This window comes from Chelonia mydas, chromosome 6 (assembly GCF_015237465.2).
Source record: "Chelonia mydas isolate rCheMyd1 chromosome 6, rCheMyd1.pri.v2, whole genome shotgun sequence".
In the NCBI taxonomy this organism is placed as follows: Eukaryota; Metazoa; Chordata; order Testudines; family Cheloniidae; genus Chelonia; species Chelonia mydas.
Genome location: NC_051246.2, coordinates 128,874,317 through 130,027,749, shown reverse-complemented (window position 1 = coordinate 130,027,749; position 1,153,433 = coordinate 128,874,317). Strand labels below are relative to the sequence as shown.

Genomic DNA, 1,153,433 nt, shown 5'->3' with positions numbered 1-1,153,433 from the left:
ATGCATTACCTAGGGAGGTGGTGGAATCTCCTTCCCTAGAAGTTTTTAAGGTCAGGCTTGACAAAGCCCTGGCTGGGATGATTTAGTCGGGGATCGGTCCTGCTTTGAGCAGGGGGTTGGACTAGATGACCTCCTGAGGTCCCTTCCAACCCTGATATTCTATGATTCTATGATTCCTTCCCTGAGGCCCAGGGTCCTACTCGTTTCCTGGTTCCCTCTCTAGTCCACAGAGGGTGGCTGCAGACTTCTTCACTGCAGGCCTTTCTGTTTCCAGCTTCCTGGCTTTATAATAGCCCAGCCTACACCTGCTCAGGTGAGCTTCATCCTCCAGTCAGGGGTTGTTCCTCCAGCCTAATCCTCTAAGGTGTGGCATATCACTCTGACTGGCCCTTTCAGAGCTTCCTTAACCTTTTCTTGGTTGGGGTGGGGTGAACACTCCATCATAGGCTTGTACAACCTACCCTAATATGAATAATATCTAGGGAAAGTATATTCCTTTCAATCCCACTTCATCTCCTGTTGACCTTGAGCAGCTCCCTTAGTGTCTGCCATAACACTTCTCAGTCCAATCAGTACAGCAAAGACACATGGCATCCTCTAAGACCGACTGTTAATCTCACTAGGGGAGAGTTCTCAGGCCATAAAACTTGTCTCCCACATGATGGAATCACGACATCACCTAAATGTCAGTTTTAACAGTTACACGATTTTTTAATTAAAAAAATGAAAGTTATATTAGTGTGCAGGCAGCACTGCAGCCCTTGATACATGAAATAGTGCCTTTTATAATTGAACAGTTCCTGGGCTGGCTTGGTGAAAGCAAAGTTATATTCTGAAGACTCTGTCATTTTCAAAAGTGTGTCAAGGACAACTGCTCTGCATTCAGAATCAGGCACAGCAAAAGGAGCTAAGAGGGGAAAGTCACTTGTTCTTTTTAGTTCCACATTTCAGATGTGCACTGGGAATGGCCCATTGTTATCTCACTGGATCCTCAATGCTCTCCATTGGAAGGGTGGGTGGCGGGTTGCTCAAACTTTTTCTTATGGAAAGGTGAAAAGTAGAAATGGATCAAAACCAACATGTTGCATCTCTATTACGTTGAGTTGTTGGGAGAGGGGCTTGGGTGGGACGGGGTGGCAAGATTTGAATCCGTGGATCCAGACGCATGCCTGAAGTTTGTTTTGTAGATTGGAGCCAAAACTAGAAGGTGCCCGTTTTCCAGTTCCATTTTTTAGTGACCAAAATTTCTAAAGCATTTGTTTTTGTGAGATGTTTTTTTCTGGAGTTGTTGACAGTGCTGTAGCCAGGTTGGCCCCAGGATATGAGAGAGACAAGGTGAGTGAGGTAATAGCTTTTACTGGACAAACATCTATTGATGGAATGTACAAGCTTTCAAGCTACACAGAGCTCTTCGTCAGGCCTGGGGAAGGAAGCAGAGTATCTGAGCCAAATATAAATTGGGACAGATTGTTAAGTGGAAGGGGTAACACTGCAGGAGGATGGAGAAGATGGTCATATCGGTGCCTTCAGGCCTTAATCTATAAATTTGTTTCCCATTTTGATTGGAAATCTTATTTCATCTTTATTTTACTACTTGTCCTCCCTTCCCTACCCACTCAAGTATGTCTGTCATCTTCATTTTTCTGAGATTGTCGGATGTGGATTGTAAGCTTCTCCGGGCGGGGATCATATTTGTTTCCCCTTAGAGCTCCATATGAAATTTGGTGCTTTAGAAATACTTATCACTGATAATATTAGTGGCTATTTGTATCAAGATGCACTGGCAAGGGCAAATGCCCTGGTACAGTGTTTCTCAACCCAGAGTACGCATTCCCCTGGGGGTATGCAGACGTCTTCCAGGGGGTACTCATCTTATCTAGATCAGTGGTTTTCAACCTGAAGGCTGCAGCCCTCCGGTGTGCATGTGTGTCACAGGACAGGTTTAGGAGGGGCCACAAGTGCAGAGTTGGCATTAGGGGAGACAAGCAGGGCAATTGCCCAGGGCCCCTAACCACAGAAGATCCTGTGAAGCTGAATTACGTGCCACCTGGCACTCGGGCTTCAGATGAGGCTCACAAGTGAAAAACAGGCTCGGTATCACACTAAAATTAATTGGAACACAAATATTGTATTTACACATATTTTATAAGGGTAAAAATTAAGCAATTTCTCAATAATACTGTAGTGTGCTGTGACACTTTTTATTTGTATTTTTATGTCTGATTGTGTAAGCAAGCAGTTTTTAAGTGAGATGAAACTTGTTGTGTGCAAGACAAATCAGACTCCTGAAAGGGGTACAGTAATCTGGAAAGGTTGAGAACCACTGACCTATCATATCTAATTAAAAAACCCTATATGCTAGAATATTAAATATGGTATGAAGGACTCCATCAAAGCATGTGGACACAGCAGATATGCAGACATTACCGCAGAATATAAAATGTCTCCTCTATATCCGTGACCATAGAGAAGAATAAATTATTTGGAATTCCACTACTTTGTCACCAGTTCAGCAAAGTACATAAGAATGAACCTAATTCTGAGCACTGTAGTGTTAACTTTTTAAGCACTTGAGTAGTCGCATTGAAATTACACATGTTCCTATACACCTTGCTGAACTGAGGCGATAATCTAACGTTACATGGAGTCCAGATTTGAAGTAACTGAAAGATGGGGCAGAAATACTGACTTTTACGAACGGAGGTTTGAATTCCAACCATGAAGAGGTTAATAGGTAGCTGCTGTTTCATGATATACAAGTTGTATCCAGTGAAGCTGTGTGGGATTCAGATTTCTGGTTCAAAATCCTCGGTATTCAGGAATTATGGCTTTACTCAGCAACTTAAAAAAAATAAGTTTACAAATCGAACCACATGTCCAAATCACTCTCAATGTTCCCCCAAATCTCGATATCATATATAGAATAGGACTTTATTACTTTGCCACTTTCCTTTTCAGAGTGAAATGGTGAAGACCATGGGAATGTTTTAAACATGTAGACTTGGCAGGTAGACTGTTTCAAATTCTTTTTCATTTTCTGCCCTGTGTGATGTGTTTATATAATTGCCTGCCAGGTCAAGCAGAACGACCTTTCAGAGGGAACAGCCGGGAATAAAGCTGATGCATGTCACTTAAGAATCAGTTCCCATTTTTAAATATCACGCTGTAGTGAAAGGGGAGATGTAGGGGATCCAATGCTGTCAGGTACCATCTGCACAAGAAATTGGTGTAAATCCAGTGAGCATACACATTCATAGCCAGTCCTTGAATAAGAAATCCCAACTCCCCTTGAAAACTGTTCACATGAATCTGCATAGCCAAGGATTAGTAAACAAAGTTAATATTCATTTTCTGGTACATTGTGTGTCTCTCTTTGCCGCACTTGAGTTAACCTGACAGTGTCTCTGATAAAAAGGCAGATTTTCCTCCTCCTTTTCACTGAATAAATGGCACTGAAAGCCAGTGCAGCTTGATTACTTTGAGCCCCTGTATGTACATGTCACGTTCTGCTCTCCAGGAGAAGCGAAAGTGCTACGTCTGTCAGATGTTTCTCCCATGAGGTCAAAGTGGGATGCTGGCTAAAACTCAGCCTCTCCCTAGAATAAGAGTAGGATAATAATTCGATAAGTTTGACTCCCCCCCTCCCCCATTATGATGGAATGGACTTTTTTTAAACACAGATATTTTGTGAGCTTTCTACACACGTTGGCTGGACCTGAAATGTTTGCTTTAGGCAGACTGCTAAGAGGATAGAGAAGGCAACATCTGTGACAGTCATTCTAACCAGATGGGTTCTGGTCAGGGTGCTACTTCTCCAATTCCAATGGTGCTACTTCTCCAAGTTCTTCATCCAGCTTTGCATGAGGTAGTGTTTTTTAATGCTCCATGTTTCCTGGGCCTGTGTCAGTTTCACTAGAGGGTTCTTCCCTCCAAGTAAACCCTTGTCTTTGGTACTCATGGGGAATTTCAGCATTTTGATTTTTTTCACTGTATTTTCCAAGGACTCAATTGGCTTCTGTGGGACAGTCACATGAGGAAGTACTTACCAATGTGAGTGAGGATGGCAAAATCTAGCCCTAAGCAAATAGCATGTGCTGGATTACTAGAAGTATTTCTTTTCTGCATTAGTGCAGGTGCAAATTCGTTAGGGCGGGGGGAGGGGCTGACCTGGCTGCAGTTCACCGTTATGTCAGCTGCAAAAGAGAACACACTGCAGGGGCCTCCAGGTTTACTAAAACCCTTTTTGGTATCTCAGCACTGTCTGATGATCAATGGTCTAGATCAACATGCGCAGGTGGATGGGAGGGCTTAAAAAACACAGTACTGTTTGTGTGTCCAGTGGTGGTGATCCTGTGGAAATGAGCCATGTGTCGTTTAACATTTATATTGAGGTAATGCACAGAGGGCAACCAATGAGTCTTCGTTCCTTGTTTCAGTCGGTTCAGTGCAGGTTTATATGAGACCAAATTACTGACTGGAATGACTCCCCTTGCTGCTTTAGTGTTACATCAGCAGAGATTTTGGCCCATGAAATGTAAATTACCAATAGTTCTCTGAGTGGTGAAAGCTGATGTTCTTTAATTGAATAATTCAGGAGAGGAACATTCTGGCATCTTCCGCCACATGATCTAAAATTCCATCAAATAACATTTTAAAATCCGTGCATGCTGAGGACCTGTATCTGACACAGCGGTCCTGGGAATTATATTTATTATATTGTGTTATGTGAATTCTGTAGTTAATCAGGAACCAGGGCTAATGGACCATAATTCCGAGTCAAAGGACCATTGTAGATTTTGTAAATCTGCCTAATGCATAAATTAATCTTCCTTTCCAGATAGGAATGATGTCAAATCAATACCCTTGTTTTTTGTCTAGCATTCAACAATGCTTATTAGCACTGTGAAGACCAAAAGTGTCATATCTGCATTCTTTTTCGTTGTAGATCTCTGAAATAACTTTACCAGGGCTCTGTCCCTCAACTAGAGCTGGTGGGAAATTTTCCCATAAAAGACTCTCATCTGGTTTGACTAATTTCTGTAGAGTTGCAGACAAGGCTGTGTCAGAACCCAATAAGGCTGCTGGGAGCACCAGGATTTCCTGGGCCCATGACTATCGGTCCACTCCCACCATGACAAGGCTTCCAGGTTCCCTACATGGGGCCAGGCTCCTGGAAATCCTTATATAGGCTTCCATGGTCTGTGGCTCTGGGCAGTCCCACCATGTGGATTGCCCCAGGGCTGGGGACCTGAGACCTTGCAGACTCAAGGGGAGTGCTGAAACTGACAAGAATCATGTCAGTTTTAGTCTGCTGCTGCTGAGGTCCCAGAAAGCACATTGGATTTCAGAAACACCATGTTCAGTGTTTCTGAAACAATTTAGTTTTTTGAATTTCTAGTTCACAGGAAATTTTTTAAATATTTGGCTTCATTCCAAATTGGACCAAAATCAAATTTCAAAATATCAGTTTCCCAAGAACTTTAAATTCCAGGTTTCGGCCGGCTCTACCTTGACCGTCTTCAGGGACTCTGGGATGAAGCATATTTGTCAAGTTTAAATTGTCAAAAGTAATGCATAAAGTTTTAATAGTCTGTCATTTCTCTTTGCAAATTAATGTTTGAACACATGGTGCTTTGTAACTATAAAATGCTATAAACTGTAAGTGCTAAATCTAATTATTTTACAGCTTTCATGTAATTCTCCATATGCAAAGAGAAGACTGGAAAGATTTCAATATTTTCAGCTACCATCTCAGGTAAGAACAAAAAAATTAATGGTAATGAATTCTAACAATTAGACAGAAACCACTAGATAATTTTTAAAAGTTAACTAGACGCTTTGGACCATATTCTCTTCTCACTAATATAGATTTGACACTTCTGTACTCAACTGACTTGAATGGAGTTGCTCTTGATTTATACCGGTGGAAGTGATTTTGAAATGGTTCTTTTAAAAGACAGATATTGCCACATGCACTTTGCTGAGTTCTGAAGAAGAGCTCAGTGTAAGCTCAAGAGCTTCTCTCTCTCACCAGCAGAAGTTGGTCCCATAAAAGATATTACCACACCCACCTTGTCTGTCTAATATCCTGGGACCAACATGGACTACAACTGTACCATATACAGGAGTTTAAATAGCCCTTTTAGCTGGATGCATTGTGTGCATTTCTTCCTGAACAGACTGTGGCTACCTGCAGTCCAGATTTGTAAGCATAATGGACCTATGAAATGCCCTGGACGCTTTTCTTCTTTGTCTACATGCTAACTAGGGTTGCCAGGGGTCGGGTTTTCGACCAGAACACCCGGTCGAAAAGGGACCCTCGCGGCTCCGGTCAGCACAGCTGACCAGGCCGATATAAGTCCAGTTGGCCACAGTGTCTGGCTTTGTGCAGCTCCCGGAAGCAGCCAGCATGTCCAGCTCCTACGCACGGGGCAGCCAGGAGGGCTCTGAACGCTGCCTCCACCCTGAGTGCCAGCTCCAAAGCTCCCATTGGCCGGGAACTGTGGCCAATGGGAGCTGCAGGGGTGGCGCCTGCAGACAGGGGCAGCATGTAGAGCCATTGGGCTACGCCTCCGCCTACCAGCCAGAGTGCCATGCTGGCTGCTTCCCGGGAGCTGCCTGAGGTAAGTGCCGCCAGGAGCCTGCACCCCTTGCCCCCTCCTGCACCCAAACTCCCTTACAGAGCCCGCACCCTGATCCCACACGCCAATACCCCTGCCCCACCCCAGAGCCCACACCCCCAGCTGGAGCCCTCACACCCCCCCTCACCTCAATCCCCTGCCCCAGCCCACAGCCCCGCTCCTGCACCCTGAACCCCTCACTTCTGGCCCCAACACAGGCCCATACCGCCAGCCCAGAGCCTGTATCCCCTTCCAACCTCCTGCCCCAACAGAGCTCCCTTCCACACTCTGACCCCCTCATCCCTGGCCCCACCACAGAGCCTGCACCCCCAGCTGGACCCCTCACCCCCTCCTACACCCCAACCCCCTGCCCCAGCCCGGTACAAGTGAGCGAGGGTGGGGGAGAGCAAGTGATGGAGGGAGAGGGGATGGAATGAGCAGAGGCAGGGCTTCAGAGAAGGGCTGGGGCAAGGGTGTTTGGTTTTCTGCAATCAGAAAGTTGGCAATCCTAATGCTAACTGAGGTTTCTGATTTGCGGGTACTATGAGGAGATCCTCTGGAGAGAAATGGTTTGAAGAATGTGGAAGAGCTCTTAAAATGGCTGTTTCCAGCCAAGGCAACTTCCATCAAGACTGCATTCCTACTGGTACTGGGGGTTGGTTATTTTTCAGGGAATGCTCTATTTCCATGCCAGTTTCTCAACTGTTTCAAAGACTTTAGCAGCATAAAGCTACGTCATGCATTCCGTAGGTTTAGTGCTACCTTCTATAAATACTGGAAATGGTCATGTATTGATTTATAGCCCGACCTTGGATTCCCCGTTCTTGATGTCTTTTTCCGAATGTTCACTTTGTTACGATAGTAGAAAAGAACTATTGATTCTTATGTCCTGTTCTAAATACCCACATGAATATAAGACAAATGCAAATGAAGAACAGTGCTTGCTCATCAACTCATAAGAATGCCAGGGCCTGATCCAAAAATCTATTGGAATTCACAGAAACGTTTCCATTCACTTTAATTGGGCTTTGGATCAGGTCTACAGTGAGCACTGATAATGTGGCAGGCACTTGGGACAGAGTTCTCTGATGTGGGACATCAGTCATGGAACTCCTTGATAGAAAGATTCAGTCATGGCCCTGGCTGTGGTCAGAGCAAGGTGCGTAAATCCCCCTTTTCCCATAAATCCTTTCCCCAGGAATAAGCCAATGTAAAAAGAAATAGATGCTGGACAACAGGATCTTGTACACCTCTGTAGCCCAGAAGAACTGAGAGAAAACACATTTTGTTCTTTGAATCTTTTGTTTCTCCTTGTTTTGTTTCTCCGCACTTAGATGCCTGAGAGAGACATATGGAGGCTGATGCAATCAGGAAAATAGCACGCATGTCACTAATTTGCTCAAGTTCGTCTGTGTATTGTTACACTTTCTCCCAGCCCCTGGTACAACATGCTGTTTTCAATATTGACCATGGCAGTCAGTCTCCCCAGTGGTGTCTTATTTCCCATAGGTAAGAGCCAGTGTGCATACCGGGTTCGCATTAGAAGTTGTCCTCTAGGACAATCTCATGTTCATAACCCGAGTCTCAGGAAAGAGAAAGTATCTGTGAACCCTAAAAAAACACATTCAAATGGAAGGTAAGCTCAGAAGTGCTCAGTTTTAAATGCTTAGGAACAACCCTTTTAACAGTTTGCTACTTTCCAGCCTGATAGGAAGAACTATGTATCCTGCCCTCACTTAAACATGCACAGTCCCGCTGAAGTCAATACTCACTGTGCTTCTCTGCTCTTCCATGAAGTCTGTGAAACTGCCCAGGTGGACATGAGGGCAGAATTTGGGGATTGAGCCAAAGTTTATACAAATCAATGGAGAGCCTCCCACTGATTTATGTGACTTTTTGGATCAGGCCCTTGATTTTCGTGGTCTGTCTTCACTAGACTATTATGCCTTGAGTTAATTGCCTGCCAGCTAACTTGAGGTAGTCAACACAATTGTGAAGGCTAATGGAACATCCAACATGGTCTGGGTACAGAGCAAATGCTTGTAACCTGAATGAAATAAGGATTGTCCACGGTAGGCTATGCAGACATTGTAACTACCTCTTATTAATTGGCAATCAGTGAATTTGAGGTACAAAAATCTAATGAAGACAAGTTCTTAGAGTTTGCAAATGACTTCCTGTACTTCCTGCATACACATTGTGAGGAGAGTGATCACTTTAGATAAGCTGTTACCAGCGGGAGAGTGGGGTTGGGGGAGAGAAAACCTTTTGTAGTGATAAACACCCATTTTTTCATGGTTTGTGTGTATAAAAACATCCTCTGTATTTTCCACAGTATGCATCCGGTGAAGTGAGCTGTAGCTCACGAAAGCTTATGCTCAAATAAATTTGTTAGTCTCTAAGGTGCCACAAGTCCTCCTTTTCTTTTCACTGCTCTGTTTTCCCAAACCTTTCGGCTGCTTTTTAGCCCTCTTTACCCTGTCTCTACTTTCCCCAACGTTTTCCTGCTGTCTGCTGCCCACGGACCCTCATTTTCTTGTCCAATTCCAGTGGAAGAAATCAATAAAATAAAAATTAAGACACCTAAAAACTGACATTAAAAATACAGTGTGCCTGCCCTCCAGCAAGGGAAAGGTGAAGCACAACAGTGGCCATTAGAGGGGACCAAAGTGTAATATAGATGGAGAAAACGGCATGGCCTATGTACTGTAGCTAATCAGTTTCTACAGAAGGGCTCTCAGAGCAGCAAAGGCCAGTGCTGTGAGATGCTGAGCCCAACTATGGTACTAAATAAGCCCCAGCATTACAATCCCTCGTAGGCAAGCTCTCGTGGGATTTAGACTAGTAAAAATGCCATGCTGTCTGCAGCACATGGCTCTCTTCAAAACAGAGTTTGCATTGTGCGAATATGTTGCCCTTACGCTGGCTCTGAGCCAGCAGGGCACTTCAGCACATGATTAGCTTGAAGTCAGTGAGATTATTCATGTGCTTACAGGTAAGCATGCGCTGAACTTCATTGTCAGATCAGGTCCGTAAGGCATAAGTGTAATTGCTAGTGGATGTCAAGGATTTCTGGTTATGGTGCAAATACTAAGCCAAGTCACACCAGGGTCTCAAGGGTCTGTACATGGCTAAAATATATTTAGCCACTGTTCTGTGCTGCAGATGGGGCATTGGGAAGGACTGTGCCCCAGAAGGCAAGTGTTCCTGGTGCACAGAGGGACTATACATGCTGCATCATCTCTTCTGGGTGGTTCAGATTTCTCCATCTTCCTTTCTCTGGCATACCCAGCCATTACCCCCCCCCCCAACCACTTTTAGGGTAAATTGCACAGGGACTGAGATGGTCTTGTGATACAGACAATTAAATAATTGTACTCTTTGGTACATGTATGCATTGAAAGGAGAATAATAACATACAACATGCACACAATGGAGTGAATAGAATATAGATGGAAAGAGAAAAAATATCACATATATAGAAAGGTAGTCTGGTGTTTCCATTTGTTTTCCCCCCCAAAATATTTGACATGGGAGGTTTTAACTCCATACAATCACTAGTTTTGCAGAATGTAGAAATTTTAGGCCAAAAATGGGATAAAACTTACTAAAACCCTGCCAACTGTGGGATTGCACCTTTGATAAAGCAAGGCTTCACTGCTATGACAACAGGCAGGTAAGCTAACTGTATGCATACCAATTTTCAGGTGCTCATGCGTGACTACAGGAGCGTGCCGTACACAGGCACTGACTTCACGGCACTTTGTCTGGAAAGGTGCAAAACTCTGAATGGCAGTAAAATTCTAAAGGGACTAGAGAAGGATAACTGCTGTTTGAACTGGTATAAAAGGGGATGGGAAAGCAGTAAAATAACTGAGGAATTTGTTTACACACAGGATAGCTAATATCTGGAAAGCATTGAGGAGCAAGAGCAGTAACGAGTGTACGTCATTGTCAGGAGGAGTTAGACAACAGCTCAGTAGAAAAAAATTGGGGCTGAAAAAATGGTTCACTGATGCAGAGGTGTGCAGTGAACCGCCTGTCTGTTTTAGGGTTATCACCACCAGGTATTACGTTCTCTTTGAGATGGGCTGCTGGCTGAAGTTAGAAAAGCAGGAGAGGACGCACGAGGATGCATAGGGCTGGAAGTCAGAAGCGCTGGGTTCTCTGACACTGAATCTCTGTGTGAGCTTAGGCAAGTCACCTAACTCTTTACATCTAACTGTGCTCCTCTCTAAAATGGGGATACTGGGTCCTTTTGGAAGTGCTTTCAGATCTCTGGATATAAGGCAGTATATGAGATAGTGTAGCCCTAACCTTAACCCAAACATTTCCTTCCCCCCCTCCCCAGTAATTTGTATGTCTCTGTTAGCCCCTGCAATGTGGTAGTCAGCACCCATGCCTACAGGGACACCATTCCCTGCTCTGAAGGACTCACAGTCAGTGATGATGAGAAATGCACAGGGTTGGGGAGAGGGATAAAATAGACAATCTATATTTTCCCCACCCAATAACTATCTGCTGTCCCCACCTTGGCTGGTGTCTTGCAGGCATCATAGCAGAGATGGGGCTTGAGGGGAGCTGTGCAGGAGGATCCGGATCAGCTCAGAGACAGCACCTCACATGTAAATCGAGGCGCGGAAGAAAGTACAGAGACGAACATGGGATTAACTAGCACCAGGGGATAGAAGCTGGGAGGGCTGGCGGAAGCAAAGGATGAGGGTGGGGATGTGATGGCACAACAGAGCTGCCTGTAGGCTCACCACTCGCTACAGGGCACAGTCCTAGACTCTGCATGGATCCAATGTTGTGTTGGGAGCTGGAGTACAGGAGAGGCCGATACAAGGGGGTTACTAACCAGGAGGCTTTCTGGAGGGCATTAGTATGTGGCAGAGCTTGGAGTGGACCTGCTTGCCCTGCCCGTGTCTCCTGCTAGGACCTGTGTCAATCCCATTCTCTGTAAAATAAACAACCCCCCCACTCCTCCCCACTGAGCCTGAGGAGAGGGACATTCCCCAGCTCCAGGGCACATGGTCACCTCATTTGTCAATAAACCATCTACGGGCACTCTACCATACCAGGCAAGATGTGAGTATGGTGGATAAGAAACAGGGTTTGCACGGATCTGGCAGGAGTCAGTCATTGTCTGGAGGGGAAGAGAGGGAAGGAGACTTGAGAGAATGTTTCACAGACTTCGTCTAAAGAAGCAATGTGACGGCCAGGCCTCTCTGTAAACTTAAGCTGGGAAAAATGTGAAAAGGAAAATCTTTCCCACAATGTGCAGCTCTGCTGAGGAAATGGAAATCCACGCATGTGGGGCACAAACTTTTAGAAAAATAAAAACACTAAAGGGTTAATGTGTGCAATTTCTCTATTAAAATGATGTCCATTTAAGACCACCATTACTTTCCTAATGGGAATTTAATGAGGAAAACATATTAGAGTATTATTTAATTTTTTTCATGTGACTGTAATGGGCTTTGTGCAGACATTTAGAGCGGGCATCATTAGTAAAAGAAAAAAGTACATCAATTAGAATCGAACCCTAAGGCTGCTGAAAAGTCAGGATCTAATTGTCAACACTTAAAATATTTCCAGCAAATCAATCTTTTTACGCAAAGTACAATAGCTTCCCATGTGCAGCAGTATTTCAGCGGGTGCCTGTAGATTCACATGAAACAAGGCAAGGGCACTGTCAGGGTTCCTTCCCCACTCTGAACTCTAGGGTACAGATGTGGGGACTTGCATGAAAACCTCCTAAGCTTACTTTTACCAGCTTAGGTTAAAACTTCCCCAAGGTACAAATTAATTTTACCCTTTGCCCTTGGATTTCCACTGCCACCACCAAACTTTATCTGGGTTTACTGGGAAACGTGGTTTGGACATGTCTTTCCCTCCAAAATCCTCCCAACCCTTGCACCCCACTTCCTGGGAAAGGTTTGGTAAAAATCCTCACCAATGTGCATAGGTGACCACAGACCCAAACCCTTGGATCTTAGAACCATGAAAAAGCATTCAGTTTTCTTACAAGAAGACTTTTAATAGAAGTAAAGGAATCACCTCTGTAAAATCAGGATGGTAGATACCTTACAGGGTAATTAGATTCAAAACATAGAGAATCCCTCTAGGCAAAACCTTAAGTTACAAAAAAGACACACAGACAGGAATAGTCATTCTATTCAGCACAGTTCTTTTCTCAGGCATTTCAAGAAATCATAATCTAACACGTACCTAGCTAGATTACTTACTAAAAGTTCTAAGACTCCATTCCTCTTCTGTCCCCGGCAAAAGCAGCATACAGACAGACACAGACCCTTTGTTTCTCTCCCTCCTCCCAGCTTTTGAAAGTATCTTGTCTCCTCATTGGTCATTTTGGTCAGGTGCCAGCGAGGTTACCTTTAGCTTCTTAACCCTTTACAGGTGAGAGGATTTTTCCTCTGGTCAGGAGGGATTTTAAAGGGGTTTACCCTTCCCTTTATATTTATGACAGGCACAAACAATGAATAACCGATAGTGTGCATCATACTTCTTAGATTTGAAAACTGCATCACTGTGAGACAGGCTGATGGAGAGATGATGGGGACCAAACCGGTTTAAGGTTCATAAAATCAAACAGTTTTTCTTCTTTTATTATTAGTCAACCTAGGTTTGTACTTTCACCACATCTTAGGTACCACCAAAATCTATGACTTTAAGAGGCTATCACACATTGGAGCCTACTCATACTGTCTGCTTCCCTTCTATGAGAAGTAGCAACTTCCAGGCTACTCTTTCAGGTCTTTTATACAGCAGAAATATCCATGCTGCCTCAATGTGTGTCCACTGCATACACTGTGCCTGTAGGAATAGATCTTTCCATTAAGTTCGGTGGGAGTCAGATGAGGCCCTAAATTAGCCACAGGCTAGCTAGCTGGCCCGATGGCAACTATTGTGGAGTCGCTGAATGGACCTGAAGCAGAGCTCTCTTCATCGAGAAGAAGCCACTGTGTTCAGATCCCATGGAGATGAGTGGGTTATAAAATCCTAAGCACACCAGGAACTGCTCAAACTTGAACATGAACACCAGAAAGCAAAACCAAGAAGGCATACATTTCATTGTGACATAGGAAAAGCTCCTCCCCTCTTGTGTGAAAGACGCACAGGGTAGTGAGTAGCACTGCCATTTTACAGTGTGACATACTATACGTTGTGAGGGACATCAGAGTATATTCCTTCTTGCATCTGTTCTGGACCTCTCATTTTCCCCGAACCCCCCCCCCCCCCCCATCTGACGCTTTCTTCCAGCAACAAGGATGAGGTATATGAAGAGCAAACCTAACAGTGCTCTCAGCTTATTCTGTGAAGATTTCAACCTGAACTTCTATAGAGCAATGTATAATCACTAAATATTTTCAGAGTCTCAGGAAGGAAGGGTGTTAGTGACTGTATATTCTGTGTTGTCATGTGGGAAGGAGAGAGGTTGGATGGATTCTCTGGTTAAATGCACCTACCGGCTATTCTATTCTGGCACAGAAGGTTAGCACCAAAACATTCGACCAAGCAAAGTTCTGCGGGACATGTCCTCTCGTGTTTTAAGTATATTTGGCCTTTAGGGTATCATTTTGATTTTCAAATGCTTTCATTTTAAAAAGCTTAAGTAATGTACAATTCTTGACATTTTAAAAAATATATTCCTCTTCATTCTGAAGCGATTTGAAGGATATACCACCATGGTTGCTGGAAATAACTGCAATACATAATCCATGTTTTCAGCATTGCTGATATAAATACATTTATAATATATCATCTCTGCTCAAATCGTTAAAGTGCAAAATTTCCTCCTCACAGCAATCAGAACTATTTTCAAATCTCCAGTGGTACACAAATTAAACAAACCCAATAGTACATAATTCATTTCGTAGCAAAACTTTACAAAAATTTAACATGTACAATGTTTTTATCTCCCTAATAAAATACTTAAGTTGTAAATTATTTACATTAGTTTTGTTGCTCTGATGCATGAATCCAGCATTCAAAACTGCTAGACAGTTACCATGATAGTCTGATTTCTAGCAGCAGTAATTCCCCCCAGTAATTATCAATACGCAGCTATCCAAACGGAGGCCACACAGTAAGGGGAGGCAGACATCTCTGGTTTTCAGTAGTTGCGAACCGGCTAGCAGTAAACAAATATTAACTATTTTATCACAGGAATAATATGTCTTAGTATTGGTCATCTGGTATTAATTTCTTATTTTGCTGTCATTAAGTGTTTTATATTTCTTCACATAAAAAGAATTTTAATAACATTACAAACATTTCTATTAAATATACAAATGTAACATATATAAATATACATATATAAACATTACTGAATGTAGGATACTATTCTATTATCTTGTTCTTCAGTATCTTAATTCTGCAAACTATCCCCTAAGAACGGCCTTACTGGGTCAGACCACTGGTCCATCTAGCCCAGTACCTGTCTTCTGACAGTTGGCAGCACCCAGCTTCTGGAAGTCAGACTCTTAGGGATACCCAGAGCATAGGGTTGCATCCCTGACATCATGGCTAATGGCCATTGGTGGACCTATCCTCCATGAACTTATCAAATTCTTTTTTTTTTTTTTACCTGGTTATACTTTTAGCCTTCACAATGTATCCCGGCAAGGGGTTCCACAGGTTGATTGTGCATTGTGTGAAGCAATACTTCCTTTTGTTTGTTTTAAACCTGCTGCCTATTAATTTCATTCGGTGACCCCTGGTTCATGTGTTACGTCTTATTCACTTTCTCCACACCAGTCATGATTTTATAGCCCTCTCTCATATTCCGCCCCCCCCCCCCCACCTTAGTTGTCTCTTTTCCAAGCTGAAAATTCCCAGTCTTTTTAATCTCTCCCCATATGGAAACTGTTCCTTACTTGTCATAAACATACAGCTAAGGGTAGCATAAAATCCCTCCTTTACCTGTAAAGGGTTAAGAAACTCAGGTAACCTGGTTGGCACCTGACCAAAGGGACCAATGAGAGGAGAAGATACTTTCAAAATCTGTAGGGGCAGGGGTTTGCTTTTGTTCTCTTTGTTGTTCGCTCCGGGGTCAGCGAGGAACCAGGACAGGGAAAATATATCTCCCTAAGCCATATCTGAACTAAGCATCTAATCTTACAGAAATAGTAAGTAATAGCAAGGAAATGTGTTAGATTATCTTTTGTTTCAGCTTGTGAATTTTCCCTGTGCTAAGAGGGAGGTTTATCCCTGTTTTTGTAAGCTTAAAGTTTTGCCTAGAGGGGAAACCCTCTGTGTTTTGAATCTGATTGCCCTGTGAGATTACTTTCCATCCTAATTTTACAGAGGGGTTTCTTTTACTTTTCTTTTTAATAAAGTTCTGTTTTCTTTAAGAATCTGATTGGGGTTTTTAGTGTCCCTAAAAACCCAAGGTTGGTCTGTGCTCATCTTGTTTATTCTCAAGCCTCCCCAGGAAAGGGGGTGTAGGGCTTGGAGGGCGATATTAGGGGGGAGATAGGGTCCCAAGTGGCCCTCCCTAAATGTTTGTTTGAATCACTTGGTGGTGGCAGCATTTACCTAATCCAAAGTACAAGGGAGAATTTGTGCCTTGGGGAGTTTTTACACTAAGCTGGTAAAAATAAGCTTGGGGGGTCTTTCATGCGGGTCCCCACATCTGTACCCTAAAGTTCAGAGTGGGGAGGGAACCCTGACACCCCTAATCATTTTTGTTGCCCTTCGCTGTACATCTCCCAATTCTAATATGTCTTTTCAAGATGGGGTGACCAGAACTGCAGGCCATATTCAGCACAGCACTTAGCTGCATGCTCAAGTATTCCAATGGGATGACTGACATTCTTGAAATTATGCATTCGCTTTATGCTCCTTGCCTGGATTAGTATTTAAACTCCTATTGCAGATACCCAGTGTTGGGATCTCCCTTACCTACTGGTAATGGAAAGGATGTATAACAAAGGGGCTCCATCTTCTTGTGTGGGCGGGGGGGGGATTGCTGCACAGTATCTGGGAGGGAGGAGCATGTGTGGCACTGAAGTTTGACCTCCTGGCATAACGCAGGCCAGGGAACTTCTCTCAATAAATTGTGCATCCATTCTGTATCTTCCTGGTTGCATGTGTTAGCAAGACTTCTGGTTTATTTGTAGAACTTGTAAGAGTTGGTGGCTATTGTCCTTGCTTTCCCTTCCAGGAGCTCTGTCTCTTCCTAGCTACCTGTGCTTGCTGCCACACTTTGCCACTACCAGGAATTGTCCCCATGTAACATGAAAGCTATCCACCACCACCATGGAAAGCATTAAACCATAAGGTTTCCAGCCTCCCGCATGGTGAAAAATCCAATTCCAAGTCTACTGTAAGTCTATTGTCCCAGACTGAGGTGTCAGTAGAGGAAATATGACCGGGTTTCTAGGGGCGGGGCACGCTGAGATTGCTCAAATCGGGGCAAACTGCAAAGAATGGGTCAGACAATTTGGAGGTTATTTCTAATACTTAGATTCACCAATCCAGCAACAAAACAGCTTCTACAAAACCTTGCTGGTTATCCAGAAGCCAAAAACACAGTTCCCTTAAAACAATCCAGCCTTGGGCTCTCACCCAGACAGCCAAGTCAAATATGATGAGGATTACTGAAAATCTTGTTCATCTATAAAAAGTTCTACAAATCCCAAAGGATTGGACACATTACCCATCAGGTCAACGAATATTTCAGATCTTACCCAGATACACGCTTGCAGCCAATTCTTATTAACTAAACTAAAATTTATTAAAAAGGAAAAGATCAAGAACATAGGTTAAAAGATCATTATACACACAGGTATGAATAGAGTTCGTGGGTCAGTTTCATAGTAGAGATGGTGAGATTTAGAGTTGCAAAACGTTCTTTCAAAATAAGTTCCTTAGGTTATAGTCCAATGTCCAATATCCGGGTGACCCAGACTGGAGCTGGGGACCTCAATCTTGTGACTCAAACTTCCCCTGATGAAACTTAAGCAGATCTGAGATAACAGGATCAGGGCTCAAGAGTTCTTTTTATAGTTCTCTAGCAGCCTCTCGACAGCAGGCATTTCTTGTGTGAAGCATTGTGTCTTTCAAGATGGTTTCTATGTACCATCAGTAATTAGCTGCATGGATTAGCATAAGGCAACTGCCCATTTCCTGCCATTTACAGGTAGTTTCCTACAAACTTCAAAGAGATATCAAGGCAATGATTTTGTTATACCCAAGCTTCATCAAAATGTTAATATTCCCTTTGGAATCTTTGAATCAATAGAAATAGTGACAGACAGAAACTGTCTGGTTACATTGTTAATCTCTAACAAGCTATAGGTAAACGTAGATTACTACAGTCACTATCGTCTTCCATTTCTTTAACAATACAAGTCTACATTTTAAAGCTCCAGTCTATCTAACATGGCTTTGCTAGCTATTTATAAGGAATAGCCCTAATTTCCATTTATATACTTCTATAATATGTCTTTAGAGGTAGAATTTGGGTCATTTAGCCTGCAAGTTGCTTAAGCCTTTCTGGCTCAGTGTCACAGGAGGTTTTAGAACAAATTGATCAATTAAACAGTAATAAGTCACCAGGACCAGATGGGATTCACCCAAGAGTTCTTATTGAACTCAAATATGAAATTGCAGAACTACTAATTGTGGTAGGTAACCTATCACTTACATCAGCTGCTGTACCAGATGGCTGATGGATTGCAAGTGTAACATTAATTTTTAAAAAAGCCTCCAGAGGTGATCCTGGCAATTTACAGGCCAGTAAGCCTAACTTCAGTACCAGACAAATTGGTTGAAACTACAGTAAAGAACAGAATTATCAGATATATAGATAAACAGGATAAGTTGGGGAAAGAGTCAACATGGCTTTTGTAAAGAGAAATCATGCCTCCCCAATCTATTAGAATTCTTGTAGGTGGTGGGTGTCAACAAATGTATGGACAAGGGTGATTCACTGCATATAGAGTAGCTGGACTTTCAGAAAGCCTTTGACAAAGTCCCTCATCAAAGGCTCTTAAGCAAAGTAAGTTGTCATGGGATAAGAGGGAAGGTCCTTGCATGGATTGGTAACTGGTTAAAAGAAGAAACAAAGGGTAAGAATAAATAGTACATTTTCACAATGGAGAGAGATGACAACTATACATACAGAATGATGGGGTCTAAATTAGCAGTTACCACTCAAGAAAGAGATCTTGAAGTCATTCTGGATAGTTCTCTGAAAACATCCATTCAGTCTGTGTCAGTAAAAAAGGCTAAGAGAATCATACATCATAGAATCATAGAATATCAGGGTTGGAAGGGACCTCAGGAGGTCATCTAGTCCAACCCCCTGCTCAAAGCAGGATCAATCCCCAACTAAATCATCCCAGCCAGGGCTTTGTTAAGCCTGACCTTAAAAACCTCTAAAGAAGGAGATTCCACCACCTCCCTAGGTAACGCATTCCAGTGTTTCACCACCCTCCTAGTGAAAAAGTTTTTTCCTAATATCCAACCTAAACCTCCCCCACTGCAACTTGAGACCATTACTCCTCGTTCTGTCATCTGCTAACACTGAGAACAGTCTAGATTAGTCCTCTTTGGACCCCCCCTTTCAGGTAGTTGAAAGCAGCTATCAAATCCCACCTCATTCTTCTCTTCTGCAGACTAAACAATCCCAGCTCCCTCAGCCTCTCCTCATAAGTCATGTGCTCTAGACCCCTAATCATTTTTGTTGCCCTTCGCTGGACTCTTTCCAATTTATCCACATCCTTCTTGTAGTGTGGGGCCCAAAACTGGACACAGTACTCCAGATGAGGCCTCACCAATGTTGAATAGAGGGGAACAATCACGTCCCTCAATCGGCTGGCAATGCCCCTACTTATACATCCCCAAATGCCGTTGGCCTTCTTGGCAACTGTTGACTCATATCCAGCTTCTCGTCCACTGTAACCCCTAGGTCCTTTTCTGCAGAACTGCTGCCCAGCCATTCGGTCCCTAGTCTGTAGGGGTGCATGGGATTCTCCTGTCCTAAGTGCAGGACTCTGCACGTGTCCTTGTTGAACCTCATCAGATTTCTTTTGGCCCAAACCCCTAATTTGTCTAGGTCCCTCTGTATCCTATCCCTACCCTCCAGCGTATCTACCTCTCCTCCCAGTTTAGTGTCATCTGCAAACTTGCTGAAGGTGCAATCCACACCATCCTCCAGATCATTAATGAAGATATTGAACAAAACCGGCCCGAGGACCGACCCTTGTGGCACTTCACTTGATACCGGCTGCCAACTAGACATTGAGCCATTGATCACTGCCCATTGAGCCCAATGATCTAGCCAGCTTTCACCTCATAGTCCATTCATCCAGCCCATACTTCTTTAACTTGCTGGCAAGAATACTGTGGGAGACCATGTCAAAAGCTTTGCTAAAGTCAAGGAATAATACATCCACTGCTTTCCCCTCATCCACAGAGCCAGTTATCTCGTCATAGAAGGCAATCAGGTTGGTCAGACATGACTTGCCCTTTGTGAATCCATGCTGACTGTTCCTGATCACTTTCCTCTCCTCTAAGTGCTTCAGAATTGATTCCTTGAGGACCTGCTCCATGATTTTTCCAGGGACTGAGGTGAGGCTGACTGGCCTGTAGTTCCCCGGATCCTCCTCCTTCCCTTTTTTAAAGATGGGCACTATATTTGCCTTTTTCCAGTCATCCAGGACCTTCTCCGATCACCATGAGTTTTCAAAGATAATGGCCAATGGCTCTGCAATCACATCCGCCAACTCCTTTAGCACTCTCGGATGCAGCGCATCCGGCCCCATGGACTTGTGCTCGTCCAGCTTTTCTAAATAGTCCCTAACCACTTCTTTCTCCACAGAGGGCTGGTCACCTCCTCCCCATGCTGTGCTGCCCAGTGCAGTAGTCTGGGAGCTGACCTTATTCATGAAGACAGAGGTGAAAAAAGCATTGAGTACATTAGCTTTTTCCACATCCTCTGTCACTAGGTTGCCTCCTCCATTCAGTAAGGGGCCCACACTTCCCTTGACTTTCTTCTTTTTGCTAACATACCTGAAGAAACCCTTCTTGTTACTCTTAAGATTCCTTGCTAGCTGCAACTCCAAGTGTGATTTGGCCTTCCTCATTTCACTCCTGCATGCCCGAGCAATATGTTTATATGCTTCCCTGGTCATTTGTCCAAGTTCCACTTCTTGTAAGCTTCTTTTTTGTGTTTAATATCAGCAAGGATTTCACTGTTAAGCCAAGCTGGTCGCCTGCCATATTTACTATTCTTTCTACACATCGGGATGGTTTGTCCCTGTAACCTCAATAAGGATTCTTTAAAATACAGCCAGCTCTCCTGGACTCCTTTTGCCCTCATGTTATTCTCCCAGGGGATCCTGCCCATCAGTTCCCTGAGGTTGTCAAAGTCTGCTTTTCTGAAGTCCGGGGTCCGTATTCTGCTGCTCTCCTTTCTTCCTTGTGTCAGGATCCTGAACTGGCTGGGATGATTTAGCTGGGGACTGGTCCTGCTTTGAGCAGGGGATTGGACTAGATGACCTCCTGAGGTCCCTTCCAACCCTGATATTCTATGATTCTATGAACTCGACCATCTCATGGTCACTGCATCGCAGGTTCCCACTTTTGCTTCCCCTACTAATTCTTCCCAGTTTGTGAGCTGCAGGTCAAGAAGAGCTCTGCCCCTAGTTGGTTCCTCCAGCACTTGCACCAGGAAATTATACCAGGAATGTTAGGAACCATTAGGAATGGGAAAGATAATAAGACAGAAAATATCATAATGCCACCATATAAATCCGTGGTGCCCCCACCTTGAATACTGTGTGTAGCTGTGCTCACTCCATCTGAAAAAAAGATACATTAGAATTGGAAAAGGTACAGAGCAATGCAGCAAAAAATGACGGGGGGGATGGAACAGCTTCCAGACGAGGAGAGATTAAAAACCCTGGGACTGTTCAGCTTGGAAAAGAGACACCTAAGGGTGGGGATATGATCGAGGTCTATCAAAGCATGACTGGGGTGGAGACAGTGAATAAGGGAGGGTTATTTATTCCTTCTCGTAACAGAAGAAGCAGGGGTCACCCAATGAAATGAGTATGTGTGGGGAGATCTTGGTGGATCAGCAAATTGCCTGGACCACTACTGGTAGTTGGAATATCAGCTGTTATGCTTATTGCCAAAACAGCCAAGTCAGTAGCCTTTAGTGGGCCTGTGTAGCAGCCTTACCATAGCTCACCCAGAAGGGGAGGGGCGATTGAGCAATCACAAGAAGGGAGCCTTTCCCTGCATCCTTTCTGATAAGATCTCTGCTGAAATTGCAGAGGAATGTGTGTTTAGAAAACAGTCGGCTTCTCTATATTTGCCCTCTGGGGTGTGTTTGTCAGGACCCTCAACCATGCAGAGTTTGCAAAAACACATCTGTCTAATTAACAGTTGGAGGAAACCTCTTGCTTAACCTTTGAAATTGCTTACTTAACCATTTTTTTTTGATTGATGTGTCACTGTTGTGCTAACACAATAAATAAGGAGGGGGAAGTTTGGGCTAGTTGGATCACTCTGTGGACACATCTTGGCAGATGAAAGACTGGTCATCATGCTGCTGTACCACTCATGATCCACACCAGTTTTCGGTAATTATTGAGGGTTGGGGGAGTTTTACTAACCGGTTGCGGGTGTGTAAGTGCTCTAGACTAAATAAAGTGTAGCTTTCAGGTGAGAGCACTCTTCTATTGTACTGCCTGTGTCAACGATCAATCGGTCGGACAGCCATGTCCCCATTGGTTTATTTCCTGACTCTGCCTCGCCAAGAGTAAAAGTTACCAAGACCTTTGGGTTCAAAAATCCCCGGGTAACAAATAGGCCGCAGGTTTAAAAGAAACATAAGGACTTACTTCTTCACGCAACACATAGTCAGTCTTTGGAACTCGTTACCATGGGATGTTGTGAAGGCCAAAAGTACAACTGGATTCCTGGAGGATAGGTCCATCAGTGGCTATTAGCCAAGATTGTCAGGGATGTAACCCCATGATCTGGGTGTCTCTAAATCTCTGACTGCCGGAAGCTGGGTGTGGGCAACGGTATGGATCATTTGATAATTGCCCTGTTTTATTCATTCTCTCTGAAGCCTCTGGCACTGGCCACTGTGTGAAGACTGGATACTGGGCTTGATGGACCATTGGCCTGACTCAGTTTGGCCATTCTTATGTTCTTGGATTTAGATGTCTGCTAAATAGCCAGTGCATTGGGATGACCTTTTGGTTTTATTGTCTGCTAAAAAGAGAGAGGCTTGGAATAATCCCCCAAATAACCTTTGTTTCCATTTCTGCATGTGGTGCTGGCAGCTCCGTTTTCATAATTCATAATCTTCTCTCATGTTTCAGTAAATAATTTAGTAAGTTGCAAGGGTACCGCCAAATAAAAACAAAACAAAAAAACCCCGAACCAACCAAACATAAAACAAAGCTCAATGCACAGTGGCATTCAGCCCTTGAACACCAAGCATGCATGAATAATGCACACACATAAACATGTTTAATTTACAAAGTCAGATGCACTTTCATTAAGGTTTTGCCTCCACTCACAGACACTCACCAGTGTTCAGTATCTGGGCACAAAAGGTGCATTGGGTGTGTCCGTATTCTCGTTGGGGCTGGAGGTGAAAAGGAAAATAACAAACATTGAAAAGCTGCTTCCAACACACTGTTGGCCTCAGAATAAAAGAGAAAATGCTGTGCTCAGATCTCCATTGTTTCTCTGCTCTCCCATAGGCTTCTGCAGGGCATTTCAGTGTGTGTGTATCTTTAGGCATGTGAGTAGTGACTTCATTGAGACTACTCATGGGCAAAGTTTCCCATGTTCTTTAGTAATGTGCTTGTTTGGAACCGATCTTCACAAAATTTCCATTACCATCGGTTGAAGTTGCAGAAGAATACCGGCAACTGAAATCCATCATTCAAAACTGATGGAATTTATCAGTAAAATATGATATCAGAAAATTGACTCCTGCATGTAAAATGTGTCAGACACAGAATACACGGTGGTCTGATGTGATCAAAAGACTTCATTGGCACGAGGTCAGGAGGACAGCCTTACTCCTCAGTGCTGGAATACTTCACATCTCTCTTTTTGCACTGTGCAGCAACCAGTGCGTAATGACTGACACCAAGTAACTACAGAATTAAATACATATTGAAAGTTACAGTCCTGTGCCCTGCTAGCAAGGTGATTTACCCCGTATTTGGCTAACTGCTTATGACGCCAGCGGCAGTTCATTTGGGGTCAGTCGTATTCTACTGCATAGTCCTTATTTGACTTCCAAGGTAGTTGCTGTTATTCAGCAGGGTCTGGTCTGATCCAAAGCCCACTGCAATCTGGATTTGGCAATAAATATTCTGAGCTCAAACTTTGGATCTAGGGGGGGTTGATCCTGCCCCACTGAAGTCAGGATCAGGATTAGACTCCATATGAACAGTCACTGGTCTCATTAAGTTCTAAATAATAGCTGAACAAATACTGTGTTCTCCTCAGTAGCATGCTGCATTCCTTTCACCTTCTCAGTGTTCAGTAGTATAATTAGGTGGGATGCATAATGAAATGGGGGTGTGTAGGAGGAGAAGCAGGGCTTGTGGGGTGCTATAGATTCGTTCCCTCTACACCTGATTGTCCGCTTAGGTGCCTGCCCCCCACCAGTCCCTAGACCCACACCCTCCAAATTTGGGAGAGCGGCACTGCAATCTGCATGTGGGGTTGCAGTGCTATTTAGATTTTGCCTGGATACCTGTCCATTATGTCAGAGGGGCCGCTGGACCAGATGTGAGTGAGTGGCATTGCAACCTAGTGCCCAGGGTTACAGTGCCTACCACTCAGTTTTAGCCCAGCCAAGAAGTGGGTGGGCCATGGCCCAGGTGCACTGCCCCTCTTCCCCCGCCTTGCAGCCTATGAGAAGAAGCAACAAGGCACATTAAAGAGAAAGAGTGGCTTAGGTATTGGCCTGAGACCCAGAAAGATCTGCCTGCTGTTTCCTGCTCTGTAGAATCTCCCATTGATTCCAGGGGGTGTGGGATCAGGCCTGTCCATCCATTATAAGGCAATGCTAGGTGTTCCATGCAGTATGTAAGTTGTAGAGAGGCAAACGGGCATGATAGACACCGAGACTATGGTGCTCTCCACGCAGCTGCGCAAGAGAAGAAACTTCTTAATAGGTTCAGTAGGTAAAGCAGCATGGCCGAGGAAGTTTTTACATGATTTTGTAGTTAATAAAAGCAATTTCTGACCTCCCTATTTCTGAACAGGCGGCTGTGAGCTTTGGAAAGCAAGTAAAATTTTACAAGTACAAGTGTAACTTCCATGGTCCTCTTGGTCACTTCAATCTCCTGGTTTCCCATGGCCCAGATTTCACCTTAGATCTTTTTTAAAAACACCATTATGTATTTTTAAAGAGAGTACCAGACAAACTGGAGCAAAAAGCACTGAAGGGACACTGTTGGTCTGTTTAGGAGCCAGATCCATAGCTAATGTAGCTCATTCTAGCTTAATTGTTTTGAAGGGAGCTCCACCAATTTATACTAGCACACAGGATTTAAATTCAGCCCCAGTGTGTCCCCCCCATCCCTGCGGGGGCCAGCTGCACCCTGTCACAGGCCACTTGTTCAATAACATGCTAAGCAACAGGAATAAAGGTGTCAGAATCTGGCGCTGAGTATTTGGTCTGTTAAGTATTTAGGTTACAGTCTCGCCGTTGAGTGGCAAAATAATTCATTTACTCCTCCTCTGTTTTTTCTGCCTGTGGGCGTGAGAAGCATTTCCTCCGCGAAGGACTGCAGACATGCCACTGCGTGCTGCCCTGCAGAACTGTGTACATCACTATGGCATTCCCAGGTGCTCACCAGACCAGTGAGGGGCTGTGTCACCCCTGCCCTGCAACCTGGGGTGCCTCACAATGCTTTGCTACTGTAGCTCCCAGCCTAGCCCCTCACAAATAGCCAGACAGCATGCAGGTCAGGCCCTGAGTGTCTGTGTATCGCTGCAGCCTTCGTCCAGCACACTCCAATCACGCTCTGGTTTCCACCAGCCTTGGTTACCACTTTCAGGGTGATCCCATAGCCCCCAAGTCCTGAATTTTCCCCACACATGGATTCTGCACTGTCCCACCCACTCCTGGACAGTTCAGATATTTTAGGGACTTGCTCCTCTAAGGAGATCAGTATACAACAGTTTCCTACTTTAAATGGAATTATCCAAACAATTCACAGCACTGGATTAGTTTTTCTTAGAGAATAAAATACGTTTATTTGACTTCAAAGAGAGAGATTTAAAGTGAGTACAAGAATAAGGCGTTAAAGTCAGAAACGGTTACAAGAGAAATAGAGATAAAAGGCTTCCTAGCTCTAAATCTTAACAAACTAGACTTGGTTCAAGGTGAAATCCCCCACCACAGGTTTCAAGTAACATAGCTGACCAAATTCTCAGGCCAGGATCTGCTCCCAAAATCCAGAGGCTGCACTTTTACCACTCATTTTGTCTTCTTAGGTGAAAGGGAAATGGGAGGGAGAGTTAACTTGGGGTGTTTTACCCCCTCACTTTTATAGTCCAGACACCCTTTGAATTGCATTTTCCTGAGAATTAACCCTAGATAAAGTCTATTTCCACTGTGATGATAGAGACAAGAAGTCTGATGGTGAAAGAGGTTCCATGCTGTTGTTTGCTAAGATGCAAATTTGTTTGTTCCTTCCCCCTTTACTTGCCAAAGAAAGGCCACTTGATAGGTCACCTCTTGTAGTATAAGGTCATTTGTGAGTTAGTTACTTGGGCTAAGGTTTTAGGCCTTAGGCCTCAATTAGTTCGGCTAAGCTATTATCTTATGAGCTAGAGACCTGTAGGCTTTTGCATTGCTGGCTTAATACCTATTGCTTACCAGTATGCCTATGTGACTGGCAACAAATTAACTGGGTACGTAACTTTTAAGCAAGTATATTTATACCTAAGGTAAAAACATTACAGAGAAAATATTAAACAATTAAAAGAATCTGTATGCATGCTAATAAGTTCACCAGAATCACCTCGACTCCAGAAAGGGGTCTGGCCTGTGAGCAGTGCTTCAGACCCCACCGAAGGGTTTCTCTGTGGTCACAAATTTATAACAGCTATTAACTCAGAACAAGCCCCACCATGAATCTGAGAGTCACTCCTTTATCCAGTTCTGTGTCTTTGATCTGCACAGATCATGAATAGGTCTTAAGACAGACAGTGGCTTTCTCCTCAAGGTGTAGCTTCAAAAGGATGGGTTTGGAGGTGGGCAATTTGCATTCCCGTCCTCCCAGGTATTTTCTAGGAAGCCCTATAACACTTGCATTTTTAATATAATGAACTCCTAAGATACACATACATAATTCAATAAGTTTTGTTCAGGGAACAGACATATAGATCACACAGGCTACCTCAATGTTTGCTCCCTATGTTTATAGTTGTCTGAAGGATGACAGTTCCATTTTATGTCTGTTTTCAAAGTTTTCAAAATTGTTTTCATTCCACATTGGAATGAAAAAACAAAACCTTTCAAACGTCATGAAACAGATTATGCTGAAATGTCCATTTTTGGAGCATAAACCTTAGCATTTGCAACTTGAGGGTTGATCGGTTGGTTTGTTTCTGTCTGTCTGTCTCTCTCTCTCTCTTGCTCATATATCATAAATGACCAAAGAGCCCTAGACCTCAAAAAACTTTATGACAAAAACATTGTTGAAACAGACACATCTCCGCAATATGCAAACCATTTTCGTTTGCTGAAACAGGATATTGAGAAAAATTTCATTTAGTTGAAAATGTTCCAACTGGCTGTACCTTCGAGTAGCCTTGAATGTGACCAGCAAATTGGCATTCATGGGATCTTTGGACTTGCACTGTAAGTCTGAACTGAATTTGCCATTGAAAATAAAGAAATAGATTAAAACACCCGCCAAACAAACAACCCAACCTCGTAGATTCCCAAATCTGATTTTTGCCAAAGAAACATTAGGCTGGAGTTTCTTCCAAGCAGGGATTTGCTAATGAAGGTGCTTTTTATTATACCTTGCTAGATTAAGAATTGTTCACGAACGCAAACAAACCCTATTTGTTTTGTGACATTATATTCATGACTTGAACAAAGAGAAAGCAGAAAATGCCAGAGAACGGCATAGTGAACAGTGAAGAAGAACCTGCAGCTTTACTGGAACTGACTATTGATTCTAATACATCTTGCTCCCCCATCTCCAGGCAATAGGGTCATTGGGATTTCCATCTTGCGGCTGGGGCTCTTATGAGAAATTTCAAATCTAAAGACAGATTCATGGTGATAAAATGAGACCCTGATCTACAGTCGAATCCATGGTCAGGGACCCACATCCACAAAGAGCCCCACCGAAGTCAACACTTAACAGATTACTGAGCACTGATTGCTTCATGCTGTTGCCTCAAGGAGGCCCCACCTCTTACTTTTGTGACCTTTCTTAATACGTTCCCCTGCCTTTAAAACATGTGGCTGACATAGCCTGAATGCTGAGCATGCCTTGGTTGGCTGAATAGCACGATCCTTTGCAAGCAGGACATATCTGTGCAATTTGGCATGTAAATTCTTTCCAACACTCTCTTTGGTCTGTCTTGAGCACTGGACTCATGGCATGCATAGAAGCATGACACAGTGTGCTCTCATGAGCTTTCTGGCCCACCGTTGAGCACAGAGGTTCAGATAAGTAGCCAGGGTTCTGGATTCTTGCCCAAACAGAATTGTTTGTGATTCATCCATAAATAATGCTATCTATTTGATACCTGTGAAGATTATTGGTGGCACCAAAGAGTGTCAATAACCAAATTATAGGATCTAAAATCAAAGGAAAAAATCCCAGACCCCTTGAAGTCAATGGAAAAACTCCCATTGCCTTCAGTGGCAGACAGGATTTCAAACAAAATATTTAAGGGCAGAGTTCTTGTCATTTGTTAAACTCAATTACCAAGGAATTTGTGGAGTGCTGAAGCGCAGGGGTGACGTGTGATGTCTGTCTGTATCAGGTCACCCAGAATCATGTCAGCTGTGAAGGCATCAAAACCAATGCAGCTTGCTAAAGGAACAAGTGTCTTCACCAGAAAAAATATTTCTAGATTTAAAAAAAAAAGTTCATGACCTAATTTTGATTTCTACGTGGAAAGAGCATGCCTCTCTTGAACACAGGCTACCAGATCACCCCTGAGTTATTGGAGGTCATGGTTCTACTGAAATATTTTAAAATAGCGCTGTTTTCACCATAATAAAATTGTGAACACTTGGAATATGTCTACACTGCATCTTGGAGCAATCCTCCCAGCCCAGGTTTGCAGACTCTCATTAGTGCACTAAAAATAGCTGTGTCGACCTTTCTTTGACATTGTGGCTTTCAAGCCCCCCCACCCACTGCCCCCGGAGGTTTGGATGCCTGGCCTCCAGGCTGAGCCGCAATGTCAGACAGGAAATAATATGTACATTTTTTACAGTGAGAATAATTACCCTTTGGAACAACTTACTGTGGGTCGTGATGGATTCTCCATCATGGCCAATTTTAAATCATGATTGATTTAAATTTATTTCTAAGGATATGCTTTAGTTTAAAAGGAGTTATTTTGGTGATATTCTATGGCCTGTTATACAGGAGGTCAGACTAGATGATCATAATGGCCCCTTTTGGCCTTGGAATATTCATCTGGTTTTAGCGTGAGTCTGTGGACCTGGGCGGGGAGGGTCACACACAGATACAGTGTAGACATACCCCTAGTGTCTTAGTTCATCATGTGAGCAATTTTGGCATTTGTCCCTGTAAAGGTCTGGCATGCTTGGACTGCGCACACCTCTACACACGGCGTCCCTGGGTGGGCTGAAGCACTGCTTAACACAGCCTCTCGTTCACTCTTTGGTCACTCCCCAGGCTGTCCCAGGTGTAGGCTCCAGCCTGTCCTTTAAAGGGGTCGTGCACTTTTTCGCAGTCCCCTTGCCCCTTTTCCATTTTGTTTTTGCAGCAGAACTATGCTCTGGTAAGAGAGCGAAGACGCAGCCTTGTACTGGCTCCTGCTTCAGGAGATGTTGGAGAAGGCAGGGCAGGCACCCAGCAGGAAGTCCTAGCTCTGCAGCACCATTCATCACGACCTTAAGAGCATCCGTCGCCTGGCCATTCTGCTTTAACGTATCTATGGACTAGCTAAACCAGAGGTTGTCCTTTTGATTGTTGTTTTAACTCTTCTTTTTAAGCACAAAAGGGAATTTATAAGGACATAACGTACATCAAATCCTCTTCAACTGGCTGCCTCTGAGCTAGAGGTAATTGTACTATAACTTGGCTACAGACGTTGATCTCATTTTTCAAAACTGCCCTGCAGGATTTCATGGCGGCATTAATTCACGGCGGTTGCAGTGCTTTATCCTTTCATCAGTTAATGGTCCCGGGTTCCCCCTGGCTCCTCGACATGCGAACATTTATTTTTATTCAACTACCGTTTTTAAAAATGCACCCCACTGTGTCCAGGAGTGCTCCTGGAATGATAACTGCCGTCCAGCCTGCTCCTCGTTTTAAAAATGTACAAGGGTTTGAAGACCCATCGTGTTCCCGCATAAGGGGTCTGGGCAGAAAATGCATTGTCCGCACCCAGTGCTGGCAAATGGGTGCACAGTATAAATCATTGCACTTCAATCGTATCAAAATGGTTTCTCGATTCTTAATTGAAAGCAGCTTTGCTATTTTTACCTGTGACTTTCAGCAGGCTGGCTCCCTTCGTGTGGAATATCCCAGGTTTGACGCCTCATCAGGATGATGTGTCACGGCCAGTTACATCTGCACATTGCATTAAGCTGCCTAATGTGATGTGCAGGTGTGATCAGGCATGGCATATCGACCTGACGTTCTGGCAGAGTCGGAGGGGCTCTGGGAAGCTAGCTTGCCAGAAAATGCAGTGAGATGAAATTTTCACTGAAGTTGCTTACACGGATTGCAGGAGAAGGAACCTTTAGTTAATAATTATTACCAGGAAAAAGAGGAATGCTGGGTTTAATTGGGAAATGGCTACGCCGGGAGCTTCAGGAATAAGTGTAACATCCAAGTCCAGCCAGAACCATCATCCCCACCCCCAGTTCCTGCCGACAAATCCCACGAAGCCAAAGTAAAATGGAACAAAACACTAGCTAGTTAATGCTTTATGGGCTGACTGTTCTTTCTTCATGATCAGAGGTTTTATTAGTTTCACAAACATAAAACACAGGCATGAATCAGAGCACATGTGAGAAATGCTTGTAATAGTCAGGGATGGTAACTCTATGGAATAGGAGCATATACAATCCCACAATGCTGCTGGAGAAGAGCAGATTAGAGGGAGGTGCTAGTGAGCGGTAACATAAAGAGGAGAATACAACTCAGGCTAACCCCAATGTCTCCAAAGGAGCCAAGAGGCCACATACAAATCTTCATTTGTAGGTATGAAGGTCACACAGTTTAGTTACCAGAAGAGCATCCTAAAGAGGGTATCCACTCTTACTATTAAAATGTGTGGAACTATTGACCCCTGGGCTAGGCTGTGGCAGGTAGCTACAGCTATGAGCAGGGCAATAGTTCTGGTGCTTACCACTGATAACTTTGATTAACAGATTCCTGAGATGTCCACATGACAGCAACATGTGGGGGATTTGGGAGTGCCCCTTGTACTCTCACCTCAGCTCTCCCATAGGGGGCAATTTGGCGAAGTACCATGGTCCAGTGAATAGGGCACAGGACTCAGGAGACCCACATTCTGTTCCCGGTTCTGCCACTAACCTAGTGAGTGAGCTTCAGCTACTGAGACCCCTTTCTCCCCACTCCCTCCTTTGCCTGCCTGCTCTATTTAGATTGTCGACTCTTCAGGTAGGGACTTTCTATCCCCAGGGGTTAGTACAGGGCCTAGCACAAAGGGGCCCTGATCCTGGGTGGGGCTTCTAAGGACCATTGTAGTATAAATAAAAAGTAGTAATCTGGTCAGGTATAGGGGAGCCAGGGATTACAGGGGGCCCCATACTGACAAGAGCAAAACTTCCACTGGGGATCGCATTGAGCCCCGTGCCCCCTGATAAAATTTCCAGTTGGAATTAGCTCTGCACCAGGCTTCCTTTCTGCGGGCCCTGCACTCACATGTATCACTTAATCTGGGATGATGGAGGTCAAGCTCATTGACTGAATAACTTGGGGCTTGATTTTCAAATGGGTAGTTGCGATATCTGCCCTTATGTTCAGACACTCCCAGAGACGTGCCGGCAGGTCTCTAATTGGCGTATGCATGTGGCTTAATAGGCACCTACCAGCTAAGTGCAGCCACAGACCAGAGTTGGGCATAGGCTGACAGAGGCATGCCAAAAGTGGGCACTGTTTGAAAATTACTCCCTAGGTTTTGCCATTGACTATTCCTGCAAATAAGCGTGCAGAAACAGCTCATTTTCAATGAATATGGGGAATAATTCACAGAAAGAGAATTTTGAAGGCTTGCACATTTGTGTACACACTGGAAACCTGGTTCTTAATGGTATCCAGGCAAGGAACAGAAACATACCGTCAGTGAGGCTCTGCCCGGGTGCAAGAATCTGCCGCCTTGGACCTGGTGGCAGGATTGGGACTATAGATAGGAAGAGACATTTTAACTCAATTTTATGTATTGTGATTGTCATGCTGTCTGGAGTGGTTCATGACCGTAAGTGCCAACCTCGGAGCTGACTACCAAAGAGCAGGACAGACACCCCAAGCTGGTGGCATGTTCCATCATTTGATTTTACCAACTCAGTAACAAATGGGAACTCCTGGATCATTGAAAGTGTCTTACCCTGGAGTCAGACAGTCCCTTAGGCTCTCCAGTCTATCTTGCCATCCAAGCAAGCTGGACTTAGTGAAAAATAACCACTTCACTAAAGATCACAAAACAGTCCAGTTGCTTCCAGTCCCAAGAAACCAGTCACTTACCCCAGATCAATTTGTACCTTAGATTTCACACCAAAGACAACTCTGGTAGCCAATCTGATAGTAAACTAACTAAGGATTTATTAACTAGGAACAAGAAATTAGAGTGTTATTTACAAGTTAAAGCAGGTAACATATAAGCACAGATCAGTTACAGTCTGTTGTTCCAAAAGGTGACAAAGATGTAGTCATCTGTCCACTGAATGTATTTAAGGGCTAACCCAGGCCAAGCAGGACAGGGATCTGTTTGCTTATCTTTAGGAGTCTTTGTCCCTCAAAGTCCAAAGAGCATAAAAGAGAGAACCCTTTCTTCTTGTGAGCATCTTTATATGCCCTTTCCCCAGAGTTCAAACTGATGGGACATGGGCTCCTACATATAACTTCTTAATGGGTGCATGGGGCAATCTATAAAGGTTTTGTCTTACAGTAGCCCATGAAGTCTTGATAGTCCTTCCTGATGGATGGGGGAACTGCTCTTCCTGCCTAGGTTCACAAGTTCAGAGCAAGCACTTTTATAGTTATAAAGCCAAACTTACATATTACCTTACAGCCCCAGATACAGACATTACTAGTAAGATTTATGCATGCAGCAACTTGCAAGCATTTGACAGAATCTAAACACCCAACACAGTCTTACAAGTCTAACGCCGATCTACAACAATACTAACCGACAGGTGAGCTGCTCTGGTTTCCAGCTATGAATTTGCAGTGCTCAGCTGATGCCTACAGACTTGATAAAAGCTGGTACCTGGTTTGCCAGTGCTATGCATTTAATCAACCTCCCCTAAACTTATAAAAACATGGTTTTTTATATTTTTATAGAAAATTTCATATTCCTCTAGATCTAATAAAGATCAACATAAATGCCAGCGCTTCTTAAAGAAAGGGTTTATATCCTGATATTCTCAAATTACTTTCTGTGCCATCTGAGAACTGCCCAAAACATGTCTATAAAATTTAAATGTCAGGGCTTTACTCCAATCCAGCAAATACCAAAAGGCATCCTCCTCGGAAATCATTAAATCACAGCTCGTTTTCAGAGCCAGCCACACCTTCATCTATTCCCTTCTCCGTTTCAGCTATGATACCATTAGAGCAAACAGCTGTACCTCCCTTATGTTTTTTCATTACGTGTCACAGACTGTCACTGCCACTTACAAACTTACAGCGCATGGAACAGACTGAAAAAGTTCAGTTCAGGGTCAAGTTTCCTGAAATAGCATGAAAATGTGCAAGTCTGGAAAGGGAAGAGCTAATATTTGTTCCAAGGGTGATAAAACTTCACAGTATGTTGTGACTGGTGCATCAGTCATCTGTAACATTCCCTGATTAAAGGAAGAGGCTGTCATTTGGGTAAGAGAAATCTGGACCAAACCGAGAATGACACATCTGCACATTGAGGATATTGGGCTTGAATTACTGATTTTTCTGCTTCACTGGCATGTTCAATAATTTGCGATTAGTCTGCACAGGTTGAAACCCCAGGAGTTACTCAAATGTGCAGTGGAATTAGGCAGTGAACAGTGAGTTTTGAGAGGTGTGGGATGTCAGAGGTCTCACTGAAGTTGCGTGAAAATTATTTGGGATTATTTGGTTCACTTGCAATTCTGAAAAAGTGGGGATAGGCAGGGGGAGGATTTGTTTGGGTTATTTTGATTTGAGCATTTTTTTAAAAAATAAAATGAAAGGAAATTTCTAAACAAAGTCATTTCAAATCAAAGAACTGAAACACTTTGTGTTTTCTGGAAATTCTCTTTGGGTTTTTTCTTTCCCAACCAAAACAAATTGGCAAAACAGACATTCATTCACAAGTGTTTCGATGTTGCAAATCCGAATTTTTTGCTTGGAAAAAAGTTTCAGTTGAAAAATTTCACTCAACTCTAATGTCCACATCATGTATTTCTTTCAAAATCTAAGTGGAACAGAATGAAGATGCACTGTAAAATGCCCCTGGGAAGTTTTGTAGATTAAGCTCTATTGGACCCTGAGGGTCACAGTTTACAGATGTCTGGTTTGGATGAGGAGCATTTTGTTCTGCTCAAACTATTCCCATGGAAGATTTTTGTGCCTTGTGGAGAATGAACATTTTTACTTCCGTGGTGGTCTCCCCTTTCTAAGACTTTTGGCCTGTTACAGATTTTTTTCTGATGACTTTGGGAAGATTTTCCACTTAACAATATGGCAGACATAACATTGCTTCCTCCGCGTGGCCAAGAAAAACTAGAACGTTACGCAGGCTTGACGCTGTTCCTCACACACACATTCTCTCACTCTGTGCACTTGATACACACTGTAGATAATGACCTCCGATTGGGGGAAGGCTGGCATGCTTGGAATCCAGTCAGTATAGGAAGGTATCAACAGCTGGTTTTGTTAGCCTACAAGGTAAGAGGCCCCAGGCCACTACAGAAAAGCAGAATCTTTGTAAGAGATGCGCTGTGGCCATAGAAATAGAACTAGGACCATAATCATCTTTTTCAGAGACGCTTAGAGACTGAAAGCTTGGTCCTGCTCAATACTGAGCACCTTTTCCTCCAGCTGAATCCAGGTGGGTGAAAAGTTGGTTGGCAGCTCTTAGGAGATGCTCACCCCTACTTGTGAGATCAGGCACTTCGCAAGGAAAGAAGAGATCCTCTAGTTTCTTCTATACGTAGTCAAGTGATGGCAGATCAGTAGTTAAGTTGTCTCTATGTGTGTTTCTCCAATCCCTGCCCTACTTCACAAGGCAGGGATAGGAAAACATTACACAGCTCGAATGATCTGTGACGTATGAAAAAGTTCTGATGTCCTGTGCAGTGCCCGTCCTAAAGAACAGGGATTGCAACATTTCTCAGCAGTGACGTGGCTAATTGGATTCTCCACTATAATTTGGACGTATATAAAGCATTCTCCTCTCTAAATAACCACTGCAGAACAAAAGCCATGGACATTTCTAAATCTGGACAATCTGTAGACATCTGCAGTACAGATGCAAATATTGCAGCCTCTCATGATCAAATTCAGCGTGAAGGCAAATCAAGAAGGGAGTCTTTTAGCTGGATTTAAGTAAGTATGTACCTGTAATAGATGACTGTTTGGTCAAGAGTGAATTCTGTGCATTGGGAGCATAAAGTCTGATCTTGGAAAGTGAAAAATCTAGTATGGGGTTGTGTCAATGCGAAGGTGGAACAATGGTTACCCCAGGCTCCCAGACCTCCAGTGAGTCAGGCAAATACAAGAGGGGGCTTTGCCAGAAGAACCAACTCTGATAAACATTGCAGAGAAGAAGCAACCAGCGGCTTTTTTAACACAATAATGGGAGTTTCTTAACATAGCCTAAGTAGCTTCCGATAGCATTTCAAACCGCTGGCAGTCAGCACAGGGTCTGCTTCAAGGCAGCGACGTTGCAGCCTGGTAAGCTCAGAGCAGGGCTGTGCAGGGGCCTCACATCCCGGAAGGGAGCTTGAGAAGGGTTGTGGCTACTTTAGGCCCCAGCAATCTCTCTGCAGTTGGTCTCTCCCCATGTGGTGCAACCCTCCCACACCTTGGTCACCACAGGGAAGGACTATCCTTAAGCGCTCTTTTCTGCTGCTGCGTGCCCAGGAATGGGGGAGAGGAGACCTCCATATCCTGTGGCCAGGCTGCAGAGCAGTGGCAATGTCTCAGATACCCCGATCCTGGACAGGCTTAGTGGGAGCTGAGTTTGGAGCCCCATGGTATTCCATCTGTTTTCAACCTGCACTGAAACTAGACGCAAGTTCCAAAGCGGAAAGGATCATCTCAGAGGTGTTTTAATGGGATAAATCCTGATCCAGAAAGAAATCTCTGAGCAATTCCTAGTGTCAGATCTACCAGTGCTGTTGCTTTGGGCCTGGATTCAGCATGGCACTTATGCACTTGCTGGTGTCCTATTGATGTCAAGGGATGTAACTTGCTTAGAGTCAAGCACATACATACGTGCTTTTTACTGAACGGGGGTGGACTTCAGCAAGTGCTTAGGTGCTTTGTTGAATCAGGACCTTAAGGGACTGCAGGGGGATCTGAGGGGAAATGCTGAGTTTCAGGGAACAGCCACAGGAAAGGGGCAGGGAAGGGAATGCACAGCCAAGACTGAGCTTGGAGAACCTCAAGGCTTCCCAGAGCTCTCTTTGCTCTCTAATGAGGTCCCACTGAGATCAGGGTCCCAATGTCCTAGGCACTGTGCATACAAACATTAAGAGCCATTGCGAGGACGGCTGCTGTTCAAAATATTTGTGAATGATTTGGAAGATGGGGTGAGTGAGGAGGTAAACGGATCCTGTATGTCTGTACATGTCAGTATCTAACTGCTTACTCCATTTTGTTTTGTAAATGCCATCTTGAGTGTACCTTCATGGTTATCTTTTTACTTCCGTCTTGGAGTTGGATTCCACAAGATGTTAGAAGAGTACAAACAATGAGGAGTAGTCAAGTGTTGTTAATCTGGCAGGCCTTCCATTCTAATGGAAGCACCCTAGGACAAACTTTCCTTTGTGGATTTTTGTACCATCTGCTACATTGTAACAATTTTTAATGTGGACCACGGTGCCCTCATTCATCCCTAGGTATGTTTTCCTAATGCCTGGGGCTGGATCTCCTGAACACACACACACACACACAGAGAGAGAGAGAGAGACACGAAAGAATTCCCTGCACCAGATATTGATCCCATGTAAAAATTGTGGCTTTAGAACAGAACTGGGAGCTCACCGAGTTCAAGTCCTCTTCTCAAGTTCGAGACAGTTGTATGTGTTTTTAAGTTCTGTGCACAGGTATCTGGGCAAAATGCATCATTATTTGGACAGCACTGGCTTCCATGTAGGGTTTAAAATACAATTTCCTTTGATAAAACAGTGTTTAGAAACCTTGGATGTAGGTGAATAAATGTTTTCCTGAATCTCCAAAAATCAGCAACGTTCTTGTGGTTTCACAGAGCCTGAAACAGTGCTGTTTCCTCCTTTTGCTAAAAAATCCCGATGCGGTCTACAATACAGGCCTCACTGCATCTAGCAGACTTCCTTGCTACTGAGCATAAATTTATGAATCAGAGGTCACTTTAGAACTGGTCACTTCTTTTATATTAATAGGAATGAGGCCAAGGAAGGAGCAGATTGCCACTAAATGGTGGTGATAAAGCCAGCTAATTGGCCTCTTAAATTCCCTGGGACACATTTGTCCTTGATATGAGTGGACTTGGCAATATAGAGGCAAGACCTTTGTGAAATCTAATAGGGTGTGTCGGATGGCTGTATGAAATTATCCTAAATTAGACTCCTCTGGGAACTGGACTTCTTGGATCATCCATTCAGCTCAATAACTCAAAGGTGACAAGCTGCCTGGCAAGTATAGGAATAAAGAGGACAATGGCCAGATTTTTAAATGTATTTAGGCACCTAAGATGCAGATAGGCACTTCTGAAAATCCCTCTAGGGATTTGGGCCTAACTCCTATCAATTTCAATACGAGTTAGGTGTTTTTGAAAATCCCATTCGCCACTTGTCTAGGCACCTAATTACCTTTTAAAAAGCAGGCCCAAGTAACTCTTACTTGTGTCAGCATAAAATGACTGATAAGCATAATTAATTAATGTAACTGATCAAAGAAAGGGGGAAGAGTGTTGCTGCATATACCTAATGAGGGACCTTGTCTGGGAGAATGTGGCATATGGACAGGAAATCTGAGTGGTGGTAATTTTAGGGCTGGACATCATTAGACATCTTTAGCAGTATGGACAAGAGGGATCTAAGTCTATGTGGAGTCCATCAGAAACCAAGGGTCCAAGGATCACTGCATACGCATATATTGTGTGTGCAAGCATAGGGCCATGCTAAAGAAAAAACCTCCTGAAGATCTTTGGTGGCTTTGAAGGTGCCCTGGTACCCCGGTGACAAATGAAGTGCAGGGAGGGAGGCAGATCTGTGCAAACATCTTATTTTTTGTTTTTCAGGTTTTTGGTTTTTTTCAGTGCCAGCCTGAAGAAAAAAAAAAGGATAAAAATGAAATAAAATGTGTTGAATTTTTTTTGTGTGGGAAAAGAAATCCTTTCCCACCAGCTCTAACAGAGTTCCTTGAGGAAAGGACGAAGCAGGAGGAAATAAGGAAAGTTCTGGAGGGACAGGGAGCTTGAATTGGGTGGGGTTAAAGAAAGACAAGGGGTTCAGCAAAGCTAAGCAGATGATCATTGATTTTAAGTACACATTTAAACCCGATTGACGAGTGTTGAATAGGGACAGGATGACTTGCATTCTCTACATTGAGCATGTGTTTGGTGCTTTGCCGAAACAGGGACTAAATTAGGAAATGGCCCAGTCAAAGTGGCAGAAAAGGAAGATGCCTTTAGCAGTGCCAATGTGGATAGTCTGGAAGAAGAAGAAAGGCAAGGAGCAACAATACAGGTGAGAGTTTTTAAAGAAGGAACTTTTGCAATGACTATAATGCTGGTTTGAAATTCACACAGATAAAACCAGATCAAAGCCTTGAGGTTAATTAACATCTGTGCTCTCCTATCAAATGCTGAAATGCCGTGTTTTTTTTTTTCTTGTGAGTGCTCTCCATACACACTACAGAGCCAGAGCTATATCGACTCTCCAAATCCATGACTTGCCTTGTGCATAATCCCAGTTGGGAAGAGTGTACTCATAAACCTGAAAGTATACATTGCAGGTCAGTTCTCTGAAACATATCAGTGTCTCTAGTTTTTGTCACTTTAGAAACAGATGCTCCATTCTTCTCCCAAATTCTGATATATCAAAGAAGGCCTTAATTTTTAAATGATATTACAATGCTTATTGAGAAGGAAACCAAACATCTCTTCCAACATCACTGTCCTCTTATGACACTTACAACTTTTTGAGTTAACAGCAAGCACTAAAACAGATGACTGATTTTATCATCCTTAACATCTTGTTGACAACTGTAGGCTTCCGCCAAATGCACTTTCCGTGTTCTGAGTCTCTCGGCTACAAGAGATGCCTTTAAAAAATTTACAACTTCATGTTTCAAAGATACAGATTTCCAGAAGCTGAAGACTAAAAACTTGACTTGCTCTCCTCCCACTCAGAATTGCAAATATGTTTTTTTATTTTAATTTCTTTATTTAAGGGTTTGATTTACAGCCTAGTTAAATAACTGTTTCATATAACTTGATCAGACTAATTGTTTAGCATGAGATATTTTGAGTAGACTTTCAAATTAATCTTGTGGTAGTTGGTTTTGCAAAAGATGGAGAGAATATTTCTGCTGTAGGTACAGTATTGCATTAGTGAATGATTCACTGGTTTAAAGGATAGGCAAGACCAAACAATATCACGGTAGCATTAGAAGATCTAAATACTTGGATACCCAAATACACATACCATTCAAATACAAAATAACTTATTGCCTATGATCAATATTACTTGCTTGCCTCAAATTGCTCTTCTTTGAACTGCATTCAGAAACTTTGGCTAATGCAGATTGTATTAGGGTAGTAGAGTTATAGGCATGGAACATGTCTATTCTGCTCCCTGTACTGCATTGGCTTCCAGTTCATGTCTGTATTGCAAGTCCAGGAGCAGCTTTTGACCTATAGAGCCTTTTACAGTTTGAGTCCTTGCATCTATGGAGACAGTCTCACTCCGCATACTCTTACCCAATAGTTGAGCTCAGCTGAGGAATTCAATCTAACAGCTGCTAGAACTAAATAGGAAAGAGTTGGTGTTAGGGTGGTTTCCGCGAAGGGCACCTGTCTCTGGAATTTTCTCCCCCCTCCTTTGAGCCAACAGAGCCCAAGGTCATAGGACTTTTAAGCCATGTTGTATGTTGTAGGTGTTGACTCCACCTTTTCCTGAAGAGGTGAGTTAAGCGTGGGGGGCTGTTTTTCTTTCTGTGAGGAAAGCGTCCAGGTCTCTTTTTTTTGGCCAACCTAGATGTGTGTCTTTTTAAATATTTTGTGATGTGAAATCTAGAAATTATGATACTATGGGAGCACAAACTACAGTGGAATAGTAACAGGTTTCAGAGTAGCAGCCATGTTAGTCTGTATTCACAAAAAGAAAAGGAGTACTTGTGGCACCTTAGAGACTAACCAATTTATTTGAGCATAAGCTTTCGTGAGCTACAGCTCACTTCATCGAATAATAGAACGTAGGGCTGGAAGGGACCTCAAGATGTCGTCTAATCCATCCCCCTGCACTTAGGCAGGACCAAGTAAACCAAAACCATCCCTGACAAGTGTTTTTCTAACCTGTTCTTGAAAACCACCAGTGATGGGACTCCACAACCTCTGCTGGCAATCTCTTCCATTACTTACCATACATAGATTCATGATATATAGGTCATGGATTCGTAGAACTTAAGGCCAGATGGGATCGTTATGATTGTCCAGCCTGACTTCCAGCATAGCACAGGTTATAGATTTCACCTAGTGTTCCATGTGCCGTGCCTAGCATAATTGAATTTGAGCATATTTTTTCGAAAGATGTCCAATCTTGATTTAAGGAGCCCACATAATGGAGGATTTAAAACGTCCCTTAGTAATCTGCTCATTTCAGTCAGGAGTATAGGAAGGAATAATCTCAGAGTATGGGTCCATATCCTGATGATCTAAAAACATGTTTTGAATTGTCAGCTGAGTCCCTCTAGAGGGGTCACAGCTAGCGGTGATTGGCTGGTACTTCACCATTGCAATGATACATGAACAAACTGAGGATCCCTGCACCTTCAAAGACTGCATTTACAAAAACTCTTCCATTCTGAAAATATCTACCAGTTTGAGAGCCAGTCCTGATAATTAAAATGGAGAAAACCACCAGAACCAGTGATATCTCTTGAAGAGAAGAAACTTACTAAGTAAGGCCATGGCCAGTCTATTATTCATTAGCATGGTAAAAAACCAAGCCTATTCCTGATCATTCTGGGAAAATGTGTTTCTTGGGGATTTTTGTTTCTTGGATTTTCTCAAAATCTGTTCTTAATGCTCCGGACTGTTAATTTTAAAAACATACTTGATAACTAATGTCATGATATGAGGCCTGATTTTCTGAAGCGTTTAGCTCCCGTTTAGATACGAAGATAAATTGCATGTTGGGTGCTGAACCCATTTGAAAATTTGGCCCTGGTTGTAGGTCCTCAACACTTGGAAATCTGGCCTGTGGTGTGGGTTATGAGGCTACTATTGTTATCTGGAGTAGTCAACAAGTGGCCAGAGACTCGTCTTAGCTGCCCTTGTTGTGGCTTATTACTTAATACAGTTAAATCAATGCATGCTACATGTTCACAAATAAATGCTGGCTTTTCTCAGATCTGAGGAATTGTTAGAATCTTGTTAACGTCTGTTTCAAAAGTCTCGTCCACATTAGGATTAATTGGCTAATAACCTTGATGTGCTACAGGAGCCAAATGGAATTGTTCCATTATTCTCCAGACTGAGGGGCTAAAATCCATATTTATCTGGAGAGACAGAGTTTTTGATGAGATTACAAATTTGGTTGAAAAGGTAATAGTATTGATGTAGTTGACTTCTGTAAGTTGTTTGACCTGATACCTCACAACATTCTGTATAAAACCTAGAACAGTATAAAATCCACGTGGCACACAGTAAATGGATTAAAGGTTGACTAACTATCAGTTCTCAGAATGTAACTGTAAATGGGGAATCATCATCAAACTGTTTCTAGTGGGGATTGGCTCTTGTCCCTACGCTATTTAATATTTTTATCAGTGACTTGGAAGAAAACACAAATTCATCACTGATAAAATTGCAGACAACACAAAGACTGGGGGAGTGGTAAATAATGAAGAGGACAAGACACTGACACAGAGCAATCTTGATTGCCTGGTAAACTGGGTGCAAGCAAACACTACGCATATTAATAAGGCTAACTATTAATGTATACATTGAGGAACAAAGAGTGTCGGCTAAACTTACAGAATGGGGAATTTTATCCTGGGTAGCAGTGACTCTGAAAAAGATATAGAGGTGTAGCCCATGAGGCCAATTTGCTAGCTTGCTATATTGCATAATATGTTTTCTTTTGGTTTGATTCATATTATTTTGATATCATATCATATTATTAGTGAATCATAGTATTTTCTTGGGTTTTGTTTATGTGGAATTCCAGTTTATGGAATTCATAAGCATTATTCATGGTTATTCATAATAGCTGGCTATAATGCAAGTAAACTACAGGCCTGTATCCTGTATGATTAGCTAGAGCAAGTTAGTATAAGTGTTTGTAACTTTGCCATAGATAAATGGCCTACTGGTCGCCCCCCTTAACTTTGGGGAACCGAATGGGGACCTGAACAAAGAACTGAATCAATTTACCTTAAGTCTGGAGCAGACCGGTAACCGCGGGGAACACCGCAGAACATGGAAGTCATGAGTTAGGTCACAGGTAACGGTTTCAGGAATGAGATAATCAATACTAATACATATGAGTATATGTATTAATATGTTAACCTATAGAGTAAGTGTACCCAAAGATAGATTTGGGCATGGTAGGTTGGGCCTAGATTCTGGCAGTGGGCTGTATCGGGACCCTATAAGAGGGCAAACAACCATGCAAAGTGTTCGCTTTTTCCTATCTTCTATCAAGCTGTCAGCTCATCTTTGCAACACAGCTTAGCTACCCAACACTCGAACCTATCCCTACCAACTTGGGAAGCCTGGACCATCAGGTCCTCAGGCATGCCAGAAATGAGGCTGGTCTTCTGTTTCCTACTACCAGGTCTTCAGGGAAGGGTGGGAGTATGCTCTCTTAAGTAGTCTTTTAGAATAGAAATGTTACCACTAGGGGTCATAGAATTGTATTATTTCTTTGTGAGAGGCTAGAATCCTTATTTATCCGGAGAGACAGAGTTTTTGATTATTATTATTTTGGTTATTTCAATATTTCATGCTTTTCTAAATGATCTGCTCTAGGCATTATTTTGGGGAAATTCTATGTCCTGTGTTATACAGGAAATCAGACTAGATGGTCACAATGGTCCCTTTTGGCTTTGGAAACTATGACTTCCACTTCTTTGTTACACCTTGGTGGTGAAAGCTTACATCTGGAGTGGTGTAATATGTCTGATATCAAAGGACATAACATTCTGGTGTTCAGAACAAAACTCAAGATCTAATTTTGAATGTTTTCTTTTTTCATGACTTCTGGAACTTTGACCTCTGAATCCTTAGTAGTGTGTTAACTACCTCAAATGGGTGCATAGCAAATCCCTAACATGTTCCACTGAGCTGAGGGGGTTACATGGTCCATAAAAATCATGCAGTAATCTCAGACCCTTGCAATGGGACGAGCCAACTGCTTCAATGCTGCTGAACTTTCTAGGGATATCCCACCTCCAGGGATGCATTTCATTCCCAAGGGGGCGGGGGAGGGATAGCTCAGTGGTTTGAGCATTGGCCTGCTAAACCCAGGGTTGTGAGTTCAGTCCTTGAGGGGGCCATTTGGGATCTGGGGCAAAACTTGGGGATTGGTCCTGCTTTGAGCAGGGGGTTGGACTAGATGACCTCCTGAGGTCCCTTCCAACCCTGATAGTCTATGATTCTGTGACGTTCTTATACTGCACTGTAATGAATGGAACATTTATGGACAACAGTAGTACAGCAGGGGCAGTGGCATAAGACGGTGGGCCAGATACTCAGTTGGAGTAAATCGATATGGCTCCACTAAAATCCATGGAGTTATGCCGATCTACAGGAACTGAGTCTTTATGTGAATCCCATCAGCTCATCTGGAAACTGGTCATAAATATATATCAACATGCAGCCATATTTGTGAACACCACATATTTTGGTTCCTGTCATAACTTTGACACTTGAGCTTATCTTTTGTATGTTACATGCCTTTAATAGTAAGTTAAAAATACCTTCCTGGAACAGTAATAGTGTTACGTTTTACCATACGAGGATGTATTACAGAGCTTTTAAAATGGAGATTACATAAAATAGTCATTAGGGGCTATTAAATATGCACACGGCTCTCATCACTGACCCAGCAGACATATTACAGTAAAGCAAATGACGCCACTACAATATTAGAAACCAGGTGTAGACGGGACTGAGCTACAAACCAGCACATGCTGGACAGAGCAGTTAACTGGCAGTAGAAATGCATGTCTGCAGACCGATCTTAGCATCCTTTGTGTTAAAAAGAATTTGTTTAAATGCTTCATGAGCGGAGAGTCTCTTGGCGACCATCTTCTGCTGTCAGGCAAAATCGTCCCCCACAAATTGCACGGTTGGCCGTATTGGTCTGGGAATTCAGCAGCATGTGCACTGGGCAGCATGGAACTGACAAATGAAGCAGATGCTTGTTCTAATAGAGACCCGTGAAAAGAACCAGAGTCTTTATAGCCAGATCCATCAAATCAGAGTCCTTTTGGAACATTTTTCTTCATTGGGAGGAGACAAGGGAGACGGATGCGATATTGATAGATGAAATTGCTATATTGCTAAACTAAATCATGTCTCCAGACCCTTCCGAGGGGCAGAGAACAGACACCTCAGCCCCTCCCACGAATAATTACCCCTCCAGTTTTAGAGTGTGTGTCGGTGTATACAGTCCAGATTTATCTGCACAACTAGACATTTGCTCTTGCTAACTGGGTTGTTAAACAGCTGCCTGGCGTGAATGCAAAGAGCCATTGCACGCAAACATGCAAGCTCAGCTTTAGGATCCATATTTGCACATTTATTTTTCTTGAGATCTCGGATATGATGGTTAATAGGGACAACACTTTCAAACCTGACTAGCATTTAAAGCCATGTTTAGGGACCTAAATAAGTGCCCTGATTCTTCAGAGGTGCTGAGCACACTTAGCTCACTGACATCTCTAAGAGCTGCAGGTGACTCACTTAGGTGCTAGCTTTAGGCACCCAAGTTTGAAAAACTTGGCCTAAATACTTATGGGTTATGAATTAAGACCTCATTTTGGTAAGGTGCATATATGTATGCCTAACTTCAAGGACACAAGTACTTCTGTTGGAGTCAGTACAAATAATGAACCACAATAAAATAAATTGATGAAAAAGAGAAATTCTATAAAATAAACTATATTTCAAAATTTAAATTAAGATAATACTGAATTAAACTTAGCACAAATAAAGCTTTGACATTCCAAGTTCAGGCTGCTAAGACCTACTCATCGATATTTGGATTGAAGTTACAAAATCTATTTTCCTTTATAGAATTGTACTTTCTAATTGATTGTCTCAATTTATATCATGCCATGGTGCTGATGTACTCAAACATGAAAAAAATGAATATGTGACAAGCAAAAATGTCAACAGGATTATGACTGATAACCTTTAATTGCAAAGTGTACAATGCAGCTACGTTCTCATTGTGAACCTTGTGGATACCCTTTGGAGGAAGCCAGAGCAGCAGCTAGCAAACTGAATCTACTGGTTCCCAGTTACTATCGACCTAGACAAGGACAAGGACATGCTATACATGTTAGCCCTTCCCTCAAGGTGCTACAGTTGAATGTTGAAGGCCACAAAGTGTTCTGTTCTTGAGAACATTGCCTCCTGACCCAACGCCGATGTCATCGGCCTTCAGGAAATTCATGTTAATTTCCTTATTGCCTGTCAGTTCATAATCTCTGGTGTTGAAAAACTACTGCTGGCACAAAATCTCTTATAAACTACAGCCAGCACGAAAACAATGGTTGAGCCACTAATGTAAAATCCAATTTATTTGTTGTGGAAAGTCTGTCATCAACAGTATATCTGACTATTATGGCATTGTAAGGACCAGTCAGTTTAAAGTGACTAACATCTACAAGCCCTCTAATCAGCGCTCCTGTTCTACCATCATCCCACCACTTATGCCCAATATATTCATGGCCACCACACCATCTGGAGCTATAGAGAATCTGATCAAAGTGATATAGACCTTGCAAACTGGGCTTCCTTTAATGAACTACACCTTCTTCATCACTGCAAGGGCTGCTCACTTGACCGCACTTGCATCACTTCTGCTGGAGACCACCCTCTACCAGCCAGGTCCTTTGAAATTTTCCCCCCAGCCAGCATTGCCCCATCCTTATCCGAATAGGGGTTACCATGCCTTTAGTGATCACTAGTTTGTAAGGCTACATTGCAACTATAGAAAGGTAGACTTGGACAATTACACTGAGCAACTTGACCAATATGCAGTATTCAGAGTAACAGCCGTGTTAGTCTGTATTCGCAAAAAGAAAAGGAGAACTTGTGGCACCTTTAGAGACTAACCAATTTATTTGAGCATAAGCTTTCGTGAGCTACAGCTCACTTCATTGGATGCATACTGTCCACAGTATGCATCCGATGAAGTGAGCTGTAGCTCACGAAAGCTTATGCTCAAATAAATTGGTTAGTCTCTAAGGTGCCACATGTACTCCTTTTCAATATGCAATATGTATCCCACATAACATGTCAATAAATCAAACCACACAGTTTATCAAAACAAGTTTTAAGGCGGCCTCCAAGTTCCTTCCATGTGGTGCCCAAGAAACCTACATACCATGTCTGGATGAAGAACATGCAGACCTCCTTAAACAATATGAAAAATCTGGTGTTCCATAAATATCCAACCAGCTTCCAGAGAGCCTGCATGCAGCTCAAAGAACATGATGGGGAAAAAGCAATCTCAAAAATGGACATGTCAAACTTTAGCAGGAAAACATGGACACTCATCAGGACCTTCCATGAGTTTTCAAAGATAATGGCCAATGGCTCTGCAATAACATCAGCAAACTCCACATATGACACACTGGTCTGTTGTACAAGATGTGAAGAGTTCATCCTAGATGTGTTGCCATGGCAACTTAGATACTGCTTCAAGGTAGACATTTTCAGGAGGCTCTGGGCCACAAAACCAGCACCTACAGCTTCCAAAAGAAGAGAAAGAAAAGGAGTACTTGTGGCACCTTAGAGACTAACAAATTTATTTGAGCATAAGCTTTCGTGAGCTACAGCTTACTTCATTGGATGCATGAAGTGAGCTGTAGCTTACGAAAGCTTATGCTCAAATAAATTTGTTAGTCTCTAAGGTGCCACAAGTACTCCTTTTCTTTTTGTGGATACAGACTAACACGGCTGCTACTCTGAAACCTGTCAAAGGAACAGACTCCTGCAAGGCTGAGAGCGGTCACTAACACTGTTTAATGTATTCACCAATGACCTACCGAATACAATCTCCAGATGGTTAATGTAGGCTGATGATATCTGCTTGGCCTCAAGAGACTGACTTCAAAAAGACCAAAATGAACCTGAACAGTGATAAGGCTGCCACAGGTGACTATTGCAAGAAATGAGACTGAAACCAAGTACATCAAAGACTGTGTCAACATACTTCTCCTTCCACCATGCTCAGAGCCAACTTGAGCTTCACATCCCTTTGAAGGTCAGTGGTTGGCACACGATCCAAAGACAGTGTGTCTAGGGCAGTGGTTCTCAAGTCTGGTCCACCGCTTGTTCAAGGAAAGACGCTGGTGGGCTGGGCTGGTTTGTTTACCTGCCGCGTCCGCAGGTTCGGCCGATCGCAGCTCCCACTGGCTGCAGTTCGCCGCTCCAGGCCAATGGGGGCTGCAGAAAGCGGTGCGGGCCGAGGGATGTGCTGGCCGCCCTTCCCGTAGCCGCCATTGGCCTGGAGCGGCGAACCGCGGACAGTGGGAGCCACGATCGGCCGAACCTGTGGACATGGGAGTCACCAACTGCAGAGCAGAAACCTGATCTGAATAGTGTTGCACGCTCTCCATCCAGGTAATAACATCAGCAGCTCACTGTGGTGAACAGAAAGGGAGAACACCTCTGCCACGTCAGCACCAGGCTGGATAAATGGCCACCAGAATTTGGGTTTCTATGCTGTCTTTGGAGCCAGCTTAACGGGTTCAGGTATAGCATAGTTCATTGTACCAAGACTAACCAAGCCCCGGGCACCCAGGACAACCCACTATCCATCCCTGGTGCTGGGGAGATGGTGGATGGTGCTCTTTGTGTGTTGGGCTCCCCGGAGCTCTTCCCAAGAAGAACACGGCATAAGAGCATTTAGCTGTGTATTTTATACGTTACAAAAATATCACTGAGCATCTACCAGAGCCATTTATGGCTGGTGCTGTTTTTAGGTTCATATTTTATTGTAGCTTCTCCTGTAGCGATGTTTATTTGCTTTTGTTTCATTATTGTTTTCCTAACAGCCCTATGGTCTATCATGCATCATGTATCATAGTCTTTTGGTCTAGATGAATGCAGAAAGCCCCATCATGAAGTTTCTAGGCTGAAAAGAGGATTCATACGATCAGTAAGGCACTGGAGTAGTAATATTCAGGAGGCATTCTGGGTTGAATTCCCAACTTTGCTACACACTTTTTGTGTGTCCTTGGGCAAGTCATTTAACAGCTGCATGCCTCAGTTTCCCAAGTGTCAATAGGGATAACATACATTCTCTTTGTCTGTTTAGATGGTAAGGACTCTATCTCGCTATTTTCTGTACAGCATTGAGCACAATGGGGCTCTGAACATGGTAGGGACCTATAGTCACTACTCTAATACAGCTAATAATATACAGCCCTTTTAATGATCAGACTTCAGCTCTAGCTAATGGTGATGCCACTGCCTGCATAAAGAAGGAGGTGTAGTAGCTGGCAATCTGATGTGTGGACCTAGGCTACCTATCTGCTCTTTGGTTTTGATGGAAAACACAGTATTTATTCAGAATTAAACTAGTGAATATACACACCTGTATGAATCTCACCTGGGTGGCAATAACGTAACTAAGTGATTTTATCCCCCATGAATCCTCCAGTGCCTCTCTCTGACTCACACAGACAAATGAGAGGCCAAGCCGTGTGGCGGCTGGAGTATATACCTTGTCACCGAGCAGGCACCTCACTTCTTATTTGCACCTGTGTGAACATTCATGGCTTTATTTCATAACAGCACGGCGGCGAGTTGCACTTTTACAAACAGGAAATTAAATCAGATGGGGATGTAAACCTGCAGAGGCAAACAGGCACCCGTAATGGTTCTTTATTGCTTATTTCTTCTGCTGTTCCATTTTGCCATCGTCTGGTGCTTACTGAAGTGTATGATTTATTCATAGAAGACACTGTCACAGCCAGTGGGCTGTACAATAAACCAGTGACAAGGCCGGTGCCAAAAGCCATTAGGAAAGGAGAACAATAATCTCGACACAAAGGATTTACAGACCAAGTTGTCTTTAATTTAAAATCCTTGACTAGAGCCTGATGATAATTACATCACATTTCAAGCCAGCCAATGCTGACAGGCTCCTGTGGTTCCCTTTGGTATTAAAGAATCAGTAATAATTGAAATCTACTTTAAAAAGCAGCAGCAAATTAATGTCACCTTAAGGTCAATGAACCACTCACGCATGGTGCTAAGAGCCAGATTTTTCTCCTCTAGTAGGATAGAACAGAAGAGCACAGTGTGGTGGCTTTCTACATGTGCATTATGGGTATGTGTCGAATATGCTTATTGGACCAGATGCTGGTCTCTGTTCCTTTGTGTCTCTTTTTTATTCTTAACAATAGTAACTAAGGATGCCTTACATCACCCTCAGTCGGGCCAAGTTAATGGAAAACATGCCTAGTGGGCTATTCCATTCATTTCTTCACCTTGGCCGCATTTCTCTCTTCTTAGCTGCCACTCCCAGGGGGATCTATTGCAGTGGAAGCAGATGGGAAGGGGGAGGTGTGCACACAGCTGATGCTTACTCCAGGTCAAAGGAACGTTCGTGTCAACGGGCGTTGGATCAGGCCCTAGAGAAAGGGTGAGACATGTCAGATCGTCACCATTCCCTTCCTTGGCTCCTACTCAGAAGTTGAGCAGCTTAGCAGCCCTCTATGCTGCATACTCAGTGTGTGTCCAGGAACCTTAGACTGCTTCTTTGTCAAAATAATGATCTCTTGCCCACACCCTCTCTCCTGCGGAAGAGCGGCCACGTAATCAGGCGGTGGTCCCTTTGATCCTGTTCACACCTGGTTGAGGCATTGGCTAGCATTTTACCTCTGGGGAACTTGTTGGTGACTGCCCTTCTGAACAGGTTGGAACATGTCCCAGTAATATCACACAGTGGAATCTTCTTTCTTTACATACAATATTGCCAGACATATTTTCCAGGACAATAACAATCAGCAAATCATAAGTTTTCAAATGATACCATACACAGTATGCTTTGTACAAAATGTATCATAGTCTTGTAAAAGGGGTGAACATAGGAGTACAGACTGCCAGTATTTATTAACTTCTGAACCTGCTTTTTGGTGACAATGGAAATAAAATCAAAATGCATCCAATCTGCCTGCAAGTTTCTTAATAATGTTGCTGCAGCATACAGTTAGTTAATATTCAGGTGTATTCAATGGCAAGATTTCAACAATCAAGATCGGTGGATACACAGCTCAGTTTCTGTTCTCCAGAGTCTCATTTGAGAGGAAAGATGAAGTATGGTCTCTCACTAATATTTATTGTAGCCATAACTTTGTTCTTGCTTGATTTCAGTATGATTCGTGCTGTTGCAGAGTCATTAAGGACTTTGAAAGAATGGAGTCTGATTTGTGTGATGTTCTATAGAGGCAGAAGAAGTAAGAAGCCTTTCTGAAAATCCAGAAAAATAAAAACCCTGAGTATCAAATGTTTAGGGCTTAAGCTGTAATTGATGGGATCAGTGCAGTCTTTTCTGGAAAGCAAAGAATACCTTGAAGCTTAACTTTCATTTTGGACATTTGTTCCATTTATACTCCAGACTTGAGGGAGTTGAAGTAGTATTTATTGTAAACTATGGGACAGATGCCACAAGATGCCGAGTATCCTCAGTCCTCAGTGACTTGTGCAGGGGATAGTCACTGTATTTTCATGCCGGTGTTGGACTATACACAAGTCACTCTTGCTACATATCTTTGATCATTAGAAAACATTTCCTGAGTATTTGCAGATTTTTCTGTGGGATGCGTAGGGAGGTGTATGCATGTGCTATATCTACTCAGGTAACCTTATTTACTGAAAATACGGGGGCAAGCTTGTAAGGGTGATCACTGTGCTTGGAAAATCCATTGGACAATATAGATTCTCCTGTCTGCAAAATTCTTTGCAACTGTAGAATTCAGTGGGTGTGAAGGGACACCCACTCCCAGCGGCAGGGAAGAGGCTAACAACGACCCGCCTGCCAACGACCAGGATCTGTGGGCGTTACACAGCCACTGGGGGAGTAGAGAGGATAAATGAAGGACAGTGGGACCTGTGGGGGAGTGTTTAGGGAGTCTTGACCCCTCCTACAGTGGTTTGATAGTACTGGAAAAAGTGACCATGCAGGTGTTTGTGCATATGAGCTTGTGATAGTCAGAGAGAGTCTTTAAAAAAAAAGTATTAAAAATCTCCAAATATTTGAAGGAAATAAAGGGCAAGGAAGGTTTGGAGTTTAAGTTGAACATCAATACTCCTCCACCCCTGCATAGTCTGTGGAATAGGTGAAAATCCATCACTTGAGTCAATTAGTCTGACTGAATAAATCTCTTTTGGATGTACTGGGCCGCACACTTCTCTGTTGGTAGATAGTTAGGCAGCATGATCTAGTGCAGTAGGTTTTTTTCTAGAATGGGTTGAATTTAGGGCTGTTTGGAAAACAAGAATTGCATTTTGTGAAATTTTTCATTCCTCATTGGAACAAAAACAAGAGCTTTTGGGGAAAAAACAAAACAAAAAAACCATATGAGAGAGGCACCCGCCCCAGAACTGCCAGTATCCTGGTGGTCAGGACAGTTACCTGGGAGTCTCAGATTCAGGCCCCTGCTCTGACTGTTTTGGAGTGGAAGCTTGAACTCAGCTGCCATACCCACTGGGCTATTAGCTTTTCAGTTGGGGGGACGGTGTCACTCCCTCCAGAAATTCCATCCTGGACTTGAGATACTTTCCTAATGAAAGCTTGGTTGAAACCAGCATGTTTCAGAAAAGTTTCAGTTTCGACAAATTGGTATTTTTTCAAGAAAAAAAAAAGGTTTCATTGAAAAATTCCTGACCAGCTCTAGCTGAATTCTTCATTGCAAATTATATGTGTTGAGAATGTAACCCTTATTTATGTCTCAGTCAGTTGCAAACTGATCTGGTTTTTCCCTATTAAAAAAAGTAAATAATTATGCGCCAGATTCTGCCACCATTACTTGCACTGAGGTAGCACCTTACTCCACAAGTTAACCCATTGACGATACAACTACTTGCATAGTGAGGTGCTACTCAAGGTGAGTAAGGTTGGTAGAAACTGGTCCTGTGTTATTTCAGATGTCACTGATGGCCAGGGTTGACTTTGTAATGGCAACTGCTGTCCTTTGTGCTGCCGGAGAGGCTCCAGGCCAGGAAGGGGTGTTGTTGGAAGGTAGATAGCAATATTTAAGGCTGCTAAATTCCATGGAGACAAATTATGACATTTACTTACAATAGCGAGTAGCTCCACTGAAGTCAGTGGGCCTGTGTGTGTGAGGAAGGGGTGCACAATCTGGTCAGTGATGGCTGAGAGTTTGCCATACAGTACCAAGGTTCTTCTCCAGTAGCAATCTCCTTACTTCCAGGGACTGAGAGCTTACTTTGTTTCTGTTGCAACTGCTACTGTGTTTTAATAGCTATTATTAAAGAAGCAGTCAAAAGAATTGGTTTTGCCTTTTCGGAAGAGTGCCGTTCATTCCCTTCTATATAGGAATTACTGTACAACTTCCTTTCCACTCTAATTTCAATAGAATACAATGCTAGGTTACTGGTTTGGGAATCCAAAGTGACTGTTTTAGGTGAAGCCAAATTCTGGATGTGTCAGACTTTCCCCTCTGGTTGTGTGTCTTGTGTTTTTGTGACATTAGGCATATTTTTATTTCAGACCATTTCTACGGAGATCTAATATCTAGCTTTTGTAAACTAACTAAAGATAAAAATAAGTTAGAACTACAAAAAAATCTAATCAACCTTCTAACCCCCACTAGGTTAAAGGCATAAAGATGCTCATACTTATCTACATAAGAGATCCATTCAACTGTAACTAAAGCCAATAGAAAGTCTTCCATTGATTTTCATGAGAGATGGATCAGACACAAAGTTTTGGCATAATTCTGTTGTTATTGCCCTTGTCCTCACCTCCTGCTATCCAGTGCCTATGTGTTTTTTTAATTGGCTTCTTATGTTTCAATGTAAATTGAGTAAAGCATCTGGAACGCTCCAGGTGCTAATCAAATAAGAGTTTTCATCCCATTTACTTCTGAGGTTTGAAAATAGATTGTATTTTAAATTGTTCTGTTGCTATTATCTGGCATTACTTTCTGACTGGCCTATGGTATACACGCCCTTTGTTTTCAAAAGTACATTCAGAAAGTACTTTCAACACCATGCTGCTTTTTATCTGGGGAATCCTACACTTTAGAGGACTTTTATGTTGAGAGATTTCTCTAGCCACTGTTTTCAACAAGCTTGTGAAGCTGAGAGTTTCAAACATCGTCCTTGGAACATTACATTAATATTTGATCTTCATTGAGTTGTATGGCTTCTGTAGACAGGACAGAGAACAATAAAGCTTTTGTTTCCTCTTGCTACGTGACAAAAAGGGAGCTTTTTGTTTGTTGATGTAATGTGAATGGCAAGAGGTTCATGAGTGGAGAGACTAAAGCCAATCACATGCAGCTTTGAGCATTCATACTGTTTCCAGAAGTTTATATAGAGAACCCGATCAGTAAGACAGTATCGAAATGATAGCACTAAGCACTGAAAAGCATAGGTTTTATTGTCTCTATTCTGTGTGTGTTCAAAGAACTCCACTGTGAAGGAAAAATGCTACACAAGTTTCAAGCGGTGTGTGAGTAAAAAATACATTCATATCAGAATGAAGAGATTCAAAGTAGATCCAATCTATCTTCACAAGAAAATCTCTGTTTTACAGATGTGCCCTAGAGGATCCATAGTTATGTTTCTGTCATCTTTTACACTTTTCAGTCCTTGCAATTTATATTTTTTTAAAATCTAGGAAAAACTAGCGTGACCCCAATTTGAAGACTGAGAAATCACACATTTGACGGTAAGGACATTTGAAAAGTTAAGATTTCTACCAATGTTCATCTTGTCATATTTTACATCCCAGGCTGATATCTGGGACCTACTGAAGTCGGCGAGGGGGTTTTTGTTTGTTTCTTTGTTTTGTTTTAACAGGGCCACAATTTCACCCTGAGCACATCCTGGTATTGATTAAATAGCAGAAACACATTACATTTCATGTATATGGAAAGGAAAATGAATACAAAGTGCTAAACACATGGAAAAGATATTAACTAGGGTTTCAACCAATCTCTTAACCATTAGATGGCACCTAAAGAGGGAGCACCTACCTTTAAAGTAGGGTGACCAGATGTCCTGATTTTATAGGGACAGTCCTGATTTGGAGGTCTTTTTCTTATATAAGCTCCTGTTACTCCCCACCCCCGTCCCGATTTTTTCACATTTGCTGTCTGGTCACCCTATTTAAAGCATCTGGTACTAGCCAATGTCAGAGCCAGGATACTGGGCTAGATGGACCTTGGATCTGATCCAGTCAGGGAATTCCTATGTTCCTATGCAAAATGGCACAGGTAAAGTTAGTCTAGGAACCTTCATTTTAGAATGAATATCCTGATTTCTGAATGCTTCATTTCTCATCCTTAACACTGTGCGAATGCTAGTTTTTGTTTTCAATTTCCCTAATTTTGGTTCTTGTTTTAAAGAGAAGAATAAAAAAAGATTGAAGTGGGCAGGGTGTGGGCAGAAGTAAAGAAAGGGGAAAATTAGACCAACGATGTGTCTAGGTGCTTCTACAATCTAAGTAAGGTGTCCTAAACTCAGAAGGCCATATCCAATCTATCTTTAACTGACAGATCCTTGCCTGAGGAATGTTTTAACAACACATTGATTACTGAAATGCTCGTAACCTTATATCATCAGGAACAAAATATAATGTGTATAAATTCCAAGTTTAAGCATTCATGGTGTTAAAGATAATACTGAGCCAAATTGGTTTTCCCTCCCCAGTTAACTATAAAATAAGCCCAGGTTTCATCTAATTCCTATTAAAGTCGACAGGAGTCTTCCCAGTAAAACTAATGGGGGCTGGATCAGCCATTTGAGCTCAGCCATTTTTGAGTTATGTGAAAGTACTGAATTTTTCACATTCTTAACTCAAGAATGGTGGAACCAGTTTTGCTCATCCTTTCCACAGGACAGAAAAAATTATCTTTAGGCTGGGACCCAATGTGGAGAGCTGGATTCTGGTCTTGGCTCTGTTATAGGAAATGCAGAGTAAATCCACAGCTGTTAGCGGTTTTACATCTCTGTAACTGAGATCAGAATCTGACCAAATACGTTTCGGTCTAAATGAAATTTGGTCTAAATCACCGATCTTAATGCCTTAATTGCTTTTGCTGCCAGGGTCCATCTCCAGTGCCATAGGGCCATAGTGTGTGTTACCGCTGCTAGGCTCCTGGGGGAAATGTTTGCAGAGCCTCTCCTGGCTCCTGTCTGTATGTTCCGCTCCCCTCCGTAGGGCTGGCTGCTGCAACTGCTTGCTCTTTTTCTGCTCTTCATTGTCTTTGATGAGAGGAATCCTGAGCCCTCCCTGCCTCTCTCTCTTCTCTTGTGCTCCCCGTGTCAGAAGCCCTAGGACTTGGCGGAAGAAGAGCAGCTGAAAAGATGTATAGAATGCTTTCCATTGACGCCTTCTATGTTAGCGAACTTGCCCTTCTCCACCATGCTGTGGATCAGGGAAGTGGCAGAAGCTGAGAGCCCTGTTGGCAGAGCAAAACCGTAGCTGGTGCAGATGCTTCCATCCTGCAAACGGAAATATCCAGACCCTCTGCACCATAGGTCTTTTGGCCTCAACAGATCACCGCCAGGGGGACTCTCACCCACCAGGCCACAAGGACAGATTCTGCTGCCCTCAGAATGTTTTCAGTCTCTCTGTGGAAGCTATTAATTAGGGGAGGGGGATTTTCAAAGGCAGCAGCTAATTCCCATTTGTGCCTTTTGCACATCTCCCCTCAGGTGAATAACATCTCATCTTCTTGGTCATTCTGCAATCTCCTGCCAGGGACTGGGGAAGACTCGTACCACCCCAGATACAGTATTGGAGGTTGTTTCACCTTGGAGAACTTTTCATCTTCTTCAAAGCAACAGGAATGAACCATGTCTCCCCTATAGCCTTTGGGGCGGTAGGAATTCACCAGAAATCACTCCAACATTGTTATCAGTAACAATCGTCTTTATCAGCACCAGTCATTCTTCATCACAAACCAGCAGCCCCAGTGCCCCCGAACCACAGCCCATCAGCCACTGATTGGGGGTCTCCTTCCCTTTGGGCTCTGGCTGATGCCCATCTGCAGCCCAGTGCAGGCTCGGGGGGCCCGGTGCTCCCTGGACCTGTCCTACATTCGGCACTCACCCTTGGCCTGCTATGTCTCAATAGCAGCACATGCCCTCTCCAGCAGTCTGCACAGTTGTTTCTCCAGCGATTGCAGAAGAGCTTGGCAGCAGGAAGTAGGGGCAGGATTTTGTTCCGGCTGTCTAACCAACCAGGGCCCAGTGAGGGTGGAGAGACCAGCTTCTGCTGTTTGCTCATCCCCTCGCCAATTACAGCTCCAGGGGCAGGGCCCACTTTCACAACACAGCTCTTGGTCTGTGGAGTGGGGCTGCACACCATGTTCCTATGAAGTTAAACTAATCTTAAGTCACAAAGATGATTCCACCCATTGCATGGAATAACTGACGAACATCTGCCTCTCAAATCTGTGGACACCAGGAAGATAGATGGACATGCTGATATCCGTACACAGATCCGCCCATCAGGCTGGCAAACATGTTAGCTTCCAAAGAAAGGACACACATTCTATTTCTTACTGATCTTTCTTAAATATAGAGTATCGGGCTCGTAAGAGTTTTGTGTTGTAACCTATTACCATTCAGCAACTTAGTGTCCAGTAAATCACAATACATTACCTTCCTGCAGTCAGCCCATCTGGTTTGCTGCAGCAGCAGAAACATTTGAAGCAGTTTCCACTGTGTTTAGTTCTCCCTAAATGCCACAGCCTTACACATAGTTCTAAGTGGGTGGGGGGAACCCTCTTTGGTCCACAGATGTCAGTGGAGTTACACCAGGAATGAATATGACCCATTATTTTGAACTCTGTCTGAAATTTGCTGTCATCTCTCTTGTGATGGAAGCTGCTTCCTGGTTCTCTGCCTGATGGCTTTTCAGACCATAATAAAACTCAGACTCTGGATGCGTCCTCTTCTGTGTATGTCAACTAAGCTGGCTCGAGTGTACTATAAAAAGGTGGCACGTTATGCCTTCATAACACAAACAAAAACCAAGCTATGTGATCTGTAGAGAGTGGCTGCGAGGAACTTGTTTGTTCCATTTCCTCTATAGCTCAGCAAGCACAACCAGACAAAAACAAACGGTGCAACGTATGCGACCATCTTCCCTGATTTCATTGCTTTTCAGTAGTCCCTTCACTAAAGTAGTTTTTAATCTCAAGTCCTCTTGTGTCCATTGGAGAAACAATGTATTAAATGTAAAACTCTCAAATTCATCTGCCCCATAAGCCCTGTGATTGAAGGAACAATTCTACAGGAGACTTCCTCAAAGTCTCCTGTCTGCCCTGCCCTAATCATTCATCACATCTTCATTTTTACTTCCATCACCATCGTCTGTGCATAAAACCAAACCACGCCCAAGCCTAGAGCTGCACAGGAAGTGGTTTTCCTCTCTCATTATGTTTGAGAGTTCAAATTTTTTTTTCTGACCTTGAATTGGGGGCATGTAGTCCATCTTGAAAATTTTGTGAACAAAAAATGATTTTTTGGGAGGGGAGGGGTCAGTTGAAATGTTTTGTTTCTATTTTGACCTTTTCTCATGTTTAAACTTTTTTTAAAAAAAAACAGTCTAATTAGTTTAAATTTTGAAACCAAATTTCATTTTGAACTGGAAAACTGTGTGTGTGTGTATACATATATATATTAATAATATATATATTAACATAAGAACAGCCATACTGGGTCAGACCAAAGGTCCATCAAGCCCAGTATCCTGTCCTCTGACAGAGGCCAATGGCAGGTGCCCCAAAGGGAATGAACAGACAGGTTATGATCAAGTGATCCATGCCCTGTCACCCAATCCCAGCTTCTGGTAAACAGAGGCTAGGGACACCATTCCTGCCTAACCTGGCTATTAGGTCCATCAATGGCTATCTTCCATGAATCTATCTAGCTCCCTTTTGAACCCTGTTATAGTATTGGCCTTCACAACACCCTCTGGCAAGGAGTTCCACAGGTTGACAGTGCGTTGCATGAAAAAATACTTTCTTGTGTTTGTTTTAAACCTGCTACCTATTCATTTCATTTGGTGGCCCCTTGTTCTTCTATTATGAGAAGGAATAAATAACACTTCCTTATTTAATTTCTCTATACCACTCATGATTTTACAGACCTCTATCATCTCACCCCTTAGTCGCCTCTTTTCCAAGCTGAAAAGTCCCAGTCTTATTAATCTCACCTCATACGGAAGCCTTTCCATACTCCTAATAATTTTTCTTGCCCTTTTCTGAACCTTTTCCAACTCCAATATATCTTTTTTGAGATGGGGCGACCACATCTGCACGCAGAATTCAAGCTGTGGGCATACCACAAATTTATACAGAGGCAATATGATATTTTCTGTCTTATTTATTCATCCCTTTCTTGATTAAAAAATTAATGCTCTGTAAACATCAAAACTATTTTTCTTGATATTTTTTTCAAGTTGGGAAAGTCGTCGAACCCGATGCTGTTTCATGAACAGTTTTGATTTTTGACCAATCAGCATTTTTCAATGAAAAAGCAATTCGTCAAAAAATTCCCAACTGGCCCTTGTTAATGACAGAAGCCTTGGATTCTACAGAATGGTCAGGCTTGGACCATCTCCTGAGGAAAGAGATTGCCTGGAGCCCTCTTCCAAGTATAGTTTGCCTCCACCTCCTGTAAATTTCAACCCAGGATATGTCAGTCTTAGTACACTAATTAGTGCAGTGCTGCTGTCCGAACAGAGGCCAGATGAGAGGCAGTCTCCAAAGGTTATAATATGACTGACTAATGGCCTGAGCAATCCTCCTCACAGGCATGACCCAGCTACTTACTCTCTCTGATGTAAGCGGGGGAATGGTCCCGCTATTGTGGGGAACTTTCCTGGCTTCTGCACTACCCCTGTGAAGTGGGCTAGCGAAAGGATCTGAGTCCTCGCTCCCATTTCCTTTACCCAGAGGCCTCCCTGCCCTTGAGGACTCCCCTTCCCCTCTCCTGTCTGGCAGAGTCCTCGTAACCCCAACAAGGCTGGGCCCAGGATTCCTGGGGGGCTCAACCCCCAACCCTGCTGTGGTCACCTAGGACAGGGGCTAGGGTGTCTCCACTCCAGGGTACTCTCTCTGCACTGGGCACTTCTCTGACCCACTGACCATTACATACAATTTAAAGCAAATACAAGTTGTTTAATTAACAATTAATTCAAAAAAAGAATAAGGAAAAATGGGAAAGGTTAAAGGAAAACACATCACCCCGCTCTGTGGCAGGGAACATCACAAACAGTGTCTCTGGAACATCAGGGCAGTTCACAGTCTGTTCCTTGTAGGTCCCAGGCCCCTTCTCAGGCCCTGGCTGTGCTGCAGGGATGCTGCGGGTTGGACACTTCCTCTGGTGGTGGCCACACGTCTCCGGGCTTTGGGTGGTGGGACTCTTCTTCCCAGCGTCATCCCCCTCTCCCCCCTGCAGTTGGGTTAAGATCCCCCTCCCGGTCTGGCTTGCAAGGACCGTTGGCTGGGGGTGTCTTTCTGCGCTGGGCCCTTTGCCCAATATCCCCCCTTGGCTGGCCGCAGTTGCTCACCACACCTGGCTCTGTGGCTGCAGCTCTGCTCCCAGCACAGGATCTGCTCTCTCTGGGCTGCTTCTGTGACTCTGCCCAAACTCTGACCTGCTTCCTGGGCTGCTTTTCTGGTCCCTCTGGATCTGGCCCAGCTCTGCTCCCCAGCTCAGCTCGGGCCCCTGCTTTCTCCTTAGCTCAGCCCCACTCTGTCTGACCCAGGCAAATCCAGCTCGCACGGAGGATGGGACCCCCCTGGCCTCCTGACTCCCTGATTAACCTGCCCGCCCTGTCAATCAGGCTGACCTGGAGCATTGGCCTCTCCCCTTTCGGTACTGGGAGCTAGCCAACCAAAACACCCCCACTGAATGTTAGTAAGGGGACAACCCCTTACACTGAGGCAAATGGGTGGGGAAAAGGTGGAGATCCACGAATGGCAGTCCAGAGTAGCTGAGCTTGTGCAGGAGGGGTATTACCTTGCTGGTGGCATAGGTCAGTAGTAGAGTGCAGGAATATCGATGGTGGTGACTCAGAGGGGTGTCGCTAAGTGTTCGAAGGGGTTAACTGCATGGACACTTACAACGGTCTGATTTAAGGCTGGCTGAAAGTTTTTCTTTGAAAAGTAGCTGATGAAAAATCTAAAATGCAGATTTTTCCATGAAACTTAAAATTGTCCCATAAACATTTTTTGCAGCTAATAACATAAATATAATTCAAGATTTTCTTTTCTTTTCTTTTCTTTTCTTTTCTTTTCTTATAAAATTTCTTATTTCATAGGAAATTTCAGGAAAAATGGGATATTTTTCATTGGGAATTAAAAAGATGGTGTTTTTCAGTGACCTCTACTCTGACGCTGTGATATTAGTGGAAATGGAGCTAGCAGTTTTTGAACATAGCTCAGTAATGGCTGAAACCAGAGGTTCTCAACCAGGGGCACACGTACCCCTGGGGGTCCACAGAGGTCTTCCAGGGGGTACATCAACTGATATAGAGATTTGCCTAGTTTTACAACATGAAAAGCACTAGCAAAGTCAGGACAAACTAAAATCTCATACAGACAATGACTTATTTATACTGCTGTATATACTATACACTGAAATGTAAGTACAATATTTATATTCCGATTTATTTTATAATTATATGGTAAAATGCGAAAGTCGGCAGTTTTTCAGTAATACTGTGCTGTGACACTTTTTTATTTTTACGTATGAATTTGTTAGCAAGTTGTTTTTAAGTGAGGTGAAACTTGGGGTACACAAGACAAATCCGACTCCTGAAAGGGGTACAGTTGTCTGGAAAGGTTAAGAGCCACTGGCTTAAACGACTTCATCCCACCTCTACAGTCAGCAAGAATCAAAGACTGCTGCGAGGCCAGTGAGAAAAGAACCCAGTGTTCTTCCCCCGGCTTCTCTCGCTGCTCCACACGTTGTCATTTATAGCCTTGTTCCACTACAACCGTGGGGTTTGTTCCTGACATCGCTGAACGATCAGCTCCCGTGCTAAACATCAATACAGCTTTATGTGACGCATCCCAAAATGGAATTGCATTTGCATTTTAAAAGGGATTTATTGAAAGAACTTTGGTTCCGTTCAAATTTAAGAGGACACAGAGTGTTTGAATCCCCTTGGTAATCAGTGTGTGTTTGCGTTGTGGGGGAGAGCTTGAGCAGAATAGAAACGATTAATATTATGCTACATTATTGTTTGTTTATGATGTGCAACAAACATTGGAAAAAATATTATGTTGGGAGAGCTCTTGCTGCTCAAGAAGCATATTGTAGATGTGCGGGGGTGGCATATGTGTGAATTATGCTGCGGTGTCTTCTCGGAATGAGAAAACATTTTAATTTCGTTGGGGTTTATGCATTCAAGAAATGGCAGTTCAGGGTTATGCCAACAATGCAAATATATTTAGAGGTGAACTTCTAACTTGTCTCCATCACTTATATTTTTCAAATATTATGTCACTATTTCTGTGGAGTTTAATTCGAATGTGGAGGTTATTGTTTCTGGGGCTGCATGGCTGGACTTGGTTGCCAGTCAATAACATTCCAGTGAAAGGCTTTTTCTGGCTGGTATTTTTTATTTTAAGTGTAAGGTGCTGTAAAAAAGAAATCAAAGCAGAAAACAAACCACGTTTCCTGTCATTCCCTAGTGTGCATAAGCCAAAAGGATTCTGAAAAAGGAAAGGATTTGGAGAATGAATTGAAGACTTTACTTTAAAAAGCTGCATTTTTTCAAGTATGTCTGAGATAGACTATCTCTAAAGGGACAAAAATTCTATTCAAACTACATTAAAGGCCTGTGTGAAGATCTGGTGAATATGTCTATGTACAGCTTATGGATTCTGGTTGAAGTTATGAAGTCGTTGGATCATGGAATGCCTCAATGTGGATATGGAATTCACCACTTTCTGACAAGAACTGTAGCATGTCTGTCACAGACCACGTACAATGGGGGTTTGTTAGACCTTTTAATGATAGCCTGTTTAGGTGGAAGCAATATGGGGCAATGTGTATGCTAAAGAGATTGCCTGAGTGGAGAAGCTAGTCCCTCCAATTTTGTCTGCAGGGATGGGGCATGGGAAATTCTCAAATGCAGAACAAAGAACCCAGGTTGTGATAGGGGAGCCTGGAGAGACTTACAGAGACAGGAAGCTTTGTGCAGAAGAGAGAAAGAGATGGGCAGGCTTTCATAGCAAGAGGGGCAGTTCAACTGGGGGACCAGTCGAGGTCGGAGGAAGCTAGCTGGGCTGGAAAGGTTCCATGATTCTGAAGAGAATCCATGAGCTGAAGGTGAAGGATCCTGAGCACCTCAGAGGTCTCTGCCCAAAGAACTTTACAGAGAGGTGAGGAAACTGAGGCAGAGAAATGCATACTGGTGTGTTTATTTTATCTAGCTTTGTCTTTCTCATGCTGGTCAGAAAATAACAATAGTGTCTTACAATCCTGTGCAGTCTTTGTGTGTGTCTGTTGGCCTACACTGTCCTGTGCCCCTGAAGAGGAGACTTGTGACCCAGAAGGCTCACACCTTCACTGGGATTCTGGGGAACATGAAAAAGCTGCTGGAGAGGCTTGGGGAAGATAGCACTGGTTTTAGCACCTGGGCAATTGCATGGGTGGGTCCCCACTGCCAAGAGGGGTGTCAAAGAGGAGGTCGGCAGCTGGAGTGCGCGTCCAGGGGACCAAACCCAGGGCCAGTGCCTAACTCTGCCCAGCCCCAACAAGCAAAGGTCATGTGGGATTCAGCTCTGTGACAGTCTGCCCAGCAAGGGGATGTCTCTTGCAACCTGGCTGCCCGCCACCCTACGCGCGTGACGCATGCTGTGTACCACCGGCAGCAGTAAGGAGGAGCCGTGCTGCCTGCCCCGCTGGCCCCGCGTGCATGATTCAGGGGCTGTAGAGCCAAACCCGAGCTTGCAGTGGGTGGCCAGTGCCGATGCTCTTCGTTGCTGCTGCGGAGCTTGCTCCTGCCTGGCCTCATCCCATTCCCAGCGGCCCGTGTTCCCTCTCAGGGACGGGGAGTAACACGGCATCTGGGAGGGCCAGGCTGGAAGATGGGGGCTGAGTGTGCATCGACTTGGTGGGCCAGGTGCCGGGGTTAGCATCTGCAGCAGGGATGGTCCCACATTGTTTACCATGGGAAACATTACTGGTGGTGCCCTTGCTTGGTACAGGACATAACTGGCATAAATACTGACTACTCATGATTTACAGTGATTTCTGTCTCAAAATAAACTCCACAGCAAAGACCATCAACAAGTAGCCAGGTACCTTATTAAATACACACAAGTGGTTTCAGAATCTTGTTTTCATTTAATTTCCATTGTATCTTCCAACTTGATCAACTTTCTTGACAAGTTCTGTGTTCTAGAAATCTGATTGCTCTTTAATTCATGTCCTTTGAGTTAATTATGCAGCAGACCAGGTTTATCTCTTACATATTAAATCCTAGCAAGTGCTCTTTTCACAATCAATTGATATTTAATTACAATAGAGTGTAGCTGCTCGATTAAATATAAATTAAATGCTCATTCAAGACTATTAAAATATTACCAGGCTATCAAATACCAACTGCAATACAATGAAGCACAAACTACTGTGCAGTTGAGTTTCCCCTGGTGTGCTACAGTCCTGAGTAGAAAAGCTGACCTCAGATGATATTTCCCTTCATTTTAGGTGAATTATTTAACAAAGTTACTTTTTCAAAATTGATTTTTTTTAATGAATTGTAAGTAACCTAAAGTGACTTTCTTTTGTGGCTTGTAGTTTAACCATAATGGTTTTAGAATGACAGAATCCATAAGAATTTCTGAGAGTGCAGCAAAGGACTAACTCAGACCATTTTGCTATTGGAAGAGGATTGTGGCCAGATAGAGAGTTTGTGATGGGGCGTTGGCCCCACACAAATGTAAAAAAGGGTTAACCCCAGCAGGGAGCAGTCAAGGTGAGTCCTCCAAGGGGCCTAGAGAGGCTGCAATGGGGCACAGCCAATAGGAAAGAGACTGCAAGCTGCAGCCAATCAGGGCCCAGCAGGCTCACATTAAAGGAGCTGTAGGGCAGCACCAAGGTCCCTTGCTGCTGGGAGCCCTAGGGGTGAAGACTGGGCACCTAGCAGGCTGAAAGGAAGCTAGCACCATGGACAGGTCGGTTGCTATCAGGGACTGGGGGAGCAAGATCGCTCCTGGCTGGCTGTAGGGACTGAGCAGCTAGGGTGCCCTGAGGTAAGGGCGAAGAAGGTCCTGGGGCTATGGGGAAGTGGTCCAGTGGATTGTAGCAGCGGAGAGAGGAATTAGAGGTGCAGCAGGAGGCTGCTATCCACAGGGTTCCTAGGTCGGGACCCAGAGTAGTGGGCGGTCCTGGGTCCCAGCCACTTGAAACAGGGGAATTGGCATGATTATTGAACTGAGACACTATCCCCCGAAAGGGGGATCACAGATGCTGACACTGTGGGAGGGCTTTGTTCTGAAGATGGTGCTGCATTCCTGAGACTGTGAGAGTGGCTGCAGGCAGATGCAGAGACAGAGTGACGGTGTGTAAGCTGCAGACAGGGGGCATCGGCCTCAAGCTAATCCCCAGAGTGACCAGGAGGAGGCGCCAGTCTGGCAGTGAGTGATGGGCCTCATGACAAGGTTCAAAAATACAACAGATCTCGTCGACTGGATGTAAATCCATGGGTCATACTATGTGGAGCCACAATCCTCCTCAATCAACATGCACAGATTTAGGAGACCCATTGTAGACCTGCAGATGAAACAAGCAGGCTTTCTTCAGCAGCCTCCACTCCCTCTTCCTCTCTGTTGGTTACCAGAGGCCACTTACTCCCTTTCTGGAACATTCATCACAGTAGGGAAGCATCTAATGGCTGAATACCATACTTGCGAGTGAATATCCTCGTGTCTTTAGGGCAGGAGATGGAATGAGATGTTGGGTCACTAGCAAATGCTGTTCAAAACGATCAGGACAGGGAGAGTTTCCACGGGACTGGAACATACTTATTCCAGATTAGTGGGCTGACTGAGATTGACAGAGCTTTAATTGTGTAGGAAAGGGGTGTAAGGCAAGCCCAACACTTAGCAGGCCAAATCCAGAAGGTCTTTGTCAGGTTTTACTCTGTCCTTACTCAGGCAAAACAACTATTGACTTCGGAAACTGCAAAGGGTATCTGGGTTTGGCCCATAGAACAGTTGAACAATGAAGCCATGAAAAGCAGCCACTTCTACAGTTTACCTGACTCTGTACCATAGCCTGATACGCAAAACGCCAGCTGCGCTGTAGGTGTTATACAGGGCTCTCTGACCTGGCTTCGGCTCTTTTGCCATGGCCGGTTATTTTGACCCACTCACTGCAGGAAGAAAGACAAGACAGCCAGGAATGTGGTTTAACGAGGCTGCAACTTTATCAATTTAACACAACTGGGAAACCCACAGCATAGGTCAGCCATTTAATAATCTGTACCACCTGGTTAGCTACAGTCCCCCAAACCATTAACCTGGTGTCATGGGGTGTATGTACCTCACGCCCGTCCAGCGACCAAAGGGTTAGTACAGACACTGCCAGCCACTGCTGACTGGCAGGCTAACAGCAGCTGCCTGGATAAAGGCAGAAGGGTGGGGCAACCCTTTTGTCTCCCAGCCCTTTTATCCTGCCAGCTAACAGAGGAGTGAGCAGGCAGGAGAAAGGAACTCCTGCCAGCAGAATGCCCTGAGACAACACCCCAGAAAGGGGCGAACAGGCCAACAGGCTGAAGAGCCTTCAGAGGCCCAAGGGAAGGTAGGAAGGAGCTCAGGCCACAGTCAGAATCAGCAAACCCTGACTCTCCCTGTCTAGCTCGAGGGCTCCAAGTTGGAACTTAGTGGAGTAGACAGGTCTGGGTTCCCCTGCCTATCCCCCTCACCGACCGGAGAACAGAGAGGGTTTCCAGGCTCCAGGACACCAGGAATGGACTGCCAGCCCTGCTGAGCTGAGTGAGCCAGAGCCATGCTCCCCCCGCCCATTTGGCCAGGGCGGGCACGTTTCCACTGACACATCTCCTCACACCTGGCCACTGCGCTGCTGGTCCCATTGCACTGCTGTTGGGACCTGTTGCCATGTCCTCGCAGGAGTGCTGAGGGTATTGCGAAAGGGGTGAAACTCTAGAATTTGGAGCCCACCCCCTTCCCCTACCTTCTTTGGGGGATGGCTCCCCTATGCCTGGTCCCAGTTCCAGTTTACCAGGGAACCAGAACATGTTTTAAATGAGTACCCACAATGGATCCCCGCAGAGTCCAGACAAAGTCAGCCTACTTCTGAGGCCATAGAGTATGGGAAGAGGGAAGAAGGCCATTCTTGAAAAGTGGTCACCATATTTAACTGGGAAAGATGTTCTTCCGTTTTTATAAAGAAAGCAGTGTTTGAGTTAGAGCTCTAAAAGGTCTTTGCACTAGGATATGGAATGCATTTGAATGACTAATGTGTCACCTTTGAAAGAGGAACCTCCATTATTCAGCATAAGGCATTGCTTCTGGTGAGGTGTGGTCATTCGTCATCAGCTCATATGCATCATACATATTCATGTGGATGATTTCTGAGACGGGAGTTAATTTTGGTTTCCCTTGACATATTTTCCATCATCATTTAGTGGCACTCCTGATAAGGTACCCATTTTTTTAAAATGGCATCTGTTTGCTAATTTTGATTAGGGCAATTAGCAGTTAAGCCCCAACCCTGTAAACATTTAAACACATGCTAAACTTTAAGCATGTGAATAGTCCCCATTTACTTGATCGGGACTGCTCATAGAATCATAGAAATGAAGAAGTGGCAGGTTCCTTGATAGGTCGTCTAGTCCAGTCCCCTGCACTGCGGCAGGACTAAGTATTAGACCATCCCCAACAAGTGTTTGCCTAATCTGTTCTTGAACATCTCCAGCGCCAGAGATTCCACAACCTCCTTCGGTAATTTGCTCCAGCACTTAACTGCCAACAGTTAGGAAGTTTTCGTAATGTCTATACTAACTCTCCCTTGATGCACTTTAGGCCCATTGCTTCTTCTCTTGTCCTTGGTGGTTATGGGAAAAAAAACTTATTGCCCTACTCTTTATAACAACCTTTTACATACTTGAAGACTCTTATCAAGTTCCCCCTCGGTCTTCTCCAGACTCAACAAACCCATTGTTTTCATTTTTTCCTCTTAGGTCATGTTTTCGAGACCTTTAGTCTTTTTTTGTTGCTTTCTCTGGACTTTCTCCAGTTTGTCCACGTCTTTCCTGAAATGTGTTGCCCAAAACTGGACACACTACTTCAGTTTGGGCCTTATCTGTGATGAGTAGTGGAAAAATTACTTCTCATTTCTTGCTTACAACACTCCTGTTAATACATCCCAGAATGATGTTTGCTCTTTTTCCAACAGTGTTACATTGTTGATTCATATTTAGCTTGTGATCCACTATAACCCCCACATCCTTTTTTGCAGTACTCCTTTCTAGGCAGTCATTTCTCATTTTGTATTTGTGCGATTGATTAGTCCTTCCTAAGTGGAGTACTTTGTATTTCTCCTTATTGAATTTCATCCTATTTACCTGAGACCATTTCTCCAGTTTGTCAAGACCAGTCTGAATTCTAATTCTGTTCTCCAGAGTGCTTGCAACCCCACTCAGCTTGCTATCATGAGGGAAAGTTAAGCACATGCATAAGTGTTTGCAGAGCTGGGAACTTTGGGTCCAATAACACATTAAAGATTAACTAATGTTCAGTTCCATTTTAATTAAGTTGTATTTACACTCAAGGTGTACTTGATTAAACCAGAAACTGCTAATCAGCTGTATGTATAACAACAACATAAGTAGGAAAAGGAACAAAGGAAATAGATCCTAGGCATTACATAAAATTTTTAAAAGCCCATTTAAAATGTTCATTTCTTGCTTTCATAGAACCATAGAATATCAGGGTTGGAAGGGAACTCAGGAGGTCATCTAGTCCAACCCCCTGCTCAAAGCAGGATCAATCCCCAACTAAATCATCCCAGCCAGGGCTTTGTTAAGCCTGACCTTAAAAGCCTCTAAAGAAGGAGATTCCACCACCTCCCTAGGTAACCCATTCCAGTGTTTCACCACCCTCCTAGTGAAAAAGTTTTTTCCTAATATCCAACCTAAACCTCCCCCACTGCAACTTGAGACCATTACTCCTCATTCTGTCATCTGCTAACACTGAGAACAGTCTAGATCCATCCTCTTTGGAATCCCCTTTCGGGTAGTTGAAAGCAGCTATCAAATCCCCCCTCATTCTTTTCTTCTTCAGACTAAACAATCCCAGTTTCCTCAGCCTCTCCTCATAAGTCATGTGCTCCAGCCCCCTAATCATTTTTGTTGCCCTCTGTTGGACTCTTTCCAATTTTTCCACATCATTCTTGTAGTGTGGGGCCCAAAACTGGACACAGTACTCCAGATGAGGCCTCACCAATGCCGAATAGACGGGAATGATCACGTTCCTCGATCTGCTGGCAATGCTCCTACTTATACAACTCAAAATACCGTTAGCCTTCTTGGCAACAAGGGCACACTGTTAACTCATATCCAGCTTCTCGTCCACTGTAATCTCTAGGTCCTTTTCTGCAGAACTGCTGCCTAGCCGCTCGGTCCCTTGTCTGTAGCAGTGCATGGGATTTTTCCGTTCTACATGCAGGACTCTGCACTTGTCCTTGTTGAACCTCATCAGATTTCTTTTGGCCCAAGCCTCTAATTTGTCTAGGTCCCATCCTATCCCTACCTTCCAGCATATCTACCACTCCTCCCAGTTTAGTGTCGTCTGCAAACTTGCTGAGGGTGCAATCCACTCCATCCTCCAGATCGTTAATGAAGATATTGAACAAAACCAGCCCCAGGACCGACGCTTGGGGCACTATGCTTGATACCGGCTAGATGAACTAGACATGGAACCATTGATCACTACCCTTTGAGCCCGATGATCTAGCCAGCTTTCTATCCACCTTATAGTCCATTCATTCAGCTCATACTTCTTTAACTTGCTGGCAAGAATACTGAGGGGACCATATCAAAAGCTTTGCTAAAGTCCAGGAATAACACGTCCACTGCTTTCCCCTCATCCACACAGTCAGTTTTCTCTTCATAGTAGGCAATTAGGTTAGTCAGGCATGACTTGCCCTTGGTGAATCCCTGCTGACTGTTCCTGATCACTTTCCTCTCCTCTAAGTGCTTCAGAATTGATTCCTTGAGGACCTGCTCCATGATTTTTCCAGGGACTGAGGTGAGGCTGACTGGCCTGTAGTTACTTCTTCTCTTTTTAAAAGATAGGCCCTACATTAGCCTTTTTCCAGTCATCCGGGACCTCCCCAGATTGCCATGAGTTTTCAAAGATAATGGCCAAAGGCTCTGCAATCACATCCGCCAACTCCTTTAGCACCCTCAAATGCAGTGCATCTGGTCTCATGGACTTGTGCTCGTCCAGCTTTTCTAAATAGTCCTGAACCACTTTCTTCTCCACAGAGGGCTGGTCACCTCCTCCCCATGCTGTGCTACCCAGTGCAGCAGTCTGGGAGCTGACCTTGTTCATGAAGACAGAGGCGAAAAAAGCATTGAGTACATTAGCTTTTTCCACATCCTCTGTCACTAGGTTGCCTCCCCCATTCAGTAAGGGGCCCACACTTTCCTTGACTACCTTCTTGTTGCTAACATACCTGTAGAAACCCTTCTTGTTACTCTTAAGATTCCTTGCTAGCTGCAACTCCAAGTGTGATTTGGCCTTCCTGATTTCACTCCTGCATGCCTAAGCAATATCTTTATACTCCTCCCTGGTCATTTGTCCAATCTTCCACTTCCTGTAAGCTTCTTTTTTGTGTTTTTAAGATCAGCAAGGATTTCACTGTTAAGCCAAGCTGGTCCCCTGCCATATTTATTTTTCTTTCTACACATTGGGATGGTTTGTTCCTGCAACCTCAATAGGGATTCTTTAAAATACAGCCAGCTCTCCTGGACTCCTTTTCCCCCCTCATTTATTCTCCCAGGGGATCCTGCCCATCAGTTCCCTGAGGGAGTCAGTCTGTTTTTCTGAAGTCCAGGGTCCATATTCTGCTGCTGTCCTTTCTTCCTTGTGTCAGGATCCTGAACTCGACCATCTCATGGTCACTACCTCCCATGTTCCCATCCACTTTTGCTTCCCCTATTAATTCTTCCCAGTTTGTGAGCAGCAGGTCAAGAAGAGCTCTGCCCCTAGTTGGTTCCTCCAGCATTTGCACTAGGAAATTGTCCCCTACACTTTCCGAAACTTCCTGGATTGTCTGTGCCCCGCTGTATTGCTCTATTCAATATGGTCTAGTATGTTGAGCATGGGGCTGGGAGTGAGAAGACGGGTTCTATTCCTGATGCTGCTCTTTTCTTGTTTTGTAAACCTTGACTATGTCCCTTTGCCTTTCTGTGCCTCTGTTTCCCCTTTGTCTGATTTGTCTATTTAGACTGCAAGCTCTTTAGGGCAGCATCTATCTCTCTCACTGTGTTTGTTCAGCACCTAACACAATGTGGCCCTGATGTAAGTTGGGACCTCGATGCATTAAAATCGTTTTCCTTTTTGCATTATTTTTTTTAAGATGAAGAGCAAATTGACTGTGGGGTTTTATCTTTCATTTGCACAGTGAGACAAGTATTGCTCTTTTCACACAGCAGGATAAAGATGGGGGAAACACCTTAGGTGGAATAGGAAGGATATCCAGTGAGTGATCGTGCTGCTATTTCAAAAGCAATATTTAAAAAAAGAAAAAACCTTTAAAGCAGCTAGAAGTTACCTCAACATTTAGAAGTCAAGAAGTGAAAGGAAAGATGATGAATAAATTGGGGAAAGTCCAGAGAATAGCAACAAAAATGATTAAAGGTCTAGAAAACATAAGCTATGAGTAGGGCTCTACCAATTTCATGGCCACGGAAAATGTGTCACAGACCATGAAATAAAATGAAATCTGATCTCTCCCCATGAAATCTGATCTCCCCCTTCCTGCTGGCGGTGCCCCAGCCAGGGGGCTCCTAGCTGTGAGTCCCTGCTGGGCTGGGGAGGTACAGGACTTGTCCTTCCCTTGTATAGCAGCTGGGGTGGTGGCGGGGGGGGAGAGAGATGACCCACCTCCGAGTGCCTCCCCCTTCTGCATGAAGCTCCAGCACCAGAGGTTCCTGCAGCTGGAGGAGACTTGGGGAGGTGGGACTGATATCCCCCTGGTCCTGGAAGCACCCCAGACAGGAGGCTCCTAGCTGCAAATCCCTGCTGGGCTTTGGGAGGGACAGGACTTGTCCTTCCCTTGCATGACAGCTCGGGATGGGGTCGGGGGCAAGGGGAGATCAGACCCACTTCTGGGTACCTTCTGGGTTGGGACACCATAGAATCATAGAATCATAGAATCATAGAATATCAGGGTTGGAAGGGACCCCAGAAGGTCATCTAGTCCAACCCCCTGCTCAAAGCAGGACCAAGTCCCAGTTAAATCATCCCAGCCAGGGCTTTGTCAAGCCTGACCTTAAAAACCTCTAAGGAAGGAGATTCTACCACCTCCCTAGGTAACGCATTCCAGTGTTTCACCACCCTCTTAGTGAAAAAGTTTTTCCTAATATCCAATCTAAACCTCCCCCATTGCAACTTGAGACCATTACTCCTCGTTCTGTCATCTGCTACCATTGAGAACAGTCTAGAGCCATCCTCTTTGGAACCCCCTTTCAGGTAGTTGAAAGCAGCTATCAAATCCCCCCTCATTCTTCTCTTCTGCAGACTAAACAATCCCAGCTCCCTCAGCCTCTCCTCATAAGTCATGTGCTCTAGACCCCTAATCATTTTTGTTGCCCTTCGCTGGACTCTTTCCAATTTATCCACATCCTTCTTGTAGTGTGGGGCCCAAAACTGGACACAGTACTCCAGATGAGGCCTCACCAGTGTCGAATAGAGGGGAACGATCACGTCCCTCGATCTGCTCGCTATGCCCCTACTTATACATCCCAAAATGCCATTGGCCTTCTTGGCAACAAGGGCACACTGCTGACTCATATCCAGCTTCTCGTCCACTGTCACCCCTAGGTCCTTTTCCGCAGAACTGCTGCCTAGCCATTCGGTCCCTAGTCTGTAGCGGTGCATTGGATTCTTCCATCCTAAGTGCAGGACCCTGCACTTATCCTTATTGAACCTCATCAGATTTCTTTTGGCCCAATCCTCCAATTTGTCTAGGTCCTTCTGTATCCTATCCCTCCCCTCCAGCGTATCTACCACTCCTCCCAGTTTAGTATCATCCGCAAATTTGCTGAGAGTGCAATCCACACCATCCTCCAGATCATTTATGAAGATATTGAACAAAACCGGCCCCAGGACCGACCCCTGGGGCACTCCACTTGACACCGGCTGCCAACTAGACATGGAGCCATTGATCACTACCCGTTGAGCCCGACAATCTAGCCAGCTTTCTACCCACCTTATAGTGCATTCATCCAGCCCATACTTCCTTAACTTGCTGACAAGAATGCTGTGGGAGACCGTGTCAAAAGCTTTGCTAAAGTCAAGAAACAATACATCCACTGCTTTCCCTTCATCCACAGAACCAGTAATCTCATCATAAAAGGCGATTAGATTAGTCAGGCATGACCTTCCCTTGGTGAATCCATGCTGACTGTTCCTGATCACTTTCCTCTCCTCTAAGTGCTTCAGGATTGATTCTTTGAGGACCTGCTCCATGATTTTTCCAGGGACTGAGGTGAGGCTGACTGGCCTGTAGTTCCCAGGATCCTCCTTCTTCCCTTTTTTAAAGATGGGCACTACATTAGCCTTTTTCCAAGGACACCACAGTTACTAGACTGTGAAACTTCAGATGTAAACAGCTGAAAGCATGAAATTGACCAATTTTAAAACCCTCTGGCTGTGAAATTGACCAAAATGGACATGAATTTGGTAGGGCCCTACCTATGAGGAAAGATTGAAAACAATGGGTTTGTTTAGTCTGGAGAAGAGAAGACTGAGTGGGGCCATAACAGTTTTCAAGTACCTAAAAAGCCGTTACAAGGAGGAGGGTGAAAAATTGTTCTCCTTAACCTCTAAGGACAGGACAAGAAGCAAATGGGCTTAATTTACCGCAAGGGAGGTGTAGGTTGGACTTTAGGAAAAACTTCCTAACTGTCAGGGTAGTTAAGCACTGGAACAAATTATCAAGGTAGGTTGTGGAATCTCTGTCATTGGAGGTTTTCTAGAACAGGTTAGACAAACACCTGTGTGGAATGGATTAGCTATTATGCTATCCTGCCTTGAGTCTAGGGGACTGGACTAGATGACCTATTGAGGTCCCTTCCAGTCCTACACTTCTATGATTCTAAATAAAGGATTTAGCAGACTATCTCTGTTTTTTTAAGAATAACATTATGCTCACAGCTTTCACTGAGGAACTGGAGACAATCAGTCTGTCAATATTTTAAAACATTAAGTGCTCGAGGTGTGACAAATCAGCTAAGAGTACTGTGATTTGGGAATTAGCAAATAGAGCACTGCTAAACTCGTAGTTTTCAAGTGTGAAATCAATCAAATGCACACAACCCTGAACAGGTGGGGAGCTTGAATGTTCACATAAATTTTTACCTTCAACCAATTTGCTGTGTTTCTTTGGTTTTCTGAGGGCCAGTTTCTGATACTCTGACTCAATGAGTAAAGTACCATTCAGCATCAGTAGCCCCACAGGAATAAGGGGCTATTCAGCATGAGTAATGGTATCAGAATCTGACCTGAAGGAAACAAAAACTTTCTTTAATTGCATGTTTCAGAGTAGCAGCCGTGTTAGTCTGTATCCACAAAAAGAAAAGGAGGACTTGTGACACCTTAGAGACTAACAAATTTATTTGAACATAAGTTTTCGTGAGCTACAGCGCATTCATCTGATGAAGTGAGCTGTAGCTCACTTCAAGCTTATGCTCAAATAAATTTGTTAGTCTCTAAGGTGCCACAAGTCCTCCTTTTCTTTAATTGCATGTTGCCCAAATCCCTCAAAATTCATTTTGGTCTGGAGAATTCTTCACAAATTTAGTTAGCAGCTATTTGGGGAGGGGGATAAAGGCTTATGAGTCTGTTCTAATTCCCTAGTCTTCTACTGAAGCAGATGCTCCGGTCCTCAGATGTCCCAAAAACGGCTGTGCCAGTTCCAGTCATGCTGTCACAATTCAGGTCAACCCCACCTGTATTCCCCCCTCATGGTCCAGCAAGGACACTCAGACTTCCAGATCCCAGCTTTGCGGGAGGACTTGTGTCCCTCTCTGCCTCCTGCCCCATGGTATTTCCAGGCCTCATGGTTCCCTGACTACGCTGGCTTCCCCAGCAAAGACAGACTGTCTAAGCAGGCCTGTTCTGCTTTGCTCCTCAAAGACTTTAAACAATGTAGTTGTCCACCGATACAAGTTACCACACAACTCTTTCCAAGCAAGTATATTTATTTTTAAGGTAAAAGCATTACAGAAAAAACTATAAAAATGATAAAAGAACCTACACATGTACTAATAAGCTTACCAGCAATCATAGAATCATAGAACTGGAAGGGACCTCAAGAGGTCATGTAGTCCAGTTCCCTGCACTCAAGGATTCAAGCCAGTGAGCAGTCCTTCAAAGCCCTCCTTGAGGTTTTTCTGTGATCATAAATTCAAAACAGATGTGGCTCAGAACAAGCACCCCCTTAAATCTGGGAGTCACTCTTTTCTCCAATTTGGGCCTTTCATCATGTCCTTACATAACAGAGTGTCGCAGACCATTGGTTATTCCACAGGGCACAGCTTCAAAATGATGGGCCTGGAAGTGGCTAATATTTCCCCCCACCCCCCGACCTTGTATTTCCTAGGACATTCACTCAACTAAAAAAAACAACTTTTTTTTTAAAAGAGTCTGTTGATGGTCAGAACACCTCCAAGGGTTTACATTAGTCCTGTCTCCCCGTTAAAGAGGTTACACGCAATCCCACAGTAACACATGATACTTAAGATACTTAAACTTAATTCAGTAAGGTCTGTCCGGGATATTGCAGGAAATTGCCATACCTGTCACAGGTGCCTCCTCTTTGGAACCAGAGCAAAGGATTCTGGGATGCTTATTGATACAAATACAAAAAAAAGTACTATTTCCACTTGGCAGTTTTCACCTAGCTCTAGCCATAAATCTTGTTCCTTGCACTGGTCTCATCTACGTAGGCCTAAAACCAAAATATAATAAGCATCCTTCCACACAGTGTAAACTTGATTGCGGCCAAAACAGGTACCAGCATGGTTTGACTGTCCAGTGGGGAGAAGGTTAATCTGCATTAGAACCGTGCTCAAAAGTTGGTCCCTGCCTATGTGGGGACTTAAGTGAGAGCAGTTTTGGAATGCTGGCTGGCTAAACTGTAGCTAAACACATCTCAGTTACTACTGTGCTTCATAACAGTTCTTGATCTGAATTGACAAGGCTTGTGCAGATGGGAACAGTTCTTTTTACAGAATATCCATTTCAGACCCTTTTCCCCCTGTGTCTGTTGTAGTGACAGACTCGCCCTCTTTTCCACAGCTGTTCTCTGCATTATAGCCAATCGTTTATTCTATTTAAAAAAACCTTCCCAATGCTCTTTGAACATATTACGGTACGTGCATGGTCTGGCACTCAGGTACTCCGGTGATGGGCAGCAGTAAGAGAAGATAGATAGATTTACTCTGCATCTAAGTATAGGCACACAGAGGCTGATATGTTCAGTAAATGCCCAGGGGAGTTTGACACTATTAACATGAATGAGAATTGGGTGTCATTGAAAATCTCATCCAAAAGGTCTAGAATCTGAAACGGCCCTTTCTGGTCACCTGAAGAGTCCTCTGGTCGGTATATATGAAGCGTGCAAGATCTCTGCAGCTGCTTCAGGTGTTCGTGCTCTCCGCTGTTTATCTTTTAACCTTATCAAAAGTGCCTTCCCCCCAAAGACAGCTGTGTAATCTAATTTGTCTTCCATAAGAATGCTTCAGGCATGTTGCAATGGTTATTTTGCACAGGTTCTTGCGGTCCAATGCACATTCATCTAGATTCTCTTTTCAGATGTAGTTTTAACGCCAAAAAACAAAAGCAGAGCTGCTTTTCATAGCGGTGCTTACAAACCTTCTGAAAGATATTTGGGGGGCGGAGTGAGAGAGAGAGAATAAATGAGGTAGGTAACTGAAGCAAAAAGCTTGATTGAAACAGAATTGGTTTCAGACATCTGACAGCTACTGGCAAGAGGAAAAGGAAAGCAACTGTAGCGTCTTCCTTGGACAAAATCTATTCACACACATTAGTCATTTTTCCACACTGATTCATAGGAGTTAGAAATGGGAAAAATCTATTAAGTAATCCAGTTCATCTCTTCCCCTTGTACTTCTGTGCCGTGCAGTACAAGCTGGTTTGAAATAACCCCAAACAATGGAGCTTGCACCAAGGGGATAATTCCACAGATTACTAAAAGATGTTCCTGATATGCAACTTACATCTCTCTTTTAATGTTATCCCACTGTTCCTCATCATAGCCCCTTGTCACACCCTCAGTCATTTCTCTCCATCCTTGCCATTTACACTGATCAAATGCGTGTACATGTAAATGGTTACAGTGTGTCTACCCTAGCCTCAATCTCTGCCACTGCTATAGTGATGTGTGCAGTGTTGTAGCTGGGTCGGTCCCAGGATATTAGAGAGACAAGGAGAGCGAGGTGATATCTTTTATTGGACCGACTTCTCTTGGGAAGAGAGACAAGCTTTCAACTACACAGAGCTCTTGTTCAGGTCTGGGAAAGGTACTCAGGCTGTCACAGCTACATTGAAGATCAAAAAGATTGTTTAGCGTAAGTAGTTAGATCATATGCTAAGGGGCCATTCAAGGTGAAGTGGTCCTTAACACCCCTCTAGTCAGAGGACAAAAAGTAGGATTTTTGGGTTACAGATGATTGTAATAAGCCATAAATCCAGCGCCTTTATTAAGACCATGATTTTTAGTGTCTGGCAAAGTTATGAATTCAGACTCCCAGGCTGGTCTTTTGAAGGTGTTATGCAGGTTTACTTTGAGGATGAGGTCTGATAGGTCAGACACAGAGTGTTCGCTTTGTGAAAAGTGTTCACCCAGAGGCAATGTGGAGTTTTTTTCTTTCCTGTGTCAGTTCATTCGAGAGTGTCGTGATTGTCCGTCTGGTTTCATCCACATAGTTTTTGTTGGGGCATTGGGTGCTACCTCCTCCCAGTGCATTAATGTCTCTCTCACCAACAGAAGTTGGTCCAATAGAAGATATTATCTCACCCACCTTGTCTTTCCAACGTGCTAATGAGTCTTTCCAGCCTCTTGGTAATTTCAGAATTCCCTCAAGTTTGTCTATAGCTTTCTGCTGTTGTAGCACTGAGAACGGAAGAGGATATTCTGGGTAGGAATGCAGAACAGCTCTGACTGCCTGCTCTCTCTCTCTCTCCAGTCATTCCAGTATTTGTATTAAGTCCTCTGCAGCACCCAAGGAAGGCTGTCGGCTTCCAGTGTTGTGCCGTGACGTCTCTCCAGATGCAGCCCAAAATTTCACTGGACACATGCTAACAGCAAACACCCTGGGAATTTGCTGCCCGATACCCCTGCTAAGTCCAGCTCAGCATCCCTGCTTTTCGGTTTCCCCTTTCTGTTGAATACGCTTCACTTTACCCTCCCCTCACTTCCCATGCCTTCGCCTGTATTATTTAGGGTTGAGTCTCATGTTGTTTTCTGGCCACATTTCTAATGTCACTGGGTACATTTGTATTGCTTCTCTGTCCTCAGTGGTAGATGCAGATCTTACCCTACTGGGCCTTTCCACCTGGCTCCGAACATTTCTGTTCATTGTGGCCCTTTTTTGCTGTCTTTCAGCTAATTTTCAGTCCACATGAAAGTGCTATACAAGTCAATGTAATACATTTTTCAGGCAGTGAGACAGTATCTGATGCTTCACTAAACTCCAGATCTGTTATTGGTTCCTTTCATCTAAGTTGATAATTCTGTCAACAAAGCAATCCGGTCTGGCTGGCAAGATATGTATATATTTTAATATTCCATAGTGTTGCTGCCTCTGAGCAATGCAGAGGTCCCACTCATTCCAGATGTGGAGAGAAATTGCTTCCCAAACCTGATGGTGGGGTGCATGCATGCATACTTACATAGCTACAACTAGCCAGATACAATTCTTGGGATTAGATTGTCGTCTTTTCTTATGCAACCACCCAGAGGAGGAAAGGGTGATGGGACACCCACTCAGCCTCCTGTTCAGTCATGTAAGAACTGCGTAGATTGTGATCTGGTGACAATGAAGAGCAGGGGCAGCAAGGCTGATTCTTTCCACCTGCACAGAAGCATGCATATGAGTCAACAATGTGCCCTTGTTGCCAAGAAGGTCAATGGCATTTTGGGTTGTATAAGTAGGGGCATTGCCAGCAGATCGAGGGATGTGATCATTCCCCTCTATTCGACATTGGTGAAGCCTCATCTGGAGTACTGTGTCCAGTTTTGGGCCCCACGCTACGAGAAGGATGTGAAAATATTGGAAAGCGTCCAGCGGAGGGCAACAAAAATGATTAGGGGACTGGAACACATGACTTATGAGGAGAGGCTGAGGGAACAGGGATTGTTTAGTCTGCAGAAGAGAAGAATGAGGGGGGATTTGATAGCTGCTTTCAACTACCTGAAAGGGGGTTCCAAAGAGGATGGATCTAGACTGTTCTCAGTGTTAGCAGATGACAGAACAAGGAGTAATGGTCTCAAGTTGCAGTGCGGGAGGTTTAGGTTGGATATTAGGAAAAACTTTTTCAGTAGGAGGGTGGTGAAGCACTGGAATGCGTTACCTAGGGAGGTGGTGGAATCTCCTTCCTTTGAGGTTTTTAAGATCAGGCTTGACAAAGCCCTGGCTGGGAAGATTTAGTTGGGGATTGGTCCTGCTTTGAGCAGGGGGTTGGACTAGATGACCTCCTGAGGTCCCTTCCAACCCTGATATTCTATGATTCTATGCAGGGAATGGCAGGAGAGCCATGCCTCCACTTGCCCATGGTGCATACGTTTGGCCTGCAGTCATGTACAAGTATATTGTGTTGGATGATTGCTGTGAGAGGGAACTTTTATTTATTAAGGAGAAATAGTTTGTCATAGTGGAAATCATTTGTGGGAGATGGGTCAGGTCTACATTACAAACTTACACCAGTATAGTTCCGTTGAATTGAAAAAATAATTGAAATATTCACACCCCTCAGTGACGTAGTTATAGCAACCTAACCCCCAGTGTAGACAGCGCTGTGTCAACAGGAGAGCTTCTTCCACCAACATAGCTACTGCCTCTCATGGAGGTGGATTAACTACCCCGACGGCAGAAGATCTCCTGTTGGCATAGTAGCATCTTCACTAAAGCGCGACCTACCGTCCATGGAGACAAACCCTGACTGTGTGTAATGGTGTGCCTGGTCGCGTTCTGTAGGTGATGGAAGTAGGAAGCATGTGTGCCATGCTTGATGTTTGTGGTTGGCATTAAGATGGCACGTTTCTGGTGGAGGCGAGGAGGCATGTGTGCTGTGGGTGGTGTGTACAAGCTGCATAGGAGCTGCATGCCTGGGTACAGGGCTGTCCTTAGGCATAAGCGGCATAGGGCACCGGAAAATATGGGGCACCCCTGGGTCTTAGTGTCCACCCTCCCGCCTCTTCCTATCTTCCGGTTTTGTTCAATATCTTCATAAATGATCTGGAGGATGGTGTGGATTGCACTCTCAGCAAATTTGCGGATGATACTAAACTGAGAGGAGTGGTAGATACGCTGGAGGGCAGGGATGGGATACAGAGGGACCTAGACAAATTGGAGGATTGGGCCAAAAGAAATCTGATGAGGTTCAATAAGGATAAGTGCAGAGTCCTGCACCTAGGACGGAAGAACCCAATGCACAGCTACAGACTAGGGACCAAATGGCTAGGCAGCAGTTCTGCGGAAAAGGACCTAGGGGTTACAGTGGACGAGAAGCTGGATATGAGTCAGCAATGTGCCCTTGTTGCCAAGAAGGCCAATGGCATTTGGGGATGTATAAGTAGGGGCATAGCGAGCAGATCAAGGGACGTGATCGTTCCCCTCTATTCGACATTGGTGAGGCCTCATCTGGAGTACTGTGTCCAGTTTTGGGCCCCACACTACAAGAAGGACGTGGATAAATTGGAGAGAGTCCAGCGAAGGGCAACAAAAATGATTAGGGGTCTGGAACACATGAGTTATGAGGAGAGGCTGAGGGAGCTGGGATTGTTTAGTCTGCAGAAGAGAAGAATGAGGGGGGATTTGATAGCGGCTTTCAACTACCTGAAAGGGGGTTCCAAAGAGGATGGCTCTAGACTGTTCTCAATGGTAGCAGATGACAGAACGAGGAGTAATGGTCTCAAGTTGCAGTGCGGGAGGTTTAGGTTGGATATTAGGAAAAACTTTTTCACTAGGAGGGTGGTGAAACACTGGAATGCGTTACCTAGGGAGGTGGTAGAATCTCCTTCCTTGGACGTTTTTAAGGTCAGGCTTGACAAAGCCCTGGCTGGGATGATTTGATTGGGGATTGGTCCTGCTTCGAGCAGGGGGTTGGACTAGATGACCTCCTGAGGTCCCTTCCAACCCTGATATTCTATGATTCTATCCCTGTTCTGACCCTTTCTGCAGGATCCCACAGCTGGCTGCTGCAGCCTGGTGACTCCAGAGGGGATCGAGTAACTTAAGAGCGAAAAAGCCTCCAGCCTGCCAGACCGATTAGCACAACACTGACACTGTTCAAGAACCGTTCAAGTGGTAATGAAGCCATTTAACAGGCATTTGCCAACCCCCAGGTACATACTGTCAGTTTCTGAGTTTACTGACAAAGCCAGTTGTGCGTCACTGTCATGTTTACTCAGACCAGGGGCGGGGCCACAGGTGGGCTGGGGAGCTGGCCTCCCCAAGCGGCAGCTTCACCCACTGCCCAGGACAGCGGGTAAGAGCGGGTGGGCTCCTGCACCCCCAGCGTGCTGCAGTCTCCTTGGGCCGGGGCTGTATTCACAGAGCCGAATGCGCCGGCGCCATGCATTCTGCGTGAGGGAGAGGGTCCGGGGGTCTCTGCGGGGAACCGTGACTCTCTGCCGTTTGAGGCGGGCCGGGCGGCCAAGTATCCTTTGCTGCCTCCCCACCCCGCCCAGGCTCTGAGCCCGGGCTGCCGTTGGGCATAGGGGCACCAGTCTAATAATACTGTGTAGGACTCCATAAATCCTAAGGATGGCCCTGCCTGGGTAAGCACCTTTCTAAAAGCCCCTGCTTGGAGAGACCATCAGACTTACTTCCTTTTTTGTTATCTACACCATGTTTGAACCCACTTCACCGCAAGTAAAAAAATGGATACATTCATCTATGACCACTGAACAGCCCTTCGCCCTGATGTTTCTCAGATGAAAAATGGGTAATATTCAATGTCATTATAGTCCACTTTGGGAGAGATTTATGTTTCTCGTAGTGCAGTTGGTTATTATAACTAATGACTTTAAGTAAAAAAAGTACTGGAAAGCTGCTGCCTTCATGTCAAGTTGGATTGAGTAAATGCCGATGAAAAGTAGTTCCTCATAATGGATTCATCTTCTGACATTGAGCATCTCCATGTATCCTTGACAGCAAAGCTCTAGAAGAACAGCAAAACAAATGTACTTGTTAGGTTGGCTGAAAATTACCTGGAGCAAATCTGGATTGATCACTTCCTCTCCACAGAGCTCAGGCAGCTAATGTGTCCCCAACTGCCTCTTCCTTCAGTGTTCTCATCTCAGCCTCTTCATGTATATCCGAAATAATCTGCAATGTACTGAACTAGAAGGGACCAAACCCAGAGCAAACCTCAACGGCAACAACAACCAAAGAAAAGAACATGACATAGTAATTCATCCAATGAGCTTGTCTGCACCCTGGGTCCTTTGAAGGAATGGGCCCATGGATATGAATTTTTCTATATATGGCCATTGGTTATTACTCTGCAGGTAACAGATTCATTAATGGTGGTTCTAGGCTATATAGATCTATAGCTTCTGTGTTTGAGGGGAATCATCCATGGTATTAAGTCTGTAGGCCTGCAAATCACTGGTACCGCGGCAGTGCCTAGCTCAGTGGGGTTCCTGTCCCTGATTGGAACCCATAAATAATAATGAGGGGGAAATCAGAAGGTAGCACAAGGCACCACAGGTCTTGAACTCAGGCCTGTAGAGATACCAGGTAGCTAACATTGCCAGGCTGCTACCCAGCAGCAATTGTGTCTACCTTGCACTCCACTGCCCATGACCCGCTGTTCCATCCCAAGGGTTTGTCAGACAGCAGCCTCATGGCTCCTGATTGGCTCCCTGCCCTAGATAAACCCAAGGAGCATTGCAGGAAGTGTCCAGGCAGCAGTGTGGATCCTCTGTAGCTGCCACGACTGTTTCTATTCTATGCCTTTGAACTTGTTTTGGACTTTGTCTCCTGATTCAGACCCTGAAACATGGGTCCTCTGGCCCTCTGTGTCGACCCTGTCCCGGAACTGCCTAGAAGGTCCTTGGCTACTCCTAGCCTCAGGTGTGCCCCTGCTTTGAACCTTGGCCCCTAATTCCCTTGTTGAGATCCTGACAGGTAGCGCTCAAGGTTCAGTAACAGGACACAGGCATTTAAAGGGAGGCGCTGCTGCCTAGCAAGCATTGCTCTCTCTAGGCTGTCCCCTCTGTTGGCACACACTGTGCACAGTGGAGCTTCTGCTGCATACAGAAGTTTCCTGCCCGTGGGCTGTGGGCTCAGCTATTGTTGCTCCGGTAATGCCAGTCTAGGGCAATAAGGGTGCATGGCTCCCCCTTGCCTGTCTTGGAGAGGGGGACGTAGTACCAGGGCTCCTGCTTACTTCTGTTCTGCTTTCTCCCTCCGTCCCTCCCTCTGCCTCTTTCTCCCTCCCATGGTGCGTTCTCCCTCTCAGTCCTCTCCCTGTTTCACTCAGTGAACACATGGAAAAGAGCGTGTGAGCTGGGGAGAGCCCGTGTGGAGGAGAGGAGGGGAGAATGAACATGGGAGGTCCCTACCAGAGAAGGAGGGAGGTTGCGGAGCTGCTGAGGTAAATGGAAAGAGGGTGAGGCTGGAGCGAGACGGGGCGGGAATATGAGGGGTAGACATCACGCCCAGACTTCAAAGTGGAGCTCAGCCAGCCCTTGGTTCCGCACGCAGACGTCACCGCAATTCATTTCAGCATCACCTCTGTAGTTCGTGGTGACGAAATATTAACCTTGGGGCCACAGGGCCATTGTATTTCCCACTGAGCTTAACCTGAGCTCTGAGAATGACACGCTCCTATCGTGCGTCACATCCTGAGGTGGCTCGGATAACACACCTCAGCTGTAACGACGGTGGCAAAGAGTCTGTGCTCGAGGCGCTGTCCAGGTGCGTTAGGGAGACTGCTGTGACAAAAGCATCATTTTTGAAAAGCTGTTGGTGACAGCTTGGCCCTCTGTGCCTGTTGTGGGACTCAGGGATCTGTAGAACACCCACCAGTAATGAAGTCAAGAAGGGATCCTATTTACCTCATGTGACGTGACACCATTTTGTGGGGTGTTTTCATTTTTGGCCTGTACACTACCATTAAGACATCCACTTTATTAGCCTTTTCTGTATGTTACGGCCATAACAATGGGTCTGGTGGTTAGGTCTTTACTCTGGCAAACTCCTGTTCAGTGGTCCCCAAACTGTGGGGCGCACCCTTCTAGGGGGGCACCGAGTAACGTTCCAGGGGGCGTGACGGGGCCCGGGGCTGCCCCCACAGGGAGGGAGTGCCACCCAGACTCTCTCTGCTACAGCCCCAGCTCCCAGCCACGGCCCCCAACCGGAGCCCGGCTGCAGCTCCACACCCTGCCCTGGCCCTAGCCTTGCCCCCAACCTCAGCCCCTGGCTGTGGCTCCCTTCCCAGCCCCAGGCTTGGCCTCTTTAGCCCTGTCTGTCCCCCGTGACATTATTTGATTAAAATATGACCACATAGATCATTGTTGCAACCACTGTTATATATTTTCAGCAAATCTCTTACAAAGGTTGTCGAGTGAGGTGTCATAAAAGGTTATGGTTTGCTGGTTATGATTGTGCTATCTGTAAGCATGTATCATTTTTGTATTTGAAGTTATATGTATTGGCACTATTCCTTGATTTCAAATGTTGGCTCCTGGGGTATCGCCCACAAGGTAGCACCCAGCACATCTGGGAGGAACTGTTCAGATTAAGTGGTTCATCAAGAAACACTTGACTGACAATGGACCATGGGAGATGCCCATCTTCACTGAGTGGACTGTTCTGTAAATGTGCTGTCTGGAGTGCAGGTAATGGCTTCCTGCAATGACTGAGGGAAATTGGGCATCAACGTGTGACTTGCCCATGTGACTCCAAACTCCATCTTGTTGCTGTAATTTTTCACAGTAAGAACAATGGGCTGTCCTCCACATGGCAAAAGCTAAAAAAGGCCCTGGAAACACCTCCATTTGGTCTTCAATCCTGCTTCTTACCTCTGGAGGAACTTTGTTACAAACTGAAGCTCTGAACAAAGGACTGAATGACCCCATCCAAGTTGTGGATGTGCTCCAGGGACTTGACTTAAGCCAGCAGTTTATTCCATCACTGCTACAAGCCTGAACCAAGAACTTTGCCATTACTGGATGTAATTGATTCCATTTAACCAATTTTAGTTCTCATCTATATTTCTTTCTTTCTTTTTATGAATAAACCTTTAGATTGTAGATACTAAAGGATTGGCACCAGCTTGACTTTTGGGTAAGATCTGAATTATTTATTGACCTGGATATGTGGCTGGTCCTTTGGGATCAGAAGAACCTTTCATTTGATGAGACTGCTTGTAAAGAATCACTCATCTCTGAATCCAGTGTTTTTGGTGGTTATAGAAGAACTGGAATGCCCGAGGAAACTGCCTTTATGTTTTCTTGTTAGCTAGTGTGGTGAAACAGGAGTTTACTGTTGTTGCTGGTTTGGTATATCCTATGGGGGATTAGCCACCAGTCTTGAGGTATATCTGCCCTATTTCTCAGCAGTTCTTCCTGAATTTGGCGTCCTCAGTTGTGACCCATTGAGGCACGGTTACACACACACACCCCTCCCAGAAGCCATGGCCACACTCCTGGCCCGGCTACAGGGGTTGGGGGGATGCAGACAGGTGTAAGGTGGGGGTGCGACCCTAAAAAGTGTGGAGACCACTGTCCTATTGGAATAATTGGGAATCTCTCAGCATAAGACCTGACTAAGGACCCCAGCATTCAGCAAAATACTTACTTGTATAGAGATTTACATCTGCACACTGTGTTACAAACAAGCATCAACTAATTAATCCATCACCTGACTTCTGTGTAACCTAAATGTCATCTGAAAGAGAGATTAGCCCAGGACATGGAGGAGAGGTCCAGGACTGTTCTGACCTCCCCAACAGTTTTGAAAGGTGCTTTGAGCCAGGGTTTTGTTTCCCATTGTAGAAAGGCCAGGCAAAGAGTTCGTTATGGGACAGCATTTACCCACCATGCTGGGCTGTTTTTATCTAGAGTCCAGGGGCGGCGAGTTATATACACTCGTGCTGCCCGGGCTCCAGCGATATTCAGGTCCCGGGGCCCAGTTCCACCAATGTTTGAGGCCGGGTCTCTCCCCCGGCTCTGCCTGCCACCCCCCGCACCTCCCCCGAATGTCCCCCAGCCCCCACTTGCTGCCCCCGCTCGCTGCCCCAGAGCCTGCAGCTCACACTGACTCTGCTCTGCCGGCTTCCGGCATCAACTGCTGCCGCAGCGTCCAAGTGCCCCCCATTCACTAATGGCAGGGCAGGCTGCCCTTACTCTGCCCTTCCGCCCTAGCCCTGAGCCTCTCCAATGCCCCAAACCCCTCAACCCCAGCCCCAGCCACAGCCCTCATCCCCCCGCACCCTAATCCTCTGCCCCAGCCCTGAGCCCCCTCCCACACCCCAAACCTTTCATCCTCAGCCCCACAGCCCTCACCCCAGCACCCCCTCCTATCCCCAAACTCCTTCCCAGAGCCTGCACCCCCTCTCCCCTCCCACACCCCCCTCCTGCCCCCAAACTCTCTCCCAGAGCCTGCACCCAAACACCGTCCCAGAGCCTGCACCCCTCACCCCCTCCTGGACCCCCACCCCTTGCCCCAGCCCGGATCCTACACCCAGCACCCAAACTCCATCCTGGAGACTGCACCCCAGGCCCCCTCCCCCACCCAAACTCCCTCCCAGAGCCTGCACCCTGCACCCCTCCTGCACCCTAATTCCCAGCCCAGGGCCTGCACCCCAGAACTCCTCCCCCGACCCAAACTCCCTCCCAGAGCCTTAGGCAGGTGGGGGGGAGCGGAGTTTGGGGGCGGGGGGCAGGTTCTGGGCACCACCAAAATTTCTACAAACCTGCCCCCCTGCTAGAGCCTTGTCTCCTCCAAAGCGGTCGAGTCCAGGTGCAAGGCCTATCAGTGAGCGAAGCAGCAGCCGTGTTGGCTAGTCGTTCAGGCCAGACCCTAGCGGGACTGTTCCTTATGAAGACAATAAGTTCAGTTCATGTGGTCTAGTGCTTTGAAATATTTTGTATTCTTCTCATGAGAAACCATCTTAAAAACTATGGCGAGGCAAGGCCCTGATGGTCACATGGTCACAGCTGGAGTGGGGGCAGAAATATCGGTGGTGGTTTGGCTCGGGGGGGGGGGAGAGAGACTGCACGTGATTTGCTCCTAGCTACACGGTGAGGTAAAGGCAGAGCCAGAACTGAGAACTCTGGTGGTCCAGGTGCTGTTCTGACACGTATCCGCTGGTTCTGCTGTGGCAAGCTGAGGCATGCTGTCCCTTTTTATCCACAAGCCTGGCTTTTCTGCTGTGAGCCAGGCTATTTTTCTTTCTCTTTTGGCCGGAGTGACTCTTCGGATGTACAGGTGCAAGAATTTACCTTTTACCGAGGGGAAATGTATTTGAATTTCAATTCTGAAGCTGATGGTTGAAATTCAGGTACATTCTCAAGGCAGAAAATGAGTAGAGCAGTTCTTTACCGTGCCTTCCCAGCATCCGCAACTTGAAGACAGTGATGGTAATCAGTTCTACCGAACTAACAAACAAGGAGAGGATGCTGTAATTGAGATCAGTTTTAAATAAACATAATGAAGATAGGGGAACTTAGAAAGTAACTGATTACCATTCTAAATAGCCTGGAGGAAGCTAGCCGATAATGCGAGTAAATGTTTCATGGGAAGCAATAATTTGTGCTCAGCCAGGCCAGAGTCATTATCAGTTTGCATATCTGGTTTGATTTGCTCTAAGTACTATTAATTTTGATTAAAATGTGTTTGTTACGTGGCTGGCTGTGTAAATTCAGCCATGTAAATTCGCAGACATTGATCCAATAAAAGGCATTACCTCACTCACCTTGTCTCTCTGATATCCTGGGACCAACCGGGCTACAACAACACTACTAAGGTTTCAGAGGAGCAGCCGAGTTAGTCTGTATTCGCAAAAAGAACAGGAGGACTTGTGGCACCTTAGAGACTAACCAATTTATTTGAGCATAAGCTTTCGGGAGCTACAGCTCACTAGCTCATGAAAGCTTACGCTCAAATAAATTGGTTAGTCTCTAAGGTGCCACAAGTCCTCCTGTTCTTTTTGCGAACAGCAATACTAAATTCATCCAGGCTGTTGAAAGAATCTATTTATGTTGGCAATTAGATTTAAACTTCTGCTAATTAAAGTTTAGGGGTCACTTCTGGGTCAGAAGGGAATCTGTGCAATCAGAAAGAGGCTTCAAATGGTCTGCACTGTGGGTCCACTCCATACATTGTTTGTCCTCTATTTGGAGATTGGGTCAGAGACACTGAGTTACAGTCCAATCCAGTTCTCACAGGACTCCCCAGGAATCTTCCAATTAATTGTAGTGGGAGTTACCCGAGTTACTTATTGTGGAGCAGTTACCACAAGCCCCCCAGGTAGGAACCACTGGACTAGACCACGTAATATGCGTTCCTTTCCTATTAGCAACGAGGGGCAGGGGAATACACTCTGCGGTTTGGAGACCCAATTCTGTTAGTATCTGGCCAACATTATTTTTCAGTCCTTTCTGAAAGTGTCAGAGAAGGACTAGTGCTCACCAGGCCACAAAATATCCTCTCCAATCTCAATTGATCCTGGAGTGGGTGCTCCATGGAATGGTAGCCTGCCTTGAAAGACAAAGTCAGTCCTGTAGCACCAATAAGATACAGCAGGTTCTACAACTCCAAATAGCTGTTTATTTTGAATTGCAGAAAGACATTTTCCAGTGGTGTTCTCAGCTATTTAAACAATCATGGATCTTTTCCCCCAAGCGGCTGGTGGTGAAATCTGTATTCAAAAGGGGATATTGTCTTTGACAATTTTTCCTCTTTGAGCTGCTGCTCACTGCCCATTCTCCGATTCCCCCAGCCTCACCCCACTTCTGTCTGGCCGCAGAAAGCTGGAATCTCACAAACACCAAGTCCCTGTGTTTAACTACAGACACAACTTTAAATATTCAGGAGCTAAACATACTCTAACGCCTCCCATGAGAGTTAAAATCTACAAAACTCCTGAGCAGTAGGTTTGCCAGCAGCAGCCTGTGAGAATATACAGAAGGGAAAGTGGGAGGGGAGATAAACAGGGACTCAGACATGGTTAGAAAATGCTATTGACATGTCTGTGACGATATTATCACTCAGTAGGTTGGCGAAACTGTGACTTGTGGCATGGAGAATATTGGAGCAATCGTCGATAACTACGGGTCAGATTCTGTCTGCCCTTATTCAGTGTGGCAGGCGTGGGGCCCTAGGCATGAGGCTAGATGTTGACTTGCTGAAGAGCCAGGTAGGTTTGTTGCTTCCTGGGTAGATCTGAAAATATTCTGTCTCTGTTCTTTGTATACCCCATTAGCATTCCCTCTCTCTGTTTATGCAGCTATCTAAGGGTGGTGTACTGCTGTCAATCACTGCAGTATATGAACGTCTTCCATGTAAAAGCAGTTGGCAAATGCAAAATCCCGAGTGGATGTAATGGTGCGTCTGGCTCTTCTCCTTCCGAAATTCAAGATTGTTCCAAGACAAGTGAGAGAGAGAATCAGGGAGAGTACGTAAGTTTCTAAAGGCAACTTCACAGATCAGCATCAGGAAAGTGTTCTCTGACTGAGCAGCACACTGATGGGTAATTACATCTGTGTACAGTTAGCTTTTATTGCCAGCATGAATGCTTTTTAAAGCAGGGACAGATTATTTGCAAAACCTACATTAAACTGGGAACAAAATTATAAAATGCTTCTGGAAAACCACAATGAAGACTAAGATGCACAGGACTGGGACTCAGGAGACCTGGGTTCAAATCCTGGTTCTGCTGGGAACCACTGGTAAATCATGTCACTGCTCCATGCCTCAGTTTCCCCATCTGCAAAATAGGGATAATGATACTGACCTCCTTTGTAAAGCACTTCAAGATCTAGTGATAGAAGGTACTAAATAAGAGCCAGGTGATCTCATGATTATCAGTAACAGAATTCCTGGTAACTTTCTTTTTTCAAAAATGCAGTAGCGAGCCAGCTAATAATAAAACCACTATTAGCTGTGACTTTTTAAACAAGTGTCATTAATAATCAACCAAATCCTGACTCAGTTTTCGTGCACAAAGGAATTTATTAGTTCAGACCAAGATCCATCTACTCCACAATCCTGCCTCCAACAGTGGCCAGCACCAAACATGTCCAAGAAAGGCAGTCTGCCCCCGGGAAGGTCTCTCCCTAATCCCTAATAGTTGGACATCAGTTTAAACCCTGAAACATGAGGTTTTATCTCTCTCCCAATTCTCTTTTATGTGGTTGTTAACTAGTATATCTCTGTATAAACTTAACTCTATAATTGTCCAGTCCTTCTCTGAATAATCCTAATTTCTTGGCCTCAACAACGTCCTGCAGCAATGAGTTCCACTCTCAAATTACGTGTTGGGCCAGCAAGTATTTCCATTTTTGAATGTGGCAGCTTTTACTGGTTCAGTGGGTGATTTCATTGATGTCAGTGAGAATTTTGCCTCATGACAGAGGAATACCTGAGGTTCCCCTTCCCTTCCCTTTATTCACTCAGGCTCTGTCTACACTACTTGCTAGGGGTATGGTTCCCAGCTCAGGTTAGTTGGAGAGAATTAGCATGAGTTTAAATAGCACTGTAGCTGCAGTAGCGTGAGCGACAGCACAGCTCAGCCATGCGGCCCAGGTACCCCTGGGGTTCAGGCAGGTTTGTACTTGACACGGCTACCACTGCCCGTACTGCCGCGGCTACGCTGCTATTTATACTTGCGCTCGCTCGCCTCGAGCCAGCATGTGTATGTGTGTGCGAGCTGGGGATCCCACCCCTAGCTCAGAGTGTAGATCTCGCTTTGGGGTCTGATCCAAACTCCACCGAAGGCAAAGGAAGCCTTCCTGTTGACTTCACTGGGCAGGGCAAATTACAGATTCGGATGCCACAAACGCGTGCAAAGATATTTGACTCGGGCCACGTTATCACTCTTGGTATTGCTCTAGTGCCTAAAAGCCCCAAGCAATGATCCCATTGGACTAGCATTGCAGGTCCTGTGAATAGGGAAAAAGAACAGGAGGACTCGTGGCACCTTAGAGACTAACACATTTATTAGAGCATAAGCTTTCGTGGGCTACAGCTCACTTCATCGGATGCATAGAATGGAACATATAGTAAGAAGATAGATATATATACATACAGGGAAGGTGGAAGTTGCCATATAAACTGTGAGAGGCTAATTAGTTAAGATGAGCTATTATCAGCAGGAGAAAAAAACTTTTGTCGTGATAATCAAGATGGCCCATTTAGACAGTTGACAAGAAGGTGTGAGGAGAAGACTTAACATAGGGAAATAGATTCAATATGTGTAATGACCCAGCCACGCCCAGTCTCTATTCAAACCCAAGTTAATGGTATCTAGTTTGCATATTAATTCAAGCTCAGCAGTTTCTCCTTGGAGTTTGTTTTTGAAGCTTTTCTGTTGCAAAATTGCCACCCTTAAATCTTTTATTGAGTGGCCAGAGAGGTTGAAGTGTTCTCCACCGGTTTGTGAATGTTATGATTCCTGATGTCAGATTTGTGTCCATTTATTCTTTTGCGTAGCTACTGTCCGGTTTGGCCAATGGTGAATAGGAAGCAATCAATACCCTAAAGAATTTACAATAGGGCCACAAAGGAGCTCTGACTCTCCCTGTTTTAAAACTGAGGCACCCACAATTCTGTGGGTTGCCCAAAGCCACACAGGAAGTGGCAGGAATTGAACCCAGAGCCAAGTGCCAGCCAGGTGATTTAACACAGGACCATCCTTCCCGTCCGCTCCCCCAGCCTGGGCCTCTCACACAGACACACTGATGAAAGAACACTCTGCTACACCTTCATACGGAGAGCTTATCTTATGATCAGCTTAGTCATTTGTTTAATTGTTAGCATGATTGCGAGTTTTGGAAAATGTGATAATGGATTAGTTAGCTTCAAATGCATCAGACGTTCCTCGAGCTTGCTAACTGATTATGGCAAAAAAAAAAAATCATTATGGTGCATTACGCTGAAGTGTTTGTTTTATACTAATTGTTGAGACCCTTTTCATCTGTATTTGATGAGATTTCTATAAATAATTAAAAGGCCCTTGGGGAGGGGGAAATTAGTTGGCAAACTAAGCCATAGGACAGTAAATGCAGATAATTCCCATCAACTTTATTCATTTCAGATTCATAATCTCAGTTTTTCCTTAACATATGTTCTTTATCAGAGGCTGAGATGATCTGATTATAGGCAGGGCTTGTAGCACCATCTACACTTACAGTTGCCAGACACATACCATTGTAAGACTCTGTTTTCTGTTGTTTCTAACTTTTGCAATCTTTAGCCATTTGGGCTGGAATTTTCCATGCTGGGTGTCTACCTTAGGCTAAATGCTCTTCAAAAATGTCTCCCAAAATGATTCAGCTGTTTCTAAGAATGGGGCTAGGAAAAACGCATTATTTTGCCCACCTTAAAATTTTGTGGTGACCTTTCATTTAAAAAATGTCTAGTGTTCCTGTGCTTTGGAATGTGAACACAAAGTTTGGTAGGGGGCTTGGCGTCAGTGATGTGCCTTTTTGCTCTTGAAAATCCACCCCAATTAGGCCAAGCTATAGGCGTCATGCTCCATAGAGATGTGGTAGATCTTAATCGCTAAATCTGAGGATTTTAGCACTGATCCTTAACCATCTCACAGCTCCTAATGCTGACCCTGCATGTGCCATCCCAATAGACCGACTGAACGTGTTCTAGCCCAGGGCTAGAGGGTCTCAGAAGGACTTTTCCCTGTTATGGCTCCTCCTAGCTCCTCTGGGATGGGGCGGCGCAGGCCCAAAACTGAGAGCAGGGAGCCTGTCTCTCCTATGCTCTGACCTCCACCCACCTGCTGGCATTCAAGCAGCACGGCAGAGGAAGCTGGCTGATTTGAGTGCAAAAGGGACAAAAGCCAGACAAGTGGCAGGGAAAGGCATAGATTGGGCCAGGGAAACTGACTCAGAATTGTTGGGAGACTGGGACTGGCTGGGCAAGGAGACTGGGACTGGGAGCCACAAGGGAGAGGGAGACCTGGAAATGGCTAAATTGCTGAGCAAGGAGACTGTACTGACAGCTGGTGAAGAAAACCAAGAAGGATTGGGAACAAGTTGGCTGGGGTGTGTGGAGGGGTGAGACTGGATCTGAGCTGGGAGTAGAAACCAGCTGGCAGGAATGAGGGTTGGGGGCAGAAGAGACAGATCTGACAAGTATCTGGGATGCAGGGTGAAAACTGGGATTGGCTGGGCAAAGAGGCTGGAACAAGGAGTCCAGGCAGGGATGGAGAGTGAGATTGGACGAGGCACCTGTGGGGGGGAGTCTGGGGCTGGGAGCCACTGACGGGATGGAGGGAGAGACAGCTGGGACGATGGGTCATGAGCATTCTGCCTGCTTGGCACAGCTCCAGCAGAGCAAAACAGGCAAAAAGGCATCGTCACAGCCAGTTAGGGGTTCTGCCGATGCATGGGGATCCCCACAATGAACACTCAGCTCTGGGCTACCAGCCCCGTCACAGAGACAACGTTAGGGATGTGGCTAGGGGCATGGGCTTGGCTGGAGGGCTGCTGCACTCTGGTCATCCCTGGCTGCTCTAACGGCCCCTTGAAGGCTGTTGTAACCAGGCAGAAGTTAGAGCTGTCTTGAGGTTGCTCTAGCTTGTGCCAAGGGCTAGCTTGAAGGTTGGAGGGGGACATGAAAGTGGTAGAGCACCACCTTTGCTCCCTCCCTTTGGGAGGACAATTCAGTCAGATATGAGGTTTAGCACTTCAGTCTTTAGTAACTGCACAAGCACCAAAGAGGAGTTCACAACAACATCAATAGCTGCAGAAAAGTGTCGTTAACAATGCAGCGACAAAGCAGTCATATTTCACCTAGCTCTTCGGATTGCAGAGTCATTTTAGAAATTCTTTATGGCTTGACCCGATTCCCAGTGATCTCAATGGAGTCTTTTTCTTTGGTTTTATTGGCAGTTGGATCAGGCCCTTAGTTTTTATTTCAATTCAGAAAATAAAGCACATTTTAAAATGATCCTGTAGGGTAATCCCTGAATGCAGGATTCTTTCCTTAAAAGAAATGTGTTTATTTATTTAGTAAATGCAGCCGGGAGTCCCTGCCTACAGAACTGAGCATTTGTCAGCCCCAGACAACGCTTTACCCTTTTGAGAGCTACAGTCCGAGTTCTGTGCTCCTTAACCAAGCAGAGCTACCACTGAAGTGGCAGTTTAGCTCCATTAAGGACCTCATAACTTGGCCGACTCAGAGCCACCTGGCTCATCAGTAACTGATTCATCTCCTGCTGTATTCGCACTGACTCCTGCTGGGTAGCCATCTGAACCCTGGTAGCCTCTTGTTGGGCCGCGGTGGCCTGTGCCAATGCCTTCACTACATCCTCCAATTTTTTTTCTTCTCATTGGGGGTGATTTACCCTGCCCTGAGATGGTTCTCCACGAAGTCTCACTCAGAGCATCCCACCTCTGACACCATGTGTGGCAAGGCACCTTCTCAGCCTCACCAGCCTCAGGTGATTTTAGCCTTGGCGAGATGCGCTTGGAGTAAAACAGGGTGGCATTCTTGACTTCTTAAGAAAATGCACTGATCCATTATCCTTTTGCTTTTTCTAATAGCCAAGCAACTCAGCAGTATGAGTGACAACCTGAGGGGCAAGAATTCATTCAGGCAAAGGGTATGTGTTGCTGCGGGAGGGGGAATCAAACCCAAGTAATATCCTGGTGAAAATACTTAACTAAAAATGATTTCATCTTGATTTCTCTCCTCCCCCTTTAGTTTCTAATGTCTTTGCAATGGTGTTGTGTCTTATATTCTATCCTTAAAATGCCTAGCACATTTTTGGGTACTATATAAATGGTGAGAGAGAATTTGACAGTAAGACTCTGATACACTGAAAGTGGGAGGGGGATAAAAGCTGGGTCAGAATGGACATGTAAAGAAGGGGTAGAATGTCTTCAGTCTGATTGGCTGCAATGAGATTTGATGTCTGCTGAGCATCTCTTAGGATATAACCCTAAGAACCCATAAACATGTACCTAGATCAATACAGAATCCTGAACCGAGATTTAAAAAACAGACTAGTGCAAGTAGTTGTAACCGTGTCAGTCCCAGGATATTAGAGAGACAAGGCGGGTGAGGTAATATGTTTTATTAAACCAACTTCTGTTGGTGAGAGAGACAACCAGAATTGGTCCAATAAAATATATTACCTTGTCTCTAATACCCTGGGACCGAAACAGCCACAACTACACTGTCAGTTTTCACCGTCATACATTCAAGCGCACAAACAAACATCTTTAACTAAAACCAGGACACTTTTCAAGGTGATGCAAGTTTATATAACATGTCAACTGAGTTCACTGAAGAGAATTAAAGAAACATACAAAGGTGGGAGCCATGGCTTAGATCCGAGTCATCAAAGTCAAATGTCAATAGAACAGTAACTCTGTGCTTACAGAACACAATCTGCATCTCTTTAATGTTCTTTCTTTCTTCGATCTTGACATTTTAAATTGGTCAATGGATTTAAACTTGTATTGATTCCTTCATGCTTTAAAGCAAACTTTGAAAAGCAACTAAGATGCAGTTTAAAGAAAGACACATAGGCAGAAAGGTGAATTGTTGTTTCAGGCTATTTGGTAGAATCAACAGGAAACCCTCATGTTTTCTATGTGTGGTTTTGTTTAAAAAAATGAGCAAAAATTTTTAACGCTCTGGTAACCTGCCCACTTTGCAGTGAGGACACAGGCTAAATCACATAAGTGCTGATAGTCCTCCAGTGCCTTCCCACAATTCCCCCTGCACGCCCAGAAGGACAAACAGGTTTTCTTACAATTCACTGGGAAGAATCATGAAGCAGCTCAGCTTACTGCAGCCCAGGGTACCAAGGGATATGCCCCCAGAAGTCCTAGCCGCACACACGTCAGTGCAGCAGAGCGAGGGCACGGTAAGTGGGGATGGTTTGGCCGTGTGGCTGCTCTCAGCGAGAAGAGACTAACCTGGGTGCTGATCAGCCAGGTTCATTTCGCAGTGAAGATGGACCCTTAACGGCAGCCCCTAGAATTAGCTTCTCCTGAACACTGTTATGTAATAGCCGTGTGACTCGTGTTTTTATAGCCCTGCCCCGTGTCATGGGACTGCAGCTGGAAATAAATGCTTCGGATCGGCACTCCTGTTTTACCCATTTATTAACATGGTACAGACCAAATTAACTGCAATAATTAGGGGTTAGTTTTTGTTTTTAACCTCTTGCTTCTTCGGCTAGACTTGTATCCTGTTGCAGCTGGGGTACTGGCAAATTACTGGAAAAGGTGAATAGTATAAATACACGGAAGCATCTTTGCCTATTTCTAGACCAATGATCCTGTCAGGAAAAAATTCTTTCAAGAGGCAAATTCATAGATTCCAAAGCCAGAAGAGTCCATTATGATTATCTAGTCCAGAGGTTCTCAACCTACGGGCTGCTTGTGGCCCATTCAGTACACAGTTGCGTCCCATGTGACATCCCCAGGGCCATACAGGTAGAGTGTGTGCGTGTGTGTGTGTATGTGTGTGTGTGTGTGTGTGTTTGGCGAGACGGGCTTGGGGTAAAACATTCCCCCAGGGCTGCACAGGGGCAGTCCGTCCTTCTCTCAGCCAGTCTTTTAGGCTTGTACATTGGCCAAACTGGACAGTCTCTACGTAAAAGAATAAATGGACACAAATCAGACGTCAAGAATTATAACATTCAAAAACCAGTCGGAGAACACTTCAATCTCTCTGGTCACTCGATTATAGACCTAAAAGTGGCAATTCTTCAACAAAAAAACTTCAAAAACAGACTCCAATGAGAGACTGCTGAATTGGAATTAATTTGCAAACTGGATACAATTAACTTAGGCTTGAATAGAGACTGGGAGTGGATGGGTCATTACACAAAGTAAAACTATTTCCCCATGTTTATTCCCCCTCCACCAGCCCCCACTGTTCCTCAGACGTTCTTGTCATCTGCTGGAAATGGCCCACCTTGATTTTCACTACAAAAGTACCCCCCCCGCCCCGCTCTCCTGCTGGTAATAGCTCATCTTAAGTGATCACTCTCCTTACAGTGTGTATAATAACACCCATTTTGTCATGTTCTTTGTGTATATAAATCTCCTCACTGTATTTTCCACTGAATGCATCTGATGAAGTGAGCTGTAGCTCACGAAAGCTTATGCTCAAATAAATTGGTTAGTCTCTAAGGTGCCACAAGTCCTCCTTTTCTTTTTGCGAATACAGACTAATATGGCTGCTACTCTGAAACCTGTCTTTTAGGCTTGTTTTTCTCCCTTGGGGGAGGGAATGCAGCCTCCCCTCCTGGTAAAGCTCGCTGGCTTGCTGCCTCTCACCAACTGGCATCTTGACCCCCACCCCCCCCCTTCCCCACAGGGGAGGGTTTAAAAAGGTCTCATGCAGCCCTTAGTTGGAATCAGCTGATCCTAATTGACCTGTTGATAGGGAGGGAGGGCCTTTTACCCTTCTGGGACTGTTTTCTACCCCGCCCTTGCAGCTGTCTGTCCTGAGTTTACCACAGTATACATATAGTGTGTGTGTGGATGTTGCCCACATAACTCACAGAGAGCTGCATATGTGGCCCGCAAGGCTGACCAGGTTGAGAACAACTGATCTAATCTGACCTCCTTTATAACACAGGCCATAGAACTTCCCCACAATAATTCTTGTTTGATCTAGAGCAGATCTTATAGAGAAACGGCCAATCTTGATTTAAAACTTGTCAGTGATGGAGAATCCACCCGGACCCTTGGTAAATTGTTCCAATGGTTAATTATCCTCACTATTAAAAATTCTGTGCTTTTTTTTCCAGTCTGAATTTGTCTAGCTTCAACTTCACAGAGGGGCAGTTTATATGGGCAGCTAATTTACAGTTCAGTGCACGATGGGGCTAGTGATATTTGCGATTTGGCTGGCAGGATTGTAAATGAAACACGAGTGAGACTGAATTACTATATTGAAATGGTAGAACTTAATAGGAGCTCCAGGTTGTGCTAAGCCCATCAGTGAGTTGTTATGAAAAGAAAAGGAAGGACAAGCTATATAGAATTAGCAGCAGAAATGCAGTTCTGCAGAAGTAGAGTTTTTAGGTATATTGCTCATCTTTAAAGCCTGCTAAAGTTCAAAGCGACCTAGCCTGCTCTTTTATCGCCATTACCACCATGCAGCATCCTTTAAGTGTCCTGATTCCAGAGCTTCTGAGCTGAATCATTTCTTTTTAAGTGCCACTTTAACTATGTGTCTAATCTGTTTTTCCCCACACTGATCTCAATTAGATTAAACAATACAAAATCAAAAGCTCCTTTTGTTTGAGCTAAAATAATGGATTAGAATTATTTAACATCATCATATTCTTCCTGTGTGGTGAGCATGGGTAGCAAATTTAGCTGGAAAAAAAAAACCTGCACATACAGAAGGATACTCTGATCATCAAAAGTACTTGTGATTGCCAGTTTAAACTCAATTTTTTGTTAATGCACATTAAAGCAGTTTAAAGCAAGTTTTACTTAGTTTTCTATGAAATCTAGTCCTGGCATTCCTATTTTACTCCCTATTTACTACATGTCTGACAGTAGTTTGTATGCTAATGTCCTTTGAGACGAGCCTTTGAGAATGTTAACAAATGGCATCTGTTTGGGTCAACAAACAGAAACAATAGCACCAAGAGATGTGTGAATTAGCACCATGGGAAAGGCTTGTGGCCTGAAGCTCAGAGCACAAGAAGCTCTCTGCTTCCTCTGTTGATGAACAATGGGAAGGATGGCCATGCAGTTGTTTCATCTGCATAAACGTGCTACCCAGAATTCCTCCAGTGACACCCTGGGGTTCACCATACTTTGTAAACACATTCAGAGTTGGTTGGGTAGTGGAACAACGCTGAGACAGGGAAGAGGGTTCCTGTGGTATGGCAAAGGCTCAGTGCAAAGGTTTTATGTTGCTGATTCCTTTCCGGTGCGGATGCTGCGCTGTTGGGAGGTTTCTTTGCTGAAGTTGTAGAGGACAGCAGCAGAGCTGAGTGAGCTCTGGGGAGGCCCCTCCAAACGGACACTACAAATACTGAAGTTGCTATGGCTAAGTTAGCTGGTGACTCCTGAGTGCGCTCTGGGACTGGGCTTGCCGCTGACACAAATGAGGTGTTCTCCTCTCCTGCTCACTTATGGCACCCGATCTGGTCGGCATGCTTAGAAATCACCTACCGGGTCAGGCCCCACACAAAACAGAGACAGAGCTGCGTCTTTCTCCTCCCCAATAACCGTTTGCCCAGGGGTTAGAGCACTCACCTGGGATGTGGATTCAAGTCCTCAATCTGCCTGACATGAGGTTGTTAAATAATTCTAATCCACTATTTTAGTTCATACCAAAGGAGCTTTTGCTTTGGTGTTGAACTGGAGTCTCCCCTCTGCCACAAAAGTGCCCTAACTCCTGCACTATGGGGTAGTCTGGGGGGCAGGTTGTGTCAGTGCCTAGGTCCATGTCAATCTAGCTCTGTCAGTCTCTCCTGTTGGAGCTATTCCCCTTGTATGAATACCCGCGGTTCCTCCCCCTAGGTGTGCCTCACGCCTCCTGCCTGGTGCTCACTACTCGGAGAGGGTTCTCCCCTCTCCTCACATGGGCCGGGTCCTGTTTTCTTTTTTGTGATGCCTGGTGCCTCCACCCCAGGTGCCCCTTCACTGTGCCCGGGACACATGGGGTGCTATCCCTTGGGAAAATGACTAATGCTAGCACTTCTGGCCAGGAGTCTAAATCCCAATACACAAGAAAAAATAAATAACATCAGCACAAACCCTAGCAAGGAAACAACACCCCCCCCCCAAACAAAAAATAACAAAGGGGACTTTACTGGGGGCAGGAAGATGGAATCTGGGGTAGGAAATGGTTAGGGGTAACTAATAAATACTAAAACATCAACCAATTCCCCACCTCGCAACTCTTCCCACTCCCAGATCCCTACCTGGCACCTTCCCAGGCAGATGGCATGCCAGGGAGGAGGCCGCAGGCAGGTGCTGCAGTGCTGTGAACATTGGCCTCCTTAAACACAAAGGGTCCCCTTACATTGTCTCTACCCCTGCATGGGGCAGGGTCCTCTCCTTTCTTCTGGGTCTGGAGTCCCTGTGGGAGTATCTGCTGGCTCTCAATAGCTAGTGCTAGGTTGGATCTCTGGACACTGATATCTGCAGGGCTGGAGCAGCCTGACCCATGCACTGGATCCCACAGTCATGCAAAGGCTCCCTTTGTGGGGAGGGGAGTTAATCAGAGACTCCCTGAGCTGTTCTGCATCTCTCTCAGCTCCCAATTCCCAGCTCAAAACTGAAACTAAACCTTGTCTCTCCTCTGGGTAAGGCTGTCCCCTCCTACTGAGGGGCTGAGCAGCCCCGGCTTATCGGTATCCCAGCAAACAGCCTGTCCCACTCACCTCATGCAGAAGCCTCCCTATTGGTCTCAGCAGGAGTTGCTACCCTTTCCGTCCCTGCCCCTGCCCCTGACTCAAAGCACGCTGGGAAATAGCATCAGAGGGCTCTGATAGCCATTATGGGTGCAGTCCATAGAGTGGGACCCTCTAAAGGTTCAGTCCAGAGTTCCAGGAGCTGGCAAACTCCAAATGGGGATTACATCATTAAATCTCTGTTGGGCTAAAAAGTGTGAGAGTGACGCGAGCCCAGTGGTTAGAGCACTCAGCTGGGAGAGAGACCCAGATCCCCTGCTCAGATGGGCTCTGTGTTGCTTTGCTCTTGTTTAGGATCTCTTGTGTGTTAACAAAGCCAGTCCTAAGCAAAAGAATGGCAAATGGACTACGTTTGGGGGCTTTATTTTGCTTTCTCTGTCTAGTTTATTGCTTACACCTTGATCATCCAGACAATCTCCTGACCACGGCATGTGCCTATAGGTGGAATTAGCCCTTCGTTAGAACTGGATGTAAGCAAACAATGAATGCAGGCTGGGGCTTCAAAGGGAGTGAGGTGTCCAATTCCCATTGATTTTCAAAAGGAGGGGCAGCTACTCCTTTAAGCCCCTTTAGAAATCCCAACCCTAGTGACTCAAATGCACAGAGAAAAGAAGTAAGGGCGTCAATTGACATATGATCTGTAATATTAATTTTCTTAACAGGCTAAGTTTCTCCACTCTTGGAAAGAAATGGTGCTTTATATGTTTCTGCCTCTAAGTGAAAAGCCTGACTCTTCTATTCCTTTTCCCCTTCACCTGTCACTGTGCTAATCACCTGTGTCCTAGACGACATAGTCTTCTGGGACACATGCCAGTTATTTCTGGACATAGAAGGTGACTGTGTTTGGGTCGGAACTAAACTCCTCCCCCCTCATAACATTTTACAGATTTCAGGTCAGTGGCATTGATGAAAGAGGTTCTTAAAATAACATGTGGGGGAGGGGGTGTGAAGAAATCATTTCCTTTGCAGATATGATGAAACACAAACAGATTTTTTTTCTCTCCAACCCCTCTAGTATTTGTTTCCAGAGTGGTTTGGTCATTATTTTAATCCGGAATGACTTGAGCATGATGCCTTGAGGGTTAATAATGTAAAAAGATCTAGGAGAGAGAAAAACAAGTCTAAGCAGCTGGGAATGAAGTCAGTCTTCAAACTAAAGGCCATATCTTGCCACCCCCTTTCTGCGAGCAGGAGTCAATGGAAGTTGTGTGTATGGCTTGATGGCAAGAAATCCCAGGTACGATCTCAGCAATGAAAAGGAGAGATTTTGATTTAGTTGATAAGCAGTTGGTGAGTGGGAGGTTTCTTTCTTTGGACAATGGTTTACCACTCTTAAAACGTTTGTCTTGTGCATCAGTCAAAATAGATACAAGACCAACTACAAACCGAGAGTGGGTTTCACAAATTGGAGTTGCTACTTTAATGTTACCATCACTGTGCAGAGTTGGAGGTGGCTGTAAACATGAATGTTCTTTGTCATAATTTTGCAGTGTTGCAGTAGAGACGTTTGGGACAGTTTCTCTAACCTAGATGGCAGGGAGGGAAGAGGAAGAGAAGGGTTTCTACAAAGCTGCTCTGATGCCAGTGTTCAGCAGGGAGAAGGACTCCTAGCCCATCCAATCCTAGAGAAATTGCCTGCCATGTAGCTTGGCGGGGCGGGGCTGGGGAAAGAATTTGGGCCTAAATGACTTTTTTTTTTAATAATCTCAGTCCAGAGAGTCTTGATAATGTTAATCATTTCCCAAATACTTCTCAACTGTGTGCAGTGATGAAACAGCCAGTTGTGAACCCATCTCCATAGGATACATATGGAGATGTCAAAGAATGAACTTTACTGTTTGGAGGGAGAGGGGGTCAGAAAAGATTAACCATCAGTGCTGAAAACAGAACAAATTCTAGAACAGGAATCACATGAATTTACTAGCCTACAGTAATTTGATTTTTTTAATTAATATATTTTAAGACCAGACAGGACTATTCTGATAATTTATAGCCTATACAGTATTGTTAAAAAATAAGCCATGGAAGAAAAGTAGACTACCTCACTTACAGATGTATGTGATTCTAGACATCAGTTCTTCCACTAGTGATGTCAATCAGCATTTTTCAACTTAGTGGCATTGCTGAAAGTATCACTTTCAAAGACCATTCATCTGGGCATGATATATTTAACATGGCAGATTCTAATCCAGACGTTTGTCAAGTAGTCAAAATACATCATGTATTGTAGCAATAATCCACAAACAACCCTGTTTGTGAAACTAACCAATATTTCCAAACCGATTCCATCCATCTTAACTCAGAAGCTTTGACAAACCGCTCAAGTTTTATTTTTGTATTACACAAAGACAATATAAAGATCTGAGTGTATATATATATATCAGTGTATATATATATATATATATATATATATATATATATATATATATATATATATATCAATCTTGATAATGTGTATATATAGACATATACATTATCAAGACTGATCCACCTAGTGGATATGTTGTGACAGGGTCATGCCAGATGGCTACAAAAGAGTGGTCAAAGGTAGATACATTAGTTCCAGGTTAAGCAGGTCCCTTTTCCCTGGGTAAAATAACAGGGACTATTCCAGAACACTCAGGAACTTTCTAGAACTAATTAAGGCAGACAGGCTAATTGGGATACCTGTAGCCAGTTGGGAAGCTGCTAGAATTAATTAAGGCTAATCAGGACACCTGGTTTAAAAAGGCTCTCACTCCAGTTAGTGAGGTGCGTGCAAGCTGCTGAGAGTGAGAGGACGTGCTGCGGGAGGACTGAGGAGAACAAATGCTATCTGGCATCAGGAGGAAGGTCCTGTGGTGAGAATAAAGAAAGTGTTGGGAGGAGGCCATGGGGAAGCAGCCCACGGAGTTGTAGCTGTCACGCAGCAATTACAGGAGTCACTGTAGACAGCTGCAATCCACAGGTCCCTGGGCTGGAACCCAGAGTAGAGGGCAGGCCCAGGTTCCCCCCATCCCTCCATCCCCCCAACTCCCTACTTGATACCGGAGGAGTTGACCTGGACTGTGGGTTCCACCAGAGGGGAAGGTCTCTGACCTGTTCCCCAATGCACTAAGTGGATCACCAGAGACTGCGGGGATTGTTCTTCTTCCTTTTCCCCATGCTGGCTGGTCATGAGGCTAACTGAGTGAACAGCAGATTTGAGCCACGAAAGTGGCCAAACTGAGGGCTGCCATGAACCTCTGAGGCGAGCAAATCTGCCAATAAGAGCAGGACCCACCAAGGCAGAGGAGGAACTTTGTCACAATATATGTATAAAATATTAATTCAATGATATACCAGCAAATATGCAACACAGAAGTGGAGAATCTATCCATCCATCAAACCTTTTATCATCATCTTGTATTGGCACCTCCAGAAACAGGGGAGAAAAAGCATTAAATCTGTCACAGTAAAATTGCACTGAATGTTCTCTAGTTCAGGGAACACAAAGTCTCTCTGTCTATATTTCTTTGTCTCTTGCAGCTCATGGAAAAAGCATTTTGACAGACTTAAACAGAGAAATCCTGTAAAAATGCTTTGCACATCAAATTGTGATCAAATCTAGATGGCGATATCTTTTATATTCCTAGATCAGAAACAAATGTGATGGGTTTTGTTACTGGCGATGGGTGAATAATTCATTTCATATAGCCTTCAGGTCACTTTTTGGAAAAGTGAATTAAATCTGTTTGTGGAATTGGGAGTTATGTGGCTTAGGAGGAAAAACTCTTTGATAATAACAGGAAAGCATGGTTTTCAAACTGCAGTCCAATCCTGCCCTTTAAATCCCTGCACTTGCTTCCATTAATATTAAGAAGGAGTTGCAAAAGAGAGAGAGACCCAACATTTCTGTATGAAAAGGAACATTCAATTAGAAAGACTAATTGCAGGCTTCCATTGGCCCCTGTCTGGCTGTCCCCCATGCCAGACAGCAGGGAGCCAAGGTTCAGGACAGTTCTGCAGCACGGTCCTGACCCTTCACGGGGAGTCTGCAGAGGACTCAGGGAGGACGTGGGGTTGTTAATCCCGGGTAGAGCCTGGGGGGGGGGTGCACTGCACAGCTCATTCCCCCTCTCCTGCCCCAGACACCCAGAAATGGTATCTCCACAGCGAATGCCACCTGGGACTTTATTAACCATTGTCCTCAGCCTCTCTGTATGACACAGGCCTGTTTGGTGGTTTTCCAAAAGCATGGAAAAAGCCCTGTCAACACAGCTTCAGTGGAGTCTTGCAGGCAGGGAGGAGACATAGGCACAAGAATTCTGGGCAAATGGCCCAGACCTCTGCTGGGCGAACCCCTCCATCCTTCCCGTCCATTCTGCTGGGCGAGGGTGGTCAAACATCTCCCACTCCACTCCTCATGTGACCAGTTTGCTGCCCTGTGTGCGGGAGAGTCTGGAAATGGAAGGCTAAGGCCACCAGCAGTACAATCCCAACTCCTCCAACCAGAGACAGGCCTCAGCAGTCGCCCAAGAACCACAGACAACTCACTGCTGCCTTCCAGCACCACCGCCCCCACACCTGAGCACCTGCGGCTTTAGAGAGCTGTGCAGAAGGGATGGCGAGAAGTAGGGGGAGTCTGGTCTGTTGGTGGTGGAAGGTGCAACTTGGGGAGGGTGTCCTCAAAAGCTGGCATCCCTACTGGAGCAGAGTTAAGGTTGTGGTGTGTGATGGTCATGCCGTTGGTGAGGGCTGTATCTGCAGGTGGTTCCTACTAGGTATGTTATATGTAAAGCAGTCTTAAGTGACACATAACACAGCTTAATATACAATAGAATTAATCTTACTGGGCCTGATTTAGTTGGGATTGGTCCTGCTCTGGGCAGGGGGTTGGACTAGATGGCCTCCAGAGGTCCCTTCCAACTCTGTTATTCTATGATTCTATGATTCTCCTTTAGATTAAGGCCCTTTTACACCTTTCTGACTACATAAAGGGGCCTTAAAATGAGTGTAGCTAATTTAGATCTGCTGTATGGCCCATCCACACTGCAAGAGTGGTATAAAGCGACCTTTATACAAATGAGAATCAGGGCCACAGTGTCCACGCTGGCTATCCCTGAACAGGAAAGGTTAACATTTAAGCCTTTCCCCCTCTGGCTAGTGCAAACATCAGCTGTTTATGTTCAGAGCAAAGCGGCACTGAAAAGAAATAGTTTACGGCAGTGCCGTGAGAAGGAAACATGGTGAAAGGCCATCACAATCACCACCTTTCAACACCCATTACAGTGTGGAACACTAAACCCTAAGTGACAGCTTAAAAAGAAAGAAGTGTCATCTTTGATTCATGCCGCAGTAGAATTAAGCTATATAATCACTGACAAATCAATCATTACCAGCCGTAAACAACTGGTTTGTTAGCCTGCCTTCCTGCAGCAAAGCCATAGCCCATTAACATGTAATATGCCAGGCTGTTCACAGCACTAAGGATCAACTTGACGCTGCCAGGATAATTACCGAGGATAAAGACCAGTTTCCAACATCATGGGGCTGATTTGGATCTCCCTTTACACCAGTGCAAATCACTGAACGCAAAGGAGGTACTCTGGTCGAAATGTGGAGAACAGCAGAATCAGATCCAGCACTTTAACTTGCCTTGTGAAGAAAGTTTTTACCGGGGCATGTGGGGGGTAGGCAGGCAATGTGTCAGCCCTTGACAGAAGGCTTTACCTGGAATGCGCGGAGGACCTTTATTACAGAGAGAAGCTGACCACCGGCCTTTCAGAGAGGGATCTTGTCTTACAATGAGCCTCGGGAGGCACCCAGACTTTTTCTAACCTTCAAAAGAGTTAAGCTCAGGGCAGCTTTGATTTGATTGAATTCCCTTACTCTTTATTTTAAATTAAAAAGCAGCCCCTAATGTCATTGGTTATTACAGCATATTTTGTTGGCTGCTCACTTGCAGCAGAGCGGCATCATCTGGGACATAGCGATGGTTTATTAAACTGAGGGACATCCTAGCAGAAGAAGAATTCTAAGAATGACTCACATGCCAATTACTTAGCCTCTAGGCTGCTGTTCCCTGAATATCCACAAGGTGGGCCTGCTCCCGACAAGCCAAGGACAATGCTCGCCTTTCACCTTATTAATTTTACACAGTCTTAATGTCTTCATGGACTGAAGACTTGGTTGTATGTGGGGTGCTGTAATACATGGTATCTCAGCTTGCTCTTATTGTTATCTTTGTACTTTTTCTTTCCTGTCTCTTCTCCTTCCCCCCACCCCTGCCCCTCTTATGTACAGAGAGATACAATAAAAACTCATTTAAAAATAAAGCAACATATGTTAATTTAGGGCAGAATTCTATCTGATCCACACATGTTTATCTCTACACAGTAAATTAAGCATGGTCTATTGTGGCTAAAGGACTTAATTATGCTTTTTGGAGCTGCCGCTCTCTGGAGCTGTCGCTCTTTATTTGTCTGCTATAATTTTCAACAGCGAATAAAGAATAGATGGAAGAGAGATGTTGTCAGCAAACCAAGGTACCTATGCAAACTGGATGACTCATATTGCTGCTGGTTATAATCCTACCATACTTTGTGTTTTTTATACAGGATGATAAGTTTTATAAACTCAATAATTTTATGGAGGAGAAGGTATGATGGGATAACATGATTTTGGCAATTAATTGATCTTTAACTATTCATGGTAAATAGGCCCAATGGCCTGTGATGGAATGTTAGATGGGGTGGGATCTGAGTTACTACAGAGAATTCATCTGGCCGGAGAAACTTGCCCACGTGCTCAGGGTTCAGCTGATCACCATGTTTGGGGTCGGGAAGGAATTTTCCTCCAGGGCAGATTGGAAGAGGCCCTGGGGGTTTTTCGCCTTTCTCTGCAGCATTGGCACAGGTCACTTGCTGGAGGATTCTCTGCACCTTGAAGTCTTTAAACCGCGATTTGAGGACTTCAGTAGCTCAGACATAGGTGAGAGGTTTATCGCTGGAGTGGGTGGGTGAGATTCTGTGGCCTGCGTTGTGCAGGAGGTCAGACTAGATGATCATAATGGTCCCTTCTGACCTCAATATCTATGAATCTATATTTGTTCAGTTTTATATTAGGATTTTCACTGATATTTTTAAATGTGTACCTTTGACTGGGAAATAGTATGTTAACACATAAATTAGAGTGTTATTTTTTTCCCCATTCATGTGCAAGATATTTGATGCACAATTCACAGTAGAATTTAAGAGAGTTGCTATGGGCAGGCATCAATAGGGACAGAATCAAGTTAGTGTTTCAATTAGATGAAAAGCAAAGCTGATAAAAAAAAATCACAAGAAATGTTTTTTGGAGCTAAACAAAAGTGTTTGCAGAAAATTGTTATTATGGTCAAAATTGTCTGTTTTTTTTAATGAAAACACAAGTTTTGGTTTTCAGGTTTTTTGGTTTTGCTCTTTCTTCTCCTTTCCAACAGCCCTTTTTCCAGTGGGAAAAAGGGAGGGAGAGAGCGGTGGAGAAAACAACAATTTGAAAAAAATTCTGCTATGTTTCATTTGAAAATTCTGCAGGTTAATTAAATCAAATATTTTTCATTTGAAATGTATTGTTGAAAATGTACTACAGTTTTGACTAGCTCTGCTAAAAAGACTGTAATGAAATCGTGATGAAGGTCCTCGCAGCTGTTGAAAGAAAGTTAAACAAATAAGGAAGCATTCTCTGTACCATCTCTAGTCTCCCCTCCGCCTATTTCTTGTACTTATAGAAAAACGAGTGTCAAAGGCCTAAATAAACAGACCTACAGTCCTAGGCATGCTGTCTCACGGGGATGTTGCCATGTCTATCCCAGAGACCAGATGTTCCTGCAGATCCAGACTCACCTGACATGGGGTCATTACGAAGTCTATCGGGGAACACTTATCGCCAACACAGTACAGCTGGGAGATGACAGCCCTCCAACATGTCAGTTTACACAATTTTCTTCCAAATTGTGGAAGAAAAACACAGTCTTCACTCTTTGGTTGTTTGCAGTGAGTCAGAGACAGTTTATTCTCAAGCAATTGCAAGGGGGAGAGTGCACGTGGAAAGGGATTCCCCCTTCCGAGGCAGGTCTCTGCCAGATAAACAATTAGGGCAAACATCTGTACCTTTTACTGCATACAATAATGATCAACAGCCACGTCTTGTTTATACATATTCCTTCCTGAGATCTTACTTTTCTAAGCAGTTCCTGCTACAGTCTTCGTTCCATTCTTACCTAACACAAGGTCAAAACAGCGTCTCTTACAAGTTTCCCACTCTCTTCCCACTCGCCCAGGCCCTGCCTTAAAGTCTCGCGTTATTAGAGTTAGAGGTAGCCTGACCCTTGCTCTATTCCTGAGAAAACTAAGATGTCTGCCTTCAAATTCCCTTTATCCCTTTTTCCACTTCCACACTCCCCCATTTGTGCTTCCAGCCCAACTATCAGTCTTAAACCTCCATTTTCATCGAACCTTGTATTTCTGAGTCTAGATCAAATGGTTCAGCCTCATGGGTTTTGACTGGATGCAACGACAATGCCTGGTTAGTATGAACATAGAAGGTGTTATTATTATTACATTCTTTATAACAACAATAACATAATCCTAAACTGAACAACAACAATAAAAGCATTAACAGTCCCATTGTAATAATATGATGGGGTTGTTGTATAGCCTTAGTCACAAAACACAAAACATCATCCTTAGTACATAAAGGAGACACTCTTTCAGCTGTATGAAAGGCATATGTTTCAATTTGATATATATTTTGAAGCATATGAATTTGACCTTGTAATTCAGAGATTTTTCCGGACCTTTGGTAGGAGTGAAAGCAAATGTTGGAACCGGTCAGGTACTAAGGCAGTCCCATTAAAGGGAATCTCAAACCTAAGGGCTGATTGTCAAATTCTGTCCGCAGGCCAGTAAATAATATGATTGCCTGCAGCAGTGGTGAGGTTAAAATGTATGTCTTGCAAAGTGGTGGCCTGAACATACACACAGCTGTCATTAGCTTGGAAAAGCAGGTGTCCTGTCAGGGTAGTTCCTTGTCCCATACCCTCCCAACAAACGTTGTCATGAACAGTGACAACTTCCCCTGGCTTCAGTTTTCGTCCACACTGAAGCTGTGGGGGTTATAAAGGCCAGAGTGTCCATTGACTCCCTCTCCCTATCCAAATGTTGGGTGTTATTCCAGGCGCGCTGACTATAAATCGGTTAGGCATACCAGGTAGTTTAATTTCCCAAATGTCTCGGTGAATTATCCAATCCCACATGCATCCTCCCCATGGACCAGGCAGGATTCGGTATGTGGAAGCCCACATCACTGCAATTGGTCTGTATGGTTTTTGTAAAGGGAAATCATGCCTCACCAATCTACACGAATTCTTTGCGGATGTCAACAAGTATGTGGAGAAGGGGAATCCAGTGGATATAGTGTACTTAGATTTTCAGAAAGCCTTTGGCAAGTTGCCTCCCTAAGCAAAGTAAGAAGTCGTGGGATACAGGAAAGGTCCTCTCATGGATTAGTAACTGGTTAAAAGATAGGAAACAAAGAGTAGGAATAAATGGTCAGTTTTCAGAATGGAGAGAGGTAAATAGTGGGGTCCTCCAGGGGTCTGTACTGGGACCAGTTCTATTCAACATATTCATAAATGATCTGGAAAAAGGGGTAAAAAGTGCGATGGCAAAATTTGCAGATGATACAAAACTACTCAAGATAGTTAAGTCCCAGGCAGACTGCGAAGAGCTACAAAAGGATCTCTCAAAACTGGGTGATTGGGCAACAAAATGGCAGATGAAATTCCATGTTGATACATGCAAAGTAATGCACATTGGAAAACATAATCCCAACTATACGTATAAAATGATGGGGTCTAAATTAGCTGTTACCACTCAAGAAAGAGTCATTGTGGGTAGTTCTCTGAAAACATCCACTCAATGTGCAGTGGCAGTCAAAAAAGCAAACAGAACGTTGGGAATCATTAGGAAAGGGATAGATATAAGACATAAAATATCATATTGCCTCTATATAAATCCATGGTATGCCCACATCTTGAATACTGCATGCAGATGTGGTCACCCCAACACAAAAAATATATACAGGACTTGGAAAAGGTTCATGAAAAGAACAACAAAAATGATTAGGGGTATGGAACGGCTGAGGACAGATTAATAAGATTGGAACTTTTCAGCTTGGAAAAGAGGCGACTAAGGGGGAGAGGAGGTATAAAATCACGACTGGTGGGGAGAAAGTAAATAAGGAAGTGTTACTTACTCCTTCTCATAACACAAGAACTAGGGGCCACCAAATGAAATCAATAGGCAGCGGGTTTAAAACAAACAAAAGGAAGTATTTTTTCACACAACACACATTCAACCTGTGGAACTCCTTGCCAGAGGATGCTGTGAAGGCCAAGACTATAACACGGATCAAAAAAGAACTAGATAAATTCAAGGAGGGTGGATTCATCAATAGCTATTAGCCAGGATGGGCGGGAATGGTGTCCCTAGCCTGTGTTTGCCAGAAGCTGGGAATGGGCCAGAGGGGATGGATCACTAGATGATTACCTGTTCTTTTCATTCCCTCTGGGGCACCAGGCATTGATCACTGTCGGAAGACAGGATACTGGGCTAGATGGACCTTTGGTCTGACCCAGTATAGCTGTTCTTATGTTCTTATGTAAGAGACCTTGTGTGATGGGTTGGATCAAAGAAACCCCCTTGGGGCTGCCAACTGATGTGCCAAAACTACTTCTGCCCCTGCTTTCCCTGCCAGCTTGGGACTCCAACACCCTGTCTCGTTAAGCCAGACATGCCAGTCTGCTCCAACACAGATCCAGGGTCTGAACCACGTGCCCCAAAGCCGCAGACTTAACTGAAAGCAGCTTAAGAAATGTTTCTGTCTTTGACACTCAGATGCCCAACTCCCGATGGGGTCCAAACCCCAAATAAATCCGTTTTACCCTGTATAAAGCTTATACAGGATAAACTCATAAATTGTTCACCCTCTATAACACTGATAGAGAGATAGGCACAGCTCCCCCCCCCCGCCCCCGCCCCAGGTATTAATACATACTCTGGGTTAATTAATAAGTAAAAAGTGATTTTATTAAATGCAGAAAATTGGATTTAAGTGGTTCCAAGTAGTAACAGACAGAACAAAGTGAATTACCAAGCAAAATAAAATAAAACAAGCAAGTCTAAGACTAGTACAGTAATAAAACTGAATACAGATAAAATCTCACCCTCAGAGATGTTTCAATAAGTTTCTTTCACAGACTGGATGCCTTCCTAGTCTGGGCACCATCCTTTCCCCTGGTACAGCCCTTGTTCCAGCTCAGGTGGTAGCTAGGCGATTTCTCATGATGGCCGCTCCCTTTGTTCTGTTCCACCTACTTATATATCTTTTGCATAAGGTGGGAATCCTTTGTCCCGCTGGGTTCCCACCCCCTCTTCTCAATGGAAAAGCACCAGGTTAAAGATGGATTCCAGTTCAGGTGACATGATCACATGTCACTGTAAGACTTCATTACCCAGTTGCCAGCCCACAGGTACACAGGAAGACTTACAGGTAAAACAAGAGCCATCTACAGGTAATTGCCCTGGTTAATGGGAGCCTTCAGATTCCAGACCACCATTAATGGCCCACACTTTGCATAACTACAATAGGCCCTCAGAGTTATATTTCATATTTCTGGTTTCAGATACAAGAGTGATACATTTATACAAATAGGATGACCACACTCAGTAGATTATAAGCTTTGTAATGATACCTTACAAGAGACCTTTTGCTTGAAGCATATTCCAATTACATGATATTCACACTCAGCATATTTTTTGTAAAATCATATAGAGTGCAACGTCACACCTTGGAGACACCCTTAGTGGATATTCTAGTCAAGGAGCCCGCAGTGAGCCTCCTGACTCGCCCAGAGGCATATTCGCTCAAGACACTCAGCTGATCTCAATGGCTGGGGGATCACATGGGAATGAGGGAATCTCCTAAGTAGTTGCAGTTGCCAATTACAGATTTGAAGATCAAATTAGCATTGTAAATTGCACCCAGAAACAAATTGGCAACCACCACAGATCATTCTCCGTTTGAGAGAAACCTCATAGCTAATAGGCTGGCCCATTCTGCACAAGGACTGCAATCCAGCTATTGTATGAATACTCAGTGGAGTTACTCACATAATTAAAATTAAGCACGTGCTTAAATGCTTTGCTGGATTGGGGCTCAGCTGAACTTTGCATGTGGTCTTAAGGTATAATCCTGTGCAAAGCATCGTACATCGATTTAATGCCAAGATGACAAAGGAGTGGGTCACTATAGGCACCTCTGCATCTGAATGAAAATGGCTGCATTGCTCTATTTCTTAACCTAGTTGTGAGCTGGGCAACATAGGAAACGTAATGTGAGGGAAGGGAAGGTGGAATGAAAGGAGGGGAAGACTTGGAGGACAGCAGAGCAGAGGTAAGACCCTTTTAGCTGTCAGCTCTTTTAAGGCCAGTGCTAGGGAACCAGCCATTTAATGTAGTAGCACAGGGTCTATCTACACTGTAGTCAAAGACCCACAGCCAGCCGAGATCAGGCTTATAAGGCTCAGGCTGTGGGGCTATAAAATTGTAGTGTAGACATTTGGGCATGGTGGGAGCCTGGGATCTCAGACCCCCGTCATGGTGGGGGCGGTCCCAGAGCCCAGACTCCAATCTGATCCTGAGCATCTACAGTGCAATTGTATAGCCCCGCGAAACTTAGTCAGCTGATATGGACCAGCCACGAGTCTTTTTTTGCCGTGTAAACATAATCTCAGTGTGCCGTGAGGATTAGCAAATGGTGAGCCACCATCAGCATGCATCATTGCCTGGCTCGTGTTGCAAAGATGCCACTAGGCAGAGTTCCTAGGTGCAATGCAGTGCCAGCTAAACGGTCTGATGCCATTTCTCTGGGCCAGTGACAGAATAGACACACAAGGCCTTTTACAGTTGGGAAGTGGTGGAACCATTTGGGATGAACAGTACAAATATTCTCCGTAACATTAACCCAATGTATAGGTTTTGAAGATAGACCAGGATGATATGTGCAAAACTGGAAATCCTCCAGTTAACTTAAAGAATCAAAACCAAGTCCCAGGGGATTGAATTTCAATGTGTATGCATATCATCTGTTATTATTGTCTTTCTGTCTGTGTTGTAAGCTCTTCACAGAAGGGTCCACTTCATACTGTGTGTGTGCGCAACACGTCTAACACTATGGAACCTTGAGTGGGGCTTTAGATGCTAGTGGGATACAGATAATACTTCATAATAATAAGTATAATGCTCTTTAAAACTCAAACTGTACCTTTCCCTTTCAGAAACCAAACCTATCATGTCCTTTACCCCCAGTCTCTACACATGTACTTTAAAAAGTATTTTATATTTGGGTTGGATCACTTGATTCATTCTAACTGAATGATTTCTGTATGAATCAGGCTGTCAGAAGAATGCTCATGAAACCTGGATATCGGATTATTTTTGTCTTTTGAAAGAAAATGCTCACAGGTTTCCGCAGTTTCATGCAAATGCATCGTATTAATGAAAAAAATCTAGTGCATTGCACAATTTATCCCTTATGTTTTACACATGAGTTTCAGCTCATCCAAGGAACATCAAAGGGTTATCACTGATCATTAACATATTCATCCTCCTCTGAATGCTTTGTTGTCATGTCATTGCCTTTATTGCCTTCTCTGATGTTTTCTTAGCAAACATGATTCTCGTGGGAGCTTCCTGCAGTCCAAAGCCTGCTTTCAAGGGAGTCTTCAGCTCTCGCAGGCCTTTTCCAGCAAAGCTTCTGAAATGTAAGACTCATTATTTCCCAGGTCTCCTTTTGCAGATGAGAATTTCCATTACCTTTGTTTTGTTGTTCTTTTCCTAGAAGCCTGGCTGGATAACAGAGCACTGATGCTAAGGACCAGGTCATGCCATCCTTGTAACCCCAGAACTTGACATTACTACAGTCAGCCATTTTACGGGTCCAGTCACTGCTAGCTGAAAACCAAATACCACATAGCTAGGGATAACCTTAGGCTCTGAGAGGAAAGGCAAAACCGCTGCATGTTTGCAGTTTTGCTAATCAGAATGGGAGGATGGGACAGAGAGTTAATGTACCATGAGAATGGAAGGAATGTTGACAGCCGACCATGATTAAATGCCCCTGACATATGTTTTATTGCTGTTATGACTAGAAATAACAGAAATGCTTTTATGATAAGAGATAATGAGTAATCTGCTGAAATTAGGAGACTTGGTGACCCGCTAGGAGTCACTCTGAGTTATGTGCTTTGTTTAAGTTACCTATACAAGATTAGGCAAAAAAAGATACCCTTCGGAGCAGCCCAGGAGCTGACACCTAAACTCCCCAGCAGCTGGATGGAAGTAGAGCCCCCGGAATCCTGGTTCTCGATTACTTGATTACATCTCAGACTTTGGGTAATTATAGATGTTTGGAATGCGCCGAATCTACTGCTACAGCATATATGTGTCTGCGTGCTTGAGACCGACTAAAAGAGTATTTTTAGGTAAAAGCACTTGTGTTTGTACTAGTCATTTATCAGATGGAGGAGCTGTGTCCCCATTGATTTCTTCCTGACACCACTTGGAGAGAAAAAGTTAAGTTACCACTGGTTTGGGTTCAGAAAATCCTGATGCACCTAATGCCCAGTTAACTCAATGGGAGCTCTGCTGAGGATTGGGCTACAGGTAGAACTGGGAGAAAAACTTTCAACTAAACACTTTTTTAGAAAAAAGTCATTTTGTCAAAATGGAAATGTTTAGTGGAAACATATTGGTTTTGATGAAAAATTCATTGGGAAGGTTTCTCAGGCTCAGAGACACCTCCAAATCAGGCAGAGTAAAGACTTGAACCTGGAGTTCTCTCGTCCCAAATGAGATGCCCTGATCCCACAACTCAGTAAGGTAGATAGGGATATTGCAGAATGTACACCTCCCGATCAGCTGTTTCATGGTGTGCAGGAGGCTCGGGGGGAGCGAGAGCACGGCAGGCTCAGGGGAGGGGGCAGGAGGGGGTGGAGTGGGGGCAGGGCCTGTGGAAGAGCCGGGATTGAGCAGTGAACACCCCCCGGCACATTGGAAAGTTGGCACCTGTAGTTCCAGCCCCGGAGTCGGTGCCTAGACAAGGAGCCGCCTAGTAACTTCTGAAGAGTCTCATGCGGCTCTGGAGCCACAGGTTGGCCACCCCTGCCCCTCATCACTGGTGGCCTTCGTTCTGGCACCTCCCAAGGGCTACATCTCCCTCTCCTATTGCCCATAGGCTGGGATGTCACTTTTATAATATGTTACGCTGACGCCATTATGTTCCGTGCATATTCAGTAGGGGATTTTTCTCCTTTTCCTTATTTGTATTTCCTCACCTTAATAATGTTGGAGTGTCTTTTTTCTATAGGTTAGTATAACAATGACCTCAACTTATTATCATCTACATCAGTTCATTACTATGGCCCTTTCGGGGTTAGGTATCACGTTTGTTATTTTTGTCCTAACCAGTTCTTTTGGTTCTTTCCAAGTTGTGGTTTACCTGTTAAGTTCTAAAAGGGTATGAACTTAGGAACGCCCCTGTGCCAACCTGCTTTAACACATCCTCTGTGTTAAAGGTGGAAGCCATCTATGGACCTTATGCTTTAGCTCCTCACCACCTATTTAGGTGAAAGGTCCCAAACATATGTATGCTAACTTTGCTTTAGCTCGACATACAGGATGTGGCCTGTAGGTCCTTTGTGTTACAGCCAAAATATACTCTAATATAAACCTGTTATAATAAAACAAATAATCAAACCCATAAGAAAATAAGAAACTTATAAGAAAAGATACATAGACAGGCAACCCCACTGTCAGGGGCGGCGAGTTACATGGGCCCGTGGTGCCCGGGCTCCAGCAATATTCAATGTTTGGAGCCGGGTCTCTCCCCTGGCCCTGCCTGGAGCATCCCCTGGCCCCCGCCTGCCGCCCCCCACACGCCTCCTCCAGGCCCCGGAGCGTCCCCCCAGAGCGTCCCTGCCTGATTAAAAGTGGGCGGCTCCGCGCTGCTCTCCGTTGCCTGCACTGCCACCGAAGGCTAGGCTACGCGGCGAGAGCGGGCTGAGGCAGCTGGCTGCTGCTGCACCAGAGCAGGGGAGGAGGTGCACGTATGACTGGCACCCACCGGGAGGAGACGCGGGAACAGACCTCTGGACCTCACTCACCTGAGCAGCTGCTGCGGCTTCCTTGACTGTCTGACCCTGTGATCCTGCCCCCACAGCTTGCGGCCCCGGGACAAGGGGCAGCCCCCCGCCAAGAGGCTACAGTGTGGGGCAGCAGGCTGCAGCAGGGGAGGAAGCCACATGTGATGGCAGCCCCCTCCGCCTCCAGCACCCACCCACCACAGTGGAGGTGAGGGGGCTTCCTAGACCTGAGCAGCTGGGGCTTGGGTGAGTGTAGCGACACCATGCAGCTCCCTGCCCCACAGTCACTGCTTCTGCCCCACGCTGGGCAAGGGGCAGCCCCATCCCCCACCCCCAGTGAGGCTACGGTGAGGGGCAGCAGCAGTGGGGGAAAGGGTTGGGGGGAGTCCTCCTCTCTGGCCCTCACCCTGGGGCAGCCTGTCGGCACCCCAAGCTCCTCATCCCAGGCCTTGTCCCACCCCAGACCCTGTGCCCCCAGCCAGAGTCCTCACCCACTGCACCCGAGCCCTCAGCCCCAGCCCTGAGCCCCCTCCTGCACCCCTGCCCCAGCCCAGACCCCTCACCCAAACTCCCTCCCAGAGCACATCCCCACACCCACTCCTCCTGCCCCAGCCCAGACCCCACACCCCAACTCCTTCCCAGAGCCCGTCCCCTGCACCCCAACTGCCTGCCCCAGCCCAGACCCCACACCCCAACGCCCTCCCAGAGCCCGTCCCCTGCACCCCAACTGCCTGCCCCAGCCCAGACCCCACACCCCAACTCCTTCCCAGAGCCCATCCCCTGCACCCCAACTGCCTGCCCCAGCCCAGACCCCACACCCCAACGCCCTCTCAGAGCCCGTCCCCTGCACCCCAACTGCCTGCCCCAGCCCAGACCCCACACCTCAACTCCTTCCCAGAGCCCGTCCCCTGCACCCCAACTGCCTGCCCCAGCCCAGACCCCACACCCCAACTCCCTCCCAGAGCCCATCCCCTGCACCCCAACTGCCTGCCCCAGCCCAGACCCCACACCCCAACTCCTTCCCAGAGCCCGTCCCCTGCACCCCAACTGCCTGCCCCAGCCCAGACCTCACACCCCAAGGCCCTCCCAGAGCCCGTCCCCTGCACCCCAACTGCCTGCCCCAGCCCAGACCCCACACCCCAGCGCCCTCCCAGAGCCTACGCCCTACACCCAAACGCCTTCCCAGAGCCCACCCCACTGCCCCAGTCTAGAGCCCGCACCCAAACGCCCTCCCAGAGCCCAACACCTCCCCCCTCCCACACTCAAACTTCCTCCCAGACCCTTAAGGAGGTGGGGTGTGGGGGGCACGACTTGGACCTATTCTGGGCAGCACCAAAAATTATACAAACCTGCTGCCCCTGCCCACTGTACTACAGTAGAAGTGAATATACTAAAGGCAAACTAGCCCACTGGGCTACCTGTGCGAGAGGTGGGAATTGAACCCAAATCTACCGGAGGCCCAGTCACTCCTGCCTTCAGCGCAGGAGCACACACTAACAGTCTGGGGGATATGTCGGGGTGAACTGTGGTTTTGTTTTGCGAATGCCCAGGACATTTCAAGCTCTGTTCCGAAAGGAATCTTTCGTATGGCTTTGCACATTTGTTATGTCGCGGGACTTGACACCTAGGGCAGAAACACTGTCTGGAAACCTGTGACAGGACTGTCAACATTGAATGACTCTTGCCTCCTAGAGCAATGGGGGTTCTCTAGGCAGCGCTATTGACTTTGAATGACTCTCTGCCCAGAAGCATGGCATATCCCCAGCAGGAGTAAAGGGCAGAGACTGTTCTGAAAAAGGGAATACTCTCTAAGCCAAGGAAGCCATTTCATGGCCAGCAACAGAACACCCAGCTGTCATTACATCAGGATGGATTTTGCTTCTCGTAAAGGCCTCAGACCAAAGCAGTTACTCACAAAAGGGGACAGATCAGACTGAAGGGGATGGTGTTAAGGAGTTTGTTGTTTTCCACAGATCTGTTGCTTTCCTGTGCTTTTTAAGAGTAAAGCAGGGATGCATAAACCTGTCTGTCCCTGTTTTACAGCCATGCCATCCCTGAAGGCATTAGCTAGACACCAAAGCTCCCGCAGTCAGGTGGACCCTGTGGGGGAACATGTCTAAGCAACTGGAGAACAAGGAGGGCTGAGGCACTGGTTCCAGGGTCTAAGTGCCCATACTGTATGGTCCCACTGCTCAAGAAGGGCATGACTACAAACACTATAACCTTTGATTGACATATACTAGAAAATAGATAGGGATCATATAAATCCACATTGTCCATGCTGACAATATCCTCAGCCTTATTCGCCACAAAATCATCATGGTGTCTTCTTCCAATTGGCTCCTTATGGAAAGACCTAATTGAGCTGACTTGCCTCTGACTTCCCATTTTTTGTACTCGTTCCCCTAATCCCTGTCTACTTCTCTGCTGGTCCTCAGATTGTTAGCTTCTTTGGTCAGGGACTGTCTCTTCCTGAATATTTGGAAGGTACCTAGAACATTGTTAATTTACTACCCTGATATCAATATACGATCAACATCCACAGCCACCACCATTATTAAAGGACACAGCCCTATAGAAATATACAATACTATCAATTCGCTGATGTAGACACTGGCACTGTAGCATGGTTGAAGATGGTGTTTTTATGAATTCCAGCTATCCTCTCTTTCAGCCCCAGATTGGATTGTTTTCATCTATTTTATTGTACCTGCTAGAAGACCATCTGGTCAATTATTTCCTACTATCAGTTATGGTGATAAGGGATTCAAACATTGCAGAGAAAACAGAATCTGGACAATGTAGGAGCTGGCTAGCTCCGTGTATACACTAAAGAGTAACACTAGCTACATTTTGCTGGTGACCACATCAGCAGTTAATCCACTAAATGTTTTTTAATATGTTAATAGAAGGCTGAAGCCCAGGTGCTGCATAAATGTACAGAGAAGGTCTCCTCCAAATGAGAAGCGCAGTTGGGACCGTCAAAATTTCTAACAGATGGGCTCCTTCAGTCCTGGTCATGGCTTCAGCTGCCAACAATTTTCCCTTTTGTTTTACTTTCAATTTGCAGCATGTGAAAGTCCAAATACAGGTAAGGAATGTCACACAAAAGAGCAAAGGAAGTGAAAAACCAAGAGGAAGACCCAAGAATTAAAAGTCACTGTTAACGAGTCACGATTTGTTAACAGTCACTGTACTGACGTGTCAGACATACCCCACTCATTTTTTGTGATAAATATAGCGAACCACTGTGGTAGCTGAAATACTGTGGTGTGCTACTGGTAACTGATGTCTTTGCCATGGTGACCTTATGTGTTGATGAGAGATCATACAGTGTCACAAGCCAGGAGTTTAGGGTTCCATTAAGAACTTTCATATCAATGAAGACAAAGGTTCAAATATTGAAGTCTTTATACAGTTTTTACTTAGTCTATAATCCGGCAAACTCCCATTGAAGTCCAGGAGATATTGCCTGAATACGTCGTGAATAAGAGTGGGAGAATTTTTTAAAATAGTTTGTTGTCTTTCACATGCATGGAGGTGCTGTACAGAATTACACCTTGCCCATGAATGGACCTCCCATGAAAGGGTTTATTTAGCTTCAGTCCATGGTCAGCCAATGAGAATTTCTTCCCCTGATGTAATGCATCTCATGATGTAATACTGCTTAGAGTTTTTGGTTGAGCATTGTCAGTTGGTATTCTGCTGTGCAGATATGGAGGATGGGATCATGGGATGGGACCTCTAGACTAGAACATGATAGTCAGTAAAACAACACTAGCCATGTTGCACAATAATTATAGTACTGAAAATTAAGAATACCAAAATATTGGGGAGGGAGCAATTACTGCCCAAGGAAGTGACTGGCTAAATGACTTCTGAAGTATGAAACATACTGCAAAAAATAAAAATAAGTCCATTATATATTATTGGGACCTGATGGGACACATGCTTAGATAATAAGGGAGTTGGTTTACCTTCCGTTTGAAAAGGCACTAAAGAGCAATACTAGACCATTGTCATTAGGAGTAACTAGGACTCACTAAAGACTGTTTAGAAAGGAGGAACAATCCAGGAAGAAGAGACCTCTTAGCTTCAGGAAGTAGCATGAAGGAGGAAAGCTGACATGAATAATCATGAGTAGGTATAGCCCTATCCACCTGATTTTGATCCTGGGAAAAAAAAGAAAGGCTGATATGATATTCAGTTGATAAAGAATTAAAGGAGAGTAATAGAATTACTCCCAATCAGCCTGGGTTTATGGAAACTAGATCTTGTCAAACTAACTTGATATTTTTTTTGATGAGACTACAAGTTTGGTTGACAAAATAATGTTGATGTACCATACTTTTGGCTTCTGTAAGACAGTTGACTTGGTACCACACCGCATTTTGATTAAGAAATGAGATGAGACATAATTAACATGGATTAAAAACTGACCATTGATAGGTCTCAAAATGTAATTGTAAATAAGCAATCATTGTTAAGGGGTGTATTTCTAGAGGGGTCCTGCAGGGACCAGTTCTTGGCCCGATGCAATTTAATATTCTTATCAATTACATAGGCAAAAACATAAAATCACTGTTAAAGTTTTCAGAGGATAGGTCACTGATTTTGGATCACTTGTTCAGCTGGGCAAGAGAAAAAAAATTGTTTCAATACAGCCAACTGTATGAACGTACATGTAGGAACAAAGAATGCAGCCACACTTACAGGCCAGGGGACTCTATCCTAGGAAGCAGTAACTCTGAAAAGGAGTTGGTGGGGGTCATGGTGAATAATTAGCTAAACATGAGCTCCCAGTACAACACTCTGGCCAAAAGGGCTAATGCGATCATTTAATGTATAAATAGGAGAATATTAAGTAGGAATAGGGAGGTGATTTTCCCTCTGTATTTGGCACTGGTGCAGCCTCTACTGGAATACTGTGTCCAGTTCTTCTGTCTACAATTCAAGGAAGATGTTGAAAAATTGGAGAGGATTTAGAGAAGAGCCATGAGGATGATTTCAGAATTGGTAACCATGCTTTATATTGACAGACTCAGAGGTTGTTCAAGGAAAAGGTTAAAGGGTGATTTGATCCCAGTCTCTGAGTAGCTCCAGGAGGAACAGAATTTGATAAGAAAGGGCTGTGCCGTCTAAAATGCTTTTCTAAAACACGTGCTCTAGTTGAACCAGGACTGTTGGACTTGAAGCAGGAGTTAATTTAGTTAAGTCCCAGGGCCTGTGTTATGCAGGAGATCAGACTGGATGACACAATGGTCCATTCTGATCTTAAAACCTATGAAGACCAAAAAGCTTATGTTAGTGAGCCTTAGGGAGGTGGGAGTGGTTCTTAGAGGTTCTGTAGAAATTTAATCACCAACCAAACCCGCAGGAGTTTTACCCAGTTCCAGTCTTGTGAATGGATCATGCAGGGCCTGATTGCATGACCCAACTTGGCCTTAAGGGCCTCATGGCCCTTCCACACCCTGCCCCAGAAAAAGGCAGTAGAGAGGTCCCCCAGGCTGCCTAGATCAGCTGTGGAGGAAGCAGCCAATCAGGGCCCTGCAGGCTAGTATAAGAAGATCTGCATGGCCAGACTGAGACTGGTTCCTTGCTAGACTTGGAGGAGAGTAGACCGTGTGCCTGGCTGGCTGAGGGAGGGAGCTGCAGGACCTTGGACAGGGCAGTGCTGCCAGAAGCCAGGGAGAGCAGAAGGATCTCTGGGCTGGCTGCTGGGACTCCATCAGGACAAGGCCAATAGGTCAGGGTGAAGAATGGGCTGGAGCCATTGGGAAATGGCCAGGGAATTAGAGCAGCAGTGCGGCTTACATAAAGGGGCATGGCATGGCTGCTATCTGGGTCCCTGGGCTGGGACCCTGAGTACAGCGTGGGCCTGGGTCCCCCAAGCACTGGGAAAGTGGCCCAGATTTTGAGGCACCCCAGGGTTACTGAACTGTAGTGGCCCAGCTGAAGAGCTGGGGCCAGAAAGGCCCTGAGAGGGCGAAGACATTGCCTCCAGGGAGGGAGCCCTGGGGCACTGCCCTATTCCAGAACAGGGACAAACAGAGAGAGACGTTACAGAAAGCCCTGAGAGAGGCCCCTGTTGGACTTGTACCCCAAAAGGGGTTTGCTTTGATTTTACTTCACATGCAGACTGTGTGTGACTCGGCCGGAGGGCTGAGTCAGCAAAGACCCACCACAAATGGAGAGAAAGAGAGTGAAGGCACATGGACTTGGCCAGGGGGCTCTTGCAAACCTTGAGTGCAGCCCACTATAGTCCAGTATTTGTTAAAGAGAGAATCCTTGGGACTTGTAGCATGATTGCGGTATTCTATATGATCAGGGAGTACAAACGAAACGTCCAGTCCGCCAATGTGCTGGGCACCTCCGGATGTTCTGAGTCCCAGTGGCAACTGAGTTCATGCCCTCAGTACTTTGCAGGATTGAATCATAGAATCATAGAATATCAGGGTTGGAAGGGACCTCAGGAGGTCATCTAGTCCAACCCCCTGCTCGAAGCAGGACCAATCCTTTACCTTTGCTAAAAAGGAGGAAGCCGGTGAGGCAAGGAAATTCAGTCTGTCGTTATTCTCCACTTGCGGCGAATGCTGTAAAAATGAAAGGGTTCCGCCTCGTTCTGTTGCGGTTTTTGATGCGGGAAGCAGAGGCTGATAGAGAAGATTACCGAGACTGTTCCCAGTAAGGCAGAAATGCCAGGGAACCACTTTAGGATACCACGCCCATTATAAAACAGAGGTGACAGTAGCACATTAGCTTTTTGAAGCATTACTTATGCGTTCACTGTTCCCCCAAATGTGCAGGAGCTGTGTGGTTTGAAGAATGTCTGTAAAAAGGTTTACAATGCATCCTACATGACAGAGTCTCTGAGTTGACTTGCATGACTATTTAGTTTTTTACAGCACATGTATTTGAAATGCACTCTCCTTCGGCTACGCTACACCTGCTGTTAAATAAGATTTATATGCAGCATACTCCTGATTATTGGAGTAGCATGGGGGACGTGCATTTTATTTGGATAATTGGGAATTTGAATAATCGAGGGGGCAGGAGTCATTCAGCAGTGGGGTGACCTCTTACGCGGCCAGGCGCTTGTCCTCCTTCTCGCAGACCTAGCTGGGGGTCTCTGTTCTGCCCTGCTCACACATTTTCATGACAGTGGAGGTGCGCGGCTTGTGACACCCGATCCCTGCTACAGCACGGTGCGGGGGACAGCTGCGGTCCTGGCAAGGCAGAGCAGAGACCCCCAGCCAGGACTCAGCTCTGTACCGCCAGGACCGCAGCCCTCCCCTCAGCTTGTGCCTGCAGGAATCGGATGTTACTGGCCCTGTGGCAGCGCAGGGACCCTGCTACAGCTCCACTGTCATGGCCCCACTCACTCTGTCCTGAGCCAGTGGGGCTGCAGAAAGCTCCATGTATTGCGGCTGGAGCCATTCAGCTCCCCTGAGGCCTGGAGCTCATTCTGCTCCAGTCCTGGTCAGGGGTTTCTGCTTTCCTAGCTAAATCTCCACATTAGCCGAATCCCTTCCTTGTCCCCCAGCATGAGATACGTGGGGAACAAGGACGAGATTTGGATAATGCAGAGTTTAGGATAACAGGGTTGCTGATAAATGGGAATATATTGTATTTTTAGTTCTGTATTTGTCACAGTTACAGAGCAAGTTGTGCTTTAGACCCCTTTTAATCGCTCTTGAGTGCACCCCTCCCTGAGTGGAACCACACAACCCTCTTAGACTGGATATCTGGGCTGCAGCCCTCCTGTTTACCAACCACGATAGCATGGCAGGTTTGGCATCTGTATGCCCTTTTCCCCTGGAGGCCTGTGACCAGCAGCTGACTCAACAACAGCTTCTTCAAAGCAAAGCATTATTCATTCACCCAAAGGTACATAGCACACAGAACAAAGGGATAAAACAAAAGGCCTACAGTGCCTGGGTCTTACACTATTCTTTCCTTGCAAGTTTTGTGTATGTTCCACTTACTCCGACTCCCTACACCTGGCCTCAGAGAGACTACGCCTTGCAGCATTCTCCCAGTGCTGTTGCTGGCCACTCAACCCACTTCCTCTCTAGGCTGGGGGTTTTAATGTGGTAGTGCCCCTTTAATCCTACACTCGGCCTGGGGGAAAAAAAACCTTCTAGCCTGGAACAAGGCAGGTGGGCATTTCCCAATTAAAAGCTCTCCCATTGTTTCCTTAGAGAAAGACCCTTGACATTCTCTCTGGAGGTACCGTATCTCAGTCATTGTTTCATTTCCTTTTTGTTTCCTCCAGCAGCTTCCTTTGACTGAGTTCCATGCGGGATAATATCAAACAGGTAAACTGAGGTGCACGTGATATTCATAACAAATTTATACAGCGCTCTCCCTAGTATACCAAGACATTTCATAGCTTTTTCTCTCAGCAGCTAGTTTTTGACAAATGTCAAAGGCCCACTGCAGGCTCACTCTGCTGTACATGGAGTATGCTCTTTGGATGAATAAGAGTTGTTCCTTTATTTTATTTTTAACTCAAGTAACTTAAAGCTGGACTTGGTAATGCTGTCTAGAACACCGCACTGGTCGAGGGAAAGACTAATGAGCAAATCAGTCTCTGGATTCTGCAGTCTACTCTATATGGTCTTTTCTTTGGACAGACGATAACTGACAGGCATGGACCCATAATCAATAAAAATCAAGCTATTTAGCTATGAAAACTAATCATCACATGAAGAAGTATAGAGAGTGCCCATGTTAGAGCACTAATTTCACTCATGTAAAAGTTTGCTATTTAAACTTTGACAAGTCACATATCTAAACTCTGAACAGACTATTTGCATACATTACTTTGCAGATGCTTCCATAACGTTTTTTCCTATTTACCTTAAAAGACACCTTTTTAAATTACAATTTTTATCAGTAAATTTACAGCTTACTGAAGTGCAGCCTGAGAGACGAATGTCCCTTCTTTATCCACAGAAAAGGAAGGTGCAAGTTGTTATTTGGGTGCCAATAGACTGGCCCCAGCCTCTGCTGCCACAGCCACCAAGTGGTGATCCGAGAATGGGTCCAGCTGGATGCTAGAGGAGTGGGCCAGCAAAATGTGAAAGTGTGAAATGTAAATGTGGTCCAGCTGGGAGTGGCATGACTGAGCGTCCTCCACCCAAACACAGATGAAGGTGGAGAAGTCATCCAGGCAGGTGCTAGTAACAATAGGAGAGAGAGAGTTTTTTATATTGCCATGTCAAATCTAACGGAAAGGTCCAATGGATGAGGGTGTAACCGACTTCCATGCTTATTTATGACTTAGTTCAACTCCCATTGAAGTAAATGGGGAAACTCCTGTTTATTGCAATGGGAGTTGGATCAGATATTTATTCGCTAATTCTATAATGAGGAGCCAGCAAAGGACATAGTCCTGTCACCCCTACTCATGTGTTAAAGTGATTGCCCAGGTGACTAAGGTACCACTTCAAGGAGTTGTGTTTTACAGAGCCAGGATATTAAGATTATGAATGCACTTAAATGCAGTGCTAGAACAGAAATTAGGTCCCCAATAATATTCAATCTTTATTTCTCTTTGTCGTCAGCCACAGAATTTTCTTAGTGTAATGAAACCTGTCCTAAGCAACAAAGCTAATAAATGTGGAACGGAATTGTATTCAGTATGTTTGGGGATATTTGGAAGCTGTCTCTAAAGACAGGAGGATGTTTAATAAGGATGGCCTGTTGTATTCAGTTAGATGGAATAAAGAGTCCCAAAGAGTCAAAGGTGTTAATATGACTCTGAAACTGTCCAATATTAAACAAGATTTGGGGTTTGGTATACAGAGACCTTAACCTGCTTAGTATGATGGCAAACTAGGAATCAGAAAGGGACCTGGGTGGAACTGTTCATTCTTTTATTATTTTTCCCACCATTTAGGCCTAATTTGCAAAGCACCAATTTTGCTCCATTAATTTCCAGTCCTTTCCTCCTTTTGTTTACCAGTCATAATCTTAACACAGTCCTTCAGCAGTATCAGCAAACCCTTTCTGTTTACATTAATTTAGTCTGTTTCCTTCTTACATCTCTTCTTAATTTTATACAACAGATCATTGTGACAATTCATGTATCTTTGCCCACTTTTTTCAGCTCATGTAACAATTAACAAAGGCCTGCTAGGCCCCAATTATTGCAGCAGGCCTCTTGCATAGGTTTCCCAGGATAAATCTGGTACAGGGGCACATGTATAGAGCCTGCCAATGGTGTTGAACTGCACATATAAGTTTATAATATGACAAACGTCAACTACAAAAATTTGTCTCCATCCACCTAAACCGATAAAGCAACATAAATTATCAATAATAATAAATAGACGAGGATACCAGAGTAGGAAAGTTCAAGGTGTCTATCTTGGGGGACTGAGGAAAGATAGAAGCTGAAACAGATGTAAAGGAAAGAAGAGAGTGCAGTACTCCTAAGGAAAAGGAAGTCTAAGAGAGAATACAGCTTTTGAAAGGAAAGACAAACACAGCGTGAGACTCTGACAGCTGGAAAGAACCAGTCAGTTGCAGAAATCATAGTTGAGTTTCCACCACAGATCTTTTCCCACAAGGCTTCAAAGTCAAGGGTACAAAAATTTGTCAATTGATTGACTGTGGCGGGGAGAGAATACAGTATAGACAACTTCAACACAAGATTATGCCAAAATGCATTTCCAGCATTGGTTGGAGGAGTAGGTTACAAATATGTCCTTATTACACTCTTTGGTCTTGTGGAAAAGGCAGTACTTACATTTTCAAAGTGTCTCACTAATACCCGGTTTCTAAACAAGCAATGTTTCTTGTGAATTTGGAAGCTGTTCCTTGACCAGAGCTCTGTTCTCAGTATCAGGAATGGTATTTTACCTTTCAGTCAATTTGGCAGAACTGTATTGTCTTCACTAGCATGTGAAAGGTGAGTGACAAGCTATAGGACCCTAAAGTGTTTTCACAGATGGTCTCCCGGAGCACTCCCAAGCACAATGAGGAGGATCTTATGCATCGTGTTCAGTTACTTTGTTAATGTCCAATGTGCAGAAGCCATTTGTGCAATTATGCATTTTCTTTCATGCTTCATAAATATGAGGCGCACTCTGCAAAAAACAGCTGCTAGAATCAAATTCTTCTTTCAGTTACACCAGTTACATCAGCAGTAACTCCATTCTTGTCATTGGGATTACTGCAGATCTACGTCAGTATCGCTGATACTAGAATTTAACCCCCCAACAGACACTGAAATTTCAGTGGGGAGAGGAAGAACTCCAATAAAAAGTGTACAGTTACTCACAGTGACTAATCTGTTGGCGTTAAATACAGACATAAGTTGAATTTTTAAAAAATTCTGCCCTGTCAGCACCAGAAATTTCACAATGTCATTTATAGTAGTTAGGCACGTTTTATTACACTCGGATTTTATTGGTAAGATGGGCACAACCAAACAGCAGGTAAATGTATAGCTCTAGGAACAAAGAATGGAGGAAATACTTTCAAAATGACAGACTCTCCTCTGGGAAGCAGGCAGTCTGAAAAGGATTTGGGTATCATGGTGGCTAATCAGCTGAACATGAGCACCCAGTGCAGTGCTGTGGCCAAAAATGACTAATGAGATCCTGTGTATTTGGCATGGGTGTGATCATGGCTGGAATACTCTGTCTATCTCTGGTGTCCACAATTCAAGAAGGATGTTGATCAACTGGAGAGGGTTCAGAGAAGAGCAACGAGAATGATTAAGGGATTGCCAAACATGTCTTGTAGTGAGAAACTTAATGATCTCAATCTATTTAGCTTAACAAAGAGAAGGTTAAGGGGCAACCTGATTATAGTTCATAAGTACTTAAATGAGGAACAAATATTTGATAATGGGCTCTTCGTTCTAGCAGAAAAAGGTCTATGGCTGGAAGGTGAAGCTAGACAAATTCAGCCTGGAAAGGTGGTATTTTTAGTAGTGAGTGTAATTAACCATTGGAACCATTTACAAAGGGGACGTGGTTGTTTCTCCATCACTGACCATTTTAAAATCAAGATTGGAAGATTTTCTAAAAGATCTGCTCCAGTTCAAACGGGAATTATTTCAGGGGACATTCTCTGGCCTGTGTTATACAGGCGGGCAGACAAGATCATCACAATGATCCCTTCTGGCCTTGGAATCTGTGAATGGAGGACTTCTGGAATGTATAGGACATAGGGACTAAGGATACAACTTGCTACCCTTATGTGATTACTTACCCAACTAAAGGTGAGAGGATCAGCCTCCAGGTTAGCTGTAGACATGAAGCACCACATTGGTCTTCACAAGAGCTGCTGGTTTCTCAATGAGTCCTGATGCAAAACTAAGCTCCATAAGGGAGTTAGTACTTTGAGATGACCTGGAGGGCACTGAAATGAACTCCTTTACGTCAAAGGTGGTGGAGAGTTTAAAAAGATGTGAGTGGTTACTTATCGTGCAACACTATCGGTGAAAATCTCCTACACAGATAACTCAGCAGAAGATTCTCTAGGTGGCACTGAACTGTCAATCTGGTACTAAAAGCAACGGTGTCCATACAAAGAAGCCTGCGTTCACTGCTTGATAGCAACGTGTTTCCTGCTGCAGGCATTGCTTTAACCACTGGTATGCTAAATGTTTGTGCTCACTCAGTCACACCTCATTGGTTCGTTACTCCTTGAGCCACAGAGGTGCCCTTTTGCCAGGGAAATCTGAAATCACTAAAGGGATTAAAGGGATCACTAAAGCAACCCACACATCAGAGCAGGGTTAGCTCCAGCATGTTAGTTTGGAAAGGCAATTCAGTGCTGTACTCCTGTCTTGCTGGGAGCATGGCCTGCTATTCCTATTTGTCTAGGGAAATGCTGGAACTTTTTCATGCACCTCATCGTGTGCTGTGCCATAGGGTAGAACATAAGAATCTCCCCAGGTTCTTAGAACCCAGTTTCTTTGCCCTCACTGTTTATTACAACAGGTCAAAAAAAAAACACCCTGGTTAGTCCCTGACACAATTCTAATAATAATATTTCATTTGACATTTTAAAAAATGTTCCAGGGAAGTGTTCCAAACAAATGAAAGTTTTCATTTAGTTTCAGTTCAAATTGCAGTTTTCATGTGGGGGTAAGAACAGTCAGAAGCCGAAATGCAAGTAAATTGATGCCAATGGAACCTAATACTTGGATAAAAACTATGGCAAGAACCCTGCATAATTTGTCTCTGTGAGCTGCTATTCCCAGAAATCCCACTCCTCCAGTTTACCCAGCAAGTTTAGACTGACATTTTAGAGCATTCTGCAAGCTATCATATGCCATCTCCCATGAGACTCCAGAGAGGAGCAAGAACATTCAGTGAACACATGGCAAACCTCCCACCAAATGGCTCATAGTCTGGCCCCTGTCCCACCAAAATCTAGAATAATCCTCAGAAGTCAAGACAAGCCTCTTTAGGCCTAATGCCTAAAGGATGAAAGGACCTTGATCTTAATTGGGGCTTCTAGGAACTATTATTATAAGAAAAAAATGGTTCTTAATTCATTGTCATGGTCTGTTACAGCAAGATAGCCATACGTGGATAAATTACAGTGGCTAATATCCTCCATCCTCATTAGGTCTGTGATTCCGAGATACATCCTTTTTGAGAATAGAATGCAACTTTAAGCCTGTTCTTAAATCTCATTGAAGTCGATGGATCTTAAACACATGATTAATTTAAGCATGTGTGCAAGTGTTTTCTCTCTTTTTTTTAAATTGGAGCCTTAATAGTTCAATTCCCTAGTGGAAAAGTCCTGTTAGATTTATGAGAATTTTTCAAAGGTTATTTTAATCATCACACAGAATGTTAGAAAATTCTAAACTGTAGAGAGGATTTTATTCTATGGGTTTTTAAGAGTGATTTCTATAGAAACCCATTGATTTTATCCTTGTTCATTTATACGGGATTCTTAGAAGTTCTCTGGTAAAAAGATTTGCCTTAGTTATCAGTTGCATCAAAAAAAAAATCTATCTTCGATACCAATACTTTAGAAAAACACTCATTTTCCTTCATTGCCAGTGGACCATGCTAAGTCAATGAATGTAGTTCATTCTTGGCATTGCAAGCTTTAGGGGAACATTATGATAAGCAGCTCAAATCAGCTACAGCTGCTGCATCAAGCCTGATAAAAATCTGATAGCTTTGTTACGCTCTTAACCAGTGTTCAAGGTTCATTATTCCCTTAGATAAATAGAATGAATATTGGGTATAATAAGCAGTTATTTTGAAGGGCGGAGAAATTATTCTAGCTGAAGGCCTACACTTTGGTTACTTTGGCCTCATAAGAAATCCGTCAGATGGAGCTTTTAAAAGCTGAGCACTGAAAGGAGAATATTTTTATTGACAATAACTTCTGGGTTAATTCTTCCCACTGTTGCAAAAGCCACATTGTATTGATTTAGTGGCTTAAATTTAATCCAGAATTGGAATCAATGCATCTTATGTAAGTAGAGCTGGTTGAATTTTTTGAATGTCTGTAATCACACAATAGCTAATTGGTCTGGACAGGATAACGTCAACAGTACATGTATCTCTTCATGTTTACGAGGGGCAGCAGCTAGCACGGTCCCAAATACGGTACTTGGGGAAATTTACTCTTATGTACTCAGTATTGTTTGCAAATGCTACATCCCATTGATGTAGATAGAGGACATCAGAAAGGTGCCTAGATAAGGGATAGACCTGGTGCTTCCTATATCCTTCTGAAAATAACCTGTGTCAAAGACTCTGAAGGCACATAGCACTTTTGCAGACAGTAAGGCAGAATTAAACTTTTCCTTTAGCGAAAGCGTCAAGCAATTTCTAACTTTTCAAATGGTACTTTTCCTTAGCTGGTGTTGGAGGTCTATCCTGGAACTCCTACAAGGGCATTCTTGCAATGCAGTCATCCCCCAAAATAAAACACTCTCTCTAGTCAACAGATGTTTTGCCTGACAGAGACACCATTATGAAAGTTCATCCATGTCTAGCTTAAAGAACCACTGCAGAACTCTGGCAACGTTTCCAAACTGTAATGTTAATCCAAATCTCATTCATTAGCTGTCATGTACTTTTTCTATTGTTATCACTGCTGATTGCAAAGATTTTTGTATGCCTTCTTTCTAATCAGCACACTCCCTGCATTATTTATTCAGTAATGCCACGATCCAGCATTTGTGATCTCAGCATTGCTTCCATGGTGATGAATGGATTATGTCAAACCCAGTTGAGTGGATTAGGCTGAGCACAAAGGGAGTAGCTTCTACTTAGGGTATTTGTGTGTAATAGTCAGCAGTGATGGGAAAGGAAATGCAGAAAGACTGTATGACAATTTAATGGGGTTTTATTAATGTATTATCATGTTTAATTTCCAACAGGGGACAACGCTTTCTGATTGCAAAGTGGGGAAACCAAGAAGTAAAGTGGTCTCTGCATGATTTTGTGGAATGAAAATGTTGCAGATACAATTTTGGAAAGAGGCAAAAATTGCTGCCGGGGTGTTTATTCTATGCGCTACCAGAGCCAGGACTTCTGGGGAACCATGAATTGATGGGCGTTTACAGAGTGATTGTAAAACAAAACCTGTTTTGGTTCACTCAGAATCTTTTTGTGTTTGGGTGAGGTCACGACTCGCATGCCGTCAGTGTTCAGGGTGGACACGGGGACACAGAATGTATTATCGCACGCCATCTGCTAACAGGGCATGTTAGAAATGATATGGGTTTCCACTCTTCACAAGGGGTAGGGTTTTTCCAAAGTGCCTTCATGGTTTAGGAGGATAAGTTTCACACTCACACGCACCCACCCACGTTCATCTTACCAATCAAGGCAGTCTCTCTGAGGAGCTTTCCTCAGTGAGTGAGGTGCATCTGTCTGAAATTCAGCTCCTCACCTGGCCATGTTCCAGATGAAGCACAAGGCCGTGTCTAGGGACGCCGCACGACTGCTGAGGTTTCAGACAGTCAACAGAGGGACGCTGTATCACGGATCACAGGGAGAGACGCCTCCCAGCCACCCACTCCCCTGCTGTGAGGGAATCCAAACCTCTGCTGCTCTGGATCCCCAGGTGTTTCAAGCCCCTGGAGCAAGAGCAAGAGTCCAGCCACTGCCCCAAACTGAAGGTCTCAGGGGGCAAATCTTCTGTGACCCCTTCTGAGAGTTGGAACCAGCTGTCCAGCAACCTACTACTAAACACACCCCTCTCCCAGAGCCCCCCCTTTCCCAAGGTGCAAGGCTTCTGCTTAAAGTTTAACTCTTTCAGGGACACGTAACAATTGTGAGGCACAGACAGATAGACAGCCACACCTCTCTCACAGAGTCACCCATTTATGCTCCTTTCTACATTACAGAGACATGATGAGTGACAGGTAATATCTTTTATTGGACCAACTTCTGTTGGTGAGAGACATGAGCTTCTGAGCTTACACAGAGCTTGTCTTCATAGCCTGGGTCAGGTACTCACAGCTAAACACAAGATGGAACAGGCTGTTTAGCATAAGGAGTTAGCACATATTTCAAATTTATTAGGGCATAAGCTTTTGTGGGCTAAAACCCACTTCATCAGATGCATGGAGTAAAAAATACAGTGAGCAGTATAAATATCACAGCACATGAAAAGATGAAAGTTGCCTTACCAAGAGGGGGATAAGTGCTAACGAGGCTAAATCAATTACGGTGGAAGTGGCCTATTCTCAACAGTTGACAAGAAGGGGTGAATATCAAAGGAGGAAAAAGAAAAGGAGTACTTGTGGCACCTTAGAGACTAACAAATTTATTTGAGCTTAAGCTTTCGTGAGCTACAGCTCACTTCATCGGATGCATGAAAGGAAGAAAATTACTTTTGTAGTGCTAACGAGGCCAATGCAATCAAGGTGGATGTCGCCCATTTCTAACAGTTGACAAGAAGGCGTGAGTATCAGCAGAGGGGAAAATTACTTTTTGTAGTGACTTTGTTAGTCTCTAAGGTGCCACAAGGACTTCTCATTGTTTTTGCTGATACAGACTAACACAGCTACCCCTCTGAAACCTATCACATATTTCAAGGGACCATTAAAAGTGAAGTGGCCTGTTAACACCTCTCCAGTCATGGGGGAAAGGGAAGGAGGAAGCAGCTGGGGAGAGGTTGTTAGTGGGTTACAGATTGTTGAAATAAACTATAAATCCAGTGTCTCGATTCAGTCCACGATTTTTGATGTCTAGCAGAGTAATGAATTTAAGCTCCCAGGCTCGTCTTTTAAAAGGTGTTACGCAGGTTTCCTTTGAGGCTGAGGACTGACAGGTCAGATCTAGAGTGATCGCTTTGTGAAAAGTGTTCACCCGCAGGGGATGTGCTGTTTTTGTCTTTTATCATTTTCCTGTGTGACAGGTTTCAGAGGAGCAGCCGAGTTAGTCTGTATCCACAAAAAGAAAAGGAGGACTTGTGGCACCTTAGAGACTAACAAATGTATTTGCTCAAATAAATGTGTTAGTCTCTAAGGTGCCACAAGTCCTTCTTTTCTTTTTCCTGTGTGAGTTCATTTGACAGAGCAGAGGTTGTCTGGGTGCTATTGGGGAATTGATTGCACTGGATGAAGTACACCGCTTGGTGCAACAGGCGTGCATAGGACCCCTGAATCTTGACAGGTGGGTTGTTGTAGCAGTGCAGATATGTTTGAAGGTTTTGCTTCAGTTGTTCAGTCTGGCAGGGTCTGGTGCCACTTTGATTTGGTATTTCCTGGTCTCTGGGGAGCTTCCTTCTGATGATGAGCTTAGAGAGGTTGGGGGGTTGTTTAAAGGTGAAAGATGGGATTCAGGAAAGATTTCTTTCACACTGTGGTTCTCATTGAGTATGGGTTTTAGTTGTTCGATGATACCCCATATGGATTGTGGGGTGGTAGGTGACAACTAAGGGTGTGCAGTTGGATGTGGTTTTATTTCTGTATTGAAGCAGGTTCTCTCAGAGTATTTGGGTGGCCCATTCCATGATATGATCTCCTTCTCTGGTGGGGTGTCCTTGTCTGGTGAAGGTAGTTTTAAGAGTGTTAAGGTATATATCACAAAGTTTCTCCCTGGAGCATATTCTGTGTTATCCGAGTGTCTAGATGTAGATAACAGATTTCTTGGTGTGTATGGCATGGTTATTGGATCTATGAAGGTAGGTGTGGTGATTGACAGGTTTCTTGTATATAGTTGTCAGTAGGGTTCCATTGTTGAAGCTGATCGGGCGTCCAGGAAGATGATGCTAGTGTGGGAGTATTCTGGAGAGAGTTTTGTTGTTGAAGTTGTGGTGAAAATCTACGAGGGAGTTTAAGTTGTCTGTCCATAGGATGAAGATATCATCAATGTATCTCAGATATAGCATTGGTTTCATGGTGCATTTGTCTAAACATTCTTCTTCAAAGTGGCCCATGAAGAGGTTGGGGTATTGGCGGCCTAGTACCAATGGTTGTTCCCACTGTTGGACAAAGTCTTTGCTGTTGAATGTAAAGTTGTTATGGGTGAGGATGAAATGGATGAGTTTGGCAACATGTTTGGGGTGGATATCTGAGGGTTGTCCATTGTCTTGTAAATATTTGAACCAGGCAGCTATGCTGCCATTGTGAGGTATATAGGGAGGTGACATCCATGGTGTTGAGGATGGTGTTCTGAGAGAAGCTGTTAATGTTGTGCAGTTTGTGGAAGAAGTCAGTTGTGTCCTGAAGGAAGCTGGCTCTTTGCTTGTTTGAGTGGTTTGAGGAGGGTTTCAATGAGTCCCAATATTCCTTCAGTAAGAGTGCTGTGGCCAGATATGATAGGTCTGCCTGGGTTCCCTTTGTTTGTGTATCTCAGGAAGCATGTTTAAGGTCCCAGCAGTGGGTTCATGGGAGATGAGTTTGCAGAGGTTCTCCTGGAGTTGTTTGGAGAAGGATTTGATAATATCCTTAAATTTCTGTGTAAATTGTGCTATAGGGGTCTTCCTTGAGTTCTTTATAGTAGGCGATGTTGGAGGGTTGTCAGTTGGTTTCATTAATGCAGCCATCACGGTTGAGGATTACGATGGCATCCCCTTTGTCTGCTGGTTTGAGATCATATAAAGCACAAAAGAGTACAGAACATACGAAAAAAACAAAAGGTGCCCACCTTTCCCTTGCTAGCTTCCCGCTCTCTTGGGTGGCCTTGGGGACCATCAGTGTCCAGGCAGCCCAGGTGTCCTCTGCCTCATGCAGGCTGTTACATGGGGACTCCCTCTTGGAGCCCCTTATGCAGCTTCTGGGATGGTTGCTCATGCATGTCTCATGCCCCATGTTTACTCATCCTGTCTCCCTCTCTGCACCCCACCCCCCTTCAGAGGATGCATCTTACCCATTGTTCCCAGATGTTTGCTCCTGAATTGAATTGTTGAGTCCTAAGCACCTTCTATTGGATCTGATATGGTGTGTGCCTGCTAGAGGTCCTGTAAGCAATGGTGGACCCACATACACATATGGACACAGATGATACAGCAGTTTTGCATAGTACAACTTCAGAATATCACTCAGAATTCATAATTTGTACAGACATAGCCCCCGTTCACCACACCATGTTCTTAAACAAAAATAAGCCACCGAAAAGGCCTGTGATGAACCCGCCGACCAGTGGAGTGTGCGCTGGGGGTGCGAGGGGCTGGGGATTCTGTGGCAGTGGGAGGATAGCTGGCCAAAAGTGGGCCTGACAGGCTGGGTGTCAGGGGGACATGGGAGGGCTACAGAGCTCAGAGGCAGCTGTGTTATCAGAGTTGGTGCATGAGGAGGTGGTGTCTGTGTAAAAGAACAACACAGAGAGAGGCCCCCACCCCAGCAAGATGTATCACAGCTCTGGCAGCCACAGGACCTGCAAGATATTACCCTATTTACTGCAAGTGGAAGGATGAACGGAGGGGCGCACCCAGGTGCGAGACCTCAAGAGATTATTTCTTTAGCATAACCTGTGCTGTGTAGACCCTCAGTGTTATTATTCAGCTATTTGGATGTCAATCATTCATGGTCATGTAAGAAAGATCCCATAATATCTGCATGGGACAGAGGCAAATTTGGTTCTAAAATGAGGGCCAATTGAAAGGAACACTGATCTTCTGCCTCAATGTACTGGATCAAGGTCTTGATCCAAAGTCCACTGAACTCAAAAGGAGTTTTCCATTTGGGTTGGTTCAGGCCCTAAAAGCACCAGCAGTTGCCTGCTGCCCCAAGGAACTCTCTCGTTTCACCCAGCCGGCAATTTCACAATCCCTCTTTACTCCCACTTTGACCTCTACTCTCCAGCAGAGGCTGATGGAATTATTCTGGGGAAGTTCTGTGTCCTGTGTTACACAGGAGGTCAGACAATGGACCCCTCTGGCCTTGGGAGCTACACATCTGCTCCTTGATGCTGATGCACTGAATAGCAAGATAGCTTAAAAAATCAGTTTTATGTTTCTCGGATACAAAAAAAAAAGGCAAAATTCTTCAGGGGAAAATAAATCCATTGTTCCCTCTCCACAGCACTTGATGCCTCGAGTTGTCCAGTCCGGCTGTCTGGAAGTACCACTAGTCTTTATCACACACAGCACTTCCTCCTCACACACTCAGAAGTGAAATGCAGTGTACAGCAAAGGGAAGGCAGATTCAAAATAGCAAAGTGAGTCTGGCACTTCATGAAGACATTTGTTCTACTCTTTATCTACTTTCTCAAATACCTCCACTAGATGGAGAAGCCAGATTGGTGCCTTTCTTTCACTTATGCACTGGGCATAGGGCCTATCAGTTTTGTCATGTTATAGACTAGAAAGACCTTAATAGGTTTTCTCCCTTGATCTGAGGTGCTGTGGTCAATTCAGACCAGTTTATGCCCTGGATCCATAAAGTTTATTATAATGGGAAAACATTTATTTCAGCTCTCCTAGGCTGTTATAAGTCCTGTGAAGAAAACTCTTCTTTCTTTCTGCTTGTAGTATACTTGCTTGCTAGCACTGACAAAGCGGGTGGGGAAGGAGGGAAATCATAGCTAATATAGCTATTAGCAAAGAGCCTTGTAATCAGGAGGTCTTAATCAGCAGGATAAACCATGTAGCTAGTATATGAGTCTGTCAAACTGAGCCCTAGATAATGACTAAATTGGGGGGCTGGCGAACATGAGAATTGACAGGTAAAAAACCCAATTATCCCAAATGGCAGAAGAACAATGGAGGAAAAGCAACCTCCTGGACTTGTGTTTGATCAGAATAACTTGCAATATAATGGAACAGTGTCTTCTTTGTACTCGTTAGCAGTTAAAACCCATATTATAAAATCACTACTGCTCTTTTAATTAAACACTAACCATGCCCTGACCTGATCCTATCAAATAAGACAACACAATTATGCATTTGGGAGGGGGAACAATAAAGGGGAGGGTATTTCCACTCTAAAAGAAATAGAGCTGTGGGTAATGAGCACCTCTGAAAACCAGGCCCCATTCACCTAGGGGAATGTTACTGTACCCAGGCTTGAAAATGTTGACTTTAGCCAGCTCTTAATACTTTACATGAGTCCAAATCTCAGTGCCAATGTAACAAGTCTGGCCACCACCTACACACCCCTTCATGGTCAGGGGTAGCTCTGCAGCACCATGCTTCAGTTTCCGTTTTTGGTTGTGCATAAACTCAGAGATGCATTCAGTAGCCAATAATAGCCCTTCTCGTGGTCTGGTTTTATTAATATAAAGTTCCCAATAAGCCCCAAATGTCCTCCACCCAGCCTTAAATTGGACATAGCCCCTCCACCCTGAGGTACCTTCTCCTCTGCTCTTCTCTGAGTTGCTGGAGAAGACACAAGTCCTTGTGACAGGATCCCCGGGGTGCAGCCTGGGACTGTGGGACTGCAGTGCCCCCTGAACTCTCTCCAGCCTGGGCAGTCTTTCACAATGCCTTGCTAGTGACCAGCAGCAAACCCCTCCAGATGCTGTGATCCCTCAGCACAAGCACACGTGGAGATGCAATACCCAGCTAGATTGCATGAATGCTCCCAGATCTACTAATCAATCACACAGGGAAAGGCACCAGCCAAATCCTCCCAGCTCCCAACACTGTAACTCAGGAATATACCATCTTACACTGCTCAAGACGAGAAGTGCAAATTTATTAATTGGTTCATCACTTCATCGATGGAAAGTGGATGTACACCAGCCTTTCCAAACCTGAGCAGTTTTTCACACACTTCATACAGACTCACTGGTAAAGATAAACAGTAAAACAAATGTATTCACTACAAAAGATAGATTTTAAGTGATTATAAGTGATAGGCAAAAAGTCGGAGTTAGTCATCAAAATGAAATAAAATATAAGCACAAAGTCCAAACTCTGAACCCTATTAGACTGGGCAACATCTAGATTAAGCAGTTTTTCTCACCCCACTGGATATTGCAGTTCCTAGTACACAGATTTTACCCTTAAAATCTGGGCCAGTCCCCTCAGTTGCAGTCTTCAGGGTGTCCTTGTTGCTTGCAGTGTAGGTCGGTGAAGGAGAAAGGCCCCACACGGGGCCCCGGTGTTCTGTTTTATACCCTCAGTCCGTGTGCTTGGGGAGCACAAGTCCAGGCATGTCTGCTGGGCATTGCTGAGTCTCCAAGCAAGGTTGAGCGATTCCCCTCGTGTGGCCTCATGCAGGTGGACAGTGGTTGTTGATGGGTTGTTTGACATCCTGCCCGAGTGTTAGTTACTTTCCTTGCTGTTGCCTCTGGGGAGCTAATATCTGGCTGATTCTCCAATTTACAGCATGTCTTAGTGACAGCCATACAACACAATTCTCATAACTTCATATGCATTAATGATCTACATATATGGATAGAGAAATTACTTTCAGCAGATCATAACCTTTCCCCTGATACCTCACACACCCTGTTATATAAGTAAGATCACAATTCTATAAACATGAGAATATGTGGGTTACAGGATCCTCCCCCAAGGTATAGAATGTCACAGTCCTCTCCCAGCTCTTTCACCTTCTTGCAAAAGGAAGACAAAACTCCAGATGGGTCTGTCTACCAAACCCCAAATCCCTTCTTTAAGGACCATTGCAGGACAAATCAACACTCTCCCACCAACGTTGTTTTGCAGCCACCCTTTGGGTGTCCACAGGCCTCTGTTTTACTGCTCTTTCAGATGTCTGCTTTAATCACATGATTGCCTGCCAAGTGTCTTAATTTATTCTCTCCACCGGGGAGGTAAATCAGCTGCATCACAGTTGAGATCAGACTTATCTCCCTTTAGAAAGGTAAGATACCTTTTGAGCATTTGTGTTTCTCTCCTCTGGATTCTCTTCAATTTGTCCACATCTTTCCTAAAGTGCGGACACAGTACTTGAGCTGTGGCCTCACCAGTGCTGAGTAGAGCAGGACAATTACCTTCTGTGTCTTACATAAAATGTTCCCATTAATATAGCCCAGAATATTAGCCTTTTTTTTTTTTGCAACTGCTTCAGTTTATTGGCACATAGTCAGTTGTAATCCCCCATTATCCCCAGATCCTTTTCAGCAGTACTGCTGCTGAATCAATTAGTTCATATTTTGTAGTTGTACATTTGATTTTTCCTACCTAAATGAAGTACTTTGCCTTTGTCTTTATTGAATTTCATTTTGTTAATTTCAGACCAATTCTCCAATTTGTCAAGGTGCTTTTGAATTCTAATTCTGTCCAACAGTGTGCTTGCAATCCCTCCCAGTTTGGTGTCATGCACAAATTTTATAAGTAAATCCTCCACTACATCATGCAAGTCATTAATGAAAAATGTTTAATAGTACCAGACCAAGGACTGACCCCCTGCAGGGCCCCATTAGATTGGTTTGCTGTCAAACTGGGAGGACATATGATCGCTACTCTGAGTATGGTCTTTCAACCAGTTATGCACTTACATGATTGTAATTTTATTGAGACACATTTCCCTAGTTTTCTTTTGAGAATGTCTTGTGCAATTGTATCAAAAGCCTTACTAAAATCAAGATAGATCACATCTACTGCTTCCTCCTCCCCCATACTCTAGACCAGTAACCTTGTGAAAGAAGGAAATTAGGTTGTTTTGTTATAATTTGTTTATGAAAACTTATTACCCTATAAGCCTCTAGGTTCTTACAAACTGATTGTTTAATCATTTGTTCCAGGGACAGAGGGGTGCAGGGCCACATGGGGATGGGGGTGGGGCTGGTTGAGTGGTGGTGCGAGGCCACATGGGGATGAGGGAGAGATGCATGGGGACAGGAGGTGGGGGTTCAGGGACACAGAGGGACAGGGGAAGATGCGCCTGACTGAATGGGAGAGGCTAGGGGTCAGCCAGGGTCTGCATGGGTGAGGCTCTCCAACCCCCTAACAGTCCCTCCCCATCAAAAAAAAACCAAACCCTGTTCCATACTTCTCCCAAGCACACCCAGCAACCTTCCAGTTCCAATTCCAGGCTCCTTCCCAGCAATTACTTTCCTTTCCTTCGGCTCCTCCGTTACCCCGACTCCCCCAAGCATTGCACTGCTTCTGATGGGTGCAGGAAATACAGTTCTGTATTGTAGTTTAAATGAATTATTACTCAAAGTTCTGTATTAATATACCTCATAAGGAGGTATTTGTCACAAAACATTTCCTGAAGCTTTTCTTGTTGTCTGTGTTGTTACAGACATACTTGCTGATAGGTGTTTTGAAATAAATTCCCAAAATAATTGAAACGTGTGTGATTATATTGTGTTATTTTGACAAATAAAATGTGCAGAATTTTGCAGAATTTTTAATTCTTAGGTGCAGAATGTTTAGGCACAGAATTCCCCCAGGAGTAGTTGCGTCTATGATCCTATTGTAATTGTTCATGTCCCCCCACCAACATCTAACCCTCTATTAAGGTCACATTTTTTATACCTACCTGTGGCCTTTTGTCACCTGACCCCTTTTTTGTCACCTGACCCGAGTTTAAAGCCCTCCTCACCAGGCTGCAAGTCAGAGTCCAAAGATAATCTTCCCCTTCTTGGTCATATGAACCCCCATCTCTTCCTAGCAGTCCTCCTTCATGGAACAGCATCCCATGGTCGAGGAACCCAAAGCCCTCCCTTCAATACTGTGACATGTCATTCCATATTCCTTATGAAGATATGCTTATGATATGAATATGACATAACTGAGCTATACTTTATGCAAGAAGGCTCATGTGAGATATCGTTGGAAAGGTTCTGATTTACTGAATGTGATTATCCAGTGTGTGTGCCTGTATCATTTCTGTACCTGAAGTTAGGAATATTGACTATGTATCTGTATTTCAACTGTGCTACTTTGGGTGACGCCCATGCTAACACTTCAGGGACAACAATGGAAAAGCCAGACAGGGTGTATGGCCCCTCAGCAAGGACAATGGACTGTGAAAAGCTTGGCCACTGACTCATGACACTGTGATACTACAGGGTCAGGTGGTCTTGTCACCCAATCCTAAAACATTACTTGGGACTTCTTGTAACTTTCCACTGTAAGGGAAGGCGGCGGGGGGGGGGGCAGGTTAAGTTTGGGAAACAAAGGATTCCTGCCTTATGTAAATCCTATTTAAGGGCGGGGAGGAAGGCAAAGAGGACTCCTCTGCTCCATGGGCAGTCTGCCAAAGAAGAAAGACTGCAAGGAGGGAGTCCAGACTGAGATGGGTCCAGTTTGAAAAAGGAATGTAACTGGAACTCTGAACCACAGAAACTTTGCAAACTGCCTGCAAAATATCTAGGGGGAGAAATACTATTTGTAACCAATTTCTTTAGTAAAACTAGCTTACTTTGTGTGTTTGATTTTATTTGCTTAGTAATCTGCTTTGTTCTGTTTCTTATCCCTTTTACCACTTAAATTTTGCCTTTTATAGTTAGTAACAGCTGTTTTGTTTAAACCCAGGTTCTGTAATTTCTAACTGGGGTGAACGGGGGAGGGGAGGGGGAAGAGAAAGAAGTGTGCACACCTCTCTCCACATTGAGGGAGGGGGTGAATTTCATAATATACCTTTGGGTCTGCACTCCAAGGAAGGGGGACATCTGAGTGCTGGAGCAAGTCCCTTAAGCTGAGCCTTCCCAGAGCTGATCTGCAGCTGGGTGTGTCCCTGCCTGTGTGTGTGTGTGTGTTAGAGGACATTTTAAGAGCCTGGCTCAGCAAGACAGGTTAAAGATGACCCATGCTGGCAGAACAGGTAGACTCAGTGGTATCTAAGCACATAAGGTGGCTTCCCAAGGGGTCCAACCCGTCACAAACACCATCTATTCAGCCATGCATTCATCTCCAGGATGTGTGTGTTCCCCCCCCGGGCCCTTACTCTCAATTGGAAGGATGAATGAGAACACAAGTGGTGCCCCTGACCCCTTCACCCTCACTCCCAGAGCTCTGCAGTCACTGCTGATCTGCTCAGGGTCATCCCTGGTGGTCTCATTAGTGCCCAGGTGGCTGAACAGCATGGGGTAGTGGTCAGAGGGGCCCAGGGTAACAGCAAATTTCAGTCACATCTCAGATGCAGGCTCTAGGGAAGCAGCTCACCTCCTGGGACATCATGTCAGACTCAGAACCATCTTGGAAACCTTCTGCTGAAGCATGTATAATGTTCCATAACACGTGCTACTGATGGACGTAGCACGCACTTATGACATCTATTAATCACTTATTAACATTTATAAGCTATTTATAGATGTACACTTAAAATAAAGTGTGACCACAATTACTAAGTGGAACAGCATACTGTCACCAGCAGATTCCACCTACTCACTGTGCCATGCCTGCTCCAAATCAGTCAACACGCTGGAAATAATTGCTGGTCCTCCTGCTATTCCCTGGAACATCCATTGTTAACCTCCCCCGACAATAAGAAGCAATGATTCATTAGGAGACCATTTTTTCTTTTCACTTATTAAGTTTTTAATCCATGTCATAACGTTCCCCTTTCTCCTCTACTCATTTCTTTTCTTTAATAGTCTTTTATGTGGGAGCTTATCAAAAGTCCACATGTATTATATGTCCATTGGGTTACCTTTATTGCTCAAGATTATTACTATTCTATTCACTTTGCAGAGGCTTCTCTAATAAGTTAGAGAAGTACAATAGAATTTATGCCTGGTTGACCCTAGATTACTATGTCTATTCAAAGACAAGGACTGTGCTATTTTCTCTTTTATTAGCCCACCGGGGCCAAACTGTCAATAGCGCTTCATTCCAAGCTCCGTTCATGTGCATGCACCTTTTTGCATGCAGATATCTCAGGTGTAGAACTTTTGTAGTCTTTGGGCCTTATCCTGCAAATACGTACCCATATGGATAACTGCAGCTCACAGGTGTAGTCCCTGTGTCTCAAGATCTGTATACTGAAGGAATCCTTGCAAAGAGTTTCTCCATCATAGCTCCATCCTCTGGGATTTATCATGTCAGAGTTCAAAGAGGCTACTCTTGAGAAATAGTTACTCATGTGCGTAAGGATTTGTAGGATCAATACCATGGATGTATATGCACATATGATAACATTTACAGGCAAAACCCCATTCGATCTTCATTTGTACAAAGGGATATGCTTTCCTGTGTGTATTCTATCATTTGCATGCACGGGCTGCCCAAAATTCACATCTAAATTGGTGCACACCCAAGACAGACCATGTTTTGAAAATCTGTTCCCATTTCCTTGGCACAGAGTGGAGGTTACCCACTCTTTGGACCTTGTGTTCTTCAGCGTTTGGTTTTGTTTGTTTGTTTGTTTGTTTGTTTTATAAATGGCACCACATTGGCAAGTTTTAAAATTTTCAGAGACAGATGCTTCTTTTCTTTTAATATTTAAACAGCAAGCATATGTAAAACTTCTCTTTGCTTGACAAGAAGAAAAAATCTCCAGCTTTGCATGCAGAGATAATATAATATACATAGCTTATTGTACATGACCTCTCTCTAAAACAAAACAAAACAAAACAAAAAAGAATGCATTCTAGTCCCATCTGTGTCATATAAATTACTAGAGCAAAAAGATATTGTATTTCCTCTTCAGTGTCTCCAGTATTTCACAATTCATTTCCTTCAGAACCCTCCAAACTTTCACTCTTGGAGATTTACTGCACTTGAATTTCTTTAAGTGTTTCATACTTCCTCTTTAAAGACTTCAATCTCTGTCAAGGCCATATTTTAAACTCCCATAAAAAGTGTCCTTGGATTAGGAAACTCTCCATTGTCTTCTGAAATTGAAGAGTAATGCAAAAACATAATTTAACTTTCCAGCTACTTCATCATGTTTTTTAATCACTTCCTGTTCCATCGGTCCCACAGTCATCCATTCAACTTCTGTGGTATGAACCAGACCTTAATGTCTTCATTATGCACAGCACTTTGTGTAGTGTAAATGAGACTACAATCTGGCTCTTGCCACGTCTCAGAATGAAATTAGAAAGACACCCGACAGTCGGCTCAATATGTACCCTCAACCTTATGAGACAGTTAGGAATATTTTTTCTAATCTTGTCACTTAAGGCTTTGTTTTCTTCTTTTTATTGTACTTTTTGATTCAGGTCTTGTGCCCCAAGAGGGTTTCAAATGTGCAGCTACTTTATTATAATATTTGTCCAATATAACATGAGATCTTACTCCAGTAAAGGATGCTCGTTGAATGACTACAGTTCTTCCTCACTGCATCTCTCAGATCCAAACTTTCCTGTCCATCCATCCAGCTAAAACTCTCATGAAGTTCCTCCTCATCTCACATCTCAACCACAGCACCTCCCTCCTTTCAGGCTTTTACAATTCCCACCTTGCCCCACTTATCTCCACTCCAATGATGCCACAAAGAAAAAAATTCTGGCTTGTCATTTTGCCCACATCCACCCCATGCTTTGTACTATCTCCTTCTCCACTGCAACAAGCACCTATTGTTTTGTCTTCTCTTTTAAGGCCCATCACAAAGTCTCGCTCATAGGCTATCAGGATCTTGACCTCCCCACCTCTGCTCTGTCAGTGATGCCCGTCTTCAATGCTCATTTAAAAGATTTCCCAATAATTTTCATATTTTCTGCCATGCTGACACTTGCACTGGAGGAACTTTGCATAAACATCCACATTTAATCATTTAAAATATAGACTTTAAGGACTTGAACTAACCGCCACTGAAGTCAACGGGAAGCCTTCCACCGACATCACTGGGCACTAGCTCAGACCCTGTGTGAATTTTCCATCCAATGTTTCTTTTCTTCTTTTATCTGGTGTGACTCATTTTGCTATGCTCTTCACGGAGGGTGATGTTTAACTGGTCACCTTTTGTCTTTATTTCAAAATGCCCTACAGGCACCACAGTATTTTTTAGATACGAGACAGCCCATAATCGTACACATCTATAATCTGATTGTATGCCTACCCCTCACAAAATGTGGGAATTTGTAATATAGGAATAATCACACTAGGGTCCGATTTGACCCTCTTTATAGATGTTCATTCAGGTCGTTTAAACAATAATACTGAAAACAGAGCTTTTAAACTGAAAACCCTGATGTCCAAGATATTTGAAACTGCTCCGTGTGATTCTATTATTGGTAAATGTTGGACTACACATCTTTGAATTAAATATTTTTCCACAAATATTAGTTTTCTGTAATATTTTGAAATATTCACCATCTCCAAAAAGATCGCATCAACCTGCTGCAGTCTTATGAAAACTAGATTAAATTCACTCTGTCTTTTTGTATTAAAATTCTGTTGTGTCTCTCGAACCCCACAAAATTTAATAAATCTCTGCAGGATTTAATAAAGGTGCAGAAGATTTATATTTGTAATGAAACATTCATTTAATCTTGATAGCTTCTATTGAATTTCAATGGATCCCTCATCAACTTAGAGCAACCATATTTATTGTGTTATCTCCATTGGCTCCCAAAGCATGTAGGCTTGAAATCTGCTGGGAAAGAGTTCTGAACACAAGATGAACTCATCAGGTTAATATTTGTCTTATATTGTCTTATGAGGCAAGATGTTTGAACTCAAATGAATTGAGAGGTTCTGGGTTCAAGTCATAGTTGTCAGTGCTGTACAAGATTGCTAGAAAGCTCAGTTACCTGCTTTTCTCCTCAAATCAATATTTGCTCTCTCAAGGAATAACTGCCAAAGCCAAATTTTCCTAAGAAAGAGATGTTGCATTGAACAGATGTTGCATAATCTAGAGCAAATATATCATGTGGGACAATGCAGGTCCAGTTTAGTCAGTCCTCAATCCTTCAGAAAATTCCCAGGTTTAAGATTTTCCAGAAATGGAGAGGGCTATGTTAGCAAAAGCACAGCACGATACAGTCTCTCTCTAGATGTTACACTGCTGGCCATCACTGTGGTACCTGAGTCCTGCCTTTCAGCCCAGTGTATCACTCCTCTCACCCCACAGGGCACCTTTGGGGCCTTATTACCTGTCTCCAAGCATTAACGAGCACGGGAGGTAATAAATGCTATTGCTGATTAATCTACAATATACACAAAGTACAAATAATCTGAGCAGTCTCTGCTGTGAGTTCTAAGCCCTCCTTTCTGTTGGGCTTTCCATGGCACACAGGGTGCAGAGAAACACCTCCCCTATACACCTGTTGACCAGGATGCCCTCCTTCTACCGTCCTGAGTCCCCACTCTCTAGCCATCACCAGCTCATCTCATTCAATGTCACCCACCAGCTTGTATTTCCAACTGGCGTGTCCAGGGTCTTCAACCCTATCAATGTCCGTGACATCTCTGCCTCTCTCAGCTGTATCTCCCCATTCTCTTCACCGTAGGCAAACATCGCCTTATCTCCAGTACCGTCTCCCCACCACCCTTACTTCTTTGCACCTCTCTCACATCGTAAAGTCCAACCCACAGGTCCCTAACCCTGGCTCACCCCCTTCCCCAGCATCTGCTTCAACTGCTCCTGCTCCCGAGCAGCGGAGCAGAACTGGAGGAAAGCGCTGGCCATGCACATCTCCTTCACTCCACATGCGTGCCTCCAACACAAATGCATTCTCTCCACCTCTTGTTCGGCCACCTTTCTGTACCCTAATTGAATCCCACGCCTGCCTTGCCAGCCTCTTAAAACCCTTCCCGGTCCCGCAGCACTCTCTTCTTTCCCTGCACGAGACTGTGCTGACAAAGAGAAGCTCAACAATAGCCAAATGGATCCCGTTTCATGGTCCACTGTCAACAGGACAGTCAGGGAGTAACACTCAACTGATGAGATGGGCCTGATATGGGAAAGGGAAATACAGTCCAGAGGACTCCTAGTGCTAGAAGCATAAATTATTTGCTGCTTCCTTGTATGCTTATCACAAATGGGTAACAAGGAATGAAAAGCAACTTCCTTTTCAGTTATCAGTGAGCAACTATAACTTGTATTGCATCTAGCAGGAATTGTGTTGTCTCGGATAAGGCTGGTTGTACACAGAGTGCTGAATATTTCCTAATATCAGGATTGGATTTTAGTGATTAGAAGCCCCTTACAGACCTTTAATCAAGGAGCCAAATTGCTATTGGGAACTCAGAGTCCTTGAGGACTTGTCTGATCCCATTTACTTTACTTAATGAAACAGCTACACAGACAATATCAGCTGCACAAGTTCAGTGGAATCTGGGCAGCGTCAGCCATGAACTGTGTAAATATTTTCTCAAAGCAACTGGTTTTCCTGCCTACTTTGTTCTAACCCTTGCTACCTAAAGGCGAGAGGAAGATTTGGATGTCAGGGCACTTTCGGATACTAGTGGCTGCCTTTTTACCAATAATATGCCCAATTCAGAACTGAGCTGCACATCAGTGGTGCCAGAGGAGCTCCAAAAAGGAACGTGCTGAGCCTGTTGCAAAAAGGCAAATTTGCATGGAGAAAAATGCGACGCCACACACAAAGCCCTCAGAACAAGAGGTAAGCATTCTTTACGAGAGCTAACTGAAACCAGAGTGAATATCCCTCACACAGAACAAAATGATGTCAGAACAACCCAGACGGAGATTGTCAAAATAGAAATCTTTGCTAGTAACTGATCTCTCTCAGGGGAAAAACGAAAAACAAATAGCACATGTAGGCTAGTGCTAATGAATATCATTATTCATAATGCTGTTAATGACTCAGGCATGGATACCTCGTGTAATTAGATTATAAGGAAACATAGTTTAAACAGATGGAGCCTGTCGGAATTTTAATATGCCACAAACTGCATTTCATACTAGAAACAGGACTAATTGCTGTGTCATGATTTATTTTCTGGTAATATAGTCTATTGCATTTGAATATAGCAAGTAACATCTTATCGAATGGTTACGTCATAGGCATGTATTAGCTCAGTAATTGTCCAAGGCAATTATTTGTTAGGGTTTCACCTTCCACAAAAGTCCCATAATCCTCAATTTAGTCTCAATTTTTGAATTCATAATAGCATAAATTCAAATTATACTTTACAATGAAGTTGGTGTCCCATTAGGAGGTATTCTAGCATCCTGGTTGGGAATCCCCAGGTAGCCTATTAAGCCATTTTGATAGCGGCTTTGTGCACAAAACAGAATTAGTGGAGCCAAGTGTCTGGCCCAGAGGCAGGAGAATATCAAGAAATACACAGACCCCCAGTTCCAGCCAGGTTTGTTCTGAACACGTGATATTTGGTCAGCTAGCTCACAAATCTGTTACCTCCAGTATGCTATCCAGGAGGTGATCCTCCAAGCCCCATTACCATGAAGAAGGCCATGTGCACTAATGTCATTGCTTTGCTTAGAAGTTATGACTATGAAAATAAACCAAACATTCCAGATTTCACATTCCAGTTTAATGAAAGGTGGACAGGGACAGCGTGCTATTTATAATGGAGTCAGATTACTTTCAATTCATGTAAGGGTCAAAATCATATCATGTGTATCACTCAGCTTTCCTTCTAAATACCCTTACAGAAGAGGGAGAGCTGCTTTGATATATCCGATCGGTAAGTACCAATTTCATTTTCACAAAGCCCCAGGTGGCTGTGTCTGCAGTGCTCAGCTGGTATTTATATGGCACTAGACTCGAGATTTATGATGATCATGCATGAGTAGGAACCATTGGATCCTGTTTCTATGGATACTAGCATCTAAGACAGTGAACTAAATTCAATGAGATGTAAGAGACATTTTAAATTAACTGGAGACAAAATATCATCCAGCCAAGACATTCTTAAACAGTAATAATAGTAATCCCATATGGAGGAGAAACAAGATCTGGTTGTAAATGCTTGTGCTTTAGGCTTCTCATTTGTTCTAAGCCTTCTCTCAATTGTTAATTTTAGCATCTTCCAGAGATTAAGAGTTACTGCACATGAAGAAAGAGAAAAGTAGATGGCATTTTAGACTCAGATTAGTATCAGAATAAAAAGCATCTCAGCATGGATGTACTTACAGGGCCTCAATCCATCCTTTAAACCATCAACACTCAGTCTTGAAGTAACATTTAACTAATGTGACTGGTGGGAAGAGGAGAGTGTAAATAAATGAGAACCTGGATGAATGGGCACTTAAGTGGACAGGATATATTTCCTCTGTCAAGCCATCTTTTTATACTGTGTCTTTCCCATAGAATCCAAGACCATATCAATGGAGTCAATGAAGCAACAAATCAGTGGAGTTGTCCCTGCTCACACTGGGTGGAATTTGACTTAATGTTTTAATAAAAAGTCTCCTCTCTTTATGAAACAATGCATATAACCTACTGCATTATAACAAACATGAATTGAATGGTAGTTCCAGAAGCTCTCATGGGATTGACTATGAAAGTGTTATCTTTCCAGGGAACAATATGGTTTTAGGGCAAAATACCGTGAAGTTTCATTGTGTAGCATGGGAGATCCTAGGCTGTGAATATGGAATTGTTATGTAGCACCATTGTCTAGCTCTTCATCTCAACACAAAAAGCCTAGCTAGCGACTATATGTATGTATTTTCTCCTTTAAAATAAAAACTCACACACACCTCGGGCAATGTCTTCAATAGATATATTGTACATACAATATTACATTCAAAGTCCACTGCAACCAATGGGCCTTTTTCACTGACTTCAATGGGCTTTGAATCTAGGCCCTAATGAGCGTACTCAGATATAGCTCACCATTCGGTAAAGAATAATGGGTTTATAAATTATTTTTGTTGATAGAATTTTTAACACATCATTACATTCCTAATGCAGGATGAGCAAATTGGTTCAGATATAATAAAACCTGTCTTGAATTTTGGCTTAAAACATGTGCCAAAACCAAAGGGAACATTTCGGAGCTTCAGCAAAGTTGATTTGCTTTAAACAAAAATGTTTTCTTGTTGCACCCCTATGACTTCCTCTTTTAATCCAGGGCCAGAAGCAAAGAACTGAGATTCTGACACATGGTGGCTTTCTTGTGTTTCTGGCTAGCTCTGAAGCAGTCATATGAGAAATACATGCTAACGGACAGAATCTATTATATAGCTGATAAGCATCAAATACTGTATGATTTGTATAACCAAGTGGGATGTAATTATTTGAATAGAATAAATGGGGAATGAACCATGGTCCATCACTTACTGTGGCCTGTCCTCAACTCCCACAGACAACCCAAGGAGTCCTGCAGAGGTGGGCTCCTCATAAGGCAGGGTTTCATGCCTCTTGCAAAGTCTCCACAAATGCTTCCCCATGTTTGCAGAGCAGAGTCATGCCACTAACCCAGCAGGAGGGTCCTGAAAACCAGCAAAGGTAGAATTCAACCCTTACTTCTCTTAGCCAAACCCAGTAATTCACAAGAACTACTCAGTGTGAATTAGTGAGGTTCTGCTGTATTACAAGGAAAAGTCAACACATGGTCACACATCTGAGGTCCACTCTCTAGCCTGAAGTTGAGTTAGCTACATAATGGGAGTTGAGTGGAGGGAAATTGCTGAAATTGTTACCCCAAAAGTCCTATTTTTTATGTCTGAAATTGGACATTCCAATGAAATTTCCATCAAAATTTGGCAAATGTTGATGAGTTCTAGAGTAGGTTGAGAAGTGGGATAATTTTTTCATTACAAGTTTAGTAAAGAGTTCATGTCCAAATTTTGGTGAAGAATGTCAAAAACTAAAAAAAAAAAAAAAAGGACAATTTCAACGAATTCTGTTATGAAGTGAAAAGTCAGAATAATGAAGTGGTGAGCCTTTTTGAAACCTTGCTGCATGCTCATTTTCACTGTTCCTTTATCCTACCTCTATTCCCCATTTTTTTTTTTTTTTTTGGTCTTATTCACCCATTGCCTCTTGCCAGAACCTGGATTGTGAGCTCTTTGCGTCATGGACTTTTTTCCACTCCATGTCTGCACAGCACCTAGCAGAGTGGGGCCTGACCCTGGATTGGTGCTCCTGTGTGCTATTGTCATACAGATAAGTAAGAGCAATAATCGGAACGTTAGGAAATGTAACTGAATTCAGAATACCCAAGTCAACATTCCAGGATCCCTCTAAACCAGGACCTAGACCAGCTGCGCATCTAAGTTAGATGAAAATAACTGAATGTATTCGCGGATTTTCAGAATACAGTAGGTTTTCAGATACATTTGTACTAGTGCATTTACATATATCTTCACAATACCATGTAATATAACAAACATTATATAAAAATATATACACAGAATTGCGGATTCTAAAATAATACCCAGCAATGGGTATGAGCCAGAATTTTAAGCAAAGGCATATACTTCAAAATGACACTAACCACTGTCACAGTAACTGCAGCTCTCGCTCCCCTGGTCTTGGAGTGAAACCGCTCAGGTCTCAGGCTTCAAGCCGTCACCTCGCTCTTGAGGTGTAATCAGGTGATTCTCCCACTCTCAGACCGGGCATAGGGCTACAGTCCTCTGCAATCAGCTGTGAATATCTTGGTAGGCGTGACTTAGAATCACAGAATATCAGGGTTGGAAGAGATCTCAAGAGGTCATCTAGCCCAACCCCTTGCTCAAACTAAATCATCTAACTAAATCATCCCCAACTAAATCATCCCAGCCAGGGTTTTGTCAAGCCAGGCCTTACAAACCTCTAAGGATGGAGATTCCACCACCTCCCTAGACTTAAGTTCCAGTCCTGCAGTTCTGTGCCCACTGGGTGCAGTGTCCAGTGGTTAATACAGTGACCACACAGCCTTCGTAAAGCAAAGCGTTATTTATTAGAACAAAAGCACTTCCAAAAAAAAAGGATCTTAAAACAACCAACCAGTGTCTACATATACCAGCTTCTCCCTAAGGTTTCCCATTCTATGATGCTGTGGCTTGCCCAAACTCTTCTGACTCAGTGTCAGTCTGTCCCCCAAGACAGCCCCTGACAATTTACCCCTCCTTCTCTTGTAAGAGGGCCTTTTAACCATTTAGTGTCCCGTTGCTGCCTAGGCTCACTGTGTCACACAACAGCTGTGTCTCTTCAGGCTGGAGCCTGGAAATAGGCCATTGTTCTCTAATTGCCCCAGGTTTTGTTAGTAGGTCACTAATCTAGAGCTATTGTGTTGCTTTCCTGCTTGCTTTCCCCACAGACCCTATTTAACTAGAGCAATACTTTCATACAGGAGAATCTAATATCCTAGCACACAGTACTTCCCCTCACTGGCTGGGTCATCGGCAGTGCTCATCAAGGTATTTCTATTTAGCAGTCTTGGATTGTTAGTGGCTCCATGGGAAGTTCCACTCACCACTGTCAACGTGAAAAGAACAGTGTATTGAGGAACACTTGGCTATTTGAGAACAGCTATAGCCTTGTAGCACACATTAGGCAATCCACAAAGTCCCTTCACAATCCACCGTGCTTAATTAAATTGTTCTCAGTGTTAAAAGCTGGAAACATACACAAAGTCATTTCATGCAGCATCTTTTGTTACTTAGAGTATGAGGACAGGAACGGTAAAAGCAAACACTGTACAGGGTAAAAAAAAATCCCTCAGATCTTCAATGGTTGTAATCATTTCTGAAAAGAAGCTAATGCTAATCATTTTTCCTTTTGTTTTCATTCACAACGATTTCATGTAGGGAAAATGTGCTTCCCCAGGCCACCTCATGGCAACAGTCAAAGCCAAAATAATATTTGCCCTATTACACTTCTCAAGGAAGGGACTACAGAAAGAGGTCTTGTATCAGTCTTCTTTTCTTGCTGCCTTTTATCACTGTACACTAGATTGCCATAAGTATGAGCAAACAGCAGCCAAAGCCTGCAGGGTTCTGGTTTTTTATTTTGGTGATATTAATAAAACAGTAACACACATAATATCAGTCCCATCACTACATCATTCTTCCCATATACTCACTTAGTCAATATAATAAAAAAGGGTTAGGGAAATCAAAAAAAGAACAGAAAAAGAGTGGAAAGGCACAAATCTGCTTTCTGACTCCACCCGTTTCCAGGGCAAGGCCAACGGGCAGAGGCAGAAAAGAGACAGGTTTGGACAAAAGGAAAGGAATACGTCAAAGGGCCTATGTTATATTCTCACTCACTAACACATCCCCCTCACAGCTCACACTCCCCCCACCCACACGCACACGTACACACACACTGCACTAGAGCTGGTCTTGGAATTTTCCATAGAATGATTTTCTGATGGAAAATGCAACTTCCGCAAAAACCAAAATTTTCGATAGCAAAATTTAAATTTTGCTGGAAATGTTTGACTTTCCATTGGGGAAAACTGAAATTAAAGATTTGATTTTGAGTCCATTTGACTCAAATCAGAATATTTTGGTTTTTGAACTGACCAGAAATGTTTTGTTTCATATCAGTTCAACAAAACACTAAACTGAATTTCCCTATCCAGGCATAATGCCTTATGGGACCTGTAGTTCCAGACCCAATTCCTTCCTAAGGGCCAGGCTCCCATGAAGACTACAGCTCCCATGAGACAATGTACGGATATCCTTCTGACAGAATGATGTGGTGCATGATGAAAAGGAGTACTAGTGGCACCTTAGAGACTAACCAATTTATTTGAGCATAAGCTTTCGTGAGCTACAGCTCACTTCATCGGATGCATGCAGTGGAAAATACAGTGAGGAGATTTATATACACACAGACCATGAAAAAATGGGTGTTTATCATACACATTGTAAGGAGAGTGATCACTTAAGATGAGCTATTACCAGCAGGAGAGCTGGGGGGGGGAGAATACCTTTTGTAGTGATAATCAAGGTGGGCCATTTCCAGCAGTTAACAGGAACGTCTGAGGAGCGTGGGGGGGGGGGGGATAAACATGGGGAAATAGTTTTACTTTGTGTAATGACCCATCCACTCCCAGGCTCTATTCAAGCCTAAGTTAATTGTATCCAGTTTGCAAATTAATTCCAATTCAGCAATCTGTCATTGGAGTCCGTTTTTGAAGTCTTTTTGTTTTAATATTGCAACCTTTAGGTCTGAGATCAAGTGACCAGAGAGATTGAAGTGTTCTCCAACTGGTTTTTGAATGTTATAATTCTTGACATCTGATTTGTGTCCATTTATTCTTTTACGTAGAGACATGATGGTGCATGATGGGCATTCCATGCTTCTAGATGCATTATGGGAGATGTAGTGTAGTCAAGGAATCCGGCCCATGTGTTAAGGAAAAGTTAGCACATGTGACTCCATTTTGGTTTGGGGCCCACCATTGTTTAAATGCCAGCACATCATACACTAGGAGGAGTAATCCTTAGATACTGAATCCATGTGAAAATCCTCCTCCTTGTCTCCAGCCTGCCTTGATTCCCAGTATCTGGTTTTTGTCAGTCTCTAACTCCCTGTCTCTTGGCCTTGATGTGAGGCCTCCCATCCTGATAATAAAAGTTACTGATGCATGGCTTTAGAAATATGCTGTGTAATTAACATACTGGTATAGCACGAGGAATGCACCAAGCAGGGATAGGTGGTAGATAAGACAAGGGTTTGTTTATTGGCTAAGGTTTCCGATGCACGAGGGCAACATGCTTTGCTAAAAAGTATATAACCTTTGTATAATCTGTATTCAGGGTCCCCTCCTGGCTAGCAGGGGAGCACCATGCTCGAGCGTAATAAACTTAGTGTCTTTTGGGAACTCTGCAGTTGTGGACTTTATTTCTGTGCCTCAGCCTAGATTCGAACTGTGCGTGTCCTATCAGGTGTAATTCGTAGCACTTGTGTGCGTGTCCTACCAGGTATAATTCGTAACACATGGAGAAGATGGGGGGGCGTCAGGATCCCCAGTTACAATCCCCATGAGGCTATGCAGCACAATGGAAAAATGTAATTTAATGTTGAAATAACTGGAAACAAAGTATTTCAGGTTTTTTAAACAGACCTTAATATTTGGGGTGAAAACAAGTGTTAAAATGTATGAGTTTCCCATAGAAGAGACATTTCTAATGTTATTCAGCTCTGCATGGAACTAATAAAAGGAGCCCAGGAGTCCATCTGGACATGGCTCAGGATGTTTTCTTTGTGCTCCATATTGTACATGAGATTACAGATTTACTGCTGAACACCTTTTCTATAAACCTTAAAATAAATACACGCAATATATTTCAGTCCTAGTTATTTTTATCCACAGCAGGAACGCATTCTTTCTGTTGATCTTCCTACCCCTTTACAGTGTCTATATTATGTTTTTGCTACTACTAAGCTTAACATAAGCTGTTTAGTAGTTTCAGAGGATATAACCTTTGAGTTATCCCAATTTCAAATCCTTGTTCGTTTCCCAGAACACCTACGATTGCAACCCTCATCAATTTATTGCAATTACACTTTGCTTAAGAGGCCTAATTAGCGTCAATACTCTGGACACTTACACATGGCCTCTCTCATCATGTCATATTCTGTAAGCAGTGCATATGGTATCACTAGTCATATATTGGGTTGGATCTCAAGAGCCTTATCTGTGGGTAACCCTTCTGCCAGGCATTTGTCAGCAACAACAAGGGCCATGGTGAAATAGCGAGGAGTCCTCTTGAAACTAACAAACACCGCTGTCTTGAGGTTAAACAGAGGTTAAAAAGACCCTATTTAACAATTAATAGTGTAATCCTAGCCCCACCGAAGCCAATGGGAGTGTTATCATTGATTTCAATGGGGCCAGGATTTCATTGTGAACAAATTAAAGACAAATATTGGTGCAAATGGACAGATTCTGCAGCTGTTTGATTTAGTTTTCTTTGTTGATTGATGGTATAATAAACTGCAGAATCTTCTGAAGGACTCTGGGGGGCAGGTTATAACTGCAGTGGGGACCAATGTAGAACCAGAGGCTCTGCTGGTGTAAATCATTGTAGCTCTGTTGACTTCAATGGAACTGTACCTGTTTACAGCCACTAAGAATCTAGCCTGTAACATTTTTATAAAAAGATTTGAGATCTTTCAGAATATAAAGCCACCTTGTCTTTGTTAGCCACCCCAGATGCTCACTATCCAATTAAGCAGTACATGTCGGATGTGAAAACCATGTTTAATTGCCTTTAATATAAGGTTTTTATGTCTGGTGATGCTGTACATATTGTTAAGCTAGGGCAAGAGAAGAAATTCAGAACCTTAAAATGAAGATATTGTCATTCAGATGGTACTATAGCTGTGCAGATGCTAAGATATCTGCAGCATTTACGAAGTGCCAGCTCTTGTGATCAGTCTTCCACCCAAACTGGATTTAACTAATGCAGCAAATCGTTCTGGGTGAGCTGAAAGTTCTTTCACTGATATACTCTGTAACAATCTCACTGCCTTACATCTCTACGTAGGATTCTCTCTAGTTTTTATGTGTTTACATTTGGATGTTCGAGCTCTGAGTTACTGAAATTATCCCCCTGAATGCATTACAAGATATAGCATAAGAAAATGAGAATCTAGCGGTAGTACAATGTTTGAACCATATGGAGGAAGCGCTGAGTACATTTGGGCTAAGTGTGCACTGGTAAAGGTCAATACAAATTAGCCTTCTTTTCCATGTGGTCCTATTCTTTGCTGTGTAAAAATGTTAGCCCACATGTGTGATTTAACAGCTGCTGAGAGCCTGGGAAGAAGGGTTGCTTAACAAGCCTGGGATCTCGGCAGTTCCAGAAGCATGTGTTCACGGATACTTTTCTCAGCCATTCGTAACTAAATGAAAGCTGGCCTGGTCATTTGCGGCGAGTCGTCCCCATGCTAGAATCACAGAGAAGACATTAGTTCTTGGCAGTTTCCTTACTGGTACAAACATGGAAAGTGAGCTCTAAATAACATGATCAGAGGTAAATAGCACACTTCACTCTGTAGCTCTTCCTCATGAACTTTCATAGCTTCATGATACATTTCATTGGCCAGGTTGTTCATTGTCCAATGTTGTTTCCACTCCAAAGTAACAAATCAGCAACCTGGGGCAGGAGTGTCTTGTTGTTCTGTGTTTGTACTGCACCTAGCACGTTTGGATCCTAGTCTGCACTTACATAATAAACCTAAGAAATAACGTACCAGGCCTAGCCCAGTGGGCTCCTGGTCCATGTCTTGAGCTCCTAGGCGCTAAGATAAAATAAAAGAATGATATAAATCAAGTTGAATAACATAAATTATACAATTGGGGGGGAGTGAGACAGAAAAAGAGAGAGAACGGGAGGAGTAGAAAGATGGTTGCGGTTATTTTGGTCCAAAGAGAGTTGCTCTAATATTTTCACTACTTCCTGATTTCTGGTTGATGATGCATGAAGCGGGCCATGAAGCAAAAAGTCTCAGGAATACAGTGCAGTGTGAAGCCCCGATCAGTATCGGTGTGAGGTTGGAAGGGCACCATGTGTCGGAGATCAACTGAAGCTTTTGTGTGAAACAATTCAGTGCCTAGCCCTTCAAACTGCACAGATAAATTTCCAAAGGTGATTCCATGCCCTGACTCTACAGACAATGAAGCAATAGGTCAGGTCCTGGCTCCAGCGGCAAAGCAGGTTTTGCAGCTGGGAGCTGGGGAGGGATGGGTCATTAGTGGCAGGCTGGAGACCCACCTGCCTCGCCAGGTTTCAGAGCATGAGCGGGAATATCTACACTGCTATTTTTCACTTGGGAGTGCGAACTTGTGTCCGTTGGCCTGAGCTCTGAGATTCGCTGCCGGGGGTTTGGGGCTTGCAGCGTATAAACACCCGAAGTGCGATTTGCTGAGGGAGTTGGCCAAAAATCCATCTGTCAGACGGCACTGGGCAGGAGGCTGGAAGTTACTTTCCACGTCCTACTGAAGGCCACTTGCCCGGCCTATGGCCTGGGAGAGCCAGTGACCACTGATCTGCCCCACTCCTGTGCTCCAACCACTAAAGGGGCAACCTGGTTCCAGTGGCTTCTTGCCTGTCCTGTCCTTGGGGTCCCCTCTGTTTGGGGCCGGCACAGAGCCAACCATCCCTGTATACTGAGGGCCCCTCCATGGTCTCCCTGGCTGTTACCTACCTGCGTCAGGAGGCCATGGCGCATCCAAGTGCTGGATCCATGGTGAAAAATGAACAAAGAAATACAAGTTCTATAAAACAGGGGGGAGAGAGAGAATGTGTCTTCCTATTCCGTTGCACATGCTTCGCCTACACAATCAGGGACTCATTTAAGAGACTTCTTCTAAGAATTCTGCACTCAAAGCGTAAAGGCAGAAAATGAGAGGCCCGCAAAGACTCTAATGGTGTATTTTTTAGCGCAGTGATGAATAACAGGCTAGCGTCAGAGACCTTTCCTCTTATGGGTCAGGCGTATTTCATAAGGCACTCGGGGAGGATCGGTCTGTCCGCTCGTTGGCCTGGGTCCCTGGTGGGTTGAGCAGGGAGCGCGCTCACATTTTGCATTTTACAGCTGCTGCCTTATGCGGCAGAACTAACTGCTCTCCTTTTAATGCCTGGATTGTTCCGTCTGGTAAGGTTGCTCAGAGGTAGAGGAAATTCAAATTTAATTTCAATCCCATTTGATTTCATTCATTATTTGTATTGTTTTATATTGCTCTGGTTTATTATGGATGCATAGGATGCCCTCCAGTTGCCTCTTTGCACAATTCATAATGGATAGAACCACTTAGCTTTGCTTCACTGCCCTGAAGCCCAGAGCTACACTGATCTGGGGTCCTTCTCTTTTATTTAAAGTCTATGAACCTCCTTTCCCTACCTGAGCGCTAGTTTCCTACTTGCCTCTATTTATTCCATTCCTCTTCAGACGGGTAAGGCAGACCTCTATTTGATGGTATTGTTCATGGAAAGATTATATGGTAACATCACCATGAATGCCTATAGCACTATGTATTCACACTACCTAGTACCTCACTCTGCAAATAATTAATTTCAGTGGTGCTAAGGAACTACACAGAATGAAGGAGAGTATCAGAATCTGACCTTATGCAATCAATTATAAAATAGGCGAATGTTTGCATAAATTGACATTTGCAGTGCTGCTGTAGCTTGTTGGTCCCTGGATATGAGAGAGACGAGGGGGGCGGGGTGAGGTAATAGATGTTATTGGACCGAGTTCTGTTGGTGAATGAGGCAAGCTTTCGAGGTATACGGACGCTTTGAGTACCTTGCCCAGACCTGAAATAGAGCTCTGTGGAGCTCAAAAGCTGGCCTCTTTCACCAACAGAAGCTGGTCCAAGGAAAGATATAATCTCACCCACCTTGTCTCTCTTGTATAGATTTTTGGCACTTAATACATGCTTACACATATGCGAAACTTCAGAAAGTAGCATTTAACTAAATTAAGGTGCACAAAGAATGCCAAATAATTGTACCAAAGGAAAACAGTTAAACGGTATCATTGAGGTCTGTATGGTGTGCTAAGATGGCTTTATTTTTGCCCACGGGTTGTTTATCAGGCTTCCTGCTTCTGATGTACTTAAAAAAAAATTCCTATTACTTTTTGAGTCTTTGGCTTGACTGTTCCTCAAATATTTTTTTGGCCTTCCTCATTTTAGTTTTACACTTAATTTGCTCGTGTTTACACTCCTTTCTATTTTTCTCACTAGGATTTAATTTCCGCTTTTCAAAGGAGGCCTTTTTGCCTCTCACTGCTTCTTTTACTTTGTTGTTTAGCCACGGTGGCTCTTTTTTGGTTCTCTTACTGTGTTTTTTTTAATTTCGTGTGTACGTTTAAGTTGACACTCTATTTTGGTGTCTTTAAAAAGTTTCCATGCAGTTTGGGCACAACCACTGCACATACAAGCTCATTGTGCTGCATTTGAGAACCAGTTGGACTGGTAGAATTGCATGTGTTAGACACAGGTGGGCATTTCGGTCACGTACGAGATGTGCAATCATATTGTGTGGACACAGCTCAGGGCTTGATCCTGCAACTTGTATAAGCTGCCAGTGGGATTTACAGGACTGGCCTTTCGGTGGCCGTACTTGGAATGTTGGTCCTTAATATCTATGAAGAACTGAAAATGCCTTACAAGGGATCTTTGAAATTGGAAACTTCAGAACAGAAGGTAGGATGGTAGTGTCTGTGCCTTTACATTTTATGTTGGAAACATGAGTTGTCTAGTAGTAGTGCTTAGCTCTTACATAGCACTGTATATTTTCAGTGCTCTTTGGAGACGTTAATGAATTAAGAACCATTAGTGTGTATACGCCATACATTTCTGGTCTACTGATTGTGTTACAGTGTGGATCTGGCCCTGCAAAAATGAAGCCATCTTAGTCCACCATACATATCTCAATGATTCCCCTGTTTTATCCATCCAAGGATCACATGAGCTTTTTTGGCCACAACATTGCGCTGGGAACTCATATTCAGCTGGTTATCCACCATGACCCCCAAATCTTTTTCAGAGTCCATGATAGAGTCCCCCATCTTGTAAGTATGGCCTGCATTCTTTGTTCCTAGATATAAACATTTATATTTAGCCATATTAAAATGCTCATTATTAGCTTGCCCCCAGTTTACCAAGTGATCCAGATCACTCTGTATCAGTGACCTGTCCTCTTCGTTATTTACCATTCTCCCAATCTTTGTATTGTCTTCAAACTTTATCAGTGATGATATTATGTTTTCTTGCAGGTCATTGAGAAAAATGTTAGTTAGTGTAGGGTCAAGAACCGATTCCTGCAGGACTTTGCTAGAAACACTCCCATTCAATGGTGATTCCCAGTTTATAATTACATCTCGAGACTTATAATTTAGCCAGCTTTCAGTACATTTAAAATGTGCCATGTTAATTTGATATTGTTCTAGATTTTGGATCAAAATGTCACACACTACCAAGTCAAATGCCTTACAGAAGTGTGTGTTGCATCAACACTATTACCTTTATCAACCAAACTTGTAATCTCATTTAAAAAAATAGATTAGTCTGACAAGATCTATTTTCCATAATCCCATGTTGACTGGCATTAATTATATTACCCTCCTTTAGTCAACTCTATTACCTTGCCTGGGATCGATGGAACACCAACAGGCCTGTAATTACCTGAGTCATCCCATTTACGCTTTTTTCAAATTGGCACAACATTGGCTTTCTTCCAGTTCTCTGGAACTTCTCAGGTGATCCACAACTTATTGAAAATCAATATTAATGGTCCAGCGAGCTCCTCAGTCAGCTCCCTTTTAAAATTCTTGGATGCAAGTTATCCTGACTTGCTGATTTAAACATTTCTGACTTTACTAGCTGTTGTTTAACATCCTCCTGAGAGATGAGTACATCGCCTGATTCTTCCCAAATACAGAAGAGAAATATGTATTGATGTACTAATGTCTTGTAATATATTTGCCTCTTCTGCATTATAATTGCTAGTTCTAACATTTCCATTTAGCAATGGACCAATACCATTGTTATGATTCTTTTTGTTCCTAAGATGCTTAAAAAACAACTTCTTATTGTCCTGAATTTCACAAAGCCTTCAATGTCGTGTTATACCATCTGGCCATCTGCTTTTTAGCAACTAGCTAATCACTGAATTAGTTGGCCAAGTTTTAGCCCTGCTCATGGTGCTACAGTCATTACCCACTGCCCATCAGCCTGCATGGCACACCTGCCCGTCTCCTCAGGAAGGTGTGTTTCAATTTTAAAATGTACATTGGTCAGCAGTTATTTGGTTAAAAATATATCCATCAGCTTCTTACCTGTGTGAATTGTTACTGCACTTCATTGTTTATGGAGTAGCATTTGCAGTCGAATGACCAGATTTCATTCAATTAGACCGACCCATGTCCTACGTTATCTAATCATGCAGTGCTGCAGAAAGACACAGATGAGAAAAGGGATCTTTTGGTCTGACTCCTGCATGATTTCATTTCAGACTTGGCTAACCCAAATTCAACCCAAAGTATTTAGTCCTTTTTCTCATAAACGGGAACTATCAACTGGAGCCAGGAAGACACTGGGGTCAAAGTACAGTACCTCTGCTCTGATTAAGTTTCAATTTTCTATTAAAACTCTATGTCCGGTTTCCTGCAGTTTGTCTAGCTTTGCCCACCAGCCCCGCTCCATGCCAGCCTCAGCATATTTGTTTGGCTGCTGCTAGCTTCCAAACCTCATCCATGTTGGAATTACTAGGAAATGAACAAGAATTACTAGGACATGAACAAGAGGCTGCTCGGCAGCTCTCCAACACCACTTTCTACAAGCCATTACCCTCTGATCCCACTGAGAGTCACCAAAAGCAACTACAGCATTTGCTCAAGAAACTCCCTGAAAAAGCACAAGATCAAATCCGCACAGACACACCCCTGGAACCCCGACCTGGGATATTCTATCTACTACCCAAGATCCATAAACCTGGAAATCCTGGGCGCCCCATCATCTCCGGCATTGGCACCCTGACAGCAGGATTGTCTGGCTATGTAGACTCCCTCTTCAGGCCCTACGCTACCAGCACTCCCAGCTACTTTCGAGACACCACTGACTTCCTGAGGAAACTACAATCCATCGATGATCTTCCTGAAAACACCATCCTGGCCACTATGGATGTAGAAGCCCTCTACACCAACATTCCACACAAAGATGGACTACAAGCCGTCAAGAACACTATCCCCGATAATGTCACGGCTAACCTGGTGGCTGAACTTTGTGACTTTGTCCTCACCCATAACTATTTTACATTTGGGGACAATGTATACCTTCAGATCAGCGGCACTGCTATGGGTACCCGCATGGCCCCACAGTATGCCAACATTTTTATGGCTGATTTAGAACAACGCTTCCTCAGCTCTCGTCCCCTAACGCCCCTACTCTACTTGCGCTATATTGATGACATCTTCATCATCTGGACCCATGGAAAAGAAGCCCTGGAGGAATTCCACCATGATTTCAACAATTTCCATCTCACCATCAACCTCAGCCTGGTCCAGTCCACACAAGAGATCCACTTCCTGGACACTACAGTGCTAATAAACGATGGTCACATAAACACCACCCTATACCGGAAACCTACTGACCGCTATTCCTACCTACATGCCTCCAGCTTTCACCCTGACCACACCACACGATCCATCATCTACAGCCAAGCTCTGCGATACAACCGCATTTGCTCCAACCCCTCAGACAGAGACAGACACCTACAAGATCTATATCAAGCATTCTTACAACTACAATACCCACCTGCGGAAGTGAAGAAACAGATTGATAGAGCCAGAAGAGTTCCCAGAAGTCACCTACTACAGGACAGGCCTAACAAAAAAAAAAAATAACAGAACGCCACTAGCCGTCACCTTCAGCCCCCAACTAAAACCCCTCCAACGCATTTTTAAGGATCTACAACCTATCCTGAAGAATGACCCAACACTCTCACAAATCTTGGGAGACAGGCCAGTCCTTTCCTACAGACAGCCCCCCAACCTGAAGCAAATACTCACCAGCAACCACATACCACACAACAGAACCACTAACCCAGGAACCTATCCTTGCAACAAAGCCCGTTGCCAACCGTGCCCACATATCTATTCAGGGGACACCATCACAGGGCCTAATCACATCAGCCACACTATCAGAGGCTCGTTCACCTGCACATCCACCAATGTGATATATGCCATCATGTGCCAGCAATGCCCCTCTGCCATGTACATTGGTCAAACTGGACAGTCTCTACGTAAAAGAATAAATGGACACAAATCAGATATCAAGAATTATAACATTAATAAACAAGTCGGAGAACACTTCAATCTCTCTGGTCACACAATTACAGACATGAAAGTCGTTATTTTACAACAAAAAAACTTCAAATCCAGACTCCAGCGAGAAACTGCTGAATTGGAATTCATTTGCAAATTGGATACTATTAATTGAGGCTTAAATAGAGACTGGGAGTGGCTAAGTCATTATGCAAGGTAGCCTATTTCCCCTTGTTTTTTCCTACCCCCCCCCCCCCCAGACGTTCTTGTTAAACCCTGGATTTGTGCTGGAAATGGCCCACCTTGATTATCATACACAATATAAGGAGAGTGGTCACTTTGGATAAGCTATTACCAGCAGGAGAGTGAGTTTGTTTGTGAGGGGGGAGGTGTGAGAAAACCTGGATTTGTGCTGGAAATGGCCCACCTTGATTATCATACACATTGTAAGGAGAGTGGTCACTTTAGATAAGCTATTACCAGCAGGAGAGTGAGTTTGTGTGGGGAGGGGGGTGAGAAAACCTGGATTTGTGCTGGAAATGGCCCACCTTGATTATCATACACATTGTAAGGAGAGTGGTCACTTTGGATAAGCTATTACCAGCAGGAGAGTGAGTTTGTGTGTGTATGGGGGTGGGGGGGTGAGAAAACCTGGATTTGTGCTGGAAATGGCCCAACTTGATTATCATACACATTGTAAGGAGAGTGATCACTTTAGATAAGCTGTTGCCAGCAGGAGAGTGGGGTGGGGGGGAGATATTTTTTCATGCTTTGTGTATATAAAAAGATCTTCTACACTTTCCACAGAATGCATCCGATGAAGTGAGCTGTAGCTCACGAAAGCTTATGCTCAAATAAATTGGTTAGTCTCTAAGGTGCCACAAGTACTCCTTTTCTTTTTGTGAATACAGACTAACACGGCTGTTACTCTGAAACCTAGGAAATAAAAAGAGGTTTGGACGTGTTCCCATTCACCTGCTGTTCTCAAGATGAAAACACCCAGGACAGCAAGTTGGAGCAGCAGAGACTCTTCTAATTTAAAAACTATTTTGTTATGGAAACCTAGAGCATCAGCTGCGTTATGCACCAGGGGAGAGAGCGCTGCATTTTAGACTTCCTAGTGTATCCTTTACCATCCAGTGCTGCTAGCTGCCGGAAACGGCCGCCGGGAATCTACAATACTCCAATCAATTCAATCAAACAGATCGAAGGCAAGAGAGCACATTGGACATTTGTTAAAAATATTTGCTTTATTTAGATGTTATCAGATACTGTATCTAAACTGTTAAACACAGCTCTGGGCCAACTCCATTTGCCTTCTAGAGCCATAGACTTTCTTGGGACTAGTACTGTGGCTGGCTTAGGGAGGATTTAGTTCTCTGTGGAGTCTAGTCTTTGCAAGGCTGCTCTTTGGTGCCACTGTTCACACAGGGTGAAATCCTGGCCCCTGCCTCTGCAGGAGTGCAAGGTACCGAATATCCGGTGTGATGGCCATGGCACAGCTGTCCCATGCTTCTGCATACCAGGGAGCAGTCCTCTGCAGGGGCTTTCTGTCTGGGACCCCAGAGCAGTGAGCACATGGCAAGGGAATAACAACTGGTCTGCGGACCCACATGGGGAGTTTGCAGTGGTATTCCAGACTATATAATTGGCTTTTAGTGTCTGCACACGTGCCCTGTTTACTATCTCTGAGGTGTAAGTGGAGGTTCCATCTCTTTTATCTTCTGTGCTAGTCCCACTCTGCAAAGTCTATTCTCTCAAGCTTTATATGGGGGGGGGCATGGGAAACACCCATTGGAATGAGTCCTATACACTTCTGCTGGGAGCCCAAAAGGCGCTTCTACAAAATACACAAGCCAGAGGGACTTCAGATTCTTTGTGTGCAACTTGGTGATGGTCATTTGTGGCCAACAGGAGTCACGGAGTATGTTACTCAGGACATCTGTATCCTTGAGAAGCGAAAATGTGAACTGGATATATGAAGGCTTGCAGTAATCCAGGTGCGGATGCAGCAAGGCACCCCTCTCACTTGAGGCCCCATCCGCCACGTTGCTGAGTCAGATCCTTAGTAAACACAGGGTTTCTTTTTGAATCAGTTCTGATTGTTCTAGTTATTATCAAATTGTGCAATAGTTGTGTTTCCTTCCAGTGAAGCAATCCCATAACCTGTGTGCATCTTTGACCCCTGACACCCCTGGATTCCATTTCCAGGCAGTGTCCAAATCCTGCTGACTCTTTCTCCATATCACTGCCAAAGTCTGACCTTTTCTTTCTGTCCATGCAGCTAGAACTCTAGTTTAGGCACTCGGCATCTCTGGTCTTGATGTATGGCAGCTACCTCCCTTCTGGCATCCCAAACATACACCCCCATCACTTGACCACATCACCCCTTCTTTCAATTCGTCCACTCGCTCCCCTTCACCATTCTACCTCTCCTTACTCATTCACTGTGTCTTTTCTCATGGCAATTCCCATCTTCTTCGCACCCCGGCATATCCCAGACTTTTCACCCCATTTGCCAGCATGTCTCACAACTGTCTCCATTCCTTCTTCTGCACCACCCCAGATGTATGGAATATCCTCTCTGAATGAATCAAAATATGACCGATGTCCTCTCCTCCCTTAAACACTTGTTCAAGACCCAACTCTACCACAATGCCTGTAAGAAACTAGCCAACTGAGCATGATGGATTTTATTTGTTTATTTTATGGTAGATTTTAAAAAGAAAACACTTGGAATCATCAAGAACCTCCAAGTTATGCAATTGCTACCTATGTAACGTGATCTTGTAACGTGCTACAGGCTGGGGACTGACTGCTAAGCAGCAGTTCTGCAGAAAAGGAACTGGGGTTTACAGTGGATGAGAAGCTGGATATGCATCAATAGTGCGTCCTTGTTGCCAAGAAGGCTAACGGCATATTGGGCTGCATTAGTAGGAGCACTGCCAGCAGATCGAGGGTGTTAGGGGGCTTATTCCTTCACCCACTCACTTCCCTGGTCCTTCTCGCATGAACAGAGAGCAACAATACCCGAAGTCCAAAGGTGCAAACAATTCGATGTTTATTGGGGTGAACTTCCAGCAAGCATGATTCCAGTTTCCTTCCTTAGTATCCTCCTTCCCAGCTCTGACACCACAGAGCCTTACACCTGTGTCCCTGTTCCCATTCCTGCCCTTAGCAAAACAGGATTCCAGTTTCCCCACTCCCATTCCCTGTTCCCATCTCCCCCTTTAGCAAAACATGATTCCAATTTCCTTACCCCCATTCCCTGTTCCCATCTCCCACCCACGCCCCCTCCCTCCCACCCACCCACGCCCCCTCACTTCCTCATTGACTACAGATTATATAGTAAAACTTGAGTTCTGCTTAGCTATACCTTAACCAATCCTTTTCCTGAAATTTAACTAACCAATCCTAACATATTGTAACATGATTATGTAACCAATTATATCCCACCACCTTAATTAGTTTACACCCAGCAAAATTAATTATACAGCAGACAGGAACAATCACAGAACCAGACAGAGATTATACAGACAAACAATAGCAAAGTGGGAACTCTAATGACAAAACAATACAGAAGTGAGGATTTCACATCCCAGCTATTGATAAGTGAGTTCTTGCCAGACAGGATGCTATCAAACTAAGTTTCCTTTTACATTTTCTAGGCACTTCCCTTTCTTTGGAGGTGATAGGAATTATCAGGACAGGATTGTATTCAGGACAGGATTGTATTCCTAACAGCCCAATAGCACCTTCTTTCAATGTGGCTAGTTTGGAATGTGAGGATGTGACTGTTCGCTTCCTGGCTTATGGCTGCCTCTGCTGCTTAGCCAAAGGCCTTAGCCTAAGCACAGGGCCTCAAACTGTCACAGTAAGAGACGGCCCTTACACCAGCAGACAGTGATTTTGATTCTTTCTTTTATACCTCTAACTAGCCAAGTAATAAGAATACCCCTAAATTCTTAAAGTACAGGCCTTTACAGACAGGCCTGAATATCTATATCCTAACACTCCACCCCTTTTTTTTCTTTTTTCTTTTGGGATCCTCCTGCCCAGGTATCCCTGGAAAAGCATAGGACATATGGCGACACATTTCCTGATAGGGCCAGGCATCAAGGTGGAAGGTGTCGATATTCCATTTGTCCCACTGCCCCTTGTGTAGTATAGTGCCCTGCACCTTCTCTCGTACGGGCATACCACACCTATTCCAGTTAGTGTTCCAGACTTCCCATTATAGTGGGCCCGAGAAGGTTGAGTCCGGGTTGTCTAGTACACTGTAGGGTTTGGAGGGCTTATTACATTCCTTATAGGTTATCTCCCTATGCAACGTAACACAAGTACAGTTAACAATACAAAATCCACAGCAGCACTGAGTCCTGACCACTGCAGTATGGTCCAACATTCGAGACACCCCCAAAACACTGCCTCTCCTCCTTCGACGGGGTCACGATCTTATGTGTCCAGTTGCTGGCAGTTGCAACAAATTGCCCCTGGAGGTTTTGCTTGCTTTTGTCCATATCATAAGTCCATTGAATGTTCATAGAGAAATGGGATATTGTCCAAACCAGCTTGACCACTTGGTGTGGAATCAGGCAGTAAGCCCTGGCTTATTCACAGCAATAAGATTCACAGATCCATTTGTGCACCAAAGTCCATATAGCAGCATGTAGATGTGTGTAGTTTGGTTATGGGCTGGTGTAATTGTGCCCCCAGTAATATGTACATTCCCAGCAAAACACCTTATACACAGTACACCCAATTGTCCACCCCTTGCATAGGCTCCTCTATAGTCACAGGAGAGGGGCACATCCAAACATCTTCTGTTGATTTACACTATTTTACACACCCCTCCATTGATTCCCAGTGAGCTCCTCCCCTTCTCATTGGTTCCATAGGGCTTGTGGGGGCCACCTTAGTTGCCATTCCATTTCCAGGTACCACGGTAGCTATTACACAGGTGCTGGCCTCCTAGTTGAGCATTTTGTATTCCCATACACATCTTCCCCTCCAAGGTCAGCCTTTTGAAGCCATCCCCCACCCACATCATGAGATTTTTCTGTTCATTAAAACACAACAATGCTAGCAACAAGACAGACACCACAGACAAACAACACAAAACATAGATCCATGGTATTCTGAGTTATTCTTCCGCTGGCGCCAGCTTGCTTGTAGAGTGTCTGAAAAACAAAAGAAACAATTTCCACCCCCCTGGTGGGGACAGATTATTGCTTAATAATAATACCACTTTCTTTTACAAATTTCCTTGCTAATTGCAGGAAAAACAGAAGAATTACCTCCAGGCTGTCCTTATTTTGTTCTATAGTCAGGCTAGTGAATTACCTCACTCACTGGTCATTTATGAAATTCATGAGATGGTGTACCTCAGTTTCCCCTCTTGTATAACAGACCAAGTTTGCAATAGTTTCTCTGCTGTACCAAGCTTTAAGTTTATTCTCAGGTAATAGCCGAGACACAGCTTCAGATTCTAGCACTGTACACACACACACCCCTTAAGGTTAACCTATCCCTTATTTTCAGGCTTTACTTGTTTTTTCACCTCCCTTTCCTGGAGGAAATGTGTTGCCATAGTCTTCTAGTAGCTTGTTTGCTGACCAGATGTATTCATTATTTGCAGCTCCTTTGTGCCCATCAGCTAGGTAATTTGCATTTACACACAGAGGCTTACTAGCTTGCTTCTGGATCCAAAGCTGTTAGCAGCTCAGACACTGTCTTAAAAGGGAAGCATTCCACTTCCACTAGAGTTCTGATTACTTTCCACTTTCATCTCCTGCTCCAAAACACACAGATCTGAAAAAGAAAGCACAACCTATTGTGGCTCCTTTTGGAGCCCTAATAGGATTTTAATTAAATACCATGTTTTATTTGCATTTCTTTTACCCCTTCTCCAATATAGACCACACATGTCCTGGGAATATGCACATTCCTTCCATATAGTTTAACCTCCATAACATTATATTAGCCAAATTAATTTTACACAAGGTGTAACTGCCTCCCCTATGCCCACAGAGTTTTCATGCACACCCACCAAAGCAACAATCTGATCCCCCAGAGCCACCCCAAGGCTCAGTGCTCCCATCATTCCTCCCCTTTTCCTTTTCTTTTACCACACAAAATTCTCTTTTGCCTAACATTTCTTGCACTATGATTACTCTTTTACACAACTGTACCCCAATTACACTTCCATCTTGTACAACTAGACACAACCAGGGGCAGCCAAGTTAAGTTCCAATAGAAACCCCTTACATCCTTTATTGATTTTGATTACATTACCCAAAAGTCAAATAATTTTGATCAGATTCTCTCTCTGCCTGCTGCCTGCAGCAGTCCCCTATAGACCATTTCTGTGGGAAAAGGGCCCATTTTCCCTCAGAATAGCTGTAAAGGCTTCTGGGGACAGAAGCATAGTGGTGGTAGTAGCCACTCGACCTGACCCCCTTGGATAATTTAATTACCAAGCTTCCATCCAATGTGACTGCAGAGAGTTGCACATACAGTTACATTTATATAACTGGGTTTTATCATTAAACAAAAACTTCCCTCTTGACATCTCACATAAGTATCCAAAGTACCCTCCATTAAAACTTCAGAAAAACAAAAGAGTGGAAAGGCAGGTTGCACTTTGAAACTTTTTTTTTTTCCATTCCCCCAGGACCAAGTCCCAGATCCAGTCTCTAAAGGTGGTCTGTTAACTCTGCTTTTGACTATAAACCCTTTTGTGCCAAATCATCTTTCACTACCCCTAACTAATTTACAACCCTTCAGCAGCCCCTGCTGAAGCAGCACCAAACTTGAAAGATTCCTGGCAGCTTCCCATAATGCTGCCCTTACTTCAAACCTCTCACAAGCAGACTGAAGTGCCTCCTTTCCCTGGAAGGCATTCAGTCCCCATGGGCAGGGACCTTCTTCCACTACCCATATACCAAGGAGGGTGGGCTCCTCAGCCACCCCCCATACCTCTGGGTCCCCTAACACTTCCTTTTTAATCTCATCCCAGGTTGACCCCTGCACCTGGTATGGGTCCTGGTTCTTCCTTATCCATTTATCCAAAAAATCCTTTACCCTGGCTTGCCAGAACCCGCAACTACCATCACGAGAGTTCACGATACCCCCTCCAAGCAGCTGCGCGGACTGTTGGGGAGGGGGACTTACAGGCTGCCACTCACCTATCCAATGCGATGCATCCGAGTCAGTCACGGCACCAAGATGTTAGGGGGCTTATTCCTTCACCCACTCACTTCCCTGGTCCTTCTCGCATGAACAGAGAGCAACAATACCCGAAGTCCAAAGGTGCAAACAATTCGATGTTTATTGGGGTGAACTTCCAGCAAGCATGATTCCAGTTTCCTTCCTTAGTATCCTCCTTCCCAGCTCTGACACCACAGAGCCTTACACCTGTGTCCCTGTTCCCATTCCTGCCCTTAGCAAAACAGGATTCCAGTTTCCCCACTCCCATTCCCTGTTCCCATCTCCCCCTTTAGCAAAACATGATTCCAATTTCCTTACCCCCATTCCCTGTTCCCATCTCCCACCCACGCCCCCTCCCTCCCACCCACCCACGCCCCCTCACTTCCTCATTGACTACAGATTATATAGTAAAACTTGAGTTCTGCTTAGCTATACCTTAACCAATCCTTTTCCTGAAATTTAACTAACCAATCCTAACATATTGTAACATGATTATGTAACCAATTATATCCCACCACCTTAATTAGTTTACACCCAGCAAAATTAATTATACAGCAGACAGGAACAATCACAGAACCAGACAGAGATTATACAGACAAACAATAGCAAAGTGGGAACTCTAATGACAAAACAATACAGAAGTGAGGATTTCACATCCCAGCTATTGATAAGTGAGTTCTTGCCAGACAGGATGCTATCAAACTAAGTTTCCTTTTACATTTTCTAGGCACTTCCCTTTCTTTGGAGGTGATAGGAATTATCAGGACAGGATTGTATTCAGGACAGGATTGTATTCCTAACAGCCCAATAGCACCTTCTTTCAATGTGGCTAGTTTGGAATGTGAGGATGTGACTGTTCGCTTCCTGGCTTATGGCTGCCTCTGCTGCTTAGCCAAAGGCCTTAGCCTAAGCACAGGGCCTCAAACTGTCACAGTAAGAGACGGCCCTTACACCAGCAGACAGTGATTTTGATTCTTTCTTTTATACCTCTAACTAGCCAAGTAATAAGAATACCCCTAAATTCTTAAAGTACAGGCCTTTACAGACAGGCCTGAATATCTATATCCTAACAGAGGGAAGTGATTATGCCCCTCTATTCGGCACTGGTGGGGCCACATCTGGAGTATTACATCCAGTTTTGGGCCCCCCACTACAGAAAGGATGTGGCCAAATTGGAGAGAGTCCAGCAGAGGCCAACAAAAATGATCAGTGGGGTGGGGCACATGATTTACAGGGAGAGGCTGAGGGAACTGGGAATATTTAGTCTGCAGAAGAGAGGAGTGAGTGGGGATTTGATAGCAGCCTTCAACTACCTGAAGGGGGGTTCCAAAAAGGATGGAGCTCGGCTGTTCTCAGTGGTGGCAGGTGACAGAACAAGGAGTAATGGTCTCAAGTTGCAGTGGGGGAGGTCTAGTTTGGATATTAGGAAAAACTATTTCACTAGGAGGGTGGTGAAGCACTGGAATGGGTTACCTAGGGAGGTGGTGGAATCTCCATCCTTAGAGGTTTTTAAGGCCCGGCTTGACAAAGCCCTGGCTGGGATGATTTAGTTGGGGATTGGTCCTGCTTTGAGCAGGGGGTTGGACTAGATGACCTCCTGAGGTCCCTTCCAACCCTGATATTCTATGATTCTATGCTTCTATGATCTTATTTGTTACCCTTTCCCCGCCTTTCCCTCCATTTGTAGGTCATACTTCCTTGTTGCATCATAATCTAGCCCCCTGGACTGAGGCAGGAACAAATATTATCTAGACCATCCCTTACATCTGTTCTCCCCATGGCTCCACTCCCAGTTTCAGCAGGGGGTGGGCATGCTCCCCCCATAGCTAAAGCTACCAGCGCTCCCCTCGTAGCTAAAGCCCCGAACCCCGGCACTTCCCACAGGGCTGAAACCAGGAACGGAGCCGTGGGGCTGAAGTCCTGAGCCCCAGCACTCCCCCCAGATCTAAAGCCCTGAGCCCTGGTGCTCCTGAGGGTCAGAAGCCCTGACCGTCTCCTGCCTGGAGCCCTGATCCCCCTCACCTTCTGGCTGCAGCCCTAACCCTCCCCACCAGCTGATGCCCTGAGTCCCGGGGCTAAAGCCCCTAGGCCAGGGGTGGCCAACCTGAGCCTGAGAAGGAGTCAGAATTTACCAATGTACATTGCCAAAGAGCCACAGTAACACATCAGCAGCCCCCCATCAGTTCCCCCCCCCACTCCCAGCGCCTCCCGCCCACCAGCAGCCCCGCCGATCAGCGCCTTCCCATCCCTCCCCACCTCCCGATCAGCTGTTTTGTGGCGTGCAGGAGGCTTTGGGGGGAGGGGGAGGGAAGTGAGGGCACGGAAAACTCAGGGGATGGGGCGGGAAGGGGTGGAGTGGGGGCAGGGCCTATGGCAGAGCCAGGGGTTGAGCCGTGAGCACTCCCCGGCACATTGGGAAGTTGGCGCCTGTAGCTCCAGCCCCGGAGTCGTTGCCTAGACAAGGAGCCAGCTAGTAACTTCTGAAGAGCCCCATGCGGCTCCGGAGCCCCAGGTTGGCCACCCCTGGCCTCGGCAGTAAAGTATTTGCTTGCTTTTTCTTGTTGTGTGTCCCGCTGCGGTCTGATTACTTCCGGTTCCAGAGGGCGTCCAGTTGACCGGTAAGTCCAGAGCTCTGGTGTTCGTATCTTTGAGGTTCTACTGTAGTTAAGGTAGCACTAGCCCCGGTGGTGGATGCTGTAGACGAAGCATAGCGTTTGCTGCTTTGGGTATTATTGCTGGTGGAAAGCCACAAAATGGTTCTTCTGGCAGAAAAATGCCAATTTGGAAAAAGCAAAACATGTAGATTTTGATTCAATTTATTTTTTTTTAAAAAGTCAGAACCGAGTGTGCTTCCCTTTTGTGGATCAGAACTTCTTGATTTTCTGGTTCCAAAAGCCTCCTCCATTTTTCATTTTTTATATGATATCGTATAAAATACGTCAAAATTAGAAGAAAACATTTCAGTTTTATCGCAGTGAAATGTTTCGGTCAGCTCAGACAGTTTCCATCGTTAGGTTTTCATTCGTGCGGGGCGGAGGATAGTTTGTTTGTTTTCGTTCTACTCTGGAACAGGGAATTCTTTTGAAATTGTGGATTTCTGCCCAAAACAGAAAATCCAGTTCCTGCCCAGCTTTAATCAGTACAGCTTATTTCTCTATACTGAGAGAAGCATCTTTATACAGGTAGAACTGCGTCCACACTAGGGGGTTGCTCTGCTTCAACGAAACCTGTTTCCAAACTGCTATACTTAAAGCAGGACAAAAATTGTCCACAGGCCAGCCCTAAGTCTCTGTTGGCTCAGAGCCTGAGCCTGGAAGCTCTTTGGGGGATGGGCTGTCCCTGACTTAACACATGCCTCTATGCTGGCGGCAGGGCTTCTGAATGCTACAGGAATACAAATAATAAATAGCACTTACCATTCTCTAGCTGTAGGAAGGCTACCAGTGATCCCTATCACAGTCACTGAGCAGGCTGCCCCTCCTGGGACCCTCTTCCAGTCCCCCAAGTGTACCCCCTTTCTAGTGGCAGGTGTGTGACTCCACTTTTCTTTGGGGTGGGATCCCACAGCCCACCCATTTTCCAACTGGGTCTCCAGGTTACATGCCCCTGGCTGCCAACTGCGTTATCGAGCAGGCCCAATGGGCTTGTCACCCCCTGCCCCCAGAGCTTCCCTCCAGGAGCCTGTGGCCAGCACCAGTGTCCGGGACCCAGGAGCAGCTTCTCCAACGTGAAGTCTGATTTATTCTGCCAAAAGATTCCCAGTGCCTAGAGAAGTGGCTTTAAAACAACACAGCCCACGTACTGTCTGACCCAGGATGGCATGCCCTGAGTCGCCATCACTTCCTCCGTCCTCCCCGGGCAGCCTTTTGCTGCAGACCTCTGACTCCCAGTCAATCTCCGTGTTAGCCTGCAGCTGCCGACGGCATCCGCCCTCCCACTCTGTAGGGCAGATCCTGTAACAGACCAGTATCTTTAGATCTTGTAGGATCTTCAGCCTCAGCAAACAGCCCTGCTACCTCGGCTAAGGCTGAGGCGTCCCTGCTCACAGCTATAAACCTGGCTATGGTTTGAAGAAATGCTCCTTATTAGGCCATTATTTTACCGTTCCTCATTTATTTTTACAGCCCCTACAACCACAATTAGCAAGTGACCAGAATCAGTGGGGGACCTGATGGTACAGAAGACACGAAGGTCTAAGGTTTGATCTATTTCATGCACTCAGGCAGGGTAATATCACGCAGACACATGCCTGAGGGGCATAGCATATTTATAAATAATAATACAACTCTTTTCCATTTATCCACAATTCATACTAGCACCAAGCTTGCTGTGAGTCATGACGTTCTGAGAGCTATTTATTTTCCCTGTTTTTAGAAAACATTGTTCGCATCTGTGGAGGCGATGAGAAACGTATTGAATTTTTAGTAACACAAATGTCTGGCTATTAATGAAGAAGTTTGAATCCGCCCACAGATGTAGCTGGTACATTTATAGACACATGTCAACGTGGGAAAAATAGGGGCTTGTTTCCTGTATTCTGGCACCAGGACAATACCAGCAGAGCACAGAATGCCAGCGAGAACCCAGGCCCACAAATTAGTATCTGAAGCATAATAATCAGTGTATTATACTATGGAAGGGTCTGTCATTTTAAATTTTGGATACCTGCTGACACGAAAAATGAAACAAATACAATTATTAATTCTCTTTCTTGAAACTGATCCTAAGCTGTGAAAATGAATTTCCTACTATACGTAATAACACACACAAAGATATCGCATTTTCCCTAATGCCGCTCCAGCATAAATAATTGCACTGGATTTCTGTACAAATGTGTTTTAGACAGAAGGAGAGCATGGCAGATTTTCACAAAGGAATATAATAAATGTAGCAAGATGCAGGGGTTTACATAAAGTAGGATGGCTCCTTATCTGAATAGATTGGCGTGCTCTCTGATCAGGGGGTTTAGATAAGGGCAGATAAAATAATGTATGCTGGGAAACATAATGGGAGAAAATATTTTTAAAATATGTTTTTAAAAGTTGGTTGCCTCTCATCTGGGACCACAAACAGTAAAATACCTTAATCATAATTGCATAGTTATTGAATGGTGTCATTGCAGGGCAGAGTTAAGGTTATTTGGTGCATTTCTATATTTTAACGTGTTTGGATTTGTTACAAATGTAATCTTGATTTGGACTTCGTCCCTGACTGTGTAATTCTTGGTTCTGTCCCTCTGGTTTTTACATGTACTCTCAACATTAACTCCTTATTAATGTAGGGTTTTGTTATGGATTTTTTTGGTCTGGGAATTATACATAAAGGGTTAGATCCTCAGCTTGTGTAAATCAACATCAGTCCATTGACTTCAGAGGAAGGCTGATTTATAGCAACTGAGGTTCTGGCCCAAGTTGCAGAAGAAAGGATTTTACTCCATGCTGGCAGTGCCGGTCAATGAGATTCCCATTTTGGAAAAGTGATTTAGGCTCCTAAGCACGTAAGCCACTTTTGAAAATGGGATTTAGGATCTTAAATCACATAGAGCAGTGGTTCCCAAACTAGGTCCGCTGCTTGTCCAGGGAAAGCAGCTGCTGGGCCGGACTGGCTTGTTTACCTGCCGCGTCCACAGGTTCGGCCGATCGCAGCTCCCCGTGGCTGCGGTTCGCTGCTCCAGGCCCATGGGGGCTGCTGGAAGTGGCGCGGGCCAAGGGACATACTGGTCCCTTGGCCCGCAGCAGCTCCCATGGGCCTGGAGCTTCCAGCAGCTCCCACTGGCCAGTGGGAGCCGCGACCGGCCGAACCTGCGGACGTGGCAGGTAAACAAACCGGCCCGGCCCACCAGGGGCTTTCCCTGCACAAGCGGCATAACAAGCCTGGGAACCACTGACCTAGGGTATGTCTATGTGCAGTTAGACACCCGAGGCTGGCCCATGTCCGCTGACTCAGGCTCCTGGGGCCTGGGCTACAGGTCTGTTTAGTTGTGATCTAGACATTCAGGTTCAGGCTGGAGCCCAGGCTCTGAGACCCTACGAGGAGGGAGGGTTCCAGGACCTGAGCTCTAGCCCAAGCCCAAATGCCTACACTACAATTAAACATCCCTGTAGCCTGACCCCCTCGAGCCCTAGTCAGCTGACATGGGCCAGCCTCCGGTGTTCAATTTCAGTGCTGACATAATCGTAGGTGCTTCCAAAAATTGTATCCAGAGACTCAAAAAGGAAGGAGGCTTACGAATAGTATATCCTTCAGCTAGTGATATGATCCCCGCGGGAGAAGGGATCGAATTTACTGGGAAAGCAAATGCAATGGGTATGGACTGGAAATGAGATATGAAGGGGTTAAAATCTGAAAGACCATTTTGCCATCCGTGTGCTGAAAGTTTGCTTTCCTTTATGGGACAAGAGAACCCCATTGAGGATGGTGCCAGGAAACACCAATCAAATTACATTTCATCCGCTCAAACCTCTAGATCTTGTGAGTACTGCAGCTGTTTCTCTGTATTCTCTCCTACTCTGAAAACGTATTCAATTCCCCTTTGGTCTGCAGCACAATACATGGCATATAATGCTGACTTTGACAGGTTTGCTCCCCCTGTATTCCAATAGCCATGGGTATAAAGATATTCTCCCTGAATGCTCACCATTCAGCTTCAGTCCATGACCTGTTACTTTGGATGTAGTCTTTATTTAAGGCTCTATTCAGTGGAAATGTTCGATGCAGTCCCACCCCGGAGCCTAGCACACTGTAAGAGAGATGGTTTGCACTCTCAAATGAGCAATTCAGCAGGAGCCCCATTCAGGCTACAAAGATTACTTTTGTCCTCCACTTCAGACCTCTCCCATGAAGAGATAAAAAGGTAGAGCTCAGCTCACCTAATTCTGAACCAACTCAGACATCAAGTTTGAAACTGACTTAAACATTATTACCTCCATTAGGGACCTATTGCCAGACTATTTACTGTGGAAAGCAGACAGATAGTAGTGATGAGTGTCAGTATAAAACAAATAGATAGACGCTCAGGGTGAGAGAGACAGTGAAAACAAAAGTAAGGGATGTGATGTCCTGTTTCTTCAAATATTTGGATGCTCTGTATTCCTCCTACCCAGGGAAAAGCCGCACTTTGGTTTTGGTTTCTGTTGCTGCCAGAACACTAAAGCCATCACATCTGATGGCTGTGCTTAAATCAGCACCACCTGTCTCTGTCTCCTTCTCTGCTAGGTCCAAAGATAACAGGGCAGTTATATTTCTGTATAGAAGGAGCAAAACATTTTAGGCAAGTGACCTATTCTGGATGAAACAGAAGAAGAATGAACAAAAGTAAAGTCTCCCCTGGACGCACTGATGCATGCTCTGTATTTTCTACCCACTGTGGGTATGACATTCCCACCTTCGCAGCCCTCTTACAGGAAGAGACGTGAGACTATAACACTGGCAGTTCTGTGGAACCGGTATCCTAAACTCGGTCAAACAGTTAGCAAGGCATGGGTGGGGGAAGGTCTTCTGAGTGTCTCTCTCATGATTCCCAGTCAGCTCCCAGTTTGATTAAGGCAGAACCGACATCCCGGAAGGAACTGCCCGCGCACTCAGGGAGAAGATTGACTGTGTTGGATCAGGGTTAATAAATCAGAGGCCTCTCTCTGTTCTAAGTGAAGCATTGAAACTTCCGTGGTCTCTTGCAGCTCCGCCACCAACTTCTTGTGCCGCCTTGGGGGAGTCACTTTCCTTTTTGGGGCTCTCTCTTCTAAAACCCGCACAGTTGTGACCGGTGTTCGAAACCCTCTGAGAACAATTGGACTTCTATAGCTGCTGGACAAAAACTGGAAGGGATTAGGGTCGAAAAAGACCCCCCTTTTCCCTCCAGGTTTTCAGTTAAAGCCCGTGCAGGGAAGCGAGGAAGCATGAGGCACCCTCTTACTCTCCTGTACGGGCTTCCCATATTGTGGGCTGCAGTGTCGGAGGAGCGCCGCCTCCACGGGGGAGGGAGAAGTGGGCAGGCAGGGGCAGAGTGCAAGCAGAATCTTGATTGTCCCCTTCCTCCAGCCACCAACGGCCAGCGCTGGCCTGCAGAGAGGAACCAGCTACAGGCCTGGCACAGACAGCTCTTCCTCACCCCCCCCGCCCCCCGACTCCAAGCAAAAGTGAAAGAGTCGTAATATGGTTGCTGACAGCTTAGTGACAGGCTGCCCTTTGCTCATGGCTTGCACAGTCTACCCATATCCTCTTGCTCTGTGTGTGCGTGTGCGCGTGTGTGCACGCGCGTGTGTGCACGTGCACGCGTGCATACATGGAGTTAAGGTTCTGTAGGCTACATACATGGAGACATTTACCACTTTGGATTGTTGAAGTCCAAGACGAAAGGAAAGCCGTAAACCATTTGCAAATGATTGGAAATCGTTTTCTGCCAGTAATGGCGGATAAAAAACCGTCGCTCTGGACACATGGGGGCTTGCCTGCCCCCGAGGAATGGCAAACACTGCTCTTTAAATCATCCATTGAAATTCTGCCCCAGCCATCAGTGCAAGCAACCCATTCATCAGCTCTCTCATGCTGGTTCAATTAAATTCTGTAGCGCTCTGAGGCAATGTAGCATCGGCTCTGGTGAAGAATTTCAATGCAGTAAACAGGCATGTAAATATGCTGCTGCGGATAAATTGGCCATCAGCGAGATAGAGAGAAGTAAAGTAAAATGTGTGATTACAGCTCATTTTCCTGTGGCAGGAAGCTGCTGAGCCATTATGAAGAGCAGCAACAATGGGTCTGCACCCTGTGCTTCTCGGGCAGTTTTGCCCATATTTTATGTGCGCTAGTTTTAGGCAAATGTGCTATGGCTGACTGCTACGTCTCACTTGGAAAGCTACTTTTAAAATGATCTTGACCTAGATTTTTATGAGAAGAAAGCAGCAGCAGAGGTTGCAGGAATATGTTTTCACCTTCGTGCCCCGTCTGTGTCTTTTTTCCTTCGTTACAGGAACACGGGGTTTATCGGAAAGATCGAAATTCAATCCGTGATCGAGGACCACTGGACAAACACTTAGCCACACAAGCTGGCGTCTGTCTTCAAGCTAAAATGTGGTTTGGCCTGTGACAAAGAGCTTTCTTTTCCAGCTGAGTTTGTTGTTTGCTGTTAAAAAGAAAAGGGGCCATTCGAAGCAGTAACTTAGCAGAGGTCTCCATTACACCCTCCCCTTGTTGGGCTGTAATTATGGAGGCTAGTGCCTTCTTCATCCTGAAATTCACTTTCTGGAAAGCTGGAGCCAGAGCCCAGAGGATAATCCTTTTATCCCAGTTCACTGGCCATGTGACTTTAAGGCTAAGGATCAGCAGCAGGTCTCTGATTGCAAGTGCTGTAGTGGATGGAAGGAGTCCAGCCTGGTACCCGTGACCAAGATCCCAATAACCGCCTGTGTCTTAGAAACCATCACAGAGTGAGCTATAATGGGCCATTGAAGAACCAGAACCAGTAAACATCCAGTACTCATTCAAAGTCCCACTGTGCATTACTTTTCTTTGTTCAACTATCCTACATCTCCTGTGGAGCCGGAAGTCATGCTTTCTTTCTCCCCATCTGTTGAAAGTGGCGATATCAGCTGGAGGCCTTTCACCATGTTGTGGGAGAACAACCATCCCAAGACAAAGGGGATCTCACAAAAAGGGCACCTGCTGCCCCTACTGCGGCAAAGCACTTGGAAAGGAAAGGAAAGTGCATACAGTTCAATTTGCTCAGCAACAGGGAGGGGTATGTTTGTACCAGACAAAAAAGCAAAGCGCCCAGGAGACATGATCTATTGTTTTTGCCACCGAATGGCACTCAGTTTAAACTGCTTGTCTGGTGCAAGAATCTGGTGCATGCAACACAAACATGAAGAGGAAAGTTTGCACCTACAAAATTCTGTGTGTGTGCGCGTGCTCTTTGGACTTGTGTGTCTCACACTGCATGTCTCTACCAACCAACCTACCAACACATAACTCCCACTGTCAATTTTTTCACTCATAATCCTTGCTTCAGTTTCCCATTCATGTAGTTTCCCTTGCACCTTAGAACAGAGTGGTTATGCACCCTGTGGTTATAAGGAATGTAGGTAAAATAAGCAGCTGGCAGGACTCACCCTATCGTCTGCTTCCAAGGGCTAACCAGAATCCATTCCTACTGGGACTTACTGCAGTTTGTGGGTCTATGAGTAGCTGGTTTAGGTAAAATGTGATATAATGAGAGCTTGTCTAGATGCAAAATGGCCAAAAAGCAGTGTTTAGCCCACTGGGTCGTTTTCAGTCTGTGCATTATGCTTTTCTGGGCTCAGGGGTAAACATCCTCTGCATAAAAAGACAAAAAGTGGGAGACTGTAGTAGGAAGAGGGCCTGAGACATAAGCCCTTGTATCAGAGGCCTGGTATGAGGCAGGACCAGATCAGAAAATCTGGCAAGAACAAGGAAGGTAACGCAGGAATACACATTCCTAAGAAGTGCTAAACAGAGTACTTATGCAAATACATCCCATATCAAGAATGGTACAAAACATTCCCCAAGGATAACAGAAACACCCGGACCCCTCCTAAAAGATAAGGTCAGGATGACAGTACATAATAGAGACGTTCTGATCAAACCAACATGTACAAGGTAATAACTAGCCACCTCAGGGGAGAGTGACTAACTATGTCAGAGGGGCAGCATGTAACTTGTTTGTATCAGGATATAAAGATGTATCTCAGAGGGAGGAATGGAAAGTCCTGCCATTCACTGAGCTGCATCCATTGTCACCGGCATACATGTCTTAGTAGCCTCGTGGAGACTGCCAGGTGCTATTACCATGCTTTGTCGACAATAAACCCGGCCTGGTGCCTTCGTAACTTAACGGATCATTGGGCAGTTTGCTTGAGGTCTGCTGTGCCAGCTGTCTGCGCAGAGCTGGAGCAGCACACAGGGAGAACACAAAGAGAACACACACACACACACACACAGCCGAACATCTAACCATTCAAACAGGACTAAGTTAACATGAACTAGGCACCTTTTAGTGCATGCTAAGAGGGTCTACACAGGGCAGTTGCAGTGCAGCACATTAGTGCATGCCGCAACTCACACACCCTGTAGTCCCCATTGTGGGGCCGCCTAGACAAGCCCTGACACCTGTACTAGCGTCAGGCCATAACGGGCAAGGTTACATGGAAAAACTCAGAAGTAATCCAAACCTTGGCCTGCTGCTTTTTGTCCAAGTGAATTCTTCTCAAGGTTTGAATTGGTGACATTAAAAAATTCCAAATACTAAACAACACCCCTACCCCTTCCACTCCTCTCCAGCTCATCCTTCTTCCCAGGCCTTTGCAAACAGGGAGGAGATGTTGGAGAGGGAATGTGAACTGAATTATGGAGTTACCTAGTTTGCTGGGAGTGGATTATATTGAGAGTCACTGCCGCACATTAGTGATGTTTGGGTATTAATTTTACTGTCTTTTTAAGTTACTCCAAAGGCACCTGGAACATATGGATAGTGGGGATAAAGAAATAAAATAAGCATATAAAATATTGTTCTTTTTATCATGCTTTGCCCAGAGTATCAGGATACTGCTGTATTGCAGGACACAGGTAAACTACACCATGCGATTCCCTGGCTTTCAGTGATCTACATTTCAACAAGGGGTTTTCTTGTAAGGCAGCACATCTGAGAATGAGTGAACCAGTCATTGCTATTTCTGTACGATCCAGCATCCAGGAACCTCACCACAGGATGGTGAGTACAGGCCCCCCGAGTGTGAAGGTGGGAAAGGGCTGTTTTATAAATATGTGCTTTGGTAGATGCCTCTTAAATATTCTTCCTTTCGTGCTGTACAAGTAAATGTACCTGTATTCACCGATAGCAGGCCCCACCAGTGTGGTTAGCCATAGACTCATTGCTTATCTTCTCAGTGGGCTTTTCTGTTGTAATTTGAAATATTAAAACTCCTTTTTTTTCTGTACCTCTCGGACTATAACAATATTCAGTGAGAGCTGGTCAAGATTACAATTGCCTGATGAACAAAAGTAAGTGAGCACCCACCCTCATCACAAGAACCCTTTGTGTGATTATCCTTTTCAGTCTTCCTTCCAGTTTCTCTCCCTCCCCCACAGAAACTGCAAGCCCAGGAAAATTCACCATTTAAATCAAGCAGGACGTTGTCCGAGTACCTTTCCTGAACCCCTTGCCTCTCCCTCAGTTTACATATTTCGCTATCCCATGCTATGAAGAATAGCACACAAATCGACACAGAGGGAAGAGAGAGAGATGATGGGCTGAAAAAGCCTACACTGTGCCTTGTAAGAGCTATATGTTCCTGTGCAGACCGTAGATCTCTCCAATGTCAGCAAATTACCGCATGCCAGCAGGGCTATATCTTCTGCCTGCCTGCTAGGCTGGGCTGTGGGAGGACTTTCCCGACCCACAGTCATTCTGCACATGGTCAGTCGTCAACCGGCTGTATCATCTCACATAAATTAATCACCTCACAGGCCTTCAAGCCTCACCCCGTTTAGAAACTTAAAACAAATGAGAAACGGAACTTCGCCCATCACTGAAATGCAGCCACCTCCGAGTTGAACCAAAGCTATGGTAAACAGCACACAGCAACACAACACACCTGCCTGGGCCAGGAGGATCCTCCAGGATGTGGGCTACAACTGTAAGATGTGCCCTGTACACAGTCTGTGGTACTAGAGGATTCAATTAGGAGAAACACTAGTAGGGGGGGGTGTGCTGGCTTTGACGCCTGGCCTCGCTGGTGCAAAGGGGACCATGTCTACACAAACCTCTAGTGAGTGCAGGGGGGAGCCCATAGCACATCCTGGGGCCAATGACAACAGGAACTACCTAAGAAATGAATTGGCTTTTGTAGAGATACTCCACCTTCCTTCCCAACCCAGCCAAGCCATCGTTTAAAAGGGGTATGCACACGGTGAACATAAAATAAACCAAGAGAAGGCAAATACCAGCAAATCTAATGTAGCAGCATTTGGCACAAAATATAGGCAACAAAGTGTAAATTCTAACTATATCTGGCAGCTCCCTTCCTAAAGTTTCAAAACCATTTGCAGATTAAGTTCTCTCCTGCATTTACAACTCTCTCAGGACAATCCCATGCCATATTGAGCCTTTCAGTGCACTAGCTTGCAAAGTGATTGTTTCATTTATTTATTTTTAATGTTACCTAAATTACCTTTTTAATGAGCACCAGCTACAATAAACCAAATGGAGGAAACATTCTTCTCCCAAATAGGTCACCAGTCAGCCCTCATCCATCATTCAGCCTGGCAGCTCACCTTTGCTGATGCTTCAGCACATTGACAATAGCCCGGGGAACCGTTTGTTCAAAAGCTCAGTTTAGGTGGAAGTCATAAAGTTTGGAGCCGTCATCACCTTGAATGAAAATTAGTTGGGGTGGGGCAGGGGGGAGGGGAGGCCAGCTCTCCTTCAATCTGTAGAGATGATCCTCGCGTTGTCTGACACCTTTGGGATCAAGACAGTGATGCTGCTTTGCAACATTTCGGACTGAGCCCCTTCGTGGAAATACACACTGTGATCACCAACCTTTGTACTTGGAGTAATACATAAACTTTACACGTGTTACTTTTATCGCTATTTCCTACCGCTTAATATCTTCCTTTGAAAGGTTTTTATATTACCAAAATAGATTTTCCCTACAGTGTTTTGTGTTTGCCTTGAGAGACAGCAATGAAATCTTTTCTCCATCCCTGAAAGGTCACAAGCAGTAAGAGAGTTCACGTTGCCTGTGTGCTTGCACAGGCAACACGATTACTGGCACTAAATCAGCTTCCTCATCTCTCACCAGACCCAAAGGAGCGCTGAGGAGTTGGAGGTGTCTGCACTCCATTCGAGTCGCATGGATCACGCCAGGGTGGTAAGCAGCCTCGCTTTGTTTGGTTTGCCTCTGACTTGTGCTATTTCTTTGTTTTCCCCATGCTTTATATGAGCTTATTTCGTGGACGTTAAAATGTGGGACTATATTGAATTTAAGCCCTTTATCTGTACGGCGCTTACAGCAGAGCTGGTACCTCCACGGTGCATATACTAGCAAGGTCAAACAGATAAATTCCTCAATCACCACTGCTTTTTGTTCACCAGACATACCTGTTTCACTGTAACACCAGCCATCTCCCCCCAACTATATCAGCCTGTTTTCCTCTTCCGACGCTACGATTGTAAACCCTTTGAGACAGGGACTGTCTTTCTGTTACATGAAAATAGACTCATAGACATTAAGGTCAGAAAGGACCATCATAGTCATCTCGTCTGATCTCCTGCATATTTCAGACCACAGAACCTCCCCCACCCACTCCTGTAACAGACCCCTAACCTCTAGCGGAGTTACTGAAGTCTTCAAATCATGATTTAAAGACTTCAAGCTACATGATTTAGTCGGGGATTGGTCCTGCTTTGAGCAGGGGGTTGGACTAGATGACCTCCTGAGGTCCCTTCCAACCCTGATAGTCTATGATTCTACAGAGAATCCACCACTGACACTAGTTTAAACATGCAAGTGACCCATGCACCATGCTGCAGAGGAAGGCAAAAAAAAACCCCAGGGTCTCTGCCAATCTGACCAAGGGAAAATTCCTTCCAGACTCTAAATATGGCAGTCAGTTAGACTCTGAGCATTTCAGCAAGACCCACCAGCCAGACACTGTGGAAAGAATTATCTGTAATAACTCAGAGCCCTCCCCATCTAGTGTCCCATCACCAGCCATTGCTACTAGCAGTCGCAGATGAGCTACCATTGTAGGCAGCCTCATCATACCATCCCCTCCATCAGCTTGCCAAGCTCAGTCTTAAAGTCACTTAGTTTTTTTGCCCCACTGCTCTTCTTGGAAGACCTTGAAATTCCAGAACTTCACTTCTCTGATGGTTAGAAACCTTCCCCTAATTTCAAGCCTAAACTTGTTGAGGGTCAGTTTATATCCATTTGTTCTTGTGTCAACATTGGCACTTGACTTAAATAACTCCTCTGGTATTTATTTACAAAAATGGACCCTGTTGTCTGGTATAGAAATACAGATGTAATAATCTCCAGATTGCCTGAGAGGCACTATTTAAAGTGTGCCCCACATCAGAGTTTCTGTACACCTGATTCCTGCTGGCAGCACAGTACTATACCCACTGACAAATAATCGGAGCTGTCACAAAAACTGAAAGAATTTCTCATGGAAGATTTAAAATGTCAGAATTATGCTATTTCTGCCATTTTAAAAAGTAATGGTCTTTTTCATTCAAAAATGTTCATGAAATTAATATTAAAAATGTGATTAGTTTTGGATTTCATATTTTTCCTTCTCTCTCCTTTTGCCCCGCCACCCACATTATCTCCCCCACCAAGATACTTCTTCCTTTTCTCCTGTTTCCCTTCCTTTGTGCCAACAGAAAAGGGGGAGAAATATTTGTCTTCATTTCTTTGTTGAAATAATAAAAATGTAGTAAGATGTGTGTGTGTGTGTGTTGCACATGCATGAGAGCAAATATCTCTTTCATTTCTTAATAAAGGACACATGTTTATGAAAAAAGTTCAAAATTTCAACCTACCCTATAAATAATCATCCTCCATCTGTGACTCTTTGCTTATACAGCACCTTCCTTTCTTCTCCCTCCCTCCCTCCCCCATCCTTATCTGAGTTTCCTCAACTCAGGCTCTTGTTATTAATAGAGAGCCTGATCCTAGAACTGCATATACATAAGTAAACCTTTGTGCTGCATGAAGTCAATGGGCATTACATCCATAAATTATAGCATGAATTTTCTTTACAATGATTTTCTAAACACGACCTACATTTTTCAAACCATCACTAGCAAAATATCCAGGAACTTTTCATAAGAAGCAGCCTCCACTGTGTTCTCTTCTTCCTGCATATTAACCCAGTGCTTTATAATTACCCTCTGGATTCAGTAATGTTGGTGAAGGATTGAGGACCTGGAAAGCAGAGTATAAATGCGAGGTGTTAGTACTGTATATTATCACTGGACTATTTTAATCATCATCACCTGGGACTCATTTGGAATGTGGAGAAAGATGGAGCAGGTGGTTTAAAGGAGAATCTGGTCCTGCACATCCCACTTCTTCAGGTGTCAGCAGCCAAGAGGGCTTGCTGATATCTTCGGGGCCCAATGCTTTCTGAATGATCCTGTGACTGAACAGTACATTACTGCTGGTAGCCTCTGCCTCTGGCATGTAGCCTACCACAGGGGGCATTTGAATAAACAAATAGAGTTAGCAGTGGCTGGCAGTTTGAACAAAGGCAATTTGAGTTCATTAGCCAACCAGGCATGGTAGGCCAATCCACAGTCCAAATCCTGGAGTATCCTGCCGAAACTGGGAGGAGATAGCGTGTATTCCTACGATGCAGTATTATGTGTGGGCAAGTCATTGCAACAGCCACCTTCACGTCCGAGGACGGGCATGTGATATTATCTAGAGCATTTTACATTGCTGCATTTTACGTTGCTGCATCAGTTATTTTTGGAAGCTAGGAGAAGGTGGCACTGACCATTGCCTGTTGGCTTGTGTCGCCTCTGAGCGAACAGCTCAGACTTGGCTGCCGACACAGTTCTAGCTGCAAGCTAGCTTGGCCTATTGGTTTGTCAGTTCGAGTCACTGATGCAATGGCATTGCACAAACTCGACCCCCAAAGGATGAGCTACGGCCACCAGCCGAGAGAGCAGCTTTCAAACGTTATTTCTTTGTCTGGCACATCACGATTCACACATTCACTGCTAATTACAGGGGCAGTAGCTCTTCACACCGGCAGCGGCATGATGAATCACGGCACTGTCTCTTGAGCGGGGTAGGATTTATCAGCTTAGCCCCCCGGTGTGTTAAATCGCTGTGCCGCAGGTGGCGTGTTTAGAAAGGCTCTAGTTCTAATTAAGATTAAAAATAAGTTAAGATTGAGAGTCCACTAAAAATGTGGCCTGACTTGCATTCCTGTCGGCTTAATGTACTCGCCCGTAGGCGGAGCATCCTCATGACTTTAGAACGAGCAGGAAACCAATCAGATTAATTAGCAGGAAGGGGTTGGTTAATCAAGCCCACAGTTTGGTCCACTTTCAGGTAATATCGGTCTTGCTCACCTGCAAAGACGTGCCTGCTTTTTTTAAAAGACTTTTAAGGGATTTGAGTTGAATTATAGATTGGGAGCTAGCTGGCAAATGCAGCAGAGACAATAGCCCTCTAAGACAACAAACAAAAGGGAAAGTGAACACCAGGCTGGAGCAAGCTCCTGGATACATTCCTAAGCACTTTCAGTGACTATTAGAGATCACCAATCTGCATTCTCACACTGCACAGTTAAAGTGGGGATTTTTTTGTGGGGGAGGAGAGGGCATCCATTGAAGAACTAAAACACCTTCGTTCATATAGTTTACCATTGACCTCTACGGACCACCCACGTGGTGGGAGGGTCAGCCCTATCTCTGGGAGCTTGGATTCACAAAGGAGTGGGCAGAAAAGGGAGCTGGCTCTGGAGGCTGCAGAGGAAATCCCACCTCTTCCATCGCCTGCCAGCCAGCCTCCCCTTTCGAGGGAAGGAATGTCATTCCAGAGCAGGGGCAGGGGATTGGCTGCTGCAGAGCTGATTAGCTCTGGGCCAGTCGTCGGCATAGGGGTGGGGCTAGTAAGAGAACACACCCGCAGAGAACTGAGCATGTGATGCTGTTTGGTGCTACTGGAAAGAGCAGGCCCAAGGGTGGCCTGAAGTGAGCGTTGGGGATCGGTCCAGGGAGCAGGCCTGGGGCGTGGCCACAACCAGGCTTAGGGGGCAGTCGAGACCCAGCTGAGGAGCTCTGGCCAGGCAAAGCTCCAGAAGCCAGGGCTCTGAATAGATTGATCTTCTCTAGTCTCTCACTTTTTGCAGGTTTCCAGACTTCACATCATTCTTCTAGATCCTGTATGAACTCTTTCCAGTTTTTTAACAACCTTTTTGAAGTGGGGACACCAGACCGGACACAATATCCAGTAATGGTCTCACTAATGCTCTATAAACAGGTAATGCCAGCTCCCTATTTCTACTTCATATTCCCCTGCTTATACAGCCCAGGATCGCGTTCATCCTGTTACCTACCATGTCACACTGGGAGGCAACTTGATCATGGTCTGCATGTGTGGGGAAGAGATTTCTGATAGTAGGTGGTTTGTTAATCCAGGAGAAAAAGGTGTGATAAGATCCAGTGGTTGAAAGTTAAAGCTAGAAAACTTCAGGCTAGAAATAAGGTGCAAATTTCTAACCTAAAGGGTAATTTACCACTGAAGGAACTTACCAAGGCAAATGGCAGATTTTCCGTAAGTTTAACCCTTTTAAACAAGCCTGTATCTCTTTCTGAAATATAATCTGCAGCTCAAACAGAAGTAACGGACTTGAGGCAAGTGAATTTCTTTAGCCTGTGGTAAGCAGGAGACCAGACTAGATGATCCCGTCTGGCCTTAAATCTATGAGTCTACGAATGTTCACCAGAAAGTAATCTATACTTTATCACCATAATGCACACACAGTCCTCTGGTGATTGATAGACTAGCAACTCAGTGAACATCAGCTGAGTTGGAAATTTTTCTCCTGGACATTTTTAAGGAATATGTTGATGTGAAAAATATCTCACCTCTTCCCATAGTCATGTTAGATCACAAGGAGCCCAGTTTTGTAACACATCCCTAATTGGAGATGGTGTTCCTACACATATCTGAGCATCCTTAATTGATTAATTTGGCTCAAGTTTTCTTGAGTGATTTCAATTATGTACTGCATCCAGTCAGGCTGGGTATCTCTCAGAAATGACTTTTTACACAATAGTTCAGTATTTCTGCTTCCGAATGAAACCAGGAATGGCAGAGGCACAAGACAATAATAGTAACCTTAAAAAAAATCAATCAATCAACGTTTCTTAAATTTTGACTTCAGATCTAGTTTGGACTGGTTCTAAGTCAGAATCTCCATTGAAGTCAATGAACGTTACTTCTGTAAAGTGGAGAGCGGATATGTCTGTAAAGAGTTGTCTTCCTGAAAAACACAGTATTATTAATACTGATAGTCATAATAATTAATATTATTTATATTATAGTATCATGTTGAAGTCAAGAGATTAGGCACCATCGTGCTAGGTGCTGTACAAACTTTTTGAAAATGATGGTCTCTTCCTCAAAGAGCTTACACAGAAGAAAGATTGGACATAACAGGTGTTTGAGACAAACCAGGGGGTCAGGTTGAGTGGGTAGGGTATTGAAAGATAGGTTAACAAAAATAACAGGATGTACAGAATGACAGCTTGCTGCCTCCCTAACCATTGTCAGGTTCCAGTTTACTGTATTCATTGATATAGGGGCTCCTATTACCAAAAACAGGTAGTGATAAACCTTACAGAAACCTTTCCTGGTGAACAATAACAACATACACTGTTAGCAGCAGAGCTGTGCTTTTGTAACTCATCTGCCATAAATTGTATGGACGGCAGACATCTGAAACTTCCTGTTTAACACCATATTCTCTGGCACATATCATTAAGTCTGTCGGTAATTTACAGGATGACTGAACAACTGTAATGATTTACCCTCAAACCCAATGCCCAGCCTCACATATAAATATGGTAATGCTACTTGTCATTGAAATAATTACCACCTGTATTCAGAATGATGTGCAGCTTCTAGGAAAAGCATTCTCAAATAGATATATGCTGAGTCATTCGGGAATGGTTGCATCCACGGGAATGCTAGTCTGTTTTCAGATGGCATACCCCTGAGCGATGTAGGAATACTGACCAAACTTCTGGTCAAGACAGTGCTATGTAGGTGGGAAAGATTCTCCCATCAGCGCAGCTCCCGCCTCTTGGGGAGGTGGATTCACTGGGCCAATTGGAGAAGCTATCCCGTCAGCACAGTAGTGTCTTCAGTAAAACACTGCAGCGGTGTAGCTGCACCCCTGTATGTGAAGACAAGCCCTTAGTGACCCTCAGAAATAAGGGTTTTTTTTCTGCAGGACTTTGTAATAACCTTTAGCATAGGTCAGCAAGGTTTGAACCCATGACTTTTCACTCCACAGAACAAGCTTCTATCGTTCCGAATAAAGGAGTAACTCCTAGTAAACTGCTCCACTAGTTGACCCCTATACAGGGATGCACCACATGCTTCGACGGTATATTACAAATTCATACTTCAGTTTTGCTTGTCACCAAAAATCATGTCAAGTTTGTAGATCACCCCACTTTTGCTGAATGAACCTTCATTCTGCTTTCCTTTCCATACATAGAATCATAGAACTGGAAGGGACCTCGAGAAGTCATCTAGTCCTGTCCTCTGCACTCATGGCAGGACTAAGTATTATCTAGACCATCCCTGACAGGTGTTTGTCCAGCCCGTTCTTAAAAATCCCCAATGACGGAGATTCCACCATCTCCCTAGGTAATTTCTTCCAGTGCTTAACCCCCCTGACATTTAGGAAGTTTTTCCTGATGTCCAACCGAAACCGCCCTTGCTGCAATTTAAGCCCACTGCTTCTTGTCCTGTCCTCAGAGGTTAAGAAGAACAATTTTTCTCCCTCCTCCTTGTACCTTTTATGTACTTGAAAACTGTTATCCTGTCCCCTCTCAGTCTTCTCCTCTCCAGACTAAACAAAGCCAATTTTTTCAATCTTCCCTCATAGGTCATGTTTTCTAGACCTTTAATCATTTTTGTTGCTCTTCTCTCGACTTTCTCCAATTTGTCCACATCTTTCCTGAAATGTGGTGCCCAGAACTGGACACAATACTCCAGTTGGGCCTAATCAGCTCAGAATAGAGAGGAAGAATTACTTCTTGTGTCTTGCATACAGTACTCCTGCTAATACATCCCAGAATGATGTTTGCTTTTTTTGCAACAGCATTACACTGTTGACTCATATTTAGTTTGTGATCCACTATGACCCCCAGATCCCTTTCTGCAGTACTCCTTCCTAGACAGTCATTTCCCGTTTTGTATGTGTGAAACTGATTGTTCCTTCACAAGTGGAGTACTTTGTATTTGCCTTATTGAATTTCATCCTATTTACTTCAGACCATTTCTCCAGTTCGTCCAGATCATTTTGAATTTTAATCCAGTCCTCCAAAGCACTTGCAACCCCTCCCAGCTTGTTATCATCCGCAAACTTTATAAGTGTACTCTCTATGCCATTATCTAAATCATTGATGAAGATATTGAACAGAACCGGACCCAGAACCCATCCCTGCAGGACCCCACTTGTTATGCCTTTCCAGCATAGAATCATAGAATCATAGAATATCAGGGTTGGAAGGGACCTCAGGAGGTCATCTAGTCCAACCCCCTGCTCAAAGCAGAACCAATCCCCAACTAAATCATCCCACCCAGGGCTTTGTCAAGCCTGATCTTAAAAACCTCAAAGGAAGGAGATTCTACCACCTCCCTAGGTAACGCATTCCAGTGCTTCCCCACCCTCCTCGTGAAAAAGTTTTTCCTAATATCCAACCTAAACCTCCCCCACTGCAACTTGAGACCATTACTCCTTGTTCTGTCATCTGCTACCACTGAAAACAATCTAGATCCATCCTCTTTGGAACCCCCTTTCAGGTAGTTGAAAGCAGCTATCAAATCCCCCCTCATTCTTCTCTTCCACAGACTAAACAATCCCAGTTCCCTCAGCCTCTCCTCATAAATCATGTATTCCAGTCCCCTAATCATTTTTGTTGCCCTCCGCTGGACTCTTTCCAATTTTTCCACATCCTTCTTGAAGTGTGGGGCCCAAAACTGGACACAGTACTCCAGATGAGGCCTCACCAATGTCAAATAGAGGGGAACGATCATGTCCCTCGATCTGCTGGCAATGCCCCTACTTATACATCCCAAAATGCCATTGGCCTTCTTGGCAACAAGGGCACACTGTTGACTCATATCCAGCTTCTTGTGCACTGTAACCCCTAGGTCCTTTTCTGCAGAACTGCTGCCGAGCCATTCGGTCCCTAGTTTGTAGCGGTGCATGGGATTCTTCCGTCCTAAGTGCAGGACTCTGCAGTTGTCCTTGTTGAACCTCATCAGATTTCTTTTGGCCCAATCCTCTAATTTGTCTAGGGCCCTCTGTATCCTATCCCTACCCTCCAGCATATCTACCTCCCCAGTTTAGTGTCATCTGCAAACTTGCTGAGGGTGCAATCCACACCATCCTCCAGATCATTAATGAGCATGACTGTGAACCACTGATAACTACTTTCTGGGAATGATTTTCCAACCAGTTATGCACCCACCTTATAGTAGCTCCATCTAGTTTGTATTTCCCCAGTTTGTTTATAAGGTCATGAGAGACAATATCTAAAGCCTTACTAAAGTCAAGATATACCATGTCTACCGCTTTCCTCCTATCTACAAGGCTTGTTACCCTGTCAAAGAAAGCTGTCAGGTTGGTTTGATATGATTTGTGCTTGACAAATCCATGCTGACTATTATTTATCACCTTATTATCTTCTAGGCATTTGCAAATTGATTGCTTAATTATTTGCTCCATTATCTTTCTGGGTACAGAAGTTAAGCTGACTGGTCTGTAATTCCCCGGGTTGGCCTTATTTCCCTTTTCTAGATGGGCACTACGGTTTTTAAGAGTGCCAGTCGCTCAGAGTCATATTCTGTAACGAGTTAATATTAAAAGTCTTCTTCTGACTAGCTATGCCAACTGTGTGTCAGGTGCTTTCCCATCAATCACTCCAAATACCCTGGCCGAGCATTGCACAATGGCGGATTCATCGCTTCAACGATGACCTCAGCAAACTTGTCAGATGTATTGTGCAACTTCCTCTCTCATCATTTTCTCATTTATCCAACGTTTTCCAAACACACAAGTATTTGTAAAATTATCTGTGAATTGTGGGATAACATATTTGCTCCCAAAGAGCAAAACTTTCCAAAGTTTTTATGACATGCTTTCCTGGGAGAACTCCTTCCGATTCTAAGGAAAATAGTTTTCACTTGCACTAATATTAGATTTCATGGATAAATTAAACAACATTTCCCACCCAAATTAAATTTGGCTAACATATTTATGAAACTGGAGGAGCCAGGTATTACAGACTTTTGTATTGTATCCTCTAAATAGCACAGTTGGTCCTCTGAATCACAAATTGAGGTTTGCTTGTCCTGCTGTAAGTAGGAATAATAAATAATGTACAGTTCTGAAAATATGGTGTAGTCCTTTTAGTCTTTCCTCATACAGAAGGGCCTCCTTCTTTCATGTCCCCCAGTTTCTTAAAGAGAAATTGATCAATTAGTCTAGTGGATTTTAAACTCAGTCTTTCACTTTTCATCTACTAGTAGCCGCAGGTACATACTCCTGCATCCCTAGAAAACCCTTGCAGTCCCGTCAAACCCTATGGCTCTATGATTCTATATAGCTATAGCTACAGATGATGGCAGCTAAATTCTACAGCAGCTGTCTGAATTGTGGTCATTGGGCCCAATTCACAGCCCACTGAAGTCAGTGGAAAGACTCCAGTGGTCTTCACTAGGCTTTTGAGCCAGGCTCGATACTTGGGCCATTCTTTGTCCCTGCAAAACTGTGCACACAAATACTTGAGGGTGCAAAATGGGAAGCAGATGTGAAAAATCATTCCCACTAAGTTAACCTGGGCTCCATAAAGCTAGCACAGCTCCTGAGCCAACGTGATTTATACCACAATACTGTGCACAGTGGAGAGCACTGCTTTTTCTTTGTATTCAATTCTGTGCGGCTGGGGGGGAAATAAAGGCATTCTGCCTGTGTGTCACGAACACAGCGGAGAGGATGAATGAACCTGTGTCCTGTTGTCGAATCACAGCTGGATGCTTGATTTGATTTGTTTAAAGTAACTGTTTGCGTTGTGCTGAGGCATGTCTGAGAGGCTGGAGGTCTCGGCTATTCAGCCACTTCCCTGTACCCCAGGGTAGCAATGAAAAAAACTAACCCTGAGATGAAAAGCTACAACTATTGTCATGTTAAGAAATCAAGTGGAGGATTCTGAGGTAAAGTTTGTAAACAGGAGCCTGCACGGCTCTTTCTAGAGGGACAAGGGCAAGCCTACGTTCAAAAAGAATAGAACATGGGCACAGATGTGTCCCTTGGCAGAACATAGTTATGAACCAGCGTAAAGACGAGAAGGGCCGGTGCTGCAATTGGAATGCAAATTTCTTACGCGCTCATTGAGACAGTGGTTTATGACGCGCTGACGGACACTCACCAGTCTGCTGTAACTGGAGCCAACCTTCGGATCCTACATGCTTCCAGGCTGGCTGGGTATGGGCAGCATCCAGGCACCGGGTCTAGCTCTGATCTCTAAGGCTCTATCGACGCGATGCAATCGAGGTGCGAGGCCCCTGCTCACGGACACATGCTCGCACAAGGATACACACCAGTGTGGTCGCAGTAGCACCGTTAATGGCATCCGAGGCACGGCTGAGCCTCGCCGAGCGCATAGCCACTGGCTGCAGGGGAGTTTGCACTCGGCACAGCGGGGCTGGCCCTCCGCTGCTGCTGTTTGTGCTCCCGCGGCTACACGGCTGTTTGCACGGCGCCAGCTCAAAGCCACAGGTGATGCCGCGCCGCTTGATGCAGTCGGAACGGTTTGCTATCTTGGCAGCACTTCATCTAACAAGACCAGGATCGATGACGACATCAGGCGGCGCAGGTCTCAGGCCAGTCCTGCCTGGGGTCGACTTTGTCGCCCCCTGTGGAAAGTGAGAGGCATTCGCACCGTGATGACTGCCTGTCATGCAATCACGTTAAGCACTCTTCTCTACGGCTGTGAAACATGGACGCTCTATGTCAGGGCTGGGCGGTGGGTGGCCTGTGTGCACTGGTCAGCTGCTAAATTACAGTCAAGAGATGAGCTGCAGGGTCGGGAGCAAGCCAGGACAAGATACTAGGAAGTCAGGGTCAAGAGCCAGGTTGTAGACAGCAATCAAATAGCAATGTTGTGGACAAACCAGGGTGAGAACTCAGCATCTAGGGTCTACGGCAAGGAGGGGCTGGAGCAGAGACAGAGTGAGGCGGGCAGTTTGTGTTGTTGCTCAGGCACTTTCCCATGTGGGCTTCCTGGTTTAAATACCAGCCTCAGCCAATCAGTGGACTGTGGGGGGCTGTCACTCAGTCCTTGCTCTGCGGTACTTCCTGCCAAGCCTAGCTTCACAGGGTCAGCAGCCCAGATCCTCCAGCGGTCCCAGGTTCTTATGCTCTATACCAGATGCTTGAAACAACTGGAGCATTTTCACATGCGTTGTGTGTATCTCATGAATACCATCAAATGGTTGGACAGGATAACCAACATCAGAGTCCTGGACCTGCTTCATGACTAGCACTGAATCCCTAATCACACAGGTGCAATGTCACTGCCTGTGGACAGATTATACACAACTCCTCAAAGCCATATTTTATGGACAGTTGAAATCAGGAGCGCATATGCGCTGAGGTCATGGAAAATTATATCAGGACCCCCGAAAAGCTGGCTAAATTGACCCGAACACATGGGAAGCCTCTGCTGAATGCCAGGGGATCAGGATGGAAGCAGCCCTGTTGGACTGTGCTTAAAGCCATGAAGAGGAGCAGAACAGAGAACGCCGGAGAGAAGCTTGAGTGAAGAGAGCAGGCTGTGGCCAAAACATGCCACCACGTCAGGCTTGCGTGGACCCCTCATCAGTCTAGGTTCACACAAGCAGATTTACTGAAACAAACTGATTCTCCGACATCGACTCGGCCGAGAGACAGCCGGCTCAATGCGAGTCAGTGTGAGTATGTGTACATGAGCAGGGGAGTCACACCCCTAGCTCCGACACAGCCTGAGCCTATGTCTACACTGCAGCCGGGGTGAGGCCGGTTGCTCGTGTGGAGATATCCACTCTAGCTGAGTGGGCTTTGGCGCACAGGGCACGAGCCTGCCTGACCTCCTGGGCACACGCTTGTGCAGAAGCCCACGCTGCCACTGCCTCACTGCTATTTGTGACGAGCTAACTCGATTAAAGCTGGCACAGGGAGCAAATCACACCCCCAGCCACAGTATAGCCGTACCCAAAGGCACATCCCCGGGTACAGACCCGCTCTGTCTCGCACTCCCTCCTGGGGACGTGGGACTCTGCAATCTGACTGCCTGAGATCCTGAAACCAGCGCTGGACTAGCCAAGCCTCTCCCGTCGCTTACGTGTGCAGCCCCAGAGCTCCGCCCTGTGGGCACTCCCCATTACCGTTAACTCTTCAGGGCCCTGCAGCAGGTAAAGTAAGGGAGCACAGGTTTTGCACAGGGGTTTCTAAAACACAGTGACTGTTACTCTCAAAGCATACAAGAGTTACCGGTTTCTAGGCAAAACAACGAAAGTCTATATGCTCTTCCCCACCCCCGCCTCCAGCCTAAGCTCACCCCATCTTATGAGACCTTGGGCCCAGTCCAGGTTTCAGGTGAGTAGACCCCCTCTGCCTCCTGCTTTTGATCTGTCATTGGTTAGCCACTGAGGGAGGGGGAGCCTGGAGCAGATCCTGCCCTTAAATAAGGTTTCTTTCCCTTCTGTCATGCAATCAGCTGATCAGCTGCAGAACCCTTGTTAAGGGCTCAGAAGGGAAGGCCCCGTTCCCTGGAGTCCAAACTGGGAAAACCAGTTTCCTTCAACCCAGCCGCACCCTATAGTGGAACCATGGTCCTAGGGTGGTTCCCTTTGATTAGACAACAATCACAGCTGATGTCTCTGTTAGTCCCTTCATGGACTAACCCTGCGTGCTCTAGCCTGGACATCTTTAGTCATTTCCACTTACATACTCGAAAGCGGCAAAGAGTCCTGTGGCACCTTATAGACTAACAGACGTACTGGAGCATAAACGTGGTGAATACCCACTTCGTCGGATGCATGAAGGTAAGTCACGTTCTTCAAAATGGCGGTCACGATGCCAGCTGAAAGTCATGATTTGATTACAGCCTTGGGCAAACGCATGCCAACCTCCATCTCAGGTCGATATGGGTTTGGCCACAATTTTGGAATTCTTCTTGCATATGCTGTTTTCCTGTTCCAAAACTCAGACACATTTGCAGCATCGCGTGAAGGATCAGTGTGCAGTCACAGAGAGACAGAGCATACAGTCAAAACAAAATAGACAAATGGGATTTCATTCTTCTGTGTTACCCTTTGTGGAAGAATTATATTCAAATTGAATTTCACCCCAAAAACATTTAGTGCATTTTTTTTGCAGATCTTTGGAGGATTTTACCATTTTTTGGGAAAACTTTATCACAGATTATTCGCGGTTGATGGAGTCCCACTCACATTTGCCCCCAAATAAGGAAATTACAAGGTTTTTTAAAGGAAAAATCAAAAGACATCTCTCAGAAATTATTATAAACAGTGATGTCTTACTGTCACAGTTCAGGGTAACTGCGCCTGTATTCCCCACCTCATGGTCCACCAAGGGCACACGCTTTAGGCTCAAACTCCTCATCTGTCCCTGCTCTTGGTCTGCAACCCCACGTCACACTCCCTCCTGACTGTTTTTTTCCAGGCTGCATAGTTCCCTGCTGTTCCCAACAAGTCAGACTGCCTAAGTAGGCCAGCGTCTGTGCTTTGCTTTCTCTTTGAAGGATATGAGCAGCATAAGTGCCCGCAGTTACAAGTTACTGTTGTTAGATGTTCAGCTGCATGTGTGTGTCCTCCCTGTGTGCTGCCCCAGTTCTGTGCAGACAGCCGGCACAGCAGACCTCGAGCGAACCACCCAATGACCACAAGATCCGTTAAGGTACGAAGGCACCCAGATGGGTTTATTGTAGACAAAGCACAGTAATAGCACCTGGCAGGCTCCACAAGGATACTAAGACATGTACCCCCATGACAATGGAGGCAGCTCAGTGAATGGCAGGACTTTCACTGCCCCTGAAGCTGGCCAAAGATACTCCCTCTGAGATACATCTTTTTGCCCCGATACAAACAAGTTACGTACTGCCTCTGACATAGTTCATGACCTTGTACATGTTGGTATGATTAAAACAGTAGAGCCCTGCAGGGGGACTGGGATCCCGCAATTCCCCAGGACCCGCTCCCATAATAGGGGGAGCAGGTAAAATGTACTTTATTGCGAACGGGATTGGGTGGGCAAAAAACCCAAACTGCGATCGTTTGTAGAAAAACACTAAATCTTTGTTTTTTTAAAAAAAGGTTTTAATACTTAAATTTAAGCACAGCATGGAAAGAGATTTGGTGTCTATTGTAACTGGCGTTCAAGTGTTTTTTTCCCATGGTTTAAGCAAGATTTGTATTATTCCTAAAAACTGAGCCTGAATTCCATGTGTATACATAATATATTGACCAGCAGGTTTTTTGTTTCTCTAGTAGCGTGGGGGGAGGGGTTCTCTCTCTCTTGTGGGCTGTAAGGTTTTTGCAGGTGGGAGTGGGATAAAAATGCAAGAAACAATGCCGGAGGGCATCAGAGTGGGTACTGCAGGGCAGGACAGGAGAAGGATTTAAAAAATAGTCCCATGCAGGGCTCTCCCACGCAGCTTCTTCTAAGCCAGCACTTCTATTCTTAAGGTGAAAGCATTACAGAGAATACATTTTAAAACCCACATGCATTGTAAAAAACTCACTAGAGGCCACCTCTCAACTCCAACCTTGGACTCCAGTGAGCGCTAGTCCTTCAAAACCCACAGCTGGGTTTTCCCCTTCGTTCCAAGTTCCTAACTGTCTCAGATTCAGAACCAGAGCCCCGGCTGGGCAGAACAGCCATTTCTTTGTACAGCTCAGGCCGCTGAGCTTGGCCTTTGGTAACAGGTAATCACCAGACAAAGAGTCTCTCCTCACAGCAGTCTTGCACAACTGAAGCTGGAGAATTTGCATGAAGCTCTGCCTAGGGGTTCCCCAGGAAATCCGCCTCCCACTCATTATCCCCCAAATCCATTCTTGTCTGGCACATTTTCAATAGAGCCCTTTGAACTCCCAGTCTCACATCTCCCCTCTAGAGAGGTTACATACAACTCCAGCCCACAATAATATGTAAACTCTGCATTTTATACAGTGGACCCTAAAGATACCTAAACTTGACTCACTAAGGCCTCCCAAGGATGCACAGGAAAGTACCATATCTATCATACTTATACAGTATGTTGGTTTACAGAAATACTTAGCACAATGGTTCTCAACCTCTTCAGTAGTATGTTACAACAGAGAACAGTTTCAAGACCCCCATTCCCACAAGTGTCGAGATCCCCATCCCATATAGCTGTAATGAAAGCTGGAAGGGTTGTAACCCTCAGAAACGTGTTTGCAGCTTTCAGGTGGAGAACACACGGTCTAGTGCATTGATATTATGTTGGGTGAATGTGGTGGTCAGCTTTGAGATATATGGCTAGGTAGCATAGGAGCTAGAAAGGACATTCAGGTGACTGTTAAGAGAACTAGGTTCTACTCTTGTTTTTCACAGTGACTGCGCCAGTTACTTCACCTCCCTGTACTGCACTTCCCCCTCCTATCCTGCCGATTTAGAGTGTAAAGGAGGACTTGTGGCACCTTAGAGACTAACCAGTTTATTTGAGCATGAGCTTTCGTGAGCTACAGCTCACTTCATCGGATGCATAGCATATCGTGGAAACTGCAGAAGACATTATATACACACAGAGACCATGAAACAAAACTTCCTCCCACCTCACTCCCCCGCTGGCAACAGCTTATCTAAAGTGATCCTCAAGTAGAGCCATTTCCAGCACAAATCCAGGTTTTCTCACCCTTCCCCCCCCCCACACACACATACAAACTCACTCTCCTGCTGGCAACAGCCCATCCCCCTTTGAAACCCCTCTTTATAATGCGCATGATAATCAAGGTGGGTCACCTCCAGCACTAATCCAGGTTTTCTCACCCCCCCCCCCACACACACACCCCTTTTTTTTTCCAAAAACCACACACACAAACTCATTCTCCTGCTGGCAACAGCTCATCTTACAATGTGCACAGCAATAATCCAAGTTTAACCAGAACGTCTTGGGGGGGGGTTTGCAGGAAAAAAACAAGGGGAGACAGGCTACCTTGCATAATGACTTAGCCACTCCCAGTCTCTATTCAAGCCCAAATTAATAGTATCCAATTTGCAAATGAATTCCAATTCAGCAGTTTCTCGCTGGAGTCTGGATTTGAAGTTTTTTTGCTTTAAGATAGCGACCCTCATGTCTGTGATTGCGTGACCAGAGAGATTGAAGTGTTCTCCGACTGGTTTATGAATGTTATAATTCTTGACATCTGATTTGTGTCCATTTATTCTTTTACGTAGAGACTGTCCAGTTTGACCAATGTACATGGCAGAGGGGCATTGCTGGCACATGATGGCATATATCACATTGGTGGATGTGCAGATGAACGAGCCTCTGATAGTGTGGCTGATGTTGTTAGGCCCTGTGATGGTGTCCCCTGAATAGATATGTATAGTATTCGCTTCAGGTTGGGGGGCTGTCTGTGAAGCGAATACTCACCAACAACCACATACCACACAACAGAACCACTAGCCCAGGAACCTATCCTTGCAACAAAGCCCGTTGCCAACTGTGCCCACATATCTATTCAGGGGACACCATCACAGGGCCTAACAACATCAGCCACACTATCAGAGGCTCGTTCACCTGCACATCCACCAATGTGATATATGCCATCATGTGCCAGCAATGCCCCTCTGCCATGTACATTGGTCAAACTGGACAGTCTCTACGTAAAAGAATAAATGGACACAAATCAGATGTCAAGAATTATAACATTCATAAACCAGTCGGAGAACACTTCAATCTCTCTGGTCACGCAATCACAGACATGAGGGTCGCTATCTTAAAGCAAAACAACTTCAAATCCAGACTCCAGCGAGAAACTGCTGAATTGGAATTCATTTGCAAATTGGATACTATTAATTTGGGCTTGAATAGAGACTGGGAGTGGCTAAGTCATTATGCAAGGTAGCCTGTCTCCCCTTGTTTTTTTCCTGCAAAACCCCCCCCAAGACGTTCTGGTTAAACTTGGATTATTGCTGTGCACATTGTAAGATGAGCTGTTGCCAGCAGGAGAATGAGTTTGTGTGTGTGGTTTTTGGAAAAAAAAAGGGGTGTGTGTGTGGGGGGGGGGGTGAGAAAACCTGGATTAGTGCTGGAGGTGACCCACCTTGATTATCATGCGCATTATAAAGAGGGGTTTCAAAGGGGGATGGGCTGTTGCCAGCAGGAGAGTGAGTTTGTATGTGTGTGGGGGGGGGGGGCGGGGGGGGAAGGGTGAGAAAACCTGGATTTGTGCTGGAAATGGCTCTACTTGAGGATCACTTTAGATAAGCTGTTGCCAGCGGGGGAGTGGGGTGGGAGGAAGTTTTGTTTCATGGTCTCTGTGTGTATATAATGTCTTCTGCAGTTTCCACGATATGCTATGCATCCGATGAAGTGAGCTGTAGCTCACGAAAGCTCATGCTCAAATAAACTGGTTAGTCTCTAAGGTGCCACAAGTACTCCTTTTCTTTTTACGAATACAGACTAACACGGCTGTTACTCTGAAACCTATTTAGAGTGTAAACTCCTCAAGGCAGGGACTATCTTTTATTCTGTGTTTGTACAGCACCTAGCGTGGTGGGAACCCAGGGTCAGCTGGGGCCTGTAGTAGCTTCTGTAATATAAGCAATGAATAGAGAGGGTTGAGTTGTTTTGAACAAAAAGCTTTTACATTAAAAAAATGGCCTTTTTCTTCAAACAAATAAACACAAACAAATTTAAAAAACAACACTTCATTTTTTCCCAATATTCCTTTATTTGTTTTCATTCTGTACCAGGACAAAATGAGACCAAGCCCCCAGAATGGCCAATAACCTAGTGGGTAGGAGTCTGAATTCGACAGGACAGGGACTTGAACCTGAACCTGGGTCTTCTACATCCAAGGTGGGTGCCCTACAAAATTGTTCAGAGCAGCTGAAGATGCTTCCCTTCCACTCGAGAGCAGATTTTTCCCTTCACTCACCATACCCGGTTAATTATTTAAAAGCAAGGAGTTTTGTGCAAGTATGACTCAAATAAGTGAGTGGTTTGGTTTAGATATGCACCCTACCTGAACCATCCTAATATCTTGAGTTTGCCCAAAAGGGCTACAAATGTCACCAGAGCAGCATTTACTGCGTGATCCCAGCATCGTTTTGCTCCAGTTGTTTTCAGAACTGGGAAGCAAAGACAACGACATATTGTTGCTAGGAGGGGTGTTGCCGAATTTCTCCTTAAAGTTTCCGTGGTGCTAAGAGGAAGACAAAGCACCTTTCCTGGAAGGCTTCTATCTTATAAAACCAAATGTATCTAGCATTATCTAACCGTAGGTATATATCAGACACCTATATATCACCATACTCCCTACCTGCCAGTACAGGGTGGGAAAGTGTCACAATATTGGAAATGCCTTTCCATTTTGGATAAACATCTGAGCTCTCTCAGGTTTCCTAATGACCTGCTGCATTGTGCAACAGAATATCTGAATCTAAATGAACCAAACATCTCATACCAAACCGGCCTGCTTCTTTGCTCTGTGCAGTTCAGAGCTTTATAATTTTCATGTAATTCGGATGTGCAGCCAGGAAGCTAGTGAAAAAGCCCTGCTATTGTTATCATACCTTAAAGGGTGAATAAATATTTAGCAAATAGTGTAAAGTGTCTGAAATTTGAATGCAGCTTGCATACTTTTCAACCTGAAACAATTAAATGTCTTGAGACTTATGGTAGTTCAAAAAAACCTTGATATGGTTAAAATGTCACTTTAAATAACAGGCAAAGGTTTGAGTTTTGCCTTTGAGGGAGACAAAACTCAGACAGCTGTTCACTCGGAAAGGGCTCAGATTGCAGAGTTAAACTGAAGGATTTTATTTAAAAAAATACTTTGCACGTAATCAGTCCCACAGATCAGTCAGCAAGGTTGATTTCTGATTGCATAAGGCATTTAAAACACAAACTGAGCATATTACCTCTGTCTGAATTAAGGTGCCATTTTTATGGAAATATATAAGGCTGTATACATTTGACTGACAGAAAGATTTCTTGGGCTTATTTTTGTCATCTTTGTAACCACTTCCCAGGTGCATTATCACCATCTGCACAATGGTACAAGTAAAGGGAGAGGGGGGAAGCTACTGAGCGCCTTTTCAAAAGCCCAGCGTGCCTCTTTTAGTATTACTGGTTTGCTGTACAGGAGCTAGAGTTTAACTCGAATAAAAAAATAGATAATCCATGTGAGGACCCTTCTGTGGACGCAAAGGCGGCATAAACAGCACCGCCTGGTCAGCTGCCCACTGCTTCTGTCGCTTAATAGATTTGTTGGTGTAGGGTAAAGTCACTGTGCAGACCAGGCATCTAACACTAAGGAAGTGATGACGCCTGCATTTGCTGGCTCTTTGCTGCAGTCCCTGAGCAGCAGCAATGCAGGCGGCAAGGTGCAGTGAAAACTGGGAAAGTGGTTTGTCTTGGGGAGCACTTATTTGAACAAGGACATTTGCACAATTGGCGACTAACAAATTTATTTGAGCATAAGCTTTCGGGAACTCCAGCCCACTTCATCGGATGCATTCAGATGTAGCTCACGAAAGCTTATGCTCAAATAAATTTGTTCGTCTCTAAGGTGCCACAAGTCCTCCTGTTCTTTTTGCGGATACAGACTAACGTGGCTGCTCCTCTGACACCTGTCATTTGCACAGTTGTTCAGGTCGGGGTAGTGCTGGGTGACGGGGTTCATCCAGAACTTCCCTCCCACACACGGAAAAGTGCAGATTTGGGTCAACCAAAACATTCTGCCAATTAATGTCAGCTTCACCAAATTGCTTCAGCCCAAAAAAAATAAATCTGAGAAAAAGTTCAGAGAAGAGTCAAAAACATTTTCTTTCAGAATTAAGCATTTCCATTTTTTATTCAAGATCACTTTTTGTTTCAAAAGTAACTTCAATTTTATTTTAAAAATATAAAAAATTGGGGAATAAAAGCAAAACATTTTGTTTGACCCAAACAAATTTTTCCAACTTTTTGGTTGAAAAATTCACTGAAAAATTCAAAGCTCATTGTTTGGGGTCAACCCCAAACTAATTTGTTTTAATTAATTGATATATTTGGGAATGACCCGTGAACCCAACAAACAATCAGTTGTTCATACAGCTCTAGTTAGGAGCAGGACTCCATGTTCTATATGCATTCAACACCCCCATGGACTTCAGGGCACGGCTGGGTGTGGATGGGACGCAAAACTGGGCTCTTATTCCACAGCTAACAAAGAGAAAATGTGAAAAACCAGCTTGTGTCACTATAAGCTCCTGGTCAATTTGGCTTTTCCATCACGTAAGAGTTGTGTGTCTCTGGATTTCTCCTCCCCTCCTTCTGGCTGCCTATAACCTGCTCTTTGATGCCTGGTGGAATCATGACATCAAGCATTAAGAACATAAGAATGGCCATACTGGCTCAGGCCAAAGGTCCATCTAGCCCAGTATCCTGTCTGCCGACAATGGCCAATGCCAGATGCCTTAGAGGGAATGAACAGAACAGGTAATCATCCATCCCCTGTCACCTCCTGCTTTATTTCCCATACCTCTCACCTTTTCCTCCTCTTCCTCTTCCTCCTCGCTTCATCCTGTTCTCTCTTGACCCTCTATTGTTTGACCAGCTTGTTGACCAGTGATGGTACTGGGAGGTAAATCAATTCTTGGACAGTCCACCATTAAACTGTGCCATTCGGGTATCCCAGCAAGGAAGGGGCCAGACTGATTCCAAATAAGCTATTATAGAGAGGCAGCCTGGCCCCTGACTCACTGACTGGGGAAGGGTGTGTTGTCCTTTAGTTTAGCCAAAGTGGATCTTGGGTCTTTCTGTTCGCTAGATGTTTACTTTGCTCAGGTGTAGGGACAGGAGGGTGGAGTGCGGAGGAAGTTATGCACTCTAGGCTGCAGTGGCTCAAGCCCAGGTACCCAACTCAATAACTATCAGCAAGTAAGAGGAAGGGAACTCACAAACAACGTCGGACAAAACAAATTTACATTTTTATTTTGTTTCAGACTGCTCTGCTGAAGGGTGTTTACCGTGGTTAAGATTCTACCGTCTGACTGCACCGGCTGTAGATTTTTTTCTTACTATACCCCCACTGTTTTTATTCAGTTTGCAGGCAGGCAAATAGGTTAATTTATAAAAGGCTTCCAAACTTTTCACCCAACTTTTGAGTAGCAGCACCGTGCAACTGCTGCTAGGACTCGGGTGTGTTCGCGTCTCCAACCTGGACCCAATTATCTGTTTCTCTCTCTGACAGCTGAGCAGAAAGCTAGCAATCAAAACAGCTTCGCACCACTGGGAGCTGTCTAAAAGAGGGGTTTTACCATCAAAGTTTGCATAATGGCATTAGAGACAGATAGCGAAGGCTGCTGGAAAATTTCAAGCACCGTGGTTTGGCATGGAATCGTTAGCTTCCCAAACCCTTTTTGAAAGTATTAGCCTTTAATTGGCCTTTTTTTAAAAATTAAATATTGATCTGTAAATCTGATAAAGAAGAACAAATCAAGGGCTGTCGCACCCCCTCTGCCTCTCCACACACACTCAGCATCTGCATTCCTCCCAGCAGTCAATCCCTGTGGCCTCACATCCAAATCAGAGCTCCTATTTGGAGCTCATAAATAGTTCCAAATACATCTGCTGTGGAAGCTATTTGTATTAGACCCTCCCCCATTCGATGTGGTAACTTTCTTTTAATTCCACATCTAAAGAGCAAGCTTTGAAAGTTTTCACTGAAAGATGAGCTTAAACAGCAATTTCTTAGGGGAAAAAATAAAATCCAAAGTGGTATCTATTAACCATGCTGCACTCTGAGATCGTGACCTCAAACAAATCTGTTTTCCGTAGGATACTGTACCTGCACTGTCTTCAATCCAGAGCCTTTTGTTCTTCCTGCCAGTAGCAAAGTAATAAACTGCAAAACTTCTGTACTGGAAAGTCATGGACAGACTCCTCTCCTTAACTAACATCCACATCCTCACCTCTTAACAGTGCCACTGCACAATGCTACCTAAGCGTTACCCAGAATGCACGTCCTAAGGACCTACCCTTATCCAGGCCCAAAGTGGCTTTAAAGCAGCTTTTCCCTAAGGGTACCACATGCCATAGGGAGGGAAATGCTAGTGTACCAGCCCCCTGGATGGAACTGAATACATGATCTTTTGATCTCCAAACAAGAGTATCTACTAGTGAACTAAACCTAGAACCAGTTGCTGAGCGCAGGAACAGACTCATAAACTTCACAGTGTCCGGACACTAGAGGGAGACAAAGACCTACACTGGGTTCCTATGGGTTACACTATCGTTGGCCATACTGTGCTTCGCAAGTAAAGGGCCCTATGTTCTCTCTGTTAACAATGAGTTAGATTATCTCTGCCTCTTCTACTAGGTGGTGGGGGACGGCAAAGGAACCTACCCATCCTGCCCCAGTGTACCCTGTGTAAGGACCTGAGAGAAATCACAGTTTCCTACTTCCTACCACCCCCATGTGTGCAAACCATCCCCTAGGGGTGGGGAGGAGGCTGGGCTATCACCTTCCCTTTCCTCCTCAGTCAGCCAGCAGGGTTGGCTGGAAGCACACAGGGCAGGAGGCTGAACCTCCCTAAGGTGTCGTGCCACACGCACGCTCCCATGCATGCCTGGTATTGGACTGTGGCAAATTGCCAGCACCACTATGATGCGTCTCATGCTTTCTCTTCTTGGGGGAGGTGGGGTTCAGAGCACCATTTCTTGCCCCTGAACTGGGGTATTAACTGCCCCACTAGTGTCCTAGAGGAGGAGAGTGGAGAGGGACGGACCCGGGCCCGCCCTCTACTCTGGGTCCCAGCCCAGGGGCCCTAGGGATAGCGGTAAATCTTCCCTCTCCTGCCCTTCAGCTTGTGGGGCTTCCTGCCTTCTCGCTGCACAAACCAGGTGTCCCTTTACTTAGGGTCTTAGTCTTCTTAGCCCATCACAGCACTTCTCCAAACTCTCCTCTGCTTCCCTCCAAACCGCTGTCTGCTCCAACACCAGTCCACTCTGCTTCAGCTCCTCCTCTTGTCTGATTGAAGCAGGGGGGTTTTATCATGTGACTGGCTTCAGGTGCTCCAATTAATTTATAGCAAACTTTCTTCCCTCTACAGGGAATAAGGCTGCCTTCTAACACTTTCCTGCTGCCCTCTGGCCATGCTGTATCACAGGACCTCAACCCTTCATCACACCTGTGTGTCCCTTACACAAGCTATCCCAGTGTTAATGGGATGCTCAACACAATATTTAGTTCTGGACTTCCTTCCCCTGCCTGCTACTGTAACCCAGGCCTGCTTGGTGTGATGCTCCATCCCGCACTACCGGCACCTAGCCCAGCTACAGCTTGATGAGTCTGCTGCAGCCTTGGGCTAAGAGCCAGGTGCCTTTTAGCTCATGCAGTAGAGGTTTATGCACTGAGGACCCAGGTTCAATCCCACCCACCGACCACCAGGGTCTGTTGGTGTTACGCTAGCATGTTAAAAGAGCAAACGTGAACTGCTGTGCTCCCATTAGCCGAACGTCCAGGGGTTTGTGATGCAGTTGCCCTCTGTTGCTTTCAAAGGCGATCCCACCCGGACCACGCTTCCCTTTTGACAAGCCATGCCCCCTTTTCCTACAGCCTGCCTGGAAAGTGAGCAAGGCATATGCAGCCCCCAGGGTCATCAGCCTAGATCATGAGCGCTCCAGGGCAGGCTCTTGGCTTCTTCTTACTTGCTTGTACAGCACCTAATACTATGGAGCCCTGATCATTGATTGGCCTCACTGCAATCCAAATAATAATGACAAAGGACAGTATCTTTTCAGTGTAATCTTTTCAGTCTTACAGAGAGCGTCTTGTACCCACTATGTCAAATGCTCTCCAAGCATCAGTTGGAATAATCAGGCCCCTGCACAATAAAACACCGTTGGATTTCACACTGTACCTCAGTACGATAACGCAAGAGTTAAAGCCATTCATGGACTTTCGGCTTCCTGAGCGACTCGTGGTGACTAGTTCTCCTTGCTCCGCGGCTCCTTATGCAGAGCTGTAAGATTTCATAGCCTGATGTCGGTGATGACAAAATGTGCCAGCTGAATGGAACGTTCAGACTATAAACGAGAACTGATTACTCCAGGAGGACTCTGATGAGTTTAGAGAAAATCAGACATCACTTTCTGTCTGTACAGTCAGTGAAACAAATGAATGGGACGGTTGCTGGAATGATAGTAATCTGTAAACACATTTTTATGAGTAGTTAGTGATGTCCCTTTCTGGTTGGACACAATTATTTTTCATTTAGAAAATCAGAATGACTAAACTAAGGAATTTGTGACTCATTTTATTCCTCATCACAGTACAGAAGCTGAAATCATCCTCAGGGTAAAAGAAAACAGAACAACGTACTAAGCAGGAATTTTAATTAATCATATAAATTCTTTAATAACTTTTTTTTTAATTGCATGGTCACACGTTCTTGAATTAGACAATATATTTGGCACATAAAACAGTTCTCATCTGGGGGAGTCTGAGCTAGCATCTGCTATTTTATTGCCTAACAATCAGTATATCCACAGATAAGCGACACCCTGGGAAGGACTAGTCAATTACAGTCATTTCTAGAATAAAATCGACAGGACTGGATTAGCAGCAAAGAGGTTTGGATTGTTTGGTATGTGGGCATCTTCCATTTGCATAGAATGACAACACAGAAATTGCTTTTTGCAGATTTGTGTCTCAGCCTGACAATTATTTTAAGGTAGGATTTTACTATTTGTTTCCTTTGGTTCCTATTCAAGAGAACAAAACGTTCCCTGCAATATAACTGAAGTCTGCTAAATATTATACTCAGATTTCCTGCACCATTTCATAGCTGATAGCAAGGCTTGAAATGCACCCATTGCTTCGCATTCAAAAGCATGGTACATCCTTGGCCACTAATATTCAATTTCCATCTGCCCCATTAAAGTTATTTGTTTTCATGTGACTGTAATAACTCAGTTCAGTTTCAGAACCGAATGACTTATTTTAAGACTATAGCCTTTGGCTAGAGATTACAAACTGGCCACATACCATCTTGTGAGTGTTCGCAATTAAAACCTTTTTAAGCATTTCATTTGCATTTCAGTTTTAGAATATTTGTAAAAATGCTATGAATGCCTTTGGTAAGATATTGAATTAATTAGCACAGCTCCTCCAATGGTGTCTCTCTAACAATGAGGAGACGCACTGTTCTTCCTGCTTGTTGTTAATAATGTGGTTTGAAGATTGATTTTGTGCCACCCCTCACTGCAGCTTCTTGCCAAGTAAGCATAAAGGAGTGGTAACATTCATCACAGAGGAACATTTGAAACGCTCAATACTGTATAGACATCCCTGTCCAGGTACATATGTGAGTAAATATTTCAAGAATGGCCTGTGAGACTCCCTTTCTTTGGAGAACAAGGAAAATATGAAACTCTACACAGTCTATTTCCCCCTTTGAGACAAGAATAATTTATGCCCAGAACCTACACTGGCAGTTTGTTCTCTACCATTATAGTGATGGGCAACCTAATATGATAGACAGATGCCTCCATCCCTTCTCAGCTGGGTTTCCTGCTGCCGACATTTACCATAAAACCTGAAGAAGAGCGCCATATAAGCTCGAAAGCTTGTCTCTTTGACCAACAGAAGTTGGTCCAACAAATGATATTACCTCACTCACCTTGTCTCTTTAGTGTCATGGGACCAACATGGCTACAACACTTCAGATAAATACATTTGGCAGAGGTCTGTACCGTATTCAAGTAGAAATGCAGCTGAATGTTTAATAATTGGAAACATTACCCATGCTTACTTGAAAATGTCCTTTCTTTGAGTAATAAAGTCCACGGATCCGTTACACTGGGTACTTTGGCCAACATGCACCTTCGGGGGCGGGGGGGAAAGAACCAGCCCTGTTAATCACCACCAGGATTGGAATGGCCCACCTCCTGAGGTTCCCTCCAGATCAGAAAACTTCCACAGCCAAGTTAATTCAAATCTGCTCTCCAAAATTACAGTGAAATATACTTGGAGGGGAAAAAAAACAACAATTTCTCTACTGCAGAGCATTTCCGTTTCCATCTCAGTTCTAGATGCTCCATCATTTCCAGGGTGGGATGGATCTTATTCAAAGGCAGGGAATTTTCTGATAGGCACAGGACATTTATCCATTCTTCATGTTAAGGTCCACAGATCTGACACAATGGGATTTTCATAGCTGTGTGCCTCCAGCATGAGAAGCAGATTATCATTTTGAGTGAACATCAAAAATGAGTAGATTGTATATAATGCAAGAACACTGGGAAACAAGCAGGGAGAACTGGAAGTCCTGGCACAGTCAAGGAATTAGGATGTGATTGGAATAACCGAGACTTGGTGGGATAACTCACATGACTGGAGTACTGTCATGGATGGATATAAACTGTTCAGGAAGGACAGGCAGGGCAGAAAAGGTGGGGGAGTTGCACTGTATGTAAGGGAGCAGTATGACTGCTCAGAGCTCAAGTATGAAACTGTAGAAAAACCTGAGAGCCTCTGGATTAAGTTTAGAAGTGTGAGCAACAAGGGTGATGTCGTGGTGGGAGTCTGCTATAGACCACCGGACCAAGGGGATGAGGTGGACGAGGCTTTCTTCCTGCAACTCACGGAAGTTACTAGATCGCAGGCCCTGGTTCTCATGGGAGACTTCAATCACCCTCATATCTTCTGGGAGAGCAATACAGCGGTGCACAGACAATCCAGGAAGTTTTTGGAACGTGTAGGGGACAATTTCCTGGTGCAAGTGCTGGAGGAACCAACTAGGGGCAGAGCTCTTCTTGACCTGCTGCTCACAAACTGGGAAGAATTAGTAGGGGAAGCAAAAGTGGATGGGAACCTGGGAGGCAGTGACCATGAGATGGTTGAGTTCAGGATCCTGACACAGGGAAGAAAGGAGAGCAGCAGAATATGGACCCTGGACTTCAGAAAAGCAGATTTTGACTCCCTCAGGGAACTGATGGGCAGGATCCCATCAGGGAGAATAACAGGAGGGGGAAAGGAGTCCAGGAGAGCTGGCTGTATTTTCAAGAATCTTATTGAGGTTACAGGGACAAACCATCCCGATGTGTAGAAAGAATAGTAAATACGGCAGGCGACCAGCTTGGCTTAACAGTGAAATCCTTGCTGATCTTAAACACAAAAAAGAAGCTTACAAGAAGTGGAAGATTGGACAAATGACCAGGGAAGAGTATAAACACATTGCTCGGGCATGCAGGAATGAAATCAGGAAGGCCAAATCACACCTGGAGTTGCAGCTAGCAAGAGATGTTAAGAGTAACAAGAAGGGTTTCTTCAGGTATGTTAGCAACAAGAAGAAAATCAAGGAAAATGTGGACCCCTTACTGAATGAAGGAGGCAACCTAGTGACAGAGGATGTGGAAAAAGCTAATGTACTCAATGCTTTTTTTGCCTCTGTCTTCATGAACAAGGTCAGCTCCCAGACTACTGCACTGGGCAGCACAGCATGGGGAGGAGGTGACCAGCCCTCTGTGGAGAAAGAAGTGGTTCGGGACTATTTAGAAAAGCTGGACGAGCACAAGTCCATGGGGCCGGATGCGCTGCATCTGAGAGTGCTAAAGGAGTTGGCAGATGTGATTGCAGAGTCATTGGCCATTATCTTTGAAAACTCATGGCGATCGGGGAAGGTCCCGGACGACTGGAAAAAGGCAAATGTAGTGCCCATCTTTAAAAAAGGGAAGAAGAAGTATCAGGGGAACTACAGGCCAGTCAGCCTCACCTCAGCCCCTGGAAAAATCATGGAGCAGGTCCTCAAGGAATCAATTCTGAAGCACTTAGAGGAGAGGAAAGTGATCAGGAACAGTCAGCATGGATTCACCAAGGGCAAGTCATGCCTGACTAACCTAACTGCCTTCTATGATGAGATAACTGGCTCTGTGGATGAGGGGAAAGCGGTGTATGTGTTGTTCCTTGACTTTAGCAAAGCTTTTGACATGGTCTCCCACAGTATTCTTGCCAGCAAGTTAAAGAAGCATGGGCTGGATGAATGCACTATAAGGTGGGTAGAAAGTTGGCTAGATTGTCGGGCTCAACGGGTAGTGATCAATGGCTCCATGTCTAGCTGGCAGCCGGTATCAAGTGGAGTGCGCCAAGGGTCGGTCCTGGGGCCGGTTTTCTTCAATATCTTCATAAATGATCTGGAGGATGGTGTGGATTGCACCCTCAGCAAGTTTGCAGATGACACTAAACTGGGAGGAGAGGTAGATACGCTGGAGGGTAGGGGTAGGATAGAGAGGGCCGTAGACAAATTAGAGGATTGGGCCAAAAGAAATCTGATGAGCTTCAACAAGGACAAGTACAGAGTCCTGCACTTAGGACGGAAGAATCCCATGCACCGCTACAGACTAGGGTCCAAATGGCTCGGCAGCAGTTCTGCAGAAAAGGACCTAGGGGTTACAGTGGACGAGAAACTGGATATGAGTCAAAAGTGTGCCCTTGTTGCCAAGAAGGCCAATGACATTTTGGGATGTATGAGTAGGGGCATTGCCAGCAGATCGAGGGACATGATCGTTCCCCTCTATTTGACATTGGTGAGGCCTCATCTGGAGTACTGTGTCCAGTTTTGGGCCCCACACTACAAGAAGGATGTGGAAAAATTGGAAAGAGTCCAGCAGAGGGCAACAAAAATGATTAGGGGACTGGAACACATGACTTATGAGAAGAGGCTAAGGGAACTGGGATTGTTTAGTCTGTGGAAGAGAAGAATGAGGGGGGATTTGATAGCTGCTTTCAACTACCTGGAAGGGGGTTCCAAAGAGGATGGATCTAGACTGTTTTCAGTGGTAGCAGATGACAGAACAAGGACTAATGGTCTCAAGTTGCAGTGGGGGTTGGGTTAAGTTGGATATTAGAAAAAAAATTTTCACTAGGAGGATGGTGAAACACTGGAATGCGTTACCTAGGGAGGTGGTGGAAACGCCTTCTGTCATAAATATAAAGGGAAGGGTAAACCCCTTTAAAATCCCTCCTGCCCAGAAGAAAAATCCTCTCACCTGAAAAGGGTTACGAAGCTAAAGGTAACCTCGCTGGCACCTGACCAAAATGACCAATGAGGAGACAAGATACTTTCAAAAGCTGGGAGGAGGGAGAGAAACAAAGGGTCTGTGTGTCTGTAGTAAGTAATCTAGCTAGGTATGCGTTAGATTATGATTTCTTTAAATGGCTGAGAAAAGAACTGTGCTGAATAGAATGACTATTTCTGTCTGTGTGTCTTTTTTGTAACTTAAGGTTTTGCCTAGAGGGATTCTCTGTGTTTTGAATCTAATTACCCTGTAAGGTATCTACCATCCTGATTTTACAGGGGTGATTCCTTTACTTCTATTTACTTCTATTTCTATTAAAAGTCTTCTTGTAAGAAAACTGAATGCTTTTTCATTGTTCTCAGATCCAAGGGTTTGGGTCTGTGGTCACCTATGCAAATTGGTGAGGATTTTTACCAAACCTTTCCCAGGAAGCGGGGTGCAAGGGTTGGGAGGATTTTGGGGGGAAAGACATGTCCAAACTACGTTTCCCAGTAAACCCAGTTAGAGTTTGGTGGTGGCAGTGGATATTCCAAGGACAAAGGATAAAATTAATTTGTACCTTGGGGAAGTTTTAACCTAAGCTGGTAAAAGTAAGCTTAGGAGGTTTTCATGCAGGTCCCCACATCTGTACCCTAGAGTTCAGAGTGTTGGGGGGGGAACCTTGACACCTTCCTTAGAAGTTTTTAAGGTCTGGCTTGACAAAGCCCTGTCTGGGATGATTTAGTTGTGGATTGGTCCTGCTTTGAGCAGGGGGTTGGACTAGATGGTCTGTTCCAACCCTGATATTCTATGATTCTATGATAATCTTCTGCCAGGCACTAAAGTGTGGAGAACACTTGTGCAAAAAGAGGGGAAATGGTTAGAGCTTTGCAGAGAAAAGAAATTCTGTTTCATGCAGTATTTCATGATTTTCAAATCCATTTTCATTGCGTTTAAGAATGAAATCTAAAAATCAAAATTATCCGTGAAAAGAAATTCTGTAGTTTTTTTTCAGGTTGATTGATTTTTTTATAAAAATGTATAATATAAAATAAAAAATAACATTAAATGCAAAGTTGAGACATTTGGACATTGTTGGAATGAAATTTCATCTGTATTGACAATTTCACAAAGCATTTCACCTTTGATGTATTTCATTTTCTGATGGAAACTGGTGTTGTTGAAGTGTTTCTGACCAGGTTTAGCAGAGCATTGACTAAGATGGGATGAGCAACATGCAGAATTTGGTGAACCGATGTCTGTCTAGCAGATCTCAACACAAGTGGCATGAGTAACCAGCCCTGAGATGGTCAGTGCTCCTAAGGACTGGACTCTGAGTCTTAACATAAGGAGGAAATTTTCTTCAATTTCCTTAGGGAATGAATGGTATAGCAGTTAAGAGGACTACCTCCCTGAACTAAAAGTGTAATACTGGGTCTTGTTAGAGAAAGCTCCCAACTTCAAATAAAAAAAAAACCCTCATCTGACTGGAGATAATAGCCATTGGGAGACCTACTGTTATGAAACAGTAGTACAGGTCAGCTCAGCAGGGGTCCTCAAAGACTCAACTTTTAAGGAACACATCAAGGTCCCTCAGATACTGGATGGTGGCAAGCACCCCTTCTGAACTGCAGCACAGAGGTCTGAGCCAGATGGATCAGCTGATGTGATGCCCTAGGGGCTATGCAATCATGGCCCAGACCATAGTAACAGGAAGGGACTCCAAGAAAGGGCTCATCTCGATTGAGTGCCTGGAGTGAACATCAAACATGTGCCACTTATGTGGGAAACGGTGAGCGCTGTGTGATCATGCAGCAGTTAAATATGCCCAGTAAATCAGTCCAGTTGGTGTTTTATACCTAAATTCAAAACTATAATTAGATCCGTCAAAAATCATAGCTATACCCAACTTTATTGAACCAATAGTAGTAAAATATTGACCAAGCTTTGGTTCTGAGGCTTTGAGGTTGGCTCCCTAACTTTACAGGGCCTGTCGCTAAATTAAATCTACTTAAAATCTTGGATAAAATGAAATACAAATATTTAGTTCATATGCGAGAAAAGCTGTATATAGTAAATAATCAAATAGAACGAGCTGGTGGGAATCAAAGGAATACAACTAGGAGCATTCCATTTTAAGATATTGTTATGGATATAAGTGTTAATACTTATATCAGTGCTAATACTGTGTTGTAAATATGGTGGATGCTAAAACATGGGCAAAAAAGACAGGAACGAACGTAGACATTGGAATGTGCCACCCTGTATTATCATACAAAGTGAAAAAGACACACCCATGAATATTATATTCCCAAGAATGTTGAGCAACAGCTAAGCCTGGGTCTTGGTTAAAAAAAAACAGCCTCACAATGCAACTGGGAAAATTCCTGGCAAGACTCTTTAATGATTTACAAGCACAGGTACTAAATATTGAGCAAAAGTCCCCTAAAAAGCCATGTTTGGAAAAGATAAGAATATGCTGACATTAGGGCAGGTTGTTTCCCATAACTTTCCTACTCCAGTAAGAAAAATAAAGGCTATGTTAATGAGTAATTTAGGATGATCATAACCTTAGGTTTGTCTCCCTTTTAGGCCATGTCTACACTACCCGCCAGATTGGCGGGTAGTGATCGATTCCCGATCGCTCTGCCGTCGACTCCGGAACTCCACCATGGCGAGAGGCGGAAGCGGAGTCGACAGGGGAGCAGCCGCCGTCGATCCCGTGACGCGAGGATTCGAAGTAAGTGATTCTAAGTTGATCTAAGATACGTTGACTTCAGCTACGCTATTCTCATAGCTGAAGTTACGTATCTTAGATCAACCTCCCTGCCCAGTGTAGACCATGCCTTAGAGACTAATCACCCATATAGAGCTGTACAGGTGAACCAAGACGTTAAATAATTGTTTTGAATTAACTACGTATTTAGATATGTATCCATTTCCTGCCCATACAGTTATAAATGAAAAGCACCCGTGGCATTATCACCACAATGCAAAGAGGCAGACTAAATGTACAATAGCTTCCTTTCTCTTGCAAGTTATGCAAAGTTTACTTGCGTCATAAGGAATATTCCAGGCCTTCCTCACAAGGAGCCCAGTTACCATTCAGAAGGAGCTCCATCCTGCTTTTCACAAAGTGTGAGCTGTTAGTTGTTTCCTCATGAAGTTAAGGCGACATCTGAATTACTGTAAAGAGAGGAAAAGGAGGACTTGTGGCACCTTAGAGACTAAGCAATTTATTTGAGCATAAGCTTTCGTGAGCTACAGCTCACTTCATCGGATGTAGCTCACGAAAGCTTATGCTCAAATAAATTGGTTAGTCTCTAAGGTGCCACAAGTCCTCCTTTTCTTTTTGCGAATACAGACTAACACGGCTGTTACTCTGAAACCTGTAAAGAGAGGGAAGAGAATATATAATGACAGAAGAACATTCTCAATGAGCTTAACTCCTCATCTGAAGCTGTTTGCTATTTCTCTGCTGCTCTGTTGGGGTTCTTGCCCTCCAGATGCAGGTTTTTATTCTAAACACATTATTCCACGTGGGTAAAGGGAGCTAGTTGAGTCATAGATCAAAGATCTTACTGTTTTAGTATCAGTCATAGCATTACTGAGTCTCTCCTTCACAGCTGCGTCTAGGCCCACTTCTCCCTGATTACAGCTGCTCCTTGGGACATATTTATCTTTGTCCTGAACCTCCTGTGGTCACTTCAGTCGTGCACAGTGAGTGTCAAAGGCTACCCCATGCTTTTCACTTTTCTTTCTTTCACACCTTCATTTTTTCTCCTGCCTCTCGCTTTATCGCTGCTTTTTCTGACCCTTTCCCTTTTTTTTTTTGCTCAGTTCTTAAGATGGGGAGCTAATATCAATAGTGCTGGCATCAGCCACCAAAGGAGCTTTTCCAATATATTTGGACCCTGTCATTATCTTCCCGTGGCTGCATTAGAAAACTACTCCCATAACGCAATTTATGGGTGTGTCTCATCAGACACTCCACCCAAATCAAAACCCTGACCACCTCTGTTCTCCCACTCTTGTGTGGACATGAAATGTTTAGTTCAGAAGACAATGTGAACTAGTCTCATATTTAAAACTCACTGAATTAGTCTGTGGAGTGATGGGATTGTGGGTAAGGCACTGGGCTGGGACCCAGGTGATTTGGGTTAGGTCCCAACTCTGCTACAGACTCCCTGGGTGACCTTGGGCCAACCACTTAGGCCCAAATGCTCACAGGTACTTAGATACCTGTGACAGGGTCTGGGGTTACTGGTGCTTGGTAGAGGAGCCCTGGCCCTCCACTTCCCCCAGGGCCTGACCCAGGTGATAGCCAGCACCCTGGAGCACTTCAGCCCTGCCTCCCTGGCTACTTCCTATCCCTTGCGTCCCACAAGGCCTCACATTTTCACTTAAAGACCAACAGAAAATAGCAAAAATAACTGTATCTTCAACCCAGCCGGGCTCAGCTAGTCACTGTCTTCCTTGAAGCCAGCCCCAGCTTCACACTGGCCCCAGTTCCGGGGTTTCACTCCCACTGCCCAAGGCTGTCATGCTCCCCCTTTACCCAGAGAAAGCTCCCAGCTACCTCTCACCGGCATCTCTTGCCTGCTTGCCCCCCTACCCCAGGGCCTAGGGTAGCTACCTCTTGCAGATCCCTCCCTTGCAGCCCAGACTCAGGACCTCCCAAGATAGGACTTTCCTCATCCACCTCCTCTCCCCACCACTTCCGAGCCATCTGGCTACCTTTAAACTCCTCCCCCTCCAGCCGGAGCAGACTCTGCAGGTGCAACAGGGTGGATTCACTTAGGCCCAGAACTGCTCCTTAACCCCTTCTTTCCCAGGGTGGGATTTAAATGTGCCATCACAGTGCCAAACTCTCATCTAAACGTCTTTAGGGATCTAGGCCTTAATCAGTCTGGGCCTCAGTTCTCCATCTGTAAAATGAGCATAGCAGTCCTGCCTGTCTCCCTCCCTGTCTGTCTGACCTCGCTCGCCTGCAAGCTCTTGGGGGCAGGGACTTCTTCTTACTACACACGCACGCAGTGCTGACCGCAACGGGGCTCTGATTGTTGTTGGGGCATCAGAGCTGCTGTCACGAATAGTAACTGTTCGTAATGAATGCGCGTGTTCTGGGAAAACGAGAAGTCGTTTAACACTGGCTAAAGCAAAGGACCGAGAAATGAAATTTAATCCAGTGATATTTTTCAGCTTTGGAAGGTCTAACCGACATGTGAACTCCTTTGCCATTTTATGACTCTTTAGGGCTTGCTCTACCATCTATTAGTCTTATTTTCTTTATTTTACACTCCAAGTCTTTTGTGTCAATAGAGTCGTTTACAAGGGACTAATAGGATTTACAGCCTTTTATAAATTAGAGTTATGGAATATTACCTACTGCTCGTAGTTCTCAGCCTGAAAGCCTGATGATTTATGACAGTTAATGACACTGTCTGGCATAACACATTTATTTATTTTAACATTTTTGCCAAGCAAAGCACTGTATGATGAAAAATGTCATTTCTAAGGGTACTTAGACGATTTAAACTGAAGAAGTAGAAGGATACTTTCTGTTTCCAGTCTGGCAGTCCTACATTTATTAAAGCAATTAAATATAAATAAACATAGCTTTTGATTATCAACCATCTTTTAAAACCACTCTATTCCCCCACATCTGTTTTATTCTTTTTATATTTTCTAACCTTTCATGTCTGATCTTTTAAGAAATTAAGCTTGATTGCATGAAAACTTTGGAATTATTATTTATGGAGAGTCTTAGAATGCTGAAGGGGCACGGTTACTTTCCTTCTCTTGGTTACAGACTGGGCCCTGGTCTCATCTACCCCATGTGTAACTTCACTGACATGACTAGTTCCAGTGACTTCAGTGAGTCACTCTTGGGTTCAAGGGTTTCCAGGGCTGGAGCCTAGGTGAACAGCCTGGGTGAAGTTCAGTTGCCTTTAAACCTGGTGACAGGTTTCAGAACGGTAGCCATGTTAGTCTGTACCAGCAAAAAGAACGAGGAGTACTTGTGGCACCTTAGAGACTAACCAATTTATTTGGGCATAAGCTTTTGTGGGCTAAAACCCACTTCATCAGATGCATCTGAAGTGGGTTTTAGCCCACGAAAGTTTATGCCCAAATAAATTTGTTAGTTTCTAAGGTTCCACAAGTACTCCTCGTTCTTTAAAACTGGGGAATTTGAAATCCATTAGTATTATGCCTTCCTCACCTAATGTCTGTTGAAGTCAATGGAGAGATTCTTTTTACTTAAGTGGGCTTTGCACCAGGTGCATATCTGAACAGATAAGCACCATCATCTTAGCTGTTATCCTTCCTAGAAATATCACCCTTAAATGTGGTACTTCTGGAAATTAGATCATAGAACTCGACAACACGGATTAGCTAACATTACCCTGGGGCATCCCAGTTTCCAAATGCTAACTACTTCTTGGAGGAATTAGACCCAGCAGTGCGGATAGATGGGATGAGTATTTGGGAAATACCAAAAATTACCAGATAACCTCAGGTCTGTCCTTTTCTGAACATTTACTGTACTTCTGCTGATGAAATACCTGAATATTTTACAAAAAATCTTAAATTCACTGGATAAATATCCTGGCCACACTCAAGTTAATTACAAAGCTTCCAGGCTAGAATTTCACCCAATATATAAAGCTAATAGCATGGGATTAGAAATGAACTTGGATACCAGGAACAATGGATGTTCACTACCCCACACTATTGATCTTTACTGTGGTAGCTGAAGTATTTTCAACGTAGAGCATGGCAAACAGCACAAGGTAATCTGTAGAAGCGGGAAGCGTGAATTCACTATAAGAATCGCCTACCATGTCATCAATGTTATTTCCACACTATATAACTTGCCATATCTCTCAATAGTGTCTGTTAGACTTGTCACTAGTTCAAAAGTCAAATATCTAGACTTACACACACACAAAGCTGTTTTACTGAGAAGCTCTGCAAGAGGTACCATCAGTGGAATTTCTTTCAGCTTCAAATATCTTTCATTTAATAAAGGTGGTGATTAAATATATGGAATAAATCACATTTATATACAACAAGCATAACCACAGAATAATGGTAACATTGCTTGTTAGAATCATAGAATATCAGAGTTGGAAGGGACCTCAGGAGGTCCAACCCCCTGCTCAAAGAAGGACCAATCCACAACTAAATTATTCCACCCAGGGCTTTGTCAAGCCTGACCTTAAAAATATCTAGGGAAGGAAATTCCACCACCTCCCTAGGTAACACATTCCAGTGTTTCACCACCCTCCTAGTGAAAAAGTTTTTCCTAATATCCAACCTAAACCTCTCCCACTGCAACTTGAGACCATTACTCCTTGTTCTGTCATCAGCTACCACTGAGAACAGTCTAGATCCATCTTCTTTGGAACCCCCTTTCAGGTAGTTGAAAGCAGCTATCAAATCCCCCCTCATTCTTCTCTTCCGCAGACTAAACAATCCCAGTTCCCTCAGCCTCTCCTCATAAGTCATGTGTTCCAGGCCCCTAATCATTTTTGTTGCCCTCCGCTGGACTCAGGTCCTGTTTGGAGAAGGAGTTGTGTTGCCAGTGCATGTAGACACCCCTCCAATGCCATTATGTTTTCTGGAACTTAAAAAATAAAATCAGGGATTAAAACCTTCATACGTCTGCACATAAGGAAACCACTAGCTGACACAGTTAGAAAGAAAACTCCCCTAATGTCACGGCTTTCCATTGCTGTTCAGTGCAATGTAGCTACAGCAATAAAATTGTTTAGATTGGGAGCATCAGCTGGAAAGTGTGCACGGAGAATAGCGAGGAACACTGGCAGGTGGAAGCAGGTTTCCTTACACCGGGAAAGGGCACTACTTAAAGAGGAGCAAATGGAAGAGGCTGTGTCTATCTCCAGGGGAGTTCTGCACCCGGACAGGACTGGGCACAGGATTGTAAAGGACCAATGGAGAATTCAGACAGCCGTACTAATAATGGCCATGCAAGTATAATAACAACACATTTAAGGCTTCCTGGCTATAGGCTCTTCCCACAGCACCACAGGTAGACATATCTTCAGTTTCCATTTGTGTTCCTCCAGAGAACTAATCATTGCACTGTTTTCCCTTGCGAGCTCGCGCCCAGAGCAAGGCAGCATAGGTGCGAATTTCATGACACTTCTAATGACCCTTCTGTCCTGAGTGCTATACACTTGGAGTCACGGCTGTTTACTCCCCTGATGCTGAGGAGAGTTTTCAGGAGTGAATGTCATTCTGCTTCTTTCCCAGGCAGAGAGTGGCTTCCCCAGGGTTACTGGTACTCGTGAGTGGCAGTTTTCACCGTACGTGTGAGGAATCAGCTGCAACATCCGAGTTCCTGTTCTGGAATTGAAGGGTTACTCTAATTTCTTGCATGCCTTAAAGACACAGATGTGACTATGTACTTTACCCAACTGCATAATATACAGTTTAACAGCAATAACTATTAGGTATTCATCCCAGATCGTGGCTCAATTCGTTTATTGACAGATAACTGGCCATTGGAAAGCTGCTTAGTAAGGGTATTCAGATAGGATGGATTTGGGATATTAATCAAATAACATTTAATTTTTCTTTTCTATTTTTTTTTAAATGGGGTGGGGGAGAAGCTGACATTAGATAGCCCTGGATTATGAAGCCAGTGACCCCCTATTTCCCACCTCCAGACTCCCTAAGGAACAAAAACATTGCAATGAAATGAGCATAGAAATTGCCGTCTTAGATCAGACTAGTGTCAGATCCAATGTCCTAAATTTGAGAGGAAGGGTGGTTTTATAAATGGGACCAAGACAATCTGGATTCAGTTCCCTGCTCTGCAACAGATTTCCTGTGTGGCCTGGAGCAAGTTACTTAGTCTCTCTATGCCTCAATTCCCCATCTGTACAATAGGGATAATAACACTCCCATTGCCACCTCTGTTGTTTGTTTTATTTACTTAGATTGGCAAAATTTTGCTCTGTTTTCTTATGCGTGCTTACAGTGCCTAGCACAATGGGGCCCTGATCTCCATTGGGGCCCCACAGTGTATAAATAATATACATTTATTATATAACTGTAATATAAATAATAAATATTCTCTTGTCTCTGCTTCAGAGGAAAGTACAAAAAGGCCTGCAGCAGGTAGTTATGGAATAACCTGTCCCTAAGAAAAGTTTCTGCCTTATCCCCTCTCAGTAATTTGTTGATTAATGTGCCAAAGATGGATTTATATCCCTTCCAAAGATGATAATGAACTTTACAGGCACATTAGACCGATCATTGAAAGACCATTGAGCACCTTACAAATGACAGATGTAGCTCTAGATAAATTTGGAAGGGCATTATTCTAACACCTTTCAAAAGTGTGTCAAATATTTCTGTCTTGCACATTACCCAGCCATTAAACATGTATTAACTTTTGGAGGAAAAGCAGAGATGAATGACCCCAAACTAAAGTGATGAATTCACTGAGCAAGTTGAGGTAGATGTCTGAAAGAAGCCAGCAAAGAGAAGCAAAAAACCCCATCAATGCTAGATAAAAAATGGAACAAGAAGGTCGAAGAAGGAGAAACGAATAGGCTTTTCTTTTAAATTATTTCCATTCCATACCTACTCTTTAAAAAAAATTAACCAGACAAAATTGCATTTACATTTCTTTTGACTCTCATTCCTCACATAAGAAATCTCTCTGCAGCTCAAAACTTCTGTGGAGCAAAGCAAATTCTGGTGACTGTGGATCACTATCTGGGGTATGGCTGAGTAATTGGAAGGGAGGCTGTGAAACACATTGGTTTTAATATTTTAGAATTATTTTGGCATCTGAGTTGGGAAATCTGGTGAATTCACCATGTCAGACTCGGGTTTCCGCATGGCATAAACCACTGGCTAGTTTGGGTAGGTTAGAAAACTCAGTTGGGGTTTTTTTTTTCTCAGTGCCCCCACCTTCTCTCTTCTTTTATTGCTTCATCAGCTTCCTGGGTATGCTGTATACAAAATACCATTGCTGAAATGGAAATTTGTTACATAAAGGATATTAATGTGGTTAATAAGACAAGCAATTGCCCACCAGTGGCCCTAGACACATCCAATAACTGTGTAATGATTTTTTTATTGTTACAATTTGCTATTGTAAAACCACAAGACCAATGTATGCCTGTCTCACCTTTAGCAAGAGACTTTGTGATTGAAAAAAAGAATTAATGGGTTCAAATATGAGCAATTTTTCCTAAGTGTTTGGATGTGTAGCATAATCAACTAGTATTAGTCAGGACAGAGGTCAGTTTGTTCGAAACTTAGTGTAGTCAGCACTAAAGGCAAATGCTGAAAAGAAAGTCTGCTCAGAGGAGCAGATCTGCGTAGACATCAGGCAATATGCATTTGCTGAGCAACAGAAGTCACCAGAATCGCCAGAAGAGTCCGTGCAAAGATACTTGTAACCGGGGGCTTGGTCCATTCACTGCAAGCGCCCCTACTTGTGGCTAGGTCTGGGAATTAGCTCTTCTTGTGTCTGGTGCCCCCTTTTATCCATTGCTCACCCTGTGGCCCCCTCGCTCTGTGACTCAGCCCTCTGACCAGCTCACTATGTAGTCCTCCTCCTGCAGAGTAACAAAGTCCCACCAGACAAGCTGTCCAGATAATGTCTCTGTTCCAAGTCTAGGTCCAGTGCTACTTTCCCAGTGGCTGGTAGGCGAATCCGGGGCTGACTGCTACTCTGGGTTCCAGCTCAGGGACTAGCAACCTAAATCTACTCAGTCTCACATCCTGTGGCTGTATCCCTGGGCTCCTTCCTATCTCACCTCACTGTCTCCTTGCCTATCTCTGGAGATTCCTCTGTTCCCTGTGGCTACGTCACCCTTCTCAGCCTCTTGCCCGATGCCTGTTCCAGAGCAGGACCCCAGGGCTTACTTCCCCCGAGACTGCCTCCTTGTCTATGGCCAAAAAAGGAGAGGCTGAGGGAGCTGGGATTGTTTAGTCTGCAGAAGAGAAGAATGAGGGGGGATTTGATAGCTGCTTTCAACTACCTGAAAGGGGGTTCCAAAGAGGATGGCTCTAGACTGTTCTCAATGGTAGCAGATGACAGAACGAGGAGTAATGGTCTCAAGTTGCAATGGGGGAGGTTTAGATTGGATATTAGGAAAAACTTTTTCACTAAGAGGGTGGTGAAACACTGGAATGCGTTACCTAGGGAGGTGGTAGAATCTCCTTCCTTAGAGGTTTTTAAGGTCAGGCTTGACAAAGCCCTGGCTGGGATGATTTAACTGGGACTTGGTCCTGCTTTGAGCAGGGGGTTGGACTAGATGACCTTCTGGGGTCCCTTCCAACCCTGATATTCTATGATTCTATGATTCTATGAAATCCCTTTCCCTCTTGGGAGTGATTTCAGACCTCCTCCTTACAGCACCATTCCTGCTCTTGCGTCCTGGCTTCATCATCCTAGTCCAGCTCTTCCCCCGGCTGGGCTTCATCTTCCATTAGGCCCTAACCATTCCTGTCCCCTTCAGGTGCATCATCTATGGTTAACTGGCCCCTCCTAGCCCACAGTAACCTGCTCAGACCTTGTGCAAGGGGGACACCCCATCACAATACTATATGGTTTCGGTGGGTCACAGCAGGATAATGCCTTCAATTGTTTGGAAGTAGCTCTGTGGGAACCTGAGCCACAGACACCAATAAAGATTCAGGCTTTGGCATCAGAAGATGCCTAGTGCAACAAGGTTGTTCAGTAGCCACACAAGTAGCTCTCCGAATTCTGCAAGGCAGAACTCTGCCCTGACAGAAAAAGAGCTATTGAGAGTGGTTTCTACTGCACGAAAACATAATCTGTACTTATTTTGCAGAGAAGCTGCACAGATTGATCACAAACCTTTACAGATTGCGCTTAATAAACCTTTAAGAAAAGCATCTGCTAGGTTCGACAGAATACGAGTACAGCCGAAAAGGCATTTATACTCCATTCACCCCTTACCAGCGGAAGGCATGCTACCTTAGATTGCCCACTAGAAGAAAAAGACACACACTGACAGAAGAGAGAATAATATTTGCTGTAGAAATAATTGAGACACTTAGCAGTGAGATCAGGTAGAAGCTGGGCTCTGAAGACACAAACTGATGCTGTATTGCAGCTCATCATGCAGCTCATGTAGAATAATTTACACAGGGAAAATAAACAGCGAGTGGCTTATGCCAAACTATTTGGGACTCAGGGCAGACTAGTTTCAGAGTAGCAGCCGTGTTAGTCTGTATTCGCAAAAAGAAGAGGAGGACTTGTGGCACCTTAGAGACTAACCAATTTATTTGAGCATTAGCTTTCGTGAGCTACATTGATGCATCCGATGAAGTGAGCTGTAGCGCACGAAAGCTAATGCTCAAATAAATTGGTTAGTCTCTAAGGTGCCACAAGTCCTCCTTTTCTTTTTAGGACAGACTAGGTACAGTGAAGGACAAAGTAGTTCTACCAAGAGGGACAAGGAGAGAAATATTGCAGTGAGTCCCCAGGTGGAACAGACCTCAGGGCAACATGACTCATGAACTGGCCAGGAACGGCTCAGGGTGGCATATCAAGATGCTCAGGACGTAAATAAAATGTTAAGGGCCAACGCTGGACATGTTGTCTCAGGCAAAACTCCCCTTGCAAACAACATGAAGCAGCAAACCACTGTTTTGTGCTGAACACGGGGTCTGAGTATGGAGACACTGGCAAAACCACCCGATGGGGGGCAGTAAAAATACTGCAGTATATCTTCAAGAGAGTAGCTATCTGAAGAGGAACAGTGAAGGTTCTTCCTGCCGATTTCGAGCTCATTTGTTGCCTGCTCATAAAATGCTACAGGAGCCTTTCTATCAATATTCATTGTTCTAGGTGACGAAAAGGAGACAGAGAGGCTGGACTGGAGCAAAGAGACAAGGGCCAGCTTTCTGACCCTAGAACAATGAGAAGGTTGCGATTTGTAAACAAGAGGGAATTGCAAAAACAAAATAAAGGACCAAGATTGGGGTGTCAGAAATTCAGCCTAACACTTGGACACAATAATGAGGGGATGGGCTTTTCCGCCCATTACCCCTCATCGGGGTCCTTAAAGAAGAGACTTTGAGGAGCAAAATCAGGGACTCCTGTGCGGGGAGGAAAGGGCCTCAGAAAAGGCCAACAAGTCTCTGCTGCACTCTGGAGACTCTACCCTTCACTGGTGAGCCTTGAGGATCATCAGACCTGCAAACACCAGTGAGGACTAGATTGGCAAGGACCCTGGGTTACTACACGCAAGATCCTGCTCTCTCTCTTTTCCATCCCTCACTATCTCCCTCTTATGTTTCTTGGCTTTTGTCCTCATCCTGAGTCCAGCTTCATAGTATGGCAGCAGGACAAAAAGATGCGTCAGCCCATCCCGAGAAGGACCAGGGAGAGAGAGGGACCTGCCCGACCAGCCAGTGGTGTCCCAGAATGGGGAAGTGAGCTAACATCTGCAGCAACAGTTGCTGAGGCCAAACTGCCAGCTCAGAGCATCTGTCTGTGACTAACCAGCCACCTCAAGTCCTGGGAACTTCAACAGAAATCCATACCCCCACCCCCCACACCCCTTAGCTGTCCTGTGTGTTCCCCGTCTTGTGCCTGTCTGGTTTTTGATAAAACTCACAGCTGCTTTAAAAATCCATCAAAAGAACTAACCCTTCCTTCTTCGCTAAGCAAGGCTGTTTGACAAACTAAGGAACTCTAACCAATACCCTTTCTCCGAAAAAGAGACTTTTCAGAAATTGAAATTAAGATGATTTTGCATAACCGCTCAGTTTCAGTTTCAAGGCGCTATACGTTTTGTTTTGGATTCTTTTTCTTCTGTGTATCCTGCTCACACATTTCCAAATTTTGCCATGAATTTTCTAGCGTGTTTGCCATGGAACTAAGCTGGCTGAGGTCTCAGTTCTCAGAACCCTGAACAGTATTTAATGGTTTAACGTTGTATAGTAACTGAGCCACGGTAACCCCTTTCAGTCTCTGGGCCCATCAAAATGAACACAAAAGGTGTTATCTATTATCAAGAAAATACCAGAAAAGCACATAGCTGCAATCAAGGTAAAATGGATATGAGAATGAAAAAACAATCTCTCTTTTAAGTACCTTTTGCAATTATGATGATATCCCTGCAAAAGGAAACAAAAGAGTCTAGTACACGACTTTTCCTGACATCAAAAATATGAAATAGAAGAAACTTCCCCTGACTGAGCCTGAAGAGTTCTTTTAGAGGGAAAAGACATTCCAAGAGTGGCTTGGCCATTATAAAATAAACTATAACCATGTCACATGCACATTATATTAGAACTCTGACAGGTTATAAAGAGTTGTTAAACTCCAGGAAGATGTATCCTTTGTGGGAGACAAAAGCCTACACAGTCATGATGATAAAGCCCAGGAAATATAATCTTTATCTCTAAATGGGAGGCCAGGGAACATGGAGTAAGAATCTGAGAAATAATTTCATCTCCACTTCATAGAGAAGGTAGCTGGGCCACAACAGAAAGAAGAAGTGAGAAATGCCTATTACACTTTTTCATCAACAAGGCTACCCAGTGACTCTTTCATCTTTCATCTCTTTTATCTTTCTTGAAAACAAGGGTGGCCTTTGGGGAGAAACTGACTTTTAATCTTTTTTTTTTTTTTTTGGCACTAGAGGAACAATAATATTTTGAAAACACATTTTTTGTATGGGGAAGAAGAGGGGAGGAGATCAGATTGACTGTAGTTGATGCCTCAAATTGACCATTTTGTTACAACCTTGATACATTAACTTGAGCCAAAGTGGTAGATAGGTGGCTTTACTTACGGAGAGTTCCTGAGCCAACATCCGCAAGCTTCCGTAGGGCTGAGAAATTTGCTGGTGTTTGTCAGAAAGCGGAGGAGAGGGATTGGAACACTTGTGAGTTTCAGATCTGATCTTTCTCCTGACTCTCTAGGAGGGGAGAGTGAAGAAAGGAGGAGAGGAGCGGTCCATAGGACTATGAAGAGCACAGGAGTAGAAGTGCAAAGGACAAAGGATGCGGATAGCAGGAGCATCCTGGATGTGGCCGTGCAGGTTTCACCCTTGGCCCCCATATCTGGCACCAAGATTTACTGCAGGATAGATAGTACAAGTTGTCAGAGAAAAACACAGTTCTCACTCTCAGGTTGGGTGCAGCAAATCAGATATGCTTTATTACCTCAAGCAATTGCACAGAGAGAGTGCACCAGGACACAGGTTTCCCCCACCTAGGCAGGTCTCTCTAAAGATAAACAAGTAGAGCAAGTATTTATACCTTTATTACAGACAATAATAAGCAACAGCTGCATATTGGTTATACATATTCCTTCATGATCTCTTATTTTTCTTACCATTTCTCTTGTAGTCGACATTCTATTCTTATCTCATACAAGGTCACAGCAGCCTCTTTCACAGTTCTTTTCCACTCACTTCGCACTATCCCTGCTTCTACAAATCTCGCGTTATTAAAGCTAGAGTTAGCCGGACTCCTGCTCATTTCAGAGGCCTGCATCCAAATTCCCTTTATCTATTTCCACAGAGTCAATGGGGTACATCGCTAACAACAGCTGCTGTAAAGAGGTGAGCATTGGCTGTGGAAGTGCGTGGGAACTGAAGGGGAAACACCATGATACAAAACTCATGGAGGGGTTGGATGGGCTGGATGTCAAGGATCATATGCAATAGCAGCAGCTGATTCTGGAGGGGGACTGGGCCCAGCAGTTGCACTGGCTGAGCCAGGACTCTGGGTCAGGGACCCTTCCCATTCAACCATGACAGTCATATAAACGCTCTAATGAGGATACACAACGCCAAAGTTGCTCTGCATCTTTCGGTTTGTGTTGCTTTTGTGACTTCTAGGCCTGCAAGCCGGGCTCGCAGGGTTGAGTCCTCTAATCCCTGCAGGTTTGTTCAACCTTTTCTGCAGAAAAGGACCTAGGGGTGACAGTGGACGAGAAGCTGGATATGAGTCAGCAGTGTGCCCTTGTTGCCAAGAAGGCCAATGGCATTTTGGGATGTATAAGTAGGGGCATAGCGAGCAGATCGAGGGACGTGATCGTTCCCCTCTATTCGACACTGGTGAGGCCTCATCTGGAGTACTGTGTCCAGTTTTGGGCCCCACACTACAAGAAGGATGTGGATAAATTGGAGAGAGTCCAGCGAAGGGCAACAAAAATGATTAGGGGTCTAGAGCACATGACTTATGAGGAGAGGCTGAGGGAGCTGGGATTGTTTAGTCTGCAGAAGAGAAGAATGAGGGGGGATTTGATAGCTGCTTTCAACTATCTGAAAGGGGGTTCCAAAGAGGATGGCTCTAGACTGTTCTCAATGGTAGCAGATGACAGAACGAGGAGTAATGGTCTCAAGTTGCAATGGGGGAGGTTTAGATTGGATATTAGGAAAAACTTTTTCACTAAGAGGGTGGTGAAACACTGGAATGCGTTACCTAGGGAGGTGGTAGAATCTCCTTCCTTAGAGGTTTTTAAGGTCAGGCTTGACAAAGCCCTGGCTGGGATGATTTAACTGGGAATTGGTCCTGCTTCGAGCAGGGGGTTGGACTAGATGACCTTCTGGGGTCCCTTCCAACCCTGATATTCTATGATTCTATGATCTATGAACCTGAAGCCCCAGCAGGAACCTCCGAGAACCCTTTGCTTTTCCTGATGAGCCACCCACCTGTTCTTCCCGGGACGCCAACCTCTTACCATTGAAGTCTTCTGCATGGAGCAGGATGACTCACCTTCACAGAAACCTCACACAATTTGCCCCCAGTCCCATCTTAGCCTTCTCTGGGATCTCCGGGGCACTGGGAAGCTCCCCCCGTTACGCTGACCCTTCACAGACATTGCCCTCTCCAGATCCAAGGAGAAAAGTGTTTCATGGAAGGGTGTGGAGAGCTGGAGAAAATTTGTGGCAGATTAGAAAAAAAAATGCAGATCCAGCAGCATGATAACATTTTGCAAATTCATATTGATTTTGCCAAGTAGTTTTGGTGAAAAAAAAGCCCAACAAAAAATCTCCGAAAAATTGAAATATTTCATTTTGACATTTTCAAAAGGAAATATTTTGATTTTTTTATTTGAAAAAAAAATGGTCTCAAAATTCCCTTCAATTTTATTGAAGAAAAAGCATATGACATTGTTCTAAATCAAAAATAAATGTTTTGTTTCACGTTAAATGAAACATTTGATTCAACTTGAAACAAAATTTCTTGACTTTCTGCTTCACAGAAAAGTTCAAACAATTTCATTTTTGGTTCGACCCCCAAAAGGTTTTTTTTAATTATTTTGCAGAATTGCCAGTGATGCAAACAATCCATTATTAACCTCGCCGTAGCAATGTCATAACATGCCCTGTTCCTGCAACAGTGGGAGAAGGAATTACTACCCGTGCCAGGGGCTGCTTGTAATGAGGTGGAGATGCCTTGCTGGCACTTTAAAGCCATGTTTTTTCATAGCAACTGCTCAGGGATTTAGAGTCATATAAGAACCATGTGTGTAAGAGGGCAGAAGGAGGAAGATGTATTTGATTGCTGAACAGAAGAGATAGATGTCTTTCCATTAAAGTGTTATTTTGTTTCATACAGAGATACCCCTAAAAGGACTGGATTGATAGGTTTTATGGTCCATCCATAGACAGCTGTCTGATAACTGAAGAATCACAGTATTACTCCTCCATTATATGGAGGCTTTGAACTAACAATCACTTCTGCCATAACTAAGGCCATGACTACACTGCAGGTATACCATTGGAGTGTAGTGTAGTGTTGACGCTTCCTGTAGCAACAGAAGAGGGTTTTCCATCTGTGATAGGGTCTTCTGTGGCTGGGTGGCCTAGTGGCTAGATCACTGGTCTTTTTAGTCTGTAAGGCCAGATGGGATGTAAGGGACACGTGGACCCTCCCTGTCTACCAGGTCCCAGCTGAAGGCCCTGTGTGGATCAACCCCTATGGGGAGATGGTAGGGAGTCAAGACCTGTTTCCCTGGGCTACTTCATACAAGTCTCTTCAGTTTGGGGCATGGCCTCACTAGTCCAGTTGCCCCGAGTGCTAGGGCTTATTTGCAGCCTCCCCATGGTAAGGGAGCCATTACTTGCCTCAAGTGGCTGCGTTGGCTGGCAGGTCGCTCATCCATCCCTTTGGGCAGGCCGACAGAGAGCCCCTGACTCCTCACCGGTCCACCCCCAACTGAGCCAGGCTCCCTTCTTTTCTCCCCATTCCAGGCCTGGCATTGGCTGCTGGTATAGTGGGGCAGGGCTAGCTGAACCCATAGGTTTTCTTTAATGCCCGCTGTCCCGGTCGGCCATTTCTCTACTCCCTCACACCATCGCTGTGGTTAATCCACCTCTCTGAGCAGCAGTGGCTACTCCAATGGAAAAATTCATGTGTCTACACTGGGGGTTAAGTCAGCTGAACTATGGGGCTCAGCGATGCAAATTTTTCACACATCTGAGGGACATAACTGTTAGGAGCAAGTGAAGTAAATAGGGTAGAGACTAAATAATAATAATCTTGCTTCTGGACTTGCTTTTAGTTTAAACAGGCTGAATAAGCAAGCAAGAGAATGTAAGTGAAAGCACAAGGATGCGCCCCCCCACCCTCCCGCTCCAGCTGGTGGCCTTGCCTTTCAGTAACAAGACAAGATAAGGGGCTAATGGAGCAGCAGGAAGGTGTAAGGAGCAGACACAAAGTCTGCAAAAAAGTGATCACGGCCAAAAGTAACCCCGCTCCTTATCCCACCCATCAGCTACAAAAAAGGTGGTGTCATTGACCCCAGACTCAGGACCCCCCGGAACAGAACATGACCAGATATTGGAAGGGTGGTACCAGGGGAGGGGCACTACAAGTATAATTAAGTTTGCCAAGAAGATGGGGGTGGAAGAGAGCGATCCCTTGGCGTGCAGAGCTAGGGGTCAGGAGAAGAAGGGCATTCTATCAGTGTATAGAACAGTAGCTGGGGGAGAGGAAGAGGAAAAATCTATCAGCGTATAGCGATAGCCCGACTGGTGTGAGGGCTTTGGAATATGCTTGCTTGATTAGCCCCAATAAACCCATCGAATTGCATGCAGACTGGACCCTGGACTGTTATTTTCCGGCGAACTGTGTCTGGGAACGGAGAGGGAGGAGGGAGCTGGACCCCCACCAACAGTAACTAGGTTGATCTAATTTTAAAGTGTAGACCAGGCCTAAGGTCTCATATGATAATTCCCATATCTCCTTACAGTATCTCTGGTTGGGGGTCGGGGGGGGGGAGTGTTTTAACATCAGAGAGTCTGACAATCGAGGATGGGGAAAGTGGACATCTCTAGAACTAACTGTGACTAACTATGGCTTACTGAATGGAAACCTGAAGATCTCAGCAGCCCATGATTTCAAGCTGTTTTCTTTTCTTCAGTGAAATTTTTGGCAGTTGTCAATCCAACCAAATTTAGGATTTCTTACAGGCATCTATCCTTGTGTTATTCCCTCCTCAATACAGGATTCCATGATTCATTTGCTTATTCAAAAAGAAAGATCTATCCAAGCTTTACACAACAGCTTCGTGGGACGGCTATGCCACAATTTAACAGCCTGAATTATGAAAACATTGTCCCCAATATTCAACATTCCTAAACATTCCTTTGCATCCCAATGCCCTTCTGAAGCACCCTAAACAATTCCTGTCCTCTCTTGGTATTTGCTCCCTTCAAAGACTTTGAGACCATTAACACATTCCCCTTAGTTACCGTGCAGACAATCCCTCCAGCTCTTTAATCATTTTGTTGCTCGTCTCCTGCTTGGTCAACATCCAATCTATCAATACTACCAATTATGAAGTACTCAGAACTGTACCTAATAATCTTCTAGGTGTGGCTTTACCAGTCTTGTACTGTACTGAGAGGGATTATCCCCTCTTTGGTCCATAGCAATGCCATTCCTCTGTATATGTAGCCCAACGTGTCTTACCATAGTCCATTGCAAGTTCATATCCAATTTGCTATCGGCTATCACTCCTGGGTTTTCTTCACTTTGACTCCACTTTCCAGAACTCGTCCTCTTGCTGAATATCTGTGTTTTGAATTATTCATCCCCTGATACAATACTTTGCATGTTTCTAGGATGAATCTCATTCTGTTTTTTCCTGCCTTTCTCACGCTACGTCTTTTAAAATATAGTGTCCTCTCATTCCCAGTGAGTGTTTGGAGAGAAATTATGACCCCTTTGAAGTCTATGGCAAAATTACCATGAACTTCAGTGAGGCCAGGATTTCACCCTTTTGCTTTTCCTCTACAAATCATACTGCTTCTGCACCTAAGTTTTGTTTTATAGCATTGTACTTCAGATATTGCATTAATTTGCCATAGTAGCGAATAGAGGATGACATTCACCCCTGGGCGGAGGGCCAGCCCAGATCTGTTCATCCAATGAGCCAGTTTCAACTGTGTGCACCACTTGAGTTTCTCAGTGGGCTCAACTGGGACTTAAGTGGTACATTGGCTTTGGGCTGACCCTCTGCACAAAGGTGAGTTTCCCCCACAGTGAATTTTCTCTGCAATCTCTCTTCTTATGTAGGGTAATTACACAGTGCCGTGTTGTCAATGGCTTAATGATTTAACACATTGCTAGGCACACAATTCTTCACTGGACACAGTTCTTCACTGACTTATACACAATGACATCAGTGAACATAAGAACGACCATACTGGGTCAGACCAAAGGTCCATCCAGCCCAGTATCCTGTCTGCTGACAGTGGCCAATGTCAGGTGCCCCAGAGAGAGTGAACCTAACAGGTAATGATCAAGTGATCTCTCTCCTGCCATCCATCTCCACCCTCTGACAAATAGTGGCTAGGGACACCATTCCTTACCCATAAGTGAGGCATAAAACTAGCCAGAAGGCAGCACTAGGCGATAAACCATATAACTGACCATATAACTTCGTCATAGTTCTCATAGTTCAAATCACAGTCATGTCAGAGCTGGGATCACAATGCCATCCTAGTTCTCACCAACCCTACATGCTAAAACCATTTCTGGGACTGAAGAACATAAAGATTAACATCACTGGCTTCCTTGCCAGTGTCATATCTGGGACAAGGAACATAAAGGCAATATTTAGCCTGATCATTGATAGTTACTTGAGCAAATGAAGGGCAGATTTGTACTTCTGGCTTGTTATTATTAATGTCTGCATTGGTAATTCTTGTGTAGTCTTGGTTTTTAGTTTGCAATTTGAGGAAACCTGCAAAACTGGTACAAGTTGATTGTAAATTTTTGAAATGTGCAGTTTTAATGACTTTCCCCAAAAAAACATTTTTAAAAGAAAATACAGGTTATAGTTTTCAGTGACAATTTCATTCTGTTTTTGACCAGCTTTACAGCTGGTTGAAACATTTCAAAATTTGAAATTGTGCTGACATTTTTCTTTTGGAAAAAAAAAATGTTTACAAAAACTGCATCCTGTTTTTCGACCAGCTCTAAAAATTGGTTTCTAGGGAATGACAAATCTGTGGCATTTGCAACAGTGATTCAGATTTGATAACCAGTGCACTGTTTATAGTGAATATTTTGAGAACATGGCAACTGGAATGTGATGTCTCTGGGAGTATTTCATTGTGAGCATTTGTAAATAAAGATTTTTTTAAGGATTTCCTCCCCCAACACAGAGTATTGAAAAAAGCAAACTCAGAAATATTAAGTCACTAGATTCCTCCGAATTAGTGCTGAAGGCTGGGTGGAGTTGGCCTAAAAGGGATATGTGAAATGCATTATTCCCTCTTCTCAAGCTAGTATTGCTTCTGTTGAGAAAGATGAACCAATTCCTCTCCCTTTATACAATTAGATTTTTAAAAAGTATTATACTACTGATGTTGCTGGCCCGATAACTGCCAACACAGAGGAAACTCAAGCTCAACTTCAAAAATATTTTCAAAATTATATTTTCAGGTCATAAAAATTAAATCAGAACTGAAAATCTGAAAGGCACTTTATGACAGTTGAAGGAGAAGATTAGGAATTAGAATTTTGAACATATTTCCAGAATTAAAACTCTGCATATTTTGTGTCTAAGTCGAGGTCTGATGTTTACTCTTCCTGGCTTGCTAGGGAAAAAAGAAATGAATCATGGTTTTAAATGTATATCCCATTTATAAGCTGAACAAGCTTGATGTGCTCCTTTTTTGACTTCTGGCCCTCAAGGCATAATTAGTGGTAATAAAAAAAATGGTGGAATCTCTTTTCCTGATCACAGCTGAACTCTGCTTGTGACCTTTTGTTCCATGTGGAGAATAGGGACAGAGATTGCTTTCAAAATAGAAAGAAGAAAAAAACAGTGACGTTTGCTAGAAAAATGTACAGGGAATGACTCAGCTGTCACTTATATCAGCGTAAATCAGGGACAACTCCAGTGAAGTCTAATCAGTTACACTGGTGCAAAACCAGCTTAAGTGAGCTCAGAGTCAGTTTCACGGTATTTACATGTTTCCTGATGTGTCTTGTGTTACTCAAGCTAGGGGCTGTGGAAGTGAATCACTGAAAGCAGAGTTTGTTAAACTGGGTGCTGAAGCTTCAGGCTTTTTTTAAGCCAGCCCATCTCTGAACTCATTTTTGAGGGTAATAGATACACCTTTGTAGATTCTGGTGACACAAAAATATTTTTAGATTCCAAATCCCTGCCCTCTTTGGTTCAAGAAGAAGACTTGTCTGACATATTTGCCGATGATGTGCCAACAGCTTTGCTTTTTTACTTACCAGAGTATTGATCGATTTATTCATGAATTCAGCCCACGACATAATGTATTTTACACCATGCAATTTTGTACTGTACCTGCTTATTCTAATACTTTAGAACTTTCATATTTTGGGATCTATTAGGCACTTTTCCCCCTTCCAGCGGTCCCATAAACTGAGAACAGCCTTTAGTCTCCTGGACCTTTTTCCTTATTCTTTAAATCATTTGTACCCTAGTAACACCTAGAGACCACAGCTGAGGTCGGGGTCCCATTGTGCTGGTTGCTGTACAGTCAAATACTAAGACACATCTGACCCCTCTCCTAGCACTGAGCAATGATCTACTCCGTGAGTAGTCCCACCGAGGCAAATGGAGGAGTGGGACTATGGTAAATGAGCGTGTTTAATAAGAAGGAAGGTGCTACTCAGGGTGAGTAGGGCAGGAAGACTTTCTGTCAGCTGGACATTCACTTCCTTTCCTTCCCTTCAAGCCAGCTTTCCCAGAGGGGTTGGTATCGGAGCTGCTACACAGAATGCTCATGTTTTAGGCATTAGGACTGCTTTGTGTAAGGGGACTGTTGGCTCCTGTCGCGGGGTTGTATTGGAAAACCCGGGAGGTGGGCGGGCACAATCCTGCCCACTCCTAAAGGCCCCTCCCCCAGCCTAGCGGGAGGGACCACTGGACCCAGGGACCAAGTAAATGAGGGGGACAACTAATGAAAAACAGGGGTCGGAGAGAAGGTGATAGGTTCAAAATGAGGATACCGGATGGGGACACTGAGCATATGACCCTGGACAGCGCCCACTTGTCCTCAAAGCTGTCAAGGGAGCTAGCAGACGCTGCCCAGTGGAACTCTGCCCGGATGCATGAAACGAGGGAGGAACGGAAATAGGCCCCACAGTCGCAGAGCACCCCCTCGTCCAACATCCTCCTCCTGGTATTATAGATGGAAACTTTGGCCACGGCCAGGAGGAGGATGGTTGACGAGGAGGTCTTGTGACTTTGTGGGGCCATGGATAAGGTGTGCAAAGAGGAACAACTGTGGGGAGAAGTGCAGCCAGAACCTCAACAAGAGGTTCTGGAAGAGCCAGAATAGGGGCTGCAACCTGGCGCATTCGAGATAGGCATGCGCCCGGTTCTCCGTCATGCCACAAAAGGGACAGGCCTTGGGTATAGGGGTGAACCGCGCCAGGTGCACGCCTGTGCTTACGGCTCCATGAAGGAGCCGCCAACCGATGTCCCCGGTGGGCCATGGAACGAAGGTGGAATAAAGGCTGGCCCACCAGGGCTCCTCACCCTCTCGAGGTGGAAGATAGTCCCGCCATTTGGTGTCTGGGAGGGACGCGAGGGTGAGAAAGTGCAGCGTGTGAAGCACGAGCGTGTATAGATGGTTTCCGGGTGCGGTTTGAAACCAGACCAGCTGCAGGGTATGCAGCCGGCGTGGAGTGTGGGAGTGGGGAGGCCGGGCGGGCTCGCAGAACAGGGGCCGAAGATAAATGTCTGGAGGGCCAGGGGTCGGGGTGGGTGGGGAATGCCCTCGCTCAGGGCTCACCTCAGGAAAATGAGAGAATCAGGTGACAAGGCAGCCTTCACCTCCTGGAGTACGCGCCTAGGGGTCGGAAGGGTGGAGAGCCCCATGCGTCGATCGAGCATGTGGGGCGTCACCCAGTCCCCCATGTCATAGTCCAGGAGGTCTCCGACTCTGGTAGTTTCTGGCAGGACCAACCTCCGACACACCATGGGAGACTCCACCACCTGCACACGTAGATCGAGGTTGTGTAGCAGGGGCTCCGCGAGGAGGTCCGCCCCCTCGGTGGCCACAAAGGACCTGGTTGCCAAAAAAAGCTTCCAGGTCTGGAGGAGGTCCTGGTAGAAGACTGACAGCTCAGAGAGGTCTCACGGAAGACCTCTTGGATGGAGAAAAAAGAGCTGCCGGTCATATCGGAGCCCTCGGAGGCGGCGGAGGAAGGCGTGCACCAATGTGCTCCACGCCAGACTACCTGCACCAGAAAGGAAACTCTGCAGGGCCTGGAGGCAGAAGACATAGACCTGGCTGTACAAGTAAACCAGGCCCTGTGCTCCCTCCTCCAGGGGAAGACTCAGGGCCCCTGCAGAGACTCAGTGCAGCCCCGGCCAGAAGAACACCAGAGCCATCCTCTGGAGCCTGGCCAGGATCCTTGGGGCCGGGCTCAGGGTGTTGAGCCAGTGCCAGAGCATGGACAGGACTAGCTGGTTCAGCACCAGCGCCCTCCCTCACAGGGAGAGACAACGGAACAGTCCTGTCCATCTCCGCAGTCACTCACCCTCGCTGGCCTCCAAATCCTGCAAGTTCTCTCGTGGACAAGGATGCGTGGTGGATAGATAAATGCCAAGATAGAGCAGCGGACCCGCGCTCCACCAGATGGCTTGAAGCGCAGGTGGGAGGGAGCTCGCCTGACACCTCTCCCTGACCATCAGGCCAGAGCTTTTGACCCAGTTGACCCAGACGGAGGAGGCAGCTGAGTAAACAGCCTGGCAGGCCTCCACCTGCACCAGGTCGTCCGGGTCCTGGACCACCAGGAGCACATAGTTGGCGTACGCCGACTGGACCAGCCACAGCTCCAGCTCCCGAAGCACCAACCCATCAACCTCCAGTGGAGGAGACGGAGGAAGGGTTCAATTGCCAGAGCATACAGCTGGCCTGAGAGGGGTCACCCCTGCCATACTCCCCGCCCGAAGCTGACCGGCTTGGTCAGGGTCCAGCTGAGCCTGACCAGAAGTCTGCGTCAGCGTACAGCACCTGGAGAATGCCTATGAACTGGGGCCCGAAGCCAAACACCCACAGGGTGCCCAGGAGATACCCATGGTCCACCCTGTCAAACGCCTTCTCCTGGTCCAGGGACAGGAGGGCCAACAACAGACCATCCCTACACCCCAGCTCCAAGAGATCCCGGACCAAACACAAGTTATCAAATATGGTCCGGCCCGGGACGGAGTAGGTCTCGTTGGGATGGACCACGTCTGCCAGCACAGACCCCAGCCGCAGCTGGATGGCCTGCACTACAACCTTGTAGTCTGTGCTGAGGAGCGAGACGGGACACCAATTCCGCAGGTCGCGGAGGTCCCCCTTCTTCAGCAATAAGGCGAGCATGGCTCGCCTGCACAAGAGAGGGAGGACCTTGCTTTGCAAGGACTCGGGCCAGTCGATGACAAGGTTCAGGCCGAGGATGTCCCACAACACAAGGTAGAACTCCACGGTCAGCCCATCCATGCCCAGAGATTTATTGGTAGGTATGCAGCGGAGGGCTTCCAAGAGCTTGGCCAAAGAGAGAGGCAGCTCCAGCTGGTCTCGGTCACCTGCGCTGACCGTCAGGAGTTCGGTCCAGAGCACCCTGCAGGCTTCAGCGTCGGTCAGATCTGGGGAGAAAAGACTAGCGTAGAAGGCCCTGGCCCTTCCACGCAGCACCTCCGGATCCATAAGGGGGGTACCATCCTCTGTCAGGAGGCAGGTGATGTGCTTTTTGGCCCCCCTCCTTTTCTCCAGGGCATAGAAGAAGCAGGAGCTGTGATCCATGTCCCGATCAAACAAAAGCTCCCCGGGCTCGATGGTCCTCCAGGGCTCAGAGCTCCTCCTGCTTCTCCCGGCACACTGCGCGGAGGGGTGGATCCTTGGGGCCGGAGGCCAGATGCCTCTCTAGCTCTAAGACCTCCCAATCCAACTGCCCTATCAGCGCATCCCTCCGCCGGGTGGCACCCCAAGAGTAGTTGCGACAGAAGAGCCGTGGGTGCACCTTCCCCACATCCCACCACTGCCTTGACGAGGGAAAGGCACGCCGCTGCCCCTGCCAGGGCCGCCAGAACTCCCGAAAGGACGCCACAAAGCCCACGTCCTCCAGCAAGCTGTTGTTAAAATGCCAATAGGCCGGCCCTGGTCTCTCTGAGCTGAGAGAGGCCATCATGGTCATGAAGTGGTGATCCGAGAATGGGGCTGGCCAGATGCCAGAGGCATGGGCTTATGCCAGATGGAAACGCGAAAAATAAATGCGGTCCAACCAGGAGTGGCGTCACCAATCCTCCTCCACCTGGACATAGGTAAAGGTGACATCATCGTCCGGGTGGTGGTTGCGCCAGACGTCCACCAGGGAGTGATGATCCATGATCTCCCTGAGGACGCCTGCGGCTGCCTGGGATGTCTCGACTCCTGAGCGGTCCTGGTCCGCGAGGGTGGCGTTGAAGTCCCCTCCCAGGACCAGGCACTCGTGAGGATCCAGAGTGCCAAGAAAGGCCGACGCCTGCTGATAGAAACACACTCATTCCGGGCCCACGTTTGGGGCATAGACATTGACCAGGTTTAATGTCAGCCCCTCCATGCAGGCCCAGACATGCAACAGGTGACCTGGCACAACCTCGGCTACCCCCAGCACCTTGGGCCATAGCTAAGGGGAGAACAGGGTGGCCACCCCAGCCAAACGGGTGCCAAGGCAGCTAAAGTAAACCTCGTCCCCCCACTCCAGCTGCCAGCTAGCCTTGACGGCTGAAGCCATGTGGGTCTCCTGCAGGAAGATCACAGAGTACCCCCCCTCCCGAAGGAAGGAGAGCACCTGGCTCCTGCGGAGACCCACGCCACAGCCCCGGTGTTCAGCGTAGCAAAGATGGTGTCCTTCATAGGGAGGGCGGGGGCGAATCCTCACAGGCAGGGTGATCGACAGCCTCCAGCGGGCCCCGCAACAACCCATGTTCAACCCCAAAGGTCATCAGGGAGTCGTGGAACTTACAGGCCCGCCGGTAGGCCACGAGGCCCTGCCTCCCGGTCCCTGTCCCCTCCCACAAATGGCCCTTCACAGCCTGGAGGACACGGTGGAAGTCCCGCCAGTGCTGGAGGGTGAGCTGCACCTTGCTCTTCAAGCCACGGGTGTCCAGCAGGAAACGGCACAGCTCTTCCCTCAGCGCAGAGGGGGACGTGGCAGCCAACCTGCTGCCATCCTCCGGTGAGGCCCCTAAAAGATATTCGTGGCCTGCAGAGATGGGCAAGCATGGAGCGGAACCCCGGCGTGGTTGTGCCGGGCAGCCCGTCCCCATCCCCGGCATGGGAGGGAGGGAGAAGCAGAGGGAATAGTGCAGCCCCCAGAGTGTTGGGAAGAGGGGCACAAAAACCTCCCTTTGAGGGTTGTCCGTGAATAACTGGAATGAGACAACCTCGGGGGCAGGAATTGCATGGGAGGTGGCAGGGAAGGGGGCGAGCAACACTTCAGGAACAGAAATGGGATCGGGGTGGGAACAGGGACAGGGACTAGGGCAGAAGAAGGGGTGGGAACAGGGACAAGGGTTGATATTGGAACCGGGACAGGAGAGGGGTTGAGAGCAGGGATAGGAATAGGAGAGGGGACACGGGTGGGTTCACAGTCCCTGGCAGCCGGGCTGCCAGGTTGTGGCTCCTCTCGGCTGGGATTGGGGGCCAAAGGGATAAGGCTTAGAGGGGGCCCTTCTCCGACGCCGGGCATGGGAGCGGTGAGAAACGTGTCACCCGCAGCCACGGTGCCAGGCACTACGGAAACTTCAGCAGGGCCCCCCCTCCGGAGGGGAGACTAACCGCTCTGTCCGGGTGGTGAAGGGCACGCCTACAGGCTCGGGGCCTGACCGCTCGGCATTGGCCGTAGCCTCTGGGGGCTCGGCGGCCTCAGGTGAGGTGCCATCCGTGGCCGGGCAAATAGGGAGAGCCAGTGGCGTCCCCAGGACCAGAGCGGGGGCTTCAGCTGGGAGTGAGGGGCAGGGAGAAGGAGGAGGGGGTGGTTGAACTGAGCCACAGCCCAGATCGAGGCCCGCTGGCGGGTGGGGGGTGTCGTCCTCCCCCTGGGTGACCGGGGTCAGACCCAGGGCCTCGATCTCCTCAAATATGGGTGTAAATTCAGTCCCCGCGGCCCCAGAGTCCTCTCCGCCAGTAATCGGGCAGTAATAGCCCCGATATTGATGGTGGCGTGGGGCACAGGTGACAAGGGGGCCGGGGGAACTCCCACAGAGGCCTCCTGGGTGGGGGGCCTCAACAAGGGGGGCGCTGGCGTCTCCGTCCGCTGCCATGGCTCCCGTGGCTAGCGCCTCCTGCCAGGCTCCTTCCGGGGGTGCGGCAGAAGATGGAGCGATGTCCCCCCCTGCAGCATCTTTTGGGGGGCCTCCTCTCCCTCCTCTTCAGAGGGATCGAGCCCGCGATTTGCGGGTGCTGCATTTCCCCCGGATGAGGACCCAACCCTCCAAGATGGAGGTGGAGAGCTGGTCGGCAGGGGCAGGGCCAGAGGCCAAGGGTTCTGGGGCATGGGGCGGCAAGGGCGGGAAAATGGGGGGAAGGGAAACCTTCCCCTGGGGCAGGCCCTCTCCCTCAGCCAGCAGAGGTCTTGCCGCCCTCTCCTCCATGGGAGGAGGGGCAGTGGCAGCGGCAGCTGGGCTGCCAGGGTCATCTGTGGTGACAGGGCTGGTGCCCTCCCGGGTCTCGGGGGTCCCGGATGCTCCTCCGAGTCGGGCTAGGGGGTAGACCCTCCGGACGTGCCCCGTCGCCCGGCAGAGAAAGCACTGGGCAGGTAGCCAGCACTGAAGGACTGGGGCAGGGCAAGCAAAGTAACAAAGCCAGAGAGGCCAGGAGCAGCGGGACTCTCCCTCTTGCCTGTGCAGAGGGAGGGACCTGGCTGCTGGGAGCGTACCAAGGTACCTGAGTGGAACAGGGTTGGGGGAAAGCCAGAGGAGCTGGGGAGCTCCGGCCTGGAAACCCCCCAGGCTGCAGGCCTAGTGGAAGGCCAAATAGGTGCTGGGGTTGCAGGGGGCAGCCCACGGGGTAGGCAGAGGCAGAAGGTCCATCCCCCCCTTTGCCTACGATGAGTGGCGCTTACACTACAGTCGGCCCCAGGGAACGGGGGCGAGGTGATGACTGGCAGTGGCCATAGACTGAGGCGAGGTTGGGGTAGAGGGTTGGGGGTTCCCTGGGGAGGGGAGACCCAGATCTGTGCAGGGTACTGCCAGGGGGCAGCACCCTGGGTAAAAGGGGCACCGGGGTCCAGGAGGGACTCGGGGCCCGGCGGCAGCAGGACACCAGCCTGCAGAGGGCGCTCCAGAGGCTGGAACGCTAATTCCCTGGACGACCTGCAGGAGGCGCTGCAGGGGTGAGTCGCCACCCTACTAGAGCCCCATACTAAAATTGAGTGGGGAGTTTTGGTTGGCCATCTCCCACTACCAAAAGAAAGGGAAAGGGCCGATGAGAAAGCAACACCCTGAGATGTCTGTCCCCAGGACCAATGGGGAGAGGCCCCCAGCCAAGACGCCTGGCAGACCAGACTGGGAGGGGGATCGTAACCCCAACGGGGCAGGGGCGACGCTGGGAAGAAGGGTCCTGACACCTAGAGCCTGAGAGCGTGTGGCCACCGTCAGAGCAAGTGTCCAGCCCGCAGCATCCCTGCAGCACGGCCAGGGCCTGAGCAGGAGGCCTGGGACTTACAAGGAACAGACTGAACTTCCCTTACATTCCAGAGACACTGGTTGTGATGTCCCCGTACCACAGAGCAGGGTAACGGGTTTTCCTTTCACCTTTCCCATTTTTTCCCTTATTTTCTTAATTTTTTGATGTTTAACAAATTGTATTTGCTTTGATCTGTATTTGATGATCCGTGGGTCAGGGAAGTGTCCAGTGCAGAGAGAGCACCCTGGAGTGGGGACACCCTAGCCCCTGCTTTAAGTGACCACGACAAGGTTGGGGGTCAAGCCCCCCCCGGAATCCTGGGCCCAGCCTTGTTGGGGTTACGAGGACTCTGCCAGACAGGAGAGTGGAAGGGGAGTCCTCAGGGCAGGGAGGCCTCTGGGTAAAGGAAATGGGAGCGAGGACTCGGATCCTTTCGCTAGCCCACTTCACCAGGGTAGTGTATAAGCCAGGAAAGTTCCCCACAATAGCGGGACCATTCCCCGGCTAACATTTGCACAAGTTACATCACAGGATCTGGCCCTCTAGCGTCAAGTGACTGAGTTGCAGGACCCCGTGTCAGTGTACAGGCCGTAGAGCTAATCTGCAGCTCCTGGGGATTGTTTCTTTTCCACCTTTGTAGATGCTGGTGGAGGCATGGGAGACACCGCTCAATCAGCCACGTTTGAAAGCCATCCTTTTATTGTCCATGTACATTTCAACAGGACAAGTCTCAGGTCAGAAAGTGACTCTTATATCTTCGAAGACTTGAAAATGATTGTAGAGCATTTCTGGGTCCAAATGCTTCCAGGAAATCTGAATGGAGACTGAAGGATGCCAATAAGGCTGAGAAAGGTTTGACATACCAAATGGCTCTGAAAAGAGACCAGCTCACCCCCTTTCTAGACATTTCTACATGACCCAGTGTTGCTAAATCTTGTGATATTTGGTCATTTGCTTAATGGCCCTGCTCTTGGAGACATGTTATTACATGAGACCGTCAACTTTCCTTTAGAAAATAAAGTTTCTACCCCTCATGACTAACAAGAAAGTATGAAAATGTGAACCCTGAAGGCTCAGATTAGAAGGCAAATGGAAGAAACCCATACTTTTATTATTTTTAAAATATCATGATCTGGGGGTATTGGGATCTATGAGTCCAGTGTCTTATCCATAAGACTTTCCTTCGTCCATGGCTAAGCCAAGCAGGAGATTAAAGGAGAAACAGAGATGGGAATGGGGAGCACAAAGGAAAGAGAGAGAGAAAGAGAGACAGAGAATGTGAGGGTACAATAGTGAAAATGAAAGGCAAAGCTCTGAACAGGAAGGGCGGCAAGGAGTGGGTTTAGCAACAGAGGAACAGAACATATCAGAGAAGGGTTCAAAGAACATGAAAAAATGCAAGAAAGGTAAAAGCAAGAATCCAGCTTCAGGGAAAACTTCAATGGGCTGCATATATAGAAGGTCAAACTAGATGATCAATGTGTTCCCTTCCGGCCTCAACCTTAGACGCACGACTTCTAGGGGAGTTAATTTCAACTTCTGTTCCTGTGTATTTTTATGTTTCTTGGAGAGACGTCCCATCTATCTGAACATTTGGGGGGAAAGGACAAGGTGGCTATTGTAAGTATGTATGTTGCTGGACACTTATTCGGGATAGTTTAGCTTGGTAATCACTGTGTTCTCTCGGGGCCTGAGCAAAGTTTACCTAGCTCCTATGTCACCTCCTGATCTCAAAGCACTCTTGTCTCAGTTACTGCCTGCTTCCTGAATTCCAGCTATGCCATTTTCAGGGATGGCATGAATACGCAGCTACCAAGTTGCATCCCAGCTCCTCACAAGACATGCTTGAATCCTCACCCAGAAAAGCACTCACTTTTCAAAGCAACGGACAGACATTATGCACTAGCGATGGCTGAGAACAATTTTGCAAAATGTCTACCCACTTTTTAACTTGAAATTTAAAATGTTGACGAACATTTTGCTGGAAAAGCTCTCTGCTGGGTTACCTAACCGTCAGTACGACGGGGAGCTTTGGTGGGAATGGTGGCAGAGATGGAGCACTCTACTGACCCAGCACGGCTGGCCGGGAGTCCCGTGTATGGATGCCACGTACAGTGTGCACCTGACGTAGAACACATTGCACCATAGCAACTTGCACTGCTGCCCACACTGCTGAAGCTCCATAATGCAGATACAATTCGCCATTATGACGAAGTTTGAGACAATGTTTAAAACACAGCTCCAAAACAAAGCGTGGTGTCTCGATCATCTGTAGCACGGCGGGCTGCTCCGTGTCTTCAAGATCCTGTGTGCACTGCAGTGTCTGCACTGGGAACTAAGGGGGAGGAAGGGTCTACTGGTAGGGTGACCCACTTGTATTCATTACCTCAATTACTACATAGCACATGTTTCTTCTCACCACCGACTCTGTTATGATTCAGAACGAAAGGGCACCCACAAACACAGAAAAAATATAAAATAATGGAAGTAGCAATTGTCTGCAAATGAAACATTCCCCTGTTTATCTGAAATCTTTTCAGTCCTTTCAGGTCAAGCACCCAAGTTCATGCAAAAAAACCCTATTAGTAGATTTATTCTTTGGATCGTTATTACTAACTGTGCTAACCAATATAGAAAGACTAATGGGTCTCTTGAGGGAGAGTTTATATGCAGGGTCAACTATTTTTTTGAGAGAGGCGGGCAATTACCACTGCTTTTATTTAATGATGCCTTCTTTTATTCCAAAAAATATGTCATCTTCAAAGACTACAAATTTGAGCATTCATTTTAAAATGGAATTATTGATTCATCCAGCATGAAATCTGCTATCTCAAATTTATGGATGATGAAAAACTCCTCTCTTTGCTAACAGCATCAAGCTGTTCATGTCAATCCAAAAATGGTGAAGTGCAATACAAGAGATTGAACCATTCAAGAGGAATGGTGGGAACTGGTGACTTGCTATAAGGTGCATCTTGCAAGATGCCAAGCACCCTCAAGACATACTGCATGTCTACATTACATAACACATCTGGGTTACTTCCTTGCTCTGTGTTATGTATAATGTTATAAAATAACATATGCACAATACCTATGTTATTTACAGCTTTTTAATACAATGCAAAATGTATTTTGCATGGTTGGAGCTCAATGCACGTCTATACATGTTATCCTAGCATTAGAGCCAATCAAAAATTTCCTGTTGACCTTTTTTTTAAATGGAAAATGTCCTCTTTTTTGGGGGTGCAAAACAATAATTTGTGGAAAATTTTTATTTCATTTGACATTTTCCACTTTTTCATTGAAAAAACAAGAACAAAGACATTCTGTAAAAATACTTTTTGGTAAAAAAAAATTTGGCTTTTGGTTCTAATTGATCAGCCAGAAAATTTCCAGACATTTTTGAGAAAACCAAAATGTTTCACTCCTTTCTAAATTGTCTTTAGGCAGACCACGACTCAGCGTGAATTGTTCCCTCTTTTATAGGGCACTTATTGTCTTCTGACCAGCTCTGCCTAGCATTAATAGCAAAGGTTGAAAGCACATATATAAACAAGTTTAATGTCCCCCTGAGAGTCAGAGTTTAAAATTTACTTATGAAAACAAACCATGAAACACAAACAGTTAAGGCAAAGTTATTGAAACCTGGGTCCTTACAGTTAGGCACTTAAATAAGTGGCTTGATTTTCAGAGGTGTTGAATTGAACCTTCTCTGCTCCTCTTGATTTCATTGGAAGCCATTAGGAGGGGCACCTCTGAAAATCAGACCATATATTTTACCTAAATAGGTGCGTACGTTTCACCCACAGGATATGCACGTGTAGCTGAAGAGAGAGAAATGCATGCACAATGTACACAGTTGCTCAAACAAACCAGTTGTTTGAATATTCAGTTACCCATTGTGCTTGGGCAACTGCTTACTCTGTACTACTCTGCTTCCTACAGTCTCTACCCAAGAAAATGCCCCATTGTGCTAGATGCTGTCCAAACATACTCTAAGAGACAGCCTCCACCCTGCAGTGCTTACACCTAAATAGGCAAGAAAGGACGTATTATTTTGCAGACAGAATGCTGAGGAATTGAGAGACTAAGTCCCTTAGTCACGATCACACAGGAAATCTGAAAGATGCTGGAATCTAGGAAAGACCTTCTGAGTCCCAATCTAGCGCTCTAACCACTGGATCATCCTTCCCCGCTTATTAATGTTTTGTGTATGCTTGTATTTTTCAACATGTGGGCACAAAGGTTAACATCGCATTGCCCCTGATACTGGGAGATAGATGGGCGAATATCAAGCTAATCACCTGTGAGGACACATCTAAACTGTAAAACGATCAGAAGAACGTAGAGAGACACATAGGTGCTAATGAGTCTTTAAGAATGATACATTTAGCATGCATCAAGAATCTGTCTTAAATAAAATGAGCAAGAGTCAGCTAAGGGATAATAAACCAGAAAGGAACAGTGAGGCGATGGCGGGCACTGACTGCCCAGTGAAACTCAAGGCAGGCATAAGAGAAGAGGTTTTTATAATAATAAACAGCCAGGGCACATGTCTACCTTCCCTAAGGCTTAGGCAGGCCTGTCTTACCCCAGAGCCCTGGCCTCTGGAGTCTGGGTGTCCGTCTATTCCTCAACAGTCTCCGCCCTTCAGTCTCTTTCCTTCATCTCCTGCACTGTCCTCCCTTTTTAAATCCAGCCAAAGGTTTTTGATCTCTCTTGTGTCTGCTGAGCTTGGTTAAACATCTTAGCAGGATGTCAGAGGTGGACCGCAAAGCGGGTGGCTCTGGATTGTCTCTTGTCCCTCCACGTGTTTGCCAGGAGATGTGAGCATCAGGACCCACTCCCCAGGGGGAGGTTTCCCTTCCCCCATTGTCCCAGCTCCTAGGCAGGTGGGCCAGGAGGCCCCGTGCACTGCTCTCACCCACAGGCACTGACCCCCCCAGCTCCCATTGGCCGCGGTTCCTGACCAATGGGAGTGCGGAGCTGGTGCTCACAGTGGGGGCAGTGCACAGAGTCCCGTGCCCCACCCCCCGCCGCCTAGGAGCCAGACCTGCTGGCCACTCACGGGGTGCAGCTGGTGCCAGGACAGGTGGGGACTAACCTGCCTTAGCCCTGCAGCACCATCAACTGGACTTTTAACAGCCAGGCGCTGACCGGAGCCGCCAGGGTCCCTTTTCGACTGGGCATTCGCGTTGAAAACCAGACACCTGGCAACCCGACACTAACCCAGCCAAGAAACAGTATTCAGAAGTTTGTACAGGCAACTCCAAATCTAGGCTTTGAAGCAATCTAATATTGCTCATATGTGATAAGGACTAGGCTGCACACTTCTCCCCTTTCCCTCAGGAAACCTCTGTACGGACCTAACCAACCTGCCCCTGCTCCAGGGGAATGGAATGGGTTATTTGGACCAAAAGCCGGTCGGCTCCCAGGTTTCATTACCATGCAGCTGAACACTGCAAACTTTCCTCCCCCTCCCCGTGTTCCCTGGCTTTGCGGCAGCAGCGACATTCAGCATTAGTGTCTTTTACAGAATATCGAAATCCCAGTTACTGCAGCCAGTGCGGACTCATGGATTGCACTGGGATGGGTTTGCTGCTGCAAGGCTCCTCTGGAGCACCGTGTTCCTCCATATGCTCTCTCCCCGTGTGCTGGACATGGTTTACAATGAGGAGAATGCCGCATATTTCAAACATGCAGCTTTCCCATTAGTCGGGAAGAAACGAGGCCTGCCTGCCTGCCTACTGCTCCCCAGGTAGCGTCTATGAGGAGGAAGAAAGATATTTGAATTCTGTGGGCAGATACAAATGCAATTTTTTCAGCACAAGAGGTTGAAAGTCTGAAAGTAAATGAAGGGAAGAGGAATTGCATGCAGGCTGAAGGTTTTTAGTGGGGGTGTATTCTCACCTCTACTCCAGAAGGAAACTGGCCCCCTGGGCTCTGAAACAAAACAATGGAAAACAGTAGGGCTGCTGCACCATGAGGAACATGCATCGTGAGTGGGATTGTCAACAGCACTCAGTGCTGGCCTAGGGCTGCTCCCACCGAAGTACAGAGTCACACTCCCATTGAGTTCCTGGGAATAGATTTAGGCCAAGTTGAAGCATGAGTTATTTGCCAAGTTAGCCTGAAAACTTCACCCAGAATTTTTTTTTTTTTAGAAGTTCAGCAAAAGAGGTGCACACATTTCACCCACAAGACACGCAGGTACAAGGGAAAAGACATAAATGCATGCACAATGGATACATTTGCTCAGACAAACCAGTTGTTTGAATATTCAGTTTCCCCACTGTGCTCAGGTTTGCCAGACTATAAACAAAGAGTGACATTTGCCAGCCAGTGTTGCCATTTTTAGTTTCGGTCCACAAGATGCATTGCTTCAGTTCAGATCTCAAAATATTATGGGGCATCAGGATTTGAAATGCCTTGTTTCCCGTCTTTCACTTCTTTGACTTATCTAATATGCAGAAATGTGATGTTTAAAAAAAATTGATAGACTTTCTTCAAACTCTAAAAGCCCAAAGCACTACACTCTTCTGTTGCCTTTATTTAAACAGTTATGCCAGCCTTCACCTAGGTACTTTCCACCACTAAAAACCACCAATGCATTAACAAAGTATGACTTCCCAAATAAAATACTCACAAATAAAACAACTGCTCCCTGTGATTACAAAATAATCTAATAGTTAATTAAAAACTTGACCAAACAGATAGGCCTAACACACCATTTGGCAGTTCATTAGAGAGGGCAGAATCCAGAAGCATGAGGCCTCTCTTTAAAAGGTGTGGCAAACCTTCAAACCCAGGAGCAGACAGCAAAAAGACCTTCCAGGAAACGTGGTGCAATGGGATTGCTGGGTTACCCTGCTGTGTTAAGTCAACGTTTCTTGTTGATCACTGACCGTGGGAACTCATGGGACTAGACACTCTGATTCATTGCAGCAGTGGGGCGCAGAAGAAAGAAAATAATATATTAATTGGCACTGGAATAATAATACAAAAATCACAAAGCAACCACCTTAACTCTGTCCCAAAATAAACAGTATTCCTTCAAGCATACTCTCAGGCACAAAACCCTTCCAAACACAAAACAATTATATGTACCAGAGATGACACATGAGGGTGGGGGGGATATGGGGTCACACCCCGCCCCCGATTTTCTCCTTGGTTTGGACTGATCATGCTCACGTGGACTGAGCATGCTAAGTAACACTGCTGAAGCTGGCTCCCCTCACTCTGCCCCCACCGCTATCGGCAGGCATGGGTCACCTCTGATCTGTACCCATTAACTACAAGTCTTAAATACAAGTCTATGTGCATATCTAATTAAACCATATATTAATGTCATACACTTTTCCTCTTTAAATGCAACCAGAATCATTCTAAACATCCAGCAGTTACAAGTATTTTATGGGAAAAGTTTAGTGTTGACAAAAATATCTTTCACTAACATTACTCATATAACAGTATCCTTTAAGAAAATATTTAGCCACCAAAATAAAAATAGAATACATTCAAAAACTGACAATCCAGAGGGTACAGTTAGTTGTGCTGAAATATGTATACATGTATTTTTTTAATTAAAAAAATCTCTTGGATTGAGACCTTTTATGCCACGCTTCCAACATGGAGTAGAATTTGACACCTGACGGATTTGTAAGCATGGTCCAGTGGGCAGGGCTTTGTACTGAGGCTCAGGACACATCTCAACAACTGATCGCTTGGGCAAGTCACTTTGGCTATATCTCCTCTCCCACTGAATGTCTGTCTTGTCTATTGTACTCTCTCTGGAGCAGGGAGTGTCTTACTACGGGATCGTTCAGTGCCTAGCACAATGGGACATCCACCAATGCAATAATAGGGCTGAGATCTCCTTTGCTCTTGGCGTCACATCAATGGACCCGCTCTAGCAATTCAAAAATAAACAAAGTGCATCAATGCGAGAGGTGGGGGAAAATCCTAAACTTCTCCTTGTTTGACTTGTCTCAGTCTGTTAGCTGTTTCATGAGAGACTGCAACAGTAATTTAATAAATAGTATTTAATTAGATATATCAAATTAGAGTTGCACAAATATTTGCAAAGCCCGTGTTTGTGGTATGCTTGAGGTAATTAACCAAACATTGGAACAAATTCAATTCCCCCCCGCTTTTTTTTGTGCTGGAGGAAACTAGGAGGAATAAATTATGTACATATACTGTGGGGGCCTTGTGCTGTCTGGCTGTTTGGTAATAGCTTTGCTTTTCCTTCTGAATATGTATTATTTTTGTATGTTAAGAAACAGCACACAACACAAAAAAACTTGGCCCTGAGCCTGTTCGCTCAGAGCAAGGTCACGCTGCAGATTATCTGTTTCATAGCAAATGGTTTTATATGCTAATTAGGTGGGCTGGTAAATGCAGATTGAAACATCTCAAGATTCCTAGCGCATAGCAAACGGTGGAATATGATTATTTTAATGCTGTGTTTTGATGAGATTTCATGATGTGTGTGATATGGACCTTCCCTCCTCCTCTTCCCTCGATTGCTACCAAAGCTGGGTGAAAAACTTTACATCTGAATGAAAACAGGCAACAGGCATTTTGTTGTTGCCACTTGTTTCTGTTTGTTTGTTTGTTTTTTATTAGGGCAGAATAATTTCATTCTCTTTCTACCTGGCTGGATTTGGCAGGATCAGATATGAACTAGGAGCAGAGTTTATCAGCTCTCACCTTCTCAGTTGCCCATTGCTGATTGTGCCCCTAATCAGGTGTGTCTAGTTGTAAGCTAAGATCTCTGTCCCCAAATGATCTCCAGTCAGGTGGACTCCTGCAACTGGATTCATCACTGTTGACTTCACCAGGGATCAGCCTTCCTGTAGGGGCTTGCCCGCACACATTCAGTTATGGAATCATGCCTTAAAAGCACATTCTGGCTAGAGCAGGGATTGTATAATAACGGCCATACTGGATCAGACCAAAGGTCCATGTAGCCCAGTATCCTGCCTTCAATAGTGGCCAATGTCAGATGCCTTAGAGGGAATGAACAGAACAGGGAATCATCAAGTGATCCATCCCCTGTTGCCCATTCCCAATATCTCACTATGTATCTTGGTGGGAGCCCCTAGAAGCTGCTGTAATGCAAATAATAAATAAATAATAATCATCATCAATAAGAGTTTGAAATACCTCATACATTTTGCATTCTCTGTGCAGATCCAAAATCCCCATGTTGCACTGGTTGGAACTGGACCTGAACATCCAAGGTTGAGAACTAGCTTGTTGCTACGCCACTTGGATTTGACCTGTGTACCCATCGGATTCACCGTGATGGGGAGGTGGCAGCAGGGGAAGGGATGTGTGCGTGCGAAAGAGATAAAAAGATCTTCTGGAAATACTCTCCTCTGGCCCTCTCTGCAGTCATCATTTATGGCATGCTTCCTGAACACAGCATGTTCAGCTCTTCACCAGATGGCTCCCTGCCCCGAAGAGCGAAGGGAACGTCTACACTGCAGTTGGCGAGGTGACTGCAGATTAGGTGGACATACCCAGGTTAGCTTTAATCTACCAGGAAGTGACTTGGCACCTTTGGGAAGCAGCAGCAGCATGGGTAACCAGGACTGCGGAGAAGAGCCCCCAGGTAATGTACACAGACCACGTGTGGGACAAGCTGTGACTGCCAGATGATACAACTGGGTGTAGTTCCATGTGGGACTTATGGGGGAGCAGCAGCAGCTGGGCAGGGAACCAGTGGAGAGGTGCCCCAATGGGAGACACTGGCTGATTTATTTTGATTAGATGCTTTCAAGCCTTGGGACACATTAGGCAACCTAGTATTTCACCTCCATCTGTCTAGCACCATGTTTCTTGATCCATTACAGTCTGTTTCCATGACAGCGGCATCTTTCTCAATGGCTTTTTTAATGTCATCGGTTGTCCTCCTCTTTTCCATCCTCCACCAGGCGGTATCAGTCAAAGACTTGTCTAGGAATATGAAGTTTTTTTACATCCATACAACATCTCCAAACCTCTTCTTTCTTGAATCATTAGCCGTTCTACACTTACCAATAGATAGGCATTGCTGCAATCAATGCAGCAAGGGTCAATTTAGCGGGTCTGGTGAAGACTAGCTAAATTGATGAGAGAGCACTCTCCCATCAATTTGTGTACTCCACCTCCCCGAGAAACGTAAGGGAAGTTGTCAGGAGAGCATCTCCTGTCGACCCAGTGCAGTGTAGACACCGGAGTAAGTGGATCTAACTACGTCAACTTCAGTTATTTTTTTCACGTAACTGAAGTTGCGTCACTTAGATGGATTTACTGCAGTAGTGTAGACCAGGCCATTGTCTCTACAGTCTGTTGGCCAAGTCCTTTGTAACACATCAATGTAAGTTTCTTTATCCCACCAGTGGCCACCAAGTATTCTCCGTAAGCATCTCTGCTGGATTGCAGTAAGTTTCCTGTGATGGGCTTCTAGCATATGCCAGATTTCAGAAACATGTAACAATGGGGGGTTGACAATGCCATTGTATAAACCTAAGAACTTTTATTGGCTTTGGACCGAGAGTGGTCTGGAGAGGGGAACAATTGTCTGAAGAGCGCTGACTCTCCACTGGACTGCTCCAGAGGCCCAAACAAGAACGGTTATTGTTCACTTTGAACTGTAACAGGTAAAGTCTCCGTACCTACAATATCTGCAACCTTTCCTTTTCCTGCCAGCCCTAGTGACCTCCCTGTTCCCTTAGTCCTGTGTCTGAGTGGGTCTTGGGACCCACCATGGCTATCACCTGTAGAGTCTAACAGCTGAAGTGTCTTCAGTGGTTGCGAAGAGTTGCGGTACGCCTGGCACTCTGCTGGCACCTTAAGGATTTGGTGAGTACTCCAGCACTGAGCAGCTGTCCTAATGACGTGTGCGTGCGTGGGGCATTGTGCAAGCAGTGGGCAGATGGGCCCTTATGATTCACACATTTGGTTCAAGCCTTTGGGAGTACCACGGAGCAGCTCTGCCAGCTCCCTACTTGCCAAGGCACGTGCTACCAGAGGGACTGCCCCACTCCGTGCAGCAATGACTGCCTGCTCCGCTGTCAGAATGGCCCTGCCAGCTGCAAGACTGGAGGCCACGGAGCCAAGGGACACAAATCGGGGTGGGGGGGACATGCATTTCTTAGAGCTAGCCCCTTCCCCCTGAATGGGAAGCTGGCGAAGGCAGAGCTGAGCTGCTGTCTGTCCTTGCATTACTAAAGGGCTCAGACAGCAGAGAGGACGGACACTGTAGAACGTCTAACACGGTGCCCACCACGAATACGGTCACTTCCTACTTTCTTCCAAGTGTTGCCATGTGAGCAAGTTGCTGTGCATGTCTCTAGTCTATTCACTCCCACTGCAGTCAGCTACAGTGGTGCTGGCCTGATCTTCCACAACGTCTTTCCACTTCACCGAGCAGGAGGCGGGAAGCGCAATCTGTGACCCTCAAGGGCTTACAGTCCATGCCCTGATACTGTGTGCTGAATACAAACAGTGCAGTGGCAGGGCCTTCTTCAGAAAGCCGTGGCTGTGAGCAGGGCTCGTGGAGAGGGCCGTTCTCTAAACAGACAAACAGTTGCTTTCAGCCAGAAGTGGGGAAGAAAAGAAGGAAAGGGAAAGGAGAAGAAACAGGTTACCATAGCAACTAGCACCACTTTCATTAGAGAAAGTGAGGAAAGAATCAAAGATAAGAAAGTAATCAAACCAGCTTAAAGAATATAAAAAATAGAAATTGTTTATGAATTATATATAAGCTCACAGAGCTCTCTTATGAATCAATTCAAAAGAAAATAGTTAAGTTGAATGCATTTAAAGGAAAAGGAAAATATATTTGAATTCAGTCCCTTCACTATAAATTATGGCAATTTTATTTAGAATTACTGGTCTGCTTGTGAAATATCACAGCAAGGGAAGTGAATTAATAAACATCCAAATATCTAAATATACCTGTGCCCCACTGACATGTTGCTTTAAACAGTGTGGAATGAATGACAGACATTTCTGGAGAATAGGGAGGGTCAACTTGCATTTTCACTGTGGTCCTTTTACTCACAATGCAAAAACAGGGAAAGATTCAATTAAACTGAAAGGTGGCAAATTCAAAACTGGTAAAAGGAAATATTGTCCCACACAATGCACAGTTAGCTTGTGGAACTCATTGCCACAAGACACTGAGATGAAAAGCTTAAAAAAAGATTTGCCATTTATTTGGCTAATGACAGGGCTGGATTTAGGGGAAGGCGATCCAGCAACTGCCCGGGGTGCCAGGCTTGAGGATTGCTGGGCTCAGGGTGCTGTTTTTGTGGTTAGCGACAAAAGGGAAAATAGAATGTTTGAAGTAAAACATTTCAGGTATTCCGCATGTGGATTCATTTTTCACTAACCTCCTAGGATGTTCTGGACCTTTGTAGAATCTCATGGAACCTACTGGAAAAGGCCAAACAAAATTGTTTATGAACATTTTGAGTGAGAATAAAATAAAGCTTCATGACTCCAATGGCTAAGGCGAAGACAACAACAGAAACGTGAAGGGAAGAAACAGTGGATCCTTGCGTTGAATTCAAGAGCTTTCTTTGTGCTTTATTGCTGCCATTTCCTCAACCTGGTTGTGTCAGATGCAGCGCCATCGTCTTTAGATTTAGCATCTCTCTGCATAGTATTGTGAAGGATGTATGTCTTGTTTTCAGAATCAACTATCAGGTGGAAGATCCTCACAGACGGTGTTACAAATCTGACCCCAAAACCACCAAGTGACACTCACTGGGAGAGCCACATTGACAACGTAAGGCTAGTGAGACACCAAATAAATGAGATTTACGACTCCCCGATGGAACTGTGGCAGTCGAGTAAAGCCGAGGCCAGAATCTGACACGAGGCACAAAGTCTGGTAAACCAGATCACTGACTTCAAATTTCTTGTCTCAGTTGTGGTTTGTCATGATATCCTGTTCCAAGTCAATGTTGTAAGCAAGGCATTACAAACTCAGTTGATGGAAATTGTGACCCCTATGATTTTGATAAGAAGCTGCCTTGATTTCATTGTGGCCCACAGAGACAGCAGATTTGAAGATGTCATCACCACTACCAAAGAAATGGTGGAAAATTTGAGAGCTGATCCTGTCTTCAAGGAAACTCATATTCCTCAGAAGAAGACACAGTTTGGTTACGAGGGCAGAAATGAGCTGATGAGAAGCTCAGAAGAAAATTTCAAGAGTTTTTTTGGTCGCTCATTGACACTGCTCGTGTGTCCACTGAGGAAAGGTTTGGCCAAATGAAGCACCACAAAAAGACCTGGGGTTGCGGGAGGGGGGTTGTATGACCTTAGTAAAAACAGTCTTGAAAAATTGTACGGACCATCATTGGATGCTGACACATGAGGAATGTTCCGATGTCAATGATAAAGACCTCTATGTTGAATTAGATACCTATCACATTTTGCAACATGGGAAACACTCTACTCCAAGTTCCCCAATTCATTCATGATGCAAAGCTGAAAGACACTTTTCCTAATGTGTGGATAGCTTTGAGGATTCCCTTCACGCTCCCAGTCACAGCTGCGAGTGGTGAGCACAGGTTTTCAAAGTTCAGACTTATTAAAACATATCTTCGATCAATGATGGCCACCAAGATACTGACATCACTTGCTATTTTATCACTTGAAAATGCCATTGGCCAGGCTTTGGATCTCTCTGAGGCTGTGCTTTAGTTTGCAAGGGAAAAGGTGAGAAAAGCAACCTTTTGAACTAAAGGACGAGGGTTAACATTCTAAAGTTGTCTCCTACAGTAACACTGTTTAATACTGGTCCACCCAATGTTGGTGCACACTTAATTTCTTGATGTTAGTACATTTCAGTTATTCTTAAAATTAAAAAAGTTTCTATAAGCTCAGAGGAAATTTTTTTTAATTGCTTATATGTGACATGAATAAATACAGACGTATAAATCCTAGCATGCAAATTTATCATCTTATATGACAGGGATAAATCATGCATGCAAATCGTGCATCAAAGTCATGAAATTGGTTACAAATGCAATAAAAATAAGGCATTCAAAAGTTTAACAAATGAAGGGGGGGGGGGGCGCCGAAGACACTTTTCGCCTGGGGCACCATTTGTCTAGGGCCGGCTCTGGCTAATGAGAACAATTCAAGTTACAATCACAAAGGTTAAAATTTTAATGGAATGTTAGTTAAATAGTTTTGGAAGGTGTATAAACCTCATGCCTCAGGGCATAAGCCAATCTGTCATTAATGGGGGACTAGAAAAATAATTCCCTGGGGTTAGGTTATCCCATAATGCAGGGATCATCTGGCAACTGTTGGAGAAAGGATGCTGGACAAAACAGACCACCAATCTGATCCAGTCTGGTAGCTCCTATGCTCCTTGGATCTGTGAGTGCTGGGCCCTGGCAAGGAATAATAGAAATGCTGCATGAAGTGCTGTAGCTATTCTTCCTGCAAGCGGGCAGTGCATGTCAATTAGTTACACGTGTCAATTAGCTACATCCAGAACTTTTTGCAGAGTTCAGAAACAAGTCTCCAAGTCTTAATTGACATCCTTTGTATGCTGCAACAGTCAAGAAAAATTTTGCTGTTCTCCAAAAACATGCTAAATAACACTATTAATCATAGAGCGACACAATAATATTGGCATGCTGCACACACTACTTCATAAATAGTGCATAATTACTTTGTGGCTCCTTTTTTCTCAGGATGTCCTTGATGTAAGACTTGTTAGCATTCTTCTCCCCTGCGCCGCTGAAGTGCATTAAAATCCTTCTTTAGAACTAGCACCTCACTTGGATACATAAATCCCAAGCTCCTAAAAGCAACTTTACAGAGAAGGTGCTTTATTTATTAATGCACACGTTCATATCAAGTGCCAGTCACTGCAACAACTTACAGCTTTTAATAAATATGCCAGTAAAACAATGCCACCCACAAAGAGCTGTCAAACCCAACTGTTCTGCTGAGCAAACCCCACAGTCCTACAGACTTCAAAGACCACCTGTCCAGTAGGAATATGATGCCTTTAAATAGCAACTTTATGTTGGTCAATGGACCCTGCAGGACAGAAATTCCCTAGTGGACAGCAGGAATTTCCCATGTTTCACTAGCAAGACAGGAGTAGCCTCACTGTTTATAAAATCCTCTTGCCAGTACAATGCACCGCTCCCTGAAACCCACTGATCGTGGGCTCCAATGAACGACCCGTGAGAGCAAGTACAAGAACAAAGGGCCAGCTAATGAAATTGGAAGGTAGCCAGTTCAAAACTAATAAAAGGAATTTTTTTTCACACCACACACAATCAGCCTGTGGAACTCATTGCCACCAATCATAGAGGCCAAGGGAAAAAATGTTCAGAACACCTAAGTGACTTAGGCACACATATCAGTTAGGCCCCTAACTCCCATTGACTTTGAATGGGTATTAGATGCCTAGCTGGGGTCTGTGCCTCTGCTAACCTCCCCCTTGGGCTCTTTGGAAGAGACCCTATGCTTTTTAACATTGTTATCAATGACCTGGAAGGAAACATAAGATCATCACTGATAAAGTCTGCAGATGACACAAAAAGTAGGGGGTGGTAAATGATGAAGAGGACAGGTCACTGATAGAGAGTGATGTGGAGCTCTTGAAAAGCTGTACGCATTTTAATACAGCCAAATGTAAATGGGCACATCTAGGAACAAAGAAGGTAGGCCAGTCTTACAGGATGGGGGACGCAATTCTGGGAAACAGTGACCCTGTTAAAAAGTTGGAGGTCATGGTGGATAATCAGCTGAACATGAGCTCCCAGTGCAAGGCTGAGGCCAAAAGGGCTAATGCGATCCTTGGATGCGTAAACGGGAATTTCAAGTCGAGATGTTATTATACCTCTGTAAATTAAGAACATAAGAATAGTCATACTGGGTCAGACCAAACTGGCACTGGTGCAATCACTGCTGGAATGTTTTGTTCAGTTCTGGTGTCCAAAGTTAAAGAAGGATGTTGAGAAATGGGAGAGGGTTCAGAGAAGAGCCACAAGAATGATTAAAGACTTAGAAAACATAATTTATAGTGAATTAAAAAGGACAGGACATTTACATGACTAGCAGAGATGGAATATTAAATACTAACAAACGTACACAAGAGTTTGGAAGGGTAAACTTCAGCACATACGACAACTTCCAACTATCTGTGTTTAGGAGGAAGCATTCCCTGGTGGTAGGTTGTCCTTTAACTGTGTGGCAACTTCCCATGTGACTCTTTGGAGGTTTGAGAGTGAGGGTCTAACTTAAATGGACAAAATCTATTTATTGTTATGTATTTATTTAGCTTTAAATAATAATGAAAAGATGCCTCGCCAAGGCTGTACGTGCCCTACTACACGATTCATCATGTAATGAAATCCCAACAGCATTAAGGTTATCATTTGGTCGATGTTTTATTTCCCATCGACCTAGCATTAATTATCATGAACTAAAGGCCAGGAGCCTCATTTCCCAATAATTCCCCCTCCTTGGCCGGTGGCACCAAAGGAAGAGAAATTAAACAACTTATTTCTGGCTTATGCCTTCTCCTTACCAATATACCTTGTCTCCCTCTGCCAGTGAGAGCTGTTTGATATTTTTCACATGAATAGTTTATTCACCAGAAGATGAAGTTTGGGTTTACACAAAGCTATTCGTGAATTTGACACGAATTTCCCAAATAGTTTCTGAGGCGTGGAGGCAGTTCACAAAAGAAGAGAGGGTGGGGGAGGAGGATGGCTGTGAATTGCTATTATGAATGGCACTGAATAAGCTATGGGGCAGGGAAAGAGCATGAGAATCTATAGTCTAGTGGTTGTCCGGGCACCCACAGAGGATGTGAGAGATCCAAGTTCATGTCCCTACTCCAATGACTAGTTATTTATACAGAGTGGAACAGTCTCCAGAGGAGAAACTGCTTGAGAGCCTTGCCAGGATACCCCTTAGCCCAGTGGCTAGGCTGCACTTGTGCAATTTGTGAGACCCATGTTCAAATCCGATCTTCAGATCAGGCAGAGGTGGGAACAGAACCTGGGTCGCTTGCCTGCTGGGTGAGTGCTTCACTGCTGGGCCAAAAGTTATAAGGAGGTTGCTATGGCCTCCTCTTCCAGCTGGTTTGTGAATCTAACCCTCTGGAACAATATGTTTTGTTTGGCCTTAAACAGACTTTTTTTTTTTTTTTTTGCAATTTTTGGATTCGGCTCAGGTTGATCTGATTTTCATAATTAATTAATTGTTAATTATTAATTATTATTCTTATTATTCAGAACTGCCAGCAAACCAAAAACCCAGTTCTTTGCCCAGCAATATTGCCAGCTACCACTGGGGTCAATGAATCCAACACAACCATACTGCAATCTCGGCACTCCACGTTGCCAGGACATGGCTGTGTTGTCCCGAAAGCTGCCAAAAGGCAATCAAAGTAAGCTGGGCAGGCAACTAGCGAAGCCCCCAGGAATTGCTGTAAGCGATCTCTTGTCCCCTTCCAGACCCTCCACCAGCTCACTACTTCACAGCAACCGTCTCTCATATGTAAGGGCCTCACTGCCTACAATCCCATCCCTTAAAAAAACAACAGTCCCTCTCATTACTGAACTGCCTTGGGACTTTCCCCTGCCAGTCTGTTCCCAGCCCAGATGCGGCTGAGGGGTCAAGGCCAGGCTGTGATTTAGTGGGGGCCCCTTGCCCTCATGATGCCGAAGCTACAATGTTGGGGAGGCTCCCAGCCCTCGTGGTGCTGAGGGGCCGTGGCCAGGCTGTGATGTAGCAGAGCAGTGGCTCCTGCCCCGGCTGCTGAATCCTTGCTGCCTGGGGAGGGCCCCGGCCATAGGCTCTGCTGGTGGTGATGCTGTAGGACAAAAGCAAAGTAGTTCAGAGCAGAGGCTGCTGTCGCTGGCCCGTAAAGGAACCCATTCAGGTAGCTGAGCACACACCATCGGGATCTAGTGCCCGCACAATTCACACTAGCACCCATGGGTGCAGGAAGTCCAAGACACAGTGGAACAGGGAAGGTTTCAGCACGTGGAGGAAGCAGGGTTTGGAAAGCCAGCACATAGAGGACCTGATCCAAAGCCCCGTGAAGTCAAAAAAACTCTTTCATGGACTTTGGGGCAGGCAGAGTGCACGGTCTCAAATGATTGTAATAACATGATACCAAGCTCATCTACAACACCTTTCATTCGCAGAACTCCAAATACTTAACAAGGAGACAAGCATCATTTTCCCCATTTTACAGGCACAGAGCGGGGAAGTGACTTGCCCAAGGTCACCCAGCGATCCAGTAGCAGACCTGGGACGAGAACCCAAGTCTCCTGACTCCCAGTCCAGTGCTCGACTGTTGCCTGGGCTGTGGATTGTGTATTAATTGTGCTGGTTACTTAGGACGTCCCCGTGAACACTCTGAGGTTTGGTAGGTTCTCATCCCAAGCTCAGGCTCAGGTTTATCAGAATTACTGTTCGTGTGTAGTTGCAGGGCTCACGCTTAGGAAAAGCCTTCTGTGTTTGCAGTAGTTTTATTAACACAGTCAGCAAGGTTACAAACACTCCAAGCCAGCAAGGTAGAGAGAGAGAACACAGAATGAGCATCTGAGCATTCATATACTCACACCATTCCTTGCAGAAATAGCTGTGGCCTTAGTCATTATCTTCCTCATCATCTTTATCTTCCTCGTCACCATCATGAGTGGCCGCCATTCTGGAACCTCCCAAGACATGCAAACTGGGATACAACTTTTATAATCAGTTACACTGACAACGCTCTGCCTAGTGCATGGCCAGTAGGGGTGTCATCCCCTTTTTGTTATTTGTATTCCCTCACCCTGCTAATGCTGGGGTGCCCTTCTCCCTAGGGGTACTGCTCCATTTACCACTAGCTTATGAACCTACACGTCAATTAGTCACCCTGGTAGTCCTGTGGGTGGGCATCTGCATCTGGTGCTGTTCCTAAGCTGGTTCACTGGTATCCTGTGGTCACCAGTCAGCGGTGTAGGCATTACAGCATTCCGTCTCGTCACACCTTCTGATCTAGGGTTAACCACATATGCTGAGACTTTCTGGGGCCTTATGGCTTGTCTAGCTAGGCTGTTGTCTTACCCGCCCAAGGCCTGTAGGTTCATTGCATGACTGCCTTAACTTGTGTCTATGCCTTACCTAGCAAATACCTATGCCTATAGGCTACAGTATCCACTAGACCAGCCTGCCTCTGCTTCCTTATATGTACAAAGGGAGAAACTGGGCATGGACTGAGGTCAGAGCCTGGGGATCTTTGCCTAAGTGAATCCAGGACATAGTCCCCCTGCAGGGGAAGAACTCATTGGTTGCAGAGACTTCACCATATCTGCAACTCCAACAGAAACCTCAGAGTGTGTCTGAAGTCCTGTGTAGGGACCCTGAGAGACCATGTTTTATGTATGGGAAGGACACTGGTCCCTAAATAACTGAGCCTCACGCTGCCACTGTGAGGTACGTATAGGTTTTGTATCCCATTATACAGATGGGGAAACCGAGGCAGAGTTTTTAGTAACTTGTCCAAGATGATACCGTGAAGTAATGACAGAATCAAAAGTAGAACTCAGAAGTGCTTGTTTCTTTTCTGGCTCTTACAATCTCTCGTATTAATCTATGTGATTCCTAAGCCCTTTTTTCACTACACAGCTCTTAAAAAAATGCAAACATTCCTGGCAATATTTGAAATGCAGACACAACGGCACAGGCTGACACCAAACAAGAAAATTAAAATGCACGAACCGACACCTGTCTAGTGTCACTGCCCAAGCAGAGAGAAATACAACAGAGTGGGGGCACGGTGTAAACAGCGAATAGTAAATGAAATTGAATATTGTTCACAGCTCTGATCTAAGGGGTAGTTGTTCACACAGCCAATATCATTCTACACACCACCCTCCAGAAACTTCACATGAGTTTTCAGTCCAGTTGACCGAAGTACTACAGAATTAAATGTGTTTGGGCTGATGCAAGACAAACCTGAACTTGACTGCAAATTTGCCTGATTAAAATGGTCAAACACTAAACACTGTAGAAATTGGAATAAAAACAGCCTTATTTAATGTCTCAAGAAGTTTCTTGATTAAAATCCTTTCGGTTATACACATGCATTTTAAGTGCCCCAGTAAATCTGTCATTTTGCAAATTGGGAAATGTGTTTAAAGATGTTCTAACTAAGGCCGACTGAGTAAATAAAGCAAGAGTCAGGAAAGGCGCCCGTGAAATAATGCTGAGCATACACTTCAGTGCGTGCAGTGCATTGCATAAAGTGCAGAAAAGCACTTGGTTTATCATGGTGCAGCCGGAGATTGAACTGAAGATTGCTTACAAGCACCACCTATGAATGTCAAATTGGAAGCACATTACGAACTCTTCATTATTCCCACAAAACCATTATTGCTGCTGAAGCAGTTTAGAAGCAGCAGAAGCTGAAATCGATACTTGGCATCGTTTTAAATAATAACAGAATGGCATTTTCTCTTCTCCCCAGTCCATTATAAAGACATTTTAAAGGGATGGGATGGGACAGGGCATTGCGATACTAGTGGTTATTTTATTTCTGTTCATCTTTATTTTAATTAAACTTATGCATCACAGGTACTGTGGTCTTGGTCTTGGCTAGTGAGACCAAGGGACCGATCCTAGCCAACAATCTGAATGGGCATCTTTCCCTTGACTCCAGTGGACTTTGCGTTGGGCTCCAATTTCAGACCAGATTATTGTTAATTAGTGTTACAGGTGATCAAACATGTGCTAGGCCCAAAGGTGACATGGGGGGAGGGGGGTAATGCGGAGTCATGTGCCCCCGTCCCAGATTTGCTGCTTGGCTTGTACTGAGCATGCTCACACGGACTGAGCATGCTCGGTAAGGCTGCTGAAGCCAGTTGCCTTCACTCCGCCCCCCCCCCCACACACACTATCGGGAAGCATGGGTTGTCTCTGCTAGCCCTCTTCAGAACAAACAGCATAACATCATCCTGGCCTCAATGATTTGACCGTCTGAGGCCTCTGATTCAGGAAAGGATTTAAACCCAGTAATTTGTGATATTTTCAGTCTCCTCTGGATTAGCTAGTGAGTTCAGGAAAGATTTATTTATTTATGAACTTTGAGTGTTTCCTTGCAAAGAATGAAAGGAAGCAACACAAGGCAAAGCCTCCAGCATTCCACAAGGTGTGAGGCTCCAAGCCCATTGTGAAATGTGTATTGTTTACTTGCTTACCAAGGGTCTAAACCAGCTCCGAATGCTCAGCTACTTGAATTGCTTAATTGGCTGAAAGCTCTGCCATGAGCTTAAAGAAAATATTTTTCCACTCATGAGATGGGAGACTGTTTTCCACTGCAGCAAGGGGAGACTGAAACAGGAGCTCAAACTGTCTCACTGATCTCTGGGAGGTATGGCCTAGTCTCTGGGAGCTGTCAGCTTTACCCACATGGCTCTACTCTACCTGTTTTGGATTCCTGGGTCAGAAAGGATCTGTTTGTACTGAAGCCAGTCAGACCATGGGAAAACAAATTTTATATTTGTTAATTGTTTTCTGTTCCAACAGAACAGATGCAGTCACCCATCTAGGTTCTGGAGGCATATAGGTCTAGGCAGGGTTTAATTTAGGGCCAAATTCTACTCCTACTGAAAGCAATGGGAGTTTTTACCTTGATTGCAAAGAGAGTGAGACTGGGCTCTTTGTCTTCTGCCAAACCCGATCATTTCTGCATAGTAAGAATCCTCCCTAGTATGTGATAACTATTTAACTTTCCAGGGAGGGCTAGTCATTGTCAATTCCTCAGTTGCCCTTTCATTTCTGGATGGTGCTAAGTATTCGGACAGGGCTTAAAGTGGTTTCTTTGGCTCAGGAAGGTATAGCAGCAGCTGGGAAGAAATAAAGTGGGAAGCGTATGACCCTAACAGCATCCCAGTGCAAGAAGCTGGGGGCTCACTGGTAACTGATAGTGAGTTTCAGCTGGCCTGACCGGTTCAACATGCCCCAACTCACTAGTATCATAACCTGTATCTGATATATGTCATGAAATGTATCATTGGGAAACTAAAAATACCACATTGGTCATTAATATTCTTGTTTGGGTGTATGTGGTAAACACTCAAGGGATCATAAAAATATAAAGAAAATGTGAAACTGAAATGTGTTTACCTGAGAAATCTGGGGAGGTTTCTCCTAGACAAAGGACAGGCTGACGGCTCCAGCCAGATGCCATCAGAGTCCATTAGCAATCACATGTCAAGTGGCCATTCCTTTGCATTTTAGCAAACACCAGCGGAGGAAAAAATACAGTCTGGAATTTCCTTCACCAACAGACTCCATGACTCCTTCCTCACAGCTTAAATGAACATTACTTTGGGGGTAGACTTCAGAAGGATCCATTTTGAAGGTTCAGTGGACTATAAAAGAGAGGGGATATTATCTTTCACCTCAGAAGACAAAGGAACTGAGCCCTTTGGACTACATGGGAGACCCTGACCAGAAGGGTCGCTAGCCATTTTGCTGGAAGGCGTTGTGTTGAGAATCTTACCTTGAACCCAGACTATCGTTTTGTTAAGTCTTAGCCTCTAGAATGTGTTTTTCACTTTTCTGTAACTCTATTGTTCATACCCAAACTCATTTAAAATCCTATTTCCTTTTGTTAATAAACTTGTTTTACTTTTAACCCAGTGCCAGGTTTGAACTGAATTGATTGCTAACTCCAGGTAAACTCATAAGCTGGGCAGTTTGTCACTTCAGAAGAACAAACAAGCCTTATTATTCCTCTGAATGATCCAGGAAAGGGCTGGACACTGTTGGGGTCATCTTGCCAGGCAACATCAAGGCTGCTGGAATCAGAATTGCTGGTCCAGAGCTGCTTATCACACAGTGCGTGCTTGTCTACTGGCTGGGAATGTCCAAACAAGGTAAATACAACTGCCAAGCATTTTAAGGCACCCGGGGTCATCATGGAAAAAAATAGCAACCCCTCAGATCAGCTCATCCCCTTCCCCTCCAGCCTACTGTGATCAGCTGTTCAGTGGCGTGCAGGAGGTGCTGGAGTGAGGTGGAGGAGCAGGGGCAGGAAGAGGTTGGGGGGCAGGAAGAGGTGGAGCAGGTGCAGAGTGGGGGCAGGAAGAGGCAGAGTGGGGTAAGGGCTTGGGGCAAGGGGTGCAGTGGGGGAAGGACCTGGGGCAGAGCATGGGTCGAGCATCCCCTGGGAACTCAGGGATGCTCAGGTTTACAAGGCAGGTAATGACAACCCTCACTGGTCTGGATTGCACCCCAGAACATGACAAACAGCCACCAGGAGGTGTGAAAAGCTGATAAGTGACTTCCACCTGATTCAGTGCCAGACCTTTCTCTCTTCACCAGAGGATCCAGGTCTGGACAATAATTAACAATTAAGAACTATGTTGGGTCCCATTTATTTCTAAGATTCTCCATCTGCATATGCTAATAATCAATATTTCTTAGTCTCAACATTTGAGGGGTACATGGAAACACCTGCTTTCTTTTCAGACCAATGGGCTTGGATTAATGGTGTACATTTTAATGGACTGAATCATTTCAGCAGAGCGCAAGGCACTAATTTGTATTGCATAAAAAGCTAACGTAGCCTGAACCACCGGCACATTCTAAATATATCAAGTCACATTCAAAGGCAGCCAAATCCTGTGTCTCACGGAATACTCTTTACACAGTTTGCTAGGCAGGTTAGACACTTCTACCCACTGGTAAAAGACATCAGTCAATAGCAACACAATTAGTGTAAGTAAAGGATCTCACAGCCCAGGGCGGTGGCCTTTGACACTGAAGACTAGGAAGCTGGCACCCTGCCAGCTGGGATTTAAATGGACTACTTAAATAATGGTACAGGGCTAGTTAATTCCCACAGGGTTCCTCATTTTGTCTCCTGCATCCTAGCTGTAGGTTGTCATAACTACTATGAGGAAAGCAATTTACACCTACGCACCGCAATAAAAATGTCTCTAGAAGCTTGTCAGTAAGTACAAAAATAGAATAAAGCAGGGGACTTAGTTACAGGGCCCAGCTCTGATCTCATTCACATCAGCTGCAGTGAAATAGCTCCATTGAAGAATGAAGGGGGGTTACCCTGGAGTTCCACTAACATCACTGAGAGCAGAACCAAGCATACACTTGTGCTGTGATAGGACATTACATACTGCCTCAGTATAATGGGAGATTTTTAAGCATTAGTGAACCTAATTCCTGGATTGGGAGTGACCCGATATTCCTTGAATAGGCAACAGACCTCTTTCCAGACAGCTTAAAAATAGAATTTACCATAGCAGATACATGGCATATTACCCACAGGAACTGAGCACATTAAAATATGGAGGTACCATGTCCACTAAAGTAGGGCAGCATCAGAAGTTAGTCACACCAATGTATTTTGCCAGAAGATAAATGCATTTCGCTCACCAGAGAAGTTACATTTTGAAAAAAAGGGTATGGAGAAAGACAAACCGACACAGTGAATCAAACAGTTCAAAATATATTTGAGTGTAATAGAAAATGAAAACTCAAGATGCTATGCACTGAGCGGAAGAGCCCAAGGAAATGTAATGAGGTAGTCGCATTCAGAAATGAGGAAGGAGACATAATCCATAATTTGATCAAAGTGCGTAGACCTCCCTCAGCACATACTCTTAGCACAGTTGAACCTGTGTCATTCAGAAACACAGCACATACTGCTACCATCTGAGCTAAAGGAATCACCTCCTCAGTTGTGACTAGTAGTAGGCTGTTATCTTCTAGTGAATTGGCTCCTGAAGGGGAATGCAACACACTTCTGCCAACATTTTTGGAATATACAAATACTATGGTGGAAGAATAGTATCACCAGCTTCAGTGCTGATGAATGGGCATCTTAAATCCAGACTACTAGACTTTGTCCAATTATTAATGCCAGCAGAGGCGACATGTAGGGAGAGCATGGGGGTCAAGTGCCCCCCCCCCAGGATTGGCCGGCAGGGAGGGAGAGGGGCTCTGTCTTTCTCTCCCTGTGCGTGCCCCCCTTCCCCTCACCCCGACATGTTCACCACCCTCCCTGGCAGCTGGAAGTGAGCCAGAAACATGCCATGGGGGGAGCGGGGACAAAACAAATTTACCATCTAACAATTGGGTGCTGTGGTGTCAGCTAAAAACATTTGGTGGCCACTGAATTAAGCCCATACAGAGTCACAGCTTTTGAGTCTCCTCTTACTGCATAGGGTTTACACTTGTGTAACTCCATGGACTCTGGTGAAGTGACTCCTGATTCACACCAGTGCAGTCACACCAGAATGAGGCCTGCAATTCCTCCACCATGAATACCCAAACCCCATCCTAGCTGAACCACAGCAAAGCATGTGAATTGGCTGTTATGCATGAAGTGGGATTGTAATTTATGTAGAGACAGAGACAAAGGTGAACTCTGGGGGCTGATTTTGTCTTTCAGATTTGTTTCCAATTGTCTTCAAACTCCGAAGTTTAGATAATGTTCTTAATTCAGGTCCAGATGTTTGCCTACAGGCAGGTGTTGGTAAAGCCAGAGGCTCTCTTCTAAAACCGTGTCAGTCGGGTTTTGTAAGTGTGAAAACCAGGGGTGTGCAGAGGAGCTCTTCCTACTGTGCAGGGATGCGTGGTGGTCACTGTCCTTATCGGAAGGGGGGACTCTGGGCTGCAGGACAGAACAGAGATCTGAAGCCTACAGATAACAGCAAGCTCTGGCTTCCATGATGACAGTTTTGTAATCTGGAATTAAAGAATGCAATTGTTAAATACAAGCTCCCTTGGTTTTCAGAAGAGCACCACAAGGGCTAGGTTAGCCCTTCGCAAAACTATAGCTGCAGACGTTACACTTTTTCCATTTGCCACCTGAAAATGAAGACTTCTCTGACTCTATACCAAACATTCTAACACCTGGGAAGACGGAAGCACTTGGTCACATGGTAAACTCAACTCCATATTCAGCTGAAGGCAATCATACCTTCATGAAAAATGGGTCAGAAGGACGAAGTTCAGACCCATAACTGAACTTCCCCAGAGTTTGAGGGTTTGGGGAAGTTTGGAACCAGAGCTTCACTTCAGGTTCATCTCCAGCATATAGGCTTTTTCCTCCTCTAGCCAGGAGAGAGAGAGGGTGAGTTTTAATAAATAATTAAGGTCAGATCAACATCTGCAGTAAATGTTATGTAGCTCTATTTGCTCCCATGCAATCCAGTATCTTTAGATCAGCAAAGTACCAAGCACAAAGCTTATTAGATGCCATTCCTCCTTGTCACTGCAAATGGCCTCCAGGCCTTGAAAACTCTTCCCAGAATTTTCTTTGGATGATGGAGAATTTTTCTTGAAGGAAATGGTAACTCTGATTTACACTGAGGAAAACCAAACTGCCTCAATTCACAGACCAGACATTCTAGCGCCACAGAATGTTTCTCTGCAGTCCTGTAGACTCCAAACGAATGAAAATTTATAGCCAAGCCTAGCTAAAAAGACCATCAAAAAACAGAGGAAATGGAGAAGGTGACGTGTTTGGAGGGAGCAAAAATCGCAGAGATTTGGAGTTCTTGTAGCAAAATGTCAGCTAATTTTCCACAATTTGTTTCCCCCTATTTCGTTTATTTCCTTTGTACCTGCCTCATTATAGAGATGCTTGTCAGCAAGAAGCCAGTTGTTGTACTTCATTCTTCTTCCAGTGGTCAGTCTGGCATCAAAGAAAAGTGTGCCTACGGTTATTAGACAAAGTAACATATTCACCCCTTCTGCATGGAGCATTGTGATTATTTATTCATGGGGCCACAGCATGTTGATCACTGCACAGACAGAGAGGCAGACACAGTCCCTTGCCCTCGATGTGATCACGGTCCAGTTCAAACAGTGCTGTTCAGATGCAAGTGCTTCTCAGAAGGAGGGTAAAATCTCAGAGAGGTGTTCTGCTTCTGGGGGGTGGATGATGCTTTTATTTATTGCAAAGACCTCGGTGGATTATCCAGCCTGGATTATTGTTCTTTGCAAGAGAAGCATGTTTTACAAGGGATTGAAAGGAAGAGGAGGTCATGTGACACACATAATAGGAAGTAGTTCCATAGGAGACATCTCTTCTGGTCTTAATTTGAGGGATAACATCTAGTGCAATGGTGGGAAACCTCAGCAATTTAATTTCATTACTGCACATCACCAGAGTGTGACTGCGTATCCAAATAACTCCATCTAGGTATTATCACTTTCACAGCTACGCATCCTCCCAACACAGCCACAGCATTGTCCTTTCCCCTTCCTGCTCCTCCCTATACCTGAGTCCTTGCAGGTGTCCGGCAAAGCCCACGAAGCTGGAAATATCGATTACATCCTCCTCCTCAAACTTAATGCTGGTGGTTTCCACCCAGGGGGCAGATTGGAGGAGAAAATAGGGGGGAGAGATGGTACTTTTCTAAGCTCCACACCACTCTCAGAAAATTGTGAAAAAATGACCACATGGGCCTCTCTATTCCTTGGGCTGTGCTTTCCAGCAGGGGGTCTAAATACTCCCAGGGGCTCTGCTGGGCTCCTCTGCTTGGCTTCTCTTCAATGAGGCTCATATGCCAGGTTGGGCTTCTAGCATTCACATGCCACGCTGGACTGATCAAGCTTGGCTCTTCCATGGTGGAGGCTCAGATGCCCTGCTTGGCTCCACCAGGTTCCTTCTTGACTGGGGACAATAAAATGGCTTCACCCTCCCAAGCCCATGCGCTGGCAATGCCGAAATGAGCTGGCAGGCACAGTAGCTTGTGCAGTTCTCCATAATCTCCTCCCCTCCCTCCTTTCTTTCACTGGCATCTGAGTGAGTCCCCATGGAGATCAGTGGACCACATCACACCTCTCAGAGCTATCATTTCAGGTAAGAACATAAGAACGGCCATACTGGGTCAGACCAAAGGTCCATCAAGCCCAGTATCCTCTCCTCTAACAGTGGGCAAGGGCAGGTGCCCCAAAGGGAATGAACAGACAGGTTATCTTTAAGTGATCCATGCCCTGTCACCAAATCCCAGCAAATGAAGGCAGGTGTCAGCAAGTTTCATGCAGGTCACAGTTTTGAGGCTAACAGCTTGTGATTTTACTTTAAAAGAAAGAAAGAAAGAAAGAAAAGATGTTGGTGCACAAGGTGGCAGTGGGGGAGTGGTGGCGCTTCACCTTTCCTCCACATACCAGCTGAGTTTGAGCCCTGCTTCCACTCCACCCCAAGCTGTGTTTGTCTTTCCTCTGAGCCATTACCTTTGGGCTATGCCCCTATTGAGGCTTATCTTTTATGCGACTAATTGCTGTCTTCAATCTTGTGAATATCAAAGTTTTGAGCAGGGGGTTGGACTAGATGAGCTCCTGAGGTCCCTTCCAACCCTGATATTCTATGATTCTATGATTCTTAGGTTCCACACAACAACCATCATATGACGGACCAACATGGACACAGTGGGGTCCAAATAAGTGTTTACTGGGACTGGTTGAAAATTTTCTGTCAACGTTCTGGAGAAAGAATTGAGTTTTTGACTAAATGAAATGTTTTCTCCAAATAAGTGAATAAATATATAAATATATCTTTCCATGGAAAATTTTGATTTCTGTTGAAAAAACAAACTTCTGAAAACTGAGCAGTTTTTTTGTAAAACCAACAATTTTTGATTCAGCACACCACGCTGGTGCTGGGAGTTGTACTTCAAGGGTCTCATGCCCCCAATCTCCTCTATGGGCCAAGTTCCCTGACAGACTACATCTCCAACGATGCACTGTGGCAGCTCAGCAAGAGGAGACACAGCCTGGTGCATCCTGGGAGATGAAGTCTGGCTGGGAAGCCCCGCCCATACATGAGGTTGGGGGAGCATGAAGCACCTAATCTACAACTTCCAGGAGACACCATGTCAGCACTTCCAAATATTTGGTTTCCAGTTGAAAGGTTTTGGCCAAAATTTTCCAGTTTTTGATTTATCTCAGAAACATCAAATTTTCCCTGGGGAAAAAAAACCCACTTTCTGACCAGCTGTAGTGTTCACTAATAAATACAACATATATACACTGAAGCTCTTGCAGGTGCCTTCTGAAATGGAAGACAGTGAGGGTCACTACAGGGCTCACAAACTATTTAGAGGGACTACCCAGTTCCTGTACACTATAGCTTCCTGGAAGGTAAAATCTGGAAGAGGTTTTTCTTGCCAAAATGTGGAAAACTTCTGCAAATCTATGGAAAAGTAGAGGAAACCCTAGATTGCCTCACAAAACAAGTTTCTTTTATTTCCTCTTTGAAATGGCCCATACCAATGTTCCTGAACCAACCACCCCTAAACTTGGATCCTTATGTGACTTTCTTGGTTGATTTCAGTCTGTCTAATGGGTGAAAACAAAATCCTGGCTTTGAATTTAAGGAAAGTATGGATCTAATCCACATTTTGCAGCATTTTCCCTCTACTAACACTGAAAAATGTTATTTTCTGCAAATCGTGCTCTTCTAGTCTCCTGCCTTTAAACTACACCTGCCAGCAGAGAAGGGAACAGGCAACAACCACCTGCTTTTAAAAAGACATTTGGCCTCTGGTTAAAACATACACAAAAGAAGGGTCACAAAAATATCCATGTGCCTGTTGCTATCATGAGCTGCTGCTCACATATGCACCAGTCATGCAAAGATACACGCATATTAACTATATGCCCATGAGTAGTTCCATGTGATTAGTCACATGAACAAACTTAGGCACATGCAGAAGTCTTTGCAGGATCAGGACCTTAAGTTGAAATCCCAAAATAGAGACAAATAGGAATTGCTGAGCTCCTAAAAAAGTGTTCTAATTCTGCCATCACAGGAATCTACGTGAGTTTTCCCCGTTGCTTTCAGTAGAAGTAGGATCAAGATAAATTTGAGCAAACATCCGGTACATGGGAAATGGAGCCCTTCTCTCTGTCAGTAAAAAGCAATCATCATCCATTAAAAAAATCTCTCCAGCAAAGATTATGAAGACTTGTCAGCTTTTAGGTTAATCAAAGAACCCATAAACATAATATACTCTGACTAATGTCTACCATTGAAAGTGAAAGATAGAGTTTAGTCTTTATCTCACTATGATCATGTTCCTTAAGGGACTTAAGTGAAAGTTTATTAGAAAAATAAATACACCATTTAAAAAGTGAAATGGAACATGTAGTTTAGGTAATGAAATTAAATTTCACCATATATAGCAACGGTTGAAGCAAGAAGATTAGTTGTTCAATTAATTTTCCATCTTAAATAAAAAGATGTCATTCTACCGAGGGCCGGATTTGGCTGTAGGCACAGTGCCAGGCCAGGGAACATTGCATCTGTTGCACCATCTCAGGAATTGCCCGGGAAGGACAACGGACCTGCAGACACACCTCTTATAGATGTGTAAATTCCAAGGTTGGATGGGACCACTAATCTGACCTCCTCCATAATCCAGGCCACAGAACTTCCCCGAAACAATCCCTGTTGGAACTAGAGTATATCTTTGAGAAAAACATACCGAGGCACATCTCCGTCTTCCTGGTACGTTGGGGATTGGTCCTGCTTTGAGCAGGCGGTTGGACTAGATGACCTCCTGAGGTCCCTTCCAACCCTGATATTCTGACTCTATGATACACTGGCCTGCACCAGCAGCAAATTACACTGGCCCGGCACTGGCTCAGTGCTGCTGGCAGGAACGTCGTCAGGGATGGACCCAAGGCTGCTCCTGTCGCCCACTCCTCCCTGCCCCTCTGCTCCAGGGTGGGAGTAAGCGAGCACTCACTCTAGGCACCTGGACCCAAGGCCCTTCTAGTTCACAGGGAGGGATTTATTTGCTTCCTCCCTTCTGCTCCCCTTCACAGATGTGTAATCCAAGCCCAGAGAGTATGGAGTCAGACTCCCTGCTGCAGGATGCTTAGAATCTAGGCATAGGAATACAGCTGAGCATGCTTAGAGATAAAGGGCCACACTGTGCCATGGTCACTCCGTACCTTGGAACGTGGATTTCAGTGAGACCATCGGCAACACTCGGGTCCTGCTGTACCTGAGGAAGAGGGGCAGAAACTGGCCCAAAGTGGCCTATTGTTTGCCTACGATGCAATTCCTCTGAGCTGGGAAAGCTGTTTTCTCCATCCTGCTGTGTAGCTGCGAAGAGCAGCGTGGGGCTCAGTATTATAAATGTCTGGTGCTGAAGCACATCCCCATCCTCTAGGCACCCGTTGGTGTTCTGAAGTGAATGGACAGCTGTTACAAAGCAAGAGATATTTTCCCCAAAAGTTATTTAAACCATCACCATTCAAGGACTCTCCTTCTGCTCTCAGCTCTGCAGGAAACATTGGCAGTCAGTTCCCCGTTTCTGGAATTGGGGACTTTGAATTGATAGCACTGCATTAGACAATACCGTCTATTTACCTAAACCCCTAGATAGTCTCATCGCCCAGGGGGTCACAGTACAAATCTAAGGATTTGCCTGCACCACTGACATTCAAGGCAATTTCAGGTTCCCTATGGATGTCGGCCCCAAGGAAAGAGGAGAAGAGGCTTTGGATGCTGTTGTGATCCTTACCAATACACCAACATTGAATGTTGTTACCCACTCACGGGAAAATGAAACTGAAGAAGCTGGATATGTTTAAGTGTATTAGTTGTTATTCCTGTTCCATTAAGACTTCTAGAGGCCCTGACTGGGGTTTGCGGGGCCCCATTTTGATAGACATGGCACACCTATATATAGGCTTGGCAGAATTCAATTGTTTTATGTACTTTTTGATGGGTAACATTGATGTTTATTTTAAGCATTTTTTTCCTGATTTTGATCCATTTACATTTCCACAGTTGAGCAAAATTCTGAGGTTTAAACATTTTATTCGATTTTTCTTGATTTCAGTTTTCACAATTGTAGGAATTTGGAGGGGGCCAGACAATAAGGCGGGGGAGGGGGGGGCAGGCAAAAATATTTAATTACAGTAGACATGGAGATTCAAAGAGTTCATACTTTATAACTTTTAAAACACAAACTCTCAACATCACATGTCAAAATATGAAACATAAATATCCTTAAATTAAACTTCAACAAGTTCTCAAAGAGCATTTTTCTTACTTTGCCCAGCTGTCAATTTTGATTATCGATGGAAATACTTTATTCACCAGTGTCTGGTGAAATTGACTATTGCCAATAAAAATCTAATCCTTCCAAGCCAACATATATGTAAGAAAGAGTCAGTCACCACACCAACAAGGTATCTGTACATATGACAAAGCAACAATAAGTGGATAACAATGGAGTGGCCTCTGGTTTCCCTTTTTTATTAGACTGAGCCTTTGCTATCCAGAGCTAAGCCTCCTGTAGAAAGAAATCTGAACTCTTGCTGCCACTTCCCTTCCAACACCCCCAAAGTTACACCCCGTATTACTTGTACGGAGTTAGCTCCCAAAGGCCTATTTCATGATTATTATGCATGAGATGTTTCCTGCCACATAAAAGGAAGTGGTTCCTGGTGTGCTTTATGCCGAATCCAAAGGAAAATGTCAAACTGCACTTTCTACTGGTTATCAATTTAAATACAAGTCTTTTGCATTTAAAGAAAAGCTCTTGATTATTTTTCCAAATCAAATAAAATATCTTATTTCCTTTTAAGTGGTCAATCTCAGCCACATTACCCATGTATTAGCATTCAACAGCATTCAAACCCAGCAGGGAAGGAGCCTTACAATGGGAAGACCCTCACTGAGTGAATGACCAGGCCTGTAACAACAGTTATCATTTAAACCTCATTCAGACTCTCTCAATGCCCGCACGTAGGCTGTGATTACCTTTGTGAACAAAGAAGCAGGTTTATTAGCAAGTTTAGTGCACTGGTGTCTTTTAAAGGAAAGCAAGAGGTACATTTCTCATCATCCCCATGGAGTGGAGAGTTTAGGAAACTATTAATCCTTAAATGTGTGCTCTCTGGGATCTTGAAATAACACTTAATCAAATGACCACTGCCCCACACTGAGATGGCCGTGGAATGCCACTCGAACAGGAGCAGAAATATAAACCCGAGCAAAATTGGTTCTAATTTCTATAATATCATGGTCCAAAGGAAGGTGTGGAGGAGAGGGAGGGGATAAAAATAGAGGATAGACAACATCGCTCAATGATCCATATCGAATCATGTTCCAGTCAGCAACGGCAGAACTGGACTTCACCAGCCTGTCATTTGCATAGTCACCTTAATTCCGCCCAGTTATGAAGAGATGGGCTCATATAATCCACAATGCAGCACTCTGCTTACAAAGTGTGAGAGAAACAGCCATTGCAACCACTCCTTTTGATTCCTTTGTGCCCTGGGGAGGGGGAGAGTTACAACAAGGGCTGTCGGAAACAAAAATTAAAACAGTTCTGCGCAAGGGTGGAGCCCTGAGTAAGCTTTCTGCACCGTCCCCATGGAGTGACAGTCAATTGCACTGCTGCAGTATTGGTATGAATTTTAGCACGTGGCTCATGCTCAGCAGCATCTCATTGCTGGAGCAGGAGTCTTGCAAACAGCAGTCTTGTTAGCCTTTCCCCTTGTGGGAAGATAGTTAGAAGTCCAGCCTAGAAATCTGACTGGGGACTAGTCCAGAAGGAAGTAATGGATCCTTTGCTAGTATCCAGCAGATGCAAGACACCCTGAGCTTGGCTCAGTCCAACTCAACTTGACGTCAATGCAAGTCCTCTGATGGCTTTTAAAGGTGAATTGGATCACACCCTCTGTGCATATGGGGGGGGGGAAAGGAAATTGAAATGAAATCTGGGTCAGCTTGAAATGGATTCTGGGCAGAACTGGTTAAAAATAATCAAAATTCAACATTTTTCAATTAAAAAAATGGAACAAATTTTATCCAAACTGTGTGCTAAATTTTCTCATTTTTGACATGTGCTGACTCTGGGTAAAATACTTGTGACCCAAGGACCATTAGATGCCTACTGGCAGTGGGCACAGGAGTACATAGGGAGACATAGGGGTATAGGGACCCCCTTGGTTCACCACAAACATGTCATGTAAGTTCTCTCATGAAAACCTGTCACACTGGCCATCACAAACACTGCAAGATGCATATATGGAAAAATGGGAAGAGTTGTGTATATGTTCTGAAAAATATGTTCTTTAGGCCTTGTTAAAGGCCACGCACATAAAAATAGTGTATCTTGTGATAAACTTCTCCAGAGGGGAGGTAGGAGACACTTACCTTCCTGGTGTGTGTGTCTCACAACAGAGGTCTGTTAGCATACCGACTTAAATGGTAATGAAGAGCTTGCAGAGACCTCGAAAGGAAATTAACTGGAAGAGGGAAACAGCTAGGAGGAGCAGGGAACTCCATTTTTAAGATTAAAAGGTCTGGTCTGGTATCTAGGGATCAGAAGAACCCCCAGATATCCTTCAGTCTCCAAAGACAAGCTGACACCAGGCTTGATCTTGGATCTCAGCCATCCCGGTTGAAAACACTGGGGGGATCTGGGGTAAGCTGTCCTGTAAGAGGAAAGGACTGTCTTGTGAGCTAAAGTTCGGCGCTAAGCGGTGGGTTATGATTTTGTTTTATATGTAACCATTTGTTTCCAATATTCTTGCTCACTATCATTTGAATCTCCGTTCTTTGATAACAGACGTACTCTTGTTTTCACTATAAATATATCTGAGTGCTATGTGGCGTGAGAATCCTGAGCTGGATCCCGTATGCTGCTATTCCTTTGCGAGTAGCGAGTCTGAGAGCTCTACAAGTGTTTGGTGGAACAGGGGCTGGGCTGGGATGTTCAGAAGACTTGGGGAGGCGTGTGCCTATCACTCACGCGTCCTGAGAGAGCAAGGCCTGCAGATGCCTGGAAGGCAGAGCTTGTGCTGCCAGACGCTGGAGGTTTCAGGGAGCTGACATCCAGCAGGCACAGACAAGGCAAAGAGAAGTGGTACCAAGGTGCCTCACGACCCTGGGTACTCACGGGAAGTGTCACGACACTGCTCAACGAAAACCTTGATTGATCAATCTACACCTCTGTGCTAATGAGAGAGGGGCCTATGGAATCTGTTGTGTGACATGAACAGGAATGATGGGAAGGAGGAAGAGAATTTGAACAATGACCATGTCCCAAGGAAAGAATGGGCAGCCAGCCTGATCTGAGAGGGTCATGGGTCAACTCGGAGACCGTGGTCTCGGTGGCAGCACAGTAGGAGTGTTCGAAGTGAAGCTGTGGAGTGCCTCACAGCACTGTGGGCCCTACTTCCCCCAGGTGCTAAGCAGCCCCAGCTTCCCCTGAAATTTGGTTAATTGGTTTGTTTTAAGAAACCCTTTTCCTCTGAATTCCATCTCCGTAGATTTGTGCAGGTCAGGATCTGCTTGGACTGAGCTAGGAATTTCTTTGGGCTATTGAGTCTCTGCTGTGCAGTTAGACCAAATACTTGCTGCTATAATTTTTCATCTCCAGTTGGATTACTGGGAATTCACATAAGCCGTTGATGTGGCTACACTCAACGTTCTTTGCACCTAGCCAGAAGTCAATAGCAGACTTTCCAGTGACTTCAAAGGGCCTAGGATCAGGCCCTTTCTGAGTTATACCTTCTTTTTCATGCTGTAAAGTAAGAGTTCCTGTATTTACATGGCTTCACACCAACCTTTCTCCCCATCCTAGACTGCTAGCGATTCTGCATGGCTCTTGCTTCATACTGTATTACCAATCAGAGTCACAGGCCTCTGCTGCCAAGGAAGTATGAAAATACCACCAGGGTAACACATTCTGATTTCAAATAGAAATGGGCCTAAGTTGTGGTCTAAACTATTCCAAAATACAATATAAGAATGGCCCACCTGGGTCAGACCAAAGGTCCATCTAGCCCAGTACCCTGTCTCCTGACAGTGGCCAATGTACAAACCCCATTCAGAGGTTTCTCACACCAATGGGCCTGTGAGGAGCAGCAGGACCTGAGGGTGTTTGAATCTGGCATTCCACTTGATCCCCAGCTTTAATTTAAAAGCACTTTAATGATCCCTTTCCACACGACTTTGATTAGCCTTTCTAGTGGGAATTGTGTGAGTCAGGTATTCTGTGTCACTCAGCCTCCCCTTGCCATCACGCATCTGAATTTCCAGACACAATGTCGCTGTGACCATGGCAGTCACCAATGCCACCGTGATAGAATATTTGATGCTCTAGGCTTGTTTCCTGGGTCGTTCGTTCATGTCACCGACGCACCAGTACCATCTTTTGCAACGTTTCAATCCTTGCCTGCCACTGCACTTCCAAGCTAAGGAACAATCCTGCAATTGGATTCCTTTGGGCAGGTACACCCACATAGAGTGGGTAAAGTAGATTGATACAGAGGGAGGTGCTTTCACTATAAAATAAAGAGGCTGGGGCTGAGGGGGAAACTTGCGATTACCCAAGCCAGAGACAGGTGGGGACAGTCTCTATCCACTTTTACTGAAGGAAGGAGAGCTGCACTCTCCCCTCCTCTCCCTTAATTTAACTCTTGCCTGTGTGCATCTAATTGCAGGATCAGGGCCTACAACGTTACAAACTGCTAAATTTTGCCAATTAGTTCTGCATGCAACATAACCTGGAGTGGATTGGGAGCCACAGCCTTTAGCAGAAATTTGCATGCCTTTGTGGGAATTCGATTTTTTATTAATTTGCACTTCTTAATTAAAGAGTGAGACAGAAGCAATGTGTTCCTAGGAGATTAATACAAGCAACAGGGACATTGCCAGGCCCCGAGCCACTTCCGCAGTGCTATAATCCTCACACATATATTGCTCATCATCTTGTCTTTAAAAAATGGAACTTACTAAAAAACACAGCACATCCGTCTCAGGTGGTCAAGGTCTCCCGTCACCAACAGCTGCTCACAATACTCCATTTGTGTCCAGTGCAGGCAGACGGCAAGCCTACACAAAGAAGCAGCTGTTTAGGGATAAATATTGACCTGGTTGTGTCGTTTAGCCTTCAGGCTGGCCCTGTTCTGTTGCCTGACAGAGTACAGCACCTGGAGATATTAACTTTCTGCAAGAACAGAATTCATTAAAGAATAATGATAATAAAGTAATTTCTTTCGGCCTGATTTTCAGAGGGGCTGACCCCTGATGTCAGGAGGAGCCAGAGGTGCTCAGAGACTCTGAAGAATCAGGCCACTTGTTTACATATTACAACAAGAGGATCAGCTTTCCTGTTGTCATAAATATAAAGGGAAGGGTAAACACCTTTAAAATCCCTCCTGGCCAGAGGAAAAACCCTTTCACCTGTAAAGGGTTAAGAACTTAGGATAACCTCGCTGGCACCTGACCAAAATGACCAATGAGGAGACAAGATAGTTTCAAAGCTGGAGGGCGGGGCGGGGGGGGGAAACAAAGGCTCTCTCTGTCTGTGTGATGCTTTTGCCAGGAACAGACCAGAAATGGAGTCCTAGAACATAGTAAGTAATCTAGCTAGATATGCATTAGATTCTGTTTTGTTTAAATGGCTGATAAAATAAGCTGTGCTGAATGGAATGTATATTCCTGTTTTTGTGTCTTTTTGTAACTTAAGGTTTTGCCTAGAGGGATTCTCTATATTTTGAATCTGATTACCCTGTAAGGTATTTACCATCCTGATTTTACAGAGGTGATTCTTTTACTTTTTTTCTTCAATTAAAATTCTTCTTTTAAGAACCTGATTGCTTTTACTTTGTTCTTAAGATCCAAGGGTTTGGGTCTGTGTTCACCTATGCAAACTGGTGAGGATTTTTATCAAGCCTTCCCCAGGAAAGGGCGTGTAGGGTTTGGGGAGGATTTTGGGGGGAAAGACGTTTCCAAGCGGGCTCTTTCCCTGTTATATATTTGTTAGACGCTTGGTGGTGGCAGCATAAAGTCCAAGGGCAAAAGGTAAAATAGCTTGTACCTTGGGGAAGTTTTAACCTAAGCTGGTAAAAATAAGCTTAGGGGGGTTTCATGCAGGTCCCCACATCTGTACCCTAGAGTTCAGATTGGGGAAGGAACCTTGACACCTGTCAACTTAAATTGTTTAGACCCTGCTGTATGCAATGCTGTCTTTTGCTGGTCATCAAAGACATTTCTTACAAGGTCCAGGATCTTCTGAAGCATGTACAGTCACCTTAATTATAGGCAACACTAAATTCTCAGCAGATAACTTGGGTTAGAAGAGATAAATAAATTACAACCATAGAATTGTTACTGATGACCTTCATGATACTGGGGTAGAATGATACAAAAGAAAATTGCTAATGGATCATTGCCTGACAAAAAGTAGTCAAACTGAGAGTGAAATCTTTATCACGCTCCTTCTCTAAAATACCGACATGTTTTGGAACCATATTAACATTAAGTCAAGCCTTGCTCCTTCTCCACCTTATCTTGACAATATGCTGTTCTTGGGACTAATGAGTAGAAAATATAACATAGCAAAGGATCTCTGCAATAAGAATGTGTTTGGCGCAATGAAATTACACCTGTAAATCTGTCTTGCTGCTACGACCGGTCAAAAATTTTCAAACCAAACATTTTTCCATTGAAAAGTGGGATTTCATCAAAAATCAGATGTTCCCTGGGACCTCCCATGAAGCACCCTGGTGCTCAGTTGGATGCAGACATTAATGTCAAACCATCCTGAAATAAAATGCTTCATTTTGGGCCAACAAACCAAACGGAAACATGGCAACAATTCTGAATCAATTTGGTTTTGAATGTTTTATTCCGCAAAAACTTTTTGACTTTTTGCCCTGGTTTGTTATAAAAACAAGTGTCAACATAACGGAATTTCTCATGGGATGGCAATTTTATTCCTCAGTCAGCTCTACAAGGTGCTGATACATCTAATTACTCTTTGACAGCTTCTGAGATGCTCGTTAAGAAGGACTCTGATATACCAGTTCCTGAAGCTTCTCTAAGTTTGCGCACTCAGAGTCTCTTAGGCTATGTATGTAAATAATCAAAGCTCATTTATTTGCAGCCCATCAAATCTGAAGGGCCTGGGGAGTACATTTGTGTTTGCACAATTAACTCTCTGTTTATCAGCATTGGTTTATTCCCTGAATAGGATAAGGCTGGAGAGAGATGTTTTAAAGCATTTGATTTTTAAAAGTTATGTGTGTGTGCAAGTCTCTGGTGGTCCGACCGCCTCTCCTCTACAGATAGAAAATAGATTCTGGTGGCAAGACTACGAGTGGTCTTCCCTTATAGACACGCCAAACCACGCTCAAACACCATCGGAGCCATCCAGCTTCCCATGTGCTCATCCTGCAGCATCCAAACTTCATGCACCACAATCCTCAGAGCATGTCCCTCCATCTCTCATCACATGGCAACCCTGTACATATTCAGTGCATATATGCCCCCCTATGAAACACCCAGCTATTTCAGCAGTCCCCTTTCTGTGCAACACCTGCCACCCATGGCCTCACCCCATGAGACACTAACATCTACGTGAATTTCATCTCCCCCCTCACATGATGAAAGTCATTAACGTAGTGATCCAGAACATACTCAGCCTTTAAGCGGCCTTGGAATGGGAAATAATATAATTTAAGGCCAGAAGGGACTGCTAGATTCTCTAGTCCAGTGGTCCTCAAACTGTGGGTTGGGACCCCAAAGTGGGTCATGACCCCATTTTAATGGATTAGTCAGGGCTGGTGTTAGACTTGCTGGGGCCCAGGGCCAAAGCCCGAGCCCAAACACCTGGGATCAAAGCCCAAGCCCAAGTCCAAGCCTCACCACCCAGGGTTGGGGTCTGGGCCCAGGCCTGAGCGGATTCAGCCCTGGACGGTGGGGCTCAGACTTCAGCATCAGCCCCGAGCAGCAGGGCTCAAGCCCTTGGGCTTCAGCCTTGTTCCCCCTGCCCAGAGCAGGGGGGTTCTGGATTTGGCTGCCCCCCTGCCCCCACAAGGGTCATGCAGTAATTTTTGTTGTCAGAAGGAGGTCGCAGTACAATGAAGTTTGAGAACTGCTGCTCTAGTCTGACTTCCCGTATATCACAGGCCACCACCAGCAACCAGCACCCCCACACAAAACCCTACAACTGAAATTAGACCAAGGTATTACAGCCCTCAGGAGACTAAACTGTTCTGTGTCACAAGCAGAGAATAGGAGGGACTGAGGTGTGCCGGTCCCCGAGGCCCATGCAATGGCAGGGAATTGATTAAGCAAAATATACCCAGATAATCCTGGCACGTGACCCGCACCAACATGCTGCAGAGGGAGGCAACCCCCTCCCCAAGATCACTACCAGTGTGACCTGGGGGAAATTCCTTCCCAACCCCACACAAAGCATGTGAGCAAGAACCGGCTAGCAAAACCGCTGAGAGAGAGATTGCTCAGTGCCACCTCGGAGCCCTGGTCCTCTCCAGCCCTGATATCCCCTCCCTAGCCAGGGCCACCCTGGATGCTTTAGAGAAAGGAGACAAGACCCCCCACACACCCCAGAATACATTGGGGGGGAGGAGAAATCCTGACCTTTTCAGGTCACCTGCTAGAACCCTGAACCATGAGCTTTAGGGACACAGGACATAAAGTGGAAGTGAGCCCTATGGCCTCTGAGCCCTTTCCCCCATCATCACAACCAGCCCCATCATACAATTACACTTATAAATGTGACCTGCTCTTTCTTAAAACTAATTGAGTTGTTTTCCCCCAACAACTCCTAATGGGAGACTGTTCCAGAACCTCACCCCTTTGATGGTTAGAAACCTGCTAATTTCCAGCCTGACTTTATTCTGGGCCAGTTTCTATCCATTTGTTCTTGTGCCAGCATTGTCCTTTAGCTAAAAGAGCTCTTCCCCCGCCCTGGTGTTCACCCCCACGATGTATATATAGAGAGAGAACATGTCCCCTCTCACCCTTCATCTGCTTAGGCTAAACAAGCCAAGTCTTCCAGCCTCCCTTCATGAGGTAGGGCCTCCATTCCCCTGATCATCCCTGTAGCTCTTCCCTGCCCCGGTTCTAGTTTGAATTCGTCTTTATTGAGCATGGGTGGCCAGAATTGCACCCAGTATTCCAGATGAGGTCTTACCAGTAGTTTGTACAATGGCATTAATGCTTCTCTACCTACTGGAGATGCCTCACCCAATACATCCTAGGATCACATTTACCTTTTTTCACAGTCACATCACATTGGTGGCTCATCGTCATCCTGTGATCGACCCACAAACCCAGGTGTCTCCCCTCCTCAGTCGCTTCCAACTAATACCACCCCACCCCCCTTGCAGCAGAAATTAGCAGAAATTTTATGATTAGCACTTAAGCTGCATGACCTTGCCCTGTGTACTATTGAATTTCATCTGATTTCTGTAACTCCAGTCTTCAAGGTCATCCAGATCTTTCTGTATAATGTTCCGATCCTCCTCTGTATTGAGGAGGCTTCTCTCCGGTCCAACAGTTCACCTTTCAGCACAACCCACTGCCTTCTCCTCTTTAGAGTGTTCCTTCCCCACCTAATGATTCTTATACTAATCCTCACCTTCTGTAACTTAACTCATCATTTCCCATGTGGTACCATGTCAAATGCTTTCCTGAAGTCCCAGTACACTAGATCTACTGCACTTCCCTTATCTAAAAAATCAGTTATCTTCTCAAGAATGATATCAGGTTAGTCTGGCACAATTCGTTTTCAACGTTGTGTAACCCTTCTGCCAGGTGGAGTCAGCAGCAACGGGGAACAGGTTCAGTATCTAGGGGTTCCTTTTCAACAATACAAGACAAAACCGGCTTGAGCCCCCACCCAGTGATCTGAGACAATTACACACCTCTAAGAGGCAATACTTCCCTTCTCGCAAGTACAGAGTTTGAGTACAGCAAAAACTTTTAATAAAATGAGGGAATTAACTCAGCATTAATTTGGGAAAACACCACGACTAGCATTCATAAACACAAACCATGAGCAAAAGACCCATCCCCAAGTAAGTTGGGCAGTATCCTTTTCCCCTCAGGGTCTTAAGTCCAGCAACCCAAAAGTCCCTTTCACATGCCCGTCCTTTCTCTGCACCCCACTCACAGTTGCTGTCCTTGGCCAGTGCAGCCCCAGAGTTCAGAGGTTCATCCACAGAGTTCACGTCCCACCCTGTGTGGAAGGTGGGGGAGGAGGGTAAGGAGGCACCTTACACACTGCACTGCTCGGGCACTCACTCCAATGGCCAATTGCCACGCCTCTATGGGGCTCTGCTCTGGCCCTCTCCACCAGCTTTTCCACTGGCTGCTTCCCATGCCTTTCCACCAGCCGCCCTGCTAGCTGCTTGCCACGCATCTCCACCAGCCACCCTGATGGTCGCACCTCTCCATCAGCTGCCCACGCGCCCAGATGTCTTTAGCCGCCCCCCCTCTTTAACACAGTTCTCAGTGATTTCAGCTGTTACTGAGGGAGCCTCACTGCTGGTGCACCCTGGACAGTCTCTTGCAATAGAGACACTGTCCCAAAGTAAGACCTAGTATCAGTGATTTCAGCTCTGGAGCATGTAACAAGACTCTCAATTGAGTCTAAATTCGCTCTTTTATTATATCATGGAGAGAGGAAGGGTCAAATGGTGTCTAGGGCCCCACACCACCAGGTACAAGTACCTATCCCCACCCTCTCTCAACCCATTGGGCATTGGAACCCATGTCCCCTGCCTAGCGAGTGCTGTTAAGTTGAGGGTGAGTCCCTCCATTGGGGTATGCCAGGTACAGTTCTACTGCACTCGGTTCACACAACAAGGATAGGTTTCAGAGTAGCAGCCGTGTTAGTCTGTATCCACAAAAAGAAAAGGAGGACTTGTGGCACCTTAAGGACTAACAAATTTATTTGAGCATAAGCTTTCATGAGCTACAGCTCACTTCAAGGATAGCAATGCTTTATTACTCCTTCCCCAATAACAAGGAGACTGGGCATCCAACACCAGCCACAAGTGATCATTTGAGCAAGCAGTCCCATCATGCTGAGCACCTGGGCAGGGTGGGTGTGTCCATGCAAATGAGATCAGCTTCTGAAGTCTTTTTCCACAGCTCACCACTAGATGTCAGGGGAGAGCTCATCCAGACTCTGCTTACACTTGCGTACTACTGAGGTCAGACTAACAGGTCAGCAATTGCCCAGATCACTTTTTATCTCATTCTTAAATATAGATATGTTTGCTATTCTCCTCCGGTCATATGATACCACCACCGCATAGACAGACTAATTAAAAACCCTTGCTCCTATTAGCAATCTCGTGACAATTCTTTCTGTATTCTGGGAAGGAAATTATCCTGTCCCCCTGATCTGAGCACATTAAGTTCTTTACATTTTTCGTCCACTTCACATGTGATCATTTATACACTCATTTCCCTCAGCTATGCTGCCTTTATGACCATGTTCTATATTGTACGTAGCCATGTCGGTCCCAGGATATTAGAGAGACGAGGTGGGTTCAGGTTATATCTTTTATTGAACCAACTTCTGTTGGTGAGAGAGACAACCTCAAAAGCTTAGGCGTGTGGATTTAGTTATACCGACAGAGGTCTGTAGCATAGACCTAGCCTTCTTCTTGTCTTTAATAAATTATTTACAAGCTGTTTTGCTGACAGGCTGGCACTTCCACTCCTAGTTGAATCTTGCACGTTATTTATTGTATCCTAGCAATCCTTAAAGGACTAGGCTGTGATGGGAACTCTGCTGTGATAGGTGCTACACATAGTTATAGACAGACCCTGCCCCCAACAGCAATCAAAGCAGAAAAGGGAGATAATGTGTGTGAGAAAGGAATTACTATTACCCACACTGTACAACTGGGTAAAGAGCGAGTAAGTGGCTTGCTCAAAGTGGCAGAGCTGTGAACCAATCCCGGATCTCCTGAGTCCCAGTCCATTATCATACTGAGAAGACCATTCTCCCTGCTTTGTGTAAGGCCCTCTGAAAAGTCACAATGCTGCCTGACGCTGCTCAGTGCACAGATTCTATTGTCTCTGCACCACTCAACCAACTTTTCATCTCTACACTTTGCCTCTTTGCAGAGTTCAATCATTTACACATGTGGTGAAATCTCTGCTTTTATGCCAAACCGAATCCAGCAAACTTCCCTCACACGACTGAAAGCTCAAGAGGGGAGCTGGCCAGGCCAGAGTGTTTGTTAAAGAACCCAGCTGGCACATGGCCAGAAGAGCCATCCCTTTGTACAGTCCTATTGCCTTGCGTTGCCCATTTGCACTGCATGTCGCACAGTGCAGTCGGCTGCCCTGGAAGCTTTATATCCCTGGCTATTTGCATGGCTGTTATTTAAGTTGATAAATTTCTTATGTTTTTCAGTCAATTATGATTCAACGCAGTAGCATCTGTTTAAGGTGCTTATCTGGCCTCCATCACCATGGTTTCTGAGTACCTCACAATCTTTAATGCATTCACACTCACAACACCTTCGGGAGGGAAGACAAGGCTTTTCACACATTGTACACATGGGAGACTGAGGCACAGAGAGACTAAGTGACTTGCCTAGGGGGACAGGAAGTCTTGGAAGCTGAACTGATCCCAGATCTCTTTAGTGCCAGGCTAATGCCCTAAGAACTGGATCATCATTTCGCTCCATTAGCAAGGGCAAGATTATTCCTTTACCAAAGACCTAATAGCCTACAATATTGTAGGTGTTCCTATACTGTAGGCATTTTCACGCTTATTAAGGGAATGCTAGGAAACACACATGGCGATTCACCACTCTTCAAAAGCTGTAAATACCAAGAGTTTGCTGAGGTGTTATATCATTTCTCTGCACCATGCCTATGATTGCCGAATAGATTTGCAGCCAGGAATGCAGGTTTCGTTTGGGAAACTCTAGGCTATGTTACAGCCCAAATTGGAAGCATCTGGAGATTATCTCCAAGGAAATTTAACTGAAGGGGTCATTCATAAATCAACACCACTGGCTGGAGCACTGGTCCTCTTCATTAAGAAGAAAGAAGGTAAGCTCCAGCACTGCACAGATTACCAAGCCTTGAGTCAAATCACAGTCAGGAATCAATACCCTCTGCCCCTAATTCCTGAGATGTTGGATCACATAGGGACTGCTGGAATATTTACAAACCTAGACCCTGGGCGAGGGGCTACAATTTCAGGAGTATTATAGCAGGTGATACATAGAAAATGGCATTTAGTACCCATTATGGCCAATTCAAGTATATTGTAATACTGTTGAACCTAATGAATGCCCCAGACACTTTTCAACATTTCCTCAATGATGTGTTATGGGATATATTAGACCAATGTTGTAGTCTGTCTTGACAATGTGACACACCTGTACCAACATTCACCACTTGTATATGGTTATGATGTATGGTTATGATATATTTTGTAGAAAGCATGCCTTGTAAGGTATCATTTGAAAACTCATAATCTGCTGAACATGATTGTCCTGTTAAAATAAGTTATGAGACTCCACAACAATGATTTTACTGTAACATGTTACAAAGTTTGAAAAGCAGACTCAAACTAGATTTTCAGAGACAAAGACACACTTGCACACCAGCAAGGTGCTAAAGGCCATTACCTGCTTAATCGGATATTCACCAGCAGGAGAGTTGTAAATGATAAATTTACAATTCACCTGAAGGACAGCTGGCAGCTTACGTAAGCCATGGAACTGCCTGACCCCATGACCCAGCAAAGATTTTTCCAGGACAAAGAGTCAGAGAATAAGAAGAGGGGAAAATGCCTCTAAATACCTCTCCTCCCCCCAGCTCTACCCATGGCAGCAAGACCACCTGAAAGACAAAGGTGCATCATTGTACTGCGGGGAGTGGTCCTGGCCTGAAGGTTTTTCCAGCCAGTACAGACTGTGGACAGTTTTTGGGTGAGAGAAATGCTTTTGCTTAGGAGCCTTGGTAAAGTTTAGGAATTAGCTTGCGTGTTTATCTTTTTGTAGCCAATTCTGATTTATGTGCCTTACCAATTATAATCACTTAAAATCTATCTTTCTCTAGTTAATAAACTTGTTTTACTGTTTTATCTAAACTAATGTGTTGGAGGAATTTTTATTTGGGTCAACAGAGCTGGTGCTTTGTTGGTACATTCCTTTGTTGGAATGACAGACTAATTTATGAGCTTGTAAGGTTTAGTGAGCTACTGAACAGTGCAAGACACACATTTTGGGGTGCAAGCCTGGGACTGAGGCATGCGGGTGTTGCCATGTATATAGCATTCATGTATTCATCTGGGAGTGACTTTGCACACTGGAGGCCATAAGTGAACAGAACCTGGAGGGATTTGCTGTTCATTAGCAAAGCAGTGTAAAGGGCATCCCAGGCTGGAAAGCTCAGGGGACACAGCAATTTAGGTTACACCCTGGGGAATGTCACAGAGGTTATCCTTGTTTTTTCCAACAACCCAGAGCAGCACAGTTTCAGCATCAGGACAGGCCTCAAAAGACGATGGCAACATAGGTTTTATGCTAAATTAGAAAAATTCACCTTCGATCCTGTCTGCTGAAGGCATTAAGATGGATTTGCATATGGTCCAGGTTCTTCATGACTGGGATGCATCCTGAAATCTCCGTGACCTGCAATGCTTTCTAGGCTTTTCCAACTTTTGTCATTGGTTTATCCCAGATTTCTCAAAGCAAATTGGACCTCTCACAGCCCTACTCCACATGAACATTCAGTTTCACTGGCCCCCTGAGGCCCATAACACTTCTGAACAATTGAAGCTAGCCTTTATCACTGCTCACCCGGGTGCCACACAGACTTTTGTTGTAGAAGCAGACTCCCCCCTTATGGTAATTGCAGTGGTACTCTTGCAAAGACAGGGGACTCAGCAGATTTTACATCCGTGTGCCTATTTCTCCCAGAAACTCATTCCCACAGAGTAGAACTACGAAATCCTGGACAAAGAACTTCTAGCCATCAAAGCAGCCTTTGAGGAATGGCATCGTTACCTCAAGGGGGCCCAAAATCTGGTCCAGGTTTTTTTTTACCAACCATAAAAATGTAGAATACCTGCACAAAGCTCTCACATTGAATCAGTGAAACATTCTGTGGCTCTTTTTCTTTTTCACGGTTTAACTTTGTTATTTTCTACTTGTCCTGAAATTGGAAATGGCAAAGATGATGCCTTCTTAATGGAAAGGAGAATATTACACCTATCAAAAGCCAGGAACCATCTCATCTATTTAAACCCCATAATTTCCTGAATGCCACCATCTGACAGGATTTATTTTCTTTAATCCATTCTGCCACTGCTTCAGGAATACCTCCCAATGAGTTAGCTGCAATAAACACATGACACTCAGGAGGAAGTCACATTTTGAAGGGCCATATCTACATTCCCCCGGTTCCTCTGATGTGACGATGCTACAACTAGGCCATGACGTCCTGCTAGCAGGATGTCTGGGGTGCTTCAAAACTCAATGTTTGGTATCTCGTTTTTTCTGATTGCCCTAAATGCATTCTACAATACAGCTGTTTGTTGCTTCCTGTAATGGGAGCACACGTGCCAAGACACCATAAAGTAAACTTTTTGGCCTCCTTCCACCCCTGGAAGCCTAGGTCTTGGTGACTATTGCATTAGATGTTATCGTAGAATTGCCAGAGTCCAGCAGGTTTGCAATGATCCTGACAGTTGTAAACCACCTTACCAAAATGGCCCATTTTTTTCTCTGTGCCTTTGCCTCATCCAAAGAAACAATCCAGTTATGGATAACCAATGTTGCCCATCTCCTTGGTCTTCCAAATCACATTATCTCCGATCATGGTCTGCAATTCATCTCTCAGTTCTGGTGGGAGGCACTACAAATTTTGGGGTTCCACACTCGCCTCTCTGCTGCATTCCATCCTTAGAGCACCAGCCAAACAGAGAGAGTAAACCAAATCTTGGAGCAGTACAGTATACAGTATCTTTTGTATACTGCTACACAAAATACCATTAGGATTCTTGGTCTTCACTATTACCATATGCAGAATTTGCATACAACAGTGCAGATCATGGTTTCACAGACCAAAGCCATTTCTTTGCAAACTATGGGTTCCATCCACTGGTCTACACAGAGTTACCTGCATCCTCCTCCAACCCAGCAGGATTGGACTGGGTTCAACAAATCCATCAGACTCAGGAGATACTGAGGAACCATCTTGAAAAAGCAAACCTGGATTATAACAGGCCTGCAGCCTCAGGTCATGAACCAGGTCCCCCTCGGTGATAAGGTGCGGATCTCAGCAGAACCTCATATGGGTAGACCATCTCACAAACTGGATCACCTGGGTCCGTATTGAATCAGACAACAGATCAACCCAGTCACCTTTGAGCTCTTCCTGCCTTAGTCCATCCTGATTTCCACATTTCATTGCTAAAACAATACACAGAAAACCCCTTCTCTCACCAGAATCAACCACCTCCCCCACTGGTACATGTGCAAAGTCTTGAACTGTACATTGTCCATGAACTCCGAATTCCAAGATTAAATGGGGCAAATTCTGGTACCTGAGTCACTGGGAGTGGTATGGACTACTAGAATGTGCTTGGGAACTGGCAGAAAACATTCACGCCCCTGCCCTATAACAGGGTTCAAAAAAGAATTACACAAGGTCATGGAAGATAGATCCATCAAAGGCTATTAGCCAAGATGGAAAGAGATGCAACCCCAAGGTCTGGGTGTCCCTAGACTCTGATTGCCATAAAGTGGGAATTTAGGACAGGGAATGGACCACTCAGGGACTGTCTGTTCTGTTCATTCCCCCTGAAGCACCTGGAATTGGCCACTGTCAGAAGACAGGATACTGGGTTAGCTGGACCATTGGTCTGACCCAGTATGGCCATTCTTATGCTTTACTCAAGGCATTCCACCAAACCACCCCAAGGAATCTGGTCCAGCATGCCCCAAGAACACCCCTAGGGGAGGAGGTGCTGTTATGACCCCCACAGGTCTTGAATCTGGAGCCCGGCTCCCACTCTGCAGCTCAGTACAAGCCAACTGAACTGGAGAGACCATGAAACCTGAAGTTACTACAGGGAGTGCTTCACTGGGCCTGACTGGAGGAAATCTGTGAACTCTGATTGGTCAGGACTTCCTATTTAAACCCAAAGAGAGTCACTGGAATTTATCCACACTACCGGGCTCTACCTGGCTGTTACATTGGACCCCGCTTTCTTGTCTGCCTTTCTGACCAATTCCTGGTTCCTGTCTTGTTCCTGATCCTTGTCCCTGGGTTCTGACCCTGTGCTTGATGCTCTGACCCCCAGCTCCTATCCTTGGCCCAAATCCTGATTCTGACCCTTGGCTTGAGACTCTGACTCTGCTTCAACCACTAGGCCCACCAGCCTACATTTTGGCCCTGATACTTGTGAATAGCTTGCAGTCTAAATAGAAATTGGGGAATGGGAGAGCAGAAAATAAAGGTGAGGGGAATTGCCCAAGGTCACACATCAGATCAGTGGCAGAGGTGTTCTGAGTCCTAGCCCAGTACCCTATCCACTATGATCCCTGACGTGAACTATGTAGCAAAGAGATGCACAGGCAGAAATTCAGTGACATGTGGCACAATTTTCTGGATTTTGTGGTTGCCGGTCACACTCTCTCACTCACACTTCCCCTCACGGAGAGACCAATGTCCAGACAATGGCTTGGTTTTAATTTTGTATGTTTGGCATTGAGCTGACAGATCTCTGCATGGGTTCTTTTCCCGGGAATTAGTGATGCTCTATTTCAAAGTGATATGACAGCTCACAAAATGGAAATCAGCCCTCAGCTCTTCCTATGGCATGGTTAAATCCTCAGTAATCTACTGGCACCATGCAGAAAGGGGAAAGACTTCAACAGCCCAGGGCATTTCCTGGTTTTCTCTTCTTGTCAACCCTCAGAAAAGAGATGAGGGCCTGGTCTCTTTAGGAAGCTGAAGAAAACTTCACACTGGTGCACTAAGAACCACCCAATATAGAGCAATTCAAGGACTGGAGGAAGTTTATCCTAACCAGTTGCGAGGAGACAACAGGCCTTACCATAGCGGGTAAGTATAACTGGACAGGAGTGTAACTGGACAGGAGCATCTGCCTATCAACCATATTGTGACAGATAGGGCAATTTCCTGCAATATCCTTGGAGGACTTTATTGTATTAACTTTAGGTGTCATTGTGGGCCGGGATTGTATGTAAGCTCTCAGATGTGAGGCCCAGGAGTTCAAAAGACTACAGTGAAAATGTTCCAGACAAGTATGAACTTTGGGAACAACAGGTGTTAAGTGGATTTCCTGGGGAATTCCCAGGGAGTGGTTAGTGTAAAGCAGTGGTTCTCAACTTTTGTACTGGTGACCCCTTTCACATAGCAAGCCTCTGAGTGCGACCCCCCCTTATAAATTAAAAGCACTTTTAAATATATTTAACACCATTATAAATGCAGGAGGCAAGACAGGGTTTGTGGTGGAGGCTGACAGCTCACAACCCCCCATGTAATAACCTCGTGACCCCCTGAGGGGTCCTGACCCCCAGTTTGAGAACCCCTGATGTAAAGTCCCCAGCTCCAGTTATGGAAAAACCCAGCCTTTTGAAGTTATGCCTTGAGGAAAAGGTGATTGTCGATGACATTAGTCAGAAGGCCAAGCTCAAAGACCCGAGCAGCTAAAAGAAATGGCTGAGTGGCTCAGGCTTTGTTCTGGTACCTGATCTAAAGACAGATATGAACTTGTAACCACCGGGAAAGCACAGCAGGGTTTTTTGAAAGACTGACACCTACCTGAATCTGAGATTGGAGTTGGGGGTGATTTTTGGTAAGCGTTTTAGCATGCATGTAGGTTCTTTTATTGTTTTAATATGTTTCCTCTGTGATGCTTTTACCTTCAGAATGAATGTGCTTGCTTATAAAGAGCTGTGTGGTAAATTATAACTGTGGACAATTCACTGGTCATGGCCTGCAGAGAAAAAGGAAAGCACAACCATTGGTCTTCTGATCAGTCTGGCTTGCTGGGGAGATCACAGTGTAAGGCAGGGATCTGTGCAACCTTAAAATTCTTGGTCAGGAGAGATTGAGATGTGGGTCTCTGCCCAAGAAAGGGGATAGCTGGGAGCTGAAAGCTTAAAGAGGGTGTCCCTGGTGGACCATGGAGGGGGAATGGGCCTGCAGCTACCATGAAACTGTGACACAAGCCAGTTCCTGAAACTATTTCCCCGACCCACATGTTCTTTTTTTTATTGGATTTTGGGCTAGGAGAGAAAAAGGACAGAGACATATACATATATTGCTAGGAATATATATATATACAAACACACACACACACACACATATTATACACACATATATTATACACACACAAACACACACACATATATATTATACACACACACACATATACATATTATTTTAAATTACTAGCAATAGAGTGGGTAACAAAAATATAGAGAAACATTTTGGGGGATAAAATAGTCTGTGCACATAACAAACTTATACACTGGGGATAGAAGTGAGACCAGTTTGCAATTTAACCAGATACAGTAACAACAACAAAAAGATATCTACAGCGGGTGTTTCAATAAAATAAGAGATTAAGTTTAGGGCATATAAAGTAATTGAGCTGCTTAAATCACACTATTCACTTGATATACTTTCGCTATCTTCAATTACATATATACAAATGCACCCCCACCCACCCACAGAGTAATGTGTCTGCTGACGCACATATGATCTTTCCTGAGAAGGTGCTGAAGCTGCTAACCCTTATGACGTCACCTTCCTTGTCTATTACATCGACATACCTTTCATTGGACCTCTGTTGGTGGAAGTACAAACTTTCAAATTACACCAAGCTCTTCTTCAAGTCTGGGAAAGTAATCAGAGTGTCTGAGCTAAATACAAGTTGAGACAGATGGGTAAAAAGAAAGAGACAGTCACTTGAAGTGAGCAATTGGGGGTTAGATTATCATCATAAAGGGTTTAAATGTTCAATTAAGAGTAGCAGGCAGTGCGGTGTGTTACAAATTGTTGTAATGAACTATAAAACCAGTGCCTCTGTGAAGTCCGTGGTTTTTGGTGTCCAGCAGAGTTATGAATTAAAGGGTGTGTCTGCAATGAAACACCTGGCTCTGGCCCGCATCAGCTGGCTCAGACTGGGGCTCGTGGCTATAAATTGCACAAGCCTGGACAGAATCATAGAATATCAGGGTTGGAAGAGACCTCAGGAGGTCATCTAGTCCAACCCTGCTCAAAGCAGGACTAACCCCAGTTAAATCATCCCAGCCAGGGCTTTGTCAAGCCAGGTCTTAAAAACCTCTGAGGATGGAGACAGCTATGCTGCAATTGTATATCCCTGCAGCCGAGCCTCACAAACTGTAGTCAGCTGACGTGGGCCTGCTGGGGGTGTTTTATGGCAGTGTAGACATACCCTAAGTGCCTTTTGAAGGTGTTGCGCAGGTTTCCATTGAGGACAAGAATTGCAAGATCAGATACAGAGTGATCCCTTTGTGAAGAGTGTTCGTTCACAGGTAATTTTGTTGTTGGGTGATAAATGGTTTGCCTTTTATCATTATTCTGTATGAGTTCATTCGAGAGCATAGTGCCTGTGTAGGACCCACAAATCTTGAAAGAAGTGTTGTGATGGGTACTGATCATTGTAGCCATGGAGATATGTCCGCTGGGTTTTGCAGCTGTTGTTCTGGCAGAGTCTGGGGCTGCTTTGAGTTGGTGTGTGCTGGTCTGTGGGAAACTTGCTTCTGATAATGAGCTTGGTGAGACTGGGGAATTGTTTGAAGGGCAGAAGACCAGGGGAAAGATTTATTTCAGGATGTGGTCCCCATCATATATGGGTCATAACTGTTTGATGATGCTCTGTATGGGTCCTAGTGTGAGGTGGTAGGCAACAACAAACTCAAACTGCACCACACCTTGAAAGGCAAGCCTGGGACCTTAAAATCTGTTTAAATACATGGTTTTTGGTGTCTAATAGAGTTATGAATTTAACACATTCTAGTGATGGTTTTATGGCCCATTACAACAATTAGTAACACAGCACACTGCCTGCTACCCTTAGTTGCACACTTCAAACCCCTTTATGCATAACGATCTAACTCCCAGTCGCTCACTTCAAGTGACCACTTCCTTCTGCTTAACAATCTGTTCCAATTTGTATTTAGCTCAGACACTTTGCTTCCTTCCCTAGGCCCAAAGAAGAGCTCCAGGTAGCTCGAAAACTTGGCCCTTCCCCCAACTGAAGTTGGGCCAATAAAAAATATTATCTCACCCACCTTCTCTCTTTCATATCCCGGAACCAACACGGCTTCAACACTGCAACTCAATGTAATAGACATTTCTTCAATTATCTTTTGTGGTGGGAGTTGTAAAATCCAAGTCAATATACTTCACATTTCTGGTTGTCTCCTTTTCTGTATTTCTCCTTTGTGGGAGAACAGTCAGAAGATCTGAGGCATGCAAGAGTTTTGGCTCCAAAGAAATCAGCTTTAACATTTCCACAAGGCAAATTGTGGCAGTCTCTTCAATTTTCACTTGTCTCCGTTGCTATATGAGCAAAGTTCGAGTGATACATTTGCCTGAGAATTTGTTAACAATAAAGTCACTTCTGTAATGTATGAAATACTCAGAAGATAGAACTGAAAGGCAACTGGTTATGGGTGACCTTTTCATAGCGCGTTGGTAGTTCAGACTAGATGATGGTCAATTTGGGGCAAAACCAAAGCATATGGTACAAAGAACCAGAATCAGAAGAAAACCTACGAGAGAGGGAAGCAATCTCTTTAAGCTAATTTGCTTCTATGTAACACATTAAAAGTAATCAGTGATGGTGTTTTTTCATTAGAACTGCCAACTACATCATGTTTTTCCACAGATCTCTTGTCAGGAGGGCCAATGTTCACCCTATATTTCAATCACTTTGGTTCATTGCGTCATAAACTTTTTAACACACTGAATTTCAAAATATGCCCCAGGATTATACATTGTTGAAATAATAGTCTTATGCTCAGTGAGTTGGGGGGGAATAAGGTATTCCCCACCCACAGGACTCTGATTCCTTTTCTGAATACTCAATTTTGCAACCATTTCTTTCTGGGGTCGTGCTATTACACAACAAATGTTTCTCCTAGAGATATGAATAAGATGCCATGTTAGAAAAATGAAAAAACCCTTAATTTACTATTGTTAAAGTTTATGTGTAAGTTGTTCTCAAAAAGCTCTCACCTGTAACCGGGCTGGCACTTCTCCTGTCTTGCCTCAGTTCCTTTGCACTTTTGACTGTAGTGTTCTGGAAAGCAATGGGGACATTCCCCCCTTGGATGCCTCTGTGTATGACTCTATGTATGACTCATCCTATGGTACATAAAGCATTTGCCCAGAGCCACTGAGATAAATATACATTGTGTTTTATTAAAAAGCCTAGTCAAGTGTTATTCACTCTAGTGTTCTCCTCTGGAGTTGGATTTTTGCTAACCCAGGGATCCCAGTGATACAGCTGGGAAGCAAGACAATAACGTTGGCCTGGATCAGTTGTGCTCATGGCAAATCTCTGCAAAGAGGTCCCCACATTGTCCTATCAAGCAGGCTGGGCTTTGCTACCCTGTGGAACATGGTGTGGAGCGTGCCTTCAATCCCAATGGACCCCAGGAGCTCTGCAGAGGCAATGCCTCCATGGTGGCTCTGGTCCCCAAGCCCCTCCTCCCGACAGCTATTGGGGACAGGGGAGGTCTCCATGCAAAGTTCAGCAAGGGTGACCAGATAGCAAGTGTGAAAAATCTGCATGGGGGGTGGCAGGTAATAGGCACCCATATAAGAAAAAGTCCCGAATATCAGGACCCTCCTTCTAAAATTGGGTCATCTGGTTGCCATAAATTCAGCCCCTGGTGGTTTTATTATTTTAGGGAAGTCTCCACAGCATTGGAGAGGGGATGATGCACATTCACCCCCAACCTGCCGAAACATATCATTGGTCAGCCTCCTTCTCCTTTGGCTTCCACTCCCTTCCTGTGCGGCGCGCTCAGTCACAGAATGCCCTCTGCAAGGTTTGTAGAATGGGGGAATCGTGCTGTGGTGCCAGCTACCATCACCTGCCTTTCCCAGCAGGTGGGGAGATCTGGGTGTGGAGAGCCCGAGCTGCACCCCTGATTGGGGGGAGGGATAGCTCAGTGGTTTGAGCATTAGCCTGCTAAACCCAGGGTTGTGAGTTCAATCCTTGAGGGGGCCATTTAGGTATCTGGGGCAAAAATTGGGGATTGGTCCTGCTTTGAGCAGGGGGTTGGACAGGATGATCTCCTGAGGTCCTTTCCAACCCTGAAATTCTAGGATTTGGGGATATGATTCAAGTCTTTGCATGGTAAGTGACTCTAGGCCACCTTGTGATACATGAAGGAAGAGGGTTTCCAGAACCCTGCTGTTGAATTGGATATGCTCTGAATTTGTTTGCCAGCCTCAGGTGGAAGGAAACTGGCTATCCTCCCCTTTTCTGTTGGCCTTCACTTGGCTAATCAATGAATGTGGGAGTGGAGTCCAGAATGTGAGGGTCCTTAGGACACTTTCCGAATGACTGGACTTGCTTTCGCTAAACATTCGAGTCAGTGGATATTAATTGGGGCTGTCAGATGGCAAAATTGGGGTCAGTGGGATCATCCCAGGTGAATTTTTGCCCAGAGATGATAGAGAACTCAAAAAGAATGTCCTACACGTGAGGGAGGAAATGCCACGGGTTCATGATCTGGGGGTTGGTGATCTCATCTGCATAAAGTGACAGCAGATTATTAATTTGTCACATTCTAATTCTTCCTGTACTACTGAGGTGAATGTTTTTGTACTGCAGTGGCGAATGGAACAGGTTATGAGGGTATATTTTATGTGTTCCATCCCAGGCAAAAGGATTAAGAAATTGCTGCCTAGCTTTGCTATTGCTTTTAGGAGTTTCCCACAAGTATGAGTCCAGCTGAAGCCCTGTTTCTCACAACAGCAAAGAGAGAGCCCTATTCTATCAAATCAAATGCTTTTTCTAATTCAAAACTGAGAACCCATTAGTCTGAAGGAAAGGGATTCCCCTTAGAAATGGAGGTGGTGTACAGCAGTCCTTTTAAATTAGAAAAAAGTTCAGATGAGCCTTCCTAAAATACAGCTAAATTGGCCTTCATCTTTAAGGGAGGGAAGAATCTTAACTGTGTGCCGGGCCAGCACTTTCACTACAAAACTGGGATTTTACAGAGCTTAAGAAATAAGAGAAGTAAGGATAAGGCCATGTCTACACTACAGAGTTAAGTTAACTTATGTTACATCGACAATGATCATAAACCACTGTAATTACATCACTTGTGCATGTTCACACAACACTCCTTGTGTCGGCGGAGAGCATCCACAGTTGGTGCTCTAGCTCTGACAGAGAGAACAGTGCACCGTGGGTATCTATCCTATGGTGCAAATCACCACCTTCACCCACGAGGAGTTCTGGGAATGATTGCAGTGCATCATGTGTGTTAGAGGGCTTTCCCTTCACCCTCTCCCCTAGTTCTTGTCACACAGACAGAAAGCAGAAGAGCAGAAGTCCAAAGTGTAGAAAATGCAATGTTTATTGGGGTTAGTTTCCAGCAAGCGCGTCCATAATTCTGATGCTGCAGAGCCTTGTTTCCCAGTGTCCCGTCCCCCCCTCCTCAGGAGGCATAATTATACCTTAAATGCAGGACCACAGTCCCTCCCCTTACAATTTAGGGTCTTGTTCCATTTTGGGTCTGGGGTCTTCATCCCACCTCTTTGTCCCCCATGGGAGGAGTAAGGATTGAGGTTGTGCTCCGGTCAGGGATGGACATTTCTTTGGTCTTGTAGTATTTTATACCTTCCCACAAAGACCCTTTGCCCCTCCCTACTGGTTGCTTGACTTTGCCTTGAGATAGGGTTTGAGGCAATCTTAAAGTGTGCTCTGAGTAACACTTTCACTGCTCTAATCTGTTCCCATTGTACTAACAAATCCAGCTGACTAGGCAGAAGCAACATCACAGTGTCTTTGTTAGCCTGGGATAGAATTTTGAGTTTGACTTTGTTTACACATTTTGGTATATCAAAAAGGACAAACAGACCTATATACTAACAGTGTGGGTGGACCCTATGATGCAGTTTTCTCCGCCCCATAGTTCCCAGGGCTTCAAACTGTACTTTGCACCATTTTTCAACTGCCCCTGTAAACTTTGCACCTGCCATCTCTGCCTGAAAGCATAGCTCTTGAATTGCTCACCAGTCTTGTGATAAACATTATGAACAGAACACAGCCGATGCTGCAGTATTTCATGAGCTAGGAATCTGTGATACCCGTCCAGCTGGGTGCCATGGAAACAATTCAAGATTGATGTTGGCATGCATGGAGCAGCTGCACATGGTGGACCATCGCTACTGGTCTCAGGAAACAAGCACCGAGTGGTGGGATTGGATTATGATGCAGGCATGGGATGATGCAAAGTGGCAACAGAACTTTAAAGGGCACAAAACCACCTTCCTTGAACTCTGTACAGAGTTCACTCTGATCCTGCAGTGCAAGGACACAAAAATGAGAGCTGTGCTAACAGTGGAAAACCATGTGGCAATCGCTGTGTGGAAGCTGGCAACTCCAGATTGCTACTGGACAGTCGCAAATCAGTTTGGTGTTTGAAGGCCACCATGTAGGTTGCAGTGATGCAAGTGTGGAGGGCCATTAATCACCTCCTGCTACGAAGGACTGTGATGCTGGGCAATGTGCAGGAAATAGCGGATGGCTTTGCAGCAATGGGATTCCCTAACTGCGATGGGGTGATAAATGGCAGGCATATGCCCATTTTGGCCCCACACCATCTCACGAGAGAGTACATCAACAGCGTGACTTCTCTATGGTATTCCAGGTGCTGGTGGATCACCGAGGTCGTTTCACTGACATCAACTTGGGGTGGTCAGGGAAGGTGCATGACGCACGGCTCTTCAGGAACACTGGCCTGTACAGAAAGCTGTATGCAGGCATCTTATTTCCAGACCAGAAGATTCCAACAGGGGATGTGGAAATGCCCATAGCGATCGTGGGAGACCCAGTCTACCCCTTACTGCTGTGGCTCATGAAGTCATACTCTGGAAACCTTGTCGGCAGCAAGGAGTGATTCAACAACTGGCTCAACAGGGGCAGAATGACTGTAGAATGTGTGTTGGGCAGATTAAAGGGTCGCTGGAGCTACCTTTTTGGCAGGTTAGACCTCAAAAAGGAAAATGTTCTCATGGTCATAGCAGCCTGCTGTGCTGTCTATAACATTTGTGAAGCCAAAGTGGGGGAAAAGTTTCCCTGGGGATGCAGTGCTGCGCTGGATCACCTGGCAGCTGATTTTGAGCAGTCAGACACTAGGGCTATGAGAGAGTCTCAACAGGGGGCTATTTGAATCAGGAAGGCTTTGAAGCAGCATTTTGACAATGAGCCCCAGTAATGTGTCTTTCTGTAATGAATTGAGCCAGCCATTGTTTACTTGCCATATTGAATGACCCCTGTAATTATTCCTGCCTGAGCGTTAATTGTAGTCTGCAAATGTGCTGATTTGCCAATTTGTATGCATTTCTGTTGCAACTGCCCTATGAAGGTCACAAATAAAGAATCACTGTCTTGATAAGACTAAATTTTTATTAAACAGCAATACACAGATTAACATTTCTTACGAGGGACATGACAGTGAGCAGCACTCTCTGAAGTGAGGATCTCACAGCTGTAAGTCCAGCTGTTGTTATGGAAAATGGCCCCAGAGGTGGAGTGCAAGGAGCACCGCAATGGGTCAGGAATGTGTTTGGGGAGGGCAAGGAAGGCAAAGGGGCATGGACTGCAGGGGGAGTCGAGCACGCATGTGTTCTGCCAGCAGTGCAATTAGGGACCTCAGCATCTCTGTTTGGTCCTCCATGAGCTTTATTATCTGGTTCTGACCCTCTATGATGAGCCCCTGGCCCAGTCTCCTCTCCTAGCTATCCATTTCTAGTTTTTCATTTATTGTCTCTCTCTGAGTTCTGTGCTCACTATTGGCCTGATCTGACGATTGCAGCACTTCACGAAATGTGCCCTCCTGACTCCTCCTCATTCATCTCCTTATCTGACGGAGGCGCTCTGCTGGTTTGCTGGAGCCTGGCCTTCAGGGGCACATCTGCAGAAGTAAAAGAAACAATTCACAGAGTCAGTATTGTGGGTGCACTCACAGGTTTGAATCATAAAAGTTACATACACCTCTTTCTCACTTTCCCTTGGCAAGCATGCAGCATGGCCAGAGCACTAAACATGGTGAATTTGGACTGGGGGGCAGAAGAGCTGTGCAAGATGGGACAAAGGGTCTGGGTGATTTCAGAAGGGGACCGTTTTCCACAGGCGGGGGTGATCTAAGCTAATATCTCACTACTGTGGGTAATCGAGGATGCAAGGGTGCATCTCCTGCATGCTTCAGACCCGGTCCATATGCTGCTTCAGTTCTTCCAGAAGTAATTGCCAATTGGGGTGGCAAAGTTTCCTACCATGGGGGAAGAAACAAAGCAGCTCTGCCAAGAAACCTTCAGCAGAGGGCTTGCAGAGTATCTGCAGAAAAGTTTCCTACAGATCTCTATGGAGGATTCCCAGGAGATCTTGGTGTGCGTGAACAAACTTTTCTGCAGGGCCCCCCACTGCGCAGGCGCACAATCCCTTCTCCCACATACACCATGTAACATACTAAAGGACACCTCATGTAACAGCTACCTCATGTAACCGTGCAGGATTAAAGCAAAATGAGTACTAATCAGCACTCTCATCTTCTGCTTCAGGCACGCCAGAGCCGGAATGCCGGGGCTGGACAGACCCCGCTGAAGTCAAGGTCCTGGCTCAGCATGCCACCCAACGAGAATGTCGCCTGTCTCACATCCTCCTTCAACTCGACCTCCTCAGTCACCATTTCATCCTTGGGGTTGACTCTGCTGGCCACTGCCTCCAGCCCCTGTGAAGTATCCACAGGACTCTTGGTGGTGGAGGTGGGGTCGCTGCCGAGGATGGCATGAAGCTCCTTGTAGAAGCAGCATGTTTTTGGTGCCTCACCAGAGCGACAGTTGGCCTCCCTTGCTTTCTGGTAGGCCTGTTTCAGCTCCTTGATCTTAGCACGGCACTGCTGCCTGTCCCTTTTGTGCTCCTCCTCACTGATGCCATGAGCAATCTGCTTGTAGGTGTGAAAGTTCCTACAGCCGGATTGGAACTGCAACTGCACAGCCTCCTCTCTCCACAGACCCAGCAGATCCAAGAACTCCAGCGTGCTCCAGGTGGGAGGGCGTTTGCTGCAGAAAGCTCACATAGCAAACAGGAAGTGGAATTTCAAAAATTCCCAGGGCTTTAAAGCGGGAGGGGTGCATGCCTGTGTACCTGGCTGCAGGGAAATAGAGTAGAAACTGCTTACCAGAGTGGTCATGATAGGCATTGTGGGAAACCTCCTGGATGCCACGCAGGGCAACATAAGCAAGAACCGCCTCTACACTGACAGTGCGTCACTCTAACTTTGACGCCAAAAGCTCTCTGCTGCTCATCGCGGTGGTTTTATTATGTTGGTGGTGTAGCACGGGAGTTAAACCAGCAGGAGGAGCATTGTTGTGTGTACATCGCCATGGCTTCATCAGACAAACCTGACTTTTGTCCACAGAACTGTGTAGCAGAGACAAGGCCTTAATGTGAGGAATGAGGCAATGCTTTAGCTGATAGGTGGTGTTTGAAGAGTATGGAATTTTGATTAACCAACTCTGTTACAAATCAAATGGACTCACTGGAGGAAGGCCGGTGAAACAAAGTGGTGACAGAAGCCCATCGAGTTGCGAGAGGGAAATTACATGTGTACATGGAAGGCTGTAAGAAGCCCCGTTAATGGCTTGAGGACTTTCAGCTGCGGTTTAATTTACATCCAGCTGACCAAGCAGTTCCTTTTCCAAGGTCTCTAATGGACATTTCAGGAGAGAGACCTCTGTGCTTGAGCATTATTGTGGGTTTCAGATTTATATGCATTTGAAAATTGTTCTGAAAAAGGCTTGGTTGATATAAAGTGGGTTGAATGCAAAGAACCTATCCTCTAACCATAGGGTAGCTAAATTTTCTATTTTTATCCCACTACACACAGCCTCTTCGACCTGCTCTAATGAGGAGCAGTTCCATGCCTTTAGAGTCTAATTAATTTAGCTGGCTTCAGTCAATGTTGTAGGTAGCGAGATGCAGTGTATTTGCAATTTGTTCTGCAGTAATTTGCCCCTACTTAGCCTATGTTCTTTTGTTTCCCCATGAGAAAAGCGGGTGTCCCTGGATAAAGCTGCCTGCAGGGGAAGAGCTGGGCTGGTATAGTGAGATCAAATAACTTGACCATTTTATTTAGGATTTCATGTTCAAACTACGCTTTTTAGAAAAGATGCGGGTTATGGTGCCATTGCTGGGTATAAAAGGAGAAAGCGAATGGTGAATGCTAAGAAGGCTCAGTCAGGACACGCTCTTGTAGCCATTCTCACTGAAGTCAAGGGGAGTTTATTATCCAAACTTTGCTCCCCACCTTCCTCCATTTTTCTTTAATAGAAACATTACATTTGAACTGACATTTTTGCAGAGTTGACATTTGTACAATTCATTTTCATGAGTCATTTAAAAATACATCAGAAACAGGATTAGATGGCTCAGGAAATTGGGTAATCAGATACAGCACCTTTCACTGCTCAGCCCCCACTTCAGGCGTATCCTGCGTCTGCACAATAACCCTACGTCTTTGCCATCTCGTTGGTTTTCCAGTGGCTTACTGGAAACACAAATACAAGTCCAGTCTATTCTCAAGTAAATAATGAACAAGAAGATCTGCACTAACTCATGTTCTCTTTTGCACCCAGGCAAGAAGCAAGGATTGAAAATCCTCTCACCCCAAGAGTTGACCTCTGCAGGTCAAAGCTAAGACAAAGGTGTAGGGTAGTGCGGAGAAGCTGACTTAGTTTGTGTTTACACTGCACTGGAACTACCAAGAGGACTTTGGTTTCTGGGGCTGTTAAACCAGAACTTTTTAATAAACATTCAATTCATTTTAAAATTGGCAGGTGCAAATCTGCTTGTATTTTTGGTTTACAATCCCAACAAAGAAAAACCCCTCATTTTTTGCCAACTATCTTGATCAAAACCGTTTGAATGTGAATGGGCATTTTAAGAGCCTCTCCAAATTCTCTCTCCGCATTATTCTCACTACTTACGACAGCCAACGTCACGGGCTGCTGCTGTTCACGCAACACTATGACTGCTTAGTGTACGATGCTAGGAGCAGCTTCCAGGATACTTCTGCTTTCCTGTGCTGAAGAACAGGCCTCCAGATTTCAGTTGTATTTTGGTCTGGTTTTAGCAGTCATGAATTAGAGGAAAAGTAGCAAACATAAAGGGAAGGGAGCATGTTTTACTTTTAAAGGAACACAGTCAATCTACAGAGAGCAAAACAGTCTGGATTTTATAAAACAAAACAGCAAAAGGATTGACAGCAATCTAGTGTGAAGGATAAACCAGAAAACAACATGCCAGATCCTCAGCTGATATGAATATGGATAGCTCCCTTTGTACTAGCTGAAATACCAGCCAAGTTTCTGGTCCCTCTGCTGGCAGTCTTCAGGGACAGCCCTGGGAAGTGTTTGCGACCTCTCTGATGAGAGGACCACTGAAGCTGGTGCTCAGACTGAAAAATGTCCAAATGTGAGTGGTATTGCTTTCACGATGGCAGCTGACATACAGTACCTAAACATTAATGATGGGGGAACTGCAAAAGGTTCAGATGGGCTTGAAATAATGTTTCTGGAAACAGGGTTGGACATCTTGCAAGGCAGGTTCTCTCCAAAGACAGCCATGCCAAAAATATGGAGAGAAAAATCCTCTCCGGTGATATGTCACTACTTTGACTTCTAGATGAAACCAGAAAGGGGAGACGTATGTGAACATTTTGTTCTTAACGTTATCAGAACTGTTCTGAACCTCAAAAGATACCAGGTGCAAGTTCTTATTGTTCTCCCATCCTTAATTAATGCTGATGCTTGCTATCTGGAAATGTCTTTTATTGAAAAAGCATAAAAGGCCCCAACCACATGTCAATCCATGCTCAAAACTCCTACTTGATTTCCAAGTGGACTCCCACTCAGGCACTCCCATAGGACTAGCATATTACAAACAAGTGAAATCACTTACAAGTAGATAGTTGGCAGTACCCTTGGAAAATCCCTGTCCCTAAACGTCATGTAGTATTATGAAAACAACAAGGAGTCCGGGGGCACCTTAAAGACTAACAGATTTATTTGGGCATAAGCGTTCATGGGTAAAAAACCCACTTCATCAGATGCATGGAGTGAAAATTACAGATGCAGGCATTATCAAGTGGCTTTTTACCCACGAACGCTTATGCCCAAATAAATCTGTTAGTCTTTAAGTTGCCGCCGGACTCCTTGTTGTTTTTGTGGATACAGACCAACACGGCTACCCCCTGATACTTGACACCATGTAGTATTATGGATTCAGACAGTGACAGATTACGACACAAGAAAGCAACTCTCGCTTACACCCTTTTCGTGAATAAGTGCACACAGCGCAACAAACACGCATACCACTTAGCATACCTTACCTGGAAAGAGGCTTTATTGAACATAGCTGTAAAATTATCTCTTCAGTTGAATTACTGAATTTGCACAAACATTTTTCTACAGAATAAAAAAAAATCAAGCCTTGTAATTGTTTTACTGCATCTTGTTGTGCTTTTTATATTAATATTTGCAAATGTTATATTTTGTCGTTGTTGTTTTTAATATTTGTATCCCAATTACTTGCATATCAGGTTTTTAATCCTAGGGTGTTGAACATATAATAAAATCATCATCATCATCTTGAGACAAAAGTCTTTTTTAAATGAAGTTAAAAGCGGAGATAATTTAAGGGAAAAGGTCTTCAAATTTTCATAACCCACTGTATAAGGGAAATTTACAATGCATTGGAAAACTGGCCGGTTAAAGGTATGGTAGGTACTCAGGTAGCTCAAAATCATTTTTACAGGTTGTTGTTTTTTGTTTTTTTGTTTTGTTTTTTTTGTAAAAGTGTCTTTTTTTAATTATGCTAAAATAATGTTTCACAATCTGCACAGAGTCTGACTAACGGGCAGAGGCATTATACCATCCATGTTTTGAATAAAGCCAGATTTGCAGGCCCCCCTGTGCGTTGGCGGCCCCCTTTTTGTGTTATTTTGTATGCACTGCAATCGCACACACACACCTTCTCGTCTCTCTAAAGCTCGGGCCAATTTCTTTTCAAATGGAGGTTAGAGTAAGACAATCCCTTTTGTGTTTTACCACCTGCTGCTAAGTACATCTTAACAACCTGTTTCTCTGGTTGACCCACTTGAGCATCTGGAGAAAGAAGTACTGTTCCCGTCTCCAGGACCAAAGGAAGCTATTTTCTAATGGATAATAAGCTGAAAGGCCATGGCCGCCTGGAGTATCTCGTCTGAAAGGGTCTTACGCAGCAACTTCGGTCCATCCTTCTCCAGAAGCGGCTTTGTCTCCTTGCCTGCTGTTTGCACACTTCGGCTCTGTGGTTTGTTTAGAAAACAGTTTGCACAAACCACATTTTAGCAGCGCAAGCTTCTGTGTTGATTTTGTTTGTTTTTAATCAGGCTTGTTTCATTGAAGGCACTTGGTTTCCATGGCAATTTATAAAAGACGGTGGTTTGGTTTCTTCACTTCATTAGAACGGATGACTTAGCTGGGGAGGAAGGGTGTTGAAGTGGCTGCAAGCAAACTCGTTTAAGCCCGTGTCATATGTAATCCCAGGTTACACACCCTGGATAATAATGCATGCAAAAGGAGACAGCATACAGTTATCTAGCATAGCCATGAAAAAATGAAACATAAATGTCTTAAACATCTTTGATCGAGGGTTATTCTCTAGGGGAGGTGACACCCAAAGGTGAAAGGGCCTACATTTATTGAATTCTATACTAAAAACCTTCTTGAAGGGAAAATAAACGCCAGCTCTTCATATACCCTGTTTACAGTGAGGTGTTGTTTCTCTCTCTCGCTCGCTCTCTTTTTTTGGCAGGCCATTAGGTTTCCATGGTAACAAGCAAACTATTCATTTGAAACAAAACCAGCCATGACTTTGTGCTTTGACAAGGATTTCTATAGGTCTTTTTTTCAGAGTTCAACCAGATGACGCCGTATTTCTTATAGACCACAAAAGCACCTGAAGGTCTCTTTTATGCCAGATCGCTTTTCACATGTGGTTCAGAGTCAGTTACGCTCCCATGATGCCTTTTATCCCCAGTGCTTTTTTTTTTTTTAATTTTTATTTATTTATTTATTTTAATGTTTTGAATCAGTCAGTGGAGGAATCTTTGGTAGTTTGTTTTTAAATGTCCATTTTACAAAGACTCTTTCTTCATGCCAATGCCTGGTGAATCTTTCATAGCCTCTGCCAGGATAAGGTCACCTTTGATGACTTAAGACAGACATGAGGAGGATCACTGGAAAAAGCCATATATGTGCTAATGTCCCAACAGCACCTGCTCGTAAATCTACAAAGAGTGGGGGAGAAAAAGAGTGGAATTAACAATCAGAGAATCAAGAGTTTACCACATAAGGGTAAATGGCACACTGACACTGCACAGATTGAAAGATCCCGTACGGAAATGCAGAGGCTGGGGAACAGGATAACTCGGGGGTGCCGGCACCACCCCTCTGCCCCCCCCCACACTTTTAAAAGTGCAAGGGCCATGCCCGCCTGCTTTTTAACATGGGCATAGTTTGGGGGGCAGGGGACCGCGTTGCCTCGGGCAGATGCAGAGTGGTGCTGGGAGGGACTGCGCTTCACAATGTGGGAGGAAAGCAGCTCCCCCGCTGCAAAATCTAGCCCCTCCTGGTGGTGCCAGCCTCTTCCTGGTGCTTTCCAAAAGACCCGGTCCCTCTCAGGAGCCCCGCCCCTGCTCCGCCTCTTCCCCCCAAGGCCACGCCCCCTGGCCAGGCTGGAAGTCGGAACTGGGCTGTGGTAAGAGCCACCAGGGAAGCCTGGGCTACTGTGGGGAGCCCTTAACCCTTCACCTGCCCTGGGTGGTGTGCCCCAGGGGGGCAGGGTCATGGGCTGGAGTCTGCTCTTGGGAACCCTGGCCTGCTGCCCAGGGCAGGTGGAGGGTCCAGAACTCCCCACAGTGCCCCGTGACTCTTACCATGGCCCAGCTCCGACTTCCAGCCTGGCCAGGGGGCGGGGCCTCGGGAAGAAGAGGAGGAGCAGGGGGCAGGGCCACGGAGAGGGACAGAGCCTCGTGGGCTCCCCACTTCCACCAAAGTTCCAGCGCTGTTGGGATAACTGGATGATATTTATTGATAAATAAGGGGACCAAGGTCAATCCTGGGCACTGAATAAGGCACAGGTCCTGTGAGAAAAATAGTAAGTGATCATATAATTAAAGACTGTATCATAAAAACCTATGCACAAAGTGTGTGGCTGGGGGGTGTGTGTGTGAATTAAGGTTTCACAGGCAGCCTACATTTGGGAATTTCCTAAATTTTGAATGTTGGGCTTTGAAACCTTAAAATTCTTTTAGCATAGTTGTGAGCCTGTAATATCTATCTCTAGAATCATAGAACATCAGGATTGGCAGGGACCTCAGGAGATCATCTAGTCTAATCCCCTGCTCAAAGCAGGACCAATTCCCAATTTTTGCCCCCGATCCCTAAATGGCCCCCTCAAGGATTGAACTCACAATCCTGGGTTTAGCAGGCCAATGCTATCTATCTATCTATCTATCTATTTATCTATCTGTCTCCTTCCCTCCCTTTATTCAGTCAGATTTATAAGTAGGGAAATGGAGATTTTTATGTATAATAATAATAAAACAAATAAATATATACGCACACACTCAAATGCACACACACACACACACACACATATATGATGTTTATTCATTGTAAAAGAAAAGGAGATCTATACACTTTTAAAATTAAGTATGTTATTAATATCCAAATGTCTGTTGTCTAGGGGACAGATTCTGATATCCTGACTTCAGTACAGTCGTACCTTACTCCACAAACAATTCCACTGACTTCAAATGGAGACCTATAGAGTAAGGCATGGAACGATGGGATGGTGGCTATCAGAATCTGGCTCTATATGAGGAGAACTAGTATTCCTTTAATATAGACCAGTGCCATTATATACATGCTCTCTAGCTATACACCAGAGTGCAATTTCATGGTCCTGGCCTGCCTGCCTCCCATTTGGTTTTCCTTCTCTTTGCTGCCATTACATTTTAAAAAAAATGTCATGCATTTTCATATTTGAACAGAGATATTTTGGCTCCAGATTTTGGTTCCAAGGAAATATTTAAAAATCTCCATCTTTACTGGGAAATATTTTGTTTTGTTTTCTGCACCACAGGGTCTGGTTTAGAACACGGCTCGCATTTACAGCGATGGGGAGAGGCATAAGTATCTAGACAGCTCATCACACTGTCTGGAAGACCCACTTACTGTTGGCTGGCTGGTCTGCTTTCATACACTCTCCTTCCACAATTGATACATCATCAATAGCAATATCACCTTCTATGCCAGGACCTCGGATCCCTTCAAAAATGAGCTGCAAAAAATAAATACAATACGATTAGCAATACAGGGAATTCATGACAAATAGAAAATATTCAGCTCTAGTCACAGACACAAATTAATGTGGTTAAATTAAAGAGCTGTAGTTCATGACTCTCGATGTGCCTTCAATAATGTACATACACCTGTTGAGCTTGCAGGCCACCATCCCAGTAAAGGAGAAATCATTAGTGCAGAGTCTAGGCATATGTTAACTGTAACTTGCTTTGTTTACACGTATACACCAGGCCTGGCACAGCATGCAGGGCTATTCTGTCTCTTAGGAGCCTCAGCCCAACACCAGCGGCTAGTTCCAGGGAGCAACTCTATCCCCCCGCAAAACAAAACACCTCAGCAACAACCAATGACAGCACAGCATGTCATCCCAAGACTGGACATTTGCTCGTCTGCTGCATAGCACCCACGTCCCTCAATGGGTGGCACTATAGAAATAAAGGCATGATGGTCGTCTGGCACCATACAGTATAGGTATGATGGTAGACTGGCACCATACAGTGAAGGTATGATGGTCGTCTGGCACCATACAGTATAGGCGTGATGGTCGTCTGGCACCATACAGTGAAGGCGTGATGGTCGTCTGGCACCATACAGTGAAGGCATGATGGTCGTCTGGCACCATACAATATAGGCGTGATGGTCGTCTGGCACCATACAGTGAAGGCGTGATGGTCGTCTGGCACCATACAGTGAAGGCGTGATGGTCGTCTGGCACCATACAATATAGGCGTGATGGTCGTCTGGCACCATACAGTGAAGGCATGATGGTAGTCTGGCACCATATAGTAAAAGTGTGATGGAAGTCTGGCACCATACAGTGAAGGCATGATGGTCGTCTGGCACCATATAGTAAAAGTGTGATGGAAGTCTGGCACCATACAGTGAAGGCGTGATGGTCGTCTGGCACCATACAGTGAAGGCGTGATGGTCGTCTGGCACCATACAGTGAAGGCGTGATGGTCGTCTGGCACCATACAGTGAAGGCGTGATGGTCGTCTGGCACCATACAGTGAAGGTGTGATGGTCGTCTGGCACCATACAGTATAGGCGTGATGGTCGTCTGGCACCACACAGTAAAGGCGTGATGGTCGTCTGGCACCATGCAGTGAAGGCATCTCAGATAATATGCCATGAAAAAAGGGAGGCGTCAGCTAGCTATACGACTGGCTTAAACATGAGTTTGGCCTCTGCTGGAGGTCTCTTGGCATTACAACTTATTATTGCACGTGACTTTGTTTCGGGGAAGACATGAGGGTGCGTCAATTAGACAGAGTTCAAAGAAACTCCTGGGTGAGATGAGATCAGTGGTTCTCCACTTTTCCCAAACCCGTGCCACCGATCACATTTCCATACTGCGACACTCATCTAATCTAGCTGTGATCACGCCGGGATCCCCTTGCTACTCAGCAATATGGAAAGGACAGGGTGGTCTTAACCCCCTCGCACCTGTTTGCAACCTGCCCCTGGTAGTCATTACCCGCAGTCTGAGAGAAACTTTGGAACAGGCTGGTGTTGTATTTAGACTTTCCTTTTGAGAGGTTCCAGAGAGTCACATGGACACTGATTCACCCACTCTCTCTTTCATTTGGGGTTCTGCCAGAGTCTGTTTGGATGATGACTAGCCCCCTAAGACAAGTCTGAGAAAATATTCATTGCAAGTCACTGGAGGACATGACTGAGATTAGGTCAGCACCACTGCTTATTGCGGCATATGTCCATCATGTTTTTTCCCAGGTTCATACACTAGAGCAGCCTGGTCTCTCAGGAAGCACTGGGTGTCAACAGCACTTCCCATTATTGCTTTGGTGAAGGAAATGAGCAGATCCTAGCTCAACGATGGATAGTGAGAGGCTATTCCCATCCTTGCGATGGTTAGCAGTTCTCCAGTGTAGATGTTTCCCCTTGTTTTCAGGGCACCTTGAGAAAAAAAATCAGACTTGGTCCAGTGTGTTCTCAGAATATGAGAATGGTAATTGCCAACCAAGGACAGTATGTGGTTGACGAAAAAGAGAGCAACGTTGTGAGACAGTTAGAGGCAGAAATCTGTATTACTTTAGCTGGAGAGGAAAGTTATCCCAGTTTGGAGACGTCTGGCCTGTAGCAAGGTAGTTACTAATATTTGCCATAATGCCAGTTATTAATGATGGATTACTACAGTACTGCAGAAACATGAGAAAATGTATCCAATAGCAAACTTCAAAGTCTTTCTGTAAAGGTGAAGGGAATTATGCAACCCCTATTTTGCAAGCAATCAAATTCACACAGCTATCCTTTTGAAATGCTTTCAGTTAACAGAGATGACAAGTTTTAAACTTTCATCTACTACAATATATGTATGAAATTCAAAGCACATCATATGGAAACACTGTGGCACTGATACAGAAATTAACAATTGGAAGACATTTAATTCTATTTGGAGTAATACATTACATTTAGTAATAATCTAGTTACAGTACCGATTATAGAGAACACTTAGCCGGATTCTGCTGCCACTGATTTCAGCAGCAGTTTTACCAGTGATTTAATAGGGCACAGGACTGAGCCTATCAAAGTTCTTTTGACAGGTTCCATCTTTTCTTTGCTCAGTCGGTGTTGTCCAGTTAGAAAGAGTAGCTCTCATTACAAATGTCCAGCAAGTCCTCAATACGCAGTGAAGCAGTGCACTGCATCTCGCAAGAGGTGCTCAGCACCCCGCATGGATGGACATAACCATATAAATTACATTCAAGCACTACGATGTGCGAGAATACCAGATCGCAAGACACTATGCTGTGTAGAGGCAGATTTTACTTTCTTTATTCCACTTGATCGCATTACTCATGCCGTCAGCAGTAGACACATGTCCTACGTTTATTAAGCCAAATTCACCCTCTAGGCCAGTGCTACTCAAAGTGGTGGCCCGCGGACCGGTGCCGGTTCACGAGCCATCGGCTGCCGGTCTGCACGCACATTGGAAAAAAAAAATTGCCAGTCCCCCACATCAGAGAGCTTGAGAAGCACTGCTCTAGGCTGTTGACACTACGGCGGTAGAGTGGCCGGGCTCGGGGATGTATTTAAAAGCTGACTGGCATGCCTTAAGTCACACTGCAAGTTCTGTGCTCGCAATGCTAAATAAACTGGAAAGCAGCACATTTGTAGTGCATGACTCCATCCTTATTTTACTGAAGTGTGATATTGTAGGTTAATTACTGTAACAAGGCAGGCATTAGTGTAACCAGGAACAGTAATTGGGAGAACAGCAAGGTTTTCCATTTTTAGCCCACTGTCTGAAAACAGTGTTTCCAGTAATTACCCTCTCATCACATTTCCCCCACTCTAACACTTATAATGGAAAATATTCAGCCTGAAAGGAAAATATCTTTCTCCTCTTTTCTCAAAGTGCTGCTCACCTCCCTCTCTTGGCAGGCTGTACAGAACCTATCAACCGGGTTTAAAATCAAATCTCTCCTGGTTAGGACAAGCACTGCTTCAAGACACCAAGAACTCTATAAACAAACATACAAGCGGTTGCATTTAATTAAAATCTGCTTTTGGCAAGAAGCTGCACAGGTTTCAAAGATGGTTCCCTGTTAGCCAGGTTGGCCACTGGCTCCAAACAAATCACAGCAGAAGAGTACTGGCAATGCATGAAGCGCAGTCTAGTGTGCAGCTCATAGTTACTTGCAGGATGTGCCAGATGATCACAATCCCCTACCAGTCTCTAGCAAAAGCTATTATCTGTGCCCATGTAATTTTACACAGCTGTTGTTAGAAATGCTGCATTTAAGCAGAAGAATAGCAGGGCTTACAAATATACTGAAGGCCACTTTACTCTCTTGACAAGTAAAATGGAAACTATGCCTTATATCTTCCCATCGATCCAGGGAGCCTCAAAGGGGATTTTGCTTTTAGTTGCTTTTTCCAATAGATGTCAGGATGGGCGTACTTCCCTGGAGAGACTCCTGAATAGAAGTAGAAACCAGCCCACTCAAAATCCCACGTCCGAACGCCCCCAAACTTGGCAAAGATTTCAACCTGGATCTAAATGTTCATGCTCCGAGCATCCTTAATTGGAAGGAATGATGCAGTGGGGCTCATCTTTTATCCTGAGGGCTAGTCTACACTGGCAACGTTAAAGTGTGGTCACAGCAGAGTGCTGGGGGAGAGCTCTCCCAGCGCTCTAAAAAATCACCTCCACGGAGGGGCACAGCTCCCAGCGCTGGGGCACTGCCTACAAGGGTGTGTTACAGCCCTGAAACTTGCCACGCTCAGGGGGGTGCTTTTTCACACCCTTGAGCAAGAAAGGTGCAGTGCTGTAAAGTGCCAGTGTAGACAAGCCCTAAGTCTTCTTGGCCTTCTTTTATTCCCAGGACCCAAGTAACCATTGTAGCCAGCTTTGGAGTTTCTTGCCAACATTTCATTTGGTCTAAGATGATGATGTTCTCAGCCTGTTTCTAGTAGCCGAAAGTCAAAACAATGAAAAAAGCTACCATTACTGGCATCCTTGTCAGGGGGCTAAGTACAGAGGACATGGACTGATGGGAATGAAAACTAAGCCACATCCATAACCCTAGAGATGACATGCAGCTTAAGTGCTTGCCTTGGGCAACCCCTGTGCTGTATCTGTTCTGTGGAGAAACAAAGCATTTAATTCCCCGGGGCAGTCTGTCCATCTTTCACAGTCTGTCAGTCTGTTCCAGACACTAAAATTCACTTTATTTGTGTGTGCGTGCATGCTATTTGTTTATTTATTGACAGATCCATCCTTTAATGTAAAATATCCATTTGTTTCTGAAGAATTAAATGAATCGTGCTCATTATTCTGGACTAAATCACAACAGAGGTTTATAAGCCTAATTAGATGTTGGAAGGATGAAATCTTGCCTGGCTTTGGATAACTTCCAAAGCAGTAAATTAGGGAGATAAGGTGAGTGAGGTAATATCTTTTATTGGACTAACTCCTGTTGGTGAGAACATAAGAACGGCCAAAATGGGTCAGACCAAAGGTTCATGTAGCCCAGTCTTCTGTCTTCTGACAGTGGCGAATGCCAGGTGCCCCAGAGGGAATGAAGAGAACAGGGAATCATCAAGTGATCCATCCCCTGTCGCCCATTCCCAGCTTCTGGCAAACAGAGGTTAGGGACACCATCCCTGCCCATCCTGGCTAATAGCCTTTCATGAATTTATTTAGTTCTTTTTTGAACCCTGTTATAGTCTTGGCCTTTACAACATCCTCTCGCAAGGACTTCCACAGGTTGACTGTGCGTTGTGTGAAAGACAAGAGAGACTAGCTTTGGAACTATATAGAGCGCTTCAAGTCACCTAAAGAAGAGCTCTGTGTAAGCTCAAAAGCTTGACTCCCTCACCAACTGAAGTTGGCCCAATGGAAGATATCACCTCACCCACCTTGTCTCTCTAATGTCCTAGGACCAACACGGCTACAACAACATTGCACAAAGCTAGTTGGCACAGGCTGCCCAGGTACAAAACAAAGTCACATTAAAACAGATGCAACCACTAACTGAGCATTTCAACTTCGTAGATTGCAGTTTGGGAGGTGAGGGGGGTCAAAAACTGAAAATGTTCACTGTTTAGGTTTTCCAACGAAACATTTCAAGAAAAGCAAGCACGCTCTGTGAAAATTAAATTTAGTGGAAAATGTTTCCCTCGAAAAAAGTTGAGATGGAAAAGTTTTGACCAGACATAAATATGACATTTCTTTTACTTGCCTTCCTGGGCCTAGGTTTTTTCATATAACAAATAAAAAAAACCCTGTAAAAAACAAATCAACCAACAAAACGAGCTAACTCAAGAACAAACAAAAAACTCTACACAGAGTTGTAATCTAAAAAGAGAGAAGAGTCAGAGACCCAGTGAAACCCGCTAGGAATGTGGCTAGTGCTATTGATATTACGTGAAAGGCATTCGCATATGGTGGTGGTGGCAATATAAAACTCTACGACAGACATGAAGACAGTAACTGCTGGTTTTTGCGATATGAATCCCTATGGGTGCTCCACTTCAGGTGCGCATGTGCCTCCCGAGCCCTTGATTAGAGAGTTTCCATTAGCAGTTTGGCCTGTGTATATTCCCTCTACCACCTCATGCCAGACACCAAGGCTGTATAGGCATGTTGGGCAAAGCACCTTCAGTTCCTTCTCCTTCACATCCCGTAGAGAACAGTCGGAAGCAGAGGGGAAGGAGGGCGGGCAGTGGAGCACCACAGGAGGACACCTCTTGAAGAACCCCAGGTACTGCACAAGGTGAGTAACTTCCTTTTCTTCTTTTTTGAGTAGTCCCCGCGCCGTGGGTGCTGCACTTCAGGTGACTTCGGAATTGAGACTAGAACCGAAGATAGTACTTAAGTACCAAATGGTGCATCGGACTGGCATGGAGTAAAGTGTAAATATTTTGAAAGTGTATGAGGCCCAAGTCGCAGCTGTGCATATATCAGATACTGACACGTTCTTAAGTAATGATGTGTTGCTTGTGATGTGATCAAATGTGCTATCACCTGCTGTGGAGGAAGAGCATCATAACAAATGACAGTACCTCCAGATAGCCATCTTGATGGTCTCTAAGCAGAGATCATGGACCCCTTGGATCTATCCACGAAGGAGATGAACAGCCTGGGTGACTTTTCAAAATGCTTGGTCCTATCAATGCGGAAAGCCAAAGCCCTTTTAACATCCAATATATGAAAACAGGACTCCTGCAGAGAACTATGTGGCTTCGGAAGAAACACTGGTAGATGAATGGAATGGTTAAGATGGAACTCCGATAGAACTTTAGGTAAGAATTTAGGGTTTTGATGTAAAGACCTTTTGTCCTTCAAGAAAACTGTAAAGGGGGGATCTGCCATCAAGGCTCCAATCTCCCCAAACCTACAGGCCAATGTGATGGCTACTAAAAAGGACATCTTCATAGATAAACTGAGCAGAGAACAGGTTGCCATTGGTTCGAATGGAGATCTCATCAGGTATCTGAGTAGCAGGTTGAGGTCTAAGGTTGGAGTAGGATCTCTAATCTGGGGGTAGAGATTCCTGAAATCTTTAATAAGCATAGATGATACTGGGTGAGCAAATATGGAGACAGTCCCCACAGTCTTTGCTCTGTCCACATTTTCTAGTTTACCACCTCCTCTATGTCATCCTTCTCTCATTGTTTTCTTCCCAGCGTCTTCCATGCTGCCTTTTATATGCTTGGAACAGCCTCTAGGAGCACGGGCATCAAATAACTTTCCTTCTATCATTGCCCTTTACTTTGGAAATGAAAAATTCAGGGTCAAGATCAGTAGTAATTGCCAATCCATGTTTTCAGGTTAGCAGACTTGGAGGTGCATACGTTTTGGAGTCCAGAACAATAGTGCCTAATCATCCTTGGTGAGTAGGCTAGCTTTAAAGATATAAGGTTCATTTGTGCAACTTTTATGCTGGAGAGGAGTTTCTCACTCAAGCAATTATACTGAGTTCACTGGGCCCATTCATGTCACCAACTGCTCATCCTCATGAGTATGGATAGCAGAGTTGGGCCCATAAAACCACACATTTTTTGCAGAAGTCTGTACATATCTCATGATCAAATCAAGCACAAAGTTTGTGAAAACCTGCAGCAAGCTGTGTAAGTCTAATGAATGCTGTGTGTATCTTTGCAAAGTCAGGAATTTTCTACAGGGAATACTGTTCCTTTGTCACCTAATTGTTACCAAAGATTCAGAGATAATTTATTTTTTTGTGGCGAGAGCATAAATTTCTAGGGATCTGATTGTGTATTGCTCCTTGGTCCCCAGACAAATTACACATGAAGCAAACTTTCTATTCAAGTTGCTCAGCTGAAAAAAAACATGTTTTACATAAACTGATAGCACCATTCCCAGCTGAAAACAGGTTACTATTCCAGCTAGTGGTTGGCATTCTGACATTAAATATGCATTGTTAATCTCTGTGATCTGCACCTATTTACAAGAGGGAAAGCAATTATCTGTCCAGAAAGCAGCTTTCAGAGCTGAAATGAAGCTGTGAAATGCTGTGTCAAAAAAGAAGAAATGTAAACAAGCCACTTGCTTGATTTCCCCCATCAGTGTCAAAGAGAATGCTCTATTTCCAGTGTATGCACCAGATAGCTTTACTCTCCTCTGCCTTACCTGAAATGAAGTGGTGGGGTGTATATTAACCCGCGCCTGGTTCCAGTGTTGTCCCTTATTCCCACTTGAAGACCATACTGGATTTTCTATCGTGGTCTGTCCCTTTAACCGCAGGTAAACATTCAAGCTTCCTATGAAAAAACCCAGTAACAACGTTAGTCAGTTTGGTTCTTTTGCATATATAGTTTCTTTGTTAATAGTGTTCAGCTGTGTGCAGATTCCAGTGCAGACACTCTTTGCTACAGGTAACAGTCTGCCTTGATGCTTTGACCCCTCCCTTAGGCATTTGCCCCTTTCCCATTGTGACACACTGTACCTCCAAGTAGCACCCTGGAAGCCCCATATTCACCACTGTCATATGATTATAGGCTTTATACAACGCATGGCTTGTGAGGTATCATTTTAAAAGTCTTGATCTGTTGAACCTTAATATCCTGTTGGATGCTCTGTGTTGTCACTGTACGTGAAGTTATGAAGTTTTGCTATATGTCTTACTGAAGTACCTTGTGAGGTTGGGAGACACCACAGCCAGCTTTTCAGTCAGGACAAAGGAGCCGCTATTACTGGCCAGATGGACATTAATGGCCCATCAAGAAGAATCCACTCTCTGAGAGATTGCTTGGAGAGGGCAGGTACCTATGCAGATGGGGACAGTCTGACTAATGGGGACTGTAATCAGGGGAAGGATCTGTCCAGCAGATGGACGAAAGTATAAAAGAGGGACTGTGAAATCATCACTTGGCCTTTCCTCCTCCGGCTCCATCTCAACTCCTGGAAGATCCTCTGGAAGACGACTTTGAACTAGGAAGACTGGTCCTAGTCTGTGTATTGAAGAACTGTGGGCTGCCTGTAACGTCTATTAGGATGAGAGACTGCTTGATTCCAATCTTGCTTAGTCTAAGTTAGAATTTAGGCTGCATTTCTCTTTTTATTTCTTAGATAACCAACTTTGATCTCTATGTCTGCTACTTACAATCACTTCAAATCTCTCTTTCTGTAGTTAATAAATCTGTTTTATATTTTATCTAAAACAGTGCGTGTTTGGTTGCAGTGCGTGGGGAAGCTCAGCTCAGATGACAAAGGCTAGTGCATGTCCACTTTCCTTTGAAGTGGCAAACTTATTAATGAGCTTGCACTGTCCAAGGGAGACTTGAGCAGTGTAAGATGGTATATTTCTGCGGTGCAAGGCTGGGATGATTGGCTGCTGCCTCTCTCTGTAGAATTCATGAGTGGCTCAAGGAGCATTCCTGGAGTTTCGCTGGGTGTGGGGCTCCACATGGCTGATGGCTGAATGATCACAGCGTCTGGAGGAGTTTTGCTGCTCCTCACTGGCATAGCATTGTGTGAGAGAGCCCAGGCTGGAGAGTTAAGGGAGCACAGAGGTCCCACAGATCCAGGTTGTACCCCAGGGTGCCATCACACCCCTACTTCTCCCTTATGTATTCTTTATTCATTCTGTCTTTGAATAGGAATGTGACATGTTTCTTTCCTGCTGTTGGAAGTGACAAAATCATAAGTGTCACATAGAATTTGGCAAGATTAAATAAGTCATGAAGTTCATAGACTCGGTGCATGTTTCTCATGTGCTTCCCATCAGACACAGCTATCTCCTGCTGCCTGGAGGCTGGAGGTGTCCTTTCTATAGCAGCCTTTTTAAAAAAAATCATTTTTGCCTTGATTTGAAAAAGTTCACAGCGTCAAAGCTCTCAAAAGCCACTGTTCTCTAGGGATGCAAAGAACAGCAAAGCCTTGAGTAAAACATGTCCCCTGGAACATTAATTATATAATTTATCCAGCACCCTGGGAACGCAAAGTACAAGACACCTGCACAATGACACAGCTCAAAGTCACACAAAGTTCTGCTTCCTAGTGCAACTCATGGCCTTGAAAAACACAAGATTAGATTTTAAAAAAACAACAAAAAATGGAATGAAATTGACAGACGTAAAAAGAAGCAGTAAATGTGCCTGCAGCTGATGTTTACACAGGCGCACCAAGAATTAGGCTCCCACCTTACCTTCAAACTGGGTGCAAATCTGAATGGGCCTCAGTGCCTTAACGGGTGGTGGGTTTTTTTTTTTTTACACTGTAGCATTTGATTTTTCAATCGAAAGGAAGAGGGAGAAGCAGTGGGGAGGAGACATGGATTTTAGACGGACACCCTGTCTCTTTTCAAACATGCAGAGGGCAGGGCAACTCAGCTAGAAGGACCCACCAACATCCGGAACTAGGGTGTGGCAGGTACTAGGCATGCATTGTAGCTGTTTCTGAAGCTATGTGGGAAGCTTGGGCCAGCAGTCGTTCAGGTTCCACACATGTTCACCATCTGTGAGATGAGCCAACCAGGGCTCAGCATTGGGGAAGGGTCGCCTGGCTCTTGTGAAATAAGAACCAGCTCCAAACTGAATGGGAAGCTCTTGTAAGATTCATGCCAGTTCAGCTCAAATAATTCTCCCCCTTTCTTGCTTGCTTCCTCACTGGTCCTTGGTGCAAGATTTGAAATGAAGAAGCCTCCAAGGCTAGGCAGAAAGAACAGCCATTGTTAGAGATTTCAGGCTGGCTAGGAGTATGGTAGCTTAAAGAGAGTGGGGATGGGAAGTGGGTAGGCTTCATAGTCCAGGGGCATGGGTGGGAAGAAAAGAATCAGAGGGCTAGAAGGGGGGGCGGAATACTGGATGAGTGCAGTAGTTGGAAAGAGGGGTAGAGGGGGAGCCAGGAGGAAGAAGATCCACCAAAGGTAATGCTGACACATAAGTCAGCACGGAAGAGTTCAGAGTTATGGGCTCCCAGTGAAGAGAAGGTCTTGAGCAGACAAGAATGGCTTAGAGTGTTAAAAGCAGTAGTGAAGAATGAATAGGGAGTGGAGACCCTTAGAGCAGGCAAAGAAAGGAAAGTGCAGTGAGTTTTGTGCGGGCAGGTTCCGGGCACATGCCCAATTGGAGGGAATAAGAGGACAGTAGGTGCGTGTTCCAGGATGTTAGAGATGAAGGGAAGCAGGAAGTTAAAGTGAAATCGGGAGAGAAAGGAGGGTCTAAGTGAGGTTTTCTTAAGGGCAGGGAAATGGAGCAGAATTGGAGCAGCCAGTTAGAAGAGTGAGACAAGTTGCCAGGAACTGCAGGCATGGGAGCAGTTAAAGGAGATGTGGATCGCTTAGCACAGGGTTGAGCAGAACTGCAGGAAGAGAGTGTGGTACCCTAAAGGCTTGGGCGCTTTCCAAACAACTACTGGAGATACATTAGAGAAAAGCCAGCCCACCTATGACTAGTCACAGCATGAATTTAAATTTATGCTAGATTAAAGACAACTACTACATATAATCTTACTTTTCATGAAGATCCAAAATAATGCCAACAGCAAGCAATGCACCGATGTTCTGTGTCAATGTATTATCCACTAGTGCTGGGAGATACAGATTGTGGCATACAGCTGGGTGGGTACTGCAGGATGATTACCACACTCAATTATTTAGGCCATACAGGATGCCAAATGCAAGATCATTCATACCTCTGCCAAACTCTTGTCATGTAGTTCAAACTAATGACACGTGGACTACATCTTTTGAGCCCTCTTGCTTAAAAGAACAGGCATTACTTCACCAGCTACGTGCAGGCCTTCTCGATCAATCTGGCAGCTTCTTGAGTTTATTTACACACACCTACTTTTGTCAGCCCCAAATGCATTTGCAAGTTTGATGGATTCAACCTGCAGTAAACGCCTACTCTTGAAATTAATAACTTGCTGCCAGTCATGGCAAAAGACCACAAGTACTGCATGCAAGACTTGTTTTGAAAAACTGACCCCTGGTGAACTTTTCTTTTAAACGGAGAACAATTCTGACAGACAGGAAAATGAGCAGCCAAGTGACCCTTGAGCAGATAATGCAAATTGCAATGGAGACATGATACATTTTTGCATAAAAATAAATCAGAGGAGTTTATGCTTTGGATGATTTCATAGCATGGGAACTCTTGGGCTAACTTGTTGAAGGTGAAGAGAAGCTTTAATGACTGTATTAGCTTTTCTGTGGCATCCACTGGACACTATCTTACTGAAATAGTGATCGCCAGGCAGTATTCTTGTACAGTGTTGTTTTTATTTTGGTTTGGCAGTCTTTCACTAAATACAGACTGTCCCTGGTGACTCTTTGCTTTATTCCTTGTTCCCCCAACAACGCGGTACTACACTGAGAGGCTGCTGCAGATCAAGTAGATTGGAAATAAGGTGATGTAGGACACAGACCGACTGCACCACTTGTGAAAACCTGTGGCACGTTGGCCCTGGCACTGCTTCTTAAAGAGCGCGTGCCACTTCATTGCTCCAGTTACAAACGTATGAAAATATTATTGTGGCCCAAACCTGCCACATGCCAATCACGCTACACTCCCACTGAACAGGAGCCGCAGTTACAGGAGCTCAGCACCTCACAGGAAAGAGCCCACATGAGCAGCCATTTGCAGAGACAACAGACACAAACGGTCTTCTGTCTGTACTTTTAGGGATTATCAACGTTAACCCCTCGAAAAGGTGGATATGCAGAGTGCATCCTCTTTGGGCTGGCAGTTAGGAGGATGTGAGCATTCTCAGGGTTAATTCTGTATGATCTGACAGGAACTTCTCATATGGTTCACAGTTAAAAGCAACACATATTTGGGAGTACGATTAGAAACATAGACCCTAGTTCCAAACCTAATTGTGACAGGACAGGGAATTCCATGCCTGCTTTTCTCTTGGGAGCTAGCCTTTAGCCTAACCTTACAATGGATTTGGTAATCTCATACCCAGCCCTCATTTCTCCACATAAGTTCCCCTTTTCCCTCTTGGCCATTGTACCAATGGGAGCGTGACTGGCCGGCTGCACTGCAGAGGTACCCAAGACCGTGCTATTATTTCTCTCTCCTCCTGAAGAGCGCTAAACTCACTCATTTTTCAAAATGGCCAAACCAAACCCACCCGGCTCACAACCACCAATCAACTGTGGTGCTGGGAATCCTCTGCCATTTGGTTGGACAGCTGTGCGGATGGCAGAATTTGCTTGTGTTGCAATTAGCACACACTGCACTCCCGTTAACAGTCTCAGCAGAGAAGCCAAGGATTGAGCAGACATGGAAACTTCCCCTGATACACTAGGCTGGACCCATGATGTGATTATGCTTTGGACAAGAGTCCAAAGGGATGTCAAGTTGACACCGTACTCAACCCTACCATTACCTTGGAAAATGCTGGCTACTTATATGGCCTCACTGTATCCTTTACTGCCAAATACCATCAGCAGCTTCCCATGGGATTTTATGTTTCTTTGAATGATACTCACTAAACCCGACTAACCCTTGCCGTTACAAAGAAAGCTCCGACTGAAGACCTGCCTTGGAGCTGCCTCCAAATGGTTCATCTTACAGTGGCAACTAACAAAACTCATTCAACTCCTCTGCTTTATTTAAGGGCTAAATCCTACCTGGAGGGAGGCAGGGGAGTCCAAAAAGAGCCACTACTATGCATCAGAGGGAGGGGTTTGCCCCGAAAAATGTAATTTCGGCAACATAAACTTGAAATCAGCTTGATGCTAGAAATCCATTCAGACACATTCTGATGCTCTGTTCGCTTATATGGGGTTTCTGGGATCCAGAGAGACGTGCCGGCTGTTGCTTATGCCTTCTTAACACATAAATATATATCACTGAGATACATCAGGGTCCTTTAGATATGGCATGTACGTCATTAAAAAAACCAAACCTACTTATTTCTTTTGATTTTTCACCAAGGGCCAGGACCAGCCTGTAGAAATCCATTCTGGGATGTTACAATAGCCATCAGAAGAGAGTTATAGCTGCTAATCAAGTGACCCCGACCCTCGCCTCCCCACGGCAGGGAACTCGAAATACTGGTGTAGTACCAGCAAAGTGCTTACAGCCCTTTCGCTCTGCAATACTTGAAAATTTCCTTTCTCAAAGCCACATTCACATGCACTTAGAAGGGGTTCCTGCTGCTGCCCCATGCTTTGAATGGAGGGTTCTCTACTGCCCCCAAGTGTGGGCTGAGCTGAACAAGCCCAAAGCGATGAAGGTGCTAATTGGCACGTCTTATTATACTCTGTATTACCATAGCACCTGGCAGCCCTAGTCACGGAGCAGAACCCCACGGTGCTAGGTGCTGTACAAAGGGGTAACATTTAGATGCTGCCGACCTTTCCTTTTTCAGTACGTGTGTGTTATTGTTTTCCATTAATAAAACCACAGTTTCTCCTGTAATTTCCCCTACACCAAAACTGACAATATCGTTGGGTTCCTCTCACCTATGTGCTGTCCGTACATGTGATAGTAGAAACTAAAACAATACGCGGTGTTGGTGACTCCATAAGGGTTTTTAGGGGCTACACTGAAAAAGGGACTAAGAAGTCTGGCCTTTTCTCCTTCCAGCCTCGGGCGTGACGTTTCAATGTACATGTAGAAACCTAGAAGAAGGCCAGAATGGAAATTGTTAAGTTCAGTCTTTAAACAAACACACACACACACACACACACACACACACACTCTCTCAGTGTAAGGCTACTCAGCACCAGAGCTGTTAAGCACCTTGAACAATTTTTTACATTCATCTGACACCGCTGGGCCTTGTTTGCCGCACTTGACCTGCATAAATCCCATGGGCTTCCACAGACAAATGCTTCAATGAGATTTTTTTTTCTATTCATGGTAAAAATCTGTGCTTGTCATTCAGTACTCACAAGCAACGGTAAAGCAATAAGCCAATGTGCAGACACAACAAAGGGGGAAATTCTTTGTTTAGGTTCCAGATCTCAGTCTCAAGGTGGCGAAGTGTTTATATGAATAGTGAAAGAAGAATTATTTTTAAAATAATGAACAATTTCTTCATGGCATCGTTTCAAGGAGCCTTTTCGATAGCCCTACCAATCATAGAATCATAGACTATCAGGGTTAGAAGGGACCTCAGGAGGTCATCAGTCCAACCCCCTGCTCAAAGCAGGACCAATCCCCGACTAAATCATCCCAGCCAGGGCTTTGTCAAGCCTGATCTTAAAAACCTCAAAGAAAGGAGATTCCACCCCCTCCCTAGGTAACGCATTCCAGTGTTTCACCACCCTCTTGGTGAAAAAGTTTTTCCTAATATCCAACCTAAACCTCCCCCACTGCAACTTGAGACCATTACTCCTCGTTCTGTCATCAGCTACCACTGAGAAAAGTCTAGTTCCATCCTCTTTGGAACCCCGTCAGGTAGTTGAAAGCAGCTATCAAATCCCCCCTCATTCTTCTCTTCTGCAGACTAAACAATCCCAGTTCCCTCAGCCTCTCCTCATAAGTCATGTGTTCCAGTCCCCTAATCATTTTTGTTGCCCTCCGCTGGACTCTTTCCAATTTTTCCACATCATTCTTGTAGCGTGGGGCCCAAAACTGGACACAGTACTCCAGATGAGGCCTCACCAATGTCGAATAGAGGGGAACGATCGCGTCCCTCGATCTGCTGGCAATGCCCTTACTTATACTGCCCAAAATGCCGTTAGCCTTCTTGGCAACAAGGGCACACTGTTGACTCATATCCAGCGTCTCGTCCACTGTAACCCCTAGGTCCTTTTCTGCAGAACTGCTGCCTAGCCATTCGGTCCCTAGTCTGTAGCAGTGAATGGGATTCTTCCGTCCTAAGTGCAGGACACTGCACTTGTCTTTGTTGAACATCATCAGATTTCCTTTGGCCCAATCCTCTAATTTGTCTGGGTCCCTCTGTATCCTATCCCTACCCTCCAGCGTATCTACCTCTCCTCCCAGTTTAGTGTCATCTGCAAACTTGCTGAGGGTGCAATCCACGCCATCCTCCAAATCATTAATGAAGATATTCAACAAAACCGGCCCCAGGACCGACCCTTGGGGCACTCTGCTTGACACCGGCTGCCAACTAGACATGGAGCCATTGATCACTACCCGTTGAGCCCGACAATCTAGCCAGCTTTCTATCCACCTTATAGTCCATCCATCCAGCCCACACTTCTTTAACTTGCTGGCAAGAATACTGTGGGATACACGGTTCAAAAGCCCATTCTCAGTGAAAAAACACATTATTCAATGATCCTGATTCTAGTTTATGTCAGCATTATAGATACTAGTTTTTTAATGTGACTTGCTCAATAACTGTAACCAAGCACAGGCAACGCAAGCATTACTGTGTTTGGTAGTGCAGGTGGGATGTGGAGTATAAAGTAGTGTGAGCGATCACAATCCTGTACTGTAAGTCTGAAAGTCAACATTCAAATGCATACAGAAAGCAGAATCCAGTACTTTAGTTAACAGGGATGGCAGATTTCAAATCACGCCCTTTAGCAGGATACAAAATGAAGACAGGGCAATGAAACTTTTAGCTCTCACAATCTGCTAGTAAGAATTTAAATGACTAAAAGCTACAGAACTTTGTAGGAAGTTTGAAATATACATCACTACAGGACCTATTGTCTGAAACTGATCATCTTTAAAACGTCCATTAGAAATGGTAACAAACAGGACTGGTGAGGAGCCACAAAGCTTGGTTTTAGACACAGATCTGACCTCTGTATGTAAATGTTCAGATGCAAGATTTTGCTTTGGGATCATCTTTATTAAATGTTATGGAGTCCCTACAGAATTATCATAGGTCAGTATTTTCATCCTAAATACTGCTGGTTGTCATTAAGAAAAGACAAGGCCTTGGGACTCAACATGTTGGGTAGATCCTCGGTGGAGCTATGTTGATTTGCATTTGCTGAGGGTCTGTTACTGCAGAAATCTAAGCTACGTTTTACCTTCTTTGGAGCCACTTCGGTCTGCGTTGGGTCCAGTGTTTGGGGTATATTTTGTGTCCCTGGTGGCAGTGCTTTGTTTCGTCCAGTCAAAATTATCCGTATCATCTTGAGTGAACAGACATATGTTGCCATCTTCAAATCCACAGTGAAACTCTCCTACAGCCAACACAGTAAATGAACACGACTTCAGTCATTGCAACCATTGTATGCGTAACTGTCAAAAGTCTTGAAGTGCAACAACCTTTTTAAAGGACAATGGCCATTATTAATATTGGACATTGTGAATATTTTTGAAATCCGGGTAGAATGTCAAGGATGTGTCTTCCTTTACGATAGTTATTTTTTTATTGTAATTGCTAAAATATACACCTGACTATCACTCCAGGTGTACGTGTAAACTGAAAACATGTACAGATCTTATCAAATAGATCCCCTTCCACCATTCAGCATTATCCTTCAGCCCTTCTTAGGCCACCCACCCTTTGGAAAAGCCTAGGAGAACAGACAAGCTTTGCAGAATGCCCTTAAGGCCGAGAGAGTTGGACTCCAGTTTAAGGAGTAAGCAAGGCTTACAATCAAAGGTTTCTAGCTGAGTAATTGCCAGCGGTCTCCTCCTGTTTATACCGTTGGACTGTCAACTCATGCAACTCAGTATACTGCAGCTGAGTGTATCGTTATTACATGAGCACAAAGTTGCACTCTTGGGTAGCCAGGAACCCAAACCATCCGAGGTTTTGAGGCCTGGATTCTCATCTCCTTCCCTGCAGTGTAAGGCCCCCAAGGCACCTGCTGGACTTTATGTACACGAGCAGTCCCAGTGCGTGCACTGCTCCAGCAAGGTCAGTGGATGTATTTCTTCACTGGCAGGAGAGAACAGTTGTCTGTATACTGTCTGTTTGTTACTACCTCCTTCATAGGTGTGCATTTTGTACTCACCATTGTGCAATAGTGCTCCAATGGCCTCCAGGAAACTAGAGCTGGGCACGTAATAGATTTTTTGGTTCACTGGCATGTCCAAAATTTAAAAAAAAAAAAAATTTGGGTCAAACCAAAAATGATTTTTTAAAAAAAAATTAGGTGACTTGTTAAGCCAAAAAATAAATAAATAAATTGAGTTGAGCCAATCCTACAAGTTTCATTTCAACGCAACTCCAAAAATTCCATGCCAATTTCAGGCATTTTGACCAAAGCCAATGAAGACTTCATTCACAAAATGGTGGGGTGGGGTAGGAAGGAGACCTACCTGATAATCTTTAGCTCAGTGATAACCTTTAGCCTCCTGGCATATGGGAGAGCCACATTCTATGCTCCCTACACCTCATATGAAAAAGGGATTTGAACATGGATCTTCCCAATTGCAACAGCGTGCACTAACCATTGAGCTAGGGGTCTCTATCAATTTCTCATGTTGAATCTGTTCCATTTCTTATAAATAATTAGATAACCATTGAAGCAGGGACTTGAACTTGGATCTAACCACATTCTAGAAGAATGCTCTAACTACCAGTTATAGAGTCATTCTCACATGCGCTCGCTTGTACAAAGACTATTTTGCCAAGCTCTACACAGGACTACTCAGGGGTGTTAAGTCAAGCAGGTGTCTAAGTGTTTGCAGGTTTAGGAGGTTAAATATGTAATATATCCACTCAGGTCAGTGATGTTGTATTATGTTAGTGAGATCAGCACACAGGCCCTTGGAGTTGGAGCTAGGGTTGGGTAAGGATCCCAAAGAATGGCGGCTAACCTGAAGCTGATCTGAAATCATCTAATACCCAAATCTGAAAAATTAAGCTTGGCATTTCACCCCAAGCCCTATGGCAATTTTGAGAGATTTTTCTGGTTCTTCCTCATCCCATTTCTGGTTAGGCTAGGAGGACTGTAAGAAAAGTGTCTCCTTCGTAGTGCTGAGCATGAAACATTCCTCTACAAAACCAGGTTATCCCAGACACACGTCTACTCCCTCAGAACAATGATCAGATTTACCTCTTTTCTCAGATAAATCCACTGCCTTGAGTAGAGTCATCATCATTTGACTGTAAGAATCAAGTTAACTAAAGCACCATCCCTCAGTTGGCCTGAAAGGATTGTTCACCATCAGTATGACTGACAGTCAACTGTACATTTGTTTAATTATGAAACCCTCCCCCCACACACATCATTTTGGAGTCTAATTTAAGGGAAAACTTGTAATATACAAAATCATTAAATACATGAGCACTGTCACAACCACAACGGAGAAGAAATCTGAAAAACAGTTACACACTCTGTGGAATCCAATAACCCGAATAATGATGTATGTGAACTGAGGCAGATTAGCATCTGCTGCTTTATTTCTTAGCTCACAAAAGAGTACACAGTGACACTGACAAAGCTCATGAAAGAAGTGCGGTGCAGATGAAGGTCTATGAACAAAATAGAAGCGGAGCGTGTCACCTTTAGAAATGTATTTTGCACCAATCCAATATTAAAACAGCCTGTTCCATATAATATCCTGATGTGTACACTGGGCTCCCCTCCACTTAGACAAACCCTTACTATAGCTCTCAAGATGCTGAGCTGCCTTAGGAATACGACAGATGGATGGAAACTGCAGCCTCTGATCCTTGTCTACATTGTGATCAAAGGAGAGGGTGTTGCTAGCAGTGCCTTGGAGGACTGGGGTGGGACTGGTAACACTTCCACTAGGATCCCCCCTACAAAACCTGCAGGACAAGCTAATGCTATAGAACAAGTTAATTCAGATCAAATTGGCATTAATTTGCATTGGCTCCTCCTACAAATCCCCCCTTGAGGTGATTCAAGGGGCAGTTGTGGTTAAAGGGGTGTCCTGACAACAGGACTCATGCTGATGAGAGAGCTAAAAGTGGCCCCTTTCACCTGCCCAAACATCCAAGCAGATCTCAGACAAGCCACGGGTTTTGTGGCCCAAACCCACTGCCACTTGTGGGGTCTGCTGTGTGGGCCATCTCCCCTCTCTACTGACCCAAAGTGTCCCATTAATAGCGAGCTCTGCAGATGGAAACTCAGAGTTGTCAGTACCCTACACGCGCTGTTCCTGCACAGAGTGATACAATTCAAAGATGAAATATTGCTTACATGACAGCTAACCAGAGTGGAAAATGAGTAAAATCTGATCCAGCTCCTACGACAAGCTGAGTTAAACCTAAAGTCAGCCTCACCATCCGTCTTGCCATTTCTAACTGTGCTGCAGTAGTTTAAAGGCTACATTTGCACTTTGAAGCATGCTGCAGAAGGTTCATTTAGAAATTCCACATCAGCAGATTAAAAGCCTTTTTCCTTTGAGTGAGCAAAAACAAATTTCAGCCCCGATGAAAAAGTAGGCACAAGTTTGCCATTTATTTAACACAGGGTCAGCTGCAAATGGGACTCAGGCATTTGGAATAAATTGGAAAGGGCTGGTGCCAAGTATCTTTGACTCTATATACATATAAACAAATAGACAAAAATATAAACATGGAAATAACTTGAGAGGTTAGATCTGCACATTTCCTGTCTGTGAATTCAAGAGGTTTTGAACAGATCGTCACCGCCCTTTTTTCATCCAATAAAGAGGTATATCGTGAGTGCTGGCAGTCTGTGCATCCCCACGCAGTCCTGTCTGGCTGAGATGCCCCAGCTCATGACAGGCTGGATAGGTCTTTAAGTCCATTCAAATTTTGTCCTATCTTCTAAGAGCATCAATAAAAGAGCCATTCAGCACTGTAGCCTGGTGTTAATTTCGGTTGCAAAGTGCACAAAGAACAGGTTCTTTTACTCAGGTGGCTATTTGGTGCTAATTAAGAAGATGAGATTGGCGAAACACACACAGAAATTTTATGAGCTTTGAGTTAACACAGACTATAATTGAAATAATATAAAAACCAAATACATAAGTATAAGAATCAAAGAATTGCAGTAAAGTAGTTTCCCGCATTGTTCATACTTACAGTCTTACACTATGCATACCTACAACCTTTCGGAGACCGTTAGAAACAAAGATGGAAGAAACAGTCAGTGGCGCACACCACAAGAGGAGATGATGGTTTTCGATGTCACCTCCACTGTCATTCTGGATCTCCCCGCTAGGGCTTGGTTTGACAAACTTTTATACACCTTTCTCCATTCCACCCACATACATCTGGGGCCATATCTGATCAAGTCTCAGCCCTTATTCATCGCGAGTATTCCAGGAGACCAGCGTTAGGGTTCCACCTGTCTACACGTGTTATTTCAATTGACCATAGTCATATTTCCAACAGTTAAGCCAGTCACTCGCATCCGTCCCTTTCCCAATAGTTTTGGTATATGTGGTTAGCTCTAATTGCTAAAAGCCCCTGAGATGCTACCATCTGTTTGTGGTTTACCTGTTTACCACAAAATGCATTGCTAAACTGCAACAAGATACACATTATTAAATTTTACAACCTCCAGCCCCCTGATGCCCCAGGACCTCGCTGGGCTGGGCCCCACAGGTGGAAACGCTGGGATCAAGCTCACCTCAGGCTCCTGCATCTCTGCTTACCACACCCCATGCTGCCTTTGGTGTAGGGAAGGTGCAGCTGCCATATATCATTTAGTAACCTTCGTTCAAGCAATAATACCGCCTAACAAATGTATGCCTAACACACCTCAGTAGGCCTCAGCATATTCCAAGCCTCCCTTAACATAAATATTCATACTTAAAGCCCTCCTATTTACATCTCAGCCATATTGGCTTCACTCACAATTATTAAAAGCACTTTTGCAATATGTATATATTAATCTAGCCTTATAATTCAGGATCAGGTCATGGGCCTCTGGTCAACAGCACCAATAGGGTGGTAGATTTTATTTTACAAGCACATGGCAATTTAGGAACTGGATTGAGGCCACTAATTAGTTTCACGGCTAATCAGGGCCAAATGTGAAAATGCATCCTCAAGACAAAATGCTCTGCATGCTATCATTAATCCCTCATGTCATCCATTCCCCCATAAGACCCACATTTAAATATGAATATTTATATTCCAAACCCTTTCCTTATTCAAACCTAACTTCTGTTTACATTAATGGGAGTTACATACACATATCATGACCACAGATCCTTAGCGGTCTTTAATAAACTCACAAAAGAAAGGGAATACAGATTTAAGGCTAAATCTCAGTCTTTAACCCATTGGAAAATGCTCATTTAGCTATTTCAGAAGTCTCATAATAAGGAATCATTTTATGTCATTTGCGTGCTGCAGAATTTATGCATGAAGCGAATGATTCTGGTCTCACACAGATCAGTTTTATCCAGGGTGACTCCACTGACTACTCTTGATTTACACAGAATCAGGCCCACCAAGTTAAAGTAAAGGGCAGAATTTCCTGGGTTTTAAATCAATTCTTAGTTGTCTATGAACACAGGGTTTTGGTGGTTTATTTACACAGAGAGACAGATAGACAGCATCTTTAAATTGACACTTGTGAGATAAATAAGACGAGATCTAGAAAACAAAGATAATGTGGTAATGGAATACAGAATCTTTTATCTCTAGTTTACTGGTTTGAATCCATCTAAAGGATGAAGGCCTGGCCCTACTGAAGCAAATGAAAATTTTGTCATTGACTTCAGTAGGGCGAGGCATTTTGCCCCAGATATTATTGACCTAAAGTTGTTACCGCTGATGGCTGTTCTGTAGCCATGTCTACACTACACTTGGCGCCGATGCGATCAATGCAGCAGCATCGATTTAGTGTGTCTGGTGAAGACAAGCTAAGTCGATGGGAGACCACTCTCTTGTCAACGTCTGTAATCCACCTCACCTAGAGTCAGAAGCTATGTCACCAGAGAGTGTCTCCCGTTGACACAGCGTAGTGCGGACAACGAAGTAAATCGAACTAAGGCACGTCAACTTAAGTTACATTACTTATGTAACTTAACTAGCGTAACTTAGATCGAATTACAGCATTAGTGTAGCCCAGGCCTCAGTAAAATGATTGGATGGGCTCACTCCAGTTCTTGACTGACATAATTCCCCATCTTCACTAGCACAGCTGGAAGCTGATCCTGACAGACAAAGGGCATGGGTATGGGTAGGGCAATGAAATACCCCCTCTCACTGCTCAAAGTGATCCTTCTTACTAATGCAGCTCCGATGTTTCCCACACTGAAACTGTTCTGTAGACAGAGGACTTAATGTCTAGGACTGTTAATCTGGGTCCTTTAACTGAACAATAAATTTGCCATGAAAGAAGAAAAGAAGGAAAGAAATTTTAAACTTTAAAATTGGAGACAGATGTAATTTAATGCACCTGGGAATGCTATTAAATATTTTCTTAATAAATTAAATATATATGTAGTCAACGAAGGCTGATTAAATGCTAATTCAATGGAAGTCTTTCCATTCTGCCCTAATTATTAACACACTAGACGGGATCATCAGCAAACAGATTTAAAGTGTTGAGTCATCTATAATAGAACCTCAGAGTTATGAACACCAGAGTTATTAACTGACCGGTCAACCACACACCTCACTTGGAACCGGAAGTATGCAATTAGGCAGCAGCAGAGACAAAAAAAAAATAAAAGAAGCAAATGCAGTACAAGTGTGCAGTAGAGTACAAGCAAATACCGTGTTAAATGTATACTACTAAAAAAAGACAGGGAAAGTTTTAAAAAAGATTTGACAAGGTAAGGAAACTGTTTCTGTGCTTGTTTCATTTAAATTAAGATGGTTAAAAGCATTTTTCTTCTGCACAGTAAAGTTTCAATGTTTTAAGTATTAAGTCAATGTTCAGTTGAAAACTTTTCAAAGAAGAACCATAACATTTTATTCAGATTTCAGAGTAACAGCCGTGTTAGTCTGTATTCGTAAAAAGAAAAGGAGTACTTGTGGCACCTTAGAGACTAACCAGTTTATTTGAGCATGAGCTTTCGTGAGCTACAGCTCACTTCATCGGATGCATAGCATATCGTGGAAACTGCAGAAGACATTATATACATGGTCTCTGTGTGTATATAATGTCTTCTGCAGTTTCCACGATATGCTATGCATCCGATGAAGTGAGCTGTAGCTCACGAAAGCTCATGCTCAAATAAACTGGTTAGTCTCTAAGGTGCCACAAGTACTCCTTTTCATTTTATTCAGAGTTAACAAACATTTCAGAATTACAAACAATCTCCGTTCCTGAGGTGTTTGCAACTCTGAGGTTCTACTGTATTCTGTATTCTAGGCTGTTCTCGGTGGTGGCGGATAACAGAAGAAGGAGCAATGGTCATGTTGCAGTGGGGGAGGTCTAGGCTGGATATTAGGAAACATTATTTCACTAGGAGGGTGGTGAAGCACTGGAATGGGTCACCTAGGGAGGTGGTGGAATCTCCATCCTTACAGGTTTTCAAGGCCTGGCTTGACAAAGCCCTGGCTGGGATGATTTACTTGGGGTTGTTCCTGCTTTGAGCAGGGGGATGGACTAGATGACCTCCTGAGGTCTCTTCCAACCCTAATCTTCTATGATTCTATGATTCTTGAACTGTAGAATCAGAGATACTGTTCACAGTAGCTGAGAACCAGTTTTGCTCCCATTGTAGTTGACTGATAGCAATAATACTGATGTGCCTGAAATACTTCCTTCTGTTTCCAGCTGTATTTCTGCACAGCTTACTAAACACGATGTCTGGGCAATAAAAGGTATGTTTCTCATTGCCCGTAGCAGTTTCCCTCTTACTCAGTCTGCCACAGGAACCCCTAAAGCTCAACACACAGCCAAAATGCTTATTGAGATTTATTTTTGTCAAGTATCACTAGTGGGATATTTCATCAAATATTACCACCATAAGGAAATGTCTATGGATTTCAGCTTAGTAACATCCTTTTATAACATTAGCTTGCTTCGCCTTTGGAGAAACAGCAAGAAAGCTTTGCTTTCAGCTATTTGAGCATCTCATTCAATAAATGATCATAGTTTTTCAAAATCACTGGTACAAATAACGAGATATTCACTAAAGAGACGCAGTGTCACAGCTAAATTTCCCAGACCTGAAGAAGAGCTCTGGGTTGCTCAAAAGCTTGTCTCTCTCACCAACAAAAATTGGTCCAATAAAAGATATCACCTCACCCACCTTGTCTCTCTAATATCATGGGACCGAAATGGCTACAACACCACTGTATACATAGATATTGGATTCAACAAGGGCAAGTCATGATGAGATAATTGGCTCTGAGGATATGGGAAAAGCAGTGGTTGTGATATACCTTGACTTTAGCAAAGCTTTTGATATGGTCTCCCACAGTATTCTTGCCAGTAAGTTAAAGAAGTATGGATTTGATGAATGGACTACAACATGGATAGAAAGCCGGGTATATCATCGGGCTCAATGGGTAGTGATCAATGGCTCAGTGTCTAGTTGGCAGTGGAATGGAGTGCCCCAGGGGTCGGTCCTGGGGCCAGTTTTGTTCAACATCTTCATTAATGATCTGGATGATGGGATGGATTGCACCCTCAGCAAGTCCGTGGATGACACTAAGCTGGGGGGAGAGGTAGATACCCTGGAAGGTAGGGCTAGGGTCCAGAGTGACCTAGACAAATTGGAGGATTGGGCCAAAAGAAATTTGATGAGGTTCAACAAGGACAAGTGCAGAGTCCTGCACTTAGGCTGAAAGAATCCCATGCTCTGCTACAGGCTGGGGACTGACTGACTAAGTGGCAGTTCTGCAGAAAAGGACCTGGGGATTACAGTGGATGAGAAGCTGGATAGGAGTCAGCAGTGTGCCCTTGTTGCCAAGAAGGCTAACGGCATATTGGGCTGCATTAGTAGGAGCACTGCCAGCAGATCGAGGGAAGTGATTATTCCCCTCTATTCGGCACTGGTGAGGCCACACCTGGAGTACTGCGTCCAGTTTTGGTCCCCCCAGTACAGAAAGGATGTGGACAAATTGGAGAGAGTCCAGCAGAGGCCAACTGAAATGATTAGGGGGCTGGGGCACATGACTTACGAGAAGAGGCTGAGGGAACTGGGGTTATTTAGTCTGCAGAAGAGAAGAATGGGGGTGGGGGGATTTGATAGCAGCCTTCAACTACCTGAAGGGGGGGTTCCTAAAAGGATGGAGCTCAGCTGTTCTCAGTGGTGGCAGATGACAGCACAAGGAGTAATGGTCTCAAGTTGCAGTGGTGGGGGGTCTAGGTTGGATATTAGAAAAAAACTATTTCATTAGGAGGATGGTGAAGCACTGGACTGGGTTACCTAGGGAGGTGGTGGAATCTCCATCTTTAGAGGTTTAAGTTCCAGCTTGACAAAGCCCTGGCTGGGATGATTTAGTTGGGGTTGGTCCTGCTTTGAGCAAGGGGTTGGACTAGATGACCTCCTGGTGTCTTTTCCAACCCTAATCTTCTATGATTCTGTGATTTCACTGTGCCTTCCACCCTATCTCCTCCAGCTCACTGAAAACAACTTTTCTTTGGTTATTTAAACACATCTGAACTCAGAGGTGTGTGAAGATGAGAATTAATAGAAAGGAAAGGTTAACCAAGAAAAGCATAACTGGGTTCAAAAAATAATTTGATATGTTCATGGAGGATAGGTCCATCAATGGCTATTAGCCAAGATGGTTAGGGACGCAACCCCATGCTCTAGATGTTCCCAAACCTCTGACTGCCAGAAGCTGGGACTGGATGATGGGACAGATCACTCAATAAATTGCCCTGTTTTGTTTATTCCCTCTGAAGCATCTGGACCCGGCCACTGTCGGAAGAGAGGATACTGGTCTATATGGACCACTGGTCTGACCCAAAATAGGGATTCTTATGTTAAATACAATAGTTTACAGAACCTCAGTAATGATTCAGGTTGACTCTCTGGTGATAGGTCTGTTTGGTTCTTATTTTATTTGCACCAGTTTGTCCTTCCCTAGTGCAAGTGTACACGTTCCCATAGCAAAGCATGTAATCACTATGGCATGGAGCAATAGCTTATCTCCCTTATCAATTCTGGAAGCAGGTATATGTAGAGTGACCAGACAGAAAACGTGACAAATCGGGACAGGGGGTGGGAGGTAATAGGAGCCTATATAATAAAAAGACCCAAAAATCGGGACTGTCCCTATAAAATCGGGACATCTGATCACCCTAGGTATATGTTGTGACGCACTCTATATGATTTTATATGATCCTCTTTTATCTGAAACTAGAAATATGAAATATAATTCTGAGGGCCTATTGTAATTATGCAAAGTGTGGGCCATTAATGGTGGTTTGGAATCTTGATGGCTCCCATCAACCAGGACAGTTGACTGTGGATGGCTCTGTTTGCAGGCAGGCCTTCCTGTGAGTCAGGCTGGGAGGAATGAAGGCTTGGAGTCTTACAGTAACATGTGACCATGTCACCTGAACTGGAATCCATCTTTAACCTGGTGCTTTTCCACTGAGAAGGAGGGGTGGGAAGCCAGAGGGACAAAGGATTCCCGCTTTTGCAAAAGATATATAAGTGGAACAGGACAAGGGGAGGCAGCCATCATGAGAAATCCCCTAGCTACCACCTGAGCTGGAACAAGAGCTGTACCAGCGGAAAGGATGGTGCCCAGACTAGGAAGATGTCAGGTCTGTGAAAGAAACTTATTGAAACATCTCTGAGGGTGAGATTTTATCTGTATTCAGTTTTTATTACTGTACTAGACTTAGACTTGCGTGTTTTATTTTATTTTGCTTGGTAATTAACTTTGATCTGTCTCTTACTACTTGGAAACACTTAAATCGTACTTTCTGTATTTAATAAAATCACTTTTTACTTATTAATTAACCCAGAGTATGTATTAATACTTGGGGGAGGGGGGGCGGAATAGCTGTGCATATCTCTCTATCAATGTTATAGAGGGTGAACAATTTATGAATTTACCCTGTATAAGCTTTATACAGGGTAAATCGGATTTATTTAGGGTTTGGACCCCATTGGGAGTTGGGCATCTGAGTATCAAAGACAGGAACACTTCTGTAAGCTGCTTTCAGTTAAGCCTACAGCTGTTAGGGGACGTGGTTCAGACCTGGGTCTGGGTTTGCAGCAAGCCAGGCAGGACACTGAAGTCCTAAGCTGCCAGGGCAGGAAAGCAGGGGCAGAAGTAGTCTGGGCACATCAGGTGGCAGCTCCCAGGGGGGTTCTACTGTGATGGGTTGGATCACAGTAACTCCCTGGGAACTGCCACCTGGAGGACCTTTGAAAACCTATGTGCCTTTTCCTTAGGGATTATTCATCGGTTTGGGACACAGGGGAAGGGTATGCCCAGCAGCCGCAATCTTCTCTTGATCTGAGTACTCTTTGCTCAGCAACTGGAAATTAAAAACAGTCCCAGTCTCCTACCACAAACAAGTGCAGTCATATGTGACAGAATTTAAATGGACCTTATGGAATCCATGGACCACAGCTGAAAATGAAACGCTGCCCATTTATTGCACAACCATGAAGCGACAATTAATGCAAAGCAAATTCTTCCAATGATGAAGTGCAGCAAAGGATAAAAATACTTACTTAAGTGCGGATTGACTGGAGCTGGAAGAAAGACAGAAAAGAGCACAATTAATGTCATTTGAAAGCCTTTTTAACACCAGTACTCTACTTATCCTAATCTTCCTTGGGGGCCGTGTACGAACACTGATGATTGCACATGGTTGGGGTCAGCACAACAGCCACTGTCCTGCTCTTTAGCTATCTAAAGACGTTGGCACTTCCCAGGGACGAGCATCCTCTTCCACCGAAATCTCAGCGCACACAGTCAGGCATCAAACCTCGACCCTCACACTTATTTTAAGGAAGAAAAGCAGCTGTCCAGCTAGCAGCAGGCTGATGTCCTATTGCTGAAGCCAACACATAATAGAAAATGGGTAAAACTGAGAGTGCAGAGGGTTCATATTAGACTCTGTTCATCCCTTAATGTGGGGTGCTAGCAGTGCACTGGCCCTCTGGATTACAGGGAATTTCACCTGTAACGAATTCATTCTCATGTGTTTAAAAATGCTGCCATGTGAAATGTCAACACAGCCTAAATCCCACTTCCTATCTGACTGGTTCAGGTTTCTTTAAATGCAGGGTGCAAAGGGGAGGGACGGGAGGCTCAGGATCCCTCCCAGCTGCTGACCAGAGCTGGGTAGCGCAGCAACAGAGCCCCTTCCCAGCAGGCATGATGGAGGGGCAGCCAGGCTAAATTTCAGTGGTGTTGCAATCCTGTGTGCCCCCCCTCCCTCTTTGCAGTCCTTTCAGGGCCATGGGCAACAGGCACCCCTAGCCTCTGGGAGGAGCGGAGGACGGGACCTGGGCATCCCAGCCTCCAGGAGGGTTTGGAAGATTGGATCTGGGCTTTTGATGCTTCCTGGGGAAGTGGAGATGCAGACAGAGGATGCAGTCAAGGGCTCCCAGAACTGCCTGGCCCCTCCTGGGGATGCTGTCTGTCAGCCTGACCATCTCTCCGTGTGAGACCATGGGGCTGGGTGTGGGGCAGGGAGACAGCAGGGCTGGGTGCAGTGGGGAGAGCTTGTGGCTGGGTGGGGGAAGAGTGTGGGGCTGGGTGGGGGACAGCAGGAGGAGTGTGTGGAGCTGTGGGTGCAGAGAGGACAGCATGCATTTTTGGTGCAAAGGCAGCATGAGAGAGCTCGGGGCTGGGAGGTGGGAGGGGGAAGAGTGTGGGGCTGGTGAGAGGTCTGGGCCCCCTCCTTAGGGAAATTCCAGTTGGGCCCGTATTTAAGTTTTATATCAGAAAAACATGCTGGCAAACAAACAGAACTTGTGGCATTCCCCAAAGCACCCATCTGACTTTCAGACAATAGCAGGGGGAACATACAGAATTTCTTTTTCAACAGAGATGAAGTAATATAAATAAAGTATTCTATTCCAAAAACCAGTACATGCCACTTCTATGTATATCACTGTTCACTAGTTACATTATATACTTACTTTATAACAATAAAGGATTGACAACTATTGGCCAGGATATTAATAAAATACAGTTCTGAAATGTATTATCCCAGTGTCCTCTCTATGATCTTCCAGGTACAATATATGCATATCAGAGAAGGATTATAAACTTGGAAGGTTAAGGCAGTAATTTTATAAAATATTACAGTAATTACTCTGCTAATCCCCACAGAGCCAAAGTAGGACGATAAGGCACAGTGATTTTAAGTCTCAGAGAATGGTAGATAAACTTGGTTGTGTGGTTCATAGATCTGTGGTGTAATTGCTTTGAACTCCTTTGGATCCATACCCCTTTTTCCATCTATAATTCTACAATTCTATAATGTCATATTTTAAAATCAGAATGACAAGTTCCTACTTAATGGAGTAGGGATGAAATTCTCCCCTGCCGAGAGGGTCAGCACCATGCCTGTGCATCACTGAAGACCTCAAAAATAAGGCTGACGTGGGAATTAGATGGTGCACAGGCCATATGCTGGCCCTGCGCACAGGAGAGGATTTCAGCGGGGTTATTTAGGAAACAGAGACCTGTTCCTGTAATCATGAGGGACTGTGGGTTTAGGCCCGGAATCAGAAAGGGACAATTATCTAAAGAAACTCTGCAATCTAATTCTGGCTCCAAATGATGTTTGATGAAACCTTGTAACCCTATTGTACTGTATATATGCAGATGAAGGCTTTGTTAATAACAGACTTCTACCCAGTTATTGATCCATATGTTGATACTGTTAGCCACCTGCTCTGTTTATGGACATAAACACTTTGCTTCTCACCTTCCCTCATGAGTTATACTTAGTTGCAGATACAACCTGACACTTAAAAAACCCCTCCATTTAGTAGCTCTGCCATTTTATCTCACTTCACCTAAAAGAATGATCTGTGATTTGCCAGGAGAACTTAGTCGTTAACTTCCATTAGATAACCTCACATGCATTTGTTAAAAAAAAAAATTACCTTTCACTCTTCGAGAAACCTTCATTTTGTGTGCTTCTTGAGTGGCTGAACTCAGAATTAGCTGAAATTGCTAGAAGCTGCATTTAGTGACACTTGCTTTGTAATTGTACAGAGAAGCTTTTATAGAAACTATCATTAGTGGGTCACCTTGAGCCATGCTCGTGAGACTGCTCAGAGTACAGCAACTAAACCAAAAAGGGCTGGCTGCCACGCAAGCTTCAACTCAGACTGATTGACAAAAGCGGAACAACAAATTAAGCTATGGTTAGGCTGAACTTACTGACACATGGTGAACTGGCAAAAAAGCACTCTCCTAAGTAATGCAGCAAGTAGCTATAAAACAGGGGCAGATGATTCTCAAATTCTCATTTCTGAAAGGTCAGATTGCTGTGTGAGCCAGAAGTAGTAAGTAAAATTAGCCATGAAAGGAAACTAATGGATGACTGAAGAACTACATTCCTGAGGTTGAGTTTGAACTGTCTAGAAATTTTTAAAGTTCAGCGTTATAACCATTCTTTGGTGAGCTTACACTCAAAAAAGAAGCCTACAAGAAGTGGAAATTCGGACAGCTGACTAGGAAGGAGTATAAAAATATTGCTAGAGCATGCAGGGGTGTAATCAGGAAGGCCAATCAGAGTTGCCGCTAGCAAGGGATGTGAAGGGTAACAAGAAGGGTTTCTACAGGTATGTTAGGAACAAGAAAAAAGGTCAGGGAAAGTGTCGGACCCTTACTGAATGCGGAAGGCAACATAGTGACAGATCATGTGTAAAAAGCTGAAGTACTCACTGCTTTTTTTGCTTCGGTCTTCACAGACAAGGTCAGCTCCCAGACTGCTGCACTGGGCAGCACAGTATAGGGAAGAGGTGAGCAGCCCTCAGTGGTGAAAGAACAGGCTAAGAACCATTTAGAAAAGCTGGACGTGCACAAGTCCATGGGTCCAGATCTAATGCATCCAAGGTTGCTGAGGGAGTTGGCTGATGTGATTGCAGAGCCATTAGCCATTATCTTTGAAAATTTGTGGTGATCGGGGGAGGTCCCAGATGATTGGAAAAAGGCAAATATAGTGCCCATATTTAAAAAAGGGAAGAAAGAGAACCCAGGGAACTACAGACCAGTCAGCCTCACTTCAGTCCTGGCAAAATCATGGAGCAGGTCCTCAAGGAATCCATTTTGAAGCACTTGGAGGAGAGGAAGATGATCAGGAATAATCAACATGGATTCACAAAGGGCAAGTCATGCCTGACCAACCTGATTGCTTTCCAGGATGGATAACTGGCTCTGTGCATATGGGGAAAGCAGTGGACATGATATATCTTGACTTTAGCAAAGCTTTTGACATGGTCTCCCACAGTATTCTTGCCAGCAAGTTAAAAAAGTATGGATTGGATGAATGGACTATCAAATGGATAGAAAGCTAGATTGTCAGGTTCAGTGGGTAGTGATCAACGGCTCAATGTCTAGTTGGCAGCTGGTATCAAGCAGAGTGCCCCAGGAGTCAGTCCTGGGGCCGGTTTTGTTCAACACCGTTATCAATGATCTGGATGATGGGATTAATTGCACCCTCAGTAAGTTCGCAGATGACACTAAACTGGGGGGAGAACTAGATAAGCTGGAGGGTAGGGATAGGGTCCAGAGTGACCTAGACAAATTGGAGGATTGGGCTAAAAGCAATCTGATGAGGTTCAACAAGGACAAGTGTAGAGTCCTGCACTTAGGCTGAAAGAATCCCATGCACCGCTACAGGCTGGGGACTGACTGACTAAGTGGCAGTTCTGCAGAAAAGGACCTGGGGATTACAGTGGATGAGAAGCTGGATATGAGTCAGCAGTGTGCCCTTGTTGCTAAAAAGGCTAATGGCATATTGGGCTGCATTAGTAGGAGCACTTCCAGCAGATCGAGGGAAGTGATTATTCCCCTCTACTTGGCACTGGTGAGGCCACAGCTGGAGTATTGCATCCAGTTTTGGTCCCCCCACTACAGAAAGAATGTGGACAAATTGGAGAGAGTCCAGCAGAGGGCAACTGAAATGATTAGGGGGCTGGGGCACATGACTTATGAGGAGAGGCTGAGGGAACTCGGGTTATTTAGTCTGCAGAAGAGAAGAGTGAGAGGGAATTTGATAGCAGCCTTCAACTACCTGAAGGGGGGTTCCAAAGAGGATGGAGCTCAGCTGTTCTCAGTGGTGGCAGATGACAGGACAAGGAGTAATGGTCTCAAGTTGCAGTGGGGGAGGTCTAGGTTGGATATTAGGAAAAACTTTTTCAGCAGGAGGGTGGTGAAGCACTGGAATGTGTTACCTAGGGAGGTGGTGGAATCGCCTTCCTTTGAGGTTTTTAAGGTCAGGCTTGACAGAGACCTGGCTGGGGTGATTTAGTTGGGGATTGGTCCTGCTTTGAGCAGGGGGTTGGACTAGATGACCTCCTGGGGTCTTTTCCAACACTAGTCGTCTATGATTCTAGTCAGTTCATCCTGACTCTAGCTGATCTGACTGCTTTATAAAGAAAGCATTCTCAGAACAGAAAGAATTGTGATAAAACTATTGGACTCTGCTGGATCCTCTGTGTCTGTTCTGTTAGATTTTTACGCCAGGTACATGGGGCATAAACCACACTTTAATTTCGAGACCTTATTTCTGGTAATCCTTGTCCATGTAGATTACGCCACAGAAACCTTGGCAGAGAGTAAAAAAAAATCCTTTTCACATTCAACAGGCGATTCTCTCTCAGTATAAAACCTATGTAAAAGCCTATTTAAATTTACCACAAATTCTTCTCAAATTAAAAACTTGATTAAGGAACAACTGAGGTGCCCTTATGTGCTAGTGCAAAGAACACATAAAATTACACTCATTGGAAGGGGATGTTGTGAAGACTAAAAGTATAATTGAGTTAAAAAAAGAACGGGGTAAGTTCATGGAGGACAGGTCCATCAATGGCTATTAGCCAAGATGGTCAGGGATGCAACCCCACGCTCAATCAATTACCCTGTTCTGCTCATTGCCTCTGACGCACCTGGCATTGACTACTCACGGAAGTCAGTTTACTGGATAGATGGATGATTGGTCTGACCCAGTATGGCTGTTCTTAGAGAAATCATTAAAAAAACAAGCAATAATTTTGGACATCAATAGCTAAGGTTAAATATACTATATTTTCAGCTGCCTGATTATATTTTTTATTATTGGTACGATAATTTGAGATTGGTGAGAAACAGTTTTCCTGTCCAATGTAAATGTTTGAGATATCGAAAAAAATGTCCATCTTAAACTGGGACAAAAAGTCTAAATCTTCAAAATTTTTGCACACCAAAAATCTGAACAAAGTTTTGGTTCAGGTCAATCAAAATGTTTGGTTTTGATTCTGACTTTTCTCTCTCTTTTTAAAAACATTTTTTAGTCTAAATTTACTAAATTTTTTAAATGAAAAGTTGTTTCAACTGAAACCTCCAAAACTTCCCAATTTGAAAATGTGGAAATGAGATTTTACCCAAAACCTTTTCCAGTAGGGACAGTCATTGAAATGGATCCTGTTCTTCAAAGAGGACGGTTTTTTTAGACAAACTGGCATTTTTCAGTGAAAAAATGGTTTGTTGAAAATTTCCTGATCAGCTCATATTACAATAGTGCATAAAGGCCCCCAGGATCTGATAGTATTAGGCAATCCACATACACGTGGTTAGAGAGAGCCCTTGCTCCAAAGAACATGAAATCTCAATACGAAGGGCAAAAAAAAGGAGAAAGGGAATATTAAGCCAATTAAGCTAAGAGACACAAAAGAAACCAGTCATGGCTGACAATCTGCCCTATTAATTGTAACACCTAACTTAACATGCTCCTTTTAACACACACCCGCGTACTGGAATTTTCTGTTTGCGCACCCCAAAAATGGTCTTAATTTTGTGCTGTAGTGCTGCTCTGTAATCTTCTTATATAAGGTCCCAATCCTGAAACTGGATCCATGAGGCTGGATCTTTGCACCCATCTGGGGTCTGAGCTGATCTCAGGACCAAGGCGTGCAATAGTGATATACTTTTCTAACCTACAGAAAAGTCACTATTTTTTAAAAAAATAACATTTAGCCTATGGAAATTTAAGTGTTGGAGTAGTAACTGACAGCCTCATATGGCAGACCATTCTTGTTGTGTACAGGTGTATCAGGAGTCCCATTCTAAATACACTGAAGAAATACTGCCCATTGCTTTTGGAGTGGTAAGAAGCAGCTCCGTTTGCAACTTTAATTGCTGCTTAAGAATTATTATAATTTTTTTTTACATAGGAAGATGTATAAAGAAAGTGTGTGTTCAGATTTGAAGTGGAGTTACTGAACATTCAGAGATTTTATAGTTGCCTTTTACCATACCAGCCTACATGGATTTATGTGAAATGATGAAGATGATCTTTAAAATTGTTACTACAAGACATATTTGTACTGCACTAGCCTACACAGTCGATTAGTGCTATTTAAATTGATGTGATTGTGTTTACTTGGTGCACTGAATGTTCTCTTGCAGAATAATATATGCATCTAATAAGTGATTCGTCAATCATATCATTCATACTATGCCGATTTTTCTTTTCTCCATGCCACAGTGGAGAGAAGGTGGAAAACAAAGCATGTGTACGCACTTTTGATTGATAGTATCCAGGTACTAGCGTGTTTTCCCTTTTTTTGTCTATACCTAAAAGTATGGGTTAGGAGGCGAAGATATTTTTTAAAAAACACATCACTGAGATTTTCCTAATCATATAGTTTCCACATTTCGGACATTCATTCAAACAGCTCCTAACAGAAAAGCTCATTGAAAGTTGCATGTGTTTGTATTGGAGCGATGTAAATGTTAATCTGCAGTTGCTGGTTTCATTCACGCTGTGCTGTGCTCTGTAACTACTCCCATATTAGATTAACTTCATCCTATTTGATAGTAAATATAGACGTCACCAGAATATGTTCACATTCCAGTGCATTCGTTGTAGCCACGAACAACTGTGACACAACTTGTGCATTTGTAGATGAAATGCAGATTTTTCACTGTTTAATATTTAAAATGGTAAAAGGCAACAAGGAATGCCACAACATCAACAGATATAAACATGAAAAATATTAATCTCAATATATGTCCATACAGTTATTCCAGTTGTTCAGCAATGAACTTGCTGATGGGGATATCTTCAGTGGCAAATTCACTGATGGTGCTAACTTTCCAGGCCAGAGATGGATCCAACTCATAATGAGAAAATTTCATCTGTAAAAATTATGTTTTACTTCATTGCCTGCAGACCTGTACAAATGTGTGGTTATAAAGCAGCTGAGAAACTGCGGGTGGAAATTTCATGATGGACTGCATTATTTTGAATGGGAATATTTTGAAAACACAGGAAAATTATGATCACCTAGCATATAATACTCTTTGGGCTAGATCTCCAGCTCGTGCAAACCAGCATAGCTTCACTAAGGGCTGGTCTTCACTCGGGGAGATCGACCCTGCTGCAATCGATGCAGCAGGGATCGATTTAGTGGGTCTAGTGAAGACCCGCTAAATGGACAGCAGAGCACTCTCTGCTCAATGCCGGTACTCCAGCTCTCCGAGAAGAGTAAGGGAAGTCAACTGGAGAGCATCTCCCACTGATGCAGTGTGGTGAAGACACCGGGGTAAGTTGACCTAAGCTACATCAACTCCAGCTGCATTATTCATGTAGCTGGAGTGGCGTAACTTAGGTCGACTTACCCCCATAGTGAAGACAAGCCAGTGGTGGTATGTCTATTTGCACTTGTTGAAGAGTTAGCCCTTCAATCCCCAATTTACCACAGATCTCTTTAAAAACGCTTATTCTAGCCTAAGTCAAGCATACCTATTTAAAGACAAATCAGATGCTTCAATAAAAATTTAGAGGGGTTTTGAAAATAGGGCTTTTTAATGTCAGCCTGATGCAAGCCTTACCTGTGGAATGACTACCGCCACCTGATAATAAAATACAGACCTTTTGAAGTCGTCGGGAGATCGAACAGCACACCAAAATCATACATTTGTTTACATTTTAAAGCTCTGGGAATGGAAAAGAATGCTTGGGAAAGAGAGGGATTGATAGTACTTGAGACGTGCATAGTACTGGTGCATATTATACAAACATCTGGCAATATACCTGAGTCCTGGGACTTGCAATATCTTAGGGATTCCAACCCTGAGTTTTCCTTTGAGCAGATAATACTACCTGTGTTAAATTGTGCGATATATTGGAAAGCTTTGCAAAATGGGGAGTTACGTTCAAGCTGCCAAGGTAATTTGTACTTGTAACCTATGATAGGGTTTGGATTTAGGCGGAAGGAGGGAAAGTTGGTGCACTAACCCAATAGGCTCCTGGTTTAAGTCAATGGGAAGTGAGGGCTGTTGGACTCTTGCAGGATCCAGGCCCCGGTCCCAGTAAACGGTGCATTTAAAATCAGTCTGTTCTGTTTTTACTTTTCTGTAGTTCACTGACAGCTTTTTAACCAATGCAAAACTACAGAATTATAGATACTCTACCTCTGAAACAACATACTGCCTCTGCAAACTGGATATATTTTTTCACGCATGTCTCTCAATTTTTATGAAACTAGAGTTTCACATTTTAACTCTTTGCTGGTAGCCAGAAGTCTGCTATCTCTGCCAGAAGCACTGAGAGGAAATCAATTTCTATAACTCATGAGGGCACAGAAGCAAAAGACATGATGAAAATTGCTTGTTGATTCTTGAAAACTTTCCAACAACTCTTAAAGGGTGAAACTGGCTCTATGTGGAGTCAACACACAGACAGTACAGGGGATGGATCACCTGATGATTCTCTGTTCTGTTCATTCCTTCTGGGACACCTGACATGGGCCACTGTCGGCAGACAGGATACTGGGATAGATGGACCTTTGGTCTGACCCAGTATGGCCGTTCTTATGTTCTAATGATACACTATTTAAACCCAATGTAAGCCCTCAAAGTAGGATTTAAGTTGTGCACTGCCCTTCTGTTCCCCCTCTGTACACCTGTTTCAGCTCAGTTCAAAGAAAGATGCAGCAAACAGCTCTAGCATCTCTAATTAAAATGAGTCTGATCTGCATTTTATCCTGGATAAAATAAAAAGTGAGTAAAAATATAATTAGCCTGATGATAAATATATAATACACTAAGAGCTGTAGGTTACCAATCATAGAGCTCACAATGGAATACTAATATATTAGTGTGAGAATTAAACCTACAGTATGTTTCAATAAGAAATGTACAAAGAGATGATGTGAGAAACATAGGCTGACACTGTTGGAATCCAGGATATGTTCCTCTTGGAGACAGAATGCAACTCAACACACACTTGATTAAAAGTATATTGAAAATCTTACGATTCCAATGTGTCCCTGCTTGGCCAGATGCCCCAAAGAACAAACATTTGCAGTGAAAAGAGCTTTGCAAATTGTTACCTTAATTGTCCTTTCTAGCCACGTTCCCTCTGCTTTTATTTTAATTCCTGGATAAATATTTACGGTTTATCATCTACATTTATGTGGACTTGCTGCTGTGAAATGCATCCTGTCAGCCTGTTAACAACATCTCTAGGAATCAAGCATTTTGAGGTTAAACACTACACTGGGATAAATGTGTGAGATCTCATTATTTTATGGCTGAATCTAGTACACCTTGGAAATAAAGCTTTATAATAGGTGTGCTGAGACAATTGTCATGATAATGGTGCTCAGACACACCCCATGTTTGAAGTGCATGAAGGGTTAACTATCTTGAGTTCTACTTTAAAGGAAAGCAACTTGAGATTTATCCTGTTGATTTGCAGCCTATTCATGATCTTTAAAACTGCAAAGTTGCAGATACCGGCATCAATAGCGCTGAATCGCGCTCCAAAACTAATGTACCCATCTTGCATAGAATGCAAACGGCTTGTTTTCTGCTGGGTGGTTTGATTTTGCAACAGGTACTTCATCAGCACATTTGAAATGCGTGTGTATTTCATTCAAATCTGTATTAGTGACAGATCTGAGAACAAAATTCCCTCCAGCAGAAACATGCCATTTCTGTTGCAGGAAGGAGGTGTTTCTGCCAGTGCAGGGCTAGACACTTCAGTTGACTTAACAAGTCAGCAAAATCCTGAATTCAGCAAGTGACCTTGTGGGGCGTGTGGTGTGTATGCCTCTAGCACACTGCCACAGCTAATACTTGAAACAACCTCTTGTGCTCCACAGGCTACAGGCACTGCCAGATGAGCCAAAGGGGAGATGAACTAACCACCCATAAGCTGGATGCTGCTCTTTGCATCTGTCAGGAAGAGGAAGGATGATCCAGGAGTTAAGCAGCTAGCCTGGGACTCAGGAGACCTAAGTGACCTAAGCTTTGATTAGTTCATACCTTGGGACACAAATACATTGCTTAGACAACTACTTTCTGCAAAATGCAAAACCCCTAAGCTTGGCTCATCTTGTGAGCAGGTAACTATCCGGAATTGGAAAGTACAAATATGTGCCTGTGGAATCAATATTTTGGGGTGTCTCACTTCATTTCTTTGGTTGATATTAACACACTATTAAATTATTTGCACTGGAATTGAGCGTGGCAGAGCTAATAATTGATCATGAATAATGTTTTTGATAAATGTAGCGTCTTTTTCTTTTCATGAATTGTGCACAAGCCGCTTACAATTTTCTCAGACCGGTTCATTATTCAAAATTATTTGACAACTAATTTCCAGGAGTAATTCTTGGTCTGCAGATTGCCTCTGAGCCGTCTATTATAGTTGGTATTCAAAATGGAGCTCTCTGATGTTTTTATATAGCTCTGGCCATTGTGCTAGCTAGCTGCTAGAGCGTCTCGAAATTACGTTGCCTAGTTGTGACTCGACACATCACATGCCATCTGTTCCCTGTTTGGACGAGGGTAACAGAGAATCAGGGTTCTAATGTTCACACTTGCGTTTCCAAACTTTTAAATTCCCTTCTTACAAAGCTCCTCCAATATGTGCTTAAATTTACTTCATTTTTTTCAGTTAAAAATCCTTCCAGTCATTGGGCCAGGTCCTCAGCTGGTATTATTTTGGCCCAGCTCCACTGAGTTCCGTATTGATACTCCACATGAGCATATTGTCCTTTCATTATGATATTTACAGAAAGTGAACACAAAAGGGAAACAAACAGGAAAAGAGAATTCAATTCATTAAACAAATATTCACAAAAAAACTAAGGTTTTTGTGCAGGTCTAAGAGTCAAACGTTGGCAATATTTGGAGATTTCCATAAAACAAAGGCTACAGCAATCCAAAACCCGACTAGATTCATGTGGGCAGTCTTCTGTGCCCACATGACATCTGCGGGTCACTGTGGGAAGACGTTTGCACTTGCCCTGAACTAGAGCTCCTTGGAATTTTGTGGTTGAAACATTTTGTGAGTAAAAGAAGCTGTTTTCATCAAAACTGAAATGTTTAAAAAAGTGTCAAGTTTGACAACATGTTTCTTAGAAAAAGTTCCAAAATGAAACGCCCTGACATTTTCTGAAAGGAATGGAGGACTTGTGGCACCTTAGAGACTAACCAATTTATCCGATGAGGTGAGCTGTAGCTCATGAAAGCTTATGCTCAAATAAATTTGTTAGTCTCTAAGGTGCCACAAGTACTCCTTTTCTTTTTGCGGACACAGACTAACCCGGCTGCTCCTCTGAAATCTGAAAGGAATGTTTACATTTTGTTTTGAAACAACTTTTTGCAATGAACTTCATTGTTTTTCTATAAAAAAAAGTTTTAAAAGGTTGAAAATGGAACAAAGTATCTAGATTTTACCTAGACGAAATGTTTCAATCTACTCAGAATGTTTTCTTCTGAATTGTGTTTCATGAGAAATTTCAATTTGCGGGGGCGGGAGCTTTGTTCCACTTTGGAATGGGGAAGAAAATGGAGATTGTGGAATTTCCAGGGAAATCGAAAATGCTATAGCGGCCCAGCTCTACGCAGAGCAGCACCCTTCCTGCAGGCACAAGGCTCTGCCTGTGACGATCTAATTGCTGGATCGGGGCCTTAGACATAATTCTACCTATTTGTTCAATTTCATAGTGTCATAGAAATGTAGGACTGGATAGGACCTTGAGAGGTCATTGTCCAGCCCCCTGTGCGGAGGCAGGACTAAGGAAACCCAGGCCATCCCTGTCAGATATTTGTCCAATCTGTTCTTAAAATCTTCTAATGATGGGGATTCCACAACCTCCTTTGGAAGCCTGTTCCAGAGCTTAACTATCCTTATAGTTGGAAAGCTTTTCCTAATATCTAACCTAAATCTCCCTGGATGCAGATTTAGCTCATCAGTACTTGTCCTACCCTCCGTGGACATGGAGAACAACTGATCACGATCCTCTTTATCGCAATCTTTAAAATATTTAACGACTTATCAGCTTCTCCCCAGTCTTCTTCTCTCAAGACTAAACATGGCCAGCTTTTTGTTTGTTTGTTCGTTTGTTTGTTTAAGCTTTTCCTCATAGGTCAGGTTTTCCAAACCTTTTATAATTTTTGTTGCTCTCCTTTGGATTCTCTCTAATTTGATCACATCTTTCCCAAAGTGTGGCACCTAGGATTGGTTACGATACTTCAGCTGAGATCTCACCAGTGCCAAGTAGAGCAGGACAATTACCTCCTGTCTTACCTACAACACTCCTGTTAATACACCCCAGGATGATATTACTTTTTCACAACTGCATCACATTGTTGACTCATATTCAATTTGTGATCCATGATAACCCCAGATCCTTTTTAAGCAGTACTACTGCCTAGTTCACCATTTTGTATTTGTCCATTTGATTTTTTTTCTTCCTATGTGTAGTACTTTGCATGTGTCTTTATTGATCTTCACCTTGTTTATTTCAGACCAATTCACCAATTTGTCAAGGTTGTTCTGAATTCTAATCCTGTCCTTCTAAATGCTAGCAACCCCTCCCTGGTTAGTGACATCTGCAAATTTTAAAAGTGTCTTCTGCACTCCACTATCCAAGGTATTAATGAAAATATTGAACAGTACTGGACCCAGAACAGACCCCTGCAAGACCTAACTAGATATAATCCATCAGTTTGGCATCGGACCATTGATAATTACTCTTTGAGCATGATTATGCAGCTTACAGTGACAGGAACTAAATTTTGCTCTTAACTGCACATTACAAGTTACATTTAACTGTGTGACCCATATTCCAGTATGTCTCCTGTTACCATAACGTCTCCTTACCACTATATTTGATGACACGAATGGTTGAATCTCCCTCCCCAAATCTGGTGATGGGAGTTAGGCGGACTTCATAGGCCTCTGGCTTGATCAGCTCAGTCAGGTTGTATGTAATTAACTCTCCTTTCTGAATGTTTCCGTTTACCGTGATCTCCTGTTCCCACCAACGCTGTTGTCCAGCCTGAAATCAGAAGAATCATGGAAAGATTGGAGCTTTTGGCACAAACTGCCACCCTTTCATTCTGGAAATGGAGCACAGTGGTCTGCAGAACCTTCATTTGCTTGATTAGCTCTAGATAAGAACACAAAATCTTTCCTATGCCACCTAACACATAAAAGCCCCATTTTTTATAACTAATGGATCTTTTAATTGAGGTTGCAGAGATAACGGACCTTTGCAATCTGCGGGCAAATAAGTTACTTCCATTCTCTCCACCTACCTTTCCTATGCATCAAACTCCTCATTGCATTCTGTGTTGTACCACATCTGCTCCTATCAAATATCACATAACTACAGGTCTTTCAGAGTACCATGAAAGCAACCACGCATTTTCAGTTTTTCCATCTTAAAAATTTTCTAACACATCAGGGAAAGAGGCCTAATGCAAGGCACTAAGGACCAGAGTTTTAAAAGAAATTAGTTGCCTAAAACTGCAAATAGGCGTGTAGATGCTTTTGAAAATCCCGCTAGCACCTCCTTGCATTGTTAGGCACCTAGATACCTTTGAAATTCCGGCCTTAAGTTCTAGATTTAACTGAGAGAAGCAGGTTAAAGAATGTTTAAAATGTGCCCTCTTTTAAAAATCTCCCGTTCAGCTGATGCACTCAAAGGTCCCAAATTTGTGGGTACTTATAGTCCTTGACGTCCATTCACAGTGTGGCTGTATCCTGAAAAGAGACTACATATGAAGACACCTTTGTGCCTGGTAGACATTCTCCCAATGTGTATTTCAAATCACACCAGCTGACTGCAGTGACAAAAGTAAGTTCCTTTGCCTAGAACTGCTTGGAAATTTTCTATGAAACTCAGTTTTGTTGGAAAGTGCCAATTTGATAGAGTGAAATGTTCTGCCGAATCTATTACAGACGTGACAAAACACAGGCAAGTTTTCCTGCCTTGCTCTCAGCTCCAGGGGATGGAGTGGAACAGAACTGGGTGCTCTGCCTTCTCACTTCCCCCTAATCTCCAGGGGATGGGCAATGCCTCTCTGACTCCTGGAGCTGGAGGGGTGGCATGGAGTTAGAGCGCCTGAAGACAGCTGGAAAGCTGAAAATTTCAGTTTCTGGTCTCCTGAAATGGAGTTTTCCTGAAACCCCTTTCTGTGACTATTTTGCCTTTTTAACGCTTCGTCCCTGCTTCAGGATGAAACTTTTATTCAAAAACATGAACATTTTTGAGGAAAGGGATTCCCGCTTTTAGGCCAGCTCTCCTTACTCCTTTTCTGCCTGCAGAGCTCTCAGCCATGGCAGAGTGAGCGGAGTTCCATTCCTCCTTGTCAAGAGCATTGCTCCTTCAGGCCCAGTCAGGTGCCCCTCTGCATCCCCATTCACGGTAATGATGTTGCCCATGTGTCACCTGGGGCAGAACTGAAGATAATGAGAAGGTTCAGGAGTAACAGAGCACAGTATGGCTCCCAGGGCTTTACCACTTTGTCGATGAGTAAGAAGGGAATTACCCAGCTTGACTCTCAGAGTGAGTTTGCAGAGTTGGCAGTTAGAAGGAAATGTCTTTTAGTTGTACAATGAGCACATCTGACATGGAAATAATTGAGAGACAATTACATGACCCTACAATGTCACACTTCACAGTAGAATTACACCATAAGTCAACAGGAGTTGAGGACACTCAGCACTGCATAGGAACAGACTCCACAATTATTAACAGCCCTAGTCACCTCAGAAAGGTGGATGAACTGAAAAGAACAATGAAACGTCAATATGAAGCAAATAAGGAGGAGCTGTATATATTTACACTTCATAGAGTGTACAGGAGTTATAACATCTAAATCAATAAACTTTGTCATTTTCAATGCACTTGACCAAGAGACGAAAAATCTAAATAGAGAGAAAGTTTAATAAATACTGAATGCCACATTAGTTCCTTCATGCTTTAAGTGGTTTATTAATGACCAGAAACACTCAAAGTGTACTCATGTTGGGTAGCAAAGTTATTGGATATTTCAATATTACCTGAAGAGACACTGGCTTATTACAGGCATTCTCTCCAGGCTAAAAAGAACAAATCATTAAATATTTACTATCCATCCCAAAGGAACTCTGCAGGTACTATGCTGTTATAATGAGATGTTCTACTCCACTGATTCTGCTTGGCAGGTGCACTGATGTCATTAATTATTACAAACTTGCGATTATAGAACTTCATGTTTATTAAAAACAACACCCCCCCTCTTTTTCCAGATTTTTAATTCAAAGCTGTTAGAAAAGGGTATACTGAAATAGTTGGGGACATAAGCTGCTAAAGCATCAAATTTGATTCCAGCGAATGATGTGAAAAGCAAAATTAAAACATTGACTGGAAGGTTTATATCTGCATCTACGGAAAAGAAAACAAGACTGGTCTATTATTAAACATACAACACAAGCCCACCTCAGATAAAAATAAGGTTGACGAACCAACAGAAAGTAAGAAAATTCGAAAGGAAGGATGGGAAGCCATTAGCTTTTTCTGCCTCCATTGAAGACCGTGGGGGCAGAACATTAGATTCCGAGGGAACTGAGTTAGGCCAATGCTGAGCACTTTGGAAAAATCTCACGCTAAGGTTCTGACCCTGCTCATGTTTAGGCTTCAGTGGGACTGCTCCCGAGTTAAGGTATGCACGTGTGAAATGCTGGGCGGAGGGGGGGGAATAAAAACAATGGTGGTCAATTAAGAAAAAGATGGAAGGAGAGAGAGACTGAAAGGTTTAAAACAAAGTATACATAAGAGGAGCAGTATTTTCTATTAACGGTTGAAGTTCTGCTATTTATTACAAATGCTGTGTGTACAGTATATGGCACTCTACTTGTTAAAATACGTCCTCTTACGACAATGCTCTCCACCGAAAAGGTAGCTTTGCAATGGGAGCTGCTGCGGGAGAAAGATTATTGATGTCATAGCAGTGTCCAGAAGCCCATTAACACATGATCTGTGCATTCGTGGGGGTCTGTCAGTAGAAACCAGCAGCTAAGGCAGAGTACAGCAGCAAAAGCAGCAATTTCATAGTAGCTTATGACAAATGACTACCACAAGAAAGGCTGGTTTTAAACTGCAGCCGTGAAGAGACGTAGTCTAATTAGTCCTTTCCTGTGCCTGGATCAGACAGGGAAAAAGGGTCTTTCACTCTCAAAATTGATTATATATTCCAGTAAAGGCAAACTAAAATTAACGTTATACGGAAACATCTTTCTCTGCATGTCTTGTTGCTCCTGTGTAACTTACTTAAACAAAATGTGGCAATGCAGCTCTTTGTTTGTAATTAGTCTGAGGGTTTGTCGACACTACGAAATCAGGTCAAATTTATAGAAGTCAGTTTTTTAGAAATCGTTTTTATATAGTCGATTGTGTGCGTCCCCACACAAAATGCTCTAAGTGCATTTAGTGCATTAACTCGGCGGAGAGCTTCCACAGTACCGAGGCTAGCGTCGACTTCCGGAATGTTGCACTGTGAGTAGCTATCCCACAGTTCCCGCAGTCTCCGCCGCCCATTGGAATTCTGGGTTGAGATCCCAATGCCTGATGGGGCAAAAAACATTGTCGCGGGTGGTTCTGGGTACATGTCGTCAGGCCCTCCCTCTGTGAAAGCAACGGCAGACAATTGTTTCGTGCCTTTTTTCCTGAGTTACCTGTGCAGACGCCATACCACGGCAAGCATGGAGCCCGCTCAGATCACTTTGGCAATTAGGAGCACATTAAACACCACATGCCTTATCCAGCAGTATATGCAGCACCAGAACCTGGCAAAGTGAAACCGGGCGAGTAGGCGACGTCAGCGCGGTGACGAGAGTGATGAGGACATGGACACAGACTTCTCTCAAAGCATGGACCCTGGCAATGTGGGCATCATGGTGCTAATGGGGCAGGTTCATGCGGTGGAACGCCGATTCTGATTCCGGGAAACAAGCATAGACTGGTGGGACCACATAGTGTTGCAGGTCTGGGATGATTCCCAGTGGTTGCGAAACTTTCGCATGCATAAGGGCACTTTCATGGAACTTTGTGACTTGCTTTCACCTGCCCTGAAGTGCATGAATACCAAGATGAGCGGAGCCCTCACAGTTGAGAAGCGAGTGGCGATAGCCCTGTGGAAGCTTGCAATGCCAGACAGCTACCGGTCCGTCGGGAATCAATTTGGCGTGGGCAAATCTACTGTGGGGGCTGCTGTGATGCAAGTAGCCAACGTAATCAAAGATCTGCTGATATCAAGGGTAGTGACCCTTGGAAATGTGCAGGTCATAGTGGATGGCTTTGCTGCAATGGGATTCCCTAACTGTGGTGGAGCCATAGACAGAACCCATATCCTTATCTTGGCACCGGAGCACCAAGCCGGCGAGTACATAAACCACAAGGGGTACTTTTCAACAGTGCTGCAAGCACTGGTGGATCACAAGGGACATTTCACCAACATCATCGTGGGATGGCCGGGAAAGGTACATGACGCTCGCATCTTCAGGAACTCTGGTCTTTTTCAAAAGCTGCAGGAAGGGACTTTATTCCCAGACCAGAAAATAACCGTTGGGGATCTTGAAATGCCTATATGTACCCTTGGGGACCCAGCCTACCCCTTAATGCCACAGCTCATGAAGCCATACACAGGCAGCCTGGACAGTAGTCAGGAGCTGTTCAAGTACAGGCTGAGCAAGTGCAGAATGGTGGTAGAATGTGCATTTGGACGTTTAAAAGCACGCTGGCGCAGTTTACTGACTTGGTTAGACCTCAGCGAAACCAATATTCCCACTGTTATTACTGCTTGCTGTGCGCTCCACAGTATCTGTGAGAGTAAGGGGGAGACATTTATGGCGGGGTGGGAAGTTGAGGCAAATCGCCTGGCCGCTGGTTACGCGCAGCCAGACAGCAGGGCGGTTAGAAGAGAAAAGGAGCGCGTGGTGCACATCAGAGAAGCTTTGAACACCAGTTTCATGACTGGCCAGGCTATGGTGTGAAAGTTCTGCTTGTTTCTCCTTGATGAAACCCCCCACCCCTTGGTTCACTCTACTTCACTGTAAGCTAACCACCCTCCCCTCCTCCCTTCGATCACCACTTGCAGAGGCAATAAAGTCATTGTTGCTTCACATTCATGCATTCTTTATTAATTCATCACACAAATAGGGGGATAACTGCCAAGGTAGCCCGGGAGGGGAGGTGGAGGAGAGAAGCACCGGAAGGGGTGGTGGAGAAGGGAAGGACACGGCCACACAGCACTTTAAAAGTTTAAAACTTTAAAATTTATTGAATGCCAGCCTTCTGTTGCTTGGGCAATCCTCTGGGGTGGAGTGGCTGGGTGGCCGGAGGCCCCCCCACCGCATTCTTGGGCGTCTGGATGAGGAGGCTATGGAACTTGGGAGGAGAACGGTTGGTTACACAGGGGCTGTAGCGGCGGTCTGTGCTCCAGCTGCCTTTCCTGCAGCTCAACCAGATGTAAGCAGAGTCAGGATGAGCTCCATCCTGACATCTGGTGGTGAGGTGTGGCAAGTTGTGGAAAAGAACTTCAGGGACCGATCTCATTTGCATAGGCACACCCACCCCGCCTAGAATGAGGCCATAGCTGCCCAAATGGTCACTTTGGCTGCTGTGGGATCCCCAGTGTCTCTGTTATTGGGACAGGAAGAATAAATTGTTATTACCCTGATTATGGGAATCAAGGACAGTGGAACTGTACTTGGCCTTTTGTTATGATGGAGGGACTCGCCATCAACTAAGTAGCACTCGCTAGGCAAGGGACATGGGTTCCAAAACGCTGTGAACTGAGAGAGGCTGGGGACAGGTATTAATACTTGGTGGCATGGGCCCCTTGGTGAGGGCCTTACATGCGAATTGCGCTTCCTCCTCTCTCCTGTGGAATATCAGAGCTAATTTTGATTCCATTAGGAGTCAAGTTACAGGCTGCTGAGCTGAATTCGCTTTGGGCAAATGCTGCACCAGCACTGAGGCTCCCCTACTACAAGCTGAAATCAGGAAAGAGCTAAACTTCCTAAGAGCTGAAATCACTGAGTGTTCTGTTAAGTAGTGGGGGAACCTGAAGATATATGGTGGAGCAGTTTGCGGGACGACGAGCAGAGCAGCTGGTGGAGCAGGGCGGTTTGTTGGATGCCTGGAGCAGCTCATGGGGGCGGTTGGCAGAGCGGAGCCCCATGGAGAGGTGGGGCCATCAGCTTTGGACCACGTAAGGTGCCCCTTACTCCCCACCCCATTTCCACCTAGGTTGGGAGGTAAAACTCTGCAGATAAACTTTTGAACTCTGGGGCTGCCCTGACCAGGGACAGAGTCTTTTGGGTTGTGGGACTTCGGGTGATTTTGGGTTGCTGGACTCAAGAACTAAAGGGAAAGGACACGCCCCAATTTGCTTGGGGTGGGTTTTTTGCTCATGGGTTGTGTTATGAATCCTGTTGGTGGTGTTTCCCCAACATAATGCCGCATTGTTTCTCTCTGTTATTAAAAGGCTTTTTGCTACACTCAGACTATGCGCTTGTGAGAGGGGAAGTATTGCCTCTTGGAGGCGCCCAGCGGGGGTGGTATATTTGTTCCAGGTCACTGGGTTGGGGCTCGAGCCGGTTTTGCATTGTGTTATTGGAATGGAATCCCTAGATACTGAACCCGGCCCTTGTTGCTGCCAACCCTGACAGGCAGAAGGGTAACACATATGCTGGAGCATATTAGTTTGATCCTCCAGCAGCCTCAGCATTGAATCCTGCCTCCTCTCATCATGATGCCGCCACCTTTCAGCTTCAGCCCTCTCTTCAGCCCGCCACTTATTCTCCTCAGCCTGCCACCTCTCCTCCTGGTCATTTTGTGCTTTCCTGCACTGTGACATTGTCTTCCTCCACGCATTCGTCTGTGCTCTGTCAGTGTGGGAGGACAGCATGAGCTCAGAGGACATTTCATTGCGAGTGCTTTTTTTTTCACCTTCTAATCTTCACTAGCCTCTGGGAAGGAGAAGATCCTGTGATCCTTGAAACACATGCAGCTGGTGGAGAAAAAAAGGGGACAGTGGTATTTAAAAAGAGACATTTTATAGGACAATGGGTACACTCTTTCATGGTAAACCTTGCTGTTAACATTACATACATAGCACATGTGCTTTCATTCCAAGGTCGCATTTTGCCTCCCCCCACGTGGCTAGCCCCTCACCCCTTCCCGCTCCCTGTGGCTAACAGTGGGGAACATTTCTGTTCAGCCACAGGCAAACAGCCCAGCAGGAACAGGCACCTCTGAATGTCCCCTTAAGAAAAGCATCCTATTTCAACCAGGTGATCATGAATATCACCACTCTCCTGAGGATAACACAGAGAGATAAAGAACAGATGTTGTTTGAACACCAGCAAACATATACTGCAATGCTTTGTTGTACAATGATTCCTGAGTATGTGCTACTGGCCTGGAGTGGTAAAGTGTCCTACCATGGTGGACAGAATAAGGCTGCCCTCCCTAGAAACCTTTTGCAAAGGCTTTGGGAGTACATCCAGGAGAGCCGTGAATGCCAGGGCAAATTAATCATTAAACATGCTTGCTTTTAAGCCATGTATACTATTTTAAAAGGTACACTCACCAGAGGTCCCTTCTCCGCCTGGCGGGTCCGGGAGGCAGCCTTGGGTGGGTTCGGATGGTACTGGCTCCAGGTCCAGGGTGAGAAACAGTTCCTGGCTGTCGGAAAACTGGTTTCTCCACTTGCTTGCTGTGAGCTATCTACAACTTCATCATCATCATCTTCCTCGTCCCCAAAACCTGCTTCCGTGTTGCCTCCATCTCCATTGAAGGAGTCAAATAACATGCCTGGGGTAGTGGTGGCTGAACCCCCTAAAATGGCATGGAGCTCATCATAGAAGCGGCATGTTTGGGGCTCTGACCCGGAGTGGCCGTTTGCCTCTCTGGTTTTCTGGTATGCTTGCCTCAGCTCCTTAAGTTTCACGCGGCACTGCTTCGGGTCCCTGTTATGGCCTCTGTCCTTCATGCCCTGGGAGATTTTGACAAATGTTTTGGCATTTCGAAAACTGGAACGGAGTTCTGATAGCACGGATTCCTCTCCCCATACAGCGATCAGATCCCGTACCTCCCGTTCGGTCCGTGCTGGAGCTCTTTTGCGATTCTGGGACTCCATCATGGTCACCTCTGCTGATGAGCTCTGCACTCACCTGCAGCTTGCAACACTGGCCAAACAGGAAATTGAAATTCAAAAGTTCGCGGGCCTTTTCCTGTCTATCTAGCCAGTGCATCTGAGTTGAGAGTGCTGTCCAGAGCGGTCACAATGGAGCACTCTGGGATAGCTCCCGGAGGCCAATACCATCTAATTGCATCCACAGTACTCCAAATTTGACCCGGCAAGGCCGATTTCAGCGCTAATCCCCTTGTCGGGGGTGGAGTAAGGAAATCGATTTTAAGAGCCCTTTAAGTTGAAAAAAAAGGCTTCGTCGTGTGGACGGGTGCAGGGTTAAATTAATTTAACACTGCTAAATTCGACCTCAACTCCTAGTGTAGACCTGGGCTTAGTAGGCTGCTGCTGCATGAACACCACCACACAGAACTTTGCAGAAAAGACCAAGTTGTCTTGAATTGCAAAGAATTGATCTGAATCAGTCTCTGCCTGCTGAGAAGGGACCGAACACATGCACGGTCATAAAACTGTCGACTTTATGACTGTCAGAGTGCTAGAAAAGGAGGAAAATGAGTGGGATTTAGGGCTAGAAAGGAAATTACAGATCGGACAAGTGCAAACTGTAGTTCATCAAATTGGACAGTTCTACAAATTTGTCATTGTTTCTGTTTATACTGTCGATTCAAAGCTTACCATAAAAACATTTGAGTGCACACAGAATAGCCATTCTTCCTCTGTTGTAAGGTATTTCAAATATCACTCTGATACAGGAGAAAATTACACGTCTGCTCTCCTTGATGTCTTACTTCTAGGCTAGCTAAGGACTACAAAGGCATGCAAATCTTTGACTAGAGGGAGGCATGGGGAACAATTATTTAATTGTTTAATTCAATTTTAATGTAAGTTCAATTTAATTCAATATAGCAGAGCAAGGTATAGCATGATCCAATGGCTGGAAGTTGAAGAGAGACAAATTCAGACTGCAAATAAGGTAAATTTTTGACAATGAGGGTGGTTAACCATTGGGATAATTTACCAAGGGTCTTGGTGGTTTCTCCATCATTGACAATTTTAAAATAAAGACTGGATGTTTTTCTAAAAGATCTGCTGTTGGAATTATTTGGAGGAAGTTCTCTGGCCTGTGTTATACAGGTGGTCAGACCAGATCATCAGAGTGGTCCCTTCTGGCCTTGAAATTTATTAATCTAATTTTAAGCTTGTGAACGGTCCCACTGACAAGTGCTGAATGAGGGCTACTTGCTCAGCAGCTTATAGGTTCAAGCCCTATACAGAAAGTGGTATTAACCTTCCACATTCATGAGCATGGAAATAACCAACCTTCAAAGACCTAATTTTAATAAAATGTCAACTAAGTACCAATGGGCCTACGTGTTTGTGCAATGTCTAGTATCCTGGGGCTTGGGTCATGAATGGGATTCCTAGGCCACCACAATAAGTAAATAATAATTGTTAATAATTATAACCATATGACAAAATATGTGACATTGTCTCATATCTTTAAAAAGATCATATGAGCATCTTTAATAAAAAATTACAAATTGACAGACGTCTGCTAGATGTCCGCTCTTCTGGTGTTAATTATTACATCACCGATCAGAGCTAATGAAATGAACTATGAAAGCCGAGGCACTCGTTGCATAACAGACACTCAGTCTCTTATCTCTCTCCCCAGTTTGGATACCCACGAACATAAATATAGCACAAATATCAGACATATTCAAGTTTTGCCGAATGTGTTACTTTGCTATCACACAGCTTACAAAGGAAACATTTGCATACATCAGCTTTTATGCCACTCGGAGAATTGTTCCTTCTATCATTTGTATTGTTCATGTTTTTATGCCACATGTAGCTCTTCTATTCACAGCTCAAACAAACCCTTAATTCAAATGTAGTGACTGATCCAGGCTAAATGTGACTAGGGCAATACAGTGGATAAACTGCACATCACTTGTATGCCATGGTGAGTGGGAGAGGCAAGAAAGCAGCACATACCCCTGTAGAATTCAACACCAATTACATTTGCAGCTAAATTCCGACCTACATGAAATGCTCATAACATAGGTGATTTAGTAGTGTGGGAAAGTAAAGTGGAAACAAACACAGAGGACATGGGGACATTTAATATTCCCTGAATAATGCATAATACACTGTGTACCTTCACAATCTGTCAAGAAACTTTACATAATAATGAATAAACCTTGTCTCAAGTAGATGGTGCTGTCCTTGAAGGCTAAGCAACAAGAGTGCTGCAGAGAAGATGTTAAGGGTAATTATAACAAGATTTAGGGCTACATTTTCAAAGCAGTGCATGGGGAATTCAACCCTATGACTCTTAGTCATCAAAATGGGCATCTCATGGACAGATGCATTGAGAGCTCTTACAGAGTTTAGCTCAGCATTACTGATATTGGTACCCTGCATTCAAATCAGAACTAGCATTCTAACTTCTAACCAAGTTTTAAGCAAACCTTTCAGAGACCAAATAAAACGGTTAGACTGTACGCTCTTTGACATGGGGGAGGTCTTTTTGTTATATGTGTATACAATGTCTATCACAATGGGGCCCCAATCCTTCAGTAGTATACATAGTAATAAAAACTACTGCTGGCATGTTTCAATTCTTCACATTCTTTCAGCCTCAACTTTTGGGGATTCTTTATTTTGATCACCTTATATAGATCACCAGTTCTATCATACTGCACATTTGTTCCTGAGACTATCACTGTCTGCAATCCTGGACAGTCACTCACTTTGTTCCACCAAGGCTGTCTTAGGCCTACTAGCCATTTCACTTGCCTTCAGCCAGGTAGAACCATACCACTGTAGGGCTGGAAGGGACCTCAAGAAGTCCTCTAGTCCATCCCCCTGTGCTGAGGTAGTACCAAGTAAACAGAGACCATCCCTGACAGATTTTTGTCTAGCCTGTTCTTAAAAATTTCCATTGCAAGGATTCGGCAGTCTCCCTTGATAACTTATTTCAGTGCTTAACTATCCTTATAGTGAGAACTTGTCTCTAACGTCTTACCTACTTTGCTTCTGATTAAGCTGATTACTTCTTGTCCTTTCTTTAGTAGGCATAGAGAATAATTGATCACCATCCTCTTTACAACGGCCATTAAGATTTTTGAAGACTATGATCAGGTCCCCCTTCAGTGAATAAGGCAAGGGCTCCTACTAACCAAGATTCATTACAGGTCCTATATATGACAGAACTGGCAGTCATGTATGTTAAGATGGATACCGAGTACCCCATAGATCGCAATGCAGATCATGATCCAATGACTATATTTTTTTCACTTTAACTTGCACGTGACGAGGCAGCAGAGTTAATATGATTCAGAAAGAGGGGGAACATAGAACTCGCTTGCCTGCACATACTCATCTATTTACAAACTGGGATGTAAGATCTAGTTTCATTTTATTTGGCCTGGACAGTGCTTTTATAAAATGGAGCAAAGGTAATATATTGGAAGAGAAGCAGCTCTGTAGACTTATTTACAGGTATGAGAAGTGTAAAAGGCGATTGTCACAATTCAGGGCAACTGCACCTGTATTTTCACCTCCATGGTCCAGCAACGGCACCTCCTCTCGGCTGCCAGCTCCTCAGCTGTCTGCTGAGTGGAGATATGCATCTCTCTCTCTTTCTCTCTCCTTCCCTGACTGGGCTATTCCCAGGCTGCACAGATCCCTGCCGGCACTGTGAAGTCCCCAGCAAAATAAAACTGTCTAAGCAGGCCTGCTTTACTTTTTTTCCTTCACAGATGGTAAACAGTGTAATTGACACAGTTAATTTACCACACAGCTTCTTATAAATAAGCATCTTTATTCTTAAGTAAAAAGCATTACGGACATAAGAACATAAGAATGGCCATTCTGGATCTGACCAAAGGTCCATTTAGCTCAATATCCTGTCTTCCAACAGTGTCCAATGCCAGGTGTCCCAGAGGGAATGAACAGAACAGGTAATCAACAAGTGATCCATCCCTGTCGCCCATTCCCAGCTTCTGGCAAACAGAGGCTAGGGACACCCTTTCCTGTCCATCCTGGCTAACAGTCATCAAACATGTTAAAACAATACAAGAACCTACATGCCTGCTAATAAGCTTACCGGAGATCACCCTCTCATCTCCACAATGGCTCTGGCCGGTGTCAGTCCTTCCAACCCTTCCCTAAGGTTTGGGGTCCTCCCCTTGGCCAGATGGTCCTGTCCATTTGCTGCATCAGAAAGAAGGCCTTGAGTCACTTTAAACTCAAATTATTTATCCCAGAAGGCCTTTCTCTGTCTGACAGTCAGCCTCTGGAAAACCCAGTTTGAAGGAGTCTAGGTGAGCTCCCCCAGGAGATGTTACCTCTCTGGAGGTGTTACATCCTGAGTGAATTTGCCTAATCATCTCCCACTGTTCTTAGCTCCTGGAGGAGTTGCAGTTACCCTCCCCCATAGGATTATATAAAATCCCTGGCCAGCAATGATACATAAACCTAAAACAGTATGATATCTCAAAGATATCGCATGGAATTGCCATATTTGTCACAGAAATCACACTGATTTTATTTCTGCTTTAGTTATTGTTGTTCTCTATCTTGGCAAAAGAAACTTTTTATACTTATGGTGCAAAAGACTTATATAAAAGTCAAAGGGAAAATAGGGAACATAAAAGCAATCTTTGCACTGAAGAGGAAAACAACTGCCTGTACCACAAAAGCAAACTATTTGCTGTTAAAGGAAAGTCCTCCGTTCTGAACTTGCAATCTTGCTAAATCCAAGAGGGGACGAAAAAATAGATTCTGGAGTGGAGAATATTAGATAATTTGTAACAGTAAACAATCCTTCTCTTTCTTAGGACAGACAATAGAGGAACTGTACATTGGTAGCCTTACCTGGCTCACAAAAATGGTGTTTAGTCACAATTTTGAATATTTGTAATATCATCACTATGTTGCTAGATGCACGAACCAATGATTGCTGGGTTTCCAGCATATATGGGTTTTGCTATTAGTTATCTGTTTCTTACAGCCATTTACTGAAGCTAATAACTTTCTAGAGTTGGGAGAATTTTATTACACTTAATTTTGGTGGTGGGGAGCAGGGGGAATACTTTGAATAATTCTTGTCTTGATAAGCTAGTAATTTGGGGTAAAATTTTTAAATAGCCTAAGCCACTTAGGAACCTAATTTCAATGGGAATTCTGGAAATTAAGCAGTGGCATAAACACATTATCCACTAAGTCCAGAAATATCTTCTTCAGAGATATGTAATAAGTAATAATTATTCAACTGCCTGTAAAATTCTGTCAGTGTCAAGAGTGGAAATAGGTCTGTTAATTAACAATACAAGCCTTGATGTGGACAGCTGGTTAGCCATGCTAGACAATGCTACACATCCACACTGTCACATTCATTCAAGGAAGGCAAACATCTGAAATCCAGAATGAAAACCAATGACATATTTTAATGGCAAATATGAAAAGCAAATGTATTGTAAAGAGTGTCATATACTGCGTCTACTATGCTTTGACAATTAGTTCAGCTACAGTAGTAAACATAACTGATTCCCGGCACTTGGATCCCTTTGCATGCATGAAGCTCTGCTTATGGGACATACCAGCTAGTAATTACATCAACCAGTCATTTGTTTTAATGCAAGAATATATTATAGAAAAGATAAAAATCCCTCTGAACTCTGAGGGGAATATAGGGGGATGGATCAGCATTGATCTTCTAGAATAAAATTGTCAGAAGTGCCTAAGTGCCATTTTCAAAAGGCCCATAGGAGCCCAAGTGGCTTCTGAAAAAGGTGTTAATGCTCCTCAATCAGTTAGGCACTTTTGAAAATTTTATCCTAGGCTTGGGGCTTGACTTTCAATTGAATTTGGGCCCATAGCGGATTTAAATGCTTCTGAAAGCTCTGTCCATAGTTAAGTACTCATCAGCCAGGTAGGTTAACTCATTTTCAAAGCACAGAGCAGACACAGTATATAGCCCCTGTGTCACATATTTACGTTAGTGTCAATTAAGTTTCATATAGGTGCAAGAGTCTATCCATGCCGAGCTCATGGCAGGATCTGGTGAAAGGGTGCGGGGAAGGAGGAGCGATTAATCTAATGTTTCTGAAACACAACAGAAGTTGAGTTCCAATTGTTTTTTGGATAGAAGTTTTAGAAGGAGGAGGCTCCTTATTTCATCCAGATCAGTTTGCCCAACCTACATCCAGCTGAAATTCACTAAAGGAGCTCTGTATATGGCCTAAACTGCAAGAAGAGCAGCTCTAACAGCTTACGAACACTAGCAGAGCTTTGAGAAGAAGTGGAATCACCCTACGGGCATTTATTAATTATGATTATCCTGTATCTAACATTTAATTATCTTTACATAGCGTCTCAAAGTATACACCATTCCAAAGCAAGGCAACTTGATACTGACATCTTTTTGCAGTTATCTTTTAATGTTTAGAAATTTTAGTTCACTGGTGTCAAGAAAAAAGGGTAGAACAGCTTCCTGATGTCAGCGAAAGTGTAGTGTAAACACCTGGCATCCCTTTATTATGACGAGCTGAAAATACCTTCTCCCTGTTGTTGAGGACAAGATATTAGCAGTTTGTTCTTTGATTGTTTGCTAAGAAATATACTGGCACTCTGCCCTCTAAAAGGTTTTAACCAATAGTGGGTTTTTTTTGACAAATTAATCCCATGGGACATTTAAATATTGATTATATCACATGCGCGGTTATGTTTATATAAACTAAATGCTTTCTTCATCCAGAGTTCTTGGCCTATTGATTGCACCCACAAATTGTCTTCATTGACTTAGATAAATCAGGCAAACATATCTTTAGTTAATGAGGGCTAATATAAATGAATGAATTGCATCATTCCCATAAGTAGCTGCGGCAGCATTTAGTGATTTAGTTCAAATCAATACATTAATAAATAATAAATAAATAATAGTAGTCATAAATCATAAAATAATAAATAGATATGTAGCAATCCCATTCCTTTTCCTTAATCAAACAAAAAATGTGAATGAGTTCTTCCTTGCTAAATACTAAGTTATACACATGCTCCAAAGGGAATGGCCTTCCATACCCTACGCACCTAATCTGATTTACAGTTAGCAGGCTGTTACATTTCATTAACAATCTTGCTCAATATTATCTATCATTGGTGTCTCCCTTTCAACATGAAGCTCTCCAAGTTAACATGAGGCTATTATACTGCCCTATTACATTTCAAAACATAGGGAAGAAAAACCAAATGCACAAATACAGAATGGGGGATAACTGGCTTGGCAGAAGCACTGCTCAAGAGGATCCGGGAGTTGTGGTGAATCAAAACCTCAACATGAATCAGAAATGCGATGCTGTTGCAAAAGGTGCAAATGCAATTTTAGGTTGCATTAACAGAGACATAGCGTGGAAGCCCCGGGAGGTGATGGCACCACTCTACGCAATATTGGTTAGGCCTCAGCTGGAGTACTGTGTCCAGTTTTGGTCACCACTGTATAGAAAGTCTGTAGAGAAACAGGACAGGATCCAGAGGCGAGCGACAAAGATCATCAAAGGCAGGGCTTAAATTCTTATAGGTCATTTCCTGGAACCCACCTCACACACCTATTTTCCAAGGGAGGCACCAGGGCTTCAGCTCAGCAGGAGGCGTGACAGGGCTTGGGGCTTCAGCCCCATAGGGAACGTGCTGGGGCTTAAGGCTTCACCTGCAGGGCCCCGTGGACCCCTAAAATTGGCTTGTGGCCCCCTAGAGGGCCACAGACCTCCAGTTGAGAACCGCAACATTATCAGGCTGCTAGCCTGGATTTGAGGGATGTGTTCCCCAGAATGTGATCAAGCCAACTGCAACCATATTATGTGCCTTCAGCCACCATGAATTAATAAAATAGAATGCCATGCAGTTAAGGATTAATTGGAAAGCAGGCTTTTAGATTCAAGGTCAAAATCTAGCTGGCAGTTTCTGTGAATCAGAATGGGAGGAGGGGAGAGAAAAGTAAGTAACTGAGACTGAGAAAAGATGAGTGGATGGAAACCTTGCGTCTCGACGCCTCTGACAGTAGAAGTTTATTGAAAGTTAGGAAACGTGATGATCCAGTAGGGTCATTATGACCTGTGTGTCTTGTAGAAGCTAGTTATAAAAAGGACTAGCTACAGAATGTACTTTGGAGCAGTCCTCTGAAGCCAGCTTGAGAGATGTTTTTCCTGACACCTTTTCTCCCCAGCGGGTGAACAACTGGCCACTGCAAACCTGCTGTTAATTACGCAATACCGTTCCAGAGTTTCAGAAAATATCTGGGATGTTCTAAACCTATTCCTTCTGTCTGTGCGCGCTTCTATCTAATAAACTGCAGTATTAGATAGAGCAAGCTTACTTGAATTCATCTTTTATCAGACAGAATCGCTGTGTTCCCATTGATTTATTCCTGACACCACCAGGAGTGAAACAGCTAAGTTGCCCCTGCTGTGGGTTCTGAAAACCCTGGGTAAGAAGGCTGGAGTCAAGGTCTGAAAATATTTACCGAAGCTCTGCTCTGGCCAGCTCCGGCTCAATTTAAGCCCTGATCAAAGGGATGGAATGCAAAGGCAGAAGGAATTGAGTATGTTTAGTTTGGAAAAGAGGAGATTAAGGCGGGACATAGTAGCAGTCTTCAAATAGTTGAAAGATTGCCATAAAAATGATGGAGAAAAGTTGTTTTATCTTGGCACAGAGGGCAGGAAAAGAAGCAATGGGTTCAAACTGGTGGAGAGACGCGGCGAGCAGGGTGGCTGGCGGAGAGGCGTGGCAAGCGGCCAGCAGGGCAGCTGGCAGAGATGGCCAGAGCAGAGCCCTGCAGAGAGTCGTGGCAATCTGCTCTTGGGGCGACAAGCGAGTGCCCGATCAGCGCAGCATGTAAGGTGCCTCCTTACACACACACCCCTTGTCCCCTGGGAGGTGAACTCTGCAGATGAACCTCTGAACTCTGGGGCTGCACTGGCCAAGGACAGCAACTGTGAGTGGGGTGCAGAGAAAGGACGGGCATGTGAAAGGGACTTTTGGGTTGCTGGACTTAAGACCCTGAGGGGAAAAGGATATTGCCCAACCTACTTGGGGGTGGGTCTTTTCCTCATGGTTTGTGTTTATGAATCCTAGTTGTGGTGTTTTCCCAAATTAATGCTGTGATGCTTCCCTCCTTTTATTAAAAGTTTTTGCTGCACTCAGACTCTGTGCTTGCGAGAGGTAAAATATTGCCTCTTATTGGCACCCAGGGTGTGGTGTGTAATTGTCCCAGGTCACTGGGTGGGAGCTCAAGCCGGATTTGTGTTGTAATGTTGAAAGGGAAACCCTAGATACTGAACAAAAGTCACTACAAAAGGTTTTCTCTCCCCCCACCCCACTCTCGTGCTAGTAATAGCTTATCTAAAGTGATCACTCTCCTTACAATGTGTATGATAATCAAGGTGGGCCACCTCCTCGAGAGTGATCACTTTAGATAAGCTATTACCAACAGGAGAGTGGGTTTTGGGGGGTGGGGAGAAAACCTGGATTTGTGCTGGAAATGGCCCACCTTGATTATCATACACATTGTAAGGAGAGTGATCACTTTAGATAAGCTATTGCCAGCAGGAGAGTGGGGTGGGGGGAGAGAAAACCTTTTGTAGTGATAAACACCCATTTTTTCATGGTCTGTGTGTATAAAAACATCTTCTGTATTTTCCACAGTATGCATCCGATGAAGTGAGCTGTAGCTCATGAAAGCTTATGCCCAAATAAATTGGTTAGTCTCTAAGGTGCCACAAGTACTCCTCTTCTTCTTTCCTTGTTTTTATACACCACAGAACCTGTGGGGTTTCCATCCCCAGTCCTGCAGTTCTGCAGGCTTCCCTCCATGAGGGAGTTATGCAAGGGTGAGAGTGGGTCAGGATATGTGTTTCTGTCCTTTCACATGAAAAGGAAAAGATTTGTCCCTCAACGCTTAGCCAAAACTCCCAGCAAAGAGTTTCAGATCTGGGCCGTCTGTGACTAAGAACTGCATAAAAAATTAAGGATCTTAACTCTAATCCTAACTTTACAGAATGCATTAAATACTCATATGACTCTCAGAAATAGAATGTAGCAATCAGTAAAGGTATGGCAATATAGACATAGTGTGCCGGAAACTAAAATTACATCTCTGTCAGTAATGGATAAAATTTACTGCAAAGCATCACTAGGACTGAACACCAGAAAAAATATAAATAAGGAGGTTCAATTAATTTTAGACAGGAGATCTCCACACTTATCTGAGGAAAATATTTCATAAAGTAGTGGATACATTTTCTACAAAGTATGCCTCGTAAGATCATTTGAAAACTCATAATTTGCTGATCAATATTGTCCTGGTAAAATATGTGGGGCAATTTTGTATGTAAAGTTATAACATTCTACTGTATAACATTACTAAGACGTGTTCCAAGTTTAGAAAAGCAAGCACAAACCAGTTCTTCAATGACAAAAGGCAAACTGATGTCTCAGCCAGATGTCAAAAAAATCAAATGGACTGTCACCTGGTTTGTGGCCATTCTTCGGCAAGAAAAAAGGTATGAGAGAAATTTACATTTTGGCAAGGAAACAGCTGTAAGTTCCCATCCCTCCAGATCGTCTGTCTCCTGAACCTCAGCTGGAGGTGATTTTCAAAGAAAAAGAGAACAATAAGAGAGGGGAACAGATGCCCCCAAAGACCTCCCCCTTTCTCTCTGCCCGTGGCATCAAGAAGACCTTAACACTGAACTGGGGAGGAGTTCTGACTGAAACCAATTCAGCCAGTAAGTCTGCTAAAGCATGTGGTGAGAGAAACCTTTGCTTTAAATTCATTCAGTTGTTAAGTTAGATATTAATTGTTTTACGTTTTATTTTCTTGCAATCAATTCTGACTTTTGTGCCTCAGCACTTGTAATCACCTAAAATCTATCTTTCTGTAGTTAATAAAATTGTTTTCTCTTAACCAGCGTGTTTGGATTGAAATGGTTGGGAAACACCAAGATTTGTGCATATCATTTCCTATTAATAAATGATGGACTTTTATGAGCTGGGATTGTCCAGAAAGGGCTGGCAGTACAAGACACACATTTCTGGGGGAAAGTCTGGGACTGGGAGTTTGCTGGTGTTGCCCTGCAGTGTAGTTCCTGGGTGGCTGGTGATAGCACTCATACAGTAGAGCTGGGAGTGATTTACATGCTGGAGGCTGTGTGTGAGTAGACCAGGAGTGATTGCTTTCACAGAGGAGCCGTGTAAAAGGCACTCCAGGTTCGGGAATTGAGGAGACACAGCTGTTCAGCAGTCCAGATTTTGCTATGGGTAATGTCACAGAAATGTCAATTGAGGGTTAGACTGTTCATTTTGAGGAAACTGTCTAAGGGTCGTGATGAGTCAGAGAGACACCTCTGAACTGCAGTTGCTTTCCTGCTTCCCCCTTGCTCTTGGGGTTAGTAATTAACTACTACACTATGCTATCCATAAACTACAAACCCTCTGCACAGGTCCGCTCTGCTGGCCAGCAGGGGGTGATAGTGCTAGAGCTCTGCTCACTACCCATCTCCCGACTCCAGGGAGGGAGTAAACGGCCACTTGGCCTAGTCATTCCAGAGAAGAAGAACTGTCCCATGGCTGAGGTGCTAGCCTGGGACTCAACTCCCTGCTCTGCCACTGTCTTCCTGTGTGACCCTGGGCAAGTCCCATGGGGAAGAATTTCAAACATGCATGGGTGTATAAAAGCACCCAACTCGCATTGGAAGTCACTGGAAGCAGATCATCTACTTTCCACCGATGCCTTTGAAAATCAAGCCTGAGCTTCAAAATGAGGATAATGAACCTGCCCTAGCTCCCGGAGGGTCGTGAAGATAACTATTACATGCTGTGAAGTGCTCAGATACACTAACAATGGGGGATACATAAGCACCTACAACATAGGTTAGCTCCATTTACCTTTGCGTGCTCAGACCCAAGGTCTGTGCAGGAGCAGTTCTTATGCTCTCTTGCATGGGTGTCTAGTTCCCATGTAGCCCTTGGTAACTTTTAAAACCTGTTTACAGAAATAATTCTAGCACTCTTTGCAACAAAATAAAGCCAAGCTATAATGAAACTGAAAGAAATAAAATGAACCCCAAAAATACATAACCTTCATTCTGCTATCCTAGTTCTCCTCCCAATCTACGCAATAAGCAAGGATTGAGTAAGAGTTTACACTACACATTGTCATTTTGTAGTCAGTAAAATTACATTTTTATATTATTTTCTTCATTAGACAAATAGTATCACATTCTCAGCATCGTCCTCAGTTATTCTGCATTTCTTGCGGCAAATAAAAACCCACCAGCAATTATTTTTCTAGTGGGTAGACTGATAGATGTGTGAGGCACTGGAAGCTATCTGAGGCTAGTTTTGTGCTCATGCAACAAGGGCAAAATCTGGTGTTGGTTCATTTCAACAAAGACTGGGGCACTGTACACACCGATGAATGACCCAGCCATTTCATGGGTGCTCATTTTCCACCCCATGTAGTGCTGAAGTAATACTTTTGTACCAGTTGAAAGAACACCCCACTTTTCAGGCAGCCACTATTTTCAGAAAGTAGCAGAACTTTATGAGTGTTTTCTAACCCTGAGCAGCAGGGAGATGCCCATTTAGGAACTGATCCTTTTGCCCACTGAACTCAATGGAGAAGCTCCCACTGACTTCAATGGAGAAGTCTGAGGCCCTTGGGAATCAGCCTTTTCCAGCTAGATAAAAAATCCCCACCATTTTGTTACTGCAGAGAAAGAGGGGAGGTCAGTGGGCCTATAGACACTCTGAGTAACTGTATCATGGATGCCATCTGACCAGAGGCACCTGGCCTGAGCCTGAATCTTTTCCTGTGGGATGAGCAGTATGGAAGATGGGCACACTGGGTCAGCACTGTCGGAACACTCGGGGGCCAGCAGGCCTAGTGGTCAGGCAGTGACCAAACAGTCCTCTGAGATCCCTCAAGAGGCTGGGGGAAAAGGGAACGACAGGTCCCATCCTGGGGACAAAGGCAAGGGGTGCTCAGTCCTGTCTGGGGGCCACTCCAGATCAGTCTCCCCGGGCCATTTCCTACCTTCCCTGTTTTCCCTTCAGTTTGGGACATGACCCCAGCCTTCTGCTTACACAATCTCAGCAGGTCAGGGCTTCCACTGGGAGATGGGGGAGGAATACTCCCCAGCTCACCCTCAAGAGTTCAGCTGTTCCCCCTAGTCGGGGATCCCAGCCGCATCTTACTCACAGACCCAGTCCTCTGCCTGTAGACTGCTCTGCTGAAAAGGGCCCAGCCTGCCTGCTTGTCTCTCCTCCATGCTCCCCCTTGCTGGCCTGCCAAAGCTCCCTTTAAAGCAGGTTTGGCACCTGCGGAGGGGTGGGTCCTTCTTGGCCCAGTACCATTCCACCGCTCCTTGAATCTTAGTGTGGGATCTGTAAAGCCCATCACATGCCGATGCCACGAACAAGGTAGGTATCTTTGTTACTGTCAGGGTAGGGATCTATTGTTTGCAGAGCAGTCACCAAAACGAGGCACCAATCCCAACTGGGCGCCACAGCAACACAATTATTAAATAGCACCAAGAGCTGAACCCTAGGTAGTGTATTGTTCAGTCCACTCCCTTAGAAAAGTAAATGATTCTTGGGCCACGTCATGGGGGGACCTGGGACTTCTCTTCATCTTACCCAATCAGGTGTCATTCCATTAACTTTGGGCTGTGATCTTGTTAGAACTCAGAAGCTAAGGAAGTCTGAGCTGGGACAGTAGTTGGATGGGAAAAATTCCCAGGAAAACCCAGACTCGGCAGGGAGTGCTCTCATTGGATCAGTAGGTGACCCTCCTTGCTCCGAGTCTTTTTTGGATCAATGTACCAGCAAGGAGGTTTAGAGCACACCGTGCTGCTGGAGGTATTGCCCTTTGGGAGAAATATAAGCACAAGTGCCCTGACCACTGTGACTCTGTAAAGATTACAGCCATTGTAACAAGTCAGTGAATGTTAACCCTGATGTCCTGACCAAAGTCTAAGGCTAGGCAACCACATTCTGCCTGCACACAGTAAATTCACCCAGCGGTTTAAACGAGATAAGAAGTTCTTTGCTTCCAGTAGAGTTGTGTATGCTGTTAAGTGGCTGCTGTACTCTACCCCAGAGGTGACTGCCTTTTGATAGTGGGTGAAGTGATCTGTCCTTATATGGTAGGCAGTAAAGTGATCCATGTTCCTTCTGGTTAAAGGGTGCTGTATTAATTTAAACCAGGGATTCTCAAACTGGGGGGTCGGGACCCCTCAGAGGGTCACAAGGTTATGGTGTGGGGGGTCGCGAGCTGCCAGCCTCCACACCAAACCCCACTTTGCCTCCAGCATTTATAATACTGTTAAATATAAAAAAAAAGTGTTTTTAATGTATAAGGGAGGTCGCACTCGGAGGCTTGCTGTGTGAAAGAGGTCATCACTACAAAAGTTTGAGAACCACTAGTTTAAACTTTTCAAATAAAGGAGCGGCTCCACCGTTTAATGCTGGTAGAAACACCAAGACCCTGGATTTAGGCAACCCTTAAATTTAGTTTCAGAGTAACAGCCGTGTTAGTCTGTATTCGTAAAAAGAAAAGGAGTACTTGTGGCACCTTAGAGACTAACCAGTTTATTTGAGCATGAGCTTTCGTGAGCTACAGCTCACTTCATCGGATGCATAGCATATCGTGGAAACTGCAGAAGACATTATATACACACAGAGACCATGAAACAAAACTTCCTCCCACCCCACTCTCCTGCTGGTAACAGCTTATCTAAAGTGATCATCAAGTAGAGCCATTTCCAGCACAAATCCCAGCCCATCCCTCTTTGAAACCTCTCTTTATAATGCGCATGATAATCAAGGTGGGTCATTTCCAGCACTAATCCAGGTTTTCTCACCCCCCCCACACACACCCCCCTCCAAAAACCACACACACAAACTCACTCTCCTGCTGGCAATAACTTATCTTACAATGTGCACAGCAATAATCCAAGTTTAACCAGAACGTCTTGGGGGGGGTTTGTAGGAAAAAAACAAGGGGAGACAGGCTACGTTGCATAATGACTTAGCCACTCCCAGTCTCTATTCAAGCCCAAATTAATAGTATCCAATTTGCAAATGAATTCCAATTCAGCAGTTTCTCGCTGGAGTCTGGTTTTGAAGTTTTTTTGCTTTAAGATAGCGACCCTCATGTCTGTGATTGCGTGACCATTCTATCTACTACCCAAGATCCATAAACCTGGAAATCCTGGGCGCCCCATCATCTCAGGCATTGGCACCCTGACAGCAGGATTGTCCGGCTATGTAGACTCACTCCTCAGGCCCTACGCTACCAGCACTCCCAGCTATCTTCGAGACACCACTGACTTCCTGAGGAAACTACAATCCATTGGTGATCTTCCTGATAACACCATCCTGGCCACTATGGATGTAGAAGCCCTCTACACCAACATTCCACACAAAGATGGACTATAAGCCATCAAGAACACTATCCCCGATAATGTCACGGCTAACCTGGTGGCTGAACTTTGTGACTTTGTCCTTACCCATAACTATTTTACATTTGGGGACAATGTATACCTTCAGATCAGCGGCACTGCTATGGGTACCCGCATGGCCCCACAGTATGCCAACATTTTTATGGCTGATTTAGAACAACGCTTCCTCAGCTCTCGTCCCCTAACGCCCCTACTTTACTTGCGCTATATTGATGACATCTTCATCATCTGGACCCATGGAAAAGAAGCCCTTGAGGAATTCCACCATGATTTCAACAATTTCCATCCCACCATCAACCTCAGCCTGGTCCAGTCCACACAAGAGATCCACTTCCTGGACACTACAGTGCTAATAAACGATGGTCACATCAACACCACCCTATACCGGAAACCTACTGACCGCTATTCCTACCTACATGCCTCCAGCTTTCACCCTGACCACACCACACGATCCATCGTTTACAGCCAAGCTCTGCGATACAACCGCATTTGCTCCAACCCCTCAGACAGAGACAAACACCTACAAGATCTCTATCAAGCATTCTTACAACTACAATACCCACCTGCGGAAGTGAAGAAACAGATTGATAGAGCCAGAAGAGTTCCCAGAAGTCACCTACTACAGGACAGGCCTAACAAAGAAAATAACAGAACGCCACTAGCCGTCACCTTCAGCCCCCAACTAAAACCCCTCCAACGCATTATTAAGGATCTACAACCTATCCTAAAGGATGACCCAACACTCTCACAAATCTTGGGAGAAAGGCCAGTCCTTGCCTACAGACAGCCCCCCAACCTGAAGCGAATACTCACCAACAACCACATACCACACAACAGAACCACTAACTCAGGAACCTATCCTTGCAACAAAGCCCGTTGCCAACTGTGCCCACATATCTATTCAGGGGACACCATCACAGGGCCTAACAACATCAGCCACACTATCAGAGGCTCGTTCACCTGCACATCCACCAATGTGATATATGCCATCATGTGCCAGCAATGCCCCTCTGCCATGTACATTGGTCAAACTGGACAGTCTCTACGTAAAAGAATAAATGGACACAAATCAGATGTCAAGAATTATAACATTCATAAACCAGTCGGAGAACACTTCAATCTCTCTGGTCACGCAATCACAGACATGAGGGTCGCTATCTTAAAGCAAAAAAACTTCAAATCCAGACTCCAGCGAGAAACTGCTGAATTGGAATTCATTTGCAAATTGGATACTATTAATTTGGGCTTGAATAGAGACTGGGAGTGGCTAAGTCATTATGCAAAGTAGCCTATCTCCCCTTGTTTTTTTCCTACAAACCCCCCCCAAGACGTTCTGGTTAAACTTGGATTATTGCTGTGCACATTGTAAGATAAGTTATTGCCAGCAGGAGAGTGAGTTTGTGTGTGTGGTTTTTGGAGGGGGGTGTGTGTGGGGGGGGTGAGAAAACCTGGATTAGTGCTGGAAATGACCCACCTTGATTATCATGCGCATTATAAAGAGAGGTTTCAAAGAGGGATGGGCTGGGATTTGTGCTGGAAATGGCTCTACTTGATGATCACTTTAGATAAGCTGTTACCAGCAGGAGAGTGGGGTGGGAGGAAGTTTTGTTTCATGGTCTCTGTGTGTATATAATGTCTTCTGCAGTTTCCACGATATGCTATGCATCCGATGAAGTGAGCTGTAGCTCACGAAAGCTCATGCTCAAATAAACTGGTTAGTCTCTAAGGTGCCACAAGTACTCCTTTTCTTTTTCTTAAATTTAGTATCACTCCCACAAAATAGTCCCATTGTCTTCAATGGGGCAAGAGAATTATAGTAATTAAAAGTGGCATTTAAATTCAGTTTCTAGATATAAAATAAACATTTTATATTAAAACAAACCACAGTATACAACAACCAAAAAACGGCCACAATTAAACTATCCCAAGGTGCTGACACTATAATGCAGTTGCCTGAATTGTACCATTCTCTCTGGAAAAATCTGGAGAATGACAGGTAGCGTGTCCTCATCACTGCTAAACTAATTGATTTTATTACGATTTCTAAACGCTATTCATGAACAACCACTCCTTCTTACTGAATAACTATGCGGTGACAAGTTAACGAAGATCGTAGCAATCAAGATGACAACAGAAAGCCTTTTTAAGTATCTCAGAGCAGTGCTTTAATACTCAGTCCGTACTGGAAATAAACAAGGCTTTCTTAGTGAATGAAATGGAAAACCAAGACTGCATTACGAGCAACCTTCATCAGTCTCTTGCATAAATCTATCCGTGAGTAATAAGGTAATTGGATGAAGTTGAGGTGCATTACCATGGAACGTTCATGCCATTGTTGCCTATATTGCTTTCATCAGATTAACAAAAATTAGGTCAACTCTCAGACATGAATGTTTTCCTTAAGCCATTGTTGAAACACTGCAGACAGTTACTGTACACAAGAATAAGCGAAATCTCAACCAGGTTCATTAATGAAGTTCTCAAAGTGTGAATGTGTTTTTGTTAAGAAAGCACAGAGGCAGTTCATTCCTGGTTTGTTTACGAGTGAATGATTATATGATTTTTATTCATTTAAAAAATGGATACATTTAATTCAGAGGATGAAATGGTTTCTGTAAACAAAAGAACAGATCAAATGGTCCCATTCAGTGGCCAAAAAGCAATGCAGTTCATTAGGGAAAAACTCACCATCAATCCAGTGTCTCATCATTTGCATAATACATGTTATTTAAGGTAAGCGCTTATCCGCTAGCACTGGCTGTGTGCTGTAACACTCGTTATGCCGTTCTCACAGCTAGAAGCTTGGGGGGGAAATGTGTGATTAAGGGATTACAAAGTGGGGTTGGTCTTAAAAAAAACAGCCAAGATAAACTTGACCACCACCTGTCCACCTCTTGCCTTAGCTGAAATGTTATTGGGATCTTCTAAAAATATTGTCAACCCTCTTGGTCGCAGTTATGGCAAATGCAGCTACCGACATATCAACAGAGGCTCACTGCTCCAGCACAATTGTGTGAAGTTTTGACCATCTGAGCCCCAATTAAGGGCAAGGCTGTTATTATTGTTCTTGAATAGTGCCTAGAAGCCCTAACCAAGACTGGGGGTTGTGGTAAGATAAGGCCCTGAAAAATAAACCCTTATCAGAGGCCCAGTATGAGGTCTAAGGCCTGAACTAAAGTAATGGTCAAGACTTTGCTAACATAAAGCAAAGTTAAGCTGTGAGCCAGAGGCAGGCTCTGCTCACAAAAGCTGGCAAGGAAAGGGCTGATGTTGCAAAAATACACATACCTAAAAGGTCCTGGACACTAGAGATACCAGAACACTCCGATACTTGCACATTACACGCAGATAACCAAGGACAGGCCGACCCATCCTAAAGACGGGGGCAAAAGGGTAACATGATGGAAGGAGTTGTTTTGTTCAAACCAACATGTACAAGGTGAGAGGCGGCACCTCACTGCGTAGAGGGGTTGTACCTTGCTACGTAGATGGGGTTGCACCTCAATACGTCAAGAACGATGTGTAACTTGTTTGTACCTGAGTATAAGAATGCATCCCTGGGGCGGTGTCTTTGTCTGGCCTAGGGGGCAGCGGAGTGTCCCGCCACTGCCTGAGCTGTGTCCATTGTTGGGGGCACATATTCGTAGTACGTCCTGTAGGGTCTGCAGGAAACTATCACTGCGCTTCGTTTGACAATAAACCTGGCCGGGTGCCTTCATACCTTTTCGGAGTCTGTAGCCGTTGGGGGTTCTCTCAGGGTCTGCTGTGCCAGTGACCTGCAGACCCAGGGCAGCACACAGAGGGAACGCATGCATGCAGCCGACTGTTATGAACATTGAACAGAGCAGAGCACCACACCGGCGGCGTCTGACAACAGGGGGCCATCGTGCTCGGTGATGTACAAACACGTAGTAAGAGAAACGCCCAGCCCCCAAGAGCTTACAGTCTAAGGCTCCCATCCTGCACAGACTTACACACGAGCAGGCAAAGGAACTAGTCATAGCGTCATAGGCCTTGTCTACAATGGCGGCAGCAGGTAGGGTATGTGGAGCTACACGCCGCAGTAAAAGGCTGGTCGGGGGGAAGCAGAAGAGAAAGGATCTGGCGAGGGGAGCTAAAAACAAGCAGTGTTGATGTGGAAAGCACTGCTTGGGTTTTTAATGACCTATGTGCATGCCCCAAGGTTTTGGCGTGACTTTACTCACTTAAGCCGCACCTCACCGTCTACAGTACTATTCATATTTCTGCTAGCTGGGCTTGCAGTGTCTGTACTCTACAGACCTACCCATAGAGTTTAAAGCCAGAAGGGACCAGCAGACTATCCTGTCTGACCTGCTGTTTAACACTGGCCCTTAAATTTCACCCAGTTACCCCTGTATTGAGCCCAGTAATGTGTATTCAGGAGAATGACCACCTGTGTGACACAAGGCTTACAGGATCAGCTAAAAGGCTGTGAATCCATTATTGCTAAATGGACAAGTAATATTCTTGTTTGGAAAGCAGCTTTTTATAGAATTTTTATCGAAACCTAGATGGAGCTACTATAAGGTAGGTGCGTAACTGGTTGGAAAACCGTTCCCAGAGAGTCGTTATCAGTGGTTCACAGTCAATCTGGAAAGGCATATCGAGTGGGATACCACAGGGATCACTCCTGGTTCTGGTTCTGTTCAATATCTTCATCAATGATTTAGATAATGGCATACAGAGTACACTTATAAAGTTTGTGGATGATGCCAAGCTAGGAGGATGGCAAGTGCTTTGCAGGATAGGATTAAAATTCAAAATGATCTGGAGAAACTGGAGAAATGGTCTGAAGGAAATAGGATTAAATTCAATAAGGACAAATCCAAAGTACTCCACTTAGGCAGGAACAATCAGTTGCACACATACAAAAGGGTACTGAGGAAAAGGATCTGGGGGTCATAGTGGACCACAAGCTAAATATAAGTCAACAGTGTAACACTGATGCAAAAAAAAAATCAAATATCATTCTGGGAGGAATTAGCAGGAGTGTTGTAAGCAAGACACAAGAAGTAATTCTTCCACTCTACTCTGCACTGATTAGGCCTCAACTGGAGTATTGTGTCCAGTTCTGGGTGCCATATTTCAGGAATGATGTGGACAAATTGGAGAAAGTCCAGAGAAGAGCAACAAAAATGACATTAGGTCTAGAAAACATGACCTATGAGGGAAGATTGAAAAAAATCGGTTTCTTTAGTCTGGAGAAGAGAAGACTGAGCGGGGACATAATATCCATTTTCAAGTACATAAAAGGTTGTAACAAGGAAGAGGGAGAAAAATTGCTCTCCTTAACCTGACAAGAAGCAATAGGCTTAGATTGCAGCAAGGAAGGTTTAGTTTGGACATTAGGAAAAATTTCCTGTTGGGTAGTTAAGCGCTGGAATAAATTGCCTAGGGAGGTTGTGGAATCTCCGTCATTGGACATTTTTAAGAGCAGGTTAGACAAACACCTGTCGGGGGTGGTCTAAATCATACTTAGTCCTGCCATGAGTGCAGGCGACTGGACTAGATGACCTCTTAAGGTCCCTTCCAGTCCTACACTTCTATGATTCTATAAATGGATGAAACAACTCAAACCTTTTTGTCATGTAGGTGGAGTCTGAATACCTAAATCAAGTGTCAGAATGTAATAAGATGCAAATAATGTTATGAAAATACATTCCTCTAGCTTTAGCATCTCCGTTCATGAAATTGCTCTTCCACTCACACCATTGTTTTCTACTGCCTCTCTAAAAGTTTGACTGATGTGCTACTTTATCAGCAGAAATCCACTCGTATTATAGAGTTTTCTGCTGAGAAGGAAGTAATGAAAGTTAAGGCATAATGCTATGCACAGGCTGAATTTTTTATGTGGGAATTAATTCTGGTAATGACAGATGAGTGTGTACACTCTAAAGCACATGAAATGTCATATTCTTCACTGAAGTATACGGTCATGCTGTTATCATTTTGTGCACAAGGTTATGATAATGCCCCCCTCCCCCACCACACACACACATAATGGATTCATCTTTTGGTAAGTTACCGGTTTGATAGTGTTAATCAAAGTCAGGAATATGACTTGGGAGTCCCAGACGTTTCTGCAGCATGAGAGTGACTGTAAAGAACGTACGTGGTTTGTGTGAGTGAGTCTGTAGAGCTGGATTAGCTATTGTAAGCACAATAAATTGAGAACTCTTTCTCTTCTCCCTCTACACATTATCTCTGGGTAATCTCATCTGCAAACACAATTCAATACCATCTCTATGCTGACAACTCACAGTTCTCTCTACCCCAGACCTGTCTCCTTTGGTCCAAACTAAAATCTTGGCCTATCTTTCTGACATCTTCTTGTGCATGTCTAGCCACCAGGTGAAGCCCAACATGGCTAGAACCCTCCCTGTTGCCTCTTTTCTCAATCAGGGTGGATACCACCCCCACTCTGCCTGTCATTCACACCAGTAGCCTGGGTATCATCTTTGACTCGGGCCTCTCTCCATCCAGCTTGTGTAGATTCTTTCTGCAGAACAGTTCTAAAATGCGGCCTTTCCTACCCATCTGCACAGCTAAAATTTTTTCCGTCTTGTAAAAAATACTGAGGAGGACTTGTGGCACCTTAGAGACTAACAAATGTATTTGGGCATAAGCTTTCGTGGGCTATAGCTCACTTCTTCGGATGCATTCAGTGGAAAATACAGTAGGAAGATATATATACACACAGAGAACATGAAACAATGGGTGTTGTCATACCAACTGTAAGGAGACCAATTAATTAAGGTGGGCTATTATCAGCAGGAGAAAAAAGGTTTTTTCACTACAAAAGGTTTTTTTTTTCTCCTGCTGATAATAGCCCACCTTAATTAATTGGTCTCCTTACAGTTGGTATGACAACACCCATTGTTTCATGTTCTCTATGGATATAAATCTTCCTACTGTATTTTCCACTGCATGCATCCAATGAAGTGTGTTTTAGCCCACAAAAGCTTATGCCCAAATACATTTGTTAGTCTCTAAGATGTCACAAGTACTCCTCGGTTTTTTTGCTGACACAGACTAACACAGCTGCCCCTCTGAAACCTGTTTCCGTCTTGTGCCTTTTTCACGGCAACATCCTTTTCTTTGGCCATGACAAATGCAGTCTTGCCCCACTTATAACCATTCAGAATGCTTCTGCAAAGATCTTTTCCCTAACCCACCACTTCGGCCACATCACCCTTCTCTTTGCATGCCTTCACTGACTCCTCCTTCTTTATTACCTCATACATAAGCTACTTTTCTTCATTTTCAAGGCCTTTCATGGCCTATCCCCACTCACTCTAACATCACACATACACTATCAAGATGTCGACTCCCATTTCTGATCAGCCCATGGTTCTGGCCTCCATCACCAGCTTGTTAAATTTCCCAACGAGCACCTTTGTGCTGTCTCCCATGCTGCCCCAATAAACATCCGCTGATCAAATGCATTTTGTCCCTCAAACACCTCCTTAAAGCTCTCCTTTGCTGTGATGCCTATAAAAAACTTGACAACAATTAGGCAGCTAAGACCACTGCCTGTCATGATAATCAGTATTGCCACATTCTTTTGTTGTACTGCCCTGACTGTATCAGTTGTCTCTTGTTTTATAATTAGATTGTAAGCTCGTTGGGCAGGGACTAACTTTTTCATAAAGAATCCTGGTTCATGGGTAGGACTTCTAGGCACTATGTTAATACCTATAAATAAGAAGAAGAATGGGATAATACGAACAAAGGAATTATGTTTCAAAACAGTCAAAGACTAAGTTTTCCAAACTTGGGGACCGATTTTCAAAGGAGCTGAGCACCCAATCGACACCCAGTGCGCTGAGCTCATTTGAAAATCCTAGGCTCTCTCAGAAAGTTGGCAAGAGGGTTCCTTTCAAAGTGTGCCATTGAAACATTAACAAAAACAAAATAAAAAACAAACAAACCATGACAATAAATATGAAAGATTCAGAATTCCTAAAACATAACTGAACAATGAAATCGGAGCATACCTTCTTATGAATGCTATTACCAAACTGTTTGTTACTTCTTTGTAGGCACTGAACTTTGGAGTTAAGGAAATACTACGACAGTGGCCAATGCCAGGTGCCCCAAAGGGAATGAACAGAACAGGGAATCATGAAGTGATCCATCCCCTGTCGCTCATTCTCAGCTTCTGGCAAAAAGAGGCTAGGGATGCCATCCTTGCCCATCCTGGCTAAGAGTCATTGATGGACCTATCCTCCATGAATTTATCTAGTTCTTTTTTGAACCCTCCAAAGTCATGTCATTGTACTCCATCAAAACCCTTCTTAAAGCTCTCCTGTGAAGTGATGCCTACTAAAAACTTGAGATCAAGTTAGGAAGCTGGTGTGCTGTGATCACTGCCTGTTTTACTGACCAATATCGTCTCCCAGTTTCCTTGTGCTCCCCCATCTGTCTGTAGCCATCCGTTGTCTCTTGTATATTTAGATTGTGAGCTCCTTGCAGCAGGGCTGTCATTTTGGTCTATGTTTGTTTGTACAGGCCCTAGCACAAATGGGTACTGGGTCTATAATTAGGCCTCCTAGGCACAACTAGAATACAAACAACAACACCTTTAATGGCAGAGTAACAGAAAGCGTCCATTCAAGACCCATTCTTTCAGTTACTGTAGTTGATACAATTTGGTATCTGCTGATACATTACTGGACAAAGCAACTGTCTTTCCCGTAATGCTCAAGAGATAAATTCATTCATGCAAGCTAGATACTAGAAGTGCTAATAGAGAACTGTGCATCATACCCGCTGCTTAAATGTATGTTTTGTACTGTAATGTGCTGAGCAGGTTTCAATGTACTCTTGCATGTTTGTACTGTATAATGAAAAACTCATCAAGGCAGTGTGAGCCGGCAGCAATTACTTGTATTGACATAATATGCCAGCTTCTGCCTGGGACATATATAGGGGGGCAGCATGTGTGGCATCTGTAATGGTGTGAATTGCATAAGTGTCAACAGCAGTGAAAGCAAGTACCTAGAAGGGGAAAGCACAGAGAAAATCTCCACAGTGTGGAGATGTTTGCATTTGCAATACAATGGACCCCAAAGGTACTAAATGCCATTCAATATGGTTTAACTTAATTCCACAAGGTTTGCCCAGGACATTGCAGGGTACCGTCATATCTGCCACGTGCCACGGGTAGCGTAACGAGGACAGAAATTAGCTCAGTGACCTGAGTTCCCTGTTGGTGTCAAAGGATATAGTTCCATTGACTTCAATGGAGTTTTGTCTATTTACACCAGAAGAGAATTTAGCCCATTATCTTCAGCGGGAGCCAAAGGTCCATTTAGGCACCTTACTGAACGAGAACTTCAATAGCTAGGACCTTATTCCAGCAGCAGCCCCATTAAAGTAAATAGGACTGGTGAGCTAAGATGCTCCTAGACCAGAATTAGAGCATCAGCATGTGCTGGGTTAAGGTTTCAGGTAAACCTTTAACTTTGGGATTTCTTGATTTCTGAGTGATTAACTGACCAACCTTCATGTTCTGAACATTGTTCTTTCTATCTATTGTTGCCAATTGAATGATTTTCACACAAATACAGTCCCCTGCCCAAATTCATATGAAGAATTTGAAGCTGTAATATTTCTAACATTTCAATTAAAAGAATCATTCACAACTACATTGGCCATTGCATATAATGTTTACAATGACAGGGCTCCGCTTGCTACATTTGGAATTCAAGCCCCATCTCCTGTGGAATGAGCCTAACAGTTATCAATAATATTACAAAACGAAAACTGTAAAACAGCACCGTTGCTTCTCCAACTCAATTTACCAAACCCCACAGAATCAATAAGAAGCATGCCTTTGCATGCTCTACTCACTTTATTTGCCAAACTCTCTCTCTCTCTGTTATTTCACAAGAACTGATGTAACAAGATGAATTTAAAAAAGGCCTTATCTAGCCTCACAAAAGCAAATCCATGCCATGAACAACCCTTTAAGACGGCACATGTCCCTCTGCTGGAGGCTGTTTGAAATTTTTCATAAAGAGAACAATGTTAAAAGCATGCAATATATATTTGAATTAGTCTTCTCTATATCTTCTCTTTCCCCCCCTTACAAATGAAATACTACAGCCGTGAGCACTTGTTTCTGGGTGGCTGCAAAACAGAAATATTTGCATGTTTAATCTCTAGTTTTTATACATGCTCTGTGACAGAGAGAATGAAAATGCCTTGATCTTAACTGTTTTTTTCCCTGCACCAGGCTGAGTAGTGTGGAAGATGGCAAAAGGTCCCCCTCTCACATAACTTACACAGCATTTGTTTCCAGCAACTTGGGTTTTGTCTGTGTCCAAGTGAATACATTTCACAAAACTCACTTTCATTTAAATTATAATATGCTGGTAAATATATCATTATTTTCATGTTCACTCTCCATTCAGAAGAATGATGCACCTTACTATCTGTTGTGTGGGTGCTCTTGCACAAGATGGTGGCTCCCCCCACCCTTTTTGTCTTTCTTGATTTCACTGATCCATCACTAAACCAAATGAAACACCCTTCTTAACTTCTTATCACAGTTTGCTGTATCTGATGCACCTTCCTCTCCAACTTCTCTTCAATCTGCCCTTGAAAAGGCTGGTTAATGTGATTCTTCTGGGTCATGTTCTTCCACACCTAACTTCTCTCCCTGTGTCTGAATCAGTTTTGTCTTCTACTCCATGGCATGGTGTATGATACTAGTATCTTGGCATACAGATACCGAGCTGTTTCTGGGATGACACTCCCTGATAGTCAGACCAGGTGGGTCCTATTCTGGGACCTGGCACGGGTTTTCCCAACCCTAGATGTAATTTAGAGCAGCCTCAGAGATGCTTTAAATTAAACTTTGGTTCTGATGGCTCCCTAGGGGCCGGAGAAGCAGCAATTAGCCATAGTGCATATGCTGCAGCATGGTCCTGATCCACTCCTTATGCCGGGGCTGGAAACAGAGCTCACATATAGACCTTAATTCCACCTCATGCAGCCCAAGGAGGCTCCTTCCACAGGTGGTATTTTCAGGGGAATGTTTCCAACCACTCTAAGGCCTACTTATCCCCTCACAGTGGCCTAAAGTAGCATAACTGAGAGTCAGGCCCCATGTCTCATAAGAACGGCCACACTGGTCAGACCAAAGCTCCATCCAGCCCAGTATCCTGTTTTCCTACAATGGCCAATGCCAGGTGCCCCAGAGGGAATGAACAGAGCAGGTAATCAAGTGATTCATCTCTTGTCACCCACCATTCCCAACTCTTTTCCCTCTGTGTTCTCATTGTCCCTGTTATGCTGGAAACAGGACAGGAGACACTGGATGTGGTTTAATTAGGGCGCAGTTCTGTTAGTAAATGTCTGGGAGTACCTGGCCGATAAAAGTGCACAGTGCAGGTCATTCCATAATCATTTCAATGTACAGCGTGTGAGCTTCTGTCAGCCCTCCCCACCACCCATCCTGGTCCCCAGCCAATGCACAGCTGGGACTTCACCTTCCCTCCCTCGAAAGAGGGGTAAGCAATGGGCTATACCAGGAGGAGGGGCTGGCTCCCTGTCATACCTATCATGGGAGCCCTGAGCCCCCTGTTTCCACTCCTTTAAAGAATACCTCCTTTAAATCCCTTTCCATTTTATCTGATCCATTTTATCTGATCACTGTGTCCCTTCTCTACGGAGTACCTGCACTGGACACCCGCCCCACATTTACATAATGAGTTGCAACATCATAACCTAGCTCCTGTTTTATGTTCGCCCAACTGAGTGATTCCCGAACCCGCTTCACCTTGGCCAATCTGGCAGTGAGGGAAAAATCCCTTTCCCATTCCCCTGAGAAAGAAGCAACTAGCGCAATGCCCACAGCGTGTCCTAATGAAACCTGGTGTTTCACCACTTCCGTGAGTAAGAGCGTGGGCGCTGCTCCACCAGGTCCCGGTAAATGAGGGCTTGTCCTGCACTGGCCTGGACCTATACAGTCCCTCCTCTCTTCTCGGGGGGGAATGAGTCAGCGGCCCCATGCTGACCTGGTCTGCCACTGCCGTTGAAAATCACTCCCTGGAACTCTAGGACGTAAAGGGGCACACACCATTTCCAATAATCCAGACAACAGCCCCCAGCGCTTAATGTGTGGTGAGATCATTCACTGCCGTTTTGGAGTTTTCAACTTCTGCTGCGCTGCCAGCAAACGTCACCAGCAAACTTGTGAGTGCCTGAGCCAGTCAGACCAGAGACTGCATGAAGGGGAAAACCACCCAAACATACCCCTTTAACTCTGCAGCATTACTACACTCTGATTGGCTGAGACACCGCAACTTCCTTCGTGTGCTCTATAATCAAAGAACAATTTTACAGTGCCACAATTCCTTTTTCATGAGGAAAAAGTTCGCCCGCAATCTTTAACCATCAGGGTTCTTTTATATTTAACAATTGAACTGTTACATGTATTTCATGCACAAGCTTCCACAATGGTCCGCCAAATGCACAAAATGCTGAGGAGAAAGCAAACATTTTATGAAAATTGCATTAAGACATCAAGATTACGTTTCATCTTGCTTCAGACTCTTTAAAATCACACCGAAGAACCCAGCAGGTATAAACATGCCATAGACTGTATATTCTGAACATTTTGTCTGAACTTTTCCCAGAATAAAACAGCAATGCTTCAATTTTGTACAGCAAGCAGGAAAACTTTTTTAAGTCTCTGGTTTCAGCACTATTAATGTAACAAGCATTTTGTTAATGAGATAAATGTGACACTCTTAATCTAATCACACACAGACACCCCCCTTCCTGCTTAGCCAATAATCTACCACTAATGCTTCACAGCACTTCAGGAAATTTAAAAAAAACCCACACACTAAAAACTGCCACTTTCTCAAACAAAGCCATACAGAAGTCTTTTAATTTTAGAGCAATATACTCAATATTGGCTGACTGATGAAAGGATGGTCTTGTGCTTCATAAAACGGCCTGGAACTCAGGATATCTGGGTTCCACTTTGGGCTTTTGCAGGATTTGCCAGTACCATGGGAGAACCTCTGTCCCTGTGGGCCTTCCACCTCTAGCTCTATGTTTCTAGTGCCTTCCTTGTGCGTTATCTTGTCTCTGGGCCACCTCCCAGGAGTATCCTCCACCCTGCCAATGCATTCTTCTCCTTCCCCCTTTTTATAAGTGCCTCCCTCTTCTCTTTTAATTAAAGAGGGTGTTTGAGGACCCTGCTGCATAGGCCATTTGTGGCAAGCCAAATTAAAAGAAACAAACAAAAATAATAAAAAAAGCCCCAACAAATGCTTGTAACCTGCATATAATAAACAATAGCTACAAGAACACAAGAGACGTTTCCTTGGCTGGGATGCTTTGGGATGCTTGTATGTGGCAGGTCGTACAAAGAAGGTGGGTACTGGGCACTTGTCAGTTCCCCATTTGGGTTCTTTATCTAAGTCTTATCAAAACAGCCAGATGAGCCAAGTGTTCCACAATAAATAAGACACATGTAAACAAACCTACCTGCCCTGCACCTTCCAGGAGTGATCAGGGGTACTGATTCCTAGTTCTGAGAGACAGAGCTTGGCTGGAAGCATCAGGGACCAACCTAATACCTCACCACTTCTGAGGGAAGTTCCAGATCCTCCTATTCATGAAAGACCAGCCTCAGGGGCTAAAATCAAAGTCTGCACCATGATGTCCTGACTGCTTCCCTGAGACCACTTCCCTCATCAGTAATAGCATTGTCTGTCCCAGGAAATCCTGGTACAGGCAGATATGGGTTCCCGTTACAATTCTTAAAGGGCTGGTATGCTCTATTACAAAGTGAGAGGAGAATCAGCCCAGCTGGATCCAGAAAGGCTTAAAACATAAGAATGGCCATACTGGGTCAGACCATTGGTCCATCTAGCCCAGCATCCTGTCTTCCGACAGTGGCCGATTCCAGGTACCCCAGAGGGAATTCACAGAACAGTGCAAATATTGAGTGATCCATCCCCTGTCATCCACTCCCAGCTTCTGGCAGGTAGAGGCGTAGGGACACCCAGAGCATGGGGTTGCATCCCTGGCCATCTTGGCTAATAGCCATTGATAGACCTGTCCTTCATAGAGGTGTCTAATTCTGTTTTAACCAAGTTTTAGCTTTGGCCTTCACAACATCCTCTGGCAACCAGTTCCAACGTGGATTATATGTGGTATGAATAAATACATCGTTTTGTCCTGCTGCCTATTCCTTTCCATTGGGTGACCGCCTGGTTCTTGTGTTATGTGTTATGTTATGTGTTATGTAAATAACACTTCCTTGTTCACTGTCTCCCCCAGCCCATTCATGATTTTACAGACTTCCATCATATCCCTGCTTAGTCGTCTCTCTTCCAAGCTAGACAGTCCCAGTCTTTTTAATCTCTCGAATGGAAGCTGTTCCACGCCCCTAATCATTTTGCTGCCCTTCTCTGTACCTTTTCCATTTCTAATATAGCTTTCTGAGATGGGGCAACCAGAAATGCATGCAGTATTCAAGATATGGGAGGACCCTGCATTTACACAGTGGCACGATGATATTTACTGACTTATTTTCTATCCCTTTCCTAATGGTTCCCAACATTATGTTACCTTTTTTGACTCCCGCTGTGCATTGTGTGGATGTTTTCAGAGAACTCTCCACAATAACGCCAAGATCTCTTTATGACCAAGACAGCTAATTTTGACCCCATCATTTTGTACGTATAGTTGGGATTATGCTTTTCAATGCGCATTACTTTGCATTTATCAACCCTGAATTTCATCTGCTATTTCCTTGCTCAGTCACGCAATTTTCTGAGATCCCTTTTTAACTCATCACAGTCTGCTTTGCACTTGACTATCTTGAGTAATTTTTGTATCATCTGCACATTCTGCCACTTAACTCTTTATCCGTTTTTCCAGATCATTTATAAATATGTTGAACAGCATTGGGCCCACTACAGATCCCTTGGAGATACCACTATTTACCTGTCTCCATTCTGAAAACTGACCATTTATTTCTATTCTTTTTCTGTCTTTAACCACAAAAAGAACAGGAGTACTTGTGGCACTTGTGAGGATACTTAACATGGGGATATAGAGTCAGTATGTGTGATATTGCTTACAGACAGCCCCCCAACCTGAAGCAAATACTCTCAAGCAACCACACACCACACAACAAAACGCTAAGCCAGGAACCTATCCTTGCAACAAAGCTCGATGCCAACTGTGACCACATATCTATTCAAGGGACCCCATCATAGGGCCTAATCACATGCCACGCCATCAGGGGCTCTTGTGGCACCTTACAGACTAACCAATTTATTTGAGCATAAGCTTTCGTGAGCTACAGCTCACTTCATCGGATGCATACTGTGGAAAATACAGAAGATGTTTTTATACACACAGACCAAGAAAAAATGGGTGTTTATCATTACAAAAGGTTTTCTCTCCCCCCACCCCACTCTCCTGCTGGTAATAGCTTATCTAAAATGATCACTCTCCTTACAATGTGTATGATAATCAAGGTGGGCCATTTCCAGCACAAATCCAGGTTTTCTCCCCCCCCGCCCCCCAACAAAACCTTTTGTAGTGATAAACACCCATTTTTTCATGATTTGTGTGTATAAAAACAAACATCTTCTGTATTTTCCACAGTATGCATCCGATGAAGTGAGCTGTAGCTCACGAAAGCTTATGCTCAAATAAATTGGTTAGTCTCTAAGGTGCCACAAGTACTCCTTTTCTTTTTGCGAATACAGATTAACATGGCTGTTACTCTGAAACCGTCATCAGGGGCTTGTTCACCTGCACATCTACCAATGTGATATATGCCCTCATGTGCCAGCAATGTCTCTCTGTCATGTACATTGGCCAAACCGGACAGTCTCTACGCAAAAGAATAAATGGACACAAATCTGACTTCAGGAATCATAACATTCAAAAACCGGTAGGAGAACACTTCAATCTCTCTGGCCAATCAGTATAAGATTTAAGGATGGCAATTTTGCAACAGAAAAGCTTCAAAAACAGACTCCAACGAGAAACTGCTGAGCTTGAATTAATATGCAAACTAGGTACCATTAACTTGGGTTTGAATAGAGACTGGGCGTGGCTGGTCATTACACATATTGAATCTATTTCCCCATTTTAAGTATCCTCACACCTTCTTGTCAACTGTCTAAATGGTCCATCTTCAATATCGCTACAAAAGTTTTTTTCTCCTGCTGATAATAGCTCATCTTAATTAATTAGCCTCTTACAGTTGGTATGGCTAGTTCCACCTTTTCATGTTCTCTGTATCTATATATCTATCTTCTTACTATATGTTCCATTCTATGCATCCGATGAAGTGGGCTACAGCCCACAAAAGCTTATGCTCAAATAAATGTGTTAGTCTCTAAGGTGCCACAAGTCCTCCTGTTCTTTTTGCGGATACAGACTAACACGGCTGCTACTCTGAAACCTGTCTTTAACCAGTTACTGATCCATAAGAGGGACTTTCCTCTTATCCTATGACGGCTTGCTTAGCTTCAGAGCCCTTGGCGAGGGATCTTGTCAAAGGCTTTCTGAAACTCTAAGTACACTATACCCACTGGCTCACCCTTGTCCGCATGATTGTTGATCCCCTCAAAGTATTCGAACAGATTGGTGAGGCATGATTTCCCTTTAGAAAAGCTATGCTGACCCTTGCCCAACAAATCATCTTCATTTGTATGTCTGATAATTCTGTTCTTTACTATAGTTTCAACCAATTTGCCCGGTGCTTAAGTTAGGCTCACCAGCCTGTAACTGCCAAGATCACCTCTGGAGTTTTTAAAAAAAAAAAATTGGCATCACATAAGCTATTCCAGCCATCTGATGCAGAAGCTGATTTAATCTTGTTGTTCTGCAATTTCACATTTGAGTTCCTTCAGAACGCTTGGGTGATACCATCTGGCCCTGGTGACTTATTACTGTTTAATTTATCAATTGGTTCGAAAACCTCCTCTACTGACACCTCATTCTGAATGGCTCAAGTGTGGGAATCACCCTCACATCCTGCGCAATGAAGACCAATGCAAAGAATTCATTTAGCTTCTCTTCAATGGCCTCGTCTTGAGGGCTTCTTTAGCACCTTGATTGCTTACATTCCACTTAAACAATGTCTGTCAAAGTTGGTAATTTACACACATGAAATATCTATTTGCAATTATTCACAACACAATCATATCATTTAAGGGAGAGAGTGTAAAACAGTTAGCAAAATCATGCTGACCGATGTTGTCTCATTGTTTGTTCGTACTCCCCTGTTGGTCTGTCTGTATATATCTGTTGTCTCATCTTATACTTAGATTGGAAGCTCTCTGTAGATCTCTCTTTTTGCTCTATGTTTGTACCGTGATTAGCACAATGGAGTCCTGCTCCATGACTGGGGCTGGTAGGTGCTCCGGTAATACACATAATGAATAATTATAATAAAAACATGCTAACGTGTGTGAAGGGAGGTCCAGGGGAATTCACACATTTATAGTCCCCTAGTAAAGAACTGGTGATTGGCTGAGGGGAGGGGTGCTGTTTACTCAGATGGCAAGTGACGGTTACTGCTGCAAACAGGAAAACTCCCGTGTTTGGAATTTTTTGTATTATTTATAGGTGAATTCAATCAACCTACAGCCACCAAACAAAACTGCTCCCTATGGTGAAAGCATGCTTTCCCTGTATTAGCATGACAGTGTCCGTTTCGAGCTACAGTATGAAAGCTGGTTCCGTATCATCTCTGCCCAATCTGTCGGAAAAAACAGAACACATATTGCAAAATAACATATCTGAACCCCGACATTTCAGAGAGAAAACTGCTGTTAGCAAACAGAACCAGAACTCTATCACCCCAGTTTCAGGAGAAATCATATTAAAAACACTTCTGAACGGCTCACCCAAAATTTAAATGTAGACTCAGGTAGATGAAAGAAAAATATTTTGAGTGCGTTGATGTAAAGTACTGTTACTGAAATTTGATTAAAGGATCTAATAATTTAAGACCCAATGAAAGGTAATTAAAATTAAATTAAACTGGAATGGGTAAGGGAGGCTAAAAATCCTAAAATAATTTGAAATATTGTCATGATTTCTTTTTTAGTTCACCATAGACTTTTTAATTTAATCATTCTCTGGGGCTTTGGGCCTGAGTGGCAAAGATATTTAGGTGCCTTATGATGCAGAGAGGTGCTCACTGAGATTGTCAAAAATGTCTAAGTGGGTTAGGCACTTAACTCCCATTGTCTTTCTGTAGGTATTCGGTTCCTCACCTGCTGGAAAATCTCAATAGGCACCTGTCTGCATCATTAGGCACCTAAATACCTTTTTCAATCTGGCCCAATAGCTAGCACTACAGAATAAAAGAAAACAGAAACAAAACTAGCTGCAAAAGTGAAAGTGACCAGCCTCTTTCATTGGCTAATCAGAACCAACTTTGTTTAGCAGAAATATAAATACAAATATCACTAGCAATGAGAGACTGGCAAGGAACAGTTTCAAAACTTTATGGCAATGAACTGAATGCCAGTGAATTGTTCAATTAGCTGAATTCCCCCTGCATGGCTTTCAGCATGCATATATTATAACTGCCAAGGTAAGCAAACGCCCCATTATTAACATTCCAACCTTTGAAAAAGACTCTTCCCTTTAGGAACGTTCTTTGATTTGCTTCCCAAGCCTACCCTGGAGGCCTTTTTATTTTAACCACCAATCTGTGTAACACTTAACATGTCCTACAGCATTTCCTTTTGGTAGAAGAGTCAATTCACAAGTGTCAGCTGGAAGGTCTTAACATAAAGAATGAAAGGTAGTGGGTAATTTCTCAGATATAAATTATACGTTTAAGATCACAGACACACTTACACAGAATAAAAGGAAAGACCTCTTCTTTCTTTGTTTTATTAGCAGGTCGTAACTGTAGCTCAAGAAAGAGGCAATCAACCTGCTCCGCCTCTCAAGTTACGCCTGTTGAAGAATTTACCGATCAGGAGGCTGTCTGGGATGGATGATTGTTAGTATTATAGTGGCACTCAAAGGTTCCAGTCAGGATTAGGGCCCTATTGTGCTAGGTGCCAAATATACATGTAGACATGGCCATTGCCCCAAAGAGTCTAATTTGGATACATCACCAACTGCTGTGGAAGCCAAAGGAGTCTCTTCTTCTTCTTGAGCATCAGAAAAGGACACAATCCCTCCTGAAGCAATGTGTTAAGGGAAGGCCTTCCCACTGTGGCGTTTCTTTGATTCTAGAATGTAAGCATCTCCTGCTGTTCCCTGGGCATCTCTAGATCTAGGTGTTTGAGGACACAGAAATCCCTATTTGAAGTTCAACTAAAGATGGAAAAAAAAATAGCTTCCAAAAGAGGGCTGTGTTAGGAATTCCCCCAAGTGTAAAAATTCCTCATTGGAGGCTGATGTTCTTTCAGGTCTGACCCATTAATCCAAACCAATTACTAGTAATAGTACTTAGCTCTTAGGTAGCACTTTTCAGCAGCAGATCTCAAAGTGCTCTGCAAAGGAGATCAATAGCACTATCTCCACTTTACAGAAGGGGAAGGGACATGCCCAAGGTCACCAAGCAGGCTACTGGCAGAGCTGAGACTAGCCCCGCCCCCCATGTCTCCTTAGTCCCAGTCCAGTGCTCTGTTCGCTAAGCTACAGGAACTGAGAGCAGCTGTCCTGAAGCCAGTGGCATAGCTGGGGACTGAACCCATATATCCTGAGTCCCAGTCCAGTGCCTTAACCATAAGATTTCTGGATCAGACAGAGCAGGGACTATAGCCTGGGTCTCCCACTTCCCATGCCAGTGCCCTAACCACCAAGCTATCGAGTGTGACAGTCATTGTCCCAAAACCATTCTGACCTATTCTAGACCCGATGCAAATGAGCCATACACTCACGACAGCACAAATATATTGGTTAATCGTTACAGGAAACATGCTTACATCATATGCACGCTTTAGCACATGAAAAATTCAGCCCGGTAAAAGGACTGTAAGACATTCATGGCTGAAGAAATACTTTTGCACTTTATAATTTTACAAAGGTTTCTCTTTAAGAATCATCCTCAGCAGTTGACCCGTATTCCCTCAGCACACATCTGTTATCTTAGGTACAATGTCATCAAACCTTCTCGTTCCGAAACAATTAGTGGCAGTCCCTTGTAAGAAAGGCACGAACCACTGATACTCGTAAAACAATTTAATATCAAACATGACAGAGCCAGCACAATCGCTTGATTCAGTCCACCATGTACAAGGCTGTAAGGAAGACACAAGCACAGCTTTTTATAGTTGCAAATTTGCGCGGTTATGTGAAGCTGTACACCAAGTCGCAACACCACTCACTCGCGGGGTCACCACACCAACTGAAATTTGGCCCGGCCCCTCCTCCATCATGCTTGCCTTCAAAAACCCATCAGGACCCACAGCGTCTCTTCTGTACGGCTGTCCTGCTTTGGAAGGCATACTGCATGCTACACCAAAACTAGCCCTTTAACCAACTACGACTGCAACCTTTCAACCAGAAATCTTAGAGCCTTACTCACGTAGGAGACTGGAGTGTAAGTTTGAGCTCAGAGCACTTGCAGCTTGACTTGGTAGCTCTGGGGGCATCACAGGTATGATACATTCATTCAGAAGGGAAGACAGCCTGCCTCACCCTGTACGTCACCTCTCCGCCAGCAGTAGGTTAAAACTTGGACTGAGAAAGTATTCGTGGCTGAGGAAGAACCCATTCTACAAGGATGTTTTGGAATCAGGCACTTTGCCCTCTACAATGTGTAGAAATATCATAGATCAAAATGTCCTCAACTCATATGATGATTAAGCTACAGTACTTCTGTAGGGCTAGCACATACAAGTAGTCCAGAATCCAAGAGGACCATAATCACCAGCAATAATATACTGTAGTTTAGAACACAGACTTCCAAGGTTTAGGTCAGGCGTACTGAGACCAGTGCAGAAGTACAAAAACATCCGTCTGTTTGGCCACGTGTTATGGGTGGGAGTAAGAGGAGGCATTGCCTGTTAATGACAGTTTAGCAGGGTACAGCTTTGCTCTGCTAGTTTAATTATTGCAGTCACCTTATTAGAAGATAGCTGATATTGCTTTGAAAATTCCCAAATGACAGACTAATTCGGACTGCTAACTTTCGTATATTAATGTAAGAGTTCTTCTGCAGATGGGCTGGTGCTGTCCACCCTTCACTACATCAGTTGTGTTCTAAAATGTCAAAATCACAAGGGCTATATAGTTACGTGTGTTTAAGTAAGGTGTTCAACAGCTCAAAGACCACAAGCTGCCTGTGTATGAAAGATACAACTATCTCTGTATTTATCTATCTTTATAGGGAGACATAGCAAAAGATACATAGATATATGGCGAGACATAAAAAGTTGAATTTGATTGCAAGTTTCTTTCAGGTAATCTTTCTAGTATCTCTCGAGCTGAACCTCCTCTAAACCCCCTGAGGAATACCTCTTTAATCTCTGTGTTGTCACACTGGAAATATGCGAATTATTTGCAAGGATTTGTAAGTGGTTCGGGACTGCCTTTGCAGAACAGCAGCAAATCTTCAAAGCAGGGTAAATACAAATTCTGAGCTTCACACAAGATAAGATGAACACAAAGGGCAGGGCAGTTCTCACAGAGGGCAGTACAGCAAACAGGCACCTGTTGTAAGAAGCAAATTATAACCTCACCTGTCTAATCCCTAAACGGTATGCAAGGATGCGGTCCACAGCATCCGGGTTCATTTGAGTCCACTGCAGGCTGTAGGAGTAAACACGGGGTCTGTTCTGCCAGAGGGGACTGTAGGTGTCGTAGTAGAACTCGGGGGCATAGGCTTTGCCTGCAGAATACACACATACAAAAACACGGAATGATAAAACAGTTCTCAAAATAATGCTTCCATTTTTCAACTGCAATTTTTATTCAGCTGCTACAGCACCATTTTGTGAAGGGCCCTTTTGCTACATGGCTTCAAAAAGCACATCTCAAGTCTATCTTTACACTTCTCACCCCTTGAGAAAAAATGGACTAAGATTGTTCATTTCTCCTTTGTTATTAAAAATAATTCTCAAGTGTCATTTTTGGTCCAGGAGAAAATTGGTCTGCTAAATAAAAAAATCTTCTACAAAGAGGTCTTGCATGGCTAAAGTGACTGACATTGGATATTCAGACTATTATGCCTCCAGATCAGGGGTGGGCAAACTTTTTGGCCTGAGGGCCACATTGGGGAATAGAAATTGTATGGCGGGCCATGAATGCTCACAGAATTTGGGGTTGGGGTGAAGGAGGGGGTGCAGGCTCTGGCGTGGGGCTGGGGATGAGGAGTTTGGGGTGTAGGAGGGTGCTCTGTGCTGGGATCGAGGAGTTCGGAGAGGGATCAGAGTTGGGGCAGGGGTGCGGCAAGGGGTTCAGGTTCCGGCTGGAGGTGCAGGCTCTGGGGTGGGGCTGCGGATGAGAGGTTTGGGGTGCAGGAGGATGCTCTGTGCTGGGATTGAGGGGTTCAGAGAGTGGGAAGGGGATCAGGGCTGGGGTAGGGGTTGGGGCATGGGGAGAGGCTCAGGGGTGCAGGCTCCAAGCGGCGCTTACCTCAAGTGGCTCCTGGAAGCAGTAGCATGTCCCTTCTCCAGCTCCTACGGGTGGAGTGGCCCCCAACCCTTGGAGCGGGGCCATGCTGTGGCTTCCAGGAGCCGTGTGGTAAGGCTCCCCGACCCGGGGCCCCAGCTGGAGTGCCGGAGCGGGCCCTAGCCGTGTGGTGCAGCCCCCTGACCCAACATCCCAGTGGGAGCTCATGGGCCAGCTTAAAACGGCCCGCAGGCCGTAGTTTGCCCACCCCTGCTCCAGATTCTCTGTCAGAGCAAATACATTAACTCCAGCTACCACACACAACAATCCATTCCAAATGACATCATGTACCCTGATCTGGAAATACAATACCTCCGCTCCATACTTCAGTCCTAGTCCCAGAAACGTATGGTTATATCCACAGTACATTATTTAGATACATACGCAGATATTGCACAATAAACACAGAGTTGGACGTGGCATTTTGAAATGCACTGTGATATACCAACAGTTTACCATAGTGTATGAATTTTTGTTCCTTAAATTAGGAAAAGCCTAATATGATTTGCTGTCCATCTGATGAAATGATATCTGAGCTCTTATTAGGATGCAATCGCCTTAGGGTATTTCTTGACTCAAACACAGAAATGCCATTAACATCTTTACATGCAACTTATTTTCTCAGTGAAGGAGGAGATGCTTTGCTTACAATTAGAACTGGTTGGAGAAACTTGGAGAGAACCATAATTCTGTTGGAATATACATGTCTGCTGAAACTGAAATGCTTTGAAAAATCAGATCAATTTTGCTCGAATGTCATTTCAGACGAACACCTGCCTCCCAAAAGTCTGACAAAGTCAAAATCCGACGTTTCAGCATTTTCATAATGAAAAATTTCAATTTTTCTTTTTGAAAAGGGTGTAGATTCTCCATTACTGGCAATTTTTTAAATCAAGATTTGATTTCTAAAAAAGATATGCCCTAGTTCAACCAGGAGTTATTTCAGGGAAGTTCGGTGGCCTGCATTGTCCAGAAGGTCAGGCTACATGACCACAGTGGTCTCTGTGGGTCTTGGAATCTGCAAATTGATTTTTTGGTCTTGATTGTTCTGATTTTGTATTATAAAATAATACATTTAAAAAAGTCAAAATCAAAACAAAACAGTTTGATTTTTATAGAAGCACCTTTTTTGATTGACAAAAATTGACTGATTTTTTAATGTTCCTTTATGGAGAATTTGAAAATTTACAATTTTCATTCCAATTAGGAATGAAGTCAAATTTTGAAATCTCAAAATACTTCATGAAATGGAACCTCTATCCTCTGCACAGCTCTGCCTACAATGTCAGCATTAGTATAGTTCTCAGACAAACAGAAATTGGTTGTGTTGGAATGAGAGTTGTGACTCTTAAAACAACATTTCATTTTTATCAAAAGAAACATTAAACAGCCAAAAAGTTTTAAGTTCAGGTAAAATTTGAAAAATAAACCCCTTCAAGTTTAACAAAGTTTTTGTCCAGGAATTTCCTCAAGTATTTAAGAAACTTTACAAAATGTTCCGAGACAGATTGCTAAACCATATAGTCTATGAAAGATTGAATGCGTTTGCATGTCATGAAATATTAGTGTAGTGTAAACAACTGCAACTCTCATTGTGTGGATTAAAATCTCCACTGGAGCCTGTGCTCAGAGGATGTAAGGGACCTTCATGGGATTAGGTACTCCAAAACAGTCCATGAGAATTATTAGTCTTGGTGATCTGGTGCTCTTAGAAACCCTGTTCTAGGCCAGACCTTTCCAGGCCTTGTTTCCTGCTTCTGTCATCCTGATCTCCCTTCTTCTGTGTCCAAACCCACCGACATGTCAATGTTTGCAGACTGCGGCTGTGCACATTATAACATTCATATCAGATTTCACAGAGATTATAATGTGTTTTCAAAACACTCTTTAATGTCACCTTTGTCTAATTACCCACAAACATTATGAAAATTAAATGAAGTTGTAATCTGGTAGAAGACCACAGGTGAAATCCTAGCCCTACTGAAGTCAATGCATGTTTTACCATTGATTTTAATGGGACGAAGACTTCACTCAACATGGGCGACATTTCAGGCAGATTGGCTTGATTTTGGCCCGCCTGGGGAAGGGGAGGATCAAGACTAAGTTCGCAACTGGAAATGAGTCGCAACTTAAATTATACAGAGAGAACTTCTAGCACTAATCGTGTGTAGTACAGCTAGCAACCTGTCCAAGCTAGTCTGCGGCTCAAGTCAGCCTGAAGGAGATAGCCAGGGTGGGTAGGTTTTAGACATCTTGGTCTCTGAACCCAGCATAACCAAATGGAGTTTGAGGGTCAGGCATTTTCAGAGTGTGTCAATGGATTAAGTAGTATGAAGGACTGAAGGAACTACAATACTGTGAAGGTATAATGCACTGGCCAAGCATGTACGGACATGTCTCCCTCTAGTAGCTGTCCCCTGCAAAGATGGTATACAGCTTATGACTATAGCACAGCTGAAGGCGCTCTCCTTTCACTCTAGTGTTAGGGTCTTTGGCTTCATTACCACTCATAACCATAGTGCCCATCTATACAAACGGCCATCATTGCTTCGGAGAGCCAGTAAGGTAGGGAAAAGTGAAAAAGGGAAATGAAATGGGAGATGAAAAAATATAACGAGAAAAGACAAAATCCTTTGGCCCAAACTACACTACACAAAACACGTAACCCTGATATTTATTTCAGCAATAACGATGAAGGCCCATGGCATTTCCTGAGGATTAATGACCCCCTGATGTGAAAGTGAGAGCTAGGAACCGCAGTCAGTTCCCAGGGAAAGCTCCTAGGCTGCGGACATTATTGCTATCACAAGTAGTTGCTGGAGGAAAAGTTTAGAACTAACTGTATGAAAAAGTCCCATATTTTGTAATGTTCCATTCGGTTGGTGCCATGTTATGCCAGGGACAGACAAATATGTTGATGTTGCATATTGACCCTTTATTACTTGGGCTCATACTTATCTTTCAGAGGAAAAAGTCACACGGGAGTTTAAACACCTTTCCTGTGTCTACCCTTATTGAGTACAGTTTTGTTGAACACAGATAATAATCTTCCCCACACGACTGCAGATGACCATAATGGCATCTCCAGGGGCCTACAAAATGGGTACATTATCAGACTCTCGTCACAGTGTGGGTACTTGTGGAACACAGTCACCTTTTCTAATATAACGAGGACTCGTGATGAGCTGTATACTTCAAATTCCATCCTAACGCACAAGCTTTCTTTTATTAATGAAAATTTAACACCACAACTTTAAACACCTGATTTGTGAAATTTAGTAGCACCAGAAAGCTGGTTATTGTTTTGGAATTCACCAAATCTCTCTTTTTAAGATGGTTCACTTGGGCCTTGGAGATCTAAGCCCTCACTGAAATCATTTGCTTTGAGCTAGGACAGATGCATAATAAATGCAAATCTGCAGCAGTGCAATTGTGCTGCTTCCGGCAGACTGCGCTAGTCAACAAAGACCGTCCTTGGAACTATACAGAGAGTGGAGATAAATGATCCAATAACTGCAGCAATGACATTTGGCCAAATAAAGATTAAATGCCAGGATGCAGCAGTGTAAAGGAAGGAAAACAATCTAGTCTATGAAGAACTAGCTCACTGACCTGTTCTGAGGTGTTACACATAGTCACAGCCAGCCATTCCCTTGTGTTAAGAGGGGACTACTCAATCCATGCCCATATGGGCCACTGAGCCAGGAAGGGTCTGTAACCACTCATAAGTTGGAGACTCCTGGGAGGACTAGTCCCGAATCTCCCCATTTCCCTCCTGGCAATGATCTCCTCCTTGCTCTGCTGGGTCTCCTGTTGTGATGATCTCAGAATGATCACAGAAGGTCGTGCGCCTCTCCTGCTTTACCTGGATACACTCTTACATGCGCTGCAGTCTGGGGTGCACAGCCCTAGGGTATGTGGAATCCGCACTGCCAGTTGCTGGGCAACGTGAGAGGGTGTTATGGATATCAATGCATAACTGTACACTACAGAGCTAACCCAGTCCCCATTCAACGCAGTGGGCATCTTTCCATTGACTTTAATGGGAACTGTCCCAGCATGTCCCGGTGTCAGTAAGGACAATATCGTCCGATATGTATGGGGGATACAATTCTCTCTCATTTATGAGGTCCCTATTTTCTCAATCCCTTTTAAAAATTAAAACACACATTCCTTATGGAGAGCTATGGACCAGGTCATAGAATCATAGAGTATCAGGGTTGGAAGGGACCTCAGGAGGTCATCTAGTCCAACCCCCTGCTCATCAGCTGCATTCTATTACGCCAATGCCGCTGAAGATTTGGCCCCACATACTTGCCAAGTTTTATAACTGAAACCACTTTAAGTTACCTGGGCATTTAAAAGAAACGACTAACTTGATTACGTATCGAAGTGCAGAGGCAGGGAAGTGTTTTCGTATCAAACTGTAATAAAGCCGAAAAGGTTGAACATGGATTACAGTGACTAGCACACTGGAGCCTTGTCCTTGGCTGGGGTTCCCAGGTCAAAATGTCATCACTACATGTTACAGCCCCTAGTGGAACTCTCCCCCAATCATAATTAAGTACTGCAATCTACCTGGTCTGCATGTTGATTGGTCAAAACCTGGGGATACTTCATAAAAAATCAGTGCTACCATTTTCCTCTGATATTACATTTTTGTAATAAAAACAGATGTGCTTTTTGTAGCAGCAGATGCTTCTTGCATTTAGTGAACTGCCACCATAAATCGGAGAGGGTTTGGTTTTCTCTAAGCGATCCGGAAAACAACACATACAAATCACACTTCTGAACTGAGATCAAGTGTGAGAAATCTCACCCCAAAAGGTCTACGATTTGGAGGGTGAGGGAAAGTTATGGAGAGCACAGAATACAGGTTTTGCTCGTAAGAGTGATACCATATTGTGTCTGGTTCTTTCACTGATCTGTTCACTGCTCAGTGCACACCCAGAAAACACCACAATCTGAGCAAAGGGCAGGCACCAGTGCAGTGTCTGCCAGGGTGCGCTGGGTAAGCTGGATTGAACATACGGACATGATGGATAAAGGGCTTAGGTGGAAGAGAAGAGTCCATCCCAGAGAAAGTCAGATGAGGTGGGGATAGTATACTGGACTGGAAAGGGCTATTTGGGGGAACCAAGTGCTGAACTTTGCGGTTAAAATTTTAAACCTCCCCTGCCCAAAATCTCTGACCCCTTGTCCCCTAAGAAGCCCAGGTTGCCTCCCATATCTTCTGTTGCGGTTTGAAATGTGGGTCTGGCTCCTCAGACCATCAGCATCCTAGAACATGAGACTTACGGCAAGTCTTCATCGCAGCAGGGACCTGTCTCTGTTGTAAAGCAAGCACATCACTGGGACAGAAATTAGGCTGTTTATATAAACCTCCTGTCACTCCACATGGGTCAACAGAGTCATTTCTAACAGAGCAGCACAAGTCAAATATGCTTAAATGAAATGCAGCAAAGCCTGGAAAGGATTTTCCTCCTTTCCGTATATGGGAGCCTCACGTAAGCTTATGCGTCTGGGCTGTGTTCAGAGTAATACAGAATGGAAATTCTAGGGTTAGATTCTAGCAGATTGTTTATATTTTTATTCATCTGCCTACTAATCAGCACTTATATTATCTAATCGTGGCCTTTACATGTTCACAGCCTTTGATCTGCACACAGAAGTCCCACTGATGTCATAAGAGTTGCAACATGGGAATCATGACCAGCATGTGTCTCTTAGCAGTAATGTCATTATAGCGCACATTCATTGTCTCCAGCAGTGATGTTACCTACAAACAACAACCCCAGGATAACCCTGTTAACAATACAGGTTTCTTTCCCATCAATAACAGCAGAAAAGCAAGGTGAATACTTACTTTTCAGATTCTTAAAATTGAGTAACTAAACTATTGTAAAAAGAAAAGGAGTACTTGTAGCACCTTAGAGACTAACAAATATATTTGAGCATAAGCTTTCATGAGCTACAAATAAATTTGTTAGTCTCTAAGGTGCCACAAGTCCTCCTTTTCTTTTTGCGGATACAGACTAACGCGGCTGCTACTCTGAAACCTAAACTATTGTAGTGTATGCTATTTATAGCTGGGAGACATTGCTGAAATGTTATTCCAGACAATGTTTAGATGGATCAGGACATACAGGTGAATGAAAGACAGACATGGACAGATTTAAGAAGCAGGATGCGACTTTATGAATTTAACAACTGGAAAGGGACTTGCTATCCATCCACCATCTCTCACATACCAGGAATTTAACTGGATCAGCGCAGGGTTACAGGGCTTCCAACGTATAACCAATAACTCAGGGTAGACACTCATCATCTTAACTCCAGGATTCAGCTCACTTCTGAATCCTCTTCTGCCCCCCACCCTCTGCAAAGGGGGTAGAGGATGCCAAGAAGGCTCTCAGTCTGTGAAGATGTCATGGATTATAAAAACAGGAGCATTGTGATCATCTAATCTGATCTCCTGTGTAACAAAGGCTGTAGGGTTTCCCTGAATTAATTCCTGCTTGAACTAGAGCATAACCTTTTAGAAAAAAACATCCAATCTTGATTTGAAAATTTCCAGCGATGCAGAATCCATCTCAACCACTGGGAAATTGTTCTAATGGTTCATTACCCTGACTGTGAAAAGTCTGCACCTTATTAAACAGTCTAAATTTCTCTAGCTTCAACTTCGAGCCACTGGATCTTGTTATACCTTTTGTATGCTACCCTGAAGAGCCCTCTATTATTAAATTTCTATTCCGCTTGTAGGTACTTACAGACTGATTAGGCACCCTTAACCATCTATTTGTTACGCTAAATAAATTGATCTCCTTGAAGCTATCACTTTAAGGCAGTTTTCAAATCCTTTAATCATTCTCGTGGCTCTTCTCTGAACCCTCTCAAATCTATCAACATCCTTCTTGAATCGTGGACACAAAAACTCTACACAGTATTCCAGCAGTGGTTGGGCCAATGCCAAATGCAGAAGTAAAATAATCTCTCTATTCCCACTGGATATTCCCCTGTTTATACATCCAGGGATTGCACTAGCCTTTTTGGCCACAGTGTCGCACTGGGAGCTCAGGTTCAGCTAATCCCATATGACTCTCAAATCTTTTTCAGGGTCACTGGTTTTCAGGATAGAGTTCCTCATCCTGTAAGTAGAGCCTGCATTTATGACCTTACATGTGGCTGTACTGAAAGAAGCACTGTTTGCATGAGTCCAGTTTACCGAGTGTTCCAGATTGCCCTGTATCAGTGACCTGTTATCTTCATTATTTACCACGCTCCCAATTTTTATGTCATCTGTAAACTTTATCAGTAATAATGTTATGTTTTCATTTAGGTCATTGATGAAAATGTTAAATAGTGGAGGCCCGAGAGCCAGTCTCTGGAGGACCCAATAGAAACACACCCACTCAAAGGTTCCCATTTACGGTAACATTCTGAGATCTGTCCGACAGTTTTTAATCCATGTAGAATCATAGAAGGGGGTTGGAAACTCAGGGAAGTCATCTAGTCCAACCCCCTGCTCAAAGCAGGACCAATCCTAATATATACCAGGTTGATTTTGTTTTCTTCCAGTTTCTTATTCAGAATGTTGTGTGGTGCTAAGTCAAACACCATACAGAGATCTATACTACATCAACACTGTTACCTTTATCAACTTAATTTACAATCTTTTCAGAAAAGGGTAATTAGTTTGACAAGATCTATTTTCCATAAACACATGTTCATTGGCATTAATTATATTATTCTAATTTTTTTCTTTCTTACTTGAATCCCATTCAAGCCATTCCTTTATTTTGTCCATGATCTACGTCAGATTGACAAGCCTACAATTACCTGGGTCATTCTGTTTACCCTTTCAAATATTAGCTTTCATTCAGTTCTTTGGAACCTCCCCAGTGCTCCAAGGCTTATGAAAAAAAATCAGATCTCCCTTCCCCTTCTCCTCGGAGGCAAAAGATCCTCCAGCCATATTGTGGGTTTCATTCTCCTCTGGGATCTGGCCCTTTTATTCTTTAGCTGCATGAACATCAGCCACTAGTCGAGACAAGTAAAGCATTCTCCTATTATCTCCTAGCATTAACATTTCTGTACTTACTCCTTTTAACCTAAACCTGAACACCACAATGTTGTGAGGAGGGCAAAAATACCTCCAGCCTCTGCCAATATGACCCAATGGAAAAAAAAACCAACCACCTCCTTCCTGATTCCCCAAACAGGCCATGGGTCAGACCCCTAGCATCCTGGAAACACAGCTCAATATCCCTCAGCTACAGGGAAGGAGAGCAGCAATATGGCCCCCGGATGCTTGGGAAGGCTTTACACATTGAGAAGAGGACTGTGAAAGCCAATCAGTTCCCTTCATCCTTCCCTGGCTGCCAACTGGAAGGAAAGGAGTCCCTCTCCTCCGAGCGCGTTCCTATGTGCACTGAGAGGTTTGACTCCAACATGTCTAGGCATGAGCTTTTCTCTCTCGGGATTTGGCCACCTCCCTGCTGATCTGACCAAACTGCCACCTCACCCACCTGCCGCCCAACTGACATAGGGAGGGGCATGGTGTGTGAGACAAGAGAGAAGGAGGGAGAGAGTGTATTTCATAATCACTGTATAGCATCAGTTGATAACCAGCAACTCTGCAGAGGTAGAAATGGAAGCTTTGTACCACTGGAAGGGGCAGCTTCCCAGCAGAACCTAGCCCTCGCAGCTCTAGAGGGATCAGACTTTAATGTCATTGTGTCTATTAAAGCAATTGTGGAGGTGCTTTCAGTTATTCTCTTCTGCTCTACCCCGAACTGTTGGACTCACAGCAACAGCTTTTACCAGGGGAAGGATTCAACAATAGTCAGACACATTTGTTCACCTCTACAAAACATTTCTAAAATATTTTTTGCCACGCATGACGTGGCACATGTGGAATACGTGATGGTGCGGTGGGGGATACAGCATTTGATTGTGCTCCGTTGGGATGACCTGTATAACATTCAGGGATGGACAGAGAAACAGAATGGCGGCATTCCATGGCCTCCCACACAGCTAAAGGAGGCTGTGGATTTTTCAGCGTCTGTCCAGAGCTACCGCATCAAAGCAAATACACATTCGGATGTGTTTGCTAATATTGCTTCACCAACGTGTGTCCCATAGGGCTATAGTCATCGTTAGCAGACACAGAGGAACTACTCAAACCTTTAGCTGGAGCAGATACTCAGGTTAAAAAAAACACAGGCTCATTGGCTTACTCTCCCTTGGATTCAGATGTAATGTTCTGGAAAGGAAAGGCAGTCTCTTCTTAGCTCTGTCTCACAACATCCCCACAATTATCTAAACCTGGAAGTGGTTCTCAGGCCTAGATAGCCTTTCTGCAATCTGTCACTTTCCACAGGTGAGTTGTCCTAGTGCAGAAAGCCACACATCATTATTGGTGAATACAGTCTTTGCCCCTTTCTGTTCTTCATTTCAAGTAAGAGCTAAGAGGGTTTTCACGGGGCATTGCTGGTGTCTCATCAGCAGGATCTCAGCAGCAAGTTCAACAGCCTATATACACAAATAGAACTCCCCTCCAGGGAAATAACTCTCAATGTGGAAAGTGTTAAAGAAGATGCCTACCCACTCGCTATCATTGCAGGATGGTTGAAATGAAATGGTTGCAATATATTCCTCTCTCAGAAAAGATAGAATAGAAATTTGAAGGAATGTAATATTAGATCTCAAGAAACATAAACTTGAGAATTTAATATTTCTAGTTCATTAATGGTGAGCAAAGGACTTTGTTTTTCAGGAAGCATTTATTCTTTAATGGTTCTGTTCGTGGAAAGAGAAATTCTAAAAGGATACCCGAAGCATCCTCTATCTAAATCAAACAAATGAGAGTTCCTTGGCTGTCATGGCTGCCAGGGTCAAGATTTTCAAAAGCGGCTAGTAATTTGGGGTACCTTAATCTGTAGGTGGCTAGCTTGAGACTGATTTTCATAGGATAGCTATGTAATACATTCTGACACTCAGACCCTCTTACAGCCATCCAAATATGGAGGTGCCCAAAAATCACTAGCCACTTTTGAAAATCATGGGCCCGAGCCATATCAACCATATGAGAAGGGCACCACGGGCATGATCCAAAGCCCACTGTTGTTAATCGAAATCTTTCCATGCACTTTAATGTGCTTTGCATAGGCCCTAATCACCTGGAAATGAATAGCCTAACACGGCCCTTATCACATAGCACCTTAATTTTCCATTGCACATTTTCAGGCAAGCTTTAGGAAGAATCTTTGGGGGAGTGTGGCGGGATCAGTTAACATTGCCTTCTTTCCCTATCTGAAACCTCTCTCCAGGCCAGCTGCTGCAAGGAGGTGGTCTTGTTTTATGTTGGGAGCAGTTCCAGTGCTCTCAATTCACCTCCCTAAGCCAAGGTAAACTTGAAGCAGCTCAGGCATTCCTAATGTGCTGATGAGCCACCCAGCCATCAGAATATGAGGTCTCTCCCTTCCCCCTGCCCCTTTGCAATTACAGGGCATGGATCTCAAGGAGCTGAGTCTTCTGAGTTCCCTCTAATGTCAATGGGAGAAGGGGCACTTAACGCACACAAGCATACCCTTCACTGTACTATTGGAGCCCAGCACACCGATGATGCTGTTCTATGGAAATCCTCCAGTACAGAAAAACAATCTGCAATATTCCCACAAGAACCCACAAATGGGGGAGAAGTGACAGTGCTTTTTTGCAAATGGCACTAGGCATCAAAATCTTCTTGCTGTGTTCATCTACATTTCTGAACAATGCACACACACACACTTTTCTGACAGCGTGCAGGAGAGGAAATTAGCTCAACAGTATTAAAGAAAATGTTACGGCAGATGGTGTTAAAACATTATTGTTTTCTGATGGATACGAATCGTCGAGTATTTTTCGGAATTACCTATTTTGTAAAGAATGCAAGAGTGGAGCAGACAAAGAAATAAACAGAACTCTTCCCATTTCTAGTTCCTCAACGTTACTGACAAATCCACAGGACACACTACCCCACGATTGTACAAGCCCCGATTATTCCATACTCTGTTTATGTGGTCACTAGCCCATCTCTCGTGCAGCTACTTCCATACATCACTTTGATTCCTCTTCATGGTACATTCTAAAATGCTGGTGAATAAGCTACCTCGTGGTATATCTTCAGCAAGGTGTTGTGGGAGGAGAATGCTATGGCCCCAATCCAGAAAAAACATTCAAGGTACTTAACTTGAAACACACGCTGAAGTCCCACGGCAGTCAATGAGACTTCGGCATATGTTTAGGTGCTGTCCTAAATACAAATGGAGTGAAGCACATGTGTAAATATTCCTTTAATGGGGATCTAGTCATCCAACTCCTGTTGTCTGTAAAAGATCTTTGCTTGGTTTTTCACATATGACACCGATTTTCATCCCTTAAAGCAGTGGTTCTCTAACTTTTGTACAGGGGACCCCTTTCATATAGCAAGCCTCTGAGTGCGACCCCCCCTAATAAATTAAAAATATTTTTTTACATATTTAACACTATTATAAATGCTGGAGGCAAAGGGTTTGAGGTGGAAGCTGACAGCTCATAACCCCCCCCCCCCGCCCCGCATGTAATAACCACGACCCCCTGAGGGATCCCAACCGCCAGTTTGAGCACCCCTGCCTTAATGTTATTCACTTGACTTGGTCTACACCAAGCACTGTTCTCTCTGTTGCTGAACCCCTGTCTCTGATCATCAGCTGGTCTCCTGCATCGCCTGTCAGACTGCACACCCTGTCACTCGGTCTGTCTGTGACTTCCACTCCATCAGTGCTGATGACTTCTAGTCTGCTCTCAACCCTCTCCTCTTTGCCATCTCCTCCCTTCCTTCCATTCATAGGGCGGTTGATTCTCTCCAGGCTTCACTCTCCTCTATGCTTGACTCTTCTCCCTCTCTCTCCCATGGTAAGGTCTCTGCCAATCTCACAGCCTGGCACACCCACAACAGACGCTTCCTCCGCTCCAGCTCGTGCATCATGGAGTATCCCTGGCAGGAATCCCAGGACTTCCTCCTGTACAAATTCATTCTCTCCTCATTCCATTCTGCCATCTTCACGGCCAAGCAACTCTGCTTCTCCACCCTCATTGACTCCATTGCACATGATCCCAGTGACATTTTTGCATTTTTAATTCCCTACCCCGCCTCACCTTTTCGTCCCCTTTCCCCATATCCTCCTACAATTCTTTCTTTCTTCTCCCCTGGCATGGACTCAGATGGTTATCATCTGCTCTCCTTCTCTAACCCATCCAATGGACCTCCTCCCATCCTGCCCCCTCTCACCCGCTCCCTTACTCTTTTCCTTAACCTTTCACTCTTCTCTGGTTCTTTCCCTTCACAATGCAAACAAGCTTTAATCTCTTCCCTACTTGACTGCACTTGTGTCTCCAACTACCACCCATCTCCCTTTCACTAATGAACACAGAATCATAGAATATCAGGGTTGGAAGGGACCTCAGGAGGTCATCTAGTACAACCCCCTGCTCAAAGCAGGACCAATCTCCAATTTTTGCCCCAGATCCCTAAATGGCCCCCTCAAGGATTGAACTCACAACCCTGGGTTTAGCAGGCCAACGCTCAAACCACTGAGCTATCCCTCCCCCCGATGGGTTGTCTACAATGTCTGTCTCGAGTGCCTCACTTCCAATTCCATGCTAGACCCTCTCCAATCCTGCTTCCACCCCTTGCATTCCACTGAAACTGCCAACGTCTCTAATGACCTTTTCCTAGCCAAAGCTCAGACCCAGTGCTTCATCCTCCTCAATCTATCAGCTGTCTTTGACACTGTTGACCAAACTCCTCTTCTCGAGATCTTGTCTTCCCTTGGCTCCCATGATTCTGTCCTCTCCTGGTTCTCCTCTCATCTCTCTAATCATTCCTTCAGCGTGTCATTCAGAGCAGTGGTTCTCAACCTTTCCAGACTACTGGACCCCTTTCAAGAGTCTGATTTGTCTTGCATACTTCCAAGTTTCACTTCACTTCAAAACTACTTGCTTACAAAATCAGACATAAAAATACAAAAGTGTCACAGCACACTGTTACTGAAAAATTGCTGACTTTCTCATTTTTACCATATAACTATAAAATCAATCCATTGGAATATAAATATTATAGTTACTTTTCAGAGTATAGCATATAAAGCAGTATAAACAAGTCGTTGTCTGTATAAAATTTAATTTGTACTGACTTTACTAGTGCTTTTTATGTAGCCTGTTGTAAAACTAGGCAAATATTTAGATGAGTTGATGGACCCCCTAGAAGACCTCTGTGTACCCCAGGGTGAGAACCACTGATTCAGAGAATCCTCCTCATACGTGCTCAAACATTCAGGGGCGGGGTACCAGAGGGCTCTGCCCTTGGTCCCCTTCTCTTCTCCTTTTACGTCTTGTCTCTGGATAATTTCATTAACAAATTCAACTACCATCTCTGTGCCAGTGACTCAGAGATTTACCTCTGTACTGAAGACCTGTGCCCTTCACTCCACACTAAAATCTTGGCCAGTCTCTCTGGGTATATATTCTCGCTAGAAGGTGCAATTTCCAGCTTGAGCAGACATGCCCTCACTAGCTTTGATCAAGCTAGAATGCTAAAAATAGAAGTGCAGCTATGGTGATGCAAATGGCAGGAGGGGCTACCCACCCCAAATATGTGTCTAGGGTCTCAAATGGGATTGGACCTGGTATGGCTGGCCCCTCCCACTGCTGCAGCTACCCTTCTATTTTTAGCACACAGGCTCGATCACAGATCAGGTATGTCTACTCGAGATGGAACTACACCTTCCAGCTCAAATGTAGACATGGCCTCTAACATCTCCTCCTGGATGTACTGTCATGCCCTCAAGCTCAACATGGCTAAAGCAGAACTCTTCCTCTTCCTCCCAAAGCCTCCATGCTCCTGCTTTTCTCAATAACTGTAGACACTACCCCCATCTCACCTGTCTCTCAGGCTTGTAACCTGGGTGTGATCTTCAACTCAGACCTCTCCCCAGATCCTACTATTCAGGCAATGGCTAAATCTGGCAGGTTCTTTCTGCAGACACCTCTTAGATACAGCCTTCCTATCCAGTCACACAGCTAAAACTTCAGGGTCTCATGATCTCAATTACTGTGACATCCTTTTCTCTGGCTTGCTACCATAAAGTTAATTTTGCTAGCTCATCGGGTCAGTTTGACCATGTCACCCCTCTTTGCATCCCTCCACGGGCTTCCCTTTCTCTGCCACATCAAGCATAAGCTACTTATCTTCACTTTCAGGGTTCTTTATGGCCCATTCCTCACCCAATCATCTCTCTTTCACTATCTAGATATCAGCTCACCTCTCTGATTGGCCCACGATGACAACCTTCATTGCCTGCTTGTTACATTTTCAAAGAAGCACTTTTGTGCTTTCTCCCATGCTGTCTTCATGCTTGGAAGGAGCTCCCTGTAAACATCCTCAAACTCAGCTCATTGTTCTCTTTCAAATCCCTCCTTTAAACTCTCCTTTCTGCGATGCCTACAAAGCAAACACACTTGCAACGGCTAAGCTGCTGGTATGCTAGGACCACAGCCTTCCATGGTGACTAGCACTGTCTCATTATTTCATTGTGCTCCTCCTTTTTGTCTCCACCTGTCGTCTCTTCTCTTATACTTAGATCGTAACTCTCCAAGGGAGAGACTTTTTGCTCTGTGTTCGTACAGTGCCTCACCCAAGACAGACCTGGTCTGTGACGAGGGCTCCTAGGTGCTACCGCAATACAAATAATACATAATGGCTTTGCACTTTGTGTAGAAAGGATCATTTTGGAATCTCTGAACAAACAGATACAAAGACTCATTTTGAAAATGGATTAAAAAAGATTGAAGAGAGATATTTGATCTTTTCAAATGATTTAACATTCACCAGTTGCAAATATAGCAAGCTCTTGCGCCGAACTAATAAACTGGTGTCTCAGTCAACAATTGTATTAACATAAAATTGAGCAGTCCTAGGAAATGCCCCACATTTCATCCAAAGGATCACCTTATTCTCTGCATTCCCTTTACTTATTTCTGTCCCTTCTTTTCACTGTGATTCTTCTGAACCAATCGATAGCTGTGAACCTACAGCGGTTGGACTGCAGTGCTCGCATCACGTATTGTCAATGATAACCAAAAGTGACATCTGCTGGCTGAACTGGGGAAGAACTCACACTATTTTGCCTTTTCTGATGTTTCCAGTGTAATATTTGCTGTAAGAAGCATTTTCCCTTTTTCCTTGAAATCAAACAATGCTGAGAATTGACCGCATTGCTCCTCAGCTGAAATGTGATTTAAAATTTATTATTTTTGTCTTAACCAGTCATTTGATTATCTACAAAAGTTTCAAGATAAATTGTAATTGGTTATATGAAATGTCTCTGTAAAATTTCTTTGAGCAGTCTTCCCAACTGGTCAACATAATACATGACCTGCATGAGGACTCAAGATACTTAGAAAGGTAAATACTTAGGAATCAGATTAGTTTAGAACTGTGTCTGGAGTTCAGAATTCCATCTTATCTTAGTCCTTTCAGGTGTATACAAGGACCATATTTATCTGCACAGTAAATAAGGACTAATAGATGGACATACACACACCCCACAAAGATCAGTTATTGGCAAGTGCAGAAAAATAGTGAAGCAGCAAACAAAGTGGAATTTATGTAAGCAGTGGAAGTAGCAACTTATTTGCTGGTTGAGCTGCACTCACTAAGGAAATCCAATGGGATTTAAAACATGAGAACTGGGGTGTGGGCCAGTGCTGCATGCCAACTAGTGCTACAGATCTGATAAATGGAGAATCAGTGTAAGAATTAGAGTAGGTGTTGTACGGAAAGCAGAACCGAAGGTCACCAAGAGACTGCTAAACAACAATATCTTGTCAACACATCTATCTGCAGCAAAACTCAGCATCGAAGTAAGAGGCGATGCAAATGGAAGCTTTTGACAGTGTCTGAAAAAATGTCCCCAGATCAGATCGGAACCCTGAAAAATTTGCAAGACAAGTGATCATTTGTAGCCAATAAAGTGTGGTCCTTTGGGAGTAAGTGCTATACAGGAGCGCTACTGCACTTAACAGAGGGGGGCCAGTGGAACTGTTCTGTCACTTTGCTGCTGCTTTATTTCCACATTGTCTTAGCCACGATAAAGCATGAGTTACAGCTCATGGGGAACTACACTCTTCTGGAATCATGAAAAGGCCTGCCGTGTACAGTGGCACATTCAAAGTATGCGAATTCCTGGTTATCTGACACGCTCTCGGCTCAAAGATTTTCCTCTGTGGTTTAAATTCATACTCAGCAGGCATTATCCAGGCTTCTCTGGCAAGGTTGCAGTCCAGCAGTACTCTCCGGTTGCCAGTGCAGCTTCTCCTTGCCAACGCTCATTAGGGCTGGCCGGAACACAAGAATTTCATTTCACAAAAAAACGTTGAGGTTTCAACATTTGTTTTCATTCCACATTAGATCAAAAGCGAGCTCTTCGGGATTTTTTTTTTTTAATGTGTGAGAAACCTGACAGAGTGCTTCCTGTTTGCAGTTGGGCTTCCTCCCTGTGAAGGACACACTTCCTTCCTCTCTCTCCATTTTACAATCATTGAGTTTTGATTGTCTCCATCCTATATCCCTGTGTAGTGGGGCAATTGCCCCACTCCTGGGGAAAAGGGTTAAAAGCAGCCCAGGAGAGGGCTGCTGCTGGGGAAAAGCTGATTGGCCAAGCAGCCTCAGCTGTTGCCACACCCCAGTCAGGGCTCAGCTGGCCCTTATAAGAGGGCAGTGGGCCAGGAGCAAACAGTCTCCCTCTACCTGAGGAAGGGGATGGACCTGGCTGCCTGGGAAGCCTAAGGGTACAGGAGTAAAGCAGGGCTGGGGAAAACTCAGAGGAGCTGGGGGAGCTCCAGGCCGGCAACTCCCCAGGCTGCAGGGCCTTGTACAAGGCCCCTGGAGATCCTGGGTTGCAGGAAAAGGCAGCAGGTCAAAACCTCCCTTGCCTACGTGACTGGCTTATACAGACTGCAGTCGGCCCCAGTGAAAGTGGGCTAGATGGTGACTGGCAATAGCCCATAGGCTGAGGCAAGGTGGGGATAGAGGGTGGGGGCTCCCCGGGGAGGGGAGATCCAGATCTTTGGGGTATTGCCTGGAGGGGCAGCACCCCAGGTAAAAGGGCAACGGGGTCCGGGAGGGACATGGGGGCCAGCGACAGCGAGACACCGGCAGAGGGCACTCCGGAGCTGGTAAAAAAAGAGCTAATTCTCAGATAGCCCGCAGGAGGCGCCGCAGGGGTGAGTGGCCGCATCGCCACACCCTGGTACATGGAGGGCTTCCTAATGAAGAAACAGCTGTATTCAGCTCAGACAACCAGAAAGCAACGTCCAAAGTGACCCATATTAAACTCATAAACAAGCACTTTGGAGGAAGAAAGTCAAATACCAAATACCGACTAAACTCCCTCCCGCCTTCCCACCATCAATATTTAAATAAAATGTTTAGCTCTTGCCATCCTATATAGAGCAGTACATTGGCAATGCTCTAGGGCTCTCTAGTAAATACTCTTTAACATAAATTCTTCATGCTCTATAGGATTAAAATACTTGAGAGAACATTTTTGGCAAGCAGGGTTTTAAAAAAAAAATCAGCAGAGAAATAGTGTGTTTTCGCCCATTCATGCTTCTTAAAAATAAATGTTTCAGGCCTGTGAACAGCAGAGTACAATCAGAAAACCTGATACGCCATGACAGGTGTCAGAGTAGCAGCCGTGTGAGTCTGTATCCGCAAAAAGAACAGGAGGACTTGTGGCACCTTAGAGACTAACCAATTTATTTGAGCATGAGCTTTCGTGAGCTACAGCTCACTTCATCGGATGCATTCAGTGGAAAAAGAGTAGCTCATGAAAGCTTATGCTCAAATAAATTGGTTCGTCTCTAAGGTGCCACAAGTCCTCCTGTTCTTTTTGCTGATACGCTATGCATCCAAACGATGGAAGATTTCTCTCGCTGTTGCTAGAATAGGCAATGTTCCACCTAAACAGGAACAGTATGAAATTATCATCTGCAAGATTTGAGCCTTACATACTTAAAAATGGTTTGCATCATGTACAGTAATGGTTGCAAATTATATAGTATGAGATGACAGAAGTTTGCCTTCCAGGCAAATAGGGCTATTGACAGCAGCAGCTGGAGCACAAAGGTTCACTTACAGCGAGCTCTGGCTTTTTCAAAGCTGTAACATTATTTACTTAGATTATTTTAATTGTAGCGAGCCGCCCGTGGAGAATAAAAGGGATCCTTTCACCTAAACCATTAATTTCTTATTTCTAAATTTGCAGATTTCCAGCCTCTCAGTAACAATGCAATTTTTTCCACCCATAATGTGTGGTAAAAATGGAAAGAAGCAATTTTGGCGTGCATTAGAACCCTGTGAAACAGGTGGGCAGGTTATACTGATATCACACTTGGGGAAGAACTACACTGGGATTGCCTTGATGGAGCTTACTTACATGGGGACAGGCTGCAATACCCGTAGACCTGTTAAATAGTACTTTCAGCCACATGGAATACCAGCAAAATGATATTCTTGGCCCACCATGTTTTTCCACTAGGTTTCTAGTATCCGCGCATGAATACGCACCACCTCCCCACTCCGCAAGCCAGTTCACCACTGCTGTCGGACAAAATTAATCTCAGATGGCACTGTTAATACTGCATTGATTATTTTATGTAGTGTGTATTTGATAATCATATTTATGGAAATGTTCTTGGTCAGAACAAAGAATTTAAAAACAAACATAACTCTGACCACCTCATATAACCTTTGTTTTTCCAAATGGAAGACCTCACCCCCAACTTAGAATTAATTAATATCACCTTTGGAAATTGCTATCCCTAACATAAAAGGGCACTTGAATGGTTGAAAGTCAATAAAAATGAATTGTGACCTTTGATGGAAAGGTCAAATTTGGTGGGTTTTTCTATTCTCATCAGTCCATGGTGAATAAATGAATACATTTCAAGTTTTAATTCAGCTGAACCACGGAAATTAATGATCAATCAGTCAGAGCCTTCATAGACCACCAAAGTTAATAGACATCATTTTCATGGCTTACAATGGGCTTTGGACCTGTACATTGATGAACAACCAGTTAGATAAAGACAACTGTCTTTGTTACATTAGATTTGCACAATGGATAGTATCGCTCTGGTCAAGCATCTGAGGTGCTCCAGTTACACGTCTCCGAGTAGTCAGTTACAGCAATCCAGCTTTTTCACCAGTAGCAAAGTCAGAAGGAAACAAATGAAAATCAATAGCCTGCATTAATTGGAAAGTGTGTCCTTTATACTCTTTTCCTGTAGTTTGAGGAGATACTGTTGGCTCAATAGTATTCTATTTTAACCCCCACGGTCATAGAGTCATTTAATTAAAATCAAACACCAGCTGTGTCTAGAAGGGGACTCAAAAATATTTTTTTAAATTGCAGTGCTAACTTACAGGAAGTTTTACAACTTAACAGATGTGCAAACAGCAGACATATGGTCCCAGACTATTTTATACCTTCTATGTTCCATGAAATACACTCCTCTATCCTGATTACAGGAATCAGTGAAAAAAACCACTCAAGCTAGTGACGGGAGGAATTTATTGGCCCTGAATGCAATGAGACTGTTCATGGGTTAAAAGTAAGGGCAGGGCATCTCCATTGGCATCAATAGTGCTACCCTACTTTAGGATCTGGCCCATACAGTGTACTTAAATCTCAATCGCAGAACAAAAGCTGAGCAATTTCCCAGGACCATTTCTTCACTGATGCTCCTGGACGTTCAGAGCTGTCTCTCAATGTTTAGAGCAGCCTCTCCCCTTCCCTGGTTTGCTGCCAGGCTTCTTCCTGAGGGTAAGCACTAAAACTTTTGAGTCCAAGTGCCTCCAAGTATTCAAAGGAAACTCATTTCCGGGGCCTTTCTGAGGCCCCTTTGGAGATAGGCCTGGACAAAATCCCTGAACTTTAGAGGCAGTTTGAACTCCAAACCTGACACTGAACCCATGTTCTGCCAAAGCGGCCTAATCTGTATGGGAGGCCAAACTGCAGGTGAATACTCACAAACATTTACATATTTGGAGCTGAGATCCTGATCTGGATTACAATGTAGATTGCAAGCTCTCTCAGGGCAGGGGCTGCCTCTTTTTGGGGTGTGTGTAGGGTGGCCACCTTTCTAATTGCTGGTAATTGGACAGCTGAGGCCCCACCCGAGGAGGGGAGATTCTGAATGGAAAACCCCAGTCAGATCTCCCTGTGGAGATTCTCCACTACTGTGCTGTCAGGGGTGGTGCAGAGGCAAAGCATTGGGGATCTGCAGGAGGCTCTATGACTGCACCCCAGCGCTGACCACCATGGGTCCTACTGCCAGCTCCCTGGCAGCATCTTCCCTGCCATGGACATCTCCTCTCCTTGATAGTGAATGCCCTTGGGAGAAGAGACAGACAGCAAAATAGGTCTGTATTAGCTTTCCTGGGCAAGGTCTGCAGAGCCAGGGTAGGACGATGCGTCATCCCCAAGACCACCATATCTCCTCCCCCTCCCCAGCAGAGGTCCTGGACTTGTGGGGTGGACTCCACTGGAGCAGGGGTGCTGCTGCAGTGGCTTAGCCCCACTTCTGCTGGAGCACATGGGTCACAGAGCACAATCTGTCCCCAGACTTGTTTTAAAGAGTTTCAGCATCAGACTTAAGACATTCAGTTAAAAAGGATGCTGGTGTCTTATTGTCAGATAGGTTGGTGGGAAGTGAGGCTGCCAGAGTCAGTAACACCGTAGGAAGGTCTTCTCCTGTCCTTGGGAAAGATATAAACATTACTGCAATAGTCATTAAGACGTACGTGAGAGCTTGCATCTTACAGTCAGTTTATAGCTGGCAACATTCCTTTAGACGTACATGAAAGGTAATAACTTATAGTCAGCTTGAAATCAAATCTTCCTTTACAGAAACACTGTTACCGCCAGCTCAGATTTACAGGTAGTTTGTATGCTTGTCTTCATAAGGAAATAAATTAATTTCAAAAATAATTCAGTTCATCCACTTGACAATCTTGCTCTATATTTAAATCTAATATTCTCTAGACGTTAAATGAACCTTAGCTCTACAGCAGATTCTCAGGTCCTACCTCAAATTCAGGCTTGCTCAGACCTTTTTAAATCTAGGCTGTAGGGCAACTGGCCTTGATTTAGAATTAACCTCCATTTTTCATTTTCTTATTGGTATCCCGGGAAGTAGCATAAAGCTCTTTGCTCATGGCTACAATAATTCCATTTGCTAATATATATCATATTAGCTATTCTAAAACTTACCTGGGGAGAATGATTATTCCTGACATTTAATATTTGTTCTGAGAAGGGAAGGAAATTTAACATATTGCACTTAGCAGCTGTAGCGTTAGTAATGTTCAAACGCTTGGCATTTCCTCATAAACTCCCAAGGTTGGGGTGCGGGAGAAGGCGAATCCCACGAGCATGATAATACGACAGGCTGGCCTCTAGTGTGTCTGTGAGCCCTGCAGCTCACTGTGTCTTTCTGGAGGGCCACGGCAATGACATTTGCTCTAGGGAAAGACACTTAACCATAGCAGGCTAACTTGTCATACGACTGAACTTCCTAAATTTATGGACGGGTTGTGATGACGAGATTGCCTACAAGTGTGTATGGCCCATCCACTGCTGCCATGAGCTCATATCTCAGATGGCCAGCGTAGAGGGGAAGGGCTCTGAGTGACTACAGAGAATTCTTTCCTAGGGTGGATTTCGCCCACATGTTCAGGATATAACTGATTGCCATGTTTGGGTTTGGGGGGGGGGATTTCCTCCAGCTCAGATTGGCAAAGACCCTGGGGGCTTTTTGCCTTCCTCTGCAACATGAAGCCCAGGTCATTTGATGGTTTCAACTAGAGTAAAGGGTGGATTCTTTGTGTATTAACAGGTTTCAGAGTAGCAGCCTTGTTAGTCTGTATCCGCAAAAAGAAAAGGAGGACTCTAAGGTGCCACAAGTCCTCCTTTTCTTTTTGTGTATTAAGATTTCAGGACTTCAGTAACTCAGCCAGAGATTATGGGTCTACTACAGGAGTGGGTGAGGTTCTGTGGCCTGTGATTAGCAGGAGATCAGGCTAGATGATCATGATGGCCCTTTCTGGCTTTAAAATCCATGAGCCTATGAGCTAGATCTGGGCCATCGAGACACATTTCAGGAATTCTCCTGATGGGAAATATGAGACACGGAGCAGAGCTAAAAGGAGGAGAAAATAGTGCCAGATTCAGATGCCTTACTCCTCAAGCAGTCCCATTCATATACGCTACCTGTAAATCTTTCAGTGGGGTTGGAGGGGAGAAGAAGAGTCAAAATCTGGCCCATAATTCATGGTTTTGCACCATTGCCCTTCCCGGCTGCAGCAACTCAAACACCATATGAACTTTCTATGTAATTGTGGGTATCCTTAAGTGTTGGAACATCTCTAGCAGCTAAAGTCAATTAACTTAGCATAAAGCACACTCAGCAGGTGTGGCTTTCCCTTAACAAATCAACAGACAAAAGAACAGGAGAGAGGTTATGGACTTGAGATTGGCTTTCCAAGGTGGGTAGAGGGAGATACTTATAGACAGCCAGTTATTTGTTTATTGATGACACTGACGAAATCTGTACATATAATTCCAAATGCCTGCCTGTCCTGACCCGGGCCCCACGATGCTCCTTGCACCTGAGCTGTGTGTAGCTCTGTTCTAATCAGTGCTTCTTCCATGTATCCCCATTCCTAATAGAGGCAGGTTGGTAAATCATAAACCACCTGAATACAGAAAAATTCAAAAAAGCAGCGAGACAGCTTATGGGTACGTCTGTGCACAATGAAACAGAAACAAAAAACAATTATCCCATTGATCTATCTAGGCTTGCATATGAATAACTGACTTCAAATAAAAGTGTGATAGGTGCTGTCATAAACATACAGCTAAGGGTATCATAAAATCCCTCCTTACCTGTAAAGGGTTAAGAAGCTCAGGTAACCTGGTTGGCACCCAACCAAAAGGACCAATAAGGGGAGAAGATACTTTCAAATATGTGGGGGAAGGTTTTTGCTTTGTTCTCTTTGTTGGTTCTCTCTGGGTCAGCGAGGAATCAGGGCAGGGAAAATACATCTCCCAAAGCCCTACTTGAACTAAGCAGCTAGATTACAAAAATTGTAAAAAAAAAGCAAGGAAATCCATTAGTTTATATTTTGTTTTAGCTTGTGAATTCTCCCTGTGCTAGAGGGAGGTTTATCCCTGGTTTTTGTAACTTTTAAGTTTTTGCCTAGAGGGACATCCTCTGTGTTTTGAACCAGATTGTCCTGTAAAATTACCTTCCATCCTGATTTTACAGAGGTGCTTCTTTTACTTTTTTTTCTTTATAATAAAGTTCTGTTTTTTAAGAATCTGATTGGGTTTTTAGTGTCCTACAAACCCAAGGATCTGGTTTGTGCTCACCATGTTTATTTTTCAAGCCTCCCCAGGAAAGGGGGTGTAGGGCTTGGAGGGATATTTTGTGGAAATAGGAACTCCAAGTGGTCCTTTCCTTGATTCTTTGTCTAAATAACTTGGTGGTGGCAGCATACCTCAGTCCAAGGACAAATAGTGATTTGTGCCTTGGGGAAGTTTTAACCTAAGCTGGTAGAAATAAGCTTAGGGGGTCTTTCATGCAGGTGCCCACATCTGTACCCTAGAGTTCAGAGTGGGGAGGGAACCTTGACAGGCTCACTAATCCATATTATAACAAATCCCATTATCTCGTCCTCTACTTTACAGGGGATGAGACCTGTGTGTTTGGTGATGCTATTTTTCAGCGTAAACGTGATATTACAGCCAGGTGCAACTGGTGGACAACAGCAAGAGTGTTTTCTACAGAGTCACAGACTCTTAGAGATCGCAGCAGCTCTCAGTGTTGGGGTTGAACTTTGATTCCAGATACTACAGTGTATATTCATTTTACAGATGAATTCTTTCTAAAATGGGGCTGTTTGTGACCGATAGCACTGGCTTGTGGGTATGTATATCACAGAACTCCACTAACAAGGTGGCTGGTCAACCTTTTGTGGACTCAGTTTCCCTCTACACAGTAAAGCGGTCGCTTGGCTCTCAGGGCAGGAGACTCGATTTTGGAGATAAACTTAAAATCTGCAGCCCTAATGCAGTTGAGAGATCAAAGCATATTTCTACCACACCCTTAGCTCTTGTAAATCCACGTGCTTGATGACAAGGCCCAAGTTAAACAACAAAGAGAAGGAGAAAAGATAGTGTTGCAGCTGAGCAAATGTATCTGACTTGGGGACAGAGGCTTGCAGACCTCACATCTCCTCATTACTTGCATGTAATGTTAAGAAATATTTAATGTTTGTATTACAACAGCAACTATAGGCCTCAAGGGGGACCAGAACCCCATTGTGTGAGATGCTGTACAGACAGGAAGTAAAATGATAGCCTAGTTCCGAAAGAGTTTATCACCTTGGCTTAGGAACAAGGCGACAGGCGGACGAAAGAAACAGACAAATTGTAGAGCAGTGGTCACCAACCGGTCAATTGCGATCGACCGATCGATCCTGGAGCCTCTGCCAGTCAATCGTGATCTCCATTCACTAAATGTCCGGCGGCACAGTGGGGCTAAGGCAGGCTGCCTGCCTGCCCTGGCCCGGGCCCGACAATGCTCCTGGAACCAGCTGGCATGTCTCTGCAGCCTCAGGGCAGTGGGGGCAGCTGGCTCCGTGCACTGCTGCTACCTCCGCCCCTCCAGCTCCGACTCCACAGCTCCCATTGGCGGGAACTGTGGCCAGTGGGAGCTGTGGGGGCAGCACTTGCAGCCCCTGGGGAGGCAGTGGGTCACCTCTTGCTGCCCACGCCCGCAAGCACCGTCCCCTCAGCTCCCATTGCCTGCAGTTCCCAGCCAATGGGAGCTGCAGGTCGTTGCTAGGGGTGGGTGCAGCATGCGGCACCACCTGACCCTCCCCAGGGGCTGCAGAGACATTCCAGCTGCTTCCGGGAGCAGTTTGGGGCCAGGGCAGGCAGGGAGCCTGCCTTAGCCCTGCTGCGCTGCTGACTGGGAGCCGCCTGTGGTAAATGCCTCCTGGCTGGAGCGTGCATCTCGCACTCCCTCCTGTATCCCAACCTTCTGCCCCATCCCGGAGCCCCTTCCTGCACCCAAACTCCCTCCCAGAGCTTGCACCCCTCACCCCGTCCTGTACTCCAACCCTCTGCCCCAGGCTCAGCCCAGAGACCCCTCCCACACTCCAAACCCCTCGGCCCCAGCCTAGAGCCTGCAACCCCTCCTGGCACCCCAACCCCCTGCCCCAGCCTGGTGAAAGCGGGTGAGGGTTGGGGACAGTGAATGACGGAGGGAGGGGAGACTGGAGTGAGTGGGGCAGGGCCTCAGGGAAGGGGAGGGGCCTCAGGGAAGGGGCGGGGTAGATCCTGGGTTGAACTTAAATTCAAAAAGTGATCTTGTGCATAAAAAGGTTGGAGACCACGGTTGTAGGGGAACAAGGAGACAAGGTAACAAGAAACCAAGCAAGTTCTGCTGGATAAGCAGTAGCCAGAGCTCACCACGCTGGGATGAGCTGATGGGGCTTTGTTGGGGTTACAGCAGAGGTGAGTCTTAAGGAGGGATTTGAAGGAGGTAAGGTAGTGGCTTTATGGAATGCTGCAGGGAATCTGAATACTGCACTGCCAACTCTGTTTTCTTCTGGTGTCGGGACTGAAAAGGTGATGGACACAATAAGGTATTAAGTGAATTCCCTCTTGCAGCTACACAAACGTTACGGGCTGTATTGTACAGTATGTTAATTAGGCAGTTAATACTACTTCACCCTTAAACAAATTAGCTTTGATACTGTGGCTGAAACACTAGCTAATATTTGGCAGCTAGGAATAAAATACAATCCAGTGGGAGGAGAACAGCTCCTTTGAATCAGTTTTCGTTTTGGATCTGATCCCAGAAGACAGAAATAAGACTCAGGATTGATTAAATTGTTTGGAATAATTGTAAGGCCCTCTTGATATCCAATTAGTGAGAGATTATTTCTCCAAATGTGAATGAGATCTGATGAAAGTGCTCTAGTCTTATTAAAGTGGAAAGAGAAGGGCACCTTAGGGCAAAAAAAAAAAAAGGTACTAATTCACAGAATCATCTTGGGCCTCAAAATCCAACGAAGTTCAAGCAACCCTGTACGAAGTGTAGATGCTAGTTCAGTGAAGAGAACTGGAACTGGGTGACATTTTTTTTAAAATGTGAAATTTCAGCAACGGAAATTCTGGACAAATGTTGAGTCTTTTAAAATGTCATAACTGTCACCAGCTTTTAAGAAAGCAAAAAGTCAGTGCTAGCGGGGTGTGGTCTATTGTAACATCAGACCATTCAGACAGACAGAACCAGCAAGATAAAAAAGGAACTTTTATGCCATGTATAGCTTGAAGATTAGGAAAGGGGGCAGGTCTTGTTATATGGCCTCTGAGTCGGAATCAGCCGAACGTAAGCGTTTTGAATAGACGTGGTGCTCCTCAGAAAACGTGGGTCCTATTGAAGTATTTAAACCATGACTTGAGGACTTCAATAGCTCAGACATAGGTGAGAGGTTTATCGCAGGAGTTGGTGGGTGAGATTCGGTGGCCTGCATTGTGCAGGAGGTCAGACTAGATGATCATAATGGTCCCTTCTGACCTTAATATCTACGAGTCTATGAATCTATGAATTAGTCACATCATTAATGAAACTGGGATGTCTTTCCCTGAAAGTTTTTGGTCACTTGGCTTCAGTGAGGCTTGTGGAGTAAGATGCTCTTTACTATGCATAAGCGAATCAGAATACGGTCTCAAGGGAATGTGGATTCTCCAATCAGTGCAATGACCTGAAACGACACAGGTACTGCCATCATCCAAATACAGGAGGACATTGGTCAATGACAAAAAAAGGAGGGTTGGATGAACTAAAGCTAGACCAAGTAGTTTAAAATGAAGTGCATTCAATTACTGTATGTTAGAATCTGCCTGTATAGTATTTACTAGTTATTATTTCATAAATCTGCATTGGGAACCTACACAGGTTTTAGAGTAGCAGCCGTGTAAGTCTGTATCCACAAAAAGAACAGGAGTACTTGTGGCACCTTAGAGACGAACAAATTTATTAGAGCATAGGCTTTCGTGGGCTACAGTGGGATGAAGTGGGCTGTAGCCCACGAAAGCTTATGATCTAATAAATTGGTTAGTCTCTAAGGTGCCACAAGTACTCCTGTTCCTTTTGCTAAACTGGTTTGATTCAGACTTTCTGGATGGGGTTCTCTGGCCTGTGTTATATAGGAGGTCAGACTAGATCATCGTAATGGCCCCCTCTGGCTTTAAAATCTCTGGTTTACAATACTACAAATAAAGCATCAAGACCTCTTTTGTGACAAGAGGTCGGGACATCTGAGAGATACAGTATACAACTAAACATCAAAACAAGTCTGGAATGCACTAAAAACATATACTGGTATGAACAGGGAGAAATTCTAAATCTCTCTCCTGGTACAAATCATGGTAAAGTCAAAGAACCTCTCGCCCACTGAATGCAAAGCAAGGACCCGGTTAAAATAAACATTATATTTCTCCCCTACACTGGGTATGTGCAACTGTGTTATATGATATCATGCAAACCAAAGGAAGGACTCCAATGTTATCTATCACAAAAAGAGAAGTAAAAAACCAAACCAAACAAAAATACATTTTACGAATGTGTAAAAAGTTGCCACTTGAAATCGTTGTATACATGGATAACTTAAACCTGAAGATTATTTGCTCCCATCTGTGCTTCTAACTCTATTTAGGTTCAGTACAACTCAAAGATTGATGGTGGGGTTCTAATCTTCTAAATGCAGCTGCCAGAGATCTAGTCTCCCCTCCCCAGTAATTGCTTAAAATACTGACAGCATACAAGGCGGAAATCACATCAATGAAAAATATCTGCAATCTTTGATTTTTTTAAAAAGCTTAGGCTTGCTTGATAATTTGCATAGATTATCTCAATTGTCACACACGAGCTGCCACAGAACAGAAGGAGTTTGTTTTGCGTTTCAGATAATGTAAGCAGCACATCCTAGTGTCAATGGTGGCTCCAAGCATATACATTAAAAACAAAACAAAATAAAATACACCAGCACAGAACTGCCAAACTGCTGTTGGACTTGATCCACGCTACAGCAACGAAACCTACAATTACCTTCAGGGCAGGAGGTCATGGGGGGGGGGTGTCTTTAATTAGTCAGGATAGTCTGTTACCGCTGCCTATTTAGGTTTCAGGGCGGTAGTAATCACTCTTCAGATGGGGAGCCAGCATGATCAACTGGGTAGAGCACTGGGGTGGGACACAGGAGTCCTGGGTCCTATTGCAATCTCAGTCAAAGGCCTCCTGGATGACCTCGGGCAAGTCAAGTCAATCTCCCATGCCTCAGTTTCCCCTTCTATAAAATGGAGACAATGATACTGAACTCCTTGGTAAAGCACTTTGAGATCTACTGATAAAAAGTGCTATATAACAGCCAGGTGTAATTGTTACTATTGATGGTACCATACATAATTTAGGTCGACTTAACCCCGTAGTATAAACCTGCCCTTAGATTCCTAATCAAGTTGCCAATGGGCGTGAAGGATAAACTGATTTAGATTTTTTAAAAGATCCTGGCGGTGAGTCCTATATCTCACCAGTGCTTTTCCTGCTACTCCAAAAATGTTTTACGTATGTGGTTTTGCGCATGCTTTTTCATTTTTCCATATGTCTGTAATGATGTATTTGGGCTGGGACCAGAAGTGCAACTATGGAAAGGCTATTCTGTACCTTCAGCCACAATCAGGAAATCCCCAGAATTTCACCAGAAAGCATGTTCACAAGCTTTCGAACCTGTTTGGCATATCCCAGATGATTCGGACAAACTTTAATAAGTGGAGAACTCTTGAGTCCTTATCTGAAAAGCACCTGAACCTTCCTTCGGAGACGTGCATAGCGCTGCTTTGATATTCTGAAAAAAACATAGTGAAGTACAACCGAGGCCTTCGGGAGCAGAGATATTTGGCTTCCTGTCTTTGTTATTCTGCTAACCAGGACACTAACACTGTGTACTTAAAAAGAAAAGGAGTACTTGTGGCACCTTAGAGACTAACCAATTTATTTGAGCATAAGCTTTCGTGAGCTACAGCTCACTTCATCGGATGCATTCAGTGGAAAATACAGAAGATGTTTTTATACACACAAACCATGAAAAAATGGGTGTTTATACTGTATTTTCCACAGTATGCATCTGATGAAGTGAGCTGTAGCTCACGAAAGCTTATGCTCAAATAAATTGGTTAGTCTCTAAGGTGCCACAAGTCCTCCTTTTCTTTTTGCGAATACAGACTAACACGGCTGTTACTCTGAAAACTGTGTACTTAGTGAATCACTAAGCCAGATCCACCTACTCAAGGTTTTGTTGCCAGCTAGCTAGTTGTGGGAGCAGCCAGTTCATTTGTTGTTTTGATGCCAGGAGAACAGAATGGTTGTAAAACCCCAGGAGATTCCATTAAGAGCAGATAGTTCACCAAGGCAGGGGCAAGGACATCCAGCTCAGGCCCCGATTCCCTTTCAGAAAACCCTGAAAGCCACCCATTGAACTGCACATCATGTGCCATGGCTCTGCTAGTTAGTCATGGTCGCAGCACTCTTTGCAGTTTGTCCCCTGACGTAGCAAGCTCAGCCTGAACTGCTGTACTATGCTAGCACCATGGCTGCAAGTATCGAGCCATTAGTCTCGAAGCTTCTACGAGTGGCAATTCAAACACATCTTTCTTCCCCACTACTTGGCCTGTTAAATTGCAGGGATGTAAATGCTGACGACCATGAAAGAGTGAGTGGTTTTTCAGCAAAGCCAGGACGGTGTGGGGATGAGGAGTCCCATCAGCCTCCACAAAGCCAAAGTACCGTGATCTTTAGGAGCTCATTTTAAATGAACGTGAGCACCTCAAAGATGCTGAATTGCATCTGCCGTGTAAGCTACTATTTTACCAGCCAAATGTCAGCAATTACCTTGTGGAAATAGGCACCTTATCAAGTAATAACTTCCTATTCCTACAATATAAGCTTGCAGAGATCACATCTAGCTGCGGTCACATACCTTTCTCTCTCAGGGCTTTTAGACATTGTCCTGGAAAGGGGGAGACGTGAAGCCACTCAGCGCTGCTGGGAGCACCGGCAGTCCTTGTTCCTCCCACATCCCCTAGGTACACAGAGGGACTGTGCCTGCTGATACAACACTTAATAGTGCATAGGTTCCCCCTGTGCAGCTGGCCAACCTTGATGGCTCATCCGGAGATGGAAGAACCAATCTCCCTGCCCCTCATCATCCACCTTGAAAAGGCTTGCACCCAAGAGGGTGCAGTCCCTGTACTCTGCATGGCCTGCAAATGCAGCCAGCCCCTGCACGGGGACATAACGGAGTGTGCAGCCAGCCCCTTGTTCCTTCCCCACTCCTTGACCACCAAAACAGGGCCAACCATAATCTAGCCCTTGCTTTGACTTGCTGCACCTCAGCGTGGTTAGAAACTGCACGCTAAACTAGAGTCCTGCTGGGCAACCCGCAAGCTGACACAAATGACACATTAGCCATAAAGACAAATCACCCTGTAGAAACAATGCTTCTGCTTCTAATACTATCTGGAGAAAAAACACAAGCGAGAATCAGAGGAAAATGAGAATGGCCTCCTCAATTCCTAGGGTGTGAATTAGTAGTAATCTTCTGGTAAAGTGGAGAAATTAAATGGGGCACGGGAATGCTCTTTCCCCTGCAGGTTCTATGTCTTTGTCACTCGTATGCACTGCCCTACAGGGGGTGCGCAGACATGCTTCAGCCAGCAACCGCCACATATCGCTCATGCACAGCAGCAAAGCTGTTGCCCAGTGAAGAGTACGCACAGTTCTAGGGTGTGAGTCAGCAACAGCAACCGAAATATTTACAGCCTCTACCTTTATGCAAACATCTCCAGAGCATCAAACAGAATCTACCCAGCGCTGCTGATCAGCACCAGCTCACTAAAACCACATTGCCTGTATCAGGGCAGATTAACTAGCCTTTAAAGAGTTATTAATAGAGGGAGCAGGTTAATTCATCCAGAAGGATCTTACCAATGAGAAGCCAACAGATGATCAAACCACAATGGAAGATGCAATAAACAAACTCACAGGCTGACATAGGATGTAGATAATTGGTGGTGGGGGGGGGAATAATCAGTGATTTCACTATGGCCTTGCCCTTAGCCATACTGTATTAGCAGTTCACATTCGTTAGCCTTTGTAGATTGTCCCTCTTAAATAGGAAGGCACAATGCCACACAGCAAAATGCCACTCCAGTAAGTCCCACCATCCCTTCCCACGTATGTTGAGACTATCCAGAGGGTCCTTTCCAGAACAGCTGCATAATAACATTTTCCCGACTGTACCATGGGTGGCGGGGGAAAATAATCATGTTTTAAAGATTGCACGGAGCCCATTCTCTGGGTTAGCCTCAACTATTTAGCTGGTTTCTTCAAAAAATAAAAAGTGAATTCTGGATGGGGAAAAAATCCTATTTCTCTGCAGTAAAGAAGCTGTTTTGATAATATGATGAGATTTTCTATGAACTTCACAGTTTTTTTTAATACCATGCCCTCTTTCGCATGGTTTGATTGTTCTGAACAGAACAGCAAAGCCCTTATCGTCACCACTTTTAAATCCCTCTCAAAACCCCACTTCTGCTGTGCTGCCTACAGGAGGTCTGGTTGATGTGCTTAGAAAATCTTTTTCCGTTCACCTTCCCTGACATCTCTCCGTCTATCCATCCCCAGACTGTAAGTTCCTCAAGGCAGGAACCATTCCTTTTTCTGCACATGGAAAGGGCCTAACACATCACAAGCACTCACACAAAAACAAAACAATAACGCATTTTGCTTATGGCATGAACTGCACCACGAGCAAAATTGATAGCCGTTTTTGGCAGTGGAAATGGATCAAATTTGCCGACTCTTGGGAAAATCTCAAGTGGAACACGTGAATACCCATGAAGAGAAAATCATTAGTTTCGCTTAGCTCCACTCCCCAGACAACAGTTAGAGTCTATAGATTTGCTGAAACACAACTTTCTCCAGAACAATCGGTACAGTTTTTTTGGCCGGGAGATACCTTTTGTAATACAATCTATGGCTGGAATTTTCAGAAAGGATCAGCCCCCAAAATTGGAGTGAGATTTTCAAACAACCTCACCTCTCCTTTTAGGCATCAAATTAAGCAGAGAGTCAATAGAGGTTAGCACGCTGGACACGGAGCTATTCTGAAAATCCAGCCAGAAGTCTCACCTTGGGAGAGGGTGGGTGTGGAGAACATTTGCAAATCTGGCCCTTATTTAAGGCGCCTGAATTTGAGCTGAGCTGCCAGGGCCCCAGTTTGAGGTGCTGGGCACAGTCTGGCCCTGAGCTCCTCTGGAGCTCAAATTCTAACCCCATTTCACAATCTCCCAAGGTTCAGATACCAGACTGTTTTCAATGGTCTTTTCACTTCTGAAACATGATGAGATCACTGAAGGGTTAACCCGTCAGTTGACTACTCCTGCGGGGATTCTGCGCCACTGCGCACAAGCAGAATTCATGTCCCCTGCGGATTTTTTTTTCTCGTCAGAAAATACATTCTGCCAGAGAGATGCTGCAGTTTCACCTTTTGCCCACCATGGGCTGCTGTGGTGCCAGAACGGAGCGCAGCCGGCTCACTGGCCATAGCAGCCAGCAGCTGATAGGGAGGAGGACAGGCTGCGTTCCTTACAGTGTCCTGCCTGCGAGGCCAGGTGAGGAGGCACAGAATATGGGGGGGCTGGGGGGCAGACAGAGCGGGGCACACAGGGCTGCTGGAGGGTCACATAGACTGGGGTTCAGAAGGGCTAGTCGGGGGGACAACAGACTGGAGTGGGGGTCTAGGACACCTGGGAACGGGGGTGCAGGTCCACATGGGGACAGGGGGCAGGGGTGGCTGAATGGCGGTGCAGGGACACATCGGGATGGGGAGAAGAAAGGGACACAGGTGCAGATGTTCCTGACTGAATGGGAGAGGCTGGAGTTAGCCAGGATCTGCAGGGGGAAACTCCCCAACAATCCCTCCCCCCCACAATAAAACCTCTTCCATACTTCTCCCACCCACACTCAACAACATTCCAGGTTCACTCCCAGGCTCCTTGCCAGCACTTACGTCCCTCTCCCTCAGCTCCTCCATTACCCCTGATTCCCCCAAGGCTTTGCACAGCTTCTGAGGGGTGCGGGAAATACATTTTTGTATTGTAGTTTAAATGAATTATTACTCAAAGTTCTGTATTCATGTGTCTCGTAAGGAATCTATTTGTTCAAAAACATTTCCTGAATCTTTTTTGTTGTCTTTATTGTTACAAACATACTTGCTGACAGGTGTTTTTAAATAAATTACCAAAATTATTGAAACTGGTGTGAATATATTGTGTTATTTTGACAAATAAAATATGAAGAATTTCAAAACATCGCATACAGAATTTTTAATTTTTTGGCACAGAATTCTGGGAGTAAATAGATCCAGGATTTCTGTTAGTATGCATGCCAAAGAGACACACAAAAGAATATATGTTCACTCTAATGTGATAATGAATTTAAGAAATAAGAGAAACAAAGGGGGAGTGGCATGTATATTGGCAACAGAGAGCTCTTTATTGTTTAGTAACAACGTTAATTCATTCCTCCTGTTAGTGATATTGATCGCTCTCAGGATCATCAAGGACAATTCCCTTCTCCACAGCAGAGCAGAAGAAGCCCTCATGGAGTAGAATTCTACAGTATCTATGGGGTGAGCTCTCTACTACAAATAAGATGACAAAGTTGTACCATAGCTGGGGGTCTCCTCCGCTGCAGAGGAGCTGGCAGGACAGGCCTTTTGCCATTATTATACTTATTAATCATAGCTTATTTGGGTGGGAACTGACATACACAAAGTGTATGAAAACCTAAAGCAACAATTTCAGTGGGATCTCAGTCTAAAACCTGATACACATAAGCAATGACACCCTACATACAGTATATAAATCCGACGCCACTCAGCCATTTAACATTCTTGTGAGAGTATGTAAAATATCCCAAATCCATCTCCAAGTTGAATTAAACAGTGGGCTTCATTCAGGAGATGTAGACATCAAGTTGGAGAAGCAGCTGATGCTCCAGTCATAGATTGGTGGCCTGATTTTTCAGAAATGCTGAGTGTTCACAAGTCCCACTTAAGTCAGGGGGCTCTGCATATGACCAGCACCTTTGAAACTCAGACGGCTGATCTTACTGGCACTGAGACGTAAAGAAGAAAACTCCTCCTCCTCCACTTTTGCATGGCTTAAAAGCAAATTTCAAAAACAGAAGTCAATGAGATACCATCTTTGCTCGAGCTGTAAATCTGTAAATCACAGCAAGGAGATGAAAATTCAACCAAAGGCTCTCAATAATATGACTGAAGAGAAGAAGATAAAGAGCAAAAGGAATCGGACTTTGGACTCAACCGTGCAGTATGGCAGATTTCAAAAGGAGAACTGGGAGAAAACTGTCCATTAAGGCAAACTATCTGAGTATGTCTTGATAGATAAGAATGCAGTCAGTGAGTGAACCTGGGGTCAAACTACAAGCAGTATCTTAACAGTTCAAGGAAATGTCACAGCTAATTGTAAGGTAGATGAAATAATATCTGAAAGCAGTAAGTGGGTTACTTCACCAAGATCCAATGCAAGTAGTCAATCAGAAGTGACCGGTAACAATGCAGTCATGAGATTATGAGCAACCTAGACACCAGATGAGAGTTAAAGCACCACTTTATTTTCAGAAAAATACCTGAATGATGGGCTAGCTACAGATTCTGTGAGTATTTAGACTTTTGTGGATAACTGTTACAAAATGAGTTAATACAGATTTAAAAATAGCCTGTCAGACATTAATTAAGAAAACAAGTCATTTGACTAAGAATCAGACAGGATGAGACAGATGATAGATTTTCTTGGAAGCAAAAACGAGATCATTAGAAGACCAAAACGAGATCATTAGATTCACATTAGAGCATAGGAACTTTTTAAAATTCATTTCAGACATCTTAAAATGGGAACAGTCTGTTTTAAAAGTGAATCTTGAGTGATCTGTGGGATATACAATTGCAGAAGTTCTTTAAAGTAATTTGTCTTTTCATGTCTTCACTGTGATGAAACATTTGGATTGTTCTGACATTAAATGTGAGTTAAGCTGCACCAAGATGATAAAACAGCTAACAAATACCTCCGGGAAGAGTGAAAGCTAAAAAGCCCTGATTGAATTCACTCATAACACAGCACAAAGCATCAGAAGATTGGCACAGGATCCCTGCAACAGAGACCTACTTTGCAAAATCTTCACAATGAATTCCAATAATGGCCCTTGAGGCTACCATTTGCAGAGACAATTTGGGCTTCAAGATAAAGCGAGAAAAAACAAACAAACAGCAATGCCAAAGAAAGAATCTTTAGATTAATGTTAATGGCAACCAGCTAACAGATGTTACTCACGTCGCTTAACGCATTACTGGAAGGCACTCAGATACTACAGGGATGATTATGATATAAGAACCTATATAGAACAGAGCAGATCCTCACAGCAAACGTTAGAAACTACTGATGTGAAACCAAAATCCTAGCAATTAACATATGCCGAACTCTGACAGATATCACTCAGAAAACACTGGAGCCAACAGACTAGTTCAAACCTTGGAGTTGCTGAAGTAATGAGTTTTGCCACTGACGTCAGTGGAACTGAATGACATCCTAGGAAAACTGACAATTAAAAGTTTGGGAGAAAAATTGTTACATTTCTTAAAAAAACATCAGAAAATTCAGTGAAGGGTAACTAACTATGGGGCATTTATGTAAGAGAAATTGAAGCTTGGTACTGTTCTTGGTGCTCCATATCTTCAGGAATGCCTGCAGTTCATCCAAAGAACATACCTTTCCCACATTGGCATGCTAAAGGATCATTGATTATTAGAGTTGCTATTCACCTATGATGGTGTCTTAATCTCCTTCACATTCCAGAGACACCATCAGTTTAAAAACCACACTTCTGCCTGACATTTTTTTTACCTACGGTTGTTACAGGTAACATTTAAGATGATTAAAATGGAAACAGATTAGAGAGGAAAAAAATAAGATTTTTTTAATTGCACTTTGTGTTTAGACATTTTCATTGTTTCCCCCATATAAATCAGATATTTAGTCAGTTTCCCCATATCTTTACAAGCACCTTCCAACACATCAACAGGAGAGAGAAAAACATGGTTTTGAAATAGGAAAATGTAACTGCCAATCCATTAAAATGAGCTGGGGGAATTGGGGGATGATGTAGTACCTGAAACTACTTTTCGCTCTATTTTTGATACTGAGCAGATTTCAAGTTGATCGTGTCCTTTCAAATTGGGATCAGGCAAACAGAGAATGGTTTTATGTTTTTGAAGTACTGAGCTAACGGGTTACGGCTCAGTTCTGCAACCCATACATCTAAATAGTCCCTTTAATTAGCTCTTTATACATTAATGAAGTGAAAAAAAAGTTGGTAAGTTTTTCCACACTGATTTCAGCTCATCGGTTTACCTTTTGTCACTTCAGAGCTACTAGTCTTTAGAAATGTCTATCAGTAAATCAAAAGCGCTGCAAACAGGAAGAGTCTGTCCCTTGTTCTGCCTTTCCTACTTTCGGTTTGTTATTGACAGATAATAGCAAATAGCAGATAATAATAATTGTGACCACATTCAACAGACACAGATTGCCAGAAATGTGACCTCGGTACCTGAAGGGAACTACTAAGGTGGGCTGGGATGGATTAACAGGAACCAGACATGTTTTAATTATTGAGGGACAGATTCAAATACCCTTGCTCAAGCTGAATAATAATTCTTCCTAGAGCTGTCCCAGGGACTACTCAATGTAAGCATATCATTATCTGGCCCTAAACACTTTGCACACACAAAATTAGCCAAAAAAAAAAATGGAAAAAGATGCCTATAAAGTAAAACTATTGCAAATGAGAAATATAACAGGCTGGTTCTCCATGTTTCTGAAACATTCAAGTCACCTTTCTTCTCTCCCGAGCAGCCAAAAGGCCTATAGCAAAGAGAGACTCCGACAGATCTGGCTACCTACCCAGTCGAGCTGCTGTAGTCTATCATAGTCAAATGGCATTTCATCAATGGCAAAAATAAAAGGCCAGCGTTTTAAGAGCAAAGGTTAATGTCAATTTCAGTGTTCTTTAGTCAAGTAATTCACCTTTCCCCTGTTGGGCCTTTCATTCCTTGATGCCTGAATTTGCATCATTTTATCCTCCTCCACTGCTGCCTCTTCCTGGGTTTTACTTCTCTCCTCTTTTACCAAGCCCCTCTCCATTCTTCATCCACCCTTTCCCTTCTTACTTCTCTTAGCCCCACTCTCTTTGATAGTCTTCACAAGAGCTCTCTCGGCAACATTAGAAACTAGAGCTACTATTACACATTCCATACAGTCAACGTCTAATTCAAGTAGCATTTAGCTGTGTTATTTGGATCGAACACGAGCTGGGTTCCTGACGATCCCACTGGCAGAATGCGCCATGCTACCCTAGGAAGATAAATGCTGTCTGACATCGGTTTGGGATCATTTGCTCAAGCACATTCCTGAATCCTGAAACAAATCCTGATGCGGTCAAATAAGACTTTCTAAAATCTGTGACTTTCCTTGTTGCCTCATGTGGTCTTTTGAGAATTTGTAAGAAAAGAGCTGGGAAGTGAACGTTCTGGTTTTGCTACAAACAATATATATTTCATGTTTCCCTGGCAAGACCCTACTCTAAATGGATCACACAATCTGAGATAACACAAATCAAAGAGACAGAATAGGTTTAACTCAGGTAATGACTCCATTAGAAACATACAACTCCAAACGCATACCAAATATTTTAAGATGGCGTCACAGGAGTGAGGTGTATAGTGGGTTTAAGCAAATACAGTGCGATAACTCTGATACCACTTCACGTCGATACTGCACGGTGCAGGTGCAGAGTGCTGTACAGATATAAGCACGAGGGTAAAATGTGATGAGTCCAGACTCTTAATAACCTGCTTTCTTAGAACAATGGAAGAAAGTAATGCAAAGGATGGAAGGGATATACTGACTGCTTGAAGTGGAATCCTACTCTGAAAGGAACAAGGTTAAAAAATGCTTCCTCGTTACCTAGCAGCTCTGCTCCCTGTGTATATTTAGTCATGTTTCTTTAATTTAGAAACGACAGTAAGTTTTCGCAGCTGTTGACTCCTGCCCTCCCTGCAGAACCAACACAGCCAAGAGGAACTGAGTCTGATTCTATCCCTCTTTGTGCAGCATTGACAGAATTGTATATTAAGTCCCTGTCAGTTGCATCTACACATGTCCATTGAAGGAATAGGAGTGAATAGGTATCATGGAGGGCATATTTTGACAATAAGAAGTTCATACAGCTATTTCGAAGGGTCGAAGTAGGCCTGCAAAGCCATTATCAGTTGTGCAAATGACTGCCTCATCAGGGACTGAACAAGGGACTTCCAAAGCTAAAAGCATGAGCTGCAGCAGCTTGAACTGAAGAGCCAAGGCTCTATAGCTGGGGGGCTCAAATAAGGAATATTCTCCGTGCCGGTGCACGGAGGGGAACTTATAACACACAGAGGGACTAGTAGGTTATAGAACAGCCCTGTAGCGGGATAGACACCCGCTCCTGCCCTGAAGGGCTTAGAACAGCCCAGGAGAGGGCTGTGGCTGGGAACAAGAAGCCTGGGCTAACTGGGGAAGCAGCCGCAGCTGGGACACGCCCCAGTCAGGGCCCAGCTGGCCTTATAAGTAGGCAGTGAGCCAGGAGCTGAGACACTCTCTCTCTAGCCTTTGGAGAGGGAGGGACCTGGCTGCAGGGAGCAGAGAGTACCTAGATTGGAGCAGGGCCGGGGAAAGGCCAAGGGAGCTGGGGAGCTCCAGCCTGGAAAATCCCAGGCTGCGGCCTAGTGGAAGGCCAGGCAGATACTGGAGTTGCAAAGGGGGCAGCCCATGGGTAGGCCGAGGCAGCAGGTCCAAACCCCTCCTTGCCAGTGATGAGTGGCTTTTACACTGCAGTCTGCCCCAGTGAGCGGGGGCTAGTTGGTGACTGGCAGTAGCCTTACACTGAGGCAAGGTGGGGATAGTGGGTTGTGGGGGAGCCTGAGAGACAGCAGGTGTACTGCCAGGGGGCAGCCACCCAGGAGACAAGGGTCACCGGGTCCGGGAGGGACGCGGGGCCAGCGGTAAGGCAGACCACCGGCCTGCAGAGGGCGCTCCGGAGCCTGGTGGGCTAATTCCCGACAAAGACCAGCAGGAGGCGCTGCAGGGGTGAGTCCACACGCTTACAAGCCCCAAGAAGAAAAGAACTCAGTTTGACTCTGAGATCGTATTTTTAAACTTCCAAAGCCTAATATTTTGAAAGACTTGACCAAGAAGCACTCTGAGCCACAGAGGTAGAGTTGTAATACATCTCCGAACACTGGGGAAGTTCCAGAGGACTGGCAAAACCTAATGTTTTGCCAATATTTTTAAAAGGTGTGACTCATGTAACTGTAGACCAATTGGTTTGGAATTAGTCCTGGGCAAAATCATGGAACGGCTGATCTGAGAGATGCAATCAGTAAAGAATGGAAGGATGGCAGCATAATAATTCTCCATAAAATCAGTTTTAATAAAAAAATGTCAACTAGCTCTCATATTTATTTTTAAAGGCAACTATCCATGGATCCAGGCATTTCTATAAACTTTAAAAGGAAATAATGTGTGAAGGGGATTATTGCAGAATATTATCTCCTTTATACTCATTTGATAATACACTACATGCAAACCCCTATGTTAATTAAATGAACGTGAAGGTTGCAAGTCAAGCACACAAAAGTAAGGAAATGCCAGACTAAAGGTTGGGATGGGTGATTTAGTTGGGGATTGGTCCTGCTTTGAGCAGGGGGTTGGACTAGATGACCTCCTGAGGCCCTTCCAACCCTGATAGTCTATGATTCTAAGGTTGCCTGCGCAACCTTAATTTCAGAGTCGTAACTTGGACAAATGTGGATGGATTTTCACAGGGATAGGAAACGGTACATCCCTGACATCAGGGCGACCCTGTGGCTCAGTTTCAAGTGTTTGCTACAATGCATGGAGTTGCTAGAGTTTCTCAACAAAATCATTTAAAGTATTTTTTAATGTATAAAACCAACATCATTTTCCCTAATTTTATGCTTGCAAATAACAACTGTTCTTGCTGAAAATTTCCCAAATAATTCAGCCTGAGGCAGACACCCAACATGGAAAATTTCAGTCCAATGGTTAAAGTTTGGCAAAGCCATAAGCAACTAAAACAGGGTCTTAAAATGTGAAGTGTCAGGTAACCTTGAGCATAGGCAGCAGAACCTGTAGTGCTAATAATATTCCATATTTCAGTGCTAGTCCTACAAATGTATAATTATAACAACAGTCCATTTGCCATCATGGAACTATTTGACTGAGTAATGAATTTCAGAAGACTCAGAGGCCATTCCAGCTCCCCCTGTCTGCCTATGGAAGGTCTCTTTGAGGTGAAATTCATATACTACCACAGAAGTAGCTGGATGTGGGGAGGCGTGCAGGTGGTGTGCAATCTGTGCAGCATGGAGTCCCACTTCCCACCCACCACCTGTGTGGAAATGAAAGGGTGGGAGAGCTTAAGCCATAGGTAAGGCTACTCCATGGATCCCTCCCCCCCATTTCTGCCACATGGGGAAGGGTGAGGTGTGTAAGGCCTTGCAAATCCTGAACATTTTTCTCAATGACTTGGATCAGAATATAAAATCATCACTGATACAGTTGGTAGATGACACAAAAATTGGGGGAATGATAACTAATGAAGAGGTCAGATCGCTGCTACAAAACAATTTGGATTTCTTGGTAAGCTGGGCACAAGGAAACAATATATGTTTTAATATGGGCAAATGTAAACATCTTGGAACAAAGAATGAAGCCCATACTTACCGGATGGGGGACTCTATCCTGGGAAGCATGACTCTGTACACAATTTGTGAGTCATGGTGGATAATTAACTGAACATGATCTCCCAGTGCAACACGGTAGCCAAAAGGGCAAATGCGATCCTTGGATCTATAAACAGGAGAATCTTGAGTAGGTACAGGAAGCTTCTATATTTCTGTACTTGGCACTGGTGTGACTGCTGCTCGAATACTGTGCCCACTTCTCGTGTTAACAGTTTCAGGAAGGATATTGATAAATTGGAGAGGGTTTGGAGAAGAGCCATGAGAATAACCAAAGGATTAGAAAACATGTCTCATAGTCAGAGAATCAAGGAGCTCAATCTATTTAGCTTAACAAAAAAAGTTAAGGAGTGATTTGATCACAGTCCCTACATGAGGAACAAATATTTGACAATGGGCTCTTCAATCTAGCAGTTAAAGGAGTAACACAATCTAGTGACTGGAAGTTGAAGCTGGCAAAATCAGAATGCAAATAAGGTGTACATTTGTAACAATGAGAGTAATTAACTATTGAAATAATTTAACGAGGGCTATGGTGGATTCTGTATCAGTGGCAATTGTTAAATCATGACTAGATATTTCTTGCCAAGATCTGCTCTAGGAATTTTTGTGGGGGGCAGTTCTCTGGCCTGTGCTACACTAGATGATCACAATGGTCCCTTCTGGGATTGGAATCTTCTCCAGCCACTGGGTTCTGGAGCATTTCAGCAGCCTTAGGACAGTGGAAGGGAAGGTGTCTTTGTCGGGACACCTCTTGTGCATCTGTCTAATGCTCAGCTTGGCTATCCAGGCCAGACACTGTAGTCAGGAACTACACAGTTCAGGAGATCTTGCACACACAGAAAAATATCTCCTACTGAATTGAATGAGAGTTGAACAAAGTCTTCTGAATGTGGCCTTGCATCAAGAAGTCTGCCATTTACCTCTTCCCACACGTTCCACAACACTACATGCAGTAATTCTCATCTGCTGATTACACTTCATAACTGAGCATTCAAACAGTTTTTCCACATACATGAGGGCTCATAAACATTCAGCAATATTCATGTCATTTTTCTGTATTCAAGCATTTTGTCAATTTTCTTTCAGTCTCTGCTGAATCTTAATTGCACCATATAATGCCTGAAAATTGCTTTCCATTGATCTTCACTTACGATGTGTGATATCAGACTTTGAGATAAATATAGAATATTTTCATTAGTGAATGTTAAAATTTATCTTCATTTTGCACATGATTTGTGGTTTTTCTAAGGACACTGAGGTCATATTTGACTCAGACCGGTGAAACTGGAGTAATTAATTTTTTGTTTTCCATAAAATTCGTTTGTTTTTCTCAAATTTGGCTCAAAAATATAAATTTAGTAAAATTGAATTTTACAAATTCTAAGATCAATATTAATATTTCCACATATGTTTTTAATTCCGTAAGTTTTTTTCCCTGAGCGCATGCATTTTCCTCTACAGTCTTTGCAACTCAAACATTGCGGCATTGTGTTACCGTATGAGAATTTAAAAATAAAATTGACTAGAAATGGACCAGTCTGATTATCATTGTTCAAACCGACTCTGAGAGACAAGCACCCTGCTGCTGTCAGATTCCTGCAGTGGTTTCCAAAACAATGGGGTTTTGCTGTAAGATGTGAGCTAATTTCTTTGAATTCATGCTCTGTAAAAAATTCTACCAGGCTTCAGTCATTTCTTCACTCCCCTCCCCACTTTCTTTCTCTCCAATCCTGGAATCTTCATCTGCCTTGTTGAGATCTAGAAGCAGAATATGTCCCCTTGGCTGCAATTTGTCTCTTGATGTGAGAGTAGGGTTTTGACCGCACACCACTAAAAGGCATATTTACCAACCGTGAACATACAGGCTTTAACCTGAAAGACTGAGAAAACCATAGAGGTCACGTCAGAAGAGGTTATGTTCCTGTTTTTAATAACACTACAAGAACTAAATACACATAATGGTACAGATAAAAAAGTGATGTGGCACACAGTGGGATGGATAGTACATCATAAAACTATTTCATTGCTAATTTCAGTTAGGTTCCTTGTTTTGTCACGGTAATAAATCACACCGAGGCTACACAGATTACCCCAATCTCAGCAAAATAATTGCCTTAGAATAGCTTTCCACAATCCTGGGTCCAAAGAGTCATGAACAATAAATTGGATTTCATTGACTCATTCGAGGAAATGGACTTTTTCTCGTGTTTCCTTCCAAGCCACCTGTGGATTAAACATCAATGCTTGCGAACCACAGTCATTTCAAAAACACAGAGTCGCTGGTAACAACTGCCTTCATTTAGAATCAAAATAGACAGGCCAACCTAAAGCTTGATTAAATTTTATGAGGACCACAGACCTCATTTATTGAAGTATTCACCTAGTCACTTTTGCATGGCATGTTAAGATCCATGGTGCTAACACTAAGAAAAAGATGTCAGGCAGCACTTGTTAAAAGAAAACAACAAAATTTCTTTAAACACTTTAGAGTCTTCTTGGTCTTGATTCTTCTACCACCATATTCAACATCTGTTGACGACGGGGGCTGAATTTTGAGATAAATCTTGTCACTCCTTTATTTTTACGATTTGCGAGGCAGGTTTAACCACGATACGCAATGATCACTTCATTATGGGCACAATCCTGGAAGTATTTACTGCCAGGCATAGTGCTAACTGCCAACATAAATCAGGCCATGAGGTCATATGGGGATCAGGCCCTCGAAGAGGAAGAACATTTTCAATGGCAACTAATTTCCAACTGAAAAAGAACCAAGACTTTTATTTCTGATAAATACTTTACAGCCCCATCCTATGGTTGAGGCTGAATATTAAAGACATGTTATAAACTCAAGTTTAAGTTTAGTACATTAATTATGTGATATGGCTAGACTAAAGCTGAGGCCGTAAATCACATCCGACTTTGTGGTACTGCATCGCTGAATCAAACTCTCTATGTATGTCTTTTAATGAGAGATCCAGATTTCAAACCCTCACTGTACAAGAGTTTTTGAATCGTGAGTTTTGGTTAGGACCCATCCCTTCTTTTAACCTATCTTAAGCCAATGAGAAAGTCAGGATTGATTGTAAAGTTTGTCGTCAGTTTGCTCTCCCAGCAATGCCTTATGTCACAATCTTGACCACAATCGTCTGAAGACATAATGAAGGATATTTGATTTGTATCTTAATGAGACCAATGGCAGCAATTTTTGTCCTTGCACCAATGAAACATGCTTAATAACCTACTTCATTACCAACCTTGCTTTAATTCAAGCGTTAGGCATTAAGTCACCTAATGTGTGTTACCAGAGATGCAAATCTTATGTTAAAAATAAACCCACTGGAGCAGCAGTGGTATTACTGTAGGACACACATGGATACTCAAAATGCTTTTGTTCTCATTCTCTCTGGTAGAAAACACCATTTTGCAGGAAAACTCATTGCCAGCACCTTGGAAAGCTTACCTGTAACGAGGAAGCTGCATCGGCCTGCCCCGGCTTCATTTATGATGTTACAATTGTAAATCCCATAACTGTCCCTGGAAAGGCTGCTCACTATGTACTCCGTAGAATCGTGAGCATCAAACTGACCAGTCCGCAGCAACTTGTTGCCTAGTCTCCACTCATATGTCAGAACCCGAGTTGGATACGCTCTCAGCACCCGGCAACTCATGGTGATGCTTCGACCCTGGCCCTGTCGAATCTCCAGAAACGTTGGTTCCACAGCAGGAGGATCTGTAGGAGACAGATTATTAGAGAAGATAAGCCACAAAAACAACATGAGTATGGCAAATAATGATAACATGTCCCCAGAAGGGTTACAATACGGTGAATCTACCTTGTGTCCATGAGATTAGAGATGGATACCCATCAATGGGAAAATTCGTTAAAAAAAGTAACACATCCAGAGTACTGTATTGCAATGTTTTATAGTTGATGTCCATTAGCGGAGATAAAACTTAATTTTACAGACAGCTACAGTGTTCTGGTTTTTTGTTTGTTTTTTTTAAAGGAGAGCAGGAGACACAATAGGAATTATTCCTTCACGTGATATACCGGGATTGGATTGCAATGGAGAATAGGGGCTCTCCAGGGTGATGGAGACCTACAACAGTTATAGGACCATGAACTCAGAGAAGAGACAAAAAGTTGGACATGGATGGAGTTCAGATTGTTTGAAAAACCTACTACTTTGATGTTTGTATTCCCAGAGGGTGAGCCTCCTTGCAGGGTGCCAGGACTACAATGAGAAGCATGGTATAAGAACCTGAACAAAATAGAATAGGGGCGATACCTTGGTACAAAACTCAGCACCTTCTTCCTTTGCAGTGGCTGAGGGAGATATGAGATAATTTGGTAAGGTTCTCACCAGGGTATTGCCTCCAGGAAACCAAGTGGGCAGTCCTGTTCTTGTCTTTTCCATTTACCTGTTTAGTTGGTTTAGTCCCCCAGTTAGCAGAAGCCTGGTAGTTTTCCCATACCCTGATCTGAAATACTATTTAAAGCTATTTAGATTTGCAATTTAGCACTTTGTCAGACTTTGACGCTAATGGAATAAAAAATATGTAAAAACTGATATGCTTTAAATTTCCACTGGCTTTCTAATTGCAAGGCAGAAGTATTTTTTTCAAAATCAATACTTTTTGGAAAAAATGGGTTGATTCTGACAAAATGTTATTTGAATACAAACCAAAATGAAGTATTTCAATAATGTTGAAACACACCGTTCTGACATTAAAGGAATGGAATGTTTTGTTTCACAATGACTTTTAGAAATCAAACAAATTGTTTTTATATAAAACATTAAAACAATTTACAATGGTCAAAATCAAACCAAAAATATTTCTTTTTATAGGTTTTATTTTTTTTTTTTGCACAAAAATTTAAAATCTTATGGTTTTCATTTCATCTTTGAATGAAAAAAAAAATTGCCACTGTAGAATTTCCCAGGAAAAAAAAATCTGGTTTTTGCTCTGCTCTAGCCAGAACTTTCTGAGTGGCTCTCTAGATCAGAGAAATCGGAGTACAAAAGGGGAAGACATTTGGTGGTGGATAAGCACAGTTTTAGAGAAAACTTTTAAAAGCTGTGTGTCATCGTTATGCTCCTTTCAGACCAACAAAGAGAAGAAACCTGGAAAGGCTCCTACTCCAGAAACACATGAGAAATCTACATATCGCTATTAAAAGGACTGTCTAATATGTCTAACTTTCAGAGCCAACCCTAGGTACAGTTATTACATATTGCATGAAACCTAGCTTACTCATTCCAAACCCGTCAAGACTCCCAACAGAGAAACTGGTCTCTCGTATGAAGTTTTCCTTCTGTGTGACGGGTATTAATGGGGTAGAACTTTCATTCAAGGAACTGCCTGTTGAGAAGTGAAGACTTTTGCGGTTGTGTTTGAAATCATGCAGTAGAAGAGGCTTTGAATGGTGTGATAAAAGAGCGTACAGTCTATGGAGCACAGAAAGTTACAGATCACTCCTATTTCTCGGGAGGCTGATTAAACTCTCTTTCTCTGTCCCTCTCTCTCTCTCTCTTCCTTTTTCTTTTTTTTTTGCGCTTTCCAAAAGTCCTAAGGCAGATTTCATCCCGTGGTAAATGTCCTGTCTTTAAAGTAAAATGTAAAACCTTTAAAAATAAACCAAACCTCTCAAAGTGAGCTGCTTAATGGACTGTAAAGCAGCCTTACATCAAGGAATTTTTAGTAGACACTGGCTATGGCTGCAGCCATTAAAGGCCCTGCAATGCAGCCACTCTAGGACTAAAATTTTCATCAGGTAGGATTTATCTGCACTGTATGGCACATTTCAAATTGTTCAATGTAAATAAGTAAAAGTCTTGCTATGATAATGATACTAGTTTACTGTGAAATAGAGCTGAGTGAAAACTGGGACTTTGGTCCGGTGGGAAATTTTGATATTTCAACCTTTGCTTTTGCTCTGATGAAAATAAGAATGGGGATATGAGACACCTAAACTACAACTCCCATGAGGCAACGTGGCAGCTTAGGCAGATGCCAATTTGACAATAAACTGCTTCAGTTTGATTGGATGACTATACATGTTTCAATTCAAACTGACCCCAAACTAAAACAAATATTTCATTTAATTTTTCCCCTGGAATTTTTAAATTTTGCTGAACCTGCATTTCCCATTGAAAAAAATCCTTTAGACAGAAAATAGCTACTGGAGAAAAATCTTTACAGAGTGTGTTTTGTTGTTAAAATGTTACTATCATATAGCAGCATCTGATCCAAAACATATTGTTCCTAGATTCTTCAGAGATTTTAGCTTATTTAGCAGAGATCCCAATAACCTTCAAATTGTTGGCATTGAACCCAGGCATGATGTAAACTGAAAATGGATACCACTACTAGGGTGACCAGACAGCAAATGTGAAAAATCGGGACGGGGTTGGAGGTAATAGAAGTCTATATAAGAAAAATACCCCCAAATCAGGACAGTCCCTATAAAATCAGGACATCTGGTCATTCTAACCCCTACCCACACAAATAGGAACTGCACCTCCAATGGTAAGGCGATGCTAATTGCCTGCCGCTTAAAGACGACTCATAACCAGCATACTTTAAATGAAACTAAACCTTGTAGCATACCAGTTTCAGACAACATTTGTTACAGGCGATGGCATTCAGCTGTTGTACTTCATGCCTGTGTAACAATCAGCAAGACGTTTTTCAAATGATTGTAAGCATCTTGAAAGTCATAGGGAGAGAAAAACATCTCTGGTGTGAAGGAAAATACATGGGCAGAGATAGTCATGCAAAGCAGAAGAATTTTGTTCATAGTATGTTGAGGTAGCAGAAGTTAACTCTGAGACAGCCACCTCTACATAGGTGCTCGGATGAACAGACAGAGCACAGATGGATCTGCACATCCATGATCCCAAACCCAATCCTCCTGTGCGTGCCCTGTCCCTTTCCATCTTTTGTGGCCCTCCAGTTCTACCACCTCTGGGGCCTCTATACCGCTGGCAGCTAGGTTTAGACCTTCATCAACAGACTAGAGCAGCAGTTCTCACACTGCGGCTCGGGACCCCAAAGTGGGTCACGACCCCATTTTAATGGGGTCAGCAGGCTGGCATAGACTTACTGGGGCCCTGGGCCAAAGCGAAAGCCCAAGCCTGAGTGCTTCAGCCCTGGGCGACGGGGCTAAGGTTACAGGTGCCCTGCCTGGGGCTGTAGCCCTAGGGCTTTGGCTTTGGGTCTCTGACCTGGGGCAGTGGGGCTTTGGGTTTGCCCCCCCCGCCAGGGTGGTGGGGCTTGGGCGGGCTCAGGCTTCAGTACCCCCTCCTGGGGTCCTGTAGTAATTGTTGTTGTCAGAAGGTGGTGGAATCTCCTTCCTTAGATATTTTTAAGATCAGGCTTGACAAAGCCCTGGCTGGGATGATTTAGTTGGGGATTGGTCCTGCTTTGAGCAGGGGGTTGGACTAGATGACCTCCTGAGGTCCCTTCCAACCCTGATAGTCTTCTATGATTCTATGAAGGGGGTTGCAGTGTAATGAAGTTGAAGAACCGCTGAACTAGAGATGAATTGGGCCAGATCCTCAGCTGGTGCAGTGACTTCCACGGCGCTATACAGCTGAGGAGGTTTCCCATTAAGTGTTCCAAAGAACGTAAAGCTTCTAAAACAGCAAAATCCCTAAATCCTTACCCTGATCTTGTTTCCAACCTCTCCCTATTAGTGTATTATGTGTACAGAAAACTTGTAACAGTTAGACAGGTAGATACGCTATATAGCTGCAGGCAAGGCCATATTCAGTATAGTGAGTAGAGATACCCAGAAACCCTTCAACTATTCAGTTTGCCATTGGAGAATGCAGGCTGGTTTCAAAACCTACCTGATTTCCTGCCAGCTCATTTGCCTGGCTCCTCATCAGCTCACCTGGCAGGTATCTGGGGAGCCCAGGATTCCAGTCTAACAGCCCACTGGTAAGCTATCCGGTGGGCTGATGAGGAGCCAATCCTGTGGAAGCTCTGGGAATGCCGGTGCCAAGCTCTGAGGTTCCAGCTCCGCTGTACTCCCAGAGCTCTTATGCATCGGGCTCCTCTTCAGCCTGCTGGGTGGCACTTCCTATTGAAGCAAAACATTCCAGTGTTTCTAAACCAACAGTTTTCAGATTCTGTTTCGCAAAGAATTTTGCATTTTTTGGCTTTTGTTCCCAACCAGAAAATAACTAAGTTTTGAAATTCTGAAATCCTCCATTAAACAGAATTGCTGTTCTCTGCAAAGCTCTAACAGTGAGAGAGTTTACAATAGATTCTGATGGTATAGTTGCCAGAGCGTCTCTCCAAATAGGGGTGGACAAAAAGTATCTGGTCATGTTATTGCAACAACTTTGTGATCTGTGTATTCAGGTCAACAAGGTAAGGCCCTCATCCTCCATCCACTTCCCTTCCCCCAGCAACATTGGGTAGGGAAGAAGGAGTAATTGGGGCTACCTTAGATTCCAACATTCCTCCCCCCCAACCAAATGCCTTGTTGTCCACAGAGTGAATAGTAATTTGCATTGGTTCCTCCTCATATTATTTGAAGCTTTGCCCCCTCACCCCACAACCCACTACAAGGCAGGTAGCATGTGATCTGGGAAGTTCCTGTGGGAACTATGAGTTCATGGGATGCAACGAGATGGAGGTGCGGGCAAGATGAGTGACATCCTTGTGGATGCACCTTAGCTCTGGAGGATTCCAAATTCTCAGGGAAATCATAGGGAACCAAAAATTTGGGGGGGGGGGGGGGGGAAGGGTGAAACTCCACCATATCTTCAGCGTCAAAGAAGGCTCTCACTCCTGATGGAAGAATGCCATAGAAAATTCCACAAGTTTAAGTTAAGAATTCTCACTCCCCACCCCAGATAACGTCCGCATGGGGCAAATATGGGGTATTTACTCTCATGAGATATTTGCCTTTTAAATAAACGTTTCTTTGTTTAAAAAAGGCAAAAGATCTTTAAATAATGAGCCTCAAACTCAGCATGACCCGACTATACCTATTGACTGGAAGAAATAACCACCTCAGAACACTCATTCATTATTTATTTTATCTTTTCAGGTAATAACAGTTGTAGCTTGCATTAAAAAAAGGTAAAAAGCAACAATGAACACCACAGTCAGGATGGAGACCTGTTGTGTTAATTTCAAAATCATAAATAGGCCCAGAGAGTCAAATGTGTTAACATAACCCTGTCCCTTTACAACACTAAAGATTTCACATTATTTGGGGTGAGAGGGCTTGGTCTGCTTAGTTCCATGGCAACAACCACTATTAAAAATGTATTCAACCTTTTATAAAGGACACAGAGAAGAAGGAAAAAAAAAACAATTATTACAACAGGCCAGAGCTTGCAGTAGAATCTAGGTGAGGACCTTTGACAAGATATGACAAGTCCTCAGCTGTTTCAGGATAAAATGGCCTTGTATAAAACTTCAACTGGAGATGTTAACGGCCAGGAGGAAACTTATTCCCTTGTGGTATAGGACTTATACACATATCTGACTCACTTGCATTATTTGTACCTGCATTTCAGAATTCTAGCCTCTCTGAAAAAAACATTTAAGGAGAAATTGCAAAGGAAGTACACTTCACTCTCTCAAATAATTATCCTTGGGAGACAGACATTCTAGTGTTACAACAGAAGTTATAGGAATGTTCGTGAGTCTAAGTACCATTGCATCATAATGATTATAACCAGGAAAATTTTAAGGCTCTCTAATTTAGACGGCAAGCAGAATGCCAAAAAAGTTTTTTTACCAGGTATCTGCTTTTCACTGTATGTTCTGTATCAAGGCACTCCCTGACTGTAGTAGGTTTTTCTAATGAAATGATATCCCATTCAATGAATTTATCTAGATTTTTGTGGCCATGAGTGGTGATTCCTCCCTGTCAATTTGGTTTCTCCAGGTTCTTCTATGTCAGCCTAGGCAAGAGTATTTGCTCCTGTCTCCTAGTAGGCTGAGACAGGAAAGAATAAGAACTGTGATATCATTTCTCTTGGAGGTCACTTTTCAGCTGGTTCATCTAGTAGGAACCTTATATCAACAATAAATGCTCCTACAATGCAGAATTATCCCCAAGCCTTAATATGGAGTAAACCCTGGTGGGATGTCTGGGCTGGTATAAGAGGATTCAGAAAAAAACAAATCAATGGATGGGAAATTATTTTTCCATCAATGTCCCCCTATATCAGCCCAGACAAGTGGGCCTTCAACAGCAATACCTGATAGTAATAGCTAGGAGATCTATCTAGATACAAGAGCCTACCAAACCCACCTCCCAAATTCAGCAATGGATGAAGCTGTACGAAACCCCAGGAGAGCGTTATGTATAACACTAGTGGAAGTGGCCTTCAGACACTGAGTCCACTAGACTGACATTCCTCTCCTGGAGCCACCGGTCTTTAATTATACTAATAGCCACGCTTGGGGTCTCTCATATCTTTTTTGCTATCCAAAGACAAAATAAGTGATCTGGCCGTCTCATCACTTAAGTCTGTCCCAGTCAAATCCTTCTATCAATCTGTGTATCTCAAGGTTTTTCTACTTCACCTGACGTCAGGCTAAGGTTTTTTCCTTCTCGTCATCGTATCCACTTTGAATATGTCCATGTCAGTGATATCTGAGTATTTTCTAGCAACTGGGCTAAAATTGGGTATGGCTCTCTCTATGTTATTTGCAATTAGAATTCCAGTTTTGCTTTTCCATGAAGAATAACAGAGTAATGGGTGATGTGGATCTGTGATGGAAAATATTATATTCCTAAATTTGGGGAAGACCGATAAGCATTTGATTTTTGCTACTGATGTTGCTTTGCAGTGTTTAAAATGCTGGCGATGCGGGGACAAATTTAAACAAGTGCTGTTTCCAATAACTGACGGAAACATATTGTAAATTACTCTGTTGCCTGAGGGATAGGCAGTGGAAAAGTCAATCATTCTAGCATCACTTAAAAGGCCATTTTTTTCACTTACTGATGGAATGTTTGCCTGTGTAGATAAGTCAGGTGTTGTATTTGTATGATGCTTAATAATGAAGGTCAATTGCTTTTACAGTAGAACCACAGAGTTACGAGCTCCTCGGGAATGGAGGTTGCTTGTAACTCTGAAATGTTTGTGACTCTGAACGAAATGTTATGGTTGGTCTTTCAAAAGTTTACAACTGAACATTGACTTAAGACAGCTCTGGAACAGAAGAAAAATGTTGCTTTTAACCATCTTCATTTAAATGAAACAAGCACAGAAACAGTTTTCTTACCTTGTCAAATCTTTTTTTAAAAAACTTTCCCTTTATTATTTTAGTAGCTTATGTTTAACACAGACCTGTACTGAACTTGCTTTTTTTGTGTGTTTCTGCCACTGCCCAATTGTGTACTTTCGGTTCCAAATGAGGTGTGTGGTTGACTGGTCAGTTCGTAACTCTGGTATTTATAACTCCGAGGTTCTACTGTATGTCTTTTATTTTTGTGTCTGTGTTTGGATCTACAAATATACGGGGATTCGGGAAGAAGACTTCAGGAATTTCTTGACACCTACACATATGTGTGTGTGAGTGTTTGTCTGTATATACACACAGAAAATGTATACTACATATACAACTTTTCCACATTTGATCTGTACCTATAGTCTGATCTGCAAAAAAGTTTGTAAGTAATTCTGCTTAGGTGAGTAATCCCACTGGCTTCTTTGGCAAAGTTGCTCACCTGTATTAGCAGGCTCAAGCAGTAGGAGGGGAGGGATGGCTATCTCTTAGATCCCATTGTTAAACCGAAACATTTACAACAAAGTGCAAAACTACAGGAAACTCACCTGGTGTCATGTTTCCTTACCACCTCAGATCCTGTTTACAGAAAGGTCAAGCAAAGTTCATATGCATTTCAAGTGAACCTGGGCCAATTTAGGATTGTATATCAAAGTCGTACCAAAACATGGATCTTCCATGATTGTGATGCACAGCACAGCTAGGTGAAATGCAGCAATTGGAAGATTCTGAATTTGGGGTTTGAAGGGAGAAAATTCAGGATTTTAATCTAAGAAGGGGCCATTTTATCATCTTATCTGACCTGCTGTATAATACAAGGCTCAGAATGTAACACAATAAAACCAAATCTCTTAACAGGAAACTGCAGTAATACCCCCAGCGTGCCTCCTCATCAGGTCTGGATCATGCACTGACACGCAGATCATGCACTGAGCTGCTGGACTAATTACGGTGAAAGCCTCATTGACCCGCACAGAAGGAAATATTCTCAGAAAGCCTTTGACAACTCCAACCCCTTGTATCCAGTTAGCCCAAGCCCTCCTCTTCCTCCAACAGCTCTTCATGGGTGGCTTAGAAAAAGCTGCACTGGAAATTTCCTAGCTCCTGATTTAGCCTCTTTAACAGGGAAAAAAAGTCTTCAAAGCTACAGCCCAGCTGTCTGTGAGAAGCAGCTGGAGGAGGAGCAGCTGGGCTGAGAGAAGGGAGTTGAAAGCACATCCAGCTCCATCAGTGCTCCCCTGCTGCTGACTTTTAGGCATTTGTATAAACGCTGACCTGGGAGTGTTAAACAGCTCCCGATCCAGCTCCTGTAAAACAAATTACACGTTAAAGATGCTGATGACAAGGGAAGCACTGAGGAAAGTGACTGGGAGCAGATGGCAGGTCTGCCTTTGACATCCCTTCCTGCCAGCCACACTCAGCTGTGCTTCCTTGATGACTGAGCCACTGAGAAAAAAACTAAGGGCTAGATTGCACCAAGCCATGCCTACCTATGCAAAAAAGGTTAGATGATTTTCCCAAGGTTACGGAAGACATCACTGTCAGAGCTGAGATTAGAATGCAGGAATTCCTGGTTTCCCACTCTGGCTATGGCAATCATAAAGAACAATTAGGGGAAATAAATATGGCATTTTTAAAGGGAGGTTAATTTTTAGCCATATCCCAAACAGATCAAAGATTCCAAGGATGTTGAAAAATTGGAGAGGCTGCAGAAAAGAGAGACAAAAAAATGACTTGGGGTCTAAAGAAAATGACTGACAGTGAGAGATTTAAGGAGCTTAATCTATTTAGTTTATCAGTGGAAAAAAAGACTGAAAGGTGACTCGATTACAGTGTATAAGTGTCTTCACAGGGAGTCAATACTGGGTACTAAATGGCTCTTTAATCTAGCAGAGAAAGGCAGAACAAGAACCAATACATGGATTTGAAACAACACAAATCCAAATTAGAAATAAGGCACAGATTATTAAGTGAGGGTGATTAGTCAATCGAACAAACTGCCAAGGGAAGCAGTGGATTCTCCATCTCTTAATGTCTTCAAGTTAAGACTGGATGCCTTTCTGGAAAATGTTTTAATCAAACACAAGTTATTGGTGACATTTAATGGCCTGTGTTATACAGAGTTGACTAGATGATCTAGTGGTCCCATCTGACCTTTAATCTATGAATCGATAATGTTCATGATCTCCATGAAAATGGTGCCAACAACTTTCCAGTGGAAGCTAGAATGCTGGATATCTCAAACCCAGATTCTAAACCTCTTTCACGAATGTTCATTAAACAAAAATTAAAAGGAGGACTTGTGGCACCTCAGAGACTAACAAATTTATTTGAGCATAAGCTTTCGTGAGCTACAGCTCACTTCCACTGAATGCATTCGATGAAGTGAGCTGTAGCTTACGAAAGCTTATGCTCAAATAAATTTGTTAGTCTCTTAGGTGCCACAAGTACTCCTGTTCTTTTTGCGAATACAGACTAACACGGCTGCTACTCTGAAACCTGTCATTAAACAAAAATTGTAATTAAAAAGACACACTTGCAAACATATTTTAAAAAATAATACCAAACAGTTCTGAAGCTTTACATTTAAAAAAAAAATAACTGTCAATAATAAACATCCTTTGGTGACTGTTTATCAGTTAAATGGAAATTTATTCTCAGTTCCTGGCATTAGCAGTTTTGAAGCGAATTACAGCTCGTTTTTATCCACAGCAATCTATTATTTTCCCATTTAGCAAAACACACTTTCTAAAATTCCAAACTATGAGAATAGGTGCCTACTGTAGACTTGTTTATCATTTTGTACTGCAGGCAGGGTATTTTATCTTGCGATTATTATGTGTGAGTAGAATGGTGGTAAATTAGATGCCTTTCTGAATCACATCTTTGATAACTAGAGATAATTAGGACAGGCAGGATTTTTCCTATGCCAGTGAACCTGAAAACCTGCACCAGCAGTGTTCTCAGTCATATCCTATGAATTACATCATTTGTATCTGAAAAACACCCGGCAGGGAAATAAAAAATAAACCTCCCGACTGCAATGTATTCTTACCTATTTGCACAGGTTTCTAAGTACTGAGATTATTTCTTAGGCAGACAACTTTTTAACACACTGGGTCAGATCCACACCAAATGTTCATTGGCAAAGCTCCATTGACTTCGACGGAGCAACATCTATTTATGCCAGCTGATGGCATGCCACAATGCTTTTTATATATGTATTTATTTATTTTGCAAATAGGCAGGAGATAACGGTGAGTGACCATGCTGTGGTCCTGCACAGAGGTGATTGGAAAAGGCAAAAATATTTTGTGTGAAAAACGTGCAACATTTTTGGTGACAATTTTTCACTACTCTATGAACTGGCCAGAAAATGGGGGGTGGGGGGGGATGAAAAAAGAAAAAAACAAAACCCTTCATCTGAATTGTGATATTTAAAAAAATTTCTACTAGCTCTTCTCCTGTGCACGTTTTATTAGATTGCCAACATGTTTCACATTGAAAACTGACAACTTACACATTAAAACTTGTCCGCAGGTGTGCTGAGAGCCCTGTTTGTTATTCTGATCAACCCTGTCTCACTGTTTCCTTCTGCTCCCGAATCTGTCTGTGTCCACTTGTTGTCTTTGACTTAGAATGTAAGCTCTTTGCGGCAGGGGCCGTCTTTTTGTTCCATGTTTGTACTGAGCCTAATACAATGGGGTCCCGCTTGAGCACTAGGGCTCGCAGGTGCTGTGTTAGACTAATACGAATACATTTATTTTTAGTCTAGAAATGCTCAGCACTGGCAGTTCTGACATTTAAAAAAATGCCAGCAGCTCAGATAACTACGATTTTTAGTTAGAGAATGGTCAGCGTTTGCAGTATTCATGGGACTGTAATTCCTCTAGCAGGTAAGGGCAGTTCAGTTACTGAATTAACCATATTTACTTATTTTAGCTTAAAGTGGCAAGTTTACGGGCTGCCCCACAGTGAGAGGGCCTAGCTAGAGAGCAGTCAGCTAATGATACTCCACTTCTATTTTCTAACTATTTCATCCACTCCACTTGAGGTTGCGAGGAACAGGACAAAAAGATTTTGTGGGAAGTCAGAAGAGCAGTAATGGAGGTTTGAAAACCAAGGATGCCGCAGAAGAGCGTTAGTGGTGACAAACACAGCTTGTAGACCCAGGGGCCCACGGGGAGAGAGACGGGCCTTTGAAGCCTAACGACCTCCACAATTCACACTGAAAATCCAGTTCGTGGATACAAATGTCAGCCTTGGGATGTTGCAAACTGTTCACTGCGCCTGTTCTGTTTGCTGTGTCTCATGGTCAAACGGCCCTGTTTCTGCCCCTTGACATGACGACAGACTTTCTGAGACCAGTGAACAACAAACTGCAAACACCACATGTAAGTCTGAACTTTCACAAGGTTAATTATTCATACTAAAATGTGGGAGTATTTTGAAATTCACAAATATTCTAAGGAATAAAGCAGAGATCATCCAAACACAAACAACCGGTGTCACCACATGAATAATTTGCAGCAAAGCTGACTTCTTTATTTGCTAAAACATCCACCCAACACTGTTTTATTTGACCAGCACACTCAAGAATATGATTTTAAATAATGTAAAAAATTCTTTAAAGAACCATGGAATATGTATAATTTATCTTCTTTCTAAACAATCTACTCCACTGCTTATGTTTTATGTATTCTGCTTCCATACTTCATATTCTGGGAAAAGCATTTGCGTAGCAGAAGTATATTGTATAAAATAATAATAAACCATTTTCTTCTAACTGCCCTCATGACAAGACTAGCCAAACAAGTTAAAAATTAGTATTATGTTGCCCAGTTCTCCACTGTCCTGTGCCCATGTAATTTATACCAGTGCAAAGCGATGGCAAAGGGGATGCAGAATGCTACCATTCCGATGTAGGAGCCCAATACCCAATTTGCCTGGGTGGATATGACTACACAAGAGTGGCAATGGAGATGCAGACCCATAATTTCTTAGCCTACTGGCAAGTGTCACCATATGCTGAAAAGCAAGGCTATTACCTCTGATAAGCAACAGAGAGCTCAAGACACTTACATTGGAATACTGCTTTTTATGATTGTTGGGTATTATCATTATTCATGATTTGTATTACCATAGCACCGAGGAGGCCTAGTCACAGAACAGGATCCCATTGTGCTAGGTACAAACAGAATGAAAAGACGGTCCCTGGCCCCAAAAGCTTACAATCTAAGTATATGAAAAGAGACAACACACGGAGACAGCCAGACCCAATGGGAGAGTGCAAGGAACCAGTGAGTCGATATTGGTCAGCATGACCGGCAACGGTCTCAACACACCAACAGCCTAACCATTGTCAAGTTTCTTGTAAGCATTACAGCAAAGGATTTAAGTAGGGTTTTGAATGAAGACTCTGAGGTAGTTTTGTGGATGTTTACATGGAGATCCTCCAAAGCATGAGATGCATGATGGGATAAAACACAAAGGGGCCTGTCTGAAAATTTAATAAGCGGGCGATGGAGTATGGTGTCTTAGGCTGAACAGAGGAGGGAGTGGACAGCTCAGTGGTGAATGAGAGCTGATAGTCAGGGTGGGGATAAGGCCTTGAAAGTGAAGACAGGCAGCTTGTGTTTGATGCGATAGGGACGGGGGAAACAGCAGAGGATACATGGGTTCCAACATGGCCAGTGTTGGCAGTGAGACATCTCGCAAATTGCCAATTTGTTACTAAAACATTCTTTTCAAATATTTCCTGTTTTCTGTATGTGGTTGGGATGAGGAGCAGGAAGGAGCACAGTTTGTGCTTAAGGCACATGGCGAGATGCACTGAATCCTGCATAGAGTGCGCCTGAGCCTATTTGGGAACCTAGCTGTACAAACGTATGGATTGCGGCTGACTGTATGAAGTTATTATGAAGTGTTCGGATGACAACTGCTACTGTCACGAATGCCTCTCTGCATGTATCTTTACCAAGCTGCAAACTCCATTTTGAATGTGTAGCCTTTTGCCTTCTCTATTGCCTGTTGGCCTCCCTGTTGGAAATTCCAAAGGAATAACAACGAGTCGTTGACGTAAAGTGCTCTGCCGCTGAAAGGAAAGAGCTCTAAAAACCAGGAGAACCAGTTTAGCAGAGGAGAGGTGGTTTTGGCAACAAAGTCTGATCGAATTGGGTCTTCTGCTATTTTGTCTCCAGATCAAGAGGAGAGAGAAGCAACCCAGCTTCGAGGGCCTGCATGAGGCGGGAGACACTGTCTGCCTTCCTGAGCCCAGATGACCCCCAAGGGAAGGGTGAGCTATAAAGGGGCACTGCAGGTAGGATGTTTGTTGTTTTCTAAATAATCTGTTCTCTCTTGGGCTTTGTATGATTAAGTAAAAGAGCAATTATGTCAGACTTCTGCAAAATGCCCCTGTGTGTGATGTGCTTCACAGCTACTGTAAGCATCCGGAGAGATTTCAGATGCAAACTAGCAGGCTCTCCCATGAGGGTGGAGTTCTGGGGGATGGTATGTTTAAATGCAGGGAAGTCAGAAGGGTTACTATTGCAACCAGAGGGGCTAGGCAGCTGGAGAGCGGGTTGCAGCTCTCAGAAGGAGTGTTATAGTTGACGTCTCCACTCTGCAGGTTTGCCTAGGGACCCCAAGATTGGGGGACTGGCTGGACTTTCTCCAGGGGCTTAAAACACTCAGGGATGCAAGGACCCAGAGACTTAGATGCCCCTGGTGGGTGGACAGCAGGAGACCGGATCCGTGACTGGGCCGGGGCACCTCTCTCATCCGCAAACAGAAATTCCACTACCATCTCGATACTGACGATTCATAAATCTACCTCTCTGCTCCAGATCTGTCTCCTGTCCAAACTCGAATCGCAGCCTGTCTCTCTAACCTCGCCTCCTGGATGTCTCGAGCTCAATACGATGAAGACAGAGCTCTTAATCTTCTCCCCTAGCCCCTCTCCCTATTACTTCTTTTCTTGGACAACTCCACCCTTCTGCCCATCACTTGGGCCTGTAACCTACATCATCTTCAACTCGGACCTCTCTCGAGCGCCTCCACATCCAGGGTACATCTAAATCTCGCAGACTGCAGCTGCCTAACATCGCTAAGATACGGCCTTTCCGGTCTACCCACACAGCTAAACCTCTCATTCAGGCTTTCGTCATCTCGAGTCTCAGTTACTGCAACGTCCTTCTCCCTGGTCTTGGCAAATCCAACCTTGCCCTGCTTGTCTCCATTCACAAGGCTGTTGCACAGATCGTTTTCCTAGTCTGTTGCTCTGACCATGTCAGCCCTCTCTTTGCATCCTGCCACTGGCTCACCCTTCCCCATCAGCACAAGCTGCTTCTCTTCCCCTTCAAGGCTTCGCCCTGTCCTACCTATTCTCTCTCATTCACAGTTGGCATGTTGACTCCATCGTCCACTTGTTATGTTTACTTTAGCCCCTTTCTGCTTGCACCACATTCCTCTCATGGTTGGGAAGAGCTGCAGGGGTGGCGAGCGGAGCCCCCATTCGGGGAGGCTAGCCCCCGGCTCCGCCCCTTCCTTCCCCACCCCCCTCGCAGCCGGAGCCCCGAGACCCCCTGCCCTGCCCCATTCTCCCCCCACCTGGAGGAGCCCTGGGCCAGCCAAAGCCCAAGGAGATGCCTGATGAACCCAGGGAGCTGAACAGCACACACGGCCACCTCCTCCGCCCCAGAACCTGCATGGGGAATAATAAAACGAAAACGCCCCCCCCGTCTGTCCGTGCCCACATCTCACATCTTACTTCCATTGTAAGCCCTTCGGGGGAAGGGCCTGTCCTTTTATTGTGTGTATTGTATTATTTATAATAAATTTATTATTATTTATTATTTACTGTGCAGCACCCGGGGGCCCGGCCCATGACTAGGGCTTCGAGGTGCTGCGGTAAAGCAAATCATATGAACAACAACAAGGGTACAGCCACCCGGTTCTGCCCCTGCACAGGGCCTCTCCCGCCAGGCCGGTCTCCAGTGGTTCTATGTTCCCAAGAGCGGGCAGGGGGCCCTGACACAGGCTGGGGCAGCAGCCATGCTCCCCCCGCACTTCAGGAGACAGTGTGTCCAGCGAGCACACTGTCCCCAGAGCCAGAGACATACAGTGGGGGATCCTCTGACCCCACAGAGCTGAAGACAATGGTGAATATGGGGTGCAAACCCCAACCATGGCCTCCTCACATCCACAGATCCTCTGCCCAGAAGCCATAGCAGAGGCCTCAGTTAAATTTATTAGAACCATTTTGCATATTCAGTGACAGATTAGCCCCTGGGCCAATGGCTTTTTTCCCCTGCACCCTGACTTGCTCTGCCCGACGCTCCTGGTGGGGAGCAGGGGAAGCCCCCGCGCTCTACCCCGCTCCCCAGCAGGTGCACACGGCGGGCAGGACAGGGCAAGCCCCCACGCCCCGACCTCGCTCCCCGGCAGGAACACCGTGCGGGAAGGAATGGGGGGACTGCAGTCGGAAGGGGTGGAGAGTCTCCCCACTTGCTCTGGTGCAGGGCCCCACAAACCCCTAATCAGCCTCTGTGCATATTCAGATCAATACTTTTTCATCTGAGCAGCTACAGAGATTTTCTGGGATGTCAATTTTCCTTAAATGGTTGTTTTCAAGAACAGTTAAATATTTCACCTGAGGCACAGACATATTTACTAGTAGGCCCTTTGCTCCATTCCCTTTTGGATATTACACCAAAGCCAACATTCCTTCTGCACGCTGGATGATAAAGGACTGACAACAGCATTATTTTGCCCCCTCAGTAGAGCCTTGGAACATTTCTGGCTAAGCCTACATCCAAACTTGCAAAGCACTGTAACTTACATGTTTTGCAAAGAAGTCGCCTGACAGCTTAAGGGGGTGAGGGAAAATACAATTCTCCACACGCCATTGGAGCGTTCTTATGCCGGCAAGTTGTTAATACACATAAAAAATTGCAAACTTTGCACTTAGACCCCATTCTAAGCTGCCTTCAGTTTTTGCCAACTGTGCAGTAGGTTTCAAAATGTTTTATGGATTCATAAAAAGAAACTGCAATCCCACAACAATGCTGTAATACAAAGGAGAAACAGTACCATGCGGTGTCTTGTAATCACATAACAGCTGCTGCGTGGGGCTGCAAGTCGGATGAGTTTATGGTGCACAGAACTGCTACCCACCAGAGCTAAGGTTCATAAACCAGCCCATTTGTTTTAAAAGTTCATACACAGATTGTGAAAAAATAAAATCATGAAACAGCAGCCCAAGGTACATGAAACCCCAGGAAGATTGTTTTCATCGTGATGTGGTGGAAGGGTTTTCTCATACATCTCTCCCCTTTCTTCTCTCCATAACGGACCCCCAACAGTTACCAAAGTTCTACTCTGAGACCCCCTCAAAATAAAATCTAAAAGAACTCCTGCTGGAGCTGACCTTCCATAGATTTTCACCACATGTATCCAGACTCTTCATATCTCACTCCTCCCCGCCCAGCTCTCTCCAAATTGCTGCTGGTGAAATCATCCTCCTCCCCTGCCAGCCAGACCATATTGCTTCCCGTCTTCAAATCCCTTCACAGCTCCTCGATTTTTTTTGTCACTTCAGATTGAAGCTCGATGTTCTCTACCACAAGTCCCTACACAATCTTGTTGCTATTTATATCACCGCCTACTCTTCCTAATTTGTTTCTGACTTCTCAGGCTAAGCTTTGCATTTCTTTTCCCACATTGCTGCAAGCACTACCCTTGTCTCTCCCTTATTCCTAGATGTTAAGGCCAGAAAGGACCATTATGATTATCCAGTCTTACTTCCCGAACAACATGGGGCACAGAGTTTCACCCAGTGATTCCTGCAATGAGCCCCATACTGTGTGCTTGAGCATCTGTAATGATGCATGCTCATGCCTGGAGGCAGCGTTGCAAGAATCACCCTTTTGCACCCCCTTTTGACCACTTCCTTGGCCCTGCGATGGCCTCTCTCTCTCTCTCTGGGTCTTCTGTGGCCTGATCCTCTTGCCTAGTCACATAAAAGTGCATTCATCTCCGACGTAACAACAGATGCAACTGAAAGTCCAAAACTAACGACCAAACTAATAGTTCTTCTGCCCTCTTGGGCTCCACTGACGTCCTCTGCTTGTGGCTCCTTCTCCTGGCTCCTGCAGAGTTTCTCTTTTCTTGTTTCCTCCCCAGCAGGTTTCTCCCACTGCCTCCCTTCCCCAGGGACTCTGGCAGCTTCCTTTAGGGAACTCCCTTCACCATGTAGGTTCTATCTCCGGGGTCCCTCACAGGAGTCCGCCCAGCTCCCATGGGTTCTCTTACCTGCAGGAGAGTCCCTCCGCAGTCTCTCTCTCTCATACGGATGGTCAGCTCTATTTAAGTAGTCCTTCCTGATTCCCTGCAGCTGAGTGCAGTGGTCTCAATTAAATCTCCCTACCCCATTCAGCTGCGGTCACTGCTAGCTCACCAGTGAGGCTGAGAGAGAGCTGCTAAGTCACGGGAAGGCTGATCCCAGCTTGTCTCAAAAGGCCAGTCAAATGTGATAGCATCTCTTCTAGACAGATATCCAGTCTCAGTCTGGACACTTCTGGTAGTGGAGACTCCAACGCCTCCCCTGGTAAGCTGTCCACATGGTTAATTACCCTCACTGCTAGAAAACTGCACCATTCTGCATTTAACTTCAACTTCCAGACACAGGATGCTGCTATGCGATTGTCTGGCAAGTGAAGAGCCCTGTGAGAGCATTACAGTCCCCTTCTCCCAGGAATCTTCCTGCAGCGTGTTTTCTCCTCGACAAGGACATTGTCAGACCCTCTCATATCTCATCTGTTGCCTCGTAGATCTGTTTTATCTGAATTCACACTGAAATTCCCTATGGCAAGGACCACAAAGTGACATCCATATGGGTCGGAATCTGCAAAACTCTGAATGAGGAGTCCTTACTCATCTTCAGGGGAACTCCTCATCTGAATAATGGTGTGATGTTACTGACATAACCAGTGACCATATAGATCATTGTTGCAACCACGGTTATATATTTGCAGCAAATATTGTACAAAGGTGTTGTGTAAGGTGTCTAAGACAAGGTTATGGTTTGCTGGTTATGATTATGCTATCTGTATGCATGTATCATTTTTGTATTTAAAGTTATAAGTATTGGCTCTATACTGTCTGTATTTCAAACTTGTGCTACGCTTCTGGGTGACACCCCAGACAGTTTGGCATTAGCATTGCCTAGCCTGCTTGATGGCCCATTAAGGACCATCAGCTATACAACTGACCCATTGAGAGAAGGCAGATACACCTTGTGACTCAGCAAGGCATGCAGGGACCTGCCTAAGGACAGAACTCTAAGTTTTTTTCAGCACCATCCTTACAAATGGTTCCTCACATGAGTAAGGGCTGGCGGGCTCAGGCCCTGTGTTCCCAGTGCAATATAATTAGAATTGCAGTTATGTCTTCATCATTTATTACAGCTACCACAGGCAAACCAGGGCACACAATAATCGGGTGGAGATATTTAGAAACAACCCAGCAATATCATACAGCTTCCTTCCAAAGCATAAAATCTGCATTGAATCCAAAACAGCTCAAGCCGTATTTTACCATAACAACTCTTCATGCAATTACTGTACAATAATTGCATATATTGTATCATATTTAAGTAAACATAACTTCCCAGAGTCAAAGCCATCAACTCTAATCTTTTTTCCATCTGTCAAATATAAACAAATAGCTATTTTTAAAAGCACCATTCACTTAGGCCCCTGTCCTCCAAGATGCCTCCAGTGGACTGGAGCTGTAAATGGAAGGTGCTGAGGCTTTCCCAAGATTAGGCCCATCATAACAGAAATGCTAATGGCTTCAGACTTTGCACAGAAAAATAGGCTGATAGTTTCTCCTTCAGCGTTTGGTTTGGAAAGTATCATGTAGACTCTTTGGGATGCCATTTTGGTTAAGAGACAGGCCACTTTCATGGCGCAGAGCCTCTCTCTCATACTCACACCTCTCTATATTAGGAAAGAGAGTGTGCTATATCACTGAACCAAAGGAAATTCATTTATAATACATAAACATACAGTTGTAGGATACATTAAGGACTACAGAGCACCTAAAAATGGGGTCAGAAAAATGTGGCTTTTCACTGAAAGCTCAAAATACTATTTTTCCCCCAATCTTTTTATTTCAGTTTTCACATTATTGGTTTTATAACACAAACAGATTTTTTTTTTAAAGAAAGCTGACACTTCCCAGGAAAATTTAATCAAATATCCAGTTTTCCATCAAAAAAAGTTTTGATGAAAATATGTTGACCAGGCCTATTAAACACTACTACACTCAGGACCTGAAGACCGATACATTACTGGATGCTTAAGCTTCTTCAGGATGATGCCACTGAAAGACACTGAGCTCCTGTTAACAAAATTAAAATAATAAAAACAAAAATTAACCCCCAATCCCTTCCAGGAGGATCAGCAGAATTTGAAGGGTCAACATTACCTTAGATGCCACAGTTTATAATGGCAGCATATGGTATCTGATTAAGCTAGTAATACAATTAAAATAGGGAGATGTTTTTCAATCCAAGACTGAATTCACTGAAGAGTGATTTTCTTTCCAGATCTCCAAAGAGATCATCAAAAAGATGAACAATCTGTGCATCTGAGGGACTAACAGCAGCCTACAAGCCAAACTGTGGCTTCCTGTGATTGTGGCATTCTCTGCTTAGAGAATTCAGACAGCTACTTGTGCCTACAGATTGCAGAAAATATGCTCACATCTCCCAAACAGAGTGTGGTTTTAGTAAAAGTGGGAGTTCTTAGCCCTACTCGCCAGCTATTCATGTCCTACGATCTCAAATGGGCACATCAGGAGCAAATGTATCGGGCAGACTCTGTCCTTGAATGATCGCACGTAACCTGCAAAAAAATCCCTGGAAGCCATGCATGCACATCAAAGCACTGAATAAAGTTTATATACAAATAACCGATGCCTCGGCTTGGAAGGATTTGATTTTTATTGGTAAATGTCAGTAAACATCAGTTTCTCCATATACGCACAAACTGACGAAAAAGTATTCCCATCCCTAAGAATTGACATGTACAGGTAAGCAAAGTGTGAAAAATGCTGCTTGAGAACTTAGAGCTTGATTTAAGGATATTCGCTTTCAACCTTTTGACGTGCAATGCTGACAGTTTGAGTTTTAATGGTTATAAAGCAATTAACTTTTCAATCTCAACATCTACTGTCTAGTGCTTAATCTATAAAGAAAGAGGTGCCAGGACTCAAGCAATCATAGAAGATTAGGGTGGGAAGGGACCTCAGGAGGTCATCTAGTCTAACCCCCTGCTTCAAGCAGGACCAACCCCAACTAAATCACCCCAGCCAGGGCTTTGTCAAACCAGGCCTTAAAAACCTCTACGGCTGGAGAAAAAACCTCTAAGGATGGAGACGGCTTCCTCCGCGCAGAGTGACCTTGCACACATGGTATGCGCGGCAGGGTCACGCTTTGCATGCCACTGACAGAAGAGTGCCCCAGCACAAATTAAGCTCTGCTACTCTCATTAATTATTGTCTGACTCCCCATAATTTCCCTCAACTGTAAAAATTTAAACAGATAAAAATAAATGAACAATGCTTAAAAATCAACATTGAAATTATCCATCAAAATTATATGTCAAATTCTGCCAAGCATACTGGTTCCACACAGTTTCTGGAACACACACACACACACACACATACACCGCTGGCTCAGATGTGCTCCAACATCATCTCAGTGTGCAGCAATTGTGAACAAAGCTCACAAGCAGACTGCATAAACAATGGGATAGAAAACAATGCTGACATTGCTGTGATACAACCGCATTTGCTCCAACCCCTCAGACAGAGACAAACACCTACAAGATCTCTATCAAGCATTCTTACAACTACAATACCCACCTGCGGAAGTGAAGAAACAGATTGATAGAGCCAGAAGAGTTCCCAGAAGTCACCTACTACAGGACAGGCCCAACAAAGAAAATAACAGAACGCCACTAGTCGTCACCTTCAGCCCCCAACTAAAACCTCTCCAATGCATTATTAAGGATCTACAACCTATCCTGAAGGATGACCCAACACTCTCACAAATCTTGGGAGACAGGCCAGTCCTTGCCTACAGACAGCCCCCCAACCTGAAGCAAATACTCACCAGCAACCACATACCACACAACAGAACCACTAACCCAGGAACCTGTCCTTGCAACAAAGCCCGTTGCCAACTGTGCCCACATATCTATTCAGGGGACACCATCACAGGGCCTAATAACATCAGCCACACTATCAGAGGCTCGTTCACCTGCACATCCACCAATGTGATATATGCCAACATGTGCCAGCAATGCCCCTCTGCCATGTACATTGGTCAAACTGGACAGTCTCTACGTAAAAGAATAAACGGACACAAATCAGACGTCAAGAATTATAACATTCATAAACCAGTCGGAGAACACTTCAATCTCTCTGGTCACGCGATTACAGACATGAAAGTTGCTATATTACAACAAAAAAACTTCAAATCCAGACTCCAGCGAGAAACTGTTGAATTGGAATTCATTTGCAAATTGGATACAATTAACTTAGGCTTGAACAGAGACTGGGAGTGGCTAAGTCATTATGCAAGGTAACCTATTTCCCCTTGTTTTTTCCTACCCCCTCCCAGACGTTCTTGTTAAACCCTGGATTTGTGCTGGAAATGGCCCACCTTGATTATCACACACATTGTAAGGAGAGTGGTCACTTTAGATAAGCTATTACCAGCAGGAGAGTGGGGTGGGAGGAGGTATTTTTTCATGCTTTGTGTGTATATAAAAAGATCTTCTACACTTTCCACAGTATGCATCCGATGAAGTGAGCTGTAGCTCACGAAAGCTTATGCTCAAATAAATTGGTTAGTCTCTAAGGTGCCACAAGTACTCCTCTTCTTTTTGCGAATACAGACTAACACGGCTGTTATTCTGAATGCTGACAATGTTATGCCCTGACATAAAGCAACAATAGACCCCCCGTTAGAATACCATGTTCCACTCTGGTCACCCAGTCTCAAGGAAACAAAAGTATAACAGAGATACCAGGAGTCCAAAGACACATGCAGAAATTGTTTAGATGCATGGAAAGGCTGAGGGACGAGACTGGAATGAATAGACCTGATCAGTTAGAGGGGAGATGACTATGAATGCATGTGATAGTCATAAAAGAACGAATGATGATCTGAAGAAGGCTATGCACCCTCTCTCAGAGCAAAAGAACAGGGGGATGGCCAATAAAATTGGAAGGTGGCCAACATAGAAGTGAGAACAGGAAATACTATTTGGCATGCCAAATTAACTTGCCGGAAGGTATCACTGAGGCCACAAAATGAGATTCAACAGCATTTCTTAATTTATAGTTTCAGATTACCCTATGTGTGAGAACACACTGGACTGGAAGATATTTAAACCAAAGAGAGGGGATGGCAGTATTTTGTGTCACACAACATGGCTGCCAGTGAGGGGAATGGCACAATGCAGGCACATCATGGGCCAACCCTTCTGCTGCGCTGTCTTGAGATCGCTGGCTGAGGCATGCTCTTCACTTTAACGTTGAGTGAGAGAGACTTTTGTGTAGCTGCAGAAAAACGCTTTGGTTTGAGACAAGTGTATTACTTTGGAAAGGAAACCCTTCCCCATTTGGTGAACAATTTCTATTGAACCCTATTGGTTCGATTGGCTTCTCGAGGACTTTTTCATAAAGGCAGTGAATGATTGTTCAAGCGGCTTCTGTATAAGGGCTATTTACTAGACTGCTCAGCGTCCCTCTTCGCTACATCCCTGCCCGCAGTTAACGAGCTGTACTTGGCATTTTAAAAAGCAGCAGTAAAATGATTGCAGTTGTTAAAAGCCTCCCGTAAAATGAACCCAACAGCTTTAGATTTCCCTAAAATTCACTGCTGGATGGCAGAAAGCCCTGCAAAGAAATAGTCTTCAAAAGCATCCTAAACACAAATCACAATAATTGCCACACTAGTTTAAAACACTGAAAGGTTTGCATCTGGTTTACACCTTTTGCAATTAGAAAAACAAGGCTTGACATATGCCTAAGTAAAAAGCATTTTTAATAATGAAAGTGTAAAAAAAAATGGAAAAAATATAGGGATCATTTCTCCATCCTGACTCACACTGAGCAGTATCTTACCCTGTGGAGCACACATGCCAGAATCTGGTGCAGAGTGATGATAAAACAACTTTGCTAGTTTCTGCCTGCCATCTTTTAGTAGGATTCACGTTGTAATTTAAGGGGTGTTATGTTTGTTCAGACATGAAAAACTGAGCACAGTCAGCATGCATCGGTTCAAGATCTGTCATGTGATAACCTCCGCAGACTGAGTAAAAAGTCTGCTAATATACGTCTTGAAAAGGAATGCTCTCCTGTGAATTCAGTGGAATTCATTTGTTTCCTCGGGTTGAGCTTGACATGTACTCTGCATCCAATCATTTATAGAGCCACACTTCCTTTTCAAAGAACGGTTTGCATCCTGCAAACATGAGAGTAACTTTTTGGGATGATACATGAGTAAAATTACTCATGGGCTTAAGTGTTTGCAGGATTGGGCCCTAAAGTGTTACCCAGCACCAACCCCAGATGTCAGGAAAGCTCTGAATGACAGTCCTTCCCAGGCACATCTATTCACAATGTAAGCGTTCTGAAACGAGACTTATCAATGAAGTTGTGGCACACACGTCAAATACACAAAGTGCAAGATTTAATGAATTGGCCTAAGGCGAATACTTTACAGGACAGAGCTGTGCAGGTCAAGATTCCTTCTATAACTCAGTTCCTGCACGTTGGATTCAGTGAAGAAACAAATTATTTCAAATACTCTGTAACAAAAGACAGGCTTTGATGCTGCCGCCATCAATACCGACACTGAATCAGTCATTTCACTAAATTATTTTTCTGGTCATTGTCTGGCCATTCAATCTGAAGGAAGCAGTGTCAATATATTTAACTTGCCTTATCTAGGTCATCCAATCGCACACATTTTTCTATTATTCAAGTACTTCTTTGCGCCACACTTTCATATTTCTATTTAAGGTTCTTTGGAAATGTCATCTGCTTCAATAGAAACCTCAAGGTACAGTATAATAAGCGGGAAGTCATCCTCTTTTAAATTACCCTTCGTCAGAAAGGTTATCTCCTGAGGATTATTCAAATCCTTCATGAAAAGTAAAGATCTTGTAGCTCTTCTAGCAAAATGACACTCTCCCCTCAAGCCTCAGAATCCTTGGAAATAACTTTTCCTAACATCGTATTAAGCTTTTAAAGATATTTCATGGTTATATCCACCATGGTGTCACTATTCACTACCAGAGGGAGTTTAACCAAAACACCCCCTTAAAATGGGGGGCTAGCCCACCTTCTTCAGTTAACTCATGTTTTTTTTTATTCCAGTAGCTACAGAATGGATGTCTTATATATTTAAAAGAGTTAATGCTTCTTTATTAACCTAACTTTACATGCAGGTTTCAGGGGAATCACATAACAAAAAAAGCCTTTTGCAAAAAGAAGTGTTAAAGAGTGAAACACAGAGAAACTTCATGTGTGTGCAAGAAGTGGTTTCCTCTCCGTGTTACTGCTAGTTGCCCATCTATCACATTTCTATGTAACGGGGCATATTCCTTGTGACCCTGCCTGCTTCTGCTGCATGCTTCATGCAGGGCCTGATTCAGCAACAGGGGCCTTTCCTGAGGTTACAGCCCATCACCAGGGAAATAGCTGCAAGGCTTCGTCCAGAATAAGGGGCAGCACAGAAAAGTCCTTGCCCAGAGGGAGCACGGGACTGTACTAGGCCTTGTGGGGTAACATCATTGTTTCCAACACTGAAGCCAGCCTGTGAGAGGCGCACGGTATATCCTGCACTGAGATCCTAGGTGGCCGGGTGTGACACCACCCAGTGGCCAACCAGGGTTAATTTGTGAATTAAGAACTCCAGATTTTAGTGCAACACAATACCCACAGGACTCCTTGATAGTCTGTGGTAGAACAGGATTTGATGCAGGAGGCCAGGTGATCACCAGGGTCGGTCCTGCCCTTAAAATGTCTGAAAAGAAACTCTTCACCTGTGAATCATGGTCTATTTTTTTTTTCATTCTCACAGGAGATAAAGAACTAGATCTCCACCTAGCCTAAGCTGGTGTAGCTCTACTGAAGTCAATGAAGCTATGCTGATGTACACCAGCTGAGGATCCGATCCATAAACTCTGTAATCATTTTTTGAATTTATTTATTCAAACTACTGCATGGCGTGAACATAATGCATGACAACAACTGCACGCAATTGGAAACATGACTGTTACATTCATTTAATGCCAAGTAAATGAAACAGGATCTGAAAAACCACTAGAAATGATCTTACAAACAAACATCAAAATATTAAATAGCACCAATTTTAGATAAGCTACTATGATTTTAAACAAATGCCTAGGTTCCACTATTGTCCTTCAAGCATTGGCACAAAAATAAAGTTCAGGACTGGAACGGCAAATCATTCACAGCAGCACGTACTGTATAACGAAATGTTACAAAGCCATGCACTCGTAATTTACATAATGTACTAGCTAGAAGCAACCACTTATGTTTAGTTTCTAACCAATTAGAATTGTCCAGGGTAGTAATTTTTACCTGCAAAGTGATTCTTTTCAATGTGGTACCTGTATGCCGAAAGAAAATATGATGGCCATTTGTAAGTTTATCATAGCAATGGCCTAGAAATCAGACTCCTACAGCAATCCTGTTCTTATTTGCACATTTGCTAATAGGCCCTCTTTAATGAATTAGATATAGGTATATTATGTCAATTGTGAAGATATGTCACAAGAATTAAAATACAAGGTCTGCATGAAAATTAAATGGGATATAAAAATAGCTGCCACGTATTGTTTCTAATGACTTGCGTGACAGACATGAGGTGGATTAATGCAGTGTGATATGACTTGGCTGAACGTAACCACTTACATATCAGTTAATATTGACAAAGGGGAAGTGGATGATATGGACGTATCTACATCCAGAGGCACAAGAACGGCATGAATTTTAAAGACTAAACCAGCGTTAGCATACTTAGTGACAATGATGCACATACAGTCTTCAGCCCAACTGGACTGCATCATTACTTATCACTGCAGCTGTCTGAACTGTGTTATGAATAATATCCATTACAATTTTTAAAGCCACCCTTTTGACAAGGAATCCTTCAGGAACCAATCTTGATTTTGGTATATTTTCCTAGAGCTGTTATGTAGCCGTAGCATCTAGAGCAGGGATACTCAGATCTCTGCGTTTCAGGAGTCAAATTAGTGATTAACATTACCAAAAAGACCCACAGTATATCCTGCACTGAAACCCTCGGTGGCTGGGTGTGACACCACCCAGTGGTCAACCAAGGTTAATTTTAGGTTTCAGAGTAACCGCCGTGTTAGTCTGTATTCGCAAAAAGAAAAGGAGTACATATGCATCCGATGAAGTGAGCTGTAGCTCACGAAAGCTCATGCTCAAATAAATTGGTTAGTCTCTAAGGTGCCACAAGTCCTCCTTTTCTTTTTGCAAGGTTAATTTGTGAACTAAGAACTCCAGATCTGCAGTGTGAATTCACTGTATAATTTACTATATATACACATAAATTTCTCACAGCAAAATGACTGACAATGTATTCTACAATTGGTTAATAACATAGTAAAAGAATCCTGATTGGTTAATAACTTAGATTGGTTAATAATTAACTCACACAGTGTTTTAATATCATGTGCTGCAAAGAGCCACAGGAGACACAATAAAGAGCCACTAGTGGCTCCCAAGCCTCATTCTGAGTATAGCTGATCTAGGGACATCAACCAACAGGGTGGAGCCCTATTATGCTAGGCACTATACAAACATGCTGCAAGATTCATAGATATTGAAGTCAACGGGGACCAATAATGATCATCCAGTCTGACATCATGCATAGCACAGGCCAGAGAACCTCACCCAGTAATTCCTGAATGAATCCCATTTCTGTTTGAACTATAGCATGTCTTTTAGAAAGATATCTAATCTTGATTTAGAGGCTTCAGGTGATGGAGAATCCACCACATTTCTAGGTAAGTTGTTCCAATGGTTAATCGAGCTATTGAAAATGTGTGATTTCTCTCTAGTCTCAATTTGTCTAGCTTCAGCTTCCAGCCATTGGAATTCATTTTTCCTTCTTCTGCCAGGTTAAAGAGATATCTACTATCAGAACTCTCTTCCCCATGTAGGTATTTGGAGACTGTGGTAAAGTCAGGTCTTAGCCTTCTCTAGGATAAACTAAATAGATTCAACAAAAAGAAAAGGAGGACTTGTAGCACCTTAGAGACTAAAAAATTTATTTGAGCATAAGCTTTCGTGAGCTACAGCTCACTTCATCGGATGCATTCAGTTTCTTAAATCTCTCACTGTAAGACGGGTTTTTCAGAACTCAGATACAATAGACTTTTGTAAGGTGTTTGAGTTAGTGTCACATGACGTTCTGATTAAAAAAACAGCACAATCCAGTATCAACAGAGCACACATTAAATGGATTAAGAACTGGCTAACTGACAGATGTCAAAAAGTAGCAGTCCGTGAGGTTCTATAGGGATCAGTACTAGGTCTGACACTAACATCTTCCTCAATGATCTGGAAGTTAATACAATATCACTGCTGACAAAAAATGTGAATGACAGAAACATTGGTGGAGTGGTAACTAATTATGAGGACAGGACAGTCATACAGAGCGATCCCTTGATAAGCAGGGCCCACATAAACAAAACATGTTTTAATACAGCCAAATGCAAGGTTATACATGTAGGGACATGGACTACAGGCCACACCTACAGAATGGGGGACTGACTTCTGGAAAGCCGTGACTCTGGGAAAGGATTTAGGGGTCATAGTGGGCAAGCTACTCAACATGAGCTCCTAGTGCGATGAAAATGAAAAATGTCTTACAGTGAGTTTTTAAAGAGCTCAATCTTTTCATCTTATCAAAATGAAGAGTGAGAAGTGACTTGACTACAGTATAATGCCTTCAGGGGGAGAGAATGCTGGGTACCACAGAGCTCCTCCATCGAGTGGAGAAATGCATAATGAGAACCAACAGCTGGGAGGTGAAACCTGACAAATTCAAATTAGGAATGAGGCACACATTTCTCACAGCGATGGCGATTAACAACTGGAAGAAAGTACCAAAGGACATAGTGGATTTGCCATCTCTTTATGTCTTCAAGTCAAGACTGGATGCCAGCCTGAAAGATACACTTTAGCCAAACACAAGTTATTAGACTCAATGCAGGAGTAATTGGGTGAAATTTAAAGGTTTGTGATATACAAGGGATAAGGCTAGAGGATCTAATGGTCCCCCTCCTGGCCTTAAATTCTATGAATCATTCTCGTATCTCTTTCCAATTTTGCAACATATTTTTGAAGTGTGGGCACCAGAACTGGACACAGTATTTCACTAATGGTCTCACCAATGCTGTATAAAGAGGTAATACCACCTCCCTAGCTCGACACGGTATCCCCCTGCTGATACATGAAAGGATGGTATTAGTCCTCTGAGCTACAGCATGTTGAACTGGTTCACCTGCCAGGACCCCTCAGTCCTTTCCAGTGTCAGGGCATTCCAGGTTACTCGCCCCCATCTTGTAATTGTGCCCGACAAGATTTTCAACACTTCTGAAAGAGATTTGCCGGTAACGGACAGTCCTGCCCCTGAGAAACTTATCGTCTAAAAGACAACACATACAGGTGGAGGAAACAAATGAGCAGGCCTGGGGAAAGCGTGCATCAGGATAAGAAGAATAGCATGACTAACACAGTCTAGCTGTACGCACAATACACCTGCAAACACTTGGGTTTAATTTTTGCCATCTGATTATATAATACCCTGAAATAAACCCCATTTTCACCAGGATCAGGGACAACTTCTTCTGGGAAAAGCAGCCTGTGATGGGACACTCACCTCCTAAATGCCTGCTATCAGCTGGTTATGGTACAGCAATCTTTAGTCTACGCTCCTGGCATCCCTGTAGGTTGCTGCCCTCGCTAGGCAGGTCTTCAGAGTCTCAGCCCTCTGGCCAAGTCACACAGTCATAAATGGACGAACCCCTTCCGGGGTAGCAAAAACCCAAGCTACCTGCCCTCACCAGTCCCATCTCTGGGCCCTTTAACACTCAGGCTTCTAAATGAGCCTTGTCCTCTTCCCGGGGCTTAGATTGCTTTTTCCGTGGCCAGCGGGAGAACCCGGTCCCACCCACTACTCCGAGTCCCAACCCAGCAGCAACACACCACTGTCTCCAGTTCGCTGCTGCTATTCCCTGGGCTTTCCCCCACACAGCCTCTCTCTCTTCACCCTGACCTCTAGGCTGAAGTTCTCAGATCCTCTTCCTCATCACTGAATGCAAATGCCCCCGGAACCCATCTTCTGGTTCTTTGTCAAGCTCCTGGCACCCTTCACTGCTCCCCTGAACCCAACCAGGAACTGACCTGCTCAGCCCTAGCAGCTCCTTTTGTCTGATCCTGCTGAGCTTCGATTGGCTGCTTCTGTGAAGCCTCTCTAGGCAGGTCTGGAAGACGCACCTTCACTGCTCCTTTCCTGGAGTGAGGTGACCTCCCCTCCAGCAGGGACCCTTGAAGGGCCAGGTATACCCCGTCACACAGCCCGTACAGACAGTAGAAGTATAGCAGGTGAGTTCATTTAAAATGACAAAGTGAAGGTATTTCTGGTCATTTTTGAAATGTTATTTTACACATGGTTTGCAGCAACCCCTATGTAAATAGAAATCAGTTTCCTTACTGAATAGACTATTTTCTTACCTGCATATGGTATTTCTTTGATGAACTAGATCCATTTCTAACCAGACAGTGTTTTGCTTTCTTGATACATTGATAAAGAGGGACCAAAAAAGAGGATAGATTTGTGTGTCTATGTGCGTGTGCACCAACACAAAAAGAAAAGGAGTACTGTGGTTAGTCTCTAAGGTGCCACAAGTCCTCCTTTTCTTTTTGCAGAATACAGACTAACACGGCTGCTACTCTGAAACCTGCACCAACACAGGTGATGTCCTTGAGACCCTTTTGAGCATTCCAGGTGTAAATGTCAGAGTACTAAATCTAAAGATGTTGATGTAATCGAAATTAAGACAGGTAGGGCCTTTGTCTCCTCTGGTGGCTGGACCATATAACGAGGTATCTGAATCTACTAATGATTCTAAGCTACTGCTTTAGCTCAAACAGGGGAGGTTCATGCTTTTAAATCCAGAGTCTCGAGTTCAACCACTGCATACATCCTGACCTGGAACATTTATTACCAGGTGACAGGGGACAGGCACTTGGCTAGTAGGAAAACTGCCAGCTTAGAAAAAGAGAATGCTGTAAAGCTAATCAAGAAAGGATAAAAAATACAAAAAATAAGTGGGTAAGTACAATGCCAAGATAGAACCTGGCAAAAACACGCTGACACATCCAGTAACTTTAAAGAGCAGATGTTACAGAAGAGTCTTACTCATTACAGAAACCCCATTCACAGCTATGAAAGACATCTCTTTTCTGAACAGCAAAAGGTTGCTCTCTAACTTGATGGGATCATTGTAGAATTTGTCAATGACAGAACAGGAGTGAGCACAGAATAGCCTCATCTCAGGCAAGATTAGCAACTTGTGTTTTATTCTATTCTAGCTGGTTTTCCCACCCATAATAGTTGCCTTAAATATGTAGGCACAACCTTGGAGGATGTATAGACGTTTCTTCTGTTAGTGCCCTAGGGTGTGTAAACTATAATCCACTCGGCTCAACAAAGAATTCTCAGCTGTGTTGTATGATTCCCTGTACTGACAATTTTCAGCACAGATGATAACTCACAAGAAAAAAAATCTCAGTAATGATGCAAGTGAGTTGTGGAGTTTGTGTGTGTGTGTGGTTTTTTTAACCTTATATGATTAAGAGAGAGCCGGCCTTGGAGAATAAAATCAAGTTGCAGTTACTGAACGGATGTCACCGTACAATGAAAGCACACCATACATACCAAAATGCTACCTTTTCTCTTGGGGCCATTTGTGGTGCCTGAATTTAAGAACGTATCTTAAGTGCTGTCCCTCAGATAACCTGGGATCCCTCTCTCTGTCTCTCTCACTTTAAACAGGCTAATATTTATTGTATTAGAAGTTAAGAGGTTACAAAGGGCTATTACTTGCACTTGATGAGGTGATGACTTTAACCATTTATTGTGTGAGCATTTAAGATAACAAAAGAAAACCATAACCATAAAGGGTGATTTATGTTTGTGTGTGTGTTTGCCATCTACAATGGGTTCTCAATTGAACGCATCTCCTTGCATTGTTATGTACGGAACGTGCTTGTGTTATTATGAACCCCACTGCCCCACACCAGTGGGGAGGTTGGGAAGGCCGTGTCTGTGCCTCAGGTGGCATCAGTCCTCATCCCAACTCCCCAGCACACAGAAGGACACACACTCTGCTCTATCCCTTTGCATGGGGGATCATGCTCTCCGAGGCATATCTCGCCAGATCTGCAGGCGGCTCAGGGAAGCCCTGACCCACATACTCCCCTGCTGCCTTGGGGAGGGAGAATGCATCCTCAGGCAATAGGAAGGGGACGTCCCTGCACTTATCAATTGGAAGCAACAAAGGAGGAGAAAGAGGTGAGTGTATTGGTTGATCACAGGAGGACTATGAGCCACCAATGTGACACGTCTGTGAAAAAAGGCTAATGCAATCCTAGGATGAATTGAGCGAGGTATATCCACTAGAGACAGGGAAGAGTTATTGACATTGTACAAGACTCTGGTGAGACCTCACCTGGAATACTGTGTGCAATTGTGGTCTCCCAAGTTTAAGAAAGATGAATTCAGACAAGAACAGGTGCAGAGAAGGGCTACTAGGATGATCAGAGGAACGGAAAACCTACCTTATGAGAGGAGACTGAAAGAGCTTGGCTTGTTTAACTTAGCCAAAAGAAGGCTGAGGGGAGATACGACTGCTCTCTATAAATACAACAGAGCAACAAATGACAAGGAGGGAGAGGAGTTATTTAAGTTATGTGTCAATGTGGACACAAGAACATATAAAACTGGCCATCAACAAGTTTAGGCTTCAAATTAGATGAAGATTTCTAACCATCCGTCAGAGGAGTAAAGTTCTGGAACAGCCTCCCAAGGGGAGCAGTGGGGGCAAAAAACCTAACTGGCTTCAAGACTGAGCTTGAGACGTTTACAGAGGGGAAGTTATGACGACACTGCCTACAATAGTATATAGCCAATATAAAAGTGCAAGGAGCAAATCTCTCCAATGGCCAGTGATGGGACACTAGATGGGGAAGGCTCTGAGTTATTACAGAGAATTCTTTCCCAGGTGTCTGGCTGGTGGGTCTCAACCAAATACGCAGGGTCTAACTGATTGCCATATTTGGGATCAGGAAGGAATTTTCCCCTTGGTCAGATTAACAGAGACCCTGGGTTTTTTTTTTTTTTTTTGCCTTCCTCTGCAGCCTGGGGCATGGGTCACTTGCAGGTTTAAACTACTGTAAATGGTGGATCCTCTGTAACTAGACGTCTTAAAATCGTGACCTGAGGATTTCAGTAACTCAGCCAGAAGTTACGGGTCTGTTACAGGAGTGGGTGGGCGAGGGTCTGTGGCCTGTAATGTGCAGGAAGTCAGACGAGGTGATCATGATTGCTTTAAAGTCTGCGAGTCTACCAGTGGAAAAGTTGTTATTGTCTCAGCCTTATGCCGGTACTGGAACAGGACAGACCCCAATGACCTCTCTGCAATATGCACCTACACCACAGACCCATAGCGTGGCCCTGTACTGTTTGCAGGTTCAGACAAGTGTGCCCCACTGGTCTGCTTCTCCACAGCACCGTCCATGACACATACAAGCGGGAATACCATCCTGACCTCAGGGACACATGGGTCTGCCATTTAGCTGATACAGGCATCTATTTAAGAGGGATCCCAAAGTCTGACAAGATGAAAATGAACCTTTACAAAACACTGGGCTTGTAAGGAGCAAATCCTGCTCACCTCACCCCAGCAAAATCCCCACTGACTTAAAAGGGAGTTCTTCAAGAGAAAGGTAAACAAGGGATCTGCTCCAAAACACCAGTCCAAGGACAACGATTAGAGCTATTGTTGCTGTTACTAGAATCTCTAGGAAAAAAAAATACAATTCCTGCTTGTCTACATGTATTTCAGAGGTGATTATCTCATTCAAAATATTTTCACCATCAAAGGCATCCCATCCTCACCCCTTTTGCTACCACTCTGTGCCATTTTCTCACACATTTAAAACAAAAGGGCATGTTCTTCTGGAGCTAAGACAACCTTGAAAACTAAGGACCAAGCCCGGTCATGTGCTGAGACCTGCTTGGCACAGGAGAGGCAGAGGGGAGCCACTTACAGTTCCCTGATTTTTTTTGGCCAACCTGCTTCAGCCCTGTCACAAGTTAGAGCAGCCCCAGACTGTGTGGTTCCCAAGGGAGCACACACCAGCTTGGGAAGGCGGGGCATGCTATCTTCAGGCCATGCCCCCTTCTCTCACACACACACACACAGTAACCATCCCCTGTCCACAGGCTGTCAGCTCTGCACCTATGCAGACTACTCAATGCCAGGGCCCTCCCCAGCTGCGGAAATGTGGAACCCTTCTGCTTCCTTTGCATGGCAGGAGTGGCGCAAAAGGAATGGAATGGGGCCAGAGAATCTAGCCTGAGAATGTGAAGCTGCACAATAAAGTGGAACATTTTTATGGGTGAAGACTGTTGTCTGCTGGCATGTTGCATTCTGGGGTTTCCGGAAGGGCCATATTTCTTCCTACAGAACTTTGCTGCACAGAGACTGATTATTCTCATGTGCCATGACAGCAAAATTAAGACTTTGGGCTCCTGCAGTATAATGAATAAACTTGAGCATGTGAGATTAAAAAATAAAAAGTGTGGCCAGTTTGGTGTAACTGCAAAGAGGCGAAGGAAATTCCTGCTTGCCAGAGAAGTTTTGGCAGGGGCAGAAAATAATTTTCATTCCAGTAACAACGTAGCTATTTACTGCTGAGTGAAAATGGAACTGGTACAGCTGAGGGGGAAAGCAGAAGGTCCCAGCACCAATCCTTGTTGGGGCATATTAAAACCGGTTGGATATTATCCATTTCAACAACAACTTAGGGCTGGATTCTGCATCTTTACTCATATTGAGCTGGATCTACTCATGGGAGTATTCCCACCGAAGTCAAAGGATTACTCACATGAGTAAGTGCTGCTCAGTGTGAGTACCCATTGCAGAAATGAGCCCTAACGTCCTAATATTGTCTCCCTTCCCTTCCAACTTGCCACTGGCTCCCACCTGTCCTCCCAGGACTTTGACCCTTTTAAGATTTGTGGTTAGGTTCGGATAGCTCTCTACAGGGACCTGCCTACCTCAGTTAATTCTTTAGGTGTGATTAGTTCCTGGCTGCACTGTTTAAGTCACAATATGCAAGGTTTCGGAGTGGTACCCTTGTGGCACCTTAGAGACTAACACATTTATTTTGGCATAAGCTTTTGTGGGCTAAAACCCACTTCGTCAGATGCATGGAGTGGAAAATACAGTAGGCCGGTATAAATACACAGTACATGAAAAGATGGGCGTTGCCTTACTAAGTGGGGGGGGGTCAGTACTAATGAGACAATTCAATTAAGATGGAAGTGGGCTATTCTCAACAGTAGAATACTTTATAATGGTAATGAGGCCAATCTAATCAGGGTGGCCCATTTCAAACAGTTGACAAGAAGGTTTTCAGACAGGCAACTGGACTTTGCAAAAGGTCTTAAAATAGAGTAAGGAGGTCTTTTTATACAGCAAGTGCAGGAGAAGCATTGCAAGTTATATCTGACTGTATTTTCACAGATCAGTGCAAAATACTATGCTGTAAACTACAAGATCCTTTGTAATCCTGCAAAACTAACAGTTTGTGCGCCGGTTTCCTCTCCCACTAGTCTGCAGAGTCGGCTGATGCATAGCAATGTAGCTCACAAATTAGCTACTACAGGTCAAGGATACTGATACTCTGAGAAAGAATAAGAAGCGTCAGTGATTAACTGTGTTGAGTCAGAGTGCCTGCTCCCCCCACACACTTCATCGGATGCCCTCCTGTCGCTTGTTCTCCTTGCTGCATGGCTCCTTTCATCCTCGGAGTCAGTTCCATTTTGCACACCTGCTGTATGTCAGATTGGTGAAAGCTTCCAGCTGTTCTCTGTCCCACTTACACCTGACACCTAGGAGAGGACACTGCTTGGCTCGGTCTATTCACGATAGTTGTTCATGAGGAACAAGAAATGCTTTCCTTTCCGGCAGTACAGAAGAAGCAGTTTCTTCTCAATCAACCTTCAGCTTCACTTTATCAGCAGGATTGTTTTTTTTAGACAATTAACCCATGTTGTGGTCTAGTGCTCTTACGGCATCAGAAGATCAGTGTAGGTGCGCGTGCTGATTAGCCTTAAGGATGGATCATCATCGATAATTAAATGAAAACTATTAGAGGGCCACACACGTTGCTTGTGCAGGCCAAGTTGGCAGGCGGCTGGGAAGGGCGAGGATGCATTTCTGTAGCAATTCTACAGGGTACTGCCACAAACCCTACATTTGATTCTTATGTCGCCCAGGCAGCTCGTCTTCTTCATTTTATCATTTCTTATCATCAGCTTCCCCTTGAGAGTGCCCATGAGCTGCTGTTGTCAGAGGAGCAGCATTGTGACATCAGAGTAACTCCCTCCCTCCTAACCTTAACCCTGCTGTCTGGCTTGGCCATCCATCCCCCTGACAGTGCCCATTTGGTGCTGCAGGCAAAGCAGCATTGTGGCACAGAGGTACCTCTGCCAGTCATCACTCCCTCTCTCCAGGTAAGCCTAACACTAACCTTAAGCCCTAACTAACTGACAGACAGGCAGACAAATGCCATGGAGCTGAGCATTAGACCTTACTTTGCTCAGACAGTAACAGAAGAATAACTGGAAGAAGAAAAGTTATTTAATGTAAGAACTAGGGGCCACCAAATGAAATTAATGGCCAACAGGTTTAAAACAAATAAAAGGAAATTCTTTTTCACTCAGCGCACAGTCAACCTGTGGAACTCCTTGCCTGAGGAGGTTGTGAAGGCTAGGACTATAACAGGGTTCAAAAGAGAACTGGATAAATTCATGGAGGTTAAGTCCATTAATGGCTATTAGCGAGGATGGGTAAGGAATGGTGTCCCTAGCCTCTGTTTGTCAGAGGGTGGAGATGGATGGCAGGAGAGAGATCACTGATCATTACCTGTTAGGTTCACTCCCTCTGGGGCACCTGGCATTGGCCACTGTTGGTAGACAGGATACTGGGCTGAATGGACCTTTGGTCTGACCCATTATAGCCATTCTTATGTTCTTAAGAAAAGAAACTAGGCAATTTACTGTAACACAAAATCACAGACACAGTATATCATGTCACTGTCCATTTCCCCTGTCAGATTAGATTTTATTGCCATTTAATGTTTAAATTATATCTGTGTGACTTGGATGTCCTAGCTAATTAATTGTTTCCACTGCAGCATGTACTGGTAAGAGGAGAACTGACCATCTGGAGGCTCTACTCCTGTTTAACTCCTTAAAGCAACCTCCGGAAAACTTCATTTTCTTTAAGCCAAATGCCATTTTCTTGCAAGCTCATTTATCATGCCTGTTAGGAATGAGTGTCAACAGCATCTGGAGCCTGATGAGTGCCATGTAAATAGCTCTGGCCGGAAAACAAGAATACCCCTTCCTGAAAAACTGTGAAGTTTTGAAATTGGAATGAAAACAAGATCAGTCACATTTTGTCACGAAATAAAATCTATATATGAGCAAGACAGCGAGAGATCGAGATCCTTCTCCCATCTCTGCCCATGAATAGCTCAGTGGTCAGCACACTCACCTGGGATGTGGGAGACCTGGATTCAAGTCCCTGACCTGAATCAGGCAGAGGTCTAACAAACAAGATATTTGCTATTCTGCGGTAGGTCTCTCTCTCACACACACACCCAGCAGAAATTCCCTCCTGATCCTCAGAAACCTTTCTGGTGAATTGTCATTTTCTGATGCAAAAACATTTAATTGAAAAATTGTTGACCAGTTACAGCTAAAGTAAAATGGAAACCATCAAGAGCAACACCCCACCCAAGGGAGTGAAACTGTGATCCTTAGGAGCAGATCAGAGAATAAACAAGGGCATCAGTCTTTGAAGCAGTTATGACACCACATGCATTCGCTAGTCTTTGCTCTGAAAACACCACAGGAGATCATCTAATAAGATAGGGCCTTTGACAGCTCGGCTCGTAAGCCTGAACATATCATAATTCCATCAAAAACATTTACTGGAGAAAATGTATCTGTTGCCTTTTCTAATGCAATGTAATGGCTCTTTGAGGAAAAATGAATGTTCTCCCACTCAGAGCAAGTGTTCATATGATATACATTGGCTGTTGATCCTAACAGAGGTAGTAGTTACTGATCATTGCTAACGAGAAGGAAGGAAGTGAAATCTGAGTCACATGGGCATGAGGGATTCTCAGCAGAATGAAGGGCTGGGGTCTCATTCACACTGCTAACATTTGTGCCTATCGAGGCACGTAGCAAACAGCTGGGAGTGCAGCAAAACAAACGGAGACATTCCGTCTTCCAACTAAGGGAATCCTACTTGAAACAATCAAGTTAGTTCCTCTTTGGAATTACTGTAATACCATCAGGGGAAAATAATCCCAGACAGAGTCAAAAGGAATAGCATAAGGAGCTGTAGAGTGATCTAGGACAGCAAATTAGATCGGAACCAGCAAGGTGATATAGCAGTGGGAAAAAGGTGAATGTGATTCTCAGCAATACACCTAGAAAGGCAAGTGGGCGAAGGGGCTGGATGACCACCCCATTTGCTCTATACGAGGCTGGTAAGACTGTTTCTTGACTACTGCATACGCTTCTGAGGACCCTCCAAAGATGTTAAATTCGATGGCATTCAGAGAATCATTTAAAATATTAAAGGGCCAGAGGAGCTGACTAATGCAGACAGAAAATATGGCCCATTAGACGCTAAAGGGGTGTTTTGTGCAGGACGTGAGAACCCTCTGCAAACATCTGAATGAGGTAAACCTTGAGAAAGGGAAGTAATTGTTTATATGACAAGAAGGGAAATGATGCAATGAAGGAAGCAAAAACGAAGGCTGAATATCAGACCATTTTGATGTGATTTATTAGAATGTGAAGTATTCGCCCCAAGGAAAGAGCGGGATGCCCATTTGACTTGAGCCATTCCAAACTGAATCACTGTGGGAAGTATTACTGGTAACAACGCTGCCCTTGAAGGAAACAGGGAAGTACTTCCATTCTTCAGTACTTAATTATTGATTTAGGAGCTTAACTCGGCCATATTTGAAAATCTTGGCCTAGCAAACTTCATTCATTCAACCTCCAGTCCCTCTGATTCTGTTTTATTCTCTAGGATCTTACATAGGACCAGAGGTGAAAGTAAGCCGGCACGGCAAACCAGCAAGAGCTGGTACACAGCCGACTGTACCGACAGGGGGCAGCTTTCCTAGGCAGGCAATTTAAAAGGGCCCTGGGCTCCCAGCAGCGGCCGGAGCCCTTGGCTCTTTAAATCACCACCAGAGCCCCTCTGCCAGAGCCCCGGGGTGGTGGCGGTGGCTGCTCTGGAAGTGATTTAATGGTCCCAGAACTCCTGGCCGCCGCTACTGAAGCTGGAGCCCCGGGCCCTATAAATCACTGCTGGAGCCCTGGGGTAAGTGGCAGCTATTTAAAGGGCCTGGGGATTTAAAGGTCCCGCCCATTCTGCCCGAGGGACCCCACCCCACCTGTTCAGGACCCCGGCTCTGCATACTGGTCAGTCCCTTAAGTTACTTTCACCCCTGCATAGGACATACCTGAATGCAAAAGGTAAATCACTTGTGGAAATAGCAACAAAAATATTGTGCTCCCACAGACAGCTGGCCACCATACTGTTCTGCCAAGAGAGTAATAATGTACCTAAAATTCTACATCCATGTCCTTCGATGGCAGTCACACAAACTTCTCGTGTCAGTGTGGTCTCTTTTACTCTTTACACAACACACCTAATATAGAATACCACGCAGGCCCCGGGGTGGTGGCGGTGGTGTCTGAATAACTGCATTTACTACCTAGATACATACGCGTGCAAGGCCTAGCTACACATACACACTGGTGCTCTGGACGGGTTCTGGTCGCTTCTCAAACGTAGAAGACAGTCAGGCCACTAGAGGGCTCATGAACTATGGAGAGGCCACTGCTTAATTCCTCTACATTACAGCCGGCATGACAGAGAGCTTTAACAACTGATAGAGGGGGTTCTGCTTTCCTCCGGTTTTATCCAATTTGTCACAGCATCAGTAGTGGCCAAAGCTCTGTAAGAGCTACAGTTGAAGTGATGCTTCTTCCAAAAGGATCAAGGACGAGTTTGGAATATAGCAGGGTGCAACCAGGGCTCATGCCGACGCCTGACAGGTACATTACTCCATGCTGATTGAGATTGGTATTGTGCGAGTGATTGATCTAAAATCTCAGTCACTCCATGGCAAAGCAAGCTTCATTTCCACTGACACAGAATAGACAGGTTATTTTCTTCCCAACAGCAGCACATATGTGAAATCAGGAGGCCTTGAGTTTGGCAGAGATCAAATGTCATTGCCCTTTAATGTCCCGTGTTAATACAGACAAACCACCTTGTGAAGATTTGCAACAACTCTTTCACTAGGAGGGTGGTGAAGCACTGGAATGGGTTACCTAGGGAGGTGGTGGAATCTCCTTCCTTAGTGGTTTTTAAGGCTCGGGTTGACAAAGCCCTGGCTGGGATGATTTAGTTGGGGATTGGTCCTGCTTTGAGCAGGGGGTAGGACTAGATGACTTCCTGAGGTCCCTTCCAACCCTGAGATTCTATGATTCTAACAACATAACAACTCAAGAGCCATTTTAAAGGCCTCAGTTGTATTTCCACTGCTTATTGCTTTCAGTAACTTAGTCTTAATAGGCAAAGCTGCTTGATAATCCATGTTTGGAATATTGACTTTCAAATAGAGATAAGCACTAATCATGAAAGTTGGACCTGAATTTGGGCCCAGATTTCAATTAACCACCCTCATTCCACCCCCCAGTAAAGCACAGAGTGACTGTTTTTGAGGATCTGCCTCAGGCAGGCAGATTTATCTTCTGTGTCCAGCATTTTTATGTAGAGGGGAATAAATTTCAGCATTTAATTGTTTTTCTCCCCCTGGGATTCCATAAAATTTAACGTTATTTCTCCCAGGTCTGTTTTCTCAATGTTTTACACATAATTGCCTTTGTGGTTTCAGTAAATCTGTATAATGCAGTTCTCTCTCTTCCAGCTGTTGCAGTCTCTCTTTCTTCGCCTGTGTTCTAGTTCATCTACCCCCACATCCATTTTTATCAGCCTCTATTTTATCTCCAAAATTGAATTTTCAAGGTTATTGAAAAAAGACGTTTTTGTTCATTTTCATTTCCTTTCTGAACTCTGCCATGGCTTATGCTATGCATATTTTGGAGCGCTGCATAGTTTCTGGTGAGGCCAGAGTTATTCTTAGTGTTATACGCAAGCCAGCAGCGAACCCCTTCCTGAGCACCCTGTGCTCACCTCCCCACAAGAAACAGAAAATCTTGTTCAAATCTTTTCCCTTGTAGAATACACCAGTCTAATCCAGACGGCAGTACATGGGAACAAACATCCCCCCTCCGACTGCAACTGGGATTCTCTTATGCTCATTTCAGTTCATACCATCATATCCAGTCAAATTTTACTCATTCCTAAAGAGAAGGTGCTCCATATTTGTTTAACTTTTTCCAAATAAAAATAGATATTCATTCATCCAGCTGCCCTGTGTGCCTCAAAATAAGTTTCCAGTCTATTCTGGACAAGTTTTCTCTCTTCCTGTTTATAGAATGGGGCAGGAGTTCTCATACAAGTAGCTCCAGTCCTGTTCCTTACATAAACAGAGTGACCATAATACCAGTAGCCTAAGACACTATGGTAAACTGGAATACTTGATTCTCCACTACCCGGCATTGCTCTTAAATGTTACCACATGAGAATGGTAATATTTGATACCCTCTCGTGCACAGATGTACACTAGCCCACAGGCTGCAACGTGGCAGAGAACCAGGCTGTCAGTATTTTAGAGCACTGCTGTACCATTGCTATCAGTGTTTCAGCTTGTCATGTCATTTCCCTTAATCTTATTTTGGAGTGCTTAAGAACCCCTAGAACAAGCCGTAAACAGGAACCAAGATCATTTTCCTAAACAGCTGCTACACATAATGAACTTCAGTTCAAGTTGCAGGCAGGCACCCTAAAAGTTTGGACAACACAATTTCACAGACGTTTACAATGTAACACACAAAAAGGAGAGGCTATATCACTGGAACACAGGGCCAGATCCTTAGCCGACATAAATCCGCTAAAGTCAATGGAGCTATGGTCAACGTGTGCCAGTTGAGAACTGCACCGAAATCCAGTGATGTACTCAACTGAAAGCAATGCATAGATAGCATCGTACACAACTCTCATCAAATGTGTGGTACCTGGGTATCAGCCTCCTTCCTCAAATTTTTTTCCTCTTCTCCACTTATGTTCGTTTGAGTTCATACCGTTGAATCCACCCAAATTCCAAATGGTAAGCTCTTCATGTTTTTGTACACACATGTCAAGGTTCCTTCCCCACTCTGAACTCTAGGGTACAGATGTGGGGACCTGCATGAAAACCTCCTAAGCTTACTTTTACCAGCTTAGGTTAAAACTTCCCCAAGGTACAAATTAATTTTACCCTTTGCCCTTGGAATTTCCACTGCCACCACCAAACTTTAACTGGGTTTACTGGGAAACGTAGTTTGGACACGTCCTTCCCCCCAAAATCCTTCCGACCCTTGCACCCCACTTCCTGGGAAAGGTTTGGTAAAAATCCTCACCAATTTGCATAGGTGACCACGGACCCAAACCCTTGGATCTTAGAACAATGAAAAGCATTCAGTTTTCTTACAAGACGACTTTTAATAGAAGTAAAGGAATCACCTCTGTAAAATCAGGATGGTAGATACTTTACAGGGTAATTAGATTCAAAACACAGAGAATCCCTCTAGGCAAAACCTTAAGTTCAAAAAAGACACACAGACAGGGATAGTCATTCTATTCAGCACAGTTCTTTTCTCAGCCATTTAAAGAAATCATAATCTAACACATACCTAGCTAGATTACTTACTAAAAGTTCTAAGACTCCATTCCTGTTCTGTCCCCGGCAAAAGCAGCATACAGACAGACACAGACCCTTTGTTTTTCTCCCTCCTCCCAGCTTTTGAAAGTATCTTGTCTCCTCATTGGTCATTTTGGTCAGGTGCCAACGAGGTTACCTTTAGCTTCTTAACCCTTTACAGGTGAGAGGATTTTTCCTCTGGCCAGGAGGGATTTTAAAGGGGTTTACCCTGCCCTTTATATTTATGACAACACACGAGGTGGTCAAGAAGAAATGATGATATTCATGGGATAAATGTTATCTCTACATCTAGGGGATAATTATAATTTATATATATTCACACACACATACCTATCTTTATGATACAGTTTGGGAGCCTTAAGCATATTTTTGCTAGAAGCAGTCAGTACTGATTGGAAAAAAAAATCAAGAAAGTTCTACGAGTAGCCAGAAGCTGCTAATTACCTCCTTTAATAAAACCAAACTACCAAAGTTTATTCTTGTGGAGGCCATATGGAGGACTGGTCCCTGACCATGCAGATTCCCTGGAGCTGGAAAGTTACGAGATCTGCCGTAGCAATCATCCTGCATAATTTGTCTAAGAAGGGATAAACCTCTAATTACCAGTTTTTCAAAAACAAAGCCATTTGAGCTTGTAGAAAAGGGCATGAATGAAGGATTAGTGGGATGTAGCTGGAAAATTGGAGATATGTTCAACGTGACTGTCCAGCATAATCATTGCCCAGTGAGGATGCTCAGCTTTCTTCTACACAATATAACTGTTCTCTTGTCTGGACTATTTAATACAAGTATTTCTTTTCTCATCTTCTTTTACACCTCCAGAAACCCGAGGTATTCCCTTGTACACATTAGGCTGGAAGTCAAGCTCCTTGTACTAGATATGGACTGGCTATAGACCTTCTTACCCAGAGACATATACCAGCAATATGTTCTGTGCAGGAGCCTTTAATGCATTGCCAGATAAAGTTGTAAGCTCAGGTAAGGTATCTTACAAATGGGACCACCTGGTGGCTGAAAATAGTATAATACAGTTTAGCATTCCATGACATTCCCTGTATACCTCACTGTGTTATTGTTATTGAAATGTATATATTTCATTAACAATATATAGGATCAAATATATATGGAATTTGCTAAGGCTAGAGTGAGCCCCTAAGAGGATTCTCTGAAGAGCTATACAAGCCAATACTGAACATTATTTCAAAGGTCATAACAGCCTTTAGTTGGTAAAAGACTGGCAGACTAAGTGAAATAGTGTGTGGGTTATTGTCGATGCTCACACCACCATGGGATTAAGTAGTTCCTAGTTCTACAGCAAAGAAACATACACAGCCTGACAAACAGCTGGTTTGGCTTCAACTGGAGAATTGTGACACCTGTCAGGGACAGCCTAGATAATACTTAGCCCTGTCATAAGTGCGGGGGGCTGGACTGGACGACCTCTCGAGGTCCCTTTCCAGTCCTATGATTCTATGAGACATTTCAGAGAAGAGAATGCCAGTCTTTAAAATATACTGTTGTGTTTGGGGTGGTTACTGGATCTGTGAAGGTAGAGGAGGCGATCCTTGTTGGGGTTTCTTGTATATAGTTGTTTGTAGGGTTCCGTTGTTGAAGCTAATCACAGTGTTTGGGAAGTTGATGCTGATGTGGGAATGTTCGAGAGAGAGAGATTAATGGATGGGTGGTGGAAATCTATGAGGAAGTTTAGTTCGTCTGTCCAGAGAATGAAAACATCATTGTTGTACCTCAGGTATATCATTGATTTCGTGGTGCATTTGCCAAGAAATTCTTGGAGGTGGCCCATGAAGAGTTGGCATATTGGGGAGCCATCCTAATACCCATGTTTGGACAAAGGGTTTGCTGTTGAATGTAAAACTGTCATGGGTGAGGATGAAATGGATGAGTTTGGTGATGTGTTTGGGGTTGATGTCTGAGTGTTGTCCATTGTCTTGTAGATATTTGATGCAGGCAGTGATGCCGTCATTGTGAAGGATAGTCATGTATAGGGCAGTGACATCCATGGTGGCAAGGACAGTGTTATGAGAGAGACTGTTAATGCTGTGGAGTTTCTGGAGCAAAGTGGTAGTGTCCGGATAGAAGCTGGCCCATTGAGTGGTGAGTGGCTTGTTCCTCTGAATATTTATGAGAGCTGCCCATGGACAGGAGATGATGAGACAGCAGCAGCCTGGTTTTGTTTTGTATGCTTTTGTTTGGGTTTTGACCAAAAGATCCAGTCTGTTCAGATGGAGTTTTCTGGATGATCAAACCCATGAGAGCTAGGTTTGCAAAGTGGATAGCTTAAGTAAATCATCTGGTTAGAAATGAAATATTATCTCTACATGGTGTTCAACCAGAACTGCAGATCCCATCACCTTCTTCGATTGTAATTAATCAACGTCCAAGTTAAATGGGCAACTATGCTGGAAATGATGCCCATAAAGAAAATATTAATTAACTTGTGTAGCTCCTTCCATGAGGTGTGGCTTACACCTCCTTTCTCCTCCCTGATGCTTGCTACTTGGAGTGGCTTCTCCCCTCTCCTTACATGGGCTGGGTCTTGGGTTCTTTGTTGTGACACCGGGTGCCTCCACCCTAGGTAACTCCCCACTGTGCCCAAGAGACACAGGATGCTGTCCCTGGGGAAAACCGCTAAATGTTACTACTGTGTTATGGACCAGGATGTAAGTGGTCTGGCCTAGTAGTCAGAGCAGGGAGTCACATCTGGTGGGTGGTGCAGGTGTCCAGGTTGGGGAATAAAGCCAGGGTGTCAAGACAGAGTCAGAATCAACAATCAAAGCTGAAAGTCAGAGCCGAGGTCAGATACCAAACGCCAGAGCCATGGGTCAAACCAGAGTCAGGCTCAGAAGCTGGAGTCAAAGCCAGGTTTGGTAACTGGTGTTTGAAGGTGAGGTGTAAGGGCAGGAACTGGAGGAGAGGCGAGGATGAAGCACGGAGCAGGAGGATGATGGGAACAGGAGAGAAGACAGGGGTGAGGCAGGAGCAGAGCAGGAATCAGGAACAGGGGTGGGTGCAAGAGGCAGGCACAAGCAGGGGCCAATGCAGCCACAACAGGAAATCCCCTAGTTGCTCGGACAAACTTCCTGTGCCTCCTTCTGACTTAAATAGCCTGTTTGGACCAATCGGTGAAACCAGGTGATCCTCCAATCAGGGGTCCCTTGGGCGGTGCCTTGGCTGAGGCTACAGTCCTGCTGTTCTCAGCCCAACAGCTTTCAGCAGATACTGGGTGGAAGCCAGGATGAAGAGGCTGTCAGGGGACTGCCAGGCCTAGGTTCAAGACCTGGGACACCACACACTGCTGGCCTGGAGTATAAACCCCAGTAAACAAGAAACAAACAAAGTATATCAGCACAAACACCAGAAAGGAAACAACACACCCCAAAACAACAATATAACAAAGGGGATTTTACTGGGAACAGGAAGATGGGATCTGGGGCAGATTTATATCCTGCTTCTTGTCCACTGTAATCCCTAGGTCCTTTTCTGCAGAACTGCTGCTTAGCCAGTCGGTTCCCAGCGTATAGCCATGCATGGGATTCTTCCTTCCTAAGTGCAGGACTCTGCACTTGTCCATGTTGAACCTCATCAGATTTCTTTTGGCCCAATCCTCCAATTTCTCTAGGTCACTCTGGACCCTATCCCTCCCGTCCAGGGTATCTACCTCTCCCCCCAGCTTAATGTAATCTGTGAATTTGCTGCTGGTGCAATTCATCCCATCATCCAGATCATTAATAAAGATGTTGAACAAAACCGACCCAAGACAGACCCCTGGGGCACGCCGCTTGATACCAGCTGCCAACTAGACATGGAGCCATTGATCACTACCCATTGAGCCCGATGATCTAGCCAGCTTTCTATCCACCTTATAGTCCATTCACCCAATCCATACTTTTTTAACTTGCTGGCAAGAATACTGTGGGAGACCATATCAAAAGCTTTGCTAAAGTCAAGATATATCACATCCACCGCTTTCCCCATATCCACAGAGCCAATTATCTCATCACAGAAGGCAATCAGGTTGGTCAGGCATGACTTGCTCTTGGTGAATCCATGTTAACTGTTCCTGATCACCTTCCTCTCCTCCATCCCCCCACACCACCTGACCCCCTAGCCCATGAGCCCCTACACCCATCCCATCCAAATCTGAGTGCATGGCACTGAAACCTGGGTCACTGTGCCACTCAGGCTTGGCCTGGCTAAAAACTGGTTGGGCCATGGCCCCAGGTGCCCTCCCTGGTCTATGGCCTATAGATTGTTTTGTGGATGAGTAGCTCTAACATGTAACCGGGCTTACGAATTTCCAGCTCCGACAATCACAAATGAAGGAAGTGAATTTTGTGGCTCCCAGGACTAAAATGAAGGAATAAGTGAGCAAATCCTCAGAATGACTACCAGACCAAGGTAATATCAATCATGACAACAGACATACAGCAAAGGAGGGGGCCGTGTCTATGATTAGCTGCTCGAGGGTTTGAAAACCAAGACTAAATATATGTTTTTTACAGAGGCTAAGACATTCCAGATTTAGGGCCTCCCAATCTTTAAATGTCTCTATTGTGAAGGAACTGAATGAATCTTAATTTACATGTGATTTGGGAGAACTGCCTAGCATTGCCCCAAACCAAGCTGAAACAGAGATGATAAATAAGACAGAAGACTTGGAGGCTGAATTAGCATTGACATCCCTAGCTTACTGTCTTTTCTGAAAGATGACATTATTTGGGAGAACTCTACTCTGTGAGTCTGATTAGATCAAAAGCCATTCGGAAACTGATCTGCAGGGAAGGAGAATAGACTTTGCATGGAAGTGATTTTGCGGTGTGTGTATGGTGACTGTGTGTGGTCAATGCATCATTACGATCTGGAACTACAGTGTGGCAGGATTCACAGGGACTGGTCAGGTGCTTCTGGAGACTTAACCCAAGGCTTTAATGGGCTCTAGTTGCTTATCAGTGGGGCTTGATGCAGGTTGTACATAAGAACTTATTCAATGTGTGTGAACTTGATTCATTTTTCTTGCTACTTTACATTTTCCTGTTGATATAGTCTTCCAGTTAAAGTCACTGCAGAAAATTAATAAGGAATATTTGTTTGGGAGCTACAGAATGGATATTGTCAGAATATCTGCTATATATACACACACTGTGAAGAAGGTTTCAGAGTAGCAGCCGTGTTAGTCTGTATTAGCAAAAAGAAAAGGAGGACTTTTGGCACCTTAGAGACTAACCAATTTATTTGAGCATAAACTTTCGTGAGCTACAGCTCACTTCATCGGATGAAGAGAATTCTTACAAAGCTAATTCCCTTAAACAGGGAGGGATGGTGGGTTTTCTGCCTTCAGAATCATGGAGTTTTCCTTGTAAAATGTGACAAAAACTAAAGGCCTTTTTTTTTTGCACCTGCAAATTATTTAAAGTATTTCAGAAATATAAGATGCATGTCTTATTCTATTGGAGTCCCCTAAGTGACATGTGCTGTTCTCTGGAATTTGTTGAGAACATCAAAGATAATTCATAGAAAACATGTTTAATTGGATCATCAAATAAGCAAAGGGTTCCTTGAGAGATGAAAGTGTCTGGCATGGTCTGCTTGTAAGTCTGATCATATCATAAATACCATCACAAAACAATTTACTGAAGAACTGCATTATAATGCTAACTAGGAGTCCAGGAAGAAAAGCAAACTTCCCCAGCTTCAGAATAAGCTATCTTAGTCCCCTGTCACATCATCCTAAATGAGAACAGGCCCCTTTCCTTTCTTACATGCATATCCGTAATTCGTGTTGGAAACAATAGGAGCCGAATCGGAGCAGATACGTCTTACTGGTCACCACAAGCAAGGAGAAAAAAAGAAGCAATGATGATAATCAAGGCTAATAAGTGAAAGGAAAATACACTCACCCATCGCATGGGAAAACACCCGGAGGATAAAAATTGCTTTTTAAATACCAAATCTCATTACTGAACTGCATGGTTATGAAAGGCCTCTATAAAGTTAGGAATTACTTATCCAGGGTGAAGGATCAGTACATATTTCCAAGGGCCTGGACTACCTGGAAATTACATCATCCCTAGAAAAGTACACCAGAGTCCCCTCCTCCCCCTAGACACAACAAACTGCCAAAAGAGCAGGTGCCAAATTCCCCTCCATCTGGACTTTTATGGTTATTGATTTGAAAGGCTTCTCTATGTAAGCAGCGCTGTTAGAAATCTTATTTCCCTTACGTTTCATCAGTGAAGGAGCCTACCCCAGCCTCTGCATACGTTCACACAAGACTTTCACCTTTCTCGGTAGAACCTGGAAGAGACAGAAGAGCCACGGGCTCAGCAAGAGACTGAGCCCACAATGATACAGTTAAGTGGACGATAGCAACCGCCCTGCAGAGTAGCGGGGCTGGGCGCGAAGGAGTTGTGCAGTGGACCCCGGGGGGAGGAACCCACACTCCCACCAACACGTTGGAGCTGCTTTGTAGTGGATACTGTAGCCATTATGCTGGCTGTAGTAGACTCTATGGGTGAAGTCCTGGCTGCACTGAAGTCAATGCACAATAACCATTGGGGCTAGGATAATAATCAGTGGGGCTGGGATTTTACTCTGGGAATCCTAGCATGGCACACATGCGGGGCGACAGGAAGGAGGATCCACACAGCAGCAGTCTCCATGTCCAGCTGCAGCATGGAGAGCCCGGCTCCCGCTAAGATGACATCTGATGTCCTGGCAGAGGTGAAAGTAAGCCGGTATGCCCCGGTACGGCGTATCGGCAAGAGCCAGTGCACCGTACCGGGGTGAATCGGCTTCCCCAGGAACAATTTAAAGGGCCTGCGGCGCCCAGCAACGGCTGGAGCCCCCGGCCCTTTAAATTGCTGCCAGAGCCCTGCTGCCGGAGCCCTGGGGTAGCGGCGGCGGGGCTGGGGCGGCGATTTAAAGGGCCCCGGGCTGTAGTGGCAGCCGAGCCCTGGGCCCTTTAAATCATCCCTGGAGCCCCGCCCCTGCTTCCCCAGGGCTCCGGCAGGCTCCGGGGACGATTTAAAGGGCCCAGAGCGGTAGTGGCAGCCAGAGCCCTGTCCCCGGAGCCCTGCTGCTGGAGCCCTGGGGAAGCGGCGGTGGGGCTCCAGGAACGATTTCAAGGGCCCGGGGCTCCGGCCACTGCTACTGCCCAGGGCCCTTTAAACCGCTGCCAGAGCCCCCGGCTGCCGCTGTTACCCCGGGGAGGGGGAAGGAGGCACTTGCCAGTACAGGATGGGCCGGGGCTGGCTCTGACCTCCCCCCAGCTCTGCCCCTTCCGCCCGGGGCCCTGCCCCTTCCAGGGGCCAGAGCCGGCCCCAGCCCAGCCCCGTACTGGTAAGTCCCTAGACTTACTTTCACCCCGTGTCCTGGTCTCCTACCCTCTTGCGAAGCATAACTAACTGCACCAGTTGGGCTGCCAAAGAGCACGTCCTCTCTGAACACGGAACTCAGACAACTCCGCTGGGAGTTATGCAGCCAAGCGGGTTCTCAACTGGAACGGAACTGCCCCATAAACAAAGCTCATCTTATTACCATGAACACGGGGGCTGTTATAACAAATCCGGTGTCCTATCCGTTAGCCCCACCAGACGACAGTGACTAATAATGAGCACAACCGGGATCTAATTTCATCCCCATTGCTGCATGAAGGAGTGCGGGGCGGAGGAGAGCAGAGAACAGAGCAGGCACAAGGCCTTGCTAAACTTGGAATTAGGAGCAGTGCCCAAAAATACAACTGCATGGAGGGAGTACAGAGCCACTTCCTTTAAATTATAGATATTGCAACCAAAAATGCTATGTTAAAAGGAGATTAAGGTTGCAAAGTCAAGCATTCAAAAGACAGGAAATACCAGAATTAAGGGGCTCTGTGAAAAAAATGGCACATGATCATGCGGTTAACGACTACATCATAACGAACACACGAAATGGGGCCAATTTAAGGTTTCACAGGCCACCTTCATCCTGCCATTCCTAACTTCATAGTGCTTGACTTTGCAACCTTAATGGTTCTCGGATAGAGTTTTTTGGATGTCGTATATTTATGTTGTAGGAACAAGCCCTCAAAGTGCTGTAAGCCAAAAAAACAGATCGCACACTCCCTCAGCAGCACTGTGCTTCTTGCCCTGTGTGGGAAGCCAGAGGACTTGACTTGCAGCCATCCTGCTGGCAAAGGTGAAGATCTAGCACTCATGACCTTAGAGCTAATTAAGAAATCAAATTATTTTAATTCCCTTTTCTCTTAGTGGTTTGGAGTTTTTGTTTGCTTGACTTTGTTTTGTATTTGTGATGTCCACCATACATGTGTGCGCCCGCAGGAGGTGTAGTATGATTAGGCTTGAAAAGATTACATTTTTATTGGTAAATATTGATAAACGTCAATGTCACTGTACACACACAAACCAATCAAAAGATCAGAATGTAAGAATGGCCATACTGGGTCAGACCAATGGTTCATCGAGCCCAGTATCCTGTCTTCCAACAGTTACCAGTGCTAGGCGCTTCAGAGGGAATGAACAGAACAGGGCAATTTATCAAGTGATCCATCCCCCTGTCGTCCAGTCTCAGCAGTTCGCAGTTAGAGGTTTAGGGACACCTGGAGCATGGGGTTACCCCCCAATCATCTTGGCTAATAGCCACTGATGGACCGATTCTCCATGAATTTATTTAATTCGGAACCCATTTATCCTTCTGGCCTGTTCAACATCCCCTGGCAAGGAGTTCCACAGGCAGTCTGTGTGTTGTGTGAAGAAATACTTCCTTTTGTTTGTTTAAAACCTGCTGCCTATTAATTTCGTTAGCTGACTCCTGGTTCTTGTGTTTCGTGAAGGGGTAAACAACGCTTCCTTAGGCACTTTCTCCACAGCATCCATGATTTGAGAGACCTCTGTCCTATACTCCTTTAGTCTTCCCCCGCCCAAGATGAACAGTCCCAGTCTTTTTAATCTCTCCTCATAAGGAAGCTGTTCCATACCCGTGTCACAGGGTCGCTCACCACACTGGCGCCCCCTGCTGGGCGTTTTGGGAATTTTGGGTGTGCCCTCGGGTGGTGGTGGCTCTCCCCTCCTCGCCTCCACCTGTAGGCCCGTTATGGCTCCTTTCAGTGTCTGCTTCATGGCACAGCCCCCTGGCTGTGTCACCGTCCGGTCCCACCCCCCCACTTCTAGGGGACTCCTCCAACAAGAAACCAGCCACTCCTCGCAGCGGCTTGCCAGTGCCCAGCCGGGCCGCTCCTTCAGCAGCTTGGGGCAGGGAGACCAGGGGCAGGCCTGCCCACTACTCCGGGCCCCGACCCAGGGACCTGGCTAACAGCAGCCCCTTCCTTCCCGCTCACTGTCTCTATTCCCTGGGCCACTTCCCCGCAGACTCAGTTCCTTCCGCTCCTGCCTCTGGCTCCGGCTCGCTTGCCCTCTTCCCAGGGCCTCGAGCCTGTAAGTCCTGGCAGCCTGTCAGGAGCTCTCTAGGAACCAGTCTTCTCCCTAGGGCTCCCTGCAGCAGACTCTTTGCTCTGGTCTGCAGCTTCCTTTTATATGGGCCGGCTGGGCCCTGATTGGCTGGTCCAGCCGCCACCCTAATTGTCTGCAGCTGTCACCCTAGTTAGCTGTTTCCCCTGCAGCCCCTCCTTTGGCTGCCTGCCGCTCAGCCTCCCTAGGCTGGTTTTAAACCCCCCAGGGCCAGCGCGGGCCAGGAGCCCCATCACAACCCGTAATTATTTTTGTTGCCCTTCTCTGTACTTCTCCCAATTCTAATATATCTCTTTTCAGATGGGGCGACCATAACTGCAGATAGTATTCAAGATGTGGGCGTACCCTGGGTTTATACAGTGGCATGATGATATTTTCTGTCTTATTATCGATCCCTTTCCTAATGGTTCCTAATGATCTGTTAGCTTTTTTGACTGCTGCTGCACGCTGAGTGGTAACAGCTAATTTAGACCCCATTATTTTGGATGTGTAGTTGTGATTATGTTTTCTAAGGTGAATTGCTTTGCATTTAACACTGGATTTCATGTGCCATTTTCTTGCTCAGTCACCTAGGTTTGTGAGGTCCCTTTGTAACTCTTGCTTTGGACTTACCTATCTTGAATATTGTATTGTCTGCAAATTTTGTATTGTCTGCAAACTTTGCCATCTCACTGTTTACCCCTTTTGACTAATTTATTTATGAGTATGTTTGGAATTTTCCCCCTACAAGGACGTTAAATTTTATTCTATTATGGTCACTATTACTGAACAGTTCACCTATATTCACCTCATGGACAAGATCCTCTGCATCACTTTGGACTAACTCAAGAATTGTCTCTTCCTTGTGGGTTCAAAGACTAGCTGCTCCAAGAAGGAGTCATTAATGGCATGTAGAAAATATTTTCATTGATAATATTCAAAATTTACAGATTGGCAAATTAAGAAAAATGCCACTTGAGAATTTTATTAGCTTTTGATTGACGGCTCTTTACTTTGTATATTTTGACATGTGATATTGACAATTTGTGTTTTAAGGGCTAGAAAGTTTTAACTTTTTGAATCTCACTGTGTATTGTCATTAAATAATTATTGTCTTACCTCTCATTGTGAAAATTTAAATTGATAAAAATTGAAAAACATGGTTAAACCCCATAACTTTGCAGAACTACGAAAATGGAAATAGAAAATTGCAGTGAACATCGAAATACTGTCTGAACATGTGGGGAATTAAATATCAGCATTCAGTCAGTTTGTGTGTTCAGGGCCCAGATAACACTCAATAATCTTTGGCAGCCTTCAAACAAGTCAGAAGATTCCCTGAGAAATGGCAAACCTGTCATTCATTTCAAAAGAGATGATGTACATCTAGCAGCTGAAATGTAGGCAGGCTTGACTGATGTGAAAAGACATTTGGCTGCTGCCTGCTTTTTCCCAGGATTTCACCTACAGTTTATGTCCTCATGGAAGCACTTCGTGCAGGTTCTCTTTGCACAAAGGACATTGGAAGGTGGAACACATTCCCAGCTAGCCAGAGAAATGAGTGATGTGTCTCATTTCAGAAGGAAGCTGGAGTAGTGTGGGAAGGAGGAAGTACATGGTCACTAGCTCTCCCTGGAAGGAAGTGTCTGCAATAAGGTACAAGCAGGCCCGCATGTTCACAACTGACTAGTGAGTTCACTCATCTTGGCTTTTAGGTGCCCAACTGGAGACATCTTTAAAGGGCCTCCTTTTCTGACAGTGCTGAGCGACCCCTCTAGACAAATCAAAGGTGTCTCAAATTTAACTATCAACAATTAAGGCGCAAGCAATTTAAGCCTAGATTATTTTTCCATGTCTGGGAGGCCGGCTTTTTCCAAAACAGAGAGACTTCACCCTGCCTTGACTCTCCTTGGGCTACATCTTTACTGCTGAGCACTTGGAGTCCGGCCGGAGCTCTCTCATGGAGCATTCCTCCAATTCTCCCTCAAGCCCACTAGCGGGGGCTACAGAAGGGCTCTGTATCCACACCCATCCCTCCCTTTGTCTCAGTGACACTCCTCTCCTCACTTTGCTGTGGGGTCAGAGAGATAGCTCTCCTCTTCCCCCCCCCCCACCCCCCACCAGCCTGTACTGTCCGTCTGTAATAACCAGGATGCTAGCAGCCTTCAAAATGCAGCTGGCAGCTAGGAATGACAAGGGCCTGTTGAGGCTGGATAAGCCCCATCTTAGCCAGTCCAGAACAGGGAGGGTGCACAACCCCCAGTCCTAGGACTCTCACTCCCTTTAACCACATCACAATGGAGTTTTGTTTGGGGGGTGCATAGTGAGCTGCTTGGAAGGAGGAGGGTCCTACAGTCGCAGGCCTGCACAAACAGCTCCAGTACCCGCCATGGGCAGCATCTGCAGACGGGCCAGAGAGCTCATTTACATCAGCTGCCCCCTGTAGCTCCATGGGGACCTACCCGCATTGTTCCTGAAGGGCAGCTCAGGGGCCCCTTCCACACTGTCTGCCCAGCCTTAGGATCAGAGCTCTCCCAGGCTGGAGGAAGGGGCCACCATCCTCTTTACATCAGTGTCAAACAGGGTCAAGATTTGGCCTCCTGCTTCCCTTTGGTTTCCCACCCTCCCATACTGTGCCGTTTGTCCAGTTTCATGTGAAATATCTTGGCTCATATGAACATGAAGAAATGGCCAGCTGCTGTAGCATTCAAAAGTGCAGTGTGCCAACACAAACCAAACCCAGACCACACAACTGTTAATACATAGGAGGTTTCTGGAGATAAAACTGTACCCATTTTGCACAGATTGGTGCATATAAATGCATGACTTGCTTAGTTTATCAATTCTACGAGTCAGGTTCTGAAACTACGCAGGAGAACTCCAGAGGAGTCTGGCTTAGCTCAAACCCCAAATTCTGGCTCTGCAGCCCTGTACATTATACAGGGAGGCACCAACCTTTAGGACTCTTTCTTTCTGTTTCTTCATTCGTTCTCATTGCAAGAGCCATGTTCAAAAAAAGTGCTTTTGTCGTCGTTTTGGCAGCTGATTGGAATAAACCCTTCTGCTTTAAAAACATCTTCAATATGATAGGCTGTTAAAATCGTTATCAATAATTTAGGATGTTTTCAATCATTTAAATGCATGTGCTTCAGATTGTATTTTACCTGCTGTTCTAGGGAACATTTTCAACAACAGACACAATGAATCTTATGAGGTTCTCCCAGTGACCACTGGATAAGAAAATATGCAAAATTATCCTGCTCTCATTAATAAATTTCCACTTTGCCAATGCTCGCGTATTCATCATCTCTACAGGTCACCGGAGACACACTGATTTTGACCTGGGTAAATGCCACAATACTGCTATTATTTTGCTTTACTGATCAAAGTTTTTCCAGTGTTTCTACACGTTTTTTCAATGATTTTTCCCTCCCTTGTTATGTTCACATAAATTATATACAGAGTCACCGTTGTTTATTTACCATGCTAACATTGCGCACAGCAGCCTTTCTCCAAGAAACTTTTCCCTTTTTTTTTTTTTTTTTTACTCTCTGCGCTGGCTAGAATTCTGACAAACATCAGGATTAAAAACCAGCACTCTGGAAACACCACTTGTAGCCTGAATCCCAAGGAGAGCAAGTACGGACATCTCAATGGTCTGAATAATGACGGAAGGCTAAACAGAGCCTTCAGGCTCAGCCCTGAGTATACGGGGGTGTCTGGCTGCCACATCAGAGCAGCCCTGGGAAGGAATTTTGACTCTGAAAGCAGCAATTCCTTTCTTGCTCAACTTTGTCTCTGGAGTAGGGAAGCAAGTTACTGCAGCCCTTGGTTGGCTATAACTTCTTGCCAGTGAGCAGAGAGAGTAGAGTCAAGGCTCTGACCATTCACCTCCTTTCTCCATCTCCTCCTTGCTCACTTACTCACAGGAGGAGTACTCGGAGAAGAGAGACTGTACTCCAAACTCCAGTTAAGGATGGGCAGGGTCATGAGCTAACTTCCCCTTGCTACCCTGCTAGTTTAAGTATTGCAAGAATACAATCTAGTCATAAATATTTAAAGAAAATGGTGCAGTATTGCTAAACTCAAGCGTTCAAAACTTTTGAATCCAGACCCCTCAAAAACCATGAGACTGGCTTTAAAAAAACATGAGTTTAAAAATAATATGTTTTGGATTATTTTTCTTTGCCTTCTGGTTTTTGAACTAGTAGGGCATTTTCAGGTCACATTTTGCAGCTTCGCTCCACAAGGGCTAGACATTTACTTTAAAAAAATACAAGCTGAGATTCACTAGACTCCAGGAGCTGGGTCCTTATGGAATATTGTGAGTCGTAAGATAAAATGGCAAGAGTTGGCCACACTTGTATTGAATTGCTTGCATGGTCAAACTTGTAGTGGCTGAAAACATTAGTTACGAACCCCTTTCCCTGCACACTGAATAAGATATTATTTAACATGAAGCAGATTTGTAACTGGACTACATCTTGGGCTCTCATACCCAGAAGATTCTATGCAACTATTCACCACCTTTGCTTAGTATAGCCGCAAAGGTGAGATATCAAGAAAAGAGCAATTTACCTGAAGAGAGTATTGAAAAAAATGATCAAAATGCCCTAATGGAACAGCACCGAGAAAGCAATCCTCCCGGGCAAAAAGTCTTCAGAGAAAGAGCCTAAGGCACAGCATACTATAAAAGCTGCAAGGAGGCAAAATGCACCATAAAAATCAAATGAAAAGTTAAGATGGGAGAGAGAAAAGTTCATCAGTTTAACAAGTAAAAATGGGATGATAATGACCAAAAGGAGAAAAAACACACAGGGGAAAAAAAAAAAAAAGGCATCAACAGACAAAATCTGCCAAATGCGAAAAGTGCAGACACTATAGCAGCAGCAGCCGTAAAACCAGGACCTTTGCTGGGAACAAAGATGTGGCAAAATAGAACCTTTGCTGAAAAGTTCTAATTTCTCAGTGAAATAAATGTAATGAGACACTTCTTCATAATGATAAGACTGTAGTATTTTCATACATGGCTTTTAATCATCCACTGCAAATGCTGTAGGTACCCTACAAAATATGACATTAATACCATGATGGTATTGAAAAAACCTAACCAAGATTGCTGTCCCACTTTGCTAGGCACCAGGCAGACTGTACAACTACCCTGAACCTGACAAAGGGTACCGGCATATCCGTCTTGTGAAGAGGTCTTAAGTGAACTTTTCTTTTACTACCTCTACTCAGCCTTTCTCAATTCGAAGGCAAGCCGAGCCCACCTCCCCAGTAGTGTTGTGTGTGAAACAGCACTTTCCTTATGCATTTCATGGTCCTGCAAGTTTGTGGTTTGATTTTGCTTGTAATCCTAACACTCAATGTGGGGATATTCTAACTAAGCATTTCCTAGCGTTCCAATGATTGAGTCTGGAGCTTTGACGTCCCATGTTCCTCAAGGCGATGAGGAACATAAGGCCACTGGCTGTATAAAAGTTGTTTGTAAGTGAATGTTAATGAACAGGCTGGGGAAAAACAGCTATGGGGTCAAGCCAAAAACTGTGGATCCAGGTCTGAACTTTGAATGGCCCTGAAGTCGGGAGATATTATGATCCAAGATTTGCTTTGGTCTATTATTAACACCATTTGCAAAATTTATATCTGGATCCATTTTCGAATTTCAATCACTCCTAAAGTTTGGGGATCTGTGATTTTGCTTTGGACACAATTCTAGAACCAAAGCAAAGATAACAAAGGCAAACTGGAGCATCTTCATTATTCTGAAATTAAAAGTTTACATGTCACTTTTATTACGTCTGGGAGTTCACTGGTAAAGTCCAAGCACCAAAATAATTACAAACTAGCACAGAAATATTTAGTGAAAAATAAACCTCTAAATGTAGACAAAAGCTAATAGCTAATAACCAATAAGGGAATTAATTCAGAAAACACTGAGCCAAACAGCCCAGGGAATGTACTAGATTCTATAACCTCCATCTGGAGTGTCAATCAGTATCATTCAAATATAGTGTGGCCTCAGGCTTCTGCTAATGCCTCCACTGCAAACATGAGAAGAAAAATGCTAAGGCTTTGATAAGCTTGGCCTTTAGGATTTGATCTAAATAATATGGCTGTAAATGACAAACACTGATTTACTTTGTGGCCTCTGTTTGTTTTAAATTTGATTCTTTTTTAAAGGAAGCATTTTTTTCTGGAATTATCAACCTGCCCTAAATAGCTTTCTAATAAACTGCCATTAGATTTCTCCCTTTTCCATTTTAAACAGAAAATTAAGAAATATATTTTCAAAGTCAAGAGATGCCCACAAATGTCTGAGCTGTGTACGCACACGCCCACACACCAACATGACCTGTGTCAGGACAGTTAATTAGAATGTTATTCACAGACATGCAAATATCATTGGGAGGGTTCGGTACCTCACTGTTGCACAGATACAGCAGAGCACTCTCCTGGGTGTGGATGTTAATTGATAGTTACTGTGTTAGCAATATTAACTTGAGATGAAAGAGGTGGTGATGGTACACCATCCTCTGGGATTTTCTGTTTGTGATCCCGAATATAGTTAATGGAGCAATGCCATTAACTCCTCAGATTGTATCAGCCAATGACATGAAGAAGTTTAGTGGACAGAGGTTACTAAGAAATTAGTTTTGTTGCCGTGCATGGAGAGGAGGAAATGTCCCAATTCTCTGGAGGTGTAACTTCACTGAGATCAATGAAGTCAAGTCAGGAGACAGTTTGGACCAAAGTCTTTCACATCGATAAATGGCTCAGTTTCTGCTCTATGCTGAAATTCCAAGGTCAGCAGGGAAACTGTTTCATCCTCATATTCATTTGCACTCATCTGCCCTCGCAAGAGACATAACTATAAAAAACCGGAGATGTTCCTAGTTTCTTTTGTCACAATAATGAACATTAGACCAGGGTCCACACTCTGCATGAGGGCCTGATTCCCAGCTTTCATTTATTATTTATATTCCAGTGGTGCCTAGAGGACTGAATGGATATCAGGGCCCTATCATGCTAGGCACTGTACAGACACATAGTAACAGACAGTCCCTGCTCTGAAAGACTTACAGTCTAAATAGACACTATGACAAATAAGATGGCCCATGAACTCCATCTTATTATAGGGATGCTAAACAACCCTAGGTCGCATTGACTGCAACCGGTGTTCAGTGATTCTGAAAATCCAGGGTGATGTTATTTCAGCTACGTAGGAGGCATGCAAATATTTCTTTTCCACTTCACTTTGTGAAGACCTAGCAAAAGTACAGGCCCACAGGCAAAATTCCTATTCAAGTCAGGGGTACGGTAGAATAGCTACCAAATTAGACCTTAAAGGGTGTGCAATGCTATAGAGTTTAGACTGCTCCTTGCTGAATAATAATTAAAAAATGACAATATGTTTTTTTCCAAGAAACTCTGTGGTGTTGCCAGTCCCAACTTCACGTTTCTGCTGCCAAGACTCCTTAGAAATCCTTATATGCACAGATTTATTCATTTTCTTTAAGGAATCCATTTTTATGTGCTTGTCACCTTCCAGACTGGTGAGGGGTTGTGTCCCTGCCTGCCCTGGAACCCTGGGTGTCTCACAATGCTTTGCTGTTGTAGCTCCCAACCTGGGCCACTCACAAGCAGCCTGCCAGCAGGCACATCACCCCTGAGTGTGTGTATAGCTGCAGCCCTGGCACAGCCGCTCTGATCCCAGCAGCCTGTCAGCAACACTCCAGTCACACTCTGGCTTCCTCCAGCCTTGGTTACTACTTGCCGGGTGACCCCAACACACTCCCAGTCCCAAGTATTCCCCAAAACATGGGTTCTGCACTGTCCTGCCCTCCCCTGGGTGGTTTGCTGTCAGAGGTTTGCTGTCCCTGTAAAGGGTCAATATGCCACAGTTTTCTACTTTAACTGGCATTACCCAAACCATTCAGTTGAAACACAATATTGATTAGTTTTGATTAAAAAATAAACCAAGTTTAACTACAAAGAGAGAGAGAGATGTTCAGTGAGTACAAATATATGGTATTAAAGTCAGATATGGTTACAAGAGACAAAAATAAAACACTTTCTAGTAGCAAAACTTAATAAGCTCGACTAGGTTCAAGGGAAACTCCTTACCACATGTTCCCAGCAACAGGGCTGACCAAATTCTCAGGCCAGGATCCCTCCCAAAGTGAAAGGGCTGATTCCTTGGTCTTCTTAGGTGAGAGAGAGACAGAATTTGCGCACACAAGCAAGCTTGGCCTATTTTTGCCCCTCACTTTCATCATCCAGTCTCCATTTTCCCTAGGGTTACCCCTAGATAAAGCTCATTCCAGCTGTGAGGACAGAGACAGAGTCTTGCGGTGAAAGAGGTTCCATATTGTTGTTTGCTAAAATGCAGATCGAGCTGTTCCTGCCCCTCTTTGTTGCCGAAGAATGGCCATTTTACTAGTGATTGCCAATCAACTTTGATGACCCCTGTCTGGAGGTGTCCGCTTGTTGTTGTCTTTGAGAAACCAGTTTACCTCCTCCCCAGACTTGTGTGCTAAACACACTGTAGTCATAATTTCATCTTATGTTCATAACTCTCAATACGCATTTCATACATGCATTACACAAGACTACTGATGATCAGTGTGTTATTAGTTTTTCAGTCATATGTCACAAAGCATGCTTTGCACAAAGATTATTACAATAATGTATAGGGTGTGAATACAGGGGTGCCTTCGGTCACGGCGCTCCATTCTGCTAGTAAGGCACAGCACACCCTAACCCTAAACTCCTGGAGGCATTGATTCTCATGCAGAAGCAGAGACAATGCTTTGACAAGACACAATATGTTCTGCCCCTGCTACCCAGAGTGGTAAGGATGGCGGGTGCAGAAGGCAACTGGTTACTTGTCCCTCTCTCCTCCCAGCAGTCTAGGACTGACAGAGGGGGCAGTCTCATACCATCCTTCACTCACAGAAACTCCAGGCTGCCACGACTGACCTGACCCCAGCATCCAGGGATCACAAAGGAGGCATAACGTCCCTTTTGTGTTTCCTCTTAACCCTCCTCTATGTGCTTTCCTTCCATGGCATAAGATCTGGCCCCAAATGCCTTTTCCTTCAAATGTTGCTCTTTCCTCTTTGGCAAGGATTTATATTTATATTTAATTTCTGTTCTTTAGGTAGCACTGGCCAATATGGTCCTGTCCTTTGCTTCCCAGTACAGCAGGACATCACAGCCGTAGGGTGAGATGCTTAGTGAGTATATAATCCCTCTGCTAGTTCCACAATAGCACAGCACTAAAATACTGTAGGTCCCCTATAACGTGGGGCTTAGAGAGACAGGCAGACAGAGACTGACGGTACAGTTGTGGGTTTTTAAAAATCTGTTTCGAGATCAAAGGACTGTCTCCTTGTCTTTCCTATAGACTTCGTACAAAAAAACCCCACAAGCATCCCAGGATGCCTTTCACCCAGGCGGTAAAGACCAAGCCTAACATGAGTTCAATTACAGAAGCTGCCTATATTGCTCGCTGGTTTCCCTTCTCACCTCTATATCTCTACCCAATCCGTACATTAGGTATTTTCTGACTTTACTGTAATTTCTAAGCAGAGGGACCCGAGTAAAGGATTTACCTGCTTGTTAAAGCGTACAGTATGGACAGACTCACTGTGTCACTATGCTCTGCCATTGTGATAGATTATGTTGCTGCAGTCCAAGGGCAACTGAACATCTATAGCGAAAATTCCCAGCTGGTTATTTCATTAGACACATGTTTGGACAATTACTAAGGAGATGTACAAACAATCTTGCATTGGCAAAGATATTGACTAGAGCACAAAATCTTTCCTATCTTCAGCTGTACAATCATAGAATCAAAGCAAAGTGGACTTGATTCTGAGCTTGCTCACACTGATGTAAATCCAGACCAACTATTTTGAATTCTACTGATTCACTCCAGATTTACATTAATGAAACAGATCATCATCAGGCCCAGTATTTCTTGCTAATGAACTGTGCTCTATTCCAAGCACTTTTTAAGTACATAAAAGGTTGTTTTAAAGAGGAGGGTGATCAGTTGTTCTCCTTATCCACTGAGGACCGGCCAAGTAGTAATGGGCTTACACTGCAGCAAGGGAGATTTAGTTTAGATATTAGAAAAAACTTCCCAATTCTCAGGGTGGTTAAGCACTGGAATAAATTGCCTAGGGAGGTTGTGGAATTTCTGTCATTGGAGGTTTTTAGGAACAGGTTAGACAAATAACTGTAAGGGATGTTTTGTGCAGGGGACTAGACTAGAAGACCTCTCGAGGTCCCTTCCAGTCCTACATTTCTATGACACATACATAGAACCTCAGGTTATAGTGAAAGGAAATTCAATGTACCACAGTCCTGTTGTGCAAATCAAATTACTTTGAAGTATATTTGATGTTTTAAGAGGCTTTACAAGTATGTGGAGACCAGTACATTTGAAAAGCAGTTTATGCTATCAGCAATATTTTATGTAGCACCGAAGTAATATTACAGCATATAAAATGCAGGCCCAAGAGGAAGGAATAACTTCTCAGGAAAAACTATTCTGCCCTTTCCAGTATCACCACTTGATCAGGTACCTGATGTAAACATTTGATCATATTGCACCTGATGGCATTTTTTATTTGTTGAGTGTCCTGTTCCGGTAGAAAATGGGGAGCATTTAAATTGCTCCTGGACTCCATTCTTTTGTGCCAACAAAGCTGCTTTTCTTTTCTTTTTTTTCAAAACTTGAATTAAGTTGAGTTTGCACATGGGGATGCAGAGACACAAAGGAAATGGCCAAAGGTGTGAAGAGATGCAGCCCAGGGGCATTTCACTGCATACACCTCTCCCATTTCCTACTTGGTGTCCTTCAACTCAGGCTGGATCCGGAAGAGCAATCTTTCACAACATATTTTAAGTATAATGCCTCCTGCTTGGGGACTCCTACCCACTTGCCTCTGGGCAAGGATGCTGTCTTCCGGGCAACAGTTCCCAGGTTGGATAAGGAGACCTGTGTTCACTGGAACCTCATGTAGGCTCTGCAGGAGGGCAAGACCAGCTTTAAAAATGCATGGAGCCTCAGAGTGCAGGCTGTGGTCCTCCCAGGAAACTCTATAAGTAGCCCCCTCCCCTTTAAACTAATGGGAGCAATGCACCTAACAACACACGTTGGACAGGGAAAATACTGAAGGTGAGCAGCGCGGCCTAAGTTACTGTACTCCCAAGGGACTGAGTTAACTGAAAATACACAAATGCAATGCAAATGGACTAATGCCGATACAAACAGCCCCCCCACCCACACCCACCGAATGCCTTGCCTGCACATCAGGGCTCCCTCCCAATATACGCCCTGTAAGAGAGATAATAGTGCTGAGTACTTACAGGCCAAATTCTCACTCTGAAATGCCCAAATGTTGGCCATTTCATAGACGCTGGGACCCACTGCTGTGGATAAAATAGTCCAGTGAGTGTGCAAGAAACTGCAACAGGGTAGAGACCCCTTAGAAGCCACTGAGTCCCCGTGAACCGGCAAGGCTGAGGAGTCTGTGTCCATTCATCTGTGTCCCTTGCTGTCAGTGTTCACGAGATCCATCAGAGTGACTTTGTTCCTTGCTAGGGTGGGACACGGGGGCAGGATGAGGTAGTCACCATGTCCTGGAAAAGGTGTCTCCTCTCTTGTTTCAGGGTCTTGTCTCCAGCTTACAGTTTTCCCTGGTGTCTCCAGCTAGAGCCTGGGGATGACTTAGTTACATAGGACAGAGACCCCACACCGCATGGAGCTCCAGGGGGCACACCTCTAACTTGAGGGCTGCCTCCTTTTAGTGGCCCTCCCCTTGGGTGTGGGAGGGCAGGGCAAATCCTTGTGTTGTGATTTTTTCCACAAGGATTCTGGTGAGCATTCCCAGCCACTCATGAGAGGTTTATGTTGCTATGGCAACTGGAACCAAAACCCATGGGTCCAAGAGAAGCCGTGGGGGGCAGTCATTATCCTGGTTTTACTGTTGCAAATGGGGCTGTATTTATATTAGATCCCAAGGCTCTGCAGGGAAAGACTGGCATGGTCCTCACACCCTGTGGGATGGAGGGGCTTGGTGGGTTACACAAGCAATTGATGCGTTTAAGAGAAAATGTCAAAAGAGTCCACAACAGATCCCAAACCTACAGCTCTCCAGTGTAATCTGAGCACCCTCATGGCCTTTAATGTATTTATCTTCGCACACCCAAGGGAGGAACGGAAGTGCTACTATCCCCATTTTACAGATGGGAAACGGAGGCAGAGAGACACTAACTGACGTGCCCAAGGTCACTCGGGAATTTTTGGCGGAGCAGGGAAGTGAACCCTGGACTCCGGCTAATGACCTAACCACTGGATCCTCCTCCCAGCTCATGAGTATGCAAGGAGCGTAGATTTTGCTGTATTTGAGTATAGAGTGGTCTCCCGAGAAGGTGGTTGGGATATCATCGACTGGGGGCTTTTGAAATTGCACTAGAAAGTATGCTGACCAATTCTGCACTAGCAGGAAGGTGGACTAGATAATCTAACTGGTCTTTTCCATCTCTGACTGCCACGATTCCTTTGCACTACACGGCACATCTCCTACCAGAATGTCATGATGCTGAAGAGGCTTACAAGGCCCGAATGATGACTTAGTGCCCGCAGTATAAACCTGTATCACAAAGACAGTCCCTGTCCTAGGAAACTCACAATCTAGGAGTTTGACAATACACAATATGGGAATAAACACACATACACGAGGTGGGCAGGTGGCAAGGGAACATTAATGATGGGTGTATTTGCACACAGTAGTAGTCATGGCGGGGTTCATTGTTCACAGTGGCCACATGAAAAACGCCTATTCCTTTACACATGTGATGCAGTTGACTTACAAACCACTGTCAAGGGGAATTTTGCCTGGGTATGAACTGAGGGAATTGGACTCAAATGTTCAGTTTTATGGAAGTGGTTGCATCCCAGGATGGGACCTAACTAAGTTTCATTCAGCTTGTCCACAGAGGTGATTTGGTTTCACACATAGAGCTTGTTTTTATGCCCTAAAGAACTGGATTGTGTGCAACTAGATACATTACACTTCTTCATACCTCTCTCCTCACACACCCACACACTGCAGAAAAAGCCAAATTAATGAGTCATTACATAATTCACAGAGTTTCACCAAAATATCACTTTCTATTTAGAACACAGAATCATCCAAGAATAAATCGTACAGGATTACTGATTTAAAATCACTGACGTTTCTTTATCTCAGATAAAATTAACAGTATTACCATTATAAAAAGAACACTGAAGTTAATGTTAACATACACACACACACACACAGACACACACGTCTTCTCCAATACCTCAAAGATCATTATGAAATCCATGCTTTCCCCATTTCTATTCAAATTCTCACTTGCTAATATCAGAACAAAACGAGTAGGAATCTAAACAAAGACATATTTAAAAAAAAAAAAACTCACCCAAAGACCTTTGATATACTGCTGGCCTCTCATAACCATGTTCTTGTTGTTTCTCCCAGCACTTTCAAAACACATCAGCTGGTGCAAACAGTGTGGTGTTTTTTTTTTGTTTTTAAATCTATAATATAAACCAGAGCTTTTTCCTCTAACATTATAACAAAAGTATTCGTAATGTTCTAGGTTGAGAGGCATGGGAGAGAGACTTTGTTACTTATCTCTTAGCTATCTGAGAGCTTGCTCCGACAACTTCCACGGAAGTCAAGTGGAGAAATCCTACTGAGTTTAATAGGGAACGGATTGGGGCCTGAGACGGGTAGTTTCTGAGAAGTCTATAGAATTGTGGGAAGCAAGGCCCAGCTTTCACAGTCCATCCCTATTCAGCAAAACACGTGTTTAGCTCCCATTGATGTTAATGTTGATCACATGCTTAAATGCTTTGCTGAACTGCAGCCCAAGTGGGTGAGCCAAAGCCCACTGGAATCAATGAGAACCTTTACAGTAACTTCAGTGGGCTTTGGATCAGGCCCTTACATATGCAAGATGGGACACAAAACAGGGGTAAAACAAGTGAGCAGACTCAGCAGGGTTAGTGAGGCACTGTAAGGCCAGTGGGTCTCAAAGCCGGGCCTGAAGAGTTGGCAGGCAGCAAACACCTCCAGGCTGCTAACCATCAGCAGCTATACCCAGCTTGTATTCCCTTATCCATGATCTGCTGTGGACAGAAATTCCAGGAAGTCCCGCCTCAGGGAGTCCGACAGGCAGCAGCCTCATGGCTCCTGAGTGGCTCCCACCCTATATAAACCCCAGGGGCGTTCCAGGAAGTGTCCAGGCAACAGCATAGATCTCCTGTAGCTGCCACGACAATACAGGCTCTTGAAAGACCTCAGCTTGATTTTGACCACTCCTCCTGGCCTGGACCCTGAAACCTGACTCGGACTCTGACCCTGGGTATGCATCTCAGGCTAGAAGCTGCCTACGAACTCCTCCATTACTTGCAAACTTAGGTTTGACTTTGCTCCTCTCTGTCCTTGGCAGCATGCTGACAGGCACAGACTGTCCAGAGCGCTCTTCCAACATTCCCCCAAAAAACCTACTCTCCTCCAAGGACCCCACAAACAAATCAGTGCCCAAATGAGGCTGAAACTCATGTTTCTGGTTTCTAAATGGATTAAACAAGGCTCTCCAAGGTTGTGTCATCACGGGGAATTCCAGGGTGGAGGACAAGGCACACAAATCCCAGATTTACCATTACCAAGGGGAATAGACTGGAGAAGGCAGAAATATGGACATCTTAGCAGCTTCAAAAAGCTTAAAACCAGATTTTCATTAGGAATATTTCTAGTTAAGCTCTCCTGTTATCCGCAACACCTCACTCAGGTAAAAATGCACCCTATCCCAGGTGCTGGAGGGAGCCCTCCAATAGCCCACCTCTGCTACTATCCTTACTGTTTGTATGGCATTAGCATCTAGAGAGGCCCAGCCTAGACTCGGACCCACTGTCCAAGGTGCTGCACAAACACAGCATAAAAGACAGTCCCTGCCCTGAGGAGTTTCCTGTCTAAACAGACAAGACAGAGAGAGGGTGCGAGCGAGAACAGAGGCAGTGATTTGTCCCAGGTCACCCAGCTCAGTGGCAGAGTCAGGAACAGATCCCTGGAGTCCATGCTCCTCAGCCAGTGCCTTGCGCACCAGAACACTATTGTTACATTTACTTTGCGTTCACTTCCCCATGCGGGGCTCTGGAGACCGCTTTCCCCCAAGGTCCCCGCCACGTGACATTCAATTTCACACTCCCAAGAGTTTTCCTGAGTGCATCTGCAGCTGGACACGACTCCTCTTGTGCTCAGCAAAAAGTACAGAGGAAGCTAATGTAGCTTTTCTCCCTCTAAAAGCTAACCTCTTCCATGGCACTGAAGTGTTAACGTATGAGGAAGAATTAGCCAGTTGGTGTCTTTATTAAGGAGGGACTAGCTAGTCTCCTGTGGGGGTGATCTAAACCCATTGTGGCTTGCATAAGCATCTAGCCCATGGGAGGCCACTATTCCATTGGAAGAGAGAAGAGGAGAAAGTGGAAGGAGCAGATAATACATTCAGTTACAGAGCCTTGGGGCAGAATCTTTAGCAACAAAAATCCATGTGGCTATTTGTCATAAGAACATAAGAATGACCATACTGGGTAAGACCAAAGGTCCATCCAGCCCAGTATCCTGTCTGCTGACAGTGGCCAATGCCAGGTTCACTCCTCTGGGGCACCTAACAGGTAATGATCAAGTGATCTCTCTCCTGCCATCCATCTCCACCCTCTGACAAACAGAGGCTAGGGACACCATTCCTTACCCATCCTGGCTAATAGCCATTTATGGACTTAACCTCCATGAATTTATCCAGTTCTCTTTTAAACCCTGTTATAGTCCTAGCCTTTATAACCTCCTCAGGCAAGGAGTTCCACAGGTTGACTGTGCACTGAGAGAAGAAGAACGTCCTTTTATTTGTTTTAAACCTGCTGCCCATTAATTTCATTTGGTGGCCCCTAGTTCTTATATTATGGGAACAAGCAAATAACTTTTCCTTATTCACTTTCTCCACACCACTCATGATTTTATAGACCTCTATCATCTCCCCCCTTAATCTCCTCTTTTCCAAGCTGAAAAGTCCTAGCCTCTTTAATCTCTCCTCCTATGGGACCCGTTCCAAACCCCGAATCAGTTTAGTTGCCCTTTTCTGAACCTTTTCTAATGCCAGTATATCTTTTTTGAGATGAGGACAGTTACATATGTTTGAGCTTACATATATAAGGGATGTGCCAGTGCACCTCTGCATATCTGAGCGAAGTGTAAAAAACAGGTGAGCAGCTCTGTTAATCACAAATGGTTTCTTCAGCAAGAGACCACCAAAAATAAAAATACCATATTAAAATAACTGACTACATTATTAATTGGGAAGAGAATAGCAGTATTACTTAGAGGCCCCAACTGAGATCAGCAACTCATTGGCCAAGCAGTAAACATACACGTGGCTAGAGAGAGTCCCTGACCTAAAGAGCTGCTTGGTTCATCTAAATCAGGAATAACTGAATGGCGCATAAGTCACTTTATTTAACAGCGAAAATAAGAACCGGCATTTTTAACTTGATTTGATTTTCAGACTTGAAAGTCTCCTAGAGACCATCTTATCTGTCACTTACACAGACATGACAATGAATTAGTGTCCCCACCTCAAGTCAGACATCTCATTCTCTGATCATAAAAGCATAGTGTTTGCAAAGTAATTTATTTCCCCACATTCTCTCCTAAATGTGACTGAATTTTATGGCAACACTGTTTATAATTCACATATTGAGACTCTAAAAAGTTCCCCATGCAAAGTGTGTTAACAGTTCCGCATACACCAAGCCCCATGAACTTTTTTCTTATCTCACATGATGTCCATAAGTGAAATCAGTATGGGGGCCAAAATTTACAGAAACATACTCTACTACATGAGGTATTTGTTCCGGCACTTAAAGAAGAGTAATGTTAGACATCCACAGAATAACACAGGTTCATTAAAAATTGACAACAGCAATATCATATACTTTTTAAATCAATGAGTAGCTTGTGTCATTTTTACTTATATGGTATCTGCATATTCTAATCATGAATTCTGGGAACCACAGAACCAAAACAGCAGGACACCGATGCATGGAATAACCAGCAGACTCCTATTGCTATGAGTTTACCAGGAAACAATCAAGTCATTTCCCCCCAAAATGCATAAGAAGAAAATAAGAATTTACTTACACTGCACAATGAGCTGCACCAATGCTTCTCTGGGTTTCACATTAAATCCATTGTACTGACTGGTCTGACATCTGTATGTTCCTGTCATCTCCCTCGACACATTCACTATCCTCAGTATTCCATCATAGCTCTCCATCTGCATGGATCCATCTGGCATTGCAATCTCCTTATCAGCTCTGGACCAAAGAATGATAGGTTTGGGCTTTCCGGTCACCTGGCATTGTAGTTCTATAATGTCTCCTTCCCGGGTGACTAAAGGTGATTTTTCTTGTGGAACAGTCAGATTGGGCGGAACTTCAGAGGGAAAGGGGGGGAAAGAAGAGAAGGTTCCCTGGTTAGTATTTACAGGGAAAGTAGTTGCAAAAATGAAGACAAGATACAGTGTTGCTACTAGTATTTTTATGAGATGAACCTCTGGTCGCATGGCTTTCCGCTGAAGTATGTTTGACCTTGCAAACTTTTTTTTATCATAGAACTGACTGCAGGCCACATATAGAACAGTCAAGGACTAAAGACAACATTCATGCAGGATTCAGAAATCTGTCACGACATTACCCGCAAAGGCTTTTCTTAATGCACATTTTAAACCTACGAACAAACAACTCTGGGAAGGAACATTTGAACAGTTCTTTCCAACAAGGGTCACGTAATCCCTTGACTAGGAGCCTGGCATAACGATGATAAGAAGAGGTGGTCAATGCAATCAGTGCTAGTGTACAAAATACACGATAACATTTCCACTTTTTCCTAGACAGCTTGTTCCCCCGTTTGAAAGAGTCTACCAGGGAAGGTGCGAGATCAGAAGTAAGTGCAGCTTGTAACTATATACTCGTGTCACCAGACTAGTGTTTGTACTAGGAGCCTATTAGCATTCAGCTGAGCCTTCCGCAGTTAGCCCCATTAGAGATGGCACTTCTGCCTCTGTACTTCACGTAGCTACTTTTGATAAGTACAGAGCACTAAGAGCGTCAAAGGCTTGAAGAGAACATTTTTGCCATGTTCAATTATCGTCGCAATCTCATCACGCTATATTCGTTTTGTAACCCAGCTTTTTCTTCTCTCTTAGCCGTGGGCTTAATGCAGATCAAAATACATTTCCTGGAGTTGTGCATGATTTCTAGATGTGAACAGCCACACTGGGTGCCACACAGTCTTGTTTCAGAGTAACAGCCGTGTTAGTCTGTATTCGCAAAAAAAGAACAGGAGGACTTGTGGCACCTTAGAGACTAACCAATTTATTTGAGAATAAGCTTTCGTGAGCTACAGCTCACTTCATCGAATGCGTTTACTTGCATGGATAACACCTACAAGTGATAGCTAGCTTTGTAGTAGGTCCATTTAAATACAGATAAGTGCAGTGTGTGGAGGGAAAACCATGTGACTGGGTGCAGAGCCATGTGATAAGTACATTTATCATGTATCATTTGCTTGCCCACCCTCAGGAGACTATCCACCCCCTGGGACTTGTTCTAAGGCTTCAAATCTCTCAGCACCTTCGAATACCACTGTTTCCTTTTAATCAGCCTGCCAGAGAAATGTTGCTTCTTTCCTCCTAAAACATGGACTTTTCAAAAAAAAAAAAAAAATTACCCTGCCCCCAGCCAGGATGGGCAAGATTCAGTCTTGCACCAAACCTTCTGTCCATAAAAAATTGAAACATTCAAACCTGCCTCAGTGCAGGGGGCTGGACTAGGGAGCCTATCGAGGTTCCTTCCAGTCCTACATTTCTATGATTCGTTGATTCTACCTCACAGCCCCGCAAGGCCAGAAGTGGGACCTTTGTACTGGTGAGAAGGGGAGACAGAGCCCCATCATCCCCCTGGGACCAGCGCTCATTTCTAGGCCTGCAAGATCCTTCAGTATCAGACTTTAAAACGGGGACATTTTCAGGCACAGCAATGCTCTTTTAGACTATTTCACAGGCTTTAGTAGCTCCCTCCTAACTCTGCCACAACGGAGGCAAACTGGTTTTACAGAAGGGTGTAAAAAAATGAACCTGTACTTAAAATGCAGATCTTTCTAAAACATTGCTAGAATATATTCTTGTGTAACATGTGAGGCACAGACCTACAAAACAGGTGATGGTATTGGGCACAATGGCTTGATGGGGCATCATTTGGCAAATCCTGAATACCTCAGTCAGAGCCTCGCCAGCCACGAGTACTGCAGTCATCCCAAGCTCATGGTGATAAAATCACTACACCCCCCACCCACGTTGTGTTCTTTCACTCACAGGCACACAGGGAAAGCGTGTGTATGCGAATATATGCATATATAGCAAACAGACTGAACAACAAACTATCAGGAGCAGGCTGAAGAAGCTGACGTGAAATGAAGGTTTCTCACTCAAAAAGAACAGACATGGGAATACAATGGCTTGAGAAAAAATACATCTGACACCTTTCCCTTTATACCAAATGCCACATACTGACATGGGAGAAAGAGAGAATAATAGCATGCAACTCATGACACAGCTGTCCTCAGTCCCGATACCCGTTATAGCAATAGGGTCGGGAGCGGGGGGAAGGGAGGCCAAAATGTCGTTCCCCCAGGGAATCACCATGGCCGAGCTGCTTCCCCCCAAAAGAGGAGGAAGAAAATACTGATGGAGTTTCTGACTCAGCAGAAACAAGACAGCACTCAAAGAATAAATCTTTCTCGGATACAATATTTATCAGTACACTCAGATCACATCTCACTCTCCCCCTCCCCACAGACACTACTGCAGTAACAGCAACAATAATAAACGATTTGTCGGCAGAAGTCAGGCAAGTTAACAAAAGCAGCCCAGCACCAACAAAATCATCTCTGCCCAGAATCTCATAGACTCACTGAAATGCAGGGCTGGAAGGGAACTCAAGAGAGGTCAGGGGTTGTCTAGCCAGACACTGAAGCAGGACCAAGGAGCTAGACGATCCCTGACAGGTGTTTGTCCAGCCTGTTCTTAAAAACCTCCAGTGACGAGGATTCCACAACCCCCTAATATCTAACCTAAATCTCCCTTGCTGCAGATTAAGCCAATTATTTTTGTCTACCGTCAGTAGATATGGAGAACAACTGATGACAGTATTCTGTGTGCGTGTATATAGATACAATATGTGAACCTTTTCTGTATAACTACTGCCTAGCCAATTACACCTCATTTTGCATGTGATTTTTCCTTCCTAAGTGTAGTATTTTGCTACTGTCTTTATCAAATTTCGCCTTGTTGGTTGCAGACCAATTCTCCAGTGTGTCAAGGTCATTTTAATGCTAATCCTGTCCTCCATATTTTAGAGAACCCTGCCAGCTTGGTGTTGTCTGCAAATTTGATAAGCATCATCTCAACTCTATTAACTAATTCATTAGTGAAAATAGCACACAGTACTGGATCCAAGACAAGATCCGCGTGGAACCACAGTAGGTACGACCACCCAGTATGACACTGAACCGTTGATAACTAGTCTTACCCTTCTTAGTTTGTGGTCTGTTTAGTGAGTATTCAAAAGGTGGCTGAAGTATTTATTTTAAGGAGGCCAGAACAAAGTGGAAGAAAACAAAATACATGAACATTTAGCTGGGCGATGATAGCCAAGAAGGATATGCAAAAGCATACAGAAATTTAGCCAAGAGATCTTAGATTTTAAGATCAATAGGGCTGGGACCATTTTTCGTGATGGTTTTGTACGGCGCCCAGCATAACGACATGCTGATCCCTGATTAGGGTCTCTAGATGATACCACAATTGTCATTAATGGGAGCAAATATGGATACAGGAGGCAAGTTACACAGAGTGCTGATGGCGAGGACAAGAAGCTAGTGTTCGATGCAGCTATCAAGAGGATGCCAATGGAAAGATTTGGAGAGGGCATGAATGGAATCAAAACAGTGTGCAAATTACTTGACCTCAATCTTAAGTATCTAGTATGCACACACAAAAAAAGGAGTACTTGTGGCACTTTAGACACTAACATATTTATTTGAGCATAAGCTTGTGCTCAAATAAATTGGTTAGTCTCTAAGGTGCCACAAGTACTCCTTTTCATTTTGCAGATACAGACTAACATGACTGCTACTCTGAAACCTGTTAGTATGCACACTTCACCCATAGCATCCAGGGACATGAGTTTCAAGCCACTACTTGATTTACAGCAGCATTTTGAATGGACAGTTGGAGGACAGAGAAGGCGAGAGACAAGGAGACTTCAGAGAACAAGGCTGTTGCGCTCAAGGTAAAATATTACCGGTCCAGGATGTGGGTTTTAGAGGTGGGGAGGGATAATAAAGGATGGCATTCTGAGATGTTGCTGAATAAATGCTCAGGAATTAGTGACAGCCCAGGTGTGGAGGTGGGAGAGGATTATTACTTACACATCTCCACAGGTGTGCACGATGCTCTGCAGACATTTAGGAAGATCATTTGCAACGAGTGGATAACCTAATTAGGAGAGAGAGAGGTTGTGGCTCTGGGAGAGAGGGATAAAGTTCACAAGTATTTGGCGCATGGAAACACCAAGAAGGGATCAGGCTGTGTAGAGTGGGCCGATGGCAATTGAACCAGTAAGGATGGACCAAGTCAGGCAAAGGAATGTTTGGGCTGTGCGTCAAGAAATAATCCCACACTGAGATTAGACTGAGTTAATCAGCCAAGAGAATGGACGGAAGCCCTTCACTGGCGTCATTTAAAACTATAGTGCTCAAGGCACTAAAGAACATTGAAGGGAACTACATTGCTGTGTCAGGGAGATAAGAAGCCCCCTTACTTAGGGCTTTGCTTTCTCCAATTTCTACAAAGGTCAAAGGTGATGTTCTGGACTCTTAAAGTGCATCTCCTGCCACAGGCAGCTTTGCGACAGATGCATAGTTCATGGCAAAGACGAAAAAGCTACTTTGGGAAGAGGGTTAACAAGAGGCCTGGCTGAAACTGGCGACAGCCATCCAAGATGGTCTGTGAAAGGCAGCCTCAGAGCTACCTCATTAAGCTTTAGTAAGGCAGCCATTAATCATCATTAGGGACCTTCTCTTTCTTAATGGACCATTTCCTGGAAGGAGAGTGAAATTGTTTACCAACCCATACTGTGTGTTTGTCTTCAAACAACTGTTTGGGGAAACTAGGAAGGGGATTTAGCTGGCATCTTGAGAATGGGCAGAAGAAGAGTTGGTATCTGGACAGCTAGTGAGACTGCCAGTCCTGCCAAAAGGGATTGCTTTCAAAAGATGTAAACTTTTGAACCTTTCATTCACTTTTTCCTTTCTTCTTCTCAGGAAGTAAGTTGAGAAGGTCTTATGTAGTTTAGCTTAAGAAAAGTGTAAATCTAGAGGTGTCAAGCAAACTATTTATTTTAATTTAATTCCATTAATTCCATTTTTACTACTTTTTAAAAATTAGAATGGCTGCTGCCTGGGTAATTTCATGCAGCCACTCCATGGAGAAGAGAGCCCCTTATCCTCAAAGCAAAGGTGTACACAGATAAAGAGACTGTAGAACCTACACACCCTTGCCAGTTTCATTCAAGGGTCAGGGATGGAGTTCTCTGCTCCCATCAAGTTGTGTTGCAGTCAGGCTGTGGTGTGCAAACACAGTTGGGAGGAGCTATAAGACCAAGGAGGACATGAGATTCAGAGAAGATGTGGATCAGTGAGATCTGCTGTGATAGCAGCTCATCATCACCACCTTGTGCAGTAACACAAAGGCAGGGAGACACCTCACCACACAAACCGTGTTGTAACGTGTAGTATAAGGGGCAGATGAGTCCACAAATAAAGAATAAAACTCCTGTATACATTCGATATCAAGTAATTATAAAAGAAAAACATTTTAAAGCAACCCACAATTTCTTTTTCGCTTCACGAATCTATTGCTTGCAATGATAAACCGTTCAAAGGATGATGTCTCCAAAAATCAATTTACTCCAGTAATAAATAAGTCATTTGTTTCCTCCAGAACCCATTTGACATCAGTAGACGGCTTATAAATGATCACTGTTGGACAATGCTTGTGGCTTACAAATGTCTTAATTATACAACTAATTATACCAAAGAATGCTCTTTGTCATCATGGAAATAGACACTACTGTGATTTTAATAAACAATTTGAACTAAAATGAAGATAATTCTTTCATGTGTTGTCAAAGGCAGAATGAGACGACCAACAAACAGAATGTTTCATCAATAGATCAGGGCCCCAAGTTCTAAGAACCAAATGAGGTTTAATTAGCAAATTCTTTAGTAGATAATTGATCAGCTTAAAGATCAGATCATCACAAGGAAGATTTGTGGCTTGACGTTCTACTAATACATTCTTGTAATTTTTGAGTTAGTCTGCCAGTTCACAGTAATGTGTTGGTATGGAAAATATGACTCATTCTAGAGTCCCATCAAAAGGAGTGACACCAATGGATTCTGATCAGGCTAACACTGGACCCGTAGTCCCATCCACATTGTGCTCTATTCCTGGGCTTCACGGCCGCAGAACTAGGATGTTTCCTAAGAGGATGTTTCTGCTTCAGCTTCTACAGCAGCGGTGAGGCAAGGCCAAGTTCAGCTGCACACCAGCTGACCAAGCCTGCTGTTTCCAGAGCCAGGGACTTGAGTCTGTGCACCCTCTTTTTGACCATTGCAAGATGGGCCCTTATCTTCAAGATGTCCAATGGCCCGGGTTGAGCATATTCAAAAAGTTCGCCTAAAATTCTGGAATGAACAACATCACTCCTCTGGCGAAATGGGACTTTGTACCAAACGAGCAAAGCTCACCCGTATAGGAGAGAACGCTTTCTCACCAGTGGATTCAAGGCTGTGGAGCCAACTCCCGCAGGAACTAGGGACTACCAGAAACCTCACTAGATGCTGCTCCAAGTGCAAAGTGCATTTCTCCTGCCTTCTCTAATGGAAACATACAGCATCACGGGCATTTAAAAGCAAAACCCTGCCAAAGCAATACACTATGTTGCATGAACAATTCTCCTCCTAAGAGGATGAGAGAGAACAAACCACAGGTGACAGATGTTTTGGTTTGGTTTTGATTTTTCCCCCAAAAAGGTTAGTAGTGATTGGATGTCTAACATAGCGAGTGCCAGTGAAAATGAGGTAAGATCAGAGGCTAAAATAAAGAAAGAACAAGACAAATTTGTTGTGTTCAAGCCACCAGGACGTGATGAAAGGAGCTGACCGAGGAGATATCTGAACCATTAGTGATTATCTTTGAAAAGTCATGGAAGATGGGAGAGATTCCAGAGGACTGGAAAAGGGCAACTATAGTGCCAATCCATAAGAATGGCCACACTGGGTCAGACCAAAGGTCCATCTAGCCCGATATCCTGTCTTCTGACAGTGGCCAATTCCAGGTGCCCCAGAGGGAATGAACAGAACAGGGAATCATCAAGAGATCCATCCCCTGTCGCCCATTCCCAGCTTCTGGCAAACAGAGTCTGGGGCATGAACCCTGTCCAACCTGGCTAGTAGTCATTGATGGACCTATCCTTCATGAATTTATCTAGTTCTTTTTTGAACCGTGTTATAGTCTTGGCCTTCATAACATTCTCAGGCAAGGAGTTCCACAGGTTGACTGTGTGTTGGGTGAAGAAGTACTTCCTTTCGTTTGTTTTAAATGCACTGCCTATTAATTTCATTGGGTGGCCCCTAGTTCTTGTGTTATGAGTGTTATAGGCATAGTTTGACTTCTATTTGGGGAGGCGGAGCAGCTCCAGTCATGCCAGTGGGGACGCATGTGGGGGGCAAAATTCCATGCCTGTCAAAGAGGTGCCATTTCAGGGTGGGGGGCTTTATTTGTGATTCCAGGGGAATCTCTAAGTTTTTTGTTTGTTTGTTTGGTTGGTGGTTGTTGTTTTTTTTCCAGATAATAACTTAGAAATTATCTGACAGGAACACTGTATCTAATTCCTATATCAAGAAAGAAAATTAAATAAATATTAGACCCACTCAACTCTTAATACTAACATGTTCTGACACCTTGTGGCAAGTCACTTAAGGGACACTAGTTAGGTTTAAAATTGTAATGTATATTCTTACTCAGATACTCTTACTAATGTTAAAATGGACCATCGTGATCATGGATCTGACCTCCTGCACATCGCAGGACACAGAAATTCACCCACTCACTCCTGTAATAGACCCCTAACCTCTAGCTGAGTTACTGAAGTCCTCAAATCATGGTGTTATGACTTCAAATTACAGAGAATTCACCATTTACACTAGTTTAAACCTGCAAGTGACCCATGCCCCATGCTGCAGAGGAAGGCAAAAAAATCCCAGGGTCTCTGCCAACCTGACCCGGGGGAAAATTCCTTCCCAACCCCAAATATGGTGATCAATTAGATCCTGGGCATGTGGGTAAGACACACCAGGCAGATACCTGGGAAAGAATTCTCTGTAGTAACTCAGAGTCCTCCCCGTCTAGTGTCCCCATCTAGCACTGGGGATTTTTGCTACAGTCAATCGCCGATGGGCCACATGGCATTTTAGGCAGTCCCGTCATACCATCCCCTCCATAAATTTATCAAGCTCAGTCTTGAAGCCAGTTAGTTTTTTTGCCCCCACTGCTCCCTGTGGGAGGTGGCTCCAGAACTTCAGTCCTCTGGTGGTTAGAAACCATTGCCTAATTTCAAGTCTAAACTTGTTGATGGCCAGTTTATATCCATTTGTTCTGGGATTGGTCCTCCTTTGAGCAGGGGGTTGGACTAGATGACCTCCTGAGGTCCCTTCCAACCCTAATATTCTATGATTCAAGAGCGGGGATGAAATATTATGTGAGATTGTGCTGTGTGTGGGTGTGGAGCATCTGAGAGAAGATTTTTGTAAATATGTTGGTACTGTGTAGTATGAATTCTGTAAACACTTTTGTGAGAGGTCCCAGACGATTGGAAAAAGGAAAATATAGTGCCCATATTTTAAAAAGGGAAGAAAGAGAACCCAGGGAACTACAGACCGGTCAGCCTCACTTCATTGCCACTTAACTTAAATAACTCCTCTCCCTCCCTGGTACTTATCCCTCTGATGCATTTATAGAGAGCAATCATAGCTCTCCTCAGCCTTCTTTTGGTTCAGCTAAACAAGCCAAGCTCTTTGAGTCTCCTCTGATAAGGTAGATTCTCCATTTCTTGGGTCATCCTAGTAGCCTCCACTTCACCTGTTCCAGTTTGAATTCATCTTTCTTAAAAATGGGAGACCAGCATTGCACACAACATTCCAGATGAGGTCTCACCAGTGCCTTGTATGATGGTAATAACACTTCTCTGTCTCTATTGGAAATATCTCGCCTGATGATCCTAGGACTGTATTAGCCTTTTTTCACTGCCGCATCACATTGACCGCTCATAGTCATCCTGTGATCAACCAATACACCCAGGTCTTTCTCCACCTCTGTCACTTCCAACTAATAAGTCCCCAGCTTATAGCAAAAATTCTTGCTGTTAGTCTCTAAATGCATGATCTTGCATTTTGTTCTATTAAATATCATCCATTTTCTATTACTTCTATTACAAGGTCATCCAGATCTTCTTGTATATTCCGGTCCTCCTCCGTATTGGCAATACCTCCCAACTTTGTGCCATCTTCATATTTTATTAGCACACTCCCACTTTTTGTGCCAAGGTCAGTAATAAAAATGTTAAATGAGATTGGTCCCAAGACTGATCCCTGAGGAACTCCACTAGTAAGCTCCCTCTAGCCTGAGAGTTCATCTTTCAGTCTGACTTGTTGTAGGCCCTCCTTTAGCCAGTTCCTTATCCACCTCTCAGTTCTAATATTAATCCTCATCTTCTCCAATTTAACTAATAATTTCTCATGTGGAACTGTATCAGGTGCCTTCCTGAAATCCAAGTAGATTACATCTGCTGCATTTCTTTTGTCTAAAAAATCAGTTATCTTCTCAAAGAAGGATATTAGTAACTTTCTTACCACCTCTTCAATACAACAATTGAAACAATTATAGAAAATCAACAGTTGCTTTCCATCATTTAGGCTACTTACTTTTTGTAGTTCACCAAACTTGGAACAGATCATTTAACTTAAGAAAGGGCTGTTAGAATGTTTCCTAACCTTAAACACCTGTTAATCACTCTGTTTATAAACAAAATTCTGACTCCCTGCCCCAGAGGCACCAGCTGGGAACAGCATGTCTCCCATCTCCTCTGCAGAACTCATTACACTGCACACTCAAAAAGCTTATGCTCAAATAAATTGGTTAGTCTCTAAGGTGCCACAAGTACTCCTTTTCTTTTTGCAAATACAGTCTAACACGGCTGTTACTCTGAAAACTGCACACTCAGGCTGCCTGCCTGAGGCTTGCAGTTTGTGGGGCCAGGGGATGGGGGGAGGGCAACACCCCGCTGCATCCCCAAACTCCACCTATGTGCCAATCTATAAAACAGAAAATAAGGACAACCCAGGGAAATACAGACCACTCACCTTAACCTCAGTACCTGGAAAGATAATTGAGCAAATAATTAAGCAATCAATTTGCAAACACCTAGAAGATAATATGGTAATAAGTAACAGGGGCATTGCCCGCAGATCGAGGGATGTGATCTGATCGTTCCCCTCTATTTGGCATTGGTGAGGCCTCATCTGGAGCACTGTGTCCAGTTTTGGGCCCCACTACAAGAAGGATGTGAAAAAATTGGAAAGCGTCCAGCGGAGGGCAACAAAAATGATTAGGGGACTGGAACACACGACTTATGAGGAGAGGCTGAGGGAACTGGGATTGTTTAGTCTGCGGAAGAGAAGAATGAGGGGGGATTTGATAGCTGCTTTCAACTACCTGAGAGGGGGTTCCAAAGAGGATGGCTCTAGACTGTTCTCAGTGGTAGCAGATGACAGAATGAGGAGTAATGGTCTCAAGTTGAAGTGGGGGAGGTTTAGGTTGGATATTAGGAAAAACTTTTTCACTAGGAAGGTGGTGAAGCACTGAAATGCGTTACCTAGGGAGGTGGTGGAATCTCCTTCATTTGAAGTTTTTAAGGCTCGGGTTGACAAAGCCCTGGCTGGGATGATTTAGTTGGGGATTGGTCCTGCTTTGAGCAGGGGGTTGGACTAGATGACCTCCTGAAGTCCCTTCCAAGCCTGATATTCTATTATTCTAACAGTCAGCATGGATTTGTCAAGAACAAATCGTGTCAAACCAACCTAATAGATTTCTTTGACAGGGTATCAAGCCTTGTGGACAGGGAGGAAGCAGTAGACGTGGTATATCTTGAACTTATTAAGGGCTTGTCTACACTGCACTTTACAGCGCTGCAACTTTCTCGCTCAGGAGCGTGGAAAAACATTCCCCTGAGCGATGCAAGTTTCAGCACTGTACCGTGCCAGTGTAGACGGTGCACCAGCAGAGCGCTCTCCCAGCGCTCGTGCCGTGACTACGCAGCCACATTAAAGCACTGTTCACGTCAGGAGTGTTTCTTAAACAGATGACCCAAATCTCCTAATTTGCATCAGAATCAGATTTGGAAGTCTAAATGGTTTGGGAGCACACAGATCTGGAAAGGTAATGGCTCGAGCGCATTACCACTGAACCTTTAAAACTACACTTGTCCTGCAGAAAGGGAGGGTCTTTAATTTCACAAACATCCAATGAAATTCACTCCTGATGCACAAATGGAATTCTATAGGCTCTGGAAATGTGTCATGTCCCCTGGTACTGTTATCCGTGTCTGATTGGTGGGAGGCTGCTACAGCACATCCCATGAAAGTTAGCTTCAGCAAACTCTTCCCTTCCTCGCAATGCAGCATGTGAGGTTTTGCGTCCTCCCCTTTCGGCAGCAGTGGGAATCCTGCTGGAGTAAGGAATGAAGGATCATACCCACAATCAGATAGCTGATAAACAGCAAGGTGTGTAAGATAGCAATGCTCAGTTCTGGCACTTGGAAAATGTGTTTGTGCATGGACCTTATGTTCATCTCTATCACAGAAGTTATGAATCCTGATGAATCACTAATGACCTTCAAATTCAGACTGAAACACTTTCAGCTTTCCCTAATTGGGTGATGAAGTCATACAAATAGACATGTCTTTTAAGCCGGTAAGGAAGACTGGTTCTGAATGATATTTTTTCCTCCCTCTTTCTCTTTGTCTTGCATGTTACGGGACAGTGAACCTAAGTACTGACATAATACATCACTGCCTGCAGAAATTATGAAAAGCTGACAGGTATGGTCATCTGAATGATGCTTCTGATTTATTCTATTACTCTTCCAGATGATCCTATGGCAAGTAAAGATAATGCACTGGTAACTTTCTGCTAGAGAAGCAACGCATGAGTGCACAGAATGTCATTCTCCCACATGCATCCATCAGGCCCCAACACTGCATTTGCCAGCTAACAATCTTCTCTCTCTTTCCACTTCACTCCTGTCCCAGTTAGTAAGATGAGCACTGCTAAACTGTACAGCTGGAGTGCATGCTACACTACATCGAAAGCTCAGGTGTGTGAGGCTGTTGTTCATAGGCTCTGTCTTCACTGCCTTTGTGATAAATAAACATGAAGATAGAAATTAGCACTCCAAGTATCTGAATCACTGATTGTCTTGTCTGTAAGTCTGTGGCCCAGTGCATAGAGCACTAGACTGGGACTCAGGAGACCAGGGATCTATTCCCATCTCTGCCACTGACCTGCTGTGTGACCTTTGGCCAGTCACTTAATCTCTCTGGGCCTCAGTTTCCCCATCTGTAAAATGGGGATAATGATACCAACCTTCTTTGAGATCTACTGAGGAAAAGCGCTAGAGAGAGTTTAGGACCCAATCACATGGCATAATACACTGCATGTCATTGTCCTCAAACTGACACACACACAAAAACAGCACATGTCCCCCAGTAAAGTGTCCATATGGACAGCGATGATGTCTGACCTCGCAAAGGGAAAAACACTGATTACATACTCCCTCCACCTTCTGAGAGGCTTGATGCTGGGGAACGGCCTCTCCACTCATCTTCTAAGGGAGGGAAGGAGCTGTAGCCTCCCTCCACAAGGCTGAGATCTGGGAGCAAGGAGAGTCTGGGAGCAAGGAGAGTCCAGGAGGCACTGGAGGAAGAAGCCCTGGATGCCCTCTCCTTCCTCAAAGAAGACTGTTGGCAAGGAAGAGACATTCTCAGGTGCAGATCACTCCCTAAAGACAGCGCTGTGGAGTGCTCTGACAGCCTAGTGAGTCATGGTCAAAAGATGAACCAAGGATGGACACCAGTATGGATACTGGTGAGCACCACAGGGGAAGGGGAAAAAAGTCTTCATGTGAAACTTGTTCCGTTGACTGTGCATCCTGCCTTCTCTCTCTGGCCTTTGGTGACATGCCAGAGTTTTGACAACTACTGTTACCCTGTTTTACAGCTTTTCCCTCTGAGATGGGCAGCACTTGTGTAATTCCTTTGATGTTTTTTTCTCGTCCCTCACACCTTGATACTGTTCCAGGAGCCTGGCAAGTGCAACAGCGAGAACCTGTTTACCAAATGTGATAATAGCCAGCCCTAAACATCCTGCTACATCCTGTGAGTGTTCAGAGATCTCTCCTCTCTCTATCAGACAGATGTTACTAACTCCCTTCCTCAGCTGGTCTAGATGGGGGACCAGAGAACCCCCAGTGTCTATGCTAGCTTCTGGCAAAGGTGGAAAATGGTGAAAGGCAGCCCTGGCCTCTCACCTACTGGGGTCCTGCAGGGCCAACACAGCCCAAGAAAGGAGGTGCAGCGCTGGCCATGGAGGAGGCATGGGAAGGCAAGCTAGGGGGTGTAAAAATCAATGCATCCCTGTGGGCAGCCAGAGGGTTCTGCTGGAGCACTGAGTGCAACATACAGCTGCCCACCATTGGCAGAAAAGCGGAGGGAGGTTAGCCCTGGGTGCAGTGGTCCAGGCCTAGATGAATTCAGAGTTTACAGTCTGGGAGGAGGAATCTGAGGGAGTGGATCCCTGGGGCCAAAGCCCTTCTGATGTCACTAAGAATCAGACCCAACCTGGCAGTTCCCTTCCAATGCTGAGATCAAGGTCTGAGACAAGGGTCCCCCTTCTCCCGGTCTTCCGGATTTGCTGCAGCCTTCTGAAGGTTTGTGATGGCCAAGGATGCTTCTTGTTCCCCTTCTGAGACTTGTTGACAGCATTCTTCTGGATCCAAGGCTTAAGCATAACTATGGCAGAAACTCCCTGTCGCATTTGGCTGTGTGCGTAGTTTACAGCAGACCTTCCTTCTCCTCATCTTCCTCCCAACTGTTTCTTAGACTCCTCTAAGGGGCAGGGACATGGAGTAACTACTGGTGTCGAAGTGGGAGAAAAATTCTCCCTTAATATCGTGGGCGGCTGTCCTAACAGATAAGCCTAAGGTCACTGTGGACCATTCCCCTCTATTTGACATTGGTGAGGCCTCATCTGGAGTACTGTGTCCAGTTTTGGGCACCGCACTACAAGAAGGATGTGGAAAAACTGGAAAGTGTCCAGCAGAGGGCAACAAAAATGATTAGGGGACTGGAACACATGACTTATGAGGAGAGGCTGAGGGAACTGGGATTGTTTAGTCTGCGGAAGAGAAGAATGAAGGGGGATTTGATAGCTGCTTTCAACTACCTGAAAGGGGGTTCCAAAGAGGATGGCTCTAGACTGTTCTCAGTGTTAGTAGATGACAGAACAAGGAGTAATGGTCTCAAGTTGCAGTGGGGGAAGTTTAGGTTGGTATTAGGAAAATCTTTTTCACTAGGAGGGTGGTGAAACACTGGAATGCGTTACCTAGGGAGGTGGTGGAATCTCCTTCCTTAGAAGTGTTTAAGGTCAGGGTTGACAAAGCCCTGGCTGGGATGATTTAGTTGGGGATTGGTCCTGGTTTGAGCAGGGGGTTGGACTAGATGACCTCCTGAGGTCGCTTCCAACCCTGATATTCTATGATTACCCTGGAGGGACTGAGAATGTTTTTTTTGAACTGGCTATCACCACCTTATCACCCCAGACAGGGGCATGCAGGGGCACGGCCCTCCCAATAATCATCGGGGCACAGAACTTCTCCGGTCCCAGGGTCGCAGAGGCAGGGAAGAGTGAGCTTCTACCGGGGTTGGGGGGAAGAGTGAGCTCCTCCCAGGACCAGAACCGGCAGGGGAGGGTAGAGGGAGTTCCTGCCGGGGCCCGGGGTGGAGAAAAGAGCCAACTCCTGCTGGGGCTGGGTTGGTGGGGGGTAGCAAGCTGCTCACAGGGCCAGGTGGGGAGCGGGGGAGAGTGAGCTCCTCGGGAGAAGGGGGCTCAGATTGGTGTCTCTCTGCTTTTCAGATCTCACAAGCCTGCCTGACTGCCTTCCTGCTCGCTAGAAACATGCAGAGTGATTTAATGCCCTCGTCACTGCACCGTTGGCCAACATGTCTCACTTCTTCTCCCTTGGCCATGGAATCATAGAATATCAGGGTTGGAAGGGACCTCAGGAGGTCATCTAGTCCAACCCCCTGCTCAAAGCAGGGCCAATCCCCAATTTTTGCCCCAGATCCCTAAATGGCCCCCTCAAGGATTGAACTTACAACCCTGGGTTTAGCAGGCCAATGGTCAAACCACTGACCTATACCTCCCCATCATATTGTCCTGTTGATCTGATCCCTGTGAACAGTTTCCAGGCCAGCGCCGGAATGGATTCTGGGACAAGTGCCAAGCACTCAGTCAAGGACACACTGTCCCCTTGCCCATCGCCTCTGAAGTTGGAGAGCTGGTGTTCCAGGCCATCTTCTCCATCCCCGGCTGCAAGGCTTTCAGGGTCAGCCACATGGCAATCACGGTGAGGGGATGTGCTGCAGGGGAGCAGTCTGACCAGACTCCTATGAGTTTTTCAATTTGTCTGCGGTCCTTCAAAGTGGACTTGGGACAGCTGATAACCTACAGCTGCTGTCCGCACCGTTTGGTCTGTTTGTACTGAGGTGATCCGGTTGCTTCAGGAGTTACCTGTGTCTGCCCTCCTTCTTATTCCTTATAGAATCACCCCTGCCGTTCCCCTCTGACAATGCACCTCAGCTTCTCAAATGGGTGGCAGGTTTCCTATCTTCACCTTTCTGATCTATTGTCCTGTTGGCTCAGTGCATGGCAAGCCCCTGACTCCCTGAGTGTGGATCTCTGGATACCGGGCCACAAGCAGACGACCAGCAAAAGTTATAAATTTCAGTGCAGGTTTTTCATGGACTTTAGGGTAATTGCATGGAGAGGAAATCAGGGGCATGAGCTAGGCCTGGCTCATGCCCTTCAAACAAAATGAGTTGACTCCGTGGTGGCCATCCAGATTTTCACTATCATCTACCTGAGGGGCAATGATTTGCTCACTCTAACCAGCACGGGCCTATTTAAGCCTCTGAAACAGAACTTGAGAAGGGTCAACTAGGTTGTAGCCAGTTGCTTTTCTAGCTTGGTTGGTGCTGTTTCTGTGGTATGTTAGATGAGGCCTGTGGTGGACCAGGACAAGATGATGGACAATCAAGCCACCAAGTACTTTCCACAGATGGCTGTAACGGAGTGTGGTGAGATCTCCCAGCAACTCTGTGACAGTCAGGAGATGAGGAACACATTTCTGATGGAACAGGCATCAATCAATCCATCACCTGGAATGGATGGGAGTTATTCCATGTGGAGAGACTGTCCCACGATGCTGGTGGCTAGCACTGGTATATGAGGCCTTCTTTTGGGGCCTGGTTGACACAGCCTATAGACTGTAAGACGAAAGCAAGTGGATTTTTCTTTCCTGATGGAAGTATCCGTTCAGAATAAGAGAAATGACAGATTGATAAAGGCAAGTCAAGCTCCTCCTCCTTATATTGCTTCCAGGACTTCCTGACCTAGGGCTTGGAATTCCTATGCATTATTCAAATAAACTCGCCGCCTCGTCAGTCATTCAGACCACCAAGGAGTCAGTGTGGCCAGTAGACTTTGCCCTCGTTAGATCCTCTCCTCACCCTCATTACATTGTTACAGTATGTCAGTCGTGCTACACCAAAGAGCCTGGGAAGCTTCAGGGCATCTGTTTTAAGGGGCTTTTACAAAAAACAAGTAGTTTCAGGTTTCACTTGGCATAAGATTTTGGCTAAAGAGGGAAACTGATGGGGGGAGGAGGTCTTTGAATAATGAAAACGTAGAATGGGGTGTTGTGCACCGATGACCCTACGATGCCTGTATAGTTGAACGGTGTTTTGCTAGGTATGATAGATAATAAAACCAACTGCATGAGTACTAATCACATACTCCTGTGCCCCCTGATTCTACAATCAGACCCACATGGGTGGAAGCTCCTGATCGGATGGATCCAAATGCAGGATGAGGGCCATGGCTCATACAGATCACGTGTGAAACAAACCCCAAATGGAACACCGATTGCAGGGTATGATGGTTGTAGAGGAGTGGGTGGAATTTTTCCATGCGGTGGGGTGGGGGGGGGAAGATGAATCTTCCACGTCTTTATCAGAGCCAGACGAATTTCAGCTACCTGGACAAGGCCTCCAGAGGATCTGACCACTTCACAATCATTAAATGTATATATACACTCAGAAATTCACTGGGAGGCAGGGAAGTGCTACTAGGCCCATTTTACATTTAGGGGAGATTAAATGGTTTGCCTGCCCAAAGTCATACAGGAAACAGCTGTGACAGAACAGGGAATGGAATCCAGGCCTCCCACGTCCTGGTCTGGTCCCCTAGCCACCGGACCATCCTTCCTCTCCTTCCTATTATTCAGAACTTTCCTCCTATTGCACTTTCAACGGCCAAGGGCTACGGAAACATTTTAAGAAGTCACACATGACTCAGGTCCTACCCATGCATTTCAAAACTGATTTATGGGGCTAACATTTTAAAAGGGGCTTCCCATGTTATGTCCACTAGGGCAGGAAGCAGGGCAGTTGCCGTGGGCACCAGCTTTCAAGGGGCACCGCCCCATTGTGCCACTCGGCCGTTTTGTTTTTCTCTCCGCTGACTGGCTGGCTTTTTTTCCTGGTCCACCCTACGGCAGGGAGGTGCTCCCAAAAATGTTTTCCACCCCGGTCAGCAAAAGGCGTTGGGTCATTCCTGCTTACACAGCCTCTTTCTGTTCCTACTCTCTTAACATTTAAAACACCACCACCATAGATCAACTCAAACAGCTCCTCCTGATATCCATGGCATGTTACCGAGGACAGAGGGCAGCATTATGGCTCTAAATATAAAGAAGGAGTCTGACAATGAGGAGGAGAGCTACGCAAGAGAGCGTTTACCACATTTGACTCAAGAGAGTGTTTATAGCGTGACAAAAGGTGATGTTGTCAGTGCCAAGTATTAGTGCTGTGACAAAAGACAAATAGGAGACTCTATGGAAAAACTGGTTTCAGAGTGAGCAGCCGTGTTAGTCTGTATCCGCAAAAAGAACAGGAGGACTTGTGGCACCTTAGAGACTAACAAATTTATTTGAGCATAAGCTTTTGTGGGCTACAGCCCACGTCATCGGAAGCATAGAATGGAACATATAGTAAGAAGATACATATATACATACAGAGAACATGAAAAGGTGGAAGTAGCCATCCCAACTGTAAGAGGCTAATTAATTAAGATGAGCTATTATCATCTCATAGCTATAGTTCATCTTAATTAATTAGTCTCTTACAGTTGGGATGGCTACTTCCTCCTTTTCATGTTCTCTGTATGTATATATGTATCTTCTTACTATATGTTCCATTCTATGCATCCGATGAAGTGAGCTGTAGCCCACGAAAGCTTATGCTCAAATAAATTTGTTAGTCTCTAAGGTGCCACAAGTCCTCCTTTTCTTTTTTATGGAAAAAACTAACCTTCTACTTTAGTGAAATTTAATAAGCCTTTTAGAAAAGCCCTTTAGAAACTGGGCAGCACGTTTCTGTGCGCATGGCAGGGTCAGAGTGAGGCTGTTCCATAATACCTCCTTACTCTGCTGCAAAATGTGATGTGGTATGTGTGTTCTTTGCTGGCTTACTCCAATGGCCTGTGTGACATCCATGACATACCTCAGATCAGCGTATAGGGGAACAGTGGGGGCCAAATACCTAACTTGTTTCAAGACTGAGCTCCCTAAGTTTAGGGAGGGGATGATCTGATGAGCCTGCCTACAATGGCATGTGGCCCATCAACGACAGCTATTAGCAAATATCTCCAGTGGCTGGAGATGGGATGCCAGATGGGGAGGGCTTTGAGTTACTACAGAGAATTCTTTCCCAGGTGTCTGGCTGGTGGATCTCACCCATGTGCTCAGGGTCTAACTGATCACCATATTTAGGGTTGGGAAGGAATTCTCCCCCATGTCAGATTGACAGAGACAAAGGCAGGGAGTATTCGCCTTCCTCTGCAGTGTGGGGCAGGGTCATTTGCTGATTTGAACTAGAGTAAATGGTGGATTCTCTGCAATTTGAAGTCATTCAACCAAGACTTGAGGATTTCGGTAATTTAGCCAGAGGTTATGGGCCTAACACTGGAGTGGGTGGGCAAGGTTATGTGGCTGGCAATGTGCAGGAGGTCAGACTGGATGATCACAACAGCCCCTTCTGGCCTTTAAGTCTTTGGGTCTATGACAGTTAGCATAACCTGATGAAAGTTGTAGCCACGTATCATATCAAAGACAGGAGCTATAAGGCACAAAACACTGACATGCTTTGCCTGTGTACTTTAACACAAATTTGCGATTTTAACCTATCTGGAAACATACATTCATTTGTACTGGAAAAACTGAATAGCAATCCTTTTTTTTTTCTAGTGATAGCAGAAAGAATATTTTCTATTACAAAATATATTTTCTAGATTATAAAAAAGTATAAAGCAGCTTTCATTTGGACCTGGTTGAAGGGCCTTTGCTGTTTTTTTTTCAAACTCACGAGAGAAAGGAGACAGTCAGTTTTGCTCTATTCATATTTGATTTGACATACCGGGGGGAGAAAACCTTTTTAATTTATAAAAACCCAATCATGGGTAACAAATGCAGAAAGTAACTGACTCTACCAGAAAGCATTCCATACTAATTAAGGATTTTTGTTGATTTTTGTGGCTGCAGTAACAATGGGGGCTGCGCCAGTCACTAAAATCAGCCACTGGTAAAAAAACGCAAGAAACTGCAATATTCATGCATATGTGTTCACATGAGTTACAAGCCATCCATCTGTTCAGAGAGAAACACACGCACTCCATACGCATTGGAAGATACTCTTAGCTGAGACAATTGCCAACAGAGAGAGATACTTTTTAGTAAGACACAGAAATGAGCATGCATTGAGTACCTAAACCACGATGGATGCCTATGGGATTTTGCCAACTGGGAGCAGCATGAGCCCCAGTATTCCCTTACATACTCATTAAAACACAGCTGCCTGCCCCGCACCCAATGTCTACTGCTAGATGCAAGCAGCTGCACGACCTTCCTTTGGGGAACAGAGCATCATCTGCCACCCATCCAACCTTCTGCCTTCTGTTCATAGGAGCACCACACTCTGGAAACCATGAGTCCAAGTTATGGGGAAGCCTGCTAGGTTCGCTCCTCTTCTCTTGCACGCACACTGAGGAAGAGCCAATATTGGACCTTTAACTTGTAAAGCCAAAGTCGAAGGGAGCAGCCTTACCTGTACTGCTGGATATGTTGACATCAATGCTGATATCGGATATACCACCGCCTTTCAGGGATGCCACGCAGGTGTACGTTCCAAAGTCAGTGAATTTCAAGTCGATGATGTCCAGGTTGGTGGTGCCAGGGGAAACATCAGGGTCAGTCTGGGTGATGACCATCCTTTCTGAGCTACGCAACGGGCGTCCGTTTTTAAACCAACTGAATGTGAGCTCCTCAGAAGGAACAGCTTCCACCTGGCAGGAGATTTTCACCTCACGCCCAATCTGGATGTTGTCGTCTTTGTGATAGGGGTCAGGCGTGATCCAAAACCGGCCTTTTTTTAAGGCTAAAATATAAAAATATGCCCACAGTTAGTCTAATATGGTACAGCTCTTGCCACCTGAGACCCCCAATCCTGCAAACCCTTACGCCCGTGCACATCAATGGTCCCACTGAAGTCACAGTAAACTACTCACGTGCGTAAAGTCAAACACATGGCTTAAACGTTAGCTGGATCGGGTACTTAATTAGCGTCATAGCCACGGCATACATATGTATTGCTAAAGCTCTCACCGCTATTGTCATGCAAACAAGGAACAGACACAGTAAATAAACCTGGCTGAGCTGCTGGCAATTGAAGGGTAATAAAAATAGTTCAAGATTCCTCAGTGTTGACTGTGTGTTGTTCTAGGTAGATCCCCGCCCCGCCCCGCCCCCCCCCCCACTGTCCTATCAGAGTGCCTGAAGATAACAAAACACAGAGATCAATCTAATATCACTGGAATGATCAGCAGCGTCATCTCAAATCTGTCTGCGGACAGGGACAGCTGTGTGGAACAGCCCATGGGAAAAAGCAAACAAACTCCTAGGCTAAAATCCTTCCTGAGGTACACACATGCGGCTCTTCCCCCCATCAATGGCCTGGATTCACCCCTCGTCATACCAGTGCTCACAGGCTGCAGCCTCCACAGGCTTGTCTCAGTGGGGATCCCACTGCCAGCAACTGCAGTCCCAGAAGTGGCCAGGTAAGGAGCACACCTGGAGCATGGATGCATCCTCTGAGCAGCCTCCCTTAGTCGGTCTGTTCTGAAGTTGCAATTTAAAGCAATTTAAATTTAAAGCTACCCTTCCCCAGTGTATTCCCCATGAGAGGCTGTGCAAATGTAACCCACACACCTTCTGGGTATGGTGCTCTGTCCCGTCTAGTGGCACTGAGACCACTTAGAGAGAATTAATGAGTCTGCTCTACAGCCTCAGCTAAGAGCGAGCTGGCTTTTAGCTCATGCGGTAGAGGCTCATGCACTAAGCTCCAGAGGTCCCAGGTTCGATCCCGCCCACCAGCGCCCGGGGTCTGTCAGTGTTATACAAACACAGCATGCCCTTCCTAGGGATGAAGCGGGGCTGCCTATCCCCGGTGGGGCAGCGCCTGTCGAAGTGAAGTGAGGCCAACATGCGCGCACACAGCTGGGGACAGAATGTTAACCAGAAATTGCAGTGACAGAGCTTGCCACAAGCATCAACAGGTTTTTGAGGTTTTTAAATTAATCATAAAGTTATTTTCTTCAGTTCACTAGGACAAGAATTAATTAATATTAATCCTCAACCCTCCAGCCAACTAGGGGAAGTACTGTCCCAGTTTTACAGAGGAAGAACCTGTGGTAAAGAAATTAAGTGAGGGCTTAAGGAGACAGTGTCAGAGCCAGTATGAGAACTCAGGTGATCGAGGTCCCAGCCAAGAATGCTAACTGCTACCCCATGACACTCTCTTGAGCCAGGACAATCTTCAACCGATGAGAGTCACTAACACAAATTCAGCAATTTGCCATAAAAAAGCAACTTGATGGCATACTTCAGACATTTGTTTTCAATATTTTTGTTTAAAACTAACATAAAACTATCCTGAAACCATGGCAATTTGAATTGGCAAAGCAGCTGGTATGATGCTAATTTTGGAAGCTTTTCCACAGTCAACCATTAAGCTCTTTAAATATGTATAACTTCTGATATACTGCATGTAAATGCTACTTGTATAATCTCTCTCTCTCAGAATATATTTCTCTATATATTCTGTGTCAAACTGAAAAGCCCCACAAGGAAAACACCAGTTGGAAATTTTATAAACAAATATTCAGGCTAAACACAAAAACTGGAAGACAAATATTTAAATCTGACATTTCTGCTGCATTATGTGACTTTTTAGCATAGTGGAAAGTTCCTTTGTCCGTCCCGCCCCCTTATTCCTGCAACTGCTCATACAGTGCTTCATGCATGGAGCATTCCGGGGTGAAATTAGGACACACAGCAGCATTCCCCTGTCTGGCCTCATGTATTTAGATGCTTACAGCAAATGAAGTGTGACATTGTTACAAATGGTAAAGGCTGTGTACTGAAAATTTTCTTGTCAGGATACTCATACTTTGGGTAATAAACAGTTTGCTCATATACAGAAAGTGTAACAAGATGAAATTGAAATGAACTTATGAGGTACAAAGCAAGCTAGGAGAGCATCCATTGTCAGCTGTTTATGAAGTGTTGAAAATGCTAATTCAGACTCTCTGTTAGCTCAGTAACTCTTGGAATAAAACTGCTTGACACTTCATTGATAATATTTTAATTGTATTTTTTATCTGTTTTTTTTTTCTTTTCATCCTCTACCCACAAATCTAAAAATCTTTCAAAATCTGGATAGCAGCCCACAAACAGAAAGAGATGGACAAACACACAGACAATAGACACAGAGAGACACAGTAACTCTGGGCTGGTGAAATAGCATAACCATCTTAATTAGAGAATGAAAGAATTGATTTGTTTGTAGCACAGGCTGGAGAACACAAGAGGTTATTGGAAACTCGGGTACTTCATTGTTGAGGTATATGGATGGCTGCTAGGTTTCTAATAAAGTATTTCTGAATCTTGAAAGTTTCATGAATTTTAATATGAAAAAATTCATGTCACAATATGCTAGTCGTTATTCATCATTTGCTACACTGTTTAAAAGTTGCAATCAACCGCACAGGAAGCAGAAACCGACCCATGTGGCTTAGCTGACCAATCCAACACAACAAATAAAGAAACGGAAAATTCTCAAAGTGAACATTTGTAGTCAGCAGCTGCAATTTGTTCAAATACCATTTCCGACAAATACACGGATGTAACAAATACACTCACACTTTGCAAACAGAGGGGGGGGAAGTTAAATAAATGATGTAAGGAATAATTCAGTCAGCTCTGTTTAGTAGTAAAATCACCAAGCTGGTTTCAATTCTGAATCATTTTTCCCCTTGCCTGCACACAGGGAGTTTTAGCCATTTCTCTTTCCCAGCAAGTGGATAGCAAAGTTGAAACGAAAGCTTTAAATCTCATCCATTCCTCATTTTGGCTAAAACCATAAGAGCAACTGTAAGCTAAGGAGAAAGGGAGTCTCAGGCTTCAGGCCATAAGCCTCATGGTCAGGAACACTCCTTTCATTGCCCATGAACTACATTGCACAGTTGGCTCCCAGCAAGTGAGGTATGGTTTTGTTTGCTGTCTTATTTTTACTTCTGAGGAAGCATCAGGTATTAGCAACAACCAGCGACAGGGTATTGGACGTGACCAGACAATGTTCTGACCGGCTACGGCAAACCCTGTATTTCTAAAACCACTGTAATGACAGAAGTAGTTTTCTGTCAGGTAGGCCCCAGGGGTTCCTGTACAACACCCACCTTAGCCAAATCATTTTCCCAAAGGAGATTCACGGCACAGAAACAGGGTGCTGAAACACTGTATTTCTTGGTAGGAAGTACAGGAGCCTATAGATCCCATAAAATCGGACCTAGTGAAAGCTTCTGTGCCATTCCTCTCCTCCTCTCCCTTCTGCTCTCCACACACGAGGCTCTCCCTTCACACGCCATCCCACTTTCCTAGCCTCTCAGCAAGCATCACAGCCATCGCTCACAGCACCAAGGACTCCCAATTTTACACCCGGTTAACAAGAATGCTTCTCTCTCTCTCTGGTCGCATTCTCCAGGAGCCTCACAAAACCTGCACTGCCATTGCCAACACGAGAGGAACAATTTTGGTTTTATAATCATAGCCCTAAAGCATTAAGTACCATTGTTAGCCAATCAACATCCATGGCTCCCTAACCTCACTCACTTGCAGGGGGCACAGTTCAGTTCCACCATTAGCAGTTGGAAATCGATTCATTTACCTCAGAGCTCATTCCTTTCCTACTACATTCGCTGGTTACACAGGGCCGTTCTAGTCACACATTCAGGTTGTAAAAGATCCAGGAGCAACAATCAAAGCTTTCCATGTTCTAAACATTTTTTGAGGGACAACTGTCCAAATAAATTGACACCCTTCAGGCAGCCACACCTTCCTTGCCCACAAAAACGTCCTCACTCTCCCAAGAGACGCTGCCCCTCCTGGGTGCTGGTTTTTAGGAGGTTGCCAGGTTCCCCTGGTAAAGAATCACAGAAAGAAAAGGAGTACTTGTGGCACCTTAGAGACTAACCAATTTATTTGAGCATGAGCTTTCATGAGCTACAGCTCACTTCATCGGATGCATACTGTGGAAACTGCAGAAGACATTATATACACAGAGACCATGAAACAATACCTCCTCCCACCCCACTCTCCTGCTGGTAATAGCTTATCTAAAGTGATCATCAAGTTGGGCCATTTCCAGCACAAATCCAGGGTTTCTCACCCTCCGCGCCCCCACACACAAACTCACTCTCCTGCTGGTAATAGCCCATCCAAAGTGACCACTCTCTTCACAATGTGTATGATAATCAAGGTGGGCCATTTCCAGCACAAATCCAGGTTTGGCCCACCTTGATTATCATACACATTGTGAAGAGAGTGGTCACTTTGGATGGGCTATTACCAGCAGGAGAGTGAGTTTGTGTGTGGGGGCGCGGAGGGTGAGAAAACCTGGATTTGTGCTGGAAATGGCCCAACCTGATTATCATACACATTGTAAGGAGAGTGATCACTTTAGATAAGCTATTACCAGCAGGAGAGTGGGGTGGGAGGAGGTATTTTTTCATGCTTTGTGTGTATATAAAAAGATCTTCTACACTTTCCACAGTATGCATCCGATGAAGTGAGCTGTAGCTCACGAAAGCTCATGCTCAAATAAATTGTTTAGTCTCTAAGGTGCCACAAGTACTCCTTTTCTTTTTGTGTATACAGACTAACACGGCTGTTACTCTGAAACCAATCACAGAAAGGGTCACTTTCTTCTAGTGTTGAGCAAGAAACTTCATGAGAATAAGGAGAACAGTGTTATCTCTAATCTCATCTACTATATTTCCCTCTCTGCTTCATTGCAGACCTTTTGGCTTGCACTCTGCCCAGCCCAGTTCTTATTATAGCTGGAAGGATCAGGACACATACCCTCATAGAGGGAAAGCCTAGGGATTCACTAACTGCTTTCTTCCCCGGGCAAGCTAATGCTCATCATCAGTATTAACTTGTGAAGATTCTCCCTCCACACTTGTAAACGTTCCCCTGAGAGGAGATTCACGGGCAGCTGAAGGCAGGTTTCCCAAGGCTGCACGACTCCCATGGAAGATTCTTTCAGTCACAATGGCTGGAAGAGCAGCTGGGGCAGTGAACAGCACTGAAGCGCTCAGTCTCTGTGCCAATATCCCGACTCTTGCTGCACTGAGCTAGATTCAGGGGATTTCTCCACAGGCTTGTGGACCTTCTGTAGAGCCAGGAAGCAAAAGCTGCCTCCAAGATCTGAGGTGCAGAATCCCAGATCCACAGGCTGGATGAAGCCTCTGACGGTCCTCAGGGCATTTAAATTTTCTGCCCATACACTGCCCCCTCTCAGGAGCACCCCACCCCCTCCCCATCTGTTAGGAGTTGAAGTATCACCTATCCCTTGAAAGTTTATTTCTAGCTATATTTTCAATAAGGTCTCAGGGTTTATGTGCACCAATGACCCCGACATATCAGTTCTTTGTCCATTCCTAGAGCACCTGTTCTTTGAGCAGGCCCAGATTCAAATCCTTTCCAATGACCCCCATACCTAAGAGCAGACGTATTGATATACACCTCGGTGCCCTGAGTTCTGCCCAGGAGTGTTCTGCTTGTTTTGTTTTGTCGCTACACCAGTTACATTCAGGGCAAGCTTTTCTTCACAGCCCTGAGGGTTAGACACAATATTTAAAAAGAAAGAAAACTTAGATCTGGATGTAATCGTGTGAGTCTGGGAGCTGGGGCCCTAGAGAAATGCTTACAATATCTATGTCCTGGCAAGGTTTTCTGCACAGAGTCAACAAACAGTGCTGGAAAATATGGCAAATGTCCGTAATTGCCCTGTGCGCTTCAGAACCTGTTCAGGAAATTGTCAGTCTGTCTCTGAAGAGACCCTGCAAAACTGTGATGTGATCAAATAGAAACCAGGGAAACAATCTTCTCCACTCTCCCCCAACTGTTTTCGCAGACAATTACATTTCAAAGTTATAAAATACACTGAAAGTGTCTCCACTAAAACTTATTTGCATTCTTTGCGTTCAGTTAAATCATATCTCCCCCACCCCAATCAACCCCAAATGCTCCTTTAATCCACCAAAATGTTTCATATCTTGCAAATGTATATTTTGAGATATATGAATGGCATCAAACACAGTAATTGCATGCATTAGCTGCTGCACAATTCACAAGCTTTGACACAAGGGTTTACTGGCCACAGCCAGCCTCCTAAGCTGACACAGGGGAGTGGGGAATGCTTGGCCTTATGCATGCTGGTATTTGCGTATGTGACTGTATGGAGCCAGCATCAACGACAATATTCAGTCGCAGAACCGTGCAAAATACTAATTTGAACCTTGAACGCACAGTCAGACTCCACTGGGGTTCAAGCTCTGTTCCCAGCCAGCAGTGGTTCTGTCTGAACGTTGATCATGCCTGTGAGCATTTTGTCAACGTTGGAGTGCAACTTTGCTTTGTCTCGTTATCTATGAATGGTTCGAGACAGTCATCTGCTGGTGCTAAGAGTGGATGTAACCAGCTGCCCAGAAGTGTAATATGCAGCGCCCACGTCCACCATCAACTTTTATTGGCCTTACAAAATCCAGAACTATGCTACATCGTCTCAAGCACCATCTGCTGGTTGTTTACATAGCGACAGCTAGAGAGCGCTCTTGAAACAGCTGAGGTGCTCCAAGGGTTTGTCCACACTGAGCGAGGGATGTGATTCCAAGCCAGAAGAGACACACCCGTGCTAGCTCCGATTGAGTTAGCGTGCTAAAAATAGAACGCAGGGTAGTCTAGCAGCTCCGAGTATATGCCTGTCAGAGCCGCCAAGTACGTCCTTGGGCCAGCTAGCCGGTCCCACCGCATGTGCTGCCCCAGCTATATTCCATTCCACACGCTCGATCAGAACTAGCGCAAGTCTGTCTCTTCGAGCCGGCAGTCACTCCCCACAGCTCCAAGTGTAGACATGCCAAGGTCTTGTGGGGAAAGCCACATGGAACCCACCCTGGGGACAGCAGGATCAACAGACAATGTTTTCACGGGGGAGTGGCCAGTGTCTGAGCTCTCTGAAACATTTTAGATGTCTGATAATTTCTCTCTCTCTCTCTTACACACACACACCCCTAATTCTGTAGAAGGGGGAGAGAAATAGAATCTTATTCCCTTTTTTGGAGGGCCAGGACTGTCTATCAACTATCTCACACTAAGTGGAAAAGATTTCTGAGTTTATTTTTAGGGAGGGCCTGCACAGAAACCCTGAGCAGAGGACTAAGGGCTGATCCGCAGCCCATCGAAGGGTCTGTCTACACTGCAATCAGGAGGTGTAATAGCAACACAAGCAGACATACCTTTGATACAGCTCAGGTGCCAATCACTGTGAATCCGCAGCAGCACGGGGTTCAGTGCCAGCTGTACAAGCTCACCTGGGGTCACAGACACGTTGACCACCCCATTTGTGTCCTCTGCAATGTGATCTCCCGACCCTGTGCCCAGCCCGGGGCCGCCGCGCTCTCCCCTCCCCACCAGTTACCTGTGGGGAAGGGGGAGCTCTGTCCTTTTCCCGCCACGCCTCCCCCCACCACGTTCAGCTGCTCACCCTGGCAGCCGGGACCGGGCAGGGAGTGGGACCAGCTGCTTCTCACACCTGCCGCTTCAGGTTGCTGACTCTGTGCAGAGCAGCAGCTGCCTGAGAGAGAGCCAGGCTGGGGTGGCAGGCTGCCCCGACTGCTCTGCTCCCCGCCCATGCCTGGTTGCCAGGGGCCGAGCGAGCCAGAGACCCCCCTTCCCTTGTCCATGGCACATTTCCAGCTCGCTCGGCCCCTGTCCCTGGCAGCTGGTCCCGCTCCCCACTTGGGCCTGGCTGCCAGGGAGAGCGCCTGAACATGCTGGGGGTCAGGCACCCTGGAGAAGGACTTCTCCTCCGTCCCCCCAGCAGGCCAAGCAGAAATCTGGGGAGGCACTTGACCCCACATGCCCCCCCTCCACACACACATCACCGATCCCTGGGACCCTGGACAGTTACTCGGGTGGCTAGCAACTCTGAATCCCATGCTTCCACAGCTTCACCACTATCAGTACCCAAGCTAGCCAGATTAAAGGTTACTTGGGTATGCCGTGATTGCAGTGTAGACACACCCATCAGCAGTCTCTCCATTGACTCCAGTGGGATTTGAACCAAGCCCTTTGCCTGGACCCCCAGGACCAGGGCCATGGAGGTAGTTCATTACTAGCATCATTCCCTAGAAACTCCGAGCCCGTGACTCTGACGGTGTTTACTGGCTTTAGAAGGAGCCACTGCCAGCCCTCCAGGTCCCCACGGTGACTTTTAGGTGGATGGAATTTTCAGACGAGGGGTGACTCTAAGGGGCTCTTGGTGCTAAGAGGAAAGACAAATTAAACATCGAAAGCAATTGTATTATGGGTAACTCCAATTGTATTTCTTTAGTAAAAAGTTGGAATGTTTTTCCCTAGCCGGGACAATGCAAAACCAGCGTTTCAAACCAACATTCACAATTTTTCACACTCACTTAACTTAAAAAGAAAACCCCTCATTTTAAACAGCGAAGTCAGAAAGCCCTGAAAATGGAGGTTTAGAAGAGAAGTGCTGAAGCACAGTCGCAGAAGTGCCATTATTCTGCCCATTTTATTTAGCATGATGACTGGAGCCTTTTAGATTACACAGGTGTGAGTTTCTTCTTGCTCGTTGATGTAGAAGTAAAATACTTTGATAATGGCCCCTGACAACACCCAGAGAGAGAGATTTTCTCGCTGAGCATGTGCACAAGGGAAGGAAAGAAGATGTAAAGAATCATCGGCTCTTGTATGCAACGTTCCTGTTTGGAGGCATGATACAGTGTAGGATTCTATGCTATTTTAGCCCCAACGTGCACAATCTGTCTTAGGATTGACATGTAGAGGTAAGCCTATGTACTCACATAACAGGCCCCCCAGTGCCTCAGACAGGATACCTCAGTTTTGGATCCCGCATCCCAGGAGTAAGTGGGATTACTAGTAATCTCATCCACAAACACAAATTCCATCACCATCTGTATTTGGATGCCTTATGGATCTACCTCTCTACCCCAGACCTGGATCCTGTTCAAACTAAAATCTCAGCCTGCCTCTCTGACATCTCATCAGGTATGTCTAGCCACCTGCTCAAGCTCAACATGGCTAAAATAGAGCTCAATCTCCCCCCCCCCCCCAAAAAAAAAAAAATCCTTCCCTGATACCTCCTTTCTCAGTCACTGTCATTCAGGCCCATAACCTGGGCATCATCTTGGACTCAGCCCTCTGTGTCTGTCCTCACATCAAGACTGTGTCTAAATCTTGCTAATTCTTCCTGCATAATATCTCACTCATTACCAATCTGCCAATGTTGGCCCAGGATACCAGCCTCCACCGCCCACTTGTTCAATTTTCAATCAAGCATGATCATGTTTTCTCCCATGCTATCTCTCATATGTGGGAGGAGTTCCCCATAAACATCTGCAAATTTACCTCATTAACCACCTTCATATCTCTCCTTTGATGTGATGCTAAAAAAAAAAAAGAAAATTCACAACAATTAGGCAGCTCACATGCTGAGACCACATCTTGTAATGTTGCTCATTCTTTCCTTGTACTGCCCCACCTGTCTGTACCCATCTGTTGTCTCTTGTCTAATCCATAGACTGTGAGTCCCTTGGGACAGGGGACATCTTTTTTCCCTATGTTTGTACAGCACCTAGCACAATAGGGTCTGGATCCCCAAATAGCCAACAGGGGACTCACCTGGGTTGTGGGAGACCCAGGTCGGAATCCCCACTCTACCTGATTTGGAACAGGGATTCGAACCCAGGTCTCCACATCCAAGCTGAGTGCCCTAACCACTGGGCTATTGGCTATAATGCGGGAGGGTTGTCACACTGCTTTTCATGAGAAACGGCTGACCTGGCTTAGGTGCCCAACTCCAGGAGACAGTTTATGGCTGAGGATCCCGAGTGCAGAGAGATGTAACAGAGCAGCATGCCAGGGTGAGACTCGATAGCTCGCCGTGCAGTCACATCCCATGTGGGCTCTGCAGCCGCTCAGTCAAAATCCCAGAGTGTACTCTGCCGATTTCCAGTTGTCCGATGTAGCCAATCAAAGGGCACTCTGGGGCTCCTCGTGCAGTGTCCCTCGGGAAATTACAGCACAGCAAGCCAGTACACTAGAGCAGTGTTTCTCAACCAGGCGTACGCAGAGGTCTTCCAGCGGGTACATCAACTCCTCTGGATATTTGCTTAGTTTTACAACAGGCTACATAAAAAGCGCTAGCGAAGTCAGTACAAACGAAAATGTCGTGCTTTGTTTATATTGCCCTTTACACTAGCCACTGAAATGTAAGTACAACATTTATATTCCAATTGATTTATTTTATAATCATATGGTAAAAATAAGAAAGTCAGCAACTGTGTTCTGATGTCTGATTTTGTAAGCAGGTAGTTTTTTAAGTGAGGTGAAACTTGGGGTGTGCAAGACAAATCAGACTCGTGAAAGGGGACCAGTCGTCTGGAAAGGTTGAGAGCCACTGAGCTAGAAAGTCACACCCCGGATATGCTACTCAGTCACGTCCCATGTAGACTCGCCCCCTTAGGCACCTAATCCCTTTGTTGATTGGGGCTCTAAGCCTTGTCTCATTGCTTTGCATTTCACTCCTGGCTAGGACAGGCAGTTCCCTGCTCAGCTTGCTGGCTTCTGGGAATCCTTTTCATGGGTGCAAAAGTCTCCCCATTCAATGCATGAGGAACCTGGGCCCCTAACTCAGGGCTGTGAATTCCGCTGGGAAGCAGGACACCTAGGCACTGCAAAAGCTAACTCCTAAGTCTCCTTCGTGAATCTAGCCTTTAGTCGTGGTATAGGCGAAGAGTAAATTACCACCCCATAGGAGCAAGCAGAGAGAAACTCTGATTCAGAGGCATCTGGCTAAGGCACGGTGCAACTCAAGAGTCAGGGCAGTTTACACACTGCCCCATAATCCAGCTCATGGTGAGAACATCAAACCACCAAGCATGTGGAGCCCTGAAAACCATTCCCCCTTCTCCCAAACTGCACTGCGCTGCGGTCCTTCGGGCCCGGCACCCTCCCAGAGTCCAACTGACACCAATGGACTCCTCACACGTCCAAGGAATTGCCATGTGACCCCACTGCAGGATCAGGACCTTAGCCAGAGATGAAATTCAAAGGCTCAGAGCTTGGGGGGTAGTTCAGATAAGGATCAAAAAGGTTTCAAAACTTATTTTAACAATGTCAACCTCTTGATTCTCCAAAACCTCGTGGGAAATTTTGGGAAACGAGATTCTTCTCATTATCTGCTGGCACCCCTGCTGCTGCTTCTGGACGAGGCCTAGACACGCAGAGGCAGTGGACAATGAAAAATAAGGCAAATAAAGGTTGACCCAATTTTGCTGAACGACTTTCAGAGCTGCTGGACTCACCTGTTCACAACCGACGTGTAAAGAACAGGGTTTGCACTGTAATGCTTTGAGCAATAAAAAAATGAACTGACTAGCTCCCTACAGCATGCAACAATTTACGGCATCCAGTGTGTTTTGTGCCATTCAGAGTGAACTATTGAATCTACACTGGTGTGATCCTGAGGGGATCTCCTGGCTGGACTGGGGCCATACCTTGCAGAGTTGTGACAATCCTATTTTTGAGGCCTGAGGAGAGCACAGGGTATGAATTGACTCACCGTGTTTTACAATATTAAGAGAAAATGTGTGACTGCTATTAAGAGAAATGTTTTATTTCAATCATTTTGAACTGTTCAAGCTTCCTGAAAATTAGCCCAATTAAAAATCAAAAGGCAAAACAATAAGATTTTTCAATTTAAGCCATAATACTAAAACATCAGCTTCAATGACCCGAGCTTTGATTAATTAAATCCTCAACAAGAACTTGCGGCAAAACAATGCCAGATGGAGGCTGGTATGCAGAGCAACTCGATAAAGTCAACTAGGGCTGTTTTTAACCTAGTAGCCATGTTCTTCACTAATAGTAATTTGTTCAATTCCAATATAAAACGTGAGAGTTTAAAAACTACAGAAAACAGATTTGATTTCCATATTGTGAAAGTGAAGCGACAAGCTTAAATAAAACACAATAAAAAAAGCTGTGAATTTAATTTCACTTGGCTGTTTCCAGACACATTTTGTTCAAAGCTGCTATCGAAAACTTTCATCACTGACTTAAGTTCCAGTGTTATTTGTCTGTATGACTGAATGAGGCAGAAATCCATGGATGGAGAAATCTCTACTCCAAAATCAACCCTCCCCATGCGAAAGAGCTCTGAGCACACTAATTTCTGGCTTTAAGTGAAAACACCATATAAATGGAACTACGCATTAAATAAACAGCCATTTCCACAGCAAAGCCCAGCTAATGGAAGTCTTCGCTGGTATTTCTCTCTTCATTAGTACATCCAGTTCTGTCTGTTCAATGGAGCCAATAATAAGCATTCTGCCTCCAGCACCATGGAAACGAAGTTTGGGTTTTTTGCCCCCGTCAGTATAGATGCATTATCTGAGTATTCCACAGTATATAACCCTAAATGCAGCTACCAAATAACAGAGCAGAGACCTATGGGGAGAAAAAAGTTCTGCAATGATGAACAGATCTCACAGTGTTACCTTGCAACATTCATTTGGCCATGGTGTTCATGTGTAAGAAGTGGTTTGGGATTTTTTTGTCATATACATACACACACACACACACACACACACACAAACAGAAAATAATTTTGGCTTCACCCAAAAATGTGCTAAAGTGAATTCCAGTCGTGATTTAAAGCCATAAAAGGAAGAGCATTCAAAATTAAGGGATCTTCTAGCCTAACTCAATCCAGTGTAATAATGGATGTCCGGTATGAGCGATCCATGAGAAGAATTACTGTGCAGTGCAACACGAAGATGACACACAGAGATGACACACTGTTCGAAAGAGGTTTACTGCTGTAGGTTTAATTAGATCTGTAACAGGGTTTACATAATCACTTGTATTAATTCATATTATTTATCACTCATCACAGTTGGTGCCAATATGTACATAAAGAAACAAACAAAAAAAAAAGCAGGAGACTATTCATAGATCCCAAGACCAGAAGGAACCACTGTGATGACCTAGTGTGACCTCCTGGCTAGCACAGGCTAGAAGACCTCCCTGAATTAATTTCTGGTGGAACTAAAGTATGACTTTTAGAAAAAAAAAAGAATCTTGATTTTAATATTTCTAGTGTTGAAGAATCCACCACAAACCTTGATGAATTGTTCCAATGGTTAGCTATCCTTACTGTTAAAAAAATTGTGGCTAATTTGTAGTTTGTATTTGTCTAGTTTCATCTTCCAGCCACTGGATCGTATTATACCTTTATCTGCTAGACTGAAGAGGCTTCTATAGCTAAATTTCTGTTCTCCAGGTAGGTACTTATAGGGCAGGGGTTCTCAAACTGGGGGTTGGGACCCCTCAGGGGGTCACAAGGTTATTACATGGAGGGTCACGAGCTGTCAGCCTCCACCCCAAACACTGCTTTGCCCCTCCCCCAATTCATAATGGTGTTAAATATATTAAAAAGTGTTTTTAAATTATAAGGAGGGGTCATTCTCAGAGGCTTGCTCTGTGAAAGGGGTCACCAGCACCAAAGTTTGAGAACCACTGTTATAGGGCATGTCTATACCACCCCCCAGATTATGGGGGTGTGAATACCACTGCACATCAGGATGATATGCTGTGATTTCCCATGTGGACACTGCAGGCATGAACTAGAAGGTTCCTAGTTCATATTAACGTGAACCTCTTCAAACAGGACTACATTAATGCAAAGTAGGAGCCTTTTAATTTACACCTGTGGCATTCACATAGGGGAATTAAAGTACGGCACTTTTGTGCTCACTGCTGTTCACACCCCCATATTCCAAGCTGCGGGACAGTGTAAACATGACCACAGACTGATTAAGTTACTGTTTAGCTCTCTCTTTGATTGAGCTCCTTGAATCTATCACAATAAAGCACGTTTTCCAGTTCTTCGTCGTTCCCCAGGCTCTTCTCTGGACCCTCTCCAATTTATCAACATCTTTTTTTGAATTGTGGACTCCAGAAGTGGACACAGTGTCCAGCAAACATTACACCAGTGCCAAATAGGGAGGTGAGATAACTTCTCTAGTCCACTCAATATTCCCCTGTTTATACTTCCCAGGATTGCATTAGCTCTTTTGGCCACAGCGTCACATGGGTAGCTCACATTCAGTAGATTATCCCCTGTGAGCCTAAGGCTGTGTGAATAACTGATTTTTTGGTTTGTTGGTAGTTCCAAAAAAACAGGAAGGAAATTGGTTCAAGTTGAATCGAAACTGATTTTTTTGAATTTTCAGCAAAAGTTGGAAAAAACTCTTTTGCATCAAACTAAACATGTTTTCATGTTGAGCATTTTTAGCCTTTTTTTAAAATCAAAGCAAAGTCAACAATGGGCTAGATTGACAAACTCTAGAAGGAGGAGATGGTGGGGGGGTGCCCCCCACACCTTCAGACCCAATATTCTAGTTGTTAGATCACTCACCTGGGGGTGGGGAGAGACCTAGGTTTAAATCCCTTCTCCAGAGCAGGGATTCAAACCTGACTCTCCCACTTCCCAAGTGAATGCCCTAACACAACTCGGTTATTGGGTATAAGAGGGGCACCACCATTGCCAACAGAGTCCCGTTTTTTTCCTCCATCTCTAATCTGGATTGCTTAGCAAGGTGGGGGCAAACGAACAATATGTCTTTCAGTATAGCCAAATGTGAAGTCATACACCTAGGAACAAAGAATGTAGGCCATACATTCAGCTTGGGGGCCTCTGTAATGAGAAGCAATGACTCTGAGAAGAACCTGGGCTCGTGGTGAATTATCAGCTGAACATGAGCTCCCCATGTGATGCTGTAGATTCACTCTGAAATAGTGACTTGTCTTCATTATTTACCACTCCCCCAGTCTTTGTGTCATCAGCAAATGTTATCAGTGGTAATTTTCTATCTTTCTCTGGGTCATTGATAAAAAATTTAAATCATGTGAGGCCGAGAACTGATTCCGGTGGGATGCGAGAGTAAAGGGAAGTCTTGTATAGTATTTCTAAGAACATAAGAATGGCCATACTGGGTAAGACCAAAGGTCCATCCAGCCCAGTATCCTGTCTGCCAACAGTGGCCAATGCCAGGTGCCCCAGAGGGAGTGAACCTAACAGGTAATGATCAAGTGATCTCTCTCCTGCCACCCATCTCCACCCTCTGACAAACAGAGGCTAGGGACATTCCTTACCCATCCTGGCTAATAGCCATTTATGGACTTAACCTGAATGAATTTATCTAGTTCTCTTTTAAACCCTGTTATAGTCCTAGCCTTCATAACCTCCTCAGGCAAGGAGTTCCACAGGTTGACTGTGCACTGTGTGAAGAACTTCCCTTTATTTGTTTTAAACCTGCTGCCCATTAATTTCATCTGGTGGCCCCTAGTTCTTATATTATAGGAACATGTAAATAACTTTTCCTTATTCACTTTCTCCACACCACTCATGATTTTATAGACCTCTATTATATCCCCCCTTAGCCTCCTCTTTTCCATGCTGAAAAGTCCTAGTCTCTTTAATCTCTCCTCCTATGGGACCTGTTCCAAACCCCTAATCATTTTAGTTGCCCTTCTCTGAACCTTTTCTAATGCCAGTCTATCTTTTTTGAGATGAGGTGACCACATCTGTACGCAGTATTCAAGTTGTGGGCGTACCATGGATTTATATAAGGGCAATAAGATATTCTCCGTCTTATTCTCTATCCTTTTTTTTTAATAATTCCTAACATCCTGTTCGCTTTTTTGCCTACCGCTGTACACTGCATGGACGTCTTCAGAGAACTGTCCACGATGACTCCAAGATCTCTTTCCTGATTAGTTGTAGCTAAGTTAGCCCCCATCATCTTAGATTCATAGAATATCAGAGTTGGAAGGGACCTCAGGAGGTCATTTAGTCCAACCCCCTGCTCAAAGCAGGACCAATCCCCAATTTTGCCCCAGATCCCTAAATGCCCCCCTCAAGGATTGAGCTCACAACCCTGGGTTTAACAGGCCAATGCTCAAACCACTGAGCTATCCCGCCCCCCATATTGTATGCATAATTGGGGTTATTTTTTTCCAATGTGCATTACTTTACATTTCATTTGCCATTTTGTTGCCCAATCACTTAGTTTTGTGAGATCTTTTTGAAGTTCTTCACAGTCTGCTTTGGTCTTAGCTATCTTGAGCAGTTTAGTATCATCTGCAAACTTTGCCACCTCACTGTTTACCCCTTTCTCCAGATCATTTATGAATAAGTTGAATAGGACTGGTCCTAGGACTGATCCTTGGGGAACACCACTAGTTACCCGCCTCTGTTAATATATTCATCTCTGTCAATTCAATGAAGCCAATAATAAGCATTCCCCGTCCAGCACCATGGAAACAAAACTGCCTTTTTTTTTGGCCAGTATAGATGCATTATACTTGCTTGACAATGATTCTCTATTTACAATTACATTTTGAGACATATTAGTTAGCCAGTTTTTAATGCATTCAGTGTGTGTCATGTTAATTTTGTATTGTTTTAGTTTCTTAATATGTCATGTGGTATCAAGTCAAATGCCTTCCAAATGTCTTATACCAACGCTATTGCCTTTATCAGTCAAACTTGTAATCTCATTTAAAAAAAGGTAGTTTGACATGATCTATTTCCCATAACTTATGTTTATTGACCTTAATTATGTTACCCTCCTTTAATTTTTTATTAATCACGTCTTGTATCAGCCATTCCATTATTTTGCATGGGATCTACGTCAGGCTGGCATGCCTATAACATTCAAAAACCAGTTGGAGAACACTTCAATCTCTTTGGTCACTCGATTACAGACCTAAAAGTGGCAATTTTTAAACAAAAAAACTTCAAAAACAGACTCCAACAAGAGACTGCTGAATTGGAATTGATTTGCAAACTGGATTCAATTAACTTAGGCTTGAATAAAGACTGGGAGTGGATGGGTCATTACACAAAGTAAAACTATTTCCCCATGTTTATTTCCCTCCCTCCCTCCACCCGTTCCTTGGACGTTCTTGTCAACTGCTGGAAATGGCCCACCTTGATTATCACTATAAAAGGTTCCCCCCAACCCCCCACTCTCCTGCTGGTAATAGCTCACCTTACCTGATCACTCTCCTTACAGTGTGTATGGTAACACCCATTGTTTCATGTTCTCTCTGTATATAAATCTCCCCACTGTATTTTCCACGGAATGCATCCGATGAAGTGAGCTGTAGCTCACGAAAGCTTATGCTCAAATTTGTTAATCTCTAAGGTGCCACAAGTCCTCCTTTTCTTTTTTATAATTCCCTGGTCACACCATTTATCCTTTGTAGATACTGGTACACCATTAGTTTTCTCCCAATCCTCTGGAACTTTCCAAGAGTTCCAAGATCTACTGAAAACCAATATGAATGGTTCAGAGCGCTCCTTGGCCAACTCTTTTAAATCTCTTGGATGGAAGTTATCCAGATCTGCTGATTTAAAAATGTCCATCTTTATTAGCTGTTGTTTAACATCCTCCTTAGTTACTATTGGAAGGGAAAGTATATCATCATCATCATCAAATATGAATACATCTGACTTCCCCCCGGCAAATAGAACAGAAATATGTATTGAATGCTTCTGTCTTTTCTGCATTATTATTGATGATTCTTCCATTTCCATATAATAATGGACCAGTATCATTGTTAGGTTTCCCTTTGTTCCTTATATGATTGAAAAAACTACTTGTTCTCCTTAACTCTGCTGGTCATAGATTTCTCCTGGGGTCTTTCTGCTTCTCTTACCAATTTTCTACATAACTGGATATGATTAAACAATTCCCAAAATAGAGAGAAGACAATTTTATATTTCTTGAGGCTTACCAGAGACTGGAGCATGCACCTATCCCTCCCGCGCAAGAAGACAGCTGACTTGTAGACAGTGACACACATTGTACTGCCTCCTACCGCCCAACTCTCCCACAGTCACTGCTCCCAAGTATTCTGCTCATTTACAGTAGCATCGCAAGGACAACTAGAATCCCAGTGGGCTGGATTATATTTAATATTAAGACAATATCTCTGTTGCCATTTGTGGAATATATATCAGGACTTGTTCTCCTATTCCAATTGTCCTGAAACATTATCTGGGGCAAAATAAATACGTTTGGAAATTAAAAGTTCTGCACAATTTCCACGTCAAACACACCATTATTTAACATAGCTCTTCCACAGCCTCTCGCGGCAAAATGAATGCAGACCATTACTCAAGTACGAGCTCCATAAACACACTTAACCATCCACAAAGTAGTCCCACCGCCCCAAAAGCAGACAAACCCCTCTCCCCATCCAAAAGGCCAATAATTACTGCCCTGGCCATGCAACTGACTCCTCCGCATCCTCCTTTGCAGTACGCATCAAGGACACAGGATATAATAAATAGACATCATAATATATGGGGAGAAACCCGCCATCAACAGAGCTGTGGGTGACGAATCTAAAAACAACAAAAGATCATATTTAGTTCATGGCTTCCTCTGGAAGGCCCAACATTGCTTTAAAGTGTGTGCACAGCAGAGAGAGTTTCTAATTTGTAAGCACACCAACAGCCAGCTGTGTTACCGAAGTAACACCCACAAGGACAACACCTTTTCCGTCTGGCTATGTACAGGTTGCTGCAAGTCCTGCCATCTTCTTATTCCACTCTTTACCTTTGGTTTGCTTATCTTACCATATTATACCATGCAGATATTATAATCACGTTGGTTATCAAAGGGTGATTGCTGGGCAACAGAAGTATCCTCCTTGAGTTTAGTCCCCCAGACCACTCTCCAACTCCACCCTGTGCCTACAGAGTCGAACAGGCCTGTTTTCCCGCTCTGTGTGATCTGGGAATGGTGTCCTTAGGCAGGGGAGAAGTGGATACAGAGAAGGGTCCCCCAGAATCATAGTGGAGATGGAAACCCCATTAATTCCAACGTAATCGAAAGAGTGGTCTCCTCTGGCTGCTCTTGAAAACGACAGAATGTTGAAAATGAGTTTGGCCGGGCCATGCTATGCCCATGACCAAGAACCTGCCAGGATGATCCGTTAAGGTCTGCATCACGGGCGTATAGGACTCCTTTCAATGCACTGACTACTGAGCATGTGAGGAGACAGGGAGAATGCAATGGGCACATTGTTTCATCAATAGTTCCTGCAGAGTTTGTGAATCCCAATTGTTTAAAGCCCTCAGCGATCTCTGATACAATGGACGCTCCATCACTTGCCCTGACTGAGATTTTTCAAAGCAGCATAGGGAACACAGACACTTCCATAATGCCATTTGCACCCCTCTACAGCAACCGTGTCCATTGTGGACTTCCTAAACCCAAATTTGTGCTCAAGTGACCAGTAACTATCAGGGTAGCCAGATTTCCTGAGCTGAACACCCCTCTCTCTTCTCCCAAGGTGCCCTCATCTTCATGGACTACTGCTGCAGATCAGGTCGCACTGGCTCCCTCCAGAAATGTAGAAACCTCTCCTTATTCAGGCTGAATTCATGCAGCCGCTTCTGCTCCTCCCAAGCCTTGAATACAACTTGGTCCAAACCAGTCTGAACTCAAAATCAACACTCTGTCCCGTCATCCCCAAGCACCTCACAGAACTGTCTCCTTCATGGCTGGGAGTAAACACTCTGCCATGTGCCGGTCTCAATCCCAGACACTCAGCAATGGTTGGCAGAACTGCCTCCAAAAGCTCCAGGAGAAATCTCTCTTCCTGAGCAAGGAGCAAGAGCAGATTGTTCATCCTGGGCTCCATTTTAAGGTGAGGACTAGGAAAAAGCAATCATAGATGACAAGGCCAGAAGAGACCACTGTGATTATCTAGTCTGGCTTCCTGCATGACACAACTCATAGGATTTCCCTGATTTAATTCCTGTTTGAATTACAACAAATATTTTAGAAAAAAAACATCCAATCTTGGTTTAAAAATGGCCAGCAATAAAGAATCCACCACAACGCTTGGCAAGTTGTTCTAATGGTAGAATTTGTCTAGCTTCAACTTCCAGTCAATGGAGCTTGTCTGCTAGATTGAGAAGGCTTCTACTACCAAAGTAATGTTCCCCATAAAGGTGTTTCCAGAAGGTGATCAACTCACCCCATAACCTTCACTTTGTTAAAGCAAATAGACTCAAACACTTCAAGTATCACAGTGGTACCCAGGAATGTATAAGGGTCTTGCAGGGGATTATGGGAACAAAACCCTTCCCTGGGCTTCCGGAATGTGTTTAAAGATCTCCTAGAAGCCACGGCTTCAGGGAGTTACTGGCTAATGTGAAATGGCATACCCATGGTGCAGGGCAATGGAAGTGGACAAAACTTCAACTAAAAAGCTGGCTACCGTGGGCACACAATCCCACCGGTTCAATCACCAACCGCTCGTTCCTCTGCTGATAACATGGCCTGAGTTTAAGCTTTTAAACCCCTTACTTTCAATAACTGTCAGAACAATTAGGTTGTCAAGCATTTTCTACCAGAGCATCTCCAAACTTTTGAATATCAAGTAATTATTTGGCACTTATGAGACCAGATGCAGTCACATTTTCAATTTAAATGCAAATAGCATGGAGATATTTACACAGTTTGTCTGTATTTTTATAAGTGCTTTAAAATTTTTAAGACAGAAGGGCTTGTTATTCTGGAGGTGTACCGTGGCAAATGGCTGTTTTCACCTGGGATCAAGTTAATTAGCTTCTGTGTCTTTTACTGCTTTTTTTTCTGGTGCGGGGGGCAAATGAGATTTCAGCTTCTCCATAGAGTACTGCAGTGGAGTTCATTCTGCAAATTACTCAGTATATGAACCGTTAAATAGGTGAAACTGAGATCCAAGTATATGCCCCAGAGCTTGGGTTCTCCTTTCACGGCCTCAAATAGCAAATATTCAGAAGATGCAACTGTCACTAGAAGAGCAACGTGCTACCACCTCATGGACCTAGTTCCCCTCCCACACTTGTGAGAAACATGAGTAACCCCAATGGAGTAAACGCGGCTATTAGCTACGGAGTACGGTTATTTTTGTTCATTCCCTCTGAAGCACCTGGCATTGGCCATGGTTGGAAGACAGGATACTGGTCTAGATGGACCATAGGTCTGATCCAGTAGGGTCGTTCTTATGTTTTTATTTGTTGTATTGTGGTTGCACCTAACAGCCTACTCCTGGACAAGGGCCCCATGTAGGATGCGCTGTACGAACACAGTCTTCCCCCCAAAAACTTACATCCTAAGCGTAAGACAAAAGAAAGCAGGTGTATATCGACAGACCAACCAGGGAGCACAAGGAAACAATGAGAGATGGTATGTTACTAGCAGATTAAGCTGTGTAACCATAAGAAAGAGAATCTGTGATCAATACTGTCAAAAAATCATGGAATCATAGAAGATTAGGATTGGAAGAGACCACAGGAGGTTATCTAGTCGAACCCCCTGCTCAAAGCAAGACCAACACCAATTAAATCATCCCAGCCAGGGCTTTCTGAAGCTGGGCCTTAAAAACCTCTAAGGATGGAGATTCCACCACCTCCCTAGGGAACCCATTCCAGTGCTTCCCCACCCTCCTAGTGAAATAGTGTTTCCTAATATCCAACCTAGACCTCCCCCACTGCAACTTGAGACCATTGCTCCTTGTTCTGTCACCTGCCACCACTGAGAACAGCCGAGCTCCATCCTCTTTGGAACCCTCCTTCAGGTAGTTGAAGGCTGCTATCAAATCCCCCCTCACGCTTCTCTTCTGCAGACTAAATAACCCCAGTTCCCTCAGCCTCTCCTCATAAGTCATATGCCCCAGCCCCCTGATCATTTTTGTTGCCCTCCGCTGGACTCTCTCCAATTTGTCCACATCCTTTCTGTTGTGCAGGGATGAAAACTGGACACAATATTCCAGATTTGGCCTCACCAGTGCCGTATAAAGGGGAATAATCACTTCCCTCAATCTGTTGGCAGTGCTCCTACTAATGCAGCCCAATATGCCATTAGCCTTCTTGGCAACAAGGGCACACTGCTGACTCATATCCAGCTTCTCGTCCACTGTAATCCCCAGCTCCTTTTCTGCAGAACTGCTGCCTAGCCATTCAGGCCCTGGTTTGTAGCGGTGCATGGGATTCTTCCTTCCTAAGTGCAGGACTCTGCACTTGTCCTTGTTGAACCTCATTAGATTTTTTTGGGGCCCAATCCTCCAATTTTTCTAGGTCACTCTGGACCCTACCCCTACCCTCCAGCATATCTACCTCTCCCCCCAGCTTCGTGTCATCCGTGAACTTGCTGAGAGTGATCATTAAGAGATGGAGTCCAGCCACAAAATCTGGGTCCAGATTACAAAACCCATTTAGAATGTCTGATTCTGCTTTGGATACATCCCTAGTAATTAGTGGCACAGGACTGGGATATGGGTGGCTGTGCCTAGTGGCTGGAGCAGGGGTCAGGCCTAGTGGTTAGAGAAGGAGTTGTAGCCATGAATAGGAGCCCATGATAAGAACCGGAGCTGGAACCCAGAGTCAGAACCAGAGTCAAAGGCCAGAAGAGCTAGGGGTCAGAGCCGAAGACAGAGGTCAGGAATCAGAGCAGAGGGTCAGAACCAGCTTACCTGAAGTGGGACAAGATACTGGGCTGGGTCTATCACACCTGTGGCTATCACACCTGTGGCTGAATGCAGCTGCTGAACTGCTGCTGCTAGGTTTAAGAACCGGTCTGCTGATTCCTCCAGCCACTCCAGGGATCCAGCTATTCAGGCAGCCCATTACAGGCCTGTTCCGCTCCTTAGGTTACCCAGTGACTAGCTCTGCTGCAGGCCTTGATTCCTGACAATGAGTTCTCTCACGATTGTCTGTATTACTGTAACTGAGAGCACCACATCAGGGATCAGATGTTAGTCATGTTGCTTCAGGCACTACAGGAAGGTGCTAAGACACCTCAGCCATGGAGACAGTAAAAGAACCCGAATATAATACAACAGAACAGACTAGAAACCCCACTGTACTTGGTGTTGTACAGAAGAAGTAAAAACAAGCTTACAGGGAGTAACAGGTGGACACACATATACCATAAAAAGAAAAGGAGGACTTGTGGCACCTTAGAGACTAACAAATTTATTAGAGCATAAGATTTCGTGAGCTACAGCTCACTTCATCGGATGCATGTAGTGGAAAATATAGTGGGGAGATTTTATATACACAGAGAACATGAAACAATGGGTGTTACCATACACACTGTAATAAGAGTGATCAGGAAAGGTGAGCCATTACCAGCAGGAGAGCGGGGGACGGGGACCTTTTCTAGTGATAAGCAAGGAGGGCCATTTCCAGCAGTTGTCAAGAACAGTAGGAAGGGAAATAAACAAGGGGAAATAGTAGTTTTACTTTGTGTAATGACCCATCCACTCCCAGTCTTTATTCAAGCCTAAGTTAATTGAATCCAGTTTGCAAATTAATTCCAATTCAGCAGTCTCTCGTTGGAGTCTGTTTTTGAAGTATTTTTGTTGAAGAATTGCCACTTTTAGGTCTGTAATCGAGTGACCAAAGAGATTCAAGTGTCTATCAAGCATTCTTACAACTACAATACCCACCTGCTGAAGTGAAGAAACAGATTGACAGAGCCAGAAGAGTACCCAGAAGTCAACTACTACAGGACAGGCCCAACAAAGAAAATAACAGAACACCACTAGCCATCACCTTCAGCCCTCAACTAAAACCTCTCCAGCGCATCATCAAGAATCTAAAACCTATCCTAAAGGACGACCCATCACTCTCACAGATCTTGGGAGACAGGCCAGTCCTTGCTTACAGACAGCTCCCCAACCTGAAGCAAATACTCACCAGCAACCACACACCACACAACAGAACCACTAACCCAGGAACCTATCCTTGCAACAAAGCCCGTTGCCAACTGTGTCCACATATCTATTCAGGGGGCACCATCATGGGGCCTAATCACATCAGCCACACTATCAGAGGCTCGTTCACCTGCACATCTACCAATGTGATATATGCCACCATGTGCCAGCAATGCCCCTCTGCCATGTACATTGGCCAAACTGGACAGTCTCTACGTAAAAGAATAAATGGACACAAATCAGACGTCAAGAACTGTAACATTCAAAAACCAGTCGGAGAACACTTCAATCTCTTTGGTCACTCGATTACAGACCTAGAAGTGGCAATTCTTCACCAAAGAAACTTCAAAAACAGACTCCAACGAGAGACTGCTGAATTGGAATTCATTTGCAAACTGGATACAATTAACTTAGGCTTGAATAGAGACTGGGAGTGGATAGGTCACTACACAAAGTAAACTATTTCCCCATGTTTATTCCCCCCCTCCACCCCCAACTGTTCCTCAGATATTCTTGTCAACTGCTGGAAATGGCCCACCTTGATTATCACTACACAAGCTTTTTTCTCCCCCGTTCTCCTGCTTGTAATAGCTCCCCTTAAGTGATCACTCTCGTTACAGTGTGTATGGTAACATCCATTGTTTCATGTTCTCTGTGTATATAAATCTCCCCACTGTATTTTCCACTGAATGCATCCGATGAAGTGAGCTGTAGCTCACGAAAGCTTATGCTCAAATAAATTTGTTAGTTTCTTAGTTAGTTAGCCACAAGTCCTCCTTTTCTTTTTGCCAATACAGACTAACACTGCTGCTACTCTGAAACCTACACAAAGTAAAACTATTTCCCCTTGTTTATTTCCCCTCCTACTGTTCTTGTCAACTGCTGGAAATGGCCCACCTTGATTATCACTACAAAAGGTCCCGCCCCCTGCCCCCCTGCTGGTAATAGCTCACCTTTCCTGATCACTCTCATTACAGTCTGTATGGTAACACCCATTGTTTCATGTTCTCTGTGTATATAAAATCTCCCCACTATATTTTTCACTGTATGCATCTGATGAAGTGAGCTGTAGCTCATGAAAGCTTATGCTCTAATAAATTTTTTAGTCTCTAAAGGTGCCACAAGTCCTCCTTTTCTTTTTGCGGATACAGACTAACACGGCTGCTACTCTGAAACAAATACCAGGGTTGCTTTTGGGGGACTAACGAACAAGTTTTGCACAATAAGCAGCAGGATCAGGTCACCACCTGCCTAGCTTACTGATCAGGCATGCAGCCTTCTTTGGAAACACAAAGCCAAGGAAAGGAAACAAACTAAGATGTTAAAGACTCCAGCTTGCCAGTTCACCAGATGGGCGAGCAACAGCAACACAAGCATGGATTCAGGAAAATGCCATTCTGCAAACTGCCCATCACGAAAACAAACTGGAAATTCGCAAGTCTCATCACAAAGCCGGTCAAGAATTGGAATCTAAATGAAACAATTAAGAGAAGTTGACATCATTCCCAATGGGTTTCGTACTTGCCAAACAAATTATAAATCCTCTGTTGTACATTACAGCTGGGTGTTGACCAGGGCCAATGCCTTTATAAAGCCCACCTCTAGTGCCAAATCTGTCAAAAAATATCCTTGCATGACTCCCCAAAAAGCCAGAAGGCAGTGAATTGTAAATCTGCACTTTTCACTCTGCCCACATGCAATAAATAAAACTTTACGTACGTCTGCCTTTCTTCAAAAACGTACAAAGCAAAGAAACAAGATTAGTCCCCACACCAGGAAGTCTCCTACATCCTAATGCGCTGGCATTAAAATATACTTTGGAGTGGATTGAACGTTCAAATTCTACTTATAAAGTTTTCATTAAGGGCTTTATTCTGCCACCATTCGTTGTGCTGAATAGCTCCTTCCTCCGCAAGTGGCTTTTATCCCATGGTTTAATGGCTCAAAAATTGTTTTGCAGGTTCTTGTACAACTTTCCAAAATCATTAGTCACTGGGGGTTGAGTCCAGGCATGAGAACTTTCAGTCCAACGTGTAATTTTCTGACAATATTACATATGACTAAGAGCTTCTCAGTCTTCACCATTCTTGTTGTCATGGGAGAATACTGAATGTTACGGTTATTTTTGTTGTTTCCCTTTTTATTTTAATTTTTAAGCAAAAAAAAAAAAAAGTCAGCACAGCAAATAGATGGATGCTCTGAAGGATTCTAGTCACATAAGACACATTCTCATACCCTCCCCGACACAGGTATCCTACTCTATGGGTAGTCTCATTCACTTCAGTGGGACTATTTCTGGAGGAGGGTGCTATTCAACAGAAGTAAGGGTGTCCAGTCCCTATTAACCACCTTAGTTAAGACCTATGACCAAATCTATTTTGGAAACAGTCATTGCAAAACGACAAACTGACACAGCTCCTCCCAAGAAACATCAAGTCGACCGTCAGGAACAACACAGGACAGCTCACATATAATGGCAATCCAGAAGGGAGGCCAAGCTATGCTTTAACCATATACAGCACAGCAGCGGCAGCTCTGCGGCCCTTTCTTACATGAATAGCCCACTGAATTCAATGGGAATACGTGACTGAATGCACGTTGCACAGGCAGGCTCCAAGACCTCACGCCAGCCGTCAGAGATCACAGGCCCAGTGCTGAGAATCATATATAATCAGCTGGTGAGTTTCTGATCCCAAGCATACAGCTAAGCCTCCAGAAAGCGGGGCAGTATGCACTTTGGTATGGGAGGGCAGATATATGGGAATTCAGATATATTTTGCCAATGCAATCCCCTAGTAATTATCAATCTGCTCATAACGCGTGTATCTCATCACAGCAAGGTACACTTTCACTACAGGATTAGAGAAGTATTTTACATTTGTACTGTACTCTCTCAATGGCTCAGTTTTTGAGGACTGAGCCACTTGCAAATTGCCTGACCATTCCTGCAGGGGATGATACTGCATAGTTATACATTGCGCCTGCCACCACCTTCAGTATAAAAATAGCACACTCAATCACACTCGCTTCCCAGTCCCACCTCCCCCTTTAACCTGTTCATCTTGGAAGTGGGAATGCCAGATAGACCTTTCAGCACTGCTGTAATTTCTATGCCCTATTGAAATGCAAATCGCTCTGAGCTCAGTCAAGTGCCTGGTTGTTGAGCAAGGGGATACATCAGCGACCCCTCTCCCCCTCAGTGTGGGCGATCTGCATTGCCATGCACTGTGAAAGGGGCAGGGTGCAGCTGAGCAAGAGGAATCTTAGCTCCATCCCACCCTGACCTGCCAGACAGTGCAACTAAGCCAGGTGGGGAAAGTAAGAAAAAGGGATGGCACAGCTTACCCCTCCCCTCCCATGCAGGAAGAGGGAAGCAAGGACCAAACTGTAACTCGGAGTCACTCTTCAGCCCTCTCCCTGCTCCTGGGGTGGCACTGTTACACAAGGCCTGTTACAGGAACTGGATGGGAAGGTGCCAATCCAGCCCTATATCTTCCAGTTTGCGCTACCCACCCCTCAGGGCTTGGACTCTCTCTCGGGCGCTTTAAGGTTTTGCTTTTAATTTCTCAATAATTTTTGTGCTTTCCGTCTTTTGATGAAAGTGTCTCCTCATCACAGCCATTGCTGGTAAATCGTCGCTGGCAGACTAGAGAGGATGAGCACTGTCTTAACATCAGCGGGCGCTCTGGCCATACACTGAGGCAGAAGTGGCCTGACGGAATCGGCGGGTGAAAATAGCCTGAAAAGTCTATGAACTGCTTGCAGTCATAACTGTATCTCAGGGTTTGTCTATACTAGGAAACAAGGTGGTGTTGGGTTTCATTAAAACCATGTATTAGCTAACACACGGTAACATCCTGTTTAGCACAGGGTGACTGTTTTCCAGGGGAATGCTTACCTTTGGAAAATGCTCATTTGACGAAACTGAAACATATCAGGCTCATTAAAACCTTTCACTTAGATCAGGTCAAACCATTTCATTTTGACATTATTGTGACAAATATTAGATTGCTGTGTTACATTACATTCAAAATCAAATTCAAAACACTTGTTCAAGCTTATCAAAGCAAACCCATTTTGAAGACGTCAACAATAAAATATTTGGGGATATGTCTTTTCGTGAAAAATTCAGACTTCTCAACTTTTAATCCCATTTCAAAATGAAATCTTGAAATCGCAGAATATCCCGCAGGATGGGAATTCCATTTTTTGACCGTTTCTATTCCTACTGTGGTTAAGGCATTTGTAGTTTTAATGTGTGTTAGCAGGTGGTAAACATCTGCTAAGAAGCGTTAAAACAACTATTGCTATGTCTATACTAGGGTTTAGCATGTTATTTAACACTTTTTAGCCAACATGCTTAAAAACAAAAACAAGACCTTATTTTCCTTGTGAAGACAAGGCCTGAAAGAACAACATCTCCGGAAAAAGGCACAAGTTGAATTTTGCCTCCTGAACCTCGTCTGTAAAGTATTCTTATAGAAATCCTGATTCCTGGCAGCACAATCAGATACAGAACAGCCGCTGCCTATTATTTAGAAATAAAATGTCTGTACAGAAAGGTTCCAGGGTGTTCCAATGAAAAGAACTGCAGAATCAATAAACTATCTAGATTTTAATGTGGAATTGCTTTATGGACTTATCTATGATACACCACATCCTGACAGAGTGAGAGAACACATTTGGTGCTGCAATTTCAGATAGTAAAAATAAATAGACTTATTAAACTCTGAGGCTCCACTTTTCACGCCTTCATTCTTAGAGCTGTAAACTTTTATGAGAGACCTCAGATAACTTATCACGACTGTAGCAACATGTGGGGGTTTCATTTTGCAAATTCAGGTCAGAGGAGGTTTTGTACCACTAACCTCGTGTGGGCTGGACCACGGTTGCAGAGATGTGTCTGTCAATAGTCAGGAGAATGAGAGCTGGTCAGGGATTTTCCATATGAAAATGCCTATCTGTCCAAATGAGACCTTTGTGCAGACAGGTTTCCTGGGTCCAGAATGTAATTTCTGAGAAACAGAGAGGGACTGACCCACCCCAGAATAGCCCAGTGGTTACACACTCACTTGGGATGTGGGAGATCCAAGCTCTGAATCGGGCACAGCAGGGAGCTGAACGAGGTGAGTGCCTTGACCACTGCTCTATTCCTGCAGGGTCCCTCGTGTTTTTTTTCCCAACAGCAAATGTTTAAAAGTCTCATTTTTATTCCATATCCAAACAAACACACATTTTGAAACCTTCCTCCCCCGCTCCCCCCAAACTAGAATTTCGGAAGGTTTTCCAGCTAGCCCGAAGGAGACCATAGATGCTGAAGGCTGAAGAACTGTGCGAGTAATCCCCGCCTCACTCCCCCACACATATAAAATAAGCCAGTAGGGTCTCATTCCTGACAGGTGCTGAGCACCCTCAAACCCTACTGCAGTCACCTTTCTGCAGAATCAAGCTGTGAGGTTATGCCCATTTGTCCCTTACAGAGAGGGTGGTGGTCTTTGTGTCTGTTCTGGGTACTTATGCCTATTACGTGCATGGATCTTTGCCTTGGCCTTGAGCTTTCCACAGCCATGAAATCAGGCTGAAGCTCAGACCTCCATAGACCGCAGAAAGAAGAAAAAGCGAAAGGATCCCTCTGCCAGCTCCACAGAAAAATTACAGCATTGCAAACGAAGTCTGCTCCAGTGCATAGTTAATGGCTCTGACAACCCACCGTCAGCATTACAAGTGATGCCAGCCAATGACTACGTCTGTTAGTTATGACTTTTCAGGCTGGCAGCACGTAACAACCTCTGTGAAAGAAGACAACTAGATGCCCTGGGATGATGGTGCTAGATAATTAATATTGCTATGGCTTTTTAAACCCAGACCCTATCTTTGCCTTGAACAGGGGCTTGTATACAAAGGCAAGAAGTCAAAATACTAAGATGGGTGAACGTGAATGCCTGGTATTAAATGAGAATATTGATAGAATAGCCATCTCAGAAACTTGGTGAAATGATAATAATCAAGGGGACGTGGTAATACCAGGGTACAAACTGTATAGGAATGAGAGCAGGTCATGCTGGTGGGCAGGGGGTCGCACTATATGTGAAAGAAAGCAGAGAGTAAAAATCTAACGACGTGTACCGTAGAATCTCCATGGATAGAAATTCCATGCTTGAATAATAAGAGTACAGCAGTGGAAATATACTGCTAACCACCTGACTAGGATGGTGATAGTGACTGGGAACTATTCAGGGAGATTAGAGAGGCTAGAGAAATAGAAAACTCAATAACAACAGGGGATTTTCAGCTATCCTCACATTGCCTGGGTACATGTCACCTCAGGACGGGCTGCTGAGATGAAATTTCTAGACATCATTAATGACTGTTTCTTGTAGCAGCTAATCCTGGAACCCACGAGAGGCAATTCTTGATTTAGTCCTAAGTGGAGCACAGGATCTGGTCCAAGAGGTGAAATTAGCTGAACTGCTTAGTAATAGTGATCACATTGTAATCCAATATAACATCCTTGGGGGGGGGGGGATACCAAAGAAGGCCACCACTGTAGCATTTCACTTCAAGAAGGGGAACTACACAAAAATGAAGAGGCGAGTTAAATGGAAATAAAAAGGTATAGCCACAAGAGTGAAATGCCTGCAAGCTGCATGGAAACTTTTCTTTAAAAAAAAACCACCATGATAGAGGCTCAAATTCAAGAGGATGAAAAAATGTTACCACAGCTAAGCAACAAAGTAAAAGAGGTGATAAGAGACAAAACGATATCTTTTAAAAATTGGAAGTCAAATCCCACTGAGAAAAATGGAAAGGAGCATAAACTCTTAAATAAAGTGTAAAAATATAATTAGGCAAGCCAAAATTTGAAGAGCAACTAGCAAAAGACACAAAAACTAACAGAATTTTTATTTAAAGTACATCAGAAGCAGGAAGCCTGCCAAACAATCAGTGAGGCCGCTGGATGATTGTGGTGCTTAAGGAGCACTCAAAGAAGACAAGGCCATTGAGGAGAAGCTAAATGAATTCTTTGCATCAGTCTTCATTGCAGAGGATGTGAGAGAGATTCCCACACCTGAGCCATTCTTTTTAGGTGATAAATCTGAGGAACTGTCCCAGACTGAGGTGTCAGTAGAGGAAGTTTTTGAACACATTGATAAACTAAACAGTAATAAATCACCAGGACCAGACGGTATTCACCCAAAAGTTCTGAAGGAACTCAGACGTGAAACTGAAGAACTAATAACAGTGGTGTGTAACTTATTGCTTAAATCATCCTCTGTCTCAGATAACTGGTGGATAGCTAATGTAAAGTTGTTGGTTTTTTAAGGGTTCAGAGGTGATCCAGGCTGGTAAGTCTAACTTCAGGACCAGGCAAATTGGTTGACACTACAGTAAAGAAAAGAATTATTAGACACATAGATTGACACAATTTGTTGAAGAAGAGTTAACAGAGAGCTTTTGTAAAAGGAAATGATGCCTCACCAATCTATTAGAATTCCATGAGGGGGTCAAGAAACATGTGCACAAGGGTGATCCCATGGGTATGGTGTACTTGGACTTTCAGAAACCCTTTGACAAGGTCCCTCACCAAAGGCTCTTAAGCAAATTAAGCAGTTGTGGGATAAGAGGGGAGGTTCTCATGGGACTGTAATTGGCAAAAATACAGGAAACAAAGAGGAGGAATAAATGGTCAGTTTTCACAGCACAGAGAGGTAAATAGCAGGGGCCCCTAAGAATCTGCACTGGGATCAGTGCTGTTCAGCATATTCATAAACCATCTGGAAAAAGGGGTAAAAAGTGAAGTGGCAACGTTTGCAGAGAATACAAAACTGCTCAGGATAGTTAAGTCCCAGGCAGACTGTGAAGAGTTACAAAGGGATCTCACAGAACTGGGTGACTGGGCAATAAAATGGCAGATGAAATTCAATGGTGAAATATGCAAAGGAATGCGCATTGGAAATATTATCCCCACTATACGTACAAAATAACGGGGTCTAAATCAGCTGTTACCACTCATGAACGAGATCCTAGAGTTCTCTGAAAACATCTGCTCAGTGTGCAGCAGCAGCCAAAAAAACAATTGAACGTTAGGTGCCATTAGGAAAGGGTTAGATAATAAGATAGCAAAATCATAAAGCCATTAGATAGATGTATGGCACACCCCCACTTTGAATACTTCATGAAGTTCTGGTCTTCCAATCTCGAAAAAGATACATTAGAATTGGAAAAGGTACAAAGAAGGGCTACAAAAATGCTTAGGGGTATCGAACGGCTGCCACAGGAGGAGAGATTAATAAAAATAAAAAAATGATTAGGGGTCTGGAACACATGACTTATGAGGAGAGGCTGAGGGAACTGGGATTGTTTAGTCTGCAGAAGAGAAGAATGAGGGGGGATTTGATAGCTGCTTTCAACTACCTGAGAGGTGGTTCCAGAGAGGATGGTTCTAGACTATTCTCAGTGGTAGAAGAGGACAGGACAAGGAGTAATGGTCTCAAGTTGCAGTGGGGGAGGTTTAGGTTGGATATTAGGAAAAACTTTTTCACTAGGAGGGTGGTGAAGCACTGGAATGAGATACCTAGGGAGGTGGTAGAATCTCCTTCTTTAGAAGTTTTTAAGGTCAGGCTTGACAAAGCCCTGGCTGGGATGATTTAATTGGGGATTGGTCCTGCTTTGAGCAGGGGGTTGGACTAGATGACCTCCTGAGGTCCCTTCCAACCCTGATATTCTATGATTCTATGATTCTAAATCGGATTTTTCCTCGGATTTTTCAGCTTGGAAAAGAGACGACTAAGGGGGGATATGACAGAAGTCTATAAAATCATGACAGGTGTGGAGAAAGTGAATAAAGTTGTGTTATTTACTCCTTCACACAACAGAAGAACAAGGGATCACCCCGTGAAATTAAAAGGCAGGAGGGGATGTTGTGAAGGCCAAAATTGTAACTGGGTTCAAAAAAGAACTAGTTCAGTTCCTGGAGGATAGGTTCATCAATGGCTATTAACTAAGATGGTCTGGGATGCAACCCCAGGCTCTGGGTGTCCCTAAACCTCTGGCTGCCAGATAACTGGGAGTGGATAACCATTGGGTGTTATTTGCTTTAAGTCAATTACAACAGCAAACCTCATTTTAAGCCATCCAAGAGGACAAGTGATTCCAATAATGCTAGCTATCCATCTTTGTTTTCTTGAGTGTATTTTTGACAGTCTGAACAGTTCTTTCTGCTAGCCCGTTTAATCTTGGGCACTTTGGATGTGATGTATACAGCTTAAAATCTTAATGCCTGGCAAACGCTTTTGTGCTAAATAAAGCATGGGTAACTTTTTGAACAGAGTCAATTGGGAATTCCACTTCTTGGAAAAAACAGAGTTCAGGTTTTGTGAAACAGATTCATACAGATAAGACTCAAAAGTCACATAAACAGATCAGACACAAAACTGTCTTTGCCTTTAAAGTAAAAGATGCTATTTGACACATTTTCCCCTGATCATTCTACTACTTGCTGAGGATGTAATGATTCTCTGGGCTGGTGCGAGCACTACATCTGACACACTTCTAGACCATATCGCCAATCTGTGTGTTCATGTCAGCCTGGTAAAGGATTCCTCTGGCTCTTCCTTTTGCATAATTCCATGCCCACATGTCCTTCAGGAATGCTACCTTGCATTTTCGCCCTAATGGTGAATGGAGTAACCAACTTTATTCCTTCAAGGTTTGTGTCACCAAAAACCTTTCATTCTTCACAGACGAGTGATGAAGAACCAGGGAAGAGACATTGCTCTTTGTCTCTGGGGATCCCTTTGGAAAACTTGTACCCACAGGGAAAGATTTTCAAAAGTCACCAGGGAATTTGGGTGCTCAACTTGAGACACCTTAAAGAGGCCTGATTTTCAGACAGCGCTGAGCACCTGAGCTCTCAGAATCAGGCCCCTTTGAGGTGTCTCAAGCTGGGACTTCCCAAAATGGAAGTAAGGAAAATTCCTAATCATTTTGAAAATCAAGCCTTGAATCCTTACCTATCTATGGTACTTATATGGCCTCTAGCACTGTAATATCAGAATATCTAGCTACCTTTATTGTGTTTATCCTCACAACACCCTGTGAGGTAGGGCAGTGTTATTTCCCCATTTTAGAGAGGGGAAACTGAGGCACAGAGAGACTATGTGACTTGCCCAGGTTCACACACAGAAAACTGAGGTAGAGCTGGGTATTGAATTCCCCCTCCCTCCCCACTCACACACAACTGCCTATGTTTTTTTTTTATTTTTACAGCACTTCGGAGACAAATCAGAAAGCAAGATTCGTGCCCCAATCTAAAGCCGACATAAAAGCCAGTACAGACAAAGGAGGATGAAGGAATGGAAGCAATATACCAACATGTCATACGGGTTGGTCATCTCTCGCATGTATCTCACACGTGTGTGCGCACACATGCATGCAAGTGACTGCGTCGACAGTGACACAGGTGTGGCGTAACCGGGTTAAGTCTCAGATCAGATAGCGAGGCCCTGCGGAAAACGTCACTTCTAGCCTGAAGGGAAAAACAAACAGTACTGTTCAGCAGGGGCACGGCAGACCCACGTCGAAGGGCACAGAGCCCCACAGGACACAAGCCAATAGTAGCATCTCAGCAACTACAGGACTCGTGATAAGTCAGAGCACTAAACTGTAAGTGATTTACACCTTAAAGACTATTCAGTTCCCTAGAGGTATGGGGCGGGCAGGAAGTGTTGTGCTTGAGGAATTGAATAATTCTGGGAGGTGGGACCAGGTTGGGGCTTTACGGTGAAGCAGTCCTGATCAGCCGTGTCCCAGGTAGAAAGAGGAAGCTCCCCTCGTCCTCCCCTGGCCAGCTATCTTGCTGGATCCCACTAGCACTCGTTCCCAGTTCCTGAGCATTGTGTCATCCTGGAGAAAGGCAGACGAACACATTAAGCGGGCAAATGAGGTCAGGGCAAGGTGGAGTTAGACTGCAAACCACACTAGCTCTGTGCAGTGAGGTGGCAAGCAACTGAAAAGAGAAGGCTGCAGAATGGGTGGCACTGCTCTGGTGCCCTTCACGGGGACTAGGACAGTGGACAGGATGATGACAAAGGAGGGGAGGAAGGAGCATCTCTGGGGGTAGGGGAGCAGGCTCTCAGGGCTCAGTTGACATCTCCTGCCCTTGCTAGGCCTACACTCATCCCATGTACACTTGCATGTGTATACTGCACTAAGGATAACATAAGAACGGCCACACTGGGTCAGACCAAAGGTCCATGTAGCCCAGTATCCTGTCTTCCGACAGTGGCCAATGCCAGGTGCCCCAGAGGGAAAGAACAGAACAGGTCATCATCGAGTGATCCAAGGATAGTCCACAGGTCTACATCTGTGAGAAAAGTGGCTAAGTTCTGTCTTTACAGGAATTTCCTGACTATGAGCAGGAGTCCAAAGCTCCTTAAGATCCATGCACTTTTCAGGGTTTAATCTAGAAATGCTTTATGGGTGGTTAATTTTAATAATCAATGGTCTTCAATCACAGGGATTAGGAGAGCAGGAAGTGGAAAATGCTACCACTGAGAACACCCACCGGCATCCTAATGAAACTCTGCAAATGTAGCCTGAGGACCATTTCAAAAGCTCATTAATTAATCTATAAAAGATACTTGGAAAGAAAACTTACATAATTAGAGTTGGGTTTTGGCCACTTCTGATGAAACCAGAATTATTTTTTGACCCAGACTCCATTAGAATATTCTCTGGAAGGAATGACATATTCTGGGATATCAGGCAGTTTGGAATGAGTTATTAACGGTATTCGGAGAAATGCCCGTATTTCGCCAGCTCTCTCAATAAGTGGTGATCTTGCCAGGTAAACAGCACATGGATTTGTTATAGAGGCAGCTGCTCCAACAGTAAAAACACAATTCAACAAGTCATGTATTTGTCTCCAGTGAGCTCTTGTTCAGAGCAAAAAGGAGGGAATGAAAGATATTGCATGGTATCTGTGCCTCTTAAGGAACAACACTACAGTACTCAAAACAATTTCTCTTTACCATCTCTGCAAAATTTTTGTTAACATTATCTGACTGCTGCAAGGGAATGGCACGAACATGAAAACCTGGCAGTAGGGAAACAAAGGGTGCTGACTTGGTCAGCTTAAGGCTTGACTAGGAAAATACTATCTTTAAGGAATGGTACTTTATTGTAAAATGTTCATGATACTCCTGCAGCAGGTTCTGTATGTGAGGATCTGTCTCATCCCCAGTATAATGTCCATTGATTCAAAAGGAGTTAGGAACACACACACTAAGGGCTTGTGTTCACTACGGAGCTAAATCAGCACAGCAGCATCAATTTAGTGGGTCTAGTGAAGAAACAGGAGGTCATTTCCTTTTCCTTCCATGCCCAAGAGGACCCGCCCAACCGCAGAACTCTGCTAACCCACATCCCATCTAAGGGCAGTCTCTTTTTGTGTGTCCTTGGTGCCCATACCCATAACAGACAATACCCCGAGTCCCAGCAAGATTTCCTCTAGGCTCTTCCCTCTTCTCTGCAACCTTTCCGGCCACGGGTTCTCCGACCCTTCTCACCCACACTGGTCCCTGGTACTGTCAACCCTCTTTCCTGGGGATGTCCGCCTCTAGGAATTCTTTTGTGAGTCTGACGGCAGGATCTAGGATGACCAGCTAATGTGTCCTGACCCATACCTGTGTGTTCTCCTGAAGGAACTGTTCAAAAATTACTACATCCATGATCTCACCCAATCAGAGTGTCTGGCCGCAACCAGCGAGTGGCCCAGTCCATCCGCTTCTGGGCAAACGCCCAGGGCCGTAACACCCCAGACCATCTAGCAGCCCAAAACTTTTGTGGCTGCTTTTCAGTGGATAAGCCCCCATCCCCCTCTAGGAAGGCTGCTTTAACCACCTCATAGTCCAGTGCTTACTCATCACTTAGAACCACGCAGGCTGCCTGAGCTTCCCCTGTCAAGCTGGGTGCGAGCCATAGGGCCGAGGTTCCCTTCTCTCAGCCTTCAGCCACAGCTACCCTTTCAACAGCGACCAAGAATGAGTCGGGATCATCTGCAGAGCCCATGTCACGGAGGCCTACTGCCTGTGCCCACTGCAGGACTCACCGCACCTTGGAGCAGCTGCTGCTGTACGCGAGCTTGCTCTCGAATAAAGGAGTGTTTCTCCAGGTGGTGGGACTGCTGGAAGGCCTGCAGAGTCTTCTGACTCTCCTTCTGCTGTTCTGCGAGCCACTGCAGGGTCTCCTCCATTGTCCGGACAGCCAAACCTTTGCACCAGCCCCTCTCGAGCAGGTTATCCGTGAGCACGGATAAGGCAATTTCTGGGTAAGCCCCCACTTGTGACAGGGTGCAGCCCTTCACACCTGTCTTCTCACATATGGCTCTGACACCTCTAGTTTGTAAGCTGTGTATCTGTGTGTTTGATCAACTGCCACCCTCCTGTGCAGCAATTCTATTCATGGTTCTCAGCATTGCATCGCACGCACACACCCACATGCAGGTGAATTAGGGAAGCAACAATTTTTAATGCGTTTACTTCCACAACACCCCGTGACCTAGGGAAACACTCTTATCCCCATTACACAGAGGGGAAATTGAGGCACAGAAAATAAACAAGGTAACATAGGAAGTCTGTGGCAGAGTAGAGAATTGAACTCAAGTCCCCCGAGTCCCAAACCAATGCAGGAACCATTGGCCCATCCTCTCTCTCTCACTTACTACTCTTGGCTTCTCTTGATCAGTGCACCAAGCTGGATGTTTTGGGATATGGGTCAACGGAGATGAGGATGGACTGACAGACTCATTTTCGCTTGTGACCTACATGGAATCTGTTTGTAAGGGTTACATCTCAAGGTGGTTGGGTTCTTAAATGAACTGTCTGCCGGGGTTTGGTGACGTCATTTGCAATCATGGGTTTCGAGGCCTGCGTTGGAGGACAGGCAGTAGCCATGAATGTGGCTTTTTTATACCATTAGGTGAGAAGAAAGCTGCGAAAATCAAGCCAAGAAAATTGTTGGCAATGAAGACAACGCTGATAGAACTAGCCTTGGACGGTAAAGCCATGGGTCCAGGGTAAATATACAGCAAAATCACCTGGTTTTAAAAAGAATAATAATCCAGAAATAATTCAGCTCCAACCCCTGTCCTGGAGTCCCCATAAGAATTGTGGATAATTTGTGGATATACAATTTCGTATTTTAAATAAATGTTCCTCTCTGTCCTCAGTTGCTGTGTGGAAATCCAGACACCGAAAAGGAGCATAGATATATAGGGAAAGCAACAAGACAGCATTCAAAGTACTATCCAACACACCCAAAAAACAAACTAAAATCAGATTTTTTTTCTCAAATCTATTTCAGCTCTGTTAAACTCGGGTGTTAATCATAACAAAGGTAAATTAAACTCTGCCAGAGAGAAGGACTTTTTAAGTTGGTCCTATCCCTTTAAATATGAAGGAAGAAAAATATCATAATAGAGACCAGTGCACTTAAATTATTAAAGTTTATGGGCAAAATTGACCACAGGCATGAGCAGATGCAATTTTCCTGACTTCCTGCAACTACGATGCCAGAAGAGAATTTCACCAGCTTTTCTGAAATAGAGAAACAAATCTGGAGTAGAATGACTGGGCCATACCATGCGAAGCCAACCTCAACTCATCGCCAGAGGAGCCACTGCCTTTTCACAGTACCTCCTCTCCCCAGCCTCTCCAGCGGACCTCCCTCCACTACCCCGGGGCTCTCTGATCACCCTGCTGCCATTCCTAGGAAAGTTCTGCAGAAGTTAAGAGGGAGGGAAGTTCTTCTCTCTCCCCACCTCGCGTGCAGCCATACAGCAAACGGTCTCGATCAACCACCTAGGTTAGAGGTGGAAAGGCTTCAAGCAACAGCAGAAGTTGGCCCGTTCCAAGGAAAGGGGGCCACAGCTGCACCCTTCTGCTGCTGTAGCGTCAGGTACGCTCCTCTAGTGGTCAATGTCCCTGGGAACTCCCACCAAGTTGCTGTGCCGAATACAGCCCCCATTGAGGGGTATGGTTTGCAGCTACGAGTGCAACCCGTTGTTCTCTTCAGCCACTTTGCCTCGAGGGTGGCTGTGCCTTATCTGTCATTTGCTGGGGTGCTGGTGATTTCTTCCCCACGCCTGACTGAGTTAGGAATGAACTGGGCCAGGCTGCTTTTTAGAAAAGGAAAACCCATATGTTTTCAATGATAGTTTTCCAGGCATGGGCTCCCGTAAATAAAAATGCACGAGCAGAGTATTATTATCCTCCGACTCATGACACTGGTTCCTATGGGGAGCCAAGGACTCCTCTAATGCTGCTTTTTGGGTCAAAGAAAATATCGAAATTTCTTTACATGAAAAGCTTTTCCTTCCCTTTTGCTTATTCCAAATGTACGTTCCTCATTGCCCAGTCTTATGACAGTTGTAAATCCCAGAGAATGAGGGTGGATGCCTGATTCTGGAAATAACACAGCATCTTTGCTTCCGGACAATAAAAGCTTTAAGCCGAATGTCAAAAGATTCCAATGGAACGATTTGACAAATAACGCCGTTGCAACAGCCTGACAAACTCCTACAGAAGCCTGGTGCTATGCTCTCTCCCGGACCTCCCGAACAACGTATATTACTTCATCGGCCTGTTGGAAAGTATAATATTGCTGGGCACTAAGGAGCAAACAGAGCCTATGCTCTCATGAAATAATCACACCATTGCTCCTTATACAGCAGATTCTCCCGAGTATGATGAATCACAAGTTATTACTAAAAGCACCCACTGTGTGGGAGTTTATGTTTCCGTACCATTGGCATCTTAGATTATAGAAAATTAGTTTCAACTGAACTATTTGGTTCAGGTAGATTAATCCGCCTACCAACCAATAGGAATCTTCCTTCAAACTAATCAGCCATATCTCTGTGGTTAGCCCAGGCTCACACTGCAAGCCAACACAACTCTGCAGATTTAGTTTTCTCCTAGGAGTAATTATTGTGCACAAATTCTTCCTTGTCCCCTTACCTGGATTAAATTATAGGTACCATGGACTCAGGCCTGTTGTAATAACTGGGCTTCAAATTTACCCTAACTGTAAGGTCACCCTTAAAAGGTAAGTGTAAATTCATAAAATGTCATAACATCAAATATTAATGTAAAAAGTTATAACCCATCAATCTAAATTAATCCAAACAAAAAGAGCTACTAATATAACTCAAAACTGTGGTAAAATTCTGCCTAGCAACCAAAATAAGTGGCAAATTAAAAATCAGTAAATGAAAACTGTTTTTTTTTAAACTAAGCCTAAATAATAACCTAAATAATGAGGGGAGGAGCTATTTCGCCTCTCACTCCTGTGGTGGGCCCTTAATGGAAGAGATTTTAGGGAGAACAACTGCTTAGCTACAAAAGCAAACAGTGTGTTTACCAGAGTACTAAGCAAGCTAAAGTTTCTATCGACCAAATCCCAAAACTTGCGTGACACTGTTTAATATTAGCCATTAACTAAGTTATATAAACACCATTAGCCCATTTATTCCAATACAACAGGCCCCAGCACTTGCAGACATGTGATCACATCAGAATATTAGCTTTCAGGAAAACCCCCAAGGTAGTAAGCTTCCCACCCTTGTGGGTGTGAAGAAAAGAATGAACATGTGAACCTGGTGACAACTGCAGAAAGCCTGAAGCATAGAATCATAGAATATCAGGGTTGGAAGGGACCTCAGGTGGTCATCTAGTCCACCTCCCTGCTCAAACCAGGACCAATCCCCAATTTTTGCCTCAGATCCCTAAATGGCCCCCTCAAGGATTGAACTCACAAGCCTGGGTTTAGCAGGCCAATGCTCAAACCACTGAGCTATCCCTCCCCTCCAACAGGGTGACTGCCCCATGCATCTCAGTGGGGTGTACATTCCAAGAACTGCTCTCTTGGGGGCTCCTGCCAACACCACCCCAGCAGAGGACTCCATATGTGGCTGGAGAAAAATGCAGAAGGTCCGGCCAACCTGCCCACAGATAGCATCCAACAGGACTGGAGGCCTCTGGCTGCTTGCCCTCCCTTTCCAAGGGGCGAGGCAGTGGGGCCCCAGCTGCTACTCCTTGGCAGGCCCTCAGGGCTGCACTACAGAGGTAGTCACGGTGTGCCTAAAGCCCAGTTGAAACTGCATTGATCCAGTACTGATTTATTCCTTATGTTGTTATAATTGGCCAACACCGTGCTTGGCACAGTAGGACACAAATTTACAGGCAGCCACCCTGCCAAAGAGGAATGAAGGAGAGTTAGCCCTCAAAGGAGCATGTTGAGAGCATCCAAGCCCAACTTACCTCTTACAATGATGTTGGTGGACTTTTTTGCAGGGTTCCCCACGTTATTATTGGCAATGCAGCTGTACGTGCCGGCGTCATCCGAAGCCACGGCCGGGATCGTCAAGGTCCCGCCGTTCAGCCCAGTTTTTTCAGGCAGGGCTCCAATGGATCTCACCCAGGTAAGAGTGGGCGCCGGCTCGCCTCCCGTCGTCACACAGACCAAGGTGATGGCCTCGCCGGGGTTCACCACGATGGGGTCGTCCACCAGCAGCTTAATTGACGGAGACGCTGGAAAAGATGGGAGAGAGACATGTTGTTCGGAGGCTGACAGCGCTATTTCTGTATCTGACACACCACACCAGCTGAGGTCAGCAGAGCCGCTATATATAAACCAGCGCGGCTGCTGGCCGGGTGCTCTCTGAGAGCATGTCTACATAGCTGTCAGAGGTGTGGCTGCAGACATACCCTTTGATCTAGCTAGCTTGAATAGCAATAGCCAGGAAGCTTCAGCAGCATGGACTGTACAAGCCCACCTGGGAGTCTCGTATGTGCGCAAGGGGCTTCAGCACTATTGTTATTCAAGCTAGCTAGGTGGGAGCTAGCTCAGGTGCACCTACACCTGTGATTGCAGAGCAGGGGTCCTCGATTTTGGAACTTACTGCCCACTTAGGGACGCCAGAGCCCAGATCTGGGAATGCTGCAAGCCTACCATCCTGCCCCTTTGGGTAGGGTCGCTGCGGAGGGCAGGGGTCGAGGCATATCTACTTGCAGGTGGCCATCATCTATGGTTTTTTTTGCAAGGATCAATTTAAGAGATAGATGCCCAGAACACTGGATCTTAAATACGGAGCCGATGTCTAGAAACGCTACAGCGGCACAGGATTCTTCCATCACTGGAGTTAGTCCACCTCCCCGAGAGACAGCAGCTAGGTTGACAGAAGAATTCTTAGCACTGTCTACACTGGGGCTTAGGTTGACTTAACTATGTCTGTTGCAGGGGGTGAATTTTTCACACTCCTGAGTGACGTAGCTGGTTCAGCCTAGCTTTCTAGTGTAGGCCAGCTCTGAGGGGAACTCGTTAATAGCATTCCTGTTATTCAACACAGAAAGCACAGCCTTCTCCATTCTCCAAATCCTGCCAGCAAACAGCATCCTTCCTCTACAAGACACCCGCTGAAACCCCAGGCCCTCCATGTCTGAATCTGGGCTGACAGTGATTTAACAAACAACAATACGTTTCATGCTGGGCAAGACCATTGCTTGATGCTCCTGCACAGGGGAGCAAAGGGGCACACGGCACCCCCCTACTCTCCCGAATGGCTACGCGACCCGCATGTGGGGGAGAGCAGGGCCGCTGACCCCCTTCTGGCGCCGCTGGGTGGGGAGAGGCCAGTGCAAGGAGCTGGTACACAGATGAAGTCACCTGCTCACGCACTCCAGCAGTACACAGTAGCAGCAGATTCCCCTGCTCCTGAAGCAGAGCCATCACAGTTCACCCCCTGATCTGCTCTGGTGCAACACAGCTGGGCTTGCTCAGGGCTGTGCCAACAGGCGCAGTCGCACCCACAGAAGAGCTGCACTGATTTCTGCACCCCTCTTATTGGGCTATGAAAGGAAATTCCATCAAACAGTGGCACTAAGCAGAAGGAATCCTGTGCAAAATGTTTGGAAAGAACAAGACAAGAGTGAAGGTAAATATCTCGCTCAGATCCTAGGTATCACAAGCTACTATCTACGAAAGAAGAGGGCTTTTTATTCTGATTTGGAGAAATTAACTATACAAATATTAAAGGAACATCATAATTGGGCTTGGCAAAATTGGGTTTTTATTTTTTAAAATAATGTTGAGAGATTTATTTTTAAGCTTTCTTTTTCAATTTAAATTTTCACTGTGCAACATTCTGGGTTTTACTATTTTTTCTCTTTTTATCAATTTACATTTTCACAGTTGTAGGAACTCCTGGGAGGGTCAGACAATAATTATTTAAGGGCAACAGATGTTGAGAGTCAAAAAAATATGAAGTTTTCTCCCCATTAAAGCACAAACTGTCAACATCACAAGTCAAAATCTGGAAAGCAAATATCCTAACTCAAACTCTAAGTTCTTCAGCAGCATTTTTCTTACTTTGCCCAACTGTATATTTAGATGACCATAAATGGAAATAGGTTTGTTGTTTTGCTTGTGTATGGTGAAATTGATGTGTATCGACATTTTACCTATAAAAATCTAATCCTTCCAGGACAGTATGACAGGCAGGACAAGCAGCAGCACCTCCAAGCCCAATTATGGACCCACTGTGCCAGGCGCTGTACAGACAGAACAAGAAGATGGTACCTCTCCCAAAGAGCTACAAATCTAAGACAAGTGACAAAAATGGATATAGCCAGAGGGGAAAGTACAAGAAACAATGAGACAACATTGTCTAAACAGACCAGACAGACACAGGGTGAGGAAGGGGTAGGACACACAAGCAGCATGAAGAATGTGATGGTGGAAAATGTGGTGTTAATTCTACGATTTGAGGAGGTCGGGGGTTATTTTGGAAGGGATCAGCCAAAAGGGGAGAATGAGGGGAGAAGAGATGACATGATTACAGTTAAGGCTACATTTTAGTCACGGTATTTTTATTAAAAGTCATGGACAGGGAGGGAGGAAGTAGATAACAGAAGGGGAAGCCACATGGTTGAGTGGGCAGGGGATGGGTGGCTGGCAGCAGAGGGAGGTGAGAATGCAGAGATGCCTGGTGGGTGGGGAAGAGTGAGGCTGGGCCGTGGGACCGGCATGCAGGTCCAGCGGAGAGCAGGAGATGAGGAACAAAGCGGGTGAGTAGCCAGTTGGGACGTACATAGAGTGCCAAGCGTTGGGGTCCTGCTGTGTCAGGGGACATCCATGTACACACATGAGAATCACATGCCCTGACTCTGAACCTCTTCATACTCCCGTCACTGCGGGTCTTATGTTTTGGGGGCGGAAGTGAGAATCGGGGTGGGCACCTCCCGGTCCACGATGCTGGGCACAGCTTTTCTGGCAGGTACCTCTGTGCAGTACCCTGCTAGAATTCAGCCGGGGAGCTGGAAGTGCACTGGTCGGGTGTCAGTCAATATTGGTGCGGCTTGATCACTGCTATTTTCCTTTCCATGCCGAGGCTAACGTTAGCTCCAGAAGGACTTGTGCAAAGAACTGCCTCTGCCCTACTCTCCCTAAACACCCGCCGGGAACAGCAGAACCGCAGCTGATGCTTCACCACTTAGAACACAAGATGAAAGCGTCGACAACGTCAACCCAAACGACTGCTGCTGTTACCGTAATGGCCTCATCATCCCTTAGATGAAAGGAGACCCCTGGCTGTGCTTCAGACAGAGAGACACGGAGAGCGGCTGATGGGATAAAAAAGCTGTGACACGACCCTCTCATGCCGGCATCTCATTCTAAATAGCACGTACGTGGAAATCCTGATCCGAATACGGCGACTGGCTTCTGCTCGCACGGCACGGCAGACTCCGCTAGAATGCATTCCACCCAAATCTAGAAGCTTGTTCAAATGCTGGCTTCAAAGGCCTGCTTTACAGTCGAGACAGCCAAGAAACTCGGAGGTCGTGCTCAAGGTCTAGCCTTCCTTCAGACCACCCTGGGGCAGCCCCGGGTCGAATTCTGCTCTGTGATGTAAATGGGGGATGACTGTAAAGCAAGAGTGACATCAACAGGCCACTCCCATGCTATCCATGTCTGTCGGACTCCATCGCTATCTAGCACCCTATGGTAACGCAGCGGTGAATCAGCCCCTGCAACTGAATGGAGTTCCTGAAGCTCTACAGTGGAGTAAGGGGGCCTCATTTCGTCTAGTATGCAAGATGTTGGATATACCCCACCGCAGAGCTGCCAGGTTCTGGCCTGGGGATAAGCTGATTAGCAGCCGTGCTAAAGGGGGAGATAGAATTACCTTGCAAACCTGCCCATCTCCTGCTATTCCTGCTGCCAGCGTGAGGTTTGCCATACACCCAGGGAGCACAGCCTGCTCCTCTCTCTCAGTCAGTCCAGTCACCAGCAATCCCTTCACAGCCAGACACACCCGGCCAAGAATGGGAGCGGGAGCTCGTCACGGGAGCGAGCGCTCTTCATGTGTCGGGGGGGAAAGCAGGGAGTGCCTGCCCCTGGTCTGTGCTCTGCTCTGCTTGGGTGCTTCGAAAGGGAGAGAGAGAGAGAGAAATGGACTTGCAGGGAATGACTGGGGGCAGGGAGGGCTCACCAGAGACTGGAGGCAGGCAGAGGAAAAGCTCTCACTGCTAGACACCAACAGCAAGAGTGGGAGCAAGCCTGCGTTTCCAGAGACACCTGGACATGTCCGAGAGGGCTGAGAACACAGCTTCAGCCTGAACTCAGAGTTTTGGCTTGTGCGATTTAATTTCCGTTGGTTTCTTTTTTAATGTAATGTGAAAAAAGAGCTGATAAGCTAACCAACTGTACACCTGTGAAATGCTCTGCGGCTTCAGAGGGGGGAAGGATAGCTTAGTGGTTTGAGCACTGGCCTGCTTAAACCCAAGGTTGTGAGTTCAATCCTTGAGGGGGGCATTTAGGGATCTGGGGAAAAAATTGGGGATCAGTCCTGCTTTGAGCAGGGGGTTGGACTAGATGACCTCCTGACGTCCCTTCCAACCCTGATATTCTATGATTCAGGGACCCTGATCCACTGGAGATAGGAAGGGAAAGGACCTCTTGCTTCTCCCACAGTGCCCCCCCCATTTGTCAGTCAAAGAAGCACCCGAGGAGGGGGAACGTCTTGCTAGGTGTTGACTGCCTGTGAGCTCAGCCAGAGGTGAAAGTAAGCCGGTACGGTACGGTACTCTGTGCCGGACCAGACCGGCTTCCCCGGTGATTTAAAGGGCCCGGTGCTCCTGCCACTGCGGGGAGCCCGGGGCCCTTTAAAGCACCGCCCAAGCCCTGCTGCCGGAGCCCCGGGGTAGCGGTGGCAGGGCTCCCGTGGTAATTTAAAGGGCCCGGAGCTCCGTGGCAGCCGGAGCCCCAGACCCTTTCATTTGCCCCTGAGCTCTCAGCCCCCTCTGCAGCTGATAGCTCCAAGGTGATTTAAAGGCCCTGGGGCTCCCAGCCACAGCCAGAGCCCCAGGGCCTTTAAATCTTGATTTAAAGGCCACGCCTCTTCTGTCTGAGGCCATGCCCCCCTCAGGACTCCGGCGTATCGGTAAGTCCTTTAAGTTACTTTCACCCCTGTGCTCAGCCCCTCACAGGACTAGAGCCCCATCTCGTTACTCTTGTCCATGAGTTGGACACGCAAAGCTTTGAAGTAGGGAGGATAATGGTCTCATGGTTAAGGCACTGGACTGGGTCTCAGGAGATCTGGGTCAATTCCCAGATCTGTGTGACCTTAGGCAAGTCACTTAGGGACAACTTTTCCAAGGGTTTTGATGAAGATAGGCACCTAGTGGGGTTTTCAAAAAGCTGAGGTGCCAAACTCTAACTGAGCTCATTGCTTTTGAAAATCCCACTGGGCACCTACCTGCAACTCTGGGCTTCTAAAAACATTTGAAAATCTACCCTTTATTCTCTCTGTGCCTCAGCCCCCTTCTGTAAAAGGGGGATAGTAGTACTTTAATGGTCTGCCTTATCTATTTAGATTGTCAAGTCTCTGGGGCAGAGACTGTCTCTTACTACACACATTGTAAGGCTGGACTGTGGAACTCATTGCCACTGGAAGGTGTTGAGGCCAAGAACTCAGCATGGTTATAAAATGGATTGGCCATCCGCATGACTAACAAGAATATCCAGCGTTATTAGAACTAATGATGGCAAAATTATATGGAAGGGATATTAAACCTCAAGTTTCCAGGCTTCAACTAATCTTTAAATATTAGAGACTGAGACCTAACATGGGGGACAGATTATCCTACATCATCTTACTACAGGGCTCATACACCTTCCTCTGAATCACCTGGTACTGGTCCTATCAGAGACAGACCTTAAATCTGATGGTAATTCTTTCCCTTGTTCCTATATCCTATGCGTCTATACAGAGCCTAGCAAAACGGGGTGTTAATCTCAGCTAGGGCCTCTAATACAACTGCAACACAAACAGTAATATTGGTTTATGGAGAGAAAACGGCATACGGATTACCTCCATTTGGCATCAGCAGCAAAAAGACCTCTCTGAAAGGTTGACTATTACTTTCCTTTTGAAATAATAAATACAATTTTCAATATTATTCTCAGTCATATTATGTATCGCCATTCAAAAAATTAGACTTTCAAAAAACATGTTTTCAGGCTTAAAGTAATTACATGCTCATCACAGAAGAGAACTTGAACAAGGTCCCAGTCGGGAATATCATCTGAAAAGAAGCATATTCCAGTGACAGCAAGCAGCTAATTCATTCCTCCACTATAGATTTTATTCCTTAAATGGCTAAAAGATATATTTTCCCAGACTATGCCATTTGGACTGCGGCCATGTTTCCATAGGTTTCTTTTCACCTGAAAAGCACTTTAAAAATCTAAGCACTTTGAGGTCTAAAGAACACAGCAGGCAGTTGAACAATTAAAAACAAAGACACATGAAAACGCTACCACAAGTTATGTCTGCTAGTCAGATTTGCGCTCTCATCCAAAGGCCAGTTACTATGTATGGCATGATAGTTATTTAAGGCTGTCAAAAAATCCCACTGGAATTTTCCGATTCAAAGAAAATACAGGGAAATCAAATGTAAAAAAAAATATTGCTGATTATAGTTCCACATTTAACATGTGCCATAGAATCATAGGAGATTGGGGTTGGAAGAGACCTCAGGAGGTCATCTAGTCCAACCCCCTGCTCAAAGCAGGACCAACCCCAACTAAATCATCCCAGCCAGGGCTTTGTCAAGCCGGGCCTTAAAAACCTCTAAGGATGGAGATTCCACCACCTCCCTAGGGAACCCATTGCACCTCCTAGTGAAATAGTGTTTCCTAATATCCAGCCAAGACCTCCCCCACTGCAACTTGAGACCATTGATCCTTGTTCTGTCACCTGCCACCACTGAGAACAGCCGAGCTCCATCCTCTTTGGAACCCCCCTCCAGGTAGTTGAAGGCTGCTATCAAATCCCCCCTCATTCTTCTCTTCTGCAGACTAAACAAGCCCGGTTCCCTTAACCTCTCCACTCCATGTTAAAGCCTGTCTAAAAATTTCAAGTTATAAACCCTGATTCTAAAACAGTTTAGTTTAAACTAGAGATCAGCTCAGCATTTGGGTAAAATATCCCCAACCTGTGGTCGAACCCCCACTCAAAATTCAAACAATTTCTGAAGATTCTCAAAACAGGTTTGCTTAATGCAGTTTCTTCAGTGTTTTCCATTTTGATCTGTATATGCACCTGGTTTGCCTGGTCTCTGGACCATTCACTATTTTACATGCAACCCTGCCATCCCCCCTCTTATTCATCTCCTTTCTAGACTAAACAGTCCCAGGTTTTTCACTCCCTCCACTTCCATGAAACTACATCAGTTGGCAGCAGCTGAGGATCTAACTAAAAAAACCTGATTTGTGCATTCGCACGCATGAACACACACATGCACACACCCGGTTTATTTTTCTTTTTTAGAATTAAAGAATATTGGACACAATGATTTAAAAATATTGAGGAACCCTAATAACTAAAATGTGTTGCCCCCTTGAAAAAAGTTCTGCCCAGGAGCTGCACACAGGCTAAACCTCTACGACGCTGCAGAAGACATAGACAATGCATATTAAAACCATTTTTGAAAGGTTTCCAATGGAATGTCGCTGGCCAAAATGGAGCCAGCCAGCAAGCCTCCACGGCTGCTTTCAATGCTTTGCTTTGGTTTAGGATTGTTTTAGATAAAGATCTAGATCTCAATGTCAGCCTTAAAGAAAAGGAGGACTTGTGGCACCTTCGAGACTAACACATTTATTTGAGCATAAGCTTTCGTGAGCTACAGCTCACTTCATCGGATGCATTCAGTGGAAAATACAGTGGGGAGATGTATATACATAGAGAACATCAAACAATGGATGCTACCATACACACTGTAACCAGAGTGATCACTTAAGGTGAGCTATTACTAGCAGGAGAGCCGGGGGGGGGAGGGGAGACGGACCTTTTGTAGTGATCATCAAGGTGGGCCATTTCCAGCAGTTGACAAGAACGTTTGAGGAACAGTGTGTGTGTGGGGGGATAAACTTGGGGAAATAGTTTTACTTCATGTAATGACCCATCCACTCCCAGTCTCTATTCAAGCCTAAATTAATTGTATCCAGTTTGCAAATTAATTCCAATTCAGCAGTCTCTCGTTGGAGTCTGTTTTTGAAGTTTTTTTTGTTTTTCCACTGAATGCGTCCGATGAAGTGAGCTGTAGCTCACGAAAGCTTATGCTCTAATAAATTTGTTAGTCTCTAAGGTGCCACAAGTCCTCCTTTTCTTTTTGCGAATACAGACTAACACGGCTGCTACTCTGAAACCAGCCTTAAAGGAGTAATATCAGATAACTCAGCATTAAATACTCAGTGAAGTGTCAAGTGTTTGTCACATTTCTGAGCTCTGGGCTTCACTTCCAATACAGGCAGAGATTTAAACGGAGTGACAATCTGCCCTCCAGTAGCTTTTTTTTTTTTTAAAGTCTTTAATACTACCAACATTGATGATCATAAAGATTAATAATTACAAAACAGCAAGCAGCAAAAATAAAAACTTTGGTACATATTTGCATAACTGGGTGCCTAAAAAAAGGTTCCTGAAACCATATTTAATAACCTCAGGTGGCTCAACTTTCAGAAGTGCTGAGAACCTACAGATTCATTAACTTTCATGGGATTTGTGGACACCCAGATCTTCTGAAAATCGGCCCCCTTTTTATTTAAGGGAACTAAATATGAATGTAGAAGCCTAACTTTAGGCAGCCACATTTCTAAAATGTTTGTCTTTGCATATGATACATTTTGTAAAACTGAAGATCCTAGCTTTGAAAGCTGGTAGCACATTATGCAGGGGGAAGTGTATGAGGATGGAATTAGGAACTCCGCTAAGACAGAACACAATGGTAGGTGAGTCCAAGTACATCAAAGAATTTAAAGCAAAAAGGAGTGTTACTAAACAGGGACGACTGGAAGTTTCAAATAAGTGCAACAATGTTTGAGCGGCAAATTATCCACTGCTGATGTACAGATGGAGATTAATGAAAGGTTGGCTCTGCGAAATACACCCGTCCATATCTACTAATAAAAAGTGTACATCAGGCAGTGGGTTTGATTAACTAATTGGGCCAACGTGCCAACTGGGGCAGCATTCAGTCAATAATTTATGATTATTCATATTATAAGACATTTACCTATCACCCTGAGTACTTTCTGCCCCTATGTGCTATGCCTGCCCCTCTGAGCTTATCAGCAAAACTGAATTGGCAGGGGACCATACATAGATAGAATGGAAGCATATTCTGATCAGTGACTCGGTGCTGATATTCTCTGAACCGAAGAGAAAAACTAGGTCTCTACTGACACCTGTGATGATTGCCTTAGATAGAGATTGCTTTAGAGGGTAAAGGTGCTTCTCTTTCTAGATCACATGCTGCTAGATCAATGACACCTGAATCAAAAGTATGTTAATAAAAACATAAGAATGGCTGCACTGGGTCCAGTGCCAGACGCTCCGAGGGAATGAATAGAACAGGGCAATTTTCAAGTGATCCATCACCTGTTGTCCAGTCCCCGCTTCTGGCAGTCAGAGGTTTAGGGACACCCAGAACATGAGGTTACAGCCCTGATCATCTTGGCTAACAGCCATTGATGGACCTATTCTCCAGAAACCTATGTAATCATTTTTGAACCCATTTATACTTTTGACCTTTACAACATCCCTGGCAACAAGTTCCACAGGGTGACTGTGCATTGTGTGAAGAAGGACTTCCTTATGTTTGTTTTATACCTACTGCCTATTAATTTCATTGCCCTTCTCTGTACCTTTTCCAATTCTGACATATCTTTTCTGAGACAGGGTGACCAGAACTGGACACAGCATTCAAGGTGTTCATGGATTTCTATAGTGATATTTTCTGTCTTATTATCTATCCCTTTCCTTGGAATTCCCAACATTCTTTTACCTTTTTTGACAGCCTCTGCACACTGAGCAGATGTTTTCAGAGAACTATCCATGATGACTCTGAGATCTCTTTCGTTAGTGATAACAGCTCATTTAGACCCCATCATTTTGTATGTATAGTTGGGATTATGTTTTCTAATGTGCACTGCTTTGCATTTATCAACATTGAATTTCATCTGCCATTTTGTTGCCCAGTCATCCAGTTTTGTGAAATCCTTCTGTAAATCTTCACAGTCTACTTGGGATCTAACTAAATTAAGTAATTTTGTAGCACTTGCAAAAAGAAAAGGAGGACTTATGGAACCTTAGAGACTAACAAATTTATTAGAGCATAAGCTTTTGTGAGCTACAGCTCACTTCATCAGATGCATACAGTGGAAAATACAGTGGGGAGATTTTATATACACAGAGAACATGAAACAATGGGTGTTACCATACACATTGTAATGAGAGTGATTAGGTAAGGTGAGCTATTACCAGCAGGAGAGCGGGAGGGGGGAGGGAGACACACCTTTTGTAGTGATAATCAAGGTGGGCCATTTCCAGCAGTTGACAAGAACAGTAGGGGGAGAAATAAACAAGGGGAAATAGTTTTACTTTGTGTAATGACCCATCCACTCCCAGTCTTTATTCAAGCCTAAGTTAATTGTATCCAGTTTGCAAATTAATTCCAATTAATTAATTCCAAATTAATTCCAACACCTACAAGATCTCTATCAAGTGTTCTTACAACTACAATACCCACCTGCTGAAGTGAAGAAACAGATTGACAGAGCCAGACGAGTACCCAGAAGTCACCTACTACAGGACAGGCCCAACAAAGAAAATAACAGAACACCACTAGCCGTCACCTTTAGCCCCCAACTAAAACCTCTCCAGCGCATCATCAAGGATCTACAACGTATCCTGAAGGATGACCCATCACTCTCACAGATCTTGGGAGACAGGCCAGTCCTTGCTTACAGACAGCCCCCCAACCTGAAGCAAATACTCACCAGGAACCACACAACAGAACCACTAACCCAGGAACCTATCCTTGCAACAAAGCCCGTTGCCAACTGTGCCCACATATCCATTCAGGGGACACCATCATAGGGCCTAATCACATCAGCCGCACTATCAGAGGCTCGTTCACCTGCACATCTACCAATGTCATATATGCCATCATGTGCCAGCAATGCCCCTCTGCCATGTACATTGGTCAAACTGGACAATCTCTACGTAAAAGAATAAATGGACACAAATCAGATGTCAAGAATTATAACATTCAAAAACCAGTTGGAGAACACTTCAGTCTCTTTGGTCACTCGATTACAGACCTAAAAGTGGCAATTCTTCAACAAAAATACTTCAAAAACAGACTCCAACGAGAGACTGCTGAATTGGAATTAATTTGCAAACTGGATACAATTAACTTAGGCTTGAATAAAGACTGGGAGTGGATGTGTCATTACACAAAGTAAAACTATTTCCCCTTGTTTATTTCACCCCCTACTGTTCTTGTCAACTGCTGGAAATGGCCCACCTTGATTATCTCTACAAAAGGTGGGTCTCCCTCCCTCCCCCCCGCTCTCCTACTGGCCATAGCTCACCTTTCCTGATCGCTCTCGTTACAGTCTCTATGGTAACACCCATTTTTCATGTGCTCTGTGTATATAAAACCTCCCCACTGTATTTTCCACTGTATGCATTCAATGAAGTGGGCTGTAGCCCACAAAAGCTTATGCTCAAATAAATTTGTTAGTCTCTAAGGTGCCAGAAGTACTCCTTTTCTTTTTGCGGATACAGACTAACACGGCTGCTACTCTGAAACCTTTGAGGCACCTGCAAACTTTGCCACCTCACCTTTACCACTTTTTCCTGGTTATTTATGAATATGTGGAACATTATTGGTCCCAGTACAGATCCCATGGGGACCCCATTATTTAACTCTCTCCATTGTGAAAACAGTCCATTTATTCCTACCCTTTGTTTCCTGTCTTAACTAGTTAGTGATCCCTGAGAGGCCCTTCCCTCCTACCTCATGACTCCTTACTTAAGAGCTTTTGGTGAGGGACCTGGTCAAAAGTTTTCTGAAAGTCCAAGTACATTATATCCACTGGATCACCCTTGTCGTGTTTGATGACCCCCTCAAAGAATTCTAACAAATTGGTGAGGCATAATTTCTCTTTACAAAAGCCACATTCACTCTTTTCCAACATATCATGTTCATCTGTGTGATAATTCTGTTCTTTATTAGAGTTTCAAGCAATTTGCCTGGTACTGAAATCAGGCGTACTGGCCTGTAATAGCCAGGATTCCCTCTAGAGCTTTCTTAAAACAATTGGTGTTACATTAGCTATCCACCAGTTATTGGGTACAGAGGCTGATTTAAGGGATAGATTACAAATCGCGGCTAGCAGTTCTGCAATTTCATACTTGAGTTCCCTCAGAACTCTTGGGTGAATACCAACTTGTCCTGGTGACTTATTTCTGTTTAATTTATCAATTTATTAAAAACACCTCCTCTATTGACACCTCCATCTGGGACAGTTCCTCAGATTTGTCACCTAAAAAGAATGGCTCAGGTGTGGGAATCTCCCTCACGTCCTCTGCAATGAAGATCAATGCAAAGAATTCATTTAGCTGCTCCTCAGTGGCCTTGTCTTCTTTGAGTGCTCCTTAAGCACCACAATCATCCAGTGGCCTCAGTGATTGTTTGGCAGGCTTCCTGCTTCTGTCCTGCCTAATTATACTTTTACAGTTGATTTGCCAGAGTCTATGCTCCTTTCCACTGTCCTCCGTAGGATTTGACTTCCAATTTTTAAAATATGTCTTTTTGTCTCTATTTGCATTTTGGTCTTCTGACTGCCAAAAAGAGATACAGTTATGGGCCAAATTTTCAAGCAGGTTTGCACCTAAGCTTGTGTGCACTTCATCACACTCTCAAGGGGTGTGCAAATGCCCAGACACAGGGGAACCTAGGTTTGTATATGCACAAGGATGTGCAACTCTGACATGCACACCTTGGGCTGGAGGGTGGGTTCTGCAGCTAAGTCAAAGGTGCACAACAATTCAATGACGCTTAAGCAAGAGACTGCTTGAAAATAGGAACTCTGGAGCAATCCTATCCTTAAAGTTTGTGGACGGATTGGATGGACAGAGGAATGAGGACTGTGTGACAGCTAGCTGTCAATGATTTAAACCATCTGTAGATCTTCAGCAGTTTGGCTTACCCTGCTCCGGAGCATGGAAATATCTCCAGTTAAAGCATTACTTATGAATATATTTGGGCCAGATGCATTGGGTACTCCAGAACCTCTAGAAGGTTTCATATTTTTGGAGGAGACTTCCTGGATTTAATGGGTCTGTGGTATCCTTTTATGATTTTCCGGCCCAAAAAACCCTGCAAAAGATTGATCATTTGAGATTGGCGTGGAGCAGAGATTTGGATACACAACCATCTCCAACCCAATGGAGCACAATTCCATCTAATGTTAAAAAAAAAAAACGATAGACCTGAGACTGTGGCTTCTTCACCAAAACACACTTTTCAAATATGCTGGTCCCCACGCAGGCTAATGGTAATGGGCCCCATAAATGCTGACCACTGCTGGAAATGTAACTCCATTAGTGCTGTATTACTCCATATGTTTTAGCTCGTGTGTTAACCCCGTGGATCAAGAATTTCTCGCATGAGGTGGGTCAAAAGACCAATTTGATTTTGGATGCTAATTTGGGACCCTCCCTCTTAAATTTCATTCTTGGATATATTCCTGATACATGGAGATTACTTGGTAACAAGGCAGTATGGTCCCAACGTGCAGCTTTGGACGATAAAAAAATTGATTCTGCAAAAACGGAAAAGTCGATCCCCACCAAATATTGATGCCTGGGTTGGTGATATGGTCAACCTGACAGCTAACACATGACTGACATTCCACAGAAAGGGAATGCCCAACAAATTCAAAGCAATTTGGGCTGACTTTTTAGAGGTCTATGATTAACATAGACCCTGAAGAGTGAGATGTTGTTTCTCCTCCCCTCCCTGTATCTTAACCCTCTTTATTTACCTTGTGTATTATGATGAATCTGGTATTTTGGTGCATTTGTTGTATTTGGAAACATTAATAAAATTATAAATAAAAAAAATAAGGTGTGGGACTATAAGTCATGACCTAATGTACATCTCATGCCCAGTGTGGACCCAGTCCTGTAAGCAGATCCATGTGGGCTCACCCCTTTGCCCATGCAGAGCCCCTTTGACTTCAGTGGTACTCCACTGTGGCACCAGAATCTAGCTGCATGGATCCATTTGCAGCATCAGGCTCTATATCAGCTAAAATCCAAACCATAAACAACAGACCATGCTAGGAGACATTGTTTTTTAATCATTCACTGTAAAAAATCAGGTTAAATCAAAGCTGGCTTTGAAATGCAGAAGTGGGGAAAACAAAGATGAAAGGTTAAAAATTCCAACGATTTCCCAATTTGCTTGTCCTTTAACTTAAAAAATGGAGAACCAATCGGAAACGTATCATGATTTAAACACAATATACCACACAAATGAGAATCTGTGGGCCAGCTCTCAAATGGAGGGAAGGACCTTTTTATGACTGCTTTATAAACCCATAAAGTTACGGAAAACAATGATGATCCCTAAAATACAGCAGTTCAGGTAGGTTCCACTCGCATACCATGTTAATTTACTGTGAGTATCTGTAATTAGTTGCTTTATTTTTCTACTACACAGCTAATATCATCCCCAGCCTCAGCATTCAGCTCTATTATACTGGCTACACTTCTTATCTGGGGATTTTGGACACCTGCAGATCGTTTTCATGTACTGTCACCGTATTCCTGGAAAACACCATGGCTGGCAAAGAGAAATACTTATTTTTTCAAATGAAATAATTCTGTAATGCTGTGTGGAATCAACAGAGACAGTATAAGTTAGACAAAATAGAAGGCTGTTTAATGGAGAGATTAGAAGCGAAGGAAACTTTTCTCATTTGATTCCTACCACAGAAGATAAAGTGCCAGCTTAAACTATGATTCAGTTTAATTGTGTGTGACACAAGAACCTTTTGATGCCGGCTAGCAGTGGGCAGAGGGGAGCATAGAGTTTATAGGGATCCCTTGGGTCATATAGATGCACACTAAGTTTACCAAAGGGTGGCATGTAAGGTCTCCAAAGCCAGTAGCCCAGTGGTCATCATAATCTTTCCAAAATATATGCATGGATAATGTTTAAGGAGTTATGAATCCATACTGGAAATTACGTTCTCAAAGCCTTGGAGTTAAGGCAGGTGACCAGGAAGTGATAGGTCTTAAGCAGGTTCCTCTCAAGCAGACGCTTATCCCCCTGCCGGGTCATGTGTGCACAGGGCATTGTACGTCTCATAATGGAGGCCTGACAGCAGTAGAAAAGTTGTAAAATCTACAAGACAGGACTTTTACATGAAGATATCAACAGCAGGAAGGGATCCTGTTTACAAGCAAAGACAACAGACTGTGAGGGTATAGCAGGGAACACACTGGTACACCCTGGATCCTTCACGGAGGAGACAAGCTGACAGCATATCTTGTATCATGAAAAAGGGATTACAGCCTGCCAGCGGAAGTGCTGGTGAGCAATACTTCTTTAGACATCAGAGGCTCTCGTTAATTAAGTCTAGGTTCTGGAATGCTATGATTCCATGTTATGATTTTATTGTATATGTTATTGTTTGTTTCCAAAATGTGTACTTGCCATCACTGGACTCTGTGGACTTTATTAAATAAACTTTTACTTGCTTTCCCTGTAAACATATCAAAGCGCTGTGCGGGAAGGGGAGCACTGAGCTGAGGGGTAACTGGTAAGCTGGGGTGCACTGCTTCTTTCGCAGCAGCAAACCTGTAAATACTGCAAGTGTCCAGCGGAAGAGGGGCTGGATATTCCAAGGAGACGCTTAGATGTTGGAGCGTGACTAGGATTAACATATCTGAACAGGTGTGTGGGATCTGGGGACACTCCACAGGGGGCGGTATTTGCTTGTGCCCCCCTGCTCCAGGCCCCGCTCCGACTCCACCCCTTCCCAACCCCCATTCCAACCCCCTCCCCAAAGTCCCCGCCCCATTGGAGCCCTTCCCCAAATACCCGCCCTGTCCCCATCTCCTCCCCTGAGTTCTCTCTCCTCCCCCTCCCTCCCAGCTGCGTGAAACAGCTGTTTCGCGGTGCAAGCGCTGGGAGCTAGGGGGGAAAAGCGGGCACTCTCTCGATCGATCAACATTCACTCTCTTTCTTGAATGATCAACTCTTCTTTGGAGAAAAATAATAATAGCAAAATCCCGGACGTTTTTAGATATTTAAAAATTCCTCCCGGACGGCTATTTAAGAACCAAAAGCCGGACATGTCCAGGAAAATATGGACGTATGGGAACCTGAAGCATGACTATTGCTCGTCTAGAGAGAGAAAGAGCCCTGCTAATACCTAGAGGGGAAAGCATGGGCTGCCCGTGGAGTTGGGGAGTGTCTGTGGCCAGTGGGGATGGGGAGCCAACCCCGAGCAGGTACAGACAAGGCTCCCTTATGCTACGACAGGCAGGCAGTAGTGAAGTGGCTCTCAGCCCTGTGTACCAGCACCACACTGCCTGCAGCTAGGAAGCACACATCAAAGTGGAGGCTGTTGGAATCCAACCTCCACGTTATATTTTAGTCATGACCCCTGCAATCTAACTAGGCCGATTTGACTAATCCACACCGATATATTTTCAAATGAATCTATGGCACCGAGAAAGCTTTGTAGGTTAAGATCAAAACTTCCATCTATTTTTAATTAATCACATTAATGCCAAAAATTATCTGAAGCACAGAATTTCAATATTTAAAACTGCCTCATTACCTATTTAACCCTTTCAAGTGCCCTACAGGTGTTTGATATCATTGTAGCAATCCAAGAGCCATGTGGACTTATGGATACAGATCATGTATCTTCCCTAATGCTTTCAAAAGAACCAAGCCATTTTTAAAGGAACTCATGCACGTCTCAATGCATATTATTAGATCTGAGCACCTGTATTTAAAGTCACCTTCCCTGGCTCTGTAGATTAAGCAGTAAGTTATGCATTTTACTATGATCTGTCAATTCATGTTTGACACAGAGTAGAATTAATGCTTAAAATTATATAAACCCTGTGTCTTTACAAGCAGGCTGAGCCGGTTGCAGGGTTGACACATTCAAGCAAGAACCTTTGGCTAACCAGAGCATGGTCCGGGCTGAACTGCGCCACTAGACAGGCTGGCAGACCTCGAGAAGGGAGATGCTTAGGTGGGCGATAAGGTGAAGCCATTACTATTGTGTGGCTCTGCCAATTAAAGGAACTATTTTAAGTTGCTGAAAATGGAACAGGAAAAAGCAGGCGCGAGACAGTGACTCCAAAGCAATGAACCTAAGCGGAAGCGGATCTGGGACACAGACAAGGGGCAGAGCATCGCAACCACAAGGGGTCATTCCCAGGTGCATTGGGGGCGGGGGGAAAGGGGGCCTCTGCTAGGACAATAAACCAGGCCCATCAAAGAAACCTGAAAAGTACAGCAGTGTTGAGAGCCAGAGAAGGGGAAGGATCCTGAAGAGCAGGGTTCTTGTTCCGGCTCCTTAATTACTAATCCTTAGCAGACCCTACCCTACAAGCCAGTAGGGGATAAGCACAAAATAACAGAGCTCCTCTACCCTGTTCCCACCTACCCCTTACCTTCCTGACATACCCTCTGCCCCCCTCTATGCCAAAAGGGGGGGGGGGGGATGGTGCAGCTGATGCAGGCTCCAGATCCCACACACCTGCGCCTAAGCCGGGGTACTCACTGCTGAATATTAGTAGAGAGCTCCTGAGTGGCGCAAGGATCAGATCTCATTAGAAAATACAGCTCATAACACCCTGCAATCTTTAAGTGGCCGCCTCCTTGGAAAGTGCCTCTTGACTGACTGATCTAATTGGCACTCTTTCTGCTCCCTGCCCTTGGAAACGAAGGTTCCTCACGCCCGGGGGAAAAGCACACTGACAATTAGGAATGTGCATCACGCAGGGGCTTCGGGTGGGTTGAAAGATGCACACAAATCATTTATAAGAGCACTGTGGGGCCTTTTGTGTGTGTCCCCATTTGATGTGAAGCCCAATGGGCGTGGATCGAATGCAAGCCAGCACAGAATATGGGTCCAGTGCCTCCTAGGCTCATCGGCAAATTGCCGTTTTTCAGAGGCCTCTCTTGTTCAGGATAGCCCATCGATTTTGTGGCAAAACAGTCGGGTTTGAGTCTGCAGCCCTTACTCGCGTGAGGGGTCAAATGAACGTTGAGACAGTGCTTTTAATGGGACTGCTCAAATGAGAAAATGCTGCTGAAACAGAGCCAGGGCTGCAGAATTGCTGCTTTTATGTTACAGCCATGCGCATGCAGGCATGACGGCCATAGTTTGGCAAGAATATTTAGAGCTATTTACCTGCACAAGCCTACATGAGCCAAGAGCAGCGCTGCCTGCGTTCAGCACATGCCCAGCGCCGTGATGCTAGGAACCACACTGACCTTCTCACACCTTTCGCTCACTGCTGCCCTCCCCACACCTCTCAGAGCTCTCTGTCCCGTCTGTATGGCTTTCGTACATCTTTAAATTGTAAGCCTCGGGGGGAAGTGGGGTGGTAGCAGCATTTACACTAATGGTGCTAAGTATTTTGTTCCAAGAGGCAGCCTGGTTTAGTGGGTACCAGTCATAGAATCATAGACTACCAGGGTTGGAAGGGACCTCAGGAGGTCATCTCGTCCAACCCCCTGCTCAAAGCAGGGCCAATCCCCAACTAAATCATCCCAGCCAGGGCTTTGTCAAGCCTGACCTTAAAAACTCCAAAGGAAGGAGATTCCACCACCTCCCTAGGTAAAGCATTCCAGTGTTTCACCACCCTCCTAGTAAAAAAGTTTTTCCTAATGTCCAACCTAAACCTCCTGCACTGCAACTTGAGACCACTACTCCTTGTTCTGTCATCTGGTACCACTGAGAACAGTCTAGAGCCATCCTCTTTGGAGCCCCCTTTCAGGTAGTTGAAAGCAGCTATCAAATACACTACCCAGCACAATGTCTATACCCTATCCAGCACAACGGGGCTCTGAGGTTGGCTGGTTCCTTTCGGGCCTAGGTGCTGTTATACAAAACCAAAACATAATACAACCGTTGCACGTCTGTTGTACAATCATTTGCAGTGTTGCTGTAGTCGTGCGGGTTCCAGGATCTGAGGTAGACCAGGTGGGCGAGGTAATGTCTTTTATTGGACCAAATTCTGTGGGTGGGAGGTGCAAGCGTTCGAGCTTCACGGAGCCGGGGAAGGAAACTAGAGGTGTGCACAAGAATTTGGAGGGATGAAGGAACCAGCGGCAGCAGAAGTAGCTTTGAAGGACCCAAAGTGGTTAAGAGAGAACACTGGGCCCAGATACCCCACACCTCCAGGCCTGCCAAGCATGCTCCAACTGGAGGAGCGAGTTAGAAGGGAGTTCAAAAATGGAGGCAAAGGTGGCAGACAGGCTGCAGGAGAAAGGAACCCTTCTCCAGGAAGCCAGGCAGAAGGCCGAGAGTGGGAGGGTACCCCAGAGTGGGTAAAGCTCACAGGCAGGGCCTTCTCCAAACACCCTCCCCTTTGAGGATCTGCAGGGACCTGCTCATTTGGACTCTTTGTTTGCTGAGTGAATGGTTGGACTATGGCAGCCATGCCCCATACTGAAGGGACCTATGGATAGGAAGTAGCCCAGAGAAGTGAACTTGGACTTGCTGCAAGGGGGACCCTGCCGGTGTTGCTTCCCACAGGTCTCTGGGCTGGGACCCGGTGGAGGAGGAGGGCCCGAGTCTCCCTAACACACCTTCTTAAGAGACAAGGCCCGGATGCCGGTGGGAAGCTGGAGATTGCCGGCTTACAATCAAGAACAGGCACCCCTATCAGAGAGAGGGGGAAGGGGCAGAAAACAGATGCGCTAACCACTAGACATCCCAGCCCTCTGAGTCCCCATCACACGGCCACAAATTGTCTTTGCTATATCCAGCCCTCTCTCTAATCGGTAACAGTAATGTGATCTTTGGCAACAGCTTTCTCCTCCAGTTTTGGTTACAGACTAGACTGATGGAGACTACTGATGCTAAACACACAGGCTCTGTGATAAGCCGCGAAGCTGACTTTCACTTGCCACCACTTTCACGTATCAGAATTGCTACATTTGCTTGTCACTTTATAGCCTCTTCTGACTGTTTCTCTTCTTTGGTTACTCCTAGTGAAATAGTTCCACACTATATACCAATAGAAATACAAAAAGGTGGAACAAATGTGCAGGCAGACACTGAATCAAATGGACACAGAGTACACCAGATTCTGCTCTGTTACACTAATATAAATCCAGAGAAACTCCATTAACTTGTAGGAAGTAACATCAGTGTAAATGAAAGCAAGTTTTGGCCCAGTTGTCACATCTTTTATAGTTCTTAATAAACCACAAACTAGTTATTCTAATCTGGTCTCGGATGGTAGCCAGCCCCAGATGCTTCCGAACGAGGTGTGTGCCCTCACTGATGGACCCATTTTAACAAGCTCATGGAGAGGACTTTCTCTAACAGTGCTAAAATATACCACAGCAACAGTCATTTAAATCGCATCTCGGAGAACTCAGAGCAGGAGCAGGATTCTGCTGGTCTCACCTGGTGAAGAGGTAACAACCACCATCTTGGCCACCACACCAGGGACTGAACTAGAGACTGCTAGAGCAGAAAGCCGGAGTGTGTCTATAGTTTAAGCTAAAGAGCCAAGCTCTGTAGCTGGGGATGTAACAGACTCACATCCTCTGTGGACCAGGCATAGCAATGGGGAATCAAAGTACACATTGATCATTGGGTTATACAGTTGCTGACTACCGTCTCCAGGCCTGATTCTGCTCCCACTCATGCAGGGTTTACATGAGCATGTCTCCTTAGATGTCAATGGAGTTACTCCTGATTTACACCTAAGCAGAATCAGGCCCTCGGTCTTTGACGTTATACCTACTTTCACAACCATCAGAGATATACAAATAAGCTGATGGTCATACTTTGGAATCGAGCCATGACTATAGAAAAATGGGAAAATGTACAAATGTATATACAATGAGTAGTTCATCCTAGATCCATGCAGAACCCTGATTACATCTTCAACCGGCAGCTTCATTCATTCATTACCTGTTTTCAGTGCCCTTGCAGCATATATTATTAAAGCGTAAACTCACTTAATCTAACTTGCAATCTTCAACATGTTTTGACACTTGCTAACCAACAGTTCTCCAGAAAACATCTACTTGAAGTTATTAATTATCTACTCTTGACTTTGAACAGAGCTAACACAATGTTTCTGCTGTTTGGCTTCCAGTTCACAAAACATTTCTTGCAAATTATCTAATAAACATTGATACAAAGCATGAAAGCAGGTCAAAAATTCAAAAAGTTTGCCCTGTGGGAAAGTTTGATATGGGAGATGTAGTCCAGTTGGGAGGCCGAAGCCTAGAGGACAACAGGGACATGAGACAAATGAACTCTAATTTCCATGTGGCAACTCAGGAGACACCGATTGATATCTAACTGACCCAATGCAAAATGTTTAAATTTGATAAATCAAAATATTTTGATTCAGATTAACCCAATCTGAAATTAAATATTTTGTTTCAATGTTCCCAACAGAAAATCAAAACACTGGCAAAAGTCTTTTTTTTTCTCTTTAAAAAAAAAATCAATTTTGAAGAAAAAAAGCATTTTCTTTTGCCAAAACATTCTGATGTAAAATTCCTGACTAGCTCTATAGAGCAGCGGTTTCCAGACTAGTTCCACCGCTTGTGCAGGGAAAGCCCCGGCCGGGCCAGGCCGGTTTGTTTGCCTGCCACGTCCGTAGGTTTTGCCGATCGCGGCTCCCAGTGGCTGCGGTTTGCTGCTCCAGGCCCATGGGGGCTGCTGGAAGCCGTGGCAGTATGTCCCTCGGCCCGCGCCACTTCCAGTAGCCCCCATTGGCCTGGAGCAGCGAATCGCGGCCACTGGGAGCCGCGATCGGCCGAACCTGGGGATGCAGCAGGTAAACAAACCGGCCTGGCCCGGCCCGGCCGGGGCTTTCTCTGCACAAGCGGCGGAAGTAGTTTGGGAACCACTGCTGTAGAACATCTAGAGGGTTCTTATGAAATCTTCCACCCAAGATCTTTTTATAGGGCTTGACTGTGATCCTTTTACTCTCATTGAATAATATCCGACTCTACAAATAGTCGCACTGACTCCATTGGGACTTCTCACAGAGTAAGGTACCACTCATCCTGGCCCACAGCTATTTCTTTTAGACTTTAGATCAAGGGTAAATTTATAAATAGTTTCTAAAAGTTTAAAATTATTAGTAGTTATTTTAATAAATGGTTAATTGTAACAGAGTTCAACAGATCAATATATGACTTATTATCATCTACAGCACCTTCTCCGGTTGTGTTTATAGCACACACTCATGTCTGTAACACACTTACATCTGTCAACCATTTATTATCCCTTCTAAACAATATATTAAGGATACTTTTATATCAAGTGCGGCTATTATTTGTATTCTCTGAGGACACTAAATGCAACACTTTTGTGTGCATATTTATCAAACATCTAGATAATAGAGAAATCCCCTAAATGCTAGGGAAAGTCAGATCCTGATACAAATTCCACAGCTGTCCCCTATCACGTAAGGAGAGGAATCAAAATCCCTGATCCAAACACACTCCAACTGCAGGGCATTTTGGATGAATATCTGAATTTTGTTGCGTCTGCCCATTACTTCTAGATAGATCATAGCATCGGGTGGGTTTGTGCCTTGCCACATTTTGTACATTATAGCATAATCCTGTGCAGTCTATACATTTGGAAGACATTGTACGAGTACCAGATCCACTAGGAGAGCAGATAGTTTCATACGGTACCTGTTTTATTGGAGAGTCTGAAAGACACCATCTTGTCAGGGATGTTGCACACACTCCTCACTGAAGCAATGCAGCTGTAATTAGCATAGTCCTGAGGCCGAAGATTCTTTAGTTTCAATATCTTTGTTTCCCCCTGCACACATTAGAAAGGTAAATTAGGATGAGATTAAGCCATAGGGACAGGCAGATTATCATAGCTTTCGGAGACAGACTGCTGGGGACACAAGAATATTGTATTGGGATGGCTCGTTAGGAGCAGGTGACAAGTTGGAACTATCCAGGAAGAAGAGTTGATTTTAACCAACCCAGCTGCATACAAAAAGTGCTCTGCAAAAATGCTTACAGGCATGACCTAAAAGGTTAACTCCCCTACATACAGTCAAACAAATGAAAGAAAAATCTTGTTTTGGCAGCAGCTTTGAAGTCACAATTGCTGACTGGGTATCATTTCAGGTAATGCATCCTGAGATAAAACTTGGATAATGAAAAATCATAAGCTACTGTAAAAGGGTTCCTGCTGCTTTCCTTTGAAAACCGGCTTCCTAGAGATTTTATTTTTAGACAGCAGTTATGCAAATTATGGTGCAAAGATCTGAACAGAGTATTTAATAATGGAGCTCTTTTTGACAGGATCTAGAGAAAATTATAGCATCCAGGCAGGAAATTTTCACATAAAATACTATATGAATTGGGCATAACAGAGAACCTGCAAACAGAAACATTTGAGAAAACAACCCTTAATGAAAAAAATATACAAAATCTTATATCATTGATAGAAAAGACACAGGTGTTTATGTTTCCCTGACAAAGCGATACCAGATGTCTTCAGGAAGGACTGTTTAAATGCAAATACTCAATTTTAGATCAAATACAAAATAAAGACATCATGGGGGGAAAAAAACAGAAATGTGAAGCATAGTTACAACATCATCATTTCTATGGTAAATCATTGTCAGTTAACAGTGCGCCACAGAAACAGAAATTCAATAAAATAAAGCTGTATTAAAACGTGAACACGCAATTAGTGCCAGCATAGAAACAAAAGTATTTTTTCAAGCTCAAGACTCCCCACATTCAACAAATATTTAATCAGAGTTTATATGAGAGAAAGAAAGAGACCTTTGAGCAATCGTAGATAGTTCTCTGAAACCTTCAGCTCAATGCACAGCAGCAGTCAAAAAAAGCTAATAGGGTGTTAGGAACTATTAGGAAAGGGATAGAAAATAAGACAGAAAATATCAGAATGCCACTCTGTAAATCCACGGTGTGCCCACACCTCCGTGTGTCCAGTTCTGGTTGCCCCATCTCAAAAAGAATATAGCGGAACTTGAAAAGGTTCACAGAAGGGCAACAAAGATGGTCAAGGGTAAGGAATGACTTCCATACGCGGAGAGACCAAAAGTATTAGGGCTGTTTGGCTTAGGAAAAAAAAGATGATTAAGGGGGATATGACAGAGGTCTATAAAATTATGAATAGCGTGGAAAAAGTGAATAGAGAAGTGTTCAAACAATACAAAAGCCAGGGGTCGCCTAATAAAATCAATAGGCAGCATGTTTAATGCAAACAAGAGGAAGTGCCTTTTCACACAATGCACAAGTAACCTGTGGAACTCCTTGCCATGGGATTCTGCGATGGCCAAAAGTATAACTGAATTCAGAAAAGAACGAGATATGTTCATGGAGGATAGGTCCATCAAGGCTGTTAGCCAAGATGACCAGGGCTGCAATCCCATGCTCAGGGCGACTCTAAACCTCTGACTGCCAGAAGCCGGGAGGGGAAGACAGGTGGGATCTCTTCAAAATAGCCCTGTTTTGTACACTCTCCCTCTGGTACTGGCCACTGTTAGAGACAGTCCACTGGAATACATGGACCATTGATCTGACCAGTACAGCATCAGTTCTTAAACTAAAAGGATATAAAAGGACAAATCTTCTTTGACTTACTCAGGCAGAACTCCCACTAAAGCAAACTGAAGCTCGGAATAAAGCAGGCATGAAGTGGCCTACATACTGAAAGAAACAAACTGAAGAACTCTTATTACAAGATTTCCTCTCAGTTGTTAATAATATTACTGTCTGGTGTATAGTTTTATTGGGACAAAATGGTTGCATAAATATCAAGTGCACAAGGTTAAATAGGAAGGATTTGGATGGCTATATGGGCTGCATTCAAAAATACTGCACATTATGAATAAGCAAAAAGAGATGAAAGTGAAATAAATGGAGCACGTGGCTTGTTCAGGAAAAGGTAGCCTTAAATGCAACCTTAGGTCCCAGTCCTGAAAACATAACGTAGCATGCTTCACTACAAACATGCGAGTAGTGCCAGCGAAGTTAAATGTGAAAGTTAAGCAGATGTTGCATAAGTGTTCGCAGGAACAAGGATTTAAACTAGACTGTTCAAACGCACACAATAATACAAAAGGAAATCTGTACCCCTTTTCAAAGAAGGATCAATACGGGTGACCAGCAAACACTGATGGAGATGGAAATTAACAGAGTTATTAAATCTCTTTGGTCAAATTCAGACATCAGTGTAGCTCTGCGTGAGATGGGAATGCAGGATTTCATACCTTACAACGTGCTCAGGCATATCTGGGGGACATAAGGGCCAATTTAAAGCTCATTTAAGTTGACGCGAAGATGACTGTGGAAGTCAATGGACTGTGGATGAGGCCCGTAGATACTATGAGTTTGTGAGTCTTGCAAGTTTAAGCCGCAGCTGTTAACTCCTTGATGTTGTGGACTGATCTCACAATTGTAATGTGATTTATGTTACGTCAATGTCTATGATTTGTTAAAAGTAATTTTAGCTGATTTGTGTAATTAGTGTAATTATGTCTAATTATATAATTAGTGTAAATACAGCAAATGTAATCTTATCATTGAACTGTGCAATTACAATATCTAATGATGATGATGATGATGAAGAAGAAAATCCTTAGGGGAAAACTTGTGTAGCAAGTTTAAAGCTTTAAAAAATTCACTATCTGAACTGCTTTAGTACATGAGTACATGTGTGTATGACTGGGTTCCCTCCCCCCACCCCCCCCGAGAGTTGCTAGAGTAAGTAATCCTTGTTAACAACCGAATTGCAGAAATTCTGGTTTAAAAATCTAGAGCTAAATTTGAGTGGCAGGATTCCTAAAATGAAGATAAGGCAATAATGTGGTTTATGTTTTATCTTCTTTTATTTAATACTGAATAAAATGGAAATACAGATAGAATATGCTGCTTCCTTCACCCCTCCTCTCTTTGGCTACAATAGAAGAGAAGAGTTAAAATATTTCAATATTTGTTTTCCCTAAACTTCATTTGATTTGGACCGATGATCCAGCTTCAAAGCTATCAAGAAGAAAATGCCATCTCAACTTCAAATCCCCAAATGTTCTAAAGTCAAATCTCTTATCCCTCCTCACATCAGCTCTCACTGTTTGCTACTGGATGTATCATCAGCAGGACCAGTTATGCAGGTGTATGCAGTAAACATGTATGACTCGAACTTTTAATTACATTTCGTCCTCTTGTGTATCAAATCTCATATGCACACAGGTAGATGCGTTAATTCAACCTGAGCACCAATGTATGCAGAAAGGCTGTGGATAAGCTTTTGATGATCAATATGACAATCTGATTTATTTACTAATTTAATACACACACAGGTTTTACCAAGAGTGTTCCTAATAACCTAGGGACCATATTTTTTTTAAAAAAGGAATCTAATTTAATGTGATGCTTTCTAGCCTAATAAGAACATATCGAACAAAAGAAATGACAGTAAACGTTGCCATGTTGACGCATTATTAGTCAAGGAATCCCATCTCAGAGGGAGAATTTGACTTTTAATTAACCATTCAAAACCCTCCAAATCCACACCTGTGTGTTCACTAGAAAACAGACCACAGAGTCCCTAACTGGGTCCATAGATGATAAATTAAGAATAATCTCATTGCGTTCAGAGGTCCAGGAATGGTACTCTACCAGTCTATTTCTCATCTCTGTAAGGTTCCAGTCTGTATGTTTCTCTGTAGAATTGCACGCTATGTTAGCAAGACAGAGTGTTGTGTACACAGCAGAAATGATGGTGCTCTCAAGTCAAAAGCTCAGAATGATTTAGGATTGTTCTGCTCTAATTCTGACTGAACGGGCAGCTGTTTGTTTCTTTCCTCAGTGTTTTTTTCAGATTTTCAAAACACTCTCTCTCTCTCACACACACACACACACGCATGCACACACACTTGTTTTCAGTAGACTGGATCTCCTTCTCCCCCACTTTCAAACTGGGGTTGATTTACGGTCTTCAGAAATACAAATGTGTTCAAAAATGTGATCTGATAGGCAGCTTTGATGGCCAATACGCCTGAGTTGCCAGAGTTTATTGGTAGCAACACTTCTGAGTAACAGCAGCTTTCTCCCCCTGTAACTTTCTATACAGAGACAATGTACATTAATTATTTGGGGAACAGGTAGGAAAAAACAGGATGATGCGGCAGATCTTTAATTTGTGCACTTCAATGACTTCAAAGGAGCTACTTCAGTTTGCACCTGCAGTGGATCTTACCACCCATTATTTTTGACTTAGATTCCTTTTTAGAGGGTAGCTCAACAATTTCAAAATAAAGAGAGGTTTCAGAGTAACAGCCGTGTTAGTCTGTATTCGCAAAAGAAAAGGAGTGCATCTGATGAAGTGAGCTGTAGCTCACGAAAGCTTATGCTCAAATAAATTGGTTAATCTCTAAGGTGCCACAAGTCCTCCTGTTCTTTTTGAAAATAAAGAGAGTTTTCTCTCTGTTAAATGATGCTTACAAAAATAAAGGCACTCAGTAACTCCTAGGCACGCCATCATTACGCAGCACACACAGACAGGATACGCACAGCACATGCAATCTTGCCCTATAGCATAAATTGCCCAAACAGTGTAAGCCTAAAGAAAAGTATTCCACTTCCGTTTGTGTACTAACTCACCATGGCTGAAAGTTACCCAGTGCCGAGAATCAGCACCAGGCCTGGGCACCGTTTGAGTACCAGTCCAAATAGGCCTTAAATGGGCACCAGCCTTGTGATGGTTCTGGGCAGAAGGGTGAAATTAGCCTAAAATGCAATTGTGTTTTCCTTGGCCATTTTAGGGTTGGACTCACAGTACTGTATGTGATTTCCACAACAGAGAAGCCAACAGCCCTATGGGGCCTTGAGCAGGTTTGCAAGGGGATGGAAGCTGGATATTTATTTTAGAGCAGCTGACTCTTCGGGTATGTCTAAACAGATCCACAGCAGCGAGTGTCGGAGCCTGGGTCTATGGACTCTGGCTCATGGGGCTCATGATAAAAATAGCCATGTAGATGATCCCACTCAGGCTGGAGCTTGGCCTCTGAAACCCAGCAACAGGGATTGGTCTCAGAGCCTGGACTCCATCCCAAGTGGGAACATCTACGTGGGTACTGTTAGCTCCATAGGGTTAGCCAGCGTCTGTAGACCCAGGCTCAGGCTCGTTACCAAGGGATGTGTATTTATTTATTCATTTGCAACGTAGCCATACCCTCAGCGACTGATGAGCAAACAAAACTAGTTCCTGTTGAGAAATGATAGCACTAAAGATCCTCTGGTGCGGACTTAAATTGTATAGTGGGATTTTCTAACACCTCTACGTGACCCAAGAGTACAAACACTATTGATGTTCACTGCGACTTGTGCTCCTCAGTCACTTAGGCACTTTTGAAATTTCCACCCCCCGCCACCCGTGTAAAAAGTTGTTTGGAACTAGCACCCACAAAGTGTGGAAAAGACAAGAGGCTCCCAACTCCCACCAGAATTAGATAAGAGTCAGTTTCTAACTCCCTCAGGCTCCTGAAATGAACCATGTTGGTGAAAACCCCTACACCATGCCTGATAGCTATTTCTTCAGCTTCCGTGGGGGGAAAACAACAGATGTGAAGCCTGAAATGGAAAGAAGGAAACTGTTCTTTAAGGGGTCAATATACTGTGTACGTAAGGGGGGAAAATATTATGAGGAAAAGAAAAATACTGTACCTTGATTCCTACCTGGGTAAAGAAGGGTTCATAGATTTCAACTCCTTTATCCGACCCTTGCAGTAATACCTCTTGGCCACGTCTCCAGCTGTACCGTACAGGTGGGTTGGAGTTAGCAACGCACCTGAGAAACACTGTTCTCTCATAGTAAAACTGTTCTTTTGCTTCCCCGATGCTCTGGTGAACTGTCACTATTGGGTCGTCTAAATCTGGAAAGGCAAAAAAAAAAAGCACAAAAACACACAACTCAGATAACAAAATCAGCACTTACATAGAACCTAAGGTGTTTTCTACACACAAGTAAGCAACCAAGTAAGACCGCACATCTTGAAAAACAACAGGCAAGTATGAGAATGTTTGGGATCCGTTCCGAGAACAGTTACTACTCCAAGTGTATACTCTTAGATTGTCAGTTCTTTGGATCGTCTTTCTGTTCTGTGTTGGTACAGCACCTGCCACAATGGGGTCCCTTCTCACCATTGAGGCTCCTAGCTGTTACCACAAGAGAAATAACTTCAAAACCACGCATGCTGTTAAGCATGAATTAATGTTGCATTTAAACAATTTAATCTCGCTTTCTTTCTTAATCTCACTTAGTTAAAACACTGTTGATCAAACCCTGGAAATAATTAGTCAAGCTGTTTTAATTTGCATTGTAAGAGAAGTTTGATGTTATTTGGTGAGAATGTTTTATCTTTGCCTCTTATCGGATAATGTGAGTGTATCTGTGTTTCTTTAAAGTAATAAAATAGCACATTTTTTAAGGCAGACATCTCTTTAGGTAGTTAGATATGTATTAAGATACAAACAAGAAGATCCATCCCAGGCTTTCGACACCCTTGACTCTCAATTGCTCTTGACTCTCCCGTTGCCTGCTCTGTCCCCATATCTACTCTAGAGACACCATCAGAGGACCCAACCACATCAGACACACCAACAGGGGCTCATTCACCTGCACATCTACTAATGTGATATATGCCATCATGTGCCAGAAATGCCCCTCTGCCATGTACATTGGCCAAACTGGACAGTCTCTACGTAAAAGAATAAATGGACACAAATCAGACACCAGGAATGGTAGGAGAACACTTCCATCTCCCTGGACATTCTACAACAGATTTAAAAGTAGCCACCCTGCAACAAAAAAACTTCAAAAACAGACTTCAAAGAGAAACTGCAGAGCTACAATTCATTTGCAAACTTAACACCATTAATTTGGGCTTGAAGAGGGACTGGGAGTGGCTAGCTCACTACAAAAGCAATTTTCCCTCTCTTGGTATTGACACCTCCTCATCAATTATTGGGAGTGGACCACGTCCACCCTGACTGAATTGGCCCTGTCAGCCCTGGTTCTCCACTTGTAAGGTAACTTCCTTCTCTTCATGTGTCAGTAAATTTATGCCTGTATCTGTAACTTTCACTCCATGCATCTGAAGAAGTGTTTTTTTTACCCACGAAAGCTTATGCCCAAATAAATCTCTTAGTCTTTAAGGTGGCACCAGACTCCTCGTTGTTTTTGTGAATACAGACTAACATAGTGACCCTTCTTGATATTTAAAATACAGACTTCCTGCTCCTGCTGTATCAATTTAAGCATCCCTGAAGCCCACAACAGAGTTTCTTCCCATTCCAAGTCCACACTTCATTCCAAGTCCACACTTCATAAATACCCCACTGCCTCTAAACAGGAGAAAGGAAAGTTAGCCCTGTAAATCGACTAACTTGGCATAGTATTAAAGAAGTATATAAAGGGTTAACTTAGCTCGGCTAAAGAAAATAATTTATGGGAAGAGTAGATCCTGTTAGCAGTTCTGGGAAGGCCTTGAAAGAATGTGGCTTAATTGGAAAAACTGGATCTGAAAGGTAACTGGTAACATAACATAGGAGGAAAAGTTCTTGGGGAAAAAGGCCCCAGTGATAATGGATGGTTCTAACTAGTCTGAGTAATGAAGAAAGATTGTGCATGTTGAATCAGCAGGACCAAAACCTGGCCGAAACCTGGTTTTAGCAAAGACAGTGACAATCAATATGCCATCAATTGTTTGTTGCACTGTATACAAAAACCAGGGGTATTTCTCAGCTCCTATCTGATCATACTGGAGCAAACCAGGATGAAAGCATTATCCCTGGGTTTGATTCTTTTGTGACTCTTCTGATCAAATGTTTATGAACGTGTGTTATTATATGGATGTAGGAATCACTTATTTTTTAGGCTTTTAGAGACGATTAGAGCATTTGTACAATACCATTTGGCCTTCAGCTTCTAATAAAGAAATTTAGGGTTAAATTGTGTAGTGGGAATACCCTGCCTAAACAATTATACCGATAAGCTTCCGACACTTGGCTAGCTCCTATCAAAGGGGGAGGCAATTCCTTGGTATGCAGTGTTGTTTTACCAACATATTTTGGTAAGTTGTCTTAAAAATAATGGCTACATTGAAGAAAAACATGCAAATAACCCCCATCCCAGCCACCTTTACTAACTTATGTCGCACAATTTTCCACCCGCAAATAACTCAGCCTGCAAGTTTCCACTCACAATTAGTGGCAGATGGACATCTAGCTACTAAAACTTCTAATGACCAGTAGGAGGTTGCTTCTCCAAATTAGGTACTTAGGTTTCCAAAAGGCTAGGTGTAGACAGGTAGATCTAGGCGTGCTCCCAATCTGCATGTACATTTACTGTAGCTGTGTATTCATATGGGGTGACTGCATACCCAACAGTGCCTGCTTATCCACATTATTATAACATTATTATTATAACATTCATAAACCAGTCGGAGAACACTTCAATCTCTCTGGTCACGCAATCACAGACATGAGGGTCGCTATCTTAAAGCAAAAAAACTTCAAATCCAGACTCCAGCGAGAAACTGCTGAATTGGAATTCATTTGCAAATTGGATACTATTAATTTGGGCTTGAATAGAGACTGGGAGTGGCTAAGTCATTATGCAAGGTAGCCTGTCTCCCCTTGTTTTTTTCCTACAAACCCCCCCCAAGACGTTCTGGTTAAACTTGGATTATTGCTGTGCACATTGTAAGATGAGCTATTGCCAGCAGGAGAGTGAGTTTGTGTGTGTGGTATTTGGAGGGGGGTGTGGGGGGGGGTGAGAAAACCTGGATTAGTGCTGGAAATGACCCACCTTGATTATCATGCGCATTATAAAGAGAGGTTTCAAAGAGGGATGGGCTATTACCAGCAGGAGAGTGAGTTTGTGTGTGGGGGGGGGGGGGAGGGTGAGAAAACCTGGATTTGTGCTGGAAATGGCCCTACTTGATGATCACTTTAGATAAGCTGTTACCAGCAGGAGAGTGGGGTGGGAGGAAGTTTTGTTTCATGATCTCTGTGTGTATATAATGTCTTCTGCAGTTTCCACGATATGCTATGCATCCGATGAAGTGAGCTGTAGCTCACGAAAGCTCATGCTCAAATAAACTGGTTAGTCTCTAAGGTGCCACAAGTACTCCTTTTCTTTTTGCTTATCCACATAGACCTATCATTGCTCAATCTGCATGCACACAGTGATTGCTTGTGTTAATTCGGCACACATTTTATTGGTTAGAAATATGTGTAGAAGCCCATGAAAAACAAACACACGCACCTATTAAACTCTAGAATATGCAGGATTTCTTCAGTTAATTCTGATTTTACCCACTCATCCACAAATTACAACCCCAGTCCTTCAAAGACTTATGCACCTGAGTAACTTTGCAAATGCGAGAAATCCATTGAATCAGTTAGAACCACTCCAGACCCTGCTTCAGCATGGTGCTTAAACACATGCCTAACTTTCAGCACGTTCCTTGTCCTATTGATGTCAGTGGGAGGACACTCACATGCTTGAAGTGAGGCATATACTACAGTACTTTGCTGAATCAGGTCCAGGAGGACACAGCTGCTCCATTGCACGTTTGCAGGATTGAGGCCAATCAATGATAAAAAATAGACATCTGCCTGAAATATGTAAGCTGCTCTTTAAAGGTGTACATCTTGATTTGAGTAGTAAGACCAGCGGCTGTGCACACTGGAGTAAGCATCTCGATTAATACGGAACACATGTTCCATACGTCTATCCGAGTAATACGTACAATAATTCTTGGTAATAGTGAATGGATTTTAAATAAATGTTACCTTAGTTCTACCCTGCAAAATATTGAATGTAGCATCACAGAAACAAATTATGAAACAGCTGTTTCAAATTAGGATGGCATTTTATAATGAGATTTTGTTTTTCTTTTAAAGGTTATTTTATAACAGAGTAACATTTGCAAAGGAAGGAGAATGCTGAAATTTTATGTCCTCCGTTCATTCAATGGCAAATAAACTACGGAAAATAGTTTTCTTAAACTTCAAGCGAAAAACACCTGGTTGCCTACAGCCCCAGCTACAGCCCAAAACACCCGGTTGCCTACAGCCCCAGCAAAATGCAGAACGTATCACACAGTAGTGGCTCTCCAGAGCCTTTGTTGATCAACAATACCGTTTACACAATACACAGTAATGACAGAGTGGAAATTTGAAACCTCTCCTCTCACGGAACCTCTTCTCATTTACTCTTTCAAGGAAAGATGGTCTTCTGGTTAAGGTACTGTCGATTTAATTCCAAGGTCTGCCACAGACTTCCAATATGAGCTTCCGCAAGTTACTTAACCTCACAGAGGTACATCTGATGTCTATCAGTAAAACGGCAGTGATGATAACACTTCCTTCATCTCTCATCTAGTAGGACTGTAAACTCTTTTGGGCAGGCGCTCTCTTTTAGTGTGTTTGTACATGCCTAGCACCGTGGGGCCTTTATCTCCACTGGGTCTAAAATAATTATCATCTTGAATCTCAAAGAAGTCAAAGCTCAGGACTGCAACAGAGGGCAAGGTCCCTGCCACACCGTTTCCATTATGTCCACTTAATGGAAAATTCTCACTGCAGAAAATGACTGATTGAGTCACTGGCAGTAGAAAATCTCTCCAGCTGCATGAGAGCAACAAAAGCAGCGTGAATAGAAAAGACAAAATAACGCTGCGTTATTTTGCAAAGTAGTTAGGAGCTTTCACTGAGAATTCAGCTACAGGTTCCATTAGCGTGCAGGGTTAGAGAAACGGTCTATTGGATTATTAGGTAAGAAGGCGTTTTGCTCTGGCAATATAAAAAGTTACAAACAATTTAAAACATAAAAAGAAAAGGAGTACTTGTGGCACCATAAAACATTTTAAACAAATTTAAAACATATTTTGTAACGCTACCAGGCATTTGCTACAGGCTGTAACTACCAGGAATGGCAACTGTCAAATTAGTTTCACTCAGGAAGGCCATTTTAAAGCTTTCTGATCAAAATGGCATTCGTAGACTGTAGTCAAAGCTCTCTTGGAATTCCGATTTCAATGCCTAGCTGAATCACCACCCATTTGTATTCAAAATTCCAAATGGACTTCTTTTTGTAATTGGTTAAACCTGTGTGTACACATTTTTCCCCTCTCCAACAGTACGTGAAGGAGCAAGCCCTTCAACAGTCTAGGCTTGAAGCTATTGACTTTAGTTCTTACAAGGCAATTAACTAGCAAAGGGAAAATGCAGAAGGAAATCTCAGGGGGGTCTAGCACAATAGGAACAGATTCAGCACAAGGTGTATTTTCCTCCCTTTGCTTTGCCATAAGACTTGCATTTTTTTAATTATCTAATTATGAAGAGTAAGGTGATTAATCAGTTATTAAATGAAACTGAAGTCATGGGGTGTTGTTTTAAGTTAAAAAGTCTATTAATCCCCCCAAATGATCACAGAATTATGTTTTCCACAGAGATTTATGCTGCCGTTAGGTCCAATTTTTCAGTCTTTAAACTTTGAATTGAACGGAATGACAGTGAAAACCCAGATGGCAAACATGTGATAAATATTGTATGGGAAATATTCCCTCCCGAAATCCTGAAACTGTTGCACAAGCAGAAATCGAAGCAAAAACTGTGTGAAACAAAACTAGACCAAACACGTCATGACCTGCAGGGCAATGACACGAGCTGGCGGAATGGCAATAAGCATTGTACAATGTGGCACATTGCTGATGTCCAACGTTTAGAAATGCTTGGAGAAATGTTATTGATTACAGACACAGCGTGGCAGCATAATGTACCACGAGTCAGAACCCTGTGCCCAATCCTGAAACCCACACACAATCCTACAGCTTCAATGGGGAACCAGCCCGCCCACATGGAGACAAGTGCAGGATTGCATAGCCTGCTTTTGCTACATGATTTTCCTTCAACCCGCGGGACTACAAAGTTGTGGTGGTGGTGGTGGTGGTGGTTTTAAATCGACCACAATTGTCCTGAGTTGTTCAAAAAGAACGAGCCTTGGAAATGAGAAAAGGCACTTTTAAGAGTGATCTGTGGAACCGACTGAAATTGCTTCATAGCAGAGATGACCCCTGGGGGGGTGGGGGTGCGGGGCAGAGAGAGAGCAGCCAGCTTCAGCAGTGTTACTGAGCGTGTTCAGTCCCTGTGAGCATGCTCGCTACAAGCCAAGCAGCAAATCTGGGGAGGGGAGCCTGTGACTCCGCATGTCACCGCCCCACGAGTCACCTCTGCTTCATAGGGTCATACTACAGGGCAGGTGGCAATAACATACCGGGGTTGCCTAACACACTTTCTATTCTTATAAAAAAAGGCTTGCAACCATTTCTTTTTTAAAAAAGGGGGTTTAGCAGCCCATGGTTTTCAGCAGGGCTCCAAACTTCTGCAGGAACACAGTCCTGGTGTCAGCACTATATTATTCTGTATGGTCTTGAATTATTCAAATATAAGAAGCCAATAAAATGTTTTTGAGACACACAATCAATAGGTTATGTCATTTGAATACACCCAAATATATAGGCTGTGGCAAGTTAGTGACTTGCTCTTATGGCAAATGAAGAGCCCTGTTTCTGTACTAACTTCAAGGCTCGCTATGAATATTGAATGCAAGTACTGAGTTACTGAAAAAAGTAGACAGAAACATGGGGATGAAAATTGGGAGTTCTTTAAAATAAGTTTCCTAGATGGCCAAAAACCCAACAATTCCACAATACAGGAAGACAACTACTTTGGTTAACAGCCCATGCAGATTCTGTGGGACAGAAAAGGCTCCAAGCAGGAATAAATAAATAAAGCAATATGTAACAAACTGGAAAAAAAGGGGAAAGAGATACAAGTTCTAATTTATACTGAATGATAAAGCGCTTAAAGCTGATAAGGGAAAATAAAGACACCAGGGAAAAATAATCCAGCCTTGGCAGGGCTAAGGACAATAAGGAGTTTTTAAGTATATTCGGAACAAAAAGAAATCTTAGCAATGGTTTAGGCCCTTTACTAGATGGAGGTGGTAAAACTGTAAATAATGATACAGAAAAGTCAGAAATGTTCAATAAATGTTTTTGTTCTGAAATTGGAAATAAGCAGGATTGATGTACTCTTTTCACATGAAGATGATGAAGTACTTTCCTGTCCATTATTAACTAAAGAAGTAGTTAAACAACAGCTACTATGGTTAAATATTTTTAAATCATCAGGCTTGGATAATTTGTATCCAAGAGTCCTAAAAGAGCTGGCAAAGGAGATCTCTTACCCATGCATTTTAAATAAAGCGTGGAGTACTGGAAAAGTGTTAATGTCATGTCAATATTCAAAAAGACCTGAGTAACTATGGCCTGGTTTGCCTGACGTCAGTCCCAAGCAAAATAACAGAAAAACTGATATGGGAGTTAATTGATGAAGAATTAAAGGCTAGAAATATAATTGGTACTATTTCGCATGGTTTTATATCAAATAGGTCTTGTCAAACCAATGATTTAATTCTTTGATGATATTACAAATTTGGTTGATAAAGATAACTGCAAAGATGTAATTCATAGACTTTTTAAAGGCATTTGACTTAGCACTGCATGACATTCTGATCACACAATTAGCACCATACAATATAAATAAAGTGCACGTTCAATTTATTAAGAACTGTACAACTTTCAGATCTCAAAAATAGTTGTCAGTAGGTAACCATCATCAATTGTGGGTGTTTCTAGAGGGGTTTTGCAGTAATTTGTATCAGGCCCAATGCTATTCAACATTTTCATCAATGATCTGGAAGTAAATATAAAATCACTGCTGATAAAACGTGCACAAAGATTGGTGTAGTAGTAAATAACACTGAGAACAAGGCAGTCACTAAGAGTGATCTGGATGATTTAGTAAGCTGGGCCCATTCAAACAAATGCATTTTAATACAGGCAAATGCAAAATTATAGCATGCATGAAAAAGGAATGTCATATCTACAGAATGGGGGATTGTATCCTGCAAAGCAGTTACTCTGAAAGGGATTTAATGGTCAACTCAACATGAGCTTCTAGTGCAATGCTGTGGCAAAAGTCAGACCCAGCTTACATCCAGAGAAGTAGCTAGTCGGAGTATGAAGGTGATTTTACTTCTGTATATGGGATTGGTGAGGCCAGTACAGAAATACCGTGCACATTTTTAAAAGGATGTTGGAGAGGGTGCAGAAAAGAGCCATAAAAATGATTCCAGGATTGGAGAAAATGCCTCACAGTGAGAGACTTAAAGAGCTCAATCTGTTTAGCGTCTCAGAAAGAAGATTGCAAGGTGATTATGACAGCGTATCGGAACCTACACGGGGAGAAAATACCCGGCACTAAGGGCTCTTCAATCTAGCAGAGAAATGAACAAGAAACAGCAGCTGGAAGCTGAAGCCAGACCAGTTCAAATTAGAAAGAAGGCACACTTTTATTACAACGAGACTAATTACTAACCACAGGAACAAACTGCCAAAGGAAGTGCTGGTTCTTCAGATCCAGACGGATGCCTTTCTGGAAGATCTGCCTTAGCCAAACACAAGTTATTGGGCTCAATACAGAGACAATCGGGTGTACGTTAATGATACACAAGAGGTCCCATTAGATGATCTAATGGCCTTAAAATTCATGAATCTAAAATGTCATTAAAAAAAATACAGGGGTCATTAGGGAATTTCATACAGTGTATACTACAGCAAATGTGTTTGAAAGAAAGACTTTGAATGCTTTAAACTATCATTTCACCCAACTTACATTAAAATATATCTGAGGCTCAGTCTTCTTCAGTCTCCCAAGCCTCAGCCTTGTCTTTGTTAACAAATCTGATTACCAGAGGCTACTCCCAAATGGAGACCATAGGAAACAGGAGTTAAACTCATCCTTACATCACTATCATTTAAAAGGAGCAGGCTGAGGTAATGTAGCTAGCAGCCTGAGCAATCAGTCGCTTCCACATACACCAACTAGGACTAATGCTTTATAAAAATATCTAGCCACATACAAACTGTTCCTGAGAGACTGCACCAGAGTAACAGGTATGTTCAGTCTGCTTCTCTATATGCTCATCTCTTCTGAAATTCATATGACTTTCCCACACTCAGGCTCTTTACCTGTCAAATACAAACAATTGTAGGTGCCTCAATTTGTGGGTGTCTAATCTGGGAAACGTAGAAGGGGCTGAAGGGGTACTCAGCATTTCCTGAAAACCAGGGTTCTTTTTAAGGGGCACTTAAAACTTCAGGCACCCAGCATCGCTAGTACTATCTGAAAATTTTGCTGCCTAGTATTACAACCCAGGGATACTTACAGCGTTATTTATCATGAACCTGAACTTGACATGTACACACTGGAGACGGATATGAGCTTAGGAATTATTATGAATTAGAGACATCAGATTAAATTTAGAAAACAAACAGTGTAATAGTTATTTATTCATATAACTTTACAATGCTCTTAGCAGATTCTCTGTATAATAAAAAAAATTTAAAAACAGATCTGCATATACAACCAGTGAATAAGAAATTATTATTATTCCACAAGTAATTGTTAGCACTCTGCTGTGGTTCAAAAATAGCCATTTCCTAATTAATATATTGTAAAAATTCTGCAAAGTAGTTCAACGGCAGCTATTCACGACTAATTAAACATCACTAAAATACATTTGACAAGAAAATATAAATCTTATTTGGTTTAACCTAATTTGAATCTTCCATTTTCATTCTAGCAAGCATGAATATTTAATCTTAATTTCTTAATTTTCGCCAGCAAGGTTGTCAGTCTAAAGTAGCCATGCATTTTAATGTCTTCACTGTAAAAGCTTTATATCTGTGGACAGAGAGATAGCGAGCACACACAAGCAAAAACTCAACTAAAAGTCCCGATGGTGATAGTTCCCAAATGACAATCAACACATTCATATGAATACACTCACGATTTTTACCTTTCAAAAAAAAGCCATATTTTTGAACAAGATCTTCTAAATAATCCAAAAACAAAAAAGCTGTAAAAAAAAGAAAATCTTCCTGTTTTAATATTCCCAGTTCTGTCAAACGTTAATTGGATTACAACATCCATTGAGAAAAACTACAATAAGGGTAAATGGATGGACTGGAGCTATCGTTAGAATTCTGGAGTAGGATGTGTATGCACAGACTCCATTGACGAAAGAACCAAACACATTGGATTGCACTGATGCACCCCAGGGAGATCAGGACACCATTGTGCTAAGCACTATACATACACCTAATAAGTCAGTCCCTGCCCCAAGGAATTTCCAATCTAACATGCAATAATGGAAAGGAGCCTTTCCGAGAGATTTTCCCATTTCTCACATATGAAGAAGGAATGAATTCTCTGGACAAAAGAAACAGATCACTCCTGCATTCCGTAGAAGTAACTCTTCCCAAAGAACTCCTGTTCTGTTCTTGTAAAAGGTGATATGTCTGCTATATTTAATACATGCTAAGGAAAGAGAGAGGATGAGAGCTGAAAAAAGACCTGGACACTAATTTTTGGTTAAAGTTCAGAGCTAAAATATTAAAATCCAAATATGCCTCCTTGTGATCCTGAGTAACACTGCTTATAATCTCACCGTATGGAAAGGAACGTCTGAGATGACTAAGTTGTGCAGACTCTCATTGACTTCAGTGGACATTGAATCAGGCCTTGAGTCATTCTTGAAACAAATCTTCTGTCCTGAAGCAGCACAGAACTTTTCCCATCATTTTCTCCTCTTGCTTTGCTTACTGACCTTTTTCTCCTTCACTTGACACTGTTTATTTTTCTTTTGACAAAGAAATTAGGCAAGAATATTGAAGGGGACAATTTTCCAAAGTCACAAGTAGGAACTGAGCACCAAACACATTGTGCCTTTGAAAATCGCCCCCTGGAAGTTTACCTTACAGACACAGCCTCAGAACATCTTAGCTGGATGTTTCTACTGGACTTAAACTGAAAAGACCGCATTTAGTGTAAGCTAACACTCTGAGACGTTATTAACTTTACAGGTTTCAGAGTAACAGCCATGTTAGTCTGTATTCGCAAAAAGAAAAGGAGGACTTGTGGCACCTTAGAAACTAACCAATTTATTTGAGCATAAGCTTTCGTGAGCTACAGCTCACTTCATCGGATGCATACTGTGGAAAATACAGAAGACGTTCCTATACACACAAACCATGAAAAAATGGGTGATTATCACTACAAAAGGTTTTCTCTCCCCCCACCCCACTCTCCTGCTGGTAATAGCTTATGTAAAGTGATCACTCTCCTTACAATGTGTATGATAATCAAGGTGGGCCATTTCCAGCACAAATCCAGGTTCCCCCCCCCCCCCAAAAAAAAAAAAAAAAAAAAAAACAAAAACCCACTCTCCTGTTGGTAATAGCCTATCCAAACTGATCACTTTCCTCACAATGTGCACGATAATTAAGGTGGGCCATCTCCAGCACAAATCCAGGCCTTCTCCCCACTCCCACCCCCACAAACCCACTCTCCTGTTGGCAACAGCCCATCCAAAGTGATCACTCTCCCTACAATGTGTATGATAATCAAGGTGGGCCATTTCCAGCACAAATCCAGGGTTTAACAAGAACGTCTGGGGGTGGGGGTAGGAAAAAACAAGAGGAAATAGGCTACCTTGCATAATGACCTAGCCACTCCCAGTCTCTATTCAAGCCAATTGGATACAGTTAACTTAGGCTTGAAGAGAGTGGGGTGGGGGGAGAGAAAACCTTTTGTAGTGATAATCACCCATTTTTTCATGGTTTGTGTGTATAGGAACGTCTTCTGTATTTTCCACAGTATGCATCCAATGAAGTGAGCTGTAGCTCACGAAAGCTTATGCTCAAATAAATTGGTTAGTCTCTAAGGTGCCACAAGTACTCCTTTTCTTTTTTTTAACTTTACAGTCATTTTCAACCGACTGACATTACTGCTGAAAAAAAGAACGGATTTCAGTAGTTCCAGAGAGCCGATTGTACTTTGACGCCCTGGCAGCACCTGGAAAGCTACTGCCTGTGTGGATGCCCAAAAGGAAATTCAGTGGCTAAGGAAGGCTGCTGCTTCTTAGCCTATGCGCAACATGCCTAAGGTGGCTCGTGACCAGGATTCATCACCGAATTTGGTCCGCTGGTTGGATCATTAGCTTCCTTGGCATGGGCTGGGTACTGATGGGGAGTGTAACGGGAATGCTGATCCATGCCCCCAATGAAGGGTCCTGACAAGCAGTCATACAGAGATGTTTAAACTATCTGTTCCTTCTCTGCTCTTCATTTCTTTTTCTTTTACTCCCTCGGTTCCTCTGTTTTTGTCTCACAGCTATTTCTTGTAATGATGGCAGCTGATTTGAATGGAAAGTTCATTGGGTATGTTGACAGGTTCATACACCTGAGTTTTCAATCTGCTTACTGAGTTTATCAAAATAAACTCCCTTAAGAATAAACTAACACCAGCAGGCTAATTTTATGAGGCACTCAGCACTTAGCAGGATTGGATCCTATGTGATCCAATTTTTTGGTTAGCTACAATTTGGCCCATTATCAAACAGCGCCTACTGACCTTCGTTCGTGTAGCCGAAGGGCAGAAATTCAACAGGCTTATTACAAAAAGCAGATTTCAGAAGTTTGCTGTGAGCCTCCTCTGTCTCTGTGGAACAACACATGGGATTCTGCAGCTGTGTTTCTTGAATTCTGTAACATTAACTAGTTTGAAACAACAGAAACCCAATGATCCCACATGCTGTTTTTTTTTTTAAGTCAACAAATAAATTAATTGTAGCTTTACTGCCCTGAGTCAAATTCTGTCTTCAGATCTATTTACACGGCTCCAATTGACTTCAGTAATCCCACTGTCTCTCTCTGAAAACACACATCACCACTAAGGTCCAAGTTATAATTTGTGACTGTCCTCAGAATACAAAGCACTTTGAGGTCTTCCCAATGCTAATATTACACTGGACACTCCCAGCACATGGGAAAGTGCCCAACACGTGGCATTATAAAAATGTATGTGCCTCTCTATGTATTCTACGCACATCAGACAGCAAGGCAGCAGAGTGCTGTATTCTGTTGTGAGATCCAGAATACACGTGCAAATTCTGCATCAGCGCCCTCCCCGAGCACAGAAAATAAATTCTGTAGGGCATTCTTCATTTGCAAAGTCACAGAAAACAGAGGACTTATGATAGCAGAAGGCAGCTTTTTGTACTCCAACTCTCCGCACTACCTGGTCTTTCAAAGTCCTACGTCCTTGCAAGGGAATCATTAAAGTGTCCTTGCTGATTTTATTATACATGTTGTCATCCTCACTACGGAGTCAGCGCTTTAAGTGGGGCAGTCCGGGGAGCTCACAACTGGAGCACCCCCAGCGCCAGGGCTGACAGCCAAGAGGTGATGTCAGTAATGCAGCGTCTACGTGGACAATGCATCGCCCTAACTACATCAACCTAAGCGCTACACCTCTCGTGGATGTGGAGTTATTAAGTCGATGTAGTGGGTGACTTACATTGGCAGGAGCAACGTTGGAGTGTAGATGCTTACAAAGTTAGGTTGATGTAAGCTGCCTTTGTCAGCCAAACGCCATAGCGTAGACCAGGCCTGAGACCTATATGGCTGCCCAGACCTTTCCTTACCTGATGGAAATGCCACTGCAGTCAAATATTAGGCTGCTTTGTGAAGTCTGTTAAAATAGGTGTAAGGCACCCAAGTGCTAAGGCAATGGGCATTATTTCTAAATGTGAAAACAAATATAAATATCTAAATAAACCGCCTGATTTGTATCATTGTGAAAGAAACCGAGTAGGAAGGAACTGTGATTTCATCACTCGGTAATGAAAAAAAGCCACACAGCTAATATGAGATCTTCTGAGAAACTTATTGTAGGGCCAAAGGCTTAACCTCGTATCAGCTTTATGCTTGACTTGTTATTATTAAAATTACTGTAATTTGATTAAAATTACCTAGCAGTTCGAATGTCTCATCTTTCTGCCTCCCAGTTTGTGCCTTCTGTGTCTCTCTGATATTCATCACTTTGTAGCAAACAAGGAAACACACAAAAAAACCTTCTCATAATCCCAGAGAATGAGAGTCCACTTTGCTGCAGTGATATTTCAGGAGAGCAAATCCAGGAACATATTTATTGTCAAGCTAAATCAAATCAGACACATCTAGCAATTAGAAGGGCTGCAAATGAAAGTGTGGTAAAACAGCCTTGAATTATATACTACTTACTGGGTAAAAGCAATCAGTAGACCAGTCACATCACTTACTGCACTACTGGAAAGCACTAAGATGCTAAGGTGATGATATAGAATGGAACAGAATATAGAGTATCTTGTATCTTAGAATCATAGAATATCAGGGTTCGAAGGGACCCCAGAAGGTCATCTAGTCCAACCCCCTGCTCGAAGCAGGACCAATTCCCAGTTCCCAGAATCATAGAATATCAGGGTTGGAAGAGACCTCAGGAGGTCATCTAGTCCAACCCCCTGCTCAAAGCAGGACCAATCCCCAGCTATCTTCTAGAAATCCAGAACACGTGTCCCAAAGTCCTGCTAGGAGAGCAGTCTACAGTCATTTTATGATTGATTAGACTAATGAAGAAGACTGCAACGTCACTGATCCTTTCCTGGGAGATGGCAGAGTTATAATAAGCTGTGGAGAATGGCAGGAAGAATTCTGTCACAAAGGGGGTACACATTTTGGGGCTAAGTTAATTTGTTACCGACCAAGAGTTTAGCAAATAATAAAAGTAGGGATGTCAATTAATCGCAGTTAACTCACACAATTAACCAAAAAAATCAATCGCAATTAATTGCACTGTTAAACAATAGAATACCAATTGAAATGTATTAAATATTTTTGGATGTTTTTCTAAATTTTCAAATATCTAGGTTTCAGTTACATCGCAGAATACACAGTCTACAGTGCTCACTTTATATTATTTCTATTACAAATATTTGCAGTGTAAAAATGATAAACAAAAGAAATAGTATTTTACAATTCACCTCATACAAGTACGGTAGTGCAATCTCTTTATCATGAAAGTTCAACTTACAAATATACTTTTTTGTGTGTTACATAACTGCACTCAAAACAAAACAATGTAAAACTTTAGAGCCTACAAGTCCACTCAGTCCTATTTCTTGTCCAGCCAATCACTAAGACAAAAAAGTTTGTTTACATTTACAAGAGATAATGCTGCCTGCTTTTTATTTACAATGTCACCTGAAAGTGAGACTAGGCATTCGCATGACACTGCTGTAGCTGGCGTCGCAAGATATTTACATGTCAGATGCACTAAAGATTCATATGTCTCTTTGTGCTTCGGCCATCGTTCCAGAGGACATACTTCCATGCTGATGACACTCATTAAAAAAATAATGCATTAATTAAATGTGACTGAACTCCTTGGGGGGGGGAGGAATTGTATGTCTCCTGCTCTGTTTTACCCTCATTCTGCCATATATTTCATGTTATAGCAGTCTCAGATGATGACCCAGCACATGTTGTTCGTTTTAAGAACACTTTCACTGCAAATTTGACAAAATGAAAAGAAGATACCAATGTGAAACTTCTAAAGATAGTGACAGCACTCAATCCAAGATTTAAGAATTTGAAGTGCCTTCCAAAATCTGAGAGGGACGAAGTGTGGGGCGTGCTTTCAAAAGTCTTAAAAGAGCAACACTCTGATGCAGAAACTACAGAACCCGAACCACCAAAAAAGATAATCAACCTTCTGCAGGTGGCATCTGACTCAGATGATGAAAATGAACATGCATCGGTCTGCATTGCTTTGGACTGTTATCGAGCAGAACCTGTCATCAGCATGGACGCATGTTCTCCGGAATGGTGGTTGAAGCATGAAGGGACATAATCTTTAGCGCATCTGGCATGGAAATTTCTTGCGGCCCCGGCTACAATAGTACCATGCAAATGCCTGTTCTCACTTTCAGGTGACAATGTAAACAAGAAGCAAGCAGCATTATCTTCTGCAAATGTAAACAAACCTGTTTGAGCGATTGGCTGAACAAGAAGTAGGACTGATTGGACTTGTAGGCTCTAAAGTTTGACATTGTAGAAAATGTAGAAAACATCCAAAAATATTTATATAAACGGTATTCTATTATTGTTTAACAGCGCAATTAATCACCGTTAATTTTTTTAATCACAATTAATATTTTAATCACTTGACAGCCCTAAATAAAAGGTGATGTGGTGCAGACGTTATGGGCTTTGTAGGACAGTGGAATACCGATCGGATGAATAGACTAAGTAAGCAAAATTCTTCTGTGAGAACCGTATAAATCCTCCTTGAGAAAGCACCAAGATACCTGCTACAGTACTTAGGAACTGTTATTTATCATATGAAGAATAGCAACAATATACTAAGTTCTGAAAAATGATACTAATATGAAGACAACACAGCCTAGGGATTGTACAGACTAAATCTAAAATACAGACATAGAGCAGAAAAGATACACTGGGAGGAAGAGGCTTATATTATAAACTATATTTAAAGGTAGCAGATGGGACTAAGTTAATCAGAATACTATAAAGTAGCCAAGAGTTTTGGGAGGGATATAAAGTCAGATTTCAGGTCAGGAACCAACCTCCAGCTCTCAGGGTTTAGAGAGAATCTTTCCCTAAGTTTCCCCCACAACTATCCCTGAAGGACTTTCTAGCGCCCTCCTCTGAAACATCTGAACTTGTAAGAATGAGTGCTTGATCAGCTGGATTTCTGCCACAAAACTGTTATCCAGGTAGTGACTGGCAGCTTGGCTGAAGTGGCTGGATAGAGAGTGAACCAGGTCTGGGGGTAGAGAAACAAAACAGTAAACAAAAGGAGAATATTCCTATCAGATCTAGTTCCGCTCTACACGTCAAATTTAGGTAGACCTAGATACAGTGTTCAGAGTAACAGCCGTGTTAGTCTGTATTCGCAAAAAGAAAAGGAGTACTTGTGGCACCTTAAAAATCAACACCCCCGAGCATCACAGTTATGTCAACCTAACCATCAGTATGGACAGGACTAGGTTAACAAAAGAATGCATCTGTTGACCTACCTACCCATCATTCCTAGAGGTGGCGTTCCTATATTGATGGGAAAACCCCTTCCATTCCTGCAGGCAGCATCTGCACTATGGAGATGTAGAGAAATTAGAGGATTGGGCCAAAAGAAATCTGAAGAGGTTCAACAAGAACAAGTGCAGAGTCTGCAGTTAGGACAGAATAGTCACATGCACTGCTACAGACTAGGGACCGAGCAGCTAGACAGGAGTTCTGTAGAAAAGGATCTAGGGGTTACCGTGGACGAGAAGCTGGATATGATCAACAGCGTGCCCTTGTTGCCAAGAAGGCTAACGGCATTTTGGGCTGTATAAGTAGGAGCATTGCCAGCAGATCGAAGGACGTGATCATTCCCCTCTATTCGACATTGGTGAGGCCTTATCTGGAGTACTGTGTCCAGTTTTGGGCTCCACACTACAAGAAGAATGTGGTAAAATTGGAGAGAGTACAGAGAAGGGCAACAAAAATGATTAAGGGACTGGAACACATGACTTATGAGGAGAGGCTGAGGGAACTGGGATTGTTTAGTCTGCGGAAGAGAAGAATGAGGGGGGATTTGATAGCAGCTTTCAACTACCTGAAAGGGGGTTCCAAAGAGGATGGAGCTAGAACTGTTCTCAGTGGTAGCTGATGACAGAACAAGGAATAATGGTCTCAAGTTGCAGTGGGGGAGGTTTAGGTTGGATATTAGGAAAAACTTTTTTACTAGGAGGGTGGTGAAGCACTGGAATGGGTTACCTACGGAGGTGGTGGAATCTCCTTCCTTAGAGGTTTTTAAGGTCAGGCTTGACAAAGACCTGGCTGGGATGATTTAGTTGGGGTTGGTCCTGCTTTGAGCAGGGGGTTGGACTAGATGACCTCCTGAGGTCCCTTCCAACCCTAATCATCTATTATTCTATGCCATTAATGTCCCCATAGCGTAAACGTGGCTGGACTGGAAGACAATAGTGACCTTAATTTGCCAGGTTCTCAACTGGCCAGTCCTAGAGTTGAGAAACCAGCCTTTTCACTTCCTCTTTCTCAGTTTGGAATCATTAGCAGATTTTGCTAAGCAATTTTTCAGGAACGAGAATCCCTTGAGAATACATTAGCACATTCTCTCTTTCCCATGAAGATGAACGGGGCAGAGGGGTGAGGAGGGAGAGAAGATTCTATTCAGTCCAATCCTATGGTGACATTGCCAGGAAAAGACAATAACTCATTAGCACACAGACAGCAAATCAATATTAATTAGCCAAAGCAGATCATTCAGCAACTGAAATCTACATTTTCCCATGTTACATCTTGTACTGCAAAAATTACGATGTGGAAAATCCTGACCTCACTGAAGTCAATGGGAATTCGGCTGTTCACGTCAATGGGTCCAGGATTTCAACCTCCTCCTAAAAAAAGCATTGTTTTAGAAATGCAAAAGGGAATTACATGGTGTTTGTTTGTACATAGTCTTTCTGCAGGTCTAACCAATAGGGCTGAATCTATGGCAAGAGTTGCATCTTTGGGGGAAAAAAATGAAAAGATAACAACAAAAAAGGGGGAAACTCAGCTCTGCTCTAGCGACTCTGTGCCACTCCAGCTCAGAGCTGTGGTGGGGCGATCGTCACATGCAGAGCCTCTGTCTTTCTTCCGACAGCTCATCTGCATGATGGGCTGCAGGGACTGCAGCAGCAGCAGCTGCTTTGGATTATTTGGGGTGCATTCCCTTCCGCAAAGACTCCCCGCAGCACCGCTGGATCTCAGTGGTATCTGACGGAGCATGGACTGTCCTGGGGACGTCTGGAGTAGCTGTGCACTTAAGTCGCTACTCCAAATGCATCATCTCGTGCTGCCTCAGTCAAAGGCACTGGCTTTGCTATGAATTTTTCCCCACCATTGCTACCACTCATGTTGAGAAGGCTCCGACAACTCTTTTAAGCACCATTCGGCGTAAACCCACTCTGAGCACCTGTTTTTAACATGCCCTCATCAACCTAACCTGAAACGTTCTCTGCATTCGTGCTCCCATGCAGCTGGATCCATGGTCGAAATGGTGTGAAATGTCAGCAAAACAATCCACAGCCTTAGCAACCTCCTGGGTATCAGATGGGTAACATCAAGTGCGAGATCTGTTAAAGCCCTCTGCAATGCTTATTCTTGCTCTCCATAAATACCTACATGAAGCCTCAACCAGCAAAGAGACAGAGGTAACAGAGCCCAACAAGTCCAAGAGCATCAAGCACCTGACTTCATTGCCACGCACCTGAGAAGACAGACAGGTGGTAACAATTCCCACTTCCACTGTTGAACCTGAAAGAGGATTCCCCACTACAATATTCGTCTGCTCCAGCCTTTCAGGCTACAAGACCATTTCTCTGTGATGTTGTATGAACACCACGGTAGGGCATCTCTTTCATCCAGGAAAATTAGATTATGACTTCTGGGTATATCATCAGCTGATGCCACGACACGAAAAGCATGTAAGCAAAAAAAGAGGCACAGTCATATTATAAACATGTCTGGTCTACTGCAAGTGGCGTTTTGTGGCTAATTTGTAGGATCTCAGCAGAGTTTGGGACTATGCCACTGCTTTTCATTGTCCCACTAATCTGTCCCCAATACTGAAAACCCCACCTCTCTTACCTCCGTCAAATTTCCTTGGTTGGGTGAATCAAGGAATATTGGAAACTTCCATTTCAGCCCAAGAAATAGAAAACAAATACCAAAACCCAGTCTTCATGTCAGTTCATTTTAAAATGCCAAATCTGCCGACCATTCCCTTTACCTGCAACTTAATTTAGTTTGTAATTTTAAAATGCTGTCTAGGTTCTTTAGTTAAAAATTACGAGATTTTTTTTTAGTATTGCAAGTTCCAAATAGCCCTTTAAAAAATAAAAGCCAACATTTTACTTGTGGTGGTTTGACTGATAGATTCCCAAATCACTGATGTAATCATGCAAGGGTTTTTTGGTTTATGTATTTTTAACACACCTGTTTAATTGATGCTTTCGGAATGACAAGCAATGGGAAGTATAAACAATAGGGGTCCTTGTAGCACTTCAGAGACTAACAAAGGCATTTGGGCATAAACTTTCGTGGGCTAAAACCCACTTCATCAGTGGAGTGGAACATACAGTAGGGAGGCATAAATACACAGCATATGAAAAGATGGGCATTGCCTTACCAAGGGGAGGGGGGTCAGTCCTTAGGAGCCAATTAAATTTAAGTTGGAAGGAGGCAATTCTCAAGAGTTGACAAGAAGGAGTGGAAATCACTTGTGTAGTGCTAATGAGGCCAATGTAAACAAGGTGGTCTTTTTCAAACAGTTGACAAGAAGGTGTGAGTATTTAGCAAGGGGAAATTAGTTTTTGTAAAAATAACAAGGAGTAGTTGTGGCACCTTAGAGACTAACAAATTGATTTAGTTTCTGTAGTGACCCAGCCACTCCCAGTCTCTACTCAGGCCTAATTTGATGGTGTCCAGTTTGCAAATTAGTTCCAGTTCTGCAGTTTCCCATTGGAGTCTGTTTTTAAAGGGGTTTTTTTTGTTGAAGAACTGCCACTTTTAAGTCTGTGAATGGGTGACCAGGGAGATTGACGTGTTCTCCGACTGGTTTTTGAATGTTATAATTCCTGATGTCAGATTTGTGTCCATTTATTCTTTTGCGTAGAGACTGTCCAGTCTGGCCAATGTCCATGGCAGAGGAGAAGTATACAACCTTGCTTCTGTTAAGCAGGGCTTGGAAGCAACCAGTGTGTGCCCATGTGCTGTACTGGCATCTCTTTTAGGCTGCTGTCTTGTTATCCAGAATCTCAGCTTTTGCTTACAAGAAACCTAAACAAACCCAAACCAGGTCTCTAGCTGACATGTGCGAAGAAAGCACAAGCATGGGAACGGAGTGTGTAATTGATGTGGAGAGGAGTCTGCAGAAAGAACAGAACAAGTCTGAGAGGTGTGAAATGCCTCATTTCTGTCAGAGAGGGGTTAAAAAGAGATGCCCAGTGATGACAATTTAATTGTAAACGTGGTTATATATTTCTTTCTTCAGGGAAGCAGGAGGTGGAGGGTTAGAGATCTGCACAAGGGCTGGCCAAGCTGCCATCACACCTCAGACTGCAGGGTAGATATACCCCAAGTCTAACCAAGTTCTGTTTGCAATCTATTGTGTTGATTGAGCTAACGCGATTGAAAAGCCATGGCCAAAAAACAACAGGTTTCCCTTTCTGACTGCTTCTCGGGACCTTAACATGATATCATCTTCATTGAATTAAATTACAAAAATAAATAAAATAACTTAAAATTAAGTACAATTTTATCCCCAAATATAGCAACTGTGATAAGGTTCCTCCCACCACTTCTCTCACAGCAGAATGAGGCATTTTAACAACATATTATAATTATTCTCTTTCATGCCTTTTTTCCTTTATTTTTGTTTTGTATTTAGCAGTCTGATATGCGAGCTCTGCTGCAGATGAGGTCATTGTTTACCATAAGATTAGCATAGATATCATGATTAGCAATAAGCTTTTCTAAGATATCTCAATCCACAATGAAGAAGGTCATCACTTGATTCTGGAAGAATTTCGTTTACAATCTGGGCTGCCTGTACCTGTGTGATGGCTCATTTAAAAAGCTAAATCAAGCACTGATACAGCACAGAAAATCACGATTGTACTTGATAAAAATCAAGTCATCACCAAATCACTCACAGCAGAAAACAGATGAGAATTAGGTGTGGTTGAGCACTTTTGATTGGAATCCAAGCACCTTGCTGATCTTCACATTAAAGAAAGGACCTAGAATAGGCTATTAAAACTCATTTTTTGCCATTCCACAGTGATTGATGTATTTCCAATTCTAAGGAGGAAGATACTGTGGTTAACTGCAAGTATCTGGGGGTAGAGAAAGGTAAATTTTTAATAGCACCCACTGACACATCTCTGAGATCCAACTTCTGATTCCATATTTACAGAGTAGGTGCCAGGTCAGACCTGGAGTCAAGCCAGGGGATCTTCTTTAAGGAAGGAAAAGAAATATCTGTATGCAAAGAGGGAATGTGCGTTCCTTGAATATTTGGGTGGGGTTTTCAAAGGAAACAAAGGGTGGCAGATGCCCAACACTCATTGAATTTCACTCCCTTGGGATTACTTGAAAATTCGAGCCCCTGAATTTTTGGCCACCAGTGTAGCTGCATCAGTACAAACTTTTAGCGTAGACAAAAGTGACAGTGGTGAAGCTCTGATTTTACTGGCATAAGTTGTGTTTATATTGAGACACCTGTTGCCACATGCCTAAAACTCCCATGGACACCTGGATTAACCATTTTCCTAAAGGTTTCAGAGTAGCAGTCGTGTTAGTCTATATTCGCAAAAAGAAAAGGAGGACTTGTGGCACCTTAGAGACTAACAAATTTATTTGAGCATAAGCTTTCGTGAGCTACAGCTCACTTCTTCGGATGAATGCGCTGTAGCTCACGAAAGCTTATGTTCAAATAAATTTGTTAGTCTCTAAGGTGCCACAAATACTCCTTTATTTGTAACAAGAGTGATCACTTAAGGTGAGCTATTACCAGCAGGAGAGCAGGGCGGAGGGGGGGGGACCTTTCGTAGTGATCATCAAGGTGGGCCATCTCCAGCAGTTAACAAGAACCCCTGAGGAACAGTGGGGGGTGGGAATAAATATGGGGAAATAGTTTTACTTTGTGTAATGACCCATCCACTCCCAGTCTCTATTCAAGCCTAAGTTAATTGTATCCAGTTTGCAAGTTAATTCCAATTAATCAGTCTCTCCTTGGACTCTGTTTTTGAAGTTTTTTTGTTGAAGAATTGCCACTTTTAGGCCTGTAATCGAGTGACCAAAGAGATTGAAGTGTTCTCCGACTGGTTTTTGAATATTATAATTCTTAACATCTGATCTGTGTCCATTTATTCTTTTACGTAGAGATTGTCCAGTTTGACCAATGTACATGGCAAAGGGGCATTGCTGGCACATGATGGCATATATCACATTGGTAGATGTGCATGTGAACGAGCCTCTGATAGAGTGGCTGATGTGATTAGGCCCTATGATGGTGTCCCCTGAATAGATATGTGGACATAACAGAACGCCACTAGCCATCACCTTCAGCCCCCAACTAAAACCTCTCCAATGCATCATCAAGGATCTAAAACCTATCCTGAAGGACAACCCATCACTCTCACAAATCTTGGGACACAGGCCAGTCCTTGCCTACAGACAGCCCCCCAACCTGAAGCAAATACTCTCCAGCAACCACACACCACACAACAGAACCACTAACCCAGGAACCTATCCTTGCAACAAAACCCGTTGCCAACTGTGTCCACATATCTATTCAGCTCTCCTGCTGGTAATAGCTCACCTTAAGTGATCACTCTCGTTACAGTGTGTATGGTAACACCCATTGTTTCATGTTCTCTATGTATATAAATCTCCCCACTGTATTTTCCACTTTATGCATCCGATGAAGTGAGCTGTAGCTCACGAAAGCTTATGCTCAAATAAATTTGTTAGTCTTTAAGGTGCCACAAGTACTCCTTTTCTTTTTCCTAAAGAAAACCCCTTCCTTAATTATCCCAGCAAGAACTGCTGTAAACTCTAAAATTTTGGAGGACAAAACATTACAGTGAAACAATTATTTCTTTGATAAACCTAATCAAATGTATGAGTCATGCAAGGTAGTGATGTACGAATTGGCTATAAGCAGCTGGTTTACTTCTAAACACTTCATAAAAATATAAGCACCATAAATTACTCCTCCTGGTAGACCCAGATGCCTAATTGTTATAAAAGAGTTATTGTAGACTTGCTAAAGGAGCAAGGAAATGTCATCCACTGAATCGCTATTTATCCTGGAGGAGCTTTTGTGCAAAACATTTTTTGCTATGGTATTTTGGGATGTTTTGTAAATTCCGTGTCGAACCATCACAGGAATAGACAGTACCTGGATGTACATAAGCAGCAGCAAGTTAGTGAGAAAACTTCCAGGTAAATTGCTATTTGCTAGGAAATCCAGCTCATGAAACTGAACATAAGGAGTGTATGTTTATCAGTCCCAAAAATCGTCTATAGGTTATTAGAGTGCAGCTTAAATTATTACACACACACACATTATGGGTACAATTTTCAAAAGTCCATAAGTGCCCAAGGAGCTTAAATGCCATTTTCAAAAAATAACTTAGATACTTAGGAGCCTAAGTTTAATTATAAGTAAAAATGGGACACCTATGTGCCTAAGTCACTTATGAAAGTGTGACCTTATATTCAAATACATCTCCCTATTATCAATACACATTTCCATTTTTATCACACTTCAAGAAGAATGTTGAAAAAACGGAGAGGTTTCAAAGAAGAGTTGCGAGAATGATTGAAGGATTTGAAAACGTCTTATAGTGACAGACTCACGGAGCTCAGTCTATTTAGCTTAACAAAGAGAAGGTTAAAGGGTCACTTGATCACAGTATATAAGCACCTATGTGGGGAATAGAAATTTGATAGAGGTCTCTTCAATCTAGCAGAAAAAGGTGCAACAAGTTGAAGCCAGAGAAGCTCAGATTAGAACTAAGGCTCAGAGTTTTTGTTTTGTTTTGGTTTTTTAAACAGAGACGGTAATTAACGATTGGAATAATGTACCAAAGGTTATGGAGGATTCTCCATCACAGGAAATCTTTAAATCAAGATTGGATGGCTTTTTTCTAAAAGACATGCTCTAGTTCAGCCAGAGATATTGGATCTGAAGCAGTAATTAATTCAGGGAAGTCCCGTGGCCTCTGTTAAGCAGGAGATCAGACAAGATGATCACAAAGGTCCCTTTTGAACTTAAAAAATCTATGAATCTATGAAGACCACAAAGGGTAGTTTGGTAGGCGGCGGAGGAGGAGGAGTTTCTGGGGGTGTGGTTCTTGGAAGTTCTGTAGACCTTGGTCCAACAAATACACCTGAATCTATGTACCTGGAGCAGATAAATGTCAATCTATAAAGGTTAGAGCCCTGTATCTGAGACATTACAGACAACTTGCTGAGGGTCATCCAGACCTCTGACCACTACCCCATGTTGCTCCCCCTACATGGGCACCAATAATACTGCCATGTATGCATCTGAGCCGATCAGTGGTGACTACAGGGTTCTGGGAGTGAGGATGAAGAGTTCAGGCATGCTGATGGTGGACTCTTCCGTTCTGCCAGTTAAAGGTAAGGGCCCAGGCAGGAAAACATGCATCCTGGAGATAACTTCATGGCTGTGCAGATGGTGTTGACAGGAGGGCTTTGGCTTCCTCAACCATGGGATGCTATTCTGGGAAGGACTGTTGGGAAGAAATGCGTCCATCTGAGCAAAAAGGAGAAGCGTGTCCTGGGACACTGACTAACCAACCTAATGAGGAGAGTTTTAAGCTAGGTTCAAAGGGCCAGGTGACCATATACAGCTGAATTCAGGTTTGGGACTCAATATTTGGAGGCACTCATCCTAGCTACCTTAGGACCATCACCCTAGTATCTGAGTGCCCTCCATATACTTCATGGAATCTCTGGCACATCTCCGTTTTGGGGGGTAACTCTTTTGAAATAGCTGGGCATAATTTAGTGATGACAGATTCCGTTTGCCATTTGTATGCACGACCCAACTCCCATAATGTTGCACCAGCAACCTGGGATTTCAAAAAGATCAGAGTTATGGTGAGTGAGGGACTTATATTGATAAGTCTGAAAAATAAAACCAAGACAGCTTCTTTAGAGGGCAGGGAGCAATTCTCCCTCACGCTTACATTTTATGCGACTCCCCCTCAGGTAGTTTCAGCAGCAGCAACCTAAGGATAATTGGAGCAAGGGAAAAAGGTCCCTCGGCCCAATCCACGACAGAAGGGAACCCACCGTTCCCCCAGAGCCGATGGGGGAGGGCATGTGCACAGGTGAAGGGTGGGGAGAGAGATGTGCCGCTGATACACCACAAAGCCACCTGCCATTCAACTTCCTCCTTCTTGTCCTGCTGAGACTGGAACAGCTGTTATGCCGAGCTCATTCTCCTCTGAGCAGCCCTTTAGAATGGGACTCTCTGCTGCCATTACAGCATCACTGTTGCAGAAACGAAGCATAATAAGCAACACCAGACACCTCTGGACCAGCAGAAGTGAAACCACTTGGAGCAACAGCATTACCTCTCGTGATTACCATCCTCTCCTTTTTCCAAGGCGAAGACTGGGCAGGGCTGAGGTTATAAGCAGATTCCATCCACTTTTGTTTTGAGCCACCATTTGAGCCTGCAGAGGGTGGCCTGTGGGGTTTTATATACTGTGTTATATCACGGTCTCCTTGGACTCCCACCATGCACTCTTCCACAGAGAACAGTTTTAAGGCATTATGGGGTCACACTAGCAACATGGCCAAACCATTGCAAATGGCGTTTTTGATGATTGCAATCACACACTGTAATTTCAGTGTTCGACAGATTGTGTCACTTCTTAGTCTGGCTAGCCTTGTTCACACCTAGGAACAGTGCAGGCACCTCATTTCAAATGTGTACAGTTTTTGCTACAGTTTGCTAGTACTCATGATTTGCAACCCTAAATTAATATGGGTACAATGGGCATTGCATATAATCTGGTTTTAGCTTCCATGGACACTGATTTAAGGTTCCAAAAGGTTTTATTCAAGCATACCAACATTCTGCTGACAGTAGCTAGCGGCTTATCAATGTCATCTGCATTCCTCTGATCACATCAAAAGACAGGCATGTCCATACTACAATCCCAATACCGTCGCACGACTCCGCTAACCCCTTTGTACGGTGACATGTTTTAATTTGTGGATGAAATGAGCTTATTTTAAGGTTTTGTTTCTACTTCAATTAATTTTCTTGGAGGAGAAAAGAAAAAAAAACAACGTGCGTGGAAGTTTTATGCTTCAATCAAGAGCACAGGCTGTGGATATGTTATTTGGTGTATGGTAAAAAAGCATCCCTTTTCGAAACTCAACATGCTCTGCCATTGTTCATCTTGTTGATTTAAATGTTTCTATTTCAATGGGCCGTAATTAAAATGTTTAGTGGTCAATATTTCCTTGAAAGCTACTCAAGAAGTTTTAATTCATGTGTAATTGCTTTGTAGATGACGCCAGATTAAAACAATCAAACAGCTGGCAAATAAGCCCTCGGTTTGGATATTTTAAAACAATTTATGTTCTTCTACTTTCTTTAAAATCAGCCCATGCCATTCAGTATTTTACAGATTCCCAGTGGTATAAGGTTGGGTTGTTTCATAAAGGCAATGGAGCTAATTCTGCTTTTAGGTACTTCAGTGTAAATCCAAAGTGCATCTGTTGAGGTGGATGGGAATACATCAGTGTACATCTCATGTAAGACTATGGCAAATCTGGTCCAATGCCTTCTCATCCAGCACAGCTTCCCCTCAATGCTGATGAGTTTACACAAAGATAAGTTAAATAATGGACTTCAGATTTAGTTTGAAATTTCCACTCTAGAAAGGAACTAATGAATATTTTTACTGAACTAATTGCAATACCACCAGCCTGTGGTGCAATTCTTTTCCTTCTTTTAATCAGGACTGTATTTTCAAAAGCTTAGTATTAATATGCATGCCTAATTGCAGATGTATATCTGTTAAAGAATTAAACTAAATTCGTTGATTAATACAACATTGAAATACAACAACCACAGCTCCTTCAAATTAATCTTTTATGCTTTCCTTGCCTGCAACCATGCCACCTTTGGCTCTGAGATTTCCCCCACTAAACTGGGTCACGTCTGGGCGACATTGGCATTGAAAGGAAAGGCAGAATGGTACAAAGGTAGATTCAAAAAGGGGCACTGTCTGTAGAAGTCAACGCTGAACGCATGCTGAGCTGCTGGAGGTATCTTTCAGAAGAGATGTAAAAAAGGAGGTCCCAACCATTTGTAGCCATTAAAGATCCCACTCTACAGTACATAAGGAAGAGCTGGTAAGTGTCTGATTGCAGTGTGGCCTAAATTCTGACTCGTGTTCATTTTACCATCTGGACTGCTGCCGTAGAAGCCTGCCCATGAGACCCCATCAGCTCATCAGCAATACAGGACTCTTATCGTGAGAGTTTCTTGTAGCCTTTGTGGACCTGAAAGGCACAGACATTTGAAACTCAAAGAGTTGCACTCATGGCAGGACTAAATATTATCTAGACCACTGGTTCCCAAACTTGTTCTGTCGCTTGTGCAGGGAAAGCCCCTGGCGGGCCGGGCTGTTTACCTGCCGCGTCGGCAGGTTCGGCCGATCGCGGCTCCCAGTAGCCGTGGTTCGCTGCTCCAGGCCCATGGGAGCTGCTGGAAGCTCAAGTTTGGGAACCACTGATCTAGACCATCCCTGAAAGGTGTTTGTCTAACCTGCTCTTAAAAATGTCCAATGACGGAGATTCCACAACCTCCCTAGGCAATTTATTCCAGCGCTTAACCACGGTGACAGTTAGAAAGTTTTCCCTAATGTCCAACCTAAACCACCCTTGCTGCAATTTAAGTCCATTGCTTCTTGTACTGTCCTCAGAGGTTAAGAAGAACAATTTTTCTCCCTCCTCCTTTTATGTCCTTGAAAACTGTTATCATGTCCCCCCTCAGTCTTCTCTTTTCCAGACTAAACAAACCTAATGTTTTCAATCTTCCCTCATAGGTCATGTTTTCTAGACCTTTAATTAGTTTTGTTGCTCTTCTCTGGACTTTCTCCAATTTGTCCACTTCTTTCCTGAAATGTGGCACCAAGAACTGAACACAAACTCCATTTGAGGCATAATCAGCATGGAATGGAGCAGAAGAATTACTTCTCGTGTCTTGCTTACAACACTCCTGCTAATACATCCCAGAATGATGTTTGCTTTTTTTGCAACAGCGTTGCACTGTTGACTCATATTTAGCTTGTGATCCACTATGACCCCCAGATCCCTTTCCACAGTACTCTTTCCTAGGCAGTCATTTCCCATTTTGTATGTGTGAAACTGATTGTTCCTTCCTAAGCGGAGTACTTTGCACTTGTCCTTATTGAATTTCATCCTATTTACTTCAGATCATTTCTCCAGTTTGTCCAGATCATTTTGAATTTTAATCCTATCCTCCAAAGCACTTGCAACCCTTCTCAGCTTGGTATCAAAGGCAAACTTTATAAGTGCACTCTCTATGCCATTACTAAATCATTGACGAAGATATTGAACAGAACCAGACCCAGAACTTATCCCTGAGAACCCTACTTGATGTGCCCTTCCAGCTTGATTGTGAACCACTGATGCTTACTCTCTGGGAACAGTTTTCCAGCCAGTTATGAACCCACCTTATAGTAGCTCCATATAGGTTGTATTTCCTTAGTAAAGTCAAGATATACAACAACCACTTCCCTTCTACCCACAAGGCCTGTTACCCTGTCAAAGAAAGCTATTTGGTTGGTTTGACATGATTTGTTCTTGACAAATCCATGCTGAAAGGTTATTTATCACCTTATTATCTTCTAGGTGTTTGCAAACTGATTGCTTAATTATTTGCTCCATTATCTTTCTGGGTACTGATGTTAAGATGACTGGTCTGTTATTCCCCAGTTTGTCCTTATTCCCCTTTTTACAGATTGACACTATATTTGCCGTTTTCCAGCCCTCTGGAATCTTTCCCGTCTTCCATGATTTTTCAGAGATAATTGCTAATGGCTCAGATATCTCCTCAGTCAGCTCTTTGATTATTCAAGAATGCATTTCATCAGGCCCTGGTGACTTGAAGACCTCTAACTTGTCTAAGTCATTTTTAACTTGTTCTTTCCTTATTTTAGCCTCTGACCCTACCTCATTTTCACTGACATTCACTATTCACTGACATCCAGTTATTACTAACCTTTATGGTGAAAACTGAAACAAAAAGGTCATCAGAAGTCCAAGCTCAATTTGCAGTGTTGTAGTGTAACACGAGAGTCTGTTTCAGGAGATACATAATTTTTGTTTTGCTAAGCCTATGGAAGCGGGATCTTTCTAAAGACAGGAACATTTGAATGAACTCATAATTGCAATGTACATATTATCCAGACACATTTGACAGCAATGTACTTTAAGAGAACAACACTTGGTTTACCACAGGAAAATAATCTGCAAAAGAAGATAAAAATTATAGTAGACTCTTCCCTACCCCAGTACCTAATTAACCAGTTTGCAAAGTATCCAATTTCCATGATGGATTGCATGAACTGATGGGGCAGAGTATAAGGTGTCTACACTTTTATTTCTTCCTCTATGACTTTTTGGAGTGAAAATGGCAGTAATCTACCAAGCAGACGACCGCTGGAATGTTATTGGTTTAGTGGAGGGTTACCAAACGACACACTGAAAACCACAGCACAGAAACTTGTGTGTGTGTTCTGCAGGAGAAACACAGATTATAGATTTCAAAGTAGTAGCCATGTTAGTCTGTATCATCAGAAAGAACGGGGAGTACTTGTGGCACCTTAAAGACTAACAAATTTATTTGAGCATAAGCTTTCGTGGGCTAAAGCCCACTTCATCAGATGCATGCAGTGGAAAATACAGTAGGAAGATATATATATACACACACACACACAGAGAACATAAAAAAATGGGGGTTGTCATACCAACCCTTAATGAGACCAATTAATTAAGGTGGGCTATTATCAGCAGGAGAGAAAAAAAACGTTTGTAGTGATAATCAGGATGGCCCATTTCAAACAGTTGACAAGAAGGTTTGAGTAACAGTAGGGGGAAACTTAGCTTGGGGAAATAGTTTTTAGTTAGTGTAATGACTCATCCACTCCCAGTCTTATTCAAGCCTAATTTAATGGTGTCCAGGTTGCAGATTAATTCCAGTTCTGCTGTTTCTCATTCAAGTCTGTTTTTGAAGTTTTTTTGTTGAATAATTGCGACTTTTAGGTCTGTAATTGAGTGTCCAGGGAGGTTGAAGTGTTCTCCGACTGGTTTTTGAATGTTATAATTCTTGATGTCCAATTTGTGTCCATTTATTCTTTTGCACAGAGACTGTCCAATTTGGCCAATGTACATGGCAGAGGGGCATTACTGGCACATATGATGACATATATCACATATATCACAGTAGATGTGCAGGTGAACGAGCCTCTGATAGTGTGGCTGATGTGATTAGGTCCTATGATGGTGTCCCTTGAATAGATATGTGGACAGAGTTGGCAACGGGCTTTGTTGCACTAACCCAGGAACTTATCCTTTCAACAAAGCCCGTTGCCAACTCTGTCCACATATCTACTGTATTTTCCACTGCATGCATCTGATGAAGTGGACTTTGGCCCACAAAAGCTTATGCTCAAATACATTTGTTAGTCTCTAAGGTGCCACAAGTCCTCCTCGTTCTTTCTACAGATTAGAGAAAAGCCTGTAGTTGTATATCTTTGCCTGAATACTGGAAGGCTATTTGAAAATCCATAAGAACTCTGTAACGTATTCCATTAGGGATTCTGCAGTCCCAACCTCTTCCACCTAAAAAATCCCGATCTATTAGGCAAACCAGCATAATTTCAGATCAGCCCATCAGCCAAGGTTTGTCAAACCTTAAAAATAGCAACTGCATTTAAAATTATTTTTAAACATCAAAAGTGAGAAACTCAGTCCCAATAGAACATGGTGTTGGGAGTGAGACGGTGAGTTTAAATGAAGCTGTCAGTCACCCTGTCAGTTAAAGAGATGGACTCATATTTCTAAAAACTTTTGGTAGTCTTCCTGACTGATACAACTGCAATTAACATCTGAAATACACCTCAGTGTAGCAATAAAAGAAATAATGAGGCCGTGCTCCAATAGCCTGCTAAAATGGCATTCTTTAGATTAACTCTCTGAAATTTCACTTGTCTGCCAAATCTCATCACTCCCCTCATTTATCTACCAACCACTGGCAGCATCTTAGAGAGAGATTCTCATTCTTCTGGGTCTTGTTCTTATACCATAAACAGGTCATGATAAATTCCAACCTGCTTTTCTCGCACTCTGTACCCAGCAGGGCCAACGATAAAAGTGCCGGAGAACTGAAAAGCACATATTCACTTCACTTTACTTTCATCACCCTCTGGACGGCTTTTCATTCTTTGGCTAAAAATGGGAGAAGAATGGCCCCTCACAACACAAGTGCAGTCAAATATAATAGACATATAAATTGTTCTTTCTTGTTCCAATATACCATTGCTATATAATCCAGTTCACTACTACACATTCAACATGGGCACTTCTAGTACATTCCTGACTCCCAGCTATTTGCCCCTAGTTGGACTCGTTCTCTTGTAAAACTATAGAAATCAGTGGGCATAAGTATGAATTATAAATTATGTGCAAACAAAGCCAATTTGTAAAGGTTTAATGGACCAGTAAAGTCAGACATGCAATAGAAGACTGTGGTTTGCTGTAAATAGGACTCATGGCCTTTGTATTCATATGTTTTATTACTCATCCCCCTTTTGTGTTTCAAAAAAATTCAGGGATCTCCCTTAGTGATATTTATTTCCTATCAATCATTGCTAATATACTTTGTCTCATCTATGAAAGAATGCAAAGCAGAGTTAGAAACAGCTGAAGAATGCAGTAGAAAAATCAAACAAGCAGCAAAATGCTAAGCACATTGGCATTTACACAATTCTTTTTGTGACAATATAGTCAGGGTCAGTAGCAGTAGTTTTTGATAAATCCAAAGATGTTCAAGACCAATTTAAACAGCCTTCAAAATGGCACATGGTTGAAAATTGCTATAAACATCTTGATCATTTGAATTCACTATGTGTCTTTTGAACTGAAAAAAAAAAACCCTTGAAATAAAATAAAATGAAATCAATGTTCTGCATTAAAATTTGCTTTATTAAAATATATCATGCAGTCATCCTATATAAAAAATCATTTAGGTAAATGCAAAATCTCAGCAAAAATCTTAACAAACACCAAATGACAAATCGGAAAAACTGAAGGGCATTACAAATGCATTTGTCAAATAAGTGTTTTTGCTGTGACCGGTATGTTTAATTGTAAAGACTCAGTCACTCGGAGCATGTGAAACTACTATAACGTGGGTGCACAACTGGCTGGAAAATGATACTCAAAGCGCATTTATCCATGGTTTGCTGTCAAACTGAGAAAACACATCTAGTGGGGTCTTGCAGGGGTCAGTCCTGGGTCTAGTACTTAGTCAATATTTTCATTCAATAATGATGCAGAGAATGCTTATCAAATCTGTAGAGGACGCGAAGCTGGGAGGGGTTGCAAGCATGCAAGAGGACAGGATTGAAATTCAAAAGGACCGTGACAAATTGGAGAACTGGTCTGAAATGAACAAGATGAAATTTAATAAAGACAAGTACAAAGTACTTCACTTAGGAAGGAAGAAAATCAAATTCACAACTACAAACTGGGGAATAACTGGGTAGGCGGTAGTACTACTGAAAAGGATCTGGGGGCTATAGTAGATCACAAATTAAATATGAGCCAAATATGTGATGACACAGTTGCAAAAAAGGTTAATATTCTAGGGTGCATTAACAGAAGTGTCAGATCTAGGACATGTAGGGCCCTGATTGTGCAGCCCTCACTTGAACGGGTATTCATGTGCAGGTTTGGGCCTGTATTTTATAAAGTGTTGTGACAATCGTAGCAATGAATTCTTTCATTGGTTCCCTTCATATTCCCCTCATTCTTGCTGACAGCCATAATTCCTTCCTTTGATAGACACTGGAACCAACACAGAGGAGCTGTGAAGCATGTACAATTTAAATAGTCAAAAGCCTGGAGAGAAAAAGGGTTCTTCCCTCCATTTTACAAATGGGGACCTGAGGCACAGGGATTAAGTGATTGATCCAAGGTTGCACAGCAAGTCTGTGGCAGAGCTGTGGACTGAATCCAAATCTTTTGGTCCCAGTCTAGTGTCTTAATAACAAAAAAACCCTTTCTCCTAGTATTTAGACATTGCTTTGCAGAGTCCTATGACGACATACAGGCCGTTTTACAAATGAGCAGCTTTATCCCAGTCATGGCACCATGCTGAACAAGGTAAATTAACCACACACACTATTATTTTTAGAACCGCCAGCTTCTGCCACTGTAACCACAGCACTTCCTTTTCACTGCAGGCCCAACATCCTGTATCCATGGTCTCTCTTCAATGAGCAGCCAGCATTACCATTTGCAGAGATTAGAAATATTCTAATTGACAAGTTTGACCTCAGACGGGGAATATTCAGAAATCCTCAAATTAAATTTATACTTCTGTCATGTTGAAATAATACATTTATCAACATTGGAAGGCTTCTAAATGCCTTCCATCTGCATAATATCTCATTTCAAAGTGTCTTCAAAAGACAAGCTTTATTGTGCCATGCACAGAAAAGTGAGGAAGAATGAAAACATTTGGTCTCCTCTTATGCTAATGCTTACATTAGTGGCTTTAATATATATATATATATATATATATATATATATTCTTTATTCTGGTCTTCCATCCAAATACTCATATCAGGATTTAACCACACCAATGGGGCTTGCAATAAATGGAAAAAAAAAAAGATCAAATCGTATATATCGGAATATTGCCAGCTACCTTGGATGGAAATTAACAGTGTCATTGCAGGGAGGTGGCTTGATTTTCTGCAGACAGAATCAGGCAAGTACAAGTCAGAGAGGCGACACAGAGACTAATGAAGCCGCTGAATTAGATTTTCAGTCCCTGAATTACGTCTTAATTGCGGCAGCCAGGAGAGACTGACAAACATTTTCAGAGAAGTGTGCAGAAAATATGCTTCCCATTATACCACTGGAAAAGGGGGGGGTGAACACCCCAGAGAGACTAAAGGGACACGTATTTTTGAACACACCACGAACCACAGGCTTAATTTGCTAGAAGAGAACAGTGAACTGACATCAAAGTTTAGCCCACAAGAACAAGATTTTTATTGATTTATTTCCTTTGCTCTGGCATGGAAGGGGAGTCCGACCCTCACGCTAATAATAGCCTTCACCATCCCTGCTCCCCACTCCAATCTCACCCCAAACTGCACGTCAGAAATGGGCCCAGCTCCATACAACAGAAGCAAAAAGCCCCCGGGGCCAGTCCTGTGGTTGTCATGGCAGCCATGGAGCGTGGAGCCGATCCAGAAGAACTGTTGCAGGGGCACTGAAGTCACCAAGCACAATGAGCCTGGAAGGCTCTGGGGCCACAACCGTGAGAAAGCTGCTCAGTGCAACTAGGGCCTCTGTTGAGTTCAGGGCTCATTACCACACCCACACCAGCCCCTCAATTTACCACCATCTCATTTATAGTCTCATCCAACTCCTAGCTCAGCCAATGGCAAACCTTCCATCGTTTCTAAGCGGGAGGTGGATTGAGACCTTAGCGACAGGGCTCTGATTTGGGGAATGTGGCAGACGTGCATCTCATTGCCTGCCCTTTGGGTCAGTGGGAACACAGAACATGAAAAGGATCATTCAAAAAAAAATGTCTGCAGTTGGCATGAATTAAATACTGCTTGGAGCTGATGATCAGACCTTGGGAAAACACTACTGGGGTATTCCTTTCATAGAAAACTGTATAGTGTATATGCACTGGGTGGGTAATTCAATCTAAATAAATTCGCACTGCAGCAAATAACCTAGAAATCAGGTCCTTTGGGACCGTTCCAGATTCTCAGTGGAGCATTTTCAAAAATATTTCTTTTTATAAAAATAATGCATCCGTTTTACCATTCACAACTTCATCTGCATTTTCTGTGTATGCTATTGGCCTTGTGCCTAGTTTGTCTTTATTTATGTCACCATAATGCTTCAAAGATCAGGAACAGTGCTGGGCTTGCTGAGAATGCAGCAGGATATGAGCATCGCACCGGATGCGCTGTTTATGACACGCAAGGAAGGAAAATAATAACAATGCTGTTGAGGTATTATAAGCCTTTCCGTCAAACCAATACCAAAAGTCTATAGCAGTCAGACATGCGATCCAGAACAAGAAAGGGGGGGGGGGGAAATCATTTTGGGGCTGCAGGGAAATCCTGAATTATGAAGAGGCAAACAATTCCAAACCCATCTTTCTCTCTCTCTCTCACATACACACATAAATGTGTGCCTGGTTTAAAGGAATAGCCTTCCCTAGACACAGCAGGTGTCTATCTTTTAAACTCTGTGAGGATGTTTACCATGTATAAAGCTAAACGGCTTGTCTAATTTACAAGGGAATTCTTTAACACACTCATATAACGGGACCTGAAAAACACAGGGTGTCGAAAGGCCGAGACGCATGAAATTATCTAAAGTACCGCCATCAGAGTGACTGGAGGAGCAGCTCTGACAGAAGCTCTTCAATAATGGCTTTCATCTCAAATGTATGCATAAATCAGATACAATACTATCCTTGAAATCTCCCATTGTGAGCTTCCTGTACTAATTGCTTCAATAACTTCAGTGCAAAATGGTTCAACCATGAATCTTTTTTCTACGCTGAACTCCCTGAATTCTTGACTCTCCTGGGTGCCAGGTAGATGGGGCCGTATCCCAACATTACAGTAAAAGTAAATCAGGAGCTCAAGCCTCCTTAACATTCTGGCAGAGTACATCATTATCTTCATCCAAACCAAAAATAGCAGATGGGGAGAGGGGAACATCACTTCCTCTCCATCTTATCAAATTCAAATCCAGCATCCACTGGCTATATATGATTATCTATTTAGTGGGGCATGGGGTGGAGGAAAAGAATGGCCTAGCATAGAAAGCAATAAACTGAAAGTAACTTGCCAATTTCAGCCAATTCTCCATCTTCCCATATTTTACTTTTTTTGCAGATTTGCTGCTAGGTACCTTTATTTTTTTTTTTAAAATTACATGAAAAACTGACTTCTCTGGGCAGCACACACTAAGTAAAGAGTGAATTACAGCTTAATAATAATGTCTGTATCTAAATGGAGTAATATTAAAAGAAAAGGCTAAAAATAGAGCTGACCTGCCTGGGTGTTCAAAATGCACAGTGTTACATTCGTGTAGAAGTTCAAGTGTAATGCAAAGTAATTTTGCAGTAGCTCAGAGAAATCATTTCCAGGATTTAATTAATTATTGACATCAGGTTGGATTCTGCATTTCCACGTTAGGATTTGTGCAGCGGGTGGAAAATTAGGGGTAAATTTGGACCATTGCGTGTGGAGACTTAGCAATATGACTTCCATTAACATTAAGGAGAGAGAGAGAGAGAGAGTGAGATGCAGCTAGGTCCCTATGAGCAGCACTCAACAGTCCCCTGCAACATCTCTTTCCAGACTGACAAGAAAAGCAGTATCATGATCCCTGCATTAAAAGTCTCTGTGTTCCACCTTTATAGGACTGCTCGTAGAGGCCAACGATTGCACATGCTATTAAGGGGCAGATCCTAAACCAGGAGCAGGGCAGCGGCTTTAGATCTTTCTCGTCTGACGCATTATCGACAGCATTCCGTGCTCTGCAAGCAGTGGGTGGTGGCTCTGTAGTAAGCTAACCCATCGACAGACAGCAACATCCTGCAGTCAGTCCCAACACAACAAACACAAAAGGGTCGTGGCTCCATTTCTCATCATTCCGGGCCCATCTGTCTCTCAGCCTGGACGATGGAGCCTAGCGTTAGGGCTGGACTATCATAGCTTTCCTGTGTGTAGTTCACTTGAGGTGGGGGGTGGCGAGAGGAACCGTTTGAACAGACTTTTAAAAAAGCTTTCTTGCAATAGATCCCCCCAGGCAAACACTGGGAGTAGAAATGTTGCCCTCCCATGGATTGCTGAGAGCAGGTGCAGGGAGCTTGCTCCTCACTGGGGTCGCACCACCAGGGGGGTAGAGATACAGCACCACTGTAGAGATTGTGCAGGGAAGTAGTATGCTGTCCCCCGACCAACTCTTTTGAAGGCTCATTAATTTTCAGGCTGCAGTCTCCCCCCCAGCTGACTTCTCAAGCCCAGCTAGCAATCAGGAACAGCCTGATTCTTATTTTCTGCATGCAATGCCTTTAAAATAAAATTACAGCTATAGACAGAGATACACACCCACAGATGATAGGATACTTTAGTTGACACTTCAGATGGAAAAAGAAAATCTTGCCCTTCTATAGCACTTTCTTGCTAAGAGTCCCTATGCCTGTTACATACATTATTGAAAATTACTCTCACAACACCTCTGCAAGGTACGTTCATGATCATTATCTCTCTCTTTCAGAAGGGGAAACTGAGGCACAGCCAGGAACCGAATCCAGAATTTTTGACTCATGTAACATACACATAAATCGGTGCGCACTACAATAACACCGCCGTGAAAGCGCATGTCATTCACTCCTATCCTGCTCACCTAGTCAGGAAACAATGGCAACATAATATTTGTTTGGGTTTCATTATTTTTATCCCCAAGTGTTTGCTTTAGAAATGTTCTGTTAAGGCTCAGGCTACATACCAAGATGCCTTTTTGTCATTCTTTCCCTCTTTCTGAGCTTCCCCACTCAGAGGAATATTTGACACAGACAGAGGAAAAGTGTTAAGGCAAAGAACACAGTGTCAGTCATTTTAAACTGAGGGGTGCGGGACACATCTTTTCAGTTCAGGGTAAAATTGTGTGCGATGAATACATTGGCAACATACTGACCTTGCCTCCCCCAGGCTGTCAACGTAGAGAGATCAAAGAAAAAGCAGCAGTAAACACAGGCAAACAGTAAACACTAGCATTTTTAATGCACACACACCACAGACTGAAAACCCACCAACCCACACTGTATTTAACTGTTCATACCTAAAGGGACTGGTTCTGAAAACAGATTCACAAGCAGAGACTTCATTAGGTCTTCATGCAAGAGAAAGGATCTCTGTGTGTAATGTTGTTTTGCTAGAATAGGGCCCTTAATCCTGGTATTGAAGATACATTTCAACACACACTGTTACCTACCCAACATTTGCCTCGTATACAGAATGCAATATATTCAATATACGCATTCACTCAATCCAGTCAAGAGTGTTTTTCATTTTAATTTCCAAATGACTTCGAAACACGTTTTAGTCAAGGTGTAACCTTTAAATCTGCCTTCTGTTATTCTGGCTGTGCATCCTGGCCTGGAATGCATAAAGATCAGTGTGGTAAGAGGATTAAATAACTATACTCTCAATGAAACAGTTAATACTTCTTTGTAGAAAATCTGGTAAATTGCCCTTCTGGCAAAAGGAATAAAGCTCTGTCTAGCTTTGCTTCTTTAAACCGTGATGCTCCTATTATACCCTAAGCTTCTTCCCTTATAAAGGGGGACCTCCTCCTCCTCCATGACCTAGGCAAATTTCTCAAGAGGAAAGTACAAAGGCTTCCTCCTGGAGGAGGAGGGGAAAGATTGGAGATAGGTAATGAGGCACCTTCATGGAGAGGAGCTGAAGTTTATGATGAAATGGCACATGGACTTTGGAGAGCTAACAAAAGCTGGTTTCTGTCCATAATTTATAGATTTTTCTGACACACCGGAGAAGGGAGGGAGGAGTGAGATGATTCCACCCCAGGCAGAGATATCTGCCGGAAAGGGGACCAGGGATTTTTACAATTTAACACCTGAGAGATTGGGAGACCCAGAGACCAGGGCTGGGATGCAACTCATATCTCAAGAAGCTTGGGATGGGGGGACAGTTCTGTGTCTCCAAAAAACAGCTCCTCAGCACAAAGGACATTGCCAGTATATTAAGTATCTCAGACCTACAGCTGTCTCGGAAGCAGGATTGAGGAGTTCTTCTTAAATGGATGGCATTGCGGAGACAAAGGACACCGGCTCGGCGAGCGGTTCTGTGGAGAGTGTTTGTCCCACCATGATGGAGGCACAGAACCGCTCTCTCTCTCAAAGGACATGTGAGAACATAACAGATACATTTTCCTTTTCTGTGGGTTAGGATGAGGCACCCTGTCCAGCTTAATCTGCAGTGAGTTTAAACTCAGATGCAAGACGACTGACATTTAATTCCATTTTGTTCAATTTTTCTCTGTGCTTTTATTCTTCAAATAAACTCACTTTACTAAGGGATCTTCTGTGTGTCTGGAAGGGTTAACCCAGCTGTTCCATGGCCGAGGAGAGAGACCGGCACAGGGAGCCACACGCACATGGCCCTACCACGTTAAGGTGTCTGGGAATTCAAGACACCCACCCTTTTTTCGGTCTATAAGGGCCAAGGTCACCTTAGGGAAGGGTTTTTACAGATTCCAAGGCAGAAGGGACCAATGTGATCATCTAGTTTGACTTTCTGTATTAACTTAGGCCATGGAACTTCCCCAAAATAATTCCTAGAGCAGATTTTCAGAAAAAAAATCCAATCTTGATTTAAATATCATTGGTGATGGAAGGAGAATTCACCACCATACCTGAGAAGTTGTTCCAATGGTTAATTACTCTCGCTGCTGAAAATTTACTCCATATTTCTAGTTTGAATTTGTCTAGCTTCAACTTCCAGCCATTGGATTGTGTTAGACCTTTCTCTGCTAGACTGAAGAGCCCATTATTAAATATTTGTTGCCCATGTGGATACTGAGGGACAGTAATCAAGTCACCCCTTAACCTTCTCTTTGTTAAGCTAAATAGATCCAACTCCCTGAGGCTATCACTATAAGGCATCTTTTCTAAAATCCTTTAATCACTCCCATGGTTCTTTTCTGAACTCTGATTTGTCAACCTCCTTGAATTGTGGGCACCAGAACTGGACCCAGGATTCCAGCAGCGGTCACATCAGTGCCAAATACAGAGGTAAAGTAACCTCTCTGCTCTACTCCAGGGTGAGTTGCAATGGGTGAAAGGGCAGTCTGGGAGCCATGGGGGGGCTGAGAGACTGAGTTGGAACAGGAGGTACTGGTGGTCTCCAAGACTCCACACACATTAACACACATTAACTAGTTGGTGGTGATGCTTTCATCAGCTCAAGGGCTGGTTTCTTGAGAGTTAAGAAAACTAGTGTCAATATCAGTTGAGTTCCCCTGGGTCTTAAATGTGAGATACCTTTTATAATGGCCAACAATATTAGACATTGGGGATCAGGAAAGTGTGTGTGGCGCGCTCGTGTTTTATAAATTGAAGCAGTTTTTAGACTTCTAAAATTTCAAAGCATGTATGCAAGACCTCTTTAAATGTGTCTGCCCACATGTGCCTTTCATTTCAAAATCAGGTGCTCATATGTGACATCTGTGCTTCCACATAAATGAAAGAGACCACTATAGTCCGGTGCTAGACCCAGTCTGAATTCCGTTGTCTTGCATCCCAGTGCCATTAGGTATTTATAGCAGTTTGTTGCTCCTGTGTTAAAGCTGCTGTTATACCTGCTCTGACCTAACAACCCTGCTTATTCAGCAGGGGCTTTGCCTTTTGCTTTATCTGGCTTCCCAATATATTCAGAGTGCACAAACGTCGAGATTCTTTTAAAGTTTAATAAGAATCCAAGATTGCTTTTTAAGAGGCTGCCCAGGGTTTGGGCTGGAATGAAAATGAAGATTCCATCAGCCCTACCCAATTATCTATCTTTTTAAAGCTCAAACACACTGGCCTCACCCCCCAAAGAGGCTGCTGCTGCTTTTTTAGGCATGCCAGACAAGCGTGAAAGTTCAAAGCAAGGTCTTGAATTGATACACTTTGCTAGGAAAGGGCTGAAGGACTCCCTGAGAACGCTCTGATGGGGATTCAGAAATATTGTGGGCAGGTTTGAAATGAACGGAATAAAGCCAGCCCTCTGGGGCAGACAATTATCTGCCAGACTGTATACACTGTAAACCGCTCATTCTTGATGAAACAGTTCTGTTCCCGTCAATCCACCACAGGGCTTAGATCCCTTGCTGTCTTTAGAATGATTGCTTAGTTTAACTTTTTAGAGGTGCTCCGTTCACATTAATATTTGTATGAAATACATATTTTACATATCCTGGAGCAGAAGAATAATAAACCAGCAACTCAGATTACAGATCAGAATAATAAGCAGGTTAATAACTTAAAAACACTACAAAACATCTTGCGTAAAGCTTATTAACACCTTGGTGCCAGGAAACTCAGGCCAAAATGAAGCATGGTAATAAAAACCCTAAAGATCAAACATTTATCATAATTGCAAGAATATTTCCCCGTTGTCCCTTCACAGCTGAAATTGCCAACGTTATGGAGCAGCAACAGTTTCTTCCCTCGTTAAGGTTACAACCGAGTTTACATAAGCGTCACAATTTTGCTCTTCTTTCTACAACCCGCAGGCACAGGAATATCTCCCCCCAGAACTGGTAAATTAGCTCTAAAACCAAGGTAACATTTTCTATTGCATTTGAAGTCATTTGGACAGGGGGTGCCTGAATTGTGATATCCTAAAGATAAAAGATACCCAGAAAAATCTGTAACTTGCTTGGCTAGTTTGTATCAAACAACAACAAAACACAGAAAAGAGTTTTGTTTTAAAACCTAGTTTTGCGGCACTCTCCAGATCGGATCTAGGGCACAGGGACTGACGATTAGGCAATTAAACTCAAATTCTAAAAGTTATTAAGATTTTAAATAGCAAACATTGAGATGCCTCACTGGCTCAGACAAGTTTAAAATAAAACATTCAAGGATTTCTGGAGCACTCGGCTTTCTTTACAGAAGTCATGCACAGATTTGCACAAGAGCTCAGCTGCCATGTAAGCACCCAGGCCTCGAATCTGCAGTTGATTCCATAGCCGATTCTATTGCCCTCCCAACACCCTACTGCAGTCACTAGCACTGGATGTGGGTGCTACAGCAGGATCAGGGCCCTAAGAGATGTCGGCACATTTCCCAAAGTGCTCAGCATAGAATCATAGAACTGGAAGGGGAGGTCTAGTCCAGTCCCCTGCACTCATGGCAGGACTAAGGTGTTTGTCCAACCTGCTCTTAAAAATCTCCAACGATGGAGATTCCACAACCCCCCTAGGCAATTTATTCCAGGCCTGACAGTTAGGAATTTTTTTCCTAGTGTCCAACCTAAACCGCCCTTGCTGCAATTTAAACCCATTGCTTCTTGTCCTGTCCTCAGAGGTTAAGAACAACAATTTTTCTCCCTCTTCCTTGTGACAACCTTTTCTGTATGTGAAAACTGTTATGTCCCCTCTCAGTCTTCTCTTTCCCAGACTAAGCAAACCCAGTTTCTTTCAATCTTCCCCCATAGCTCATGTTTTCTAGACCTTTCATCATTTTTATTGCTCTTCTCTGGACTCGCTCCAATTTGTCCACATCCATTTGTGAGCATTCGGCAGCTTGCGGTGTTCTAAAAACCAAGCCCCAACTCTCCAGCATCTCTTTTTGTGGAGACACGCATCCCGTGTAAGCCAATCACTAGGGAAGACTCATCGGGGGGGAAAGGAGGAACAACCTTCCCCCCCCGGCCCCGCTACAAAACTGAAGTGCTCTCTGTGTTCCTACCCTCAGTTACAAAATGCTTCCTATGTGTCTTCCCAAGCTCCATGCTGGAAAGCAGGACATGGGAGACAATAAAAAATAATCTTCTAATCAAGTGAGGGAATGCCTCCCTTCACTCTCCAATGCCCTCTCCCTATAGAACTCCTGCTTCCCGAGAATCCAAGCAGACACATGGGAGCAGATGAGCAGAGGCGGCAGCTGGGGTGATGGAGTGAATGAAGACTGCAGAGGGGAATTGGAGAAGGAGAGTATGAGGGACAGCAGAGCAGGGGCCATGGAGGGTGCCAGCAGAGCATGAAGGGTGGTGGAGAAGGGAACGAAGGGGGAAGCAGAGCAGGAGTGAGGATTACTGGAAAGCGTATTATGAGCACAGCAGGGGCCTCAAGAATCCCTCCCAGCCACAGCGCTGCCATTTGATGAACCTAAACAGGCTCATGGGTGACTAACAATTCTTTTGGGTCCATCAGGAATGAGCAAGTCTTGCTGAGAGGGGAGGGTTGGATTTGGGTGGGTTCTGAAGGGCCTCCCTGAGTCTCGGAGGAATTGGCATGAAGACCTCATTCAGCTTGTGGGCCCTGACCAAACCAGACTCTTTCACTCCTGTATCTATAACAAAGAGTCACCTTCTTAGTAATGGCAAAACTAGGATGCTTTATTCTGTCTTGGACCTGGTGTTGAAATTTCCATCAGTTCCATGTGGAAGTACCTTATGGGATTGTTCACTATTATTCCAATCAGTGTGCCAAGTGCTACTGAACCATAGAGCAGACTGGCATGTGAAAAAAAAAATGGGGAAATTTTACTTTTCATCCAACTTTTGTTCCTATCAACATTTTCCAAGGAGCTGTGAATAACACACCTCTAGCAATTCTACAGCAAAGGCATGCAACCAACCACAAAACAAAATGTTCTTGCCCATTCTTCAAGAAACCACTTGTTCGCTGTACAAATATTGTGGCTTTTCAAACTTTAAGTTATAAGCAGACAATGTCATTTAGCTCTTAGAAACATCCAAAGCAACATGTAACGCACATTAAAATAGCATGTCTCTGTCTCCCTCTAGTGGCTAGACTACAAAGAGGATTATGAGCAGTGCAAGTCGGGAAATGGTTTTGTTGGGGTGGGGCTGCTTGCCCATGTAAAATTTCAATAAAAACTAAAATCCTTATCCCCAGTTTGTGTCTGCGATATGTTTTGTTAGAAAAAAAAAAAACAAGATTGTTTCTGGTTTTGGCCTGAAATGCCTCTTTTTCAGTTGCTGAAAAAAGCCAAAAACACATAAATGGTTTCCCAGGTTACTGGGTTAATAACGATCCCTCCCCCTTCAATTCTGACAAAAATGGACATTTTCCATAAAATCAAATTTTCCATGAAAATATGTTTTGATGGAAAATTTTCGACCAACTTTATCTGCAAGTCTTCTACTGGCTCTGATCTAAAGGACCTGGCATTTTACAGCTTAAACAGAAGAGGCTCATAGATACAAAGGTTCCAGGTTCAATACTCTGTGGAGGACCTAATCTAGGGTATTATTACAAATACAATTTACAATGCAGCTAAAAAGGAGCAAAGAATTTAACACAGACAATTGTAACTGCTCAATGACTGTAAAGTATTTTAGGTACCTTAGCTATGAAACTTCATACTTTCATTATTTTGGTTTTCTTTAAATTTTTCATTAGCTCTGAGTTTCCTGTTTGTTTTTTTTTTAAATCTAGGTTCAATCCAGATTTTGCATCTTGAGTCTACCTCCACAGTTGTCTGCTCAGAAATATTTGACCGTAAAATAGTTGCCAGAACACCGACTGGTTTCTCATGCGAAATCCTCTGGGACTAAGTCATGGCCAAGACCTAAAGGTTATGATATGGTCAAGAAGCATAACAAATTCTCAGGCACAAGAAGTGGAATGAGATGTAAATAGATAATAAATAATAGACCTCAGTAAATCCAAGAAAAAAATGACAGCTAAAACAATTTATAAAGAGGATGAAGAATCTGATCCTCAGATCCAACCTCAGTCTAAGTCAAGAAGGATCCAAACTTTAAAATTACAAACATTTCCAAAACAATAGCTCTAAGAGCACTAACCATATGTTTAATGCAAGGCCAGGCTTTCACCTTATTTTAATTAATGTGCCTAAAACTAAGAAATTAAGGAAATTCCAATTGATGGATATTAAAAAGAGACCTTAAGTCACCCTCATGTAATAAGACCCAAATCTTTTCCTATGGGGTTTTCAGCAGCTACCTACATGTAGCTGACCTCAGTGATATATCCCTTAGGCCCTGTGTATATGGAAGATTCTGGGGATGCAGAATACATATATAAGGGCATGTCTACACTAGAAATGTAAGTAGACCTATGTTAGGTCAACTTATAACCACCACAATAATTGCTGCGGTGGTTCGTGTCCACACTGCCCTCCTTCTGCCGGTGGTGCGCAGCCTCACCAGGAACACTTATTCCAACTTCAGAGGGGCAGTGTGGGGGACTGAAAGCCTGAGCATGAAGCTCCCCGCTGGAAGCCCAGCTGTCCGCTGGGCTCCCTGCTCCCAGAAGCTGGGCTCCTGGCTGCAAGCTCTGCGCCCAGAGTCTGGCCAGTTCCCAGGGGTCTCAGCTGGCCGCTGGGCTCCCTGCGGGGAGCCAGGAGCCTTCGGGCAGTTGCCAGAAGCTCCCCATTCCCAGCCAGGCTGCGCCTTTGATTCCCGGCTCCCTGTGGGGAGCCCAAGGTCTGGCGCGAGGCTCCCGGGAGCAGCCTGGACTCCAGGCATGGAACTCCCTGCTGGGAGCCCAGCTGCGGTGGGGAGTGGAGAGCTGAGAACCTGGGGGGAGCAGCCAGACTCCCAGAGGAGAGGCGAGAGCTGGGGCAGGCAGCCAGCCCCCCAGCAGTGGGCAGTGGGGAGCCAGGAGCCCCCAGGAAGCACCAGGCTCCGAGTGGGGAGGACACAGCCTGGCCTGGAGCAGGGAGCCGGGAGGGGTGGGGGGACTGAGCTGGAGCCCCCCACCCACACTGGTGACAGCCCAGCTTTCTTGTCAATTGGACTTGTGAAATTGACAAAAATGACAGCCAGCAGCCGACGTAATTACCAGTGTCTACACAAACAGTGCGTCACCCTAACCACACCAACATAAAGCCCTATGCCTCTCGTGGAGGTGAAGTTAGTATGTCGGTGTAGCAGGGAACTCACATAAGCGGGAGTGTCATAAATGTAAAGGGAAGGGTAAACCCCTTTAAAATCCCTCCTGGCCAGAGGAAAAATCCTCTCACCTGTAAAGGGTTAAGAAGCTAAAGGTAACCTCGCTGGCACCTGACCAAAATGACCAATGAGGAGACAAGATACTTTCAAAAGCTGGGAGGAGGGAGAGAAACAAAGGGTCTGTGTGTCTGTCTATATTCTGTCTTTGCCGGGGATAGACCAGGAATGGAGTCTTAGAACTTTTAGTAAGTAATCTAGCTAGGTATGCGTTAGATTATGATTTCTTTAAATGGCTGAGAAAAGAATTGTGCTGAATAGAATGACTATTTCTGTCTGTGTATCTTTTTTGTAACTTAAATTTTTGCCTAGAGGGATTCTCTATGTTTTGAATCTAATTACCCTGTAAGGTATCTACTATCCTGATTTTACAGAGGGGATTTCTTTACTTCTATTTACTCCTATTTCTATTAAAAGTCTTCTTGTAAGAAAACTGCATGCTTTTTCATTGTTCTCAGATCCAAGGGTTTGGGTCTGTGGTCACCTATGCAAATTGGTGAGGCTTTTTATCCAACATTTCCCAGGAAAGGGGGGGGGGTGCAAGTGTTGGGAGGATTGTTCATTGTTCTTAAGATCCAAGGGTCTGGGTCTGTAGTCACCTAGGCAAATTGGTGAGGCTTTTTACCAAACCTTGTCCAGGAAGTGGGGTGCAAGGTTTTGGGAAGTATTTGGGGGGAAAGACGTTTCCAAACAGCTCTTCCCCAGTAACCAGTATTTGTTTGGTGGTGGTAGCGGCCAATCCAAGGACAAAGGGTGGAATATTTTGTACCTTGGGGAACTTTTTGACCTAAGCTGGTAAAGATAAGCTTAGGAGGTTTTTGTGCAGGTCCCCACATCTGTACCCTAGCGTTCAGAGTGGGGGAGGAACCTTGACAGGGAGCAAGGCTGTGGTGTGGACACTTAGGCCACGTCAACAATACCACTTACATTGGCAAAACTTATGTTGCTCAAGGGTGTGGGGGGCGAAAAAAAACCCTCAGCAACGTAAATTTCACCAGCATAAGCGCTCATGTGCACTGCTGCTGGGAGAGCGTCTCCTGCCAACACAGCTACCATCGATCATCGGGGTGGTTTTATTATGTCGACGGACGAGCTCTCTCCCATCAGCACAGAGCGGCTGCGTGAGTGATTTTACAGCAGCACGGCTGCATCGATACAGTTGTGCTGCTGGAAGCCTGCTCGTGTAGACGCGGCCTAAGTGTGTGCGTGTCCGGATGATACAAAGCACATCAGGGAGAAGGTGTTATATATGGTTATTAAGCAAGATTACCAACAATCATTTGGCCTACTGGACTCTAACAATCAGTAATAAATGAACTAATTATTAAAACCATGTTGTACCCATGTCGGTCTCAGGATATTAGAGTGACAAAGTGGGTGAGAAGAAAAGAAGGACTTGTGGCACCTTAGAGACTAACCAATATATTTGAGCATAAGCTTTCGTGAGCTACAGCTCACTTGTAAAAGAGATGACTTCACCCATCTTGTCTCTGTATTTATTAAAACACCTGTTAATCATTTATGAACAATTTATAAATTCACTATTGATATAAAGTGTGACTAATCTGGTGAATTAAACAAGGCACATCAGTAAACTGAGTGAAGAAAAGAGTGTGCTGGGAGTCTGTTTAGGACAGGAAAACCTGTTGAAAAAGCAGTTTATTCAGATTTTAAAAACTGATAACTATCCTAGCAGCATGTACAACTGGTCTTACCATAGAATCATAGAATATCAGGGTTGGAAGGGACCTCAGGAGGTCATCTAGTCCAACCCCCTGCTCAAAGCAGGACCAATCCCCAACTAAATCATCCCAGCAGGGCTTTGTCAAGCCTGACCTTAAAAATATCTAAGGAAGTATATCTAAATAGATAACTAAATATCTACCACCTCCCTAGGTAACGCATTCCAGTGTTTCACCACCCTCCTAGTGAAAAAGTTTTTCCTAATATCCAACCTAAACCTCCCCCACTACAACTTGAGGCCATTACTCCTTGTTCTGTCATCAGCTACCACTGAGAACAGTCTAGGTCCATCCTCTTTGGAACCCCCTTTCAGGTAGTTAAAAGCAGCTATCAAATCCCTCCTCATTCTTCTCTTCCGCAGACTAAACAATCCCAGTTCCCTCAGCCTCTCCCCATAAGCCATGTGTTCCAGTCCCCTAATCATTTTTGTTACCCTCCGCTGGATGTTTTCCAATTTTTCCACATCCTTCTTGTAGTGTGGGGCCCAAAACTGGACACAGTACTCCAGATGAGGCCTCACCAATGTCAAATAGAGGGGAACAATCACGTCCCTCGATCTGCTGGCAATGCCCCTACGTATACATCCCAAAATGCCATTGGCCTTCTTGGCAACAAGGGCACACTGTTGACTCATATCCAGCTTCTCGTCCACTGTAACCCCTAGGTCCTTTTCTGCAGAACTGCTGCCAAGCCATTCGGTCTCTGCACTTGTCCTTGTTGAACCTCATCAGATTTCTTTTGTCCCAATCCTCTAATTTGTCTTCTAAAACAGCAAACTATCTTACCCTACATCAAAAAGCAATAGGGTGCTTTTAATGCTGATGAAATCTGTTAATGAGAGTCACACTTCTTCAAGTCTTATAGAGGCCATCTTATTTTTTAAAAGGTTCAGTAAAAGAAAAAAAAACCTGTCACTAATTTGGAACCCTGCTGTCCTTTTAAAAACCATCTTTGAGACAATGCCTCTTACATTATAGGATCCTCCAAATGTTCCCTGCAAGGACCATTTCCTTTGTAGTAGGAAAAGAAAAAGACTTTGATCCTGCTTTCCTTATCCTGCAGTCTGTGTAAATGTATGTCCATTAGGCACTCAAAACTTTCCACTGTGCTATTGGCAGGTACAGCCATACTGAGTATATACACAAATGCAGGGGGAAAGTTTACTAGACATCTAGTGGAAAATGCTCTATCCAATAATGAGAGGGACTATATTTCACTTCTGTGACTAGATTTCTCTTTGTAGCTGGGATGTGTGCAGGTCAGATCCAGATTTGCTTTTCTGTTAGCCCAGTGAATTGATTTTACTGCAAGCTCCCAGTGTGAGGAAACGGTCATTTCCATTCCCCATTCATTCCCTTTGTTCCACCGTTCTGGAGAAGGGGTTCGGAGACACGATTGCTGTGTCACGCAATGTAACATATACCAAGTTCTGCTGGGCACTCGCTTTCCATGAGCATGTGTGTTGTGTAGGAAATACAGTACCACTGTTCACCTGTAAAACGTACATAGACCATTTGGGAGAGAGTTTCAAAGGTACAAATGGACACGTGACTCCCTTTTACAGCTTTGCAAGTTTTCCCCTAAAGTCTCATAGACCACTTCCTTTGCCTCTGGGCTCATTTTGTGCGGATAGCAAGAGGTTTGGGCCTTTATTGGTTTTGAGGTTTATTAATTTTTGCTCACTTCACTTGATTAAACACTAGAAGCATTTCTGGATACAGTTTGGATAAACAACTGTATTATCTACAGCCCTTTATGGGGCTGCATTGTGCAGCAGAGTTCACAGAAATAGGACTCATCAAGGTCTCAACCTGTTTTTTTAAAATTATGCATTCAACATGGAACACGCAGAGGTGCTCTGAAAAGGACACCATTAACTAACAACAGTGCCCTTGCTGCAGGCCACTGTTGATGTGTCGGTGGCAATCCCTGGAAGTGTGGAGCATTGGTAGCTGGGTAGTAGTGACTCTATGCACTCAGAGCATATCCTGATCGCACTGATGTAAGGGCAAAACTTCCCTTTCCAAGGAGCTCCATCAGGTCCTAACTAATAAATGTGTCTCGTCATGATACTTTTAACTTTTTTCAACGCAAGAGCCTGAACTTGCAACCCCTACTCATGTGAGCGGCCCCTTGGACTTCAGTGGGAACATTCACAGGAGTTAAGATTACTCGCAGGAGTAAAGGCTGCAGAATTGGACCCAGAGTGTTACCTCTAAATGACATTTCAAGAGTTTGCGTGTTTGTAATTTGTCGGGGGCTCCCCACTTCCTTAGTATTCCTTGGCCCCCTTCACATAATGCCAGACAGTAGAGGAGGTAAACAGAAACTCTGATAAGAGCTCTGGGAGCTGTTTACTTACAGTACACATCCACTCGGATTGACTTTATAGCTGGGGAACCCAAACCATTCTCCGCCTTGCAGTAGTAGCGGCCTCCTTGGTGTCGCTGGATATTTGTAATCCTCAGAGTTTCATTGAAGACACTCGAGTCTTGAAATCTGTCAGAGGCACTTCCTGCTGTTTTCGTCCACCTGATCTGAGCAAGCATCAAAAAAGACTGTTACTTTAGGTTGGCTGTTTTTAAAAATGAATGCAGTACAGCTGCAGAGATTGCTCTACAAAACTGAGAGCATCATGGGTCCTGTGGCTATGAGAAATCAAAGAATACCAGGACTGGAGCCCCAGAACTAGCCTATGTCAGCAATAGCTGATGGCACTACCCGATTACTCTAGTTGGAAGTACCTTATAAAGAAATGTATCCCGTTGGTGAGGGACATATGTGATGACTCAACCACCAGCAGTAACACATCTGCTTCAATAGCTGCAGAAAAACCCTCTATGAGCAGAATTAAGCAGAGCACATCAGGTCTAGTTCTGTGCTGTTCTTTTTAATAGCTGAGGCAATTTTATATTGAATTTATTTTTTGTGTTGTTCTACCTAGGTTTATATAAAAAAATATTTCAGTGTGCCATAGCACTCGTTATAATGGACACATTTTCCAAGGTTTTGAGCCCCTGCCACTCCCATTGAAGTCAAATTAATGAAAATCAGATCACAAACGTCTGGAAACGTCTTAAAATATAACAGAAGCCTCCAGCTGCTCTTCGATAGCCATATCATGAACAGTGTCTCACACTTTCAGGCAGCTGTCTATACCTGGGGGCGGGGGAGGAGTTAAAACAGTTGCTTGGCTTTTTTAAAAAAACATTGTCTGTTACAATAATTAGAACTTCGTCTACATCAATAATTATTTTCCAAAAATGTGCAAACTTTTCAAAGCGAACACTTCTGTTAAACTGCCAAACCAGTTGGAATGCCTACGACACTCTATTACAAACAATGCAATTCTTTTAAACACAGCTGTGCACACCAGAATCCGATCTGGTAAGGATACAGACAGTTGTTATGGTATGACTCAGTGAAAAGTTTGTACAATTGGATGAAACATGCATTGAAAATACTGGAGCTAATTGCAATGGCCGCACTTCACAGCACAAGAAAAAGGACATGTTCAGCCCAACGTTCCGGGCCGTTAAACCAATTTGACACCAAGTCGCTCCACTGACTTCACAGCTACGCTTCAGTTCCAGCGGTGCCAAGGACTGGCCTAGTTATTTTGTGAACGACTTTTCCATCTCACATTCAACAACGATGCAAAGTCTCTGTTGGAATTCCAAGTCGAACGAAGCAGTTTCTTGCTAAAGAGCAGACCTCTGGCAAATGCCACTTAAAGGAAAATGGTCGCAATAGTGTTTTCTCTTGCTGAGTCTCTGGCCGTCTCCACACAGCTGTTAAAGGGACTTCTTTTTCAACTAGCAGTGAATGGCAATGGAAGAAGGGACTGGATCCCTAGCCTTATGGACAACACATTACAGAAGTAGTGAAGTAATTACTGGTAAAATATCCTGCTTGGCATGCTTGTTAATGTGGATACAGTTCATTTGTCATCTGAAAAAAAATACATGGAAACACGCGAGGACCTGCATTGCCGGAACTTTGCCTGTTTATCCGCCTCCTCCAGGAGCTCTGAGCACCTTCAAAAGTGATGCCGTTAAAAAAGAAACAGCTGTTACCGACTTTCCCATAGGAACTTCTCCCTGAAAATTACACTGGGCCAGAAGCCATAACAGGCAACACTCAACCCTGGACCACAAACAGGTTTGAAGTCCCATATTTTCTGATCCATTAGGACCCAAAATGGGAGCTTTATATCCATTTTTCTCCACACACCCCCCGCACCCCAGAAGGGCTGTAGGCTTGGACTCCAGAAGCTGGAGTTATAGACAGAAGAATAAAATTTTGAAAGTTCCCCAAAACATTTTGAGTCTCTTTTATAAAATACACAGGAATATTCACAATTTATGATGGAGTAGCTTGCAGGTGGGCATTACACTCTTTGCAGCTGACCTGCATAATTCAAACATAGCTGCACCATGCAGGAATAAGCAAATACCTAAAACTCTCTATCTACATTATTCTGTCTTTGTGTGAGAGAAACACCATTACCACAGCTATATTTACAAATATTAATATGTTTGCATTTCTACTGTAAAGCCCCAGCTTTGGGGCATTTTAAGTCATCTATAAAATGTGCTTCTGGCTAATTTTGGTGTACAGAGTGTGCAGAAGGTTGCTGTCAAACTTTAATTATATTTTTTAATAAAAAAATAAACACTGGCTTAGTGTTAAGGTTACACAAAAAGGAGAAGATAGTCACTCAATCTGCTGCATGCTTTATTATTATTACTGTTATTGTTTGAACCCAAAATTGCCTGGCTGTTGTTGATTTAAATTAATTGTTTTATATTTTTTTTCTTACATTTTAAAAGTAAAATAGAAAAATGGATCGAACAAATAGACTTTTGATCTTTAAGGGGAAATATTTTTTCTTGAAAAATTCAAAAAGTTGGAATTTACTATGTCAAAAGAATCCATCTCAGAATATTTTTTAAAATCACTCACTATTGTTACATCTATCTAATCTTAGAAACAACATAGCCCAGTCTGTCCCATTGGTACAGTCATACCCTCGGCTACAGCTCAATAAATGAACCAAAGATTCCTTTATCCAATCCATCCTCTGACCTCCAAGACCATTTCACAGAGGTCTGACTTTAAATGGCCAGCATTAGCTCCTAAAGTGGATTTTCAGCTTTATCAGGATTCCTCACTTTTGCGGGGTTAATATTAACAGTATGAAGTAATTTTGGAGCTGACCTCTACTTAGCAAGGAGAATGGTCTTCCAAAGACAAAAAGGTGTAAAATGACGAACCAGGTTCTCTCTCTTTCAAGTGAGAGTGGCTCTGGAAAAAAAATACCATGTTTACATTGCAGCTGATTTAATCTGAATTCATTATTCACGTTGGCTTTAACTCAATGCAAATACTACAAGGATCTGATTCCAATCAATAGAATATTGTGATTTATTGAGCGCCAACACTGCAAAAATATGACTAATGCACTAATCAAAGCAAATGAATACAGTAAAATAAGATGACTGAGCCTAGAGGTCTTACTCAAGCATAACTCCCCTTCAAGATAGACCTGTGCTTTTTCGGTTCGCTGGACAAATTGAAAAAAATAAAACTTGTTTCAGCTCAAACTAAACATTTTTGGGTCAAACGAAACACTTTGGTTGCCTTCGTTGACTTTGAGAATAATTTTTGAACTTTCTTGGTTGACCCAAATCTGCATTTTTTTGGCAAAAAAAGTTTCATTTGAAAAATTTTGCCCAGCTCTAATGATAGTCGTTTAGGGGCTGTAGTACTGGGCCTGGTACAGTCAGTGGGTGACATGCAGAATGTCATTAAAGTTCTTGCCCAATATCCATTGAATGAAAGCCCTTTCATTTATTGCAGTGGGCACTGTATCAGGCTCTAAATACCATGTGAGAAAGCTATCTGCCGTCACCATTCCATATACCATTCCCATGGTATCTGAGCCCTCACAATTGTTAATGCCTTTCTCCTCTCAGCTGTGAGGTGGGGTGGTGCTTTTATCTCTCTACCCCTCCCCTGAGCAACTGAGGTGTAGCGAGACTAAATAGTTCCCCCAGGGGCACAAAGGAGGTCTGTAGAGGAGCAGGGAATTAACCCATAATCCCCAAGTCCCAGGCTAGCACTGATCATGCTTATTCAAGTGTTCAGACAGTTCCTGGGTTGAAAATTTCCAGCCAATTGCTTTTATTGCTTCATGGACATTTGCATGGTTCAGAAACCCAAATTTTCCACAAATTTTAGCCTACTTGATTATTCATCCAAAACCACCTTGTGAATGCTTCTTATTCAGAATTTGTTTGAAAATTTCCATTGTCCCAGTATTGGAGCAGAATTGTGTGACCAGTCACATAGCATGAACGAACAAATATTCAAAGAAAACAGCTTGCAAACAACTAATAGGCTAAAACTATTCTTTTCATAATGTGGCTTTTTATTGATGTCACATCCATACATCATGGCTTATACAAATCAGACTAATAATACATGTTAATACATAACACACATGCATTCACCTGCTGCATTGATCTTGGCCTAATAGGGTGAAATTTTCAAAACTGCTCAGAGCTGGCTGCTCATGTCACTTTTCAATATCCTACATTTTTGTTTTCACAAGATTCTGCTGTTTATTTGTCATTCAAAATGCCAATAAAAATGTCACTGTGAATGCTTATTACTAAGTAGGGCATTAGCAGAAATCAGGGCTGGCTTATGAATGATTCACTTTCAAAGGTAGATAAATTCATAAGTTTGTATTCATAATTCAAATATTCATAATAGTTGTAATGGACAGTTCAACTAACTTTGCGTATTTTCCTTATTTATTTGGAAAAGGAACCTTAAGAATTAAGGAATTATTTTGGGGCAGTTCTCTGGCCCCTGTTATGCAGGTCAGACTAGATGATCACGGTGGTCTCTTCTGAACTTAGAATTTACGAAAGAAATGCAGAGGCTTACAGGCCACACTGAACTGCAGAAGTATCGGCTCAAACACTGTATTGCCTCAAAAGTACCTTAATGTCTTTCCTTTATTCAAGGCACATAGTCTGCTTGGTCAGCACCAATGGACTGGTTTAAAGCCACCATTCAATATTTCCAATAGATTTCACAATGGATTTATTTTTCTTCTCTCCAAGTGATCAGAGGAAAAGGAGGAATCTGGCGATCACTTTTTTACATTGCAAAACTGAAACCTCTGTGAAGCACCAAATAAATAAAATAATCAAAATAAGGTTATCCCCCATGCTCCATGAGGAATCCCGTTGGAACGGCTTGCAAACAAACATCCTACTCTCACTTCCATGAGATTTTAAGGATAAGGAAATCATAGAATCATAGAATAACAGAGTTGGAAGGGACCTTTGGAGGCCATCTAGTCCAACCCCCTGCCCAGAGCAGGACCAATCCCAACTAAATCTCTTAACCACCCTCCCAACATTGAAATCCCTGCCTCAGGCCAAGCAGCTTTTTTGCACGCACACAGTCTGGAGTCAGCTGGGGAGAGGCCAAAGCGCAACTTCCTCCTCCTCCCCTCCCCCGAAAAAGGATTGCAGTAGAATGCCATTGGAATGGATGGGGACGTTTGTCACACCAGGATTAATCTGAACCTTTACGAACAGCTAGGCTTTTTATTCTGGATTGTTTGGTGCCTTTCTGACTGGGTTGTTTCTGCTTTCAGTTAAAGTTCTGGGTGATGGTTCTCGATCTGACCCACGTGCCGTTTGTATTTTCCATAAAACACACGGGCTTTCACTCAGATGACTCCTCTTTGGCTTCCTTTAGCAAAACACATTCAGAGAGTGGCTGCTACAACCACAGAGCAGGAAACTATTAGCCACAGCTCTCAGGATAGCAAGCTTTCCAGTGCACTTCTCCCCTACTCTCCCGCTGATAGACTTCATTTTCTCTTCCTTTAACACTCCCATTCTTGAGACTCCACAGCTGGCCCCACCCTTCCAGCCAAGGCATTCAGATACTACAGTGATAGATGGTCATCATAGCTTCTGCTTCCCCCTCACCTAGTCCTGTCAATTGGTGTCAGTGGTTCCTGATCTTTTTCTCCAAGCGTTCTGGTCAAGCGGGTCTTCCAAGCTTACACCAACCTTCTTCATGTCCTCCTTCAGCCTCTCAAACTGCCTTGTTCAAGGTCTTCCTCATGGTCTTTGCCCCGCGACTACTACCTCTTCTACTCTCTGGCCAACATATCCCACAACGCGTCATCTCATATGAGACACCCATCTCAGGCAATACTCCTTCAGCTTTTCTGTGATGGAGGCTACCTGCATCATGGCTCGCACTGCATCATGGCTCGTATGGGGCGGGTGTGGGCGTGCGCCATATAAATACCTAAATTAGTGGTTCTCATACTTTTCTGTACCATGACCCCACGTTACAACAGAAGTTTCAGGACCCATCTAATCAAAGAAAGGGAGAATGACCCCAGTCCACAATTTGAGAACCTATGGCTGAGTGGATACAGTGAGTAGAATTGCCTCTGGAAAGAGCAAGGGTATGTCAACACTGCAATCCTGGGATTTGACCACAGTGTATCTAGGCATACCCAAGCTAGCTTGAGCACTGGTAGCAGAAAAGCCAGAGTGAGATAGGCTTGAGTGCAAGCTAGCCACCGAACTGAAGCCAAGGTTCCGGGTGAGCTTGTACAATCTGTGCCACCGGGATTTCACTGCTTTAGTATCGGAGCGAGCTAAATTAAAGCTAGCTAGCTCAGGTAGGTCTACCCATGCTGCAGTCACACATCATGATTCCAGTGTAGACATATTGTAAGTTTCATCAGCAGGAAGGGTTGATTGGAAAGGCATTGTGGGTCCAATTCTACACCACCTTGCATCTTACGTAGTCATTTACATCCATGCACAGTGCAGCTAGTGGAAACATTTAAACCAAATTTTGACCAAAAGTAGCCTTTCCCCCTTTTAATTTCCTCCCTTTCTTTTCCTTGATCAGCTCTAGCTCCACATGAGTGCAAAATGGGAATGAAACACCACCTCTGGAATGGCAGGTAGAAATGACAATGCAAGGCGGTGGAGATCAAGCTGTTTGGATCTAGGCCTTGTGCATGGCAGTGCACGATAGCCTCAGTATGACAGCCACTATCAGGCTAGCCCAGAAATGTTTTCTTTGATTTCTTGGTTTATAGGGATTCCTTTGTTCAGACATTTCAGAGATGTCATTTCTGCATTGTCTGGTGGTGGCTCTGAATAATTAGAATTCTAAATTATCCTGACAAGCCTTGACCTTGCTAGGCTGCTTTCTCTACGCCCCAGATCATCTAAAACAGATGCAATTATTCCTGAGACACACTTGGTCTATGTCCATATGATGGCTAGAGGAAAGGTAAGCCAAAAATGTGCTCAACTTTCCTGCTTACTGTGCTTACTTCAGAAATAATGAGGTACTGTTCTACTGAATCTTCCAAATGTTCACCATTCATGACAGTAGAACACCCACACAGACCTGGCAACTATTGCTACAGTACCATGGGAAGTTATGGGATTGGCTCTGCATATATCTGTAAATAAAATGATTTTTCTGTGTATTGAAATTTTATTAAACCAGAAACAACATGACGCAGTGTGCTCGAAGCGGCTAAGGGTATAGAATGTCTATCTTCATTTGAATATAACTGATCATGGCATTTTGGGCTGTATAAGTAGGGGCTGATCGAGGGATGTGATCGTTCCCTTCTTTTCGACATTGGTGAGGCCTCATCTGGAGTACTGTGTCCAGTTTTGGGCCCCACACTACAAGAAGGATGTGGAAAAACTGGAAAACGTCCAGCGGAGGGCAACAAAAATTATTAGGGGACTGGAACACATGACTTATGAGGAGAGGCTGAGGGAACTGGGATTGTTTAGTCTGCAGAAGAGAAGAATGAGGGGGGATTTGATAGCTGCTTTCAACTACCTGAAAGGAGGTTCCAAAGAGGATGGATCTAGACTGTTCTCAGTAGTAGCTGATGACAGAACAAGGAGTAATGGTCTCAAGTTGCAGTGGGGGAGGTTTAGGTTGGATATTAAGAAAAACTTTTTCACGAGGAGGGTGGTGAAGTACTGGAATGCGTTACCTAGGGAGGTGGTGGAATCTCCTTCCTTTGAGGTTTTTAAGATCAGGCTTGACAAAGCCCTGGCTGGGATGATTTAGTTGGGGTTGGTCCTGCTTTGAGCAGGGGGCTGGACTAGATGACCTCCTTAGGTCCCTTCCAACCCTGATATTCTATGATAACATTGCTACTGGCTATGGATTTGCAACTGAGGTATGGAAATTTCTGTTCCTGTTTATTTCATACGGTAATGTCTCTGAAAGGATCAGGATTAAGAAATGGCCCCAAGTAAAAGCAATGCTGATTGTTTAAAACTTTCCTCATGAACTATTAGAGTGGTGAAACATCCAATTAAAAGAAATCCTCAATTTCAGTCAAAATTATAATCCTGTATCTTGGAGAGCACTAGAAACCTGTTATCAGTTAGGAACTGAATGCAAAAATGGAAGAGTCTTTGCTTTACAAACACATTTCTCGACATTTATTGTAGCCAGCCTGCGCCACCTAAGAATGTCCCGCTTTTCAGTACGTTATATGCTATGGCCACTCAGCAAGGACAGGGATAAAACTTATCTTTCTCTCTGCTCCCAGGCCTCGCTCCAAGAAAACACGTAAGCACATGCATCATGATATGGGCATCAACGGCTCTGCTCACGAGCTTAAAGTCACACATCTCCTTCAATGTGGACCAAAAGCACAGACCTCTATTCCTTTATCACTACAGTAGCTGTAAGTAGCAAACAGGATGTGAGATACTTATCATCAGTTCAGAATGTATCCGGAAGGCAGCAGAGGAATAATTGTACTCTGGACACTTCATTATAGTGTTAAAAGGAAGAGTTTTTTTTTATTATTTTTAGTAGAGAAACAATGCTGGTAACTGACAGCAAGCTACACAGACAGATACTGGAGATCAATGGAGAGACAACCAAGCTACAAGCAGCCAACAGCTATGAAAAAAAAACATTTACACTATGTTCAAAGTCTGTATTAGCACATCACTCACTAGTCATAAGAAGACTATTATGAATTGAGATTTAGGCACCTTTTTACTCATGTCCCTACAAGTCAAGGAATTGACAAGAATAAATAAGGAACCTGACAACAGAGAGGTGGAAAAAGAGGTGCTTGAACTGATTATTACTTCATTTCCAGGATCCATCTGATCATCTCTCTCTCTTTCTGTGAGACAGGTAACATCTATTTCATACCCAAGTCCAGGTTATCTAAGATTTGCTTTTCAGGACTGCAAAACCCAGTGCCTAGCTGCTGGAAGTTTAATAACACTTGTGCAACATATGGAATTCCTCCAGTACAACTTAATATCTTTCCTACAGCTTAATATCTCCAGCTCTTCACTGCTTTGGGAGACTTTTAAAGCAATCATGTAGAGCATCGTAATACTCTCTGATTCCCACAGGGAAAAAGAACAGTCACGTGTGCCAAACACAATAGGAAAAAGAACTCGAAGACAACCTAGACAAATTAAAAGGTAAAAAGGGCAGCCTTTAAATCCACTTTTAGTCCTGAAGGCAAAAATAGATATTGCATATAACAACCAAGTATATTCTTCTATTGATACCTGGGTCATTTTTACACTGAACTCCTACGAGCATTAACAGGAATCTTCCATATAAGGAGGGAAGAATGGAGGAGTACTGAGATAAACCTAACAAGTTGCAAGCTAATCTAAGTAGAAACAAAGGGTAAGCTTCCCATACGCTTGCTGTAAGATTCATGTCAACATAGGAGGTGTGTTGTTGTTGTTGTTGTTGTTGTTGTTGTTTTGGGGGGGGGAGGGAATTCATGCCGAGATGGTGTCAAGGCATTTGTAGAATTTTACTGAGCCACAGCGCTGTTTTTGTACAAAAAACAATTCACACTGAGGTACGAAAAGCTAGCAAGCCCTCAAAACAAATATTTGATACGGACTCCACCGTCTCAAAAGAGCAGTGCCAACATTTTCATGTGAGACCTGAGATTTTCACTGTCTCAGTTGCTTGGCGCAAAATTTAAAACATCTCGGGCTTGATTTTACAGAAATGCTGAGCTCCTGCAGGTCCCATTGACTTCAAGGGCTATGGTAGGTGCTCAGAACTTGTGAAAATATCAGGACCAAGTTAGACACCGGGTAATCCAGGCATACAAAAAAATCAGATTTTGAGTAATTTGCTTCACGTGGCTGGATGGCTATCTAATGAGGATGAAATCCTTCCGTTTGTTGTAAACACAGAGTCAGGGAAGGAGTGGAGCTTTGTGAATATACTGTACCATATTTATCGTTTTCTCTCTCTTTTCCCAGGCTATTGAGAAGGTATCGGGCTGCAGGCTGGGTTGGTTACAAGTCATATGCAGCCCAAATGAATTATTTTGTGTTTCCACCATTTGGGTTGAAGGTCTTCAAAAAGTTTGTTTCGCTAAATCCTTTAAAAAGAAAAATGGAACCAGTGTGGTCTGAGATCCAGCACTGGACTCTATAACAATTGATTATCACTTTATTAAAACACCTACTAATAATTTATTTTATAAGCTATTTATACATGGAACCTTCATGTGAAGAGTGGCCATTTATTTTGTAATTGAACCCTACGATCTTTACCAAGGGCCAGTTTCTGCCACTTTACTCACTGTGTAATACATTATTTTCATCTCTGATCCATGGCCCTTCTGCACTCAGTCACCTGCATTTAACATTCCCAGTTCCACGTCTGGATATTTTAACTATTCAGAATCCCAAGTTTTACTATGTGGTACAAACGAGTTTCATGCAGATATTGTTGGGAAACAGATAATGTCAAACACCTGACAATTAAGGTACCTAATGTACTAGGGCTCCTCTTGCTCCTCTTGACCTGTTGCTCACAAGCAGGGATGAATTGGTAGGGGAAGTAGAAGTGGGTGGCAACCTGGGCAGCAGTGACCATGAGATGGTCAAGTTCAGGATCCTGACACAAGCAAGAAAGGAGAGCAGCAGAATACGGACCCTGGACTTCAGAAAAGCAGACTTTGACTCCCTCGGGGAACTGATGGGCACGATCCCCTGGGAAGCTAACATGAGGGGAAAAGTAGTCCAGGAAAGCTGGCTGTATTTTAAAGAAGACTTTCTGAAGGCGCAGGAACAAACCATCCCAATGTGCAGAAAGAACAGCAAATATGGCAGGCGACCAGCGTGGCTTAACAGAGAAATCTTTTGTGAGCTTAAACACAAAAAGGAAATTTACAAGTGGAAACTTGGACAGATGACTAGGGAGGAGTATAAAAATATTGCTCAAACGTACAGGGGTGTAATCAGGTAGGCCAAAATTTGACCAACCCAACTTGTTAAATGGAATCTCTCCCCAAATACAAGTGCCAAGATTTTCAAAAGGACCCTGTAATTTTAAAATACAAACATTAGGGGGTAGCCGTGTTACTCTTTACCCACAAAAACAACACCAACACACACTCTCTCTCTCTCTGCATCTAAATCGAGAGAGAGAGACTCAAGTGGAGACACCTTAGGCTTTGTTTCCAGAGTTTCATAGCTCTGTGGCAGGGTGGACTAACTCTGGAGGCCCCATGGCCCTGCATCACCCTGTCCCAGAATAGAGCACCAGCGAGAAGTCCTCCAGGCAGCCTACAGTGGCTGGAGAAAAGCGGCCAATCAGAGGGGCTGTTGGAGCTACCAATAAGGGGCCAGAAGGGCCAGATAAAAGGCGAGCAGCAGAGCAGAGCCTTCAGTTGCTGTGTGGAGCTTGACAAGGGAGGACTGGGTGCCTGGCTGGCTAGACGAACAGCATGCAGAGAGCTCACCAGACAGAACTGAGCCCAGCGAAGGCTGCCAAAGAGTGGGTACCTGGCTGGCTGGATAGAATAGCAGAAGTCTGAGCTATGGCCCCATACCAGGGCTGTGATAAGAACTCGGGACTGTATACCCTGGAAGGGAGGACAGGGTTTGTGGCTCGGACGGAGGGCTGAGCTGCTGAAGACCAGTCGAGAGAACTAGTGGCCAGGGATGCTCATGAGAGGCAGGTGCCACCCTGATGTAAGACCAAAAAAGAAAAGCAGGCTCACATCTAAGTGGGAGAGAAATGGGGCCATCCATGAGAGATGGGTGACTCCCCCTGCCTTGAAAAGAACTGTCTTTGCAGGCACTATCAGCCAGAGAAAAGGGGGCACGCCTGAGAGGCGGGTGCTGACCCCGTTACAAGCTCCCATTGACTTCAATAGTTATTGGAGGTGCTCAGCGCTCCAGAATTTTAGGCCCACGGTACCCAAAAATGGGGGCACCCAAAATTCAGAAGCCACTACTGAAAAATGTGGCCTGGATGATTTGTCTTGACCAATGTTCTCTACCTTGAAGCACAAAGTCCCAGACTGATTGCTAGCAAGAGCTCTTAGGTAACCATTTCAGCACATTAATGAAAGTTTAGATGAAAAATAGATCTCAGAATATTGGATCGAGCCTATACAATATCCACCAGGTTTATTAATGTAGGGGCAAATTATCAGCCAAATACCCAGCCCAAGCAGGGGAAGGGAAAGGAGGATTCCTTCCCTCAGACTGCAAAGTTATTCTCTGAACACTGCTGCAGCCCTATGGCTGTAGTAGACCTCCCGGTGGCAAGGGCCAAAAGTGGAAGGAACTCTGGTGTAGCTGACATGCCAGTTTTGGTATGCATGGAGTTGAGCTCTGGGCTGCACAGAGGGTCCACCCTATTTCTGGCCCTGATAATCTCACCCTTCTGACTACGGGGCCGTACCCATTCCAATGCCAGGAGATTTTCTGCAGCTCATGTCAGGTTGTTGGCTTTTTACTTGCATTTCCATTAATCATCACGATGATTTTTGTGTTGGATAGGCTGGGTGGAACCTCTTTAAGGCTTGATTCTGCACATCATAAAGGCCTCCTTCTAATCTAGCCCAGCCAGTGCTGTCACAGATAGAGATAATGTAGTCCCAATGGACAGGGTAAGGTACTGGAAATAAGGAGACCAGGGTTTTATTCAAAGCTCTGCCACTGAGCTGTGTGACCTTAGGCAAGTCACTTCACATCTCTGTCATGTTTCTTTAGTCTGTAAGCTCTTTGGGGCAGGAACTGTCTCTGATGTGACTAAACGGTACCTCGCACAGGGAAACCTCAAGCTGCTACAGTAACATAAATAATAATAGAGACAGGTGTATGTCTACAATTCAGTAATAATGATGACCCCAACGTAAAAAAGGAAACTGGGTCTTCAGGATATTTTACTAAACCTCGATTTTTTTGTTTTGCCTATTAAATTGTGTATATGTTAATTCAAAATGGGAGATTTTCTTTAAAAGAAATTAAATCGTATTTCATAATTTCCGTAAACTAAAACCTACAGGGCAGAGAAATGATTACTGTTCTATTAAGTAGACGTTATGCAAGGTTTGCTCCCTACTCTTCACACACGTTATCATCCAAACTATTTAAAATCAAGCAGAACACAAGATTAAAATATTAACATTTGGATGCCTCCTGAATTAGAAACTTGCTTTGGCTTGTAAAAGGCAATCATATGGTTTTACATGTTCAAAAGCTGAAAACGCTAACGACTAACTAGGTAAGTGCATAAATTGCAAGTGATAGCTTAAAAGATTAGGAGAAAATTAATGAGTGGACGCCAGTAGTTAAAAAGGTAAATTGCTAAAACAACCCTACTTTTAAGACCATTTCTACAATAGCTGGTTGTAAATGAATCAAGAAATGGGTCATTTGTATGAAGTCACACTTAGCACATTCCAAAAACATTTTTGAGTAACCTACCAAGTGATTAAATGCAGCAATTTATCCTAATTTTGCAGTTACATTTTTCTCTGTGACTGTTCAGTATAAAAGTGTTTAAATTTAAAGCAGTGAAACCTCTTACAATCAATATTGATTTTGCTATAAATATCTCACTTAAAGACAGATTTTTTTCCCCCTTCTTGCACAGCAGCAAGTGGCTAGTAACTGCTCAAAGCAGTGAAGTTCTGAGCACCTCAATCAATTCCCATGCAGGTCAACAGGATCTGAAAGTGCTCTGTCTCTTGCAAGCATCACTCAGGACCTCCCATAGTAAGACCCTATAAGGAGGAAATGATTCACTGTTCATCAACTAAATTATTCAATGAGTTTCATGAAATGGTTCGAACAACTGTGAATAATATATCGTTACTATTCACCCAGCTCTATTATTCATCAACTTCAACTTCTTTAAAATGAAATATATTGCTTTTACTTCACAAAAGGGGATATAATCTAATTTCACCACAGTGCAGACGTGGCAATGTGTTAGAAATTTAACAAATTATTTTTCTCTCATTCTTCCACCACCAGAATACTAAGGCAGTATGTACAATTCCAGTGTCAGAGTTGAAGCCTGATGAATTCAAATGCATGCAAATTCACCAGCTGTAACTCTTAAGGAGTTAACATATACGAATAAATACAAGCTATTTTGTAGCTGTTTGCTATCGGCAGCAGCACAGAAATTAATATCAATGACATCACCAATGAAGCAGCGATTCAATGGACTTAGTGGGAAATTCACCTCTCCTCACATTTTTTGGTGATCTGATTTTTACCTGAATTAAATTAAAGCTCAGCTGTGATACGTCTTTGCTGATGACAGAATTAGCCTTATCGTTCCAGTTGCAGTAGTATGGGGATGATACCGGTCTTAAATTTTCACTCTTCAGGAAACCAAGCCCGTTATGACCAAACACTCGTGAGTTACAAGAGCAGTACTGCACCCAGCAACAGAACGTGAATCAGCTGCCACTCAAAGTGGGGTTCTCCTCTGAAAAACGGCACTCAGAATGACTGCTTATTGCCTCAGCATCTTCTGGAGCAAATGTGCTTGGTTTACAAGGAAAGCTGTTTTGGTTTTGTATTTTATCGTCACCCTGTAAGCTCTATCCGGGATCACAAAGTCAAGCTGAGCCCTTTCTTCCTCATACATCATGACCATAAACCAAGGTTTTACAGGCCAAGAAAGATGATTAGACATACTGCTGTAATTCCATTGCCTTCAGTGGGTTTGCACAGCTGTAACGGACTGGACACTAGCAAACAATTCTGTTGATGATGCACAAAGAGGAATAAGAAGCTAGCTCCCCCCATTAGCTATTTTTTGCCTCTTAAGAGTGAACAGTAATAAAAAGCTTATTTCTGTCACTAAAATCAGCAGACTGAACAGATACAGGGGAAAATAGCTGTTGAAAAGAAATTTGCTACTTTAGAGTCACTCTTCAGAACAGAGCCAGATCTGAAAGTAACAGACATCTTGAAACCTAGCCATTAAAAAAGTTTTTTAAAAAAGTCATTTTATGTGTCAAACCTGCCTCTATTCCCCTTGCCTATTTTTGCTTTTCACTCCCCTGACAGACCCACAGAAGAAAGTGCCTATACAAGGGACACAGTGAAATAACAATACCCACGGTGCTGTCAAAGGCACACAATGAGCAAGCTGAACGGTCTGAGGACAATCTATTTTCTCCCATCTTTCAGTTATGCTAATATTTAGTATTCCCTGTGACAATAGTTAGACAGAACATATGCAGACAGAAGTGTAACAGTATATGTCACAAATAAATATATATTCTTCACTGATGTGCTCATCTCCCTTCAATGTCAGTAAGCCTGCACACAAGGATAGATCCCAAAGGTTGCAACACGATATTTACATGCACCGGTAGATGGTTGAGAGGCCGGGACAATATTTTTTTAAAGAACACTAGCATTAATGGAAAGTCAAATGCATTCGTTTTCATTCTACAGCATAGTCAAACAACCCCCTGCATGATTCCACAGTACGTTTTTGCCTTTAGACGTATAATATAAAATCCTTTGGGATCTAACCCCCATTTCCCAACAGCAATCCAAGAAGCATTCAAGCCTGATAGAGATCATGAAAATAGCTTCCAGCCTATAGCAAACTGCTGACCTGACTGACAGCCCTGTAATTTGAACTCAAGTCCTCAGAGGCAAAAGGTGTCAAAGATATATTAGTCCACTGAGCCATCCTGTGCGTTCTTCTAACTGTAACACGGACACATTTTTGGCCCACCTCTGCCTGTTCAAATTAAATCCAGTTAACTGAACATCATAAAACACTTTGTTTAAATGGTTCTTTTTCCACTACATTGTCTTCAGTAAATAGCACAGAGATTATTGATTTCCTGCATTGCAGGATCAGCATGTTTACTTAAAGTAGTTCCCATTTTCTTCACTAACTATAAGCCAGAAGCACAGTGTACTTTAAAATATTAAAGAAATGGGCTTCCTTGTGCTTGAAGGAACTCTGAAAAGACCCTGGAAAATGTTCTGAACCTTAGAAACAGAAGAACCTAATGGACACTGAGCATTGCCCTACTCCAGTTAAGACTCGATCAGTTTTTTTTGCATTATCTGCAACATTGCATCACTATATACACCATGCTATAGATTAAGGAGGAGTGTCTACGTTCTTTTTGATAATCTTTCCAAATTAAGCCAAAGTCTTAATATTATAGTAGCATTTTTGTTTTATTTTATTTTTACTATATAAGAACCAACATCAGCATGCCATCACTGAGCTAAATCTAACAAAGTCTCTGGGCTACAAATGGAAAATGTTCTGTTTTGCACATAGGGAATTGGTTTAACACAGTTCATTTAAGCAGCAAGGGTGAGATCTGTGATCATGCAGAAGGGGTGACACCAGAGGGGATTTACTGAAACTCAGATTTTAAAAAGAAGAGAACCTTGACAACATGGCTGTAGAAAAGACAGTTTGAAAGGCAATTCATAGATGTTAAGGCTGGAAGAGACCATTGTTTATCATCTAATCGGACCTGCTGCTAAACATAGGCCAAACAGTCTCACCCAGTAATTCCTGCATCAAGCCCACAGCTTCTGGCTGAGCTAGGGCATATCTTTTAGATCCCATCTTGATCTAAAGACTTCAAACGATGGAGACTCCACCACATCACTAGGTAAGTTATTCTAGTGGTCAATTACCCCCTCTGTTAAAACACTATTAGGCAGTTACAACACAGGTTTACAATACCTGAAAATGAACAAACAACTCATAAATGGAACTAGGAAGGCCCCTCTCAGCTGCCATCCAACTGCTCCGTTCTAAAGCTGGCTGCACATGCTGGGAAAGCTCCCTCAAGAGGAGGGGCAGGGCTCTCGCAAGCACCATTCTCTCTCAAGGTCACAGATTGACACACAATTCTATAGTTGGCAACGTCCATGGACCATCTTCCCTCACACATGCAAAAGAAGTGCAGATCACATGCACTCAGCAATGGCCGTGCATGTTTTGCACTCGTTTTTTCTGAAGGCTCTTGTCCTTTGTTACATAGTGTCACCAATACGGGAACGCCACATGCTCAGAAAATAACAGAAACCAAAAAAGCTCATTAGACGACAAATGAGGCCTGATTTCTCCACTCTCCTGCATCTTGCATAGTCATTTAGAGATGCACCAAGGCCTCAAGTCAGGAAAGCTTGTGTTTAACTTGTGTTAAATTTAAGGATTTAGCACTTTCCTGAACTGGGGCATTGGTACAGCCCTAAAAGACTATGCAATGTGGCACAAATGTAAATTGCTCCTATTAGTAATGAAGAGAGCACATGGAAATCATCCACAAATATCAAAAGTACTGCACCTATAAAACTGTTGCTGTAGGATGTAACTAGAAATAAAGGCATGAAATTAAAAAAGGGACTTTTAAAGGACATATCAGGAGAAAGCTTCATGACCATAAGATGAAGTAAGCTGTGTTTTTTCTCAAGGGAATTGGTGGTAGCATCAAACCACTGGGCCTTTAAAAACTGGATTTGATGAAACACTGGAAGTGGTATTATAGGCAATAATTAAGTATTGTCGGAGCGATGGCCAAGATGAACTAATCTTCCATCTCAAAGGACTTGTCTACACTTGGAAATTTACCAAAATAACTGTTGCAGAATGTTGATTTTGGTAGAAGACCCCATGTAGGCATTCTTACTCCAGAATGACTCTGCCTTTTTTCCAATTTAGCTTAATTCACTTAGCTATTTCAGTAAAGTGCCAAATGTAGAGAAGCCCCAACTTCCATGATTCTGTGAAGAACAAACCAGGCAAACTTTGTGCATCTGGAGAAAGCCTATTATGGGTCTGCTGATAAATGTTTTAATCAGTTTTCATCCAGCCTCCTCAGCAGGTCTCCAGTGTCATTATAAATGTATTGCTGTTTTATTACAGCCATACTGTCTGTGTTAAAATAGAAACCGACTAATTGACTTTGAACTTTCTTCTCCTTTTCATGAAGATATTAGACCTAGAATTGTAGGACTAAAAGAGAGTTTGAGAGGTCATCTAGTCCAGCCCCCCATTCTGAGGCAAGTCCAAATAAACAGAGACCATCCCTGACAGGCGTTTGTTCTTAAAAACCTCCAATGACAGGCATTCCACAACCTCCCTTGGAAGCTTATTCAAGTATTTAACTATCCTTATAGTTAGAAAGTTTTTCCTGATATCTAACCTAAAGTTTCCTTGCTGCAGATGAATCCCATTATTTCTTCTCTTATGTTCAGAGGACAACTGATCACCGTCCTCTTCATAACATACTTGAAGACTGCCATCAGGTCTCCTCCAGGTCTACTTTTCTCAAGACTAAATATGACCAGTTTTTTTAGCTTTTCCTCAGATCAGGTTCTCTAAACCTTTTATCATTTTTGTTGCTCTCCTCTGGACTTCCTCCAATTTGTCCACATCCTTTCAAAAGTGCAGCACCCAGAACTGGACATAACACTCCAGTTGAGGCCTCACCAGTGCCAAGTAGAACGGGACAATTACGTCCCATGTCTTAGATATGACACCCCTATTAATATACCCCAGAATATTCATCTTTTTTGCAACTGCATCATATTTTTGGCTCGTGTTCAGTGGTGATCCACTGCAACTCCCAGATCCTTTTCAGCACGACTACCCCCTAGCCAACTATTCCCCATTTTGTAATTATGCATTTTATATTTCCTTCTTAAGTGATGTTCTTTGCACTTGTCTTTACTTAATTTCATCTTGTGGATTTCAGACCAATTCTCCACTTTTTCAAGGTCATTATGAATTCAAATCCTTTTCTCCAAAGTGCTAGCAACTCCTCCCAACTTGGTGTCATCCACAATTCTATAGGCATCCTCTCCACTTCATTATCCAAGTCATATTGAATAGGACTGGGCAAAGAACAGCCCGCTGTGGTACCCACCAGACCAGAGATTCTCAAACTGGGGGTGTGCCCCCCTGCAGGGGCACAGAATTTATTCTGTGGGGGCGTGAGAACCTTTTGGAGAGTGGCAGCTGCTGGCCGGGCACCCAGCTCTGAAGGCAGCGCTGCCCGCAGCAGTGGAGAAGAAAGGGTGGGAATGCCATCCCATGACACCCTTACTTCTGCACTGTTCCTGGTGGCGGTGCTGCCTTGTGAGCTGGGTGCCTGCCCAGCAGCTGCCGCTCTCTGCTGTGCCTTCAGAGCTGGGTGGTGGTATATGTATTTTTGTGGCGGTGAAGGACATAAATTACTATGAACACAAAGGGGGGCATGATCAAAGAAGCCTGAGAATGCACTAGACATCCTCCCATTTTGATGGTTAGTTGTTGATAACTACTCTATGGTCTTCCAACCGGATGTGTACCCACTTCATATTAATTTCATCTCGACTACATTTCCCTCATTTGCTTATGAGAATGTCACGTGAGACTGTCAAAATCCTTACTAAAAATCAGGAGATGTTATGTCTACTGCTTCCCCACTATGCACTAGGCCAGTAACCCTGTCAAAGACGGACATTAGCTTGGTTTGGATGATTTGTTCTTGACAAATCCATGTTGGTTATTACTTACTACCCTATAAACGGAAAAAACAAAAACAATAAAACCCACCAACCAAACCAAAACCCATCAAACATACACACATCCGAGAGCCCAAGAAGTTTGCTGCAAGAGACTAAGAGAAAACAAAGAAGAAAGGAAAAAAAGAAACTAAAATTAAAAAAAAAGAAGTTTGTAAGGCAAAGCTAAAATACATAAAAGGCAGTTGAAAGACATTTCCATCAGCCAATGGTGAGATGACACAGGGCCAACTGAGAATGCAGCATGGCAGGCTGGAGTTGGCGATTACCTCCTTGGCAGGAATCTCAGAACTTTAACTTTCTTTGGATGGGCCTATGAATTTCCTTGATTTGAGAAGTGATTTTCAGTTAATTGTCTGTTTACCTAGTTAGCATAATTGTCTTCAATTATATAATTAGAGTTCATATGTGTAATGATTTTAACATGTAATTATACCTAATTACACCCTTAAAATGTGCAAGTCATAAATATCCTTATCATTTTGATTGATAGATGTATGGGTGGGTGGGGGGACTCACTCCGGTTATTTTTATCTGCTGGATCCCATACACTGCAAGGATAAGAGCATTTAACACAGACTTTTATTACCATTATTTACAAGGCCCTACAAATGTTATATCTGAGGCAGCATTACCAGAGCAAGAAATAATCCATCTCCCCACAACCAAGGACCAAATGCAGTCACCCACTATGGCAGCAGTGTCTTGGAAGAAACCCCAGACAGTAGATAACGCCTAGAAAATTATTTGTTTTGTTAATTGCTGATTGCGTGTTTGGGATAATACAAGTCATAAAGGAAAACAGCAGCCCCATTGTGACGCACTTACATACAGTACAACACACCCAAATTCCACTGAGTGTCCCAGAGGCTGGGTCACACTTTAGAACACAAAAAGAAAAGGAGGACTTGTGGCACTTTAGAGACTAAAAAATTTATTTGAGCATAAGCTTTCATGAGCTACAGCTCAGTTCATCGGACGCACACAGCTTCTCTTAACAACATATTTAATTGGTGGGGAACAGCATTTCCAGTCTCTGTGAAATTAATGAACTTTATGGAGTGGTTTGATTAAAGGGTTGGAGGGTATGTGGCTACAAAAGGAGGTCAGGTGGTAGAGGGCAGCATGGAAGGATACAAAAGGAGTGATGAGAGAAGATTGGTAAGGACCAGAACCAGGGGGGTGGGGTCTGCAGAGAGAGTTAGACATGAGAGTAGCTATGTGGGCAGGAGCAGAGTAATATGTCACCTGGAAGGTTAGGATGAGATGACTGACTGTGGATGTGAAACAGGAGAAAGCCAGTGGAGGGATTCAAGGAGCGGGTACAGAAGGTCAGAGGAAAATAACTGGGAAATCCGGTGTGTCATTACTGGAAAGCCTGGACGAAGAACCATGTCTAACGCCTCATCCTGAGCCTGGCCAATCAGGGACGTGGATGCATTTCTGATGGGATGCATTACCAGAGGCAGAGGCAGGGGCAGCAACTGAGAAAGCCTACATCTCATCTCTCACAAGAGTGCGGGGCTGAGCAAGGGACAGATATACAGCATAGCCTTGCAAAGTGTTGGGTGGGTTTGTTTGGTTTTTTTTCAAAAATGGCATTATTTCCTATTCTTCTGGATAATAGAAAGGGCCTCAGAGCCACACTGTTTTAGACATTCAGCACCCACAAATACATTAAGCTCATGCTTTTAAAGCCATTTGTCCTTCACCCTTAAGAGACCCTGTTCTGTTTTATTTTTATAGTTACTGTGTTTCATTTTGTTCGTCCTGTAGGACAGTACAAACAACAAGTACCTGGTGCATACAAAATGAATTAGGACAATGGTTATTCGGTCTTTTTCTTTTTCCTAATTGCCTTTTGCTACAAAGGCAAATATTTGCACACAGATTAAATGGTTAATGCTTATTTAAAGTTCAGCTTTTCCCCCCATCAGATTTCCTTCTGCTACTAACAAACAGAGCAATTTGCAAAAATTTGTGCTGGAACTGGCTCCAGAACCTCCAAAGAAAGCCCTGCATAACGAGAACCCTTCAATAACACTTGGGAACAAGCCCAGTAATACAGTATGCTTCAGCACAAGGAACGCAGTCCCTATGTCAAATATAAATCTGTTAGCGCGCTCTCACTCTCTCATTAGAGCTTCCAAGTACAAGCCGGCAGCATGTGCAGTGCCTAAAATATTTCAGGTGTTTCCAGAATGGCAACTGACAAGCCCTCAGGTGAGGAGGTACGGCTCTGCGACTGTGTAACTTTATCAGCTGGAAGAACCTGCTAGAAGTCCAGAGAATAAATTAACAAGAAAAAAACCAGTAAAACTCTGAAGAAATATTGAGACAAGGAAATACCAAATAACCAACATTGCCCAACATCCCCTATCCATCAGGCCTCATCTGAAAGAAAAAGCCTCCTAGAAATAATCTCATGCTCAAAGGAACCGGCATTTCTGGGTAACCTCTACCTCGCTTGCAGGCACTACCCGATGTGCATCACAGACCTGGGTTAACAGACTGGGATGCTGCTGACCTGACCTGCAACTGCCTTTGGCGTCAATTAGTGATGTCAAAGCAGTACCTCCAAGCTCATGTGAAAATGTGTACAAAACAGGAGAGCAGGTTCCATACACGCAGAGTTCTAAGGAGTTATTGAGCCAGTCGGGATTCAAGCAGGCAAGTATAGAGTGCATGGCAATTGGTGGGAAAAATTTACCGGGAAAGAGATTACATAAAGTTAACACTTTATAAAGGAACAGAAAGCCAGTTCTCCTGTCAATGTGTCCTTCATCTCGGCCAGTTAATCCCCATTCTCTGGGGTGCAGAATCTGACTCTAGAATACACAGTGGGCTGACCACTTTAATACGGTGTGAGGTGCATTTGGCCTCTTCTGCACAAGTTCATCTCTCTTAGCTCTCACCCTCAAAACTCTACAAGGTGGTGTTGCAGGTGTGCTCTATAAGAGAGAGATCTATACATCAGTAGTTTGCAGTGTTTTTATAGCCATGATGGGCCCAGGATATAACAGAGACTAGGTGGGTAAGGTAATATCTTCTATTGGACCAATTTCTGTTGGAAACAAGAGACAAGCTTTCGAGCTACACAGACCGCCTAGAGCTCTTCTTAGAGCGCTGTGTAGCTCAAAAGTGCCAGTAGATGGCGCTCAAGAATATATATAGATAATTCCTGGGTTTTGTCAGCCCGGTATGGCTCATGCGCTGCAAAAATCTTCTTGTGTGCAATTTGCTACATCAGCTCTTAACGTGGGACAGTGGACCCCAAAACTGGGGACGTGGCAAGAGATTTTGTGTATTTAAATGTGTGTGCCAGTCACAGCAAATACTTCTATGCCAGCATAACCCTGCGTGTGGCTATCAGGTATATCCACCCAAGGAAATGTAGCCGCCCTTCTCAAATCCAAAGGCAGAATATGACCCTCCAAGACTGACTACCCTTCAGAGTCTGATCTCATGTATATAGGAGCCGAGCTTCAAAGTTCAGATTCAGAACCAAAGTTCAGTTGTGCTTGGACCTGGGTCTCTTTTCAATCCCCTCCTCTAATATTAAAGCAAAACGGCCTCAATCCACAGGAGGATTAAAGATGTTGGTTGTCTCCAACCATGTGCACTTCCTGCTGCCATGGAAACCAATACCAGGAACTGACTGCACTGTGCTGTTATTTCTAGATGCTTCATAACACGGTAGTCTCCCCTCCAGACAGGTCAATTCAGCAATGGAAACACTGATTTCCTGGTGCTACCCACAGCAATAAGGTCTTGATTGGTTCTATTTCTCAAGGAATTGTAGATTTATTTTCACTGATAGGATTTTTTGTTTTCATTACCAAAAACACCTCTCTACAGCCAGGCTCCGGTAGACCACCGCAGCATCAGTTATTAAGTTACTTGAATTATTCTTTATGCTCACTCATGCAATTGCTTCTGTTTCTCCTTGTGGCTCTGCCTTCTAGGTGAAGGTAACTTCATAGGGCTAGAACTCTTTTCCACCCCTCCCATCTTATGAACAATGAAACCTATGTTCTTATGTACTGGGCTCCGGGGGATGGGCACAGTCACTGTGGATATGTTGCTATTTGCATCGTTCTTTTGTGATGTATACTTTCAACCTGCCATCCTCTGAAGGTCTAGAGGAAGAACAAGCAGAGGAGAGACAGACAGACAGACAGAGGAGAAACTTTTTGTAATGTTTCCACATCATGGAATGTTTTGTTCAGTCTGTTTTGACGGAAGCAGAATCCTGTTGGGTGTCCCATTGAGGGTCTTTCGTCGGAGATCTCTCAGCCGCACCCAAAACTTGGCAAGGTAAATCGCCATCCCGCATAGATACAGATAGATATTTAGCTCAGCTTGATTCTCTGATGGCCTCATTTCAGTGATTGCTGATACATTAGCAGGCCTGGGGGGGGTCTTGATATCCTCAACTGAGAGAATACAACCAAAATACTTTACTTCAATTGTTCTGTTGCTGCATTTATCCTGATTTAACTTCATCTCTTCCCCGCCCCCCCCCCCCCCAACTTCTGCTTACAAACTGCAGTTCCTGTGAAGAGAGAGCAGCCTCCCAGAAGATCTGGTGAAATTATTAATTACAAATGAATCTGACAAGTTGAACTTTGATATCCACTTGCAAATCATCCACGCCTTAACCCTGATTTCTGTGAATGTGTGTGAGAGTGGCTTAACACTATGTGAATCCATTTCAGTCTATGCCCTGTTTGCAACCATGACTATAAGTTTTTGCAGCATGTGATTGGTTGCCTAAGTAAAACAATGTTCCTGCTTCTCAACTGGATTATGGTATTTTAAAAACCCAGGGTAATTTATAACCAATAATAAAAGATGAAAAGTAAATACAAAAATTAACGAACAGCAAATACACTTATCAGCATGTGAATGCCATTAATACATGAATAGGAGCATTCCTAGGGAGAGCAACCAGCCATTCTTTAAATATCTGTGTGGACCAAAAAAATATATATATATATATGCGCAAAGGTTTTTTTCGTACAGGAGTCTGAACATGGCTGAACTACAGAGCCCTTCAGAATTCAAATAAATATTCATGATCACCATGATGCTATTATGCTTCAAGGTGCTAACAGCCGCCACCAAAGGGCTGCTGGATGCAAGAAAATCACAGACCTTGTTAAAATAAATGGGCACGCTAAAGCATTCGCCTGAGTGCCCAACCGTAGGAGCAACTAAGACACTGTGGACAGGGAAAACAGCTGGATGCAAAGGCAAGGTTGTGCCTGGAGCCAGCCCCGTTGGCCAGAGGGCGAGTGTTGCACCAGCAGGGTTAATGCCAGATTCCAGGTGCCGGGTTGGGTGTTGGTTCCAGGCTGGGTGAGGGAGCAGGGGCAGTTCCAGAATGACTCTGCCGGGAAGCACTTCTTGGGCCTGGGGCTGGAGCGTCCCCTTGGGATGTCTGCACAAACCTGTGTGCTGCACCTTCCTACGGTTGTTCAGGGAGACAACTTTATTTCCGTAAATAAAGCAATTATCTCACCTGTGTGTCAGATTTCACATTGAGATTGAACCTCAAGGCCCAGCATTTTGGTTTGCAACTCAGACGAACCAGCATCAGGCTCCTGCTCTGGGTCAAAATCTCTAGTTCTGTGGCATGGGGCTGGCTATCCAATAAGACTGACTTCTACACTGCCAACAAATATTTGTTGTGATTTTTTTAAATATTTGAGTACGGTTTGTATTTCCTCCTGGACTGATTTGCAGAAGTGCTGAGCACTGACAACTCCAGCTACAGAAATGGGAACTGAAGGTTCTCAGTATTCCTGAAAAAATCCAGTCACTCCCCTTCCTCCACCCCTAGCTAGTCCAGATTCCCCTTCCCTCCTCTTCCCACTGAAATACCTTCCTTCCAAAATTGGGGTTAAATGAATAAACCTTGGGGCTCAGTAGATACAAAGATAATCAGGAAATGAGAGCTACAAAGTCAAGACTATAACAGGATTCAAAAAAGAACTAGATAAACTCATGGAGGATAGGTCAATCTATGGCTATTAGCCAGGACGGGCAGGAATGGGCTCCCTAGCCTCTGTTTGCCAGAATCTGGGAATGGGTGACAGGGGATGGATCACTTGTTGATTACCTGTTCTGTTCATTCCCTTTGGGGCACCTGGCATTGGTCACTTTCAGAAGACAGGATACTGGGCTAGATGGACCTTTGGTCTGAGCAAGTACGGCCGTTCTTATGATATTTTGGAACCTGTGCATCTCAAAGTGTAGATTTACCCAAAGTCATTCAGGGAGTATCAAATAAAGAATATTGAATAATAAATACACTAAATGGTTGATTATAAAATTGACACAGATAACGCTAACACACATACCATACAATCATACCTCAGCCCTTTCCTAGATTTCCAGAATGAACTCCAGCAAAGTTCTTGCAAAGCACGCTTGAATCAGCATTCAGCAAGACACATACAGCAGGAGTATTTTTCAGAACAGGCATTCTGCAGACTCAAAGCTGCTGCATATTACTGAAACACTAATTTACATATGTCAGTTTAATTATTCTGTAGAGTGATTATAGCATCCTGCTTCAGAACATTCCAGTACAGAGTGCGACCTTCATCTGCTTAGTGTTTGCAAAGAAAATATTAACATTTTCTATTAGTCCATCCACTGAAAAATTCTACTTAAAAAGCAACTTTTGGGGGGGAAAAAAACCCACACCATACCATACATGTAATTTCCTTTGATTGATTTTAAGTCAAACATAAAAGACTTCTTTGGTGTAAAGTGGATACTAGAGGTTCAGTTTTAATTGCTAAGAATTCTTATTAGCCTCTAACGCTGCTCAAGAAAACATAATATTTGAGAAGGAGGGGATGGCTTACTCTGAAACAGCTGTTCCGTTATTACACTTTGCTTACAATTATTACCATAATTGCACTCTAGTTAGGAAAAATGATGATGATTTTGTGTGACACTACTCAACTCACTGGAAGATTCTACAAATGTTCACTGAACACCTGACAAAATTCAACTTGACTCATGACTAAGTTCGTCAGGCTGTATTTTATGCTGGACAAAATCTTCATAAATGTTTTACTGAATGAGGCCAGCATTTATGCATTGTTTCGCCATTGCTCCTCAGCAACCGAAAGAATCGGTGATTACGCCCTACATGCTTCTGCTGTTGTTGCTATATTCTTCCAACAACACAGCAGCACGAGTCATGCCTCTTTGAAATACTTCAAGTACATCCAGCCCTCGCTCCAAACTTCTCTTGATCTGGCTGACAAGAGAAATGAGTGATACATGTGAAGAAAATTGGAGACAAAGCAACACCATCCATCCTGAAGGGTAGCACTTTCGCAGAGAAAGAAAAAGGCAATCAAAGGACTTGACGAGTTACACCATGCAGCTTAGAGAAAGGGTAGTCACACGTCTGAACGTATTGGAAGTGGCATGCATGATACTGAAAATGACAGCCGTGCCTTGTGTAAAGATGTGCGGCTGGACAGGCAAGTGTATAGGGGAGCTAGGGACTAACACAAATTGAGTCTGAAGGAATGTCTAGTTTGTGGTCTATAATGGCTAAGGCTGCGAGTTTGTCACAGAGGTCACAGAAGTCATAGTATCCGTGACTTTCCATGACCTCCGTGACTTCTGCAGTGGCCAGTGCACCTGGCCCGGGGGCAGCTCAGGCAGCCCCTGTGCCAGTCACGTCGGCTGTACCTAGGACAGTCTCGGGACACCGTGCCCCCTCCCCTGCTTGCAGCAGTAGAGTCTGGGTGTGAGAGAGGGCACAAGCACAGGACGGAGTGAGGCAGGCTCTGGGCGGCACTTACTTGTGGGCAGTGACATCCCCTTCGCTCAGCTCTTATGCGGAGGTATGGCCAGCCAGCTCTGCACACTGCCTCTGCCCGCAGGCACCGCCCGCTCAGCTCCCATTGGCTGAAGTTTCCGGCTGATGGGAGAGGAGAAGCCAGCGCTTAGGGCGGAGGCAGTGTGCAGAGCTGCCTGGTCACGCCTCCACCTAGGAGCTGAGCAGGAAGGATGTCACTGCTTCGTAGGAGGCACGGAGCCAGGTAGGGAGCCTGCCAGCCCTGCCAACTCCCTCCCCTGCACCAGCAGGGGTCTCAGACCGAACGCCGCTGCCGCCCCCCACCCCCAAGCACCAGTGGTGCCCCCAGGCCAGCCTCCCAAAAAATTTAGTCAGGGGTATATAGTAGAAGTCATGGACAGGTCACAGGCCGTGAATTTTTGTTTACTGTCCATGACCTGTCCGTGACTTTTACTAAAAATAGCTGTGACTAAAATGTAGCCTTAGTAATGGCACTCAGGGGTCAATTCACATTCTCCAGGGACAGCTCAGTCTTTGAGAGGGAGCACGACAAACAGAGAAGTGTCCTACCCCTACTTCCGCCACTGTCTTGGGTAAATTTTGCCCTTGGATATACATGCACTGATGTCAGAGTAAGGACTCCACACAACCACTCACCCCCTACTTTGTTGACTTTTCCTCCCCTGCCTTCTTTTCTAAACCTAAAGAACTCTATCCCTTCATCCACCCGCCTCCCCACATCTGCCTGTCTCCCTCTCCACTCCCTCTATTTGACTTAAGCTTGCTCACTCCCAGCGGCTTCTCTGAGACAGACACTGTAGGGTTAGCAAAAGAATTTAAGCATAGCAGACACTCAATTTGTTACAGACTAAGCGTCTCCTAATGGGAAGTCTCCTGGCAATTCAGGACCAGAGTAAGGACCCTGTTATACATTGCCTTGGGCTTACTGGCACGTTTGCTTCGGAACTGAGAAATGAGAGAGCCCAAGACTGCCCAAAGCCTTTTCCTTTGTGCGTAGTTATTTCCCTCTCATGTCTATTGTTTTCACTGGCCATTCACTGCACCTAGTAACAATGTTCTATACCACACCACAGCGCTTTGTGCTATGTCTGCAGTAGCCTACCTACAGGACCAGGGTGCAGTGAGTTGGGCCTGGAACATAAAGCAACAATATACAAAGTGGGCTCTCCCCCTGCCTTGCACTAACTCAAGCCCCCTACACCCTTCCTACACCCTGCACCTTGTCCAGCTTGACCAACGGCAGCACCCCCACACAGAATCATAGAAGATTAGGGTTGGAAGAGACGTCAGGAGGTCATCTAGTCCAACCCCCTGCTCACAGACACAATCTCCATCCACTCTGTTGTGTCTTTCCACACGAGATGTTCTTCCTCTTTCTAGCACCAGACAGCCAGACATTTCTCCTCTCCTCCCAGATCAACATCCCCACTTCTTCCTGTTCTGCTCAGCCCCCTTCTGGCTCCCTCTCTCTCTTTCTCCTTTCAAGCACCAGATCTACACATGCGCAGGATGGAGCTTTCAAGTGGGGCCTATTCAAAGGCCATCTTGGCTGATCACTCTGCCCCCAACTACAGATCTCCAGAGCTGTATGTCAAACCCACACCTCCCAGCTTCCCAAGCCCAGCAGGAACTGGACAATAGTGTCATTTGCAACCCTCCAGTTCCCATCTGTGATGGAATGTACGTATGTTCACACCCTACACGCTATTGTAATAATTCTTGTATAAGGCATGGCTTGTAAGGTATCATTTGATAACTCGTAAATTGCTGGTCAGCACCATCCTCATAAAATGTATGTGGCAACATTGTCTGTAAAATCGTAAGATCCCCCTGTATAATGTTATTAACACATGTTCCAAACCCCACAGCCCTGACCAAACAGGTCGGCAAACAGGTCTCTCTTACACAAAGCAATGTATACTCGGCTTCATTTGCCTTTAAGCAGTAAACAGAGTCATCAAGCAGGAAAGGAAACAAAGAAAGCTCAGATAGGTGAGTAAAAGCCAGCAGGGAACATCCTTCCACACAGACACTTTGTCTCCTAATGCCCAGTTCAAGAGAAGGACTGAAACTATAAAAAGACAGACAAACACCCTGGCACCCCTCTCTTGCCCCGTGCCCAGCGACAAAGGAAGCAAGGGTTGGACTTGGGAGGAGGGGTCCTGATCTACAGGGTTTGGTCAGTAAGACTGCTGAAAGCATGCAGTGAGAAACTTTACCAGAATCTGATCTAGTTTATTAAGCTCTGTATTAATAAATGTTCTATCTTTATTTGTCTTGTAACCATTTCTGACTTTTATGCCTCATTACTTGTACTCACTTAAAATCTCTCTTTGTTGTTAGTAAACTTGTTTTACTGTTTTATCTAAGCCAGTGTGTTTAAACTGAAGTGTCTGAATTACTATTTTGAGATGATAAACTGGCATATTATTCCCTTAAAGGAATAACAGATAATATATGTGAACTGTCTAGGAGAGGGCTGGGCAGTACAGGACATACATTTCTGGGGGGATACCTGAGACTGGGGGTGTGCTGGGGTCACGCTGCAGTATAACCGAGGCTGGTGAGAGCCAGAGTGTAAACAAGGTATGGCTGGCAGGCTGCAGGACACACAGGCACTCAGGGTGCAGCTTGCGTGCTGGAAGGCTGTTTGGGCTCGGCCCAGGTGGGAGCTACTTCAGCAGGCATCATAAGGCACCCAAGGTTACAGGGCAGGGGAAACACAGCTCCCCACCCTCTCCCAGGCTGGATGGTAACCTGGTATGTTGCACCATCTCACCAAGCATGACCAAATCCTGCACTGGTCCCCTCTTTTTCCTGCAATATAAATCCAGCCTTCATGCTACAGGTGGCCTGCACCCCAAGAACACTAGCTGCCCAGCAGATGCATATGCAAATTAGGTTAGCACTGTAAGCTCTTGTTTGTACTGAATTGGCTAGTTTTTGTCTTTGCAAGCTCTGCAGTTATCCCACCATTTAGCACACACTAAGGGAACATTTCCCACCCGCCACCACATAAATCCACCCATTTCTTCAGCACAAGCTGTGTACTCAGGGCCCCATTGCTCCAGAGGACAAGCTAGCATGCACCAGGAATTGACTAAGCATCTTGCTGATTTCCAGTCCCCTAAGGAGAAGAGCTATGTTTAGTGCAGCAGTTCCTTTAAGAACAACATGGCATGCCAGCAGCGAGCAAAACAAAAATCTTACGGCTAAAACAGTCATATAGTGATACATCACACACGTCTCAAACACAGTTACCCACATAAAGTAGCGCTGGAAAATAACTTGCTATCAACGAGTACTGGAATTCAATATTCTACCGCCAACCTAAGGGCCCAATCCTGCCTCCCTTACTCAGACTGATCAGTTCCTTACTCCACGAGTAGTCCCAATAGACAAGATTGTAGCTAGGAGAACGCAGCCTCATATTGAGAGCAATCCGCCTGGCACCTAACACGCTCATCACCCTCTGAGAGCTGAGCCAATCAGAGCACAATGACTGGAGGGCCAGGTTATAAACACAGGAGTTAAAGACAGCCCTGTGGACTCGGCGGCTAATTGACGCAGGACCAACAGATATGTCAGCTATGTGGGTTGGGATCCAATGCCTGTACACATGGATACAGGCAACAGATTTCTGATTCACCAGCAACAGTAACTTATTAGCCCCTGGCCTGGGATGCTGTTAGCTCTGGGGACCCCAGGCTGTCTGTTTGCTGCCCGGATTCTGAAGTGTTTGAAAGGTCCGAGATGTTGCCACTTTCCTCAAACTATGAAGTTGCCCCACACTGCATATTACCACCACACTGTCCAGACTGGGAAATCATCTCAGAGAAGATCAGAGGGGGAATATCTTTAGATGTGGGTGCTACAATATAGACATGTTAATATTCTAGTGAAACACCTTATATTTCAATATATGTAACAGCAACAAGGTGGGAACAATCTGTATGAGGGGCGTGTTCAGATTAATTGTCTAATAATTGTTTAAAAGTTATTCCTAATATTCCAAACACTATTTGCAATGTTTTATATTATTTACAATTTTTTTCTGTGTGCATGAAATGTTTCTTAGTAAAACCAAGTGTATAGTTCTCTCTTTTTGAAAACTGTCTGGGAATGATTAACATCCATCTCTCAGCGTTGTACAGACAGTAGCCCTAAGGTTTCACTCTGTGCAGTGCCTTCTGAAAAGTCCTGAAAAGACAGAACTCTGCAATAAAAAGGATGTTATAATAGTTATCTGTAATGTTGCCTTTGCACCCACCTGCCTGGTTACACAAGTAAAAGAACAGTTTGGCCCACTGATTCCATTGAGATTCCTGATGGATCATAATACTCTTCAATAGTTGTTAAGGCAGAAAAATCAGACTCGAAAGGTCCAATACTTGACATGCAAGGAGCTGTACAGAAGGAAGAAACATGACATTAGAATAGGCCAGGCCCTCAAAACAGGAGCAGTGCAAAGCGTATCAGAGTCCTCTGGAGCAGGGATCCCAGGTGAGCGTGACTTGACGTCCAGGTCACAGGACCAGGATGGAATCATGTTTCGGCCATGTCATCAGCATAGCGGCTTCCTCGCTGAGATTTGTTGGAATCGCTGGACAGTTGATTTAGCTTCTTGCAGCACTCGATCTTCCATTCCTTGCACAGCCACCACGCAGGAATATGTCAGCCCGAGTTCTGGGCACACAAGGATGGCAACACTGGGAGCGCAGTTGATAACTAATATGAACATACCCAAGGGCTAGCTAGGGACTAGTGTAGGCAGGCATTCATGCAAGAGGTGGTGTGAAAGGTGCCACACTCCACGTGTAGTCCAGTGTGGTACCATGATTCTTACACACCATTCTGAGGCAGAACTCATTCCCTGCTTCCTTCTTGCTTAGCTGGGGAGGACCGGGAAAGGCAAGAAAGTAAATTGCTGCTTGCTTATACCGGCACCACATTACGATACTGCCCAGGCCAGCTCAACTGTGCTGGGCCATACTTTGGGGTGGAGCCAAGGCTGCCATTCCCTGCCCACAGGGAGAGTAACCAGATGTGCAGCACCTCGGGCAGAGGTCCAGCTGTTCTCACTCTCCCTTTCTGCCCTGGGTACGCGTGCTGCCCAACTCACCGATCTCGTTGGTCTATTCGGAGCAGTGCTTCAGGATGTTTATTTTGTGGTTTCGTTTGGTTTTCAATACACTGTATTTTTATGCTAAAGAAAATACGACACTTCGGGGAGTGGAGTGCATAAAGTCAGACTGCCTTTTAAAAATGGACTGCCAGACACCTTACGGGTGACATCTGGATCAGAATCTAGATAATTCATAGTCCATGGTTATAATACATCAGCAATAATAGAGCCTTTTCAACTTCAATAAGCACAAAGAAAGAAAAGCTGAGCACAAGAATCCTACATCTCCGGTATGTTTGGATAAGCCTGATGGTTTTCGGGTTCAAAGACTATTAGTAATCTTTGGGGCATAACCATACAGGAAAATCAACGTGAGTGTGCAAGGAATTTATTAAAGCCCAAATTCAGTTTTCAGCATGTGCATTACAGACCCGATCCTCCACCTGCTCCCAAAACTAGCTGACACACACCACAGAGAAGCAGCCTAGAAGTCAGTGGTAGCCCATTTCTTCCTATTAATCAAATCTGATGCTGTCAAAACACCCTTTAACCAAAGGTCCCCAAGGCAATGTACGGTGTTTGTCTATAATTAAGTATAAATCACAGTTCAAGTCACAAAAATCAAGAGTTGCACAAGGTAAGCTTTCAGCAGTAACGTGCATTTATCTCCATTGCACATCTCGCTCGTTTAGGACGTATATTTTATGACATGAAGCAATACACGAAGCTACAAACAACACCACGTTGCAACAGGAATAGAACATATTATATGTGCGCACTGCAGCTCAGTTAATTGACCTTAACGTGTGCTTTGCTGACTTTTGTAATTTTGACTCTGCAGCCATAGCACTACGCTGAATTTCTATGCTATTTATCAGAAAGGGAAAAGGAAGCCCAGAGGATAGATGCGGGAGCTACTCAATTTTCAGATTACACAAACTGACTTTGTGAACGAACCAATGGGCGCTTAATTATTTCTGTATTAAACTAGCTGTGCACACATGTGCAACAGAATGAGTTTACATATAAACCGGGAGAGAGTATTTTTCACTCCTCCATAATTCTAAAGTAATGAAGGAGTATGTTTAAACTTTGCAGAAAAATTCACCTCCAGGCAGTAGCCAAGCATGGGTAATTTATGAGCATAGGAGATTAGAAGGGAAAAGTCTTTTGCAACCACACGATAACAGTCACCTGCATTCATACAAATACCAATAATATTTTAAAGGCTAAATCAAGAAAAATTAGTTTCTATGGCAACTAATGGCCCAGTTAATGGATCAAGTTATTAGCATCGAGCCCACTGAGTCAATAGTCAGTATGAGAACGGTACAAAATATGATTTAAAGTAATTTACCAGAGAGTATAGTATTACAGCAGAGATAATGACAAAATATATTTAGCTGCACAGAACCTTCCATGCAGTGACAAGCCAGGCTGTGTTTTGCGTAAAGATTATCTAGCATATCAGCAGGTTATATTATTTTTCCTGGAGGTATTTTTCTTTCCTTTATTTTGTTCCCTGAAGACCCTACTGGTTCTTGTTAGATCCCGATTTTTCAGAGGCTTTAACCCTGCTTCCATTTTTGCAAATGCAGCCAGCTACTTAGATGTCTAAATGGTAATATTTGCAGCTGCAATTAACTGCCAGCATAAGTTTGTGACTGCAAAAAATGGCAACATGTTTTCACAAAGGAGGCCCCTATAGATCAGTGTCATTTCCACATAAGTCTAGGAGCGGAACCAGAGGAGATGCACCCACCATTTGCCAGTTTGTTACAAAAACACATCGGTCAGATGAAAAGTCCAAAGACAACAAGGCTCAAACGTGCACTTTGGTAACACCTAGAGGAAGAGTGACATCAAGGAAGATAGGATTCAGGTTTCTATTCACAAACTGGTGCCAAAGGCAGCATGGGATTATACAGTATGGCATGAAAAGCTTAAACAGATGGCACAGGGGCAGATCTGCATCACACCACTGCAGAGTCTACATCCATATTAGCCCGAGTGTTGTTTTAAGCAAGATATCAAGTGCCATGCAATACCCACAGCAGGGGAATCCTAAAAGGAGCCACTTCCAATTCAAGGAGAAAGAAACATATTGGTCTTACCAGACCATTGGTTTTCTGTGAGATTCTGCACTGCCTTGCACCTGTGCAAAGCAAGTGCAAAATGCTACCAAATAAGAAAGCCAGCATCTTACACTCTGCACTGGTGTAAGTGACCACACAAGGTGCAAGGCACTGGAAAGCCAGCCCTATTATATAGTTGGTAGCCCTGACAACTGGCTCACTCCTGCTCACACGTAAGGCAGGCACAGATTATCCAGGGCTGGTTGCCAGGCCTGCCCTTTGGCCTTATCCCCACACAAAGCTTTCCATATGTAAGCGGGGGAATAGTCCTGCTCTTGTGGGGAACTTTCCTGGCTACTGCACTACCCCAGTGAAGTGGGCTAGCGAAAGGATCCGAGTCCTCGTTCCCACTTCCTTTACCCAGTGGCCTCCCTGCCCTTGAGGACTCCCCTTCCACTCTCCTGCCTGGCAGAGTCCTCGTAACCCCAGCAAGGCTGGGCCCAGGATTCCTGGGGGGCTCGACCCCCAACCCTGCTGTGGTCACCTAGGACAGGGGTTAGGGTGTCCCCACTCCGGGGTACTCTCTCTGCACTGAGCACTTCTCTGACCTACTGACCATTACGTACAAGTTAAAGCAAATGCAAGTTATTTAATCAACAATTAATTTTAAAAAGAATAAGGAAAAATGGGAAAGGTTAAAGGAAACACATCACCCCGCTCTGTGGCAGGGAACATCACAAACAGCATCTCTGGAACGTCAGGGCAGTTCACAGTCGTTCCTTGTAAGTCCCAGGCCCCTTCTCTGGCCCTGGCTGTGCTGCAGGGATGCGGTGGGTTGGACACTTGCTCTGGTGGTGGCCACACGCTCTCAGGCTCTAAGTGGTAGGACCCTTCTGCCCAGTGTCGCCCCTGCCCTGTCGGGGTTACGATCCAAGCCTGGCCTGCAGAGTCCCTTGGCTGAGGCGTCTCCCTGTGCTGGGCCCGCTGCCCAGGGTCCCCCTCGGTCTTCCCAGCTGCTCACCACACCCAGCTCCAGACTGCTCCAGCCCCAGCTCCACCACTCTGTCTCTGCATTGCTGCTGCTCTGCCTCCAGCTCCCTGGGCTGCTTCTCTGGCCCCTCTGGCTCTGGTCGCTGCAGCTCTGCTCCCAGGACAGGTCTGCTCTACAGGCTGCTTCTGTGACTCTGCTCCCAGCACGGACCTGCTTCCTGGGCTGCTTTTCTGGACCCTCTGGCTCTGGTTGCTGCAGCTCTGCTCCCAGGACAGGGTCTGCTCTCTCTGGGCTGCTTCTCTGGTCCCTCTGGATCTGGCCCAGCTCTGCTCCTCAGCTCAGCTTGGGCCCCTGCTTTCTCCTTAGCTCGCCCCACTCTGTCTGACCCACGCAAATCCAGCTCACTCAGAGGACGAGGACGGGACCCCCCCGGCCTCCTGACTCCCTGATTAGCCTGCTCGCCCTGTCATTCAGGCTGACCTGGAGCATTGGCCTCTCCCCATTGCTCCTGGGGGCTGTCCGTCTCAGGGTCCTGATTCCCCATCAACGCTTCCCCTTTGAGTACTGGGAGCGAGCAACTAAAACACCCCCACTGAATGTTAGTAAGGGGGCAACAGTCCCCTTACACATAGCTAACTGACCGCCTCGTGCACAAATCAGCTCTGCTCTGACAGAGCAGAGCGGGTGTAAATAAATGTCAGCGTGCATAGCTGGGTACTGGGAGATCATCTTAGAAAGGGGGGAAAAGAACATCCTGTGGGATGCTATTTTTACCACCAGACCTTACCGAACATCTCTGAGGAGGCGTTAGTAAGGGCAGCCTACTCTGGGCGTGGCATCTATTGATGCTCAGGTGGCAATGCAGTTGGGATAAGAGAGAATTAACTTTTATATCCCCCCTCACCACTGTTCATGTTGGGGACTACAGAAAGGGCAGCATAGGCTCCCGGGACGCTCCGAGGATGCGGGACTAGACGGACAGCACCAATCTGTAGCAGTGGTCTGAGTGCTACCACGTGCCCCTGCTCTAGCAAATTCCTGAGTGCTGGGGGTACGATGAAGCATAACTATGGAGTCCATTAAAACTGTACAGCAACCGTGTTCAAAGTAATCTATAGCACCCACCTGTCACTGCACTCCTTTCCCATGCCTTGAGAAGAGAGGCTCTGTCTGACCCCCGTCATCATGATCTGGGCATCAAGTGAGGGGATACAGTGTCCTGTCCTCGGCCAGCTGGAGGTGGAACTCTCGGTTTTGTCAAAATTGAGCTACCCTGTGCTCGTTCCAGTGGTGAGCCCTGAGGAAACCTTTGCCCCTTCCATGGATTTCTGACAATATGCACAAAATGAACTCTTTCCACTGGAGCAGGGTCCACACTCCCTTCTGACCGGTCTGTGGGAAGGATGGGGGTTGCTGCTGCTTCTCCTCACTGTGCTCTGTGATAGCTCCCAACAGTTGTTCTCCTGCTAATCTGGCCAATGCCAGCACCTGTTGAAAACCTATTTTCCAAGACCATAGCTGTATCCGTCACCTGACAATCCAGCTGGCAGGTAGTGATCTGGCTGATATTTAACAACATTCACATTAAGGAGTCTAAATGGAGATTTTCTATATATTGGGTTTAGATTCTTGCCCTTGAAATTGGTGCACCAGATGACTGTGACTCAGAAGCAGCAGGTGAAGGAAGTTAAGCCAGCCCCAAAAGCAAGAAAAACACCATATTAAGCAATGTGCATGGTTTTTAAGAGAGTCTGTCATTTTGCAGGGGCGATTAACAGCTGGCCAAATACTAATATTTAGAATCTAGAGGCTTAATTACCAGACTGGGCCTGCAAATTAGGGAGGTGGATTCAGTGCTAGCATTTGCACCCAAAGGCAGTCCCATGAGGGAAAGTTTTGAATGATGCACCTTTAAAAATTTGGCTCCAGGGGCCCAAATATGGCTTTTTTCCCCTCCCATGCCATATCAGGCTCCTTTTTGTTTTAAGCCCTGCTGTTATGAGAGCAGTGCAGCATCAAACAGAAAGAGCTGATGTTCCAGTAACGCACGACCAAATCGTTTACAACGACTAGGGGCCAGCATTCAGCTCTCCAGTTGATGCACTGGCCATTGCACATTAGTTAAAGGCCAGAATTTGGCAGCTTCGGTTTGTTTTCTCCCATCTCCCTGGTGATGGCAAGAGTAATATTAATTGATAGAGATATAAAGCAATAGAGTGAACATGACAAAGTGCACTCAGGGGTGGCAATTGGTGTTACTGCTGTTAGTAATTAAGGAACACATGGCTAAGCATAAGCATGCCGGGCTCCTGCTTATTCGGATGTGAAAGGGCATGTGGATCTGACTCACCGCCATGCTGAAGTGCCAGTTCTTCTCCTTGACAAACCCCACGATTCATTTGAGATAAAACGTCCTGCCTGGTCAGCATTCTGTCAGCAATGAACAATACGAGGGGGGACAGAAAAGTCCTGGGCCATGCTCACGGTGGGACAGACCCGAGAAATTAGCATGTTCCAGAAAATAATAGATCAGGGCATCATGTGAACTTTTGTATTTGTCTGCTAACATGCTGTGGAAATCTCTGGAGTGTACAAATGACAGAGAAGCGCAAAACAAAACACTTGCAGAGAGTAGCAGGGCTAATGCAGCTGACTAACCTAAAAGTGATGTGGAAAATTCTTCCAGGACTTACACCCACAGAGGCACCAGGATTGCATGGGATGTAAACTCAAACGCTCTGGCCCTTCACAGGGATGGCCCCAGTTGAACGTCAATGTGCGCTTCTTCTACCACAACTCACTGTCCCCTGACCCCACGCTGGGGGCCTGTCTCTCCTTCCCTCTACGTGCTTTCTTCCTCTCCCTTTCAGAAAGAGGAGAGGCTTTTCCCACTGAGAGCCATCATCTCTCACCCGCAATCCTCCTATCCCATTTCCACTCATTCTTCTATCCATTTTCTCTCCCCCTCGACAGCTGTTTTCACTAACAAGGTCAGCTCCCAGACTGCTGCGCTGGGCATCACAAAATGGGGAAGAGATGGCCAGCCCTCTGTGGAGATAGAGGTGGTTAGGGACTATTTAGAAAAGCTGGACGTGCACAAGTCCATGGGGCCGGACGAGTTGCATCCGAGAGTGCTGAAGGAATTGGCGGCTGTGATTGCAGAGCCCTTGGCCATTATCTTTGAAAACTCGTGGCGAACGGGGGAAGTCCCGGATGACTGGAAAAAGGCTAATGTAGTGCCAATCTTTAAAAAAGGGAAGAAGGAGGATCCTGGGAACTACAGGCTAGTCAGCCTCACCTCAGTCCCTGGAAAAATCATGGAGCAGGTCCTCAAAGAATCAATCCTGAAGCACTTACATGAGAGGAAAGTGATCAGGAACAGTCAGCATGGATTCACCAAGGGAAGGTCATGCCTGACTAATCTAATCGCCTTTTATGATGAGATTACTGGTTCTGTGGATGAAGGGAAAGCAGTGGATGTATTGTTTCTTGATTTTAGCAAAGCTTTTGACACGGTCTCCCACAGTATTCTTGTCAGCAAGTTAAGGAAGTATGGGCTGGATGAATGCACTATAAGGTGGGTAGAAAGCTGGCTAGATTGTCGGGCTCAACGGGTAGTGATCAATGGCTCCATGTCTAGTTGGCAGCCGGTGTCAAGTGGAGTGCCCCAGGGGTCGGTCCTGGGGCCGGTTTTGTTCAATATCTTCATAAATGATCTGGAGGATGGTGTGGATTGCACTCTCAGCAAATTTGCGGATGATACTAAACTGGGAGGAGTGGTAGATACGCTGGAGGGGAGGGATAGGATACAGAAGGACCTAGACAAATTGGAGGATTGGGCCAAAAGAAATCTGATGAGGTTCAATAAGGATAAGTGCAGGGTCCTACACTTAGGATGGAAGAATCCAATGCACAGCTACAGACTAGGGACCCAATGGCTAGGCAGCAGTTCTGCGGAAAAGGACCTAGGGGTGACAGTGGACGAGAAGCTGGATATGAGTCAACAGTGTGCCCTTGTTGCCAAGAAGGCCAATGGCATTTTGGGATGTATAAGTAGGGGCATAGCGAGCAGATCGAGGGACGTGATCGTTCCCCTCTATTCGACACTGGTGAGGCCTCATCTGGAGTACTGTGTCCAGTTTTGGGCCCCACACTACAAGAAGGATGCGGATAAATTGGAGAGAGTCCAGCGAAGGGCAACAAAAATGATTAGGGGTCTAGAGCACATGACTTATGAGGAGAGGCTGAGGGAGCTGGGATTGTTTAGTCTGCAGAAGAGAAGAATGAGGGGGGATTTGATAGCTGCGTTCAACTACCTGAAAGGGGGTTCCAAAGAGGATGGCTCTAGACTGTTCTCAATGGTAGCAGATGACAGAACGAGGAGTAATGGTCTCAAGTTGCAATGGGGGAGGTTTAGATTGGATATTAGGAAAAACTTTTTCACTAAGAGGGTGGTGAAACACTGGAATGCGTTACCTAGGGAGGTGGTAGAATCTCCTTCCTTAGAGGTTTTTAAGGTCAGGCTTGACAAAGCCCTGGCTGGGATGATTTAACTGGGAATTGGTCCTGCTTCGAGCAGGGGGTTGGACTAGATGACCTTCTGGGGTCCCTTCCAACCCTGATATTCTATGATTCTATGATTCTATGACAAAAGGAACACCTTTGCTGCACCCACACATTTCCAGGGCCTCCCTGTACTGCCCCGCAGTGGCAAGCACAAGTACTGGCTATTAACCCTTCCCTTGTTCCAGTGAATCAGTAAGCATTTCCTGGCAATAAAGACACCTACTCGGACACATTTCCACACCTGCTCTGGGCACGTTACTGAGAAGGCAAGGCTGTGAAGTAGTGCAAATCTCCAGCAAAAAGACTAATTTTCCTGCGATGCCTGTTCCCCTTTCTGCACTCACACAACCTCAGCTTCATACTTGCTCCATTTCTCATCATCTTTACTGATTGGGTTCGTCTTTGCCCCACGATGCTGGCTGTGGTAATACCGTACAGAAACATTACATCTGTGGTTAACACTCCCCATCAGAGTATTTTCTTTGCAAACCATTGGATTTACTTTCCCCTTTCACCCTTCAAGTTTCCCAAGGATTAACTGACAAAGATGAGAAATTTCCCTCCAGATTTATAGACACTTTGGATAGTTTCGTCTTCATATGTTTTGGGCCCAAGCCACAAAGTCTGGAAATAGATCCTAATCTAAAACTTCTTGAAAATGTTGGGGGCACTGGGATCTAGGGGACTGGTTCAGACTCATCTCTGGTTTTCAATCGACTTTAGAGAACATATTAGTCATGAAAATTTCAGGGAGTGAGTCCTGTGAATACTTAAGATCCCACCTAACGCTTTATATGGCATTGAATTTGCTGGCTTCATATACAAGACCATTTTCATTCTCAAATTTTCCCACTGGTCTAAAGAGTTCCCCTTGAATGATTACACATTAGGCTCATCTATCCAGGTGCTGCCCTAGTCACTGATGTTTCAAGAAGTTCATCCCACAGCATTTTCTATGACTGGTGTTGGTGTAACCAAGATAGATCACTAGTACCTTGACATTAATTACTGACGTGAAAATAGACCGGAAAATAAATGTATCGGTGTCCTGGGAGTGTTGATCTTCTGATGCTGCCATATGCACAGACAACAATTCCACACCAAAATTGGCTGGCATGTCACTCCAGCGTGTCTTCAACTGCTTTACGCAGAGTTGGCATTTTTAAAGATTATTTTTATTAGAAATGTTGCCTTCAAGACTACAGAACAATGTACACCATTACCAAACACATAACTAACACAAAGCAACACTGATGAACCCACAATCCTTATCCTCTTGACCAAACCTAAATTAGACACATTCTAGGATCTTCTGTATCTTCAGTGAAGCACACACACACGTAATCCCCTCTGGAGTTGGTTGTTCCTGACATACTCCTCCAACGCTTTAGGAGACTCACCTCTGGACTACAGCAGCAATGGCTACAGAGTCTCAGGACTTCATTTCCCAGGCTTCCTAGCATCCAGGGCAGACAGAGAACACACTGGAAGTTACTACAAGAACACTTCAATCTCTGTGGTCACTCGAATACAGACCTAGAAGTGGCAATTCTTCACCAAAGAAACTTCAAAAACAGACTCCAACGAGAGACTGCTGAATTGGAATTAATTTGCAAACTGGATACAATTAACTTAGGCTTGAATAAAGACTGGGAGTGGATGTGTCATTACACAAAGTAAAACTATTTCCCCTTGTTTATTTCCCCTCCTACTGTTCTTGTAAACTGCTGGAAATGGCCCACCTTGATTATCACTACAAAAGGTCTTCCCCCCCCCGCCCGCTGGTAATAGCTCACCTTTCCTGATCACTCTCGTTACAGTCTGTATGGTAACACCCATTGTTTCATGTTCTCTGTGTATATAAAATTTCCCCACTATATTTTCCACTGTATGCATCCGAAGAAGTGAGCTGTAGCTCACGAAGGCTCATGCTCTAATAAATTTGTTAGTCTCTAAGGTGTCACAAGTCCTCCTTTTCTTTTTACAGACACAGACTAACACGGCTGCTACTCTGAAACCTACAAGAACATCTGTGAGCCCGAATGCAAACAAAGCCATTGGTTTTGGCTGTGATCGGAGTGCAGCGGAGAGAGAAAAGTCACAGCTGGTGAGGTTCCCAGTAAACTTCCCATTGCTATCAAAATGGATCCTGAACTCTGTTGGTGGTTACTGGCGTGATGAAAGGTTTCAACCCAGCGGAGACCAGCAAGCCAGGAAGCTGAGGAGCGATTCCACACTGGGCTATTGAGAGTCAGCCTAATTTTCCATGGGACTCCAGAGCAGGGCGCTTCAGGACGACCCTCCCGTTTAGGGGTGAAGACCTTGTAAGAAATCTTATGTTTATTTTGCTTGTGAGTTTTAAGTCAGCTAACGATTATGGCACAGCATCAGCAAACTGATTCTCAACTCACTATCTGCCTAGATAGGTACTCGGAGGGAGCTGAGGGGTTTGGGCCCATTGTAGATGCTGGGGGGTGGAGGGTTTAAGGCACTGTGGATGCTTTATGATGTTAGTTACTCCTGCTCTTTCATTATCCCCTATCCTTTGTTCCCTGGACCTAAAAAAGCTTCCCTTGTTGCTGTATTGCTACTTTGGGAATAGCGATGATTTTATTCCTTGTGTATTGGACTGTGTTCCTCATGTATTGTTTGGTAGTAAGAATTTCCCAAGGGACAGCACCCCTTGTGTTCCATGCACTAGGTGAGGTCCCCCCTTTGGGTGGAGGCATCAGGCACAAAGATGAAGAACCCAAGACCCATACCCTTGAGGTGAGAGGCCACTCCAAGCAGCAGGCAAAAGAGAACAGACTTGAGCCACACCTTGGGGGAGAAGCTACATAAAATCAACCCTTGGAACATCAGCAAGAAGTGGACCTAGAATCTCTTGTACTTAAAGCAGGAGCTTCTGATGTTTGAGCTAAAGGACTAAAGCCTCTAGCTGTCAATGAGTGTGTACAGCTGCCCTGTTCTATGAACCAGCCACTAGAGGAGGACAAAAACTCCCAACTTCCCAACTATATGTTACATATAGCTTCTAACCACAGAGAATCAGATCCCATCAGTCTGTCATTAATAATTCAGATTATTAGGAGTCCATGTGAAGGCATCTCAGCCAGCTCTATGACTTTTCTGTCAATCAGATTGGTCTGCAGTCTTCCTCCTCCTCAAAATCAGTCAGTTTGTAATTCTTTCAGGGCTTCAGCTAATGTTCCCATCTTCTTCCAAACATTTTCCATTAATTTGGTTTGGCTTCCAAAGTTCATTAATCTGGCATTTTCTTTTCTTTTTTTCCCTTGTTTTTTTTTTCCCTCCCTTAGTTCTGTTGTAAATGTTACAAGAGTATATCTGGACAAAAAGCTCTCCCTTCAGTGCAAAAACACCTACGGCTAAATGAGGGTGTACTAACCCTAAATGTATACTTGACCTATATAATAACATCAGCTGAATACAAAACTATATGGTTGAGGTAAGTCTTTGTGTGTGTTTTAAAGTCTTGGCGCTGCCTTTCACCAGTTCTCACAACATTGTTAAACAGGTAAAGGGAAAATAGTTTTTTTGGGGAAAAAAGACTTTTATTTTTAATATATTATACACTACACCAGCCAGCCTTACCCTGCAGTTGTGATTAAGGCATTATGGCTTGATTACTAGCTATTACTTCCACAGTCAGAAAAGCAAAAACACAGTATGTTGCCATCCCCATTAACAGAATGTGTAATTCCATAACACACTTGGTAGACTGCAGGGCTTCAGTTGGGTTAAACTCTAAAGTACATAAGTGCCTGCTCGAGCCATTATTTTAAAGCCTTTCAAAATAACACCTTAACATACATCATTATTTTGCTTTACTTTGAACGGCTGTAGGGCTATTCTGTAGAGCAATTTTAGGCATTATAACAGTTCTCAGCCATTTGAGATGCTTTCTGATAATAACAGATGCTTCTATTTTATCAGCCTATTCACACCCTTTTAAGCCCTTCATTTTCTTCTTTTACAGCTTATTTTTATATTAGAAGGATAATCTTGTGACTAAGGCCCTGAACATGGACTCAGGAGATCTGGGTTCAATGCTCACATATGCCTTTTGTGAGTTTAGACAAATCACCTAATCTCTGTATTCCTCGCTTCTCCATCTATAAAATGGACACAATATTTTTCCCTTTCCCTCACATAATTGTCCATCTTGTCTAGTCAGACTGTGAGTGCTTCAACCCACCTCTCTGGGTTTGTGCAGCACTCATTATGATGGGTCTTTGAGCTCAGCCGCCCCCCCACCCCCACCCAGGCGCTACTGTAATATAAATACATATTTTTATTCTCTTTGTCCAAGTGGAACAGACAGAGACCAGAATGATATTTTTGTAGGGCACATTTCTGTGGTGGTTTCAAAAATGCAGGTGACGATAACTGTCATATGCAACACCAGACTAGCCTGATATGTGACAGATTTTTCCATGTGCAAAGAGCAAACAGACAGATCAAGAATGGCCTTTGTTGTAGACTGAGAGAATAAATGTAATCTTCTCTAGGTAAGAGCACACACTGGGCGTTTGTGCCTCTCCTTTTGTAGTCTGTACTGAGCTTAGAGAACAAAATGGCTGCTGAACACTCAGAAAGGTCAAGGGGCAGTATTCAGTAAACAAAGGGCAGGAAAGTTTTGAAGATACACACAGCATAGCATAAGATTATAATCTGGGGGCTGGCAGGTTATAAAACCTGGTAACTCTTTTTCCGAATTGCCACTGGACCTACAAATGATCAGGACTTGATCCAAAGCCTACCGCAGTCAAAAAGAGTCTTACCAAGAACTTCACTGGCCTTTGGATCAGGCTCTCGGTCCCCAAACTATGCAGTTATCCCTCATTCTTCCCAGTAGGTCACAACCAGACAATTAGTGCTTACTCCAGTGTTGGGATATATCTCCAAGTATTTTTCTTTGGACATGTATGGAGGTTGAGGGGAGTGGGGTTGGTAGTGGGACTACATATCTCCAAGAATTATTAGGAAGTTGGCATACTGGGAAGCTAATGATCGTATATCAAAGGAAAAAAAGTCTCCTTTTACATGATGATTCTCAAAATACTCAAAAGAGACTCTTCAGAACCAGTGCATCCAAGGGACAAGTATATTTGGGTTTGGGTCACTGGCAGGGCTGGATGTATCTAATAAAGCTGCTAACTCTTTCCCTTAATGTGCATCAATTATGGATTGTCATTCAGCAAAATAGTCCAACCTGTTTAAAAAAGTTGTGTGTCCTTCTTCCTGCGAATTTCTGATCTATGTCCCTCGTCTCTTGCTCCCAAATAGATCATAGATACTAAGGTCAGAAGCAACCATTATGACAATCTAGTCTGACCTCCTGCACAACGCAGGCCACAGAATTTCACCCACCCACTCCTGCGAAAAACCTCTCACCTATGTCTGAGCTATTGAAGTTCTCAAATCATGGTTTAAAGACTTCAAGGAGCAGAGAATCCTCCAGCAAGTGACCCGCGCCCCACGCTGCAGAGGAAGGTGAAAAACCCCCAGGGCCTCTTCCAATCTGCCCTGGAGGAAAATTCCTTCCCGACCCCAAATATGACGATCAGCTGAACCCTGAGCATATGGGCAAGATTCACCAGCCAGATACTACAGAAAATTCTTTCCTGGGTAACTCAGATCCCACCCCATCTAACATCCCATCACAGGCCATTAGGCCTATTTAGTTGGCTGGGGAGTTTAATGGAGTCGTACTCCGCAGTGTTGTAATGGGCAAATACAAATCTATTTGTGAATCGCTTTTAAGCCACACCCCTATTACTATTTGAGTTCTCTCATTTTTACATGCCACAGCTGCTCTGCTGTTCACATTCATATCAGTTTTTTTTTATATATACAAAAAGCTGTTACGAGTTCATAAAAGGAACCATTCCCTAAAAGAATGAAATAAATGCTGTTTATTATTTTTGTCTGTGATTACCAGCAGGAATGATTGCAGCCTGGAAAAGTATAAGCTGAAATGAAATTAAATACTATGGCAAATGGGGGAAAACAACTCATTCATTAACCAGATTTTCTCAGAAAACTTCCACTGTATATTTAGGCAGCTTTAAGTATTCTATGTATCCCAGTTAGTATAATAAATTAAATTACATCACAAGGTAATTGCTTACAATAAAGCTATTTCTCCAAGTGCAGTGTAATATTCAAGGATATTTTACATATTTCCAGGGGGTTCTCTTTTTATTCCTAAACATTATCAGCCCAAACCATTTTATATCAAACAAAATTGTCAACAATTTCCTTGGACTCACTGCATCATAATCATGTTATGTCTTTATTAGCAGCACATTAAATAAAAATGAATTCCATGATTGAGTCACTAAATGATATTTGAGGAATAAATGTGTAGCAGCAAGTGAGAGCCTTGCTACTTCAGTGCATGTGTGATAAATGAAGGGCCAGGGAGGAGGTAGCTCCCTTTGATGGACACCCAGCCAGCCAGTTAGCTATAAAGTCACTCTTGGTGGCTGTTCTCTTCTTGCTTTACCTGTAAAGGGTTAAAAAGTCTCCCAGGCTAGGTAAAAGAAAGGGAGTGGGCACCTGACCAAAAGAGCCAATGGGAGGGCTAAAACTTTTTTAAAATTGTGGTGGGGGGGGGGACGACTTCCCTTTGTCTGTTGTTGTTCTCCAGAGAGAGGGGACAGAGCAGGATAGGGCTGGAGCTATTCTGTAAAAAGCTTTAAAACCAGGTATGAAAAAGCATCAATTCGTACCTCAACGCTACTTATCTGAAACCCCAGATATGTAAGTAATCAGGGAATGTCTAGGAAGACATGATTAGGGTTATTTCTTTTATTTCTGATTGGTTTATAGACTCCTCTGTGCTAACCCCGGATGCTTTTATTTTGCTTGTAACCCTTAAGCTGAACCCCAAGAGAGCTATCTTGATGCTTAATTTTTGTAATTATTTCATAAGAACATAAGAATGGCCATACTGGGTCAGACAAAAGGTCTTAAAAACAGAACTTTATTAGAAGAACAAAGCGAAGATAAAAGAAACGCTCTGTAAGATTAGAATGGAAGATAACCTCACAGGCAGTCAGATTCCAAACATAGAGAATCCCTCTAGGCAAAACCTTAAGTTACAAAAAGACACAAAAACAGGAATACACACTCCCTCCAGCACAGAGAATTTACAACCCAAAACAAAGAAAACCTAATGCATTTTCTAGCTAGATTACTTACTAACTTTTTCCCCCCTCCAGATTTGAAAGTATCTTGTCCCCTCATTGGTCATTTTGGATCAGCTGCCAGCGAGGTTACCTTAGCTTCTTAACCATTTACAGGTGAAAGGCTTTTGCCTCTGGCCAGGAGGGATTTTATAGCACTGTATACAGAAAGGTGGTTACCCTTCCCTTTATATTTATGACAGGGCCATTTAGGGATCTGGGGCAAAAACTGGGGATTGGCCCTGCTTTGAGCAGGGGGTTGTACTAGATGACCTCCTGAGGTCCCTTCCAACCCTGATATTCCATGATAAGTTAAACGGTTATAGCATTTGAAGAAGTTTCCTTACATTACCTTCTGGAAATCCTTGTGTGAGCAAGAATCTTAAATTGGTAATGTAAAATGTATCATACTGGTTGGCAATCTAAAATTTGGACTATAAAAAGGATTTGGCGATATATCTAGGCTCTGATCCAGAATACCTTACTCAGGCAAAATTCCCAGTGAAAATACTGGAGATTTTGTTTGAGTAACAACTGCAGGAATAAAGCCCCAATTGATCAAACTGATATTATTACCATATTTGATAGAACAGTCCTTACTGTATATTTGTTTTGTTACTGCCTAATGCAGTGCTTCTGATAGCTGCCTATGAAGCATGTGCTACTGCCCAATATCAGAGACAGGCTACTAGGTAGAAAGGATGGAAAAAATGAGAAAACCGTTTTCTAAAAAATTTCAAAGTTGTTTCCATCTTAAAGGACTGGAACTGAATTATTTTCTGTTTATTCCACAAACAATTTCATGATACTTTGGTCAACATTTATTACTATTTATTAATCAAAATAGTTTGAAAAGTTATTTTCAGAACTGTGCTTACCAAAAAAAATGTAAATTGTACTGGAAAATAGCTTTCTGGAAAAGGAAAAAAAGTAACTAATGATTATTAAAATAATTGATAACATTTGCAATGAAATTAATAAAAAGAATAAATTAAAATGTGGTGGGAAATGTTGTGCAAAAAATGTCCATACCATTGACATTTTTTTCAAGAAGTCCACATTCTCACATAAAGCCATTTTTTGTGAAAGAAATGTTGTCCAAATAATTTTGACCAGCTCTAGTTGTAGAATTTCATTCAGTTTTTAGAAGGGAGACAGGGAAATAGTGGTGTCTCTAGGGGTCCGAACTGGTACAAATACTGTTCAACATATAAATAAATGATCTGGAAAAAGGGGTAAACAGTGAGGTGGCAAAATTCGCAGACGATACAAAATTACTCAAGATAGTTAAGTCCAAAGCAGACTGTTAAGAGTTACAAAGGGACCTCCCAAAACGGAGTGACTGGGAAACAGAATGGCAGATGAAATTCAATGTTGATAAATGCAAAGTAATGGACATTGGAAAACAATCTCAAGTATACATACAGTGGCACTGGAACATTTTTAGTCATGGGGGTGCTGAAAGCCAGCCCCCTTACCCCTGTCCATGCCCCCCCCCGCCCAACTCCCTCCCCCACATGCTGAGGCTGAGAGAAGGGCTGTGTCTTTGGGAGGGGGGACCCAGACAGCGGTAAGGGGGCCGAGGCTGTGGCCACGGCTGGGAGTGGGCACAGTGGCATAGCCGGGTGGAGAAAACAGGGGGAGCGGAGGTAAAAAAGGCGCCACCCACTTGTACTCACTTGGCGGCGCTCCGGGTCTTCAGCGGCACTTCAGCGTTGGGTCCTTCACTCACTCCGGTCTTTGGCGGCACTGAAGGACCCCCACCGCGGGCATGGGGACAGGAGCAGAGCCCTGAGCAGGGGCCAGCAGCCGGGACCCCACATGCAGGGCCAGGAGCAGAGCCCTGGCCATGGGGCTGGATGCGGGGCCCTGGGAGCCAGGCGCGGGGCCCCGGGAGCGAAGTCCTGGGAGTGGGGGGTGGGGCACGGGGCCAGCAGCCAGGGAGCAGAGCCAGTGGCCGGGGCCCCAGGAGCAGAGCCCCAGGTGCGGGACCAGGAGTGGGGCCCTCGGTGTGGGCCCTGGGCCTGTGGCCGGGGAGTGAGACCAGCGGCCAGGACCCGAGCTACAGGTGCAGGGTTGGAAGCAAGATGAGGGGCCAGCGGCCGGGACCCGAGCTGGGGAGTGGAGCTAGACCCGATAAATTGACCCCCCCACACCCCCCCCGCGCTTGATCAATCGCTGCCCGCCAATCCGGCGGGTAGTATAGACATACACTTAGGACATTTTTCCTAATGTCCAACCTAAACCGCCCTTGCTGCAATTTAAGCCCATTGCTTCTTGTACTGTCCTCAGAGGTTAAGAACAACATTTTTTCTCCCTCCTCCTTGTAACAACCTTTTATATACTTGAAAACTGTTATGTCCCCTTGCAGTCTTCTCTTTTCCAGACTAAACGAACCCAAATTTTTTCAATCTTCCCTCATAGATCATGTTTTCTAGACCTTTAATCAGTTTTGTTGCTCTTCTCTGGACTTTCTCCAGTTTCTTCACATCTTTCGTGAAATGTGGTGCCCAGAACTGGACACAATGCTCCAGTTGAGGCCTAAGCAGCGCAGAGTAGAGCGGAAGAATTACTTCTCGGGTCTTGCTTACATCACTCCTGCTAATACATCCCAGAAGGATGTTTGCTTTTTTTGCAACAGTGCTATACGGTTGACTCATATTTAGCTTGTGATCCACTATGACCCCCCCAGATCCCCTTCCGCAATACTCCTTCCTAGGAAGCCATTTCCCATTTTGTACATGTGCAATTTATTGTTCCTTCCTAAATGGAGTACTTTGCATTTGTCCTTATTGAATTTCATCCTATTTACTTCAGACCATTTCTCCAGACCATTTTGAGTTTTATTCCTATCCTCTAAAGCACTTGCAACCCCTCCCAGCTTGGTATTGTCCACAAACTTTGTAAGTGTACTCTGTATGCCATTATCTAAATCACTGATGAAGATATTGAACAGAACCGGACCCAGAACTGATCCCTACGGGACCCCACTCATTATGCCCTTCCAGCATGACTGTGAACCACTGATAACTTCTCTCTGGGAATGGTTTTCCAACTAGTTATGCACCCACCTTATAGTAGCTCCATCTAGGTTGTATTTCCCTGGTTTGTTTATGAGAAGGTCATGCGAGACAGTACCAAAAGCCTTACTAAAGTCAAGATACACCACATCTACCACTTCCCCCCCTATCCACAAGGCTTGTTACCTTGTCAAAAAAAGCTATCAAGCTGGTTTGACATGATTTGTTCTTGACAAATCCATGCTGACTGTTATTTTTCACCTTATTATCTTCTAGGTGTTTGCAAATTGATTGCTTAATTATTTGCTCCATTATCCTTCCAGGTACAGAAGTTAAACCGACTGGTCTGTAATTGCCCGGGTTGTCCTTATTTCCCTTTTTATAGATGGACACTATATTTGCCCTTTTCCAGTCTTCTGGAGTGTCTCCCGTGTTCCATGACTTTTCAAAGATAATTACTAATGGCTCAGATATCTCCTCAGTCAGCTCCCTGAATATTCTAGGATGCATTTCATCAGGCCCTGGTGATTTGAAGACATCTAACTTGTCTAAGTAATTTTTGACTTTTTCTTTCCCTGTTTTAGACTCTGATCCTACCTCATTTTCACTGGCATTCACAACATTAGAAGTCCAGTCGTCACCAACCATCTTAGTGAAAACCAAAACAAAGAAGTCATTAAGAACCTCTGCCATTTCCACATTTTCTGTTATTGTCTATCCCCCCTCCTTAAGTAACGGGCCTACTCTGTCCTTGGTCTTCCTCTTGCTTCTAATGTATTTGTAGAATGTTTTCTTGTTTCCTTTTACGTCCCTAGCTAGTCTGATCTCGTTTTGTGCCTTGGCTTTTCTAATTTTGTCCCTAATAATACTTGTGTTATTTGTTTATATTCATCCTTTGTAATTTCACCAAGTTTCCACTTTTTGTAGGACTCTTTTTTGAGTTTTAGATCATTGAAGATCTCTTGGCTAAGCCAGGGTTGTCTCTTGCCATACTTCCTGTCTTTCCTACACAGTGGGATAGTTTGCTCTTGTGCCCTTAATAATATCTCTTTGAAAAACTGCCAACTGTCTTCAATTGTTTTTCCCCTTAGACTTGATTCCCATGGGATCTTACCTACCAACTCCCTGAGTTTGCTAAAGTCTGCCTTCTTGAAATCCATTGTCTTTATTGTGCTGTTCTCCCTCCGACCATTCCTTAGAATCATGAACTCTACCATTTCATGATCACTTTCACCCAAATTGCCTTCCACTTTCAACTTCTCAACCAGTTCCTCCCTATTTGTCAAAATAAAATCTAGAACAGCCTCCCCACAGTAGCTTTCTCCAGCTTATGAAATAAAAATGGTCTCCAATACATTCAAAGAACTTGTTGGATAATGCCTCTATATTAATCCATGGTATGCCGACATGTTGAATATTGTGTGCAGATCTAGATGCCCCATCTCAAAAAAGATATATTGGAATAGGAAAAGGTCTAGAGAAGGGCAACTAAAATGATTAAGGGTATGAAACAGCTTCCGTATGAGGAAAGATTAAAAAAAGACTGGAACTGTTCAGCTTGGAAAAGAGATGACTAAGGGGGAATATGATAGAGGTCTGTAAGTCTTGACTGGTACGGAGAAAGTGAATAAGAAAGTGTTATTTACTCCTTCACATAACACAAGAACTAGTGGTCGCCCAATGAAGTTAATAAGAAGCCGGATTAAAACAAATAAAAGGAAGTGTATCTTCACACAGTGCACCACCAACCTGTGGAACTCTTTGCCAGAGGAAGTTGTGAAAGCCAAAACAATAACAGGGTTCAAAAAAGAACTAGATAAGTTCATAGAGGATAGGTCCATCAATGGTTATTAGCCAGGATGGGATACAACACCATGCTCTGAGTGACCCTAGCCTCTGTTTGCCAGAAGCTGGGAGTGGATAACAGAAGATGGATCACAAAAAATTGCCTTGTTCTGTTCATTCTGTCTGAAGCACCTGTCATTGGTCACTGTCGGAAGACAGGATACTGGGCTAGATGGACCACTGGTCTGACCCAGTATGGACATTCTTATGTTCTGAAGTTTTTGTAGACTAGATGGACTATGATTCTAATCCCATGTGGCACTTCTCACAGAAAATGAGGGAAATTAATGCATGTTGTCAAGATTCCATGTAAAATCAGCACAAATATTCTATGAAAAGCTTCAGAATAGAGACCTCCCTCCTTCCCCAACGCCGTCTCAATACAAAAAGCCACTATAACTTGGTCACAACAAAGAAAAGTTATGGGCCTGATGCTGAAGAATTGGGCCTATTAAGAAAAAAAAAACATCCAGTGACTGGCACTTAAAACAGCTGCAAGCTCCACCATGCTATTTCTCTGCACAAGAAGAATCATAGAATATCAGGGTTGGAAGGGACCTCAGGAGGTCATCTAGTCCAACCCCCTGCTCAAAGCAGGACCAATCCCCAATTTTTGCCCCATATCCCTAAATGCCCCCTCAAGGATTGAACTCAGAACCCTGGGTTTAGCAAGCCAATGCTCAAACCATTGAGCTATCCCTCCACCCTAAAGAGGGAACACTCTAGATTCTTGGTAATGTCAAGTACTTCAGAGACCTAACAGTTGACGATTTAGTGGCCCACGAAGACAAAACATTATACACACCCAGGATGATCAAGGTCTGGCTGAAACCACAACCTTGGGTTTGAATTTCCTAACTTCTATATCTTTGAAATCTCAACCACATCACTGCATTTACGTTAAGTATTTTTTTTTAAAGTGTAACCATTATCTAGTTTAGAAACAAAATACTTGAGAGTAATGAATGAGACACAATACCCCACTGCCTCTTTGACGGATGAAGATACTTGGCAAATGCTAACCTTAAGGATTCACCATTTCTTTTCTTATCTCATAAGAAAACATCGATTTGTTTAACGTGCCCACATCTTGTGATTTCTCTCTTCCTCTGCTTGTCAATTTCACAAAACCAACTCAGAGTTAGGCCAGATTGGTCCATGCCTTTGATCAATAGAAAGGCAGAGGCTACAAAGGTCAGGAAGATTCAATTTTCCATAGGCAGATAGATATTGCCTGGCTGCACTATACAATGTTCTAGCCTGTTCTCATACATTTGCTTTTGGGAGCACTAAAATTCAATGAAAAGGTGATAAAAGAAGGCTAATATTCAAAATCAGTCTTGCAAACCTCCTGCATTTTGCAGCAGAATCACACTTCCGAGACCATCAGACCCATCCCCCTGCTCCAAGCAATTAATCTTCAGAAAATATTGCAAGCCCCTTGATTTTTTGTGAGCTGTAACATATGAAAGAGAGAGACAGATGATCGAGGCGCTAGACGAGTGAGAAAAATCCATAAACAGGTCAAATGAACTGAAATCAATTTTCCATCCTGGATCCAAGATAAGAAAATAGAGATTTTATGAGAAAGCAGCCGTGTGGATGCTGTCTTGATAAACCGTTTTGGTTGAACAGCTTTTTGGATACAGCAGCAGCAGCTTTGTGACTGCTTAAGAAAGTACCGTTTATAGCCAGTCTGAAGGCAGCTAAAGAGCCCTGGCCTTTTCTTAGGCTGCTGTGAGCCTGAAGACATGCAGGTCTGGAAAGGATCTGCAGCTTCAGAGGTGATCATGCTGGCCCAGCCCACACAAAAGCACAGCCACAGAAAGTTCCTCCTCTCGCATCTGCTGACTGGATGGCGAGCTGTCAATCCAGCACAGAGAGCAAATGGAGAGCGAGTGTAAGTGGCCCCAGGACCATGCAGAAGCAGAGAAAAATGGTGCTGGTACTAAAGCCCAGGACAAAGGGGAATCAGGGCAGCACTGGCTGTGTGGGACCCGCAAAAGCAGGTTTCCTCCCTCTAGCTGAACCTGCTGATGGCTTTGTGGCTTTATCCAAGGGCATTAGACGAAGACTTAAGAAGATGCTGGTTCAATTCCCCGCTCCGCCACAGGCTTCCTGCGTGACCCTGGGCAAGTCCCTTAGGGTATGTCTATGCTAATAAGAACTTGGCAGTGCATCTCAGAGCCCAGGTCAACTGACTCAGGCTCTCGCTGAGTGGCTAAAGATAGCAGTGTGCAAGTTGGGGCTCAGACAACCCGGTGAAAGGGGGTGGGTCTCCGAGGTCAGGCTCCAGCCTGAGTGCCGATGCTGCTATTCTTAGCCCTATGGCATGAGCCCCACAAGCCCAAGTCAGTTGACCACAGCCCTGAGACTTGCTGAGACTCCACTGTAGTGTAGACATACCCTTAGTCTCTCTGTACCCCACTTCCTGCATGCACAATGGGGATAATAGCACTGTCCTATCCCCTGGGGGTGCGGTGAGGGTAAATCCATCAAAGACTGTAAGGCGCTGAGATACTGCAGTGGCAGGGGCCATGCGAGTACCTTAGACAGATGCAGCCTCTGACGGGGCAGGAGACCAGCAGTGCTGATCTAAAACGTGCTCTGCTGCCCTCCCCATGGGGACCCCGAGCTGTTTGGTAGCAAAGCAGAGGGTCAGCCCTCAACCTAGGCAGGCTGTTGGTAGCAAACTGGAGGCCGCCCAGTGTCAGGTGCTGAAACTGCCTCGCTGGACCCCTTGTGGGCCCCTTATCTGCTGCCCAGCAAGCAGGGGGCAGGTCAGCCACTGGTCGCAGGAGGGCCCATCCTAGCACATCCCCCTGGGCTGGTAAGCACTGGGGGGGAAGCCTCTGGTGCAAAGGGATTCTGCCACAAAGACCTACACTGTGTTACACAGACAACGCGCCCTTGCTGAGCATGCAAGCAGCAGCAGCTTGCCAATATTTCTGCTAAGGCTGCTCAACTGTTGCAACCATTAATAGAGGCTGAGGATTTCCCGCTAGTCTGGGGAAGTGCCCTGCCCTCCCCGCACAGGGGGGAAGGTCCTCCCAGACAGCAGAAAAGGCAACAGCCAGTCACTTCATGGCGGCAGAAAGACTGGAAAGTTGCAATCAGCTCAGCAAACATGCCAGCAGGAGAAGCTGCCTGTCTGTGGGAAAAGAAATATAAGAAGTGATGATAAAAAATAAGTACAGAACTTTTCCTCCAGGACACTGGATTGGAGAGAAATTCCTCTGAGTGATGACTTCGGCCTGGAGCCATAGAATCATCACAAGGGGAAAATACTGGTAACTGATGAGTCAGCGTGTCCTCCGAAGGCAGCTTCGAAACAGAATCTTCTGTTTTAAAGGGACACAGCTGAAAAGTGACCTGATCTCCGATTTGAAACCCGTGACACTGTGGTGGGAATATATGCTGAAACCAGGCTTCTTCAAAATTCACTGTTCCGAGGGGTGGCATTTCTAGGCTCTCTTCATCCTTATCCACATGATTTATTCTGGCAGCCCTTCAGAGAGTTCCAGGCCGAGTGACCTGGTGTGTGGGAATAATATGCCTTGAAGAAGAGGCCTTGGTTAATAAGAAATAACTCCTTGCAAAAAAGCTGTCTTTGCAGAGAGAGTGCAGGGAACATCTCGTTTTATGAGCTTGGGATTTAGGCTATGTCTACACTATCGCGGTATATCGACCTACCCTACGCAACTCCAAGCTACGTGAATAATGTAGCTGGAGTTGATGTATCTTAGGTGGAGTTACCGCGGGGTCTATGGGAGAAACTCTCCCGTCGACGGTAGAGTACAGGGGTCGACTGGAGAGCGATCTGCTGTCGATTTGGCGGGTCTTCACTAGACCCGCTAAATCAACCGCCAGTGGATCGATCTCAGAGTATTGATCCTGGCTGTAGTGTAGACCTGCCCTTAGGGTCCGATTTTGCACCACTGAAGTCAACAGGTGTTTTACCATTCACTTTGATGGGAGCAGGACTGGAGCCTTCATGCTCTCCCCACAGGCTACACAGGAGGTAGCAAACTTGCCCATTTCCCCAACGTTTTTTAAACTACAGGATGGTTTGAAACAGAAACTTAAATGTGTGGTGTGTGGGTGTGCGTGTGTGTGTGTGTATACACAGACACAGATAGGCACACTCACTTATTCTAATCTTGTATGCTTGCCAGGCGATACACTGTATTTTCCTTCTAACAGATGCTAGGCAGAAGTCAATAAACTAGTTCATACAGTACAAGCTTGATTATTTGAATGCTACAGAGACACTGAAAGGTTGGATGATAAAGGTTCTGATAATTGAGGGAATATTCAATGTAATTAACAGGCACTGAGGGATATGAAGCTGTTTCAGATGACAGGTGGTTGGATAATTGAAGTTATCCGAGACGGATGAGATTCTGTCACTCTTACACTGAACAGTATCAGCCTCCATAAGTAACTCCAATGAAGTCAGGTGGCCCTACTGGAGGAGTAATGGGCTTCTCAGCATGAGTAAAAGTATCCAAATCTGGGTCTCTAGTTGTTTTCCTCTCTTCCACAGTATTTTAGAATGGGTGGACACATACAAAATATGTATCAGTATCTTTAAAGCAGAGTTAATATTTATTCAGGGAATTAAATTCAGCTAATGGGGAACCAATCAGCCAGCACGGCAGCATCAGAAAGTCACCAAAGTCCTGCCCTACAACTTCACTGACATTTAATCATGCCACTTATGTTAGAGGACTGCGACAACTGCAGTCAGGGCGCCATAACAGAGAGGGGAAAAAGGATGGAGCGAGAGAAATCCGTATTTGCCAAAGAGCATAAAGTCAGCAAGGAAATAAATGTTACTTCCTACTTTTAAGAGGTATTGCAAACACTGAACAAAAAAAAATAAACCATGACATAAAAAGGAATTGACTTACAACCCTCTATTTGACAGGTTTCAGAGTAGCAGCTGTGTTAGTCTGCATCCGCAAAAAGAAAAGGAGTATTTGTGGCACCTTAGAGACTATTTGTTTTTTCATTTAGGATCTTGGAAAGAATTTTGAGCAGTGAATCTATGCATGGCTTCTTTCCCCTCACCTCGCACATGCTGTACTGAGATTCACCAGATTTAGAAGAAAAGTGTCTCCTATTTGTAATCCGTATTCATTTGTTGATTGCAACTAACAGTATTTGCCTTTGCTTGACTGTGATTATCGACTGCATGAGGGGAATTCTCAAAGTTGCATAGTGCTGACATAACTCTTCAAGGGGAGCCATTTTAGGCTAATACTGAGCAGTTTTGAATCCCACCCTAGAATGCAAACATCTATAGCTGGGGTGGGCAAACCTGGTCATACTAATTGGGCTAAACCAGCTTCATTGCACTCAAGAGAGTCCAGCACTTATAAGAGCAAGTCGCACCAATACCTCTGCAAACAAGATGACCTGACATGGCTACGAGGGCGAACAACAGGAGAGTTATAGCAGTACAGCTACAGGATGCGGCTGGGTTGCAGTTTGGGACTCACCTGTGGCCGAGGATGGCCAGTCACCAAGCAGGTGAGCTCCAGAGTCTCCCCCTCGCGGATGGTGTATACCCTCTCCGAGTAGCGCTCCTCCTCGATGTTACACGCCAGGCCGGAGTGCACGATCCGCACTGTGGGTGGGCCTGTCAAACCAGCAGAAAGAGAAACAGGTCAGTAAAATGTTTCCACACAGTGCCTTGCCCCTTGTCCCCACAGGACCAACTGCTAGACATAGCTCCAGCCATGCTCAGCCCAACTCAGTGCCAACAGTGTGAGTTCACGTGAGGGGTAAGGCCCTTCTCCGACGGAAGAATCCAATGGTCTGTTTTTGGATGCAGTTATACCACTACTCACACAGACGTCCTCTAAACACCTTCCCCTCCCCCACTGCTCTACACCTCCATAAAAAGCAGGGCCACAAACAAGGAACCAGAGAACAGCTCCATCTCTGATGTTTGATTTGATTGTTTTTCCCCTTCCATTGCAAGAGACTCCAAAATGACATCCCTGACATAGGCACACAAGAGCTCCTGGGGCATGCAGACCTGCTCTCACAGCCTCACAAACTGGGCTCACCCTTGCCCTGGTGGGGACTCTGCTACAGATGCCAGGACTTCAGCCTCCTGCCCATTCAGCTGTTGAGCTCTCCGATGAGGCTGCCAATATGGGGCACAGTTGGGATAGTGCTTTTTCGGACACCTTTAGCGTAACGACTGGCCTGAAATCACCTGCTTGCTTTGCAAAGGCATGGAACAGTCTGAAGTGTACCAACTTCTGGACTAGCTTAGAACCAGTGCCCAGATTCACTGACGATCCCACTCCCATTTCTGTGACCTATCCAATCTGTGTAGCCTTTTGTCCATATTTTAAGGTAGAGATGGGCACCTGGAACCTGAAAACAACAAACTCATGGGAAGTTCAGATCCAAAATCCAGATATTCAATGTTTGGCACAAGCCCATCTCTACTGTGGCTATCTCCCTACCTAGATTAGCATCCACTGGCATGAAAGGCAAACCCAAGGACAAGTTTTAGCAGGACTGATGCCTTCATTTGATGATGCCATTTCTTATTCTTTAGACATGGGGAACCTCAAGAACAGTGGAAGACACAATGTGACTGCTAGCACTGAAAGAGAAAGATATTTAACTGCAAACATATTGCCTGGAAATATGGCACTAACACACAATTATAATGACCCTGCCCAGGGGTCGCCAGCAGGGTTTGAATACAGGAACTTGAGCTCCACAGCATGGCCCCCTCCCACGTGAACTGAAAGACGAACTCCATTAGCCGGTGGCAATAGTAGGCTGTGAGGGACAAGTTCAGTGCCATGAACATCGGCTGTAATATTTATGTATACCCAGCGGTTCCCTAAAGACTCATTTGCACGCTCGTTTATTTTTGTTTTCCTTCCCAAAATCAACTTTCCATTTTTGTTCTTTTTATTATATACCTTTCTAAATGTATTATAACACTTATTAGGTAAATACGAAGCTTTAATCAAACCACTAAAATAAAGTAGTCAGCACAACAGGGTTGATTCTACTCCCATTTAAAGTGAATATTAACATCCGTCAACTTCACTGGGACCAGGAGCAGGACCGGAGTTTCAGTTAGGACAGATTCCATTTTCCTGGTATATTTAACCTGCACTGAGAAAAGCAAAATGTTTCCATATGCCCCACATGTGTAACGTGGTGCCCATGCTGGAAAATTACAATGGTTATCGTATTGGATGCACAACTCACAATAATGTTTTAACAGTCCAGGAGAGAACAACAATGGCTTTACGGGACGTCAGTAATTCCGAGCCATGCAATGCCCCCTCATTCAAATTCCACACGAGCAGATCAATAGGAGGATAAGGTCAAGTACTCATTACGGTGCCCTTGCTGAATGAAATATAAGACGACAATAAACGGCAGAAATGGCAAAAGGTAAATCAGATGTATAAAAAAATAAGTCAGCTTTAAAACTCTCCGGAGCGATGCTATTCGTTAGTAGGAGCAAACGCGACTGTTAACCTGCGGGTGGCCCTTCAATCAGACAGCCTGGCACAAGCCTACAGGACAGCGAAATTAGATCCAGTGGTGAACTCTTGGCCCAAAGGAGCTCCGAGGCATGGGTCTGAGCAGCCCACCGCGTCGATGACCTGGAAGCCTCAGCCCCTGCTTCACTGAACGGAGGCTAAGTAGGCTCTGATACTGCAAAGACGTATGCACATACTTCACTCTACACTGTGAGAACTCCCCTCTTTCGGCACATCAAGGCTCAGTGTTTCTCCCTCTGGCGCTGAGGGGGCCTGTGGTAAATCAGTCCCACTCTGGAGGTTTAGTACTGGACATTGGTTTATTTACAGTATTCACAGGGTAGGCCTTGGGGTTGGCCTGAGGGCTTTTTTAAACAGAAACACAAAATATTTAAATTGCCTCACTCCCACTGGAGAACTGCCTCTCCTCACGCCGGCTACCTATCACCAGTCATCCTCTTTCACTCACATTGGGCCCAGCTATGCTGCAAACCAAGGTCCTCTCCCCAGACAGAAACAACACAAGATTTCCCTTATAGGGAAAAACAGCTCTTCACCTAGGAGATGCCTTTTCCCCTTGCAGCACACAACCCTTCTGCAGCTTGCATCTCATGTCTCCTTGTAGCCTGTTCACTGGAGCTGGTTTTTAACAGTCCCAGGCTGCCCTTAATTAGACTCAGGTGTCCACAATTAACGAGAGGTAACCTCTTTCAGTTCACAGGGAAAGGGCTTTAATCATTCTATATACCACCCTCCGAACACCCTTCCAGAACTGCCAGGGCCTGAGTTTAATGGCTGTATGCAGTGCTGTTGTGTGTAGTGTTGTTCCCAGGATATTAGAGAGACAAGCTGTAAGCTCAGAAGTTAGTCCAATAAAAGACATTAACTCCCCTACCTTGTCTTTCAGAACTGCCTTTGTCACACCACATAGCTTTATGCACCAAGCATGTCCCTAAATCTTTGCAGATCAGGGTTTTAGCACCTGAGAAGAAATCCAGGATCAAATAATCAATCAGGTGACAACAGTGATTTCTTTTCACATGAAAACAACCAATCTGCACCTGCTCTTGGGTGATCTCAAGTGCACAATTAATAAATGTGGTGCAAGGCTTCTGATATTTTAAATATCTGACCCTGGGAATCCTAAGAAAATGAGTCTATGGCAAAGCTGTCCAGGCAGCACAAATGAACAGGACTAGAATAAGATAGTTAAGGCCAGTACAACTCACTCCCTTTCTCTTAGCTACCCGGAATTGCATCTGTTGCAATCTACTCTATTTAAAACCATTTTCAGTTTGCTTGGCCTATGCCAACCTTTTTGGTAAGTGTTTAAGAAATCTGGCCTTGTTGCTCACCGATCCCAAGGGCGCAGGATGAATGTTATAGCTTTATTTATAATGGAGTGGATCCCTTTGTTGATCAGGTTTTCACAACTCAAATGATAGAAGGTGAAAATTAGTTTTGAAGGTTTTCCATGTGAGTAACAAGCAGCAACAAGATTCCGGTTAGACCAACTAAAATAAGCGAATAGGCATGAACGCAAACTACTTTCCAGGCACTCTGAGTTCATGTCCTCTGGGATGAATATCACCCATTTTTTTCCTTGGACACTACTGTGACAAAAGAAGCCCCAGTCAAAAAGGATACAACACCCAGGGAAACCAGTTATCTGCTATGTAGAGTGAGTGTGTCAATACACACACGTTATACCCAATACCTTCTAGAGATTAGATAGCAGATATATAAGGAGAGAGAGAGAGATTAGTCATCTCTTTCTGCTCAGAGTCCTGGGATCTCTCCCAGCATTCCCACCCTCCCAATAGCCAGAGTTGTCTGCATAAAGAGGAATTGGATTATGCCCAACAGGGCCCGTCAGTACACTGTTACTGGGTTGGTTTCTCTGAGACCTTAGGGCAGGGGTAGTCAATTATTTTTTGTCATGGTCCATATTTCTTGGCCAAGGTATAGTCAAGGTCCAGACTCCAGACAAATTTTAAAAAACCCAACAACAATAATGGTAATAAAAAAAAAGTAAATACAAAGATTTTGGGGTCCATTCAAAAGCATCTGCCGGTCCACCTATAGACTCCCCCTGGCCTAAGGTGATGTTTATTACTTGCAAGAAAAAAATTAAACATCTATGTCATTTTCCCGTGCTCACACTGAGGGCTGGTCTACATGGGAAGTTGATGTGCAGCGAGCTAGGGTGTGAATTTACAGCTCACTGCCTACTCCGGACCAACTCGCTGTGCGGACACTTTTGCTGTGCACTGAGAATGCTTTTATGTGCACTGCACTTTGGAAGCATATGAAGTTAAACCACCTGGGCTGCGTCTGCACTGCAAGCCGGGGGTGTGATTCCCCTGCTCGCATACACGTACTCGTGCCAGTGCCATCCAGTCCGTGCAAGTATAAATAGCAGCGTAGCCGTGGCAGCATGGGTGGAGGTGTGGCCGCGTCTGTACCCGCTGGATTCAGGCAGGCATGTACGCAGCACGGCAGAGCTGTGAGCCCGCTGTCGCTACCCGGGTTCCTGTGGTGACGCTGCTATTTGCACGCACGCTAGCTCCACGGCAGCTGGCGTGAGCGTGGGTGCACGAGCCAGGGAATCACACCCCTAGCTCGGAGCATGGACATGAGCCTGGGTGCGCAGCGAGAACGTGCAGAGCGAGTTAGTTCGGAGAAGCGAGTGTGCTCTAAATTCACACGCTAGCTTGCTGCACACTAACTTCCCCCTATACACCAACCCTACGGTTTAACTTCCCTACTTACTCGTCCCTAAGTAAAACCTTACGCCACCTCACTGACTCCAGCAAGGTGACTTGGGGCGTAAGGTATCATTCAACACGAGTAAAGGCATCACAATCTAACCCCTAAAGATCACCTTGTCCTCAGCCTTACTAATCTATTAGTCCAAGTAATAATAAAGCCATTTACACGACATCTCTCCCCACATAAAGGGTCTGGAGTTGTGTGTCTTTGTAGCTCACTGTAACAAAGGTGTGTGTTTCACGGAAACAAGCCAGGTTCACTAGCTGCTTAAATTTACAGTCACCTCACTTAAGTCTACTCAGGCTGTTTGTTCAAGCATCCGTGCAGCACGAGACCATTGTGTTAATGGTCCTCATACTGCGAGAGGCTCCAGGAGTGCAGTTCTGGGACCACGCTGTGTCTGGCCTTTCTGCAATGGGCCACGCATGAGGCAGTGCAGAGGGTGGGGCCAGCATGTCATAAGCCTTGTGCAGCCTCTGAGGCCTGAGTAGAACAGCAAGCCCTGTACTCCAGGAGTAGAGAAACTGCTCCCTTCGGGTCCACTGCACCTCAAAGGCAGGGGTGAAAGTAGGTCTAGTGACTTACCGGTACAGGGCTGGGCTGGGGCCGGCTCTGGCCCCCGGAAGCGGCAGGGCCTCGGGTGGAAGGGGCGGGGCTGGGGGAGGTCAGAGCCAGCCCCAGCCCCCCCCCGTACCGGCAAGTGCCTCCTTCCCCCTCCCCGGGGTAACAGCGGCAGCTGGGGGCTCTGGCAGCGGTTTAAAGGGCCTGGGGGGGTAGCAGCGGCCAGAGCCCTGGGCCCTTTAAATCATCCCCAGAGCCCCACCGCCGCTTCCCCAGGGCTCCGGGGACGGGGCTCCGGCCTCCACGACCACCCTGGGCCCTTTAAATCGTCCCCGGAGCCTGCCGCCGGAGCCCTGGGCAAGCAGGGGCGGGGCTCCGGGGACGATTTAAAGGGCCCAGAGCTTGGCCGCCGCTACCGCCCGGGGCCCTTTAAATCGCTGCCCCAGCCCTGCCGCCGCTACCCCAGGGCTCCGGCAGCGGGGCTCCGGCAGCAATTTAAACGGCCGGGGGCTCCAGCTGCTGCTGGGCTCCTCAGGCCTTTTAAATTGCGCCTGAGGAAACCGATCCACCCCGGTACGGCGCACTGGCTCTTGCCGATACGCTGTAACAGGGCATACCAGCTTGCTTTCACCTCTGCTCAAAGGATTCAGATGGGGCAGGCTGCAGGCAAATCCCCACCTCCTCCTAGGTTCTACCCAGTCTCCCCAAAGGTGGGAGGAAGGAATAGGCTGCATCTCACAAAGGTATGGGGTAATGGGCGCACTGGCTTTGCACCTGAGTGCCATGGAGAGGAACTATGCTTCCAGAGGCTGAGTACCCCCCTTGGCTAGGGCTCCCCTGAGCAGGGCAGTTCTGCATTGCCCCTAATTATGCCTAGATGAGCCATGCCTCCTCTTTGCATAAATTACATTCTTCCCATTTATCTGAGCTGCTTCTCTGATTTTATCTGCAAAGCAATGGCACCTGCCAGCACTATCGAACCTGGATGGAATGCACTTGGAAGAAACTGGATCCCAAAGTAGGTAGTCTGACACGGGGGCCTTGTGTCAGAGACACAGAGGACACAAGGAGAGGGCTGAGCTGCTTTGAACCCAGAACCTTAGGAGCCGATGGGAAAGCCACCTGCTCAAGAGGGTGCTTTACAGTTACAAAAATTAAATAATACACTCATGACTGGAAAATGATAGGAGGGCCAAACTCTACTGGCTATGGAGCAAGCTGTTTGCTCACTTATATTCCTAAAACTTTATCTAACTTAACATTCAATGAAAATATCTCAGAGGGAAAAATAATTAATTTGCTGAACACAGGCATCAAAAATACTCATGTGGGTCTGATTCGATAGTAGTGATGTACCTGAACCTTACACCCAGATCCAATGCCCTCAGATGTTGGGCTTGCATCCAGATCCAGAGCCCAAGGGTAACTTCTAGTTCTAACCTTTAACCATTTTCTCCCTAAACCTCCTCTAAATAAGCCTCCAGTTCTCTAGGAAGTAGGACCTTTGGTCCTCTTTAAGCTAAAAATGATTGCCATTTGACCAGCAGAGGGCGCTATCAGATTATGATGGCTCACAACCACCTTATTGAGCTCATGACTTTAGGAATCTGAAGGTATGTTTACACTGCAGCTGGGAGCATGCCTCCTCGCCTGGGTAGAGAGACTCCTGCTAGCTCAGCTCGAGCTAGTAATAGCAGTGTGGATTTTGCAAAACTTCTGGTGGTTCAGGCTAGTCACCTGAGTCCAAACCATCCCGATCCCCTGGGTCTGACCTCCGGAGTGCGAGCCAGGGGCTCAGCTGGTGCAGCAACATCCAGACTGCTATATTTAGCCTGCTACCTTGAGCCCAACTAAGGTGAATTTGCCTACCTGGGCTAGGAGGCTCACTCCATCTGCAGGGTAGACATATCCTGAATGGCTGGGGCTAGAGTTTCCTGAACACGTGCACACCCTGGTGCACCCACATGGCTTGGGACATATTTTGCAACATCACTTTCCCTCATATCCAATCACCAATGAAACATCAGGGAGAGAAAAGACATTAGGAAAACATATGGCTCCCCTTCTAACATTGTATTTTTATGTTCATTACGTATTTTGATCACACTGATTTTAAAGCATGGCAGGCATTAGGAAGTGTTTAGATCCTAAATTTTGTAGCTGCTGTCAGGACCATGGCAGCTCACTGTGAAGTGACTCCACATCTGTCTACAGAGCCTTTGAAATTGACATATTAGTAGATGCTGCTGGCTGGCTTTGAAGATGGAAGCGATGTTTGCAAAGGAACCTGGCTGGAGCTTTTTGAACTAAGCCTTATTTTTTAAAGCTGTCATTTCCTCAGCTTTGTAATGGATACATTTAGTTTACAAACAGCAGCTACGTTCTGTCATCTCTCAAGAGTTCCAGCAGGTCCGCTCTCCCTGCCACCCTTTCAAAGACAGAAAATATATCAGGATGTAAAGTTGTTTTCTACTCTGCACTTTTCTGGGTTACTTTTCAAAGCCTGGCAAGCACAATTATTTGAGTTATACACAAAAATACCTTATATGCAGGCACGAATCTGGTTTCTGGGCAGAAATAACTTGGTCATTCCTGTTAGACTTTTGTTAGTTTCAATTCTGAATTGGATGGCACATCCTTACCTATAGCATAATTCTTCTCTTTGGGCATCTAGTGTTCCCTTTGCAGTCACAGTGGAAGGCTAGGTGTTCAAGTTATGAAGGACTTAAGAGCTGGCTGAAGAGCTCGCTGGACTGTTACTGTTGATTTTTTATAAGCCTGGAAGCACTAAGTTCCAGAAGACTGGAAGAAAGTGAATGTTGTGCCAATATTTAAGAAGGTTAAATGGGATAACCCTGATAATTATAGGTCTGTCAGCCTGACATTGATCCCAGGCAAGATAATAGAGAGGCTGACACGGGACGCAGTTAATAAAGAATTAAAGGATGGTAATTAAGCAATACCAATCAACATGGGTTTATAGAAAATAGAGCCTCTCAAATAACTTGATATCTTTTTTTGATGAGATTACAAGTTCAATTGGTAAAGGTAATAGTATTAATGTAATATACTTAGACTTCTGTAAGGTGCTTGACTTGGTAGCACACGACATTTTGATTAAAAACGAATGTAAAATTAACATGGCACAAAGTAAACAGATTAAAAACTGGCTGGCTGACAGGTCTCAAAGTGTAATTGTACATGGGGAAAGATCAACAAGCAAGTGTGTTTGGGGAGGGGGGGTCCCCCACAGGAATTAGTTCTTGGCCTTACAATATTTGACATTTTTATCAATGACCTGGAAGGTGAGACTTGATTACAGTTGGTAAGTATCTACATGGAGAAGTTTCAGAGTAGCAGCCGTGTTAGTCTGTATTAGACCTTGGTTAGTCTCTAAGGTGCCACAAGTACTCCTTTTCTTTTTACATGGAGAAGAAATTTTTGAAAATGGGCTGTTGAATCTAGCAGAGAAAGGTCTAACACGATCCAATGACTGAAAGTTGAAGCTCACAAATTCAGACTGGAAATGAGGTGTACACTTTTAACAGAGAGGGTAATTAGCTATTGTAACAATTTACCAAGGGTCGTGGTGGATTCTTTTAAAATCAAGATGGGATGATTTTCTCACAGATGTGCTTTAGGAACTATTTGGGTGGAGTTCAGACTAGATGATCATAATGGTCCCTTCTGGTCTTGGAAGCGATGAATCTATGACTGGCCCCTTAGACGCTGATTGAGCAAAGTACTTAAGCATGGGAGCAGGACCATTCCCATGCTTAAAGTCAGGTATGTCTTACACTTTGATCGTAAACTCCTTGGGGAGCAGGGACAGTCATTTTGGTCTGTCGTGCACACTGCCTAGCTCCTGGGCTCCTATCCACTCCCGGAATACAAATAATAAATAATAAATTAAGTACCTGGCAGAATCAGAGCCTGAGTGCAGCAAGGTAAGAAAAGGGTCAGCAGTTTGGTTTTTTTTTTTAATATGCTTCAGAAGTATTTTGTAGATTTAATAAAAAATAATGATTGAGACCCTGATTTTGCTTATTTTCTGTCAATCTTGTCTATTAAATCAATATGTACCATATTTTCTCTCTCTCTCTCTCTCTCTCTAAATGTAAAGTAATGCACATTGGAAAAAATAACCCCAACTATGCATACAATATGATGGGGGCTAATTTAGCTACAACTAATCAGGAGAAAGATCTTGGAGTCTTCGTGGATAGTTCTCTGAAGATGTCCACGCAGTGTGCAACGGCAGTCAAAAAAGCGAACAGGATGTTAGGAATTATTAAAAAAGGGAAAGAGAATAAGACGGAGAATATCTTATTGCCCTTATATAAATCCATGGTATGCCCACATCTTGAATACTGCGTACAGATGTGGTCCCCTCATCTCAAAAAAGATAGACTGGCATTAGAAAACGTTCAGAAAAGGGCAACTAAATTGATTCGGGGTTTGGAACTGGTCCCATAGGAGGAGAGATTAAAGAGACTAGGACTTTTCAGCTTGGAAAAGAGGAGACTAAGGGGGGAGATGATAGAGGTCTATAAAATCATGAGTGGTGTGGAGAAAGTGAATAAGGAAAAGTTATTTACTTGTTCCCATAATATAAGAACTAGGAGCTACCAGATGAAATTAATGGGCAGCAGGTTTAAAACAAATAAAAGGAAGTTCACAGTCAACCTGTGGAACTCCTTGCCTGAGGAGGTTGTGAAGACTAGGACTACAGCAGGGTTTAAACGAGAACTGGATAAATTCATGGAGGTTAAGTCCATTAATGGCTATTAGCCAGGATGGGTAAGGAATGGTGTCCCTAGCCTCTGTTTGTCAGAGGGTGGAGATGGATGGCAGGAGAGAGATCACTTGATCATAACCTGTTAGGTGCACTCCCTCTGGGGCACCTGGCATTGGCCACTGTTGCCAGACAGGATACTGGGCTGGATGGACCTTTGGTCTGACCCAGTCTGGCCGTTCTTCTGTTCTCTGCTCTAGCACATCAGAAGCATTGCCAGCCCCAGGAGTTCCAAAATCAGGAGGTCAGATTCCCAAAAATCATGAGATTTTTTTAAATAGTGCATTTTGGATTCTTTAATTGGCTTTGGATTTCTGAGCCGACGGGGTACACTTGGGTTCCCAGCTCCTTTCTGCAACTCTGAAGGCTACATCCTTACTTTAAAAAAAAAAGTAGGGGGAAATCTGAGATGGTCCCATAATCTCGGGATTTCAAAAGCTGACGCTTTAGATAACGCAAATACCACAAGACTCCCAATAAAACGGTGAGAGCTGGCAACACTCTATCAGAAATGGAACCTTTTAAATTCAGATTATCTTCAAGTGCCCTGAACTTTAGTGTCAATACATTTTCATACAACCACCACCACCCGGTCTCGAAAAGCAACACATACGGGCAAACATTACCCATGATGCGCAATTACGGCAAAAGTGCACAGTCCTGTAAGTAAAGATCAAATAAACAAACACCAAAATATCCTTTTCCTTTTTATATTTTTACTTTTTATGGTTCATAAGATATTACATAATTATGAAATGTCACCCCTTTCTCAACTATAGGAATATTCATTACAGCTCTTTCTGAAATATGCCTCCCAGGATTAAATGCCAGATGAGACATTATAGTAATATACTACTTGGCATTTATTTTGTCTGGTGGCATTTTTGAAGAACTTGTCTTGTTATTATACACAGTAAATATTGCATGAAAGAATCCATTACACTTCTATACCCCTCAGTATATGCACCTACTGCAACGAAAGCAAGTGTGGGGTCAGAAATGAAAAATAAATAAAATAAAAATACATATTACAAATCACTCAGAGTGGTACCAAGATATTCCTTGTTTTCAGATGGAAGATGTGGCCATTCTAACCTATCTCCACATCTTTATATTAGCTGTATCCACCTCACGGGATGCTCTCTGCCAGCAACCTCAATTAATCACAAAAAAACTAGTGTGGCAATTTGTTTACTAGATGCAACCGTTGTCCAGTGAAAATGTATCTTAAGTTTTCTGTCGGGAATACTAGAAAGGCCACTGAATTTGAACACGAATGCAGGTAACTGGTCACATTTAAGGAAAGCAGGACAAAGGATTAAACTGATGCGGGGATGAGCAGTGCCCAAGAGAAGCATGCAGGTTAAAGTTTATTTTGTCATTTCACTGTGGGAACAAGGTACCATGCCCCTACAGGGAACGCAACATCTGTATTTACAGACTATAGCCGGCCCAAATAATACCAAAGGATTTTTATAAAAATGAGAAAGTTTGGTCCTGTAGGATTTATGGCAGTGCTTTTCAACCTTTTTTCATTTCTGGACCCCTAAAAAATTTTAATGGGGGTGTGGACCCCTTTGGAAATCTTAAACATAGTCCGTGGACACCCCAGGGGTCTGCTGACCATAGGTTGAAAACCACTGTTCTATGGTAACAACGACCTTTCCCGAATCCCTTCGACATAGTCTATGGACCCGCAGGGGTCTGTGGACCACAGGTTGAAAACCACTGATTTACGGAATGGGTGTCAGTCACAGGAGTTGTGTTAAGTAAGTTTCTAGTCTTGGTGGTTGGAGAGAAAATGAGAATGAGACGAGAAAATGAAAATGTGACCCCTGTGCACCCCAAAGGCTCAAAAACCAGAAGACAAATAAAATCTAAAATTTATTATTTTCTTAAATAGGGCCTCATTTTTCTATTTTAACATTTGGTGTTGGAGATACTTCTGTTTGAATGGGACTGCGTCAAAAAAAAAAAAAAAAAGAGCAAACCACAGCAGGTCATTTGGGTTTTGAATAGAGTGGTCAAACATTTTGAAGCTTTGAGAAAGATCTAAAAATTATTGGTTGTAGATAGCTTTCTCGTGGAACCAGTTCCACTAAAACATGTTTGAATTGAAAGATTAGGAGGGATGCAGAATTCTGAAAGACAGTCTTGTCTACCTCATCTTGCACTCATGGAGACAAAATGAAAGTGCCCAATTCATGTCTGTTTTGCATCCTACTGCCAATGAAGTCTGCTTGATTTTGTCTTTGTCTTCAATGAAAACAGGATTAGGTCCAAAATGTAAAACACGTATTCTTACCTATATAAATGCCCAAAGAAAGAGGACATTTCAATGCCCTTTTTTAAAAATATCAGGCCAAGGCAACAAGGTTTATGACCATGCTAGCCAAAGAAGGAGTCTGGTCACCCATGGTATCCAGTGCACGTGTAACACAAAACCATTATTGGCAGTTCAAATACATCAGATCTGATCCTCATTCATTGTTCTCCAATCCCAGCACAATCAGGTTTTTAGATGATCGCAGACCCTTCATTAATTTTGCCCTTCATTTTCCCACACTTAAATTTCAGGAGGGAAAACTACTATAAACTTAAAAAGTTTCCTGTGCCATCTTGTTTTTGAATCTTTACGTAGCAGGTTAAAAGCACAAGTCTTTCCTCTCTTTCCTTGAATATTCCTGCAGAAATGTGCAGGTCTCTAGCACATTAATTTATTTAGGTCCTAGACTCTAGGAAATCTCAGTGCAAAACTGGAGTGCACAGTACCTTCAATAAGAAATAACTCGTATGAAAACTTTAGCATGATTAGCTACTCTACTTTTCCAACTACAAAGCAAGTTTACTGCTTCCCACGCTCTAAAGTGCATCACTTCAACTAGTACATCAGATTTCAATGCTTAACTAATGATTTGCAACCATGATTGTTTTGTATTATTTCAAATCACAATGAAAAGGAAATTTAAACTTTAAAAGATGACAATCCAAGAAGTAGCATATTTCTGTCTGAAGAAATAACATGGCCTTTTTCCCCATTCCTCCTTTAAATTGGAGCATCCCTACTGTTCTGGAAGCAGATACTGACAGACACAGACCATATGTCATAGATCATAAGTTTTTAATACTTTGCCCAGCAGGAGGAACAACAAACAGCCGTGTAATGAGTTGTAAGGGAAAAAAAATCTAACTGTTCTTCGAAACAGAATTATGTTTCCTCTAACTTAATAGATACTCTGCTGATAAGCTTTGTAGTGTCAAAATTAGGTCAGCCTCTGACAGTCGCATAGGGCAGCAGTACTGTGATTTAATTAGCTTGGTACTTTTTCTGTTAGTGCTATCAAGCAGGAAAGCTTTCAGAGCTCTGGAAACGCAGTCGACATTACAGAAATATGGGCAACTGTCAAGCAACTTGGCAAAAGGAGCCCAATCAATGGAAAAAGGTGACCCTCATCCTGATCTCATAGCCTTGGCAGCAAGGTCAGCTTGGGGTCAGCATAGCGGAGCGCCAGGTGACTGATGCCCGTGCTTGCAATAAGAGAAAGTGGCATGGCTGCGAAGTGTTTTCTTTTCAATTGAATGCCCGTCACTGGTGTTGGTTCCACCAAAACAATTGATGGTGACCGCTCCCCGTAATGTTATTGTCAGCTAGCCAAAGAAAGACCAATGCACCTCCAAAACGTTGTAGAGTTAAGTGAATTTAGGCAAGATTTTTAAAAGTGACTTGTGATTTTGTGTGCCCAGGTATTTCTGAAAATCACAGAGGTGTTTCAACTTGGGCAACTAAAGTTACTAATCAGTTTTGAAAATCTTGACTTTAATGTATTAGACCAACAGCCCTAGAGAGAAACAACTTCATTTATCTAGAGAGCAGCTGTAGAAGGGGCAGTTCTGGCCCATGATTCCCTGTAACGCTCTTGCAATGTGGCTCGACTCTGTTCTGCTTATCATTACAAAGATAAGAAACTCCATCTCCATTCAATCAATGGCTTCTGTGCTGAGAGCGGACACACAAGTTTAATTGGGATGATGTTTTTTCTGATGCACTCTTGCACAATACACAGGGCATTAGGAACACCACAAAGCACTTCACGTATCAATAAATGGACAAAAAAACCTTGTGTACACAGATGTAATGTAAACCAAACATAAAACTCATACAATTCTTCAAGTACTAGGTATTTTGCATTCATGTCATCCAGGATGCAAAATGAATTTAATCAATACCCTGAATATTTTAATATAATAGAACTTGATTATGTAACCCAATGAAAGAATTTTATTACATTTTCTAACAATAGAAAAAGCTGATCCAATAATAAAATGCATTTGTGTCCTGAATATTGTACTTGCCTATCTCTGACAATAAAGGGCTTTACAATTCCCACAGACTACCTACAGTAAAATACCCTCATTACTTACAAGAATTGTTTGCTATTAAATTGCATACATCTCATGACAAAACTAGAAAAACTCAAGGCCAGCGTGTTTACAACTGACAGAATTCAATGCTGATATGTGGGGTATTAACACTCCAAGTTGCAGGTGCTTCTGCAGTTCTTTAAAATCTTCTCATTCAGAGTCAGATCATTCCCCCTTTTTATATTCCAGAACTCCATGAAGTCTGCTAGGGGTTAAACTATTGCTAATCTGCTTTACATGGTAGCTGCTCAGATACTTCAGTGATGGAAATCAGTATAAAATCCTAATAAAAAAAGATAGGTGGATTGTATGGGTACAATCCATTGACATTAACCCCATTAAATTTCAATGGGGCCGCAAGGGTGAAATTAAGGGAACTGTGGATCTATGTTTATACTGTGATTGTTAGTTACTGAACAAGTAGACATTGTTCTAGAGATTTAGGTGCTGATCCTGGAATAAGCTCCATGCAAAGTTACGGGGCCACCTGTGTGAAGCTCATTGCAGGACTCAGGTCTTATATTGCAAAATATTCATTGCTAGGATCTGAAGTGTGTTGTGATAAATATATTCTGTACTTCTCACAGAATCATTCTGAGCCTCCTATTTCAAATATATTTTCTTTAATTACATTTTAAATAATCCTGCAAGTTCTGCAGACCAGGAAGATTTTATCGTTACTTAAATTAAAAGAAATAATTAAAAGGCTGCTTAAAGTAGTACAGGAGTTCTAATATTTTTCAGAGGTCCTAATCTCTATTCTATTATTTTCATGTTTATTAAAGGGCTGGATTTTTAATAGGTGCTCAATCCAGCCTCTATTTTTCACTTGAAACACACAGTAATCAGAAATATTTTCAGGCAACTATGCCCCCCTCCCCCCAGTATTGAGACCTCCCTCTACTTGACTGCAACCCCAAATCAGATGGCTCAACATGTAAATAGCACTGTGTGCCACAATTAATCATAGGTACATACTGGCCCCATATATACGGAGGACTCTCCAAAATAATGTTCTGATTCATATTCATCCCTACCCAAGAGCAAAATAGCCTCCTCTTAAGATAATGTTATTTAAAATCACCTCCACTGAACAGAATTAAAATGTAAAAACAAAGCATACAGTATCACATTTAGAAACCCTGGCTCTCAGGGATAAGAGAACTGGCCACCCAGTCCTCACACAGTATTAGAATCTTAGCCAGTCCATAGACAACCACAGACACACACTTGTGGACGGAGTCTTCCTTGTACCTCATTCAATTGAACCAAAATTTGGATTCACTGGAGACAAGACACCTCCTTGAGCATCTGTGTGTTTTTCTGAATCTTGCTGCCCTTAACCAAATCTGAACACAGGGAATCACGGCATATTGCCTTGGCATCAGGCATGTTTATTCTACATGAAGTGGCATTTTGCCACTTCAACATTCCTGCTCATAATTTAGAATGCCTTTCATTTTCTAGCTCTCTGGAATACCTACCATCACTCATGTCTAGCAGTTAAGATGGCATTTGGCCCACTCACAAAATGGTATGCCACTGGAATGCCATAAAGTCATAGCATATGGCAGAAAAATACAGAATAGCCTGCCATAAGTCAAAGGTGACACATTCAAGAAATATATTTTAGTGGGCTGAGCTTTCTGTATTCATGTTCTCTTAGACCTTTAAAACCTGGACCATACATTTCCTTAGGAGTGATCATATTTCGTGACACTTGCAGACAATATAATTATTTTATCCTGCTGTTTTTCTAAACACCCAGTGGATGAAAAATTCCACATCAAATGAATAAAAAGGATTTATTTTGTTATTCAGAAATAACAGATCTCCATAAATTCAGTCTCTTCTTGAAGCTATTCCTTATTAAAGCAGCAGCTTAGTAATACTGCGAGGGGAGAGGGGGGGCTAATAGGAAAATAACAATTCTTTTAAGAAAAAAAATCAAGGTATCCTGTTTCTAACAGTGGCCCATACTACAGCATCAGGGGAGAACACAGAACAGGGCACCTTTCATCTTCCCCTCCCGGACTTCTGGTACTCAGAGGTTTAGGGTCACCCCTAACATATAGTTGCAGCCCTGACCATCTTGGCTAATACCCATTGATGGACTTATCCTCCACGAACTAATATAGTTCCTTTTTGAACCCAGGTATGCTTCTGGCCACCACAACATCCCATGGCAATGAGTTCCACAGGTTAGCTGAGCATTGTGTGGAAAAAGTACTTCTTGTTTGTATTAAATCTGCTGCCTATTAATTTCATTGGGTGACAGTGGTTTTTGTACTGTATAAAAGGGTAAGTATCACTTCCTTGTTCACTTTCTCCACACCATTCATTAATTTATAGACATCTATCATATCCCCCCTTAGTAGTTTCTTTATCTAAAATGACCAGGCCTAATCTTCTTTAGTCTCTCCTTATATAAAAACCATTCCATACCCTTGATCATCTTTGTTGCCGTTTTCTGAACTTTTTCCAGTACCACTCTATTATTTTTGAGACAGGGCAACCAGAACTGGACACAGTATTGAAGGTGTGGGTGCACCATGGATTTATATAGTGGCAATATAATATGTTCTATCTCATTTTCTCTCTCTTTCCGACTAGTTGCTAACACTGTTAGACTTTTTGACTGATGCTGAGCATTAAGTGGAAGTTTCCCATAGAACTATCCACAGTGACTCCAGGATCTCTTTCTTGGGTGTTAACAGCTAATTTAGAACCACCATTGCATATGTACAGTAGGGATTATTTTTCCCATATGCAATGTGAAAATGAGACCTTTGGGAATTTTTCATGAAAAACCATGAGAGAAAGAGACCAGAATAGTCAAGTGGTTAGGGCACTCACCCGAGATGTGGGAGACTGAGTCAGACCACGGACTTGAACCTGGAACTCCCATATTCTAAGGGAGAAAGTACCCTAAACATGGTGCGATAGAGTCCGTCTCCCTCAATCTCACCTGCTGGAGCTGTTCCACTTTGTAAAAATAATTCAATATTCATTGGCCGGAGAGCAAGAACTAAGAAAAACTAGGTTTCCCATATCCCATCCACTGCCCTAACCATTCTGGGGTGTTTACCCTCCCCCAGAAATTCATCCTAGATCTGAGATACTTTCCCAACACACCCGCTCAAACTGATACGTTTCCACAAAACATTTTGGTTTTGACCAAAAATATCATCTTTTAATGGAACAAAGTTGAATTGAAAAGTTTTGGACCAGCTCTACTGTAGGGTTTTTACCAGGAGCTATCTTACAAATGCTCTGAGAGGTGAACAAGAAAGCCATTGATAATTAGCACATAGCACAGGCAATTGAGAGGGACTGGACTCGATCTTTCTTCAGCTTTAACCCTTCAGATACTTGCCACATGTCCTTTTACAAGCATCTCTCTGTCCTACCTCAGCATTACAGTGCAACTATATCATCAGGTGCAAGAACCCCGTTAGTAATGTCCCAAAAGGCCTGTCTTCAGGGGAGAGGCCTGAGAAAAAATTATAGGCCCTTTGGTGTTTCCTCTCCTGCTACTATAGTGCAGCACTATGCCATGACACACAGAAAGCTCAGCTCCCTGACCCACCTTCGCTGAGAGAATGTTAGGAGAGAAGCCCCCACCAATTGTATGTACCCTGGTTCCAAAGCTCTGTCGTATCCATGGAACTAATGGGCTGTAAAAACCTTCTCCAAGTGAGCTTTACAAACACCTCTACTGATTGTCCCAGAATATCAGAGATAATGGACAATGCTGCCAGCACAGACAGGAGAAAAGAACCTTTTTCTGCTAGCTTACACACCTACTACTCCCTCTGCTTTCTACTACTCCCCCAAATAAGCCACCGGAGAGGTACCTCTCGATGTCGGTCTTTTGTGCCATCTCCACAAGAACGAAGAGCTATTGATGAAGCTGGAGCAGAATCATGTGCTTCTGCAAAGGCAGAGAATTAAGAATAATTTCCTTGATGCTCTTCCAGGAATTTATCTCCTGACTTATCTGTTGCTCTTTCTCTGCCCATCATATGGCCAACTAATTCAATTCAAAGACACAAAGCGCTCTTGTCCATGGTATGTTGAGATGGTTACAATTCGCATACACGGATAAGAATCAAGAAAGTTAGATGTCAAGCTACCCCTTTTATTATAAATTGGAAGCTGACTTAGAGTAGGTCATCATTGGCAGGTCTTAAAGGGGGCATATAACCATAACAGCAGAGTCCTTCTGAAACTGGGAATGAAGTTGAGCTAAACAGGATCTTTGCATCAGAAACACATCAGTCCACAGCAGCGATTTCTACAAAGCTGGATTTCTGAAGAGAGGATTTTTTCTAGACTGGCTGATTCTTTACAGCTGTAGCTGGGACATGAAATCACAGAATACTGTAAAATCCAATTCTTAGAGATTTTTAAGGCCCAGCTTGACAAAGCCCTGGCTGGGATGATTTAATTGGTGTTGGTCCTGCTTCGAGCAGGAGCGTTGGACTAGATGACCTCCTGAGGTCTCTTCCAACCCTCATCTTCTATGATCTGCTTTAAAATATCCCTAGCACTGACTCATGTAAGGGTCACTACAGGAGTCACATTTGACTGCCCTATAGGACATGCATGTGCCTGATTCCTTCCATGTTATAACCCTGGCCTCTGTCTTCTGTATTTCCACATATACCAACCGCATGTTCAGACAAACTCATGAAGGACCATGTCATGATTCTGTTGCTTACAGTACAGCATGCCAGGTTAATACACCCTGTGCAGGCTACAAATCTGCCACCGCTCCAAGGCACAGACTGGTGTCTGGGAGGTCACACAGGCATGCATAGTGAGAAACCTTCCCCCCCTAAACCCTTCCTCGATGCTCTTCATGTGTTTTGTTATCCTTGCTCTCAGCCACAGATCTCAAGCAGTGAGTTCAACGAGTCTTCTGAAATAAGGGAAGATTCTATCCACAAGTGATGGGCTAAATGAAGAAATATTTCGTTGTTCCCGGCATCCTAAAACAAATGATGTTGCCAGGTTTGTTTCAATAGTATATTTGTCTAGCGCAGGGATGGCCAACCTGAGCCTGAGAAGGAGCCAGAATTTACCAATGTACATTGCCAAAGAGCCACAGTAATACGTCAGCAGCCCCCCATTAGTTCCCCCCCCATTCCCAGCGCCTCCCGCCCACCAGCAGCCCCGCCGATCAGCGCCTCCCCATCCCTCCCCCACCTCCCGATCAGCTGTTTCGTGGTGTGCAGGAGGCTCTGGGGGAGAGGGGGAGGAGCGAGGGCACGGCAGGCTCAGGGGAAGGGGCGGGAAGGGGTGGAGTAGGGGCAGGGCCTGTGGCAGAGCCAGGGGTTAAGCAGTCAGCACCCCCCGGCACATTGGAAAGTTGGCACCTGTAGCTCCAGCCCCGGAGTTGGTGCCTAGACAAGGAGCCGCCTATTAACTTCTGAAGAGCCGCAAGGGGCTCCGGAGCCACAGGCGGGCCACCCCTGGCCTATCGGTAAAGGTGTCTTACTTATTACTGTATGCTCAGTGCAGCCAATTTGTTCACTTCCCCCACCCATAACAGTATAAATATACAGAACTGAAAGCAGTTTTAACTGAGTTAAGTATCACATTTTGACAATAAATCCCGAGTTTATAACGATCATTCCCATGTTAACAAAATGATACCTGTTCCAACAATACATTAAAAACATGAGGGTGATTTAAGACATTACAAGCATTAAGAAAATGGATAAAATACTAAAGCAATTTGTGTGAAATTAGTTACAGAGTATAACACTATGTTCCCATGACAAGGGGAGTTCCCTACATTTATAAATCTTAGCGTAGGTTGCACCTTGAACTACGTGCCCAAGGACAGGAGAGAGGGGGAACAAGAATCTCCCTTGACTCTCTGCACCGGCTGCCCAGACTGTGGTTCAGATTACTCAGAAGTAGAGCAGGTGGGCTTAAAGTGCGTAGCCGCTGGATTATTCCCCCACCCTCAGCTCATCAGACAGCATCACTAAACTGGCATGGAATATGCCTTAACTTGATGCTACTGCAGATCAGCAGAAAATTCACACTCCCTGCCAAATGCAAAGATGCAGTAGGAAGGGAATTAAGACTCTCTCACTGGGGTGTCTCCAAGGCACAAAGACTCCTCGGCCTATTCATGGAGTGATGCCACAAACATATCATGTCATGTTCAGTGCTGTACCTAAAGCCACAATGTAGCACAACGTTTGTCACAGGGTATTTATTTGCAATTGAATGGACAGTGACAAAAGCAAGGTTCTGACCTGCATCCCGATAAGGCCATTGCGGAGAAACTAAACAAATTCTTTGCATCGGTCTTCATGGCTGAAGATATGAGGGAGATTCCCAAACCTGAGCCATTCTTTTTAGGTGACAGATCTGAGGAACTGCCCCAGATTGAGGTATTATTAGAGGAGGTTTTGGAACAAATTGATAAACTAAACAGTAATAAGTTATCACGAACAGAGTTCACCCCAGAGTTCTGAAGGAACTCAAATGTGAAATTGCAGAATTACTAACTGTAGTTTCGCAAAAAGAAAAGGAGTACTTGTGGCACCTTAGAGACTAACCAATTTATTTGAGCGTAAGCTTTCGTGAGCTACAGCATCCGATGAAGTGAGCTGTAGCTCACGAAAGCTTATGCTCAAATAAATTGGTTAGTCTCTAAGGTGCCACAAGTACTCCTTTTCTTTTTGCGAATACAGGCTAACACGGCTGTTACTCTGATAACTGTAGTTTGTAACCTTCATTTAAATCAGCTTCTGCACCAAATGACTGGAGGATGACTAACGTGATGCCAATTTTTAAAAAGGGCTCCAGAGGTGATCCCAGCAATGACAGGTAAGTAAGCCTGACCAGTACCAAGCAAATTGGTTGAAACTTTAGTAAAGAACGGAATTGTCGGACACATAGATGAACATAATTTATTGTGGAAGAGTCAACATGGTTTTTGTAAAGGGAAATCATGCCTCACCAATCTACTAGAATTCTTTGAGGGGGTCAAGAAGGATGTGGACAAGGGGGATCCAGTGGATATAGTGTGCTTAGATTTTCAGAAAGCCTTTGACAAGGTCCCTCATCAAAGACTCTTAAGTAAAGTAAGCTGCCAGGGATAAAAGGGAAGGCCCTCTCATGGATCAGTAACTGGTTAAAAGATAGGAAACAAAGGGTAGGAATAAATGGTCAGTTTTCAGGATGGAGAGAGAGAAATAGTGGTGTCTCCAGGGGTCTCTACTGGGACCAGTCCTATTCAGCATATTCATAAATGATCTGGAAAAAGGGGTAAACAGGGAGGTGGCAAAATTTGCAGATGATACAAAACTACTCAAGATAGTTAAGTCCCAGGCAGACTGCGAAGAGCTACAAAAGAATCTCTCAAAACTTGGTGACTGGGCAACAAAGTGGCAGACGAAATTCAGTGTTGATAAATTCAGAGTAATGCACATTGGAAAACAATCCCAACTATACATATAAAATGAGGGGGTCTAAATGAGCTGTTACCACTCAAGAAAGAGATCTTGGAGTCATTGTGGATAGTTCTCTGAAAACATCCACTCAATGTGCAGCAGCAGTCAAAAAAGTGAACAGAATGTTGGGCATCATTAAGAAAGGGACAGATAATAAGACAGAAAATATCATATTGCCCCTATATAAATCCATGGTACGCCCACATCTTGAATACTGTGTGCAGATGTGGTCACATCATCTCAAAAAAGATATAGTGGACTTGGAAAAAGTTCAGAAAAGGGCCACAAAAATGATTAGGGGTCTGGAACAACTTCCATATAAGGCGAGATTAATAAAATTGGGACTTTTCAGCTTGGAAAAGTGATGACTAGGGGGCATATGATAGAGGTCTATAAAATCATGATGGATGTGGAGAAAGTAAATAAGGAAGTGTTATAAGGAGTAAATAACACAAGAACTAGGGGTCACCAAATGAAATTAAGAGACAGCAGGTTTAAAACAAACAAAAGGAAGTATTTCTTCACACAACACAATCAATCAGTGGAACTCTTTGCCAGAAGAAGTTGTGAAGGCCAAGACTACAACAGGGGTCAAAAAAGAACTAGATAAATTCATGGAGAATAGGTCCATCCAAACACCAATGGCTATTAGTCAGGATGGACAGGGATGGTGTCCCTAGCCTCTACTTGCCAGAAGCTGGGAATGGGTGACAGGGGATGGATCACTTGATAATTTCCTGTTCTGTTCATTCCCTCTGGGGCACCTGGCATTGGCCACTGTCGGAATACAGGATACTGGACTACATGGACCTTTGCCGTTCTTATGCTCTTATCAACATGCTTTCCTCTGACTACGCTCTGACACAATGACAGAAAATGGTCCAAAATGTGATTGTATAAAAATAGTATCTTCCGGTGGGTCCAGGTCCAATTTGGAATAAAAAATTAGAAATCCCCGAAAGTTGCCATGAAACGGAATAGTCCTCCTCCACTCAGCTGAACTGCTAGAAGCTATGGGCGGATGAAGGGGTCAGCCTGCTCAGCGCATGGGTGGAGTCTGGAAACCTGGGACCTCATGATGCAATTCTTAAAATACTGGCAGAATCCCACTTTAAATGCCTAATGCATCTGAGACCCCCTGCTACAAATGGACATCTCTGATTTTCGTAGGCATTTTAGTGTTGTTGTAGCCATGTTGGTACCTTAAAGAAACAAGGTAGGACCCTTGTCTATCTATGATTTGATGTTTCTTGTCAGCCAAAGGTGTTGCCAAAGTGTAAAACAGACAGGCACTGACTAGGAAAGGAGCGTACCCGAATCACAACACCGCGGAGCCTGTTGTTTAGTGGAACGCTAACTAGAGGATGGAAGTTTTGGAAAATGCAGTGTAGGCCTGATAAAGGTTTTCATTTTACTTGAATGAAAACAATATTATGTTGAATATTAAAGAGGAGTTTGAAAACACACAGGCGTACATGAATTCAAATAGAAAAAATATTGTGTTGTAATGCTGAGCCAGCGCAAATAGCTTTAAAAAAAAAAAACATACCGTGCATCCCTCGTGAGATAGCATGATTCTGCCATCAGTATGGCACTGATGAACACATTCCTCCTTTCAGAGGGGAGAACAGGATTTCTTGAATTAAAATTGTGTTCACTGTTCCTCAATCTGCCAAATTTAGCTCTCATCTCTTTGTTTAGAAACCCTGGGAATAGGAGTAACTGTTGGGTGACTGGAATGCGTTCGATTACATGCAGCAAGAAATCTATTAAACCTCATTGTGTGCACGCTAAACCCTAATCACTATTGGTGTCATTCCTTTTTAGCTTAAACAAGTAGTTATCTAGCATGCCCAGCAAGGAAGTCTCTTACGTGCCTCCTAGCACCTCTCTGCCCACAACATTTTAATAGTTTCAAATTCATTTTGATATAATCTTTCCTTTCCTTCCCAGAAAAGAAAGTGAAGTATCTGTAAGTGCTGCCATATGGTAAATACGGCCAATCTGAACTATGCAAACCCCAAGAGGCAGGATCCCCTCCAAAGTCAGGAGATTTTTTAAAAAATAAGAAATTTGGGGTAGCTTTATTTTCTGTTTCTTGAACCTTGAGGGCTCCTGTTTTCAAGCTTTTCTTCGCCACTATGAGGGCTAGAAATGTACAGAAAACTCAGATTTTCACACGATTTAAAAGCTGGGCTTTTAATACCAAATTAGAGCTGGTCAAAAAATGGATCCCCCTCCCACCCTCATGGGGAAAGCAATTTTCAAAATTTTCCACGGAAAATTCTGATTTTTCATCAGAACTCTTTGGTATTAATCAAAAACTGAAACATTTTGATGTGGAAACGCTGCCGCAGGACCTCCTGTGAGTTGTAACTCATGTGCCTCTCCTCGGCCAGGCTCCCAGGGACAGACTTCATTGCCCGTAAAACACAGCGGCCTCCCCTCTTGATAAAGAGAGGTGGTGCCAAGTGCACTCTGGCTGGGGAGCTAAGCACATCGAGGAGTACTGGACCATGAGGCACTGCACCAGTTAAGAATCAAAATATATCAGTTAACAGGTGTTTAAAAAAAACAAAACTGAATTTTTCCACTGCAAATTTAATTTAGTCAACCCTATTTTCCACCCCCCTCCCCCATCAAAACCAGCTTCAAGGGAAATTTTAGCCAAGCATCGCAAGGTTTGGGTCAAAATGATAAGTATTGGCAATGCTGCCATGGCTGGTCAGAGGCTTCTCCAGCAGTTGCAGAGCGAATGCCGCCAGATCGATCCCTGACCTGGAAGGGTCCCAGTGTGGGGCCCTCCATATTCTGCCGCTGCCACAATGCCCTGATGCAGCACACTCAGAGTAAACATTGCACAACTATCAATCAGAAATCTCAGTCCTCCAAATACATTTGTCCCAGTGCTGTATGTGAAAGCCAGACACAGCCGGCATTCTCCTGCAGATTGCGCTCTGCGCCAGCTCTGTCCAACAAACCAACACATTGGTTATTTACGGAGAAGGAACTGTATGAACCAACTGCCCAACTTCGATAACAAACCTTCACGTTTTTAGTACGATTCAGAGTTCTTATGCTCCAACCCGGTCAACACACTCTTCTAGGAGAAATGGGCAAGGCTGCGAGTCTTTCATGGAGGTCATGGAAGTCACGGATTCTGTGACTTTCTGGGACCTCTGTGATTTCTGCAGCAGCTGGTACGACTGACCCCAGGGCCGCCCCTTCCCCAACAGCAGTGTCAGGTGGGCCCAGGTCGCCCCGCCTCCCCACCCTCAGCCCAGCAGCAGCTGGAGTGCCCCTCCAGGATCAGTAGCGTCCCCTGGAACTCCACCCCACAAAGAAGCAGCATCCCCAGAAGCACCCTTCCCCCTGCACCTAAGATTCAGTCAGGGGTATTTTTAGTAAAACTCATGGACAGGTCACCAGCCCATGACATTTTGGTTATTGCCCGTGACCTGTCCATGATTTTTACTAAAAATACCCCTGACTAAATCCTAGCCTTAGAAATGGGTAACCACTGGTAAAGGTAAAACCAAGGTAAAACCAAGGTAAAAATAGTCCAGTGTGTACGGGTAGCGAGACAGAACCTGGCGCTCTGTGGCTGCCCCACCAAATTAGCACAGGTGGCATCGAATAACAATTTGCTCCTCCTAAAGCAGGAAACTTTCTATACCACTTTGCAAACAGATCCCACCAAAAATGCACATCTAAATATTTTTTTTTAAAAAAAAATCCACACCCCCCTCATTAGGTGGGAGTAAAACCTTCAATGTGATGAAGTTACTGATAAAAATGAGTCCTGAGCCTGTTTTATTTCCTGTGGGAGCCAGCCAAACTCCAAAAATGACCTAAAATTAATCAGTTTCTCTGGCTTTTTAATAATTTACCCGAGGTGCTATAACCTATGGGCCAAATCCTTCCTTCTCGCCTGAGTAGAAACCCCCAAATGTTTCACTTTTACCAGTGTAGGTCTTGATAATGGACAAAGCATGAATTCACAAGTGACCTTGTAAATAATATGTAGCTAGAAGATAAATAGTAAGGAGTAATGTGTGAAAAGCTTGCAGCTGCAGCTTTGCTTACTAGCACGCTTTATAGCTCACGATCTATACAAAGATTGGGTCACAAAATTAGTAAGACAATCAAAGTGTGTGATAGAGCGTAGAATGTAATGTGCATGTGTTAGTCTGTTTTAGAATACGCATAGACTCTGATTTATAATTATGTACTTTGGAGTAGTGGCGTACACTAACCCACCACCCCACACCTGAGCCTGATCACCTGAGGTGTAGCATTATGAAATGTCAATAAAGAAACCCCCGTGATGAGTCCATGTTTTTGGATTCCAGAGAATTGGATAACATGTTCTCCCAGAACTGGACGAGGTGTTCTGGATGGGCTGAGAGGAAAAAGGTTTCTGCCTGGAGGGAATCCCAGCAATGGGCCCTATAAATAGGTAAAAGGAGAGTTTGATGCCTTATTTCTTTTCCTGGATCCCCAGGTAGTGCTGTTACTTGGAAGCATACTGTACAGGTGCATTATTTAAATGCAGGACAGAGGAGTTACACAAATCTTGGTTTATGTTCGTAGTATTTATGTGCAAACTTCCCACGCACAAATTTCCATGACACTTTCATGTGCTTTCACTGCCCAACCCCTGTATAAAAATAGCATAGTAATAATGTCAACATTTATTTTAAGAGGAAATATCCTGAGTAACCATCAGAACCTTTGTGATTTATTTCAATAGACACCAATGAATGATCAGCAAATCAATACAAATAAATGGTGAACATTATGACCTTCCCAACGTGATGTTCAGACAAATTAAGATCCCGTACTATTGTTTATGTGATTTCCCAGTCCCTTTTTTCACTGGCTTGACTTATGAAGTGCGCTGTAGCTCACGAAAGCTTATGTTCAAATAAATTTGTTAGTCTCTCAGCTGCCACAAGTACTCCTGTTCTTTTTGCGAATACAGACTAACACGGCTGCTACTCTGAAACTCAACATTTCCAGTGTAATTAACAGAGTGCAATTAGCCATTAACTTTCATTGTGGAGCCACTCACTTCATGGAGTATCTGTGTAAGCTTGTTAAGCATCTAAAGGCAAAACGTATCTCATTCTTCTAGCCAAAATCAGTCACTGGCAATAAGCTTTTTTCAGTACCTTCTACAGCCCTCCAGTTCAGCAACAGCAGCCAACCGTACGTATCCAAACAGGGCCAGATCCGAAACCCACTGAAGTCATCAGAAAGACTCCATGACGTTAATAGCAATGGATCAGGCAGAGTATGCAGCCCACAGCTATTAATAAGCACTAAAATAAGCAGGAGACTGACTTGCAGATGAACGCAAACAAAACGTAACAAGGTGAAGAGCTTCATTCTGTTAGCAAATAAGAACTATGTTTAGTGACAACTAAAGCATCAGGACCAACCCTACCCACTCCAAATGTTAAATGCATGGGGGAAAGATTCGATCTCACCTCCATATTACCTATCACACTGTTGATAACGCTCCAACTCTCCTTGAGGCTTTTGCTTCCATCTCCAAATGGAGACCCTAAACAATGGATACCCCAGCTTCATCAAACTTTCATTCTAGTGCAAGAACCCTTCTGTGGTGTTTAGATGTTGCTTGTAATTATTAGAATTGGGAACACCAGCTGTTGGGAGTCTGAAAGGACAGGAAACAGGAAGGAGGGGGGAGGAGTTGAAGAGGCTGAAGGACAGCTACTGAGGGTGCAAGCAGCAGCTTGGAAAAGAGGTTTCCACTTTAAAAAATAAAGTCCTGTTGAAGTTTGTTAATACCTTGCCTGGCTACTACAACGTTTTTGCGACAAGAATGGATCTTCTGCCTCTGAACCCACCTGCACCCTTTCTACAAAGCCCAGGTGAGCCTCCAATTGCTTTTACTGCCTGGATCCATATGTTTGAGACTTATCTGCTTGCAATCAGTGCTACAGAGATTTCTGAAGTAAGAAAGCTTGCTCTGCTAATCCACTGCCTTGGAGCAGAAGGGCAGCATATATTTTACACTTTTTCCCTTGCAGACGATAAATAGGAGACTGCACACACTGCATTAAAGAACCTTTTTGTACTAAAAGTGAATGTAGTAACTAATCACTACAGATTTCGCCAGCATGAGCAGAAACCAGGGGAGACTATAATGCAGTATATTGCTTCCCTGAGGAGTCTGATTGTAAACTTGTGACTTTGGGAATATGGCAGATGAGATGATTAGAGACCAACTCATTGAGAAAACAACCATGCTTTGTGTAAGAGAACGTTTACTTCTAGAACCACAACTTACACTAGAAAAAGCAATAACCATTGCTACCCAGATTGAGTCAGCTACAGCTGAAGCCAAAATATTGAGCATGGCTACAGGAGGCACAGTCCAGGCTGTGACTCCTTTGCAGAAAAGTTCACTATCACTGCAGACAAACAATTACAAGAGGAAAACTAATGAAAAACCACCAAATCAGCAAATTCAAAATACAGTAAAAGCATGCTTTCGCTGTGGATCCCCACAACACCTTGCAAGCTACACAGGATGTCCGGCAAAAGTAGTTCAGTGCAATCATTGCAAAAAGATTGGGCATTTTGCTAAAGTATGTCGCAGCAGCCCGTTCAATCAACAGGTGCATGCAGTTACAATAACAGATGTTACTGTGCTGAGCGTGGACAAAATCACTACTGCACATATTCCAGAACAAATAAAGTGCATGGTAAACATTTCCGCCATAGCCTCAGGCAAATCACACACTATTCAGCGAATGTTGGACACTGGCTCAGCAGTATCTATCCTACCTGATTCCATCTATTTGCATTACTTTAAAGATGTGTCTCTTACTGAACCCAAGCTTCACTTGGTGTGCTATTTGAAAAACCATATTCCAGTACGTGGCTGCCTGCCAGCAATAGTTACTTTTGGTGATTGCTGTGTAACTGCAGAGTTCTACATTGTCCACAAAGGCACTCCTATCCTTGGCAGAGATTTATTGGCTGCTTTAAATCTCAGGGTAGTTAATGGACGAATTGATCTTCCTCAGCAAAGCACTCTTGCAGTACACACACCACTTTCAGCTGGGACCCAACACCAGGTTGAGGAGAAACTTGGCTGTGCTTATGGGTTTCTGCATAAAGTTAAAATGCGGAATAATGTGATGCCTGTACGACAGAAATTACAGCACTTACCATTTTCAGTCAGGGAAGCTGTTTCAGAGGAACTTAGAAAACTTGTTGAAGAGGACATCATTGAAGAGATTAACTCCTCGGAATGGGTTTCACCTACAGTAGTGATGCAGAAGAAGGGTGGAGACATTCACCTTTGTGTGGATTTAAGGGAGCCAAATAAAGCTATTGTGATTGACAGCCATCCTCTTCCTCACATAGAAGAAGTATTTGCAGAACTCCATGGAGCAAAGATGTTTTTTACTCTTGATTTGCAGAGCGCATACTACCACGTTATGTTGCATGAAGATAGCAGAGACCTCACAGCATTTATTACACGAGGGACTATTCCGTTTTAAACATGTTCCATACGGTCTCGCATCAGCCCCAAGTGCCTTCCAAAAAATGATGTAGTTGATTTTGAAGAATCAACATGGAGTTCAGTGCTATTTGGATGATATTATTGTTTTTGGAAATACTTCTGAGGAGCATGACAATAACCTGCAGTCTGTACTAACCTGCATCAGCAAAGCAAGCCTCAAGCTCAATAGGTCCAACTGCAAATTTAGATAAACTGAACTCTCCTTTCTGGGGCATACAATTTCAGAGGCTGGACTAAAACCTGATCTGGCTCATATCCTGGCAATTTGAAATGCTCCTCCTCCAACAGATTTGCAAACCTTACATTCCTTCTTGGGTCTTACCTCCTGGTATGCAAAATTCATTCCCAATTATGTTTCTGTCATTGAACCGTTATGGGAATTACTACGGAGAAGTTCAACCCTTAGTATGGACAACGGATCCACAAGCTAGATTTGAAATGGTGGAAGACTTGATTGTACATAGTCCAGTACTTGCACTATTCGGTCCTGCATTGCCCACAATTGTAACTACTGATGCTTCTGATTATGGACTTGGGGCTATCCTCACACAACTTCATGAGGATAACACAGAGAGGACTGTTGCATTTGCTTCAAGGACATTAAGTAATGCTGAGAGAAAACATTCTACAGTTGAAATAGAAGCACTTGATTGTGTCTGGGCTACTGAAAAATGGAGAACTTACCTGTGGGGCCGCACACTCAAGTTGCGCACAGACCACAGCCCTTTGACGACGTTGCTCACCACGAAAGGACTGGGAAGAGCAGGATATCGTATTGCTAGACGGTCTGCAAGATTACTCTCTTTCAATTATGAACTGGAATATAAGCCTGGAAACCAAAATGTGGTCGCTGATTGCCTTTCTCGCCTGCCTTTGCCTTCACCAGATGGTCCACCGGAGGATGAGGATGTCATAGTTGCGCTTATTACAAGCGCTCTTACTGCAGTTACAAGAGAACAATTTCAAGCTGCTTGTGCAGGGTGTCCAATTCAACAAAAACTATGGGAACTGCTGACAAAGAGATGGCCCAGTCATCCTAAAAACCTTGACCCAGTTTTGCTGCCTTATTTTAGAGTTCGGGATGAACTTTCTTTGCTCGATGGCTGTGTGCTACAAGGTACACACCGGCTACTTGTGCCAGAATAATTACTGTCAAAACTCATACACCTGGCACACGATACTCATCAAGGAATTGTCAGAACCAAACAACGACTACAGGATCTGTGTTGGTGGCCAGGGATGGACTCTCAAACTGAAGCACTCATAAAATCCTGTGTCACTTGCCAAATGCATAATAAGACAGCAGTGACATGTACCCCTCCATTACAGCCTGTTCCTCTTCCTGAATCTGCATGGGGAAAAGTGGTGATTGACATTGTAGGACCCTTTGATACTGCTCCAACTGACTGTCATTATGCCATCACCTTAATAGACTATTTCAGTAAATGGCCTGAGGTAGCGTTTACATCGCAAATCTCTTCTGCTACAGTAATTAAGTTCGTCTCTTCAGTTTTTAGCAGGGAAGGTAACCCCAAAGAACTGGTTTCAGATAATGGTAGTCAATTTACTTCCCTGGAGTTTGAAACTTTTCTAGCAAAGAGGAACATTTTACGCAGAAGGTCATCCCTATACTACCCTCAAGCCAATGGGGAAATCAAATGGTTTAACAGAAGTTTGAAAGAGAGTTTGCAAACGGCTAAACTGGAAGGGCGATTGTAGATAACCTTCACTACTGATTTCTTGCAAGCATACCGGGCTTCATGACAAGCCACAATGCAAAGATTACCCGCAGAGTTACTGCATGGGAAACAGATGAATACTAAACTGAACATTGCTGGATTGTTAAGGGCATGACCTGAGGCCCCAACCGAGGATGATGTAAGAAAAACAGTTGAACAGAACCAAGCAAAGTATAAGGCTTCCACAGACAAGCAACGGGGTGCTAAGGAACCAAAGTTTCAGTGTGGTTAGAATACGAAAACCTGGAATTTTAGGCAAAGGGGACCATAAATTCACAGCTCCTCTTAAAATCATAGAGAAGAAGGGACCTTACACCTATCGACTTTCTGATAGGCGGGTATGGAATGCTTCTTACCTTGCACTTGCCTATGCACCAAGAGGAGCTTATGCCAACACCCAGTCTGCACTGGATGACTTCACCGTAGTATCAACACAACAAGACATTGCACTGGAACTGGGGCTTGAGAGACGGCCTGTCAGACCCAGACCACCACCTGTCTGGACTAGAGACTATGTTATGTAGTATCTATAGTGTTTTTAGTGTAATATTTCTGTCAACAGTATAGTGCCTTGTTTCCTATTTGTTCCTGTGGCTAGAACAATAATGTTCATTGTAACTGGGAGAGTTTCTTAAGAGAGGAGGGAATGTGGTGTTTAGATGTTGCTTGTAATTATTAGAATTGGGAGCACTGGCTGTTGGGGAGTCAAAGGACAGGAAACAGGAAGGAGGGGGGAGGAGTTGAAGAGGCTGAGGGACAGATACTGAGGGTGCAGCAGCAGCTTGGAAAAGAGGTTTCCACTTTAAAAAATAAAGTCCTGTTGAAGTTTGTTAATATCTTGCCTGGTTACTACAACACCTTTATAGATTCTAAGGCCAGAAGGGACCACTGTGATTATCTAGTCTGCCCTCCTGTGTAACACAGGCCTGGGAATGTCTGCAAAATAATACCTGAAGCAGATCTTTTAGAAAAACATCCAGACATGGCGAATCCACCATGACCCTTGGTACATTTTTCCAGAGGTTAATTATCCTCATTGTTAAAAATGTATGCCTTATTTCCAGTCTAAATTTAATCTCACTTCAATGTCCAGCCAGCTTCCTTCACAGTGACCTCGGCAGTGTTAAAGCAAAATAACTTACCCAATGCATGGACTATATAACCGTCAGATGTGCTCACCTGTTGATATCGTTAATATCAGAGCACATGAGGTCACTATTACAGTTTTGTGTTATGCTCTATAGACAAACACGACTGATGTATAACTGATATTTTAGGATCAGCATATGAGGAGCAACCCCACACAATAAAAGACCTGCAGCATGCCTGCAGCTGGCTCTAGTCAATTCACTTGAACTTGCAGGGCTTGGGCTACGGGGCTATAAAATGGCAGCACAGTATAGACATTCCAGCTCAGAGGAGAGTCCAGCCTTTAAGACCCACCCCCACTCACAAGGTCTCAGCGTCAAACACTCCGGAGCTGTCCTTTGTCCACATTGGGTTTTAAATTTCTTGCAAAAGGAATACTAAGAAAAGTGAGACAATCCAATAAAAAAAGGAGTGATTTGTTAATGACATTATTTCATTTTTCACCAAACAGTGCTCAATGTTTATATTCTGTGTTGTGATTTTTTGCGGAAGGTGTAAAGCTGCTGCTAAAACTCCACTCTACAGCACAACCTTGATTACGGTGACTCTACCACTGCACCATAATGGATAAGCATGAAAGGAAGCCAACATTTGACAGCTCAAGAACAAATTCACAAACACTGCAAACCGTTTATGCTCCCCTGTCCTCCTTTTAAGTAATATAAATAGAGATGCCACTTTCCCCTTCCATGCAGAGTTTTCTATGAGCAATACTAGCTGCAGCCCAAGCAGAGTGACAGCAAGTTATTTCAAATGCTGCCTTGGGGTGGAAATGCTTAACACAATGGAATCCTGCTACACCACATTCAGCCAGTCACTGCAGAGGGTTTTGAGTCTGTTTTCCCCAGTTGCTTTGATTACGGTTGCAAATCCTATGTCACCAAAGGGTTTCTGAGGACATTATAAACCACAGATTAAATTTTAGGCTCATCTGACTGAGATGCATGAGGATAAAGGCCAGCAAGCTGCAAGTGAGAGGCATTCTGCCTTTTCAACTTGCAGTGAAGGTCTAAAATGAATGCCTCTGCTGGCCTTAATCTTGACCATTCTCTTGTCTCCCATATTACTAATTCTCATCTTCTAGCAGCAATTACCTCGAAGGTGCATCACCTACTCATCAGCCCTCCCAGTGAAAGCTGCTACATCTGACCAACTTTTGGGCCCTGGCCATACAGAATCATGAGCATCCACTGCTAAACCTCCTCAGAGGAGCTCTGTCTGCTTGCAATAGAGTTGAGCTGACTGAAAAAAACAAAGGGGAAAATTATATTTTTTGAAAAATAAGGATTTTTTTAAAAAATTCAATTCAGACTAAGTCATTTTGAAATTCAAAATCTTTTGACAAGCATCAAAAACAACACAACACAAAAACCCTAAAAAATTAGAAATGTCCTCAAAATGTCATCCCTTTTTCCAATTCAAACTGGAAACATTTCACCCAGCTGTAATAATGAGTCCGGTGTTGTTGTAGCCGTGTTGGTCCCAGGATATTACAGAGACAAAGTGGGTGAGGGAATCTCTTTTATTGGACCAACTTCTTTTGGGGAGAGAGAGATAGAGAGAGAGAAGCTTTCAAGCCACAGAGAGCTCTTCTTCAGGTCTGGGAAACTAACTCAAAGTGTCACTGCTAAATACAAGGTTTGAACAGAGACTGTGTAGCATAAGGAGTTGACATAGTGACACTTTGAGTTAGTTTTCCAGACCTAAGGAAGGGCTCGGTGTAAGCATGAAAGCTTGTCTCTCTCACTAACAGAAGTTGGTCCAATAAAAGATATCACCGCCCCTACCCCATCTCTCTAAGTAGCATTCTGCCCACACAGGATCTTGGACAGGGATTATCAGGCATGTGCAACAACCGCAGCAGTGATGATAGTGTGATGCTGCTGCTGTGTGAGCATCAAAATGGCAACACACAATATTTGAGCACTCTGCCTCCTTTTCCACAGTCCTGAACTCTGGTTCCTTATCTAGCCCCCAAAATACAGAAGTGAATGTTGGTGATGTTCTAGCTATGATGAATATTTATCGGTGTAAAATAATTTTGAAAGTCAGATACTTAACTCTATCTGCATGCGAACCTTCTTTATGGAGAAGGAGACAATTCTGATGATAACCAAGATGCATGTAAGAAGAAAAACAGAATCTATGACAACAGGTGTTTTCATGGAATAGCTTCATGTAAGAAGACACAATCACTGAATTCTTAAGGGATAAAGTTTCTAGGACCAGATCGTCAGCTGGTGTAAATCAGTGAAGCTCCACTGAAGTCAATTATGCTACATTGATTTACACCAGCTGACGATCTTGCCCTGATTTTCATAGATTGTAAGGCCAGAAGGGACCACAGTGATTATCTAGTCCGGCCTCTGTCATTGCAGCGGCCATAGGATTTCCTTGAACTAACTCCTGTTTGAACTAGAACATGTATTTTAGAAAAACATCCAAACTTGATTGAAAAGTGTCCCGTGATGGAGAATCTACCACCATCCTCAGTAAATTGGACCTATGGTTGATTACCCTGACTGTTAAAAATCTGCACCTCATTTCAGGTTGAATTTGTCTAGTTTCAGCTTCCAGCCACTGGATTTTTGTCATACGTTTTGCTGCTAGATTGAGGAGCCCTCTGTTATAAAATTTCTGTTCCCCATGTAGGTCCCTATAGTCTCATCAAGTCACCCCTGAACCTTCTCTTTGTAAAGCTAAGTAGATTGAGTTCTTTGAGTCCCTCACTGTAAAGCATGTTTCTCAATCCTTTAATCACTCCTCTGGCTCTTCTCTGAACCCTCTCCAATGTATCAACTTCCTTCTTGAATTGTGGACACCAGAACTGGACACAGGATTCCAGCAGCAGTCGCACCAGTGCCAAATTCAGAGGTGATATAGCCTCTCCTCTCCTCCTCAGTACTTCCCTGTTTATGCTTCCAAGGCTCACACTAGCCCTTTGGCCACAACATTGCACCGAGAATTCATGTTCAGCTGATTACCTGGTGCAGTGATCCTATTAACAAAATCCTAATAAAAATCAGAGGAGAGAAAAAACAATAACAAAAACAAAAAACCACCTCCCCCCACAAAAACCCAACAGAAAATTAGAACTACATAAGCAAATTTCTTCTAAATAGAATATTTTTAGTGTTTATTATTATTAAGCACATCTTATGGGGCACTAATTAAGAGTGCATTTAAAGATGTGCTTAATGCATAATGCATTTTTCAGTGCAGCCAAGCATTGTCAGATGATATGGACTCACGGCATTTTAAATTAATTGAAACAGCTAAAGATAATGCTCAAGAAGCAAAAGAGCCACATACGCATTATAACGTTACCAATAAAAATAATGACGGTAGAAATTCTTCTCCAAGCTTTACAAATCACAACATGGCTTTCTACTGTCTCCCAGGCATCTCACCAGTCAGAGTCCCTTGATGTCTTTGCCTTTTGTAAAAAGAAAAGGAGTACTTGTGGCACCTTAGAGACTAACCAATTTATCTGTAGCTCACAAAAGCTTATGCTCAAATAAATTGGTCAGTCTCTAGGGTGCCACAAGTCCTCCTTTTCTTTTTGAGAATACAGACTAACACGGCTGTTACTCTGAAACTTTGCATTTTGTGTTATGGCTGATTTCAGAGACTGCTGTTTAAGATTAAAATAGGAGCTAAAAGGTTGAACATTCCATACCACATAAATATGACCACCAACACTACGAGGAAACTGTATAGATGCAAGATGGGTTTTCACATACTGTTCAAATGGTATTAAAAGGCAGTGGGGAGAAAAAGGGAAGGTCACAGGAGGCACTGTGGATGAACATCGTGTGATGTCTGCCATCTTGTCCGACACATCGGAGACTGAACTGGGGACTGCCAGAGTTAAAAAATATGAGCCAAAGAGACAAGGCCCCAGACTGGAGCTGGAACAACTCATCAGCTGCAGGCCAAGAGTCCAGGGGCCAATTACCAGGAATCAGGCTTGGCTGGATGCCAGGAGATCAGAACTGAGAGAGAAACTGGAGGGCAGGGATCAAAAGTCAGGACAAGTCAGGGTACCGGGAGGCCAGGCTCAGGAGGCAGGAACAGGTAAGCACCAGACCACCAATCCATGGAACGGTGAAGCCTCAGTGTACAAACAACTTCTTTTTTCCTCTTCTAGGTTAAATAGGTGCTGCAGCCCAATCAGGAGCCTTGGATCTCTCCCAATCAGAGCCAGGGGTGGGGCTTCAGCCCCAGTTGGGCTTCATGGACCCTGGTCTCTGCAACTGTCTGTGGGCTGCTGGGTGGAGGACTGGAGTGTGATCACCCCCAGAACCCCCATGGACCTGGTTCAACACCCCCAGGGTCTGACTGGGAAGAGACAGAGAGCGCCTTCTTTGACACAGCACCCACCTGCTTTCCATGTGAGAAGAAGGGAGCCTCCGTTCCCCTTTCATTTCGTTTGTGGCACTGAACCACGAACCTTGGTTGAAAAGAAGGCAGCAATAACATCTGTGAGCTGTCAAGAGTTCAGTGTCCCCCTCTCCTACTGTCGACCCCCAGCAATCTCACGTTTTATGAGAAAGTAGTGAAGAGCAGTCTCCTATGGCTAGCAAATGCCAGTGTAATGGCAAATCCATCTCTCTGTGGAGCATTCAAATCGTGTGTGTGTGTGTGTGTGTGCATGCACACACATATTGTACATGAGAGCTGAGCTTCTCATTCATCACTGCACTCCAGGAGCTGGGGCTTAAAGAAAAAATAAACCACGAAATACCATGAGAACTGGCACCACGCATATGACATACACAAAGCGATGGGACAAAAGGAGCTGGCCTCATTTTACTGTAGTGCCTTATGGTCCAGCAGAAAGATGATTTATTTCAACTGTAAACTCTTGGGGGGCAAGGGCTGTCATTTACTGTGTGTTTGTACATGACTAGCAGGCTTTTTGGCGCTCCCAACATACAAATAATACAATTAATAAAAGGGAAAAGGCAAGAACAGTAGAGAATTTACTGGTTCCCACAGCCCTCTCCTATTTGTGGCTGTTTTACTATGAGTGCCAGTGTTTTGTGTATGGTTTTACTCGTAGAGCTGAGGAAATAATAAGGGATATCAAATACATATATTACTGCAGCCCAACCCTTCTCCCATTGGGAATCTGGGCTCCTCCAGTCAAGACTCAAGAAATCTTAGAGAAACTGGGAAAATGCCCACCCCCCCACACACTATGTTACAACTTGGCAAAACCATACCCAGTATTGACTGTGCAGTTCTGAATACTAAATACTCACCAGATGGTTCCTCGCTCACAGAGCCCAAAATGGAAATGAACCAGAATGAAAGAAAGAGTAGCAGCCTGCCCTGTCTACATGATTAAATTAGACTTCCCAAATGCACCATTCGTCTGCACCAATAGGTTTCAACTCCACACTTAGATATGCATCATGGGAGGCCTAACAATGCTGGCCTGTGTTTAGGGGGAAAATGCTCTAAAGTGATTTAAGAAACTTTGCTCTAACACAGCTTAATCCCAATTCACTAATTATACGGGCGCTCAGATAATTATAATTAAAGGTGGTCAGGAATATTTTACCTCAGTAAAAATTGAGAAAAATGTTTTCATTTTTGCTGAAAATGTTCTTTGAATATTTTCAAGTTTTCATTAAAAAGTAAAAGAGTTCAACTGAAAATGGACATTTCCCATGGAAATGCCTGTATATACAAAAAGCCACTGTGTGTCAAACCTTCCCCCCCCCAACACACACACACATTTTCAATGAGAAACTTTTGACCAGCTCTAGTTGTATTTCAATGTGTGTGTGTGTGTGTACAAAAATACAATCAGAGCTGTATTTTAAATGATCAAAATCCTCCAAGAAATGGAATTACCTTTCTCCAGAGCTCTAACTTTAAGTACAGATAAGCTCAACCTGAGCAGATCAGACTGAAATCAAGATCTAAACTATTTGGACTCCAAAGGTGGAAGGGCTTTCAGGCCCAGTGTTTCCATTCTGGTTCCACCTTAGAGCAAAGAGTACAGTCTCAGAAATCTGAATCCTGATCTAAAGCCCCCTCAAAGTACCAGGGGGGTTAGAGGCCTGGCTTCAGGTGTGACACACTTTCATTGTAAGGCAGAACCAAAGCAATATATCTGTACTGCATTAAGTAGCTTGAGAGAGAGGTGGTGGGTAAGGTCGTATCTTTTATTGCACCAACTTCTGTTGGTGAGAGAGACAAGCTTTGAAGCTTGTCTCTTTCACCAAAAGAAGTTGGTGCAATAAAAGATACGCACCCATCTTGTGTCTCTAATATCCTAAGAGTCGGAACCGACACGGCTATCACTACTCTGAATACACGAGTAGCTTTAAACCTTGCTAGCTCTAGTCAGAGTTGGTATAATAATAAATTCCTTTTGTCAGACAAGGATCTTAAGACAAACAATGATTGTTTCATACAGCCACGTTGTCTCTAAAGGAATAGCCGTTCTGTGGACTTCCACCTGCGGCAACTTGTCCAGGGTTTTCTATATTAAAAGGCATTATTGATTTTCTGGGCACCACTGAACAATTTAACACGGTGAACAAGTTTGATCCTAACATGCGATTGCCTGTGAACCTTTCCTGATACCTGCCTTCCTTTCTTGTGAATGGCGGTGTAAGTGCTGACCCTGCTCCCAAAACACAGCATCAAAGCTATTTAAGTCAACGCCAACACTATCTAAGCATGCAGGCTCAGATTTCTGAAGGCAGTTAGGCATCGCTCTGCTCACTACTGCACCACCTGAATGCCTTAGGAGTGCAAGGCTCATTTTAAAAAACGACTTAAGCACTTAGAAGTGAAAGTCCCATTGACTTACAGCCTGGGTTCAGCTCCTAAGTAGGGCAACATCTAACTATCTTTAAAAATCAGTGTCTGGGCTAATCACGGTAGCATTTGAACACCACCTGTCTCCCATGGACGTGATGGGGAGCAGGACTGAGCAAAGGAGTCCGTTATCATTAAATTTCCCTGTTCATTTCCTCACTTGGTCTTTTGTTAGCACTGTTTAGTGCCAGGTGGTGTCTGGCCACAAGCCGGAGCAGCAGAGTAGATCTGCGCATGGGGCAGGCCTGGGGGGCGGGAGGCTAAGATTGCTCTCCCCTTAACATACTCTGTGCCCAAAGTGGCCAGGCAGGACTACGCCGCCCACCTGCAGAGCAGGGCCAGTGGAAAGGAAGAGCTGGAAGGGGATGTAGCTGGCTCCCCTTGCTCCCTTTACGTCTCCCTCAAGGCAGAACTGGGCCCTTCCTAAAGGCAACCATCATGCTTGGGTTTAATAGGCCAAAGGTAAAACTGTAAGTACTCTAATGGCAACCAATGCCTTAGTGTTTACCGTCCTGGGGATAAGAGCTGCAAAACCCCTGTTTTCACGGGGGCTGATCCAAAGCCCATGGAAGTCACTGGCAGTCCTTCCGTTAGCTTCAATGGTCTCTGCATTAGGGCCAAGCAGCATCATAAGCATGTTTGCGTCTCCCAAACATTACAGGCTGTTGGGGGATGGATCTAGCGCCGATGGCAATGTTCCTCATGGCTTCTCTGGGAGCAAAATCGAGCGTTTAACTGAAAGATTTGATCCTGATCCTGCAAAGACTGACGTATACACGTAACTTTCTGCACTGTGACTACTGCTCTGTGGGCTGCCCCCATTCCTCCATCTACTTCCCCTGGTTTATTGTCGTCAGTGGCACTGCTCTCAATGTATTCGGTAAAGCACATGCGCAAGACTTTGCAGAATCAGAGTCCTAAGTTGTAAATGGTTTCATGGAGGCCGCTGCAGGGGCCCAATTCCACGTGCGTACTGAACTGTGCAGTACGTCAATTTGTCAGTTAGTGGAAAATACATAATTAACTAAAATGTTTAGGGTTTTTTTTTCCCCCCATTAAAAAAATAGACCTTATATGATGTGAGTCTCTCTCTCTCTCTTTTATGGTATTTGTACGAACGATACGGATCTCATCTCTCACTCTGAAAATGCTGGCTATGGCACCTCTTATTTGATTGCCACACGCTGCTTTTCAAATTCCTGTAATCCTTACCCTGCCTTGTAAGAGCTGTCCAAATATTTGTTACTGTGAGTTCAGCACCACTGTGCTTCTGGGAAGTATTTCAAACATCTTCGCAAGCTATTGTTCTTCCCTGTCCTGTTTGGGCCGTGGCTACTTTGCTGGTGTTCAAACTAGCTAAAAAGCTGTGCACACACATTTTACAGGAAAAATTTACATTAATATATGGAGCTTCTGTATGATGGAGAATAACCTATAGGTCTTTCTGGTCCAGGTCACTTGAAGATTTGCTGCTACCAATTGGCACGAATTTGTCTTTAGCTGTGTAACATGATTTGAGATTACTGCTGTCTTTGAGAATTGCAAAGAAAGTACACTTGTTCAAAAAGAAATCTTTCTATGTCTAGCAGACATCTGGTGTCTATTATTTACAATCATATTGCCTTTTCTTATTTGAACTGCAATCAATGGCAAAACCCCCAATGACCTCAATGGCATGAGGATTGGTGCCTGTATGGATACACGCAAGTTATCTTGATCATCTCTGTACTCTGAACACTTTCCTCCCTGGTCCATCTGTCTGCACTCTCTGTCACACTTCTAATGTATCATAAATAATGGAATACTTGCAGTCTTCACAATGATTTGATTGAGCTATCCACATATATATTTACTACAACAGAGTAGGACTGAGTTCCCCAGCGTCTCCTGCTCACTCAACATGTCACTTAACATCAGAGAGAGAGCGACAGAATGTGGTTTGATATCAAAATAATGTTTAAATTATGCAGATGAGCGTATCAATAAATATTTCAATTCTTTCATAATTGAGAAAAGGCCCTAAACGAGACATGACTGGTGGCTCTGTATTCAGAACCCAGGCAGCTGGTATGGAGGGCTGTGCTATTCACTACGCAATGCAGCTCCTGTTGCTACATGGAAGCAATAAGTAATCTTTACGACAAAAGCATTCAAAGTTACTTCCCAAGGAATATTCAGGACTAACAGCAAAAGGAGCCAATACGGAGGAATGTTGGCAACAAGATCATTTTGAATTTATAAATGTTAGTGTTCAACCAGAAACTTGAGTCTAAGATGCTCCAAGGAGAAAGTCTGGGATATACACCTTAATACACTTAGATCTGCCTTCACCAAACAAGGACACTTCACCGGACACCAGATTTAAAGGCAGCCATCCAGCAGCAAAAAAACTTCAGGACCAGACTTCAAAGAGAAACTGCAGAGCTTCAGTTCATTTGCAAATTTGACCCCATCAGCTCAGGATTAAACAAGGACTGTGACTGGCTCGCCAACTCCAAAAGCCGTTTCTCCTCTCTTGGTGTTCACACCTCAGCTGCTAGAAGAGGGCCTCATCCCCCCTGATTGAACTAACCTCCTTATCCCTAGCCTGATTCTTGCTTGCATATTTATACCCAGTGATGAGCTGCCAAAATCTTAACAACCGGTTCCCTCCTCACCCCACGAGGGGGTCGTGGCCCGCCCCCACCCCCTCTGGACTCTTGCCCCATCCAAACCCCCGTATTCCTTGATGCTCCCCCCGGGACCCCCTGCCCCATCCACCCCCCCTCCCCTGTCCCCTGACTGCCCCCAGAACCGGACAGGAGGGTCTCGTGGGCCACTGTAGTGGGTGCCCACCCCGTCCCGCTCCTAAGAGCCAGAGGGACCTGCTGGTGGGCGAGGTGGGGAGTCCTGGCGGTGCTTACCTGGGGCAGCTCCCAGAAAGCATCTGGCAGGTCCCTCTGGCTCCTAGGGGCGGGGGAGCGTAGCTGGGGGGGAGCAGGGGGAGCGGCTGCTCCCCCCGCTGATCCCATCAAAAGTGGCGCCTTAGGCACCGACTCCGGGGTTGCTCCAGGGCTGGAGCACCCATGGGGAGAATTTGGTGGGTGCAGAGCCCCCACTGGCAGCTCCCCGCCCTGCACCCGGCCCCAGGTCACCTCACCTCCGCTCCGCCTCTGCCTCCTCCCCTGAATGCGCCGCCCCGCTCTGCTTCTCCACCCACACCCCCCCCCGCCAGCTTCCCACGAATCAGCTGTTCGCGTGGGAAGCCCTGGGCCTGCGTGGGAAGCCGCCGCCTGCTTCTCAGCCCTCCCAGGCTTCCCGCGCGAACAGCGGATTGGGGGAAATGAGGGGGCAGAGAAGCAGAGCGGGGCAGCACGTTCAGGGGAGGAGGCGGAGCGGAGGTGAGCTGGGGCCGGGCGCGGAGCGGGGAGCTGCCGGTGGGTGCTCTGCACCCACCACATTTTTCCCGTGGGTGCTCCAGCCCCGGAGCACCCACGGAGTCGGCACCTAAGGCACCACTTCTGGCTGGTTGATAAATTTAAAAGCCCTTTTAGAACCGGTTCTCCCTCGTGGAACAACCGGTTCTAAAAGGGCTTCTAAATTTTACAACCGGTTCCAGCGAACCAGTGCGAACCGGCTCCAGCTCACCACTGTTTATACCTGCCTCTGGAAATTTCCACTACATGCATCCGACGAAGTGGGTATTCACCCACGAAAGCTTATGCTCCAGTACGTCTGTTAGTCTATAAAGTGCCACAGGACTCTTTGCCGCTTTTACAGATCCAGACTAACACAGCTACCCCTCTGATACTTTTCACCAGACAAGTAGATTTCATCACGGAACAAGCCACCAAAATACCCCAACAGAACCTGTTTCAATACAGAAAGAAAACCCCCTCTGACAGCACACCCCTTAGTGGTCACCTACCACCTCACATTGGAACCCATACAGGATATCAAACAACTACAACTCATACTCGATGAGGACCCCATTCTGAAATAAATCTTTCCGGAACCCCTCTTCTGACCTCCAAACAACAACCTTTCCAAGCTCTTTATCAGAAACAAGCTCCGCACAGACCAGGACACACCAACTCAAAGCAGCACCAAACCCTGACAGAACAACAGATACAAAACCTGCATTCATATCTCCACTGCTACAATGATCAACACCCCCCACAACACACCTTTCAGGATCCATGGATCCAACACAAGCCTAACACATGTGGTGCACCTCATCCAGTGTACTAAATGCCTCAACAACAATTACATGACTGAAACCAGACAATCACTACACTCTCTGGAATGAACTCACACAGGAAAAGGATAAAAGACAAAACCACCACATCCCCTGTGAGTGAACACAAATAGGTTTCAGAGTAACAGCCGTGTTAGTCTGTATTCGCAAAAAGAACAGGAGGACTTGTGGCACCTTAGAGACTAACCAATTTATTTGAGCATAAGCTTTCATAAGCTACAGCTCACTTCATCGGATGCATACTGTGGAAAGTGTAGAAGATCTTTTTATACACATAAAGCATGAAAAAATACCTCCTCCCACCCCACTCTCCTCTTCTACACTTTCCACAGTATGCATCCAATGAAGTGAGCTGTAGCTCACGAAAGCTTATGCTCAAATAAATTGGCTAGTCTCTAAGGTGCCACAAGTACTCCTTTTCTTTTTACTTTCCACAAAGTGATCACTCCAGATCTGACCTATCAGCCCACATCCTCAAAGGAAATGTGCACAATGCTTTTAACAGAGGAGCCCGGGAGCTTAAATTCATTACTCTGCTGGACACCCAAAATCATGGGCCAAACAGACACACTGGATTTATGGCTCATTACAACAATCTGTAACCCTCTAGCCCCTCCCTGCCCCGCTTTTTGTCCCATGACTGCAGAGGTGTTAATGGGCCACTCTACCTTGAATGGTCCCTTACAATATGCTAACTACTTTTGCTAAACAGTCTGTTCTACCTTGCATTTTGCTATGAAGCTGAGAATTCCTTTCCCAGATCTGAATATGAGCTCTGTGTGGCCTGAAAGCTTGTCTCTCTTACCAACAGAAGTTGATCCAATAAAAAGATATAACCTCACCAACATTGTGTGTCTAAAATTCTGGGACCAACACGGCTACAACTACACGGCATCTAAAACTTACGCTTATCTAGTCAATGAACAGAAACAGAGCAAGTGATCTAGCAACATGGCCAACTAAAAGTAGCCAATTTCAAATACTAAATACTAATGAACTGCTCAAGCATAATCTAACCATCAGGAATTATTCATTGGCAAATAATTTCAAACCAATAAATTGAAGACAACCAGTAACTATTTACAGACAATTAGCAAGCAGAGAGGCAAATTCTTCCACCATGAATCTGAAAGTTTATTGAAGTCAGCGGAAAGACTCCCATTTACGTCAATGGCCTCTGGATCAAGCCCTATACAAATTGTTAATTATTACAAAATCAATTAAAATAATTATTTACCCAGCTGTCTTAGTGTTTTTAGACAACATACTGACAAGCTTCTCTCACGGATTATTAAAAATGAGAGTGTTGACATGAGACCTAATACTGCTTCCAGTAGCACCATTTGCTGCAGCACCACTGAACAGAATGCTCACTGCTCTTTGCCTTGATCCTTCGGAGAGCTTTCAGTCTATAAGGCTCCACTTATAACCAAGCTAATTTACATTTAACTTTCCTAGTAAGGTTTCATGAGAGAACTGTATCTAATGCCTTACTAAAATCAAGACTTGTATTACATCTATTGTGTTTTTTGTCCATGGACTTTGGGTATCTCTATTAACAAAAAGAAAAGGAGCACTTGTGGCACCTTAGAGACTAACCAATTTGTTTGAGCATGAGCTTTCGTGAGCTACAGCTCACTTGCATCCGATGAAGTGAGCTGTAGCTCACGGAAGCTTATGCTCAAATAAATTTGTTAGTCTCTAAGGTGCCACAAGTCCTCCTTTTCTTTTTGTGGATACAGACTAACACAGCTGCTACTCTGAAATCTATTAACAAAAGTCATGAAGTTTACATGAGAGAGTATAAGATTAATAAATAGAGCCTTTAATCTCTTTTGTTAAAGCTGTCACAAATAAAATGTGTTCCGTAGTCTAATCACCTCCAACCAAGACAAAGACTGACATCTGTGAATGAGAACTCAGTTGGAGTTTATTAGCAATTACAGTTAAAATAAGGTTGAGTTGTCTTAATCTTCCTTTATTTCATAATAAGGCAACTAATACATTAGGAGCTAAGCAATCCAAAAAATGGAGGCACACCCATGCAAAAAGTTGGCAGGAAGATCTGCACCTGCATTCACACATGGAGTCTGGACAACGGCAAGCCCAAAATGGTCCTTGGCTGATCAAACAGGTGTCCCTCTTCTCTTGAGCCAGCTCCGAGTGGAGCCAATCAAAACATTTCTATCTTAACCTTTTCCAATGAAAAATGGCCTTTTTATATATAAACATGTTTTAATGCACATTTTTGGGTTTGTTAAAAAAAATTCTCTTTTTTTCCAACAAGAAACTAAAAGACAAAAAATGTCAGTTTCTTAACAAATGAGAAAAATCACTTCATGGTAAATGTTTAAGTTTTCTCTCTTTTTTCTCTTTTGTTTTGTTACTCTTACGAGAGAAATAGGAATATTTCCACAATACAATTAGAAAATGAAAGTTTTGTTACTCCCTTTGGCGTTGTTGGTTTTTGTGTTGTTTTTTGTGTGTGTGTGTGTGCATGTAAAATATTTACCATGCTGCAAGTTCTTGGTGCTTCCCATACATTAAGAATACAATTAATTTTCAAAGGGTAAGAGTACTAACCATGTCATTTTAGCAAATATAAAGTCAGGTAATTATATTTTAGGTGCCTAAACTCATCATGTAGTTTCAAATGTACGAAATGCTTCACTCCCTGTTCTAAATTGGCATGGGATGTTGCTAGGTAATGCAAAACAGCTGACGGATCCTTCCCCAGAGACAGTGGCATTTCAGTGCTGGAGAGAAGGAGGATGAAGTGATTACGATCAATCGATCTATATACAGAGTTCCCTTTGGGATATGCTATAGTTGCTTGACTCTTGAAAATGGTGCTAAATGCTTTAAAGTATTCCTCTGTTTAACTGTACATTCAAATACCTATTTGAATGTTTAGTTACCTGATTTTTTAGGCACAAATGAGAGTGAATGTGCATGCTTTTCTGCAAAAAGTGACCTCCAGTTTTTGAAAATCTATTATTTTTGCCCACTTTTAAATAATTCACAACACAGAAAAGTCATTGAAAAATGTTTTCTCTTGAAACCAGTGATACCTTGTCCAACATTACCTAGATGCCAGCCTGTCATAAATATAAAGGGAAGGGTAAACCTCTTTAAAATCCCTCCTGGCCAGAGGAAAAATCCTCTCACCTGTAAAGGGTTAAGAAGCTAAAGGTAACCTCGCTGGCACCTGACCAAAATGACCGATGAGGAGACAAGATACTTTCAAAAGCTGGGAGGAGAAAAAAAAAACAAAGGGTCTGGGTCTGTCTGTATGCTGCTTTTGCCGGGGACAGAACAGGAATGGAGTCTTAGAACTTTTAGTAAGTAATCTAGCTAGGTATGTGTTAGATTATGATTTCTTTAAATGGCTGAGAAAAGAACTGTGCTGAATAGAATGACTATTCCTATCCGTGTGTCTTTTTTGTAACTTAAGGTTTTGCCTAGAGGGATTCTCTATGTTTTGAATATAATTATCCTATAAGGTATCTACCATCCTGATTTTACAGAGGTGATTCCTTTACTTCTATTAAAATTCTTCTTGTAAGAAAACTGAATGCTTTTTCATTGTTCTAAGATCCAAGGGTTTGGATCTGTGGTCACCTATGCAAACTGGTGAGGATTTTTACCAAACCTTCCCCAGGAAGTGGGGTGCAAGGGTTGGGAGGATTTTGGGGAGAAAGACGTGTCCAAACTACGTTTCCCAGTAAACCCAGATAAAGTTTGGTGGTGGCAGTGGAAATCCAAGGGCAAAGGGTAAAATTAATTTGTACCTTGGGGAAGTTCACTTTAGGTTGCTTGGTTTCCATAAAACTAAAGCTAACAAAATGCCATGAAAAGTTGATGCACAGAGGCAGCACAGTTACCGATTCCTTTAACAACCTAGGCCGTGGTTATTCATTGTAATAAACAAAGCCCTAGTAAACCCACAGCCTTTACCAGAGGTCAACAAGAACATAATCATGACCTTGCTTTGCATTAATACAATAAAATAAATTAGTATCCCATGGTACTGAAGACTGGGCTTACTCTTGGTAAGAATCAAAAAATAAAATGCAATAAAAAAAAACAAATGACAAAATATGATGGTGAGATTTTTTTCCCTCCTACTGACTATTCTGCATGAACATAAACTGAAAGGAGGATTCTTGGCCTGCACGTGAGTAAGAATGAATGCTGAAGACGGAGACAAACTACCTGGGTATGTAAAGTATTCCTCTGCCCAGGCAGCATTGTTCTCTGCTATGCAGCACATTTTCTAGTGTTCTGCCATCTTCACATCCTATAATTCTAATAGACAAAGGCACTGATCCTGAAAACACTTTTGCAGGAGCTTAACTTTATGAATACAAGAAAAGGAGTACTTGTGGCACCTTAGAGACTAACCAATTTATGCATCCGATGAAGTGAGCTGTAGCTCATGAAAGCTTATGCTGAAATAAATTGGTTAGTCTCTAAGGTGCCACAAGTCCTCCTGTTCTTTTTGCGAATACGGACTAACACGGCTGCTACTCTGAAACCTGTCTTTATGAATACAAGTAGTTCCATTGACTTCAAGGTAATAGCTTATGGAACACAGGATGCTTTTAAGAAGCATTTGAGGATATCAAGTGGACTATCCCCTGCTCCCAGTATATATGCAAAGATCTGCCATAGCCTGCCAGTCTTATTCTTAGACCTCCTTATCTGGGACCCTTTTTTCCTGCTTGGCTAATGCCTCTTTGGAAACTCTCCAGACTTGCCTTCAGTTTACCCTCAATCAGATTTTCCATTGTTAGTCTACTGGTCATATTATACATGCAAGTTGAAATATATCTTGTCCACCTTCCAAAGATAATGTCTTGTTGAAAGACATGATCTACATCCCTTTTGAAGAAGGGATAATAAAGTAAAAGAAGGAATCCAAAACAGTTGATACATCTTCTGTTGCCAAAACAAAACATGCTGTTTTCATCTTGCGTACACTCAAGTCTTGAAAATGAAATATTCCTTGTGTGTAAAAGCTGGTAATTTTCATTGCTCGTAATACTATTATTATTAATTATTATTATTATTCATTTCTACTGCGGTAGTGCCTGGGATCCTCAGTCATACACAAGTACCCCACTTTACAAACACATAACAAGAAGCTTAATGCTGCTCCTTGATTTATTCAGAGCAGAACAAATGTGCTATATATTACCTTTTGAGTTGGGTTAATTTTCCTTGCTATTCTTTTTTAAGCAAGATGAAGATGGATTGCTGCATAGGGATGGTACCAATACATTGCTGAAGCCTAAATTCATTAATAAAAAAAACTTGTGTTTTTATGCTTTTAAATGTCATATACAATTAAAATATTTTAAAACAATCAAACCAAATTTGACTAGTATAAATCTGGAGTAAGTCTATCACCAAAAATGGAATTACACTAACATTAAACATTAGAATTAAGCAAGCTGTATTTAAGTAAAAAAAAAATCAATCCAGCAAGTGAAAAACTTCATGTTCCCCAAAGACAATGAAAATAGAAGTTTCCATCCAACACATTACTGGCGTGAAATCCCCAATGGTGACAAAGTGGAGAGGCCATGGCTTATGTACTCGAAACCCCAGAATGCTGCATACTGTTTTTGTTGCAAACTCTTCCAGTCTAATGTTCCAGCCACATTGGGTTCTACAGGAACAAAGGACTGGAAAAATCTGGGTAGAAATCTGGCATGCCATGAGAAGGCAGCAAATCATCAGAGAGCATTCCATAGGTGGAAAGAGCTTGAGATGAGACTAAGGTTAAAGGCCACCATAGAGGATCAGCATCAAGAGAAGGTTGCATCAGTGACTCTTTACTGGCAGAATGTTCCAAAAAGGCTCGTTGCCATTGAGAGAATGCTTGCTACCCAAAACCTAGCACTGCGTGGCACTTCAGATCAGCTGCATGTGCCAAACAATGGAAACTTCCTTAAAATTGTGGAGCTGATGGCTGAGTTTGATGCTGTACTCCAGGGGCATCTAAGAAGAATCACCACCCAAGAAATGTACACACACCACTACCTTGGAAAAACAATTCAAAATGAGATCATACAGTTACTGGCAAGAAAAGTCAAACAGAAGATTGTGGCAGATCTGAAGTCAGCAAGATATTACTCTCTTATTCTGGACTGCACACCTGACATCAGCCATACGGAACAAATTACTTGAATGGTGCGTTTTGTAACAATAGCAGAACCGAGTGAAAATGTCCCTGCAATGGTGACTGTCAGAGAGCATTTTCTAGAATTTATTGACATTGATGATACTACAGGAGCGGTTATCACAAATGTGCTTCTTAAAAAGATGGAATTGCGATCGCTGACATGAGAGGTCAGGGCTATGACAATGGTGCCAACATGAGAGGCAAGAACAGAGGAGTGCAGACATGGATTCGAGAGTTAAACCCTCGAGCTTTTTTTTGTCCCGTGCAGTTCTCATTCACTGAACTTGGTGGTCCGTGATGCAGCATCAGCTTCTAGTGAGGCTGCTGAATTTTTTAATGTAATTCAAATCATCTATGTATTTTTTTCTGCATCAACTCATCGATTGCAAATTTTGAACCAACATCTGGGAACATCCTCTCTGACACTGAAACCACGGAGTGCCACATGATGGAAAAGTCGAGTGGTGGTGATAAAGCCTATCAAACACCAAATTGGGAAGACAGATGATGCCATAGTTGCCATTATGGAGGATAATGCTACGACAGGAACTGTTTGTGGGAGAACAGTGGCAGAGGGAAATGGAATCATGAGAAACATACATAACTTCAAATTTCTGGTGGCTTAGTGTTGTGGCATGACATACTGTTTGAAAAAAATGTTGTAAGCAAGAGACTCCAAGGTGTTGACCTTGATGTATCTGGAGCAATGGAACAACTGGACAAAGCAAAGTCATACCTACAGTCTTACCTGTCAGATGAGGGATTTCAAAACGTTCTGAAAAGTGCGCAGAAGTTGGCAGAGGAACTTCACACTGAAGCTATTTTCCCACCCATTCAAAAATACAAGAGGCATCGAAGAAGACGACATTTTGATTACGAGGCACGGGATAATCCCACAAGAGACCCCAAACAACAATTCAAAGTTGAATTATTTAACCAGGTGCTAGATTGTGCAATACAGTCAGTTGAAGAAGGCAGAATTGAGACCTTTCAAAGTTTTGATCCAAGTGAGGGGGCTTGGGGGCGTCATTTGAGCTCCCCGCCTCAGGTGCCAAAATGTTATGGGCCAATGAAGCCATTTCATGTCAAGTGATAACCAATCTTGTGCAAAATAAAACACTGCCATGGTGTGACGACATGTCCTACTTTGTGGCTGCAGTAGAGTGCACCTCTGTGGATTGAGGAAACACCGCAACTAAGATCTCAAGAACCTAACAGAGATTCCAGAGGCAACGCCTTGCCCCTGTGAATCTGTATCTGTACCTGTGCTTCACTGCAGTACACCCACATGGAAATACTCAGCCATAGCAAAATTACCCACGCCCATAGTGTGTTTTGTTTTTTTTTTTGACAAAGAAGAACAGAGAAAATGTGAGGATGGATAAATTTGTGTCATATTGACGGGGAATTTTCTTCTAGAAGGAAACATGTAAAAAGGGAACATGCAAAAAAAAAAGTACTAGCAAATAGAACAAGTTATTTTATAGCTTTTTCCCAGTTCACAGCTTATATTTAAGAGAATTATGATAGAATTGGCATTTCAACAGCATTCAGTAACCACTGTGATGGGCAAGCGTTTCACAGGGGAAAATAAATGATGGAAATTGCATGCACTATCATTCTTTTCCCCCCCGAGGAAAATACAAGAAAATGTCAACAGCTGTAAAACATTATTGTAATAGTTTCTTGTCTGAATCATTTTAAACAATATGTTCATACAATGGAAAAACATTTTTAAAAAAATATGCAAGACACATTAAGACGTTTTCAAAATTCTTAACTCCTGTGGTTTGGCTGTTCACTATAATTTATTTTAGTGTTCCTTTATACTGACTGTATTTTTAATACACTATTAGCTTGGTTGTCATCGACTCTCTTGGGTTCCCCTTGTCCTACTAACGTGAATTAAAATATAACATTCCCTGTCCACACTCGCATTTAAAATGTGTTTGTCAAAACGTGTTAGCAAACACAACACCTTTTTATTCTGGTTTGGACAAGCCCTTAGTGTTTTGTACTGTAGCTAACATCATACCCTCTAAGCACTTTTCTACATTAGTTAGATTGGCAGAGTGAGGTCCCTAGTAGACTTCATGGCGTCTCTTTGCTTCTTTTCTCTTTATGGGATTCCCTGCTGAGGGGTACGGTTGTTGTTGTTTTTCAGAGGGAAGGGGTTCAGAGGTAGCAGTTGTGTCATTCTGGTTATGATGCAGAAGAAGGCTTTGCAACATGACCTAAAGTTCATCAGATTCTGGATTCATCTCAGAAGTTTATTCCATAGTCTGAGAACGCCTTATCCGCCACTCTCCTGTGCTTTCTGATCTGCACTGCCCCAGAGGAATGCAACTAGCATAGCAGTTTATAAGCAGAGACACAATGTCAAATGTAGCTGGACTTTGACCCATTAATGGCTTTGAAGTTCAGGACCAAGGCATTGAACTAGCAGCAAGAGCCAGCTGGGAGCTAGGGAGAAAGCGGAACAAGGGCAAAGGCACGATGGGCTCATGGCAGCCTGAACTTCTATAACCGTGTTCTGAGCAAGTTGGAGTCTTTGACTTGTTTTCTGATCCAACTTCAGATGCAGTGAATTACAGTCTGGAGGTGACAATGCCTGCATCATTGTGGCCCTGAATTCGTCTGGGAGCAAGGGATGAAGTTTCTCATCTGAGCTGCCCATTTGTTTCTGGGTGCAGCTCAAAGAGTTGGTTCTTATCTACAAAGCCCTTAATGGTATTTTGAGAGCGTGTCTCTCTCACTGTATCTCTTCATACCTGTTGTGATCACGGGTCATTTCCTGAGATTGAGCTCTTTGAGACAAGTGGGTTACTCTCTTATGGACAGTCCAGGCCTCTGGAGCCCACCACACCTTGAGCAAACGGCCAAAGCCAGCGTTTAATGTGCTCCAGAATGCAGCACAAGATCTATCTGCACTCTCTGACGGGGTGGGCTACAAACAGATGGCAGGGTAGGGATATAGTATTATAGAGTCGTTTGATAGAGATGTAAGCTAAACATTTTGAATTTCATTCATTCGTGGCATCCAGAGGCTGAGTCAAGGTCACTATTAATGCTTTCAATAGATAACAAAATCAAATCAGTAAAATTTTGTTTCAGAAGAGGCACAACTTTCTTGCAAGTAGCAAGCATTCTTAAAAGGGAGCATTTCTCTTAGGGGGTTACACTTCAGCATCACTTGTAGAGCGTGGCATGACAATAACATAGCACTGAGTAACTTTACGAACAGCAAAGCATTGTTGTGTGAACATTTTAAAACTAATTATATTAGAATTCCTGTCGACTTCTTAAGAGCAACTGAATAGTTGGCTTGTTTTTGAGCAAGTCCCCAAATATCTGCCTAGTTATTCAAATATAAGAAGACAGGCTGGTTTTGATTGTCCTCACTATATATGTTTGAGTCAGGTCATGTACTTGCTTAACAATTTGGGCCTGATTCAAACCACTGAAATTCATGTGAAACTCTCTGGTCTTCAGTGAGTTTTGTTTCAGACCCTTACTCCAGGAGGGGTTTTTTTGTGTGTGTTTGTTTTTGGTTGTTTTTTTTTTTAAGATTAGCTCGGAACCAGGTTTCATCAGGCTCTGTACCTCTTTGTAGTCAGAAATATGCAAACAGTTTTCCCACGAACCGGGGCAAAAAGCTGTCCACGGCTAATCATGTAAAGCAATGTTTTCAAGTATGCCGTTAGTTTTTACCTAACAGTGATTAAAGGCACAGTGTTAGCATCTGACTTGACCCCGTTGAAGTAAACATTTTTCCTGTCAGTGTGTAGCAGCAAACCTTTCCACGGGGACAGAAATCAGCACTGCATCGAGCCTGTTGCAGACGAATGAGCCGCGTGGTCAGAAGAAAGCGGCAGGTGGCAGCACACGCAGATTTGGATTGTCTCCATGGTTTTCAATAGATTTCATTAACAAGTCATGTGGAACATGCTCCTGTCAGGGCCAAAAACATGGTTTCTCCCCTTTGCCAAGGCATTCTCTTACACCCCATGATTCTTGGCATTTAACACTGGTGCCCACACACAGACCAAAGAAGCATCCCACAGGATGGGAAGTGTTTTCCTGCCCCCCCCCCAAGCAGCCTGTGTTCACAGCAATGTGTCAGAAGAGCTTAGAATTATCTTGTGCACAAAATGAGCCAGAGAGAGACAGAGCCACTCCACACAAATGGATTTTCCCCCCAGCTCCCATAAACTAAAAGAGCTTTTACTGCTGCTTTTGTCTACTTGTAGTTCACACTTCTTTTTCCTGATTGCTTATTCATCTCCCCTGTGCATTGTTTCAGGAGATGACTAAATTGATACCTGAAATGCATGCTATAAAAAGATCTATTAAGCCCCACAAGTTTGTAAGAATATTTTCTATGGGACCCTATTAGATTTCTGTAAGGCCCACTGAATCATCTGCATTAAATTCAATCAGTGTTTTTTTCATAAGCATTCACTTTTAAAATGTTGTATGACCCTGAACTCTGGACACTTGTTTATCTCTGTCTCTCTTTCTATGATTGTTTCACCAGCTTTTTTGGGTCATGTATTTAAAGGGTCTTTCTCTGTTTTGATTCAAACAAGTCAAAAAACTTTTTACCCTACCTCTACCTTTAATTTTAATATTCTTCCATTTATTTTAATTACACTTGTGTATTGCCCAAAGATGAAGAGCAACAAGAAGTTAGTACACCCAAAGTTCCAGTAACTGATGCACTGAATTGCAGCCAAGAATTCCTGCTCATTTTGCTAAGGAAAAAATAATCCATCTATTTCTCTGAATCCTGCTGATAAGTAAACACCACAATATCTGAAGTCAATGAGACTACGCGTGTTCTGAAATTAAGCCCATGAGTAAACATTCGCAGAACTGGGTCGTAGGTTCGTAATGTTTCATAAGACAACAATGGTTTATTGAGTTCAGGAAAAAGCTAATTTTTAAGAAACCCCACTCAATAATGTTTTATTCATGGGACAAAACTGACGCCCTTTTATCATCATATATAATCCTGTTTGTTATTTCCTTGAAAACATATGGCCTGATCCCGCAAAGATTTACACATATTTCATCCCTGAAGGTCACCGTGGCCCACAATAGCCACAGGGAGCGGAAGAACACAATGATAGAAGGTAGCCACCTTTGCCCCCATTTTCCAAGCCCTGGCCCAGTAGCCACTTGGCTGAACCCAAAGATTGGACCGGAGTTGTTCATTTTAATTATCTAGATTCCCAAACTAAGCATCAAGCAATCAGTAAAGAGTCATGATAGTGTAAAGGTTCCTTGGACATTCCTGGTTTTTATAGGTTGCTCATTAGCTAGTCATGTGTTGCGTTACTCACTGGATCACTAAGGACTATGTACAGCAGGGAAATGACACATTCAGTCTCTGTGGAGGAAGGAAGGAATGGCTTGTCTTTTGTGTACCTACAATGGACAAATTATCTCCGAGATCTTCTAAGGAAAGTCATTGATGTTGGTTAGGGAGGCAGCTGCTTATCCATCTTTACAGTGCAGGCAACGCGCTGGCCGGTAGCCAGTAAAACAAGTGACAGTGAGAAAATTGTGGCCAACAGAATCAAGACCAAACCGGTGGGGCTCTTTTGGAGTGTTGAGTGAATGAAGATGAAAGACACAGTAAGAATTGCATATTAAAATACTCTCTGTGATTATGATTCAAGATACTGGTAAATATGATGTGGGGGAACAAAGGAAAATGACTGATAATGAGTGGTTTATCAAATGATAATGAATAGCACTATAGCAGCTTAATAAAACGGTCACTACTACAATAAAAATGTGAATGCAGTAATCATGTCAGAATACAGCTATAAGAAAGTGACAATTACAAGGTGATGAGTGCTCAGGAGAGGGCACTGTTCATTATGAGATGAAAAGAAGGCACTGATTATGTACAAAAACATACCAAAAGATGAAGAGGGGAAATTACTGCCCTGAAGCTAAAGTACCTACTGGAATATACCTGGAGGGGGTTGGTTATGCCATCTCTTCAGACCACTTGCTGAGCTTAAACAGAATCACCAGATCCAGAACTGGCCTCAATTACTGTATATTAAACAGATATTTAGCAGCTCCTCCATTAACACGCTTGCGTAATTCTTCTGAAGAATACAGAAAGTTATTTAAGGAGCAGACCCTGTGACAAACTAGGAAGAAACAGCAACTCCTTGGGTAATGTGGAATCCATTTCGAAGATCCTTCTTTAGACCCACATTACTATTTGTATTACAGTGTCTGTCAAAAGTACATGATTAATCCAGTTTATCACACAGCCCTGCACTGCATCACAATGATATCAACATTATATATGTGATTTTACACACACACACACACCCTTAAAATTGAAATATTAGGGAAAAGAAAGTGTTTCAAAAGCATTTCTTTAAAGCTATCAAAAAGATATCTTACTGAACTATAGTGGTAGACTCAAGACTGCCCCTAGTTAATGCCTGCTGACCACAGATATTTCCAGACCAATGAATCCAGGCTTATTTTGCTGCATTTACAATTTTCAATGCACCAATCACTTAGGCTTTTGCATTACAACTTGCTGGCCAGTTCTAAGTAGCGAGTACTTGCACAAACTAACTACCATATGTATGATTTCAGAGTAGCAGCCGTGTAAGTCTGTATTCGCAAAAAGAAAAGGAGTATTTGTGGCACCTTAGAGACTAACCAATTTATCTGAGCATAAGCTTTCGTGAGCTACATCCGATGAAGTGAGCTGTAGCTCACGAAAGCTCATGCTCAAATAAATTGGTTAGTCTCTAAGGTGCCACAAGTCCTCCTTTTCTTTTTACCATATGCATGCACTCCTAATGAACTGCTGCCCAGGACTGGTATTGAATAACAGAAATTGTGGCAGAGCAAAATCACCCCTGGGAGAGCAAGAGTAGTAAACCCAAAGTAGCAAACCCACTTCTATCATAAACCAAACACTTTTGCTGAAATGTGACAGAGGAAGTTGAAACCAGCTGCAGGACACTCACTGCCGAAGCGTTGGCCCATTCGCCCACCCACCACAAAGAGACCCAGGCACTCTCTTACCTTCGGGGAATGCCTGCCTGGTGTTCTCTGGATCTACTAACACAAGACAAGCCTCAGTACTGTTCCTGGCTGGGAGCCACCATTCTGGAATCAATCAAGTGGACCTGGGCCAGCTGGTGCTTTATGGCTTCACACAGCACTACCGGGTGGCTGAAATGGGGTATTGCAAACTATTGAGATGAATAAGAACCAATAACTGCTAAATTGTCCCCTTTCTCTCTTTTGTTTCTCTGGCCCCCTCCCTGGTCTTCTTCTATCCTGAATGGGTGCTGCTGGTCTCTCCTTGCTTGCTGTTAGCCAAAGGAGCAAACTGGTTTAGCTGAAGAAAAAACCAACCAACCATGTGCTTTATCCATGAATCAGACCATGGAAAGACAGCAGGGCTGAAAGGAAACAGATCCAGAAGCCTCTAACATCATCACTGAGCACCTGACCAAGGCTGTTCAGGCCACACCTCAGAGGCAGAAACTTTGTAAGGCACAATAATTATGTGAAGTTCTGTAGAAATTTTAAAAGCAGAAGTGACCATTCGATCATCTAGTCTGACCTCCTGTATGTCAGAGGAAAATTATATGAGCCATAGATGTATCACCATGTAAACAGACACATCAGGGATTTTGTGACCTCTCATAGTTAAGGGAAAGGCCCCACACCTAGGCCACAGAGCCACTCATTAGAGTAAGAAAAGTTTTTTGTTTGATTGGTATGGCACTCTCAGTCACAGCACACTGTTTAATTCTGACTAGCCCCAATTAGTCCCAATCTCCATCCTTCTTCCCCACACTGCAAACCACAGCCCCACGCACATGAGGAGCACTCCCCCTCTTCAGTTACAAGCAGGACACAGGCCTCACAAAGAGCTTTGAAAGAAATGAATTGTGGATTGAGTGTCCAAACGTAATACTCACCTGGGTGAACTGTATTCATCGGGAAAGACCAGATGCTCGAGTCATAGCCCCGAGGGAAACAGTTGAAGTCAATGTATAGAGTACTAGAGTTTAAAACCAAAAGGAACCATCTGGTCGGACCTCCTGTATATAAAAGGTTATTCAGTTTCACTCAGTTACCCCTGTGTGGTGCCCAGTAACTTGTGTTTGACTAAAGCACATGTTGCAGAGAGGCATCCAGTCTTGATGCAAAGACATCATGACCAGGCAAATCTACCATTTCCCTCTGTCATTTGTTCCAATGGTTCCAACTGTTAAATATGTGTGCCTTATTTGTAACTGGACCTTGTCTGGCTTCAGGGTCCAGCCATTGGTTCCTGTAATGCCTTTCTCTGCTCAGTTGAAGAACCCTTTAATACCTGGTATTTTCTCCCTGTGAAGGTCTTTAGGCACCGCAATCAACTCACTTCTCAGTGATACACTAAACAGATGGAGTTCTTTAGGTCTCTCACTCTAAAGTATTTTCTCCAGCACTCACGTAATTTTTGTCTCTTTTGTCTGCACTGTCTAATTTTTCAACTTTCTTTTAAAAACACGGACACCAGAACTGGACACAGTATGCCAATATTGGTCTCACCAACATTGTACACAGAGGTAAAACCACCCACCTACTCCTGCTCCCTCATTCATCCACCCAAAGATCTCCTTAGCACTTTTTGCCACAGCGTTGCACTGGGACCACATGTTCAGTTGCTTCTCTCCTATCACCCCTGTAATGCTGGCAAACCAGATGCTAGCTCAGGTCAGAACCCCAGGCCCATTCACTTGTGTGTTAGTATAGATCAAAGTGTTAAATGAATAAGTGGGTAATCAGTTGTTTAAACTTCATGAAAACTAATGGAATGTTACTTGCATTGTTTTCACTTATCTGTTCCTGTTATAATGGAATAGCAAACATTTACATTGTGTATACCCCTGTGTCTAAATAACCCATCAAAGAAATCTTGTGAAATGCTAAGGAAGGACTTAAGGACTTTAACAGAAAATGCTAATTTCAAAGTATTATGCAAAGGCTAAGTGCATTCCTCACTCATCATCATCACAAAAAAAGTCCACACGGGTATAGACACTATCAGCTTATCTTCTGTCAGAAGAAGCTATAAATATGGATTCAAAGAAAGATCCTTTATCCCTGACTGTTTGGACTCTTATAGAGAAATGTACCAGATGCAAAGCGGAGATCCTCAGAGACAATCTGGATACCTCGAAAGACTTTTGGGAAACTGGCAGTTTATCACATCACTGCCACCAGTTGGAGTTACAAACGGTGATTCACCTGTGCATATATTTTGCCTGCTTTAACCTCTCTGTAACTCCCATTTCCTTCTCTTAGCTACTAATCCTATAGTTAGTTTGCTGTAGATTTGGCTGCCAGCATTGTCTTTGGTGTAAGATCTGGAGTACAAACTGGTCTCATTTAAGTGTCTGGTCTCTTGAGACTGGGAGAAACCTGCTGTGGTGTGATTTTAGGTTTAAATCACCTTTTATCACCCAGTTCTTTGTCTGAGTGGCAAGACAGGCTGGAGAGCCTAAGGGGACTGTCTGTGACTCCATGGTAAGACTGGTATAGTGATCCAGGAGTGCACATTTGTTCCTGGCTTGGTGAAATCTAATTACAGAATATACCACCAGCTTGGGGTATCTCCCCTATTTCTGAGAGTCCACACTGAGGTAGGCACTCGCAGTTGTGAGTCACTCCACACAGCATGACAACCCCTATATCCTTTCCAGAGTCACTGCTTTCCAGGATACAGTCTCCCATTCTGTAGGCATGCCCTGCAGTCCTTGTTCCTAGATGTAAGATTTTGCATTTGGCTGCATTAAACCACATTTTGTCTGAATGTCTCCAGCTTACTAAGCAAACCGAATCACTCTGTGTGACTGCCCTGTCCTCCTCCTTTATCACTCTGCTAATGTTTGTATCACCCACAGATTTTATCAGCAATGATTTTACATTTCCTTTCAGATCACTGTAGAAAATGTTGAATAATGTCAGGCCTCGTACTGATCCCTGCAGAACCCCACGAGAAACAGCTGCATTTGAAAATGATTCCCTGCTGACACCTGCTTTTTGAGATCTATCAGTTAGCCATTTTAAATCCATTTAACATGTCCTCTGTTGATATTTCATCATGCTATTTTTATCAGAAGGTCATGCAGCACTAAGCCAAATGCCTTACAAAAGTCTAAATTTATTACACCTACACAGTTACCTTTACCAACCAAATTGAACTAAAACCTCTCCAACGCATCATCAAGGATCTACAACCTATCCTGAAGGACGACCCATCACTCTCACAGATCTTGGGAGACAGGCCAGTCCTTGCTCACAGACAGCCCCCCAACCTGAAGCAAATACTCACCAGCAACCACACACCACACCACAGAACCAATAACCCAGGAACCTATCCTTGCAACAAAGCCTGTTGCCAACTGTGTCCACATATCTATTCAGGGGACACCATTGATAGGGCTAATCACATCAGCCATGCTATCAGAGGCTCGTTCACCTGCGCATCTACCAATGTGATCTATGCCATCATGTGCCAGCAATGCCGCTCTGCCATGTACATTGGCCAAACTGGACAGTCTCTACGTAAAAGAATAAATGGACACAAATCAGATGTCAAGAATTATAACATTCAAAAACCAGTTGGAGAACACTTCAATCTCTTTGGTCACTCGATTACAGACCTAAAAGTTGCAATTCTTCACCAAAAAAACTTCAAAAACAGACTCCAATGAGAAACTGCTGAATTGGAATTACTTTGCAAACTGGATACAATTAATTTAGGCTTGAATAAAGACTGGGAGTGGTTGAGTCATTACACAAAGTAAAACTATTTCCCCATGTTTATTCCCCCCCCCCCCCCCCCCCCGTTCCTCAGATGTTCTTGTCAACTGCTGGAAATGGCCCACCTTGATTATCACTACAAAAGGTTTCCCCGCCTCCGCTCTCCTGCTGGTAATAGCTCACCTTAAGTGATCACTCTCCTTACAATGTGTATGGTAACACCCATTGTTTCATGTTCTCTGTGTATATAAATCTCCCCACTGTATTTTCCACTGCATGCATCCAATGAAGTGAGCTGCAGCTCACGAAAGCTTATGCTCAAATAAATTGTTTAGTCTCTAAGGTGCCACAAGTCCTCCTTTTCTTTTTACGAATACAGACTAACACAGCTGCTACTCTGAAACCAACCAAATTTGTAATCTCGTGAAAGAATGAAATCAGGTTTGTTTGACAAGACCTATTTTACAGAAAACCATGTTATCTGGCATTAATTATGTTCCTCTCCTTTAATTCTTCTTTAGCCATTACTTTGTGCTGGGTGCAATGCCTTTTGTATTTTAAAAAATCATCTATATTTTTTTAGAAATTCTAATGATATTTTATTACTGGCTGCATGAAACTTCCAGCATATTTCTCCCGAAGTGAACTCCCCAATAACTCCACATTTGTCTTTCCACATTACAGACAGGTGTTTAGGGAGTAAGTCATCCTGTTCTCTGGTTTGATTTGATGGTCCGTAACACCCTCCCATCCGGTGCCTGCTCCTGGGCTTTGTTAGCTAGTACATTGATCCACATGCATTTAAGACACCGTGGTTCTAAGTTATCTGTAATTCTAAAACAGATAATGGGTGTTTTTAATGTAGTGTGCCCCACGCCCCCCAACACCTCTTTTACCCACTTTCTCCTTTCTGAACAGGCTATAAGTACTGATTTTAATGTTCCAATCATTCTGATTGTCCCACCAGCTTTCAGCAATGCCAGTTATATCAAAGTTCTTCTGATGAATGAGGATTTGCAGTTCCTCTAATCACCCACATTCCTAGCACTGGTATGAAAAATTTGAAGTATTTCTTCTCTTTGTATTCACTTGGTTCAGGACACGCGGAGTCTGTGTTGGTACCGCCTTTGCCTCCGTAAGTACCCTCCCTGGTCTTGGTAGTTAAATGCCTTCTTGGCTGCTCCAACGAGCCTCCAATTGAGAAGATTAGTCCCCCCCCCACACACACACACACACCTGTGAGTTGTAGGCTGTCCTGTTCATTTAGACCACCCTCCCATGGGAATGTGGCCCCATACTCCACAAAACCACACTGCTTATACAGATGAATAGCTTCCTCTCTCTCCTCTGCAGGGAAATAGAGCAGCTGTTTTTGTCCATTACATGCCAGAAATTGACTCCACCAAGGTGGTTTCAAGCAATGGTCTCAAGTTGCAGTGGGGGAGGTCTATGTTGGATATTAGGAAACACTATTTCATGAGGAGGGTGGTGAAGCACTGGAATGGGTTCCCTAGGGAGGTGGTGGAATCTCCATCCTTAGAGGTTTTTAAGGCCTGGCTTGACAAAGCCCTGGCTGGGATGATTTAGTTGGGGATTGGTCCTGCTTTGAGCAGGGGGTTGGACTAGATGACCTCCTGAGGTCTCTTCCAACCCTAATCTTCTATGATTCTAAGGTGGGGAGGGAAGGTTCCCTAAATCAGTGAATAAAAACCATTTAATCCCCAACATGAACGAGGCCCAGGGTTGGGGTTTTCTTTCTTTAGCCTTTTCTTGCAGAGAGACAAAATGGCAGGAAGACGCAGCCACGGAGGATGCCTTCCTCCATGGTATTCTGAGAGAGGCAGGCGTCAAACTAGAGAAGCCAAAGGAGGGAGCCCCAAAGAGCGGGAAAATCCTGAATGCTGATTGAGCGACTTCCTGCCTGTCAGAGCAAGTGAGGAGGAACTCAGTGCCCGTGCTGCTGCCACTGAGCCACAGAGGGGAAAAATCGTACTTAATTAATTAATAAAATGCATTAAAATAAACCTTGACATCCATTCTAAAATGCAACAGCAACCCATTAGAGGGCAAATTCCTGGATGGTACAGATTATTCAGTGAGAACTACGAAAAGGTCACTGGAATGCTTGCAAGGTAAAAAGCAATGTTGTCGTTTAAAGGAAAAATACTAATTAGAGGGTTGTTTTGATTACAGAATGGACACAGACACCTGGCCCTTATGCTATACATCCACTACCTTGGTTTTGCTCAAAAGTAGTTTTAAGAAAATGCTCAGTCCTACCCAGTAAACATGAGGACACATGTACTATGAAAGTCACACACTAACACAGTGAACACATGGTACATTAAGATGGATTTATGCCAAATATTTAGACACATTTTCAAACGGGTGCAGACAAAATTATGCATGTGCTTCTCAGTGTAGTCAGTGCCTGATGTGCATATGATCACCACCTACCCCAAACGGGTTTCATAGATTCATATATTTTAAAGCCAGAAGGGATCTTTGTGGTCATCTAGTCTGATCCCCTGTACAACCCAGGCCATAGGACTTTCTTGAATTAATCCCTGCTTCAAGACCAATATCTGTGCTTGAACTAAAGCATATCTTTTAAAGAAAAACATCCAATCGTGATTTAAAAATTTCCAGGGATGAAGAATCAACCACAATCCTTGGGATAAGTTGTTCCAATGGTTAGTTACCATCGCTGTTAAAACATTGTGCCTTATTTGTCTAGCTTCAACTTCCAGCCATTGGACCTTGTTATACTTTTGACAGGTTGGCAGGAGGGATTGAAGGCAGGAATTTTAGTGCTATAACACAGACCTGTAAAGCTAAAGGAGCGATGCTATTAATTGGTAGCAACAGTAAGCTATTATCCTCTAGGTGGCCCAGCCACTAGAGGAGGAGATGACAGACTTTGCCAATGAGTTGCATATGTTAGTTGGGGTTGTGCACACTTTGGGTGCTGCACAGACAGAAGTTGGATGCACACACTTTGGAAAATTTGGGCCCTAATTTGTAAGAAAACATGATACACAGAATGAAGTCCACAAAACAACAATGAAACTGCAGCTAATATGCAGGATACAAAAGCTGAGTGATGGAGAAAATGACTGAAAAGAGTGAAATAGTTAATGTATCTGGGAGGAGGGCACCGAAATACATTCAGTGTAGCAAGCTAATGAATGAAGGTTAATGAAATACAACATGGTCAAACAGTTACAAACGGCGAATGCAGCAGAGCAACCTTAGTGAAATACCAGACATGCAAAGTTTAAGTAGTTGATGATCATCCTACGGTGAATGTCCGTTTCTCTTCAAATGCTTTTCTCATGGTGATATCAGTGTAAGTTCAAAGACACACTAACAATGAAAAATATCTGACAGACCAGGTATATCCCAGAGTATAAATGGGAGATATGCCTGATCTGTATTCTCTGTAAGTATTTTGCAAAGTTGGTATTGCTTTTAGTAGCTTGGAGGCATTCCATTCATAAGACTTCTCAGAAGCTCTTCAAAATCTTATCTCCATGCTCTGAAGAATTCAAATCCTGTAAAAATCAGAGCTACTGCAAACAGAGGTTCAGAAATAGATTTATTTTTGTATCCCCACCCAGATAAGACCCCACTCTCTGTTTTACATATAACACTGAGACTGTATACAGACACACACACACACACACACTCACACTCACACAGCCAGCAAACTAAACCATTTCTAATAGCTATGCATCATGAAGAAGTCGTATTTCAAAACTGTTTTCTGAATTCATTACCAATATAAATAGTGACATTTTATCCTATGGGACAAAATGCAAATGAACTGAAGTAAAATTGTGCCCAGACCCAATGCCTACAAAGCCGATCTGATTTATAACTCCCTTACAATCAAACTCTAAGTGCAAAAACTTCACAACATGTCCTGCAATTACAAATATCAAATTAGGGGAATATTGCAAAAGAACTACCCTTGGCAGGATGGAGGCCTAGACAATCAAGTCTTGAGTGCTTTAGGATGGTTTTAAGGGCCACTGGTTTGTGTGTGTTACTGAAATTGTAGCTGCTTGGGGACCATATGTTTGATGGCTGGCTCACACATTATTTTTAAATTATTTGCTATAGCTCAGATCGTCCCCCCTGGTCTTAAAATCTATTAATTTCACAAGGAAAATATCTTCATTAAATTCATTTGCAAAATCTCCCTGTTTCTTTTTCTGAGCCAGTATCTTTGAAAATAGTATGGTAGTAGCGGAGAGGGGAATAATATATTGGGGAAGTATTCATCATATTCATTCCTTCAATGCTTCTTCTAACCACAAATATTTGATAAGGAGAATTCAAGGCAGATTTTCATCTTTTTTTCTTCTCTCCATTAATTATTTTCCCATACATTTGGATAAAATGGTTTGTTGTCTATAAAGTCTAATGTTCTACCATGTCTGTAAATTTCACGAAGGCTTGAGAGTGATAGGAAGATGGTTAGATGCTGATTATTTTTAACGTCTACTACTTTAAGAATTTATTGTGCAGTGAAGGAATGTGTGCTTTGCATGACCAATGGAGAATAATGCAAATGAAACAATGACACTATCCCCAGTCCTTCATGTTGAAGGACTTTACAACATAAGGTGAACAACCAAAACACCAGAACCAACCCAACCGTCTAGTGAACTTTAAGCAGTAGGAGTCTGCTCCTTTGTGGAGGTTGCATCAAGACCTCTCTTGATTTAAGGAATACAAAACTCTTTGACAGATAAAAATTATCTTTTTAGATTCCACCATCCCAAGTGTCTTTGTCACATAATTATGCATAATCTTCCAAGCACTTGGAGCATAAATACAATAGAGAAAGAGACTTTTTGATTATAAATATCTGAGGTGAGATAATGACACTGAGAGAAGTGGGTCAGATTTAATCCATGGATTAAATTATCAGCAAAAGAAAATGATTTTCTCCAAAAAATTAGCAAAACCTTCTTTCTCTAATCAGCATTTGTGAGAAAGTGAAGGATAAACAAAACCTGTGGGGATTTCAACAGGTAATACTTTCTCGCAGTAAATTAGCAACTGTAGAAAATTCTCAGCCTGCTATTTTGAATGATCTTAGAGTTTTGGTTTTGAGGGAAAAAGTAATTTATGTCACAGCTTGACGTCAACTTTCACAGGATCCAGTTGTAGAACTCCTGCATAATGACGTGTGTGTGTACGTGTACGTGCACATGCATGCATGTGCAGAGAGAGAATATGTGATGGTGTTGTGTATTAACGCTTTTGTTTACAAATCTGGGATGTCTGCACAACTTGTGAACTGTGAAGCCACAAGTGTGCAATGCAGGGGTCTTCTCAAGGGATTGTGATTAAATACAGAGTCATGCGATCAACTGCTGAAAAATTTATGATCAGAGACCTCTGTCTGTCTCAACTGCCCTGTGCCCACTAAGCCATCACTCCGAGTTTTCTCTTAACATTCCAAAGTGCAGGACAGTTTCAAGCAGCTACCATTTTTAAATGAACCTACCAGATAAACGTTTCCTTCTTTCCCCCACAAAAATGAGGAATTTCATCCCCAAAATTACGCCGACCCAGGCCCACCCTAACATTCCCTCTTCGACCAGTGATTTGTTTAATGTCCTATATCTCACTGCACAGCTAAAATCCAGGGACCAGCTCCATATCTCTTATCATACAGCTACACTGGCTCATGCTAGCTGAGGATCTGGCTCAGGACCTTTGTGTCACTAGAAACTGGAGAGTTCCTCTTTCCCATACACAAGACCAGAAGCTTAAACTGGAGACCTTTTAATGTACAGAAAATCCATTTTAGGTCAATTTTCTCCAAGGCTTGTCATGGCTCCCTCTGAGCCCTGCAGAGTTGAACTCATGGGGCTAAATCACACCTCACAGATTTCACCTGTCTCACAGGGAAGGAAGGTTAGCTGCAACCCCAGCACCATCCTTGCCCTTCCTAGGACCCCGCTTATGGTTCTCCATGGGGTGAGGCTCTGCATAGACATAGAAAACCATAAGAGCTGCTCTGATTTCCCTACTTTAGAAGCAGTCCTCTAGAACTAGGTTAAATTCACATGAGTTCTTGCTCCTCCAGTTCCTAACAAGATCCAAGATTCATTGTTTGAGAAATTTTAGATTAATGCTACCCCGTTCTTACATAGGTAGGACTAGAAACCATGTCTTCTGAGTCTAGGGTAGCACTTTATCCTATTAGGCCACACTTCTCCTCCTAGCAAGATGGTCATTCTCTAGCTCTCTGACAAAGCACATGGTGCCTATGTTTGTTCTCTCTCTGCTCCCACAAAATCCGCCACAAATTCAAGGCTAAATCCTGAGAGGAATAAGTCTAAGGAGAGCTGTAGGTGACCAAGCCCATGGTCAGGAGTTGTCCCCTGTTCCCAGCCAGATGTGGACTGGTAGGAGAGTACAAGGTCTTTCAAAAAATTATGTCACTAAAGTTTCCTCAATGTTCCAATTTCCGACTCCCCACTGTGTATATGTTATTGTATAAGCTGCAAGAAAACTTCCTTTTTGTTCTTCTTGCTTTTTAAAATAGCTGATAAACAGGAATAAAACTGCTCTCACCCATGTGAGTAACACAGAGCTGTGAGGAAAAGGCCCTACCTATTTTTCCAGGTTCATCACATGGAAAAGTAAGGAAAAGCAACACACCACCTTTTCAGTGTTTAGCTCTGTTTCATAGGTACAATAGCAGTCTAGGAGAAGATTTATGCATTGTGACACGCCACAGGGCCTGTAAGGAACTTATCCCAGAACTTATTTCATTTCAGATATCTGAGATTATAAGCAGGACCGAGGAAAACCAGGTCTCTTTTTTTTCTGAGGTAATTTTTAAACACACAGGCAGCACAGGCCTAGTTAAGGTCATAAAAAGAATCAGAAGATGGTTGTCTTCTGAGTTTTTCCTTTAGATTCAGACAACTAAAATATATGTCTCTCTAAAGTCACTAATTAATTTCAGTCACAAAACACCACTGTCCTCTTCCTGTATTTTAGCTGGGACCTTAGTTTGGATTTAGGGAATATTCTCTGACAATTTAATTCACATAGCCTTTAATGACACCACATTTGTATTTAATGCATATGTTCTGGAAACAACCAGTGAGTCCAGCTCTACTCAGTCCTGAAGAAAAGGTAGCATTTAAAGCAGCTGTCTCCGCTAATGGCTTGATGTCAAATCTGCATCTGGCTCAAGTCAGTCCTTGAATAAAAAGGAAAACTTCAGAGCCAGGAACCTTGCCAACTTCTGTGACGAGACCATTTTGAGATTCTAATCATTGTGCAGAAAGCAGTGCTTGCTAGACTAATTCTGGGCACTATGCTTTAACTATTGCAATACTAATATAATAATTATACATCATCAGATTATTTACAGTCTCCCCAAAGATGCTTGCTGAGTCCAAATTAAAAACATAACCAATGATAATAACTGGATACAAATGCATACGCGCAGTTTGCAATATATATTCTAGTCACTGGGAATAAGGGGAGCCTTTCTGCACACTAATGCGGTCATTGTAAAAAGAACGGGCTGTCATTTTGGCTTTTCTCGTCCATTGATACTCTGACTATCGTCAGCTGTATTTCCAAGACTCTGGCTCAAATCAGTAATTAGTCTTTAGTTTATTTTAGTTGGCCTACCTCCACATTTCTGGAGTCCTCATTCTTTTTTTCCTCTCCTTCCCATCCCAGAACATCAGCCATAGGCGGATGCTGACCTTTCGAGCAGAGCCCCCATGGTGCTCTTCCATCTCAGCAGGTGAAGGAGAACAGAGATTCAAGAGAGATTCAAAGCCAGCTTGGGCTTTTCTATCTCAGGAGGTGGGAGCAACGCAAACTGTGTCAGAAGCTCATGGAGTAGCATTAATCTTTGGAGACAATGCAGCGGAGCCACCTTTACACAGATAAAGCAAGCCCCATGCTAGAATGCCGTCACAGGCCCTAAACATTTTGGTGTGGATGCAAAAAAGGATGCTGGGAGCCTAGGTCCCCGTTTTAGGTGCCTAAGACCTCATTTCGGGACCCCTGCAAAGCACAAAACACCTGCTGAACCCTGTAGGCACCTAAACTCACTTGGCACCTAAGTTTTTGGGTGAAAGTTCCCTACACCCAGGGGCGGCAGAACAGGGGGAGCCAGGGGGCCATGGCACCATCACTTTTAACCTGCCTTAATGGCACACAACGGGAGGAGAGGGGGCGGAGAGGAGCGAGTCGGGGCCAGGGCCTCGGGGGAAGAGGTGGAGGGAGGCTGGGGCCTCGGGAGAAGGGACGGAACGGGCATGGGGCCTCAGGGGCAGAGGCAGGGCGGGGTGGGCCTCGAGGGTAAGTGCTGAAGCCGGGGTGGGCCATGGTTTGGGCGCCAGTGACCCCCCCACTTCTAGGGAGCTTCTGACTCTCCTGCCTATGCTCCTATGTTTTGACCCTTGAACGCGGAAACTGCTGCCTCAGTCTCGGAGTCCAGATGCCTCTGTCCCACCTAAGCCCCAGAGTGAGTCACAAATCAGGGGACAACCGGCTGCCTCTTGCATGGCTGGGGCCTGATCTGGTAACTGTGCTCAGAGGCTGGCTACTGGATCAGCCCCCGTTCAAAATCCAGCTGGAGGAGGAGCAGCTGTGCCTGGGCTGGGGGTGACCCAGGTTCAATTGCCCCCAGGACTGTCCCACCGTGGATAAAGGCTGAGCTAGTCACTGGGCCCAGCAGAATGGGAGAAAATGACTCTGTTGCCCAGGGACTAAGAACTCACTTGGGAGGTGGGAGACCCTGGTTCCAGTCCTTCTTTCGTTATTTAGCCACAGTGGAACAGCATCGACTGAAGAGACTCAGGGAACTTCCGACTAGCCCATCGCTCAGTGGTTCGCGCATTCTCCAGAGAGTTAGGAGACCCCTGTTCAAAATACTTCCTTCCCTTCTGGCACAGGGGGGGATTGAACCTGGGTCTTCTGCCTCCCAGGTGAGTGTTCTTCCTCCTGGGCTAAAAGTTATGAGGTGGGCAGCACTCTCGCAGCTTCTTGCTAAACAGGCACTGGTGCCTAACTCCAAAGAGGGCTCACAGCTGAGATCAGCTAACACAGAGAGGTGCCTCCCCACAGCCTGGATTTAGCCACCTATTACGTGAGAGGGGCAGGGCTTAGCACACACCCCTCTGGTTGTATAGGGCACCCAGGCACCAAACTCACAACACCTCACTCCTTGCGTGTGCCCAGGCCCTTGCCCCTTCCCCTTCATCCTTCAGACACTCCGAGAAGAGCTCAGAGGTCAAAGTGTTGCTGCGACACCATCATTTTGCCCGTCTTCCCTTTCACAGAACCAGCTTTGCTTAGCTGGTTCTGCAGATGTCCAGTCTTTCCCCCACCAGCTATAGAAAATGGAATACGAATAAGTAAGGTTTCCAAGGCAGAAGTCATAAATCATGACTGCCTTGTTGGGTCATTGTCCAGAAGACTTTCCCAATATCCCTTGTAGTCTTAGATATGTTCAGATTCCAGAGATTATTACTGTAAAACTGCTGTAAGAAACCGTGGCGTAAATGTTCAGACATGACTGGTGCTCCTGGGTGGCTCCATTTTTAGATCCCCAACCTGGGACGCCTTAAAGGGGCCTGATTTCTGAAAAGGCTTCGCAACTGCTCTCTGAAGTCAGGGCCTTTCAAAGTCTCTCAAGCTGGGCAAAAGTCACTAGCCCCTTTTGAAAACTTAGGCTAGTGTGTCTATAAGCAAGGCAGGAATTAAGTGAGAAGAGAAATAATTAAGGACTAAAATGAAATCAGGAAAAGGGAAACTAGGTTAAGGGCTGCTCATACAATAACTATGCTGCTCGTAGCTGTGCTACTGACCAGGAAATACTTTGTAATTACTTGACTCAAGCCATGGTTAACCGTGCATTTCACACATGTACTTTTAAACATTTGGTAATTATTAAGTTTTATGAAGTTCAGCCCTGATTTAACTTCACGGGGACACATTAAAAAACCTGGAGGATCACAGATGCAATAAATTAGATGTTAAGAAAAGCCAAAAGTAAGCAAAGAGGAGAGCATCACAGAAACCTTACATAATTCTCTTTACTTATCAACATTTTTTTAAAAATCAGCTTCTTAATTATGCTGCACATAAAAAAAACAAATAAAAAGCCCAGCACTTCTATAATTCCATGTATTTGCAGATGCTGTATGCTTCTGGCATTTAATTTTACCCAGTAATTCAACACCGCTGTGAGAAAACAGTTACTTTACAAGAGCTGTTTCAGAATAGCAGCCATGTTAGTCTGTATTCGCAAAAAGAAAAGGAGGACTTGTGGCACCTTAGAGACTGTAGCTCACGAAAGCTTATGCTCAAATAAATTTGTTAGTCTCTAAGGTGCCACAAGTCCTCCTTTTCTTTTTACAGGAGCTGTGTGGTTCTTCAAGATGTGTTGTCCACGCAGATTCCACTCTTGGAGCTTAATGAGTTTAATGTGTGTGACTGATCTCACACATATGGGGCACGTGCATACTGAGAGTGGAAATCTGTGTGGATAATCACATGAAGAAAAAATTGACAATGTGAACCCTAACAGCTCAAAAATCAAAAAAGCCATTTTTAAAAAGTGTTAATTTTCAAAATCTCATGATTTTGGAGCCCTGACTTATGACTTTTGAGTGCTTGGGGTTGGCAACACTGATAGGTCTGGAAAATGGAAGACAGACCTTTCAAGAAGAGCTATGAGGTTTGTTGTCATTTCCATATACAGGAAAGGAATCTGGAGAAGATCACAGACACAAGCTACTGTCAAACTGAAGAAAACTCAGGAAGTCATTTTTTACTTGTCATCACAGATCATGACTTTTCTCACATTATCCATTATTTATCAGGCCTACTTTGCTCTGATCTATATAAAAATACCAAGTGCAAAGACTTACACATGTGCTTCATTTTAGTGGGACTACTCACAAGCTTAAAATTTAGTATGTGTATAAACCTCTGTAGCACTGATGCCTTAGGTTGCAAGCCCTTTGGGCAAAGAGCATGCTTTCAAATACAAGTGAGAGTGGCAATTCTAGGTAAAGGAGAGTGAAAAATAGAGGCAGGGAAAAAAGAACATTGGCAGGTGGAAAGAGACAAAAGAAATGCAGAAAGGGAAGCAACAGCAGCAGATGATGCAGCTTGAAGGGTAATAAAATGTATTTTATGTATTCATACATGGTTTGTTTACTCTAAATGCATCATGGGGGAACATAAACAGATACAAAAATCCATATGCATTTATGCAAATATATAGGCATATACGTTGCAGCCCTTGAGTTCTTGGTAAGATACCAGTATGGCTCCTGATGTTGAGTTATTGTATCTATTCCTTAATCAAGGCTATCTGTTGGATATAGGACAAAATGTCCTGCATCCAGTGTTTCAACATTAAGATAATCTTCTGATCTCCAGTGAGTCAAATATCCAGTGAGTACTGATTTGTAGGCCAAAACTCAGGAAGCTCTTTAGTTTCCAGAAGGTGTAACAAACTTGTCCTCCTGGCTTGGCGGTACTATCCCAAGAAGTGTACTAACATATGTGTGTGCTGCTCAATCCACTCCCCCCTGGCAGTCAGGAATTGTCCATCAAAATTGTTTTTGACAGACTATTCTGATTCTGCAAAATCAAAATTTTCCACAGGAAAATTCAATTTTGCAGATTTTTTTTTTTTTGCTGTTCTGTTATGAAAATCTAAACAAAGTATTTGGTTTTGGGTTGGTTTCACCAGATTTGGAACCTTTCAAATTGTTCAACTGAGCTGAAACATCGAGTCAATTCAACATTAAACCACATTTCCTCATTTTGCAGCATTGCCTCATGGGAGTTGGAGTTCACGCCCACATTCTTCCTTCTGGACTGGGCTCCCTAACTGGGTTCTATTTCCCATGATGCAATGCATTCTCCCTGCTGAGCAATTGTGTGCAGCATAATGGGAGTCACATGAGTCACATAAGTACATTATGGGAAATATAGTTTAGCTAGGGAGCCTGGCCCATAGGGGAGAAAAAGGGCATCAGGTTCCCAAACTACAACTCCCATGAGGCAATATGCTGCAATAGGGAAATACAGTTTTACATTCAACTGACTTGAAATGACAGGTTTCAGAGTAGCAGCCGTGTTAGTCTGTATTCGCAAAAAGAAAAGGAGGACTTGTGGCACCTTAGAGACTAACAAATATATTTGAGCATAAGCGTAATGACTGTTACGGGTCATTTCAAAAAACCAGAATGAAGCATTTCTATTTCAGAATGTTGAAATGTTTTGTTTCGATCCAAAATGTTAAAATGTACTGTTTCGTCATTTTCAGGTTGAAGTTTTTCAGAACAGTTTATTGCACAAAAAACCTGATATTTTAACTTTTCATCCCAACAAAGGACAAAAACGTATGATGAGATATCAGAATTTCCTGCAGGGTGGAAATGACTCTCTTTGTTCTGCTCTGCTGCTTAGTGTGAGCAAAGGGGAAATGAGGCCAAGCAGCAGGGCATCTGGATGAGCAGAAAAATGATGAGTGGTGACCCTGTCACTCCCTCCTGTTAGATGTTCGTCTTCATGGGTGTCTCAAAGAAGTGCTAGGTCTGGCACTGCCTGACACTAGGATTTTATTCCTATGTAACAAAGGTTTAGGGTAGGGACTGTTTAAATGCAGTGTGACCACAGTTCACCTGGAGGACTTGTAGGGGGACACAAGCGTTTAAACCCTTGGGGTTTCAGGTAAATGGGGCAGCTTTTAAATCCGCACTCTGATCCAGGGGATTCTACGAGCAAAGACTTGAAAGCCCACTAAGCCAGTGCCTTCAGTTGTAGGAAAGCTTTGCAGCTCCTTTCTGGAAAAAATTTTCATCCTAGGCAGCATCTAAACGCTCACCCCATGGAGCTCTTGCTCTGCGCAGATGTGCAGCTCGGTCCTGTAGAGCTTTAACAAAACATATATGTGTGTGTGTGTGTGTGTGCGCGCATAAAGCTTTGGCAACTGTCTTCCACGAGAAATGCTTTTTTTCCTCATAATGCTATCTAGTTACGCCGGTAGATTCCCTTAGTGGGAGAGAATCCAGCATAGAGTAAGATCTAATCTCTGCCAGCATGGGCAGCAGTCCCATGTTGGAGGGCCACAGAAAAGTCCCATGGCAATGGAGAAATCTACATAACCCCCCGATGTGCTAATCTTCAATGCAATGTGCTCCGTCAGCAGTGGGTAAAGCAGTGGGTGGCCTGGAAGCCTTCCATTCCTACGGCTAACGTGACCTCCAATGCAGCTAGCCACCGCAGAAGTTCACAGGCTCAGCTCGTAGCCCGGAGACATGGGGTTCTCTGCCCTGTCCCTGTTGTACTCTGCAAAGACACATGCAACTGACTTCCTGGATCCACACACATGGACACCCGCAACCCAAGCAGTATGAGTGGACCAGAACTAAGCAACTCCTGTTTTTCTTAACATTACTATGTTTCTAGAGAAAAAAAAAAAAAACAGGAAACACACAGTATGCCAGTGTAACACCAACAGACCCTGGTCATTGGCGGGCGGGATTGAACCGGGGATCTCTGGAGCTTAGTGCATGAGCCTCTACCTCATGAGCTAAAAGCCACACGGCTCTTCGTCAAAGCTGGAGAGCAGACTCATGACTCTCTAAGTGGGCTCAGTGCCACTGGAGAGGAGAGAACACCACACCCAGGAGTTCTGTGGGTTACATACTTCCCCGAGCTGAGGAAGTGCATCCCGAGCTTCAAAGACTTCCCCGTTGAAATCCTGGATGAGCCCCCCCGTAACACCGACAGGCCCCGGTCCTCGGCGTGTGGGATTGAACCTGGGACCCCTGGAGCTTACGGCATGAGCTAAAAGCCACAGGGCTGTTAGCTCAGGCTGCAGGGCAGACTCATTCATCTCTTTCTCTCTGAGTGGGCTCAGTGCCACTCCACAGGCCAGAACGCCACGCCCAGGGGGTGTGTGGGTTACACCAGCAGATTCCCCCCCCCCCCCCCCAGTAGAACATTTTCCCATGAGGCTGCAGAAACTCCAGAACAGCAGCTTTCGATTTCCCTGGTGACCATCCCTTCAGCGAAATATCACAAACACAAATGATTTCTCCTTTTCTTTCCTTAAAGATTCACTTAGCTCTTTTATGTCACAGAAACACGTTGTACAGCATGGAACTCAATTCAAATCAAATCCACACTTAAAGCTTAAATGCCACCAGTGTGCGGTTGAGACACAGGCTTTGTGCTTTTTCTGTTTTCCATCTCAAACCACGCATGGGGCTAACAAATCAAACTCAAACCAAGCTAATTGTAATGACTGCATGCTAAGGATCTGAGCACGCTTTGCAACGTGGCCCTGTATGCTGCTCCCGCAGTGTGAAGAGGTCATAAAGCTGGCAGAGCCAGCCAGGGGGAATGCCGCTGACACTATGCCTCTCTGCTGCTCACTCCCACAGCCTCAGCATAGAGAAAGAGAGCTCGGAGGGAGCGTTACTGTGCCTTGGCTATTCGCTCATCTCCAAGACCTGCGTCAAAGTTTACTTCCATACTTAAACTGACCGGAAGTTTTTCTACTGTTGCTGGGGCTTATCCTTCCACCCCAGGGAATGGGTACTTCCCAGGTGAGGTTCCACTGCAAAACAGGGAGTGGCCGGATGTTAGTTATCCAGTGAAGAGGTTTGCATCCCCATGCACTGTGAATCTGTAGCTGACCCAGGCACCCTAACATGAAGGGGAGGCAGAGGCATGATCATGGGATGGTGGATACTCAGGTATGTAGATCCACCCACCAGCCACCCCCTTGCAGGGGCAGCCCCAGATCAATCTAGGGGAGAGGATTTCATCCCCCTTCCAATGTGCAAGCCCCTGTGATAAACGGGGGGGGGGGGGTCTCCCTTTCGTGGACACCCAGCCAGCGAGTTGGCTTTGGAATCCCTTTTGGTAGTTGTTCTCTACTTGCTTTATCTGTAAAGGGTTAAGAAGCCCACAGGTAAAAGGAAAGGAGTGGCCACCTTACCAAAAGAGCCAATGGGAGGGCTAGTACTTTTTAAAATTGGGAAAAAACTTCCCTTTGTCTGTGTGTTGTTGTTCTCCGGGAAAGAGGGGAACAGGGCAGCAGTTATGAAGTGAGAAGCTTTAAGCCAGGTTTGAAAAGCCATCAGATCATACCTAGCGATTGCTTATATGAAACGCCAGATACGTAAGTAAATCAGGGAATGTCTAGGAAGACGTGATTAGGTTTATTTCTCTTTATTTCTTATTGGCTTGTGGACTCCTCTGTGCTAACCCAAAATGCTTTTTGTTTTGCTTATAACCTTTAAACTTAACCTCATGAAGGTTATTCTTGATGTTTAATTTTTGTAAGTGGGTTTTTTAAATCTATCAAAAGTCTAAGTTCCAGATGTATTTTCTCTTTTTTTGTTTTTAATAAAATGTACCTTTCTTAAGAACAGGATTGGACTTTTAGTGTCCTAAGAGGTTTGTGCAGATGTTGTTTAATTAGCTGGTGGCAACAGCTGATTTCCTTTGTTTTTCTTTCTCAGCTCTTCCTCAAAGGGGGGTGTGTGTTTGTGTGTGAAAGGGCTTGAGGATACCCCACAGGAAGAAATTCCCAAGTGTGACTTTCTGGTTTCAAGGGGGCTTTTTGCACTTGGGTGGTGGCAGCATCTACCCATCCAAGATCAGAGAGAAGCTATAACCTTGGGAATTTAATACAAGCCTGGAGTGGCCAGTATTAATTTTTAAAATCCTTGTGGGCCCCCACTTTCTGCACTCGAAGAGCCAGAGTGGGGAATCAGCCTTGGCACCCCCTGTGCCAAACCGATTTACTTGGGATCGGCGCAGGTACCACAGTTTAGTACAATGGAGCAGACACATAGGAACTTCCCCAGTTGTCTTCAGAGAAAACCACCCCACTCACTTCACTCATTCAGGTAGAGTAAAACTGCACCTATGACACCTGCACGGCAATTAGCCCAAAGGTTAGCTAGCCATCTCCAAGAGCACAAGGCCAGCAGAAGAATTCGGTCTGGGCTGCGTACATGGTTAACCACACAACAGTTTGCTTTTTCCAAAGGAGCTTGGCACTTGCAGCTCACACTGATCCAGCGAGGGCTGTTCTGAAAATTACTCTCTTAGTTTTCATCTCCCTCAGGAGACAGAGAGACAACGCAGCCTGGGGGAAGTCAAGGAATGCGCATGTTCGTAACGGAACACGGACAGCTTGAGTGTCTGAACAGCTGGAACAAACCAGACTCCAGTTCCACCAGCTGCATAAGGGAACAAGCCCGGTTTAGGAGCTCGCAGGCTCGGGGATTTCATTGCCTTCACAGTTACCTTCCCCCTTGATTCCCTGCGCCCATCACCCTTTCCAAAAGATTTAAGCAAGGCAGTTTTATGCTGCGACCCTGCAACTCATCTTATTCACAATCAGAAAGCCTTACCAAGCCTAATAAAATCCACTAGGCAACGCACTGATCTTCTAAAGGAATTCATAAGGTGTCTTGATTTGATTTGACATGGGGGACCTCCCCTCCACCATTGCTTTGCTAAATTGCTAGACCAGTAATTATGTGTGTTTCATCTTTACACTTGTACATTTTGTGACCAGCAAAGCCTCCTCAGCATTTTCTGAACGCAATAAATTACAGAGCTCGGCCTTTTTTTGTGAGCAAAATCTCAACAGGCCTAAAGGAGAATGTGAATGTTGATGTTGACCTTTCAGTTCTTTTTGTCTCCATGGGAAGGCCAGGTATTTAATTTTTAAAGAGGGTTTCGTCTGACACTACCTCCCATGAGGCTTTATCAGTGTCCCTCCAAAACCTACAGGAGATTGAAAGTTAAGATGACCTCTTCTGCACTGAAAATCTCTCTTGAAACAAAACAGGAGTCCTGAAAAAATAGCACCGTCGATCGGAAGAACCAGCCGGAGAAGTTGTGAAAGCAAAGGAACAATGCTATGGGGAGTGGTTTGTATTTCAGGAAAGTATCAATGTTGCTTTACACTTGGAGAGGGCAGGTGTAAGGTATTAGAGGTGCACGGCGATCGGAGTACCTGTGTGTATACCCAGCTGCTGGTTTGGCATGTAATTCTCAGTGGTAGAATGGACACTGAGCTGCATGAGAAAAGTGGGTAACGAGGAGGGTATGGATGAATCCTCTGGAGTTCAAGGCGCAAACCTCAGGAGCTGGTTTATGTTTGGAGGTTCTGCAAAATTAGTTGGAGTTGATGAACATATTTTCTCCTATAATATAAACCACTTTTTACCCAGGGATGAGCCCACGTTTTTGTTTTTTTTTTTTAAAAACAGCCTTTTTTTACTACTAGTTTTACACCAGTGCAGCAGCATGGATTTCAGTGGCGATACACCAGTATAAAGCTGGAGTAATGTCCTGGTGAATTGGACTCTAGATCTCTTTCTAGTGAAAGGGAAGCCTTTGCTATGCGTTAGGAACAGAAGTGTTACATATACACACGTGGACACATTCCATCACAGCGTGGCAGGTATACCACAGAGTAGATGTACAGAGTTTGGGAGGCCTGCACACAGTATAAACACATCGATTTTTAATTAGAATTTTTCTCTCTCCCCTTTCTGCTCCCAGCAGCTCCACTTTGACATCTGAGACGAAGCTGTACAGGCTGAGAGAACTATATTACCATGTGATAAATGAAGGGCAGGAGGGGAAGCTCCCTTTGATGGACACCCAGCCAGCCAGTTAGTTGTAAAATTCCTCTTGGTAGCTGTTCTCTACTTGCTTCACCTGCAAAGCGTTAAAAAGTCCACCAGGTGAAGAAAAGAACGTGGTTTTGAACCAGGTATGCAAAATTATTTTCCATACCTAGCAGGACTCATTGGGATAGGGAATGTTTAGATAGACACGACCAGGTTTATTTCTTTATTTTGGCTTGTGGATCTCCTCTGTGCTAACTCCAGATGCTTTTGTTTGCTTGTAACCTTTAAGCTGAACCCCCCAAGAAAGCTATTTTGGGTGCTTAATTTTTGGAATTGCTCTTTTAAAATCTAGCAAAAGCTTAAGTTCCAGATTTATTTTCTTTCTTTTTGTTTTTAATAAAATTTACCTTTTTTAAGAAGAGGATTTGGATTTTTGTGTCCTAAGAGGTTTGTGCATGTTGTTTGATTAGCTGGTAGCAACAGCTAATTTCCTTTGTTTTCTTTCTCAGCTCTTCCCCGGGGGGGGGGGGGGGGTGTGTGTGTGTGTGTGTGTGTGTGTGTGTGTGTGTGTGTGTGTGTGTGTGTGTGTGTGTGTGTGAGGGTAACCCACAGGGAGGAATCCCCAAGTGCTCCTCCCTGGGTTCAAGGGGTTTTTTTTTGCATTTGGGTGGTGGCAGCATTTACCAAGCCAAGGTCACAGAGAAGCTGTAACCTTGGGAGTTTAATACAAGCCTGGATTGGCCAGTATTAACTTCTAGAATCCTTGCGGGCCCCCTTCCACACTCGAAGTGCCAGAGTGGGGATTCAGCCCTGACATACCACTAGGGGGCACTGCATGTGCTAGACAAATATCACAGCATATGTAAAAGTGCCCAGCTACTATGGTAATAGGTGCTTTAGAAATGGGTGAAATAATATTTCAGAACACTGGACTAGGTCAGAGCTGGGTCAGTTTTCTAAAGTTGGACAAGAGAAAAGACAACTGAGAACAAAAGCTATCCATGGAGTGTCTCTTGAAATATTTGACTGTATTCATTTTGGGATAGCTAGCCATTCACCACAAGATTTAAGTCACCCACAAATAGACATTGTGGGATATTTTCAACTTGAAGTGTGAGGCATAATTATAGCCTCATTTGACAATCACACTAAGATAAATAGACTAGTAGTCAATACATTCATAGAATAATTCGCTCTTACAGAGCACTTTTCATGATTAGATATCAAAGTGGTTCACTGAAGAGCTCAGCATCATTATCCCCATTTTACAGTAGGGTAAACTGAGGCACAAGGAAGTGAAGTGACATGCCCAAGATCACCCAGCAGGCCACTGGCAGAGTTGGAAAAGAATGAGGTCTCCTGACTCCCACTCCAGTGCTCTGGAATTAGGCCACACTGCCTCTCCCATCTTGTTTAGAAGGTACCTTTTCGGTCATCTCCCAGAGCTTCTCACATCTATTTTAGAAGTCCATTTTTCGTTTGGAACAAGGGCAAAATATTGGGCCTGATTCTCCAGGATGTGCACCTTGAGCTGTCATTTACGCAGGCTGAAAGTGAGTGTGAGAACTCCTCCGAATCAGAAGGGCAGAGGTTTACGCCAACTCCACACTGATGTAAATATCTCTGCAAGGTGCAAAGCAAGGATGAATCAGCCCCAGAACCCACTGAATTTTTACTTACAGAGGAAGTGGCTCAGATTGCAATCTGACTTTTGGGAGACTGCCAGAAGGTATATTATAACTAGCGATACCTGTGATGATCACTTTGTTTCCCACGTTGGCAAACTTATGATGACTGATAAGCTTTTCATTGAGTGTGTCCCTTTTCATGCTGTCTGGAGCTTCAGCAAATTCATACATTAGCACGTGCATTAGTTTGTGCCGCAGAAAGACAAGAGACTTAAATAAGCAGGGAAAACTCGATCCCTGCTATGAATGACAAATAGGCCCGTTCATTTCCCTCCCCAGTACGTTTGTAATGCAAGACTACATGCAGCCTTATTCGCTTTTCATGGAACGGGGATGTAATGACAGCGTCACCTCCAGTCGTCAACAGCCTTGAATCTTGATGCCAAGCCTTCCACCCGAGTCATCTAGGTTCTAGATCTAGGTTCCAGTCCTTCATCTTAATGTCATTAATCAGCCATTTTCAAAAGCCAGCCGCATGTTTTATTGAGAAACCACATTGCAAGCCTGAGATTTTTATTTCGAATAAAAAAATACCCTTTCTTCTCCCTTACCTGATCTGTGCAGATGAGAGTTCAAAGAGAGTATTATTGATACGCTACATTAGTCTGTTGTTTTCTCTGGAGTAAGATCTAATTTAGGAAGAAACAAGAAAAATACACCTTTGAATTTACTAGGGGCAAACCAAATCCAGAGATTACATGGGCATCGGGTCTGTCTACCTACTCCGCTGTGCTCAGGGATGCAGAATCTAAGCTTTTGCTTAAAAATTGGTTGCAAAGATAATCTTCCTGTACAAATCAATGCACTGCTGCATTTTCCAGTCTATTAGCCAGACGGTCTGAAACAAGGATGGAGACATAGGTGCGAGCTTTCCCCATGCACCACAGATGCCTGTTAATTTCCATGCCTACTTGTGACTAATTAAGAGCCAGATTGTGACTGGCCTGATGTGCAGAGTTTGGAGAGCACAACAAGCACCCTCCGCACGGTCACAAAACTCCCAGTGCTTCAGGGAGCACAGGGACTGCTCTCTTCCCCTGTCCTGGGGCTGCACATTCCCCTACAAGGGGTGGAGAAGGAGACAGAGCCATGAGTCTACACCTCTGGACTGGCCTAAGGATTAGAGAGTGCCCTCCTAAGGAGTTGTGCAATCAGTGAATCCCCACCCCAGTGCACTGCCAATATCACTCCAGGCTCCCCTGAGGTGCCGCCTCTCTGCGGTGCATCAGACCTGCTCTGCCGACTGTGCCCCTGGGCCCACGCCCTCTCTCAGCGACCTGGTGGAATAGTTCTGGGAAGGCAGCCAAATCCCCTGCCATGCAAAAGGGTTTCTCTCTGGGCACAGATCGTGGCGGGAGGGACAATCTGAACTGGCATCTTTGGCCTACTCCACTGTGAAGTTGGCCCAATCCTTATATCCATCAGCTGGGCCGTTCCCACTCAAAAGAGTACAGAACGTGAAGGGTGGAGGTGGAGAGACGCCAGCCCAAGGCTCACTCTCTGCCTAATACTCCATTTCCTCAGGATACGATCTCATTAGCTTTTCTTGAATGACTCCATTGTTTAAGTCTCAGTAAATCTTGTCTTCAATTGTTTTAATCCCAATTTTGATTGTTCCTCTTCATCTCCATGGAACACATGTGGTTGCGTCACCTGGGTGACTGACAAAAATACCTTTGACATTAGCTCTGTCGTGACAGAAAACACTTCACGGTGGGGGATTCTGCAAATACAAAGACTGTAAGCTCTTCAGGACAGGGCCTATCTTCTACTCTGTGTTTCTACGGTGCCTAGTGCAATGGGGCCTCACTCTTGTTTGGCCTTGCCATAATAAAGATGATGCATAACAACAGCAAAGGTCGTGCCACTTAAGCAGCTGAGGGAATTAGCAAGTTTTTAAGGGTGGCCAGGGTGTAGTAGTGCATTGTGGAGGAATTCATATTTTGCCTCACCTGTTCTCATGGATGATACTCTTTTTTGGATCAGTTGTTTGGGTCTTTTAAAAGTATTTTTCCCTTAATTTTTTTTTGGGGGGGGGGGGGTGCATGTTGAGGGAAGGAGGAGTATTTCCTTTCTATCTTGTTATTGGATTGTCTGCATTTTCCTTCTCTTCCAGAGCCACAATATCTACAACATCCTCAGCATTCAGACAATGATTAAGTAGAAACATGCCCGTGTACTTAGCGCTTCCCTAGCACTTTTCAGCCTGGGATATCAAAGTGCTTTGCCAAGAGAGAGTCAATATCATTAGACCCATCATACAAATGGAGAACCTGAAGCACCAGGGAGGTGATGTGACTTGCCCATGGTCACACGGCAGGTCAGTGGCAGAGCCTGAAATAGAATCCCTGCCTGTTACCCCATCCACCAAATATTGACAGGTATCCTGACAACAGGAGGAAACAGCCGAGCAAATACTCACAGATGAGAAAAGGTTCCGGAGCCCTGGGCTGATCCATTGACAAAGAGATCTTTCCTGAAATTCCCTTGAGAACCCTGCTCTCCATGGACTGATGTCCTTCAGCCTATCGTCTTCACTCAGAGAACCCATCACAATATCTGAGATGGCAACCATGCTGCACCTCCCTTACAACAGGAAAAGGGTGTACGCCGTCACTGCCAGGTTCACTTCCCAACCCAGGCCCTGATTCTCCTCTGGGGACCATACCCCCAGTGGGACCCTGCGTGGGTCTGTACTAGTGGCTGTTCCAGTCTCACAGCGTATGGAATATTCTCCGGGTTCTCAACATGACGGGTTTAAGGTAAGCCGCTATAAAAGAAATAGGTGTGCCACTTGGGAACTGCATTTACCAGATAATCTTCTTGGAAGACAGTGGGAGGGTGGATTCCTATGTTTAAAGGCACGGTCAAGTTGCTACCTTCAGGATTAATTCTTCTTTTGCCAACCAATGTTGGTGTTGCTTAAAGCAGACACACATATAAGAAGACATGTCAAGTCAATATCTTTAGTTTCATTGCCAGCCTAAATTCAAGCTATCATAATTAAATGAATGTATGCCATAAAAACACCAGACAGATTTACATAAATGTTTTCTATTATCATGTATAATTTACCATACAAGTATTAAATAATAAAATGTCTTTGCTACAGTTAAGATTTCTATGTGCAATTTAAGAGAAGATGGATCACTAAACACCTGTATGAAACAATGTGGAAATCACAAGCTACTCATATGCACATACACTAAGAAGCACAGAGCCAACCCAGTTTTCTCTCTGTCTGAGTAAAGATGATCAAGTAATCCATCAATTAAATATGTTAGCACATGCGTACAGTTCCCCTATATCCATTCACTCATTTCAACAATGAGAATTGCAGCATGCAAATTAACTGGAGAGGAAGGGTTGGGTTATCTCTATGTCACAGTAACACTGCTTCCGGATGACCTGCGCTTACCCTAACTATAAGAATGATATATAGCCATTTAAATGTATCTAACATTCTTTTTCTTCGTCCTGCCACATCAGTCGGGGTCAGCGGCTCTTGTTCTTCATCCCCAAGCATTCTCATCAGGTGTGTCTTCCAAGCTGACACCAACCTACTTCAGCATCTCACACGACTCATCCATCTCAGTCAAAACTCCTTCAGCTTTTCCCAGGATGGAGGCTACCTGCATCATAGCTCGTACCATTTCATCATGTAGCCGATCAGCTCTCATCTTTTCCAGCATCCATGTGAGCATTCTCACTTCTGCAGCGTTAAGTAGTTCTTCTCTCTTCCTCATCGGCCAGCATTGCAATCCCTACATTGTGGCTGGTCTAATCACACTTTGCTCTTCAGTTTCCTCAGCGTATTCTTATTGAAGAGAATTTCCATTGATTCCCTCCATTGACACCAAGTGCGCTTTATGTGGTTGTAACATCCACACACTCACATTCCAGTCATGGCTCAACACTGAGCTGAGATATTTAAAACGTTGCACAGACGTTAACTCTACCATCTAGTTTTATAAGCTTCTCATTGTCCCTCCCAATGAAATGTCTCCGGCATTCTGTCCTTTGTTGGCTGATTTGTAAGTCATTTTCTCCTAATTCAGCCCTCCTTAGTTCTAGGTCCCTTCCAGTCTGTATGTATCTTCATGGCACCACATGTCATTGGCTTCAAGCATCTCCAGTGTCAAGGTGTCCATTACAATCACAAATAGGGATGGGCTTAAGGCTGGTCCTTGATATAGACCTATCCTCACACCGAATAACTCACTGTAGCCGCAGTTGCCCCTCACTGCTGTTGTGCTATCCTCATACATGTCCATGATAGTCTCAACATATGCCTCTGGCAACTTGCATGACTGTGGGAACCACCATAGCAATTTTCTGGGGACTCTGTTATAAGCCTTCTTTAAATCCACAAATACTAAGTGTAATTCCTTGCATTTTTCCTGCAATATTTGAGCTGCAAACACTGCATCCATTGTTGCTTTCTTGACACTCCAGCTCCTCCCAAAGTCTTTTCTTCATCGTTCTTTCCAGCCATTTCCTCATTTGATTCAATATCTTGAGGAGGGGTCAGTAATTACATCATCTCCTTTATGCTTGACAATAGGGACTAATGTGTAAGGATCTGAGGGTGGGTGTCCTCAGTTTCAGTGAGTCTAGAACCCGGGGGTTGGGGCCCGGGGTCTCTGACACTTCCTCGTCTGTCACCAAGGGAAACAGATGAAGCAGCACCTCACCAATCCGGGAAGGTCCGGCCCCATGGGAAGTCCTATCAGAAACGCCCAAGGGGTGTGGCCATCTGATTGGCTCACATCCACTCCTGAAGCAAGGAAGTGATGCGTGGGGCTCTCTAAGCAACTGCGCAGACTCTCTGTTGCTGCTGCACCAAACCCCGCTCTTGCCTGCGTGCTGCAATCTGCATCCAACCCCTACTCCTGGTTCCTGCTCCACTCCACTCCTGTTCCTTGTTCCTGCCTTCAGTTCCTGGCCTGCTCCTGTCTGTGCCTGATCCTCGCCTCATCTCCGGCTCCTGCCCCTATGTTCTACTCCTGATCATTCGCTACCAGTTCTGGCTCCAGCCCTGGGCTTGACTCCCTACTCTGAATCTGGGTCCAACTCTTGGCTTGACTCCCGACCCCAGCTCCAGCTCTGACACTAGGTCTGGTTGCCTACACTACAGTTCCTAACACAATTTGCTCTTCCTACACTTGTCAAGCATTTTTCCAGTATGGAGAATTACGTTAAAAAAGTTTGACGTCATCAGCTCTCCCTCATGGCCTACTGCTTTAAATGCCTGAGTTGGTACACCGTCCAGTACCACTGCCTTCCCATGTTTCATCATCTTGAACGCTGTCTGAGCCTCCATCGTGGTGATAGGTCTTGTGACGTTGTTGCTTGCCACATACTTCTGGCACCTTAGAGACTAAAAAATGTATTAGTGCATAAGCTCTCGTGAGCTACAGCTCACTTCATCGGATGCATTCAGTGGAAAATATAGTGGGGAGATTTTATATACACAGAGAACATGAAACAATGGGTGTTACCCTACAGACTGTAACGAGAGTGATCAGGGAAGGTGAGCTATTACCAGCAGGAGAGTGGGAGGCGCGGGGGGAACCTTTTGTAGTGATAATCAAGGTGGGCCATTTCCGGCGGTTTCTTCACATTTTCTTCATTGAGCAGTTTCTCATAAAACTACAGCCAGCTCCTAGTGGTTTCCCTATGTTCCACCCGTTCTCTTCCATCTTCGTCTTTGACACAAGTCACAGATCCAAGTCCTCTGTGCTTCTTTGCCTAATCTTAGCTAATCTATGTATTCCTTTCCCCCCTTCCTTCATTAGTAGTCCTGCATATAAGGCTTAAAATGCCAGACCCTTACCTTTTGCCTCTGCTCTTTTCACCCTTTTCTTTACCAGCTTGTTTTCCACATAACTTTCCACTATTCTTGTTTACTTCCACCCCTTAAGCCTTTCCTCCCTCTTCTTCTTCACTGCTTCCAGTAAGTTGTTGGACCACCACCATCTCTCCTTGATACGTTATCTTGTAACCCTCACTGATGTTCATGGATTTCAACCCCCTCCATTTTGTCTCTAGTATACAAGCAATGTGCACGCCTTCTTTTCAACATCTCAGCTGCTTCTCTTGATTTTCTGCCACTGTTCCCACATTCAGGAAAGTCAGTCAAGGTTCTTGGCCTCACTTCTTTAGCCACATGCACCGAGAATGCAACAGCTTTTTCCCCATTTTCCATATCCATCAGGCAAAACTGCCACGCTTCGCGTCTGAAGCATGCCCTGGCATTATCCTGATGTAGTCCCTAAAGGTGAAGCCCAATAGAGCATGTGCGACTGGCATACCTTGTACATATTGCCTGGCCAGACCTGGGATTGTTGGTTTGAAATCAGAGTCCCTTCTCCTAGGTGGCTTGCCTACCACAGTTAACGAGCCCCATCTGCCCAGAACAATTGGTTATAAGATGCCAGACACCCACCTTTTGCACCCCCACTTTCTGTTAGGAACACCTCCGCCTCTAGAAGGCAAGTGGCAGGAGGTTAGCTGTCAGAGGATATATATTAAGCCAGCTGGATGAGACATTTTCTAGGGAGAGAGAACTCATCCTCAAACCCACCTCAACTGTGAAAGCTCCTTAGGGTAACATATATCCATTTCACATAGCTAAGTATAACTCCATTTAATTGAAAACTAATTTATTTCAAAGTAGCCAATACCCAACTTACAACGAGATTTAGCCATAAGGGAAATGTGAAGGGTTAATAACAAGTATTTCTCCACAGGCGGATATCTCTTCCTTCTTCTTGCTTTAGATGAGTTACATACAAGAGATCACATTCCTAACCAAGTATCCATATGCATTTATTATTTGTTAACTGCTGACAGTGTGCTCTGTGGTGTACAGCAACAAAAGACTTAATCCTTTGCCCAAGGAATTTACAATCAAACACCCCGATCCAACGAAGCACTTAAGCACATGAGGGGCCATGCTGATTGCATTGGGGCCCCCAAAGAGACGATGGTTTAAACACTTTCCCATATCAGGAGCCAGAGAGAGAGAGAGAAAGAAACAGTACACAAGAGGACATCCGGAGGAGGTTCCATCTTAGAGCATTTTTATTGTAAGATGTAGTGGTATGAAGAGGGGTACTGTTACTGTGACACAGAAAATCTGAAATCTTAGTAATGGGCATAATCATATGACATGTGCAGCACCTCACAGTTTCGAGAGTGATGGTAGCTCCTTGGAGTCTTGACCCAGCTCTCATCGCTGAATGCACAGTTTGGAAGCTACCCTTGACTTCTTGCCAACTTCACACTCTTAAGTAAACAGAGCGTTGTCATTTCAACTACAGCATGGTTTTTTTCCCGACTGAAGAAAAGGATATAAACTTCCTGATACAAAGGGATCTGACATTCACAATGGTGAGACGCTGCTAGACACTAAGTCCTCAAGTAACAAAAGCCGACCTTGGTTGTAAAGAGTGAAAATCTATTATGTTGTTAGCAACACAACTGACCCTACCAGCTAGAGAGAACCCATACTTTTCAATATTCATCCTTAAGAAGGAATCAGCACTGATTGGATCTGCGTGGATTACTTTAGTAGGACATAATCAGGGGTCCACATTATTACTTTGAAATTATTATGCCATTCTCCCTCTCCACTACCTGTTGGTCTTAGTTAGCAATAAGGCCTTGTATGTAAGGGCCTGATCCAAAACAAATCAATGGCAGCCTTCTATTGATATCCATGTTTTTACATCAGGTCCTTAGACTGTCATCTCTTCGGGTATGTCTACATTGCAATAAGACCTGCAGCTGGCACACAGAGCCCAGGCTCCAGCCTGAGCCAAAACATCACTGCAATTTTATAGCCCAGCTGCCCCTGACCCACGAGCCTGAGTTGCTGACCCAGGCCAGTTATGTCTGTGCAGCGGGTCTTTTGTCACAGCATAGACATGTCCTTTGGGTTATCATTTATCATATGCATGTTCAGTGCCCAGCACAATGGGCCACAAACCTGGTAGAAAGAAAAGGAGTACTTGTGGCCCCTTAGAGACGAACAAATTTATTTGAGCATAAGCTTTCGTGAGCTCATGAAAGCTTATGCTCAAATAAATTGGTTAGTCTCTAAGGTGCCACAAGTACTCCTTTTCTTTTTGCGGATACAGACGAACACAGCTGCTACTCTGAAACCTGGTAGAGACGCTAGGCAATGGCACAACATAAATGTTAAATAATACTATCATCTCACTCAGGACTCCTGGATTTTACACTCACTCAGCCACTGTACTGAAGACAGACAGCGTACAAGAGAGTGTGAGTCCAGGATTATTCCCCTATACACTGTGGAAATTTTTAAAACAAAGCACTTCCCTAGACTGGAGGGGAAAAATCTGACTCAGTTTATAAACTCTGACCCAAAGCCGAATGCTTTAAATAGTATTAGCATATTGTTCCTTTATTCAAAAGCATATAGCAAAAATATATATATATCTTTTGGAAACAGTGTGACATAGACCTTCTTGGAACCAAGCCAGCTAGGCTAGGGTGGATAAAATTCTTAATCATGTTTTCGAGCTGCAAAGTGAGCATTTTGGCCGAAATCCGTGTGTCTCAAATGAGTAGTTCAAGGGGTCGATACACCATCATGAAAGAAGATCCTTATAGGGGTTAATTAAAACTGGGGAAAAAGGTCAATCTCATTGATTTTTGGAGAGAGTTTCTTTTCAAGGCATGATGGCATATTTCCATTAATAAAGTTTGCCACAGAAGTGTTATAAATTGTTCAAACAAACTGATTGGTCGGTAACACAATTGAGCCGGTCTGGGATTGGCATGGCCTACAGACGCTAAATGGCATGTGTTCCTTGTTTTGTAAATCTAATACCCACGTTTATCATTCATGGCTTCTGAGCCTGTAGTAATGGTATAACCCTTACATCTAAACGGGAGATTAACGAGCAGGCACCGTTTCCCTTTGTAACTAACGGAACCAAGTTCCTATTAAACCAAGTTTTGTGTTATCTTAAATTGTCAGCTTTTTGTGATTGTCTCTTTGTTCTGTGCTTGTACAGGGCCTAGCACAATGGGCTCCTGGTCCATGACTAGAGTTCCAAAGAGCTACGGTAATATAAATAATAAGTAACATCTGAAACTGTGGGTTCAAAGTATTATTTTTCAGGAATTGTGAAATTTGGCTGCACAGACTATATATAGATGTACTATATTTCTATTTTGCTATTTTAGGGTTTTACACTAACATCTATCAATAAAATATCTGGGCACCTTCCATGCAAAATTGATAACAATACTGAAGGCCACAGTGAATTTCATGGAGTCTCTGGGACTCCTCCTTTTTCAGGGTAAAAATTCTGCTCGCAGTAGGGGGTTTGCATTAATGGCAGATGAGAATGCTCAATATTTCACTGATACTTAAGTTTGCATCAACCAGTAATGGATAACAGGGTTCCAAATAAAGAACCTGAATACTCTTGCAGCCCGTATTCATGCAAGTCACACCTGGCTTCCTTTGCGTGTGTAGGGCATACTCGTGTGAAGGAGGACTTCTCAAATGCGACTGACCAAGAATGACAAATTTTGCTCAAAAAGAAGCATATTTTCAGAAAGTTATGAACCCTTGCACAACTATGACCTTTGCTGCCAGCAAACAGTACAGACGGAAAAAGACAAAACCCTAGGAAACCATCTGTCAAGTGTAAGGTCCATTCTGGAATTTGACCATTACATTCACCATAAATCTGACTTTATACGGACTGTGTATATAAAGACCGCTAAAGCACCATGGTCTCCGAGAAAAAACAAGCAAATCCCACTGCTCTCCTAGATGCTCAGGGCAACATTATAAAAATACTGACAGATAAAGAGACAGAGTCAAGAAGTTCACAGGAGAGAGAGAAACAAACAAACCAAAACAGCAACAGCAGCAGCTTTCCCCGGGTTTGTTTTGTCATTATTAGCCTCACGCAAAACTCAGTATGAGGCAACAACAAGAAGCGAAGCCCCTCAGCTCCAGATGCACCGGGTGTATGGACTACAGGAGGAAAAAGGTATCAGCAAAGCTGGCTGTGTGCTCAGTGGCAGAACTGCACACGTCCTGACTGCACGTCTTACACAGTGACTGACAAACTACTAGCCAGAGCACCGGCTGGATTTTCATTTCAAAAGAGACAATCAACCTAAAGGAAAGAGCGCACAGAAGGGTCACATCAAAAGAGGGAGATTTCGAATGGTCTTTCAGGGCCCTTAAAGAATTCAAGCTCTCACTGGTGAGCAGCAGCTGTATTTAGTTTTGCTGTTGGTGTAGGTACTTACATGCTAACCTTGGAGTGGAGAGTAAATGGGCTGGTGTATAATTACTGCGTTACCCTGCTTCTCTGAATGGAAGTCATTGTGCCACAACTGTGAACATTTCAAGTGGACGGAGATGGATGTGTTCTGTTAATAGATCCACAATCTATCTATGGATACACCGTCTATCTAGCGAGGCTTCTCCATTAGGATAGTGAATTATATCAGCACCCTGGTCAGTGCTCTCTATACTAGAGATTCATACAAAAGAAATGAACAAAAATAACCAGTGCATTTTCTGACAATACATATAGCACATGACACTCAAAAGAACAATAGTAAGGTTGCAAAGTCAAATATTCAAAAGTTAAGGAAATGCCACAATTAAGGTGGCCTGTGCCACCTTAATTCAGCCACCCCCTATTCTTTCAACAGGAAAAAAACCTGTAAGAATATTTTGTAACATGGGCAAACCAATGTATTTTCCCTAATCTCATTTTGGGAAATGGTTGATCCATTTTAGCTCAACTATGCCCAAACAAATTCAGTCTGAGGCAGAATGGCACATTTGGAATGGAACATTTCAGTTCAAACTGTTTCCGTTTGATAAAGTTACAAGCCACTGAACTCTGGATCTTGCCGTGGGAAATGTCAGGCAAGCTCACCCACAGCCATCACTAGCGGTGCTGCCCGTAACGCAGTCCGGGGTCTGGACTTTTGCTGATGACTCCAACATGGGCCAGACCCTCAGCAGGTGTAAATTAACATAGTTCCATTGGAGCCCGTGGAGCTACTCTGCTTCGCACCAGCTGAGCATCTGGTCCTATGTTAGAAAACAGAATTCCCAGCTGGAGACCCGTGTGTGTAAATCTTGATATTTCATTCACCCCCATATTTACGTATATTCTCATTGAACTCTATTGCTCAGGAAGAGGTTTGCATGGATCCACCCTCCTTTTCAAAATGAACATGGATGATGGTAAAAGCCAGGGGGGCATGCACAGTTCTGTACGATGTCACACGTGCAGTCACAGCGGCCCATGTTTGCTATGCCACCCTTAAAAATGGCAGGCCAGGGCTTTTCTCGAGAAGAGGCCTAGAGGGACAGAGGTTGCGTCGCAGAAATCATGCCTCCGTGACGCAACACTGAGTGCCACAGTGTATTGATTCCATATCAGAGTGCCGCGCCATAGGGCCACTGATCCGAGATTGATACACTTCGCCCATGAGCCCCTGCTCCGTTTGCTACATGCTACAATATTCATCCTCCTGGATTTCATAACACAACCGATTACACAGACATGTGCATGTCCTACTTGTGAGGATCCTACCCTTTTCTGTAAGTTCCCATCATTACAGCAGCACAGCGTACAGCTGCTTCCTGCTCTCATTTTTACCGCGGCTGCTCTTTTCCTGATTTTAAGCCATTTGTTTCTAAATCAAAATGGTTAACCAATGATGCTGGCCTAACCCCACACCGCCCTGCTTTCTGACTAACAGAGGCTCCACAGCGCGTTTCAGCAACACTCAGCGTGTCCTACAAAACAGACTGCATGATTAACCCCTTGCTCCTTAGCATGGAGCTAAGTGGCTGTTTATAATGTTGGAACATCAATAAATACTTTGCACCATGTTGCCCACATCTACCAGGCAAGGGAAGAGATCGTTCCTTAAACAAAAAACCTCTTGGAGCATCATGTCTGAAATGCGTGAAGCTACTGTACTGCTCTTCAGAAGTCGTCATGGTGTGTGTCCCCTTTTAGGGAAAGAGTCGCAGCCGTGTTAGTCTGTATCCACAAAAAGAACAAGCGTACTTGTGGCACCTTAGAGACGAACAAATTTATTTGAGCATAAGCATCCGATGAAGTAAGCTGTAGCTCACGAAAGCTTATGCTCAGATAAATTTGATCGTCTCTAAGGTGCCACAAGTCCTCCTTTTCCTTTACGGAAAGTGTGCCCACTCCATACAGGCTAACAAAATCTTTCTGCATGACTAATTTTCAAGTTGAATTGTCTTGATAAATGGGCTGACTCACTGCAGAATTTAGCTGTGCACTAGGCTCTATTCATGAATTAGGCCCTTTTGTTTTGTTTTAGAGTGCTGTCAAGAACAGTAACAGCTTTTCTGGTTAATAAAGACGGGATCAAAGTTATTTCAAAGTCAAGGGGAGTTTTCTATGCAACTTTAGAAGGATCCTTATGATGTGGATAAAAATAGATCGAGAGGCATGGCAGTGACTCAAACCCAGTGAGAAATGGGGAACAGATAGCTCTGTCACCATTACCATCTATGCAGAAATGAATGTGGTGGTCCATCTGGATCATCGCCCTGGTTATGCCAGGCATTCTATCATATTGTAAAGAAGACGATAAGTAAAGCTTTGAACTGGGACTTGAGACATGTGGGTTCTGTTTCCAGCTCTGCACAGACTCCCTGTGTGACTTTGGGGGTCCAGTGACTGGCCAATCTTGCAATCATTTATGCATGCACATAACTTTACTTGTGTGAGTAATTCCTTTGGCTTTAATGGTACTACTCACGTCAGTAAGCCTAAGTGTTTTCAGGTTCAGGCCGTAAGTCTCTCTGTGCATCAGTTCCCCATCTGTAGGCTTGGAAGGATTAGATCGTTTGGATAAATATCAGCAAATGTTGATTTCACCGTACACATAAACCAACAAACAATATTTCCATTGATAATCACAGAAATTTACAGAAGGGCAACGAAAGAAAAATGCTGCTTAAGAACTTAGTAGACTCCTACCGTAATGTGTGTAAAATGCATTGTTATGCCAGGGTTAAATAATTAGTGTCTGATCCTGTGCCCCTCCCCCAATAATTTCCTGCAACCGTGAAAATTTAAAATAGATAAAAATCTTTAAAAATGCTTAATAATAAACATTGATGTTATTCGTCAAAATTATAAAAAAGTAAAAATCGACTTCTGCCACCTCCCCAGCTGTGAAATGGAGATAAGGGTCCTTCCTTTCTCCCAACCTTTGTCTGACTTACCTCTTTAGACTGGTTTCAGAGTAACAGCCGTGTTAGTCTGTATTCGCAAAAAGAAAAGGAGTACTTGCGGCACCTTAGAGACTAACCAATTTATTTGAGCATGAGCTTTCGTGAGCTACAGCTCACTTCATCGGATGCATACTGTGGAAACTGCAGAAAACATTATATACACAGAGACCATGAAAAAATACCTCCTCCCACCCCACTCTCCTGCTGGTAATAGCTTATCTAAAGTGATCATCAAGTTGGGCCATTTCCAGCACAAATCCAGGTTTTCTCACCCTCCGCCCCTCCCTCCCCCCCCCCCCCACACACAAACTCACTCTCCTGCTGGTAATAGCCCATCCAAAGTGACCACTCTCTTCACAATGTGTATGATAATCAAGGTGGGCCATTTCCTGCACAAATTCAGGTTCTCTCACCCCCTCACCTCCCTGCAGAAACCACACACACATGAGCTGTAGCTCACGAAAGCTCATGCTCAAATAAACTGGTTAGTCTCTAAGGTGCCACAAGTACTCCTTTTCTTTTTACGAATACAGACGAACACGGCTGTTACTCTGAAACCACACACACAAATTCACTCTCCTGCTGGTAATAGCTTATCCAAAGTGACCACTCTCCCTACAATGTGCATGATAATCAAGGTGGGCCATTTCCAGCACAAATCCAGGGTTTCTCACCCCCCCACCTCCATACACACACAAACTCACTCTCCTGCTGGTAATAGCTCATCCAAAGTGACCACTCTCCCTACAATGTTCATGATAATCAAGGTGGGCCATTTCCAGCACAAATCCAGGTTTCCTCAAACCCCCCTCCCCCCCCCAAAAACACACACAAACTTACTCTCCTGCTGGCAATAGCTCATCCAAACTGACCACTCTCCCCACAATGTGCATGACAATCAAGGTGGGCCATTTCCAGCATAAATCCAAGTTTAACCAGAACGTCGGGGGGGGGGGGGGTAGGAAAAAACAAGGGGAAATAGGCTACCTTGCATAATGACTTAGCCACTCCCAGTCTCTATTTAAGCCTCAATTAATAGTATCCAATTTGCAAATGAATTCCAATTCAGCAGTTTCTCGCTGGAGTCTGGATTTGAAGTTTTTTTGTTGTAAGATAGCGACCTTCATGTCTGTAATTGCGTGACCAGAGAGATTGAAGTGTTCTCCGACTGGTTTATGAATGTTATAATTCTTGACATCTGATTTGTGTCCATTTATTCTTTTACGTAGAGACTGTCCAGTTTGACCAATGTACATGGCAGAGGGGCATTGCTGGCACATGATGGCATAGATCACATTGGTGGATGTGCAGGTGAACGAGCCTCTGATAGTGTGGCTGATGTTATTAGGCCCTGTGATGGTGTCCCCTGAATAGATATGTGGGCACAGTTGGCAACGGGCTTTGTTGCAAGGATAGGTTCCTGGGTTAGTGGTTCTGTTGTGTGGTATGTGGTTGTTGGTTAGTATTTCCTTCAGGTTGGGGGGCTGTCTGTAGGCAAGGACTGGCCTGTCTCCCAGGATTTGTGAGAGTGTTGGGTCGTCCTTCAGGAGAGGTTGTAGATCCTCAATAATGCGTTGGAGGGGTTTTAGTTGGGGGCTGAAGGTGACGGCTAGTGGCTCTTTAGACTGTCTCTCTTTGGGGCAGGGACTGTCTCTTGCTAGGTTTGTACAGCACCTACCACCGACAGGCTCTGATCTCCCCAAGGCCTCTACATGCTACTGGAGTATAAATAATGTTTGCATAAGCCTTTTACGTTCTCTCATTTGAACAGGGGCCCAATCTGTGGAGAAATATGGGACTAAAACCAACAAACAAGATTATTCTTTGTTCTGGTCTTTGATCTCATGTGACAGATGATCACACTCTGACTACTCATAACTCTCCCTTCTCTCACCACGTCCTATCATTTCCCACCTCCAGTGGTCCTTAGAGACGACCCCCTGATAAATGGTCGTTGAAGAAATGACAAGAACTCTACAATGCATCCAGATTTTGCCCCACCACTGCACATCCCCCCGCCCTTATAGGCCATAGCCCCTCTTTTATTTACGGTTATCTTTCCACATCCTCCAGGACTGTTTTGCCTTCAGCCTGACCTGTATCTTTTTATTTGCCTGTGGAGCATCAGTCACAATACTATCCCTATGTCAATAATAAATAACAATCAGTGCAGCATCAACATTGGCATTTTAACAAAGACAGCAGGCAGCTTCCTCTGGCTTGCTATGAGACATGCTCTAACTCTGAATGTCTTTGCTTTTGCCATTTGACTTTCTGGCATTTTAAACCTCCCCTATGCTTTAATTATAATTATTCTTTAGTTTGCGCTAACACACGATCCTGCAGCTTCATCACAACGCAACCTGAGAGAGAGGAGGCGGCGGCAGGACAAGAATGAGAAAGGAAATGATCTTCAGGCTGGAGTGGTTTCTCGCAGGTGGCCAGAGCACTGACAAACACAAATAGGAACAGCAAAGAAATGAGTCAGAAATGGAATTCAATTTCTCGATGCTGCTGGTGGAAGGTACATGACAAATGGAATGGAACAGAGAACACAATGAAACAGACTATAATATATTTCCAGTACTCCTCAAGGGGTGTAAACCAGCATTATTTTGTAATACCTTTCTAGTGACAAGTGTGTAGCTTTTGTATCCTCACTCTGCTGAACCATTTAGCTGCTCACACGCTGGATGCTTATAAATCCCGGACAATGCCCCTTCAGGCTAGACTACAAATTAATTATTCAAAAATAGCGTGTCTGAGATTTTGGAAATGTGACATCCTGAGAAATCGCAGCCTGAAATATAGTAGATACTGTGCATTTATTTATAGGACCTTTGCAGTATTCGAATGTAGTTAAACTGTCAAACTAATGGAGCTATGTTGATTTAACCATCTGAGGATCTGGCCCATGATCCACCCAAGATTGCCAGAAGTGCCCGAGTGTTATGCTGGTAGGTGTGGAAAATTAAGGCAAAATCAAGTCCGCCATCAGCTGTGTATTGAGCAAATTCAGCCATTAAGACGGAGTAAATTGAATCGATGGCAACACTCAGCTGAGTAGGATGAGGATGCTTAGGAGATGTGTAAGAATATTTGGCAAAGCCATGTCTGGTTCATTTCATGTCCCCATAAATAACCCCTGGCCCCTGGAAGAAAAAAGTTCAGTGTTAGCATGTAACCAGCTTCTTTAGCCAAAGACACACAGCTACAGTGAAGTATATGCCAGTCAATTATTACACAAGACATGCATCAAAGCTGTCAGACTGCAAACAGAAAGCAGGTGGGATCCTGCCAATATATCCTCTCAACCATTAGCACTAAGGGCATATGTCATAAACACACTAGGACATCAGACAGACAGAGGAAATGGGGGTCATTTAATCAAAACCCAGGAGGCCACAGGCCATATGTTTCTTGAGGACTTCCAGAAGGCTACTGACAATTCTCCTAGGCTAACAGATGTAACATGCCCACCCAGTCACTGACAATTAAACCACCAGGGGCATCGACCACAGGATCCAGCTCAGAGAATGAAGAGGACTCTACAGACCGAATTGTTGCAGGAACAAGAAAGCCACTGAGGTTCGGAGAGAACAGTCACTGATAGATACCCAATAAGAGGCAGAATAACCCTCTTATCTGTCAGGGGATTCAGAGCATCAACCCTGACCTTCATCCTAGACGTTCTCATGCGTGTTTGATTAACTGGCAGGGCTATGTTTTATTAGCTGGCGTTCTGTTTTATTTGCAATTGATTACTGAATGCAAGAGTAGCCAGTGGAGTCAGCAGATACTCACCCCATCATGGGACATATTAGGTGAGCAGGGCCCAAGAAATAATGTTCAGTCTTTTACCAGCATGCCCATGGGTTAGGTTTGCTATAAATTAAAAACCCACTGACATCAATGGGATCTTCAGGGGCTCAGCATCAGGCCTGGAGTTTGCTGTTGCCTGGATAATGTTCCTATCCCCTTCTGGTCTGGGAGCAGAATATGAGCTTGGAGGTAGACATGGGTCCCCCGACATGGCACTGTTATAAAAACATCAGACCGTTTTCTTGCCAGCACAACAAAGGTTTATGGTTGAGATCTTCAGAGGTGACTAGAGGATTGAGAATAGAGATTAATGGGAGTTGTGTATCTAAATCCCCTAATAGTTGTTGCCCTTGAAAATCTCACCCTCTACCTTTGTCTACCCCACCGAGGACAAGTTGTTTCTTCACCAGTTTATTCTCTCAACTCCGGTTACTACCTTCTTTCCTTAAAATTATGGACCAAATTCTTCCTCGGTGCAACTGATTTCACTTAAAATCACTGGGTTTATAGCAGGGATGGATTTGGCCCAATATTTGTATAGCAGTTTTGACATGAACAAGCTGCTCTTGTCTAATTAACGTAGTCTAACATGACATGTCAATACATCAAGTTCCAACTGATCTTACGCTATTCAGTTCGTAAATTCCAAAATGCATTATCTAAATTCCCTGAGTCAGTAGGTAGTCAAACTAAATAATGTCATCTCCATGACTGAAAATTATTGCAAGGGCCTTTTATTGAAAGTCCTGAGCAGGCATTTAACACCCACTGAAATCACTGAAGCTTTTGTATGCAAAAGAAATGCAAGATCAATCCTATGAGATGAATAAATCCACAGGTAGGAGAATGAAAGGAATAGACCCGGGCCCAGGATCTGCTGGAGGCAGCTAATGGTCAGAGGGTGTTTGCTGATCTGAGACCCTGGGGCCAGCTGGGTGTTGGTTTGATCCTAGGTGGAATTTAGAGTAGCTCTAGGGAAGTTAGTAGTTTACAGGAGAGGCTGCAGTTGAAGCTACATCTCCAAGTGGCCATTTGCAAGCCAGGGATTCCTGGAGAACAGTGTAGTCTGGCCACACCACAGCCAACAACCACACCATGCCCCCAACATGAGGGGACTGCAAGGGGTAGTGGCTCTATGACACTGACACGATGATACTCAGGGATTCCCCTCCACTGCGGAAATCCAGTGACTTTCTGGCAGTGGGGGAGTGGCACAAAAGGGCTGGAACAGGGCTAAGGATTGAGCCCCAAAACGTTTTCTTTAGTCCTCGTTTCCCTCCTCTTCTTTAATCAGCTCTGAAGCCTTTTAAAAATCCCAATTCATTTTGCTTGGCAGTGCAAAGCACCTCACATTTTCCAGTCTTTTAAAGGAGCAGCAAACATCCAGTACACATAGCCACCTAGAAAGGAAGAACAATTTCCTCCCCAGCTCCCATCCAGGGCTCAATCTCCTGGGTCAAGTTCTCCTTGTGCAATTTATACAACACCAGTAAAATCTTCACACACACACCCCCCTTCAACTCAGATATGAATTATTTCTCTATTTAAATGATCACTGTCAGTCCTGCTGAGTAAGAAACAAGCCTGTTGGCACCAAAACTATTTTTCAATCTTCTTTCAAAGACACGAATCACCTCTCCCTCCGACAGTGCTGGACTCTGTGCTCCGCTTTGCAAAACTGAAATAATTTGCCCTTAGTGATACATTTCCTTTCTACTTCTAGCTGCTTCCAAATTGTCTCTCTGTTCCCATGGGTTACACACTTCTTTCCTTTGATGTATCCGATAACAGAGAATGTTCAGAGCAACACAAAAGGCTATTGTTACAGGAGTGCACTACAGCTATCTAAATATAGTTAGATAATGGAAAAGGCAGGATGGAAAAAAATCGATGTGTTTTTCTCTTAAATCAAAACTATTGGGTTTATAATTTAAATTAAATATTTTTTTTTGTTTTTAAAAATAAATCTATTTAAAAATACGACAATGCACATTAAGGCCTACACTTACTATAATCTGTTGAGATCATTTCAATTACATTAAAAATTAATATGAAATAGTGGTTGTTTGTTGCCGAAGAATGTCAAATCACTGAAATGGTGGAGGTCGCTGGCTTAGCACCCGGAAGTAGAGTTCGTTGAAGTGCTAAACCACCTTTTGACAGCAGTAGCCTGTGCTGCCAGTGCAGAAAGAATATTTTCTTCATTTCAGTTTATTAAACTAGTTCGGCCCCATGACTAGTTCATTCAAAATTAAGAAACCAACTGGGAGTTGAAAAGCAGGAAAGCTTGTTTTCATCTTCCAATCAATTAATAAAAAACTAGGTATGAAATCTACTCTACTAGTTCTAAAATCCTGAAGGACATGGTGACTGGAAACAATCACTTTCATTCACTAACTATATCATAGAATATCAGGGTTGGAAGGGACCTCAGGAGGTCATCTAGTCCAACCCCCTGCTCAAAGCAGGACCAATCCCCAATTTTTGCCCCAATCCCTAAATGGTCCCCTCAAAGATTGAACTCACAATCCTGGATTTAGCAGGCCAATGCTCAAACCACTGAGCTATCCCTCCTCCCAAAGTATAGGTGATACTTTTTTCAGCATGTCTCCATGATGCTGGCAAAAACACATTTGAGGGGTAAAATGGTAAAGTGCTGTAATGAGTTATTATCTGACTGCTCCCCGGAGATCATGGTTGTCTGCATGAGCGAGGCACCTTTTCGAGAAACCCAGCAGGATCTACGCGGGACAGTTCGAGTGTAACACGTTACAGCACATTATAAATCAAACCCTTCAAATGCGCTTTGCTGCATCGTGTAGACAAGCCTTTTGTTTAATAAATCAGTTAGTTTTCAATGAAAACTATGTTTCAATAAACTTTTTTCTTATGTCTCCATCACATTTGGGGTAGTTTTATTTAATTAATTAAACATTTAAATGATGGTTTTGCACATGTTAACTGAATTCCAATTTCCATTCAAACAGAGCTTGACACAAATATAAAAAGTAAAAAGCTAATAATCATCTAGCAAAAAACAAATGCATTATTCACCGTTTTCTAACATAATAAAAAAGGTAAAACTTAAGAATCTGCATAAACCCAAATCAAGCAATATAATTCCTCATATAAATGGGCATATAGTGTATCCTCCTCGCTAGCCAAAAGAACCACCAAATGTAGCGTAAAGGCCATATTTAGTAATCAACATATTTTAATGGTTACCAACCAATGAGAATCAACTTTTCTTTAGGAAAATAACTAAGAAGAATAAATATGAAACATGATTAAAAATTAATTATTGAAATTAAAGGTTTCCTGCGGACTGATTTAAATTGGGATAAAAAACAGTTACTTAAATCACTTTGATTTACATCAACCCAGCCTGAGAAAAGGTGCCAGGAGATGGTGGTCAGGAATATGTAGCCCAGTTCTTGAGGTTTGCAGAACCCATTAAACTTCTAGTCATGCATAGCAAACGGTTTCTTGTGGGCAGTTCCTCACATCAGCTGTCACTTCAGGGAGGTTGATTTCCAGCATTGGCACAACTATTAACAAATTTCAGGGTAACAGCCGTGTTAGTCTGTATTCGCAAAAAGAAAAGGAGTACTTGTGGCACCTTAGAGACTAACCAATTTATTTGAGCATGAGCTTTCGTGAGCTACAGCTCACTTCATCCGATGAAGTGAGCTGTAGCTCACGAAAGCTCATGCTCAAATAAATTGGTTAGTCTCTAAGGTGCCACAAGTACTCCTTTTCTTTTAACTATTAACAAAGTTTCTCCTTCTTCTTTTTTAGGTTTTCCCTTAGCACCCACTGGAATTCCTACAACTTTTAACATTCTTTTACTTCGACTCGTTCTCGATGCTCCCAGATCTTCTGAGCAATGTTACTTTTGAGCTATAGAGCTTCAAACTTTACTGAGGGATTCATGGATATTTTTTGACAATATTGTTTTTTTCTTTAAATGTCAATAACACCTAAATTATTTTCCAGTGGAGGTTTCCTACCTGTCAGATTATCAGTTTGAGCTTCTGAAGATTTAACAGCAGTAAATAAAGAACCAAGACCGTTGCGTTCCTCTGGGACATTGCTAATCACAAAGCCCAGAGCCAGGGACAAAACATTCTCGGTTGGGGGATCCAGGTCTGCACCTTTCCTAGGAGATAACATGAATCCAGTCTGACCACCCTCAGGAAGCACTTCGAAAACCTCCTCTTTGAAAACGCTTTTCCATAATAACCAGAACAATATTCACCACATCAATCACCTCTCTCTCTCTCCAGCTTTATCCCCCCATCAGCTTGGGGTAGGTATTTATCCAAAACACCTACCTCACCCAGAGTTTCCTATAACCCAGTAAGGAAGAGGAGCCAGAGTCTGCACTAGGGACCTCACTATGGCCAATCTATTTTACACAGAAGCCACTCAAGATACTACAGTGGCCGCACAAAACACTGCAGATAGATTAATAAAGAGGCAGAATCTGACCAGTTTCTCCAGGAGATTCATTCTCTTATAGTACCAGTGGGTCTAATGGTCTGTGGTCATTCGGAAAGACAGGGAATCCTGAACAACAGATCCGCCAAACCTCAGACCTTTTCTTCGGGCAGGTGCTATAATGGGGCAGGCTCCTTCTTTCTGTTTTTCCTTTGTGTCATTCATGAGCCAAACTAACTCCTGCTGAAGTTAATGACCATCTTTCTAATGAACCCAGCAGGAGTGAGACTGTGCACTGACACTCTGACACGAAGGCACACTTGTCTACACCCCAGTTCCAAGAACCTGCAGAACTGCTTTGCCAGTGCGAGCTCTTGCCAGTCTCCGTGCATCAAGGGTACTTCTGGGCTTCCTTCTCCTATACTGCTGCTCTCCTCATAGATCCTAACTGATGCTGTGCCTCCCCAGTGTAGCTTCTACACAGGTATTGCAACAACTGGCCATCTTCTCATGCCATGTTTATTGCCATGGTATAATAAAGGAATAAAGATGAACCGAGAGTGTTCAATTTGACAGGCGTGGCCCGTCAGCCAACAGGTTCTTCATCAGAGGCATCCGAAACCCAATCCATTCTGTTACGCTTTGATCACAAAAAACAGGCCCTGTACCACAAAGGAACAGACATGACCCCTAAACTGAAATGGAAGGGAGCAATGATCCAGCCATCTTTTGTGGCACTTTTCACCCCTTCACCTCCAATTGCAAACCAGAACCTGGTTTCAGTGTTGAGCCAGACACCAGATTGGATTGTTCCCAGAGTGGCCATGGGAATCTGGAGTTAATCTAGAAGAGTCATCATTCTCAGGGATGCTAAAGTCATCCAGGATGATAATCCAGGTTGACTATCTCTAGTACAATAGTAGGTAAAGCTCAGTTTCCTTTTAACCTCATCCTAAATCTCCAAACCAAAAACAACTTCCAGACTTTTCTGCCTTTCTTCCTCTTTGCCTTGCAATACCGTTGAGTAAAGCGTTAATCTTACTGCTAAAACTGCCATTTCTTTGTTGTTGTTGTTACATACTAAAACTTTGTTTTAAGTAACTGTTCTCTGTGGTAACATTTTCCCCTTGCAGCATATTCATACCAGATATGTCTTAAAGGGCCTTCATCTTGGCACCCTATTGTAAATAAAGATCACAATCTTTGAATAGCACCTGGCATTACAAACAAATGAAGTACAAGGCCAGTAAACATGCAGCTTTGAGATTTCTAACAATGCAGGTATCTGTCCTAGCTGTTTCCAACTTCTGTAGAAAAAGCAGGGCTGTGTCACATAGGGAAGGATGCAGTGGCTAACACAGTCCTGGTGTCTAGTGCTTGATTTCATTAGTAATCACTGAATCTGGCACTAATAAGATGAGCTGCAAGTCTCTGGGTTTCTTCATGCATGGCAGGTAATGCTTCTCCTTCTTGCAATTTAAAATTATTCTTAACACACAGATACTGTTACCTACTGGAGACTTGCTTCTAAAGACTAATTTAGGCCTTATAAATAATATCCTCTGTATTCCACAGTCAAAGAAAGTGAGACTCAGGCAAATTGCTTCACTGTTCCATTACACATGTACTCTCTGCTCTTTGTATATGTTCACATGCATTGCTGTATTGTTGGTTATTTTCCTTTTTATTGCAGAAAAGCGCTGGTACTTTTTAAATCCCTTCATAGGATGCTCATCACTTTGCACATTCTCTTTCAACTTTTCCACCATCCGCCTACAGAACACAAAAAGTGAAATTGATGGCGAAAGATTCCAAACATTTTGTTCTCTAAGAAAGAGCCTTCACTGAACCAACATTTGAAAACACAATGACCTGGTTTCCAATGTCTTTGACACCACTTTTACCCCCATGCAACTCCATTCACAGAGCTGTAAAATGCCCAGAGATATCGGAAATCAGCTCACTGTGTAAAATGTTCAGTCCAACCAGGAGGCTATATATATCACATACAATAAGAAAACTCATGTGGGCAATTCTCTGTTCCAGTCATGTAAGTGTTGATCTAGGAATGAGGAGGAAGCACAGGTAGCTTTATAGATCTGTAATTAATCCAAGATTTTAGAATATTTTGTGAAAGACGACACAAAGGAACGGGGGTAAGAGACAGAAAGAAATGGGGAAAAAGAGAAGTCAAACTTTAGATAACTGTGTGGAATGAGAAAAGATGGGCTACGTTTAATAAAGGGAATGTTGACCTCACAGTAAATTACACCCCTGGAAATACTGTGCAGCTAACACAAATTCTCTGTTCCGAGTCACAGATCCAAAAGCACGTCCCCTACGGAAGATGGGTTGTTAAATCTTGACATGGTACATGGACTGCAGTGACCCTGAGAGCACAACTGACTGTCCCTTGTGATTGTCTCACCTGTGCTTGGTGTAAACGGTGGATGAATAGTTCTGATCACCTTGGAATTATTCCAAGCTAACAAAAGGAGCCCAGTAGCTCAGAAGGTAGAAATGCAAACAGCACAAGAAAGCCCTTTTTTGTTCAGTCAGAGAGCTTGAGAGTTCAGACTCGGATTACTCACGGGCGTCTGAACGTTCATTATATTCATGTGAATATCACAGGGAAAAAGTTTTCGATTCCACATTTTGCAAGGCAGTAACAGCTGCAGCTAAAGTGAGATGTAGACAGGTGCATTTGTGGCAAACATATTCGCTTATAAATCGGTCCTGATGCTGCTTCCCCAACGTAAAGTTTGCTCCACAATCTCTTCCCACCAAGGAAGAGATATGCATATATTTGTAATGGAACAGATAGGAGAACAGAAGGCAGACAGGAATGCCACCATCAAACTCCCATAACACAGCAATAGTGAAGAAAAACCAACTAACCTGCTCAGATAGAAGAGGACATCATTAGCTAACAAATGCATTCTGAACAGCAAGATGGAAGGACGAACACAAGAGGGATAAGTCGGTTATGGTGGGATGGATGTTTGGTCAGATAGCTAGGTCAAGACAGGGGAAAATAACTAACAACAACAGAGCCTTAAAGATTTCTTTAAAAACAGGAAAATGAGACTTGGAAATAATATACCAGAGCGAACATAAATCCTATAACCAGAACAGCACTAGGAAGAATGGTAGCAATTTAAATGTTCAGTGGTACACTCAGTTCTTGGGAAAGTGGTCTCCAGCTGAGATCATTCTCTCTTTAGCCGCCTCTGGGCCAACACACAAAAACATTTGGATTCCGAGAATACCTGTAATGACTGTGAAGTGCAGATTTTACCACAATAAGTCATAAAAACAGGGTCACAGCAGAAACTTTCCAAATGGAGATGTTAAAAATGTCTGATAAGTCCAGCATGTGGTCTAAACGGCATTACTGCCTTTCGAAGCCAGCAATTTTGTTGGAGCGCAGTTCGTCTGTGCTTGTTACAGAGGTGAAACATCTAACTTCCTGACAATAAAAAGTCCCTAAACAAAAGTGACTTTAGTAGAACAATACCGAATTTTCACTGCCTTTGTGATCCAAGACAGTAGTTCCTAGGATTGTGCATCAGACATATTGTATGGGCCTCGTCCTGACAGCATCCTGGTTTTACTCCAGTGTAATTCAATTTACTTCAGTAGAGTTATCCTGATTTATACCAACGTATGCAAGATCAGAACTTGGCCCAAGATTTTACATTCTGCAAAAGGCTTTGGGATGCATCTAGTGCAAATCAAGAATAACTCGACTGAAGCCAATGGAGCTATACTAGTGTAAATCTAATTTAAATTAGAAGAAAATTAGGTCCTGAGTTTAGAAACTTGGAAAGCCAAATGGCTTGAGCCAAAAAGTGATCTCTTTATTTTAGCCCGTTGGCAGTTCGATAAATACAAGACAGTACATTCAATTCAGTGCAGCCTGGACTGAGCTGGTTCAATCCCCAACGAAGGCTCAGGACCACATCTGGAGTGACACAAACACTGATGTAAGTTATGTGTCAGATGCAAAACAGATACAAATGACCAGAGTATTGGAAATTGTACCTGTTTTGCATTTAGCAGCTGTTCTAAATTGGTAGAGCTGGGGGAACATGGGAACATGTTTTATGAAAGTTTCCCTGAAAATGTCCTTTTTATTTCTGTCAAAAAATTCCAAAATTAGAGATCCAAAAATGAGTGTAACGTTTTCCAGCAGTTCTCAACTGGGGGTCCGCGAGCCCTTTCAGGGGGGCCACGAGGCCCCGTGGCTGAAATCCTGTGCCCCGAGCCCTGGCACTGAAGATGGGAGCGGCGTGGGACTGAAGGCAGCGCCCCCCTTTCCCCCGGCCAGGAGCAGCGCGAGGCTGAAAGCGACGCCTGAATCCTGAGCAACCCTCCTGCCTGCAAACAGCCCCCAGCTACCCCCTCCCTGCACCCTGAGCTACCCGCCTGCCTGCACACAGCCCCTAGCTACCCCCTCCCTGCACCCTGAGCTACCCCCCTGCCTGCACACAGCCCCCACCTACCCCCCTCCCTGCACCCTGAGCTACCCCCCTGCCTGCACACAGCCCCCAGCTACCCCCTCCCTGCACCCTGAGCTACCCCCCTGCCTGCACACAGCCCCTAGCTACCCCCTCCCTGCACCCTGAGCTACCCCCCTGCCTGCACACAGCCCCCAGCTACCCCCTCCCTGCACCCTGAGCTACCCCCCTGCCTGCACACAGCCCCTAGCTACCCCCTCCCTGCACCCTGAGCTACCCCCCTGCCTGCACACAGCCCCCAGCTACCCCCTGCCTGCACACAGCCCCCAGCTACCCCCCTGCCTGCACACAGCCCCCAGCTACCCCCTGCCTGCACCCTGAGCTACCCCCCTGCCTGCACACAGCCCCCACCTACCCCCTCCCTGCACCCTGAGCTACCCCCCTGCCTGCACAGAGCCCCCAGCTACCCCCTGCCTGCACAGAGCCCCCAGCTACCCCCTGCCTGCACCCTGAGCTACCCCCCTGCCTGCACACAGCCCCCAGCTACCCCCTGCCTGCACCCTGAGCTACCCCCCTGCCTGCACACAGCCCCCAGCTACCCCCTGCCTGCACACAGCCCCTAGCTACCCCCTCCTTGCACCCTGAGCAACCCCCCTGCCTGCACACAGCCCCCAGCTACCCCCCCCCCGCACCCTGAGCTACCCCCCTGCCTGCACACAGCCCCCAGCTACCCCCTGCCTGCACATAGCCCCCAGCTACCCCCTGCCTGCACACAGTCCCTAGCTACCCCCTCCCTGCACCCTGAGCTACCCCCTGCCTGCACACAGCCCCCAGCTACCCCCCTCCCTGCACACAGCCCCCAGCTACCCCCTCCCTGCACCCTGAGCTACCCCCCTGCCTGCACACAGCCCCCAGCTACCCCCTCCCTGCACCCTGAGCTACCCCCCTGCCTGAAAACAGCCCCCAGCTACCCCCTCCCTGCACCCTGAGCTACCCCCCTGCCTGAAAACAGCCCCCAGCTACCTCCTCCCTACACCCTGAGCTACCCCCCTGCCTGAAAACAGCCCCCAGCTACCCCCTCCCAGCACCCTGAGCTACCCCCCTGCCTGCACACAGCCCCCAGCTACCCCCTGCCTGCACACAGCCCCTAGCTACCCCCCTGCCTGCACCCTGAGCTACCCCCCTGCCTGCACACAGCCCCCAGCTACCCCCTGCCTGCACCCTGAGCTACCCCCCTGCCTGCACACAGCCCCCAGCTACCCCCTGCCTGCACACAGCCCCTAGCTACCCCCTCCTTGCACCCTGAGCAACCCCCCTGCCTGCACACAGCCCCCAGCTACCCCCCCCCGCACCCTGAGCTACCCCCCTGCCTGCACACAGCCCCCAGCTACCCCCTGCCTGCACATAGCCCCCAGCTACCCCCTGCCTGCACACAGTCCCTAGCTACCCCCTCCCTGCACCCTGAGCTACCCCCTGCCTGCACACAGCCCCCAGCTACCCCCCTCCCTGCACACAGCCCCCAGCTACCCCCTCCCTGCACCCTGAGCTACCCCCCTGCCTGCACACAGCCCCCAGCTACCCCCTCCCTGCACCCTGAGCTACCCCCCTGCCTGAAAACAGCCCCCAGCTACCCCCTCCCTGCACCCTGAGCTACCCCCCTGCCTGAAAACAGCCCCCAGCTACCCCCTCCCGGCACCCTGAGCTACCCCCCTGCCTGCACACAGCCCCTACCTACCCCCTCCCTGCACCCTGAGCTACCCCCTCCCTGCACACAGCCCCCAGCTACCCCCCTGTCTGCACACAGCCCCAGCTACGCCCTCCCTGCACCCTGAGTGGTTTTCAAACTTTTTGAACTGAGTCCCCTCTTTGAGTTATATTTTTGGTTGCGTCCCCCCCTACAGCCCAGACAGGCTGGGTGGCCTCCTGAGTGAGTCAGGGGGTGGAGGTGGCGCTCCCCCCCCCGACCCTGCTGTGCAGAACTGGCTTGAGCCCCGTCAGCCCTTGCCCCCCCCAAATAGAAGTAAAACTATCCCTATGACCCAGGGTCCCCCCCCCTCGGCCTGGAACCCTGAGTTCCCCCCCTCCTGCTGCCCGCGCTGGGCCCTGGAGTTTTTATAGCATGTTGGGAGGTGGGGGGGGGGGCCTCCGCAAGGCAAAGCTTGAGGAGCCCTGGCCTACACAATGGAGGTGAGAGATGCTGGTCAAAACGGGCCTTTCCAAGCTTTAATTTACACCTGCATCATCCTTAGTAGTTCAAGGCCAAACTGAGCCCTGATGTAAACAGGAACAACTCCAAATGAGAATAATGGTGGTTATGCCCATTAAACCAGGACTGAATTTGCTCCGGCAAAATGCCAAACTGGACTCCGTTGCATTCATTTTACATATCCCTTGAATGCCAAATTAGCGCAAGTTACATGACTTTACCACTTACATGCATTTATACCCGTTCCGTGGCCGACTGACACGCAATAGGGAGTTTACGCCCCCGTTTGTGTCACTGGTGAATTTTGTTCCAGCCACTTAACTGAACTGTGGTCACTAACCAGAAGGGAAGAGCTGCGTTTGGTGCTTTCAGTGTGACAACATTAGCTGCTTTCCCTGTGTACACAGGAGTTCATGGATAACATCTGGAATTCCATTCTAGACTGTATTGCAAAGATCACCTATCCGTAGGATCACTTATAAACACAATCGCCGCAGTTTTTCTCCTCTCTCCTTTTTTCTTCTGCTTAATAAAAATGAAATGCAAACAAACAAACCCCACCTACACCCCCGTGTGAGAAACGAATGTTAAGATCGGGAAACTGAAATTAACGAAAGTCACGAGATTCCAAAGTTAGGGATGCCACGGCAACTGTTCCTAAGCCCTACTGCACAGATATCTGAAGTCACAAATGTAACAATGTGAGCAAATAAACCCCCTGGGATGGACTCCACCACTCGCACTCCTACCGAGCAGTCACCCCACAAGTAGGTCCATATATTGCGACGGGGCTGCTCAGAGTGCTATAATCCCAAAGTCAGTTATCATGGAAGAATCAGCTCAAGATTACTTATGCACCACGGGGGTGAGTTAGGGTTGATCTGGGACCATAACTTCACTTTTCCTTGACTTCTGCGTGTGTAAATCTCCGCTAGGATGTTGTGTTCGATTTAAATTGATTTCAAGGTATTTATACGACACAATGACAGCACAGCGTGTGGGCTACAAGTGGACAGACCGTGCCTCCTTACAACATCGAACAGAAGGCCAATGGAGGGCTAGGACAGCGTGCCTGCCTTGGGGCATACCGGGGTGCCAGAACCGGTCTCAGGCCACTGCGGGAGCTACCCAGACCTTGGATGCAGGAGCACACCCCTTACTAAGCGCATGTGGGAGGGAAGTGGACGGGGCCTTGGGTCCTTTCCCCAATTCATCAGGTCATACAGCTGAGCCAGCCTAGGGGGTGTTGTCATTTGCTGATGGCGGGGGGGCAGCAGGCCATTGAAATGCAAGGGGGAAGCGGGGAGGACACTGTGCCTCAATGGGGGATTTCAGGTACTGTGTCCCCAGGGCTACTCCAGGCGTGGTGCTGTTTTCCCACAACCCTCAGCTTGGGGCTCTGCCTCCAGGCCCAATCGAGCCCTTACGCGGGGGAGAGGAAGACAGGCCCGCATGCTCCGTGTATTCATCCGCTTTCAGCACAGCACGTGGGGCATGGAGGCCCCCCCTTGGGAAGATGCGGTGGAGCACGGCTTGCCCTTCCCAAGACGGGGCATGTGGCGTCTCTGGCCACCCTACCTGAGCTGCGGCGGCTCACGGGCCGGCTCGCCGAGAAGGGGGGCAGCCTCTGGCCATCAGTTATTGCTTCTCACGCTAGTCCTGGCGACGGTGCCAGCATACAGAGGGTTGCCAAACACAGCCTACACCGTGGGTGGCGGTTGTCAGGGCCTCCCGGGAAGCGGGTTTTGACTCAGAGACATAATTTCTCCCCCTCTCTTGTCCCGGGTGGGACACAATCTGTCACTTCCCTGTCAGAGGATCAGAACTTACCATCTTAGCAGACTGGTGCACAGCTGAGGCAGACACAGGGCTCTGTCTTCTCCCTGCCGCCCCCAACCCTCTTTTTGGCCAGTCGCCACCCGGGAAGGGGAACCCCTTGGTAACAGCTCTGAGGGCAGGGACTGCTATTCCGGGTGGCACATCGGCTCGGCAAGGAGGGGCAGCAGCTACTTTCGTGATGGACCCGACACACTGGGGACGTGCAATGCCTGAACCCCACAGTGTGAGCTCAAGAGCCAGGCTCAGGGGATCAGGCACAGCCAGGGGACACGTAACACATACGCTGGCTGGCGGCTCACGCTGATGCCCCAGCTCCCAAAAAAGCCGAGCTGCACCAGACAGGGCCTCTGCTTAGCCTGCATTAAGGTTACAGGGTCTACTCTTCTTCTGAACAAGGCCAAAAAGAAAAAAAAAAACAATCACCCAGTGACATGAGACCTGTCTTTGAAATCCAAAGTGCAAAGGCAGGAAGGGTCAGATGCCAGATTCTTCCCCTCTGCAGTGGAGCGGTGTGCAGGGGGCGGCTGGTTAACACTCGCCCCTACAGCTGTAGGAGGAATTTTATCCGAGATTTTCAGCTCATTGCTGAAATGAGCAGCCTACGTGCCTGCAAAATATCTCACAGATTTAGGCCCAGCCAGCCACGTACGTAACTTGAAGCGTACGAGAATCCCATTTGCCCCACGGGGCTACTCACGTGATTAGCCTTAGGCATGTTCCAGGGCTTGGCTGGATCCAGGCCTTCTGTTACAATTTTCATCAGCAAAGCCAGCGAGTCTGATACTGTGCCATGGTCCGGAGCCCTGAGGGCTGACTAAGCAGCTGCGTACATCCATGGGAGTGGGGCAGACGCCGCACCAAGTCGGAGCACTTGGGGCTCGGAGCAGTGGGCTTGCGGATGCGGTCGGAAATCTCCTTTACCAGGGAGCGGGTCTTTGGCTTACAATACGATTTGTATGACAGCATCGTCAAGCCAAGATCTGGCCTCGCAGACCAGAGAGGAGGCGCTCGCCGATTCCTCCTTGGGAAGCGCAGGACTCGTTAGCAAAGGCTGATGGCCCTGTCCATTCTGCCAGGGGAAGGGACTGAGATCTGGCAGATCTCCCCCTGGGTCTAGGGGACTGCTTGTTGAATCCATCCCTTCAGCTCTTAGGCTTCCTTTACCCACAAGTCCCCAGGACACAAGCCCTGATCATTTGGCCTATCCTGAACATCTCCTCCGCCTCCCACCAGATGGGACAGTTCCCTTAAAACTCTGCAAAACCAATCAACAAACAAATTGCCCCCTCTCTGCTAGCCTCCGGGGGGATGATGTAGCCTCAAGCTTCCAACAGCAGCTGTGATTCCAAGTCCATCCATGGCATTCATAGGCCATCTACCACCGTGGCATCTGAGCATCTCACAATCTGTAATGCATTTAGCCTCATTCCACCCCGGTATGGCTAGGGAAGTGCTATTACACCCATTCTACAGGTGGAGTAATAAGGCTCAGAGGGATAGAGTGCCTTGCTCCACGTCACACAGGACGTTGGCAGGGGTGTAGGGATTCGAACTGTACTGTCTGACTAGTATCCTAATCCCTGAACCATCCTTCTGCTGTGCTGTCTCACTAACGTATGCTACGGGTTTCTATCATTTCTTACTAGAAAAGACTATGAAGGGTATTAACACGAGCCAGTTTTCAAACAAAGCCAGGGAGGGGCAATCTGTCTATCTATCCATCCATCCAGATGACCCTCCCCACCCCAGTGCCTGAGCAATACCATCTCCTCTTCTTGTCAACACACTTGATCCATTCCATCTCCTACAGACCTATCTGGAGTGTGGTGGAGTCCTGCCATTCTGCTGCAGTAGTTGGTTTTGGAAAACGATTGCCTTCAGAAGGATTTAATGGGAAACGGGTTTTACTCATTTAAACAAAGCTCGTCAATGAAAAACGCCCAAGGAGAAGGCAACAAGAATGAACAGAATAAAGAGATGAAATAATTTATACCATTCTGGGAATTAGGAGTGAATATGATTATGGAGGTTTCAGAGGAGACAGACTCTCTCGTTGGTTTCTTTGCCCTTCATCTTGGTATCCATGCCTAGCCGCCTGACAGCAATTATTTGTTCCTGTGCGTCAGAAAGCTCTTAATCAGCGCTGAGTGGAATAAGTAGTTTTTCTTTCTGAGGCCTCTTCAGGAAAAGATTTATGAGTAGTGTAGCAGCTCTGATCTTGATGAAGGATGGCAGTTTAGGCCAAAATTAATCCAATCCTAAATGATATTTAATAAATCAGCTAAAAAATGCAAGCTCCAGTCCTTAGACATATTCAAGAGACCTTTCATTTCTGACCTCTCAAATTGAATTGCCCTGGGGGTACCCTGTGCTTGAACCAGAGAGTCAAAGGAACCTTATGACGCTAACCTCAACCAATAAAAGCAGTTGTAAAAAGCTCCCCTTGAGATAAAATGGTAATTACTGTTCTTCGGCAGGTTGGTACAAGGGTGGGATCATCCAGAGATAGGCATAGCATTCCACAGTTGGATGCTTATGAGCAAAACAAAAATATGGGACCAAACAGTGATGTCACTTGATGTTTGCTTGCTCCACACGTTCTCGGGATCTGGCCCCATTCAAAGTAGCTGCTGCACAATGATAACTCCTCCATTCGGAATAGCTTTTCGAAGTAATGTTCAGCGTGCGAGACTCAGGACCTGGATATTTGAAATCCTGATTTTGAAATCCTCATATAGGAAAAACTCCACTGTCGGGCCCATATCCCCGACTGGTGTAGCTCCATTCAGGTCAATGGAGCGATGGTGATTTACATCAGAATCTGGCTCATTAATTTCAGTGGAAGTGACATATACACTAATGCTCCAAACTGGGACCTTAGCTTTTACTATTAGGCCAGCAGTTTTCAACCTGTGGGTCGGGACCCCAAAGTGGGTTGCCAGGGCTGGTGTTAGACTTGCTGGGGCCCAGGGCTGAAGCCCAAACCCAAGTCCCACCGCCCAGAGCTGAAGCCCAATGGCTTCAACCCTGGATGCAGGGCCTCAGATTATAGGCCCCCTGCCCGGGTCTGAAGCCCTTGGGCTTCGGCTTTGGCCCCCTCGCATGGGGTGGTGGGGCTTGAGCTTTGGCTCGACAGGGCTCAGGCTTTGGTCCCCCCTCTTGGGGTCATGTCATAATTTTTGATATCAGAAGGGGGTTGCGGTGCACTGGAGTTTGAGAACCGCTGTACTAGGCAATGCAAAACTGATGCAGCTCTCTGTAAGGCATGCAAGTTCACAGGACTACTGCATTTCAGTGGAAAGAGATCTACCGCACGCAGCCTCGCCCTCTGGGTTCATTACTCTGTGTGCAACCTGGCAGCCTTTCCATTGGCAAACTCTATTTTCAGTGACTTCTAAGTCTGAACTGAATGAAAAAAAAATTCAGTTTTGCATTCAGACTTGGCATCCAGGTGTTAACTCAACTACACAATGGAATCACACCAGTGTAACCCTGGAGTACGTGAGAATAGAATCAGATGCTCTCAAACCAAAAGCCTTTTATTGTTTTTCCCATTCAATCAGTTATCAAAAAAGTTTGCTTTTATTAAAGTTATTTTAAAAATTCTCTTTTTCACTTACTCGTCTAACCAAAACCAGAATTTGAGCAGATTGAGACATTTATTTTGTATCTGTGCCAAACAAACAATATTAACTATGTTTGAAAAATCCAATCTGACAAGTAGCCATCCCAGTAATATTTCCTCCTTGCTAGTGGCTTGAAAAGAAATTCTAAAATTCTAATACTAAAGTACTCCAAATTTTCTTGAGTATTTGAAAAGTTCCTATAACTCTCTGTAGTATGAAACGTCATTAACTTTCTCCATAATCTATGACTATTCTGATCCTTCCTCTATGCCTGTGTAGGTAATACAGTGGCTCTGCCTTGTTTATCTCCTGTCTTCATTAATGTACCTTCTCTTTTCTGGTCTCCTTAATTTGTATGTTAGTACTCTAAAATCTCTCCATACTGCAGCAGTTAAAGTTATCAGTCTCCCAAAAGGTGCAGGAAACAAACTTTACTATATATAAAGTCCAAATTCATCTCCTAGTGACATCACTGAGTACTCCATTGAAGTCAGTGTGGATATGGCCCCCTCTTTTCCTGAATGTCCTGACCTGTGATGTAATTTGAATGGCAAGTAGGACAGTCAAGGATTATTTAACCTGCTAAAACATAAAAAATGTGGGCTGACCTGCGTGTTGTGGCATCTTATGCCACTTCTGGCTGACCTCTTTCCCAAACAATTTTTCTCACCGACACAAAATTTAGTGCAGACCTTTCAAAGGGTGCTGCTGACTCTCTTCACTCAGCAGGATCCTTGTTCTGCAGTCTTCTTCCCTCCACGCAGAACGGAATGGTACAACCAGCACTACAGATAAACAAGCCTATTTTTTCAGTCCTTGAAGACATCACAGACTTTCCCCACTGAAGCTGCTTCAGCTGCAAATCATCGACACCATGTACCCCACTCACTAGTCCAGACCTCTGACAGACATAGGGAGCCAGATCCTCCGCAGGTGTAAATCAATGTGTCTTCTGTTGACTTGGATTGGAGCTACACCCACTAAGGATCTGCCCCTCAAGCTTAGCTGACACATGCCCGAGAGTGGAACATCTCTGTGCACTGCATTTTCAAAGGAACGCTACCCTAAGAGAGGAATACAAACACACACACATTCACAGGCCAGGTGGGGATTGGGGGAAGAACATTTGCCAGTGACGGAAGGACTGTACAGAATTAATGAGGGGAGGACACTTCCTTTGGAGCACCCAGAAGTCTTTTGACATCCTCAATCCTTTGAAACATTTTGCTTATTTCCAGGCTCCCTTGCCCTGGGATCCCGATGGCCTGAGGTGAATGGGAGACACCTCTGGTTGGCTGTGATCTGCAAGGTGAGCCGAAGCGTTCCTGGTGAAAACAGGCAGACGTAGCAATGACAAATACTCTCAGTACTGACTGGAGAGAATTAGAAGGGAACTACAACTGGCGAATAATGTGCCTGCTACTCCAAATGAACGGGTCAAAAGGGATATTCAGCACCACATGCCTTGTGTTTACCCAACCCTGCCATGCAATGATTAGAGGGGTATATTCCCTGGGGGTCAGGCATCTGTCAAAGCAGTGCCTCACCCAGCTGTTTATACCCAGGCTCGCTGGGCGAGCGGGATCTGTACTCTACATGCTGCTGTAAATGTAGACCGACCCTAAGGAAATATGTTTTTATTAAGAAATGATAATATAGGTTTCCTAAAGGGAACAGTTACATCATGATATATTTATGTAATGTATGTGTGAAGAAGGAGCAATGTAGCTCAGACAGCTAAATATTTCAGGCCGTGGCTGCTATTAAGGTAACTAATCTTTGGTGGATAAATACCGGAGCACAATGATACATTAGAAGGTGGTAAGACACCAGTTGCTCGGGGAAAGAAGTAATTTTTGAGGAAATACCAAGTTCCATGCTTCGTGATGTGTATTATTATGCATGTAAAATATTGCTATTCTAAACTAATCACATTTTCATAAATTGGAACCTAAAGGTCAAACAGCAGTATCTCCAAATGTAATTAATATTTGTTCTGAGTTACCAAAGACGGACTGCCTGATTATGAACGTTTGTTATTAACTATTAACCGAGAGAGTGCTAAGTTCCTTAACTCACAACTACCAGCTTCTTTCATTTCATAATTGCATTAAAATAGGAATTGTGTCAACCATAGCTTAATTTTAAAAATCCCAGTGGGCTAAAAGTAATGAACTAATCTACATTTATTGCAGTCACAGATTTCAGGTGGTTATTATGCTCTTCATGCTGGGGGAGGGGGAAAAAAGTTGTGCCCTACAGTTTTAGCTAAAAATGTGACGAATTTGCACTTAATTTAACAACTGCAGTTGACAAAACAAAAGTGAAGAAACTTAATCTACCAGAATTATCCCCTTGATGCCTGTAGTGGTTCTGCTAATCTGATACAAGCAATGTTACAGAAAAGGACAGAACACATGGAATCCAGATTGCCAGCTACTCATGAGGCTTTCTAAAGGCTGCAGCAGTAAATAGGACACTTGATGTAGAAACTGCTGAAAGTTCAAGGAAGATTAAATGATTTACTTTCCCCAATGTGCAAAGAGGGCTAAACGCTCTAGGGGATCAGTCAGGTAATTCTAATTATCTCTCTCTTCTGATGGCAGTCCCATACAGTATGCTAGTGGAAGCTAAAGAAGTCAGGTCAGTGAAGTTTTATATGATACTTTGTACTTCATTGGAACCTTGCATTCAAGGACGCCAAGTTGCTTAACAGACAATTAGTTGAGCCTCATAATGCCACTGAAAGATACCCATTTTACAGAGAATAAATTGAGGCACAGACAAATGACTGCCAAAGTCACTCAGTGAGGCCTTGTCTACACTAGAAAGTTGTACTGTTGTAACTATACCAATATAGTTAAAGCAATAAACCCACTCCCGATGTGGATGCAGTTGTACCAGGATAACGGACTTATTCTGGTATAGCTCATTCCTGTGGGGAAGGAAAATAAACTATGCTTGTACAAGGCACCTTTGTACCAATAAGAGATGGATGGAATACAACTGTGCATCCACACTAGAGGTGGTATTTGTATAACTATTTTGGTTAAAAACCAAAAACAAACGAACTTCTAACTGGAAGACTTGTGCTAGTATAAAATCTGTGTGCAGATCGGATCTGAGTCAGTGGCAGAGGAAACAGAATCCAAAAATCTTGACTCCAAGTCCCTTGAAAATCCCTTTCTTCACCTCCAAAAATCACATTTGATTTCCAGGATGGTAAATGATTTCTCTTAAGAACCCTCTGCACTGGTATCTGCATCCCTAACCTCTCAGAATTCTCTCGGACAAGCTTCATATTAGATACACCGCTTTAGATGAAACAGGGCTTGTATGTAATAGCCACTGAGACCAAATAAGGCCTATGGATACGTACAGACCATTTATCTCACAAATATAGCGTTGGCTAAAACAGAGGAACATGTATCAGGTATTGTTAACCATTAATATCTGAACAGTGCCCTCCCCCAGAGTCTCTCACATGGGAGGGAAAAATAGCTATCTGGACACTTGCTCCATACACTGCTGTCTGCACCCGTTCCTTTCCATTACCGTAAATTGTTCATCAATTGTCACATGAATGCTACCCCTTTCCACTGCTTTTAGGGCACAGGTACAATAACTGGTTTATTTAATACTTCATTTAAAGTAGGAAAGCCTATTTCATACTCTTCTGTGACTGCAGTGACCTCACACATATCAGCTGGGGTTGAACCTATGGTTTTCTGCTCCTAAAACACATATGAACATAAGAACGGCCATATTGGGTCAGACCAATGGTCGATCTAGCCCAGTGTCCTTTCGACAGTGACCACTGCCGGGTGTTCAGAGGGAATGAACAGAATAAGTAATTACTGTGCGATCCATCCCCTGTCACCCACTCCCAGCTTCTGGCAAACAGGCTAGGGATACTTCAGAGCATAGTTTTGCAACTGTGCCCATCCTGGTTAATAGCCATTGATGGACCTATCCTCCATTAATTTATCTAGTTTTTTTTTTAACCCTGTTATAGTCTTTGCCTTCACAACCTCCTCTGGCAAGGAGTTCCACAGGTTGACTGTGTGTTGTGTGAAGAAAACTTCCTTTTGTTTGTTTTAAACCTTGCTGCCTATTAATGTCATTTGGTGACCCCTAATTCTTGTGTTATGAGAAGGAGTAAATAACACTTCCTTATTTACTTTCTCCACACCAGTCATGATTTTATAGACTTCTATCATATCCTCCCCCCCTTAACTGTCTCTTTTCCAAGCTGATAAGTTAAGTCCCAGTTTTATTAATCTCTGCTTATATGGAAGCTGTTCCATACCCCTAATCATTTTTGTTGTCCTTCTCTGTGCCTTTTCCAATTCCAATATATCTTTTTTGAGATGGGGTGACCAGATCTGCATGCAGTATTCAAGATGTGGGCATACCATGGATTTATACAGAGGCAACATGATATTTTCTGTATTATTGTCTATCCCATTCCTAATGGTTTTCAACATCCAGTTCGCTTTTTTGACTGCTGCTGCACGTTGACTGGATGTTTTCAGAGAAATACCCAGAATCACTCCAAGATCTGTTTCTTGAGTGGTAACAGCTAATTTAGACCCCCTCGTTTTATATGTATAGTTAGGATTATGTTTTCAAGTGTGCATTACTTTGCATTTATCAACACTGAATTTCATCTGCAATTTAGTTGCCCAGTCACCCAGTTTTACGAGATCCCTTTGTAACTCTTAGCAGTCCGCTTTGGACTTAACTATCTTCAGTAGTTTTGTATCATCTGCAAATTTTACCACCCCACTGTTTACCCCTTTTTCCAGATCATTTGTGAATATGTTGAACAGCACTGGTCCCCGTACAGATCCCCGGGGGACCCCACTATTTACCCCTCTCCATTTTGAAAACTGACGATTTATTCCTACTCTTCGTTTCCTATCTTTTAACCAGTTTCTGATCCATGAGAGGACAGTCCCTCTTATCCAGTGGTTCCCAAACTTTAACAACATTTGAACCCTTTTCACTAAAATGTCAAGTCTCGCGAACCTCCTCCTAAAAATGAATATTTCCAGGGATTTTCTCCTTTACCTGAGTATAAATTATAAAAGCAGTGATCTCGGATATATAGAATTCGTTTTTATGACATGCTTATTACACACTATTATTAATTATTATTTATCTTTACAGTATTTTTATTACATTATGAAAACTGCAACACTCTTCCAAGATCTCACTTTCGTAGCTTATATCACTTGAAATAAGCCTGTTAGAAGACAAGGCTCCTATGGTTCATCAAGGAGTATCAGACGTGAAACAGCATGAAGGGATTTAAGAAGCCAACTCAAAGACTTCCTCCTACACAAGCATTCAAGTCTTGAGCAGTCCAGGCAAACAACACACCTTACAACAAGGCTTAAACTTGTTCTTCATAATAATTTTAAAAACAACACAAATCAGATGTCAAGAATTATAACATTCATAAACCAGTCGGAGAACACTTCAATCTCTCTGGTCACGCAATCACAGACATGAGGGTCGCTATCTTAAAGCAAAAAAACTTCAAATCCAGACTCCAGCGAGAAACTGCTGAATTGGAATTCATTTGCAAATTGGATACTATTAATGTGGGCTTGAATAGAGACTGGGAGTGGCTAAGTCATTATGCAAGGTAGCCTGTCTCCCCTTGTTTTTTTCCTGCAAACCCCCCCCCAAGACGTTCTGGTTAAACTTGGATTATTGCTGTGCACATTGTAAGATGAGCTGTTGCCAGCAGGAGAATGAGTTTGTGTGTGTGGTTTTTGGAGGGGGGGTGTGTGGGGGGGGGGGTGAGAAAACCTGGATTAGTGCTGGAGGTGACCCACCTTGATTATCATGAGCATTATAAAGAGGGGTTTCAAAGGGGGATGGGCTGTTGCCAGCAGGAGAGTGAGTTTGTATGTGTGTGTGTGGGGGGGGGGGGGGGGAAGGGTGAGAAAACCTGGATTTGTGCTGGAAATGGCTCTACTTGATGATCACTTTAGATAAGCTGTTGCCAGCGGGGGAGTGGGGTGGGAGGAAGTTTTGTTTCATGGTCTCTGTGTGTATATAATGTCTTCTGCAGTTTCCACGATATGCTATGCATCCGATGAAGTGAGCTGTAGCTCACGAAAGCTCATGCTCAAATAAACTGGTTAGTCTCTAAGGTGCCACAAGTACTCCTTTTCTTTTTAAAAACAACACTAGCTGCCCATTTAATTTTAAAAACAGCAAAAAACATCCACCTCCCTTTCCATTTCTTATAAGGAATCTTGAAGTTTAAATCTCCTCAGTGTGACAGATGTGCCTACTTTGATCTGCTTAGCTCTTGGAAGTCCAGGGGCTCCAGGCTGCTGGCCCCGGGCTGCCCAGGGTCCCTAGGGACAGCTCTGTCCGCCATCAGGGAATTTTTCCCCAAGAACCCCCTGTAAGATTTTGTGAACCTCAGTTTGGGAACCACTGCTCTTATCCCATGACCCAACACAAGCTCCTGATAGTTGAGAAATCCCCAGTAGCATAATAATATTAGGGCTTTTACCTTTTTTTCCCCAGGCTAGCTGCTAGCGGGTGGCAGTCACACATTTTTGAGCTCGTCTGTCCTTCCACCCTGCACAGCACAGTTACAAACCCACCTGAGGTAACACATTGTAAAGCAGAGCTCATCCCCCCATGCACTCACAGGGGTTCTGATCCAACAGCCAGGTGCCCATCGATGACAATTCCAGGACACCTGTAGATAGTACGGTTGCCTGCTAAATATGTGGGGTAGAGCCCAGGGCAGCCTGCGTTAGCAGAAGTAGCATTAGGGTTTATGGCCCCCCGATCCAGCCCCCATTGAAGCCAACAGGGCTCTTATTCACTTCAATGGGAGTTGGACACATCCCATGTCTCTGGCAGACTAGCCATTAGAAGCATGAATGTTTGAGCACCTAAGAGACTTCTCTAAAGCAAAAAGAGTCTTGGAAGCAATTTGATGCGGTGGCTCCAGAGATGGTTCCAGAAATGTGGCGAGAAGTTTGCAGCAAACACGAGAACACAGTGAGACGTAGTGACAACGCTGAAGCACAAAAGCTCTGGCACCCCGTAGCTTTCACAACCGAATTTCAGTGGGAAAACTGTGCCAATCTTCAGAAATCCAGCATTGAGAAATTTCACCTGGCAGGGCACGCTCTGAGAATCAGTCCACCTCACAGACTTGCCCTCTTTCGGGATGAGTTATTTGCAGAGACTTGAAAAACTTACCCAACGCTTACCAGTCTGATGACTAAGCTTATTAGGTATCAGGGGGTAGCCGTGTTAGTCTGTATCTACAAAAACAATGAGTTGTCCGATGGCACCTTAAAGACTAACAGATTTATTTGAGCATAAGCTTTCGTGGAGTCATGCATCTGAAGAAGTGGGTTTTTTTACCCACAAAAGCTTATACCCAAATAAATCTGTTAGTCTTTAAAGCGCCACTGGACTCCTCGTTGCCTTTACACTTATTAGCCAGGTTTAAAAATACCAATGATACTAATTTCTCCCCACCGACTCACTCCCACTTTAGTGTCACCCCCTCAAAGCCACCCCCTCTGCAGTTCAAAGGCATAAAGCAGCGGCGTACTGTTTACTGTGAATTGCATTTAATTACAGCATTGTTAGTCACCTCGCTATATAATAAATACTTTAAAATGTATTAACTTATTACCAGAGCTGGTTGGGTAGTAGAAAAAATAATACTGAATATATTATTCAGTGAATTTCCCTGGCATTAGTAACAACAGATTTGCCAAATATATTGCTGAATCTATTACTCAGTGAATTTCTCTGGAATTAATCTAACAATATATTTGCCAAATAGCATTTGGCCAGTTACAGAGCTAGTTACATACCACTGAAAAAAAGAACCGAGTGTTTTTTTCTGTTATGTCACATATTTGCAGAACACAAGTATCATTACCATTATTAGGTGTCCTAATATGACCACGGCACAGTAATACTGACACTGGAGCTTGGTCATGCCAGGCACTGGTATGAACATAAAGGGAAAGTCAGTCTGTGCCCTCGAGATCTTGCAGGACCGACAAAGAGCGGGAGGGCAAACAGAGGCAACAATACCCAGCAGGTCCGTCAGAGAGCCAAGAATAGAAGCCACATCTCCTGCGTCCCACGCCAGGGCCCAGCAGACCATGCTGCATTTCTCACAGTCAACCATCTCTATTTCCTACCTCTCCTTCGCTTTTCTTTAGCCCTGGTTTACTCCAGGTTTTCCATGCCTATCATAGACCATTGTGGGGTGTTTCCCCCTGAGTTGCCCTCAGTGTTCATTTCCTCCTAGCCCTCCATTGTTCTCTTTATCTCCACCCTCATGTTTTCCCTCTTACTTCTCCAATTTCTCCCCTCAAATTATTTTTTTCAATACTGAATTTCTCTGTTCTAACTTATCCCCTTAATTGCCCCCATCTCTGTCTCCTACTCTCTTACCAACATCCCCATCCAGGCCCTCCCACACCCTTGGGTTGGAGACTGTTCATTTGACCTGATGCCTAATATCCAAAGGACTAAGCCTACCAGCCACTGCCCATATTGAAGATGCGGGGGCGGGGGTCCATTATACATAGGACAACACCCAGGTTAAAAAACAACCCTTCCCTACCCCACTTCACCCAGCTGCTGGAAAAGGAGAGCGAGCTGGGCCTCCTACCCTGGAGATAACATCTAGGGTGACCAGAGGTCCCATTTTTAAGGGACAGTCCCGTATTTAAAGCCCTCCTGCAGGTGTCCCAACTGTTTCTTAAAACTGGGCAAATTGTCCCATATTTTCAGTCCCCTCCCCGTCAGTACTGGCGGGTCCTGCTGCTGGCCAAATCTCTGCTCGCCAGCCGTCCGCCCACCAGCGGTGAGTGTGGGGGGGGCAATGGCCGACACTGGGAGGGGGGTGCGTGGCTGGGAGTGGGGCGAAGGTGCAGAGCCTGGGGCCAGCCGCTCCCCCGCTGGTCTGTCAGCGCAGGCCCCATTGGATGCCGGCTCTTGGCCATCAGGGCCCTGCCCCTCGCCCCGTTTCCAGCCATCACTGGCTGCGGACTATGAGCTGTGGTAGCTGGTGAGTGTGGACAGGCGCCAGGCGGTGGCTGGTTACGTGCCCCTCTGCTGCCCACCCATTAGCCCTTTACATGCTCCCCCTCTCACTGTCCTCTCCCTGCTTTGCCCTTTTGCCCTCGCAGCCCTGCTGCTCCTCCATATCCCCCCGGGTGGGGCAAGTCCCACTCCCGGCGCTGTGCAGAGAACCATCCCCTGGTCGGAGCGCTCAGCTCACCAGCAGCCTGGCCGGAAGGCTCCTTCCTTCCCCCATGCCTCTGGCTGGGCCGGCATCCCGGGAAAGTCCAAGACCCTCCGGCCTAGGGCACTGGCCAGGAGGAGCCGAGCCCTGCATGTGTCGAAGCCCCGCACAGCGCTGACATGGGGCAGCCTCTCTGCCCCTCAGCTAAGCTGTGGAGTAGGGGAGCGGGGGGAAGCGATTTCCAGCCTGTTCGTGCCCCGAACCTGCAGGCTCCACGGCAGCACCTGGGGTAGGGATTTAGCGCCCTCTTCACCCACCTCCCCACCCTGGGTCCTGCCCCCATGGAGCGCAGGGCTGCTCCATCCCCTAGGCACTTCCCCCGCCGAGCCACCTCTCTGGCCAGGTTCGCTGAATCCCCTGCAGTCAGGTTCCCTGGGCCCTGGTGCACAAGGCATCCTTAGGGCTTAACCCCTTCCTGGGGTGTAGCCAGAGGTGGCTGGGTTATGTCGGTGGCCAGCAGCAGCCTGGAGGTGTTAGCTGCCTTTCTACACTGTGCAGGCAGAAAAGGATAAGCTGCTTCCAATCACACGGGAGAGGGAGGGAGAAAAGATGAGCTGTGCAAAGACAAAGGCCAATCCATCCCTTCCCCACCTCCCCCTTCTCTCCCCCACAGTGCCGAAGGCTGCTGCTGGCCACATTTTGGTGTGAACCCTGGCAGAAATCTGGAGAGGGGGGGCATGTGACCCTGCATGCCCGCTGACGTGTTGCCTTGGGAAGATGCGCCACCAGGTACCAGGAGAGGTGGTTCTGTCCTCAGGGCCTAGGGTGACCAGATAGCAACTGTGAAAAAACAGGTCAGGGGGTGGGGGATAATAGGCGCCTATATAAGAAAAAATCCCCAAAAATGGGACTGTCCTTTTAAAAAAGGGACATCTGGTCACCCTATCTAGGGAGCCCAGCCAGGCATGGAGGGCAGAGAGCGCCGGGCAGGGAAGGTTGGACCGGTCAGTCACCCGCCGGTGTGTACGGGAGTGTGTGTGTGTCCTCTCTGCCTCTGTGTGTATGTCGGGGGCAGGACGGGGACGGGGGTTTGTGTCACCTCCCCCCCTGCAAACCCTAAAGCCTTCAAGATAAGAAGGCAAATAAAAAGAATCCAATTACGCAGCATTTCTTTCTATCAGGGGCTCAGTCAACTTCATGTTAATTTGAAGGTTTGTCCCGCCGCGTTCTGACTGATTGCCGCTGATCTCACTTGAAGATGAGTAATTTTACCAGGTGTCCTATATTCAGCGTAGGGAAATACGGTCACCCTACTCTTTTCTATTCTAATCAAAGAAGAATGAAGAAAACAGAAGAGCTGTGACTCCACTTCAGTTTCTCTGTTTAAATTGTTTTTCTTTTCTTCCTTTACCTTTCCCATAACACAAGTGTCTCATGTGCCGGCTCGGAAGCGTGTGTTTGTGTGAGCGTGACCATGTCTGTAAACACTGTCTCCAAAGGGAGAGCTCTAAATCCATAGAATCACATAACACACACATATACACACAAGCGCTTTCCAGTTCCTCCCTGGACTCTGACATTCGAACTGGGCACATTCTCGGGAGCCTTCACAACTCTCTTCTCCCTGAGTGCATGGGTACCCAGCGCGGGCTACTCCGGTCAATCCTTCACATAATATGTGGGGGGAAACAGGTGACGATCTCCTCTCCGGAACATACAGCAGCCGTCTCAGCGTCACCTAACGTAACGCGTGCTAAGCACACCTCCGGTGGATTGCTGGTATACTCCCCTGGAACGCTTTCCATCCTGTTGGAATGCTGGCACATTTCTTTGCAGCAGAATCCAGTAAGGAAGAGGTTAAGCTAAACTCAATATAAATGATAAGCCAACCCTCCCTAACATAGCTAGTAGGTGGCTCGTTAGATGCCACCCACAGTTCCACCAGACGTCCAGAAATGGCAGTTCCAACCCAAACTCATTCCCTGCTGGCCTTTCGTCTGCTTTAGGAAACGAGCAAACAAACAAACCCACAGTGGTTGGTTTTTTTTTTTAAAACTGAGTACTTTACGGACTAGCTAATTCCATCATTCAATCACCAAACTGGTGGCTTCTTGGAAACATCCCTCTGCAGCATCGAGGTTTCTTGAAATGTAGCATCAGGTCATGAGTCTTCTGTCACCGAATCAGCAGCAGCTTTGCTGCAGTCCCTTGGGAAGGGATGCTAGGTAAATGAGAGGAGACTCAGACACCGGCTGGCAAAGGAGGATGCACGCACTCCAAAGCCAGTTCCTGGGGCTGAGCTCGGCCGCAATGGCTGTAAGCGGGCTCGTAAATCATACCACAAAAAAGGATCCCTCTGACTCCATTCAAATCACACAGCCCGTGCCTTTCCTTCTGTCTCCATATTCACAAGTGCCTCGTTTGTCACAGACGTTCCATTTTTATTTTCACATCACAGCGGCAAAGCACAGTGTGCACTGAGCAATGGCAGCCCATATTCATCTTCCACCAGCACTTTAGTCTCCATTTTCTAACCAGCCTGCTGTCGCAGAGATCAATGCAGGGGACACATTTTACAGCAAAGCCCAGAAGGAGAGAGAATGTGTGCGCACGCGCACATCCCTGAGAAACAGCTCAATGGAGCTGGGCCATTCCTGCTAAAAGCTCTCCATAAACCAGCAGCCTCCATTGCAGGGGTCACGGCATCCGACTGCAGAACCGTTGAGACTCAAGGCAGAAGCTGCAACTGTGTAACACCCTCACTGGGGCTAAAATTAGTCTCGGGGAAGATATATATCAAAAGTTTAAAACACGGTTATTTAGTGTATTCTCCTCTAGGTCACAGTGAACTCCCTAAATATCTATCTATCTATCTTTCCCCATTGCTGCCCCATCTGAGCGCCTCACTATCTGTAACGTATCTAATCTCACAAGCCCCTGGTGAGGTATGGCAGGCGATTATCCGCATTGTCCAGAAGGGGAACTGAGGCACAGAGAGAGTAAGTGACTTGCTGAAGGACACACAGGAAGTCTGTAGCAGAGCAAGGATCAATCCTAGGTCTCCCACTCGCTCTTCCTTCTCTACTGGGCATGGGTGTTACGTATATTGATGTATGAGCTACCACTTGTTTTCCTTTTGAGCAGGGGGTTGGACTAGATGACCTCCTGAGGTCCCTTCCAACCCTGATATTCTATGATTCTATGAAGCATGCTGCTTTTGCATTGGTAGGATGCAGAATGATACCACCAGTGCCCATGCCAACTATGTTACCCCTTGTCAATTTCCCTCTCTTATCCATCCATAGGCTTGGAAGGATGTGATGTTTACTGGTAAACATTGATAAACATTGATTTCATCATACGCATAGATGCCCCAGAAAAGATACATCCATTGATGACAATCAAAATGTACAGATCAGCAAAGTAAGAAAAATGCAGCTTGAGAACTTATTAGAGTTTCATTTAAGGATGTTTGCTTTGTATATTTTGACTTACTATGTTGCCAATTTGTGTTGTACCGGTTATAAAGCTGTAACTTGTTGAATCTCAGCTTCTACTGTCATGTGATAATTATTGTCTGGCCTCTCTCCCATTACTGGCCCCACAATTGGGAAAATTTAAACAGATAAAAATGGGGGTGTGGGGGAGGAAAGGCTTAAAACCCGGCATTCTGCACACCTGTGAAAATGTATCAGTATTTTTTTTAAAAAAAAAAAGCTTTAAAATAAACATTGATGTAATCTATCCGGGTTATAAAAAAATAAAAATCGAATTCTGCCCAAGCCCATCCATCCTTGCAAGGGGCTGCAGGGTCATGGCAGATGTGCACAATCAAGACAAAGCCATTCCCACTCTGATTTTGCCTAGTACGGCCGAGATCTCTGGTGAAGCTGAAGAAAGGGGAAAAAATGAGAGCTCAAAGCCACCTCTCTCTTCCTCTGATCCCGGGGCTAGTGGAGACCGAAATGGCCCCTTCCCCACCTTCCTCAGCTGCCCCTGAAATGCCCACCATACCCAGGCAGAGATGGGGAGTGGGTGGTATATGGCGGCTTTACCTCAGCCAGGTCCTCAACTTGCTGTCTGGGGCAGCTTACAGCCTGGGTCAAAGATCTGGTTGGTGTGTGTGTGTTGCACTTTCTTCCCCACCGATAAATTACCTTACAATTTGAATACGGATATAAGCAGGCAGAGAGCTAACTGCTTTCTGGGCCGGGGGAGGGAGTCCAGCAGGCCTCCTTTTGATCCCTTTCCCTGCAGCCAGTGGGAGGGGACAACAGCTCTCCAGTCCCAACCTACATTGCTTTGACCCTGTGGATGAAGCAGCCTCAGTGGAACAGATCCACAGCTGGGTAGAGGTCTCTCCCAAACACTAATCACAGCCTCAAGGGCTCATCTAGTCCAGTCCCCTGCACTCAAGGCTAAGTATGATCTAGACCATCCCTGACAGGTGTTTGTCCAACCTGCTCTTAAAAATCCCCAAAGATGGAGATTCCACAACCTCCCTGGGCAATTTATTCCAGCGCTTAACCATTCTGACAGTTAGTAAGTTTTTCCTAATGTCCAACCTAAACCGCCCTTGCTGCAATTTCAGCCCATTGCTTCTTATCCTATCCTCAGTGGTTAAAGAGAACAATTTTTCTCCCTCCTCCTTGTAACAACTTTTATGTATTTGAAAACTCTCAGTCTTCCCTTCTCCAGACTAAATAAACCCAATTTTTTTTCAATCTTCCCTCATAGGTCATGTTTTCTAGACCTTTAATCATTTTTGTTTCTCTTCTCTGGACTTTCTCCAATTTGCCCACATCTTTCCTGAAATGTGGTGCCCAGAACTGGACACAATACTCCAGCTGAGGCCTAATCATCGCGGAGTACAGCAGAAGAATTACTTCTTGCGTCTTGCTTACAATACTCCCGCTAATACATCCCAGAATGATGTTTGCTTTTTTTGCAATGGTGTTACACTGTCGACTCATATTTAGTTTGTGATCCACTATGATCCCCAGCTCCCTTTCTGCAGCACTCCTTCCTAGGCAGTCATTTCCCATTTTGCATGTGTGAAACTCATTGTTCCTTCCTAAGTGGAGTACTTTGCATTTGTCCTTATTCAATTTCATCCTGTTTACTTCAGACCATTTCTCCAGTTTGTCCAGATCTTTTTGAATTTTAATCCTATCCTCCAAAGCACTTGCAACCCCTCCCAGCTTGATATCATCCGCAAACTTCATTAGTGTACCCTCTATGCCATTATCTAAATCACTGATGAAGATATTGAATAGAACCGGATATATGTATCATATCAGGCCGGGCCCAGTGCGCGGGCTGAGGATATGTGTGTTGGTTCTGCTGTGTCTGAAACGTGGGAGCACGGTAGGGGGTGTACACGGAGAGCCATTATTCCCCGGCCGTGAGGCTCTGGGCCTGTTGGCTGCTCACATGTGTCCCCAGTCACACGATTACTCCTTTGTGCCTGGAATTTAAACACAGTCTTTTTCATAATCCCCTGCCTTCACTGCAGGCTCTGTTACTCTCCATTCACAGAGACAATAGGAAGAATAGGGAGGCAGATGAGTGTCTAAGCTTCATGTCTCTTGATATTGCTCTCTGATCTCATTTGGTAAATCCCTTCCCTAAACTTAGCCAATGCAGCTGTAAACAGAAAATACACACAGAATACCCCCAGGAACTTCGCCGTGAGGCGAATTTGGAGTAGGTGAATGCTAACCCCTTCCTGCTAACCTTTTCGCAGCCCTCTTCTTTCACTTGACTTGACAGTGTGACTCAGGAAGCTCCATTACAATTGTCAAGGGGATTGACTTGCAGGAATTAACCTGTCATTACATTCTGTTCCACAGAAATATATAGCAAAGGATAACCAGTGCTAAGTCCCGGGTGCATATCCCTGGGCAGTACCTGACCCCTAGTCAGTTAGAAACAGACTGGCTATCTCGTTTGTTGCCTTGCTAACGCCATATATTTTTTATCTGATTTAACGGCCTGGGACTATCCGTTTTTATTTTGTCTCTGTGTATTGGAGAGTTCCTAGGGTTATTTTCATTTTTTTAAAGATATTTGTTTGGACTGAATCCCCTTTACGTCTCCTTTGGTTCATCCCGTGCCTGCTATTTTCACATCTGGTTAAATCATACAATGCCTCCTTTTACCTGCTTGTCAGACAAGGGTTCTTTGCTCTTTTCAGACCTTTTACAGCTTTCATTTGGGGACAGAAAGTCTGCTTCTTCTGTACCACAGATTCAGAAAATTAGTGAGGCCCCGATTCAGGAAAGCATAAGAACGGCCGTACTGGGTCAGACCAAGGGTCCATCTAGCCCAGTATCCTGTCTTCCGACAGTGGCCGATGCCAGATACTTAAAAGGGAATGAACAGAACAGGGCAATTATTGAGTGATCCCTCCCCTGTCGTCCAGTCCCAGCATCTGGCAGTCAGAGGCTTGGGATGTCTAAAGCATAGGGTTGCATCCCTGACCATTTTGGCTAATAGACATTGATGGACATGTCCTCCCGGACAACATTTAAGAATATTTGTACATCAATTATTGTTCAATATAGCACTTTAAGTATGCAATTAACTTTACAATTTCCTTAATTGGGGCTTGAAGTTAATCACTGTTAGAACTGGTCAAAAATTAAACATTTTCATGAAATCTGTCTCTGTTCATCATTGAAAAATCACACAAGTTGGATTTTTTTGACTTGCTCTATCCATTGTATTCAAATTCAGAACAAGGTAGGCAAGCTCCAAGGGGACACGGGTGCCCTGGAATAAGTGGGCACTCGTTTTGCACTAGTTTAAATGATTGAGATATTTCTTCTCCTCTTCAACCGGCCAAATTGGGAAAGCATTGGGTGGTTACTAGCCAGTATTTGTCTCAAACTCTTGTTTGCAAGTAATGCCAGCCATGGGGAGTTTGGCACTGTTGGTGAAAGTTTAATTCTACCTTCTCCTGCCAGTGGCTTATTCCGACCATTCACAGCTAACTGTCATAGTTCAAATAGGGAATATATAATATCGCATGCTTGCAGAGAACTGCTCTGATCAATCCACAGAACCAAAAATTCACAATAAACGGCCCTGGACACTACTGAATAACCGATCCATTTGAGGAAATTATTATCTGTTCACAGATAATTCTGTCTGTAACAGCTCACATGTCTCCTGAGTGCCTCTTCGCGCTATGGGTGATTCTGTAGTGCCCTGCCTCAGTTTCCCCTTTTCTCAGGGCTCCTCAAAATCACCACACAGTCCAAAACAAAATTCCTCTCTTGAGGGCCTAATTTATTAAGTTTTTACACCATTTCTGTCGTCCCCAACCGCTCTCCCTCTGGTCAAGGGCATACAAGGTCTTCCCCCTGTACACAGACAATCCACAGAAAAGGGCAAGCTGGTCTGTGCTTAGCTTCAGACCAGTTTATTCCAGCTGGCCCTTTTAATGTTCCCCTAATCCAGTTCCCCCAAATAAGCATCGAAGTCTTTCAAATACAAATTAAACTCAAAGTAGAGTCCTCAGCCAGTCTCCAGCTGGGCACAGCCCTTCTTCCCTGAGGGTCTGCCTTCCTGCTCTCAAAGCAGCAACTCCCCATTGCCTAGGAGTCTCCTTCTTGTCTTCTGCAGCCATCGGCCACCCACCTTGTTCTGCCCCAGCCCTTGTCCTTAGCAACCCAGAGGCATGATTGGGTCTGATGAGCAACCGGTCACATGTCTTGGCTTGTTCTCCCCATCTGGAGAGGAGAGTTGGCTATGTCGCAGGTGGGCCTGGGCCCATCTCCCCTTAAAAGGCCAGCTACTCTGTGACACTGTCTATCCTGGTTTTTATAGGGTGGCACATCCCCAGGGTATTTCGGTGACTATAGAGAATTTTCCGGATCATACAGAACTTTGGATTGTTGCTTTGTTTTTGTGTAGACATGTCTGACCAAATTCAGAAGTAAGTTGTAAGTGGGTCTGCCCCACCACAAACACATTATACCAGCCAAGTCTCCTTTGAGACTCATTTATAATTTCTTAGGCTCACCCAAACTCACACCCACTCACCCATGTGTAAATGATTATCCTCTTGCACACTGGATTTTGGCCACCTGCATCTGACAGTGTGTAAGAGAGTCTAACCTACGGTCACTCACATGCTGAGGTCCCAGAAGCGAAGACTAGCAAGAAAAGCAATGAACAGGAGACCAGTATCAGGGGGTAGCAGTGTTAGTCTGTATCCACAAAAACAACAAGGAGTCCGGTGGCACCTTAAAGACTAACAGATTTATTTGGGCATAAGCAATTAACAGGAGGCTGTAAGAATGTATGCACTGAAGCAGATCAATCCATGATTTAATGGACACTTTTTTAGACTAATTTAAGGGCCCCAGCTGTAGATGGGTGTGAATAAATTTAAGGAAGTCTGAGTGTGTTTAACGTACAAGGCTTATTAATTTGGCCTGTTCAGTTTAACCCAAACTGACTTAACAGGTGAGTTTGTTAGGGACAAATGTACATTCAGAAAAAAAAAATATCTATGTTTAGATCCCGCTGGGACTGTGATTTTAGCAAGTTTCTATTTTTCTCTCTGAATGTTTTGGGTTACTAGGTCCTCACTACTTAGCTATCTTTGTCATCCAAAACACATTGCGTCTGGCTAAGATGTTGCAACCAAGATTTTCTTAATGAAGAAACGAAAGGAAATAATCACTGCAAGTGGCCTGAGGCCACCCTCCCCTGCATTGGAACCTCTGGGTAGCCAACACAAGCTCTCTAGCTAATCTCAACAGAGATTAAGGAGAGAGATGATGTCTAAGCTGTCACAGACTTTTCAGACTGTCCCTCTAGAGGGCAATGAAAGCCATTCTGTTACATGCTGTATAAATCAATGCAGTGCCAATAAAATTATTGATAAATCATCATAAAAGACTTTGACATCTGCACATCATTGGCAAGACACCATACTTGGGAAACACAGAGGCTAGGAAAAGGACTGAAATCTCATAACCACACTGTCAACACACAGGTTGCACCTTGCTTAATAAGCACCCACTTCATTGTGCGCTGCACAACATAGCCTATGTGCTGGCTGTCTAGCCACACCCTCTAGCCAGCAGGCCACGCCTACTTCTTAGGCTCCTTATCTAGCGTTCTCTAGAGAGCTAGAAATGGGGACACTGTACTGATGCAAATGAGGAACCATGACTTTGCGCACTTAACCTCCCACTTCATCTGCACAACAGAGAGCAAGAAACTGCCTTGTAAACAATCATAATTCGTCAAGGCCGTTAAGCCCAATTTTTCTTGACTCCTCATATGCTAGAATACGAGTTCCTTTTGCCTAGAAGCCAGCATGATACCAACCATACTCTGAGCACACACAATATACTTTCTGCAATAGCTGGCACGCAGAACGTATCTTTCCCTCAAAGCCCATTCTTAGAAACCATTAATTAAGAGCCGTACAGGGAGGAGAGCTGAGCCAAGTCTAAAATTCCAATGCATTGTCTAACTAAATCACATTAGTAACAGAGCAGTCTCCCCAGACATTCTGTGCTGGGCCTGGACGGTTCAAAACTTTCCAAGGCATCTTGGTAGACTGACATAATTCTCTGCTTGTTTTAAGATATGGTATGCACAGGAAAGAACAGAAATCTGTCCCTGTAAGATCTAACTCTAGGAACTCCTTTATGTTAATAGAGCTTCACCTTAAGGTTATTTTACCCATGCCTGGAAGCAAAATAAAAATTGACCACGACTTTCCAAAATCCTGCTACAGTGAGATAAGCAGCCAAAAGGCATTGCAATGACACTGAGGTTCACGTGTCACCATCTTATTCTCCAGACAACTATACACTGCAAAAGTCCGTGTCAGCATTTTAGTTCTGCCTACAGATTTCGCTTTCCTTCCTTCTCACATACCTTCTCGCAGAATAACATGAAAGAATGGAGCCAACAGGCATGCTACTCCATAGCAACATCACAGGATGTATGAATGAAACAAGACATGCCAATGTATTCCACCTTTCTTTGTGTGTTCCAGCCACTAGAGAAGGACAGAGATACACACTGGGTTAATGGGGTTCCATGCATTTAGGCCAGATTCTGGAAAATAGTCCAAGTTAGGAAAGGCCTTAAAGAAGTGATCAAATCATGGGGCCTAAATCCCATTGAAGTACTTTCCTGGATCAAGATCTTACAGGAAAAAAATGTACAAACTTTCCACACTTCAGTGACAGACGGAGTGCTGCATCTCTGAATGTCGCTTTTATTTAGGCACCCAAATATAATTCAAAGGTCGAGATTTTCAAGGGTGACGGATGATTAAGAGTCCCTGATTTTATGAATACCCCAAATGAAACAAATTGGACTTGATTTTCGGAAGTGATGAGCACCTTCAATGCTAAGTGAAGTCAATGGAAGCTACACGTGTTCACCTCCTCTGAATCTCAGGCTCTTGGTGTGTCAAGCTGAGCACCCAAAAACTGAGGTGTTATGAGAATGCTCAGTGACTGAATATATGTAAATAGTCAGTTACTAGATAAGGTATCAGCAGATGGTACCTTATCTAGGTACCACGCAGCGTAGCTCTCAGGTTTTGTGGGACCAATACAAATTGTTCTTGTGCACTGCAAAGAGTTTCCTTGGCCCAGCTCTTTCCAACATGAGGCACCTGAAACCATTAGACACTTTTGAAAATTTCAGCCTAGGGCCCAGTTTTTTAAAGGTATTGAGTCACTGATGCACTGAGCATTGCCATGCCTAAGTGACTGAGAAGCTTAAATCTCATTTCCAAAAGGGATTTAGGCACTTAGGACTGTCCGTGGGATTTTGGCTCCTAAGTGCCTAAGTCCCTTTTGAAAATGAGACTTAGACCCTTGAATCAGTTAGGCATGGCAACACCAACACAAGAACACCTAAATTCTTTTAAAAATCTGATTTTACATGCCTAATTTTATGCACCCATGTGTGAATTATTGGCCTAAATAATTAAGGGTAAAAATTTCAAAGCCCTCTAGGGAATTTGTATTCCCAGATTTAGAAATCTCGGCTGAACTCTATTATTTAAAACACTTGTTCCTCTTGGGTTTATTTTCAAAACATGGTTTGGGGTGGAATTATTTGGATGGGCTTGTGCATGTTTCATACAAGCACTCATGACTAATGTAGAAAATCTTTCTGGGGTCACCTACTTGTCATCGCTTTAAGGTAATTTAGAAAGTCGCTGGATTTCTGTGAAGGACTAATGACATGATTTTAATCTTTAAAAGTCAGGCATAGGAAAATAAGCTATTGGCATCACACTAAGATACCAAGCCCTGTCTGATGTCATTACTTAACCCTTTTGGACGCTCAGATTTTATGCTATCCATTGTTATTAATACACTTGCAAAGTTAGAGAGAATTGGCCTTTATTTATTGTTCTTTGCCAGACCAAACATAATACAAGCTAGATTGGGCCCAACATGTGTGGATGCATAAAGACGTGAAGCGAGGAGCTCTCTAGTGCTTTTGCAATGGCTACAGTAAATTTCAAGGTTCACAAATTTAACACTGAAAAAAAAACTCCCTGAGGGCAAGATGTGGACCCCTCCCCATCCATCCAGGCCTTGGTTCCAATCCCACTTTTCGTTTTTGGCGGACTGCTTTATAACTCCAAAGAGCAGATGTGGCATTAAAAAGAAACAAAAAAATAATTCCAACCAGCTGTGGAGAAAGGCAACCCCAACAAGCTGGCATTTGCAGGAAAAGCAACTTTGGTTTCAAGTTTTCAAAATGAAACTCATGAAAAATCCTTGGGGAAGAAGGAAATTAGCTACCTAAATGTCACACACCAGAATGCTGAGATCATTTGTTTTTGAAATAAATATTCCTTTACAGCTGCTATAAAAATATTAATTTTCTAGTAAAGGAAAAGCTTTATTCCTCTATTAAACACTTTTGTATATGATTTGGCAGCAGTATCCAGACTTACAACGTTAATTAGAGCTAGACCTGCTAAGTGACCTGTTGACCATAAATATTTTTAACCGATTTTATAGACACAAACAATATTTTAATGGTGTCTTCATCTTAATTCTATACCTGCAAACTCCTTCCTATATGATCTGTCCTGCATCTTGTTTACATTAAAAATGTAAATTAAAACACTTGTCTGGGAGACATTTTTCCCCCTAGTTGTAACTGTCCAGTTTAATCCTGATATGGAGAATAAGGATTATTATTATATGGATCTGACCACTATAGGATCCGAGTGCCCCACCCTAGCCTGGTGAAGTAGGAGAGAACTGTTTTCTCTATTCTACAGATGAGGAACAGAGAATGTAAGCAATTTGCCCAAAGTCGCAAAGGAAGTTCATGGCAAGGCAGGGAACAGAACTTAAGTTTCCCAAGTGAGCACTTTAAACATTGAGCCATCCCGCCGCCCTTGCAGAGCAGGGTGCAACATAGTTGTATCTAAAAGATCATTCCACTGGAATACTTATTCAGATTTCTCTATTTATTATTACAGTGTGTGTCTTGTATTCCGATATATTTGTTAAGGAAAGCTTCTGCGGTTGAGTTATTTTTACTGGTATGTAAAGGCTAGTTTCTTGTTGCTGAAAGGAAAGGCAATCTCTGACAGGCCATATTGTCAGTAATGATCCTTTGCATGTAGAACAGAAAAAGACATCAATAAAACCAATAAAGACGTCTTTAAAGTTTAATGGATGAATCCGAAGGTATGACTCAGCAGGACAAAAGGTTAAATAGGATAAAACCAATTTTCATGTGAAATGAAATGAAAATAAAACAGAATTGTGACTTATTATAAGCGATTGAGAAAATGTTTTGAATCTTTGACCTTTGCTCTGTCTCTGACAGCTGTCAAAATACCGTGTGACCAGACTGCTGAACGTTACTGGGAATAAAGTCGTTGGGCAATATTACATCCCGACGCACTTCAAGGCATCCTCAACTGTTTGCTGTCCAACAGTGACTCCTTGAGTTTTAAACCTTTCCCAGACATCTGAGCAAGATATCCTTCCCAGCCCCCTCTGGAAGTATCGGCTTTGAATGCCACAGGGGTGGGATAAAAGTAGGAAATGGGATACATGCTAGCCAGTTTGATTGCCATCACATTGAGTACAATTTTCAAACGTGCCAAGGACGAGCATACACAGCATCCGTTTGGGATATGTGATTTCCCCAAGGAAAACACACCTGCTGCGTCCATCCTTCAGGGGGATTGCCACTGCTGGACAGACAGGGCTTGAAGCCAGCAGGTTTCATCTCTGCCATGATCAGGAGCCCTGTACAGGGGGTCTGATCAGTACTGTTCAATCCAGAGAGGTTGCATCAGTTACGGTGGTCAGCGTGATTCTGAAGACTTTAGAACAGTGATGGGCAACCTGCGGCCCATCAGGTAATCCACTGGCGGGCCGCGAGACAGTTTCTTTACATTGACTGTCCTCAGGCATGGCCTATGGCTCCCAGTGGCTGCAGTTTGCCATTCCCGGCCAATGGGAGCTGCAGGAAGTGGCGCTGAGGGGAACTGAGAGAGAGCTGCGGCCCTACTGCCCTTTATGCCCTCACATGGGAGCAGGACGAGGCACAGGGCGCGTGTGTGGCCCTGACAGACACTGCTAGTCAAAAAATCTCCAGCCTCACGTGCATGCACACTAAGAGTGGGATCCATACCGACACGTTTCAAAGAAGACTGTCTAGATTGTTTTTAAGACCTTAATATTAAATCTGTTGGCCTTCTTATTAACAAAAAGAGTTTGGGTACTTAGCATAAGCTAAATAAGCTTCCCTCCCACTGAAGTATCACAGCAATTTTGAAATCAAGATTGGATGTTTTTTTTTTCAAAAAGATCTGCTTTAGCGAAAACAGGATTTAATTCAGGGATTGTGTGTGCAGGGATTATGTGTGCAGTGTTGGTGTAGCCCTGCCAGTCCCAGGATATGAGGGAGTCAAGGTGGGTGAGGTGATATCTTTTATTGGACCAACTTCTGTTGGTGAGGGAGACCAGCTTTCGAGCTTACACAGAGCTCTTCTTCAGGTCTGGGAAATGAACTCCGAAGGTTTGTCTACACAGTGACTAGACACCCATGGCTGGTCTGTGCCAGCCGACTGGGGCTCGCGGGGCTTGGGCTACAGGGCTGTTTCGCTGCTGTGTCGATGCCTAGGCTCAGGCTGGAGCCCGGGCTTTAGGACCCTGTGAGGTGGGAGGGTTCCAGAGCTTGGGCTGCAGCCCAAATCTGGATGTCTATCCAGCAATTAAATAGCCCCTTAGCCTGAGTCAGCTGGCATGGGCCGGACACAGGCGTTTCTTTGCTGTGTAGACATACCCGGACTGTCCCAGCTAAATACAAGGTGGAACAGATTGTTTAGCATAAATCGTTAACACATATTTCAAGGGACCATTCATGGTGAAGTGGCCCATTAATACCTCTCCAGTCAGGGGAAGGGGGAAAGCCCGGAGGTGGGGTGTTTAGTGGGTTACAGTCTATTGTAATAGGCCATCAATCCAGTGTCTTTATTCAGGCCATGATTTTTAGTGTCTAGCAAAGATACGAATTTCAGTCTTCTGAAGGTTTCCTTGAGGACGAGGACTGAGAGTCAGATACAGAGCGATCGCTCTGTGAAAAGTGTTCACCCAGAGGTGATGTGGTGATTTTGTCTTTTATCATTTCCCGTGTGAGTTCATTCCAGCGCGTAGTGATTGTCTGGTTTCAGTGTTATTGGGGCATTTAGTTATTGGGGCATTTAGTGTTCCTCACCCAGTGCACTTATAAGGCCAGTGCAGAGTGATCATTCTGGCCTTATAATTTATGGATATTAGGTTTTCTTTCCCCCAATTGAACCTGGGGAAATGTCTGTTCTTCTTCTTCACTGGAACACTCAACAATTCCCTTCCCTTCTCTTTTTGTGAGGGAAAAGCTATGTTTTGAACTCTAACCTTCATGTCTTTTCAGCTACCCATTCTGGAATGTTTTGCTCTTCATTATACATTAAATCATTTTAAGTTTAATAGGTTGAGACCCTCTGGCAGATTTCACTACTGTAAATAAGGGTCTCAACCATCCTTTTGATATGAAATCTATTCTTGTAATTTATAAATGTTCTTGAATGTAACCATTATGAAATCTGCGGGCAGGAATCTGCTCTCTTTTACCCCACTGTAAATCCACAATACCTGTATGAATTTCAGCCCCTGACTACTCCAGCGGTAAGTGGGAGCAACATCTAAGCTTCCTATCTCTAATGAGGTTCCATCTTGTGATACAACTGTGTAGGCAGAACCTCCTGATCTGGATTTTAAAGAGCATCCTGAAGAAGGGTATTCCCCAGTGATCATGCTGCATGAACAAACCCACATGCAGATCTTGCCTCCTTTGAAATTCATTCATTCTCTGATCTCAGAGGATAATCATAAAACAGTCATTATTTTAGATAACACAACCACTTCCAGACAGGGTCAGCAATAAAAAATCCTTCATCTTTCCTTCTTTTTAAAAATTATTTTTAGGAGCTGTTGGGACATCAGTATTTTGTTATCACCATCATCACACTAGACAGAACTTCAACCTCTACCACCATGAAGGGAGAGACAGCCTTTGTCAATACACTTGATCTTTGATGCAGCCACAGATGAAACAAGGTCCAGGACCAGAAAACCATATTGTCTCTTGTACTTCCTTTTCTTGCCCTGATGGTAATGAATAGCACCAGTGGGACAGTGGGAAAAGGCCCAGCTCTGATGCAGCTGGAAAGAAAGAACAAACATCAAATGTACTGGAGATAAGACGAAAACTAAGAGGAGAAAGCAAAGAAGATAAAAGAGCAAAAAAAGAAAAAAAAACAGTGGTGAGACCAAGGGGAAAAGGTGACTTTTGATAGCAAGCTTCATAAACTGATCACATGTACATCATTTGTACCGAGAGGGAGAGAAACAGATTCTGCTCCAGCTTGGGAAGTTTTTTCTTATCCCAAAGATAAAATAAAATAATAAAATAAAATAAAAAATAATAATAAATAATAATAATAATAATAAACATGAATTACTCATGACACCGAGTGGGAAGGAATTATGGTTTTCTTACATTTCATGCTGCATATCAGTCATGTGCACGTGCCATTCATCAAAGCTCAAGGAAAACAGTTTCACGCTCCTCTGAACTGCATCTCTCTGAACCTGAGTGCAGCTCTGACAGGTGAGCTAAAGGACAGGAGAGGGGAGGGGAAGTGCAGGCATGTCCAAGTAGTTGAGAATCTCTACTAGTCACTGCAGTGAAGTGTGGGCCAGGGAACCTGGGAGGCCTTCTCCATCTCTGTCATCTGTGATCTGGGTAAGTAGGATTGGTTCAGCAGAAAAAGCACAATATAGAGATTTTAAAAATGGAGGTAATGGAAGCCAAGGATCACCTCAGAGGCAAAAACAGTGACCGCCACCACTAAGGTAAAAAAATGGCGTGGATTTCTAGGTAGTGGAACATCCAGACAGCTGTGCATAGTGGTTGTACCTCTATTCTGACCCGTTCAGCCCAACTCAAAAGTCCAAACAAATAAATAAAGGAGGAGATGATTAGGGAAGGACGGGAGAAATACATGTACATTAATTCTTACTGTTATTACTCCTCAGTCTGGAGCTAGCCTTCATATATGCTGCAATTGCTCTCACTCCTTTAACACACACACACCTTCCTCCCCTGCCCCCAGCACCTACATCCTCTCAAAGGCACCTAAATCAAAATAATCTACAAATTCCTCAGCTTCCCAGCAAAGTCCCAATTCCAGAACCTTCAGACAATGATTGCGCCACTCAGCTACTTCTTGCCTCACCGCCACCCCAGTGCACTTGGTCCTAAAGTTGGCCAGGTGAGATGACGAGCCATCTCAGTCACATTGTGCATGAGACGGGCTCTCTGACATGTCGTTAGCTGTCTGCCCCACCCGGGACTCTACTCCCAACATTCTTGGATGCTTTTTTATTTTATTCTGATGTTCCTCGTGTTCTAGCATCATCTTACTGCCCAGTTGGGAGACCACAGCTACACTCTTGGCGTTTTAACACCACAAACAAGGCCCTGGCCTCAGTAACAAAACCAAGCTGCATGTACTATATCTGCCTTCATAAAGTATATTCTCAACTGAGAACTTGTAAGGATAAACTGTCAATTGAACCAAGGTGTTTGCTGTCTAGAGACTCTTCCTTGGCTATCAGAATGAAGATGTGACCTCTCTCCTGCTCATTCTTTTTCACTATGATGGTTTGGTCTACTCCCAAAAAGACACAGCAATGGAACTCTATATAATAAAACTTCTCAATCTGTATGAGAATGTTTTTGTTAGCCGATAGCAGGAGCTCAATTGAGAGACTCCAGCTCAATGAAAGAGCCATTTATAATGGGCGGTACAAAGACCAGTGCGGTTGCAGAGTTCACCATTATCACAATGCTCTTCTTTTGGTGCAGACACTAGAGCTATGAACAGGAGAAGAAGGAAGAAGACAAGCTGTGGCTGTGATAAGAAGAACGGCAGGTGAAATACGAGCAGTACCTAGACTTTCGGTTTTCATGAACTTTTGCATTCAGTAAATTAGGGCTAGTCTAGCTCTGTCACTTGAGATGGGACAATCCACAACAACAACAATTCTGTACCCCAGAATTTGCAAGTCGACTTTCTTTTTCAATCAGGGCTGGTTTAGTCTAGTAAAACGATACAGTTTGCTGGCTCAATGGCTTGGCATTCATTCTCATCAGAGCAATCGCAGGGAAACACCTGCCAAGATCCTAACCTGAAGATTTAAAAAAAGGAAATTTTCATGACAGCCATTAGAACTCTCCCCCTCCCCCCACATAGCCACATTTCTAAAAGAGGAGAGAGAGACTGAAAAAAAACCCTCTAATGGGCAATAATCCAAAAAAGGTGGCTCTTAAGCAAGTTTCTTTAACCAGACCGACTCACACTCTTAAAGAATTGGCAGACATTAATCAAATTATATCAAATGTGCTACTCCTTAAAGAGCTTTTGTGAGTAGCCTGGGCAGGCGGTTGACACACGCACTGTCTGTCTCTTGGTTGCCTTCTATGAAAACCTGCACACGTCTTTGTGTACCAAGAGTGAGGTTAAAACGGACGCATTTTGTGCCAAGTTTCTCATTGCCAATTCAGGGCTTGTCTACATGGCGCTGCAGTGCACTCTCCAGGGGGTATGAATTGTAGACCGCTCTAACGTGATGCACTCTGACTGCCCTGTGTAGATCCTCCTGGAGCGAACTAAAAGATACCTAGTGCCCATTAACATCAGGACAAAGTGGGTCACTTGCAGTTCATGCCAGCAGTCTCCATGTGGCGGTCGAAACACACGTTAGAGCGCTCTACCGTTCACACCCCTGCAGGGCATGCTGTGGTGCTGTGGAGCCAAGCCCTTCAAATGTTCAGCCCCCACGTAAACTGTCTCCATGTTTGTGGGTGCAAATGATTGGGGACGCTGTTTTATGGAGACTTAGGGCATGTCTACACTTAAAACACGGCACCGAGACAGCTGTGCCACTGTGTGCTTTAATGAGGAGCGGCGCGTATTCGGTTGGTATAACTACATTATTCAGGGATGAGGATTTTTCACACCCCTGAGCGATGCAGTTATACTGATATACGTCTGTCGTGTAGCCCAGACCTCGGATTTCTAAATCCCTGACTATACGCACAGAAGAGACCTAGCCATTAGAGTAACTTATTGTCAGACATTGTTTTTGCAGCCTCGTTCTAGTTTCAACAAAGCTCTATATTATTCCAAAAGAAACCCACTTCTTAGAGAGGCACTGAATACTTAGCATGCCCTGCAGAACGTGGCAGTGCTGACCTGGATTTTTGTCTTCCTGGGGCAAAAGCCCAACGGAAGCTTAAGCACAGAATGTGTTAACAGATGGGCAATGCTCTAATGTTGAGTAAATGGCTGAATGGTTGCACTCTTTTCTTTTCCATGCCTCAGTATTGATGTAGTAATGCTGCACTTCGTAAAATATAACTATAAAGACCTTCTGCAGTATCTAGTCAACTATCCAGCTTCAGTGCAGGAAGGAAATGGCACTCAGAATCTGAAGTCCTGAGCATCTAGTCTCTGGGTCAACCATAAGAGGAGAGCTGAAATGGATTTTCTTGAATTCCCTGGCAACATTAATCAGGTCCACAGGATTCCCAACAAAATCTTTTGATTTGCAATTACCAGTTTACTTTTGTTTAGGCCCTACACCAGCAATCCTTCAGCAGATTGATGGACCTAAAGAGCTTCAGCAAGGAAGTCAAATACAATCCTTCTCTCTCCGCCATTCATCCTGTATGCATGTTATACGAGGAAAGACTTATGAGGAGACTTACGAGGAGAGGCTGAGGGGACTGGGGTTATTTAGTCTGCAGAAGAGACGAGTGAGGGGGGGATTTGATAGCAGCCTTCAATTACCTGAAGGGGGGTTCCAAAGAGGATGGAGCTCGGCTGTTCTCAGTGGTGGCAGATGACAGAACAAGAAGAAATGGTCTAGGCAGTGGGGGAGGTCTAGCCTGGATATCAGGAAACACTATTTCACTAGGAGGGTGGTGAAGCACTGGAATGTGTTACCTAGGGAGGTGGTGAAATCTCCATCCTTAGGGGTTTTTAAGGCCCGGCTTGACAAAGCCTTGGCTGGGAGCAGGGAATTGGACTAGATGACCTCCTGAGGTCTCTTCCAACCCTAATATTCTATGTTTCTTGGATTCTATAGGGAGAATTTAGCCCTGCCTTCATAGAGAAGCATGCAACTTCCATGTTGCTCAATGGGGTGTATCTTGGATTAGAATCGAGTCCACTGAGTGGATTAAGCTGCTGGTTGAGCAGTCCTCTCCTTTGCTGGATTCAATATAGCAACTACAACGAGGAGTCCTTGTGGCACCTTAGAGACATTTATTTGGGCATAAGCTTTCGTGGGATAGAACCCACTTCGAAAGCTTATGCCCAAATAAATTTGTTAGTCTCTAAGGTGCCACAAGGACCTCTTATTGTTTTTGCTGATACAGGCTAACACAGCTACCCCTCTGAAATACAGCAACTGAAGAAGCCACTCCTGGGATTTCCAAAGGCCATGAATACAGTATATTCAAACATTCAAGCTGACAACTCTATCCATGTGTAAACTGGCTCAGTGTGAAATGGAGCAATGCAAGCACAGAGATCCTTCTCCATTGTCTTAGGGTTCATCGACACAGCAATTAAACACTCATGGCTGGCCCAGAGCAGCTGACTCAGGCTCCTGGGGCTTAGGCTTCCGGACTGCAAAACTGCACTGTAGACATTTGGGCTTGAGTCCAAGCTCTGGGATCCTGTGAGGGTCCCAGAGCCCAGGCTCTAGCCGAAGCCTTAATGTCTATACTTCAATATTTTAGTCCGGTAGCCTGAGCCCCACGAGCCTGAGTCAGCTGACCTGTGCCAGCACATCTGTGCCATTTTTATTCCAGTGTAAATGTACCCTTTGTCTCTAGCAATAGTATTGCTAAATATGGATAGGCCCAAGTACTCAGCTATCTACCTGGAAATGACGCATCAAATCAGCACAGTAGGTACTATGGCTATGACATTAACATATCTCATTGAAGAACCTATGAGATAACGTTGCTTTGTTTCTTTAGTTAACATCTGACTCCTGATGACTGTGTGAGGACGACCAACTTATTTATCAGCATATGTGAGTAGGAAGTGGCATTCTTAGTACAAGGAGCTTTCAGATGATTTCACTGTGTCATCCACATCAATTGTCCTCTTGAAGGTGAGTCACTTTCCTAGGCTTGACTGGCTGCCAAATGACCACACCATGGGCATGGGGGCGTTTTTCAACAATGCTAACGCAATCAGTGCAAACATTAGATGACGTGCTCCAAAACAATCATTACTAAGCCGAAAGAGGAAATATTAAGGTTCTAAGAATATATGCGAGTCCAGTGGGATATATGAATGGAACCTTCTCCATTGACACTTTGCTGGGAGCGAAGAAGATTGATAAAATGATCATGACCAATGTCAAAAGAATGTATTTTTAAATTGTTTTGTAAAGATCCAGGGCCAGATTTTTAAAGGTGCTCCCCTCTCACGTAGGCACCAAAATAAGTTCTGGTTTCCAAATGAACTCAGATCTATATTGAGACCAATGGATGCTCAGAACTTCTGAACACCCAGATACTTCATTTAGGTGCTGAAACAGAAAGTGCCGGGTGCTGAGCAATTCTGGACATGGGACCCTGCCACTATGGGAGTGTTACTGCAATTATTTAGGGGTTTTTATAGAAATGTCAACCGCGTGTGTCCACAAGTATATATGTGTGTGTGTGTGTGTGTGTAAGAAAGAGGCACAACTGTCATCCTTTAACTATTCATGGTAAATAGGCCCAATGGCCTGTGATGGGATGTTAGATGGGGTGGGATCTGAGTTACTACAGAGAATTCTTTCCTGGGTATCTGGCTGGTGAAACTTGCCCACATGCTCAGGGTTCAGCTGATCGCCATATTTGGGGTCGGGAAGGAATTTTCCTCCAGGGCAGATTGGAAGAGGCCCTGGGGGGTTTTCGCTTTCCTCTGCAGCGTGGGGCACGGATCACTTGCTGGAGGATTCTCTGCACCTTGAAGTCTTTAAACCATGATTTGAGGACTTCAATAGCTCAGACATAGGTTAGGGGTTTGTTACAGGAGTGGGTGAGTGAGATTCGGTGGCCTGCGTTGTGCAGGAGGTCAGACTAGATGATCATAATGGTCCCTTCTGACCTTAATGTCTATGAGTTTTAGCGGGCACTACTATAAATTAATAATAATACATATCCATGGTATATGAATGAAGCTACCTAAAAAGAAAACCCTTTGACATGTTTCATGGTCCTTTCATTACCATTTTTTCAGGTCCCTGACTCCCTTGTTCCCAGCAAAGTGCCTGCGGACAGATAGCTTGATAGACAGATAGCTTGACAGACGTTACCAGCAAGTAAATGAAATTAAATAAAACCCCCATTAAACTCATGTTTAACTTGCAACTGACAAAAGCAAAGCAGCTCAGAAGGAGTGCTGGTATTTTGTCCTTAAATCCCTTGTCTGCCCGAGTTTTGCAGCATACTGTAGCTAAAGTCTGAGGTCATCTGCTGCAATACCTGGAGGCAATGGCAGCCTTGGCTCTGGATTTCGTTCCATGTGTCTGTTTCAGTTAGGCCCACAACATTGTTTTCGTGTGGACTGAACAGCGCCGGGCTCCGGTTTCTGCTCCTTTTTATTTTTATCTCTTGGTACATAAAGAAAAACAGCCACATTGCTGGAGCTTTCAGATCTGTGTGTGTGTGTGTGAGTGGGTGTGCGAGCAAGAGCGCACATGTGTGTGTGAGAGAGCAGATGTGTGCGCATGTGTGAGGAAGAATGCACTTGTGCACGTGCAAGCGTGATTGTGTGTGTGAGAGAGAGTGAGTGAGGGTATGAGTACTGAGTAAGAGATCTGAAAATAAACTCACCCTGTCCTGAATAATAAGTGTCAGGGCAGTGGGGGGGGGCGGGAGGGGGGCTGTAAAATCTCCATTCAAAACACAAACAGCCCAGGTGGCCTCACCGTTCACGGAGCTTGTTTCAAAGCATCACTCCAAACCCTTGGGATTTGCTGATTTCTTGGCAATACTGTTACATAAACCCAAGCAACAGGTCTGGGGTAGCTCAGTAATTTACTAGTGCACGTCCCACCGGTGCCCTCCCACACAACTCACATTCTTCTTCTCACAATGTCTTTCCCCGCATTATAGATTCGTTTCCTGTTCATCCAATGTAGTCACTTGACCTTTTCTCCCCCCCCCCCCCACCTCCTTTTCTTTTCCTATCCTACGGAGACACTAATCTTTCCCATGAGGAAACAAAGAAACCGGGAGGATGACAAAGGACAGAGAAAGGGATTCTTCTCCAGGCAAGTCTGGGAAAAGCGGAGAGAAAAGAGCAAGGCCATATAAAAATGCTTCCTTCTTTTCTAGCACTCAGCAGCACGCTCTGCCAGCGTGATAGCACTGACCCAATTGCAGTTGTCACTAGTCCTCTCCCAGGCAGTATACTGAGGGGGAGGGGGGAAGCATTTTTTCACTATCACAAAAGCAAGTGCAGCCTTTCCAATTCAGACATCAGCATTTTTTCACTTGCGAAGACCAACTTGAGGTCTGTCCCTCACTGCGCTGAGTGTGTGGGTCCCAATCCAGCAAAACACTTAAAGCGCATTTAATTTACCCATTGATTGCCATGGGACTACCCCCCATGTTAAAGTTAAACATGCGCGTAAAGGCTTTGCTGGATCAGGACCCTCGTCATTATCGGATTTCTTCTAGGTATAGTAGCAAAAACAGGTTTTGAAGCATTTGAAGGAGGAAAAGGTTCCGTTCAGGGATGGTGCCCCCAGTGTATGAAAGAGTGAAGATGGTTGTAAGGAAAGCTGTCAGGACCCTGGCTACGGGGGCATGGGTCAAGGCCAGGGCATGGGCTGGAGGAGTCTTGAGAACGTGGTCTGAATTCAGTCTAGAGCGTCAAGGCCAGAAGCAGGAGTCCATTGCAGTGTCATGCCACAGGATCAGTTAGGAGTCAAGGCTGATAAGCCGCACTGGCTCAGAACCAAGCGAGACAGCCGAAGCCGGATGAGCAGAACAGAGGCAAGGCAAGATTCAGATGAACAGATATCCCAATTTTATAGGGACAGTCCTGATATCCAGGGCTTTCTCTTATATAAGCTCCTATTACCCCCCACTTCTTCACAGTTCCGATCTGGTCACTCTAGGCGAGGTGTCAAGATCAGGGCTGGGGCCAGGAACCGGGAGCAAAGTAAGGCATCCGCAGCGTGCACCAGGGTCTGTTTGGAGCAGCAAGCCAGGAATCAACACAGTTACACTGACAGCCTCCAGCTGAATCCTCTAGGCCTTATGAGTGTGCCTGGGCCAATCAGGGAACACAGTGGGCTCCCCAAGCCAAATCCTCCAAGAGCAGGACATCCAGTGGTGCTTGAATCCACAGGGATCATAGGCTGCTGTTCCCTCCTTTGCCAGCACGCCCAAGGGGGTGGGAGGAGGGTGGTACGGACTCAACAGCAGTAGAACCGACCTGTGGATCGTCACAAAAGCAGACACACAAGCTCTAGGGGTGGTGCAGAAGGGGCCACCAGATCAGAGCAGGTCAGAAGCGAGGAGAGAGATGTGAAGGACCTTGAACGTGAGGACAAAACATTTGAGCTTGATGTTGTGGCAAATAAGGAGTCAGTAGGGGGAGTAAGTCACAGTGAGTGGCAAGGAAAATAGTATTTCTCCCCACCAGGAAAAAAATAATTATGGCCAGCATTCTCTTCTCAGTTAAACCACTCTTACCCCCATGCAAGTGAGAGGAGAACCAGGCAGAATCTATCTGTAGTGTGGGAGGAGGCTAGTTACAATTTGTGTGTTTCAAAAACAAGGCACAATTGAACTCAGATGGATCAAAGGGCATTCAATGTCCCATCTTCATCTGTCACCAAGGATCCTCCTCCTCTGTCAGTATCATGCAGTTCAGCTCCAAGGAGAGACCAGTAATACTTGGAACAGTATGAAGGTGAATAAGGTGCTCAGTTGAGATTGCCAAAGAAATTGCTGCTCTGAAGCGGAGTTCTGCATGCACCTGTTCTCAACGGATAAATATTTGACTTCTTTGGGAAATATGCATAATTGCTCCGAAGAGCCACGGGTAGGCTCATATTTGGTAACATCTGCTTTTGATCTCAGCGGTTGGCTTTGAGTAAACAGGTGCATGGTGGGATTCTGTACACAACAAAGAGATGGTTTTGTAAATGCAACAGCAAAGGGAGGGCATGACATTGGCGCAGAAGTAAATTTTCAGTAAACTAATTTCAGGGATACGGGTTGGATAGATTCATAGGTTCCAAGGTCAGAAGGGATTATTGTGATCGTCTAGTCTGACCTCCTGTATAACGGAGGCCAGAGAACTTCCCCAAAATAATTCCTAAAGCAGATCTTTTAGAAAAAATCCAATCATGATTTAAAAATTGCCAGTGATGGAGAATCCAGCATGACCCTTGGTAAATTGTTCAATGGTTAATTACTCTCACCATTAAAACTTTCCACCTTATTTCCAGTCTGAATTTGTCTAGCTTCAATTTCCAGCCATTGGATCACGTTAGACCTTTCTCTGCTAGACTGAAATGCCCATTATTAAATATTTGTTCCTATGTAAGTACTCATAGACTGATCAAGTAACCCCTTAACCTTCTCTCTGTTAAGCTAAGTAAATTGATCTCCTTAAGTCTGTCACTATCAGACAAGTTTCTAGTCCTTTAATCATTCTCATGGCTTTTCTCTGAACTCTCCCCAGTTTATCAACATCCTTCTTGAATTTTGGATACAGGATTCCAGCCGTGGTCTCACCAGTGCAAAATAAAGAGGTAAAATAACCTCTCTGCTCCTACTTGAGATTCCCCTGTTTATTCGTCCAAGGACAGCATTAGCTCTTTTGGTCAGAGTGTTGCATTGGGAGCTCATGTTCAACTGATTACCCACCACGACCCCCAAATCATTTTCAGAGTCTCTGCTTCCCAGGATAGAGTCCTCCATCTTATAAGCATGGCCCACATTTTTCATTCCTATATGTATACATTTAGCTGTATTAAAATGCATATTGTTTCCTTGCGCACAGTTTACCAAGCAATCCAGCTACCTCTGAATCAGTGACCTCTCCTCTTCCTTACTCACAAATCCCACAACTTTTGGGTCATCTGAAAACTTTATCAGTGATGATTTTGTTTTCTTCCAGGTCACTGATAAAAATGTTGAATAGTGCAGAGCCAAGAACAGATCCCTGTGGGATCCTGGTACAAACACATCCACTTGATAGTGATTCCACTTTAAATTTCTTTTTGAGACCTATCAGTTATTCATCTTGTAATCCATTTAAAGTGTGCCATGTTAATTTTATATCAATCTAGTCTTGTAATCAAAGTGTCATGTGGTACCAAGTCAAATGTCTTACAGACGTCTATTACAACAACACTATTACCGTTATAAACCAAATACGTAATCTCATTTAAAATATATCAAGTTAGTTTGACAGGATCTGTTTTCCACAAACCCATATTGATCAACATGAACTATATTACCCTCCTTTAATTATTTATTAATTGAGTCCCTTATCAGCCACTCCTTTATCTTGCCGGGAACTGATGTCAGATTGACATGCCTACAATTATCCAGGTCACCTCATCTATGCTTTTTAAAATATTGGCACAACATTAGTTTTCTTCCAGCCTTCTGGAATTTTCCCATCATTCCAAGACTTATAGAAAAATCAACTTGGCCAGTTCTTTTAAAACATAAAGGCCATGTGACTCTTCAGCCACTAAGCAAGTACACAGTGAACAATGGGAATCCTTCCATTCTGTCCAGGACCTTAATAACCACAAACCTTCAAGATAGTCATAAAAAGTGCATGTCACTTGCAGATCTGTACGGAGAAGTACAGAGAGATAAAAGAATCTAGAAACATCAATTGAACTGTAGTAGTAGCAAGTAGGCACCCTTCAATCTCAAGAGACCATGGGTATGCACCCCAGAGAAGAAAAGAATTTACTCAGTTTTATGGCAGCCACGAAATTAGCTGAAGAGACCCACTCGAGAGAGACAATTTCTGCTGCATCTGTCACATTTAAAGGTGATGTTTCGACCCTTTGGGTTCTTCCTTCTGTGAGCCCTTTTCTCCTCTGCTAAGCTGGATGGCTTCCTCTCATAACTCTGGAGACCTTTGTTAAGCTCTTGTTTCCAAAGGCTCTGGTCTTGAGTGTGATGTTCCCATTTCCCACATCCATTTCTTTGAGGTCTCGCTTGCACACATCCTTGAAACACAATGTTGGATATCCTTTGGGTCTTTTTCCAGATGCCAATTTGCCATAGAGGATATCCTTTGGGATGCGCCCATCATTCATTTGGCACACATGCCCAAGCCAGTGGAGGTGTCACTGTTTGAGGAGTGTTTGCGTGCTGGGTGTGGTGGCCCGTTTGAGCACCTCAGTGTTGGTGACTCTGTCCCTCCAAGAGATTCCAAAGATTTGACGAATGCAACACATATGAAAGCTGTTGAGCCTCTTTTCCTGATAAGAGTACAAGGTCCATGTCTCCCTTCCATACAGAAGTGTGCTGATGACACATGCACGATACACAAAGAGCTTTGTGTGTTCTGTCCGTTAGTTGTTTTGCCAGACCCTCTTGTTCACTTAAGAAGTTGTGGCAGCTTTTCCAATGCAGATCTTGAGTTCTGTTTCAAGTGAAAGATTGAATGCGATAGCGGGCCCCAGGTATGTGAACTTGTTCACCACTTGATGTTCATAGTTGTTGATCTTGATGGAGGGTGCTTCCTCAACTCCCTGGCACATTAGGTTCATCTTTTTTAGGCTTATGGTAAGCCCAAAGTCTTGGCAAAACTTTGGAAAAACTGTCCATTAGGCTTTGAAGATGAGCTTCTGTGTGGGTTGTCCCTGCTGCATCATCAGCAAAGAGGAGGTGTTGGATAAGGGCCTCCTGAGTCTTGGTTTTAGATCTGAGTCTTGCAAGACTGAACAGTTTAACATCAGCTCTTGTGTGCAAGCAGATTCCCTCAGTTGAGGAACCAAAAGCTTCTTTCAGTAGCAGGGAGAAGATCCCAAACAGAGTTGGGGCAAGTACACAACCTTGATTAACTCCACTATGAATCTGGAAAGCCTCAGACTCTGAGCCGTCATATCTGACCGTGCCGTACATGTTTTCATGGAAGGATCAAATCATGGTTAAGAGCTCGGGGGGACATCCAATCTTTTCTAGAAGCACAAATAGCCCACTTCTACTGACAAAGTCAAAAGCCTTTGTAAGATCAAGGAAGGCTTTGTAGACGGGCTTTTTTTGTTCTCTGCATTTCTCTTGTAGTTATCTCAATGAGAAGATCATGTTGATAGTAGACCTTTCAGCTCTGAAGCTGCACTGTGATTCAGGATAGATTCTGCCTGCAAGGGTCTGAAGTCTGTTCAGGACAACTTGGGCAAAGGCTTTTCCCATAATACTAAGAAGGGAAATGCCATGATAGTTGTGACAGTTACTTCTGTCACCCTTGTTTTTATAGAGAGTGATGATATTGGCATCTCTCATATCTTAAGGTACTTCGCCTTCTTTCCAGCACAGAGCAACTTGTGAAGATGTTGCAGTACAATAGGGTTTCCGCATGTTATGACCTCGGACAGTATGCAGTCTTTTCCGGGGGCCTTTCCATTGGAGAGGCCATCTATGGCAAGGCTAAGCTCCACGACAGTCTGTTCATCATCAAGTTGGTTCATAAAAGGCAGGCTTTTGATGGTGTTGATAACTGCGTCCGTAACAATATTTTCATGAGAGTAAAGCTCAGAGTAGTGTTCTACCCAGCGATCCATCTGCTTGGTGCAGTCATTGATTGTTTTCTCTGTTATTAATTTCAATGGGGCTGTCTTCTTTGAAGTTGGACTCAAGGCTTTCTTGATCCCATCAATTAAACTGACTGTTGTACTAACTGACATGATCTCTCCCTTTCAAGTGCCAATGATACGAATCACTTATGAAGAGTTGCCTCACACTGTGGACCTAGTAAATCTATCTTTGTCTGTATCAAGGTCTACACTTAACAATACTTCAGCTGCAAATGCTAATCTAAATCTACAGTTCAATGGTTTCCTGAAAAGATGACAGCATAATGTTGAAATTATTGATGTCAGTCCCTTGTACAGTAGATTCCCTACAGGGCTGCATAATGCACCATTTCCCCTAATGCTAAGGCACTAACCATCTTTGAATTAGTCAAAGAAATCTAGAAATAAAATACATCTTCTCAGGCTCCTTTAATACACTCTGATTTGTAATCTAGCTGTGCATGTATGCAACACTCTATGAAAAGAAATGAAACTGTACTATATGACTTTATAGCAATGTCGGTGAAAAGATGCTAATAGACAATTACGTCTAGGATAACAATAGAAGTGTTGCTTCAAGGGTAAATCTGAGAACATAATCAACAATAAATGGAATCACAGAGCAAAATAGACAGGAGGCATTTATCGAAGAAAACCGCTACAGCCAGAATCAAACACGCTTCCACACAGCTCAAGTTTCTGCTTTGTCTTCTTTGTTTACCAATGAGCACATTCTGTCTGGAACACACTTCAGTTCCCAGAGACATTTAGTTGCTAAATAATATTACAAGTAAACATGTCATTTCCATTTTACAGCTGGGGTTGTCAAGGCACAGAGGATTTGCCCATATATACAGCCAGTGGCAGAATCAGGAATAGACTCCAGGTCTCTAGTTCTCAGCCCTGTGCTTATTAGTCTATTAGCATCAAACAATAACCTATCCAATTAAAGCTATGGGAATGGTGGGTGGGAAGACTGAAATTATTAGAGCTGTGGGAAATATTCACAACATGAATCCAGGCTGACCATAACCACAGCATGAAGCCACCAACCTGATTTCATGTTTTCTTGCAAAACCAAAATCCAACCCAGGATCACCAAAATAGTTCCAGAGATTGGATGGTGTGTGTGTGTACCGGGGGGGGGGGGAAGGGGGGGGGTTGTACAGCTGTGATTCTTCCCTCTCTTCTGACCTCACAGCCATGAGCCATTGGACACATTCACCTCACCAGTGAAGAGTTTTGAAGGTTCAAAGGTGGTCATCTATCACCTACAACCTCTCCCTCTGCTCCATCCTCAAGAAGGGGACATCTGGCTCCCTCCCATCTTCTTCCAATGGTCAGGGAGTGTCAGGTACCCACTCCAATGTACTTGCATCTTCAGAGGGGCCTTCTGGTAGGCACCAGAAAACTTCCAAGGTGGCACATGGTCCGACAGCCTGCAGGGGTAAAGGAGCATCTGTGCGAATGAGACATCCTTTGGGATTCACACCTTGGGCAGGAGTGCTAGAAAAGAGAGCCCCATCCCCTCCCTCATACTCCCACGCAGGAGGCAGCCATGTTTCAAAAACACAATATTTGGTGGAAGTCATCTCTTGGAAATTTACTTAACTGGCTGCAAACATAAAGGGAGAGGGCAATGGATTGACAGTCCCAGTTGACAGGCCCAGCTGGTGCAGAAAAGGGGGCCCATGGTTTTATCCTTGTCCTGCCTGCTGGACAGTGCTGGTGTTTGCAGAGGCATAATGTCTAGTGGCTAGCCAAAAGGATATAGGAGTTACCACTTACAGGTGTTTCCCCCTCACCTTAAGAGACAGAGGCTTGTTGGTTAAATTTGAAGGACATGGGTTCTGCTCTCAGAACCCAGCAGGTGATTTATAATATATAATAGTGTCTATTATATGCAGCACATGGATTCAGTGGGCCTCATTCCCCACTATGTTAATCCAGACATCCCAAGTGTGTAGATAGTATAGCCCCTCTAGTTCCTGGGTGGTTGCTCCTCACCTGAGGCCAGTTCCAATTAGGTCCCTAAATATCGATTTAGACATTTAACTTTAGGCACCGAGATCAGACTAGTTTGACCTCTCTTTATACTGTTACTTTCCAGCCAAGGTATACCACAAAAGTGCATTGAAGAGTTCCTTCCCCACTCATTCCGTCAAACTGACAATATATTTTTATTCCCCTTTCATCAAAGAATTTTAACACCATCTATCATAAGGGAAAATAATCAACCTGAGAACCCAGAGCAGCCTGAATTCAGAAGTGAGATACTCACAGATCTGTCAATAAAGTTCAGATAACAACAAATAATCTTCAAACATCAACAAATATTTCCCTACGACGAGTCTGCTGTCTACTTGTCAGGCTGAGGAACCATCAAAGTTGGGTGCCAATGCGTTTGGAGCAGGACTTAGTGCACATGTCGAAGAAGTCTAGGAAGGGATTTTATATACGAAAAAGCCCAGCCCATCTGCTGAAATCATTCCTGCAGCTGAGTTTTACAGATAACTGAATCCGACTGAAACGTAGGAGTCTAACAGTCATTAAAATCAAGAGAAGTCAAGTAAAAAACATCCAGCAGAAGTGTAGGGATAGTACGCCATAGAAACGCATCCTTCAGAGGAAGGCGACAGATTATGCCATTGGAGGTAAAAATGCAGATATGTAAGTTTTGAGATTTTTTTTAAAAAATACTGATCTAGAGAAGGAACACAAACGCCCTCTCTTTCCTAGCGAAGAGTCAAACAGAAACAGAGGAACCTCGGGGGAAAAAATGGTTTCACAGGTTTTGTGAAGTATTAGGTAGCACTTCTTTACATTAGTGATTTCCTCCATTCCATACACATGATATACATTTTATCACTCATTTTTCAGCACTCCAGTTAAGCTATTGTTTCAGAAAACACCTGCACACAGGGATTTTCCACTGCGCACATTGTTACAAAGTCCATTTTTTCAAAGGACTTCTATAGCAATTACCAGTGAGTGTCTTCTTCCATTGGGTCTGACGCTGTTATATGCTAGGTGCTTATGTGCTCTGGGAGCTCCTTTCTTTCCCTTGAAGTTGGAGAACGGCATGTGTTTCCCTTAAGCAATTTAGAAATAAATGAAATATTTTCATTTCAGAGGAACTAGAAGGCTAAGAGGTGACTGGAATTGTTATAAATACATAGCCCGGGAACAAATATTTAATAATAGGCTCTTTAATCTAGCAGAGAAAAGTATAACGTGATCCAACGGCTGGAAGTTGAAGCTAGACAAATTTAGATGGGAAATGAGGGGTAAATTTTTAACAGTGAGAGTAATTATGCATTGGAACAATTTACTAAGGTTGTGGTGGATTCTCAATGACTGACCATTTTTAAATCCAGATTGGATGCTTTTCTAAAAGCTCTGCTCTAGGAATTCTTTTGGGGGAAGTTCTCTGGCCTGTGTAATGCAGGAGATCAGACTAGCTGACCCAGTGGTCCCTCCTGGCCTTAGAGGCTGTGAATAGCTGAAATTTGCAATGGAAATTTTCACGTTTTTGGATGAAAACGGAATTTTTCGCCAGTTTGAGATTTTCAAACAAACAAACAAAAAATGATTTTCAATGCTTCATGAAAGAAGAACATAAAAATTTCAAAGGAAATAAAGATTTTCTTTAAAAAAAAAGACTGTGTTTCAGGGATTGTTGTTGACTAATTCTCCTTAGAGTGTCAGTCCCCTGGCTTCCATCCAGCGATGCAGGTGGGCATAGTGATAATGGAATAAGAGCAGGAAGTGGCACAAAGACATTTTGTTCAGTGATTGTGCACGGTAATAATTGGCACAGACAGTAGCATCTTTCCCAAACTCACACTTCCGATAGCATATACATTGATCCTGGCTCAAACAGCACCGTGCCGTGCAAAGCCTCTTCCCCATGGTGAATGTCATCCACATCCAGTGTTCCTCGCTATTGGATCATAGTTTGCTTTGCCACCAAATGTTCCCCTTTAGCTGCACCCCAGTCTACTAGGGAGACACGTACTTAAGCTCCTATAGTGATGGAGGCCATAGAAAACCCTAAGATGAAGACAAGCTCTACTGCACCTAAGTCTGTTCTTCTGTCTGGCTGACCCCAATTGACAGAGTTTGCCCTTTCCTCATCTCCACTGCCCTTCAGCCATTCCACGCAATCTCCTATCAGAGGGAAAGTTCTGGGGTGAAATCTGGGAGTTTTGCGGTTGACTTCTGTGGAGCCTGGATTTCACCTTCAACAAGCTGTTCTGAGAAGTCTCTCTTTAGGGATTTTATCAGTGCTGGTCTATATTTCAGACTTGCACATCCTACAATCCATGTCAAAAAGTGAATTTTCCATTTGAGATAGGAGGAAGGTTCCCACTTCGACCGAGGTATCAACGTCAGAGGTAGGTTACTGTACTGGGATGCACTCCCACCTCACGAGTGCTCCTTGTTTGACTGTGTGTGGGCCTGCACTTTCTCTCCCTGTAGCCCCTCCTTGGCCTTAGGTCCTTAATTAGTCCCTTAGTCCATCAATGGTCTCAGCCCTGGCATTGAGCTGTATCTAGGGCTTTCCCCTGGAAGCAATGTTCTTGCCCTCTCTGGGCGTTTCAGGTCCTAGCTCTCCTGCTGGGCCACTAAAGAGTCTAGTTCCCCTTCTGGGGTGCCTCAAAGTCCAGGCCACTTCCCCCAGTGGCTAATGGGGGGTGGGAGGGACCTAAGCGCACCCACGACTCTGGGTCCCAGCCCAGGGACTCTGTAGATAGCAGCCATCCACCAAGTCCCTTTATCTAAGCTGCACCGCTGCTCTGATTCCTTGCATCACTTCCCTGCAGCTCTCCACCCTCTTCACCCTTACCTCAGGGCCTTGTCCTGATGGAGGACCAGCAACCAGCCCACAGCTCCGTCTCGCATTCCCTGCCCCGCCTGGCTTCTGCTAGCTTTGCTCTATCCAGGGTCCTGTAGCTCCTGCAGCCAGTCACACACCATACAGGCTTCTCCAGCCTCAGCAAGGAACTTGGAGGACCCTCTCCACTGCCCTTTTCTGGGGCAGGGTGTGGCAGAACCCCAAGGCCTCCAGCAGGATGCCTCAGAGGATCTGGTACACCCCGTCACAGTTACATATGAAACTGTCCAATCTTGATGACATTAAGGAAGACAATGTCAGACAGTTCTTGGCTGGGAATCAAGAGACCTGAGTTCTATTCCCAGCTTTGCCACTAATGTCCTCTGTGACCTTGGGCCAGTCACGTCACTGCTCTGTGCCTCAGTTTCCCCATCTGTAAGATGAGGACAGTTTTACTGACTTTCCTTTGTGAAATGCTTTGAAACCGACAGATGAAAAGCGCTATACAAGAACTAAGTATTGTTATCAAATTAATCGGTGCCCCAGCTGAAAGTCATTCCCCAAATACTTTGCCTGCTTCAGTTGAAGAGCTGCATTTGACAGACAGAAAGCCCCATTACTATGTGTAATCTCCATTCCCTAGGCCATAAATACTAACTCGCTTCTAAACTTTAGATCCTGAAAACACTCCCACTGCCACTTCAATCCGCAGAACTGGGTTCTCTTCCAAAGGCTTGACAGTCCCAGCATTTTGCGACTCGCTCTCTACTTCTCCCGTAGCCAAGACCTTCAGTTCAAAAGTTCAAGCTCAACTTAAAAAAGAAGGCCCAGATAGAGATATTTACAATGCAGCTAACTGTACAATAAATACACTCCCTTCAAAACCCCACTATCGATAGCTCTCTAAGAGCACAAATGCCTGTAAAGTAACTAGCCGCTCCTGACCAAGACATCCTGAAAGAGGATATAACAATTACAAGTAAAAAACATGCCGTGATAACCTTTATGTGTATTTTTGCAAAGATAGTTAAGAAGGATACTACAAAGGAAAGCATCCTACAATCCAAAATCAGGAGCTCTTCCCCCTGCCCAGGCCAGAACTAACTGCAGAAACCTAGAGGTGGAAAAGCATTCTATGAGACAGCTGACACTTTATTAACAGCTCCATTAAAACAAATGTGAGTGCATCCAAGCAAACAAGGGACACTCAGGAAGAGAGTTTTATATTAAGAACTTGGTTGAGTTAAGGGAAGGGGGGTTCGTAAACTAGCCAACATGGCCGGGAATATTGGTGACTTTATGTAGAACATGACTGAGAACTTCTGAATTCTGAGCCAGTGGTAATTTGATAAAACTGGCCAAAATAACTAAATAAACAGCAGCGGGCATGCTAGGGAATAACAATTGCCTGGATGCAGAAGGGTTAACATTAGCACTTAGAACTGGCAGAGGAGTTTGAGGAGAGGGAATATGAACGCGTGTGTGGTCCCCTGAAATTGTAAAACTGTGGGGTGAAATCCGGACTCCGCTGGACTCAATGGCAAAATTCCTATTGACGTCAAGGGCACCAGGATTTCACCTGCTGTGATTCAGAGTATTGGTCTAGCTAAAAGGAAGGGTGACAAAGTTCAAGGAGAATTTTGCTCCACAAATACTGGTTGATCCCAATCTTACAGGCCTCTTTTCCGACTCCTCTCCCCAGGCCATCTCTCCTAAGAGACTTGTAACAGCCAGAAATCATCCCGTAGAGATAGAGAAAGATGCTGTGATGTGCTATCACTGAACAAGGGGCTCCTACTAACAAACATCCCTTTTTGGCCTGCGATACACCCCACGCATATGTACAAGGGAGGCGTCTATTTGCAGGGAGGAGAGCCAAGGGAATCTTTTCCCTTGGTACACAGTGTTCGTGGACGGGTACCACGGGAGCAGGCCAACAAGCATGCTCTGCGTGCTGTCCTGCAAAGGAACTTGCTTTGAAAAACACGCCATGTGCACAGCTAGGAAAACACAGTGCTCCGCCTGGGGAGGCAGCGGGAGCCAGGGGTATCCTCCTTTAGGAAGCTTTGGAAAATACCTCTGATTTGGGAGCTGCCTGAGCCATTTCAAAGGCAAAACCTTTGCTCTTCAGAGGTGTATTTACGAGCTCCCGGCACACATCATCTCTCACAGGGAAGGTTCAGCAGCATGCAGAGAGGGAGTGAATCCTCTCAGAGACAGGGAAATCACACTGACACCCCTTTCAGGATGGTGCTGTAATATTAGAAAGAGCCCATAACTCCCATTCTCCATCGGAGAGCTGTGGGAGGAAGGCTGGTCTAGTGGGTAGAGTACTGGTCTGTGATTTAGGGGACGGGGGCTTAATTCCTAGCTCAGCTGCTGACTCTGTGTCCTACCATGGGTCAGTTCACCCTCTGCAAAACGGGGATCCTGTCCTACAGGGATATTGAGAGGATAAAATCCAACAATAATAGTGAGGTGCTTGGCTTGGTAGTGATGGGGACCAGATAGATGTACTGAACCGGTATGTTTGGGTCATCTGGTTTTCCCTTTAAGAACTGTAAGTATTTATTATATCCTTCTTTATGTACGGAGTCAGTCAAGCCCTGGTTAACACTGACAAGTTAACTCCAGTCCCAGGATGAGCTTAGGTAGCAGTGGGCTAATGGGACCAGCAATTCTACACGCTTTGTTTTCTTTGTCAGCCACAAGAAGATAAAGCAGCATTTGCTACTACATCAGCAGAACAATACCAGGGTGTAATCAAATGGATGTTCGCCACCGGTTCCAAGTGCTAGTGTCATTGGGTGGTGATGAAAAGTCGTCTTTGGTTTATGAAACTAGACTCCAGTTTGGAATAGCATCAAGGGATATTATTACGCCCTTTGTAACTATCATGGGCAAGAGTTGAGATCAGCAGCATGCCACGATTTTGATTTCCAGCACAGACTTCCCTTTTTAAACAACAAACAAAAACCGTGGCAGCAAATTTTGGTCTTGTTTTGAGGTATAATCGGTTAGCATCACAGGAGAGAAGAACGGAACAAAAACCAAAACCAACAACAAAAACTGAATTGAATGGTTGTGCTAATCCAGGCTAATCAAGCCATGGATTCCATTCAATTCCTACTACATCAAAAAATAACAGGAATTTCCAAAACCACAAACCAACAAATCTATGGATAAGTCCTGTATTTAGTTCTCAGCATCACTACTACTCAGTGAATGCACCAAATACCAGCATGCTTTTCAGACTATAATCAGTGTGCCTGTCTGGTGCTGACTTGTGAATGACCCCTGGGATGGGAGACAGAAAGTAATCCACACAAAAGAGGCAGCATTTGAATACAAATCATCAGAGACAGCTTCATTAATATATTTTAACAAAAGGTCTCACTCATAGATTCAAAGATATTTAGGTCAGAAGGGACCATTATGATCATCTAGTCCGACCTCCTGCACAACGCAGGCCACAGAATTTCACCCACCCACTCCTGCGAAAAACCTCTCACCTATGTCTGAGCTATTGAAGTCCTCAAATCGTGGTTTAAAGACTTCAAGGAGCAGAGAATCCTCCAGCAAGTGAACCGTGCCCCACGCTGCAGAGGAAGGCGAAAAACCCCCCGGGCCTCTTCCAATCTGCCCTGCAGGAAAATTCCTTCCCGACCCCAAATATGGCGATCCTGAGCATATGGGCAAGATTCACCAGCCAGATACTACAGAAAATTCTGTCCTGGGTAACTCAGATCCCACCCCATCTAACATCCCATCACAGGCCACTGTGCCTATTTACCATGAATATTTAATTAACAAAACCATGTTATCCCATCATACACTCGCCTTGTATTTATTAGTTTCAAGTCTCTTATCCACAAAGATTCCAAAACCCCAGGGATGAAATCAATGGGAATGAAGGGATGGGAGTTGCCATAGACTTCAAAGAGGTTAGGGGTTCACTATATCGTTCAACACATCCCGTTGCTGACATGAAACCATCTCTGGGGTAAAACACACAACAGAGGCTCTACAAACATCAAAAATGCTACATAGCAACTGAGGCCAGGAAGTGAAAGATACTGGCCAAGTATTTTAAAAGGGACGAATGATTTTGGGTACCCAAGTTGAGATACCTTAGAAGAGTCTGAGTTGAAGAAGGTTCTGTAAGCCTGACCTCTGAAAATCAGGATCTTAAATTGGCCCCTACATCCATCGAAAGCTACAGCAGGAATTTAGCTGGGCAGAATGTAATTATCCCAATCAGAATTTGGCCAGACTTTGGGACTGATCCCACTATATCTAAAAATTGCCATAATCCTCAATGGAGAGAACACCATGTTGACGCCTCATCCTAACGCATATTATTACTCAGGCTTGATATACTTTACACCAGTGGTTCTCAACCTGCAGCCCAATCAGCACGCGGCTGAGGCCTATGTCACATCCTCAGGGCCATTCAGGTAGTATATATAACATGGAAATCAGTGAGTAACAGTGCACCCGGTACCATTAATTCCCACTCTGTATATTGGGGTGGATGCAGCCCATAATGGTAAACAGGTTGAGAACCACGGCTTTACATGCAAAGGCCCTGATCCAAAGCCCACGGAAGACAATGGAAATGTTTCAATTGCTTGTCACTGATTTTGGATTAGGCCTGAAACGCAGATCTCCTATGACGGTAATTAATGGTACCGGATGCACTTATACTCACTGATTTCCATGTTTCTCCTTTAACTAACATCCCTGCAAACTATACCTGAGCTCTGAGAGTCAAGCTGGGTTCTTTCTTTCTCGCCCATGCTCCTTAATACTGAAAGCTAAAGCCTTCAGCACCCCGCCCCACCAGTATAGCCCCACGATGTTCTATAGGTTAGCACAGGATTAACTGATTGGAATCTAGCAAACAATTCTTAGTGAGGCGCAGACGTCAGTTCCCGGATATTGACCGGGCATGTGCCAACAGCAGTAAAAAGGAGAGAAGAGGTCACGAGCAGATCTGGCTGTGAACACACAGGGGGCAGACCTGGCGAGTCAGGTGACTGAGTGGCTTCGCTGAGTAGAAATGCACTCAGTATATCCTTTTGTCTGTGAAAATGATGCTGATGGAGATGTGGGTTAGCAGAGCCAAGTGAGTCATGGGCCGGGACAGTTCTCTTTCTCCTCTCTTCAGATCCCAGTGTGCAGGTTTTGTGAAGGTGTTCGCTAAACGATGGTGCTTGCCTTTGTGTGAACCTATAGCTCAGGCACACAAAGGATTCTATAAAGCCTTTCATACGTGAACATCAAGGGACATCTCCAGTTTTGTATCACTATCTATCGTGTTAAAAACAGGCGTTCGCTGTGGTTTGGAACTGAAACAAAAAATGTCCCTATTTCTTTCTTCAGCAGTTTACAGACTGAAAGGTGTATCGAATGGGAACACAGCTCCACAGCTGAAACATTTATTTCCCCCAAACAATCTCCATGCAGTGGGACTGACAATATTTTTCACTAACGCTTGAGGGCAAATCAAGGACAGACAAAAAAAGACCTGCAGTAGGTAGCATGTCAGGGTTTTTTCCCTCCAGTAAAAACAGCACTTTTAAATGTAAAATAACTACTTTGCAAGCTCTTTGGTATACAAAGTATGTTTGGGAAGAAACGTCATCATCATTTCAAACTAGAGTCAATGCAAAGCTCTGCGCCTGGGTTATTAAAAGATGTCATCAAAGGTTTACAAGCCCAACACTCAGTCGAAAATGTTTTTATGGGAAAATAACTGCATAAAATAAGCTCAGTGGAGCAGTAAGTGCATAAAATAGTTAATATCAAGAGTCCTGTTAGTCTGCACATCGCTGGAAGATATATTTGTTAAAACACTGAGTCATATTTTTAATGGCTGCACTCACAAAAAGGCCCGCTTCTGCAAAAACACATTTCCGCATCATGCCGAGTTACCAGTTTCCATTTGCAAAAAATCATTTGAATATAAATAAGGGGGTTTCCTGGGCAATCAGTCCCACCCATATTGCAGGTGGGCTTCTTGCGTCCTCAGTTCAAAATCTAGCCCTTGATTTTAGTGTAACTGTATCAATACTGTGTAGAAGGGGCATGACTGAAGGTATATGTGGAGATCAATCCAAAGGGTCTTGAATTCTTGTTGTTTTTTTAAACAGGAATGTTTATGCCCACTTATTCCATGGAACATACCACTCCCCCTGCTTAATGGTGGGTAAGAATATATGTGCAGCAGACTTCAGCAGTAAGCCAAGTACCCAGGTACGTATCTGGTGGCGTTGTCCTCTTCTTCAACAATTCAAAATCCAGTTCTCCAACCATATCCACCAGACCTCCACTTGACCTAGGTCTTCAGCTTCCGTGGACATCTATGCAAATACATTTTTGGTAGGAATCTCTCTATTACAAACATCTTACGTGTGCCGCTAGAAACATTATTTCACAGATACCTCGATTACAGATTGGTTCCTTCAGACTTTCAGGAGACTGGAGTGGAGTGTTTTTATGGAGCTCCAATATGAAGATCTGGAATCTAAAACAATGACTTTTGGTAGCCTTTTGCCATCATCTGACAATCTGACAGATTTAGAAATTTTATCTCTAGCTGTACATCCTAGTTTCATAAATGTGGTTAGATATAACCCCCTGATTTTGTAAATGTGACTAGGGTCAGTCTCACCCATCTGGGTGAAATTCCTACCCCACCCTCCATTCAGAGATCAACAAAAGGCCTATGGACAACTTAATTCCCATATATTCCCATCTGGAGGGTTTAAGTGGGGCTGACGCTGTGTTGTGCGGTGAACTGGTGCTGTGTAGGAGGGAATTACAGGCTGCATATTCCTTTCATAACATTAAACCACAATAAAGAGCTAGTCGAAATTATTCTATCTTGATTCTACCATTTCACAGATGAGCACCGCTCCTCTGATTAAACAGTGCATAACAAACACAGGTTCAGGTCTTCCAGAGATTTCTGTGCATGCAATCGCTGTTACATGCCATGATTTGTCCTTCGGTTATTCTCATTACAAGCTGCAAACCATTTTCATATGGAGCAGCTCTCCAACTGGTGTTAACCTATAAGCCAGAGCATACAGATGCTTCCACTCTCAGTAAGACTGGGATGCCTAAACTCAAGATGGAGGGCTTGATCTAAAATGATCTTCCATTAGAAGGAGTGAAAGCCACCTGATTCTACTTACTGGTGTGACCTTGAGTTTTTGAGCCAAGGCAAAAAGATGATGGATACTGATGCCTCCCCATCCAGAGTCATCAGCTCATGACAGTATCTAGAACTGTTCATAGGTGTTTTCCTAAGTGTTGTGTGCTTATGCTTAGAAGACTAAAATAATGAGGGGATGAATCTAACCTGAAAAAAAGTATATGAAACGAACAAAAGACCAGCAAACAAATTATGGCGATCAAATGAAATGTTGCATAAAATTGACCATCTTAAGACTTTCTCAATACAAAGCTCTGCTTTTCCCCAGCCCCTGCCACATCAGGGGCTTGTTACAAGGCTACCCAGCCTTTGATATAATTTGCTGCTGACAACCCCTGGTGAACAGAGGATAGCTACAGGGTTGAAGGAGCTTGATTATGTATCAAACAGCAGCCTTTGCCTGCTAAGCAGTTATGATTGATTACTAGACCCACTGCTATAATTCAAAGTCACTGCAAGTCTTCTTCCTGCTTCAGAAGCATTGCCGCGTTCCTTTCAGGAAACGTGTTCCCCCTGACTAACCTAGGGATTTTTAGTCATGAGTCAAGTCTCACAGACGAGTCAAGGACATGGTGCTTTTAATAACTGCCACTGGAATGATCATCGCTCCCAGGCCCTCACAATAAGTGGAATGTGTAACTAACGCCATCTGGGCAATGAGTTGCAGCCCCCTGTCAATGATGATTAGAAATTTGCCAATCTGGAATATTGCGAATACATTCTTATGAAGGAACCAAGACAGGAATTGATTCTTCACTACAGCCGTAAAGCTGCCAGCAAAGCAGCCGACAGTTTGGAAGAAGAGAGGCAAGAGAATATCTTGCCTGCAATCACTCACAGGAACATCCACTTACATTTCAGAGGGCTGGTATCACCGAATAGACGAATTTGAACAAAGGTACATTTGTCTTCTAACAGAGCCCAAACTTCAGGGCAGACTCTTGTTATCAGTATGACACTACACCCCATATTCTTTATAGTGATATTATGATATGATTATGATGTATTTTATGCAAGATAAGTCATGTAAAATGCCATTGGAAAGGTTATGATTTGCTGAATATGATTATCCTATTTGTATGCATGTATCATTTTTGAATCTGAAGTTATGACTATTGAGGATGTCTCTGCACTTCAAATTTGTTTACACCTGGGGAACGCCAACTAGACAAGATGCTTTCATTCTAGACAGTGGGTGGTGAATGGGCCATTAGGAAAACAATAAGCCTTAGAAGAAGCTTATCTTCCACCTGGGGAGCCTTCCTGAGGACGCTCCAGACAGGCTCCGAGTAATGGCTGCTATGACTCTACAAAGACAAGTGATGTGAGCACATGTCTCTAGACTCCATCTTGGGATATCAGTTTTTCCACAGTCTGGTCTGGGAACTAAACTTTGGACACAAAGGGCTCCCGCCATGTGTAAAAGTTATATAAGGCAGGGAGTGGCATCATCTGGGGCTCTTCGCTCCCCACACAAGAAGACTCCTAGAAACACCTGAGGAACAAAGACTGAACTGGGGGAAGTACATAAGGGATTTTTAGCCTGTGAATGCAACACCTGGGGATTCCAAGCTGTAAGCAAGTGCAGTTTGCCCCTTAAGAATCTGCAGCCCACTGTATCATCTCTTAGGGTGAGAATCTTCTATTCATATCCACTCTATTTAGTATATTAAGCTTAGTTTGTGGTTTTTGTTTAATTGCTAGGTAATCTGATTTGATCTGTTTGCTATCCCTTATAATCATTTGTAATCTATCTTTTGCTGTTAATAAATTTATTTTTGCTTTATCTAAACCAGTGTGTCGGAATCATAACTCAGGGGCATAAAGCTATTGCATATTCCTCTCCACATTGAGGGAGTGGGCGAATTTAACGAGCTTACGCTGTACAGTTCCCTGTGGAGGGCAAGACTGTATAATTTGGGTTTACACTCCAGAGGGGGCGTGTGCCTGAGGAGCTGGGAGGTGCTCTAGGTGGAGCCTTCCCAGGCCGGGGCTGGTCAGAGAGCCTGCCTGTATGTATCTGCAGCTGGGTGTGTCCCTACTTGTATGTATGCTGGTGAAAGTGCAGGCTAGAGAGAGGGCTTTGCAGCTTGTCACAGCAGTGCAGCGAAAAAGAGAGCCCAGGCTGGTGGGTCAAGGGGGCTCAGTGGTACTCCAGTTCTAGGTGGTACCCCAGGGGGAACCTGTCACAATCAGTTTTACTGAGAGAGCTCTGACACTGAGAATGAAAGTAAAGCAACTAGATCAGTTGCTTTGGGAAATGGGAGGCTTTTTACCACTTCAGATACAGGAAGGATGGAAATGAACGGATGGAAACATTTGACCAGGAAATGGTATACCTCTAAACATAGGCCTACACTTGTATGTCTCTCCCTTGTCTACTTAGACTGGAGGCAGGGCTGTCTGTCTCTATACAATGCCTCACACAATGGGGCCAGTTGTGTTTGAACGAGGGATGCTGAGGATGCTACCGCACCCCCTCGGCTTGAAGTAGTAATAACAAACACCAAATGTCTGGTTTCCATAATTTCCATCCTGAGCTACCTGCCACTATAAAAATTCTTCCAGCACCCCTGAATGGGGCCTCATTCTCAGTTGGGGCCTGTAGGTTTTACCGTAACACAAATAACAATGTTAGCATTATACACGTCCTAAACGTTCGCTAGCAGTGGGGGAGAGATGCTACCACTTGGGTAAAGACCCAAACTGAGGAGAAAAATCTGGTGTCTAGCGATGCATTCTCCATACAGACAACTGTGAGTCAAGCAGAGTATAGCCACAGCATGGCAACGCACCACTTTAGTGCATAAATCCATCATGGACAGATGGCTGATTTCACTAAACCAGCCTTAGTTTACACTGGAACCGATCCATTTGGCCGATGCCAAAGAGCTGTGGCTTGTGACTAACCCAGCTTTGCTACTCCATAAATTCCAGGAGACTATCTGTCTCAAGAGGACAATCTTAGGTTTCTAGCATACTCCCCATGTGCATGAGGAATGGATGGGAGTGTGTGAATATATGATGGGGGAACAGCTGTGCAAAGGACAACATAATGAAGGATAGCTAGGCTTGCAAAGGAGACATGGGCAATCATGGAATTTAATGCACCAGGGAAAGGACACTATTAAGCTGCTGCTTTTAAGAATATACCTCTCAGATTATTACAATGCTAACCCTTTGCTTCTGCATCTGCTATCTGACATTTAAATTATAGCATTAAACTATGCAAATCCTTATTTAAAAGAGGCAAGAGATAAACAAGGGTTACTGACGCTTTAATAGGACATGCTGAAGCCTTGATAGCATATTTTTAAATGTATGCAAATATGCAAAAAAGTATGTAGGGAGTTTGCATATAGTGATGAAACTGTAATAAGAACGGCTGCTTGCACCAATATTCTACCATTCTATTTTACTGATTAGTTTCTTTGTAACACCTGGGTAAAGGGAAAGGTAGCTCTTTGTAGATGTACAAGTCTAATTATTTAAATGGGCTTTATGTATACAATTAATACTAAGGATCCATGTTTGTCACAGAAGTCATGGATTCCGTGACTTTCTGTGACCTCCGTGACTTCTGCAGCGACTGGTGCGCCTGGCCCAGGGACAGGCGTACAGGTCACTGCTGGGGCAGTCTCACCCCACCCCCCAGTAGCAGGAGTTTGGGTGTGGGGGGGGCTCAGGGCTGGGGTGCAGGGCAGTGCTCATCTGGGGGGGCTCCCTGGAAGGGCAACAGGAACTCCCCTCCCTCCGCTCCTAGCTCCACATGCTGCCTCGGCCCTCAGGCACCGCCCCCGCAGCTCCCATTGGCCGCGGTTCCCAATGGGGGCAGAGCGGAGGCAGCAGGTGGAGCTAGGAGCTGGGGTCAGCGCTTCCCAGAAGCTGGGTAGGGACCCCCCCCCTGCACCTCTGGCCACCCCCCAGGATGCGACTCCCCCACGAGTACCGGCAGTGCCCCCCCCCCCCCCAGGCCAGGCGCCCCAGGGCCGCCCTCCCAAGCCACCCCCCCACCCCAAGTTTTAGTCGGGGGTTTATAGTAAAAGTCATGGACAGGTCACAGGCCATGAATTTTTTTGTCACCCCCTCATACTGTACACAGAGCTACAGAGGACAACACTCACTCCCAGCTAGTGAAAAACGGAATTTCTTATTGCTTTGGTGTCATCAGAGAGTTACCATCCAGGCTTTATGGTTAAGCCAGCGTGTTTGACTTTAGTTTCACTTTTTTATTGGATTGTAAGCGTTTTTGGGATCGGCTGATTCCAAGCCTGAATGGCTGACCGGCTGGGCTTACCATTAGTCACAGCTATGTGAGAGATGTCAGGAACAATCAAAGAGCGACTTTCTCACATCAGGCTCTCCTGCACAATGTCTCAAGCCCAGTAAATCACAGAATCATAGACTATCAGGGTTGGAAGGGACCTCAGGAGGTCATCTAGTCCAACCCCCTGCTCAAAACAGGACCAATCCCCAATTTTTGCCTCAGATCCTTAAACGGCCCCCTCAAGGATTGAACTCACAACCCTGGGTTTAGCAGGCCAATGCTCAAACCACTGAGCTATCCCTCCCGCCCCTCCTGCATCTTCGTTCTGTAGGCGTCTCCACCTCACAGGTGAAATCCTTCCCACAACAAGCACTGACAACCTGTGGCGGTTATGACCCAGGAATTAATCACCATTCCTTCCCCAGTCAATAATGAATATAATTTTCAGACCCCTCACTGAAATTAAACAGGCACCTCTATTTATTATGGAGGCACAGCACTTGCAGCGCACACTTCCGCAGCCTTATTAATAACCCCCAGCTGGCACGTCTGATTAGTATTCTAACACATGCGGTAAGCTGGAGGTTGATTACAGCTGATCCAGTTGATGTTCCTTCAGCTTTCCACTAACGCTGGCCATGTTCCAGACCCTTGCTGACACAGTCAATGTCAACTGTTGCTGCAGCCTTAATTCAGAAGCAAGCCAGGAGGAAATGGGAGGATAAGCCGTTGCAGGGAAGCGGAGCTCACTGGTCTGCCTTTCTGCAGCACCATTGGTGCCTAGGTCGCGGGGCCCAAAGCCAGGATGATTTCCAAACACCAAGGTGACCCGTGACACAAAGCAGAGTTCAGAGAGAGCAACGGGGAGACAGGGGGGTGTTGGTGTATGGAGGGGGCCTGAGGATGCTCTGCAAGTTCACCCTCAATGAGAGTTGTAATGAACAATTCCTGGAAAGGAGGCGGGATCAGCCCGGCTCGATCTTACCCGACTTCCCACTCTGGAGAGATTCTTGTTTTCTGTGAAATCAGCGTGGGGGCCAAATATCCCAGCCATGTCCAGGGACAAGCCTGGTTGGTTTCGTCTGGAGCACAGGGTGATTAAGTATCAATTATTTACATGACAGGAGAACCTCCTGGCCCCAGTCAGGGAGATGGCCATTGAGCTAAGGGACAATCCCAGCTCTGAAGAGCTTGCAGACTGGGTAAAACAAGATGGAGCAGGCCTCTGATCCAGACAGCAGTGTCAGGTCCCCACCTGCAAACTGTCCTGGCACACTTCAGTTGCCACTGATTTGAGCTCACCCTGATTGTGCCCAGTATGGGGCAGGCAATAGGACATGGCTCCAGCACATGAGCGATCTCTGAGCCCAGACAGCAAAGGGGCTGCTCCTTAGGGGTGAGCCTGTCCCAAAAGGGACACAGAAGGGGTGATGCCGTCACCCTGCTGCCCTGCAGAGCTCGCTGGGCCTGCAGACAGGGCACAGGGATAGACTGCACAGCAAGGCAGCCGCCCACCCCCTTTTGGTGCAGGGGAAATGTCGGGCGGGGTGGGGGGGGAGACTGTGTGTCTGAGTCACTGCCTCGCTTGGGACTCCCCCGGGGTCAGTGCAGCTCTGCGTCACCCTCAAAAATCCTCCCACTGGCCTTTGATGGGAGCAGTCTGCCCTTCCAATGGGCATTCAATTACTACAAACACCCATGTTAAAGCAGCCGACCTGCCAGGAAAAGAGATACAGGAACCGAAACAGCCCCACTTCTCAGTACTCTCCAGGAACTAGACATACCCATGATCCAAACGCAGGTGACACCATCTGGCCTTAGAGTTGCTACGTTTATGGACGACATCCCAATCACAGTGATTGTGGAGCAACTTCACCAACTCTGACGGCATTACTCTGAGTTACGCCCGCATGACAGAGTCAGAACCTGACCCTGCGCTGGCTCTGGAGAGACTGAAATCACAGGACGGCCCCGAAACTGATATCTAGGTAAAAAGGAGCCAGTAATTCCGCAGCTGGAAGAAAGCCCACTCATTAGGTAAATGGGAAGTGGGCCAAATGATGAATCGGGTTGCATAGCTGTAACCAAGGGCCCCGTTCGGCTTGGCATCCTCATCGCTATTCTCAGCAGCGTACTCATGGCAAAGAAAATGGCCTCCTGTGGACTTAATCCCAAGCACCTGGAGACTTCTTAAATATTATTAGAACAGATACAAATATTTATGCCACAAACCAAAGACCGGGAGCCATTTTATGAGACCTGCATGCTAGTCTTCGTGCTACCGTGGACTGGATAGCACAGCTAAATGAGGAAATTTTGCTACTTTTGTAAACTGTCCAGGTGCTTAAGAGCATAAGAACGCCCCTACTGGATCAGACCTATGGTCCATCTAGCCCAGTATCCTATCTTCTCACAGTGGCCAATGCCAGGTGCTTCAGAAGGAATGAACAGAACAGGGCAATTATCGAGTGAGCCATCCCGTTGTCCAGGTTTTGCTTCTGGCAGTCAGAGCATGGGGTTGCATCCCTGACCATCCTGGCTAATAGCCACTGATGAACGTATCCTCCCTGAATTTATCTAATTCTTTTTTAAACCAGTTTATACTTTTGGCCTTTACAACATCCCCTGGCAAGGAGTTCCACAGCATCTTACCATGGGAACCCAAGATCTGAGAACACTGGGCCTGTGCAGATGGCTTTCAGGCCTGAGAATTGCATGGCTACAAGGACACTAAGTTAATGAGATCCAAAATATGGCAGAGTTGCAGTTTATATTTACCAAGCTAAGAGCCACGAGCCATCACCACCTGGTAATAGCACCTGCATGCATTCTGGCAGGTTTGCCTGGGGGACCATATTTCTTATTGGATCCAGTGGAATCACTGTGGGGCAGCATCCTTTATAATCACGATGGGAAGATGGGTCCTAGGACTGTCTCAGGTAAGATAGTGCTTAGACCCTGCAGCAGCCTTGCCTGTGGTTTGCATGGATCTCCACAAGTCAATGGGCTGAATACAAAAGGTGTCTATTTTCAGGCACGTTTTATATTACCAGAAGTTACTGGTGAGACCAAAGTCGTCCTCTCCACCATTCATGCCAGATGAACTCGGACCATACCATGCAAATGAGAGAGACAGTCCCAGCATCTGCAGAGAACGGGTGGAAAACTCTGTGTCACTGGGTCAGCCCCTATAATGGGCATGTTTCTCAATAAAGAACTGGCTACTTTAACATCCACACATAAAAGCGGACAGAGTAGCAGGAGAGAGACTGCTGAAAGCTGATTGCTGAGCTTTACAGTGTATTTTTAGCCCCAGCATTTAATGATTTGGAGACAGTTTTAACTACAAACCACAAATCCATCAAAATGCACTTTTATTTAAAGAGGAAATCCCAACTTTGTAGCTGTGAAGTCCAATTATTTGGTTTTATACCATCCTGTATATTTATAGATTAGAACAGATTACAGGGAGTCGAGGAGGGGGTGGGGGGATAACGTGACAGTAGCTGGGAGCACTTACTCATTCAAACATGAAAGCCTACAATGACTTGCGTAAACTTGTAATAAACAAGGAATGCCTGTGTGCTTGGGCTGCTGATACTTTGAAAATAAAGTCTACGTGCTCTAAAAGCCTGCAGAAAGGATAACTCCGGGTGTTATTTGTGATTTATTATGTACACAGATAACTTGCTGTCTGCACGACCTTACCCTTTCAAATGTGGAGTCAATCAATGACATTTAGCAACTCTCGTCATGGTTAAAAAAAAAAACAAAATTTCCCACTGTCCTTTGATGGGAGCAGTGTGCACTCCAACTGGGCATTCTGTGAAAACAAGCACTCCCTTCAAGCAGCCGGCCTGCTAGCAAAAGAGTTACAGGAACCTAAAATCACCTTCTGAGTATTATTTAGGAACTAGACATACTGATGATCCAAAGCCCATTCGAATCAGTGGAATGACTCCCATTGACTTTCAGAGTCTTGATTAAGGCTAAATAAGAACACAGCTGGTCTCCTCTTCTTCAAAAAACCCACACACTCTGTAACACTGGACAACAATGACCCACGTGCCAGTAGTTGGAAGTTGAAGCTAGACAAGAGCTAGACTAGAGATCAGACAAGATGATCCCTTTTGGCCTCGGAATCTAGGAATCTATGAAACCTTTGGGTTTGGTCCTGCAGTCTCTTTTACTATGCAGACATTAAATACTATCCGTGAGGGCTCAGACTCTGCGAAGGGGACTACGTAGACAGATCTCCTATTGTAGTTGATAGGACTGTCAGCATTTGCGGGGATATGGCCCCAACCCTGCTGCACGACCTTGGTCAAACTATGTCATCTCTCTGTGCCTGTCTGACCCATTCCACCCTGGGCAGATTCCACATGGGCTCAGGGGTTCTTGTGCAGAGTTCATTGCAGCCTGAAACAATGAGCACAGGAGCTCAGGGTCCCCAACAGCATCTTACAGGATGGATTCCCTAGCACCCAGTGACATTACTGCAGTGTTCTGGGAAATCGCTGTTGGGTCATGGATCAGATTTTAACGTGGGTGGGCCTGCACAGAAAGCTTGTATCTACGTGTATGTGTACCTACACAAGCCTTGAGAGAATAACAGGCCCTCTGGATATGGCTTCTTTTTACCAGACCTTTGTTGTCGCTGCTCCACCTTGTAAAATAAACAAAGCATTTTCTTCAAGAAATAGCTCACCCAAACACTGTGCTGCAAAGAATGACCATTGGGCCCCAAGCGTTTTAAGAGATCTGCATCTATTTCCTCTCCCCAAGCTGTAAATGTTAATTTGTACTTCTAATTATTTATACTGCAGCAGTGCCTCGAGTCTGCTAGGGATTATATGAGGGGAGTTCCATGGCCCGTGTTAGACGGATGGTCAGACAAGATGGTCACAGTGGTCCCTTCTGGCCTTGGAATCTAGGAATCAGGGCCCCTAGTCTTTGCACAAAGACCTACTAGGACCCAGTCCCTGCCCAAAACAGCCTAAAATCTAAATAGATGGGCTAAGGGGCGGGATGGGAAGAAGAGGTGCTGAGAGAGGACATGTTTGGCCCAAGGTCACAGAGGAAAACAATGGTAGAGCTGCGAAAGCCACCCAGGTCCCTTTTCTCCAGTCCTATAACCTAGCTAATGCATCCCACTACCTCTTGAGCTAAACATACCTATAATGATATTCTTCATAGCTAGCGACTCATTCTGACTTCCCCAATCATACTTTTAAGAAGCTTTTTAAATAAAGGAACACATTAGATTATACCAAATGCTTATGCTTTTTTGAGGAATCGTGCATTTTAAGTGAGCAATTACTTTGTGTTTTATTAATTTTTCTTTATTTGTTGCATATTTGGAAGCTCTTGCGTAGCCAGTCACAGAATCACAGGGTTGGAAGGGACCTCAGGGGGTCATCTAGTCCAACCCCTGCTCAAAGCAGGACCAATCCCCAATTTTTGCCCCAGATCCCTAACTGGCCCCTTCAAGGATTGAACTCACAACCCTGGGTTTAGCAGGCCAATGCTCAAACCACTGAGCTATTCCTCCACTTCTTCTGTGGAATGCTTTTGCTGTTGCACTGCATCTAGCTATCTTCTTTTTTTTTTTTTTTTTTAAATGCACGTACTGATTTTATGGATGCAACAGCCATGGAAAAAATAAAAGCTAGATTATATATTAAAGAAAAAAAACAACATTAAGGTTTCAGTGTCAAGCACTCAAAAGTTGCAGACCTAATGGAGCCCCTTCAGGGGCGTTGTGAAGATAAGCCCATGAGGAAATTCATCATTTTAAATTCAGAGCAGCATTTGGATGGGGTGGTGTCTTTGTGTGGCATTCGGCACCTAAGGTGTCCGTTTAGCTAAGTTCCTGCTGAAATGAGAACGTTAACGCTGCTGGGATATTATTCATTGTGTTATTAAGGATGTTACAGCGCAGAGAACATTGGAGAGGCATTTTCCGTTATTATTTTAAATCTAAACACAGAAATAAACAAGCTATTAGGCTATACATTGAAGGAAGAGGAGAAAAAGAAATATTAAATAACTATCCCTTCAATGAGCACTGGCCACCCGGTTCAACACATTGAACGAGGTAGGGGTCCTGTGGAAATAAACAGTATGGCCCTCAGGTAATGAAAGACTATATCATAACGTGGATGCTCAAGGGGCTGAATTCAAGTTGAATTCATTCTGCCCTTTCCCCACTTTTGAGTGCTTGAATTTGCAACCTTAATAACGTTCTTTGAATGTAGTTTCTTGTACACGGTGTTCTAAGATTTTAAAAAAGAAAACGGAAAAAATAGAAATTCCACCACATGGACCCATACTGACCCCACGTGGGCCATCGTCATTTCGGGTGTCCACACTGCAGTCAGAGGTGATTTGCAGCTCTTCTAAGCAAAGCTGAGCTACCTTAAATCTAGCTGGTTCACTAAAAATAGCAGTGCAGGCTTCCGTCTACATGCACTGTAATCCCACCTCCAATCGTAGCAGAAGCATGCTCTTCGATCCACAGCACAAACTTCCCCCATCTGAGCTAACAGATAGCTGTAGTGGGTTGTCACTCTATTAAAACAATAGCACTATACAAGATTAATGGAGCCCAAATTAAACAGATTGAAAACTGGTTAAGTGATAGATCATCCAAAAATGGAGAATCATCATCCAATGGGATGTTTCGAGTGGGGCTCTGCAGAAATCTGTTCTTGGCCCAGTGCTATTCAATATATTTATCAGTGATCTGGAAGAAACTATAAAATCATCATTGCTGGTAACATTTGCAAATGACACCAAAAATGGATGGAATGATAAATAACAATGGGGACAAGTAGGCATAGAAAGCAAGCTGGATCACTTGGTAAAGTGTACTCATTTGAACAACATTGCCTTTCAACGAAGACAAATGCAAAGTCATACTTCTAGGAACAAAGAATGTAGGTCACACGTATAAGATGGCAGCCAGTATCCTGGAATTGCAGGGACACTGAACAAGTTTTAGCCATCATGGTAGATAACCTACTGAACACGAACTCCGAGCGTGATGCTCTGGTTAAGATCTCACACAAGATCAAGTAGGAGTAAGGAAGTGGCACAGAATTAAAAAGAAGTGTTGACTCCTGCCCAGAGTGGTGGATCCATCGCAGGAGAAACCTAAATCACATGTAAAGTAGGGCTGTCAAGTAATTGCAGTTAATGCAGGCGATTAACGCAAAATAAATAACTAGATTAAAAAATAGCTGTGATTAATTGCAGTCATAATTGTACTGTTAAACAATAATAGAATACTAATTTAAATTGATCATCTATATTTTTGGATATTTTCTACATTTTCAAATATATTGATTTCAATTACAACACAGAACACAAAGTGTACAGCCCTCACTTTATATTATTATTTTTATTACAAATATCTGCACTATGAAAAAAGATAAACAAAAGAACCAGTATTTTTCAATTCACCTCATATAAGTCTACTCAGTCCTACTTCTCGTTCAGCCAATCACTAAGACAAACAAGTTTTTTATATTTACGGGAGATACTGCTGCCCGCTTCTTATTTACAGTGCCACCTGAAAGTGAGAACAGGCGTTCGCATGGCACAGTTGTAGCCAGTGTTGCAAGGTATTTATGTGCCATATATGCTAAACATTCGTATGCCCCTTCATGCTTCGAATTGTCGGCTCTAAAGTTTTACACTGTTTTCTTTTTGAGTACAGTTATGTAAAAAAAATAATTCTACATTTGCAAGTTGCACTTTCATGATAAAGAGATTGCTCCACAGTACCTGTATGAGGTGAACTGAAAAATATTATTTCTTTTATCTTTTTACAGCGCAAATACTTGTAATAAAATAAATATAAAATAAGCACTGTACACTTGGTATTTCTGTGTTGTAACTGAAATCAATATATTTGAAAATGTAGAAAAGCATCCCAAAATAGTTCTGACACATCTGAAGTGGTATTCTATTATTGCTTAACGGTGCAATTAAAACAGCGATTAACCGCGACTTTTTTTAAGCCCACAATTATTCTTTTAATCATTTCACAGCCCTAAGCTAAAGATAACCCACTACTTCTGCCTGCTCCCACTGCTGTCAATGGGAGTTTTGCTCCATTCACCGAGAAACAGCAAACGACATGGACAATTTCCAGTTGGGGCCAAGCCATGAATGAGGCCTGTGCTATTACCCAAATCCTGTGCCCCCTTGAGTCCCCCCCCGCATCAGCAGGAGGAGAGGGAGTGCAATTTGTTCAGGAGCTCTTTCACCCTGTTTGGAAGAAGGTGCAGATTTTTAACAATTAGGGCAATTAACCAGAGCAACAGCTCGCAAACGGAGGTGCTGGATTCACTGTCACTTGCGGTCTTTACCCCACATGTGCTTCAAATGCATGTTATTGGGATCAACGCAGGAGTAAGTGGGTGAAAGTCTATGTTGTGTGAGATGCAGGACACCAGATATGGGGTCCAACCTGCTCGCCTTACATCTCAAGTGTACCTCAATGCAAAGTACTTACAAAAGGCTAATACAACGGTCTCCTTTGGACTGGACTCGGTGACTCAATGAACACTTTGCTGCAGGTTTAATACAAAAGAGTCTGTTTGTTTTAATTAACTTAAGCCATCTGTGGCATGGCAAAGAAAAATACACAAAATTTTAAACAAAACAAGATAGGATTATTATTTCTAAAGATAAAAATAACTGCACCTTTATATTACTAAATACAGAGCAAACCAGAGCTACAGGACAGTGTCCCTATTTCTTCAGATAACCCGGATTTGTATTAACATCTTCTTTGAAAGAAACAGTGAAAGCTTTGAGCAAATTGACGGTTATGTTAACTCTGAAACGTGGAAGAACCTTTATCCCATTCAGTACCTAAATATAAAGATGCTACTTTTAATTACCACCTCCTGCTCAAATAAAATACAGCTACTGTACACGTAACTGCACTTCCAGATGCAGATGCCAGGTGCAATTCACCAAAACAAAGACTTCTGCCTTAAACAGATAAAAGTCTATTTAATGGTCTGACTTTGTGGGAAACTATAATTGAGACATCAAACACAGTACTGTATATTTCCAAGTCACACAAAATTATTTAGTTAGCTTGAATTTGCTACAGTAATGTAACCATAAAAAACAACAACACTCCAACAACATTATACTACCCTTACAGTGTATAGAAATGCTAAGTTTAGGTTAGAGAGATAAAAGGCCTGATTCACCACTGCCTTACTTCAGTTTTAGCTGGCAAATATTAATAACTTAGGGGCCAAATGTGAATCTCTGAATCTCATGAGTAGTCTCATTCATGACAGTCAGGCTATTCACATCAGTTACTGTCCACCACTGCAGGAGTTTCCCAATCTATGCACACACATACATGCACCTGAGGCCTTTGTATTATTTTTGTAAAAATATGAAAAGCAAAATTATTTTAAGTTGTAAGCACACAAAAAACATTGTGGGCTGCATTATTCATGAGTGGATGGATGCTCTTGTGAAAAAGGCACTAAACTGGACTCAGGAGAGCAGGGTGCAGTTCCTGGCTTTGCCACAGACCGTGTGACCTTAGCCAAATCACCTGACCTCTCAGTTCCCCATCTGTAAAACGAGGATACTAATATTTTCCCCTTTTTGTCTCTCTTTTCCTATGCATGTGCGCAGCAACTGGCTCAATGGGGCCCTAATCTCAGTGAGCGCTTTTATGCAGGACTGCAGTATCAATAACAATGAGTGGTGTAATACTTACAATATTAACTTTGGAGTCATCACCACCATCTCCATAATATTATGCATTATAGCCTTATGTAGGAGAAAGGCAGGGCTGCCCTTACTTAGCCTTTCGGAAGCAAAACACAAGAAAGCTTTTGCTAAATATTCACATATCATGGCACTCATCTAAGAAAGGAAAAAACCTGAAAAATAATTAGTGATCCTTGCACGCAAATCCAGGATGTCAGTCGAGATGTGCAATTATAATTTTGCCATGGCACTCAAGGGATACTTAATGAGTTTATTTGGTTGAACATTTGTTTTTTTCCGGAGCAGATGTCAACACTTCTAGTCCATGAAACAAAAAGGGGTTTTTTTCATGATTACCTAAATATCTTGGTATTCCATATGTTAGGTAGCCAGGTGAGTGCTCTTCTGTAAATTACAGAAATGACTCGAAAGGAAAGATGTGATCTTGAAAACAGCATTTTGCATCAACATCAAAGATTCCATTCCATTGCAATAGGCCAGCAACAGCAGCTTTGGAAAGCCATGCCCTTTGGTGGAGAGAAGACATGAGTTCTGTCATTGGTGGGTAAATGTCATAATTAATGTTCTTGCTGTAATGTCACATGTGAAGCTCAATTAGTCAAAACGGATCCATGCTAAACTAATGCAGCACTATTATCTTCACACCTAAGTGAAGCCCACCATGTCAAAACAGAGAAACAAAGAGGTGTCATATGCTATCTAGAACATAAGAACGGCCATACTGAATCAGACCCAGGGTCCATCTAACCCAGTATCCTGTCTTCCGACAGTGGCTGGTGCCAGACGCTTTAGAGGGAATGAACAGAACAGGGCAATTATCAAGTGATCCACCCCCTGTTGTCCCAGTTTCAGGCAGTCAGAGGTTTAGGGACACCCAGAGCATGGGGTTGTGTCCCTGACCATCTAGGTTAATAGCTATTGATGGACTTGTTCTCAGTGAACTTATGTAATTCTTTTTTGTACCCCGTTATACTTTTGGCCTTCAGGCTGAGTGTGCACTGTGCGAGGAAGTACTTCCTTATGTTTGTCTCAAACTTGCTGCTGATTAATTTCATTGGGTGACCCGTAGTTCTTGTGTTACATAAAGGGGATGTGTTATTTATCTGTAATAAATACTTTGTTTCCCACATTAGTTAGGGTTGACTTTGCTACAGCAAGAAAGGCTGGCCTTGAAGGTCAGACATCAGACTAGCACTTGGGAGACAGGGATTTGATTCCCTGTTCTAGCGCAGTTTCCCTGTCTCACCTCAAGCAAGTCCTTTAATCTCTTTGTGCCTCAGCTCCCTAGCTGTAAAATGTGGCTAGCAATGCTTCATCAGTATATGACTGTGTAGCTGCCTTTCAAAACAGGCAGCCATACGACCGCCATTAATTCCCTCCCTCCCCCACCTTCCCAAACAACCCTTTGAAAAATGTTATGGCAAATGTAAATGGCTAATTTTGTCTTTTGTGCTCATGCATCTAAATTAGTTTATTTGTGTGACACCATTGTTTTCCTTTGCTTCAGGTTTTGCCCAGACCAGACTAAGACATCTGTTCTCTTGAAATTCTTTAGTCATTTCATGCACTGAAATCCTAAATTTGCTCACTAAACATTACTGCCACAGCTACACATCTGGAAAAATCCCCACGTCACCCTCTCCATCATCTGCAATGGGTGAGGAGATGGGAACCGAGATGAGACCATTTTAGGATGAGTTAAGGCTCTGTGATGCTCGGCGTACCTTTCCCAGACGTGAAGAAGGACGTAGCTCAGAAGCTGTCTCTCTCACCGATGGAAGTTGGTCCAATAGAAGATATCACCTCACCCACCTTGTCTCAAGGATCTCAAGTGAAGTCCAACAGCTGCAGCCGACTCATGGAAAGCTGAAATTTGTTCCCTCTGGAAACAGTTCCTTCCACACACCATCCTTCAGGACCGTCTGGGTTGCAGTTCACGGATGCTGAGAACATCCAGCTTTACAGCCCGGGCCCGCTCAGTGCGCTCAGCTGGCTTTCACAGGAGCCGATCCTGGAGGCTGTGTGACAGCTCGCTGGCTCAATCCAGGCAAGAGAGAAGTAAGGCTAGGGGGGAACATCCAGAGAAAGTTGACAAGATGCCACCTGCCCCACTGACTGAAGAGGTGTCCCTGGTTTCTGTTGCTCCGCAGTGACAGAGCTTTTCCCATTTGTGTTCCGCAAGGACCCTGTGACCCTTCCGGATGTGGCCCTCACCCTTCTCACCATCCCACAATTTATACCGCACTGCCACTTAGAGGTTCCCCCCCAGGCCAGGGACCCACGGCGCTAGGTGCCGTACAGTGATAGGGGGCCAGATCCTCAGATGGTGTAAATCAGCATAGCTCCATTGACTTCACTGGAGGCATATGGAATTACACCAGGCAAGTATCCGGCCGTGAGTGAAAGACCATCCCTGCCTCACTCACCCCTGGGTTTTAGGGCTGACAGGGAGCACTTCATCACCATGCCAATGGAGTTGGGCCCTTTACCTGCAGAGCAGGTCACGCTAGGGAAATATATCTTTAAAAAGAAAACATACAGAGCACAAGTTATTCAGATATCAAATGGGGACCAGCTGGATCCTCTCTTTCACTATTTTCAGTACAATATGGTTCTCGTTTCCTTAGGACATTCCATCTCCTTGCCTTATATCTCACTCAGCTGCCTTGAGGAATTCGCTTTTTTAGACCCAAAGGGGTGGGGGAAGGGTAGCAAGCTATTTTGGCCCACTGGGTATGGTGGGGACATTAGGGTGTTAGCTGCAGGTCATTAGTTAAACAGTGAATAGGCCTGTGATTGGGTACATGTTCCCTTTATAACGCGTGAGTTTCTCTACCCCATTGCTCTCATTCTCCCGTTTGCTGCGGTTGGCTCGGGGAATTCTGTTCCTTTTCCCTTTTGGTTGATTACTGTCTGATTGTATGATTCACCGCCAATGTGGATTCACTCCAAGGGCCTTGTCACAGTGACTCAGTCCTTGAAAGATGAGCAATTCCTTTTACTTTCGGTCCAAGCAAAGGGCACCCTTTTACTCATTTTTCAGACTGTTTCCTTTAGCGATGGGTTAGGCGGTCAGTTGGCTGATTGTGTAGCTAGCTGTTTGCTTAGTAGCAAGTTCGCCTCTCTTCCAGTGCCCAACATGTGCTGATGTGTAAGTTACTATCTGCCTGCTTCCATGTGCACAGTCCTCGGGGGGAACGAAGATCATACATTGGAGGTTGGCTCATAATGTTTTGTATTTTTTGCCCTTATGCTACAGAATATTTTAAACATCTTTTTATAGGTATTACTGATGCTCAGATGTATGGGTCATGGGCTGCAGCTATTACTTCTCAGGCTGGTTTGGCGTTGCTGTTTCTGGTTCAGTTACTTCCCAGTGGTTTTCAATCCTTGTCATCATTTCGGAAATCCAATGCTCCAGTGTTTGATTGCTGTATTTCCTCTGCCCTGGCACAGAGTTCCCTTGCAAGGGCTGCTGGGTCCCACACCATCAATGCTTAGACACCTGACAGGAGGAATTCAGTGTTCTTTCATTGGAATGTTTGTGTAGACATGATAGGCTATCATTTCATTGTGTATGAAATTTGAGTCTTTTTCCATGATCTGATCATTTAGCTGGGACAAATGCATAACTGATAAGGGCTTGTCTGCACATGGATTTATACCAGAATAGCTATTCTGGAATAATTTACCCTGATTAACTCCATGTGTGGACACTCTTATTCTGGAATGAGAGTGCCCTGTTCTGGTTTCACTTACTCCATTCAAAGTGAATTAAGTGAAACTGGAACAGAGGACTCTTATTCTAAACTAAGTATCCGCACCTGGAGTTATTCCAGAACAGCTATTGTGCTTTAAATTTACTCCCTACTTTAATCTGAATTAACTTTCAAGTGTAGACAAGAGAAGGGGAAAAAGTCAGACGCTCCATTGCTTGACTCATTTAATGGAATGGAATTACAAAAAGCACGAGGGATTGGCAGGTGGCTATTTGACCCAACAGGTATTTTCCATCTGCACTTTCCACAATTCCCTGATTATGGGATTACCCCACTCAACGTATTTACATGTCCCTGTGATATACATAGAATCATAGGGTTAGAAGGGACCACAAGGGTCATCTCGTCTAACCCTCTGCCAAGATACAGACGATCTAATGCTCTCTTCTAGGGATCCATGTGTTTATACCTGGATATAGACGGACCTATCTAAGTTTACCTAAAATGCAGTCCCACTAAAATGCAATCGCACACCATCCAGTATGGTACATGGGTATCATTGTCGTCTACTGGAAGAAATGGGATCTGTTCAAATGTTTCTGGTTTTCTAGCTCCCCACAGATGTCATGAAAGGAAAATGGAAGCCCCATTGCAAGCGACAAGAAAGGGTTATTCTCCTTCATTCAAATGGCATAGGCCTGTGTCTTCATTTTAGGACGCAAAAGTTGTGAGCTATAGTATTCATGTCTGCAGTTTCGCTGAAGATAGAGGTTTTTACGTATACACAGGGCCAGGTCTTATATAAAATTAATATGCATACCAGCAGGTTCACAACAGTGAATCCCGATTTTAAGAGTTTCTGCACGGCATTCACAGACCCCTCACACTCTCACGTCTGTGCAGTTTCACTGATGACAGCGACAGTGGGATCACGAGTGGAGACCCCCTACCGGCCTTTTTTAACCACTGCGTCCTCTAAATCTGCTCTAAGCAATGATAGGAGATTAAGAAAAAGAAAGTTTAGATGTAACGACTGCCACCCTGCGGGACTGAACCCACGCTGTGCAGAGCTACGTGCATGAGCATCTAAAGGTTGACCTAAAGAAGTTACATGAGCTCACCCTCTAGACTTTAGAGGCCTGTCGTCATAGAATTATAGAATCTTAGGGTTGGAAGGGACCTCAGGAGGTCATCTAGTCCAACCCCCTGCTCAAAGCAGGACCAATCCCCGACTAAATCATCCCAGCCAGGGCTTTGTCAAGCCAGGCCTTAAAAACCTCAAAGGAAGGAGATTCCACCACCTCCCTAGGTAACCCATTCCAGTGCTTCACCACCCTCCTCATGGAAAAGTTTTTCCTAATATCTAGCTATGCTCTTAGCTAGGCTCAATCCCTTGGCTGGCAAATCTAGGAGACTCACGTTCTATGTGGAACAGATACAGAAGGGAACACACGTATGTTACAGACACAGCCTTTCCATGCTGGAGGAGAAACCCTGGGCCTTTGCCACAGTAGAACAGAGCAGCTGTGCCAGCATGACGCCAGTCTGAAATCATCATTAGAACTTCGAAGGCCAGCTATTGCAAGGGGAGAAGTACTAACAACAGGAAAGTTTGCTGGGAATTATTCCTGCTCTATTCAGTTTGGAGGGGAGGAGAACTCTTGCTAATGAAAATGAGGATGAACTGTAGAAGGTAGTGGGAAATTGACACATCATTTAGCTAAACAGTGAGCTGCCTCTGCAAACTCCATGGAAGTATGTTTCTCAGATTCTGCTGCACAATCTGAACTATTATCCGAGGAAGTTTTGATTATATTCTTTATTTAGCGCTTACGTAACTGGATGGTTATTTTAATGTTAAATCTCCTTAGCTTCTCAGTCATGTACTCCACACTGTATGAAGGAACAATGTGTCTTAAAATAATCCCCAATTTGGCTTCTTTTTCCTTGCTCTCTCTCCCCAGAGATTTTTAAAAAGGACTTTTCAGAACTGATTTACCTGAAACGCATACAGTCAAGAACTCCAGCATCTGCATCGTTAAGAACTTTAGTGAGCAATTTCATTCATGTGCTATAAAAAGCTAAGGCACTGAACTATTTCAACTTTCACCATGGCCGTTCGCTTCAGCAGCATGATATCACTCTTCACGTTCTCATTTAATTGACATGAAATGGAAGATAATAAAAGGGAGCCGTTGCACTGAAATGTAAAAGGCCTTTATGACAATGATTCATCCCAACTGGAAATACAGAGCCCAATTTGGGAAGAATGCAAGATTTGATAGACAGACAGATAATCTCATACATCCTGCTTCACAGCTGTGTGTGTATGTGATAAAAACAGGACCCAAGTCCACTTGAAATAAAGCCTGTTTTTATAAGGTTTCCTTTGAAGAAAAATCAGAAGCCTAGCCTTTAAGAAACCCCCTTTAATAAGCATGCAGTCCCATTCAGGTAACAGATATTAGATGTTATGTAAAACCATTTAGAACACTGGAGGCTCGATAAATATTTCAGACCCTAAACAGAGATCAGGAAGCAAGCCAGGGGGTTAGATCTCTCCCTCCCTCATGCAGAACTAAACTCCATCTTGAGAACCATCTTCATCCGCTGTTCAGCTTGTGACATTATCTGAGAATGCACTTACGTAACAGCCCGGTATGTGGTGCTCCTTCTAGTTTGTGAAGGAAAAGTCCCTGCAGATTAGCACAACTCATTCCTTCTTCCCTCACTGGGACGTGTGTGGAAAAAAAATGCAACCCAGCATATAACTAAAATAGCCTCAAGAGTCAAGGTGATCTATTAAAACAACAAACAAAAAAACCTCAACAATTTCTTTTGGCAGGTGTCAGGTTTAGTTGTGATCTATCTGTGAGGCGCTCTCTCTCTCTCTCTCTCTCTCTCTCTCTAACACTCACACACACATACAAAATCTGCTGCTGTTGTGGGATTTTTCACCCCTTCCATTACAAGACATGTTTCTACCTCCTCACTCACAAACCTGCTCATTTTGAGACGTCAACCACTGAGCAGTGGCTGTTTTAGGCTTGAAAGATTCGTCTCTGCGAGAAGGAAACTACATGGCAATCTTCAACCTTTCCTTTCCTCCTGTGGCCTGAGCCTCTGTCCCGTTTGCCAGCCTCCAGTGCCCAACTACAAAAGGGTTAATGTCAGTGCACTGTCAGTACAGAAAACCTTCAGATGTGCTGGTTCGAATTATTCACAGGGGAATTCAAAACAAACTGCAGTGTATCAGAGATAGTAATCAGCTTCCTTGTACTCCATAATAGACGGAGTGTGCACAGATGCTACATTTTACAATTCCTCTGTTTTGAAAAGGTCAGTTTTAATAAATGCTGTGCCATAAATGCTGTAGACTCGGCTGAAAACAAACACTTGTGACAGCGATGGGGTTAGAAGAAATATTTGTAACTATATCAGGGCAGGAACCAGTCCTTAGCCGAGGGAGTTGGGGGGGGGAAACATGACCAGAGTTATTCCATAATGAATCACTTCAGTTTTTCTTGACCCTTTCAGGGCTCCCTCCCCACTCTGAACTCTGGGGTACAGATGTGGGGACCCGCATGAAAGACCCCCTAAGCTTATTTCTACCAGCTTAGGTTAAAAACTTCCCCAAGGCACAAATTCTTTTCCTTCTCCTTGGACGGTATTGCTGCCACCACCAAGTGATTTAAACAAACATTCAGGGAGGGGCCACTTGGAGCCCTATCCTCCCCCACCTCCAATATCCCCCCAAGCCCCTTCACCCCGTTTCCTGCAGAGGCTTGAGAATAATATATCAACCAATAGGTTAACAAAGTGAGAACAGACCAAATCCCTGGTTTTTAGGACACTGAAAATCAATCAGGTTCTTAAAAGAAGAATTTTATTTAAAAAAAAAGTAAAAGAATCACACCTGCAAAATCAGGATGGAAGATAACTTTACAGGGTAAATAAAAAGATTTAAAACACCGAGGATTCCCCTCTGACTCTGCTTCCCAGTTACAAAACAGGAATAAAATTACCTCTTAGTATAGGGAAAATTCACAAGCTAAAACAATAGATAATCTAATGCATTTCCTTGCTATTACTTACAATTCCTATAATTTTAGATGGATCATTTCAGGATCTTTCTAGGAGCTGGTTTACCCACTTGGTCTCTCTCTTTGTCCCAAGAGGGAACAAACAAAGAGAGCACAAACAAAACCTCCCCCCCAGATTTGAAAATATCTTCTTTTCCCATTGGGTCCTTCTGGTCAGGTGCCAACTAGGTTAATTGAACAAATAAACCCCTTACAGGTAAGGGGATTCTGTACCTCTGGCCAGGAGGGATTTTAGGTTACTGCATACATAAGGGTTGTTACACTTCCCTTTATATTTATGACAGACCCTTCCCCATCCTGCACTTAGGATGGAAGAATCCAATGCACCGCTACAGACTAGGGACCGAATGGCTAGGCAGCAGTTCTGCGGAAAAGGACCTAGGGGTGACAGTGGACGAGAAGCTGCATATGAGTCAGCAGTGTGCCCTTGTTGCCAAGAAGGCCAATGGCATTTTGGGATGTATAAGTAGGGGCATAGCGAGCAGATCGAGGGACGTGATCGTTCCCCTCTATTCGACACTGGTGAGGCCTCATCTGGAGTACTGTGTCCAGTTTTGGGCCCCACACTACAAGAAAGATGTGGATAAATTGGAAAGAGTCCAGCGAAGGGCAACAAAAATGATTAGGGGTCTAGAGCACATGACTTATGAGGAGAGGCTGAGGGAGCTGGGATTGTTTAGCCTGCAGAAGAGAAGAATGAGGGGGGATTTGATAGCTGCTTTCAACTACCTGAAAGGGGGTTCCAAAGAGGATGGCTCTAGACTGTTCTCAATGGTAGCAGATGACAGAACGAGGAGTAATGGTCTCAAGTTGCAATGGGGGAGGTTTAGATTGGATATTAGGAAAAACTTTTTCACTAAGAGGGTGGTGAAACACTGGAATGCGTTACCTAGGGAGGTGGTAGAATCTCCTTCCTTAGAGGTTTTTAAGGTCAGGCTTGACAAAGCCCTGGCTGGGATGATTTAACTGGGAATTGGTCCTGCTTCGAGCAGGGGGTTGGACTAGATGACCTTCTGGGGTCCCTTCCAACCCTGATATTCTATGATTCTATGAAGGAGTTGGCATGGCCCCGGTTAGAGACTGGCCTACACGGACCTTGAGGGTCCCTTAGTTTGGCAATCCCTGTGCTTTTGTTTCACCTCCTCACTTCTGTTTTTTTCAGTTAAAATATCATGGCTAAGGCTCCCTGTTTGTCACAGAGGTCATGGAAGTCACGGATTCCATGACTTTCCGTGCCCTCCGTGACTTCTGCAGAGTCCCGTGCAGCTGGCCCAGGAGCCACCTGGGGCAGCCTTGCCCCCTCCCCCCACTCCCTAGCAGCAGGAGTTTGGGGGGGCTCAGGGTGGTGTTTACCTGGGGGGGCTCCCTAGAAGGGCAACAGGAACTCCCCTCCCTCAGCTCCTAGTTCCACGTGCCGCCACGTTCCACGTGTTGGGATACGTAAGGGTTAAGTAGAGACCTGGGAAACCATCGGTGTATGGTCTTAGGGAGTAGAGTCACGGGTAGGCACCGCTTCTTCGCTTGATAGGTAAGTGTCATCCCTCGCCCTCCCCTTCAGCTTGTTGGGAATAAATAAGTGTTGCAGCTGCATAAGAAATGTAGTTTTCTAAAAAAAACCACCCTTTGTGTAAAAGAAGTGTTATCTCTGCCTCCCTTCTTTCCCAGCTACACAAGCAAGCCCTGGGTCATGGCCCCTTCCTCTCTCCCCTGAGAAACACTGATTCAGGGAATTTGTAGCAACAAATTACTGCGAAGAAATGTATTTTCAAGGTAAAAATGCCTGTAGAACATGTGTAATGCTGTGAACAATAGATGGGGTGGATATACTAATCGTATGGGTGTTTCTATTACTCAGTAAGGGGTTTTGGGATGTTGTACCGGATGTAGGCATTTACGTACTAACTTAGATAAAAAGAGTGAGCTGTAACGAATCCAGGGCTTACTCGACAACTGGGTGGAGGGGGACGAGTATCGCAGTAAAGAAGCCCGAACTGAAACCTGCCTCTGGGTCAACCTGCTCCTTTTTTAATTCTAACAAAAACCTCATTGAATAAGGTCTCCCAAGGACATGGCAGGAAACTGCCATAACTATCATTCCTTTATTCTAATAATTACCAATTAGCCACAGAGCGCCCAGGAACATTGCTAAGGGTCCCTGCCCCAGCGCATTTACAAGATAACTCCGATAAAAGGGGACGGCAGCTCGAGGTGCGAAGAGGAGCAGTGACAGCATGGGACAAGACGGACATGGTGATGAGCCACAAAAGGCTCCCGGATGGATTCAGAGGCAGGAGGGGGCACGTGAACAAGGATCTGGCACTAGGATCTGGCCACAAGAGAATGTTTGGCTTGCCAGGAGCATGAGGGATGTGCGGGATGAGATGAGGGTGGAGGTGGAAATGGGAAGGGACTCTCTGCTGGGCCATGAAGGTGAGGACAAGAAGCAAGCCACGAAGTTGAGGGAGTATGAATTTATTTTGCCATGTTAGCGGGTACAAACCTGACTTCCTGCCACCATGCAGTGGATCTCAAGCCTATTGGATGTTATAAACAGAGCTGCGTTTGTCTGAGCATTCAGAGGCATTGGGAAAACCACACATGCCTGGGATTTCTCCTCGTAACCCTTGTCAGTTGAACAGCTGTATATACAGCAAGGTAGCATGTTTCTCTGACACATTCCAGCCATTCCCTGTAGCCAATCAGTACTTAATTTAAAGGCTCACAAAGCTGCTATTCTAGCTTCCAGAGCCAGGGGCGAGGTAAGCAAACCGAAATCCCCTGAAACAGAATCAGCATCTTCCAGGCACACAGTCATTCAGACAACAGACCACAACCGAGACTCTTTGGGAAGCAGCCCCAGGGGGCTACCCAAGAGCGCAGCTAATAGCAGAGAGTAAGGCGCAGGCAAGACATTGGACCCGCAGCCTCAGCAGACTGTGAGACAGCTACACAAGCCTCCACTTTGACTCTGGTTAATAACCAACAGGCTTCAACGCTGGTTAAAACAGCAAGGCTGGTCTAAGCTCAGCAAGGCTGCAGTTTGCTTTGCGAGCAGCTAATCCATCTCCTCCACAGTTCAGAGATCAGAAGCACTGGGGAAGAAAAGGAAATTTCACACTCAGATGCCGATTCCTTCCATCCCATTTTACCCATTCATACCTGGTACTTGGATATATTTCACTTTCCTTCCCCAAATCCTCAGACACCTTCACTTCAAGTCCCTGACTTTTACCACCAACATGGCAGTAGCCTTCCCCTCCTGCTTTTAAGTTTGTTTTTCTTGTCCCCACTGTTCTTCTTTTCAGTGCTGGAATGCCCCAAACACCCCAAACACTGCCCAATCATCTCTCCTGCTTTGGAAGAGCTGATTCCATCTGGGCCTTTTAGCCAATTATGGCCAGAATGACATACTAATGGATAAAACTCAACTGGAATCAATACTGGCCAGATTCCAGCAGAGTCTCTTGATCCCTAAACTCCTTTAGGGTAAAATGTCACTCCTGTGCAGAGAAACACCTCTTAATCACTCCAAAGAGGGCTTCTGTGAGACATAAGTAGTGCTGAAGTCTTTTGCTAGCTCTCAGCTAATTTCATTCTTATCAAACAGAGAAAGCTTCTGGCTGGGACAATGTACATTGAGGAGAGACGGTGAGCAAAGACTTGCTTCCTCTAACTTCGGTGTAAATGAGGGAGCCTTCTTTCTGTCTTTGAAAGGGGATTAGTCACGCGAGGTATTATTAATACCTCACTCTTCATCTGTAGATCCCAAAGCGCTTACAGAGAAAGGTCAGTATAGTTATCCCCATTTTACAGATGGGGAAATAGAGCCACCCACCAGGTCAATGGGAGAGGCAGGACTAGAACTCAGGTCTCTGAGTCCCATTTCAATGCTCTAGGCCACACTGCCTCCCATTAATGGTGTGAGTAGACAGCAGCATTTCAGACTAGGGAAGAAGAGGTTCATTATAAAAGAAACAAATTCTGTGAGCAGGCAAAGTGCTCTGACTTGAAAGCCCACAGCAGAGACACCTATCTTCTGTCTGGAAAAATCTCCAGGCAGCCCACAAGTGAAATGAAAAGCCCAGCACTTCTGAGAACGCAGACTGGCTCCTCAGGCCAAACCAGATGCTCCATTGCTCGGGGGGACACAGTCTCAGGAGCTAGGCCACCTGTTCAAAGGATTATTCATTGAGCTGACAGGTAAGAATGATGGGTAACAGGAGGAACTCAAGGAATCCACGTATGAGGCTGATTGATGGATCCATGGCCATTGCTGGCAGAACTCCACTTTAGCAGCGCTCTCACCATGATTGTTAATTAAAAGAAATTAACAAGGAGGTGGTGGAAAAAACTGCTAACACTCACCTATCAGCCAGGTAGTTCTGAGGGAATCTGTGTCTATAATACTCAGCCAAATTTCCTTCCCTCCCAGATACTATTCAGCATGTAGTGGCTGATGTCTGGACCATTCAAAAACTGCAAGTCAGCTGATTTGCGTAGAGCACAGGAAATTGCTAAATGCCTTCTGCAGACCGTAAGAAAAAGCTTTCACAATGGGCTAAAGACACTTGTTCAGGTAGGAATTCTGGTTTTAAAAATCTGTATGCTACCCTAATACGTCACTCCCTCTCCGCTTTGGCACGCCTCTGGTGCTGTCATTGAGGGCTTTCTGTGGATCCAAACTCTGTATGTCAGTGTAGCATTTTTGAAAGTCTGTAGCTCAAGATCTACACATTCCATTGGTGAAGCTACCTCTGTGCAGAGGGCCTGCTCAAGACTTCAACTCTACTAAAACCTCACGTAAGGCCTATTATGAGGGCTATTAATCACAAACACAATTAAGTTCCAGTGTTTGTATGTCAACTATGTTTATCGGCATTTTACCTTTTCCTTGGGCTTTTTCCAAACTTTAGGGAGCCATTTATGAGGGAAAAACCAGTTCTGTCCTTCTAGGGGTGTTTCAGTTTCTGGAAGGGTGACCAGATCTCAATATTAGGGACTCTGTCTTATATCTGCAACTACCTATGCCCCACCTCCCCTGAAAAAAAAGTGTTCCAATTTTTCACACTTGTTTTCTGGTCACCCTAGGTGGAAACTTTCCTGAGAAGATTCCATCTCACATTAGTCCACCCACTTAAATGCCATTACCAAGGCAATCTACTCTAATATGACCATCAGCTTTATTGGGGTTCCCTCGGGCCCAGCATGTGGAACTGCAGGATGGGTGTTCTGCAAGCCATGCATTTCACTGACTTACATGGGCTCTTGCTGTTTCAGCACATTAGCTCTGCTCACCACCCCACCTCCAAGGGCGTGCTAGGCCCAATACAGTTGATTTGTGTGGTTTCCCTAGGGCAGGGCTAAGGGGAGCTCACCCAAGGGTGTCCTCATCCCCTCCATGCAGGCATTTCCACAGAGATAGGGCAGAGGAGTATTTGGGATCATGGCAGGAGGGCCTGTGACAATATGAATTTACTGGCCTACCCTTTGCCCTGAAGAAAAAGTGAAGCAGCGGCAGGCATGAACATGGCCTGACCAGGCAAGCGTCAGTTCTTCCCAAGCCCTGCAGATCTCCTGGTGGTAGCATAGTAGGGTATGAGCAAGACCTGGATTTGACCAGAGATGATCAGGAGAAAACGTAACCAACTGAGGAACCTGACTGGCGGAAATTAAATGAAGCAGGGAAATCCAACCTGGATGGAGCTACTATAAGGTGGATGTATAACTGGTTGGAAACTGTTCCCAGAGAGTAATCATCAGTGGTTCACAGTCACGCTGGAAGGGCATAACGAGTGGGATCCCGCAGGGATCGGTTCTGCATCTGGTTCTGTTCAATATCTTCATCAATTTAGATAATGGCATGGAGAGTACACTTATAAAGTTTGTTGAGGATACCAATCTGGGAGGGGTTGCAAGTGCTTTGGAGGACATGATTAAAATTCAACATGATCTGGACGAACTGGAGAAATGGTCTGAAGTAAATAGGATGAAAATTAATAAGGACAAATGCAAAGTACTCCACTTAGGAAGGAACAATCAGTTGCACACATACAAAATGGGAAATGACTGCCTAGGAAGGAGTGCTGCGGAAAGGGATCTGAGGGTCATAGTGGACCACAAGCTAAATATGAGTCAACAGTGTAACACTGTTGCAAGAAAAGCAAACATCCTTCTGGACTGCATTAGCAGTATTGTAAGCAAGACACAAGAAGTAATTCTTCCGTTCTACTCTGCGCTGATTAGGCCTCAGCTGGAGTATTGTGTCCAGTTCTGGGTGCCACATTTCAGGAAAGATGTGGACAAATTGGGGAAGGTCCAGAGAAGAGCAACAAAAATGAATAAAGATCTAGCAAACATGTCCTATGAGGGAAGATTGAAAAAATTAGGTTTGTTTAGTCTGGAAAAGAGAAGACTGAGAGGAGACATGATAACAGTTTTCAAGTACATAAAAGTTGAAGGGAGAAAAATTGTTCTTCTTATCCTCTGAGGATAGGACAAGAAGCAATGGGCTTAAATTGCAGCAAGGACAGTTTAGGCTGGACATTAGGAAAAACTTCCTAACTGTCAGAGTGGTTAAGCACTGGAATAAATTGCCTAGGGAGGTTGTGGAATCTCCACCATTGGGGATTTTTGAGAGCAGGTTAGACAAACACCTGTCAGGGATGGTCTAGATAATACTTAGTCCTGCCCTGAATGCAGGAGACTGGACTAGATGATCTCTCGAGGTCCCTTCCAGTTCTAGGATTCTATGCTTTATATCCATGAACTCTGCTTGCTTCGTAAACAAGAGCCAGAGGTGTATTGCAGATACCTGTGAGGAGAAAACAGACATCCAGGGTGGAGGCAGGACAAATGCTGGAAACCTCAAAGCCAACAGAGTAAAAATAACAAGTTTCCCGGGGATGCCACGCAGCACTCCCTCTTAGGAGAAGGTCTGGGTAGCAACCATAGCGGCAGGTTTAAAATGTCCAGTTCTGACGCACAAGGGTAAACTCCATCCCAGCCAGCAGGCCAGCCCATTCCTAGGCACCGCTACACTCAAATCCCGAGATGCTAACCTTCTGCACGGGAAGAATTAATTGTGTGTGGTGAGTTTTCTAAGGCTCCTTGAGCGATTTTGGTTCCCAGCGCTCATTGAAAAGACCCAGTGAAATGTGAATAATTATGGACAGTGGATGATACTTAAGTCTAAGTTAAGCACCTTCAAAATGTGATATATTTGTGGGGGGCTGATTAAAACACATTTAAATAGAAATTTGGGGATTGCTTACTATAGGCATTTTGAGTAACACAACTGCTGCTAAATAATACATTTTCCCAGAGAGCCCAGTGGTATATGCTACATGGATGCTGGAAAAATGAGTCGTATCTCTCATCTTCCTTCCCCATGTGACTAACCTCCCTGAAAGTTTGGAAACTATTTCAAAAAACTCTCCTAAAATAATGCTGCGTTAAAAAATATTAAAAAGTATGCGTGTATTCTTGCCTAAAATATGAACAGGATTCATGTTGCTGTAAGGGACATATCATCCCTATGAAAAAAATAAATGTCATGCACCTAACAAACTGAAAACTGGAATGCACAGGGGAATGGGCAGCTAGACTGATGTGTGCGTAAAATGACAGCGATCTAAGAGTGGTGAAGGGGTTAAGTTTTGAAGGTGTGGCTCGATTAACGAGTTAGCATGATATTATGGATTGATCACTGGTCTGGGAGCAAGGAATCTCTGACTTTCATTGCCACTTCTGCTGATGACTACCTTTGCAGCCACAGTGCTTTAGGCCAAGGATTCCAGAAGTGTCCACTAAAGGCATCTCAAGGTGGGCACTCAGAGGGAGTGAGGGCTCTGGAGAACCTAGGCCATAGCCCCTGTATGCCTCAATTTCCTCATCTATACAATTGGGAGTTTCCTCTCCTCACTGAGCTTACAGTGGGGTGGTGAAAACAGTTCCCTTTTGCACAGTGCTGGGAAGACATTAAGGGAAGGATGTCCCCTAGCATTTGGCAAGACCCTGAATACCACAGGCTTGCACTGGGAGGGTGAGGAGGAGCCCTGCTGAGGGTGGCAGAGAATTCCATTGGGAGGGGCAAATGGGGAAGAAGCAGCTCTGCTGTCCTTTAAAAGGATGCAGCATGTGCTTACCCCTAGCAGGCTCAGTTCCAATGCATTGACCTACGCTCAACTCACCCTTCCCTGTCCCGAGCGGATGGTTAATTCTGCTAGTCTTGCTATCCTCATAGAATCATAGAATATCAGGGTTGGAAGGGACCTCAGGAGGTCATCTAGTCCAACCCCCTACTCAAAGCAGGACCAATCCCCAATTTTTGCCCCAGATCCCTCAAGGATTGAACTCAAAACCCTGGGTTTAGCAGGCCAATGCTCAAACCACTGAGCTATCCAGTGGTTTGGAACCATGAGACATAATGCAGCCTCCACACAGCAGTGCCTCACTCCGATACACCGCAACAAGAGTCAGCCCCCTGAAATCTGGGCCCACCTGCAACTTGCACATGGACAGGGTCACCATCAAGAGCTCTCCCTGTTTTCATTAGTTTACTACTGTAATGAGTCGATCTGTGAGAAAATGAAACGTTTTCCAAGGTCGCTAGATTAAGTGAAATCTTTCAGGAGGAACCTAGTCCATGCTGCGGGGCTACCCAAGATTTTGCACTACTCGGCATTGACAGCACAGACACTGCATGTCAAGCCGCCACCTGCTTACCACTTTGTTTAATTTACTGCTTTTGCAACTCAGAAAAGAGCGCTTTTCCTTAGGGTGAATGTTCAGGTCGGCAAGATGTGAGTTCTAAATCTAAATCCCATCAACACATAACAGGATCTACATGCAAAGGCCCCCATGTGGCATCATGCTTTGTAATATTCACTGCTTAGGTCTTAAAGGACTCACGTTACATCACTGAAAGAAGTGGTTTAGAATACTTTGATCTGCTCCACCTACAGGGACATCCTTGTTTTTAGGGGGAAAAAAATCTGAACGATGAATGAAATGTGAATGTATCTGTCTGTGAATATGTACTATTCAGACCAAAAATATGAAAAACTTGAGACTGTCCCAGTATAAACAGATAACTATTTATTACCCATTATTGCTATATCTGGATTGCAGTAGCATCTACAGAGCTATTGTGCTAAGAGTTGCCTGCACTCCTATAATAATAACGACCATCCCTGCCCCAAAGATCATCGAATATACACATATAATGAGAGAGAAAAGGTGGGACGGTGGGAGGGGAAGTTAAAAGCCAAGCAATGCTATTTGGTACAGTAAGTTGCAGTTGCAACTAGGGCTGTCACTTAATCGCAGTTAACTCACACAGTTAACTGGAAAAAAACCATGATTAAAAAAATTAATGATGATTAATCGCACTTATAACAATAGAATACCAATTGAAACTTATTAAATATTTGTGGATGTTTTTCTCCATTTTCAATATTGATTTCAATTACAACACAGAATACAAAGTGCACAGTGCTCACTTTATATTATTATTATTACAAATATTTGCACTGTAAAAATGATAAACAAAAGGAAAAGTATTTTTCAATTCACCTCATACAAGTACTGCAGTGCAATCTCTTTATCATGAAAGTGTAACTTACAAATGCAGATTTTTTTTCTGGTTACGTAACTTTTCTCAAAAACAAAACACTGCAAAACTTTAGAGCCTACAAGTCCACTCAGTCCTACTTCTTGTTCAGCCAATCGCTAAGACAAACAAGTTTGCTTACATTGATGGGAGACACTGACGCCTGCTTCTTATTTACAATGTCACCTGAAAGTGAGAACAGGCGTTCACATGGCACTTTTGTAGCCAGTGTTGCAAGGTATTTACATGCCACATGTGCTAAACATTCATATGCCCCTTCATGCTTCGGCCACCATTCCAAAGGACATGCTTCCATGCTGATGATACTCATTAAAAAAATAACACATCAATTAAATTTGTGACTGAACTCCCTGAGGGGAGAGTTGTACATCTCCTGCTCTGTTTTACCCGCATTCTGCCATATATTTCATGCTATAGCAGTCTCGGATGATGACCCAGCACATATTGCTCATTTTAAGAACACTTTCACAGCAGATGTGACAAAACACAAAGAAGATACCGATGTGAGATTTCTAAAAATAGCTACAGCACTCGACCCAAAGTTTAAGAATCTGAAGTGCCGTACAAAATCTGAGAGGGATGAGGTGTGGAGCATGCTTTCAGAAGACTTAAAAGAGCAACCCTCTGATGTGGAAACTACAGAACCCAAACCACCAAAAAAGAAAAACAACCTTCTGCTGGTGGCATCTGACTCAGATGATGAAAATGAACATGCATCGGTCTGCAGTGCTTTGGATCATTATCAAGCAGAACTCATCATCAGCATGGAAGCATGTCCTCTGGAATGGTGGTTGAAACATAAATATCTTGCAACGCCGGCTACAAACAGTGCCCTGAGAATGCTTGTTCTCACTTTCAGGTGACACTGTAAACAAGAAGCGGGCAGCATTATCTCCTGCAAATTGTAACCAACTTTGAGTGATTGGCTGATCAAGAAGTAGGACTGAGTGGACTTCTAGGCTCTAAAGTTTTATATTGTTTTATTTTTGAATGCAGGTTTTTTTGTACATAATTCTACATGTGTAAGTTCAACTTTCATGATAAAGAGATTACACTACAGTACCTGTATGAGATTAATTGAAAAAAAAAAAAACTTTTTGTTTTGTTACAGTGCAAATCTTTGTCATCAAAAATAAAGTGTGCACTGTACACTTTGTATTCTGTGTTGTAATTGAAATCAATATTTTAAAAATGTAGTAAACATTCAAAAATATTTAAAATAAATGGTATTCTATTGTTGTTTAACAGCACGATTAATCACGATTAATTTTTTTAATCACTTGACAGCCCCAGTTGTGGCATGCCTACTCCTGACACAATCAGTGTCAGTCTCTCCCTGCAATCATTTGACTGCCCAGGCTGCAAGAAGTGTGTGTGGATGCCCACCAGCTAAGGAGAGCACACAAAGAGTCTAGGCCAAAAATATGACTGTTCATTACAACCACCACCTGTTCCTTCTTTTAATCCCACATTTTGATCACGGATTAAAACCAGTCTGAAATCACATCTGTGGTGTAGGCTAGAGAAATGTTTCCCAGATCCTGGAGATTATTTTTTCAAGGACTGATTTATTTTTTTTTAGTAGTTCTTAGAGCTAAAAATTATCATTGTCCGCCCAACCATGAGAACCTAGCTTATCCCAGAGCTACTTAGGGGAGGCAGCGTTGCCTAATGGACAGATCACTAGATGGGACTCAAAACCAAAATATCCAGGTAAGAGCAGATTCCATCACTTATTCCTTAGAACATACGTCCTTATTTTTAAAATAGCCATTGTCCCTTTGGCATTCCTGACCTCTCGGTAACACCTACTCAGGGGGATCAGGACTTCAGAAACAGAGAAACACCTCCCGGGTAGCTGCCAGATGCTGGGGCCTCTCTTGCGCCCAGTACATTTATTATTAGGAAAAGAAACAAAATCTCTATTCTTCAGCCCAGAACAAAAAGCAAAAATCCTTGAATGACCAGAGTGCTAAGAAAAAAAAAAAATCGGACATATACAGAGTCAGGTCTACAACTCCGGCAGCAGGCCACACTGAACAGTTCCCTCAGCTGAGTGCTGGGGCAAGATCCCCAAAGTCGTTTTCCACCTGCACGCATGAAGGACAAACACTCCGCTGCTGTAACTCACAAAGGCCCCAATTCAGGATCGAGCACTTGCTTACAATGATGCATAGGGATTAAATATCTGCACAATTCAGGGCCATAAACAGTTCTACTGACTCCCATGCCGATACTCATGCAAGAAAGCATTAGAAGATTGGAGGGTCAAAGAAAATAAAACTGATTGCTGAATTCTTCCCCACTGTCCTCGAGGCTAAGTAGTAGTTAGCATCTCTCCCGGAGCATCCCTTGGTTCTTCTCTATACCATACCAAATCATTATGTAGGTAGAAGACTGCTGATCAACCCTAGGTAGACTGCAGACTTTCACCCAGGGCATCTCTCCAAGGAAAGATTTGTCATCCTCAAAAAGGTCACCATTTGCCAACAAACATTACAAAGACTAGGAAAGAACTGCGGTAACTAAGAACAAGCTTCAGCAACTCAGGCACCAAATGTGGTAACTGCTGGTGGCAAAGGCTGATTCTTTAAGTGCAGTGTCTACAAACATGCCAGTTTCTACCCAGAGCCTTTTCTGGGATTTGAGAGCACTGGCATAATGCAGTAACTCTCACGGGAAGCACAGTCCAAGCTTCAAAACATACAGCAGACAAATACAAAACGGCTTCTCCCCATTTTGTACAGACGGGGAGCCAGGTTTAAGACCGAGGTTATGGTCAGCAGAACATACATGTTTCTGAGTGAAATGAGGTATCCGTGAAACTACAGTAACAGCTACTGTGGCTGTAAAAGGTATTTCATTACTTCTTTCATGGCCTTTGTGGATTGCAGTTCTCAGAACAACAAGGAGTCCGGTGGCACCTTAAAGAATAACAGATTTATTTGGGAATAAGCTTTCGTGGGTAAAAAAACCCACTCTTTCAGATGCATGGAGTGAAAATTACAGATGCAGACATTGTTATACTGACAATGAAGAGAAGGGAGTCACCTCACAAGTGGAGAACCAGTGTTGACAGGGCCACTTCGATCAGGGTGGACGTGGTCCACTCCCAATAATTGATGAGGAGGTGTCAATTCCAGGAGAGGGAAAGTTGCTTTTGTAGTGAGCCAGCCACTCCCAGTCCCTATTCAAGCCCAAATTAATGGTGTTAAGTTTGCAAATGAATGTTAGTTCTCCAGTTTCTCTTTGAAGTCTGTTTCTGAAGTTTCTTTTTTCAAATATGGCTACTTTTAAATCTGTTATTGAATGTCCAGGAAGACTGAAGTGTTCTCCTACTGGCTTTTGTATGTTACCATTCCTGATGTCCGATTTGTGTCCATTTATTCTTTTATGTAGAGACTGTCCAGTTTGGCCAATGTACCTGGCAGAGAGGCATTGCTGGCATATTATGGCGTATATCACATTAGTAGATGTGCAGGTGAATGAGTCCCTGATGGTGTGGTTGGGTCCTCTGATGGTGTCGCTAGAGTAGATATGGGAACAGAGGAGGCAACGAGGTTTGTTACAGGAATTGGTTCCTGGGTTAGTGTTTCAGCGGTGTGGCGTGTAGTTGCTGGTCGTTCTCAGAACAATCACGTATAACTAACAGATCTAAATTTGTTTTAGATATCATCAGCCGTTATTCGGCTGGATTGAACGTTCTGATAATCACACCTTTTAAATGAACAATAATGAACAGTAAGTGATATTGATAGGGTGCCTTGTATCCAAAGTGCTCATAGACTTGACAAAATGGTCACAATGGGTTTTCAGAAGCCACTTTAGTAAATCCAAAGGGGATTCCAGTGAGGCAGAAGAGCTGGAATTTAGCTCAGGTACCAAGGCTAACATCCCTGCTCTGGCAAAAAATAGCATGAAATGTTTACTCTGAACTAGTACTCAGGGTTTTTGTTTTACATCTCTGCCAATGGATGGCTTCCAGCTGCCTCGTTGTCCATTAACACCATACTAGGCCATTGGTTCTGAAACTTGGTGTCCCCAATGATTTAAGCCTGATTATGGTACAGAGATTTTCTAACTCCGATTGTGAAGATTTTTTTTGTAATTTAGTTTGCTAAGAAGAACAAATCACCCTGATGATGCCACCCCTATCCCTTTCCTTCAGTTCTGTATATAATGCAGAAGACCAAAGAATAAAAGGTGTCAACCTGGATTCTAACCTGGCTTGCTTGGGCCCGTTTTATACTCGTGTAATGCCACTGTAAGAGCAGAATCAGCCGTGCGTGAGCGCACTGGAGAGAGGGGAGTAAGGAGAAGATAGAGGGAGTCTAAGCATTTCAGATTCCACAGCCTCTCAGAAGCCCAATCACCTGCTATAGCTGACAGCATTCGAAAGTCAGAAGCAGAAGACTTGGGGGAGATAGAGAGAGAGACTTCAGACCTGATTCTCCAAGCATTTACACGGGAGTTTGCCTGGATGCAGAATGAGTACAAACTTTGGGATTAAACCCACAGCAAATACCAAATTCCAACACTTGCATTAGCTCACCAAAAAATAAAGCACTTAACCACAACTGCACCAAAATCAGTCCCTCTTCTTCCTCTGCCACCCCCCGATTATGAAAATTTCTCACGTATTTCAGCCCCAGTTTTTCCCACTCCTTCGTGTTGCGGTGCAGACAAACAGCCCTGCGCTGGTGCAGCGAGCGCACGACAAAACAGCAGCCTGACTGCGGCGGCACAAGGGCTGGCAAGCGCAGACCCAGATGGTCCGGCAGGCTTAGACTCGGGAGACTAACCTGAGCCACCCCCGGTGTCACAACACCCACAACGCTATTGTTAGTGCACTAGCGGGCGCTGAGCTAGCCTGAGTCCGTCGACCAGCGCTGCAAACACCTCCAGGCTGCAGTGTAGATGTACACTTAAGAGGTCTGAAAGCACATGGATAATGATCACCATAATAGCTGACCTGGGCTTTGGGCAGGTACTGGGATATTTTTTCTTCCAAGAAAGCTCTTTGATTGGTGACCCTTGCTCCACGAAGGATGAACCCTTTGTCCTCTTCTGTTTCTGTTCTCTGCTTTCTCTGGGAATGGTCAGGTTCACCTAAATGCCACGGTGGGCAGATGGTTTCTGTCTTTCATTCCTCATGCTCTCAGTTCAGACATCTCCAGCATGTAGGCTCAGGCTGGGATTTTCAAAATGGCCTAAGTGACTGAGGAGTCTATATCCCACTGACCTGCATTGGGACGTCTCGCCAAAGTCCCTCTCGTGCTCTGGAACATTCCAGCCACCAATCTATTATGTAGGTGGAATCTCCATCCTGAGAAGTTTTTAAGGACCGGCTTAACAAAGCCCTGACTGGGATGATTTAGTTGGGATTGGTCCTACTTTGAGCAGGGGATTGGACTAGATGACCTCCTGAGGTCTCTTCCAACCCTAATCTTCTATGATTCTATGTGATTCATGGTTAATTCATAGATTCCAAGGCCAGAAGGGGCCATTCTGATCATCTAGTCTGACCTCCTGCAGAACACAAGCCAGAGAATTTCAGACAGCGATTTCTGCATCTAGCCCATAATTTGTGGTGGAGTTAGAGGGTATCTTTTAGAAAGACATCCAATCTCAATGTAAAGGCTCCAACTGACAGAGAACGCACAACACCCCTTGCAAAGCTATTTGAGTGGTGAGTTACTCTCCCTGTTTCCAACTAATGTGAATGCCAAGAACTGCAGGCAACCATCTTTCAAGCAATACCCATCGTCCATCCTTTTATTTTCCTAGAGTGAAAATAATCCATTTTCCCTGACTGAGTCGACGTTTCCAAATGCCACTCACCTCAGTCTGTCCTGAGCTGAAGATTTGACCCCATTGTATTAAGCTGGTCACAGTTTGGGTCCAAATTATTCAGCTTTTTCTTTAATTTTATACAGGATGGTTTTTAACTAGTTGTGCTACCTGCTGATACATGCTGCAGAAGGAGACCTCTGTCCTGAGATTCAGAGCCACCTACTCACCCAGGTTCTTAGGTAAGGGAAACACTGACACCTGTCTTCTTGTTTATTGTTTAACGTAGCTAGAGACTGAGGCACTTATTTTGCCCATTTTTTAAATTAAAAACCTATTGAACATTTTAAAACCACAACAAAGAAAACATGCTTGCACACCTGGGTTCGACAGGAAGAATGCAAATCTTTTCCATGGCCAAAGACACTGCAATGATATGCCTATTTTATGGTGTGGAACATGTCACTGTTTAAATGTCAGTCTGTCTTCTATGTATTGCACTTTTATATTTAAAGTTGACCTCCTTAAACTCTCCTTGAGAGTCACTTTGAGATGGCTGCTGGCACAGAAGGAGCCTCACAAACCGCGCTCTCTCCTGGAGACTTTATGTTTGTACTTTCTTTCCTTGTTGTTGCCTTTTATTTAAATTAAAACCCACCCAGACTGAAAGCTAATGATCTGCTATGTGTGTGGGAAGACCATATCAGACAGTATGATAGAAGAAATGGTGCATTCTTTTTTCCATTAGGATGCTGAAATGAAAGCATCCGATTGTGTTTGATACACACTGAGTGAATCGCTTTGAGTTTTTCCTCCAAGCTCTTGCCATTTTTGAAGTTTTTGTGTGTAGGTTTTCTGCACACAGCATTCACCCATTGTATCTTCTCTGCATCCCCCTCCTTCACACCTCTCTCAGACAATGCAACATCTTCTCTTCAGAGTAAATAGAAACATACAGTAAATTAGGAACTGGATTTTGTATAGCAAAACATTGACTTTGCTAGGGCTGCACTTCTCCCATAGGGCCAAGAAAACTAATTGACTTGTTTACATTGTAAACACTCCTGGGCCAGGAACTCACATCAACGTGCCAAACTGCAAAGCTTAATGAACGAATAAAATACAGCAAATAACCCCTAATACACACAGAGTGTGTTGACACTGACATTACCAACCGTTGCACACCTGAACCAAGGGAAGGCAATGCACCTAAAGACCCATCTTAAAATGAAAAAAAAAAAAAAAAGAAAGAAAGAAAGAGTGGATGGCAGTTTCAGAGCAAGGCTTCCATCTCCATTGTTAACTCAACCCATTGTACTGTCAACTGCCAAGGCACAGTAAGGTGTGAGTGGCAGTTTCTACTTAGGGGTCAGCATCTTAAAATCAGATCCTCAGTGTTATTTTAATGCCTTTGTGTGTTTAATGGATACAGTCTCCTGGGGCTCTTTCCTAAGCACAGAGGATGCTATAATTGGACCACGTTCCAATGATTTATTACAGTAATGCATCACCAGAGCCCCAGCTTGCTCTTGTGAGGTATTCATGCAATGCATCAGAGAATGTGCGCTGCTGAAGTACACTTGAAAGCGGGTCCTTTTCAAGGAAGAAGAGGTTGAGTAATGGAGTCTTTTAATTATGGGATGAAATTTTGCCAATGGCAGATTACTCCTTGCAACAACAAGAGAAGTTCTGTGCTCTGCAATATTCTGATTAGGACACACCGTTTGCATTAGCTACACAGCGATCAGAATTTGGTAACTGGGCTGTTTTCTCTTTCTGTTCCTCCTGCTGCACTGAACGCTGGGAAGTATTGGCTTGTTACGCATTCTATTCACAGCCAACTGGAGCAGTCAGGATGACACCTGCTGGCAGTGGGAGAGCTGTAACCCATTCCTGCTTTGCCTCTGAGTCCTCTACTCTCCTAACCTCAGTTTACCTTGCTATTTAAATGGAGACCTGTGGACAAACCTCCTAAAGCTTTGGGAAACCTCGGAGTACTTTTGAGTTTTTGCAACTCACTGGCAAAGAGAGCGTCACAACCCCTTCTTGTGGCTGCTCCACCAGAGGACAACAGTTTACTACTGCTACTAGCTATTGGAGCTCCTCTTTTAGTTCAAGAAGCAGCAGTCTGTGCTCCAGCACTGAATGCCGAGGGTTCACACCCTCTTATACACACACGAAGGAATCGCTGTTTGGAGACCCGATTTTCCCTGTCCCATAGTCCATATTCACCCTTGGCTCACTTTTTCACCCTGGGTTTTCACTGTTCTTCCTTCCCCCAGCCCCCAATAAATCCTTGAGTCAACCTTTCCTATCTGCAAATTTGGAAAGTCTTTCAAAGAAGGCAAAACAAGCCTCTCTGCTCCCTTTTATGGGCCTGATCCTGCAGAGCCCGAAGCCCTTGGCAATGCTCTTCTGCTGCTGCTCATGCCCCAGCACTTGCCCGCCCAGCCGTGCATGGCCAAAGCTGAAGCGTTTCCCCTGACTGAGTGAAAGGAGGCTGGAGCACAGGACTTTGGCTGGAGCAGCGGCCGTGCTGAGACAAGGTTCCTTCCGTGCAGCTCTGTCAGGTAGAGTAAAAAACCCGGGCTCAGCAGAACTTCACAGGGAGGAGCTCTGTGGGGATTGAGAGAACGAATGAACCCCCTGGCAGCTCTCCCTTCCGTCTCGCTGGTCCTCCAAGCAGCTCCTCAGAAGGGATGAGTCCCCCCAACTCCCGACGTACATGGGAATTGAGGCCATCCATTCTTTTACCAGATAAACTCAGCGTGGGCTGCCCAGAGCTAACAGGGTCCTGGAGTTTACATAAGAACGGCCACACTGGGTCAGACCAATGGTCCATCTAGCCCAGTATCCTGTCTACCGACAGTGGTCAATGCCAGCTGCCCCAGAGGGAATGAACAGAACAGGTCATCATCAAGTGATCCATCCCCTGTCGTCCACTCCCAGCTTCTGGCAAACAGAGGCTAGGGACACCATCCCTGCCCATCCTGGCTAATAGCCATGGATGGACCTATCCTCCATGAACTTATCTAGTTTTTTGAACCCTGTTATAGTCTTGGCCTTCACAATATCCTCTGGCAAGGAGTTCCACAGGCTGACTGTGCGTTGTGTGAAAAAAGATTTCCTTGTTTGTTTTGAATCTGCCGCCTATTAAAAATTTTACTAACCTTTTAAAAACGCAGTGGCGTTCCATGGTTAAGGGACTATTGCTGTGCACCTATGCTGAAAGCAGGTGAAGGTATTTAAGCTGCACCGCTGTGAAACTATATTTCCCCCGCCCACAAAAACACGTACGATGGAACACCCCTAGTGCAGAAGGCTAACACAAGTCTGACGCATTCCTCATGTCCTGCTTCAGACCTTAGGGCCAGATTTTTAGGAGAGGTCAGAGTTGCGGGACTGCTCTGCACACAACATTAAGGGCATGAGCAAACCACACAGACACAAACGGGTTCCAGATAATTGTTTTTACCAATGACAAACATCCAGGCCTAGCTACCTATGTGCATGGCTACTCTTGTGGCTTTTGAAATACAAAGACAGGGAGGCCCATTATAAGCCTCCCAAAACTACTTAAAAGCACAGATGACCCGTGTCTGCATATGGAGGGAGTGCGGGGAGGGCAGAGTGAGGCTGGCCAGCTTCAGCAGTGTTACTGAGCATGCTCAGTACAAGCCACACAGCAAATCTGTGGGGCATGGACCCCATTTGCCTCCCCCCCCACACACACACGTTGCCTCTGCTTAAAGCAGTGCTCTCCAAACTGTGAGGGAGACCCCCTTAGGGGAGCACGGAGGGGAGTGCAGCAGGGCACAGGCCAGCCCCCATGGGGGGAGGGGGGAGTGCCACCTAGCCCTGCTCTGCCCCCAGCTCCACTCCAGCCCCAGCCCCACTCCCAGCTGAGGTCCCGGGTTTGGCTCCCGGCCCCGCTGTGCCCCCAGCTCCGCTCTGGCTCTGGCCCCAGCTTTGGCTCCCAGCCTGACCCTGCTCCCAGATGCAGCTGCCATCCCGCTCCTGGCCTTGGCCCCAGCTGCAGCTCCGGTCTCAACCCCATGCCCGGGGGCACAGACAGATGACATTATGGGTAAGGGGGGGTGCAACATAAAAAGTTTTGGGGCCACTGGCTTGAAGGGATACTAAACTCATCATTTGGGCCCCTTAATAAGTTGTTGAGCTTTTAAGAAAAGCACCCGGCAGCTCCACAAACTGGCTCTTATAGGTCAAAGGTCTCACAGACCTTCTGTTGCACCGAAACAGGACCCAGGGGATGAGAGGGAACATACGTGCAAGAGAGAACCCACCGAGATGTACACAGAGTACAACTGCATTTATGTCCTATCGGGAAAAAGCTGCAAGAGGAACTTATAAAAGGAGCCCTGGAACTTATACTCTGTGCACTGGTAAAATGGCTTTATTCCCACGGCCACTCACCGAGCCCTCTATTCGTGTTGCTCATCCAGGTTGTCCCTCTAATACCCAGTGTTTTGACCGATGTACGTTTTAGTAACGTTTTAACGAATAAGACAACATTGTGTTTTAAAACTAGGAAGTTAATGGCTCCCACCGTACTCTGAAGTGGTAAAATGCGTGTTCTGCTATAACGGAGCAACTGTAAACTTTAAATTTTAATTAGAAAAAATCAGCACCGAAGAGGGTCTTAATTCTCCACATTATTTTTTATTCATACTCACAGTGATTTCCTAAAATCATGTTTAGAAGCTTCTCACTTCATCAGTGAGAAACATCCGAACGGAGAACAGGAGTAGCAGCAGGTGACACACATCTTTCGGCAAAGCTGGATATTTCTTACCGCTGGGATTTTTATGTCATTTATATCATTTGAAACTTTAATTTGTGCTCTTCAGATGCTCCCTTTTACGGTCACACGAACAGCAAACTTCACAAGCAGCAAAGGTTAAACTTCCAGTGTGGTGCATGGCGAGCTATGCAAAACCTTCACTGAAAAAATACACCTTGAAACCTTATTGCAGATCTGATTCTCCTCTCGTTCACACTGGTTTAAAATTGGTGTAAAAACACTAATCTCAGTGAAGAGACACCTGATGGCCAGGGATGAGAGAGAGATGTCTCAATGTTAATTATTAATTATTATTAAACAGAGCAGCTAGAGACACAACCAGGATCAGCGCCTCATTGGGCTGGGTGCTGTATACAGCTGCCCCAAGGAGTTTACAATCTAAACAGACAAGGGAGACAAAAGGTGCAAGGGGGGAAAAACAGAGGAAGTGACTTGTCCAAGGTCACACTGAAGCTCAGCGGCAGAGCTAGGAATAGACACCAGGTGTCCTGACTCCAAAGTCAGTTCTTTAGTCATCGGACCACAACAGGCTAAAGCAGGCATTGCCCTTTATAAATGGTCAGTAAACAGGTGTAGAACCAATGTAAGTGCACTGGTGTAGAACCAATGTAAGTGAGATCTGAATCAAGATCTCATGAGATCTGATGTTTCCAGGCTCCTGGGGTGAAATCCTGGCTCTAAGGAAGTCAATGGCATTTCACCCCCCGGTTCTGTACCCCTAATACAAGTCTTGGTTATAACTACAGTATTTGATTTCAAAACAGTTAACAACATGTGATATTAAACGGTATCAGAAGTTGCTTTTCTAACCCCAGAGTTGCACGATGCCTTGTCTATTAAATAAAGTAATGGCTCTTCCTTCTGCTGAGTGACTTTAAACTTCATTATAAGCCCTTCCGAACGAGTCAAGGCATGAACTCTGTAGCATAGAGGATGAAGAGAAAAAAAAAACAACCAGCCACACAGTTCACCTACCTCAGAAGGACTATTAATAAAGTTTTACATCACTCAGCATTCAGGAAGAGCTATAGCTTTATTTAATATATAATGTGTTATGCCACCTTACACATTAATAAGCGCAGAACAAATAGCTGAGTGCTGGGTATTTTTCGTATCAGAACGATACAAGGAAACGAGGAGCAGTCTGACAGTCATTACTGCAAGAGTGAAACCACTGGTGCGTCATTACAGACCTAGGCAACCCAGATCATATCCACTAAAAAACGAACATGCAAGCAAAACACTTGGTGAATTCAGCTGCCAATAGCATCAATTCCTTAACTTGCAGCCCTTACCTCCTATTAGCCTTCACCTCGGAGATCAGAACATATACACGATTTCTTGGTCTATTTTGCCTACTGAAAGAACACAGCAGCACACAGCCAAGCTATTGCACATTATACGTTTTAAGAAAAGTGTTAAAAAAGGAGAAATTCTTCTGCCATAATCTCTAAATGACAGAGAGATTTGGACATATGTAAATGTTATGGCAGAACATAGTTTGCTATGTAAACAGAGTATTTCCCCATTCCCCACGCTAATGTATTTACCCCTGATTAGCTACCTGACTAGCTCACTTGTTCCAAGACTCATATGAGTTATCTCACTAATCTTTATTTTTTGTCCAACCTGTGACCTATGAATAGCCACCAAGTGGTGTTCTCAATACATCAACAGAATCGATGGCTTGGCAACGGTGCAGGGGAGTTGTAGGTCTCTCATCCATTCTGGCCAATGCTCTGCTTGCAAATCAAATTCCCAAGTGAAATACTTATGCGCCATATTACAGGGAAAATGGAAATGAGGTCGCTGTAAGAACTTGCCAGTAGTTTTCTAGGGGGTGATTTTCACAAGGCACATTTTAGGAGTTAGGCAGTCAAATCACACTAATTTTCAGTAGCAGTTGGGCACCTACCTACCTTTTGTGCCAGTATCCCCCATATTCACTACAGCTACCTAAATGAATTTGCCCTGTCAAGGGGGGCCTGTGCAGTGCAGTAGAGATTTCAGGCCCCTCTGGAATGCAACTCTTTTAACCAGTCTTAGTGGTAGCTAATACTATCCATTTCTTTGTGTGTTTCACGGCCCCTCCTACGCCTGATCTACACAGGTTGTGAGTCTGTTACAGCCTCCAGCTACAGTGCTTGAGACTTGTGCTTTTAGCTCTGGAAATCTCTGATTCAATCCCTGGTGTGTCAGCCAACACGGCAGCCACCAAACTAACATTTAACAAGAGATGGGCAGCCTGGCTTTAGATGTCCACACAGAGACCGGTCATTGAAAACCAATGGTGAATGACTGCATCTCTCACCACCGCATTAGCAGCAGCCACAGGGTACCATTTTGAACAGGGCCTTAGGCAGCTGTGCAACATAATCTCATTCTGATCGCCTAAACCCTGCGGTCTGTACTCAGAGATACATAACAGACTACGTAGCTTGGGCAAGTCGAGCTGGGGTGGCCTGCAGCGTGCAGAGACAGCAGGATTTAATGGTTCTTGTCAAACTAGACAATGCAACAGCTTCCATTCATGGAGCTTGTTCTTTCGACTGGAACGTTAATGACATTTCTGGCCTTTAGCTTTAGAGGCAACAAAAGCAAAGAAAATTACAGGAGAGGAAAATGGAGAAGCTCCGAGTTATGGCAGACAAGCAGGGCCTGATTCTAGTCTCCCCGCAGCTGGGGTAAATCTGGCTATCACCATTGAAGGTGATGGCCTCAATTGTCAGCTGCTCTCAGTTCCTGCTGGCTGCAGCAGAGGAGGGAGAGGCTGTTTCCAGCTCTGGGCCTCCAAGGTGGGCAATGGCACTCAGGCAAGGCCTTCTCTGACCCCCAAGAACATCTCCAACTGGCCTCTCCAGCTGGTGCAGAGGGAGACCCAAACGCTTTCCTGAGAGGGACGGTGCACCCTAGGGACAGATGGATGGAGCAGACTCTGCCCTTCACAGACACAAAGGAAAGCCCTCCCCAAGATGGTCCCTGCTGGATTTCACAGGGCATTTCCTGGAGCAGGGCATCTCCACAGCACGTCCTTCTCAGGTCTGTGACCTCCCTGCCAGAATCGAGCCCTGAGTCTTCTACAGACTTGCCAAGTGTCCCTCCTTTTCTAGCTCGGCCAAAGCTTCAGCCTCTAGCTCTGCCGCAAATGGAGTCCAGGGGAGTTTTGTGATCCGGTGGGACGGGACTTGGTTCGTAGAGCCTTGTGCACCTGGGGAAATTGACTCTACCACTCTCACTCGTACCAACCCCAGTTCTGCTAAACTAGAGTTAAAATCACTGGAAGCCATTGTGAGGACACAGCGCCTCTGGCCTGGGCCATTTTTCCCAGACGCGTCACTCAGACTTGCTTTTCATCAGGCTTTAGGAGCACAGCAGTAAAATCAGGCCTGGACACTGATGCCTTGCACGCACGGTGGCTCCCACTGCGTCTAACACTGATCGGGAGCTGGTGAATTGCCCCAGCGTTGACGCGGCTCTGGCAGGGCAGTTAAAGGATGAAGTGAAACAAACTGAGCAATACAAAGGACAAATTAGGCTTCAGCCAGGGACAACTGTATCTCCCAATAATAGAAGGGAACTTGGCTGGCCATATTTCACTGTACAACCAATTCCTTGAGCAGGTTTACAACACCGATCCTAAATGCTGTTGCAATTTAATTTATTCCTGTGTTAGCTACGGCTGTACAGCTCTCAGTGGTGGAGCTTTATTGACCCATGAGATTAATCTTGTGCTGTCCTCATTACAGCTCACTCCCATCTGCTTGATTTTCATCTGCCTGCATCTCCACTCCCAGCGTCAGAAAGAAAAAGAAACTCATGAGAAAGGTCAAAGGACGCTCCTCGCTTGAGGTGAAGATGTTGCCAAATTACGTAAGCTGTGAATGGTGAGCGCTGGAGTTGGATGCTTCTGGGTGGTGCCAAGTTATGAAAAAAGCCAGGACATTGGAACAAAGGGTTACTCAGTGAAAGCATGTTAAGGCAGCTGAAGCAAGCAGGGCAATACAAATAATTGACACAGCAGTAGCAAAGAAGTCATGAACTAGCTAAGGGTCTGACCTGATTTTGAGGTTCCTCTCCTCCCTCCTTTCCCACCCTCCATTCACAACATTTGTCAGTCTGCAGTTCTCCTGGGAGGTGGCATGGATACCTTCATTTCAGCTGTCTTGCAAGTAACTGACAGCATCCAATGCTGTCATGCTTCACATCTGCAGTCAGAAGAAATCCTGGGACTCTATTCTGAAGAGATGTTATCTAAGAATACCAGCCTCCAAAGCGTGAGGTCCCCAACAGATGCTTGTTCTGCTCCCTGAAGCCCCATCTGAACTCCTCAAGAGCCATGTTAGGCTCTGAATAAAGAGAGCATTTTCTACTCTGATAAAATTATAATAGGGAAATTCTCAGTTCCCTTAGCTTTATATTAATACTGGTGAGATTTCTGGACTGGCACAACTGTTTTCCCCCCAATACACGGTTATAAATATTTCAGCATTCATAATCAGCAATTATTTAAATGTGGAAAGAAACTCTGCCAGGTTCCAAGCTCAGGGCTGTGAGCCAAGCCCTATCAGTGACCCTCTGCATACAACTCCCACCAACACTGCAAGGAACTCAGTGTACAAGTCAAGGAGAGCACGGTAGCAGCATCAGCTCAGAGTGTGGATCTGTTCCTGTGCATTGGTGAACATGTTCTTGTAGATTTCAATGAGCTAAAGTGGACTAAGTTTAATTTATTAATTATTGTTATGGGGCAAGATTCTGTCTTAGCATAGTAAATCTGGAGTAACTCGGCAGAATTATTATTCTTTATTTTATGGATTAGAGCAGCTCCTAGAAATGCCAATGAAACAGACCTAGCCTACTGCCCACTGAGTGCATAGTGTTACAGCCCCCCTAACTATGGACCTCTGCTAGGAAAAGGCTGGACTGAAGGCATTTGCCAACTAAACGAAGGTTTGTTTCCAGTGTCATTCTGTATCCATCCAGGATATCAAGATGTTGGAGGTAATTAAACTGTTTGGGTTCCATGCAGAGGTTTCACTGAGTTGATGCTCACCTGTGAGGGGCTAACAAACGCAGTTCGAATTAGTTGACAGCGGGAGGGGATTTGCACAGAGTAGCTGCGTCACCGCACACGGTGTTCTGGGTTTATCTTTCAGCATTTGACAATAACCTTAACATCTAAACCAGAGCAGAGAGCGTCGTTCATTTTACTAAAGAAATGTCCAAAAATATTATAAGAGAAAAAACAGAATTCAGGTTTTGGCAGGAAAGAGGAGGAGAAAACGATTTGCAACTATTTTGTTGTAAAATGCATTTATTTGTAATTGTTATTTTGCAAAGGCTCTTCCATGTATCCTGTGTTCTTTTAAAAAAAAAGATTACTTGAATAGGAAAGTCATTCCTTTCTCTTCAGCTGTCTTCTCAGGGAGGGGAGGAAATCCAGCCCCTGTTGACTTGCATGTCAACAGATCCAGAATTTTGCTCCAGATTTTTAGTCATAGGGTATTAGTTTTCATACTTTTAAAAGGCCCCTCAAGTTTAGTGGGCGATCTGTTTTAACATGGAGTGGCTGTGGGCGGCAAAGCGTATTTACATGAAAGATATTTATCCTTGATTGTAATTTGTCATTTTTTTTTACAGGTGCCTGGGGGTCAGATAGGCACATTTCATAACTCAAAATAAATACATTAATTAATTTAATTTAATGAATCTGAAATTGTGAGAGGGGCTGCTTTTGCCAAATGAAGAGAGATGAACATTCTTTGATCTTACTGCTGACAGAAAATCTCTTTGCTCTGATGGACAACAGACTATAAATTGATTCCTTTATTTGCATGTAAAGAAGCAATTGACCAAAATTAGGGCCTGACTAGGCTCTCACTACAGTCAATGGAAGTTTTGCCGTCAACTTCAACCGGAGCAGTCTTAGATTAGGAGACAAATCATTTAGAAACACATTATCCACTTGGCTCTTACAGACCTTGGGGGAGCAGACTTTCCAACTGGTAAATGCTAGCCCAGACACCCGGGGTCTACATTAGTGTTTACAATCTGTGGTAAACCCAGGACAAACAGCTACAAAAGGGGGGTAGTAATTAGTCCCAGGGGATTAAAAGTCCCCTCTCTATCCACTGAGGAGAGAGAACCAGGGGGCAATAAGGTTCAGCTGGAAAAGGGGGTGCTAGGGAACCAATTATGTTCAGCTGACTCCAACTACTTGGGACCTTTTTAAACCCTCCCCTGGGTGGTAGGAGGGGGAGCGTGAGGGAGTGAGAGGAGCAGGGAAGTGGCCCGTTGGCTGTTTGCAGCAAGACACCAGACCTTCCCAGTAGGGAGGCTGCCCTCGCTCCCCAGAAGGGAAGGAAAACAAGCCCAAGGGACTGACTGAGAAGAGGAGTAGCAGGACCCTATGCCTCCTATAAGGATTCGCCTTGCCCCAAACCCGAGTCTCCAAGGCTAAAAAGGACTGAGCCTACTGAGGCGAACAAGGTATTTTGCCACAAGTCCTGTAACATGGATTAATTGGCAATCAGTTAGCACGTGCTACAAGGCAATGGAAAGCTCTCGACTAGACACGGTCGTATTGCCTTCAGTGGGAGTTGGACCAGGCCCTAGCTAGAGAAACAGAACTGGATAGTTAGGGAAGATTATTTCATTTATTTAAAATAGATATTTAAGATCTTTGACTCTTACATTAAAAAAAGCTTAAAGATCCCAGAAATGTAGCACTGGAAGGGACCTTGAGAAGACAGGTCCATCCCCCCCTGCTGAGGTGGGTCCAAATAAACCTATACTATCCCTGACAGTTGTTTGTCTAATCTGTGCTTAAACACCTCCAATGCTATATAACCTCCAATCTTATAGCAAACCTTATGAAAAACTTATTGAAAATGCAAATGTAACCCACTGATGAGTGTGTGTGACAGGTCCCCATCTATGTTGATCCACGGAGGATATGAGCTGTAGCTTGGGTGGCAGCACGACATTACCTCTGGAGGCCCCTGCTTCCATCCCTGGCATGTGATGGACAAAATGGCACTGTCACACAAATCTTTTTTTATGATTATACTTGATGGACTTAGCAACTTGCCACCATCGCTGGTTAGCCAACTAAGATTTGGGATAAGGCAGATTGAACATAATGTGCTTGATTCACTACTGTTACACCAGTTTAACAAAGAAGGAACTTCGCTAGTTTTACATCTGCCCCATTCCAGATATCATCCTCCGCCTTATGTGGCAGTTCCTCCTCTTTCTCCCAGAATTTCCACGGAGTAACACCATCAGGAAACTGGAGTAACAGAGTCCCAGATACAGCACTGGAGTGGTAACTTCTCCAAAGCTCTATTTCTTAGCTGTTCTTTGGATTTTTTTCAAAAGCACATAAAACGATTGAATGATATGTGCCCCTCGAGTAGCTACCTCCATATCCTACATTTTAACTGTGTGCTTAATTAACTATTGTTTCCCTCCTTGCCCTGCACACCCCTCTGTTGATATGGCAAATGAGTAATTTCAAAGGAGGAAGAAGAGAAACTGCTAAATTGAGGGAAGTCGGTAGCTAGAATAAACCAGATTAGCCAATTCACTTCTGTGCTATTTGCAGCCACTGTGGGAAGGCAGAGGAACTGTGGTCTTGCTTGTGATTTGAATAAAGATCAGAATATATTACAGCTGTGGGCCTACGAACATGCCTGTGCACCGCTGACTCACATGTCAGCAGTCTCCTTCTGCGCGGAGTGAGGAAAAATGAGGCTCTCCTACATTTAGGGGAAGCTGGTAGCAAGGATGTGTCTGACTTTCCGGTTCTCCTGTGCACTATTTTGCCACTGATCTGGGGAGAGAAGCTCTGGCTTGCAATTGAAATAAGGAGCTCTTTAAATTCCAGCTGTGGGTACACAAGCAGGCAATCTACAGTCCATGCATGACACCTTCCCAGGTCCGTATTTTAAGTTGCTTCTTGAGGAAGAAAAGTACAGCACTTGCATAGTATGTATACTTCTACACCAAACAACTTTAGGAGATTCTGCTACTTCAACAGCTTTACCTTCAAGCAAACCCTCAGTAGCTTTGGCCCCATGACAGAGAAAATGCTTTCAAAACTGCCTTGCCACATGATAGTCCTCCAATGTAATGTCAAAAATATCCTGGCCAATATAGTAACTTTAACTCTGCCTTCAGAATAATGGCTATTAATTAGCTAGGCAGCCCTGTGTTAATACCAATATCTGTCCAATCTTTTCAGCTTCTTCCACAAGGAAATTTCAAGGTTTTTTTCTAATTCATAATCTGGGCCCTTGAGCCCCCACTGTCTAAGGTTTTAGATAGGAGGAAAATGTGTTGTGCGCCTAGTAAGGAATGCATGACAGTCTAGGCTAAAATCAGAATACAGGGCTGCTGTTAGAATATGTCCTTGCAACATGAAATTCTTAATAGCTATTAGCTTTCTATTTGCTATTTTTATTAATGATCAACAGTACTGTTGACAGTACAACTTATTTTCTTACAGAAGTATTAATAAATGTGTCATATTTAAAAGATAATGGACTCTGGAGGAAGTAGAGGTTACATACTGTCGCTATAAACACGATCTCAATAGGGTTATTGAATCAGTTCGTCCCATTTGGGTCATCTTTCCCCAAATAGTTGAGTTAGTCCAATTACAGATAGAAAGCCAACCATTTCTCTCAATTCTTTTACTCCCATCAATCACATTTCAAGACCCTGGCCTTTTGTTTTTACAGCCACAACGCTTCAACACAGTGAGGAAGGTTCCAGATTAACCACATCCCATTGTGAAGGCTGATAGTTGGCAGAAAAAGGGGCTGCCAAATTTGTCTTCAGGCCCTTCAGTGAAGCAGAAGGTTAAACCGACCCAATGCATCCGTTACTCATACAGGTGAGCACTTCCTCACACAAGCAACCCACTGACCTTGGTGAGCCAACGTCTGCTCTGCAAGACACTGACTTTGTTGGTCAGATAAAATGTAACCTGCACCACTCTAGCATGGCCCAGAATAGTAAGCCAAAACAGGACTACTTTTTGTTTCTAAGGCCAAAACAAGTATCCAAGTGTTGGCCGCCCTGATCGCTACACCTTCCCTTTTCTTTGTATTAGGTTACGTGGCACAAGCCGAGTGTACCTGCCAAAGGAAGGGGGAGAAGGTGTCACCTTCACACATGGCCCACCTTGTAGAAAAAATTCCTGCTGCCAAGAGGACAGACAGGCTACATACGCCAATAGGGACCTAATGACACGCCACAGTCAGTCACTGAGAAGAGTTTGCTTTGAGGACAGCTTGTGTGCAGTAAATGATTAACCAACTGAAGCCATGTCCTTAGCTGACAAGATCATCAAAACCATTCCCAGGGACTATACAATCTGAATACCTACACCAGCAGCAATGGCCAGGCATTGCTGGAATGAGCAGTCAAGCCATAGTTTTTTATCAATCACCAAAACTAGGTTATTAGATAACTGTGTCAAGGTATCAGAGTAACAGCCGTGTTAGTCTGTATTCGCAAAAAGAAAAGGAGGACTTGTGGCACCTTAGAGACTAACCAATTTATTTGAGCATGAGCTTTCGTGAGCTACAGCTCACTTCATTGGATGCATACTGTGGAAACTGCAGAAGACATTATATGCACAGAGACCATGAAACAATACCTCCTCCCACCCCACTCTCCTGCTGGTAATAGCTTATCTAAAGTGATCATCAAGTTGGGCCATTTCCAGCACAAATCCAGGTTTTCTCACCCTCCGCCCCCCCCACACACAAACTCACTCTCCTGCTGGTAATAGCCCATCCAAAGTGACCACTCTCTTCACAATGTGTATGATAATCAAGGTGGGCCATTTCCTGCACAAATCCAGGTTCTCTCACCCCCTCACCCCCCTCCAAAAACCACACACACAAACTCACTCTCCTGCTGGTAATAGCCTATCCAAAGTGACCACTCTCCTTACAACGTGCATGAAAATCAAGGTGGGCCATTTCCAGCACAAATACAGGTTTTCTCACCCCCTCACCCTTTTTTTTTTCTCAAAAAACACACACACACAAACTCACTCTTACCAGCAGGAGAGTGAGTTTGTGTGTGTGTGTTTTTTGAGAAAAAAAAAAGGGTGAGGGGGTGAGAAAACCTGTATTTGTGCTGGAAATGGCCCACCTTGATTTTCATGCACGTTGTAAGGAGAGTGGTCACTTTGGATAGGCTATTACCAGCAGGAGAGTGAGTTTGTGTGTGTGGTTTTTGGAGGGGGGTGAGGGGGTGAGAGAACCTGAATTTGTGCAGGAAATGGCCCACCTTGATTATCATACACATTGTGAAGAGAGTGGTCACTTTGGATGGGCTATTACCAGCAGGAGAGTGAGTTTGTGTGGGGGGGGGCGGAGGGTGAGAAAACCTGGATTTGTGCTGGAAATGGCCCAACTTGATGATCACTTTAGATAAGCTATTACCAGCAGGAGAGTGGGGTGGGAGGAGGTATTGTTTCATGGTCTCTGTATATATAATTATGTCTTCTGCAATTTCCACAGTATGCATCCGATGAAGTGAGCTGTAGCTCAGGAAAGCTCATGCTCAAATAAACTGGTTAGTCTCTAAGGTGCCACAAGTACTCCTTTTCTTTTTGTGTCAAGGTAGAGCAACAAATCTTCATGAGCATACCAGGCAAAGAGGAATTCAGAAAGGGGGTTGAGGAAATAACTCAAGCACAAATCCTCAATGGGAAACTCCATCCAAGTAACAGTAGCTCAGAGAGATTAGGCAGATGGCAGAAATGACCTGAATACCTGTCAATCTTCCTTTATTCCAAAAGAATTTTTTTTAATAGCCAAAATGCACAGATTAGAAAATTTGCTTAACATGAAAATATAGGGCCAGATTCTCCACAGGAGTCAACAGCCTTGGCTCAGATGTCTTCAAGGGAGTTTGGCTAATTGACATCAGCTGAGGATCTGACTCATGTAATGCAGAGACAGGTAAAAGGAAAGTTGAAAGAGGCTGAAGAAATACTGGGTACCTCATTTAAAAAAAATAATCATTCCAGGTTGTTTGTGTGAGAAGGACTGCAATGTACCTTAGCTACGGCAACATCTTATTACAACGTGTCATATTTCTAGTAAAGAAAATCCTTTCAAGTTCAGCATTAAACTCCCCAGACTCAAATATTCATAAAACTCGAACTGCACCAAAAGGTCTAACTGAAGTTTAAGAAAAGAGATAGTAACCCAGAATATTAATTTAAGTATTAACAGCTACTGCGCAGACCTGCAAAAAAAGATATAGCAAACCAGTCTGTGGCAACATATTTCCTTTCCTGAATGCCTATGAAGCAGACCCAAGTTTTTACTGATTCTTACATTTGAATTAAGCATCACAGCACACACCACTAAAATGGTGCTCTGTCTATTAGTCTATACACTCACTAGAACACTTATCTCCTTGCCACTTTGACCCATATCTCGTAAATCCTTAGGCCAGAAGCCAGCGTTAGTGAGTGAAACCATGTAAAGAATTAAAAAAAAAAAAAAAAAAAGTCTTGGCAAATTCAAGTTTGTGGGCTGGTGCTGCTTTAAAAGCCTCTTGTGGATTTAAGGCAACTGGTTTTTATGCAGCAGAATTCTTAAGAGAGTCAATTTTTACCTTTCCCATATCCGAATTCCCTGCATTATCATCGAATCTGGTACTGCATATTAAGTTCCCTGTCTTATTAGAGTTTCTGAATTGAGATCATTCCTTCCATTCAGATCGTGAGATCCTAAAAACCTTAACAGGTTAAGCATCATAAAAACGTCAAATCAGCAGACTACATATGCTGCATATACACTTCCTGTATTGTTCTAACCCATGAACAGCACTACATCCCCCACAGTACATGGCTAAGAAATGGACAAACAGGAACAAACAAATGCCTTTCTAGCTGGCTGTCTAAAGAGATGAGATGACAAACCTGCTTCGTTTGGTTACTTTGAGCCCTGTCATTAACATTTGCTGTCAAACTTGGACAGGCTTTGAACGTATTACTTTCTTCACCAGTAGCACAAGTGGCTTCTCTAACCATCAAGGCTTCAATCAAAGGGCTCAGATGGACCCACCTGAATTTTCACAGTAGAAACAAATGACAGCCATGCAGACATGCCTTCTCCTGCCCGAGTGCGAGGGTGCACATGCCACACGTGGGCACGTGCCGAGAACCTGCATGCCAGCAACAGATTTCCACACCGCAAGAAGCACGGTGGGTGGGATGTTTGGAAGCACTCAGCGTTGGCCCAGGTTCTGCTCCCACGGACATCAATGGGAGTTTTACCGTTGACTTCACTGGGGCAGTTAGGCCAGTACAGAGTGACTTCTGGGATTGATGAAAGGGGCCCCAGGGGCCATGCCCACAGTTGCATCCCCAATTTGGAGTGGCATGAGGACCCAATTTCCCTCCAAGGAGTGTCACCAGGGGTCCCTCTGCACCCTAGAGAAGCAGGATGGCAGGAGGTGGTCCCTACTACTTATACCAGGAATTGGGGTTTATCAGCCGGCCAGGCCTGTTCCTTCTTTCGCCGCCATACACTTAGCCCTCTGCTGGGTGGGTTCTGATGGGGCCTCCCAGGTCAGTTATCACTCCATTGGGATGTATGGGGCATTTCCCTCTCTAAGGAGCTATTGTTTCAGGCTCTCTGCAAACGCAGGCAGAAGTCACTGCAAGGGTGACACAAAACATTTTCAAGCATTTCTTGGCAGCCACTAGATCTAGAAAGTTTTATATTTAAAAAGTAAGCTTTGATTCCGACATAGTTCTGACTCCAGACACTTGGATAAAGTCACAGTTATGTCGGAGACAACCGCAACATCCAAGCACTACCCCCCAATACACTAACGGCTTCTCTAACACACTCCATTTCAGCTCAGCCGTGCCCTCCACACACGCCCCAAAGCGCTGAACATCGCACAGCAATGCTCAACCGTACTGTGCATTAAGGGCTCGAAGGCCAGTGATCTGCCCGTTATTTGCAGGGTACAGTGCTGCCATGACGGGGTTACATTCAGCTCATTCTCGGACAATTGAAACAGGTTTGCTGAGGGTTTTGTTTTTTTTTAATTCCAATGTCCTTTGGTTGTCAAAAGCACAGCCATTTCTAGAACTTGAATTTCTTTCTTTTTTTTTTTTTTTTGGAAGGGTGCATATTTTCCCTTCCAAATCTCTTCGGGGGGGGGGGGGGGGGAAGAGCCTGAGAGAGAGAGAGAGGGAAAAAACCTGGTGTCTTTTTAGGTGACCTGATTCTAAAGTGACTGTCTATCATCAAATCTAATGCTTAAGCAGCCATCTGTTTTAAAAACCATGGCTTTCTCACTGCACAGGTATCTCGTGACTCACGCAATTAGTGTTTTAATACTTGCCCTTTTCAAACCTGCAGATGCAAACTGTTGACAGATTCTCTCTCGATCTAAAAATCTCTCTGGTTAGGTCCAGGAAATCTGGAAGGGTTGGAATGAAATGACAATTTGTCCCCAATGATTATGGATGCTTCTGTCTTCTAGATCTCGGTCACTCTTACCAAGATCCTTACCCAGAACAATTTCTCTTTGCCTCTCCGGACTTGTTTCTCAGAGAGAATACGTTAACTTGTCATTCACCTGGCAATGAAACCCACTGATCAATTACAGGAGTTTGTAGACATTTTTTTTAAAGCAAAATTATACCTGTCTGTATCTCTTTGAAAGACTGGACAGCTGGTTCATTGAATGGGCCAATTTGCAGTAGCTGAGTTATCCAGTACACATTTGCATTGTGTGATCAATTAGTCATGAAATTTTCTATTCCCAGCATCTGCACATTTGTATCCACTAATTTATATGCACTAAGGCCCAATCGAGCAAAGAGGCTTTTCAGATGCTTTAAATTTAAGAGTTTGCTTAAGTGCTTTGCTGGATTGGGGTCTGACAACCCGGTGTAAAACTCATATTTTCGTATCCAGCTACAAACATGTTCTGGCTTTCCCCTAGCTGTCGCACGCCGCTGAACTTGTAGCATTAGACCTGTAACATTTGTTGGAGATTTAGGAAAGGCACCACACTGAAGCAACATCGCGACCATCTGAAAAGTGTTCCCTACCATTGCTTTAAGTATCACCTCTGGTTACTATCATGCAAAGAGATGTCTATTGTGCTTGTGGGTCTTTCAGTCAAGAACAGGGGAGAGAACACTTGAAAGAAGAACAGGGAAATGAAATTGTAAAACCCCAACCCAATCACCGTGGGGACTCAGAAGCAGGTATAGCACCTGAAATGCTTCTTTTCTCCAACCAGCTAAATATCAAGCCGGCAGTGTTGCATGATCAGAAAGTATAGTGCAGTATGGATTGCTGTTCTGCTGTGTAAGGGACTTTGGAGACCTTCTCTCCTAAGAAAGGTGTATTTCTGTTCATATAGTCCCTTGAGAATGCTGCTGGTGTAACTTAATAATCCTAGGTTTCAGAGCAGCAGCCGTGTTAGTCTGTATTCGCAAAAAGAAAAGGAGGACTTGTGGCACCTTAGAGACTAACCAATTTATTAGAGCATAAGCTTTCGTGAGCTACAGCTCACTTCATCGGATGCATTCCATAAGAAATTGGTTAGTCTCTAAGGTGCCACTAGTACTCCTTTTCTTTTTAATAATCCTGTGTGTTTCAGATGGTCAGTTCCCACTGCATATTAAATTTAACTCACACCATCTGTGAATGACTATTATTTTAGAACACTTCACAACAGAGAGGACAGGTACATCTCGGCTGGGGCACTCAGTATTGGCCCAACTCTGTCCTAGTTTCTGTCATCCGTGTCCACAACTGATTGCTCTGGCAATCATTTGCAGATGCAAAACTTTCTTTTATTGAGAGGTGCATAATTAGATGCTGGGTTGAGGCTCCAAAGCGTGAGTGAAGCAGGGGGCTGCGCTGAGGGTTATGTTGCTACCTAATGTGGGGAAAGGACATTAAGAACAGTGCCTTTGAGCAGAGGGACCCCAGAGCTATCTGAAGAGTTTTTTCAAGGATCATTGCATCCGTCAGGGAAATGCAATTACCTCGGCATGGTACACAACTGAGTTGAGGCAGGAGAACAAAGAGTAACTTCTCCAGCGAGAGCTACAGAGGGAGGTCAGGGAGGCAGAATGTCGTTATTGGGACTGGAATCAGAGCAGCACTAACTGCTACTAGTGTGGGGTGGGGATATCAGGAGACCTTTAATGACCATACGTAGCCAGAGCATCTCCAATAAGATGGTGTCCCTTCATACTACACTGGGGCAGTGGACAGAGAGAAAAGACCCACATATTGAGGCACCCACACCACTTGCTTTATGGCTGGATTTCCTTCCTGCAGCGTGGTTCTGACTGCGTCCAGCCCTGCCCAGGGCTACGAAGTGGATATGACTCAAACATTTATCATGGACTGCAGGAACGAACACCACCGTTAAGAGTGCCTGCTGCTAGGCCTCAGGGCTGTTATACCGCGTGGCAATACAAAGTGACTTGGCTTCCATCCACAACAGGTGAGAGAGTCAAAGTGTGTGCATGCATCCAGGACAAAATATTTCACATTGCCACAGCTCAACTAGAGACTGCGATGGGGATCATGGGAATTCACAGAGGGCCTGGTAGGGATACATTAAAGCCCTCCCCAGCCCAAACAAACAACTACCCTGACACTCTGCTAAGAGGTACAAGGGGATTTGTTGAGGCTACCCCCTGGGCAGTTTCCACCCAATTCCCTGACAAGCAGGGATATAAGAACCTATGGGGACAGACTAGCAGAGAAGAAGCAGGTGGACTCAAGAGAAGAAGTAGGAGGTGTCTTTCCCGTGACACCTGGGATCTATGACGGCTGAAGCAGCCACCCCTTATACCATGTGCCTGGATGAAGCGAGTCCTGGCGTTTGTTTCTCTGGACCGTGACTGAGGCAAAACTTGGTCTCCTAGTGAGAGAAGATACAGCTGAGAGAAGTTCTCTCTCCTTGGGTGACAGTTGCTACTTTTAAACAACACCATGCCTTGTCCATAAGCTAATTCCCGACCCAGCCATGCACCTTCTTTGGCCCAGTCTCCAGCCGTCCTGTCACAGAGTCTCCATCACAAATAACATTTCCATCAACACACAACAGACCCCATCAGACTCGTCTCTGGGACCTTGCCAAGCTACCAAACAAAATGGGGGTACCTAACTTGTTTAGCATACCAAAGGTTAGCGACCACCTGTGAATACTGAGACCGCAGTGGCCACCGATCTATACAAATGCACCTCTCTCTGCCTCAGCCCCATGGTTTTCCTGTCTATATACCTACTGAGTATTGTCTACGTCCTAGTTTGGGGGCTCTCTGGGACAGGGCCTGTCTTGGTATAGCTTGTTCGTATAGTATCTAGCACAATGTGGCCCAAACCTTTTTTTTTTTTTTTTTTTTTTTGCATCCTGTGGACACTAACGGTAATTAGTGAAACAATCCAACATATTTTTCCCCCAAATAAATTTTATTAAGATCGCCCAAGTGGGTATGATGCAGGCGAGTCCTTCCATTTAAGTATACTATCTATCATGACAAACAGCAGGTCACATGGGTCAAAGAAGGCATTTTAAAGCATCAGTTCTGCATAGGCCAACTCCTGTTGGTGTGAGGAGTGTCAAGGTCGAAGAGGAACCAATAGCATCTAAGGACAGGCCGGAGGCTGAAAGTCGAATTTGCAAAGGATACCATTCCAACAGAGAGAATTCTGGCACTGCGAATGGCTCCCCTGGCCAACCAATTTCATCAAGAGTAGGCAAGATTCTAAGTGCTTGCCATTTGTGTCGTATTTCGGGCTAGCTAATTTTCACCGTGGCTAAAACTTCCCCAATTTTGGCAAGCCATCTGTCTAGCCTAGAAATATTGCTGTTTATTAAAACCATGCCAACTACCAGTTATAATTGGGAAACATCTTTAAAGTCACAAACGCTGCTCCTCAAATTCTCTAAAAAGAAAGACCACCACAGGAACCCACACCACCAGGGTTTTCTGAAGTGAACCTTCTCTGCAAGGCAAGGGTGCCGAATACACAGGCCAAACTATGCCTGGCATTATCCCGGAGAATACCCCGACACAGTAGTCAGCATCATTTGAGTACAGCAAAGGGCTTCTCTGGACTAGGGCTCTAGAAAGATGAGACATTGGGACCATTAAGCATAGTGCCTCATCCTGAATTCCTTGTTCAGGCCAACTCCCACTCCAGCCCTTTGCTTCAATGGGAGTTTTCCCAAAGTAAACAGTAAAGGACTGGGGCCAGAGAACAAAGCAAATGCATGAGATACATCTCTCATTGACAGGCAAGGTTAATGTGTCCATTTACACCAGGGCCACATTTGGTCCCAGATACTTAATTACTATGTATAGTGGGCTGGGGGGGAAAAAGAACATTTTTCATTCATTGTTTTCTTTAAAAATGCATCCCATTGCTTTTGTAGGGAAGTCTAAATCTGAAAATTTTTCCTCCAGTTCTATTCGTCTTATGGGTAACCCTAAAGCAACTCCACATCTGTTTTTTTCCCCAAGGACAATCCTGGTTTTTCATATGATATCAAGGGAACTTCTCACAGGAGGCCAGAGACATCCCACTTTATCATTTAGAGTCAATGAAAACATGGTTTGTTGTTTTTTTATATAATTATAAAATGTTTGCTCAGAGTCAAATTTACCCTGTGTTTACCAACAGGGCATGGGTTTGGTGTGATGAACAGTGTTTGGAGTGAAGAGAAAATGAGTGCGGACACTAACTACCCCCTTCTTTTGCTCAGAGGAAACATCAACATTTGCTCAATATTTCATCACAAATTCATGACATGAAGTTACTGTGAAAACTCATCCACTCCGTGAATTATGTACCGGCTGGTGCTGAGGGAGAAGTTGCAGTAGCAACCAATACACTTTTCTTTTTATGTGCACTTTTGTGAGACTACTTCATGAGTCTAAAAAAGTCACCACAAAAGTGTTCCCAATTTTCATTTTGAAATTCTGGTCGGCTTAGGGGGACCCAGGCTGTGAAGCTGGATTCCAGAATCAAATCCACACACAGTTTGGGAGTATTTGAATTACGTGGTTTGGATCAGTTCACTTAAAAGATAGGGTCCAGATGGAAAGTTCCCCGAAGTTAAAGAGTGTCTATAATTCTGGTTTGGTTCTCTTATTGTTACAGCCACATATTGATTATATTCAAATACAAAGAACAAGACACTGAAATTAAGGTTATATTTTAAGCAACAAATTTAAATTAATTTAAATTCAAAGAAACACTGCAGTTACTGCACACACATATCTACAGGCATGTTTGATATATTACCCGCTAGAGCATATATATTGTGTTAATAATGTAAAACAGGTTACAATTAAAGGCCAGATCATTTGCTGAGTAACTTACATTATTCTGACATTTTCATTAAAGTAATATTAAAAAGAGGTTCATTGAGTTCAAGGTGAGAAAGGACTTATCTAGTCTGACCTCTGCATAGCACAAGCCTATAGATTTCCCCCCATGATTCCTGCTTCAAACCCCGCAACTTATCGGTGAGCTAGAGCATAACTTTTCGAAAAGACATCCAATTTTTAATGTAAAGACCAAGAGACGAGGAATCCGGTACATCCCTTCGTGAGTTGTTCCAATGGCTAACTGCCCTCCCTGTTAAAAATGTACATCCTATTTCCATTTCTCCTATTTTTTCCTACTTTTTCCTATTTCCATTTGCATTTTGCTGATTTCAACTTGCACCCTTGCTAGAGAGTAGATTAAAGAGCCCTCTCCAATGAGAAATCTTCTCCCCTCTGTAGATACTTTAGACCACGATCAAGTCACTTCTCAACATTTCTCTTGGATCAACTAAATAGATTGAGCTCCTTTAGCCACATTGGAAAGCATGTTTTACAATCTTTCCGGCAGCCAAACCGGCCTCACTCAGTTCAGTGAGCAGTGCCTTGCATTACAGTCCACTATTCATCATTGAGCACCATAGGCTGAGAGTTACCATACCTTAGTAATAGCAAGCTGTAGAAATAAATGTGTACACTACTCACGGGCTTGAAACAGAATGCCGAGGCTTACTTACTCTTCCTTGACCAGAGGGTCAGCGAAGCAGGAGGCAGGCTGGTTTGAGCCTCGGCCGTCATACTGTGGCTTCATTTTTATCACTGTTGCACAAGGACCCAAAAGCTAATCTTAGGCATTTGCCAGGATTTTACATGTGCCCAGCTCTGAAGTTGCACTGGCTTACACCTGGCCTACTGGGAAATTTGGGAATGGGCAATTAATAAAGATGTGACAACCCAATGCCAAAATCCAATCAAACTCCAACAAAAAGCATGGTAAAAACTGGCAACCTGAAAGAGAGAGTATTCCTCCTACTTCTCAGTCTTGAAAGTACTTATGCCCGTGTATAGCCCTGTCTTGTGTAAGAAGAGATATGCAGGATCAGGCCCTTTGTTTGCTGTCAATCAGAAAACAGTAGCTACATTCAAGTTGAACAAAAGCCTATTCCAGTATAGTGGGGCCCCAAAAGCGAACTGCCTGAGAACAGGCTCTGCTATTTCCACTGAAGTCAACTGTATTTAGTATTCAGATTACTTATGGCGATGACAGGAAGTAATTCAGACTGAAATGTTCCTTGGAAATAAAATCTATGAGAATAAACCTGCAAAGACACAGCAAGTAAGCAGAGGACAGCATGACCATCGCAGTGTGGGAAAGCCCCTCAGGCTAGAGGCAGAGTGGTTGGTGGGATTAGAACATACTAAGGAACACAAGCACAAGGTAGCAGATATTTGGCTGATGAGGACTTAAGCCCAAGTACAGTTGGAGACAGAGTACAAAGGAGTTGCTTGACAGCTGAGTGGATGGAAGGTGGTAGAATCATAGAATCTCAGGGTTGGAAGGGACCTCCGGAGGTCATCTAGTCCAACCCCCTGCTCAAAGCAGGGTCAATCCCCAATTATTGCCCCAGATCCCTAAATGGCCCCCTCAAGGATTGAACTCACAACCCTGGGTTAAGCAGGCCAATGCTCAAACCACTGAGCTATCCCTCCCCCCTTACCAGCGTTAGAACAAGCAACCCTTCTCCGTGGATACTGGAGAACTCCTTCCTTCCCAGCAACTGAACCAGATTTGTTGCAGGTTGAAGAAAATAACTGATTTGTAAAAAATCCCTCTGGTTTGTTGTGCTAGTTTCTTTTCCCCTCAAGGTACGTTCACACTGCAGCTTCCCAGCTAAAACCAGCCACATACCTAGGGACAGCACAGGAGATGGTTTGGGCTAGCTGTCCGAATACACGCTCAGGCACTGGGACCATACTGAGGGGGCTCAGCCCAAGCTGCCTCCTGGGCTATTCCCGGTTACACTGCTATTTTCAGGGTTAGCTCACGCAGAGCTAACGTGTCTGTCCACCCGAGCGGAGAAGCACACTCCCTCCCAGCTGCAGGGTTGACATATCCTAAGTGACGCTGGGGTTGCACTCTGAATTAGTCCGACCCCTGCATAATGCAAAAAAAATGAAGTCATTGTAAAAGCAAATACTTACACGAACTTACTATTCAGAGCCAGAAGTGTCTTTTAGAATAGACACCTGCTGCCCTTTAGCGAAAGGCTATTGGCAGCATCCACCTGAATTGTTACCCTAAATGCTAAAACCTTTACCAGTCACAATAATAATACTGTGTAGGGAGAGAAAATTCAAGTACCATTATGTGTTTGATGAACCACAAAGACCCTTGAGAATGTTCATATTAATGAGAACATATCATGTATTCAGTGCAGAGGCACTGTAGTGTTTAGAGTATAATGTACCTTTAAATGGAGACTGTCACACTGTGTCCGAGAAAAGCTACCTGCAATTATTATTTTTATCACCTAATGCGAGAGCTGAAAGAGATTAGGGGGGAAGTAGCTCGCTCATTTCGGTTTGTCTCCTTTGAGGACTGGGCGGCGCACACTGCGTGAGCTGCTCAAAAGCACAAAGGACAGCTGTGTGCGCGGCTCCCTCTGGAAATCAATGGGAGTTAAGAGGCACCAGTCATTAGTGCCTTTGAAAATCCCCTGCACCGTGGGTGCAGTTAGTGTCACTGCGTCCCCCTAGAGTCGGGATTTAAAACGGAGAACAATGCGTTTGTCAAAGCACAGTAATTGGCCTAGAGGCCCAAGAGGGTCACCTGCAGGAGCTCCCCTGCTCCTGGGGACTGGCTGGACTACACAGAAGCGGGACCAACTGCATCCTCAACACTATATCCCCTTCTCTCAGATGCCACCAAGCATTCAGGGTCCACCCCACAGCAGTGCAAAGAGTGGGTATGGGTCTTGAGTGGTAACACCAGCCACCCTCTAGACCCCCAGAGATTGCCACAATCCCCTCCCCCCAACCACCACCCGCACTCAAGGGGTCCCAGGGACAGCTGCAGCCAGAGGAAATGCTCAGCTATGGAACTGTGCTGCAAGGAACCGGAGCTCAGTGCAAAACAGAGCTGGTGCAGAGAAGCAGGGATGCAGAGCACAAGAGCTGGTGATGGGCAGGCAGACCCCACACCAAGGGCTGCAGCAATTCTGTGTCAGGATGAGCGGCCCACTGGTGCTGGCCATTGCACATAGCCCTATCTGCAACAGTGCAGCCTGCGCAAACAGCAAAGAGACGCCCCCTTCCATGAAGACGAGGGCTCTGTGGGACACCAAGAGGGTGTTCATGTCTATGGTAACTAAATACCCCTAATCCCATCATGACTCGCACATCCTGCCATTGCTTCCCTGTCTCCCCCTGAACACACACACCCAGACCCCACTGAGCCCGCATTTCTGCAACTATGATGCCAGCTCGTGGGTCTGCGGAGTCGGTCGGTCTCTTTCCCCCATTAACTCCTCCCCTCAGCCTGCGCCTGCCCAGTCAGTCCAGCTGCTCTACAATGCGGTCTAAAAATTACCTGCTTGGCCCAGAATAGGAAAACTGGCTTTGATATCACTGTAGGGAACCCACCACCCATTTATTTCTGAGGCTTTTCTCTCAGTTCTGTTGAGGTCGCTATACTGCCCCAGTAGGCAACAGAGACTTGCTTAAGCGTCTTCAGGAACTGGATGTAATGGGAGGGGGAGCCCTTTAGAAACACAGGACAGCCGCCCCTGCAGAGCCCAGCCTCCTACAGCAGTGAAGTTTGGCTATCCCAGTCACTGGGCACCCAGACGGTTCAAAGTCCCAGTCATGAGAACACATTTTCAAAGAACAGGCCTCTCCCACATTCCCCTGGTTTTCCCAGGCACCCAAAACTAGCCGGCCAAGCCAACCGTTGAGCCCTTTGAAGCCAATGTCTCAATGGGTTTTTTTTTCCTCAACTGGTCCAAGATACAAACTACTCAGTTTACAGCGCCTCCAAGGGTGTTTCAATGAAAGCCACAGCCATCCGTTCACTAGGGAATCAAACCCGGGCAAGCCAGCTCCTCCAAGCTTGCTCACAAAAACCCTTCAAGCTCAAGCCCTTGATCAGCAGGCACACAACTCCCATCGCTGCTGACGGCAACAGGGTGCGCAGATCAAGGGCGGCGCGTTTACTGATGAAGAACGAGTCAAAGGCCGCACCTCTGAGCAGACAAGCTGCCAGGAAATATGCGAGGAGAGGGAGAGAAGCTGGATTGAGCTTTTTTCCTCTTCATTTGTTTTCCCAGTGACTCTAATTAAACTGGATTTAGCTCGGGAGCCAGGAGAGATTTATTTATTTATTTTGAAGTGCTTCCTTGCTGCCAGGCTTCCTCCCAATTCCCCTAGCTCCGATTCAGAGAGAACACCTTGACCCAATATATGCAGAGCATCAACGGCTTCCTTCTATGGAGATGCAAGCAATGTGCTAATAAGCCACTCAAGAGAGCAGACAGAAAACGCTTTAAATGTCAAGAGGATTGTTTTGGAGTTATCATCTTCTTACTCTGAACGCAGCACAGTCGGCGGGGTAGCTCCTGCATGGGTATAAAAGTGGAGTAGGGTCCATTGGAGACAATAGAGCTGCCACCGCTTACACCCGCTGAGGATACGGCCCCCTCTTTTGCTTGCTTGAAACTCAATGCATTTTAATGATATTTATCAGATCTAAACCTTGCTTTTAGTTGCCACCTACATGGAAAGCATTAAACGCCATGTTCCACACGCCCATCTTCCTGTCATATTTTGCCAGATTTTGACACCATTCCAAATATCTTTGCCTTTATTTCCAGTCACAGGATGCTCCAGTATGAGAGAGACAAGGTGGGCGAGGGAATCTCTTTTCTTGGACCAAGTTCTGCTGGTGAAAGAGACAACCTTTGGAGCTCCGGACCCCCCTGTCTCTCTCATATCCTGGGACCAAGACAGCTACAACACCACCACCGCAAACTCTAGGATATAAAAATTACCAGCAGACTAATCCTGCATTACTGACTGAGGTAACTGGCACTCAGTAATACTCCAAACAGTATTTGTGCATCAAGGCTGCAGTATTTGTCTGTAAAAAGAGTACTTCGGTCACTCTTCAGCCACAGGACCCGATCGAAAGCCCTCTGACATTGGCAGGATCTTCTCCACTGGCATCAGTGGACTTTGGATCCACCCCCAAAATTAATTCAATCGCAGTTTTTTAACGTTTCCCTACAAATCGGTGAACTTTTCTATACGTTGACTGAGCTCCCTGGATCATGCCGGTGCCAGCACGAAACCGGTGCAATGGAGTGCCAAACCAAGCCGCCCTGTTCCTCTCCATAAAAATCCAGTGCGCCTTTGCTTTGCTCCCCCGTGTAAAATGCTGAAGTGTGGGACCCATTGCATACAGCAGCAGCCTCTGGGACCGCCAAGAAAAGAATCAGTTGGAAAAGTCATTTCTATTCATTTGTGTTGGTTAATGGGCAGGTTGATGGGCCAGAATTATTTCCCGCTCTCCACACTCTCTAAGTGCATTAGCTTACATGCAGAAAATGAAATAGTCTCCCAGCATTAATGAAATCTCAGTGCTAAAATATGCTGGGAGAAGAGGGAACAGCCTTCAAGGGAATCTAAGTGGGTTGAGTTAAGAGTTAAAGTTTTGAAGGATCGGCTGCTCAGTAAATGGTCCTGGAGTTAGCAGTTGCAGAGCGCATCAGCTGCTTAGAAATGCACAGCACTGCAGCAGGACATAATACCTTTCCTGTTCTCTGGTGAGACTGCTTTGGTTTCCGTCACACAATATCCAGAATTGTACAGGGTTAAACCATATGATACAATAACCGCATTCAAAGATCTGCATGATGGGGAGCACTGATTCAGAAACCCAGCTCTCTACACAAAACTAGCCGTACCATTTGGGGGTTGGGTAATTAAGAGGCTGGCTTTTGAATATAAGAGCTAATAATCAGCTATCTTCCTGAACCTAATTAGTTTTCCTAACAGGGAAAATGCATTAGTGTTGGGGTTCCCACCTCCCTTGAGTTTTTTTTCCTCCCTCCAGCCTCACTTGTTTCACTGGCTTCAGCCAGAGTGTTAGGTAAAAGCAGGGTCAGCTATGACATACAGCCATCAATATTGCTAAAGCCAACAGTCATTAATCTCCCTCTCTGGTTAGCTGCTAGCATGCAGCTAAAAAACAAAAGCAGCAATGTAGCTGAGAAAAGTTCTTTCTTGACAAGACATGACCACCAGTTTATGTTGAATGGCTGGCTGTATTTTCTATACAGGATACTTAATCAGACCCCAAACCAAGTTGCCATATGGAATGAAAGGCTCCGTTCTTATTTTTAGATCCACTGATTGATTTTAAATGTGCATCTTTGTAAAACATTAAAAAATATTTTAAAATTAAGCCTATTGGATAAGGCTTTTAGCAGGCATTAGGGAAAAAAAACAATACCAGGAGCAATCTCTCTAGTGTTTAGTGTCAGGAATGCTCACCCTTCCACATTAGTCATTGCAGCAATGGAAAAGGATCATCCTTCACTTACCAAGGGTGCTTCTTGACAGGGGGACGCTTCCCTGTGTGTATTTAGTACTACAAGATACTGCTTTCGAGTTGGCCATCGCATAGCTTTGGCCCATCTCAACAATACTCTTCTCTCCTCTGCCCCAAGCACTGTGCCTATGCTTTTCAATGTCTCTCTCTTTTCTTCGGGTTTCATTTATAAACATTTTGAGGAATACTACTACTGTTACCCAGGCCTGTCGGTGAGGTTTTTTAGCTCTTTTAATTATAGAAGCTGTTATAAAATTGTGTGTGTGTGTCTGTGGAGATGGATACATATTACATACACATGCCTCTCTTTATATGAAGATAGCTGTCTTTACACACCCGAACTTGCACTCACCTTCAGCAGCATTTTGATGCCTACAAATTGATGGACATTTACGATTACTAAGGGCCATGTCTTTCCTGGTCACGGGACAAGCGCACGGAAGTAACAGAAACATATAAAAAGAGAAAAGAGGTGCAAGACACAGGCAAACAGTCCGTAGTGAAAAATGGAGGAGCATACAGCTGGAGGTCTGACCACCAAATACAGTGAGGAAACCTGTGGAGAGTGCCTGTGGAACTCACCGTCCATAGCAGAGATATACCTGCTTCTGGGAAAGGAGACGGGGTTGCATTTATGTAAGCTGTGGCTGTGAGCCTCTTGGAATTTGCAAATGAGCCTCCCTCCCACCCACACATGCTGTTTTCAGACAGCCACTGTAGGCCTGGTTAAGCGATTGCTACATTTAGATTATAGATCTCACCAAAATGTTTACAGCTGCTCATCTCAAGTTACTTGTGCAAATTGTTACAGAGTTGGAATGTTTGTCTCTACTATAACAGGTAGTGATTTTCTGTGCCTCCTTCCATTTTTCCTCCAGGCCACACCCCGCACCTCTGATATTATAATTTTGGCAGTTCATCCAGGTTGTGACATTTCCCGGCTGTAATTCAGTTTGGTGTAATATCACGCAGAAGGTTGTGGTTTGCAGTCAGACTTTTCAGGGTAGATTTGTAGTAATTTGCTACACTCTTCATTCTGCAGCCTGCAACGCATGTGAATACATGACCCCAAGACATAACGGTTCGCAGGGCCTGGAACTATATAAACCATTTATAACCGATCCAAAAGCCTGTCAAATTCTGCATCCTTGGCCTAAAGAGCTTGTAAAATTGACATAAGAATTTTGTTCTCCCATCTTTACTATATCATTCATCTTTACAGAACACCGTTTCTTCAAGGTATCTAATAACAACACTTTGTGCCCATATGAAGCCTTCTCACCAAGATATTTTTATACTGCACTGCAACTCTACTGTAGAATAAAAATATGTAACAGTAATGTTCTGAGTACTTACTTTTTATGCTTTAGTAACCATGCACGGCATTCAGAGATACATAATTTAAAAAGGGAAAAGTGCATGCAGCTCTTGAGTTTCTCGAAGGGTTATTTTGCAGAAAATAAGCTAGCTAAAATTAAGGAGGTGAAATAAATATGAGAAAAGCCCCACTTTTTCAGGCCTTTTGGATCTCTGTATTACAGTGGTCCAGGGAATAGGGGACTGGGCTAGGAGTCAGGTAGATCTGAAGTGTGTTCCTAGCTGTGCCGCTGACCTGCTGTGTGACCTTGGGCAAGTCACTCCACCTCTTTGAGCCCGTGTCCCTACCCACCCAAAGAGCTTGTATACATGGCATTAAACGGGACTACGCAAACAGGTACCTTCCAGTTCACACTAGAAGGGTCTACACGGGGCAGTTCCAGCGCAACACTTCAGTGCGTGCTCCAACTCACACCCCCATAGTCCGCGCTGACGTTAGTCAGTCTTCCAGGCTCACCTGGAATATTATTAATAATTTTATCAGAACTAGTGGATAGAGCACTGGGCTGGGACTCAGGAGCCCGGGGTTGTATTCTTGGCTCTGGCACTGAGCTGCGGGGTAACTGTGGATAAATCACGCCGCATCTCTATGCCTCCATTTCCCCATCAGTAAAATGGGAACACTGAGACTAACCTCCTTTGAAAAGCTCTGAGAGCTACTGATGAAAAGCACTACGCAAGAGCTAGGTATTATTATTACCACTCATAATACTTGGAAGTAATGTTAGTTTAAAACAAATGTATAATCACATTTATCTTAAGACAGTGAACTACATTCTTCTGGGATCTTGGAATCTATGTTCACATGGATCGGTGGTTTGCATTTTAAAATACGAAGGGCCAGACACCACTGTTACCAGTCAGCGGCTCTCCAGTGAATCCAATGGCATTTCGACCTGTTGAGGAGCTGGCACAAAGACAGGAGATATTAAAAAATGAGAAGGGAAAAGGTAGTAAAATTTCTTTTCTTACTACTTCAGTCAGGTCCATTTTTCGGCATTAATTATTGTCATTATTTATCTATGAGTTTCGTTAAGTGGGAGGGCGTACACAAATGAGGATGTAGTCCCTGCCCCAAGGAGATTACAATCGGGCATGATCCTGCTGTCATTGAAGTCAGTGGAAAAAATCACATTAAACTGCAATGGCTGCAGGACGGGCCGCCCACATTTTCAGGATTCTTGGTGCAATATTGCCACTAGTTTTCCAGTCAAAGAAAAAAGAAAAAAAACTATGAACAAAAAGAAGATTTCAGGTACAATTTTCCAAGGCACGTATATTTTCAAAAGAGATTTAGGCCCTAAGTTGCCTAAGTGTGCCCATGTCACTTTTGAAAATGGAACCTTGGCAATTTGGAACATTTTACCTTTCCTCCAAATTACTCTGGAAAATCCCACTCTGTATTTCCAACAGCTCCCAGTGGAGCTAACAGGAGCTTTATGATGACTGTTTGACTTCAACAGGAGCCGACTTAGGCGGATGCTGAGCACTTTGGAAAGTTACTGTTCCATAATGTTGTGACAGATGTGAGACCTGGTCTTCAAAGGATTACCTTGAACAACGTGCCAGACAAGAATGGACTCTTGGAACAAAACCGTTACATGGTTTTCATGGGGTTAGCCAGACTCCGGTTATGCAAAACCCAGCCTTTTGAAGCTACGCCCTGAGGAGTGAGCTATTGTCCGCTGATCACCTCTTACATGAGGACAAGATCAAAGACCTTTGCATCAGGGAAAGACTGAACTATTCATAATTGTTCTGATTCTGAATTTGAAACAGTTAGGAACTTGTCACCAGAGGGAAAACCCAGCTCTGGGTTTTGATGGACTGACACCTACCAGAGCCTGAGGCTGGAGTTGGGGTGATCTCTGTTGAGCTTTTTTTTAGCACGTATGCAGGTTCTTTTATTGTTTTTAATGTTTTCCCTGTAATGCTTTCACCTTAAGAATAAAGGTGCTTGCTTAGAGAGAGCTGTGTGGTAATTTATAGCTGTAGGCCATTACACTGTTCATAGCCTCTGGAGAGAAAAGGAAAGTGCAGATGCTGGCCTGTCCAGGCAGTCTGGCTTGCTGGGAATATTACAGCAGAGGCAGGGAACCATGCAACTGGAAAACCCCAGTCAGGAGAGAGAGAGTCGTGTGTCTCTGCCCAAGAGAGGTGATGGCTGAGGAACTGGAAGCCTAGACTGGTGTCCTTGAGGAAGAAATACATATGCCGTTGCCCTAAATGGGTATATATATTTTTTTTTTTAAATGAGGAGGTTGCCAATGAAAAACAAGACTGAGTTTAATGTACAATTTTAAAATATCATATGTTCACTTACAACTGAAAAACCACTGTCTCCCAACATCATGAATATCTGCAGGTCCCTGGTCCATACAGAGACCAAGTATAATGTGCATTACAGAATGACAATAGATCACATTTAACTCTTATTTATAAAGAAGTCTTAGCCCAGATGTGCAATCCTTTTTTCAGTAACAATTTCAGCAGAATTGTTAGCAACCAACTAAGGGCACGATCTCTTTCATAGATGCCCACGCACAACATATAAGCCTTAACAAATACTCTACAATGCATTGCAGAAGCTTATGCTCCAAGAAATCCAACAATGTGTGTCCCTGTGCTCGACAGGCGAATGGATGCATTGGTCGCACACAGAGTTTAATGCTTCAGTAATGCAAACGCCAAGGAAAATCCTCATGACAGTTCCTAATATTTTGAATTACATCGGATTTCAAAAAACCTCCAGCCACAAGTTTGCTTGCAGGTGCGTAATGGACATGAATGGCCTATTGCATTCATGTGTGTGCGCACATGTGCCAAAAGCAGCGTGTACTAGAAAAATGACAATGATTCCTTAACATGTACGACCACAATACTCTTGTGAGAACGGGAGGCATGACAGCAATGTCACATCACTGAGCTATGCTGCTTATGTAATGTGGAGCAGGAACTGGAAACTCTGGGGCAAGTGAGAGACAGAGGAACACATTTAGCCCTACGCAAGCAAGTGCAACTTCTATTGTAGCTAACAGGGCTGCATCTACTTAGACCAGTAATTAATGTGACCCAGAGCTCCCTCACCCCCAGCCCGCCCCTTGGATAATGAAGTAGCATGGGTGTCTCAGAGATGTGTATTGTAATTATGGGGCGGGTGCAGCACTGTTACCCTGCTCTTTGGACTTTCCGGCTTTTGTTGTTACGTCACAGCTTTATCGTAGATTATGGCTGCACATCGTATGTACCACGTTCTCCTGCAAACGTGCTGCAGCTACTGTCCATCCAGCACGTGCTTCTCTTCTACTAGGAGGGGGTTTGTTTAGCCTACCTTTCGCAACCATTTGTAATAACCATCTGATGAGCTAAACAAAGTGCTGATTTACATTCTGGGCCATGCGTTTGAAGGCACTGAGGCTGCATGGGGAGGGAAATCGGCACAGATTTTGGCCCTGTAATTTCCAAATGCACAACATCAGCGTGGACAAACTACTTGCATTCATCTAATCTGCTCCTCCCGGCTGCAGTTCCAATTCCCATCCATTTGTACCAATATAAACCTTGCAAAGCCAGCTCTCAAATCGAGGGTCCTCCGCCACCCAGAGTAATGCATTATGTTTTTAACAGGTGTGCACCAGTACAAGACAGAGAAATACAGACTGATCTTAGATGAGGTGATTCGCAAGCCACTGTAAAGAAATGTAACATGGCTAACGAGAAGAAATGCTCCAACAGTAACATGTGCCCTGTAAACTGATCCCTATATTGGCCACTCCAGGCTGTGATATGTTACACATTCCGGTAGTCCTGGTTGTTTCTTTTACCGCCCTGCATGATTTCTACAGCAGCCACTCTCTAACATGCACCAATTTGCTTCCCTCTCCATGTCTAACTGGGATATTTGTCTTCTCTGAATCTGCGCTGTGCCAACACGCTGGGTCAGCATTCCCGACACCAGGATGCTGTTGCCAGGGAAGGTATCTGAATGATAGAAATTCACGGGGAAACGCAAAATAAATACATCACAAAATCCTCTTCGGGGAGTGGGGGAGGGAGCCCCGACCGAAGTGCCGGCTCCTGGCAGTGCTGAGGGGGGGCATGAGCGCAGCTGGCTGAAGGGAGGCGCTGGCTCCCCGCGCTAGCACCCCTTGCAGAGGAGCTCCCAGGACCCCTGGACGAGCCTGGGCTGGACTTGGCCGTGAATTGGGAGCCCCGCAGACCTCGGATCCCCGGGTGGCTGCGGACGCGTGGCTCGTTCGCCAGGGAAAGCTTATTTCTAGCCTCCCCCGTCCCTCCCCAAACGTCGCTTGGGGGCTTTCTCCGCGTTTGCTCTGGCACCGGGGGACCGGGGTGAGAGTCCCACTCCGGCCTCGCTGTAGCCCCGTTCCTGCACCCCAGAGCTGGATGATCCCAACCCCGCGGCCAGCCGGCGGAGCACCGCGGCCGTGTGGCGCCCACGGAGAAGGGACCCTGGAGGGAGGGGAACGGCAGCGCGCCGCCAAATCGCTCGCTCCCCGCTCCGGAGCGGGGACTCCGTTTCCGTTCACACGGCGGCTCATCGCCGCCGCGCGGCGGGGAACCGGGGCAAATGGGTTTACAGCGGATGATCAACGGGTCTCTTCGCTCCCAGCCCAAGCCACCCGCTCCCTCCTCTGCCGCACACGCTCCAGGTGGGAAGCGAGGGCTGACAGGTCCCTGGACCGAGCCCCCAGACGCGCTGTTTGCAGCGGGGGTCCCCCCTCACCCCACCCCCGGGAAGCCTTGAATCCGCGTCCATTCATCCGCTCCCATCCCCATTTCCCCCCAGCGGTCTCTGGCAGTGGGAACCCGGACGCTCTCCTGATGCCAGTGCTCATGGCAACGGGGGCGCACGGAAAGCAAACTCCCTGCACCTCCCGAGCCGGGAAACCGAGCCCGGGCTCTCCGGAGAAGCGGGAGAGGGAGGTGATGAGCCGGGGGGGAGGATGGGGAGGGGTGCATGCCCATGGGGGCGAGGGGGAGGCTATCAGGAGGCAGGAATCCTAAGGGATCCTCTCTCTGCACACAGCAAGTTTGATCCGGCGCGCCAGGTCGGTCCCGTCCCCCAGCTAAGAGCCACGGCGGGGCTCCAGTCTCGCAAAGCACAATGACACCCGAGCAGTGCCCCGCACCCCAGCCCCATTCTGCATTGGGGGGGGGGGCGCAAACCCCTGCCTGGGCGGGGGTGAGACCCAGCTCCCCCTCGCCCGCGGCGGAAAGCCCCCCACCCAGGCCAGGCTCCGGGGGCGGCGGGGGGAGGGACTCACCGTACACCCCTTGGCCGGAGATCCCCTCCAGCAGCACCGTCAGCAGCCAGACCAGCCCGGACACTAAATCCATCTTCGCGCCAGCATCCACATCTCCAGCCCCGGGCGGGAAGGAAGCGCGGGACCCGCCGCGGGCCGATGCCCCGGGACAGGCGGCGGGGCCAGCCGGGCCGGGGGGTGGGGGGGGGTCGGTCCGCTCCTCGGCCCCGCGGGGTCCCCCCTGCGCCGGGTCCTCTCGCCTCCCGCGAGTCACTCGCCGGGCTCCGCGCAGCGTCCAGCCGCCTCCGGGGCCACCCCAGCCGGCTCCCGGCTGCCGTCAGAGGCCATCGCAGCGCGGCTCCCGGGGCATGGTGCGCGGCGGGGCGGCGGGGGCCGGCAGCCGCGTGTCCTGCCCCCGGGCGCTCCCCGGGACCAGCCTCCCCAGCCCCTCCGGAGAAGCAGCCACAAAAAAAAAACAAAAAAAACAACCCCAAAAACGCCCCCCCCGGCCGAGGGCGGCAGCAGCCCGCGGGCAGCCGATGCGCACGGCTGCCCGGCGGCCCCCAGCCCGGGGCCCCCTCCCCAGGCAGCGGCCGGGGCCGGGGATCCGCGGGGCGAGCAGCGCGGGCGGCCGGGAACGCAGCAGCCGCCGCCGCCGCCCGGGGCGACGCACCTGCCCCAGCCCTGCCCGGCGATGCAGCGTCCGGCAGCGGCCGGGCTCGGCGCGGGTGTGAGCGGCGAGGGGCGGCCGGGGCGGTCACGTTGCGCTCTGCGTGCGGGGAGCCGGGGCTGGGGAGCCGCAGCCCGGCGACGTCAAAGCCTGCGTGGCTCGGCTGCCTGCCGGCCCGCCTGCCCGCCCCCTCCTCCGCCCCCCGTCCCCGCGCCGGCGCCGAGCTGCGGGGGGCGGGCGCGCCGAGGGGGGGGCCCGGCCGCCCCAGCCCGGGGGCAGGCCCGCCGAGCCCCCCTCGCACGTGGGGAGGCCGGATCGCAGCCGGGGGTGGAGGGGAGCCTCCTGCCCCTACGCCGCTGCCGAGCGGCTACGCCCCCCCCCACCCCAGCCCACCCCCGGCTTGAAGGGGGGGTCCCATCAGATGCAGGGTTTACAGCTTGGAGCCAAATGGCGCCCAGCACCCCCACTCCACAAGCTGTCCCAGCGCCCCTGCAAGGGGAAGCGGCTACCCTCTCCTGGCGCTTCTCCTTCTCCAGGGGTAGCTCCTCAGCCAGGGGCTCTTCGCTGGGTCAGAGGCTGCCTTGCCCACCGACTCCTTCCACGCATTATTTTCATTAGGAGCCTGTTCTGTCCTCAGGACACTTTGCCTTCCTGGCCTGACTTTCTTCCCCTCCTTGGTGAGCGTCCTCAGTGTTTTCTCCCTTCCCAACATGTCCTCCCGGGCTAACATCACAGGGGGCCTGGGGCTGCTGGAAATGAGGATCAGCCACTAAGCTGGCTTGCCTTCTGGGCATAGTGATGTGCGGAGAGGGATGGGAAGTCTGGCCAAACAGGTACTTTCCTCCCCTGGTGTTTCCTCTCTTGGAAAATCACTGGGAACTAGGAAGCAGGAGCCATCTACCACTTTCCGTGTGTATCCAGCCTAGCACCATGGGATCCCATTGATGGTTGGCCCCCTTCACAACTACCCCACTAAACACGATTAACAACAGCACTGTCTACACACAACGCACAGTCAACCTGTGGAACTCCTTGCCAGAGAATGTTGTGAAGGCCAAGACTATAACAGGGTTCAAAACAAGAACTAGGTAAGTTCATGGAGGATAGGTCCATCAATGGCTATTAGCCAGGATGGGCAGGAATGGTGTCCCTAGCCTCTGTTTGCCAGAAGCTGGGAATGGCCGACTGGGGATGGATCACTTGATGATTCCCTGTTCTCTTCATTCCCTCTGGGGCACCTGGCATTGGCCACTGTCGGAAGAGAAGATACTGGGCTAAATGGTCCTTTGGTCTGACCCAGTAGGGCCATTCTTATGTTCTTATGTTAAATGTGATGGCCCTGGCAGCCCCCCATTGGGCTCTGTTTAAGGAAGGCCCTACTCTCCATCAACTCCACTGCTCTTCCACCCTCTTTATCCCCACATGGTCTTTTCTTCCTTCATATATGAGCTCTGGATTGGGGCAGCCCCATTACTTGGGACACTGTAAAAACTTGGAAGAGGAAGAAAGCCCCTATCCCCAAGAGCCCACTAGCCAGGTTTAGGACATGACGCAACTGGGGGGAGGGCAAAGAGTTGGAGAAGACAGGGAGCTGTGAGATGAGCCTATCGTCCAGCGTGGCACGTGCCTCCCCATTGGCAGGACCTGCGGGGAGCTAATCAGTCTTTGCTAACTTGTGACCAGTCTGTTAGAAATAGAGTCGAAGCATGGGGCATGCTCCCCCTCCGGGTGAAGGTCAGGGGAGTGCTTGGAAGGTCAACGGGTGTCTTGGGCTCCAATTCTGATCAGGAGTTGAGAGGGAATGTGAGGTGTTTGCCAGCTCCCCAGATGCACCAGATATCTCCCCATAGTAAGCCCAAAATGAGTTTGAACATGCTGCAAGGCCCCATCTTTTCTCCCAGGCAGGAGGGGAGGAGGCAGTTTTTATGTGGGGGAATCCAACATGAAATGGGGGAATGTCGCCCTCTTACTGCAGGTGAGTAGACTGAAGCCCTATTTTTAAGTGAAAATTTGAACATTGCAAGTGTAGGGAGCAGACCCCTGTCTTCTGGTACACTGTTTACTTTGTATGGCCTGTCCACAGGAGTTCAGGTATGGGGCCAGCACGGGCTCAATTCCTATGTTAAGGCAAGAGTCAGACTGCATCAATCTGCTCTTACGGTGCCGTGTCCTGTTAAATTCACTTACTGAGAACAGCCTCCCTTTGCTCCTGGGACCGAGGGCCGACTGGACAGCAAGTGATTCTTCTTTTTGGACCCAGCCCCTGCCAGGTTTCTCCTGAACCCACGCCGCTCTTGAGTTATCCAGAATTTACACTGGGGTTAGTGAGGTCAGAATCTGGCCCTTCCACTTCAGTTCCTACCGTTCTACACAGCTGAAAGCTGGGATTGTAAAACAGCTCTTTAAGGAAAGCTAAATTTCCCTCGTACATGCCTGCCTATATCAATGAAGGATTAGTGGCCGAGGCCAACAAAAGATGACATGCTGGAAGAAGCTGCAGCCCTGTCAAAGTCTCTTGTGACACCCGTGGCCCAGCCAGGTCAACAGCATTAACGAGGGTTGGAATCTTTGCAGTCATTCTTTAATCCCGGCCAGCCGCTGAGCTCTCTTTCTGTGCTCTTGGTTTGAAGTGATGTAGTGCATTGGGGTACGAGCCCTCGGCACACTGTTTACCGGAGGTCAGAGCACTGTCCAGTACAAGCTATTCTTAAATACATTCATAAATGCTGCGGGCCAGGTCTCGGCTCCCACGGGAGCTGCTTTGGCTGGGCTATCCGAGTACTCCCAATGAGGGAATGTGCACCGGGTATACAGCCAGCATAACGAGCTTTGTGCCAGTGCAAGGGGCACGGCCGGGGTCTGTGCTGTGCTCCAACAATTGCTGCTGCCCACACAGCCCCTTGGGGGTCAGGGCAGCTGTACACACAGCGGGCACCATCCGTTTCCACTGACTTCAGTGGGAGTTTAAAGCACTGACGGAATCTCGCTGGCCTGAGAATCTGGAGGTGGGAGGGTACATACAGCCGCATTTCCCTCCACCCACCCCACTCACCCATCCCAGATCATGCACAGATAGGAGCGCAGCTGGATACAAGGATTCAGCCGTCTGATTCCCATGTTCTTTGTAAATCCAATAGCATGAGGAGGCTCAGAAGAACACTCGAAGCACAGCACACCGGGGCATTTGTACAGCGATAAAATCCACTTCCTTGTTACTCACTGATGAGCAGCAGGGTTTGTGAAGTGCCAGGAATCAGCGAGTACATCTACACTGCAAACAAAAGCAAAGACAAATCTCCACGGGGCAGCAAGCCTCAGCCCAGGTCAACTGGCTCAGCCTCATGCTGTGGCACTAAAAACAGCAGGGTGGACGTTCCCAGTGGGGCTGGAGCCTGGGCTCTGACCCTCAATGACACGGGAGGCTCTCCGAGCCTGGGCTCCAGCTGGAGTGGGCATGTCTACACTGCTATTTTTAGCGCTCTAGTGGAAGCTCAAGTCAGCTGGCCTGGGCTTTGAAGCTTGCTGCTGCAGGGTTATTTTGGTGGTTTGTTTCTGGGTTTTTCCTTTGTTTGTTGCAGCGTAGATCAGTGGTTTTCAAAGTGCTGGGTCGTGGCACGGCAGGCACTGGGCCGCTCTGGTCAGCTCCGCTGACCGGGACGTTAAAAGTGCCGTCGGCCGCGCTGTCCAGCTACCTGTTCCGACACTGCGTGGCGCCCCCGAAGCGGCCAGCAGCGGGTCTGGCTCCTAGGCAGGGGGGCCCTGGGGCTCTGCGCACTGCCCGAGCACCGGCTCCACACTCCCATTGGCCAGTTCCCGGAGCCACGCGGAGCCGCTTGTGCGCCTCCATCTAGGAGCTGGACCGGCTGCTGGCCACTTCAGGCACAGCGCGGTCCACGGTGCCAGGACGGGTGGGAAGCCTGCCTCTGCACTGCGGCTGCGTCGCTGACCAGGAGCCACCAGAGGTAAGTCCATGCCCCAATCCCCTGAGCCCCACCCCAAACCTTGTGCCCCCTCCTGCACCCCAAAGCCCTCATCCCTGGCCCCACCCCAGAGTCTTCACCTCCAGCCCAGAGCCCTGATCCCCTCCTGCACCCCAGCCCCCTGCCCCAGACCAGAGCCCCCTCCCACACCCTGAACCCCTCATTCCCGGCCCAACCCCGCAGCCCTCACCTCTGCACCCCGACGCTCTGGCCCAGCCCTGAGCTCCTCCCTTACCCCAAACCCCTCATCCCCAGCTCCACTGGGGCACAGGCATCAACAATTTTCTTCAACTGGGTCCCTAGAAAAAAAGTTTTAAAACCACTGGTGTAGATGAACCCGTACAGTCTACTCCACATTCCAGCATGACCCCCGCAACAGACCACGCTCACTGTACAACCCCAGCTCTAAATGCCCCTCCTGCCTTGTCTAAGCTACGCAGACAGCAGTTCTGTACCAGAATACAGAGTGCAGAGCCCCAGAAGCAAGCCACTCACACGCCACCTCCGACAGACCAGCAGGTAACATTGTGAAGACAGAGTCCATAGCGTTTAAGGCCATAAGGTACCATTAGATCATCTGATGTGGTCGTCTGTATAGCACAGACCATTACATTTCATCCACATACCCCTGTACTGAGCCCAATAGCTTGGATTCGACTAAACGCTTCAGTCCTCAGGAGACTAATCCCTTGTGAGCCACAGGCAGAGACCGGGCAGACCAAGGTGTCTGCAGTGTCCCAGGGCCTGGCAATGGCAGGGACCTGATCAGGTGAGACAGGCCGAGAGGATCCATGCAGGTAATGGAGGTGTAATGCTGCAGAGAGGATCGTTCCACTGGGTTCCACGGGGCCTGCTGGCTCCCTGCTTGCTGCAGCATGCACAGCAGGAAAAGCGTGGCGAGGAGGGTTGCCAAGCCGAGTAACTTCTCATGCTGACTATGGCCAACAGCAGCATAGCAGCCTCTCTCTGTCTCTGCTGTTACTGCCCCGCCCAGAGAGAGAGGGCTCCGTTCACTATTCATTCTCCTGTTGCAGGGCAGGGCTTGTTGGGGATGCAGGGCGAGGGCTGAACCGGTACACGATTTAGCCCTAGTGGGAAAAACTGAAGGTTCTGCTCCCTGAATTCACAAGGCCCCATAGATAAGGAGGATCAAGTGCCCCCCGCCCCCACTGGAACCTGTGGAGGATGAATAGCTCCTGCAGGAACCTACTGCAGATGCCCCGGGAACCCGGCCAAAGGGGTTCTCCACAGCATGGCCGTGGGGTGGGGGACAGTGCAGTTAATTCCTCTGGCAGCATTAACTTCTGATGGTTTTCCCCCATGGGATCGAAGGTGAGGGATAACCAGCGCAGCAGAGCTGGCTCTTTCTCCTTCGCTTCCTGCTTATCCTCTGGGGGGTCCCTCTAGATCTGCGGAGCCCATATCAGGGATGGGAGAAAATAAGAGAACCTGCCCCAGAGGTGAAATTGCGGATGGGGCCAATGGGCAGGAAAGGCAACGGGGTTGCACACAGCCTTCCCACAGTTAGATATGCCAGCCGTGCCTGGCTTTGAGCCGCACAGACAGCAGAAGAGTGGAGGGCCCCCTACTAGAGCCAGCTGAAGAGATTCAGTGAAGATTTTTGCCTTTTTTGTAATTAAAATTTTGAATTTAGGAGTTTCCAACCCCCAGGCCTACCACCATATGCTGCAGAGTTCCTGTGCACGGTCTCACATTCCTAACAACTAGGAGTATCAGGTAGTTGCCTCTCTTTATGGAGCTGATGTTCAAAACACGGAAGTCTGCTTTTTTGGTGCTTCGATTTTGTTTAGTGTCACAGACTTGCAACAACCCCCCCTTCTGTGGATATCCAAAATCAATAGCAAAGCATAGATCTCTACCATCTGAGCTAAAGGAATAACTCCATTAACTAGCGGTTTTTATTATTTATTATAGCGGAAGTTATTATTTCCAGGTGAACCAGCCACTAAAGTGGGACATGAACATTTTGCTAGTGAATTGTACACCATAAAATAAATACTACAGAGACTAAAGCACATGCTTAACTTTACAAACATAACCAGTTTCACTGAAGTCAATGGGACTACTCATGGCCTAAAGGTAAACATGCATGTAAATATTGGCAGGATTGGTGCCTAAATATAGAATCAGATATGTAGGGCTGGCAGGAACAGTGAGACATCGTCGGCAGGTCCAAGTAAACCTAGACCACCCCAACAGGTGTTCTTAGAAACCTCCACTGATGGGGATTCCATAACCTCCTTTGGAAGCCAATTCCAGAGCTTAACTACCTTTATAGTTAATAAGCTTTTCCTAATATCTAACCTAAGTGTCCCTTGCTGCAGGGTAAGCCCATTATATCTTGTCTTACTTTCAGTGGCTGTGGAGAACAATTGATCACTGTCTTGTTTATAACAGCTGTTGTCATACTTAGAAGACATGTCAGGTCCCCAATCAGTCTTCTCTTCTCAAGACTAACCAGGACGAGGTATTTTTTGTTTTTGTTTTTAAACCTTTCCTCAGAGGTCAGGTTTTCTAAATCTTTTAGGATTTTTGTTGCTCTCCTCTGGACTCTCTCCAGAGGAGAGGTTTTTTTCCTTTTGCACAAAACAGTAAAATTGCATTTTTGTCATCGCTACCTAAAATATGATTTTTAAATGCTGAATTTTTAAATGTTTAAACATGACTTTACTGATTTTCAGACAAATGTTGAAAAAAAAACCCCTAAACACCGCTGTCATCTGACCATGATCTACATAGCCTTAGTATATTGGGGGGAGTAACGGGGGGAGGAAAGGAGGAATTTAAAACAAACCACAAGTCATATCTGTGACACCCATCCAAATTCTTACAAAAGAGTTTTCTGTGTTGCCGTTTGTAATCAAATTAAATAGCCATGGAATGGTTCTGAACAATGAAGTGGGATCACTGGCGGAGCAATCAGGATATTCTCCAGACCACAATGGGCATGGAGATTAAGCTCTCTGTGCTTAGCGAATCCCGGCCTTCTCAGCACCCCTGCTTTCAAAACAAGGTGATATTTATCATTCAGGTTTTTCTTGGCATGGCTGGAATCTGGGGAAGCACATTGGGAATGCTGTAGGGGCCTGCTACAAAGCTGCATAGAAAGACTCCCGTAGACTTCACTGAGCTTTGCATCAGGCCCTGCGGGAGGCCCTTTGACAGGCAGCCGGGTGCCCCTAGTCTTTGTGTGCCCCAATATCACACCCCATCATCTCGTTTTCTCTCCCTTGTCCTTCCGTGTCTACTTCCCCTCACCCTCTATTTTGATTCACCTCTGCTCTTGCTTGTTTTTTGTTCCTACTTCCCTGCTGGAAGGCTGCTGGACCCTTCCCCACTCACATGTTGCTTTAGGTCAGTGGAAAAGGAGGTCCACTGTCAGTTCCTTGGGGAGGTAACTGCAGGTGCATCTGTGGGTGGGTTTAGTGCCTAAGGAACGGGGACAGAAGAGCCATCTGGGTAGCAGCATGCTGTAGGCCTGGCCTTAGGAGCTGCTCCTCTGGCTGGCTGGAAATAGGGTGGCCAACTTTCTAATCACACAAAACCAAACACCCTAGCCCCGCCCCTTCCCTGAGGCCCCGCCCTTCCCTGAGCCCCATCCCTGCTCACTACATTCCCCTTCCCTTGATGGTTCACTCTCCCCTGCCTTCACTCACTTTCACTGTGCTGGGGCAGGGGGTTGGGGTGTGGGAGGGGGTGAGGGCTGGAACTGGGGGGTGGGCTCCAGGGTGGGGCCAGAAATGAGGGGTTCAGGTTGCACAAGGGGGCAGGGAGTTGGGGTGTGGGAGGGGATGAGGGCTCTGGCTGGGAGTGTGGGCTCTGGGGTGGAGCTGGGGATGAGGGTTTTGGGGTTCAGGGGGGGACTCCAGGCTGGAGCTGAGGGATTCGGAATGTGGGAGGGGCTGAAGGTTGAGGCAGAAGGTTGGGGTGTGGGAGGGGGTTCGGGCTCTGGACTGGGGATGCAGGGTCTGGGGTTGTGCCAGGGATGAGGGGTTCAGGGTGTGGGAGGGGGCTCTGGGCTGGGGCAGGGGGTTCTGGTACAGGGAGGGTGAGGGCTCGAGCTGCTGGTGCAGGCTCTGGGGGCCGGGGATGAGGGGTTTGGGGTGCAGGAAGGGGCTCTGGGTTTCGGGGGGGCTCAGAGCTGGGGCAGGGGGTTGGGGCTCGGGGTTGGGGTGTGGGCTTACCTCGGGAGGCTCTTGTGGGCTTGGCTCGGGATGTCCAGACAGCAAGTGTGAAAAATCGGGACATGGGGTGGGGGGTAGTAGGAACCTATATAAGACAAAACCCCAAATATCAGGACTGTCCCTATAAAATCAGGACATGTGGTCACCCTAGCCCCGGAAGCGGCCAACAGGTCTGACTCCTAGGTGCAGGGACCAGGAGGCTCCACCCGCTGCTCTCACCTGCAGGCACCGCCCCCCAGCTCTCATTGGCCACGATTACCGCCAATGGGAGTGCGGAGCCAGTGCTCGGGCAGCATGCGGGGCCTGTGGACCTCCCTCCTAGGAGCCGGACCTGCTGGCCGCTTCCGGGGCACAGCGCGGTGCCAGGACAGGTAGGTACCAGCCTGCCTTAGCCCCGCAGCACCGCCGACTGGACTTTTAACCGCCCACTTGGTGGTGCTGACCAGAGCTGCCAGGATCCCTTTTTGACCAGGCATTCCAGCTGAAAACCAGACACCTGGCAACCCTAGCTGGAACAGGGGCAGCAGTAACTTTCTAGGCACCACTGCCTTTGTACCTTCGAGGGAAAGGTGGATCTGGGCTCATTTTCCTCTTCCCTGTGTCCTCTTGGCCTCTCCTGGTGCTCCTGCCTCTCCAGAGGCCCAGCTCCCCAAGACGGAGGAACCCTTCTCTAAAAGTGTTGGTAAAGCAGCTTGAGGGAGTTCTGCAGATCATGTCAATTAATTAAGTTTATTGACAGAGTTAGGAGGTGGTCAAAAGTGGGAATTCTCTTCTGTGAGAAACTTCGAATGAAATAAAAAACATTTGTTTAATTCAGGATTAATGTCTGCATACTGTGTTAATTGGTTGGGGTTTTTTTTACAAAATTTTTCAAAAAGAATTTGGCTTGAGTCTCTTTGAAAGGGAAACGTTTCATTTCTGCTCCAATGGAATCAAACCTCCTCCCATGCGTCCAGTCCTTTCTCTGCTCCCTTTTTCCCTGCTGAAAAATGGAAAACTTCAAACAACAGGGAAACATCGTGGGGCAGTGGGGCGGGGGGAAGTGTCATGTTTGAAAAGTCATGTTTCATTAAATCTTTCCATCCAGCCCCACTCTAGGGACCTTGGGGATCAATTTACAAGAAATTGCAGGGGGCATTTTAGAGAACATGAGAGCCCCTTCATTGGCAGACAAAAGCTTTTTGTTTTCCCAGTATTACTGTAACATTGGCAAAGTGTGTATTACTTCAGAAGTGGTTGTATCCTAAAAGATAATAGCCTACTGCTGCTACCAGCTAATGGAGTTATCCTTTAGCTCAAGGAGTAAAGATCTGCTGTGTGGAAGGTCCCAAGTTCAAGCCCTGCTCAGGACCACAGGGAACACAGCTGCATATTTTAGCAGCTTCCTTACTTCCATAATGGCAGAAGGAGATTTTAAAGAAGTGGCTGCAAAAGCCAAAGTGCTCCCCCATGACTGATATGCCCAGTGGGATGCCTAGCTAGAGATTGCAATGGGCAATCCTGCAGATTGTTCCTAGAGAAGGCCAGTCAGCAGGGTGCACTCTCAGGGCATTTTCTTATTGGCTAGAAGGGAGATCGGTAAAGGGGAAAATACACCATTGGTTCCTGAGAACAACAGTGCAACACCTTTGCAACATACTGATTCAGGTTGCAATAGCAACACCACACTGTCCAGCATGACAACAACTCACTGCCTGCCTGCCCAAAGCTTCAAAGCATCATAGAATCATAGAAGATTAGGGTTGGAAGAGACCTCAGGAGGTCATCTAATCCAACCCCCTGCTCAAAGCAGGACCAACCCCAACTAAATCATCCCAGCCAGGGCTTTGTCAAGCTAGGCCTTAAAAACCTCTAAGGATGGAGATTCCACCACCTCCCTAGGTAACCCATTCCAGTGCTTCACCACCCTCCTAGTGAAAAAGTTTTTCCTAATATCCAACCTAGACCTCCCCCAGTGCAACTTGAGACAGTTGCTCCTTGTCCTGTCATCTGCCACCACTGAGAACAGCCAAGCTCCATCCTCTGGAACCCCCTTTCAGGTAGTTGAAGGCTGCTATCAAATCCCCCCTCACTTTTCTCTTCTGCAGACTAATTACCCCAGTTCCCTCAGCCTCTCCTCATAAGTCATGTGCCCCAGCCCTCTAATCATTTTTGTTGCCCTCCGCTGGACTCTCTCCAATTTGTCCACATCCTTTCAGTAGTGGGATCCCCAAAACTGGACGCAGTACTCCAGATGTGGCCTCACCAGTGCCGAATAGAGGGAAATAATCATTTCCCTTGATCTGCTGGCAATGCTTCTACCAATGCAACCCAATATGCCATTAGCCTTCTGGCCAACAACGGCACACTATTGACTCATATCCAGCTTCTTGTCCACGGTAATCCCCAGGTCCTTTTCTCCAGAACTGCTGCTTAGCCAGTTGGTCCCCAGCCTGTAGCAGTGCATGGGATTCTTCTGTCCTAAGTGCAGGACTCTGCACTTGTCCTTGTTGATCCTCATCAGGTTTCCTTTGGTCCAATCCTCCAATTTGTCTAGGTCACTCTGGATCCTATCCCTACCTTCCAGCATATCTACCTCTCCCCATAGCTTAGTGTCGTTCGCGAACTTGCTGAGGGTGCACTCCATCCCATCATCCAGATCATTAATGAAGACGTTGAACAAAACCGGCCCCAGGACCGACCTCTGGGGAACTCCGCTTGATACCGGCTGCCAACAAGACATCGAGCTGTTGAACACTGCCTGCTGAGCCCGATGATCTAGCCAGCTTTCTATCCACCTTATAGTCCATTCATCCAATCCATACTTTTTTAACTTGCTGGGAAGAATACTGTGAGAGACCGTATCAAAACCTTTGCTAAAGTCAAGATATATAATGTCTGCTGCTTTCCCCTATATCCACAGAGCCAGTTATCTCGTCATAGAAGGCAATCAGGTTGGTCAGACATGACTTGCCCTTTGTGAATCCATGCTGACTGTTCCTGATCACCATCCTCACCTCCAAGTGCTTCAAAATGGATTCCTTGAGGACCTGCTCTCTTAATCTCTTATCCCCAGAAAGCCACAGGGCAGACCCTCAGCTGGTGTCTAGACATGGTTTCATGGACTCCAGCCAAGCTATGCTGATTTATACCAGTGGAGAAGCTGGTCTCCCACTCAGAACACCATCCTTACGGGATATGCTGTTTGCCTTTCCATCTTCATGTTAAAGCAGAGACTTCGATTCTCTGGGATAAAACTCATCAGATACATTTAGATGAATTTTCAGATGGAATCCCATTAAGTACCCCGCAACCCTCACCATCAATTCCAACCCCTCCATCTTCCAGAAGGAAAAAAAGCAACTTTAAGAACATTTAAAAAAAATATTTTTGCACTATTCTGTCCATTTCAGTCCAGGAATTGGTGCTGAAATAAGATGCTGAGTGGCATTCATGGTCATTGCTCTGATAGCGAAGCAAGAAGAGCTTTATAAATGACAAGCAGAGAGCGCGCAAGATGTAGACACTTGCAGCCGGCTAGATTGTGACTGTCCCTAAATGTAGCCAAGCAGGGGAGTAGTAGAGGAGACAGCATTCCCCGCTTGTGCGGCTGCATTAGAGTTATGCCCACCACACCTTCTCGCTTTTGGTCAAAAGCCTGGATTTGCCCCAGGTGTTTCTGTCTGGAGCAAACAAATGGATGGGATGGGTGAGGGGGCAGGGGCTCCATCACCCTATGCATCATCTGGCAAAGCTACCAGTGCAAAAGGGGCAGAGTGCCTTTGCGGTTTGGGTGTGGCATAATGCAGCCCAGAGCCCCCTCCCGGGATGGTACAGGTTACACCCTGCCCTTACTTACAGCTTCGCTTAAAGGCACAACTGGCTCAGTTTTAATAGGTGGCATCCAAGCCTCCACTGACCTCAGTGGGAATTTTGAATGTGTGAGGAATACTGTTTCTAGCTCCTGAGCAGAGTTTGATTAATGCATTCCAAGTAGGTCATCTACAAATGTCGAGTTACTGTTGTTTTTAACTAGAGCCCTAAAGCAGTTTTTATTACGGCCAAGGAAAAGGCAAAGAAACATTCACACACACACACACACACACCCCGCTCCCGGGAGTAAACACCAGGTAAGTTTTTAATCAATTACTTTAGCTGAACTTCTGTCATCACCCGCACTTTGGGAGAATGCCTCGTAAGATGCTTATTGCCAACCGCCTTGTGGTGCAACAAAATGACAAGTTGGTTTTGTCAGGATATCGCTGTTGATTTAAAGAGGCATTGTATCCAAGAGAACCTCCAAAATTACTACCCCTTCTCATTGCACAACATTGTCATGCTATTTTTGGAATACAGTCTTTCAGTGCAATGAAAAAACCATTCCATATTCATCTCCGGCTTCGCACATGATAGACAAACACCCATAGAGACACAATTATTGTAGGGCTGATGCAGTGCGTCCTCTTAAACTAAATTGCAGCTCTATTTCTGTGGCTGCAAGCATAAAGAGCTGTCAGTAAACTTCATCGCTGGTGACAGATTTGCATTTTGCAATATCAAGAGACTTGCATAGTATTATGTAGTCCTGAATGAATGTTACAGTCCTCTCTGTTGTGGGAAGGAGAGATGTAAATAAAGAAAATTCAAAGTGAATTAAGCTAATTGCTATAACTGCATAAACTCTGGAAATCTAAGTCATTCCAAACTCTACCAGTAATTTGTTCCTGAGCAAGAGATATTTCAGTTCTTCCCTATGTAGCATTTTCACCTTGAGTCCTCTAAACACAGGACACTAAACTAAATTGATTTCTCTCTCTGTTGGGAATAGGTCCACAGTTAAATCAGATATTTAAAAGATACCATTAAGTAGGCTCAAAAGATGGAGATGCTCATGGATCGGGCCCTTCAGGGCCTCTGTGGGGATGCTGCAACGTCAGACTTGCCACGGAGTTGTGGCGCTATAGAACCACAGTTATATTACTTGTATGTCAGTGTAAAGTGAGTGCTGAGGAATCATAGAATCATAGGACTGGAAGGGATCTCGAGAGGTCGTCTAGTCCAGCCCCCTGCACTCATGGCAGGACTAACTATTATTTAGACTATCCCTGACAAGTGTTAGTCTAACCTGCTCTTAAAAACCTCCAGTGGTGGAGAGTCCACAACCTCCCTGGGCAATTTATTCCAGTGCTTAACCACCCTGACAGTTAGGAATTTTTTCCTAATGTCCAACCAAAACCACCTTGGCTGCAATTTAAGTCTATTGCTTCTTGTCCTATCCTCAGAGGCTAAGGAGAACAATTGTTCTCCCTCCTTGTAACAACCTTTTATGTACTTGAAAACTTATGTCCCCCTCAGTCTTCTCTTAAGGCTGAACACCTTTGGATTATCATCATATCCATCAGCTGTTCCATATCAACTGGCAGGACAAGATCAGAAACAAGGATATTTGAAGCCTAACCTAGCAACTGCCTCCATCAGCACTGGTTTGGTTTTGGCATCTCTCTTGCTACAGACGTGTTACTAGAATGGATTACCAGCAAATTCCAAAGCATGCCCAACAAGGAATGCCACCACATCGCCAGTGATCATGTCAGCACCAAAAGTGTCAGCGGTGCGATAAGATCGTATGTTCAGTTTATGGCCGTCACTGGCAAGCAGGCCACTTTAAGGATATAGCCAGAGATCAGTGGTACTTGAGCCCTTTGGGATTTGCCATGACAGTCAAGATTCTGACGTAAATTGGCTGCACCAGTAAGTTGTCTGTGTGTGTCACTCTAGTTCATCCATCTGTCCAAACTGATCGTAGATTTCATGCTCAGCAAAACTGATTCAAACTTATGGAATTGCACTCACCTTCTTTAGCCTGGGTATCTCAGGGCTATCATATCTTCAGGCCCAACAAGTGAGTTGCAGATGACCAGCAAAGATTTTCTGGGAAGTGAGGAGATGATAAGGTTATAGGCTGAATTACTCAGATGGCAAGGGGCAGGAAGACATCTGCCGCATGATTGATTCAAGCCAGGTATGTTTACAGTTTCAGCTGCCCTGAAGTGATGTAGTGTATCATCATGCTGTAACATCAATGCTTCCTCAGAGGTAGTCCAGTGGGGAAGCCAAGAACTAGGTAAGAACCTCTATGAAGCTATTACCATTGCACTCTTTGTAGTGCACCTCTCTGGAGCGGGGAGAGCTCTGCTTCTGCCCAGGGCACCCCTAGTAGGTTGAAGAGTTGATGGCAAGAACATCCAGTTTGCCCCACTAAGGGATACTTAATAATATCCTGTTTATATTAGGCTTGCTTTCCTTAAATGGGGTCTAATTTTTAATTTTGAGATCATTGGATCCCTGAACCTGCTCTCGGGCAAGTCGATGACCCTGCTGTGATTCAGGCAAGGAAGCCCTGCCAGGCCTCTCTCCATGGAACATTACTAAGGTGAGAGCCACCTCTGGGCAGTGGAATGGAGCTGTTCCACCGCAACCCACCATCACCTACTCATGCTCTGGAAAGCAAGGATGCAATCAACTGCTGTATGTGGCAGTGGGGTCTCAGGGCAGATCCTCTCCCCACGTACTTGGGTGAGAAGACAGGGTCTCTCTGGCAGCCAGAGATACATTGAGGGATTAGGAGGGAAAGGGGACCTCTTAACACTGAAGTGGCACAATCAGCTAGCACATGGTTTGTGGGGCCCCACACTTCTTCTCCCTAAGGGAAAAGGAAATAGAGGATGTTGCAAGCCAACAGCTCCCCTCTCCCACAACCATATGTTGTTGGGGGATGTGCACTGAATCCCCACCGCCCCATTCCTACCCAGCACAGGTACCCATGGACTTTTACCATTGACATCAATAGGAAATAAGGGCCTGCACCTGTCCCGAGTAGGAATAGGTGTGACACCAGTTCTTTAGAACCCTAGGGTTAGAAGGGATCACAAGGGTCATCTAATCTAACCCACTCCCAAGATGCAGGATTTCTTTGATTTTTCCTCTCTCCCTGTTCCCATAAGCTTAAATTCCAGCCTCCTTGACTTATGCCATTTTGTATCAGGGAAGTTTTGCTCTCCCAAGAAAGCATTATTATTGCCAGTTCACACAATTTTACTGCAAGCCTTGTGATATTTGGTGTTCTTTAAAGTGGCAGCTCCTGGAGTCATGCAACTCTTATTTTTTATGGATTTGGATTAAATGTAAGCATCTAGCCCTTATGGCTGCAGAGAAAGACTTGAAAACATCAATTCTAAATTTTCAAAATCTTGAAAATAACCGTCCACAAATGTATTCTTTGTAAAAATCTCAATTTCTGAATGGTTGTAGGTTCACTATGGAAGCTTTCATATCTGCTGCAGGCAACGCTCCTCTCCTTCCTCCACTTGGAGCAGGAGAAGTCTGAATATTATTTTATTTTCCAAGTCACAAATGGGAGTGTTCAGTCCTCAGACATATCTTTCCATGGCCCTCCATTTCCCACCCAGACCCACTCACCTATTCCTATTCCAGCCCACAGACTTCCCAGACATGATGTAGTTCTGAAAATCTAGACAGGTTCACTTAACAATGTTTAGGTCCAAACCTCTAAGGGATGGAGTCATTAGCTAAATAATTAAGTGTAACAGAGCCTTTCGATACACTTGTTCTCTTCACTGGAGCAGTTTAATCTCGGAATGATTGCAAATGACACCAAACTACTTATTTTAGGGCCAGATTCTGCTCTCCCTCCTAGTGTAAATTCAGAGAAAGTCCATTGACATCTCTCTGAATTTACTCTAGGAAGGAGAGCAGAATCTGTCCCTGAAATAAGTGGTTTGGTGTCATTTGCAATCATTCCGAGATTAAACTGCAAGATGAATTTGGACTTTTGACTGGAAACAAGTATAGTACAATGCTAAGTTGGTTGAACAATATCCTGTTTATATTAGGCTTGCTTCCCCTAAATGGAGTCTAATTTTTGTTAATCTTCAGTTTCTTGTTATGTTCAGGATAATGCGAGTTTAAAATGCTGTGTCCTGCTCCATGTACAGAACTTCCAAATTAATCACCCAGCACGTTGTATTGCTCTGCAACCAGCAAGTACAAACTGCAGTTCAACAAAAGCCATTATAGCACAAGACAGCGGTCCTATCCTTTCTCAGCTCAAAGCACACTTCTTGTTGCCAGCGGGAGCTCCATGTATGGAACAAGTATAAGTATATCATGCACACCGTATATTCTTGGTTAATCTTTGACCACTTGGTACTTTGATGCCTTGAGGCAGGTCTCAGATTATGACTCTGAATGTTGTTGCTAGCTGCTTGTAAGGGAAGCTGGGAGCCAGAACTACACAAGCTGAGAGCCAACTTGCTGTTACTTGCCTCAAGGGAAAGCCTTGTACACCCCCAGCCATGTCAACCTCATGCATCTTGCTTTTCTTGGAAGAACTGAGATCACATGAGTGGATTTGGCTGTAGGAGAATTAGGAGAAGGCTTTGGTGGCCCATGGAACTTGACATCCATGGACATATGGTCTACAATTCATTGTGCGCTAGCCCAAGCTGTGGGGCCAATTGTGAGAGGCTGTTTGATATTCCAGAGAGAGGTTTAATTCCTTTTTAAGCATTTTTGTGGTTTTTTTCAAATGCATTAGGTAAAAGTTAGAAATAAAAGTCACCAGATTTTAAAGCATCAATACCAAACTCAAAATGGAAAGGCCAAAACATTGTAATAAATACAATTCTTCTCACATCCCAGATCATAGAGGATTTTCTGTGTGTTCCTGTATTTGCTACTGTTATACTGGGATTGGGCAAAAACCTCATGGATGCTGGTGGGCATAACCATTGCCCTTCTTTCAGGCTAGTTGCAAGAAGTGATTAAGCTCCTTTATGGCACCAGAGAGCTGGAACCTTAGGAGCCACCACCCAAAACACAAGCACATGGCAAGGCTTGAGTATAAGCTGAAACATGTGGACCCCCAGGAAACTGATCTAGCAAATGCAGGGGGCAAAGGCATTGATTGGTGGAGCTGTGCAGGTCTGTACATGACACAGAAGCAGGATAAAGACCACAGGGGCAGACAAACAAGGTAGCCAGAAAGCCAAGGACAGTCACAGCTTTACTCTGAGAAAAAGCTAAGACAGCTTTTGGGCAGTGCTGGCTAGGAAAGAATGAAACAGTCTCCTACTGCATTGGAGAAACGGATCTGTAGGTACATTCTTGTAAGCAAACAAGATTGCATCAAAGAAATACCCTGACTCCACCGCCAATGTCTCCTCCTCACTGAAACAGCCTGCAGGAACCTGAACACAAGCTAACTAGTTGGGTCAACAAAAGTGGTAACACTATTTAAAAATGCCCAATGCTAACATGACCATGATGTGTTTTCCTCAATTAAGCTATTTACACTCTATTTGATTTGAAATGTAGCTGTAAATATTTAATACATTGTATTTTACAAGTTAGCATTGGGAACTTTAAATTAGCAGTTATACAAGTAAAGCATAATTGCATCACATCACTCAAGTAGTTACCTAGGAAAAGTAGCCACATATGGCCAATTACTTCTGGTACGAATTGATTATAACCTGTTATTCTCAATATGTGTATGAGGACTATCTAAGCTTTTCCCACTGATATGCCTCCTGTTTGGTCCTTGGCTCACGAACGGAAGGGGAAGCAGAACAGGAGATTGGTGCTGACTTTACAGGGGAGGCTGATCGAGCCTCATTCGCTCTGTTGCACCTATTAAACCTGCCATAATCACAAATCATCAGAAAGAGGCCCCGCAGTACAGCTGGCAGGTCGAATGCTGTGGTTGTTATGGCATTCCTTCCAGCAGGAATTCCACTCTGCTTCCAGCCCAGAGATCTCAGTAATGAGACTTGTGCAGCTTCACATATTAGATAAAAGCTCAGACACGTTAAAAAGAGACAGAAAAAGAAATCTTCCTCCACTGTTCCTCCCCACACCATTATTTTAGGTGATGGCAATATGAAACAGCCCTTTGGTAGAAGGATGAAATACATTAGTAAACAAAAAGAACAGGAGGACTCGTGGCACAAATGTGTTAGTCTCTAAGGTGCCACAAGTCCTCCTGTTCTTTTTGCGGATACAGACTAACACGGCTGCTCCTCTGAAATTAGTAAACAAGCCAGCATTTTACGGTCAGTATACCCATGATTAGGGCAGTGTGGAAGTTTCACAATATCTGGGAAACAAAGCTTTGGTGGGAAAAATCCAGCTCTGCCCAGGGCTGTTGAGCTAATTCAGTCATAAATACGAAGCATTCTATACCCCTGGAAAAGCCTCTTGGTTCTCCGACCTGCGGTGTTATGGAGGAATGTGTGTGTAACAGTCAGTGTCAAGACATGGTGTGTTGTGTTCCATGGTCCACCCCTGCCTCTCTGCAATGGGAACAGCTTAGGGGAGGAGAGGGGGGAGAAAGAAATGTCAAAGAAATCAAGCAAATAGGACACCGAATGACCCGATAGTAAGTCAGTGCACCGGTGTGTTTCATTCTCTCCAGTTGTACAACCCCACATAGTTGCTCTGCTTGTGTTACATCCTGAAGGTGGATGGCTCATCAGGCCTTTGTCAGGTCTGAAATCCTGGGCCAGCAGGTTCCAATCTAGCCTTTATCTGTCTAAAAGAGATCATTTCCTGTTTTTGGCTCTCACCTAGGCGCTTATCTACATGAACATTGAGTCTGTGGCCAACTGGGGTGTAAATCAACCCGGCCCTAGCCCGCCACGCACTAACTAGCTGCAAGGAGCTTGCTGATACGCACTAACTGTTCCCTAGCGCACTTTGCTCTACCCTGCTTTGAAATGGGAGTCGATCAAAGCACACCAGGGAACCATTCAGGGGTGTATACACTGCACACCCCTTTCAGCAGCATGCAGCGTATATACCCACGGAGCCCTAAATAGCAATGTAGACAGTGCGGCCTGGCTTAGGGGAGCCAAGACATGCCTGACGGGTGTGGGCATGCAGCCAAGTACGTACACTGGCCAACTGTCTACTTACCCACGCTTTCCCTCCCTTCTGCTCCACTGTTTTTCGCAGTATCGTGTACCGCGGCCTCCCTGCTCCTCCGACAGAGGGAAAGACTGCAGAGGCAGGAAAGGCAGCCTTTCCCCACTGCCTCCCCACTGCCAGAGCCTTTCATCGACATGGCTAGCTGCACGCTGCAGTGTGGACGCAGCCTGTAGCCGCACACATCCTGCATGCCGCTTGAAGTGGTGCACAGTATCGACACAGCCTTTACGTGCATCAGCAAGGTCTACAGAGACACTTTGCGTGCAGCCGGCTAGCGTGGGGTAGATTCACGTCTCAGCTTGCCACAAACCACAGTGTTGGCAAACTGTGTAATGAATTGTGTTAGTCAAATATAGATACTAACCAAGGCTGGAGAAATGATTGTATATAACATTCATGAAACCAGGAAAATTTAAAGGAATTTTGCTTACGCAACAGTCCAGAATTTAGCTGAAAAAGCTACAGGGTTGCATAAACCAGGAAACTTGGTTTGTGTGCGTTAACTTGTAAAACTTTGGTCTGTGTAAACACCAGACAGAAAACAGAATGTCATGAGGGATTTGTTAACTTCAGGTGCCCCTCTTTCCCCCCAACATGAGCTAACAAGAAAAAAACCTAGGGCCATTTAAAAACTGACCAGTAAGATGATAAAAACTGTAGGAACCAATGGGATTAACAGTAGAGAATAGATAAGAGAAGTCAACAACAAATAATTTTTGTAGGATAAGTACCATGTATTAGTTTTGGCTACTTATTGTGATTTATGGATAAAAATGGTTTAAAATGGATAGGTAGACCGATGAGGTAACTGAGTCAGCATTAAGGTACAGGGTATAAGAGAAAGTGATTGACAAATGTGGAGAAGACACAGGGGAAGTACGGAGACCAGAGATTTGGAAAAAGTCACCCTGTCCCCAGGAGAGGTAACATGATCAATTACTTTTCTTGCCTGATCTGTTCTTATGTGTCTATGTAAGTCATAGGTGACGTGTATTGTCTTAAAACGTACAAACTAAAGGCTCCAAGAACCTGTTTAAACCTAAATTGGAGTGGATCTCCTTTGTCACCCAACAAAAATGTTCGTTTAGACAAGCCCTGAGCTCCCTAAAAGTGAGGGCCTATATGTTCTGCATAGACCATGCAAATCCTGTCACAAGACTAGATTTTATCCTCTTGTCTTTGGTCAAAGCTTCTTTCCCCCTGTTGTTGTATAGTGCACTGCTATAGTGTATAGGAATAGGGTAGTGTGCCTTTAATTAGTTGGTGAGCCCCCTAGAGGTGCTCAAAGCCAGCAGAAGCCAGTGAAAGCAGTGGCATGTATGTAGCCACACCTGGCATAGAATCGTAGACTATCAGGGTTGGAAGGTACCTCAGGAGGTCATCTAGTCCAACCCCCTGCTCAAAGCAGGACCAATCCCCAACTAAATCATCCCACCCAGGGCTTTGTCAAGCCTGACCTTAAAAACGTCTAGGAATGGAGATTCCACCACCTCCCTAGGTAACCCATTCCAGTGTTTCACCACCCTCCTCGTGAAAAAGTTTTTCCTAATATCCAACCTAAACCTCCCCCACTGCAACTTGAGACCATTACTCCTTGTTCTGTCATCTGCTACCACTGAGAACAGTCTAGATCCATCCTCTTTGGAACCACCTCTCAGGTAGTTGAAAGCAGCTATCAAATCCCCCCTCACTCTTCTCTTCTGCAGACTAAACAATCCCAGTTCCCTCAGCCTCTCCTCACAAGTCATGTGTTCCAGTCCCCTAATCATTTTTGTTGCCCTCCGCTGGACTCTTTCCAATTTTTCCACATCCTTCTTGCAGTGTGGGGCTCAAAACTGGACACAGTACTCCAGATGAGGCCTCACCAATGTCGAATAGAGGGGAACAATCACGTCCCTCGATCTGCTGGCAATGCATCTACTTATACAGCCCAAAATGCCATTGGCCTTCTTGGCAACAAGGGCACACAGTTGACTCATATCCGGCTTCTCGTCCACTGTCACCCCTAGGTCCTTTTCTGCCGAACTGCTGCCGAGCCATTTGGTCCCTAGTCTGTAGCGGTGCATGGGATTCTTCCGTCCTAATTGCAGAACTCTGCACTTGTCCTTGTTGAACCTCGTCAGATTTCTTTTGGCCCAATCCTCTAATTTGTCTAGGTCCCTCTGTATCATGTCCCTACCCTCCAGCATGTCTACCACTCCTCCCAGTTTAGTGTCAGCTGCATGTTCGTTTATATTTATGAATCATGGTTATGTGGGACACAGCTGTGCCCAGGTGGTTTCCTCCTTTTTCTATTTGTGGAATAAGTGGAGCGCGACCCTCCAGCAGCGGCTGCACTTTGGTGGTGCAGTGTGTATTTATACGACAAGTAGATGTAGGTGACTAACCCCCATGCCCACTCAGGGGCCCCGTACTTTCACCGTGGAAGAACTGTGCCTTCAAGGCACAATCCAGACCCGAACAGGAAAGCCCAGTAAGGGCCCGATTCTGCAAGATTCTGTTGGGTGCTGAGCCCTCAACTCCTGTCAACTTCCCAGGCAGGTAGGTGGGAGCCAGTGAAAGAGGCTTCTGGGGTTCCTCTTGGCCAGTATCAGAGCAAAAGGGCTTCCTTAGAGGCATTTCAATGTCTAGCCCCCTGTGTCTGCTGGCCACTGATCCTGTGGGCTATGGTGCTGGTAGATCTCATCAGGAAAAGCACAGGACACTTATAAGCCTGTAGTGAAATAGTCCTCAGGTTACCAAGCTGTCATCCTATACTGACTGGCCACAACCAAGAAGCCATATCATTACTGGGTTAGATGGGAGCTGCTGAACTACACCGCAGAGACATAAGGACTTTGGTGGAGGCGGCTAAGCACCATCATCAGGCTGGTGACACAGGTGGCAGGAGCTCCTGCAGGTTCTCTCCGTGGTCAGGGAATGGGTAGGTAGACACTAGGAGGAATAACCAGGTGAAGCAGTCCCCCTATAGAAAACCATCCACAGGCTCTGAGGATCTCCAAAACCCTGGGGCAAAGGAAGGTAAGTAGCTACTCGGGACATCAGATCAATGGGAACGTGTGCCCAAGGAAACATGGACATACCCCCACACCGCAGCCTGCCCAATTGCACAGGACAGGAGGGGAAGAGCAGAACAAACTGACTTCTGAGCACAAGGGGCAGTTGAGAAGTTAGCCTGTCTGATTCCACTGAGAAGAGACGAGCACCATTTCTCACAGCGGAGAACCAGTGGGCCCAACAGTAGAGAGTCCTGAGAGGAGAATTCTTTGCCTTTGGGGATATAGATGTGTTTGACTCACAGAACACAGAACACAGAGGGAAAGAGACGGGGGGATGGTTGATGGGAAGGAAGAAACAGGAGAGGGTTAACGGCCATGAGAGAAGGTGGAAATGAAGAACACAAGAATATCTCAGCCCATCCCACCCCACTGGCTGAGCCAAGAACCTGAGGTTGGCTGATATGGAGAAGTTCCTGGGCTTTGCTATGCTGGGAGTAGAACAGCAGAAGGAAGTCCCCTTTGCCCCTATCTGGAACAAGGATAGCCACAGTGGAAGAGCAGATGCAAATACGTTAGTTGGCAGGGGTTTTGCTGAATTTGAACTCCAACAAGACTTATTGTATCAGCTAGTTAAAGTCAAGCCTCCTGCCCCCGAAAGAAAGATGCATTGGGTAAGCATGAGAAGTTGGTTATGTACCAGTTATCTCATAAAAAGGCGAGGGGAAGGTCAGTCTCAGGGTACTGGCATGTTCCCTCCCCCAAACAGTAACTCTAACTTGCAAGTCTAAAGTTAGTTGACAGGGGAGTTTCTCCATGAAAGGCTCCATGGAGTTTCTCAAAGGGGCAGAGCTGGTTCAGAGATGCACACATCAGCAAGAGTATTTTCTGGAGCCACTGCAAGCTTTTTCCAGCAGGCAGGCAGGCCCTAGCGTTTCCTACCTTACCCCTTCCTCCCTCCCTCTCTCATTTCCTCCTAGTAGGGGCCAGGCACACTGCTTTTATATTCTCTTGAACTGAGGTTAACACACTACACCTGGCACAAGGAGTCAGCATTCCTCAACTCCCAGCTTTGTGGAGTGTATCCATGCCTCCTATGAGCTAGTCAGGGCAGCAGAGAAGCCCTGCCTGGCTATGCGGGGCTATCGCTCCTCTGTTACAGAAAGTTATAACCACTGCACTTGCGAGTTATCTACCCCCAGGGTGTATTTCATCCCAAGTGCATGAATCCCTTGTGAAGGGAAATGTTTAACCTCAAGTACCACAAGTTAGCATGCCTTTCGGGATGGGAGCTTGAAATAGCTCAGTTACCGCCTGCCCATTGATCCAGGTTAAAAAAATCACCCCTGGTTATTTGTATACCCACACTGACTGAATTACATTTAATCACAGGCGTTCAAACACAGTCCACTGCCTTGACTCTGCTATCTTGCTTCTCGTTCAGTGGCTGTATTCTTGCATTAAAATATACACACATACACACAATTGGCTGCAGACTGGAGCTCTGTTGTGTCCAGAAATCAAAAGGCATCTTACACTCGTGCCTTAATCTGACTGCGCTGACTATGGCATGGGAACAATGACTCCTTGGAGTGGAAGAGAGGGCCAGCATAGCAGACACAGCTCACATTTAATTGAACAGTGACAAATGGGGCTGCTTGACAAAAATGTACCAGTGTTATTGGGTAATGGGTGGGCGATAGGCCTGAACACACAGGCAACAGCAGCCTCATATTCTGACTCCCCTCCTCACAGAGGCAGCTGTCACGTTTGCTTGGCTATTTTGCCAACGAATAGCACACCAAAGATCATTCAAATAAGGCTGAGATTCCAAAAAGAATAAGTCTGTTGCACATTATCAGCAGGAAAAACAAAAGCGAATCCTTGTTAAGTTACATAGATATATTAATGCACTACCCTCTTGCTGGTAAAGTCGCCCCTGTTGCACTATGGAAATAAGTCCTGGGAATTATTTAAAGTAACACAATCAGCCCATGTTTATTTCCCTGAGTAAAATCATGTTCCCACCGGAACATTTCTATTCTTCTTCACCATGCGCCGGGAAACAATTAAGTTTTAGTAGCTCCTCACTGCAGCCACTCGGTATTATTTTTATTAGCCTGGAAGATTCGTGCATGTTGTTTGCAAAGGCAGTTCTGCAGCAGGGATGTGTTTGAGTGCACTCTGCTGGCCAACGGGGTGGAGTGAAAACAGCAGCTGGGCTTGACTTGTAGTTTCTCATCCTGGATCAACACTTAAACCGAATAATCAGTGAATGGGAATTCTCCCCTTGGTCCCAACACTCCCTTTTTCACAGGCTGAAGAGAAACCTGTCTGAAAACCACATTTCTTGCTGGACGTTTTTTTAACCCACGATTGTTACCAGCAAAATCTAAGATTTTACAATCTCCAGAAATGGAGCCGAAATGCCATTCTCATTCTCCCTTTGCGACTGGGAAATGAACCAATTCATTTTAGCTGGGCTGCTTTGATAACAAGTATCGCAGATGAACCGGTTCATGACTATAGGCAGAGATCTTACAAGAGTGGCAGTAGGTGAGTGAGTGTGCTCCTAGGGTTTGAAGTAGAATTGGCCCAGTCGAGCTAAGGAAGCATCTGCTACCATATTTCCTGCCAGGTAGACTGGGCTGGTGGAATTACTGCCCATCCTAAATTTGGTCTTCCAACGATAGAGGGCAGGGCCTTCCCTTCCACGGGTCCCCAACGCTTCCCTGCTCTGTCCCTGTTGTACCCCACTGGGTGATGCGAAAGACTCTTTTGCTTGCTCAAGCTTGCTGAGCTTTTACGATGTGTGACTGTTCAGTTTGGGAGGTTGGTTATGGAAACGCAGTCTTTAGGCCGGTTGTGGTATTTATTTATTGCGCACATATCAAAGCTCCCCTTAGCAAGGGGCAGCATGGTCCGGTGGCTCAGATGCTGGCTTAGGCCTCAGGAGACTTGGGTTCTGTTCCTGCTCTGTCATTTATCTGCTATATGTCACCTTTCAACTCTCTGCTTCTCTTCTCTGCCTTATTTAAGCTACACAAGGCAGGGAATTTCATGTACTATGTGTGTTTATAGTGCCTAGCACAATGGGGCCCTGATCGTCATTGAGGGCTCTAAGCACTAATGCAATGCAAATAAATAATAAGTCATTTCTAATGACTTGTCCTTTAGAGGATAATTACCTACTATTGCTATGAGCGAATGAGGTTTCTCTTTTAGGTCAAGTAGTAGAGACCTGTGAAGCACAGAGCTGAAGAGGCCAGGCTCAAAGGCCGCTATTCCATTGCAGAGGTGAAGTGTTTTGTTACACTCAGAATGCTATCAAAACAGAGTGGAAGCTGCTGGAGATACAAAGCCCACTTCCACTCTTGGTCACACCTGCAAACCCACTGAATTAAAGGCACCTCTTGGGCATAACAGAGCAGGGTTTTGCCCAAGGTTTTAAACCAGTCTGCATTCTAAACAAATAGTTTTCAGAAGGGTACACCCAATTTAACAGAATCCTCCCTACAATGATAGCTCTCACCAGTTAGCAGCACACAAGCAGAATTCCAGAAGATACATCTCAGAGATTAAGCTCACTAGTTGTGATTCATATAAAAGAACAGCAATCAGACTAAGACCTCTTTTTTAAAAGGATTATATTGATTTTTAAAACCATATAATGTTGCTTTGGACCCTGTTTTCTGTGTCTCTGTGTATCTGTCTCCTCTTGCACCTCTCTCGTCTTGTGTTTTTTTTTTTTCTTTTTCAAGATTTCGTGTCTCTAACTGTAAGGGAATATCTGCCTTTGTTTAGCTTGTGATTTCTTTTTAAATTGATTGAAAATAAATGGTTCGAGGTGCTTTGCTAAATGACAAATCAACTGCCTTTACTCTCCTGGTAGTCAACATGGTTTCTTCTCTGTCTAAGTCTCTCCCGATAAAGGCTACCAGAGCATTGTTGGTTTCTAAACTGGGTCAGATGCAGGCTTGGTAGGAGAGTGAGTCTAGGTTGAAACTAGCACGAAGGATGATTTAAGGGGAAAAAATGGTGGTGACACATTGCAGGGCCTCCTAAATGTCAGAAGGGGAGCTGCTAAAGTATTTTTGGCTTTGTTAGCCTGGGGAAGGGGATGACCAGAAAGAGTGAAGAGCAGGAGTTCTTATTTATACTGTGGTAGCATCTAGGAGCCCTAGTCACAGGCCAGGACCGCATTGTGCTAGAGGCTGTACAAACATAGGATGAAAGGACGGCCCCTTTCCCAAAGATCTGACAATATTTTCCTTGACTCTTTCATAGATTTTAGGCCAGAATGGATGCCAGTCCTCATCTAGTCTGACCTCCTGTATAACACAGGCCAGAGAACTTCCTGGAATTAACTCCTGTTTGAACGACAGCATATCTCCTAGAATAAGGTCCAATCTGATTTACATTCAACTCTGCTGGAAGCGGGGGCAAGACCGTTAGCTTCGGGGTGTGCTGGACCCCTGACTCCAGGGCTATGTTGGAACCACCTTGCCAGATTCAGCCCTGGGGTAGTTCCACTAAGTGCCGCCCATGCAGTTACTTCAGTTTTATAACCGTATAAACAAGAGCAAACGTCAGTCAAGCAAGTTCCTTCTGGTTTCTGTCAAACCATGTAAAGCTCCTGGCCTTGGACTCAAGTCATCAGGGGGAAAATAACAGATTGTTACCAGAAACTGGTTGCAAGTTTTGTAAGATCTGATGGGATTTTTTACCACTAGTTTTATCATCCCAACCAAGGCTGGCTTCGCTAAATGTGACCGTAAGAACAATGATGCAGAGTCGAACAAAAATAATTGCATATATTTGTTCTGCTTGAACCTTATTTCTTTACTGTTGGGGTAATCCAGTAGCTGAGGTCTAGGCAAATTTAGCACCACTCCATTCCTGGTATAACTCCATTGACTTTGTGGATGAATTTTGCCCACACCAACCGGAGAGCAGTCAGATTCTTGCACTGAATCCAGTCCTGCATAAGCTACAAAAGTGGGAGGAGCCAGATGTTTTGCCCATGTTAAGAAAGGACTTCAGAGGCTGGTGCTCTGCCAGAGAAATCTCATTCCAAAGCATATTCTTGGACAGAAAGTACGGAGCAAGTTTCTAATCAATAGACTAAATACTAAGGAGGAAATTATCCCAGAACAATTGGCAACTAATGGATACTTCACAGGCTTTTAATGTCTTTTCTAAACTCTCTTCTCCTGCTTTCGTCAATCGCAGTGTGTTGGTGACTCTGCTGATGTTACAAGAGACAAATGTTACTAATTCCCTCCTGTGCTGCAATTTATGATGGAGTGGCATTAATAATAATCCCTAGCTCTCACACAGCATTCTCAGATCTCAAAGCACTTTACAAAGGAGATGATTAGCATTAGATAATACTAAGTTCTGCCTTGAGTACAGGGGACTGGACTAGATGACCTCTGGAGGTCCCTTCCGGTTCTATGATTCTATGATTCCCCTCATTACACATATAGGGAAACGGAGGCACAGGGAGGGAATGATTTGGTCACCCAGCAGACTAGTGGCAGAGCCAGAAGCTGAACACAGGTCTCCTGTAACTAGTCCAGTGCATTATCCACTGGGCATTAGCCACACTAGAGTTAAGGTTGCAATTATGGATATGCCTGTATGGCGAAAAACAAACATGTCTACAGACTCGGGCTTGTGCTACGGCACCATGTATCCGTTCAGGCTCAGGCTGGAGCTCAGGATTTGAAGCCCAAGAAGAGGAGTGGCTTTCAGAGTCAGAGCCCAGCTGTCTACATGGCTATTTTTAGCCCCTTAGCACAGGCCCTGGGAGCGTGAGTCTGTAGACCTGGGCTCTGAGACTCACGGATGTGTTGCTAGCTTTTAGCTGTGCAGATGTATCCTGAGGCTCCATTATAAGCTGCATGTTGCCCCTGTGTAGGCTTGTGGGGGTGGTTAAGGATACAGTTTTAGCTCACTGGGAATGAACACTTCTAAGAGAGTGGAGAGAGGTTATTTCGGGGTGTGTTATTTCTTTGCTGCTGTGGGTGTATGTTATTGTTTCTTGTGTCCTGGCGTTTATTTTTTAAAACTTTATTTTTATTGTTTTTATATAAAATATCAACACAAAACTATATATATATATATATATATATAAAATATATATATAAATGCGTGCACAGCATGGAACTAGCATATAAATTACAAAATTCAACATTCATTATTGGCAAAACCCAGAGGGAAAACCCCCCACAAACAACCCCCAAACCCACAAAGGTCATGCAGGGCATCAATTATTAAAGCAACTAAATTAACAGATAAATACATGAGAACATAACCTATGAGTATCAGGGACTAACATATACTAAACTGCAAAAGTAGGCAATAGTTTCATGTATGACCACATATCCTCATAGTGTTTCCAAGCATTTCTATTAGACAAAGTCATTCTTTCCATTAATGCAGTAGTCGAGAGCTCACTGAGCCAGTATGCATCTGAGGGAGGAATCGCAGATTTCTATTTCCCCCAAAAAGCTCTTTTAGCCACTAAGATAGTTCCTGCGATCCATTTCTAATACCAACTCACCCAGCACCCCTAAAATACACAAGTTTGGAGGAGGAAAGATAGTGACACTTACAGGTTTTGAGGACGCACTGAATAAGGTAGTCCAGAACACATGCATTTTTGACAGCTATAAAGGATGTACGAAAGGTGGGAACGTGGCTGTTTGCATCTCCAACGTTATCTGTGTATTGCCAAATTAAACTTAAGCAAACATTCTGGAGCCCAGCAGTACCTGTCTAATATCTTGTTCTGGAAGAATTGCAAGGATGAAGAACTTGAAGTATCTTTCACATTAAGCCAGATGTCCTCCCAGGCTTCTCTTGGGCTAATATGGCTAAATTATTTCCCCCATTTTTCTCTGCTACTGAGATTCAGAGGGTACCGCAAAGCATTAAACCAGCTATAAGTAATTCCTACAAAGTGACTTTTGTTTCTGTATTTCTCAACATATTATTTTCAAGCTGAGAGAGTTGAAATGAACCAGTTGTCCCCTATCCTGGCATGAATCCTGGAGCATAGCCGCTGAAAGAAGCACACTGAGACAAGCGCTAGCTGATAGTTGTTGCACATGCAATCAAAGGAGGCCAGTCTCTCATCTCATCTTCGATCTTCAGTGTTTGTTAATCTTTTTTCTACCCAAATTGTCTTAAGCCTGGAGTTGGCCTTGATCCTTAGGTGCAGGTTATCCCATAGTGGTATGAGAAGAAAACTATCAAGATCAGATGCTATAATTGTCTTAACATATTGCAGGACGCCCTACGAAGAGGCAAAGATTGGATTTTTCCTGAAGGGTGTGGGTACATCTTAAAGTATATTGAAGAAGAAGAGGGAACCAACTGGCATAGCTAAGCAAACCAGGCTGGTGTGGATACAGAGCTATTAGATGGGAGCTACCTTACAATAGGACACATGTGGAATGCTAGATAATGTAGATACAAATCTGGCAACCCCCTGCTTCCCTTTGCCCAGGATTTTTAAAGGGTCTTTTGTGACAAGCGAGGCTGTTTTTTATCCCATATAAACTGCATGACAAGCCTCTTTATTTAAGCAAAGAGTAAGGGAGAGACCGTGTCAAGGTTCCTTCCCCACTCTGAACTCGAGGGTACAGATGTGGGGACCTGCATGAAAACCTCCTAAGCTTACTTTTACCAGCTTAGGTTAAAACTAAATTAATTTTACCCTTTGCCCTTGGAATTTCCACTGCCACCACCAAACTTTAACTGGGTTTACTGGGAAACGTAGTTTGGACACGTCTTTCCCCCCAAAATCCTCCCAACCCTTGCACCCCACTTCCTGGGGAAGGTTTGGTAAAAATCCTCACCAATTTGCATAGGTGACCACAGACCCAAACCCTTGGATCTTAGAACAATGAAAAAGCATTCAGTTTCCTTACAAGAAGACTTTTAATAGAAGTAAAGGAATCCCCTCTGTAAAATCAGGATGGTAGATACCTTACAGGGTAATTAGATTCAAAACATAGAGAATCCCTCTAGGCAAAACCTTAAGTTACAAAAAAGACACACAGACAGGAATAGTCATTCTATTCAGCACAGCTCTTTTCTCAGCCATTTAAAGAAATCATAATCTAACACATACCTAGCTAGATTATTTACTAAAAGTTCTAAGACTCCATTCCTGTTCTGTCCCCAGCAAAAGCAGCATACAGACATACACAGACCCTTTGTTTTTCTCCCTCCTCCCAGCTTTTGAAAGTATCTTGTCTCCTCATTGGTCATTTTGGTCAGGTGCCAGCGAGGTTACCTTTAGCTTCTTAACCCTTTACAGGTGAGAGGATTTTTCCTCTGGCCAGGAGGGATTTTAAAGGGGTTTACCCTTCCCTTTATATTTATGACAGACCTTGAAAAGCAATAGACTAACGATATAAGTCAATCTTGGGCAGATATTCATTTTGGCTATTTCTATTCTCCCCAGTAAGATAGAGGGAGGAGGAAGGAGACATCACCGCTTGCACACACTGGCATGACCAGGGACAGCTCCCAGTGAGCCTGGTGCCTGCCCCAGTGGGTGGAGCTGGGGGTGGTACGGCGATGCAGGAGGAGCTGCTCGCGCAGGGCGCTGGCTCCTGCGAGTGGCAACCCGACATGCTGCTGCTCTGGCCGCTAGTGCGTCCCGTAGAGTCCTGCAGCTCCGCCGATATCTGGTTTATATCTGCGGATATCCTCCTTTGCAGATATACATTTTGTATCCACATAGTGCTTTATTAATGGGGGCAGCTGGGGCTCCAATTTAAATATGTCAGGGAGCAGCTTCTGAAGAAAGCTGATAATATCCTTCCCTTCTAGACCCTCAGCAAGGCCCAAGAGGGGGAAGGTTGTGTCTTTGAGATCTGTTTTCTAAGTTAGCCTGTTTTTCTTCCAGTTTGTCTAGTCTAAAGCTTTAAAGAGGCAGTTTCTTTTTGCATTTCACTGGTTTCAATGGAAGGCTTTTATAGCTCACTTCCCAAGAGGGCCATTTGGGATTTTACATCACATACATCTTTAGAGAAGTCATAAATATATTTTGAGATTGAATCCAGTCAGTCTGCGAGGAATTCTTTCAGTGCCATGATATCCTGGGCTAGGTTCTGCTGTGGCTGTGTGGTCTCCCCTTTCAGCTGCTTTAGGTGATTCAGGCTTTGGTCTTTTGTTGCCTCTCGTTTTTTCATTGGAATCCACAGTCAACAGCTCGAAGTTTACCCAGGGGATTAATGTAAACTTTTACGACAGGAACTTACTGCCAATTTGCTAGGAAAGTAATTATTAGAGACAAATTGATATGTGGGGAGTGAGGAGGTCTGGGACTAGGCAGCCATATTCCTCATGGGTAACATGTGACCCCTTTGTAATGAGGTTTATACTCCTGGCCAGCAGTGGTAGCATTGTTCATTTTCCCAAGGCACAGCACCCCATGTGGCTCAGACATGGAGAGGAGTCACCTGAGGTGGAGGCACCCGCTGTCACAAAAAATAACTCAGGACCTATTTCATATAAGGAGAGGGGAGAAACCACTGCAAGTAGCAAGCACCCGGGAGGGGTCTTGAGTGACCCCTGATGGGAGGGGCTACACATCCAAATGAACAATGCTATAACTCAGTAGAAAATCCTTCTTGACCCCAGCTGGTAATTATCTTATACCGTGAAGCATGAGGCTAGATAGCCTTTTAAATTATGCTAATTATTTTTGCTGGTATTCCATAATATGCCATAATTTTCCAAAGACTGTATCTGTGTATGCTGTCAAAAGCCTTCTGGAAATCCATAATATTTATCTCCCGAGGTGCTTGACAGGCCACACTTTTGTTCTATAATTCATAGGTTCATAGCTCGCAAGGCTAGAACATAAGAATATAAGAATGGCCATACTGGGTCAGACCAAAGGTCCATCCAGCCCAGTATCCTGTCTGCCAACAGTGGCCAATGCCAGGTGCCCCAGAGGGAGTGAACTTTACAGGTAATGATCTAGTGATCTCTCTCCTGCCATCCATCTCCACCCTCTGACAAACAGAGGCTAGGGACACCATTCCTTACCCATCCTGGCTAACAGCCATTAATGGACTTAACCTCCATGAATTTAACCAGTTCTCTTTTAAACCCTGTTATAGTCCTAGCCTTCACAACCTCCTCAGAAGGGACCATTGTGATGATCTGGTCTGACTTCCCATATAATACAGGCCATAAATCTTCCCCAAAATAATCTCTAGAGCAGATCATAGAATCATAGAATATCAGGGTTGGAAGGGACCTCAGGAGGCAATCCAGTCCAACCCCCTGCTCAAAGCAGGACCAGTCCCCAACTAAATCATCATCTAGATCGTCTAGAAAAACATCCCATCTTGATTTTAAAAGTTGTCAGTTTTGGAGAATCCACCACAACCTTTGCTAAATTATTCCAATGGTTAATTACTATCACTGTTAAAAATGTATGCCTTATATCATGCCTGAGAACAACAGTAAGGTCTGCACATGATCTCCATTGTCTAAAACCTGCTTGTTCCTCTCTATGTTGAAGTCTATTTGTTTTTTGATATGTTCCAGGATGATGTTGTATATGATTTTCCCAGGCACTGAAGGTACTGTGCTTCCTCTCCAGTTATTGCAGCTGATAAGGTCACCTCTCTTTGCAATTTTACTAAGAGGCCTCTTTTCCACTGCGTTGGATTCTTTTCTTCATTCCATATTCTACGCGAAAACACAAGGAGAGTCTGGAGGGTTCCTTGGTCACTTGCTTTAAGCATCTCTCCAGCTGATTTGCCATTCTTGAGTTTACTGATGGCTTTTCTAGCATCTTCCATTGTAATATCTTCTAAATCAATATCAAGCTCTAGTGGTAGGCCTCCATCCTGTATTTCTAGTAGTTCACTTGGGCCTGGTCTATTTAAAATAGACTGAGAATGTGCTTTGTTCTTCTTCTTCCACCTTTTCCTTTGTTCTTCTTCTGTACTAAGAATCTTTCCATTGGCATCTTTAATAAGGCCTCCAGTACTGCTAAAGTTTCCTATTAGTTGCTTGTCTTATAGAAGGTTGTAAGGTAACCTCTTTGGGTAGCATCTTCGGCCTCTTGACATTTTTCTACCAATATATACCCTTTTATCTCTTCTCAGCACTCCTTTTTACCTCTCTGTCTACCGCTCTGTATTCATCTTGCCACTTGCTTGTCTCTTCGCATGTTTTAGCATTCATGAGTTCTTGCTTTACACTTCTTCTCTATTCCCTGCTGCCCACGTAGCATTTCTAATCCATGCTTCCCTTTTAGATTTCATTGGTATGAGAATTGCCTTGCTACTTTCTAGAAAGCACTCTCTGATCTTTTCCCACAGAGTATCAATGTCTTGGTTTTCTTCAGTTAACTCCATTAGAACATTGAACCTGCTCTTGAGTTCAAGCTTTGTGTTTGGGTCTTTTCATTGTGCACTGTTGATGCCCGGTCTTCTTTTAATCTTCTTAAACCACTTTAACCCTATCTTCAAAATGTAGTGATGCAAAGGCTATGCTCACTGCCCCCATCTTCTCCCCTGTACGCACGTATATCTGCCAACGAGCTGCAAAACATTCTGGAAATGCAGAAGCGATCTGTCTGATTCTTTGTGGTACCACATGGGGCGTTCCATGTCACTTTGTGAATTTCATTATGAGGAAATATTGTTCCACCTGTCACCACGCTGTTCACACTTCCACTATCCTTACTCATGCACATAGTCCTATTTGCTTCATAGAATCATAGAAATCTACAGTTTGAAGGGATCTCAATAGGTCATCTAGCCCATCCCAGAATTAGGTATACCTAAACCATCCCTGGCAGGGGTTTGTCTAACCCATTCTTAAAACCCTCCAAAGATGGGGATTCCACAACCTCCCTTGGTAACTTATTCCAGTGCTCAACTGTACTTACAGTTTGATTTTTTTTTCTTAATATCTAACCTAAATCTCCCTTGCTGAAAATCAATTACTTCTATTTGTTAGAACAAGGGCTACTTATGGGGAAGAGCTTCAGAACTGGGGTTTTACTGATTTGTTTGGCTGCCTCTACATTCTGAGCTCTTTCCTGCATTGAGCTGCCCAGGAATGCCTAGATGCCTTTGCTGAGCGGCTGCTGCTGATTTGAGAACTCATTAGCATGTGCGGGTAGATTAAATTGTTCCTTCTAATATGCATTAATATGCACTGAGCAACATCAGTCAGGGTCTTGCTCTGGCACCTAGTTCTTTTTTGCCCCCCTGTGCAGTTCCCATCTGTGTCAGGAGGCCTAGCCTAGGCAGCATCTCTACCCTTTCCTCGCTGACACTATGTAAAAGGAAAAAGATTCAACTGGAAATAGAGGGCTGGGTCCTCAGCCCCACTGTGGCCAGGCAAAACATCCTAATAGAGATGGAACACCAGCTTACCTGGCCTTTTGACAAAAAGAAAAGGAGTACTTGTGGCACCTTAGAGACTAACATTAATTATCAGGTGGCAGAGAACTGGCATAGCAGCTCCTATGCCACTCCTCACTGCCAGCTGCTGGCACAGGACATGTCCCTACAACCTGGTGATCCACAGCTACAACAGCAGCTCTTTGGGGGATGTTGACAGCTGGTTTAAGCCAGAGCATCCCTGAGGAACTTACGCCAGGGGCCAGCCGAGTGCTCTGGCAACCTCAGTACCGGCTGAGTATAAAAGTGGCTTAAAGCTACCTTTGCGCACACAGCAATTTCCTGAGAGGCACACCGAGCACATCTTGTCTGATGCCTGTGCAAGCGAGAAATACTTGCATGGAAATTAATGGAGTTGTAAATGGTGTCCACAGGTGAGAGATGAAATCCAAGCCCCAGGAGCCCACCTGGGTTATGCAGCTTAAATGAGGACCCAAACTGTTGTCTCATTTCAAATTACGCAATAAATTAAAATATCAAATATTCATTGCATAATCTGTGGTTGACATTTCATTCCAGTCCATGCATTTCAGTGGGAATACACATTCACCCATTTTATTAATAACACATCTATTATTTACACATTGCTGTATTATTAATAGAACAGCAAAATAAAGAGTGTATTTCCATTGAAATATATAAGCTGGAATAAAAACCAGACAAACAAGGATTACAAGAAGACCTCTGGATGTTTTTCATGTATTCATTGCACAACCAACTTTCAGATACATTACCCCTCCTCTCTAAAGGTTTTTAAAATAATTTCAGCTGTGGGGTACTTGATTAATGACATTAAGAATTCAAACTAGCTTCTAGAGTAAAAACAACACATTTAGGATTTCAGCCTGCTTTGAAAGGAAAAGATCTCAAGGAAAATAATGGTAACATTTACTGAGTCTTCATGATTATTTAAGACTGCCTTGAGTTCGTTCTCAGACTTTACCCAGCTGCAAAAATATTAAGCACAAAAAGCAACAAACACTTCTGGGTATATCTGATGCCAGCGCTCACGAGGAGTAGCATCTTATTCTGCAAGTAGTCTTGTTCATTTCAGCTGGATCACTTGTGTAGTGTGAGCAAGGCAATCAGAATTTAACCCTTAGTCATGCTGGCGTCGGAGTCAGCAAAGCAACTTACCTGTTTGTGTACGATCGTGGGAGAAACAAACCCTGCTGAGCCAAGAGGTTCCTACTCAGATAGCATTGAAAAAAAATACTCACCAAGACCTGCTTACTGAAGGCCTGGTTCAACATGCATTCAAGTCACTGTGAGTCTACCCACTGGCTTCACTGGTATTAGGTTAGGTCCTGGTTATTCAATGTGAAAAACTGGCATTACCCAGTAACCCTACTTAGCATCCGTATAAAATAGACCCTGGGCTAAACACCATGGGATAATGATAATACAAAGACTTTAAACCAGAACTTTCTATTGAAACTAAAATCCAGGTTGGCTCTGCTGCTGAAAAACCAACGACACAATATGACCCCAAATTCTGCATGTGGAAGCTGAGTTAACAGTGAAATAAATGGTCCAGTTTCATGCCTGGGAAAGTTAGTGGAGTTGTGCAATGGATGAGTTTGGCCAGGTGTGTGTGTACATATATATATATATATATATACACCCAACAGAATAAATTGGTTCTAAAGGCACATAAGAATGAATCCTTCTGTTGCTACAAAGAGAACATTGAGCAAATTAAGGAATTTGTGAACTAGCCAGCATTTTCCAATAGCCGAGTTTGAACGGCAAAGTTCTGTACTCTCTTATGCAAGCGAAAGTCAGTAAGAGTTTTACTTTCCTACGGAGCAAGGGTTCATGCTCACAGACGCCAAGAGATCTGCGTAGAAGCCACTGTTTCCCCACTGTTATGGTATGCTGCTATTATGGACATTAAAGACAGTTCCACATAACTAGCTCCAGGTTTCTTCCTTTGCCCTGCCAGTGCCATTATTCTTAGTATTCTAGCAAACTACAGTATCTCCTAAGGGGCTCCTACTTTATTTTAAGGGAACTATTTTGGATGCAAATAGAAAAGAGTAGTTTAATGAAACTTCCCTATGAGGTTTTGAGACCTTGTGACCACACTTTACATAGTGTTTGCTAACACTGGTGCACTTGCTTTATTTAGAGCTTTTCACACACAGGCCTTGAGACACTGTCCAAAAGTAAGGAGCCTTATCACTGTTTCACAAGTGAGTAAAGTGAGGCCTAGAAATGACATGACTTGCCCACAGTCACAGAGAGTCAGTGGCAGACGCAAAAACACAATCCCGGCCTCTGTGGCTCCATCTGGAGAGCCGCAGCTACCTCTTTGTCACAGTGGAGTGCACATTAACCTGATGTGGGGTTTTGTCTTGTTCTAGCTCTGGGGTCCACAGAAGAGGTTTATCAGTCATCTACAGCAGCCATGTAGGGGGCTTTATCCCTTAGGTCAAGCAGCAGTGGTTATGCTTGCAGGTGGAGAGTACTTAGGTTCAGTTCCTGCTGATGACCCATCAAGGGGTATTACAATGAGGCCACAAAAAGAAATTCAGTAGAGTGTATGGATGCGTTACTGGATTGTTCCATTGTGCCAGCATTCATGGGCCCAGTCTTAATGAAGAATGCCCTTCCTTGAGTGCATGGGACTGACTAGATGACCTATTGAGGTCCCTTCCAGTGCTACACATCTATGAGTCTATATGACAAAACTGAATAGGAGCTTGGTCTGCAAAATGGAGGTCAGAATCAAGTCTCAATCCTTCTGTTGGTCAAAAGCTAGTAGAATAGATAGATTCTGAAATTTCAACTATCACCTTTACAAACAGAATAAAGGATGCATCTTCACAACTGCACGTCCACATAGTTCATTACAATATTCGAAAAGGCTTAGAAGCAAGATCATCTTTTGAGAAAAGGTAATAACACAATAAATGGAATATTTTAGTTACAGTTTATGTGAGGGTGGGGCAGGGTAAGGAGAGATTTAAGGGACAGCATGACTTTGGGTGTGTCTGCACTGCACTCAGACATGTGACTGCAGCACATGTAGACATACCTGAGCTAGCTTTGATACAGCTAGCACAAATATAAATATGAACATAAGGATTGCCTTACTGGGTCAAACCAGGCAATCACATGTTTTGGGTTGTCCCAAGCATGGGGTTGCATCCCTGAGCATCTTGGCTAATAGCCATTGGTGGACCTATCCTCCATGAACTTATCTAATTCCTTTTTGAACCCAGTTATACTTTTTGGCCATCACAACATCCCATGGCAATGAGTTCCACAAGTTAACTGTGTGCTGTGTAAAAAAGTACTTCTTGTTTGTATTAAACCTGCTGCCTATTAATTTCATTGGGTGACCTCCAGTTTTTGTATTGTGGAAAAGGGTAAATAACACATTGTTATTCATTTTTTCACACCATTCAAGATTTTATCGACCTCTATTTTATCCTCACTTAGTCGTCTCTTTCCTGAGATGAGCAGTCCTAATCTTTTTAGTCTTGCCTTGTATGGAAGCTGTTCCATACCCTTGATCATCTTTGTTGCCCTTCTCTGAACCTTTTCCCCTTTCACGATATTATTTTTTTTTAAATGGGGTAACCAGAACTGGACACAGTATTCAAAGTGTGGACATACCAGGGACGTATATAGTGGCATTATAATATTTTCTGTCTCACTTTTATCCCTATTTGTATCCCTTTTGTTAGCTTTTTTGACTGCTGCTGCACATTGAGCTTAAGTTCTCAGGAAATTATCCACAGTGACTCCAAAATGTCTTTCTTGAGTGGTAGCAACTAATTTAGAACCCATCACTACATATGTGCAATTGGGATTATTTTTCCAATGTGCATTACTTTGCACTGATTTGTTTTCAATTTCATCTACCATTTTGTTGCCTAATCACCCAGTTTCGTGAGCTCCCTCTGTAACTTTTCAAAGTCAACTTTGGACTTAACTATCTTGAATGATTTTGTATCATCTGCAAACTTTGCCACTTCACGGCTCATTCCTTGTTCCAGATCATTAATGAATATGTTGAATGTCACAGGTCCCAGTACAGATCCTCGGGGGACCCTACTGTTTATCTCTGTCCATTGTGAAATAGCAGAGAAGCTGTGGCAGCTTGGACTTCAGCATGGGCTAGTTACCTGGATAAGTATCCAGGGTCCTGGGCTGGTTTGGGCAGCCTGTGCTAAGATTGGAACCTAAGCTAGCCTAGGTATGTCTACATGTGCTGCGATCACACCTCCTGATTGCAGTGTAGACATGTTTCAGAGTAACAGCCATGTTAGTCTGTATTCGCAAAAAGAAAAGGAGTACTTGTGGCACCTTAGAGACTAACCAATTTATTTGAGCATAAGCTTTCGTGAGCTACAGCTCACTTCATCGGATGCATACTGTGGAAAGTGTAGAAGATCTTTTATACACCCAAAGCATGAAAAAATACCTCCCCCCACCCCACTCTCCTGCTGGCAATAGCTTATCTAAAGTGATCACTCTCCTTACAATGTGTATGATAATCAAGTTGGGCCATTTCCAGCACAAATCTAGGTTTTCTCACCCCCCCTGCCCACACACGGTTTGTATGTGTGGGGGGGTGTGTGTGAGAAAACCTAGATTTGTGCTGGAAATGGCCCAACTTGATTATCATACACATTGTAAGGAGAGTGATCACTTTAGATAAGCTATTGCCAGCAGGAGAGTGGGGTGGGGGGAGGTATTTTTCATGCTTTGTGTGTATAAAAGATCTTCTACACTTTCCACAGTATGCATCCGATGAAGTGAGCTGTAGCTCACGAAAGCTTATGCTCAAATACAGTGTAGACATGTTTTCAGCTACCAGGGCTGCTTTGTCTTGTCTGTCTTTGATTGAAGGGATAATAAAGGATGTTCATAAAAGCTATTCTCATTCTAGGACTGATAAATAATTATATTAGATCTTCTCTCTGCAGTTGTATATTCCCCATTGTGATGGACTATTTTCAGCTTTAATTACACAAATATGATAAGAGTGGAGAAGAGCAGAGCATTATCACAAGGGGATGAGGAAGGAGGCACTCAGAGCTTAAAACTGAGCCTTCAATTGGCCTAAATTTGCCACCTAACAATAATGCCAAATTAAAATATAATAGGAGGATCTGGATCATAAGCCATCAACTTAATAAAACCAATTCAGAATTAATTCCTCAGTCCCTGCTTTAGAACAATCCTAGGTCCTGACCCACATGAATGGACCCCTGCCACTTGCGTGACCCCGCATGGACTGCACCGGAAGTCTGTGCAGGGGTTAGCACCTGCCTGCAAAGATCCAATTGCAAAACAGGGCTCAGACCTGTGAACCGATTAAAGATATTTCAGTTGGGCCCATTAAAAGTCACCCAGCACTGAGATGCTATTTTGATTGGCTTATTGTACAACCCGGCGGGCACCATTGCAGATATTGCTGAGATGAGTACCACCCCCAAACTTCTAGTGTACAGCCTCTCTGGGGTGGGTCATTGATTAGATAATTGTATAGCAGCTAGCATTGTGTGGCCTAACCTGGTTGTGGCTTCTAAGTGCAACCACAATACAGATGTTTAATACAACTTGGGTCTCCCACATTGGACTTCCACTGTATATACAGAATTAAATATGCATTGAAGCAGGGGCATTGAAAGCTGGGCTTCCCACACCTGGGAGGAGTGTCCTACCTATTGGGTATATAGTCGCCCTCAATTTGTCTTTGGGCCAATGCATATTGAATTATGCATACGCAGTGGGACAGCTTCAGCAGGACAGCCTGAGAAAGCCCTGACCCAGCGTATCCCATAGCTCAGTGGTTGTAGCCTGCACCGAAGAGGAAGGAAGCCCAAGTTCAAAACCTTTCTTCACATCAGGCAGAGAGGAATTGCACCCGGGTCTCCCACAGCCATGTGAGTGCACCCGGGTCTCCCACAACCACTGGCTTGAAAGTTCTGGGGGTGGCACACCACCACAAATCACCCCTCTTTCTGCATCCTCATTAGAAAAGGAATGATGGGGGTTAGGTACGTAACTCCAGGAGGGGGTGCATGTCTGTGAATCGTGAGTGGAGACAGATAGCTCATTCCCTTTGAGGGGTGGGGTCTTGGACACAGCCCTCCCCTCAGCATTTCCTCCTGGCTACTTTGGCAGTTCCCCACTTCGCTTGCTGGCTTTTGTGAATCCCATTCACAAAACGGGCCTCACTCAGCCCAGGCCTTGCGCCTAACTCGGGGTTGCCGATTCCACAAGGCGACAGGGGGCCTAAACGTTCGGTGCTGCATTAGTGAGCTTTGCAGTGGCGAAGGCCCCTTTGTGAATCTACCGCTACATTGTTGCATGGAGAACATCAGCGAAGAAGGAGCTAGCCCAGCTTAGTGGGTGTTTTTATGGGAATTGGGGCAAGAGAAAAATACACAAGGAAACTCTTGATGGAAGTTGTGTTTGAGACTCCACACCGCTGCTTAATAACCTGGTCTAAAAATTCATTTTGGCAATAAAGGTATTTAATAATCATTACAGTGAAATTGCCACGCCCTATCAGCAGCAAAGTGCTTTACACCAGATGTGCTTAATTCCTCACTAAGTTCAACATGAAATAAAGAGCAAGCTCTGTGTATGTTTTCAGGAGCAAGGCTCTGAATTTCCTCTCCTCTCCTTTCCTTTAAAAAAAAGGAAAAAAAGAACCCACTCTGTACACACACAATGACCAGTCTCCAGCACTGTGCTATTTACAGAAGACAAAACAGATGGCTCTCTCCTTTGACGTTTTCAATCATTCTTCCCTGCAGAAATCTACTGCTCCCTTGCAGTAATAGCAAACAAAATTTACAGCAGCTGGGATGTCTCAGGGCCTGATCCAAAGCCCACTAAAGTCACTGAAAGTCTTTCCACTGACTTCTGTGGTTTGGGGCTTCAGGCCTGAGGGAGCATTTCTTTGTTACCAAGACAGACCAATTTTAAGCCCACCTCTGGTTTCGAAGGGGAAAGGCCTTCCAGACTAGCAATACTCAGTAGGGTCATGCAGGTCTGCGGGGCCCCACCTGCGGCTCTCCCAAAGGCCACATGGCTACTGAAGCAGAGAGCCAGTCACGCGAGCAGTCCCTGCACCGGCCCTACAACACCCCAAAATACTGATGCATATTCTTGAGCACCATTTCTTAATGAACTCTTCACCCATACACAGACCTCCCTCCTTTGCAGCGCTGTCCTGTCATCAGCATGACACCTCAGTCTCCAGCATGATACCTCAGCAACGCCGATGAACAATACCACATGCCTGCACAACGTCGGCAAGCCAGATTCTGATCCTTTTGTATCGCCCTCTCCTGCAGTATGTTCATCCCTGCCTCCTCAGGGCTGAGTGCCACACCTTGGGACCAGTGGGCCCTGATTCTTTGTGCTTCTTCTCTAAGAGCGACTGAAGGGTTGCATCTCTTGCTTCTGCAATAGGGTTGCCAACTTTCTAGTCTCACAAAACTGAACAACCCTGCCCCACCCCTTCTCCGAGGCCCTGCTCCCACTAACTCTGCCCCCCTCCTTCGGTCGCTCGCTCTCCCCCACCCTCACTCACTTTCACCCGGCTGGGGAGGGAGTTGGGGTGCAGGAGGGGGTGAGGGCTCTGGGGTGGGGCCAGGGATGAGGGGTTTGGGGTACAGAAGGAGGCTTAGGGCTGGGGCAGGGGTGCAGGAGGGAGCTCAGGCCTGGGGCAGGGGGTTGGGGTGCAGACTCTGGGAGGGAGATAGGGTCTGGGAGGTGGTTCCAACTTGGGGCAAGGGGTTGGGGTGCAGGAGGGGCTTCGGGGTGCGGGTGCTTACCTCAGGCAGTTCCTGGTTGGGGTGCAGCAGGGCTAAGGCAGGCCCCCTGCCTGCCTGAGCTCTGCATGCCTCCCAGAAGTGGCCAGCATGTCCTGCTTCTCGTAGGTGGAGGGGCCAGGCAGCTATGCCCACTGGCCGCACCCATGGGCGCCATCCCCACAGCTCCCATTGGCCACGGTTCCAGCCAATGGGAGCTGCAGAACCAGTGCTGGGGCGTGGGATGGGGGCAGCACGTGGAGCTTCCTTGATTGCCCCTCCACCTAGGGGCTGCAGGGACATGCCGGCTGCTTCCAGGAGCTGTGCGGAGCCAGGGCAGGCAGGGAGCTTGCCTTAGCTCCACTGTGCCGCTGACCGGATTTTTAATGGCCCGGTCAGTGGTGCTGACCGGAGCCACCAGGGTCCCTTTTCGACTGGCGTTCCAGTCGAAAAACAGATGCCTGGCAACCCTGTTCTGCAAGCTGACCCCCTGAATGCAAGCCTGGGTGATTTCAGCAATGTACAGGTTCTCCTGGGCCTGCCATGTGTTGTCCTGTCCGTCAGCCAGACTCCTGTAACTCCTTCGTCTCTTTCCTGACCCTGTCTCCACATGTCTGAGACACCCTGGCTCAATGCCTCCTGATAGCTCCCTGCTCAGTATCGCCAGGCAGACATGCTCCTGGGGCAGTTTCCCTAGGTGCTGCCTCTCACAACATCCGTAAAACACCAGGAGCGCTACACATGCTCATGCTGAGCTGTCCTTATTCTGCAAACGAGCTGACTCATTGATCTCGATGGGCTTTGAACCAGGCCCCGAGACAGGTACGGCTCTGTGATTAAGGATGACAGAATCTGGCCAGATGCAAAGACTTCAACACCATGATTATTTGGTGCTGCCCAGCTCTCCGAGGGCAAAGGATGAACGTGGTCTCCTTGCTTGTTAAAGTGGACACACAGACCTGGTAATGGGAGCACTCTCCAGATAGAGTGCTTTTATTATTGTAGGACACATTTTTTTACCACAAAGAGTGGTGAGGTTCTAGCTGTGCATTTAGATGGTCTCCACCACTATAGTATCTGAGCACCCGCCCACTACCTGGATTTATCCTCACAGGCACCGAGGCATTGCCAGACTGGATCAGACCTGGGGTCCATCTACTCCAGTATCCTGTCTCCAACAGTGGCCAGCACCACCTCCGTAGAAAGTAAAAGAAATCTCACCATGGTAGATGTGGGATAATCTGCCCTCTACATTAATTTTCCTCTTAACCCCTAACAGTTGAAATTGACTTAAATCTCAAACCATGAGGTTTAATCTCCCTTCCCAAATTTGTTAGCAACTCAATATTTGTTTTATCAATATAAATATCCAATTCCTTTTAGAATCTTGCTAAATTGCCAGCCTCCACAACATCCTGTGGCAATGAGTTCCGCAGTCCAAACATGAATTGAGTCAAAAATATTTTCATGCATCAGTTTTGAATTTTCCAATTTTAATTTCACTTAATGTCCTCATATTCTTGTGTTGCAAGACAGGGAGAACAGAAGCTCCCAATCTACCTTCTCCAGGACTGTCATTTTTAATACACGTTCACCGTATGCCCTTGTATCTGTCTCCTTTCTAAGGAAAGCAATCCCAATATTTTCAATCTCTCTTAGGAGGAGAGTTTTTCCAGGCCCCTAATCATTTGTCACCCTTCTCTGAATCCCCTCTAATTCTGCAATATCCTTTTAAAGATGTTGCTACCAGTACTACACAGCATTCTATATGGGGCCGCAACATTGATTTATATAATATTTTCCATAGTATTATCCATAACATTCTTCATGCAATCTAACATTTTGCTTGCTTTTTTGATCACAGCTTCACGCTGAGAAGAGGTTTCCATTGCATTGTCCATAGTGGTGCCCAGATCCTTTTCCGAAAGTGATACAGTTAATTTGGAGTCCTCTAAGGTGTATGAATAGTTTAATTTTTTCCCTTCCACTATACTTGCATTTATTAACATTAAACTTAATTTGTCGTCATCTTGCCCAGTCATCCAGCTTGGTTAGTTCCTTTGAAGTTCCTCAAAATCCTCTCTGTCCTGACAAACCAAAATAACTTTGTGTCATTGGTAATTTTTCCTGCGTCACTGCTTACCACGCTTTCCAGATTATTAATAGCTATATTAACCCACATGGGACATTGTATGGAACCTTGAGGCACCTACTTCAGTAGCCTTTGACAAGAGACCTTGCCAAAGGTCCATTGCAACATCTTTGTGAGGTAGGGAAGAGTTATTAGCCACACTTTACAGTTGGGGAATGGCACAGAGAAGGGGAGTGACTTGTCCAAGTTCACACAAGAAGCTGCGGTAGGGCTGGGATTGACACCCAGATGTCTGTCATATCTGTGCGGACTAGGTACAGGCCTGTCCTTCAGCATTCCATGCAAACCCTGTGAACAAAAATCCCTATGCAATGCAATGACAATTCACCTCACTGTTAATAATTTGTTGGAGGTTGCTATTTACCCGGGCATGAGATTATCTTAATATTTCATTGAACCTTTGTGGGGTATATTTGTTACTATTTTGTATCCAGTGGTATCGATTCTGTACATCTAACAGAGTGACTTCCGGGGCTGAACCCTCTCCGGGGTTGGCCTACGCCCATAGTTTCCCACAACTGGAACATACTGCAAGATTCACTTATATATGGAGGCATTTCCCAAAAAAGCCAGATCAAGGCTCTCTCGCAAGCCAATTGCAAGGGTCTGACCACTTTATAGCCCAGATTCAGCCACCCTATCTTATGAAGTAGTAACTAACCCAGTGAGCAGTCCTATTGACTTCAATAAAGTGTTAATCTTTGTGTGAGTAAGGTTGGCAGAATGACACCAACAGAGCAGCTGTAATTCAAAGAGAAGGACATTCGTCTCTTTTAAAGATATAACAGTGTCTTTGATAACTTAATAGGTCACCCAGGTGCTAGGACTGTTATAAGAGGGCTTTATATCCATATATATGTATATAGTTAATAGATAAGGTGCTGGTAGAAGATGGTGCTCAAGAATATGCAGCACAGTCCGTGTGTTTTGTAGGACTGATAAAATGTCATCTTGTGCTCTGCAAATAGCTTTCACCGGTAGGTGTTAGCAGTGATGAACAAGTATTAGGAATCCGGTAGCAATGTCCACACCAACAAAACTGATCTGACGTGAATGTCCATATTATTCCTACAAATACCATATTTCAAGTTCCCAACTAGACCACACTGCTACAGGGAGGGGAAGCTGGAAGGGGAGGAACAGCAGCTCCTGCTCTCCGGCTGCTTAGGTCTGAAGGCAGTGCCGTTACCAGCAGCAGTGCAGAAGTAAGGATGGGAATAGTATATTATGGCTCTGCCTTCAGAGCTGGGCGACTAACCAGCTGCTGCAGCTTTCCAGCCTCCCAGCTCTGAAGGCAGCACAGGAGGGCGGCACTGCCCTATCACGGATGTTTGCTCACAGTTTCAAAATCTGCCCGGACGACCAAAAAAGAGTCATGACCGGAAAAACCCAGATGTATAGTAACCCTGCCCACAAACAGAACTGATCTGATGTGCAATATCTGAAACATTGATGTCTAGACCTTTATTTTGATCGATGGTGTACTTTAGGGCAATGCACAGTTTTAAAGAAAACCAACAGTGTGAATTAACCTCCAACTGTTCAGCAGACACCAGACGGGTGTGTACAGTATTTTGTACGTGCCATGTGGTAACTTCTGTACCATAATTTATGTAGCAATATGAAAATAATTGTAATCTAATTGTAAAGGTCAAATGTTTTTTGGAAGAGTTACAAAACGAAAATGAATTTTCTTCTGGTATAGGTCCAAATATATCAGATTAGGTATAGTGCTCATTTAGGCTGAAATTCACCCGAGTGTAGAGGGCCAGCACAAGTGCTATGCACTACTTAACTCCCATTTAAGGCCTTGAGGTAGGAAAGGAAGAATGGCCTTGTGATTATAGCAGGCTGGGACCCAGTGGACCTGGGCTCACTTCTTGGTTCTGACACAGAATTCCTGTGAGACCTTGGGCAAGTCACTTAATCTGCTGTGTGCCCTCCTTCCACATCGGTACAAGGGGGATATTTCCCTACCTCACAGGAATGCCATGAGGATAAAATCCATTGATGAGGTTAAATCCACAAATGAGAGCACTGAGGTAACTATGGTGATGAAGGCCATGTAAATCCCTAGAAAAATTAGAGGGGCTATGCCAGAACATAGTCCCTCTTGTGGCTGTTCGTAAGAGCAGAGACAAGGTGGGTGAGGTGATATCTTTCACTGGACCAGCATTCAGCCATATTATGCTTCTCCAGGGCGGACGCATTGTGTTGTGGAACATTACATCTCCTGCAGAACACATGGAGGTGAAATAATAAAAGTGATCTTCATTATAAGGAAATTAAACAGGCGTCAAAGCCACCAAATTCTTGAAACGTTAGCCACCTAAAAGCCACCCGGGATTCGATTTACAAGCCAACTGCTGTAACGCCTTGAAGAGTCAGGGTTACTGAGGGGTCTGATTTGCAGCTGATCGAGCGTCACTTTCAAAGCGCATTGATCTAAGAAAAGAGTAGCTAGGAGAGGGGCTGTTTCTGTAGGCAGCCTTGTTTGTTTCGGTTTGTTTTCCCAGTCTGATTGCCCCTGCCCTCTCCAGGCTTGGGGTGTATTGCCCGCTGCTCCTCTGCAGCTAAGCTCAAGCTTATAATACAGATGGAGTGCTTCCGCTTCTGAATACGGCTGCTCTGCAGAGATAAGGGAGCCTTTAGCAGAGAATATTCAGCTTTGCCTCTCTCTCTCTCTCTGGAAAAGACTGTGCAGCCATAAATAAAACCCTGTTCCTGCTGACCTGTTAAGTCAAACAAGACTGACTTGCAGGAATAGCTGGAATTTGATGAAAGGAGGCTATTGAAATCACTTGCAACGCCCTAAAGCTGCTACTGATTTCAGCTCTCTGTGTGCTCTCTTCATTCCGTGTTTCTGATGCCGCTGCCAGCACGCAATGATTTAGGAACCTGGATGAAATATTGGCTCACATTTCTTCCCGCCTTGCCTTGAATGCGTTTGGCGTGCTGCTCTTCCGCCACTCTTGTCAGCAGGATGTCTTTCCCTGTGTTGGCTCTCTGTGGACGCGAACACAGCACCAGATTGTTTCCCTACTTGTGGTTAGGGATGGGAAAACGCAGAGGCCCCACCTTCCAGAAATGAATCTGCCTTTGAAGTCCTAAAATAATTTTCTGGTCTACTGGTAGCCTTTAGTCTCAAGAGGCAGTAAAGCGGTGAGAAGCACTGCCTGCTTAAGCAATCCCCTTGAAGAGGAAAAGCTAAAAGAGTTTTAATACTAACCACCATCGCTTTAAACCTGCGTATAGAGCAAGTACGCTAAAAGGAGCGACCTTGTTTAGCAAAGAAAGGTTTCGCTCAGATAGGGCGATCATTTAAAATGAAGCCATGTGGAAGAAGAGAGGGGGACTTTCCAGTCTTCTCAGAGTTTAAGTTGTACAGAGCACAGCGTCAGTAATCCTTCATTTTCCAGGCTCTCCGTACAGGCAGAAAAATCACTGCAACGAGGAAAGTGCTACCATCATATTGCCACGGTATTCTGAGCCTGTAAATAGATATATTAAAAGCAAAGGGAATAATAAGTGTCGGCAAGACCAGGTAAGCTGACTCCCATCCAGGACTGGCATATAGATCCTGCACTTAGACTCTACGGCAATAATGAGCAGTGTTTCCACATCTTGATGTGCCAGTGCAGGGAGAGGGCTGGGACAAGGGCAGGGGGGAAGCCACTCCTCAGAGATTTGCATCCCGAGGAAAGGAATAAAGCAGGAGAAGAGAACGAGCGTGACTTTGCACTCTGCAGCCAGCACGCTCACATTGTTTCTCAATGGTACTAAGGATGAGGTCTCCTAAAGGCACTGAAAAAGCAGGTACTGCAGAGTGCATGGAAGGACAGGCGCGGGGGGGAGGAGGGGGAGATGTTCAGAAAAGAAGAGATGAAAGAGGATCTATTGCAAACTAGACACTGAGATACAAATTCTGGGATTTGCCCTACATGGTGAATCCTACTGGATCACATTGAGTTCTTGCAAATCAGAACATCCCTCCTACAGAATGGGCAGGTTTTAATGGCTCTAGAACAGAGTACTTGCAATGTTGCTGGCTAGCATATGAGGTTGTTTGGGGTGCAGGTAGGAGGGGTATGTGGTAATTATATTTCTAAGTAGCTTGTTCCTGGGGTAGCATAAATACAAAACACACCAGAACCAACTGTAGACAGATGGCAACCTGCCCCCCCAACCCACACATCTCTAAGACAATAGCTCAGTTGGTCAGCTGGCTGGGAGACTGACAGAGGGGTCAGAGGGGTAAACACATATCCACTACTCAGGTCACTGCCTCGTCATGGTATCTATAATCAGTGACATGACGACATTCCCACCACTTGCCCACATCTTTCCCTTACCTCAATGAGAATAGTCATACGGCTTCATTGGATAACTCACTTCTCCTTGCAGTAGTGTGGAAAGAGCTTCAGATGTGTTCACCTATAATAACCACATTCCATGAGTCTTATCAGATGGCAAACAGAGGCTAGGGACACCATCCCTGCCCATCCTGGCTAATAGTCATTGAGGGACCTATCCTCCGTGAATGTATCTAGTTCTTTTCTGAACCCTGTTCTAGTCTTGGCCTTCACAACATCCTCTGGCAAGGAGTTCCACAGGTTGACTGTGTGTTGTGTAAAGAAATACTTCCTCTTGTTTGTTTAAACCTGCTGCCTGTTCATTTCATTGGGTGACCCCAAGTTCTTGTGTTATGAACTTTCTCAACACCCGTCATGGTTTTATAGACTTCTCTCATCTCTCCCCTTCGTCGTCTCTTTTCCAAACTGAACCGTACCAGGCTTTTTAATCTCTCCTCATGTGGAAGCTGTTCCATGCCCCTGATCATTTCAATTGCCCTTTTCTGAACTTTTTCCAGTGCCAGTATATCTTGTTTGAGATGGGCGACCACATCTGCAGGCAGTATTCAAGGTGTGGGCGTCCCATGGATTTATATAGTGGAATTATATCTCCTGACTCATTAACTGTCCCTTTCCTAATAGTTCCTAACATTCCGTTAGCTTTTATGACTGTGGCACCTGGAGCGGATGTTTTCAGGGAACTATCCACAGTGACTCCCAGATCTCTTTCTTGAGTGGTAACAGCTCATTTAGACCCCCTCATTTAGGATGTATAGTTGGGATGATGTTTTCCAATGTGCCTTACTTTGTATTTATCAACATTAAATGTCATCTGCCACTTTGTTGCCCAGTCACCCAGTTTTGTGAGATCCCTTTCTAACTCTTCACAGTCTTAAGCTTGAGTAGTTTTGTATCACCTGCCAGTTTTGCCACCTCACTGTTTACCCCTTTTTCCAGATCATTTATGGATACGTTGAACGGGACTGGTCCCAGAGCAGACCCCTGGGGGACATCACTATTTACCTCTCTCCGTTCTGAAAACTGGCCCATTTATTCCTACCCTTTGTTTCCTGTCTTTTAACCAGTTACAGATCCATGAGAGGATCTTCCCTCTTACCCCATGACAGCTCAGCCGTGGCCATGCTGCTATTGCACGCTAGCACGAGTATGCGTACAGGAGCAGGGGAAGGCACACCCCTAGCTCATAGGCTAGACGTAGCCTCAGAGAAGCGTTCTCCTCTGGTCTGGCATTTAAATGAACTCCTTAAATCAGAGGATGGCATGCATGGAACAGAGTCCCCTTTGGTCTCCTGGAGGACTATGTTGTTCTTGTCATTTGTGACCGAAGATGATGCTGATGGCGGTTTTATGTCTTGGGAGGACAGTGGTGGCTAAAAGCCCGACGCGACAGTGGCAGTCCTCTGTGTATGAAGTGCATGGGTACCTCAACGCCAAGGAAAGGATTGCACTTGGTGCCTGTTGAGTCTGACGCTGTTTACAACCCAGCCTCTGTGCCTGAAGATCCATAGGGCAGCTGATCTCAAACTGGGTAACCCCATTGCTGACTACTGCTTGCCAGCCGGATCGATTTATCGATCAATGACGACTCCCAGCTGTCAACATCAATGGTGCACTATTTTCATGGTATGCTTCAGTGTGTCCTTGGAGCATTGCTTCTGGCTGCTTCACATCTGGTTTGCCCACTTTCAGTTTGCCATCCAGCAACTGCTTTGGCATTCTGGTGTCATCCATCCTCAACACATGACCGGCCCAGCATAACTGTGATATGATAAGCCTGGCTTCAGTCCCTGTGGAGCAAGTACATGCCAGAACCTCATCACTGGTAATTTTATCCTGCCATTTGACGCAGAGCATGGCATGCAGATGTTAAACGGTACTAATCTAGAAGTTTAATGTGATGCCTGTAACAGGTCCAGGTCTCACACCCATACAACAAGTTGGACAGCACTACCTCTAACTTTGAACTGGGTTTGAAGCTTAATGCCATGTTGCTGCCAGATTCTGCCGGATAGTCTGCCAAACTATGAACTGGCTTTGTTGATACGTGGTTTCAGCTCCTTGTCTACAGTAACACCATTGGACAATATACTACTGAGATAGCAGGAGTTTGTAACAGCATTCAGATGTGGGTTGCTGATGGTGACTTTTGCTTTCTGGAGGGTGTCCCTGGCATAGGTTGATACATGACCTCTGTCTTTTTCAGATTGATTGTCAGCCCACACCTTTCTTCAGAGTCTGCGAATCTGTCCATAATCGTCTATCTTCCCAGAGTACGTGCCTCAAGAGCACAGACACTGGTATATAGCAGCTCATCAACAATTGCCTTGAAGACCTTTGTGGAAGATCACAGCCTTTCAGATTAAATAATTTTCCAGACGATTGGAAACGTATCCTGATACCAGCATTCAGGTCTCTTGTAGCATCATCAAGGATTGCTGCACAGAAGAGCTTAAATGAGAGTGGATAAATTACGCAGCCCTGCTTAATAGCATTAATGATAGGAAATGGGTCCAACAGAACATCTATGCTGACTCAACTTGAGCATTCCATCATGAAATAGCCTCAGAACGTTGGTGAATTTTTCTGGACAACCAAATTTATGTAATAATTGCCAAGGGTGTCAGATGCTTTAGCCAGGTCAATAAAGACAGTGTAAAGATCCTGTTGCTGTTCTCTGCATTTCTCCTGCCTCTGGTGGGCTACAAAAGTCATGTCTGCCATTCCTCGCATTGACCTAAAACTGCATTGCCACTCCAGTAGCACACGATTAGCGACGTTGCATAGCAGATGATCAAATGGTACTCTAGTCAGAACTTTTCCAGCGACAGCGAGTAACAAAATACTGAGATAGTTACCACAGCTGGACTTTTAACCTTTCCTCTTACCTATGGTGACAACATGGTGGTGTCTTTGACGTCTTGCAGTACAGTTTCAGTACTCCATGTATTGAGAAATAGTCCATGCAGTTGCCTCTGCAGGTTCTCACCTCCATACTTGAATATTTCTGCAGGAATGCCACCAGATCCGGGAGCTCTGCAGTTCTTCGTGGCACTGATTGCAGTGCTGGCTTCATCAAGGGACTAGGCTACATCCATGTTGTCATGACAGGCTGGCTGATCCACTACTCTTATTAGTGCCTCATCTGTGATATTAGATGGTGTCACAGAATGTCATGCGTGGAATAGAGGCCCCCAGGACTCCCTTGAGGACTATGTAACATCAGAGAGAAACACAGGAATTGCCATAGTACCAGACAACACCACTGGCTCATCTCACCCAGATCCTGTCTGACAGAGTCCACTACCAGGGGCAACACATGCCATGGTGGCTAATAAGTGAAGTGCCTTCCTGACCTCCATTGGTCAGTGATTGCCTTGTGCCCCTCAAGCAGGAGGGTTAATAACCCTTCTACATCCCATCAAATGTAACTGTAACCATTCTAGGGATCCTTATAAAGGTCTAGTCACTGAGAAGGACCTTGCAAAGATTCCCTGATCCTTGGGTTTTCACCTCGGGGGATAGCAAGGCCCTCACATCTCACTCAGCCTTAACGTAGACAAAGCTCTCATTGAAGTTAATAGGAGAGCTGTTTGAGTAAGTATAAAACAGGGTAGCACCTACTGTGTTCAGACCAAGGACGCAAAAACATAGCACAGAGCAATGTTGACTTCACTGATTGCCTCAGACACTCTAGTGGCTAAGCTACAGTAGGGAGATGCTAGGTAGGCACCGAGTGAATTAATATCCCTGTAAAACTATTGCTGAAGCAAAGCAAGCTTTCGAGGGAGATATTACTAATGGAAATGCAAAGCAGCAGCACCTGATTGCTCCTCAAAATGAACTGGGTTCATCCAGAAGACCAGGGTAGCTGTTACAGGGAAAATGGATGGAATATATGGAAGGCTCCATTTGAAGGTAGCTGCTGGAAGGATTTAGGCCAGGAAGATATTGTTAGTACATGGATATGGTTCCTTGCTATCAGGTGGTTCCTTTGGGAATTCCTCAGCGATGGACATGATTTAAAATCCTGCTCGGATTTCCCGTTCTGGAAAGCAAACTGGAGAGAATGGATTTTTTTAAAAAAGTTTTGTTAATTTTTGTTTAAGATAGTTAAAAGAAAGACACATTGTTCTGAGATGTACCCAGCAATTCAGGGACTGCTATGGAGTCTTACACTGCGGGCAGGGTAGAGGCTGCTAAAGGTCAGGTTGCAAAACAGTTTCCATTTGAAGCCCCCATTTTCATGCTCCTGCTGTTCAGAACCATTGTGGGGCCCTTACAGTTTCCCGCTGTGAGGGGCAGCATGTAACTGCACTGCCTCAAAAGCTAGGCAGGGCCTGAGGTATAACTCAGAAAGCCACAGTCTGATCCCTGCTTCCCCCTCACTCCATGCAGGAAGGAATCTATGCCTTTCTTCCCATGGTGCAGATCATTTCTCCCTCCATGCGAGCACTGGCATTCTGGCTGGTGCTTTGAGGGGGAGTGGAGCCAAGGTGTTGTCCACGCCCACCCCTGCATGCCCATTCCCTGCCCACTTCTGTAGAAGTAGGAGTAGCAACCCCTGGGAGGCTTTTCTCACCTGCGATACGAATAGCCCAGGCAGGAGTGTAAAGGGCTTCCTCACACCCCACTTCACAGGCCCAGGGCTCAGCTGGGAGCTGGAATACAAGTGAGCAGGTAAAGAGGGGTATGTGAGTGCGGTGTTCCAAACTTTAAAGCTATTGAATTAGCTACCTACAGCCACTCCCCATCATCTCCCTCCACCCCCCGACACACACACACACTCTGTAAGGATCTTACAGGATCAGAGGCCTTGAGCGTACTGAGAGCCAAATGGATGGACCTTTGGCTGTGCATGGACGCAAGCATCCACTTGCGGAACTCAGTGCAGGGTGGAAGCCTACAACAGTGAAGTTCTATGACATTAATGAAGGGATGGGATAGTTTGGTGAGGAAGAGTGGTCTAGTGGTTCGGGAGCTAGCCTGGGACTCTGCAGACCCTGCTCGACCACAGGCTATTGTGGCAAGTCTCTGGGAATCGAACCCAGGACTCCTGAGCTCCAGTGCAGGGCCTTAACTACAAGACCTTCCTTCACCTCCAACTTGGGATTGCGAGCCACTTGTGCTAGAAAACATAGCTCACTTTACCAGTCCAGGATGGGTTCTAGACACTCTTCCATGTTGGCAGGTAAGGAAATACCCGAACAGCTAGCTAGACAGCGATATTCCAAGGCTACACATGGCACAGAAAGGAGTTCTGATGTCAGGATTGTCAACAATAGGTCTGATCCTGGAAAGAGCACTTGAAGGGGTGGACCCAATCCTGATATTTGAGGCTGAGAATGAGAATTCTGGTCGTGTGGCTCAGGAGAGAGTCCACTACTGTCTACAGAATGTCACACTGGTGGAGAGAGGAGACTCGCAGAAGGAAGATTCGGTCTATTTACTTTGACATTTTTTAGACTTCAGCAAAACTTGTTTTAAACTGAAATTTGATAAACAAGGTCACCTCAGAGCAGCATCTGCAAAGGGCACTGGCAAAAAATAGCTGGCATTTAAAGGGATTTTAAACCATCTCAATGCAGCTGAAGAAAACCAGGGGCGAGATGACCCAGAGTGACTGTCCCGTGTGCATTAGTAGTGTGCAGGTGCATGCAGTACTCCCCCAGATAAATGCATTCCACAGAGCTCTCCATCCACACATTTCCCACAAGCCCCCCACCCTCCAGCAAGGTCCTGTGGGTGAGAAGCTGTGCGACAGGCCTTAATGCTCCATTGCCAAGCCAAGGAATGGATCGAGGGAAAGTGTAGTTATATGGCAGAGGCTGTGACTTCCCTCTAACACAGGCAGGGCTGCTATTATGCAAATGACTCCAACGATTATAAAGTCCATTTCAGAATGCCGCTGGGCTCCTGATCCGTTTCACTGCTTTGTCTGGTCCTTCTGTATGATCTCCGCCCCCTGCCCTGCTCTAAAACTCACCACTTCATGGCCAGCAAAACAGCCTCCTTTAGTTTTGACTACAGAGTTTTTAGTTAGCCATGGGTGACTGGCAGAGTATAAGAGAATTAATGGAACAAATGCCAAGTTTATGCATGACCTCCTTGGAACAATGGATAATCATTTTCTGGTAAAGACTCCTTAAATGGTACAGGCCTGGTGCACATCAGTGAGTGTGACATTTTGATTCTGAATAGTATTCGAGTTTGAATAACTAAATAAAGGTGGAAGTGAAAAATAAGGGCCAGAGCCTCAGCTGATGCAAACCAGCATATGTCCACTGATGTCACGCTGAGTGTCTAGATAGACTCGGTTTTGAAAAGAGCTCAGCTTCTGTTTAGGTCCCAGATTTTCTAAGGACTTCAACATTCAACATGCTGAGCCCTTTGGAAAATTCGGCACAAACTGCTGAGAGCTTTTCAAATCTAGGCCCGATTGCGGGTGCTGACTAGTTGGAACTGTTTTGCAAACCTAGCTCTGTGTGCCAGAGCTACACTGTGGGCCATTAAATACATTTAAATAAACTTGTCTGTATTGTGTAGAACATTCTCCTGGTTGTTTAAAGGAGCCTGGGTATACCATTTAGCAAAAACAATCTAGTCACAGCATCCGATGAAGTGAGCTGTAGCTCACGAAAGCTCATGCTCAAATAAATTGGTTAGTCTCTAAGGTGCCACAAGTACTCCTTTTCTTTTTTCTAGAAAGACAGCCACTCTTGATGTAAAGACTTGAAGAGATGGAGAATCCACCACGTCCCTAGGAAAATTGTGCCAATGGTTAAATTACCCTCAACGTTAAAAACTTCCACCCTATTTCTAGTCTGAATTTGTCTGGCATTGGCTTCTAAACCGTAGATCTTGCTACGCCTTTTTACCTCGATTAAAAAGCCGTCTATCATCAGAAATTGGTTTCCCTCTAGGTACTTAATCAAGTCACCTCTCAGCCCCTATATAGGTTGGCTTCCCTAAGTCTCACTATAAAGCATGTTTTCCAGGCGTCAGATCATTCTTGTTGCTTTTCTCTGAACCATTTCCAATTTATGAGCAAGCTTTTTGAAGTGCGGACACCAGAACTGGACTCAATATCCAGAAGCAACACTACCTTCCTACTTCTGCTCAACATTCCCTTGCTTATTGGTCCTTGAACTGCATTGGGAGCTCATGGCCATTTGGTATCTATGAGTATCCCCCAATCCTTTACAGAGTCACTGCTTTCCTTTCCTTCGTCTTATAAATGTGATTTATGGCTATCAGGGCCCCCTGCTGATAGTTCTTTAAAGTATTCACACTGCATTAAAGACAACATGGGACAGCCTCAAGATATGTCAAACAGTAGCCATTATATTACATCTCCCAAAGGAAAGTAGCAGTGAGATCCAAACCAAGGGAGTTCATGAGCATTAGGGAACAAACATCTAGAAGAACTGGTTCAGCAATCTCTCTCACTGTTGACATTAGTCATTTTCTAAACTCTCCAAGGAGGTATTCAGATAGTTCAACCTCTTTCACTGCTCCAGAACAACATTTCAGGACTTTTGCATCGCACAATCCATAACAGCTTCTAAGAAGATTATGTAGGCAGCAAATAGCACTTCATAAGAGGTCATTTTCTAAATTATATGACCCGTTTGCAAACATTACTGCCAGATAGCAGTCTCTCTAGCTAGTGTTTTTGTAATTCTAGTCATTACCTCTCTACACAGACACATGGACCGAGCCTGTCTCTAGGATCCCTGAATCTTAAACAAGACCCCGAGCAAGGAGTGGTGCAAGAAATCAGACAGCAAATCTCTTGCTTGTGAGAAGTGTCAGATTAAAAACAGTGAAGACCGAAACTCTCCGTTTAAAGAGGCACTACATGCTCACAGCTACACAAGCTTCCCCACGATGCTCAGCCAATGTGCTTCTACCCTGTTCTGAAGGAACCATCTCTAGAGGTGAGGGGGCTTGTTGAGTCTCCATGTCAATTCTGTTATTATTGGCATCCCATTGTGTTGGTTACTGTACACAGAATTAGTGAGAGATGACCCACGGCCTGAAGAGACAAGATGGACAAGGGGAAGAGAGGAAACAGAGGCACAGCGAGGTGAAGTCACTTGCCCAAGGTCACAAAACAGATCAATGGTAGATCGAAATCTCCCTGAATCTCAGTCCAGTGCCCTGTCTACTGGGCCATTCTGCCTCTCATGTCCTTCTGAGGATGCCAGCTGCAGTTGGACCAGGATCATCAGTTCATTTTGCAGAGGCCATTGGGCATTCTTAGATAGCAAAAATGATGATGCCATTTTTGGCCTCGTATGGATTAGAGCCACTTATGTAGATGAAAGCATCTGCAGATCCCATTCCTAACTGCTTGAGCCAGCTAGTTTCTCCCACACTAGGTTTTTCCCCCCTTCTTCTTTTAGCCTTAGTCCCATTTATATAGGTTTGGCTCTTTGCATCTGTAATGGGGCACACCCCATCGCTGTCCTCACATGCCCCAGGAATCTCTCAGACTCTCTCTATTCAGTGGCAACTTCATGTGATTTATTTACATTCCCATCAGCGGATGCGTGCCAGGGTCTCCTGCATGCCACCAAAGGGCCAGGTGTCATGGAGGGGGGTGACGCGCAAAGTACACGCCCGAGCTCTCGGCTCCGTGAAGGAGCTGCCAGCTGATATCCCTGGTGGGTCAGGGGACTAGGGTGGAGTGCAGACTGGCCTACCAGGAGGTAAGTCATTGCAACTGAGTGAGCAGCCCTGGTGTGGCTGTGTGTTTTCCTCACACAGGACCCAATATAGTCCCTTTGTCTCACCTCTGCATTCAGATCAGGCACCATCCTTCTCCAGGATGCAGATGCCCAGCTGGGGATCATTGAGAGCACAGAAGAGACAGGCTCCCGGCTCTCTGTTCTTAGGCCCAGACTCAGCTCACCCCAGCTGGAGCTGCAATTGAAGGGAAAGTCCTGCCTAGTCCCAGGCTGGAGCATACCTAGTGCAGATGGAATCCTGGGCAATTTAGCTTCTAAAAAGCTAAGAAGTCTCAACTGCGCATGTGCCAAATGCTATTTTTCATAGACTTATAAGTGGGCCAAATGTGGATGGATTTTCACAGACATGGCAAAAGGCGTATGCCTGACACAAAGGACACCCCCAGCCAAGTTACACGTCCCTGCTCCAAAGCATAAGAGTGCTAGAGAGTTTCAAATAAAAAAAGTGGTTTTCAAACTTTTTTCATTTGTGGACCCCTAAACATTTCAAATAGAGGTACAGACCCCTTTGGAAATCTTAGACATAATCTATGGTCCCTAAAGAGGCTGCAGACCACAGGTTGAAAACCACTGTTCTGTGGTAATGACAACCTTTAGTGGACCCTTTAGACGTAGTCTGCAGACCCCCAGGGGTCCCCGGACCACAGGTTGAAAAGCATTGAAATAAAAGGTTGCCAGAATTTTTTGACATGGGAAAAATAACTTGTTTCACCCTAGCCTCCTTCTTAGAAATGGCTGAACTGTTTTGGCTGAAAATTTTCAAGAAAATTCAGGCTTAGTCCGATACCCAGCATGGAAAATTTCAGACCAAACAGTTAAACTTTCAAAAGTTACGAGCCTTTGACAATAGGGTCCTATCCTGGGGAGTGTCTGGCAATGGGGAGTGTCAGGCAACCTAAATAATGAGCCCTGTCTATCATAATATAGTTCAAATACATCTTTCCTTCCCTTCCAGCATCCCAGAACACTTTAGGTGAGTAGGAATCTGTTCTGATTATTCTTTAGGGATCTTTTAAATTCCCCATACATCAGACAAATGCACAAACATGTTACAGGAATACACAAAAAAAGTTTACCTTATTTTGGTCCAGGGGGTCAAATTAATTGTCTTTTTTGGTGTGAAATATTTTGGATTAATTGTAATATACTGTTCAATTTCCCACACATTATTATAGTATTATACAGACAGGTCAGAGAAAATACCCAGCTCTGAAATAGATTGCAATTGGTTTTTCAGTCAAATTTCTCTTATATTTCAGGAAAATGAGCCTAATCAGACAGAGACTTTTAGCAGGATCTTCAGATTCCCCTTGCATTTACCACATTGCTCTTCTTTCATCCCTTCTGTATCTCAGGGCTAATTTCATCCAGTGATGGGTGGGTCCAGGTTGGATAGGGCAAAATCATTCTCCTCTTTCTGGCCTCTATCCGCATTTTCATTAGCTATGTCCATGCCCCTTGCTTCTCTGAATCTTTCCGTCACCACCAAGGTGCTGCTTGGTACATTGCTTCAGCTGCTGGTCTGCTTTTCCCAGTCCTGGGATTTTAATGTGACACCCTTTGACTTCCACTAAGACCACTCACAGGAGTAAAATGACTCATGCACAAATATTGCTCAAGCTTGCAGGGGTGTCATCAGGAAGGCCAAAACACAACTGGAGTTGCAGCTAGCAAGGGATGTGAAGGGTAACAAGAAGGGTTTCTACAGGTATGTTAGCAAGAAGAAGGTCAGGGAAAGTGTGGAACCCTCACTGAATGGGGGAGGCAACCTACTGACAGATGGTGTGGAAAAAGTTGAACTACTCAATGCTTTTTTTGCCTTGGTCTTCACAGACAAGGTCAGCTCCCAGACTGCTGCACTGGGCAGCACAGTATGGGGTGGAGGTGAGCAGCCCTCAGTGGTGAAAGAAGAGGATATGGACTATTTAGAAAAGCTGGATGTGCACAAGTCCATGGGGCCAGATGAAATCCACCCGAGGGTGCTGAGGGGGTTATCTGATGTGATTGCAGAGCCATTGGCCATTATCTTTGAAAATTCATAGTGATCGGGGAAGGTCCCGGATGATTGGAAAAAGGCAAATATAGTGCCCATCTTTAAAAAAGGGAGGAAGGAGAATCTGGAGAATTACAGACCGGTCAACCTCACCTTAGTCCCTGGAAAAAATCATGGAGTAGGTCCTTAAGGAATCCGTTTTGAAGCACTTGGAGGAGAGGAAGGTGATCAGGAACAGTCAACATGGATTCACCAAAGGCAAGTCATGCCTGACCAACCTGATTGCCTTCTATGATGAGATAACTGGCTCTGTGGATATGGGAAAGCAGTGGATGTGCCATACCTTGACTTTAGCAAATCTTTTGTTACGGTCTTCCACAGTATTCTTGCCAGCAAGTTAAAGAAGTATGGATTGGATGAATAGACTATAAAGTGGATAGAAAGCTGGCTAGATCGTTGGGCTCAGTGGGTAGTGATCAATGGCTCGATGTCTAGTTGGCAGCTGCTATCAAACGGAGTGCCCCAGGGGTCTGTCCTGGGGCTGGTTTTGTTCAACATCCTTATTAATGATCTGGATGATGGGATGGATTGCACCCTCAGCAAGTTCGCAGATGACACTAAGCTGGAGGGAGAGATAGATATGCTGGAGGATAGGGATAGGGTCCAGAGTGATCTAGACAAATTGGAGGATTGGGTCCAAACGAAATCTGATGAGGTTCAACAAGGACAAGTGCAGAGTCCTGCGCTTCGGACGGAAGAATCCCATGCACTGCTACAGGCTGGGGACCAACTGGCTAAGCAGCAGTTCGGCAGAAAAGGACCTGGGGATTATAGTGGATGAGAAGCTGGATATGAGTCAGCAGTGTGCCCTTGTTGCCAAGAAGGCTAACAGCATATTGGGCTGCATTAGTAGGAGAGTTGTCAGCAGATTAAGGGAAGTAATTATTCCCCTCTATTTGGCACTGTTGAGGCCACACCTGAAGTATTGTGTCCAGTTTTGGGCCCCCCACTACAGAAAGCACGTGGAAAAATTGGAGAGAGTCCAGCAGAGGACAATGAAAATGATCAGGGAGCTGGGGCACATGACTTACGAGGAAAGGTTGTGGGAACTGGGCTTGTTTAGTCCTCAGAAGAGAAGAGTGAGGGGGAATTTGATAGCAGCCTTCAACTACCTGAAGGGGGGTTCCAAAGAGGATGGAGCTCAGCTGTTCTCAGTGGTGGCAGATGACAGAACAAGGAGCAATGGTGTCAAGTTGCAGTGACGGTGGTCTAGGTTGGATATTAGGAAAAACTTTTTCACTAGGAGGGTGGTGAAGCACTGGAATGGGTTACCAAGGGAGGTGGTAGAATCTCCATCCTTAGAGGTGTTTAAGGCCCGGCTTGACAAAGCCCTGGCTGGGATGATTTGATTGGGGATTGGTCCTGCTTTAAGCAGGGGGTTGGACTAGATGATCTCCTGTGGTCTCTTTCAACCCTGATACTCTATGATTCTATGTAAGTATCTGCAACTTTTGGACTTAACTTTGTTGTCTCTTTTCTATTGCCTCTGCTCTTGTCCAGCTCTGCCCTCTGAGCCAGCTCATTTGGAATATCTGAATGCCTCACTAAGGGGTAATTGCTTTTTGCCCTTTCTCCAAATAAAATTCTGTTCATTAAGCACTGCAACTAGCTCCCTGTTGTGGATTGCAGAATTTAGATTTGCAGGCTTCACACAGGTAAGTTTTCTTGCATCTTCCACACACATAAGGCAATGACACATGAGACCCAAATCTCCCCACGGCTCCATCAGAATGACAGGCCATTGTGGGTTGGAGGGGAAGGATTCTCAGAAATGGTTAATCTATGCATCATGCGCCCAATCCAAAGACCATTGAAGATAATGGGAAAACTCCCACTGACTCCAGTGAGCTATGGATCAGGGCCCATATTTGTATTTCAGGGCAGAATAAATTATGATGAAATTTGAAGCAGTAGCTCCCCTTCATAGCTTTAACAGAAGGCAAATAGGGCAGTGGCATGTGGCTGCTGGTGTGGAAAGGCCAAGAGATATAGTGTTGGTGGCATGGAAGACCTACTTGGGAGGTGTGGGTGGGTCAAGATCCCTTCTATCTGCCGCTCTTTGTTTTCCACAAGTACTGCTGGACATTCACCGCCAGCCCCATTTTTGAGGGGAGGCAGTGAAATGCAGCCGATGGAGATCCCATGAGCAGTGGATCTGTTCTTCCAATCGTCCCCTCCTCCTTTTCAAGGCAGGAATTGGCTGGTGATCTTTGTCTTCCCCTTCCTTGGCAGGTTGGCTCTCTCTCTCATGCATAGGTGTGTTCCAATTCCCCTGCAATCAGGCTTCTGCAGCAAGGCACTTGTAATGCGAGTCACTCAAGAACAGGCTCCAAGGAGGCACATGTGTTTGGTGTGTGAACATGTGCAAGTTATTTGCTTATCCCTGACCTACTTCCATTCAGAGTGAACAAGAGAGGTTGTTGTCCCTGTTCTTTCTCTGTTTCGACATGCAATTGTGGTGGTGTAAGGCCTGGCTCATGCTGCTCCAAGCTAGGCTGATGGATCGGATGCTTGTTGTTTCATGTTTTAATGACCAATGTGCAGGTCTGAGCAAGCCAGCAGCACTCCAAAACATCTTGAAAACATTAGAGATAGTCTTGAGACCTTTCATCCACTGCTCTGCCTGTTTTCAGAAGACTGTTCATTTTGTTTTACATCAATGGACTGATAATAATGCAGAGGATTCTGAGTGCACTGAAAGCACTCACAGAAGCCAGCATAGAAATTGGATAATAGGAGAACAGGACTGCCATACTTTGCTGCCCTGGCTGAGGGGACTTTTTATTATCCTGTTTGTTGCAATAGAAGTTTATATATAGCACAGTAAGAGCTCAATTCTGCTTTGAGAGATGCATGAACTACTTAGCAGGGAGGGGTTAGGAAGGTGCTTTGGGATGGAGTAGCCTAGCCTCTGTGCACCTGCCAGTCATGCCAGGATTGGAGGAGGAGTTAAAAGGAGGAAACACTGCTCAGATGGGGGCAACCCTAGGAAGGGAACAGGCTTTTAAGCATCTCCAGCTCCAAGGAGAGGGCTGACAGCCAGCAAACCCCCTGCCCTGACAGAGAGTGCAGATCTCTTGAGCTCAAAGGGGGAAAAGACTGGGACTTGCACGGGAGACCCAGAACTATGATGTGGACGATGATACTCCCAGCGTGAAGTAAGAGAGGCCCACAGCCTGGAGAGAATCAGCGACAGGTTTTTCTTTTCCTTCATACCTTCATTAAATCTTGTTTGCTGGCTGCAGGCGGCTTTGTATAAGAACTAGGGGCCACCAAATGAAATTAATGGGCAGCAGGTTTAAAACAAAAAAAAAGGAAGTTGTTCTTCACACAGCGCACAGTCAACCTGTGGAACTCCTTGCCTGAGGAGGTTATGAAGGCTAGGACTATAACAGGGTTTAAAAGAGAACTGGATAAATTCATGGAGATTAAGTCCATTAATGGCTAATAGCCAGGATGGCTATTAGCCTCTGTCAGAGGGTGGAGATGGATGGCAGGAGAGAGCTCACTTGATCATTACCTGTTAGGTTCACTCCCTCTGGGGCACCTGGCATTGGCCACTGTCAGTAGACAGGATACTGGGCTGGATGGACCTTTGGTCTGACCCAGAATGGCCATTCTTATGTACTTATGTTATTTCACCCTGAGAGGGGAAGAAAATGCCCAGTGGCCTTGGCCAGAGGGTTGAGCACTGGCCCTCTAGAAAGACGTACCCAGAGGCACTCACTGGGGTGGGGGTAATTGGACTCACATATGTGCTTCCCACATGGCTCCTACAGGGGGCGCTCTACCATGCAGATTTGTGACAAGCCACGGTCCAAATCTGGGCTTCTGCTGTGGCTCTGGCTCCAGGCCTGGCCGGCTTTCCCTGTCCCCAGCACACGGCAGCTGCTGCTGGATGTTGAGGATTAATGGACATCTTTGTTCTTTAAGGTTTCAGCGCCATTCTGAAAGGAGGTATTTGCTTGAATGAAAGCTAGTAAGTGCTTATTATATTGATGATCACAGAGGGATTAAAGCTAATCCCTGGAGGGATCAATTCCCTATTGTTAACCATGCTGGTTCTCGACAAATTGAAATGGTGACAGACCAGTCGAAACACTAATCCAACCTGTGTGGGCCAGCTCCCACCGATGAAGGCTTTTTCTTCTGCCCTCCCACTACTTTGTCAACTTTGACCTGAGTCAGAGTTTAAGGACCATGCTGTCTCCTCCATTGGAGGAACCCATGGTTAGGGACAAGTTGACTGACAAGCCGAATTTTCAGTTATGTTAAGGTCCTATTGGTCTATGCTGGAGTATAAAGGGGCACTGAGGTAGGCAGAAATAGCCCCTAAACCAACTGCCTCAGCAGTGGGGCTCCCTGGGTAGTCAAAGCACTATACTGGCCCTGTTCCTAATCAGCAATGTAGGGACAAATCGGGGGCATATCCGGAATGTACTGCCCTGTGGCTGTTCAATGCTTCTGAGGGACCCTTAGGCGCAGTCCGAAGGCTGCTCTGAGTTAAGACTGGGGCTGTGTAGGGTCCTACACAGCCCCAGAGTATGGGGAACACTCGCCCCTCAACTTTTTGTACTTTTCCCAAGGGCAGGAACCAGAGTTACTGAGAACCAAAGCCTGCACGTTTACTTCTCTGCGTTTCCCCAGCATTAGATTGTCAGATTCCCCACTGATACTGGGCCATGTAAGCACTTAGCTAGGGAGCTTAGGGTGCAAAGATGATGTGGAGAATAGGGGTTCATTTGGGCAGAATGCTTAGCCCTCTGGACAGAAAGATGGAAATGTCGTCACTCTTGCCAATGGAAGAGACTCCTCGCATTCCACGGTAGAGTTAAATTCTCTCTCTGCATTTCTTTGCATCTCAGCAGCTTACAGGAAACAAGCATTCTCAGCTATTGTACCGCCACAAATCTTGCTCTAATATCATCAGGCTGTGACATTCGGCTATTAAGATCCTTAGCCTTTCATCAGGTCATTCCTATAATCCCTTAGTACTGCTGATTTCAGGCAGCGGAAACCAGCTCTGCAGTCTCTGTATATCACAGGCCAGAGAACTTCCCTAAAAAAATTCCTTGAGCAGATCTTTTAGAAGACCATCCAGTCTTGATTTTAAAATGGTCAGTGATGGAGAATTCACCTCAACCCTTGGGAAATTATTCCAATGGTTAATTACACTTCATGTTAAAAATGTACACCATATTTCAGTCTGAATTTGTCTAGCTTCAACTTCCAGTCGCTGGATCACGTTATACCTTTCTCTGCTAGACTGAAGAGCTCACTATTAAATAGTTGTTCCCCATGTACATACATAGATTATAGATTGTAATCAAGTCATCCCTTGATGACTTCTCTTGGTTAATAAATAGATTGAGCTCTCTGAGTCTATCACTGTTTCTTCTCTGAACGCTCTCCTTCTTGAAGTGTGGGCACCAGAACTGGACACAGGATTCCAACAGCGATCACACCCGTGCCAAATACAGAGGTAAAATAACCTCTCTTCTCTTACTCGAGGTTCCCCTGTTTATGAAACCCAGGATCGCATTCACTCTTTTGGCCACAGTGTCGCACCGGCAGCTCATGTCCAGCTGATTATCCACCGTGATCCCCAAATCTTTTTCAGAGTCCCTGTTTCCCAGGATAGAGTCCTGCAAGGTGGGAGGGTCCCAGAGTTCAGGCTGTAACCTGAGCACGAACGTTTACACTGCAATTAAACAACTTCTTAAGTCCGAGTCAGCTGGCACAGGCCAGCAGCGGGTGTCTAATTGCAGTGTAGATGCTAAAGGACCACTCAAGGAAGACAAGGCTGTTGCAGAGAAGTTGAATGAATTGTTTGCATCGGTCGTCACTGCAGAGGATGTGGGGAAGATTCCCACACATGAGCCATTCTTTTTAGGTGACAAATTTGAGGAATTGTCTCAGATTGAGGTGACAATAGAGGAAGTTTTGGAACAAGTTGATAAATTAAACAGTAATAAGTCACCAGGACTGGATGGTATTCACCCCAGAGTTCTGAAGGAACTCAGATATGAAATTGCAAAACTACTAACCATGGTATGTAACCTATTGCTTAAATTACCCTCTGTACCAGCTGACTGATGGCTAGCTAATGTAATGCCTATTTTTAAAAAAGGCTCAGGAGGCGATCCTGGCAATTACAGGCTTCCTAGGCTAACCTCAGTACCAGGCAAATTGGTTGAAACTATAGTAAAGAACAGAATTATCAAACTCATAGATGAACATGTGTTGGGGAAGAGTCAACATGGCTTTTCAAAAGGGGAATCATGCCTCACCAATATACTAGAATTCTTTGAGGAAGTGTCACGGGGTGCTCCATTCCCCGCTGGTCTGGTGCCTCCTTCTGGTCACTCTAGGGCTTAGCTCTCAAGGCAAATGCCCCCTACTGCAGTTTGCATGCCATCACTCTGTCTCTCTCCCTGGTCTGCAGACCCTCTCTCATTCCAGGCACCTCAGCGTCTTCTTCATGACTGAGCCCTCTGGCCAGGTCACTCAGTGTTTCCCCCTTCCAGGGTATATCAAAGACTTTCCTTCAGCAATCCTGGGCAGTCTTCCCATTCACTGCCTCAAGTCTATGCCTCGCCCACGGTGTCTGGTAGGGGAACCCAGGCCCACCCACTACTCTGGTTTCCAGTCTAGCAGTTCTGGGCTTTCCTTTCCCAGCCCTCACTGCTCCCTCCCTGGACTGCTTCCTACCACTCCCGGTTCCCTTCCTTGCTCGGCTGTACTAGCTCCAAACCCTCCTCCCTCTTCCCAGAAAGTGACTGCAGCCCGCACGCCTCTGCAGCCTTCAAACACTTCTCCCTCTTCCCAGGAAGTGACTGCCCTTTCCCAGCAGTAGCCACATTCTGTTGCCAGCTTCCTGGCTTTATAGGTCCCACCTGTTCCTGCCCAGCTGAGTCTGCTTTCAATTAGCTCCCTACTCCCTGGCTTCTCCTCCAGGTGCAGCCTGTGTAGATAATTGGCCTACTAGGCCATCTTAACCCGTCAGTCCTGTGTGGGGTGTACACCCCATAACAGGGAGTCAACAAGCATGTGGACAAAGGTGATTCAGCTGATATAGTGTACTTGGACTCACCAAACGCTCTTAAGCAAAGTATGCAGTCATGGGATAAGAGGGAAGGTCCTTTCATGGGTCAGTAATTGGTTAAAATGCAGGGAACAATGGGTAGGAATAAATGGTCAGTTTTCACAGTGGAGAGAAGTAAATAGTGGGGTCCCCCAATGATCTGTACTGGGACCAGTACTGTTCAGCATATTCATGGATGATCTGGAAAAAGGGGTGAACAGTGAGGTGAAGACAATACATATTACTCAAGATAAGAGCATAAAAAAGGCCATACTGGGTCAGACCAAAGGTCCATCTAGCCCAGTATCCTGGCTTCCGACACTGGCCAATGCCAGGTACCCCAGAGGGAATGAACAGAACAGGTAATCCTCAAGTGATCTATCCCCTGTTGCCCATTCTCAGCTTCTGGCAAACAGAGGCGAGGGACAACATCCCTGCCTATCCTGGCTAATAGCCATTGATGTACCTATCCTCCATGAACTTATCTAGTTCTTTTTTAACTGTCTCTTGCTATGTGTATGTGCTATGTATATGTACATTGCCTAGATCGACAGGGCCCTGATCTCCACTGGGGCTGCTAAGTGTTACTGCAATACAAATTAATGATAATAGAATAAATCTGAACAAGGAATATGTACCTTTTAAAATATAATAGGCTATTCATAGTCTATGAACTAGAATCAACTTTGCTGAGGCCACGTAAATCTTGACTGCAAAATTTTCATTTACACAAGGGAGATAAGTCAAGCAAACTCTGCAGGTAGATTTATTTTCCCTTTGCCATGCAAATATAGATTCCTGACAAATATTTATAAAAGGACGCAGTCCTATAGATGGCGCCACAATGTATAAAAACATAGATTACGGCTGGTAAAGCACTACTGTAGCACTAAAACACTTGAGAAAGAAAATCCAAGGGTTAGGATCAGGTCACCAAGCATCTGAACTCAGTGAAAGGAAATCAATGTGTCTTATGGAAAAGTGTTTAAGATGTGTCTCTGTGAAACACTACAAGCCTCTAGTAAAGTAACTTCCAGATGCACAAAGATTAGCCTGGCTTCTTTACCCACCTGTCTGCTGGATCCTTGAGGGTCTTCACTCTGGCTTTGGCTGCAGTGATATGGTTGATAATTCAGGATTCAGACACCGTAAAGGGGAACATTTTGCTGGCTCGCTAGCTCTGCTCTGGGTTGCTACCTGTGATGGTGATGACTGCACCTTGTGGCCAGCATTAAACATATTGGTAAAGAGAGCGATGGGCTCCATTATTCATATGAACCAGCACCAGTGGAGTTTTGGGGTGTGTTTGTGTCTCTTAGGGTGCATAAAGGACAATGGAAACCCAATATGGCACAAGTTACTTCTACCATCCAAAGCTTTGGGATATTGGCAGATCTGTATAGAGGCCAGGTGACAGTGTGCTCAAGGTCTGGATCTGATTGTTTTCTGGGTTCTAATTTGTACTGCCACAGTCCAGCAAACTCTAAACAGGGAGATCCACTGGGTCTCAGCCCTTTGGATACTCTGGCATTTCCCTCTAGATTCCCTTTCCCATCATTTTCTGACCACCAATAAGCCAGTGCACAGGAAGGCTCTCAGTGCTGATAAACATGTTTGTTTCAGAGCTCAATACACTGCTGTTTGTTACATTGGATAGCACGGTTCCTAGACCTGGGTAAAAAGTTTTGCCCCCTCCCAGAAAAGGATGTGGAGCCCCCCAAGAGGTCCCACTCTTTACTTCTCCCAACAAGCCAGTCTACCCCAACTGCCCCAACCCTGGTTCTGAACACTCCCCTGCCCTTGGCAGGCTTCTCAATGTGGGGGTGGGAGGTGGGCCAGAAACTCATCCCATCCGGTGTCTTTAGGAAGTGGCCAATTGTCTGGGGCCAGGCTCTAGGTGTCGCTGCCCTCCCACCCTTGTGAGGTTCTTCTGTGGGAAGGAGAAGGTGGCCTGTCTGTCCCCATTCATCACCATTGGGACACAGGAGCCTAGTGCTGCCCCTACTGCAGATGGAAATTTATCTAAGGAGTAATATGGGAACTGAGCTATCCCAGTAACTAGGAGTGCTCTCCCACCCTCCAGAAGAGCCTTTGGACAGCAGTGCATGTGGGTCAGGAGGCGAATGGAGAGGGGGGAAAAAGACCTCACTTGATGGGATTTCAGCCTTGCTTTGAAAACTCCAGATGGAACTGGGGCAGCGTCCCAGAACCCTGCTAATCAAACCCACTGGCTTGGTGGCCAAAATTGGGTGCAATGAAATCAGGAGGCCTACGTATGATGGAGAAGCCACCATGGATCCAGTCAGGGTGTAGGAGCAGGTGAAAAAAGGAGAAGATCCCTGCTGGTCCAGAAGTCTCCTACTGAGCAAAGCACTACTGATGGAAATGAAGTGTAGAGAAAATGCATGGTGAATGAGAAGAACTTTGCCTGAGCATGTCAGTTGTTCTCTAAGTCCCAAGAGAGATGAGACTGTGCCATGCTTGACTCCAGCCAGGGACATCAAACATTCTATCCCTCATGCCCCGTTATTTGAAGAAGGTACATTTGCTGACACTACAGTCTCCCAGCTGAGATATTCCATTGAAATGTGAACAAAGTACTCCACATTCCTAATCCTTTATTGGTTTACAGGAAGAGGTAGAGCTAAATCCTGAACCAAAATTCATTAGGGTCCTCCAGAAAATCAGAATTAATGGGATTAATTAATCTCACTGTTCCATGAATTATGGTGTTTAAAGCAGATGATGAGAAATGTAATGACACTATTTACTTGTCTATAGATTGTATTATAAAAATCACGGTGATACCTGGCTATGAAACAGTGCTTTGTCTAACTGTTACAATGGTCTGTCTTTTTAATTGTGGCTTGAATTATAATGATTTATCCATCTGATTTCCTTTTAATTCAACTCTTTGCCTGTTAATGGAACTCTGGGAAGTTTGATTAGAGGCTGAACCAAGTTCCCTTTTGTGCCTAACTCTTTGCTAACCAGGTGCACTATTCTAGGGAGACAACTGGGTTGGAAACCAGGGAGAGTTATTTATAGACAGCCTGAATGATGGGTGTGTGACCAGCTGCACCACAATGTTTAGTGGGCTTCTTTGGGTTATTTAGAGATAGGACTCAAACTTCCTATAACACTCCTCCATCATCAGATACAACAACATAAATATTATCGATTCAAAGGCCAGAAGGGATCACTGTTATCATCTAGTCTGACATCCTGTATAACACAGTGCAAAATACTTCCTAGAGCAGATCTTTTCGAAAAACATCTGATCTTTATTTAAAAATTGTCAGTGATGGAGAATCCACCATGACCCTTGCTAAGTTGTTCCAAGGGTTAATTACTCTCTCTGTCAAAAATGTACACCTTATGCCCAGTCTGAATTTGTCCAGCTTCAACTTCTAGACATCGGATAGTGTTTATTATTTGTTTCTCTGCTAGACTGAAAAGCTCATATTAAATATTTGTTCCCCATGTAGGTATTTAGAGGCTGCAATCAAGTAACCCCTTAACATTCTCTTTGTTAAAATAACTAGAACAAGCTCTTTGAGTCTATCACTATCAGGCATGTTTTCTAATCCTTTAATCATTCTTGTGGCTCTTCTCTGAACCCTCTCCACTTTATCAACATCCTCCTTGAATTGTGGGCACCAGAACTGGACACCGTATTCCAGCAGTGGTCACACCAGTGCCAAATACAGAGGTAACAGAACCTCCCTACTCCTACTCAAGATTCTTCTGATTATGCATCCCAGGGTTACCCACAGCATTGCACTGGGAGCTCATGTTCATCTTATTATCCATCATGACCCCTCAAGCTTTTCAGAGTCACTGCTTTCCAGGATAGAATCCCCCTCCCGTAACTATAACCGACAGTTATATATATTTCCTAATATATGATCTCAAAACAAGATGACATCTTAGCACTAGGATAAAAATACAGTGCCACCTGTTGGGGGTGGTGCTGCCTGCATTGACATTACAGTAACTTACAGTTGGTGGCTGGACCCTGCTGAGACCAAAGTTATGTTGAGTATAGACCAGGAAGAAGAGTTGAGCAGGAGAGCATTTCTCTGGGCCTTTCAACCAGGTATGTTTGCACCAGATTATACCATGATACAATGACTAGTAGTAAAATAGCCATTGAAATTTACCCAAACTTCTCTGAACTGTAACTTCCCATCTTTGCTTAGAACTCTGATATTCTTTACCAGAGGATGTTGTGAAGGCCAAGACTATAACAGGGTTAAAAAGAGAACTAGATAAATCCATGGAGGATAGGTTCATCAATGGCTATTAGCCAGGATGGGCTGGGATGGTGTCCTTAGCTTCTGTTTGCCAGAACCTGGGAATGGGTGATGGGATGGATCACTTGATGATTACCTGTTCTGTTCATTCCCTCTGTGGCACCTGGCATTGGCCACTGTCAGAAGACAGGATACTGGGCTAGATCTTTGGTCTGACCCAGTATGGCCGTTCTTATGTAGAAAGCTGAGAAAGCTGAAGCAACCTGTTAGTAACACTTCCGCGCAGCAGGAATTGATAAGCCATGCAATAAACAAGTGATCCTTGCAATACACTGGGTCAAAGGCAAAGAACGCTTCATATCTGAGCAAAGCCGGCTACTTGAGGCAGTGCTACTGCAAGAGGCATTTGCAACTTTTGCATTAATTGGATTTTTTAAAGGGTTGTAAAACTGACTTGATCTGTGAAGTACTCAATAATTATAGGGGATTATGGCCACATTTTGAAGAGCTGATGCAGGAAGAACTTGAGCGAAGCAAACCCTGCTTTGGCCTAATTTACAGGCATGCACAAAACAGTGTGGGTCTGAATCTCTTTTCACACCAGTTTTACCCCAGAGTGTGTCAAGGGAGTGACTCCTGATTTACACCAGTAGGTGTAAAGGTGAGAAGAGAATCAGGCCCAAAGGCTCTTTTTTAACTCCATTTTAACGGTTATTAATAACATCTTTAGTTTCAGCCCCAACCCCCTCCAAGGGAACCTGCCAGTGCTGACCCTTTGCAGAACGGCTTTACTCCTGTGTGCAGTGAGGAAAATCTGAGCTTTCCTTAAAGCACCAGTCAGCTGAAATAACAAACGAACCTAGACATAATCACACATTTACCAAACTCTCCAAAAAGATGCAATTATTGTTCACTCTTCTTCCAACACCATGGCTGTGGCCTTGCAGGTTGGCTTCCCAGTGCAGGAGAAATCAACAATGAGCATATTGTAATTGTAACTTTCTTCATTTACACGTATATGTAAGTCCTGGAGAAGCGGTGGGCAAATAGCACCCCCAAAATCCCTTCTTTCTAGAATCTGAGCCCAACCCCAATGCCCAGGCCTCAGGGAGCAACTCTGTTTCAAGAATTGACTTTAATCAGAGACCAGTGCAAAAGGCAAACTTTCATATTGGTCCCATTGCTGCCTCTTTCTAGAAGCTGCCTCTCCAGAGAGCCTTGCCAAAGAAAACTGACATCAACACAGCATGTCTTTCCAAGAGGGAATGTTCACTTGCAATCTAAGAAAAAGAACTTGGATGACTAACTGTAACAGTGCCACCTGGTGACACCTGCAATTGTCCCAGGAGAGAGGAAAGGGACAGATTCTATCCCTCTGTTCTGGCCCTTTGCACCACTCAGATGGCACAGAGGAGCTGGAATCTGACCCTAACTGCATGTCTAAGAATTCCCTTGGTTTTGGTTCCCAGCTGATGAAAAGCCATCATAGGGGCAGCTGCACGCTGCCAGTTCTCAGCACGTCCCTCAAGGACTATAGCCAGCTGGTGAAAGTGAAAACTGCCTCTAGGCTGCTCTAAACTATGACAGAGCCAAGGCTGGAGCAAATGTGGCTGGTGAATCAAGGAGCCATAATCACCTTCTGGATAATATGCTCTCCTGCACATATTGGATCTTGATGCAGGAGAGTATATGGCCAAAGTGTTTATAGTAGTGCCTGACAAATTTTCTGTTTACGTGCTTTACTAATTGGTAGCTTTAGGCAGGCAATGGTTGTACTAACAGAGTTTCAAACAAGTTAAGTGTATAAACATGCATGCAAAATATGTGCACACAACTGTGACAATTGACTGTGCAAACTGTGAAATGTTATCCACACATATGCCCAATTAGCTATTTTTGTGTGCAATTGCTGGATTTTAGTGCGCACACACCTTAATTCCGGGAGCAAATTAGGGGCATAATTGCACATGCAAATGTGCATGCCTCTTTTTTTCCCCTAGGACTTTACAAACACACTGGTGTTAGCATTGGTGAGAAAGGAAGACAGCAGCTGGGGTTAGATTTCGTTTTTCTTCGTTTTTAGGAATATGTCAAATAATGATAAGCAAACCTGAAATAATGGGTAGGCTGGGCCCAGATCCTCCAGTGCAACCAAAGAATGATCTGTCCAGCTATCTAGAGATGGTGCCGGACTGGTCCCACAGCATAAACTGAAGCAGTATCAGAGTTTTCTAACTAGGGCTTGCTGCCAATGTGCAGTACATACTGTTGCTGTTGCGGGGGACCGTTAGTGCTAGGGATTGCCTAGCCATGCAACCTTTCGTCTGGCCATGCCACTGGGAGCTAGCAGCTATGACAGGGGGTATGATAAAGCAGTAGGGTAGCTCTATACCACTGGAAGATCCCACCACACACGAGTGAGCATTCCATGCCCCCCATCAGGTTTGCTTTGTGCTGCTGCATTATCTCTGCATAAGAATTTGTTTTTCTTAACTAGCATTTAGGATGAGATTATAAAAAGCCAAACTGAATCCTGTGCATATTGCTGAGACATCAGGCCTGTTCCCTTCCCTGCTCTGAAATTCTGCCTCTGACGGCTATTGAAAAATTTGGGGTTCTTAGGTTGTTGCTATTTTCCCCCCTCTCATTCTATTTGAGGTTTGTATGTTTCACTTTAAAGCTTAGGCGGGGATCTGCTGATGGGTTACTTTGTTTGCTTTCTTGTAATTAGTTCATTTTATTTTGTTTTCCTAAATCTAGGGCTGAAAAATGAAGATGGAGATTATAAAGCTGTATTTTTCTCAGGAGAGGATTATATTTTTTGTCCTTGCTCTTTCTCGGAACAGATTGGAACACTGTACATTGTGGGACTCAACTGAAAATGGTCCACATCTGTGCACTAGTGAAATTACTTTCCATTGCTGAGTGGCTTTTGTCTGGAGCACCGTGACTACCTTTACCTCACTTCACACGCAGCATGCCGTGCTTCCAGTCACTCCAGCTGCATCAGCGTTTGGGAAATGCAGCTTCCATGGAAGAGCCATTTATTAAAAGCTCATTCCAGAGAGCTTTCAAATCTGGAAACCTATTAAAAAAAAGTTTGGAGATAAAGCAGAGCTTGCGCCTGCTCCTTAGCTGAACCTGAGCGATCAGATGAAAGATATACTGGCACTCCTGCTGATGAGGGTCACTGAAATTACTACCCTTGTGACCGGGAAAAAAACAGCGGTAAGAACTATCCTTTAATTTCCTTCAGTTCAAGTGGGTTGAGGGGACACAGGCCCTATATTTATTCCCATCAACTGGAACAACTCAGCTACGAAGCTCATGTTTTTCTTTTCAGAATGAAAGGAAAAGTGGAGGAATGACTTTCACCCATAAAGACTGGTAGCAAACTTTGAAACAAAGGCATGATAACAAGAATCTATCTAATCTATCTATCTATCTATCTATCTATCTATTCCCATACACCCCTTCTATCTATCCATCCCCATACACTCCTTCTATCTATCTATCTATCTATCTATCTATCTATTCCCATACACCCCTTCTATCTATCTATCCATCCCCATACACTCTATCTAATCTATCTATCTATCTATCTCATCTCCTAATCTCCAGAGCTGGCCCCTCTCTCTTTGCTCAAGCTGTCAGTACCCTTGGGCTGTCATGCCAGCAACACTTCTTAGATCTTCCTGGAGTGGTTTAAAGCTGCAAATCACTGCTGGGTTTGGTAATCAGTTGTTACACTGGGATTCTGGAGGTGGGCCATAAAAATTAAAGGGAGACTGCGATAAGTTTTTCTGCCCTGGTTGCATCAAGGGATTGGCCAAAACATGTTGAGTTGAGACTTCAAAAGAACCATCTTAAAATCACCGGTTCTATCCTTTAGAAATGAACGAGCTATGATCCCTTTTAACTGCATCCCTGTTAACCAAAACTGAACTGAACTGAATATCACCCAGCTCTGGGGTTACATGCCACAGGATTAACCGTGCCTCTCCCCGGGCACCCACTTGTTTCATGGACTGTGTTCTGGGTAATAACATGAGAGGACACCGTGTTTCTAAACTGGTGCTTTGTTAAGAGAACTAGTTACAGCGGTGCTGCAACTGCAGCTAGTTTCCTCCCCATGTGCACACAGATGGACTTCCTAGTGCCTTTCCACACTCTTCCTCACTGCAACCTGTGCTCCTTCCTCCAAGTTCCATGCAGGTTGCTATACTTCTCATGTCATGCCAGGACTAAATGCCAAGAAGTGCAGCATGGAATTTTCAAATTAGGCATTTGCCTAATTCTGCTCACATTGAAGTCACTGGTTAAACTCCCATTTACTTCACTGGGAGGAGAATTAGGCCAATGTTGCATGTGTCTGGAAATCCTATCCTCAGACCCTGCCACCTTCTCCTGAGCTAACCAGCCTTGGGGAGCAGACATCACTGTACTCCAGGGTCCGACAAGCTTGGCTTGCAGTTGCCATTTCTGGATTGTTGGCCTTGAGGAAGATGTTTATAACTGGAGAACAAGCTCAACAGGCTTTGAAAGCTGTGCTAAGCTGCCCCAATCATCCAAGCCTCAAGTTATCCAAAGGTTCAGGACCTCTCCAGAAATGAGGATAATCCAGGCTCTTGTACACATTCTGTAGATGTGTGATGTGTAGTTTGCTAGGAGTTTCGGATGAGGCCGTTACTCCCTTGGATGTATGTACAGTAACCGGCTTGCTAGCCTTCGGGGGTCTCTCAGCTTGCTCTCTCTCACTAATAACTATTCGAGAACTCTTAACAAGAGGTTAATGGCATTTGTAAGTGGATATTTCTGCAGAGGTGGATAAAGCCAATTTGACTAAGTCACTGTTTCCCCACTATATAGAGAACTCAAGCATGTACAAGGATTAGAGAAGTAGTTAACTGGCATTTTAAATCCCAGGCTAAGGGCTATTTTAAAAGTACTTTTGGTGTATTGTACAGCAATAGCAAATGGGAGACGAGCCCAAGAACCCATGTCTCTAGCTGTTTGCTATGAAGGTTGGGGAAGGAAATTCTCATTTGGTTACTGGGTAGAAGCGACATGCTATTTAGAGATTGCAGAGCAAGACATAAATCCCCAGCTGTGCCAAGTAGCATGTGACATCCCCCAGGGCCCCTGCAATGCTGGGCCAATCCCAAGGCACAGGTTAGAGTGGCAAAGAGGTTGCCGGGCCAGCTACTAACAGCCCCAAGGGGCTTTGACAGCACGTGGAGGTTGCCATGGTTCAGGGAAGCCTTGGCCAAACACTACTTCCCCCAGCTGTGTCCCCTATCATAGAATCATAGAAGATTAGGGTTGGAAGAGACCTCAGGAGGTCATCTAGTCCAACCCCCTGCTCAAAGCAGGACCAACACAAACTATGTGGTTGCCAGGGAGGAGTGGGGAAGGAAATCACACTAGGCAGGAGAGATTCTCCAAGAGACACATGCACCAGGTCCGTGGCCATGTTGCACACAGCGCTGGGTGTTTGACACCTTTGCATTAGGTAGCATAACACCTGTAAGGGATATGAACTCTCACACTCCAGGGCATAAACAATGGGATAGAGGAAGAGACCTCCCGTAGGGGCAGCTTACTCTATTATTATCCACTCGGGGCGAGAGGGGGGGAGGGGGAGGTCTTTTCACCTTGCTCTGAAGCATCTCATAGCAGCTACGGCCAAAGTCAGGCCATTGGACTAGATATCCCACTGGGCTGATCTCCTGCAGAAGCTCCTATGTTGCTATTGAGGAATCCAAAAAATTCTACCCATGAACAAAACATAATGTACTTGGCTAACTGTTCTGCACTTAAAGCACAGGTGGAATGGACCCAGCCTGGGATGGGTTTATGCCTTAGAATGGTAGGATTGACCTTAGAATTGCCATTTGTCACTATTTTAAAAAGTGTCATTCAGGAGCTGCTACTTCTCAAATGGCACCGAGACCACGACTGCACACGTTGCTGAAGCAGACTCCCAAGAACTGGCCCCACATTTGTTCTCCAATAGAAGACTGGTGTCCACCCCAGCACATTGACCTCCAGTGGACAGTGAGGTCTTCTGATCCTAGCCACTCCACAGAAGCAGCACTAGGAGTCATGTTTTCAGTTTAAAAACTCCAGGCTTCAGTCAACTGTATTTGGTCAGACTTTATATTAACATTCTCCTTTCTAAATGTTTAAAACATTATTAAGGGATGTTTTCATATATGGTTAATTTATTATTATGGATTCCAACATGTGTATGGATGGGGATCTATAACCCATTCTGCTGATGCACTTCTAACTATCTACAACAAATAATCATGCCTATAACATTTATCAATATTTCTATCAATAAATAGAACTTTCATATAATGTATGACACAGCGTTTGTCCTTCACCTCACCGGTTATGGTAATAAGGGCTTCAAATTTCTTCCTATGACACCAATTGAAGAAAAAATGAAGAAAAATATAAAGTGTCAGAAAAAGGTCTCTGCCTATCAGTCACTATGTTTATTGCTTCCAGTCCAGGAAGGCATCTGACCGTTGTTGGTGATGGTCACATGCACACAGCATGTAAGCCCCCATGTGCATACTTACAGTGCCCAACAACATATGATGGAGACAAGGGCATTTTGAAAAGCTGCAAATCATTTCCATGCATGCTTTAATAGTGCCAGGCAGCAAGTGGCATGGATCATGCAACACAGAGGCCTTCAAACAAGGTTTTGCTTTATTTAGGGTTCTCACAGAATTTCTGTGTGTTACTTGCATGATCCCTGCAGTTTCAGACAGCGTATTTATCTAACACTTTCTGCAACTTCTGGATTTTAACTGATACACCTGGAAATGCCTTTGAATATATTGATGAGTTGGATTTTTTGTGGAATTGTTATTGTGGGTTTTTTCTCTGTTTGTTTGTTTTTGCTGGGGGGATACTATTGGTTAACAAAATTCCCAAACTCTAAATATAATTAGAGATATAGCTATGATACATATGCATTTGTGAATGACTTCATAAGGATTCCTAGTTAAGATTGTTATTACAATGCATATGGTAAACTTCATGTCAATGCCTTCATCAACTGAAAATGTGACTACAAGAGTAATAAAATACTTGTGTGAGTTGACGGAAATGGTCATTTCCATCCTCTTAACAATCAGTGGGTTTTTTAATTGTAATTTTCTTGTTAAGTATTTTGTTTAAGAGTTTTATCATTTACTCTGGCACCCTTAACTGCTAATTGCCAGAGGTCTTTTTGGGTGGGAATTTGTTATGTATATAAGCAGGCCTGAAATTTTAAAGCCAGCTGGCATACTAAACATTTCTAGGCTGGCTGTACAAAGTGTTGCAGCTGCTTATTTACTGTCAAACACAAAACATAAAAAACTTACTCCTGATTAGAATGTAGAGTCAATACAACTCTGAGGAAGTAAACTGGATTATGTTGCGACTCAGGCATGATCGACAGAAATGTTAACGAAGCGTCAAGGTGTGAAATGTCCGTTATTAACAATGGCATGAGAGCCAGAAGAAATACAGCTTGACTTTCTGAGTCAGAGAAAAAACATTTTTTTAACTTGTAAACTGAACAGGTTTGGACTAGAAGGCATTGCTAGAGTTTTACAGTCACTTTTCAGGTATAAATGCACTTTGAGGGAATAGATTTCCCTTGAGTAGCTTTAGAATCCACCCTAGCAGGAACATGGGAAGACAGAACTAAACTGTATAATCATCCTTTGGGTTAACGTACTCCTGCTTCTGCTTTCTGCTCTGCTTCTTTATAGGCTTATATTCAATGGTCCTAGGAGGAGACTAGTTTAACTAAATATACAGAATGGACATACAAAGCAATCCTTGCTAGTAGAATGAGATGCCTTGTCTAAAATATTTTTGGTTAGGCTTATTTTGATTCTTGTCCTACCTGAGCACTGGTATTTGTACATAGCTCAGTGATTTTCTCAATGAAAGAGATATGACTTGGTGGTTTGATTCAAATACATTTTTGTGGTAAATGAGTGACCAATCCAGGAAAGGCATATTTACTGTGTTCTTAAAAATACAACTGTAGGCCTAAGGTTCTTAGTGGTTGAGTGCTGCTAAATATAAGGAATATTTCAGAGCATAACAGGTGATTTAATATAAGACTACAGGAAGACAATGTTTTGGAGAAAAAACACCACCACCACAAGAAACTCTTTGTCGGATGCTATTCTTCCCGAAGTAACAGCTTTTCTAGCAGATTTAGTCTTTATAATTCAAAATAGATTATTTAGATTTTATGTGACACGAACCTCATCTTGAATAAATGGGCCTTGAAAATGAATTCTATTCAACACATTTCCAAAAATCAATCAGACATGAAATTGATAGTGCTCAGACAACATCCATGAAAGCACAATGTTAGGGACTCCGTGATTTCGATCTTTATTGTAGAATGTGCGGCGAATGCAGGCACTTTCAGACCTTGCAGATTTTACAGTGCTGTTCAAAGGTCTAAAGTCAAATAAACATTTCTTGTTAGTCTTCCTAAATGATGCCTACTCAGGTATTTGCTTTCTGAACTGCTGGGGGAAATCAAAAAGGACACACCTAGCAGATGAACGTGTTTGCTGCTCATCAGATACACTGTGGAACAACATGTTCCTTCATTAGATGCTGCTGCATACGAAACAGCTTTTTTTAATCCCAGATGGGTAATTTTGCAGAAAACGTTATTCAGTGCATCTAAAAAGGAAAAGCTGAAATTTCCACCTGTGCGACAAATACTCAATAACATCAACATGTTCAAAAATGATGTGAACCACTGGACATATACAACAACTGACAACCTGGAATTGGTGCGTTTGACACATCAAAAATAAATAAAGAAAAATGCATCAAGGTAAAGAAACTAGTAGGTTTTCCTAAAATTATTCAGTCCTTATTCTCCTTCCATGGAGGATAGGTCCATCGATGGCTATTAGCCGAGATGGTCAGGGATACAACCCCATACCCCAGGTGTCATTGAACCTCCAGCTTCCAGAGGCTGGAATTGGATGACAAGGGATGGATCACTTGAAATTGCCCTCTTCTGTTCATTCCCTCCGAAGCACCTGGCACTGGCCACTGTCAGAAGACAGGATACTGGGCCAGCTGGACCATTGGTCTGACCCATAATGGCCAGTCTTATGCTCTACGTTCTTGTGTTCACTTGCACAGGGGCTATCTTTATGTAACTCAGTTGACTAGCATGCTCCACATTCACTAGTACAAGCAAGAGGGGAATCCAGCTCACTGTCCAGAGTGGACTGAAGCCAAACGTTCCAAAAATAGAGGCTGAATGTTGCCCACCTTAAAAAAAAAACAGGTGTACAAAGGCACCCACATTTGTGTGCATAAATTGGGGTCTTGCACATGCTAATCCCCTTTTGTGTTTGCAATTGTCCATTTGCATGTGCAAATGTGAAGTAACACATTCACACTTGGTGGGTTTAAGTCAGTATCTACTTCTGTAAAAGACAGGGAGGTGAGAATATGGCCTGATGAAGACTTTTAGGGAAACCTGCTAGTTTCTGCCACTGATCTGCTGTGTGACCTGGGGTAGCCTCTGTTTCTCCTCCCACCCTTTGTCTTATCTATTTATACTGTATGCTTCTTTGGGGCAGTGAGTCTTTTACTATGCATGGGAATAGTGCCTAGCATATGGGGGGTCTTGATCTATATTGGGGCTTCTAAGCATTACTATAACACAAATAATATGTGACGATTGCATGATGCATTATGATCACACCCCCTCTTGTATGGGGAGACTTTGGCAAACCAGTAAAGTGCCTGAAACCACTGTGGCTTATTGCTAAAAGCAGCCAAGTCAGCAGGCTGTAAATTGGCCATTCAGCACTCTCAGTTTGACCAAGGCAGGAGGGAAGGGGGGAGTTTTGGGTGCCGCAGAAAGGGCAGCTTGACCCTTCGTCCTTCCTGATAAGAATTGTGTTGAAGTTGCTGATACATGCATCTTAGAAGAGCAGGATGTGCCCCAGGAATGTCTATTGGGGCCCCAAGGCTGCAAACTCTGGAAAAACCCACACCTGGTTAATCAATAATCAGAAGGAACCTCTTGCTTGACCATTGAAACTGCTTACTTAACAGGTTTGCTTTAATGCATGTCATTCTATTACTAATGTATAAATAAGGGGAAAAAGTTTGAGGTAGGGGGACTCTTCAGGACTGGACTCTCTCTGGATGCATCTTGTGTTTCCCAGTGATGCCACTTGAGAGCCACACTCAGCTTTGGTAATTATCAAGGGTTGGGGGTATTTTACTAACCTCTTGCAGACATGTGTATAAATGCTTGAGACTAAGTAAAGTTTAGCTTTAAGTGAAAGCACTCTTGTGTTGCCCTGTTTGTGCCAGCCATCCATCGGTTGGACGGCCGTGTCTCCCCTGATTTATTTCCTGACACCACCTCGCACAGAGTAAAAGTTACCAAGAGCTTTGGGTTGAAAGAACCCCAGGTAACACTCTCTCTCCTAGGTTCACTGTGGCATGACTTGCAAACTTTATTTTGTGTGAAGCAAAGACAGCCATTTTAAGAAATAAACAATGTCAGTTATTTGGTACTGGGGTTGCCGATGTTCCTTTTTAGAGTTTTAGTGGTTTTACACCTTCATGTGGAGTTGAGATATTCATACTCTTTGGATCAAGTTATTCAGCAGTGGGCTATTGGAAATGAACTTTGTACTGCTTGGGATGGGCAGCTAGCTTTGAATTTGTAATCTTTTGCTTTGTTTTTACAGAGTTTGTGTACTGATATTATTAAAAATGTTTTAAAAGTCAAGTGTCTCTCTCTTCCCCCACACCTCCTACCACCTCCAGGGGCACCTTTCCTGCTCTAGTCTTCTCTCCGTACTTGCAGAGAATGAAAGAGCAGGAAGGTAAGACTGAGATTCGGATAAGAATAAAGGGCAGGTACAGTATGCTGAGCTAGTCAGTGTTTTTCTTTTCCTAAGATCTTAAGTGCTTACAGAACAAATGATGCTCTTATGTTCTTACCTGGACCAGGTTCTTTAGGACTGGAATCAAAGCTTCAGAGATAATCCAGCCATTGTAAAAAAAGGAAAGGATATAAAAATAACGTTAACCCTCAAGCCACCTCAAGCCACGGTCTGTTGTGATTGGGAAAGCAAGTTCAAACATAAGGATGATCCTCTGTTTAAGCAGCAGTGATGCTAATCTCCTTGTAGGGAAAAGTTTGCCCTCGCTTGTTTAAACAGTAGCATTTCTTCCCCAAAAATCTATTGTTATTGCCCACCCAACAGAGCCTTCTTCAGAGCTGAGCACTTGCGGAGCCAGCCTGTTCTCAAGTTTGTATACACACACATAGGAAATCTGTGAAGATTTAGTCAAGTGATTTTTGATCCTGGATACCTCCCTTTGAAACTGGGAAAAGACTATGGCTCTGTCTGGAGTGATGAAAACTCTACAGCCCAAGGCCAAGATTTTCAAACTAGCTGCTGGGATTTTCTGAGTAAAATAAGAGCACTACACACCCATATCCCTTCAGTTGTCACCTAATTCCCTTGGGGGGGGCTCTCGTAATTTAACTGGGCTATATGACCCCCCAAAATCAAAGGTGTTACCATGATCCCGAACCTGTCTAACATTAAACAGTATTAAACAAGGTTTGGGGTTTGGTATACAGAGACCTCAGCCTGCTTAGTACCATGGCAAATGCACCATTGAAAATTCTTCTCACGTTTGATGAAAGATACAGAAAAAGAAGGAAAGCATTTAAAGTATTTTATATGTAAAGAATGAAATAAGGCTTTCATTGTAACAATGTCCCTTGCTCCCTTTCCCCAGAGAGTTTTTAGAAAGAAACACCTTTATTAACACCTTTAGATGGTAAAAACTGTCCATTCTTGGGGTTGCGGGGAGAGAAACAGTGAGCAGAGATGGTCGGGAGCTGTGTTGTTGCTGTTGTTGTAAAAGTCTGATCCTGTTTCCTAGAAGACAAAACAACACAAACAAACACAAAGGGGGAGTGAAAAGAACAGCAAAGATAGGACAGGCAGCTTCTGTCTCTGGTGTTGACTCTCACTTGCAACCTCGCTGCTGAAAAAACACAGGCACAGCTCACGGTCTGATTAGCCACTCTGAGACCTGCCAAACTTGTACCGGCAGTGTTTGAAGCATTGCTTTTACCTGCCTCTTTCTGGTCACAGGTTTACAGCAGTGTTGCCAAATATGCAAGCTTGGCCAGTTAAGCCAGACTCTTATTAGACAGAAGGCAAAAGGAGAATGATAGGAAAGAAAAAAAAAAGTAGTTAGGGAAAAGGACCCAGGGTGGAGCTGGGAAGGGTGTGTGAATGAGAGAGGCAAAGGCACTTTTGAAAATGTTACCATAATCGAGACAGATTAGAATACCAAAGCAACATGGGGACAGATCTGGAGCCCAGAGAAGTCAATGCAAGTCTTTGCATGACTTCAATGGGCTTTGGGTCAGGTTTGTATGCTTTTCTCTCTACTATTCCCTAAATAGTTTTTTATTTTTAGAAGAGACACTGCATAGAGCCGGCACAATTAAAGTTCACTCCAGTTTTAGAGATTGTAAAGGTACCAACAGTTGCATTCCCCATATTTGAAAAAGGGTCAATCACTAGAACTAGTAATAGTTCTAAAGCCAGAACGAACTTCATGTGAGCACCTAGTGTTTGCACACAGAACACCAGAAAACCAACAAAGGAAATGGGAAGGAGCAAACTACTGGTTTAAGCTTGTATTCCACTGTGTAGCTAAGAACCACCCAGAAACAGAATTTAATAGGGCAGTTCCTGGGCGTCCCATCTCAGAGTAGTGCAAAGAAGGGGACAATCCTGCTGAATTAGTGGAAGAAGAGAAGGCAATGTTAATACACAGTTCAAGGAAAATTCAGATATGGATCTTTAGTAATTTAAATAATACGGTTAATCAGAAGACCGTATCACAACTGATTTGCTACAATTCCAAATTTAATTGTATTTAGCTTCTTAACTAATATTATTACCTTCACAAGCAATATCTTACTGGTTCAGTAAAAGTATGTATTGATCCTGCATCAAACCACAGATTCAATTATTCAGTTATGGAAAAAAAGATTAAATGAAACATTTGCTTGAAAATGAACAATTCCACAGGGAACAGGAAGTGAAAAGGCCAAAAGGTTTCCTCCCATAAGGGGCCAGAGTCTAACACCTCACACACTGAGAGCACTGGTGCACCACAAGCAGGCTGATTGACTGGAGCTGCTTGACTGGAGCTGCTTGACAATTTTCCAATTAAATATATTTTCATGAGAAAATGTTGCTTTTTCAAAACCGAAATCATTCTTGGAAAGGGTTGATTTTGACCAATCCTCCAATGGGAAAATTTTTCTGAACATTTTTTTTATTCCAGACAAATTTTTATTTCAAATTTTTTGTTAATTGATGCTAAAAGCAAATTTAAAATGGTCAGAATTGAAACAAAACCTTTCAATTGGCCCAGTCCACATTTTTGTTTTGGATACTTGGTTCACAAATACATGCACAATTTCAACTTTTCATCCGTACCCCGCCCACCTCAGCTGTTGACCTCCACACAATCATCCCTGAACTAAGATGCTAGTCAACATGAGTAGTGGTGTCAGATTCCAGCCCACTGAACCTTACCATGGTATGGGAGTTAGTGTTAAGATTATGAGGTATAATGTCAATATTCTATCAGGTTACAAAACATGTGCTATACAAAGGATACATAGTATGGGCCCCTGGAGTCTTGGACTGTAGAAGATAAGGCAAATGATGTTATGTGTGGAAGACTAAGGATCAGTGAATTGAAGCAATAAGGAGCTTACACCTCGCTTGCCCTGTGTATATACTGTAGCTACTTACATTTCCTGTGTGTGTGTAAATATGGGATATATGCTGGGCTTAAACGCTCATAGAATATTTCCCTGAGCTCAACACCCCCTGTTCCCTATTCCACATGGGAGGGCGCCCTGGGGCTCAGGGATCCAGGCTTCAGCCACAGGACTCCACAGACCGCCTGAAACCAGCTCACAGCCCCCTGCAGAGGGTCGTGGACCCCCCGGTTGAGGACCACAAAAGCATCATGCTGGAGTCAAAGTTTGAAAATATTTACTGGAGCTCTGCTCCGGACAGTGCCAGCTGAATTTAAGCCCTGGATATATGATACAATCACTTGCAAGACATGGGCTTGTAACAAACCTACGTAGCTGACAGACACACTATTCTGACTTGCCATTCCACATTCTTATTAAACTTCATCCTCACTTTGCCAATTTCAGAAAAGATGTGTAGTAGTTGGCAGTTCAATGGGTCAGTACAAGAGTGTCTACATGTTAGTTTAGTAACGGCAATCATGGGTTTCTGCTTTGACAGGTGAAGACGAGGCTCACCTTGTTAGAGATTTTTATTGACTGTCTTATACCATTATTTAGATGCAACTCGAGTCTCTGTCCCTGACATCAGGAAATATGCAGACCTTAAGCCAAATTCAGCTCTCGTTTACAACCTTTAACCCCTCTGTCTTTTAAAAAAGAACTTAGACTCCGTTCCCTATATAAGGTCCAGATCTATAAATGTTACTCACTTAACCTGCAATGGGACTACTCACGTGACTGAGAACTATTCGTGGCCAGTGAGCATTTAGCTCGGTCAGCTCCTGGGATAACCAGCTAAACCAGCACAGGTTGGCTAAGGTCTTTGGTTCTGTTACAAAACATGGACTGAAGGGAGGATTTATCTTAATGGGGACTCAAAGTGATTCAAATTGCCTTTAATTCAGTCAGTTACATGCTGCCCCATCTAAGATCCTGATCACTCCTGCACTGATGTCAGTACTGATTGTGAGCGTGGGGCATTGAATGCTCACATGGATTATAAAGGAGCCCCTGAGCCACTGACTTTCCTTTCCTGTAGAGCGTGCAGTACTAGGAAGAGGCTCCTCATGGTGTGTGAGGTTATCCATTGGAATGCCAACAGGGAACAAGCCAGAAGCAAACCTTGCTGCGGAAGAGACACTGCTGCTGCATCAGACAGCCTTGCCTCAAGAGCGCTGGAGTGTAGGGCTGGGGAGTTTGCTGAAACAATTACTTTTACCTTCCATGGGCAGCTCCAGCTGGTGCCTCAGTTAGTTTCCTCCATGCTGGATGAGTAGTTTAGCTCCTCGGCTAAATTGGCAGCTCCATCCCTTTCGAAACCTCCATCCCGTAGTGCAGTGCTTACCCGCTGTGGTCCACGAGCTGACGAGCAGGCCTCTATCCCACTAACAATGTACACCTCTCTGGGGTTCCCTGTGCTCTGGTCTGCCTCAGGGGCCCTGTCATGGGCTTCCTCACAGGTTCCCTCTCAGCTGAGGGCCCCACCACAGACCTGGCCTAGCCACTGGCCATGCCCATATTAAACAAAGGCAGGTTCCTTACAGTCCTAGCCCTTCTCCCAGAATGCTTCACTGTCAGACCCACAGTACAACCCAGCCCTGGGTACTAGAAGCCCCAGAATGGCTTGGCTGTGGGCTGAACTGGGCCACAGCCTCTCCTTAAGGGGCATTTCCCTGGCTCTCAAGCTGTCTTCAAGGTTGTGAGGCCTGAGAGAAACACCTGTTTCTTCCCCTCCCCTTCCCCCACATCTTTGGTAATGTAAAGTTTGCTGTGATATGATACCAGCTTCTGGTCCTTACATGGGATAGCAGCTTACTACAGGAGTAACCCTTTTGACTTTAATGTCTCTACTTTGGGAACAAGGAGATAAGAATCTGGCCCACGATATACATTACCGCTCCAATAGGAAAATAGCAATGGCATACCCCATCCTTACCTACAGCCGCCAATCCAGCCACTGTCGTCTATTCTTGTTTTACAACATTTTCAAACACAAGTTGGATGTTTTATTTTGTGTTTTTGCGCCCTTGAATGCTGCGGTCACAACTTTTCATTGGTGTCAGATACCAGGGCTAAGTGGCCACAGCAAGTGGTGTGCTGTGAAGTAACTGGGATCAGAGCGGAGCTGTAGAATTGCTGTGAAAACAAAGATAATTATCTTAACTATTCTTCCCTTCAAACAATCCTCCGCTTTCTTGTTTCAGGCTTACAGTGTTAATTGTAAGGCGATAGCACTGTGCACAGGAGAGAGACGGACAATAAACACCCAAAAGCTTTCAGATCCTAGTGTAGTCAAATTATCTCCATCATCGGCTTTTCCCCCGGCTTGGCTGTGGTGGATGCATTGGCTGTGCAGTAATCAAGAAAGAATAAGCAAGGTAATGGCTCAGCTGGGCAAAAACCCCGGGTTCAGGAGCCAGTGCAGCTATAACTCTGAATACCTTTCTTGCTTACTGGGAGAGCTTTCCATGGCCCACTGCCAGATGCTTGTGTTTGATGCAAGTGAACAATGCATGTGAGGAGTGAAGTTGCCCCTCAGGGCTAAACCTTACAAAGCAGAGGCGGATGACTATGTGCAAAACTGAGCATGCACGTCCTATGCACATGGAGAGGAAGGGCTTGCATACTAGACAGGGACTCAGAAGACTTCGCAGCTCAGTCACAAACTCCTTGGGCAACCTTGGGCAAGACTTTTAATCTCTCTGTGTCTCAGTCCCCTGCCTGTAAACCAGGGTGTAGGGAGCCAGGGTGGCTTCCCTCCTAACCAGAGGGGAAAGAGCTACTCTCTCAGCCAGACCAAACTTACTCCAACCCCCGGAAGGGGAGGGGTGGAAAAGGAAGTACAAAGGTCGGGGCCCTTGGCCCAGTCAGCGCAGCACCAGGGAGGGAGATAGACCCAGGCTGCTGGCTGTTCCCTCCAGAGCCTGCTGCCGAGCCAGGGGAGGCCCTGGACCTGGAGACATCTGACCTGGAGGAAGTACTGGGGCAACCAGAGCTGCCAGCTGCTGAGGAACTGGAGGAGCCAGGCAGTAACCCGGGCCAGTGTGAGCCTGACGCGGAGGGGGAGCTGGAGCTGCCAGCAGCTGAATACCCTGACGAGCTGAAGGGACCCGCTCGAGAGACTGGGTAGGAAGTAGCCCAGGGGCAGAACCGCACAGTGCGGTGGTTCTATTTGGTCAGCGTGGTGCGGATGGCTCCCCGCTGACCCAGGCTGCCTGGGACCCTCTCCTCCCGCCACTGTCAGGGCCCTGGGCTGGAACGCAGTGGAGTTGGGTGGGCCTGCGTTCCCCTACCCTGGCCAACCTGCCTCGGGTAGCAGAATCCTGATAAAGCCACTGACTCGGGCCGGCGCGCCCCTGCCTGAAGGGCCCTACAGACTCCGGCCGGCGCTCCCCTGCCTGAGGGGCCACCACAGACTCCTGCCGGTGCTCCCCTGCCTCAGGGGCGCTACAGACTCCGGCCGGAGCTCCCCTGCCTGAGGGGCGCTACAGACTCCTGCCAGCACTCCCCTGCCTGAGGGGCGCCACAGACTCCGGCCGGCGCTCCCCTGCCTGAGGGGCGCTACAGACTCCTGCCGGCGCTCCCCTGCCTGAGGGGCGCCACAGACTCCGGCCGGCGCTCCCCTGCCTGAGGGGCGCCACAGACTCCGGCCGGCGCTCCCCTGCCTGAGGGGCGCTACAGACTCCGGCCGGCGCTCCCCTGCCTGAGGGACGCGCTACAGACTCCTGCCGGCGCTCCCCTGCCTGAGGGGCGCTACAGACTCCTGCCAGCGCTCCCCTGCCTGAGGGGCCCTACAGACTCCGGCCGGAGCTCCCCTGCCTGAGGGGCGCTACAGACTCCGGCCGGCGCTCCCCTGCCTGAGGGGCACTACAGACTCCGGCCGGCGCTCCCCTGCCTGAGGGGCGCTACAGACTCCGGCTGGCGCTCCCCTGCCTGAGGGGCGCTACAGACTCCGGCCGGGGCTCCCCTGCCCGAGGGACGCTACAGACTCCGGCCGGCGCTCCCCTGCCCGAGGGACGCTACAGACTCCGGCCGGCGCTCCCCTGCCTGAGGGGCGCTACAGACTCCTGCCGGCGCTCCCCTGCCTGAGGGACGCTACAGACTCCTGCCGGCGCTCCCCTGCCTGAGGGGCGCTACCGACTCCGGCCGGGGCTCCCCTGCCTGAGGGGCGCTACCGACTCCGGCCGGGCTCCCCTGCCTGAGGGACGCTACAGACTCCGGCCGGCGCTCCCCTGCCTGAGGGGCGCTACAGACTCCGGCCGGCGCTCCCCTGCCTCAGGGGCGCTACAGACTCCGGCCGGCGCTCCCCTGCCTGAGGGACGTGCTACAGACTCCGGCCGGCGCTCCCCTGCCTGAGGGACGCGCTACAGACTCCGGCCGGCACTCCCCTGCCTGAGGGGCGCCACTGACTCGTGCCGGCGCTCCCCTGCCTGAGGGACGCTACAGACTCCGGCCGGCGCTCCCCCGCCCGAGGGGCGCTACAGACTCCGGCCGGCGCTCCCCTGCCTGAGGGGCGCTACAGACTCCGGCCGGCGCTCCCCTGCCTGAGGGGCCACCACTGACTCCGGCCGGCGCTCCCCTGCCTGAGGGGCGCTACAGACTCCGGCCGGCGCTCCCCTGCCTGAGGGGCGCTACAGACTCCGGCCGGCGCTCCCCTGCCTGAGGGGCGCTACAGACTCCGGCCGGCGCTCCCCTGCCTGAGGGGCGCTACAGACCTCCGGCCGGCGCTCCCCTGCCTGAGGGGCGCCTACAGTGACTCCTGCCGGCGCTCCCCTGCCTGAGGGGCGCTACAGACTCCTGCCGGCGCTCCCCTGCCTGAGGGGGCCTACAGACTCCGGCGGCGCTCCCCTGCCTGAGGGGCGCTACAGACTCCGGCCGGCGCTCCCCTGCCTGAGGGCGCTACAGACTCCGGCCGGCGCTCCCCTGCCTGAGGGACGCTACAGACTCCTGCCGGCGCTCCCCTGCCCGAGGGGGCGCCCACTGACTCCTGCCGGCGCTCCCCTGCCTGAGGGAGCGCTACAGACTCCTGCCGAGCGCTCCCCTGCCCGAGGGGCGCCACTGACTCCTGCCGGCGCTCCCCCTGCCTGAGGGGCGCTACAGACTCCGGCCGGCCGCTCCCTGCCTGAGGGGCGCCTACAGACTCCGGCCGGCGCTCCCCTGCCTGAGGGGCGCTACAGACTCCTGGCCGGCGCTCCCCTGCCTGAGGGGCGCTACATGACTCCTGCCGGCGCTCCCCTGCCTGAGGGGCGCTACAGACTCCGGCCGGCGCTCCCCTGCCTGAGGGGCGCTACAGACTCCGGCCGGCGCTCCCCTGCCTGAGGGGCGCTACAGACTCCTGCCGGCGCTCCCCTGCCTGAGGGGCGCTACAGACTCCTGCCGGCGCTCCCCTGCCTGAGGGGCCCCTACAGACTCCGGCCGGCGCTCCCCTGCCTGAGGGGCGCTACAGACTCCGGCCGGCGCTCCCCTGCCTGAGGGGCGCACCAGACTCCTGCCGGCGCTCCCCTTCCCGAGGGGCGCTACAGACTCCGGCCGGCGCTCCCCTGCCTGAGGGGCGCTACAGACTCCGGCCGGCGCTCCCCTGCCTGAGGGGCGCTACAGACTCCTGCCGGCGCTCCCCTGCCCGAGGGGCGCCACTGACTCCTGCCGGCGCTCCCCTGCCTGAGGGGCGCTACAGACTCCTGCCGACGCTCCCCTGCCTGAGGGGCGCTACAGACTCCGGCCGGCGCTCCCCTGCCTGAGGGGCGCTACAGACTCCGGCCGGGGCTCCCCTGCCTGAGGGGCGCGCTACAGACTCCTGCCGGCGCTCCCCTGCCTGAGGGGCGCTACAGACTCCGGCCGGCGCTCCCCTGCCTGAGGGGCGCTACAGACTCCGGCCGGCGCTCCCCTGCCTGAGGGGCACTACAGACTCCGGCCGGCGCTCCCCTGCCTGAGGGATGCTACAGACTCCGGCCGGCGCTCCCCTGCCTGAGGGATGCTACAGACTCCGGCCGGCGCTCCCCTGCCTGAGGGACGCTACAGACTCCTGCCAGCGCTCCCCTGCCTGAGGGGCCACCATTGACTCTTGCCGGTGCTCCCCTGCCTGAGGGGCCACCATTGACTCTTGCCGGTGCTCCCCTGCCTGAGGGGCCACCATTGACTCTTGCCGGTGCTCCCCTGCCTGAGGGGCACTACAGACCCTTGCTGGCACTCCCCTGCCTGAGGGGCGCTACAGACTCCGGCCGGCGCTCCCCTGCCTGAGGGGCCACCATTGACTCTTGCCGGCGCTCCCCTGCCTGAGGGGCGCTACAGACTCCGGCTGGCGCTCCCCTGCCTGAGGGGCGCCACAGACTCCGGCCGGCGCTCCCCCGCCTGAGGGGCCACCACAGACTCCTGCCGGCACTCCCCTGCCTGAGGGACGCTACAGACTCCTGCCGGCGCTCCCCTGCCTGAGGGGCGCTACAGACTCCGGCCGGCGCTCCCCTGCCTGAGGGGCGCCACAGACTCCGGCCGGCGCTCCCCTGCCTGAGGGGCGCTACAGACTCCGGCCGGCGCTCCCCTGCCCGAGGGGCGCTACAGACTCCGGCCGGCGCTCCCCTGCCTGAGGGGCGCGCCACTGACTCTGGCCGGCGCTCCCCTGCCTGAGAGGCGCCACTGACTCTTTCCGGCGCTCCTCCCTCTGTTAATTCCCTAGTGACAGAAAGGTGCAAACAAAGCCTACCGGTGAGACAGTAGCTCCCCCCGCCCCCAGCGGCTCGGTGGACCAGTTGAAACCTGTCACACAGGGATAATCACCCTCCCCACGTCTGGGTTTTCAGGGCTTGTTTCTAACTAGGCATACATACAGCACGATGGGAGCCTGATCTCACGTGAGGCCTCTGGGTAATACTGTCCTACAGATACGAATAACATTGCATTTGTGTGCACAATTAACTGAATTGCGTGTGCCCTTGCTCTTTTTTGTGCATGGCTCGTAGCCTACACTTTTAAAAACTTGCCCAGGAGTGTGCATTTGGGGTAACTTTCCAGGGGTTCATGTTTGAAAGCAACATATTCCTCTTCTTTTCACAACTAACAACATATGATAACATATGACAGCAGGTATGTTGAGACCACTACTTATCATGCTGATCGGTATTATATTGTTTCCTTGCTGTCAAGATTACTTACTCTTTTGTTTTATACTTCATTTGTACCCTTTGGTTTTCTTTTTGTTCTGTCTTTGTACAGCACCTCGCACAATAGGGTTCTGGTTCACAACTGGGTGGTGCTGCAAGACAAATCAATCAATAATAAAATAAACCAGAGAGAGCAGCCCCTGCTAAGAGACCACCTAAAAGTTGTTGCTCCAACCAATTCAGACAAAACCATGGTTTCAGAGTAACAGCTGTGTTAGTCTGTATTCGCAAAAAGAAAAGGAGTACTTGTGGCACCTTAGAGACTAACCAATTTTATTTGAGCATGAGCTTTCGTGAAAGTGAGCTGTAGCTCATGAAAGCTCATGCTCAAATAAAATTGGTTAGTCTCTAAGGTGCGACAAAACCATATGAGTCAAAGAAAAAAAAACAAGCAAATGAATTGTATTGAAAAAAGGACACTTGGTCGAATAAACATCATGTCTCCCTTTCCCGTTGCACGACTACAAGTGACCTTAGCGTGTTCTGGAGATTATCAAATAGTGTCTGCCTCATTTAAAATACAAGTTATTGAGAGCCTTGCAGGGGCGGGGGAGGGAAGTCTACACAAGCAATTTGAAGTTTGTCCATCTTTATTAGATTTTGACTGATGGAGCAAAATGTGCTTTTTCCCGGTCATGCAGGGTCTGCATGCGTTACAAAATATTTTATAAACCTATGGACACTAAGACTATGAGCCCCCTACAAACAATGACCAATTTTGAACAATGGTATAATCATTGGAACAAAATTTGTAATGATGTATGTGGTGGAGGAAGGTCTACATAATGTGTACACACAGCAGAACATAGGTGTAAGTGGAAAAGTAACATAAGTTGCTTAGATCTCAAGGACTAGCATGATAGCTTGGTTTCAGAGTAGCAGCTGTGTTAGTCTGTATCCGCAAAAAGAAAAGGAGTACTTGTGGCACCTTAGAGACTAACCAATTTGATTTGAGCATAAGCTTGCGTGAGCTACAGCCGACTTCATCGGATGCATGTAGTGGAAAATACAGTAGGGAGATTTTATATACACAGAGAACATAAAACAATGGGTGTTACCATAAAGACTATAACAAGAGAGATCAGGTAAGGTGAGCTATTACCAGCAGGAGAGCGGGGGCGGGGAAACCTTTTGTAGTGATAATCAAGGTGGGCCATTTCCAGCAGTTGACAAGAATGTCTGAGGAACAGTGGGGGGAGGGAGGGGAATAAACATGGGGAAATAGTTTTACTTTGTGTAATGACCCATCCGCTCCCAGTCTCTATTCAAGCCTAAGTTAATTGTATCCAGTTTGCAAATTCCAATTCAGCAGTCTCTCATTGGAGTCTGTTTTTGAAGTCTTTTTGTTGAAGAATTGCGACTTTTAGGTCTGTAATCGAGTGACCAGAGAGATTGAAGTGTTCTCCAACTGGTTTATGAATGTTATAATTCTTGATGTCTGATTTGGGTCCATTTATTCTTTTACGTAGAGACTGTCAGTTTGACCAATGTACATGGCAGAGGGGCATTGCTGGCACATGATGGCATAGATCACATTGGTAGATATGCAGGTGAACGAGCCTCTGATAGTGTGGCTGATGTGATTAGGCCCTATGATGGTGTCCCCTGAATAGATATGTGGACACAGTTGGCAATGGGCTTTGTTGCAAGGATAGGTTCCTGGGTTAGTGGTTTTGTTGTGTGGTGTGTGGTTGCTGGTGAGTATTTGCTTCAGGTTGGGGGGCTGTCTGTAAGCAAGGACTGGCCTGTCTCCCAAGATCTGTGAGAGTGATGGGTCATCCTTTAGGATAGGTTGTAGATCCTTGATGATGCGTTGGAGAGGTTTTAGTTGGTGCTCACCGGCAAAAATGAAGGGGGTCTGTGGGAACCCCAACCCTCACAAATTGTCCTGTTTCCAGACAACTTGCATGTGTTGATTGCAAGGGGGCAATAAATATTCTATGCTAGGCTGAGGCTCTGCCGCAAAGTGTCATGCGCCCCTTGGAGTCTACTCCCACCAGCTGAGGATCTGCCCTGGTGATTTTAAAAAAAATAATGACTTCGCCATCATGAAACAAATCAAAACGTCCAGTGTAAGTCTAAGTGCACTGCAAATAGCAGATGCAAATCTCCCCTTATGACTATGTATCTGTAGTACCGTAGCCTCTAGAAGCCCTAATGGAGATCAGGGTTCCACTCTGCTAGGTGCTACAGAGAATGAACTACTACAATCCGAACTAAAGAGCCAATGCTCCATAGCTGGGGCTGGAACAGACTCAGGTAGATCAGGCACAGCTGGGGACCTACAGCCCTAATCCACAGTGGGCTACAAACGCTCCTCCATAACCTCCAGGCTGACTTCTTCTGGGTTGGTGTAAGCAGATTCTGCAGTTTGCTCAGCTCAGCACATCTGTCCAGAGCTGCTCCAGGGTACCGTGAGAGCAATCTGAAGACACTGTTTGCCTAAGATACGAGGGAGGGACGTGAGATCTCCATCCATCTGCATACCGCCCAGCTGTGTCGGTAAGGTAGGATAATTACGGTACTCTCACAGAGGACTGTACCGTGCTGAAAGTCCATCCTGAAATGGCATCTTCCTGTCAGGCTCAGATGCAGCTCAGGTCACAGTTCAACACAATGCTGCTGGCAGTAGCTTTTCCTGTATCGTTGCATCTGACATGCCACTTAACTTGTTTTTCACTGGAACACACATTGACAAACAGGGGGTTCTTATGAGTCTTTTATGAACATGGGACAGAAAACACCTTTTCTTGACAGCCCTTGACCTCTAATTATTGAAGGTGACTCTCCTGCAGGTTCCTCAAGTGGCTTGCTTTAAACATTTCCTTTGTACCCTCCTCTGAATTTACACATGGGACGTCAGCATCCCTGGGGGGTTGGTTTCTTCTTCCTGCTTTCCCTTCAACTGCTTTAAAGCCTGATCCAGTGCTGAGGGAAGTCAGATGTTTTCCAGTCCCTTCCACTAGTGTTGGCCTGGGGGGCTAGCCAATATGGAACTGCATGTATATTCAGCACAATGGCAACTCTGTGGTCCACAGAATCCATCAAACACAGCTAGTTGTTTGGAACACCAGACATGTATGGAAATTCCTTGCAATGGTACACTCTTACCATTTAGAAATGGGGTGCTTTTGCAGAATAAGCAATAGCCTTTTACCTAGGGAACTCGCTGCAACTCATATGCTTCTGGAATCTTACTGACCCTCTGCAGAATGATAGAGACAGGGCTGTAGATTGCAGGGCTGGAAGGGACCTCAGGAAGTAATTTAGTCCATGCTCCTGGGCTGAGGCAGGATTAAGTATACCTAGACCATCCCTGACAGATATTTGTCTAATATACATTCTCTCTTACCCTCTGGACTGCCTTTATTCCATCTCCAACCTCATTCCTGCTTGGCTCCTGCATGCCATTATGTCTATCTTGGGTGTCCAATTGAGATAAGGTGGTGTTGTGATAATTAGGCTTATCAGTTTACTTTAATTATGTGCTCAAATGTAAAAGTGTCTGAAACCTCATAAGATGTCCCAATAAGCAAAAATAACAAATGTTGATGGGAAAAGAGAAAAACTGAGAGAGAGAAAAACTGAATTAGTCCAAAACCAAAAGGCTGAGTGCTGCAGTTCAAGGACTAGGTTAAAATCATGTTTGATAAAAACAGAAAATGTGGAATCGGAAATTAATGAACCAATTTTGGTGTGTTGGAAACTAGACCTAAGTGGTGGAAAAAATAATGAGGGGACAGCCTACTCCACTCGCCATTCCCTTTGTGGGTCCTAAAAGAAAGAGACTTTGGAGAGACAAAATAGAGAACATCAGACGGGAGCTACTGGAGCGAACTTCGCCATCATGGCTGCTACCCCCACTATCTCCTGGAACCCTGGGCCTCTGTCATCCTAATCCTGAGAGATGTCCTGAGCAGATCGATCCAGGGAGAGGGACACACATAACATCACCACCCATATGAGCTCTGGCTGAAACCCAAACACCATCTGAGATGAAATGGGATTGGACTTTGACAACAGCACCAACAACATCTCCAGCCCATCTCAACTAACGTCTTTTCTTTTCCCCCCAAAAGGACAGTCATTACCATCTAAGAGACTGTCAAACAAGGGGGTTTTCCTTTTAAATCTCTCTCCAGCTAAAGGGAACAAGAAATAGTGTTAAAATCAAAGCCTTAGTTAATACCTTACATTTCTAACATTTAACTATTTTTTCTTCTTTTCTGTATCTTTAATAAAAGGTATAAAGGATTTGTAATGGTTTGTTTGCCATGGTACTAAGCCGGCTAAGGTCTCTGTATGCCAAACACCGGACCTTGTTTGACAGTGATTAATGTTGGACAGACACTGAGTTGCGTTAACACCTTTGGCTCGTTTACTCCACCTAAATTAATACAACATATTGTAAAAAGTATTTTATCCATAGTGGAATCTAAACCTCACTTCCTAGGCAGAAAAAATCTTTTGTAAGGAGACAAAGTCCCCCAAATACAGTAAGTATGAAATGGCATTTAAATTCCCAAAGGGACTGGAGCTTTTCTGTAGTTAGAAGCTTAATAGAAAACAATCCAGCATGAAGCAGACCAGGGCAAGGTGGGAAATAAAATCATCTGAACTTCAGTTTCCTAGAAAAAATAATATTTTAAGCCTTTCACTGGGGATTGTTTGTTTTTATATTTTTTTTTCCTTAAAAAAAATAAAGAATACTTCACAATGCACAAAAAATATTGCTCGGGCATGCAGGAGTAAAATCAGGAAGGCCAAATCACACCTGGAGTTGCAGCTAGCAAGAGATGTTAAGAGTAACAAGAAGGGTTTCTTCAGGTATGTTAGCAACAAGAAGAAAGTCAAGGAAAGTGTGGGCCCCTTACTGAATGAGGGAGGCAACCTAGTGACAGAGGATGTGGAAAAAGTTAATGTATTCAATGCTTTTTTTGCCTCTGTCTTCACGAACAAGGTCAGCTCCCAGACTACTGCACTGGGCAGCACAGCATGGGGAGGAGGTGACCAGTCCTCTGTGGAGAAAGAAGTGGTTCGGGACTATTTAGAAAAGCTGGATGAGCACAAGTCCATGGGGCCGGATGCGCTGCATCCGAGAGTGCTAAAGGAGTTGGCGGATGTGATTGCAGAGCCATTGGCCATTATCTTTGAAAACTCATGGTGATCGGGGGAAGTCCCGGACAACTGGAAAAAGGCAAATGTAGTGCCCATCTTTAAAAAAGGGAAGAAGGAGGATCCTGGGAACTACAGGCCAGTCAGCCTCTCCTCAGTCCCTGGAAAAATCATGGAGCAGGTCCTCAAGGAATCAATTCTGAAGCACTTAGAGGAGAGGAAAGAGATCAGGAACAGTCAGCATGGATTCACCAAGGGCAAGTCATGCCTGACTAATCTAATTGCCTTCTATGATGAAATAACTGGCTCTGTGGATGAGGGAAAAGCAGTGGACGTGTTGTTCCTTGACTTTAGCAAAGCTTTTGACACGGTCTCCCACAGTATTCTTGCCAGCAAGTTAAAGAAGTATGGGCTAGATGAATGGACTATAAGGTGGATAGAAAGTTGGCTAGATTGTCGGGCTCAATGGGTAGTGATCAATGGCTCCATGTCTAGTTGGCAGCCGGTATCAAGTGGAGTGCCCCAAGGATTGGTCCTCAGGCTGGTTTTGTTCAATATCTTCATAAATGATCTGGAGGATGGTGTGGATTGCACCCTCAGCAAGTTTGCAGATGACACTAAACTGGAAGGAGAGGTAGATATGCTGGAGGGTAGGGATAGGATACAGAGGGCCCTAGACAAATTAGAGGATTGGGCCAAAAGAAATCTGATGAGGTTCAACAAGGACAAGTGCAGAGTCCTGCACTTAGGACGGAAGAACCCCATGCACCGCTACAGACTAGGGACTGAATGGCTCGGCAGCAGATCTGGAGAAAAGAACCTAGGAGGGCAACAAAAATGATTAGGGGCCTGGAACACATGAGTTATGAGGAGAGGCTGAGGGAACTGGGATTGTTTAGTCTGCGGAAGAGAAGAATGTGGGGGGATTTGATAGCTGCTTTCAACTACCTGAAAGGGGGTTCCAAAGAGGATGGATCTAGACTGTTCTCAGTGGTAGCTGATGACAGAACAAGGAGTAATGGTCTCAAGTTGCAGTGGGGGAGGTTTAGGTTGGATATTAGGAAAAACTTTTTCACTAGGAGGGTGGTGAAACACTGGAATGCGTTACCTAGGGAGGTGGTGGAATCTCCTTCCTTAGATATTTTTAAGGTCAGGCTTGACAAAGTCCTGGCTGGGATGATTTAGTTGTGGATTGGTCCTGCTTTGAGCAGGGGGTTGGACTAGATGATCTCCTGAGGTCCCTTCCAACTCTGATATTCTATGATTCTGTGATTCTATGTTTTCCTCTCATCACTTTTAACTTAAGGCACACCTTTTTGTCATGTCTCTTAGATCTTCTGTTATGCTGATTATGGAATGCTAGATCTGAAGCTAACATGGAATATTTAATTGTGAAATGCCACAAATAGATTCAATATGTTTTAAAGCTGTAAACCAAGATTTACCACTTTTCTGCACCTGTTACTGTTTCTAAGGGTTGCAGATAACATGCGCTTAAGTGAGAGAGACTACAGGGCAAAGTTTCCAAAACTAGGCACCCAACAAGGACCCATCAACACTTCATTTGTATATGTGCCGCTTTCATTTGCATCTGCAAAAGCTACCTTGGAGAGCAAACAGGTGTTCGCATGTTCAAATGTGTGTGTGTGCATTTTTGTGGGAGTAAATGGGCCTTACGTCTTTGAAAAAACGTATCTTTTTACTGATTAACGATCCTGGCTATGTGTTACCTAGCTCAAAGGGCCAGCCTTCCAGATTAGAACCCTTATCTTCTGAGGCTACACTTGAGAAGCTGTGGAGAAAGTTTTGGTGTTATTTTCCCCAGTTGCACCCAAAAGCATTTTAAAGCATTGCCTGTCATAATACCCCAAATGGTGGAGAAATGAGAAATCAGGGTAAAAACATTCACAAGTCGGTGGGGGTTGTCAATAGAACTGAGGAAAACTGGAGACTTTCCTCCTGCCCCCCGCTAATATTTTTCCCAAATTTGCTTTGCGTGGTTTGAGCTCATTGCTCTCGGTAAAATTTCAAGGGCACCAAAAGCTTCTGGTGGATCATTTTTGCCAGATCAATTTCTTGCTCAAAAATTTCATCTGCTCATCATTTTGCAGGGAAGTGTCTGGCAATATTGGCTTGTGGAGAGAAGCTAGGTATAAAATGCAGTCAGTCTCACACACCCATTTCCAATTGATTAGGAATGCAGACAGCTCCTGGTTGCTACTCCAGCCCCTCCTGGGACACAATCTGTAAGAGGGGATCAGGGCCAATGGAGACAGTGCAGATTCTATAGCCTCTCCTCCAGCTTGCCTCCCAATTCCCTTGTGCCCGAGACTATTTCGACTCAGCAGCTTGCAGAGAGTTCTATGGCTGGCCTATGTGCTGGTCTGGCTGTAGTTTAATGAGAGCTGACTCTCCATATCAGGAGCGACTTGCACCCAAGCAGCTCTATCCATCCTTGTGACAGCACTAGCATTGGCTCAGGGACCAAAGTTACCTGCACCTCCCCAATTCCAGGGCTTTTGAGGGTGGCTTGGCCATGATGCAGGCTGGGGTAACCCTGAGAGCTGCCTAAGTTGTGCACTAGCTGCCATGACCCATAAATTGGAGGTGGACTGTTCACAGTTAAAACAGGGTAACCAGCGAGTATGTGACTAAATTAATAGCGAATGTGGGAACTGAGAACTAAATAGGTAGGGTGAAATCCTAGCCCCATTGAAGTCAATGGGAGCTTTGTCATTAACTTTCATGGGACAATGCTGCTTCAGTCTCTTGCTGCATCAGGGCATGACTATGTATATATGTCTGCCTCAGGTGCTTGGCAGTAACAAAATACTGAACTTTACAAATGGATACTTATGTGTACAATATAACAAACCATTCAGGGTCTAAGACTAGGCACGCATAGTCCATTCACCACTCAACCAGCTTTGTCTCCCCTTCTCTCCTACCTTTAAGCCGAGTTGATATAATCATTCATTGTGGAGTTTGTATTGTCCAATATTCTCAGTAATTTGGTTTGCCAGATGGATGCTTCCAAGCCATTAATCATCTGTTCTGCACGTGGTCTGGTTTTAATATTTAATAGAAGAGTACATTTCTTTGTTTGTTTACCTACAATATGGACAAACAACTCTGGTATCAGTTCAGTCTAGACTGGAATGATTAAAACACTATCTAAAGAATGGAGGGATCTCTAAATATAGACGAGCCAAGAGAATGCAATCTGCAGTCCAGTATAAATCAAATCAGGTTACATTTGATATAGTCATATTGCAGGAATGAGGAAAGCAAGAAAAGAAATCACTCGGCATTGATAAGGCCCATAATCTTTGTTTAAGGAAAATACTGGGTTTGTCTGTACCAGTAATCTGATCCTACTGGGTAATTACCTATGGTTTGTTGTGAAAATGTAACATAGCCACAGGTGACACAACAGTTGAAGTTCTATGCATGGCTTACTTACTCTTCATTGTTGTTTTTCCTTCTAATCTCACACTACTTTGCTCTCGCTCTTGTCCACACAGGCAAAATACACACTGAATGTGTCCTTCTCTGCATCACAACATGCTAGGGAGGCAGTGTGATGCATGAAATAGGGCATAGGACTGGGGCTCAGGAGTCCTGGGTTGTGCTCTGCCACAGACTTGCTCTGTGTTCTTGAACACTTTACTTAACCTCCACGGACATCACAATGGCCAATTCATTGCAGCTCGTGAGGTACTCAAATACTCAAGAGATGAAAAAGTGCGAAATGCTAAGTAAGATTATGCAAATTCTAATAATTACTAAGTAGGAAGTGGAATAATAGTCTTTGTTTTTCTGAACTCTAGGGTACAGATGTGGGGACCTGCATGAAAACCCCCTAAGCTTATTCTTACCAGCTTAGGTTAAAACTTCCCCAAGGTACAAACTATTTTACCTTTTGCCCTTGGACTTTATTGCTGCCACCACCAAGCATCTAACAAATATATAACCGGGAAAGAGCCCGCTTGGAAACTTCTTTCCCCCCAAAATCCTCCCCAAACCCTACACCCCCTTTCCTGGGGAAGGCTTGATAAAAAATCCTCACCAGTTTGCATAGGTGACCACAGACCCAAACCCTTGGATCTTAAGAACAATGAAAAAGCAATCAGGTTCTTAAAAGAAGAATTTTGATAGAAGAAAAAGTAAAAGAATCACCTCTGTAAAATCAGGATGGTAAATACCTTACAGGGTAATCAGATTCAAAACACAGAGAATCCCTCTAGGCAAAACCTTAAGTTACAAAAAGACACAAAAACAGGAATATACATTCCATTCAGCACAACTTATTTTATCAGCCATTTAAACAAAACAGAATCTAACGCATATCTAGCTAGATTACTTACTAAGTTCTAAGACTCCATTCCTTTTCTGTTCCTGGCAAAACAACACACAGACAGAGAGACCCTTTGTTTCTCCCCCCCTCCAGTTTTGAAAGTATCTTGTCTCCTCATTGGTCATTTTGGTCAGGTGCCAGCGAGGTTATCCTAGCTTCTTAACCCTTTACAGGTGAAAGGGTTTTTCCTCTGGCCAGGAGGGATTTGAAAGGTGTTTACCCTTCCCTTTATATTTATGACAGGGGGTGAGAGGTTACAGGTAATTGCATATAACAGGATGAGTTGAGAGACTAGGGGAGACCTTTTTCAGAAGAGTTTAAGCCCTGCTAAAGATAATGTAGAACCAGGCAGAATCGGCAATAGGCTCTAGGCGTGGCTTTCTAATTAGATCTGGTCAGCAACATTTTTTGAATAAAAAATAGGATTGTGACCAAAGAAAACATTTTCTGTTCATTTTCTTCTTTTTGCTAAACATTGAAAAGCCAGAATCCAGACGCCTAATGTTTTTCATTACACATTTCCCATTTTCAGCCCCAATGCTCAGCTTTTCATTTTTCAGCACTTTGCAAATGTTGACTGAAAACCAATTTTTTTTAAAACCAAAAATGGTTTGACAACTGAAAAATTTTGAGTTTCAGTTTTGGTTTTTCATTTAACCCCCGCTCCTTCCCCCAAGAGACGTTTCCCACAAAAAAAGTTAATTGCATTTTGGCCATCGCTACTATTAATGCTTGAATAAATTAGTATATAAACAATTTAATTCAGTGGAGATATATCCTAAGTAACATTTAATGGTGCCAAAAAATTCAAATTGAATCCAGTACAATGGGTCCTGATGCTCAGTTATATTATGGGAATACCTCAGAACCTCAAATAATAAAGAACAATGATAATTCCTGGAGCTATCCGAAACACTCACCCTCATAACCATCTGCTCTGTGTCTAGTAAAGTTATCTTGCCATCTTCTGTAGTGGCTTAACATTCACTTATACAATTGTTATTTATTATTTGTATTCAATGAGCAGCCATTGGGGCTGAGAACTGGATGAACACTTACCATATTTTTTGTATGAAAAACGCAGAGTCAGTGGCACTGAAATGTTTTACAAATGTGTCAATATCACTCAGTTGTTCCTCTACAAAAGAAAAACAAACAAACAAATCTGAAAAAAATGGAAATGTTTCCCGTTGACATTTTCAAAACAAAACATTTTGATTTTTCAGTTTGACACAACATTTTGCTTCAAAATTTCCTTTAATTTTATTTTTAACAATTTCAAAAAAGAAAATCAAGTGCTCAAAATCGAAATAAAATATTTTATTCCACGACAAATGATTTTTTTTTTCTTTTTTTGATTCGCCAATTTTTTTAAAAAATTTCATGTTTTGTTTGACCCAAAATGATTTGTTTGAGTGTATGAAATTGCCAACAACATGAAAAATAACTTATTGGCCCAACTCTACTCAAGACCCCATTGTTCTAGGTGCTGCACATTTGTGTAATAAGAGTCTCCAACTATTCCATTTTTTTCATGGTTAATTTGTACACAGTACCTTCCCCTCTGCCCAGATCCATCTTTAAAAGACATTCATGCTGTGTTCTGGGTTTCTGCTTCCCCAAAAACATAAAATCCTTCTTAAAAAGTGTAGGAAGGAGACAAGAAACTAGGAGGAGGAACTCAACATTTCAAGATCAATTCTGTTAAGCTTCCCAAATGTTATAGATAGATACTGCATTCGAGGCCTATGTTTCACAATGCTGTTGAAGACATAGAGGGATGAATTTAACTTGTGTGCCATTATCTAGGACTGTTAGGTTCATGCAGAATAAATGGATTCATCCATTCTCATTAGAAGAAAAGCTTCTTCTAATGAAATAGCCCACCTGTTACATCAATACAAATCACATTAATAATTTTAGGCCCTTCGCTCCACATAGACATACTGTTCATAGGATTATCAACGTCATTCCTCGCCATCGTCCTCTTGGTTTGGATTGATGAGTGCTGATGAGAAATCTTTTTTTTATACTACTTATATCTTGTAGTTGCACTAAAATAGCCATAACTAGTTACTGAGGCCATATCAGCAACGAACAGTGGTTGACAAATTATGATACACTTAATAATGCTGAATCACACCTCCTCTAATGCCACAGGTAGTCCACTGAAATCAATGGATTGTTTGTAGAAAAAAACACTACTCAGTATAAGGGTATCACGATCTGTCCCTGCCTGGGAATGAATGAATACCCCAACCACCTCCCAAAGTATCCAATAAATAACTTGCCAAAAGGTATTGTTTATTAATGTATATGATTTATGTTTGGAAACTAGAACCATGATTAAAATTTAGCAGAGGGAGACCGTTTAATAAGGAAGGTTGCTAACTAGTGTTGCACATATTGATTAGGAACACAACAACAAAGTATAATATTTACTCAATCACGGCAGATAGCAAATAGTCAGACAAACAAAGAAACATTAAACTGGTTTGAAATTGGTTTTAAATTTTCTGGGAGGGGGACAGAAATGCAAAAAACAGCTTTATGGAATGAGAAGCTGGCAGCAGCGGGAAGAGGGAGATGAAAAGAAACAGCATAGTGGGAAAACATAGTTATCAATCAGTTATCTTTCACCCAAATGAAAAGGAAATCACCAAGAATTCAGCTTGAAACATGGAGTCTGGAAACCAATTGACAAAGAAATCCTCATGCTGTTCCAAGAGTCCATGCAGGTAGGGAGCTGTAGTTTGTGAGAGTTCGCTTCTATCTACAATCTAGCCAAGCAAAGATGCTGTTCTTATACAAGTGATAAGAACAGACTGAGCTACTCTAGATTTGACAGTTTAAAACCATGTGACAACCTGCCTACACACACCTTAATCATTCCAGCAGCTTTTCCAGACCGGTGGAGCAAAACAAAGAATTGAGAGAGATGTTACCCAAAGGACTAAGGGGCTGATCCCAAGCCCAGTGAAGTCAATGGGGAAAGTCTCACTGCTTTCAAAGTGCTTTGGATCAGACACAAAGACCACAAGGGACAGGAAATGGTGTCACAGTAATGTATATTGTAGCATCTTAGATTGTAAGAGCCTTGGGGAAGGTACCATCTTTTTGTTCAGTGATTGTACAGCCCCTAGCACAACAGGGTCTTGGCCTATGATTAGGCACTGCTGCAATAAACACATTATTGATATTGCAGCCTGGTATAAATATGTAATATTAAGTCAGTGCCAATTCCAATAGAAAAGGCCTAACTTCTCTGAACAAATAAACCACCATATAGCGCATAATGGCAGTACACACCCACAGATCCCTAGGCTGTAGGAGATGGTAAGAAATATTGGCAGGCTACAGTATTGTCAGAATGCTTTTTCATTACACTAAAAGCTTAGGAAACTAATGCCAAAGCCAAAGAGGGTTAAACAGGATTAGACGTAGTCTTTTCTTCATAACAAATAATTGAATTGTTATTCAAAAAAGAGAGGATACTGGTTAATACATCAACCTTGCATTCCCTAGGTTTCTTACCTACCGCACATACTAATCTGGCTATCAGGTTCCCTACCATGCCTACCTAGGTCTTTGTATTGCCTGAAGAGGAACAGATAAGATTGGGACACACTTCAGACAGCATTTTAGTGGAGGGATAGGGGACCTGATTCTGGTTTCACTTACACCACTGGAGATCAGAGGTAACGGCATTGAAGGCAATGGGGCTGCCCTCATATAAAGCCAGTGGGTGACAACAAAACTTTTCACAAGCGTGAGTGACAGCATTTTGCCTCAGGCAGTGATGAACTTGCCCCTCGGTGCAATAGCTCAGGAGATCTCCCAGGAGATTTCTGTTATCTGATATTTATAATGATTTGCACCCCATTGTCATTTGTGGGGGATGCTTCAGGCTTTTGTCTTGCACACAAGAGAAGGAGAGAGAATAATTAGCTGCTCTGCCTTTAATAATCAGAGTTGGGAAAAATAAATGTGCTGATATTAACAGTAGTGCCTGGAGCTCCAGTCAGGGATTAGGGTCCCATTGTTCTAGGCTTTGTACATTCATATTTTAAAGAGACAGTTCCCGCCTGAGTTTTCAGTCTAGCAGTGAACTACTTGCATGTGTAAGAGGTTCAGCACAGGGTCCTACTTGCTGTTTTTCACCCTCACTTACAGCCCTGCTCCTATTAACTGGGTCAACATTAGGAGACATTTCAAATTCAGTTTTGGCGTTTCAGCAAATCAGTGATCAACTGATTAATCAGCAGATAGGAAAGCAACATATCTGCGCTCATTAATGATGCTCAGTTTTACTTGACTTTGTGTGCTTGTGACTGTCTTTGTTCCAGCTGTGTTTTTTCCAAGGCATTATCAGTGCTACTCCATCAGGTTTTCTGAGTGTAAGTAAGAGAAAAACGCATTCATTGTGAAATATTCACAAGCAGTGAGACAGCTGTGGGAGAAGTGGTTTTTCAGCTGTGGGGTGAAGGGGTTGCAGTTGAAATGGCGCTGAGAAGAATTCCAGTTGAAAGTGAGGGTCTTCCCTTCCTGTCTAAGATTGCAGTCTCCCCTAAAAAGAAAAGGAGGACTTGTGGCACCTTAGAGACTAACAAATTTGTGCCACAAGTACTCCTGTTCTTTTTGCGGATACAGACTAACACAGCTGCTACTCTGAAACCAGTCTCCCTTAAAGAACTGAGTGATGTTGCCGGAGGGCATCTACCAGGCAGTCTGAAAAAGAGGATTTAGGGAGCAGGTTACTAGTTATGTCTACATGGTAGGTTGAAGTCAAATGATAAAGCATGGCTAAGCCCCACTGAGTGGATGTTCGTGCATTCTTCTCCAGGGGAGTCTAGTATAATTTATTATTTGGACTTGCAGGTTTTGCTCAGTACAGACAGGAATTCTAGAGGAACACTGAAGGATCTAGTCCATAAAAAATTATGATCTTTCCATGCTGCATTAAGAAGGGAGTGTGGTACTGCTGGGGGCTGGATGCTAAGTCTTGAATAGTCGTCTTGGCACTCCTGCCTCCTGCGCGACGTTATACAAGTCACTGAGGCACTGCATCTTAGTTTTCCCCTCTGCAAAAGGCTTTTTATGATACCTCCTGCAAAGGGAAGTTGAGGAGGGAGAATAAATGAGGCTGGAGACTAACACTCCTCTGTCAATATTGGTAGTGCTCATGGAAGTCAGGTGCATAATGTTACACATGTTAAATGTTTGCAGTATCGGGGCCTTGGTTTGTAAAGCTTTTGGATGAAAAGTATTACGATTATTATCATATCAGCTTTGCTGGGGGAAAATAGCAGCCCAACAATACACACGTTGTGATGCACAGTCTTACAGCCAACTTTTCTCCTGCTCAGCAAGAAGATTTATCTGAACACTGGATGCGACTTATACAAAGAGCACAAACACAGAGGCAGCCAAATGTGAACTGCTCCAGTTCTCTTCATTACCGTGCTGTGACGCTCACACACCCAGCTAGTCAACGAGCCAAAGGAGCAGACCGTCCCACAAGCAGACTATCATCTAGGTCCTTCCATGGTTCCCCTCACTTTAGTGCCTTAGCATCCATGTAACTGCGCATCCTCATATGGGCACCCACTTGTCTCTGGCTGCAGCCCTCAGAGGGTCCTCATTTCTGACACTCCCTATTGGGCTCTCCTTTAGCCTCGCAACGGCTTTTCCCAGCCTTCATCTTCTCGCCACTCCCACTGCCGGTATTCTGTGGCTTGGCCCACTGGACAAGTCAGAGGAAAGCCGGCCCCCTCCCCCAGGGTAACACTAACAAGTCCAAAGGAAAGTCCAAACAAATATTGAAACTAAGAGCCCTTCTCTGGCCAATCCCTCTCAGACTTCACCGTAGTTCCCTTGTTGGCCCTACCTCACAGCTACCCCTGTGGAGGCCTAACCTGTGCCTGTACAGTTCTGCCTTCCTCGACTCCTGTTTGTTCCATGGCTTCTCTCCACCGGAGACCTGTCATCTCTGCAGTCTTCCCCCATCTGAGCTTCCCTCAGTTTACTTGTAAGGCCTGCCTCCACCTTCGCTGGCCAGGAGTCAATTAGCTAATGCCCCCACCCTGTGCAGAGCACAGCTAATTGGGGTTCTTTCCCTCGCCTTGCAGGTGACGCATTGTAAGCCCATCGCAACCTCACATAAATTAGCATCTCTTCTTCGTGGCCCCATGAGGTGGGGAAGTGTAGGTTGGTGAGCTGCTCTCTGGTCTGGGGAATAACCAGCCATGCCCAAATCAGTCCTTAGCCCTTGCCTCACGGCTTTGTTCAGTCTTCCAAATGCAAAATGGAAATGACAATGTAACGCAAATGTCCTGCTTTCAGCTGTAGGCTGTGGGCTTCCTGGCCTCTGGCGGCCTACTACCCAAGGGCTTTCCTCAGCCCAGGCACCTCCCCAGGCACATCACCTCACCTCATCCCTGTTTCTGTTCTTTCATTTGTCGCCCCATGCACTCACTTGTGACCAGAGCTTAGCGGTTCCTCCCTCTTCACTGACTGTGTGGGCCTATACCTGCCCATCCCAGATCTGCAAATAGTTCACAGGGCCTTTCACTCTTTTCAGTGCTTGGGGTCACTGGATGTTGTCCGGTTGGGTCTGATAACTTCCAGCGCCTGCCTCCCTGCCAGGTGCCTTCCTAGCTACCGCAAAGGGGTAGAGTTGGTGACATGAAATATTACTCCATCTTGAGATGGGGAACTGAGCCACACAGAGGTGTAGGGCCAGAGTCTCAGAACTGCTCTGCACCCATGTTTGGGGCTAGGTTTTCATATGAGTTCAGCTCCCCATTTAGGGACCCAAATGAGAGTCCACGGCTTCAAAAGAGCTCGGCTTAATTTTGGTCTCCAAATGGGAGCTGAACTCCCCTGAAAATCTTGCCCCAAATGTGGGTGCTACACATTTGAAAGTCTGGTGCTGTGTGACTTCCTGAGGTCACCCAGGATGTCAGTGGAAGAACTGGGAACACAACCCAGACCTCCTTGTCCCAATGGAGTGTCTTAGCCACAAGACTATATGCCTCCTCCATCTTTTGGAGGAGTCACTTCATGCTGACGGTCTTCCCACCCACAACAAATCCCCATAGGTTCATCTCTTGACATTTTCTATTGGCTGTCTGTAATGGGATGCACGCACCTCTCGCATGTGCCCCCTTGGCCGAGCAGGTGTGCCTGTACTTTCTCTCTGTAGTGAGTCTTCAGCGACCCAGCCCTCTGGTCGAGTCACAGACAGTCTGTAGGGGAGATATATCCCAGAAGGGGATTGCCCCCTGCAACTCCTTTCTGATTGGCTGTGTGCCATACAGCTACTGTAGGCAGCTTGGAGGACCCCCTCCACTTCTCTTTTCTGGGGCAAGGTGTGGCTGAACCATGAGGCCTCAGGGCCTTGTCCGGCCCATTAGACTGTCTTAAGTGTAGACTATTTTATAGCTCACAAGAATTGAGAGTCTTCTGTCTTTTTAAAATCTGAGAGCTGCATTTATTGTCAAGGTGCAGTTGGGTATTACTGTAATAAATGAGCTAAAGCAAGTCACTCATGGCCCTTATTAATGCAGTATTTATAAAAGAGTGAGCTTCCTGGCAGGACTGATTTCTTTCCTTTCCAAAACAGGTGCTCAGCCTGTTATTCCAGAGCTTTGCAGTGCAAGGTAGCCTCAGAGAAGTTTCTAAGGTGATCATCATCAGTATATTGCTCATGTCTGGCTATATAGCTACACACCTCTCATGGTGTGACATTTTCCCCAGTAACAATGAAACAAGACAACGAGCAAGATGTCAGTGAGAGATGAAGCTTCTGCTGTGTAACTCTTCCGTGGGCATAGGTTATTTCAGAAAGACGGGCGAGATTTTTTTTAAAAAAACCCTACACATGCATTTGTAAGGTCTGCACTAGCATTTAACTGACACTTCCTGTTAAAAAAAATATAATTAGAAAGTATCTCCATGTAGGATTGAGTGATCACAGTGTGAAGTCCCCAAGTGCTTGACTGCCAGCCTCTAACCCTGTTGAGGAGTCAAATCCTCAGTCTAATAATATGAGATTTACTGGCAAAATAATGAGCTCTAATTAAAATGCTCACACTTGAAGCAAATGCCATTTTACTCTTTTTTTTCCCCAATAGTCCTTTTTCATCTGCCCCCTTTGTAGCTCGGCTTTTATCCGTTCTGGTGCCGCAGGAGTGGGTTTTGATCAGGGTCACTTCTCCAGCTGCTCTCAGCAGGCTGAGCTTTCCCTCGGAGTGGCTTGAGCACATATTTGCCCAGATGTCACTAGTAAAGTCAGTGGCATTACATTAGAGATGAACCTGCCCCGACTGGGTCTGGGTGGTGCTCGATCTACAAGGAAACAGCATCTCTTTGGGATTTGCCATAAGGATGACGAGTCTGGCTGGTGGGTCTCATCCACGTGCTCCGCGTCTAACTGATCCTGGGGTTGGGAAGGGACTTCCCTTCATGTCAGATTGGCAGAGACCCTGAGGGGGTTTTGCCTTCCTCTGCGGCATGGGGCACAGGTCACTTGCTGGGTCAAAATGAGAGAAAATGGTGGATTTTCTGTAACTTGAAGACTTTACATCAAGATTTGAGGACTTCAGTAACTTAGCAAAGGTTATGAGCCTACTACAGGAGTGGGTGGGTGAGGTTCTGTGGCCTCCATTGTGCAGGAGGTCAAGCTACTTGATGAACATGATGGTCCCTTCTGACCTTAAAGTCTATGAGTCTATAATGGCTCAGTAGGGGATAGAGCAGTGTGTATTGGATAGAGCAGTAGACTAGGCATCAGGGTTCTAGTCCCAGCTCTGTCACTGACCTGCTGTGTGACTGTGGGCAAGGCACTACGCTTCTGTGCCTCAATTCCCCTCCCTCCCTTTGGCTAGGTAGGTGATATGCTCTTCAAGGCTTAGACTGTGTCTGTATACTATGGGCCCTAAACTCCAGCTGCTACTGCAATGTTAATAAAAGTATGCTGGCAATGCTTGTTCTTCCAAAAATTGAAAACGAGACACCCATCATTTCTAAGACAAGGCCTGTCTCTTAGTTATGTGGTCCTGGAAATTAAGTTGCTTTTCAAAATGGGGCTGTTCATATAGCCATGTTGCCAGTTGGCCCCTTTAGCACGTCCTTATATGTTTTTGTTAACCCTCCACCCCCCCCCCCCCAATATAGGGCCACATCCTCAGCTAGTATAAATCAGCATCATCCCTTTCAGTCAATGGACCTACACCAATTTACAGACCCTGAAGATGTACACCCAATACTTGTCAGAGTGTTCAGCATATCATTATCGCTGATAACGCAGTAGGACTCAACGGAGATCAGGGCCCAACTCACTAGGCACTGTATGGAGACATGTTCTTTGTCCAAAAGAGATGACACAGACTTTACAATCGTATGGCATTCCCTAAACCTCCCATTTGATGCAGTATAAGCTGGAGAAGAAGAATGAACTTTTTTTTACCTTAAAATATGTATGAAACTCTTATGTATATGTTGAATCCCCTCGCTGGTAATGGTGGGCTCTCTCCAAGCCTCTCCTCCCGCTACACTACCTTTGAGTTCAGGACACGAATGCTCTATTTTAAAACAAATCATTTAGGGTAGCTTTAGCATCAACCTCAATTCAAGGATATAAAACTGAACATAATTTCAATAGGCTCTTCTTATCTAACCCATCCGAGTCACCAGAGATAATCTTCTTATGAACTCAAGGTCAGATAGAGGCTGGAAAACAGCTGGCAACAAAACAAAACAAACCCCAAATAAAGTCAACTTCTGCCCCAGTGATGTGGAAGTTTTCAAAGCCCTCAATGGGCCACTGGGCTATGGGTGCCAGAACAGAGCTGTGTTGTTCCAAGAGAGCTGGGCATCACCTCACATAGGTGGAACATAGTCAGTATCTGGGACAATATTTTTAATTCACACCCTGAAAGAAAAGAGGAGCTGATTAACTGGTTTGTTTTCTTTTTATGGAGTAATGCTTTAAAAGGGAGTATCTTGAGTGCCTATGTACACACAGAATTTGGCCCAGCAGGGCAAAGGATTTAATCAAGGGGGGGGATTTATTTTAAATCATCAGAACAGCCAGATGTATATTTTGAGCAGTTTGTGAGAGACCTTTGTAATCCTCGGAGGCAAAGGAGAAGGCCTTTTGTTCTTCCTTGCTTTCTATCCAGTCTGCCCACTCCATGTTGATGTCATTAGAGCGAGAAGGGACCAGTTTAATCCTACTGGAACCAACTGCCAGAAAAGCTGGCAAAAGTCCCTCCAAAACACGGAATAGGATTGTGAATGGACCCCAGTATTGGGCTTTGTATTCAGAGGCTGCACTTTTATTATACATTATGTGTATTACAGTAGCACAAGAATTGTGTCAGGTGCTGTACAAACACATAGGGAAGGACAAACCCTCCCCCAAAGGGTGGGAGGAGACAAATAGACAAAGGGTGTGAGGAGCCGCACAACTGTGTTGCCTCTGCCTTGGGGCTTTTGCTCAAATTCTGGCCATCCTCGGACATCTCATATCACTGGCCTTGCCTGGGTGAGTGGGGAAAAGGGGCCTGGACAGAGCAAAGAGGGCCCTGGCACCCCCAGAGCTGAGCTCTTTCCAGGTCCGACCACAATAAGTAGCATTCTTAGTAGAGTAAAATAATCCAGCTTTAAAATGGAATATGTTCTGTACAGCCCAGCAGAGAAGGGAAGAGGAAATAATAGGGTAAGTCTTCACTGCAGAGTTAGCCAGGGCTCATGCCAGTGCCCCAAACCACTCCCCCACTCACACACAAAAACCTTCAGGGGAATGGCCAGGAGCGAAGGTTGTAGAAGGGAAGAGATTGGAAGATATACCAGAAAGTTAATCTGCATGCACATGGCTGGAAAGCTAGCTGCACTTGCAGCACTTCTGTACAGAGTCCTGTTAACAAAGAGCCAATTAAATTTAAGCACAGGATCCTCTCATGTTATTCATCACATGAAACAGTGTTGTGGTCTCAGGAGGTCTAGGTCTAATTCTCACAATTCTGCCACAGGTTTCCTGTGTGAACTTGGACTTTCATTCGCAGATTCATGGAGTCCAGAGCCAGAAGGGACCACTGTGACCGTCTAGTCTGACCTCCTGCATAACACAGGCCAGAGAACTTCTCCAAAATAATTAGTCTCTCTGTATCTCCGCTCCCCATCTCTAAAATGAGGATAGTAATCCTTCTTTTCTCCCACCCTCTGTCTATCTTGTCTATTTAGATTACATGTTCTTACTGGTGGTGTCCTAGGCACTGTACAAACACAAAGTGGCTCTCATCTCAGCTGGGGCCTTCACACACCACTGTAATGCAAAGATAATAATTATCCCCTCTCTTGGAATTCTGTTCTCCTGGAAAAGTGTGTCTGATAAACTACTAGCTCTCCCCGCACAAAAGCTAGAGTGATATTTTCTTTTATGACAAAGGCTCCTGACAGATTTAATTTCCTACCTACAATCTATTTCAATTAGTTACCCTTTCCCATTAATGGATTCTAATCACTCTTTATTTATCCTGTATTTTATTTAGACACAAAAGAGTTTAAATTCAAAGCTGTTTGTAATTATTCAATGAACATTTCCAGGACAGGCACTTGTCTGTCATGCCTAAGCCAAATGTTCATGCTGAGTTGACATGTACTGTGCTAATGCAAGACCATTTTGCTCCCATATAAATCATGCCGAATCCAGTGGTGATCTAATTTCTGTATTTTAAGGGATTATCCTTCGTACATTGAAACAAATTTCACATTTAGTAGGCAAAAAGAATTCATTGCAATTTTATAATTTGAAAAAAAATATGCAAAAAAAAAGGAGTACTTGTGGCACCTTAGAGACTAACCAATTTATTTGAGCATAAGCTTTCGTTAGCTACAGCTCACTTCATCTCACGAAAGCTCATGCTCAAATAAATTGGTTAGTCTCTAAGGTGCCACAAGTACTCCTTTTCTTTTTGCGAATACAGACTAACACGGCTGTTACTCTGAAACCTGTCATTATGCAAAAAAATATGGTGGCTCCAGATTTGATGTGTGTGGAGAAAGGATGGTTCAGTGCCTGAGGCACTAGCCTGGGACTCAGGAGAAGTCGGTTCAATTCACTGCTTCACCCAGGCACCCTGCCTGATGTTGGGCTGGTCCCTTAGTCTCTCTCTGGCCCTGCTCCACAAATATGTTTAGGTGTCTAGGGTCCAGTTTTGGCTTCACTGCAATCCACGAAACTCCTGCTGAACTCTATAGGTGACTAACTCGCTTGGCACCTAAGTTCCTGCCTCTGAGCATGCACGCTGCTGCCTCACTGTAGGCATCTGGGCACCTATCTCCCACCTAAGCCCCAGGGTGACCCACGAACCAGGGGAAGATAGGTGCAGGAGCAACTACCTCTCCCGTGGGCCCCAATCTGGTACGCAGGCTGCACTCAGCCTGACCAGAGGAGGTGGAACCATCCCTGCCCTTTCGCCCGGTGGTTAGAGCACTCACCTGAGAAGTGGGAGACTCTAGTTCAATTCCCCCCTCAACCTGAGGGGTTGCCCAGCTCTCAGGAGTGTGCGTCAGCTACTGGGTTGTAGAACACTCTGATGTGCTGCACCCTTAGTTTCTCTGGTTGAAACTGTTCCTCTGTAGATAAACAAAAGTAATTGAGGCAGGGGGCCTGGGCCCTGGATCCATCCCCCTCCCACAAGGTGGTGTCCCAAGAGCCAGGACACAGAGTCACTCTCTCTGGCCCAATGACTGATCCACATTACAACAGGAAGAGGGTGATGATGGGTGCAGGTGAGAAGGTAGCCACCTCCTCCCACTGTTTTCTGTGGAGTGAGCAGGCACCTCACTCATTCCCACAACACACACCTAGGCTGCCTGACTCCAGGAGACACATCGCTGTTCGTGGATCACTCACAGAGACGGGCACCTCATAGAATCATAGAATATCAGGGTTGGTAGGTCATCTAGTCCAACCCCCTGCTCAAAGCAGGACCAACCCCAACTAAATCATCCCAGCCAGGGCTTTGTCAAGCCTGACCTTAAAAACTTCAAAGGAAGGAGATTCCACCACCTCCCTAGGTAACGCATTCCAGTGCTTCACCACCCTCCTTGTGAAAAAGTTTTTCCTAATATCCAACCTAACCCGCCCCCCACTGCAACTTGAGACCATTACTCCTTGTTCTGTCATCTGCTACCACTGAGAACAGTCTAGATCCGTCCTCTTTGGAACCCCCGTTCAGGTAATTGAAAGCAGCTATCAAATCCCTCCTCGTTCTTCTCTTCCACAGACTAAACAATCCCAGTTCCCTCAACCTCTCCTCATAAATCATGTGTTCCAGCCCCTAATCATTTTTGTTGCCCTCCGCTGGGCGTTTTCCAATTTTTCCACATCCTTCTTGTAGTGTGGGGCCCAAAACTGGTCACAGTACTCCAGATGAGGCCTCACCAACGTCGAATAGAGGGGAGCAGTCACGTCCCTCAATCTGCTGGCAATGCCCCTACGTATACATCCCAAAATGCCATTGGCCTTCTTGGCAACAAGGGCACACTGTTGACTCATATCCAGCTTCTCGTCCACTGTAACCCCTAGGTCCTTTTCTGCAGAACTGCTGCCTAGCCATTCGGTCCCTAGTCTGTAGCGGTGCGTGGGATTCTTCCATCCTAAGTGCAGGACTCTGCACTTGTCCTTGTTGAACCTCATCAGATTTCTTTTGGCCCAATCCTCTAATTTGTCTAGGGCCCTCTGTATCCTATCCCTACCCTCCAGCGTATCTACCTCTTCTCCCAGGTTAGTGTCATCTGCAAACTTGCTGAGGGTGCAATCCACACCATCCTCCAGATCATTTATGAAGATATTGAACAAAACCGGCCTGAGGATCGACCCTAGGGGCACTCCACTTGATACCGGCTGCCAACTAGACATGGAGCCATTGATCACTACCCATTGAGCCAGACAATCTAGCCAGCTTTCTATCCACCTTATAGTCCATTCATCCAGCCCATACATCTTTAACTTGCTGGCAAGAATACTGTGGGAGACCATGTCAAAAGCTTTGCTAAAGTCAAGGAACAACACGTCCACTTCTTTCCCCTCATCCACAGAGCCAGTTATCTCATCATAGAAGGCAGTTAGGTTAGTCAGGCATAACTTGCCCTTGGTGAATCCATGCTGACTGTTCCTGATCACTTTCCTCTCCTCTAAGTGCTTCAGAATTGATTCCTTGAGGACCTGCTCCATGATTTTTCCAGGGACTGAGGTGAGGCTGACTGGCCTGTAGTTCCCGGCATCCTCCTTCTTCCCTTTTTTAAAGATGGGCACTACATTAGCCTTTTTCCAGTCGTCCGGGACCTCCCCCTATCCCCCTATTAGTTTTCAGAGATAATGGCCAATGGCTCTAAATTGAAAAATGCAACTTTATAAAAATTGCAACATTGTTTGGAAGGTGTTCATTCCAACCACATTGTCAACACCGTGAAGTCCGCATGAATCATTTTGACGTTCTTACTTAATTTCAACAACATCAGCATGTTTTGTTTCAATAATGGTCAAATGTTTCATTTAGACTTTATTGTTCTGATTCATTTTGTTTTGACTTTTATATTATATTAAATATTTTAATTTTATATATTATATTTAATATTTAATGCAATATTAAATTGATCAAAATCAATCAAAACAAGAACATCTAAACAAAACATTTTACCTTATTGAAATACCATGATTTTACCTTCTTGACATGAAATGTTTTACCACTAAGTGAAATGATTCAACATAATTGAAATGAAATATTTTGATGGTCCCTGTCGTAGTGTAACCCTATCTAGGGCCCCCTCCAGTGGCAAGCTTCCCTTCTTCTCCAAACTTTATGATCAGAACATAATCTCTCAGTATCCAAAACAAAATGCACCCCTGGGTATAATTTATTCATAGACATCAGTGCAGTAGTTCCCTCAGAGCCTTGTAATAAAACTTTTATCTGATTTCACAGTAAAGACAAAAAGATCAAACAGGTATTTCCGTTCCCTGGACAAGGGGCCCCATTGGAGAATCAATAGCAGCACTGTGTTCCTAGTTCCTTTTGCCCCGATCCATGGCTCCAAGGCACATACTGTCCTGCCTTTAAGCCCTGCCCTGCTCAGGGCACATAAAGTCTACCTGCTTGATTATGAGCTCAGATTCCCCGACCAAGCTGGTTCTTTCCCTTTTCCCCAGGGGTCACCGTTTAAACCTTCCACTCCTCAGGGATCCCCAGCTTTCATCTGTTCTCACCAGCGGTTCTGTTCCAGTTGTCCTCAGAACTCAGCTCCCTCAATGAGGTCTCCTGCTGTTCTCCGCCAGGCGACTTCTGCCAGCTCTCACCTGCTGCTTCCTGTTTCCCCAAGTCTTCTCAGGTGCTGACTGTCCAGATCGCTGTTTCTCCAGGTCTCCGGCAGCTCTCACCAGCCAGTACCCTCCCTTGAGGGCCCAGGTGCCATCTTTTAAACCCAATTGGGGATCAGTTGACCAGTCACATGTGTGCTGGCCTCTTCCCTCTTCAAGGGCCTTATTGAATTCTGGGAGACAGGCGGGAGGCCCCTCCTGCAGCCTTCTGGGAGGAGCCACTGGACCTGGGACCCAACAGAATACAAGGGACAACTAAGGAATAACAGGGCCTGGAGTGGTGGTGGTGGGGTCATAGGTTCAAAATTCGGGATCCAGAGGGGGACACTGAGCAGAGAACCTTGTACAGCACCCACTGCTCCTCAAAGCTGTCCAGGGAGCCAGTGGCCACTGCCCAAAGGAACTCTGCCCAGATATGTGAGACCAGGGAGGAACGGAAATAGGCCCCACAGTCACAGAGCACCTCCCTGTCCAGCATCCTCCTCCTGGTGCTGTAGATGGCCATTTTGGCCAGTGCCAGGAGGAGGTTGACGAGGAGGTCTCATGACTTCATGGGGCCATGGACAGGGTGTGCGCATATGAACAGGTGTGAGGGAACAGTGCACCCAGAACCTCAACAGGAGTTTCTGGAGGAGCCGGATAAGGGGCTGCAACCTGGCGCATTCGAGATAAGCATGTGCCTGGATCTCCCTCACGCTGCAAAAGGGACAGGCATCGGGGATGGGGATAAAGTGCGCAAGGTACACGCCTGTGCCCACGGCTCCATGAAGGAGCCACTAACCAATATCCCCAGAGGGCTGTGGGACCACGGTGGAGAACAGGTTGGCCCACCAGGGTTCCTTGCCTTCCACAGGTGGTAAAAGGTATCCCGATGCCAAGTGGCGGGACATGAGGGTGAGGAGGTGAAACGTGTGAAGCACAAGCGTGTAGAGTTGTTCTCTAGGCATGGTTCAGAAATGAACTGGCGCCAGGGCACGCAGCCAGCTCGAGTTGTGGAAGGGATGGGGCTGGGGGGGTGCTCACGGGGCAGGGGCCCGATGAAAAGGTTTGGAGGACCAGGGTGAGGGGCAGGCGGGGGGCATCCTCTCTCAGGAACTGCTCAAGGAAAACCTGAGAGGTGGGTGACAAGGCTGCCCCCACCTCCTGGAGTACCCGCAGGGTGGAGAGCCCCATGCACCAACCAAGCACCCGGGGAATCTACCCAGTCCCCCAGGTCGTAGTCCAGGATGTCTCCGATTCTGGTGCTTTCTGCCAGGACCAGCCTCTGGTGCACCGAGGGGACTCCACCACTTGCACACGAAGATGGGCGTTGTAGCAGGGGCTTCACAAGCTCTTCAAGGGCCAGTGATGTGTTGCAACAGGTAATTCGGGGTAAATTTATTTTGCAGGAAGCTTTGAAATTTTGGCTTCTCCTTCTGATTGGGAATGATTCCTGCCCCCAAGAAACATCAGAATTGCAACTGGAACAGAAATCCTGGCTTCCCACCAGCTCTCCCTAGGCAGTGCAAAGATACCTTATTGAGACTTATCTTCTCTTTCTGGTCACATATTCTGCAGGCTCTGTTGGGCTCAGCTGGCTTGTAAGTGCATTGGGCGTATAGAGTGCAAGGACCTTCCCTTCCCCTCTTGTACAGGAGCTGGGCACACTGGAAGTGCAAAGACGGAGGGGCAGATTCTGATAGCCTTCTTCCCCACTTGACTCCTCTAGAAGGCCCATTGTCTTCACTGCTCTTCAGTGTACATAGGGGGAGTAAGAGCTTGCCCCATCACCTACGTGCTACCATCAGCACTGGACACCCTGGTAGGGGGTCTGTGGTCACCTCCCTGTCTCCTCCAAAGGACCTAATACCTTCTGAGAGGGAGTACACACAGCCACACTCTGGGCTGGTTCCTACGGTATTTTCCGTGCCCAAAGCTCTGTGCCTCCAGGAACTCTCGCTGGGGCAGCACATCTGTACACTGTCCTTTACAGCGGGCTGTGGTCTTAGTGACTCAATTAGCCTTTATTGCATACAAACGTACTTCCCAGTAAGTAGGAGCCGCATGACTAATGTATGTTTATTTAGCTCTTCAGCATCAAAGCTCCTATCAGAGCACCAGGTAATGGTCAGTCTAATCTGGTCTTTGGTCCCCTACAAAGAAATGACTCAAATTAAGGCATTAAAACCCCCATACTGGAACTGACTGTGGAAACTGTGCAGGATGCCTTCTGATCCCATCCGGCAATGAGCTTCAGCATGAGGGTTTTATCCTAGTGAGTGCAACTGCAGATGTTATTCTTGCCCATGTCTGTCTCTTTGTTTTTGCAAACTCCCAAAGCTATTCTGTTCACTCACCAGAATCTTGCAGCAGTGAATTCCACACATTAATTATTCATTGCATTCAAAAAAATTCCTTTGATCCTTTTTTCATTGATTGATAGGTTCCAAGGCCAGAAGGGACCATTGGGATCATCTAGTCTGACTTCCTGTATAACAGGACAGAAAACTGCCCCCTGTTTTTCTTTTATTTACCCTGGTGTTTGTACCATTAGCATTGCCATGGCCTCTAGGCACTTTGCCAGAGGATAAACTCAATGAAGCAGGTGTTTTGTTGGTTCACAGGTCTCTTTGACCTCAGGCCCAAGGAGAGGCAGCGGTTGCTGTGTGTGCAGGTGTGTTTTTAATTATTTTGTTGCATGCTGAGGTGCTGTGGCATTGCTCTGGTTTTAAGGATGCTGACTCCTAAAGCCAGAAGTTAAAACCTGTGACTGCACAATTTGCAGAACTACAAAAGCCCATGCTGAAGCCTATCCATTCAGCAGATCAGTGAAGCACATGCTTCAGTAAGTTATATATGTGCTGACATGCTTTGCTGGAAAGGAGTGGAGTGCTGAACTGGGGCCTGAAGAACAGAGAGGAGATACTTTACGCTACTCTGAACTATGCAGTATTCCACAACACATCATCCTAACCATCGCTGTACCGTTTGGGTCTCCTTTTTTTCCCACTTGGAAGCATCTCGGCACAATATGTCTTGGCACAGTTTTGTCAAACTTCATTTTGAATAGTGAATGACTTGGTGGAAAGAGGAGATGCACATTTCAAACTGCCTTGAGCTCTGAGAACCCTGAGTTCAACTCCCAGCTTCTGACAAGGATGGCCAAGAGCTTGCCATGAGCAGCTCGTATGTTTTCATCTAATATGAGATTTCACATTTGGCACCTAAGCAGGAATTCTACCAGGAAGAGTGTCCCCGGGAAAATGCTTATGCCCTTCATAGCCAGAGTCAGTTTTACTGTTTTAAAAGCCATTATTACTCAACAAACGTCTGGTGCATAAATCTCATCCATTCCTGATGGCATTTCTTTCATTGAATACCGGGTCAATTCAAGTCAGAAATGGGGAAAATAAGAAAAATGTAAAGAAAAGGAAATGAATGTGGTTTATATTGGGCTGGTGTCAATTCACTTAGTTCCACTGAAACCATGGAACCTATGCTGATTTACACCAGCTGAGGATTTGGTCCAATCAGTATTACAGTACAGGGCCTCATTCTACGATAATGAAGATGGCACCAAGGGCACTGGAAGAATTGTAGTTAAGGCGTTGCACCATAACTCAAAGAGATTAAGATCCAGTTCCCAGCTCTGTCACCAACATCCTGTATTATCTGGGGCAATACACGTCTCTGTCCTTGTCTCAGTTTCCCATCTGTACTATGGGGATTGTAGCATTGTCTTGTCTCCCACTCATTGTCTGCCTTGTCTATTTAGATTGTAAGCTGTTTGGGACACGGGGTGTTTCTAAGTATGTACATGAGCTGCACCTAGGACAATAGGCATCTGGTATCAGGGCCTCCTGGTGCTACTGTAATATATGAACAATTAATAATAAAGGGAATGCCCTCAAAAATATAGTTGATCTGGTAGATATGCTCCAACCATTGCAAGCCTGCACAGCCCCCCACCAAACAACAGAAAACATTCAGGACAAATACCTGCAAATCAGTACTGAAGGCATCCATCCCTAATTCATTAAAATAATGGCCTCTTTAAGATCACTGGAAGTTGGTGTTCCATCTTACCCATCATTTTTGGACATTTCAGTGTACATAAGCTTGAATGATCATTTACTTTTAAGAAATTAAGCTATCACTTTCCCACTTTTAATTTACCTTTCACTTTTATCATGACACATTGAAACGAACAAAAGTAATAAATATGTTGAAAGAAGGCAGAAGCCATAGGTCAGATCTGTTCTTTTCAGCTGGCGTTGGATGCGAGCTACCAGTAAGGGAAGTACAGGTAATAATTATTGTTGAAGAAATGGTGACCATTCTAACAGGCTTCAAGATGTATTGCAAATCCTAGCAAACATATCTTAAGAGATGAGTCTTAAGGATAATAGCACAGTCTTTTCCTTTCTGTGAAGGTGAGGGAAAAAAATCTGCCCTACAGAAGAAACCTCCTCATTCCAGAAGCATACAGATAACTTCTCCACCATGAAATACGTACAAGAATGGGTCTCTGAGAGAGAGCAATCTGGATCAATTGGTAAAGCTGAGCACAATCAAACATACATGTAAGTTAACCCAGCCAAATGCAAGGGCATAGACATCCTGGAACAAAGAATATACGCCATCCTTAATGGATAGGGGAAACTGTATCCTGAAAGCACTGTATCCTGAGTGGACTTAGGAATCATTGTTGATAACCAGCTGCCCATAAGTTCCCAGTGTGATGCTGTGGCAAAAACACTAACATGATCCTTGGGTGTATCAATAAGGGAATCTGGACCAGGAGTGAGGTGGTAATATTGACTCTGTATATGGCATTAATGAGAGTATTAATGGAATACTGTGTCCAGTTCTGGTGTGCACACTTGAAAAGTATGGTGAAAAACTGGAAAGGGTCAGAGGAGATGTACAAGAAGGAGGTGATGTCTGGAAAGAACTAGATAAATGCATGGAGAATAGGTCCATCAATGGCTATTAGCCAGGATGGGCAGGACTGGTGTCCCTAGCCTCTGTTTGCCAGAAGCTGGGAATGAGCAACAGAGAATGGATCACTTGATGATGAGCTGTTCTGTTCATTCCTTCTGGGGTTCCTGGCATTGACCACGGTCGGAAGACAGGATACTGGCCTAGGTGGACCTTTGGTCTGATCCAGTATGGCCGTTCTTATGTTCTTATGAAAACACTCCTTCCTGTGAGAGACTAAATAAACTCAATCTAGTTACCAAAGCAAAGGTTAAGAGGCAGCTTGATCACAGTGTATAAGTCTGAAACTAGAGGGCACCTTAATTTCATATAACAAGATCCAGTGGCTGGAAGCTGAAGTCAGCAAAGTTGCAACTGGAAATAAGTTGCAATTTTTTATCAGTCAGGGTAACTTCCCCATTTTTCAGAGTCTTGAATGCAGGATTGGATGTCTTTCTAAAATATTTGCTGGAGTGGAACTACAAGTTATTGAGCTACATGAAGGAACCACTGGGTAAATTCCTCTGGCCAGTGCTATGCAGGAGGTCAGAGTAGATGATCATAAAGGTACCTTGTGGCCTTAACATTTAATAATCTCTGAATCCTCTTGGCACCTGTAGGCTGGAATGTGAAAATGTCAACATGAGCTGGTTTTCTGGCTCATAATTTACACTGGGAATATGTTATAAACTGGCATGATGATGGATGGGAAGAGGGGATGGTGGTTTGAAGCATGGTTACAGAGCCATTTGTAGAGTCTGTCATGCCCTTTTATAATCAGCTGTTTGGAATCATGTTCAAATTCTTTGCACAGATGCATTTTTTTTCACAATGGCTTGAAATTAGCTAAATTCTTCTTTGAGTAGTGTCCCTATGGGTGCTCCACTTTAGGTGTCTGTGTGCCCCTGCACCTCTAATCGGAGATTTTTAGTAGCAGTGTCCTGTTGAGCCCCCGAATGTGCTCTCCCTCCCTCCTGGTCTGCCTGGAGGCTATTTAGCACTGCATGGGTGAACCCCCCTCCCTTCCTTCTCTACTGCCTTTGGTCTCTGAGGAAAAGAGCAGTTGTCCCTTCCTTATCTGTGTCATTGGCATAAGTAGGGTTTGTTTTGTTACATTTGTTCTCCCTAAAAGTACTCAGGCTAGTGTTTTATTTTATTTTATTTTATTTTATTTTATTTTATTTTATTTTACTGTATTCCTTTGGTTTAAAAAGAAAAGAGAAAAAGGAAAAGAACTTCACTTTCCTTCCCTGTCTGGGGGCATTCCCCGCCCCCCTCCCCAGGCATCTAGTAGACTCATAATTATTTTCTTTTTCAGTTAAAAAAAAAAAGGAAAGACCATGTTCTTCAGCATATTCCTCCCTGCTAGAGGATGACACCCCCTGCCCAGGGGCTTGCCTGGCTCTCTCTGCTCCAAGGGGTGCCTCTCCTGCCAGGAGTCGGTTCCTGTCATGGCCAGACACTCACTGTGCCTGGGAGACCCTCACAGAAGTGCTTTACCTGCCACACCTAAAACTGCAGCCTCACAGGAGCTGGGAGCTGAAGTAAAAATTCCTCCCTTATGGAGAAAACGCTTCAGTCTGCAGGGGACTCTGGTGGGTGTTGATCCCAGATCATCCCAGAGCCTTCACTTGAAAAGGGGTGGAGTGGTGAAGAGGAGAAGAGAGAGAGAGAGAAAAAAAAAGAAGAAGCCACCTGCAGACTCCCCCTGGAAAGGCTCCGCTGAGCAACTGGCTAGCCAGAGGGGTGTTCCCCAGTGTGGCCATCTCGGCACCCACCCCCGAGCAACTGGCCAGCCAGAGGGGGTGTTCCCCAGTGCGGCCATCTCAGCACTGACCCCTGAGCAACTGGCCAGCCAGAGGGGTGTTCCCCAGTGCGGCCATCTCAGCACTGACCCCCGAGCAACTGGCCAGCCAGAGGGGTGTTCCCCAGAGCGGCCATCTCGGCACCTATCCCCGAGCAACTGGCCAGCCAGTGGGGTGTTTCCCAGTGCCGCCATCTTGGCACCGATTCCCGAGTAGCTGGCCAGCCAGTGGGACTCCCCAGAGTGGCCACCTTGGTAGGATACCAGCAGAGGAACCTCCTGCTGTGAGCTCAGCTGCTGCTCTGGTTGGGCACCGAACTCTGGAAGCTGAAACCTGAGAAGGGGCTTCCTGCTGTGAGCTCTGCCCTGCTCTGAGCTCTACTCTGGGCAACTACTTCACCCAGAGGGCACCGTTACCATACCATCTTTAAAACAGTGGCACTGAGAAGCCCTGCTGTCAGCTCTGCTTCGGCATGGAGACACCAGAGGCTTCCAACCTCATGCTCTGAGGCAAGGGTACCATCCCCTAAGGAGAGGGAACACTTACCGTACCACCTCTAAAAGAGCAGCATAGAGAAAGCCTTTGGTACCAAAAAGAAAAGGAGTACTTGTGGCACCTTAGAGACTAAACAATTTATTTGAGCATAAGCTTTCGTGAGCTACAGATCACTTCATCGGAGGCAAACTGTGGAAAATACAGAAGACGTTTTTATACACACAGACCATGAAAAAATGGGTGTTTATCACTACAAAAGGTTTTCTCTCCCCCCAAACCCACTCTTCTGTTGGTAATAGCTTACCTAAAGTGATCACTCTCCTTACAATGTGTATGATAATCAATGTCAAGAATTATAACATTCATAAACCAGTCGGAGAACACTTCAATCTCCCTAGTCACGCGATTACAGACATGAAAGTTGCGATATTACAATAGAAAAACTTCAGAAACAGACTCCAAAGAGAGATTGCTGAATTGGAATTAATTTGCAAATTGGATACAATTAACTTAGGCTTGAATAGAGACTGGGAAAGGTTGATACATTATAAAAAGTAACCTATTTCCCCTTGTTTATTCCTTCCCCCACCCCCTACCCCCATTCCTCAGACGTTCTTGTTAAACCTTGGATTTGTGCTGGAAATGGCCCACCTTGATTATCATACACATTGTAAGGAGAGTGATCACTTTAGATAAGCTATTACCAGCAGGAGAGTGGGGTGGGGGGAAAGAAAACCTTTTGTAGTGATAAACACCCATTTTTTCATGGTCTGTGTGTATAAAAACATCTTCTGTATTTTCCACAGTACGCATCCGATGAAGTGATCTGTAGCTCACGAAAGCTTATGCTCAAATAAATTGTTTAGTCTCTAAGGTGCCACAAGTACTCCTTTTCTTTTTGTGAATACAGACTAACACGGCTGTTACTCTGAAACCTTTGGTACCAGATGCAACAAAACTCCCATCTAGGAAGCATTCTGCACCTTTCCAACCATCGATACTGACTACAGACACTCCTCTGGGGTTCCGCATGAGCTCATGGTAACACAGGTACTCTGATACTCTGGAGACCTGTGGGCTCAGGACCCAAGGAGAGACAATTACCATTCTGTCTCTAAAAAAGTGGCACAAACAAACCTTTTGTTCTGGGCCAAACTCTGATTTAGGGAGTGCTCTGCCCAGCTATTGGTACTGACAATGTACCACGGATCCTCCTCTGTGGTACCAAATGAACCCAGGGTACTGCATGAGCTCTGGTACCCTGGAGACCTGATGATTGGGGAAGAACCACAATCCCCATTACTTGGTACCAGGACCCCAGTATCGACCACATCCTGGCACCAAGAATCGCTCTTAGCACCGGGCTGTATACTGCCAAAACCCCAGTCAGCGGCACCCTTACCCCTTGACAAATCTGACACTGGCTAGGAGGAGATCATTCCCTGGCCCCTCAAGGTGGCCCACCACCACACTACAAGGGTCATCCCCAATTCCATCATGCCAACCGCCCATGCCTGCCTTCCTGCATCTCCCTCCCAAGGCCATACTGTAACGCTTCGGATATACACACACATATATGCTGGATAGGCTATTACCAGCAGGAGAGTGAGTTTGTGTGTGTGGTTTTTGGAGGGGGGTGAGGGCGTGAGAGAACCGGGATTTCTGCAGGAAATGGCCCACCTTGATTATCATACACATTGTGAAGACAGTGGTCACTTTGGATGGGCTATTACCAGCAAGAGAGTGAGTTTGTCTGTGGGGGGGCGGAGGGTGAGAAAACCTGGATTTGTGCTGGAAATGGCCCAACTTGATGATCACTTTAGATAAGCTATTACCAGCAGGAGAGTGGGGTGGGAGGAGGTATTGTTTCATGGTGTCTGTGTATATAATGTCTTCTGCAATTTCCACAGTATGCATCCGATGAAGTGAGCTGTAGCTCACGAAAGCTCATGCTCAAATAAATTGGTTAGTCTCTAAGGTGCCACAAGTCCTCCTTTTCTTTTTACACTCCTTAGGAATCTACACTGTGGAACAGAAGAGAAGATATACCTCTCAACCACACCACAGATCACAGTCTTCTCAATACTCACCATCTCTGTGCTGTTATGAGTCACAGTGTAAGAGGCCCAGGGCTCAAAAGTGAGAACAGTCTGCATCCCAGTCCATGACCTCTCAAACTGCCTCTTATAAGCACTTTGATGAGCTGGTCGGGGGCCTGAACAATGATACCTTATAGCTCTCAGCAAATTTGCGGATGATACTAAACTGGGAAGAGTGGTAGATACGCTGGAGGGGAGGGATAGGATACAGAAGGACCTAGACAAATTGGAGGATTGGGCCAAAAGAAATCTGATGAGGTTCAATAAGGATAAGTGCAGGGTCCTGCACTTAGGACGGAAGAATCCAATGCACCGCTACAGACTAGGGACCGAATGGCTAGGCAGCAGTTCTGCGGAAAAGGACCTAGGGGTGACAGTGGACGACAAGCTGGATATGAGTCAGCAGTGTGCCCTTGTTGCCAAAAAGGCCAATGGCATTTTGGGATGTATAAGTAGGGGCATAGCGAGCAGATCGAGGGACGTGATCGTTCCCCTCTATTCGACATTGGTGAGGCCTCATCTGGAGTACTGTGTCCAGTTTTGGGCCCCACACTACAAGAAGGATGTGGATAAATTGGAGAGAGTCCAGCGAAGGGCAACAAAAATGATTAGGGGGTCTAGAACACATGACTTATGAGGAGAGGCTGAGGGAGCTGGGATTGTTTAGTCTACAGAAGAGAAGAATGAGGGGGGATTTGATAGCTGCTTTCAACTACCTGAAAGGGGGTTCCAAAAAGGATGGCTCTAGACTGTTCTCAATGGTAGCAGATGACAGAACGAGGAGTAATGGTCTCAAGTTGCAGTGGGGGAGGTTTAGATTGGATATTAGGAAAAACTTTTTCACTAAGAGGGTGGTGAAACACTGGAATGCGTTAGCTAGGGAGGTGGTAGAATCTCCTTCCTTAGAGGTTGTTAAGGTCAGGCTTGACAAAGCCCTGGCTGGGATGATTTAACTGGGACTTGGTCCTGCTTCGAGCAGGGGGTTGGACTAGATGACCTTCTGAGGTCCCTTCCAACCCTGATATTCTATGATTTTATGATTCTATGATCAGCTGCCATCTATACACCTGTCACACCACTCAGAAGTCACCTTACCTTACTTCACAGCAGTTAGGACCAGCTCTAGAGCAAAGAGATTGATTTCTAGCCCTGAACCTACAGGGTGTCTACTTCCATATCTGAATACAACTATCGTACAGGAGATTTCCTACTGCTTACCTTTGGGGCAGGATCATTATAGGTACGGACTTCTCCACACAGGGTAGTCTCCAAGGTTCACTTCATTGTAGTGGCATACTAACCCCGGTAGTGACTGGACTGTATCAGCACCAACCTGATGCAGTACAAGCGAGAGCGCTCCTCTCACTACCCACATTCACCATCCTGGGACACGTCTCCCTAATATGCTGGGGAGTTCACCTACACAACAACAAGGTTCAGGAGAAATGACCTTTGATATCAGTCTTTTGGGGCTAGGGCTGTCAGGAGTGCCTGTGCACAAACTCTGCCTTTCATCAAAAACAACACACAAAGGTTATGATGGACTTAATGTGACCTGTATGTTTTGTATAAATTGCCAAGGAGCTGCCAGATCTCCCTCCCTCTGCAAGACAGCATTCAAACTTTGGAACTGATGCACCCATCACAATGTGCTCATCTCAGCTGTCAGTCTTCAAGGGATACAGAACGGGATAACCAACAGTCTCAGTTGGAATTTTCTCATGACAATGAGTGTATACTGAATTCAGAGGTGCTTCAAGATATAGCCATCCTTTGGGGAAACATTCACTGGCTGTTGCCCTCATCTTCCCAGTGGACAGGGCCCACTTGTATGTCTTTTCCCAGTTTTCTACCCTATCCAAGATTCTGTTGAAAATTCAACGAAACAAAGCGAGAGTTATTGTGATTGCCCCTCTTGACTATGACAAGTCTGGCTCCCTTACCTGACGCAGGTGGCAATATGCCCTCCTGTTCCTCTGACGTCAGCCCATTCCTCACCCGCTCTCTCAAAACAATGGGCTGACCCTTCACCCCAACCCATGGGTCCCCCGCCTCCGGGCTTGGATCTTTCTTTGTTCCAAGGCTTAGAAGCAGAATGCTCTGACAAGCTGAAACACATGTTGCAACACAACCACAAGTTGACCACTCCACATACCCATCTACAAAATGGAAACGACTCCAAGTTTGTACCATTCCAAAAGGACAGACCCAACTTCCTCTTTCCTCCCTCTGATTTTGCACTACATTTTAAACTCTCACTCAGCTCCCTTAAGGTACATCTCACAGTGAAAATGGCTTCCCACTTGGAGTTTGCTCAACCACTAATGCGTAGACTCTTTAAGGGCATTGGGACTCTCTTCCCCCATGTGACATCACCCGCTCCAGCCTGGGACTTTAATCTAGTTCTCAGGGCTTGGACTAGACCTCCCTCTGAGTCCAGGGCAACTTGTTCTCTCTTACACCTGTCCATGATGACAGCATTTCTAATTGCCATCACCTCAGCTAGGCACATAGGAGAAATAGCAGCCCAGATGCACGCCCATCATTCATGGCCTTTGTCTTTAAAAACAAAAAACGAACAAAAAAAACCCACCAAAAAACACAACAACTCTAAGGGCATATCCCAAGTTTCTCCCTACTTTTTCTGCACTTTCCATATGAATCAACAGATCCATCTCCCTGTTTTTTTCACAAACCCACATTGTGACAACTGGGAGACAATTGTGCATATGCTAGATATTAGAAGGACATTAGCATTCTACTTGGACAGGACTAAGGACTTCAGAAAATCCCCTAAACTCTTCCTTTTGCCCACAGAAAGATACAAAAGCTCTGTGATATTTCCTCAAAGACTATCCAAATGGGTCTCTAGTTGCATTAATCACTTAGCAAGGGTGCAATTGCTTCCGTCCATGCTCACTCCATGAAATCAGTTCCTACCTCAATCACATTCCATAGGGATACCCCTATCTCCCCAATCTATAGAGCAATGACTGGGGCCTCTGTCCATACTTTCGCAGAACATTATGCGATCACTGAAGATTTGGCCGCTGACACCATCTTCGACTCCACAGTACTCTCTGTTCTAAAAGACTCCGCTCCTAAGTCCCAGCCTCCAGTGGTGGGTACTGCTCCGGAGTCATCTAAAGTGGAGCACCCATAGGGACACTACTCGAAGAAGAAGAAGAGGAAGTTACTCACCTTGTGCAGTAACGATGGTTCTTCTAGATGTGTGTCCCTATGGGTGCTCCACAACCTGCCCTCCTTCCCTCTACTTTGGAGTTCTCTATAGGGCTCTGTGGAAGAGAGGGGGGTTTGCCCGTGAAGTGCTAAACAGCCTCGAGGCAGACCATGAGGGAGGGAGAGCACATGCGCGGGCTCAGTGGGACACTGCTACCAAAAATCTCCGATTAGAGGAGCCGGGGCACACAGACACCTAAAGTGGAGCACCCATAGGGACACACATCTCGAAGAACCATCGTTACTGCACAAGGCGAGTAACTTCCTCTTCCTCACTTCCTGAGCACTACAGGTGTGGAAAAACAGCCCTTGCGATGGTAGACACCTTTTGGTCATGTCTGGCCAGGAAATAAATCCCTTGCTTCTCCCTACTGTAATTTTGCAGACACACATTTCTGGGTGTTGATTGGTGCTGTTTTTGCTTTATTTTTAGAAAACATTTTCCTTGGCTGGGTTTTGAAAGACCTGCACACCCAGGGCAGCATCAGCGAAGCTGTCTCACAGAAGGTGTTAATTAACATGGCTTAGTTAATGTTGTGCGTGTTAGAAGGAGCAGAAGGCCAACAGGCTGCTGACGGCAGGGCACTTAAACCAAAGGCTCTTTACACTGGCAGCGTGGTTTAAAGCGATCATGTGAGAACCCTGAGATCTTTGGGGAAGGATTCTTTCTGTTCTGTGTCTGTACAGTGCCTAGCACAAGGGTACATGACTGTTCCAAGGTGCTATTGCAAAACAGGGGTCAGTCCTGGGGCTGGTTTTGTTCAACATCTTCATTAATGAGCTGGATGATGGGATGGATTGCACTCTCAGCAAGTTCGCGGATGACAGTAAACTGGGGGGAGAGGTGGATATGCTGGATGGTAGGGATAGGGTCCAGAGTGACCTAGACAAATTGGAGGATTGGGCCAAAAGAAATCTGATGAGGTTTAACAAGGACAAGTGCAGAGTCCTGCACTTAAGATGGAAGAATCCAATGCACCGCTACAGGCTGGGGACTGACTGGCTAAGTGGCAGTTCTGCAGAAAAGGACCTGGGGATTACACTGGACGAGAAGCTGGATATGAATCAACAGTGTGCCCTTGTTGCCAGGAAGGCTAAGGGCATATTGGGCTGCATTGGTAGGAGCATTGCCAGCAGATTGAGGGAAGTGATTATTCCCCTCTATTCAGCACTGATGAGGCCACATCTGGAGTATTGCGTCCAATTTTGGGGCCCCCACTACAGAAAGGATGTGGACAAATTGGAGAGAGTCCAGCAGAGGGCAACAAAAATGATTAGGGGGCTGGGGCACATGACTTACGAGGAGAGGCTGAGGGAACTGGGGTTATTTAGTCTGCAGAAGAGAAGAGTGAGGGGGGATTTAATAGCAGCCTTCAACTACCTGAAGGGGGGTTCCAAAGAGGATGGAGCTCAACTGTTCTCAATGGTGGCAGATGACAGAACTCTGTCCTGAGCCCCAGCCCCCATACTCTTTCTGTGCTCCACCCCAAAGCCCAGCTCCCACTCGTCCTCTTCCCCCAAAGGACCCGCCTACCACTCACATGGGGAGAAAGGGCAGAGAGGAGCAAGCAGTGGGAGATGTCTGTGGGGTGTGGGGGAAGAGGCCAAACGGAGGGCAGGACCTCAGGGCAGAGTGCGGGGGCAGGGCCATGGTCCAAGCACTAGGGCCCCTTCTAAGTGTGCACCCAGCACCATGGCGCCATTGGTGCCATTGTAAACCCAGTACTGGCTGTACAACAGCCATCTTGTACATTCCCAAGAGTCAGGACCTGATCAAATCAGTGCTGAGACCCCTTGTCATAAACATAAAGGGAAGGGTAAACCCCTTTAAAATCCCTCCTGGCCAGAGGAAAAATCCTCTCACCTGTAAAGGGTTAAGAAGCTAAAGGTAACCTTGCTGGCACCTGACCAAAATGACCAATGAGGAGACAAGATACTTTCAAAAGCTGGGAGGAGATAAAAACAAAACAAAGGGTCTGTGTCTGTCCGTGTGATGCTTTTGCCGGAGACAGAACAGGAGTGGAGTCTTAGAATTTAGTAAGTAATCTAGCTAGGTATGTGTTAGATTATGATTTCTTTAAATGGCTGAGAAAATAGCTGTGCTGAATAGAATGAATATTCCTGTCTGTGTGTCTTTTTTGTAACTTAAGGTTTTGCCTAGAGGGATTCTCTATGTTTTGAATCTAATTACCCTGTAAGGTATCTACCATCCTGATTTTACAGAGGTGATTCCTTTACTTCTATTAAAAGTCTTCTTGTAAGGAAACTGAATGCTTTTTCATTGTTCTAAGATCCAAGGGTTTGGGTCTGTGGTCACCTATGCAAATTGGTGAGGATTTTTACCAAACCTTCCCCAGGATGTGGGGTGCAAGGATTGCGACGATTTTGGGGGGAAAGATGTGTCCAAACTACGTTTTTTTTCAGGAACCCAGATAAAGTTTGGTGGTGGCAGTGGAAATCCAAGGGCAAAGGGTAAAATTAATTTGTACCTTGGGGAAGTTTTAACCTAAGCTGGTAAAAGTAAGCTTAGGAGGTTTTCATGCAGGTCCCCACATCTGTACCCTAGAGTTCAGAGTGGGGAAGGAACCTTGACACCCCTCCACCCAGTGGGAGTGACAGGTCCTCAAAACCCCTCAGGAGGCAACAAGCACCTTGAAGAACTGGGTCGCAAAGGGCAACATATCATAAAATAAAAACTATTTCCCTTTGCTAGTCCAGTGTCCCTTCCCCCTGCTTTTCCCCCTCAACATCTACATGCTTAAACAGCCATCTGTGTGTCAGGGAAGATAGGAATTCAAGGCAAAAGGCAACCTCAGTTCTCAAATCTAGAAAAAAGACATCGTATTAGAGGTAGTCCTATGCCAAATTTTGAGAAAGTCCAGTGCTTGAATATAGCCCCTCAGCAAAAAGGATCAATTCCTATGCGGCTGATTTGCTGAATTATAAGAATAAAACTCAATCCAAAAATCTCGTTAAAAGGTCATTGGAATGAAAGAGTTCTTCCAATCCATTAGTTGGGGGATTTGTACAGTGTTTGATACACCTTGATGCACAATGGGGTCAGCAGCAAAGATGCCCTTTTTAATCTCAGAAGGAATGTGCCTTGCTCAGATTGTGTCAAATCGATGTTTTGGCTTTACTGTACATGTGAAACCTCAATTTAGGAAGATAGAGAAGAGAAGTAATAGCACCATTTCTTATGAATTCCTCCTTCAAACATATGAATTCATGAAGGTGTGATTGAGCGGTTTTAGCTTCTTCTGGAAATAAATGAATTCAGTACCCTTGAAAGGTCAGTGCTTAGGTCTGCATCTTCTTAGAAAGACTGGGCTATAATTCTTCTCTCACACCAGTTTTCCAATGGCATAACTCCACTGATTTCAGTAGAATTACTTCTGATTTTCACTGGTATAACTGAGAAGAATATCAGGTTCCAAATCTCTTTGTGAAGGGAGGACTTTGTGAAGGCCCATACTGCAAACCCTTAAGTACATTCTTAACATGACCAGTGTGAGTAGTGTCACTGAAGTCAGGGGGATTAATTACATGAGCAAAGTTTAACATGTGTGCACGTGTTTGCAGGATGGGGCCTAAGGATGTAACCAGAGTCAGTATTTTCCTGTATGTAGGGCCCTCGAGATTTTTTTTATACCATCATCCACCAGGGGGTGTGGTGAATTCTCCAGATCACCAAGACTGGGTGTCCTTTTCTAAAAAAGATACTGTACCTGTACCAAAAGGGATGGGTTTGATGTAGAAATCCCTGGGTGAGGTTCTTTGGCCCATGCAATGCCAAAGGTCAAACAAGATGGCCAAACTTATGCCCAAATACATTTGTTAGTCTCTAAGGTGCCACAAGTACTCCTCGTTGTTTTTGCTGAAAATCTATGATTCTCTTTGGTTTTTGGCAGTGCTGGTTGAAAAATGGAGGGAAAAAAAAGAATTCTGCAAAATGTTTTTTTCCATTTTTCATTGAAATTTTGAAAAAAATTGTAGTAGGGTTTATTGGCGTGAATTATGATCTTAGGGTCCAGCCCCAAAGCTTCTTACAGGACATTACTTCCCAACCCCACAAATATTAATCATTATGACTCCAACCAGGCTGCCCAGAATCTTCACCATTCTCCGTTTCCCGTGGTGTCATGCCAGAAAAGCATGCTCTCTTTCATCATAGTATTTAATCCGGGTGGCAGCATAAAACTCAGGCACAAATTCTTCCATAGATTGATAGAGTTTAAGGCTGAAAGGATCTCTAACTTCCTTTCATCATCTAGTTCAACCCCCTACATCACACAGGCCAGAGAAACTCACACAGTAATTCACACCCCAAGCTCCCATTTTGTGGCTGAGCATACCCTAAAGATTATGAGGCAACCAGCCACCTAACAAAGACTCTAGTAGCTCACAAACTTCCCCAAAACACTCGTCCAGCAAAGCAAACTACTTTATAGCAAACTCCTCTACAGTCCCACTCAATTTAAAAGCATGCCACAGACAGAAAGATTGCTACAACAGAACAGTCTGAACCTGACTGGTGCTGAAAGCCAATGGGAGTCAAGGACTCTCAGGACCTGCCAGTGGGTGCTACAGACTTTGCAGGATGAGACCTTTTTGCTCACCAAGGGCGGGTACCCAGCTCAGAGGAGGAACCGATGCTAACACAGGTTGCTGGCAATGCAAGCAGTTTCGCTTGAGAAGGACAATCCACTAGAGCATCACAGAAGGTAGCCCCCAAAGTGAAATTCAAGACCAGCTGATGCATCACAGAAACCTTTGAAAACCCTTATTTTGAAAAAAACAAAAAACAAAAAAACCCAACCACTCAGAGGATGCATCTTATCCTATGTTTTTATCTGTCCCTATTTTTATGATCTGGTTCATTTGCATCAGAACAATGGACTTAATTTTTATCTCACTTACGTCAGAGTAGATCAGAAGCAACTCATCAGTTACACCAGTGTAAGCTGGTGTGAGATCAGAATCAGACCCAGTGTCTATATTACTTAGTCATTTATTGGGTCTTATTACCCGTTTCCTGTTTGAAGGCACTCATCATCCTGTATACCTGACACTGCAATTAGTTGCTGTGGAAATAGTGATGGTATGCACTCTGTTTTTTAAAGAATCTGTAGCAGGAAGCCATCAGGCAGGGCTCAGGAAGGATCTAGGCAGAAATTGCACAGGGAAGACAGCCATTGAAGAGATTACATTGTTTTTATTATTCAAATAAGGATCCCTGTTCAGTGTTAGAAGAAAGTGACCTGTTTTTGCAACTCTACCACTGTCAGGTGACAAGTGATGATGATGTCACAATCAAAGGGTGACAAGGAATGAAAAGCAGGTCATTTTCATGCAAATGTCCTTACTAATTAAAAGAACCGTGAACAACTCTCCAACCCACTGGAAATAGTTCTTTAGTCCTGGTAAAATGTTTGCAGTTGCAGCCTTTCCTCCATAGACCAGACATAAAGGCAGTATAAGCATCCTTCTAGTACCTACAGGGCACCGCCACATTTTGTTGTAACTAGAGCTGGTCAAAAATCTGCCACGTTGTGTTTAAAATTGACTTTTGGATGGAAAATGTCATCAGAAAATTGAAATCTGGGAAATTTTGAACAGGGGCAAACATTTCTAAAATGATGATGTGATTTAGGAACCTAAGACTTAACAGCCTCAGTGCCACTGACTTTCCTCTTCAGAGTGCCTAAATCACTTTTGTAAATGGGTCTTATGCTCCTAAATCCCTAGGAACTTTGGAAATTTTAGTCCAACTCTAGTTATAATCCAAGATGGGTAGATTCCGAGGCCAGAAGGGACAACTGGAATCATCCAGTCTGTATAATACAGGCCAATAGAACTTCCCCAAAATAATTGCTAGCGCAGATCTTTTAGAAAAACATCCAAACTTGATTTAAAAATTGTCAGTGATGAAGAATCCACCACGCACCTTGGTAAATTGTTCCAATGGTTCATTACTCTCATGTGTTAAAAATTCACACCTTATATCCAGACTGAATTGGTCTAGCTTCAACTTCCAGCCATTGGATCTTGTTATACCTTTTGCTGCTAGATTGAAGAGCCCATTATTAAATATTTGTTTCCCGTGCAGGTATTTTAAGACGGTAATCAAGTCACAACTTCTCTTTTTCACGCTAAATAGATTGAGTCTATCACTAGGAGGCAGGTTTTCTAATCTTTTAATCATTCTTGTGGCTCTTCTGACCCCTCTACTATTTATCAAAAATCTTCTTGAAGTGTGGACAGCAGAACTGAACACAGTATTCCAGCAATGGCTGCACCAATGACAAATACAGAGGTAAAATAACCTCTCTACCTTATTGGTGAACCTGACCCTGAAAGGCCAGCACGAGGGAAAGGGCGAGCCCTGCCTACTTTCCCATTCAAGGTTTGGCCTCTCTGCTTAGACTCCCAACATGGGGTAGAATTCTCCTGTTGATTTGGGTGATGTGTGGACTCCTGTGCACAGGAACTAAGCAAACAATTAGTAATTAATGCCACATAGATCTACAGATTGTAATGATTTTGGCTTCTGGCAGTGCTGGATGGACATTGACATTCCAGTTTGGTTTTTTTCCCTTACTGATCCTGAAAGCCGTCTGTCTCTTTAAAATGTAGTTATAGATCGGCAACATAGTGGGTTGGGTTATTTTTAGCCAAGCTCTATCAGATTAAAATTAAAAAAAAAATCTTAAATGTAGGTGTGCACCTCCATTTCCGCTAGCATTTCCCAGACCCCCTCCCACCTCCACCCTTTGGAGATTGTAAATAAAAAATGAAGAGAAGAACAGTCAGTGGGAATCTGAAAACACAATGGCTTCTTGCCTAATCCCATATCACATCAATGTTTCATCTTGTGATTTGATTTGATCTCTGATAATGTTCTAGGCAATGATGCTGTTTCAGGGATATAATGTTTACAACTCTGGTCCTTACGAGACAATAACTGAAAAAGACTTCCCTACTGGATTAAAAAAAAAAAGGAGAGAGAGAGAGACAGAGAGAGACTAAATTGTGCATAATAAAGATTTACTCTCAGGTGAGTCATGTAATAGGAACCTAGAGATTTCTTACTGTCTCGGGCCACTACAGAAAAGTGATCAATCAACCTCTGTCCTAATCATCCACCAATAAATCAGATATGAAATTGCCATTCTTTACTTTAAAAGACTTGGGAGAAACTAAAATCATGGCACCAGAACATCAGCTCATGAAAATCAGCATAGATCCATTGATTTCAATGGGACTAGGCTGATTGTCATCCACTGAGGATCTGGCTCATCCTATCCAAACTGCTAATACATAATAACAGCATTATGAACTCAAGTGGTGAAATCCTGATCGCATTAAAGTCAAAGGCAAAATTCCTGCTAATTTCACTGGGTCAAGGGTTTCACCCAAGGTGTTTAATACAGGGCACACAGCATCCTGAATAAGAGAACTGAGAGACAAGGGGCCTGGAGGTACTGATGATCTCTGAATCGTCTGTTCTAAATCCATTTCTGGTTGATTGTCAGCAGGAGTTTCAATCCTATCTCCTCACTTGTGGCCTCCGCCAGACTGGGAGGTCGAGTACCCTAGAAGCCCCTTCTGCTGAGCACTGGGGCTAGTTCCTTTTGAGAATCTTTGCACTCTGCAGCTGTCAGTACAGACTTCTCATCAGTGCTGCTCTGAGCACAGACAATATAGGTCACTGCTTATATAATTCACATTCTGCTGAGCCTTATTTCCTTGCTGACCGTGAGCCAGAAAGAGAGATCAATCCTTTTGTTTGGGAATTTTTGATCTCACAAGGAACCTTCTTTTCATCCCTTGGACGTGTTAGTTGAATGTTCCCTGTAAAATGTAAAAGGCCCTTTCTAGTTATGGCCTCACAAGTTCCCCACTGCCACAGACAATCAGGATAGGAACACAGTTATTATTAATTATTAATTTTTGTTATCTAATCTTCCTAGGAACTGAAGACACACAGGGCCAGAGCCCCAGCTGGTATAAATCAGCATCGCTCCAGTGAAATCCCTGCTTCCCTATACTAACTTATGCCAGGTGAGGATATGGCCCAAATAGTGGCAGACATAAAGAAACAAAGAGAGATCAACCGGGACTCCAGCCTGGAATACCCACCCGCATATGCTGTGTCTGGATATAAAGATCCAGGAAATGCCCACTTGGAGCTAGAGTGTTCCCTGTTCCCACGTAACCGTAGAGTAGACTAAGGAGAAGTAAGCTGCCATGTGCAGCTGCGTAGAACCTCCCTGGATCTGGGGTAGGATAACCTGATGCTATGTGACCAAATAGGTGGGGAAATGGCAGAGATAGACAGAGCCATGGCTGCAGCCAAAATCTGTGTAACACACTGTTGATGGGCTTTCCCTCCCTCCATATTAAAACTATTTTATAGCACCATTTCTCCCACTCTTCTCATAAGAAAAAAATGTCCCTTTTATTTCTCGGCTGCTATCCTGCTCCTTAGAAAGAGAATCCTATAAAATCTGGAAAGATAGTCGAATAGACAAAGATTACTGGAGGTCTGAACTCTGTCCCACACTGCGTTCTTGTCACAGGGTCTACTCACTGCTAAAGCGCCTCTCCCTGGTTGCTGGGGATTAGCTTCTCGCAGGTTTGATGCCCCATTCTGTCGGTGCCCCTCCCCAGGCCCTTGCTCTTCCTCTTGGACTTGGGGTGCTTCTTCCTGACTCAGCCCTCCAGCCAGGTCATTATATTCCTTCCCTTCCAGGGTATCAAAGTCCCGTTATACGAAATGGCAGTCTTCCCTTCCCTTCGCTGCCCTGACAGTGTCCCTCCTCCAGTGGCTGGCAGCAGAACCCGGACCCACCCTCTCCTCTGGGTTCCTGTCCAGTGATCCTATCTCTAGCAATGGTGGCCTTCTCAGACCATGTTGCTTTTCCCCTGGACTCCTTCCTACATCTTCCAACTTCTCAGCTCAACCTTCTGTCTCCCCCCAGCTCTGAGTGGATCAGACCAAAGTCCCTCCTCGCAGGTAGTAACTGCAGGTTACCTGGCACTGTCACCCCAAACACAGCTCCCTTCTCCCAGGGAGTATCTGCAGACTACTTCCCTGCAGCCCGTTCCTGCTGCCAACGTCCTGTCTTCATACCAGCCCCGCCCATTCCTTCTCAGCTGGGTTCCTGGGTCTCCCTTGGATTCAGCCTTTCACGTTAATCAGCCCCCTTTTCAGCATTGTTCATCCTTTCAAGGCTGGTAGGGAGTGGACACCCCATCACACATTCTCAAATGGCACGTGCCAAGGGCATTTACTATTTCCCTGGTTAGAAAAGTTGTGAAGATGCGGGCTTGCTGTATCTTTGCAGGAAGAGAGATATTCTCCTGTAATGTGCCTGTTTATAAATCAGAGCGCCATAAATGAGGGTAGGTCCAGTCCTCAAGAGTGTACTTTGGTAGAGCCACATTGATGCCAGTGAGGCTTCGCTAATTGACATCAGCTGGCCCAGACATGGGGGAAAAAACACTGAAGTCATCCCATCCCTCTCCTTTCCAGTCCAGGTTTGGTTTCCCTCAAGCCATTTTATTCAGTCTAGTTTTAAATGTCCCAAGCAATGGAACTCGCCCCATTTCCCTGGAGAGACTATTCCACAGTCTGACACTTCTTACTTTTCTTCTGATGTTCATGGCAGATTTCTGTCCTGAATTACATGCCATTGCTCCTCGTCCTACCCCATGGACCATGTCTCACGAATCTGTCTGTGGGAGGGCTTTGCTTTTAGGTTACATGGGGGTGCACGCACATGAGTCCACTTACTTCACCCCCATACCAGCGGGTGCTACGGGATGTCTTTCTAGGGGACTGGAGGTCACCGTCCGGCCAGGACCTCTCAAATGTGTTGTCCATCCTTGTGTCCCCGGTGATGCCACCAACAGCCCCTAGTCAGCAAAAGGGGTTAAACAAAAGAAAGGTACAGAAAAACCTCCCTCCAGGCTCTCAGGCTCTCTTATTGCAGTGGGGCCTGAGACTATCAGTGTCCACGTCAGAGCTCACTGGGGTCCTGGGCAGCCTGTGTTACTTTCCCATTCAACTCCTGGGTTCTGCACCCTCCTGCTGTGAGGGCAAGGCCTCTGTTGGCTGTCAGCCCCCTCTCCAGGGCTGGAGAAACATAACAGCCTGTACCAATTCCAGGGTTGCCCCCATCTTTGTGGACTTGCCTCCTTTTAACTCCTCCTCCTGTCCTGGCATGATTTGCAGGTGCAGTGGGGCAGGGCCACTCCAGCCCGAAGCAGCGCTTTAACCCCTTCCATGCTAGTGCAGCGTTTATATAACCCCTCAGACACTCTTGGAAAATGTGTAGACAGTTGTCATTCCTCGTTTCCGCCCCCTTCTTAGTAACCTTTTTGCCAAACGTCTTAAACTTTATTCATCTGTCCGTACAGGTCATTCTAGCCAGAACTTTGATCATTCCATCCAGCACCTTTTAATTTCAATTTTTGTTGCTCTTCTCTGTACTCACTCTGGTTTGGGAGGATCAGTCAGGAAATACAGGGCCTGGAACTGAACACAATATGCCCCGTGCAGTTAAATGAGAGACATATTGAGAGGAACGGTGATCTTCCTGCTCTGAGGTATCATGCTTCTGTGTATGAAGCGCATAGGCTGTTTGGGTGCCATATCACAACCTAAGAACTGTTGGACTACATCAGCCCTGAGATCTTCCAGCCCTGTATCCCCAGTACCAGATGCTTCAGGGGAAGATGTACAAACCTGCAGAGGCAGCTATGGGATAATCTGTCCAACTCATCCTGATCTCTAATTGTTAGAAATTGACTCAAACGTTGAAGCATGAGGTTTAATATCCCTGTCACCAAATTCTTATAATTATTATTATAACCCTGGATATTCATGGTATCTCTATTGTCCAGCCTCTTTTTGAACCTTCTTAAGTTCTTGGCCTCAATTACTTCCTGTGGCAGGGAGTTCCACAGATTAATTACTGATCCTCAATAACTTGTGATATCTGCAAACTTTGCTACCTCACTGCTCATCCCCATTTCCAGATTACTAACAAATATATTAAACAACATGTGTCGTGTCCTAATACAGAATCTTGAGGCGCACATCGTTATTTTCATCCATGACAATACTTTGCCTCTCGCCCCATGACTTCTTAGCCTTTTTTGTATCTTGCATGGGACCTTGCCAAAGACATTTTGGGAATCCAAATAAATGACATCAGATTGTTGTCTTTTATCCTCCACTTTATTGACACATTTAAAGAATTCTGAAGGATTAGTGAGACACAATTTTCCCTTGTCGAAACTGTGCTTGTTAGACACTATGATATAATGTTCTCACAGTGGTTAGGTCTTTTGGGTTTTATTTTCATTTCAAACAACTTGCTAGATACAGCTGTAAGACTCATTGGTCTATAATTCCTTGGTTTACCCCTGGAGCCTTTCTACATAAAGGGAGAACATTTGCCACCATCCAGTCCTCCGGAACAGTGACTGTCTAGTTGTCTGGAACTATCACCCATAAGTCTCTTTCACCATTACTGATTTCCAGGTTTCTCCTGCATTCTACCTCTACAAAGGGCTACCAAATTAATGAATAGAGATAAATATGAGTTTGTGCATACAAGGAAATCTTATTCAGGTAGAATAAAGTACTGTATAAAATCAATGTAAATAGCTTTCCTTGCGTGCACAACTGAATAATTTCAGTGTTTGCTTAACTTTCATTAGGCCTAGGCAGCAAACCTCATTCTTGTGGCTAGTTGATTTGTTGCTGTTTGTATCAGAAAGCCGGTTTTACTTGAGCCTAGCCAAGGGCAAGAAAGGATTTCTGATGCAGGGCTTCATTTCCTGTCCATATCAGCAATTTTCTCTCATCAGGAGCTCAAAGTGATTTCAGTGAATCTGATTTTCAAGGGGCATTTTAGTATGCATTCAGTTCTCTTGCATTTCTTTACTTTTGAATTAAGAATATGGCTGTTCTAATACTATACAGTGTCTCGAGATTGACGCATGACATCGAGAGTGAAACGTTCATTATCCATCTGTTGGTTTGGGATGGTTTGGTGCTACAGTATATTAATCAGTTTATGTACAATTTAAGATAGTACTAGACTTGCTGGTCAGTGCTGTGAAAGCAACAGAATATTCTACAGGGAAATGAAGAAATATTTAGTGCCCTCTACATTTATAGGTCATTTCAAGATGGAAGGAATTACAGCAAATAATTTCCCTGCTTGTAACTTCTTGCGTCAAGTTTTTTTTGCAACTGGTGGTAGAATCTGTATCCTGCACTGGTAACGGGCAAAGAGCATCCACAGCTTCCACCCTGGAAATAAATGCTTTGGGGATTGAATGGCCTTGACTAGCCTTCTGTGCAATGAAGGCTAGAGGTATTTTCTGCCTACTTTTCCCTAGCAAGCCCCTATATGTTGTTTTGTTGTGAAGATTGGTGGTTCATGTTAATTTGCATGCAGCACAGAGATGCATACGCACTGCCAGAGAGGAGACAACTGCATGAAAAGTAGTTTTCATTAAAGTACTCCTCATTAAAGTAAGGGATCTTCAGGGAAATCACAGATGGGAGCTGGAGGGAAGGGAGTATGGGGAACCAAATCCTCAAGGGCTCCCTGGTGAGGGAGCCAGAAATTAGAGTAGGAGATCATCCATCTCTAGAGTAGGAGGGTCATGTGGCTGCTGGGACTCCATTTGGAAATATAAGTCTCCTTCCTCAACAAGCTATAACAGATCATATAGTCTCATCATATGGTGATGGTAGCACTCTTTCCATTCCACTAGTATCTCTGGAGGATGTTAAAGAGAAGCTACTAAAGTTAGAAATTTTTAAATCATGAGGTCAAGAGAACTTGCATCCAAGAGTTTTAAAAGAGCTAGTTGAGGGGTTGCTGGTTTGTTAATATAGATTTTCAAAAAGATTTGGAGCACTGGGGAAGTTCCAGAAGACTGGAGAAAAAACTAATGTTGTGCCAATTTTTACAAAAGGTAAACGGGGTGACCCAAGAAATTATAGGCCAGTCAGCCTGGCATCGATCCCAGGCAAGATAATGGAGAGGCTGATATGGGACTCAGTTAATAAAGAGCTAAAGGAGGGTAACATAATTAGCAAATCAACATGAGCTTATAGAAAATAGATCCTATCATAATAACTTGATATTTTTTATGAGATTACAGGTTTGGTTGATAAAGATAATGGTATTGATGTGATAGATGTAGACCTCTGCAGGAAATAGACTTGGTACCTCACCACATTTTGATTAAAAAGCTAGAATGATATAAAATTAACCTGGCACACATTAAATGAATTAAAAACTGGATAACTGATAGACCTGAAAATGTAATTGTAAATGGAGAAACATCATAGAACAGGTGTGTTTCCAATAGATCCTGAACGGATAGGTTCTTAGCCCAACACTATTTAACATTTTTATAAGTACCTGGAAGAAAACATAAAATCATCACTGATAAAGTTTGCAGATGACATAAAAATTGGGGGACTGATAAATAATGAAGAGGACAGGTCATTGATACAGAATGGTCTGGATCAGGGTGGCTTAGAAACTGGGCACAAGCAAACAATATGCATTCTACTATGGCTAAATGTAAACATATACATCTAGGAACAAAGAATGCACACCCTACTTACAGGGTGGGGGATTCCATCCTGGGAATCATAGAATCATAGAATGTTAGGGTTGGAAGAGACCTCAGGAGGTCATCTAGTCCAGCGCAAAGCAGGACCAATCCCCAACTAAATCATCCCAGCCAGGGCTTTGTCAAGCCAGGCCTTAAAAACCTCTAAGGATGGAGATCCTACCACCTCCCTAGGTAATCCATTCCAGTTCTTCACAACCCTCCTAGTGAAATAGTTTTTCCTCATATACAACCTAGACCTCCCCAACTGCAATTTGAGACCACTGCTCCGTGTTCTGTCCTCTGCCACCATTGAGAACAGCTAAGCTCCATCCTCTTTGGAACCTCCCTTCAGGTAGTTGAAGGCTGCTATCAAATCCCGCCCCACCCCTCCACCCTTATGTTCTGCAGACTAAATAAACTCAGTTCCCTGAGCCTCTCCTTGTAAACCATGTGCCCCAGCTCCCTAATCATTTTCATTGGCCTCTGCTGGACTCTCTCCAATTTGTTCACATCCTTCCTGTAGTGGGGGGCCTAAAACTGGACACAATACTCCAGATGTGTCCTCAGCAGTGAATAGAAGGGAATAATTGCTTCCCTTGATCTGCTGGCAACGCTCCTACTAATGCAGCCCAATATTTCATTAACCTTCTTGGCAATGGGGCACACTGCTGACTCATATCTGGCTTCTCATCCACTGTAATCCCCAGGTCCTTTTCTGCAGAACTGCCGCTTAGCCAGTTGGTCCCCAGCCTGTAGCGGTGCATGGGATTCTTCTGTCCTAAGTGCAGGATTCTGCACTTGTCCTTGTTGAACCTCATCAGATTTCTTTGGCCCAGTCCTCCAATTTGTCTAGGTCACTCTGGACCCTATCCCTACCCTCCAGCTTATCTACTTCTCCCCGCAGCTTAGTGTCATCCGTGAACTTCCTGAGGGTGCAATCCATCCCATCATCCAGATCATTAATGAAGATGTTGAACAAAACTGGCCCCAGGACTGACCTCTGGGGCACTCCACTAGATACCAGCTACCCAATAGACATCAAGCCGTTGATCACTACCTGTTGAGCTCGATGATCTAGCCAGCTTTCTATCCACCTTATAGTCCATTCATCCAATCCACACCTTTTTTAACTTGCTGGCAGAATACTGTGGGAGACCATAACAAAAGCTTTGCTAAAGTCAAGATGTATAATGTCTGCCGCTTTCCCCATATCCACAGAGCCAGTTATTCATCATAGAAGGCAATCAGGTTGGTCAGGGAAGCAGGGACTCTGAAAAAGATTTGGGAGTCATGGTGGATAATCAGCTGAACATGAGCTCCCAGAATGACACTCTGGCCAATACAGCTAATGCAATCCTGGGATGCATAAACAGGGACATCTCATGTAGGAATAGAGAGGTTATTTACTACTGTATTTGGCACTGGTGCAACTGCAGCTGGAATGCAGAGTCCAGCTCTGGTGTCCACAATTCAAGAAGTATGTTTGTAAATTGAAGCGGGTTTAGAGAAGAGTCAAGAGAATGATTAAAGGGTTAGAAAACGTGCCGTACAGTGATAGAGTCAAGGAGCTCAATCTGTTTAGTTTAACAAAGAGAAGATTAAGAGGTGGCTTGATCACAGTCTCTAAGTATCTGTGGGGAACAAATATTTAATAATGGGCTCATCAATCTAATAGGTGTAACATGTTGAAGCTAGACTAATTCAACTGGAAAGAAGGCATGTATTTTTAACAGGGAGAGTAATTGACCTTTGGAACAATGGATTCTCATAACTGACGATTTTAAAATCCAGATGGGATATTTTTCTAAAAGATCTGTTGTAGGAATTATGTTGGGGCCATTCTCTGGCCCATGTTATGTAGGAGGTCAGACTAGAGGATCACAGTGATCCCTTCTGGTCTCAGGATCTATACATCTTTGAAAGACAAGGTGGGAGACCATAGAATCTTGCAAGTCTGTGAAGCTAGTTGGAGGGAGTGGGAACATTCAAAGGTCAGTTTCCAGTGATGGTTCTGAGGTTGGTGTTAGTTATCCATATTCCTTGTGACCCTCATTCTATTATGGATATTATTCTGTGTTTTCTGCTTCAGGCGCTCCCCCTGGCTGTTTTAGTTTGGTCTGCTAGAAGTGCTGCATGGCAGACATGAGCACACAAGTACATGTGTAGCTGAGATGGAAGTGAGGTTTGGAACTGCCTCTCTCCAATCCACAGGCCAGTGGCTGGTTCAGTCCGTAGTTTAGAGCTGCTCTAAACTAGGCCCGTCTGATTATGTTCCCCAAAGGGCTTTAGGTTAGTTTGGCATTGCCAGACCACCAAGATGCTCCAGCTCTACCCCTTCTCGTCCAGTAATGCTCACAGCATGGCCCCCTGGGCTGTGAGATGGGGAGGGTGTATGAGTTGGCTACAACATCTCTAGATCACCAGTGATGCCAGCACACTAGGGGAATCCTCATCTTTGGGATTCTGGTGGCTTTCCTGTGCGTTTTGGTACTACAGAGCAGAGTAGTGCTCAGCATTGAACCCTCAATGGCTATCCTGAGTTAAGCAGCATGAACTGATCCTTTGATCCTCTGATCCTTTCTCCATTTGGCCCTAATAAGTAAAACCTCCAATCCACAACAAATATTTCTACCTTATTTCCCACCACAATGAATATTTTTTCCTGGATATTTAGCATCATCAGTAGTTCCAGTTACTTGCACTAATTTCTATGACCAAATACAACACAAGGCATCTCAAAACAGACAACCCAGTAGACCTAATCCAGATATTCTTGCACACAGATATGGGACTTTGAATTCAGTCTTTCCTTCTTTCACAATGATTTCAGTAGAGAAAACTCCCAAGGAGAACTCAAGAGAGAATCTTTAACAGAATATCCTAATTCCATAGCTGGCGATCTGGCGAATCCAGCTAAGCTTTGTAGGACACCTGGCTTGGCCTGTTTTGACAAGAAACCATATAACCTGAAAGAGGAAATCTACTAGCATTCTCTTCAGCTTTAACTGTGTTATATCCAAACTGAAAACTCTGCTGATCACTTAAATATGAAACCAAAGATTTTTATGGATGCAGGAAAATGATTTACTGAAAAGTGTCAGTCATAGTCATGGGAACAGCAATTTAAAGTGAATATTCAGAAATCTTTGCAGAAAATGAATTCTGAATTTGAAAACACAGGTATTCTCACCAGAACCCTAATTCAAGTTTAAGGGTTATGGGCTTCCAGTCAAGGAACAAAAACAGTATCATGTGATGTAGGTGTCCCATTGGCATAACTTGATTTTCAGATCCTGAATACTTGCAGTGAACTCATTGTGAGCAATTGACAAGCCAAGAACTAAAGTAGATTCAATGAATAATTTGAAATAGATCTAAGAGAGTCCTAAGTGTTCACATACACAGTGGCAAAGTATCTCTAATACGTTATTTGCTTTCCTGTAATATTTAGAAAAAAATTCTAGTGTTCTGTATTTACTGATTTGTTTGACTTAGCTTTTCATCTCCCAGTTCGTTTACTCTTGATAATATAGTGATTGTAATCAGATAGCAATTATAGTGTAATTAGGAAGTGTAACTCATGTAATTAACTTTCCGATTCTAGGATTTTGTGTTAGGCATATGTATCAAAATGGTATAATTGCAGAGTAATTTCTCTGTAATGTATTTAGTATAAAAATAAAGGGGCAGCATTAATTCAGTCATGTAGCTATCCTTCCAGGTATATGTGGTAATGGTATTGACAGGCCATAGTCATAGATTTTAAGGCCAAAAGGGACCACTAGATTGTCAGGTTTGACATCCTGTATATTACAGGACCACAACACCGCCCAGCAGCACATATTAAGCCCAGAAGGCATACCCAACCTGGATGTGAATCCTCGTCCCTCAGAAACATGGAGAACTTCAGATTCAGACGGGAACTTTACGGCGAGGCTTTCAGTCTATAAAGAGCTCAGCCAGAACTTCAGATATGAACCCTCCTCTGAAACTGGGCAGTTAACAGCTGGATCTTAATCTGGCTCTGAAATGTGTGGCCTGTCTCATCGCTAATCTTTTGCTATTTCCCTGAGGTTTACAGTGTCTCATTTTCAGAGCTGCGTGTATGTAGGACTCTAGGTAGATTTGAATTGTCTGGAACAATAACGTTTGTGAAATACACCATCACAGGATGAAAGCTACAAATTATCTGGAGACAAAAACTTCTCTGACAATGTTCTGAAGGGTACAGTGTTGTAGATTAGTGACATTCACTGCTTGATGGGTAAGGCTTTCTTTGCAGTACTAAAGTACTAAACCAGGATTCACTTCTGGCTGCATTTTGTCCATGGCTCCAGTGATTCCAGTGGTGTCACCTCCACTTAATCCATCTTCATCATATGCTAATTGCATTGCTTTAAAAAACCCCCTCAGTTTCTTGAGTCTTTGGTATCATTTTCTCTACCTGGTACTGCGGCATTAAAAGGCAGTGGTCACCTGGCACATCATGACCCCTGTATTTTTTAGCAGTGTGTATATATCCCACTGCATTGAGCAAGAGAATTACATTAAAAGCTGTTTTATCCGGCATGCTGGGAGAATGGGGGGTTCCAGTAAGTGAAAAATGCCAATTAACGAAGAGGAAGAGAGTTTGGGTGCGGGGGGGGGGGTGCACGGCGCGGGCTCTGGGACAGAGTTTGGGTGCAGGAGAGGGCTTGGGGCAGCGGATTGGGACGTGTAAGGGAGTGCGGGGTGCCGGATCCAGGGGCCGCTCACCTCGGGTGGCTTGCCTCAAGCAGCGACCTGTCTAGGCTGCTCCTAGGCGGTGGCATGGCAGACGGCTCTGTGCGCTGCCTCTGCCCACAGGCACCACCCCCGGAGCTCTCACTGGCTGTGGTTCCCAGCCAATGGGAGCTGAGGAGCTAGCAGCCGGGCGGGGGCAGAGGTTTAAATTCCCAGATAGAAACCAAACCACCATAGACTTCTTTTGATTCATCAAAAATTCAGATTTGGTTAGAAACAAACCGATTATTATTTTTTCTGAATTTTTTGGGAGTGACACTGAACTGGAAAATCAGTTATTCACCCAAAGGCCCTCCCTGTGCGTAATACAACTTTAGAGTCACATGGCTTCATTCACCATGGGAAGGAGCTCAGGCACTATTGTGATGAGCATGGTATAAGAACGGATATGTACTCAAACTCCGATGGGATGTGCCTGCGCATTGTACCCTACAATATTTTCACTCTCCTTTTAACCTTCTCGCTGGGGGGTTATGTGGTTAATGTCTTTGAGGAGCTTTTCAGAGCCCAGCATTTCTAGCGTCAGCAGGTAGCCCGAGCTACAGCCACAGGAAACACCTGTGGAATGCAAAAAAGCTGGAATAGAAAAGGTTTTGGCGAGACACAAAGGGAACATCACAGCTCTACCTCTACAGGTTACACTTGGAGAGTCTAAAATTATAGCCTTAGAAATAGCCATTCAGCCTCAGAAGGACACAACCCTGATTTTGAATTTGTTTTCTTTAAATAAAATGTGCTTCACATTGTCAGCAACTTTTTTCTTTTTCTGCTGCTTCAGCCTTCGTGGCAAGAGTCATGCCAGAACAGTTAGCCAGAGGGATTGAGTCTGTTACAGGACCGGGTGGGTGAGGTATTGTGGTCTGTGATGTGCAGGGTGTAATGATCAGGATGGTCTCTCAAGTTGCAGTGGGGGAGGTCTAGGTTGGATATTAGGAAACACTCTTTCACTAGGAGGGTGGGGAAGCACTGGAATGGGTTCCCTAGGGAGGTGGTGGAATCTCCATCCTTAGAGGTTTTTAAGGCCCGGCTTGACAAAGCCCGGGCTGGGATGATTTCGTTGGGGTTAGTCCTGCTTTGAGCAGGGGATTGGACTAGATGACCTCATGAGGTCTCTTCCAATCCTAATCTTCTATGATTCTATGATCCTTTTGGCCTTGGAATCTGTGAGTCTATGAGCTATGCTGGCATTGGATATACCATGAAGGCAAGTGTCTGTAGTGCTCCCTTCTTATTCTGATGTGATCTTCACCAACACTGCTTCAGAGAATATGGGGAGGTGAGACTGGGGGAAGAAGATGAGCCACAAAGCATGTATTGGGAATGGGTTATTATTAATGGACATAAAATAAACAAACAGTATAAAAACTTATTAATGGACATAAAATCAAAAACAGAGCAGAGAGGAAGGACTTTGTTGTGGCTGACCTGGGATTCAGGATATTGGGTTCTATTCCCAACTCACCCACAATTCCTTTATGAGCCCAGGTAAGTCTAGAAATCTCGGTGGGTTTGATCTGTAAAACAGTTATAATGAACATTCCTTTTCTCCACCCTGCCTCTCTCTTGTTGATTTAGGTTGCAAGATCCTCAGGGCAGGGACAGTCACTTACTATGCAATGCAGCCCTGAGCTTAGTTGGGGCCTCTAAGTGTGAAAGTAATATACATAATAGCAGTAGTGTCTAGCTAAATAAAGGACCATATATTATCTCCCATTTTAATCTGTGGTTCTCATTAACGTTACCTAGTATTTGTCCTTATCTATGTCACAGTGATTTCCTCAGAGATGAACATAAAGACAGTAGAGCAGACATTTTATAAGGTGTACATCCAAACCGAACGTACGCAACGGTGCCAGGCTGCCGTGTCTGCACAGGTGACTTGATGCAGCTCCATTACTTAACAAGTAACTTTGTGTAGCATGAGGACTAATTAACTGCTGACATACTCAGGCCCCCTTGGCCTTGCTGACTGCATCGTTAATGACCGCGGCAAGCATTAAAGACACTGAAAGTGAAGGTTGATGAGAGCCTGATGGTCGAATATTATTGAATGGCTTGCAAACACCTCAGTGAAATGGAGAAAGATGGAAGAGGAACAGAGTCCCTCAGGGCCTGTCTCCAATTCACTGGGCCTGGATTCCAAGAATGTCAGCTTTATTCCCATTAGTAACACGGCTCTGTGATTTATTTGAGCACTAATTGGGCACTGACCAGCAGAACCCCTGAATGTGAAGCCTAGTCAGCAAAATAAAAGCAATTAAGAAGTGTTTGTTACAAAGGTCAGAAGTGCCTATTTTAATAACTTGCAAATACCCTTTTCTTTGAATTCAGGGGGCTTTGGGGCATAATTTACAGACTTTTTACTCCTCACCAATATTTATATGCATGTGTGTGTCACTGGGTCCCCCTGAATGGGAAACAATACACTTAAAGTACTAGGAAAACTGCAATGTATATGAAACATTTATTATCACTCATTCTAAGCCCTTGAAGACTGCAGTGATGGGCCCAAGAGAAAACCCTGAGATGAATAAGCAGATAGTTTTAAAAATGTGTCAATCACTGATTTTGTTTGAAAAATGGTTATTGGTATTAAACTATTACCAATAAAAATACCTAACTCTTATATAGGACTTTCATCAGTAGATCTCAGAAGCGCTTTATTATAGCATTCTTGGCATGGTTAGCCAGCTGGAATTGGTTAGGAAGCAAGAAGAAACATACTTACTAGTTGAAACCTACTTACAGTGTGTCTCCAGTGGCTCATGCCAGCCCCAAGGGGCAGAGTGAAGGTATACACCAGCCCTGCCCCACAACCTTAACTTTACCCCCTGGATCTGGCACAAGCCAATGGGGATATACTGTGAGTATGTTCCAGCCAGGCTGCACTGTAATAAGCAGACATGAGATATGACTAAGGGCTTGTCTACACAGGGAAGTTGTATCACTATAAACTAAGGCGTGAATTTAAAGCTCTATAGTTATACTGGTATATACACAAATTCCGATAAGAGCCTTTTCCCCGTTTGGCTTATGTCACATGGGAAGTGGTTTAAGCTAAACCAGAAAAAGCCATTCTTATAGATCAATGAGAGTGTCTACATGGGGATTATACTGATATAAATATAGTGGTTTAACGATACCAGTTTAATAATACTGGTATTTCAGGAAAAATCTCTATGTAGACAAGCCAGACATTTTCAAGACAACCTCAGCCAGAATGTAGTTTTTAAAGCACTTGAAAAAACCAGCTGTTAAACTGTCAGCTAGTCACAACCTTAACTATACACCTTAACCACTGCACTATCATAAAATGCTCTAAAAATACTAAATACACTGAAAAATCCCTCAGCGTTTCAAGTTCGGCACCCAAAATTAGTGCATGCTGACAATTTTAGCTTTAATGCCTCTGTTCTTCAGGTTTCCAGCTGTAAAACTGGGATGAGACACAGATTTGTTAATATTTATGAAATATTCAGAAACTATGGTGAGAGCCCCATGGAAAAGCCCAAGAGGAAATTAATAAATTTGTATACAGTTGCAGGGTTTGGATTGTGTGCGTTGAATAAGATGCAGGGCCACAGATTGAATGAGGAAGATAAAAAGAAATATTGAGTAACCACACTGTTCGCTGAATGAGGCAGAGGTGGGTCCTGTGGAAAATATAGTATTTGATCAAGAAATTAAATACTTTATCGGAATGCTTATGCACAAGGGAACTGAATTAAAACTGTACCGGGAATGTTTCCAGGGCAATCTTCAGACTGGCATATCCTAACTTTTGAGGGTCTGACTTTGCAACCTTTGAGCATAGTTTTTGGGTATGTAAGAAATACCAAGGTACACATTCTGATACCCGTATCCACCCTGATTTACTTATTTCAATAGCAATACTCAAGGAGCAAGTCTCCTACTCATTGTGAGTAAGGGCGTCAGAATCTGGGCCTTGTCTATTACATATCAAAAGAGTTTCCGTTAATCAGCTGCTATTTAATTAGTAGAAAAGATCTCTCTGATTAAATTTCAATTAAATGCTTATTTGAAACGGTGACATTTCAAGTGGTGCTGGACAATCTTACTGCCCAAACAGATGGCAAGCAATGAAAACATTAGCCAAATATTTTACCATGACTGGTTGAACAAAATGAAGCACATCCATCATAATGAGCTGCATTTATAGCCCAATCCTCTGTAGTACAGCATGCAATGAAATTTACAGTCATAACAGATTGCTCTTCACTCTAACATATGCTGACTTTCTAACATATTCTGTATTTATGTGTACAAACAAGGATATACGGATGCATTGAGTTCTGTGATTTGTAATGGGTGCCATTTCCTGAATTTGCCTGGACACGACTCCATAGGTTCCAGAATAATAACATTGCAAATCAAGTGGCTATCACTTTATTCGAATAAGATGACTTTTTTTCTCTCTTTCCTTTTGGATTTGCATAAAAAATACCCTAAATCCAGGAAGGATATTAATGACCATTTGGCAATTCATCAATAAGAAAACAAACCAATCAAAACCCATAATCCATTGCAGTGAAAAAGCCTGAGCATAATAACTTGGATGTGATGCCAATATCACAGGAATCTGAATTAATCTGACTTTGAAATGGCACATTTCACAGCCGTTTATTAGGTTGTGACTGTAAAATGACTTTGATGTGACAACTACATGTGTAGTAATCATTACCTTCTAATATAGCTGTACCTTTTTCTCCCCAGATGTACTCATGATTTGAAGCCTTTGCTCTGAAGGAACCTCTATTGTACTACACTGGCTATAATCTCACTAAATGCTGTCTTTTAACAATCACTATAGACTCACATTATACTGTGCTGGGAAACTAGCTTGCAGCAAACTGGGCTACTGGGTATTGATGTTCAAAGTGCTGCCATGGGGCTTTCCGGTATAATTAAGAGATAACATGGATAGAATAAGCATTTGCACTCCAGAAATGGCCTTGCCATTTATTAATGAAGTACATACAGACTATTGTTAAAGCACAATTTCCTATTCCGTTTACACTGGCCATATTTGTTGCTCTGTACTTGAGCAAAACTGCTTCAATGGGACTTTTGTTCAATAAAGGACACAGAATTTACTCCACTCTCTTTATTATATCAAATTTTAATAGAAAGGCCCAAGGTTTTAGATGTCCTAAAATGGCTCCTTGGATTCATTGTCATGGAGAAAAATTAAATCCAACATGGGCAGCACAATTAAATACACCCTGCCGGCCTGAGGAACCAGAGTTTTAATTTTTCTGTCAAAATTCCTTCTATATGGCAAACAGTAGTCTTAAGACCAAAGCAAAGCCCTTAAGATTTGGTCTGGGAGGAAGTCATATTGACCTTGGAAACTGTAGGGTCAGGGAAGTGGAAGGATGGTGAAACCAGTTGACAGTGGATCAAAGAGGGGGTTAGCAGAAAGGAAGTCGAAGCAGCAGGAGTAGACACTTTGCTCAACAATTCTGGATTGTTTGAAATAGTCAGAGAACTAGGCTCCCTGGTCCTGAGCCTGTCAACCATGCATACGACCTCATTCAACTTCAAAGTCAACAGAAGGGCTCCCATGGATTTCAGTGGATGCTCGATGGGGCACAGCTGGGACCACTAGACTGCTCCATTCAATGTAAGTGTAAATAAAACTGCTATGCAGATGCAAGTAAGAAGGAGACATCACCACTGAGAGGAAATATGTGCCAGCTCCCTTCCTTACTCTGAAGAGTGGAGGGTGATATGAGGGTGTGGGTGTTGAATTGGTCCTTGGATATAAGCATAATCCTCACAGTAACGAGGCTTAGTTATATGCTGCACTCACTGGGCTTACTCCTGTGAGCAGGAAGGAATAACCTGGTGGCCTGACAGCAGGGCCCACATTGATGCAAAATCAGGTTCTTCCATGCTCACTGTTTCAGTTTTCCCTTTTCAACCTTGCAATTTGAAGCATAGCTCTTTGAAGGTGTGCTGTGCCATTCTGAGCCCTGTGCAAAGTGGGGCGTCCCAATCGCAATCACCACTGCTTTGCAATCAGACTGCACACTGCACATTATGTGATTCTTAAAGAATCTCCTGCACTTTGAGGGGACAAAAACGCTTAGCGTACCAGCTCTGCTTCTGGGGAATTACTTCTATATTTAGCTGAAATTTCCATTGCTGCTGCCCCTGTAAAAGAGCTTTATTATCCTCATTATTCAATTAGACATACACACCGGCAATAAAATATTCATTTTGTGCGGCAGAAGCTGAATATTTCCTTGAATACCTGCAGACATATTCCTTAATTGTTGCCTCATCCATCCTAACTGTATTATTTCTGATTTGCAAGTGTAAATAAATGTGCTGCTTGGGATGATCATATTTCACACCAATTTATTTGAATGACATTAATGAGTTCTCTCCACCAGCAAGACCTTGCTTAGCGAGCTAGGCTGTGGTTTGCTACCCATAATATAATATAAGAAGGTTTCGCATCATCCACTTTTTAAAAAAAAAAATCGGCCACAGGAATACTTTTTAAGGACTCTAAATTCTTTGATATGCATCAGTTTTGTGCCTTTTACATAACCATTAACCGAAATTCTAACTTCAAGTAAAAGCATAATTTTCAGTTATTATTTAACATTGTTCTAATGCTGAGAGGTCTCAATTAGGGATTGTGATGGGGTGCATTCGGCCATTGCAACTCCCTGCTGGGGGTCCCGTTGTCCTACAGCGTAGAGAGAAGAAAAGAGCTGCAAAAGCAGGTCCTCCAGGCTTGCCTAGAGAGGATTCTCTGGAACAGCCACATTGGAAAACCACAGTGACCTGGTCCTCCAAGGGCTAGAGGGACCAGCAACAGCCAATCAGGGCTTTGCTGACCCAGATAAAAGTTGCTGACTGACCTTAGTTGGTCTGTCCTTGGCTGGGGCCAGAGGAGTGAACCGGGGGGCTCCACTCTGGCCACCGGAACCTGACAAGTGGCCATAGTTTATGGCTGGCTGAACTTACATAGTTGAGACTGCAGAGGGAAAAGAATGACTGAGGATGCTGGCCGTGAGATAGGGATGGAGATAAAGGGTCCAGTAGGAAGAGGCCCAGGGAAGAAGCACCAATGAACTGCATCAAGCAATATGTGGCTGCGGTGTATAGGGTCCCTAGGCTGGAACCTGCAGTAGTGGGCCCCAGATTCCCCTACAGGCACAGGTAAAGTTGCTTAAAGCCAGATGTGACACGGGTAGACCAAGTGTCAGCTCTGGCAAAGGCTGTAGGCATTAGCTCAGAACGGACAAACTCATAGCTGGAAACCAAACCAAATAATCTGTACATTAGTTTTGTTCAAAATGCATTTATAAGAATGCATTTAGTGTTTAGAGTCTATCAAATGTTTGTGTGTTGCTGGATGCATTAATCTCACTTGTAATGTCTGCATTCCCTGCTACAAGGTAAAATATGTTGGTTTTATAATTGTAAAAATATCTGCTCTGAACATGTGAACTCAGATAGGAAGAGTGGCTCCCCTGGCTCATCCAGAAGGACTATCAAAAATTAAGTGGGCCATCATAGGGCAAAAGCTTTGTTAATTGCCTCATCCACCCATGGAGAAATACGTGCAGAAGGCCTCCTCCCATCTGTCTGAATGCTGGAAACAAAAATAGTTGAAATGAAGATTTTTTTTTCATTTCCTTGCTGTTTGAACTCTCAAAGGGCCAGAAACACTAAAGGAAGGCAGAGATCCCCAGGGATTACCTACTACACCTATCGCTGGGCCGACTCTGAAAGACATTTTGAATTGACAGATTACTACATCTCTGTCGTCTTTAGGAACCATAGATGGTCACTCATTTGTGTGTGTATGCTTGCTTGCTTTAATGGGTCAATAACTGTCTCCTGTTTCTTTTACCTAATCAATTAACCTTTAGTTAGTTTATTACAGGACTGGCTACAAGCATTGTCTTGGTGTGAGATCAGAGATACAAAATGACCTGGGGTAAGTAACTGGTCTTTTGGAACTGGGAGCAACCTGAACATTCTGATGTAAGTGACCATTTATCACGAAGTCCAGCTTGCCTGGGTGGCAAGATAGATAGGCGAGCCCCAGGGGACTGTCTGTGACTTCATGGTAAGACTATTACAGTTATCTAGGAGTTCACATTTGTTCCTGGGTTGGTGAAATCTAATTATAGAAAATGCCACCAGTCTGGGGTGTCTGCCTTGTTTTCGACAGTCTGCCCTGAGGTAGGCGGTCACAGTCGTGAGCCACTCCAGACAGCGTGACAGGGGCAGGGCTTACATGGGAGCCTGAAGAAAGGGTTGAATTTAAAGGACCCACAGCCAAGGCTGAAGACCCTAGTGAAGGCAACGAGACTATTACTCTTTAATACCTTGGAAAGGTCCATTTGGACTTTGTGACTTGTCTGGAGAGCCAAACCTCTGCGGCCAGCCAGCAGCCTTCAGGGGGCACCAGGGTGAGAAAAGGAGGGTGGTAACGCACCCATCCCCAATGAGATATTCAAGAGGTTAGTTCTCCTTTACGGAGCTCAAGGCCCCAATGTTCTAGGTGCTGTGCAAATATGGTAAGGCTGATACCCCAACATTGCAGTGCATAGGCAAACTAGGGGGCCTCTGTAGTTGGACTTGCCTCTCTTCCCTGACAGGGGGAACGATGGTCAAGGGAGGAATGGGTCAGATTATGGCCTGGCTGCCACATGAGGCCAAATTTTCAAATTTCTAAGTTGCCCATGCAACAGTTGCACGTGCACTCATTGCCACTTCCAACGATGAATCCCAGCTGGTCTGCTCTCCCATTTTACACCCTTCCCTCAAAATGGCAACCAGGAAGTGACATCATCCACCCACCACCCTCGAACCTACCCTGCCTCCCCCATGCCAGAACCCACCACTGGAAGAGAGACTTCTCAGACTAGAGAGGTGCACGCCCCTTTCCCACCTCTTGTAGTTCCCTCTCTCTCTTGTGGATACACTTGGGGGTCATCTTGAAACTGGGGCCAGGCTGATATTCTGAGGAAAGCAGGGATACACAGATAATGAACACATGAATGCCACTGGCGGTCAGTCAGTAACTCGGCTGCCATGTTATGAGACTGGAGAATCCTCTGTTTTAGAGAACACTGTGGCTTGTGATGACTCTAGAGAGGCAAGGTGACCCAGTGGCTAGAGCATGACACTGGGATTCAGGACACCTGGGTTCAATTACTCTGCCTGTATGACCTTGGCAAGTCTCAGTGTCTCTGTGTCTCAGGGCCCCGTCTGCAACATGAGGATGATAGCACTGCCCTATCTCACGGGGTGTGTGTGGACAAATCCATTGAAGAGTCTGCTGAGGGAATACATGGTTGGAAGCTGTAACGAGGCCCTCAGATATCATGGCAATGGGAACCATATAACGCCCAGTGATAGGTAGCCAGGCTGCATACCGTGGTTTACGCCAATGCCAACCTCACCATGGCAGTTAAAAAGATGACTGCAAGTGCAATAAGCCCTGATCCCTCTGAAGGAACAGACATGACCATGACCTCCCTAATGTAACCCTGTATTTCATCCCTTTATAGCCCTTTCACTAGCTTTCTACTCACAGGAAAAGGACCAGAGGAAGTCATCTTAGACCATGACTCAGCTACCTCAGGGACCAAGGTTGTCTACCACCTATAGAGGAAAGAGGAAGTTGCCTGAGCAACATGGAGTTTATTTGTATTTAAAGCCACAAGGCTGTGGGTTAATAGGCATGGAACCAGTGTTCAGCTCCTGCCTGGATGCCAGGATTTTTCAGTATAAATGCAAATGTATTCTCCAAGATACGATTCTGTATTGATTCTTTAGGTTGTTCATCTTACATTGTTTATCAGCAGGATTTCCACTGGGCATCTGCATCAAAATTCATGTGCAACTAGCCTACTCAGTGAAGCATGGTATATTTGCCACTTTATATTCAAGGCAGCTGAACGATTCTACTTACTTTGAGTGGCATCCTGCCACCCATACATTACACAGAGCGCAAAACGCTGAGGAATCATTGAAGCTAACCATACATTACATGCATGATGGGCTTACCAGATGTCATTTCTTATATTGTTATGGTTTCATAAACTACACTGACATTGTCATTATGTTCAGAAATTTGATCCCACTCTGCCATTCTCACAATGGATGGTTCTGAAGGTTGTTGCTTTAACAAATGGAAGTTTGCATGAAGGCAGTTTTGTCACAGTTGCTGGTGAATGACTAGGTTGTACCATTTACTGGTAATAGCATGAGAATCGATTTACTGCTGGAGACACTAGCCAAAGTGGGCCATGGAAAAGGGATCCATGGAGGAAAAGCAGATTTGTCTGGGCAGGAAGAGTCATTCTGCCTAGAAATTGGAATCAAAGCTGTCTTCCTTATGCTGATGATGCGTTTAATTAATCATCATATCCAGGAGGTAACAACTAAGGTGTTAGGCCCAGATCCTCAAATGTATTTAGGCTCCTAACTTCCACTGAAATCATTAAAAGAAAAGGAGTACTTGTGGCACCTTAGAGACTAACCAATTTATTTGAGCATAAGCTTTTGTGAGCTACAGCTCACTTCATCGGATCGTTGCATCCGATGAAGTGAGCTGTAGCTCACAAAAGCTTATGCTCAAATAAATTGGTTAGTCTCTAAGGTGCCACAAGTACTTCTTTTCTTTTTGCGAATACAGACTAACACGGCTGTTACTCTGAAAACTGAAATCATTGAAAGTCTAAATACCTTTGAGATCTGGGTCATAAGAATGGGTCAGACCAAACTGGGCCAGACCAAAGGTTCATGTAGCCCAGGAATTTGTCTTCCAACAGTAACCAATGCCAGGTGCCCCAGAGGGAATGAACCAGAACAGGTAATCAACAAGTGATCCAACCCCTGTCACCCATTCCCACCTTCTGGCAAACAGAGGCTAGGGACACCATCCCTGCCCATCCTCGCTAATAGTTATTGACGGACCTATTCTCCATGAATTTATCTAGTTCTTTTCTGATCCCTGTTATAGTGTTGGCCTTCACAACATCCTCTGGCAAAGAGTTCCACAGGTTGCCAGTGCATTGTGTGAAGAAATACTTCATTTTGTTTGTTTTAAACCTGCTGCCTATTAATTTCATTGGGTGACCCCTAGTTCTTGTGTTATGAGAGGGAGTAAATAACACTTCCTTATTCACATCCTCCTCTTCATTCCTCTGATTAAGGTGTATGTTCTTCTGTATGTTCCCATTATTACTGCTTGTCTGCGGTAGCATCCACAATGTGCTGGACTCTTTCCAACCCCACGAGAAGCTCTTGGCCTATGCACAGACGGAGAGAGGCCAGGGAAGCGGAATGACATGAGGGTGTTTTAATATATATCAGCAAGATCTTCTACAGGCAGCATGGTAGAAGTGGGTTTTTAAGAGGAAGCTGAAAATGGGGATGGAGCTTTCTGATTACTTCAGGGAGTTTGAGCCATCCAAAAAAGGCTGTGTAGAAGATGGGTGGAGGTAGTTGTTTGAGAGGTACACAGGTGGGGCTGGGAACATTAGCAGAGCTGCTTTTCAAAATATTCTTCATTTATCTGTATGGGAAACTGGATAAAGCCTTGGTCGATGGTTGGCATGACAGGGAAGGGGTCTAGTAGAAAACTGTCATCTGCTCCCGTTTCTAGTTATATAGCAGAAAACAAGCCAATGGCCTGATGTCTCATGACTTCAACGGAAACTGTGGGTGCTCAGCATCTCTGAAAATTCAAGCCACCAATGGACAGCAGCCAACCATAGACCCTGAGGCCAAATACTCAGTTGCTGTTGATTTGTGCACTCTGTTGACTACGGGGGATTTCATTTCTTTACACCAAATTTGATACCATGTCTTTCCAGCAGGGACCAAGAATGACTGCTAGATTTCTTTTTTCTGGACTGGTGACTTTTTTTTTTTTCCCCTTGCAGAAAGGACTGTGACAAGAAAAGTAAAAGACAACAAAGGACCCCAACAGAATATATTATTACCACTGTCTGCCTTCTTTAGTGTCCTTGCTGCTAAAATTAACACAGCCCTAATGGCACCCTGCCAACCCAAGCAAAAGTGTGTGTCAGAAGCAATACAAGGTGGGCACAATGTAAAATCATTTGTCTGTTTCTGTACATGTCCTATCACATCCTTCTTGGCTTAATAATGCCCTAGCTAACTAAACTGAGTAATAGTTTACACAGACTAATAATGACTTATTTGGCACCAACTCTGACTTTCATTTGCGACCTCACTGTACATTTTCAGTTTTATATGGCATGCCTGAAAACCAAATGCATTTTTTCTGTTTTATTAGAAGCACACTAATTCTTTTTCATGGGTGACTAAAATGTCTACCCACGACAGAGGATACTAGAGGCGAGTTCATCTAATTTTGAAGAGATGTGGGGCATGCAGGGTAATTTAGGTCCCTCCCCTTTTATCTCTGGAGAACTGAGTTCCAAACCACAGTGGAATATGAGTTTTAAATATGGTCTTGTGGTTAACGCACTGTCCTGAGCCTCAGGAGAACTGGGTCCAATTCTTTGCTCTGCCACAGACTTTCTGTGTGACCTTGCGCAAGTTACTTAGGCTCCTAGTCAACAAATTCCTTATACATGTGAATAGTCCTATTGGAGTCAATAGGCTTTGTGTGCTTAGCATAAGGACTCAGGGCCTTAATCTCTCTGATTTTGAACTCCCCAACTATAAAACAGTAGTAATAAAAATACTTCCTTCCTCTCCCTCAGTCTGTAAGCTCTTCAGGGCAGGGACAGCTTACAGAGTATCTCTAAAAAGCTTAATGCAATGGGACTGCCATAATACAAACCACAACAATGGCTTTAGCTGCTAGAAGACAACTGCCTCCAAACGGGATCACCTGAGCTTGACGGGGATTCTCTCTGGTGCTCAAAAGGCTTTTCCAGTCAGGGGCAAGGGGCAGTCATCATGATCCCCGCCATACTTGGTAATGCCATTGGGCCCACGCTCGCATGTGCACCAGGTCCAGATACATCTTTTATAAAGCAAACACATGAATAACTAAACTAGGCCCACGCTTCCTGGGCAGACAACAGAGAAAAGGCTGCAGCAGTGTCTCCATTCCCTCTTTCCCCCGTGGTAACCCACAGCCTTGATTTCCACACCCCAGGGCCCAAGTGCTCAGGCTACTGTGGGGGCAGGATTTGGCCATTCAAGCAATGTGATGAAAACAAAGAAAGAAGAAGTGGGACCACTAAACACTGAGGATGGAGTGGACGTTAAGGATAATCTAGGCATGGCCCAATATCTAAACAAATACTTTGCCTCAGTCTTAATAAGGCTAAAGAGGATCTTAGGGATAATGGTAGCATGACAAATGGGAATGAGGATAGGGAGGTAGACATCACCATATCTGAGGTAGAAGCGAAACTCAAACATCTTAATGGGACTAAATCCGGGGGGCCCAGATAATCTTCATCCAAGAATATTAAAGGAATTGGCACCCAAATTGCAAGCCCATTAGCAAGAATTTTTAATGAATCTGTAAACTCAGGAGTTGTAGCATATGATTGGAGAATTGCTAACATAGTTCCTATTTTTAAGAAAGGGGAAAAAAGTGATCTGGGTAACTACAGGCCTGTTAGTTTGACATCTGTAGTATGCAAGGTCTTGGAAAAAATTTTGAAGGAGAAAGTAATTAAGGACATTGAAGTCAATGGTAAATGGGACAAAATACAACATGGTTTTACAAAAGGTAGATCATGCCAAACCAACCTGATCTCCTTCTTTGAGAAAGTAACAGATTTTTTTAGACAAACGAAACACAGTGGATCTAATTTACCTAGATTTCAGTAAGGCATTTGATACTGTGCCACATGGGGAATTATTAGTTAAATTGGAAAAGATGGGGATTGGTATGAACATTGAAAGGTGGACAAGGAATTGGTTAAAGAGGAGACCACAACGGGTCCTACTGAAAGGTGAACTGTCAGGCTGGAGGGAGGTTAGCAGTGGAGTTCCTCAAGGACCAGTTTTGGGATGAATCTTATTTAATCTTTTTATTACTGACCTCAGCACAAAAAGTGGGAGTGTGCTAATAAAGTTTGCGGATGATACAAAGCTGGGAGGTATTGCCAATTTAGAGAAGGACCGGGATATCATACAGGAGGATCTGGATGACCTTGTAAACTGGAGTAATAGTAATAGGATGAAATTTAATAGTGAGAAGTGTAAGGTTATGCATTTAGGGATTAATAACAAGAATTTTAGTTATAAGCTGGGGACGCATCAATCAGAAGTAATGGAGGAGGAGAAGGACCTTGGAGTATTGGTTGATCATAGGATGACTATGAGCTGTCAATGTTATATGGCTGTGAAAAAAGCTAATGCGGTCTTGGGATGCACAGGGCAAGGTATTTCCAGTAGGGATACGGAGGTGTTAGTACCGTTATACAAGGCACTGGTGAGACCTCACCTGGAATACTGTGTGCAGTTCTGGTCTCCCATGTTTAAGAAGGATGAATTCAAACTGGAACAGGTACAGAGAAGGGCTAGTAGGATGATCCGAGGAACGGAAAACTTGTCTTATGAAAAGAGACTCAAGGAGCTTGGCTTGTTTAGCTTAACTAAAAGAAGGTTGAGGGGAGATATGATTGCTCTCTATAAATATATTAGAGGGATAAATACCGGAGAGGGAGAGGAATTATTTAAGCTCAGTACCAGTGTGGACACAAGAACAAATGGATATAAACTGGCCACCAGGAAGTTTAGACTTGACATTAGACGAAGGTTTCTAACCATCAGAGGAGTGAAGTTTTGGAATAGCCTTCCAAGGGAAGCAGTGGGGGCAAAAGATTTATCTGGCTTCAAGATTAAACTTGATAAGTTTATGGAGGAGATGGTATGATGGGATAACATGATGTTGATAATTAATTGATCTTTAAATATTCATGGTAAATAGGCCTAATGGCCTGTGATGGGATGTTAGATGGGGTGGGATCTGAGTTACCCAGGAAAGAATTTTCTGTAGTGTCTGGCTGGTGAATCTTGCCCATATGCTCAGGGTTTAGATGATTGCCATATTTGGGGTCGGGAAGGAATTTTCCTCCAGGGCAGATTGGAAGAGGCCCTGGAGGTTTTTCACCTTCCTCTGTAGCATGGGGCACGGGTCACTTGCTGGAGGATTCTCTGCTCCTTGAAGTCTTTAAACCACGATTTGAGGACTTCAATAGCTCAGACATAGGTGAGGTTTTTCAGGAGTGGGTGGGTGAGATTCTGTGGCCTGCATTGTGCAGGAGGTCGGACTAGATGATCATAATGGTCCCTTCTGACCTTAGTATCTATGAATCCTTGCAACAGCCAAGGCCTTGATCTGGTGATGTCTCTGTCGCTGCAATTTTCCATTCTAGGTTGGATGGGTTTTTTTTCGAAAAGATCGGCTGTGATTCAAATAGGAATTAATTGAGGGAAGGTTTGTGGCCTGTGTGATACAGGTGTTCAGACTAGGTGACCACAGTGGTCCCGTCTGGCCTCAGAACCTATTGAACTCTCCGTGGAATGCAGTGGGGAGCATCAGGCTCTGGCACATCTGATCAGGCATGAGTAGAAACTATGTGTGGGCTTCTCCACCACTCAGAAGTAAATCTGAAGCCCCTTAAATGCCCGCTCACTATCAGGATCACAAGGCAGAAGAGGGGTAGCGGGTGGGGGAAGTATCCCAGCACCATCAGAAACCTGATGAGGTTCAATAAGGATAAGTGCAGGGTCCTGCACTTAGGACGGAAGAACCCAATGCACCGCTACAGACTAGGGACCGAATGGCTAGGCAGCCATTCTGCGGAAAAGGACCTAGGGGTTACAGTGGACGAGAACCTGGATATGAGTCAGCAGTGTGCCCTTGTTGCCAAGAAGGCCAATGGCATTTTGGGATGTATAAGTAGGGGCATAGCCAGCAGATCGAGGGACGTGATCATTCCCCTCTATTCGACATTGGTGAGGTCTCATCTGGAGTACTGTGTCCAGTTTTGGGCCCCACACTACAAGAAGGATGTGGATAAATTGGAGAGAGTCCAGCGAAGGGCAACAAAAATGATTAGGGGTCTGGAACACATGACTTATGAGGAGAGGCTGAGGGAACTGGGAATGTTTAGTCTACGGAAGAGAAGAATGAGGGGGGATTTGATAGCTGCTTTCAACTACCTGAGAGGTGGTTCCAGAGAGGATGGTTCTAGACTATTCTCAGTGGTAGAAGAGGACAGGACAAGGAGTAATGGTCTCAAGTTGCAGTGGGGGAGGTTTAGGTTGGATATTAGGAAAAACCTTTTCACTAGGAGGGTGGTGAAACACTGGAATGCGTTACCTAGGGAGGTGGTAGAATCTCCTTCCTTGGAAGTTTTTAAGGTCAGGCTTGACAAAGCCCTGGCTGGGATGATTTGATTGGGGATTGGTCCTGCTTTGAGCAGGGGGTTGGACTAGATGACCTCCTGAGGTCCCTTCCAACCCTGATATTTTATGATTCTATGATTCTGTGACCATCAGCAGCATGCAGAAGCCATGCACTCTCCTGTCTGGCATGACTGCAAACAGACTGTTAGGATATGGATATTCAGGTCTGTCTGTAAAGGCCTATACTCTAAGAATGTAGGTATATTCTTAACACTTGGCTAGTTATAGCGGTATAAAAGAAAGAATCAAAATCACTGTCTGCTGGTGTAAGGGCCTTCTCTTACTGTGACAGGCTCAGGCCCTGGTCTTAGGCTAAGGCCTTTGGCTAAGCAGCAGAGGCAGCCGTAAGCTGGGAAGCGACCGGTCACATCCTCACATCCCAAACTAGTCACATTGAAAGAAGGTGCTATTGGGCTGTTAGGATACAATCCTGTCCTGATAGTGCCTATCAACTCCAGAGAAAGGGAAGTGCCTAGAAAATGTAAAAGGAAACTTAGTTTGATAGCATCCTGTCTGGCAAGAACTCCCTTATCAATAGCTGGGATGTGAAATCCTCACTTCTGTATTGTTTTGTCATTATAGTTCCCACTTTGCTATTGTTTGTCTGTATAATCTCTGTCTTGTTGTGTGATTGTTCCTGTCTGCTGTATCATTAATTTTGCTGGGTGTAAACTAATTAAGGTGGTGGGATATAATTGGTTACATAATCATGTTACAATATGTTAGGATTGGTTAGTTAAATTTCAGGAAAATGATTGGTTAAGGGATAGCTAAGCAGAACTCAAGTTTTACTATATAGTCTGCAGTCAATCAGGAAGTGAGGGGGTGGGGGTGGGGGAGAAATGGGAACAGGGAATGGGGGTAAGGAAATTGGAATCATGTTTTGCTAAAGGGGGAAATGGGAACAGGGAATGGGGGTAAGGAAATTGGAATCATGTTTGGCTAAGGGAACAGGGACACAGGTGTATGGCTCTGTGGTGTCAGAGCTGGGAAGGAGGATACTAAGGAAGGAAACTGGAATCATGCTTGCTGGAAGTTCACCCCAATAAACGTCGAATTGTTTGCACCTTTGGACTTCGGGTATTGTTGCTCTCTGTTCATGCGAGAAGGACCAGGGAAGTAAGTGGTTGAAGGAATAAGCCCCCTAACACAGACAAGACTAACTTTAGTAGCTGCCTGGCATCACCGTCTTATGTTCCCTGGGGCCTGCCCAAGAATTCTGCACTCACACAGTCCATAACACCTTACGCCTAGGTTGTGCAGGATGCACACCACCTGTACTTAAAAGGCAGCTGGATTCACTGCATGAATTCTAGCACTTGAACTCTGTCTGCCCGCATTGCAGTAGACAAAATGCAAGGAGGGATGATGTCCCAGTAAGCTCAGAGCCTGGCAAGTGAAGAGGTGTTATTCCGTAGAGCTTCTGCCACAGTGTTATGGGGCCATCACCAAACCCACATAGAACCTGATGCTACTGATGCACTAAAAGCCTGAATTATTGCACTCATTTCAGGCTCTGTGAACCATGCTTAATCCACTTAAAGCCTCCAGGTTTGTGGGAGTTTAGGGCTCCCAGGACAGCCCAAGGACAGCTGTGTGTGCTAATCTACAAAGTTAATGGATCCTTCCTCTGCTTTAAGGCGGGGAAGAAAACAGGCTCTTGTGCTTTCCTGCAAGTCTGAACATTCCAGAAGTTAAGGGCCCAGACCCTCAAGTGGTGTACACTGGTTCAGCTCAGTTGAACTTAGTGGAAGCTATGCTGATTTACACCAGCTAATGATTCGGCCCAAGGCTTCTACTGTAAGGGTTGCTTGGCTATCTTGCATATCCTGCATTCGATAAGGTTGTGATGGGGCAGAGAAGCCCCCACCTCCCACTGGCTATGAGGGGTTAAGGAGGGTGACAGGCTCCTTTCTGGCTATGAAGGGGTTAAGGAAAGCCTGTGGACCCACTTGGCCCTGTCCCACTACACCTGCAGCCAAAGTCAGGACAGAGAGGGGAGATAAAAGGAGAGGGCCTTGCCCAACTCAGGGCTAACCAGGCAGAAGGGCAGAGCTCTGGTTCTCTGGGTAGAAGAGAAGCCTTCCTGCAGCCCGGATGAACCCCTCTGAAAGAGCTGATCAGACCCAGGGAAGGGACTTGGTGGAAGCACAGACTGTTTTGGAAATGAGCCATGTGGGGCCAGGTTGAATGTTTGTGGGATGAGCCTTGTTTTGAGTTGGGCTTATTTTTCTTCCTGATTGCCTCTGAACCTTCAATACCCTGAGAAGGGTAGGACTGAAGGCCAGAAGGCCAAAACCGCACTGTACTGGACGTCACTGGGAAAGAGACCACCAGCAACTGGGTGAGCTATGCCTGGAAGGGCCACAAAGGGACCCACCCCAACAACCTGGTTACAAGGGTATCCATTAAATAGCAAAAGCACTTCAATAAATACTGTCCATGTGCATGGGGCGGGAGTTAATCTTGTGGTGGCCTCCTTAACTCTTGGAATGTCCTGGTTTCTCAAGATTAACAATGTATCAATAGGAGCTTTTGCATTTAATTACACTACACGAGGGAATCATGAAACGTAGAGGTGGAAAAGACCTTTTAGGCAGTTCAGAACTCTGGGTTTGGTTCAGATTCCACTGAAGATAATGGCTCAAGGCCTGTTTCTCCTGGAAATAATGGTGTCAGGTCTACGTAATGCATGGCAAGGGGCTATATTCTCATGGTGCAATCTTGTGAGGGGAATGACATTTACTGATGTCACAGATTTATCCCAGTATGATTCAAATCTTTTTTGCAAACCTGAGTTCAGTTACTGTTCAGCTGGACACGATATCCTTGTTATGAATTTGCCAGTTATCTTTCCTTATTTCAGAGCACCTTTGGCTCATCAAGGATTTCACTCTTTATGCTCGGGACCAAATAAATCTGTTGTGTAACATCAGGAATGTCTGTAAAATTAAACTAGGGTGGACGTTGGCCCATCTTGTCTTCTAGGTCACCCTGCTCCTGTCCTGCCTAATCTAGTATTTCTCAGTCAACTGCCCTCTCTTCTCATTCTCTTTGTCTGCCCATTGCATTAGTCAGTTTTGTTCTGTACTTCTGTACATGAACTTTGTTCATGAACTTCCAGTTCAATTTCATTCTTATGCAGATGATATACAACTTCATTTCTCAGCTTGCCCTCCGGAGCTCCGTGTGAACTCCCACTGTCTTACTACCATTAGTAATTGAATGTCTCTAAATTTTCTAAAACTCTCCTCTATTGTAGTGTAAAACTGAAGTGACCCCACAGGATTCAGCTGGAATGGTTTTTTTTTTTTTCCAAATGTAACTTGCACATCTTCAGAACTAGGAACTTTGTTTCTAGCACATCAAAAATATGCAATTCTGGCTGCCTTTACGATGTGGGATTGAATTATAATGATCATGGCAAGTGAGCTTTGCCAGATTACCTATTATTGCCCTTGTTAGAACTTGCCTGAGTTGGAATTTTTGAATCATCCCTCATTTGTATGTCATTTGGAGATTTCTGATCTTCTGTCAGTACTTTAGTTTTTGCAGGTATCAGGTGGTTATGAATTATGCAGGTCAATATGAATTATGAATTGGAAGGTCACTTAGCTAATTAAAAATGAAACACATCACACAAGAACATTGAATTTTCAATATCTGACCTAACCATCTAGTCCAGAATCCTTGGTGCTAGCGGCTATGCTGTACACTTCACAGGAAGTGAATCCTGATAATGCATCTATGCAGGTGTGGAAGGGCAGAGAGGAAAAAATTCTATCTGTCTGAAACTACCGATCAGCTTACATGCAGATTATTTCAACTAGGAAAAAAAAACACAATACATATAAAACACTGATAAAATCCTCCATAATTATAGTAACATGAGGCTTGGTAGCCTAGCTAGCATCTGATCCAAATGTTAGCTGTGAGCAGATACACAACTTACATCAAGGAAGATGGTGACTAATGCAAGATCTAAAACCAGGCATCAGGTTGTTCTAATGTCAATCCCTTCATCAGCTCCTTCTTGGACAGCTCCTTTAAACAATCAGCAGAAACGGGTGGGATTTCAAATTTCCCTCTCCTGCAGATTGCCTTGGCTGTTAGGAACCATTTTTTTATTGTTGTCTGGAAGACTCAGGACCAAATATAGTCCATGTTGTAAGCATCCTTTAGCTTCTGTGGAGTTGGAACTTGGTTCATTCAGCTGTCTCAGAGCACAGACTGTTGAAAAGATGTCTATTAGTTCTGAAAACTTAGCATATGCTATTCCAGGAACTTCTACACTACGAAATTAGGTCGAATTTATAGAAGTCGGTTTTTTAGAAATCGTTTTTATATATTTGAGTGTGTGTGTCCCCACAGAAAATGCTCTAAGTGCATTAAGTGCATTAACTCGGCGGAGCGCTTCCACAGTACCGAGGCTAGCGTCGACTTCCGGAGCGTTGCACTGTGGGTGGCTATCCCACAGTTCCCGCAGTCTCTGCTGCCCATTGGAATTCTGGGTTGAGATCCCAATGCCTGATGGGGCTAAAACGTTGTCGCGGGTGGTTCTGGGTACATATCGTTAGGCCCCCGTTCCCTCCCTCCCTCCATGAAAGCAAGGGCAGACAATCGTTTCACGCCTTTTTTCCTGAGTTACCTGTGCAGACGCCATATCACGGGAAGCATGGAGCCCGCTCAGGTAACCGTCACCCTATGTCTCCTGGGTGCTGGCAGACGCGGTACTGCATTGCTACACAGTAGCAGCAACCCTTGCCTTGTGGCAGCAGACGGTACAGTACGACTGGTAGCCGTCCTCATCATGTCCGAGGTGCTCCTGGCCACGTCGGCCGGGAGCGCCTGGACAGACATGGGCGCAGGGAGTAAATTTGGAGTGACTTGACCAGGTCATTCTCTTTAGTCCTGCAGTCAGTCCTATTGAACCATCTTATGGTGAGCAGGCAGGCGATACGGATTGCTAGCAGTTGTACTGTACCATCTTCTGCCAGGCAGGCAAGAGATGAGGATGGCTAGCAGTCGTATTGTACCATCTTCTGCTGGGCAGGCAAGAGATGAGGATGGCTAGCAGTCGTATTGCATCATCTTCTGCCGGGCAGCCATGAGATGTGGATGGCATGCAGTCCTTCTGCACCGCCTGCTGCCAGCCAAAGATGTAAAAGATAGATGGAGTGGACCAAAACAAGAAATAGACCAGATTTGTTTTGTACTCATTTGCTCCCCCCCGCCCCCGTCTAGGGGACTCATTCCTCTAGGTCACACTGCAGTCACTCACAGAGAAAGTGCAGCGAGGTAAATCTAGCCATGTATCAATCAGAGGCCAGACTAACCTCCTTGTTCCAATAAGAACAATAACTTAGGTGCACCATTTCTTATTGGAACCCTCCGTGAAGTCCTGCCTGAAATACTCATTGATGTAAAGCCACCCCCTTTGTTGATTTTAGCTCCCTGAAGCCAACCCTGTAAGCCGTGTCATCAGTCGCCCCTCCCTCCGTCAGAGCAATGGCAGACAATCGTTCCGCGCCTTTTTTCTGTGCGGACGCCATACCAAGGCAAGCATGGAGGCCACTCAGCTCACTTTGGCAATTAGGAGCACATTAAACACCACACGCATTACCCAGCAGTATATGCCGCACCAGAACCTGGCAGAGCGATACCGGGCGAGGAGGCGACGTCAGCGCGGTCGCGTGAGTGATCAGGACATGGACACAGATTTCTCTCAAAGCATGGGCCCTGCCAATGCATGCATCATGGTGCTAATGGGGCAGGTTCATGCTGTGGAACGCCGATTCTGGGCTTGGGAAACAAGCACAGACTGGTGGGACCACATAGTGTTGCAGGTCTGGGACGATTCCCAGTGGCTGCGAAACTTTCGCATGCATAAGGGCACTTTCATGGAACTTTGTGACTTGCTTTCCCCTGCCCTGAAGCGCATGAATACCAAGATGAGCGGAGCCCTCACAGTTGAGAAGCGAGTGGCGATAGCCCTGTGGAAGCTTGCAACGCCAGACAGCTACCGGTCAGTTGGGAATCAATTTGGAGTGGGCAAATCTACTGTGGGGGCTGCTGTGATGCAAGTAGTCCACGCAATCAAAGATCTGCTGATATCAAGGGTAGTGACCCTGGGAAATGTGCAGGTCATAGTGGATGGCTTTGCTGCAATGGGATTCCCTAACTGTGGTGGGGCCATAGACGGAACCCATATCCCTATCTTGGCACCGGAACACCAAGCCGGCGAGTACATAAACCGCAAGGGGTACTTTTCAATAGTGCTGCAAGCTCTGGTGGATCACAAGGGATGTTTCACCAACATCAGCGTGGGATGGCCGGGAAAGGTACATGACGCTCGCATCTTCAGGAACTCTGGTCTGTTTCAAAAGCTGCAGGAAGGGACTTTATTCCCAGACCAGAAAATAACTGTTGGGGACGTTGAAATGCCTATATGTAACCTTGGGGACCCAGCCTACCCCTTAACGCCATGGCTCATGAAGCCGTACACAGGCAGCCTGGACAGTAGTCAGGAGCTGTTCAACTACAGGCTGAGCAAGTGCAGAATGGTGGTAGAATGTGCATTTGGATGTTTAAAAGCGCGCTGGCGCAGTTTACCGACTCACTTAGACCTCAGCGAAACCAATATTCCCACTGTTATTACTGCTTGCTGTGTGCTCCACAATATCTGTGAGAGTAAGGGGGAGATGTTTATGGCAGGGTGGGAGGTTGAGGCAAATCGCCTGGCCGCTGGTTACGCACAGCCAGACACCAGGGCGGTTAGAGCACAGGAGGGCACGGTGCGCATCAGAGAAGCTTTGAAAACCAGTTTCATGACTGGCCAGGCTACGGTGTGAAAGTTCTCTTTGTTTCTCCTTGATGAAACCCCTCGCCCCTTGGGTCACTCTACTTCCCTGTAAGCTAACCACCCTCCCCTCCTCCCTTCGATTATTGCTTGCAGAGGCAATAAAGTCATTGTTGCTTCACATTCATGCATTCTTTATTCATTCATCACACAAATAGGGAGATGACTACCAAGGTAGCCCAGGAGGGGTGGTGGAGGAGGGAAGGAAAATGCCACACAGCACTTTAAAAGTTTACAACTTTAAAATTTATTGAATGCCAGCCTTCTTTTTTTTTGGGCAATCCTCTGTGGCGGAGTGGCTGGTTGGCCGGTGGCCCCCCCACCGCGTTCTTGGGCGTCTGGGTGTGGAGGCTATGGAACTTGGGGAGGAGGGCGGTTGGTTACACAGGGGCTGTAGTGGCAGTCTGTGCTCCAGCTGCCTTTGCTGCAGCTCAACCATACACTGGAGCATACTGGTTTGATCCTCCAGCAGCCTCAGCATTGAATCCTGCCTCCTCTCATCACGCTGCCGCCACATTTGAGCTTCAGCCCTCTCTTCAGCCTGCCACTTACTCTCTTCAGCCCGCCACCTCTCCTCCTGGTCATTTTGTGCTTTCCTGCACTCTGACATTATTTGCCTCCATGCACTCGTCTGTGCTCTGGCAGTGTGGGAGGACAGCATGAGCTCAGAGAACATTTCATCACGAGTGCGTTTTTTTTTCTTTCTAATCTTCACTAGCCTCTGGGAAGGAGAAGATCCTGTGATCATTGAAACACATGCAGCTGGTGGAGAAAAAAAAGGGACAGCGGTATTTAAAAAGACACATTTTATAAAACAGTGGCTACACTCTTTCAGGGTAAACCTTGCTGTTCACATTACATACATAGCACATGTGCTTTCGTTACAAGGTCGCATTTTGCCTCCCCCCACCACGTGGCTACCCCCTCAACCCTCCCCCCTCCCCGTGGCTAACAGCGGGGAACATTTCTGTTCAGCCACAGGCAAACAGCCCAGCAGGAACGGGCACCTCTGAGTGTCCACTGAAGAAAAGCACCCTATTTCAACCAGGTGACCATGAATGATATCACTCTCCTGAGGATAACACAGAGAGATAAAGAACGGATGTTGTTTGAACGCCAGCAAACATACACTGCAATGCTTTGTTCTACAATGATTCCCGAGTTCGTGCTACTGGCCTGGAGTGGTAAAGTGTCCTACCATGGAGGACGCAATAAGGCTGCCCTCCCCAGAAACCTTTTGCAAAGGGTTTGGGAGTACATCCAGGAGAGCCGCGAATGCCAGGGCAAAGTAATCCTTTCACATGCTTGCTTTTAAACCATGTATAGTATTTTAAAAGGTACACTCACCGGAGGTCCCTTCTCCGCCTGCCGGGTCCAGGAGGCAGCCTTGGGTGGGTTCGGGGGGTACTGGCTCCAGGTCCAGGGTGAGAAACAGTTCCTGGCTGTTGGGAAAAGCGGTTTCTCCGCTTGCTTGCTGTGAGCTATCTACAACCTCATCATCATCATCTTCTTCGTCCCCAAAACCTGCTTCCGTGTTGCCTCCATCTCCATTGAAGGAGTGAAACAACATGGCTGGGGTAGTGGTGGCTGAACCCCCTAAAATGGCATGCAGCTCATCATAGAAGCGGCATGTTTGGGGCTCTGACCCGGAGCGGCCGTTCGCCTCTCTGGTTTTCTGATAGGCTTGCCTCAGCTCCTTAAGTTTCACGCGGCACTGCTTCGGGTCCCTGTTATGGCCTCTGTCCTTCATGCCCTGGGAGATTTTGACAAAGGTTTTGGCATTTCGAAAACTGGAACAGAGTTCTGATAGCACGGATTCCTCTCCCCATACAGTGATCAGATCCCGTACCTCCCGTTCGGTCCATGCTGGAGCTCTTTTGCGATTCTTGGACTCCATCATGGTCACCTCTGCTGATGAGCTCTGCATGGTCACCTGCAGCTTGCCACGCTGGCCAAACAGGAAATGAGATTCAAAAGTTCACAGTTCTTTTCCTGTCTACCTGGCCAGTGCATCTGAGTTGAGAGTGCTGTCCAGAGCGGTCACAATGGAGCACTCTGGGATAGCTCCCGGAGGCCAATACCGTCGAATTGTGTCCACAGTACCCCAAATTCGACCCGGCAAGGCCAATTTAAGCGCTAATCCACTTGTCAGGGGTGGAGTAAGGAAATCGATTTTAAGAGCCCTTTAAGTCGAAATAAAGGGCTTCATTGTGTGGACGGGTGCAGGTTTACATTGATTTAACGCTGCTAAATTCGACCTAAAGTCCTGGTGTAGACCAGGGTTTGGTCTGACATGAAAGCAAAAACTTATGGGACAGGGTGATGTGTTTGTTCTGACATCTTCAGCATTTGCTGAGGGGGGATATGATAGTGGTCTATAAAATCATGAATGGTGTGGAGAAAGTGAATAAAGAAGTGTTATTTACCTTTTCACACAAACCGGGGTCACCCAGTGGAATTAATAGGAAGCAGGTTTAAAACAACCTAAGGAAATACTACTTCACACAATGCATAGTCAACCTGTGGAATTTGTTGCTAGGGTGGTTGTGAAGGCCAAAAGTATAAATGCATTCAAAAAAGAATTGGGTAAGTTCCTGGAGAATAGGTCCATGAATGGCTATTAGCCTGGATGGTCAGGAATGCAACCCCATGCTCTCGGTGCCCTTAAATCTCCAATTGCCAGAAGATGAAACTGGATGACAGGGGGTGGCTCACTTGATAAATTGCTCTGTTCTGTTCATTCCCTTTGAAACATCAGGGAGCAGCCACTGACAGAAGACAGGATATTGAGCCAAATGGACCAGTGGCCTGACCCACTATGGTCATTGTTATGTTCTTATGCTAAAATGCATATGGTTGGTCCAGCAGCTAGCTTTTGATAGCTGTTATAAATGTTGCTATGCACTCTATGAATATTCAGTTTTGTTTAGGAACACTTGAAACATTCACACAATGGAAGTGCATTTTATGCCTGTCTATTCTCTTGCTGCATAGTGTATTTTGAATAAAGGTGGGCAAGAATAAGGCTGAATTACATATGAAAAAATGAAAGAAGTCTGGATGGAATGACTTAATAAGAGCTTCAGTAAACCAAGGAAACATTGAGAATGGTTGCACAGCCAACCAAGGACTGCTTTCCACATCAAAATGTTAAGCAATGAACAATAAGGCAAATTTTAATTTAATAATGAACAGAAGTTATCAATAACCCAGTGGTTTTACACCATCCAAGTGCCAGTGATAACAATATAATTAGATTTGAAACCAAAAGATGGAGATGAAAAAATGCAATTAGTAAGATAAAAAATGTAAATGGCAGAAAGTGCAGTTTGCTGGATTAAAGGAAATATGAAAGGTTAATTGGGAGCAAGAATTGAAGAAAAACTATTAGCAAGAATCTGGAAATGTTCAAAACAGTGCTGGGAAACTAATGATAAAACTGGAGTCATACACCTAAAATGATAAGGAAATTATGTACAGACACCCTCTGTCCTCACTCACGCGCTGGCCAAGCAGGGAACATCTAACAGAGGAAGATTCGAAAGAGATGGTGAAAGGAAGAGGGCATCGTGCCCAGTCCTTGCGTTGCATTCAAACAGGTACATGTAGAGGGCCAGATTAGGGATGTAAATAACGTTTTTAAAAAAGTAACCGTTTAAACTATTAAAATTCTATCGGTTAAATGTTTAACCGTTAAGTTCACAGCATAGGCGGGGAACTAGGGGTGCTGCAGCACCCCTGCATTTTATGTGGGGCTCCACTGCCACCCCACGCCTGGGATCCTGGCTGCCGCCCCACTCCTGGGGCTCTGTTGCTGCCCTGCACCTGGGGTCCTTGCAGCCGCCCCGTGCCCGGGATCCCGACGGCTGCCCACGCCCATCATCCTGGCTGCTGCCCTGCGCCCAAGACTCTCGTGCTGTCCCACGCCCAGAAACCCGGCTACTAGCCCTGTGCCCAAGGTCCCGGATGCTGCCCCATGCCCAGGATCTCAGCTGCCGGCCCCAGGCCCGGGATCTCAGCTGCCGGCCCCACGCCCAGGATCTCACCTGCCGGCCCCGTGCCCAGGGTCCTGGCTGCCACACTACGCTGTGACCCGAGCACGGGCTAGCAGTGGAGTTTAATTATTAACGGAATACATTACCAATAAGACTGATCCTTATCGGTTAACTGATTAACACTGTACACCCTTGGCCAGATCCTCAGCATATGCCAATCATCATAGGCCCCTTGCCTCTGATGCAGTGATTAAGATTAAGAAGCAGGCTCACAATTCTGCCACATCCTTTAGACCTTTCCCTGGAATGCCTCTCAATGCCTTCTATGCGAGAAGGGCTGCAGGTGGGGAGATAGGACCATTCAGAGCTCATTGCTGAGAAGAGATACAGCCCTTCCTGCCTCCCAATAGCTACAAAACCCTCCCTCAATAGCCCAGGCAAAAACCCCCAAATTAGCCAGTTGACTAGCTGTAGTTCCCAAAGGGTTAACTTTTCCCTAATAAACCATCTTGCAAAGTGCACCCCCTGCACGTGTTGCCTCTGCTCATTCTTAAACACCCCATTGACAAAGTTTCCACAATCTCATTTGGAAGCCTATCTAGCGCTTAACTGTCCAGAGAGGTAGGCATTTTCCCCCCCTAACATCTAAGCTAAAAGCTCCCTTGATACAGATTAAGCCCATTGCTTGTCCTCCACTTCCACCGAGGATAGAACAATTGATCAGCATCCTCTTTAATACAGTGTGTGATGGGGCGCCTGCCCCCACTGGCCTGAAAGGGATTAAAGCAACTCTAGGGAGGATGCGCAACTGGCAGCCAATTGGAGAAGACCCTAGGGAGGCTGTGCAGGAGACAGCCAATTGGAGAGGGCTGCGAGGAGAAGCCAATCAGGGCCGGACAGGCCCATATAAGAAGAGCCGCAGGGCAGAGCAAGTCTGTCACTCCCTGGAGCTTGGGGAGGGAGGAGGACTGGCTGTCTTGGAGGCAGAGGGCAGCTAGCACCTTGGACAGAGCAGGGCTAGCCAGGATCAGGGGAGTGAGAGGGAGCTCCCAGCTGATGGCTGACTTGCTGAGACCCTGAGACAAGGGCCGGAGAAGGTGCTGGGGCTATGGGAAAGTGACCCAGGGAATAGACTGTGGGGTTGGAGGGGATGCAGCACATGGCTACCATCTACAGGGTCCCTGGGCTGGGACCTAGAGTAGTTGGTGGTCCCAGGTCCCCCCCTACTCCCACTTGCCACCGAGGAAGTGCCTGGACAGTGGAGTATGGTTCCTCTGGAAGGGGGTTGAACAGCGGGTGACATGGCCGGATGGCTTTGTCCTGAAGAGGACACTGTGTTCTTTGGGACAACGTGCTTCCTGGAGCAGACGTGATGGTGGCGAGACGTTACCAGACAAGGCGCACGGGTGAACTAAGCTAATTCCCAGGACAGCCAGCAGGAGGCATCACAGCAGTAAGTCAAACCCCATCACACAGCACTTAACACACCTGAAGACTGTTATAAGTTCCCCCCACCCACATCCTTGCCGTCTCTAGAGTAAACATGCCATGTTTCTTTAACATTTCCTCCTAAGTCAGATTTTCTAAGTCTTTCATCACTTTTTGCTGCTCTCCTCTGGACTCTATCTCCAATTTGTCCATGTCAATCTTAAAGTGTGGTACCCACAGATAGACTCAATACTCCACCTGGGAGCTCACCAGCAATGAGTAGAGCAGGACAACTATCTCCCACATGGAGGCTGGTGGCCCACAAGGGTAGGACATACAACTGGCTGTGCCCAGCTGAGTTGTATCCATCACCCCACCGCCCAGGACATGTAGAACATTAACAGAAAGCAACAGTCCTGATTCAGCTGACACTGTGGGGCTCTCTGGCCTCCAGTAACTTAATTGTCTGGGCCTTCCCCAGTCTCAGAGCTTGCCCTTTTGGGGCCTTCTGCTGCCGTCACAGGAGAGAACATCCCCAGCTCCCTCCTGGACCTGGGGCCCTGGTTTATATCTCCTAGCTGGGAAACATCACACCCAATCACTAGCTGGGTTGGCTGATTCCCAGCACCTGCCTGCTGGGCTACTCTCCAGAACAGGGCTGGCTGCTTCCTGGCCCTTCAAGGGGCAGACTGCCCCGTGGAACCATGGCTCACATACAACACTGCCATTAATCCACCCCAGAATTCTATTTGTCTCCTTCCCAGCTGCCTCACTTTGTTGGCTCTTCCTCCATTTGTGATCCACGCTAACCCCCAGTTCCTTTTCTGCAGTATGAGCACCTCACCAGATGTTCCCTGTTCTGTAGCTGTGCATCTGATTTACTCCTTCCAACGTGAAGTAGTTTGCACTTGTCTTCATTGAATTTCATCCAATTTGTCAAGGTCCTTTTTAATTCTAATCCTGTCCTCCAACATGCTTGCAACCCCTCCGGCTTGGTGTCCTCTGCACTCCATCATCCAAGTCACCAACGAAAATATTGAGGAGTAGGATCAGAAACATTTGTGCATAAACTTGGGCTCTGCTTTATTAGGCCAGCAGTGAATCCTTTTAAATAGGCTGCATTGCACATATGGAAGAGTAGCTCTCGGATTTAAAATACTCGAGTCTGTAGCAGAGTAAGAAAACAGTAAGTTGAAGACTTCAGTTCAAACGGCATGAGCAAAATATTCTTACGGCAGCAGTTACCAGATGATGCTGTTACGGTTTTACAAATTCTTTTTAGTCTTTGAGGGCACGTTTGTATTGTTTGTGATGGTTTCTTTTTTCGGGGGGTTGGGGAGAGCAGTAGCGAGCAGTGAGGGAGTTTGCTTTCTGCCTTAATCTAACTGGAGTTCATTCTTCAGGCTCAGTTGCTCCCTGGGAACAAGGGTTTGACGGAGATTTCTGAAAGGGGACTGCCGGCATGCAGTTTGTGACCCTCTCTGTTCAATGACTGGTGTAAATCAAATTTGCAGTCTGACTCAATCAAGTTTCACTGATGTGAGGGGGGATTCAAACCCATTATGGTTCTCATTTAGCTCAAAGAGAGGCCTTTCTCTGCAACTAATGGCTGATGTTATGGATGTGAAGTTTACAACAGAAGAGTTTTGGACGTAGTTGTGAAGCTCAAAATGGAAGTGTGAGTTGAACCGGTAGACACTGGTCTTAGCATGTAGCTAAATGTGAGGGAACTTTTTGTCTGTAACAGCCTGGCTCAGAGATGCCCTGAACTGAACAAACTCTTACGGTTATTTGCAGGAAGTGAATGAAGGACAAAAAATGCTGAAATGAAGCCAGGCCTCACATCTATAAGTTTTGAAAAGAAATGAAGAATCAAGGTCACTGTGATTCATGGATTCTAGGCCACCAGCAGCTTGCTTGCCCAGCTAGTCCTGTGTCCTGACTCTGAGCGCGGCCAGCGCCAGATGCTTTAGGGGAGGGTGTGAGAACCCTGCTGTTCATTCAGATGTGGGATAATCTGCCTCATGTTAACTCTGATGGTGATATCAAATTGGTACAGATCACCTCAAGCCCTGGAGCACAAGGTTTAATATATCTTCTGTCAAGCTGTCTGGAGTGACTCACGAACATGAGTACCAACCTCAGGGCAGATTGTTACAAACCAGGACACAAACCCCACACTGGTTGGGAGTTTTATACTTCGATTTCACCAACCAAGTATCAAGTGTGAACTCCTTAGGCACTACAGCAGCCTAACCACAGAGTTACAGACGGTCCCTCAGGCACTCCGGTCTAGCTAGCCACCCAGGCAAACTTCCTTTGTGATAGATGGTCCCTTACTCCAAAAATCACAACAATTTTCAGGTTACTCCCAGTCCCTAAGGACCAGTCACTTACCCCAGGTCAATTATACCTCAGATCTCATACCACAAACACCGCCTGTAGCCATTCCTTGGGTTTCAAAAAGTCATAGAAGCTGCTGTAATGTGCATGCTCTATATGTCCATTAGGGCTAACCCAAGTTGAACAGTCGGGGATCCCTTGCTTATGCTTAGAAGTTTTGCCCTCTCTTCTTGAGCTCAAACTGATGGGACAAGTGTTTGATTGCTCCCCTCATATCCATGAAGAGGAGACGTGCACAAAGTCTTTTGTCCACTGGTGTTTCAACCTGTGGAACTTTTTGCCAGAGGATGTTGTGAAGGCCAAAACTATAACAGGGTTCAAAAAAGAACTAAATACACTCATGGAGGATAGGTCCATCAATGGCTATTAGCCAGGATGGGCAGGGATGGTGTCCCTAGCATCTGTTTGCCAGAAGCTAGGAGTGGACAACAGGGGGTGGATCACTTGATGATTACCTTTCTGTTCATTCCCTCTGAAGCACCTGGCATTGGGCCACTGTCAGAAGACAGGATACTGGGCTAGATGGAATCATAGAATCATAGAATATCAGGGTTGGAAGGGACCTCAGGAGGTCATCTAGTCCAACCCCCTGCTCGAAGCAGGACCAATCCCCAACTAAATCATCCCAGCCAGGGCTTTGTCAAGCCTGACCTTAAAAACTTCAAAGGAAGGAGATTCCACCACCTCCCTAGGTAACGCATTCCAGTGCTTCACCACCCTCCTAGTGAAAACGTTTTTCCTAATATCCAACCTAAACCTCCCCCACTGCAACTTGAGACCATTACTCCTTGTCCTGTCCTCTTCTACCACTGAGAATAGTCTAGAACCATCCTCTCTGGAACCACCTCTCAGGTAGTTGAAAGCAGCTATCAAATCCCCCCTCATTCTTCTCTTCTGCAGACTAAACAATCCCAGTTCCCTCAGCCTCTCCTCATAAGTCATGTGTTCCAGACCCCTAATCATTTTTGTTGCCCTTCGCTGGACTCTCTCCAATTTATCCACATCCTTCTTGTAGCGTGGGGCCCAAAACTGGACACAGTACTCCAGATGAGGCCTCACCAATGTCGAATAGAGGGGAACAATCACGTCCCTCGATCTGCTCGCTATGCCCCTACTTATACATCCCAAAATGCCATTGGCCTTCTTGGCAACAAGAGCACACTGCTGACTCATATCCAGCTTCTCGTCCACTGTAACCCCTAGGTCCTTTTCCGCAGAACTGCTGCCTAGCCATTCGGTCCCTAGTCTGTAGCGGTGCATTGGGTTCTTCCGTCCTAAGTGCAGGACCCTGCACTTATCCTTATTGAACCGCATCAGGTTTCTTTTGGCCCAATCCTCCAATTTGTCTAGGTCCCTCTATATCCTATCCCTGCCCTCCAGCGTATCTACCACTCCTCCCAGTTTAGTATCATCCGCAAATTTGCTGAGAGTGCAATCCACACCATCCTCCAGATCATTTATGAAGATATTGAACAAAACCGGCCCCAGGACCGACCCCTGGGGCACTCCACTTGACACCGGCTGCCAACTAGACATGGAGCCATTGATCACTACCCGTTGAGCCCGACAATCTACCCAACTTTCTACCCACCTTATAGTGCATTCATCCAGCCCATACTTCTTTAACTTGCTGACAAGAATACTGTGGGAGACTGTGTCAAAAGCTTTGCTAAAGTCAAGAAACAATACATCCACTGCTTTCCCTTCATCCACAGAATCAGTAATCTCATCATAGAAGGCTATTAGATTAGTCAGGCATGACCTACCCTTGGTGAATCCATGCTGACTGTTCCTGATCACTTTTCTCTCGTGTAAGTGCTTCAGGATTGATTCCTTGAGGACCTGCTCCATGATTTTTCCGGGGACTGAGGTGAGGCTGACTGGCCTGTAGTTCCCAGGATCCTCCTTCTTCCCTTTTTTAAAGATTGGCACTACATTAGCCTTTTTCCAGTCATCTGGGACTTCCCCCATTCGCCACGAGTTTTCAAAGATAATGGCCAATGGCTCTGCAATCACATCCGCCAATTCCTTTAGCACTCTCGGATGCAACTCGTCCGGCCCCATGGACTTGTGCACGTCCAGCTTTTCTAAATAGTCCCTAACCACCTCTTTCTCCACAGAGGGCTGGCCATCTACTCCCCATGTTGTGATGCCCAGCGCAGCAGTCTGGGAGCTTTCCTTGTTAGTGAAGACAGAGGCAAAAAAAGCATTGAACACATTAGCTTTTTCCACATCCTCTGTCACTAGGTTGCCTCCCTCATTCAGTAAGGGGCCCACACTTTCCTTGGCTTTCTTCTTGTTGCCAACATACCTGAAGAAACCCTTCTTGTTACTCTTGACATCTCTTGCTAGCTGCAGCTCCAGGTGCGATTTGGCCCTCCTGATTTCATTCCTACATGCCCGAGCAATATTTTTATACTCTTCCCTGGTCATATGTCCAACCTTCCTCTTCTTGTAAGCTTCTTTTTTATGTTTAAGATCCGCTAGGATTTCACCATTAAGCCAAGCTGGTCACCTGCCATATTTACTATTCTTTCGACTCATCGGGATGGTTTGTCCCTGTAACCTCAACAGGGATTTCTTGAAATACAGCCAGCTCTCCTGGACTCCTTTCCCCTTCATGTTAGTCCCCTATGGACTATTGGTCTGACCCAATATGGGGGTTCTTATACTCTTATGGTTCACAATGGCTTATCTGGTATCTATGGGCCTTCTTTTATTGGAGAAGAGATGACACCTTTTGTGGTAAACTAGCATTTCACACTTTATATTGCTTCATTATTGATGGTGGAGGGTTTACAGTTTTAGAGCAAACACTTTTATAGTTACAAAAGAAACACTTAATTACCTTATAACGTGGGGTACAGATGTTATGAGATTAATACATGCAGCATCCTACATGCATGTCAGAAAGTCTAAATACTAAACACATTCTTATAACTCTAATACTTATTTTAACAACACTAACACACAGGTGAGGCCAGACTAGTTTCTATCTATGCCTTTGCCAGTGTTTAGAGAGGCCAGGGGGCTTGGCAAGAGCAGGCACTAGTCTGCAAAAGTATCATTTCACAAAAGTATCATTAACTATGAAAACTCAGGATATTCTTGTTATCCATATAATTGTCCAATCCCTCTTTAAATGTAAGTTCTTGGCCTCAACAACTTCCTGTGGCTCGGAGTTCCACAGTCTTGTTACACGTTATAGGAAAAAGGGTTTCCTTTTTTATTTTAAATGTCCCACAATTTAATTTCTGAATGACCCTTTGTTCTTCCATTATGAGACAGGCAAAACAGAAGTTCCAGACCTGCTTCTCAAGATGGTTTGTTATGTTATCATAACCCCATATTTGTCTTCTTTCTAAGGAGAACAATCCCAGTCTTCTCAATCTCTTTTTGTAGAATTTTTCCAAGTCCCAGTTATTCTTGTCCCCCTTCTGTGAGCCCCCGCCCCCAATTCTGCAATGTCCTTTTGAGATGGGGTAACAGTGTCCAGATGAGGCCGCACCGCTGATTTCTATGGAAGGATTAGAATAGGCTTTGTATTTTTTACCGTCATGCTCCTTGTCCAACTTGACACCTTCTTTTGGCTTCAGCTGCACGTTGAGCAGAGGTCTTCCTTGAGCTGTCGGCAGTGACACATGGGTCACTTTCTGAAGCTGACAGAATCAATAATAACGATACCGACCTCCTCTGTAAAGTGCTTTGAGATCTACTGATGAAAAGGTTTATGTATGATTTGGCAGGTGCGAAAGTAAGGCTTACTGGTCTATAATTCTCTGATCACCCTAGGGCCTTTTTCAAATATGGGTACAACATTTGCTCCCCTGCAATCCTGAGGGACAGTGGCTATTTTTAATGAGACTGCATATTTTTGTGAGCAGCTCAGCTATTTGGCTGGCTGACCCAAGGCTGTGGACCCTGGAAACCCTGGGGTCCCCAGCTCTGGGGCAATCTGTCTGGATGGCTTCCCAAGGGCCATGCTGCTTTCTGCATGACAATCTGCCCTGGAGCCACAGTCCCTGAGCTCTCCAGCATCCTGCCAGGTAAGTTGCCAAGGAGGTAGTCAAGTGATCTGACCAGTCTCTGCAGAACGTTTAGATTTTGACCAATTGGTCAATTCCAATGAAAATGTTTCATCAACAACTCTTCCGAGCAGCTCTACTAATCTTCTCTCCAGCCAAGTCTCCCTTTCTAAAGTGTGTCCGTGCATCCCTTCACGCTACCCTACCTACTTCTAGGATGTTGAACCACACGTTTTATGCTGCTTCCTCAGAGTGTGCGAAGGCCCAGGTACCACTGAAGCCCTATGCTGCTGCTGTTTTAAGAACATGATTCGCCGAATGGCGAATGTCACCCCTCCAGTTTAGTTTCTTCATCTCGTGGTCTTTCTAAATCCTTTTTTGAGGCTATAACCTGGGAAAGTAATTCTGAAAATTACAACCACAGGAGGGTCACCAATTGTTAAGTGCTCTCCAGATGAATTAAATATGATTTCTCTGATTCTTATCCTCCCCCCGTTAAATGAAAAAACTCTGGCAAGTCTCCAAGTGAATTGTTTATAATGTTTGGCTACATTATATAGATGTGTAAATCTATTCTTTCAGCCTGTAGAAGTTAGGAGGATCTGTATAATTCATTCCCAATAAAGTGAGGCTAGTGTCTTGATATAACTCAAGCATTTTAAGACCTAACTTCTCTGGGAAACATTTTCAGCACCATTTTCCTTCACATTATGAAGCTCGTTCTGGCAATTTATGAAATTTATGAAAATGCTCTGAGAAAGAGCATTCTGCAGGTGTGTGACGGGGTGTGCATACACGGCACTAGCCAAGATGATGTAAAACCCACCCCCTAGGCTGGACTGGGCATGCTCCAGATGCTGCAGCAGTATAAAGGGAGGAAGCCCAGATCATCCAGAGCTGGATGCCAGAGGGGAAGGACCTGTGCTGGAAGCTCCCACTGAGGACAGGCTACAGCCCCTGCCTGCGGAGTTCGGTGGCCCCAAGGGTCAGCCTGGACCCCTGCAACCAAAGGAGCCCCAGGAAGTGACCAGTGCTGTGGAGCCTGGAAACGCTGAAGCCTCATGGACTGCCACACCAGAGACAATGATAGGAAGTGACCCAGGGAGGGTGACGGAACGGTATCTCCCACCCAGGTAAGCTCAGCTTGTTTCAGTGGGATTCCCCGCTGAGCCAGTGACGGACTGCTCCGCCACTGCCAGGGCCCTGAATCAGGGCCCAGTGGAGTCGGGTGGGCCCAGACCCCCCTACCTGGGCCTTGCTGGTGGCTCCTCGGGTGCTGGCTACTAGGCCACGCTACCCTGCACCAAAGGGCCTTGCTATTGACTTTTCACTGGTCCTTAGACTCCAGGGTGGTGAGGTCAGAGATGGACAAGTGGACTTAACGGCAATGTCTGCGTACCCCCAGGCACCGTCCTTTCAGGCCGGGACATGCATACACAGCCACAAGGTGCTTTATGTCCATTGGCAGCACTGTAAAGTCTTGTCTCCTAATATTTCAGGAGGAATTCTGCTGGATTTCACAGCATTAGCTCAGCTACTCTTCTGCACACCAGTTCAAATTCTACCTGCAGAGATGTGTCTCTGACCTGTAGGAGCACTGTGACGATCTGGCTGGCTTCCTTTCTTGCACTGTGCATGATGAAGCTAAAAATTCGTGCTTAGCAAAGAGTACCGAGCTCCGTTTAAAACATCAGCACTTGCATCACCACTAGCAACCACAGCAGTCATTAGCATGCACTCAGCTCCCTGAGAGAGGAGCAGATAAAATACAGGACAGAAATCAGAAGATGTTTTTGAGGGGAGGGAAGCATGGCTAGGGAAGAGCTGTAATATGCTGGAGGTAGCTTAGCACTATTTAACTGCTGGACTATAGAGCTAAAGCAAACAGTAATGTGCTGGCATGTTCACTTCCCCCTCTGGACCCATGGAAGTCCCTTGGTGTGAATGCTTCATGGGGGTGCTTTTCACAGGGTAGGGGATCACTACTCCAGAAGGTGATCTGCCCCCCAGGGTTCCTGTGGCATGTCCAGAAGAAGTCCCACTGGGAGTCAAGGTTGCTTGTTGCTGTGCTCACTCCCACCTCAGAGTGGGGGGCCCACGGGAGCATGGTGACCGAGAGAGACATGCTGCCAATGGGCCGAGGGGCAAAGCACCATGGAGCAGCAGCCCTTCCATGGCAAGCTGCACATATCTACAGGGAGAATTCCCTGCAGGACCTCAGAGCCCCGGGCACAGCTGCCAGACCTCAGTCTGTGCTCTTTCCACAGACTTGGAGTAGCTGCCATAAGAGAATGGAAATACCACGTCAGATTCCCCTCCTGCAAGATTCTCCAGGGAAGAATACTGAGCCCTTAAAACTAGCCCAAAGCCTCATTAACCAATGCAATTCACTGAATAACACATGGTGAGTGCAATAAGGAACAGGGAAAGCTGTAAACACTGCTGCACTCTTTGCCAATTGCTGGCAAGCAATAGGATGGGTTGTGTAGACAGACCTGCTGAAACACTACTACAGCAATCCAAAGGTGAGCCACAAGAGAGCAAAGGCTCGTGGTTGTGCAACTGAAAGGGTTACGTAGTTACAAATTGCAGAGATATTAAACAAGAGACAGCAACAGGGGACAGCTAAAGAACCAAAGTGAGGAGGGAAGAGAAGTCAAAGTCCAGGATACCACCCAAATTCTTGGCTGAAAGTTACCAAGCACACCTGATCTGCCTGCCCCAAAATGTAACCCACAAGTAGAACACACACTCTGTCCTAGTTAATGCAACTTTTGTCTAGTCACCTTTGTAGACTTAACACACCAGAGGTGAAAATATAAAGGATTACGTGCTAATAAATAAACCAAACAGGCAGCAGGACCCAATGTAGGCTGAAACAGGTAATTATTTAATAATTCAGTCTAGTGGCTGTTTGCATTTAATTTGTCTTTTTATTAGCAGGTAGTAATTAATCCTTGGCCTCAATATAGTGAGGACATTGTGGTGAAATAGAACAAATTAAACTTTGATGCGGTGGTGATGACTGCTAGGTACTTAAAGGTAAATCGTAAAAGCTTTAAAAGAAACTTACTTGTAGGGTTCTGAAATTTGAAGATCGATCTTTGGCTTCCAATGGTAGGGTTTTTTTTTTTTAAAAAAAATCTGGGATTAAAATGAGGGCCCAGAGAGTCTTAATTTGTAATAAAAGAGGTGCTGGGGCTCAAGCCATTCTTTTTATTTTCACAACTGTTGTGGCAAGCCCAGAGGTGCCAGGGCTCTGAACTGCCAAGCCTAGAGATGACAGGGCCCAGCCTTGGCAAGTGCTGGCACAAATTAAGCACTGCTTGGTTCCCCGTTCCATGGCCGGAAAGACTATCAAACTAGGGCCTGTTTATGATGGAAGTGAAAAAGTAATTGGCTTCCAAACCACTGTTCTCCTTTCTGCGGGGGCAAATCCTTCACTGACATCGGCCATTGCTCCCCAGGGCCCATCACTCACTGAACTGAAGCAGCGCTTCATGGTGGAAAGGCCACTTCAGTGCAAACACTTGCAAAGTCTCCTTGTGTGTGAGTATGTGCTACTTGGTGTGAATAAAGGCTGCAGAATCAGGACTCAAGCCAGTAGGGTCTGGCTGTTTTAGGGCCAGATTCTCCCACTGTTAGTCCCTAGTCTAATACTTTACTCTGCCAGTAGACCTACTGATCTCACTCTACTAATGAGAGCAGAATCTAGCCCGTAGATGTAAGATTGCACAGAGCTTATATTTCTCAGAAAATAGGTACGCAGGAGTGGCTTTAGATGCCCTCAGAAAAGGATTACCAGGGCATATCGTTTAGGGCTGTTTGCTGTAGCAAACTCGGGGCATACGTAGTCACAGAGAGTACAAATAAACCGTTAACATTTGGACGTTGTGCCCATTTTGATTCTTCTGAGCACTGTGCTGTGAGAGAGTCCAGATGTTGCTCCGAGACAGATTGCTGCTCAGCCTTTTTGTTTGGGGCCTGTAAGGCTATTTTAAATTTCTGGAGAGATCCCAAGTCCTTCTCTTGCCGTCTGGCATGGTTTAGTCAAGCAGGTAATCTGAACAGATTTCATTACCAACAAGGTTACGTATGAGCTGACAGTCCACACACTTTGGGACTCCTTTATGAACACCACTGCCTTTGCCATGCAATAAACATATACTTTATGGTTTAATGAATGATGGCTGATTGTGGCACGGGAGACAGCACAGTTACCTGGGAGACAGTTTGCTTAATCTGTAGTGTGTTGTAATTTCCTTTGGGCCTTGCTCCGTCTTTAATATTATGAGAGATGATCATAGCTGCCGGGGATATTTTTGCTATTTTTTGTTACTGTTTTACAGCGAGGCTGGTTTTGATTTTTCTCCTTTTGTCCTTGTATTGTCATTTCTTTGCATAAGCTCTGCATGACAAATATTGCTACTTGGTTCTAGCTAAGGGCTTCCACTGAGATCAAGGTCTCGCTCTGCTAGGCGTTAGAAAGACAATACATGTCAGTCCTTGCCTAGAAGATCTAACGTTCTGAGCCTCTGATCCGGCAAACACAGTAGAACCTCAGAGTTACGAACACCCGAGTTACGAACTGCGTCAGCCACAGACCTCATTTGGAACCAGAAATACACAACCGGGCACCAGCAGAGACAAACAAAAAAAAGACAAAAAGCAATTACAGTACAGTATTGTGTTAAACGTAAATTACTAAAAAAAAAATAAAGGGAAAGCAGCATTTTCCTTCTGCATAGTAAAGTTTCAAAGCTGTTTTAAGTCAATGTTCAGTTGTAAACTTTTGAAAGAACAACTGTAACATTTTGTTCAGGGTTATGAACATTTCAGAGTTACAAACAACCTCCATTCCCCAGGTGTTCGTAACTCTGAGGTTCTACTGTAGTACTTTGTATGTGAACTTTACCCACGTAGGTAGCCCCACTGAAGTTATTTGTGTGTGTGACGGGCTGTATCAGCCCCGCACTGGTGCAGCAGGGGTTAACGCTTCTCTCTTGGCCTAGGAGGCCACACCCTCTTGTCTCTGCTGGGCATGCTCCAGCTGGAGACAGGATATAAAAGGCAGCAGAGCAGCTCCGTCTGGGCTGACCGTCAGCGAGGAAGGAAGTGCACTGCTGTCTCCTGGAGGAGGAATGCCTGCGCTCCAGGACACAGAGGACAGCCAGACGGAGACAGACCCTGAAATACAGGCTCTGGACACTGCAGAGAGGGGAGAGACCCGGGAGACCCGGAGGCGGCAAACTGCAGAGGATTGGGTAGGAAGTGACCCAGGGAAACTTGGCAGGGAAGGGATGGTAGAACCAGAGATAGGCTCGGTGTGTTTCGGTAGGATCCCCTCCGAGTTGGTGGGCAACCGCACCACTGACAATGCCCTGGGTTGAGACCTGGTGGAGAGGGCGGGCCCAGGTTCCCCTATCCTGGCCACCACCCACACTATTGACTCTGGCAGCACTGTCCTGAGCCCAAGGGCCCGACTATGGTCTCAGGCCACAGGGCCATGCAGCCCCAAGCCTGGGGGAAGCCCTACAGACTCAACCATGGGGCCGTAATGCACCTCTCTCCCACCCCAAAGGGTGATGGGGTGTATCAGCCCTGCGACAGTGTGCTTAACCAGAAGCCCATGCATTAGCAATTGCAGGATTGGAGCCTAAATAGACAAAGGGTGGAGGATGGAAAACATTTAGGCCTCAATCATGCAAACAGACCTGTATGGCTGGCCATTTGCACCCATGCAGAACCAGCTGCAGGATAGGGGCCTTTGGCTCCAAATCCTGCAAACAGACTTTATTCATATGGATAGTACTCTTGGCTCTTGGCTCCAATAAAGAGACAATGGATCCTTTTAGACCTAGCCAAACCTGAGCTGTTTTTGTCCAACTCTAGCTTCAAGATATTGACAGACCTATGGGAGACCTCCTGGCTGTTTTGTGCACGTGCTAGGTATTTCAGATGAGCTCATTTGTACAGTTCTTGCCAGCGTGCTTTGCAAAATAAAGTTTCTGTAGAAGCTAATCCTAGGGGTTTTTTCTCAGCTTTCCCAAAACAGCCTTTAAATCTGACAAGTGAAATATACGGAGAAGAATCCATAACTTTCAGCGATTTGGAATATACATTCTGGCCTGGCCAGGCTCCAAGAACATTTGAAGAAGATTAAGGAATACAAAAGAATTAACAGCATTAAAAGACTCATAATAACTTACTCCTGTCTGGAGGCTGAAGTTTGACACATAGCAGCCCAGCTTTTTGCAGATCTTGACAGCCAGCAGAGTCCTCGCATTATTCTAATCCCTGGAACAACAGTACTTTGAGATTTTAATGTCCCAAGCTTTGACACATAAGGTTTTGTGTTTACTTCCAACGCCTGCCTGGCTTGCTGTCCCAGGGGAGAGGAATGGAATAATTTCCCTCCTGTACCCTGTTGTTGAGAATGTGGTTTTTTTCCATGAAAGCAGGCGGGCAGACTTGACTGACACAAGAGTTCTGTCTACACTGTTTTCATCCATGTTACTGTGTTTACATCCAGCCCGAGGAAGAGGATGGTACTTTGAGGGCACAATTCCTTACTATTTGTCTGGTTCTCCTGCTCTGCTCTAGCTCCACTGGAATGAGATGCATCTCAGTCTTTGTACCAGTTACACTTACTTGGAGGTGCTGTAGCTCACTTAAGGTATGTCTACACTCCAAATAAATCCATTTTACTCTGTAAAAAGCTTATACAGAGTAAACTCATAAATTGCCCACCCTCTATAAGACGGATAGAGAGAAATGCACAGCTGTTTGCTCCCCTAGGTATCAATCACTTAGTCTGGGTTTACTAATAAACAAAAGTGATTTTATTAAATATAAAAAGTAGGATTTAAGCGGTTCCAAGTAATAACCGACAGAACAAAGTAAGTTACCAAGCAAAATAAAACAAATCACGCAAGTCTAAGTCTAATACATTAAAAAACTGATTACAGGTAAATCTTACCCTTACCGATGTTTCAATAAGCTTCTTTCACAGACTAGATTCCTTCCGAGTCTGGGCCCAATCCTTTCCCCGGTACAGTCCTTGTTAGTTCCAGTTCAGGTGGTAACTAGGGGATTTTTCATGACTGGCAGCCCCCTTTTTTCTGTTCCATCCCCTTTTATAGCTTTGGCACAAGGCGGGAGTCTTTTGTTTCTCTGGGTCCCCACCCATCCTTCTAAATGAAAAGCACCAGGTTTAAGATGAATTTCAGTCCCAGGTGACATGGTCACATGTCCTGTGAGACCCCTAGTCTCCATTCTTCCGGGCCTGACCCACAGGAAGGCTTGCAAGTAAACGGAGCCATTAACAACCAATTGTCCTAGACAATGGGAGCCATCAAGATTCTAAACCACCGTTAATGGCCCACACTTTGCATAATTTCAATAGGACCTCAGGGTTATATTTCATATTTCTAGCTTTAGATAGAAGAATGATACATTCATACAAATAGGATGACCACACTCAGTAGATCATAAGCTTTGTAATGATACCTGACAGGAGACCTTTGCATGAAGCATATTCCAGTGACATCATATTCACACTCATTCGCATATTTCCATAAAACATATGGAGTGCAACATCACCGCAGCCAATGTTTACTGCCAGCTAATGGAGTTTTTTTTCCTTCAGCTTAAGTCAGGGGTAATCAATTAATTTTTGTCACGGTCCAAATTTTTTGGCCAAGGTATAGTCAAGATCCAGACTCCAGAGAAAATAATACAAAAATAATAACAATAATGATAAGTAAATAAAAAGATTCCGTGGTCCATTCAAAAGCATCTGGATTTGGACCGCAGTCCACCTATTGACTACCCCTGGGTTTAGGAGTGGTCTGTACTGTGGATCTTCTGAGGTTTGCCCAGTGCTAGACAGGACAAGGGGAAACCTGCTCAGCAAGTCTGGGCAAAGCAATCACGCTGGGTGAAACACGTGACTTTGTCCCTGCTAAGAAAGGGCTGTTTGTTGTCCACAGGCTAATAAAACATGAGAGCTGCGATCAGAGGGCAAATAGCCCTCAGAACCAAGAGCAGCCTGCCTGTTGGATTTGGGCTAGACACCTTTTTAATATTTTTCTTTGTCTGAGTGCCTCTGACAACTGCCAAGGATAAAGTTATCTGTTGCCCAGTGCACTGTATAAGACCTCGGCATTACGACAACAAGTTTTCCCAGATTGCCCCAGCATGCTTTTCACGCATGTGATGAATGAGTCCGTTCTCAGGATGAAGAAGGAGTTCAGCGTCCAGGCCAGCTGCATTCTTCACCTTTTTGCCAAGTTTGCCAGCAAGGGTGCTAACTGGCACAAGCATAGTACTCCTAACACCTTCCAAATCCTAATCCAGACAAGGCCTTGTCCAGTGGGAACAAGACAGATCATAAGGGGATTTCAAATAGGTCACTACTACTGCTCTGATGTGGATTCAAGCTAGTGACCTAGATGTATAACTCTCTAGCTCCTATTATGAATTCCCTAAGCTAGCCAACTCCTTGCTCCCCAATGCCTAGCTATTTTATGATCTCTGCTCTAAAATCAATATTTGCTCATCATTGAGAAGAGCTCAAAATCTACAGTTTCCCACCCTTTCAACATCAGGGGGCTTTTGCACAGTTGCTCAGGAGAATAGACACCAATTTTTAAATTATTTTTGTCTACATAGATCAGATACGAAATCTATTGCAGTTTCATTGGCTCTTTCTTTTTGTTTGTTTGTTTTTATCTTAAAACAACTTCTGGAGCGTATAATCTCAAGAATTCAAGCCAACTGTGATTTCTTGTTTCCCAAATTACGGTCCGTTTTAGCTGAAAAGGCTTAACATAAGCTTGTGTCCGAAGCTTGTAGGCTAAATCATGTTCAGTTGACACTTGTTTCCCTTGTGTCTCTGCAAATAGAAGGCCAATGCTTCATTAACATCTGCATGACTTCTGTGCTTGCTTCAAAGGTTGCTGTTACATGGGACAAATGCACTGCACTTTCATCACTACATGTTCTCATTTCTTTTTTAAATGTATATGTAATTAACTAATTTAGATATATATCAAAGCTCTAGACCCCTTTTCAGTAATTAAAACACTATCAGAAATGAATGGAATTTTATTGTAATTTTGATCTTATTTTTACTTTCATTTAAGGGGATGTAATTAGACTCAATGACATAATAGCCAGATTTGTCACAGGTCTTTGATTAGGATATTAACAGTATTTTCCCCAACATATCGACAGTATGTATTTCTGTCTGTATAATTGTATTTGTCTATTAATTGCAAATAGAGGAAATAAAAATGTATGATTAGCTGCCCTTTCCAATTCAAGTAGTATTTACTGTCCATAACCATAATATTCTTAACAGCAACATGACTAATCTTTCTAATTCCTCATCCTACCCACTCCACAAATGCCTGGGAAATTTATGGGCTCTACAACATAGCCAAGGGGCTAATCTAGAATGAGAGAGGGAGTTTGAGTCCATCTGTGATGATTATGGAGGTGATCAGTATTCAGTAGAGCTGGGCGAAATTTTTCAGACTAAATGCCACAAATGCAGATTTGAGTCAACTAAAATATTTTGTGAATTCACGTCTGACTCGTCAACTAAACAAGAAAAAAAAAACCAGAACATTTTATTTCAACATTTTGAAGGCAAACCTTTTGTTTTTATTTTTTCTTTATTGAAAGCCACTTTTTGTTCAGAAATTAACTTCAATTTTAAAAAACTCAAGGTGAACACAACATTGCGGGTTGAAAGCTCTTTGTGTGGTCAAGAGCAATAATTCAGAGCAAAACCTTATTCAATTAGCAACCTTACGGTCCCAGCTGCAGCTATTCCAGGCCTGTTGGAACTCCACAGGCAGTCAGTGGAAGTGTGACTTGATAAAAGGAGTTCTCAGAATATCACAGCATTTCTGTGAGAAATTTCACTGAATTTTATCATTTGAAGCACGTTAACTTCTTCTGGATGGCCCTGTTCCTATTCCTCGTAATTCCTCCCCTGTCCCCTGTTGTGGCTGCAGTTAAATTTCATCCTGTCTCCCAGAGCCATGTTTCCTTAAATTTGTCCTCTCCCGGTCCTGTTGAAATGAATGGACAAACTCCCCTGGATTTTGTGCATGTGTGTGTGTATATATAGATTTTCCTCCATCCTGATGGCAGAAGGATACGTAGAGAACCCCCAAGAGGGAAGATTGATGTGTCTGGAGTAGAAGGCCATCTTTGAATCCATTGGCAGCCTGATGGGAAGCCTGCAGTTTTGTGATGCTTCAGCTTAGGTGTTTAATTGACTGTTAAAAGCTTTTAACTACTGTCTTAATGTCATGTTTAAAAAAAATAGAGTATTGGCACTCTCTACAACAGTACTCTCTTGAGCTAGGAATTCCAGGAAAACTTCGGTACAAAGGAATTTTCCTGGGTGTAGATATTTACCTGTCTATTCTCTGGTTTGGCAGGTACGAATTAAACTAGCAGCCTGGCAATACCCTGCAGTTCTTTGGGGAGTTTTACCGGTGATACAGCTCCTGTTTGAAATAAGTCGAGCATGTAAAGTGTTTTCTCACAAAGAGGAAGAAGGACATGGTATGCATCCAGCTGCAGTGGGTGAATTTCTGATAGCTCACGGGGGAGGAGAAGTCTTTCTGTCTCCTTAAAGGAATTTCCGGCGTGGGGAGTACTGAAAGAAACTCAAAGATGGAGAGAACACTGATAGTGTGTATTTTTTTTTAAAAGCCAGCCAGCCTCAGGCAATGTGTACTAACCAGCCCATTCCCCTGAGGTGCTCAGGATCAAGTCAGAGAATGAATTAACCTCTCCTCCTTGCTGGTGGTGCTTCCAGGTTTGGAGCGAGATGTGGGCATGTGTCCGTTCAGCACAGACACAGAGAATTCCAGTCTCCTGTGCTTGCACCCAGCGTTGCACGGGTAGCACTGAACTGCCGCTGGCATGAAAAGGTAAGGCACCAATCAAGTGTACATACAAACCAGCTGGAGAGAAAGATCAACCAGAGCTAAACACTCTCCCCAGTGTCCTCTGAGTCGCCTCTCACTGTGTAAATGGATGGATGTTTTCTATAAAGCACCCTGCATGTATATTAGGGGAAGTGACATGGCTCAGTGTTTGGGTTATTGGGCTGGTCCTAACTCTAACATCCCCACTCCGTGCCTCAGTTTCCCCATAGTATGCACTATACTATGCAGCTAGTGCTTGTAGATTCATGGCTGACAGTTTCTGCCTTTTTTTAATCTCCTGTAATTTGTATCATCCTCGGGCTTCCAGCTGGCAACAAACAGGCAGATTCTTCCATTACTGACACATTCTGATAGACTCATGAAACAATATGCACTAAGCAATATATTTATTGTAGGACCCAAAGGTCCAAATCAGTAGTGGGGCACCTGAAGCTGTACAAACCCACCACATGACACTCTGAGTCCTGAAGTGTTAGTCAGGTCTGATATATCTTCAGCTTGAACCTCTGAATACCTAATACCACAAGTATACACTAGCAGCTACCTTCAACGGCTCCGTTTCTTAAAACAATCCATTTCTTAAGTCCCTAGTGCCTCTGACTCAACAATGTGCTTGGGAGACCGCTCCAGAGAGCTCTTACAGCTGTACACATCTTTGAAGGAGAAAGCGCTCTGAGGCATCTGTTCTAAAGTTCTCCTTGCTTTCCCTTGTCAGGTTTTATGTGCAATCCTTTAAGTAACCATAAGGCTTAGCACGATTGTCAATGTGACTCCCCTTGACTTAGCATTTGTGTATGGAACAATGTCATTTAGGCTCGTATTTTTCAAAGGAACCAAAGAGCATTAAATGGACAAATCCCCTTGAGTTTCACTGAGTCCAGAGGCGCCCCTGGAAATTCCCAGCCTTCCAGCTCAAGATGTTCATTTCTGAGGGGAACGGGGGAGGGTTGCCTGTGTGCTGATATATCTAGCTTCAGCAGCTACATGAATGGCCAGGCTGCCGTGGGACTAGATACCATAAGATGTGGAGATTCACAACCCATAAGTGCTCGTTCAATGCTTCAGTACAAGTAGAAGCCCAATCTTTCCCTTGTCCTCATAGTTGTACATCAGTTGCAGAGTTCCCCCTCGGGAGCAAGGGGCTTCCAGGACTGGTGCGGCACAGTTTGGCAAGCGGCATTAGCCCAAGCTCTTGCCTTGGGAAGTGCTCCATTTCTGGGAGTCATGTGTGGATTGAACAGGCTGAATGCTACAGGGGTCCTGTGAAGACAGTTGGAGACATCCCAGGCGCTGCAGAGCCCTTCTTGGTGTAAATCATCAAAGCTCCGTTGTCTTCAATGTGGTGCACATCTGAGGATCTGGCCCATTCCTTTCCCGATCCTAAGAAACAGAGCAATTCAGAACTGCCAGACACGACCGTTCCGTTCCTTTGTATTTCTCTTTCAGCTCTCTTGTTTCTGTCTTTTCAACTTAATTTCACTCTGTATCCTGGTCTCCCTCAGCTCCCGCTGCACAAAGAAGCATGCTACTGCTATTTTTGAAATACTCATCCATGTTTTCTTCCGCATTTACTGTCAGAACCTGCTGTTCACTTTGGTGTCTTGTACAGCATGGAGCACATTGCCAATGCTGACTAGTAACAGGTAAAATGGATAAGAAAGGCAGCTGTCAGTGATTTAGGTGAGGAAAATGTGATGGGGGGAGAGTTGAAAAGGGGGAACCCCCTAAGAGAAGAATCATGTCAGAAGACAGAACAGGGGGTCAGTAAGTCCTAGCATAAGTCAGCATCCCCCTACGGCAGTGGTGTCTTCTCCAACGGGCACAGAACTGCCTAGACTAGTCTAGTCCTCCTGCCTCTGGTACTCAAAGAATGTGCTATGCAGATGGCAGCAGTGACTTCCAATCCCTGTGATCTCCCTAAATGATTCGGATAGATACCTACAGAAGTGAATTGACCCCCCTCCTCCCCCAGCTATAGCCTGGCTCCTGTGTATTGGCCTTGCTTGATCACCTGGCACCTTCTCACCAGGCTTTGGGAGGGTGCCGTGTGTCCCAGCTTACTTAGGCACAGCTGAACTTGATTGTTATAATTTTGATGAATAACATCAATGCTTATTTGATAACATCAATGCTTATTTTTAAGCATTTTTTTCATGTTTATTGATTTAAATGTTCACCATTGTGGGAAACCAGGGTCGGGTCAGACAATATTCGAATGAGTAGACACCGATTTCAAAAAGTCAAAGCTTTATAACCGTTAGAGCACAAATTGCCAATATCACATGTCAAAATGTACAAAGTAAACACCCAGAACTCAAACTCCATGTTCTGAGGCAGCGTTCTTCTGACTTTGTCTATTTATAAATTTTGATCAGCGTGGATGGAAATGTATTTTCATCAGTTGGTGTGTACTGTGAAATCAACATTTACTGATTTTAAAAATCAAATCCTTCCAAGCCTTGTTGTATTGTTGAGGAACTTGCATTTGGAGTCAGGTAACCTCCCCCTTCACCACCCCGGTAAGTCCTGTTGGGATCTGACTGGATTCTGCAGTGTGCTGGACTCTCCCCTCTTAACTCTTTTTATGTGGTCTTAGACTGAAGTTGTGGCAGAGTGTGTGTGTGTGTTGATGGCAAGTAGCCCCACACTACTGCCAGGGCATGTGTGACTCTTCTCAGTAGAACATGGCTGGTGAAATGACGGTGGTTATCTATATGACAGTAGCACTGAAGGTCCTGCTGTGTTAGATGTTGTACCTTCACCCTGCAGGTTCTTTCCCCAAGCCCACGTGACTGCTGGGGAGGGGGATTCATTCAGAAGTGGCAGAGGGATCTACAGATATCCCATCACTTGTTAAAGGCTGAGATCCAGGAGGCCACGTTAAAGGTTCTCTCAGCCTTTGGTCTCCTCATATTTTTTGTGCCAGGTTGCTCTACCATGGTGACAGGACACCAGTGAGTTGATACACATCAGATATCAGTCACTGGCTTTGGCAAACCCTTTCCCCAAGATGGGAGACCATGTTCTGGCTGCATTGGCCATCATTCTAGAAGCAGGATGGAACTCCGGGCAAGTTGCCACAGCTTCTACTTTGGCTCTTTCCCAGCACTAAGGATGGGGGATTCTGTTCACAACAAAGCACAAGGTTTGTGTGTGCTGCAGTGCTCGGTGGTGTCTCCCAACGATTCTGCAAGACAAACTCTCTGCTAGCTCTGCTGTGGCTTCCATCAGAGGGTTAAAGGAGACAGAATCTAGCTAGATCCCTCAGCAGAGTCATGCCCCAACACTTCACCAGCCTTATGGGATTCTAACCCCCCAGTGCCCTTCTGGCCTAGGGAAGGATTGTTCCTATTTTAGGCTTAGGGTGCAGCGTAACTGAATGACTTGCCGAAGGACACCCAGGAAGACAGTAAGCAGGCAAAGAACTGAACCCTGCTGTCCTGTGTGTCGGGCTATTGTTCTATCTACTGCAACCCCCTCCCCAAACGTGCTTTTATAGCATTTGGGGGCAGAAGCCACTGTTCAATTTTTCAGGAGGGATCCAATCCAGCGCTAAAGCAGGGCTGGCTTCCCCCAACCCCTGCTGCTGTGACTAAACCAAAGACTGACACCTTCTCAACCACTCTGCAGTCACACCAATTCAGACCATATCAATCATTTGGCAGACTTCTGTAGGTGCCCACTGTGGGACGACTGTATCCTCTCAGGACATGCCAGGCCAGTTTTGTTAGGGCATCGGTGCCAACCAAAGATAGGCTGAGTTAGCTAGAGGCACCCGCACGAGGAGCTCCTTTGTGGCAATATGCGATTTCCATTTCTATCACACTGGGTTGCATTTTCATGACCATTTCTTAGTATTCCCAAAGCTGCCTGCATAACAGTTAGTTCGCCAGGTTTCTCCTTGAGTTTGCATTCTGCTCTCCATGGAGATAAGACACTGCTCTCAATAGCACATAGCAGGCCATGGAATTTACCCAATATTCACTATCTGCTCCCTATAATAATTAATGAAGAGAAGTCTTTTTCAGCCCTTATCAATAAATTCTATGCCTATATGAATCATTCAGCCATGCATGCAACATCCTGAAGGTGGTAAGTAAGCCCGTCACAAAGCAAAAGGGCTAGCTCTCAGCAGGAGAAAATCAACTCAATGATTTTCTCAAATCAGCTCAATGAGCTCCATGAACTCAAACGATCAGCTCAATGGTGAAGAGTTTTCTCCAAGCCAAACTGGTTTGAGCCAAGCTGAATGGCCCGTTGTCTCTCATCTTAGATTTCAAGCTCTCTGGGGAAGAGATCATCACTTTATTAGCTATTTGTACTGTGCCTGGCCCAGTGGGGCTATGGCCTCTAGATGCTACGGCAAGACAAACAAGAAATATCAATACAGTTACGAATGGATGAAGGGAAGGCTGTGTTTCACTCCTAAAGCTACACAAGCTTTGCAGCTGCCTTCAGGTTAGAGAACCTTCTTTTGATTTTCTAACAGCCTGGTTTAATCTTTATTAAAATTCTCTCCAGAAAGTTAAAAGGCATTAATTTCATTTTTCCCTCTGCCAGAAATGACATTTATCCCTTGGCAAATCTGAAAGCCTCAATGACGGTAATATTTTAGTTTCACGCAATGAAAAAGCATTGTGGTAGTGTCCATTCCAAGATGGACTTGTTTTCAAGCCTGCCACAGTAGTATTAATCAATAATTACAACCATCATCAACATGTCAGCCTCACGAGCTTTATTTATATTGCAGTCACATTGCTCTGTGACCTAGAGCTATATACAGTAGTTTTGCCTGCTAGAAAATAAATCATATTACATTTCTGCATGTACATATAGTTAGAGCTTATCTTCTTTCGTTGTAAAGGAACAGAATTTTCTTTTGGAATTGCCTCTTTCATCTACATTTAGTAATCTTATGATTTGGGCCACAAAATGATTTTCCAAACCATGTTTGCCAGTTGGATTTAATCCTTTGAGTTTTTAATTTTGAAAACTACACAACTATGTTAATTTGCAGAAGTGAGATTAAAATAAAAGTCTTTGTGTTTGTACTTTAAGTGCCTAGATTTGCATGCCTGAATATCTGAATAAATAAATACACATTCATTTGGATTTTGAACTTTCCACAAGAAGGAAATGGTCTCATCCCTTGGTCAGCGTCACGAAATACATACAACTCCTTAGTCAATATATGATGTTGTACCCATGTTAAAAAAA

The 1,153,433-nt window shown here is 44.5% G+C and overlaps 1 protein-coding gene and 1 long non-coding RNA gene across 4 annotated transcripts; one reads left to right on the top strand and one right to left on the bottom strand.

Annotated features, from left to right (window-relative positions):
- Positions 1–306,913: 306,913 nt before the first annotated feature.
- MDGA2 (MAM domain containing glycosylphosphatidylinositol anchor 2) lies at positions 306,914–954,211 on the bottom strand. Of its 3 annotated transcripts, none has more exons than XM_037901392.2 (17): positions 953,439–954,211; positions 716,288–716,427; positions 658,538–658,712; positions 607,419–607,627; positions 601,392–601,524; positions 578,358–578,627; positions 536,636–536,965; positions 516,098–516,391; positions 446,201–446,470; positions 400,643–400,791; positions 355,067–355,244; positions 341,448–341,468; positions 329,966–330,121; positions 327,473–327,631; positions 321,184–321,314; positions 312,933–313,038; positions 306,914–310,981 (listed from the first exon to the last, which is right to left on the bottom strand). In XM_037901392.2, exons 1-17 carry the CDS (start codon positions 953,509–953,511, stop codon positions 310,893–310,895), a joined length of 2,883 nt encoding a protein of 960 aa, XP_037757320.1. In that variant the 5' UTR covers positions 953,512–954,211; the 3' UTR covers positions 306,914–310,892. The 3 variants fall into 3 exon arrangements, with proteins under 3 accessions (XP_037757320.1, XP_037757321.1, XP_043404810.1); XM_037901393.2 differs by having other exon boundaries at positions 607,431–607,627; positions 953,439–954,210; XM_043548875.1 differs by lacking the exons at positions 658,538–658,712; positions 953,439–954,211 and having other exon boundaries at positions 607,431–607,627; positions 716,288–716,388.
- On the top strand, positions 771,431–776,430 carry LOC122466242. Its single transcript, XR_006291614.1, has 3 exons — positions 771,431–771,702; positions 775,235–775,347; positions 776,047–776,430. It is a non-coding gene; the product is annotated as an uncharacterized LOC122466242 (long non-coding RNA).
- Positions 954,212–1,153,433: the final 199,222 nt, after the last annotated feature.

Bases quoted from the DNA above. Each gene is read 5' to 3' on its own strand.
- MDGA2 (XM_037901392.2), bottom strand. From the start codon at position 953,511: ATGGATTTAGTGTCCGGGCTGGTCTGGCTGCTGACGGTGCTGCTGGAG. The intron at 658,713-716,287 runs GTGAGTCCCAAA...ATGCTTGCTCAG, and splicing joins CTGGCCATCCTCGGCCACAG to ATCAGGTGGACGAAAACAGC. The intron at 516,392-536,635 runs GTAAGGCTGCTC...TTCCCTCTGAAG, and splicing joins CAACATATCCAGCAGTACAG to TTCCGCCCAATCTGACTGTT.